The 1,153,433-nt window shown below is 39.9% G+C and overlaps 1 protein-coding gene and 1 long non-coding RNA gene across 2 annotated transcripts; one reads left to right on the top strand and one right to left on the bottom strand.

Moving 5' to 3' along the window:
* The first annotated feature begins 72,942 nt into the window (after nucleotides 1-72,942).
* On the top strand, nucleotides 72,943-585,434 carry STPG2 (sperm tail PG-rich repeat containing 2). The gene is made up of 15 exons (XM_063458613.1): nucleotides 72,943-73,014; nucleotides 74,856-74,979; nucleotides 75,690-75,799; nucleotides 78,304-78,462; nucleotides 81,059-81,223; nucleotides 120,043-120,158; nucleotides 129,462-129,573; nucleotides 203,101-203,208; nucleotides 204,158-204,317; nucleotides 205,085-205,248; nucleotides 214,908-215,000; nucleotides 279,596-279,761; nucleotides 363,365-363,480; nucleotides 577,064-577,220; nucleotides 585,333-585,434. Exons 2-14 carry the CDS (start codon nucleotides 74,874-74,876, stop codon nucleotides 577,196-577,198), a joined length of 1,710 nt encoding a protein of 569 aa, XP_063314683.1. The 5' UTR covers nucleotides 72,943-73,014; nucleotides 74,856-74,873; the 3' UTR covers nucleotides 577,199-577,220; nucleotides 585,333-585,434.
* Nucleotides 298,190-299,201, bottom strand: LOC134614627 (uncharacterized). The gene is made up of 3 exons (XR_010091260.1): nucleotides 299,087-299,201; nucleotides 298,681-298,796; nucleotides 298,190-298,256 (listed from the first exon to the last, which is right to left on the bottom strand). It is a non-coding gene; the product is annotated as an uncharacterized LOC134614627 (long non-coding RNA).
* Nucleotides 585,435-1,153,433: the final 567,999 nt, after the last annotated feature.

The raw sequence follows: 1,153,433 nt of genomic DNA on the forward strand, positions 1-1,153,433 counted from the left end.
TAATTTGAAGCAGCAAAGTATTTACCGCCTTTGTTCACAATGGTATGTAAAATTACATTCTCTTTAAATGGTAAATATACTCTTTTATTCAAAATGTCTCAATATATTTAGAATAGATGCTAATTGGAAATATGACATTATTCATCTTTCTTTGTCCTGTTAGGGAGAAGACAACTTATTCCCTAAGTTACGTTTTTTTAATATAATAACTACAGTTATTAGTGGCTTAAAATACCAGAAACACCCAAATATTGAATTTTATTTTTATTTTATTTTTTTACCAAGATCTGACAGCCATTGTGGAAAGTCACGTTCGTAAGATTGGATGCTTAACAATGAGAATCTTAATTTTTTAAATATATTTACCAGCGGCTGTTGGGTGTAACTTAAGATGATTTGGATTTTTTATTATTTCTAAAAGTGAGTTAAGAAAGCACTTAGATGCAATATTGAAGGTATTTATATTTTAACTCTACCTTTGTATAGGTGGCTTTATGTACCTTTAACCATCAAAACCAAATAACATTTCCCTGGTATTTGAAAAACCGATAAAATATTTGATTACGTGTATTTTAATATATATACATAGAGTGGTATGGATGTTGAATTTATATCTTTGACATCTTTTCACCAGTTTGCAATAGGTGACCTAAATGATCAATTTCCAAACTCATCATGTATATCAGCTGGACGGGTTAATCCATAATACTCTTTTACTTTCCATTGACTGGCCTTAGCTCTGGCAGACTGAATATGTTTATCATTATAAATAAACTTTATGATAGTTGATGTAAAGTTTCTGTCTGTCTTTCAGTTACATTTTAACTGTTGAAGTACTTCACTTATATTAATTATACCACTCTGCAAACTTAAACGAATATCGAGTAGTTTCTGATTTAATAAGAACACTTCACATTTTCTTCTAAAGTTTAAACGTTATTGCAGTTGTTATTGTAATCATATGATCTTTAACTATCAGGATTCAATTATTTATCTGGGTAATTAGCTGTTATGCTCTTATACTTTATGTCTAATATATTTGTTTGTAGGCCATACTACAGCTGCATATGGCATTTTAGAAATAATCTGCAATTGCGTTTCAGATATTCACAAAGTCTATCCACCTTTGTAATTAACACATTATGTGTTTATTTTATACCATTAATTATAGTATCTGTATTATATTACACGTTGTCACTGACACATTTCTGATACAGGGAAACAGATAGCATGATTGCTTTAGTAATTATAATTTTTCTGTCCGTGCACCACATTCCTGGAAGTCAAGAATATAGCAAAAATCCTTTGTCGTTTGATTCTATGGAGCCATTTACCGTTTTGATGGGTATAGTTCTACCAAAAGAGCAAGGAGTACATCGGTAGATCACATCTGTAACAGAACCATTACAGATTCCTTGTTGTAGCAATGTCTCTGTGTTTATGTTTACAGGAGTTCTTTGCTTTGCAAGTATGTAAATAATATGTAGAGCTTAAGAAAAGCTGCAAATCGTGCTTTAGTACAAGTGTCCCATGATGTCAGGTTTCTGATAGATTTTGCTGGCCTTTTATATTCCATTCTTTTGGCAGGGCATCTGCTCTTAGTAGGCCTGTGTTGTTATTATTTATTAATTGCATCAAGGTTTCTTTCGTTAATTGATATGTTTCTTCCGACTTCAAATTTATATGCCACCAAATGTCATAATAAAGTTCATTGTTACAGAATATTGTTCCAGGATGGTTTTTTCACTCCAGTAGGAAATCTATATTCCTCTTCTTCTGCTCCTTCCTATTATCCACGTTTCCTGAGTTATAGGCAACAATCTGTGTCTTGTACTGTGAGGCGCTTTGATAGTCAATCAGGTTTTCTCAGTACCATGTTCCATCTTTAGAAACAGCTGGGTGTTGACAATTATCAGCCTTTATTTCTTTTTCCGGTTATCTTCTGTCTGGAAACATAATAGCAATGTCCAGAATTAACATAGCACTTCTTTACAGCATAAGAAGGCTGTTTGCGGTAGTCATTCAATGATAAACTATATTGCATAGTCTTTTCTTACATCACCTTCATAGGTGCATCCAAAGTCTTTTACAAGCATCTGTCCCATCTTTTTCTGTTTTCAGCATGCTTTGCCATCATCGTTGAGTCCATTTTTTGGAATGATCTCAATAGGTTCCTTGTGAAATACCAGTGTAGGTCACATTAGCAATCATTGTACTGTGAGCGGTGTCTCTCCTTTTGAGATAGTTCTTGGAGGCAGTCCTCACGATCAAAGAACTTGTATAATGTGCAGTCCAAGTCAGTTCAGGTGCTTCCTGCTTGTTAACATAATCCCAATGCAGTTTTAAAACGACAGCTAGGGTTGATGTTATGATAATGCTGCAGATTGTAAGAAGGAGACACCATAACCAATTTTCTAGCATCCTTTTGCTTCCATCTTTGCATTTCTTTCTTCCTGTATAAGATAATTCAGGTTCAGTCACTGTTTTCTCCAGAGTCTTTCTGATAATGATGTTGATTCATTTTTCATACATTCCATGTTAACTGTGAATGTATCATGTCTGTCTGTTCATCCTTCTCCTTCACATTTTCAGGATCAGATGTCAGATCATGATTCAGTCTGTTATGTGGCTATGATTCTGGTGGCTGTGTTCTGGTGGCATTTCTGTCATCCTCTGTTTGTTTTATCTTGTCATCTTTAACAGCATCTTTATCAGTCAGTGGTTCTGTGAACGTCCTGTTAGTAAAATATCAAAACTTACTGTTCTCTGTTGGCTCTGATTGTTCTCTGTAGTAAAAGTTCTCGGAGTCACCCTCTCCTGGACAAACTGGCCAACAGTAAGAAAAAGTTGGTGGTGCAAGGTGAGGTGGGCTGGAAAAAAAATTCCCTAAATTTCTCTTATAGAACCAATGGTTCTAAGCTCTCCCTGGTGAAGAAATATGTTTGTCAGTGAAAAACATGTAACATTTCATATGGTGTCTCACCATTTGTATCATCAGGTATGCTGTGAATGCTTATCTGTACCATAGGAATAAATAGATACCACTGTGTGGGGCAAGCAACTGGTAACTTGGTTAATAATCATTTAACCTCAGCATTTTCCCAAACCACAACCCCACTACTTTGGGGGTGGTTGGGGCACTGAAATCCCAAAGTAACCCAAATGTGGTTGCCCAGTTTTAGGTTTCCTTTGCAGTAACTGCAGGACCACCATCCAAATGGATGGTCCTGGGATTATCAAATGCATACTAAGGAAGTGAGACTAGAAAACGTGGCATCAGAGGTTGCACTTCGCACAGGATATATCCAAGTAAACCTGGTACATGCATCAACACATACAAAAACATATTTATAACCATGAGATGTTGGCAAACTTCCAATGTATAGTAATTCAAAAAGTACGTTAGATATTAATATTTCAATAAACAGTACATCAGTAATGTGGCAATAAGCAAATGCTTATGATTACTAAACACATGAATTACAGTATATCCCATATTGGACCATCAATATTACTTTTCAGGAGTCAGAAGTACATTACCTCTCTCTATAAGAGCTTGTCCTAGCGATAAAAAAGCTTTTGGGCAAGTCTAGCTTTCCTCTATAGGAAGAACAACCAACATATTACCTTCAATGGTTATTATGTAATTAACCCCTCTAAACGATAGGAGTATTTATGCGGATACCAGGTGGATAAGGTCTGGATATCCTTGCAAGCATAAACTCTGCATCATGACTGAGAGATAGGGTATGCTTTTGTGATCCAGTGACCACAGACACATTGCATCAAAGTGCCTGTTAACGGCCAACTATATGAGGAGAGGGACCATGCTTTGTTATAAGCATGTCCATACACGTATTACAATGCCAGGCTTTCAATTTGTTTCCACAAAGCAACATGCAGTTGTGGATATAAACACACGACGTATCGTAAGAAAAACTATTTGAACACCAGACTGAGACTCGAGATCAGTTTACAGTGGACCAAAATAGATAAATGAAATCCTATCAATTAATATACTTCTAATATACTTTCTTTAAATTACTTTATCCTCTGTATTAACTATGAAATATTAAAGTTAAAACAATAACATTTAAAAGCCAACTTTTAGTGTGGATAGGAATTACAAGGCCGTTCGTAGTGTGAGATAAAGAACAGCTTTTTTAAAAACCGAATAGTCTGTGAACACAAAATGACCTTGCGCTGAAATTTCACTTGCAGGGGAAAAAAACAAAACCTTTTTTCTTTTCTTTAGTAAATTAATTAATTAATTAATTAAACGTAGTTAGAAACTCCCTCAAAGTCCCGATGACTTTGCAAGAAACATGTCGTCCTTAAATACTGGGTAAGTCTATTAAACAGTGAAATAGTATTTTTACCCTGTATATTATGTTGTCACAGCTATAATGTGCAGTATTACAAACTATTTTATAAGTGTTGTGCCAACTGTTCAATAAAAGCCAGTGGTCTAGCGAGCTATAGAACATTTATTTATTTATTCTTTAAAGCTCTGACCTCAATCGGCAAAGCAATATTGTAATGGTGTCCATTGCAATCTGCTGTCTTACTTACTGCTCTCAAAAATTCTGAATATGTTCAGAGATTTCTTGGGCAATAATAAATCCCCCAAAAAACAACAACTTTGCATTTATGCTAAACTTGCCTGTTGTAAATGTATTCTGTATATTTCTTGACATAAATACTTGTACTTAAATCTGTTTAACAAAACTGTTTATATTGTGGTAAAAATATATATATATTTATTATTATTTATTTATTTTTAACATTGCTTAATTTTTAAAGATACCTGCATATTTAATGAAATATCCTTTATATGTCTTTAAGGCATAAATATCTGCAAATTAAGTTTATATACAAAATGCATGTTCTGGATGTTCCCACAATACCTCTTCTATTATTATATTTTTTATTTTATTTTATTTTATTTTAAGTGTGAAATCTGATTCCTCTTAGGATGAGCACCCCTCCTCAGCCCCCCAGTTTCAGAGGCCCCTTTGGAGGTGACCACAGAAAAGTATAGATTCTATAAAATAGATGTGAGGGGGCTTTGGACAGTAAAGTCACTTTAATTATACTTTTCATATAGCATATATGATATGTGATATTCAATGGGATTTACTATATCAGAGCATTATCACTTTAATTGACACTGCATTTTTTTTATGCATTCTTCTTTATGCATTATGATTTTTTTTTTTTCTTAATTTTTAATGTCTGTTTAGAATATTGCTGGCTTTGCAATATCAAACTAATTTTGCAGTATATATATTTACAATGCTCCTACAACTCATTATTATTAAAATTAGCCTCCTTCAGCATTAGCACTATCTACCACTGGAATTAGTGTAAGATACACCAATATGTGGTGGAACTGAATCCCCATATATGAGATTTGAAACTGTATTTTTATTTCTACACTGTGCCCTAATCTGTATTTATATACATAATTGCAGGAGCATATAGCTTTTAAAGAAGCAATTATTTCCCCCATCATGTGTGGTTGACTGTGGACTTTTTTTAAAACCTATTCTTTATTTTTATTTTTGTATAAATCTGTTTCTGGCTCTGAGAGAGCAGGCTGCTGAATGCATGTAAATGCTCTTACTACCTAGTCTATATACATTTATTTATAAACAACATTGGTGTATTTATTTTATGTTATTTTATGAAAACCTAGTTTATGAAATTCACTGAGATTAAATGTGTCTGGTCTGATTACAGTCAGTAGTACAATATCATTGTTCTAATTTCCTTACTGCTAGCAATACAGGTACAGTGGGATAGTACCACTTATTTAAGTAAGCTTTCCCTTTTAAAATGGGTGGATTTTAATCCTGCCATTGCAATAGACTAAAGACTGTACCTGAGTAAGCAAAGTCATTATGTGCAGGGATTGTGCACTTTAAATAGTAGAATACTTATGCTGTTCTAGTGAATTGGGCTGGCTGCTTAACACATCATTTAGTATATTTTGGTCACATTTAAAGCTGTAAATGTATTTAACATTTTATTTAAATAAGCCTTTAATAATTTCAGTTTAAAAGTTATCAGAGATCCTGTATAGTTACAATTGTATTTTGCCCTGATTTATTTTACATATATATTATTTTTAATCATTTTATAAATATTTATTTTTGCAGAGCATTTAGAGAAGCAAAGGGTGTATAACCACCTGTTGCCCTTTTTTTCTAGGAGGGTAGTATAATTTCAACTCTGTTAAGGAAAAAATATGAGCTAGTTATCATATATTATATAAAATATATGCTGCAGTGTACTGCATTGTACTGCACTGAATGTATTTAAAAGCCATGTCTTTCTCTTTATGGCTGTAAGTAATAATGTTGTTCATAATTTGGAATATAAACCAACAACTTCTCAATTCCTTGGAATGTTTACATGTCTCCTATCTCCGCAACCTTGGCTGGAAATTCCAGACTCCAATAATAGTTATGCTGTTATAATTCCTGATTTTTAATGAACAGCTAGCGTAACTGACAATATGGAAATTATCGCTGTTTTATAAAACTTTTCTTATATAGTGGACATTAGAATCCAGAATGCAGTAATGCAATAATTAAAAATCCTGTCTGTCTGTCGCTTATGTGGCATGAATATTTTCATTAAGCCATAATGCAATTTTCTTTGCATTCTTGGAATTAGACTTCAAATTTCATCGCTCTCTGGCTTATCACTTTTCTTTTGACAACATTTTGCATTAATCTTTTTCCTGCGCATGCATACTACGCAGCTACAAAGAGAACATACCCCTCTGCCTGCAATCCACTATCCTGGAACTAATGGGCAATGCTGTGCTGGTATATTAGGCATATCAGGGAGTTTACCAAATATGTATATTTGCTCTCTTATGATATTAATTAAGATCCACAAAATGTCAGTGTTGTATGCTAATTACAATGTACCTGGCACCTGAACTCAAAGTGCCTTGTACAAGTTCACATTAAAATCATCTCTATTGATGAAGATCTCTCTCTGAGTCTGGGCTACAAATAGCTCATTAGATTCTTGATATTTCAAGACTTGTGCCATGACAAAGTATTGTGTCTTCTCTTACGTATAAGAGGTTACCTAGGTATTTGTTATTGTTTATTTAACGCTTCCAAGTACAAGTCCCTTCATGGTCGCCAACTGTAACCGCTTGCGGTTCCCTTATTTACCTCTATAATGTCTTAAAGCATAGAACTTAGCAGGGCTAACCATACAGATATCTTAGCCATAATGTTATATAGTTAGTAAGAGATCCTCTATTTAACATGTGTAAATAATTGAGAATACAATATAAAATAAGGATTGTCTTGGAAGCCATAGATTTTGTCTTTTAGATATTTATTATATAAAAATATAAATATAGACATATCAAATCCATTATAGCAGAGTTTATAAGATGAAATTAAATGCTTGCAAATACCATTAATAGGTTAACATACCCTTCTGAACATGTCATCATGTCAGCCTCTCAGTCATTTTAAGATGGAGCAGCGTCTGTCTCCAAGTCTCTCCTCTGTCTGTTAACATTTAAAAGTACACCTATTTATACCTTAAGTGTCGTCATTTTAGAGTCACCATAGTTCAAATATAAAAAAGTCCATAACTAAAAGCAAGTGCACACGTCATGGGAAACTCCCGGACCTGGGGAACTTCCATCAAGTTCAAGGGACAAGATGGCTTCCCAAAGTCTGAATAGCTTATCTGTTGTTTATACTAAGACGTAAGTGCACAGTCGTGGGAGATTCCCGGATTTGGGGAAGTTCCATTAACTTGGGGTTACCACAGTATATTGTGTACTGAAAGAGTCTTAGTATAGCCTTGAAGCTTGTTTATGCATTATTGTTATTGTAATTCGTCTGGGGCAAAATGGCGCAAACATGTAATGACCTGGGGTTATTGCTTAAAGAAACATCTATGAAAAACAATATGTTCCATTTCTAACACCTTGTCAATTTGCAATATCTCTTAAAGACAAAGTACACAGTTTAAGAAATACAACATTTCATTCTAAAACTTGTAATATTTGCATTTGCCCATAACAATATGTTTTATTGATCTTGCTTCTGCTGTTGGGGCAAAGCAAGCTTGTTTGTTACCTGGGCAGTACAAAAAAAAAAAAATATAAAAAAAAACAAAAAAAAAACATTACATTCAGACACACCCCTGCAATCAAACATTATATACAAACACATCCTTGTATTAAAACTATAGTGTACAAGCACCCCTTCAAACACTGTACATTACACTATCTCTGTGCTTCGGACGTCATTACGTTTACGCAATTACGTCATCTGTGGGACGTAATGACGTCCAACGCACAGAGAATCGGATGTTACCGCTCCTCCATCTTGGAAGCCCAGCGGAAGAACAAAGACGGATGATAAAGATGGAGCACCAATGGTGATTTTGTGGGTGGGCTATATGTATGTTTTGGGAGGTTCCTTAAGGGTAGAACATTGTCTGACCTTATCATGGCGGAATCAACTGGAAATACCTTATAAGGGTATTCCCATCGCAACATGTGTTTTGAATGTTTTAATTAAATGTATAAAATAGAATATTGTGAACTCAGTAGGTTATGCACCTGTGGAAGACCAGCTACGGTCGAAATGCATTGTGCTGAGAGCTATTTTACCACTTATTATTTTGTGTTTGTTTATTTTGTAATAAAGTATATTACTTATCCAAATTGCGATTCCTGATATCCATCTGAGAAAAATATCATTGGGATCCAACAACATAACAACACGCTAAGTGGTTTTACAATACCTACTGAGTTCAGAGCCGACCTAAAGGGCTCTTAAATATGTGAGTGTCCTCTACATTTATTACACGGATACCACATCTATACAGTCTGTGCCATGTTGCTTTTATATTTTTATTAATAGGTTTTATCCTGCATACCTCTGCCAGAAATACACTTACCAATTGTGCGCTATCACCTTATTGTTTTCAAGACTAAATGAAAAGTGATAACCACTATTTTTACAGTAAAACTATCAACTGAGAATTAATTGGTATTAATATTATTAGGCACTATTAAGTGGTATTAAGGCACTATTTGAATATATATAAAGTGACAACCACACTGTTTAAACAAATTGGTTATGATTGGCTATGATTATAAATATAGTCTACTATAAATATAGTCTACCTGGTATTTGATCTCCATTTCTGAGTCTGTGCTGCCTGACCTGACCCCTTGCGACGTTGAACACATCTTTGCCTCATTCTTGCCGGTACCTTTTGTTGAGTTCCTCTCAGCCTTCGATCTCATTCTGGGCTTTGTATACTAAATCCTTGACACTCCCTAATATCTTCCAGTGTTGGGTGATATGCTTAAATCTAATCCTAATCACTACTGAATTTAACATGTTGAGTGCTTTTTCAAAGGTGTAATGAGCAATATGTTTTGTGAATGCACACCAGAGAATATTTGATTACATTCACAACAATTTTTACAATATTTAGTATTAAGTTGCTGTGCGAAATACAAACAAACAAAGCATCATTGTGTAAAACGTTATATTCTTTCATTAACCAAGACGACATCCTATATATTAAACTCACTCTTTGTTCAGCCTACAAATAATCTGGCCCACAATTTTAAAGCAGTTTGTGTACTTATAGATGAGTGTCAGGGTGCCCACTTCTATACAGCGTCATCCTACTGTGTTGAACAGAAATGTGCACCATTCCTGCGTTAGCATCTTTATTACGCTGTTCAACATTCATCCATTAATATTGATGATTTCTTGATCAACAACCAAGTTAGTAAACCTATGTAAGCCCAAGGCATCTATATAGATGCAAGATGTTCTGGGAATCCAAATCTTCATCTTGACACTCAAAAATAACGCTTCACTTTGAATCAAACATACTAAGAATGATGCAAGTACAGCATTATTCCAGCATCACATTTCTGTGATGTTCTTGCATCATAGTGATGCTGTCAGATGGAAGCCCTATATAAACTCACAAATTCTAGAACCCAGAGCCCTGTCATGGTCTTTAGTTATTTAAGAGTGCATTTCTATGTGTTACTGATTTCTTTGGTTTTGACCATGGGTTGTTCTCACATTTTATTGCTGCTCTGTACTCCTTTCTTGGATCCTCTCTAACTAGCAGGTTAGAAAACCAATATATGTAGATTGCAATAAAAATGTTATATACATAATACAGAGGTAAGTAACTCATGTAAAAAAGGGACAAAGTTACTTCTCTGTATAATTTGAAATTTTAGGACAAAACATCTTTTCCTTGGAAAGGAAACAGATAAAATTTGTCACAGCAGGATGACTTTTTCCCAGGTATTGGCACTCGCATCCAGCGTGCTGACGCTGGTCGCTGCCCACCAAAGCCATTTAAGGGCTCTAGCTATCCAGGCCCTGATTGTGATGTAGATGTATGTGCGTCATTGCACATACATCACGCACACAAACACGTTCTGATGTCACATAATCACTACGTGCGAACCGCATCACTATTGAAACTCTGTTTGACATTTGCACAGTGCCCTGTCATGGTTTCCATTCTTGTAATCTGAGTCTACTGTCTTTTTGACTATTGGGTTGTACTGTTGACTATTCTGACATATTTTCCTTGACCTTTTGGTTTGTTGATAGACCTCTCCATAGATGGTAGACTTATGCAGAGACATTACCTCCACACAGACTGTGCCATAGAGTTGTTACCCTTTACTATCCCTCAAAGCCTCCTAGGGCTAGTGTATCTATTGCCCCTCACAAGAGCAAATTATGGAGGGTTACATTTAGCATGCTCTCAATAAAGGATTCATGCAGAGATCACCATCACCTGCTGGTGCATGACTCAAATGGCAGATCAAATTTCATGTAGAAAAATGCTAAATTATGCACTTTGGGGTAAAGAATGCACAAGCAACTTACACCCTAACTGGTAGTGAATTAGGGATAACAACACAGGAGAAGGATTTGGGAATTGTTATAGACAACAATTTAGGCAGTGATCATAGGTGACTCTCTAATTAGGCAATTTAGGCGGCCACCTGAGGCCTCGCGCTGCCTAAATCACCTTTGGGCAGACTAACATATTGGGTCCTCAGTCAATAACCGAGAGCCCGACACAGGAGGCACATAATGCCGCCGGGTGCAGAGCTGCGGACTGAGGTGTCTTGCGACCTCCAGCTTGTCAGAGCTCTGACTGGAGACTGGAGATCGCAAGACTTACCACATGGTCTGGAGCTCCCCCACACCACACACCACAAGCAGCTACCCCACACACATACGGTCCCTGACACATACTCATAAAGACATACATCCACACACAAGGATACTCTCGGTCAGACACACACTTTCATGCACATACACAGGTAGACAATGCTAGATATCTGACTGCCATTTTGGGGTCACAAAGGAATTATTCCTAGTTTTTTGCAAAATTGGAAGCTCTTAATTTTTCACGCAGTACAAAGAAAGAGCTGTTTGTCTGAAATGCCAGAATTTAGTGTCTGTGTTCAAGGAATACAATTTGCGTTGACACTACAAAAATCAACATAAAGATAAATATGTTTGTTTGGTCGGACTAGTGAGAAAAGAATCAAATATTAAGACTGAAAAATTAGTTGACAACTCAGCAAAATACTTTTGTGAAGCAAAAGCAGCTAAATATATCATCATTGCAAGCGAGTTTTCAAGTTGCCAAGCTGATAGCGCGCACTGGCAGACCATTCATAGAGGAAGAATTTGTTAAAGAATGTATTTTTTTCTGTTGCCAAAGAGATGTGTCCAAAGAAGGCTGATTTATTTAGTACAGTGAGTCTTTCAGAACCTACAATTACATGAAGGATTGAAGAAATGGGGGAAAATTTGCATCTGCGTTTGCAAAACTCCTCAAAAAAACATTGCTATTTTTCATTGGCACTCGACAAAAGCAATGATGTTCGTGATTCTGCACAACTTCTAATTTTCATTCGTGGGACAAATGATTATTTTGAAGTCACAGAGGAGCTTGCTGCACTGAAAAGCATCAAAGGAACAACAACAGGAGAGGGTATCTATGAAAAAGTTTGCCAAACTGTGAATGATTTGGAGCAGGACTGAGCTAAACTAGCCAGTGTGACAACTGATGGTGCTCCTAGCATGGTGGGGTCTATGGAAGGAGTGGTTGCACGCATTAACAAAGAAATGGGCAAACACAACCATTCACATCCATAGCCATACACTGCCTCATCCACCAACAAGCACTCTGTTGTAAATCACTGAAGTAGGACTCTGTTATGAAAATTGTGGTAACTTGTGTTAACTTCATTAGAGCTCATGCACTAAACCACAGACAGTTTCAGGAATTTCTGTCTCAGCTAAATGTTGCCTATGAAGATATTCTGTACCACACAGAAGTCAGTTGGCTGAGTCGAGGGAGAGTTTTGAAACGGTTTTATGACTTACTTACACGGGTTTCTGCTTTTATGCTTTTGAAAAACAAAGAAGTAACAGAGATCAAAGATACAGAATGGAAGTGGCACCTTGCCTTTCTGACAGATGTAACAGAGCTACTCAACTGTTTCAATGTTCAAGGAAATATGATATACATTCACATGTGAAAGCATTTCAAGTAAAATTAGACTTCCTCATTAAACAAGTGAAGGAAGAAACTTCTGCCATCTCCCCACAACTCAAACCCTGTTGGCGGAAAAACCAGCAGTTGTATTCCCCCAAAAAACGTGTGGATTTACTAGAACCCATTTTCTATTGACATTAAAATTCTTAATCCGATTTACCAAATGGAATTGGCCAAACTACAATTGTGACTCTCTGAAAGAAGCATTCAAATCAAGCAACCTTACTAGTTTCTATGCATCTCTCCCCTCTGAGACATATCTTAATCTCAGGAACTATGCACTCAAAATTGCAACCATCTTTGGCAGCACCTATTTCTGTGAACAGACTTTTTCCCGAATGAAACATCTGAAATCTTCAACCAGATCCAGACTAACTGATGAACATTTGCATCACTTGCTATGACTAGTAGTGACAAATATGGAACCGGATATTGACCATCTCATTAGCCAAAAGCAGGCCCATACTTCCCATTGAAATAAACATTAAGTTTATGTTGATTAAAATCATTCTTCATTTTAAATATGCAGTGGAGCCCGGCCGCGTATAGGCCAATTTGCTGCAGATAAAGGGAGGTACGGGAAGGGAGACAGAACAGCCTGCACAGTAAGTAATATTCAGTGTTACACTAACATTGTAGCCAACTGCAAAATCATTGGTCACTGCTGTATGCAATGTTACTTATAAAAGCATGGTTTATGCTGACATTTTTACTTACTTTATACACTTTATCTGCAAGAACACATTGTATTGTCACATAATGACAGTGATGGACATATAGGTGTCAGTTTGATTTGTTCCCTTGCAGACTCTAGTGATAATGAATGGTTCAGGCAGCCCAGTCAGTTTACTGAGTCATTTCCAGTGGCCATATTCACCAAATACCCCTCACCTCCCTCGCTTAATTCCAATGCAGTCATCATGCAGCATGGCAGAATGTCAGGTATGGGTCTCAAAATGTGCTAGTTCTATGGATAATATTATATGAATTAATAGCTCTGTGAGCTGGTTAACAGGTGTTCTATACACTATGTAGTATCCTATAATAGTTTTGCAAAGGTGTGGTATGTTACCGGCCGTTATTGAGACATTAACAAAGTCCACGCAATCACAAAACAATATAAAAGAAATGGTTAAAAACACCCAAAATTGAAAAAGGAAGGCTAGAAGCAAATACATACTCACTTGGATTAAAAAAAAAAACTGAATTAAGTGCAATTAATATAGAAATAACAATAATAAGCATCCAAAATAAGTTTATTAAAAAAAACCTTATCTGAATATGTCAAACTCAAGACTAGCCTTAAAGGACCACTATAGGCACCCAGACCACTTCAGCTTAATGAAGTGGTCTGGGTGCCAGGTCCAGCTAGGTTTAACCCTTTTTTCTATAAACATAGCAGTTTCTCTGTTTATAATAGGGTTAATCCAGCCTCTAGTGGCTGTCTCATTGACAGCCGCTAGAGAGGCTTCCGCGCTTCTCATTGTGATTTTCACAGTGAGAAGACGCCAGCGTCCATAGGAAAGCATTGATAATACTTTCCTGTGAGACTGGCTGAATGCGCGCGCGGCTCCTGCCGCGCATGCGCATTCAGCCGAGGAGAGAAGCAGGAGAGGAGGAGGAGAGTCCCCCGCCTGGCGCTGGAGAAAGAGGTAAGTTTCACCTCTTCCACCCCCTAGAGCCCGGCGGGAGGGGGACCCTGAGGGTGGGGGCACCCTCAGGGCACCATAGTGCCAGGAAAACGAGTATGTTTTCCTGGCACTATAGTGGTCCTTTAAATTTAATTTCAATAGGTGCTGCATTCCCAAGGTGGTTACTTAATACAGAGAGAAAAACTCTTTCTTAATAGTTTACTTTTTAATTTTTATAAAAGTTAAAACCTCATATTATCACAATAAATACAGCCCCCCCCCAAAAAAAAACATCTTCACCTATGTGCCTCTTAACCAGCCCCTCTCCCCTCCCCAACTATTAGTGGTCCCTCCCTTCCCTGTTCCTTAGTGTTCTTCTCCCCTCCCCCCTCTTTTCCCTGTCCCTTGGTGTTTCTCTCTCATTCCCTCCCTGTCCCTTGGTGCACCCCACACCCCTTTAGTGGTCACATTCCCCTTCCTGGTGTGCCTCCTACCTCTATTGTTGCATTGCCGAATGGAGCAGATCCCCTACAGGAGCTTCAGTTTTCTGTACCCGGCCGGACTGACAGGGAGTGCTCTCTCAGTGACCACCTCCTGTCAGTCTGGCCAGGTACAGGAAACAGAAGCCCCTGTACCGCGCTCCGCTCCGCAACGCTACACTCAGTGGTGTATACACACTGACAGTCACACACTCAATGACAAACACACAGACGTCACTGACAGACACAGACTAATTGATCTGACACACTCATTCATTGACACACACACACTGACAGACACACACTGATTGACACTCATTGACAGACACACTGATAGTCACACACAGACTCAATGACAAACATACTCTCACTGATTTGACAGACACACACTCATACACTGACAAACACACTCATCATACACTGACAGACACACTCATACACTCACATGCACACACATGCACTCACATGCACACACACTCATACAATCACTCACAGACACACACTGTCACTCACACACACTGTCACTCACAGACACACACACTCTGTCACTCACACACACACACACACACACACACACACTGTCACTCACAGACACACACACTCACTGACAGACACACGCTCACTCACACACACACACACTCACTCACAGACACACTCAGTCACTCACAGACACACACACACTGTCACTCACAGACACACACATTCTGTCACTCACAGACACACACACATTGTCACTCATAGACACACACACTGTCACTCACAGACACACACACTGTCACTCACAGACACACATCACATACATTCACTAACTGGAGAGCTGGTGTGGATGATGGATCTGTCCCTGGGGCTGCTGGGCGGCGTGCGGCAGTGGTGGGATCAGAGGTGGCGAGGGAGCTCTAATCTCCCCGCTCTGCTCCCGCGCGGGCTGCCTACTGATCCTGGGAGCCGGAATATGATGTCATATTCCGGTTCCCGCGGCATCAGCAAAAGGCACGTGAGGGAGCAGAGCGGGGAGATTAGAGCTCCCTCGCCACCTCTGATCACACCACTGCCACGCTGGGGGTCCAGATGGTGGCCTAGCAGGAGGGAGAGCTTCCCTCCTGCTGGTCACTGAAATCTTGCGCCCCCAGAGCCGGTGCGCCCTAAGGCGGCTGCCTGTGCCGCCTTATGGACGCGCCGGCCCTGCTAGTCACACCTCCCCACTTGTGACTTGCAAATCCATCTTAAAGCCTTCCTAAACACTTCATGTAAAGAGAGATCTTATGTTTAACCTTTGTTTATCACACATTCTGGAGAGGACCACTAAGGGACATGGAGGGGAGAACATCAGTAAGGGACATGGAGAGGAGGGCAACACTAAGGGACATGGAGGGAGAGTGGCACACAGGGGGGCCTGAGTGGGGAGAAAGACACACAGAGGGACATAAGGGGGGTAGAAACACATACAGACGGGGCTGGGGATGTGAGAGACACACAGAAGGGCCTGGGATGGAAAAACTAAGGGACTGGGGGTGAAAGACACAGAGGGGCTAGAATAAGAGCAAATAGAGACACAGAGTGGCTACGGGGAGACTGATGGGCTGGGGGGAACAGAAACACACAAATGAGCTGGGAAGAGTAAAAGACACAAAAAGTCTGGGAGAGAAGGAGAAACACAAAGGGACTGGGGAAGTAAGACACACAAAGTGGGGTTGTCAGAGATACAAGGGAGGTGTAAGACATGCAATGGGGAAAAATTTAGCATAAGATACACTAAAGGGGGTAAGACATTCAAAATGGGGGTTAAGAGGCACACAGGTGAAGATGTTTTTTTTGTTTTTTAGGGGGTAGGAGAGGGGGGTGCCCTGCTAACACGTCATATGTTTCACTTTCAGAAAGACAAGTACATCTTTCTTCATGATAGGAAATATGCAGGACATCCCAGTATATTTTAAACTACACGTGCTATCACAAGACACCACAAGACAGTTTTGGTGGCCTTCTGTAAGTCAAGATATTAGTGCTTATGTTAAGGCCTGTACTACTTTACAACCACTTTCACTACCAGAAGTACCAGGGTCCAAGCTGGATATGGACTTTATTGTGGATCTACTTCCGTTCAAAGAAAACACCATCCTCTTTATGGTAGTAGATCGTTTCTATAAAATGGTACATTTGAATCCTCTTCCAAAATTACCCACATCTGCTGAGTTAAAGAAATCTATAGGTTACTTGGTCTCCATTCTTAAAATGTGTCTGACAGAGGAACACAGTTTGTATCCAGATATTGGAGACTTGAACTTGGCTACTACTTTTGTTATGGTTCCTGTAGTCTGCCACCCCACCCCAGTCCTACCCCAAAAACTATTTGTTTCACAAATTACAAGACTACAAGGCCTGGAAGAGCTCTCTGGGTATGAGAGCATGGAATCTTACTTACCGTAACATACATACATACCGTAACATACATACATACCGTAACATACCGCGAGGACATGTGTGCATGTGCAGTGCCATCACAGTCATCCATAGAGAATCATTACATTCAATGATTCTCTATAGAGGAATCATAGCCGCAATGCGTCGAGTGCCGTACATGCGCCTATTATGCCAATGTTACTCTGTGAGGAGCATCATACTGGTTCAACGTAACCCGAGGAAGAGGTTGCGGCACTATCGAGGCATACTCAGTGCTGTAGAAAAGGTTAGTAGTTTGTTTTGTTTTTATTTTTTATTTTTTTATTTTTTTACACACCTGATTGCTGAGGCTGCTGTAAAGGTAGGAATACAGGTATGTATTCCTAACACTACAGGGTTCCTTTAAATAAGTGTCAAAAAGCCCTCACATATGCACCGAACCTTGTAAATGTCTGCATCGCAAAGGAGTTAAGGAGTTGTTACCGTAGTGTCTATTTGCTTTTGCAATCATTCAATTCAAAGTAAATATTAAAATAAATAAAACATTATAGAGAAATGGGTTTTGAATGTTGGGTAAATTATTTACTGAGTAATAAATTTTACATCAAAGTTCTTATCACATAATTGACTTCTATAAAAAATAATTGTTACTTATTCATTCTTTTACTAGTCACATTACATGATGAGCTAGCATCATGAAGACAATAAGTGGAATAAACAACAAAAATGCTTTTGTTAGCTTTATAGAAACCTACTGTAAGCTGCACAACACTTATAAAGCATCTTTCATTATGGTCTCTCTTTCAATGTCAGCAATTATGCACTTGAATATAAAAATTGACAATATTTTCCTTCAGATGATTTAATTTAACATGCTTCTCAGCAGGTCAAACCACTGGATGCATTAAAAGCAATTAGTTTCTGTATTCTATTTTTTGTTCCATAGAACTCTCTGTAATACAAACTTCCAAGACATACCGTATTTTTCAGAATATAGGAGACAGTTTTTTAATCCCAAATTTGGAGATGGTCAGATTATTGAGCCTCTTGCTGAGGTAGGCATGATACATACGCAAGGGATGAGGGAGCAGGAGGTAGAGCTGGATTGAACTTGAAGAGTGGGTGAGACAGAAATTGTCAGTTTCTCTCTCTATTCAGACTGTGGAGACACCACAGAAACTAAGGGAAGGAGGAGCTGGATGACTGCTGAGGAGGAGTGGAGACTGAAAGAGGCCATGAGTAGTGGGGAACTAGGTGACTAGCATCATGAGTGAGAGGTGTGATTTTGAGAATTAGGGAGTTATCTACTAAGCAGCTGCAAGATGCAGCCACAGCACGAATAGGATCGGAGTTTCATTCATTAGAATTAAATTCCGATCCAAACAAAGTGCCGAATTGCGTTCTAAAACAAACAAACATACTGTTCTCATTCAGTTAGAACGTAATTCGGCAGTTTCGGCTAAAATGACAGGAAGCATCGTGGAAACAGGGAGGAAAGGTAAGGATCATGGGAAAATTGCTCTGACCAGCGGAAATGAAGCACACTTTGCTCCTCCGCTGGTCAGAGCTGGTCAAGCGGAGGAATCCTCCATAAGGCAAAGAGTCCCTACTTTGTCTTATGATTTTAAATAAAACTATAGCAGGCAGCAAGAAAAGAAGAACAGATCCTGAGAGAGGGGGAGAAGAGGAAGAGATTGAGAAAAGGTAAGTTCAGCATGACAGTGCCGCTTTAACCCCTTAAGGACCAAACTTCTGGAATAAAAGGGAATCATGACATGTCACACATGTCATGTGTCCTTAAGGGGTTAAAGGACAGAACCATGGTACCCACGCCATTTAATTGAGTTCTGCTAAGAAAAATGTTATACTTACCATCGGAGGTCTTCTTATTTGTAGTAAAGACCACCTTATGCTCATTAGGAACATATAAAATAAGCAACATGTGTTATTTAGGATTAGGATGGGTTTCAAGGTTCCATTCTTCCATACTTACAACATAGGTGTTGATTTAAAAAGCTTTTTAAATGATTCAATACTGTTATAAATATTTACAAGGGAAATGTCCAATGTTTGCGGTGTGGTCATTGAGTGTGAGTGAATGAGTGAGTGTGTGCATACGTCAATGAGTGTGTGTATGGGTCAATAATTCCATTTGTGCATAAAGGACAGTTTTAAATTTAACCCCTTAGTGGCCAGACTGCTTTTAAATTTTCTTACAGTTAAGGACCAGGGCTTGTTTTACATTTCTGCAGTGTTTGTGTTTAGCTGTAATTTTCCTCTTACTCATTTACTGTACCCACACATATTATATACCATTCTTCTCACCATTAAATGGTCTTTATAAAGATACCATTATTTTCATTGTATCGTATAATTTACTATAATTTTTTTTATAAAATATGATGAAACAAATAAAAAACACACTTTTTTGAACTTTGACCCCCAAAATCTGTTGCGCACATAAGACCGCCAAAATACACCCATGCTGAATAGTTTTAAAATTTTGTCTTCATTTTAGAAATATTCAATGTTAACATGTTCTTAGCTTTTTTGTGTGCAAGTTATAGGGCAAAAAGTACAAGTAGCACTTTGCTATTTCCAAACTTTAAAAAAAATAAAAAAAAATAATGCAAATTACATTGTAACACTGATATCTGTCAGGAATCCCTGAATAACCCTTCACATGTATATATTTTTTCAAAAGAAGACAACCTAAGGTATTAAACTTGGGGTATTTTGACTCTTTCCATGCAACCATTTTACCACAAATATATGCCAAATGAAAAAAATAAAATAATTGGTGATTTTTTTGACACACATGCAATTTAAGAATATGTTCTGAGAACTTTAAGGGTTAATGCCAAAGAACACCCCAATATGTGCTCAGCAACATCTCCCAAGTCCATGACACCACCCATGTATAGGTGTGTCGGGTTCTCTGGTTAGTAGCCACTTAGTCACAAACGCTGGCCAAAATTAGCATATCTTTTTAATAAATGTTTTTTTTTTTTTAAATATATGTATAATATATTATAATTTAAGCATTTTATAACATATAATACATATATAATGCATATATCTGATTTCATAAGTATATATTTCTCAAAGCACACTTATAATGAAATCTTATATATGCATTATACATGTATAATATATTATAAAATGCTTTATTTGTTTTAAAATATAATATACATGTATAACGTATATATATATATATATATATATATATATATATATATTGGAAGGCGTAGCCTGAAGTTGTGGGAGGGATTACCCGGCTATTTAAACTCAGGCCCCCTACACCACAGGGCTGATGCTGCCTGGTTCATTTCTACTTCCGGTTCAAAGGTCATCAACACAGACTGCCTAAAACTCCAAACAAACTGGTCTGGGCCTACTGTGGCTCCCACGCCGATCGGACCAAGTTTTTCCCTGCTCCAACAACTCCCATCCTGCTGTTCCAGCCACATGCGGTCAGAGACTCCCACGCCGATTGGTCCAAGTTCTCCCTGCTCCAACAACTCCCATCACGCTGTTCCAGCCATATGCGGTCAAAGACTCCCACGCCGATCGGACCAAGTTCTCCCAGCTCCAACAACTCCCATCACGCTGTTCCAGCCACATGCGATCAGAGACTCCCACGCCGATCGGACCAAGTTCTCCCAGCTCCAACAACTCCCATCACGCTGTTCCAGCCACATGCGATCAGAGACTCCCACGCCGATTGGACCAAGTTCTCCCTGCTCCGACACCTCCCAAGATGCTTTTCCAGCCACACGAAGTCAGAGACTACTCACCTCCTCTCCAGAACTGGCCATTCGTTCCCGCCGGCGCTATGAGACCACTTACCGGCTTCCCGGGCCTTTTCCTGGACCAAACCTCCGTGTCCACAAAGTCTGGGTACTTTCCAGCCGCATAGCTGACCTCTCACCTCACCACAAGCTTCCGGGTCAAGTAGTTTGTTTCCTGTACCAGTCAAATCCACGAACCGTGAGTCAGCCTGTATGGGCCAAATCCATGAACACACAATTGTTCAAACGTTTACGTTCTTACATACCGTCCATTCTGGATTTTTTCCTATTCAGGACTTAAGTCAGTTAACCTACTCCTGCCTTCTCTTTATTCCATTCCTATTCGCTGGTTTCTTTTCGTCAAATTTCTACCGAACTAGTCTCCAGTCTATCTCAGTTACATGCTTCCATCTAGGGGCCACCACAATCATAGTACCAATTCGTTAGTTTTACACTGTTCCCTGATACATGAAATGTCCAAGTTCTTTTTTGAAAGTATTTAGCCTGCTACTAGTTATCCTTACATGCCCCCTGTAGTTCGGTTATGTTTGCTATATTTCTTGTTATTATTTACGATTGTGCACGGAAATGGTCAGTTTCCCATTACTAATTCAGCTCTGGTAAGCGTTTAATATTCACTACATATATTGCATTACCATCATATATCGCAAATGTCTTATTTTATCACTCATGGACTTGGTACTGTTCTGAGGCAGTCATCACAATCTGATTTGTTACCATGTGTTATGGCCAATCTGTATACTTGCTCCCATGATAGGTATATTACTTATTTGGCGGACGACCACCTATTCGCTAAACCTTTTTTGTAACACGCCACACTCCTATGTTCAGTATATGTATAGTCATGTTCCCTGGGACAAACCCTAGTGTACCAGGCTTTACCATACCATCATATGTTCCCCCTCACTCTACGTCAAAATAATCACGTATTATGCAAAAGGTTATTTACTCATCGCTGCTATATTCTACTCAAGCAAGTTCATCATCCTAACCAACCCTTGCTATGCAGGCATAGTATCACCAAACCTACAGCAAATCTACTCCTAACTGTTCTATGTTACATCAGCCAATGCTGGCACGCAATTCCTCCGCCAGGCCGTACACAGGCCCACGCCCGGGGATCCTTAATTCCCCACATATACACCCCCCTTCCCATGCTGGCACGACCATAACTAAATATATTAAGTCCTACCGGGATAGCTCAAAACTGCCCTCATAGCTTGGTATTCCATATCCACCATATGTATTTTAGCTACAGAAGTCACAGGACCAATTAGCGGTCACTCATGACTCTGCCTATCCCCCATTATTGTCGCGTTATTGTCCCCATGGTCTCTGGTAGTGGCCTAGGATCCTCACCCTACTCACTTATAGGGATATTTGATTTATGTCCTATGAATCTTGTACCCACCATCGTAGGGTCAGGATTCTAACAACTATGTCCTCAGGTTACCTATTCATATACCAGCCTCAAGAACAACCACCCTGATTATGTGTATTTCGTTCACATTAAGTCAAGCCCAATTCAAGTTCCAACTTGCCTCCCACCATCATTTCCCTTTAGGTTCTCTAATATCTCATTCCTTTGGCAAGGAAACCACATTCTACCCCAAGCAAGGTATGTTTACCCACCTCGCTACTACCCATCACCCGTCCCATTCTTGGATCCGGTATGTTAACTGGCGGCCTGGTTCCCAGCTATGCCAGTAACTAGCCTCATCATTATCAAACCCGTGAGGCCAACATCCATCTTCATCCGCATATGGAGGTATACGCTCCTCGGCCCAACAAATTGGTAATGCCTCACATCAACCTCTCCAGGTTACGAGTTAGGGCCTCACCCAGCATGGCCTCTTATATTGACTCTTTTTATAGTCCCCGAGAGGCCAACAGTAGATATCCACTCTACTTGCCTCCATACATAACATCAACGATGGACTACAGAGACTGGAATCTCCACAGGCACTGACGCACATCCCAGCCACAGGACTCCCAAATCCCTCTCATGGTTATGTTATCCTTTCAAATCCCGCCCCTAGCACATCGGTTTACATTATTACTCCCTCGTACTTTGTGTCCCTGACCATACGCAAAGACATCTGGAAAGGTTAATTTAGTCTCCTTACTGATTGCCTCCCACGAGTACAAGTCTTACTACTACGATGATCTGTACGTCGTTCTATACACCAGAATCCCAGACTCAATCAGAAATTCACTATGCCAGAATTCATCCGAGCCTTCAGACTCTCGTGACGTAAGTGGCTCTACTTCTCCTCACCATAGAGAAGGTTTGCATCGACAACCTGGAGTTTTACCTCTAAGCACACCCTTTCCGTCACTCAGTCGACTTCTACATCAAGGTTTCCACACACCAGTTCCACACAGGTCTGGTCACACTCCTGCCTGGTATTCACGAGTGTCAGAACCTTCAGTCCGCATTAATAGACCCCGCAACACAATCACGTTGCTTAAGAAGGTATTCAACCATATTAATTACCCACCCCTAGCCTCAACTCATTGATTTCCTCTAAGGAATTCTCCCAGCACTATGCCAAAGGGGTTGACTGGAGCTTGGGTGGGCAAGACAGACATTTCCTATGCCTCCAAGCTTCTACTTATTCAGCCATCCCGAGGGCATGTTCATGGCATTTTATGGAGGGATTGTCATGAATTTCCCACACGTGTAACTTTTAGAGCAAAGAGTAACCCCAAGCTGTTTGTCTTATTTGCTAACACACTATGTTGACTAACACTCAATATTAGCGAATGTCCTGCAGTTACCCGTTATCTTAGATAACTTCCTCACGATAGAACGCCCTCAATCCACTCTGGTTAGTGTTCACAAGACGATGACACTTTTCCTCACTATGGGTTCCACTTTCACAAACTGACCTTCTTAGGCATTCATCTTGACACTAATAAGCCCTTTATGTGGGACGTGATCATAACTTCACTCCCCATACTGCACCTCGGTCACTTCTTACATCTGACCCCACCCACGGCCGCGTTTTCGCGACCTTTCACCTCTGATTTCTTTTATATCTTTCTCTTTTTCTACCAAATAAAATTTAATTTTTAACAGCCTACATACATTATACAAGGGTTTGCAACCATTTTAAGTATTCTTTTATGTAAAACGATCATTTTTGTATTTTTATGTTTATTTTACATATGTGTACATGTCATGTGATCGAGATCACATGTTAATGACGTCATTATGGCGCCAATTTTCAAATTCAAGCCATTACTGCTGCCTATATAATGTAACCAGCCAGGAGTATCTGTCTACACTTGAAAAAGCCTATTTTGGGCAAAACGCGTTGTGTTTTTATAAATTTGTTATTATTAAAGTATTTTTAGACTACCTATAGTCTTATGGTCAGTCTTTTTTATTTTTATTTATTTTTTTGCTCCTTTTATCCTGGCTGTTTCCTACTGTTTTAAAGATCCAGTACTACAAAGAAATCCTTAGGTGGGGATTATTCCACTCACGCCTGGTTCATAGAGCAGTGTGGCTGCTCTATTTATTGTAAGTACGTTTCATTTTTACCTTTTGCACTATTTTATTCACTGAGAACACTATGGGCCCTTTTTGTGCTTTTGTCTTTCATAAATCCTGCACTCCATACATCACCAGAAGGATATCCTACATGTGGCGAGTTTAAATACCACTGTATGCTGTTTTACTCAGAGCTGGTTATAGCTCTTATTATTGTAAGTTAGCACTCTCAGGACTTCAGTGTTTGTCTGTAGCTGCAAGTGTCATACGTTATTGTACCATTGGTCTGTCCTTTTCCCTTATGTTTTTTATATGCTGACACGCAATTGAGTCGTTGTACAAAGTATTGAAGAATCACCTATTGTCCAGCTATATCCTACATGTGGGGAGTTTCAAATACCACTGTATGCTGTTTTACCTAGAGCTGGGCATAGCTCTACTGATTGTGAGTTGGCATTTTTCTCTTCTGTGTTGCCCGTGACATTATCCTTTATGGTTGTGCACTATTGGTCTTCCTTTTTGTCTAATTTTGTTTTTCATATCAACCACTGAGGACCTCATCAAGAACCAAAGAAGACCTACCCAAGACCCCCTTGTGTATTTTCAGAGACTTGTCCTTTTACCACCTCCCATCCACCTAGCGCACCCTGTATTTTTGTAGTTTCCTGTTCCCAGATTTATTGAAGGGTTTGAAGGTTGCCCTTCCCCTCAGGTGTGCAGCTCCCTTCACCTCTGTGATCAGTACTGTCCACCCCAAATTCTATTCATCTTGACACTAATAAGCTACAGAACATGTCCACCTACAGAGAAGGTACAGCACATCAGAGTCCTGTGAACCTTTCCTTCTGAAGAACAAGCGGGGGTGGGGGGGGGGGGGGAGAATGGATCTACAGTCCTACTGGGCACATTGAAGTTCGCCATGAGAATTATTCTGCACATTTATTTCCTGACCGCTGAGTCTTCTTCCCACCGACAGTTGCATTCTGGCACTAGTTGTAAGCAGACCTACACATATGGCTCAGGTTCATACCACACTGGAATAGGAGGCCAAGTTATTCCCACCATATCTCATCATTTCCCAGTTACATGAACCAATGCGTCCGCACACACTGATTTCACAGCCAATTTGGTGACTTTTGGTTCTGAGATGCCTGGCCAGTTGAAAAAACAAACCAAAAAAACAACAACTTTCAATTCCTCGTCAACATTTCTTTGGAATCTACCCTATAGTGGCAGCCTACAAGGCCTGGGGAGGTATGAGTGGATAGGGGAACCTGTCCATTGCTTCTCTGACAATAAAGCAGCTGGCTATACCCACATTCCATGGCTTAATACTGCACTAACTCGCCTCATGTCATTTGGCAGATTTCTGGGTTGAGCTGCTCTCTCTGATTATACATCATGAGCATACAATAGAGATTTCACCTTTACAACAAGTTTACCACTGATTACCATAATACCGATATTTGTTCACTAGTCGCCATTGCGACACTCCTCTCCTTTTTGCCCACACAATTTATACAATCTCTCTTAACACTACAAAACTTACCTGGCTGGAATACACCATATCTTAAGTGCCCATCCTAGTACCAAACAGTTCACATCCTCTTACCATATGTAATACGTAGGGACATAAGGACTATCCTACGGACAATAAGGTGCCGGTCAACATGTCAGACCTTTACAGGTTATCACTCACTGGACCAAATCTCAATATGCCCCTATTTAACTGCAGGGCAAACCACTCACTACAGCTAAATTCATAATGTACCTCAGAACCCTCTTAACTAGGCGGGGACTCAACCCCAATGCCTTTTCGGGACATTCCTCCAGAATCAGGGCAGCATCAGCTGCTTCCAGACAAATGTCCCTGCTCACACCATAAACATTAGGACGCTAGAAATCCACAGTATATTGCTAGATACATACCACAACCAGAGCTAGAGCTGAGTAGGACAAGCCTTTATGAATCTTGCAATGTCAAGATGTGTAATAAGGTATCTTATTCAACTTTTTGCCCTCTTTTATTACAGGCCTACCCGATACGTCGGTTTTGGCACACCACAACCGACTTGCTCATATATCTAACTTAACATGTATACGGCTTTTGTCCCCGACTACAAATTGGAAGGCGTAGCCTGAAGTTGTGGGAGGGGCTACCCGGCTATTTAAACTCAGGCCCCCTACACCACAGGGCTGATGCTGCCTGGTTCATCCCTCCCACCTCTCCCCTTATACATATTACTATTACAGGTGGGCCCTCTTTTATTACAGGCCTACCCGATACGTCGGTTTTGGCACACCACAACCGACTTGCTCATATATCTAACTTATCATGTATACGGCTTTTGTCCCCGACTACAAATATATATATATATATATAATTTTTTATTTTTTTTACTTTTTTTCAGCCTGGGGGGGCTGCCTGGCAGCTCAGACAGTCCCCCTGCTGGCAGCTCCATAGACTCCTGTTGCGGCGATCATGGTGATCACATGGTCCTGGAGGGCCAGGGTGGCCGAACTGCTGCAGGGGGACTATATATATATATATATATATATCAAATATTATTTTTATTATATATATATATATATATATATGCACACACACACAATACAAAAGATCCAGCGCACTCACCTATCCACTAAACAGCAACTTCAATGTTGACAGATTTTATTAGATTTTTTTTTTTTTTTTTTAAAACACCTTATCTTGGCAAAAATAATGGGGGTTTAGTTACATTATATGATCATACATTGCATAAGCATGCCACAAAGTCAATGTACCCCATCTATAGCAGGTCCCAGGGGCGGACTGAGAACCCTCAGGGCCCCCAGGCAAAATAAATCAAGGGCCTCCTTACAGGCCCCACCCATACTCCGCAGCAAGCGCCACCCATGTCCCGCCTCCAGTCACACCCTACACAATCTTTAGACACAAGGAACAAAAGTGCAATAATCCCTTCGAGGCCCCAGTAGAGACTACAATTGAGGGCTAATGGGCCATGGAAGGGGGGGAACATTCTAGCAGTGTCCTTTAGAGAGTGTGTTAGAAAGAATTTCCACCAGGAATCCCTGGTGGTCACAGTGTTGAGAGTGAACTCTAGCCCGTAGCTCCAGGGCTAGAGTTTACTCTCGCAAGAGCCGTAACGTTGCCGTGGTAACCGCGGCAACGACCTGTGCTCGCGCAAGAAGGACCCAGAGGAGCTGAAGGCTGAGCTCCCGGGTCCTCTCTTCCTCCCTCCCCTGCCCGCACGGTGCCTGCGGACAGGGGAGGGGGCAATTGCCCTCCTCTTACTCCCCCCTCCCCCTCTTCTTACCCCCCTTCTTACTCCCCCTCACTCTCTTCTTACCCCCCTCACTCTCTTCTTACCCCCTTCTTACTCTCCCCCTCTTCTTACTCCCCCCCTCTTCTTACTCCCCCTTCTTACTCCCCCCTCCCCCTCTTCTTACTCCCCCCTCCCCCTCTTCTTACTCCCCCCTCTTCCTACTCCTCCCTCTTCTTACTCCCCTCCCCCTCTTCTTACCCCCTACCCCCTCTTCTTAATCCCCCCTCTTCTTACCCCCCCTCCCCCCTCTTCTTAGTCCCCTCTCCCCCCTCTTCTTACACCCCCCTCCCCCTCTTCTTACTCCCCCTTCCTCTTTTTACTCCCCCCCTCCCTTCGTACTCCCCCCTCCCCCTCTTCTTACTCCCCCCCTCCTCTCTTCTTACTCCCCCCTCCTCTCTTCTTACTCCCCCCTCCTCTTTTCTTACACCCCTCTCTCTCTTCTTACCCCCTCCCTTTCTCTTCTTACCCCCCCTCCCTCTCTCTTCTTACCACCCCTCCCTCTCTCTTCTTACCACCCCTCCCTCTCTCTTCTTACCCCCCCCACTCTCTCTTCTTACCCCCCCACTCTCTCTTCTTACCCCCCTCCCTTTCTCTTCTTACCCCCCCTCCCTCTTTCTTCTTACCACCCTCCCTCTTTCTTCTTACCCCCCCTTTCTTCTTACCCCCTCCCTTTCTCTTCTTACCCCCTCCCTCCTTCTTCTTACCCCCCTCCCTCCTTCTTCTTACCCCCCAGCCCTCTCTGTTCTTACCCCCCCTCCCCTCCCTCTTTGTTCTTACCCCCCTCCCCTCCCTCTTTTTTCTTACCACCCCCCCTCTTTGTTCTTACCCCCCCTCCCCTCCCTCCCTCTTTGTTCTTACCCTCTCCCCCCCTCCCTCTTCGCGCCGAACAGGAGTTTCTGTTTCCTGTACCCGGCCGGACTGACAGGAAGGTGCACACTCACCTTCCTATCACTCCGTCCGGGCACCGCGGACCAGAGTGCAGCTCGGCCACGCTACAGGGGAGGGGAGGTGAGAAGCTGCAGCCGCCTGAGGCTCTTAAGAGAGCGCTCAGGCGGCTACAGCATTTAAAGGGGCGGCCGGGCCCCTCAGAGTGTGCCTCCGGGCCCCCTGATGGCGGGACCCCCTCCCGGCCGCGCCCTCGGACCATGTCCGAAGCCCCCGACCGGTCAGTCCGCCCCTGGCAGGTCCTACTCTAACAGCCTAATGTCTGCTCTTATGAGATTAACCCACTTACTTGGGGAAGAAAATTCCATCTGGGGCTCTCTGCAGTACAAGGCTAAATAGGGCCCTGGGATGAGGCACCTGTGACAGGGAGGGGTGCAAAACCAGGGAGTTGGCTAGACTCCCAAATTAATACATACATATAATATATATATGAAACCAGGGGGCTGCACTCACCTGATCATGCATAAATGGGGTGCTGCTGGGGGGGCAATTTATACAATACGCAAGATCCAGTGCACTCACCTATCCACTAAACAGCAACGATTAAACCTACAGGACTTCAGTCAGACCACTTAATTGAAATGAATTTAACTGGGTGCTTTTAGTGGCCATGCAGATTGTGGAATAGTATTATGCGTGTATATCAAAATATGTGGATTAAAAACTATATTTATATGTAGTGTGCACATATATATTAGCAGAATATAATTTATACACAAAAATGACAATAACACACATACATCTTTCAACGGGCGGCCAGAGGTAGACAAAGAATATAAGTTTATGCTCCCATCCTCCTGCCTGGCTAAACCATCTTCATACTATTGTTTTTAAAGTGCTCAGAGTGTTTATTTCATAAAATGTGCAATTTGAATTGAAGTTGCAACCAAAATTATTCAACCCCCATTCAAATTCAGGTTTATTGTCAAAATTTACAAACTTTAAGCTGCAATGAACAAATCAAACAAAAGCAATTGAAATAGCTCAACATAACAAATGATTCAAGTGGTTTCCCCAAATTCAACTAAAAATGCAACTTAAAATGACTTCTCCAGTCTTGAAATTATTCAGCCCCTTCATGGCAAGCATCTTTAGTACTAAGTAGAGCACCCTTTTCCTGTTATGACATGCATCAAATGAGATGCAAAAGCCAGACCCTAGCTTCTGGCAGCAATTCTGATGAATCTTAGCTCAATGCTCATGAGCAATGGCCTCCAGTTCTGTAATATTCTTGGGTTTGCATGCTGCAACCGCATTCTTCAAATCCAACCAGAGATTTTCTATTGGGTTCAAGTCACATGAGGTATGCTTGGGATCATGGTCTTGTTGGAGGGTCCAATGACGCCGAAGCTTTAGATTCCTCAAATACAGCATGATGTTTCTCCTAGGATTTCCTGATATTTCAATGCTCCTACCTATGGATGGGCCGCCCCTGGTTCATGTAATATCATACCACTGGTGGAGCAAACAGGACATGGTTCATGTGATGTCACACCATGGGCAGAGCGTATGGGGCAGCAATCTTTGCACCAGTCATGCCAGGACTGCAAATCTTAAACCCTGAATAAAAGTATATTTTTTAAATCCACACAATTTCATTTGACCTAGGACGGATTAAAGGACCCCATTTGGCCCCAAATGCAGACTGTCATACTTTTCACTCTACAATATTTCTGTAAAGTACAAACAACTGATAAATGCTAGTGTAGGATAGAAAAGGAAACAAAAGCAAACCTTGAATCAAATAAATAAGTCTGTATTTAACAGTGTAATTGGAAACATATTCCTGCAAGAATTATATTTGTATATTAAGGTAATGGTGGAAATAAAAGATATTACTTTAGCCTGTCAGTTCCTTATACTGTTCCTTAAACTTGATCTCTAAAAGACAATTCAGTTCCCTCTTTGAAGCCAAAATCTTTCTGCTTATCTATACTGTTTGATGTACCAAGTAGTAGATTTATTGCTAAATTCTCCTTGAACATTTGATCCTCTCTCCTTGTATGCTGCACATTTAGTAATGTAACCTTCATTAATTTGTTTGACTTTGCATGCAATAATGAAAGTATGTTAACCACTTCTTCTGTAGAAACTTGATATTGTATGTGCTCTGGAAAATAATATTTAAATCATTTTTCCAAATGTCAGTTTGCATGGCAAGCACATTATTCAATGAGAAAACAATAACATATTTGTTGATTGTTATTGACGGCGGGTAATAAACTCTCATAACCGCTACAGAATAATGTTAAAGTTAAAAATCACAAAACCATATTTAAAAAAAATTAAAAATGTTTGGACAGATGTTTTTTCTGTATGCTTATGCATACAAAAGTCTTTTTCTCTCCACCGACTGCTCAGACATTGCTCCCATCACTCTCTCTATTCAGTTAACCATTATCTTCAGGCTTCTGTCTCCTCTCTTCTGACTCCAATCTTTCTTTCTTCGGGACTTCTGTCTTCATGGCACAGTACATTCTCTTATATGTAGAGGTGTTTTTCTGTGATGTCATAGTGCAATCGGATATAATCTGGAAGTGTAGTTTACAAAGCATAACTTTTCACTGAAATACATATCTGTGGAGGGCGATAACTTTTCATTGAAAGTTTGCCCGATACAATACATGTTATTTTCTGCTGCTAAACAGCGGCACCAGCTGAACCAGCAGTAGTTCCGCTGCAGGGATTCACCATGTACAAGAATTAAGGGATGCTTTCAAAACCATGTTTGGTTGATATATGTATCTGTATTGGTTGTCTGTAATAAATTTGATTACTTAATTTTTGCCCTCTTCTTTCTCAGGCCTACCTCATCGTCGGTTCCTGCACACCATAACCGACTTGCCCTTTTTACTATCCTACATTTAATTATGGTATTTTACTCTGTACTATCATGAGCACCTAACACACATATTTATATATTTGTGCTCGGAATTTAAATACGTAATGGATAGTAACTGTGAGCAAAGTTGGTTGTGGTGTGCCGAAACCAACGTACGAGTGGGCCTGTAAATAAAAGAGGGCCCACCAAGGAGAATGTCCCCACCCACCTACACCCTGTTATAATTACAATCAGCTGAACGGCAGAGGTGAGTAGGGGCTGGGAGTTTAAGTAGGGGACTTACTCCTCCCACAAATTCAGGCCTCCACAAGTTCAGGCCTTTTAACTTGTGCTCGGAATTTAAATACGTAATGGATAGTAACTGTGAGCAAAGTTGGTTGTGGTGTGCCGAAACCAACGTACGAGTGGGCCTGTAAATAAAAGAGGGCAAAAAGATAAATTCAAGAAATACACACTTTATTGCATTTTTTACAAGACCAAGTTCCTGAAAGCTTGGCGAAGCTCTTTCTCCGGCTGTGGAATATATGCAGTATATATGGAGGATTTCCACCACCCCAGTCTCTTGATGATATGGACCGGTGTGTTGGTGCTAGAGGCTGCAGAGGCGGCTCCTATACGGAAGGAGTGCCCGGAGAATGCAGTCGGGTTGTGTCCGAGCTTAGATAATAGAGTTCTGATATGAACCATCAATTTTGCTGTAGTTAACGGGTGCCCTTGTAGTGTTAAGAGCGGAGAGTCCGGTAGGTGACCGTGCAGAGTTGACCGTAGGTGGTCTAGTACTTTTACCGGACACCAGGCATTATCAGTAGGGAAGAGAGGGATTATAGTAGGGTGTAGTGACCGGTTGGTTTTAGTTGTAGGGATCGAAAGTAGGTAGTGATCCTCTATTTTAGTGAGATGTGATATTTTAAGGCTTAGCTTGATATCTCCTTGACAAATTACGGTGAACTCTCTAGGTCTGAGAAAACCGTAGAAAGCGAGATATATGGCAGATTTGATCACCGTATTAGTGCCGATGTCAAATGGGGCTGTGTCAAGGAGACTGCTAAGTGACCTGAAGATAGGCCCATCTTTAGGTAATCTAATGGAAGTGAGTGGAGGTGAAACCTTTGATATGCCTTTCAAAACCTTTTTGATGGGGTATGAAGACAGGAAAGGAGTGTTGTTAGGAAAATAGGTGAGGCTGTGGTGCTGGACCCCCGTGAGATAAAGTTTAATGGTGTTGTGAGATAGTTTAAGGTGTAGGTGGCAAAAAGAGGCAAAAGCCACCATGGTTTGAATAGAGAAGTCACCTTGTAAACCGAACTCTGCAGTGAATTTATTAAATATATTAAGTGCCCTATTGTAAGTGATGGCCGTGTTTGGTGATAATGCTTGGTGAGTGAGTGCTCTAGCGTGGTTCAAGAGTGTGCTTAATCCAGGATTAGTGGAACCGTGGTGTCCTGGATGGTTGTAGGTGAGCCGTTGGGAGTGCCTGAGAGAATGCCTGAAATTGAGAACGAGAAAGAGCGTCAGCGGCCGTGTTGTGAATACCCGGGATGTGAAAACAAACTAAGTGAAACTGGCCGGATGCTGCCAACCGAGTCAGCTTGCGAATCAGCCGCATGATGGTCAGGGAAGATGATCGCCCTTTGTTAACGATTTCGCAAGCTGCCGAGTTATCTGAGTAGCATTTGACTGCCTTGCCAGACCAGAGATGACCCCAGGTGTGTGCGGCCGCCACAATGGGATAAATTTCAAATAGTGCTGAGGTCTCTCTGAATCCTGGCAAGGCATCCGTATCAGTGGGCCAATGGCCCCTGGACCAGTGGTTCCCGAAGATGGCTGCAAAACCGGTATTGGCTGCTGCGTCTGTGTGGATGATGGGTGAAGAGGTGGAGAGAGGAGGGATAAACATGGAGATTCCATTCCAGTCCTTCAAAAACTTACCCCACATAGCTAAGTCAGCCTTGGCGTGGTGGTCCAAAGAAACTGTGCCAGAGTCTGGAACTCCGTGCATCAGGCAAAGAAGTCTGGATATGAAAGATCTTCCCTGTGGAATGATGCACATGGCGAAGTTCAGGGATCCGAGAAGGGACTGAAGTTCCTTCCTAGTGCAAACATCATTCCGCAGGAACACGTCTATGTCCCCTCTCAAACGTGCCAGTTTGTCGTGAGGGAGGCTAGCTCTGAGGTTAACCGAGTCCAGTTCTATCCCCAGAAAGGTCAACTTAGTTGTGGGGCCTATAGTTTTGGCTGGGGACAAAGGGACTCCAAGTGTGGCAAATAGTGCAGTAGTGCTTTTGATTGCTGTGGGTGATGGTGACCCTGGCTCTATAAGTAAAAAGTCGTCGAGGTAGTGGATAATGGAGTGACACCTGGTGATGTTCAGAAGCAGCCAGCATAATGACTCTGCGAAAATGTCGAACAGTTTGGGGCTGCTACGAGAACCGAAAGTGAGTCGTGTAGAGAAGTAGTATTTTCCACGCCATTTAATACCGTGTAAGTGCCAGAGTGAGGGGTGCATGGGCAGTAATTTAAAAGTGTTTGTAATGTCCGTTTTGTTAAGCCAGGGTCGGTTACCAGATGATATGATGGACTGTATGGCGTCGTTGATGGTTACGTATTGAAGTGAAAATTCGTCTGCTGGAATGAGTGCGTTTATGCTAGGAACAAAAGAGGAGTGCGGTGCTGATAAATCAATAATTAGACGTTTTTTATTAGAATATTTGTGAATAGCAATAACAATGGGGTTAGTGCGCCAGGAGGAGAATGGTGAAGAGGTGAAGGGGCCTATCATGAACCCGTTGGTGATCTCTGAGGCAATGAGGGTGTCTGTAGAGACTGGGTCTAAACGTGCTGACTGGAGATTAGGGCATTCTAGTGTACCTGGTGGAATGGCTACTATACCCGTGAGAAAACCTTTAGTGAACCCTGTGGTGAGATAATCCACCAGATGCCTGCTAGGGTGAGACCTGAGATAAAAAACCAGGTTGTCGATGTTTATGTCGGTTAGTCATTTGTTTGGTGACAACCTGGCTGGGCACATGGTCTTTGTATGTGCCCTGAAACATATGGAGCAGATGTGCAATAATCTACAGGCGCTGAAACTGCAGGAGCCTGCGTTAAAGTTATTGCACACCTGCGCCTTCCCTAGAAAGGAGATGGGCCTACCTAGCTTATCCCGAAGACCACCCGATGACTTGTTGTAGGGGGTGAAAGTGGAGTGAGGTGTGAAAGTAGAGTGAGAGGTGGAGGTGGAGGTGGTGGGATCTGCTTCGACTGGACATAAGTCCGCCATGTGGGAAGTCGAGTTGCATATGGCACAAGCTGGGGGCCTGAGTCCAGCGAAGTTCCATCTGACCCCAGTTAATTTTAATATTGAACTGCTTCAGATGGGTCGCCGCCTTCGCTGACACTGACTTGTGGTAGTCATAGAAAGAGGAGCCCCCGCACTTGATGCCTAGATCCACCACCTTGTGCAGATAAAGGTCTAATTCTTCTTCCTGTGGGGGTACACAGTGGAAATAACATCTAGATATATCCCGAAGGCTATCACAAACTGGGGTATTGACAATTTTTTGTTAAGCCTGGGATCCCTTGTCTTGAGCACCACAGAAATGTCACCATAGTTGAAAGCCTTGTTCTCAAGAACATCCTGAGAGGCTATGAGCAGAGACACCAGACACACGTCCTTCCCGTCTAGGATATCTTTCTTGATAGAGTCAGGGACGGAGTGTGCTGGTGACTCAAATGGTGTAATGGCTGTGCCTGGTGCTGTGGGGGGGGTATGGGGGGGCATGTTGGTATGTCGGGTACAGCCGTGATAGGGACTGGGACTACCGTGATAGGGGCTGGGACTACCGTGGTAGTACCTGGGGAGGAGATGGCGCTCTCCACCTTAGCCTGTTATTGAGGGTCTGTAGATTGGCCAAGATCTCTGCCAGGGTATCCTGGTTGGACGTGCTGTAGCTTGGTGGTTGTCCTTGAGAGCTAGTGCCTGGCCTAGGCTCGGGGGCTTGGTGGGTCAGTAGCCTATAAAGTTCAGCTTTTCTGGCTGTGGCCGGAAAGGGGATTCCCCGGAGCCTAAGTTCGGCCGTAATTTTGGGAATAGTCCATGCTCTCAAGGACGTGGGGGTTGAAAGGGTGAGTGAATCGCCTGGAGACTCGGGTCTGGTTGGCGTGAACGGTATATCTTCTGTCAGTTCTTCGGTTGGCATTGGTTCTTGGGACATTCTAAAAAGGAATTGTTATGTGAAGTTATATTAGTAAGGGAGTAAGGAAGTTGGGGGTGTGTGGGGGTGGAGTAAATGGAAGAACTGGACTATAATGCTAGATGCCGAAGCGAAGAGTTTAACTGTTGACTGTTTGGGTAGATGAGGCCCTGCTAATGCCAAGTGGCGGTGAGAGGCTCTACCTATGATTTGGCTTATGACGTAGTTGCCACAGACGTGGTGGCGGGATGTTGGCCTCTCGGTGACAGTAAAGAGATCAAAACGTGTGGCCGTGACAGGTGATGCCCTGACTAGAGCCCTATAGTAAGGCATGCGAGGCTTCTAACTATGATTAGCGCGTGGGGCCGTACCTCCGTGTTGAGGTGGGGTGGGGATGGAAGGCCTCGCGGGAAAGGATTTCCTAATAGGGTGAGCTAAGGCATTGGCCTAGACCCTGTAGCCAGTTCTGTTGTATACTAAAGGGTATAATGTGTGGACTGGAGTGGTGTGTGGATACTAACCTTGACTGGTCGCAAATGGTCTCTGGAGCCTTTTGGTAGTTTAAATGTAGTGAGTCTTGCCTTCTTGTTGTCCTCGAGGAAAAATCCTGGGGATTTAAGACAGATGTTGATGTATTTATGCGTATTGTGGTGGCGTATGATTTGTATAGTGTTAGGGGCGCCACGTGGGATCCTGCGTTGAGGGATCTGGAAGGTTTATGGTGTGTAAATGGGATGATTTAGATATTTCAGAGAAGGCTGAGATGAGGCCTTGAGTTGGACAATGGACGTATTTGGGAAAGGACGTAAGTACCTGAAGGTATGGCTGAGTACCGGGTCAGGATTTGGTGTTTTTCCAGAACTATACCTTGGTTTGACGTACAGAAATTATGTTAAGCGTAGTAGGTTTTTTAACAGTGTTGAAACAGGTGGAAGCCTAGGTTAATACTGGAGCTAAGGGTTAACCGAGGAAAATTTACATAGTTAACAACAGATGTGAAGGTATGTAATAAAACTTAAGAGTTTAAATGAATTTTTTAGGCCTAAACCTTTATGACTCAAGTGAAAAAATACCATACCTGTTCCTGTAAACAAAGACCTTGAAAAACAACTTTAGCGCAGAAAGGCAAGAAACCGATGCAATCTGTAAAGCCAAAAATATGTAACAGCGTGATTTATATGGAAAAAAGAATAGTACAGATGTTGATGTAACTGATATTTCAGCACGTAGTGTTTAATGGCGTAATGTCTGTATGTAGAGGATTCTAAAATGTGTTTGGTGTATATTTAAAGAATTGTATAACTATTATTAGTGACGTATGGAGTATGGACCGTGGTTGAAAGGATGAAGTTATGAGTTTATGATTATGTGTCTAAAAACCGTATGCATAGATAGATAAAGAAAGGACTGGTAGTTAGACCAGATTAGTGTAAACACATACTGACATGTAAGTATCAGTATTTTAACTGACCAAATCAGGGAATATACTTTAAATAAACAAGAATTTGTGTAGATGAAGAAAGTGAATTGATTCTATGTTTAGAAATAGGATGTAACCGAATATGAATAGTATGAAGTGTTCGTTTTTAACCGTACGAAATAGGTTGGAACTTAAATGACCGAACAGAAATAAGGGAATACAAGAAATAACGTGAGTGCTATATTTGATATATAGATTCGGTAGTTTCCGTACGAATATGTTTAGTGAAGCGTAAATGTGCCGAGCGTTCGTCCGTTTGGCGCGAACGCTAAATAAGTTTAAACGAGCATGTATTCGTATGGAATAAGATAGAGGGAGCCTACCCCTACGTTTTTAGGCCCGAACGGAGGGAAATAGCCGAACGCTATATTCCCTCGCTTTAGCTTACGTGAACGTGCCGGTCTCGTGACCGGAAGCCGGGTACCTCGACCGGGGAAAAACCGAGTGGAAGGGCCTCCAACGGACGGAGGATTGCTCAGGACGTCTGACTGGAAAACAGGAACAGTTCTGGCGGGAAGCCTGAACCGGAAGTGCTGGTTGCTAAGTGTCAGGGTCTTACCTGAGTTGGGAGTCTGTAGCGCAGATATGTTGCTCACCCTTGCAGATAGCCACAGGCCGAGGTGGTCAGGTAAGAATTCACCTGGCCTGTGCACGGGGGCTGTGAGTACCAAATACACAGGACAGGCAAGGACTGAACCAGCAGGAATGTCGAGGGATAGCCGAGGTCAAAGGATGCCAGAGGTCAGGAACAACGAGGAGTAGCCGAAGTCAAGGGATGCCAGAGGTCAGGAACAACGAGTCAGAAGCCGGGGTCAATAATACAAAGCTGTTGAAACAGGAACACTGGTACGAAACAGGATCACAGGATCAAAGACTTGACACTGAGCACAGGGCGAGGCTGGGTTTAAATACCCTGCTGATGACCGATCAGAGTCAGGTGAGACACAGCCAAGTCAAGGTGCAGCCCCCGGTGTAGTAGCCATGCCAGGATGAACAGGACCGGAATCAGTAGTCACTGTATAAAGCTGCTGTGGCTCAGAGGCAGAAAGTAGGACTAGGACTGAGAAGTTCCCCGGTTCAAGTCCCCTGTTGGGAACTCCAGGAGCGGCCACGTCTGGCTGTCTGTCTAACTGGTGAGAACCGTGACACTAAGGAGACAATCAGCTGAACGGCAGAGGTGAGTAGGGGCTGGGAGTTTAAGTAGGGGACTTACTCCTCCCACAAATTCAGGCCTCCACAAGTTCAGGCCTTTTAACATATATATATATATATATATATATATATATATATTTTTTTTTTTTTTTTTTTTTTCACTTTTTTGCAGCCTGGGGGCGGGGCTGCCTGACAGCTCAGACAGTCCCCCTGCTGGCAGCTCCATAGACTCCTATTGCGGCGATCATGGTGATCACATGGTCCTGGAGGGCCGGGGTGGCCGAGCTGCTGCAGGGGGACTATATATATATATATATATACACACACACAACACAAAAGATCCAGCGTTTATCCAGGTTTACTTCAGTAAGATCATGCCAAACTAATATTATTGATTATTTTGATTGGGTAACTAAAATAATAGATCAGGGTGGTGCAGTAGATATTGCTTACCGAGATTTCAGTAAGACTTTTGACACTGTTGCACATAGAAGGCTTATCAATAAACTGCAATCTTTAAAGGAACACTATAGTCACCTAAATTACTTTAGCTAAATAAAGCAGTTTTAGTGTGTCGATCATTCCCCTGCAATTTCACTGCTCAATTCACTGTAATTTAGGAGTTAAATCACTTTGTTTTTGTTTATGCAGCCCTAGCCACACCTACCTTGGCTATGATTGACAGAGCCTGCATGAAAAAAAAAACTGTTTTCACTTTCAAACAGATGTAATTTACCTTAAATAATTGAATCTCAATCTCTAAATTGAACTTTAATCACATACAGGAGGCTCTTGCAGGGTCTAGCAAGCTATTAACATAGCAGGGGATAAGAAAATGTTAATTAAACAGAACTTGCAATAAATAAAGCCTAAATAGGGCTCTCTTTACAGGAAGTGTTTATGGAAGGCTGTGCAAGTCACATGCAGGGAGGTGTGACTAGGGTTCATAAATAAAGGGATTTAACTCCTAAATGGCAGAGGATTGAGCAGTGAGGCTGCAGGGGCATGTTCTATACACCAAAACTGCTTCATTAAGCTAAAGTTGTTCAGGTGAGTATAGTGTCCCTTTAACCCCATAAGGACCAAACTTCTGGAATAAAAGGGAATCATGACATGTCACACATGTCATGTGTCCTTAAGGGGTTAAGTTTGGATTCCAATATTGTTAAATGGGTTAGACAGTGGCTGAATGACAGGCAACAGAGGATTGTAGTCAATGGAGTATTTTCGAGGCATGGGGTTGTCACCAGTGGGGTACCTCAGGAATCTGTACTTGGACCCATTCTCTCTAATATTTTTATTAGTGATATAGCAGAAAGTCTTTATGGTAAGGTATGTCTTTTTGCTGATGATACAAAAATATGTAACAGGGTTGATGTTCCAGGAGGGATACGCCAAATAGCAAATTATTTAGGTAAACTAGAAAAATGGAGTTGTGGCAACTGACATTTAATGTGGATAAGTGCAAAATAATGCATCTTCGACGTAAAAACCCAAGGGCAGAGTACAGAATATTTGATTGAGTCCTAACCTCAACATCTGAGGTAAGGGATTTAGGGGTGATTATTTCTGATGACTTAAAGGTAGGCAGCAGGAAATGCTAGCATAATGCTTGGTTGTATAGGGAGAGGTATTAACAGTAGAGAGAGGGAAGTGCTCGTGCCATTGTACAGAACACTGGCGAGACCTCACTTGGAGTATTGTACGCAGTACTGGAGACCGGATCTCCAGAAGGATATTGATACTTTAGAGAGAGTTCAGAGAAGGGCTACTAAATTGGTTCATGGATTGCAAGATAAAACTTACAAGGAAAGGTTAAAGGAACTTAACATGTATAGCTTGGAGGAAAGACGAGACAGGGGGGATATGATAGAAACATTTAAATACATAAGGGGAATCAACACAGTAAAGGAGGAGACTATATTTAAAAGAAAAACTACCACAACAAGAGTACATAGTCTTAAATTAGATGTGCAAAGGTTTAAAAATAATTTCAGAAAGTATTACTTTACTGAGAGGGTAGTGGATGCATGGAATAGCCTTCCAGCTGAAGTGGTAGAGGGTAACACAGTAAAGGAGTTTAAGCATGCATGGAATATGCATAAGGCTATCCTAACCATAAGATAAGGCCAGGGACTAATGAAAGTATTTAGGAAATTGGGCAGACTAGATGGGACGACTAGATGGGTTCTCATCTGCCGTCACATTCTATGTTTCTATGGTTATTACTCCAATTTTAGGTTCCATGTTTCCAGTTGAAGACTCTGCAAGAAAAACTATATTGATGTGCAGACTCTACTATTTATAGAGTGTAATATACACTGTTTGGATATTGGATTTGATTTCATTTTCTTTGCTATTTTCAGTTTTTCCTGGTGTTTTATATGCATATTTTTCCATCTTTAATAAAATTATAACTTTATAAAAAAAAAATCAGTAAAAACCTTGAATTTTCTGAGATTATTTCCATTGCTGCCTACTGTGGATGATGGTCAGGAGAGACAACCTCTCTCCAGACTGGGAGAGACAGCTGTTCTACTGCTCGTAGGACACCACAGAGGCTGTTACATAGTTACATAGCTGAAAAGAGACTTGCGTCCATCAATTTCAGCCTTCCTCACATTTGTTTTTTGCTGTTGATCCAAAAGAAGGCAAAAAAAACCCAGTTTGAAGCACAATTTTGCAACAAGCTAGGAAAAAAATTCCTTCTTGACCCCAGAATGGCAGTCAGATTTATCCTTGGATCAAGCAGTTATTACCCTACATTGAAAGATTATATCCTTGAATATTCTGTTTTTGCAAGTATGCATCTAGTAGCTGTTTGAACATCTGTATGGACTCTGATAAAACCACTTCTTCAGGCAGAGAATTCCACATCCTGATTGTTCTTACAGTAAAAAAAACTTTCCTTTGCCTTAGACGGAATCTTCTTTCTTCCAGTCTAAACGCATGGCCTCGTGTCCTATGTAAAGTCCGGTTTGTGAATAGATTTCCACACAATAGTTTGTATTAGCCCCGAATATATTTGTATAATGTTATCATATCCCCTCTCAGGTGACGTTTTTCTAAACTAAATAGGTTTAAATTTGTTAACCTTTCTTCATAGCTGATATTTTCCATTCCTTTTATTAATTTTGTAGCCCGCCTCTGCACTTTTTCTAGTGCCATAATATCCTTCTTTAGAACAGGTGCCCAAAATTGCATAGCATATTTAAAGGTGGTCTTACCAGTGATTTATAAAGAGGCAAAATTATATTCTCGTCCTGAGAATGAATGCCCTTTTTCATGCATGACAAATACCTTACTGGCCTTGGCCACTGCTGATTGACATTGCACATTGTTGCATAGTTTGTTGTCTATAACAATTCCCAAGTCCTTTTCGTGTGTTGTTATCCCTAATTCGCTTCCATTAAGGGTATACGTTGCTTGTGTATTCTTTACGCCGAAGTGCATAACTTTGCATTTTTCAACATTAAATTTCATCTGCCATTTGAGTGCCCAGTCCCCCAGTCTATCTAAATCCCTCTGCAGCAAAGTAATATCTTGCTCACATTGTATTATTTTACAAAGTTTTGTGTCATCTGCAAACACTGAAACATGACTTTCAATGCTGTCTTCAAGATAATTTATAAACATGTTAAATAGAAGGGGTCCCAGAACAGACCCCTGAGGGACACCACTTGCCACCTCTGTCCAGCTTGAAAATTTAACATTAATGACAACTCTTTGTACTCTGTTTTTAAGCCAATATTCTACTCAAGAACAAGCATTTTCATACAGACCGATTTCTTTGAGTTTGAACACTAATCTATTGTGTGGAACTGTATCAAATGCCTTGGCAAAATCCAAATAGATCACATCCACTGCAACACCCTGATCTATACTTCTACTTACTTCTTCGTAGAACACAATCAAGTTAGTTTGACATGACCTGTGCTTCATAAAACCGTGCTGATTTTTGCTGATAACCATGTTCTTCTCAAGGAATTCTTGAATATTATCCCTTAATAACCTTTCAAATATTTTACCAGCCACAGAAGTTAAGCTCACAGGTCTATAATTTCCAGGCAAGGATTTTGAACCCTGTTTGAATATAGGAACCACATGTGCCTTCCTCCAATCCTCCGGAACACTTCCTGAAAGAAAAGAATCTTGAAAGATTAAAAACAGAGGTTCACTTATTTCTACACTTAGTTCCTTAAGTACACATGGATGGATACAGGGCCGGCGCTACCATAAGGCGGCACAAGCGGCCGCCTTAGGGCGCACCGGCCCGGAGGGCGCAATCCTGGGGTGACCGGCAGGAGGAGAGCACCCTGCATAGTGCTCCCCTCCTGCCGTCATTGCGTGTAGAGTGGCCGAGCGGGCGGGCCGGCCGCGGTTTACCCGGTCTGACAGGAGATGCAACAAACTGCTTCCTCTCAGACCGGGACAGGAAATGGGATCCTCTACCGCGTACCGCCCGCTCAACCACGCTACATGGAGAGAGAAGGGGGCCCAATGAAAGGTAGGAGGGGAGTGGAGGACAATACAAGTTACAGGGTGGGGAGAAGAGTTACAGGAGGGGGACACACAAGAAAAGTTACAGGGTGGGGAGAAGAGTTACAGGAGGGGGTACACAATAAAAGTTATAGGGGTGGGGAGAGAAGAGTTACAGGAGGGGGTACACAATAAAAGTTATAGGGGTGGGGAGAGAAGAGTTACAGGAGGGGGTACACAATAAAAGTTATAGGGGTGGGGAGAGAAGAGTTACAGGAGGGGGTACACAATAAAAGTTATAGGGGTGGGGAGAGAAGAGTTACAGGAGGGGGGACACAATAAAAGTTACGGGGGGGAGAGAAGAGTTACAGGAGGGGGGACACAATAAAAGTTACAGGGGGGGAGAGAAGAGTTACAGGAGGGGGGACACAATAAAAGTTACGGGGGGGGGAGAGAAGAGTTACAGGAGGGGGGACACAATAAAAGTTACGGGGGGAGAGAAGAGTTACAGGAGGGGGAGACAATAAAAGTTACGGGCGGGGGAGAGAAGAGTTACAGGTGGGAGGGGGACAAGAAGAGTTACAGTAGGGGAGGGGGACAAGAAGAGTTACAGGAGGGGAGGGGGACAAGAAGAGTTACAGGAGGGGAGGTGGGCAATAAGAATTACAGGAGGAAATGGAGGGGCAATAAGAGTTACAGGAGGGGAAGGGGGCAATAAAAGGTACAGATGGGGATAATAAAAGGTTCAGGGGAGGCAATAAAAGGTGGGGGACATTTAAAGGCACAGGAGGGGAGGTGGGACAATGAAAGGTATAGGGGAGGGGGACACAAAGACACAGGAAAGCTGGGGGGCACAAAGAAAGTCAGAGGCTGAATACCCACGGGGGGCAAAGACACACAGAGGGGCTGAGGGAGGACACATAGACAGACAGAAGGGTTGTGGGGAGAAAGAGACGTACAAAGGGACTCTGGGGGAGAGAGCCACACAAAGGAGCTGGGGAGAAGAAAGAGAGAGACAAAGAGGCTGGAGTAAGTAAAAAAAAAATACACAAATGGGTTGTAAGAGAAACACGAGGAGATAAAACACAGCAAAGCGGGTGTAAGAGACATAAAGGAGAAAAAGGGAGTAAGATATTCGAATGATAGGATATAAAACTCTGAAGGGGGTAAGAAATTCAAAAGGGGGGGGTTACTTGACACACAGGTGAAGATGCATTTTGGGGGGGAGGAGGGGCGGCAAAACGCATCTTCGCCTGTGTAGTCAAAAATCCTTGCACCGGCCCTGGATGGATACCGTCAGGCCCTGGAGCTTTGTTTATATTAACTTTCTTTAGTTGCTGCAGCCCCTTGTCTTGAGTTAACCAATTACAATTATTCTGCAAGTTTTTAGTAGCAATCATTTGCACATCTATTGCCATGGGTTCTTCCTTAATATATACAGAGGAGAAATAGTTAGTTATTTAAAATTCCTGCCTTTTCCTGGTCTTCATTAACTAACACCCCCGTTTCAGTTTTTAGTGTACCTACACTTTCATTTTTTTTTTTTATTTTTTTTTAGAATGTATGTACTTAAAAAATGCTTTGGGGTTGGTTTTGCTCTCTTTAGCTATCATTTTTTCATTTTGAAGTTTAGTTGCCTTTTTGCACGCATTATTTGCTTCCTTATATCTTTTATAAGATGCATCTGATTTGTCCAATTTAAATGCTTTAAATGCCCTTTTCTTATTTTAAATCTCTTGTTTTACTTCTCTACTAAGCCACATTGGTTTTATGTGTCAGGATTTACTAAAACCTAACACGTAGAACCCAGCAAAGTACAAGAAAACCCTAAATGTATTACTGGGCCTTGGAATGGCTAGATTTAACATAAAATAAAGAATAAACATGACAAGCTGAGGTCAGGAGTACAGAGAGATGGTAAACGGTGAAACAAGCCAAGGTCAAGGAGAATAGAAATCAGAATAGTCAAGTAAACAAGCCAAAGGTCAAATACACATAGTGCTAAATAAAAAGGTATTTAATGAATTTATTCAGTCATGTACACTATGAATACAAATGTCTCTGGTCAGGTGTAAAAGATAAAAAGTCAAAAAATGATATTTTTTTTTTTTTTTATGCCTGTAGTATTGCATGGGGTCATGCTGGAGGTGTACTAGTGAAGTGTTATTGTTGACCAAATTAGACTATTTATAAATGCTTGAATGTTTAACACATTACCTCATTAGTAATTTTGACGTAACACACTTCAACTATTAATGAGTAGTCTCCAGAGGATATCTCATTCTTGCCTGAATTTGTACTTGGTCACATGCACACATTTTAAAGTGTTGCTTAAGTAGGACAAATAAATGTTAAAAAAAATTGGATTATCAAGCATCCTAATGGAATATTATATTAAAAAAAACATTTTATGATAAACCGATTATGGTACTCAGAGATGACATATTTAATGAGGCTCTATCCAGCATTATTACTGCACTGACTGAGCATCTTTAATAATGCATTTCATCCTAGGTACATGACTGTATGGATCAGTTCACTTGACACTTTCACTTTCCTGTGGTTATGGTATAACAGTCTTTATAGTGTCTCTTCTGCTGCCAGTAAAGTAATGAGGAGCTTAATTTTCTCAATATTCTTACAAATTTTCAAATGTAGAATGCAAGTGGCAGGCCAAGCACTCAGAACCGTTCTCTGATGTCCAAATATTGATGTACTCAAAATGATAATGTTGAAATAAACTTTCATTTGAAAATCTTTTCTTTGGGTGCCGGGAATGTTCCAGTTATTGTTAAACTGCTAAAAATAAAATAGTTGACAGTTGTAGTGGTTATGATGCTTGTCTTTAACCTGATACTTCTTCCAATTAGCAGTTCACACATAGACTGTTCAGTGTGTGAGGTTACTTTGAGGTGTTCATCTGTCACCCAATATTGAATCAGCCACTATGCGTCTTGCTACCACATATAAATGACATTTCACAGTGTTTAATCATTTAATTTGATAGTGTATAAGCGTTAACTTGTGATAGGTAAAACTTTACGGATTAATATTAGAGAGAACCGTGGTTGTGTTTTGTTTATCATGCCTTATGACTTTTTTGATCGAAATGTGGGCAATATTTTACTATTGCTTATGGATTGGATTTTCCAAACTGGAGATTGTACAACTTTGTTTGGGATTGTTTAATGATGAACGTCTTAATGTCTAAGATGAGCTTTCTTTATTTTTCTAATTATGCACTTGTGGGTTATTTTTATAATTGTATATATTCACTGTTCGTATGTAATAAGTAATTCTATGGGGTATTTTCACAAGAGGCATTTCTGGTGCACTCACCGGGTAAAGCTCAGTAACGTAATGTGCAAACCCATAGGAAAGTAGTGAATACAATACCTTGCTAGATGTGCAGACAGCACTTGCCGCGCATGTGCATCAGATCTTCAATGCTCCTCTCTGAGGTGCATTGGATTGGATCATCGCGTAGAATGCCATGCCTATTTAATAAAGTCGCAGGAAGCAGACAGGTGAACAGTGCCGAGGGAGCCTAAGAGCTGGAAAAAGTTAAGTAAATCCTTATTTTATTAATTTTTATGGCAAAAGGAGGTGTTTTTTTACTAGGGACAGGGACACTATTTTGTTAGAAATACAGGTCTAAATAGGTCTATAATATAGGAGATCTTCCTATTCTACTCTATTAGCTAATGTCTCAACATGTATTGTCCCCTGTACAAAATTAATAAAAGTAATAAAAGGGATTGGTGGGAGTGGCAAATCGCCAGACTGAAACGATAGAGAGATATCAGCTATGCCTCACTGATGATGCCTAACAAGACTGAAACGATCATCTGGGGTTGCTGTGTCTCTCGTGCAGAAGGAACTTGCTGGCATTTCGGATATGGACTGCCTGTATGGATGGGGCCAGTCTGATATGTTTCAGAGATGCTCTCTCTGTAATGGCACAAGATGAGCTAAAACCAGCTTGAGATCTGAGCGGGGACCCACCATAGGCAGGCTATTTCAGCTTCTGCCGTTCTCAGTATACTCTTGCGCCCCGTTTTTTGTTCTCCATTAGTTTAAAGGGTAATCTAGACATGGACCCCTTGCTCACGGTGCCTAGAGAGGTATCAGCTATGCCTCACTGATGATGCCTAACAAGGCTGAAACAATCGTCTGGGGTTGCTGTGTCTCTTGTGCAGAGGGAATTTGCTGGCATTTTGGATCTGGACTGCCCGTATGGGTGGGACCAGTCTGATATGTTTCAGAGATGCTCTATCTGTAATGGCACAAGATGAGCTAAAACCAGCTTGAGATCTGAACGGGGACCCACCGTATGGGAAGTCTATTTTAGCTGCTGCCCGTTCTCACTAATCATGCTCCCCGTTTTTAACTTAAAATATAGACTCATGAAATATCAATACTGACCACAATAACTGAAAGATCAATGCTCTCATGTAACTTAAATTAGAAGGTAGAGATGTCCCGAACAGTTCGCTGGCGAATAGTTCCTGGCGAACATAGCTTGTTCGTGTTCGCCACGGATGGCGAACATATGCGATGTTCGGTCCGCCCCCTATTCGTCATCATTGAGTAAACTTTGATCCTGTACCTCACAGTCAGCAGACACATTCCAGCCAATCAGCAGCAGACCCTCCCTCCCAGACCCTCTCACCTCCTGGACAGCATCAATTTTAGATTCATTTGGAAGCTGCATTCCTTTTTTTTGTATTATTATTTTTTTTTTTAGACAGAAGTGTGTTATATTTGAGCATGCTAGGCTGAACGTGCGTATATCATGGCTAGTTGCACTGAGGGTATGAGTATATAGCAGTACATTGTTGTGAAAGATGGCTGTCATGTTTAGGGTGTAGCTTGCACGTTATCAACTGTGTATTTATATCAGCAGCTCCACCACTAGTTATAAATCAAGTGTGAGTCGCCCCATGAGATGAGACTAGTGAATAACATAATACATGAACGGTTAAGGTAAAGGCATGTAAGGAACTACGACAATAAACTCTTTAGGAGGTGAAATAATGACATGTTTAAACGCTTGCTACTTTACGATTACTTAATGAGCAGAGAGCAGTTCATGTGATCAAATGCATGGTGTGGAGGATCTGCTATAGTGGGACATGCTTGGCAGGCTGCTGTTTACTGCTCGTGCTCATCCGATCCCTTCTGGGCGCCAGGTGCAGACCCTGGGAGTCCCTGATACCTGGAACAACAAAGGCAAGTCTCTGGCTGAGTGCCGGGTTCGCGGCTTGAGGTGGTGGAAGCTTGTTTTGTCGGGTGGTCGGATCTGTCCCGGTGGTGCTTCACGTCCGGTGCGGGATTGTGGTGGCTTAAGGTTGAGGCGAGTGCTTGACGTGGGGCAGGCTCTGCATTTCTGTTTGTGCCTCTGGTCCCGTCTTCGACGCCTTTTGCGTTGGTGGGTTTTAATGGGGACTGCTTAGCTTAGCTGTGGTGGAGCTTGTTGGGGCTGTGGTGGAGCTTGTTGGGGCTTCTTGCTTGTTATTTGCTTCCAAAATTGATTAAATTGTCTGTCCAGCTTAGACTCAATATCCTGCCATGCTTTGCTGGTACCAGGAGGACACGCGGCTGCCGCCATATTGGGAGAGTCACAGATGAGTATGTCAGCCTGGGCGGCTGTGCTCTGTGCGTCCATTAGCTCCAGACAGCCTCTCAGGGGTGGACCGGGATAACCCCCACCGGTCCGAGGGGGGTTAACGGAGCTCCTGCCGGGAAGTAGCTATTCCTGGGCATCCCAGGATCGGGAGATCGGCCGCCTCTCCCGCCCGGTGAGCACCAGGCCACACTTGCCACACGGAGGTAAGTAAGACTCTGTCGAGTTGCTGTCGGGTCAGTCAGGTAGGAGCAACATTGCTGGGTCATCCCCTTCTGGGGTGAAATTCGCTTGTTGATAGCTGCTTAAAGTGAGATATTGAGGGAGCTCACACGAAGTGCGTCTTTCCTCCATGACAGCTAGGCCCCGCCCCCCGGAAGCTGCATTCTTAGTGAGAGGAGGGACAGTGTAGCTGCTGCTGATTTAATAGGGAAATCGATAGCTAGGCTAGTGTATTCAGTGTCCACTACAGTCCTGAAGGACTCATCTGATCTCTGCTGTAAGGACAGCACCCCAAAAAGCCCTTTTTAGGGCTAGAACATCAGTCTGCTTTTTTTTCCCCTGTGTAATCTAATTGCAGTTGCCTGCCTGCCAGCGTGTGTGTCAGGCTCACAGCGTATACTGTGCCCACTTGCCCAGTGCCACCACTCATATCTGGTGTCACAATAGCTTGCATTTAAAAAAAAACAAAAAAATCTTTTTTGACTGTAATATAATAGCAGGCAGTTTCCTTCATACGTGTGCGTTTCAGGGCCTGCCAGGGCACAGTGTCACACCAGTGCAACTCATATCTGGTGTAACAGTAGTGTACATTTAAAAAAAAAATACAATTTTGACTGTATTAGATTGAATAGCAGTTAGTTGTCTGCAAGCGTGTGTGTCAGGTCTACAGCGTCTACTCTGCCAACTTCTGCCAGTGCACAGTGTCACATCTTTTTCCATCTCCCGGTTTCTAAAATCGATGCCATATACACGTCCCCTGATAGGGGACGTAACAGGGATTAAACTGATAGGAATAGTACTACTTAACACACCTTATAATAACGCAGAGAGAGGCAACGCAGAGAGAGGAGTCTGAAGAAGAGGAGTCAGAGGAGGAAGGTGGCTTTGAGGAGGTGGTAGACCAAACACAGCAGGCGTCCCAGGGGGCTTGTTGTCACCTTTCGGGGACCCTTGGTGTTGTACGTTGCTGGGTGGAGGAAGAGACCTTCAATGACATCAGTGAGGACAAGGAACGGGACATGGCTAGCTTGGTATCCAACCTTGTGCAAATGGGGAGTTTGCGGTTGTGCAAATGGACTGTTTGCGGTTGTTTTCGGTGCGTTAAATGGGGAGTTTGATCTGTCACTGTGAAGCGGGCGTAACCCTTACACTACCTGATCGATACAACATCATACCTGATGTTTTAAAGCATGTTATTCCAAACAATTTAGGAATGTTAGGTGATTTATGCCCTTTATGAATTAAAACCAGACTCTGCATCAACTATGTAATTTTCCATGGGAGTTTTGCCATGGATCCCCCTCCGGCATGCCACAGTCCAGGTGTTAGTCCCCTTGAAACAACTTTTCCATCACTATTGTGGCCAGAAAGAGTACCTGTGGGTTTTAAAATTCGCCTGTCTATTGAAGTCTATGGCGGTTCGCCCGGTTCGCCTGTTTGCGAACATTTGCGTTAGTTCGCAATCGCCGTTCGCAAACTGTATATTTTATGTTTGCGACATCTCTATTAGAAGGTAGATAACTTTATCTATGGATTGAACAAATAGAACTGGCAATTAAAACTGAATAACCCAACTGAGTCACCTAAAAAGAAAAACAAGCATAATGTCAGGATTTACTGATAAAGCGTGAACATAAGTAACGGGCAAGCGCTTGTTTGACCTGAATGAATTATTACTAGAGTTGAGCAAACCCAAACTGAAAAGTTTGGGTTTTTTAATGAACATTACGTTTTTTGGACCCCGGACCCGAACCCAGACATATCACTGTATGTTCGGGTTGGAGTTTGGAGTTCGGCGATTTAATGACGCGTTTTGAAAGGCTGCAGGGCAGCCAATCAACAAGCGTTTGACTCATGTGCCCTAAGAAGCCATCACAGCCATGCCTACTAATGGCATGGCTGTGATTGGCCAGTGCAGCAAGTGACCCAGCCTCTATAGAAGCTGGTCACTTAGTATTAGTCAATTATGCCCCTACTCGCTAAACTGCGAGTAGGGGTGAGTCTATTAAACAGTGAGCAGCCTGTGGCTGCTCACTGTTAAAATAAAAAAAATCCCCCCCACCGCTTTTAACCCCTTAAGGACACATGACATTTGTGACATGTCATGATTCCCTTTTATTCCAGAAGTTTGGTCCTTAAGGGGTTAAACTAAAGGGGGGGCCTATTGCCCACCCAGCCCCCACCCCCTGAGCGGCGAGTGGGGGCCCTAAATACCAATAAGGGGGGGACCTACTGTCCTTCCCCCCGGCCCCCACCCCTGTGTGGCAGTATGGGGCCCTAAGTAACAATAAGGGGGGGCGACCTATTGTCCTTCCCCCCCGGCCCCCACCTCTGAGCGGTGGGTGGGGGCCATAAATAAAAATTGGGAGGGGACCTAATGTCCTCCCCCTCTGACCCCACCCCTGCGCGGCGGGTGGGGGCCCTAGGTAACAATAAGATGGGGGACCTAATGTCCTCCCCCAGCCCCCAGCCCCCACCCCTGAGCAGTGGGTGGGGGCCCTAAATAACAATAAGGGGGGGGACCTAATGTCCTCCCCCCGGCCCCCACCCCTGCGTGGTGAGTGGGGGCCCTAAATACCAATAAGGGGGGAACTACTGTGCGGCAGTTGGGGACCCTAAATAACAATAGGGGGGCGACCTATTGTCCTCCCGCCCAGCCCTCACCTCTGAGCGGTGGGTGGGGGCCATAAATAAAAATTGGGGGGGACCTAATGTCCTCCCCCTCTGACCTCACCCCTGAGCGGCAGGTGGGGTCCCTAAGTAACAATAAGAGGGGGGGACCTAATGTCCTCCCCCCCAGCCCCCACCCCTGAGCAGTGGGTGGGGGCCCTAAATAACAATAAGGGGGGGACCTAATGTCCTCCCCCCAACTCCCACCCCTGCGTGGTGGGTGGGGGCCCTAAATAACAATAAGGGGGGACCATAAATAAAAAATGGTGGGGTGACCTAATGTCTTCCCCCTGGGCCCCCACCCCTGAGCAGTGGGTGGGGGCCTTAAATAACAATAAGGAGGGGGACCTAAGGTCCTCCCCCCCGGCCCCCACCCCTGCATAGTGCGTGGGGGCCCTAAATAACAATAAGGGGGGGACCTAATGTCCCACCCCCGGCCTCCTCCCCTGAGCGGTGTATGGGGGCCATAAATAAACATTCCCCCCAGGTGACTAGGGGTCCCCAAACCCCTAGTCACCCCCCTCGCAGGGGTGGGGGCCGGGGGGAGGACAGTAGGTGCCCCCTCCACATTCTTATTTAGGGCCCCCACCCGTCGCACAGGGGTGGGGGCAATAGGTTTTTTTGTTTTGTTTTTTTACAATGAGCAGCCACTGACTGAATTTACTAATACTAAGTAATCTTTACTTAGTAGTAGTAAATGTGGTCACCTAAATTGGTCTTTCATCCTTTTGGTAGATAGCTCCCTAATACCGTGGGAATTAGGGAGTTATCTACTAAGCGGCTGCTTATGTTATGTTATTTTTAAGTGATTTCCCTATCCACATTTGTTTGCAGGGCACTTGTCCTACTCTTACCCCCATTTTACTTCCTTTTGCAGCCCTCTAGCCCTTTACAGGAGTTTTTTAGAGCCATTTTTGTGGCCAAAATTTCGGGTCCCCATTGACTTCAATGGGGTTCGGGTTCGGGGTCAAGTTCGGGGTCAAGTTCCAACACGAACCCGGACTTTTTTTTCAAAGTTCGTCCGAACCCGCCGGACCCGAACATCCAGGTGTCCGCTCAACCCTAATTATTACTTAAATAACAGGCAACAGCAAGTTAAGCCCATGCAACATCAAAATTGACCAGTAGAGGTCGAACTTAAACATGCAGTATGATCCCAGCATACCGGTATTGAATTGACAAGTCTAATGAGTAACAGAATAGTCCAATGAAGTGACAACCAGAAGCACTAATAACTAAATTTATACAAATGATCCCTACGCCGACAAAACTTCAAAACGTGACCTAATTACGTATACATACTCAAAAACCCTTTCACTCCAAACCACCATAATAGTTATAAACCATTTCAATTTCATATCAATTAAAACCTATTTAGCGAGCATCTAATTTAACCAATTGGTACATGCATTGACAGACATGAGAATTGAGTGGTTCGTGTAGTTTGTCCAGTTCGTGTCTGCTAATTTGTACCTAAAGAACTAGCGTTAGTGAGGTAGCGCAGCTGAATTTGAACGAATCGAGAAGGATAGTTTGAAATGCGGGCGTTCGTGTGCTTCATTGTATGTGAGTTGCAGAATGTCATTGCAGTTCGTGTGTTTGTGCGGCTTTCATTTTGTGCATTAGTTTGTGCAAATTAGGTAAAGTATTTTGTGGGGTTAAATAATGGAACAAGTGATATGTGCGTATGAAAATATTAATGCCAAACGAAGCACACAAGGCCCGAAAGGCTAGGTTACTCACGATTGTCAGTCTCCCGCTGGTGGGCTCTGAGGGGTCCGTTTGCGGGACGAATGAGGATACTTACAGCAGTCAGCTTGTTTGAATCAAATCGTTTGTGAGGACCAAACCGAAAAACGCAGGAACTTCTCCCGAGGTTGGCTTCCTTACTACTACCTTGACCCGGAAGTGGACCACCGAAACAGGTAGGGGAGGACCAGGTAAGCATTCCCCCGTGTAGAAGGTAAGTAAAATGGCGATATGCACCGACCGGATGTCACGGTATGCAAATCACCAGACTGAAACGATAATGGGGAGCAGTCTGGTATCCCTTAAGAAGGGAGACCAAGCCCCTCCCACAACTATAGGCCTAGCCTTACATATATGTAACACAAACAAACTATCTACATGAAAGTAGCTCCCTATCGAAAACACAGGAATGTAAAATATAACCAAATAATCAAAAAATATCAGAATTTACTTTTATAATCTTCTACAAGAAGTTTGATGGCAATAACATAACGTAATGCTGCAATCTAGTGGTAACAAAAGTGTACCGCATTACTAATTTTATTTATTTCATTTGCTCCTTTTTTGTAAATATAACGTCAAGTAAAATTGTTAATATTATTCGTCTTAATGGCATTTAGGTTTGGGTTCATCCCATGATTATTGCAGCTTTATCTACACTTGTGCATGTCTTTGTGCCATAACTTGTATGATTAGCTTCCTTAAAACTTTACCTAATTTTAACAAGAAAAAACAAGTCGCAAGAGAGTGCTGAGAACAGACACAGCAACCCCAGACAATCGTTTCAGCCTTGTTAGGCATCATCAAGGAGGCATAGCTGATATCTCTCTAGGCACCATGAGCAAGGGGTCCACGTCTGGATTACCCTTTAAACGAATGGAGAGCAAAAAACGGGGCGCAAGAATATACTGAGAACAGGCAGCATCGGAAATAGCCTGCCCTACGGTCGGTCCCCGCTCAGATCTCAAGCTGGTTTTAGCTCATCTTGTGACAATACAGAGAGAGCATCTCTGAATTTTGGATCTGGACTGCCCGTATGGGTGGGACCAGTCTGATATGCTTCAGATATGTTCTCCTTGTAATGGCACAAGTTGACCAAATACTAGCTTGAGATCTGAGCGGGGACACACCGAAGGGCAGGCTAATTGAGCTGTTGTCCGTTCTCACCTCTCTTGCTACTTGTTTTTTCTCTCCTTAAGTTTAAAGGGCAATCCAGACGTGGTCCCCTTGCTCACGGTGCCTAGAGGGATATTGGCTATACCTCACTGATGATACCTTACAAGTTGAAATGATCATCTGAGGGAATTTAATGGCATTTTGGATCTGGACTGCCCGCATGGGTGGGACCAGTCTGACATGCTTTAAGGGGAGCTGAAGCATTGTCTAATTTTTTGTACTCCACAATAAAGTCTACCTGCGGAAGAAACTACTGGGTGTGCCCAAACCTTTTTTTTTTTTTATTCCACTGGAGTTGTCTGGGCTGGGGTCCTCCCTGTTGTGGAGCACCTTAGTGGGAGAAAAGGTGTGTGTGCAAGGTCCTCTGAAAATTCTACAGGACAACTATTACAATGGAAGCATACTTTAGCACAAAAACAACACAAAGAACAATGTTGTTAAAAGGAAAAGGGAAACATTAGAATGGGAACTTTTATCTGCTGTCACAATGCATACTTCAGGTTATATTTGTGTTTGCGTTTTCAGATTTGTAGTTTTATGGGGTATAGTAATTAGCCCATTCTGTATTACTATCAAATGGTTAATGATTCCTGTTCAAATTTAATGTCCATTTATTTGTTCAAGTGATAACATTCTTACTAAATTGTATTCAACCTGTATTTTGTTTTATTTTTTTCTGCTGTACTTTTCTCTGCTGTATGTTTGTTCTACTTAATGGGAAACAATCTGATTGTTATGGGTTGTTAATCTAAATGAAATGATTTTTTTCATAATCCTTAATCCTCTACGGATTAAATGTTTGTTTAAATAATTTTCGAGTAATATGAAATCAGACAAATGTTTTATTTCCTGTTCATAACATTTGGTTTTGCCGAGAGCAAATGGATCATTAGAATAATCTTAAAAGAAACACAATTACATCTATTTCTATTAACTAGTTAACCACTTCACTACCTAAATTGTGTATAAACATATTCATTTTCATGTTTATTTATTTTTTTGGTAAATTTTCCTTTTTGCAGTGAAACAGTTGCAAGAAAAAGTATGTGAACCCTTTGGAATGATATGGATTTCTGCACAAATTGGTCATAAAATGTGATCTGATCATCATCTAAGTCACAACAATAGACAATTACAGTCTGCTTAAACTAATAACACACAAAGAATGAAATGTTGCCATGTTTTTATTGAACACACTATGTAAACATTCACAGTGCAGGTGGAAAAAGTATGTGAACCCTTGGATTTAATAACTGGTTGAACCTCCTTTGGCAACAATAACTTCAACCAAACGTTTCCTGTAGTTGCAGATCAGACGTGCACAACGGTCAGGAGTAATTCTTGACCATTCCTCTTTACAGAACTGTTTCAGTTCAGCAATATTCTTGTCTGGATGTCTGGTGTGAATCGCTTTCTTGAGGTCATGCCACAGCATCTCAATCGGGTTGAGGTCAGGACTCTGACTGGGCCACTTCAGAAGGCGTATTTTCTTCTGTTTAAGCCATTCTGTTGTTGATTTACTTCTATGCTTTGGGTCATTGTCCTGTTGCAACACCCATCTTCTGTTGAGCTTCAGCTGGTAGACAGATGGCCTTAAGTTCTCCTGCAAAATGTCTTGATAAACTTGGGAATTCATTTTTCCTTTGATGTTAGCAATCCGTCCAGGCCCTGACGCAGCAAAGCAGCCCCAAACCATGATGCCCCCACTACCATACTTCACAGTTGGAATGAGGTTTTGATGTTGGTGTGCTGTGCCTCTTTTTCGCCACACATAGTGTTGTGTGTTTCTTCCAAACAACTCAGCTTTGGTTTCATCTGTCCACAGAATATTTTGCCAGTACTGCTGTGGAACATCCAGGTGCTCTTGTGCAAACTGTAAACATGCAGCAATGTTTTGTTTGGACAGCAGTGGCTTCCTCTGTGGTATCCTCCCATGAAATCCATTCTTGTTTAGTGTTTTACGTATTGTAGATACACTAACAGGGATGTTAGCAGGGCCGGCCTTAGGCATTTAGACGCCCTGTGCGAAAAATCTTCACAGCGCCCCCCCGTCATCCATGTATGCTGTAATGTTTGTGTTGTCTGTGTATGTGATAGTAGGTGTGATGACTGTGTGTGATATGTATGCTATGTGTGATATTTGTAATGGGTGTATTAACAGTGTGTGATATGCGTGTATTGGTTGTATGTGACACACACACACACACACAGAGTCAGACGGCCATACACACACACACAGGAAGACATCCACACACACACACAGGCAGACAGTCATACACACACACACAGACACACAAAGGCAGACAGTCTCACAAACACACACAGACACACACAGGCAGACAGTCAGTCATACACACAGACACAGACAGTAATACACACAGACACACAGAGGCAGACAGCCATACACACAGAGGCAGACAGCCATACACACAGAAGCAGTCATACACACAGAAGCAGTCATACACACAATCATACACACAGAGGCAGACAGTAATACACACAGACACACACACAGAGGCAGACAGTAATACACACAGACACACAGTGGCAGACAGTCATACACACACACAGACACACACATGCAGATAGTCATACACACAGAGGCAGACAGTCATACACACAGACACACACACAGAGGCAGACAGTAATACACACAGTGGCAGACAGTCATACACACACACACACAGACACACACAGGCAGACAGTCAGTCATACACACAGACACAGACAGTAATACACACAGAGGCAGACAGTAATACACACAGACACACACAGTCATACACACACAGAGGCAGACAGTCATACACACACACACAGAGGCAGTAATACACACACAGAGGCAGACAGTCATACACACAGACAGTAATACACACAGGCAGAGAGTCATACACACACACACAGACAGTAATACACACAGACACACAGAGGCAGACAGTCATACACACACAGACAGTAATACACACACAGAGGCAGACAGTCATACACACAGACACACAGAGGCAGACAGTCATACACACACAGACAGTAATACACACAGGCAGAGAGTCACACTCACCTGACAATCCCACAGTTACCTGTGGAGTTCATTGTGGAGGCAGTGCAGCTCCTGGTGACTGTTTGGTGGGGAAGCAGGGACTCCTTCCTGCTTCCCCTGCAGCAGTTTTCCGGCGCTTTTAGCTCCGCCCCCGCCGCACGGTAAGCTCCGCCCCCGCTGCAAATTAAAAAAAAAAATAATTTTTTTATTTTTTTTTTTTTAACTCCCTGTGCGGCCGCACGGCGCCCCCTGCTACATGGCGCCCTGTGCGGCCGCACAGCTCGCACACCCCTAAGGCCGGCCCTGGATGTTAGCATTTGCCAGTGACATTTGTAAGTCTTTAGCTGACACTCTAGGATTCTTCTTCACCTCATTGAGCAGTCTGCGCTGTGCTCTTGCAGTCATCTTTACAGGACGGCCACTCCTAGGGAGAGTAGCAGCAGTGCTGAACTTTCTCCATTTATAGACAATTTGTCTTACCGTGGACTGATGAATAGCAAGGCTTTTGGAGATACTTTTATAACCCTTTCCAGCTTCATGCAAGTCAACAATTCTTAATCGTAGGTCTTCTGAGAGCTCTTTTGTGCGAGGCATCATTCACATCAGGCAATGCTTCTTGTGAAAAGCAAACCCAGAACTGGGCAGCTTTAACCAACACATCCAATTTCATCTCATTGATTGGACTCCAGTTGGCTGACATCTCACTCCAATTAGCTCTTGGAGATGTCATTAGTCTAGGGGTTCACATACTTTTTCCACCTGCACTGTGAATGTTTAAATGGTGTGTTCAATAAAAACATGGCAACATTTCATTCTTTGTGTGTTATTAGTTTAAGCAGACTGTGATTGTCTATTGTTGTGACTTAGATGATGATCAGATCACATTTTATGACAAATTTGTGCAGAAATCCATATCATTACAAAGGGTTCACATACTTTTTCTTGCAACTGTATATCACGTAGAAAATTGACATGACATAATAGCACAGTAGGTAACCTACACAGAGAAATAGTATATACATACACAGATTAACAATAAGCATAAGAGTGAGTAACTGTATTTTTAAGTAAGAAAGTAAGGAACATAGAAAAATATTGCTTAATTGGGAAAATTGCACACAGATAACATCACACCAGCCTACATCAATCACCATAAATGTAAGCAGGTACACAAATAAACACATTTTGAAATGGTGCTGCCCTTGGCATGACAGATCTCGGGCACCCCCTAATTTAAATGTACCCGCCCCTTCCTGCCAAGGCCACACCTCTTCCTGTTAACTAACACACATTTTGACTAACAGACACACACTCACTCACATTCACTGACGCACACACTCACTCACATTCACTGACAAACACACACACATTTCCCCCCAACAATTATTATTTATAAAAATAAATAAAATGTAATCCACCCAGCCTCCCTACTTTTGAGATAGCTGGGTGGATTTTTCACCTGGGGTCCATTGGGGCTGCTGACTGGGCTGCTGGGTAGGAAAGTGGCTGGGCGTGCAGGCGGGCGGGTGGGCAGCCTCTCCAAGTTCCCAGTGAAGGAACTGTGATCTCTCTGCTCAGCTCCCTCGTGCACTGCAGAGTGATGATGGGAGTCGGACTGACATCATATTCAGGCTTCACTGTGGGTCGCACCAGGGAAACATCTGGCCGCCTGCCCAGGGACGGGCGAAAGGTGGCCAGTCGGCCAGCTCTTGGGACCCCATAAAATGAGGCAAACAAGGAATTAGCCTGGGCATTTGGGGGCAGCGTTTTTGCCATCCCCTGGAAAGTGCCGCCCAAGGCAAATGTCTTGTTTGCCTCGCGGTAGATACATCGCTGAGAACTGCAGCAAAAATAGAGATCTTCAATCAGCTAATGATAGGCTATTCTTAGCATGACTGTTATGCTGCAGTATACTGTACAGTTAGTGAAATGCTAGACCAATAAGCAATAGGAAGAAACAGATGTGTAAACCACAAAGATCACGTCAAACTTATCAAAGCTGATGATTCGCTGATAAGATTTACGAAGAATAGATGTAAATAAACTGAAAGTAACTGGAACACAAAAACATTAAAAGAATTGTGGCAAGATGTAACTATGTAACTATGTAACTATGTAAGATGGCTGACACTGGTTAGGGGAGCCCAGCATGACAGTGCCCCAAAGACCCATCCACCAGGCCCAGGTTTGAGCAAAAACAGTAATCCTGCATTCACCGACAATCCCACTTCCAGTGGTCGGGTAGCTACCCCGAGAGTGTCCTGAGCTACAAAAGGAGAGTTAGGGCTCGCAGTATTACTGCCTGCCACTGCTACCGCAGATAAGATGAGCTGGAGACTACATTGGTTTAAGTGTTGCCAAAAGCTCTGATAGATATTGTCAAATACTATTTGACATTTTAAAGTGTGCTTCCCACCTCTGCAATCCGCCTTCCGTGGCTAGTTGTCAAAGTTGCAACAGTGTTTTGTGGATCAAAGCTTCTTGGTGTGGACAAGGATTACCCCACAAGTTCAGGAATGGGTGGACATGAGGCTCTCTTTGGGTACAGCTGCCTGCCTCCTGTCTCCCTCTCCTGCCATCAAGGTAAGGTGCCTGCTCTGCCATTCCTAAAAAGAACCGCTCAAGAGCCGTTCGCCCAGCACTGTGGCCCAAGTCAGGGGCAGCCCAGCAGGAAACATCCCGGTGGGCGCCCCTAGCAGGCCGGCGGCCTAGGCGAATGCCTGGTTTGCCTAACGGTGGCGCCCGGCCCTGTGGGGAAGCAGGGACTCCTTCCTCCTTCCCTCAAAGTGAGCAGCAGTAACCGGGCAGCTGGTTCAAACTGCAATTACCCCCACCCCTGCTGCTCAATTGGCCACATTTAGTCCCACCCCATGTTTTGTTATCTCCGCTCTTTATTTGCGGCTTGCTTTCGAAGCTTGCTGCTGGACTATGTCTGCCAACAGTCGCCCCTGCTGCTCCTGCGCCCTGTACGACCGCACAGAGTCAAATATAAGGCTTGCGTTTCAGTTTTTTCACATTGAAATTCGCCAGGTTGGTTATGTTGCCTTTGAGACTGTATGGTATCCCAGGAATGAAAATTACCCCCATGATGGCATACCATTTGCAATAGTAGACAACCCAAGGTATTGCAAATGGGGTATGTCCAGTCTTTTTTAGTAGCCACTTAGTCACAAACACTGGCCAAAATTGGCGTTCAAATTAGTTTTTTGCATTTTTCACTCACAAACAAATATTAACACTAGCTTTGGCCTGTTTACAACATTCCCTTATTTGCAATACATTGGGTTGTCTACTTTTGCAAATGGTATGCCATCAAGGGGGTAATTCTCATTCCTGGGCTACCATACGGTCTCAAAGGCAACGTAACCAATCTGGCAAATTTCAATGTGAAAAAACTGAAAAATGTAACATGCTATATTTGACCCTGTAACTTCCCAAAAAAACATAAAACCTGTACATAGGGGGTACTGTTATACACGTGAGACATCGTTGAATACAGGGCCGGACTGGGGATACAAAGCAGCCCATGAAAAAAAAATCTATGCCAGCCCCATAAGTCATTGCGCCATATATTGTCGCATGTAATATGTAAGGATATGTCTTGCCACCCCAGATAATAGAGTAATATATATATATATATATATATATATATATATATATATATATATATTGCTTTTTCTAATATAATATATTGGTCCTTTCAGAGTAAAACATTTAATTATACAGTAAGCATACTCACAAGCAGACACAGACAATCTCACTGACACACAAAAGCTCATTGATACACAGCCTCATAGACAAACAATTTCACTAATATACATAAGCTCATTGACATAAAAACACAAGCTCACTCACTAGCAGGCACACACACACACATGCAAGCAAGCAAGCTCCCTAGCAGGCGCACACACACACACAGCTTAATGTAGTGGTTCTGGTGTCTATAGCCTGTCCCTGCAGGCTTTTGAATGTAAACACTGACTTTGCATAGAAAAGGCAGTGTTTACATTGCTTCCTAGTGACACCTCTAGTGACAGACACTCAGACGGTCACTAGAGGCGCTTCCTGTGTCGGATTGGCTGAGATCATCAAGCTTGATGATCTCAGTCATAGAGGCAGAGACCAGCACGACGTTGGAAAAAAAAAAAAGGTGAGTAAAACACTATTTTTAAAAACACACACAGACACCACGACTGACACACACCATGACAGACACACACACACACCATGACACAGACACACACCATGATACAGACACACACACCATGATACAGACACACCATGACACAGACGACACAGACACACACAGCATGACACATACAGACACACACACACAGCGTAACACAGACAGACACACACACAGCGTAACAGAGACAGACACACACACAGCATGACACAGACAGACACACACACCATGACAAACACACACACGACACAGACAGACACACACACACTTTTTGGTACCTGTGGGTGGGCAGACTGATTGCTGTGCTGGCGGCCGCAGGGGAAGCTTTTCATGAGGCCGCTGGGGAGCAGGCTCTTCTGGGGGAGCAGGCTGTTCTGTCTCTGCTCCCCCTCCCTCGCGGGCAGCTTAATGAGACCGGAGCCGGAATATGACGTCATATTCCGGCCCCGGTCTCTTTCTAGCGCGCGAGGGAGGGGGAGCAGAGACAGAACAGCCTGCTCCCCCAGAAGAGCCTGCTCCCCAGCGGCCTCATGAAAAGCTTCCCCTGCGGCCGCCTTTCAAGTTCTCCCTGCGGCCGCAGGTCACCCCGGCCCCAGGTGCCGACGGCCCACCGGGAAATTTCCCGGTATCCCGGTGGGCCAGTCCGGCCCTGGTTGAATACAAATATGTGTATTTTATTGCAGTAAAATCAAAGTATTTTGACATTCACAGTTAAAATGTCACGTAGAACTAAAATTGTTTTTTTTATATTTTATTCATATTAAATTATGTTTCATACCTAAATATTTGATGTTAAATGAAAGCCATGTTTCCCATGAATAAAATGATATATAATATGTGGGTGTACATAATATGAAAGAGGCGAATTACGCCTGAACAGACATATATAGTGCAAATTCAAGTTTTTGTTTGATCACAACGTGTACATTTGGCTCAGTCCAATATGTAATATGTAAATGTAGAAACATCTATTATTATTATTATTATTATTATTATTATTATTATCTGGCTTACACAAAATTATGATTTTTATATTGGGTCCAATTTTCCCCCCCAAAATGTTGTCACATTAATCATGGTTTATGTACTATTCAGTTATTATGTTATCTGTTTTTGATCTATTAATTTATTAATCACACATAATTAATTAGCTAATTCAACTGAAAGAGCAATCCATAATTCACTTCTCTATATATTATTATCTGAAGAAATCTGTCACCAAGAAGCATATGTAATGTGAACAAACTATTTCCAGCTAAGTTTTTTTTCATAATGTCTAAATGTATTACATTCAAAACGGATGGTTTCTGCTTTTTGTGCAATTTTTCATATACTAAAAAACATTTTTCTTTACCTGCGAATAAGCTTTATGCAGTAGCATCAGGACCGGTAGGATTTTTAGTTACACAGGTAAAGATGCATTTTGGTGCCCCCCACCCTCGTTCAAAATAAGGTTCATACAAACACAGAAATAATCATACAGACATACAGACACAGACAGAGACATACATGCAGGCATATAGACATCATGGCGGCGGGCACCTGGTCGCAGGGATGTGACCCCTGCGACCGCGGTATGTACGCCAGTGCATGCAGATGCACACACAATTAAAGGACCACTACAGACACCCAGATCACATCAGCTCAATGAAGTGGTCTGGGTGTCAGGTCCCTCTAGTTTTAACCCTGCAGCTGAAAACATAGCAGTTTCAGAGAAACTGCTATGTTTCACCGAGGGTTAATCCAGCCTCTAGTGGATGTCTCACTGACAGCCGCTAGAGGAGCTTCCGCTATTCTAAAACACTGAACGTCCATAGGAAAGCATTGAGTAATGCTTTCCTATGGGCGGTTTGAATGCATGCGCGGCAAGAGCATTCGGAGCGGAGAGGCGGAGGGATCCCCAGCGCCAAGGGAGTCCGGCGCTAGAGAAAGGTAAGTGCTGAAGACACACACACACTCTCACGAACAGATGCATACACACCAGCTAACAGACACACACATTTACTGACAGACACACTCAGCGACAGACATACATACACACTCACTTACAAAACATACACTCTCACTGACAAACACACACTCACTAACAGACATCAAACAGACTCACTAATACACACACAAACACACTCAGTAAGAGACACACAGTAACACACTTACTGACACTCACTAGCAGACACACTCACTGACACTCACTAGCAGACACACTCACTGACACTCACTAGCAGACACACTCACTGACACTCACTAGCAGACACACTAGCAGACACACACTGACACTCACTAGCAGACACACACACTGACACTAGCAGACACACTCACTGACACTAGCAGACACACTCACTGACACTCACTAGCAGACACACACACTGACACTAGCAGACACACTCACTGACACTAGCAGACACACTCACTGACACTAGGAGACACACTCACTGACACTAGCAGACACACACTGACACTCACTAGCAGACACTCATTGACACTCACTGACACTCACTAGCAGACACACACACTGACACTCACTAGCAGACACACTCACTGACACTCACTAGCAGACACACACACTGACACTCACTAGCAGACACACACACTGACACTCACTAGCAGACACACACACTGACACTCACTAGCAGACACACACACTGACACTCACACTAACACATGTTATTTTTTTATTTAATCCCCCAGCCTCCTTACCTTTTTGGAGTGCTGAAGGGATTCCCTGGGGTCCAGTGGTGCTCCTGGGCTCCTGGGCTCCTTGGCTGGCTGTCTCCCTGGCTGGCTGTCTCCCTTGGTGGCTGGCTGGCTGGCTGTCTCCCGGGCTGGCTGTCTCCCGGGCTGGCTGTCTCCCGGGCTGGTGGGCTGTCGGGCTGGCTGGCGGGCGGGCGCGAGGGAGCACTCTCCCATTTGTGCTTCCTCTTCAGCTCCCTTGCGCACCACGTAGGGATGCCGGCGCCGGAAGATGACGTCATCTTCCGGCTCCGGTATCAGTATGCGGCGCGCGAGGGAGCTGAAGAGGAAGCACACATGGGAGAGTGCTCCCTCGCGCGCCCGCAGAACCGGGCGCTCGGCCACACTACAATAGGTCGTCAGTTGGAGGGGAGCGCAGTGCGCTTCCCTCCTTCCGGTCAGCCTGATTTTGCTCCCCCAGGGCCAGTGCGCCCTAAGGCAGCCGCCTGGGCCACCTTATGGTAGCGCCGGCCCTGAGTAGCATGCAAAACCAAAATCACATTTCATTTTCATCCCTTGTACAGTATGTTTTTAAAATATTATTGTATTATTGGATATGGATGAACATTTTTGGATTTATTCATTAAACCGAATGGGGGTGCATTGAAAATGCAAGGATTTTTGCCGCCCTAGGCAAAATAAAAATTTGCCGCCCATCTCATCCTCCCCATGTGACATCACAATGCTCCACCCATATGATCTACCATATGAACTAACGCCATAACCCCTACATTAAGCTGTAGAAGGTTCTAGGGACTATAGTGTCTCTTTAATGTGAGGTAAATTAGAGATTAGTGGCACGAATAATATACTAGATTGGCTGCTTATAACCAGATGAAGCTCTAGCTGCAGTCCGGCTCCACTGGTCTGGTGTAGAACCGGCTCTCTGGCGGCTGTTTGTAACTGTGTTCACAAAAGTCAATGTTCTGGGGGAACATGAAGCAGCTCCATTTTTTTGGGGCCCCTTGCACAGCTCAAGTTCTGGGCCCCCAGCAGGCCCGGACTGGCCATCGGGCTCACCGGGCAAATGCCCGGTGGGCCGTGATGGCCGTGGGGCCGAGGCCGGCAGGGGAGATCACAGGATCTCCTCTGCCAGCCCCTGCAGGGCCAGCGCTATCCGAGCGCCGGCCCTGCTGTGTGTCTCCATGGGCCGGTGGGGAGATCAAAGATCTCCCTCACCGGCCCAGAGACACTTCCAGGCGGCCGCCGTCAGGAGAGGGTGTGAGGGAGGGAGGCAGGAGAGGGTGTGAGGGAGGCAGGAGAGAGGACCGGCTGAGCTCTAGCCAGCAGCTCCTCTGGGTCCTCTCGCGAGGTCTGAGCGGAGCAGCAGTTACCGCGGCAACACTCAGATCTCGCGAGAGTGAACTGTAGCCTACAGGCTAAAGTTCACTCTCACCACTGGACCACCAGGAAAGGATGGCAGCATGGCACCCCTCCTCACCCCAGGCAGAACGGGGGGGAATATAACTTTTATTTTTATTAATAAAAAATATATATTTAAATTTAAATAAAATATACATTCACACTCACACAGCACCCTCAGACACACACACAGCACCCCCAGACACACACACAGCACCCCCAGACACACACACAGCACCCTCACACACACACAGCACCCTCAGACACACACACAGCACCCCCAGACACACACAGCACCCTCAGACACACACACACAGCACCCTCAGACACACACAGCACCCTCAGACACACACAGCACCCAGACACACACAGCACCCTCAGACACACACAGCACCCTCAGACACACAAAGCACCCTGAGACACACACACAGCACCCCGACACACACAGCACCCCCAGACACACACAGCACCCTCAGACACACACACACAGCACCCTCAGACACACACAGCACCCTCAGACACACACAGCACCCAGACACACACAGCACCCTCAGACACACACAGCACCCTCAGACACACACAGCACCCTCAGACACACAAAGCACCCTGAGACACACACACAGCACCCCGACACACACAGCACCCCCAGATACACACAGCACCCCCAGACACACACACAGCACCCTCTTACACACAGCACCCTCTTACACATACCACCCAGACACACACAGCACCCCCAGACACACACAACACCCCCAGACACACACAACACCCAGACACACACACAGCACCCTCAGACACACACACAGCACCCTCACACACACACACAGCATACTCAGACACACACACAGCACCCAAACATACACAGCACCCAGACACATAAAGCACCCTCAGACACACAAAGCACCCTCAGACAAACACAGCACCAAGACACACAAAGCACCCTCAGACACACACAGCACCCACACACAGCACTCAAACACACACAGCACCCTCAGACACACACACAGCACCCTCAGACACACACACAGCACCCTCGCTCACACATATACAGCACACTCCCACACACACACACACACACACATATATATATATATATATATATATATATATAATATATAAAATAACCCTCAGTGAGTTAACAGACGAAGAAAATTAGAAACCTAGACTGTGACGGCACATAAAAACACCCTCACACACAGCACCCCTCTTACATACACACACACTGCGCCCCTCACGCATACAATATGTCCAAATATATATACAGGGAGTGCAGAATTATTAGGCAAATGAGTATTTTGACCACATCATCCTCTTTATGCATGTTGTCTTACTCCAAGCTGTATAGGCTCGAAAGCCTACTACCAATTAAGCATATTAGGTGATGTGCATCTCTGTAATGAGAAGGGGTGTGGTCTAATGACATCAACACCCTATATCAGGTGTGCATAATTATTAGGCAACTTCCTTTCCTTTGGCAAAATGGGTCAAAAGAAGGACTTGACAGGCACAGAAAAGTCAAAAATAGTGAGATATCTTGCAGAGGGATGCAGCACTCTTAAAATTGCAAAGCTTCTGAAGCGTGATCATCGAACAATCAAGCGTTTCATTCAAAATAGTCAACAGGGTCGCAAGAAGCGTGTGGAAAAACCAAGGCGCAAAATAACTGCCCATGAACTGAGAAAAGTCAAGCGTGCAGCTGCCAAGATGCCACTTGCCACCAGTTTGGCCATATTTCAGAGCTGCAACATCACTGGAGTGCCCAAAAGCACAAGGTGTGCAATACTCAGAGACATGGCCAAGGTAAGAAAGGCTGAAAGACGACCACCACTGAACAAGACACACAAGCTGAAACGTCAAGACTGAGCCAAGAAATATCTCAAGACTGATTTTTCTAAGGTTTTATGGACTGATGAAATGAGAGTGAGTCTTGATGGGCCAGATGGATGGGCCCATGGCTGGATTGGTAAAGGGCAGAGAGCTCCAGTCCGACTCAGAAGCCAGCAAGGTGGAGGTGGAGTACTGGTTTGGGCTGGTATCATCAAAGATGAGCTTGTGGGGCCTTTTCGGGTTGAGGATGGAGTCAAGCTCAACTCCCAGTCCTACTGCCAGTTTCTGGAAGACACCTTCTTCAAGCAGTGGTACAGGAAGAAGTCTGCATCCTTCAAGAAAAACATGATTTTCATGCAGGACAATGCTCCATCACACGCGTCCAAGTACTCCACAGCGTGGCTGGCAAGAAAGGGTATAAAAGAAGAAAATCTAATGACATGGCCTCCTTGTTCACCTGATCTGAACCCCATTGAGAACCTGTGGTCCATCATCAAATGTGAGATTTACAAGGAGGGAAAACAGTACACCTCTCTGAACAGTGTCTGGGAGGCTGTGGTTGCTTCTGCACGCAATGTTGATGGTGAACAGATCAAAACACTGACAGAATCCATGGATGGCAGGCTTTTGAGTGTCCTTGCAAAGAAAGGTGGCTATATTGGTCACTGATTTGTTTTTGTTTTGTTTTTGAATGTCAGAAATGTATATTTGTGAATGTTGAGATGTTATATTGGTTTCACTGGTAAAAATAAATAATTGAAATGGGTATATATTTGTTTTTTGTTAAGTTGCCTAATAATTATGCACAGTAATAGTCACCTGCACACACAGATATCCCCCTAAAATAGCTAAAACTAAAAACAAACTAAAAACTACTTCCAAAAATATTCAGCTTTGATATTAATGAGTTTCATTGAGAACATGGTTGTTGTTCAATAATAAAATTAATCCTCAAAAATACAACTTGCCTAATAATTCTGCACTCCCTGTATATATATATATATATATATATATATATATATACACACACACACACACACACTACAGCACCCCTCCCACTGCACCACTACACACATTACGCTCCAGATACACGCTAGATCCCTTACCCTATATGCACTCTTAATCCTCTACACACACACACACAATCTCCTATACACACTCTGGGTCCTTTACAGAGTAGATCTCCTACACACATGCACTGCACCACCTACACACACACACTGCATTCCTTGTCAGCAAACACATACAACATTCTCTAAACACACCCTCTCTACAACCCCTACACACACTATATCACCTATACACACACACTACAGCCCGTATGCACACACTCGCTACATCAGCTATAACACTATGCTCCCTATATACACACTCTCTACAGCCCCTAGCCACACATATTACACCACAAACACAAATGAAATTGACCTATTTACACAATACCACACCACACTCTACACACACGCAATCCCATAAGCAGGCTCCAAACACATGCACCATACACTTTTTGTCCTCTGGCATCCCACTTGTGGAGACACCAGAGACAATTTAAAAGCAAACACAGCGCAAGCATGTTATTAAATTTGCTTGCACTGCGCAGAACAAATTCAGGGCCTTTTTCTAATGCCAGAGCTCTTCAGTGGGGCTCTGGGCATTGAACTAACATGCTCACTTTGAGAGGGGGCGTGCTTGTCATTAGTGATGACAAAACACACCCTCTCTGGCCCCGCCCCCTTTTTAGGGGGCCGCTCTGATTGAAAAATGCCCGGGCCTAATTTTTTTCCCAGTCCGGCCCTGGCCCCCAGGGCCTGACAGTGAGTATGCCCATAAGGCCCTCCCAGAAGACCACCTATATGTTCCACCCATGAGTTCGCTCACAGGGAGTAGAGTGTGTAGGGGATATGTTACGTCTTAGTATAGAGGATCTAAAGTGTGTTCTTATGGAATGTAGTGTATAGTAGGCATGTGCAGGGGGAAAATTTTCGGTTCGGCATTCCGAAATTCAGAATTTTCGCAATTCGGGACTTCGGCAATTCGGCACTTCAACACTTCGGAACTTCGGCAACTTCGGAACTTCAGCACTTTGGAACTTCAGCACTTTGGAACTTCGGAACTTCGGCAGTTCGACACTTCGGAAATTCGGCAACTTCGGAACTTCGGCACTTCAGCACTTAGACATTTCGGAACTTCTGAATTTCGTGACTTTGGCACTTTGGGACTTCTATTGCAGCCTCTTAGTAGATAACTCTCTAATTCCCACGGTATTAGGGAGTTATCTACCAAAAGGCTGAAAGACCTAAATTGGTCATTCAGACACATTTACTAATACTAAGTAAAATGACTTAGTATTAGTAAATTTTGCCCCTACTCGCTATACCGCGAGTAGGGGCATGTCTAGTAAACAGTGAGCAGCCTGTGGCTGCTCACTGTTTTAAAAAAAAATAAAAAATTGCCCCCCCCCGGCGGGTGGGGGCCCTAAAGTAAAATGATGGGGGGGGCCCTAAATACTAAAAAGGAAGGGGAACCTAAGGTCCTCCCCCCTGGCCCCCACCCCTGAGCGATGGGTGGGGGCCCTAAATACTAATAAGGGGGGCCTAATGTCCTCCCCCTGGCCCCCACCCCTGAGCGGTGGGTGGGGGCCCTAAATACTAATAAAGGGGGGGACCTAATGTCCTCCCCCCTGGCCACCACCCCTGAGCGGCGGGTGGGGGCCCTAAATACCAATAGGGGGGACCTATTGTCCTTCCCCCCAGCCCCCACCCCTGAGTGGCTGGTGGGGGCCCTAAAAATATATTCCCCCCTCCCCCAGGTGATTAGGGGTCCCTAAACCCCTAGTCACCCCCTCTCCCCCAAAAAAATTATCCGCCTACCTACCCTCCTCACCCTAAAAATAATGAGGGGGGACCTTTAACTAAGAACCTGTAAAAAAAAAAAAAAATAACTTACCATTCAATGTTTTCTTTCTTCTAGAATCTTCTTTTTTCAGCCCCAAAAAAGCCAAATGAAAACCATAATAACCGACGCAATTAAAAAAACAAAACAAAAAAAATCCTTCTTCACCCATGGAGGGCTCCGCGCAGACTGAGCTCTGCAGGGCGGGGGGAGGGTTATAAAGCCTTGCCCCGCCCTGCAATTAGGCTCAGAGCACTCCAATCAGAGTGCTCTGACAGGTAAATGAAGAGACTGACAGGTAAGTCTCTACATTTACCTGTCACAGCACTCTGATTGGTTGGTTTGAAATCCACCAATCAGAGTGCTCTGTGTCATTTTACACAGCGTGGGAAAGTTCTTTAGAATTTTCCCACGCTGTGTAATTTGACTCATAACTCTCTGATTGGTTACTTAATCCACCAATCAGAGAGTTATGAGTCAAATTATACAGCGTGGGAAAATTCCAAAGAACTTTCCCACGCTGTGTAAAATGACACAGAGCACTCTGATTGGTGGATTTCAAACCAACCAATCAGAGTGCTGTGACAGGTAAATGTAGAGACTTACCTGTCAGTCTCTTCATTTACCTGTCAGAGCACTCTGATTGGATGGCTTAAACCCACCAATCAGAGTGCTCTGAGTCTAATTGCAGGGCGGGGTAAGGCTTTATAAGCCTTCCCCCGCCCTGCAGAGCTCAGTCTGCGCGGATCCCTCCATGGGTGAAGAAGGGTTTTTTTTTTTTGCGCTCGTGTTTTTTTTTTTTTTTTAATTGCGTCGGTTATTATGGTTTTTTATTTGGCCTTTTTGGGGGCTGAAGAAAGAAGATTTTAGAAGAAAGAAACCATCGAATGGTAAGTTATTTTACATTTTTACAGGTTCTTAGTTAAAGGTCCCCCCCTCATTATTTTTAGGGTGAGGGGGGTAGGTAGGGGGATCATTTTTTTTGGGGGGGGGGGGTGGGAGGGAGTGACTAGGGGTTTGGGGACCCTTAGTCACCTGGGGGACGGGACGGGACATTTTTTTACTCTGCCGTTCGTTTATTCAAATCCATACGAACGCTGCTTCCTTTCGCTGCAAGGCTTGTATCCCGCCGCTTGCCACCAATTGTAGTGGAGCTCAAATATTCAGCATCAATATCTCCGCTGTAGACTCCTTGTAGCTGAGGATGCAATACGATATCCAAGGCACAATCCCCCCAGTAAAAATATACAATAATGTAAAACCACATACAAACAGATTTTAATATCTCAGAACTCCACGAATGTTACTTCACTGAATAACCGGGATCTGAGCCCCCACTTTGTCAAAATATCACTCAGATCCATTTGGTAGATTGGGAACGCCATTCGAGTGAAGTTTAGACCGGTCCACCACAAGGTGAAGCCCCAAAATAGTTCCAGAGGATTTTAGGCTTTGACCAGTCTTCTTTCGGGATTTCTCGCACAAATGCTGACTAAGGATCCCCCTGGCTGCTAGAATACAAATGTTCCCCCTTGTTTGGTAGTTTAGGTCTCTCGAACGCCATTCTCCTACTGGTTCGGGAAGTTGAATGGGCAGCGGTAATAGTTTACCGGGTGATCGCGGAGTCCAGTAGCCGAAATTAGTTCCAGGTCGTCGACGACCATATACCGCTACCCACGTTTGAGAGACAAGATGGACGCCGTTTGTTTGCACACGTATGTTCGGTAATACGAACGGTGGCCACAGAGGTAGAACCCTTCTTTAATGAGCAATTTGAGGTTAACAGCGAGGGGTGGTCGGATGTTAAGATAACCGAACTCCGGGACACACAGATGGGAATTTGGTAAACGAACGAGGGGTACGGACAGCAGAACAAAGGAAGGGAAAAGGGCCATTCTGCTACACAGGTGCTCTGGGCAATTGCTGCCTCTGGAGTTTAGCTCCATTGAGCTAACCAAACCAGGAAGTAACAGTCTGCCTGAAGGGGGGGGGGAAGGAGAAGGGGTGACAAGGCTTTAAAAAAAAAAAAAAAGTGTCAGCTTCTTTTGAAATTTGCAATTTTTGTAAAATGAAAAAAGGCATGCCCTTGTGACACTTAAAGCATTTCAGCAAGATAAAGTGTCTCTGAGTGTCTCTAAGCAAGCTATGCCAAATATTGTTTTTTTTTTATATATTTTTTTTCAAGGAAAGGTAAACACCTGTGGCTTATCTAGATTGAATACCCGATGTATGTGCTTTGCTGAGACAAAATAATGTGTCACAGTGCCCGGTCAGAGTAGGAGCTATGATTATTGTAAAAAAACAACAACCATTATACAGCATCGAGTTTAATATCTTCATTATTATATGGCGTATCATACACATTACAAAGTGAAAATTTCATTACAAAGCACAGTTTAGGTATTTTATCTCCCCCTATATACTGTAGCGAACATTATTTCTGACTGCTAACTCGGTATACACGAGACTGTACAGGTGAATTCCTATGCTGTCACTGCGGGAGCAGTCAGTCATGTTTCAGTGAGCAGTGCAATCTGAGTCATGTGTATTCTGACAGCCGACGGTCTCCATGGTAACGCGTCCCAGCACTGTGTTCCTGAATTGCTAACGTTCGGAGCAAAGATCCACACTGTACCTGGATATAGCGCCCCATATCCTGCGAACACACCAAATCCTGAGAGGTCGGTACTGTATTTCAGCAAATACAAGCAACTTTGTAAAAATAAACATTTATGTAAACCTGCACTCTCCAAAAAGCAAATGTTTATGAAATATGTTTATTAGATGCATATTACTTGTTGCGTTCTGACGTATGCAGTTATTTATGAGGTCACGTAATATGTCATACAGAATCCTTTGTGACTGTACATTTCGTTTCCATGGCGTGTGTATGTGGTATACACAGTGCTTGTTCACATTTATTAGTTGTATTTCACTGTCTCTGTATATGAACATTTCTGCTTTGTAGCAGGGGCTGAATCAGAGGGCAATCTACTAATTTATGAAGCATGATACATTTTGGTTTATAAATGATATCACACAATCTGTTTTTAACACAGTTCTCTATGTTAATCATTAACCATATTTCCAAGATCAAAATTAAGGGCACACACTATTTAAATAATAAAATAAGTATGTCCAGCCATTTTGTTAATTAAAATGTGCACCCATTAAGTTATTGTGCATTTATGTGTGTAAAAGGGCAGATGTTACTCTATCATGCACCATTGTTTTCATTACACAGTTAACTTGTGTTTTGAAGATACAGGTAAATTACACCAAAAAAAAATAGTTAAAAATGACTCACCAGATAAAGTTTCTGTGATAACTAGACATTTATAAAGATTTTCATGTTTTTGGGTATGTGTGTATATATATATATATATATATATACACACACCCACCCTCATGGTTTTAAATATATATATATATATATATATATATATATATATATATATATATATATATATATATATATATATATGACAGGGTTCACTTTAATCCTTATTTGTTTTCTAATAAACTGACATTATAAGAGTAAATACAACATGCCCATTTTCCTCAAAGCAAGTTACCAAGGAGTTATTGTTATAGTTGGAGTTTAATACAATTTTGGCATATGAATTAAAGGAACACTCCAAGCAACATAACCACTGCAGCCCGCTGTAGTGGTTATGGTGGCAGGAGCAGGCTTGAATTGTTCAACAGGCAAAGTAGGCAAATGCTTAGTGGGCCACGTGCCAAAGCATCATGTGTCATCAAGGGGTCTTTAATGCCGGTGGGAAGTTTTTGTCCCAGTCTGGCCCTGGCCTAGAGTACCCTGATGTTGGTACACAGTAAGTAGTCAAACAATTTAGTATGGTTTGGCAATTTAATTTAGTTTGGGTTGAGCTGAGGCTTATTACTTTAATTCTAGGGGCTGTTAGAACTTTAGAAATAATGACTGTTAAGTTCCATGAATGGGCTGCTTAAGAACTTGTGAACAGACATTTAGTGCCCACACATACTCACAAGCATACTTCTAGAGGCTAATTATGACAATAAGGATTCGAATTTTTTATCAGACATATGTACATATACTGTATATGTATATCTATTGTATACCATATAAGCATACCTAGCATCTAGTCTAGAATGAATTCCCTTGTTTTTAGATCCTGCACATTCTCTCACTTAGCCTTTTCAAAACTTAGTTAATAGTTAGTCTTACTAGCTATATTGAGATTTCTAAAGTACTCTTCTTCCTTTACGTCATGTGTTATTTAATTTATTTCTGTATACTTGCATTTGGTAAAGTGGTTACTTTAAATTCAACATTTTTCTTTTTGATCTAATTGCCAATATGTGGAAACAATCATTTATGTCAGGTGTTTTAACTACATGCACTACTTTCTATTTGTACAGCGCTACGGACTTTGTTGGCGCTATATAAATAATAAAATAATAATAATAATAATACTTGTATTTCAAAGGGATTTTTACTATATTTTTCACTCGCATATTAATAAGACTTTTTTTACAGTCTTTTTTTGAGGTGACAATGTATGATCGGGCTCCTCGTTCTCTTGCTGTCTGTTTGGGCAGCACTCACGAAAATGTTGGTCCAGGATCTTATGACTTGCCTCTCGAGAAGACCTACAAAACAGGTGCGTGTGAACTATGGTGAAACATCAACCATTCAAATTAAATGCCAAGGCCACGCTCCTGTAGTCTATAGACAGCATGTAAACAACGATATCCAGATCCAGTTATGGGATAAATTAAATTCTAGCAATGGTATCAAATGGGTAATGTTTCCTGATTTTTGGTTGGTATGTAAAAGATTGATGTTGCACATAATTTTGGTGTGTATAATTCAGTGTGTATACTTCAGCAGAAGCACTTCTAGAGGTGTGTAAAATCTGTTTAGTAGATATGGCAATGTTTTGTATTGCATGGTAAAAAATAAAGACCATTTAGTGGTCCTTTAACAGTGTGATGCCTAGTTTAAATATTCTCAAATGGCAATAATTTTAGACATCCACCAAACCTGCTTTACCCTGCACCTAAAGTCTAAATGCATGGATATATATATAATTATAAAAAAAACACAAAATACAAGCATTCCTCCTTTTTTGCCTTAATCTTAATCAAGTTTTTCAAATTAATTTTTTTATTTTATTTTAACTGTTTAGTTATGAGGAATTATTAGAGACCATTCTATGTGGCTACTGTGGTGTCTTTTGTTCACATGTAAACATTTTAAATGTGAGTACGTGTGCTGTTTGCATCTATGACAGATTAGTAGTAATATATGTATATTTTAAAATTTTACGTGTTTTTTTTATAATTGTTTAAATTTCACCATGTTTTATAGATGGATATGCTCCCTTCTTATCATTGGCAAAGCGAGATTTTGCGTTTAATGTCCAGCAGACAATATCTGTTGCTCCTGGTCCCGGACACTATGATGTTTCCAAAGTAAAGGTACTTTTTTTGACAGTTTGTCATAGTGAATTTTTAATTAATGAAATATACTTAATAATTAGCCAAAATAAGCACCTATATATGTACATTCTGTGCTATTAAAGTCATTATTATGTTTAAACAAGGAAATTCTCCCATAGGTAATATATTCCTACAGTATCACTCCTACTAGAGTGCAACAGTAGGCAAACATTTAGGGCAACCTCCCTTCTTCTAGCAAGATTTGTACACATTCAAGTAAAACCATATATTTTCTTTTTTTTCTTTTTTTTTAAATAATCCACCTGAGAATTGCGTACTGCCTCTTACATAGTTACATAGCTGAAAAGAGACTTGTGTCCATCAAGTTCAGCCTTCTTCACATTTGTTTTTTTGCTGTTGATCCAAAAGAAGTAAAAAAAAAAAAAAAAACCCAGTTTGAAGCACTTCCAATTTTGCAACAAGCTAGGAAACAAATTCCTTATTGACTGCAGAATGGCAGTCAGATTTATCCTTGGCTCAAGCAGTTATTACCCTACATTGAAAGATTATATCCTTGAATAATCTGTTTTTGCAAGTATGCATCTAATAGCTGTTTGAACATCTGTATGGACTCTGATACCAGCTCCCTCCTTGTATTAATATTAATTCCTACTCCCCTCCCACCCACCCCCTACCCCACCCCATTAAAACCTATGGGGGTCACTATGACCCCCATATTAATAAAAGGGAGGCTAAATCCTCTGGCATGCCGCGAGGAGGGGCATGTCACCTAAACAATGAGCAGCCAGTGGCTGCTTGCTGTCATTTAAAACTAAATCTAAATCTTTTTTGCACTCTGTTTTTTTTTTACATTTTAACAGTTGTGATGGGTATTATGGATTTTTATTTGTCCTTTTTTGGGGCTGAAGAAAGAAAAGAAAAGAAGAAAGAAGACATCTAATGGTAAGTATAACATTTTATTTTACAGGGTTAGTTTATTGCCCCCTCCTCACTATTTTTAGGTACGGTATTTTTATTGGGGCAGAGTGACTAGGATCTTGGAGACCTCTAGTGACTTTATTATTTGGGGGCGTGACGTTAGGTCCCCACCATTATTTATTTATTTAGGGTACCCACCCGCAGCTCATGGGTGTGGACCTGGGGGGACACTAGGTCCCACCCATTATTTAATTACCGTATATACTCGAGTATAAGCCGAGTTTTTCAGCACATTTTTTGTAAAGCAGGGAGGGGGGACGAAAAAAAATAAAAAAAATATTACAAATAAAATAATACAAAATAAATATTAAAAAAATAATAATAATAATTAAATAAAATAAAATAATACAAATTAATCATAAAAAAATATTAAAATAATAAAAAAAAAATTGCCCACTCCCCACCAAGGCTCTGCAACACACACACACACACACACTGCATTCATACACACACTGCACACATACTCATACACACATACACACATACACACACTGCACTCATACATACACACACACACTGCACTCATACATACACACACACACTGCACTCATACACACACTGCATTCATACACACACTGTAAATAAATATTCAATTAATATAATTTTTTTAGGATCTAATTTTATTTAGAAATTTACCAGTAGCTGCTGCATTTCCCACCCTAGTCTTATACTCGAGTCAATAAGTTTTCCCAGTTTTTTGGGGTAAAATTAGGGGCCTCGGCTTATATTCGGGTCGGCTTATACTCGAGTATATACGGTATTTAGGGTCCCCACCCGATGCTCATGGGTGGGGACCAGACGGGACATTAGGTCCCATTAACATAGAACATATATTACCAGTGGGACAGCAGGGGCAGAGCAATACATCTTTGTATTCCTAATACTAAAGTATTCCCTTAATGAATTTATTTAAGGTCTTACTATGTTAAAAATTCATCCAGACGTGGATCCTTTGCTCAGTTTGATATCATCTATAACTCACAGATGAGGCCCAAAGGAGGCCAAAATGATAGTCTATGTTTACTGTATCTCTTGTGCCAGCATTTTGGATCTGGACTACCCATGCACTGTCTCATATGCAAGTGGTGTAGGTTCTCTCTGTAACTCTAAAAGTGAGCATCATATTCTGTTTTTTTTTCTTTGAAATCACATATCCTCCATTATTTGCATTTTATGCAACCAGGTAAGAGTGGGATACAACCATAGGAGATTTTCAACAACCTTATCCTTATAATTTAATGAGTTGCTTCTATGAAATATGCAGCACTGCCTTCTCATACCTTGCAAGCTTTCAGAACCTCACAGCACAGCTCATGCAAGAGACTGATTTAAATGGTGTAAGAAGGTAACGAGGCTGGCACATTATTTCAAAAGAAATCACTGTGTTATGATACGGGTATCAAACCTATTTGCGACAAGATTTAATCAGTGAAGCTGTTATTGTCTGATAATCTTGACTCATTGTTGTTATTATTTTTTCTTATATCAGAAATTGACCAACCATGTGTAATATTGTATATACATATTATATATAATACTTTTAGGATAAGGTTAAAGGAGGGCAAACTATGAAGAACAAAGAATCACGTTTTAAAGAGCCTGCCTCATCTGTACCTGGGCCTGGTGAATATGAACTGCTTTCAAGTATGGATACGAAAATACTGCAAAAGAACCAGGCTGTTTCTCCAACAAAACCACAAACAGTAAGCTGATTATGTACTTAAGCATTTGTCTCAGGCAGCGTACAGTTTAGATTTTTTACTTCGAATAGTGAGTTGTAGAGATAGTTATTTAAATATTTTTAGTATAGCGTTAACATTTAAAGAATTTCAACAGGCAGGTTATTGTTGTATTTCTGTACTGTATTTTGAGTGGCAATAAAATATGCATTAAAAACACACGGTTTTACTGACACCGTGCACTGCTGCACTCTCTAATTCAAGCCTTAAATTACTGGCCAGGCCTTAAAAGTTACTAGCCACTGCAAGCCTAGAGAGTTCATGGCAAACTCAGCAAGGGTATATGTCTACCTGACATGGCTAAAGATTCATAGCAATAAAACGTGTAACACAAGAACATTCCAAAACCATAACGCAACAGACCCTACTGTAATGTGCTACATGAGCACCTCACATAACCAAATAGCTTATACTATAGCTAAAAAAAATAAAATATGCTCTATAAGATGGGTAGCTGATGGCGATAAATTATATTAAAGTTAACAGTAATGTGCTATGGAAGATGAATGTGTGACAGGACTGAGTGGCATCAAAAGAACACTATAGCATTAGGACACATGTATTCCTATATTCCTAATGCTATAGTTTCACCTTACCTATTTTGGTATCTACCTCCCACCGAACGAGGGTTTAAAGGGTGAGATTTACTTACTGTTACACCCTCACCACACAGGCCTCCACCTCCCTGGCTGAGATCATCCAGATCGAGGATTTCAGCCAATCCAATATTTCTCCATATGAAAGCATTGGAAGGCTGGTAAGCAAGTGCTGCAAATCGCTGTCCTGCGACAATCAAATGCTCCCTAGTCAAACAAACTCACTATCAAAAGACTGTTTGGGTTACACTTAAAATGTGTTTAAAATGTGTTTAAAATCACCAACATACAATATATTAACAAACCTATGTGGACACTTCACCACAACACATATAGGAGTTTTTCAACATCCCATTCCAAAATGATGGGTATTATGGAGTTTTTTCCCTCTCCATATTTTGCTGCTAGAACAGGCACTACTTGCTGTGATCTTGTTTTAAACGTAACAACATTCACAGACACATAAAGAACTATTAGATGCACTTTTAGTTATTTAAGATCTTCATGGTATTGGCAAATGTCCTATTACAATTATCATTTATATTATTTCCATTGAGTCTATGACACTGAACAATATTATAAACGTTTTTGTTTTTGCCCCCATTTTTTATGAGCTGAACTCAAAAGGCCTATTTCTCTCATATTGTGTACAGACCCTTGCAACCAGGGGCCGTGCATTATCATGCTGCAACATGAGGTGATGGTCGTGGATGAATGGCACAACAATGGGCCTCAGGATCTTGTCACAGTATCTATGTGCATTCAAAATGCCATCAATAAAATGCGCCTGTGTTCATTGTCCATAACATATGCCTGCCCATACCATAATCCCACCACCACCATAGGCCACTCGATCCACAATGTTGACATCAGCAAACCATTTACCCACACAATGCCATACACGCTGTCTGCCCTGTACAGTGAAAACCGGGATTCATTCATGAAGAGAACACCTCTCCAAAGTGCCAGACGCCATTGAATATGAGCATTTGCCCACTCAAGTCGGTTATGACGACTTACTGCAGTCAGGTCAAGACCCTGAAAATGGCGACGAGCATGCAGATGAACTTCCCTGAGATGGTTTCTGACAGTTTGTGCAGAAATCTTTGGTTATGCAAACCAATTGTTGCAGCAGCTGTCCGGGTGGCTGGTCTCAGACGATCTTGGAGGTGAAGATGCTAGATGTGGAGGTCCTGGGCTGCTGTGGTTGCACATGGTCTGCGGTTGTGAGGTCGGTTGGATGTACAGCCAAATTCTTTAAAATGCCTTTGGAGACGGCTTATGGTAGAGAAATGATCACGGGCAACAGCTGTGGTGGACATTCCTGCAGTCAGCATGCCAATTGCACGCTCCCTCAAAACTTGCGACATCTGTGGGATTGTGCAGTGTGACAAAACTGCACATTTTAGAGTGGCCTTTTATTGTGGCCAGCCTAAGGCACACCTTTGCAATAATCATGCTGTCTAATCTGCATCTTGATATGTCCACCTGTGAGGTGGATGGATTATCTCAGCAAAGGAGAAGTGCTCACTAACACAGATTTAGACAGATTTGTGAACAATATTTGAGAGAAATAGGCCTTTTGTGTACATAGAAAAAGTCTTAGATCTTTGAGTTCAGCTCATGAAAAATGGGGGCAAAAACAAAAGTGTTGTGTTTATAATTTTGTTTAGTGTATATAAATATCCTCTTTAGATAAATTAAATGGTGGAAAATATGTTAAATTATGACATAACAGTGAAACGTGATGACATCATAGTGCAGTATTTATTGTGATAGAACTTTAGTTATGTGTCATATACTTACTATTTGGAACAAAGAGTCACAATAACATACTATTCAGCCTTACAGAACAAGTTACAGTTTACAAATTAGGGAATAATTTACATTTTCTATGGAGATTTGATAGACAGGTTACTCCAACCAATGAAGATGTTACAATGAAGATATTACTATTTTTACAGAGAATCTTAAGCCATGTGAAGAAATATTATATACCAGGGGCTCCTTCAATTCCTACACCTGGGCAAGCATTTGGTTACGAGGAGACACAGAATGGCTCTCTTGTTAAACAACTTCCACCTACAATGGACCATAGTATGGGGCCAGCCTACTATGAACCTACTAATGTGAGTAAGACTTTTTGAAACAAGATTTTAATTTCTGTTTTGCAGGACTGCTAATAGTGTGACCATGCTGGTAATAACATCTACGGAAGTTGTCTGGCTGTGACATGAAGTCATTCAATATAATACCTACATATGTCTTTCAAGTGAAATTGTCACCAGATATTTTCATTATACAAATCATTTTTTTCTTTTTATTGAACATTAAAATTTATAACTACATTCTTACGTTCAATAAGTCATTCATACTCCATACTTCATTCATTCTGATGCGACGGAAAGGGGTGGGGGGTGGGGGGAGAGAGCGGTACCAGTTTTCTATTAGTCGGCCTGCTAATCTTTATATTATATGCTCCGAGTCCTCAATGATTGGCCTACTGTGAGAGCCTAGCTATTATGTAGGCCGATGTTTGCCAATATGCCCATATTTTAACCTATAGGTTCATCTGATTGTTCTTAAGATAAAATCATTTCTCCATTGTACACTGGTTATTTATTTGGTTTCATATATCATACCAATTTTGATGATCTTGCATTTTCCATTTTCTCGCCATGCAAATTTTTACTGCTAGCATAATGTGGATCATTAGAAAGGAGAATTGTTTATCAAATTGGGGAGGGTCTAAGTGGAAGAGGAAGAGCTGTGGGGTCAAATGGAAATCCTTCCCTGTTAACTCTTTCTAGAGGTTCTTGAGATTTATTTTTATAGCATCCAACCTTGGGCATTCCCACCAAATGTAGAAATGAGATCCTTTAGCATTTTTACATCTTTAGCATTGGTCGGTTTGATCACTATATATTTTGTTTAATTTTCTTGGAACCAAGTACCACCTATATAGAATATTATAAAAGAGCTCTACCAAACTGACACAATGGGTACTCTGTTTAAGCCTCTTTATACGCTGTTTCCAAAATGATGTTTTAAATGATTTATGCAAATCAGTTTTAGTATATTCTAGCAAAAAAAAAAAAAAGAGAGAGAGAAAAATCAAATTTTTATCCCTTGAAACTATGCTAGGATTACTTTCATTCACTTTATTGGGAAGTCTCTGGAGGAATAGCAAGATTACTTTCATTTACAAGATTTTCTGTATTGCGGTGGCAGTAAAGGAATTGCATGATTTATTAAGCTTGCTATGTGAAACCCATCTGTCTAGGCACAAAAGGCAAATCAGGTTATTTCAGCAGTATTTTCAATACCATTTTGCTGTTGTTTAATTATTTGTTAAAATCAGCCAAACGTCTTCATACTTTTGCATATTTGGTTATTCATAAAAAAACAAACTTTAGCCTAATCCCATTTATTAATTTGATCCAAGAGATACAGAAAAGAAGAACTGCACTAATGATGCTACACCAGGGATGCCGAAAATGCGGCCCCCCAGATGTTGCTGAACTACAACTCCCATGATTCTTTCAATGAAACAGATAGCCAGGGAATCATGGGAGTTGTAGTTCAGCAACATCTGGGGGGCCGCATGTTCGACATCCCTGTGCTACACCATCCAAACCCTACTGCCTCCCCACCTCCCTTAAAGGAACACTCCAAGCCCCATAACCACTGTGGCCTAATGTAGTAAGTTTGGCCACACTCCCCCATTGTAAGTCATCAAATTGTTTTCAAATCATTTGGAGTCTGCTGGGCGCCACTACTTCCAAAAGACAGCTTATAATTGGGGGCAGTACCATTACCACTACAGTGTTCTTTAGTGGTTATGGTGTTTGGTATTCCTACAAAGCAACTCTGGACCTTTTCCGGTTTAGCTTTTACATATATTGTTTTTTGTTTCTCTATTTCCCCTTCATTTCATCTTAGTTTTCTAGTTGTACATCACATATAGGAAAAAGTAGGGCCTGTGTTTTATGGGAACTTGACACATTTTGGTGGTGGGAAGAACTTTATGGAACATTAGAGTGCAGCAATGCCTAAAAGGTAGATCTCCATATGTTTTTAAACTACAACTCCCATGATGCTTTGCATGTCTTTAGAATGCTCTAGAATGAAAAAGCATCATGGAAGCTGTAGTTTAAAAACATCTGTGGATCTACCTTTTGGGCACCCCTGCTATAGTGTTAGGACTACAAAACTGTATTCCTAAAACTAGAGTGTTCATCTGCCCCCTCTGCGCCCCCCCCCAGACCCTGCGGCAGTGAAAGGGTTAAAATACTAATTTTTAACCTATATAATTTCTGCTCCGAGAGACATCAGTGGTGGACCTGTCTCTGCCTCTTTGACATGACCGTGAGGGGGAACCTAATGTACATGTACTGTGAGTGCCGCACTAGCATTAGGCCTTCACGATGGGCAAGCATCGAATCAATGCGTTCCTATGGGGAAATAGAAGATGCTGGATGACCTCATGTAAAGAGTGATGACATCCAGCATAGTCTCACTGAGCTAAACTCAGTGAAACATCAGGAAGTGCCTCTAGTGACTGTCCGGAAGACAGCCTCCAGAGGCAGTCTTAACATTGCAAAGTAAACATTGCAGTTTCTCTAAAACTGCAGTGTTTTACATTGTAGCATTAAGGGGACAGTTCAATGAGATTAAAGGGTATGGCTGCCTATAGTATTCCTTCCAGCAAAGTTTCACTTTAGTTGCTAAACTAATTTACCCACAATATCTTTAATCAAAATAATCCCACATTAGGGTAAACAGCAGACATCATGGACAGAGAAGAACAAAATGTAAACAACCCTAGATATTGAGATAAGTAGCAAGGAAGAAAAGATAAATAAAGGCAAGTGGCAATGGGGGTAGTATAATCTTAAAATACAAGGGACACAAAGACAAGAAACCCAAAAGAAAAAAAATAACAGTGCTGTCATATCTCAACCCTCAATTCTCAAACTTCCACTGTTATTATAGTGGCAATGTATTTACTTACTTGTAGCTTAACCCCTTAAGGACACGTGTGACATGTCATGATTCCCTTTTATTCCAGAAGTTTGGTCCTTAAGGGGTTAATGGGACAATACAAGAACCAGGAAATCTTAGTTAAGTTGTTATGTTGCTTGGAGTGGTCCTTTAATAGAGATTATATCAATATATTGCACTTTTTTACTTGCATTCACATGTTCTGTTTTAGGGTAATAATTAAAGCAGCTCGTTAGGCATCCACAGTTTTGGTGCCACAAGAAGGTTAGGTACAGTATGTTAAGCTGGGTGATTTTGAGAATATTCTTAATATTTGTATTTTTAAATAATGATACATTTTGCTCTAAGCCCATTCTTTCTGCCTCTCTGCCCCAGCACTGTTTCCCACTTTTCTCCCAACATGTTTAAGACAAATGTAACTTTTTATGAAAGCTAACAATTAACCCATGACAGAGACTCTTTCTGTCTTTCAACGAGCTGATTATGGAATAAATTAAAAATTGATGTTAAAGAAACCGTCATGATTGGCAGAGACACATCTGAGATTGTTAAATGCAGAAACATGTGTCTCCTAGTATGCCTGTGATTTGCAGCACCTGTAATGCAAGGTGGCAAACTGGGCATTCTCTGTTTGTTGTATTCTGTATGTGTAAATGTGTACATACACAGGGCAACAATATTCTTCTTCTTTTTGCTTTAGGATTTATTTGCCAGATTTTACAGATTGCATTTTTTATATTGACCACTATACATTCTTTTCTTTATTATATTTAAATAAAAAAAATATGTATAAGTTTTTTATTTCTCTAAAAGTCTCAAAACACTGCCCACAGATAAAGTCAATAAAAACCAAAGAAAAAAGTTTAGTTTCAGCACTGTCCCAAATCCCTATGCACATTAAAATAGTGTTTTTTAGTATCACTCCAATGGCCATTCAAGTGTAAGCTAACTTGCCTGATCAAGGCAAAACTCTTACGTGGGTCCCACACTAACAATTCACTTTGCTGCTTTCAGCTAAACGGTATAATTTCTAAAGTGATAAAGAGGGGTATTTTTTTAGACACCTACACACTTATTAACCATTAGTAGGAAACACATGGGGTGGGAAGCATGTTGGGGATGATGTCATTGATAGTCATTGTTGACAATAGTGGGAGTTTGAGTGCAGGGCTTGATTTTGTATATTCACAGATATAGATAACACTAGTATTAAAATTAAACCATGATCTTACCAAAGCTCTCTTCTTAAAAATTTAACAAAATGTTATTAAAATACTTTGTATGCCATACTAGTAGCAACATATTTTAATATGACAAAAGAAATGCATTGTGCAATGCGTATTAGTAATGGAAGATTATTTCAGTCACTTTCTGCTGTAAGTAGTATTCACCCAATGCATTCACAGCAACTTGAAAATGCAATCAATGTAGTTGACATGCCATGAAGCAATAGTCTGGTAATTAGAAATAAGAGTTGAAGTAGTGCTTCTGTGTTGTGTTCCTCCCATGTCCAAGGAAAATTAATCTGTTTTACAGTATGGCCTTTAATCTTGAATCTTTTATGCTCCTCTGTGGTTCTGATGGGAACCTAAAGCATATGCTAAAATATAGTTTTGTATTAGTATAATAATGAAAAGAAGACAAAAAAACAACTGTAGTAGGCAGGTACGTTTTCGTGACAATGCTAAACAATTACTTTCAGAGTGTCCTAGCAAATAGGAATAAACTGCAAATACATAAAGGAATTGCTGAAAAATGTAACAGTTACATTTCAGCCAATGACAATTCAAATGGGCATAGGGATTTACATTGGGCACAGGGGTCTAACGGGGGAAATGTGTCTATAGCTTTCTAGGCTAAAAGGTCTGACGTAGTCACAAGGGTTTAAAGTGGAACAAAGGGGGCTGAAGTGGGAGGAGTGACTCGAAGAGGCAAAGGGGTGTACAGCAGGCAGAGACAGTCTTGCAAAAATGCATGACAACTGCATTTGCATGCATGCTAACAGCATCATGTTGGTCTTTACTGAGCTAACTGAAGATTGACAGTAGACATGTCACCTTTATTCCTATTTAAACTATTTATAATAGTGCAGAGAAAATATAACTAATATAAATATAGCTCAACTTTAATCATTCATAATAACTATAATCCATATTACCAGTTAAGGCGTGGAGAACTAATGATCTTTTTTGAAAATGCTTGAGCTTTAGTTTTGTTGAACAGACAGAAGAGGGCAGTAGAGCGCTTCAGGTGAAGCAATTATAGTACATGTGTATGTACTGGAATAAAGTGAATTAGGAACTAACACTTCTTTACAATATGTACAATGTGTGTATAGGTGTGTGTGTGTGTGTATACAGACACACATCAAAGTCGGTATTTTATTAATTTAATTATTTTCAAGTAAGTAAGAAACACTGAGGGAATTATGTAGACATAAAATAATTTATAATACATTTAAAAATGTACTATTGCATGTATACAATATGGACAAAGCGATAGAAGTTATAAGTACTGTGTATGTATCTCCTCCTTCTTTACTCTGCGTAAGGCATTCTGTACAAATATGTGCAAATGTTTATTTTTTTTTCTTCACTTAAAAGCTAACACTCTGGGGGTCTTGACTTGAACATCACCGCGGGCAGTCATTGTCTGCAGTGCTCCGGATCTCTAGCGGTGAAAGCTGTACTGCCATAACCTGACTATATTTCTCAGCTCCTGACCCTTGCATCAATATGTGGAAAAGGTCAAAGAAATTAAAAACCCATTTGGGAGACATCAACAGGAGAATAGGGGATCTCTTTCTGGTTCGGCCTAAACATAAAATGGTGGCAAAACTGGACTCCAGGAGCTCATTCTTGGAGGAGGAACAACTAAATGACAACATACCTAAGGCTGAGTATCCATTTCCCCCAGTGTCACTGGGGGACCAAGGGGATCTGGTGGCTAAGGGACATCTTGGTCCTACTAAAATGTTTGCACCTTGTTTCACACAAATATTGTAGTGCTGCAAGAGGAGTTGACAGCAGTCACATATCTTGTGAAAATGAAAAGAAGATGTTTCCAAGTAGGCACAGCTGAAAAGTATCAGCAACTCCAGTCCTCACACCAGGCCCTACAGGCCGGACTGGATGTACTGGACGATGCAAGGCAGCACAATAACATTATTATACAGGGCATAGCCAAATCCGTAGATGACAGTGAGCTGCCACATTTCCTCCGGCGCCTTATCTCTGCTATACTGCACCCCAGGATAGCTAAACATAGACCAGTGGATGGCTTCTACAGGCTTTCCAAGTCCACCAGGGCTCCGGCGGCAACTTCCTGCGATGTCCTACTTCACTACCAATAATTTTGCGACAAGATGGTGGTGGATGCGCTTAAAAATAAGAGCCCCTTCAAATTTTAACATATGCAGCTCACTTTCCTGCAGGACCTATGCAGGACTACATTGGACTGGAGACGCTCAGTTCATCGGGTCACTCTGACCCTCCGAGAGGCTGGCATCAGGTACATATGGGGTCCATCCCACATCCACCTGGCCACCAAGGGAGATTCCACCTTCCTATTTACTTTACCTGAAGACTCGGGCTCCTTCCTCAGAAGAATGGGGCTTGATCAGCCCACTTCCCACATCTCCTCTGCAGGATGCTCCTTGGATCTTCTGAATATTGTCCCTTTTGTGCCTTGCTCCGCAGTAGACAAGGCTGTGACAAGATACTGTATTTTATTATCCCAGTTAATTCCCATGTGTTCGGTAGATGAATTTACTGAACACTGACCACCCCCTGGCTCATTGAACAAAGAAACCACAGACTTAAATGCTCTTCCTGCTGGCCGCTGTTCATATAACCGAACAACATGTGCTGGCGAAAACGGCGGCCATATTGTCGCATGAATGCAGGCAGAGAGACTTGATCGCAGAGTGTCTGGAACTATAAGTCGGACACTCGACCTCGTGAACACCGGTGATTTTACATGAACGCCTGCTTCTTTTCCCGACAAGACAGTCGAGCATTGTTCAGAAGGATTGTTACTAGGCGAACAGTCATTACCTATTGTCAGGATCGGGGCAGGGATCCAACACGAAGAGTACAGACAGTAGAAAGGTACGTATACCGGACCTTAGAATGGCCGGACTAACGTACGGAGATAGAGAGAATGGTCAAAGGCAAGCCGAGGTCGAGGGAACGAGAAGACAGGTAAGCGAGGAACAAGCCGAGTCAAAGGGTAACAGAGATAAGCAGAGTAATACAAACAAGCCGGGTCGGAACCAAAAGGATAACTGGAATACAAGAGCACTGAGTGACTAGACAGGCTAGAACCACGACAGAGCAATGAGCAAATGGAAGAAGCACTGTTAAATACCCTGGCTCAGGAGAGTAGACACGCCTCCGACGAGTCCTGATTAGTTTCCAGACAATTGAGTGACAGATCGGTCCGGGTTGGCGTCATGACGTCGACTGCTGGGCGTCGTGTTACAAAAGGAAGTGGATCCCTCGCGGCCGGCGTGTAAATGACCGGAAGGACCGCGAGGGACGGAGGAAACAGACCTTCTGGACGGATAAACTTCTAAGTCTCTACCTCTCTCAGAGGTAGAGACTTCAGGTACCCTGACACCTATGAGCCAGGGGAAACGTTCGACATTTTGTTAATTTCTGAAATCCCGAAAGTGACCGCTATTACTATTTCTCTGGTCTAATTTGGGCAGATGCCATGTGTGCGGTCTGTTCCCTTCATCAAGTCTTGACTGATGTTTGGGTATGCGAGCGGCGAACCGATTGATTTTTCCCACGACCTTAGGATTTCGGGAGAGTACGAATCAGTGTACTATGCGAACAGGCTATAATCACTTAAGGCTCCAGTACTTTGGGAGTATACGAAATACAAGGAGTTTGTTACACAGGCTCAGACTGTACTGACATTCTTTGGATAAGATAAGCCCTTCCACTATGAAGCGTCCTGTCAAAATGTGTCTCTGATTGCTGTTTTCCATTGTCCTTGCATTATTATTTTTAGATTTATTATTATTATTATTTTCAGTTTTTATTTTGTTGTTCTTCTTTCTCCTAGGATTAAAATAGAATCACTATTGTTAAGTAGCACCTGTATCCTCCATCCCCCTGGTGCTCAGGGGTAATTAGAAGCTGTAAATGTTTACCCTCTTGTCATGGTAGTTATGCATAAAATTTAAGTTTTAATTTTATCACATATGAAACCATTTTCTCCTAATTTCTATAGTCTCAACAACCTTTTTATTGTCTACATATGAGCTACATAATTTTCTTCCACCAGAAGGGCCTTTCACCAATGTATACCTTGCCCTCTTTTCCTTTCGTAGCCCAATTATTAAATAGTCATGGCTACTTAGACTGTCTTGCCCATCTTTGTCATATATAAAAAATCCTTGCTCCAACAATCTTCCTCTACTCTAGCAGTGTTACATGATGTTTGCTGTATTTTGTCTCTGATTTCTTTACTTGCTATTGTATGTCCTACGGCATGTTGCATGTGGAAACAATACATAAATAAAGAATAAAAAAAAAAGTTAAAACTCTATGGTTGCATATCTCCTTCCCAGGGAGATGTGTGTAATGAAGAATTGTATTTAATCTGTGTGTATGTACACAGACCTGACAAAGGTCCCTTTAGGTTTGAAAAGTTGTAAGGTCCACACTATGGTGTGATAAACTCATAATCACTGTGTTATCATGTATTGTGGTTGCATATCTTTTGTTGCTGAAAATAAGGATTTGATGGAACCTAGTTGTCCATCCTTCTGTCATCCTTTTCCGATTTTACCACTTCACACAGTCAACCTCAAAAAAGTCCCTAATCTGGTCACACTGTATAGGTCTACAGTGTTCACATTTTATACATGAAGAACTGTCCAGAAATGTGTCATATATATATAATAAAACATCCTACGCACCACGTCTGGTTCTCAGGTCAGATTAAGGGCACCTTACCTTTCGTGGTCCCTTTCGGTGGAATGGACCATTAAACTGAGAAAGATATATTCCAGGCATTATTTTCTAGCCTCTTGTCTTTTAACGATGTCAGCATACTGATGCTGAACATTTGATTTGTGATATTGTGCTTAATAGCTATTGTCCAATTAATGCTGACATATTGATGCTCATAGTATGAATCATGGATCTTCAGAGTTGGATTACAATATTCCTAGCTTTTGGGAACTGTACCAAGACATCTCCTGTTTTATCTGCCAGAATTATTTAAGTTGCTGGGAAATAAAATTGCCTTTCGTTTTTCCCAAAGACCAATCAAAATCTGCCAAATAATGAGAGCAATATTGTCAGAAACTGTGCAAGTTATATTGGCTGACTAAACAGTTTTTTATGTGTGCACTTTAAGTTAATCTGCATTATGTATGAATTTTGGTCACTGTGGCAGTACCTTTTCTGAAAAATGCATGTTCCGGGTGTGCCCCCAATTCCTTTTTGTCTTTACTATAAACGTTTTTTTTTAATGCCAGCTGTGGCATCATAATGATTAATTGATTTTATTGTGTAATACTTGTTGGTTTTAATGTTGTTTACACAATGTTTAACTCCTTAACGTCGTTACAGCGTTCAATGCCGTCCCCATTATAATGGTCTTTAAAGCTGTTGCGGCGGCATAGAACGCCGTAATGGCTATATATATATATATATATATATATATATAGATAGATAGATAATTACATAAATGATTACATAAGTATACACGTAGAATTTAAATACATATATATTTGTACACAAATATATATATATTAAAATTCTATGTGTATATTTAAGTAATCGTTTAACATAATTATTTTATTTTTTTAATTAAAATTTGATTGACGTGCCTGACAACCCAGGCAGAAAGTGCAGAGAATTTAATTCACAAGCACTATAATTAAACCTGTAATTTTCCGAGACACCATAACACCTGTACATGGGGCATACTGTTTTACTCGGGAGACTTTGCTGAACGCAAATATTAGTGTTTTAAAATGGTAAATTGTATTACAACGATTATATTTTCAGTACAAATGAAGTTTTTTGCATTTTTCACACACGAACGGCACTTTTACTGACGATATTATTGTTGTAATACGTTTTACTGTTTTGAAACACTTATGTTTGTGTTTAGTGAAGTCTCCCAAGTATAACATTACCCCCCATGTACAGGTTTTATGGTGTTTTGGAAAGTTAGAAAGTTAAATATAAGGCTTGCATTTAATTTTTTCCACATTTAAATTTGCAAGTTTGGTAATGTTGCCTTTGAGACCGTATGGTAGCCCAGGAATGAGAATTACACCCATGATGTCATACCATTTGCAAAAGTAGACAACCCAAGGTATTGCAAGTGGGGTATGTCCAGGCTTTTTAAGTAGCCACTTAGTCACAAACACTGGCCAAATATTTGTTTTTTGCTTTTTTTTACACAAAAACAAATATGAACGCTAACTTTGGCCAGTGTTAGTGACTAAGTGGCTTCTAAAAGAGGCTGGACATACCCCACTTGCAATACCTTGTGTTGTCTACTTTTGCAAATTGCATGCCATCATGGAGGTAATTCTCATTCCTGGGCTACCATACGGTCTCAAAGGTAACATTACCAAACTGGAAAATTTCAATGAGAACATAGAAACATAGAAAGTGACCCAGTTAAGTTATAAAGCGCCTTCTTTGCAGAAGCAATGTTTTTTTTTATACTTACCATATTCCATGATTATTTCATATTTCATCTTGGACCAGGACATTAACTGTATAGCTTGAAGACTTTCTAGATAAACACGGCACATTGAATCAAAGGTCCACGTGATGAACCATTTCTTATGGATGTCATCATACATGCCCAATGAATTCATGGCTCTATCATATTTTTCCAGATGTTCAGATATGTTTCCTGAACCTCTAGAAAATTGTGGGACAGTCTCTCTAAGGAATTTAATAACCTTTGGCGTTTCATAAATGTCACGGTTCTCACCAGTTAGACAGACAGCCAGACGTGGTCGCTCCTGGAGTTCCCAACAGGGGACTTGAACCGGGGAACTTCTCAGTCCTAGTCCTGCTTTCTGTCTCTGAGCCACAGCAGCTGGAAAATGAAATGTGCTATTTTGTACCCTGTAGCTTTCCAAAACACTGTAAAACCTGTTAATGGGGGGTACCGTTTTACTCATGAGACATTGCTGAATACAAATATGGGCATTTTATTGCAGTAAAAGCTAGCAGTATTATGATATGTACAGCTAAAATGTCAGGCGGAACTACAAATTATTTAAAAAATCTTAATTTCTCACAGTTTATTTTATTTTATTCATAATACATTATGTTTAATATATGAATAGCTGATTAGAGATTAAAGCCCTGTTTCTCCTGAACATAATGATATATAATAAGTGTGGGTGCACATAATATGAAAGAGATGAATTACGGTTGAACAGACATATAGCGCAAATTCCAGTTTCTGTTTACATTTTGTTTTGATCAGAGTGTACTATTGACTCCGTCCTGAAGGGGTTAATTAACAAGCATGTTAACCTATTTTTTTTAGTTGATTTTGTTAGTAAGATATGTCCATGTTGCCTCGCCCTATCTCTCTGTATAGTGGAACTAATGAATTGGGTTAACATTAATAAAGATGGGCTGCAAGCTGGGCCACCAGCAAAATTCTTGGGGCCCCCTACAAGCCACAGTCTAGGCACCCGACACACAGGCTACTAGACAGAGATACTCAATGGCAGGGGTAGGCAACCTTTTGCACTTTAAGTGTTGTGGACTTCATCTCCATAATGCTTGAACAGCCATATAGTGTTGTAGTGATAAACATATACACACACAATCACAATGATAAATATACACACCATCTACATAGATCCACACATGCATACATTGCTGAACACACATCCAGCTACATACACATACATTACTGCACACACACACTACTGCTACACACATAAAATACTACACACAATGCCATACGTACCCATCTACACAAACATGCATTCTTTTAAGTTACCTTTTTACAGTTGGAGGATGGCTTCTCTTGGATCTAGTGAGAATTGGCATGTACAGGGCAGGTACTTGGCTCCTCTTCTGACCTGCCATGTGGCTTCCACAAGTGCTGGGGGAAGTCATCTGATATATCTTACTTCCAGTGCTACCTCAAAGAAGAGAGAGTAGGCAGTCAGTGCACTCCAACATTTCCAGTCTGCTGGAGTACCGCTTTGTGGTACACTCCATGCGAGCCACATTGCTCGATCAGGCTCCTTACAGCCCCATGATGGCGGCCATACCTGCAAGTGTTCCAAAGATCCTTAGGCAATATAATGGCCTTATAACTTTAAAAAGCCCTGAGATTGCGAAAAACACTTGTCCTGTTGATCTACCAATGGGTTGTCAAGCCTACTAGTAAAGAACCTGTATGCTCAAAGAAAACCAGGGAATGCTCACCCTTCATATCCCTGTACCCCCAATTAGTACAGATCTCCTGACCATGTAAAGCATCAGAATTGGGTATTCCTTCTCCTTTCTAACCCAGAATCTATCCCAATAATATACACTGAACAAAATTATAAACACAACACTTTTGTTTTTGCCTTAGGCTAGCCACAATAAAAGGCCACTCTAAAATGTGCAGTTTAATCACACAGCACAATGCCACAGATGTCGCAAGTTTTGAGGTAGCGTGCAATTGGCATGCTGACTGCAGGAATTTCCACCAAAGCTGTTGCCCATGAATTGAATGTTAATTTCTTTACTATAAGCAGTATACAAAGGCGTTTCAGAGAATTTGGCAGTACATCCCACTGGCCTCACAACCGCAGACCACGTGTAACCACAGCAGCTCAGGACCTCCACATCCAGCATCTTCACCTCCAAGATCGTCTTAGACCAGCCACCTGGACAGCTGCTGCAACAATCGGTTTGCATAACCAAAGAATTTCTGCACAAACTGTCAGAAACCGTCTCAGGTAACCTCATACTCATCGTCATTATCGGGTTCTCGACCTGACTGCAATTCGTCGTCGTAATCGACTTGAGTGGGCAAATGCTCACATTTGATGGAGTCTGGAACTTTGGAGAGGTATTCTCTTCACGGATGAATCCCGGTTTTCACTGTACTGGGCAGATGACACACAGCATGTCATGGGCTGGTGTGGTTATACGTGTGGGTGAGCGGTTTGCTGATGTCAATGTTGTGGATCGAGTGGCCCGTGGTGGCGATGGGGTTATGATTTGGGCAGGCATATGTTATGGACAACCGGACATGTCACCCATTGAGCATGATGCTCTTGATCAGCGTATACGACAGCATGTTCCAGGTCCTGCCAATATCCAGCAACTTCGCACAGCCATTGAAGAGTAGTGGACCAACATTCCACAGGCCACAATCAACTACTTGATCAACTCTATGCGAAGGAGACATGTTGCACTGCATGAGGCAAATGTTGATCACACCAGATACGGACTGGTTTCGGCCCCCCTAACCCCCACCCTCCACACCCCAGACTGTCCCAATACAGTAAAACTGCACATTTTAGAGTGGCTTTTTATTGTGGCCAGCCTAAGGCACACCTGTGCAATAATCATGCTGTCTAATCAGCATCTTGATATGCCACACCTGTGAGGTGGATGGATCATCTCAGCAAAGGAGAAGTGCTCACTAACACAGATTTAGACAGATTTGTGAACAATATTTGAGAGAAATAGGCCTTTTGAGTCCATAGAAAAAGTCTTAGATCTTTCAGTTCAGCTTATGAAAAATGGGGGGAAAAAGTGTTGCGTTTATAACTTTGTTCAGTGTATTTATCAAAATCCTACCTAGATCCATGGCTTATTATAATTAACAATATCATTAATATTATTGTTAAAAAGTATGTCTATGACTGTGGCATTTCCCTAAACTTTCCCATACTTAAATTAACCATAGCTAACAAACAGCTTCTTTGCATTTGTCACTTTGTCATTTATTTTTCTTTTAAATAGATTAAAAACGGCCCTTCATTATCAGCACTACCAAAAAAAAAAATAGACCTGTTTCCTTTTAGTATTGCCTGCAAACTGCCATGATTTTATAGAGAATACATGAAAAGCTAAGGGGGTTATTTCAGTTTATTTTTTTTCCTTTGTGATAGTAATTGCACAGACAACTTCACTTGCAATCACATGAAGACTCTTTATGAAATTGTTTTATAAGCAGCACATAATTCCTTAAAATAGAAGAATATGGCCCTGATTTTTATTTTCCAATACAAGCTGCTGTATCCTACAAATTACACATGATGACATAATTGGATCTGCAGATACTGTGTTCTTTATACAGTGCGGCTGTGGTCCATTTGATTTATGAGTTTTGACTTAAAATATTGACCACAAATCAATATGGTCAGCCTCCATATGTTTTAAGTTTCTTAACTCATTATTACATTTTATTTGTAAACCTGACTGTATATTGGTCACACGCCCAATGAATTTCCTATATTAGGAATTCACAATTATGTTTTATTACAAGAAGCTGATTTACTTCTGTTTCTATTGTTTTAGCTATATGACCTTTTGTGCTGTATGATATCACAAACTGTGTATTGCATAGTAGTCAATAAAGGTAACATACTTGTTAGATATCATGATATTTAATTTCTATATATGGTAGCAATTATGTATGTATAGATGGCATTATGTATGTATAGATGGCATGCCTTGCTCTTTTAAGCGATAGTAAACGTGTATGAACAAATCTTTTATTTTAAAATGCACTTATCGTGAAAAATGATGTATGAGCTTTGGTGGCTTCCTATAGGGAAAACTATTTCATCTTAAATTATACATTCTGTACAGAATTAAATATTACAAACATACCTTACACCTGTCCTGAATTCAACAATTTAAGGGCCCTGTATTGCCTTCCCAGCAATGACAGAATTACCAGGGTTGCAGCAGTCGCTATTGAGACCAGGCCCTGGTGTTCTGCCTGCCAAGGGGTGGAGGGCTCAGGCTGGGCCTGGACTCCCACTTGCAAATCTGCTATTTACTATATAGCCAATTCAACAATATACTACATAACAATACAGTTGCTGCAGGGAGAGCTCTTATGTTCTCTGGGTTCAGAGAATCAGTAAGGGCACTGGTTAGGGACTAAGGACAGACACTAAACAGTTTAACATTTGAAGACCACCAAGGATTATATCACCATCCCTGTGGAATGAAATGCAGGAGGGGGGTAAAAACAGGAATTTTATATCAATAATACACACATATCTCCCACATGCAATCACACTCAAGCAGCCTCATGAGCCAACCCCACACACAATCACACTTAACCAATTCCACATGCAATCACACACAGCCCATACATACATATGAAGGTCAGCCAATGCTCAAACACCATTGCAGTCATCCATCACACACATCCCACTCATAGGGAATTATTAAGAGTTGAGCGATGAGTGGGGCCTTTCTTTAATTGTACCCGGGCACAATGATTCCTAGCTCTACACCTGCTTCCTACATTGGTACTGTATTGTCCTACTATCAATGGAGGACTGGCAAGGGGGTCAACTGCCTCCTAGGTCAGTAGTATAGTGGTGATGGTGGGCTGCTTGCTCACAGCACAATAATAAACTATATTATGTAAATGTATATTTTTATTACTATAGTATTCCAGTACTTGCAGTATTAGTATAACACTCTTAATATAACATTAGGAAAGGGAGTGGAGCTTGCTTGACCTTATTTTGGGTCATTTTATAGTAGTTGACCCCCAAGCCAAATGTATCATGCCCTCCACTGCTGGCTTTCTTGGACACCAGAGTCAAGTTCTCCGAACATTTAGGGGGAATGTGTCCACTACATGTGCTTGTGCTGTGCTAAAGTAACTCAGTAAGGGAGTTCTGCAACAATCCTGGAGGAAGCTGGTCAACAAGGCTGCCAGTACTAAAATACCCCCCAAAACACTTCTACTTCTACAGCTACTCTAAAAACCAGTAATTCACATCTGTCCTATTTTACAATTCCTGTTAGGATACTCAATTCAGTTCCTGTGTATTGGGTCATTCTGACACCTTGTCCAACCCGAAGGAGTGACTCTAAATGGGAGACAGAGATATAAAAAGACAATAAATTAAACACTATTTTTATATTTTAGCCCTCTGCAAGTCAAAAACATGAATACGATTTTTACACTGAATAAGATTTTTGTTCCCCAGAATTTTTTCTGTTTTATACCTCATGTTACGTAATAAAGTTAGTATTGAATATAAAACCTGTGGTGAGATAATTTTATTAAAACATTTTTTGCTCCTAGCAGAAGCACTAAATTCCTGTATGTATTATATCTGGTATCTTTTTTTTATGTTTCTCTTCTCTTTCAATAGATAATAATAGTGTTGGTTTGGTTGAGGTGTATAGCATTGATTTTGTAATAAATTCCTTTAATAGTTGTATGTGTTTGGAAAATAATGCTTTGGTATGTCAAACACTGATATACTCTAGTATAAATCATATAAAATAAATATAATTGTGTGTGCGAGAACTGTAAAGTCTTGTCTATAGTAAACAGCAATGATCTTGTTATCTTTCTTTCATAACTGTATGTATTCTGATAGCAGTAATAAACAAAGCTAAAAAAATAATAGCAAGCAGTAGCAACCATAATTCGTCTTATTACCTTAGTGCCTCATATCTTTTTTTCTGTAGAAATTGGGTACATTGTACCAAATGCACTATACATTGTTGCTGAATTCTATAAAATTTGCTTTTTAAATTATTAATCAGTGTTTTTGCAACTTGAAATCTGATAATTACCTCTCCATTTCTGATCAGGGAGTTTAGAGAAAGGTATTATATGACAAACTAGATCAATTTGTATGTGTACATTAGATTGTGCAAAGAAATGGATGATCTAATTGTACTTGCTTTTTGTATATTTTTTATGAATTAAAATATGTACCTAGAATTTACCATACAGAACCTCAGAGCAAATAGGAGAACAATATATCAGTATTCTTTCTGTGTATTTTAGCCAGTGAGTGTGTTAATGTTTAATTAATAAATAACATTTAAATAAAATTCCTTTAACAATATGTTTCTTTCAGAAGAGTGTTATATCGTTATATCATGGACTGACTTAAAAAAATGACATCAATTAGTCATTGACTAAGGAGTACAGCCCCAAGAAGTAGTTTAGGAAGCTAAAGTACATAGTTTGAACATATTACAACAGCCTGTTATATCATACCAAGTCCTAACATACAGAGCTTGGAATTAAAATTCTAATAAGGAAAATAGTAGGTTTTAGGGTTACATGTTGAATTCATAAATTGACTATTAGTACTTTTTTGTTTTTGTTTTTTTGAGTGTTTTGTTTTTTGCGATCAGGTCTTTTTTATAGTATTAGTTTGACAGGCTTTATGGATTTTATTTGCCCTTTTTGGGGGCTGAAAAAAGAAGATTTTAGAAAAAGAAGATATCTAATGCTAAGTATTACATTTTTATTTTCTGGTATTTAGTTTATTGATTCCCCCTCACTATTATTAGGGTGAGAGGGTAGGTAGGGTTTTATTTTATTGGGGAGTTTGACTAAGGTCTTAGGGGACCACTAGTCACTTGGTGGGATATTTAGGTCCCCCGTATGTCACTTAGGGCCCTCACCCGCCGCCAATAGGTGGGTGGTGCCAGTGGGGAGACAGTAGGTCCTCTCCTCTTCAGGCCTTCACTCGCGGCTATAGGGTGGGGCCAGGGAGGGGATAAAGTAGGTCCCCCCTTAAAACTTTGGAGGGACCCCACCCTTATGACTTAGGGTCGCCTGGGGACCCCATTGTAATTTAGGGCCCCGCCTGCCGCTAACTAGGTCCCCATTTAATAGCACCCAGTAGTATTATTATTTACTAATACTAAATATGTTATTTGTAAAGTTGACTGAAAGATCAATTTTGGTCTTTCAGCTTTTTAGTATACTGTGGGAATTAGGGGGCTGTGTACTAAGCAGCTGCAAAATGCAGCCATGAATTGGAATTTAATTTTTATGAATTAAATTCTGAACCGAACATAATGACCGAATTTCACCCGAACATGAATGGATAAATGGTGGGCATTCTGTTAAGATGAAATCTACCCATTTTGCTAGCACCTTTGGATGTTCAGTCACGGTGAGGGGAGTTCATGCAAGAACACGGAGGAGGGTGAGTATAAATGGAAAAAAAAAATTGACACAGGAAATAGAGCTGATTTAAGCTCCTCCTTTAGTCAAGTGTAGGAAAAATACATCAGACAAAGTAGTCTCTACTTTGCCTTATGTTTTAAAGAAAACTAGAGCAGAAAGAAAGAAAAGAAGAATAGATTCTGAGAGACGAAGAGAAGAGGTAGCGATTGGGAAAAGGTAAGTTTAGCATGACAGTGCCGCTTTAATTGGTTTTAAAAAAAGATTTCTGAGCTGCACTGGTGTACCACGTAAACACAGGTAATCTAAAACAGTCATCATATTTCACTTTAAGAAAGAGACATATTTCTCTTTAAGTGGCTCTGGAAATAGTAGGTTAAGTAATATCACTGAAACTTCTTAGTTATAACATTTTTATTTTCCACAAAATGAAGCCACACATTTTCTATATCTGGCTCTGACACACACTGTAAGTGGAAAGAATCCAATATAAACTTTTCACGTTCTTTTATTAGGACCCCCTATAGTGCTCTCTGCTATATAAGCGCTGCATTCAGGAAACACTACTGACATTCTCCTGACTTCAGACAGTGGCTAAACCAATTTACGGGAGAAGGACAGGCACAGAATATCAATGCCTGTAACAAAACAATAACGTTTACATGTCACTATAGCTTTCTATAATTGTCACTTATACTTTGGGCAGTGCTTTGTACAATAATGTACGAGGCCTGCATATTTATTTTCGCTGTGACCTCTGGTAAGTGAAGTCAATTTGCTAAGCATCTATGTTCATTCTTTTTCTTTTTTCTTTTTTGCTAGGATTCTATGATTGAGTTAAACTCAAATGCAATCCGATCCAGTTATTCCAGCAGCATTTATTTAACCCTTTTTGTGACAAAGTGATGACCAAATCTAACCTTTTCTCATCTCAAGATTGTACTGATATCATAAATGTTTACTGGCCTGTGTAATGTACTGTCTAACAGTGTCACAGATTAAGGAGGTCTCTGCACATGATCTCCAACATTTTTATGAACAACGAGTGATGAACTTTCTCCTCTTTTTAATACACCTTTCTAAATGATCACTGGTGGTGTGGATTTGAGTGGACCTTACACTGACATAGGCCATATTTTTGATACCCCAGAGTCCAATGTAATAAGCAGGGTTTCATCAAACCATGATTGTACTTCATATCCGACGACGCACTGGATTATGAGAACTTTTAAACCCAATGGTTGTTTTGGACCAAAACAAAGTCCTAAGTGCAGTTTAAAGTGGGTGATGAAAAGATATTTTGTGGGAGCCACTACTAAGCTTAGACCCTTCGTCCATAGTTACAAAAATGTCACTGTACAGTTTACAGGGGGTCTATATACTGTTATTATTTAATATTTATTCAGCCCTTGGCACTTAAACAGTTAAACAACTGTCTTGTAATAGGCTCAGTGGTGCCTCAAGTCATTTCCATATAACAGCTGTATTTATTTTTCAGTTGCTTACATGGGGCAACTAGTTTATAGAAAACAGTTTCATGGATCACATGTAAATACCAATCTATTAAACTTAATGAAATTACCTCGTAGGGTTTTTGTATTGCATTCATTTCATGTTTTGCATCAGGTTCTTGATTTGATTGGCTAAGATGTAGTAGCCATTATCATCTATAAACGTGATGTGACAGAGAGACCATTAACTTACATGTAATGAACTCAGCTCTTGAGAAAGCACCATTGTGCAAGGCTAAAAATAAGAAAATAACTATATATCACATGTAGCAATGTGTCTAAGTTATTCCAGTCAGTGAACATGAGGATTTTAGAAAGGAACATAGTTTATTTTTCTGGTTAAATATTCAGCTGTCTGTACTTGATAGTATATTTAATTAGGAAAGGAAAGTATATAACATTTATTTCTTGTTGAGTAGGCCATGCTCGAAAAAGCTTTGCATATATTAAGTCCTTTAAAACGAGTAGCTAGAATTACAGATCTGCATGTAAATAGATCTTTAAAATCCAGCCTCCCAATGCCACATATTTTTACCCTTTATGTGGTTTTTAAATAGGAAAGCAGTGTGAATGGACTCTTAGTGGAATAAATGTTTAAATAGTTCAAAGATCCTTTCCAGTGGTTTCATACTTTTTTTTTAAATGGATTAGAATTTAGTTCACGTGTCTTGATCACGCCAGATCGTGTAGGCATATAATTTATAGCAAAGGATTTAATAAGTTGTTCTTGTAAAGCACTTGGAGTTTTAACATGCATCCTTGTAGATGGGGGAAATATATTGTTGATTGTCAAATGAGTTCTTTGATATAATGTGCTCATGCTTGAGAACTTTAGTTCAGCGACATGAGCATCTTTTCCTTTTTATTTCGTGTTGGAAAGCAAAGGTTGTAGTCCTGCCCTAAATGTATCTGTGTACTCAGAAACAGTCAAATCTTGTGAGGGATTGTAATGGTTAATATGAGATTGACTGACACTCCATCCCTGAAAGAGTTAATGTGAGACAGACTAACATTCCATCACTGATGTAAAGGGTTAATTTCTGTTTGGCTGAATCACAAGACTAACAGCCTTGTACATTGCAAGGACGTCAGTAGAAGTAGTTTTGCACCTGACCGTGCCAGAACGTCATATACATAATCTTGGCACATAACCATCTTTGTTCTCTTTTATTCTAAAAAGACACTGCTTAGAAATGCCCCCTTAGGTAAGTTTTATATTAATGATTTATTATGTGATTTCGCGAATGTTGTAAACACAAGTCTGACATGCATTTGTACATCACATCCTTTTCTGGTTACCGTATATACTCGAGTAAAAGACTTCACAGCAGCTCCTGTCAGCTCCCTTCTCTCTCCTCCGGTCAGCTCCCTCTGCAAGTCTTGCGAGAGCCGCTGGGTCAGAGCGTTGCCACGGGTTACCGTGGCAACGCTCCGTGCGGCCGCAAGACTTGGTGACAGGGGAGCCGACCGGAGGAGAGAGAAGGGAGCTAACAGGAGCTGCTGTGAAGGTAAGTTACAGCTCGCTGCCAGCCCCCTCCACTGAACTGCCAATGCCACTGGACCACCAGGGAAGGAGAGCCCCCCTCCCTGGCCAGCTAACAAGCAGGGCGGGGGGAAGAAAAAATATAAATAAATAATATTATAAATAATAATTTAAAAATAAAATATAATATATAAAAAAATAATTTAATATTAAAGTGAGATATTGAGGGAGCTCACACGAAGTGCGTCTTTCCTCCATGACAGCTAGGCTCCACCCCCCGGAAGCTGCATTCTTAGTGAGAGGAGGGACAGTGTAGCTGCTGCTGATTTAATAGGGAAATCGATAGCTAGGCTAGTGTATTCAGTGTCCACTACAGTCCAGAAGGACTCATCTGATCTCTGCTGTAAGGACAGCACCCCAAAAAGCCCTTTTTAGGGATAGAACATCAGTCTGCTTTTTTTTTTCTGTGTAATCTAATTGCAGTTGCCTGCCTGCCTGCCAGCGTGTGTGTCAGGCTCACAGCGTATACTGTGCCCACTTGCCCAGTGCCACCACTCATACCTGGTGTCACAATAGCTTGAGGTTAAAAAAAACAAAAACTTTTTTGACTGTGAAATAATAGCAGTCAGTTTCCTTCACACGTGTGCGTTTCAGGGCCTGCCAGGGCACAGTGTCACACCAGTGCAACTCATATCTGGTGTAACAGTAGTGTACATTTAATGACTGTAATAGATTGAATAGCAGTTAGTTGTCTGCAAGCGAGTGTGTCAGGCCTACAACGTCTACTCTGCCAACTTCTGCCAGTGCACAGTGCCACTCATATCTGTTGTCACAGTAGCTTGCACGCATAGTACCAATCGAAAAAAAAATGACAGGCAGAGGCAGGCCACCCCGTATGGGCCGTCGTGGTCGTGGTGCTGTGATTCCCTTTGGCCCTAGAATAATGGCCAGTGTTCAGAGGCCACGTACCCTGAACTCGAAAAGTTCTGAGGACATAGTTAACTGGCTAACACAGGACACCCAATCTTCTACAGCTTCCGCTCGGAACCTTGACGCACCATCCTCCTCCAGCTTAGCTTCGGGCACCTCTCAAGTTACCACTCGCCCGCCTGCCGCCACCATCAACACTAGCACCACAGCCGCTTCACTTGATATGTCAGAGGAGTTATTTACACATCAGTTGGAAGAAATGAGTGATGCGCAACCATTATTGCCAGAGGATGTAGATAACAGGGATATGTCTCAGTCAGGCAGCATTACACACATGGACGTACAGTGTGATGATGATGATGATGTTGTACCCGCTGCTGCTTCCTTTGCTGAGTTGTCAGATGCAAGTGAAGTGGTTGATGATGACGATGCGTCCGTGGATGTCACGTGGGTGCCCGCTAGAAGAGAAGAAGAACAGGGGGAAAGTTCAGATGGGGAGACAGAGAGGAGGAGGAGACGAGTTGGAAGCAGGGGGAGGTCGTCGCAAGGAGCTAGTGGCACAGTCAGACAGCATGCATCGGCACCCGGGGTCAGCCAGACAGCACGCCAATCAACACATGCTGTTGCCACCACCAGAATGCCGTCACTGCAGAGCTTAGCAGTGTGTCATTTTTTTGGTGTGTCTGCCTCTGACAACAGTTTGCGTGTTCGCGGTGCGTTAAACAGGGAGTTTGGTCTGTCACTGTGAAGCGGGCGTAACCCTTACACTACCTGATCGATACAACATCATACCTGATGTTTTAAAGCACGTTATTCCAAACATTTTAGGAATGTTAGGTGATTTATGCCCTTTATGGATTAAAACCAGACTCTGCATCAACTATATAATTTTCCATGGGAGTTTTGCCATGGATCCCCCTCCAGCATGCCACAGTCCAGGTGTTAGTCCCCTTGAAACAACTTTTCCATCACTATTGTGTCCAGAAAGAGTCCCTGGGGGTTTTAAAATTCGCCTGCCCATTGAAGTCTATGGCGGTTTGCCCGGTTCACCCGTTCGCGAACATTTGCGGAAATTCACGTTTGCCTTTTGCGAACGGAAAATTTTATGTTCACAACATCTCTATTTGTGACCTTTATGGGCAAAGCAACACAGTCCTCTAGGGTAACAGGTATAGAACAACAGTCTCTTATGCAAAAATTGTGTGGTTTATTTACAGCGTGCACAAAAATCCATGTAGCAATCAATTTGTTCAATACTGCAGCACAACAGAAAGGAAAATCTACAAACAAAATCCTAGCTCAAATTCGAGCACTAACTAAACATAAAGTAATGTCCCTTACTAAACCAGGGTAATAAACTACACAAATCAACAAAAATAAACATTGGTTTCACCAACCTTTAGCACTTTGTTTGGTGCTGCTCTGCACAGACCTGCTCTCTCTGCAGGTCAGATTGTATCTCTCTCCTTTCTGCTCTGAGACCTGCTAATTAAAGCCTCAGCAGTTGCTAATTGGGCAGGTGAATGAGTACAGGCTATGGAGGATTCTGGGCCCTAGATACCTTCCTTCTATTACCCTCCCATAGACTCTGTCACATATCCCCCCGCCAGCTTAGACCCATCGGTCGTAGTGACCTTTGACCACAAACAATGGACGCTGGATAAACCATCTGCATTCCCCTGGTCTTTACCAGCTCTAGGCTCCATAGAGAAGTTATATAAGAATAAAAAGGTATAAACAATATACCAGCAAGTGGAGCGCTATAATGAATATTAATATAAATAATGAGGGGGTATACTCACCCCTCCAACATAGTGATACAATGTGTCCAAATGTACATACAAAGTAAAACAACAAAAAGAGAGAATATAGTGCAGATGGTTTACAAAAATAAAAAATGAATAATAGTAGCAATTGGTTGAAACCACTCACGTGGGTTGGAGCCTATAAGCTATTGGCTCCGTAAGTGACTCCTTTTTGCTCTTGAGGCAGCAACACACCCCTTTATCCCAAACGATGTTCTCCCGAAGATATGGAACAAGCAGAGAGAGAGAACCTCATAGGTGGTATTGTACAGATAGTGTATACAAAATAGTGAGATAGTAATTGTTATGCTCACCTTAGACAGAGCCTTGAATTCCTGGCTCTGAGGTTTGTTGGCAATATGCTAATTTATTGGGATAGCATTCCCCACATAGTGTTCCTGGAGGCTAGAAAGGACTATATGGACTGATATAAAAAAATAACGATTTATTGTAGAGATAAAAAAATAATAAAAACAATATTAAGACTTCTCAAAAGCATATAAGCTAAAAGGTAGAAAGTCCAAGTATAAAAGTCCAAAACTCCAGCTAAACGCGTTTCACTCTTGTATGAGCTTCCTCAGTAGCTGTGAGGAGAAGTCCATAGAGAAGTTATATGGCTGAAGACTAAGGAACCACCTAGTTACTTTGGCATTTGTTTCCTTGTTTTGTCTCATCCACGTCAAAGATATGGCCAAACATTCTTTCTCAAACACTGAGTATCTCTGTTCATGAGGATTCAGCTTCTTGCTCAGGTACATAATGGGATGTTCTTCTCCTCTGTGCACCTGAGAAAGAACCGCTCCTAGGCCCACATCAGACGCATCTGTCTGTACCACAAATTATTTTGTAAAGTCTGGGGCAACCAAAATTAGGTCAGCACACAAAACCTCCTTCAGGGTACTAAATGCCTTCTCTACCTTGGGAGTCCACTTTATCATAACAGGGCCTTTTGCCTTAGGTAGCTCTGTCAACGGGTTTGCGATCGTAGCAAAGTTAGGTATGAATCTACGGTAGTAGCCCACTAAGCCTAGAAATGCCCTAACTTGTTTCTTTGTCACAGGACGTGGCCAATCCAAAATAGCATCTACCTTACTTTTCTGTGGTTTCAGGAGACCCCTCCCAATAGTGTAGCCCAAATACTTAGCCTCTTCAAAACCTATCGTACATTTGGATGGATTGGCAGTTAGACCTGCATCTCGTATAGACTTTATTACTGCCTGAACTCGGGGAAGGTGTGTTTCCCAGTCTGTACTGTGTATAACCACATCGTCAAGGTAGGCAGCCACGTATTCACTATGGGGTCTAAGGATTCTATCCATCATTCTTTGGAAGGTGGCAGGTGCACCATGCAACCCAAAAGGTAAGTCTTTATAGTGAAATAAACCTTCTGGTGTGGAAAAAGCAGTTTTTTCTTTGGCTCGCTCTGTTAAGGGAACTTGCCAATAACCTTTAGTCAGATCTAATGTAGTCAGATATCTGGATCGTCCTAATCTCTCTATCAGGTCATCAAACCTAGGCATGGGATAAGCATCAAATTTTGATATCTCATTTAATTTTCTGAAATCATTACAGAATCTGATTTCTCCATTTGGCTTGGGTACCAACACTATAGGATTACTCCAATCACTTTGTGATTCCTCGATAACCCCAAGCTCAAGCATCTTTCGGACCTCTGCTTTGATGGCTTCTTTTCTGGCCTCTGGGATTCGGTAGGGTTTTAAGTTAACCCTTTTTCCAGGTTCCGTAATTATGTCATGTTCAATAACATGAGTCTTTCCTGGTACTGGAGCAAACACATCCCGATTTCTAAGAACAAACTCTCGGACCTCATTTTTCTGATGAGGTGCTAGAGTGTTGGCAATGTTAACCTCTGGTACTTTGTCTACTTTGGTCAGAGGAACTTTGTCTGTCATGGCCATCAAGGCCTCTCTATCTGTCCAGGGTTTAAGTAAATTTATATGGTATATTTGTTCGGGCTTTCTTCTACCAGGTTGTCTCACCTTATAATTCACCTCATTGACTCGTTCAATGATCTCGTATGGGCCATGCCAGTTTGCAAGGAATTTACTTTCTACTGTGGGGATTAGTACCATAACCCTGTCTCCAGGTTGAAAGACCCCAAGTCTAGCATTCCTGTTATAACTAGCTTTCTGGGCTTCCTGTGCTCTCTCCATATTTTCACTGACAATTGGCATTATGGCCTCAATGCGATCCTGCATTTGTGCCACATGTTCAATAACACTCCTATGAGGCGTGTGTTCCTGTTCCCATGTTTCCTTCGCAACATCAAGGAGACCTCTAGGATGTCTGCCATATAACAATTCAAAAGGTGAGAACCCTGTGGAAGCTTGGGAGACTTCTCTGATAGCAAACATTAGATATGGGAGCAAACGATCCCAATTCTTACCATCTTCATCAATTACCTTATGGAGCATTGCTTTTAATGTTTTATTAAATATTTCCACTAACCCATCAGTTTGTGGGTGATACACTGAAGTTTTCAATTGTCTAATCTTCAACAAGTTACATAGCTCTTTCATCACTCGTGACATGAAAGGAGTACCTTGGTCTATAAGTACTTTTCTAGGTATTCCAACCCGGCTGAACATAAACATTAACTCTCTGTCTGGCCTTGTGGTCGGGTTGGGAACCTGGGCACCCAATATTCCAGGTACTCAGTCTGTATAAGGGTCTGTACGGAATCTTTTTTCCCATCTGTTTCTTGCAGGTATCCTGTTACTTTGCCATTTGGCGTTGAGGTAAGGTTCTTTACTCTGAGTTTCATTAGCAAACAGGTATTTCTCTGTGAAGTTCATCATTTCTTCTGGGTCCTTTGGATCCGCTTGACTGACCCATTTCCGTAGTGCTATCGGCAGACTCCTGAGGAAGCGATCCATAACCACCTTTTCAATGATTACTGCAGCAGAGTTGATTTCTGGCTGTAGCCACTTCTGGGCAAGTCTCAAGAGGTCATACATTTGTGACCTAGTAGATTTCTCGGTATCATAAACACAAGCATTATATCTTTGGGCTCGCACTGCAGGCGTAACTCCAAGCCGTGTTAGTATTTCTGCTTTCAATCGGTCATAGTCTTGTGCTTGGCTGAGAGGCAAATCATCATATGCTTTTTGGGATTCTCCACTGAGGCAAGGGGCTAATAATCCTGCCCACTGACCTGGAGGCCATCCTTCTCGGTTAGCAATCCTTTCAAAGGTTGTCAGCAGGGCCGGACTGGTAAAAAAATTAGGCCCGGGCATTTTTCATTCAGAGCGGCCCCCTAAGAAGGGGGCGGGGCCAGAGAGGGTGTGTTTTGTCATCACTAATGACAAGCACGCCCCCCTCAAAGTGAGCAAGTTGGTTCAATGCGCAGAGCTCCGCTGAAGAGCTCTGGCATTAGAAAAAGGCCCTGTATTTGTTCTGCGCAGTGCAAGCAAATTTAATAACATGCTTGTGCTGTGTTTGCTTTTAAATTGTCTCTGGTGTCTCCACAAGTGGGATACCAGAAGACAAAAGGGCCAGGAAAGTGTATGGTGCATGTGTTTGGAGCCTGCTTGTGGGATTGCATATGTGTAGAGATTATTTGTGTTTGTGGTGTAATATGTGTGGCTAGGGGCTGTAGAGAGTGTGTGTGTGTATAGGGGGCATAGTGTTATAGGGGATGTAGCGAGTGTGTGCATACGGGCTGTATGCATAGGTGTATAGGTGACGTAGTGTGTGTAGGGGTTGTAGAGAGGGTGTGTTTAGAGAATGCTGTATGTGTTTGCTGACAAGGAATGTAGTGTGTGTGTAGGTGGTGCAGTGTATGTGTGTAGGAGATCTAGTGTGTAAAGGACCCAGAGTGTGTTAAGGAGATTGTGTGTGTGTGTGTGTGTATAGAGGATTAAGAGTGCATATAGGGTAAGGGATCTAGCGTGTATCTGGAGCGTAATGTGTGTAGTGGTGCAGTGTGTGGGGACCTGCCAATTAAAGCCTCAGCAGTTGCTAATTGGGCAGGTGAATGAGTACAGTCTATGGAGGATTCTGGGCCCTAGATACCTTCCTTCTATTACCCACCCATAGACTCTGTCACAGTATATATATATATATATATATATATATGTGTGTATATATGTATATATATATTTTTTAAATTATTTTTATTTATATATAGTGATATATACATATATACTTATGTATATAGATATATATATTATATCGTTCTACGTGTATTTTGATATCAATATACATACACTGCTCAAAAAAATAAAGGGAACACGAAAATAGCACATCCTAGATCTGAATGAATTCACTATTCTTCTGAAATACTTTGTTCTTTACATAGTGGAATGTGCTGACAAAAAAATCACACAAGAATTAAAAAATGGAAATCAAATTTTTCAACCCATGGAGGTCTGGATTTGGAGTCACACTCAAAATTAAAGTGGAAAAACACACTACAGGCTGATCCAACTTTGATGTAATGTCCTTAAAACAATTTAAAATGAGGCTCAGTAGTGTGTGTGGCCTCCACGTGCCTGTATGACCTCCCTACAACACCTGTGCATTCTCCTGATGAGGTGGTGGATGGTCTCCTGAGGGATCTCCCCCCAGACCTGGACTAAAGCATCTGCCAACTCCTGGACAGTCTGTGGTGCAATGTGACGTTGGTGGATGGAGCGAGACATGATGTCCCAGATGTGCTCAATTGGATTCAGGTCTAGGGAACGGACGGGCCAGTCCATAGCATCAATGTCTTCATCTTGCAGGAACTGCTGACACACTCCAGCCACATGAGGTCTAGCATTGTCTTGCCTTAGGAGGAACCCAGGACCAACCGCAGCAGCATATGGTCTCACAAGGGGTCTGAGGATCTCATCTCGGTACCTAATGTCAGTCAGGCTACCTCTGGCGAGCACATGGAGGGCTGTGCGGCCCCCCCAAAGAAATGCCACCCCACACCATTACTGACACACTGCCAAACCGGTCATGCTGGAGGATGTTGCAGGCAGCAGAATGTTCTCCAAGGTGTCTCCAGACTCTGTCACGTGTGTCACATGTGCTCAGTGTGAACCTGCTTTCATCTGTGAAGAGCACAGGGCGGCAGTGGCGAATTTGCCAATCTTGGTGTTCTCTGACAAATGCCAAACATTCTGCACGGTGTTGGGCTGTAAGCACAACAACCACCTGTGGACGTCGGGCCCTCATGCCACCCTCATGGAGTCTGTTTCTGACCGTTTGAACAGACACATGCACATTTGTGGCCTGCTGGAGTTCATTTTGCAGGGCTCTGGCAGTGCTCCTCCTGTTCCTCCTTGCACAAAAGCGGAGGTAGCGGTCCTGCTGCTGGGTTGTTGCCCTCCTACGGCCTCCTCTGCGTCTCCTGATGTACTGGCCTGTCTCCTGGTAGAGCCTCCATGCTCTGGACAATACGCTGACAGGCACATCAAACCTTCTTGCCACAGCTCGCATTGATGTGCCATCCTGGATGTGCTGCACTACCTGAACCACTTGTGTGGGTTGTAGACTCCGTCTCATGCTACCACTAGAGTGAAAGCACCGCCAGCATTCAAAAGTGACCAAAACATCAGCCAGGAAGCATAGGAACTGAGAAGTGGTCCGTGGTAACCACCAGCAGAACCACTCCTTTATTGGGGGTGTCTTGCTAATTACCTATAATTTCTACCTGTTGTCTATTCCATTGAGATGCCAGGTGAGTCCCCAGACCGCGTTCGCCGGCGACCGGGTAAATACAAAGGACGGCGGGGACGTGCTATGCCTCCCGACGGCGTTTAGAGGAAGCCTCCCAGAGAGTCGAAACACGTTTTGCTATTAACTACAAGACTGTAAGAACTTTTAATTTAATTTATAGAGTTTTTAACTATGTTTTTATGCATTTTGTTTTGAATAAAGCACTTTCAAAAAAACGAGCAACTGTGACTACAGTCAAAGGTATTGAAGTTATTCTACTCCATAAGAGAGGGAGTGGGACCCTGAAATCCCACTAAGCTGAAATTTTGAGCCAAGGAAAACTGGCTCCTCACTTGTGAGTGCATTCCCATATATATTATTTCCCTCACGTATAGATACAGGCAATATTGCACTAGCTTGTAATTTTCTCTTAATTTAGGACTACCCACCCTTTCCAATCAGGAATTCATCTTCCCTGTATCATTCAAATTACGAAATCTGATGTAAGATACTCCACCATATATATATATTTTTTTTTGGAAGAGACTAACAGTCTAGTCAAGGGGAAAAGTCAATCAGAGGCTACTCGCTGAGGAGCCTCTAAAGTCATCCTTCGATACTTGTGTGAGTGCACTACACAGCATTCTGCTCAGGTGAGCTGATGGAAGCAGGAAGAAATGCCCAGGGTGGGTTTTTCATTTATTATTAATAATAGTGCCAATTTCTCATAGAAATCGACAGTTTCATAAAGTGCCATTTAATTCGCATACTCCTGACCCGGCTTGTTCTGACTGCAAGTTAGTCTTTATTGTCCTTATGTTACTTTACTTTGCGGTGCTCCTGGCATTAAGTTTAGTTTATCCTGACAGTTTTTCTGTGTACAAGTTTTATCTAGTTTTTGACCTCTACCAGTTTTACTCTGTTTCTGTCTAAGAGTTAAGTCCGACAGCTTTAAGGATCGGTAAACGTCTTTCTGTCCTTTGTTCCTAATTCTCTGTAGGTTACTGAGGATTCCAAGTCAGGAACATCTGTATTTCTTCCAGACATGGCTTTGAAATTGTAGCCCAGAGAGATATGACAATGTTCTCAATAGTACTGCTTAATAATATCTGAGTGTCATCGTGGAAGGTGATAAACATACATGAATTCTAATGTGCATTCTTTTCCCTATTTTGACAAGTATTTCCACATGGAATCATACTGTTACACTTACTATTGAACACAGCTCCAGAAATCTGTCTTATGTTAGGCAGCCAATTAAGAGACAGCTTTGAATTGAATTACAATGATATCCTTGTAGACCGTTTTGATAAATTAACATTTCAAGCCCAGATTCATTCAATTCATTATAATTATGCATGGATGCTCAGATTCCATAGGGGGAAATCAGAGATGTTTAGCAGCTTTGGTAGGAAACAAAGTGCAATTTGCGAAAATAAGAAAAGAAAGTGAAACTGTAATGAGACTCCAGTGTGAACTGGTGTGAAGTTATTGGGATCATTTTTTTTTTTGTGCTTATTTCATAAGAACATTAACTATTTCTTATTAGTGGTTGCTTACTTGGAATTTGAATTTTAGAAATTATAGTGGATCAAGAAAAGAGGTGTGTGTGTGTATGATACCAATGAGGATATTTACAAAAAATTTGATAGGATTCATACTGACGTTTAGTATAATGAAAATTATTTATTTATCTCTAACATAATCCCCATTGCTGTACAATAGGTAAACAAGACAAACAATTAATTCTTACAAAACATGTATGACATAGGGGAACAGTCGGAGAAGTGGGCCATGCCCAAAAGAGCTTACAAATAAATAAATGGGACATATTTTGTCACCTACAAAGTATATGTCTGGCTATTTCATTAAATACATTTGGACAACCCATAACCACCACTAAATATGCACTCACCAGGTTGTTGCACTTACGTCACTTGAGTGGATCAGTAATCTAGTTGGCAGATATGTTCTTGCAGCAATGCTTTGTGGGTGGACTTCACGGAAAACATGTCACATTTGAGAAAAGACTTGAGAAATATTTCTGCTGCTTTGGGAACATCTCTGCCAAGCACGAATAATGCAGTCGTTTTCAGCTGCCATTTAATGTTATATTTATTGTGCTGATTAATTCTATAAATGTTGCTCTGCTGACAACTAGGACCATAACTAATTTAATTAAAACTCATCTTAACATACATTCATAAATCCTAGTCACTTGTTCCTTTTAGTTATGGTGATGTAATAACTGTCAGTATATGGTCTTTACATATAATAATTTATTTGTAGTTTAGTGTATTTGCATGTTATATATCACAAAATGGCTCTCAGACAAGTAGTGAAATAGGACGTCTCTTTACTTCAGCACACACACATAATGACATAACACAAGGGACACTAACACACCAGAACAAGTGCATAACTTAACTATGCTGCCATCTACTGGAAGGTGGACTGCACAACACCCCAATACATAACACTCCTCCCCCCTAGACCTTAAAGTCTTTGAGATAACTGGGAGGGTAAATATTTCTTCTTGGGCACCCCAAAACCATGTTTTGAGCTGCTTCACCTGGACCTTCAGTTGTACCCATCCCTTCTTCCTGTGCTCTGTCAGATGGACTGCATGGAACTGGTTCTGCAACAACAACTCCTGGAGAACTGACACCTGCATCATCCAGTTGTTCAAAATTATCTGGTATCACAGAAAACCCGGTATGACTGGGACCGGCAACACGCACAATCTCATAACTCTGTTCCCGGATCTGAACGACATGCTTTCGTAATAGTCTAACATCAGGAATTTGTACTTTGTATGACAAAGGTTTTGAGGCCACAAGTACTTTTGCAGGTATCCATTTAGGCCCAGAAACATAGTTCCTGACATACTCTCACAGTAGAAGCATTATAGTTCTTATTGAATTACAATTATTGCTTCTCTTGTAAATCAGATGTCAAATCAGGATTTAAACGACCCAGACAAGTTTTAAGATGCCAGTTCCTAAGGAGCTCTGCTTGACTACTACCAGTGCTTGAGCATGGTGCCACATGTAGTTGCAGAAGGAAATTTGCAAGTCTATGATTCCAATCTCCTTCAATAATTATTTTTAATGAGTCTTTGGTAGTCTGAACCATACGCTCAGCTTGACCATTTGATGATGGGTGAAATGGTGCAATCGTAACATGTCGAATAAGATTACTTGCCATGAAAATTTTGAATTCTGATTAGGTAAATTGTGTTCCATTATCAGACACAATTGTATCTGGCAACCCATGTGTAGCAAACAGCTTCTTTAGAATCTTTATGACTGTGACTGAGGTAGCAGATTTCTAACCATTTTAAAAAGGAGTCAACAACTAATAAAAACATCTGTCCATGAAAAGGGCTAGCAAAATCTATATGTAAACGGGACCAAGGTGACCTAGTCACTTCCCAAGGATGTACAGATGCTTTAGGTGGAGCATGACGACTGGATTGACATGATACACAGTTCTTCACCCACTTTTCAATAACTTCATCCATTTTAGGCCAGCAAACATAACTTCTGGCTAAAGCTTTCATGCAAACTATTCCAGGATGTCCCTCATGGAGAGCATGAAATACTCAAGCTTGTCCTACATTTTGAATTACCACTCTGTTTTCCCATAATAGGCACCCTTTATAGGTAAATAATTCATGTTGGTGCACTACAAATGATTTTAACTTGTTGTCCACATTGAGCACACGGGACAGCAAAGGATCCTTGGCAGACATACAAGCAATGTCACTTGCATGTAACGGAGGGTTTGCAATGGATTCCAACATGAGGACCTCAGAAATAGGGAGGAACAAGGAAGTCAGGAGAAGGCAAAGGCTTAATCCATCAGCATGTGTGATATCCTTGCCAGGACGATACGTGAACTCACAATCAGAGGCATTCAAAAATGGCTCTTAGACAAGTAGTGAAATAGGACTTCTCTTTACTTCAGCACATACACGTAATGACATAACACAAGAGACACTAACACAACAGAACAAGTGCACAACTTCACTATGCTGCCATCTGCTGGAAGGTGGACTGCATAACACCCCATTACATAACAAATAGATTGCTATTTAATTATTTATGTAGATAATGGCCACTTATAGTCTGTATGAAGAATGAATAAGCCAAATTTAATACTGTTCATTACCATTGAAGTTTTTCATGATTATTGGTTAATGGTTAAATGTTTAAAGTACTCCAGTTTATAGTTATGCTATCTTATGCTGCTTATTATATCTTATGATAACATTATATTATATGTGTATGGCACAGTCTTTGGGAACAATTAATGGGCAATGTTACATTATAAACAGCACCTAGTAGTTGTCTTGCCCATCCTATAACAATGGAAACATGTAAAACCCGTACCCCTTATCAGGATTCAGAAAACCAATGCCTTAGAACAGGGAGTTAAACATAAGTAAAAATGAATAGCCAATAGGCATCATTTTTCAAATTCCCTGTTTTAGCTTTAAATTTTAAACACCTTCAATTCCTAACAATTCTCACTTTAGTGAATTACCCATGTTTTATTTTATTCACTGATGTAAATTCCAAAGAATTTAAAAAACTTGGGCACGCAAAGTTGTTTTCAAAGGAATCATAGTTTCCAGGTTTGGCATTTTTGCAATTTCGTGCTTAGAGCTTAGTTTAACCCCTTAAGGACCAGACTTCTGGAATAAAAGGGAATCATGACATGTCACACATGTCATGTGTCCTTAAGGGGTTAAGGCAATCCCAAAAATGAAAAATGTGTGCGTTGTGGATGATCCATTTGCTTAGTTATATAAATCTATTGAAAAGGCAGTCTTCAATGTTGTAAATAGAAAGGGAGGGGAACAGCGCTACAGTACTGATCACAAGGGGGGATAGAGCTGCACACCTGAAAGGAAGGGTAACCCTCAAACCCTTCAAAGAATGGAGAGAACAAAAGACAACAAATACAGGGTGCGCTAAATAAAATAAAGGGAGATGAAAAAGTCTTTAGGTACAATGTGGACCTTGAGTGAGTGTTCTTAGGTTCTTTCTTTGGGATCTCAGTAGTCGAATATGGAATACAAAAGCAGAGAGGGGAGACCAATAGTGCAAAACCGTAATGCGGAAAGGATCACGAACAACACAGACGTGGAGAAGTGCCAACTTACAATTTAAAGAGCTAAGCCCAGCTCTAGGTAAAACAGCATACAGTGGTATTTAGTACTCCCCACATGTAGGATATTGCTGGACAATTGGAGGTGTCTCTGCTTTTGTATTCCATATTCGACTACTGAGATCCCAAAGAAAGAACCTAAGAACACTCACTCAAGGTCCACATTGTACCTAAAGACTTTTTCATCTCCCTTTATTTTATTTAGCGCACCCTGTATTTGTAGTCTTCAATGTTGATTTATTTATAATTTGTAGATGTACATGGCACCAACATTCAAGTGACATATTATTAAAGAGTAAAAACTTATACTTTTAAAGATCCTGATCAGCGGCTATAACAGTTGCATCATGATATTGCTGAAGAGATTTCTCTCCTGTCAAAATACAACAAATAATTAAAAATATAAATCTAATAAATGATACATAAATATACACAGATAAAATATGCCATATTATATGTTACTGATATTTAGGTCTGATTGATACCTGTTAATGGCTTGTGAATAGCAGTGAGGTTACATCTTTATAGCTTGAACCATTTAATAAAATAACATTCACGATATAAATTTCATGTTCTTTCGGTTTTCTTCTTCTTTGTTGAAGAAAAGAGACATTTTTGTTCTTCAAATAAATACATGTCACAAATACAATCACCTTCATTGAACTGGTATCTCCCCTACATCATGTACAATATGACTTTGGTTTCTCATTTAAAGAACAAAACATTCTGCATTTTTTTTTTTTTTTTTGTCTAGCCGAGACATGGGATTTCTGAGGCCGGCATGCTTTGACACTGACATATGAGCTTCTCTTAGAAACACACTGTGAGCTACCTGTGTGCAGCCGTACTGGAAAGTAGGCCATTAGCGCATAAATGAACGCACTCCAAGACTTTTAATTCTTCACTGAATCTATTTCCATATTTAATTGTGAAAAGTCAGGGGAAGAAAACTTGTAAAGCTCCTCTTCATCCATTTGGTTGTCACCGGGAGTGGCGATTAGTAATTCTTCTTGGAGTTATATTTCAACATTCACTTAAAATAATGCAGCTCCTTGCTGAGTTTGCTTCAATTAAGCCATATTTTATTTGGTAATGACTTACCAACTTGACAGTGACCTTGAAGTGGATATTGTCAACACTTCTTGGCACGAAGTGCCGCTGATTTAAGGTTTATTAATAAAGCATCAATTTATTCCTCTGTCCACGTCAGTATTCTTAAAAGGCTATTTAATTCAATTACAAATGTGATTTTTTTTTCTTACCTGAGTAATGCTTATTGCTTAGGCTTGTGAGTTAAGTAGTAGTCGATTCATATTATTTTAATGCAGTGATTTCAGCCATCATATGAAGACATAGATTTTTTTAATGTGTTCACTTATGAAAGAATAGGCTCTTATCAGACCACTTTAGAAAGTTCCCATAATTACGATAAATGTGCATTGACAGTCTCTTTGGATCAATATTAGCTACATGTAGGTAAAATCGTTGTATTCTTTAAAAGTTAAAGAAAAGACTAAGCAGGTTTATTATTGTAAAAGGGCAGTTATATTGATGGCCAAACTGTGCTGGTAAATAATGCTGAAAACTATACAATCCTGAAAAATAATCTATGTCTGTAAATGTTCTATACAGTCATCAGTTTAAATACATTTCATGAAAAGAGATCGGACCTGAAATGAATTACCAAAGAATTTAAATAAAAGATGTAGAAATAATAATGTATAATGTATTTTTTATTTGTCTGAAAATGGATGATCATGAACCAAATATAAACTCTTGATGTTATAATGATAACAATAAAATCCTCATTTACAACCAGCTCGCTCTATTTAACTCATGTGTAGATAGCTAAATTGTAAAACATTACAATGAAACTCACCTATCAACCCATGCTGGTCCTCGCCGCGTAGAGTAAACACCCCCAGATCTTATGGCCTTTTTTTTTTTGCTCATAAAAAAATTCAAGTGTCTGGTTCTACTCACATAAAATATGCAATATGTACAGATTTGGCAGATGGAGGCTGATGGAGTAATGTGTGACATCATATGTCTTTTCAACCTCTATCAGTGTGACCTGCACAGTATGACGAATTGTTCTCAGACATCTGCGTATGAAATGTAGACTCGCAGGTGAATTCAAAGTTAATTTCAAATTTAAGGTCAAAGTAGCCTGAATTGGATCATGTCAGCTACGAATTTTAGTTTATCTCTTGTGGTTTTAAATTCTCTTTAAACCCTGTCTATTTCTCACTGACTCCATTGTCACTAATGGCAAATGCCTCGTGTTATGGATGTCATGATCAATTCCTCATCTCATCCTAAAATCACCAACAAACATCTCCAGGGACTTCATACTTATTGCAGTCTGGTAACCTGGTCACCATCATATATTACAGCCCACCAGGAAATATCCCAAACAACCAGTCCAGGCCTCAAGAACATTGACAGCACAAGTCACCAGCCAATGTGCAAACCCACACAGCTTCTGTAGACATCTCAACCCATCTCTTGCTATTCAAATTTTCAGAAGAATGGATTGATACTGCAGCCTACAACACCATTGCCTACAAGCCCTCCCATGCTCATGGTCCCAGGGGTTGGTTACCCCTTTGCCAGCCTTCCTGTGACTACTGTGTTACACCTACTGTGTATAATACTGTAAAACTAATTATTTTAATGTATACACTAATACGTCAAATGCTTTCATAGCAGTCTTGGAATATTGTTTAGAAGTATAGATTGAAGAGTGAGAAGTCCCATTTTACTACTATGTCTGAGAACCATTTGTGAATATATAACATGCAAATACACTAAAGAAGTAAAGTGTGAAAAATATCAAAATGTTGTTTTACGGTAACAAAAATTTACATAAAAAAAAACAAAAAAGCATAGGAACTGAAAATGAAAAATGTGTGCATCTGGACACAGGCTGTCTCCGATAACTGAATATTTTTCTAGTTTAGGTATATTTGACTGATTTTCACTTTTAATTATAAAACATTTACCTTACCTATGTAATCATCGTCCAATGCTTAGCAGCACCTGTTTTTCCCACATGCTATAAAGAAGCAGCAGATACTAGCTTGTAAATCACTCAGCCAGCATCTTCTGTTTTATACTTCCATTGTGCTGAAAGTCCTATTTGAGACATTAATTAAACAGTATTGTTGGATCAAGTATTTTATTCACATTGGAACTTGCAGAAAATGGTGTGTAAGCATCCGAGTGAAGCCAATGTAAGAAGCCAGTCATTTTACATGGATTCTGTGTAATTGGGGCCTCCTAGAAGTTTAATTTGAATAATTCTACTTCAACATAATACCATCATCATTATCTTGCAATTCAGGTATGGAATGATGCACCTCCCAGTATCACAAGATGAATCCAGTGAAGAATATTAATACAGAGTTTCTACTCAATTTAGGTGATTAAAAAAAACACATTATGGTTTAAAACTTTCAAAGGTTCCTTGGTGTGCCATTTTTAAATATCTCCAAATATCCGGGTGAGACTGGTTGTGATAGGGGCAGGCTGTTGTAAAATACCTCAAAATAGGTGGGGATTGCAATTTGAAGGCAGAGCTGGGCAGCGTTGGGCAGGAAAATAAAAATCACTACTTAACCAATAGTCTTGAACAGGAACATTAAACTCCGTTTTCAATATTTTTTATTTTTTTTACAAAGACCTAAGAAACAAAGTTATCTGCCATGTATGTCACAAATCTTTATAGCAACAAAAGCAATAACACTCACTAATATTCAGGGTTTACATGCATTTGGAGGAGCTCCACGGTAATATGAAATACAAATGTGAATATCACAAGGCTCCACAGCAGTCAGTACAGGTTGATATATGGTTGACAGGTTGATATATGACCTGATCACAGAGCTCCACGGCAATAAAGCTCACAATGTGTGACATGTATTAGTGTATCACAGAGCTCCACAGTGATAAAACTCATTGTAACGTATGTGATTATATCACAGTGGCCTCAGTGATAAATCTCCATAGTGATTTATTGCCAAGGAACTTACTACATTACCATAAAAAGAAAAACGCACCAGACAATTAGCTGTTCTGCTTGTTTTATTGATATCTCAGCCTTATGTTCATTCTTACTTTCTGTTTTTTTTTTAATGGAGTTATGCTGGGGGTGAATTTTGTATTTCAACTAAAGTTTCACAATGCACAAAAAATATCTTATATTTTGTATTTGTTCTTAGCAAGAAGCATATGCAACTTTGAAATACAAGGGTGTACATTTTGGAAAATATTCCGGAAAACGAATTGAATTTCAATACAGAGAAGGACCTGGCCCGGGTGAATATGACATAGATCAGTAAGTATACACCACTATTACTATTTTTTCATTTGCATATTTTTTTCTTTTTCAGTTTTTTATTACTCTTAAAAGTCCATTATCATTCACATATTTATTAATACATTCAAAGCTGTATGAAATTCCTAAGGAGAATTGTAAATGGGTATTTATCCTTTAGCATTTAGCCCTGGCACATTTTATTGCTGTGTGAATTACATTCTAGCATTTAACTGCTATAGTGTTGTAATAGGAACTGTCAAAACCAGTTTCCATATAATGCATAATGGATAATATAGCCTTCATAAAATAACTACACTAAGGGAAGAGAGCCAAAAAATGAAGCCAAACTGAGCCCTGGGATCATGTCATGTTTTAGAAGCCAGAAAATGTGATCAGCTTATTCCTGTAAGGTTCCAATGATGGTGAAACCTGCACTGTTATGATATGCTTTGCAACTGAATGCGCAACACCACAAGTGTTTTATTTTCTTAAGCTGATGACAACACAGCAATTTAACAATTGTTTATATGAGACAGAGATACACTGGGTATAAACACAGACGGTACAATTATGTAATAAACATTGAGATACCTATGTTAACTCCAATCACAACAAAAATAAAGAATTTAAACAAAATATGAACCATTGGACAGAAAGATGGTTTATACGGAACACAAATGTAGTTATAGAAATAATAACAAAAAGAATATTTTTACACATATGATTTTTGCTAGTAGATTGTAAAATTGAGAAAAATAATAATGACCAATTATTAACAAACCCTCTGTGCTTAAATTAAAATAGATATGTTTTCGCTATTGTGCACCAGAATTAGGATTAGCAAGCAAATTAATGTGTAAATAAATAAATCTAAAATAAAAAGGTTCAAATCCCTCTATGTTCGCTTATAACGGTTCAAGATATTATATAAATCACAATGTTGGGACATATGAGACCGGAATAAGGACCAAATTGCACTGAACTCAGGAAACGTTCCTAGGGAACTAAATAACTATAAGTTCCTGAATTTTGATGTACCATGTGTGCATAGACAAAGGTGAACTCTTTTCCAGTAAAGCAATAAGAAATGACACATTCAGAATTCTTATAGCAAGTGGAAATGTCTGTATGTCTCTGTATGTGTGTGTCTCTCTATTTCTATTATCTTGAGGAATATGTAATAGAAATATGGCTGGTTGGAAAGGTGGAAGAGGGGGTTGGGGTGACAGAATTTAGTTTATTATAGTGTGTATTTTCTTCCAATGTGGATTAATAAGGGGTTGGAGAAAAGAACCAGGGGCAGTTTACATCACCAAGAGGCACCATCTCGTTTATTAGTGAACGAGTTGTGTGCCTGATTGTAGGAATTGTATACGTCGGTTCTCTGTCTTTTTTTTGCAAGTGAGCAGTTTATTGTATATTCTGATTCACTGGTTGGGAGCTATATCTATATTCAGTGACATTTCCACTTGCCAAAGAATCATGGGATTGAGAAATTGTATTGTAAATGTTATTGCTGTTATACCATGACACAAGTCAGAGATCCCTTGGATCACGGTCTGTGCACAAACGTTTCTAACCTTATGTATCTTAGGAGGTAAACTTACTTTAGAATGCTATCAATAAAGCCTCTCACCTGGTGGAGCACCAGGAAATATTATTTGCATAAGAGTTTGCTCACATGCATGTCTCACCTGAGGTGCTGTCTGAATCAACTGGTCTAAAAAAAGATTTGGGATCCAGGCTTGTAGGGAAGTCTAGATTGTGGATTAAAGAAAGGCGAGGGGATTGGAATTAAACCTATGTGTTTAGCTGTGAGGTGCCCAACTCGTAAAGTGGCTTTGAAAGGATTGGGTTAGAGATATTGTGTTATTCCTGTGTTTTTCCATAGTTTTAGAATTTCTTGTATAGCCCACTCAACCAGGGCTGGATTTAACCACCTTGCTACCCCAAGACCAGTTTCTTCAATCCACCCCTTCAATATATATATATATATATATATAACAAGGAGTAGTGGGAGCACTCAGAGGACTTCTTAACAATATTTTCTTTTATTGTGGTATCACATAAGTGCAAAAAATATTGATCAACGTTTCGACCCCTAGAGGGTCTTTTTCAAGATATATATATATATATATATATATATATATACACACACACACATATACATACACACAGAGGCGTAACTAGAAACCACAGGGCCTCAGGGCGAAAGTTGCCCTGGGGGCCCACACCCCATACGTCTACCCCCGACCCCAAACATCCCTGCCCCCCACATGTCCCCACCCCCCCACACATGCAGACAAACAGACACACATGCAGACACACACATTGACATGTAGACATGTAGACACACACATACATACAGAAACACACATACCTACACACACACACACACATACACACAGAGACACATACATACAGACACAGATACACACAGACACACACAGATACAGAGACATACATACACTAACACTCACACACATGTAAAATGTTTAAGTCACCCTCCTGTTTCCTACATTTTAGGTGCAGGAGGGTGATTTTTCCTGGGGTTCAGTGGTGGCTCAGGCTGCTGGGAGTCAGAGTTCCCACTATGACTCCCTCATGGCTCTCTATGATTGCTGGGAGGAATGGCCGGGGCAGTCACTTCCTCTGCGACCCCTGTAGTTGCGCCACTGTGTATATATCTCCTTCCATGAGATATATATATATATATCTCTCTCATGGAAAGTGCACTCACAGGACTTTGTAAATAAATCTTTAATTTTTATTGTGCAAATATACACCATAAAATGTGTCATTGTTTCAGTCCTCTATGTGATTGTGATACAAAACAAGGTGTGTTACATATTAAATGATGTGAGCAAAATCCTCCCACTCTTTAAAACCAAACAGCAATACTTGCAGTAATCACATCAAATCCTGAAAATACAATCTAGTGTTACGCAAGTGAAAAATCACACTTTTGAGACAATGAGACAAACAACACACTATGTCTCTTGAGACATCTGATTGTCCTTTCAAATCTAGAGACAAATGTGCATGAATATAATCAAAGGTTGATTGTAGGTCAAATTGGTGGCCATGTAATAGGAAGAAGGAACCTAGTGTTGTGGCATCCATGGTTATCCAAGTCTTAAGCATGATGAGCCTAGCTTCTAATTTGTTTGGTTTAAATCATGTTTTTCATTTTTTAGAGTGCCCCATAATGTTGTACAAAGAAAGAACTTAACTTCTATCCAAAGCACACACCAAGTTCTCCTTGCACACTCTATTTAATTTGAGTATTTTTCCCAGTTTTGCGCTAACGCACTGTTTTAAAATATTGTGTTTTTGAGTTTTGTATACGGGAAAAATCATAGGATAGCAGCACGGGTTATATAAAGATTCAAAAATATAATATATTATTCTATACATTTTTAAGGGAAAGTGCTTCAGATCGATATTTATTATTTTCTTTGATTTATATGTGTACCTCCATATAGGAGTTACATATATTCCCCATATATCTGATTGGCAGATAGATATGGAGCATCTCAGCTTCAGAAGATGTTTTGAGAACCTGGAGAGCTTATTTGAGGAAGAACGTCCAACACAAATACCAACATCAATTAATAATAATAATAATAATTTGGAGGACATGTTGAAAACACTGGAAAAAATCCTACTAAGAGAAGCAATGCCCCACGGGGATTACGGTTTTGTTAGGGTCCTTCTCGATAGAGATGACATGAGGCTTATAAATATTTGGAACACGGCATTAGAGTTTTGCTCACTGGAATTTTTTAAAATTATAGTCCAACAAAGAAATGTCACACTTGAGAGGCTAGATAAGGAAATTAAAGAAATCATGGAGAAATTAGAGCCATTCATGGAATTGAAATAATGTGTGGATTTCTTTAGATTTATCAAATGGAAGATAGACAAAGCATGGTTGAGCCTGAGTAAACAATGTGTGTTGAGATATATTTAAACCAGCTTCTATCTATTTCATGCCTGCAAGTAACCATTAAAGGAACGACCTAGGAATATTGCCACTTAAGTCCTAACTGTATGTGGACTATTTTCATGACTTGATTGTGGTGCAAAATAGTGGTTTCAGTTCAACCTTGTTAGCTATGTTAGGCAGTTACGTGGCAGAGATTGTTTTCTTTAAAAAAAGAACACCAAGGCATGGAGCCAGTGAGGTGGAGGTAATGGCAGCACAATTGACCTGGGGATAGACTAACATAGGAGGTAATGTGATAGAAGAATGAAAAAGAGAGAATTAAAGAGAGAACTGAAGGAAATGACATGTAGATAGAGGTTGTTCGAGGTCATAGGGACAACAGATTGCATTTTTTACCATGTTTTATTTTAGAGATGAAAACAAAATATTGCTACTGTACAGACGATTCAGTTTACAGGTTTTGCCAACATTGATACGAATCATGTGTAATGAGCAAGAGCAGATCCAGAACCAAATCTCAGAGGGACAATGGAAGATTTGTTTTCAATTGCAGTATGATACATATTTCAGAAAGTTTATAAAATTATTCTGCAACTTCCATTGCTGATGCTTTTTTTGGTTTGCTCCATTTGGGCATGTACGAACAGCTATGTAAGCATGCTTACCACATTGGTCTCTTTACAACTTTCGAAAACAAATTTGAGAGCACCATTGACAATTCCATTCTATAGAATCCCTTTATTTATTATTCCTAAACACATCCTTTTAAAGAATATATAGTTGAAAAAGCATATATGTCAGCATCCATTAAGTTATTTACGACTTAAAATTACAATAGTATTGAAGATTCATAACTTTTTGGGTTTTAGGTTAATTGAAGGCAACATCTAACATACAGGCCTTCAAGTTGAGCAAACATGAAGACCTGTAGACCAGATGTAATTCTCTCATTTTGTTTTGTCTATAACCAGCCAGAAAAAGCCATTGGTTCTTTTATAAGCATCTTTTATTGCAAACGTGTTTGGCTTCTATCAGGAAATGCTTTCAGCACAACCCAGCATTACAGAAAGCTTCAGTAGAACATGAAAAGGATTTTAGTTTATTACACCTTTAATCTGGCTGTGAACTAGAATTTAGATGATTTGTGTGTGATCTTCAAGCTTTAATAAGAAAAAAAATATATACATGAAGATGTATATAAATAGCAGACATCTACTATGATCTTGCTTAAAACTTGTTTTATTTTAGAATGAATTAATATACATCACTGCGGACACATGCATAGTTGGCAGCTGTCAAAAATTTTGTTGCTTAATCTTTCATTCTAGTAAAATCCCTGGGACAAACTGCTGTCTTCAGAGGCTGACTGATTACCTTGTATAGCTTTCCTTTCATTTTAGTCCTGTGATAGAAAATGGTGTCAAATAATTCATTATCTTATTCATTTTTGTGTAATCTAAAAACGTGTTAGAACAGAGGTGCCAATATTAGGCAGTAAATTTCAGTAGGGAACAAAATATCTTGAATGAATTCCATTTGACACTTAAATAATGTACAGCAGTTTAAATGACTTAAGAAAGGTTTAATGCTGATCTGATATTCTCAGTAAAACTGAACCTAAAATAAAAATGTCTTTTGTATGAAATACTATTTTTGTTGCGTTCACATTAGTTATGTAAAAGGTTTTGTGTCAGATGTACCACTTGCCCTGCTTTTGTTCTAAGAGGTTGCATAGTGATATAGGTTTAAAAATAAAAAAATAAAAAAAAGACCATGTCCTTCAAGTGCAGCCACAATGTCTCTTCTTCTGCATTAAAGCCTAAAAAAGGTTCAAACACCAAGCATGAATTGATTTATTTTGCAAATGCAAAACATCTCTGTCTTAATTCTAAAGTGCTCTTAAATCTCACCTAGGATCAATGCAGTGTTAACACCCATAGTAACAAATACAGCCTTGAATATCCTATTGTGCCAAAAAGATCATACAAAAATATTTTTTCCTTCAGGCCCCCTTTAATTGACAGTGAATACTGCGTCGGTTGGGTACACTCAAATTTCATTTTGAAAACAGTTTGCCAAAATATCTAGTTGCATTTATTTAATTCTTCTTATACAGGGTGGGCCAAAATTCAGAGTTGAATTTGACAGGTAAATAATTTGTTAGTAGTTAAATTTTCTTGTTGCAGGTACATATTATAGCTGAGTCTTGGCAATTTCATGAGGGAACAACTAGTAAAAATAGTGGAACTTTATTTTCAAAATAGCAGGTCCATTTTTTTTATACAAAGAGGAAAATCATCATGAAATGTGGTTTCAACAGGATGGGGCTACTGCCGAAACAGTCAGGGCCACAATGGACCTCGTGAGACAACTGTTTGGCGAGCAGATGATTTCAAGGAATAGCCATATCAAATGGATGCCTCATTCACCAAACCTTTCTGCTCCTGATTACTTCCTGTTAGGAAATCATAAGGAGTGGGTGTATGTGAACAAGCCGCCTATACCTGAACAGCTTAAGGAGAATATCAGTGTATAAATTCGAGTGCTGTAGCCTCAAACATTAACTGTTATGAACAATGCAATCGAAAAAGCCTGACTTCACGAGGCACCAAATAGAGCTCATTTATAAGATGTCATCTTCCATACCTAGTCAAGCAAATCTCTATACATTAAACATTCATTGTATGTAATATCATTGAAGTTGTTTTAATAATAATAATAATAATAATAATAATAATAAAAGTTATTGACTCCTCAAACTCTACTCTGAATTTAGGAATATAGGCCCATCCAGTGTAAAACTGAAGAGAAGGGACTCAGAGATGAGAGAAAAAAAAATAGTTTTAGTCATATTGGGCTCTTCTCACCATAATCATGAGCATGTTCAAGTCTGGGTACATGGCTATATAAAAAACAAGACCAGTGTTGTGAAGATTGTCCACAAATCAGACTAATTTAATTAGTAATTACAACAATGATCATATTATTCTGATTAGAAGACAGTTTTAGCACTGAAGGGGTTATCAGTTAGCATGAGCTAGGGAGATTGTACGTATATAGTGAGTATTCATGGTCTAAAACTCCATAGTAAGAGTTTCACCCCAAGTTGGAAGGTTAGACCAGATTTATTGCAATTAGATTATTTTATTTTTAAGATATAAAATGGTTCCTGTTATCATTATGCCGAATTAGATTTCTAGTTCTAGTTCTGCCATAGCTGAATAAAAATTAAAAAGCTAAATCACTAGGATGGAAACACTATCAAGATTTCTTCAGTAAATACAATATGAAGTCTGTCCTCGTTGACTCCTATCTCACTTTCACAAGATTTACTCAAAACAGAAGTTGTGTATACTTGAAACAAATACCATTACAAGCTACCCCGGACTGAAAGCAACCCTTATTATCCCATTGGATATGCTGTTAAGCATGTGGTAGAAATTCAACTAATCACATAAGATTGAAGGAACACTATAGTACGCCCTTATCTCTAACTTATTAGGTGTTCACCCACATGTGTATGAAGGGTTACACTCTGTCTCTGTCTCCTCCTTCCGTGACGTCCCGCCGTCAGAGTACCTAATGCTCATGGGTGGTGAGTGTCTTTAATGGGATTAATGCTTGAGCTGATAATAGCATCAGAATTTACATTTTTGGGGGGAAGTAGAGCTGTTATACACCATTATGACTGTAGCTCGTGTTAGGGGAGATGTAGATTTGTATATTGTGCGCGCAGAATCAGAGTTATTTGCTAAAGTGTGAATTGTTGGTAAAGTAAAATTTTAGGTGAAAATGGCTAAATTCTAAAAAATCTACAATGCAGCTATATTATTAATTCTGCTATTTTGGATTAAAATGTTAAATTCACTCCGAATACCCAGCAATCCACACATAGGTGAATAACCCTAGTACACTACTGTTTGTATCAGCAATGAAGGTAGAACTTCCACCTGTTACGGGAGGCACAGAAAGGGCAGGCTTGTAAATAGAGCAATGTTGAAATTGCTGCAGGTATAAACTACCGGGTGCAAGAAAACAGTAACGTGGTTTATAACTTCCGATGCTGCTTCGGATATCCCTTTAGGTACTTTAGTTGCTGTATTGCCTCCAATATATGTGAAAATTAGTTGTTAGCGATTCCACAATTGACAAACTCTGCTTCAAATAGGAGCTTTGTTACATATCTACATTAATTCAACTCTTACATTTCTTACAATTCTTACATTTATACATTTTGATTGAGGATGTCTCAGGAGTCTATAACAGTCTTTTAGCTATAGTGTCCAAAGTATAAATGCTTGTTTTACAATATAAGCACACCTGTCTGAATGTCTGTTGGGTGCAATAGCTGCAGCTCTCTTGTCTGAAGTCTTTGCAAGCCCTCCCCTTCTTCCCCAGTCCAAACTTTATATGGCTGCCCAATGCAGCTCAATGAGAAGTCATTGCAAGTCAGGTGCTCTGGGTAATTACCTGCATCTTGAGTTTTGCTCTACTGAGCTAAATAAATCAGGAAGTAACAGGACCAGTTGTCTGACACCCAGGGGGTTGTTGCAAGGTTAATTTGTAAAAGTGCCGGTTTCTATAAAAATATGCTCTTTTTGTAAAAAGAGGACACACTTCACATGTAAAGCATCTAAAGTGTCCCTGGAACAAAATGTTCAAACCAATACATTAGGTTTTCTTTTCCTTTTTGCACATTGCAGCATCAGTGTGTCTTTTCCAAACTGTATTAATTTTCTAAAATCAAATATTGCATTTTCCTTTCTTCCATATCTTTGGGTGCAAGTATTGCATTCCTTGTGATATAAATATCTAATCATGTTCTTTAGGAATTAATTATTCATCAAATGTTTTTCAATTTTGCCTTTAGTTCAGTAATGGAAAAAGATTAGACACAAGGTGAACAGACGCCTGTGTATATACTGGATATGCATCTAATGTACATGCCAGGTACACATTTATTACGAGCTTCCAGGAAAAAGGACACATTTATCAAGAGTATATTTATTTTGATCCTTCTTACCTTAAAGTGATTGGAAGCGGATTTGCATTGAGGGATACACCGTTTGGGTTATACCCAGCTAATCACAAAATACACTTAAAGCACACATGTACTTGAGTATCAGAGTGAGATCTACATTGTCCATAAAACATGCAGTGGTTTAATTATTACTCTTTACTCATTCAGTGAGTCCCCCGGAGAGCTGCATCATTGTATCTTTCCTTATAAAGCACCTTTCTCTCCATTAGAGAGTGATTTGGTCCTTATTAGCTACTGTAAACATGGGAGGCAGAAGCTTTCATAGCACTTGTTTAGATGTCTGTGCAGTCTGAACTACAGGCTCATAAATCTTTCTTTGAACTTTCTAAAGGGAAAGTGCACTGCATTATGAGAATGTCAACTCCAAGAAGGAAGACAAGAAGAAATATGAGCCATTCATTCCACGGTATCACGAAGTAATCGCATTACAGGAAGAGAAGAAGGTAAAGTCAATTTGACTGTTCATAGTACTTAAATAAAATCATTTACTGGGAGAGTGGAACTCATGAATTCCAGGCCCTTATGATTACAATGAAACCAAATGACTCCAGCCTGCTATGTATTAGCAAAGGAAGAAAAATAGTTTCCAAAAAGAAAAAAGATCAATCTTCAGCTTATCTAAAATTCATTTTTTTCCCTTAATCCCCTTAGTGGCTTTCACTGATTTTCCTCGGTATATCTGAACACACAAAAAGGAAACACTGATTAAATGGCATTAAGCTGACTGATACATCCAACACACAGACTCGTACATTCATAGATACATTGATACTAGTCTATACTTATTGAATAAGATGTAAAAGTGGACTACTTAAGAAAAGCCTTCCTGATTACATAGTAAAAAAAAAAAAAAAAAAAAAAATGACCGTATACCTCTGAGGGTTATTATATTTAACAGTATGGGACAGGACCCAAATGTTTAAATACATTTCTGTATTCTGCTACTACTCGAAGTCATGCCGATTTGTAACACGTTCTATGCGGTTTATGTAATGCTATTTAATGATTGGAAACGGACACGTTACATTTACCGTTTATTAAAACAATATTCATAGTCAGCTATTTATGGTATGCTTTTTTTTAAAAAGAACAATAAAGAAATAAACACCGTTCTTTAAAATGTAGTATTACATATAATGACATCTAAAATAAATATTAAAAAAATAAAAGAAATTATAAAGAATGTATATACTGTTTGTTTTAAAACATAAATATAAACTGTTCAGCAGATGAATACTTGGTCATGAATAGCATGGTGGAGTCCAGATGTATTCAGTTCGAAAATAGGCAAAATGTGAGCAACACAGTATTGCTATAATGGCACTGCACTTGCAATAGCATCATTACAGTGCCATTTATAGTAGAACATATTGCTACAGCGAGGGATGTGTTGTCTTTACTTAAGTGCAGGGTTAAATGTACACTCAGCAAACCAAATTCTGAAAAGTGATAGAAGTTATAGTTCAGCACTTTGTACCCTGTGCTAAGGTGGACTCAACTTCCATCAGTATAACCAAAATTATGCTCAGATTGCAGTATCAATCCGTTAGCATCAACAACATAGATCTGTGGTTAAAACAAGTGCCAGTACATTATCACTCAGATTGTGCTCATTTCAAACTCACAGAAATCTGTTTTATTAGTTATTATATTCTGTTCTAAGATAATGTAGAGATTAGAAAATCATATCAATAAAATGTCACATATCCACTTTCAGTCCTGTTGGGAGATCACTGCAGGAATTATGAAAGGTCTTTGCTTACACAGCATTGTGTGATATTGTACCTGGATTGGCCCACTGATATACTTCTTGGGATCTGTGCATTTTGTACAGTGAAAAAGGCCATTCTACCTCCTGGTCAAACGTTAGCAACCCTCCACTGAACATACCATATATTGCACTCTTCTAATTAGTCAGTTTCATCTCTGGATATCTTGTCTCTCACTTATAGAGGGTTCATTCTCTTATACTGCTGCTATAACTTGGCCATTCTCATCTGGGTTAATTTACTATTCAGGGTATTACATGATGAGAAATAAAGACAAATTTTAGTGGTTTTTTGATTTTTAGATCTAACCAAAAAGAACTTGGCAGTCAATTCTGTCATCCAAGCCTTTAGGTTTTTGTTCTTTATTATCCCTTAAAAGCCATTTCAGTTTGCAGCTCTGCTATCTCGCAGAGGTAATATGCCTCAACATCGTTTTTAAACCACAGTACATTATCATACAACAGACTTAAAATCATGGCCTTTCTGGACACAAGTCTGTATATTTCTTGGAACTCTTGTAATCAACACTGCTTCTTAGTATGGAAACTGGAATTCCTGCAAAAACCCTGGAAGCATGCTACAATCACTAGACACTGAAATGAAGGTTCCACCTGACCTTATGACATCACAAGCAAATCACACCACAGCTTCTATGAAGCTGCTTTTTGTGTGATGACAGATAGAGAGATAGATAGATAGATACTGACCACCCCCGGGTTAGCACCCCCCCATATTGAGAATTTTAACAAACGATTATTCCATTTGTTAGATCAACAATTTTTTTCGTTAGATCTACTCTAAAATATGCAATATTAACCATTTTCAAGAGGGGCAAACCGGTAGCCAGCCCCCCTCAACAAAACCTTGTACAAAATGTTGTTGATTATGATAGCTCTGCATTAGATCTGGTTTAATCAGGCAATTTTTTTGTAGTTAGATCTAGTCTAATTACTGAGCTATTGCATATATAATTAGGGGGGCTGGCCCCCCATTAACAGACATTTGGTCAAAATGAAACTGATTTTGGTAGATATTCATTAGATTAGGTTCCCCGGCTCTATTTAAACTCTGTGATACAGTTTCTCTTCCTATGCGCTGTATCAACTGTTCAGGAGATTGGATTTCGGTCCTGACTTCTCTGCAGTTTGTCCTGTTTTTTTTCTGTTAGATCCATCACGCAAGAGGTGATATTCACTGAATGACTTTGTGGGCGTGACTATGGGCGTGACCATCACCCCAAATTTTTTTTTTTTATTTTGGTAGATATTCATTAGATCAGGTAATATCAACAGTTTTTTGCATTAGGTCTATCACGCAAGAGTTGGTTGTAGCGGACCAAGGGTAACGTGACCTGTTAGCTCTGCTAATCCCCTTCCTTCAGCCAGTCAGGCACCATTTATAGAACCAAGGGACCCATTTTCCCTTTCAGTAACTGGACCACACACAGTCCTGGAGGTAAAACTGTTTACAATCGTTTTTGAAATGCGCAGCTTTTTATGCACAGACCCCCACAGGGGGTCTCCACTCTTTCAATACAAATTCCTCAGTCCTAGGCTGGTGGAGGACCACTCTGGGAGATACAAACAGCACATACAGTTACACACATTAAAACATATTGCATACAGGGGGGAAGACTTTGGGGCTCAGCACCCCGGGAAGGGGTCACATGGGTAATACATGCATCACTAGATAGTCCCGGATCCCAACTAGGATCCCTGCAAATAGCGGGACTATCGGATGTACAGAACCTAAGAAATCATCATCTAAAGTATGGGACTCGAGGCTCTGTAAATCTCCGAAATTCATTCCATGGAGTTGCTTGGTTTAGTCTGGTGAATTCAAACTTTGTGCCTAAACCAAGCAACAACCAATCAGCTGAAAGGTACAAAACCAAGTTGCGCCAATCAGCTCTCAGGGACCAATCAGAAGAAAGGGCTTGAAACTCGGTTGCACCAATCGGCGCTCGGGTAGGAGAAGGTTTGGCCGCCCAATCAGGAGAAAGTGCGCAAAACCCCATTTAAAAGGGTGCTCTTTCTCTGATTGGTCACCTGCGCCCCATAGCGACTGGTTCGTACCGACCAATAAGGCGAATGGCGCGAACCCAGTTTGAATGGGCGCGCCTTTCCCATTGGTCGACATGGACTTCCAGGTGGCCAGCGGGACCTCTGTGGCCGTGTAGCCGACTCACAGCCCCAGGGTCCACTTAGGCAGCCCTGGGGAGAGCGCTCCTTGGGCAGCTACGAGCCTGGCCTCACAGTCCCCGGGTAGAGGGAACAGTGATTATGGCTCCTTTAGGAGCAGGTTAGAATAATCCGGACCACCAGTACCCCAGACGATATCCCCACCAACTTTAGGGACCCGTCCATGGAGTCCCGGTGCGAAGTCCCCACAAGGAAAGCGTCCCTCGTCGGGGAATGAACGCTCCCCCTGGTGGCCACCCAGGGGAATGCCCACCCTGGCAGCCACCAGGGGAGCGCTCATTAATTACTTTCCCTGTGGTTTCACACCTATGTTGCAAGTGTGAACGTTTTGATTAATTGGTGGGAACATTCCAATGGGGTACCGGGGTGGCCCTCGTTCAGGAGGCGCACAGGCTCGGTGCGCCGGAGCGCCCCCGTGCGGTCCACCACAGCTGTATTCACTACTTAACTTTGTGACCGTAACTAAAAGGTTAGCCCCCCTCAACTGAAATTTTAAAAATGTTTAACTGATTTTGGTAGATATGTTAGATCAGATAATATCAACTGTTTTATTATTTAGATCTATCACGCAAGAGGCGATATTCACTACTTAACTTTTTGGGCGTGACTAAAGGTTTGACCCCCCCCAACTGAAATTTAGAGTTTTTTTCAATAAAATTTTGGTACATATTCCAATGTGACACAATAATCCTGTCCATGCCAAATTTCTCTAAATAACTTGCAGTGAGTGCCAGTGAATGTATGCATAGTGAGATTATGTGTATGTCAGTAAGCTTGTGTGTAATGAGCTTGTGTCAGTATGTGTGCATCAGTAAACTTGTCTGTAGGTCAAAGTGAGCTTGTCAGTGTGAGCTTGGTTGTGTGTCAGTGGGATCATGTCTATAGTGCGCTTGTCTGTTGTCAGTGTGAGCTTGTCTATAGTGAGCTTGCGTGTAGTGTGCTTGTTTGTAGTGAACTTCTGTGAGAGCACATAAGTGAAATTGGATGTAGTGAAATTGTGTTTAGTCAGCTTGTGAGTATGAGCTTTCTTGTTTGTGTGTGTTTGTTCCAGTGAGATTGTAGTGCCCCTGCTCCTCACTTCAGCCCATACTGTCTATAGGTGAGAGTGTGTGTTTGACTGTCTGCCTGTAACTAATGTGTGTGACGGTGTGTGAATGTCTGTGACTGTGTGTGTGACTACCTGTTATTGTGTGTGTGTGGGGGCGTGTGTGACTGTGTGTGAGTGACTATGTGTCTGAGACTGTGTGCATGTGGCTCTATTTGACAGTATGTGTGTATTACTGTGCATTTGGCTTTGGGACTGTGCATGTGACACAGAAAAATACACATCTGCATTCATACATGTGCCTACATTTTTTTTTAAATCTGAATCTCACGAATATCTACCAAAATCAATAAAAAAAAAAAAATTTGAGTTGAGTGGGGGGCTAACACGAAGTCACGCCCACAATGTTAAGTAGTGAATACCGCTTATTGCGTGATAGAGCTAACGAAAAAAACAGTTGATCTTACCTGATCTAACGAATATCTACCAAAATCAATAACATTTCAGTTGAGGGGTACTAACCTGTAGTCACGCCCACAAAGTAATTCAGTGAATACCGCCTCTTGTGTGATAGATCTAACAAAAAAAAAATAGTTGATCAAACCAGATCTAATAATTATGTACCAAAATAATTATATATGCAATAGCTCAGTAATTAGACTAAATCTAACAAAAATGTTGCCTGATCAAACCTGATCTAATGCAGAGCTAGCATAATCAACAAAATGTTGTACAAATTTTTTTGAGGGGGGGCTGGCTATGGGTTACCCCTCCCTCGTAAATGATTGTTAATATTGCATATTTTAGAGTAGATGTAACGAAAAAAAAAAATGTTGATCTAACAAATGGAATAATCGTTTGTTAAAATTCTCAATATGGGGGTGCTAACCCACGCGTGGTTAGATACTGCCATAGAGTGAACCGGTCATGATTGGCCCACTTTAAAATCCACCCTAGCTCTGATGGTTAGTCGTCAGTGCAGTTGTTTATTAATAATTGAAGTGATTGCTTATAATGTCAATATCACCAATTGCAATATTTGTTACCTTTACAGCATTCCAGATGTATACTACATCGCACTTAAAGGGACACTCCAGGTACCAATATAACTTTAATATGCTGGGGTTTTTTTGCGTGTTCAAATCTTTATAATTTTTGCATTAAAAAAAATAAAAAGACTGCTGCACCATAAGACTGCCTCTTTAGCCACAAACCTTCATTCCAGAAAAAGACTTCCTTGTCAAAAGGTATGCACACAGACCAGCCATTGACAGTATTGAATGATCTGAACCACAAAGCAACCTGCATTAGAAGGAGAAGACACTCAGGTAGACCTATAGTAAGGGAATCACTACCTGTTTGCAGTTTCTGTGACTGTCTGCAGCCAGGTTGTGAATTAAAAGCTGCTCACTCATTGCTGTTGGGGCTGAGACTGTGTGCATGCTTTTGGTAAAGAAGTCTTTCTGGCATGAAGGGACGTGGCTTATGGTGCAGCATTCTGCAAAACTTTTTTTTTTCTGTGCAAAAACTATAAAGAAAAAAAAACAGAGCAAACAGTCAGCCAAAATCTATCAGATGCATTAAAGTTGTATTGGCGCCTATAGTGTCCCTTTAATACTCTTACAACTAAAATAAAGCTGGTAAAGCATCAGAGGAGATGTAGTTCACAACATCTGGAGTGCAAAGATTGCCTCTCCCAGCTTTACAGCCTGTATTGCTATTCTTTGCATTATATTGGTAACCAGGTAATGCACGGCCTTTAATCACTTTAATGAAAACTTAAAAAAAAAAAACAACATTTTCTAGAGCCATATCTATTCCTATAATTTTTAAATTTCAGATGAAATTTAATTGTCTAGTTCATCTTATGAATAATGTGGTTATTAAAATGCTTGCAAATGCATTAAGAACTATAATAACTGAATATTATTTGCATAAGGCGTGACCTCCCTTTATTGATATCCTACTCTTAGAGACATTGCTGAGCTCTAGTGAATGTCTTATTGAAATTCTATTATGGAGATCCCATTCATTGTATGGATTCAACATATTGACATGTATCACTTTTGTTCAAATGCAAATCCATTGAGCAGAATGCATTTGCTATTTGTTATTTTCTTACTTTGTGTGGTTTTCAGTTATGAAATGATCGCACTCTAATCAAGTGGTTCCCAATCTTTTCTGGACAAAGGCACACTTCAGTTAGAGTTTACAAGACAAACCCACCTTTTTTTCCTTCAGCAAACGTTTAATGCGGAATTGTCATGCCATACTTCTCTTTTTCCAATCCATTGCTCTTCCCTTCCTCTTTCCTATTCTGTATTTCCTTATTTATTTTTCTTCTGTTTCTTACCAAAAACATAAGGCAAAGAAAGGACGACGTTATCTTCTGTATATTTTCTATGCCTGACACTTCTTGATGGCGGTAGCTCTGTCCAGTGTCTAGAAGTGTCAATCCTCCAGCCATCACCAGTGACAGCTGTGTTGAATTGGCTCGGTCTACGGATCCTCCTTAGCACTCAATGCTATACTCTCATGTATGCACGAAGTACAGCAGTGACATTGGCTCCTGGTACTGAAGTGCTGGGAGCTGAAGAGGACATGCTGGAAGAAGATGGCGGCACTTGTGAGGGACAGGTTGAAATAAGTAGAAGAATTTGGTTTCTGTTTACCCTAAAATATTGGTCACTATGGCTCTTTAATGTATGATTGATGTACCGATGAACATCTTGTCTTCAGTCATTCTTAGCTTATCTTGTTTATAGCATTTTATAGGAAACATATGTAGTTTGCAAGATATTTTTTTTAAATTTATTTTATTCTTTATAGATGGTACAGTAAAGTATGCAGGTAAATACAATCTTTACATATAATTTTAATCACTAACATTTCCTGTTAAAACCCCATATATTCAAAATACATTCATATTAATATATCACAAGTGTTCCATTATATTGTACCATTTTTTATAAACAAAATGATTACGCCAAATAATAAACAAATAATAAACCAATAAGAATCAGGGTTAAGATCTCCTAAATCAAGTTTAGGCTAGATGGTAATTTCCAAGGCACTTTGTGATAGTTATAGTTATTGCCTCTTATTTACGTAATTATACAAGAATACTCAGATAATCTCAGTTAATTCTAGGGTCTTTCTATAATTGTTTCTCCTCTTTCTTTTATCTTAGATCTATATTCTAACCAGGGCCTCCATATTATAGAAAAATTGAGAGCTCCTATTAGATGTGTATGCAGATAATTCTTCCATATGTTTTATATTGTCTAAACTATTTATCCATTCAGCTATACTCGGAATAGAAGTGTTTTTTCAATACAGTGGTATCAGTGTTTTAGAAGCCATGGTAAGCATGTCTTCCTTAATTTATTGATATAGGCGTATGAAATAATATTTCCTCTGGGTTCAAGGAGATGGGTAACTCAGAAACTTAATGATACCACTATTTGCCAGAATGTTTGTATCTGTGGACAATACCACCAGATATGGAGGAGTGTACCGACAGCTACTCCGCACCTCCAACACATTTCAGAGGTTTCAGGATTCCAGGCATGCAATTTTGCAGGGTTTGGTACCAACAGGTAATACGTTTATATCCTGTCTCTTGATATTTAGAGCATGCTATTGAAGAGTGAATAAATTAAAACAATTTCCCCATTGTTGATCCTCTAAGTTAATATGGAGTTCGGCCTCCCATTCTTCCATGAATTTTAATCTGCCATAATATGTAGTTTTGCTTAATTCTTTATACATATAAGAAAGCTCATTTTTAAATGGTTTATATATGTGGCACAAATGTTCAAAATCTGTTAAAGTCGGGAATTACCCTCTTTACCAAGTAAAGAAAGTAAATAATGTATCAATCTATAATGAAAGAAATTATCAAGAAAGGTAGGGATTCATGAAATCAAATAGTCACCAATGTCAGGAAATTTATAACTTTGAAGAATATCACCAAGTACTACTTGTTCTTTATATACCAATAAGGTGGGATATATTGTTGGATGCCATTGTGGGCATAAACTGGAGGTGCTGGCAGTCTGCCAAGGTAATGTTCCAAAAGGGACTGTCACAAAACTAGCCTCAATTTCCTTCCAAGCGTTGTTTAAGTTAAGTAGTGGCCAATCTCTAATTCTAATCAAGACATTAGCTATATAATATTGTTGAATGTCTGGCATTCCCAATCCTCTCGTTTATTCATCCACACATATTTTGAACACATAGAGTCAAATCCTCGAGAAAAAAAAACTCGAGGGAATATGTATAGGTAAGGTTGCTATCAAATATAAAAGTCTAGGTAAAATATTCCTTTTTAATACATTAATGCGTCCCAATCACGAAATAGAAGGTTTATCCCATTAATGCAGGTCTGTTTGTATCGTCATCAATAAAGGCCAAAAGTTCATCCTATATAAATCTGTGATGGCGGAGGTTAATTTAATTCCTAAATTTGTGAGGGAGGATTTATTCAAGCAAGGAAAGCAAGTCTTAGAGCTTGGCTGTGTCAGGATTACAGTATGATCCAGCACATAGAATTGTGTAACACAGATGACTGATGGGTAACGTATTCCGAACGTTAGAATGGCCGGACTAAAAGAATAGTCGAGGTCAAGGGATACAGAAAGAGACACAACAATAAGGAAAAGCCAGGGGTCAGGGATGCCAGAAAACAGGGAAGTCAAAACAATGCCAAAGTCAAATAACCAGAATCAATAACGCGCTCTCGGACAACCACAAGGGAAACCACGACAGGGCACTGAGCAAGAGGAGAACTGGGCCTAAATACCCCGCCTGTGGATCTGATTGGTTGTAACCGGCCTTTGACCCCAAAGGCAGTTACCAGGTTCCTATTTGCATGATTGCTGCTCAGCACAAACCCTCCTATGGATTGATTGCTGCTTGGCACAACTTTTCCTGTCAGGACAGTAATGTTGCTCAGCACAACTTTTCCTGTCTGAACAGTAAATTCCATTAATCACATTTTTATAAGCGGATGAATGTGACAGGCTGGTGTGCAGATCTGTTTCAACATGTATTTAAATGCTTCTGTGGAATGGTCATAGTCTATCCATTTATTGACATCTTGCAAGACCAGTCTTTGAAAAGGGATAGACTTCCCTTTTTGCCTAAATGGTTATACTAGTCCGGTTTGTACTTCTTTTTTGGGGCATACTTTTTCCATAGTGGATATGTATAACAGGAGGCAACAATTTTTACCTCTGGATTATTGTACGTTATTCTATTTGTTCTGCTACAAATAAAATATCATGAATGTCATTGGTAACAACACCGCTGGGCTTCAATCTGATAATCTATCAGTTTAATTTCATTTCATTTTCCTGTGATCTGGCAACACATTCCTATACAGATTAACCCTTCCACTACACATAATTTTTTTATAGTGTAACAGTGAATTATGTTTTCTGGGCATGGCAGTGACCTATAGGTTTGCTAGATGGGAATCGGTTTTAATGTTCACACATTTGAGTCTTGAAGTGGTTTTCACACTTTTTAGAAATTGCATTATAGCCATGAAGTGGTTTTCATAGCAAACTTCAAGGTGGCATTGTACCAAATCTAGAGAGGGCCCTGGTGCAAGAAATTATTTTGGGCCCCTAGTGCAAGCATTACCAAAAGGTAGATCATTAACGGCCCTAAAACTGACAGCTAGGGTTTCACCAGTTGCTTTTTGTTGCTAAGTTGTATTTGCATGCAGTGTTGGCGTTTGGATGCTAGGATATATGTGCATCTACACACAAAAGTCACAGTTTACAGCATATATTTTAACAACCCTACTGTTTCCATAAATTGTGGGTGCAGGACAGTGGCTTCTCTGTGGTCCAGTGGGAGCAGGCTAGTTAAAACTGCTGGGAGTCTAAAGTTCAGCCTGACTCTCCTTGGTGTGACTCCTCTGATCTATGTGCAGCTCTCTGCAAGCTCAAAAGAAGGAACCTGAACTCACTTCTTCCAGGAAGGCCGTGGGGGAAATCAGACAGGGACCTGGCTTGGTTGGCCTCTTAACAGAGGTGCCCCTCAGCTGTACCCAAGTGTGAGGGAAACACACTGGCCCAGTAGGTCCCTGCTGCTGAGTCCTCTATGAGACGCAGACCACTTAGAGTGTGGCTGCACTTGCACAAATTGTGACCCTGGATGATTAAATATAAATAAATGTTGATTTTGATCCTGACAGACAACCATAACAACATTTCATGCATTTACTTGGATTAATTTTTAAACCTTATCCAAGCTTTCCATATAAACATCAGATTATATACACAATTCAAATATATGAAAGGAAAATTACCAACAATAGTTATTAAAGACAAGATTCTCAAAGATTGCTGCCTGATTCATGCAGATGAGGCACTGAATTGGTTCATTTCTTTCTAAAGTAGCTAGCACAAGTAGAGAGAACATTAGAATGGTTGAAAAGGGAACACTTAAACAGGATATTGTGTTTTCTTCTCCCTAGATTTAACGCTTGTGAGGTGTGAATGAAGTTATATTTAGAAATCCACATCTTTATACTGCAACAGGGTGCCTCCATCTTAGCTACATGTCAATCATTGTTATCAGCACTGTCCTTTGCACTTGGCAGTCTGCATAGAGAAAACATACAGAGAAGAAAAGAAATGAATATGCTTCCGATTCTCCTGACTTTGCTTTGTTGGTGAATTATTTTGCAAAGCATAAAATTAAACAAAATAAAAATGGAGAACCAAAGACTAAAGACAGAACTTATAACAATTTTTGAAAGGGAGCCAAGATGGAGGTACCCAAATGCAGGACCAAGAATTGTGGATTTTGAATTTGTATTTGGGAGGTTAAAATAGCAAAGCTCACAATTGGAATATGCAAGGTTCACACAGAGCCAGAGGTATTACTAGACATCTAGGGAAGCATATTTGTTTTTTTCAATATTTCTAGTTAGGTTACTTTTGCCTTAAATTTGAAACTACGTTTATCATTTTCAAACCCCTTCATTCACTAAAGGGGAGAATTCAGTCTTCTTGAAGAAATGTAAGTAGTTTAATATACTGGGTTATAGCCAAGAAGGAGCATATGGTGCCCTTTGCAATGCAGTATTGATGTTATTCTTCAATTTAGCTATAGCCATTTTGTCATTTCTATCTGGAATAATGCAATTCAGTTTTTAGTTGGTGGTTAAGGAGTTAACAGAACACCAAATGTTTGGGACTCCTACTTCCACCACAATAAAATACAATTTAAACCCTCACATAACTTTGCCTGATTCAGACCAGCAGAAGTAGCATGCTGGAGATTCTGTCTTTTTCAGCATTCCTTCTCTAGTAAAATGTCTTATTGTACACGTGTTACATTTGTCTTTTGCCACTAGGTGGCAGCAAGTTTCTTAAACATTGTATTGAGAAATCAACCATGACGTTCTTTACTTCATTTTAGCTTTTCTGTTTTAAAGAGGATATGTTAGTTGACTCAGGGGTTAGTAGCTGCAAGCATTCAGGATAACATGGTGGCTCCTTCAGGTATATAGCAAGATTAGTCTGTAATACAAATTAGTGGTACAGAATAGTGATGAGAACATGTACTTCTAGCCAGGTGATTTGAAAGTTGGAAAGACCGATATGAGGCACAAATAACTTTTTCTTTGGAAGACTGATTTAAAGTGTTGATGTATTATGCTTGTCTTGGGTATGGCTGCTTTGTGGAGATCAATGTGTGTATAGGAAACCTTGCGTGTAGCATTTGTGTGAAATTCTTCTTGGGGGAGAAAAAGGCTTCCAGAATGCTATGTGTGCTAATACCAGGAGAGAAAAGCCTGTGTGGAACGCTTGTTCTTTATGAAATGCTCAAAAATAGTTCGGATTCCGTTGAAATTCCAAATCAGTGAAATAATTGATAAGGTGGATTCTATTTTGCCTCATGACAAATACTCAAGTTGACAAAAACCCATTACGTTTTCTCACTTTCCCCAGTCATTCCCTTCAGTGACTGTGGGAACAAAGTCATCTTGCTCATCATGGAACATCTATGGAGGCTCCCACAGGATCCTTTATGGACCGTGTTGGAAGCACATGTGCAAGAGTATAACACTGATGTGTGTTCCTGACAGATGAAGCTCATAGCGCCCACAGGGGGGACAACATCAGGCAAGTATAAGGTCACTTATACTTCTTACCAAGAGGTAAAGTTGTCAATGAGGGGTAGGGGTTGCAAAAATGCAAATACCTCAGATATTTGCGGATCTGAAGTATACCGCCGTATACTTCAGATCTACAGGCTCCGCCCCTCTCCATGATGTCGTTAAGAGGGGCAGAGCCTGCAGATCTGAAGTAGACTGCGGGAAGTGAATAGAACTGAGCCTGTTAGAAAGACACGGCGAAACGCCGCCAGAGGCATTTGCTTCTAGAAACGCTTCCAGCCCATTAACATTGAACCTGATTAGTGAGTAACGGTATAAGCCGTATTTACTCACCACCTGTTCTCGTAAGAGGCAGTGTTTACCATTTTATTTTATTTTTTTGTCGTCATGTATGTCTGTTTACAATAAAATTTAGTATAAGTTTCACATTACCCATCCTTTAACCCCTTAAGGACACATGACATGTCTGACACGTCATAATTCCCTTTTATTCCAGAAGTTTGGTCCTTAAGGGGTTAAAAAGGATTATTCCTTACTCTTATTTTATGAAGGATATCAACTGTATGAGGAGCTTAAAAACTTCTATAGAAACTCCAGATATACACACTATAAGAGTGATAAGTAGAGTTTGTTAAAACGGTCTATACTATTTGGTTTTTCTGTTCTCTTTTTATATGTTCAATGCACTTTAATCAAACACCACCTATTGGATGATATACAGAATATGGTTGTATATATATTTATAGAACACTATTTAATACTGCTCCACTTATTATTACATTATCGTTTTGAGCTGGATTGGCGATTGTACCCAAGTGTGTAGCAGTTATAAATTTAGTAAGCCACTGTAATGCTTCTTACTACCTGTTCTAAATACATTGACTTTCTAGCACTCAAATTTCATTATTATACATTCTGAAAGGAACATGTCCATTCAATAGCTTGCGCATGAAATTTAGACAATTCTTTGCAAACCTACCACAATATGAATATTCAAGTGGAAAAGGTGCCTTTAATCATCTTTCAAAGTCAGCCCTCGCCAACGTAATTTAACTTTGTATTCCCAGTTAACATGTTATGTCTTCATATATGTATTCCAATATATATATATATATATATATATATATATATATATATATATATATATATAGTGACCGAAAGCAAGGAATTGTGCTGGAGGGAATCTATATACCTCCCCAGATTTTGCAAGGTTCCTACTTTGTGTAATTAGCCCCAGGGAAATGTGTAATGTTATAATGAATGTTGCACTTTAAATATGTGTATATTTGGGCCCTGGGGTGGAGGCGGCGGGGCCGAATGACCCTATAGTGCCAGGAAAACAAGTTTGTTTTCCTGGCACTATAGTGGTCCTTTAAGAGTTTTGTCATTTTGTGTCGGTAACATTGCTCCTGGAAATTGATGTGTTCTGAGAGCTAGACTTCTACTTTTCCATGTCCAGCCTGAATAACTTGAGTAAGCTGCTTAATACACCTTTGTTTGTAAAATCATTAAAATGTGTAGGAGTCAAGTGTTTTCTGTTTTAATTTCTTCTAAATGTTGGTCTGTGATAACCGTATCCTATATTGGTATTGTAAAGAAACGGAATAATTGCATTATTGCACTAAGGATTCTGAATGGTCTGATACTGGAGGATATCCAGTAGGGTGACACCATGAGTTACTGCATAGAGTGACCCCCACAACTTCAACTTACTACTGAGCTGTCTGCCACCCTCCCCTCGGATGTGAGTGCCGGGTGTAACAAAACATCCTGGTGCTCGCTCAGAGGCAGTGGCTTCAGAGTAAGGCACTCTCCAGGTCATTGGCAAAATATAAGTTTATGCATTTACAGCTGATTGCAATGATATACCTAGTTTATGCATTTATAACCGATTACTATGATATACCAGTTTTATGCAATTAACGCTGATTGCTGTGAGATAGAGATATATATATATATATATATATATATGCTGTGATAAGTTTATGCATTTAAAGCGTAGAGGCCTGATATACCAGATGGCACTGGCAAACTGTTTGTGGACAAAGATGGCTCTGGCATGTGGTTTGGGTGTAAATATGGCACTAATAAGTTGGTTGGGGACAAAGCTGGCACTGTAAAGTTGTTTTGGGACAAAGATGGTATTGGAAAGCAGTTTGATGGCAAAGTTTGCTTCGTAAACTGTTTGAGGACAGAGATGAAGAGGTGGAGCTTGAAGAGAAAGAGGTGGGGCTTACATAATGGTTGGGTCTCAAAAGGCAGAGGTGTGGCCTTGACCAGAAGGGGTGGGGCGCATGAAGATTGAGGGGGGTGCATACGTTTAGTAATGCCTAGGGCAGCACAAAACCAAAATACACCACTGTGTACAACAATGATAGTCAATGAACATGACTTTTTGCATTTTTCACACACAAATGGCACTTACACGGACGATATAATTGTTGTGATAAGTTTTACTGTTTTGAAACACTAATATTTGTGTTCAGCGGAGTCTCCCAAGTATAACCGTACACCTGTACAGGTTTTATGGTGGTTTCAAAAGTTACAGAGTCAAAGATAAGGCTTGTGTTTCAGGTTTTTCAATTTGAAATTCGCCAGTTTGGTTAGTTTGCCTTTAAGACCGTACGATAGCCCAGGAATGAAAATTACCCCCATGATGGCATACCATTTGCAATAGTATACAACCCAAGATATTGCAAATGGGGTATGTCCCGACATAGACCTTTAACATGTTAAAGGATCACTATAGTCACCCAGATACTTCAGCTCAATGAAGAGATATGGGTGCTAGGTCCTCCAAGTTTTAACCCTTTAGATCTAGCCAATGTTTACATTGCAGGGTTAATCCAACCTCTAGTGGCAGTCTTCCTGACAGCCGCTAGAAACACTTCACCGACACAATGAGAGAAATAAAATAAAAGTTGGAATTCAGAATGAAGAAAGTCCATAGGAAAGCATTGCTTTCCTATGTGCGTTTAATGCGCGTGCGGCTCTGGCCGTGCATGCGGCTCCACTTGGGAGCTGACATTGGAGGGGAGGAGAGGTGACCAGCGCCGTGGGAGTTTGGCGCTGAATAAAAGTAAGTGGCTGAAGAGGTTTTAACCCTTTCAGCCCAGCGGGAGGGGGTACCCCAGGATTATATAGTGTCAGGAAAACAGGTTTGTTTTCCTGACCCTATAGTGGTCCTTTATAGTAAAGAAAAATAGGAATGAACATTTGTACATACATGCAAGTGTGCAAGTTGTGTGTGGTCGAGATTTGTGTTGAATGGACACATCCCGCCTGAAAACGTGGTTAAAGGATCACAAACATGTACAGTATTAAAAACCATCTAGCCCCCCACCGTAAAATCTTATTTTCCCCCTTGGTGATCATCAGAAACCATGATTTCAGCCATTTCCAATAGGGGTGCATTGGATTGGCTTAGATAGCCTCCTTGGCCAATCAGCATCTCCGTGAGTAAACATCAGTGTCTATGCAGAACGTGGAGGCGCTGAGCATCAGTGCTGCACACTGCAGCACTGACCCAGAAGGTTCCGCTAGCGGCCATTAGATATGTTCCTAGGCACTAGTATAAACATGACTCTTGAATGAAAATGTGATATTTACATTATCTAGTGTGTAGGCATAAAGTAAAGTATACTCCCAAAACTACATTAAAGGATCACTATAGGGTCAGGAACACAAACATGTATTCCTGACCCTATAGTGTTAAAATAACCATCTAGCCCCTCATGCCTCCATAAATATAGCAAAATATTACTGTATTCAAACCAGAAGCTGTAACTCTGCATGCTGTTTGACAAAAAAAAAAAAAGGCAGTCTGCTGACAACAGAAGTGGTAGCCTGATCCAATCACAGTGCTTCCCCATAGGATTGGCTGAGATTGACAAGGAGGCAGATCAGGGGCAGAGCCAGCACAAGTCAAACAGAGCCCTGGCCAATCAGCATCTCCTCAGAGATTAATTGAATCTCTATGAGGAAAGTTCAGTGTCTGCATGCAGAGGGAGGAGATACTGAATGTTTGGATGCATTTTAGGCAGCCATGACCCAGGAAGGATCTCCAACAGCTATCTCAGGAGTGGCCAGTGAAGTTATCACTAGGCTGTAATATAAACACTGCATTTTCTTTGAAAAGATAGTGTTTACAGCAAAAAGCCTGAAAGTAATGATTCTACTCACCAGAACAAATTCAATAAGCTGTAGTTGTTCTGGTGACTATATAACGTCCCTTTAAGCAGTTACAGAGAGGAAAATAAATAAATAATAATAAATAAAAAAAATAGTATTTGATCCCCTGCTTTGCGCACATCTCAGGAGGGATTTTGTCCCACTCTTCTTTGCAGATCCTCTACGAGTCTTTAAAGGACCACTATAGTGCCAGGAAAACACTAGTTTTCCTGGCACTATAGTGCCCTGAGGGTGCCCCCACCCTCAGGGACCCCCTCCCGCCAGGCTCTGGGGAGAGGAAAGGGCTTTAAACTTCCCTTTCTCTAGCGCTGGGCGGGGAGCTCTTCTCCTCCGATCCTCCTCCTCTCCTCCCATTCGGCTGAATGCGCACGTGCAGCAAGAGCTGCGCGCACATTCAGCCAGTCTCATAGGAAAGCATTGATAATGCTTTCCTATGGACGCTTGCGTGCTCTCACTGATTTTCACAGTGAGAATCACGCAAGCGCCTCTAGCGGCTGCCAATGAGACAGCCACTAGAGGCTTTGAGGGCTGGATTAACCCATTTATAAACACAGCAGTTTCTCTGAAACTGCTAGGTTTATAAAAAAAAAAAAAAAAAAAAAAAATGGGTTAACCCTAGCTGGACCTGGCACCCAGACCACTTCATTAAGCTGAAGTGGTCTGGGTGCCTATAGTGGTCCTTTAAGGTTTCAAGGCTGACGTTTGGCAACTCGAACCTTCAGCTCCCGCCACAGATTTTCTATGAGATTAAGGTCTGGAGACTAGCTAGGCAACTCCAGGACCATCATGTTCTCCTTGAGCCACCCCTTTGTTGCCTCAGATCATTTTCTTGCTGGAATACCCATCTTCAATGCCCTGGCTGATTGAAGGAGGTTCTCACCCAAGATTTGATAGTACATGGCCCCATCCATGTCTGATGGTGGGGAAGGTGTTCTTGGGGTCATAGGCAGCACTCCACCTCCAAACACAGAGAGTTGATGCCATAGAGTTCGATTTTGGTCTGAACACTTACCCAGTTCTCCGAATTTTTCAGATGGGCCTGTACAAGTGCTTTCTTGAGCAGTGGGACCTTGCAGGATTTCAGTCCTTCACGGTATAGCGTTACCAATAGTTTTCTTGGGGACTGTGGTCTCAGCTGCCTTGATAGCATAAACAAGATCGTCCCGTGTACCTCTGCGAGGATTCCTCACGAGTATTGAAACTCCACGAGGTGAGATCTTGCATGGAGCACCAAACCGAGGGAAACTGACAGTTATTTTGTGTTTCTTCCATTTGTGAATAATCACACCAACTGTTGTCACCTTCTCACCAAGCTGCTTGTGTAGGTCTACAATCTTGCCCCTGACATCCTTGGACAGCTCTTTGGTCTTGTCCATGGTGGAGAGTTTAGAATATGATTGAGTGCTTCTGTGGACTCCCTTTAAGAGTTCTCCTAATTACAATACCACACACACACACACACCCCAGAAATCTTGCTGATTGATACAGGATCAAGTACTTATTTCACTCATTGACATGCAAATCAATTTATAGCTGTTTTGACATGCGTTTTTCTGGATTTTTTTTTTATTCTGTCTCTCCCCTACCATTAAAATTATAGACTGATCATTTCTTTGTCAGAGGACAAACGTTCAAGTTCAGCAAGGGATCAAATACTCTTTTCACTCACGTTATGTAGTGGTTCTGGTGACTAGAGTGTCAATTTAAAAGAAAGAAGAGATGGTGGGTGTATCCGCTTCTTCCACAGTTTCATTTCATGAGTGGGTATTTCGTGCTCCTGCATAGTATGGATTCTTGCCATCTTCTACAAAAGTTAAGACAAGAACAAAAAAGTTTAAGTACTCAGATGCCTGCATTCCTGTACCCAAGGTGAGTTTGTAAATATTGCTAGTCTACAAAATTGTTCAGTAGCACAAACTACATCCAGTGTTTTTCCTAGAACTGCATCACGTCCATGAAAACAGACTTACCCGACCTTTTTTCTAAGAAACATTTTCTAGTTTAGCCCATACTTTTTTTTTTTTATTAAATGATGCATGCAAGGTAAAAAAAATAAATAAATAAAATAAACCCCACACACAAAACGAGGTCTTCACAAGTTGGGGAAAAACAACAACAACAAAACCAGCCTGTTATCGCCATTTATATAGCGCCAACACATTCCATAGTGCTTTACAATATTATGAGAGGGGGATTTAGCTATAAATAGGATGATTACAGGAAAACTTACAGTAACGATAGGTTGAAGAGGACCCTGCTCAAACGAGCTTACACAGTCCCTGTTGACCCCTATCTTTTGCATACAATAGATCTAAACATTTTTTTATATACATGCACCTGTGATGACACCAAGGTACAGATCACCTTAACACTTTAGCACACACCATTTACCAACAAGTTCAGTACTAGGCCACTGAACTTCTGTGGGAGCCATCTGTTAATTAAAGAGACTGAAATGCTTTGCATTAAAGCACTCACAGTTCACATTTTGGGTTGACATGCACAAAGCAGATACCCCTGTATGTCAGTTTTCACATGGGTTGGAATAAGCAAATACATGCAATATAGCCACATGATGTTCATGCCATTAACATTAGGACACTGAGCAATTTATAGTGATTTATCAAACAGTCCATTTAGAACCACCAACAAGAGATTGACCTGATCAGTAATTTACAGTATATATGTAGAGAAGAAAATGAGAGCACTTACTATTGGTTTGTTCCACGGCCTTCTAAATATTCAAACTTCCTGTAGAACGCATGTTTTGTGGAATGGTTCCAGTTTTCCCCGGGGGAGAGATGCTAGGCTAACAGGACTGTGTGAAAACCTAGAGAAAAAAAAAGTCAAACAGTGAAACTGGCACTTATAGATTAACCTTGTTACCAGGGATGGATTTACCCTCTGTTGTTCCAAAGCCAGTTTCCTCAGTGTGCCCCATTCTTGGAGTATGTGGCTGAATAATGCGTATGCAGAAGCATATTCGTGTTGAGTGTTAGTGAGAGCATGTGAATTTTAAGTGTATTTCTGTAGAATGCTAGCGTGTGAAGTTAGTGGGGTAGTTTTAAAGAGTGGCATTGTGCATGTTTGTGTGAATTACTAGTGTGCAATTACCCCTGTCCATCTCTCACCACACCCTCCCCCCATTCATTTCTCTCCTTCACATGTATTTCCCCAGTGCCCTCCCTTTTCTCCACTTGTTGCCCCTCCAGTCACTGGTTCTGCTTCACACAGTTTTGTCCCTCTCCACTTAGCTCACTTGTTCTTATTTTCTCTTCCACCTTCTCCAGTTCTCTTCCATCCTTCCCTCTAATGCATAGCACAATTCTTGACCAGTAATGTTGGGACTTCAGCAGTAACCACAGGCAGCCAGGGTTATAGGAGTTTGCACAGTGTTATGACACTGCTGTCATCTCCATGCTCTGCAATTCCTCCAGTGGCCTACCACTGCTTAGGAGAAAAGTGGGAACGCTATTCTTCTTGCCTTAGCAGGGAGGAGGAGATTACTGCTGTACCACCACTGATCCAGGTTTTCCAGCAGTGCCTCCCTTCTGTGTGCCGCGCCAATGCCACGGCAGTCATATGGGAAATCTGGCCATGCTTGTTACACCCCTTGTTACAGTTTCTTCCTGGTTGGTTAGCTCAGTGGAACTAAACTCAAGTTGCAAGGACTTCTCATTGAGCTGCACCAGGAAGTCTGATTGGACAGCCACAAAAAGTCTGGGCTGCATTATAAGGGAAGGGCTTGCCAAAGCTATAGGCAAGAGATCTGCAACTTTTGCAAGGCATTTTTAAATATATCTGCAGTGGCAAGGGGGGGGGGGTAGGGAGTTAATTGGGGGAAGATCTGCAAGAAAGCAATTAAATGTTTTAGATCTAGGCAGAGTGTCCATTTAAAGCGACATGGATAGTGTTAAATAAAAAACAAAAAAAAAAAAAAAAAAAAAACACAGACTGGGAAGGCAGGGTCAACAGAAAACCCATTTTGCTATATTAATGCTTGAATTTTCAGTTTCACACACTTGTTCTACACCATTACAAGCAGTTACACATTATGGACTAGGTTTGAGATACGTTTTACTTCAAATGTAATTCAAGAGGTAGATTGGACCATTATTGCAGTTATTGTGCACCATGTATTTCCCCAATACTTTTTTGGAATAAGTATCAAAAGTTTGATGCATCAGAATATGAGAGAAGTATTGATAGTCTGCAACTTTGACGTTTTAGTGTTGGGACAAATTAAAGAGGAGCCAAAGACAGGTCTACTCTCCTACAAGTAGAAACCCATTCCACTTCCCACAAAAACGTGACGGCATTGATAGTGGAGACTGTGCTATTTAACAAAATTTATATATATATATATATATATATATATATATATATATATATATATATATATATATCATAAAATATTCATATGGATTACTAATACATTCAAATAGTTCACCAAGCGCTCCACCGTAACAACCTACATATTTTAACAAGGAGCAATACACACACATGGACAATATTTTCCAGGCACATCCTAGGCAATGTGTTAAATCTGTCACATGTTTTGACTAGGAGGGCACTACAAGGAGCTGTTGTGCTTTGAGTGTTGCTCTAAGATACAGATTAGGCTAGATTCATATAAAAAGGTAACAGGTTTTGCAGTTATGGTTTCCTACTCATATCCTTGTGATTCCTAACCTCTAATAGATAGCAAATACCTGCAGCTAATCACAGGCTGCCTTACAACTATTCAAACTCTCTGGTTATAAGGCCAGCTGTGAATGGCTGCAGACACATGGTTCTCTCTTAAAAGATTGTGAGATTTGTATGAAACAGTGATAACATACTGGACACAGATCCTCCGAGCAGAGATAGCAATATTATAAAAGGACACCATCCTCTATCCTGGGCATCTCAGTCCTGGGCAACACCATCTGGATTTTCAATATTCCAAGTCACCAATGAATGATTCCACAGATCACATGTTAAATAGATTATGGCTAAGAGTTGTAGAGAAAGTAGTTTTCTGCATGTTTATATGGGAAATAGCAGATCAACATCCTGATAGAATCCAGGAAGTTTTAGCAGACAGTTTATCAAGCTGATGAACTACATTTAACTTAGACAAAGGCACCATAGCAATAGTGGTATCAACCATTGACTAAATCAATTGGAAACAAACACCAACAACATAAAAGTGGTTAAAAAGTCAAACTAACAATACTATCAATACAACAAAAGCAAGCCCCTTCTCTCCATTCAGCTGTACAGGGTACAAAGCAAGACCTTGCCTAAATAGGCCCAGGGATAATCTGATTGGCAGTAGCAATTTCATGGTATTCCAATTGCAATTAAAGGGGCCATGACATGCTAAAACAAAAAAATAACAATTACAGAAGCTCTGTCATTCTATCATTAAAATGTAAACAAAACAATTAACCACATAATATTATACAAACTATTGCATGTTTTCAATCAATTTAGCATTAGTTGTTCTTTTTTTTATTTTTTTTATTTACCTTAGCTATTGTATGGAACATATAGCACTTACATTATTAGGTAGGTCAAATAGCTCCATTATTCTTCCCTGTAGAGTGGACTCTATGAACGTGAACAGATCATCTACCAGTGGTTCCCAACCCAGTCCTCAAGTACCCCCTAACAGTCCTGGATTTAGGGAATACCCAGTTGTGTGTAAAGTGTTTTAGAAGAAAAAAAAAAAACTTTAGACACAACAGGATAATCCCTAAATCCTGGACTGGTAGGGGTAGTTGAGGACTGGGTTGGCAAGCTCAGTTTGAGTGTTTTCAATGGCTATATATTTAACCAATAACTGTCAATGTTGGCTTTATTCACTAAACAGTGAATTGGAGTGAATTGAAAAACACATGTCAAAATCCAACTTATTATAGCCAAACTGTGATTTATCTGCATTGAGTTGTTTTCATTGGTGTTTTGGCCTAAAAATGTGGCCTTGGTTAATTTCAAGCAATTTGCAGTTTAGTGAAAAAAAAAAAAAAACTAAACAAAAATCATAGAGGGTTTATCCACACCAAAGAATTGCAGTAAACAAAATAAAATAATAAAACAATAGTCTAAAATAGCCAAGCTGAGACTGTAACCACCCCCCCCCCCCAATCAGTTACAGTTGTCTAGATTTTGCCATTCAATTTGTTCTTCATCACAATTTTGCCCTCCCCATCCACCCCATAACTAAGAGGGATGTGGCCTTTAGCAACTAGTTAGAAATAGCTGCCCAGTAGCTATTTTTTTTTAACCCATTCACTGCTAGATAGTGATAGTGGAAATGAGGACCTTGGAATGATGGTGGAATGAGGGACTCAGGTCATCTTTATTACCTTTAATGTATTATATACCTCATCCTACTGCACAGGTGATGGTACTTTAATGGCTGGGCAGAAGTCACATAGTTAAAACCTGACCAGACAAGGCTGTTTTTTTGTTGTTTTGTTTTTAAAGGACCACTCCACACCTATAAGTGGGTGAATATTAGTAGAACATCATTAGAAATTTTATAAACGATTAATGAAACATCACCTGGCTGTCAATTAGACAGCCAGGGAGGTTTCTTTCTACTTCTACTTGAGCGTGCCTGCCTGCCCTCATCATAACTCCTTAGACCTCAGATCAAACTGCTGTGAAGTGCATGTGCGCATGGAGGGAGAGTTTCAGAGGCTTCTCAATGAGAAACCTCTGATAGGCTATTTTCCTGTGTAGAGACTTCTACAGCCTACAGGGTTATTCACTAAAGTGAGACTTCAAAGTGAATTCCAAATGAATTTTACATTTTAAAAGGCCAGAGTAGCCAAACTGAAAGTATAGTTGACTTAGAGAATTTTTCCAGTTCAGATACATTGACCTTAACTCCTTAAGGACACATGACGTGTGACATGTCATGATTCCCTTTTACTCCAGAAGTTTGGTCCTTAAGGGGTTAAATTGGAAATTCATTGGGAATTTACTAGAAATTCTGACTTCTGTGAATATCCCTGTTAGTGTCTTTTGGGATAAAGGAAGAGGACTTTTACCCTCAATTAATACATGCGGGAACAATGCATGCATGTGTTCATGGGGCTATATCTACTAAATAGTCATTTCTATGTTTTGCCCATTTGGGCAGTGGAGTGTTTCTTTAACTTTTTGACTGCCAGCTGCGCTCGCTTTGCCATGGGCAAATAACCCAAATGTCAATTAATTCAAGTGTTAAAGAGCAAGTGAATTTATTTACCAGGTTTGCCTGTAAACCGGAATACATTCAATGTTTGGTAAATATGCATATCCTATATTTTATATGATATTTACATGAAAAATTACTAATTTTAAATCAGACACCAAATAGATCTGACTGAATGAGCATAAGTTGTGATGTCCATTAATGCCACACCAGTAATACATTCTGTAGTGTTCTATTTTTTACACACACACTACAGTCCCCAGCCACACATCGTATACCACAAAGAGACACCTTCACACAGGCAGCCTTCAAAAACATAACATAACGCAGGTATCCTCCCTACACATGCACAATACCATTTCCTGGCACTGCCCCACTTTTGTCCTCTGTTATCCCACTGCAGACAATTTACCAGTAAACACAGCATAAGCATGTAATTAAATTTGCCCTTGCTATGTAAAACAAACACAGAGATATCAAATTAACATGCTCACGTTGTCCTCGAACCTTCTTTTGGTAGTGATAAGCACATTTGGACAGTCTTTGGCCTGCAGGTCACACTACATCAGCAGTGGCATGTCAACACACTGGTATGTTTTGGTGTGAAAGCTGTAAGTGTATTTCCTGGCTTCCTGTAAATCCAGGCCACTTGAACCAGATGTTTAGAAAAGCCACCACTTGCAATGTGTCATGCAATGTCAGAATTACCACCACACAAATCAAGGCTTCTGCCCGCTCTCTTCTTACTGAAAAATAAATTAACTTTGACATTTTCTTCTGCTCATATTAGATCTGTTTTCGCTTTACATTCTCTTTTACCATTACAATGACGTATTAGTCTTCTATTCTTGCACAGTATGTATACGTCTTGTGTTGATGCCAATCAAAATGTCAGACACCAATTAATTTATGAAATATAAATGAAGTGGCCTAGGCTCATATTAACAATAATTATGTAATGAATACAATGTTATTTCCTTGTTCTCTTTTTTTATTCTTGTTACATAGAACAAGTTGAGAATAAAACAATATACTAAGGCTTGTACATTGTTACTTAGAATCGCTAAAATTTTATGCATTTGGTTGTATTTTTGGGACTCTTAAATAGACAAATGTCTTAGTTGTAACAACATTTTTGTCAAAGTGTTTTTGTTTTCCTCTAATCGTTTTACAACACGCTTATAGGTTGAATGTCATTACCATGTAATCTTATGTAATTTACAGTAAGATATTTTCTAATTCCTGTTTATCTGTGGCATTGAATTATTAAGCACTGTTTTTATTTTGACACATTTATAACTCAGCCTAACACAATCACACATCAATGAGACAGATTTTTATCACATGAAATGAAATGTCACCCTCTGATGTCTCAAAACCATGTGTTGGCTTGCAATGAACAGTAGCTGTGAAAATGGACCGGGAAACAGGAATTCAATACCACAATATTATAGCAATCTTTTTTAAATTATTGGTGCTGCACTTAGTAAAAATGTTATTTGAAATAAACAGAATGTTGAAAGTTCATGTTGATTGAGGCATTCAAACTTCTGTAAGGTTGTGATGAAAATTCTTGGGTCTAGCGGCTAAAAAGAAATAAGAAAACATGCATTAAGATGTAGCCACTGCAAAACTGGAATCAGTAAACTATTTGCAATATGTCAATGAATGTATGAAATGTAAAGATCGCTGTTAAAATCTGAAACAAATTGCTTTATAATCATAGTTCATTATGAGCACAAGTAATATTCTACAATGTAGAAAATATTATCTTTAAATTTTAGTTAGTAGCAATCAGAATTTTTTTTTCTAAGGAAAGTTACAGTGTATTGATATTAATTTTACAAATAATAGTTTATATTGAGTACTAACTGTACATATACTATACAAACTGATTTACCAAAGAGTGAACAATATTCATTTGTGATTTGGATAATATATAATAATGTCACATATTCATATAAGTACCTTAACTTACTGATTAGCCTGTGGTTTGTTTTCTGGTATTCAATTTGTGATTAAATTGCAGATGAAAGCAAACCATTATGGATTTAAAATTATTACACTTTGACTCCTTTACTATCCACACCCACATTTCAAGCCCCGCCCAGTTGTGCTTTTATTAGCAACTGGGCATCAACAGCTATAGGCTTATTGAGTCAACCAATCACAACATTCTTACTCTTATGACGGCCTTGCAAGCTCATGCTTTATGGTGTCCTCTATGATTGGTGGAATATTTTTGTCTGCATCATGTTTTGTTTTGTTTTTTTACCATGATTTTTTTTTTTAATTGTGTCTTTGTTTTTATATACTAGTAGTGTCGATAATGAAAGGGTTTTTATTTGGCCTTTTTGTGGGGCTGAAAATAAGACATCTTATGGTAAGGATACCTTTATAGGTTTAAGACAGTAATTTAATAGTGATGTCGCAAACATAAAATTTTCCACTCGCGAACGGCGAACGCAAACTTACGCAAATGTTCGCGAACGGGCGAACAGGGCGAACCGCCATAGACTTCAATAGGCAGGCCAATTTTCAAACCCACAGGGACTCCTTCTGGCCACAATAGTGATGGAAAAGTTGTTTCAAGGGGACTAACACCTGGACTGTGGCATGCCGGAGGGGGATCCATGGCAAAACTCCCATGGAAAATTACATAGTTGATGCAGAGTCTGGTTTTAATCCATTAAAGGGCATAAATCACCTAACATTCCTAAATTGTTTGAAATAACGTGCTTTAAAACATCAGGTATGATGTTGTATCGATCAGGTAGTGTAAGTGTTATGCCCTGGTGTGACACTGTGCCCTGGCAGGCCCTGAAACGCACACGTGCAAAGGGAAACTGACTGCTATTATTTCACAGTCAAATTTCTAGTTTTTTTTTAATGTACACTACTGTTACACCAGATATGAGTTGCACTGGTGTGACACTGTGCCCTGGCAGGCCCTGAAACGCAAACGTGTGAAGGAAACTGACTGCTATTATATTACAGTAAAAAAAGTTTTCTTTTTTTTTTAAATGCAAGCTATTGTGACACCAGATATGAGTGGTGGCACTGGACAAGTGGGCACAGTATACGCTGTGAGCCTGACACACACGCTAGCAGGCAGGCAACTGCAATTAGATTACACAGAAGAAAAAAAAGCAGACTGATGTTCTAGCCCTAAAAAGGGCTTTTTGGGGTGCTGTCCTTACAGCAGAGATCAGATGAGTCCTTCAGGACTGTAGTGGACACTGAATACACTAGCCTATCTATCGATTTCCCTATTAAATCAGCAGCAGCTACACTGTCCCTCCTCTCACTAAGAATGCAGCTTCCGGGGGGCGGGGCCTAGCTGTCATGGAGGAAAGACGCACTTTGTGTGAGCTCCCTCAATATCTCACTTTAAGCAGCTATCAACAAGCAAATTTCACCCCAGAAGGGGATGACCCAGCAATGTTGCTCCTACCTGACCGACCCGACATGCTTAATAGTGGTCAGCAACTCTAAAGCGTCTTACTTACCTCCGCGTGGCAAGTGTGGCCTGGTGCTCACCGGGCGGGAGAGGCGGCCGTTCTCCCGATCCTGGGATGCCCAGGAGCAGCTACTTCCCGGCAGGAGCTCTGTTACCCTCTGTTAATTTTGGAAGCAAATAACAAGCAGGAAGCCCCAACAAGCTCCACCACAGCCCCAACAAGCTCCACCACAGCTAAGCGAAGCAGTCCCCATTAAAATCCACCAACGCAAAAGGCGTCGAAGACGGGACCGGAGGCACAAACAGAAATGCAGAGCCTGCCCCACGTCAAGCACTCGCCTCCACCTTAAGCCACCACAATCCCGCACCGGACGTGAAGCACCACCGGGACAGATCCGACCACCCGACAAAACAAGCTTCCACCACCTCAAGCCGCGAACCCGGCACTCAGCCAGAGACTTGCCTTTGTTGTTCCAGGTATCAGGGACTCCCAGGGATAGGATGAGCACAAGCAGTAAACAGCAGCCTGCCAAGCATGTCCCACTATAGCCGATCCTTCACACCATGCCTTTGATCACATGAACTGCTCTCTGCACATTAACTAATCGTAAAGTAGCAAGCGTTTAAACATGTCATTATTTCACCTCCTAAAGAGTTTATTGTCGTAGTTCCTTACATGCCTTTACCTTAACCGTTCATGTATTATGTTATTCACTAGTCTCATCTCATGGGGCGACTCACACTTGATTTATAACTAGTGGTGGAGCTGCTGATATAAATACACAGTTGATAACGTGCAAGCTACACCCTAAACATGACAGCCATCTTTCACAACAATGTACTGCTATATACTCATACCCTCCGTGCAACAAGCCATGATATACGCACGTTCAGCCTAGCATGCTCAAATATAACACACTTCTGTCTAAAAAAAAAAATAATACAAAAAAAAGAATGCAGCTTCCGAATGAATCTAAAAGGAGGGTCTGTTACTGATTGGCTGGAATGTGTCTGCTGACTGTGAGGTACAGGGTCAAAGTTTACTCAATGATGACGAATAGGGGGCGGACCGAACATCGCATATGTTCGCCGTCCGTGGGGAACGCGAACAAGCTATGTTCGCCAGGAACTATTCGCCAGCAAACTATTCGGGACATCTCTAGTCAGGATAGATGCCTCTGGAATGGGAGGTACGGGTTGAGATGGTACGCATCCCAGTGTCTCAGGGGCCAAATAAGCATTTCTGGACAAAAGTGTCTGATGGGCCTGGGCAATCTGGTCGATACGGTGATCCTGTTCTTAAAATCTTGCCTCAATAGTCATTTGCTGTCCTAAACCTGCAGGGCCCATGGTCCTATCATAATGTCATGATTTAATACCCCAACACGCAGAGTTTAGGATAGCAAGGGACAAGACTAGGATATAACTTATTACCTGGACTTAGAATGGCCAGACTAAACGTCAGACAGAGATAAAGCGTAATCAGAAACGAGACGAGGTTATGGTAACAGAGAGACTACGAAAACGAGAACAAGCCAGAGTCAGGTAGATGGTATTCAGTCACACGGGCAAACAAGACAGGAAAGGGTTAAAGATAAATTCAGAGTCAAGAACAAAGCCATGGTCAATACCAAAATAAACAAAATAGATCAAGGAACGCACTAAAGGGTACTGACACAGAAACCACGATAGGACAAAGTGGATAGGGCTAGGGAAGTTTAAATATCCTTTAACATTTGATTGGCCCACGTCATGCCTACGCCTCCAAAACGTTCGTGTGTGGGGGTGCTGGAATGACGTTGGTCAATGGGAGCCTGAATCAACTTTTGGCTCCCACTGCCCCTTTAAGAGCGAGCTCGTGACTCGAGCCGTGCTCCTAGCGCCAGGCGGACCACGTGACCGATCACTGCGGTTAGTGCACGCGGCTAAGTCAGAAGAGGAGATCAAGCCGCATGCGGCTCGTGTGGAGGCAGGAGTGATCCAGCCACGCGCTGCTCAAGCTTAGGAGCCAGGTCGGTCCCAGGATAAGGTAAATACAGCCACAACCACTTATCCCAATCACACACCTTTCCTAACGTCCTATCCCATTAAAAGCATATTACCGCGTATTTAATAAAACAGATAGACCCCCTACTTCATCCAGGTTACCGATCGATGGTTCGATATTTTGAGCCCTCTCTGATTTACTGTACACGACTATTCCATATTCCCACAAATTTTATATAGCATTTTATGTTTGTTTGAGACCACCTTAAATATATTGGATATCGCTAAAAATCATGATCACTGTATCTCTACAAACCTCTAAAACGAACCAAACTACTCATCCATCCGCTATACCACTTTATCCCACCTAGAACTAGTGCCCAGTTAAAATACTTGACTCTTACTTACCCACACTCAGTCATGCCACACACATTTCACCACTACTCTCACTGAATCCCTCTGACTACGGCTAAATTCATCTTCTACATCAGAACACTACTCCTAAGATTGGGTTGTATCCATGTCTTGGGTCTTTCATTTAGAATAGGGGCAGCTTCGGTCTCCTTCAACACTGACACTCCAGTGCATATTATTAAAAGATTGGGCAGATGGAAATCCTCAGTCTACAACCGATATATTCCTCATCCCGAGAAAGAAATGAGGAAAGCTTTTAAAAGTTTGGCTTTGTAAATTTGATGCAATAAGTGTGTTTTTCTTTAATACCTTAATACCTCTTTGCATGAACCCGATTTACATATATTACTAATATGTTTCTGAACATATATATTATATTATTCACTCACTCACTCATTCACTCACTCACTCTCTGGGCCGGCCTAAGACATCATGCTGCCTAGGTCCAACAATAAATGACTATGGGGGATAATGTATAATAAACACAGGTTACTGGCTATGGGGGGGGGGGGATAATGTATAATAAACACATGTTACTGGCTATGAGAGGGATAATGTATAATAAACACAGGTTACTGTCTATGGGAGGATAATGTATAATAAGCACAGGTTACTGGCTATAGGGGGATAATGTATAATAAATGGGAGGATAATGTATAATAAACACAGGTTACTGGCTATGGGGGGGATAATGTATAATAAACACAGGTTACTGGCTATGGGAGGGATAATGTATAATAAACACAGGTTACTGGCTATGGGAGGATAATGTATAATAAACACAGGTTACTGGTTCTGGGGGGATAATGTATAATAAGTACAGGTTACTGGCTATGGGAGGATAATGTATAATAAACACAGGTTACTGGCTATGGGGGGAATAATGTATAATAAGTACAGGTTACTGGCTATGGGAGGATAATGTATAATAAACACAGGTTACTGGCTATGGGGGGATAATGTATAATAAACACAGGTTACTGGCTATGGGAGGGATAATGTATAATAAACACAGGTTACTGGCTATGGGAGGATAATGTATAATAAGCACAGGTTACTGGCTATAGGGGGATAATGTATATTAAATGGGAGGATAATGTATAATAAACACAGGTTAATGGCTATGAGGGGGGGGTAATGTATAATAAACACAGGTTACTGGCTATGGGAGGGATAATGTATAATAAACACAGGTTACTGGCTATGGGATAATAATGTATAATAAACACAGGTTACTGGTTCTGGGGGGATAATGTATAATAAGTACAGGTTACTGGCTATGGGAGGATAATGTATAATAAACACAGGTTACTGGCCATGGGGGGGATAATGTATAATAAACACAGGTTACTGGCTATGGGAGGGATAATGTATAATAAACACAGGTTACTGGCTATGGGAGGATAATGTATAATAAGCACAGGTTACTGGCTATAGGGGGATAATGTATATTAAATGGGAGGATAATGTATAATAAACACAGGTTACTGGCTATGGGGGGTAATGTATAATAAACACAGGTTACTGGCTATGGGAGGGATAATGTATAATAAACACAGGTTACTGGCTATGGGAGGATAATGTATAATGAACACAGGTTACTGGCTATGGGGGATAATGTATAATAAACACAGGTTACTGGCTATGGGGGGATAATGTATAATAAGTACAGGTTACTGGCTATGGGAGGATAATGTATAATAAACACAGGTTACTGGCTATGGGAGGATAATGTATAATAAACACAGGTTACTGGCTATGGGAGGATAATGTATAATAAACACAGGTTACTGGCTATGGGAGGATAATGTATAATAAACACAGGTTACTGGCTATGGGGGGGATAATGTATAATAAACACAGGTTACTGGCTATGGGAGGATAATGTATAATAAGCACAGGTTACTGGCTATAGGGGGATAATGTATATTAAATGGGAGGATAATGTATAATAAACACAGGTTCCTGGCTATGGGGGGGGGGGGTAATGTATAATAAACACAGGTTACTGGCTATGGGAGGGATAATGTATAATAAACACAGGTTACTGGCTATGGGAGGATAATGTATAATGAACACAGGTTACTGGCTATGGGGGATAATGTATAATAAACACAGGTTACTGGCTATGGGGGGGATAATGTATAATAAGCACAGGTTACTGGCTATAGGGGGATAATGTATAATAAATGGGAGGATAATGTATAATAAACACAGGTTACTGGCTATGGGGGGATAATGTATAATAAACACAGGTTACTGGCTATGGGAGGGATAATGTATAATAAACACAGGTTACTGGCTATGGGAGGATAATGTATAATAAACACAGGTTACTGGTTCTGGGGGGATAATGTATAATAAGTACAGGTTACTGGCTATGGGAGGATAATGTATAATAAACACAGGTTACTGGCTATGGGGGGAATAATGTATAATAAGTACAGGTTACTGGCTATGGGAGGATAATGTATAATAAACACAGGTTACTGGCTATGGGGGGATAATGTATAATAAACACAGGTTACTGGCTATGGGAGGGATAATGTATAATAAACACAGGTTACTGGCTATGGGAGGATAATGTATAATAAGCACAGGTTACTGGCTATAGGGGGATAATGTATATTAAATGGGAGGATAATGTATAATAAACACAGGTTACTGGCTATGGGGTGGATAATGTATAATAAACACAGGTTACTGGCTATGGGGGGATAATGTATAATAAACACAGGTTACAGGCTATGGGGGGATAATGTATAATAAACACAGGTTACTGGCTATGGGAGGGGTAATGTATAATAAACACAGGTTACTGGCTATGGGAGGGATAATGTATAATAAACACAGGTTACTGGCTATGGGAGGGATAATGTATAATAAACACAGGTTACTGGCTATGGAGGGATAATGTATAATAAACACAGGTTACTGGCTATGGGAGGATAATGTATAATAAACACAGGTTACTGGCTATGGGGGGATAATGTATAATAAACACAGGTTACCAGCTATGGAGGGATAATGTATAATAAACACAGGTTACTGGCTATGGGAGGATAATGTTTAATAAACACAGGCTACTGGCTATGGGGGGATATTGTATAATAAACACAGGTTACTGGCTATGGGGGATAATGTATAATAAACACAGGTTACTGGCTATGGGGGGATAATGTATAATAAACACAGGTTACTGGCTATGGGGAGGATAATGTATAATAAACACAGGTTACTGGCTATGGGAGGATAATGTACAATAAACAAAGGTTCCTGGCTATGGGGGATAATGTATAATAAACACAGGTTACTGGATATGGAGGGATAATGTATAATAAACACAGGTTACTAGCTATGGGGGGATAATGTATAATAAACACAGGTTACTGGCTATGGGGGATAACGTTTAATAAACACAGGTTACTGGCTATGGAGGATAATGTATATTAAACACAAACACAAAAAAAAAAAAAAAGAAAAGAAAAAGAATGCAGCTTCAGAATTAATCTAAATTGTATGCTGTCTAGGAGGTGGGAGGGTCTGGGAGGGAGGGTCTGCTGCTGATTGGCTGGAATGTGTCTGCTGACTGTGAGGTACAGGGTCAAAGTTTACTCAATGATGACGAATAGGGGACGGACCGAACATCGCATATGTTGGCCGTCTGTGGCAAACGCGAACAAGCTATGTTTGCCAGGAACTATTCGCCAGCGAACCGTTCGGGACATCACTATAATTTAATCAATCTCTACCAATAAGTGGCTTATTGGAAGCTGATAAGCTGCCAATATACAAGGTCAGCTCCGATTAACAAAAATAGAGATCTTTATTTTTACCCCTGTCAGAGTTTTTTTTACTTTGCTTCATCCAGATGTTTAAATGCAAATATGAAAAATAAGGCAATACTTTGGCTAAAATTGTCTTTTTTACCACACAAAGCCTGTTTAGATTATTCAGTTGCCTGTGATTGCTAAAATACCCAAGACGTGTATTATTCCAACCAATGCTTTGTTTTCAAGCTCCATTTGGTGAGAGAATAAACATAATTATATAAAAATAACCCACTTAAAATCTACATATTTGAAATTTAGATTATATTTCATTTTTTGAAATATGTATATAATAACAAAACTGATGTATTTAGATTTTTCAGCAAACCATAGAAATGTGCAGACAGTTTTATATAAATAATAAAAAAAATTGGCATTTTAGTTCCTTTCTGATAATTCTACATATTTTATAAGCTGCCCATCTTATAGAATTATATATGTAGGCATTATTGTGATTAGATTTTTTTTGACTGCTCCTTCTTTTTTCCTTATTTGTCAATTCTTACTTATTCTATAAATACAATATATTTACAGAGTGATTAATTAAAGTGAGAATTCATAATGAATTTCGATTTTAGGTCAAAATAACTGAATTGGAAAACATCTCTAGCTACGCTTCCATTTTGTCTTCTTCTGCTTTAGATTCAAATTCAATTTTGAATCGACTTTAATTTTCATTTTAGTTAATAACCCTGTTAGTGGCTTAAATTTGGAGTTGCAGAATTTGTACAAATCACAGATCACCCAAAACTGTATGCCAGCACAATGTATTAGTAAGCTATTAATAGATTAAACATGACTCATATTATGCACAACAGAGCTCCAAGTAACTGCTCTCTCACTACAACACTGGGAGACAAGATATACAAAATATGGCCAAAGGTATTGGGACCCCTGACCATTAGACCAACAGTGATTTTTATGACATCATATTCTAAATACATAGACAATAATATAACAGCTTCCCGTGTTCTGGGAAGGCTTTCCACAAGATTTTGTAGCATTTCTGTGTTAATTTTTGTCAATTTATGCAGTAGAGCATTTGTGAGGTTGGATACCTGGCTCGCAATCTCCATTTTAGTTCATCCCAAAGGGATTTTGATGGGGTTGAGGTCAGTGCTCTGGGTGAGCCAGTTAAGTTCTTCCACACTAAACTTATCCAGTTATGTCTTTATGGACCTTGCTTTGTGCACTATTTATTGCATAGTCATGCTGGAATATAAAAGAGCCTTCCCCAAACTGTTCACACAAAGCTGGAAGCATAGCATTGCCCAAAATGCTTTGGTATAGTGAAACATTAAGATTTCCCTATGCTGGAAGTAAGGGGCGTAGCGCAAACCCTGAAAAACGCCCCCATACCATTATCCCTCCTCTACCAAACGTTAGTTTGCACAATGCAGTGAGGCAGATCATGTTCTTTTGGCATCCTCCAAGCCCAGACTCACCTATCAGACTGTCACCACCCACATAACACGTTTCCACTGCTCCAGAGACCACGCAGTCCAATGCTTAGTATTGTACTTGTACTTGATGATGTGAAGCTTGCATGTAGCTGCTCGACCATGGAAACCCATTCCATGAAACTCCAATCCCACAGTTTTTGTACTGATACTCAGGGGAAGTCTGGAACTCTTCAGCTTTAACGCACCATGCTCCTCAGCACTCGGTGACCCTGCTCTGTGACTTAACACAGTCTTCAGCTGTTCCTAAACGCTTCAACTTTTCAATAACACCACTTACAGTTCACTCAGTTCGTGGAATATCTAGCAGGGATGAAATTTCACAAACTTATTTTTGCAAAGGTGGCATCCTACCACAGCACCACACTTGTATTCTCTGAGTTCTTCAAAATGTCCAATTTTTTTCACAAATGTTTGTAAATGCAGACTGCATGGCTGGGTGCTTGATTTTATACACGTGTGGCAATGGGGCTGATTGAAACACCGGAATTCAATAATTGTGATATATGTAATGCTATAGTAATACCATCTCTGAAAGGAGCAATATCCACGGTAATTGGAACAATTTTTACAGTTTTTTCCCTGTCTATTTGTCCATTTTAAGTTGTGCTCTTTCTTTTTCATCCTGCAACCTTCTTTTCCTACAGAGAAAAAAGTTAACAAGTTACTATTCTTAATCTCTATGCATGAGTCACAAGAAAATTAAATGATTTGCTGAAGGTGACTAATAGCTGGACGTAAATTGACATTTTGTAGCCACCAGCCAATTCCATATCATGATGCATAGAATAAGGATACAGATAACTAGTGTGAAATATTGAAGGGAAAAAAATGTCTGTTTCGTTTTATCTAGCAAACTGTTGTGCTTTATGTGGAGTGATTTCATTCCAGTTGCATTGTGTTTTTGACCTTATCTGCAGCAGCTGTGTGATCATTCATTTCACTGGACAGGGGTGTTTGGGAAGAATTAATTTCTGACATGTTACAGCAAAGTTATAGTATATCACTGAGTTAGAAAAGTGGCTCTGGCATATTTTCCAGGAACGGGAGAATAAAGAAGGGCTGTGAAGAATGAGTGCAGGGGAAAGTGAAAGAGATGTCCTAGAAAGACTGATGACACTTTAGATTCTCCCTTTCTTATATCAGGATAAACTCTTTTGGCAATCAATCAGTCGAAAGGTGACAGAGAAGTGACCATTAGGTGGTTTCATTAACACTCTGTAGGCTGCCAGCGCAGGGTGACCCACATCTGTCTTCATTAGAACATTCCTATCTGTAAGTAGCTAACAGATGGGTCATTATTACCTATCTTGCCCTCTGGGCCTACCTAGAGGACAAGCAAAGTCATCCTATGCTGCACTTACATGTACATGTTATCACACCCTGAGTAATACACACATCTGAATTAACTGCAAGCTTTGTCACATGGCTGAAATGTCCTTGTAAGTAGATTAGATAACAATTCTATACCATTTAATGAATAGAAGCAGAACACCTCCAATGTGTTGATATCCAGGGAAAGCCCAAGAAACTGTTTTTTTTCCCCATAGGGGGTCTTTTAACGCCTTATTGACCAATGACTAATACTATGTACACTATGATGTAATATGATTGTCTAACCAATTGGCCTTAGTAAGTAGAAATATAATATGGCATGTTATAATGGTACGGCTCACGGAAAGAAAATTAAATCATATATCTGTTATATATTTTGCATTTATCCTTTTTTATATAAATGTAAAAAAAAAGCAGGCATTGTGAAACAAGTTATAAGTTGAAGAACAGTTTGTATTGGCATTATAAAGGTTATGCAAATAACTATCAGACAACTTATTAAAAAAACTAAGAAAAAAGTTACTTGCACACTATCCCAAATCCCTATGCACATTTAAATAACTGGAGGTTTTTACTATCACTCCAATGGTCATTAAAGTGTAAGCTCACCTGCCATGTCAAGGCAAACCTCTTAGGTGAGTCCTACACTAACAAATCACCTTGCTTCTTTAAGCTAAAAGGCACAATTTATGATAAAACTAAGAGTGGTATTTTTCTTAAACCCCTATACACTTGTTAACCCTTAATAGGGAACGCATGGGGTGGAAGGCAGCACTGTAACGTGGATGTGTAATACAAAAGCATATACAAACATACAAACTTAAGCCCTGCACACAATCACCCACTACTCCTGGGCGAGAGCAATTACTATAGTACACGTCAGTCCCAGTACTCCTAAAAAAAAAATAAAAAAAAATAAAGGGTATAAGTTACTTGCGCACTATCAGAAATCCATATGCACATTGAAAAAAACTGGATTTTTGTAGCTTATTATATTAGCTTATTATATTAGCTCCTATTTAAATTCATAGTTTCAGATACTCAAATAGGTAGAGATAAAATAGCAGACATAGCAGAAATCACATTTTCTTATTTTCTTATTCATATATCAGAAACAGATACATATAAAAAGGTTTATTTACTGAACGCTGATTTTAGCGAATTGGTGAGTTGGAAAATGCTCTGTTTCTTTGTGCTTAATACTGATAGGGTTATTGTGACGGACCGGCTGGTACCCCGGCTGGGTACCTCTATGAAGCTCGCTTCCTAGCTATCACCGGGACACCAGTAGTGCTTCAGCCCCTTGCCGCCGCAGCTTGGCTGGGGTCTCTCCATTGCTTTCCGCCCTGGAACAGGGTCCTGGGTACAGCTTTAAGTGATTAAGCTCTCCTGTAGAGAGTATAGCTGCTCCATCCAAACACTAGTCCATACTGAGTGAAGGGTGAAAAGGAACTGGTTTATTATAGCCAAGTTGCCTGCATATATACACAACCCCCAGCAAGGGGTCTCTACACAATACAATGCAAGCCTCTCCCAAAGATCTCTGGGCCTGGGAGATAATTGCAGTAAAGACCGGTAAGCTAATTATCTCTCAGAGAGACAAACACAAAAACATAAAACATAAAAATAACCCAAAACATCATGACATGTGCACAGTCGTTATTCGGCATGTGCTGACCCGTAATTAAATGACACTCAGACACCAGATTTTCTGTTGGATTATAAAGTCCACAGCTTTATTAATTATAAATATAAATATATAAATTAACAATTTAGGGTCATTGTCACAAGTACTAATTACTTCCGACCTTCTTGCCCAATACCCCTGACAATGACCCTACCAAATAACAATAATGAACATTCCAATAGTGCATAACTTTTTACACGTGGCCTACCAAAGAGGCCCCAAAACCAATATGATAACCGTAGGTGTGTACCCCAGACACACCTACACCCCCAGGTTCGTCGCCACCAACAAGCTAGAACCTACCAACCACTTTTTCCTTCCGGCCTATTCCAGCCTAGACCTTGGCCTATCCCCATTCTATTCCACCTAAATCCAATTTAACCCACGCCCTATTCCGCCACAGCACGTGACTTGACCACCTTAAGCTCATGTGCGACCCCCACCACACCTAAATAGGGCCTGGGCAATCCCATCCTGAAAACCTAGGTTAAGAAAGTCAGAGCCCACATCCGACAAATGCACCCCATCTTTCCTGAAGTACCCTGGCAGCATGACCTTCAGCTCCCGGTGCCTCACTACCACCCCGCCAATCCGGCGAATGAAAATCGCCATGGTCTTATTGACCTTTCCCCTACACCTCGCTACAGCGGCCAGGTCCCTGGCGTGTCTCCAATTAAAACGGGGCACCATCTCTGACCAGACAACAATCACTCCAGGGACCAATTCACGCAGCCGATCCACATCCTTTTTCATCCTCCTCACTAGTTCGCGCTGAGGGATCAGACCTAGGTCATTCCCCCCACCGTGAACCAGAACCACGTCCGGTACAACCCCTGTACCAATCCTACGGAACAATTCCAAACTAATACTCTGCCAACTAAAACCCCTGAACCCAAACCATGATAGAACCGCCATATCCTTAGGAAAGCCCAATTGCGCTCCATCTCTTCTCACTGCGGCCCTCTTCTGTGCCCAGTACACATAGGAATGTTCGATCAACCATACCAAACGACCTGAAACAAGAAAACAGGAACAGCAGAGTAACTTGAACAGCTAAACGCCCCATCCCACCATTACACCAACCTATCAGGCCTCACATATGAGCGGAACCGAATAGATTCCCACCTCCCAATCCGCTTAATCCTTTCGTCGCCCAGCCCCAGGCGCGCTGCCTCCGTTGCCGCTCCAATTCGGAAAGAATGTGTCCCGAACTGCGCTGGGTCCAAGCCTAACTTAAGTAGGCCCGAGCGGAATACCCTCACAAACTGAAAACGGGATAACGCCGTCCCATCCGCATGTATAAAGAAACAACCTTCCAGTTTGGGGCGGAATTCCAAGTACCTGGCCCCGCAAGCCACTGGGCAGACCTTGGATGCTGGCAGAGCAAACAATGTCACCGAGCATCCCTTGCCAAAAACGTCCGTTTTTGAACGCCTCAATTCAATAAGCACCCTGTCTGCGCTGATAGCCACATCCCCCCTCTGAAGCCCACCAACTCCCATTTTGTTCACGCTAATCAGTTCCCCAATCCGAAAAGCCCCAAAAAAGGCCCATGCAAACGCCCCAGAAAATAAGATCACTTCGTAGTTTGAAGAACATAAGGAAGGTAGTGCTTCCACTAGCCCCTGAAGTACTGCAAACGACACCGGTCTCCTCGTATCCACAGATTTTTTCCCACTTCGAAAACCTCGCACAGCCTGCCTCACCATAAAGTGTTTGGTTATGTCCACCCATCCGTTAAACTTGAACAGGAAAGCCAGTGCCGACAAGTGCCTGTCTAGAATAGACGGCGACACCTTCTTAGCGAATAGTCGACACAGTACCCATAATAGTACGTCTAGACGCCGACTTGCGGAAAGGTCCCCTCCCACTTGCACCACAGTCTCATCCCATTCCTGCCAAACCGTTTTGTATGCCGCCCACGTACCCGGTGCCAAGGAATTCCTCACGAGCTCCCCAAGCATAATGTCCCGAGCTGCCACACTTCCTCCGGACAAGCCAGACCCACCTCCTGTGCTTCTGGTGCCGCTTTCCGAAAACGTTCCCACTGTAAACGAGACAGTGCGTCAGCTACTATGTTCAAGAACCCCGGCACATGCCGTGACCTAAACACTACATTATTTGACATGCATAGCAGTACCAAATGCCTTAACAACCGTATTACCGCCGGCGACGATGCCGACAAACCGTTCATAGCCTGGACCACTGCCATATTGTCTGAGTAAAAGACCACTTTCTTGTTCGCGAGTCGCCCCCCCCATAATGCCATCGCCACTACCACCGGGAACAGCTCCAGGAATGCTAGATTCCTGATCAGCGAGCTCGCTTTCCATTCCGCCGGCCACTCCTCGGCGCACCACTGTCCTGACAGATAAGCCCCAAAACCTACACTTTCTGAGGCATCCGTGAACAATCCTATGGCCGTAGATGCTACGCCCGGCTCCCTGAAGATAACCGTACCGTTAAAATCCTTTAGAAACCTCCCCCATACTACCAGATCCTCTCTCATATCCGCCGAGATCTTAACGTAATGCGTTGGCCTCCGTACGCCACTTGTTGCCCGAGCTAGCTGCCTGCAAAAAACTCTTCCCATCGGGATCACCCGGCAGGCAAAGTTTAGGCTCCCAAGCAGGGACTGTAGCCCCCTTAAAGTCACCTTCCTTGCCCCCTTCCTTGTGTCCACTAACTGACAAAGCGTACGTAACTTGTCCTCGGGCAACCTACACTCACCCGCCACTGAGTCTCCAAACCGAGGAAACTGAGGCATGAAGTGGGGCCGACAGTTTTTTCCCTTGCTAGCGGAACCCCGAAGGAGTGTGCCACCCATTGAAATACCTTCAATATCTGCCCACACCGTTCGGCTCCCGCCGGCCCTACGCACAGGAAGTCGTCGAGGTAATGCACTATCGCCCCTCCAGCCGACTCCCGTCGTACCACCCATTCCAAGAAGGTGCTAAACTTCTCGAAATAGGAACACGATATTGAACAGCCCATGGGTAGGCACAGGTCCACGAAGAAACCCCCTTCGAAGAAACACCCCAGTAGGTGGTGGCAATCCGGATGAATGGGTAACAGGCGAAAAGCTGCTTCCACATCCACCTTCGCCATCAAAGCCCCATGTCCCGCTCTCCGAACCAACTCGACCGCCTGGTCGAATGATGTATAGGATACAGAACACAGTGCTGCGTCGATATCATCATTCACCGAAGCCCCCTGAGGGTGCGATAAATGATGTATCAAGCGAAATTTTCCCACCTCCTTTTTTGGGACCACCCCTAGCGGGGACACTCGCAAATCGTGTATTGGTGGGGACAGGAATGGCCCCGCCATCCTCCCCGCATGGACTTCCTTCATTAATTTTTCCCTCACTACCCCAGGGTGCTCCCGAACCGACTTCAGGTTTGCACCCATAATTCCCGGCCCCTTATTCTTGAATGGGATAACAAAGCCCTCCGTAAACCCCTTCCATAAAAATAGCGCGTCTTTCTGATTAGCGTATAACCTTAGCCATGGCAGCATCACGTCGACCTTCACCGGCGACGTTCCCCGTTGCAACCGCTGTAGCTGTTGACCCTGTTGCACCCCCAAGATTAGCTTTCCCTTTTCGAAAACATCTGTTGACCCCGTGACTGCCCCCACATCCGGAGCATTCATGTTTAAATCTGCATGACACCCCCCACTTACACTGCCCCTCATTGAAGAGCCAGCAGAAACCCTTCTTCTGTCCGGCCGACACGGTGCCTCCGGCGACCGCACCGGTCGTCCCTTGAAAGGGCGCATTTTTTTGCACCATCATCAATTTCATCCACAATGGCAGGTCCATCTGGTCCCACCTCATGCTAGGGTTCGCTGCTAACCGCTGGCGGAACTGCTCATCGTACCGCCACCACGCCAGGCCCCCGTAGGTCCTGTACGCGTCACCTATCCCATCCAAATAGCAAAACAGCTGCGAGCATCTGTCAGGGGACTTTTCACCGATCACGCTCGCTAAAATACAATAGGCCCTGAGCCAATTCCCGAAAGTCTTAGGAATCTTTCGATACCTACGCTTCTTTTCCTCTTCTTCCTTCTTAGCGTCTTTCTTGTCCTCCTCCTTTAAATCGAGGAATTCCTCGAGTGGGAGCAAGGAGAAGATTTCTACAAACTCACCTTTCCAAATCTTCTCTTTTGTTTCCACTTTCAAGTGACATCCCAGGGGCCCGGCAAAAGATACGTGTACATTCTGTCGTGCCACGTCTGCAATCTCACCATGTCCCACTACCTGTTCTGCCGCCCCCTCCCCCTTGTCGGCCACCGCTGTCCCTTCCGCAGCGCCACCGCCGCTCAACCTGCGCACTATCGACACCTCCGCCCCTACGTCCTTGTCACTTCCTCCTACCGGCGACCATACCCTACCAAACTGCGAAGCTGACCCCCTCCCCCCCCGACCATGACTCTAAAAAAGTTTTTAAGCAACCCAATAAATCCCCCTTGTGTGGTGCATGTTGTGACTCACCATTGCCCCCGACCGTGGTCGACCGCGGGGTTGCGGTCCCTCCATCCACCTTTCCAGGCTCCGGAGCATTCTGTTGACGCCGACTCCTGTCCGCCTGGCCCCTCCTCGAGGCCGAAGGTGAGACTTCCCGAGACCTGCTGGGAGAAGATAACCTGGGTAGTCTGCACACCTGTTGCCTTACCCGCCCTTCCTCCCTGCCCTCCCTCCTGCGGTCACCGTCCCTGCGCTTCCCCGCTGCCTGACCATCCCGGCCGTATGCGCTCCTCTGTTCTCCCCGCTGACTGGCCGAGGACACTGATGGACTGCGCCAATATCTCTCCCTCGGTTCCCTGGTGCTGGACCTCTGTCTCCTCCACTGGCTCCTGGACCGGCTCCTGCTCCTGCTCCTGCGCCTCCTTTCCTCCCCTGAACTCCGTCGTATGCTGCGCCTGTCGCTGTCCTGCGCACTACCCTCCCTGCGACTCCTGCTCTCCAACTGCTGTCCCTGGGAGCAACCCCTAGGGGGCTCCCGCTCTTCTCTCCTGCCCCTGCCGAAACCTCTCCTCTGTGGACTCAGCCTCTCCTCCCTGTCCGCCGAAACTGCTCTCCTGGCCTCAGATGTGTCCCCACAGGATCCCCTTGCGACTTCCTGAGGGCCGGGATTTCCTCCCCCCGCTGATCCACTGAGTGCTTGATCTCCTGATCCCTGGACCCCCTGTCCGTCTGTTCCCCTGCGCCTTGGCCCTGCAGGGGTTAATTCCGTCCCTGCCCTGACAGCTGCTGCACCCCCTGCCCCCTGTAGGGGCGCTAATGCTCCGCTTAGTGCCTCCATCCCCTCCCCCTGCCCTCCAGCATTGCCACCAGGGGCAAACTCACCGGGGCGTGGATCCGACGTCCCCGCACCGCCTTGTCGACCGGCCGCCGCCTCCGCCGGGCCGGATCCAGCGTTCCGTCTCGTCCTCCCGCCTGCAGACTTGCGGCGAGGCGCCGTCCGTGATGCAGGCCTCCGCGCCTGCTGTGCGCCCGCCTGGTGCGTCCTTGCTCCCGCGGCCCGCCCAGCCGCCTGGGCCTCTCCTCCTGTTCTTCCCGACGACGGACTCCTTTCCCTCAGCTCCGCCGAATTTGCTCCTGGGCTGAGCCGTTGGGGCGGTCGTGCCCTTCTCCTTGGCCTCTTCTCCAGCACCGCGGAGGGGGGAGCAGACGTGCTCGGGACCCCCAGTTGATCCTGCAGCCATGACATCCCCTTCTCCTCCACCATTCTACGAACGCCAGCCAGGATCTCTTCAGCCGAAGCCATACCTGCAATAGAAAACACACACCACAGACCTGCTACAAGTAACAAGTAAGTGATTTTGATTAAGATGGCCACATTTCTAAAATGGCTGCTATTTAAACCCCTACTCTCCACCCCCTAGCTGCCTATCACTTTAACCACACCTCTTGACCTTAATTTCACCTGCCCACTGTCTGGCCCTGTCAAGGCCCACTCCCCACTGCATGTTCCATGGGCTTCACATATCATACATTCTCAAATAGCCCTGCTCTGAGTGCCCAAAAGTTTCCAAATAGCGCTCAGACCCATGCAATGTAAGAAAAACTGCACTGTGTTAAATTTCTGACCGGCTGCACATGTGGTCCTATGTCCAAAATAGTTTCAGGGCGTTTGGTGCTTTTACCAGTCAACTGTCGGGAGCTGTTGCGTCTGAAATATGGGGTGCTCCGCCTGGCACTCAGGTAGCATTTATTCCCCATAGTCTCAGGCACCTTCCCTCTAATACAGCCCATAGTCCTTGGGCATGAGGCTAGCTAGCAGGTTCATCCAGGAGCTCGTGGCATAAGCACATTTGCCAAATTTATTAACTAAAGTGAGAATTCAAGGTAAATTGAAAGTGAATTTCAAATGTAATGGTAAAAAAGTGGTCAGCAATGCTTTTCGATCAGCTACTCTGGTCTTAAGCTTGACATTCACTTTGAATTTACTTTGTGTTCTCACTTTAGTAAATAACTTGGTAAGAATGAGTAGTCAGATAGTGGTTGCTTTTGCTATAATGTACATTAACCCCTTAGTGACCAGACCGTTTTTACATCACTGCAGTGTTTGTGTTTAGCTGTAATTTTCCTCTTACTTATTTACTGTACCCACATATATTATATACACCTTTTCTCGCAATTAAATGGTCTTTCTAAAGATAACATTATTTTCATCATATCATAAATTACTATTAAAAAGACTATAAAATATGTTGAAAAATTAAAAAAAAAAAACACTTTTTCTAACTTTGACCCCCGAAATCTGTTACGCATCTACAACCACCAAATAAAAAACCAATGCTAAATAGTTTCTCAATTTTGTCCTGAGTTTAAAAATACCCTATGTTAACTTTTTTTGCAAGTTATAGGGCTATAAGTACAAGTAGGACATTGCTGTTTTAAAATATATATTTCTAAAATTTATCAATAGTGACATTATAACACTGTTATCTGTCATAAATCTCTGAATCACACCTCACGTGTACATATTGGTTTAAACTAGACAACCCAGGCTATTCAATATGGAGTATGTCCAGTCATATTTAGTAGCCACTTGGTCATAAACACTGGCCAAAGTTAGCATTTATATTTGTTTGTGTGTTAAAAATGCAAAAACACAATTATGAAAACTAGCTTTGGCCAGTGTTTGTGACTAAGTGGCTACTAAAAAAAAAACTGAACATAAACCATTTGCGATACCTTGAGTTGTCTTCTTTTGCAAATGGTATGCCATCATGGGGGTAATTCCCATTCCTGGGCTACCATAACTAATCTGGCAAATTTCAATGTGAAAAAACAGCACTTGGTTGTCGAGTGTCTGGAACTCTTTTCGGCTTTGCACTCGTGCGAACACCAGTAAACTGCCGACCTCTGCCTCTACCGTTTCTCGACCACCTGCACGAACGGCGTTCAGGAGATATAAAGTACCGAACAGCGGGAGCATTTGTATCATGAAAGCAAGAGATTCCCTTGTATGGTTTTCGCACAGGAACCTCATGAACCGGCCAGGGCACCTATTCTCCTGGAACTATTTTTTGCTACCACCTATGGCTGGTCGGTCAAATTTTCCACACGATGCCGTTCCCATTCTACTAAAACGATCTGAGTAAATCTTGGATATGTTGGTCGCTCGGATCAGAGCTATCAGGGAATGTACGTTTTTTTTGGGTTCCTATGAATGGTTGGGGGGACTTTTGGGGTACGGGAGATTTGGGGGGATTTTTTTGTGCATGAGAGATAATTAAATTGGAGGAGGTTACTCAGGCAATTATCTCTCAGGCACAAAGGATTCTGGAATTAAAACCCTGTGTACTCTGTGTATTTTTTTACACTAAATACTTAGTATGACATTATATATAAGATATAAATACATATTATATATATATATATATATATATATATATATATATAATATATGTATGTATATATATATACCTCATAGATACATATCTATATAGATATATTTTCTTTTTTCATTTATTAACTTTTTAAAAACTTTTTTTCAACAGCAGGGGGACTGCCTGTCAGTTCAGTCAGTCCCCCTGCAGGCCATGTGACCGCTCTTTCAGGGTTCTAATTTGCTGAGGCGGAGAGGAAGACCGATCGCTGGCGGGGTAATGGCGGTGATCGGGTATGTAATTAGGAATACCTATAGGTCCTGAGGGGAGTGGGGGTTATTACTTATATATTTTTATTTTTCATTTTCTTAATGTTTTTTTTAAATTGTATTTATTTCACTGAGTGCCTCGACGCCTTGAGGCACTCAGCACACAGGCAGAGCATCGGCTTGATGGCTTCTGATGGTCTGCTACACTGCCGGGCGCCACGTGGGGCAACCTGGAAGTGATCGCTCTGGGGGAGCGATCACTCGGCGGCCCGGCAGTCAGGGGAGGTATTGCAGGAGGTATCTCCTGTTCTGTTACTAGCTTTGCTAGACCTTGCAGGAGTGTAATTAAATTTCAATTTACAGAGCCAGAGATAAATACTTTAAATTAAACATCTGACTGAAAATGAAACACGTTTTTCATGCAGGCTGTGTCAGTCACAGTCAGGGGAGGTGTGGCTAGGGCTGCATAAACAGAAACAAAATTCATTTAACTCCTAGATGGCTGTGAATTGAGCAGACTGTATGGGCAGTCTATAGTGGCCCTTTAACTGGGAAGGGAAACTCTACAATTACATTTAATATCATGTGCATATTACTGCATATGTTGTATAGGTAGCTTAGATATCATTACACAACTAAAATATGTTTTATACTTATGAATGGAAGCTCCTAACAGCACCTGGCCTTTGCAGGTCTGTCTTGATTTCAGAGTCATGTTCCACTGTCTTGGGTCGCTAGTGCATTAATAGACATGTTCTTTCTATGATGAATAATGTCAGACCAACAGGACCAAGCACAGAGTGTTTCAGCAGCAGTCTGTGCACAATCTACTCTGACTAAGGACAAGATTTAATAATCTTTCCAACTAATTTAGCAACAGAAATCGCCAGTAAAGTATATTAGACATGTGCAATTCGTTTCGGTCTGAATATGAATTCGGACTAATTTCGGGCCATTCGGACATTCGGGTACTTCCGAATGTCCGAATTGCCGAAGTGCCGAATTGCCGAGGTCCCAAAGTTGCCGAAGTTCCGAAGTGTCAAAGTGCCGAAGTGCCAAAGTTCCGAAGCACAGTATTGCCTAAGTACTAATATACTTACCCAGTGAAAGAAGAAGACTGTTACATTGTATACAATTTTAAATAAAAAGTATACAAACATAGCCAGGATTCACCTGTAAGCATTTGCAACTCTTACAACAATCAAGTAACATACATTCATATAAAATGTAAGTTACTTGGCCAGTCAGTGTAATGACAGGAATGAATAAGTAGATAACTCCCTAATTCCCACGGTATTAGGGAACTATCTACTAAAAGGCTGAAAGACCTAAATTGGCCTTTCAGCCAAATTTACTTAGATTTTACTATTAGTAAATTATGCCCCTAATCGCTATACCGCAAGTAGGGGCATGTCTATTAAACAGTGAGCAGTCTGTGGCTGCTCACTGTTAAAAAAAATAAAAAAAAGAAGGTTCCCTTTCCCGAGCCCCCACCCGCGCTTTTAAACTAAAGGGGGGACCAATTGACCCCCCCAGGCCACCACCCCTGAGCGGCGGGTGGGGGCCCTAAATCAGAATAGTATTTAGGGCCCCCACCTACCGCTCAGGGGTGGGAGCCAGGGAGGTGCACCCAATGTCCTCCCCCCTGGCTCCCACTCTTCAGCGGTGGGTGGGGGCCCTACAGTAAAATAAGGGGGGGACCTAATGTCCTCCCCATGGCCCCTACCCCGGAGCGGCGGGTGGGGGCCCTACAGTAAAATAAGGGGGGACACCTAATATCCTCCCCCCTGGCCCCCACCCCTGAGCGGTGGGTGGGGGTCCTAAATACTAATAAGGGGGGACCTAATGCAGACTGCAGACTGTGTGTTTGTGTAGTGGAGGTTGTGTGTGTAGTGACTGCAGTGTGTGTGTGTGTGTGTGTTTGTGTAGTGATTGCAGCGTGTGTGTTTGTGTAAGGATGTAGTGACTGCAGAGTGTGTGTGTGTTTGTGTAGTGACTGCAGAGTGTGTGTTTGTGTAAGGATGTAGTGTGTGTAGTGACTGCAGAGTGTGTGTGTGTTTGTGTAGTGACTGCAGCGTGTTTGTGTAAGGATGTAGTGACTGCAGAGTGTGTGTGTTTGTGTAGTGACTGCAGTGTGTGTTTGTGTAAGGATGTAGTGTGTGTAGTGAGTGCAGAGTGTGTGTGTGTGTTTGTGTAGTGAGTGCAGAGTGTGTGTTTGTGTAAGGATTTAGTGTGTAGTAACTGCAGAGTGTATGTTTGTGTAAGGATGTAGTGTGTATAAATGTTAGTGAATAGTGTGTGTAAATTTTAGTGTATAGTGAGTGTAAATATTAGTGAATAGTGTGTGTATATGTTAGTGTATGGTGTGTGTAAATGTTAGTGAATAGTGTGTGTATATGTTAGTATATGTTAGTGTATAGTGTGTGTAAATGTTAGTGTATAGTGTGTGTAAATGTATGGGGCTGCATATTGTGGGGGGAAAAGCCTACAGTATTTTTTTTCTTACATTAATTGTCTTGTTTTATTCCCCCCTCCCTGTGGCCATGGAGGGGGGAGATGACATTGGCTGGAGTCATAGGTCCAGAGGCATGGTGTAGCCCCCCGCTACCTGTATCTTGCAGGGGGCCCAGCACACTTGAAATATACTGCCCAGATGCTCTGCCGAAGTCTCGCGAACCGTGCGGAGCGTTGCCATGGTAACCCGTGGCAACGCTCTGACGATCGCGTCGCTCACGAGACTTCGACAGAGCAGAGCATCTGGTCAGTATATTTCAAGTGTGCTGGGTCCCCTGCAAGATACAGGTAGCAGGGGGCCTGCAGTGCACACATATATAACGTTAATTGCTATATATGTGTGCACATAACTAATGTGGGGCCCGGGATGCCCTGAGCAGTCCGGGCCCCCCAGGACCGTTATGGTTGTCCCAGGAACTGTTATGGTTGTCATGCCCTGATGGCGGCCCTGTAGGGAAGTATTAGGCTAATACTTCCCTATGAGAAGCATTACTTAGGGCAATGGTCACATCTGAATGGAGCATTTGTGGCAATTGCTGTCTATGCACCAAATCTTTATGGACAGAAAGAGGAGACTGTTGCCACTGACAGTCTTCCTGCAACATAGTAACGGCAAGAGAGGACTCTAGAGAAAAATACAAGTAAAACTTATTTTTAGGTTTTAAGTTTTGAGTATTCCTTTAAGCAGAAGTGCAACAGAATACACTAAGTGTTTCAGCTCCATTACCTTGACGTCTTATGAAAGGTCTGGTAATAAGACTCAAACATTGATTGTTTCTGCACTTCTGCCAAGTGGCAATAGCTGGCTTGGAGAAATTCTAATCAACTATTATGGCCCAAGTCAGGGGTCAGCAACCTTTTTCCAACTGAGCGCCACATGCCGGTCTGCCAACGGATGGAAGGCATCTATATAGATAAAGGATACCAAATGGAGAAGTTTTCTATTAAACAGCTGAGAGACCAAACTTAACAAAAGATCTTTCAGATAGCTACCTAGTTTCCTAATGAGGGATTGCCATATTTAAGGATACCAAATCAGGGAACTATCTGCTAAACAACTCCCTCATTTGGTATTCTTAAATCTGCCAATCCAGCATAAAGGTACAGTTTAGAGAGTTATCTACTAAACAGAGGAAATATTACAATTAAGAAAACAATTTTTCTAATTTTGATCTTTCAGAAGCTTAGTAGATAGCTGTCTAATTTGTACACATGCATACATAAATTATAGTTTCTCTTTCTCTCTGCACAATCTTATTACCTGCTGCGGAACAATGGCTTCCTGTGCCATCATTACATCTGCAGATTTGGAGCTGGGGTGATGGCTGTCGGACGCCTGGGTATGATATCAAATACTATCCTGGAGGACTGCACATTCTGAGGAGCAACTATGTAATGCCATTCCCCGCAAATTTAGAAGAAATAATACCTTTTCCAGCAGCTCCAGCGGCCCAGGCTCAAGCTTCCGCGGTCCACCCTGAAATGTTCTGGTCTCCCGATGGGTCAGTCCGGCCCTGATCATAAGTTTCCATCAACCAATTTTCTTACCCCTAAGAGATTAAACTCTTTTCTTTGCATACTATATATATTGATTTATGGGCATAACATGTAAACCAGGTACTTTTTCACTGGAAAAGATTGCTCCAATTTAGGATTGATTAGTTTATCCATTTTCTTTTCCCGATTAAAAAAAGCCTTCAGGTTGTTTCTAAAAAGTATTTGGTGTAGCTGTTTTATAACACAATTTAATTTATATTTTTCTACTCTATAAAGTTATTATTGTCAAGCATTTCTTAGGTCAAATTTATCATGAAAGGTAGAAATGTATAAGCACTGGAGCACATTACTTTTGCCTTTCCTAGGACATGTATTTTTAATTTCATATAAAGTTAGCCAGGTCTTGAAACTTTTTTAATCTTCTGCTGATTTTTTTTTTCTGTGTCTTGTACAATAGTTGCCAGCAGGGTCTTTTGCCATTTACCTGCTAACAAAATCATGGTCACTAAGTCTCACAGAGGCTTGAGAAAAAAAACAAGACTATTTGTCTGGTTGCTGCCTGTGGCAGAAACATCTTTAAATACAAAACTAATCTTTCAAGATGATAAATGATGGTTATTTTCACATTTGCCGTACAGAGAAGAGTATAAGCATTTCCATCCAATTCAGAGACAATATTGAACGTTGTCATATCACGTGCACCACAGCTCTGTATACTGGATCACGTCTATTAGAGATATTGCTAATTGATTCTATAAAAGATAACACTGTGTATTTGTTAATTTTGTATCAAATGAGGTCAGTATTCTTTCTCATACAGGTACAGAACAAGACCTTCTATGTTATAAAGGTGATATAAAGCTTTTGCTGAATAATGTATCAGTGTCCAATCCTACTTCTATTGCAGCTCAGTGTATTTCAAAGCAAGAGTCAAGCTACCAGGCAAGGATTAATTTCAGATCCCTTTATAGACTGGTGTTGTGTCTATTCCAACTGCAATATAGAAATATTGCATAAGAAACTCATAACTGGGTACCAAAGGAAACCAAGACTATGGAAGTTCATTCTGAGTATTATTTCAGGAGGGTTGGTTAATTTTCATGGTTATTTACGAAGGAACGAATGTAGTCTGGATCGACAAAATGCTGTTAAAAAAAACAATTTCAATCAGATTAGTAATACTCATATTTACTAATGGTAAAACCAAGTTGATATATGCTTATTGTTAACTGGGAAGGTTATTTAATGAACACTGGATTTTGTCCACATGGAAAAATCCAATGAAAACGACCGAATTCCAACCACAATGGCAATTATCCTAATAACTAAAGCTAAATACGGTCAGAATCTACTGCAATTGCATGTATGCATTCAGTGTCTAACCGATTCGGCACAGGGCTATTTCGACTTCAGTAAATAACCTAGTGAATGGGCACATCTCATTCAGTACAATCTAGCATCTGGTTTAAAATCAGTTATTCTCATATACAGTGCAAATCCTGTACAAAGTATAGGACTTGCAGATTTATTAAGTAGAAGATTTATACTGGATCTTGCCTAGATCAGGTGAATATATTCACATTTTGACAGTTTGCCTGTCTTGCCTGCCTTGCCTGCCTTGCTTGTCTTGCCTGTCTTGCCTGTCTTGCCTGTCTTGCTTGTCTTGTCTGTCTTGAGTGAAGGAGCAACTGTAAATATTTCTGCTTATAATCGGATATATTACTGTGTGATCACTGGGTTTCCAAACACCAAACAAGAAAGGAAATATGCTGCTGCTCTAATTTAGGATTAAATCACGTTATTAAATATGGCAACTATAATTATTTTTAAAAAATCCCTAATATATATTAAAAAAAGGTGCACACTGCAAGTAATTGCTTTTTACAGATAATAACTAATATACAGTTCTGGTAACTATGCTATAACTGAGTAAAGCAGGACATTATGAGAGCAGGCAATAACTTGGAGATGTCATGATAACAGAAAAACCTCCAACTTCAGTGATGGTCAATTCTGTATATTTTTTAGTCCTGAGGGCTGTGAACATATCATGATTTCAGCCCAGTGTACTGCTCTTAGCTCAACGTTACAGCTGTTTTCTAAATAAATAAATACTATATTTTTTTTAACCTCTTGTCACTTCTCCCCTGCTTAAAGGAGCACTATAGGGACAGGAACACAAACATGTATTCCTGACCCTATAGTGTTAAAACCACCATCTAGACTCCCTGGCCTCCTCTTGCCTCCCTAAATATAGTAAAATCTTACTTGTATTCAAGTCTGAAGCTGCTGGCTCTGCCCCTGTCTGCCCCTGACCTGCCCCTGTCTACTGACATCAGCAGATGTTGTGGTGTGAGCCAATCACAAAACTTCCCAATATAATTGGCTAAGACTGTCAAGGAGGCAGATCAGGGGCAGAGCCAGCATGATTCAAACACAGCCCTGGCCAATCAGCATCTCCTCATAGAGATGACTTGAATCAATGCATTTATATGAGGACAGTTCAGTGTCTGCATGCAGAGGGTGGAGACACTGAATGGCAGTGCTGCTCACTCTGCAGCATTGAGATGGGAAGCAGGTTTAGCAGCCATCTGAGAAGTGACCAGTCAAGTTATCACTAGGCTGTAATGTAAACACTGCATTTTCTTTGAAACAATTGTGTTTAAAATGCAAAAAGCCTGAAGGAAATGATTCTAGTCACCAGAACAAATGCAATTAGCTTTAGTTGTTTTGGTGACTATAGTGTCCCTTTAATTCAAATGTTGGCAATTATGCTGGCAATTTATATTTTTGCAGAAATAACATAATGGAACAAAAAAAAAGTGTTTAAAGCAGCACATCAACTCCTAGACCCTGAGTACCAACACATCTCAATTCATTTTATAGCATGAATCTAGCTGTATATTTTTCACGCTCAATTTTATATAGTTTTCCAAATCAATAGATAAATAAAAAATAAATGTTTTGCAGCATTCTTTATCTTAACTTTGCCTCCTTTGTTACATATCTGTACAACACCTCTAATACTTCTACTCTAAAATACTTCTTAGTGGTTATGGTACTACAGTATGTGATGTCATGGCTCAATGCACCCTTTCTGCTCCTACTTCCTATCCTGTAATGTTTCTCAAATAACAAAGCACAGCAAAGGTTTCTGGTATTTGAAGGTACCCTAACAACTATAATAAGTAGAAATATGATAGCTGAACTAAAACACCTAAAACCTATTCGATTCCAGATTCTTTTTATTTTATTTTTTTTTGTGCATTTTTAAATATGTTATGAAGTAAAAAAAAAATGGGTGCATTTCAGCCTATAGTACCCCTTTAATGGCTAATATCCAGTCTAACTAATAATAGCTGCAAATTATTACCAACATAGCAATAAAACAACAACAACAACAAAAATCATTTATACTTTTCAAACACAATCTGCAATCTTTGCTCCTCCAAGACTAGAAATAATTTAATGTGCAAATCATTGCAATTTGCAATAGATTTGTGACAAAAAAATGATTATAATAAGTATTACAATTAGAATAGTATGTTTATTTTTTTTTCTCTAACTCTAGCCTGAAGATTAAGCTCCTTTAAGTTATTAATTTAGAATTGTAATATACAAAAAAGTTTTAGCTTAGCGAGCACACCAGCATTTCAGCTGCATTCAGTATTAATTACAGCCTTAAAATGCCTTCATAATTACATGAATTAGCTGTTAACAGTTCTAATGCAACTTCATTAAATTTGCGTGCTTTTATAGCACTGTCAGTCTTAGTTACTGTAGGTATGTGATGTGCCAATTATAAAGAAGAATGTCTGAAGAATATTTCCTTACTCAAGGGTTTTACTGATAAACTAGTTCCTGCTGTGAAATAAAGACATGTTTTGTTTTTTTAACCCCATACTCATATTTTATAATAATTGTTTTACTGTTTATAGTATGCATCTGCTGCTCAGCACTATACATTAGATTGATGGTTTGATGGTTTAATATGATAAAATCTATCTATCTATCTATCTATCTATCTATCAATCTATCTATCTGTCCGTCATCCATCCATCCATCCATCCATCTATCTCTGAATAGAGTCTAATGGTCCCTCTGTCCATCTGTCAATATATTGTCATAGTCTGCATCTAAAAAATGGTTAGAATGGTTTGTCTGTACATCTATCATTAGGTTCTCATGCTCTGACTGTCTATTTAGCAATACTTTGTAATAATCTGTCCATTTATTAATACATTATCACAGTCTGTGATACTAGTCTTCAATATGTTGTAACAGGTGGTCTATCCATCTGTTAATACATTGTAACATTCGGATTGTCAATCTATCAATAGATTCTAATGATCTGTCTGTACATCTATCGATCGATTGCAACAGTATGGCTATTCATTTATCAATACATTCTAATAATCTGTCTATCCATCAATGGTGTCTATCCACCATTATAATGGTGTGTATGTCAATGTTTCCAAGCTTATCTAATCAAACCTATGTAATATATTTCTGTATGTGTCTAAATATAGAACGAGTTGGATGTATGACTGAATCAATTTTAGAGGAAATATCAAAATCGCATACAAATTTTAGATGCACCTTACCTTAGTTCAGAATTCTTAGTGTTTTTTTTTTGTTTTTTTTTACATCGAGGTTATGAGAATGTAATCAGCTCAAACTGTGTGACAGCCTGAATGGTTTCAGAAATGAATTATTTTAGGTTGGTTGTCAGAAATGATTTTATTGAAAATGTATAAAGCAGTCATTTGTAAAATTTTAGATGGAGAATCTGCAGATACAAAGTATTAATCAGATCGTACCAGTACCTTTTTATTTTTTAGATTTATGACTGTGTTTGGTGTAACATATGGAAAGGTATCATTCTGGTTAGACCAGTGACGGGTTTGTTGCGTGCTGTCGTTTAAGAGATGCTGTTTTTCATGAAGATTCATTTTACTCACAGTCATAAATAATATGTATGGCACACTTGTTTTTCACTGTGTATATGATCGGATACAATCTCGACAACTCACAACTCTGAGAGTTTTCCTGAAGCAGCCTCACATGAAGTCTATTCCCTGTATTGCAAATTGTCTGCTCTACAGAATCTCCAGTTTTCTACATTCCAGATGTATATATTATGTAGATGTATGTAGATATAAATTATAGCATTATAGCCAAATGCAGACGAGTTCCAGCTGCTGAATGGAGAAGAGATACAAGGAACAATAAGGAATTAAGCAGACCTTATTGTGCAATTTTCAATTCCCCATCCCTAGTTAGACTGGAGAAACACAGTGGTATACATACACAGGGAACAATGATTAGACAACATGATACAAAGGTTGTGCTAGCTAGACTGATAATAAATGTAAAACCATGCACTATATTGGTTTAACCTTGTGTGTGTATATATATATATATATATATATATATATATATATATATATATATATATATATATGTCTTTTTCATAATCATGTCTTTTTCATAATCATGAAGATATAAACACCAACCATGCCAGTGAGTTATTTGAAATTCTACAATTTCGATTGCCATTTCCAAAATATTAAAAATCAAAAACCTCAACCTAATAAATTGTCAGTAACTAATCATTAAGACATTGTTTGAGATTTATTAGTGTTGCATGACAAGGAGTTGGCCTAGACTCCCAAATATATATATATATATATATATATATATATATATATATATATAGAAATTTGAAAATAGGGGGCTGCACTCACCTGAACATGCTTAAATGATGGGGTGCTGATGGGGCCAATTCATACAATACACAAGTTCTAGCGCACTGACTCATCCACTAAACAGTAACTTTAAAGCTCACAGATTTTAGTAGCTTTTAAAAACAAAACAAAAAACACCTAAGCTAGGCAAAAATAATGGGGGTTTAGTTACAGTATGTGATCACACATTGCATAATATGTATATATATATATAATGTATTTATTTTTGGGAGTCTAGGCTAGGCGCCTCATTCCAGAGCCCTATTTAGCCTTGTACTGCAGAGAGCCCCAGATTGATCCCCCCCCCCCAAGTAAGTGGGTTAATCTCTAAGAGCAGACATTTGCTTGTTAGAATAGGACCTGTCAAAAATGGGGTACATTGACGTTGTGACAGGCTTACGCAATGTATGATCATATAATGTATAAACCCCTCATTATTCTTGCCTAGATTAGGTTTAAAAAACAAAAACAAAAAAACAACTAATATAATCTGCAAGCTTTGAAGTTGCTATTTAGTGGATGAGTGATTGCGCTGGATTATGTGTAATATATACACACATACTGTACAGAACTATATAGATAACGAATGGCAACAAATTATTGAGTACTTAAAAGTTAGTTCTTGCATGTTGTTATTCCATTTGTCACAAAATGTACATATGATATTATTGATCTCCAATATATATTCTTAAATATTGTTACCCCTTGACAAGTTAATACAGTGAGAAAATGTATATGCGATACTGGAGATCTAGTTGAATTGTTCAAATAAGAAAAAAACACTAAATCCAGAAATGATAAAAGTGACAAACAGGATTAACTGAACAATCTTAACTACAAAACAAACTCAAATTTATTATAAATTTCATGAAAAATATCACTTGCAAATGATCACCAGTCAATAGATAATTACATTGTAGTTTCCAGCATTTCATGTGGCAAACCACAATTTAATAAATATATATTAAAGTAGTAGTAGCGGGGGAGGGTCAAAGCAATCTAGAAAATGGAGATAGGATAGAAATGAGATGGGCTTTAGCTCAGAACAAAGGGGGTGGAGATGGGGGGAGGGGGAAGCTCAGAACAGAGGAGGTATGTAATATTGATAATTCACAAAAAGTACAAATGACTCATGGTAATATTAAATGTATGCTTACTAATGCAAGGAGCCTATATAACAAAATGGGGGAACTAGAGGCAATAGCATACACTAAACAATACGATATAATGGGCATAACAGAAACATGGTGGGATGAGACACATGACTGGGCAGTTAACTTAAATGGGTACACGTTATTTAGGAAGGATAGGAAAAACAAGAAGGGTGGTGGGGTATGTTTGTATGTCAACCATGAGTTAAAGTCAAATCTTAGGCATGTGGAGTGTGACGAGGAAAATGTGGACGCTTTATGGGTAGATATCTGCTTGGGGCAAACAAAGGGAAATACGTTATTGGTTGGGATATGTTATAAACCACCAAATGTAAATATTAATGAGGAAGAACTGCTATTAGAGCAAATTGGTAAAGCTGCAAATCGGGGTAACGCGTTAATTATTAGAGATTTAAATTACCCGGACATAAATTGTGATAGAGGGACTAGTACTTCAGCAAAGGGAATCCGTTTTTTGAATGTGTTAAATGACACCTTTATGTCACAACTGGTACAAGCACCAACTAGAAAGTATGCTTGTCTGGATCTCGTTATAACAAACAATGTTAATCTTTTAACCAACAAGTAGGGGAGCATTTGGGAAATAGTGATCACAATATGGTCACTTTTGAAATAAACTCAAAAAAGCAAAAGCACGTGGGGTATATTAAAACGGATAATTTTTAAAAAGCCAATTTTGATAAGATTAGGGCAGCTCTACAACATATCGACTGGCATAAACTCCTTAGTGATAAAAACACTGAGATAAATGGAAACTATTCAAACACATTTTAGAAAGGTACATTTCACAGTATGTACCATTGGGTAATAAATATAAAAGAAACAAATTAAAACCAATGTGGCTTAGTAGAGAAGTAAAACAAGAGATTACAAATAAGAAAAGGTCTTAAAGCATTTAAATCGGACAAATCAGAGGCATCCTATATAAGATATAAGGAAGCCAATAATACTTGCAAAAAGGCAATTAAAGTGGCTAAACTAGAGAATGAGAAATTGATAGCCAAAGAATGCAAAACCAACTCCAAACATTTTTTCAAGTACATTAATTCTAAAAAAACAAAAAATGAAAGTGTAGGTACACTGAAAACAGAGATGGGTCTGTTAGTCAATGAAGACCAGGAAAAGGCAGAAATTTTAAATAACTTTTTTTCTTCAGTATTTATTAATGAGGATCCTATGGCCAGAGATATGCAAATGATTGCTGCAACAAACTTGCAGATAACTTGTGATTGGATAACTCGAGACAAGGTGCTACAGCTATTAAAGAAAATTAATGTAAATAAAGCTCCGGGGCCTGACGGTATCCACCCACGGGTACTTAAGGAGCTAAGTGGGGAAATAAGTGAACCTCTGTATTTAATTTTTCAAGATTCTTTTGTTTCAGGTATTGTACCAGAGGATTGGAGGAAGGCAGATGTTGTTCCTATATTTAAAAAGGGTTCAAAATTCTTGCCTGGAAATTATAGACCTGTGAGCTTAACTTCTGTGACTGGGAACTTATTTGAACGGCTATTAAGGCATAATATTCAGGAATTCATTGGGAAGAACTGTGTTATTAGCAATAATCAGCATGGTTTTATGAAACATAGGTCATGTCAAACTAACCTAACTGCATTCTACGAAGAAATAAGTAGAAATATAGATCAGGGTGTTGCAGTGGATGTGATCTACTTGGATTTTGCCAAGGCATTTGATACAGTTCCTCACAATAGGTTAGTCTTCAAACTAAAAGAAATTGGTCTAGATGAATATTCTTGTTCTTGGGTAGAACATTGGCTTAAGGATAGAGTACAACGAGTTGTCATAAATGGTAAATTTTCAAGCTGGACAAAAGTGGTAAGTGGTGTCCCTCAGGGTTCTGTTTTGGGACCGCTTCTATTTAACATATTTATAAATGATCTTGAAATGGGCATTGAAAGCCATATATCAGTGTTTGCAGATGACACAAAACGTTGTAAAGTAATAAAATGTGAGCAGGATATTGCCTTGCTGCAGAGGGATTTGGATAGAGTGGGGGACTGGGCACTAAAATGGCAGATGAAATTTAACGTAGAAAAATGCAAAGTTATGCACTTCGGGGTTAAGAATGCACAAGCAATTTACACCCTAAATGGTAGTGAACTAGGGATAACCGCACACGAGAAGGATTTGGGAATTGTTATAGACAATAAATTAGATAGCAATATGCAATGTCAATCTGCCGTTGCTAAGGCCAGTAAGGTTTTGTCATGTATAAATAGGGGCATAAATTCTCGAGATGAAAATATAATTTTGCCTCTTTATAAATCGCTGGTAAGACCACACCTTGAATATGCTGTGCAATTTTGGGCACCTGTTCTAAAGAAAGATATCATGGCACTAGAAAAAGTGCAGAGACAAGCTACAAAATTGATAAAAGGAATGGAGCATTTTAGTTATGAAGAAAGGTTAAAAAATTTTAATCTCTTTAGTTTGGAAAAACGGCGCCTGAGAGGGGATATGATAACATTATACAAATATATTCGGGGCCAGTACAAACCATTATCTGGAAATCTGTTCATAAACAGGGCTATACATAGGACACGAGGTCACACATTTAGGCTTGAAGAAAGGAGATTTCATCTAAGGCAAAGAAAAGTTTTTTTTTACAGTAAGAGCAATAAGGATATGGAATTCTTTGCCTGAAGAGGTGGTTTTGTCAGAGTCTATACAGATGTTTAAAATGCAATTGGATAAATACTTGCAAAAACATAACATACAGGGATATAATTTCTCATTAGTGGGGTAATAGCTGCTTGATCCAAGGAGACATCTGACTGCTATTTTGGGTTCAAGAAGGAATTTTTTTCCTAGTTTGTTGCAAAATTGGAAGCACTTCAGACTGTGCTTTTTGCCTTCTTTTGGATCAACAGCAAAAGCATATGTGAGGAAGGCTGAACTTGATGGACGCAAGTCTCTTTTCAGCTATGTAACTATGTAACAAATAACCTTTTTGAAAAAGGCTAGGATAATGGATATATCTTGGTGTTTTTAATGCCGTTGCTAATTGCAGCGCTCATATGTAGAAGTTTAAGGGGCAGAAACAGATAGGTTTATAATGATTACACTTGTCTGTTTGTTTTTAATTATGGTATTAAGTGCTTACATTTCTTGTATTGACTTCTGAAGAGCCAGATCTCATCCAGTGCAATTATTTTTACTGTAGCAATATCTTCATCTATAATACCTACTAAATGTAAACATTTTGTTCATGAACATACATCTAATCTTGTAGCTTATGCATAGCATAAGTGTAAATGCACATCATCATTGTTTGAAAATATAAACTACTGAAGTCAGTGAATCTGTATTTTTTTTTAGTACTTTCTATTGCTGAGATGATATGGCAACCTTAATTTTTTCTAGTTAAACTTTTATACTCTCGCTTATGTATGCCATTACAGTGCATAATGAATAATATATATTTTGTGGTGCATAAAATATCTATAAAATGCTTTTTTAATTTGGTTGGTTGATAGTTTTTACTGTATAGTCGAATGCATTTTAATTTGTAGTTTTTTACTTTAATTTCCAAAGACTTCCCAATTATGTTATACATTATTTATGCTTTTCCTTAAAAGCATGTCTCAATAATATATTCCCACATTCCTCTGTATTTACCAAAAAAAAAAAAAAGAAACAAAATAGGCAATTTGATATTATTAGGCAAGATTCCCTCCCTCTGTTCTTTCCTGCATTTCAGGTAATTTATATTGTAGTTTATCACAGGGAAAGATTGCCGAAGCAAGAAATGTAATTCCGGGACAGATGACATTTATATGGCTGAGTTTAATGTTAGCTGCTCAAGGATTTCTGTATGATGCTGTTGATGACTATATGAGAATAATGACCTTTTACCTGAAATTGAAAATGTTTCAGCCAACTATTTACTATTTATAATAACCTTATTTAAAATTGGACCAGTTTCTTACTATTCCTGTTCTTTTACTATTACATAGTTACATAGGCTGCAAAGAGACATGCGTCCATCAGGTCCAACCTTTCTCACATCTGTTTTTGCTTTTGAACCAGAAGAAGGCAAAAATAAGTGCTTTCCAATTCTGCAACAAACTAGGGAAAAAAATATTCTTGTCCCCAGAGTGGCAGTCAGATCTCTCATTGGATAAAAAGCTATCAACCCACACATTAAAATGTATATCTCTGAATATCATGTTTTTGCACACATTCATCCAATTACTATTTAATCATTTGTACAAACTCTGATAAAACCACCTCTTCAGGCTGAAAATCCCATACCCTTATTGTTCTTACTGAAACATTTTTTTCCCTTGCCTTAGACTAAATCTCCTTTCTTCCAGTCTAAATGTGTGACCATATGTCCTATGTATAGTTCTGTATATCAATACATTTCCAGACTGTGGTGGTTTTTATTGGCCCCAAATATTTTTGCATAATGCTTTCATATCCCCCCTGAGGCACCATTTTCCTAAACTAAACAGATTTACATGTATTAACATTTCTTCATAACTAAACTTGACACTATGTACTATATATTTTGTAAAATAAAAATCAGTGCTGCAGATTCTGGGATGCAGAGGAGGAGGTAACCTGCAATAACAAACAGAATGATTATTTACCCTGAGAGGGTGCCACATGGCCACTTCATCAAAACTGCACTGGCAATGGTTCTTAGAGTGTTCAGTTAATAAGCAAAAAAAAATTACAAAAAAGTGAAACTCAGTGAACAAAATCTGCTTCCATGCATTGCATGTTTGAAGTAGGGTTCAAGATCACCATATTTTAGTTGACAATGGATATCACACTCATGATTAAATGAATTCCACTTGTGACAAGCAATAGTTTCAAATCCTCCCCGACAGAATGCAGAATTAACAAGTCCTGAGTGGCTGGATTCACAGGTGTGTGCATGATAGGCATCCCTGACCATTAAGGGATGCAATGCCACCCTTATGAAAATTGAACAAAGCTGGCTAACATCACAATTACAGAGATGGGCAAAGATGTCAATGGCATTTTATTTGGAGACTCCTTTAGTAAGGATTAGAGCTACTTTGTAAAGCCATCTAAGTTCAGGTTGTTTCATTGTTGGATTTCTACAGGGACAGCAGAGGATGGGATCGCTCTTCTAGCCACACTATCCAGCTTGTTCAGGTCAAACCGTGGCCCGTTACCCCAGTGAGGTTCATATTAATGCTTCCAGGGTTCCAGAACCTTGGAGCCATTCTTCCCACAGAGGGCCAATCCATGGTGGGCATTCAATATCAGAGGCACTCAGAGTGCAAGACATCCATTTGGTGACTCTTTAGATTACTCACCTTTTTTATTTTTATCCTGTATGGTTACAAGTTACATCAGATGTGCAGACTGTTCGGGATCTGCACACTGTCTGGGGTTACCAGATTGAATTCCTGGACTAGCCTGTTCAATCCTCTCCTCCGCTCTTTCTCTCTAGAGTAAAAACATGGAAATGATGGACATAGAGCCTGTACCTGCAGGTTCAAAGGGTTTTGTGAGCAAGATCTTCTTCATCCACAAGAAAGGGGGACAAATGAGAACAAATGAGGGACAATTCTACAGCATGATTTCTTTGTATTGATCAGCAATTTCCTCCGCACATTGCGGCTTGGATGGCCTGCCGGCCTGCCTTGTGTGCTGTTTGTTGAAAAGGGTACATTTCGATCATCCATCCTGAGCTATACCTGTCCTTGGGATGTTAACTTTGTTTTGGTCTTTATTGACACCTAGCCAGCTAATCAAGATTTGTCAACTGTTCTCCAAGCTGGTCATGCATCTCTGGTTTCCTGCAAGAGGGTCTCTGACGTCCGTTCTTGGATGTGGATGCTTCTCCCTAGATGCAGAGGAACTGGAAACCACGGGGCCCCGGTGCGTAAATTGCCCTGGGGCCCCCCCAGTTTATCAACCCCCCTCCGCCACCCTCCTCCCATACGTCTATCATCCCCCTCCCATACGTTACCCACTCACCCCACACATGCAAACAAATACACACATAGACAGACACACACATACATACAAACACACACGTACATAAAAACAAACACACACACATACATACACACAAACACACACATACACACACAGATACACATACAAACAGACACAGACAGACATACACACACACACACACAGCTGCTTGATCCAAGGAGACATCTGACTGTTATTTTGGGGTCAAGAAGGAATTTTTTTCCTAGTTTGTTGCAAAATTGGAAGTGCTTCAGACAAGGTTTTGTGCTTTCTTTTGGATAAAAAGCAAAAACATATGTGAGGAAGGCTGAACTTGATGGAAGCAAGTCTGTTTTCAGCTATGTAACTATGTAACTATGTAACTATGTAACATACATACATACATACATACACACAGACAGACACACATACCTACAGACACACACATACACAGACAGACACACACATGTACATACACACATACATACATACAGATACACACAGACATATACACACACACAGACAGACATACACACACATACAGAAACAGCAACAGACACACACATACACACACACACAGACAGACAGTAATACACACATATACAGACACACAGACAGACATACACACACATACAGACATACACACAGACATACAGACAGACATACACACACACATGCAGACACACACATACAGACATACACACACATACAGACACACACACACAGAGACAGCCATACACACACTCACATACAGATACACTGCCATATACACACACATTCAGACAGACATACAGACACACAGACATACACATACTCACATACAGATACACACATACAGACAAACATACACATACAGACAGACACACACACACACACACACAGACATACAGACACACAACCATACACACACTCACATACAGACACAAAAACAGACAGATATACACACACTCACATACAGACACACAGACAGACAGACACATATGTGAGGAAGGCTGAACTTGATGGAAGCAAGTCTTTTTTCAGCTATGTAACTATGTAACTATGTAACATACATACATACATACATACACACAGACAGACACACATACCTACAGACACACACATACACAGACAGACACACACGTACATACACACAGACATACATACAGATACACACGGACATATACACACACACACAGACAGACATACACACACATACAGAAACAGCAACAGACACACACATACACACACACACAGACACACATATACACACACTCACATACAGACACACAGACAGACAGACACACAGACAGACACACACACACAGACATACACACAGCAAGACATACTGACATACAGACAGACACACAGACAGGCATACACACAGCAAGACATACAGACAGACATATACACACACACACACACACACACATACAGCCAGACACACAGGCAGACATACACTCACATACAGACACACATACCTTTCCCTGGGGCCCAGTGGTGGCCCAGGCTGATGGGAGTCTGAGTTCCCACTCCTTCCTCCTGCGCGGCTCCCAGTGGTTGTTGGGAGGAAGTGACCAGGGCAGTTAATTCCTCCAAGCCTCTGACATCATCAGAGGGGACCCGGTTGCGCTGTTAAAGCACTGACCGGGCCCCCTGGAATTACATAGCATCAGGTGGCCCTAACAGCATGGGTCACACGATGGGCCAGTTCAATGCAGCCCCGGTTGTTCCACCACTGCCTAGCTGGTGTCCAGTTTGGCATCTCCAGGGGTACTATGACATCCTTCACTTCTGTGCCTTACCTGGTTTTATGTCTGGTTGCCTATCTTCAGGAGAACGAGCTTTGCACCGGTCCTTTGTTCCAGCCAGGTGTGCTACAGCTATTTATCGCTTTTCATTCACCACTTCGGCTATTGTCTTTTCTAACATTGGCACACTGGGTCAAATGGCTTCTGTCCTTGTCTGGGGTGGACATCTCCTCCTTGATGTTCATCTTGTGGATGGACTGCTTTCACAATGGATTTAATCGGTGGCTGTCTGGAGGAATTCACGAGGTTGCGGATTGGTCTAGTGAGTCCACATGTAGAGCGTTTTATTTTCAAGCCAATATCTCATGTTTTTTGCATTGTAGTAGCACAGCTTTGAACTTGCAGAATCTGAGCTTCCGTGTCTTGAAAAACAATTACGTGATTGTGCTATTACATGACAGAAAGTCATGATTTTATGAACAACATGGAGGTGTGTATTGTCCCGACCTTGATTTTGCTTCTGATTGCTTGTTCCCCTTCCCTATTTTTGTTTCCTTCAGGTCTGGTGGTTCCGTGTTCTATGGTTTTGTTTGGTTATTTGCTTTCATATGTTATTGGCCTACTTTTTCTGTCAGGCTACTCTTTGGGTTTTGTGTGCTACCTGTGCCCAACTATATATAATAAAGTTACACCCTTAAATCTTGAAGTGGAAAAACACACCATATGGGGATCAAATCCTATAAGGTAATTTACCTGTAGGGTAATCTTCAAAACTGTAGAAAATAGTACAGGACTCCTCCCAGTCCTCACAATATATACAATGTAAATAGAGTAAGGAGCACACCAAAAATCTTTATATATATGAAATGAATAAAATTTATTTACATGGGTATATACTCTGGGTCTCTTTAAATAGTATCCACAGAAATACAAAGTCATGCTATAATAAAGCATTTACCAAAACAACATATGTATACAGACACATATGAACACGCAATGCGTGGTATATAAATGACAGAAATATCATACAAACAGACCACTATTGTATAAATAAAGCATTTATCAAAAAAACCCCAACGTTTCGGCTGCAGAGCCTTGACAAAGGCTCTGCAGCCGAAACGTTGTTTTTTTTTTGATTGACTCTGTCCCTGCTTCTCACTTATCTTGGTATGGTTTTTTGCATTTTTTTATATGTTTGGGTTTTGTTTATACTTTATACTATAGTGGTCTGTTTGTATGATATTTCTGTCATTTATATACCACGCATTGCGTGTTCATATGTGTCTGTATACATATGTTGTTTTGGTAAATGCTTTATTATAGCATGACTTTGTATTTCTGTTGATACTATTTAAAGAGACAGACCCAGAGTATATACCCATGTAAATAAAGTTTATTCATTTCATATATATATAAAGATTTTTGGTGTGCTCCTTACTCTATTTACATTGTCATGTTTTTTGGCTTTTTCAGGGGATAGAGCCCCATGTGGGTGAGCACCCAGCATATATTATATTAGCCTTTTCCTGGGGCTAATTCAACGTTTAGTCGAGTGTGCCCACCTTGTCTAATTTTTTATTAACTCACAATATATACAAACATAAAAAATCTACAGTAGAAAGAAAAAACAAAAACTCATAGAGTAGCATAGTTAACAAACAATACTTTTCAAAGTTGCACTCACAAACATGTATTGGTTATAGGCCTATTAAATGTTTTAGAGATGATAGAGAATCTGGGGTCTGCCAAACACCTCTATAGCTCAACCAAAGCCAGAAACCCTTGCTCAGAAGCTTCCATTAGTTATCCTGAGCTAAGCCGTGCAATACAGGACTAGCGCATTAGTCAAGAATGTCAGCTGGTCACTCTCATCCAATGAGCTAAGCTTTCATCGAGCTATAGTGTGCCCAACTGTATGTCTCGTTTTCCTCTACCGCTAGGTCTAGATCAGTTTCTCTGACCTTGCAGTTGTTAATTTCACTCTGGAAATTTGAGTCACCTCCCATCTGGACTGGGATTATGTCGGCGGACGTCTATTTCCGGATGTCATGTACTTTGTGTTCTTGGATTTTTCCGTTATTCTGGTTTGACGTTCTTATCCTTTGACCCGCAAAGAAAAATAAACTTACTCTCTGGATAGGTGCTTTTATGGTTTAAAGTCAAGGGGGAGGTATGTGGGTCACATTTACTTTTCTCTAATTTGTCAGTGTTTTTCTTTGCTGCTATGGGAAGTGAAGAAAGCGTTAATGCTCAATATTTGCCTTCATAAATGCATGACTTTCCATCAGATTTTTGTGGCACAAGGATGTACCACATCACCATAATTCAGAGTCTTTCTTTGCTTCACCCCTAATTCCATATGTTATGCCAACACTGGGACTTTGGCATCACCAACCATACATGGAAATAGCAGAGACCTTCTGAACCTCACAAAAATTTAAAATTTTAAGTAGCCAACAATTTTTCTGCCTTTTAAGTTATAATGTACAAGCCCTTTACTGCATGAGGCTTTGGCAGTCCTGTGCTTTATCTTTCCCAGTAACTGTGGGAAATTCTGCTTGGAAATGGTTAAGTTTCTCAATGTTATAAGTGGCTAACTGATATAATACATTGATTTACCATAAAACACTGTTCCTACAGCATCAACGACAATATGCTTCAATCAGAGTCACAGCAATAATGCATTTCATACAGATTTATGATGATTGAACTTTAGATTAACCCAAAGCTTATAAGCTTTACAGTAGAAATTAATTTTCATACATACAGGAAATTTGGTGACATTTTGAAGTCAGCTCTCTCTTATTTAAGATGTGATTGAAAGTTGGTTAAGATCTGTGTATCAAATGAAATGTGAAAAAAAATGCTGTGGATATCGTACACTCTTTTAAAGTAAAAATGATGTATTTGGTTCAAAAATGAAAGGAAATTTATATGAAACTATAAGAAGGGAATAAGTTTGCACTTTTATATTTTAGTATAAAATCTGAAAGTTGAGAAACAAATAACGACAATATTATGAAATATAAAAAGATTGCACACACAATGAAATTATATATGTAGTAAGTGTAGGATAATATTATTGTATGTATTATTAAGAGTTCCAATGCAGTAACTGAACACTTTTTTTGTGCCACTATACTACAATTATGATACATTACACGTGTCCAGATATCATTGTAAAAAAGCCATCGGTTTGCCGGATCCTCAGTGATAATCCATAAATCTTTATCAATAAAATGTGATCTTATGACCTCTTCGGTCAAGAGGACAGCATCTACAGCAATCTAATTGCTCACTTATCATTATTGTCTGTCATTTACACTAACTCTTTACAAGGTGACTTCATATGTTGTCTAATAGCATTTGTCATGCTTGTATTGGGCATCCTAAATGCACAAGGGACCACTCGCTCACACATCATTACATCTAACCCATCATTATCTTTCTGCACAGTCTATTCTCATATATCATAGTGTTCACAAGATTCCTACAATGCATTCTAACTTCTTTATGGAATCTTTAGATTTTACTTTAGACTATTCTTTAGATCTAGTGATATTCTTTTCATTCCTAATCCATACCACATGACTTATTATAATTGTTTTATATTTGCAAGGCTGTAAATATTAATTACAGTCATTTTACATCCAAATGAAACGCTCTCATGTACGGTTTTATTCAAATGCCTGCAATTTTTATCAATGCTCTCTGTCCTGATAATTTTAGGTGAAAAGAAATACAACTAATGATGCTTTTTAAACTAAAATTGCATATTAGTTATGTATTCATGTTTTAAAAGAGGGCTACATTTACAAAAAGTGGTTGAGCGCTTTCTTACAAGTAAGTGGCATCATCTAGCTTGGAATCTATTATTGAGAATTCATATAATGATGAATTTGATGAAGTCACTTTAGTTTGTGGCACTGGCTCCTGGTAATTGCAGCAGGGTGATTCTGAAATTTGATGAGATCTGATGTAATGATGGATATTGAAAAAGTTTGATTTTTTTTTCCCACATAAACATGAGTTCGTATTTTTAAGAAGAATACAGACTTCAAGCTGCAAAGACACAAAGATTCTGAAAGCATCTTAAAGGGATACTATAGTGCTCAGAATATATATCTGTATTCCTAGCACTATACTTTCCTCTGGCCCCCCTCCTTCGCGACTCCCCCAACAGTGTAAGGGTTACTGTACTTTTCTGATTCCAGCCTGATCTCAATCAATGCTGAGCTGGTGCTCTGCCTCCTCTGACTTTACCTGACGAGGAGGGCGCTAATGAGCATGTGCCGCAAGCGCTGCAAGTGCATTAGGCCCTATCCATAGGAAATCATTGCCTCAATGCTGTCCTATGTGGATTTAACTGACACTGGATTTCCTCATACAGAGCGTGAGGATGTCCAGCATCAGTTAAGTGACCAAAAGTCACCTAGCAAGCAAGAGGTGTCTCTAGTGGCTGTCTGATTGACAACCACTAGGGGCAGTTTTAACCCTGCAATGCTATTAAGGCAGTTTCTCAGACACTGAAATAATTTACATTGTAGGCTTAAGGGGACAGCGACACTGCACCCAGACCACTTCAATGATCTGGGTGCCTATAGTGTCCCTTTAATAACTTGATAAAAATGATCATTGAGAAAACCATTCCGACTTGAGGATTTAAACATGTATTTCCATTAGAGATTTCAACCATTTATTTAGATTCATCCACTCTCTTTGACAAGTTCAGTAAATAATTTTTACTTACTTTTAGCCCTTCTGCATGCCAGTCTCACAGTGCCACTGGGGAGCATTGGGGGCTAGTGCACTTTACCAATCAGTATCGCCTCACAGAGTTACATCTCAATGGGGAGTGTTCATCATCTTCATGCACAGGGTGAAGATGCCCAATCTCAGTCCTGCACAAATTGCAGAAATGCTCCCTAAAGTGCCTCTAGTAGGCCCATGAGTGACGGTCACTAAATGTAGCTTTTTGGACAAATGTAAACACTGCCTTTTCATAGAATAATTTGCAGCCTGCTGGGACAGACTCTGTGCTCCAGAACCACTACATTAAGCTTTAAAGGTTTTGGTGCTTATGATGTCTCTTTAACTCCACTGATGCACCAACCATGGCAATACCAGTGGTTTTAATAGTGCTCTTTAAAAAAAAACGTCCAATCTAATGGTAAACCCACCTACCAGACACTGAAAAACCTATGGAATAGAAGACAATTCATATTGATATTTGCAAAAAATATCAAAAAAATTCTGACTCTACTCAATATGACTGAAGGTCTTTACAGGTTGCATTATGGAGTTTAGTTAGGCCTCAAGCCCACATTTCACTTCCTCATTACCTGGCCACACTGTTTGTGTAGTTTAGCAGGGTTTGTCCATTGGAAATTGCCATTAACTTATTTGGCACTGTCAAACGGAGACAGGCTATCTGTGCCAACTGAAAATCTCATTGGTTGACGAGTCCAACAATTGAGAACTTTCCAGGTGACAGGTGCCTTTTTCCCCCCTGTTGGTCCCATGCACTGCTGTTCTGTACAGTGATTTACTGCCTTTCATTTGGCTCAGTAAATTGCAGATCAAGTCTGGCTTGCAGATGGCTTGCAGATATTGGTCTTCATGTCTCCACTGTGTGAATCTTTGATTGCAAGTAAATGCATGTTACGTTTTCTAGTTATAGATATGTATCACTCACCTTCCTGGGTCAGCTAGCTGTATGTTTATACTATACCTTTCCATGTTTGAACTTACCTTGTGTCGTTTTTAGCTTTATCTGCCCTTGTTTGGTATTGAGTTTATTACATGTTTATGTATAATAAATTAAATGTATCTATTATACATACTGCTCTGTCTAGCATAGTCAACTTTCAAATATATTTCCTGTCTATAGCTTATGTCCTGTTTTGTCTTTCATGTTCTATTCTGTTAAATCGGGATTCCAAGTCTTTAGCTCATTAATTACTGAAATGCCTCTTTCTGCTCCTATGTTTACGGTTTTATCACATAATAATAATAACAACACAAGCAGACTAAAGAGAATGTGACCATTATATTTTACTAACTGAATTTCAGAGTTGTTTTTTGTCTTCATTTTTGTCATTTGCCAAACATCATCATGATTAAGAGAATGAGTAGCGAAAACATGTACGTATGTTTTTATGACCAGGTTTTGCCCTGGTATCTGTGCTATTGCAAAAGATGGTCTGTTTGCATATCTATGGCCTGGGTGCCACTTGTTTGTCTATTTTCTGTAATCTACAAGTAGACAATTTCTAAATATGCAAAATATGCTAATGTTTTACTTGCGCACAAATATTAAAAGGTTTGAGCCAAACAAGAAAGTTAACTGTAGTCAATTTAAAACAATCTGAATTTTCTAAAAAGAAAGAAGCCTTCCATAGCAAGTATGATAAATTGCACCTTAAGCAATTTTATACATTTTTCAGCACAAAATAAAAGATGCTATTTGCATGATTTAAAGAGTGTCCTGTCCTCTTGCACCATTTACTTCCAAAGTGGTATGCACAGTGCTTCATTACTTTGCAATGAAATATGTAGAACCCAACAAAGCCGTGTTTAATGATTTAGTAATAAATAAGTAAATAAATTAAATAATACAATTCCTGGCGGTATCAAGTAAATAATCATCTACTTTGCTGTAGCCTATTAAATGTAGACAGATCTTGGCATGGATATTCTTACAACAGAGACAGAAATGTTAACATAATGAAAAAAAAAGAAAATAAAATACATAAAAATCTGTATAAAAACCGAGCAGGGATATAGAGAAGATATTGATTACCTTTCTCCATGTTGCATTATTTATGCCAATGTTCTCTACTGCAGATAACTATATTAAGACTGGTACACTCTTACAAAGGTAAAAGTATATTGAAGGAAAGTGACTTAAGCAAACCAGTAAACATTCTGTTTGAGAGAGCACTTAGCCAGTAAAGTTAGTGTCACTGCCATAAAAACAAGTACTTTTATTCTGTTTTAGTTAAAGAAGCACTTACAGCTGCTCTGTGAATTCAAAGGCCATAAGGCAATTCACCTGTTTCTTCCTAAAGGGAAATTGTTGGTGAAAATGAGTTTAGTTGATTTGAAAGATCTAATTATTTTGTCTGCATTCCATTAGGTCAAACAAAATACTTTATAAATTATTCATTCTGATCTCAGTAATTGTTACTGTAATATGTATAATATAATATGTACACATGTAGCAAGTGGTAAGAATATCTGCACCTCTATCAGTACTGTAAATTAACAACTCCTTTTGATGTACCTTGTATTAAACAATGCATTGTATTGACATGAGTAGCACACAAATACCATTCTACGGGGAGATGCATTAAGCCAAAAAGAGGTACAATTTTGGGGCATGGAATTACTATGCAAACCAATAGAATGTCTCAATATTTGGCACTTTGCACACAATAGCACCTGTTTTGTTTGGACAAATCTCCCTCCTAATGCTAAACAAAAATCGGTATATTAATGTTAGTCAATTGGCTTTACAATTTTGTTTAAAGTGGATTTTATTTAAAGGCAATGCATCAACATAATTCATATGTCTACATGGGGATCAATATGTCCTGTTTCAAAGACACATGCTAACATACTCCAAAATGCTTGCAAAATGTGCCATTTGTAATAGTCAGTAGGTTTGGAGTAAAACCTTAATCAATATGAAAAAAATGTCTATTAAGATCTGCCTTAAGATGTGATCAGGTTGAGATTATTTTTACATACTTATTACTAATGGTAATAATAACATTTACACTATATATTGTTATGATATATTATAATATATACACTGTCTGTAAACTTTATATTGTGGTAAACTTAACTAAAGGTTATTAGCTTTATAGCTTTAGATTTATTGGTAGTTCCCACATAAGATGATTTGACATCTCCCACACCGTTTGTGTTTACCATAATATCCAATCCAAGATCATTACACTATAAAAATCATGCCTCTATACGTCCCTAACACATGTAAAATATTTTACTTTTTATCCCACTGATACTGTGTTTTTATTATGATCTTTAACTGCAGTATTGTGTTTGAATTGTTACCTATTAAGATGCTATTGCTTTTTTTTTTATTAGTGCCTACATATTTATATATCCACTTATTGTTGCTTTTTCTTATTCCCTGGGTGCACAGATATATTTTTTATTGGAGGGATTTTTATCCCTTTTTTGTGAGTATGTAGTCTAATAAATTGTGATTTTTATTTCATTTTAACACTAACTACCAGCTTGTTTATATTTTGTACAACACTGCTACATGATCCAAGGAAGGTCAGATTGATAAAATAACTCAAGAGACAAATTATTCATGAGAGGTGTCTCAAATATTGTAATTCACACATTTTGAGTTCATTTTTGATCCTGTCAATTATCACGTGTCTTAGAAAATGCACATATATTGTGTTTGTATGTAAATACACATTCTAAAAAATATAGTTGTCAGATTTATATACTTTAATATATTGATTTTTTGAATTACTTTTATTATTTTGCAGGGTGTACCAGGACCCGGAAACTATGAAATTATGCGCCACTTTGATAATGGACAGAGACTATCAAAATCAGCAAATATTCCACAGCCACCATTTCTTTCAAATGCCGAAGTAAGAAACATGATGGCATGATGGCATGATGTCATGTGCCCTCCACAAATGTCATTTAGCTACTTGTTTTCTATGTAGCTTTCAATTTTTCCTGAAGGTTGTTTCTAAAAACAGCTGGATGAACTTATTACCCATTAAGTAGGGCATTGGTTCAATGTCAGCTTGCATGATAATGGATGATTTCCATACTGCTGGAACAAAAACCACCATCTGAGAATTTTGTTATATGTTTATGTATATGAGTTAAACATAGGGAATAGAATAAAGAGTAAAAAGGTAAAATAAGTGCATTGACATATTAATTTGCAAACATAATTACGTAAATAAGAAATTTATTTTTACCTACAACATTTCACCACCAAGAAATTTAGCAGCTGGTGTATAGCTATTACCTGATTTATTTGATCTAATATATTTACCTTTTTCTACTTGTGAAGTAACACTTGTTTAGATTACTAAAATCCATCCTTTTTTAAAAGTTGCCTGTGCAAGTACAATTTTTTAATGTTGTTTAATTTAATCTCATCAACTTGTTTTCTAAAAAAAAAAACAGCAACAACCAGCTATCTTGAAAAAAACATTTAATTTTTTTTATTGAGAAAACAAGTTGTGTTCTCATGATAACAAGTTTTTTTCTTGAGAGAACAAGTCAGAAAAATATAAAAAAAATACTTCCTGGGCTTTCCTAGATGACAAAGAAGAATATAGAAACTGTGTTTACTACACAACCCATTCCAACAAGTGAGTTACATGCTTGTAAATGTGTTTGAGACTTGAGATAAATTATAAAATTGCCCAAATGTTAGCTTTATTAAATTGTTCTGTTCTGGAGGGTTTTACAGGGGTTTCCTGTGTGGATGATATTAATGTAATCAAATGAGTTTATTAGCAATGCAGAAGAATGCTAGCTGAAAGCCTTTCATCAGCATTTTCTTCTCTGCTACACTAGAGATTTCAACCTGCAAAATCAATCACCCCAGCCCCAGGATCATATAATGAACAACGCACAGCATTTGAGTCCTTGAAAAAAATATCAAGTATGGCACAAAAACCATTTGGTCAAACTGCAGTTCGATTTACTCAAGAGCCAAGGCTGCAACAGACACCAGGTATGCAATTAATCTCAGAACCTGTTAGTAGAATGTTTGTAACTATTCTATCTATAAAATGACAAATTGAGCCAACACTAAGAATTGAATTAGTACCCTTCACTAAAATAACAATAGCCACAACTTTTGCTGCAAAGATATTTCATAAATTGCAAAAGATGTTGCAGTTTTTAATATTACTTCTTTATCATTTCATATTTTTTTTTTACCATGTTTGTAGACATGATCATAGTGTCCATTTGTTGCCTATATTGAATATGTTTAATTTTTTTTTTTTTGTAATATAGGGCACTTAATCTCTTTATAGGCTGTTTTTATTCCAAGAATTGCCCATTATGCATATGAATCTTGGCAAACACTTTATAAACTGTAAAAGGGAAAATTAACTACAGCATGTTAAAGAAAAAAAATAATTAAATTTCATCTTAATGGCCTACTCAAAATAGCACTAACTATTTCAGGTGAGAAAGGATATCCTACAGGCAAACATTAAGCCTCAGAATTTGTCTGTAGTTTGGCATCCTTGTTACTGAAAGCTTTGTACTACCATACATCTTAATATTAAATGTTGCATATATTGCTTTACTTGCTACCATTAAACTTTAAAAAAATATATATTCAATGCTTCATAAAGCCTGCGGATAACACAATTAGCACTAATGAGCAGCATGTGTTTGATCCAAAGCAGCTTATTGAGTTATTAAAGTGATTTCATTTAAGTTTTGTATATTTTGTGATACAGAATACATACCATAATATTGTTCCAGGTCCAGGATCTTATGACATTTTCCGTCATGGATTTGCTAAAGAAATAATGAAGAAAACAACCTATGATAGCACAAAGAAAGGAGGATTTGGATCTTTTGCAGTGCGATCGCTCTCCATATCAAAAAGAGACGCATCCTTAACACCTGGCCCAGCACACTATGTTGTAAGTTTCTTACCTCATACATATATGTATTGCAGAAATGTAGTGTTTACAAGCATGGCATGTATTGCCACACTGAAGTATATTTGCACTGCCCTATGCTGAAACAAAAAATAAATAAATACATCAGGGATGCCCAAAAGGTAAATCCCCAGATGTTTTAAAACTACATCTTCCATGATGCTTTGTCGTTTTGAAGGCATTCTAAAGGATTGCAAAGCATCATGGGAGTTTTAATTCTACAACATCTGGGGATCTACTTTTTGGGCACCCTTGTTTAACATACTATCAGCATATCTGCAGCATAGTGCCCCTTTAATCAGATTTCAAAAGCAAGATTCGACAAATTAATAAAAAGATTCGACAAAAGAGGCCGTGACGGACCGCCTGGAACCCCAACCGGGTTCCTCCATCAGTCGATGCTCCTAGTGCTCACCGAGGACTCCAAGCACTCCACCCGACACCATCAACAATGTAGTCCCCACGTACAGCGTTACAGTTTGGCTGGGAACTTGCCGTCCTCCACCCACCCTGGACCCAAGACCAGGATCCAGCTTCCAGTGGGTAAACCTCTCCTACTCCAGAGAGCGTAGCAGGAACAGCTCTTAAAAAAGCTATTGATTATAATCCCAGGGGAGTATAGTGATATAGCAATCCCCAGGGTAAATATAGCCGTTTCCCCCACACATGAGATGAGACTCTATGTTGAGGTTAAGCAGGAACTCAATTTTAATGGAGGCACACTGGCCTTTATGCAAGTTTCCCAACAAGGGTGACACCCACGTGGACTTTGTTGGGCACAGGGATACAAGTTAACAAACCAATAAAAACAGCATTATACAGTGAGACACTCTCATGCAGTATACACAATCCCTCCCCTCTGCCTGGGAGATAATTAAGGCAGGTAATGCATTCACTTAATTATCTCCAGGCAGAAAAAACACCCAAAACACAACATATCCCCATGTTACATCCCCTGATAGCCCTGATTTGGGTGAACAACATATAAAAAAATCACCCAGATCAGATCAGATCAGGGATTCAGAAATTTTATGGAAGCTATAGTTTTGTCCAGGCACAGACATGGTCCCATAGAATTCCATAGAATTGTGGCTAAGTGCCACTGGAGGACCAAATGGGAACCGCAAGGTTTTCAGACCCTAAATAGTTCCAGGGCATTCGCGGCTAAGTCCCCCTTAAGTCTATTCACAGTTTTGGTCCATGTGAACAAGATGGCCACCACGTGTTCGAATGTCGAATGGCGGCCACTTCGACTGTTCGGAAGTTTAAAGGGCCACTTCGAAAGTTTGAACTGTGGCCATAAAAATCCAAAAAGGCACGAACAGTGATTTAAATCAAGTTTTATCACAAGGACCATAGTCACAGGGTAGGAGGCTGGCAAACAGGCCCCTCCAAAAACCAGTGGCGAGATCACTTTTGCCACAGAGGCTTAGGAAAACAAAACTACCTGCTGGAAATAGAAATAATAAACAGGGATTAGCTGTCATGATACTAGAGAGTAGTATAATCATATACTTACCAAGGTCAGTTCAGGCAGCAAACAAGTGTAGGTGACAGAACAAATTGATGACAGCTGGCAAAAAATATAGACACAAGCAAACAGGAAACAGAATGCAGAACCATGAAAGGTTTCTGGAAGATGACGGACATCAGATGTGCCTTATTTACATCTTGAAAGACATAATGCAAATTTATGCATGCAAAGACCGTGTTTTACCTTTAGCACAACATCGCGTATGCATCCGTGAAATTATACATAATGTGGGCAGAGTGCCATTACACAATGAAAGATTTGGTGACAATATTAATATCAGGGTAGGAGGAGATTGTTTGTGTAGGCACACATATTGCCATGTCTAGAGGTTATGTGACACCTTTGCTACCTAATGGTGGTGTCTGTTTATAAAGTTTATATGAAGCAGGACACTGTAGAAAGATTTGCATTTCCTTCAGGGTGTCCCAAGTTGTTTCTGCCTATCACAGTATGCTTGTGCCTCTTTGAGAAAATGAAACATGTGGCGGATCTGTGTCCTTTTTTTCTTCAATCAGGTAATGTAATTTGCACTCATTATATAAAAGTTAGTAACCAGTTACAACGTAAATTACAATCCAGAGTTGGGATCTGATCAATAAAATTTTCATGGACCATTTTACCGAACAATTAGTATTCTTCAACTTAAATACCCCTGTCACAAAATCATTCCCCCAAAGTCCACTTCCTAAGAATCAAGCCCCCTTATAACAGAATAATTGGGGTTTATTGTACAGATTTCTATGGCGTCCCTTTATCCAACAAGAAAAAAAAAAGCATCTTAAAAAGGCTAATATACAATTAATAAATCCTTTGCCAGTAATGTTAGCACAGCTGAAAACTGGCAAGTCTATTAAAGAAGCAATAAAACAAGTGGTCATTAGACTAGGACTTTAGGCACCCTGTGCGAAAAATCTTGACAGCGTTACCCCATCCCCTTTCATCTTCCATCTATAGTATGTGTGTGTGTGTGTATATAGTGGGCAGTAATGCACACAGTTAGTAACACACACACATTTACAGTCACACACATAGTTGCAGTAATACACATAGTTGCGGTCACACACAGTTACAGTGACACACAGGCAGACAGTCACACACACACACACACACAGTTACAGTGACACACAGACAGACAGTCACACACAGGCAGACAGACACACACAGGCAGACAGACACACAGGCAGGCAGACAGACACACATACAGTTACAGTCACACACAGGCAGACAGTCACACACACACACACACACACACACACAGTTACAGTCACACACAGGCAGACAGTCACGCACAAATAGAGCCACACACAAGTAGACAGTTACGCACACAAGCAAACAGTCACACACAGGCAGTCAGTCACACACACACACTCACAGTTGCAGTTACACACACAGTTACAGTCACACACAGGCAGGTAGTCATGCACAAATAGAGCCACACACACAGGTAGACAGTAACGCACACAAGCAAACAGTCACACACAGGCAGACAGTCACACACACACACACAATTACAGTCACACAAACAGGCAGACAGTCACATACACACACACACAGGAGACAGTCACACAAATGGAAAGTTACCTCTCTCCATTATGGTCTGTAAGGGAGGAGGCAGTTGCAGCTCCTGGAGTTGTTGAGGAAGCAGGGACTTCTTCCTGCTTACCCCTTCCTGTGCACCACTGGCTTCTGGGCACACTTAGTTCAGCCCTTGCTGCCATTTATAGCCCCACCTCTGCTGCAGGATAAGCCCCACCCCTCTCTGTAAGCCCCACCTACATTGACCATGTGTTTTTTGAGATAGTCGGCTACCCGGTGGAGGAAAATGAAAACCTCCACCCAGGTAGCAGGTGCACACACTTCACATCCAGCCATATGTGAGCTGTGTCGGCCGCATGGCGCCCCCTGTTGCCATGGCGCCCTGTGCAGCCGCACAGCTTGCACACCCGCTGGGCCGGCCCTGAGAAAGAGAAGTGGGATGCACAACTGAGCAAGAGGACACATACATTAAACTGTGTAGTTTGAGAAAATGACACCTTGCAGTTCCTCAACTTGCAGCTTTATTAAATAGTACCTGCAATACACTAATCTCAAGATCGACAGTGAAAATGTCACTCTGGGATGTTGGACTGCTAGGCAGAATTGCAAAGAAAAAACATATCTCAATCTAGTCAATAAAAATAAATGATTAAGATGGGCAAAAGAACACTGTCACTGGACAGAGGAAGATTAAAGAAAAAGTGTATAACATGGACAGGCGAAGTTTAAGTTTAAGATATTCAGACCACAAAGAAGTACATTTGTTAGATACAGACCAAGTTGCTTGAGGAGTGCTTGATGCCATCTAGACATGTTCAATTTGTTTGGGTCCTAATATGAATTCGGAAGAATTTTTCGGGCAATTCGGACATTTGGGTACCTCGAATGTCCGAATTGCCGAAGTGCCGAGGTCCCGAATTTCCGAAGTACTGAAGTGCCGAAGTTCCGAAGTTGCTGAAGTTCCGAAGTGTCAAAGTGCTGAAGTGCCGAAGCACAGTATTGCCTAAGTACTAATATACTTACCCAGTGAAAGAAGAAGAATGTTACATTGTATACAATTTTAAATAAAAAGTATACAAACATAGCCAGGATTCAGCTGTAAGCATTTGCAACACTTACAACAATCAAGTAACATACATTCATTTAAAATGTAAGTTACTAAGCCAGTCAATGTAATGACAGGAATGAATAAGTAGATAACTCCCTTATTCCCACGGTATTAGGGAGCTATCTACTAAAATGTTGAAATACCTAAATTGGTCTTTCAGCCAAATTTAAGTAATCTAAGTAAGCCTGTGGCTGCTCACTCATAAAAAAAAAAAAAAAGGTCCTCCCTCCCGAGCCCCCACCCGTGACGCGCGAGTGGGGGATTTTAAACTAAAGGGGGGTAACTTTCTCTACCCGGAAGAGTTTATGTATTTGGGGATCAGAATTTGCAAGAATTTAGAAAGATTAATGGAGATTCATTTTATACATCTATTGAAAATTACTAATAAAGACCTAAAAGAATGGCGCCAGCTGGAAATATCCTGGTGGGGCAGAGTTAATATTTTAAAATCTTATATTCTCCCCAAATGGACATACCTATTTAGGCTATTGCCATTGGTAATTCCTATTTCATGGATAAAAATTATTAAATCCTCTCTTTCCAATTTTGTATGGAGAGGCAAAAAGCCTAGGATCAAAGCAAGTACAATGAGCAGCAATAAAAAAAACAGGAGGTTTAGGTTACCTGAACATAGAAAAATACTATGAAGCTGTAATAATATCTCATGTTGCTATGTTACAAAATAACAAATCTGATACAGAGGGATGGTATTGGTTAGAATCAGATATGTGTAAAACCGAAGATTTATCTAGAGTAGTATGGAACAGCAAGGATCTGGACTATTCTTCATCGTTTGTCTTGAAACAAATATTGCCCATATGGGGAAAATTAAAGAAGAAATTAGATCTTAATGACAAGATCATGTATTTTCAAAGTATAGAAATTTTGGAATATGTCTTCCGAATATGTCTTTAAAAAATTGGAACAATAACAAGATGAAAACCCTTGAAAAGATGAAAAAACTTGCTATCAAGCGAATTTCTTCTGCCCAATCGAGAGCTCTTTTCCTACCTAAGAGTAAAAAGTTATCTAGCGAAAAAAATAATTCTTAATAGATGAGTTGTATATAATTCTTTAAAATTGATATTCAATTGCAAAGAAAATCAAAAAATGTTTTCTAAATGTGTGAAATTACTGGATTCTAGAAATTCAGAGGTCTATCCCTCCGCTATTAAGAGTTGGGAAAAAGTTTTAGACATATCCATAAACCCTGGAATGGTTTGCCGCATTAGTTAAGACAAATACGTATGTTCATTAATTCTCCTTAGTTGAAACACATTATAAAGTAATTAATAAGTGGTATATGGTTCCATCTAAACTAACAAGAATTTCACCTCGTAATGATGATAATTGTTGGAGATGCGGAGAGAGTAGGGGAGATTATTTACACATTTGGTGGAGTTGCGCAAGAGTTGTATTTCTGTGGCATATTGCTATATCTATACTAAGAAGAATGGGTAAAATTGAAATAGAGTTTAGACCGGAAGTCATGTTGCTTCACTTAGAATGGCCTAACAGAAAAAAGTTGCCTTGTAGCTGTAAACATAATAATAGCTAGAAACTGGAAGAAAACACAGGTATTTTCTATGTTCTATCTTACTCAGCAGATCAAATTCCAGATTCAAATGGAAATGGGGGTCAATAAAATCAGAAATCACCATAAAGAGATAGAAATTGGGCTGAATTGACTGGAAATTTTAGAACAAAAAGAAAAGGAATTGCTATTGGAAACATAATCTAGTGGTACATGAAAAAAAGAGAGGTATATATAAAGATTCAATGACATATTTCCCCGTGACTGAACGAGTGCATTAGATATGTAATATAGAAGGAAAAGAAAGGAAAGGGAAAAAGGGGGAGAGAAGAGGGAGAAAAGGAAAAAGAGTAAGAAAAAAGAGTGCTCTGTATCATTTTACACAGCGTGGGAAAGTTCTTTGGAATTTTCCCATGCTGTGTAATTTGACTCATAATCCACCAATCAGAGAGTTATGAGTCAAATTACACAGCATGGGAAAATTCCAAAGAACTTTCCCACGCTGTGTAAAATGACGCAGAGCGCTCTGATTGGTGGATTTCAAACCAACCAATCAGAGTGTTGTGACAGGTAAATGTAGAGACTTACCTGTCAGTCTCTTCACTTATGTGTCAGAGCACTCTGATTGGATGGCTTAAACCCACCAATCAGAGTGCTTTGAGCCTAATTGCAGGGCTCAGTCTGCACTGAGCCCTCGCCGGGTGAAGATGGATTTTTTTTTTGTGCTCGTTTTTTTTTTTTAATTGCGTCTGTTATTATGGATTTTTATTTGGCCTTTTTTTGGGGCTGAAGAAAGAAGATTTTAGAAGAAAGAAAACATTGAATGGTAAGTTTTATTTTTTTACAGGTACTTAGTTAAAGGTTCCCCCCTCATTATTTTTAGGTTGAGGGGGGTAGGTAGGGAGTTAATTTTTTGGGGGGGAAGGGGTGACTAGGGGTTTGGGGACCCCTAGTCACCTGGGGGGGTAACATTTTTTTAGGGACCCCACCCACCGCTCAGGGGTGGGGGCTCGGGGGGAGGACAATAGGTCCCCCCTATTAGTATTTAGGCCCCACACCCACTGCTCAGGGGTGGGAGCCTGGGGGGGAGGACCCCCATTTAGTTTAAAAGCCCCCACTCGCGCGTTGCAGGTGGGGGCTTGGGAGGGGGGACCCTATTTTTTTATTTATTTTTTCACAGTGAGCAGCCACAGGCAGCATTAGCCCAATAGCTGCTTATGCTTCTACTAATAAGTGCAGGCAACTTATTTTTATGAATAGTATAGCCCTTTTCCTAATTATGCACACAGGCCACAGGCTGCTCACTGTTTACTAGACATGCCCCTACTCGCAGTATAGCGAGTAGGGGCAGAATTTACTAATAATAAGTAATTTTTACTTAGTATTAGTAAATTTGGCTGAAAGACCAATTTAGGTCTTTCAGCCTTTTGGTAGATAACGCCCTAATACCGTGGAAATTAGGGAGTTATCTACTAAGCGGCTGCAAGAGAAGTCCTGAAATTCCGAAATGCCGAAGTTCCGAAATTCCAAAGTTCCGAACTGCCGAAGTTGCTGAATTTTCAAAGTGCCGAAGTTGCCAAAGTTCCGAAGTGTTGAAGTGCCGAATTGCCGAAGTCCCGAATCGCGAAAGTCCCGAATTTCGAAATGCCGAACCGAACCGAAAATTTTCCCCATGCACATGCCTAATGCCATCTGTCAAGCATGGCGCAGGGAATGAATAGTATGAGGGTGCTTTGGTGGTGGTAAAGTGGGAGATTTATACAAAGTAAAAGCGATCACCCCATTTTGTAATGCCATATCATACCCTGTGGACAGCATTTGATTGGACCCAAACAGCTCTAAACCATGCAAGAACTATTTAGCGAAGAAGCAGTCAGTGCCAGCACAGTCAACAGATCTCAACTGTATTGAGTTGAATTTTGAAACTGCTTTTTAAACTCCTGTTTATTCATTGTGTAGCTAGCAAGTAAACTGCTTTATATTTGGAATCTCCACGGTGAATTATTGGACATGACTTGAAATAAGTATTTGGGTTTATTCACTATATGCCCAGTTGTAGTAAATTAATCAATGACAACATTTTCAACAAAATAAGCTGGTATGAAAACAATCTGCCACTCATTTGTAGTCACATCATTTTGACTTTTGACATTGTCTTCTAAGCATTCAATCAATCTATTTTTTGCACTACTGAAAGATTGCACTAACAGTGGCATCACGTGTGACCTCACAATGTACTCACATTATCTTCGTAGATACAGGTGCCCGGTGTTTATGTGTGTTTATGCAGTAGAAAAGTTATATCTCTTCTGCTAGGCTGGCAGAAAAGAAGTAGGCAAAGGAAGGTATGACAAAGAATATGCGGTCTTTTTGTATTTGAATGGAATGATCATCAGTCTTTGATGAAGTCTATGTGTGTGTACATTCACCTGAAATTGTCATCATGGTTTTAATAATTTCTCAGCACAGCTGGGAGCAAAGAGATAGGGAGTGGAAGGAATAACTCGTAAAGAATGTGTGACTTATTGGTAATGGGAGTGTGGGGCTGTTTGTGTGTGGTGACACTAAGCTATTTGTGATGGGAAAAGTTTGGATATATATATATATTTTTTTTGCCTTGCATTTTAATGTTGATAGTAACTATCATAAGTAAAAAAAAATAAAGCATGGGAGGTGAAGGGGGAATGGCTAATGGCAATTTCTATCCTGTTAGTGTTTTCGATATCACCATATATCAGTTTAAAGCATAGAAATGTCTTTTTTAATTACTTTTATGTTAGTGCATTTAGTGGATTTGTGTCTCCTCCTTATGGTACACAAATAAATATTGACTCAATCCAATTAAAATGTAAATGTTTTCGGCAATATAATTTGCTGTGCTAATAATGAAATGGTTAAGTGATGTAAACTAGCTTCCATTACCAGCTTACATGACTTATAAATAAAAACAAGGACTGGTGCATAAATAGCTCTAATTCCGTTAGTCCATTTTCAGCCTAGACTTTTCCCTTTCAGCCTTCAAAAACACCAGAAGTACCGATTAGGGAAAGCCTTTGAATGTGTAATTCTGGATGCATTATGATTTCAAGAAGATATTGTGACATCACAGCCCTTTTATAGCAGGATATTTATGTGTGTTTTGTTGTCAAGGACACCAGTTGTGCTACAGCAATCTTTAGAGTTAATGATCTTCTTAAAGACCAGCAGTATTTGACACATTTTCATCAGAAAAATAAAATAAGAAGAACTGACCTGTAATGCTGTATTGTTTAAGGCACGAACACTAAATGTTATTTACAATTGTAGTTCATTGGATCATAAGTATTGGTCAGTTACCATTCAATTTGCAAGTAATGACCTAGCTAAGAAAAACGTGTACTGTGTTAAATGAGTAACTCATATATATTACATTTTGTGATGTTCTCAACATTTTTTGAACCAGTTTTTTATTATTGCATACAACATTTTACTGTTTCTCTCTCTCTCTCTCTCTCTCTCTCTCTCTCTCTCTCTCTCTCTCTCTCTCTCTCTCTCTCTCTCTCTCTCTCTCTCTCTCTCTCTCTCTCTCTCTCTCATATCTAAATATGTACTGCAGCAAATCTTTTATTGCCAAGCAGTGTTTTGTTTAGGCTTGAACAGCAAGTGATTGCTTTTTTATACATACTGCATCAACTCTTGCATTATTGTGTTATGTGTTTAATTCTGGCTTTCCCTGTTTTTTATTTTTATTTTTTTTGCTCCATGCTTTGATCTGTTTATTATATTACACATTTCTTACATTTTACATTTACATTTAGAATTGTCTCCCTTGCAGCATTAGCCCAATAGCTGCTTATGCTTCTACTAATAAGTGCAGGCAACTTATTTTTATGAATAGCATAGCCCTTTTCCTAATTATGCATCATTTTCCTATTTTCTTTGTATTTTAGGTCAAGGACAAAATTGAAGAACCATACAAACATCAAACATCATCTGTCTTTTCATCAGGAACAGAAAGGCTATCTTCACAGATAGGTGCAAAGGTATAGTAAAACCACAGCCCTTATATTCTCTTTGTTGGAGTTGGAGTTGGATTTTCATTTGAAAAAATATGTTTTTACTGAGGCAGAAAAAAACCCTCTGTCTATTATTTTTGTCAATGATTAAATATGCTTAATTTATTTTATAATATATTTGCTTTACCATCTGAATTTCTTGTGTCTTGAGCGTAATGATGCATTTCTCCTATCAAATACTTGTGTAATTGCCCAACTCAACCTGACACACACCTTAAAGGGACACTCCACTGCGCAAGTGGGGTATATCTAAATATGCTGCAAAAGTTGCATGTCTCTTGTCTGCTGACTTTACAAACCCTCCCCTTGTTCCCCAGCCCAGACTTTATGTGGCTGTCCAATCACAGACTTCCTAATGTAGCTCAATGAGATGTCTTTGCAAGGCAGGTGTTATAGGCAATTCCCCACCTGTCAACAGGGCCAGTGCAAGGATTCTTGCCTCCCTAGGCAACAATCCATTTTGCCGCCCCCTAATGAAGGCAATTACATTCTTTCACTAATTCTGAATTGCAATGAAGAGTCATTTAGGGAAGAAAACACAGTGCGTAGAAACACTCATCCAGTATATGCGTACACACGTACACACGTACACACACTGCATAATACATCCATCCATCCATCCACACAGACTGGCTATTACATACATTCATACACTCATACTGTCTAATGCATAGATCAATACACACATACTGCCTAATGCCTACATCAGTGTTTCCCAACCCAGTCCTCAAGGCACACCTACCAGTCCAGGATTTAAGGATTACCCAGTTTTGTCTAAGGTGTTTTTTCTTTTTTTTCTAAAAACACCTTAGACAAAACTGGGTAATCCTTAAATCCTGGACTGGTAGGTGTGCCTTGAGGACTGGGTTGGGAAACACTGGCCTACATCAATAGACACATACTGCCTAATACATATATCAATACACTCTTTTTCAATGCATTTGGTGATATTTCATTTGTAATAATATTGAGATTTAATTTATGTTACTGTGAACATTTTTTGGTTTAATATAGAATTCTATTAATATATATTATAAATATAATGTAATATATAAGTATCTAATTACATGGTCACACTCACACACACACACACTAGTACACACACTGTCACTCACACACTCTGACATACATACATACACATTTTCACTAACACGCTTTCACTGACAGACAAGTGTAACTATCCACATTCTCATTAACACACACTCTCACTGACATACACAGTGCCGCTTACACACTAACTAACATACACACTCTCACTGACATACAGTGTCAGTTACACATTTTCACTAACACTCTCACTGACATACACAGTGTCACTTACACACTTTCACTAACACACACTCTCACTGACATACAGTGTCACTTACACACTCTCAATAGCATACAGTGTCACTTACACACACTATCACTAACATACACACAGTTTCACTTAGGCGTAAGTAGAAACCACAGGGCCCCAGCGTGAAAATTTCCCTGGGGGCCCACACCCCATACGTCTACCCCAACCCCAAAAGTCCCCGCCCCCCACATGTCCCCACCCCCACACATGAAGACAAACAGATACACATGCAGACACACATAGACATGTAGACACACACATACATAATACAGAAACACACATACATACACACATACACAAAGAGACCCATACATACATACACACACACACACTCTCTAACTGACATACACAGTGTCACTTACACACTCTTACTGACATACACAATGTAATTTACACACAGTCACTAACACACACCAGTGTCACTTACACACACACACACACACACACACACGGTCACTGACATACACACAGTTATACTTACCCACTTACATACTCTCCCTAACACACACACATACACACACACAGTCACTCAAGCACAAACTCACACCACTTTACATATAGTTACACTTATTTATAAACACAGCAATTCAATACACACAGACCAATTTACCATCATACACTCATACTCATAATTAGGTCCACTTACCTTCAGATGGATCATTCATAAGTGCTGTGAATGAAGGAGAGGGGTCCAGCCCGCAGGTAGCTGCTGTTCCTGGTGGGGGGAGCAGGAGAGCCATGCACTGTGAGCACAGGCTACTTCCTGTTCCCCTCAGTGTTCTTCCGGTGTTCACAGGCAGGGGGTAGCCAGGATACTAAGTCATGTCATGGCTTTCCCTGTCTGCAGGAAGCACAGTGCTCTGCTCGGTGCAAGTGGCTGCAGAGAGAGCCCAGCAGCTGAATGGCTGCGCTGGGGGGTGGCTAAGGAGCCGCTCGCCCAGTACACCAGCCCCAGACAGCAGCAGGGCAGCTCACCAGGAAACCTCCCGGTGGGCGCCCCCAAGAGGCCAGCGACCCAGGTGAATGCCATATTTGCCTAATTGTAGAGCCGGCCCTGCCTGTCAATCACATCCTTGGCATTACACCTCTGTGATAGTAATACAAAGCATCTAATGCCTCCCAATTATCTTGCTCCCAGCCACTCTGTTACTCTCCCAACGGGCATTTTTCAAACAAGAGGTAGTCTGGGACACACTGACATGCTGGCAGTGAATATAGCGTGTCTATGTCAGCGCAGAGGTACATGGATTGAAACATATGGTGGGTGTTACATTGCTGTAACACCCACAGACAAGCAGGAAGTAACTTTATAACAGATCTTAAATCCTAAATCACTATGATAAAGGATATATCTAGGATCTTTTATTTTAATGGACTACCCCGTTCCTTTTGAATTCGCTGCCCTATGTGATCAGACTTAATCTAGCCTCCAGTCCTTTAAGAAGTCACTGAAAGCACATGCATACCATCTTCTTGGATGACATTTTCTATTTCACTGGCCTCATAACTCCACTTTTAGCAGCCTATTTGAACACAGGTATCTTATCTATCAATTCCTCGTGCCCTCTGATATGCTGTTATTTCTCTTCTGTGTGTCTTTAACCCTTTATCATAGATTGTAATCTCATTTAAGCAGGACCTTTTGTCTCTGTTATTTCCGTAAATTACTTGTAAATTACTGTAATAATAATAATAATAATAAAGTGAGCCTCTCATGACAGGTTCGCATTAAGATGTGCCAAATGTCCAACAAATTTTATGAAAAAGTCCAAAGGACACAGTCCGCAAATTTCTCCTTTGCCCGGTTGATACAGCTTCTTTGGCAATAGCGCTGGTTAACGGTACATAAAAAGCAAGAAAAAAAAGGGCCAGTGGTGTAGTATTTTCAGGTAAGTATAAAGACACAAAACATTATTAGGAGAATTTTATGCTCACACGTGTAAGAGCTAGTGACCAGCTCCATGTGTGACAACAGGTGTTGATACATTTCCCACTTATTGATAACAAACACAGGATCCAACGCTAGGTGTTCAAACATTGGTGTGTGGTACAAAAGAGGAGAAAACCTCTATGCGTTTCACCTCTATACAGGCTTTATCAAGTGAATCAAGTAAGTTCACTTGATCAAGCCTGTATAGAGGTGAAATGCATTGTAGTTCCTGTCTTTTTTATTAGCAATAAAGTGTATTTGACACATACTTCTTTGTGTCTTAGAATTACATTGTATTGCTTTTATGATTATTCTGTTTTATTGGTTCCTGACACCTTGGACAAAAAAAAGAGAATATATCACCTATGCTGTGATTTTTGAGCAGTTTTCTCTGCTCTATAAATTGTTAGTATATTTATTTTCTCTTTACCAACACTATTTTGCATATCAGAGGGCACTATTTTGCTTTTGTTTTTATATTTTATGTAACAACCAAGGAAGGGGCTTAAACATTAGTAACATCAATTTTATGGGGACTATACCATCCTAAAGCCCTTCATATTGAGCATGAATTATAAGCTTCATATTTGTGTTTGTGTTTCCATTTTTTGTTTTTGACCTGTCACTAATAGCTACTATAAAATACAATATTGTGTTTTGCTTCTCCTTTGTATGTGACCACTCACCAATATTTGAACACCTAGCAACTCATCTGTTTTGGATATATCCTTAATTGGGAAATGTTCCACTACACATTATCACACCTGGAGCTGGTCACTAGCTCCTACACTTGTGAATGTAAAATTTACCTATTTATGTTGTGTGTCTTTATACTCACCTGCAAATACTACACCATTGGTCCTTTTCTCTTCTTGATTTTTATGTAACATTAACCTGCTCTGCTGCCAAAGACGTTATATCACCTAGTTAAAAGAGAATATTTTGGAGTCTGTCCTTTGGACCTTATCATAATTTTCCATGGACATTTGGTACATCCTGTTTCCTTGTGTTCTTTGTCTATTGTAAGTTTGTCTAGGCGGTCATTGAGGGACTACCCCTTTACAGTGATTGCAGTGATTGCAGCCTGAGGTAATCCAGTGTATCATTGTTTAGCGCTTATCCTTCTTTGTATTTCTGTATTCACTTTAAAAAGGAATTTAATGTTATTGCAACATTGCTACTGGTGAAGAAAACATTAAATACACATACGGTTATTCATTAATTGTAGGCAAGTTAAAGTACATTTAAAGTAATGTTCATGTTTTATGCCATAATAGCTGAAATGTACCTGACTTGGAGTATTTTTCCAATTCAGATATTTTGGCTAAAATTTTATATTTTTACCAAAATTTTAAATGACTGACATTTGCACTTTAGTTAATAACCATTAACAGCCATTATCCAAAAACAGCCAATTACCACTTGTCTAATTGGCTTAGATAAATGCTTCCCTATTGCTTGAATAATGCATTTTAACAGAGGAGATGGTAAAGATTATTTAATATGTTCTGAACTTAATATTTCATTTCCCATAAGATGTAGGCTTTGTTTCTCTTTTAGCTTCACTTATGGTAAAAACATTCATGGTAATGTTCTCTTGTTGCTAACAACTTTTCAAATGACCAGTATACATACATTCTGTCATCCAAATGTGTTATGTATTTATGTCAGTGCTAGCTAACTAGAATTTGTAGAATGTGTGTGGCACTTTATGGCTTTTTTTACAACCAATTGGAAAAGTAATGTTCTGTTGCACTGCATAATATGTGTCATGGCAGCTTCACCCGCAGCCAATGTTTTTGTATAATATATAGTTCTTTGCTTTAAAAAGTGGACAACTTTGACCTATGGGAAAATAATACAAGAAAAAACAAACTGTAATGTATTATAACTAAAGGAATAAACTTAAAATAAAAAATGCATAAGCTACTTAATATACAATTAAACAGGATCTGAAAAACAAAAGCAGAAAATAAAATGTCTTACTACTCTTCCAGCACGTCTCACTTGGGAGATTGTTTCTTTTGTCTGCAACAAACGTCAATGCTACCGTTTTAAAAGATGCTGGACTCTCCGTGAACAGTATCTTGTCTGCATGCTACAAGCCTCAGAGTCTAATCCATGAGGTTTGCATCCTGTAACCTAGCAACTAAGAATGTGCTTGATGTCAGTACATAACAGTAGATTAACAAGTTCAGATGCACAGAGAATATCCATTGTTTAACAAGAAATTTTATCTTTTTAGGTTTATGATTATATTCTGCATTTACATAAAAATACATTTTTTAATTTTATAAGGCTACTTAAAATATCAGCAAACCAATCTGAAGATTCAGTACCATCATATGGCCATATTGTGTAACGTCTACCACTATTTCACAGTACCCCAACATCAGTGGGTCATAAAATAATTACAACATGGGAGACAAATGGAATAGTGCTAGTGCTAAATAAGCCAAAGTGTATTTTAATATTCAGTTGTATGAGCATTGTGAATATATAAAATGCAAAATGAATGTGATAAACACAATTAGAAAATTCAGTCAAAACAAAGCAATTAAATTGATGTGTTAATTCACAATGAATATCATATCATCTGCTCTATGAAAATCACAATTAAAGTGACATTACTATCCAAAACCTCCCTAAATTTATACTGTCCTTTGGTCAGCCCCAAAGGAATTTGGTCTGGATTCCAAGAATCGGGGGCACATCCGGAACATACATTGAGCAGAATGGTGCTGCCGTAGTGACCAAAATGTATACATAATACAGATAAACATTTTTATAAGGCTACTTAAAATCACCTATCTCAGCAAACAAATATGGGGATTCAGTTTCATCATATGACCATATTGTGTTAAGCTTCTTTAGACGTAATGGTCATCTTCTGTAGGAGTTATGGTCATGGTGCCAGACGTTTCCTGGCACTATCCCGCTATCAAAATGTAAGCTATTTTGATTGATTTGACATGTACCTGGGTACCCTGTACGCCCATGATCTGCAAATATCTTTGGCATCTGGTATTCTACAAAGTATCTAAATTTATTCAACCTCTGACACCTGCTGTTTGAGGGAGTGCTTTGTTAGGGGTTCCTTATTTCAAGGTGTATGGATGATATTATTATAAAACCAATACCACTCAACAGGAAACCAAAGCTGAATTTGCTGGGTATGCCTACAATCCAAAGACCTTTAAAGATACAAGAGATTATGCATACAAGATATGCCACGTTTCACTCTGTGTTCCCTGCTGATCAGCTGAGAATGTTAGGATGGAGACAGGACTAGTAACATGTAATTGGTAAAGTCATTAGCTATCTGCATCAGACAAACAAAAATAATATTTCTAAATATGGTCAATATTCATTTATTGAAAAAACTCGAAATCTCTGATTTGCTGACAGTATTATCTAATACTTTGGCCAATTACTTGTATGTGTTCAATGCGATCAGTTCTGTGACTGAAATCTTATTATACTTTTGTCATCAGATTTTTGTGAATACCATGTTCCTGTTTTAAAGATTACCTATTATTTTTTACAGTTTGACATTGCACAGTATATGTGTTTAATTAAAAAGAAAGTGTTGGAAGGTTAAGACAGGATGGGAATTTTAACAGTGGAATGTCCAGGGACATGTGATATACTGCATATATTGAAATGTAAAAAAATTGCTGTGTAAAGAAGCAGTACTTAAAGGAACACTGCAAGCACTATCTAAAACAGACTGGCTTCTTACAGTTGGGGGGGGGGTAAGGCAAGGGAGAGTAGGGGGGGTGAGGAGGGTTATTTCAAGGTTTAAATAGGTCAAAGAGTGAGGCACCTTTGACAGGGCAGCATAAAAAAAACTAAGCGTTTTTGAGCAATCCTCTCAAAGGACAGAAAGGCTACATGCATCTAAATGTGTATACTTTATAAGGGTGCTGCTGGTGACCAAAAGATTCAACATAAAACTTCAGTGCACTCTACTGGAGAACTCAAAGTTTTGGAAAACACCTTACCATTTTGAGATTTAGTTACAGTATGTGATCAATGTGATCAAGTATCAGCCTGCTGCAAGTCCAATGTGCCTCATGTATGTATGTATGTATGTATGTATAAATGGATATCTATATATTTAGGTCTATGTCTCTATATTTTTTTTCTTTTCATTTATTTTTTATATATTTACATGTAACTACCTCAGATACGATATACATGTATTGTTGTTAAAAGTAATAAAATAAATACCTTTAAAATAAATATCTTTGGCAAAGCCATATGCAACAGTAGATAATCATTGTTAAACCAGCCTGAAGCTAAACATAGCTCTACATGTTAATCCTATTTATACATTTTCAGAAGAATCAGAAATTACATGTTTTCTACTTCTATAAACTAATTTAATTATTTTACTTTTTACCGAAGTAACAATTATTCATCTTTAAAAATGCTATGTCTAGCAGATTGTTTTAGTTGGCATATGCCTGAAATTTAAACACATTTCATTTTGAATATTTCAAAGGTAGTACAGAGTACTGCAAGTATAAGAATATATTACAAAAAAAATGGTTGGGAAAAGTTATAATCCAGGATCCTCCTAATGAGGGTGGGCTCAGAGCTACTTTGTGCCATTCTGGGGTCAAGAAAGATATATTTTCCTAGTTTGTTGCAACATTGGATGTGCTTCAAACTTTTTTTTTTTTTGCCTTCTTTTGGATCAACAGCAAAAACAAATGTGAGGAAGGCTGAACTTGATGGACGCAAGTCTCTTTTCAGCTATGTAACTATGTAACTACCAGGTACAATCAATGGATACATGTGCCTGTGAAAAGGTGAATGGATTATCAACAGGATACAGACTTCTCCACAGAATGAAGACAACAGCTAAAATTAAGTAAAATAATAGAACAAGATGACAATCACTTTGAATATAATATTAAATCTGATGCGGAAGGCCACTGGAGTAAGCAGGAGGGTAGCAAAAAGCAGCGGCACAACAGCAGTGAGGTAGGGCTTCCCCTCTGCCCCAAGCTGGAGTGTAGGTTGGCATCTGAAGGCCGCAGACTCAGATTCTTACAAAGTACAAGTCCCACTCACACACGAGAGCAGAGAGTCCTGATGTTCACACGCCTGTTACTGCAGAATGACCTATGCTGGTGTGGGCAATGTTTTGTGGCTGAACACCTAGAGGCCTTCAGACTGGGGGATGAACAATAGGCCGAACACGCAGTCGTACAGATGCAATACCTAAAGTCACTTCTCTGATCACCTCGCCAGTCACTCCTCTGATCATCTGTTTTTGATACGATTGGTGCTGCTGAACGCTCCTCCAATGCTGCCCAAAAACTCTCAAAGATAGCCTCCAGTCTTATGATGGAGTGCTCTATGGAGCTTGGTAGAGTTGTCTGTAGCAGCTTCGGGTCTTTTTTGTTGGGAGCAAAAGCATCAACCATCTTATGTGTGCTCTGATATGACAGAGCTGACAGGAGTATACAGCTGAAAGTAATTCACCATAGATAGAACAGTCCAGTGAGGGCTGGGTTAACCCCCACTGGCCCTGTGGGGAGAGGAAAATAGGACTACAGAGGAATCCTGTAGTGGTCAATGCCATGTGAACTAAGGAGAGCGGCAAACTCTCCCGTCCAGCTATTCAACACGCCTCTCAGGTACTCCAGAGAAATCCGATGGCAGGCACTGTAAAGTACTGATCCAAAGTACCCAATCTAGACACTGGGTGCCGACTGAGAGTGTTAGGAGTTGGAAAACTTGAAGAATATTAGCTCAGGAGTAGGAGCTCCAGTAAGATGTGTCCTGCCGCCATGAAGAACAGGCCCTGCCTTCTAAACAATATGTTTCAAATTGATATTTTATGTCCCTACACTTTTGCTACCCCTATTTTTAATATCTATTGTTTGTCTTAAATTACAAAGAGTTAATGGAGTCAGGTTATTTTTCCCAAGAATGAAAAAAGAGAGACCTGCTAAATAGTAATAATTGCTTCACCCCAGTGAACAAACCCAACTAATATATATGCACTCCAGGATGCTATGGAATAAATATAGCATAGATCCTGCAGAACCTTACAGACCTTATGTTACCAGTATTATAATTAGAGCATTCCTCCAATTACTAGCTAAAACACAGTGAACTAAAAAAATACAAAATACCCTAGTTCCTGCAATCGATCTGAGAGCCTACATACCAGATTATCTAATTCAATAGCACCTTCCTTCTAGATGTCTATTACATCGGCTTATTGGGAGTCCCCAGATTGCTTACAATAGGGGTGCCCGAAAAGTTGGATCCCCAGATGGTGTAGAACTACAATTCCCATGATGCTTTGAATGCCTTTAGAATGACAAAGTATATTGGAAGCTGTAGTTTAAAAACATCTGGAAATCTACATTTTGGGCACAAGTGGCCTACAAAACTAGCCTATTTACTAATTCCACCACCCTTTTCTCCACACCTCACATAGTGCCCAAGACAATAAAAAACAAGTTCCAATGCAAATTTTGGTGCATATTCCCTTCATCCAGGACCAAGATTATGTAATTGGGACCTTGATATGATATTCCAATATACCATTTTAAATATTTTAACATATGAATTTGGCATTCAAACATAACAGTAGACATGTCTCTTGTACTGCAAACTCTAAGATAAAACAAAACAAAAAAACAAAACCTATTCATATTATAGTTAACATCTGACTTCCTATTATATCACTAGAATCTAATAAACTCCCTGTTACTCTAGTAAAACTATTTTAAACAAATACAGCTGCTTTTCAGATTTTCTATGATCTGTCATATTTGTCCAAAATTATTGTTAATCACAATATTGTCACTTCCACTTGAAAAGCTTGCTTGCTTTAAGTCATTTTTTTTTATTGTTTTTATGTAAGTAAACTATTTTTATTCTGGTACAATGCCTGTTAAATTTGTGTTTTATCTAACATTCTCAACAGAAGGATCGTTAGAGCTTACTTTACTATATAATGATGACCAGATGCTCAGAAATTTAGGCTTCTGGTTGTGTGAAATGGTTGAGTGGATTAACTATGCCAGTGACAGCAGGTTGGTGTAAATGTATACAATGTTGCACTCACTTTCTTTATTTATTACCAAAGAAACCAGTGGTAAACAGATGGTTCTGGTTACAACTGTCTATGTGGTGAATGCAGATTCTAAAATAGAAAATGGCTGCATTTTTTTGTAAGCATTGCAGAAATAGTTTTAATCTCTTTGGCATACACTTTGGATTGATACTTGACCCATTCCTCTTTTAAAAGAAGTTGTTATTATGTGTCTAAGTTATCTGAGCAGGACAGATAGGTAGGTGAGCACTGGAAAATAGATAAATAAATAGTAAATCATATTGATATCTACAATGTACCAATACATAATATATGCCCACATATAAACTATGCATGTATTAGTTTTGTAGCATGTTTTTTTTTATTCTCTGCAATTTAAGAATTCGATCACGTTGTTTATACAGCCCAAACCTCCCCTGGCTCTGAGACACAAATTGCGAATGTTCATCCTTCTGGATGCATTTGGTCTGGATTTTGTTTAAAAGTAATGCTTAGCTAATATTCTAGATCCTATCTTTCATATATCATTGAAATGCAAAAAGCACTGATATAAAACAGACAAAAAAATGCATCCTGCTAAATGGAGAGGATTCAATCTGACCAGAATTGGCTTTAGTAAATATGAGAATTACTAATTCAGTTGGCATTCGGACATTTTCACCAAATTTTGTTAATCTATTTTTTAACATGATGACGAACCAAGCTTACCACATTCACTAGGCTGTAATAGTGGGCTTTACTTGGGATGTTAAAGGCAAGACAGAGATCGTAAAAGTGATGCAATTATTTTTATCTTTAGCACTTATTGCCTCTTGCATTGACTAACACTACTACTTGTCTAATGACCAATAGGATTCTTTCAATCAATTGGCTTACAGTTGCTGGAGAGTTATACTGGAAGAGAGCAGGGCATGATGCCTTCTCGCTACGATTAGGGTGATGGGAGTAGCTAGGGATTTGGGGACCCTTGTGCAACATGGGGTTGTTACTATTATTTGGAGGGGGGTTGGACAATAACAAATATTTTATAATTAAAAAGCAAAGAAAGAAAAAGGAAAATAAAAACAAGTTACTTTTGTGCTATCCCAAATCCCTATGCACATTTAAAACTGGAGGCTTTTTAGTATCACTCCAATGGCGATTACAGTTTAAGTTCACCTGCCTGTTTGTATTTGCTTTTGTAATACATAGCAGTTATACAGCATTTTACAGTGCTGGCGCCAACCCCATGTGTGCTTTTGTAATACATAGCAATTATACAGCATTTTACAGTGCTGCCGCCAACCCCATGTGTTCTGTATTACGGGTTAATAATTGTATAGGAGTTTAGAAAAATACCCCTCTCTGTCTTGTTAGAGATGTTGCTTTCTAGCTAAAAGAAGCAAGGGGAATTGTTAGTGTAGGATGATTTGTCTAGACATAGCAGGTGATTTGATTTTTGATTGTACATATTTGGGGTGGCTTGTACTATAGCCATTGCTGCCTAGGGATTAAGTTAGTAAGTTTCCATTTTATAACTAGGGACCTTACCTGCCAGCATGGAGGGTTGGGGAAGAGGGGAGGGGACAATAGGTCCCCCTCTTTATTATAGATTTTATGGCCCCCACCTGCTGACATGGGTGGGGCTGGGGGAAGGAAACATATGCCCCCCATCTTATAAATATTAGGTTCCTCATCTGCCGGCATAGTTAGGGGCCAGGGAAGGGGGAAATATGGCCCCCCTTTATTATAGATATAAGGGTCCACACCCTCAAGCATGAGTTGGGGTCGTGGTCGGGGACAGTAGGCCTTCTCATTTTATAAATATTAAGGCCCCCATGTGCCAGCATGGGTGGTGACCAGGGAAGAGACAATTATAGATATTAGAGTCCATACCTGCCGACATGGGTAGGTGCCAGGGAAGAGGGCCATAGGTCCATCCCCCTTAAAATTAAATGTAGCTCCACCCCACTATGCCCCCCCCCACCCCTGATGAATCTCAGGCATTAACACCACATCACCACATATTGTGGCCTTTTCTATTGACTGGGTAGCAATGATTTCCCTTTTGTTAGTTTTTAATATTTAGTAGATATGTCTCCACCTGCCAGATGGCCAGTGGGGACATATTGAGGTACATTACCTCCATTATAGTCTTTTAACCCCATAGGATTTTTTATTTTTTTTTGTCAATCTTTATTTTCTGATATAAAAGAGGACAAGTTGCAAGAACAAACATTGTAATATAGCGTCTTAACATATACTGAGTTTGCACGTATTGTACATAAAATGACAGTTACTGACATGCTCGATGTTTAAACTTAGTCCGATAGCCCATGCAGTGAGACTTTGTAGAGATCTATGGTCAATAGGGCGGGGAAAAGCGGAGCCAGCTGAACAGGGGGCTCCATGTGAGAGTACCATTACCGCCTGTGTAACCATGATCCCTGGTAGGGTATACAATAAAACCAGTCTCCGCTAGGTATGTCAAGTGGGTGGTCGGAATGGGTTTGTGTTGAGGTCCTATTTATACATCCCCCTCTCTACAACAGCGACAGTAGTGAGCGAGGTTTACAGGGCCTATGATTCGCTTTGTAAGCGGTGTAGCTGTTTTTGCTTTGTTTGAGTTCCCCGACAACCTCCCCCCCCACTGCCAGTGATGCCTGACCATGGGCTCTTGGGAGATGGGTATCCCTACTTGAAGCGCGGTCGTGTCTCTTTTGTTTTTTTTGGGGGGGGGTGTGGAGGTTAGTCAGTCCAGGTTTAATAGCTGTAGGGTTTGGGGTCTGTATCTGGTGGTGAGTTGCGTCTAGCTTAGTTACATGCTTGGTCTTTGGAGGTCCACAGTCCGTCCACCTCTCTCGAGGTCTAGGGCCCATTATGCCTCCCAGTGAACGCCTATGGCCATCCTATTCTTCCATGGTTATCCTTATATTACCTTTTGCGAACTACTGTTTAATCAGGCCGATCCATGGTGGTTGACCATGGGTCGGGGCAAGTCCGGCGAGCCCGTGTGTGGCCCCTCTCAGGACTATAGCATGATGGTATGCAGGAGGCAAGGGCCTCGGCTCAGTCTATCCTGAATGTGTGTGTGAAATGTGGGGAAGGGCAGAGAAGGGGTGGGGGGATGGATTAGAAGGGTGTGGCAGGAGGGGGGGGGAGGGAAGGGAAGGCACAGTCGCCAGAGGGGCCTGGCCCCCCCGCGTCCCACTCCACCATCCAGCCGAGCGCGCCCCCAGGGTCCGAAGAGGGCCCCTCATGGTTCGGTCATCTGGAGCATTCCAAGCTCCGGGTTTGCGTCAGTCACAGGTGCAGGTGTCAAGTTCGGTCTGTCCGATATATACATTAGCCACAGCGTCCAGATTTGCATGTATCTTTCTGTGGTGCCACGTAGTGCGGCGGTTAACTGTTCCATCCCATGTATTTCCTCGACCTTGTCTATCCAGTGTTGCAAGGTGGGTACCTGTGTAGTGCGCCATCGTGTTGGGATGAGCATTTTGGCCGCGTTCAATAGGTGCTTGGATAGCGTTTTTTTTATATTTTGAGATGGGTAGCGGTGTGTGGTGAAGAAGCATCTGGAGTGGCTGCAGGGGGATGTCTGTGTCAGTGATATGTTTAATCTGAGTTTGTATTTGTCGCCAGTATCGGGTTATCTTCCGGCAAGACCACCATATATGAAGAGCCGTGCCTACCTCGTTTTCGCAGCGCCAGCAGGTCGCCAAAGCGTCTGGTATCATCTGTTGTAGCTTCTCGGGCGTCCTGTACCAGTTGGTCAGTAATTTATAATTGAGTTCTTGTTGTTTGGAGCTTATTGAGCTTTGGTGGGTTAAAATATGAATGTTCGTCCATTGGGGAGCCGTCAACGTTACCCCTGTGGCTTCTTCCCAGCGCATTATGTGTTTCAAAGGCTCACGCTGCGTGGAGGTTATTAGCATCACGTAGAGGTTTGAGATTCCTCTGCACATGTGTTGTCGTCTTGTGCATATTTTCTCGAACTCTGTCAGGGGTCTGTGTAGTAAGCTTTTCCCCCGGGAGAGCCTGGTAGTAGGATTTGATTTGGAAATATCGGAATCTGTCCAGCCCCGTCGGTATCCGGTCGGGTAGCAGGTCGGGCAGTTGCTTCAGTGTATCGTTCGTGCACCACTGTTGCATGTACGTCCAGTCCGTGGCTCCGAAAGCCTCTACGTCTCGTGGTGAAAGACCGCCAGCGAGGTCTGGATTGTACGTGATTGGCGTCAGCGGTCCCGGGGTAGTTGTCAATGCCAGTCTAGACCTGATGGAGTACCAAACTTTTAGTGTCGCTCCAATAAACGGGTGCCTGCGGTTTCTCACATTGGTTAATGGGCCCCCCAGCCATAACGCTGGCAGCGAACCTTCCAACTGGCTCTGTTCCATATGTATCTATTGTTTCCATGTATCGGAGACATGCCAGTCCACAATTCTGTGAATGTGTACTGCCCTGTAGTAATCTAGGAGCGATGGGAGTCCCACTCCCCCTTGCGCCTTTGGTAGGCGCAGTTGTGATTTTTTCAGTCTAGGCGCCTCGGAAAGCCAGATGAACCGGGTGATGGCCGCGTCCATGGTTCTGAAGAAGGCCCCTGGTATAGCGATCGGTATGGTCTGGAACAAATACAGTAGCCGGGGCAAGAGATTCATTTTTATTGCATTCATTCTCCCAAACCACGAGACACAGAGTCCGGCCCATATGGCTAAGTCCGAGCCCAGTTTATGCTGCATAGGTGTGAAGTTGTGGGTGTATAGCTGGGATAGGTCCGCTAATAACCAGATGCCTAGATATTGTAATTTTTCACGGCACCATGTAAAGGCATATTGGGTTTTAAGGTGGGTAGTCATCGTATCTCCCGTTGATATGGGGAGTGCCTCTGATTTGTCCGTGTTCAGTTTCAAGTTTGATATTTGTCCGTATTCCGCAAAGGCCTCCAGAAGGTTCGGCAGGGAGACCATCGGGTCGCTAATAAAGAACAGCATATCGTCGGCGTATGCCGCCACCTCATGTTCTTGTCCGTGTATAGCAAATCCCCTCATTCCCTCATCCCGTCTGACCACCCCCAGGAAGGGCTCCACTGAGAGGGCAAACAGAAGGGGGGACAGCGGGCATCATAGGATTTTTTCAAATGTATTTTTTGACAGCTGGCAAATGGTTCTTACAATTATCATTTCACTTGCAAAAAGCAAATTAATGATAATTTGCGAGCGTGCATCCTACTGGACGCGTTCAGTTTATCATCGGCTGCAATGCGGTTGTTGATAAATCTCCAATTCTAGTGCTGCCTTTGGTTTAGATAGGGATATTAGTGATTTTGTGAACTCGTCGGTACCAATGTTACAGAATCAAATGGTCTGACTGAATTCTGACTGTATTTGGCTTTAGTAAATGCCAATGTAGTCAAAATTCAGTTGTTTTCACCTGGTTTCTCCATTTGTGAGAATAACCTTGTTTGAGAATTTTTTTCACTTTGGCTATAATGCACTTACATTTGAATATCACTTTAGTTAATAACCCTGATGGAGTGCGTCACAGTAACTGTTCAAGATTTATATCAAGATATATAAAAGAATTGTAAAACATTCTACACATGGCCAAAATTTGCAAAATATAAAGCAAGCATCAGGTGGAGGCATATAACAGAAAAGCTGGATGTGTTACGCCGCTTACGCGTCTACAAAGACACCCCCCACATTACTATGCTGAGCAGCGGTACTGATGTTTCCTCTTTTGGAGAGAGATTCCTGTTTGATGAGTATTAAATTTTGTATTATTATTCTGTCTCACAAGTGCCAATAAAGTTTTTTAATGTTCAGTACAATGCTTATTTGGCATGCTTTATTTTTGAAGCCTTGCTGTGTTCCTTTACTATCATGAGGAATTGGATACTTTCCTAAAGCAGTTTAGTAAACTGTCCATTAATTTAAAATTTACTGGATAGTCCATGTTCACAGTCAGTTGTTCATCTTGATTTTTACTATGAGGTCTTAAAATGTACAGTGTCGTAGTTAATTCTCCACAATTCCCTGTTTGGTGAATAATCCAATATATGTTTTAGCATGTGATGATGAATGCCCTCTTTCCATGTAAAAAGTATCACTAAAGTGAGAATGATCAGTTATACAAACCAAATTCACATATAAGGCCGAGATAACTGAACTGTAAAAAAAAAAAATATGTAATTCAGTTATGCTTCCAGTTTAGCTACTTTGGCTTTAAATTTTAAAGTCACGTTGAATTCCATGGCAATTCTTACTTTACAGGGTTATTTACCAAAGAGAGAATTTACAGTGAGTTCAAAGTGATTTTCAAGTTTAAGGCCTGAGTAGTCAAACTGGAATCATAGCTGACTTAGAGAATGTTTGCAGTTTGGATATTTTGACCTTAAATGTAAAATTCACTTTCAATTAATTTTGGATAATCACTTTAGTGAATAACTCTACAACAAAGCAACCCTGTATATGATCAAAGCTACATCTTCATATATGGCGTCAGTTCACATGTGTGCTAAATTAGGGCTACTGCACTGAAATCCTTTAATGTGTCTCCCATCACGTCTTTTAGCATCTGGAACATATAAATGAATGTTGTGATCCAAGTTTTCTTTCCACGTTAGTCATGTTGTTTCCTCTTTTTGTTTAATCGCTGTTGTATATCGCCTTACTGAGTTGAATATAAAGATCAATGGCAGTTTCCCATGGATATTATAATGAATTGTGCAGGAGAAATCAGTTTATTCTGGTATCCTCTGTAGAACAAATGCTAGTGATTGTTCCTCATTTCCAATGGCCTCAAGAAAGCAGCTGCTTTTGAAATGATATGGTATTTCACAGGTTATGCTGTTTTGAATAGAAGATAGCACATGAAGACATAATTACATTATCTAACAGTCTCTCTGGCATTTATTTACCATAGCCTGAATCCCTGCTTTTCAAATCTAATCATTTCACTGTGTAATTAAAACATTTATGGATAAAGGGTTCTAGCTGAGGCTCTGCAGTAATAATAGAGATGATTTCTCTTTTTTTTTAGGTAATCTCAGAAATACAGGCGACTAAGCATCTGCTTGCTATATGTATGCTGATAATATTTTGTGAGCAGTTATTTTTTTATGGATTAATATGTAATGCTCATTAGTGTATCTTGACAGTGGTTAACAATGCATCTTAGCAGGAGTGTTCACTTCACTGAAACACAAGATCACATTTCTGTGCGGATTTGGGACAACAATTGCGATGCTTAAAATGTATATTTGAAATTGATCTTTTAAGCATACCATGTTTGTTTAGCTTTTACTTTGTGTTATAAAAATGTAACACATCCCAGATTCCCCCAACCAAAAATGTACCTGGTGTCACGTTCATTTTGAAAAGATAGATCAAGACAGCTAAGGTGAAAGAAAAATTATGCACGATCAAGGCTGAATGAGACTAATTGCTTACACCTGGTTATAGTTTTCTTTAGCTTGACAACAAAAAAAAGCAAAAAAAAAAAAAAAGCAATAAACAGCAGTGTATTTTTCACATTTCAAGGTAATACAATTTGTAGTGAATAACACTGAGAACCCAGATATAGACATTGTGACGGTAGTCACCATCACTGGGGATGGAAGACAGACACTATGGGTGGGCTCCCAAATTCCTTTTGTGTTTTGTCACATTGTGCCTATTATTTGTGCAGATTATGTTGAATGAATTGCTGGTCTGTGCATCTCCCCCTCCCCCCTTTTTCCTGTCCTGTTGTTTTCCCAGCAGGGTGTTGTCCCAGGGACACTGCCAGACCAGTTTAATCTAGCTGCTCTGTCCCTCCTCGTTCTCCCATCAGCCCTTCCTTGTACTATAGTAATCTATGTAACCTATTGTATGTAAACGAGGCTGTTGGGGGCTTAAACTAAGCGTGCTGTATTCATTAAAGAGTTGCTGTTTAACCTTCACCATGTGTCGTCTGGTGTTTGGTCCAGGGTGGAAAAGGCCCTAAGTGATCCCAGTCAAGCCACAGTGTCTGGATCTGAAGTGTTTCAGGGTCCCTGATAGCTACAAGGAAGCAGACTTGGCTGAGGTACTCGGTCGGAGTACTGGAGCTCCGTTACAGACATGGCTTTAGGTATAGTGTTTTGCTTTATTAAAGTCTAATGATGACAATATAGTTCTAATGTGAAGTATGGGTTCTTTAAATGATTCCATGAGTTGTATCCCTTTTCAGAGCTTCCAACTTAATATTTAAAGTGTGCTCAAAGTAAGAAATTAATCTTACTCTGTACCAAAAAATAAATTAACAAATAAAGAAAAATTAAGGGCTATTCAAGCAAAAATAATGAAAAACATCCTACTCAATAATTGCACTTACAGGTTTTCTATCTGTAAGTCTATTGATTATATTTGTGACCAAAACCTCATACCCAGAGAGTAGCTCCTAAAATCCTGAATCGTGTGTTATTGTTTGTACAGGGATATATACTTTTATTATTTTTATTTTGAAAGTCATGTGCTGTTTTTCTTGCATATACATGCATGGAATTATGGGAACTACTAGAATATTATAATCTATGCATCACATTGCATGTATGACACATCTAGTATTGCCATATTTCAGGAAAGGTAAACACAAAAGAAAGCTTTTATAGCTATTATCAATTGTATATACCTGGAATTTGCTAAACAACCAAGTGCTATGGTTATGTGAAATATATGTAGACCACATACTGGTAGTCAGTTTTATCTCAAAAGAATGACACATATACATAATGCAACCTCATTCCTACTGTAGAATATGTTGATGGATATCTGAATAGGCTTTTCTGTTCTGTCTGGTCTTTATTGCTGTAGATGGGATTGTACATTTCTACCAAGCACCACAGACTCCTGTTTCCAAGCTTGAACTCTGCAAAAAACAAGAACTTAATAGAAACAAGTAGGTCAAAAGCACAAACGATGATCAATGATTTTAAAAGCCCTGGTTTTATGAAATGGCCTAAGACGTCTTCCAATGTTTTCTTCAATCGCTTAAAATAATTTTGCCAAGTGACTCAATGTCATTAGACCAATATCATAATCAATCATTTCTCCTTTGACAGTTTCATTTCCCTTTCACTTTCATTGGTCATTCTCATCAGATGTTTTTCTTTCTAAAATAATTCTATACGAGCATTTAATTCACTGAAAGAAAAAGTATTAACATGTATTGAAGTGCATAGAGGTTTCCAGTAACATGCACCTCCAGTTTTTATTCCTTTCTTTCATTCAATTTCATGTTAATCTTGGGTAATGTGGGCATATCATGTTGTTTGCTATGATAGATTAGTGGACAAGCACATATTTACCATCATATATGTTGTGTCACTTTTCTATGGAAAGCAGTCACTGCCAGTTCTTGGTTTCAGTCAGAGGATGATGAGATATTTGGTAAAGGAGTAATATTTGGATGCATCCTTATATTTACCACATATTACATTAATGTATATTTTTATATATTGTGTACTCTGTATAACACTTTTAAAGTGAACAGCAAATCCACCCTGTATTGTCACTGTATAACCCCATGTATTTAATATAGTAACCACCTAGACCAGGGGTGCCCAAAAGGTAGCTCTAAATATGTTGTAGAACTAAAACTTCTGTGATGCTTTGCATTCCTTTAAAATGCTTTAGAATGACAAAGCGTCATGGAAGTTGTAGTTTTAAAACATCTGCGGATCTATCTTTTGTGCACCCCTGACCTAGACCATTTTACCATTAGAGCTTGCCTTTAGGCTTAATATTTGATGCAACGAATGATGCAAAACAGTGACAGGAAAGCTTTTTATTAGGCATGTTTTCCAAAACTCAATACTTTTTGAGTTCTAATGTTTATGGTTCTTTGACTATAGTCTACTATTTTGTTTTTAAATTCTTTGTTTATTCCACAGTCAGACAAAGAGGAGCACAATTGTAAACAAATAGAAGGGAATACAATCAAGTGCATATTATACTCATATCCAATTTGGGGAAGTGATCAGACTGTGTTTTTTTGCACAGTAAACAACAATTAGAGCTAGAATAGCCGGGGGTTAATCCGGTCTTGACTTAGGTCATCCCACTTATCATGGCCTTGGCATAGAGCAGAGCGTCCAGAAAGGTGTAAACTGGAAAAAAACCTAGGGCAGACCCTATCAATAAGGAAAAGAAATAAGACAAAACAAAAAGGCATGTATCTGCTGCACTCGTTGTGTCATGGGTTGCTGGGACAAAGGGAATTACTTTAGCAGGATCCCAGACAGCGGTGGTGGTAGGCTGGGGTCTGATGCCTAGGCCCAGTTTAGACAGGATAGCGTCCATCTCTGAGGCATCTGACACCTTGAGCTCTGTGTCTTGGTGCAGCATAGTAAGGTAGCGAGGAGATCCCCATCTGTATTTTAGGCCGTTGGCGGTTAGGACTGAAGTGAGAGGTCGGAGAGTTTTCCTCTACTGCAGGGTATTGCGGGAGAGGTCAGAGAAGAAAGTGAGGTCTATGTCTTCAAACTGGTACGGCATCTTCCCCCTAGTTGCATTCAGTAAGGCGGCTTTGTCTTGCCCATTGTGGAATTGTACCAGCAGATCGCTAGCAGCAGCTGCCGAGCTCAGCTGACGTTTGGGCAGTCAGAACATGCAATCACATTTTGTGCTCTTTGCTTGTTTTGGGGGTAGTATAGCTGCAAACAGCCTGCGTAGGAGATGTGGCATTTCTGCCATGGTAATGCTTTCTGATATGCTCCTGATCTTGAGGTATTACCACCTTCTCATATCCTCCTGCGCTGCCAGTTGGTGGGTTAGGAGAACTTGGGCTGAGGTAAGGTCCTGAACCTGTTTCTGCAGTTCTGTTATCTGTTTGCTATGGGTGTCTGTTGCCATGCGTGCAGTGAACCTCTGAACATCCTCCCTCACCAGTGATATTTCAGCAAAACCTCTGCAAAACAGTGATATTAGCAATAATATCACTTTGATTTAATTGAAAGCTTGCTAGAGATAACAGAACAAAAATGTGCATAATTGTAGGTGATAATGTCACCTAATGTTTAGAAAAAACTCCAGGGGCTAAAAGCATGTATAGGAACTCAGGATGTAATTAGTATTCTATCGGGGACATGGTGAAGGGCAACATGCCTTACTTTGAATATTTATTTTTAACTTTATATGCCAGACAGGTGTATTTTTTGAGAGTCTAAAACAGGGGTCTTCAAACTCCAGCCCCCCAGATGTTGCTGAACTACAACTCCCATGATTCTTTGAATTACATAGATAGCCAGAGAATCATGGGAGTTGTAGTTCAGCAACATCTGGGGGGCCGGAGTTTGAGGACCCCTGGTCTAAAACGTGATTGCAATGAAAGTCAAGCCTATAATGGCATCATGAGGTCAGTCCAAGGAAATTCAAGGCTAAGCAGGTCTTTCAGCACCTTTTGTTCCTCTGTGTCCAACTTGTCTTGTTGCAACCACTTGTTTATAAGTCCACCCATTATATAGCACTGTGGCATATGTTATTATTATGATTGGTATTAATATAGCTCCAACATACTCCATAGGGCTTTACAATATTGGCGTTTTATGAATAATTTTTTTTGGACAGGAAGTACATAAGAAGAACACTAGAACAGGATTATAGCAAAATTCACAAAATCCATGAACATTTTCCACCTTGGACTAGGGAAATATGCAAATTACTAAAGGTTCAAATATAAAAGGATATGAAGAGGGAGATGAACACAATGACTATACACAATAGTCTTCAAAGTATAGACTGAAAGTTATAGTCTACTGGATGAAGAACAGATGTAAGTAACAACTGCACCTTCTAGTGTAAACTCGGAGAATGAAAACAAAAGAATAAGTAAAAAAAAAAAAAAGACAAATCAAGAAGGAAAACATAGCAAAGATAAGACATTTAAATATAGAAAAGGCAAAGGGTATAAAGCAACATTTCAAATAATAACCCTATGTTCTACGCATTGTTTTAAAACACGCAAAGCACATAGAACACGTACTGAAAAGAGAAACCAGATTTAATTAAGAAGTTTATTTTACATCTGGTTTCTCTTTACAGGAGCACATGAGGAGTGAAAGATTCTTATGAGTTACCCAACAATAAATGTATATCTATTCCATTATATTAGAGAGATAATAACATAAGGACATCTCTGCTCAACCATCATAAAACTTCCTTACATTATATAAGTAATTTTAAATCACATATACATGTGATACAGAACTTGTACAGCACAGTATTACCGTATCTCATTTATTCCTTCCTATTGTTTGTAAGTTTAGGACATGTTTCAAAATTGGAAGTATAGAATCACCCAATTTAGCTTATTGAAATGAACTTACCTAATAATGTGTACAATGAATATGATTTCTTTTTTCTTTTTTTATAAATTAACTCTGGAAAAGACATTATGCAGGGAAATGACCCACATGGATTATTTAGATAATAGATTAAAAAGTGAAAAAAAAGAAAACAAAAAAACAAATCTGTACATGTTTCTTTTAGTTGGAGATAAACCCTCACCCCTGTAAGAGACATTTAGGCCATAAACTCTTACTTGTGAAATGAATAGTCCTAAGTGTCACACATCATTAAATGGACTTGCTCTGTAATCTGATAGCAGTCGTACCATGGCTGCTATCATTTTACATATTGTTAGTTATTGGTTCATGACTTGTTACTCTCTTTTGTGAAGTTATTTGTCATTTGACATGCTGGACATAATTTACCTTTCTAAACAGTAAGAACCTGTCTGTCTGATTGACTGTCTCATTTTCAAAGATAACACGCTGTAAAGATACATAACCTTGCACTATACCACTCACCTGGTGTCCCTGCCACCTCAAGTGAGCAACACATCAGTTACACATCCTCAGACACTTTGCTATAATTTTGGATGCAATATACTGTAGCTCCACCTCTTTTATGACATCATCAATCCACACTTACTCTGTGATATCATCAAGCCACATTTACTTTGTGACATCCTCAAGCCACACTTTCTATGTGACATCAGCATGACATTGCTGGCTGTTACCCATGATTTGGAGGTGTGGCTATCAAGGAAATGCATATAATGAATATGATAATCCTATTAATACTTTAGCTTTACTTCTATGCAATGCCCTGTTGTGTTTTCCTTATGATTCTAATGACGTGTTATTGAATACCTGTGATTTCCTGATTATATGTCTTGGCTTGTCTGACTACTCTTAACTTTGCACAAGTTGACCCAGCTTAACTTATCGATACTATGTTTTCTGGAATCCATGAACTTGGCTTGTTTTCCTTTACTCTGATATTTCACCTGCTAAAGGCATTAAGTTAAGTCCGGTAATATGGTACTATCCTTTGTTCCTCTCTTGATTAACATAGGTTTAAGCACTGCGTGTAGGGTGAGCATTTTTACTTTGATACAAGCTTTGAAAAATAAAACTACAGGGAGAGGATATGGTGGTGGACAAACGGTTGGGGATTAGTAAGAAAACCATTGAATGATTTGGTGGATCTTTTTTTAAAATGACCTTATTAATGGGCAATCCCACCATAGAAAAATAAGAATGCCTGGAGTTGTAAACCAGTACCAGCCATTTCCATCTAGTTGGAATCATAGAGACTTACATATGGATCTATCATATACAGGATGTGTAGGTTGTAGTAGGTTATAGTCCATTTCCTATGTTTTATTCAAAGTTGAGAATGATGAATGATGGGCCAAATCTTATACCAATGTTAAGATGTATAAGCTTCCACGTGGTCATTTCCCCATGGCTAGTGGGCATGGCAAATCCATTTGCATTTAAAGTAAGGCATAAACATAGCAAACCCCATGATCTAGGGCTTCTGAGTCATTGCATTTTAGCTTGAAAGGGTGAGTTGTTTAATCAACTGGTATTTTTGCAGTATCAACTGTTATTTTTGTAAAGCTAGATAACTGCTACTATTTAAAGCACTAAAGAAGGTGATATATTATGCTGACATAGTATGGTACACCTGGTTCTAAATCAAGAAAGGGAACCATGGAGGATCAGTGGGAAAGGGGGTCTATGTGCCTTATCCCTTATAATCCTTCTTGTCATTCTAAACATTGGCATAAAGTATACAGAATTTTGCAATGGCCAGAAGATTTAAAAATACATTTACAGAGTATAGATTCAAATGTTCTCAAATAAGATTCTGATAAGAACAATTTGATCCCAACTGACAGCAAAAAAAGTCTATTCCATCTTATACACTACAGATTTCAGACCACCTTCTGAGATGTCATGATTTTTGAAAGGCTAACTTCAGCAATGGTATTTGAACGTCTGCAAACAAACAGTGTTTGGAAGATATATAGTGGACCTATATTCTAAGACATGCATTTTTCTTTAATATCATAACTACCAATCTGGCTTTTAATGTATGTAGTTATGTATGCAATCCCCTTACCCTTTTAATTTTGCCCTTTTTTTTTCTTTTATTATTACTGTTTTTATTTAATATTATGTTATGTTATATTTTATATTGTACATTGTAAATCATATTTTTTTTAAATTGTTCAATAAAAATATTAAAAAAATAAATAAATAATTTATCTTGTAGATTTGTTATAAATTAATTAGTTAGAGAATGATCTTTCATACTGCACTGTGTGTGCTAAAACTATTTATTTCAGAAACGACCATGATGTAAGTACTTGGCAGAGGTAGATTTACTATAGATGCAGCAGTTTGACAGAATTGCTCCCATCTCTAATAAATAATGTAGAAGCTTTATATGTATAATATATAGTGAAAGAGTTGAGTGAGATTGTAAAGACAAGACAAAATGACAAGACAAATGTTTCATCTTGACTTTCTTGCATGGTTACATGAGTTATAGAGATTTAACAAAGAACAGGCAACAAGAACATCTGATCTTATATAATCTTGGCAAATGTTAGCCATCCTCAATCGTAACATTAACTTTTTAAGATGTTGTGTTTCTTTAACATTTTTTACTTCATCATGTCATTTCATTTTTTCCTTTTTGATTGGAATATTGGTGTCTCAATCTCCAGAAAAGTCCTGAAGACAAATGATAGAACTCGTATCTGTGTGACATGTGACTTACTGTGAGAATATGATGCATATAAATATTTGGCAACTGATGCCTGAACAATATAAAATATGCAGAGTACACTGTGTCAAGGCTTATCTTACAAACACATGAGGCAGGTCCACTGATTTTTTTTTTCTTTTTTGTACCATGCAAGGTAATATAATACAAAGACTAAAACTGTTATCATTTGTTTTGATCTTAATTTAGTAAAATTTTCTTCTTCAAAGAAATTGCTCGGTTCATCTGACGTTATGGACAGTTAATGTATAAAGCCAACATATTCCCCAAGGCTTACATATTTTTTAGATTTTTAGAAAACTATCAAAAGTAATTATTGCTTCTAGATGGAATGTGCTGCAATTATATGTATGAGGACATTTTTATTGCATTGGTATGTGGCTAGAGACCAGTTTATCTATGTTATATGTCATTCATTCTCAGAAAATATCAAGCCATATTTTGTTTTGGGTTTATATTTTCTACCCCAGAATTATGTTTAAAAAAATGATAATAATTTGAACGTGTTCAAACCAGTTTTTTAAGTGTTGTAATGTTGGTGCAAAACATGCAGTTAAATTTCCAAAGTTAGTTTCTCAACTTCAACATCTTTTGGACACATTTTTGTTGAGATGTAGGAGATAGACAGCCTACAGCATCGCAGATACTTGAACTCCTAAGTTTGTTTCTTGAGGGTCAAGGTTACATAATGAACCACCAGAGTCAAAGATAATATACTGAAAGAAAAGAATTGCAGAAAAAAAATATTTTGGCAATTACTATAGATACTAGTAATTTATTGTTCTTAGACAAGAGAAAACAGCTAAAATTAATGAATTGCTGCGATTCTTAATGGCAAATACTGCTGAAGTGCATTTTGTTCCTCCAAATGCAATCCTGCAGATGTGGTACTTGTAGTGGACCCCTTGGTAACCCTCCCAGTTACCTCCACTAATTCCCTTCCTTCAGGAACCCTTACAACATGCAGGGATCCATTTTCCCCTGGTCCTGGAGGTTAAAACACTGACTGACTTGTATGTGTGTTTCTACATTTTACACATGGTTTTACAGACACAGACCCCTAAATGGGGTCTCCAACACAACACAACAGGGGTTTCAATCCCAAGAAGATGATGTCTCTGTGTCCACATCCTGATGTGATAGGAAAATGGAGGGGGAAGGGGCAATCCATTTCACTGACTCTACTTTACAGAACTGTTGAATATACAGGCACAATACACGGAAGTGAAAAGTGTACAGAAGGATCAGCGCTTAAAAACTTAAAAAAAAATCAGCACACCTAAAGGATAGGGCTCCCTCATAGGCCCTATAGGTATATAGTTATAAGGAAGTAGAAAAAGGTGGCGCCACAGAGATAATAAGTACAATTAAATATAAGCAAGTAGTAATATAGAAATAAACAATCAAGGAAGCAGGCTGAAGGGTCAGTGTTAGGACCCGCTTAGGGGGGTCTGCCTTGACGTTGGCAGGCGGGCATTCCCTCCAATGGCCATTGGAGCAACTAAATGACCTCCATTTGTCTAAATATACATAGGGATTAAGGAGAAAGCGCAGGTAACATTTTTCTTTTCTTTGGTTTTTACTATATATTGGGGCTGATGTGTGTTGTAGTCCTTGCTGCTTAAGCGCAGGACTTCTCTTTTTGTATTTGTATGTACTTTGTATCACACAGCCTGGTTACAATGCTGCTGCCCATCCCATGTGCTCCCTATTAAGGGTTAATAAGTATAGGGGTGTATATAAAAAATACCCCTTTCTGTCTCATTGGAGATATCTTTGCCAGAAGCTCAAGGAAGCAGGCTGAAGGGTCAGTGTTAGGACCCGCTTAGGGGGGTCTGCCTTGACGTTGGCAGGCGGGCATTCCCTCCAATGGCCATTGGAGCAACTAAATGACCTCCATTTGTCTAAATATACATAGGGATTAAGGAGAAAGCGCAGGTAACATTTTTCTTTTCTTTGAAATAAACAATGATACATAATACAGAGAGAGAACAATAAAAAAAAATATATATTTATATACAGTTGCAAGAAAAAGTATGTGAACCCTTTGGAATGATATGGATTTCTGCACAAATTGGTCATAAAATGTGATCTGATCATCATCTAAGTCACAACAATAGACAATCACAGTCTGCTTAAACTATAACACACAAACAATGAAATGTTGCCATGTTTTTATTGAACACACCATGTAAACATTCACAGTGCAGGTGGAAAAAGTATGTGATCCCCTAGACTAATGACATCTCCAAGAGCTAATTGGAGTGAGATGTCAGCCAACTGGAGTCCAATCAATGAGATGAGATTGGAGGTGTTGCTATAGCTGCTCTGCCCTAAAAAAAACACACACCAGTTCTGGGTTTGCTTTTCACAAGAAGCATTGCCTGATGTGGATGATGCCTCGCACAAAAGAGCTCTCAGAAGACATACGATTAAGAATTGTTGACTTTCATAAAGCTGGAAAGGGTTATAAAAGTATCTCCAAAAGCCTTGCTGTTCATCAGTCCACGGTAAGACAAATTGTCTATAAATGGAGAAAGTTCAGCACTGCTGCTACTCTCCCTAGGAGTGGCCGTCCTGTAAAGATGACTGCAAGAGCACAGCGCAGACTGCTCAATGAGGTGAAGAAGAATCCTAGAGGGTTAGCTAAAGACTTACAAAAGTCACTGGCAAATGCTAACATCCCTGTTAGCGAATCTACAATACGTAAAACACTAAACAAGAATGGATTTCATGGGAGGATACCACAGAGGAAGCCACTGCTGTCCAAACAAAATGTTGCTGCACGTTTACAGTTTGCACAAGAGCACCTGGATGTTCCACAGCAGTACTGGCAAAATATTCTGTGGACAGATGAAACCAAAGTTGAGTTGTTTGGAAGAAACACACAACACTATGTGTGGCGAAAAAGAGGCACAGCACACCAGCATAAAAACCTCATCCCAACTGTGAAGTATGGTGGTGGGGGCATCATGGTTTGGGGCTGCTTTGCTGCGTCAGGGCCTGGACGGATTGCTATCATCAAAGGAAAAATGAATTCCCAAGTTTATCAAGACATTTTGCAGGAGAACTTAAGGCCATCTGTCTACCAGCTGAAGCTCAACAGAAGATGGGTGTTGCAACAGGACAATGACCCAAAGCTTAGAAGTAAATCAACAACAGAATGGCTTAAACAGAAGAAAACACGCCTTCTGGAGTGATCCAGTCAGAGTCCTGACCTCAACCCAATTGAGATGCTGTGATTTACTTGAGAAATGCTCCTTTGCCGAAACGCATCGTGGTACATTTTATGGACAATTTTAATCTGTAGTTGATTTTTATATATCTTTTTATTTTGTGTTGAATAAAAAGTTTGATTTGATCCTGCATCCTGGAATAATTGTACAAACTACACCCAGGGAGGATTCATCCACATCAATACAGGACGTCCTGTTTAAAAGGTTCCATCTCCGTTTCAAGTTCATAGTCTGAGTTAGCTTTTTTAAGTGGCTCAGATTCATGTGAGTTTAACCAGTAACATATGGTCATTTTACATATCTGACAATATTACCCTATGTTTCTTTTTATGTCTTGTTGTTTTAGATATATGCTCAAGACAGTATTGGTAAACTTTTAATTTGCATGCATTGAATGCTCTCACCATTATCTTTCTTTTTGCATCCCAAGAATATTGCTGAACTGAAACAGTTCTGTAAAGAGGAATGGTCAAGAATTACTCAAGAATTACTCCTGACCGTTGCATGTTTGATCTGCAACTACAGGAAACGTTTGGTTAAAGTTATTGCTGCCAAAGGAGGTTCAACCAGTTATTAAATCCAAGGGTTCACATACTTTTTCCACCTGCACTGTGAATGTTTACATGGTGTGTTCAATAAAAACATGGCAACATTTCATTCTTTGTGTGTTATTAGTTTAAGCAGACTGTGATTGTCTATTGTTGTGACTTAGATGATGATCAGATCACATTTTATGACCAATTTGTGCAGAAATCCATATCATTCCAAAGGGTTCACATACTTTTTCTTGCAACTGCAACTAGAGCTATAAAGATATAAAGAACAGTCCAAAAAACGTCCAGTAAAACCTTGGGATGAGAGAACAATCACATTTCTATCTGAGGTAGAGACATCTATGGAGTAGTGGGACCACGGGGTTCGTGGATTCCGTATGAAAGAGAAACAAAAATCTAATAGTGCAATAAAACCCAAATAGGTAGCAGCCAATAAAAAAAGGTCTATATGGTCCTACTCACGTTTTTGAAAACTAAAATCTAGCTATAGTATAAACAGCGTACAGTGGTATAGTCCCCACTTATGGAATACGTGAGAGAGTGTTGTAAGTAGATATCTCGTCAGATGGGGACCATATGTAACATAAAAATCAATAGTGCTCACTGTGATAAAACCAGGAGAGTGTATGAAAATACCAAATGGTTACTCACATTTAATTGGGCAGACGCACTGCTCAGTGATAGGGCGTAAGAAGTATAATCCCCACCAAGGATGCTTTGGAGTAGTATCTCTCTGGAACAAGTAAAACTCAGATGCCAGTTAGTAAAATAATAAAAAATGGTAAAAAAGATCAAATGGCTAACTCACTACAAAGAAAGTGTCCAAAATACCTTTTTAAAAATACAGTTAGTTAAAATTTCCACAACGTGTTTCTCCCCTTAGGGCTTTCTTAAGTGGATAAAGAAGTTGTTTTTTTATCCACTTGAGAAAGCCATAAGGGGAGAAAACATTATAGGGTTCCCGGACAACTTGGTCTGGGGTTTTGAACAACTTTGCAACCAGCCAGGAAAGTGCTTTTAGGAGGGATGGTGCTTGAGACTAAGGGGCACAAAGCTACCTGAGAGCCAGGCAGAGCACCCCATATTGGGGTCGCAGGAGCACAGTTAGACACGGCGGCCGCTGGGGGAGCTGGCTATTCTGTCTTTCCCTCCCTCGCGCGCTACTGAGCAGAGACAGAACAGCCAGCTCCCCCAGAGGCCGCTAGAAGACCTGCCCCAGCGGCCGCCAGAAGAGCCAGCTCCCCCATGCGGCCGCCATCAGACTGAGCTCCCCATGCGGCCGCCAGCACACAGGTAGAAATTATGTGTGTGTGTGTCTGTCTGTGTCATTGTGTGTTCTCTGTGTCATTGTGTGTGTGTGTGTCTCTGCCTGTCATGGTGTGTATGTCTGTGTCATGGTGTGTGTGTGTGTCTCTGTCTGTGTCATGGTGTGTGTGTGTGTGTCTGTCTGTGTCATGCAATGTGTGTCTGTGTCATTGTGTGTGTCTGTCTGTGCCATGGTGTGTGTGTGTGTGTGTCTCTGTCTGTCATGGTGTGTGTGTCTCTGTCTGTCATGGTGTGTGTGTCTGTCTGTGTAATGCAATGTGTGTCTGTGTTATTGTGTGTGTCTGTCTGTCATGTAATGTGTGTCTGTCTGTGTCACGGTGTGTATCGTGGTGTGTGTGTGTTTGTCATGGTGTGTGTGTGTCTGTCTGTGTCATGTAATGTGTGTCTGTCTGTGTCACAGCGTGTGTGTGTCTGTGTCACGGTCTCTCTGTGTCATGGTGTGTGTGTCTGTCTGTGTCATGTAATGTGTGTCTGTGTCACGGTGTGTTTGTGTCTGGGTCACGGTCTGTCTGTGTTATGGTGTGTGTGTGTCTTTTTAAAGGTGTGTGTCTGTCATGGTGTGTGTGTGTATGTCTGTGTCATGGTGTGTCTGTCTGTCATGGTGTGTCTGTGTTTCTGTCTGTGTCATGGTGTGTGTGTGTTTCTGTCTGTGTCACGGTCTGTCTGTGTCATGGTGTGTGTCTGTCCTGGTATGTGTGTGTGTATGTGTTTTTACTCACCTTTCCCCCCCCCCACGTCGTGCTGGTCTCCCCTCGACTGGCCCTGCCTCTATGGCTGAGATCATCAAGCTTGATGATCTCAGCCAATCCGCACTGACACAGGAAGCACCTCTAGTGACCGTCTGGGTGTCTGTCACTAGGAAGCAATGTAAACACTGCCAGTCAGTGTTTACATTGAAAAGCCTGCAGGGACAGGCTATAGACACCAGAACCACTACCTTAAGCTGTGTGTGTGTGCGCGTGCCTGCTAGTGAGTGGGCTTGCTTGTGTGTGTGTGTGTGTGTGCCTGCTACTGAGTGAACTTGTGTTTTTATGTCAATGACCTTATGTATATCAGTGAGATTGTTTGTCTATGAGGTTGTGTATCAATTAGCTTGTGTCATCGTGATTGTCTGTGTCTGCATGTGAGTATGCTTACTGTATAATTAAAAATTTTACTCTGAAAGGACCAATATTTTATATTAGAAAAACCAATATAGGGGGCGGGGCCGGGCCGCCGAGCGAAGCGGTCGCAGGAAAGCACAGCTCCTGCAAATAACGACCCATCAAGCCTGGAAATCACGGATTTCATTACCCACAACACTCACCACTGCGACCGCAGATGGGTAAGGGCCACCGGAACTGGGGAGAGGCTTGCTCCCGGAGTTCTAGCCCCCCGGAGGGGAGATCCCTGCGATACCAGGCGGGACCTTTCCTGGCAGTGAGTGGAGTGGACGGCCGCCGCTCCACTATCCTGCCCGACGGAACCCGACAACCATGCGCACCGGTGCGTGCCCGGCCCCGGTCCCCCCCCCTTTGGGCCGGGGGGGTGATCCCGGTCCTCACCTCGCGGCCAAACCCAGAGGCAGTATCTTGCCAGGCCACTGAGCAGGCCCAAAGCCTGGATCCAAGATGGCGGAGGCCGTGACAGAAAGCGATGACTCACAGAGCCCAAAACAGGCCGCTGATCCCTGCGGGCAAGACACAGAGGGAGCCAGCAGCGAGCAAACACCACAGGGCCCCAGACAGACGCTTACCATCAGTGGCAGAGGGGTGAAGAGAAGGGGAGATGCACAGCACAAGGCAGCGCAACAAACACTGCTGCTGGCGCCATGCAACAAGCTACATACCTCCAAAGAACGGGAGTGCCGGACACCAAAAGCCTGCACAAAAGGCAGCACTCAAAACTGCACAGTTAATCTTCTACATGATATCTTATACTATTTTCTTTATAAGTGGCCTCCCAGGAAAACTTTTCTCACTCAGCTATACAGCGTCTGTTGTTTATCTTTATTTTTGTTCCATTTGTCAGATGAGTCACTCACCAAGCTTTGTTTCACCTTTCCATGTATGTACTGACTCGCAAGCTTTCCGTGCTCACGCTCAATATTTCATAAAATGTGCAAAGTATTTGCAACGTTTTTTACATGCCAAGCTAATGTCCTTTACATGTCTTTTAAACAGCTAGCAAAAGCTAATGTGGCATTGCAGACGTGTTGGTACCATCTATGCACCATAAATAGTCATGCATCGTATCCTACACGCAAGCAGATAGAAAGTTATTGTCATAAAGCTGTTAAAAATATATAAAAATGTGCTCGTTATACCAATGCTCCTAATGTAATGCTTGACAAATTGCTCGAGGAATGCTGTTGGGGCACCAAGAGCTTGTATGTATTAATCACCCTGCACACCAAAATAAAGAATTTAAAAAAAAAAAAAGAAAAAAAAAAAGAAAAACCAATATATATATATATATATATATATATATACATATATATCATATATATATATATATATATATATATATATATCAATCATCTAGGGTGGCAAGACAGCCTTACATATTACATGCGACAATATATGGCGCAATGACTTATGTGACTTATGGGGTTGGCCTAAATTTTTTTTTCCAGGGCTGCTTTGGAATCCCCATTCCGGCCCTGGTGCCAAGTGACAACACACAATTTTTTGAGCTAAAAAACTTAGCTCAAGTTCTTGCGCCTTAGGGTCCGTTAAGGCAACCCTATCCCTCCTTTGCGTCCAAACTTTCTTAGGGTTCTGTCCTAGGTGATTGGTATAGAGGAAAGCTATATAGTGTAATATTGTTGATATATAAATTGGTAATATAAAAGTACAGTTAGGTACTCACAAACCCAGAGCCTTCCAATAGGCTCAATAAAGTCGCATATGTGGTTAAGGACCACATTCCTTCTTTATAAAAGCAGGAAAAAGTAGTGCTGTAAGTGCATAAAAAGTATATACTTTATTACTATAAAAAACTTTTAATAAAAACACAATACTTAAAAACTACACTTATTCGGCTATAGTCCAAAAAAAAGAGTCTTAGTGCTCACTGTTCTCCCAGGACGCATTTCTTTCCAGCTGAAGAAGCTTATTGAAAATATTAGTGTTTCAAAACAGTAAAACATATCACAGCGATAATATTGTCAGTGAAAGTGAAGTTTTTTGCATTTTTTACACACAAACAGCACTTTCACTGATGATATAATTGTTGTGATATGTATTACTGTTTTGAAACATCAATATTTGTGTTCAGCGAAGTCTCTCATGTATAACAGTACCCCCACATACAGGTATTATAGTGTGTTTGAAAGTTGCAGGGTCAAATATAAAGCATGATATTCCTTTTTTTTTTTTTACATTGAAATTTCCCTGGTTGATTATGTTGCTTTTGAGAGCGTATGGTAGCCCAGGAATGAGAATTATCATGATGGCATACCATTTGCAAAAGAAGACAACCCAAGGTATTGCAAATGGGGTATGTTCAGTCTTTTTTAGTAACCACTTAGTCACAAACACTGGCCAAAGTTAGCATTCATAATTATTTTTTGCATATTTAAAACACAAACAAATATAAATGCTAACTTTGGCCAGTGTTTGTAACTAAGTGGCTACTAAAAAAGATTGGACATACCCATATTGAATACCCTGGGTTGTCTAGTTTAAAAAAAATATGTACATGTGAAATGTGATTCAGAGATTTATGACAGATAACAGTGTTACAATGTCACTATTGAAAATTTTAAAAATATATATTTTGAAACAGCAATTTCCTACTTGTACTTATAGCCCTATAACTTGCAAAAAAAAGCAGGTAAATACTGGGTGTTTTCAAACACAGGACAACATTTTGAATCTATTTAGCAGTTTTTCTCATTAGCCTTTGTAGATCATTAAAATAAATTTCAAGTAAAAAAAATATGTTTTATTTTTTTAATATTTCACCATATTTTATTAATTTTTTTTAAGTAAATTATATGACATGATACAAATAATAGTATTAATGAAAACCCTTCTTGTCCTGAAAAAACAATCTATAATTTGTTTAGAAACAGTAAATGAGAGAGAGGAAAATTACAGCTAAACACAAACACCACAAAAGTGTTAAAACAGCCCTGGTCCTTAACGTACAACATGGCCAAAACAGTCCGGTCCTAAGGGTTTAAAGAAGGGGCTTGACAGCCCGGCATTAATACATGCAAGGGTAACTGACAGCCTCTGTGGCTTGCTCCACTCAGCGCAGACCACAAACAGAGCACTGCTGAAGTGTTCTGTGTTTTGTCCTAGTGCCCTCATCATAGTGCAAGCGTGTCTAATCATGTAATTGTGCTGATTTTGCTGTTGACAGTTCCCAGAAATGGCCTGCTTTGCACTGGAGAAAGAGAATGGAAGTGTGCAAATGATCTTTAAATGGGTAGAAATGTTTAATCTGGGTAGAATGGCAATAGTGTCATAATTAGGCAAAGATGTCCAAAGAATGCATTGTGGTTTAAAATGGTCGAAGGTATTTGGGGAGGTCCGAAACAGGCAAGAATAAGTGGAGAGTTCAAACTCAAAAAATAGTCCAAAATTAATTTAAAATAGCAGATATATCTGATGTTGCGTAATACACTGGTTATGGATGGAATTTTATCTATTTTAATAGTATGGGTCAATATACTGTACATTGCATCAACTAATGATAATTTGTGCTGCTTGTCATAATTCTGGTAACTGGGTTCTCAAAATTTTCCTTATGGAAACAGAAATGCTTAGTCTTAAAGAATTCAGCAATTAAAATATGCAAAAGAAGTTAACATAGAAAAACTGTTGGAAACTGATTCATTTTAAATGTTAGCTGAAACAGCTTTTATTATCCTAGAAACAATAAATTTGTCACACAATGGAACATTTTTGCATCAATTCTCAGAAGGAGTCTAATTAGATAGAAGGAAGTCATTTAAAACTATAATCAAAAGTTAAATAAATGGAGAACGTAGCGAATTTTACCTGAATAGTGTTTACAATAAACTATAATCAAGGGACAATATCTAATTGAGATTTTAAAATATGCATTGGTTTCCAACGTGGTATATATTGTTTTAATCATTCATTTCTGATTTATTTATTTTTTTAGAAGGGATCATTATCTTTAACTCATCTCTTATAGTAACCTTTATTCAGAGAGCATAAACTAACTGTATATATATATAAAAATGGAAAATAATCTTGCACTCCATATTGTGGAAATACTTGCCCGGTGCTTGTCAAGCCAAAATGTAGAAAGGTAGAAAATGATAGCACTCCCAGGACTCCAATTTAAGATTTAACTTTTAATCATTAGTAAAATAAAAAAATCGACGTTTCAGTCTGCCATTTGCAGACTTTCATCAGGACTAACACATACAAGACTGGTACACACATATATACAGAAATAAAAACAAGCAATTAACTTACCCACCACCGGAATACACTCCCACTCCCTGTCTGTCTGGTCCGAAAAACGCGCGGGTTCCGCCGTCGGTCACGTGTGCGTGCGTGACGTCATCACGTGGCGTCGGCGTCATTACCGCGTCACGTGATCGGCCGGAATACAGCTTCATTGGGAGACTGTTGCTATGCGACCAAAGTGTCCATAGCAACTAAAATAAACATAAACACTGCTCGAGGGACATTTGCATAATATGTATATCGGTTATAACCCCAACAATCTGCCCAATCTAATTCATTATCAAAATATGTGATACACATCTAGCCCTTGATGAAATATGTACATAAAGTACTAAATGTAAAGGCAGAACAGGCTTATCAATAGATTTAACGACCAAGCAAAGCAGGCATGTGAATCAAACCAGAGAGGAACTGGAAACCAAGAAAGATAAAGTAAAAATACATAATAATAATGATAACTTGCATGAGCTCAAGAGAAATATGTCACATGCACTACATCTAAACATTGCAGGGTAGTTAATGACACTGGCTGTCATACATCAAACACCTATGTATCCATATCCAACTATATTACAACCCATAAATCAAAGAAAGAGCCACTGCAAAGCTAGGGATATCCACCAAGTGGAAATTAAAGCAAATAAAGAATTGTATAGTGGGAGGATGTCTCTCCCCAAATATATACAACACAATAATCTTTACAGAAGTACCAGGGGAACGAGCAGTACCCTAGTTAGCAGGGAAGCTAGGGTGTATGCCTATCCCCCAGGGTGGGCATCACTTCCCCCATTCTGCCTCCGCAGGGTACATAGATGTACAAATAAGTAAAGAAAAATAGGTACCAATCAAATATACCCAACAACGTAACTGACTAGTAATCTCAGTCCTAAAGCAGTGTATTTGAACTATACCGAGCTCTTGAATATACAGGGCACAGCCCTAGTAGGCAATAACACTAAGGTATCATAATGACCTCAGATAGTACACAACGGTGTAACGGGCCTTACAGGAGACCTCTACATCACAACACGCTGAGCCATAGAGATGGTACCTAGACCCATTGGATGGGTACCAAACTCCCACCACAGCTAGTGTTAGAGTGAGCATATCATAGAAAAGCAGACAGTGAATACTTCTCATTCAAGCCATTGGGGTGGACAGTTTATAATGTCCTGATCCAGTATAGCTCCCTCTGTAAGAGCATCTTTTTGCGGTCGCCTCCCCTTCTGGGCATGGGAACATGATCGATGGCCATCAATTTCATAGATGGGAGAGTATGTCCTAATTCGAGGAAGTGTTTGGCAACCGGTAGCTCGGATTTATTATCCCTGTATGACGTCCTAATGCTTGACCTATGATTCCGTACTCATTCTCTCAAGGGTAGATCGGTCTTTCCGATGTAAGTAAGCCCGCACGGACATACTAGTTTGTAGACCACAAAGTCACTCGTGCACGTTAGACGATGTTGTATTCGATAACTAGTGCCTGTGTGTGGATGGGTGAAAGTTTTACCTGGGATCATGTGTCCACAGGTTACGCAACCAAGGCAGCGATAGCAACCCAGGTTCTGTGCCGTTTTATCCTTCAGGTAACAGTGTGTAGGGTCCGTCTTTACTAGTAGATCCTTCAGGTTTTTATTTCTTTTGTAACAGATCATTGGTGGTTGTTGGAAAATGGCCGGTAGCGTGACATCGTTTCTTAGTATTCTCCAGTTGTCATGGATAATGTCCCTGAATTTCAATGATGACGTAGTATATGTAGTGGGGAACACCAGTCTCTTGGGCTGAGTCGTGGAAGATGAAGTGTCAATGGTTGTAAGGCATCTATTGAGGGCTTTCTGTAGCACGTAGCTACTGTATCCCCGCTCACGGAATTTGTGCCACATACTCTTAAGTTGTTCTTGAGCATTGTTGAAATTAGAATTATTTCGCAGCACTCGGAGAAATTGAGAATAAGGTAATGAGTTTTTTAATGCTGTCGGATGGAAACTATTTGCTTGTAATAGCATGTTACGATCCGTGGGTTTGGAGTACAATGTGTAGGCCAGACTGGAGTCTACACGTGTTACTCTGACATCCAAAAAGTCCACTGAAGATGCATCCACCACCGCTGTGAGTTCTATATTAGACGTACAAGAGTTGATCTGTGCAATCATCTGTTCCACCTCCACTGCGTCCCCCTTAACTAGCATGAAAATGTTGTCGATATAACGGACATATAATAGGATACGGTCTTTGTAGGGTTCCAAGATGTAGTTGGTCTCAAAGTTGAACATGTAACCATTAGCATACATGGGTGCCATAGCAGCATCCATGGATGTTCCAGCAATTTGTCTGTACCATTCAGATTCAAATCTGAAATAGTTTTGAGATAGGACAATGTCCAGTATTTCCAACGTGAATTCTATTGAAGGACCAGTGTAGTATGTGGACGTGGCTAGAATAGATCTCATTGCCTCAATCCCTTCTTGGTGCGGTATAACTGTATATAGGCTTTTCACATCACAAGTCACTAGGACTATAGGTTCAGAGGGTAGACGCATGTCGGACAATCGCTTAATGAAGCTTGGAGTGTCTTTAATGCATGTTGGGAGATGTTCTATAGTTTCCTTAAATAGATGGTCCAACCATTTTGCCAATGGTTCCAATACGCCCCCTATTGCAGATACAATGGGGCGTCCAGGTGGTGTCTCTCTGTTCTTGTGCACTTTGGGCAGTGTATATAACACTGGGGTTCTGGGTGCTGTTGACTGCAGGTATGCAAATAGTTCCATAGAGATGTGATTGGAGTGCAAGCCTCGTAGTAAGCAAGTTTCAATCAGATGGATCACTTGTTCCGTAGGGTCATTTGGCAATCTGAGATAAGTCGATTGATCAGAGAGTTGTCCCAAAATTTCAGAGCGGTAATTAGAATAATTTTGAATGACAATACCGCCACCCTTGTCAGCTGGCCTAATGACGATGGTCTTGTCAGTAGCCAGTGACTTAATTATTGCTCGATCCTTTTGTGTACAATTGGAGTGGTGTGGGGAACTTTCCTTCAGATAGTCAGATGACTCTTTGTGCACTGAACGCAGAAACGTCTTAATGGAAGCCTGATTGGGCATGGGATCAAATGTGCTCTTCTTCCTAAATTGAGCAGACCGGGTAGGGCAGTCAGTGGATTTAGACTTAAAGAAATCCTTAAGCCTTAATGAGCGGCCGAATTTGTACAATTCCACCTCCCAGTTTAATGGACTTGGTTTAGAGGTGGGGACAAAGGATATTCCCTTGCTTAATAGGCTCACTTCATCTGTTGATAAAATTCTTGATGATAAATTAAAGATAGGGGCTATCTCTGCTGGTGGGGGGGTCTGCCTCTTCCCCCAAAAGGTACGCCCTTGCTGACCACGTCTTGTGATGTGTCTATGCCTGGCACACCGTGTCTGCTCTGATACCGTGTCCGTATACCCGTGTCCTCTGATGACGATGTCCCTAAAAAAGGTTGTGATGTGCCAGTCGCACCACCCTGTTGTCGTGTAGATCTTTGTTCACGAGGGTATTCTGATTCAGACGTAGATTCACCAGAGGTTTTATCAATAGTATATTGTCTAGGCTTTCTAATAGGTCTCCGTTTCTTTATAAAGTATGGTTGATCGTTCTTCCCACTCAGCCACCTGAGAACTGCTTTAGGACTGCTTTAGGACTGAGACTACTAGTCAGTTACGTTGTTGGGTATATTTGTATGGTACCTATTTTTCTTTACTTATTTGTACATCTATGTACCCTGCGGAGGCAGAATGGGGGAAGTGATGCCCACCCTGGGGGATAGGCATACACCCTAGCTTCCCTGCTAACTAGGGTACTGCTCGTTCCCCTGGTACTTCTGTACAGATTATTGTGTTGTATATATTTGGGGAGAGACATCCTCCCACTATACAATTCTTTATTTGCTTTAATTTCCACTTGGTGGATATCCCTAGCTTTGCAGTGGCTCTTTCTTTGATTTATGGGTTGTAATATAGTTGGATATGGATACATAGGTGTTTGATGTATGACAGCCAGTGTCATTAACTACCCTGCAATGTTTAGATGTAGTGCATGTGACATATTTCTCTTGAGCTCATGCAAGTTATCATTATTATTATGTATTTTTACTTTATCTTTCTTGGCTTCCAGTTCCTCTCTGGTTTGATTCACATGCCTGCTTTGCTTGGTCGTTAAATCTATTGATAAGCCTGTTCTGCCTTTACATTTAGTACTTTATGTACATATTTCATCAAGGGCTAGATGTGTATCACATATTTTGATAATGAATTAGATTGGGCAGATTGTTGGGGTTATAACCGATATACATATTATGCAAATGTCCCTCGAGCAGTGTTTATGTTTATTTTAGTTGCTATGGACACTTTGGTCGCATAGCAACAGTCTCCCAATGAAGCTGTATTCCGGCCGATCACGTGACGCGGTGATGACGCCGACGCCACGTGATGACGTCACGCACGCACACGTGACCGACGGCGGAACCCGCGCGTTTTTCGGACCGGACAGACAGGGAGTGGGAGTGTATTCCGGTGGTGGGTAAGTTAATTGCTTGTTTTTATTTCTGTATATATGTGTGTACCAGTCTTGTATGTGTTAGTCCTGATGAAAGTCTGCAAATGGCAGACTGAAACGTCGATTTTTTTATTTTACTAATGATTAAAAGTTAAATCTTAAATTGGAGTCCTGGGAGTGCTATCATTTTCTACCTTTCTATATATATATATATATATATATATATATATATATATATATATATATATATATATATATATATATTTATTTATTTATTTATTTATTCAACTCCTTCAGTATCAGTGTGTATTCATGTTGTATGTTGTATGTTGTTGGTTTCACTGTGTATTGCTTTGCAAATCTAAACAAACACATCATATTTCCCTTTACCTCTGCTCCAATTCCAACATTTTATTAAACAAACAAATATACTTTTTTAGTATAAAGATTCTAGGTATTATAGCCAATGTGTGTATTATTTTGTAGTGCATACACCAAGGCAAATATATATTTTCATCGCTTTGCTTATCTTTGCTCTGAGGGCTGGCTATCTTAAGAAACACTCCAATATATATTATTTTTAAATTAATGTTTTTTAGTTTTTTTTTTTTTTTTTTAATTAGATGTGTTCCTGAACCTGTTTTGTTTTGTTTTTTTTTTAGATTTTTTTAATTGATGAAAAATTCCGTAAAATATACATTTACTCCAGCGTCACAACAGTCTTGCTACTGCCACTCAATACGTCTCTGATGAAGTCAGTAATCCTGATCACTTTTGTCCAATCAGATACATATTGTAGGAAAGCACTGGGGGGACACTGCATGCGCGGCAATCAGCATGGTTCACCAATCCAAAGTTTCTCTTACAGAAGCATTGGATTCAGTGGTTTGTAGAAAAGCCTTGGACACACACAGCATTTGATGTTAGCATATTTTGCATACTGATGCCAGCTGTTAAAGGAACACTACATTGAAAAATTGCTTATACTATTTTTTAGATATACACTCAAAGAAAGCATGCATATATATGTTTCTGAATGTTCTCTTTGAGGGTATATAAAAATGAGCTTGCAAAAGCAGCAGACCTGTTGTCAGCAGCCTTTGGAAGCCCTCCCTCTTTCCCCAGCACATAATTGTAGTCAGTGCTGGTCAAAACTCCAACCATGGCCTTCTCATTGAGTATCCTCTGTGCTGGATCTGCTGTTTTACAGCTCATTGAGAAGTGGAAGAGAGACGTGAATTTGCATCGTGGGAGCAAACGGTTTCTTGGGTTTGTTGTCATTTTAAGGGAATAAAATAACTAATAATAAGTAATACAGTATAATAAAGAACTGGATAAGGGAACATTTTATTTTTTTAAGTTTTACACAAGTACAATAAATTGTACATGGTGATTTGTAATCAACATTTTTTTTTCTCTGAAGCTACTTTTTCAACTCCCATAATCAAATTATAATCTTAAACAGGTCTTTCAACATTTCTATGAAACATGTTTCACTCTGAGGGATACTCTGTTTTTAGGGAAATATGGCAGCCATGACCACCTCATTAATCTTGCTCTTCAGAAAGTTGTTTCATATTTTTGAATTCCAGCAGTGAGGTCTCTTCATTTAGCTGGTTAACCACCCACATTGTTCTATACCCGGGAAACACCCTGAAATATGATACACTTTCCACATATAATGGGTCCTAATGATCCTTATCTTAATGTTAATTTGTTTGTTTTTTATTTTTATGTTAATTGCTATTTTTTCTCTAATGATGCTGTTTTGTTATACTCTGTATACAGCGGGAACCTGCTTGGTTTTGTTTTGTGTTGTTTAAAAGCAATAGAATGCTGACAAAACACTCATCCCAGTGAAATTCGGTAATAAAAACATTAACTTGTCAATCATCAGTCATTCATTTGTATATTGCTATATATATAAAATAGCTTTGCACAATATTTCAACATTTGCAGACATTTCTGGCTTAAAGAGATACTCTAAGCAATAACCACAACAACTCAATTATGTAGTGGTTATAGTGCCACTATAATGATCCTTTTGCACCACCCCCTGTTTTTGCTTTTTTTAAAACCATTTTGTGGAAGTTTCAGTGCTGTAAACAGATTAACCTACTTCTCTCAGTCTAAACACGTTGGATTTGGACAGATATGCACTTGATGTGAAAGAATACTTTTCATATTAATACAAGCCCTGGCGTTTCTTTGACTGCTTCAAACCAGCAGCCTGTAGATGCCTCGCATCATAATCTCTTCAATAACCTGCAGTGTATATGGTGCTTAGAGTATACCTTTATTTTCCTAAATGCATACTATTCATATGATAAAAAAGGAAATATAATTTTTCCTACCGATAGTAACAATTTGGAAAAGCAATATCCCAAAGTAAGATTATGCACACTTTGGCATGTACATAGAGAGATAAAACATTAGCTGATGGAGTATAAAGTGAGAAGAAGGACCTGAGAATACTAACGTTGTGTATTAGTCTGCTCTTCAAGGGACACTACAGTCACCAAAAAGACTAGAGCTTAATATGGTGATTCTGGTGTCTATAGTCAGTCCCTGCAGGCATTTTCATGTAAACGCTGCCTTTTTATAGAAAAGGCAGTGTTTCTATTGCTGCCTAGGGACACCTCATGTTGCCACTCCTCAGACAGCCACTTGAGGTGCTTCCTGTGAAAGTGCTGCACAGTGTGCAACACTGATGTTCAGCGTCTCCATGCTCAGCATGGAGGTGCTGACCTTTCCCCATAGAGATGCATTTATTAAAAAATATAACCCTGTTCAGCTAGGCAGAAAAAGAGTTATAGTCCATCACATCTAAATATCAGAGGTCGCTTATGCCAATAAACAATGGCTTCTAATATTTGTTTTCAATCTCCATTTATTTGAGGTATAATTAATCTGATATGCTTCCAAATTCTACTGGTGCCACCTAGAAAATAATCATAAATTCCACAAATTTCTGTCTGGTGTTGCTTTTTCACATCATTAGAACATGACACTTCTGAAATATGCATACTGCAAAGCAGCACTGTTTCCTGCAGAGCCCTTCCATATGCATCATTTACAAGTGGCGGGCATAAAAAGAATGAAGCGACAGGCATGCTCCTGACATCTGGATAACTGGACTGGAAGAAATGTTAAAATGCAAAACAGCACTATTTATTTCTAGAATCATTCCAGTTCAAACTGAATAAATAAGAAATAATGTTACAATTTTAATCATGCAAACTCTTTGTTCAAAACTGTAAGCCTTATTTAAAATGCTCATAATTGAATAGAATCGGAGAATGCTCTTTTTAATTGTTAGTGAATGTGTAATTGTTTAAAAAGGGAATATTGCATATTCGATGCTTTGCATTTTCATTCTGAAGATAGGTCCCTAACATATTTTATAGGGCTATAATTTTCTTTCTTTATGCAAGAGCTTAAAACCAAAGTGCATACTTGATATACGGTAAATGCCAACATATTAACATAATGCAGAACAACAGTCATCTGGATCTGCACTAAAACAAATGCCACATTCTATACAAAAGATCTACTGCAGCATTTTTAGCTGAAAGGATTTGGCAAGCACCGTCAGCATCCAGCTGCTTGGGTACCACACATCTTGCTGTTCGGAAAGTCAATTTATTTTTATTCAGAACGTATGTTTCTATATGAATACAGTCTAGCCTATCATGCATTGATGTACTGTAATTAATTTAATCTCAGCAGTGAGTTGCCAGTAATTGCCGTGTACACAAATTAACATGCATGACTTACAATCATCAACGTAGGCCTTATTCATTAAAAGTTGCACATCATTGACAGATTTGGATCCCTTAATTAGGTATAGTTCATACGTAAAACAAGTTCAGATTATTTAGATTAATGTTGGACAGATTTCTAAAGTCAAATGACTGAATTGGGACATTTGTTTCACAAATCATCCTGTATTTCTGCTTTTTGCTCAAAAATGTATGCAGTCTTTTCTTAATCTGTATGTAATTTGTATAACATTTGTACACAGGGCTTATTTTATTCGGAAATGGTTTACACTTTATATTTCTTTTAAACGATCCGCGAGATTTACTTGTCTGATTCGCAGTATTTGAAAGTAGCGTTGATGTAAAGATAAAGTATAATACATTTCCTGGTGTGTAAAATCTTTATAGTAGAGCTTACCCTACATACAACAGACCAACCTTGTGCTCAGAGAAGAGAAACTGACGTGGCTCCTTTGCCAACACACATTATCGATAAGTCAATCTGGAGGCTAAGCTGCAGCCTGTAAAAATAGCAACTGGGTTTAAACCAAGCTCCGTCTTCCCATGAGAAGAGGATAATGGGAGCTGTTAGCGACTGTATTTTAGTAGCGATTGCCAGAAACTCTTTATTGCTGTTTTTGGAACTGGCAGACATTAAAAGCCACTACTTACTAAAAGTATTCACCGGTAGTTTAGCAAGTAGTAGGCAGCTAGTAAAAGGTAGATCTGCTGAGGTATGAAATTCTTAACCTACCCCTAGGCAGATATAGGATGTCTGGTGGAAATGTGTGCATAGGTTGCCAAGGCTATCTAATAAATACCATTTCAAATTGCATTTTCTATGTTTCTTTATGGGAGTTTGTCATCTTGCTCATCTTGAGCATAATTCATTAAAGGCAGACACTAATAAATGCAATTTTTGCTGAACTTTTACCAAAAAAATTTAAATTGAAGGGTTTATCTGCAAGTTCCAAACCTTAACCAAGTTAATGGACCATAACATGTTTACACATTTTTATGTATGTATTTGATGTATTGTTAATTGTTGATGTATTGTTAATTGTTGATGTATTGTTAAGCTTGTTATGTATACACAATACAATTAGACTTGTACAGTTTCAACCGAACTGCAGTTTGTTTGAATTTTGGTTGATTGCAAATTGGGCTGAATTTTGCAACTCTGAATCGCCATGTGGACGAATGATGCAACAAATGAAATTGGCAATTGACAAGATGTTTTGTTTGTTTTTTGAATTTGACTCATGTCTATGGCACCAGAAAGATAGGGCGGTGAGATATAGAAAAAAAAAGAAACAGATTTTTTTTTAAATTGCAGTACACTGAGAGAAGCATTTTTGCTCAATTTTTAATTTTCTCAAAACTATTGAATTGAAAGTTTGCCTGAGCTAATATGCCACTTGGATGGAATTTGATCTTAGAAAATAAACTTTGGTACTGGGGGACCTTAGGGTCCGAAGATACAAAGTATATAGAAGGAACATGGGAATAATCCCAAACGATTCCAAAGAAATGAATCTCCAGTCAGAGTAGGAAGGAAACTATAAAACAAGATGATCGCCAAAATTATAAAAAGCAATGAGACATTTATTTCATGTAACTTATGAAAGTACAATTGGGCATATATAAACACTTCACTGGTACAGGTACAGGTACAGCCAGTAACTGCCCAGATAGTTTTGTTACTCTCTGTAATTACTCAAGGGCTCCCCTTATGCCTTTAGTAAAACAAGAAAACAATAAACACATATAGAAATCATTGAAAAGCATTACTGAAACGGAAAGGACTTGATTTTAAAACCTAGAAATCTTTAAACAAGACCCCCCCACCTTGCTGACATGAACTTTGTAAAAGGGATCGAGGGTCTGGAAAATCCTAAATTGGGACCAGCGTGCGTTCTAACGCTTGGTCTCCTGCGTTCCACCGCTTGTAACTGCAGATACTGCTAACGTGAGAAATAGTGCTTTAGATTCCTTTCCAAGTGTTCTCCTCTCTAGTGCGGAGAGATTTTATTACGCCCAGAAATTTTAAACCAAAAAGTGTTTTTATTGTGTATAATTACATGTCTAGACAAACTGCATGTTGAGAGACCCTTCTTTATATTCCTGAGGTGTTCCCTAACCCCAGTCTTTATGAGTTTTTTTTTATATGTCCTACAAATCATTTCTTGCATGGACATTCTATAAACTAAATGATACCCTTAGTTCAGGGTTTAAATATATTTAAATCTTGTATGATTTGTCTGGTTTACCATAATAGAACTATCTTATTGTAGATTCCAGTTGGGGACAATTTTTGCATCCCACTTTCTAGATTATATGTTCTATATTGATACAATCTGGATGCTAAGTATTATACTAATTGCAAGTTGTGCTTTACTTGTTGCTTTTGTTTATATAGTGTTTTAACTCCCTTTCTATTTTTTCTACTATTCAAACCTTAATATGGAGAATTTGAACATGTTCATATTAGTGTCTATGATTGTTAAAGGATCTTTGTGAAAACATACAAAACTTCTCAATTTTTTTTAACTTTTCTGAAGTGATTCATCTCCTGCAGCCACGATACATCTGCTATTTGATTATGTTTTTGTGTTTTACATACGGTATATAACTATATTGTAACTTTTTTTGCTAATGTTCTCTTGGAAATATTTGAAAATGAGACGTCTTGATGTTTTCTTTCTTGTAAAATGCTCTCTGTATTTTTGCAGTCCACAATAAAAACATGAAATTGATGCATCACTTAATGATTTGCATAATTGCAGAAAATTTCAGGTTATATCAAAGCATACTTATCCACCTTCATATGTTTTACATAAGTTAAGATTATTTTGCCCATTCATGCTCAATTCATTGTTTTTGTAAAGTCACAGTGTGCCTATTGAAAGTATTTGAATACAGCTGATTTTCTGTTCCAGCTGGTGGTAAAGAGCTTCATAGCATATTTATAAGGTCTGTTTATCATGTTTTCTCTCATGAGTGATTTAGAGAGGGTTTTTTTTTTACAATCATTAGTTGCCCAATGCAGTGTTACATTGGAAACCATAAAAGGAATGACAGTACGAATGGGGAAATTTACCTTTGTCATTGCGTCCTTTTAACCTTCTGATTTTTTTTGGAAATGAGAAACATTTTTATTCTGATCTAGAACATATAAGGGCTAGTGTGCCAGGTAATATTAACTTCAGATTGTTATGATGTTTGCAGTATCTCTAGCTGATTTAAGAGCACACGCTGTTATGTTAGTTGGCAGATTGCACTATAGGAAGACCACATTTTTGTCAAAGGAATGAACAAGTGTTGCTGTGTTTAAATTTCTATAAAAAACAAATCTTCAAAGTCAAAGAATCAGAAGTATCTCCAAGATCCAGGGCAGCTGAAAGAGAAAAGGTTTCTTATTCTCCAACCCTTTTTTTGTTTGTTTAAATGTGAGAATAAAGCCCTGTTGGTATTATTCATCAAGGTCCCCCCTCCCGAATACTTGAAAAACATTTTTAAAGAATGTTTCACTTATCCTAATTCAGCGCTGGACGAAGCTCCTGGCACTGCACAGAGTGCCATGTCTGACGTCACATGAGTCACACTGAGGTCCAATCAAAGGCTTCCTATAGAGAAGTATTTGGTTGGGCCATTTAACCAAGAGGAGGGGAAGAAGGTAAAGAAGGAAAGTTGTGGGAAAAAGAAAAAAATGAATGGAGTAGGAAAGTGGGTTAAAGAAGGATGGGAGGGAGTGAAGGAAGGAGTGAAGGAGGGAGGGAGGGAGGCAGGGAGGGAAGGAGAGAGGGAGGGACGATTGCCTGCAAAGGGGACGTTTGTTGGCAGCATGCATTGTGTGCTGACGACAGATATTTTTTATGCACAGAATCAACATAAGGCAGCCCAGAACAGAGTTGAGGATGCAACTAGGTTGCAGGAGACAATTAACAATAACTCTGGATGTGCAGTGTTTCAACACACAGTTTGGGAACCACAGGTTAAGATATTGATTACATTTAGCAAAGTAATTTTGTGTCTGGAAACCAAAACATTTTCCCTTCCACCTGATGGGGTTTTGTGGGTCCCCATCCAACATCCAGTTTTGAGTATTGGCTACCTGCAAATCTTTTCACTTACTCGTTGTTTTAGAAGGACCCTGGATTTGTGCTATTGCACTTAAAAGTGTCTTGGGTTGAAATCAAATTCTGCTAATTAAGTAGCAAGCTTGTAATATAGTATAATAAGTAATATTAATGTGTCAAGAGAAAAAAGCGTGTGCCACAAGCCATCTCAAAGAGTAATATACTATCAAATAATATCAAATACACTGACTACTGGGCTGTAATCGGCAGAAATCAGTCAGTAATTATCTGTTTTACTACACATGTGCTATGTGCATTAATATTGGGAATCCCATCTGGCAAACAAGCTGGAAGAAAATGTGACATTTATATGCTTCAGCCGAATAATAAAAAGGTAGGTGTGCCTTGGGGTAGTTTTCTCCTATTGAAGGGTAATTAGGCCCAGAAAAGAGTGGGGACGACTCCGCTAGTTTATCATTGTTTAGAACAGTGTCGTAGGAAAAGTATTGTAGATGTTTATGGACTTCATTATCTATGAACTGAGCATTCTTGTATATGATATAAAATGCTTAAAGTCAGTTGTTTTAACATATTTTTATTACCTTGTGTACTATATTTTGATATTATTTTTCCATTCGGATTACGTGTAAATTTAAATTAATATCTGTGTTAAAAGACTTGCAAAATATGTATGCTTTGTTTCTTTTGTGGCTGCATCTAGCAGAACCAATTCAGGAAAAAAAAACTGTTAAAATTAGACGAGAACATGTGTTAACAATGATACCGAAAATGCTTTGGACTTCAAAGTGATTTGATTGAGGAGAAATTGGAATCTATAAAATTGTAAGATTTTGCCCTTTTATTCAGCTCACTGTGCGTTTTGTTGTAGTTAATGTTTTATGTTTATCATTGCTTAGATAATGCGTAAAGTGTTGGTGGATTTTATTGCTGGCTGGCTCCCCTGTATGCAAGAATAAAGATTAAGTGTGATCACTATAAATAGACAAGCCTCTTTAGTCATCTGCCTATGAAAGAAGTTTAATAATTCCATGCTGAGTCCCCTTTGAACAAATTTAATGAAAATCAGCATGGTGTTGTGCCAGTCAGTATTGGATTTTGCTACTATCTCCTTATGCTTCATGGTGGGAGTTATTAAAATAGTGACTAATAACCTAGCATTAACTGCTTAACATCTTTTATGTGTGACAAAAATGACAGAGCCATTCAATGAGACACCAGTTTCCTCTAGAGGGTGCTCCTAGGTTTTTGTCTTTTTTTTTTTTTTTTACTTGCCACTGATTTAGAGCCAGATTTCCTGGGAATTTTAAACATACGTTTTGTGAGTTTTATTTCCTAATCATTATCAGTGTCGCTTTATGGTTTGCATAAGGCATTCAGAGCAGCAAGTGATGACTTGATTTGTGACATTGGGCTAATCTGGAGGGAGAGGTCCAAAGCATATTCGGAAAGCTTTTGAATACCATATGTCATATATTTCCTTATCACATGAATGAGTTAAAAGGATTAGTGGAGGTGATGAGCACAACTAAAAATTATTCACTGGGATTAATTAATCCGCAATACTGGATATTGCATCCTGATCCGTTTGCCATTATCTTGAATGCCAGTTAGCATTGGACCAGAGTATGGCGCTTATCACTGAGCTTGATGAATCTATCCCAAAAGAGCCTGTTAAATTAAAGATTTCAATCATTGCATATTTATATTCTTATTTATAACTGTGAAACAATGCACTATAAATTTTTCCTAGTGTTGTTAATCAAGCATAATAAGTTGCTGGTTACAGGAAATGCCAGCGTTCCTATTCATATTTGCTGTGTTTTGGATACATCTACCAAGTGAAAGTCTATGAAAATGTAAAGTTATTTTTAAAGAAAAAAAAAAAAATTGCCAAAATCATGAACAGCATCACAGATGGACTTTCATTTGCCAATAAACAGTACTTTCAAGTTATTAAATTTTTTTCTCTCATGACTTTAAAATTAAAAATAAATTATTTGGTCCTGTGTGCTCCAGTTGACTAGAAAGCAAAATGTCTTTCTAAAGTGGCTTTTTACTTTTTTGCTTTTTCCCTGTGAGATACCCATAGTAAATTAATGTTATGGACCCTGCACCATTCTTTTGCGTAGAACATGATCCCACTGATGTAGTGGTAACCACTATAAATGATTTGTCACTTCATGGCCTGAGATCTCATTTCCTTGCCCCTTAGTACAGCTATGATAGCCTAAATGACAAATGGTATTGAGTGCAGTCTAGCATTGTTCCATAACGCTTGAGATGACAGTAAAGTGTCAAGAGATAAAATGTCAGTAAAGGTAACCAGAAGGGCATAGATATTTTGCTTCCACACTCAGCACTAAGTGCTGGAATTGCAGTAGTGCATATGTCTGAAAGCTAAGGACTGATTGACAAGAGGGGGCAGGAGAATGCTCCTTTATACTATTCTACTTTCTGTCAAAACAACTACAGCACATGTGTTGTAGTTGCAGTTAAATTCATCTGATGAGGGTAACTCACACTTTGCTAGAGGAATATAGGGATGGAGTAATGGCTGTCACTTCATTCAGGTGCCGGTTCAAGGACAATGAGATCAGTGAGGGGTAAAAGTCCCTGCTTGAGGAATTATTTCCAAGAAGGTACAATTGCATAGGAAGCAGGTGGGGTACAGACAGGAACAGGGATCAATGTCCTGAGATTAGTTTTCACAGCAGAAGTGAGAGTACATCTAATGATGCACTTATGCAAAACTTATTGGTAACTTGTCTGCATTGTAACACTAAATAAGACAGAAAGAGCAAACACAAAAGAGTAGGACAGGAGACCAAATTTAGAATGGATTGAAATGTATGAAACTGAATTGTCTGTATTGAGTTTTAATGTGTTCTTTAGAAAAGGGTGCCAGATAGAACTTCTTTAAGTTAACATGAAATGATCAATGTAACCAGAACTTAAAACATACACTGAACAAAATTATAAACACAACACTTTTGTTTTTGCCCCTATTTTTCATGAGCTGACTTTAAAGATCTAAGACTTTTTCTATGTACACAAAAGAAACTTAGCTCCCTCAGTCCTTCTCTGGAATGTATTCCGTTCGGTATGGCTGCCGGCTAGCACAATACCGCAAACACTTCATGGAGGCAGAGCCTAATGACGTAACCACGGGACGTGCGTGATGACGCGTTTCGCCCCAGAATCAGCTTCCTCAGATCACCGTTCCAGAGAAGGACTGAGGGAGCTAAGTGACACCACTTTTCTAGATTTTTAAATTGTGAAGATTTGCTGAAATTAAAGAGTTTTTTCCGATTTGCTGCCGTCTTGTGATCCTTGGCTTAAAGCATATACAAAGCAGATACAGTTAGAGCAGACTCATCTGCTCTCCACTTGTGAGTGCAACTATATATATTGTCTCCATATTATTATTTGTAATACTGTATTACACTATGTATTTCTTTTTGCTTTTCATACATATGTACATATAATTCGGAGCAACCTGATCCATGGTATATACAGCTGGGTATTGTATGTGCTCCGTTTATTTTATTTATTCTATTTCTTTTTTATTTTCACTATAGCACTGGTATACTAGTGGTATTTGCACTTTTGCACTTTTTTGTACTTACACCTATGTACACAAAAGGCCTATTTCTCTCAAATATTGTTCACAAATCTGTCTAAATCTTTGTTAGTGAGCACTTCTCCTTTGCCGAGATAATCCATCCACCCCGCAGGTATGGCATATCAAGATGCTGATTAGACGGCTTGCTTATTGCACAGGCGTGCCTTAGGATGGCCACAATAAAAAGCCACTCTAAAATGTGCAGTTGGGGTAGTCTGGGGGGAGGGTCCAAAAACCAGTCAGTGTCTGGTGTGACCAACATTTGCCTCACGCAGTGCAACACATCTCCTTAGCATAGAGTTGATCAGGTAGTTGATTGTGGCCTGTGGGATGTTGGTCCACTCCTCTTCAATGGCTGTGCAAAGTTGTTGGATTTTGGCAGGACCTGGAACACGCTGTCGTATATGCCGATCCAGAACATCCCAAACATGCTCAATGGGTGATATGTCCGGTGAGTATGCTGGCCATGCAAGAACTGGGATGTTTTCAGCTTCCAGTAATTGTGTACAGATCCTTGTAACATGGGGCCATGCATTATCATGCTGCAACATGAGGTGATGGTCGTGGATGAATGGCACAACAATGGGCCTCAGGATCTCATCACAGTATCTCTGTGCATTCAAAATGCCATCAATAAAATGCACCTGTGTTCGTTGTCCACAACATACGCCTGCCCATACTATAACCCCACCGCCACCATGGGTCACTTGATCCACAACATTGACATCAGCAAACTGCTCACCCACACTACGCCACACACGCTGTATGCCATCTGCCCTGTACAGTGAAAGCCGGGTTGATCCATGAAGAGAACACCTCTCCAAAGTGCCAGTTGCCACAGAATGTGAGCATTTGCCCACTAAAGTCAATTACGACAACGAACTGCAGTCACGTCGAGACCCCAATGAGGATGACGAGCATGCAGATGAGCTACCCTAAGACGGTTTCTGACAGTTTCTGCAGAAATTCTTTAATTATGCAAACCGATTATTGCAGCAACTGTCTGGGTGGCTGGTCTTAGATGATCTTGGAGATGAAGATGCTGGATGTGGAGATCCTGGGCTGCTGTGATTACACGTGGTCTGCGGTTGTGAGGCCAGTTGGATGTACTGCCAAATTCCCTGAAATGCCTTTGGAGATGGCTTATGGTAGAGAAATGAACATTCAATGCACAGGAAACAGCTCTGGTGAACATTCCTGTAGTCAGCATGACAATTGCACGCTCCCTCAAAACTTACAACATCTGTGGCATTGTGCTGTGTGATAAAACTTCACATTTTAGAGTGGCCTTTTATTGTGACCAGCCAAAGCAATTATAAGCAATAATCATGCGGTCTAATCGGCATCTTGATATGCCACACCTGTGAGGTGGATGGATTATCTCGGCAAAGGAGAAGTGCTCACTAACACAAATTTAGACAGATTCGTGAATAATATTTGAGAGAAATAGGCCTTTTGTGTACATAGAAAGAGTCTTAGATCTTTGAGTTAAGCTCATGAAAAATGAGGGCAAAAACAAAAGTGTTGTGTTTTTATAATTTTGTTCAGTGTATATTTTGTTTATTGTTTGTGGAGTGTTCTTCTTTACACTGGAGCAGAGAACCTCTCTCACCAGCATACCAGCTCAACTTTCAACCGGCTGTTTTTATATAAAACTATCCCTCAAACAACCGGGAAACTATTAAATCAGTAACAATGTTTAGAATGGTCAAAGCCAACGAGAAAAACAATATTTTATATTCCCTGTAGCTTGGAAGTGATGCTATTAAGGGGTTGTATGAAATATTTTCATTTTTTGAAATAATATTCATCTAAGGCTTTGTTTGAATAGAAATATGTTTCTGTTGAGAGTTTCTCTTTTATGGTCTACTTATATAGTGAAACATGCAACATATACTCTTATTTTATTTTCGGAATAAGGCTTTGCTATCAATCATTCTAGAAGGAGTTTATAGTATAGAAGTGGTTGATGTGCTCTATTTTAGAAGCGGTGTGGATTTTTTTTGTTAAACAATAGTAAATGTTTTATAGGCTTGTTATGTTGACTCTGGGATCACTAAATGTCTGGAAGTTTATTTCCAGTCCTTTGCATTGAAAGTCTGCAAATGTTATGGATAGTTGCAGTTAGCAATTAACCTCTGCCTTTACTGTCTTCTTCTAGAAAGAATAATCAATTGGACTCCAAATGGAAACCTGGCTTAATGAATAGCATTAATAAACAAATGACAGTGGAGCTAAACTGATAATCCTTTAGTATACAGTTAAATATTCTACTTCTTTTATGAGTGGTAGGCTTTCATCGCAATTAATTACTTTCAATGCACTCATTTGGCTAATGACTTTTCGCATGCCCTCATGTTTAGTGTGATATTGAACAGATCAATAAATATTTAGCTCATACTCATTACATCTCCAACTATATGAAATGACAAGATTCAGCATAATATCCATTAGCTTAAGTGAGCATTAATACTTGACAACAATAAGCATTTCATTATGAGCATCTATAAAAAAAGTTGTGTGTACAGAATGTGTAATAACTTGATCCTAGGTACATACAGCATGTAATGATTTATTATACACCCAGTAAGTGTAATATAAGTAATAAGGTAACCTGATTGATAGGAGGTCCAGTACCCTGAAAATGTGTTTGCCCCTTTCCAATTTCCTCTACATTTGCACATTTGTCACACTTCGTGATTTTATATCTGCATTCCAAATGTAATATGAGACACAAAATTCACTTTTTAATGATATGCTATATGGTGTATAAGTTCTACACCAACAACTGTCTTTGCGATAAAAAGTAACTGTGACCTTGCTTTTCAATAAACTCATTAATTCAACCTTGTTGATTATTTGATTCAAATAGTGTAGAGACCCAGCCCTAAAAATGCCCAACTCTGTGGAGATGTCTACAGGGTCACAACAGGCAAAGCAACACACTGTGCTCAAAAAAAGAGCCTAAAAGGCATGAGATACCTGTATATCAGTTTGGCAACTTTTAGAAATGGCTTTGTAACCTTCTTCTGGAGTCACGGAAATTACATAATCAGATAATATATCTTCTTTTAATATTCCAGTTGCATAGTGCATTATGTCCTCCTGCCTTTGACTTTGAATATTTTTTCTACTTCTGATCTTCATTATCTCCACTTTGAACGTCTTACTCTTGTGCATTCTGCCCTTGGCTAGTGATCTGGTTTGTGCTTTGCACCCTTTGTTACTGTTTATGCAGTTTTCAAGGGTATTCTGCGTCAATTACTCTTTCAAATATGTTGCTCTTTCTCTGATTGACCCTTTGTCAGGTTAATATCCTAGACCCCTCCATAAATAAGCATCACTATAACCATATTGTAACTGGAGCTCCATTGATGTGCCATAAAGAGGTGTTGTTAAATCCTTGTTAATTTTTTGCTACTAATGGAAAAAAGTCACAAAGTAACAAATACAGAAGACGGCAAACTGACCTTTAAACTAGACCACCTCTATGTGACAAATGAAAGAATGTTGCTAAAAGTCTCTGATTAATTATTCATACAAAGATCAGTGTTACATTGATATAAAATAATGTGTTTCTTTATTACTTGAAACGTTAGAATACCATTAAATATAAGCAATAGATAGCTGGAACTTGCAAATGCAGGGCAAGAATGAATCAGTTGTTGCCAATCAAACATGTAATATTAAATAATGCAAGCATAATTTAATTTAATCTTTAAAAATACATGAACTATGTCTCAACTAACTCTTCATCTTGACAAATACGAAATGATATAGATGAGTATGAGTCTTTATATGGCATCAAATCCTTTTGCTAATATAGGCATTTCTAAAATGTATAGACATTCCCAACAGAATGGATTTGGTAATGTATGGACTTTTTAGTCTGTTCAAATATGAAAGCATAAGCTATGACTTACAAACAAGGTATTAACACTTAGAGTTGATTTATCAAGGCAAACACGGTGCTTTTCTGGAGCAAACTGCTAAATAAGGAGCAATCACCATGGCACCCAGTAGGCTGCCTCTCACCGTTTAACACTTTGCACCCAGAATAGCATCTTTTTAAATCTCTCTTGTTAGATCTAAAATATAGGATCTAAATGAATACATTTTAAGTTTCAGATGTTGATGATTTATACCTTGCATACAGTAGCATGCCTGGAATGAATAGTACACCTTTACAATTCTAGAGTGATCTCTCTGTCAGGAAGAGGTTTAACCAAATATTCATTCAAGGTGTCAGAACTTATATAACTACAGAGGCATACAAACTATATGTTTCAGAAACTGAACCCATGGGGCATTTCCACATTTTGCAATATTAGAGTTGGGAATTGAAATAGATTTTATTCCGATTATTACCGATTGATTTATATAATATAACATGAATTTGAAAGTTCAAAATATTTGTGACACAAAGGTTAATTCATCAGGAGTGAAGCTTAGCAGCAGAGCCGAACAGTCGCATGGCAAACAAGCTCCTGCATTTTCAGGCCTAAACCTAATTATTTGGGACATCTAAACCGGATTTTTAAGTACTGCTGAGGTGCTGCTAATGATAAGACAGTGGGATGGATCATAAGACCAAGAAACAAAGACCCGATAAACAGTGGCACACAAGGCAACTGGGCCCAAGATGGCAGCCTATCCAGAGATTCTTGCCACGAAGCCGGCCAAAGCACCGACCCACCGTGGCACCTCGGGACCTCATTTAAAAACAAAACAAAGTCGACATTAACAGTTATATAGATTTATCCATTTAGCCATTATCCACCCTGGCTCAATCATATTCCTAAAGGACAATATATAAGAATGCTAAGAAACTATAATAAACTGTAGTGACGTCGAACAATTTGACTCCCAAGCCAATGTTTTAACTACATTTTTTGTAAGGAGAAGAACTATAAACACCAAGTCCTTGAAAGACAAAAACTAGAAGTGAGATCATTAACCTCTTAGTGACCAGACCATTTTTCAATTTTTTTTACATTTCTGCGGTGTTTGTGTTTAGCTGTAATTTGCCTCTTACTCATTTACTGTACCCACACATATCGTATACCGTTTTTCTTGCCATTAAACGGTCTTTCTAAAGATAGCATTATAATAATATTAAAGTTGGGGTATTTTGATCTTTTTCATGCAACCATTTTACCACCAATCTGTGCCAAATTTTAAAAAAATAATAATAAGTGGTGATTTTTTTTTTACACACATAGCAATTTAAGAATACATGTATGGAAAACTTTAAGGGTTACTGCCAGAGAACACCCCAATATATGTTCAGCAACATCTACTGAGTACAGTGAAACCCCCCATGTATAGGTGTGTCAGGTTCTCTGGGGGCTAAAATACCTTATTTGGAGGGTATGCATTCCAGTTTTCAAACTTGGAATTTTCTCATCATGCACCCATGTCCTATTTGGGACATTTTTGAAGCCGGACAATGTAATTTACCCCATCAAACCATATATTTTTGAAAAGTAGACACCCTAGGGTATTTCAAATGGTGGTATTTTAACACTTTCCATGCACTAATTCTATCACTATCCGTGTGCAATTCGTTTCGGTCCGAATATGAATTCGGACGAATTTCGGACAATTTGGACATAGTCAAAACTAAAGGGGGGACCTATTGCCCCCCCCCCCCCACTCCACCCCTGAGCGGCAGGTGGGGGCCCTAATGTAAAATAATGGGGGTGGGGGCCCTAAATCAGAATAAGGGGGGACCTAATGTCCGCCCCCTGGCCCCCACCCCTGAGCGGTGGGTGCCCTAAATTATAATAAGGGGGACCTAATGTCTTCCCCCTGGCTCCCACCCCTGAGCGGTGGGTGGGGGCCCTAAATACTAATAAGGGGGGGAACCTAATGTCCTCCCCCTGGCCCCACCCCTGAGTGGTGGATGGGGGCCCTACAGTAAAATAAGGTGGGGGACCTAATGTCCTCCCCCTGGCCCCCACCCCTGAGCAGTGGGTGGGGGCCCTAAATACTAATAAGGGGGGGACCTAATGTCCTCACCCCTGGCCCCCACCCCTGAACGGTGGGTGGGGGCCCTTAATTATAATAAGGGGGGACCTAATGTCCTCCCCCTGGCCCCACCCCTGAGTGGTGGATGGGGGCCCTACAGTAAAATAAGGTGGGGGACCTAATGTCCTCCCCCTGGCCCCCACCCCTGAGCAGTGGGTGGGGGCCCTAAATACTAATAAGGGGGGGACCTAATGTCCTCACCCCTGGCCCCCACCCCTGAACGTTGGGTGGGGGCCCTTAATTATAATAAGGGGGGACCTAATGTCCTCCCCCCTGGCCCCCACCCCTGAGCGGTGGGTGGGGGCCCAAAATACTAATAAGGGGGGGACCTAATGTCCTCCCCGTGGCCCCCACCCCTCACCGGCGGATGGGGGCCCTAAATAGTAATAAGGGGGGACCTAATGTCTTCCCCCTGGCCCCCACCCCTGACATTAGGTCCCCCCTATTAGTATTTAGGGCCCACACCCGCCACTCAGGGGTGGAGGCCAGGGGGGAGTACACTAGGTCCCCCCTTATTCTTGTTTAGGGCCCCCACCCACCGCTCAGGGGTGGGGGCCAGGGGGGAGGACATTAGGTCCCCCTTATTAATATTTAGGGCCCCCTCCCGCCGCTCAGGGGTGGGGGCCAGAGGGGAGGACATTAGGTCCCCCCTTATTAGTATTTAGGGCCCCCACCTGCCGCTCAGGGGTGGGGGCCAGGGGGGAGGACAATAGGTCCCCCCCATCATTTTACTTTAGGGCTCCCACCCGCCGCTCAGGGCTGGGGGGGGCACTTTTTTTTTAAAAAACAGTGAGCAGTCACAGGCCGCTCACTGTTAATTAGACATGCCCCTACTCGCGCTATAGCGAGTAGGGGCAAAATTTACTAATACTAAGTCATTTTTACTTAGTATTAGTAAATTTGGCTGAAAGACCAATTTAGGTCTTTCAGCCTTTTGGTAGATAACTCCCTAATACCGTGGGAATTAGGGAGTTATCTACCAAGCGGCTGCAAGAGAAGTCCTGAGGTGCCAAAGTCCCGAAATTCCGAAATTCCGAAGTTTCGAAGTGCCGAAGTGCCGAAGTTTTGAAGTGCTGAAGTGCCGAAGTTGCCGAATTTCCGAAGTGTCGAAGTGCCGAAGTTCCGAAGTGCTGAAGTGCCGAAGTTCCGAAGTTGCCGGAGTTCCGAAGTCTTGAAGTGCCGAATTGCCGAAGTCCTGAATCGCGAAAATCCCGACTTTCAGAATGCCGAACCGAACCGAAAATTTTCCCCATGCACATGCCTATCTATCACCAGTCTTTGTCAAACGTGTGGGTAGTCATTTTTTTGTGTTATTTTTCTCTCACATTGTAGTTTAGGCATGGATTCTCAGTTCCTGTTATGTGTTACTGACAAAGAACATCCCAATATGTGTTCAGCAACATCTCCCGAGTACAACTGTTCCCCTAATGTACAGGTTTTATGTGTTTTTGCAAACTTACAGGGCTTTCCCCTTTTCTATATTTGCACATTGACATTTGCCAGATTGGTTTGCTGGGCCTATGTTGCCTTTGAGACCTTATAGCAGCCCAGGAATGAAAATTAACCCCATCATGGCATACCATTTGTAAAAGTAGACAACCCACGGTATTCAAAATGGAGTACGTCCAGTCATTTGTAGTAGCCACTTAGCCACAAACGCTTGCCAAAGTTAGCGTTCATATATGTTTTTTGCATTTTCTTTTACACAAAAACTTCACTTTTACTGGTAATTTCATTGTTGTGATGCGTTTTACTGTTTTAAACACTCATATTTGTGTTCAGTGAAGTCTCCCAAGTATAACAATACCCCCCATGTACAGGTTTTATGGTGTTTTGAAAAGGTACAGGGTCAATATAGGACTTGCCCAATTCTGTTTACCAGATTGGTTTGCTGGGTCTGTGTTGCCTTTTGAGACCATATGGTAGCCTAGGAATGTGGAAAATCCCAATAATGGCATACCATTTTCAAATGTAGATAACCCAGGGTATTCCAAATGGGGTATTTCCATTTCCAGTTTTGTAGTAGTCACAAACGCTGGCCAAAATTAGCATTTATATTTGTTTGTGTGTTAAAAATTCAAAAAATAATTATGAACGCATTTTTATTTGTTTAATCATGTTTTGGGGCTTTTTCAATTTATATTATATATATTTATTTGTATGTATATATATATATATATATATATATATATATATATATATATATATAATATCATCATTAAAATCTGTTGGCGCTATATAAATGGCAATAATAAATAAATAAATTAAAATTATTCATACATACACACACATATACATATAATACATCTGTATATAATATGTGTGTGTGTGCAGGGCCAGATTAAGAGCCCAGTGGGCCTGGTGCTGACAATTATGATGGGCCTAATTACAAAATCTTATTGACCAAAAACACTAAAACAGTCCTACCTCCTAAGCGTCATGTACCTGATGGAGATGGTGCTGGAGGGAAACTCATAGGATGCAGCTATGAGAAAACACATACTCTATGCTAATCTCACGCTTTCAAGTAAACCTATACCCCCTAACAGCAGTGTCCAGTAAATCAGGAAGTCTATGGATGGGGTAAAAGGGTAGGTAAAAGGGTGGGCCACTAACACTGAGACACTACGGACACTGAGAGACACCAGGGACACTGGGAGAGAGGGGGCACTAAGACACTCTGATACATAGGGGACACTGTGATACATAGGGGACACTGGACACTTGATAAAGACCTGCGGTGTCCAATAAACCTGCTTAATCTATCACAGTGAGTGCCTGAGATTTTTTCTTTTATACTAGGGGACACTGAGACACTAGGATACATGGGGACACTGGGAGACATTGGGACACAGACACTGGGAGATTAGGGGACTTTGGGAGACTAGGAAACACTGAGACACTAGGGACACTGGCACACTACGGACATTGAGAGACACCATGGACACTGGGAGACATGGGGATACTGAGATACTGCCCCCCAGTGTCCCCATGTCTCTGTGTCCCCTAGTGTCTCAGTGTCCCCATGTCACCCAGTGTCCCCTATCGTTTGTATCCCCATGTCTCCCAGTGTCCCCTAGTGTTTGTATCCCCATGTCTCTCAGTGTCCCTTAGCGTCTGTGTCCCCATGTCTCCCAGTGTCCCGATGTCACTAGGACACTAGGGGAGACTTAGAGACATTGGGACACTGTGAGACATGGGGACACATACACTGGGAGAGACATGGGGACACTGGGAGAGACATGGGGCTACTGGGAGACTAGGGGACTCTGGGAGACTAGTCGTCTCTGGGTGACTAGGGGACTCTGGGTGACTAGGGGACTCTGGGTGACTAGGGACACAGACACTAGTGACACTAAGAGACACCAGGGACACTGGGAGACATGGGGACACTGAGAGACACCGGGGACACTGAGAGACACCAGGGACATTGGGAGACACGGGGATACTGGAACACTAGGGACACTGGTTGGGAGACATGGGGACACTGATAGACTAGGGGCCACTGGGAGACATAGGGCTACTGGGTCCCTAGTGTTTCAGGGTCCCCATGTTCCCCAGTGTCCCTATATCTCCCAGTGTCCCTATGTCTCAACGTCCCCAAGTCTCTCACTGTCCCCGTGTCTCGCAGGCTTGGATCTGCTGTCTGGCCTCTCTGTGCAGAGCTGCTCCCCCGTGGATCAGTGAGTAGAGAGATGCTGTAACTTTTTATCCCTGCCTCTCTCCACACAAACAGCAACCCCTACTGGCCGGCGCTGGTATGGCAGAATAATCTCTATTTATACTTTGTTTATTACTGCAATACCGGCACCGGCTAGGCAGCCTCACATACCTGAAAAATACTTCTGAGATATACCTGGCAACCATAACAAATACATGAGAAATACCTGGCAACCCTAAGAGTAGTGAGTAAAAAAAAATGTTGTACTTGTTTAATACTAAAAAATATGTCATTCAGTCTGCAAGACACTTGATACTGAAGTAGAGATTCACCTTCCTGCAGTAAAAATGTCCTTTCACAAACATCCAAATCCACTATGTTGTTGTTTAAAACCAGGAAACGGAATATCTTGAATAGTCACGTCAAAGCCTAGTACTCATCCTGTCTATGAATTTGTGGAAAGACTTAATAATTGCTTATCAACAACAATCTCCATCCAACATGAAGGAGCTTGGGCATGTAAAGGTCAAGTTGCAGGATCCAGATGTGAAAATCTGGTATTGACTTTTCTCAAAAGACCTTGATCTATAATTGCAGTCATAGATAACTTTACCAATTATTACGTGAATACTGATGAAGCCAGTATATGTATATTAATGTCAGAGCATCTTATATGCCACCTGTAAGCATGATAAATGCTTGCTGGGGTAGTAGCACTGTGACAGAGAGCAGGAGAAAACCCAATAGGAGGGTTCTCCTGCTCTCCAATAAATTCTCACCTTAGACATGCATGCCAAAAAGTGCCAAGAATTGATTGACAGGGGGGAGAAGAACCACATTTTAAGAATTCATTAAATTATAATGTATACATTTGCAAGCATTTATTCTAGGACATTTTGCAGATAAAACTGAATTATCTGTAATATTAGCCTTCACTTTGTGTACTATGACAGGCTCCTTAAAAAGTAGCATAGACCTTTATAAATTTCAGCAGGACTCCTACAGTTACTTTCCATTGCATGGATTAAGTGAAGCTTTTTCGATATTTATACTTCAGCGTTAGGAACCTGAAGTATTTATTAACTATCAACTGAATAGTTTTATGAATATAAATGTCAAGCTACAGTTCCAGGAACTGTGAATCCTAGCTAAGATAATTACTTTTGTACTGCAATAAAAGAAAAAGCACTTTTAAAACTCTGAAATGTCAGTGTATTTAAAACAAAAACCTCCCTGCATTCTGGAGTGCATGTCTAGACACTTAAAATGCCTTTACTCAAATAACATTAATTGCCGGACATTGAAAGGACTGTGAACTGCATGTTTAAACATTGAAACTCTATTCTATTAGTTTCAACTTCCCATCAACATTATCTTCTTGTTGCCAGGGCAGACCTTATCTTGCTGGAGCAGTAGATGATGCCTCTCTACATTAACATTTCATGTACATGTTTTGCTAGCAAAAACTCTAACAAATGTAGAATTCAGAGTATATTCCTTTTTGTTGAAGATACAAATTAGATTTCAATGTCAAACATATAGATCACAATTTGAATATTTAACAAAGATAAAGACCTATCATTTTCCCTACATTCTGTAGTTTCAAAATGCAAGATAACATGACTCCGGTAAAGCAGAAGAAGCGGAATTCAGGGGATGATGCGTTTTCGGTGAGGAATACTAAATAAAAGAGATCGAGGTAGGGTAAAGGGCAGACTCCCAGAATGGGAGAGAGTAGAGAAAAGAGAAGAAAAGACAAAGATCTAGAAATCAGAAGGATAAAAAAATAGGAAGGGGGCTACCCACCTCCTCCATGAACCCAACCCCCTCCCCCCCATTATTCAAGTGTTCTTTCTACACATGCGGCCTAAGTGGAGCAATTACGCAGCTATATCTTGTATAGGTAGGCAATCATTTCCTCCATGGTTATGATATCGCCAACTCTAGCAACCCATTGTTGGTACAGAGTCTTGGCAGCATTCAGGAGGTGTTTGAGCAGAGACTTGTTATAGATGGAGATGGGAAATATAGTATAATGTAGTAGATATTCTGCAAGATGGAAATAAAAAAAATATGACTAAAATTTGAGAGGAAAAACTATACATGTAGTAATTATTATGTTAATAAGATAGTATTTATGAATAAGTGGAAATTACACATTATTTAAACTTTATTTTTTTTAAATTAGATTTTCACATAGTTCAATATTCTTTTATACAATAAACCCAATATCAACAAGGGAATAATTGTGATTAATACTACTGCTTTAATATATCTCAATGGATAATTGTCTTCTACTGCAGTCAGATTCTTACATTAAGGAATGGTGTGGCAAATAATATAGTATTCTCAAAAAACTAATCAAAACACTTCCTTTTGTGATTTATTAAGAATTATGTCAAAAGTGCTACATTCTGTAATTACATGTCTAGATTAGGTTATAAGTCACGTTGTAAAAATTCCATGCAATGTCTGTGTTATACATAATGTAAGAATTGTGCTTTGTTTTATTTTCAAATTAAATTATCCTATACGTCAGACCTACATATAAAATTAATAGAATATTACTGAATACCTTATTCAATATGTTCATTTCTTACAGGGTAATTTTAAGACTAGGAAAAGAAACTTGGATAGAGAATTTTCCAATTTGACTTTTCTGTTCTGAAATATGCTGCTTCGTTTCTGACTATAACTGTATTATTGAATGAACCTGCTAATTGACAAAATATGGTCTCAAGAACTTATTTACAGTGTTTTTCTTTCAAATGCTGAAATGCTTCACAGAATAGTGTATACAGTGCAATTTAATGATAAAAATACACCAAAATGGATATATGTAAATATATATATATTTTTTTGTTTTAGGATTCACCGTCTCCAGGTGCCTATAATATTTGTGAATCATTGGAAATAATACATGGTAAAGGCAGATACCGAGCACCCAGGACCACACATGCAAAAAAAAAACATGCCTCCTTCTTAAGTTCTACTCCAAGAGCTCTTACATTAAAGAATGACTGCAATGTACCAGGTAAACTCAAAATTGTCACCAGTCAGAATAGTGCTTGAATTTCATCTTTATCACATGACCAGTTTATGTAAGACTTCACAACGTTGTTATGTTCTGTTTTACCTGCTGAATGTAAATTCCATGACAAGCGATTTACATCAATATTGAGCATGAATTGCCTTTATTACCTATGTTCTGTATACTTTAACCTGTAAAAGATGCAAAACATGACAAAATGATGTGATGATGCCACGCTACATGTTTTAAAATGTCATGTACATATTTTGCTAGCAAACACTCTAACAGATGTAGAAGTCAGATTATATACTTTGTTGTTGAAGATTCAACTTCGTATTGAATGTCGAACATATAAATCACAATTTGTTTGTTTAAACAAAGGTAAAATGCCTATCATATTTTTTTATGCATTCCCTTTCTTTTGATTTAGAAATATACAGGGAGTGCAGAATTATTAGGCAAGTTGTATTTTTGAGGATTAATTTTATTATTGAACAACAACCATGTTCTCAATGAACCAAAAAAACTCATTAATATCAAAGCTGAATATTTTTGGAAGTAGTTTTTAGTTTGTTTTTAGTTATAACTATTTTAGGGGGATATCTGTGTGTGCAGGTGACTATTACTGTGCATAATTATTAGGCAACTTAACAAAAAACAAATATATATCCATTTCAATTATTTATTTTTACCAGTGAAACCAATATAACATCTCAACATTCACAAATATACATTTCTGACATTCAAAAACATAACAAAAACAAATCAGTGACCAATATAGCCACCTTTCTTTGCAAGGACACTCAAAAGCCTGCCATCCATGGATTCTGTCAGTGTTTTGATCTGTTCACCATCAACATTGCGTGCAGCAGCAACCACAGCCTCCCAGACACTGTTCAGAGAGGTGTACTGTTTTCCCTCCTTGTAAATCTCACATTTGATGATGGACCACAGGTTCTCAATGGGGTTCAGATCAGGTGAACAAGGAGACCATGTCATTAGATTTTCTTCTTTTATACCCTTTCTTGCCAGCCACGCTGTGGAGTACTTGGACGCGTGTGATGGAGCATTGTCCTGCATGAAAATCATGTTTTTCTTGAAGGATGCAGACTTCTTCCTGTACCACTGCTTGAAGAAGGTGTCTTCCAGAAACTGGGAGCTGAGCTTGACTCCATCCTCAACCCGAAAAGTACCCACATGCTCATCTTTGATGATACCAGCCCAAACCAGTACTCCACCTCCACTTTGCTGGCGTCTGAGTCGGACTGGAGCTCTCTGCCCTTTACCAATCCATCCATCTGGCCCATCAAGACTCACTCTCATTTCATCAGTCCATAAAACCTTAGAAAAATCAGTCTTGAGATATTTCTTGGCCCAGTCTTGACGTTTCAGCTTGTGTGTCTTGTTCAGTGGTGGTCGTCTTTCAGCCTTTCTTACCTTGGCCATGTCTCTGAGTATTGCACACCTTGTGCTTTCAGGCACTCCAGTGATGTTGCAGCTCTGAAATATGGCCAAACTGGTGGCAAGTGGCATCTTGGCAGCTGCACGCTTGACTTTTCTCAGTTCATGGGCAGTTATTTTGTGCCTTGGTTTCTCCACACGCTTCTTGCGACCCTGTTGACTATTTTGAATGAAACGCTTGATTGTTCGATGATCACGCTTCAGAAGCTTTGCAATTTTAAGAGTGCTGCATCCCTCTGCAAGATATCTCACTATTTTTAACTTTTCTGAGCCTGTCAAGTCCTTCTTTTGACCCATTTTGCCAAAGGAAAGGAAGTTGCCTAATAATTATGCACACCTGATATAGGGTGTTGATGTCATTAGACCACACCCCTTCTCATTACAGAGATGCACATCACCTAATATGCTTAATTGGTAGTAGGCTTTCGAGCCTATATAGCTTGGAGTAAGACAACATGCATAAAGAGGATCATGTGGTCAAAATACTCATTTGCCTAATAATTCAACACTAATTTACACTGAACAAAATGATAAACTCAATACTTTTGTTTTTACCCTCATTTTACATGAGCTGAACTCAAAGATCTAAGACTTTTTCTATGTACACAAAAGGCCTATTTCTCTCAAATATTGTTCACAAATCTGTCTGAATCTGTGTTAGTGAGCCCTTCTCTTTTGCCGAGATAATCCATCCACCTCACAGGTGTGACATATCAAGATGCTGATTAGACAGCATGATTATTGCACAGGTGTGCCTTAGGCAGGCCACAATAAAAAGCCACTCTAAAATGTGACGTTTTATCACACAGCACAATGCCACAGATGTCGCAAGTTTTGAGGGAGCGTGCAATTGGCATTCTGAATGAAGGAATGTCCACCAGAGCTGTTGCCCGTTAATTGAATGTTTATTTCTCTACGATAAGCCGCCTCCAAAGGCATTTCAGAGAAATTGACAGTACATCCAACCGGCCTCACAATCGCAGACCATGTATAACCACACCAACCCAGGACCTCCACATCCAGCATCTTCACCTCCAAGATCGTCTGAGACCAGCCACCCGGACAGCAACTGCAAAAATCGGTTTGCATAACCAAAGAATTTCTGCACAAACTTTCAGAAACTGTCTCAGGGAAGCTCATCTGCATGCTGTCATCCTCATCGGGGTCTCGACCTGACTGCAGTTACGTCATTGTAACCTACATGAGTGGGCAAATGCTCACATTTGATGGCATCTGGCACTTTGGAGAGATGTTCTCTTCATGGATGAGTCACGGTTTTCACTGTACAGGGCAGATGGCAGACAGCGTGTATGGCGTCATGTGTGTGAGCGGTTTGCTGATGTCAATCTTGTGGATAAAGTGGCCCATGGTGAAGGTGGGGTTATGGTATGGGCAGGCGTATGTTATGGATAATGAACACAGGTGCTTTTTATTGATGGCATTTTAAATTCACAGAGATACCGTGACGAGATGGTCATCCACGACCATCACCTCATGTTGCAGCATGATAATGCACGGCCCATGTTGCAAGGATCTGTACACAATTCATGGAAGCTGGAAACATCCCAGTTCTTGCATGGCCAGCATACTCACCGGACATATCACCCATTGAGCATGTTTCGGATTTTCTGGATCGGCATATACGACAGCGTGTTCCAGGTCCTACCAAAATCCAACAACTTTGCACAGCCATTGAAGAGGAGTGGACCAATATTCCACAGGCCACAATCAACTACCTGATCAACTCTATGCTATGGAGGTGTGTTGCACTGCGTGAGGCAAATATTGGTCACACCAGATATTGACTGGTTTTCGGACTGCACATTTTAGAGTGGCCTTTTATTGTGGCCATCCTAAGGCACACCTGTGCAATAATCATGCTGTGTAATCAGCACCTTGATTTGCCACTCCTGTGAGGTAGATGGATTATCTCGGCAAAGGAGAAGTGCTCACTAACAGAGATTTAGACAGATTTGTGAACAATATTTGAGAGAAATAGGCCTTTTGTGTACATAGAAAAAGTCTTAGATCTTTGAGTTCAGCTCATGTAAAATGAGGGTAAAAACAAAAGTATTGCATTTATAATTTTTTTCAGTGTAAATTAGTGTTGAAACACTTTATATTTCTAAATCAAAAGAAAGGGAATGCATAAAACAAATATGATAGGCTTTTACACCTGTGCAATAATCAGGATGTCTAATCAGCAACTTACCGTATATACTCGAGTATAAGCAGAGTTTTTCAGCACATTTTTTGTGCTGAAAAACCCCAACTCGGCTTATACTCGAGTCAGAGTCTGTATTATGGCAATTTACATTGCCATAATACAGACTGGGGGCTGTGGGGGCTGCAGAGAGATGTTACTTACCTTTCCTGCAGCTCCGGTCAGCTCTCTCCTCCTCCGCCGGTCCGTTCAGCTCTTCTGTCAGCTCACAGTGTAAATCTCGCGAGAGCCACGGCTCTCGCGAGATTTACACTGGGAGCTGACCGAGGTGCTGAACGGACCGGTGGAGGAGGAGAGAGCTGACAGGAGCTGCAGGAAAGGTAAGTAACATCTCTCTGCAGCCCCCACAGCCCCCTCCTACACAGTGCCCATCCACTGGACCACCAGGGAAGGAGAACCCCCCTCCCTGGCCAGCTAGCAAGCAGGGAGGGGGGACGAAAAAATGTATAAATATTAATAAAAAAAAAAAAATAAAAAAAAAATAAAATAAAAAATAATAATAAAATAATAAAATAATAATAATAAAAACATGTAATGAAACAAAAAAAATATTAAAATAATAATTAAAAAATAAAAATGCCCACCCCCCACCAAGGCTCTGCATCACACTCTGCATTACACACACACATACACACACTGCATTCATACACACACACTGCACTCATACACACACACTGCATTCATACACACACACTGCATTCTCATACACACACACTGCATTCATACACACACACAGCATTCATACACACACACAGCATTCATACACACACACAGCATTCATACACACACTGCACTCATACACACACTGCACTCATACACACACTGCACTCATACACAGCATTCTCATACACACACACTGCATTCATATACACACACTGCATTCATATACACACACTGCATTCATATACACACTGCATTCTCATACACACACACTGCATTCTCATACACACACTGCATTCATTATATACACACACTGTAAATAAATATTCAATTAATATAATTTTTTAAGGATCTAATTTTATTTAGAAATTTACCAGCAGCTGCTGCATTTCCCACCCTAGTCTTATACTCGAGTCAATACGTTTTCCCAGTTTTTTGGGGTAAAATTAGGGGCCTCGGCTTATATTCGGGTCGGCTTATACTCGAGTATATACGGTAATATGCCAGCCACACCTTTAGGTGGATGGATTATCTCGGCAAAGAAGAAGTGCTCACTAACACAGATTTAGACAGATTTGTGAACAATATTTGAGAGAAATAGACCTTTTGTGTACATCAGAAAAAGTCTAAGATATTTGAGTTCAGTTCATGAAAAATGGGTGCAAAAACAAAAGTGTTGCGTTTATAGTTTTGTTCAGTATAAGTAGAATAAATACTTTGCTTGTTACTATATCTGAAGAGATATCTCATTGGTTAAGGAAGCCAGTCACAGTATTTCAGAGTGACATTTTTATCCAGTCTATCTCAATGAACAAAGTGCAGTAGTAGTAATGATGCTTGCTGTGCTCCTTTAAACTGAAATCAAGCTGGGTGCAGTTGGTATATAATCGTGATGCACTAATGTATCAGTATGAAGTGAGCTCACTATATTACAAGCAGTTTATGGGTTCAAATAGTTGACCCATAGGTTTAATTGTTTTTTTTTGTATTTAAAGCCTGTACACTAAGTCCACCTGTTGAATAAATAGCCCCACATGCTGATGACTTGTAGGGGAAGGTATGGATATAAAGTTATTCCTCCTGTTTTTTTAAATGTATTCCCCTCCTGCTGGGGGTGGGGGCAATGCGTGGACAGTGGTCTTTCCATTCCCCATTATTTAATTTAAAGTCCCCAAATAAGGCCCATGGGTGGGGGTACGGAGGGGCGAGTTTTCCTTGTTATTTTGCTGGCCTCATCCCAATTGGCCTTTCCTATGACAGGGCATTAATGACTGGCCAGTTTTTAGTTGTGTTTTTAGCTGTGGGCATCTACTGGCTGCTCAGTCTTTATTAGATATGCCCCCACACTCAGCATGGCATAAAGAAGGTTTCATGGGTCGTGTACACTGTAAGTACACTTTAAGTATAAGAAGAGGGTATGGGAGTTCTCTAAAATCAAACAGTAGCAAGGGTTTACGATGGGTGATCTGCATTTCATTGTGGAGAATCTTGAACAGACTAAGTAAATGTGTGAGCAGCCATTTGCTTTGGTGTTGAGTCCAACTGGGTAACAATCTCCAACGTTGATATAGCTGCCATTCCCAGGTGGCTCAGGAACATGATTTTTAGAGGCAGATTTGGAGAGACAGTGTCTCCATGGGAGACTATCAAAGAACTCCAGCCATCCTGAAGAATCCTAGTGACTGGTTCCTATTGGTGTCTCTCTGCCAGCATGGAAAACAGGGCATCAATGAAGAATGGAGGGCAGGAGTGCCCTCAAATTTTATAATCTGCATAGTTCTGAAGTGGGATATAATTGTGACTTGGACCCCAATATCTTTGGTTACCGCGATAATGTCTCTTTGGGCCTCTGCAGGGGTTATAATCTCCTTTCAAATGCAGTTTACAGAGGTAATCAGTGGGGCTTCAGCTTTCTCTGTCAACTCTAAAGAGGTGAACATCCTCTGGATAAATGGTAGAAGGGCTTCTTAATCTACCGACTAGGGAACCCCTTTGGGTTGCATCTTCCATAATTTATGCCACGATTTTAGTGAAACAACCACACAGGTTAATTTTTCAAATTGCTGTGTAAGAGTCGCCACTTGACTCTGAATGTTTCTCAGACACTCCCTTAACCCCTTAAGGACACATGACATGTGTGACATGTCATGATTCCCTTTTATTCCAGAAGTTTGGTCCTTAAGGGGTTAAACGAGTATCCCTTTTCTCCATCACGGTCTCCCACTCAAGATTCCACTACCTTGATTCTCTAGTGTAGTATGCTCATTTCTTTCTGGGCCTTTAGTGGACCGGCCCTCAAGACTCTCTGGAGATCAAGACGTTTTTTAATAGCCCCTTTTGTGGAAGAAGAAGAGTACCCACCTGACTCTCTTGTCTGATAAATGCCATTGGACCACTGTGAAATGAGTAGTCCCCTAGGGGACAGTGTCTTCAGAGGTCTTAGGTGCCATCATAGAAAACGTATTGTGTCTGCAACCCATCATTACACCGGGAGGGGAGAGGGGAGTATATGTACTATCATCAAATAGTCTCTAAGCATGTCAAAAAGTGTGTTTTTCTTGGGTCAGTCACAGAGGCCCATAATTATGCATGTTTTGTATTACTGTATTACTGATAGACTGTGTCCTTCAATAGCTAACATCAAAGTGTCTGTAAGAATCTTGCTTGGAAATATAGATTGCTCTACTCCTCCTCCCCTTTTTCCTTCAATTGGTCAGTTGTCACTTGATCAGTGAATAGAATGGTCATTCCGTGGCTGTCTCCTAACCATCAAATTTTCGGTTTTCCATCTCTATATTGGACAGAACATACAACCCACATGATTGGTCAGACCTCTTGTCAATCATGGCTAACGTAGTTGCTTATTTGCTCCCACCCAAAAAGTCAAAACATCCTCTTCTCCTTTTATTTCTGGCACCATGAACACCACTTTCGTATGACAAATCAAAACAAATGTTTGCATGTTGCACGATAATTTGTTCTGAGATTCTGGCATGTATTGGTTCAGAAATCGTAATTGTAAATCAGCCTAATTTAGATGAATTAGAATTGAAAACAAAGCAAATCTTCAAGTCTACTAATTATTTTTTGCTCTTCCAGAGAGAGAACTGTCCTGTCCCCTTACTGGTATAGAATGGTATAGAATAGCTATTTACTCTTCCCTCCAGAGGTTTTGAGAACCCTGCGACTTGAAACTTAACAGAACTGCTCCCTCCTAACTTTGCTTCAAATGTATGCCCTCCCCCCAAAAAAATGGTAACGAGAAATACTAAATTCTTACACACAGTTAAGCCTGTCTTATCTCTTGGATATAATTTAATTTTAAAAGAGATTATGGATTTTGAAAAGAGCTTAATAAAAAGCAATCTTTTGTTTTCTTTATGATGAAGATGAGAATAAATCATCCATAAAAAAAAAGTTCAATAAGGAGTAATAATGAGCCTATTCCTGTTTTACTATCATGCAAATTGCCTTTATTCAATAGATATTTATCTTTCACATCCACTGAAGTTATATTTCATTTATCTCAAACAGCAGGCATTTCTTATCTTTGTCAAATTATAGTAACACCATATAACAACAGGAATGTAAGCATAGGAATTGGAAATACGCATTGGACGGATGCAGGGTAATATCTAGAGCTTTGTATTTTGTGTTCACCTCTTAATTTTTATGTTAATCATTACTGCACCAATAAAGCGTGCAAATGACACCCAATGACAAGTCAAGTAAATCGAAGAAACATCATAGTGAACTCTAAACACTATAACCACTTCAAGCTTACTTTAGTGGTTAAGAAGCAGGGACCCTTCCTATGTGTACACACAGTTTAAATATATGCTCTTTCTTTCAATACTTGCTGATTTAACCCCACTCCTGAATTTTCACTCCATAAATTTTTGTTTCCTCATTTGGCTTTGTATTTTTGTGTAGTATGCCAAGAAAATCAGCCTTTTCAACTTGCAGGTTGTGAGCATAAGCATTAAATAGAGCTGGGACACTATGGGTGTGGGATGGTATTTGAAGTCATAGGTCTATGTGCATGAGATGGTGACCCGAGTTGTCATACAACTTACGTATCATGAACACACAGTTCAGGCCTTGCACATTGCACACAGATGATTTGTTGTAAGAGCTTCCCTGCAGTGGCAATACAGGAATTTATTTAACTCATCTTCATTAGCATTTGATTCATAGTATTCTAAAAGTAAATGAATATATACTTTTTTCAGTATGAATATATTAAATGCAATATTAATAGAATTATTATTTTTTCCCTAGAGTGTCCCTTTAAAACATACATGTAAAAAGATTTAAGGGACATTGTGTTTGTTCATAGACTGGAGACTTTTCTTAATTTGTGTAAGAAAACATAACGATCATCATATATTTCTGTATTTACCTGATACTTTATATTTCAGTGCTATTATCTAAAAAGTACAAACTGTAGTATGGAACACATGTGATTTAGTCATTTCTGTATTATATCTTGTTTATAAATCCCCCAATCCACACTCTAGGTGTCTGGGAATGCATACCCACAATCCAATGACACAGGTAGGCTTTGTGATGGTGTTTGATATTGCAATGACTGTTGTATCATACCACTGTTCATTTCATTCAAGATTCATGGATGGCTAGGAAAGCTAGCTGGCTCTCACAAATATAGTAAGGGAGATCCGACATGATCTCTGCAGCGAGGATGCAGGAAAGGGAAGAGGGCTGACAAGGTGACAAAGCAACCTTCTATTAAAGGGCAAACTATAAACAAAAATAGTGGCTAACTGCTGCATGTTCAAAGTGCCATCCTAGGCCTTGCTGCTCTTCAGAATGCCAAGTCTTTCTACGCAACATGATATTGATCAGGCAATTTACGACTATATTCACTAGGTTCCAACACACTTAAAACATGGAAACGTATGGAGCAACTCAGTACATCCAAACTTAAAGTAGACTGCACTCAGATGATTCTATTAATTCATGCAGCGTTTCCATGAAAGCATTGATAAAATTATGAAATTGCATATGTACATGGCAGAAAATGTCCATTAAAGTATGGGTCTAAAAATTACAAAAATTCATACATCACAAACAGATAAAGGAAAGTGTCCGATGCCTTAACTCCTGCTGACTTACCCAACTTGCCAGTAAACCAAAACTTTTTATTAATTTCTATCTTTCTAAATGCAAGGAGTCTTCTTTTCCAAATGTAAGTCTCTATAGTGTTGACGTTTCCTTTGTCAATACTAGCTTGTCAAAATGGGTAACAGAACTTGCTTGCTGATTCGTCTTAAGTGAATCAATTTTACAGTTGAAAGGTAATTCATCCTTTAGTTAATATACACCAGTATGCCTGACAAACAATAATGATTTTTTTTTCTCCTGAAAAAGACAAATGAAAATAATTATTCCTGCATTCTGTATTTTTCATTCACCTTTAGCTTTAGTGACCTGCAGAAGTCGCTTCCTATACTTTTTTTTAATCTAAGCACATTTGTTGTACTCTGTTGGGATTTGTGATTGTTCATCCTGGAAGAAATACTCAAAATAAAATGTATTGTTTTTTATTTGTTTACTGCTTTCCCTAAAACAAAAATGGTTTATTGGATTTAAGTATTGGTACTAGGACTTCAAATATAAGGATTTGCGTTCAGTTGACCATTGTGTCTTATTATGAATTATGATGAGTTTGAGGGTCCTTAAAGAAGGATTTGAGATATAAAACTAAAATAATATTGAATAGCTTTAAATGACTTTCCCTTAACTCACATCTTTGGCAAAATTCAACAATACGATAATGCACTCTATGGGGATGTGTTGTCCTCTTGAGACTGAACAAAAATGTGTTTTTATAGGACAATTTGCTTTCCATTCCAGAGAACATTGATGGTTCCATTACAATGTTCATAGAGCAGCCTTTTTCTGTTTCATGTCAGTAATTCTAAAACTACCAAAATTCCAGATAAAAAATGGTGTCTAACCCAAGTAAATACAAGTAAAATTAAATAGATACACATTCTATCATAGAATAAAAAGCTTTGTCTTAGACATAGTGTTTTTTAGAAGCAAGGCATCCAATGCTGACCCCCCACCCCCTCCCCCACTCCTTTAGCCTACAGTTTATTTTATGTGATGTAAGAATGAAAGTATTTTGAATTTGTTACATTTACTTTGGTTACAGACCTTTTGGGCAAATTGTTAAAAATCCCTCTGTGCTGTGAGGTCTAACTATGTGGAAGCCTGCCAATACCATGGATGGAGGGTTAAGGGGAACCTGGTGCCCCCCATTATTTTGCAGAATGCATCCCCACGGTACGGGGCCTTTCTTCAGACTGGGCAGCAATGGCTACCTTGCCGTTAGTTATTTATTAAAATAAGGAGCTGCTGACTCTGACTGCTCACTGATTAGTAGATATGCCCTCACCCGTGGCATGGCATACTTTTATTTCTACTTTAATGTGGCAGCTGGCTAGCAAGCACTGGTAAGCTAGCACTTAATAAGCCATTGCTGGGCCAAGTATTTTTTTTTTTTTTTTTACTATTTGACTGCTGGCTGGTAGTGCAGCTAATGGTTAAATAGTAGTTGAAATGATTGTTTACTTGCAAAAAGCAAAAAGCAAAACTTGCAAATGTCCTGCCTGCTCTGTGCATTTGATTCTGATTTTGTTTAAAACACAATTCACCAAATGCATCCATACGATTGGTGCAAATTCAGTGAGATGGAACAAATTCCGACTGGATTTGACTTTAGTAAATATGAGAATTGCCATTCCAGTTAGAATTCAACCTTTTCACTGGATTTTTTCCATTCGGTGTTTAGTGCATAACCTGTAACTGTGACACAGGCTCAAGCTGTGATAAGTGATATCAGTTCAAATAAAACAGTAGAATAAATTACCTTTTCATCTTCAGTGGTATAAGGAGCATTTTCATTACCTGAGAAAGCGGTGATTGACTCATGGTGAGTGCCTAGAACAGTATAGCAGTTGTTACATTTCCAATCATGCTCCCTAGTTACTTTATAGAAAACTTGTATAGTTTATTTCACAATAGGTGGTCTGATGACAGTTTGCCACTTTGTTCAGAAAACCATGGTAAACTGTAATATGTTTAGCAGATACCTGATGGTTCATGGTTAGCTCTGTACAATATTACACATGGTGCTAAGTTGCCTTAACTCAAGGAAACATTACATGTTCTGCTTTTCACAGAGCACAGCCCTGCTATACTTTAATATCCAACAGATCAGAAAGTGTTCATGTTTTATCATTTATATATAGTCTATACCAAGAATAGGCAACCTTCAGCACCCCAGATGTTGGGGACTACATCTCCTTTAATGCTATTAGTGCCATAATGCTGGCAAAGCATCAAGGGAAATGTAGTCCATAACATCTGGAGTTTCAAAGGGTGCCTACCTCTTTTGTTCTCTAATGTCAGTTTAACAGTGACAGACATGCAAGAAAGCAGTATGCAAGTTTCTTCCCCATAAGATACTCTGATTTAATAAATTTGGTATACTAGTTTTTTCATCTTTCCTTTAAATTTTTGTTATACCCACAGCATGTGTCTGAAGTGGATTGTTGAATTTAATGTTCTTTCTCTTTTTTTTTTAGAATGTATAATCTTTATTGAAAATGTTTTTTTTTTTACTATTTTTTAGGTCAATCTTTCATTTGTAATGTAGCATTAGATCAATGTTGATACAATGTCTTATTTTTGTTATTTTGGTACAATATGTACATGTTTTTTGATAATTTCTCGAGTAAACCACGTCATGTGCTAACTTAACAATAGGAAAACCAAACATAAAGACGAGAGAAACAAATAAGAGAAAAGAAAGGGAGGTATGTTGGTTGGGAATGGAAGGGGGAATGAAGAGCACCCAGGAATCTGCCCTAGCCAATGGTAGTGTTTTGGTTAGTTATTCCCATGTTTTTCAAATGTTGTAAAACTTATTTATGGACACTAAGTCTCGTTGTATCATCTCTTCATAAACATTTGCTGATTTGAGTGCACTAATGACTAAGGATACTTGTGGACTCTCAACTGATTTCCAATGTTTTTATTGGCTGCTGTAAGGACATGACTTTGTGCCTGCAACAGTGAATTTGGCATGAAAGAAGTATACTTGTGGTTTTAGCTTTAAATGAACACTATAGGGTCAGGAACACAAACATGTATTCCTGACCCTATAGTGTTAAAACCACCATCTACCCCCCTCCCCCAGCCCCACTTTGCCTAAATATAGTAACATCTTTCTTGTATTCAAGTCTGCAGCTGCTGCCTCTGCCCATGATCTGCCTGCTTCCAGCTGACATAATTAGAAGTGATAATGTGAGCCAATCACAATGTTTTTTCATAGGATTGACTGAGACTGTCAAGGAGGCAGATCAGGGGCAGAGCCAGCACAAGTCAAACACAATCCTGGCCAATCAGCATCTCCTCATAGAGATCCATTGAATCAATGCATCTCTATGAGGAAAGTTCAGTGTCTGCATGCAGAGAGTGGAGACACTGAGTGGCAGTACTGCATCATGTGCAGCACTGCCCCGGGAAGCACCTCTAGCAGCCATCTGGGAAGTGGCCAGGGGAGTTATAACTAGGCTGTAAAGTAAAAACTGCATTTTCTCTGAAAAAAACAGTGTTTACAGAAGAAAACCTGAAGGGAATGATTCTACTCACCAGAACAAATACAACAAGCTGTAGTTGTTCTGGTGACTATAGTGTCCCTTTAACGTGCACCACAAAGTAACTGGGCCATTGGCTGTCTGGCTCTGACATGCTGTGCTTGCTGGCGTCAGACATCAGATTTGCACAGGATTTACATTATCCACCCATAACTCTTGTTCTGAGCTGAATAATGATGTCCCAATGACATCCAGAGATAGAGGGTTAAATTCTGTATGTGCAGTGCTGCACATACAGACTCCAGGCACCATCACCACTTCAAATCAGGTATGTGGCCATGGGGATTGGAGTAACCATTTAAGGCAACCGTATTTATAAATATCAAGAATACCCACTAGCAGATGCCAAAGGAAGGTGTAGTGTTGAAAATCTGATGTGTTTCTGCAAGCATCTTTTTCAGCAAACACTAAACCACAACTTACACAGGTTTTGGTCAATATTAAAGCAATAAAGAAAAGAACATTTAGCAAAAATGCCCATTAACACTTAAAATGTCCACTTTGAAAGAGTTTGTATGAATAATACAGAACAGCGGTTACATGGGATGAAGTGATAAAGGGACAGCATGACAGGATTTAATGAGAATTCTAATCTATACTGCTGGCTTTGGAGACAATAAAGACGTTATGCTTTTCATATCATGTATCAAGACATGACAGAGTAAATGCAATTGTAGATTATTCTCTTTCATCCCCAAGTGTTTGACATCATCAGAATGTTTGTGCTAAGAATAAGAACCTTTTTAAGGCAATAGTAACTCTCTGAGGTCAGTAAAAGCTGCCATGATTCTTACTCTAATTCTTTTTAGATTAGAGTATAATTAGTACTGGTTTTACCATTGCAATAATAGACCTTCACTTGAATGGCCATTAACAGTTGTTAATGGAGGTACAATTAATAAAAAATTTTTTTTAATTTAATAAATTAAGAGAAAAGAGAGCCTTTTTAATGTTTTGGCCTTGAATGAGAGCATTTCACATATTTCCAAGCGTAGGCTCAGGGGATTCATTTATGGGATGTCATCCCTGGTATCTAGTGAAGTGAGAGCAAACGTGTGTGTGACAGGGTTCATCCCTGGTGATCAGTGGAATGCCAGCTTGTATTGATGTATTCACTGTAACACATTACTTGCACCACTCCATTGCACCACTTACTTGCAGTTTTGTTAGTTAGTTTAGTTACTCAACATTATTTGCACATAGAAAAACACAAAAAGTAAAGACAACTGAACTCACGCTGCATTGAATGCTATGGTAATGGGGGACATTTTCATATTTGGCTCTGTGTAGCTTTTGTAGACAAAATGCAAGCAAGAAAAATGTAATGGACTGCAATCAGAGGTTATTATTTACAGTAAAGTGGCAGAAGAAATAATCAGGAAATGAAGCTGATCTAATGTAAGAATGGAGAACACTGACAGTTGTTTTAATCATGGCCACTTAAAACTGAAGATGGTTAGGGCTTTTAGACAAATACATGTACAATTTATAGGCAGAGCATTTACTCGTCTGTTCATGACTATTTCAATGAATTCTAGAAGTAAAGTAAATGTTCTGCATCATCATTTTTCTCTTGGCATATATTAAACTAACCATATATTAAAAGCAACTCTATTACCTGACTTTAGCAATCCATTATCTGGAAAATACTGCATTTGTATTCAAAGCTTTGCTCTTCTTGTTCACTTTTTGCAGGAAATTCTCAAAACTTAGACATATGCCTTATCACTCATATATGCCTCATTATTTCTACATATTCTGAAATACTCGTATATTTAGAGAGAAACCGCCACTCCTGGCAAATACACCATTGAATAAAATATTGAAAGTCAACTATAGCTTACGATAACATTTTTTCATGTTATGCTCAGTTTTCTTTTTAATGTATAATACATTTAAGGCAAACAAGATTTCAATCCCGTTTATTCTAGGCACAACCAAGGCACACATAGCATTGCAGGATTTAAATAGAAACGTTTTTTTCTTGTTCTCCTTCTCTCTGTGCTGGTAGACAGGTGGACACAGCTAAAATGGAGGCACTCAGTTCCATCATAGAGCTAAATGCAGCAGTGCAGCTTTTTACCTTTTATTTTATTTCTCAAAACTCACAAACATATATTTGTTAAATATAGAGGATAAGGCATACGTGATGATCCTAGTGCAGTGACCAGCAACCTATTGCACGTGTGCCATGCATAGCACTCGAGGTGCCTTTTCATGGCACTCAAGGCTAGCAGAGCCTGTCAGGCCTGTCAGGAGTCCTAGTGAGACTTCAGATATATGCTAGTGCAACCTGACTGGGAATTATGCATTGCAGCACTTAGAAGAAGTGACCTCACACCCTCCCAGCGCTTGTGAATGGAAATCTGCACTGGAGTAAAGCAGCCCACAGCAGCTACCGCAGCTTCTGCGCATGACCTGTACCTGTCTCACTGGACCCCAGGGAAGCCACCCACACTGCTAGGTATATAGAGTGCTCCAGAAGAAGCCTCACCCTCATGCAAATAATACACACTGCCCCTACCCAAATCCACGCTGACAATCCACATACACACACACCACCAAATATACAATATGATATATCATCCAGACACACAATTTCAAAAGGAGCCCCCATACACAGCTCTCATTTATAGGTATCATACACAATACCACAAACTACTCCTGAACATATCCAATATAACAGCCCACATACGCACAGATACAACATTACAAAGCAACAGCAGCACCCATAAATAACACGAGCAGAGTACAACAACATACACAAATCAAAAATAGGACTGGCACGCCAAGGGATTTAAGGTCTTGTTTTGGCACAGTTCTGCTAAAAGGTTGCCTACCACTGTCCTAGTGTATGGTTATAACACTCTTGTTACTGAAATTCTTGTATTTGCTGATGTTAAGATTTTAATGAGGATATAGTAAAATAGTCTTCAAGAGTCTACTGCCATATTACGCATACATTATCAATAATGAACTTGTAGAGGAGCAAGCACATTGATTCTGCCTTTGCTCTCTGATCTCAAACAGCGACAAACATGCAAGTAAGCAATGATGCAATTTCCTTCCATCATAAGTTGCTCTGATTTAATACATTTGGTGTTTTAGCTATTTGATATTTCAGTTATACCCACATTAAGTGTCTGTTATTTAAGTAGTGTCTTTTTTTCAAAGCCAGTGGTGCTGTAAGTGTTAGTAAGAGTAACACTTGTAACATTACTTAAAAATAGTTAAACAAAAGAAAAAAGCTTACTTTTTAAATGGAAAGCCTGATTTATAGAAACCCAGTTGCACTGTAAAGAGGTGTAGATTTCAGCATTTCATTTTATTTTTCATGCCTTACATATTTTAAATATATTGATAAGCAAACAAAATATTACAAATCCTAGGATCTGACAGTTCACCTTTAGAAATAAACCACCAACTTTAGTCAAATCTATGGCAGATGGTTTTTAGTTAAATACGTAATTCCCATTTGTGCACAGGTACCAATCCTACTAATTGCCGTACAAGGTGTTTCATATATTTCACACATATATTTTCATATTGATCACGCTTTTGTTTACACTTTTATGTTATTTTTTTTTTCTGTTTGTGCTATTGGCCAATTTATTTTAAAAGCAAACCAAGAGAGATTTTATTAGCTTTTCGATTTCTGTAGATGATGTGCCAATTCTTTTTTCCTGAAAGCCAAAATGTCATCTTTCTTGATCTATGAGTTATGGAAAAAAAATATAAAAATGTCTGCAATGCCAGGTTATATGCCTTGCAGTTGTTAGCTTTTCTTGTCTGTCTGGGACAAACTAAAGCTGTCAAATGATATAAACAAAAAGCCCAAGTAAAGCTTACGCTCTATATGCCAGCATCTGCACGCTTACTGCAATAGATGTTTGTATTTATTTATAACACTCCTAATAGAGCATCCTCATTCAGCTTTGAAAAAGATTAGCAGTAGAACATTAATTAGAAACATAATAAAATCATGTTACACATATAATCAACAAGGGGAGCATAAAACCACAGTAGTAAATTCACTCAGAATGTTTGGCATAAAAACTAGGAGAAGATTGATGCAGTCACCAAAGGCATTAATGGAATTTGGAGTTTGGAGGTAGAAGTCCCAGATGTGTGGCTCTTTAGCTCTAGATCTGCACAGCTGGTGTGCACTGAAGACATTCACAGAGTAAAGAAAGGAATACTACCTAAAATAATAATAAATATTAATGCTCTGATAACGAACCTCTAGTACATATACAAACAGTAAGTATGCTCACACTATATCTGGCGTCTACAATCGCCATTTTACTTACTGGCAAGCGAGCACCTCTATCAATACGGCCCACAGGCATCAGTCACCACCGCGAGCAACACTAGCCCGCGCATGCATTCTATAATAAGTGCCGCGCATGCGCGCAGCAATGTCTCGTTCGCGCATGCGCATAACGGCAAACCATTCAAGCAGGCGCAGCGCTTCTACCCAATAGTACTAAGCTAACGAATGCTGTATCATCAACCACTGAGGCACCCTATCCTTCTAAGAGCCCGCCCACTCACAGTGGACGGCAACTAGTATCTAAAATAGTTCAATAAACCATCCACATTCTAACTAATAGTGGATACCATCCACCATGTTACAAATTATACTCCATAAACATCAGTACCCCCATTCAGATATACAGAATATGTATTACATATGTACATGCCAAAGAGGACTAATAAAATAATAAAGAATAAATAATCCTAGATCCACCTTATAAATAGAATGTGATCAGTGAACCTATACATAAAATCATCTCCCACAAATATTACAAGACAAAACACAAAAGAAACCCAAAAAGTGATGTGCAAAAAAGATTTTTAATTAAACAAACACCCAATGTGTAATAGATTGATCGCTACAGGTGCCAAATACACAATGATAATGCAATACATAGTGGTTCTCCATATAGTACATGTTAACTACTTACTTTTTGGATTCATTAATACTACAAAGCTAATCATTCAATATATTTACAAGAGTAACTATATTACCATAATTATTTACACAAAAAAAAAATTATATTATGTACAAGACGATATAATACAATGTGACCCGCATATTAAAAGGCTATTCATCAATTATGTACCGCAGTTGGGAGACTGTAGGTCTTTTCTCAGCAAAGTGTCCGGCCACTAAAATCTTATTCGTCCGTATGACGCTTTTGTGTTCCCTGATTCTTGTAGTAAGCGTACGCGTGGTTTCGACCACATACGCTAATCCACATGGGCATTTGAGCATGTACACCACAAACTGAGACTGGCAATTACAAAATTCCTGAATCGAGTATCTCCTACCCATCCACGGGTGCGTAAAATGATCTCCCGTGATCACCCCATTGCAGTTAATACAATGCCCACAGCTGTATCCGTCTTCCCCTGTAGATTGACATTCTTCATTAGATGGTCCCTTAGGCTCTTGTGCCACTTAAATGAAAACAAAGGTCTCTCATTAAAACAAGCGAGAAGTAAATTGTAAAATTTTCCAGTGCTTGTTAATGATGTGTTTAACCTCAATAAAGTGAGTCGAGTACGTCATCACGCATGGGATGCCTTTATTGCCATCCCTAGCTCTTTTCTGCAAGAGGGTATTCCTAGAAAGCAGTTTCGCCCTATCCCTAGATCCAGTAACCACATCCGTCTCATATCCTCTAGAAGAAAATGCTTTCACCAGCTGTTCAGCCCTAGTGTCATATTAAGCTTCATCAGACACTATTCTACGTACCCTGACAAGCTGACCATATGGCAAATTCTTGATAAATGATACTGGGTGAAAGGAATCCGCATGCAGGTACGAAACCCGATCTGTGGGCTTTTGGTATAGATCAAATGATAGACGACCTCCTCTTACCTGTAGATTAACATCCAAGAAATGGATGTCATGGAGATCATATTCCAACGTAAAGGAGATGATGTCCTAACACCCATCAAGTCTCTGTTTGAAAACCATTAAATCATCCACGTTACCTGTCCAAAAAAATAAAAATATCGTCTGTATACCTGAGCCACAACCTCACATGACGCATAACATCCTGGTCTCGGTATACAAAAGCATCCTCAAAAGCTGCCATGAATAGATTGGCATACGTTGGTGCTACATTTGACCCCATCGCTGTACCCTGTATTTGGAGGTAATATTTAACCTAAAAAAATAAATTAGTTCTCATACAGTACTAATGACAACAAATCAACAGGTGAGCCCCTGTACGCCTCACACATATCCATATCCTGCACGGCACCAAATACCGCCTCAATACCTTCCTCATGCGGTATGGAGGTATATAGGCTGTTGACATCCATGGTACACATCAAGGAGCCATCGGGAATATCGCCCATCATTTCAAGCTTTCGGGTAAAATCCGTAGTATCATGCAAAAAATGAGCGTATCCCACTCACTAACGGTTGCAGATGTATATCCACAAACTTAGATAAAGGCTGCAGTATCGACCCACACCCAGAAACAATGGGGCACCCTGGTGGATTCCACAGGTCCTTATGGATCTTAGGCAACAAATAGATGAAAGGGGTCTTAGGGTTATCCACATTGAGGAAATTGAAATCTATCTTCTCAATCAACCCATCCTCTAAAGCCTTCCTAGTAATTCCATCTATTATAGCACATAGCTCACCTGCTGGATCACCATCAAGGATCCTGTAATGGTGCATGTTTGATAATTGTCGATCCATTTCTGCTACGTATTTTTGAGTATCCATAACCACCAGGGCACCTCCTTTGTCGGCTGGTCTAATCGATAGAGAGTTGTCCTCTTTCAGCTCACGAAGTGTCAGCATTTCACTTCTATTTAAATTGGATTTATGCTTCCTTTTCCATTGAATCTTATCTATGTCCATCTGGTAAGATCTGACGAAAGTCTCGATACTGGCATTAGTCAGAGGAGGGATAAATCTACTCTTAGGTCTGCACTTTGCTTGGTCATACTTAGTAGACTCTGCGTTCTCCCTCTGCTCATCTTGATCCATCTGGAAATCCTGTAAATGAAAAAATCCCTTTAAGCGAACCGTCCGGAAAAAACGCTCCATCTCAATATCGGTATATAATTTATCCCCGGAGTAAGTAGGTACAAACCCAAACCCTCTTTCCAGTACACTTACTTGTGATGACGTCAGCGTTTTGCTCGAGATATTGATTACCAGCGTCTTGTCTGCTGTCTGGTCCTCCCTGGATATCCCTTATTGGATTCGGTTACTACAGATGCTGTTTCCTCTTTCTCCTCCTCCTGCCGTGTCTCGTTCTTCAGTTCTTCCTAAAAAACAAACATGGTTGCTAGATTCTGAATCACCTGATGTTCCTTCAGGGTCGGATAGACTAGTGTTGCTAGTATTCCTATTTCTCCTCTGGTAATTACGCGGCTCACGTTGTTGTCTCCAAAAATACACTTTATCCTCTAGAGAGATCACAAACCCCAAAGGTGAGCAGATCCTACAGATGAGAAATAAGACTTTTCATAATGGCACTTGGAACAGCTGTGACAAACTCAATCAATCTGTTATTCTGGCTTCCTCTCCACTGTCCCCGTTGCCCTTATTTTGGAACCTATAAACAGCAGGGTCTCCTAAATGTTTATTTCTATTGCTTTTTGGTGGTTATTCCCTGAATTGAGGAATTTTGAGACACCATCTTTAGGGAAGTGTGGCACTCTTTTCGGTTCTTCACCTCCTTATGACAATTTACAGTGGAGTGTGTGTGTATATAAAGTCTCAGAGGCCTATAAAGCTTCTTCAATCCAGTGAGATATCTGAAGAAGCTTTATTGGCAAAACACATCTCTGGGGCTTTGCACATATATCTATATCGAATTGGTATTGGATTAATTTCATTGATGTTTTATATAAAGTATGTATCATAATCATCATCATCATGATAATACAGTGCAAAATGAATGCTCGCACCACTGAATGCTCTACCTTTGGTCTCATTTAATGAAGCAGGGTTCCCAGTCTTTCATTGCTGTAACGATGTCTATTGTTTTTTAAATCAACATATGAAAAAAAGCATAAACAGCAGAACTCAACTATCAACTAGATATTAACTCTGGATTTGTAATTAAAACATTTAGCATAAAATGTGTGAAGAAAATCACTTCATTGTTAGGTAAATTTCTTTGAAAAAATTGTGAGTACATTGACAAACTATGGAGTAGACAGAAGGAGATTTGGGAAGAAAGGTCAGGTGTGAAGAAGAGGAAAGAGAAGGAGGTCTGAATGTCATCTGCAAAGCATGCTCATTTTATGAACTCCTTTGCCCACCTTTCTTTGACCTGGAGGATTCCTTCTCCTATAGAATATTTAAGATTGGACTTTCCCAGGCAATGACTTTATGGCATATGAACTCGGTATCTCATAGGATCAAACACATTTTCCTACATTATTAATTCTGAAGGCTATGTGCTAAAATTTATTAGCAAAATAAGGTTTTACTGTTTATTTCTCCATTGTAGTCTATGGGATAATTGCTATTTGGTAAGCAAAAAATCTATCCTTTTATCTCCAAATTCTACTGACATCACTACAATAACCACTGCCACTAAAAAACAAAACAAAAAATTAAATGGCTACATATATTAAAAGTAACGCTTTTTTAAACTATTAGTATTATTACTGATATGACTAGTATTGTTATAATTATTTCATAGCTTATTTCATTACATTCTCTCTTTTCAAAAAACAACTTATTATTTAGGTGATGTTTAGTATAATCACATCCCCTAGATTTGATGAACACAATTAAACTAGATGTGTAATTAAAATGAGAATAGCTTTACATTTAGAATAGCTTTACATTTAACTACAGCCTATTCTTCATTTAGTATGTGTCATACGATTTGATTAATACTTTATACACGACACTTTTCATTGCACGATTTGCCATAAAAATGAAATATTGGAATTAGAAAACCTCATAAAATTTATGAAAAACTATAAACTTACAGATTTATTGCCATAAACATTAAGCATCAAAATATGTTGTCTTATTTCTAAATGTATTTGGCTATTTGGCCAATTAAACAGCAAGTTATTATGTATAAATGGCTAAAGGTCATGACTACTATTTATCCATCCAACCACCTAAATACCCATCCAAAGATCCATTCATTCACTTACCCACTGATCTTTCCACTCATTCATCCATCCATCCATCATATTTACCCATGGAAATAATAGCTTTTTCAGTTTTTTTGTTTCTAAATCATATGTGTTATCTAAATCTATTTATCACATAAGTGCTAGGTTACATACTATTTTAGTCTAGTAGTCTGATTCTTAGAATAACACGCTCCATGTGGTGGTTTCTAATCTTTATGTCCCTGTGTTTCTCAGCTAGTTTCTATTCAGGTCCATTGACATTGTGTTGGAAACAATATGTGATGTTTCAAACACAAACTGAGTGATTGTGTTTAGAATTCTGAATTTTATTGATCTTTTCAGAATCTTGGATGAGTAGACCTGTAATCACGTAGCCACAAGTGTGGCACTTCAATGAGAAAAAGTCAGAGGCATCGCATTTAAAGATAATAAATGAGGCATTACACGCAGAGATTCAGACGAATTGATCTTTTTTTAGCTGAACTACATGACAACACAATGATTTCAAAAGTACTGACTATCCAGTATCCCATTGCTTACAGTATCTGAGATTGCATTCAGAAAAAAAAAATATATAATTTTTTTCCCCCTTCTAATATAATCCCCACATTTTATACATTACAATGAGAATGTAGTTAGTTTTGACTATATATGTATATTAAGCTGCAGCACTGACTGATAATAATCAGTGGCTGGCTATTTTTCATTTGTTTTAAATGGACAAACGGTGAGAGGAGGGAGTAATTAGAAGATTTATTTTGTATTTTCAGATAGCATATAACAGTAGCCCAGATCAGCAATAAAAGTGTTAAATATTAAACTGAAGATTCTTATTCAGAGAGAATGTGATAAGGAGGAGGGGATGCCTCCTGATTTACATATATACCAGCATGCAACATTTTCTTGAATACAAATTCTAAGCTTTTCAATATCTTTGCACTTAGTACAATTAATACCTTGAATGTCTCTTGAGTGTAAGAACTCCTTGTTTACATTAACAATACAAAGGCAATAGCTAAGATGTGTTTCTCTTTCTGTATAAATGTCATTCTTTTAACATAGGTTTAGCGGTAACAGTTCAGTGTAGTGATTCCTCGGTGATGCTGATTGCCTGGTAGCTCTATGATCAGATATCTATTGTGTTATGAATAAAATGGAATCATTTTCATGGCTGCTGGATTACCTGATATAACAGAGGGGCACAGCGTGTTAGCCATACCCAACCATTTGAAGAACAATCAGTTTATGGTCTGTAGCAAGAACTCAGTAATGAAAATAAATACATATCTGTAGTTGAGACCAAGTCCTCTTTTGCATTAGCAGCTATGTGTCATATAAAATGATCTTCAGCAACACCATATAGTGTTTCATGGCTAGTTCTAGGCCCATTCATATTTCAATACAAATGCTGGAATGAAAAGTAGTATCATTATTAGTTATCATGGCACCTGTTTTCAGCTACTGATATTGTGGTCAATGATTTTCCAAAAAGCATCGTCCATTGAGGAATTGAATCTTCTCACGTGATGGGGGCATATAATAAACTACTCTATATAAGAAAGAGAAATTTCCTTCATTAGGAAAGCTATGGATGTTCTGTTTTATATAGTCAAGAATCAAAGTAAATGGCAGTTCTTTGGTGGATGCAAAATAGGTATTTTCTTCTTATGGCAAACCTGGTAAGTATACCTATTCCACAGTGCACAACAGTACATTGTTCCTATACTATGATTAGATAAATTGCTGTTCGTCATATAATTTCTAAGAATGCATGTGAAAGAGGACTTTTTTTTCTTCTGGAAGTCTGAGTACATGGCTGCCATTTGTATAGTAGAAAAGAAAACCAACTATTTACCTGAAATCCTTATATTTCCTTTCTAATGTGTACAGAAACCATTCTTCTAATAATAACGGTAAGACAAATATTGCCATTATTTTAGAATGGGACCTTTTATGCTTATGTAAGCTTGAGTAAGTTGTATTACATTATACATATATTGTATGTAAGAAAGAAAACAATCTTTTTACTGAAAGTACAGGAAATGACTGTCCGCTCTGTTAGTATTCTAACCACCCTATTAGGAAAAGGCTGCTGATTGTATTACGAGAAAGAAAGAGTATTGTACTACTAATGAATGGATGAGCAAATACCTACCCATCATACAATGGCAGGTGGACAATGGATGGCTGGGACATTTAAACACAGTCGAATCGTGGAAAACTTTAGAACAAAGGGCAAGAGATTTGTTGGGCCATTTTTTGCTCCTCTGAATTTAGTTTTTAAATCTTGCACATATGTATTGGGGTTTTTTTTTGTGTGGTTTTTTTTTTTGCTTCAATGAAAAATAAACATAACATCTGTCTTTCTGCCATAAAAAAATGCATCTTAATTTCACAGTCTGTTGAGACAAACCAAGGCAGACAGAGATTAAGAGAGAATTAAACAAACAATGACAGACAGACTCACAATGAGAGAGGGACACATAGGCTTAACATAGCAAGTAGGAGTGACTCAGTCTATTTTTTCATCTTACGAATCACAACTAATTCTATATTTCACTACATATCACTGACATATCACCAGTCTACAATAACTCATTCCAACTCCATCAGTATATTTCATGCCTATTGACTTAACTCATCCTTCTTTTGCCATGTCTATATCTCATTTGCCATTTCATTTCATTTCATATGTCATAGTTCTTCACCCTGGCATAAATTATAGTATCCTGTAACCTATGACACACTGGTATACCTTACTTTATCTGATATGCAAAGAGTTATAGTAGCAACTGTGGTGTACCATCAACTCCTTGTGGCTACAAGCGCAAGAAAAAGAACTAACCCAATGAAGGATGATAAAACAGATTTAATTTCCATTAGGAAAAACCAAAAACAAAACAAAAACAAAAAAACACACTTCTTGTCAAAGATAAAATAGATGACTTCTTTCTGTATAAAATAACCTTTAGAAGGTTTATGATAAAACTTGAGACATGGCAAGGAATTATTCTTTATATATTTAGGAAACGTTTTAATTAAAGCATTTAAAAAGTAATTCTATTAAAGGATAGATATTTGCTTTTAATGTTTCTAGCATTAAACTCATTATCAAGGATAATGTCTTCTATCAGGGTTAAGTGAAAGGAAAAACACATTTGGGTTTCTTTATAGTAAATTATGTTTTATGGTTATTATAGTTCTTCTTGTGCTTGCTAGTCAGTAGAGAGAAAAAAAACACACATTGAAATGACCTGTTCATTTCATGTTGCATAACCTAAATATCATACACATGAACTGTGCTGTGTCAGTTTTGTAATATTAGAATCAGCTGGTATCAGCGGTGAACACCTGTTTCTGATTATTATTCAGGTATCTTACACAGACATGCATGAGAAAAATATATAAAATTGGTTCTGTATGTAACTGATATAAATGTCAGCTATAAACATTAACTTTACACTACTGGTGACCTCTTGAAGAAGTATGATAAAACCTCCACCAGTGAAAAATGTGTATTGACTTTCATCTGAACTATAGAACCAGTATTTGCCAAATTTGAAAAAAAAAAAAAAGACATAAAAATCCTAAAAGGAATCAATTAAATTTTGTTCCAAGAGACATTATACTTCTCAATGATAGAAACATATGAGTATGTGTAGCGTTCACATACCACGAGCAGAGATATTATCCAGATCTCATAATTTCAGATTTCCTCTGTATGGGATTGTATTTGACCTTGCTATGACTGCAGATTCTATTGAATAGGCCCAACGTTTTAAAACTTAGTGTAGCAGCTTACTAGTATTGGCAGTGAAGCAGCATTGGGTGTGTAGTAATAGGAGACCTTTGCAGACATTCTTCAGAACTGATTTTCTTAGTGTCCCAATTTTGAGCCTGTGTTCACCTCAGAGCTGATTTATAGATATTTAAAATACCAGGTACTTCTTTAGAGCTTCTTACAGGCCGCATCACCTAATCGTGTGGGCGTTTGTGCTGCTGTAGTATTTTTTATGTTTTTCTAGTATTTTGTGATTCAATTGTCAGTTTGGTGAACAGGCTCCTTGATGATTATCTGTCAAAGGTTAGTCCAGGGAATACATGTGTTTTTAATTATAACATTTAAATACAAACTATGGAACCTTTGAGTAAAACTGGACATATTTTAGTGACTACTGCCTTTAACTAGCATGATAAAGAAATGTTTTATTGAATGTAGTTGCAAATATGATGTAGTATGAGGTTTTTACTATTTCCAATACTCTACTAATGCAGGTGTCCATAGGATTCCATCTTGGTTTATTCCTGAACAATTTGCTAGAGGTACACATTCTAAAACTTCAACCCCATAGACTGATAAGACGCTAATAGTAGAGGAATTTGTGATTTTTACTTATATTTAATATGTATGTATAGAGAGAGCGAGAGCGAGAGCAATCGTCGACTACCTTAAAAGTGTGGATTGCATAGAAAGCATTGAAAATGGAATGTATACGCAAGAAAATTTATTTAAAATCTAATTACAAGCTTGTAATCCTTCTCCCAAGCATTATTGGGACATATGACAAGTGAGCAGCTTGTTTGACATTTGTGCTCATGGAATATTTGGTAGAAAGGTACAAGAGTGAGGTGCAGTAAACTATTAAATTGCGTTTATTATAGGTTTGTCTATGTGCAATCTAGTCTATGGCATGTTAAAATAATCTAACTATATAAAAAATAATTAGATGAATTGTGTATTTTCTATGATTTATGTTGTTCTAAAATACATGGCTTTGGATTTCCATTTCCAAATTTGCTGAAATATGTATGAAGGGCATATTGTCTATGAAAAAAACATGGAACAGGTAATGGTATTTTTGAAAGCTCAGAGATTTTACCATTGTTTTGCCAACACAGCTCTTGACGAACTCTTGACTGACACGTTTCACAAAGTTAGAGGCCATTTCAAACACTTTAACGTGGAGAAATGCATTAGGGTATTTTAATATTTGTATTTATAATAAAATATTTAATGTCTTTTGACATCATTCTGGACCCTCCTATAAGTATTTTAACACGATTTTATCAAGAGGAAAACCAGCTATATCCTTGGTGGGGATTATACCCCCTATGGGATTGGGATTGAGCAAAACACATTTTTTGCTCCCCTTTTGTGAGTACCTTTTATTTATTTATTTTTTAAGTTTGATTTTATACCAGTGAGCACTATTTGCTGTTTTATTTTTTGCATACAAATATGCAACGATGACCAACTGCTTTCAAGTTTGGACATACACTCAATTTCTACTGTGATCAGATCCAGATACAACATCTGCCAAGGCTCTACACGACCACCACATCTATAGGCGGGATTGTACCGCCCAGGCGCTACCAACTGGAGCTGATCTATAGCTCCTGAAAATTGTAAGTGTGTTTTTATACTCCTTTCACCAACTGTCAGAAGATACTACACTATATTGTTTCTTCTTGGTTCTTTTCTCTCCACATATCCACTAAGCATTTCCTGGATTCAAGAGTATATCTACAAGGCCCTGCTCATTCATTTCAATACCGAACTAACCACTGCATACTGGGAACACCACGCAAGAAGTGCCAGTTTGGAGATGCTCTGATCCAGTCGTATAGCCATCACTATTTGGCCCTTGCCAAAGATCTTTTTGTTTAACCATTTTTACTGCTTCCAACACATGGAATTCAAGAACTGACTGTTCACTTGCTGCCTAAAATATACCACCTTGACAGGTGCCATCATAATTATATAATCAATGTTATTCTTTTGACCTGTTGTAATGTTGTGGATAGTCAGTGTATATCTACAAAGAATGGGAAATTATAGATACCATAAAGATTATGTAAGTGCATAGACAATGGATTTTGTTAAGACTTAACTCTGCAGAGTACATACAGTTAGATTCCAAAATAGGTGGACATTGGCAGGAGTTTTGGTATTTCGTCTGTTTGCTAAAATAAATTCAAGTTACAGTTAAATAATGAATATGTGCTTGAAGTGCAGTATCTCAGCATTAATTTGAGTGAATCCACTTCCAAACTGCAGGAAGGGTTTAGGAATTACAGCTCTTCAATATGTAGCCCCCTCTTTTTCAAAGGACCAAAAGTAATTGGACAATTGACTCCAAAGTTCTGCCATGGACAGGTGTGAGGCTATTCCTTCATTATTTCTTCATCAAATAAGCAGGTAAAAGGTCTGGATACAATTCCAGGTGTGGCATTCACATTTGGAAGCTGTTGCTGTGAACCCACAACATGCGGTCAAAAGAGCTATGGAACAGGTAATGCTCAGGTTTAAAAAAAACAAACAAAAAAAAAAGAGACAGCAGGAACATTAGGAGTGGCCAAATCAACAGGTTGGTACATTCTAATAAAAAACAGAACTGATGAGCTCTGCAACACAAAAATGTGTGGATGTCTATGGAAAACAGTGGTGGATGATTGTACATTTCTTTCCACGATAAAGAAAAAACATTTTCAACATCCTGCAAAGTGAAGAACTCCCTCCAGGAGGTAGTCATATCATTATCCAAGTCTACCATAAAGAGAAGACTTCACAAGAGCAAATACAGAGGGTACACCACAAGGTGCAAACTACTCATACGTCTCAAGAAAAGAAATGCCAGCCCTGTTCTGGAACAGCATTCTTAAGACAGATGAATAGAAGATCAACCTGTACCAGAAAGATGGGAAGAAAAAAGAATGGAGAAGGCTTGGAATAGCTCATGATCTGAAGCATACCACATCATCTGCAAAACACGGTGGAGGCAGCGTGATGGCATGAGCATACATGGCTTCCAGTGGCACTGGGTCACTAGTGTTTAATGATGATATGACAGAAGACAGAAGCAGCTGGATGAATTGTGAAATGTATAGGGATATATTGTCTACTCAGATTTAACCAAATTCACTGCGCTCATTTTACAGATGGACAGTGCCCCAAAAAGCAACCCAGTTTTTTAAGCCACATAAATGGAATATTCTGCAGTGGCCAAGTCAATCATCTAATCTCAACCCGATCGAGCATGCTTTTCACTTGCTGACGACAAAACTGAAGACAGAAAGATCTACGAATAAACAACTACTGAATGCAGCTGCAATAAAAGCCTGGCAAAGCATCACAAAGGAGGAAACCCAGAGTTTGGTGATTTCCATGCATTCCAGACTTTAAGCAGTCATTGCTTGCAAAGGATTCTTCATAAAGATTAAACATTTACATTTTATTTATGATTGTGATAATTTGTCCAATTACATTTGAGACCCTGAAATAAGGGGACTGTGTATGAAAATAGTTGCAATTCCTAAACATTTCATACAATATTTTTGTTTAATCCCTTGAATGAAAGTCTGCACTTCGATTGCATCTCGGCTGTTTCATTTCAAATCCGTCATGGTGGCGTACAGAGAGAAATCATGAAAATTGTGTCAGTGTCCAAATATTTCTGGATCTAACTGTATAAGTAGCCTGGATCACAAGCAGCACTAAATAGAAACAGGACTAGTATACTACTGACTGCTGTTATACTTGCTGACACTGATCGTACCATTGATATTTCCACACTCCATGCTTTTAAGTGAAACTGCGTCAAAAGAAAAGAAAAAACATTGTTTTTAAGAAGATGTATGCTTGTTTTACTTAATAAATTACCATATATATGCTGCCGCCTCGTGAATCAATTTCCTATGCTATTTCTTTTAGGCAATTACGTTATTTTTGGATGTGTAAAGGCTGATTTATGCAGAGTTTAGTGATGGTCCTTTATCTTGTCATTTAAAATAGAGAATTTTTCTAAGGGATCATAAATTTAAAAATACAATATAATGGTAAACTGTGTATTATTTGAAAATAATGCCACCAAGGGCTACTGGAGGTTTTGTAATAGTGGTTTATATGTATGTTTCCAGAACCTCTAGATAGTATATATTTTCCCCTTAGTTTTAATGCACACAGTTGGGGTTTAGTTTTAGTGGCTGTTGGACGGCTCTGGTTTTCCTGCTTATAATTACTACTGTTTTCAATTTCAAATTTCCACTAGATCCTCTATTTCTGGGTTAATCAACACTTCACCTAGGTTATATTTTGTATTATTGCACTTGTCAGTTCTACACATAATAATGCCATCTGACAAAGATGCTTCAGCACCCTTTGGGTCAACTGCACCCAGTCAGGTTGGTTTTAAAGCGCCTTCAGGTGCGTCCGGAGGTGGAGCGGTTTTCTTCACTGAGTTTGATGCTTCTGCTGAAATGCAGACCCTGATTGACAATTCTATGTCAAAAGCCATGACTAAAGCACTAATGTCGGCTATGGGAGTAATGTCTGACTCCCTGACAGACATTTGCACAAGCCTTGATTCATGCACAGAGATTGGCTCAGCTGACTACTACCCTGGCTTTGCCTTTAACAACTCCTGTGCAGCCTCATTCTGGTCGCAAAGCCCTTGCTAATGTTAAGCACTCACAGATGGACAGCTTTATACCTTTCACAGATGGTGCGATTAACCTGCCACCACGCAAAAGAGCCACTAGCCGGGCAAAAATCGGCTAGACTATGGAAGAGAGCAAAAGCACAGCTAGATTCTGAGTCAGATCTCAGCGATATTGAGGAGGAGTCCTATATGGACGATTCGGAGGATCCATCAGATCCTGATTCTGACATTGGAGTCGAGAAATCTGACCCTTCCCAAGACCCTAGTACGGTTAAAACTGTTAACATTGACATAGAGCATGGGACCACAGGGGACCCAGATAAGGTTTTGGATCCCCATGGTGAACCCCTATTTGACCCTGATAATCTGCACCACTCACAGTCAGCAGAATGATCTCCCTCAGACTTCGTAGACAGATATATAGCGTCACGAGTACACAAGTCTTTAGATAAGGCGACCCGAAATAAATTGTGGGCAGAATGCCCACACCCTACTGTCCCAGATGACACTTGCAGGATGCCTGCAGTCGACCCAAAAATTAATTAATTCCTGGGAAAGATGAGATGGAAGCCTAGTAAAGGCCTACATTTTTCCTTGTGCAACTGCCAAAGTCTTGGACATCTTGGGCCCGGCAACCAAGATATTTGAAGTGGTCGAAGACAACCGAGTGCTAGATCGTCTGCCATACGTGGTTAGTTCCAAAGAGTAATTTGCTTAATTGGCAATGCCAACACTGCGATGGCCACAGTCCTTTTCTGAGACAATTTTGTCAAAGAGCTCGGTTCTTTTGTACATATGTTCACTGCTCTGGACAAAGCACAAACAAATATGCGCAAAGAGTTTAACCCTAGCATTTTTGGTGGGGCCGGAAGAGCCAGGCGTCGTCTATCTGCCCGTGTTAACATAAGTTGCTTTAGGCAGAACCAAGGCTCCTATCCAGGGTGGTCCAGCTTCCTGGAACACCACAATACTCCGGCCTTCTTCCCACAACGTGGGCGAACCTGGGTTGCTCATGGATCACCAGGCGCTCACACAGGACGATGACCTGAGTGGTAAGTCCTCTCAATCTTCCTTCTTCCATATTGACAGGGGGTGCAGACTCCTACATTTTTTCCATGTATGGTCTTTCATTTCCTCAGATACTTTTAACTGTAAAAGGGTATTTCATATATTTCATATATTTCCTGTCTCGGCCAGTACAATATTCCCCACCGAGGGAAATTGTTTTTCCCGACAATATGCAAACCTTGTCACCAAGGAAATATTGGATCTAAATTTGAATCAACACTTATGTAACCTACAACCATTTCAAGATGGAAGGAATACATTGTTTACATTTTTCTCCATACATCGTACTGGATGGTGAAGTTAGATGCCTATCTCACAGTGCCAATTGCATTACAAAACCAAGACTTCCTGCAGTTCATATGGCAAGGAAGGAAATTGAGATTCACATGCCTCCCATTCGGACTGTCTTCAGCTCCGTGGTGCTTCACCTAACTCATGAAGCCCGTGATCGTTTTACTACGGAGTCAACTTTTGTCTCATAATATACTTGAACGGCATTCTCATCCTGGCTCAATCTATTCAACTCAACAAGATCCATCTGAACTGGAATCTAACTCTGTTGCCAAATCTAGGCTCTTATCAATTGGGAAAAGTCCATCTTGGTTCCCACACAACGCATAGAATTTTGGGTCTCATCATAGATTCTGCTCTTCAGACCCTGCATCTTCCAATGACAAAACTGACCAGTATCAAGAAGGAAATCAGGCGCATGCTGGCAGCCCCTCAACTTACTCTCAGAAAATTGTTGAGAGGGGCAGAGCCAAGCTACGGAGCAGAGAAGTTGCATGGCACTAAAACTCCAGCGATTTACGCTAAATATCACCCTTAACAGACCGACAAAACTGTCCAAAATAGCTGCAAATACCGGACAGAGGTTGGGGAACCAACATGGGTCGAAAGTCCAAAAAGCAGAAGTCTGACCAGCCAAGACAAAGCCTCGACATCTGAGCCATGTGGAGACAAGCTCACGGAGCAACTAGGCACAATATGTCCAACCACGCAGAGACATACTCCGAACTATCGGATGACTTCTCCTTGGGGTAAGATACACAATGCCTGTGGCCAAACCCTTGGACCCTGACAATGCACCGGTTACTACGTCGGTGCTCAAGGCACTACTGGCGATTCAGGTGGACATGGCTACCCTCCGCACAGACCTCCAAGGAATAACAGGGAGGTTGGATACCTTGAAAGACACCTCCGCGGCATATGAAACCTCCATACAGAAGGAGATCAAGGGCTTGCAGAGCAAGAACGAGGAAATCAAACAGCGGTTTGCTGCCCTGGAGGACACATGTCGGGCAGCCAATTTAAAAATATGGGGAGTACGCGATAATATTCCGTCAGATGAACTGCCACACTTTGTACGAAGGCTCCTGACAGAACTGCTATCACTGCGACAGGCCAAGGCCATGTGCCTAGAAAGTATCTTCAGGGTCCCAAAACCGGCCAGGGTCCCAGCGGCAGCCTCCCGCGATCTTATAATCCATTTCCAACAAAGGAAGGATAAAGCTACGACTAAAGCAGCGGTCGAAGACTGTGCTCAATATAAGTTCGAGGAGATGTCTCTCATATTTTTTGCGGACTTAACTGGCGGCACTTTGGCCTGGAGTAGGTCGCTAAAGGCGTTCACCATGCTTCTCAGACAACAAGGCACACCATACAGATGGCACCTCAACCGCTCCCTACTCATCCTGAAGGGTGAGGACAAATACGAAGTCCATAACCTACAACAAGACTTGTTACTTATGCTGGGTCTGTCTTGCACTGCACAGTACCCTTATGTCAGGATTACAGTATGATCCAGCACATAGAATTGTGTAACATAGAGGACTGATAGGTAACGTGTACCAGACCTTAGAATGGCCGGACTAACGTACCAAAAAATAGTCAGTAATAGCCGAGGTCAAGGGATACAGAAAGAGACACAACGATAAGGAAAAGCCAGGGGTCAGGAATGCCAGAAAACAGGGAAGTCAAAAACAATGCCAAAGTCAAATAACCAGAATTACCAGAATCAATAACACACTCTCGGACAACCACAAGGGAAACCACGACAGGGCACTGAGCAGGATGAGAACTGGGCCTAAATACCCCTCCTCTGGATCTGATAGGGTGTGATCGGCCTTTGACCCCAAAGGCAGTTACCAGGTTTTTCATTTGCATAATTGCTGCTCAGCACAAACCCTGCTGTGGATTTGATTGCTGCTCGGCACAACTTTTCCTGTCAGGACAGTACATTTCATTAATCACATTTTTATAAGCGGATGAATACGTGACACCTTAGAAACCACTGGACCACAGCATAGATGGGACCCGGAGAAAGTGACAGCCTTTGTGCCACGATTAACCAGAAACGGCTCCTCCGATGCAGCCACCACATGTCGGGACAGTTTACGGTTTACCGTATAGCTATAACTCCATGGCACCTCAGTTAATGTTTGTATGTTACTTTGAATCGTTCTTTATTAAGACAAGAGAAAGCATTGATAGTTCTCTGCGCCCAATGTTTACTATATTTGTTTTTCGATATGCATCAATCTCCTATTCCTCCCCCCCCGTCTGCGCTAAGCGCTTACGGGAAGACACACGAAACATAGAAATAGAAGGACGGGTCACACTTTACACCTAGCAGCTAGGTAAATACCATGCCAACCACTAATTACACAAATACGGCAGGGAAATGCACAGTACACAGCCTAGCCCACCTACTCTTTGTACAGTCTATTAACCTTATAGATTAGTTCACTCTCTTGCCCTCTCGCTAGCACTAGAGGCGCAGACTTAGCCACTAAGAGTAACACATAGCGAATCCTACTTTTTTTTTTAAGCCAAGTTACACCCATGTTTAGCTCTATATAAATAAAAACGTGCAATGTTTATGACGCCATGTATACACGTGATTGCAAATATGTTCGCACTAGCTGTTGTTGCGGTGCAAACTCTATGTATATTATATGCACGCATAAAATAAATAATTAAAAAAACGAAATTGTTGAATGATTGGTCTCCTGGCGGCTTCCATACAAGCCATGTTTCCGGGCCCTCTTCACTATTGAGTCCTACAATGCTTACATACCTCCCATCTGAAGGACGGTGTATCCTACACAGATATGGTCACTCTAGACTCTGAGCCGAAAGACGAACTGAAAGGGTGGCTTCTTCACACGGAAGCTTGCAACGGGTGCGCTATTTTCTGCGCTGCACCAGGTTTAATAATAGAATCCAATGTGAGTTTATATGGTTGGGATGCTCACTGTGGAAATGTCTCTACCGGTGGCAGATGGTCCGATTTGGAATCATCCCTCCACGTCAACTGTCTGGAACTCCTGACCGGTTCTTTTGCAATCTTCAGTTTCTCCTCAACTCCTGTGCTCTATCTTCCTGAAGATGGACAATATATCAGCTGTCTGTTACATCAACCACCTAAGGGACATGAAATCGAAGGTTCTAGCGAACATGGCATATTAATTTTGGCAGTTCTGCCTGGCACAAGGCATTTCCCTTACCGCGGAATGTATTCCTGGTCTCTGCAACACCACAGTTGATTGGTATTCACGACACCTCAGAGACCCCAGTGATTGGCATCTGGATTCCATGATCTTCCAAGACATCCAGTATCTATGGGGCCCTCTGGACAAAGACCTTTTTCGCTTCCCGCTTGAATACACAACTTACCAGGTTCTTCAGTTGGAGACCGGACCCATCAGCACTAGCAACAGATACTTTCACCCAAGACTGGTCATCCGCAAGAACTTTGTATTTCCACCCTTTGCATTGATTCCCTGTTGCCTGCTGCAGCTATGGTGCCAGTCCTGAACTCTAGTGATTGTGGCTCCCTTGTGGCCGTCCCAACCATTGTTTCCTCCTCTCCTAGAAATGGCTTTCAATCTGCCCCTGCTTCAGGGCCTTCTACATCTCACAATGTGGCTGATTTCATGGGACCTTGGTCAGTCGAGTTTTGACTCAACTCTCCGCCTTCTCGAAGGTAAATAGGCACCCAGCACGAGACAGGCTTATAAGTCTGCTTGAAACAGATGGCATGATTGGTGCCTGGAACTAAATTTGGATCCCGTATCGGCTCCCCTGACCTCGATTCTCCACTTCCTAACTGTCAGGATTCGAACCTGGGAACTTGGCAGCTCTGGTGCTTTGTCTTACCTCTGAGCCATCTCTCCGCTTCACTGTTTCCTGTATCTAGCCCTGTCTAGTATCTAGTACTAGAAGCTGGACATTCGTTGGAACTACTCCTGCCACTCATGTTACACCTGAGCCTGATGTCTCGTTAGCCAGGTATACAACACTGCCTCTCCCAGAAGGCAGTGTCAGTTCCTTGACTCTGGTGATCTTTCTACTGCTTCGTGTTCTCCAGTTTATTATTGACCTCTGGCTTGTTACTCCGATTATCCTGACTTCTGGCTTCCTCTGACCCTTGGCTTCCCACGACTATTCTCCTGGTTTATTTGTTCCTGTACCGCGATTTGGATTTACCTTGCACAGCCCCCGTGCACCGACTCACAGGTCAGGTGAATTCTTGCCTGACCACCTTGGCCTGTGTTTTCTTGCAAGGGTGAGCATACTTCTCTGCCTGCCGGACTCCCAACCCAGGTAAGACCCTGACACTAACCTCACTATTTAATGATGGTAAAGCCTACCGAACAGTGAACCTCTGCTGTTCTTCCATATCGGCTGGACACCAAGGTGTGGATGGAGCCCTGGTTGGACACCCTCCTATGGTGTTTAGAATCCTACGTGGTATCATATTTGCATGTCCTCCATTGCCACGTTATTCAGTATGATGGGACATTTCTATGATCCTCAACTTTCTCGAATCCTGGCCGACTAATACCTCTCTATCCCTGAAGCTACTGTCGGCAAAACTAGTCACACTCCTCTGTCTAATATCCTCCAAGAGGGTTTCTGATGTCAGAGCTCTGGATATTACCACTTGTTCCTGTGCACTTTTCAATATGTCTCGGAGAACTAAGACTTCATCGGAAAAAGTTTTATATCCATCTTTTCCTGGCAGACCACTCTTATGCCCGGTCACATGCCTATGAACATATAAACTTCGCACCTCTTCATTACAAGATCCATCGAAACACAAGCTCTTCATTTCCTTCCAGAAACCGCACCAGCCAGTGTCTACCCCTACCCTGGCTTGTTGGGTCAAATGGATGTCTCTAGCTGGTATTGATACCCCACTATTTTCACCTAATTCAGTTCAATTGGTTGCCGCCTTGAGAACATTTTGAAAGCGGCTGACTGGTCCTGGGAGTCCACCTTTTGCGGGACTGTAGTTTCCCAGCTTTAAACCAGCATAATAGGAGCTTCCGTGTCTTAATACAATTCACAGATTTTACTATTAACATGACGTAAAGTCATAATTTTATTAACGAAAACGGAAGCGAGTATTATCCCTCCCATCCCGAGGATTGATTGAATATGGGTAAGTTGAATTCACGGTAAGTCTATGAGTATGGTATTTTCCCATTTATGATTGTCTGAATTAAGTTTAAAGTGTGTTGATCTATTTTGCCTAGTTATGGTTAGGGATATGCACTATGACTTATGCGTACATCCAGTTTTATACTAGGATATTAATATATTTATTTTCTCTGACAGTTTAATTTGACTTTGTAGCCTTATTGGCACTCTCTTTGTTGGTGTTCCCTTTTCTGTTGAATGGTTGTTCAGGATCGTAAAAAAGAGGAAACGGTTTACTAGACACCGCCTATTAAGCTGGAGTATACAATCCAAAGGGCTGTTCCTGTTGCTAGGAAGATGTACCTCTCAGACTATTTATTGTTACCATACTGTTTATGTTTTTCTTTTTTCTTTACTGCTGAGTGAAATAGAGAGAGTGCAGCATAATACTCACCTCCATGTCGTTAATAAAATCATGACTTTACGACATGTTAATGGTAACATCTGTGAATTTATCATGATGTTTGGATTGAGGAGTCTTCTTTTTTCATTTGGATCTGGCAATGCAATTTTTTAGTGTTCCTACAGAAACAAAGCCTGCATGTAGATCAAGGTTCATGTAGCTGTGCTTTATACGTAGATATATATTTTTCCTCCAATGATTTTTGTTGTCTTCAGCACTGTATTTATTATATTTAGGTTTGTTTATTATATTCAAGTTACACGTTACAAATATTAGGGTTAGGATTAAATTTGTATATGTTTTCATGTTTACAGCAGCACCAGTGCATGGAAATGCATGTTCTGGGTGTGCCCCCATTTTTTTCCGTGTAGATTTGGAATCCAGACCAGATTCCTATTGTAAAACACACAAAAGTGTTTGTGTGTCCTTTTGTGTGTTTTGTGTTTTACAGATTCCTATTGGGCTGTGCACCCCACCCATCCACTATGCATGCCCCTTTGGAGGTGACCACAGGAAAGCTTAAATTGAGGAGTCTCTTTAAGTAGTTTATACTGCAAGTAAGTCTTGCAAGTTGGCATGTAAATCTCCCATGTTAAAATTAGTGGAGTACCCACTGATATTTGGGTGCTGTGACGTAGTGGTGGGTTTAACAAAATATGGCCATATGGTGGAACTGAATCCCCATATTTATTTGCTAAGACAGGTGATTTTAAGTAGCCTTGTTAAATATAAAGCTGTATTTTTGTTTGTGTGTTTGCTATTCCTTTAACTGTATTTTGTATAAGCTTTAGTCTCCGTGGCAGCACCAGTGCATGGAAATGCATGTTTTGGGTTTGCCCCCAATTCCCATTTTATTCTATAGGGTTAGGTTCATGCAAGCCCTTGGGATAAGGGGGATAGGGTTAGGGTGAGAGTCAGAGCTATGCTCATGTCTTTATGTCTAAGGTTAAAGCTAGCTATTCAGCTACACTTAGGTGGAAGATTGTGTAAAAATCCAAGCTGATTTGCTCTTAGAAAGCCTCAGTAGTTTTTAACACTCTGTAGGTTTGGATCAGAAAAATATTAATGAAAAATGCTTATTTTCATATCACTTTTTTCATCCTATTAGGCTTAATGCATACTTAGAAATTCAATGGGACGTTATTTTAATATTTTCCATTTATATTACCTGACAAAACTAACAGTACAGTTAATCTTTTGGCTTAATAAATGCTCAGCAAATTTGTATTCTGCAGGGTGAAGATAGGTCGGGAAAGATCATGCAGTTTTATTATTGACGTACATTCATTTCCGCTTTGTTTTAAATTGTATAAAAAATACTGCAGACATCCAGAGCTTGTTTAAGAATAACATTAAAACTCTTCTTGCCTGACAAGCACTGGCAACAAAAAACCTCAGGCTATCCAATAATGATCCAACCTTGTAACTAACAGCTTGCGAAATCATTAACTTCATTTGTAAATATAGAACCAAGTAAAGTTGAACTCCGCAAGTAACAAATATCCTTTTTTCTATATTTTTCATAATTATTTGATATTTACTCACATGTTCTAATTCAAGCTCCTTTATTTACTGGTTAAACAATTTCCATGATGAAGAGTCAGATGACTTGCCCCTTGTTCAAGCAATGAAGAGCTCATGTCTGTCAGGGCTTACCGGGGTTGGGAGTCCGGCAGGCAGAGATGTATGCTCACCCTTACAAGAAAACACAGGCCAAGGTGGGCAGGCAAGAATTCACCTGGCCTGTGAGTCGATGCACGGGGGCTGTGCAGGATAATTCCAAGTCGCGGTACAGGAACGGATAAACCAGGAGAATAGTCGTGGGAAGCCAAGGGTCAGAGGAAACCAGAAGTCAGAATAAACGAGAACACAAGCCGGAGTCCAGAGCAAACTGGAGAACAGGAAACAGCAAACCGATCACCAGAGTCAAGGAACTGACACTGCCTTCTGGGAGAGGCAGTGTTTTATACCTGGCTAATTGGTGATCAGCTACAGGTGTGCTGAGAATGTTGGAACAGCCCCAGAATAATGTCCAGCCCAGGTGCTGGATACAAGGCAAGATACAAACGTCAGGCTGTATGGTGGCTCAGAGGAGAAACAGCAGGCCCAGGACTAAAAAGTACCCAGGTTCAAATCCCTTATTGGGCACTTCTAGGGTGACCTCGTCTGGATGTCGCAGTGAGAACTGAGAACCGTGACAATGTCTTCTTCAAGTGTCATATGTGAAACAATGTAAAATAGAATATAGATTTGGAAAGCAAACTACATTGCTTTTAAAGTTTTTTTCCACTTTTCCCTTCCTGCTCATCAAACTGTATATGCTCCACATAGTTTATTTGTTACATATTATTTTGGCTTCCAGGGGATTGGGGTACAGAATGTACATCATGGTATACAGATGGTAAGGTCCACATAATGTTAAAATGTGGTCCTGGTGTGAGGGCTGAAACGTTGAAAGAATAAAACAATTCTGAAACTTATTACTAAGCCCTCTGAAGTTCAGTTCTTTGGATGGATAGATAGATAGATAGATACATACATACATAGATAGTCTATAGAATTTAAGCTCGTTTGAGCAGGGTCCTCTTCAAGCTATCGTTCCTGTAAGTTTTCTTGTAATTGTTCTATTTATAGTTAAATCCCCCCTCTCATAATATTGCAAAGCGTTGCAGAATCTGTTGGCGCTACATAAATGGCAATATTAATAATAATAATAATAGATAGATAGATAACATCCCAGAGACATGCACTACGAGGGCTTATAGTCTTGTACAATATTTCCTTTATTTGTGCACAGGTAGTAAAGTTAACGTTCCAGTCCGACACATACTTTTTTTAAAGACCATATATATATGTAACTATTTTATATATATCAATAAAGCAGGTTAGTCTCTTTTCTTTTTTCAAACATTTACTGGTTTTGAGTGTGATGGTAATTAAACTGTATTTGTTTTAGTTGTTTTATGATTCTTTTGAAACAGTGCACTCTTTTCAAATTAAAAGTAATGAGGCAAAGCAAATCTCGAACAGTTACTACACAGCTCCACTGACTTAAAAAATTAGATTCACTTTACTTTATTGCAGAAGGAACAAAATTAAATATTGTTTTACTAATAAGAAAGATAGAAACCCGGCACTGACTTAAATATCCTATTGTTTAATTCACCCATTATTTCACAGCATCTGAGATGCAGAGATTTCCATCTTTAAATGGAAGAACTCTCTTTTCATGAGGGTTAAGTTACATTTAACAGTAGAAAGGAACCTCTTAATGGGTAAAAGGTCAAAAATGAAAATTGGATAATTGATAATTGAAACCATAATCAAACTTATTTTAATGCAGCACTTATCAAATGTAATTCATCAGATTTGATCTATTGTGACGTGAATTTGTCTGTCAATTACTGAATTGCACTTATATTTTTTTTATCCTATTTACTTTTAATTTCATCTGTTGAATCCCAAGTTCTGGCTTTGAATGTGTACATTAATTAGATGTTTTCACTCCCTTATTTATTGCCTCTCAAGCCTTATTTAATGCCTCTCAAGTGAATGCTGCTGTTATCAAAAGATGGGTAGCAAATGTCGTTAAGCTTTTTAGGAATTTTCACATCACCCCAACAAATCTTTTTTGTAAAACATTTCCTATAATTCTCCGCTGGACAGAGATGCACCATGGCTCATTGGCACTGAAGAATGCTGAACATTGCTTGGTACCCAAAATAGCAGTATGGCTGCTATGAGTTGATAGAGTAGTTCTTCTTATCCTATGTGATAAATGGCACGGTGGCTAGGCAACAGACAGCTTATGCCATAAGCCTTTACTGGGCAGGTGCTTGGGAAATGAGTTAAGAAAAAAAGAAAATTGTAAATCAGATCAAGCAGTGATGTTAAAGGTGGGTATGTGCCCCTTGTATTTTAATGACTATTGCCTTTATTAATATTCCTTGCTCTGTGCCTCAAGTGCCTCCAGTTTGTTCTCCTCTAACTATAATGTCTTCAGTTTGCCTTTCTGTAGGATTCTTTTGACTGATGGATTGTGGGTGAATTTGTTTAGCATCTAAAATGGAACTTTGCTTAACCCCTTCACTACTGAGCACCTTTTGATTGAAAAAATATTAGCATAACATGTATTTGAAACAAGAGATGCATAGCTAGCATATAAACACATCATAACACAGGAATTTTGTATGTGCATTGCTTTGCAGACAAATGTAAAAATCTAAACTTTGTAAATTTGTACAATTTTTATTACTTTTTATACTTATTCGTTCAGGCTTTATATAAAAAATGATTTTTTTTTTAAGTTTACACTGTTCTTTAGCTTGCACTATTTCACACAGAAATGTCTAATATGCATTTTTTTTCATATACAGTAGATTTGACAAAAATAGATTGATAAAAATGGACAAATATGTTGCTTATAGGTATTACTAGCAGCACAGCTTCCTAAAAATGACAATAGGATGCTAAAAGAATGTCTGCATTTGAGCACTACCTAAAATATAGGTCTTTAAAACTGCCATAGCAATTCACTCCTTCCCACTCCCTGGCTGTAGGAATGATATAACCCACTGACACTTACTTTATTGTTGGGAAGCAGGGAGTGAGCTTACATTTTCAGCAATTGTGTAGGCCTACCTCTACGGGTTGGTAATCATAGCTGGTGTATAAATGGGCTTTATGGACTAAATTTCATTCTACAAAATACATGAAAATTAAATTGTTTATACTCAGTTTAGGTAGTGAAGTGGTTAATCTCTGCCCATTGCCAAAAACTTCACAATATCATACAAAAAAAGTAGTCATATATATATATATATATATATATATATATATATATATATATATATATATATATATATATATATATATATTTAGATATATACAGTGAAATCTAAAGTGAATTTAATAAAAAAATAAAACAATAAAAGAAGTAGAAATAGAGGAACAAAAAGGATTAATTTAAAAACAAGGACTGCAAAGAGACAGCGCTGCATTAAAAAGCACATTACCTGGCATAAATATTTACAATGTGTGATAAATGAGCACGTTTTGAAAAAAACACATGCATTTTTACACATAAAGCTGTATTGTAATGCAATTACAAATTGTATGGTTCATTGAGTTTGTACATAGAACATAATACCCTATTTTAATACTATATAGATATGCATGAAAGAGCATGGTCTCTTTGCAATTAAATTGAGATAATGCTTTTTTTTTTAATGTTTTCAGTGGATAAAATATTTTCAGTCTTCAATAAATGATTGCCAATGGAAAACAGAATTACCTGTCATTCATATCTGACTTTTCTCTGACATTTTACAAGCAACAGTATATGGAATCTGGGAATTTAAATATTATATAATCTTGTTCGGCAACAATGCTGTGTGTGTTGAAGATTTTTCATGAACTATGAACCTGAAGATGGGAATTCTACACAAAGTGCTGCTGAATTATTGGGAGATGAATCTTATTTATTGAAAATAAATCTGTCTTTCTGGAGGCAAGTTTCGCTCAGTGCCAGCGGTAATAGATGTATAGACTTCAAAAATCTGCAGTACTGGAGCAAAGATAAACAATTTTTGTCTGCAAAACATCACTGCGGTTAAGGCCTCGGCAATTTAGTATCAATTTAAAATGATCTTTTCAACAAGTTGTTTGAAAACAGTATTGGAGCAAAACTGAATAAATAACAACCATAAAGAACAAAAGATAGACAGATCGACAGATCAACTAACAGACAGACAAATCAACCGACAGACAGATCGACAAATAGACAGACAGATCGAATGACAGACAAATCTACAGACAGACAGGGGACAGGTAATAAAACTATATATTGTTATAGGCAATTTTTCTTTCAATCATTACAATGGCAAAATGTTTTATATATATATATATATATATATATATATATATATATATATATTATTATTATTATTATTATTATTGCCATTTATATAGCGCCAACAGATTCCGTAGCGCTTTACAATATTATGAGAGGGGATTTAGCTATAAATAGGACAATTACAAATAAACTTACAGGAACAATAGGTTGAAGAGGACCCTGCTCAAATGAGCTTACATTCTATAGGAGGTGGGGTGTAAAACACATTAGGACAGGAATTTGCAATCATGATATATATATATAGATAGATAGATAGATAGATATAAAATATAAATATAATATATTTCTTATAAAGAAGCAAAAATTATTTGTATTTTAGTGTCACTTCAACGCATATTTTTATTGTCCTTAAACATTAAAAAAAAATATTGCTGTCTTATAAGTTTCGAGTAAAATAGTTTTCAATACATTGAGTTAAATACATACTTTGATTGAGTCAGAAAATATCTTCTGTTTAAAACTTCACATTACAGTGAAGAGAAATACACCTTGTTTCATTACAGAGACACTTTTCCAGACCATTGCTTCTTTTCATAACAGTTCTTGAATCTGAATAGTAACATTTTACTTAATACAAAATGAAATGAACTGAAAGGAAATACGATGTTACATCATGCTATGCTGTATTTTACACAAGCAAAATAAAATAACATATCCTAGCATATATTATCGTAGTGTTGAAAATGACAACTGCAAGGTTAAGGTCTCTTTAAAAAAAAAAAGAGTGTAATTGATTGACACATCTTTCATGATCAGCTTGCATCAACAAATCTTAAAGAGGCACTGTATTGAAGTAAATTAAAACAGTTTAGTGGATATATCTCTAAAGAAAATCTGCATGCACATTATTGGGGTATATATAAAATAATTGCTTGCAATAACTGCATTTCTAGTATCTTCAGCTACTGCAAGCTATACCCTTCTTTCAGACAATAGACCTTTTATGGATTTTATGGCCAATTGCAGACTGTTTTGCAGCTCATTTAGACATCTTTGCAGGACAGGTGCTCTGAGCAAAACTGCCCAACTACAAGGAAGTAACAGAACCAGCTGTCTGATTGAAAGCCAGGAAGGTGTAACAAAGTTAATTTGTAAAGTGTAGTTTTCTATTGAAATTTACACTTTTATAAAATGAAAAAAGAAAATAGAAAGAGGACACACTCTTTACACGTAAAGCACTTAAGGAAGCTAAAGTGCTTTATGTGTTTGGAGTAATCCTTTAATCCCTTAAAGACAGCAGGTATTCTATGCCGTCCTTTTTTGGGCGGTCCTAAACACCGGAGGGCCGATCCCAAGTCTATAGTCGCGATCCGGGGGGCTGCATGGGAGCCCAAGCAGCCCCCTTCTGCACGATCAGTCCCTCCAGGACCATGTGATGATGAGGTCCTTGCGATCACATGGCCAGAATAACCGGATCATGCAGTGCCAGCAGGGGGACTGTCTGAGCTCTCAGGCTGTCCCCCTGCTGCCTGTAAAAAAAGTTTTAAAAGTTAGTAAAAGTTTTAAAAAAGTTCAAGAAAGTGAATTAAAGTACTTAGATTATATATGTATATGTATATATATATATATATATATATATATATATATATACATACACACACACATATATATATATATATATATATATATATATATATATATATATATATATATATATATATTACTGTGTATGTATATCATCCAGGGCCGGATTGGGGATACAAAGCAGCCCTGAAAAAAAAATCTATGCCAGCCCCACAGCACGGCGTGGGGGAAAAAAAAGGTGAGTAAAAACACTATTTTTAAACACACACAGACACACACATACACCATGACAGACACAGACACACCAGAAACACACATATACCATTACAGATGACAGACACACACACACCCCATGACAGACACACACATACCTTGACAGACACACACATACCATGACAGACACACACACCTTGACAGGCACACACCATGACACAGACAGACCATGACACAGACACACACACACACCTCATGACAGACACACACATACCTTGACAGACACACACACACCTTCACAGGCACACACCATGACACAGACAGACCATGACACAGACACATACACCATGACATAGACAGACACATACACACACACACACCATGACAGACACACACACATCATGACAGACAGACACACACCATGACACAGACACACACCATGACACACACACACCATGACAGACAGACACACCCATGACACACACACACCATGACACACAGGCTGTGATGGCTCTGCTCCCCAGTGCTCGGTTTAATGAGACCGGGGCCAGAATATGATGTCATATTCTGGCCCCGGTCTCATTAAGTAGTGCGTGAGGGCGGGGGAGCAGAGCCAGCACAGCCAGCTCCCCCTGTGGCAGCCAGAACATCTAACAGCCAGCTCCCCCCTACGGCCGCCAGCACAGCCAGCTCCCCCCTGCAGCCGCCAGAACAGCCAGGAGCCAGCACCCCCCTACGGCCGCCAGCACAGTCAGCTTCCCCCTGCGGCCGCCAGCACAGCCAGCTCCCCCCTGCGGCTTCCAGAACAGCCAGGAGCCAGCTCCTTGCGGCCGCCAGCACAGACATATAAATATGTCTGCAAATATTGTGTGTGTGTGTGGTGCAGTGTGTTGGGGGTTCTGTGTGTATGTGCAAGAGGTGCAGCAGGTGTGTGTGTGAAGGGCGCAGAGTTTGTGTGTGATGGGGTGTAGTGTGTATGTGAGGGGTGCAGTATGTGTGTGAGAGGGGTAAAGTCTGTGTGATGGATGCTGTGAGTGTGGGGGTGAAGTGTGTGTGGTGTGTGAGAGTGCTGTGTGTGAATGTGATATGTGTGAGAGTGCTGTGTGTGAGGGTGATGTGGATGCTGTGTGTGAGCGTGCTGTGTGTGATAATGCTGTGTGTGACGGTGTTGTGTGTGAGCGTGATGTTTGTGAGGGTGTTGTCTGTGAGGGTGCTATGGGTACTGTGTGTGAGGGTGACGTGTGTGTATATGTTAGAAGGGATTGTGTGTTAGGGAGGTAAAAAACAAACAAAAACACAGGCATTATATCCCCCCTCCCTTCTTACCTTTAGCCATCCCTGGTGGTGCTAGTGGTGAGTGAACTCTAGTCTGTGGGACTAGAGTTCACTCTTGCGTGATTAGGGTGTTGCCATGGCAATGCTTTGGGTTTTTCGAGAGGAACCCGGCGGAGCTGCAAATAGAGCTCCGCCGGGTCCTCCTCTCCCTCCCCAACCGCATGTCTATGCAAGTGGGCCGGTTTTAAATTTTATTCATCTTAAATTATGTTTAATATATAAATATTTGATGTGACATGAAAGTCCTGTTTTTCCTGAACAAAATGATATCTAATAAGTGTGGTTGCATTTAATTTGAAAGAGGCGAATTACGCCTTAACAGACATATAACACAAATTCAAAGTTTTGTTTACGTTTTGTTTTGATCACAACTTGTACAACTGGCTCAGTCAGTTGAGAGGTTGAACACAGAAAAAGCATATTTCACGGTCTGTCTATCTGATTATAATCTAGATAAAATCAACTATTCTTATAATTTTGGCACAGATACAACTATGTGATTAACAAATAGGAAGATATTCAATACTAATTATCCATAATATTAACATTCAAATATTAACTTAAAAAATAAATAAATAGAATAGGTCATACAGTCTGTGAATATCGATATTTTTTTCTTACCCTAGTGCCTGTCATTAATGATGGGTTCTTGAAAATATGTATTTAGTTTCATACATCTTAGATTATAATCACTTACTCAGGGTAATTTACTAAATCATTGCTTTACTATAGCGAACTGGAAGCATTGCTGACTTGGAGGATATTTGCAATTCTACTATTTTGTTTTAAATTTGAAATTTGCTATGAATTCACTTTATATTCCCTCTTTTCTAAATTTAGTGTGAAATGTTAAAATCCTAACTAAGCCACAAATATTTCCTATTTTGACTTTAAGGATCATTCTTACTGTCTTATTTACTAAATTCTGAATTTTAGCAAATTAAATCCAAACTGGTATATTGAGGCTAAAATAGTCAAGTTGTTACCACCGATGAAATGTTATTTCCATATAAAATACAGAGGAAGGGCTGGTGAAATGAAATGCATGTTTTGTATTTTGTTTAGCAACTAGCTCTACTGCATCAAACATGTTTTATTGAAACTATGTTTCTGTTGTCTGTGGAGATATTTTAATGTACAATTCTAATTAACCAATAATGCTGTTGTCAGAATAAACAACTGAAAATGATCAGAATTGTTCAGATATAAGGGTTTAATTACAAAATAGTGAATTATGGAAACCTAAAATCTAAATCGGAGGCAAAATTATTGGGGCACTCTAAACAAAAATAACCACAACAGAAAGAAGGGAAGGTAGTACTCAACAACAACAACAACAACAAAACAAACAAAAAAGATCACCTACTACCAGGAGGAAGATAGAAGAGATAGATCAATGAAATATTGCTAAAAAAAAAAAACAAAAAAAAAACTGGTTAACATACTAATCCTCAAATGAAAATGCACAACAGAAAAACAGATCAGATAAAACGAATGTAAAAAACAGGAGCTACAAAAATAAAAATTAACAATAAATATGTGCATAGAAAATATCTAACAGAACATAAAGTGCAGTTATCAAGCTAAACATTAGCATCAAAAGGATCAAGTACCAATGTTTAAGTCCTTTGATAAAAGCAAAGCAGTGGGATAGTGATACAATGTAGCAAACTGTGCTTTATGCTACAAAGTAGAAGTCACCTGTAGCTAAAATTAAATCACACTTTACTGAATATTCTAGTACCCTGTAGATAAATATAACATGGTTTAGTAGTTCCAAAGCAAGAAAGTTCACTTTCAACCATAAAATAGGAAGTGAAGCAGTGCATCAATCAGGGAAATCTTATATCAGGCATCTGAAAAAAAAAAAGAATACGGTAGTGTTCTTTGTAAAAAATACTGTACTTTATTGAAAAAAGATTTAAAACACTCCCAATTGCCTAGAGTGTAAATTGTTTGTCAGGGATCGCAATGCCTACAAAGATACCGTACAAGATTCCTTCCCTCTGTGGTGTTGAAAAGGGGTGAAAGATGCACAGTGTTCCGTGTTTATGACCGGCGTACGTTCCAGCACTCGGTCTTGAAGCGTCTCACTGCCGTGACCTCAAGGGAGGGAAGTATGCTTCTCCTTATTGATGCCCTGCTTCACTACCTGTTCTATGGTTGAAAGCGAACTTTCTTGCTTTGGAACTACTAAACCATTTTACTAGGGTACTAGAATATTCGGTAAAGTGTGATTTCATTTTAGCTACAAGTGATTTCTACTTTGTAGCATAAAGGACAGTTTGCTGCATTGTATGCGTGTACAATGTGTCCCTAGTCACATGCTAATGAATAGCCAGTTTATCCATCCTTAATCAATCAATAACTTTTTAAGTACATTTTAAATGAGAAAAAGAATACAACCCAAACCCACTAAATTTTAAAAAGTACATTTAAGTTAATGAATAAATTAAAATAAATGTGTTTAGGATTTAGTATTTGATAAATTGTTTTGAAATTTTGTGTACAAATGTGTATGATGTAGTGTAGCTGTAGTGGTTATGGTGCTTAGAGTGTGCACCATAATTCTATTTTTAGTGAAAATATATCTGAAAAGGAATTATGATCACTACAATAGTGACTGGAGACAAACACATTGTAATTGGTTAATTAAATTGTCTTTCTCTTTGTACAATGTCAACACAGATAGAATAACACAAATATTTGCTGCCGTACAGCTAGCTACCGAACAAAATATAAAACATGCATTTAATGTCACCAGAAGGTTTGATAAATGTATATTTCCTTCCTCTGTTTTTAATATGGAAGGGAAATGTATTCTAAGTAAAGTACTGGAGGCAGAGTGCTTTTTAATCAAAATCTTGCTGCTATGAAGCTAGGCTGGGAAATTGGTACACAGGAATACCAGGGATAGCAAAGAAAAATACAAATTGTTGAAATGAAATATTTCTTTATCCTGATATTGCAGGTTGTGTGTTCATACATCTCTTTATCTCTTACAATTATATTAGATTCCATAGTATTTATTTGCAAGATAATAGAATGCCAATAAAAATAATGAACATGTTTTCTAGTAATAAAAATAATGATGCTCCTTAAATATAACAACCACAAAGTGATCTGGGTGTATTATTATAAATATGAATACCAATACAGTTATATTGACTAGTAAGAGACCTACTAAACGTAGGAGGCAGTCTCTTCAGGGGGTTGCGCAACCCCTAATCCCAAATTAATAGAACACTATAGGGTCAGGAACACAAACATATGTAGCATAAATATATATATATATATATATAAAGTCTTGCTTTTTAATGAAAGCTGCAGCTGCTGACTTTGCCCCTGATCTACATGCTTGGCTGACATAATCAAAAGTGATTATCTGAGCCAATCACAATCACAGAAAAGGAAATAAATAAATACACTTTTCTTGACCTTTCAAAGAAAACATCTACTTAAACCCAGTGAGGAATTTAGGACAATCTTTATTAATAAGCTACTAAGAACCTAGAAGAGCTAACTTGTCCAAGGTACTTGAACCTCTTTTCTATGAGCAACCTTTTAATAGGAGCCCAAAAAGTCCTAGTAGTAACAGAGATGGAGGTAGTGGTGTAAAAAGTCATTACCTCTGTACTTGTGACACAATTTCCTGCAGACATCGTGATGCAAAGGGGTAAGTAGAAAGCTAATTAGCTTGCCATGTACAAATGGTTCATAATAGCATGTGTAGACATGATGGATTTGACTCTAGTGGTCATACATATTCTGCCTACCAATGGAATTTCAATATTCTTTATGTCTACCAATGGTCTGATATTCATATAGCAAAAAGCCAGAAAAAGCTCCACTTCCCAAATAAACTGACTCCCAAGATGAACACCCAAAGCATCACTTGCAGAATTCTCCCTTGTAAGAAAGGGTTAGCTTAGCTCTCTATTACATTGTTCATGACTGTTACAGACCTAAGCCTATGGCCCATGATTCTATGATCTGCTTTACTGAAGGCTACTGAAAACACCATAATCATGAAAATTATTCAACAATGATGTCTAATCCTCTTATAGTTTTATCTAGGAAACGCATAAAGCTCTTTTAGTACTTCTGCTTTTTTGAAAGCCTGATTGGCAGATATCTAACAAATATGCTACTTCTAGGTCCTTCTTTCTCATGTTTGAGTGACATGCTTCTCTAAAAGATTGGTTAACAAAAGCAAGTATTACATTGACCTACAATATGCTTGAAGCAATGAGTAACATTTAGCTTTTTTAGTGGCTGATGAACTGTACCAATCTTAAAAAACCCTTAGAGCCCTATCTATATTTACTGAGAAATTACACATGCACAACATGTAATGCTCCAGAACATACATATGATCGCAAAAGAATGATGTGGGAAGTCATAAGATGTCCGTAATTAAGCTATAGCCTGGTGGTTAACCTTAGTCACAGGTAGGGGACTGTAATTAATAGGTAATTCAGGAATAATGTTTCATGCTACTATTATGAAATGAACCAAATGCCTTAATTATTTCCATGGCTTAAAGAAGTACATTTGTGGAATATTATGGTTTGTGCAACACATCTTTCCATTTGTAGCTGTCAAATTTTGGTGAATATGCTTGTTGTTATCATTATCATTTGGGTCATAATTTTCTCTCTATTTAATTTCAGCCTGCCTTTTAGTCTGTCCAAGTGATCACATATCTTACTTGAACAAGTTGCATTGATGTGTCTGTTTTGTGAGGAGTCATCCATTTATATCCAAGCTTATCAAAGATTAATCCTATATTCCTTTCCAAAGTATATCATGGATGTATGCATCCTTGCATACACTTCCATCCTTTCATTATCATAGAGAGGAAACGGCAGAACCACTGCAACGTGGTGTGGTGGTTTTGGTGTAAAGAGCCTGTGAAAGGACATTGTTTACATGTGCTCCTAAGAACACTTCTAGACAGCCACTAGTGTTTCTTCCTGTTATAGTCCTGCAATATCAGCAGGACTAACATTTGACATCCTCATCTCTATGTGAAGATGCTTAATGCTCCCTATAGAGATGCAATTAGTGCAATGCATTAGTGCAATACACGCAGACACTGATTGGAGGAGCACAGCAGTTATTCCACATGTGCAGTAGCCCCCCAATTCTTCTCTGTTAAATTGGCTGAGAAAATCAGTAATGATGATCTCAGCCAGGGACACAGTAGAGGCTGTAGTTAGAACTGCAAGGAGAGGAGTAAAATGTGTTGATGAGTTAATCTTCATTTTATGGTTGGGGGTTCTACATCAAATTGTAAAGAATCAACTATATTTTTTATTTTTTATTATTTCTAAACCTAGAGTTTCCTTTTACTAAACAACATCTTTTTTTGACTGTTTTTCTGTAGACTTACAAAATATTTTGTACATTTTGCTTACATTATCTGGAATAATGACTGGCCATTTGCTTCTGAATCATTCACATACACAGGAGTAGCCAATTTTGTTTCTAAATAGTTAGATATTGAACCGCCAATCCGGATTATGCCTTACTCAAGATGCTGAGCAGTCCATCATCGAAACCCTTGCAATTTTATAATGATAATATTTCTAGCTAAATCCTACTTCTATTAAAAATCCAAATACAATAGCTGACAATGTAACCTTTGAAATCAGCCTAGTGTAGGAGCATATATGCCCCTGTAGACTAAAACATATAGTACAAGAGAATGGGCTTGTTGAATGTTATGTTTAGAAATGGAACATGTTAATGATTTCCAGCAATAATGTATTTCTCACTTTGTACTTAAATCTCCTCTCATACTACTAATAATGAATAACTTATTTGCATATAAATAGATTTTAGTATTTGCTGAAACACATACATAATCTGTTTTCTTGTTTCATGGACAAAGCTAAATAAAAGGGGTGCTGCAATAATCAGTAGCTATTAATGGCAAGTATGTTATTTTAATGTAAATGCTAGAATACTTTTTAGATTTTGTTTAGAACTATCATTGTGTCCAGTAATTAGAGAAATGTAGCTGAGTAAAAAGAATAAAATAAAAATAGCACTTTAAAGTATGAGCACAATGGACAGTTTTTTTTTCAATATCGTAAGTGTTTTATCGCAGAAGTTCATTTCTTATTAGAATAAATCATTTTTTTGCTTAAAATTTTAACCACAGAAGGTTCTACTTGCACCAAATTAAGGCCTTGATTTAATATTTTTGGATAAGCCACTCAAATGAATAAATATGGGATAATCTTTTTTAATTATCTACTATTTTGAAAAATATTAAAATATTTTGATATGTTTTGATATATTGCTATTTTTATATATGATATATTTTTGATATTTTATTATTTAAAAAAAATCATTTTAAAAGTTTATCCAAAAAAATTGAATCATTTTTTGAAAAAAATTATCCAAAAATATTTAATCTAGACTCTCCGTGCAGAGCTGCTCCCTGGCGGATCAGTGAGTTTAGAGAGGCAGAGAGAGGCCTCTCTCTACTCACTGATCCACGGGGGAGCAGCTCTACCCAGAGAGTTCAGCCAGCAGCTCGGGTTGTTCAGCCACATCCCTATTTTTCTGTATTTTTTGCTTGTATTAAAACCACTACCTAGGAGTCATCTGAGGGAGGCCGACTTAACTACTTATAAGTATAGGTTAGTGGTGAAGGTATTGGATATACTGACACTGTAGACATTGAACATTTTTCATAGAAGTGCATTGGGTCAATTAAATGTCTATGAAGAGATGCTGATAGGAGCAGTGTCAGGGGAGTTATGGCTGGGAAATAGGATAAATACATCAATTTATTTTATAACTTATGGGATGGAGTGCCTGAATAAAACTAGTTAATATAACACACTAGTGTTAGCAATACATATTTAAATTCCTAATGTTAGATGTTCCTTTAAAAAGTAAATCATGAACCTGACAGGATATCAGGGGAAGATTCCTAGTGCCATGTTCACTGGAATAACATAGAATGGTTATGGCTCTTGAAATGTACCTTTAATTCAAGCACATTATTATTCCTCTCTTAATATAACGTTCATATATTTCCATTTTAAATTGGGAATATAATATATTGAAACACAACAAACAAACCAAGGATAGATTGTATAACAGATAAGAATATTACCATTAATGAGTTAGCAATTTTACCAGAGATATCAGTGGAAGAACTGTTTTTCAGTTACCAGAATTCTGTTTCTCTCAAAATGTAAACATGAAAAAAATAGTTGTGAATATCACCCTGCTCAGACTTGCTTAAAAACAAATATAACAAATATGTGATAAGTATTGTAAAAAAAAAAAAAAAAATGTCACGGCTTGCTGGACATACATTTCTTAAAAGAAATTAAAAACAGAAAAAGGGTAATCCGGCCATGGAGCCCTTCTCACTGTGCCTAAAGGAACACTCTGCATCTCACTGATAAGGTCTATAAAAGCCAAAGATTATCTGTGAATGTTGTATACCATGCAAAGGAGAATTGCTGGCATTATTTGAATTGTCTTTAGAAGAACAAGTTCAATCTTATATATTAAAACTATTTTAGATACAATGCCTATAATGTCAAGATGCTGCTTTTACGAAGATAATTTACAATTAAGTTGCCCTGTGCCTTTCACCATAAAAGTATTCATTTTTTAATACAACCTTATTGCAACCTTAATCTAACAGTAGAAAACACAAGCATATGAAATAATAAACATAAAAAAAGAAAAGCCATAAATTGCATAAATCATGTAGTCCTTTAGAATATTGTTAGCTTCACTAATAAAATATGGTAAGTTACATAAATTGGTTACTATGCTAATGGTGGTGTCAGCCAGAACGACCTGTTACACAGCTTGAGAAATCACTCATCACCATATTTTATTATGTACATAGCAGAATGTGCATCATAGTATTATAGCAATCAGTTTTATGGATTCACAGCAAGTCATCAAAAAACATTAAAAGAGGCCGTCAAGCAGGGAATCCAACCTGAGATCTCTGCTTAACCCTGATTAGGGTTAGCAGTCTGGTTAATTAGTAAGCGCCACCTGGAGCACAGATGTTAACTGTGACTCCTCCAGTAAACAGAAAATATAGCTCTCAACCTGACAATGTTAGACTTAATGACGGACACAGTTCTATTTTGAAAGTGTAACAATCAGTTAATAGGGAGCTATACAGCATGTGTTAGAAATGATGCATTTTCCTTAATTTGCTTCTAATTTATTGCAGAATATACATATTAATATACAGTCAGTGTAATATTTATACAACTTTCTTTTGTCTATCAGTCAATCAATCTAGTGGATGGGATTAATTTACTTTATGGGATTTTTTAGAATGATATTATTTCTATAGATAAAATAATTAGCGTATGGGTTTTGTAATTACTCCCCATATTTAAAACTCTGGGCAAATGTAATATACATGTCTTTGTTTTGATAACTGCTGTCCTAATTTCTTTCATTATAATGTACATATTCCATAGTATTGTTTAAGTTTAACTTTTTGTTTAGGATTATTGCTTGTTTGTTAAATAACAATATGAATACATGCGTACAAAGTTATGCTGCACACTTTCTAAGCATCGTCATCTTTAGAGGCAATCAGTCTTTTATTGTACAGTAATGGTATTTGACAGCATTGACATATATTAGTATTAAATTAGTTTTATTATTATTTATTACTTTTACAGAAATGTGCAAAGGAGGAAATATTTCAGAAATGAAAAGGTTGCATTGTTTGTCCTGATTTTATAAAGATAAACAACAATTAACCACAATGAGTTCTATTTACTAAGTGGTCTAACCGCTTCATGGCATAATACAGGGCAGAGTATAACAGAAAGTAAACCCTCCTAAATTGCGGATTTTACTGATCATATCAAGACACAGCTATTGTCAGATTCTTAGATCCCCCAGTTTGTTATAGCGAGGTAGGCTTAGGTTTATTTAGGGTGAGCAAGTGTTAGGGTTACATATAGTTAGAGTTAGGTTTGGATAGGATTAGGATAAGATAGATTTAGGGTAGGATAAAGTTAGAAATATGGTCCAATTGGGACACTTGCCAGTAGGGTGACAAAAATACTGTCAAAAATATTATCTCTTGGGAGCAAAGAGGTATGCCAAAATCTGACACCATGAGTTAACAATAAATCTGGCAAATGTCTACTTATTCTACTTAAGGGTTGTGGCAGTACTTGAGACACGCAGCAGATTACAAAACTCTGTAAGGCACACAAGGTCTCTGAAATTGTCAGTTAATCTTCTTAATGTATTGTCTATGGAATAAATAACATAGTTACATTTGACCAAAACTGGTGATGAAATGGCCAAGTAAGAATACTCAAAATGCCCCATATTAAGTACTGAAACTTATTTTATTTGGCAAATGGTATGCCACGATGCAGATAACATTTGTCCCGAAAGTAAATCAATTGGAAATTTGAAAACTGAAATTGGCATACCTGTATTCTAACCCTTTAGGTCTTAAACATCTGACAAATGTCTCTGTGGTATATTGCTGTACTTGGGGACCATAACAGTATCAAGGTCTGAGTATTTTATGATTGTGGGACACACAAGGTCTGTGAATTTCCCCGCAAAATGAAATATGTATGAATACCACAAAACTTTAATTTTCACCTTTGACAGAGGTTGGTGATCTTCACATTGTTTCCTTTAAGCTGAAGGATCTGCATAATATATTGATTTTTTCATGTTTTCACTTTAGTGGCAGTTTTTGTTGTTTTTGGCATTATTTATTTATAAAGAGGTGTGTGGGTTAATTTGGGCACCCTCTCTCGTTATGGTATCAGGACCACGTAAATGGGTATTCCTTGGTCCTGTTATTACTGGAGGTGGAGGAAAGGGGGCTGTTTCTGCTCCTCCTTTGGCTAATATTTGGGGTCTGCAATGCAAAAAAATATTTTTTAGTCCTAAATTTTCCAGCCAGTGCTAGGGACATAGAATTGTCATTTTTTATGGTTACTATAGTCTTTAAGCCTAAAGTGCTCTTCCCTCTGATGTGGCATTCAGATATGATTTTAGTGTGATTTTGCTGTGACAGTGGAATATACAGGCCATGCACACTAATACATTGGTAAATAGTCACCAGATAATTTTTGTCATGTTTTAATACCGTGTTAGAAGCAGCTATACAAATTATTCAACTATAATTACTTTGTAAATCAAAGGATCTCTGTCCTACAAAACATGAAGGGGAACACAATTGTTTAAATGTGCAGATATATTATTATTATTATTATTTAATAATAATAATAATAATAATAATAATAATGATAATAAGCCAATATCTTGTGCTATGATCACTGCAGGTTGACACTGCACTCTCTGATCTGTCCCAGATGGTATATTTTAAGAAAGAACAGATTAAAAGGGATCCAGACTTTTTATAACGTTTTATCACATTTGTCATAACAAGGTAACCTTTTCCATTTCACAGACAGTTAACTGAAACATAACATTTTCCATTTTCCCAAATGCAGTCCTGCAAACCCCCTATAGTTACAGATTGTTTGTTGACTATTATTTGTTGTAGACCAACAGTAGGAACAGTTAGTCTTTTGAAACATTTAATTAGCCCGTTATAAACAAAATCACCTGCCAAGAGAAATAAGAGGGAGCTTTGCATACAGTAGCAACAAGTGTAGTCACAAAACAATGCAATGAGTGACCAGCAGAGGTCAGACTGTGTATACTATATTAATGATGTAACCCAATTGGTCGTACCTAACACCGTGATTCTGATTGAAGCATGCATGCCTGTTTGTGATTCAGCTGCTGCTCATGTGTTGCTGTAGGCAGTATAGCAATAATATTGTTAAAGAAATATATACTCTATCAAGAAAATTGACTTCATCAACAACACGTACGTGCACACACACACACATATTACATGATCTGCTCACTATATGCACAGGCAGATCCTGTTTTTGAATCCAATACACATATAATGATGTCATCCTTGGAATGATTACCTGTTATTCCCCTCTGTGCAGTCTGGTGATGGTAATCTAAAGCAGAACCAAGGTTTACATGTCCTGATCTGCCCAAGAATATGGGGGGAGGGGGGGGGGGGGGGGGGGGGGGAGGCAATAGCTGTTAATAAATAAAGGACGGCAATAGCTGTTAATCTGAACTGTAACTTCCACTAATCTCAGGCAGCACTAGGACAGAAATATTACAATGCTGCCCTTACCATAAAATCATCCACTTTCCCCCTAATATTTTCCTAACACACTATGTTACACTATACATTAACCACTACACTATCACTAAACATTAACCCCTACACTTAATGATAGCTAAACAATAACCCTTACACCAAATGAAAGCCAAACGTTAATCCTTACACTCAATGATAGCAAAACATTAACCCTTACACCCAATGATAGATAAACATTAACCCTTACACTTAATGATAGCTAAACATTAACGCTTACACTCAATGATAGCAAAACATTAACCCCTACACCCAATGATAGCTAAACAGTAACCCTTACACTCAATAATAGATAAACATTAACTCCTACACTCAATGATAGCTAAACATTAATCTTTACACACAATGACAGCTAAACATGAACTCTTACACTAAATGATAGCTAAACATTAACCCAGGGCCGGCCCATCCATTAGCCCCAGTGGCCGTCCCTGTACACTATAACCTGTGCTAGGGGCCCTGGCTGGCTTATTGCATACACATGTGTATAATCCCAGAACCGCTCTTCATTGTGTAAAACAGGGGCCTCATCTGTTCTTGCAAGCCGCAAGAATGATCGCAGGTTGCTAGGGCAATGCTCCGGCATGCATTGCGTGCCGCGCAGAACATTGCCATAGCAGTACGTGGCCACGCTCTCGCGGCACGCGAGTAAAGAGAAGTTAATGCTGCTGGAGATAGAGGTGCACCTGGCAAACCCATCCTGATTGGGAGTCCAGTGTTCCCCCTACCTGGTCCTAATGTGTTTTATACCCCACCTCCTATAGACTGTAAGCTTGTTTGAGCAGGGCCCTCTTCAACTTATCATTTCTGTAAGTTTTCTTGTAATTGTCCTATTTATAGTTTAATCCCCCCTCTAATAATATTGTAAAGCGCTACGGAATCTGTTGGCGCTATTTAAATGGCAATAATAATAATAATCATAATAAAATCATAATAATAATAATACCTGACCACAGGTAAGAGGCAAGGAGGGGGGGATAACTTAACTAAACAAAACAAAACCTGCTCACACACCACTCAATACCACAAACACTGCATGTACTTCACACATACAAACACACACACACACACACACTACATCCATTACATAAACACACACACTACACAAACACACACTCTACATCCATTACACAAACACACACTACATCCATTACACAAACACACACTACATCCACTACACAAACACACACTACATCCACTGCACAAATACAGACACACACTACATCCACTACACAAACTAACACACCCACTACATCCACTACACAAACTCTCACACACGACATCCACTACACAAACTCACACACACACTACATACACTACACAAACTCACACACTGCATCCACTACACAAACACACACTACATAATCTTCTTTTACACACACACTGCATCCATTACACAAACAAACACTACATCCACTACACAAACACAGACTCACTGAATCCACTACACAAACACACACTACATGAACTTCTCTCACACACACATACTACATCCACTACACAAACACAGACACACTGCATCCACTGCACAAACACGCAAACTGCATCCACTACACAAACACACACACTGCAATAAGTGCACTGCATAGACTACACAAACTGCATCAGTTATACAAACACAATGCATTAATTACACAAACACACTGCATCCACTATACAAACTGCATCTATCACACAAACACACAGCATCCACCACACAAAAGCACACAGCATCCACTACACAAACTGCATCCACTACACAAATACACACACACACACTGCCTTAACTACACACTGCATCAACCACACACACTGCATCAACTACACACACCGCATCAACTACACACACTACATCAACTACACACAGTACATCAACTACACACAGGTCATCCACTACACAAACACACCCTGCATCCAATATACAAACTGCATCCACTACACAAATACATATTGCATCCACTACACACACTGCATCCACTACACAAACACACACTGAATTACACACACACTGCATGCACTACACAAATACACACACAGCATCCACTACAAATCCATTGCATCCACTACACAAATTCACACACTGCATTCACTGTACATACCGCTTCTATTACAGGCAGGAAGGGGGGAATAAACTTAATTAAACAAAACAAAAACTGCTCACAGACCACAAACACACACTGTATCCACTACACACATACACTACATCCACTACACAAACACACACTCTACATACAATTACACAGACACAATGCGTCCACTACACACAATGCATACAATAGTCAACCACAAACATAACATTCAGGACTCACAGACACTAAATCCACTATACACACTGCATACAATTACACAAACGTTTTGGTTGGGGAATTATAATAAAAATAACAATATTATTATTATTATTCATCATCATCTTTGGATTCTAGAGACATTTATAAACAAGGCAACTTTTAGTCGCATGGTTTATTATAGAAAGACAGAGGGCAATCCCACAAAAGGTTTAACACATTTCACACCCAAGAGAGGGCTTATTCATAAGCAGACAACAAAATGCAATTAAGTCTGTCAGAAAAGAAAGGCAGTCATGAAGTGCTGGGTCATTATTACTCCAAACACTATGGCCACTTCAGTGATTTAAAGTGGTCGTAGTGGTAGTATGTATGTGCTGTAATTTATCTTGAAACATTGCACATACTAAGTTATTTGCACTTGTGTGCTGGAGGCTAGTTTTCAATTCTGTGCATATTTTGCGTTTGTTGCGTGCATATCTTCTACTTTTATGCAGAGCACCTGCAAGGGGCATTTCTTCATCTTCTGAAGATGTGGCACATTAGTGTAAATTTTAAATGTAAATTACATTAAATATAAAACTGTATCACTTTTTAAAAAAAACCTAGTGACAAGTCAAATATAAATTTTGCAAGATAGCATAAACTAGGCATAACAATGTAAAATATATATAAATGCTCATACATATTTCCCACAAGGGAGTTAGTGGAGGGTTAAGATGAAAGTATCAAGATTGGTTGCAATTGGAGTTGGAAGGTGGAGAATAGCAGAGGCTTGTTGGAGGTCTTTCCTAGATTGGATGGATTAAGATGGGTTGTTTTTGCTGACTCGTATGCTATTTTAAAGACTGAATTTACCTATTTAGTCCCTATTATAGTTTTCATGTTAGACATATTGAACTATGATTCTATGTCTCTGTGATATATGTAAGTCCTATCAATTATTATCATAAGTAGCATTATATAGTACCAACATATTCTACACCACTTTACAATAATACAAAGAGGATATTTAACGGTGGAGAAGGCCCTGCTCAAACAAGCTTGTAATTTTAAGACTGCACTAACCAGCTGATATATTATATTATTACATTACTTTATTGATATATTCTGTAAAAATGTCATACATGACACACCACTTTTTAAAACTATATTTAGCACATAAAGTTTCTCAACAAATCTTTTTTTTTTTTTTACACGTCCAAAACATCCAAATTTGTCACTTTGCTTATTTTAGAGAAGAAAACAAACCTTTAGTGTTTTTGCCTGGCTCATTTTTACACAACCACCAGGTTTCCTCCGCCATCAATGTAAGGTGGACCTGGCAGTGCTGTCACACTACGGTAAGCGAAATTATAAATGTTTCCAAGGCAACCATAAACATGGCACTTACAAGCCAAAGACAACACAGAATGCAAATTATAGAACTGCAACATGCTTTAGAGCGACAATTGAGTATGCTGATGCATGCTGAACTGAAAAGAGGAATGTGTCGCCATTTAAAAATGTGCATATGGTTCCTCAATGGGCAATAATGACTTTTTAGCAGCTAGAGTGATATGTATGGAGAAGGTCTGAGAGAAAAAAAAAAGTGAACAAGCAGCATAAATGACAAGCAAACAAACAAACAAAAAAACTAAATTTGTTAAAATTACACTAAAGCCTTATTCTCTGTCTCTCCGTGTCTCCCTGTTTATTTACATACACACTAGCTGTATCTTGAAATGCTGTTTATAATTGGACCCTTTATACTTGGCAGTTGTGTGCAGCCATTAGTACTAGACCTTTTCCTCTTTACTCCACTTCCATCATCAGAGGTTAATAAAAAGAGGACTCTTCTGTCAATGTACAATGTCAGTAATGATGAATTGGTGCCACGAGTCTACACATGGGTCACATGCCAAGCTGCCTTAAGGCAGCTATTGACTTTCCATACTACATAGTATTGATGATGCCTCTTGTATTTGATGCCTGCTTAATACAACCCTCTGACAATAATCAGACAGAAGAAAAGAAAGAGGAGTTCCTTTGAACCGTATATATATAGCAGTCACTGATGGCAAATTGTATTATATTATATTAACTATTTTACTCTGTATCAGATCTTCTAATACAGAATTAAATACTGATGTTTATAGATTGGGATAAATGGTGCATTTTAAAATGATTGGATTAATTTATTACAATGTCGTTTTAAAGCAATGCTTGACATATTCAGTGATAAGATGTGTTATATCAACTATCGCCGAGTGAGGAAGGCAATCAGATGATGTATGGGAGAGAAGAGAACTGGCTTTGGCAATATCTTGAGCTGCTGAGCACACAATCTTGTGATTTAAAACAATTACATAACTTCAGTGCATCTTTAATATTTATTTTATCAGTATTTAATAATAGAAATAAGATTATTGACAAGGTCAGATTATCACCATTATAACATTATTTCATTCATGCAATATTAGTGCTTTCCTGTATACACAAATTCATTTTAAAATACCTCAAGATCAACTGTAGATCACTTCTAGAGTTTGTTATACTCTAGAACTAATCTCTGATAGTTATTCAGCTCAGGAATTAATAATTTATTAGTAATCTGTCATTGATACAGAGCTAACATTTAATAGACCATCAAACTGTAAGCCCTTAGAATGTTTATATGAAATTAAATGTAGGAACTATTTATATATGGTGTATTGTGTGATGCTAAATATTGCTTTTTTGGTTAGTGAATTTATAGTAGTGCCACATGGGGCCTTGCATCTTTATGCTAAGCATACATATTATGGTTGTATATATCAACAAAACAAAAACTAGAGTATGTGCTATGTGCTCCAGTGTAATTTAAGGCATTCTTTAGTGTACCCATACATATTAAATTTTTTTGGCAGTTAACACTAACTTTACACCATCTCTCTATCCCCCCCCCCCCCCCCTGACTATATATCCAGCCTGCTCCTAATCCCATGCTTACACTAACTGTAAACCTACTTTAACACTGTCGCTAACCTAGTTATCTGGTTCTAGCTTCTGCATAACTGTTGAAGCCAGAAGAGGATACAATTCCATTCATTGGCTGAGAGCACCAGCGGACAACTTTCAGCAAATGAATGGCACCCTGTACAGGATAATTTGCACAGAATTGGCATTTGCCTGACTATAACTCTATAACTGTGTAATGCTTTAACCCTTCGTGACCAGACCGTTCTTCAATTTTCTTACCGTTAAGGACCAGGTTTTTTTTTACATTTCTGCAGTGTTTGTGTTTAGCTGTAATTTTTACTCTTACTCATTTACTGTACCCACACATATTATATACCGTTTTTTCTTGTCATTAAATGGTATTTCTAAAGGTACTATAATTTTTATCATATATAATTTACTATAAAAAAATTGTAAAATATGATGAAAAAATTTAAAAAACACACTTTTTCTAACTTTGACCCCCAAAATCTGTTACGCATCTACAACTGCTAAAAACACCCATGCTAAATAGTTTCTAAATTTTATCTTACATTAAGAAATACCCAATGTTAACACGTCCTTAGCTTTTTTTTTGCAAGTTATAGGGCTATAAGTAAAAGTAGCACTTTGCTATTTCCAAACCATTTTTTCTTTTTTTCAAAATGAACGCGTTACATTGTAACACTGATATCTGTCAGGAATCCCTGAATAACCCTTCACATATACACATATATCTTTTTTTTAAAAGAAAACAACCTAAGGTATTAAACTTGGGGTATTTTGACTCTTTTCATGCAACCATTTTACACCAATCTATGCCAAATAAAAAAAAATGGTGATTTTTTGACACACAGCGTAATTTAAGAACACATGTACGGAAAACTTTAAGGGTTACTGCCAAAGAACACCCCAATATGTGCTCAGCAACATCTCCTGAGTACAGTGATACCCCCCATGTATAGGTATGTTGGGTTCTCTGGGGGCTAAATTACCTTATTTGGAGTGTGCACATTCCAGTTTTCCAACTTGGAATTTTCACAGCTGATCATCTTGCATCCATGTCCTATTTGGGACATTTTTTAAGCCAGCCAATGTAATTTACCCCCATCAAACCATATAGTTTTGAAAAGTAGACACACTAGGGTATTTCAAATGGGGTATCTTAACACTTTCCATGCTCTCATTCTACCACCAGTCTTTTTCAAACTTTTGGGTAGTCATTTGTTATTTTTCTCTTACATTGTAATTTAGGCATGGATTCTCAAGTCCTGTTATGTGTTACTGCCAAAGAACACCCCAATTTGTGTTCAGCAACATCTCCTGAGTACAGTAATACCACCCATGTATAGGTGTGTTGGGTTCTCTGGGGGCTAAAAGACCTTATTTGGAGGTTGCACATTCCAGTTTTCCAACTTGGAATTTTCACAGCTGGTCATCATGCACCCATGTCCTATTTGGGACATTTTTGAAGCCGGACAATGTAATTCACCCCCATAAAACTATATACAGTATTTGAAAAGTAGACACCCTAGGGTATTTCAAATGGTGGTATTTTAACACTTTCCATGCACTAATAAAAAAAAAAATATATATTATTTAATTTTTTTTCTTTTTTTTTAGTATTCACTGAGTGCCTCGACCCATTGAGGCACTCAGTACAGGCAGAGCATCGGAAGTCTGCCTGATGGCTTCCAATGCCCTGCCTCACTGCCGGAGTCTACATGGGGCAACCCGGAAGTGATCGCTCCGGCGGGGGAGAGGAGGGTCGATCACCCGGTGTTCTCGGGGGGCCACCGCCAGTGAGGGGCATCACTGCAATACCATTAGAGCTGCTGGAAGCGATCATGATCATTAGGTGGTCACTAAGTGGTTAAGTAGAAGCATTGGGAGAAATACCAGAGAATTCAATTTGCAAGCCCCATTTTTGACATTGTAACTATCCAAAGCCTCATATAACCTGTAAATGGTGCTTACTGTTACATGGAGGGTACTTGTGAGACATGGCTGAACACAACAGCAAACCAGTCTGGCAAATTTCAAAATGTAAAAGCTGAAAAGGGCATGCACCATATTTCACCCTGTAACTTTCCAAAACATCATAAAATTTGTTCATGGGGGACATCATTGTACTTATGGAACATCACAGCATACAGATATGTATTGCAGTAAAAGCTAACAGTATTATGACATTCACAGTTAAAATATCCTGCAGCATGGCAAATAATGTGTTACTCTTTTATGTGTGTGTATATATATATATATATATATATATATATATATTTATTAAAAACCAACATTATTTATACAATGTAGCAACAGAGTAATAAATAGACTCACAAATATGTCTTGAACTTTTTGAAGTTGGTGATTTAGCCAACAAAAGTCACTCACTGTTCCTGTGATTACACTTATATTCATGTGTAACTGAAAAAAATTACTAGTATTTACCATGTAATTTGAAATATACCAAATATACCAATTTTATATGAAAATTAGTACCTGTCATTTTGGAAATGTTGAAAGCAAACCCTCCACATATAGTATCCGTCCTGAAAAACTGTGGTGAAGGTGTGCATTTATGCTGTCAGTGTGGACCTCTAACAAAATACATGCCACTTTTGATTTGGATTGCATTCTCAAAGAAGCAATTTATAAATCACATGATCATTTTAACAGTAATTAAACTACTGAATTGGAGAATTGAAAAATACAATTATTATTTCTTATGGGACCTAGTGGCTGAGAAAAGTTGCAAAAAACATCTAACACTACAGATTTGAAGACATATTTCATCTTGTTGCTTTAGCACAAATTATGCAATTTACAGGATGTTTTAATAAACAAGGAATTGTCAAGATAAGTGCGCATTCCAAGGCTAACTAGAAAATAGTGAATTAGAAATATAGAAATCACAGTTTATAATGTTACAGTTTATTTATTTACTAAAGCCAAATACGCTCTGAATTCAGTTGACCCAAGCAAATCCAGATGCATTTGGTATTCAGATTAAAATCAGTGCTTTCACAGCTGAAAACTTTCCCCCCACCTGTTGTTTCACAGGCCCCATCCCTATTAAATGAGGCCTTTCCTTGTGACTGGGTAGTAATGTATTGATGCATGCACGTTTAGTTTTAAGAGCAGTTAAACCTAGGATTAAGGTTTCTTTAGGTTTTGGCTTTTTACTGCTTACATTTGGGAATAGCAAACTGATTTGTTTAGGTCTCCTGTGGGAATACATCTAGTGTTAAGGTAAAAGGTATTTAAAGGCATGTGGAGTTTGAAGAATTATTTTGAAAGTACTCCCCATTATGTTCTTCTGCAGTCAAGTCAACCTCTTTTGATTGTTGAGCTGCAGTAGTTTATACACAGTGTGCATCACTCCGTGCTGTCGCTGCTCTTCCTAAAAATCATTTCCTGTGTGAGAGGCTGTTGGTGGGCATCCTCACTCAGTACCAACTTTACACCCTCTATAACTGTTTATGCTGCATTGATATAAAGCATGGGAGTCTTACTGGACTACATATGACACTGGCCCTTCCCACCAGCCCACTCAAGCTCCAAAAAGGCCCATTATAAGTACTGAATACAGGCAGCACGTAGAGCAAATGCATCTGTAGATATGTGCCTTTTCTGCCTAATAGGACATATACTGTAGCTGGAACAAGATGGGGTGCACTCTAGGGTATAGAACCAACAAAGGAGAAATATGCAGGAACTAAGCGGTGCAGGGTCTATGTAGCTTCCATGCAAAACTAGCACTCCCCCACAGGTTGCCAGCTATTATGTTGCTTAATGTGCACATTAAAGGGAGTGGAAATGTTCACACCCTTCAACTTTGCATAGCCAGTTAAGGAGTTTAATAAGAGCTGTACAATTACGTTAAATAGACTCTGCACAGTATCTCATAACCATGAAGTAGGCCATTAAACATGGCAGATAAGCACAGTGTGGTCCTTTGTGTCAGGCACATATTAGAGCAAACCTAAATCAAAAATATTAATAGAACAGACAGACTAACAAACAGATATACAGAAATGTTCATAGTCTGTCTTCGCACCCAAAGTGTCTGTATAGTTGCAGTCATAGATATGCCAGTTGTCACCAACCTACCAATCTCTCCTAGAGCAAGCCTTGCAGGGCTCCCAATGGGACTTCTTTAGATACATGTTAATTCCAACCGACCTAGCACTGAGTGCAGAAGGTAGTGAGAGGCAATCCTCAATGTATCAATTTACTCAAAGCAGGACCTGGATGAATACTTCCAAAAACATAATATTCAGGGATATCCTTTTTAATATGTGGGATAACAGCTTCTTGGTCAAAGGACTGCCATTCTGTTGTCAAGAAGTATTTTTTTCCCTAGCTCCTAGTTCTCTTGATTCCCTTCCATCATATCCATCATTAATAAGGCAGCCTGTTTCATTTGTTAAAACACAACTTCTACAAATATATCATTTTTAAGCTATGCATTGAAAGTGCTAAGTTGCTTACCCCATTTGTGTTCATTAAATTCTTAATTTTGTTAGTAAAATGTTATTATAATGTTTACATTTTATGGTTTAATAATGAAATAAAATTGTTCAATGTAGTGATTTTGCCCTGCCTAGCTGAGTCTTGTGGTGCTCCACACTATAGGACGGTCACTGACACTACAGACTAAATGTGTGAGAAAGCTTAGTTCTTGTGAGTGCGTTTTTGATAAATCCGCTATTGTGAACTTTAAATTACTTACTTCTGTTCCCCGTTTATCATTAATGGAAGATGGCAAAAGGAAAAAGATTGCAAGATTGCAATCAAACGTTCTTAAAGCAAGTTCTCAAACTTCCTATTTTAAGTATTTTTTTTCTCCATCCCGTTATATAATAATCTCGGTTTTGCCAACTCAGTATAAGCAAAAATGCCTGATAGTGTGTATTCGGTAGGCCAAGCAATCTAATAGCCATTTGTGCATGTCTGCATAGTGATAGGTGGCATTTTTTCTGTTGCTTGGCTATCCTAATGTCCTTCACAATTTTTTTTGGTACCAAAATTTGGCCAAGCTGAACAGCAGCATGAACTAAATGCTGCAGTACTGAAAAAAAAAGAAAAATCTACAAAGTGGTTCAGAAGAACCAAAATATTTTGCCCTGCAAAAGTCTACCCTTCATCATTCCTGGTTAGTTCATTAACTGGGAAATTGCCATTCTACCTGAGCATGTGTTCACTCCAGTAGTCTAAATCCTCTATGATCTCTATGGTCCATCCTCTATGGCCTATGGTACAATTTCCACTACCTTACTTTACATCAATCATCTGCTTCTCCTGTTGAGTTCCACAAATCTGAAATAAACTGCCAAAAACTCAAATCAGTCTGCAATCCCTGAAGTATCTGTGAAAGTTGCTGCACATTGTTAACTTAATCTACATATCTCACAGTATATGTGCAACAGTGTGCAACAGTTTGCAGACATATTTGAAAACAAGAAAACTCTATGTATCATTCCTAGTAAAACATTTGTTAGGTAAATTAAATAAAATGAATAAAACCTTAATAAACTATCAAAAGAATTGCAAATAATAGGTCATCATGTCCCAATTTGAAAATATTCCGGTATATTCTAATTTGTCGACTGCATCATAAATGTTAAAATTCCCTTATTGATTTTTTACATTGTGAGAGAGAGAAAATATATCATCAGTAGGTACGTATTTATAGTCCACGTGAAGGGGACACTCCACCCGACCAAATACAAATTAAATAAGAGTCACTGTTAAGTAGATATACCACAAATTAATTATAAATTTTTGTTCATTGTGGACATATCTAAAAACCTCTTGCAAAACCTGCAGTTATCCTGTCTGCAGCATTTGCAAGCCCTCCCCTTCTCTCATTTAAATTTTATTGAGTTTTCATAAATGGGCGAAGGATACAGAAAGGGAAGATCCAATTTTATATTATTACAGAACAAAGCATATGGTATAGATTAACTTTTATGTACATGGGTCTATCATTGTAACATTAAACATCTATTGTAGGGATGCAATCTAAGTCTCTGTCAAACAACTTTTGCTAACACAGGAGATCAAATTCATGGTGTTGACATGTATGTATTATTTAGCAAAGGGTGGGGTATAGAAAGGAAAATAAATAACTAAGATTATAGTAGTAATAACAAACAGTTTTGCTTAGTCAAAGGGAATCTATCTGTATCACTCGTGGTGTAATGATCTCTTGTGGATTTTTTTTGTTATTTTTTTTACACTATCAGAACTTGGTTGGTTTTTAATGAGTGCATTGGGTAAATACAAGGTTGCCAAATGTTGTTAAAGGACTCACGTTGCAAGGTTGTGTCTATTTACAAGCTTTCATACGTCTAGCATAGAGTGGACCAACATTCCACAGGCCACAATCAACAACCTGATCAACTCTATACGAAGGAGATGTGTTGCACTGCGTGATACTGACTGGTTTTTGGACCCCCCCGGATCCCTCCTATACAGTAAAACGTCACATTTTAGAGTGGCCTTTTATTGTGGCCAGCCTAAGGCACACCTTTGCAATAATCATGCTGTCTAATCAGCATCTTGATATGCCACACCTGTGAGGTGGATGGATTATCTAGGCAAAGGAGAAGTGCTCACTAACACAGATTTAGAGAGATTTGTGAACAATATTTGAGAGAGTTCAGCGCATGAAAAATAGGGGCAAAAACAAAAGTGTAGCGTGTGTAATTTTGTTCAGTGTATATAATGTGCTAGGCAATTAAAACATGGTTTGATTACAAATGCATAGTGTTATTTCTTTATCCCTTTAAATGTTAAATAAAAAAGCATAATATTTTTTTATTATTTTCATGACAAAGTGCATTTAATGGCAGTTGGTTTAATCATTTATATTTTGCCATTTTAATATCATGTGAATCTTAAAAGGAAACAACAACACTAGGTTGTCTTCTGATCATCAAAGAGTTAAACAGCCTCTGACTGCTGATGATTACTTTAAAGTAAAGATTTTATTAAATGTTAAAACGTTCTACCAAATGGCAGATATTTGATGTGAAGAAACTACATTTCTTTGTACAATCATGAAAGCTATCATGGACATAGAGGGAAAACAAAATCCCTTATTGTACAGATTACAGGAACAAGAATCCTCTCAGATACTAATCTATATTAATCACAATGACACCGGGCGCATCCCTCCGATCATTACACATTAAAACCATGGAGGTCAACCATAGAATCATTTAATATTATTTGCCATGTGCTCCCATGGCCCTATGATATTATCACACATCAGGAGGGAAATATGACATTTAAAATAATGAAGGCATCTTATGAAAGGTTGATATGTATGGAAATGCCCAGTGCCACTGTCTTGATTTGCATTACAAACATAATGCAGCGAAACAGGAACAAAGAACCAATCATGTAGTTATAGCCAATGATTAGACTTTAAAGAACAGTTTTACTTGTTATAGATCATATGTAAATGGTCATAAAAAGTTGGGAATGATATATGTGGTTTGATTCTTCTATATATTTATGCAAAATGTAAACTTATAAGTTGCTTAAATAAATTAGCTTAAAATAGGAAATATATGTAATTGTAACTTCAGAGTGTTTATTTAAAAGTTTACTGTAGATAACATAACTTAGATCCCTCTCAAGTACAGTTCACCAATGCCTCATATAAAGTAAACCAATTTGCCCGCTGTTTCTTTCTTGATACAACTCTCCCTTTGACCTTGATAGGATGGATAGGCTATTGTTTTAAATATATCCCTGCACATAGTGTGCAGAACTGATGAACATTTTTGAGGTCAATGGTAGCATTAACAAAAGGAACTCCATTTGTACATCGAGGGAATTTGCATGTCCATTTATAAAATCTTCATGTTATGCACCTCTGATTATTGGACAGGGAACACTTTATTTTCGAGAAGAAGTTGACCTTAGTGTGATTGTGTTATCTGAACTTTGACAAATTGTTTAGTACTAAAATTAAACCCATCGCCATGGAAACCAGTGGAGCCAGCAGGCTCATTTTGGTTGGTGACTCCAACCTTTTTACATTTTTGCCACCACTTTGTATAACACTGATAATTAACCACCCTAGTATAAACAGTATACCAGCATCTTGATTACTGTGCTCAGACGCAGTTTATTTGCTAATCAATGAGTCATTTGGGCTTTCTAAATTATGACAATATTTTCACCCAGAAATGTAAAAGGAAGGACATCCATTTTCACTTGTACCTGATATTGTTTAATAAATGAATGTGATAAGTACAATTAATATGCTAATGAAATAGCTCAGTGGTTAGTACTCTAGGTCATTTTTTGATGAAGAGAAAATCTTCACAGACCATAATATTTTTTTAAATGCTCTGTCTATTACTTGCACATTATATCAGAGTCTTAAAATATGCTTCATTAAAGAAAAAATGGCTACTGTTTTTATAATGGTTAACCCTTCAATATGATTGGCCAGGTTAACCAACATTGATTGGCCTATTTAACCAACATTGTCCCTTTGACAGTGAGGTTTTATGTTATGTTTAACATAAATGTGATTAATGATATATTACTAATCATTCTTGAGATGCACAATTCAAATGCTTAGTGCTGTATTGCTTAATAAGCATTGCTAGGCAACCAAAAGCAGAGGAAACTAGTGAAATGGGCGCTTCTCAGCATTTTTACACATAATGGAATATATGAATCATTAATCAACATCTGCAATTATCTGTACTTGTTAAACTAAGTTGGAGAAAACAATTAAAATGAGAAAAAAAAAATCCTTGAATAAATGAAAATTTGCTTATATAAAAAAGACTTTCAAGTGGGATAGAGGGAATTATTTTGTATCAGAGTAAATTATAGACACAGAAACAATTGAAGTGCAAAAGATTTTTAAGGACTGCAAAATGTTAATTTTCCTTGCAAGATGCACTTGTTTCATTCTTGATTGACAATAATTATGCCTAATTATGTTAGGGTGCATTGATAATAAGATAGAAAGCGTCTTGCTGCTACAATGAATCGTATATGGAGCCAAGATATGCCTAGAACAGCAATGCCAAATCTTGGTTTCTCTGTATAAAGTCTACATGCGAATCTTGGGTAACGTAGTTTATGTCTCTATTCAGGCACCAAATTACATTCACTAGTTTACTAAGACAGCTGCAACTAAGAAAACGTGTGTTGTCTGCCAAATGCAGATCTGGGTGCCGGGAGAGTTTGTGGTGTTGCCTGTGTCCTATTTCTTGCTTGCCCATCTTTTGCCCTGTTTATGGTACCATTTATGCTATTTTTTTTTCTCAAATGCCTTTTTACCTCTTTATACCAGTCTCTGTCCTTCTTGTGTCTTGTATTACACCTCTTCCATCTTCATTAATGTCTACACTGTCCACGTTTGCATAGCTGACAGGATGCCAACTGCACAACTTTCTGTACGCATACAGTCGTAATCTTTTTTTTCTTCTGGCCGATGTATTCAGGTCCAGGTGTATGTGACTAAGATGAGATAAGATCCTAGCATCTGGTACGCATCTGGTACCGTAGTGCAGCCTCTAACCCCTGGTGAAGGTTCTTACAATGGAGAACAAACCTTCCTGGAGTAAAATAAGAAACATACAGTGTTATATAAGCACAGATGTAGATTCATTATCTGATAAAACATTGTATGTTGTTTCTATATTTCTGTATTATAAAATACCCATAATAATTATCACAACTTATTATCCATTATTAGATGATGTTTATACAAACTTAAAAAACTGGATAAAGCAGAGCAATAGCATAGGCAATTACTCATTCTGACCTCTCTTAGGATCTGATTCTAGTTCCAAGTCTATTTCTTCATTTTGCTGTGCATGTATCTTGTCAGCATTAATATCTACATTACACGTTTAAATTGCTGAAATACAAACTGACATCTTTTTTGCTCCTCTCGCACATTTTGGAACTACTCACTTAATTTAGTTGTGTGGAAAAGCTATACGATGCTATCTGTAATGAAACCTTTAGTGAAACACTCATTTTTTAGTATGATTAAATCCAACCCCTCTTACCTGCTTCCTGTGAAATGACAGCTGGCATGTTCTATGTATTTTCCAAATAAACCTCTCATGACAGGTTCATTTGAATTGAAATCCCCCCACCCCAGGGGCGGCCTGCAGAGGTGGCTCTGTAGAGGTGGCCTCGCAGCCACCTAAAACGCTTTATGGCAGACTGTGGGGCCTGGCAGCTTTCTCAGTATGCCGCCGGGTGCAAGACCCCACCAGGCTGCCCAGCCTGGCTGGAAAGCGCTGGTGGCCGCTGGTCTGCAGCTCCGCAGTGTGCTGAGCAGCAGATCAGGTGTCTTGCGAGATATAGCCAATCAGAGTGTTGCCGCTGGTCTCACGAGATACATGGTCTGCAGCTCTGCACACCGAGGAGCTGCAGACCGGATATCACCACCGGACCACCAGGGAGCCCACTGGATTACCAGGAAACCCACACTGGACCACCAGGTAATGACAAAAGGTATTTAGTCCCCCCTACCTCTCACCATCACCCATCTGCCTCACACTAACATCACCCTCCCTTTCACCATCACCCCGCTCCCTCTCACCATCACCCCCCTCTCTCTCATCACCCCCCTTAAACCATCACCGTCTCCCTCACACCATCACCCCCCTTCCTCACACCATCACCCCCCTCCTTCACATCATCACCCCCTCCCTCACATCATCACCCCCTCCCTCACACCATCACCCCCTCCCTCACACATCACCCATCCTCCCTCTCACTATGAACCCCACATAAACCACATTGTATCTGATTTGTCTTGCTCCATAACATCAATATCCATTAAAAAACAGGAAAAGGTGGGCATGGATGGTGAGCTGATTCGGTGGTGCAATGGGACACTTGACTAGATTGCCCCCCAGGCCCAAGGCTGCCAGCCCTTTCCTGCCTCATCCCCAACAACAAATTAATATATCATGTATTATAGAGACAGTGCCAGTGCTACCATAAGAATGCACAGTCAGCTGCCTTATTGCACACAAGCTTGGGCGGTGCAATGTTCAAGTGACAGGTGAGAAAGGGAGCACCAAAATAGAGGATGTTCTTTATTCAATGTGGGCTGACACGAAGCTGCTCATAGTACGTGGAGTGAGTGAGGAAATGAGAAGTGAGCATAAAGAAAATCCTCTATGTCTGACAGGTCATTCTACAGACAGGATAACAGCTGCAAAAGTGGGCAGGTCAAGTTAAATAGTAGGGCAAGAGACACAGCAGGGATAGAGAAACATAGTGTGGTGTAAGAAACACAAAGGGGGTGAAGAGACAGAAAAGGGGAGATAAAATACACAGAAGGTGAATAAGACATTGAAATGGGAGGATAAGAGACTCAATAGGTTGTAGAAGACAAACAAGGGAGTAAGAGACCACAAAAGTGTGGATAATGTCAGGATCAAATCTCTCTTACCTCTCTTATTCTCTGCGATGCTGCACTCTCACATGCTGCGGGTTCTTATGGGTGACAGAATTTGGGTCTGGAAACCAAATTCGGGTTTGAATGCTGTACCAAATTAAATATTTAAAAGAGGTTTTCTATTACCCACAAATCATAAAAGATTCCACTATGACATGGGACAATATAAATTAAGTACTGCCTGTATATACTTACCACTCCATGTTACCCTGTTGTAGTTCTTGTTACTTTAGAAAAAAAGTTTCTTGTGTATCCTTTTCCTGATATTCTGATATTTAATGTTCATACATTTCTACTGAACTCTGTACTTCTTTGAACTTGGCTAGTTTAATAATGTATCTGTATCTCTCCTGTCCTTGATCTCACCACTTACGGATCGGTAAATGGAAAGTCTATATGTTGTTACATAGGTCTATACGTTTAGGTTCCTTCTCGTTCCTGACAGATTAGAAATCAAAAACAGAACTAAGAACAAAAATAGGGGCTATGATATGCAAAAAGAATGGTCAAGAAGAGTAAAAGGGCAATTAAGAGACACACAGGCTTGAACAGGCTAAGATGCACTTTGGGGGTTGTCAAAATGCATCTTTGCCCGAGTAGTGAGAAATCATTGCACCAGTCCAGCATTAAGATAAATTAAATATTCAATGTATAATGTAACTCACTTCACCTTACCTTCAGCTTTATGGTTGTTACAGTATCAAGAATGCAGTCCTCTACAAATACAGACAAGCCTAACACATACCTGCTGCCTACTACTAATGTACACTCGCATACTAAAACTACAAAAATTGGGTCAGTCTTGTATTGTTATATTGGGTCAGTCTTGTATTGTTATATGTGAATAACAAAGTCTTGTATTGTTATATTGGGTCAGTCAGAATTCTATATATATATATATATATAAATGTGCAGTCCTGAGCAATTTCTGAACTGTCTGAGGCTTTTTCACAGCCATTTGAGTTGATGATTCAAACCCCTCTGATTTGTTCAGCTGAGTTTTAGAACACTTTTGGAAGATAAGAAACTTGAAGAATTACTTATTACGATTTACCATAATATGTCTCACATTTTATTCAGGTTTTTCTTTTGCAAATATGGGGCTTTCATTTATTATAAAAATATGAATTGCATGCCTTAGTCGATCTCAGGTAGTCTAATTGGTTAAATGACAATACAACTGCAAAATATATCATAAAAATAACCAAGTAGTAATAATAGCTGCCTGTGTTGAACTAAGACATGAATCTAACAATTGGACCTTCAAAATTCATATGGAAAAACTAAATTCAGCAACCATACTCAAATGTTTTAGATGGCAATACGTATTTTAGTGCATGTTACATATAACACAATGAAAGTGTGTGAAGTTTTTTACTTACTGTTGGAACTGCTCTTAGGTGATCACCAGACCTCGACTACAATGGATTTAAAGTTTTATCCAGATCTTACTATGCCCCGAGATCTCGGAGATGTACAATACAAATGAGTCAAGTCAGAAAATGTCCGATATTTATTAAACAGAACAAAGCTCACAAGGCAAACAAAATAAGGGGATGTGTAGGGGGAGTATCATTAATTACCAATCAAATATTGACAACTATTAACTAACAGCATGAACAAGCTCATGCACACAGCATGAAATGGGCATGTAACCATTCATTGATCTAGAACTTATCTAGGGGGCATATGGTAGGTGGGGACTTAAAGGGGGTGGGGAGGACAAGATGGTCATGTGCAAAGATTATGTAACGTCCTTGCAATAGTCTTGTGAATCATCTTAGCAGAAGTTGACCCTTTCACTTACCTAATTATCCAATAGTTAGGTCCCTTCCAAAGCCACACACAATATCACAAATGTCCCTTAAAAATGCACGATGACCCATATTTAAAGCAAATACCAACCTTAACAGTGCTGCTTTCAGCTTCTTAAAAATTCTTAACATAAAGAAAGATATATGTAGGATACTTGACAATACTACATACTGCCCTTTGCTCATATTGTATTTTTTTGCATGTATTGTTGAAATTTAGACTTGAATTTCTGTGCAACACATCACACTACATAGAGATTTGACTCATTACCTGAAAGTTGACAAAATGAAAAGGCACGTGGCACCCTTTTCCTTTGTCTAAGCGTGCAGTCTCTTTTTAAATTATCCATCTTATCCATTTTCTACCATTTTTGCCCTGTAGCATTGGCTGACATTTCATAGAGAGTGAGCCAGCACAGGGGCGGAAAATATATAATTATGGGAAGCGTTTGCGTTTGATTTTCCCATTTCATACTTTTCATGATGCAGACAGAGGTGTTTGATTTAGAATTATAAGTTTCATTCTTCACTGACCTATGATTAAAATTCTGCCATTTTTATAAATAAACAGTAGAGCTTTTGCATATTTGAAGCTTTAAAATAACTCATAATTCCTTTTTTTTCTTTCCCGTGTTTACACTTCAAACAGAGACGGTTGCAGTCAATGTTTTCTCTCTTACTAAATAAATATTTTTTCAATCCTAAAAAAATCCCACGGAATATACATGTCACAAACCTTGCACAACCGCCATTCAATCTTTCCCCCAAAAAATAAATAAATGCCCAAGACAAGGCATTTCCTAATTTATATTGACAATCTCGTGTTGAATTAAAGAAAGGATGAAAGCAGCACTTAATATTTGCATAATATGAGCTATCCTAATGTACTTTAACATTTTTCAAATTGACTTTATTGCTGATCTGTGCGCAATACTCAAGAGGATAAAAGGTATTGCAATGACTCAGGCACAAAGAGGCTTCACTAATGCAACTGATATGTATGCAGTAGTTTGGCTCATACCGCTTGTCTAGTTGGCTTTGATGCCAATTCATATCACAAAGGTTCCCGTCAGCACTGAAATATTCATAAAAGGAACACATACATTCTGACCTTACAAAGCAGGTAGCAACTCAGTGCAAATGTAAAATCAGAGAATTAACAATTCTAAGAAAACACAGACATAGAGGTCAGAAAATATGGTATGTTAAGGTAAGTAACATATTTTGCATATTGTAGTTGCACTAAATTAAATCAGGGATTCATTTAAATGCATTTAATGGGAAAAATGCATCTGCTATACATTGGCATGCACAAGGTATGTACTGGGTGGGTCTTGGCACTTTGTAATTCCTCTGGAGCGCGGGCTATTACATGGTTCCAAAGCTCCTGCATGATTCATGAGTCTGCAGTGTAAACAAAAGATCTCTTTGAACAACTCTTAGCAACTTCTTTAGCAACACACATCCGCAACAGCTACCTACACACAATAACGCCGCTAGAGACGCTTCCGTGCTTCTCACTGTGATTTTCACAGTGAGAAGATGCCAGCATCCATAGGAAAGCATTGAGAATGCTTTCCTATGGACTGACTGAATGCGCGCGGCTTTTGCCGCACATGCGCATTCAGCCGATGACGTCCAAAGGAGGAGGAGAGTTCCCCAGCGCCGAGGGAGCCCGGCGCTGGAGACAGGTGAGTGTTCAAACCCTTCCTCCCCCTTCAGCCCGGCAGGAGGGGGGCCATGAGGGTAGGGGGAACCTATTAATACTATAGTGCCAGGAAAACAAGTTTGTTTTCCTGGCACTATAGTGGTCCTTTAAAGTCAAATCTAAAGTTAATATACACCATCATTTAACCTTCGTATTTCTTTATCTCTCACCTTCAATTCTGTCTTTTTCTCTCCCAACCTTCCCTCACCTCTTTGTGCTTATATATCCCGTTATCTACACTCAACCACTTGTGTCTTTCTAAATTTCATACTGTTATCTGACCACCTGTTCATCTCTCTCCTCCATCTCCTATTAAATCATTGTCTCTCCACCCCCACTAAGCCCTCTTACTCATTTCTCAATGATAACAGCTTATGCAAACCTTGTTGCTCATGTTAAGGACTGCTCTTATCTCCTAGTAGCCCAGCAAAGTACTAGGGTTAGTGCATTTTACTTCGTGTAACTTTGGTACTTCAGTACTTCAGATACTTTGACTAGCAGTCACCCTTTATAAAAAAAAAGAAACAAAAACATGCATTCTGAAGGCTCACCTTCATTCCTCATTACTTATCCAAAGTCCAAAACTGTTTGAAAGGATGTAACAATTCATTTGTCCTAGCAACAACATGTCTAATTGTCTTAACTGTATAACCTTCAGAGATAATTGAAATGTGAAATCAGTTTATTTGTACTTATATAAACTAAGGATTTGACTTCTTGTTGTTCTAATGTTACAGGTAATGAGTTATTTGAGTATGTAGCAGACGTTTTATATTAGCGCAACATTATATAAAGTACCGTCTTTTTCGCTCCATAAGACGCACTTTTTTCCCCTCAAAAGTGAGGGGAACTGTCTGTGCGTCTTATGGAGCGAATGTGAAGCTTTACTTACCTGTCTTGTAGCGTGGGCCGGCAGCACAGTGCGCACCGCGGTACAGGAACTTCAATTTCAGGTTTCGGTTTCCGGCAGGACTGAAAGGAAGTGCGCACTCAGTGTGCACACTTCCTTTCAGTCCCGCCAGAAACCGGAACCTGAAATTGAAGTTCCAGTACCGCGGTGCGCACTGTGCTGCCGGCCCACGCTACAAGACAGGTAAGTAATTATGGGACAAGGGGAGGGGAGAGGGGGTACACTATGGGACAAGGGGAGGGGAGAGGGGGTGCACTATGGGACAAGGGGAGGGGAGAGGGGAACACTATGGGAGGGGGGAACACTATGGGAGGAGGGGAGGGGGAGAACACTATGGCAGGAGGGGAGGGGGAGAACACTATGGGACAAGGGAAGGGGAGAGGGGAACATTATGGGAGGAGGGGAGAGGGAGAACACTATGGGAGGATGGGAGATCACTATGGGAGGAGGGGAGGGGGAGAACACTATAGGAAGAGGGGAGGGGGAACACTATAGGAGGAGGGGAGAGGGAACACTATGGGAGGAGGGGAGAGGGAACACTATGGGAGGAGGGGAGGGGGAGAACACTATGGGAGGAGGGAAGGGGAGAACACTATGGGAGGAGGGGAGGGGGGAACACTATGGGAGGAGGGGAGGGGGGAACACTATGGGATGAGGGGGAGAACACTATGGGAGGAGGGGAGGGGGAGAGCACTATGGAAGGAGGGGGGGACTCTATGGGAGGAGGGGAGGGGGAGAACACTATGGGAGGAGGGGAGGGGAGGGGGAGAACACTATGGGAGGAGGGGGGGACACTATGGGATGAGAACACTATTGGACAAGGGGATGGGGGTTAAAGAACACTATGGGACAGGGGAGGAGGGGTTAAAAATCACTATGGGACAGAGGAAGGGGGGGTTAAAAATCACTATGGGATAAGGGAGGGGGGTTAAAGATCATTATGGGACAGGAGAGGGGAGTGGGTGGTAAGGAACACTATGGGACAGGGGAGAAAAAAATATTCTGAACAAACTTTCCCATAGTAAAAAACACTATGGGATAGTTTGTTCAAAATATTTTTTTTTCTGGGTTTCCTCCTCTAAAAACTAGGTGCGTCTTATGGTGTGGTGCGTCTTATGGAGCGAAAAATACGGTATTTTATATTGACATGTAATAAACTATATTTATTTTCCAACTGTATAGTCACTTCAAAGTATTTTACTATGATGACCTTACCAATAAATTTTAGTCTATATAAATACTGTGTTCAGTAATCATACATCTAAGACTAATTGTAGCAATTGGTATATTTATTATAAAATACATATTTTTCCTTGTATTAAGGGTTACTCTAGGTAGCGTAACCACTTTAGTTATTTATAGTGGTCATGGTGCCTGGACTTTGTATATGCTCCTCTTTTCTATAAAACACTGCCCATCGAGAGAGTTAAAACCCCCCGCGAGAGGTGTAACATCGTTGGGGGCATCATTATCCAGTCTGGAACAAGAAGACATAAATTCTGTGCATATATCTATGCACAGACAATAATTTGGTGGCTGAGATTGGTCAGTTGATGCTCTCAGCCAATGAATGAGCAGCAAGATCAGCATTCAGCTTTAGTAGCTCTGTAGACGCTTGCTATCTTTAGCCTGCCTGCAGAGGAAACCAGATGCCCAGCGGGACCCAGGTAAGAAAGCAAACCATTGCAAAATGGTTTTCCAAATTACATGGGGACAGGGCTACTGCACTCCTGGCATTATAGCCACGACAACAGGGTGCAGTAACCATTTAAAAAAAAATTAACAAGCACTTTTTTTTTTTTTTAGTAAGGCATGATTCTACTTCTAGACAATTCAGCATTACAGTACTGTTTTCTAACAGACAAACAGACAGACACACACCAGAATGGTCAAAACGATGCGTATAATAGAAGAAAACATATTTCATGCTAGACAGAGCACCTTCTTCATTCTTTTTCCTAAACTCATACTTGTGTGTTGTCAAGAGAACCAACAGAAACAAAACTTTATTTTCTAAACAGTTTCACAATATTTCATTCATTCGCACAGCTCATTGATTCCCTTTCCTCCCCTTCCCTCTGTTTTATTTGAAAACTGTACCCAGACTAGACTATCAGTTCATTTGTTTTGTATACATAAAATGAATTTAATAGTGTTTTGCTCATTTTCTGTTCTCATTTTTAATTACTGTATTGTAAAATGGAAGATAAAGCTGACTGTACAATTGCAGTGCCGACAATTTCTCTACTGTTCAATATGGACACGGTATTATGCTTGCTTCCAATTTGTAAGCGACATCTGCTGCATTAAGTTACTTTGCATTTCTCCTAGTTATCAACTGGTTAAGCCATCTAAATAACATTATTTGTTTTTAATAAATTGAATTCAGGATATGCTGATATATACTAATGATGAAATAATATAATACTCAAGATTTTCAAATCTTAGATGATAATAATTGGGTTTGGTTTTCCAATGAAACAGTGTTGTATTACATATACATATTCGGAGAACTTGTTTTTTTCTAAATACCAATGATACAAAAATGCTGAATTTAGGGTCCTCTATTGACATTCATTAATCAGAGACTCTTGTTGACATTTTTCCTCTCCTTCCACTAGATTCCCAAATATGCCATTACCCCTTCTTTCACCCGTTGGACTTTGGGACCCAGGATTGCAGAATTTATATTGTTCTCTGACCAACCAATGACAGGGCCAGAAAAGTCTAGTTTCCTATGTATTCTAGAGTCAGTCGGTAATAACAAAACTCACACTATGCTCAAGGAATGTCCAGGCCCATTGTTCCAAACAAATAACATACAAAAATAACTTTCTTTTGTAGCTAGGGATCCTCATTCTTTGGCCACATACTCCTCTAAGCCATGCCATGCCATTCTCCAGAGACAGTGGGTGGAGTTTTAGCTACCCCTAAATGTAACCCCCAAAATGCATCATTACCTGTGTTGGCCTGTGTGTCTCTTAGCCCACCTTTTGGTCCTCTTACCTATTATTTGAGGGCTATTACCCCATTTTTGTGTGTTTTTCTCCTTTTTTGCATAGTATACCCACTTGTGGTCTCTTACGCTCTCACTTGTCTCTTATTCCTCTTTTGAATGTCTTACCTCCCTTTAGTGTATCTCATTTCCCTTTTGATTGTCTTAACCCTCCTTTGGTGCATGTTATCCCCCCATATGCCCCTCTTGTGTCCCTTACCACCCTGAATTTATACCAGAGCTCTACTGTAATATTACTCACAGTAATATGTCTTTACAATACAATAAATGTGCTTAGTCTGTGTACATTGTTCTTGTTCTAAATGTAATTTTAGTTGCATAAATTGTTATTAGTAAGTCTGCTAAATTTCTTAAAATAAACCCGCCCCTGTCGACGACCCCACTTACACAACTAAAATGAAGTGTCTCTCCTTGTCCATTTGAAATGTTGGAAGGTGTACTCTCACACCTCTGTGTCTATTACACCCATTTGTCTCCCCCCATTTATGTTCCTCCACCTTTGAATCTTTACCCCTTCCTGTATCTCTTACGCCCCTGAGTCAATTGCCTATTTTGTTTCTTCTTTTGTATTTTCCCTCTCTGTAACATGGCCTCACAGACTGCACTAGAAGATCCTCTTTTATCCTCTACCCAGTCTGACAGAAAACTCCCTGTCAGTCTGGGTAGAGGATAAAAAAATATTCTCTACTGCTGTATCCGTTTATAATAATTATTTAAAAATAAAAATAAAATTGTATTTAGATATTAAAGGGATACTATAAGTGCCAGGAATACAAAGCTGTATTCCTGGCACTATAGCATGCATGGTCTCCTCCCTAGCACCCCTGATGTCCCTTGACATTGGATTGTAGCTCTGCTTTCACCCATGTGCCGCGATGACCGGGCACCGAGTCATCAGAAAGGTGGGGCTTTTTGAGGGAGGAGAGTGTTCCCTGTTCATGAGATAAGAATTTGAAGGGACACTATAGACACCCAGACCACTTCAACTTTCTAGAGCACCTAGTCTGCCCCCAGTGGCTGTCTCCCAGACAGTCACTGGAGGTAATTCCTGCATCCAAATGGACCTTTGGTTCGTTATCTGATGCTGGACATCCTCACGCAGAGCAGAAGTGGTCTGGGTGCCTATAATACACCTTTAAATTCTTATCTCATGAACAGGGAACACCCTTCTCCCTCAAAAAGCCCCACCTTTCTGATGTAACTATTATAACATTCAAAATGTCCACAAATGCAACCAAAAAAAATGCAAATTAAGATAGCCTTCAGAAAGTTGCTTTGCAGTGGCATTATTAATCATAGCAATGTTATTGCCTTCCAAGCACTAGAAACCAGACAAAATACATCAATGAGCAAGTCCTACTTGACGTCATCAGAAATGTTCTCACAGCCATTGCTAAGAGATATGGGTGTTACTTTGGGACTTAGGACTAGGAGTATTTAGTGCTAGGGGTTGCCTGTAGTCCAGATGCTGTAGACTGTGACTCAAACCGAGTCAAAATATATATTTTGTGTTTCCTAATAGCATAGAGGGCATATCCAATTAAACTGATTAACATTTTCTACCTTAGATTATTTTTTTTTTAAATTTAATAAGGATGTGACATTGACTTTCAGTTGTACAATTAGTTAGCAATGCCTTTGTGTTAAATGTATCTTCTTTTATCATTAACAGGACCAGGAGCCTACAGTCCTGTGATTAAAACAACACCTCAAGGATTGTTATCTCTTTCAAAAGAAGAACGTTTCAAAGATGTGAAGGAGGATACGCCTGGACCTGGAACTTATGAGGTACCTGTGTGACATGTATGGTCAAGGCCTGCAAGTTGTCCTTGTCAGGCTCCCAATCCTATTTTAAGTGTATGTCCCATTGTCCCTAGACACCACAGCACAAGCTCATCATTAGATGACTTCACGCTGAATGGCAATCATGAGGACCATGCACAGAGAGTGCTTCAACAATGTTCTCTGCATGACCTTCTTTGGGGACAGCCAGAGAAGCTGTCAGTCAGCCTGGAGTGCTTGATGCCAGGCTTACATGCTCCTTACACCTTTTTGAGGAGAGCTGCCCATTGTGGAAATCATTATTGATGCAAGTTGTTAATTGGCAACACTCCCCTCAGAGTCCATCCACTTGTCTGATCTATACCTCCCAGTGTTGGGAGGTATGTTGTGTGCATCTGTGGTAAAACAAGCCGCAGGCAGATGTAGTCAAAGATTAAAGGTTCTTGTTACCTTAGCAACCTGTATAGATACATATTGCTTTTTAAATTTATCGTCGGTCTTCCTTAGTCACTGCTACTAGGATAGGTATTTTAGTAATGTCACATACACTGATTATGTACTTCTGAAAATCTTAAAGGGTCACAAACATAAAAATTATCATTGGGATGCCAGTTGCTGCTCTGTAACTTCCAAATTGCATTACATCATTGTACGTTCTTTATAAGATACTTGGAAATGTATTGGAAAGAATGACACGTGATTGAAGTAACGGCTGAATTCAGAAAGGCTTCTTTGACTATATATGGTCTGTGAAACAAATTGTGAATGAATTACTTATCACTCTCACAAGTTAAGCTGCACAGGATAATACAAATTAGGTAAATGACTCTATATTGTGGGGTTTAATATTAAATTACTATATAAATACTGTACCTGTACATATTTAAAGTTACAGCAAAACCAGTGTTTATGGCTGTGAAAAGAAACAAAACACAATCACAGTATTTATTACATTACCAATTTCAGGCTAAAATTCAAAATTTGCTTTGTTTTACTGATTCTTTACTGAATAAGCCAGTCAAAGTTGCTGGCATTCCAAGACTTAGATGGGCCTAACAGAAGAACAGGCCAATCAGAATGTCTATGTAATAGTAGTATAATAGCGTAGGAATGCATTGTGTGATATGTATGTATATATATATATATATATATATATATATATATATATAAATCAAAAGAGTATACCGGCACTCCAAGGCTTTACTATAAATTTTCTTCTTTCTTCCATCATCTTAATCGACGTTTCAGCTCCAGCACGGAGCTTTCATCAGGATACTTTGTATCCTGATGAAAGCTCCGTGCTGGAGCTGAAACCTTATTATGACCTGAGCTATACACTTTATATCCTGATGAAAGCTTCGTGCTGGAGCTGAAACATCGATTAAGATGATGGAATAAAGAAGAAAATGTATTGTAAACCCTTGGAGTGCCGGTATACTCTTTTGATTTATCATTTTGCTACCAGAGCACCAGGTACTAAATATTTTTTGTAAAGTTGGAGTGCAGGAATTTCCCCAAGTTGTATATATATATATATAAAACAAAAATAGTAATGCACTCCACCTTCCTTGATGTACTTGCCCAGTGCTTATCAGCAAACAGATGAAGCCAAAAGTACAAGATAGCACTCCAGGGACTTCCAAGTCGAATGTATAAAACTTAGCTTTTATTAGCTAAAAAAAAAAATCAACGTTTCAGTCTGTATCACAGACTTTCATCAGGATGTGATACAGACTGAAACGTTGATTTTTATTTTCAGCTAATAAAAGCTAAGTTTTATTCATTCGACTTGGAAATCCCTGGAGTGCTATCTTGTACTTTTGGCTATATATATATATATCTATATATATATATCTATATATAAACAGCAATTACCTTATTATGACCTGAGCTCAGGGCCGGTGCAAGGATTTTTGCCGCCCTAGGCAAAAGTAAAGTTTGCCGCCCCCCCCCCCCCCCATATGACATCACAATGCCCCATGTTAACTAACACAAGTGCTGCAGTGCCGCCGTGTTTACATTAAAAGGCCTGCAGGGACAGGCTATAGACACCAGAACCACTACATTAAGCTGCAGTGCTTCTGGGGACTAAAGCGTCCCTTTAATGTGAGGTAAATTAGAGATTAGTGCAACGAATAATATACTAGATTGCCTACTTACAATCAGATGAGGATGGTGATGGGCTCTAGCTGCAGTCTGGCTCCACTCGTCTAGTGTATAACAGGCTCTCTGGAGGCTGTTTGTGTTCTGGGAGAACGGAAAGCAGCTCCATTTTTTTAAAGGCCCTTTACACAGCTCATGGTCTGGGCCCCAGGGTCCACCTTCATGTTCCACCAAATAGTTTGTTCACAGGAGTAGGGGATGTCCTGATATGTGTGTAAGGAATGCATTGTGTGAATCTGTGTTTGTATGTGTAAGGGCTGCAATGTGTGTTTCTGTGTATGTACGGGATGCAGTGTGTGCGTCTGTAAGGGGTGCATTGAGTGTGTGTAAGGAATGCATTGTGTGTTTCTGTGTGTGTAAGGGATGCATTGTATGTAAGGGTTGAATTGCTTGTGTGTGTGTGTCTGTGTGTGTAATGCATTGTGTGTTTTTCTGTGTGCAAGGGGTGCATTGTGTGTGTGTGATGGACGTCGATCTCTCCCTCCTCCCTTGTCACTCTCTTCTCCCCCTCTCCCTCCCTCGTCACTCTCTTCTCTCTCCCCCCTTGTCCCTCTCTTCTCTCCCCCCCTTGTCCCTCTCTTCTCTCCCCCCCTTGTCCCTCTCTTCTCTCCCCCCCGTCCCTCTCTTCTCTCCCCCCCCTGTCCCTCTCTTCTCCCCCCCTTGTCCCTCTCTTCTCCCCCCTTGTCCCTCTCTTCTCCCCCCTTGTCCCTCTCTTCTCCCCCCTCTTGTCCCTCTCTTCTCCACCCTCTTGTCCCTCTCTTCTCCCCCTCCCTTGTCACTCTCTTCTCCCCTGCGTGTCCCTCTCTTCTCCCCCCTCCCTTGTCACTCTCTTCTCCCCTCCCCACTCTCATTCCCCCTCCTAACCCCGTCAATTCCACTCCCTGTCAATTACTTCCCCCCACCTTGTCAATTTATTTCCCCCCCCCTTTCAATTTATTCCCCCACCCTCCCTGTCCATTTATCCCCCCTCCCTGTCCACTTATCCCCCCCTCCCTGTCCACTTATCCCCCCCCTCCCTGTCCATTTATTTCCCCCCCCCTCCCTGTCCATTTATTCCCCCCTGTCCATTTATTCCCCCCCCTCCCTGTCCATTTATTCTCCCTGTCCATTTATTCCCCCCCTCCCTGTCCATTTATTCTCCCTGTCCATTTATTCCCCCCCGCCCTGTCCATTTATTCTCCCTGTCCATTTATCCCCCCCCTCCCTGTCCATTTATTTCTCCCCCCCTCCCTCTCCATTTATTTCTCCTCCCCCCCACTCTCTCCATTTATTTCTCCTCCCCCTCCCTCTCCATTTATTTCCCCCCTCCCTCTCCATTTATTTCCCCCCTCCCTCCCTCCCTCCCTCTCCATTTATTTCCCCCCCTCCCTCCCTCTCCATTTATTTCCCCCCCTCCCTCTCCATTTATTTCTCCCCCCTCCCTCTCCATTTATTTCTCCTCCCCCCCACTCTCTCTCCATTTATTCCCCCCCCCTCCCTCCCTCTCCATTTATTCCCCCCCTCCCTCCCTCTCCATTTATTTATTTATTCCCCCCCCCCTCCCTCTCCATTTATTTCCCCCCCTCCCTCCCTCTCCATTTATTTCTCTCCCCCTCCATCCCTCTCCATTTATTTCTCCCCCCCCCCCTCCCTTTATTCCCCCCACCCTCCCCTACCTATGTTGTAGCGTGGCCGAGCTCTGTACTGTCCGCGGGTACAGGGAGCTTTTGTTTCCTGTACCCGGCCGGACTAAAAGGAAGTGAACACTCAGTGTTCACTTCCTGTTAGTCCGTCCGGGTACAGGAGACAAATGCTCCCTGTACCGGCGGATCATACAGGGCTGGCCACGCTACAGTGAGGGAGTGACAGGAGGGAGCGCTGAGCGCTTCCCTCCTGTCAGCTCCTCTCTTCATGCTGCGCCCGGGCGGTGCGCCCTCATGGACGCACCAGCCCGGGCGAAGCTGCAGCTGCCTGAGGCTCTCTGCAGAGCGCTCGGGCGGCTGCAGCATTAGGGGGGCCGGCGCTCCTGGCGGCGCCCCTTCCTAAGGGGCGCCCTAGGCGGCTGCCTAGTCCGCCTTAATGGTAGCGCCGGCCCTGCCTGAGCTATACACATTGATCACTGCATGGTTAGTATATGACTTATAAAATATATCTATCAGTGCTTGCAGCACAAAATAATTCCTCACTTTTCAGTTCTATCATTACAAATTCAGGGGATGTTAATTTTTTTTATTGCTCTATCTAAATGTTTGCTTTTAAGTTCCTGTAAAATTCACCCCGAGGTGTGTAATTAGCTATTTAACAAGCCTGCAGAATCGATGAAGAAAAATATTAACCTTTGTACAGAATCTGCAATGATTATAAATGTAAGTCCCACCTCATAAAAATGCACAAGCAGGTTATGAATAATTATGCTAATGTGGGCATTACCCATTTCGAAAATCACTTAACTTTCTTTTGCATCTATAAAGTAGGTTAGATTTCTTACTTGGTTGTATTGGGTCACTTCACATTCCTTGTTGCAATGTAGATGTAATAAGTCTTTGTGCAAGAAACCCTAATCTTTGAACACTGCAAGCAAAATGAATTTGTGAATATTGCCTTTTGAACACAGAGGAATGAATCACTGGTATCTGTACATAGTTAAAGTCTGTGCTTCTATGTACTGCTTAACGTTATTGCAAGAGTAAAATAAAAGAAAGGGAATTGAAAAAAACCCAAAACATAGAGCATTGTAGTTTAAAGAACAAGGAGTCTCTATCATACTCCCAGAGTGTAATGTTTACACAGCATATCACTTTAAGATTCAAATCAAAACTCATGTTGAAACTCATCTTGCCATTGCCTGCTGTTTTATACTCACCTTCCCCATAAAACCCTAGATCAGTGAATTTACGCATAGTTGTTTTGTTCTTTTGAGTCCCATTCGTGTTCCACTGATGATTGGTTCACAAAAAAAAAATGTTACATTCATTTAATGTAAAATACGGTCTAGATATATTGTTTAGTCTGATCTGTTGATTCAAAAAGCAGTGTATTAAACAACAAGCCATTACTATAGGAGGATAAAGAAATGCATGCTGTGAATCTAGGACTAGAAGTGATTTCCTACATGCGTGTTGCTGTATTGTGTTTTGGGAATGTGACAAACATACTATATTTCTTAAATTGATTGAACGCTCCAAACCCCTAATTCACTTTACAAAAGTGGAGGCAAGTGGTGTGCCTCAGGGTTCTGTTTTGGGACCGCTTCTTTTTAACATATTTATAAATGATCTTGAAATGGGCATTGAAAGGCATGTTTCGGTGTTTACAAATGACACAAAACTTTGTAAAGTAATACAATGTGAGCAGGATATTGTCTTTGCTGCAGAGGGATTTGGATAGATTGTGGGATTGGGCACTAAAATGGCAAATTAAATTTAACGTAGAGAAATGCAAAGTTATGCACTTTGAGGTCAAGAATGCACAAGCAACTTACACCCTAAATGGCAGTGAATTAGGGATAACCACACACGAGAAAGATTTGGGAACTGTTATAGACAACAAATTAGGCAGCAATATGCAATGTCATTCTGCAGTTGCTAAGGTCAGTAAGGTTTTGTCATGTATAAAAAGGGGCATAAATTCTTGGGATGAAAATATAATTTTGCCTCTTTATAAATTGCTGGTAAGACCACACCTTGAATATGCTGTGCAATTTTGGGCATCTGTTCTAAAGAAGGATATCTTGGCACTAGAAAAAGTGCAGAGACGAGCTACAAAATTGATAAAAGGAATGGAGCATTTTAGTAACGAAGAAAGGTAAAAAAATTTAAATCTCTTTAGTTTGGAAAAATGGTGCCTCAGAGGGGATATGATCACATTATACAAATATATTTGAGGCCAGTACAAACCATTATCTGGAAATCTATTCATAAACAGGGCTATACATGTATAGCCCTCTTTATGAAGAAAGGATATTTCATCTAAGGCAAAGAAAAGTTTTTTTTACAGTAAGAGCAATAAGGATATGGAATTCTCTGCCTGAAGAGGTGGTTTTGTCAGAGTCACTACAGATGTTTAAACTGCAATTGGATAAATACTTGCAGAAACATAACATACAGGGATATAATTTCTAATTAGTGGGGTAATAGCTGCTAGAGCCAAGGAGACACCTGACTGCTATTTTGGGGTCAAGAAGGAATTTTTTCCTAGTTTGTGGCAAAATTGGAAGCGCTTCAGACTAGGTTTTTTGCCTTGTTTTGGATCAACAGCAAAAACATATGTGAGGAAGGCTGAACTTGATGGACGCAAGTCTCTTTTCAGCTATGAAACTATGTAACTTTAGTTGAAGTGCTTTATGTAGGACAAGTGTGCCCTCTTTTAATTTTAGAGAGAGTGCAGATTTTGATAGAAACTGACACTTTTATAAATTAACTGTTATACCCCCCAGACTTTCAAAAAGACAATCACTGTTACTTCCTGGTTGTTTAACTTCTCATTGAGCTGCAATGAGTACATAGTAATTTGACAGCCACTAAAAGTCTAGGCAAGAAGTGGAGGGCTCTGCAGCTTTTGCAAGCTGTTTTCAGATATACTCCCAATGAAAAAAATGCATAATAAATGCACACAAGTTTTCATTTGGGGTATATGTACTAAACAGTGATTTTTAGTTATTTTGTATTTGGCAAGTGGCATGTCCCTTTAAATGTGTGCATGTTTCATTTGGAGTATATCGACTAAACAGTGATTTTAAATTTTTAATTTATTTATTAATTTACTATTACTATAGATTTTTTTTTGTATCCTCACTAAAATGTATATTGAAAGTTTTCACCAAAATGTATATTGAAAGCTTTCTTTTTTATACTACCTATAATTTTTCTAAGGAAATAAACTGCTGCATATGAATTTATATATGTTTTACTTTTTCACCCTGGATAAGGATAGATTAATCACATTTAGTTATCCTTCTAATTCTGATAATGTTTCATTAAATTGGAGAGGTACCCATTCCTAGAAGTACCTGTCTGGAAAAATGAAAGCATAGTTTACGCTAATGTACCAGCTTTGCCCATCTTTTTGCTGTCGTTTTAGATATAGCAAAGGAGACTTATAAAATTCATTCACTACTTCTGCTGCAGCACTGTGGTTCTTTTATACAATTTGTTTCAGAACCAATGGATGTATAACATCACTCACAGACAGCAAATACACTGTTTACAAGTGTATGAATCATATAAACTAAACATAGAAGGTTCCTAAATAAAGTGATTACAGCCACTCAGTTTTAAAAAAAAAAGTAACTACCCCTCCCCCAAAAAGAACTATTCACTGTTGAAATGCTAAAACACATTTGTTACAATGGAAGAATTAATCTCTTTTTTTAAAGCTGTTTTCTCCAACCAGTTCACAAATGAGCTGGGAATCTGGAATGGGAAAATAATGTTCTTACAAACCTGTTTGTTTTGTAAGGCACTTTCCATCATTATTTGGAAGAGGAAGTAGAAAAGGTTTGTTCTTTTATTGTGGAAAACCAATATGCGATAACAGACACACAGATAGAAACACTGACACACATACAGATACACAGACACACAGCTACAAACACTGACACACACGCAGATACACAGACACACAGATACACACAGTGACACACTACAGATACACAGATACACAAATGGACACACATGCAAATACACAGACAAAGAGATATACACACTGTCACACATGCAGATACACAGACACACAGCTGTACACACTGACACACATGCGGATACCCAAATAAACAGATAAACATGCAGATACACCTGCTGATCAACATTTACAACCCTCAAACAATCAAATTTTAGAAACCCTCCTGTTTCCTACCTTCATGCTGCTGCTTGAATTGATGGGTGTCAGAGGTTGGCCGGATCTCTCAGTTCTCTCCCCCTTCCTCTTTGCATTCTCCTAATCCACTACCTCCTTCGTTCCTTGGGCTCTCACTTCCTCCTAGTGCTGCCATCATTAAAGGGGTTACGCTGTTAAAGTGCCGCAGTGCACGGCCAGGCCCTTGATGACACGTGCCCATTGGATGGCACTAAGTGCATGGGCCACATGATGGCCCCCCTCTGCGATCATTAGTTTTGCCACTGCACCCCTCTCCTCTACCTACTGTTCCTCCCTTCTCTACAGAAAAGCATATTTGTGGATTCTTACAGTTAGGGAAAAACGTATTTGATTCCCTGCTGATTTGGACAAAGAAATGATCAGTCTATAATTTTAATGGTAGGTGTATTTTAACAGTGAGAGAGAGAATAACAAAACAAAAAATCCAGATAAACAGATGTCAAAAAAGTTATTAATTGATTAGCATGTCAATCACTGAAATAAGTATTTGATCCCCTATCAATCAGCAAGATTTCTGACTCCCAGGTGTCTTTTATACAGGTAATGAGCTGAGATTAGGAGCATTCTCTTAAAGGGAGTGCTCCTAATCTCAGCTTTTTACCTGTATAAAAGACATGTGTCCACAGAAGCAATCAATCAATCAATCAATCAGATTCCAAACTCTCCACCATGGCCAAGACCAAAGAACTGTCCAAGGATGTCTGGGCAGGGCCGGTGCAAGGATTTTTGCCGCCCTAGGCAAAAGTAAAGTTTGCTGCCCCCCCCCCCCGTGACATCACAATGCCCCACCCATATGACCTGCCATGTTAACTAACGCTAGTGCTGCAGTGCCGCCATGTTTACATTAAAAGGCCTGCAGGGACAAACTATAGACACCAGGACCACTACATTAAGCTGCAGTGGTTCTGGGGACTATAGTGTTTCTTTAATGTGAGGTAAATTAGAGATTAGTGCCACGAATAATATCCTAGATTGCCTACTTACAAGCAGATGAGGATGATGATGGGCTCTAGCTGCAGTCTGGCTCCACTGGTCTGGTATAGAACAGGATCTCTGGAGGCTATTTGTAACTGTGGTCACAAAAATCAATGTTCTGGGAGAACGGGAAGCAGCTCCATTTTTTGGGGCCCTTTACACAGCTCAAGGTCTGGGTCCCAGGGTCCACCTTCATGTTCCACCAATGAGTTTGTTCACAGGGAGTGGAGTGTGTAGGGAATGTCCTGATATGTGTGTAAGGAATGCATTGTGTGAATCTGTGTTTGTATGTGTAAGGGCTGCAAGGTGTGTTTCTTTGTATGTAAGGGATGAAGTGTGTGAGTCTGTAAGGGGTGCTTTGAGTGTGTGTAAGGGGTGCATTGAGTGTGTGTAAGGAATGCATTGTGTGTTTCTGTGTGTGTAAGGGATGCATTGTGTGTAAGGGTTGCATTGCGTGTGTGTGTGTAATGCATTGTGTGTGTAATGCATTGTGTGTTTTTCTGTGTGCAAGGGGTTCATTGTCTTTGTGTGTAAGGGGTGCATTGTGTGTGATTGTGTGTGTGTGTGTGATGGATGTCAATCTCTCCCCCCTCCCTTGTCACTCTCCTCTTCCCCCCTCCCTTGTTACTCTCATTCCCCCTCCCTCCCCTGTCACTCCCCCCTCCCTGTCAATTTCTCTCTCCCCGTCAATGCCCCTCCCTGTCAATGTCTTCCCCCCCTCCCTGTTAGTTTCCCCCCAGTTAGATTCTTCTGACCCCAAGAACACCACCCCCACCGTCAAACATGGAGGTGGAAACGTCATACTTTGGGGGTGTTTTTTCTGCTAAAGGGGACAGGACAACTGCACCGCATCAAAGGAAAGATGAATGAGGCCATGTACTTTTAAATCTTGGGTGAGAACCTCCTTGCCTCAGCCACGGCATTGAAAATGACCCAAAACACAGAGCCAAGGCAACAAAGGAGTGGCTCAAGAAGAAGCACATTAAGGTCCTGGAGTGGGAGCTGAAGGTTCGAGTTGCCAAACGTCAGCCTCGAAACCTTAGTGACTTGGAGAGGATCTGCAGAGAGGAGTGAGACAAAATCCCTCCTGAGATGTGTGCAAACCTGGTGGCCAACTACAAGAAACGTCTGACCTCTGTGATTGCCAACAACGGTTTTGCCACCAAGTACTAAGTCAAAGGGGTCAAATACTTATTTCACTCATTGACATGAAAATCAATTTATAACTTTTTTTGACATGCGTTTTTCTGGATTTTTTTGTTGTTATTCTGTCTCTCACTGTTAACTTACATCTACCAATAAAATTATAGACTGATCATTTCTTTGTCAATGGGCAAACATTCAAAATCAGCAGGGGATCAAATACTTTTTTCCCCTCACTGTAGTGCATGTTTAATTAAAGCAATACTTTAGGCACCAAAACAACTTCATCTAAATTAAGTATTTATGGTACCAGGAGGCTACTGGAGGAAATCTTACCTCAAGGATTTAAACCATTCTCGAACAGAATAACCCCTAAGCTTCTTTCAGTGGCATTGTACATTCTTCCATTGGCGGCATTCGACTTCAGAATTTTCACATTTAGGAAGTGCAGAGTGATACTCTCAGCCAATCAGTGACTCATTATTCAATAAACTGACTTGGAAAGAAACGTACCTTTAGTGACCACTCTCAGCCAATCAGATGCCAGGGAAGTAGTAGACAATGCAGTTGGAGGCAACTTTGGGGATAAACCATTTGAGAACAGTTTATCCCCATGAGGTGAGAGTGACTCCAGACTAATTTAGATAAATTGTCTTGGTGCCTTGAGTGTCCCTTTAAGGTCATACTCAAAATGTTTTAAGATTATATACATATATGGCACTGGACTAAAAAAGTGATTATTAAACTACAAATCTGGAAAAATTAAGAAAAAGCAGAAAAACATCAAATCACAACTCCATGGATCAAATGTACACAAAAATGAGCAGAAACAAAATCAATTCACTGTGTATGAATTAAACTCACAACCTTTCCTTCACAAGTACGGTACTTGGCTAATTTCTAGGGAGAATATTGGCATGAGGTAGTAAAATTATAAGATTTATTAATAATTAACTAAAAGAGCAAACTTTATCCACACATCTTCATGGATCGTTCAGTTTCCTTCACATCTCACTCTTATAAAAAAATACTATCCCCAAACCTTGCCAAGTTTAGCATTTTCTAAAAAAAATATTTATTTTAAGAAATGTAATCTTAGTAAAATAACAGATGAACAAAGGTTGAATATATATATATTTAAATCAAGAAATGAACACTTAACTATAAGTAGAACATAATAATGTATATAATGTAATGTATACCAGCCCTCCTTTTATATTAAGTGGAAGTTTTTCTTTTTACTTTACTTTTTCTTTCCAAACTTTTATCCTAAACTATTTGTTTTCCCCATGTGTTCTTGCACATCAGATTGCTCATCTTTTCTACCGAATAGAATTAATTGTTCTGTTCCTTCTGCTTCTGTCATTTCATTTATAATCCGTGACACCATTATATTAATGAAATTGCTGAATGTGTGATATTGCAATCTTTCGATCACGGATGCACGATTTCAGTAAAGAATAAAATGGTTTTAAAATTTGTTATTCTCAGAGGAGTATAACTTAATTTTCAAGATTTACAAATCACCTCTAGATGCTTAATTTCCCAATACCGTATGTATTTTTTGTTTTAGTAAATGATGCATGAGCCCTGTGTATCATGTAGGATACAACTTATACCACATAATGAGAAAGAATAGTACAACATAGGAGACAAAGTAAAATAGAATTGGTGAGAGCTTAATAAGTGTGTAGGGTTTATAATAAAGGTTGTGCTTAATTAGTTTTCCTTTTCTCTGATTTTGCTGTAGTAATAATGGGTTATTCAACCCAAAAAACTGCTAGTTAATAAAACACTTGTGATGGAACACCCGTACTCTAACTTAGTACTAACGCCAGGTCAGCTTTCTAGCTGCTATCAGGGACCCTGCGTCACCGAAGCTTGACTGGGGTACTGAGGACTTCTTCCACCAGACCAGGATGCAGTCAATATAGCTCTGGAGACCTTTCTCCTGTAGAGTAGCAATTGCTATTTCCTTTACCCCACAGATGAGATTAGATGAGTCTGAATGTAGGGGGTTGTATGAGTCTTTATTGCATGCACACAGCTATTTATATGTAACAATGTTGACTATCCACGCAGGGGATCTTTCATATAATAGTACTGCACAATTGTCTCTCCCCAGCGCCACTTTGTCTTAACACTCAATTACGTTCTCCCCAGCTAATTGTATCAGCTCCCTGCTGTGTCCTCACAGTCCTAAAGGCATAGTATACAAAATGTCTGCCAGGTCCCCCCTTTCCTTGGTCTGTACTCCCACACAATATATATCCCTGGAAATCTCATTACTGAGCACCCTTGCTGTCCAGTAGGCCCAGATCAGAGGGCTGAGATACAGCATGTTAACGTTTCACTTGGTCGTGGCTACACTCTGATTCGGCAACAAGTCCCACACATGTGGTGGCTTAGTCTCTGGAAAAGGGTTCCCAGACCTCTTGAGAAGGGGAATGCTCTCAGGTCCTAAGTATACTCTGATGCCTCTTTGCCTCCCCAACCTCCCCTCCAAATAGCATTGTATTTGAAGGTCAGAGGACTGAGCAAAACCTGCATAAAGATTGACAAACCTCAGCACAGTCCCGATCTAAGGAACAGATCCAAGGTGGTTCAGAGTATCTCCCGGTCTGGTGCTCGAGATATAAAATAAGTCCAGGTTATCCCCAGTAGTACTCAAGTACGAATGGGAAGCACAGCAAGTGTCCAGGGGCCCCTCAATGACAATTGCCCCTTTTAGGGGCTCTTTTGACCAGGCCCATAGTTTGTGGGCAGGAGGTTGGCCTTCACGTCTCTTCATAAGGCCATGGTATGGGAGCTTCCATCGCAACACTGTTTTTGGTTAGGTAGCACTTCCTGTCTTGGTCCTCCCCTCAAACTTTACAAAAAAAAAGAAATGTTAAACCTTACCTCCATTCCAGTAGCGAGTCCAGGTTCTCTTGGCAGCCATATCCTACTCCTCTAACATCACTCTGGGCTGGGATGGGCTAAGGGAAGGACATGGGCAGCACTGGGCTAAGGGATGTGCTGCAATTGAACCAAAATGGTCTACAGTAAAAGAGGAATGTTTCTGCCCATTTCAGCTCTCCCAAGTGATCTGGACTCCAAAATACCAACATCCTCCCATTCCTCAAGCCTTATCTACATCCCTGAATGTGTAATATTACAATCTTTTATTCATGGAGGCATGATCAAATTCCCTACAGCGCATGGCTATTTGGTACACTTGGGCAAAACATTTTTTTAATGGTTCTCCAATTTGTTTTGCCCCATTATCAGCTTTAAAATCATTAACTCCTGACCTGATGTTAATTGTATGCATCATGGCAGGAATAAATCACATTCGCCAATTATATAACTATTTCACCGTGTTGCCTTTTCCAGATCTAGTCAATTAATGCACCCAAAGAAATATTTACCTATGTACATTTAAAACATATTTCAATTAGCAACCAAATCTCCCCACCAGCTCCCCATACTTTCAACATGTTCAAAAAATTTCTCATGCACCCTGATAGCAAAACCAAACAATATCAAATGACATCTCAGTCTGGCTCTCAGTACTGCTTCTGACAAATTATCCTACATGACCTCTTTGGTGAAGGAATCAAATATATATCTCAGTGGAGACAGGCCACTAATCAAATGCATGCAATATGATGCTGTTTAAAGCACTGGGAAACCAACCAGAAATTGCTTATGAGATGGCACTTTGTTCCCAAGAAACTAGGAGCTCTTTATCCTCAGTCTACTTCTCCGTATTGGTGATACAACCCAGAACTTGGTACTTTTTTACACATTTTTTGATCATGCTCTTTTCTTTCTTGATTTTGTGCTAAATCTGTGTTTATTGAAGTCAACTCATCACAATAAAGAGTTTTCCCACGCAGGGGATGAAGTGTAAACAGTGCATATGGTATGGAAAAACAGGTACAGTTTAGTATTGTTTCTAACTTTTCATCTCCTCTCTTTTAAAAAAAAAAAAAAAATATGTTTTAATTGTTATAATTTTCTGTCCTAGTACAATGAATGCATTTTAAACATAGAACTTGCAAACAATATAAAGGGTTTTGTAACATGCAGTCAAGAGATAGTTGCGTATGTTGTAGCCCTGAGAGTCTAACCTTCTTGATTTTGGACAGGTATATAGTCCCTGGTGAGATGCACAACTGTTAAATATTTTGGCGCTATATATATAATTGCAATTGTTTGGATTTACTGCTAGACCCCACAATTTCCTTATGAACATATTTCCTCCAGAAGTTAAGTGGCCAAATAAGCACCTACTGATACATAATGATACATAATCTTATTGCTGCGATCACAGGCATAGAAGTCATTTAAACCCCTGTTGTTGAAAACAGTTGAAAACTGACAATATAACGAAGTATAATAAAGAAATGTCAAACATACTCATGGGCAAACGTGAACAAACTGGAATCATTCCATAAGCAATATCTGGAACTAGTATTTCCTCTCCAGTCTCCATGCTTGCCAGGGATCCTACAACTTTTCTAGTTTCCAATCAAACTCTCTTCCTCCTTCCATTCTGCCATACCTTTCCTTCTTTCCTTTATGATTTTTCTATTTTCATTCCATGCCTTTTGTTAATATTAACCCCTTAAGGACCGGACTTTTTTTGCGATGTTGTACATTTGCGACCAGGCATCTTTTTGACACTTTTGTGGTGTTTGTGTTTAGCTGTAATTTTCCTCTCTCTCATTTACTGTTCCCATACAAATTATATATTGTTTTTTTCAGGACAAAAGGGGCTTTCTTTACATTCCATTATTTATATAATCTCATGTAATTTAATTTAAAAACAAATTAAAAAATATGATGAAAAATTTAAAAAAATACACGTTTTTTGAATTTTATGTGAAAAATCTTTTACTCATCTACAAAAGCGAATGAAAAAAACTGCTAAATAGATTCAAAATGTTGTCCTGAGTTCAAAAATACCCAGTGTTTACATGCTTTTTGCTATTTGTTTGCATGTTATAGGGCTATAAGTACAAGTAGGATATTGCGGTTTCAAAACATACATTTTTAAAATGTATCAATAGTGACATTGTAACACTATTATCTGTCATAAATTGCTAAATAACACCCCACATGTACATATTTTTTTAAAAGTAGACAACCCAGGGTATTCAATATGGGGTATGTCCAGACTTTTTTAGTAGCCACTTAGTCGCAAACACTGGCCAAAGTTAGCGTTCATATTTGTTTGTGTGTGAAAAAAGTAAAAAACTAAATTGAACGCTAATTTTGGCCAGTGTTTGTGACTAAGTGGTTACTAAAAAAGACTGGACATACCCCATTTGCAATACCTTGGGTTGTCTTCTTTTGCAAATGGTATGCCATCATGGGAGTAATTCTCATTCCTGGGCTACCATACGCTCTCAAAGGCAACGTAACCAACCTGGCCATTTTCAATGTAAAAATATTTGACCCTGTAACTTTCAAAAACGCTATAAAACCTGTACATGGGGGGTCCTGTTCTACTCAGGAGACTTTGCTGAACACAAATATTAGTGTTTAAAAACTGGAAAATGTATCACAACAATTATATCATCAGTAAAAGTGCTGTTTGTGTGTGAAAAATGCAAAAAAAGTCACTTTCACTGACAATATCATCGCTGTGATATGTTTTACTGTTTTGAATCACTAATATTTGTGTTCAGCGAAGTCTCCCGAGTAAAACAGTACCCCCCATGTACAGGTTTTAGGGTGTCGTAGAACGTTACAGGGTAAAATACAGTGATAGCAAATTAAATTCTCTGTACTTTCGGCCTGGGTTGGCAGGCAGGTCCCTTAAATTGCAATCAATAAAATAACTTAATTATGTAAAAATATTACATAAATACGCACGTAGAATTTAACTATATATGCATATTTATATATTTGAAGTCTACGTGTATATTTATATAATTATTTATGTAATTTTGTATATGGACATATGAATAGTTAACATTCTTTTTATTTATTTATATACATAGATATATATATACAATTTCATTCTAAGTGTATTTTGATATAAATATATATATATATTAATATCAAAATACAGAGAAAGTGATGAGGAAAGCTCCTCGTGTAACCGGGGTGCTCCACCTCACCACTACTACCCCCAAATAGATATCAAATAATACTAGCTTAAAAACTGACAACCTTTATTGAAACAGAAAAATAATAACAATAATAATATAAATCTACAACACACTCACGAAAAAACACACCCTCATACACCTTAAGTAGTGAAAATTAAAACAGAGACTAGAGACTATACACCTGACTGATAAAGTATTCAGGTATTTTCCTTGTATAGGCAGATATGTCACAATATATCAGAACAGTGCAGCTCAGTGCAGATATGTCACAATGTATCAAAGCAGTACCGCTCTTATATAATTGAATGAAACAATTGAGCACACTGACAAAAAATGTATACCAAGGAAATCTAGCCTGTTAGTAGTTAAATACAATGTATAGCAGGAGGTCTCCCCTTTGTATGAATCGAAAATAGGGAAAAATGAACTTCAATAGACTCTTCCAACAGATCCCTTATTAAGTATTAGCTTCCAGCAGTAAGAAAAAACTCCTTATATTCAGTTAATCTAGCAGAAGTTAAATCGAAAGGATAGGGAGATGAGAGATAGAGGAAACAAATTTGTTAGAAAGAGTGCTGTCTAAACAGGGTCCAGTGTAGAAAAAACGGACTCTGTCACCACACTAACATATGTCATAAATCCCTATGATATAACACAAAGTTAAGGATCTCTTTAGGGGATATCCTGCAGGCTGTAGTCTCAGTCGATAGAAGCCATGACCACAATCGTTAAGTTATAACTAGATAATAGTTAATTAGTTCAGGTACAGGTCGTCCTGCACAGGTCGCCCAACGCGCGTTTCGGCGGTCTTACCGCCTTTCTCAAGGGCAAGTAACTGGCAGTGTAACACCCTCCCTTGACTCCTTATATACCCACATAGAAAACGTCCCTCCTACCTGTCCACGGGAGGAGGGATTCGGTTGTATCCGCCAGACGGCTGATCACAGCTGTACGAGGAGTGTAATCACCGCCCGCAAGTGAAGTGCGCATGACCGCATCAAATTGCGAGCGCATGCGCAAGCACTTAGAATTTGTGCTTTAATACAGTTCAGGACATAATTCCTTCTCTAAAAAAGTTTCTCTCAAGGAGGTTAAGTGTAGAGGATGGCCTCAATCCACCTGGAAATTTAAAGAAACATAACTTTATAAATGTAGGAGGATACACTCCTCGTACAGCTGTGATCAGCCGTCTGGCGGATACAACCGAATCCCTCCTCCCGTGGACAGGTAGGAGGGACGTTTTCTATGTGGGTATATAAGGAGTCAAGGGAGGGTGTTACACTGCCAGTTACTTGCCCTTGAGAAAGGCGGTAAGACCGCCGAAACGCGCGTTGGGCGACCTGTGCAGGACGACCTGTACCTGAACTAATTAACTACTATCTAGTTATGACTTAACGATTGTGGTCATGGCTTCTATCGACTGAGACTACAGCCTGCAGGATATCCCCTAAAGAGATCCTTAACTTTGTGTTATATCGTAGGGATTTATGACATATGTTAGTGTGGTGACAAAGTCCGTTTTTTCTACACTGGACCCTGTTTAGTTAGCACTCTTTCTAACAAATTTGTTTCCTCTATCTCTCATCTCCCTATCCTTTCGATTTAACTTCTGCTAGATTAACTGAATATAAGGAGTTTTTTCTTACTGCTGGAAGCTAATACTTAATAAGGGATCTGTTGGAAGAGTCTATTGAAGTTCATTTTTCCCTATTTTCGATTCATACAAAGGGGAGACCTCCTGCTATACATTGTATTTAACTACTAACAGGCTGGATTTCCTTGGTATACATTTTTTGTCAGTGTGCTCAATTGTTTCATTCAATTATTTAAGAGAGGTACTGCTTTGATACATTGTGACATATCTGCACTGAGCTGCACTGTTCTGATATATTGTGACATATCTGCCTATACAAGGAAAATACCTGAATACTTTACCAGTCAGGTGTATAGTCTCTAGTCTCTGTTTTAATTTTCACTACTTAAGGTGTATGAGGGTGTGTTTTTTCGTGAGTGTGTTGGAGATTTATATTATTATTATTGTTATTATTTTTCTGTTTCAATAAAGGTTGTCAGTTTATAAGCTAGTATTATTTGATATCTATTTGGGGGTAGTAGTGGTGAGGTGGAGCACCCCGGTTACACGAGGAGCTTTCCTCATCACTTTCTCTGTTTTTTCCATATACCTAGGGTTATGCCCTTTACTACCCCTGTAACCCTTTCACTTCCTGCCAGAGTTTTCTTTGGCTGGTAGTTTATTGTGTAATATCAAAATACAGTTAGAATAAAATTTCGTATAGATATATAATTTTTTTTTAATTTTTATTATTATTTTTAATTTTTTACATTTAATTTAAATTATTTATTATTCGTATTTTATAATAATATATATATATACAATATATATAGTTATTATATATATTATATATATACGTGTGTAAATTAATTATAAGTGTATTTTTATATTAATATATGTACATATTAATATAAAAATACACCTAGCATGACATTATATATATGATATATAGACATATATTATATAGGTATAATATATGTCTATATATCATATATATACACATATATAATAATATATTTTTTTTATTAACTATAACTTTACATTTTTTTTTGATTTTACACTGATTTTACAGTTGCAGGGAGACTGCCTGTCAGCACAGACAGTCCCCCTGCAGGCAGAGACTAGGACACCTATTGTGACCATGTGGTCGCCCTGTTGGGCGATCACATGGCCACAGGGGTCCTAAACCGCCATGGGGAGACTGTCTGGGCTGCAGGCAGTCTCCCCACACCGGGAGCACCGGCGATCGCCGCCGGGGGAACGACGGCGATCGGGTAAGTACATTGGACGGTTAGGACGGTTCAGGACCGTCACCGGTCGGCAACGCAAAAATGCCGATGACGGTCCTGAACCGTCCTCCGTCCTTAAGGGGTTAAACTACAGTGAGTTGTATTTATCACGTTATTTACACCTGTACAACTTTTTTGATTATTCTACATACAATTGTTTCTTTCATTTGTATGTAACTGCAATCTATGCTTCTCTGTGTCATACCTTGCAAAATCAATAAAAACTTATACAAAAATGGCAATATCATTTTGAGTTTATCTTGGTGATGATGGTAAGCTAGTCTGTGCAGGGAATTATTCACCTCTTGTATCTGTCAATATTTATTGAATGTCTTGTGCTTGATGTTATTCATTCCTGCCATATAATTGTAAAGTACTGCTGAATATATCGGTGCTATATAAATGATGATAATAATAAATATTATAATAGTAATAAGGGCTTATTAATTCCAAAACAGACCATGAGGAGCCAGGTAAAGCCTAGGCAGAACAGGGACATGTGAGTGTGAGGGTAGTGTATACAGAGGAATGTGGTAAAGTGGTTCTGGGACAGTGGGTGGAGTAGTAAGGTGGTAGATGGGTGGGGTAGTATAGATAGGTTGCCGTCTTACAGGATAGCAGCCATCTTAATTATCAGTTGATAACAGCTTCCTGCCCTCCCTCCCCTTAATTTTTTCACGTTTGTTTGTCTGTGTGTTTTGTCTGTCACAGCTTGTTTGCCCAGCGGGCATGTGTTCGTCCAGCGGGCGTGGTAGGTGCCCAGCGGTCATTTGTGGGAGCCCATCGGGCTACGTGGGGAGCCCAGTGGGCTATTTGGGTGCCCAGCGGGCATGTGGGAGCCATGCAGGCATGTGGTTGCTCAGCGGGGGTGTGGCGGTATATGGCCCTTGTCAACCAGGGGGTTGGACCGGCGGTCCATGGAAAGGGGATAGGTAGGGCTGTCACTCCCCTAACCTCAGGTACAGTTATGGATAAACGGCTAGTGGTTAGCATTACGTCATGGAAGGCCCAAGAAAAGGTCTTGTACTGGTTTGAATGAGGGGGAGGGGGCAGCTGCCCTAAGTTATGTTTGGTTGGCAAGGTGGTTCTCAGTGACGTATCTATTTACTGAGTAATCATGTATATAGTGTTTATGTTAAAGTTGAAGTTTTAATATTTATATTTATAATAAAGCTGTGGCCTATTTACTACAAAGCAAGTTTGTTATGTTTCATTTCGGGAATAAATGGTTGAGTATAAATGGTAAAAGTTTATGCCTATATACAGCCCCTACACACATGAAAAAGAGTTTTTACTGGAGTGTTATATTTCTAACTGTTCACTGTTTCCTAAATATTCTTATAGTATTACTTTTGCTATCCAAAATAGCATGGAAACAAAAACATATTTAAGAATTGACTAGGAGAAATTAATAGAGCTTATTGAAATCAGAAAATGTTTTTGGAAATATGACAGTTTTTTTTGCCTCATATTGTGCATATTTGTGAGATTTCTTTATCTATGCTGGCGGTTTTGTCTTACATACCCTTTAATGAGCCCAATGTCACAAATTGATGCTGCGTTCCTCAAGTGCCATCTTTTTTTCCCATAGACCGCTGAGCCGATAAAAATCAAAGCTAAACTGTTTGGAATGTGAATGTAACATTTTATTATGGAATTAATCATTATGCACCATACAGATTTTTGGCAAGTTTAGATGGTTCTGAAGCTCATATATTTTAGACTGAAACACAAAAGCCTTTCAACCTCCCCCTAGCCCCCCACCCCAAAAAGAAAAAAATAGGAAAAAAATAGCAAATTACACATAAAATATGCATTAAACGAAAATAAGTTATTAACTTGTAAGGGGGGTCTAGAAACCTTGCATATTGCAATTATGTTAGCAATACAGATAATCTCATCTTTATTCATAATCAGCAGATGTTAAAATAATTGATGATTTTTCCCCATACAATTGTAAGTATTGTAAATTAATCTTTTCTGGTTTAGGGATTTACATCTGTGTGCATGAATGAGTAAATAAAGAGGAGATTAGGTGGAAGACAAACATACAAATTCAGACACGTATTCAGAATAATCTATTCACAGCTTTAGTGGCTAACTACTATATCTGGAATGTAGTAATTATCTTTATTAAGTCATCAGATAGTATTCGGATCATTATACACCACCTCATGTAAGGCTGTCTTTATCGTCCCTTCTGCTATGTTCTTTCTTTCTGTATTAACTGCTAGTTATACTGTGTGCTGAGGATTTCAGATAATAGAAAAACTCAAAAAGTTAGGGAGTCAATCGACACAATGGACAAGTACAAACATGAAACAGTGATATCACAAGAAAATGATGTTCTAAATAGAGATGTCGCGAACATAACATTTTCCGTTCGCGAATGGCGAACGCGAATTTCCACAAATGTTCGCGAACGGGCGAACCGGGCGAATTGCCATAGACTTCAATAGGCAGGCGAATTTTAAAACCCACAGGGACCCTTTCTGGCCACAATAGTGATGGAAAAGTTGTTTCATGGGGACTAACACCTGGACTGTGGCATGCCGGAGGGGGATCTATGGCAAAACTCCCATGGAAAATTACATAGTTGATGCAGAGTCTGGTTTTAATCCATAAAGGGCATAAATCACCTAACATTCCTAAATTGTTTGGAATAACGTGCTTTAAAACATCAGGTATGATGTTGTATCGATCAGGTAGTGTAAGGGTTACGCCCGCTTTACAGTGACAGACCAAACTCCTCATTTAACGCACCGCAAACAACCGCAAACAGTCCATTTGCACAACCGCAAACTCCCCATTTGCACAAGGTTGGATACCAAGCTAGCCATGTCCTGTTCCTTGTCCTCACTGATGTCATTGAAGGTCTCTTCCTCCACCCAGCCACGTACAACACCAAGGGTCCCCGAAAGGTGACAACAAGCCCCCTGGGACGCCTGCTGTGTTTGATCTTCCACCTCCTCAAAGCCACCTTCCTCCTCTGACTCCTATTCTTCAGAGTCTTCTCTCTGCATTGCCTCTCTCTGCGTTATTATAAGGTGTGTTAAGTAGTACTATTCCTATCAGTTTAATCCCTGTTATGTCCCCTATCAGGGGACATGTAAATGGCATTGATTTTAGGAACCGGGAGATGGAAAAAGATGCTTGGTCGGTCCTCCTACTTCAAATTTGGGGCACTGCACGTGCAATCTAATGTGCCACCAGATAGGAGTGGTGTGTTAAGTAGTACTATTCCTATCAGTTTAATCCCTGTTACGTCCCCTATTGGGGACGTGTATATGGCATTGATTTTAGGAACCGGGAGATGGAAAAGATGCTTGGTCGGTCATCCTACTTCAAATTTGGGTCACTGCGCGTGCAATCTAATGTGCCACCAGATAGGAGTGGTGTGTTAAGTAGTACTATTCTTATCAGTTTAATACCTGTTACGTCTCCCTCATCAGGCCTTTTGTAGTTGAATGTATCGCCCACTGTCAGTCCCTTCGGGATCCATCCCTCATTCATCTTAATAAAGGTGAGGTAATCTAGACTTTTTTGACCTAGGCGACCAATACCTCCTGCTGCACTGAAGGTCCTTTCTGACAGGACACTTGAAGCGGGGCAGGCCAGAAGTTCTATCGCAAATTGGGATAGCTCAGGCCACAGGTCAAGCCTGCACACCCAGTAGTCAAGGGGTTCATCGCTCCTCAGAGTGTCGATATCTGCAGTTAAGGCGAGGTAGTCTGCTACCTGTCGGTCGAGTCGTTCTCTGAGGGTGGACCCCGTAGGGCTGTGGCGATGCGTAGGACTTAAAAAGCTCAGCATGTCCACCATCAACAACACGTCTGTAACGCGTCCTGTCCTTGCCGGCGTGGTCGTGGGAGGAGGAGGATTATTTTCACCTCTTCCCCTGTTAGATTCCCGTTGTGCTGTGACATCACCCTTATACGCTGTGTAAAGCATACTTTTTAATTTTTTTTGGAACTGCTGCATCCTTTCCGACTTGCGCTAATTCGGTAACATTTCAGGCACTTTCTGCTTATACCGGGGGTCTAATAGCGTGGACACCCAGTACAGGTCGTTCTCCTTCAGCCTTTTTATACAAGGGTCCCTCAACAGGCACGACAGCATGAATGACCCCATTTTCACAAGGTTGGATGCCGAGCTACTCATGTCCCATTCCTCGTCCTCAGTGATCTCACTGAAGGTATGTTCTTCGCCCCAGCCACGTACAACACGACGGGTACCAGATAGGTGACAACGAGCACCCTGGGATGCCTGTTGTGGTTGGTCTTCCTCCTCCTTCTCAAAGCCACATTCCTCCTCTGACTCCTCTTCCTCACAATCCTCTTCCAGCGTTGCCGCAGGTCCAGCAAGCGATGCTGATAATGCTGTTTCTGGTGGTGATGGTGACCACAACTCTTCCTTTTCCTCTTCACGCTCATCTACGGCCTGATCAAGCACTCTTCGCAGGGCACGCTCCAGGAAGAAAACAAATGGTATGATGTAGCTGATGGTGCCTTCGGTGCGACTGACTAGGTTTGTCACCTCCTCAAAGGGAGGCATGAGCCTACAGGCATTGAGCATGAGCATCCAGTAACATGGCAAAGAAATTCCCAGCTCCGCAGAGGCTGTCCTAGTACCCCGGTCATACAAATAGTTGTTAACGGCTTTTTCTTGTTGGAGCAGGCGGTCGAACATTAGGAGTGTTGAATTCCAACGTGTCGGGCTGTCGCAAATCAAGCGCCTCACTGGCATGTTGTTTCGCCGCTGGATATCTGATAAGTGCGCCATGGCCGTGTAGGAATGCCTGAAATGGCCACACACCTTCCTGGCTGTCTTCAGGATGTCCTGTATGCCTGGGTACTTATGCACAAAGAGTTGTACGATCAGATTACACACATGTGCCATGCACGGCACATGTGTCAACTTGCCCAAATTCAATGCCGCCAGCAAATTTCTTCCGTTGTCACAAAGCACTTTGCCAATCTCTAGTTGGTGCGGAGTCAGCCACTGATCCAGCTGTGCGTTCAGGGCGGACAGGAGTGCTGGTCCGGTGTGACTCTCTGCTTTCAGTCAAGTCAACCCCAAGACGGCGTGACACTGCTGTATCCGGGATGTGGAATAGTACCTGGGGAGCTGGGGGGGTGCCGTTGATGTAGAGCAAGACGCAGCAGCAGAAGAGGACTCAGCCGAGGAGGTTATGGAAGAGGATGGAGTAGGAGGAGTAGAGGAGGTGGATGGCAGGTCACCAACTCCTCTGCAGAGCCACGCATTCCATGCTTGGCAGCCGTCAGCAGGTTTACCCAATGTGCAGTGTATGCTTTGCAGACCAGGTATCAGTGGTCAGATGGACCCTTGCCCCAACACTGTGTGCCAGACATGCCTTTTGCACAATCGAGTACAGGTTGGGGATTGCCTTTTGTGCAAAGAAATTTCGTCCGGGTACCTTCCACTGCAGTGTCCCAATAGCTACAAATGTTTGGACCGCCTCAGACTCCACCAGCTTGTATGGTAAAAGCTGGCGGGCTAAGAGTTCAGACAAGCCAGCTGTCAGATGCCGGGCAAGGGGGTGACTTTGTGACATTAGCTTCTTACGCTCAAACATGTCCTTGACAGACACCTGACTGTGGGCAGATGAGCAGGAACTGCTCAAGGAGAGAGACGGAGTGGCGGATGGTTGAGAGGGGTCAAGGAGGACAGCAGTGGTTGATGTGGCTGAAGATGCTGGACCAGGAGGAGGATGGCGGCTTTGAGTTTGTGTGCTGCTTGTACTCATGTGTTGATCCCATAGGTGTTTGTGATGTGCGATCATGTGCCTTCTCAAAGCAGTTGTACCTAGGTAGGTGTTGGACTTCCCACTTTTGGCACAGGTTGCAAATTGCATCGCTGTTGTCAGAGGCAGACACACAAAAAAAATGCCACACTGCTGAGCTCTGCAATGACGGCATTCTGGTGGTGGCAACAGCATGCGTTGATTGGCGTGCTGTCTGGCTTACCCCGGGTGCTGATGCATGCTGTCTGACTGTGCCACTAGCTCCTTGCGATGACCTCCCCCTGCTTCCAACTCGTCTCCTCCTCCTCTCTGTCTCCCCATCTGAACTTTCCCCCTGTTCTTCTTCTCTTCTAGCGGGCACCCACGTGACATCCACGGACGCATCGTCATCATCAACCGCTTCACTTGTATCTGACAACTCAGCAAAGGAAGCAGCAGCGGGTACGACATCATCATCATCACACCATACGTCCATGTGTGTAATGCTGCCTGACTGAGACATATCCCTTTTATCTACATCCTCTGGCAATATGTGTAAATAACTCCTCTGACAGATCAAGTGAAGCGGCTGTGGTGCTAGTGTTGGTGGTGGCGGCAGGCAGGCGAGTGGTAACTTGAGAGGTGCCCGAAGCTAAGCTGGAGGAGGATGGTGCATCAAGGTTCCGAGCGGAAGCTGTAGAAGATTGGGTGTCCTGTGTTAGCCAGTCAACTTTGTCCTCAGAACTTTTCGAGTTCAGGGTATGTGGCCTCTGAACACTGGGCATTATTCTAGGGCCAAAGGGAATCACAGCACCAGGACCACGACGGCCCCTGCGGGGTGGCCTGCCTCTGCCTGTCATTTTTTTTTCGATTAGTGGTACTATGCGTGCAAGCTACTGTGACAACAGATATGAGTGGCACTGTGCACTGGCAGAAGTTGGCAGAGTAGACGCTGTAGGCCTCACACACACGCTTGCAGACAACTAACTGCTATTCAATCTAGTACAGTCAAATTTATTATATTTTTTTTAAATGTACACTACTGTTACACCAGATATGAGTTGCACTGGTGTGACACTGTGCCCTGGCAGGCCCTGAAACACACACGTGTGTAGGAAAGTGACTGCTATTATTTCACAGTCAAATTTCTAGTTTTTTTTTAAATGTACACTACTGTTACACCAGATATGAGTTGCACTGGTGTGACACTGAGCCCTGGCAGGCCCTGAAACGCACACGTGTGAAGGAAACTGACTGCTATTATATTACAGTCAAAAAAGTTTTTTTTTTAAAATGCAAGCTATTGTGACACCAGATTTAAGTGGTGGCACTGGGCAAGTGGGCACAGTATACGCTGTGAGCCTGACACACACGCTGGCAGGCAGGCAACTGCAATTAGATTACACAGGAGAAAAAAAAAGCAGACTGATGTTCTAGCCCTAAAAAGGGCTTTTTGGGGTGCTGTCCTTACAGCAGAGATCAGATGAATTCTTCAGGGCTGTAGTAGACACTGAATACACTAGCCTAGCTATCGATTTCCCTTTTAAATCAGCAGCAGCTACACTGTCCCTCCTCTCACTAAGAATGCAACTTCAGAATGAATCTAAAATGGATGCTGTCTAGGAGGTGGGAGGGTCTGGGAGGGAGGGTCTGCTGCTGATTGGCTGGAATGCTTCTGCTGACTGTGAGGTACAGGGTCAAAGTTTACTCAATGATGACGAATAGGGGGCGGACCGAACATCGCATATGTTCGCCCGCCGTGGCGAACGCAAACAAGCTATGTTCGCCAGGAACTATTCGCCAGCGAACAATTCGGGACATCTCTAGTTCTAAACCTACGCACAAAGTGATCGCCACCATAAAAAAATGTAAGCATTTTTTTGCTTTTAAATAATATTATAGATTAATTGTCTGAAGCAATGTTGACTATATCATTTTTCTATTAATTTAGAATGTGAGAATTAAAACTTTAAAAGAGTGAAAATCCACATTTAGAAATCCTTATTTTGACTTAAATAAATCACATTTTTAATCTAATCATGATGCAAAGTTCATGTAAATGAGCTTATTCTGCATCCTGCATATCAGTTTCTCCATTGAAATCTCTGGGAAAAATCGCTATTTAGTTTTCAGAGAAAACCATGACTCTGCTATGTGAATCTACAACTTATCATATTACCAGAAAGTGTAATTAATTTTTGCAAAACATTGTTCAGTGAGGAAATTTCACTTTATGCCAATCCTTGTACTATGGTATTTGTTCAAGCACTGCTGAGCTGTGCTGAGTTGATTTTAACGTTGACAACTCTCCCAGTGTCTCTTGAATTGAGTTACTTTCTAGTACATTTTGCTATATCTTTCTTTAAGTCATATTTCTAAAACCTTAAAAAATGCAAATAAATAAACTCTCTCTATCTCTATCTCTCTCTTTCTCTCTCTCTCTCTCTCTCTCTCTCTCTCTCTCTCTATATATATATATATATATATATATTTATGTATTATTATCCCACCTACACCACAGCATCGTTGGCATCAAACTCCTTCCAGCGACGACTATTGTATTCCATAATTTTTTAAACTGTCGTTTAGTGAATGAGTCTCCGAGCAGTACCCTTATTTTAGGTGAATGCAGCCTGTTTGGTTTAATATATATATAAACCAATAGAGCTGCACTCATCTGAGCATATATGCTTATAAGGGTGCTGCTGGGACCAATTCATACAACATACAAGATCCAGAGCACTCACTCATTTACTATAGAGCAATTTCAAGGCTTACAGAATGTAATAGTTTAATTAAAAACACATCACCTACACAAAAACAATGGGGGTTGCTAGAAAATTGGTTTCTAGAGTAGGACCTGCCATAATGGGTTACATTGACATTGTGACAGTCTTGTGCAATGTAGGATCATATATTGTAACTAAACCCCCATTATGAGTGCGCTGGATGTTGTATGTTGTATGTTGTATATATATATATAAATATATATATATATACAGGGAGTGCAGAATTATTAGGCAAGTTGTATTTTTGAGGATTAATTTTATTGTTGAACAACAACCATGTTCTCAATGAACCCAAAAAACTCATTAATATCAAAGCTGAATATTTTTGGAAGTAGTTTTTAGTTTGTTTTTAGTTATAGCTATTTTAGGGGGATATATGTGTGTGCAGGTGACTATTACTGTGCATAATTATTAGGCAACTTAACAAAAAACAAATATATACCCATTTCAATTATTTATTTTTACCATTGAAACCAATATAACATCTCAACATTCACAAATATACATTTCTGACATTCAAAAACATAACAAAAACAAATCAGTGACCAGTATAGCCACCTTTCTTTGCAAGGACACTCAAAAGCCTGCCATCCATGGATTCTGTCAGTGTTTTGATCTGTTCACCATAAACATTGCGTGCAGAAGCAACCACAGCCTCCCAGACACAGTTCAGAGAGGTGTACTGTTTTCCCTCCTTGTACATCTCACATTTGATGATGGACCACAGGTTCTCAATGGGGTTCAGATCAGGTGAACAAGGAGGCCATGTCATTAGATTTTCTTCTTTTATACCCTTTCTTGCCAGCCACGCTGTGTAGTACTTGGACGTGTGTGATGGAGCATTGTCCTGCATGAAAATCATGTTTTTCTTGAAGGATGCAGACTTCTTCCTGTACCACTGCTTGAAGAAGGTGTCTTCCAGAAACTGGCAGTAGGACTGGGAGTTGAGCTTGACTCCATCCTCAACCCGAAAAGGCCCCACAAGCTCATCTTTGATGATACCAGCCCAAACCAGTACTCTACCTCCACCTTGCTGGCGTCTGAGTCGGACTGGAGCTCTCTGCCCTTTACCAATCCAGCCACGGGCCATTCCATTTGGCCCATCAAGACTCTCTCTCATTTCATCAGTCCATAAAACCTTAGAAAAATCAGTCTTGAGATATTTCTTGGCCCAGTCTTGACGTTTCAGCTTGTGTGTCTTGTTCAGTGGTGGTCGTCTTTCAGCCTTTCTTACCTTGGCCATGTCTCTGAGTATTGCACACCTTGTGCTTTTGGGCACTCCAGTGATTTTGCAGCTCTGAAATATGGCCAAACTGGTGGCAAGTGGCATCTTGGCAGCTGCACGCTTGACTTTTCTCAGTTCATGGGCAGTTATTTTGCGCCTTGGTTTCTCCACACGCTTCTTGCGACCCTGTTGACTATTTTGAATGAAACGCTTGATTGTTCGATGATCACGCTTCAGAAGCTTTGCAATTTTAAGAGTGCTGCATCCCTCTGCAAGATATCTCACTATTTTTGACTTTTCTGAGCCTGTCAAGTCCTTCTTTTGACCCATTTTGCCAAAGGAAAGGAAGTTGGCTAATAATTATGCACACCTGATATAGGGTGTTGATGTCATTAGACCACACCCCTTCTCATTACAGAGATGCACATCACCTAATATGCTTAATTGGTAGTAGGCTTTCGAGCCTATACAGCTTGGAGTAAGACAACATGCATAAAGAGGATGATGTGGTCAAAATACTAATTTGCCTAATAATTCTGCACTCCCTGTATATATATATATATATATATATATATATATATATATATATAAAACCAAACAAGCTGCACTCACATAAACATGCATACATTATAAGGGTGCTGGGATACTCATTCACTAAACAGCCATTTCAAAGAACACGAAATGTAATAGTTTTCTTTAAAAACACCTAGTACGAGTGTTTAACTGTTTGTGTCAGTGTATGTCTATATATATGTGTATCTGTTTCATGTATGTGGATAACTATGTGAGTGTATCTGTCACACATGTACTAGTGTATGTGTGCACATGAATACACCCCAGCATTTAAACATCTACACTGCACACATATACACCCCTGCACTCGACCGCAACTCTATACACAAATAAACCTCTGAATTCAGACACCAGCACTACACCCAAATACACTCCTGCATTCAATTGCAATATACACATACACACACACACACACAAAGACACATTTGCATTCACACACATAAACCCTACAAAAACATGCCTACAGATGAAAGAAAAGATGGCACAGTATTGTGAGACAGTTGACAATCTAACTTTCGGTCACCTGTACTGTAAAGGGGGCCTCCCAAAATTTTTTGCACAAGGACACTCTCTTAGTCTCCCCACTCTTTAGTTATCTTATCCTTTAGCCTTCTTAAAATTAACAGTTTATTACTCAAAACAACTCCCTTTGCTTAACTTCCTTAGTCCATCCTTTTAAGAAAACCCAGTTTTTAAACTAAAATAATAATTAAGTGGCTGTTTTAAACAAGTCTCAATTAGCTTCCCCTAGTTCATCTCAATACAGTTTAATAGGAGTTGATATTAAAACTGTGCATGTTTAAATGTAAACTATACCAACATACTCATTAGGCGTTGCAGAAAAAGCTTAAACATCTATCATAGCTAGCAATAGCCAAGCAACAAACTGATAATATAATGTAATTTGTGTTTCTAAAATTCCTGTAGGTACATTCTATAGTTAAATGCTAGGATACTTCTTATATAATTTCTTCAGTTACTGACATACTGAGCCATTCTTGTGATAGAAGATTCAGTTGAGATATAAAGAAGAAAAAGGATTTTACATGAAAAAATATCTAAACAAATTTCCAATTAGTTATTACTGTTTAAAGTGAAACTGAGCCCAGCATGTTTCACTATCAGGATAATAAAGCCGAATAGTAAAAGCACCTGCTTCCTTTGGTTACAAAATGTAATTTACTCATTTAATTCCATAATTAAATCTGAGACACGTAGGAAGATAATCAAGTTTGATAGTTGCATATTTATTTGCGTGCTAACAATAATAATATTAAAAGGCAATGTAATTTACAGCCAAGCACACACATCCGAGGGAAATAGAAATTTTTTCCATAGTTCATAACTACAGTCAAGGTGCCTTTCAGTAAAGAATGACGGATAGGCAGCTTTCTGACTATCCGGTCTACTGTCAGGGAGGGCGCACATCAAGGAGACAGCTGGAGACAAAGTGCATCGGGACGCAGATACACCTTTTGCAGAAAAAAAGCAAGATAAATGTGCATAATGTCACTGCTCCCCTGTTCCTGCTCAGTCATTAGTATGACACTTTTATAACTGATGAGTTGACATGAGAAAGGATGTGAAATTCATTTTTTTCCCCACAGCTATTTTCTGTGCCTGTTAAGTAGTACACATATAACGTACATGCCAATGTATCTTACCACCAAATCCTATATAATGACAGCAAATCCGAGATTCCTGGAAGTTAAAGTAGGTAATATTCACTGCTGATGGCTACATTAGCTAGAAATGCTTGTATACACTGTCTTTTGTATTTGTAGTTAAGGTCAACAATATATTTACGGGTTACAGAGGTAAAACGAGCCACAATCTGTTGGCATAAAAATGTGTTGAATTCTCAAATTGCATAGCAGACCTAAACATGTCCCTCGTTTACACATAGTATGAAGTAGAATAAGATGAGATAAATATTCCACGTACTAATAAGCATTTTCTCAATCACATGACTCTCAGGAAATATTTTTGCAAACTTTTTTTTTTTATGATACACAATTAATAGAAGGGTTTGTATTTAAAAAGCAGATTTTAGCAACTATGGTGGTTTTATAGCAACTTATAGAAGGTAACCTTAAAATATTTAAGTAACACTCATTTATTCTCTGAAATGGTTATTTGCCACCTACAAAAAATGTTGATGGTAATATTTGGTTACATGACAATGTTTTTTATAAAGCAAGTAAGCTACATGTATGTCCATAGAGAGAATGTAAATAGATATTACAGACACCAAAATACCATAATGAAGCCGTTTTGTTGTATAGATCATGTCCCTGCAGTCTCACTGCTCAACTCTCTGCCAATTTAGGAGTTAAATCGCGTTGTTTAAGCATCTCTAGTCACACCTCCCTGCATGGGACGTGCACAGATATTCTAGGTTCCTTTATTGCACATTCTGTTTAATTTAAAATGTTGTATCTCCTGCTCTGTTTATAGCTTTCTAGACCATGCAGGAACCTAATGTGTGTGATTAACCCCTTAAGGACTTAGTCAAATGTACACGTTTTGATCAAAATAAAACGTAAACAAAACTTGGAATTTGACTATTTGTCTGTTCAACGGTAATTCACCTCTTTCATATTAAGTGCACCCATACTTATTATATATCATTTTATTCAGGAGAAATAGGACTTTCATTTAACATCAAATATTTAGCTATGAAACATAATTTAATATGAATAAAATATAAAAAAAATGAGAGAAATTGTATCTTTTTAGTTCTGCATGACATTTTAACTGTGAATGTCATAATACTGTTTGCTTTTACTGCAATAAAATACACATATTTGTATTCAGCGATGTCTCACGTGTGAAACAGTACCCCCTATGTACATGTTATATGGTGTTTTGGGAAGTTACAGGGTCAAATATAGTGCTAGCAAATTAAATTCTCTGGACTTTCTGCCTGGGTTATCAAGCAGGTACCGCAAATTTTAATTAATAAAATTACTTAATTAAGAAAAAATATTACATAAATATATATGTAGAATAATATATATATATATATATATATATATATATATATATATATATATATATATATAAATATAAAAATATATTTCCAGGTCCCAGCATATATAAAGACCTATATATAAATAAAAAAAAAAAAAAAATTATATATAGTAGAGAGCACTCTGGAGTCTTGGTAAAGTAAATTCAAATGGCTGCTTTATTAAGCAAAAGACAGTGATTAACAAAATAGTCGACGTTTCAGTCTATGCAGACTTTTTTCAAGTCTTCAAAAAAGTCAGCATAGACTGAAACTTCGATTTTTTGTTAATCACTGTGCTTGCTTAAAAAAATCAGCAGTTTGAATTTACTTTACCAAGACTCCAGAGTGCTCTCTACTATATATAATTTTTTTTATTTTTTTTATTTATATATAGGTCTATATATATATATATATATATATATATATATATATATATATATATATATATATATATATATGCATATAAACAAAGTCAAAGTTTTTTTTTTATATATGCATATATATATATATATATATATATATATATTATTTTGTTCTATCAAAACACACATAGAATTATATTAATTAAATATATATATAAATATATATGTGTATATAATGTATGTATATAATATAAATAAGTAAATAAATATATAAATACGTTAACAATGAAAAATAAAAAAATATATAAAATAAATAATTTTAAAAATAAATATATATATGTAATTTTGTTCTAACTGTATTTTGATATATATATATATATATATATATATATATATATATATATATACTTAGATCTAAAATTTAAGTATATATTATTTTAAACTGTGCTTAAACTTTAGTTTAATTTATTACAGGCAGCAGGGGGACTACCTGTCATGCAGGCACTCCCCCTGCTGGCACTGCTATGGACGGCTATTCTGTCCATATGATCGTGCGGTCCTCACAAGGACCTTGCGATCACATGGCCCAGGAGGGCCGGATCAGCAGCAGGGATGCCAGGTAAGTCCCCCCCATCACGATTGCAGGCGGGGGATCGCCGGCGAGCAGGTAAGTGCACAGGATGGCGTGGACGTGCTATGACTACCGCCGGTGTTTAGAGCCGGGCCCTCAAGGACGGCATAACATGCCCGCCGTCCTTAAGGGGTAAAGTTGAATTTACAAAGCAGGGGATAAAAACATCTAAAACAAGTTAACATCTGATTGAAAATTAAACCCTTAAGGACCAAACTTCTGGAATAAAAGGGAATCATGACATGTCACACATGTCATGTGTCCTTAAGGGGTTAAACCATTTTTTTTCATGCAGGCTGTGTCCGTCACAACCAGGGGAGGTGTGGATAGTGCTGCATAAACCGTAACAAAGGGACTTAACTACTACATGGACTGAGCTAAGTTGCATACGCCTAGCTGTGACTGTCAAATCTCAAGTCAGTTCTACTAGAAGTGCTAACATCAGCATATTCTTCCCCTAATGCTATTCTAACCCAGGCAGACTTTACAATGAGGGAAATTGACTTGATTTATTTTTAACATTTTCCATGTGAAAAAGATGTTTAGCATGAAAAAAATCAAAGGGGGTCAGGCACAAAAACAACTTAATCTAAATTAAGTTGTTATTGAGCCAGGAGCCCCATGGAGGCACTCTTAACCTTAAAGGGTAATTCACGAAGGGGTGTTGACTAGCGAACTCAACTCCCCCCGGGAGCACCGCTGATTGACTGTGTAAGGTCAGCTGACACTCTCAGACAGTTTTTTCACACCCACGCTAATTGTTATATTTATTTTGGAAGCGCCTACACAACCTCTTGAATATATTTGTTTGACGCTCTCAGACAGTCAATATCTCCCCATTCACTAAACTGGCTGAAAAAAAGCATACCTTTCTCAAGCCAGTTTTGTGAATGGGCAGTCAATGATTACATATAACTGGGAAGTGGCAAAAGAGATATCAAATATCTCCCTCACTGCGTCTTTGCACTACATTCCATAAAGACACACACACATCACATACATTACAATAACATAGAAACATAGAATGTGATGACAGATAAGAACCATTCGGCCAATCTAGTCTGCCCAATTTTATAATTACTTTCATTAGTCCCTGGCCTTATCTTATAGTTAGGATAGCCTTATGTCTATCCCACGCATGCTTAAACTCCTTTAGTGTGTTAACCTCTATTACTTCAGCTGGAAGGCTATTCCATGCATCCACTACCCTCTCAGTAAAGTAATACTTCCTGATATTATTTTTAAACCTTTGCTTCTCTAATTTAAGACTGTGTCCTCTTGTTGTAGTAGTTTTTCTTCTTTTAAATATAGTCTATTCCTTTACTGTGTTCATTCCCTTTATGTATTTAAATGTTTCTATCATGTCCCCACTGTCTCGTCTTTCCTCCAAGCTATACATGTTAAGTTCCTTTAACTTTTCCTTGTAATTTTTATCCTGCAATCCATGAACCAGTTTAGTAGCCCTTCTCTGAACTCTCTCTAAAGTATCAATATCCTTCTGGAGATATGGTCTCCAGTACTGCGTACAATACGCCAAGTGAGGTCTCACTAGTGTTCTGTACAATGGCATGAGCACTTCCCTCTTTCTACTGCCAATACCTCTCCCTATACAACCAAGCATTCTGCTAGCATTTCCTGCTGCTCTATTATATTGTCTGCCTACCTTTAAGTCATCAGAAATAATCACCCCTAAATCCCTTACCTCAGATGTTGAGGTTAGGACTATAACAAATATTCTGTACTCTGCCTTTGGGTTTTTACATCCAAGATGCATAATCTTGCACTTATCCACATTACATTTCAGTTGCCACAATTCTGACAATTTTTATAGGTTACCTAAATCATCAACCCTGTTACATATCTTAGTATCATCAGCAAAAAGACATACCTTACCACCAAGATCTTCTGCAATATCACTAATAAAAAAATAAAGAGAATGGGTCCAAGTACAGATTCCTGAGGTACCCCACTGGTGACAAGCCCATGCTTCGAATATACTCCATTGACTACAACCCTCTGTTGCCTGTCACTCAGCCACTGCCTTACCCATCCAACAACATTAGAATCCAAACTTAAAGATTGCAGTTTATTGATAAGCCTTCTTTGTGTGAGGGGCAAAAAAGGCCGTATAGGAAGTAAAGGGGGAAATACGTCGGTTTAGGTGTGCCGGAACCGACGTCGTGGTAGGCCTCTAATAAAAGAGGGCCCACCGATGAGGTGTAATGAAAAGTATAGAGGGAGTGGAGGGTGGGGAAATGGAAATCGCTAAAGATACGTACGGGACCGAGGAAGGTGAGTAGGGGGTTTAAGTATGGTAACATGCCCCTCCCACAACTGCAGGCCAAGCCTTTACATATGTGCAACAGTGTCAAAAGCCCTACTGAAATCTAGGTAAGCAATGTCTACTGCACCACCCTTATATATAATTTTAGTTACCCAATCAAAAAAAGCATTAGATATAACAAATGTTACTTTTGGGGAAAAAAAGGTGTAGTTTTACTAAATAACTGCGCAGTGAACAAGTCTAGTTCATACTTTTCAAGTGATATTTAGAAGCAGCTAACTTCACCTCCCAAGTCCACATACTTATGGAGTGACTAGATGTGAGAGACTTGACATTCCTTGTTCAACTATCTGTGTAACAGGATCTTTATGATGTCACACTGTTAATGAATCCTGAGTAATGTTTAAACTCTACCCATCCTTTCCATTCTTTTTCTTTTTTTCTTTTTAGCTTTGTTTAGCTTACTGAGTTTGTGTTGCTGAAACAATGAATATTACACTGAATTGTGTAGAGAAGCACAATATCAATGCAGAATAGTAACTGTACTATGTTATGAGTATAAATCATATTATTATTTTTATTATGATTAATCATTCTCTTTATTATTTGCCAAATAGCAATCCACATTACTTAACATATAATCCAGACATATAGATATGCTACATGCAAATGCATATGGGTCTACAATGAGGCCCTCAATAAAAAAATTGAGATGTGTGTTATCCTTCAATTGAATATATGTCAAACGGGATTTTCCATAACTGATGATCAAAAAGTGGTTGTATCTCTGATATGTGCTAAAATATAGTTAAATTGGCATGAATTATGCTACTCCTAGTCAGAACTATGTTTGTGTAACTACAAAGAACTATTTAAACATCTAAGAGCTTCACTATTATTCATATTTAGTTATAAGTAAACTTAGCTATAAGTAAGCAGCCATGTCAGTGCTCACATTAGTAATACAGGCCCCTAAAGCACATTAGCTTTCTGAAAAGCTTTATGTGTAAACAGTGTCCTCTTTTTTCATTTTGGAAAAATTGCACATTTCAATAGATATTGAAACTTTTATAAAATAACCAGGTTACACCCCCTTTAAAGGACCACTCTAGGCACCCAGACCACTTCAGCTTAATGAAGTGGTCTGGGTGCCAGGTCCAGCTAGGGTTAACTAATTGTTTTATAAACATAGCAGTTTCAGAGAAACTGCTATGTTTATCAATTAGTTAAGTCTTCCCCTATTTCCTCTAGTGGCTGTCTCACTGACAGCCGCTAGAGGCGCTTGCGTGATTCTCACTGTGAAAATCACAGTGAGAGCACGCAAGCGTCCATAGGAAAGCATTATGAATGCTTTCCTATGTGACCGGCTGAATGCGCGCGCAGCTCTTGCCGCGCGTGCGCATTCAGCCGACGGGGAGGAACGGAGGCGGAGAGGAGGAGGAGAGCTCCCCGCCCAGCGCTGGAAAAAGGTAAGTTTTTACCCCTTTCCCCTTTCCAGAGCCCGGCGGGAGGGGGTCCCTGAGGGTGGGGGCACCCTCAGGGCACTCTAGTGCCAGGAAAACGAGTATGCTTTCCTGGCACTAGAGTGGTCCTTTAACTTTCAAGCAGACAACCGGTAATGTTACTTCCAGGTTTGGTTAGCTTAGTGGAGCTAAACTCAAGAGGCAGCAATTGCTCAGAGCACCTGCTTTGCAAAGACTTCTCATTGAGCTGCATTGGGAAGTCTGTGATTTGACAGCCACAGAAAGCCTGGGTGGGGTTAGAATGGAAGGATTTGAAAAGCCAGTATGCACGAGAACTGAAGCTTTTACAAGGTTTTAGATAAACCCAGAATGGAAAAATGCATTATTAAATGCATGCAAGTTTATATTTGGGATATATCTAGAGTGATTTTTTGGTCAGTTGAGTGTCCCTTTAATCTAAAAGGAGTTGTTATTTCTTTGAATGTGAATACATTTTACACAGTTCTAGAACAGATATAATTTTGGGAGATATAATGGCATCTTTGTATGAATCTGCTTCTGTATTATTACACATTTTATTTTATTTTAGAAAAATGTTAATTTGCCTTGTTCGCTTATTTTCCAAACCTGTACATGTGGTTGGCTTCATGCTGAAGCAGGAAACATTTTGTGTTGTGTTCCACACACATTTCTAACCAATCCATCTCAGCTCTTGAAGCTACATCTGATCTTTCTTTTTTCATTTTATTCTGGTTCCTGACTTGCCTGAGCCGATACAAAATGAGATGACCTTAACCTTCAACAAACTGTTAATGAGCCATCAGGTCTACTGAAACACCTGGGATCTGTTGGCATTTTTCTTTTATTAAGTCAACTGCTGTGAAGAGGTTACTAAAAATGACAAACAGGTGTTTATGTTGGTTGACTCTAAAACTCACATCTCTTTTCCAGTTGTGGTTAGCTTTGGAAAAGTCATAATAAAATAATTGATCTTCACTATTCACTTGGAATAAAGCTGACCCCCTTAGACAGAGGTGAGCTAGGCACTGTACACCGGGCATCCTGTAATTTATATTTCCTTTATCCAACATTGACTTTAATGTGATTTTGAAAACCAAACATACATAGCTTACCTTGTTGTACTTACCTTCCTTAATACTCTTCCTGTAAAATAATATAGTCAAGCCTTCATGTTCATGCCTTTCATATATTTATATGCTGCTCACTTCATCTCCCATGTCCACATACTTATGGAGTGACTTGGTGTGAGTGGCTTCACATTCCTAGTCCAGTGTGACAGGAACTTTATGATGTAACTCTCTGACTATGACATCAACATGTGATGTCATCCACAGAGCAACAATTCAGAACTGTGAAGGAAACACTATAGTGTTAGGAATACAAAGCTTTGTTTCAAACACTACAGTATCCATCTGCCCCCTCTCTTGGGTCCCCATCAGTAAAACGGTTAAAACCCCTTTAAAACACTTACCCAATTCAAACATCAAAGTCCCTCAACGCTGAATTTAATGCAAAATTGCGGCAAGTGCTGTACACACCTTCCTCATAGGAAAACATTGAATCTATGCTCTCCTATGTTTTTTTTTTTTTTAAGATGTTGGAGGTCCTCATGCAAATTGTGAGGACATCCAGCGTCATTTCACAGAGTCAAACTTAGCGAAACTGCAGGAAGCTCCTCTAATGGCTGTCTTGTAGACAGCAATTACAGACAGTCTTAACACTAGTTTCTCTAAACTGCAGTGTTTTACATTGAAGAGTTAAGAAAACAGGGACAGTGCACCCAGACCACTTCCATGAGATAAAGTGGTCTGAGTTCCTATAGTGTCCCTTTAAGCAATCCAGACCAGAGTAATAGGCACATTCTACACATCTTTTACTTTCCCCTTTCCTTTCTCTTTCTTTTCATAACCTTCACCAGTATGGGAGTTTGAGAAAATATTGACTACACCTACATTTCTGGTACTAAGCAAATGGTTGAATAAACACTAAAACAGTGTATGGGAAGTAGTAACATTCCAGTAGTAGTACTATTCCACAGATCTGGGCTAGTAACATTTTTACACATATATATATTTATATAAAGTTGATCCTTTAACATATTGACGCTTAAATAACGTAACTTAAAGTTCCTACAGTAGATCAATCAAACATTGCGGAGAAAGGGACTGGACTTACACTGTTATTTGTTTTGATAATGTATTTCCTTTATTATTTGCTAATTCACAATCTATCTTGCTTTAATATTATCCAAAAGAAACATAGGTATGTTAAATGTAAATTCAAATAGATCTGCACATTGAACCTCTCAATGAACAATTTTAAGAGTGTAGCATATATTTTCCAATGGAATGTATTTCAATCATGTATCCCCATTATTGGTAAATGATTGACGATTGGTTGTATCTCAGATATGTGCAAAGATATGGTTAACACAAAATGAAATCATGTTAGTATTTTGGATAATGTTTGTGTAACTACAAAGAACTATTGAAATATTTATGAGCCTAATTATTGTTCCTATTTAGTTATAAATAAATTAAATTAAAAGTGTTCTCCATTGATAATATAATTGATTTAAAATTGGTTATAATTTATGTGGATTTGAATAAACATAATAGAAGTTTCACAAGAGAGCTTTTGGGAGACATGACTGCATTTTTGTATGAATGTTCATGTCTCATTATTACATTACTTTATTTGAAAAGAATGCTTAAATGGTCACTCTCTTATTTTTCAACCCTGTACATGTTGCATCGAAAAAATAATTTTTTTATGTACCACTTACCTTTCTAACCAATCAATCTCAGCTCCTGAAACTAGAACTGATCTATTTTTGTTCTGGATCCTGGCTTGTCTGAGCTAAGATAGAGAATGAGATGACCTTAACCCTCAGCAAACTGTTAATAAGCCATCAGGTCTACTGAAATACCTGAGATGTGGCTATATTTTTCTTTTATCAAGTCAACTGGTGTGAAGAGGTCACTAAAAATGGCAAACACATTTTGAGGATGGTCAACTCTAAAATTATCTTTTCCAGGTCTTTCATGGATAACCCAGAGTAACCTCTGCCTTACATACCTATCTCTTGCTCTCTCCTAAATGGCAGCACTCTACTCTCTCCTCCAGCTGTGCTTCACTCCCACCTTATTTGATTGCTATTTCCTATCCTAATGTGTTTTATACCCCACCTCCTATAGACTGTAAGCTCAGTTGAGCAGGGTCCTCTTCAACCTATCATTTCTGTAAGTTTTCTTGTAATTGTCCTATTTATAGTTAAATCCCCCTCTCATAATATTGTAAAGCACTATGGAATCTGTTGGCGCTATATAAATGGCAATAATAATAACAATAATAATAATAATAATAATAATAATAATCAAATAAACTTCATGAAATAATATTTATTAAAAATAATTCCCATTAAATGTATTCTCTCAAATTATTGCGTGCTCACCAAAATCTGCACCAATGTTTTATCTAAGGTATATGTAAGTATTTGGTTTGCATCATTATTAGTTAGATTTTTCTATCACTGTGTAAAAATATTTCCATTGTAAAAGGTTATGCTGAGACAATAAGACATATGTTCAGAAATGGCCAGCTGAAATGAGCCTGCATTAATGTAGCTCATTTTATTGAAATGTGAAAACTACATAGCCCTTGGTGATAATATGCTATTAAAATTTGTATAAGTATTCCCTTAACAGACCAATCAGTACCTTAATAATACAATAATTTCTGCAAAATCCAACAGCCTAATATTCAGAACATACCCTCCATTACCAATGCCCTCCCCAAACTCAATAACCTTAACAATTACTAAATTAAATATGATGTTAACTCCTCACTTAAGGAAGTCTCGAATACATTGCAAAGATTGAAAAATAGATACAGATAGCTATAAACAGATTTAATCTTGCAACAAAAATATAATAGTGCTAAAATGCTAATAAAACCCTATGTCTTACTTTTAGATTTTCCTCCTTCTCTTAAATTAGTGAATGTGGATATTTTGGGAGAATAACCGATCATTATCATTATCACTCTTTTATTCCAAGAATATATCACACTTTAATAAAAATTATGCCTCCACTTATGTTTTTACACTTGCATCCTTATGTTCACACATTTTAGACCAACAGTCCAAACACTACAATAGATGTGCAGCCTTTAAGATCATGTTTTTATTGTGGAATCTGACATTTGACGTGGTCATTAGAAAATGTAGGAAAGAATGTATACATCTTGCAACATACTGAACCTGGAATTAATACGCTCTTTAAAAAAAAATTGAAACCTGTAAATTAATATAATATCAAATAATATACAAGGCCAGAAAGAGTCCAAATAATAATATATTTGAATCATGACTGAATGGTAGATGGTAGATTGTTTTGCAACTATGTAATTAGACAAATAGTTTAGCTCATACTGCTAGTCCAACTCAGGTGCAAACAGTTGTATATAAACAGGAAAATAAAATTGGGGTTGCAAACATGCCAAATAATTTAAACTGATATCCTGGCACTGGAGTTTCTCTTTAACTGTGAGGACAATCTAAATTTCTAGTATGAGCCAGAGTTGTAGGCCATCCTTATTTAACTCTATATTACCTGAAGTTACTTTCTTATTACAAAATGTCAAACTTTTTTCAGTTTATAATAAAAAAAAATAATGCTTTTCCAATCTATTCAAGCTACTTTTTATGGTAAGTAAAACTACAGTGACAATTTTCCTCATAGTCATGTAACTTTTAGTGGAGGAAGGGCTGCCATTGTGGTCTGTTTTGAGTTCTTTACCTAGTGATTTGGCAGGAACTTGGCACTGATTGATCTTTCTTTCCCTCTCCATGGATCACAAGTACATCTTCAACTATGGCCCAGTGCCCTTAGTCTCTACTAGAGCAGAGCTATGACAGAAAGTGTAAAAAGAGAGACAACACACCACACCAAATAACGTTTCTATAGACTGAATATCACCATCAGTGGTTGGTGTCCTAAGACATATTGTTACATTGAGATTTTCAGACATATTCTTAGACTTACTAGATAATCTTATATCTTATACAGATATATATATATATATATATATATATATATATATATATATATATATATATATATATATATATATAAGATCTCAATGTGACAAAATAAAAACAGATACATGAGAGCCAATGGGTTGTGGTTATATATATTTTTTTTAAATCTATTTTTAATTTGTGTGGTAAATTACAGTAAAACTTTATGTTACATTTTTAATGTATTTTTATCCTGCATTTTATTTTTTAATCTAAAAGAACCTTCACATCTACCTACATATATCCTTGGTGGGGATCATGCCACCCAAGCTGTTTTGTCATTGAGCAAAAGGTGCTCTTGAAATTGTGAGTAGATTTTATATAGAAACATAGAAACATAGAATGTGACGGCAGATAAGAACCATTCGGCCCATCTAGTCTGCCTAGTTTTCTAAATACTTTCATTAGTCCCTGGCCTTATCTTATAGTTAGGATAGCCTTATTCCTATCCCACGCATGCTTAAACCCCTTTACTGTGTTAACCTCTACCACTTCAGCTGGAAGGCTATTCCATGCATCCACTACCCTCTCAGTAAAGTAATACTTCCTGATATTATTTTTAAACCTTTGTCCCTTTAATTTAAGACTATGTCCCCTTGTTGCGGTAGTTTTTCTTCTTTTTAATATAGTCTCCTTCTTTACTGTGTTTATTCCCTTTATGTATTTAAATGTTTCTATCATATCCCCCCGTCTCGTCTTTCCTCCAAGCTATACATGTTAAGATCCTTTAACCTTTCCTGGTAAGTTTTATCCTGAAATCCATGAACCAGTTTAGTAGCCCTTCTTTGAACTCTCTCTAAGGTATCAATATCCTTCTGGAGATACAGTCTCCAGTACTCCAAGTGAGGTCCCACCAGTGTTCTGTACAATGGCATGAGCACTTCCCTCTTTCTACTGCTAATACCTCTCCCTATACAACCAAGCATTCTGCTAGAATTTCCTGCTGCTCTATTACATTGTCTGCCTACCTTTAAGTCATCAGAAATAATCACCCCTAAATCCCTTTCCTCAGATGTTGAGGTTAGGACTCTATCAAATATTCTGTACACTGCCCTTGGGTTTTTACGTCCAAGATGCATTATCTTGCACTTATCCACATTAAATGTCAGTTGCCACAACTCTGACCATTTTTTTAAATATATTTTAATATATATATATTTTAGAAAGTACTATTGTTTTAAACAGTGAGCACTATATCTTGTTTTATTCCTTTCATATGCCGTTTAAAAATGCGAACATCAAAAGACGACAGCTCCAGATTTATCCTTGAGCAGTGATTGTACCGCTCAGAGCCCTATCTAAGAGCTGAATAGAAGCTCTAACCTTGTGATTGTATTTTATCTTAATTTTACCTAAAACATTGTATATACTGGAGTATACTATTGGTGGTTTATATTGTGTTTTATTTCATATGAGACACCAACAACAGAATTCCTCATCTGCACTAACATTTTGTCTACTTGAACACTAAGGAGGATAACAGACTGACCTCCAAAAATCCACTACCTTCAAAAGATTCTTATCTCAAAAAATACTTTTTATGCTGGGACTCTTTACTATTGTTATATCTCAATATGTTTATATATAATATTGTGTAATTGTGTGTATATATATCTGTATAAGATTATGTAGTATTTTTTATTTGGTGCAGTCTTTTTCCCCCTGTATTTTTACCTTGTTCCTCTTGGGTTATTAGGTTATCCAAATAACAGACCTTTTTCTGCTGCCTTTGGAGTTAGCGCTGTATCTCCATAGCACAATATAAAACACCTAGAGGTTATTTTAAATTGTAGTTTACAGAAGACATCTCAGATATTATTATCTCAAATTCTGTAGGTGTATTTTTTATTTAGTGAGATTATTCTAAACCAGTCTATACTAAGCCAGGTGTTTTTTTTTCAGATATGGCTCATAATATTAGTGTTACATACACAGCCCTGGGTGCTTCTAGTACAGTCTCCATTTAGTAGATGGAAACACAAAGATACCACAAGTTTATCTGAAATGTAATTTAGATAATTCTGATTTCCAAATATTTTGTCTGTAGTGTTATTTTTGTCACTGTCACTACCTCTGGCATGTTAGTTGGGGAATCTTTTTTTTTTTTATTTTTATAACAGATGACATATGCCCTACAGAAGATCATTGTTACCTTCTTATAAAAAGTCCTTGGAGATTTTGCTTTCATTTGACATGTCAGCTTCAAAAGAATATAAGGAGGAACACAGCTTTAAGGACAAGAACTGAGATGGCTGAATTTGAAAACTCACCCTCTAGTTTCCTAGTATCTAAAACAGGCTTCGAAAAAGTCATCTATCTTTCAACAATGTACAGTGTGTGACAAAAAAATTGTATTTTGCTGTTTTAGAGAAGTATGCATATCAAAGGAATCGAGTCTATCATTTTTGTTCTGCTCAGTCCAAATGCTGCATGCAAGTTTAATTTTCTTTTTCTTACTTTCCTGTCCAAATTGTCATCTGTCCCCACACTGTCATGTAATTCAGTACCATCCTTCTGTTATTTTAATATTAGTTTCATCAATAAAATAATTATTTCCAGAGCCCAGAGGTTTTGCTTATTTGTTAAACTTAATGAATCTGCAATTATGCATATTCTCTTTTTTGTCTATCTAATGCAACTATTTAGATATAGTTTATAATTTATAGAAATATAATTATTTCTCTAAAGCTTTATATGATATTTATACAGATTAAGGATTAAGGGTTTTGACAAGAAACTATTTTCGAAGCACTGGAAAAAATATTTACAAGATATTTATTTTACATGCCATGATACGTATACACCCAATTGAGTTTGAAAGAAATTGTCAGAAACATAGATTTCCTATTTTGCAACAAGAACAAATGTTGCATGAAGGGTGAAAAGAGCAGTTATATAAAACATGACAGACACCTTGTGTATGATAAAAACAAGTAAATTATTAAGCAAATGACAGTAGATTCAGTAGGGTCTTATGTTGGTTGATATGAAGGAGCCTATGCTGTGACATTGTCAGAGAGCAACATGTATGGGTAGAAAAGGTTTACTTTAGAGTCTTTGGCTACGTAGAAAAGGTTCTCTGTTGGATTTGCTTTATAATTATTGAACCAGGAGGTTCTAAGGAAGAATCCCTAGCTGTTAAGCTACGGGAAATAGTAGGTAGGCACCTTCCAAGCTACATGGAATGGTATGTAGGTATATACCCACATAAGACTACTATACAATTAACTATAAATCACAAATAAGAAAACAAATAAGAACTCAAACATACAGGCAGAGGGGAGATCACAGCTATGTGGAACTGCTAGTCCAGCGATCAAGTTAAAATATGTCACCCACTTCCACTAGCTTGCCTGGAGACGAATGTTGCCACATCCCAAAACTGCATGGGAAAACATCCCAATTCTGCTTTTGAAGGAACCATGAGGTCCAACTGCTGTAGGAACACTGTGTTCTCATATTCTCATTCCCAAAGGGAATTTTTGGAAAGACTAGTGAAATTTGTCGGCATTGAAGTTGCTGTTTGGTAGATAGGAGAGTGCGCTGGATCTTGTGTATTGTTTATTGTATAATATGGCCCCCAGCAGCACCCCATTTAAGCATGTTTAGGTGAGTGCAACCACCCCCCCCATGTTATATATATATATATATATATATATATATATATACATACACACATATATATATTTAAAAAATAACAGGTAATACATTATTCAACCATGACAGGTGCATTCTGTGCCGAGGTATATTGCCATAGGTCTCTTAAAAGATTTTATATTGAATGAAGATTTGACTGTGTCCCTGAGGTTATTCCATAATTGCAGTGCTCTGTAGGAAAATGAGGATTGAGACACTTTATTTTTGTATTGTGGTAACCTAAATATCGTGCTAGTACTGGATCGGAGGTTATAGGAGGTGGGAACAGCTGGGGAGATCATTCTACTCAGGTAGGTGGGAGCTTCCCAGAAATGCTCTTATGCACAAATCTGGAAAGATGAAAAGTGCGTTGGGGTTCCAGCGACAGCCAGTTTAGCTCTTTTAACATGTCAAAGTGGTGGATAAAGTAATTACATTCTAGAACAAAGCAGCAGAACAAATTATATAGCATATTAAGTTTATTAAGGTGGGTTTGCAGTGCGGGTACATACACTACATCCCCATAATCAATGACCGGCATTAGCATCTGTTGCACTATCTATTTCCTTACTGTAGGGCATAGGCAGGATTTGTTTCTGTACAGGGCACCTAGTTTTGGATAAAGTTTTGAAGAGATTTTTACAGTTGAGTATTTGCAGACGTTAGGCAGATCATTTATAAATAATGTGAATAGCAGGGGGCTGAGTATGCAGCTTTGAGGAAGACCACATGTGCCTGAAAGAGGGAGGGAAGCGCTATCAGAAATGGCCACATATTGCAATCGGTCTGAAACATATGATCAAAACCAGGTTAGTGGATCACCAATGCCTGAGTTTTTTTAAAAAGAATTTTGGAAAAGAATGCCATAGTCTACTGTGTCAAAAGCCTTGGCAAAATCAAGGAAATAACTCCAGTTACGTCTCCTTGTTCCATACCAATTTGGATGTCATTGCAAATTTTTAAGAGGGCAGTCGAAGTTGAGTATATATATATATATATATATATATATTTGAAGTGTTAGTTTTATTGTAAAGTTTAGACACACTGCTTATTTCCATGACAGTTGAGCAGTTTATTAAGATGTGCTATATATACAGTTGCAAGAAAAAGTATGTGAACCCTTTGGAATGATATGGATTTCTGCACAAATTGGTCATAAAATGTGATCTGATCATCATCTAAGTCACAACAATAGACAATCACAGTCTGCTTAAACTAATAACACACAAAAAATGAAATGTTGCCATGTTTTTATTGAACACACCATGTAAACATTCACATTGCAGGTGGAAAAAGTATGTGAATCCCTAGACTAATGACATCTCCAAGAGCTAATTGGAGTGAGATGTCATCCAACTGGCGTCCAATCAATGAGATGAGATTTGAGGTGTTGGTTACAGCTGCCCTGCCCTATAAAAAACACACACCAGTTCTGGGTTTGCTTTTCACAAGAAGCATTGCTTGATGTGAATGATGCCTCGGACAAAAGAGCTCTCAGAAGACCTACGATTAAGAATTGTTGACTTGCATAAAGCTGTAAAGGGTTATAAAAGTATCTCCAAAAGCCTTGCTGTTCATCAGTCCATGGTAAGACAAATTGTCTATAAATGGAGAAAGTTCAGCACTGCTGCTACTCTCCCTAGGAGTGGCCGTCCTGTAAAGATGACTGCAAGAGCACAGCGCAGACTGCTCAATGAGGTGAAGAAGAACCCTAGAGTGTCAGCTAAAGACTTACAAAAGTCACTGGCAAACATCCCTGTTAGCTACAATACGTAAAACACTAAACAAGAATGGATTTCATGGGAGGATACCACAGACGAAGCCACTGCTGTCCAAACAAAACATTGCTGCATGTTTACAGTTTGCACAAGAGCACCTGGATGTTCCACAGCAGTACTGGCAAAATATTCTGTGGACAGATGAAACCAAAGTTGAGTTGTTTGGAAGAAACACACAACACTATGTGTGGCGAAAAAGAGGCACAGCACACCAACATCAAAACCTCATCCCAACTGTGAAGTATGGTGGTGGGGGCATCATGATTTGGGGCTGCTTTGCTGCATCAGGGCCTGGACGGATTGCTATCATCGAAGGAAAAATGAATTCCCAAGTTTATCAAGACTTTTTGCAGGAGAACTTAAGGCCATCTGTCTACCAGCTGAAACTCAACAGAAGATGGGTGTTGCAACAGGACAATGACCCAAAGCATAGAAGTAAATCAACAACAGAATGGCTTAAACAGAAGAAAATACGCCTTCTGAAGTGGCCCAGTCAGAGTCCTGACCTCAACCCGATTGAGATGCTGTGACATGACCTCAAGAAAGCGATTCACACCAGGCATCCCAAGAATATTGCTGAACTGTTCTGTAAAGAGGAATGGTCAAGAATTACTCCTGACCATTGTGCACGTCTGATCTGCAGCTACAGGAAACGTTTGGTTGAAGTTATTGCTGCCAAAGGAGGTTCAACCAGTTATTAAATCCAAGGGTTCACATACTTTTTCCACCTGCACTGTGAATGTTTACATGGTGTGTTCAATAAAAACATGGCAACATTTCATTCTTTGTGTGTTATTAGTTTAAGCAGACTGTGATTGTCTATTGTTGTGACTTAGATGATAATCAGATCACATTTTATGACCAATTTGTGCAGAAATCCATATCATTCCAAAGGGTTCACATACTTTTGTTGCAACTGTATCAGGGAACATGTGGATATGTTACTTGGCAAAACTATATTTCATATGCATTGGTACTTATTTTACTATTGAAAATATTTCCAATTTAATAACACAAAGTGTTATAACACAAAGTTTCTGCATTTACAACTAGCATTGCACTGTTGAACTCAACCTTGTGACTGACCCTACATTCAACACCCCATCAATATTTTAGAAGTGCTTGCTCCTTGAGCTGTCTCATGCTGTGTGATTTATAGTTAGTTATTACAATATGTAGGTCATAACTACAAATGGTAGTTTTTTTGATGCTGATAGTTCACCTTGTCCTTTTTCCAAGTGCATTAAAACCCTTGAGTCTATATCATGGGACTCTGCAGATTGTAAAGTCATTATGAGATTTGCTTCAACTGTCTGAGCCAACATCTCTGAATAACGAATTTGAATTTTGCAGAGGAACTTAATGGCAAAAAAAAAAAAAAAAAAAAAAAATCCTAAACAGACATTGTTTTCCTTACATGGGGATAAAATAAAATGTAACTAAAATAAACCTATTTGCTCTAAAAAAAAACCCCACCAAAAAACATTTTTATTAAATTCTAAACATGTTAACTTTGTAGCTGGTTGTCTCAATGTATTTCAATTGATAATCCTGCACTAGAAGTTATTTCTTTCTGTCTTTAGGGCTTTATGCGTTCCTTCCCTTAACTTCATTTTTATTTTATTTCCCTAGACTTAATTCTGTGTTATATAATGCTGAAGCACCCCAGGCAAAAACCACACAGGGTCCAGCAAACATAAGCAGACAGTATCACCCTCTGGACTTACCTAAAACATTGACTTTCTGTCAACTGCTTGACATTTATATTGATGACATTTGCTTCAAACTCTAATTAAATACACAATGTGTATTATTTTCCAACATGATCAATTGTACAGTCTCTAAAGCAGTCTCTATAGAGAGAGGTTTTTTTTTTTTGTTCAAATCCTTTTAGGAAAAGAATCATTCTCTGTTGTGATTTCTTAAAGAGAGTTTATTTTTCCCAAAGGGTGTCAAGGGTCTATTTTTTTTTAACATCCCATGATTTCACAAGTTCACATATTAGCTATGCGTGTACATTTAAGTGTAACACCCTTTTCTGATCAGTATGCGGTGTCTATGAAGGAGCCGTTGTTTTCTCAAAAGATGCTTCTACATAGCTGTTTGTAGAGCGTAGACAATACCTTGCAGATAGGTAGAATTATTGGTTAAGTAAGGTCAGCTGAGAATTATTGAGCACAATCACATATGTTTGGTTCTTGAAATTAATTCCTGTGGAAGAATTATGAACAGATAACTTTTATACACTCAAGGTTGAGATCAGAAAATATGTGTATGTGCAATGTTTAGCACACAGAGCCATATCATTCAAGGCTTGAGGATGTAAAAATCCTTAGAACAGAGCAAATAGAAAGTATACATTAAAGTGAACCTGTCATCCTCAAATTCTGTGGATGAAATTATATGCTAAACAAAGAAAATATATGGTTCAGATTTCTACAAGAAACACCATACCTAACCTAGCGAGACATATAAATATCAAAATAAAGATATAAAAAGTGTAGATTATATGACAAAGATAGATTGTAGATTGTTTAGAAAGCAGCTTTGTATTCCAAGAAATGAAAAAGCCACTGACATTCACATTGGTTGTCTGATATTTGTGCATGAGTGATTTTTTGGGGCATGAGACTGCTCACGTACACTATGTTTGAACATGTCTACAAACTGTCCTGGCTCCTGTGGGACAGTCCTGTTATGGGGTGTTTGTTAGTCCATCCCAGGTTATTACTCTCTGAGAATACAATGAAAAATCTCCTAAAGGTTTTGCACAAGTGCAACGTCAGGTGTGCTTAAAGGGAAACTCCAGTGCCAGGAAAACGATCAGTTTTCCTGGCACTGGAGGGTCCCTCTCCCTCCCACCCCCCAATCCCCAGTTGCTGAAGGGGTGAAAACCCCTTCAGTCACTTACCTCAGGCAGCGACATGTCCCACGTCGCTGCCTGCTCCTCCCCCGCCGCTCCACCTTCTTCCTCTGTCGGCCGGTGGGCGAGACTGATCCCGCCCACCAGCCGAGGAGACCTAATGCGCATGCCGTGCGCATTAATGCCGTGCATGCACATTAGCGCACCCCATAGGAAAGCACTATTATTTTTTTGTTTTGTTATTGTTATAATGTCCTGTTAGACATTAGCAACTTTGTCCAGACCCCTTTGTCAAGCGAAAAACTGTAAAATAATTTGTTTATCGCCTTAAGATGTTTGTTTAATCCAGCACCAATGTAACTGCTCAATATCTTTGCACTGGATGATGTAATGCCTCCTCACTTCTTTAATCTATGTTTCCCCTAGCATGCATGCTCCCAGCACTGCCAGCAAGAGTGGAGTATGATTACGTATGACGCCAGCGCACTGCTCATGCTGATGTAAGATATCATTTTACACATAATTAACATTAGGCAGCCTAGAACTATTCTAAGCTGCCTAAGTTATGGACGTGCAGATATCTCTCAGTGTGCTGCGTTTCAAGCAGAAACAATGAACAAGCATTCCTTGCTCCTTGACATCTTCTAAAAGCAGAAGTGGTCATGGGGGCTGAGTAATCCTTACAAGATGGAGAGGGGAAAGGGTGATTAACAGCCCTGGAAAAGGGAGAAAGTGATTCTCAGCCAGTGCCTCAGATATCCACAAATGTCCAACACAATAGAGTATTCCTTAGGAATGTAAGGTTTATTGCTATAATAGAAATATTTTTTGTTTCTGTCATGTCTTCTGTCCTCCCAATATATGACAGAAAAAAAAGTGGAATGTATGCTGGACAGTATATGTATGCTACGTGGACAAACAAAATATATTATATACACAGATTAAAAATAATTATTGTGAAATCTATCCAGAATACATAGCTGCATTGTAAAGCACTAAAGCAGGCCTGCAGACACAGGGCCGCCATCAGGGCATGACAACCGTGACAATTGTCACGGGCCCGGCGGTCCTGGGGGGCCCGGCCCGCGGCCGGATTGCTGGTGCGGGCCGGGACTGAGAAGAGGACTCATTTGTCGGGCGGGCTCGAGTCCTGACAGTAGGGGGGCCCAGCAGCTTAGCCTCTGTGCCGCTGGATGCTGGGCCCCCCTGTGTGCCGCCGGGAGAGAGCTGCCTGTCACCGTGCACTGTGACTGCAGACAGTGCACAAATCCGGATCCCTGTGACTCCTGTCTGCAGCTCCGCCTCCACGGGTGCAGAGCTGCAGACCATGATTGATTGTCAGCGAGCTCAGCCAATCAGAGCTCGCGAGACAATCTCCACATGGTCTGACTGCAGCTCTGAACCCGTGGAGGCGGAGCTGCAGACAGGAAGGAGAGCATGGGACCAGGAGGGTGCTGCTGCTGCAGGAAAGAAGATCACCAGGGACAGAGGTAAGTTATTTTATTGTCTCACTCTCACTGCCACCCTCACCTCCCCCACTCACTGCCACTCTCACCTTCCCCCATCACTGCCACCCTCCCCACTCACTGCCACCCTCCCCTCCCCCACTCAATGCCAGTCTGACACCCTCACCCCCCCACTCACTGCCACCCTCACCTCCCCCCATCACTGCCATCCTCCCTTCCCCCATCACTGCCACCCTCCCCACTCACTGCCACCCTCCCATCCCCACTCACTGCCACCCTCCCTTCCCCCACTCACTACCATCCTCCCTTCCCCCACTCACTGCCATCCTCCCTTCCCCCATCACTGCCATCCTCCCTTCCCCCATCACTGCCACCCCACTCACTGCCACCCTCACCTCCCTCCACTCACTGCCACCCTCCCCCACTCAATGCCAGTCTGCCACCCTCACCTCCCCCATTCACTGCCACCCTCACCTCCCCCACTCACTGCTACTCTCACCTCCCCCACTCACTGCCACCCTCCTGCTGCTGCAGGAAAGAAGATCACCAGGGACAGGGACACTCTTGAGGTAAGTTAATTTATTGTCTCACTGCCACCCTCCCCTCACTGCCACCCTCACCTCCCCCACTCACTGCCATCCTCCCTTCCCCCCATCACTGCCACCCTCCCCTCCCCCCATCACTGCCACCCTCCCCTCCCCCCATCACGGCCACCCTCCCCTCCCCCCATCACTGCCACCCTCCGCTCCCCCACTCAATGCCAGTCTGCCACCCTCACCTCCCCCACTCACTGCCACCCTCCCTTCCCCCATCACTGCCACCATCCCTTCCCCCCATCACTGCCATCCTCCCTTCCCCCCATCACTGCCACCCTCCCCACTCACTGCCACCCTCATCTCCCTCCACTCACTGCCACCATCCCCTCCCCCACTCAATGCCAGTCTGCCACCCTCACCTCCCCCACTCACTGCTACCCTCCCCTCCCGCAATCACTGCTACCCACACCTCCACTCACTCACTGTCACCCTCACCCCCACACAAAGTCATCCCCTTTACCATGCCACACTCACATCTATCCCTGCTAATCCTGTATCACACTCCCCTCCAACAACGTTGCCACACTCACATTAATACATCCAATCCTGTCACACTCAACACCTTTCGCTCTGCCACACTCACCATGTCATAATAATCCCTCAATCCTGTCACACTCCATCCTCCAACCATGCCACACTAGCACCAAATGCTGTCACACTCACTGATTCACACTTCAACCATGTCACACTGAACCTGAATATTAATCCTCCTTAAAGGGACACTCCAGGCACCCAGACCACTTCTGCCCATTGGAGTGGTCTGGGTGCCAACTCCCACTACCCTTAACCCTGCAAGTGTAATTATTGCAGTTTCATAAACTACAATATTTACCTTGCAGAGTTAACTCCTCTAATGGCGGTCTTCTAGACTAGACAGCCACTAGAGGACACTTCTGTGTTTATAGCACATGAAAAGTGTGCTATAACGGCACAAGACGTCCTCACGCTATGTGAGGACCTCCAGCGTCGCTGAAATCCCCATAGGAAAGCATTGAAAGCATTTTTAAATTTTTTCCTATGGGGAGGTCTAATGCGCGTTTGTTTGTGTGCGTCTCCCCCGCCGACGGCTGCGCATGCTCTATAGGTCTCCCCGTCTGATGTCGGTGGGGGAGGAGCGTGAGTGGATCCTGACCCAGCGCCGAGGGACATCGACGCTGGATACAGGTAAGTCACTGAAGGGGTTTTAACCCCCTCAGCAACTTGGGATGGGGGGTGGGAGGGAGAGGGGACCTGCAGTGTTTTCCTGGCACTGGAGTGTCCCTTTAACCCCTTAAAGGACCACTCTAGGCACCCAGACCACTTCAGCTTAATGAAGTGGTCTTGGTGCTAGGTCCAGCTAGGGTTAACCCATTTTTTTATAAACATAGCAGTTTCAGAGAAACTGCTATGTTTATAAATGGGTTAATCCAGCCCTCAAAGCCTCTAGTGGCAGCTCTTGCCCCGCGTGCGCATTCAGCCGAATGGGAGGAGAGGAGGAGGATCGGAGGAGAAGAGCTCCCCGCCCGGCGCTGGAGAAAGGTAAGTTTTAACCCCTTTCCTCTCCCCAGAGCCCGGTGGGAGGGGGACCCTGAGGGTGGGGGCACCCTCAGGGCACTATAGTGCCAGGAAAACAAGTATGTTTTCCTGGCACTATAGTGGTCCTTTAAGGACACATGACATGTGTGACATGTCATGATTCCCTTTTATTCCAGATGTTTGGTCCTTAAGGGGTTAAGCATGCGTGGGATATGCATAAGGCTATCCTAACTATAAGATAAGGCCAGGGACTAATGAAAGTATTTAGAAAATTGGGCAGACTAGGTGGGCCGAATGGTTCTTATCTGCCGTCACGTTCTCTGTTTCTATTAACACCCCTCATCCTGTTACACTCCCTCCTCCAACTATGTCACACTCATCCCCAAATCTTTCCCTGCCACACTCACCCTGTCACTTTAACCCCTTAAGGACCAAACTTCTGGAATAAAAGGGAATCATGACATGTCACACATGTCATGTGTCCTTAAGGGGTTAAGCCCCACATTCACCCCAATTCTGTCACACTCTACTTCTCTCATTCTGTCACACTCACCCCCACCCCTGTCTCTTTCACGCCCCTCGCCCTGTCACCAGTGGTGTATCCTGGTTTTGTGCTGCCCTAGGCAGGACAAAACTCAGGCGCCCCCTGGAAAATGCCGCCCAAGGCAAATGCCTTGTTTGCCTCGCGGCTAATACGCTCCTGCCTGTCACACTTACTCTGCCAAGTTAACCCTATATTCCCCCTTCACAGTTACACCCTGAAGACAGTAATCATACACAGTCATGAAATATAGCTTCTCCATAAACACAATGCACAAAGATCACAATCAGCCCCCCATACATACGAGCTTCCACTTGCTCACATGGTCCCAGACACACACATGCTCACAGAGACACACATTCACTTACAAGGATACTTGCTGTCTGACACACACTCTCAGACACATTTAGAAATACACAGAGCCAAATGCACATTGTGAATGTATGTTTGTTTGTGTGTTTCTCTGTGCATCAGTGTGTGTGTTTGTTTCTTGTTGCTCAGACCTTGCGACTGATGGACACCTGCAATTTTCCTGAAAGGTGAGTATTTCTGCCTGTTACATGACCACGTACGTGCTTGTAACTTCCTAGGACATCTGAAGATTACTACATTGGTAAGTTGTATTAAAACACATAGAGCAAGTCAATTTGTGTAACATTTGTTTGCACTGCACTATTTGCACATTGTTGTATATATTTGCTCATTGTTTCCTGCGTTATTTGTTTGTTTTGATATTTATATTTATTATTTATTTGCACTTTTTGTGAATTGGGGGGGGGCCCAGACCATTTGTTCTGTTAGGGGCCCGGAAATTTCTGGTGGCGGCCCTGTGCAGACATGTCCAGAATGTATGTATAGATTTAGTCAGCATGACCTAACCTTACTTATGAGAAGGCTTTTGGTTACTTTTGTTCTTCCAAAAGCTTGTACCGTTATAATCCGTGGAACCACTATAGTCACAAACCAACTTTTCAGAAAGCATGCATTTACTTTTAATTTGTTTTACTAGGAAACAGTCAGTACTGGAGTTATATTTCTAGCAATACAGAAAACCCATGTAAGGCTGTGTTATGCCGGCATTGCTAATCTGTGCTAACTTATATTAGTATTTTATTCATATGTATTACACTAATAGAAAACATGGTAAGGGACAAATGCACAAATTGTATTATAAAGCATCCATAATATTGAAATCAAGTAAAAGTTTCCTAACTCACAGGCTAGTTTAAAGTTCTCTTGATTGCGTCATGTTTATTTAAAATAACTAGACTCGACAATAACTTGTCAAGTTAAATGACTATACTACAAATGAATCTTTCAGATGCCATTGCTGGCACAAATGCTGTGCATTCTATGGGTTTGTATAAATGCTTCTGTGTGATTCATGCTGGATGTGCTACACACATTATTATTTGCTATTATAGCGTTGGACTTATTTATGAATATTTAAAACAACTTGAACATTTGTATTTAAGTAAAAAGCATTTTTCACAAAATAAAATATATTTTTTAGATTGAGAGGCATCAAAGCGGCACTGTCACCATCTGCGTAATTTGGCTAATTTGCAAAGACCCCTGACGGTGACATTGCCATTGTGGAATTGGTTGCTAGGGAGGCAGGTAAAGGTGATACTTACTAACCTGAACCTGTGTTTCGCAGGCTCTCTTCCTCTGTCTGCTGCTCTACAGGAGCCAATGTCACTGCTGTACTCTTGTACATGCTACATACACCATGCTACATACAGCATTGAGGGCTATGGAGGGTCCCACAAGACAGCAGGATCCTACGTAGACAGAGTAATTTCCCCGCAGCCGTCACTAACAACTGTTGGGATTGACACTGTAGCTCTGAGAGTCCCAGAGTCTAAGAAAGTCAGGTAGAGGAAATATACAGAGTTAATATTTTAAAAAGATTCTATCTTTATAAAATACTATTTTTTTCAGGCGGGGGGAGGGGAAAGTGCTACTTTAAGGGGCATGTGGGTTTCCCGCAACTTGAAATTCAACAGCAAAAAAAATAAAAATCTACCAATTTTCAGAAATATTCTATCATTTTTAATTCATTTCCTCAGTTGCAGATTGTACTTTAATCAACCTGAACTGGAGATCTATTAACTATACAACATGAACAGCACGCTAACTTTCAATTTGTGTAGTCACTCGGTGTTCTTATCATTTAATCAATCCTTTTTATGAATCCTGATTTAATATTATATGTGGTGAAAGATCAAATATATATTTTTTCTTGCCATATCCATTCTAAATTAGTTATAACCTTATAATTATGTCTTAATCAAATGTTAATTGTATCATCAGTTGCTATGGACCACTTTCAAGTTCTTATTCCAGTTACAGCTGAATAGTTACATATTCTTGGTTGAAAACCTAATTGTTAAATTTAGGCTTAACCATTTTCCAACTACAGTTGGATTTACATTCACAGTATACATTTTCAAATTTCTCAAATTTACCCTGCAGTGACTAAACCCATATGTGAAATAGGAGTAGCCAGGGGCAACTTTTGGCACTATTTCTCCCTTGATGATTTGATAGCATTATGTGGCTTTAAGAAGTGCATTATGGGAGATGTATTTCACAGCATTTGGAGTGCCAAAGGTTGTCTACCCATAGTAGTAATGGATTCCTGGATCATAAATACCATTAACGGTGAATTTTAAATTTTGTCCATAATGTGACAACAACATCTCAACCTTATTCTCTTTGAGAAAACATTGTTACAGGTTACAATCATCATATTTTATTTTTGTTTTTGTTTTTCCAATATTAATTGTTTAATACCCCTACTGTATAATTATAAAGTACTACAGGAAGTTTTGATTCTATATAAATGCTAATTATTATAATAATAATAACAATAATAATAATAATAATAATAAAAATAATTTCTCCCTGAAAAGGGGATAATGTAAAAAAAATAAGTCATTTTACTTCACGTGCACAGTCAAACAAAACCATTAAAAATGATACAGGTAAATTAAAAATAACCTGTTTTCCAAGTAGTAGGAGAAATTGTTGGATGAAGGAAATTTACAGTTCATGCTGCAGCCAGAATCTGCTGGCAAAAAGCTTTAGTCTTTGTGGAAGAGAGAAAAAAATGCTACATTATTTTAGCTTTCACCAGCTTACAAAGAATCAAGCAGACGTTCATTCATTAAGATCAGAATTGTAAATAATTGACAGTGCAGTTGCACATTACAAAGTCTAAAACACACAAAGTAGAAAAATTGACAGATAGTGTTTCAATCATTAGTAAATAAGACCTAAAATCTGTTTGACATTATCTTCTGCTACATTTATTGTCCATAAAATAAAATAATTATGGGTGATACAGGTTTATAGATGATGCAGGAATACGTATGTTATTATGCTTAAGTTTGCATCACAACAACTTTGAAAGCAGTAGGGGGCCAAAGAGAGACAGGCAGCATCAGTATTATAATATCTTTAATGCTACCCTGCCATACATTCTGGGTCAAACATGTGCAATAAAGTCTAGTAGATACAACAGAATACCTAATGTGTTTTGCAGATGGCCATATCTTCTGATGGCTTTAGAACACATGTTGTACAATCATTGCAACATATGGTACCTCTGCTGACAAGTGACTGCTTGGTCCAACTTCCTAAGGCATTTTGGATATAGCAATGGCAAAGAATATACTCTGCAAAACACAGCTGCATATCTAAAATAAATGGAAATCCAATGGGCGCTTTCAAAAATACAACCATATGTATACTCAAAGTGCATATGTATAACAAAACGCAGCAATAAAGTATTAGTACTTTAAGGAAATACCGACCAATTTTTAATGACACATTGGAATCTAAAAGCTGTGTCTGGAAGTCACCGTAATGAAATCAGCAATGTCAAATGTATTATTTCACTTCTATTCTAAACCACAAAATGTAATAAAAAGTGTCAGTTTAAAGGTCAATAAAATGTAGTCACGTACCTTTCACAGCATCGTAAAGGAAAAAAAATAATTTTGGTTATATGAGAAAGCACTTCTTCTTTGCTTTTTATATTTATTTTCTAATCAGAGCATACTGCTGAGTCTTCTGGATTTCTACTGATTACAGTTTAACTCTTTGTGACTTAAGATGTGGAGATGTGAAATTGATTACTTATTCTTCTAGAATACAAATTATTTCAATTTTTTTTGTAAGGTTTCTAAACAGCTTGTGGGGATTTTACATATATTTAGTATATTTCAGAATTAAGTCATATCTGTTAGATTTTTTTATGTGTGTATGTTGTCATGATGCTTAGGTATGTAATTTAACATACATAAATGCAATGAATGTGTAGTTCTGGTAGCAATAAGAGGTAAGCAGCTATAGTAAATATAGGGTAAAATAATATGTTATTTCCATTCTACATTTTAAATACCAGAGTTATTTAGCTATTCTGCTATAATAATATTATGAATGAGCATCCTCAAGCCCCTGGCTTGAAATGTTGTGAGCACTTCTGGGGAGTACACATTGAGACAACCAGCCAATGTGCCTTCTCTGCTGCTCTTTTACTATGCATGAGGAAGGATATTGATGGGAAGATTAAAAAAATAAATAGTGATTGCCTCTTGCCCCTTGCTTCATGTTTAGGACTTGCTTAATTGATTAGCCATAATTTCATCATGTTTAACCTCAGCAGTGGGTATTGTTGAATTCCACTATGGCAGTTAAGTTAAAATCATACCAAACAAGGAGTGCTATAAAACTAGGATGTATGTCCTATTTTATGCTGACTGCTGACCTTAATCTGTTCCTGCTGGATGTACTCTCTGACCCGTCATTATGTTTAATTATGTGTAATCTCGATTGCAACAGGATGGGTGAGGCAACTTCAATGTATAGACTTTTAGTTTAGTTTGGATATACTGACCTGTCATCTGTGGATGACAGATCCCAGCTAAACAATGTATATAGGTTATAGTAGCCATATTAGAGAAAAAATGGACTAATAGGTGGCAGATGTAGACTCACACTGCCTCCCACTAAGACCAAGTATCTAGATATAAAAAGCTCCTCTGTGAGTGTCTAAATATAGAAGTGGAACACAGGGAGCTTAAAAACAAAAAACTCTTTAATGATCCCTCATGAGGGAAAAACTCAAAACAAAACAAACATAAGTAAATAAAATAGGATTAGATCGATGGTTATAACTGATCTGAATTGGTAGATCACTGTAAAAAATACAAAGTTCGATGCAAAGTTGCTACATATTGTTATAATAACAGTGATCAGATAAATTAGATGCAGTGGTAATAGGGTGCTAAGTAGTCCCTAGGTGCACAATCCCTAGATGAAAGGACAAATGCCCCAATAGTTATAACAGATCTAAAGTGGTGAATCACTGCAATGGATACAAAGTTAAATGCCAGGTTGCTAAATCTTGTTACAGTAACAGTGATCAGACAGATTAGATACAGTAATAAAGAGGGTACTGAGCAGTCCTTAGATACACAGCCTCTAGATAGAAGGACAATTGCCCCAGATACAGAGAGAGTAGAAAAGAAGCCTGGAAGGCTATGCAATAAACCAAAAGATTCCGTAGTAAATATCAATGCACCTGCTCGAACCTATAATGCTATAGGAGATTTGGGGGAAGGAGTCCATAGCATAGTAGTAGCCATAGGCTAATATCTAGACCTCTGTATAATGAAAACCGCCAAAAGAAAATCCTAAGTTAAAATCATCCACAGAGGATAAACGCTCAACGCGCGTTTCGGCGAAACAGGTCGCCTTTCTCAAGAGCAGTTTGCACCGTGGATGGGCGCCTCTTTTTGAATGTGCTAGAGCTCCGCCCAAAGCCGTCACGTGAGTAAGTGTCGGCGAATCATCCGGCTCCATGAGATTAGTGGGCGGGGGAGCCAATACAGCTCCGTGAAAGGAGAATTAACCCTCACACGTCGAGGGTCTAGCGAGGAATGTTTCACTCGCATAGAGACTGGGTAAGGCTGTGACCAAACAAAATAGGTCACACACATAGAGATAATGACTGGAAGTATAGCGAGAAGTATATCTCGCACTTATAGGCTGGATGTGATGAGACTGTGACTCAGAAACGATAGGTCACACTTATATAAATATCGGCACCTAAGAATCCAAATAAAGTCCAAAGTAGACTGTAAATTCAAAGTGAATATTCACAAGTTTTAATCAGTGTCATATAATGAAACACGCACTTTTAAACAATATCACAGTTTGCCGAATTGTAGCCAAATGAAGGTGAAATTAACCCTAGGAGTGCCAGTCTATCATCTAAATAGTGTATTGAGCACATCTTAAAGAGGCAGCATATAATGTAGAAGATAATAAAAATGAGTATAAACGAATAGATGAAACATATGAAAAATATGCCCCATCCTACAACTCCAAATAAGGAGGGAGAATAGTTATTAATTCATAAGAGTTTTGTGAAAATTGTGATGACAAAACCAGAAATTGGAGAAATACTCCATTAAACGTATCAAGGCATAGACATAATGAAAAGTCATGCTAGGCAATAGATTTTAATGCCAAAATGCGGGGACTATAAAGGTAGATATAATATATGTAGAATAAACCTATTATATGCTACAGAGCCACCAGCAAGAGAGGAGGGCTACTGGGGAAAAATGGCTGATAAACATAATAAGGGAATATATAGTAGCCATATTATTGTTCCTGTTATGATGAATAAAAGGGACAATCAGAAATCATATATTGATCAAATAGAAGACACAAGAATAACGTATGTTTTGAGAGACCTATTTTGAAGCTTGTAAGGTGTGTAGCCAATATAATAGAAATAATATAATTGGATACATTGTTTATATGGTGAGCTCATAAGTATTGGGATTAGTGGAATCATTAGTAATTATTTTTAAACCCTTTAAGACCAATTACTGTCTATGTTATTTAACATTCACTTATTAAAGAATCCTACTCCAAAATGGAATGTCCTATTCAATTATCAACTGAAGGGTTGTCACAGCTAATTATGCTGTGCAGGCAAAATGTATTTAGGGACCATATGTTGATAATGACAAAGTGTAAAATATGAATGAAGTAAAGGATACTCCTGGTCCCTAGGGTGAAACCAGGCCTACGGTTGGCCAAGACTCACGTTACAGATATGAAGAATAAGCAATGGTCCAGGCACTCAAGGTGAAACCAAAATTGGCAGATTTATTGGAGTAAAAATCAGCAACATTCCAATCCTATAAGGGCCTTTCTCAAGCTTCACAAAGAGTCTGATGGAGTCAAAACGTTGCTGAATTTTGCTCCAATAGATCATATCTGTAAAGTGTAAAATGTGGTCCTTAAAGGGATGTATGGATGTGTTTCAAGGAAGCTTTGAAAATAGCAAGGGATTGAGAGAGTAGAGAGTGTCATTAAACTAGATTCCAGATATTTGGCAGTGATATCGCAGAAAAATATGTTCAACTCTTGCTGTCTGGAGTCTTGTTCAAAGAGATATACTTCATGGAGATCTTTCGAAATGAATGTATAAAAATCAGCATTATTCATTTATGAGTGTATAAATAAATAAACTCCGGTTCCAGTTGGGACCTTGGAGTCTACAGAGAGAAAAGTCACCAGGTTGTACTAATATACAGGGGGTAACCCTTAATTAACAGTAAACACAGGAAAAGAAGAAAGAGCAGTACAACCCTTTTAAATCTGCTAAAAAATTGACGGTCAATACTTTATTAATGTCAAAGCTTTAAAAAAATACTTAGACTCCAACTTATCCATTTGGAGCAGGTAGGTCAAGCTATCAAAGGCAAAATTGCCGGTAGGTGCACAGGTAGCAAAATTGCGGAGAGTTAAAGAGTCAATATGGACCCACTGGATGTGTGTAGCAAACTACACCCTATGTATGTCCACTATATTAACCAAATCACCTGTTTAAGTAACTCCGTAAACCAGCAAATGCTAAAAGAGGGAAATCCCTGCTGCCTGCAGTCTCTATATAGGTAGTCCAAAATACGGACCGAAAAGAGTGAATATAAACCTATTACAAAAGGTATAGATAAGCGGTAAACTTTATCCCTATGTAGAAATCCTTCTTAATAAGTCAAATTGCAACTCTCTTTAAGGCTCCATACTGACACAACAGCACGTTGTCTGGACTAAATACCCTATTACCTCGGCAATAGCCACAATGCTAATGCCTACCAACACTCTCAAGTTAATAAACAGCTAAAGTCCAAGCTCTACCACCCTTCACCCCAGTGTAAAACAAAGAAATCAAATTAAATTAGAAAGAACAGCCCGACGCGCGTTTCAGCGTCTCTAGACGCCGTCGTCAGGGGCAAATAAAACATGCTGTCGCTACTTGCAGCCTTTAAATAGCCGGTATGCAATTAGACATTCCGGACAGCTGACTCCCATCTAGCATTCTCACCAATCGGTGAACTGGACTGAGAGGCACGCCTACACCAATCACCGACGTCCCACGTGGTGGCTACATCAATTGCCAGGTCACGTGGGCGGGAGGAAAGAGAAGGGGGTGGTAACCACTGCTCAGGACTCCTCCTTGCTCCGATAGAGAATGCTAAAAACAATATATGTGACGGACTGGATAGGTCCTCACGTTACAGTGTTGATCGTAATTAATGATGTCCCTATGAGTTCTATACAGGCAAACTCTGACAGGGAAGTAAATTAATCAAAACACTGTAACGTGAATCTAATGTAAACACAGTCCTCAACTAGTTAGAGAAGGGGACTGGATCACATGTAAACACTGTGTGTACACAAGTAGATACATTTAGCCCAGCATGTATCAATAGTTCACTAAAAGAGTGATGCACTCAATTTAAATCCCCCTATTATAATGGGGATGAGTAGTGAAACAGATGAATACATGCATATATAAATGGTCCAGTGTACAACAGTGAATCATATTGAATATGAGGAATAGTCAATGAAAGTGCATAGAGCATAATGATCCCTAAATAGTGAATACTGACAAAAACGAGTGATGAATTAAAGCTTCAGAAAAAAAAAAAATTAAATCATAATTGATCACAAATAGCGTTAAAAACCATAAAGTTACTATATACAGGTCATAATTAGATAAAGGGGGTATACGAGAACCCCTCATTGAGACCGTTAGGAGATAATGTTTGTAGTTTAAAAATCCAATATGCCTCCCTTTGACGAAGTTTGATGTCCCAACCACCCTTCCGTGGGGGCTGACGAATATGTTCAATCCCTGTAAAGCGTATTCCATCTGAGGAGTGGTTATGAAGGAGGCGTAAGTGTCTTGATATAGGGGTTTCTAAACGTCTCCTCACTGAGTTAACATGTTCCCTAATCCTGTATTTAAAAGGCCGAAAGGTCTTTCCTATATACATAAGGCCACATGAACAAGTGAGTAGATAGATAACCCCAGTAGTACGACAGTTAATAAAGGAACGAAGATTAAATGTCTCTGAGTTGGTAGAGTTAGCACAGACCTTAGATTTCTTGCTAATATAAGGACAGGCACTACAGTGGCCACATTGGTATGTGCCAATAGGTAGATAGTTCTTGAGGGGACCTGATGTAGTTGTCGAGGAGAAATGGCTAGGGACAAGTAAATCCCTTAGTTTCCGTCCTCTACGTGCAGTTATGGAGGGATATGTGGTCACTACCTCTTTAAGGTGTTTATCCGAGGATATGATGGGCCAGTATTTTTTGAAAATTCCCAACACCTTATCCCACCCTGCATCAAATGTCCCAATGCATCTTATCATGCGCGTCTCCTGTCTGGCGATATTATCCTCAATTAGGGCTTGGCGTTCCGTTGAGAGTGCCCTGGCATAGGCCCTCTTTAGCACCCTATTGGGATACCCTTTCTCCCTGAAGGACAGTCTCAATGTGTTTGCTTTTGATTTAAAGTCGTCGAGGGATGAACAGTTGCGCCGTAGCCTCAGATACTGGCCAATAGGGATTCCAGCTTTTAATGGGGTGGGATGGTGACTAGACCAGTCCAAAAGACTGTTTGTAGCCGTCTTCTTCCTATAGAGCGTAGTATTTACTCTATTTGTTGCTCCTATTGTCAGGGACACATCCAGGAAGCATAGCTTAGAGCCCCCCATCTCACTTGTAAAGCGCAAATTGTAGGTGTTGTTATTGAGGGCTATAACAAACGCATCAAAAAGTTCAGTGGTGCCTAGCCATACGACAAAAATGTCGTCAATATATCTCTTCCAGTATAGGACATAGTTCATATACGGTTTGAGATTGGGCTCCTCCCTGATGACTTTCTCCCACCAGCCCAAATGCAAATTGGCATATGATGGTGCACAGGGCGAACCCATCGCGGTTCCCCTGATCTGATGGTAAAGTTTGCCATTAAAGAGAAATATATTGTGGGTTAATACAAATTTTAATAAGTCCGATATAAATCCAATATATGTCTCGGGTAACTTAGGGTCAAGTGAGAGGAACCGTCTGCAATGTTCAATTCCCAAGTCATGAGGAATTGAGCTGTACAGTGCCTCCACGTCCAGGCTACAAAGTTTCGCCTGGTCAGGGATCTCAGTCTGGGTCAAAAACCCAAGTAACTGTTTGGTGTCTCTTAGGTGTGAGGGTAATTCTTGTACCATTGGGGATAAAACCTTATCAAGAAACACACTCACATTCTGAGTAAGATTACCACATCCAGATACAATCGGTCTACCTGTCATGGACTTATGAATTTTAGGTAGACAATAAAAGGTAGACAGAATCGGTTCTTTAGGATTCATAAAATCAAATTCGTCTTTTGAAATAAAGTCCATATCAATAGCACTTGTCAAAAGGGTACGTAATTCACTTAAAAAAAGTGAGGTTGGATCATTCTTAATCATACGGATTAATCAATCCTTCTCTAACTAGTTGAGGACTGTGTTTACATTAGATTCACGTTACAGTGTTTTGATTAATTTACTTCCCTGTCAGAGTTTGCCTGTATAGAACTCATAGGGACATCATTAATTACGATCAACACTGTAACGTGAGGACCTATCCAGTCCGTCACATATATTGTTTTTAGCATTCTCTATCGGAGCAAGGAGGAGTCCTGAGCAGTGGTTACCACCCCCTTCTCTTTCCTCCCGCCCACGTGACCTGGCAATTGATGTAGCCACCACGTGGGACGTCGGTGATTGGTGTAGGCGTGCCTCTCAGTCCAGTTCACCGATTGGTGAGAATGCTAGATGGGAGTCAGCTGTCCGGAATGTCTAATTGCATACCGGCTATTTAAAGGCTGCAAGTAGCGACAGCATGTTTTATTTGCCCCTGACGACGGCGTCTAGAGACGCTGAAACGCGCGTCGGGCTGTTCTTTCTAATTTAATTTGATTTCTTTGTTTTACACTGGGGTGAAGGGTGGTAGAGCTTGGACTTTAGCTGTTTATTAACTTGAGAGTGTTGGTAGGCATTAGCATTGTGGCTATTGCCGAGGTAATAGGGTATTTAGTCCAGACAACGTGCTGTTGTGTCAGTATGGAGCCTTAAAGAGAGTTGCAATTTGACTTATTAAGAAGGATTTCTACATAGGGATAAAGTTTACCGCTTATCTATACCTTTTGTAATAGGTTTATATTCACCCTTTTCGGTCCGTATTTTGGACTACCTATATAGAGACTGCAGGCAGCAGGGATTTCCCTCTTTTAGCATTTGCTGGTTTACGGAGTTACTTAAACAGGTGATTTGGTTAATATAGTGGACATACATAGGGTGTAGTTTGCTACACACATCCAGTGGGTCCATATTGACTCTTTAACTCTCCGCAATTTTGCTACCTGTGCACCTACCGGCAATTTTGCCTTTGATAGCTTGACCTACCTGCTCCAAATGGATAAGTTGGAGTCTAAGTATTTTTTTAAAGCTTTGACATTAATAAAGTATTGACGTCAATTTTTTAGCAGATTTAAAAGGGTTGTACTGCTCTTTCTTCTTTTCCTGTGTTTATTATTCATTTATGAATTTGTCTCATACTCATCACATATACTGATTCTGTATAAACCAAAATAATGGTTCCAATGGAATGTGTCTGCCACATGAAATCATGTGGATGTACTTCTAGGCTAGCACTCTATTTCAGCTACATCTCTACCAGTTGGAAATCTTGACTTTAGGATAAAGGTATCTCAATCATATATATAGCTCAAAAAGGTAGTGTGGATACTCATTGATTTCCATCAATGGAGTGGAGCAGTGAGAGACAGACAGTTAAGGGCCACACTGGCAATTTCTCACTTTAATCCCAGCTCATATTATTGTGTGGACTATGGACAGATATGTGTTGTACACAATATCATGGGCAAACATAATGACATCACCATGTATTGATAGTGTAATGTGCTACTATGATCTTTAAGAGAAAAAACCTTTGCAGGTGCATTATAATGTTATATCACTTTTGTGTATGTTAACAGACATGTTAACAGACATGTTAACAGACATATTAGATTGTAAGTGCACTAAATGTAATATTAATTATATTAGAACTTCTAGAGCAGACCCTGTATGCAACTTTGCTACTGTCTGTATTTAAAGCCCCTCGGAAAAGTACAGTTTTAAGTGAACCAGTTTAAATTATTAAGAGAAACAGTGAGAATGCAGATGTTCATCAAGTCAACGCATTTTGCCATTACTGTTAACTTTTTTTATACATATTGTTTTGCTTTATTTACACACACACACACAAAATTCTGTAGACAGAAACTTGAAGCTCAGATGAAACAAAACAAAAAAACTGAATTGACTTATTCAAATGCTTTTCTGCAGTTTTATTACTCAAAGGGACTGAGTGGATGACTGGGGGACATCCATTGCAACTATCATTCAGTTTACTTCAGGAATGTTCATTCATACTTATCCAGAAAACACGTATCAAATGAAAATTAAGAATATGATTAGTTTCTTCTGTCACTCCGATGTCTAATCATCCAATATAATCCCTTGCTGTATTATTTTATTTTATCAAAGCAATATTACATCAGTCAGTGCACGTTAACACTACCCTGGCAAGCTGACTTAAAAATTGTATGCTTTCAAATTTAAACCAAGTTTTAATAACAGGTTGCCTAGCCTTCAGCAGATTAATTACTGGTAATATCATATGTTTATTTGACTATGATTTAACATTATTATTATTAGTAGTAGTCAGAGCCGGACTGGCCCACCGGGATACCAGGAAATTTCCCGGTGGGCCACGGCATCTGGGGGCTGCGCAAGTATGTGTCACCGGGTGGCCGGTCCGGTGGCACACTCAGAGGGGGGCCGGCGGCCGCGTTTCAGGCTGGAGCCGCCGGGCCGGATGGCAGCCTCGCCGGTCCGGCGGCACTCCTACTGCTGAGGGCTGAAGGGGGAGGGAGCATGTCTTTACCATGCTCCCTCCCGGTTCCCACAATTCACAGCACGGATGCTGCTGTGAATTCTGGGAACCGCGAGGGAGCATGGTAAAGACATGCTCCCTCCCCCTTCAGCCCTCAGCAGTAGGAGTGCCGCCGGACCGGCGAGTCTGCAGTACGGAATAGAGAGAGAGACAGAGGGGGTGGGGGGGTGAATAGAGAGAGAGACAGAGGGGGTGGGGGTGAATAGAGAGAGAGAGAGAGGGGGGTGGGGGGTGAATAGGTAGAGAGACAGAGGGGATGGGGGTGAATAGGTATAGAGAAAGAGGGGGTGGGGGGTGAATAGAGAGAGAGACAGAGGGGTTGGGGGTGAATAGAGAGAGACAGAGGGAATGGGGGGTGAATAGAGAGAGATACAGAGGGAATAGGGGGGTTAATAGAGAGAGAGACAGAGGGAATGGGGGGTGAATAGAGAGAGAGACAGGGGGGGGTGAATAGAGAGAGAGACAGGGGGGGGTGCCACAGGGAGAGGGGGAGACTGAGACACAAGGGGAGAAAGAGGGGTGAATAGAGAGAGACAGAGGGAATGGGGGGGTGAATAGAGAGAGATACAGAGGGAATAGGGGGGTTAATAGAGAGAGAGACAGAGGGAATGGGGGGGGTGAATAGAGAGAGAGACAGAGGGAATGGGGAGTACCACAAGGAGAGGGGGAGAGTGAGACACAAGGGGAGAAAGAGGGGTGAATAGAGAGACAGAGGGAATGGGGGGGTGAATAGAGAGAGATACAGAGGGAATAGGGGGGTTAATAGAGAGAGAGACAGAGGGAATTGGGGGGTGAATAGAGAGAGAGACAGAGGGGGGGAGTACCACAAGGAGAGGGGGAGAGTGAGACACAAAGGGAGAAAGAGGGGTGAATAGAGAGAGACAGAGGGGGAGGGAGAGTGCCACAGGGAAAGGAGGGAGAAAGAGACAGAGGGGGGAGAGTGAGACACAAGGGGAGAAAGAGGGGTGAATAGAGAGAGACAGAGGGAATGGGGGGGGTGAATAGAGAGAGATACAGAGGGAATGGGGGGGTGAATAGAGAGAGAGACAGAGGGAATGGGGGGGTGAATAGAGAGAGAGACAGAGGGGGGAGTGCCACAGGGAGAGGGGGGAGAGTGAGACACAAGGGGAGGAAGAGGGGTGAATAGAGAGAGACAGAGGGGGAGGGAGAGTGCCACAGGGAAAGGAGGGAGAAAGAGACAGAGGGGGGGAGAGTGAGACACAAGGGGAGAAAGAGGGGTGAATAGAGAGAGACAGAGGGGGGGGGGGGAGAGAGTGCCACAGGGAAACTCTAGCCCTGGAGCTACGGGCTAGATTTCACTCTCACCACTGCGACCACCAGGGATTCCTGGTGGTCCAAGTGGTGAGAGTGAACTCTAGCCCCATACAAACACTGCCCACACACACACCATACACATTCACACACTGCCCCCCCATACACACACACAGACCCCCATACACACATTGCCCTACACACACAGCCACCCATACACACATTGCCCCACGCACCCTACACACTAAACCTTTCACACACATTTCACCCCTAACACATTGCACCACTGCTCCTATACCTTACTACAGCCCCATATCCCAGCAGACCCCAGGTAAGTTGTCAAACTGTACTTAAACAGTTTGACTATTTACTCTGGGAGCGGGTCCCGGCACAACTTGCACCATACCCACTACACAGAGCAGTAGTGGTTATTGTGCACGGATTATTTCTTTAAATAATCTATTGGTTCCCCCTCCTGAGATCAGGCACTGGATCCGCCACTGATTATATATATATATATATATATATATTTATATATATATATATAATTATGCCTATAATATTTACACATATATTAATGTACATTTATATATGCATAATACACTGAGAAATGTCATTGATATGTACAATATGTAATAAGCAGATATTGGCCCAGTCTTGTTGCTAGGTACATACTCCAGCACAATAACATATTTAAAGTGAAGAGTGCACCCACAGAACCTCAAAATAAACAAGATAACGTAATTTTTTACAGTTGTGCCCTACATACATTCACCATTTCAGTCCCATTACCAAGCTTTCCTTAATATGTCATGGTAGTTGGACTGAAACATTGTTATATGCAAAGGCACGTCTGCTTAAAATAAATCTGCACTCTTTTTTTTATGCCTATATGTGCTTTTTTTCACGTTGGAGTAATAATTTGAATATTAAGTTTTCTTTTCTAACTCTGTATCGGCACACTGTGCTGGCGCGACGCATTATGGGGCTGGTAAATATTTTTTTTCCAGGGCTGCTTTTAATTCCCAGTTCGGCCCTGGTAGTAGTAGTAGTAGTGTTAGGTTCTTTGAATTGTGATGCATTCAATGCAATCTTAATAATAAAAGGTAGTACTCGCTTTTTTTTGTTATTAGTCATATTTAGATATTTTCTACATTGTTTTGCTATGTATTGATTTTTTTCAAGGTTTCAGATATCACAGCACATTGGATTTTAAGGTTGAATACCCAAAATATATTTGCATGGAGCATTATGTTAACCAGTGTTGACTGAACCATTGGAATGAAATTCTAACTTAATCCTGCAAATGCAATTGGTAGTAAGGTTTAAATGAATTTTGTCACACTGTGCTAGTTTAGAGCACATTTCTTTTTGTAAGTACATAATGCTGAAATTGCTTAGTGCCCATGTTTAGTACTATATTGAATTTAATCTACTACATACAAAGAGTTAGACAATTGATAATAGTCCAGTCAGGTTATCCAAGGCCAGACTGGAACTAAAAGGCAGAACAGCCCAAATAGGAGGGACAGAGACAGAAAGGGAAACTATTATGTCATTACTAGATAAGTATGTGCCCCCAGAATAAGTCTGCTCATTTTATGCCATTAGCTGGTGTCTTGCCTCTAGTGGCCCCAGTAGTGGGACACCAGAGGACAAAAGTGGGATAAGGATGGTAAAGGGCGTTGTGCATGTGTGGGGATCAAGGCTTAAACTTTAAAAACGTGTGCTTCTAGCGAGACCTCAAAAGTTACTCAAGACTACAAGTCTGGATAGTCCATGACATACCAGGGGTGAATTTCTAGTCAGCAGGCAAAGCTGCACATGCGCACAAGGGATGGAAGCGTCTGATTGCTCCCTGCTCGCGCCCGCCTATTTCGTCATTTTGACGAAATAGGGGGCGTGGCTTCACGAGGCTCCCGGCGCTGGAACCAGGTAAGTAAATTCGGCTGCCTGGAGAGTCCCTTTAATCCCATATCAGAGAACAAGCCTGATAAAAGGTAAAATAATATATATTTAAAATAATATGACATAGTGTGCGTATTGTCTATGTAAGGATAAGTATGAATGATTTATCTGAAGTATAAAAGTAACAAAATGAAGATACAATGCACACATAATAGTTACACACAGAGAACACTGACACACACACACATTTAAATCACAGCAGACATTAGCACATACACATTTACACTGACACAAACCCAGTTACACACAGAGGGCACTAACACACATGCACATTTAAAAAAAGAGGACACGGAAACACACATACACTTACACACAGGAAAACTATGCACACACATTTACTCATAGATGAAACAGAAACACAGAGAATTACACACAGAGGACACACTCATCTCACTGATTGAAACACATTGACAGACACACTAACTGACATGCACACATTCACTGACAAGCACACACAGTTACACACAGGCGACACTGACACATACAAACATGTACTCACCAGGGACACTCACACACACACATTGTAAACTGTCATTCTTTTGCACCCAAAGGAAACTGGTACACACACACAGACACACTCACTGACAGACACACTCTCACTGATTTGACACACACTGACAGACACACTCAGTGATTTCACACAAACTGACAGTCACGCTAGCTGACACACACTTTCACTGATTTAACTCACACTGACAAACACACTCATTGACACACTGATTTGACATACATTGACAGACACACATTCACTGAAAGACTCATTGATTTAACACACACTGACACACACACACACACATTTACTGACAGATACACATTCACTGACAGACACACACACTTATTTGACACACACTGACAGGCACACTCACTGACACAGACTGACAGGGACACACACACTAACTGATAGACACACACACACTCACACAACACCTAAACATTCACACACACTCAAAAATGATTAATTTTTTCAAATTGTCTTGGGAGAGCTGAAGAGGATCCTTTACCCGGGGTTCTGTAATCTTCATGCCCTTCCTGCATTGCTTCAGAGTGACGTCAACATTTGGCTCCCCAACTTGATGCAGGTTGCGCAAGGGACAGTGCTTGAAGATCATGAAGTTTACAGCACAGTCGCAGTGTTCATTCTCTCTCCGGACACTGTATTTGGCCAGAGTAATCCCTTACCTGGAAGGAGTGGGACGTTAGAGATGCAATTTAATTTAAAAAATCCAAGATAAAAAAGTAAACATTGCCACCAATTTATTTATGCATCTAAATGTGTATACAACGCAATCATATCATAGATAACAAATTATCATGTACCGTACACTGTAATTTTGCTGCAGAATTGCCAAAAATCATAACTTTTAGAGAAATATATATCGATAAAGAAATACATGCTACTGCGCTATAACCTTGCCTAAGAAATACCAGCTCTTCCGACTGCATGTATTTAGGTGGCATTCCGACACACATCAGCAAGTGTGGCTCACAAATTCTGGAGTCAGAACAATCTAACTCCTACTAATTCTGTATTTTTGTACAGTAATTAAAGTAATTGAAAATGAACGAATGCTAATTATTTGTGTTAAATGATTGTGACACAAGCTCCCACATTATACAGAGTCCTACTAACTGCATTTAATTTGATTTTCCTTCATCAGGATCAATACAGAGATTAATATCTTATAAAAGTTGAACTTGTTTGGCACATGCTGTTTTTCACCCATGCTTTACAATGCTGCATGTATTTAAAATGCGACTGAAACTTTGCTTTAATGACTACAAGTCTGTTTTTTTTATTTTTGTTTTATAAATATTAATTTTGAATCAGCAATATAATTAAAGTAGTTTATTATGAATGCTACAGGGCAGTTAACTCGGATTTCACAAGTAGTATCACATTTTATATTCTGTCTGTATTGGCTATATTATTTTTCTTATCTGTTACCACATTCGTTATTGTAGCATTCGTATCACACATACTTGTATCAAAATGCCCACATTAAGGCTTATTAAAAAGACCTTGTTAACTTTAATGGGACAACTGCCTCATTCACCAAATTTGTGGCCATTTGACTTCCAATTAATATTGTCACAGAGACTAATTAATTAGAAGTAATTACACGCTATACAGACAGAAGGCATTATTATACAGTAGATACTGTGGACTTAAAGAGAAAAGTTACTTGTAATATTGAGATTTATAGCTCTAGATTTGTCACAAATAAAATGGAGTTATGCATTTAAAGTCTGCTACATTGGCACACATTTATATATATAAAAAACAAAATCTTATAGTTATAATAGATTTGCCATAACAGCAGGATTTTAAAATGTCATGTGTCATAATAACAGTGTGAAAATGGTGCTACTTATATCATCTTTACTGTTTGTAATAGTGTATCTGTACTGTGAGGAATATAGCACTGCACCCCTCTTTCTAACCACTTGTCCTGTGTAAACAGCAGTAGACTAGTGTTCTTCTTTATGCTTAAGGAAAATGGACTTGCAGTGGACCGTAACTCACATCAATCTCAGCCTGGCGTTGTCTATCTGATAACAATTATTGTCTTACGTATATTGAGTACATGTACCCCTAAACATACATGGATAGTCCCCTAACATAAACTATAGGAACCTTAATCCCTATTCTTAACAAATCCCATACAACATATTAAAAAGGGTGCCTGTATAAAATAAACTATAAAGTTTTCTTTTGAATGCAGTACATTGAAGAGAATGCAATGTCATAAGTCCCTGTTGGTGTATATATATATATATATATATATATATATATACATATATATATATATATATATAGTTACATTAGGTGGCCAAAAATATTGGGACACCTGACCATTACACCAACAGGGACAATTATGACATTGCATTCTAAATACATATACATTAATATGTGGTTGGTCCCCCTTTATCACTATAACAGCTTCACTCTTCTGAGAAGAAGAGTTTGGAGTGTTTCTATGGGACTTTTTGCCCATTCATCCAGCAGAGCATTTTATGAGGTCAGGCACTGATGTTTGACGAAAAGCCCTGGATTGCAATCTCTGTTCCTGGTCATCCCAAAGTGTTCAATGGGGTTAGGATCACGGCTCTGTGTGGACTAGTGAAGTTTTTCAACAGCAAACTCATTGTTATGCTGAGTTGCTCTTGCTCCTAAACATGTCCACGTTCTAATCATACCAATTACAGCTGGCCGTGGAATATCTAGCATGGATGAAATTTCACAAATTGACTTATTGCAAAGGTGGCATCCTATCACACTACCACGCTTAAATTCACTAAGCTCTTCAAAAATTTACAAACATTTGTGAAACATTAATTTCACAAATGTTTGTAAATGCAGACTGCATGGCTAGGCATTTGATTTTATACACCTGTGGCTATGGGTCTTATTAAAAAACCCGAACCCAATAATTAAGAGGGGTGCCCTAATACTTTTGTCCATAAAGTGTATATATATATATATATATATATATATATATATATATATATATATATATTCCATGGTTCGTGCACTCCTTATTCAATAACAACTATATATCTCTACCTTGGTGCAAAAACCTGCATGGTAATACCAAAGACCATATACAATCTAAACACAGAGGGATAAAGATGGCCAGCTTCACAAAGCAAGGGTAAGCCATGGAGACACACTAAAAAGATGTATTGACGTATATGTATTCATTACAACATAATACACAAGAAGCCTATATTTCATGTATTCTTTTATTTTCTGTAACACAGTCAAAAACATGACAATTTCTCATCAGACAGAGAATCATAGGAGCCTCATTTCCTCAATAGAAGGAGAAAAGTAAGTAGTATATCCTTGCACCAGTTCTGTATATATATATATATATATATATATATATATATATATATAAAGCCGTATGTCCATCTACCAAGAAGAGACACACTCAAGGATTTGCATTGAAAATGAAGTAATTGCTGTTTATTCAGCTATGGTATAATACACACCATTGTACGAATTGTATTATGCAATAGCTGAATAAACAGCAAATACTTCATTTTCAATGCAAATCCTTGAGTGTGTCTCTTCTTGGTAGATGGACATACGGCTTTATATATATATATATATATATATATATATATATATATATATATATATATATATATACAGAACTGGTGCAAGGATATACTACTTACTTTTCTCCTTCTATTGAGGAAATGAGGCTCCTATGATTCTCTGTCTGATGAGAAATTGTCATGTTTTTGACTGTGTTACAGAAAATAAAAGAATACATGAAATATAGGCTTCTTGTGTATTATGTTGTAATGAATACATATACGTCAATACATCTTTTTAGTGTGTCTCCATGGCTTACCCTTGCTTTGTGAAGCTGGCCATCTTTATCCCTCTGTGTTTAGATTGTATATGGCAGGGATAGGCAACCTTCGGCACTCCAGATGTTGTGGACTACATACCCCATAATGCTCTTACACTCATAATGCTGGTAAAGGATCATGGGAGGTGTAGTCCAAAACATCTGGAGTGCCGAAGGTTGCCTATGCCTGGTATATGGTCTTTGGTATTACCATGCATAAGTTGAAGGTCTGAAGCTGTCACAAAGTATGTTTTCTGAGCTGTCTGTGATGTCAGAATGTGTGAGCACTGGCTTGGTCAGAAACATTGTGCTTCCAACAAAAGGTGATGGCTGCCCCGTATGTGTAAGAGACGAGATGCACTGTAATTAGCTAATTAGTCATATGCGTGCATCACAAAATAGTGCTCTCTGAAGCTATAAGTGTAAACTAATTATGACAGTTTTCCTTTAACTACAGAGTTGGATTTACTATATATGTTTACTTTTTATGCCACCGATGTAATGAAATAAGTCTGTCTAAGTAGTTGTTCCATTCATTTCTGTGAGCTTTGAGCTGTATTCTACTCAATGTATTTCACCAGTCCCCTTCCCATATCACAAATAGTGTGCCCGCGTATTTGAGGTGGGAGCACTTGGAATCAGGTATCTTCAAAATTGGGAAATTAATAATTTTTTGTTTGTTTGTATATGTGTTTTCTTTAGTTCTTTACTTTGGCTGACAACATATTCTTTTACTTAACTTCTGTTTATGTAAACCAACTGCTCTACGTTCACAATGTTTCTAAAGTCAGATTGAATGTACTTTAAATGAGATGTTTTTTTTTTTTTTTTTCTTTGCCTTTATCATGATTAGATTACCGCAAATAGGTTTTGGGCTTTAGCTTAGTCTTTCTTTCTCTGAAAATGGATTCTGTTCTTGCTAATTTCTATCTGGAGTAAATGCATTTGTACATGATTGTCTCTGGTGTTCAATAGAAACCTTTTTAAAAGCTATTTCCCTAATGCAGTGCAGGGAGTAAACACTTCTGAACATTACATAGAAAGATAAAATCATGCAGTCTGATGACATACTGCTTTGCATTTCATGTTTGCTGTTTGAATACATATTATAGCAAATAGTAATTCTTTTTAATAAGAAATATCATGTCTTCAAAATACAGTCCTATCAAGTCTGATTAGAAGCCATAAGAGGCACAACTACCGCCTGTAGTACAGCCAGTGCAGCTACAATGGATCTTGCAGCATTTGGGGCCCATCAAGTAGCCTATGCAAACCCAATAGGAAGGCTGGCCTAATCGGAGGCCAATCGGGTACTGAAGCCTTTTAACATTGTGACTGTGTGCCAGTGTGTATGTGTGTGTGTGCCAGTGTGTGTTAATCTGTGTGTCTGTCAATGTGGGTATATATGTATCAGTGTGTGTGTGTGTGTCTATGTGTTTTCCAGTGTGTGTGTATCTGTGTGTGTGTGTGCCAGTTTGTGTATCTGTGTGTGCCAGTGTGTGTTAATCTGTGTGTCTGTCAATGTGGGTATATATGTATTATTATTATTATTATTATTATGATATTTATAGAGCGCCGTCAAATTCCGCAGCGCTTTACAATGGGTGGACGGACAGATATGTAGTTGTAACCAGACAAGTTGGACACACAGGAACAGAGGGGTTGAGGGCCCTGCTACATGCTAGAGGGAGTGGGGTAAAATGACACAAAAAGGTAAGTTGGGAGCTATTAACAGTTGGGAGCTATTAACAGTTTAATTGATACGCTTTTATGAAGAAGTGAGTTTTTAACGATTTTTTGAAGGAGTAGAGACTGGGTGAGCATCTAACGAAGCGAGTTCCACAGGAACGGTGCAGCCCTCGAGAAATCTTGAAGGCGAGCATCAGAGGTGGGAGTACGGACAGAAGATAGACGTAAGTCTTCAGCTGATCGTAAGGGCCTAGATGGGACATACTTGTGTATAAGGGAGGATAGATAGGTGGGAGCAGCATTATGTAGCGATTTGAAAGCAAGAACCAGAATTTTAAATTGAGCTCTATATTTTATAGGAAGCCAATGTAGGGACTGACAGAAGGGTGAGGTATAGGAGGTGCGGGCGGACAGGAAGATGAGCCTCGCCGCCGCATTCATTATGGACTGTAACGGCACAAGTTGGGAGCACGTAAGACCACTGAGAAGCGGATTACAGTAGTCAAGGCGATAAAGGGCAGTGGAATGGACCAACACCTTAGTCGCATCTGGCGTTAAGTAGGGGCGGATGTGCGCTATGTTTTTGAGATGGAAATGACAGGATTTGGCGATAGATTGAACATGAGGCTTGAAGGAGAGGTTGGAGTCAAAGAGAACACCTAGGCAGCGAGCCTGCGTGGAGCTAATGGTAGCACCATTGACTTGGAGGGAGACAGACACAGGAGTAACAACACTTGAGGGAGGAAAGACCAGAATTTCAGTTTTGGTCAAGTTTAGTTTAAGGAAGTGGGCAGCCATCCAGTTAGAAACAGCAGAGAGGCAGTCAGAGACACTAGTCAAGAGGGACGGGGAGAGATCAGGAGAGGACAGGTAGATTTGCGTGTTATCTGCATAGAAATGATATTGGAAGCCAAAGGAGCTAATGAGTTTACCAAGGGAGGCAGTATAGATGGAGAACAGTAGGGGACCAAGGACTGAACCTTGGGGGACACCAACAGAGAGGAGTTGGGGAGAAGAAGCAGAGCCAGAGAAAGAAACACTGAAAGAGCGCTGGGAGAGGTAGGAGGAGCACCAGGAGAGAGCAATATCTTGTAGACCGATATTGCTGAGGATGAGAAGAAGCTGTTGATGATCAACAGTGTCAAAAGCCGCAGACAGGTCAAGGAGAATTAGGATAGAGTAGTGACCATGAGATTTTGCAGATACGAGATGTATGTAGCGGTACTTACCCTTTCCAGGGGCCGGCCGGGGTCCTCTGTTCGAGCCGCACGCGGTCCTGCTGCTGCACGAGCGCGTGCGGCTCATCCGAAGGCAGGAACAGGAAGACGGGCAGTGACCGCGAGAAGCGGTCACGTGTCCCGCCTGACTCTAAGAGCGCGCCGCGGGTCTCGGGCGCGCTCTTAAAGGGACAGTGGGAGCCTAAATTGGAAAAGGCCTCCCATTGGTCCCTGCCATGCCACACTCCCCATACACTTACCTTTTGGGGGCGTGGAGATGACAGGGACCAATCAAAATAGATGTTTAGTTATTTATACTCACCTTTTTCCCTTGGTTCCTTGCCCTATCGTGGTTTCTGTTTCAGTTCCCTTTAGCACTTGTTTTGTTCAGTTGTGTTCCTTCGTACTTGACCGTAGCTTTGTTTTATGACTACGTTATCTCTTTATCCTTATCTGTTCTGTTTGCCGGTTTGCTGTTTACTGTGTACCAGACCCCGGCTAGTCCTAGTTTACGCTGTCTCTTTGTGCCCTTGATCATTCCTGACTCTGTACTTCTCCTATATATGTCGAGTCCGGCCACTCTAAGGTCCGGTAGACGTATCTCCCCTCTGTGTTGTCTTCTGTTTTGCTGAATCCTGCGTGTTGGGGTATATTCACGTTACATTACGATAGGGCCATGGACCCCGCAGATTTAGCTCAGCAAATGGCATCTCATGAGGCTAGATTTGTAGAGCAGGATCACCGTATGGATCAGATAGCCCAGGCTCTCCAGACGCTCTTATCTAGAACTATTCCAGCAACCACACCTAACCCTCCTACTCTTCTTCAAACTGAAGTATCTACTTTGCCTAATACTTCGGTCCATTTAACACCTCCTCCTAGGTATGGAGGGGACTCTAAGACATGCAGAGGCTTCATTAATCAAATAGAATTCCATTTTATTCACGTTCATTTCCCACAGAAAGGTCTAAGGTGGGGTTCTTTATGCACCAACTTACCGATAAAGCACTTGAGTGGGCAAACCCTATTTGGGAGGCTAATGGACCTTTGGCGCATGATTTCAACCGTTTTCTTACGGCTTTTCCTAGAACTTTTGACACAACGAAAAGGTCAAAAAATGCCGCAAGAGCATTAATGAGAATTAAACAGGGTTCTAGGTCTGTGGCTGACTATGCTATTCAGTTTCGTACCCTTGCTTTACAGGTATATTGGACCAATAATGGGTTAACTACTGCGTTCATGGAAGGTTTATCTGACACTATATTGGATGAGGTAGCAGCTAAGGAGCTTCCTATTGCATTAGAGGACCTTATTGACTACCTCATTGATATAGATAATAGGATTCGTGACAGGCTCTATACTAAGAACAGGAATAGACGTTTTGTTACACCTATTAACCCCAGAGTTGATAAACCTGAGAGTGTTAAAGTATCTGAGGAGGAACCCATGCAAACTCTCTAAAACTGAAAAGTTACATAGGAGAAGGGACGGACTCTGCCTATACTGTGGTAGGAGAGACCATATGGTGCAGGAATGTCATTTGCTTCCGGAAAACTCTCGCACCTAAGACCTTATAGGGCACTGGCCTTGGGTGTGATATCTAAGTCTCCTAAATTGCCTCCTAACCGTTTGCTTCTCCCTGTTTCTTTACATATGGGAGAGAGTTGTATAGCTGAGCACATATACGCTCTGGTTGACTCCAGGGCAGCTGAAAATTTCATAGACTCTGGTTTTGTTAAGAAAAACAACATTCCCATCAGAGAGAAGGAGACACCCTTGGCCGTTGAGGCCATAGATGGTAGACCATTAAGTTCTCCAGTTGTTACTCATGAAACTGTACCGTTACACATGTATACAGGGGTTTTACACTTTGAAACCATTCAGTTCTAGGTCATCACCTCTCCCTCTTCACACCTAGTGTTAGGGTACCCATGGTTACGTGCTCACAATCCCATTTTCGACTGGGAGTCAGGGCAAAAAAAATCATGGAGCGAAGCCTGCCACGAATCTTGTACTATTGAAGTCACCCCTTTGAATTCTATTAATGTTCCTACTACTCCTCCTTTGTCTACAGTTATACCCCCTCAGTACTTATTTCTCAAGACTGTCTTCGATAAAAGGGAGGCTGACAAATTACTGCCCCACAGACCGTACAATTGTGCTATCGATTTATTGCCTGGCACTATTCCTCCAAAGGGCAGGGTGTACCCTTTATCTGTTCAAGAAAAAAATGGAGGAGTATATTAAGGAATCACTAGAAAAGGGGTTTATTAGGAGATCATCTTCTCCGGCTGGAGCGGGGTTCTTTTTTGTTTCGAAGAAAGAAGGTGATTTAAGACCGTGTATCGATTATAGAGGTCTAAATAAAATCACTATCAAAAATGCATACCCTATACCTTTAATCACGGAATTGTTCGACAGGCTCAAACATGCAACTGTATTTACTAAATTGGATCTTAGAGGTGCATACAATTTAATACGTATTAAGAAAGACCATGAATGGAAGACGGCATTCAACACTAGAACTGGCCATTATGAGTATACTGTTATGCCATTTGGTCTATGTAATGCCCCAGCAGTATTTCAAGAACTTATTAATGACGTCTTAAGAGACTTTATTCACACATTTGTAATTGTGTACTTGGATGACATATTAATATATTCTACAGATTTACACACTCATCACAGACATGTTACAACAGTTCTGAAGACCCTTCTTGCTAATGGTCTTTATTGTAAACTGGAAAAATGTCTATTTGACCAATCCAAAGTCCAGTTTTTGGGGTACTTGATTTCCGCTAAAGGCTTTCGTATGGATCCCCAGAAGCTTTCTGCTGTCATAGAATGGCCTTTACCACAAGATTTGAAAGCCATTCAGCGTTTTCTTGGTTTCTCTAATTATTATAGACGTTTTATTAAAGGTTTTTCCTCTATTGTAGCGCCTATCACCCATATGACAAAAAAGAATGGCAATGCTCGTGTCTGTTCTCCCAAGGCACTTCAGGCTTTTGAATTACTTAAGACTATGTTCGCCTCTGCACCTATTTTACAGCATCCTGTCCCCTCATTGCCCTATATTCTTGAAATTGATGCTTCCGATATCGGGGTAGGTGCTGTCTTATCCCAAAGAGAGTCGCCTGAAAAACCATTGCATCCTTGTGGCTTCTTTTCCAAACAGATGTCCAAAGTAAGGAAGAATTATGATGTGGGTAATCGCGAACTCCTTGCTATTATTTTAGCACTTAAAGAATGGAGACATTTGTTAGAAGGAACTAAGGATCCTATCCTCATATTTACGGATCACAAGAACCTATCCTACCTTAGTGAGGCTAAAAGATTGTCTTCTAGGCAGGCTAGGTGGTCACTGTTTTTGTCTCATTTCAATTATATTATCACCTATAGGCCAGGTGATCGCAATACTAAAGCAGACGCTCTGTCCAGACAGTTCGAAACTGCTGACAAACAGGAGATTGATGTTACTCCTGTCATTCCCCCAGACAGGATAATAGCTACTACTATTTTGTCTATTTCCTCGTCCCTCTTGCAGGCTGGACATCCTGGTATTTCCAAAATGGTGTCAGCTGTTTCTCGGTATTTCTGGTGGGATTCCTTACGCAGGGATGTCACCGACTATATAGGTGCTTGTACTACTTGTGCCTGTATGAAATCTTCTCGCAGAGTTCCTTGTGGGCTGTTGCATCCGTTACCCATTCCCGAAAGACCTTGGTCTAACCTGTCCATGGATTTTATTGTCGAACTACCCCCTTCGAATGGTCACACATCTATCCTAATGATAGTAGATCAGTTTTCCAAGATGGCCCATTTTGTGTCTCTTTGCAAGCTGCCCACGTCTAGGGAACTGGCACTTATATTTGCTAGAGGGGTGTTTTGGTTGCATGGCATTCCCGTATCTATTGTGTCCGATAGGGGTAGCCAATTTATTTCCAGGTTCTGGAAAGCCTTTTGTTCGGAAATGGGTATTACTCTCTAATTTTCTTCCGCATACCACCCCCAGTCTAATGGAGCTGCTGAAAGTGCCAATCAATCTCTGGAGCAGTACCTTTGTTGTTTTGTATCCCACCATCAGAACAATTGGTCTGACCTTCTTCCTTGGGCTGAGTTTGCTCGGAAAAACGCTACTCATGATTCTTCCGGCAAAAGTCCTTTTTACGTTGTCTATGGCCAGCATCCCGTTGTTCTTCAGGCTGCTTTCTCCTCACAGGGCATGCCAGTTCTGGATGAGCATTTGGACGGTTTACATAATACTTGGGAGCAGGTTCAGTGTTCTTTGGTGGATTCCGCTGCTCGCCAGAAGGTGCAGGCTGACAAGCATCGCAGGGCAGCTCCTTCTTATGTCGTGGGGGACAGGGTTTTGCTTTACGCGGAATATTCGCCTCCGGGTGCCTTCTATGAAATTGGCTCCCCGCTTGATTGGTCCATATCGTATTTTGCATAAGGTTAATCCTGTTTTGTATGCCTTAGGTCTTCCTAAGAATCTGCGTATTCCTAATGTCTTTCACACCTCGTTGTTGAAGCCTTACGTACGCAACCGCTATACCCGGCATACTCCTCCTCCCCCTCCTGTCTCTGTGGAGGGTCATGAGGAGTTTTAAGTTTCTGCTGTTCTTGACTCTCGTTTCCTTAGAGGTCGACTTCAGTACCTGGTGCATTGGAAGGGCTATGGGCCTGAGAAACACGGTTGGATTTCCGCTGACGCTGTTCACGCTCCTCGCCTTGTGCGTTCTTTCCATTCTCGTTTTCCTGCCAGGCCTGGCCCTCCCCGCCCGGAGGGCGTGTCCTCGGGGGGGTACTGTAGCGGTACTTACCCTTTCCAGGGGCCGGCCGGGGTCCTCTGTTTGAGCCGCGCGCGGTCCTGCTGCTGCACGAGCCGGGCGCGGCTCATCCGAAGGCAAGAACAGGAAGACGGGCAGTGACTGCGAGAAGTGGTCACGTGTCCCGCCTGACTCTAAGAGCGCGCCGCGGGTCTCGGGCGCGCTCTTAAAGGAACAGTGGGAGCCTAAATTGGAAAAGGCCTCCCATTGGTCCCTGCCATGCCACACTCCCCATACACTTACTTTTTGGGGGCGTGGAGATGACAGGGACCAATCAAAATAGATGTTTAGTTATTTATATTCACCTTTTCCCCTTGGTTCCTTGCCCTATCGTGGTTTCTGTTTCAGTTCCCTTTAACGCTTGTTGTGTTCAGTTGTGTTCCTTCGTACTTGACCTTGGCTTTGTTTTCTGACTACGTTATCTCTTTATCCTTATCTGTTCTGTTTGCCGGCTTGCTGTTTACTGTTTACCAGACCCCGGCTAGTCCTAGTTTACGCTGTCTCTTTGTGCCCTTGACCTCGGATTGTTCCTGACTCTGTACTTCTCCTAAATACGTCGAGTCCGGTCACTCTAAGGTCCGCTAGACGTATCTCCCCTCTGTGTTGTCTTCTGTTTTGCTGAATCCTGCGTGTTGGGGTATATTCACGTTACAATGTATCAGTGTGTGTGTGTGTGTGTGTCAGCATTGGTAAATGAGGATGTATCTATGTGTGTGTCAGTGTGGGTATAAGAGTGTGTGTGTGTTTACCTGTGTGTCAGTGTAAATGTGTGTGTGTGTGTCTATGTGTGTGTCAGCATTGGTAAATGAGGGTGTATCTGTGTGTGTGTGTGTGTGTCAGTGTGAGCATGTTTGTGTGTTTATCTACGTGTGAGTGTATCTGTGTGTTTGTGTCAGTGTGAGTATATATGTATCAGTGTATGTGTTTATGTGTGTGTCAGCAATGGTAAACAAGGGCGTATCTGTGTGTGTGTTAGTGTGGGTATACGAGTGTGTGTGTGTCAATGTGTATGTGTATCTGTGTGTTAATTGTATAGTCGAATATGTGTATATGTGCATACATTTAAATGCTGTTTCCAAAGTTTTACTTGTATTTTTTTAATGTATTGCCTTTTTTCTGTGAAATTGTATTTAAGCAATTAGACTTTCACCAATTAAATTATTGCCTGCAGACAGACACCATGCTTGTGGTAGACCACTTTATGGAAGTCAGCTAATACACACACCATTAATGATATTAGTCATAAGTATATAAGGGAACACATCATAAAATCAAAAAGAAAAAAAAAATGGAAGTTTGATAACTAAAATGTATTCATGTTAAAAGGAACAGTAGGGTTAATATTCAAACATTGGGCATTACTAAGTTCCAGATTCACATGGGGCTTGAGCCCTAACAAAAATGTGCTGACTCCAGGACGGAAATACAGGTGGGGATCTATTATGACCTATTCCTGCCTTTCTATATTATTCCTCTGCTACTTTACCCAAGAACAGTGTGCTGCTGATACTCTCTCTGGGATCTCAGTGAAAGAATAGCCAGAAACAAGGGCATGCTGTTCAGCCACATATTCGGTGTATTCCAAATATGCTACCTAATTAGTTGATGGGTAATATTGTAAAGCGCTACGGAATCTGTTGGCGCTATATAAATGGCAATAATAATAATAATAATAACAATATGCAACAACGTTTCTTTCCCAATAGTATCCTTGGGCTCAATCCCTTCCTAACAGTCATCTGGGGACTTTTTTTTTTTTTTAATATTCAGTGTGTTTTAAGAAGTATTTATTTATTAAATATAATTAAACAAGCATTATTATCCTCCAGTTTTTTCACCCCCCATACACAGCAATGCCCATGTTTTTCTGTTATGATTTTGTTCACAAATGCAAAATGTTGTTCATGTGTAAGTATAATACATTCAATTTCAAAATATTGAGTTAAAAAAGAAACTGTTAAACAGGGCAACAGCCTATTTACTCCGAATTTTTATGAGAGCAGTGCCATTAAGTGGCGCAAAAAAATATAATTTAAAGACTTGTGAGATACAGAAGTGAGAATCGGGCTGTAGGTTTACAGAGCTCATTGCATTAGGCTGTTAAGAAAACTCTATATATGATCACACCCATATTACCAGTCATATCAGCAGTCCTCCTCACCCACCCTGACATTTAAGTCACACTATACCTTTATTTTGGTTGACATAGTGTTCTTTACAGTAGTACCATTTTTTTAATGTAGTGTTTTTTTTTTAATTGATACTCATATCTGTTTTAAAAATGGTAAGATATGACTGTGACCAAAGATCAATCAGTCTTTTTTTATCTAGTGTTATTTTCTTTCCTGTCTATGCATTTGTTATTATTTTCCCATTACATTAAGTTTGGAAGATTCGAATGGGCAGGCACTTTGTGTATCAATACTTTGTCGAATGTGTGATTGTTGATTGCTTATAGTGCTGGTATATACATTACAAGCACACATTTTGTCAATGACAATTTTTCCTGCTGTAAGGGGTAGAGCTAACCATTGAAATATGATGCCATGGATAAACTGCAGAAGTTGAACATTACATTAAATATAAATACATTGTCCTTCATTTTATGTGGATATTCAATAAAATTATAAAAAAAAATGTAAATGTTATTTACATTTATGGAAGTGCTCTATAAAGGAAATTCACAAGTGTGCACGGCAATACTTTAACCAGTAAAGGAAGTGTGTGTTGGTATATTTTTCATCATTTTTTTTCTTGACATTCATCTTACATAGAGTCTCTAAAGCCCCGGATAAAGTGACAATAAAACATGTAGAGTGGAATTGAAGTGCATGACTTGTAATTCGTCTTTTGTTTTTAATAAATGTACTTATCTTCTACAACATGGAGGCCTACTACATCCATCATTCATAGGTAGCGCGCAAATATGATGGTATGAATCCACATCTCGAGATAACAATACCAGCAGGAACTGCAGTATATGGGTACTGGGGTCTCAAAGGATATGTATATACATCTGGAACACACACTGTAAACTGTAACATAACAGCATAAGTCCTTTACAGTTTACTTCTGAAGGAATACTGCAAACATCTGTTAATAAGCATTGCCAGAAGTGAAGATTTTTAAGTGTACTTGATCATAAAAAAGAACTCTCACTAGTTAATTATTATGTTCGTAGCACTTATTTTACAATAAATATGACACTTTGGAAAAGACCTGAACAATAGCAGAGTGTTCTGTGCTGCTGTCAATATGTAATTGCTTAGTCTTTTATCTTGAGATAGTTACTTAAAGTTAATATGACAAGAACATAAATCAAACATCGGCTGATGGGCTTTGTCATGCTTTTTCCTTAATATATCATGATACATGACAAGTTAAGTACCTTGTTTTGGATTTTAACTTTTTATTGAATTGTTTCTTTTTTTTATTATTGTTTGTTTTACTATATTCTGCAATTATAAGTTGTTATGCTGCCAACGTGTTAATTTAGATTCATTATTCCATATTTCTGTGACTTACTGTGATGTCTACTTTTCTTCCTTCACATTATAAGGAGAAACAAAGTCGAAGAGTAAATATTCTGCTTTCCCATAGTACACAGCCTTGAACTGTCAAAATATCACAGGTTAATGGCACAACTGAGCTCTATTTATCTTATTCTGACAGCTCACCCAACCTAACACAATCTAACAACATCCTTTCTGGACCAGGTGACCGTCTGAGCCAATGTTTTCTGAACATTGTTCTACCAAAGGTATTCAGTACAGTTTTGCATGTAAGCAGAATGCCAACTTTAAATCAAAGTACTATTTTCTGCCATCATGAAACCTGCACAGTGCAATTTTGTGTTCAGATTTTGTGTACACCAAGGGCCATCTGTAATATCAGTTGGAACCTGGGCAAGCATTTGCTTTGGCTCCCTACGCCCTCTCATTCCCCGGCATGCGTTCACACACTCCACAACAATGCAGTGGCAGAATTAAAGTAGAGATGGCCCTGGTGCAATAATTTGTTTGTGCCCCCCCTATTGCAAGGGTGGTTAAAAGGTAGATCCCCATCTGTCATGCAACTTTCACAGCTGGGGCACTACCATTTTACCATGCTTGCAGGGTTGTGTTTAGCACAGAGCAGTGTTTGTGTATTTGAATAAATGCATTTTTTGTATGGAGTGTATTTGTGTGAATGCAGTTAGTCACACTTAGTGTGTGTGTATGTGGTGGTGGTGTTTGAATGCAAGTATGCATTTATGTGAAGTGTTGGTTTTTGAATGCAGGGGTGTGCATGTATGTATAATTTTTGTGATTAGAAAAGAGTTGTGTTTGTACGTAGTTTTGACATTTCTATGCAGGAGTGTGTTTGTATGTAGTGTTAAAGTTTGAATGCAGGGGTGTATTTGTATGTAGTGTTGGCATTTGATTGCCAAGATGTATGCACATACACTATATAGATGTATGCACATACACTATATACACGTACACTACCACAAACACACTATGATAAGCATATACACACAGATACAGAAACACATGCAGATACACAGATATACACACATGCAGATATATAGACACATATACACACACTGGAAAACATACAGTTACAGACACACAGACCCACAACCTGACACACATGCAGATGCACAGATACACACACTGACACACGTACAAACACACAGATACACAACCTGACACACATGCATACACGTACACACAGATAAAAACACTGGTACACATGCAGATACAAATACACACACTGATACTCATGCACATACACAGATATACACACAATGACTGCATACAGATACAGACATATACTGACAAACATACTGACACACACAGACAGACATACTGACACACAGACACTGTGATAGACATACTGACAGACATACACACACAGACCTACTGACACAGATTCAGACACTGTGACAGACATGCTGACACTTTGACAGACACTGTGAAAAACAAACTGACACACATACACTGACAGACATACTGACACACACTGTGACAGACATACTGACACAAACAAACAGACATTCTGACACACATACACACTGGCAGACATATTGACACACACAGACACTGTGACAGACATACTGACACATAGTTACACCCACACAGACACACACAGACATAGTAACACACACAAACATACACACAGATATACTGACAAACACACACACACACACACACACACTGAAAGACATAGTGACACACATACATGCACACATACCACTGTAAGTATATCTGTACACATATGTGTATACAGCTAAGCTTATTGTTGTTAAAGGACCACTATAGTGCCAGGAAAGCATACTCATTTTCCTGGCACTATAGGGTCTCTAGGTCCCCCCCACCCTCAGGGCCCCCCTCCCACTGGGCTCTAGGGGGTGGAAGGGGTTAAATCTTACCTGTTTTCCCCCACCGGGCTCCCTCGGCGCGGGGAACTCTCCTCCTCCTTTTCGCCATCATTGGCTGAATGCGCATGCGCGGCAAGAGCCGTGCGCGCATTCAGCCAGTCCATAGGAAAGAATTCTTAATGCTTTCCTATGGACGCTGGTGTCTTCTCACTGTGTCTTCTCACTGGTGTCTTCTCACTGTGAACGTCACAGTGAGAAGCGCGGAAGCGCCTCTAGCGGCTGTCAATGAGACAGCCACTAGAGGCTGGATTAACCCATAGGTAAACATAGCAGTTTCTCTGAAACTGCTATGTTTACAGCAGAAAGGGTTAATCCTAGGTGGACCTGGCACCCAGACCACTTCATTAAGCTGCAGTGGTCTGGGTGCCTATAGTGGTCCTTTAATAGACTATGGAATTTTAAACTTCAGTCCAAATATTCAACTTGAAAAAAAAATATATAGCTATTTTCAAGGGGTCAGTTCCTAACCATTTCCAGTTTTGCAAATAGCCCCGCCGTGTGCTAATTTAGGTTTTGTTTTATGTAAATGAGAGGTAGATAAAAGTATTAGTTCATTGCTAGCGAAATGTGGGTTGTCTGTAGTAATGCGTTTCTATATGTTAACCTATGAATGTGGTTAATATCAGATATCCATATTTGCTCTTTTCACTAGTGTTTATTTCACTAGAGTTTATTTTTTTAATTTTTATCCTTAGTCTTATCTGACTATATCACCTATCTAGTAACAATCTTAGTATTTACCCCACCGTGTGAATGATCCTACATCCCTACAAGTTTTTCAAAGTGAGAAGTTCCTGGTTTAAATATGGACCCTTACCATAGATTTGCAGGTGTGTGTAAAGACTTCATTCACGGCCTCTTTTGGTTATTACAAGCTTCTGAAGACCCTTATTTGATTTGTCAATGTTTTCCCTGAACATATAAATTGTTAGAAGAAAATCATTCTGGTATCTACTCTTGTAGTGCAGTAGTCCAAAGAATGCCCAACACTTTTTCTTTATACTTTTCTTTTATTTATTATTTATTATTTTGAGGCATGGAGGAAATACAGACAGTACAGACTATAACTCGGCACTAGTTGCTTTGCACAGATATTAATGTCTTCCAGGGAAGTTAGTAAACAATGGGCCATTGTTATAAACTATCTTCTACTATGTGTGCATCTATGAGTCTAGGACCAGCTATTTAACCCGCAACCATGTGTAGTAAATCATGTAGAACAAACATTTATATATTGTTCAGTGACTTGAACGATTATAACGCTATTCGTAGAAAGAATCTTGATGTAGATAGGTTAAAACAGATACCTGCGGATATACCTATTTGATTTAGTTTTTGTTTTAATTTAAAGGTTTGTGTGAAGTAGTCGATTATTGATTTTTCAATTATGTTGGAATAGGATTAAGCTGCATTTCCAGAAATAACGTCAGGTTCCTTAGAGGGACACTCTAGGCACCCCGACCACTTCTTCTCATTAAATAAGTTCCAAATAAAAATTGTGTACAGTAATATAATTTACATTTTTACGTTTTTCTTCAATGCAAACTATACACAAAATTGCTGTGTTGTGATAACTAAACATCCAATGCTTCAAATAAATGGTATGCTAATGTTTTTTCAATCAAAAAGTGCTCGTAGTGAAGGGGTTAAAAATTCCCATAAGCAGGGTGACAACTTTTTTCATTTAATAATGAATGTATTTTTCATTCTGCATAAAGAACTGAAATGTTAAATGTGGAATAAATATGGAATAAATATGGAATGTGGAATGTGTTTAAAACAAAGTCACTTAATGTTTACAATTCTTCTATGTGTATAAGATATTCTATATATATGTAGGTGGAAATATGTTTCAGATACAGACATGATATTAATAGACAAACCTCACCACAGACAGCTCACTACCATTAAACTCATAGAGAACATTAAAAATACAGGCAGAATAAAATGGCGCAACAAAAATTGTACTAAATGACCTAGTGCAACATTGTAAAGATATAGTATATACTGTGGTAGTCTGTAAGAATTGAACTTGCAATTGTGGAGTGGTTGTAGTACCACTCCAAACTATCAGGCACCGGGAGGATCAGCCCCTTGTGTGTGTTGAATCCAAACCTGGGAAGACTGGGAAGACCTGGGAAGAATGAAAAATGCTTTATTTAACAATGAAACAAATGTAGAAGTAAAAAAGCATAGCTCTTACTGTATTGGAGTAGAGAAAAGTCCTGGGTTTGCACCCCTCAAACACACACATACATCACCCCTCACACACTGCACCCCTCACATACACACATGCAGCACCCTCACACACTGCACCTTCACACACAGCACCCCTCACATACACACAGCACGCTGCACACACACACACTGCATCCCTCACATACACACACAGCACTCTCACACATTGCACCCTCAAACACACACATCACCCCTCACACACAACGTCCTCACACACACACATACAGCACCTCTCACATAAAGCCCCCCCACACACACAGCACCCTCAAACACACAGCCCCCTCACATGCAGCACCCCTCACACACACAGAAACCTCACACACACACAAACTGCACCCTCACAAACTGCACCCCTCACACCCAAACACACACACACAGCACCCCACATACACACATTACATTCCAGACACACACTCAATCCTTTACACAACTCTGGATCATCCACACACACTTAATCTTTATATACACTCTAAATCCTCTATGCACACAAACACACACTATATCTCCTATTCATGCTCTGGGTCCTTCAAACACACAATAGATCCCCTTCACACACACACACTACATTCCTGACATACAAACTCTGGATCCCCTATGCACACACTAGGTTCCTTGTAAGCAAACACATACTACATTCCCTAACCACACACACACACTCTACAACCTCTATACATACTATTATCCCCATACACACTCTCTCACTCTCTACAGCCCCTAGCCACACATAACCCCACAAACACAACTGAAACTGACCTATTTACACAACATCACACCACAATCAGTTCACTATACACACACACAATCCCACAAGCAGGTTCCAAACACATGCACAATACTCTTTCCTGGCCCTTATGTCTCCTGGTATCCCACTTATGAAGACACCAGAGGCAAGTTACAAGAAAAAACAGTACAAGCATGCTAATAAAAATGCTTGCGCTGCGCAGAACAGATACATGGCCTTTTTCTTATGCTAAAACTCTTCAGCAGAGCTCTGCGCATGGTCTGCCCTGGAAGAGCATTGAACCAGCATGCTCACTTTAAAAGGGGCTGTGCTTGTCATTGGTGATGACAAAACACACCCCTCTGGCCCCGCCCCTTCTCAGTGGGCTGCTGTGATAAAAACAAAATTCCCGGGCCGGCCCTGAGGACAGCTGATGTGTATGATATAGTCTGTGACCCTGTAGTGTGTGTGTGTCATATTTCTATGTAATATATTTGTATATCATGAAAATGACAAATGAAAATACATTGCAACTCATTGTCATCAAAAGCAGACAGCCAACTCATATTACACACCTACAGCCCTCATTTTACATTTTTTTCTTCTTTCAATTTTTCCATTATTTTTTTCCATCATTTTCTTTCAATTTTTCCATTTTTTTTTTTTATTATTATATATCATTATTAAAGATATTCAATAAAGATGTTGTTTATGTACCTGACAATATTTAATTTAAAACTGGAGTTGGTGAATAAAAGCATTCACATTTGCAGTGACAGGTGCGCACTACAACTCATATATTGCCAAGAGCATGGCTCTACATTGAGTGTTATATTGACCACAACAGACAAATGTCAAAAGATTTGTGTCTAAGATAAAGAAAATACTCTATGCAGGAATAAAGTATTGCTCCATTTCTTCCTAAAGCTTTTCAATTTTAAAGAGCTTCAACGTTTCTAAATTTGGATAATATTTAAGTTACAAAAACCAATGTTACACGTGCCCGAAGCGGTCTTCCATAATTGGAAAATTAATTTACTGTTTCAGTATAAATGGAATGGCAGCTTTAGGCAATACAAGGATCAAATATAGCATTTAACATTAAATGGGTCAGCGATTCATAAATATGGCTACACAATTTTGCTGTGGTGGCATTTGTGATTCATGCACGTTTATATCTCAGTGAATTATTTATTTATTAAGGCCAAATAGACCATTTTGTTGCCCTTGGTGTTCTTTCAGAGGTTGAACTAATTTCTTGTACAATTTGCATTGGTCGCAGGCCAGCTAAACATAAATGGATTTGCCCCTCAATAATTTTGAAAATCCTAAAAAATAATCTGTTCACAAAAAGAAAATCATTTTAGAGTTGAATTTGTGTTGGTTGGTCTAAAAACAATCTAGACATTTCTATGTTTCGCAGATACTAATTTAAATATGTGAAGTTGTTATATATGATAGACTAGAACATCGGGTGTCTTCACGCATGGCCTAGCTCACCGTGCTTTCCCATAAATCACTTGTCAAGATACAGATAAATGGAAGCATGACTACAATGCTTAATGACATATGGTAGATGGGTTACAGACAGAATCAGTAGCTCTAATACCATTGTGAAATATATTATCATTCCTAGTTTTCATCCTGTAGTATGTTTGCATGCAAGCTACTCATTTGTACATGTGGATTGTCATGTAGATAAATGGCATAAAATGCACGCGGTAGGTAGTTTTATTGTCCCATATGATATCCCAGGATTTATATAATATATCATTCGAATTCTTTTTTAAATGCTTCACATTAAGGCATAATTTACAGGATCACAGGGTGCCACATAGTCATTTGTAAATGGAGATGCTTAATGTTAAAATCACAAAAGAAGATTAGCTGAAATAACCATTGTTCTGTCTGGTTTTGCTTACTCCCCTTCTATCATTAATTCAACCAAAATCAGAAATAAAAGTGATGTACTTCTCAAACTGCATTATGCCAGCTTAAAAATAATTTTAAATATTATGCTATCCGGTACTGTATTGTTAAAACATTCTAGCTTATGGGGAAATATGTATGATCACAGCTATGTACAATTTAATAGAGTTATTTGCTCACACATTGAAGTTCAAATATTCCTAGTTTGGATTAGGAAAAATAATCTGGGACCATGCGGGGCATTCAGGCAAAAAAATCCAGACATTGATCACAGTATTTATCAATGTTAAGATTTTATCATTCAGTATCCAAATGGTCAGGTATGCCCCCTGCATTTCAGTCTACCCAGGTGGCTGCTATTTATGCCATCCCACTAATAGTGAAAGCAGTCAGTGACAAAGATTAAAGAACCCCAGACAGTGAAAGAGTTAAGTAATAAGGAGCTAAAATAAAATGGCAAAAAACACATGGTGGTCAATACAATATCAGGAGGCTAAATCAATTAAAGTAATATTGGGTGGAGATAAGGGAATACACTGTGAGTATATTTGGGTACACATGTTGTGGGTGGATGTAACTGTAGAATAATAAATCAAGTAGCTAAGTCAGTGATACACGTGAAAATGTAATAGGCCCTAAAGACTGGTAAATGAATAGAGATAGACGAAATAACTGTTATGATTTTGAAGATGACATTATCATCAACCAAGGCATACATTCTCTGTTTAGTTTTGCTACTTTATAGAAATTAGCTAAATAATCATTTAATCAAATGTATTTAATGACATATGATTAAATGTTTGGGTACGTGTTGTAGATTGCTGGTCCAGTAAAATACTGAGAATATTTTTTCATAATTGATAACAAGTATATTTTGGAAACGAAGGCCACTGCAGCAATACTGCAATCATACACAAAAGCACTTTTCCAAAAGAAGCAAACAACTCCACACAAGTAGGGACAATCAATCAAATCACTGGTGTGTAAAGATGTTGGCAGCCTAGTGATCCTGATGTATGTTTAGATTAAATTAAGAAGATGTGACAGAAAAGGAAAATAGAAAATTGTATGCCACAAAAGGTTACCAAAGGGCACAAAGAAGATAGTGCCAAGATATCATGTTCGGATTGGAATAGATGCTTGTGCTGGATAAATAATAAAATGTAAGTCGCCATTCAATCCTTCTCCTATTTTCTGTGTTGAATATTTAGAGTCAAAGTAAAAAAAAAAAAACAACCAAAAAACATTCTCCCTTCAACATGCTTTAGAAGGCAATACAAAAATGGTCTAGTAACTTAACAAAAAGGTTTTTTTTTTTTTTTTTAAACTAAGGATTGTGGAAAAACTGAATTGGATAATATTTCCAGGTTGTTGTTTTTTTAAGTAGCTTCCTTGTCAATCTTAATCCTAATTTAGTGAATAATGCCCAGCATAGTGCATCAACATTTAACACACACACAAAAAAATGCAGTCTTCAGGAGAACTTTTCTGTCCTTTCCTATTTTCCCTAGATTTTACAGGTCAGTTGTCACCTAATTAGCTGATTAAAGGGACACTCCAAGCACCATACAATGTCTTGTACCTGAAGATGCTATGGTGAAAGGTGCCTCCCCCAAAGGCACTCTTACCTTAAGGGATAAACCATTCTTGAATGGTTTAACCCCAAAGTTGCTTCCATGTCCAATACTCCTAGTCAGCGATGTCCACTCCCCCCACCAAGCATCTTTGATTCCATCAGACCTCTCTATTTTTGGAGCCATGGGTGGAACACAGAATCAAAGAAACAAAAAGGACATGCTTAGCCATTGTGCCTTTTAATTGGTCCAAATTCAGGTGCATTGTGTCTCAGAGTTTGGGAATTTTGCCGATCATCTGATTGGCTCAAATTCAGATTAATTCAAGTTCAGACCAAAACAAATCTCAACATCTAGTAAAGATTTTTTATTTTTGGGAGCACATTTTGATACTTAAAAATGATACATTAATGATACTTTAAGGTCTAGCTCAGTAAATACTTTTTTCTTTTTTTCTGCATTTTTACATTTACTCAAATATAATATAGAATATTTATCACTATATATTTTTTTTTACTAAATGTCTTAAAAAAAACTATAAAAAATATTTACTCTGTATACTAATGAGTACAACCAGGCCCGGACTGGCCATCAGGCACACCGGGCATAAGGGGGATCAAGAGATCTACTATGCCGGCCCATACAGAGCCCGCGCTATCGGAGTGCCGGCCCTGCTGTGTACCTTCATGGGCCAGTGGGGAGATCAAAGATCTCCCTCACTGGCCCACAGGCACTTTACAGGACAGCTGGTGCGGGAGGAAGGGAGAGCGTGGAGGACCCGGGAGCTATTAGCTCACAGCTCCACCGGGTTCCTCTCGCAAGGTCAGAGCTTTGGCCTGGCAACGCTCCAATCTCGCTCGAGTGAACTACATGAGTTGTGAGCTCACTCAACACACACACACAGTAAACTACATTTATGGCATACACACTCTGAATCCCCTGTGCACACAGTAGATCCCCTGTAAGCAAACACACTACATTCCATAAATACCACTCTTTGCAACCCCTACAGCACCTAGCCACACATATTACAACATAACTAAAACCGACCTATTTACACAAAACACCACACCACAAGTCACAAGCAAACACAGTGCAAGCATGTTAATACATTTACTTGCGCTGCTCAGAAGAAATACAGGGCCTTTTTCTCATGCAATAGCTCTTCACCAAGGTTCTGCACATGGGCTGCCCTGGAAGAGCATTGAACCAACATGCTCACTTTGAGAGGGGGCAGGCTTGTCATTGGTGATGACAAAACACACCCCTCCCTGGCACCGCCCCCTTCTAAGTGAGCCGCTGTTTTCAAAAATGCCCGGGCCGTATTTGTTCCCCAGTCCTGACCTGAATACAACATACTACTAAACAAGTCACATACTGCACAGTTTACCATTAAAACACAATGTGAATTCACAGATATCAAAGACAGTATTGCTTATAAATCACACATTGAAGAAGTTGATTATTTCTCCTAATCAATCAGAAACTGGCATTATCTACTTACCATTAAACAATGCCAAAAGCAGAGGGGACAAATGTGTTGTTTTTGTGTTATGTGCAGAATTTGGAAAGAAAGCACCTATGTTTCATCTTTTAAACAGCCTGATATGTGTCAGACAAATTGCTTTTTGAAATCTGCTTAACAGCTTAAATATATAGCTATGTTTATATATAGAACATTGTGGTTTACATCTTTATGAGCTAGTTAGGCTTTCCAGGCTTGTGCTTACTGTTTATAAAGATTACGTTGCTATATTGGTTTTCACTTCTCCCCTCATTCTCCCTACATGAATGTAATGCACAATGGAAACTGTGTTAAATAAGATGTCAAGATGAATGGCATTATTCAAATGAGTGCTTGAAGACAACAGACAGGAAATAAAGGCTAAAACTCTCACTGTGCTTAATTATGTGTATATTTTGCTGACTGCAATACCTTAAAGGTGAACAATATTTGTGTGAGTCCATGATTCATGAGCTAGTGGTGGGTTCATTAAGTTGAGGCATCAATTAAAAGCAGATTTCGATTGGTTTAACTGAATAGTAACAGTTCATAATATAAAGGTTTGGTATTCAACATTCAAGAATTATAGTTTTATAGTAATACTGGTTATAAACATTCAAAAGTACAACCTTTCACACATCATTGTTTCTGATGTTGATCAAAAAAAGGCAAAAAATTCAAAGCAGAAAAGTTTCTGATCTGATTTAAAACAAACTCCTGATTTTTATATTAACATTTTAGCCATAAATATGCTTTTGTTTGCCAAAACAAAAATGTATAGATTACTACTGAATGATAAAACAGCAATCAGCTAGAACAGGATGAGGTACCTAGCTGGATCCAGGTAATAGTTAATTGCAGAGTTCTTCAGACCTTGTAGTCTTTTTTATTTTTTAACCAGGAACTATTCTAGAACTAATGGTTGGAGGAAAGTTTGAGGCCTGGAGCCTCAGATGCGAAGCTCTTTAGCACCACATCTTTACAGTTGTTAGCAGAAATAGGAGAATATATAAAAAAAATCATATATTTTTAATTTTATATTCAGTAACTGCTTTTACAATCAGCCACCTATTATAAAAAGAATGATCATAAATATAACATTCTGCAAGACTTAGGGAAAGATAGTGATGCTTTCTGGGTGATTGCCAGAAGGAGGTGCTGGTGAACAGAACTGTGTTGTACACCCCTCTGTTACTTTATTTAATGTGAGGTAAATAAGAGATTAGTGCCACGAATAACATACTAGATTGCCTACTTACAACCAGATGAGGATGATGATGGGCTCTAGCTGCAGTCTGGCTCCACTGGTCTGGTGTAGAACAGGCTCTCTGGAGGCTGTTTGTAACTGTGGTCACAAAAATCAATGTTCTGGGAGAACGGGAAGCAGCTCCATTTTTTGGGGGCCCTTTACACAGCTCAAGGTCTGGGTCCCAGGGTCCACCTTCATGTTCCACCAATGAGTTTGTTCACAGGGGGTGGAGTGTGTAGGGGATGTCCTGATATGTGTGTAAGGAGTGCATTGTGTGAATCAGTGTTTGTATGTGTAAGGGCTGCAAGGTGTGTTTCTGTGTATGTACGGGATGCAGTGTGTGTGTCTGTAAGGGGTGCATTGAGGTTGTGTAAGGAATGCATTGTGTGTTTCTGTGTGTGTAAGGGTTGCATGATTGTGTGATTGTGTGTGTGTGTGCGCACGGGGTGCATTGAGTGTGTGTAAGGAATGCATTGTGTGTTTCTGTGTGTGTAAGGGTGGCATGATTGTGTGATTGTGTGTGATGGATGTCAATCTCCCTCCCTCCCTTGTCACTCTCTTTCTCTACCTACCTCCCTCCCTTGTCACTCTCTTTCTCCCCCTCCCTCCCTCCCTCCCTTGTCACTCTCTTTCTCCCCCTCCCTCCCTCCCTCCCTTGTCACTCTCTTTCTCCCCCTCCCTCCCTCCCTTGTCACTCTCTTTCTCCCCCTCCCTCCCTTGTCACTCTCTTTCTCCCCCTCCCTCCCTTGTCACTCTCTTTCTCCCCCTCCCTCCCTTGTCACTCTCTTTCTCCCCCTCCCTCCCTCCCTTGTCACTCTTTCTCCCCCTCCCTCCCTCCCTCTCTTGTCACTCTTTCTCCCCCCCTCCCTCCCTTGTCACTCTTTCTCCCCCCCTCCCTCCCTTGTCACTCTCTTTTTTCTCCCCCTCCCTCCCTTGCTACTCTCTTTTTTCTCCCCCTCCTTCCCTTGTCACTCTCTTTTTTCTTCCCCTCCCTCCCTTGTCACTCTCTTTTTTCTCCCCCTCCCTCCCTTGTCATTCTCTTCCTCCCCCCTCATCATTCTCTTCCTCCCCCCTCCCCTACCTATGTTGTAGCGTGGCCGAGCCCTGTATTGTCCGCGGGTACAGGGAGATTTTGTTTCCTGTACCCGGCCGGACTAACAGGAAGTGCACACTCAGTGTGCACTTTCTGTTAGTCCGTCCGGGTACAGGAGACAGATGTCCCCCTGTACCCGTGGACCATACAGGGCTCGGCCACGCTACAGTGAGGGAGTGACAGGAGGGAGCGCTGAGAGTTTCCCTCCTGTCAGCCCCTCTCCTCATGCTGCGCCCGGGCGGTGCGCCCTCATGGATGCACCAGCCCGGGCAAAGCTGCAGCCGCCTGAGGCTCTCTACAGAGCGCTCGGGTGGCTGCAGCATGAGGAGGCCGGCGGAGCTGGGGGGGATTTCCCAATAATCTGCCCCCCCCCGCATGATTTGCTGGGGGGGATGCGTCCCCCCCATCCCCCCCGGGTTCCTACGCCCATGCTTTTACCCACCCACAGCATGTCTGGTTTGCTTTGTGTGTCTGCATGCAGTTCAGGGGGCCTCTCAACACCTTGAGGGAGATAGTATTAGCTTTTGAGCAGTGGTAAGTTTGACACTGACTTGCTATAGCATGATATATCCTGTTTTGGCAATGGACCGATTTAATCTAAATACTAAATTTGATAGTTGTAATTGGAAACATGTAAAAGTTCACTTTAATGGATTTAAATGCTCTTTTAGACAAGACCATCAGTGCAAATTTGTGCATGTACATTTGTTTATTTATTTACACAGTATTCATTTGGCAAATTTGTGTTCCAATTACCATGGTAAACACTGATGGTTGGACATGCACACAGGCTTTACAGGGAGAAACATGGAAGTGATTGCTTTTCAATTCTAACTTCTATAAATGGGAATAAGGGTTGTGTACACTTGGGTCATTGATACTTAGTATATATATATATATGCGTGTTTACTCTTGTAACTTTGTCCTGATGAATGATTTTTAATAGAATCCAAAATGTTGACTTTTAATAAGTTACGTTTTATTTAACTGAAAAACCCCTTGAGTGGTATACTATTTTTAAATTTATACCGCAATGTTCATATGGAACATAATACGTTAATGACACACCTGTCATTATTACCATATATATACTTGGCTTCAACCTGTGATGCAGTTGAAAAGTCTGAAAAAACAGCAATTTTTCTTTGGGGGGAGGAAATTACAAAACTGTTGAGCAAAAGAAGGATAAAGCTGGAAAACTGAGTCACAGTCTAAATATGTTAAACTACATGAGTTGTGTAAGCACCACAGCGTAATTTTAGAGGGGAGCTGAAGGTGTTAAGTTCCAACTCTACTTAAACATCCAAATATACACATGGGATGCCAAATGAAAACAACACCACAAAGATAAATAACATTAAAGTACCTTCATTTTCTTCATTTTAAAATGTAATTTCAAAGCTCACATCTCAGTGGATAAAACTGTGTTTTCGATTTCATGGTGTGGTAGTCCCCTCCTTGAAGAAGTGTCTGTGGTCGATGCAAAACGCATCCAATGTCCCTCTAGATTTTTGTCTAAGGACTTTTCTTCTTTTTCTTTTTTTTATATATATATGAGCCATTTCACACACATGTTCAGTAGCCATGGTTTTGTAATATTTTATTAAATTTGTATGTGCATGGATTTGCTTCTTGGATTTTTTTCGGATGCTTGTAGTACGGTTTCATTGTCTTGCTACCTGCAATTCATTTTACATGGAACTTACTTGCCAGGACTGTATACTTGGATTTGAAATATGGATTGGATGTAAGTGACTTTATTTCTGTTTTACATTTTTTCCATAAATTTGGAGTTGTGGCACAAATTTACATGTTGGTTATTTGTTGGACTAAAATTAGCAATCCTCTTGTGAATTATCCTCAATTCCCAATTTAGAAAACAAATTCATTTTGTTTATTTTTATCAAATCATTTGTATTATACCTTTTTCTCAGTATATGCTGCATTTTTATATAAATCTAACTGGTACTTAACTTATTAACAACGCATCATGGAAATGTCCATCATGCTGGCCTTTTACTTCTGAAGCTGGATCCTTAGGGGCTAAATTATATTTTTTATTAGTGTTAGTATAATATTGTTTTTATAGCGTTTACACGTTTACTTTTTAAAATAATTGAATAGCAATAAAGACAATGTGTGCTTATTGTCAAAAACGTATCTCATTAAAGTTTTATTGTAAGAAATAGGAATTAGTTCACTTGGTATGTTTCAATGAGAAACCTTTATTTTCATTGGGAATACAGATCAGTTCCAGGCAAAACTTGTTTGAATACTCGCCAATGCCATCCAGAAACAAACATTGGAGCCTTTTTTCTCACTCCAACATCTCAAATAATAATTCCTGTGCACATTTAAAGAAATGTCATTTATAGGTTATTTCTTCCTGTGACTTGTTTTCTCCACAGAACTTGAATTACAACCTCAGAAAAAACAGCGGATATATTCTTAACAATAGAAACCAACAGACGTGACTGTTCTAAACAGCAGCACAAGTACTTGTTGTCTAGCACATTTACACTCAGTTGCATTTACTCCACATGCAGCTCAGCCAGAGATACATTTTGGAGAAAGCTGTTTGAGTATACATTTTATGATTTTAACAGCATTTTCTGGTTACATGCTTCTTTGCTGTAAAGAGAAAGGTACAGTGTGTAAAATACAATAAAAAGCTTGAATTAGTAAAATGAATAGTAGCTGATCAAAATAATTAATACAAATAGACACTGATCTTAATTCAATTTACATTTTAATCCTGATTTATTTTTACTGCATTTAAAGTGGCACATTTGGATCCAGACAGGTTTTGAGAGAAGGGTCAGTCAATCTAAAGTAGTCTAATAATTGTAATGTTAATTACTTAGCCATTTTAATTAATTTATTTATTTTTGCATGATTACCTCTATATATTGTAATTGCAAAATCACCATTTTTTTTTACTTGGTTTAACTATGGTGGCTATCTTTGTGTCATGACACAAAACACATTTTGGTTATAAATATATTTATGAAAACCCTAATATTTCAGCTGAGTTTGGTCCTAGCTTTTAAACTAAGTAGGATGAAAAACAATTGGGCATTTTTCACATTCTTGTTGTTTAGATTTAGTCCTAATATAATGTTCAATGTCACTATAAGTTCTGGTGGTTTTGCAATGCGATGGAGTAAGTGGTGGGTCAGTGGAGTCTTTGCTTGAAGAGCCTACTATATCCTCATTTTGAGTGTTTGAGCCACTGGTGACCATTAGGGTTTGCTGAAAACCATTGCACTAGTCATGTGTGGTATGGCTGACAATGAGGCAAAAAATAGCAAGATCAGGATTTGTGAGATGTGCTGTGTCAGTAGCTGGTCAGTCAATCAGAAAACGTGTATCAATTAATAATAGACTGGGTGAGCAGATAGATCCACCAACAGGAATCAGAATAAATAAAACTGAGAAATTCAGGTTAGTGCAGCATTCAGTCTCAGCAGAATGGAGAGTGGCAGATTGCATTGTCAAGCTCAAGCCAATAAAGTGTCAATCTCCGTAGACAAAACTTCACACAATAGAAACAAGATCATTTGGCAACTGGAAACAAATAATAATAACAGGTAATAACCAAAGCACAATTTATACAAGTGATTATCAACAAATAATATAGGCATAGCTAACAGTTTCTTGCAATGCATATAGATGGTAAGTAATGCTATTCTCCCCTGCTAAGTAATGTGCTCATATGCTAAGCAGTAAATGGAAACAGTAGTATTCAGACAACTGTTACATTACCCTGGTGAGGCAGGCTAACATGATTACCAGAGCTCAGATGGGATAGAATGGTTAGATGCCATTGGAGCAGAAGGAAGGCCAACTGAAATCAGAGAGACACATGTCCTATTGATTCTGACCAAGTCCTGCCATGTAATGCTCTCACCAGACATACTTGATGCATTTCTAGTATCCATTGTGTCTGCCTAGGAGTCAGTTTGTAGTATGGAGAATATGGGAAAATGTGTTTGAGAAAAACATGAACATCAGAGCTGATATACCATAGTTCCCAATCAATTACGAACAGCAGTAGCCTGTGTAAATGTAGGATCTTCCTAGGAATCACAGGCAAAAGCTTAAACATAAGTATAATTGATTATATTTTTTTTGGTGAGAATGTTTGCTCGCCACTAGTTCAGCCCCATTATTGCACTGGTGGGTAACTTTAAATGACCAATAATAATGAAAGATACTCTATAGTCACTAGAACAAATACAGCTTAATGTCGTTGTTCTTGTGAGTATAATCATTCCTTGCAGGCTTTTTCATGTAAACACTGCCTTTTCAGAGAAAGGCAGTGTTTACATTGCCCCCAAGGGACAATTCCAGTGGCCACTCATCAAATAGCTCATGGAGGTTCTTCCTCACAGAGATGCATTGATTCAATGCAATTCTATGAGAAGGTGCTGTTTGGTCCGCCCCAGTCCCGACCTTGCTGATTTCAGCCAATCCAATGTTTTCCCCATCGGAAAGAATTGGATAGGCCAAAATCATTTAATTCTGATAATGTCAGCAAGGAGGCGGATCAGGGGCCAGGCCAACACCCGCGCAGGGCTGGAAAATAAGGTAATTATCCCCTTTTTAAAAAGAAGGTAAGGGGGGCACGCAACCTAAATGGTGGTTATAACCCTATAGGATCAGCAATACATGTTGGTGTTCCTGACCCTATAGTGTTACTTTAAACCAACTGGAAAGTGCTTTATCCTCCATCATTCCTTACATAAAAGATACATGTCAATCAAAACACTGGCCCAAAGATAATTTCTCTGCATCAGGTCATCTGATGGAGAATATCTGACCTTTTAGCAGATAATAGTGTGGCTAACTAAAAAAACAACTATTTGCAATTGTATTAACCTGGATAATTTCCATATAGCCACATGTATTTTCTAGTATTTTAATATATTAAGGATATCTGCATAACTGCATTAATTAATAGTTTCCTAAGTATTTTTTTTCTTGAAATAACTTTCATTGTTTTAATGTGACATTCGACAAACACACACTTTCTGTATTTACTTCAACCTTGCTATGTGTGTGTACTTTTCTGTTATTTCCCATATGCCATCACTGAAGAAAGAAACTTGATATGGCATTTGTTAATTTCCCTGGGTAAAAGACGACTGGTGTTGCAGTAATCCTTCAATGCTCTTTAGACAATAACAGTCCAGTTTGTAAGTCTATTAAGTTGCTTTCTAGGTCAAAAAACTCCTGCCTGAAAAAATGTTAACATGGGCTGAGAAACACTACCTATCTAACAGTAAAAAAATAATGAAATCCAATTCTACATTGTATTAAAGTAGCACACCCCAGCCTACAGGTATATAATTTTAGCACAGCCCATATTATTCAATTGACATTATACTAATTGCCGATAATAGATTTTGTTCTACTCTAATTGATTTATCTTTTGTATCCAGAAAATACAAAAAAGTAATATGTAGCTTATTTTTTTAAGTTACTCAAAAGTGTTATATTGACTATATTAATAGTAGAAAATACAGATTAAATTAGAGCACAAACATAAAAAATAACATTTTACAAAGCTATTTAAAATGACCTATCTTAGCAAACAAATATGGGTATTCAGTGACACCATCTGGCCATATTGTGTTAAGCCCACCAGTAAGTCACAGTACCCCAATACCAGTGGGTCCTATTCTAATTAACATGGGAGATTAACATACTAACTGCAATACTTACGACTTAACCCCTTAAGGACCAAACTTCTGGAATAAAAGGGAATCATGACATCTCACACGTCATGTGTCCTTAAGGGATTAAACTGATTTCAGATACTCTCCTCAAATTGGGATACTTACGTAGTGGTGGGCTTAACACAAAATGGCCATTTGGTGTAACTGAATCTACATATTTGTTTTCTAAGATGGGTGATTTTAAAGGGATCCTATAGTGCCAGGAAAACAAAGTAATTTCCCTGGCACTATAGGGTTAATAGGTGTCCCCCCCTCTCTCAGGGCCTGCCTCCTGCGGGGCTGAAAGGGTAAAAACCTCTTCAGCCACTTACCTGAATCCAGTGCCGTGCCTTATCCCTCAGCTCTGGGTCAGGCTACGCCCACACTCCTTAACCGCCGACATCAGCCGGCAGGGGAGAACTAAGGCTCATTTGCGGCAATGACCACACGCTCATTAGACCTCCCCATAGGAAAGCATTATATTTCCTATGGGAAAATTTGATGCTGGAGGTCCGTGAGGACGTCCAGCATCATATAACGGAACAAAAGTCAGTTTGGATTCCGGAATCCCTCTAGTGGCTGTCTAGTAGACAGCCAGAGAGGGCAGACTTAGAGCTGCATTGTAAATGTTTTATATTGCAGCACTAAATGCAAAAGGGTCACAGCACCCAGACTACTTCAATGAGCTGAAGTGGTCTGCGTGCCTACAATGTCCCTTTAAGTAGCCTTGTAAAATCTAAAACAGTTTTTTTTGTGTGTGTGTGTGCATTGTTCCTTCATTTGTGTTTTTTTACTTTAAACAATAGTTTATTGACATTTTTCAATAAGGGTACAGAAAGCAAAAGAAGGGGTACATACTAAATAAGGGGGAAAGCGTCTAAACATAAGCACGTCAATATACGAAATGTCATCCATGGGAAAAACTAATATGGTATATTTTGCAATAAATTCTTACACATCATATTAAGGATATACAAAAGCTGCATTCGCACCATGTATTTTGCAGATATTTTGTTTTTTATAGCAGCACCATTACTGTGACAGCAGCAACATTACAAGTGTGCCTCTCTAGTCCCATTTTTCTACAGTTCTAGAACACATATTACAAAAAAGCAAGATTACATGGATATTAGTACTTCAAGTGTTCAAGTACACTCCTGTAATCACCTTGTGACTTTGTGCAAATCATAACTTTTTTTCTTGCAATCTTAGCAGTCACGCTTTTTTATGAAAAATTAAAAAAGTTATATTATGATTAAGGTTTTTTTTTTTTTAATGAAAATGCTCAGTACACTTGTACACTCTTTAGCAATAAATTAAATACAAAACTTAAAATGAACCCATTTATGATGGACACCATATCCTGAATGTTGCCGCCACTAATTCACTTGACAGCAGATGGAAGGGGTATGGTGGCTGTCTAATTGCTTCATTACATTCAAGTTGTGTTTGTGAATATAGTGTCATAGTGCCATAATTTCCAGGCAAAGATTTTGAACCCTTTTTGAACATCGGAAACCACACCTACCTCTAAACCGTTGGTACAGTTTTGGATAGAAAAAAAAACCCTGAAAGATTAAAAACAGTGGCTTGCTTATTTCCACACTTAGCTCTTAAGTACTCATTAACTTTATTTAGTTGCTGCTGTACCTTGTATGTAGTTATCCAATCAAGTTTTTTGCAGAGATCATTTGCATATCTCTTGTTGCTCTTTAATATATACTGTGGCGGACTCGACTGGGTACCTCTGCCAATCACCCTTCCTAGTATCACCAAGTGCCATAAGCACTGCAATGGACACCATAAGCACTGTAGCCCCCCTTAGCTCCCACAGCTTGGCTAGGGTCTTGCCATCCCTTCCCACCCTGGACCAACACCTGGATCCAGCTCCCAGTGGGAAGAACTCTCCTCCAGAATGTATAGTAAGAAATAGAGCAAGTATAGCTGCTCCCCCAACACATGATCTGAGGCTTAATGCTGGGAGTAAGACTGTTTAATGCAGGGCCACACATGGCCTTTTATGACAAAGCCCATGCAAAGGGTTTCCTACACAAAACAACAGGGTAATCCCTCCCCTGTATCTGAGAGATAATTGAGTCAGGAACTGTACAAACTCAATCATCTCTAGGCACGGAAAACACACATTTTACAGACACCCCAAAACATATGAAAACACCACAAACGTCACATAGAAGGCTTATCAATACACTGCAATATTTAAGTTTCGGTTCCAATATTGTTGAATGGGTAAGGCAGTGGCTGAGTGACAGGCAACAGAGGGTTGTATTCAATGGAGTATATTTGAAGCTTGGGCTGGTCACTAGTGGGGTACCTCAGGGATCTGTACTTGGACCCATTCTCTTTAATATTTTTATGAGTGATATTGCAGAAGGTCTTGATGGTAAGGTATGTCTTTTTGCTGATGATACTAAGACATGTAACAGAGTTGATGTTCCAGGAGGGATAAGCCAAATGGCAAATGATTTAGGTAAACTAGAAAAATGGAGTTGTGGCAACTGACATTTAATGTGGATAAGTGCAAGATAATGCAGATAATGCATTCTAAAAACCCAAGGGCAGAGTACAGAATATTTGATAGAGTCCTAACCTCAACACCTGAGGAAAGGGATTTAGGGGTGATTATTTCTGATGACTTAAAGGTAGGCAGACAATGTAATAGAGCAGCAGGACATGCTAGCAGAATGCTTGGTTTAATAGGGAGAGGTATTAGCAGTAGAAAGAGGGAAGTGCTCATGCCATTGTACAGAACACTGGTGAGACCTCACTTGGAGTATTGTACGCAGTACTGGAGACCGTATCTTCAGAAGGATATTGATACTTTAGAGAGAGTTCAGAGAAGGGCTACTAAACTGGTTCATGGATTGCAGGATAAAACTTACCAGGAAAGGTTAAAGGATCTTAACATGTATCGCTTGGAGAAAAGACAAGACAGGGGGGATATGATAGAAACATTTAAATACATAAAGGGAATCAACACAGTAAAGAAGGAGACTATATTAAAAAGATGAAAAACTACCTCAACAAGAGGACATAGTCTTAAATTAAAGGGACAAAGGTTTAAAAATAATATCAGGAAGTATTACTTTACTGAGAGGGTAGTGGATGCATGGAATAGCCTTCCAGCTGAAGTGGTAGAGGTTAACACAGTAAAGGGGTTTAAGCATGCGTGGGATAAGCATAAGGCTATCCTAACTATAAGATAAGGCCAGGGACTAATGAAAGTATTTAGAAAATTGGGCAGACTAGATGGGTTGAATGGTTCTTATCTGCTGTCACATTCTATGTTTCTATGTTTCTATCCCCTGATAGCCCCGATCTGGGTGACCAACATATCCGAAAATCGCCCAGATCGGTTCAGAGGTTCGGGTTTTCCATGGAAGTCATAATTTGACAGACCACACATGAGGCTCCTGCCCAAAATAGTTCCAAGGGAAAAGTGTTAGCAGTCAGTCAAGTTCGATAGTTTAAAAACAAATAAAGTAGTGAACGTAGTCAATAGTCATACCGTGGAGCTTGTTCCGCTCATCCAGATGAACGATTCCACTGAGCAGTACCCTTCCATGATGTACCAAACCGAACACAGGCAATTATGGAAGTTCATCAGTGTTTGGGAAATCTAGTGTCCCATTTCAGTTACATGCACTCGATGACCAAACACCGCCGCCTGCGTTCATGGGAACAAGATGGCCACCACCACGTGTTCAGCCATATAAACGGTGGCCACCCAGACGAACACTTAGAACACTGTGGGCAGAATAGTTACAAGGTGCTAATAGGGGTTAACAAGCTCCTGGGTGGTCCTTAGTTCTGAAGTTGGTTCGGTTCCTGAACCAATAAAAACATCCCACAAACCATGTCATTTCCCATGGTTTTTACAGGGCCCATAGTCTTTCGACAGGAGGCTGGCAAGCAAGCTCTTTCAGCAGCCCATGGCGAGGTAACATTCGCCACATATACTAATATATACCAAGGAAATATAATTATTTAAAATTTCTGCCTTTTCCTTGTCTTCATTTACTTACACACCCAACTCTAATTTCAGTGCATCTACACATTTATTTGCTGATTTTTTATTTTTTTTTAGACTTTATGTCCTTAATATTTCTGGGGTTGGATTTACTCTCTTTGGCTTGCATTTTCTCCTTTTCCTTCAGCCCATCTAATTGCCCTTTTGCATGCATTGTTGGCTTCCTTATATCTTATCAAAAATTGAACTACGTGAGTTAGAAAATATATAATATAAAAGGCTACTTCACACTGGAGAGGGTGACTTAAAATATATAGATCAAAATAAATAGAAATATAGTGTGAGTGCTTCTATTATTATTCTAAAGATTAAATAGATAAAGTGAATATAGTAGTAAATAAAAGTACTTTATTAGATAAAAACCATACACTAAAAAAAGAACACTATGTCAAAGAAATCAATGACAATAGATGGGTATTTTCACAGATCAGAGCAAAGCACCCATGATTGGAATGCTGTAGAAACAATTACAATCACTAAGTAACACTTCAGTGAATGTATCCAAACCTGCAAGAAAAAAAGGTACAATATCTCCAAATACTGAGAAAAGGTCCTGACTAATATCACTTACTAGAAGAAAGGGCTGCTCAACTAAATAGTGAAAACTATTTAAAAAAAACAGCTGTCAAATAAAATCACACCACTGCTATGAACGTATTGAATCCCAATCAATAATAATAAGTAGCAAGCTAGTATTCAATCAAGTAGCAAAAATAAACAAATAAGGCTTGTAATAATACTTATCCATGGGGTGGGTGTGGGGGTGGGTGTGGAGGTGGGGGTGGGAGGGGGGGAGGGGGGGGAGTGTCATCCACTAGTCCCAAAGATGCTCATAACTTAGTGATGCAGCAAAGGGTGGTCAAGAGTTCAGGTATCCAGTGAGCTCAAGCCCTCAAACTGGACAGGAGACACAGTTGTCGATGTTCACTGATTCAGTCAATGATGCTGTCTGTGTAAATGCAAACTGCCCAGTAGCATAGTGCCAGATAATGGGAGCACAGCAAGTTAGTATTCCGTGGTGAGCCAGTAACTTCAAAGGAACAGATCGGTAAGTCTGTGTGCAAATCAAAACCGGAGCAAACGTCTACACGTCTAGTCTATATATATATATATCTTACAGCTATATGTCAGTTTATCATATCAATGTGAATCCAAATAAAAAAAAAAATATATATATATATATATATATATATATATATAAAAATATGGATAATAAAGGATAAAATAAAAAAAACTTGCATAATACATGACTCTATTAGTAATACGTGTTGATAATAGATATTCTTAGAGTGGCACTCTCATGCCGAACTTACCTTTCCCCAATCGCTTCCTCTTCTATTCCACTCTCAGAATCTGTTCTTCATTTTTCCTATCTGATCTAGTTTTCTTTAAAAGATAAAACAAAGTAAAGACTACTTAATTGTTTTATATATTTTTCCTACGCTTCACAAGCTTTGACCCAATAGGATCATTAGAATGATATTCCGATCCAAACAAAAAGTAGCAAATTTCTTCCTAACATTAATGGACAAACTGTTCTCATTCTGTTAGGATGAAATTCAGTAGTTTCGCTGGTGTTCAAATTTAAGCAACTAGAGAGCACGGAGGTGAGGTGAGTATTGTGAGAATATGTCTTTGAGCACAGGAAATGGAGCAGACTTAAGCTTCTCATTGGATCAAAGCTGGTCAAGCGTAGGAAAAATACATAAGACAAAATAGTCCCTACTTTGTCTTATGTTTTAAAGAAAACTAGATCAGATAGGAAGAAAAGAAGAACAGATCATGACAGAGGAAGAGAGGAGAAAGGGATTGGGGAAAGGTAAGTTCGGCATGACAGTGACGCTTTAAGGGAAAACTTTTTTTTGCAATAAATATAATATATTGTATCACATTAAATAACACAATCCACTTATAAAAAATATGGTTTACAGATCAATGAAGGCAATGTTGTGCTGAGCTCAATGACACAAATCACAACAAAACACAAGGGTACTATAGTAATAAAGGAGACATTTCTTCTTATTCTTGTGAATTGCCCTCCAGGCACATTAGATATCCAGGTTGGGTGGTACCCACTAGAGACATGTAGGAAACCATTTACATCTTCTTTTGGAAGGTCTTAGTATAAATGTGGTTCTTCTCTCCTCATAAAAGTAGGTCCAAGAACTTGATCCTAGATTTTTGTTTGTTAAACATGAGGGAAAGTTCACAATAATTAGAGTTCAAATAATAGACATCAACTCATCTATTTCATTCCAGTCACTCTTCTATATAATTAAAATATCATAGATGATATCGCGATTGAGGATGAGATGCTCTATCCATCGTGGGTTGATCACAATGAACAATCCCTTCCAAGGAACTATATGAATTTGTGAGCTCATTAGATATTAATAACGTTTGGAGTTGCATTATTTATATTAAGTATTTTCTCTAAATTGCAGATAGATGGAGCCATTTGGTTGTAAATAAATCACACAGACTGTTTGTTAGTATTTTGGTGTAGTTGCAAATGTTTTGCATTAAATTAGTACTGTTGTTTTTCCTTTATTCACCAATATAAAATACATATTTATAACAGTATGTCAGATTGAAATAAGAGACTGTTGATATAAGCTTGTCTATTTTTGGGTTGGTTTTACCCTTTTTGTTTATTACGTTCTCATTTTCTAGTTTAGCCCATCTAATCACCCTATTGCATGTGCCTATGATGTGTCTGATTTTAAATACTTTAAATGACCCATTTTTATTTTAAATTTCTTTGTTTTCCCCTCCACTAAGCCACATTAAGTTCCATGTGTTTCTTTTATATTTATTACCCAGCAGTATATACTGAGAAGTATACATTTCTAATATTTGTTTGAAGATATTCCATTTATACTCAGTGGTTTCTTTCACTAAAGAGTTTATGCCAGTCAATATATTCTAAAGCTGTCCTTATCTTTTTAAAATTGGCCTTTTTAAAATGATATGGTTTAGCATACCCATTGTGCTTTTGCTTTTTTGAATTTATTTCAAAAGACACCATATTGTGATCACTATTTTCTAATTCCTCCTTTTTTTGAATGTTTGACAAAAGATCAACATTGTTTGTTATAATCAGACTCACACAATCATCATTTCTAGTCTGTGCCACTACCAGTTGTGACACGAAGGTTCCATTTAACAGGTTCAAAAATCTGATTCCTCTTGCCCAACTACTAGTCTTTCTATCCCAATTTATGACTGGGTAATTAAAATATCCAGTCATTAAAGTATTACCCAGATATGCAGCTTTCCCAGTTCAATCTAACAGCCGTTCTTCCTCATCAATATCAACATATCCCAACCAATAATTGATTGTCCTAATTTTGCCCCAAGCAGATATGTATCCACAAAGCTTCAACATGTTGCTCATCACATTCCATTTTTTTTGAATAGTTGACTTTAATTTATTGTTGATATACAAATACCACCATCCTTCCTGTTTTTATTTTCCATCCTTCTTAAATAATGTGTAACCATTTAGGTTAACTGCCCAGTCATGTGTCTCACCCACCACATTTCTGTTATGCCTGTTTTGTCATATTGCTTGACATATGCTATTGCCTCTGGCTCCCTATTTTGTGGTATAGACTCCTTGCATTAGTAAGCATTCTTGTTTATTCTTGGCAAATTCCATGTAAAACAATGTGTGTGTGACACCCTCTCCATATAATTTGCCTTTTTTTAAATTCTACACAGATACAAAGAGACCTAATGGGCCATCCTCATAGTGACTTTGAGAATGGCCAACCTCTTGTTGCATTTTGTAGGAAACGCATATGAAAAATATGCAACAAATGTAATTACAAAAACAAAATTGAAAAAAAAAACACACTCACCATCCAAGTTCCAACTTTTGAGGAATAGAATGGCTGTCATAGGAGGAATATAAGAAGGGCAACGTTTGGGTTTACAAAGCAGTGGTAGTCTGAGGCAGGCAAACATTAAAAAAAATGGGTGTCACAAGCAGATATCTTGACTACATATTACATGTAACAATAGGAATTAACAGAAAATAACTGACGTACCTCGATTTAATGGAAAATATTTAGGTGACAGGTTCACTTTAACCCATTAAGTACTGGTGGATTGAGATGAGTAAATCCATACCCAGCTGATAAGTTATAAACAATCTGTTTCCATGTGAAAGATGCAATTTTCTACATAGAAGTACTCTCAAAGGCTATAAACATAGGATGACATGCAAACAGTTTATAAGTATCCCATAAAAAAGAGATCAAACGATAAAATTGTAGAAAAGTACACAAGTACTTGTACTGGTTATTTTTTGGTTTCCATCATGTATGGAGGAAAGGGAAAGAGTAGCCCTGGGTCCAAAGGCCAACGCAGATTACATACATTGCACTGAGAGCAGTACGAACTAGTGTGGTGATCTGCTGTCTGGCAGTTTTGAGTATCTAATGGTGCATTGTTTTTTAAAAAATGATTCAAAGAGCATTTTGTAACATTGAAAACATACATTGCACTTAATATTTACAGTGTTCTGCAGACTCTTTTCTAAGTCAGCAAAATGGACTAAGAAAATGTTCAAGCAGATTTATTGATTAAGCAAAATGTCCATTGCACTGAGAAGTATGTCATGCATCAAAGCAATCCACTCAAACTGGAATCATTGTCCAACACACAGAGGTAAATGAGTATAATGAGCAACCGGGCTACTCCTTGGGATAGCTGACTCAGAATATCAAGTCAGTTTCAGCATGTTTCCAAGTATGCACAGTTGAAATATTTGTAAATACATTTTTTTTTTTGTTTAATTGGAAAAAAAACGCATGTTATTATACACATACACCAGAAAAAAATAAGATTTATGTTGTTTTCACCTACCCCTCCCCAAATCACTTCTTGCTTTCAGCTATAATCTCTTAGCAAAACCTGAAAAAAAAAGTTGGATGTAAACGCGGGGCTGCTAAAGTTATACTTTGAAGAATGCAAGTTTCAGTTCCAGAAATAAAAAAAATAAAAAACAACATGAAAGGCCTACATTACAATTCTCAAATCAATGCAATCGAATGTAAAATAATGAGTATAGTCCCTGAGACAATGTATCATAGATTCTATTTTAGATTGCCAACTATCTTACTGTTTAACCATCATGCATATACATAGTGTCTATACATGAACTCATTTTTGCATCTCATTTAAAAAAAAATAGATTGCCTCAGGAATGTTTTACTCACTCTCAATTATGGAAACTTGTCAATTAGTGAACTGTTCAATGTTGTGTGCCTACTGTATTGTCAAGGGCAGTAAGTCAAACATAAGGCAATATTATACATTATTTTATACAATGGTTTTTATCTTTTGGGTCCCAGTGTCTCCTGGACCTAGTCTGCCCTTTAATGACATTGAACATATTGGACTGCACATTATATGTATTACTATAATCTGTGTAAGCCTTACAATTTTTACCTGCAGATATAGGCACCCACTGTGTTATGATGTGTACTTCCCCCCCATTTAGCACAGTAGGTAAGCCAATATTCTTGATACATTTTCTGAATTGTTTATTTGGAATGTGAAGAAACATTTGAAATATTGTTTCAATACCTTCTGATTTGTACATGTTTTGAAAATAAAAAATGCAAATGAAGATAAAAAAACAATTTTTTTTATTATTTGGTACATTTAGCTTTTTTTTGTGTTGGTAGAAAATGTGTCAATTTTATATGGCAATAAAAGGTGAAACAGCCACTTTACACAATGTTCCAACGTTTTTAAACGGGACAGTTATTTTAATTTTCCCCTTGGTATCAGTCAAGGAAATAATAGTTTGTTTAAATACCAAGGGATTTGGGGTTCTGAGTAGCATTCAAATTCTTGATAATATTCTAATATTTAACCATTTAACCTGGAAAGCTATTTAGCTTTCACTTTCTTTCAAGTCCTGCAAACATCTAGAATTTGCTTAACTGACATGTATTGAAGCAATCAGCAGGAAAAAATTGTTTTGGCTGAACCACTTCTTAAAAAAAAAAAAAAGAAAAAAATTTCGGGACACCAGAATTATGCATGTGGCGGTTTGGTTTGTCAGAATTAACATTCTGAAAAAGGAATCAAACTAACCAAAAGGACGCACAAATTTGCTTGTCTATGTTTGCAAAATATATACCTAATATAAAAATTAGGTATATATTTTGAAGCACACTTATTTGTGCATTTTCCCAACATTTGGTACACAGATCAAGAGAGAAAGAGAAGAGGAGCAGTACAATTATATGTATATATACGTGTTAAATGAATAATATATACATTTTTTTATTGCTTCTCTTTTTCCTGTCTCTTGGTTACTTCTCACTTGATCTGTGAATAAAATCAACATTTAGTGGCTATCATATTTTTTCAATCTCTTTTTTTGGCATCACGGGAGGAACTCCAAATCACGAATGCTTGTCTATTGCGCAAGGTGTTTGTTTCATGATAAGTTTATATGGAGATTAGGAAATCAGGAATCCGGATGTTTACCCATATTTGGACAAATTTTGGATTGAAAGAAGCATACAAGTCTACCAATTAGCATTCTTTACTTCTGAGAAATATGCGGTGGGGTTTATTCATTCCAGGAATTATGGTGAAATTTGATTGCAAACTTTTAGGCCAAAACATGGGAGTTGTAACTTTTTCCAATTATACATTTTTTGTAAGTAAACATTTTTATGTACATTTTATAATTCAGCTATTGACTCAACACAATTCCTGTTTAGTGAAAAATTATAAAAATAAATAATGATAATTCGCAACATAGTTTATGTTAGAATATTCTGAATGCTCTGTGTTTCTGTTTACCTTAGGTAAAGGTGATTATTTGACATACCTTTCTTGATGTATATCATTAGTCTCTAATTAATTGTAACAATATATTTTTTGGGGTAGTTATTTTATTAAAAAGAGCAAAAGCGAAAATAACATGCCAACTGGTAAAAAGTGCATTTTATTACAGTCACTCATAAAAAATAAAAAAAATACAATATAATTAGTCTAATCAGGTATGCTAGTCTATAAATCATATATAACATCTATAGATGTGAACTGTGATCACCCTGTTGAAAACTACATAGGACTGCAAAATGAAAAAAAAAATATGAAGTTGATTACATTGCAAATAATCATGCCTCAAAAGTGAAAGAATCATATATATATCTTACAAACATAATACATAGTTACATAGCTGAAAAGAGACTTGCGTCCATCAAGTTCAGCCTTCCTCACATTTGTTTTTTGCTGTTGATCCAAAAGAAGGCAAAAAAAAACCAGTTTGAAGCACAATTTTGCAACAAGCTAGGAAACAAAATTCCTTCTTGACCCCAGAATGGCAGTCAGATTTATCCTTGGATCAAGCAGTTATTACCCTACATTGAAAGAGTATATTCTTGAATATTCTGTTTTTGCACGTATGCATCTAGTAGCTGTTTGAACATCTGTATGGACTCTGATAAAACTACTTCTTCAGGCAGAGAAATCCACATCCTGATTGTTCTTACAGTAAAAAAACCTTTTCTTTGCCTTAGACGAAATCTTCTTTGTTCCAGTCTAAACTCATGGCCTCGTGTCCTATGTAAAGTCCGGTTTGTGAATAGATTTCCACACAATGGTTTGTATTGGCCCAGAATATATTTTTATAATGTTATCATATCCCCTCTCAGGCTTTGCTTTTAAAGTGTTTTAAAGTGTATGTCAGAAGAGCAAGTTAGAACCCCAACATTTCCGCTATTCTGACTTAAACTATAGAAGGTTCCTCATTTCATATGACTACTTGCTATATTTGTAAGATCTATCTGATCCTTTTTATATTTGTTTATTGTTATTGTATTGGTGCTCTATGCAGGTTTAACAAGTCAATGATAGCTCACATCTATAGATTTTACATACATATTGTAATTAGTATGTCTGTTTCAAACGATTATATTTTTATTTCTCTTTTGGTGAATTTAGTAAAATGTATACTTTACCATTTGGAGTGCAGTTTGCCTCTTTTTTTATTTTTTTATTTCTGTGTTTGGGCCAACTTGGTGAGCCAGCCATACCATAATTGTGCACCCATATTCATTGCATGATTTTATATTTACACTTGTGTGTACTTATATACTAATACATGGAATTAACTCTATTCTGATTTTGTACATCTAAATGAAATTCACTCACTGCTTTAGCAGTAAGAGTGGATAAATGCTTAATTGCTGCCACCAACCACTTCTCTGACAGCTGCAGCTGATTTGTCGGGGTACATTCAAATGCTGTGTGTGTGTGTCTGAACCTGGTCTCCTGTCACAGGGCTGTCACTGTAAAATGGAACATAACTGCAAGAGCATGTGCCACTTCTAGAGCAGTCAATCTGCGTTAAGACTTAACGTTGGCTTCTATAAATGCAAAAGTTTAAAAGAAAAGTTTTATATAAGGCTAACTTCAGGATTTTTAATATTAAGTAAGAACACTTCCATAATTATTCTCAGATTTAATAATTTTGACTATTTTTGCTGTGCATTAAAAAAAATATATATATTTTTTTATTAATTAATTTGTGCATATAAATCCAAACATATTTATCTGGACTGACTGACATATTGACTTACCATAGACAATCTGTGATGACCTAATCTGGTGTCAAGTGTTAGGAGGTAAGTATAGAAACAGACTCAGAGGGTACACGCATTGATGAAACTAAATAAATATGAGCAACCAATCCAATGAAACATGGTTTGGATGAGATCCAATTTGATGGTTACATTTGCAGGAAAAAAAAAATTCCAAATGGTACAAAGAAATACAGTCACTGGTCTCATAAGGTAAACACACAACATATAACCTGATGCTTGCAATGAACCACTGTTTTACTAAGTCTATCATATTTTCATTAAAACTCAAATAAATGTGCTACATAGTTTCAATAATGCATATTCTTGCAATACATTTGAATATGTAGTGTTATGGCCTGGGGCAGTGTAATACATATAGTTTACGAATTTGACATGTCAGGCTGATTTTAAGTCCTTGTACTTTTTCCTTGAGTGGCAGTGATGGTGCTCACTTTTTTAGGACTGTCATAAAATTTTCTGATTTCTGGAACAGACTACAATAATTTATTATTCTGCACATACTGCATGTCATTCTTTTTTAGGTATTGCTCACAGAAATATTTTTTTGTGTAAAGGCATAAGCAATATTGTTTATGCAACTGATCTATGAGGATTTATTTTATCATGCAGGCACATTTCATAGAACTTTCTAAAACTATTGGTGCCGTTCTCTCCATATTTTGGTCCAGTATAAATTACAATGTTGAAAAATGTCTGAATGTTTTATTTGACTAAGGTCCATAATGGGGTGGATTCTGGGAAAGGTTATATAGTGGTTCATGTTTGTTGGGGTCATTTGTTTATCTTGTTTGTTTTTTGGTAGTGGTTCATGGTGTTGGGATCATTAGAAGGACATCCTGGATTGCAAATCATGAAAACTAAGATACTAGGTGAAGTATGGGCAGAGCTTAGGAAGCAACATGTTAAGAATATAATTAAAATAAAAACATGTGGGCTTTTTTTCAGTGAAGCAAAAATATTCAAAAAAAAACATTCCACCCTCCAAAGACAAATGTAATAAAGATAGTTTCCTTGCATCCTTATTTCTGGACATAGTGAATTTGCAGTATTTTCATGGTATCCACACTAAATGGAGGGATCAGCTTCAGAGGACTCCAGGCAGGCACTGTTACCAATTAATTTAGATGAAAAGGTTATAGTGCCTGCAGTGTCCGTTTAAAAATAATAAAGACTAAATATATATTCTTGTCCACATTTCAGTTTCATTAAAAAAAAATGTTTCTCAGTAAAACAGTTGAATTACATGTTACAAACAGTTGCTATATCCTCTTAATGTGAATGACAAAATGTGTGTGTTCTCAACCTGATTAGTCTTTGAAAAAATGTTTATGCACAAAATATGTCTATTTTTGTTTTCTCAACCCACTGTCTGTTCCCTCTATTGCCTACACCATTGATTTTAATAATGGAAGTACATTTTTTTGTATAGATCATGAATGGGCTTATTTTATTGGTGTCCATGTTAAGGAATCTAACTTCCTATTTATTAGAACATCTGGCGTTTAAATGACATATCTGGAATTACATATATAAGTCATTTGACCTATGTACATCTTCTAACTCTGAAACTTCCCTGTCCAGATAATACTTGTTCGGCATATAGTAACTTTTTGGGCATATCAATATATTTACATTTTATCTATGCAATTTGCAGGCCCCTATGACTCTAACCAGATACCAGCAATTAATCTGATAATCCTTCATTTTTGTCTATTGTTTACATGATCAGGGCAATTGGCTATTCACCTGTATCCAGGTTTAGGTGGACTTCACATTTGTCTATTTTTTTTTTAAATAATTGCACTCTTGCTCAAGTAAAAGTCACCTACCCAATAGTCGTCTATGAACTGGTTTTCTCTTGAAATGTTAAAGCGTGTTCCCTGTATGGGGCTAATAGATACTCCTCAGTTTGCCATAGTGTGACCACGAATAATAACCATGTGTGTTAAGGAGATCTGACTCTGTTATGGTATTCTAATGATCTGGGATTTGTTTTCCTTTTCTTCACATGAGACAGGACAGATTATCTTAAAACATTTTAATGTTTCACTGTCTATATATGTTACTGTCACAATAAATAAATAAACAGGAAGGAACACATTTATTCATCTGTAAATGCATGAACACCTCTGTTATTCTGTTTTGGCATAAGGCTGCTATGACAACAACAGCTCAGGGCTGATATTACATAATATCAATATTTATCTAGGTTGAAAAAATATCTTTGATCCAAATATAGCATTAAGATATATCCTGGGATCAACACATTACACATTAATTGTTATATTCTGTTTTTACAAAATAATATCCAGACATTGTTTAAATGCCTCTACAGAATTTGATAAAATGAAATCTTTAGGTAAAGAATTCCAGGTCCACATTATTCTTACTTAAAAAAATTAAAAATAGAATATTTTCCTCTGCTGTAGGCAGAATTCCCTTTCTTTAGTTCTCAAAGCATGACCTCTTAAGGAACACAGTCCTGTTAATGAAGAGATTGCCAGACCGCTGTTTGTATTGATCCTGTATAGTGCTATTATATCCACTGTAAGCCACCCTTTTTACTAAAGTAAACAGTTTCATTTATTTTAGCCTTTCTTCATAACTACAATTTTCCATTCCACTTATCCATTTTGTAGCCAACATTTGCAAATTTTCCTTAATATATTTTTTTTTAGAAATGATGCCCTAAATTCAAGTTATGGATCTTACATGGATTTATAAAAAAGTAAACTAATAGTTTTATCACGTAGACATATAACTCTTTTTATACACATTATTGCCTAGTCTTTTGTCTATTATTATTACCAAGTCCTCCTCAATAACAGTGATCCCCAACACAATCCCCAGAAGGAAAAATGTGCCTGCCAAGCACATTAGCATTGATAAAGGGCTATTGCCCGAAACGTTTGTTGTACTTTGCCCTTCTGAATTAAAGGTGTAGCACCAGGGGGTGCACTTAAAATTCAAGTTGTGCATGACTCCATTTTTTTTATTGTTGGCTACTATACACTGTTGGAACTACAGTGTGAGGATATTGCTGCACTGTGGAAAACCTTTTTTGTTTGCATGGAAATTTGTGTAGGCAGATATCTTGCCTCTACCTCATTATATTTATAGTAAAAAATTGCCTGCGGGTTCCTTATTCCAAAATGCTTAGCTTTGCATTTATCTACTTTTAATGCTTTCAGGAAATATATATTTGTGAGAAAACTTTCAGGTTGGGTTAACAAGTTGATGATAAATAAACTCTTAATACAATAAAAGTTTATTTTTTCAACTTTCATATAGTTGATCACTACCCTTTAGCATATGTTGCGTATGCTGTCTCCTGGTTCATAAAATCTTATGGACTTTGTATATCCTTCTCTGCCACCTATTCACCTCCACTAGAACTCGTTAGTAGCATATTCTTGTCCATTTACATTTTTTTTTTATCTACACATTCTCTATTGATAAGCTCATACATAGATTCTACTGGATTCTAGCATTCTTCATATGATAATGACAAAATAAACTGCACCTACCTAAATATGAAATTCTGTCTACTAATAACAACCTATGAAAAATCTCTTTATAATGACATAAAGCTTTAACATCTAAAACAATGAGCTGTTAGTGATTTTCCTTCACATTCTTCATAGTAGCTCAAGTGACAATCTCATTAACATCCCAAGCATGCTTCCTCTGTTTTGCATTTAATCCTGCTCTTTTTTCACACTAGCAACATCCAATTGCTTGTTGAGTCTTGTCACTTTCACTTAAAGAATACAATCCATTCATTTCTAACAAGAGGCAATTAAAATGCTAAACCACTCACTAATAATATCCTATCTGGATAACTATAAATCTGTCCTGCTAGACTTTGAACCAATGCTTTTCCAACCCATCAGGAACACCCATAGTAGAATCATGTATCTTACTCATCAGATTTGCTAGTCCATCCTATCAGTTCCATAATCATTTATAATCCTCTGATTTAAGCATACAGACCCTCAACTAACACACTAACACTGACCTACTCTCACTATGTGATTGTCGCTGGTAACACTACCTGTGTCAAGTCCCTCCTGGTCCGACGCATTCCTCAAGACTAATTCAGTGTCACCATGCACATCATGGACACACACTTAGTCAGTTGCACTGGCCATGTCATTGTCATGGGAATCATACCCCAACACACAGGAAAGTGGAAACCCACAAAAGGTGGATCCGTAAGACGTATTACCAAGCCTAAGAATGGCTGGACTTAACATATAAATACAACAAGAAACAGGGCCAAGATAAATCAAGGACAGGATAACAGAAAAACTCAGAAGTCAAGACAATGCCGGGTCAGGATACCAGAAATCACGAGTCAAATACGAAGCCGAGGTCAGGATACCAGAAATCAGAAGTCAAATACAAAGCCGAGGTCAAACACAGGAAATCACAAGGGAATCTCTAGGAGTACTAAATGATGATTTTATATATACTCTATGAGCACCTCAAACAGTGCTCAGATGTATTGTGAGCTGCACCTAGTGTGTTATCTACCACTACCTGCTTCACTCTAGTGAGAGTTTGTGTACTTTAAAGGATTTCAAGATCAGAGACAACATGGGTTTACTTCAGGGAGATCCTGCCAAACTAATCCAAACAAGAGATCCTGCCAAACAAACTAATATTGATTTTTTTGATTGGGTAACTAAAATAATAGACCAGGGAGGTGCAGTAGACATTGCTTACCTAGATGTCAGTAAGGCTTTTGTTGCACATAGAAGGCTTATCAATAAATTGCAATCTTTAAGTTTGGATTCCAATGGGTAAGGCAGTGGCGTAGTGACAGGCAACAGAGGGTTGTAGTCAATGGAGTATATTCGAAGCTTGGGCTTGTCACCAGTGGGGTACCTCAGGGATCTGTACTTGGACCCATTCTCTTTAATATTTTTATTAGTGATATTGCAGAAGGTCTCGATGGTAAGGTATGTCTTTTTGCTGATGATACTAAGATATGTAACAGGGTTGATGTTCCAGGATGGATAAGCCAAATGGCAAATGATTTAGGCAAGTTAGAAAAATGGTCAGAGTTTTGGCAACTGACATTTAATGTGGATAAGTGCAAGATAATGCATCTTGGACGTAAAAATCCAAGGGCAGAGTACAGAATATTTGATAGAGTCCTAACCTCAACATCTGAGGAAAGGGATTTAGGGGTGATTATTTCTGATGACTTAAAGGTAGGCAGACAATGTAATAGAGCAGCAGGAAATGCTAGCAGAATGCTTGGTTGTATAGGGAGAGGCATTAGCAGTGGAAAGAGGGAAGCGCTCATGCTATTGTACAGAACACTGGTGAGACCTCACTTGGAGTATTGTATGCAGTACTGGAGACCGTATCTTCAGAAGGATTGATACTTTGGAGAGAGTTCAGAGTAGGGCTACTAAACTGGTTCATGGATTGCAGGATAAAACTTACCAGGAAAGGTTAAAGGATCTTAACATGTATAGCTTGGAGGAAAGATGAGACAGGGGGTATATGATAGAAACTAGAGATGTCGCGAACATAAAATTTTCTGTTCGCGAATGGCAAACGCGAATTTCCGCAAATGTTTGCGAACGGGCGAACCGCCATAGACTTTAATAGGCAGGCAAATTTTAAAACCCACAGGGACTCTTTCTGGCCACAATAGTGATGGAAAAGTTGTTTCAAGGGGACTAACACCTGGACTGTGGAATGCCGGAGGGGGATCCATGGCAAAACTCCCATGGAAAATTACATAGTTGATGCAGAGTCTGGTTTTAATCCATAAAGGGCATAAATCACCTAACATTCCTAAGTTGTTTGGAATAACGTGCTTTAAAACATCAGGTATGATGTTGTATCGATCAGGTAGTGTAAGGGTTACACCTGCTTCACAGTGACAGACCAAACTCTCAGTTTAACACACCGCAAACAACCGCAAACAGTCCATTTGCACAACCACAAACTCCCCATTTGCACAAGGTTGGATACCAAGCTTCCTTGTCCCGTTCCTTGTCCTCACTGATGTCATTGAAGGTCTCTTCCTCCACCCAGCCACGTACAACACCAAGGGTCCCCGAAAGGTGACAACAAGCCCCCTGGGACGCCTGCTGTGTTTGGTCTTCTACCTCCTCAAAGCCACCTTCCTCCTCTGTCTCCTCTTCTTCAGACTCCTCTCTCTGCGTTGCCTCTCCCTGCGTTATTATAAGGTGTGTTAAGTAGTACTATTCCTATCAGTTTAATCCCTCTTACGTCCCCTATCAGGAGACGTGTATATGGCATCGATTTTAGGAACCGGGAGATGGAAAAAGATGCTTGGTTGATCCTCCTACTTCAAATTTGGGGCACTGCACGTGTAATCTAATGTGCCACCAGATAGGAGTGGTGTGTTAAGTAGTACTATTCTTATCAGTTTAATCCCTGTTACGACCCCTATCAGGAGATGTGTATATGGCATCGATTTTAGGAACCGGGAGATGGAAAAAGATGCTTGGTCGGTCCTCCTACTTCAAATTTGGGGCACTGCGCGTCCAATCTAATGTGCCACCAGATAGGAGTGGTGTGTTAAGTAGTACTATTCTTATCAGTTTAATCCCTGTTACGTCCCCCTCATCAGGCCTTTTTTAGTCGAATGTATCGCCCACTGTCAGTCCCTTCGGGATCCATCCCTCATTCATCTTAATAAAGGTGAGGTAATCTAGACTTTTTTGACCTAGGCGACTTCTCTTCTCAGTGACAATACCTCCTGCTGCACTGAAGGTCCTTTCTGACAGGACACTTGAAGCGGGGCAGGCCAGAAGTTCTATCGCAAATTGGGATAGCTCAGGCCACAGGTCAAGCCTGCACACCCAGTAGTCAAGGGGTTCATCGCTCTTTAGAGTGTCGATATCTGCAGTTAAGGCGAGGTAGTCCTCTACCTGTCGGTCGAGTCGTTCTCTGAGGGTGGACCCCGAAGGGCTGTGGCAATGCGTAGGACTTAAAAAGCTCTGCATGTCCTCCATCAACAACACGTCTGTAAAGCGTCCTGTCCTTGCCAGCGTGGTCATGGGAGGAGGAGGATTACTTTCACCACTTCCCCTGTTAGATTCCCGTTGTACTGTGACATCAACTTTATACGCTGTGTAAAGCATACTTTTTAATTTATTTTGAAACTACTGCATACTTTCCGTCTTGCGGTAATTCGGTAACATTTCAGGCACCTTCTGCTTATACCGGGGGTCTAGTATCGTGGACAGACACCCAGTACCGGTCGTTCTCCTTCAGCCTTTTTATTCGAGGGTCCCTCAACAGGCACGACAGCATGAAAGACCCCATTTGCACAAGGTTGGATGCCGAGCTACTCATGTCCCGTTCCTCGTCCTCAGTGTTCTCACTGAAGGTATGTTCTTCGCCCCAGCCACGTACAACACCATGGGTACCAGATAGGTGACAACGAGCACCCTGGGATGCCTGTTGTGGTTGGTCTTCCTCCTCCTCCTCAAAGCCACATTCCTCCTCTGACTCCTCTTCCTCACAATCCTCTTCCAGCGTTGCTGCAGGTCCAGCAAGCGATGCTGATAAGGCTGTTTCTGGTGGTGATGGTGACCACATCTCTTCCTCTTCACGCTCATCTACGGCCTGATCCAGCACTTTTCGCAGGGCACGCTCCAGGAAGAAAACAAATGGTATGATGTCGCTGATGGTGCCTTCGGTGCGACTGACTAGGTTTGTCACCTCCTCAAAAGGAGGCATGAGCCTACAGGCATTGCGCATGAGCGTCCAATAACGTGGCAAAAAAATTCCCAGCTCCGCAGAGGCTGTCCTAGCACCCCGGTCATACAAATAGTCGTTTTTGTAACGGCTTTTTCTTGTTGGAGCAGGCGGTCGAACATTAGGAGTGTTGAATTCCAACGCGTCGGGCTGTCGCAAATCAAGCGCCTCACTGGCATGTTGTTTCGCCGCTGGATATCTAAAAAGTGTGCCATGGCCATGTAGGAACGCATGAAATGGCCACACACCTTCATGGCCTGCTTCAGGACGTCCTGTAAGCCTGGGTACTTATGCACAAAGCGTTGTACGATCAGATTACACACATGTGCCATGCACGGCACATGTGTCAACTTGCCCAAATTCAATGCCGCCAACAAATTTCTTCGACTACAGGTTGGGGATTACCTTTTGTGCAAATAAATTTCGGCTGGGTACCTTCAACTGCGGTGTCCCAATAGCAACACATTTTTGGAACGCCTCAGACTCCACCAGCTTGTATGGTAAAAGCTGGCGGGCGAGTTCAGACAAGCCAACTGTCAGATGCCGGGCAAGGGGGTGACTTTGTGACATTGGCTTCTTACGCTCAAACATGTCCTTGACAGACACCTGACTGTGGGCAGATGAGCAGGAACGGCTCAAGGCGAGAGACGGAGTGGCGAATGGTTGAGAGAGGGCAAGGAGGACAGCAGTGGTTGACGTGGCTGAAGATGCTGGACCAGGAGGAGGATGGCGGCTTTGAGTTTGTGTGCTGCTTGTACTCATGTGTTGATCCCATAGGTGTTTGTGATGTGCGATCATGTGCCTTCGCAAAGCAGTTGTACCTAGGTGGGTGTTGGACTTCCCACGACTCAGTTTCTTTTGGCACAGGTTGCAAATGACATTGCTGTTGTCAGAGGCAGACACACAAAAAAAATGCCACACTGCGGAGCTCTGCAATGACGGCATTCTGGTGGTGGCAACAGCATGCATTGATTGGCGTGCTGTCTGGCTTACCCCGGGTGCCGATGCATGCTGTCTGACTGTGCCACTAAGTCCTTGCGACGACCTCCCCCTTCTTCCAACTCGTCTACTCCTCCTCTCTGTCTCCCCATCTGAACTTTCCCCCTGTTCTTCTCTTCTAGCGGGCACCCACATGACATCCATGGACACATCATCATCATCAACCTCTTCACTTGTATCTGACAACTCAGCAAAGGAAGCAGCAGTGGGTACAACATCCTCATCATCACACCGTACGTCCATGTGTGTAATGCTGCCTGACTGAGACATATCCCTGTTATCTACATCCTCTGGCAATAATGGTTGCGCATCACTCATTTCTTCCAACTGATGTGTAAATAACTCCTCTGACAGATCAAGTGAAGCGGCTGTGGTGCTAGTGTTGGTGGTGGCGGCAGGCGGGCGAGTGGTAACTTGAGAGGTGCCCGAAGCTAAGCTGGAGGAGGATGATGCGTCAAGGTTCCGAGCGGAAGCTGTAGAAGATTGGGTGTCCTGTGTTAGCCAGTCAACTATGTCCTCAGAACTTTTCGAGTTCAGGGTACTTGGCCTCTGAACACTGGGCATTATTCTAGGGCCAAAGGGAATCACAGCACCATGACCACGACGGCCCCTGCGGGGTGGCCTGCCTCTTCCTGTCATTTTTTTTCCATTAGTGGTACTATGCGTGCAAGCTACTGTGACAACAGATATGAGTGGCACTGTGCACTGGCAGAAGATGGCAGAGTAGACGCTTTAGGCCTGACACAGACGCTTGCAGACAACTAACTGCTATTCAATCTATTACAGTCAAATTTCTAGTTTGTTTTTTTTAAATGTACACTACTGTTACACCAGATATGAGTTGCACTGGTGTGACACTGTGCCCTGGCAGGCCCTGAAATGCACACGTGTGAAGGAAACTGACTGCTATTATTTCACAGTCAAATTTCTAGTTGTTTTTTTTTAATGTACACTACTGTTACACCAGATATGAGTTGCACTGGTGTGACACTGTGCCCTGGCAGGCCCTGAAACGCACACGTGTGAAGGAAACTGACTGCTATTATTTCACAGTCAAATTTCTAGTTTTTTTTTTTAATGTACACCACTGTTACACCAGATATGAGTTGCACTGGTGTGACACTGTGCCCTGGCAGGCCCTGAAACGCACACGTGTGAAGGAAACTGACTGCTATTATTTCACAGTCAAATTTCTAGTTTTTTTTTTTTTAATGAACACTACTGTTACACCAGATATGAGTTGCACTGGTGTGACACTGTGCCCTGGCAGGCCCTGAAACGCACACGTGTGAAGGAAACTGACTGCTATTATTTCACAGTCAAATTTCTAGTTGTTTTTTTTTAATGTACACTACTGTTACACCAGATATGAGTTGCACTGGTGTGACACTGTGCCCTGGCAGGCCCTGAAACGCACACGTGTGAAGGAAACTTACTGCTATTATATTACAGTCAAAAAAAGCTTTTTGGTTTTTTTTTAAATGCAAGCTATTGTGACACCAGATATGAGTGGTGGCACTGGCCAAGTGGGCACAGTATACGCTGTGAGCCTGACACACACGCTGCAATTAGATTACACAGGGAAAAAAAAACCACCGTACGTCCATGTGTGTAATGCTGCCTGACTGAGACATATCCCTGTTATCTACATCCTCTGGCAATAATGGTTGCGCATCACTCATTTCTTCCAACTGATGTTTAAATAACTCCTCTGACAGATCAAGTGAAGCGGCTGTGGTGCTAGTGTTGGTGGTGGCGGCAGGCGGGCGAGTGGTAACTTGAGAGGTGCCCAAAGCTAAGCTGGAGGAGGATGATGCGTCAAGGTTCCGAGCGGAAGCTGTAGAAGATTGGGTGTTAGCCAGTCAACTATGTCCTCAGAACTTTTCGAGTTCAGGGTACGTGGCCTCTGAACACTGGGCATTATTCTAGGGCCAAAGGGAATCACAGCACCACGACGGCCCCTGCGGGGTGGCCTGCCTCTGCCTGTCATTTATTTTTTCCATTAGTGGTACTATGCGTGCAAGCTACTGTGACAACAGATATGAGTGGCACTGTGCACTGGCAGAAGTTGGCAGAGTAGACGCTGTAGGCCTGACACACACGCTGGCAGACAACTAACTGCTATTCAATCTATTACAGTCAAAATTTTATGAGTTGCACTGGTGTGACACTGTGCCCTGGCAGGCCCTGAAAGGCACACGCGTGAAGGAAACTGACTGCTATTATTTCACAGTCAAATTTCTAGTTTTACCTCATTAATGATCTGCCAAGCAGATTTAAGCATTGGCAAGTAGAAATTATGCCCTGGCAGGTAGATATTCAGCCCTGGTGAGTGTGTTGTGTACTTCCCACCAGGCTTGCAGTGCTGAATAATCTTTAATCCTGTCTGATAGTGTAGACTTGAAACTCTGAGCTATGAATTGAAGAAAGTAACCAGGTCCCTCACCGAACTACCAATTTGACTATCCCAGATTTCTAAAGAATATTCATTCACAGTCTAAAGTTCATTCTATGCAGTGTTCTTATCTTTTATTCTATCTCCTATCTCCTACTAAGTTGCAAGATGTCATAATTGAAATCCAATTGAATGATTTATTTTATTTGTTTTATCTCGTTTATTGTTTTCCACATATGAAATTGTAAATCTATTATATTTTCAATGCACTGGAAGATTAGACAAATGAAACAATATATAATAGTGCAAAACCATGCATTATGAGGAAGCTGTCAACTAACAACTTTTAGACCTTAGCAGAAAAATTCACTAAAATATATATATTTTTTTTGAAACTCTGCTACTAAATGTTGCAGATCTGTAGCAACTTTATCACAATTAACTATTTATCCAGCTACACTCCCTAACTGTGAAAAGGTCATTTCTAAAAAAACAAAAACAAATGACAATCACAATAACAAAATAGTTTGTGATTTGCTGCAAAATAGCGACCATAAATCTATCTCTAAAAAATAATAACTTTTGTGAAAGTATCATTTAGATCTCGCTCTGCTACACCATTTTACTTATTTTATGAGAAGCAGATTTATTTATATTACTTGTGTTTTCAAAATGTTAATTCAATTCTTTTAAAGTATATATGAGAAAATAATGTAATCAAGATCGCAATAGCATACAAGAGAAATAAAAAAAAAACAATGAAGTGAAGAAAGAAAATAAAATGAAAGCTAATTACCACATTGTGAAACTGAGCATAGTCTTATATAATTAAAGCGTGTCCTAATAGAATACATTGAGCTATGAACATTTATTCCATTTGAGACTTTTTGCTGCTGAAAGATTATGACATTCATTAAAACTAGCAAATTAAAAATGATTTCAAGGTCAGGGTGCAGCAGAGGGGAATATGAGATCTGATCCTGGCTTTCTTTGACCTTGAGGTCAAAGGTATAATTGTTTTGTTCACTTATGGGAAGAACATTTTTTAGCTTCCAACAAGCAGACTTGTGTGTGTGTTTTCTTATTTCTCAATGCTTGATTTACCAATCTTTTATAAATGCACCTTAAAGGGTCTGTTCACTAAGCATCATGCAATTAAGTGACAACCAACGTGCCAAAAATAGACTAACATAAGAGAGCTGAAAAACACTGCAACATTTTTTTGGTGTATAAATATTTTATGATAAAATAGAACTTAAAGTTGTGAAGATATAAATTTCATTTTACCAACCACAATTTAGACTAGCATCTTGTTATGCAATCAATATACAATTTATCATAAATTATCACTGCCTCATCACTGCCCATTTCAGTTGGTGTTCCCCAAGGCCCTATATACTTTCCTGTCCTAATGTGTTTTACACCCCACCTCCTATAGAATGTAAGCTCGATCGAGCAGGGTCCTCTTCAACCTATTGTTCCTGTAAGTTTATTTGTAATTGTCCTATTTATAGTTAAATCCCCTCTCATAATATTGTAAAGCGCTACGGAATCTGTTGGCGCTATATAAATAGCAATAATAATAATAATAATAATAATAATAATAATACTTTGTCCTTGTTTATTATCCATTTACATTGCCTCACTCAGCCACCTTATTAACTCTTCTGGATTTCAATAGGATCTGTATGCTGAGGATGCTTAGATCTATATATTCTTGACTAATCTCTCTTCTGCCCTCCTGGAAATTCTTGAATGTATCACAAACTGCACCTCTTTCATCTTTAACTGGATGTCATCGCATTATTTAAAACTAAATCTTTCTAAAACCGAACTCCCCCACTAAGCAAGTCCTCTTCCATTTATCTCAGTGTATGTCAATAGGACACCTATTACCCCAACTCCTAATGCTCACTGCCTTGGAGTTACCTTGACTCAGATATTACCTTTTCTCCTCACACCCAGTCTATCTTTAAATCCTGTAACTTCCACCTTACAAATATTGCCTGCATTCACCATTTTCTACTCAAGATACACCTAATGCATGTGTTCAATCGCACATCATTTGCAGACAATTGCAACTCATTATTCAGCTTGTAATGAATACTGCTGTCAGGTTCATCTTCCTGACTCACTGCTACTCCCAAACTAGACACGCGCAATGAGTTTCACTCCAAACCAAATGTTCAAATTTATCCAAATTCAGCAAATCAGAAATGTCTAAATTTATGAATTCTTTGATTATCGAAACAAATTGTACAAATTTGGAATACATTTATTTATTATTTATATATATATATATATATATATATATATATATATATATAATATTTTACCAGGATTGAGATTTCTCTATATATACAAACTATATATATATATATATATATATATATATATATATATACATACATACATACATACATAAATTTAATACATAACAGGTAATAAATATATTCAACCATGACAGGTGCATTATGTGCTGAGGTATGTTGCCATAGATCTCTTAAAAGATTTTAGATTGAATGAAGATTTGACTGTGTCCCTGAGGTTATTCCATAATTGCGGTGCTCTGTAGGAAAATGAGGATCGAGTCACTTTAATTTTGTATTGCGGTTATAGGAGGTGGGAACAGCTGGGGAGATCATTCTACTCAGGTAGGGTGGGAGCTTCCCAGAAATGCTCTTACGCACAAGGCTGGAAAGATGAAGAGTTGTCTGCTGTCATTGTGCTATTTGAATTTCTTCTGATACACAGTTGTTGATTTTGTAGTTTACGTAATTTAGGTACAGTTCCAAAGATCATTGTAACAGTTTGGTCAGTGTTTAGGAAGAGTTTGATATCCGCTATCCACTTTTCAACCTCTGTGAATTTAGTTACTCCAATGGCCATTGGAGGGAATGCCCGCCTGCCAACGTCAAGGCAGACCCCTTTAGGTGGGTCCTACACTGATCTTTCACCTAGCTTCCCTGAGCCTCTGGCAAAGATATCTCGAGACACAGAGGGGTATTTTTTATATACACCCCTATATACTTAGTAACCCGTAATAGGGAACACATGGGATGGGCAGCATGTAACTAAATGACCTCCATTTGTTTAAATATACATAGGGATTTAGGAGAGAACACATGTAACCTTTTTCTTTCGTTTTTACTGTATATTTGGATTCATGTTAGTGGTATGAGATGTGTAGATGAAATTGAAACACAAATAGTGCAAAATCTAAATTTCAAAAAAATTTAAGTATATAATATTGGTGTGTGATATAAAGCTATTTGTAGGGAGAGAGAGAGGGTATGTATTCATTAGGGTTAAGAGATTGGAAGGAATTGCTGATCAGTTTTTGCACCTGTCATTTCATGAGAATGAAAGTTGTGTTGGAGACTATCTATAACTGAGGAAATGAGCATGTGGTGGGAGGGGAAACAGTCTTCCAGAAGGCTACATGTTGCAAAGGGCAATGGAACAGCTGATGGAGTTTGGGGTGCTTTGCTGGGCTGGGCAAGTTTTAAAATAAGTTTACAGTATTCTCTTGCAAATTTTTTTTGCTCTTCACAAGTTTAAAGGGTAATCCAGACGTGGACCCCTTGCTCACGGTGCCTAGGGAGATATCAGCTATGCCTCACTAATGAAACGATCGTCTGGGGTTGCTGTGTCTCTCGTTCAGAGGGAACTTGCTGGCATTTCAGATCTGGACTGCCCGTATGGGTGGGACCAGTCTGATATGTTTCAGAGATGTTCTCTCTGTAATGGCACAAGATGAGCAAAAAACAGCTTGAGATCTAAGCAGGGACCCACCGAAGGGCAGGCTATTTCAGCTGCTGCCCGTTCTCAGTATTCTCTTGCGACCCATTTTTTTGCTCTTTTATGACAATCCTTCATATAGGATATATAGGAATAATTTTGAGACCTTGCGATGTCATTATAAGTTGCAATTTCAGTTCAATTTGGGGAAACCACTTAAAGCTTTCTTGTGTTGAACTTTTCAATTTCTTTTGTATGATGTTTTCATTGCAATCAGCTGAAAGTCTGTACATTTTGACAATTAACCTGATTTTCAATGGGGGTTGAATAATTTTGATTACAAATGTACAATGCATGTGATATACACAATATGTATATAGAATGTATGTGATATACGCTGGATAGCAAAATTAAGAACATTTTATTTTGGTCTTTTAGCTGTTCAGTGGATAGCTCATTAAATTGGTGCCTTTCTCATGGATTGTCATATTTCAGAATATCAATTTAGGTCACTGTTTAGCAGATAGCTTACTTATTTGGTATCTTAAATATTGCAATCCTATTTAAGAATAACACATTAGGGAGCTTTCAACTAAACAGTTAAAAGATCAAAATAAAAAAAATAAAAACTTTAATTCATTTTGATATTTCAGCTTTGTTTAGTTCATAAATTCCTTATTTGGTACCCTTATGTTAGATTACCATTTTTAAGGATGACAAATGTGGGTGCTATCTGCAAAACCGTGCTATAATATGGTAAACTTTTGAATAATGGCATCTGACTTTTGGAACAAATTACGTTTTGTTCAGAAACGGCTATTTCTGAATTTCAGGCCAACTAAAATAAAAAAGCGAAACAAACCTATACAAAAATATTTGTTCCAGTGCATCCCTATCCCAGACCCAATGCTTTGCCATTCATTACATTAGTTTCATGTGCCCTTCAGGAACCAATTTAAGCTGCTGACACTAACCTAGAAAACCATCAATCCACTTCTCACTACATACTCTCCTTACTCAGTAAGCACACATCTTGTTACATTCTCCTGACATTTTCTTGTCCCTACACAGCCAGCTCTTATCTGCATAATTCTTTTAAAGGCTGGCCTATTCCTATTGAATTCCCTACTTGATACCATCAAATTCTCCCCTTGTCTCCAGTCCTTTAAGAAGTCACTGAAAACACATCTCTTTAGGAATCCTTACCGTCTTCCTGGGTAACACTTCTCCTATTACAATTGCCCAAATTACACAAACATGTATTCCTGACCCTATAGTGCTAAACCCACCATTTAGGTGGCTTGCTTCCCCCTTAGTCCCCCTATAAAAGTTTAAAACTCACCTTATTTCCAGTGCCACATGGGTCTGCCGGCGCTGGCTCCACCCCCTTTGTGACATCATCAACACAGCTGATTTTTAGCCAATCCAATGCATTCCCATAGTGAAAGCATTGGATTGGCTAAATCGGCACAGAGCGGGGACAAATAAGGCGGGGCCTTACTGTGCAGCCCTGAGCCAGGAAGCACCTCCAGTGGCCACCTAAGGAGTGGCCACTTGGAGGTGTCCCTAGGGGCAATGTAAACACTGTCTTTTCTCTGAAAAGGCAGTGTTTACATAAAAATGTCTGAAGGGAGCTATTATGCTCACCAGAACAACTACATTAAGCTGTAGTTGTTCTGGTGATTATAGTGTCCCTTTAACCCCTTAAGGACACATGACATGTGTGACATGTCATGATTCCCTTTTATTCCAGAAGTTTGGTACTTAAGGGGTTAAGAAGTCCCTTTTTGAAAATTGCTACAAGATTCTTTGTACACCCGATTTCCTGTTAAATACAGGAAATATTGTTAAATACTGTTAAACATAATTTACTGTTAATCTTAAAAGCAACTAGAATATAATTTTGTCCTGAAAGGCTAAATCTGACTACCACAAAAAAAACCCCCAAAAAACAAGAAAAAAGCATCTAAAAAAAACAAACAAAACTGAACATATTATGTTGTCAGCTAAAGAGAAGATTGGAATTGGATGTGTATCAATTTAAGTGCTGTTCATTCTGATAGTTTTATCTAAGATCAAGAGCAACCTCAAATTAGGATTGTTGAAATGTTTTACTGCAGTAGTTCTGCTGAGTTACAACACAGCTAGAAGCATTAGTACATAATCAGCCATGGAATGAGTAGCATGGTTAAGTGTTAAGGTGATTCAAACTGTTGCACTGTAGGTTATTTAGGTAATTAAATTGGGCATATCGTATATTTTTACTGCCTTAGATTATTTAATTCACATTTTAAATGCCTTGCTGTGTGAAAATTATTAAGTTTAATAAGAATGTTGTGTGTGCTTTAATATGCTTTTCATAGTTCCTACAGAGTTGTGAATTGTTTGACACATTGAAAAATAATGAGGATTATGAATATGCAAATACTAGTTTGCTATCCTTGAGGAATACTTTGTTGCTTATTAAAAATTTACACTTCTCTGATATAATTACTTGCTCACGCATCCACATTTGTTTTCCAACTATAGACTTCTATCCTACATTTTGACACCCAGACATTTATACATCTATGACATTGGGTTAGTGTAGTGTTTGTGTACATGGAATTGTTTACAGTGGTCAGTCAAGACCATTGTACGGATTGTAAGCTAACGTAAACCGTTTCATACTATGCAATCACACCACAATATGGACATAGGTGTAATCTAATGGGTGGTATTTAACACTTCATGAGAGAATCTCAGGAGACTGTACTGCTCTGTACATCCTCCAGTATATATAAGTTATCTACATTAGTAAATCTGTAATGCAGAGGAAGTCCTGAGTGGCATTTAAAAACACAGTGTATTATGCATGGTCATGGATTTAAGGCCTTGATTTAATATTGTTGGATACGTTTTCCAAATGTCTTTCTTAATATTTTTAGATAAACTTTTAATAAAAATTTTCACTGTGTTTTTATTATATAAATATATCATATATATACAAAATTTTAAAATATTACAAAATAAAAATATGTTTTTATATTAATAAATTAAAATCATTTAAAACGTTTATCCAAAAATATTTACTAATTTGGAAAACATTCAACAATGTTAAATTGAGGCCTTAATTAGAAATAGGGAAATTAACGATGAATGAACATTTTTAGGTTGCTCTTGTCTAAGGTACAATATAGCCTTTTCATGAAGGGGTTAAAATACATAACATAAGCTTATGGAATTTACTTTTTTCTACCACCTACTGACTGGTGTCACATTAGTTACCACCTAATGACTGTGATTATTCAAAGATACAATTTGACATCCTCGTTTAACAGTTTAAATGGCATAGTATGAATTTTCATTAGAAAGTAGCTCACTTTTTTTTTCTGCACATATTTACTAAAATGTATTTATCTATTTATGGTTGCCCTTATAAAACAGCTAAACTGATTGCAAATAATAACTTTTATCTGAATTTGATTTTATCATAGGATTTTATTTGAGGCCGTTTTTTTATGGATTTTCCAAGTGCACATCTGATAATCTTCAATTTCTTGCACTTAAAACACTTCTCAATGTCCAAGCTTTCATATTGGCATATATTGGTTCTCTTCCTCGTCTATCTTCACTTGAAATGCTCTAGAATGTTAAAATAAGTGTGTGCATGGTGCAGTTGTTCATTTTGGCCAAACGATTTTTCCTGAAATTGTATGATTTTTAGGGACGTCCAACACTTGTCCATGTAATGGCTCAGCTAAGTGGAACGTTGTTTATGAAAAAAAATATTTGGGGAAACAGCCATAAAAGGCACCTATCAGTGTGCTGCAAATCAACAATGGCTGCAAGATTGCCTAACCTAATTTATTTAGCAGTCTTCTATTAATTAGTAATTGAATGTTTTTTTTTTTCTTTTGAAATCTTGCTACATCAGTTGTGGGGTCATTTGTGAGCACTGGGGATTCAAAATGCTCCCTATAACAGAAAATACTAACTCAATTAAGGTGGAGCACCTGCAGCAGCCATTTAAGTCGGAAAAAGGGATATTTTCCCAAATGAAAAGAAAGGTCAGTGGAAAGACGAGGTTGACAACCCACTCACACCTTCCTCTCAATGTAGACAGTAACTGCTCGGCATCCAGCAACAGAGCAAGCAGCACTCTTCTTCTCATTGTAGTAGTTCAGTAGTTCAGGTCATCAGTTGGGACAACCATTTCAGATGCACTACTCTCCTTTTGCCGCTTGCCGATTCATTTTCTCCCACCAAGCTTCCATTTATGCTGTGTTAGGGGTTATGCTGCTGCTACTGCTGCTAATAGTAGCTAATGACAATATATTTTTCAATCACTCTGCAAATCTTTCTCAACCTGCATGCCGGAACCTGCAAATAACAGGCCATGTTATAAGGTCTGTCTCTCTAGTATGTCAGGCTTTTTTATCAGACTGTCCTTAATCCAAGGATCACACATGGGATCTAGCATCAGTTCAGGGTAATTACCAACATGTTTATGAAGACAAACTTTGAGTAGATATTTCAGCTTCCTGGCCACTGCTGCTAGATCTGTGTAGAGTATGCCGCCAAGGACAACTCTCTTATTTCCAGGAAGCCATTAATTTTGTTTATGAAGTGGGTGAAAATGACCTGTCCCAGACTGGCCTTACTGTGACTAAAAGTTTTTGTCACATTCCTGAATAGATTTTAAGAACTGACACTAGCTGCCTAATTATTGTCCAATCCTCATCCCCCCAGTGGGGAGTCAACAGAGTGGTTGGAAACTAGATTATGGATTGCCCTCTGCTTATCCAAACTTATTTCCAGCATATCTAGAGTGGAGTGCTGACATCTTGGCTTGTGGGAATCCCTGGTTCCAGGGGACGGCATGCTGGCCTCTAGAAGTACTCCATAAATCAGTGAGGAAGTTCACCCCAGACCTAGAGCCTTATACAACAGCTCCGTCAATAACACAGAAGAAAGGTACAGTGATAGGACTATGTTTTCCTGCTGAAAGTGGATTGTGAGTAGTGAGGAAGTAGCGAGGTAGGTACATATTGTGGAGCAAAGGCAGTATCAGTTGCTTAACCCTCGGTCAGGCGCAACTGATCCAACAGGCACAGCCAATGTTTGTTGTTTTGGTCTACCAAGTGTAAACGTGCATTATGTATGGAACATGCTACTTTTTATTGTAATAAATGCTCAGAAATTGCTTTCGCCAATGTTGTAGAGCAAATGGAATAATAAACATGTTTTTATTTGAGTAAAACATTTGTTTTGTAAAAGTGGCCTTTTAGGCACAATGCGCCCGATCCTGTTCTTACTCACATTGCGCCTGACTGAGGGTTAAAAGGTTTCCCTTCTATCATGGTGGAGATGCAGGAGACAAGTGCACAGTAGGCGCAGAAAATAATGGACTGCTGCCTCTCCTCTCCAGACTCTCCTATCCCCTTCCCCTATCCTTCCTTCTGTGTGGGATGCGGAGGGTGCAACATTGATGACGGTTGGCTTGTATTTATTGATAAAATACTTTTTTGTATAAATGTGTATTGTACTTTATTCAGCAAAAATAACTGTTTGGGTGGGAAAATGGTTTCTGGAACAATGAATATGGTGAACTTGTAATTGCACTGTAACCAAAAAAACTACACATTTCAATGACATAGAGAAATTAGTTAAGGTGTTTGTTCATATAGTAAAAATTTAATTACTTCCTAGCAAACATTTTCTATCTTCATGAATTCTTGGTCTAAGTTCACTAGTTGTGTCTGGTTCCATAGGACAGTGTTTGATGCATACATCTAGTAAGTGAACAGTGACCTTTTTTTTTTTTTTTTTTTTTTAAGGCATGTAACAATATGACTTTGCCAGTTATACTCTGAATGGATTTTTTTAAATGGCTAGATGTAGGATTAAAATAAATGGTCCAACCTCTTCAGCGGGAATCAGGGATTTAAAAAAAATAAAATGATGTAGCTCCTTTTGGTTAGCAGTATTATGAGATGATTACCTTGCATGAGGTGTCAAAGATCTTACTACTTAAATAATATCCATAAAACAAGATCTCAATCTTAAAGTTGAGTTTGGTTGCATAATTTGAAGAAAGGATACCTAGCTAAATGCGGTGATATGGAAACACCTTAGTATTTAAGTTAAAATTAACCATTTAAATTTTGAAAAACAACAAACCACCATAAAATATTACATCAATATTTACATCACTAAAGCTGTTTAGGTCATAGGTTTACGTTAATAGACATGTATTTACTCCTTGGAAGTGAAGTGATCTAACACATGTGATGGCAAATGTTCTGACTACAGCATGTATACTATATATATTATAGGACCAATATAGGCACTCAGCATACTTAACCTTAGTGACCTCCTGTCTTTTCTATCATGCAATGTATAACAGTGTCACTTGATAGATATGGCACTGTCTTCCTTCAAATGTTTATCACCCCCCAATACTATTTTAAAATAAAATCGGTAATGATTCTAAAGTTTTCTACTTTCGACGTATATTTTTCTATGCTAGTTTTGTGTGGACTTTTTTTTTTAACAAGTTTAATTCTTAAAAAAAAAAAAAAAGGCTTCTGTATTTTCCACTCACATGAGTCACCATTCATTGTCAAGCTGCAGCACGTATGAAAATAGAAATTATCTATATTTTAAATTGGAAAAAAGCATTAAAAACTATACCAACATGAGTATACATTATATAATTTTCATATGTTCTGTTAAATTAGTGATGATGACTGGTTTTCAGTATAACACTTACATATTGTGCTAATTAAAAAATAATTATAGAAGTCTTAAGAAACGTTGTGGTATATGACACATACTGTAAGGTCTAAATATGTATAGTGCTATGTTAAAGATGTGCGTGGCTTAATTAATAAGAGTTATAGAATTAGTGCACAGAAAACTCATTTAAATTATGTCAATAATTACAATAGTAACATAAATTACTTGTGCAATAGTTTTGCACACACTGTATGTATGTGTATGTGTGTATATATAATATATATATATATATATATATATATATATATATATATATATATATACACACATTTACACTTAGCTGAACATAATTGCGTATGTAGGCATTTAAAAATATAGAAGATTGCTATTTAACTTTATCCATCCAACTTCATAGTACTAAGTGAATCAGAAAATTAAACGAGGCAATTTTCTCTAATGCATTTCATGTAAATTACCCTAATGTAATATAGTAATTGTTTCAAATATATGTTAAGCCAATTAAATTTTCCAGAGGATATGCTCATTGTGAATACTTTATGATGGGCTTTAGGCAGGCATTTAATATGTAAAATAATAAGAAGAGTGGATATCTGCACATACATATGCCAGTGATTTCTGATCATATGTAATAGGGATATTAAAGGAAGACTCTAAGCACCAAAACCACTGCAGCACACCATAGTGGTTATGGTTCCAGAAATGGCACAGCACCTCCCATTGTTGTCAAACCATGTTTACATTTCTTACCTGGGGTACAACGAGTGCTGCTCCCTGCTTGCACTGCTTCCCCCGGATAGCCAGAGGCTCCTAAGCAGGAGCTTTCGTTAATTCTCTTGAGCTAAACCCTGTAGTGCAGGACTAGCTCATTGGCTGAGAGCACCAGCTGATCACTCTAGGTTCATAAGCTTAAGGACTTTACTGTCCATCTTAGTCATAGGCGTGCACAAACACATGCCACGTGTATATGTATGTATATATGTGTGTGTGTGTGCTGTTAGTGTGCTGTGTGAGGGTGGTGTGATGGTGCGATGTGTGAGGGTGCTGGTAGTGTGCTATGTGGGTGAGGGTGTTTATGTGTGTTTGTGAGTGTGCTGTTTGTGTGCTGTGTGTGAGGGTGCTGGTAGTGTGATGGGTGTTTGAGTGTGTTTGTTAGGGTCCTGTTAGTGTGTTGTGTGAGGGTGCTGTGTGTTTGATGGTGCTGTTTGTGTGATGTGAGGGTGCTGTGTGTGTGATGTCTGTGGGTGTCGTGTGTTTGTGAGGGTGCTCTTAGTGTGCTGTTTGTGTGCTGTGTGTTTGTAAGGGTGTTGTGTGTGTTTTTGTGAGGGTGCTGTTAGTGTGCTGTGTGTGTGAGGGTGCTGTATGTGTGTAGGTGCTGTGTGGGTGCTGTGTGTGTGAGGGTGCTGTTTGTGTGCCGTGTGTGTGTGCTGTGTGAGTGAGGGTGCTGTTTGTGTGCCGTGTGTGTGCTGTATGTTTGGATAGATTGTGGAGGTAGGGGCAGATTAGTAAATATCCCCTCTCCCTTCTTACCTTATGTAGGGAGGGGGGATCCTTGCAACCATGTGCCATCCCTGGTGGTCCAGTGGAGAGTGAACTCTAGCCTGCAGGGCTAGAGTTCACTCTCGTGAGATCTGAGCGTTGCCACGGCTGCTGGCTAGAGCTCCCTGGGTCCTCTCCTGCCTCCCTCCATGCTGCTGTGGGCCAGTGAGGGAGAGCTTTAATCTCCCCACCGGCCCATGGAGGCTTAGAGCAGAGTTGGCACTCGGATAGTGTGTGCCCTGCATGAGCCGACAGGGTAGATCCTGAGCTCTCCCCTGCCGATCTCAATCCATAGGCGGGCTGCGGGGATTAGGGTGTGCCCAGGCACACTCAGCACACCCCGTGCTCACCCCTATGATCTTAGTTCAGACACAGAGCTCCTGGGGGAAGTAGTGCAAGCAGGGAGCAGGGCCCGACAAATCCCAAATAATAAGTCAAACATTCTAGAACGGTGTGACTACAATTGTATATTGTCAAGTATCTTGTTCTAAAAAATTAGGATGTTATGACAAAACAACCACCAGCCCTCTTGTAATAAATCTTATGAGTGTATTTTTTTTTATTTTTGTCTCAACTTTCTCTGCATCTACAATAATACAACCTATATTTGCCTTCTGTAACTCCTCTTTAACATTCATATTCATTTTTCATAGTCTGCTATAATAAATGGTTGTACTGTTTATCTAGCATTTATTATACACGTTCTGAACTCACTCTGTTAAATAGGGACAGATTATCTATACTTCTTAGCGGGAGTACAGCTCAATGTAACTCGGAGATCACTCATTAAGATATTGTATCATTAGCCAAAACTTACCTTAATTATGTTATTAATAATACAGTTTGTGCAAGAAAATCATTGGCCATAGCATTTTTTGTAATGGAATTAATCGTATTTAATCATGGCATTTATTTGTTTTATATATATATATATATATATATATATATATATATATATATCCATATGAAAAAGATAAATCTACAATACAATAATAACAGAAAAAAACATAGCGTGATACTGTTAAAATGAAAAAGGGGAGTGGAAATGTAAATAGTTATTCACACTCACAAACCAAAATTGATTGTAGGCATATCATTAAAACGATGAATATCTCTGGATAGATGGAACGTCATGGTATACATAGAAGAGAACAAAAAGGCATAATAGTGCAGAGTATCTTGGTAAAATAAACACTTTAATGATAGAGCACACTTACAATGTTGTAGTGGCAAGCAGGCATATGAAATCAGCCGGTCTCAAGATCACAGGATCAATCACAGGATCAACAGAACCAGAAAATAAAAAACCATATCAACAAATGATAAAAAACAATAAAAACTCTGACACTATATATCAGCCCTACGCGTTTCGTTCAAACGTCCTTGAACTTCCTTAGGGGCATAAAAAGTCCTTCTATGTTCAGGCATGACCGTCCATACGACTCTAATGTCTTTTAAATCCGTCCGGTTTTGGCGCGCAGAAACTGTCCTCCAATTGGCAGCTCACTTCCCGGTCCGCCCATCCGTAATATTTCCGGGTGCGTCCCTATGACGCAACCGGAAGTGCGGCTCAAGCCTCTCTTTCGAATCCACATCTTTGCGTTCCACCTAATATGCGTTCCACCGCTCATTTGAAAAGCGGAAAGCATCCACAAACATAAGAATATTTAGACAACATATGTATACAGTATCAGTTATGTTTACAATCATCATTTTAAAAAATAAGAATATTGTCTATAGAAATAAATCATTAATAACTCTTCTCAAGAACCCCTAATTTATATATTATACAGAGTGTGACATAAGGTGTCACATTCCCAGAAAATACTGATCACATGTAATTAATTAGACAGCATTGTCAGAAAGATTCCCACAATTATTTATCATTAATGAAACTATATACAGAAAGAAGTGCAAAAAGTGCATAAAGGAAAGTGTCAATCAAAGAAAACAAATTAAATCAAAATCAACATTCAGTCCCCTTGGTTGCATTATTTGTAAAGTGTGTATCCAATAGCCCTCTCTTTTTCTCAGTAGTAGCATCAGATCTTCACCTCTTTCATCTAAGGCTACTTGTTCAATGATGGTACATTGGAGGGCATTACAACTAAAAGATGGACATTTATTACAATGCACTGGTACTGAATGTGTGAACATATGATTTTTGATGTTATTCCTATGTTCCTGGAACCTAACCTTTACTTTTCTTCCTGTTCTTCCCACATATTGCAACCCACACCCACATGTGAGTAGGTATACAACATGTGTTGAAGAGCAGGATACTGTACCTTTAATTTTGAACTTTCTCTTATTGAACGTACTAACAAAACTTGTGGTACTCTTATATTGGTGATTGCAACTAATGCAATTCCCACATGTATAATAACCTTCTTTACGTTTAACTTTACTGTTTCCAGATCGAAAAGTGCTTGGTGCCAGAATTTGCTTCAAATTAACTCCTCTTCTGAATATAACTTTAGGAAGATGAGGAATCTGTTTATTTAGATATTCATCCTCTATTAATAGCCCCCAATGCTGTTTAATGATTCTCTGCATATCAAAGGCCTTGGAACTATATTGTGTATTAAAAGAAAAATCAAATGCAGGATTTCTAGAAGCGTCTTTTCTTTTATCTAAAAGAAGATCGTTACGATTAATACTTCCCACCTTATTAATCTCTGCATCCATAAGTCCTGGATTATAACCCTTCTCCAAGAAACAACCTTTCAAAACTTCAGCTTGTATGTAGAACGAATCTAAATCACTACAGTTTCTACTCATCCTGATAAACTGACTTTTGGGGACACCCTTCAGCCAATTAGGATGTTGTCCACTTTTAATATCAATGAAACTGTTGATGTCAGTATTCTTAAAAAAGGTTTTGGTTTTAATGGTTCCATTTTCAATAAAAATAGACAGATCTAAAAAGTCTATACTTGAAATGCCTATCTTGGGAGTAAAAGTCAAAGACAGGGAAAAATTGTTAACATAAGAGAAATTTTTTTCTAGTTCTTCTAGAGGACCACGCCAGATGACCAAGACGTCATCTATGTAACCGCACTTCCGGTTGCGTCATAGGGACGCACCCGGAAATATTACGGATGGGCGAACCCGGAAGTGAGCTGCCAATTGGAGGACAGTTTCTGCGCGCCAAAACCGGACGGATTTAAAAGACATTAGAGTTTTTATGCCCCTGAGGAAGTTCAAGGACGTTTGAACGAAACGCGTAGGGCTGATATATAGTGTCTTAGAGTTTTTATTGTTTTTTATCATTTGTTGATATGGTTTTTTATTTTCTGGTTCTGTTGATCCTGTGATTGATCCTGTGATCTTGAGACCGTCTGATTTTATATGCCTGCTTGCCACTACAACATCGTAAGTGTGCTCTATCATTAAAGTGTTTATTTTACCAAGATACTCTGCACTATTATGCCTTTTTTTTTTTTTTTTAAATTCTTTATTTTTGCACACGATAGGTAAGGCAAGCATAATACAACCTTTTGGCTTACGCAGAAGCCTCAATATAAAACATCAAATTTATAAACAGAAGAATTGGCATCAGCCCATAAGATAAATCGTTTTATACATTCTGAACAACTTGCCTCCCATCGAGGATTTTATGTTTTTGTACAGCTATATTATCGAATTACCGTATGCTCATAGAAAATAGGCATAGCAAAAGTAACATGACCGCGTGGCTTGCGCAGAAGCCACCGTGCAAAAGATCAGAGTTGAGTATATAACATTCGATATCAGCCCATATTCCCAGCCTCAGCATGTAGGTCGTTCAACTTGCCTCCCCTCTAGGATTCGTAAGGAATAATCAGGCTGCTTATCTTATAGAGGAGCCCTGTCTCTATCTACGTGAGGCCGTACTGTAGGCATCTTCAATGCCCAATCACTATACTCATGCCTGGGTGATGAAATTCGATATTGACAACATAGCCTATAACATAAGAGACGAAAGAATATAGAACAAGAATAGCACCCTTGTCAATCAAGGGTATAACAAGAATAATGAAAGAAAAAAACTTAAAGAAGAGAGAAAAGGTTAAAGAAGAGAAGGTGAAGTAGAAGGAAGAGAAGGATACGAGGACAGGAGTAGGGAGGGTAGGGGGGGGGGGGTGCGTGAGGCTAAAGCGACTCAGTCCTGCAATGGCCCCATGGGGCCAAATCCCGAATCAAACTGGAGACCTCCCACGTCACTCGTTACTGGAGCCCATAACACTATTGTCCCAGGGTGCCCATGTCCTCTGGAAGGCCATGGTTGTACCTCTCAATCTAGCGGTCAGATCGTCCATGATTCTGCTTTCCTTTATCCTAGAGATCACCCCCCCAAACTCCGGGCCTTCAGGTGAGAGCCATGCCGTTGCTACCGTTCTGCGTGCACTTAAAGTTATCGCCCGTACTAGTTTCTGCTCTCCTCTCGTCCATCCCGCAATAGTTCTATTTAACAAGTAGATCCACGGGTCTAAGGCCAGGGGTCTGCCAAAGGTCTGACGCAACAGGTCCTCGACCGCCTTCCAGAAACCACGGAGTTTCGGGCATTCCCACCACATGTGGAGATACGTGCCTCGGAGTCCGCACCCCCTCCAGCACTCGTCCGTATCTATCTTGCGCATTTTGTGCAAGGTGATTGGAGTAGTATACCACCTAAGCATGGTTTTCCATGCCTGCTCCTGTTGCGTGACGCACACAGAAGCGCTCTTGGTAGCTTCCCAGATCTCCTGCCATTCTATTCCCTCCAGCACCTCCCCCAGGTCCGACTCCCATCTATCAGTATACTTCAGGCTACCCCATTCTTTTGTTTCCGTGCTAAGATGAGCGTACAAGAGTGTGATCATTCCCTTAGGGTTATAACCCTCTCTACACAGTCTCTCATAAAAAGTGAGCTGTCTCTGGGCTGCTGCTTTTATATGGGATTTTCTAGCGAAGTCTCTAATCTGGAGATACCTAAAAAAGTCTGCTGGAGTCAGGTGGGCATCCTGTTGGAGGTCTGTAAAGGGTATGACATCCCCTTCCCTATATAGTTGGTAAAGGCGTTGTAACCCAGTCTGTTCTATGTTTCGAAAGTTCCTGGGGGCCATTCCCGGTGGAAATTCCCTATTTCGGAGTATCGGAGTCATAGGGGAAGGGTAGGAGGCGAGTTTAAATTTAACGCTATTTGCATCCCATACTCGGAGAGAGTTAAGGATGGCCGGGCAGGTCACCCGTATCATGGGCCTGTGTTCTTTAGGGACCCACAACGTAAATTGGGGAATATCTATGCCCACCATCAGCGATTCAAGGTCTACCCACCTCCGTTCCCCGACAGGGGAGTGCCACATGGCTACTTGAGACAGTTGAGCCGATAAATAATAGTAATACAAGTTCGGGAGTCCCAAGCCCCCTCTGTCCTTTCGCCTATACAAAATTTGTCTGGCTATTCTGTGTCTCTTATTGTGCCACACAAAATCACATATCGCCCTCTGCAAGGGTATCAGTTGGGATTTGGAGACACGAGTAGGGAGAGCCTGGAAAAGAAACAGTATTCGCGGGAGGATATTCATCTTCACAGAGTGGATGCGCCCTAGCCAAGAAATAGGCTTGTCCGCCCATTTTTCTAAATCACCCATCAAAGTCCGAAACATAGGATCGTAGTTGCTAGCATATAGACGGGTTGGATCCGCCGTCAAGTATACCCCTAAATATTTTAGTGAGTTCGGTTCCATCCTCAGATGGTGCGTTTCCGTTATATATGCTTCATCCGCCAATGGTAAGCCTATAGACATCGCGCTGGATTTCTGCATATTCGCCTTGTAACCCGACAGGGCCCCATATTCTTGAATGACACCCTGTAGTGCAGAAATCGACTCAATTGGGTTTGTGACAGTGAGGAGGACATCGTCTGCGTAAGCAGAGACAGTGTATTCCTCCCCCCCAACCGTGACCCCACTAATGTTTGGGTGCATGCGTATCGCCTGAAGCAGAGGCTCCAAGGCCAGCACGAATAGGAGGGGGGACAGGGGGCACCCCTGTCTGGTCCCGTTATGTAGGCTAAAAGGATTCAGTGGTGCCCCTGCTATCTGTATCTGTGCCCTCACATCGTAATACATTGCTCTTGTAACTTGCACGAATTCCTCCGGAAATCCAAGGTGTTTCAGTACCGCAAATAGGAACTCCCACCTAACCCTATCGAAGGCTTTCTCCGCGTCGATAGAGATTACCAGAGAAGGCGTTCCAGTTGCTACTTGTTTCCAGATTAGGTCGACTGTCCGCCTGGTATTTTCAAACAACTGCCGACCTTGTATGAATCCCACCTGGTCAGCATGGATAAGTGAGGTCAAGAGGGGGTTTAGTCTATCCGCCTGTATCTTAGCTAAGATTTTTAAGTCGTGATTTATCAAAGATATCGGCCGGTAATGTTCGGGTAGGAGCAAGTCCTTCTCTGGTTTGGGTAAGAGGACAATCGTGGCCAACGCCATCTCCGGGCCCAATCGTCCCCCTTGCCTTAGGTAATTGAAGAGCATCACTAGGTGAGGTGCGAGCTCCTCTCTGAAGACCTTGTAGTATGTCCCATCGAACCCGTCCGGACCAGGGGCCTTGTTTCCTTTCAGACTCGAGATTGCTTTGTCAACCTCCTCTATACCGATCTCCGCAGCCAGGGTTTCTGCTGCCTCCCGCGTAATTTTGGTCATACCCAATCCGTCCAGGTAATGCAAGATGTCGTTTTCCCCTCGTCCCTCCTGGGCGTGTCCGTCCGGGGTATGGTTATACAGGTGTTTATAAAAATCTTCGAAGACCTGTGCAATATCCGTCGGTTTCGTTTTGATCGTGCCATCCGGGTGCCTGATGGCCGTGATATGAGGTCTGGTTTGCCTGGGCCGCAACGTCCTAGCCAGGAGCGTATCCATCTTATTAGCCTTATCAAAATACGTACGTTTGGACCACGTCATGGCCCGAGCCGTGTCATCAAGTAGAAGGGAACGGATGTCCCTCCTAACAGCTTCCAGTCTTCGGAATAGTTCCCTATCCGGGGCAGCTTGGTGTTTCTGCTCGAGGTTCCGTAATTGTTTGAGCAAGGCCTCCAGGTGTTGATGCTTCAGTTTCTTCCTCCTCGTGGCCAGTTTGATCAAGTGCCCCCTTATCACCGCCTTATGCGCCGCCCATACTGTGCTAATGCTCACGTCCGGGGTGGTATTTTCCGCAAAGTAATCCGTCAGAGCCGTACGAGTGTTCTCCGTGATCGACTGGTCCCTCAACAACGATGTATTCAGTCGCCATGACCAGGGATTTGCGGTACAAAGATTGCCAAGGGTGATAGAGACGTCAGCATGATCAGACCAGGAGATATTTCCGACTTCAGATCTCAAGAGCCTAGCCATACCCGCCGCGTTGACCAAAAAGAGGTCGATTCTAGAGTAGGTTCCATGAGGGGCCGAATAGAACGTATAATCCCTGTCCAGCGGGTGTTGCGCCCTCCATACGTCTACCAGACCCGTATCTGCAATAAAAGCCTTAAGCAGACGGTCCTGCCTCCCCCTACCATGCGACCTCGGGCCCCCGTCTCTCGAGCTTCTATCTATCGCTGGGCACGGGGTAGCATTGAAGTCACCTCCCATGAGGATCATGCCATGCGGCAACGCTGCAACCTTCCCTCGGATCATAGCCCAGAATTCAGCGTCCGGTTGATTCGGGGCATAAATATTTACTAAATGAGTGGTGTGGGAATGTAAGGTTCCGGAAACGATTATGTATCGTCCCTCCGGGTCAACATCTTGGGCCACCATCTGGAAGGGGCAAGTGCGTTTAATTACAATGGCCACCCCGTTCCTTTTACGGTGAGATCTAGCTTCAAAGGAACCCGTATATACATGGTCACTTAGTCTAAAAGTTGCCTGTCTAGGGAGGTGAGTCTCCTGTAAGTAAGCAATATCTGAGTTCATCCGTTTTAACACCCTGAACATAAGCCGTCTCTTGTTTGGGGCATTGAGGCCCTTAACGTTCAGAGATGTAAGTTTAATCGTCATCCAGAGACATGGTGACCCCTGCTAAGACAATATCTCCCTTGCATAGATCAGTAAACATCAATCGGACATTAGGGTTACACCAAGGAGCCAGCCCCCTGCACACCCCCCCCGGGGTCAAAGGAAGGAAGGGGACAAAGGGGAAAGGAAAAGAGAGACAAAGAAAAGGGAAAGGAAAGAACAACAAAAAAAACATCTGGACCACGTCCGATGTAAGAGAAATTCTGGTCTTACCAATTGCCAGAAAACAGTGGGTAGTGTGCTCCCACCTCCCCCTCACGATCTACGTGCAGAGGGAACCGAGAATCCCTAAAGCCCCGACCCCTACGCGCCCCACACGATCTACTGAGACCCTTGCATGTCCCTGCTAGTCAACCCCTTGGCCGTCCTCAATTCTCCCAAAGATGGGGAGTACAGTGGTGACCTCCTCATAGCGTCTTGGGTATCCAGAATTGGAATCCCTTCCCTCTACATTCCCCTGTCATACGGACAGGAAGCAGACCCTGTCTCCCGCCACCCCTCCCCCCCCTCTGGAGTCTGTGGAAGGAGGCTCCTGCTCTACCCCGCCTCTCTGGGGTCCCATCCATCAACTTTCACTCTCTATTATTACCCAAACGGACAGGGGAGTTATCACCTGTCGGCAGCACGCTTCCCGACCAATATCCCAATTGGCCTAATGACCTAAGGTGTACAGTAAGCGAGGGAGGTCCCTCTATAGTTTGATGCTACCATAGGGCACTCGGGACACAGGAGGAGTGATAAGGAACCCCCCTCCTCCCACCACCTGATCTCGTTATATGATGCAGCCGCCCCAATTCCTAAGGCTCCCCTCTCTCCCCTTCGAGGCAGGCAAAAGCTACTGAAGCATAGGCAGTACACCTTCCAGTATATAGTCACATGGCGCATACCGGCGACCACCTGTGCCCTAGAAGCTTCGTAAAAATTATATAAGCTTGGGAGCAATTGTAGAGGAGCACAAGCAAGAATGCAGCCAACAATATGTAGGACCGTAATCACAGCAATAATAAGTACGACAATTAAAGTACCATCCCAGAAACCCGCCCGTCTTAGGATAAACCAGGATCAAACATGGCCCGAAAAATACAACATAACATGAACCATAGTTTTATAATTATATGTTTTTTCCATTATTTTTTATTTTTTGGGGGATCATCGTGTTTGAGCTTTGTTTCACCTCCTTTTGTTGTTTAATGCTTTGTACGTTATTTACGTGTTAATTATTAGCGTTTTTATTTCTATTGTTATTTTTATTATTATTTTTTTTTTTTTTTTTTTTTTTTTTTTTTTTATTAAAACATTTTCTTTTTTGTGCAACATTGTTATTTGAATCCAGCTTTATCGGACCCTTGAAAGCAAGACACTTTGTACCTGCGCAGTTTCGAATCTTAATCTGTGTACATAATCCCATTGGTGCAGTAAGATCCGCGTCTACGCTAACCCATCCTCTACGTGATGATAGCTCTATTGTTTGGGTGTCGTGATAGGCATGCCGTGGTAACCCCCCAGGGAGAAGAAAACTGTATCTTCAACATGGGCACTACCGAAACTAATATGTCCCCCGTCGTTCCCGTCACCCCCCCTCCCTCCTGCCGAAGAGTCTAGACATGAGATGCCGTAAACTGCCCCCCCACCCCCAAAACGCAGAGAAAAGTAACAGTATATATTGCCATATGTATAGTAGGTTACAGTAGGTTGAACGCCCGGCATTTGCTATCATTGCTTAGTGTGCTTGTAATGTGCTTACTCTCTCATGTCTTATTGTGTACTTCAATGTTCAACTAACAGGGTTTTGAAGTTATTAAAATGTTCCAGTTAATTTGCTATGGTCAGCTTTTATCTCTATCTATTCTCCCCCTCTTACTGGATGGTCACTGTAATAATAATTCTATCGATTGTTAACACTTTTTATCATTTTTTTTTTTTTTTTTTTTTTTTTTCATAACATTTTGAAATGAAAGCCTTGTTTTCAGACACGACCACTAGACTCCTCTCCCCCGTGGGCGCCGTCATCCCCGGCCACCGAACGGAGGGGCCAACACTGCGGGGATGCGACTACAAGAGGAGAAGCAAGGGCCCACCGGGGCCCCCCGCAGCCGCGGCTAGGGACAAGGGCGCCCCCCAGGGGAGAGCAGAGACATCAAACACAAAACAATCAACACTGCATTGGTAAATTCAAGTAGATCCCAAGCGGAAGACCAAACCCCTCACTCGCTGAAAGTACTTCACCAGGGGAGTCCCATAGGAAACCAGGCCAGAAGCATGCCGCTACCGAGAGCAGGCGAGTACTGTACCCCTTCCCCCTCCCAAGCCATGCAAAATGCGGCCAAAAATAGGCCTCACGTCCCGGTAAACCTCCCCACTCTGGCGGTGCGGTATCGGTGTTCCCCGCAGCCCCGGCGTAACGGGAGGCGAGCATCCCCCAAAATCTCAAGCTGTAGGCAGAAAGGCGAGTAGGGGAGGGGGGGGACGTTCCAGAAGACCCACGGTGGAAAAAAAAACAAACCCAACCTCTCAAAGTGGAACCTCTCCCCGTCACCCACCCCAAGTAAAACAGAAAAGATCCGGAGAACAGCCTCCCTCGGGCCCCATGTCATCAGGGGAGAGAGAGTGAAGGGACACCAGCAGCCATTTCATACGATACCATCAGTAGTTATCGGCGTCTTCCCGCTCCCGCTCCCTGCCACTCCGAGGACATCCGAGGAAGGTCCTCCGGGTACAGAGCCACGCTGGGAAGGTCAGTGGGCGGCTGAATTCCAAGGCCGCTCAGTAGGCGATAGGGATCCCCTCCCGGCGTAAGGATGTGAGCCCGGTCGCCACGAAACACCATTAACTTGAAGGGGAATCCCCATGCGTATTTTATGCCAGCAGTCCGTAGTGCTTCAGTAATAGGCCGCCAGTCCCGCCTTCGTTGTAATGTGGACGGAGCCAGGTCGTGAAAGAGGGACACCACCCTGCCATCATACCGTATGGGTACCTCGCGGCTCTTCTTCATAAGTGCTTCCTTGGTGCGGTAGTACAGGAATCGGATGATGACATCCCGTGGGGTATTTGGATCGTTCCTCTGGCCCCTCAGGGCTCTGTGAGCCCGCTCCATGTGCCAGTGTTCTTCCGGAACTTGCGGGAGCAGAGGCTTCAGGATGGTGAGTATGATCCCCTGTAGGTCCTCGTCCGCTCCCTCTGGCAGGCCCCTCAGGCGAATATTGTTTCTCCTGGACCGGTTTGCCATGTCTTCGTAGGCAAGGTTCATGTCCACCATCTGTGCCGAGATGCTGTTCACCCTCTCCACGACAGCGTTGTGGGCCTGCGTTGAGGCCTCCACTCGGTCCTCGAGTTTGGCGGTACGTTCACCCAGGGCCCCGATCTCAGCCTGCAGGACTGCGGTAGACTTAGCGATTTCGCCCGCAAGGAAAGCCCTTACCTCCGCTAATTTTGCGAGGACTGTGTCCTGATCATCCGGGGAAGCCTCCCTGTCAGTACGGGGCGAAGCCTGCGGGGTCGAGCCAGCGCCATCTTGGGTCCCCACGCGGCCCTGTTTTTGCGCCGACATGAGGTCGAGAACTGTGCCTCCGGAGTCGGTGCCCCTCTTCTGCAGCTTCTTAGTATGCTTCCTATCCATCTCAGGAACCTCCTCAGGGTAAATATTCAGGCAAAAGGTCGCTTTTGTAAGCTATAAGGGCGCGTTTCGCCGGGAGCTCTAGTGAGACACGTCTAGTCTCATCGACGGTCAGACCACGCCCCCCACTATTATGCCTTTTTGTTCTCTTCTATGTATACCATGACGTTCCATCTATCCTGAGATATTCATCGTTTTAATGATATGCCTACAATCAATTTTGGTTTGTGAGTGTGAATAACTATTTACATTTCCACTCCCCTTTTTCATTTTAACAGTATCACGCTATGTTTTTTTCTGTTATTATTGTATTGTAGATTTATCTTTTTCATATCGTTTTGAGGACCTGGAGGAGTCCTTATCTACAATACATATAGTTCAAGGGTAATTGTTTAGATTTCTATCCATTACCCACTAAGAGTGTGTCCTATCCACCAGTGGGTGTATCTGTACCTTTCACATTTGGCTGTATATATATATATAACAGGGGGGAGGCTGCACTCACCTGAACATACATAAATGGGGTGCTGCTGATCATGCATTGCATAAGCCTGCCACAACGTCAATGTACCCCATCTTTGTCAGGTCCTACTCTAACAGCCTAATGTCTGCTCTTATGAGATTAAACCACTTACTTGGGGAAAAAAAATCTGGAGCTCTCTGCAGTATATAAAATAACTATTACATAATTAAATAAATGGCATGTCATATCTGTGGCTTCAAGAAACATATAACCAGCTATATTTCCATGCTGCAAATCTGTAATATCACTGACCAATCTTAACGTTTAAAATGTCATATAAAAAAAACAGTATTATTAGTTAAATACACTGTAATTAATACACACAATACTCCATCTCTAACCTCATCTCTCTACCTGTCCTTTATGCTCTTCTACACAATATGAGTGCTTAGAACCTTGTGCAACTCGCTCCCTAAATTCATTAAATGTGTTTTAATCCCAGCTTCTAGCAACAGTCCTAAGCAATTCATTCTCTCCCAATACAAACAATTAATAGTTCATTAATTATTTCAATAATAACAGGTTTAACACTCGTTTCCAGTGCAGGATTACTAAAACAGGAACACAATTCTAAAATTGTAGCACTCACTAAGGAAACGAGTAGAATGAGTGAAAATATTGCCCCACTTTGCAACACTATTATAAATGTCTGCTGAAGAGTTCATACTTGCAGTTTGTTTATCATGTGGAAAAATAACTTACATTATATCATCATGCATTAGATTGTTGTTGCCACATTGTATATATTATTAATAACAAAGAATATTATGTATTTGACTGATTTTCTATAGTTTCTTCCAGAACTCCTATCGTATAATGTGACAGATTTCTGACTATATGTTTTATAAAGTGCAATGTCTTAAAAATAGAATTCTTGGAACCATTAAAACATACCTACCAGAAGCCCTCTGGCGTTCTGATTTTGAATAATATAAATCTTGTGTATAATTTGTTGAACGTTGTAAAAGAAGACACATATAAATGTTAATTATCTATAAATGTAGCACTTAAGGTTGGCACTCGGTGCAAAACTTTGTTCGTCGTGCTCATTCAATGCCATCTTGTCCTGCCCTTGTGTTTTTACACTGAAATGTCTTCTGCTGTTATGTAAATGGGACCAGGTGGCAGGATGTCAACTTGGCAAATAATTATCTCCCTGAATTGTATGCTCGGTCATATTTTGCCAGTGAAACGTAACGTCCTTGTATGTCTCTTTGGATGTGACGGGAAACATTGTAGACATGAATCCTTGCTGTTGGTTGAACAAACCAAGTAGCAAGTTATCAAATTCTATAGCACTCGGGGAAGTTTGAAAGCAGCAAGTTCTGGCTGTCAAATCGTGAACTACTTCTTGTGTCATTAGCCAAGTACTTTAGGACTTTGACAGTGCCTTAAAAAAAAGATATGGAAGACAAAAAGGTGACTTTACTGGATAACACTGTGCAGTATGTCCTTACATTCTAGATATATGTGTGATACAAAGAGATCTAATTTTATCGACTTATTAATGCTTGGCAGCCGAGGATGGTTTAACAGTGACAGTAAAATATACACTACCTTAATGGTCTTTAGTTATGTCACTCGATAAGTGCAAGAAAATAGCAATTACAAACCTAATATGAGTGATTTGTTCAGACAATCAAATACAATTTGACCATGTAGAAACAAACCATGAAATTACAAATTCTTCCATTATACTAATTTCATTTTGTGCATTTTTTGCACCTTATTTGCAACCTGCTCATACAATAGCAGGCTCTTAAAATTGACTTAGTTTTTTATGATTTTCTCTAAGGAGCTTAAATGTATTTAACCAAAATGTCATTGGTTGTCGACATAATGGATGGTAAAGATTTTTCTTTCTGTTTTATTTTAATGAAATGCCAGATGAACAGAATATGAAATTTGATGGATCATGGTAACTGTGTAATAAAGAGGATATGATTTCCAGAAAAAGCAATAAAATGTTACGATCCAGGATGCTGTCTGACCTCTGGCTAAGCAGTTTAATGGCACTTAACAAGCCCAAACTTGCATTTTGTGGAAAATGATCTTTAGCATTGGTCCTCGTATCACAGAACCATGTCATTTGTTTGCATGTTTCAGGTATAGACCTGTCAATCTCCCAATCCCTAAGCAATTTTATTTAATAAACTACTATGTCAAGATAAGGCCTATCGTTACATAGTTATTTTGCAGTATACCAATAATAATGCCACTAAATACCCCTTTACGTAGGCCGAAAATATTTGAACTCTTATTTAAGGTCTGGTTTGACCATCAATAAATGTAGGTTGTTATTAGTTTGTTCTTATTTGCCTAAGAAGAATAACAACTTTCTTCACCCATCTGAGAATAGAATTTGTGATTCTTTTACAGTAAGTGTAGTAGCTAAGTTTTCATACCACGTCACTAATTTTTGGTCTGTGTTTGCTCACGGTTATGAAAATGCTGAGACACCTTGCAAAAATGGTAACATTGCTTAGCAACCAATGGGCATTCATCATATGTCTTAGCACTTTACCTGGAAAGCATAAAATATGTAAATATTTTAACTAAATTTAAAAGTGAAGGATACACCTACAATTCTACTAAAAAATCCCATCTGGTATTTGCTTGCTTGCCAAAATACGGTTCTGAGAATTGTGCTTTTTTCTATTTTGAGCCAGTAACTCTTCAATTTTTTAAAAAATAAGATAAGAATAATTTCTGTTGCCTACACCAGCACCCCAATTGATACTAAGTAAAGAAAATGTGTAATGGAGCACCGTTCTAAAATTGTTGCTAACTTGCTGAAAATATTTCAGTCTTCATTGCAGGAGAAATCTGGTCACTTTATCCATAGCTTGTGTTCATTGTGGTTTCATTTTAATTTGTGTTACAAATACTTAGAGATTTTAATTGATGATAGTTTTTTTTCTTTTATTACATGCAGAATAGTGCTCTTTGCATAGCTGGTACAGAATGTCTAATAGTACCGTCAACCATTTCAATGTGAGATGCATGTACTAAGACACATATTAAAATAACATTTGTGAGATGTATTCATTAAACTCTAAATTACTTACATGAAAAATAGCTGATCTGGAAAAATTCTCATTCTCAGCAATTTTTCAGCTTTTCGGTTTTGAATTACAATGTGCAGTTCTGTTGTAAATTCTCTACATTTCCCTCTATAGTGAATAAACATCTGTGTAGTTTGACTACTCTAGCAGGCCCAGCAAGCTAGTTATTGATCTTAATATGTGACATTAATGGGCATCTTATCTTGCTGTTTATGGCTCACATGAGAAGTAACTAACAGGGCACTGAGATATGCTGAAGCAGATTTTCACACACAGAAGAATGAGCAAGATTATTGTAAGCGATGAAGTAGGTGTACAGCCCCCACAAAGGACAAGTTAAGAAGTCTAAATGACACTCGATGGTTTCTCCATTGTACAATGCAATACAAACCTGGAGATTGCATATTTCGTTTCATGTTTTTTTTTATTATGTCTGGATTTCTGTATTCAGAAATATATAGATAGAAAAAAAAAATATATATATATATATATATATATATATGTGTGTGTGTGTGTGTGTGTGTGTGTTAGAGTTAAGCTCCTGGTACTGGTGCTGTCCTGTTGGCAGTGGACACCGGAACTTTGTGTCTGGTGTCTTACTTTAGTTTATTGTGAGTTGTTTTTACAATATTGAATAATCATAATATAGTGGTAATTTAATAAGAATAATAAAATTGAACAATTATCAGTTTACACTCAAAAACCTAGCTAAAAATAATAGGTCATTTATAGAAAATGGCACTGTCATCGTTATTATGGAAACATTAGTGTGCCATGTATACACTAAAGGACCTATTTTCCCCTGTTATGGTTTTTATTGTTAGTAATTCTTTTCATACAATTTTTATGTGTCTATGTGCTTTTTTTTTTCATTATTGTTTTGTAAAACTTAAAAAACCTTTTCTTATTAATAAAAAATATTTGAAAAGTATGTGATCATATAATAATTCTCAGTGAAGTTGATAAGAGACAACATTGCATGCTATTGTCTGGGTTTAAGAAAGGAAAATTAAAAAATGCACTTCAGTCATCCACAATGTGTAGGAAAGATTACGGTTAGTTACCGGTATGTAGGATTTTATTTAATATTATTATACTATTTTTCTTTGTAAAAATACAAGTGTTATTATGATTGTTGCTATTATTTGTTTGGCATTATCTATCATCTATCTTTTTATGTAGCTATCTACATGTATGCATTAGATATATATTACACTGAAAAAGAAAAGACAGAAAAACTGGTGAAAGCTAGCATGCAGAATCATAAAGCTATTTACAGTCTATCTAACCAGCAGTCAAGTGATAATTTTGTTTACTGGAATAGGCAAAAATTAGATGGTTATTAATATTGCAGAATATACACCTCTACCAGGCTTTATTCAAAAGCAAGGAAAAAAATTTCTTGTTGCAGTAGAGATTAAAACATATTTTAACAGGACTCAGACAGAGGCGCTATACTGGCGGGGACCAGAGATACCCCCACCACGGCTTTTGAGGGTAACCAACTGGTGTTTTACAGGGACATATCCCGCTATACCATTGCCTGGAGGCAGTCACTCCGCCAACTCACTCAGCACCTTCGGGAAAGCCAGGTGCCATATAAATGGGGCATACACGCTTACAATTGAAAAGGGGGGCAAGACACACTCACTTACTCACCTCTCTGAATCACACCGCTTACTACGGGAGCTGGGACTGCACGAGAGTGCCTTTACCATGCCGCAACAGTCCTCATAGTCGGTAGACCGGATTACTCCATTTGTCCCAAGAGAGACCGTAAGGGGATCCCGTGACTCACCACCGTGATGAGGACTATCGCACCACCTTGTCCAACCTACCATATATGCTCTATGCGAGCTCACTTCACTTTTCTTTCTAATTGTTAGCATTGCCACTATATTTTGTTTCATGGTTCCTACAATTTAAATTGGCTCCATTAGTTGTAGCTATACTAGTTTTGAAAACACCTACCTACCCTGTTTAATACGACCAGTAGTATTTCTCAAATGGTAGACGCTGCGTGACACAGGCCGACAATACCTGCTTTTAATAAAACTAATTCTCTATGACGGCAGACTGAGAACGAGACATCAGATATGGCCAAAGCAGATGGGCCATAGTTATTACTAGGGCCCCCCTCCCCTTATAACCCAGAGGATCTCAGGCTTTAACCCACCTATTGCAGACGGATGACTGCTCTTTCTGTGCTGTATACGTTATATTATAATTTATATTATAAAATGTGCTGTATGACTGATATGTTCTTTTTATAATGCTATGACTATTGTTACACGGTTGATGACGTGTCTTATGGCGAGTTGTGCACCTTACAAAGCACAACAAAAATAAAGAATGTCAAGATGTGTCACTTCCAAAAAAAAGAAAGAAACAAAAAAAAACAAAATGTTTTAATATTTGCTGTAAATATATATATATATATATTAACCATTTTAAAGAACACTATAGTCAGTATTACTAACACTATAGTGTTTTTCTGCTCTCCCCCTTGTGACCTCCCCCTCCCCACAGTAAATAAATGGTTAAAAATCCTTTCTACACTTAGCTGATTCCAGTGCCGATGTCCCCCCTTGCGTGACTCCTACCCTGCCAGCTGATGGCGAATCTTATCCGCGTGCCAGGCAAGCGACACACGCACATTTTGAAGTTAAACTCCGTGAAACTACAAGAAGTGCCTCTAGTCAGTTTTTCATTGCAGGGCTAAGGAGGACGGGGTCACTACACCCAGAACGCTTCAATGAGATTAAGTGGTCTGGGTGCCTGTAGTGTCCCTTTAAAGTTATTATAGGAGTATAATCTCAACTATAGTATTTTGTTATTATACACTTATTAACTTTCTGACCCCCTTTTTATTTTATTCTACAAGAGGGTTTTTACTGTAGTGAAACCTTATGCCGAAACGTACAATAGAAGAAGCTGCTAAGATAGGAATTTAGTAGCAGAACAAAAATTATTTAAAAACAGTCTTTTGCATGAAATATGAAATGTAATATTCCTGTTGCTGTCCCTTGCCACCGGTGGAATAAATGCTGGCATATATTATTGCTGGTGGGCAAGAAAATGACTCACAGCATAGAACCTTTTGTCCACATGACAGGAAAGGATCAAAAAGACAAATCCTCGGTGTAAGAAGATTACTCTACTGTAGCGGCATCAGAGAATGAACTTCAATCACTGAGCTTTTTACCTCTATTACTGAAACAAAATGATTCTTTTGACAACTCTGCCATCATTATAAGTGACTATCTATTCATTGTTCTGAGATCTGGCAGGATTCATGGTAGACAATCTTTATCGTGATGCCTTTGCTACTAGATAATTATGCACTGTCAGATGAAGAGGTATAAGGAATATTCCCATATTTACATGTTCTTTGTCACCTTTTAACTTTAAATGTCTCGTGGAAAAGTCCCAGTAATTACTGTTATAGTACTTTGGTGAAGTTATGTCAACTTACACATACCATTAATGCATTAACATGTCAAAACAGCAGTGAATGACACAGAGCGATAGACTTAAAAGCCACTAATGGTAGCCCAGCTTCACAGAATTGATTTGTAAGCAAGAGGGAAACCATAAAACATATCTTTCTGATATATTGCTCTGAAAAGGTTGGTTCTACTAGAAGTTATATTTTTAGAGATGATTAACAGGTGTTTCAATATACCAGAAATCTAAAAATATATGAACAAACTGAAATTATCGGTTTACACAGACCAGCAATGTCTTGTGGTTGAAGCAATATACACATTACATACTGTTTCTATGTAGAACAGTATTTTTTAAATTATTATTCTTTTACAATATACAACCTTATATGTAAACAATATTTGCTTCTAAATTTTAAATCAAGCTATTGATGTATTTCTGAATTCCACATCCTGACATATTATTATCATTGTTATTAATATTATTTATAAAATGCCAATATAATTAACAGTGTTGCAAAATGGATAATTAAAACATATAAGTAATTGTTAGAAAGCAAGACAGAAAAATTAAGGATGAGGACTGTTCTAACATATGCTTACATTTAAAGGGAAAATAATTACATGAAACACACAACACTTACTTATTCACTAAGATGGCCACAGTGCCTTAGATGGCCACTGGAGGGGCTTCCTGGCTAAGTGTTGCACAGTAAGCAGTCCTGCCGTTCAGCGTCCCCACGCTCTGCATGGTGACGCTGAATTTTCCTCATAGAGATGCATTGATTCAATGTATCTCTATGAGGAGGTGCTGATTGGCCAAAACAGCATTTGGCCCTGCCCCATGCCAATTTTATCCAATCCAATACTTTGGGTTTAGCACTATAGGGCCAGGAATACATGTTTGTGTTCCTGACCCTATAGTGATCCTTTAAGGCCAAAGTAGCCAAACTGAAAGCATAGCTGACTTAGAGAACGTTTCCAGGTCAGTTATTTTTAGCTTGAATTTGTAATTCACTTGGAGTTATCACTTTAGTTAATAATCCTGTTAAAGTAGTCAAGAAAGTCACCTTTGTGGACTGCATACATAGTATGTACTCACACTACTGGGCTGGATTGTTCCTGTGTAGGTAATCTATATATGCAAAATACATATCCAAGTACCAAAATAATGAAAATGCGTAATATGTGTACATGTAATATAAAATCATCCATTTTATTTGCCCTCAGAGCATTAAAGGGACATGCATCTCTTTAACTGGTGTCTCATTCTGCAGGCAGACAAAAAAGGTGAATACGATTTTATTTTCATATTTACCTGCTTTATCTTTCCTGCACTTTCCACGACTACCTTGAGGGGAAACTGATCCAGGCAACCAGTGTCTTATTAGTAGGTACTCGGAAGTTGGAAGTTGGAAAGTTGCTTTGTGCTTTATCATCATCAGTGACATTGCAGGGTCCTATGAGTCTGAAGAAACTCTCCTGGCTCAGAGGCGTGCCAGACAAAGGAAACTGACAAAATTTTAGTATGTTTAGAAATGTTTATGACATACTTTTCAAATTCTAAGGTCATTCCCATAAACCAGAATGAGAGACTCTTTTTTGATTGGATCCTTGTTTGGGAGGCGTCTGACAGATAGACCCACAAAACAGCGCATTGAGCCATACTTTAAAAAAGTTAATGACTTAATATTTTTTTGCAATATTTTAACGCATTATCTTCTCAATATATTGTACAGTATTGATTTACACACTGTTATGTACACACTGCATATACTCTAATGACAGGACTGCACCTAACCTACATACGCAATGGTGTCGTGACAACTGACATTTAATGTGTATAAGTGCAAGATAATGCACCTTGGACGTAAAAACCCAAGGGCAGAGTATAGGATATTTGATACCCTACTAACCTCAACATCTGAGGAAAGAGATTTAGGAGTAATTATTTCAGATCACTTAAGGTAGGAAGACAATGTAATAGAGCAGCTGGAAATGCTAGCATGCCATTGTTACAGAACACGGGTGAGAACTCATTTGGAGTATTATGGTAAGGGGGCCATATTGCAGCACCACCCGTGTGATACCCACAATGTGTATGGTAAGGGGTACAGAAGCTACCAAAGGTACCATTTGGACTTTTTTTTATATCGGCATTGGTACAGAACCTACCAAAGGTACCATTTGGACTTTTTTAATGATATATCGGACTTATTTTTATTGGGACTTTATTGTTGGGTCTTATTGTTGGGTCTGATCTGGCCATTGACAGTACCCATATACAGATATACATTTTATTCCTTTTTATCTACTTAAGCACATAAATACATGTGCATATTTTTTCAATAAAGAATTATTTAAAAAGACGTCCTTTTTCATTCACTACTGCCACCTTATCCATCGGGAAGCAGGATTGGGGATGTCCTCAAAGAGTCCTCCTGTGCTATTCATGAGAGCCTTAGGATTTTATTTGGCTCCATGTTTGTGAGTATCAATTTCTGATCCTTTATTATCTCTTTTAATCTTACGATATTACCCTATGCGAAATATTTCCTTTATAGATCCGTTTAAAGTGTTCCACCTACTGTATGTATTTATCATTTGGAGTATTGTACGCAGTACTGGAGACCGTGTCTTCAGAATGATATTGTGACAGACCCATCTGTATAGCCTAAGATTGCTGGTTCGTCTGTTTGCCCCTTTTCGTCTATTTGCCTGTCCGTATACCCCTGTTCATTTATTTCCTGAAAGAACCAATTAAAACTACCGAACGGACGGCCACCCGGGAGAGAAGTGTGCTGCTGGTTAACCTCTTGGCCCCAATTAGAACGTTGTGGTTAACCGCAGACACCTCTCCATTCCAACCGTATTCAGGGTGGTCGTCGTTCGTATGCCGACCACGAGGCGGCGGCCATTTTACACCATGCAAAAGACCAGCGGTGTTCGGTGCAGATTCTATGGAACTAAAAACGGACACTCTTTCTGCCGAACACCGCTCAAATTACCGACCGCCCTTCTCAGTCGACAAGGCATACGAACACCGGCCGTTCGGGAGTTTGAAATACACGGATGGACTTAACCCAGATAGCCGTCCCATGGAGTCAATCGCATACCGAAAGACTGTAAGAGACTTTGACTCCATGGCGATTGAACTGTACGTATGGGATCTGAGCGCTATTCGTTAAGAATATGCACTCAGATCCAGGCTATCTGGGGATACATTGCACGAATGTAATATGTTCGGTATTTATAAACTTATGCAATTTTACACGGTTTTTATGTATAATTTAAAATGGTGATTTGCCTCTGTCCTGGAGATAATTGAATTACTTCTTGATTATCTCCAGGGCAGAGGGGAGGAAACCAGGATGCATTGTGGGAATATTTTGTGCCTGTATGTCTAAAAGTGCCATATGTCTGTCTGCCATTAAAGTCTCCCATTTGGTCCCCTAGGGGAGTGTCCACCAAGTGGGAGACCTGTATAAATACGGGCGGGTAACCCACAGTAAAGCCAGTTCTTATTTTACCCTCAATGCGGAGCTTGGTCTCGTTATTGGAGGGGAGATTTACTACAAGGCTAGCGACTGATTATTGTAAACGTAAGCCGCTTGGATGTTATATTTGATCGGCTGTTAGCCGCGATTTGTGGATTTCGTATTCGTGAGTTTTGGGATCCGTACGGGTCCCGGTCGGGAGACTGGTACATTCCCCTGGTTGCAGTTCGTACGGTTGGGGTATACGAATGGAGATTGCATTATTGGCAGAGGGAAAGCTTAACTAAACGGCGGTTTTACTCCTTTATGCCAGAGGGATCTTAACAGATATTGATACTCTAGAAAGAGTTCAGAGAAGGGCTACTAAGCTTGTTCATAGAGATGTGGAAATCTGACCCAGAATTTGAGTATATTTCTGGATAAGATCCTGTCACCTATCGTTTCTAAGTTACCATCGTACATAAGAGACACGAAACAAATGCTCAACTTTCTGAAGGATATCCCCATACCAGACCAGGCAGCATTGTGCAGCCTGGATGTGGAGTCTCTTTACAGCTCTATACCCCACACACAGGGAATTAACAACATCAAAACTATTCTTGAACAAGAACTACAATTCCCAGCTGCATACACTGAATTTGTTTCTAATATCCTCAGAACTGTCCTTACCAAAAACATTTTCCTTTTCAATGGTACAATTTACCAGCAAATTAGGGGGACTACGATGGGGACATCGTGCGCCCCATCCTATGCAAACCTTTATCTGGGTACCTGGGAAAATTACATCAGATCAGCCCCCCACTTGAGCTACTTTATGGGGATGATCTCCTGTTGGAAACGGTACATAGATGATGTACTGATCATCTGGACAGGCAATGAAAGAGACTTTGAATCATTTGTAAATCTTCTCAACATAAACGATCTAAACCTAAGATTCACCAGCGAGATGGGTGGCAAACAACTCAACTTTTTGGACATAACAATAAGCATCCAGCCGGGTGGAGGGGTCTCAACAACCCTCTTCAAGAAACAAACGGCCACAAACAGCCTTTTGAACTGGCACAGTCATCACCCTCGTCCTCTAAAAGCTGGCATACCAATTGGCCAGTATTTAAGATTAAGACGCAACTGTTCTTCCATAGAGGATTTTAAAATTAAAGCATGGGAACTCAGACGCGCATTCAAGGATAAGGGTTACCCAAATAGGGTCTTGCGGAGAGCCTATACTAGAGCAATCAGCACCGAACGAGAATGTCTACTTACTGATGACATAACACAGAAACAAGATGAGAAATGAATTCGATGCATTGCCACATTTGATGCAGGCTGGGACTTTATAATGGGAACCCTAAAACAATACTGGCCAATTTTGACATCTGATCCAGATGTTAAACAAGTAGTTTCCACATTCCCCTCCGTGACAGCACGGAGAGGAAGGAACCTACGAGACACTCTGGTACACAGCCATTTAGCCCCCTTAAAAAGAGGTAGCAAAGATTATCTACCAAAGGGAACATATAAGTGTGGACACTGTAGCGCATGCAAATTCATGGACCAAAAAACAAAGGAGTTCACTGACAGTGAGAATAGGGAGTCTTTTCCGGTACGTTCTTTCTTTAATTGCAGGACAGAGGGCGTCATCTACCTACTTACCTGCTCATGTGGCCAAAAATATGTTGGCAAAACCTTTAGACCCTTTAAACTAAGGATAAGAGAACACGTTAATTCGGTTAGAAGACCTTTAGAGACTCCAATCTCACGCCATCTTAAAATTTACCACCAGAATTCCGCTGACAAATTGAAATTCATAGGGATTGAATACATCCCACAAACCGCACGGAGGGGAGATTGGGACAAAAAATTGAGACAACGTGAATCATATTGGATTTACAAACTCAAAACTCTAGCTCCCGCAGGCCTAAATGAGGGCTTCTCCTTTTCAGCTTTTCTTTAAAAGTGTCTAATCTCTCTGTACTCTCTCACTTAGGACGTTATTAAAATCATAGGGACGTCCTTACTATTCCTATGTTATGAAGATATTACACTGTAAATAAATACACCCCTCTTGCATTTATATTTATATGTACATATTTTCTTTATGTTTTGTCATGTTTCCTTCGCAAGTGTATACCTTTAAATTAGGTACCATGCGACTGACACGACATTACAGTTTCGACTTATGGGCTGCATGATCTTGTAACCTCTTGATTATTTGTTACAACAAGTACATCTATCAGTACTGCTGTTTAAGTTCTGTCAAGTCTCTTTCGCAAGTCTATATCTTTAAATTAGGCAGTATGCGACTGACATGACACCATAATCCCCTGGGCTGTATGATACTATACCTCTCTGATTAACCGTCATAAGTAATTTCGTTAGCACTGATTACTATGTCTCCTAATGCTATATTTGAACCACAGGTTCTGTTGCTGCCCCTTCTCGGTCTTTTCTTTTTTGGGGGGCGGATACCATTCCGCGTTCGTGTGTGAACACGCCTCACCGCCCACGTCAGATACCGCGTAATATGACGCGGCTGACAAGGGGCGCGGCTAGAGACGTCGCACACACACCCTCAGCATTACCGGCCCGCATCATATGACGCGGCCAGGAGAGGTGGGACTGAGCGAGTGACTCAACCAATTACAGACGGACGCGAACGGCCACCCACGTGACCGCACACAGCCGGCAGAGGTTACCATCAGATACCAAGGTATTTAAACAGCCCCAGGGAACATTACAAGTTCATTGCTCCTGACGACGGCGTGCTGAAACGCCGAAACGCGCGTCGAGCTAGCCTTTTATTTATTTATTTATGCTTGCACTCTTATTGGTAGCACTTATGGATTAATTTAAATTGATTTATTTAAGCTATTTAGACAGGCAGGGATATGGTATTCTAGTAGGCATTAGTGGACTATCCACCACTGCTGAGGTACTTAGGGACAGTCTACCCTATACAAGGGTCTCTGTTATGGGCTGAGCAATTTGGGGTTCATTAGGGTCTCTCTTTAGAGTCTGCAGTTTTCCCAGTCTCGCTCCTAAGTTCTCTAGACTACTTTGAACCATTTACTGTGAGGCTACATATCTCTGGGGGGGGGGGGTCTTTTTTGACTTTTGGAATTAGGATACTAATCAGCTTGCTCCAGTTTAGTGGGCAGCTGCTTTCCTGTATATACTCCCCTCTGATTGATCTCTCACTACCTTCCTGTCTATTTATTTTATTTACTTATGTGCTTTCTCCCTTAGGATTATTAAAAGGTAGGGACCTCCTTTACCAAATTACTCCCCACATGGGCTTCCTTTAGCCCTCCTTCCTCTTAAGCTTGTTCATAGATTGCAGGATAAGACTTACCTTACTTAAGGTTAAAGGATCTTAACATTTATAGCTTGGAGGAAAGACGAGACAGGGGGGATATGATAGAAACATTTAAATAAATAAAGGGAATCAACACAGTAAAGGAGGAGACTTTATTTAAAAGAAGAGAAATTACCACAACGAGAGGACACAGTCTTCCAGCTGAAGTGGTAGAGGTTAACACAGTGAGGGAGTTTAAGCATACGTGGGATAGGCATAAGGCTATCCTAGATTTAAGATAAGGCCAGGGACTAATTCAAAGTATTTTGAAATATTGGGCAGACTAGATGGGCCGAATGGTTCTTATCAGCCGTCACATTCTATGTTTCTATGTTGTGGACTATAATTTCTAGCACTTTAGCCAGATAAGTCCTGGAGTAACTCCATAATATCTTGACTGAACATTTTCCAACCTTGGGTATACCCTGACATTTCTGATGGAACTGTTCTAAATGGGACTGTAATGGCAATGCGTGCTTTATGAGCTAGGCACCATTACAGCTTCATTCAAGTGATTATCCATATACAAACACTCCTCACTTACTGACCGAGTTCCGTTCCTACGACCCGGCCGTAGAACGAATTGTTCAGTAAGTGAGGCGCTAAGGGATTCCTTGCTCTGGTGCGTTCATCTATGTTCGGAAGAAACTTCCCCGAACATAGACGAATGCTCCAGAACATGGAATCCCTCTAATCTATGATCGGGGAAATTTCCCTGAACATAGATTAGGGGGATTCCCTGCTATCGTGCGTTTGTCTATGTTTGTAGAAGTTTCCCCGAACATAGACATGCACACCAGAGCAGGGAGTACCCACAACGGCTCGCACTTATGTCTGGTCGTAAGTGCGAGCCATCGTAAAACAGGTCGCTAAATGAGGGCCACCTGTAATGCATATACAGTTTCACAGTGAATTTTGTCAATGCATGTTTCATACTTATCAAATTTGCAAGCATACTGCATGCACAAATAATGCCACATGCATGAATATTAATATTATTACTGGTCCAAGACATGGCTAAAATATATTTGGCTGCCTTCTGTTATACACAATTTATTGCCTGTCTTCAAATGAAAACACTCAAACATCTCAAGTGAGACTCATTAAACTAGCTTCCTTGCGTAATCTCAATAGCTACAAAAATTCTAATCAAAATTGACCCTTATAGAATCAGAAGCTTGGAATATGTCCAAGTTATAATGATAGTGGTGTTAAACATTTACTTTGCAAATAAGCAGGGCAGGGGATTATTTAAGGAAAGACAGAATCCCAAGGGCATTGCCAATTAGGAAATTGAATATAAACATGTAATCTCAGAAAAGGGTATGGAAATATTAAAGTCCATTAATATATTTTTTAGACCTGACAAAGATATACACATATAAGTATACACTGACACCTGTTCTAACATTTTGAGTGTTCTACAGTGCATTATGCAATCCTCTAGCACTAAAATGGTTAAAACAAAAAATATCAGATGCAGAATCATATTCCCAAATTACCCTTAGTTAGCTCCCAGTGTACTTACAGAGCCTCTTGTGTTCCCAATTGAAATGTAATTCATGCAAATGAATACGTTCTCGGCGTATTAAAAAAATCAAAGCAAACATTATGTTGAAGATATGTGTGCATTTAATTCCTGAAGAGCAATTTAAACGTTTGATCTAGAATAGTTTCAATTGGACTATGTCCTTGGAGAGTATAAAATTATTCTCCTATTTTGCTGCTATTAACCTGCATACGTATGCATGTTAAAAAAATCATTCCATACAATAAAATCTTAATATTATTGATCCATACATTAAAATCTTAATATGATTGACTGAAGAAACTAAATGCTATTACATTCAATGAAATCTTAATATTATTGACTTCAAAATGTTATGTTAGATATATTATATAAATGTATATATTAGTCACTTATACAAACCTTCAGTTCTTTTTGTGTCCAATAACTATTTGTATTTTAAAGATACTACAAAGTTGCTTTTTTGTACTTCATATATTCAGTAATTGACTGAATAAGGGACACTCAAGGCAATATAACCATTTTACCTAATTGTAATGCCTGGAATCCCCTGGAACTGTACCTCCTTTCAGTGTTAAACCATTTTAAAGCAGATATTACATTCCTCCTTAGACATAGCAATTTATTTCAGCAATGAGTTTATGTGATCGGCTAAATGCAGTCAGCTGACACTCTCAACCAAACACTGCCTCCTATTGCTGCAGGGCAATGTCTCCTGATTAGCATGAGCAGCGGAGAGGGGCTGCTGAGGGCCTCTTGTTTAGCAATGAAACCATTACAAAGGTTTTAAACTGATTAGAAAGATGGCACCAGGGGGACTCCAGTTCAACCAGATGAAGTGTTTATAGTGCATAGAGTGTCATTTTTATGTTTTGTTTTTTTAATAGCACTTAATATACCTGTGTTTTTAGTCAGAGAACGTATTATTCCATAAAGTGTTTTGTGTTATGACTCTCAATGTCAAGAGGCTGGCTATAAAAATGGAACTCGGATTCCAACAAAAGCATCGGAGATTTGTTTTCTTTCTTTAAACCTTTGCTATTATATAACTGGATCACATACATTGCTTTACTAGAAATGTGATTGTATAAGAAAATTCCAGAATTCTACACTGTTAAGGGGTCCAGGATATTTTCATTGAACTTTAATTCTAGAGCAGTTTTTGTTTCACAATGTGTCACATTCCTGACCCAGAATCATGTCTCAGAAGGTCTACCGAACACAATCATTCCCTGCATGCTGTAATTTTATATTGGTTAGTCCTGAGATGTGAAACATAACATATGTAATAGGAGTCTACTTTTTAATAGCCACCATTGTATGTAACTTAGGTTGTTGGGTGTGGGGAACATCTGGGACTACTGGTGACTGACATAACCATGGAGTATGGTGTGGTAAAACTTGACAAGGAATAATCAGAGCAGGATTAGGAATGTGGCAGTCAACTTTAATTAAGTCATTTGTGAGTAGTACGTTTTGTGTAGGCCATTATTTATGGTACCAGCAGCCAGACAAGGGCATTCTGTCTGATATCAAGAATAGAGTTAGAGAAGCTTAATGAATATAACCAGGGTGTTACATGAAAAGAATAGCATTATCTGAAAAAGTATTTTTTTTTCCCTGTATTGTAGTACTAGAGGTAGCCAATGTTGAGAAGAGGAAAGAGTGACATAATTGCATGAGTACCTTTGTATAACAAGGACTGAAAAATAACAGTCACCCAAAAACTTTGGAAATTAAATGGCTATAAAGTGCATCACTTGTGTGTCTTGTCAAATATCAATTTGGAATGTACTGTTTGGGGATTATTATTATTAGACAGCAGCTTGGCAGAAACCATGTGCAAGACAACAATATAGAATGTGACATAGGAAAAGGGATACTGTAAGCACCAAAACAACTTTAGCTTAAAGGACCACTATAGTGCCAGGAAAACACTTGTTTTCCTGGCACTATAGTGCCCTGAGGGTGCCCCCACCCTCAGGGTCCCCCTCCTGCCCGGCTCTGGAAAGGGGAAAAGGGGTAAAACTTACCTTTTTCCAGCGCTGGGCGGGGAGCTCTCTGCCTCCGATCCTCCTCCATTCCGCCCCGTCGGCTGAATGCGCACGCGCGGCAAGAGCTGCGCACGCGTGGCAAGAGCTGCGCACGCATTCAGCCGGTCGCATAGGAAAGCATTATCAATGCTTTCCTATGGATGCTTGCGTGCTCTCACTGTGATTTTCACAGTGAGAATCACGCAAGCGCCTCTAGCGGCTGTCAATGAGACAGCCGCTAGAGGCTTTGGGGGAAGGCTTAACCCATTTATAAACATAGCAGTTTCTCTGAAACTGCTATGTTTATAAAAAAAATGGGTTAACCCGAGCTGGATCTGGCACCCAGACCACTTCATTAAGCTGAAGTGGTCTGGGTGCCTAGAGTGGTCCTTTAATAAAGCAGTTTTTGAGTATAGATCATGCCCCTGCAGTCTCACTGCTCAATTATATGCCATTTAGGAGGTAAGTCACTTTTGTTTCTGTTTGTGTAGCCCTAGTCACACCTCCCTTGGCTGTGATTCATATAGCCTACTTGAACAAAATTGATTTCATTGTCAATCAAATGTTACACCATGGTGTGTGTGCTTTAGAATTGTTTGGAAAAGGTTGTTTTCATTGTCCAGTAACGTTATAACCAGAGCAACATTTTTTTGTGTGTGGGAAATTAGGCTACTTCTTTCTTTATCGAAACCATTTTGACCTGCAATCCTCTGCGGCCCTACAAGTGCTGACTATAGCTGTGTAGGTACACACTGCCCTGGCTATGTCCCATAATCTCACTATTGTGTGCCAGTTATCTTCAACTTTTCTCCTTCTATCTGCCCGCTTCTTTTCTTCATACCTTCTTGTATTTCTCTTGTCAGGGTACTTACATCATCTCAGCATCAATATCACACTCACCTCAACGATGTGTGTTCCTCTGACATTAATTTAGAAACAATCTATTTCCTCCCACTCTGTATTTTTCTGAGACCAAAGTGACAGTGTGAGTCATTCAATCCACATGATGGACACAGCTCTTCATACGTCCCTTATGAACACAAAATTGACACAAGCACAGCATCATTACAGGAGTCATTCCAGGGATGCCATCCACCCACATTTTGGCTTTGTTCAAATCATTCAGGCATCTATTGCATATATATTCTCAGGCCACCATGGGAGATGTGCTCTGTCGTGGTCTCTAGTAGTCTAAGAATTCATTATAGTATAATAATTTCTAGTACAGTTGGGCTCAAAAGTTTCCATACCCTTGGAGAATTGGTAATATATGTACCATTTTTAAAGAAAATATGAGTAAGCAAGCAAAACACATTCTAATCTCTTTAATCCTGATCTTTGCTTCTTTAACTGCTCATTTTTCTTTCTGTATCTCTTGATCTAGACCTGTCCTCATAGGCGTCCGCATTAATTTTTCCAGGGGGTGGGGCATAATGACATCCATGCTTGGTTCCTTTTTGACAGTGTCATGGAGGGGAGGGGCATAGTTATTATCACATAATAGAGTTTTCACAACTATGGTGTCAGGAATACATGTTTGTATTACTCACACTATAGTGTTCCTGTAATCAAATTAAAGGGACATTCTGGTAAGATGCCAGGAGGCCCCTGTGTGCTCTCTTTCCTCTAATGTGTTAAACTGCTCTCAAATGGTTTAACCCCTTAAAGGGAATCTCCAGTGCCAGGAAAACAATCAGTTTTCCTGGCACTGGAGGTTCCCTCTCCCTCCCACCCCCCAAACCCCGGTTACTGAAGGGGTGAAAACCCCTTCAGTCACTTACCTGAGGCAGCGACGATGTCCCTCGTCGCTGTCTGCTCCTCCGCGCCGCTCCTCCTACTGGCTCCGTCGGGCCGGTTGGCGAGACTGATCCCACCCACAGGCAGAGGAGACCTAATGCGCATGCGCAGGTCTGTACAACAAATAACATTACAAGCTGCCATCTAATGCTTTTTAATGGGCACCACATTTGCATTGCTTGGTAGCTCGTTTAAGGAATAAGATAAGTACTAAGTAGGTTTATTAAAGACAAACATGGTAAATAGAAGAGATATGGTTGAGCTTACACTCACTAAAGGGCACTTAGCTACCCACATTAATTTTTTTTATTTAAATCACTTCTATTTCTGTCCAATCACAGCACTCCCATTGCAGCTCAATAAGAGGACCGGTTGTCTAATTGACAGCCAGGGCTAGTGTTACAAGGCTGATTTATAAATATGCCAATTTCTATTGAAATCTGCACTTTTTGTAAAATTTTAAAAAAGCGGACACTATTTACACAAGGAATTTCAGCAAGATAAGGTGCTTTGGGTGTTTGGAATGTTCCTTTAACATTCAGCACATACAGCACCAAGAGTAACAACGTTTTGCCTAGATAAACCTCCCCTAGTGCATCACAGGATGCACAGGATGCTTGCAATGAAGAGACTGGATGGAGTGCAGAGCTTAAGAAATAGCGGCACTGGATTAGTGGCATGGTGAGAAAATCTGTGTGACACATGCTGTATTTAATGCATTTGGGGGATGGGATTTAGAATAAAGTTTTTAACACTTTTCATGCAAGATTCTCTTTAAAGCAATTTCTCTTTTCTGAAAAATAACCGTGCTTCCAACTAGATTTCAAATAGCACTTGCAGAAAAGACTCCTATAAACCTGGTATCAATTTCTGAATTAGTAGAGTTTACTCTGCATCTTGTGAGCTACAAAACAGTTAACAAGTTCCAGATGCAGTATATTTTGTGCTGTCCAACATCAAACAAATACAAAAGATGAAGAAAAGAGAAAATAGAAAATACCGGGTCCTTTCATTTAATAAACCTTAGCAGAAAATTACATGTATATAATAACCACCAGTGGTGCGTCACTCTCAGAACCCTACATTGACTGCCATTGTTCTGCTTAAGGTAGGGAATGGGAAAAAAAACTGCCTTGAATTGATGCACTTTAGAATGGTTAAATGGAATAAAAGCAAGTTCACCACTGTATTATGTCAAAAAGGGCTAGGCTGCACATTCTGCTCCGTGTGTCAACTAGACCTTGATTAGCTTGCATTCTGGCCTTTTATTAAATATTGCTGATGAAAACATACCAAGGTGCATAAGGTCTTGTGAGTGAATGTGAATGCAAGATTTCTATGTGATTGTTAAAAAGAAATATATTTTTTGTTTACTCCAACCCCTGGGGTGTGCCATATATATTTTCTTACAGCCATGCCATCTATGTGATTCTCAAATTGAATCATTTCAAAAAGCACCGTCAAGATCTCACCAGCTGCAGGAAGCTTAGAAATGAAAGTCGAACTTCAGATTTTGTTTTTGACAGAAGACATGCTGTTACGATCTAAATTTTACCAAAGGCCCAGGCAGGAATGTTTAATGTTTTCCTTTGGGCTGCTTTATATTTGCTTCCTGAAGAAAAAGCGCAAGGATATTTTGTTCACCCTCGAGTACTGCTTGCCTCAAATTCGAAACATTTATAATTACTTTATTCAGATAAACTGAAAGCAAAGCTTTCTGTATAAGAGGATAAAGGCATATTTAGTACAAGCCACAGGGAAAACAGCATAAAACATTGATAGAACTGGACTAGCGAAATTAAAGTTTCTTCTGTAACATAGACTTTTAGAGTTCAGAGTGACCGTAAAACTCCAATACATAATGTAAAAGGCAAATGGTTTTAAGAAACCAACAAATCAAAGAAAAACAAAAGATTAAATATTATTTAAAGAAATAATATTAGAGATGTTGTTTTTCCTTTTATATTGTCATATCTTGATTCTATACATATGCAAATGTTTTGTTTTATCAAGGTCATGGGATGACTCATTAGTGTTGCATTTTTATTCTATTTCATAGTTGTTTTTTAGCTACATGTGTATTAGAATAAAGTTAGTTTATTTATTGAAGATACTCTGGACCTGCTTGCTCCTTCTTCCATCACCTTTTGGACATTACTTTCCTTAGTGAGGCATATGACTGGATGGATTGAGCAAAATTCACTGTTGGTAATTTTCCATTTATTTGAACTAGTTAGTTCTACAGTGTGCACTATAATTTTTATTTTACTGCATAAAAAACATTAAGAGAAACTGTGCTCACCAACAATCCCAGAGTGGGAATTATACCACTCCAAACTATACCTTAAGAGTCAATAATATGCTCCACATCATATGAGTGCATTTTTATCTTCCTACAATTCACTTATACTATTCAGACATACTACACTATATTAGTCCATCTGTGCTTTTATTATATATACACCTCGGATTATGAGGAGATACAACAAGAATCCATAAGCGGGGATTATACCGCTCACACGTATAGAGGTGGAGCTCTTGACAGCTCCATCTATTTGTTCATGTCCTTTTTTTCTATTCCACTATGAAAATAATGCTACACTATATACTTCTCCATTTCTTTCACCTTTGCTCTCATTTACATATACCACTGAAAAATACTGCGAGGTATTATCTATCTTTTCATAGAAGCATGTTACACCTGCCCTGAAAAAAGAGAGACTCCATACTGGGCTATTAAGCTGCTTCTCCTATCCTACCAGTGCAGTTCAAGCACTATACCTCCACACACACATCACTTTCTTGGATATTGCCAATTATTTTGTAATAATGTTATTTCTGTTTATTATTTATTCTTCCTTAATCCTACCGGTCTTGGACTACAGGTCCACTTCCTTTTGTTTACTCATGTATAGTAAATACACTGTCTGGAAATCACCAACACACTATGTCACATTTAAATTCAACTAATAAATTCACTCTGCACACAGCTGTAATTCAGGGGTGTTACTAGGCTGCCAGAACACGTGGGGCGCAGGTCAAGTCAAACTAACTAGATTGCATTTTACGAAGAAGTAAGTAGAAGTATAGATCATGGTGTTGCAGTGGATGTGATCTATTTAGATTTTGCCAAGGCATTTGATACAGTTCCGCACAACAGATTAGTGTTCAAACTCAAAGAAATCGGTCTACCCATAAGAAGACTTGATGTCTCCTACCATAATAGATATGAACAACACACCCCCTCTTTCCATGTTATGTTATGTATGGTATTTGGGTTATACCATTGCTTAGGATTTATGGATAGTGACTACTATTTTCTCCTATTTCCCCAACACCCTTCTTATCTAGTTCTAAGGAGTCTGAGTGAGGGAAATTTGATTATCCAGTTGTATCCAACTGTATTTACTATACTTGTAATTCAGAACACATAACTTATTCTTTTTTTTTTTTTAACGTATTCTGCTAGCATTTTAGGATTCTGTATTTCCAAATAATACTAGCAGATTCCTTATAGCTATCCATCATCAAGGTATTTAAACACTTTTATTATCACTACCAGTACTATTTATTTGTGGACTCGATGTGAATTTTACAGAATGATTACACAACATAATTTAATGATTTTAATGTATTGCAATATTTTTGCTGTTATATATAGTTTTGTAGTAAGCTGTTCGGCTTTATTAAATAATTAAGAGATAGTGAAACCAGGAACAAAATTAAATTGTCTCATCATATTGCAAATGAGGCACTGGAGTGGTGTCTTCAATTGAATTCTATCCACACTGCCTCTTCTTTTGAGATGCATTGGCCAGGCTTCAAAGAAGCATCCACAGCCTCTTTTGTGGAACATCCAAAAATCATATGAGCTATAATTGTGTGGAATTTCTGGTGTAACTTGTAAGCATAAGTATAATGCAAACCCTCTGTTTATCATTATAGAAATGAATTATTATGTGAGTGGCATAATGCTCCTCATTTCCATTTAAATATGATATATTTCTGCACAGGCTTTTCAATTGTTTCATTGTTTAGAGATTTTGACATTTCAGAATCATATAATGCATCTGACATTTTTGCTAGCAGTGCTGTGATTGACTATAGAACAGATGGGGGAACTGGACAACTATATCCCCAAACACCTGAACAAGAAGTTCTAAATTGATGTATCAATTCCTAAGAATGGCATTTGCTACACATTTTATTCCACCACTTCACTTCCAAATGAGATGTTCTTAAATACTGCTCTCCATCCCTGTATTTTAACTTTTGCTGAAAACTTGATTTAAAACTAATTGTGATTGCACCATTTCAATATAAATTATAGTTAATTTTTCACTTAAGAAATATCTGTTACTTGCATATTACAAGTACACGCTTATCTTTGCTATTCTTCTGATCACATCCTTCTCCTTAGTAATTGTACAGATAATTTCCACATGCATTTTTCTTTTTATCCATTCAGTCAGCCATCCTATCATTTAGCTGATTGCCTAGTGCAGGTGGACTCAATTTATCTGAACTGTTCCAAGCTCCTGCTGCCCTCCTTGATGTCATCTGAAATGAATTTTACTCAACAACTGTGGAATTCAAATATGTTGATTGGATACAACAGCATAGTCCGACCTTACTTGGCTAATGCAGAAACAGATGTTAACTGTATTATATTTGTCCCTCTCATTAGAAGTTGGCAATCATAAATAGTTTAAATTAGAATCGCTGATTGACCAGATGGCGAACGCATCGCAGAACGTAGCCTGTTTAGTATAATTTAATATGATTTTCTACCAATTGGCATTTAAAGGTGTACGTATCTGAGCATAAATGCAGGATAAATTATCTCAAGGATCTTCAATACCATACAATCTGTGTCATTCTCTTGTTATACTGCATTTATGTTGCATTTTATTTCAGATACGTCTTAGCCGAATGAATCATATTCTGTTTTCTCAGTTATTGGTAAATATGCTATAAAATGCACATTTGAATCATTATTGTATTGAATAAAAATGTAGACATTTATTTTCCCAAATAAGTATTAGCAGATTATATTTTTCTCGAACTACTTATGTATAGCTCTATTATATTTTGCCTGTGCAGCACTTTCCTTAAAGGGAGAATTTCAAGTTAAATTAAAAACACAAACCATATGTGTGCTGAAACTTGGACAAATAATAGGAGATTAAGCTGTAATCCTTTTTCATATCAAGGCATCATATATTTATGTTGGATGACATCATGACTTCTTGTTCTCCATGAGAAACTACCATTTGGCAGAGCTGTACAGTCACTAATCACACCAATTCACATTCGCACTTTCCTTCTTTTCATCAGCATAATATATGGAACATAAAATGGCAAACAAAATATGAAAAAAATGCTAGATATATTATCTTAGGGCAGGATAAAACCCGGAAGTGCTTTTATTTACCAAAGTAACAGATGGTATATTGGAATGTGCTAGTGATATTCACAATATTCGTAACAGGACATGCAGGTTTTATTGATATCCCCATTGAACAGAAAAGGATAACCATGAAAACTGGCTCACTAGGGACCCATGAAGAGCCAGTGCAATACAGCACAGCGATGGGTTACTTTCCACGGAAAGTCCCTTAAGAGAGGAAAATAGAAAACAAATAAAAAATACATAGTTCATTTTCACAAAATAACATTTGGCAGTTAACAAAATAGGATAATCTGATTTTTTTCTTTGTAGAGTCAGCATTGCATAACTAAAGGGATTTAAGTTAAGCAATGTAAACCACATGTTTGCTGCAAGTATATCTGTCCACAAAACAAATATGTGCCCAAAGGTTCAACTTCAAAGTCAGAGTAAGAGTAAGAGTTTGCCTTACTGGCATGGTCCCTGACCTAAAAAAAACTAATCCAAAGCCAAGTTCTCTCTGCAGCCTGATCTGATTTCATTACTTCTCACTTAAGAAGGAGGAATGTCACAGAGGATGAGTTGAAGAGAGGACTTGGGCAGCATGAAGGGAGGAGCCATGCTATTCTTTATTATGAATGGTAATGATGAAGCTAAAGGTTGAGCTCTTTAACTCTGTGTGTGCAGTGTTTCAAACTGATGCACATACAGATGCACATACAGACTCCAAGCACCATGAACACATCAACGTGTTGAAGTGGTAAAAATCCACACAGGACACAGTTCCAAAAGGAACTAATATACTCAGTTTTATTTTTAAATCGGGACTATCACATATGCTCATTACATTTAGATTACTGTGACAACTTCGATAAAATACAAATAACCAAATCATATCATAACATACAGGGACGTATAATAACATATGACATATTTATAAAGGGTTTGGAAGACAATAATTAACACAAAATATCTCTCCTGCCTGCAGAATTAGCAATATAGAAATCTACCTGGAAATTATAGACCTGTGAGCTTAACTTCCGTGGCTAGGAAAGTATTTGAAGGGTTATTAAGGGATAATATTCAAGAATTCCTTGAGAAGAACATGGTTATCAGAAAAAATCTGCATGGTTTTATGAAGCACAGATCATGTCAAACTATCATGTTCATGTCAAACACACAAATGATTAGTGTTCAAACTCAAGGAAATCAGTCTAGATGGAAATTCTTGTTCTTGGGTAGAACATTGGCTTAGTACAGTGTACTGAGTACAGAGGGTTGTCATTAATGTTATATTTTCAAGCTGGACAGAGGTGGCAAGTGGTGTCCCTCAGAGTTCTGTTTTGGGACCCCTTCTATTTAACATGTTTATAAATGACCTTGAAAAAAGTATTGAAAGTCATATTTCAGTGTTTGCAGATTACACAAAACTCTGTAAAGTAATACAATGCGAGCAAGATATTACTTTGCTGCAGAGGGATTTGTATAGACTGGGGGACTGGACACTGAAATGGCAGATGAAATTTAATGTAGAAAAATGCAAAGTTATGCACTTCGGGGTCAAGAATGCACAAGCAACATATACCTTCAATGGAAGCGAATTAGAGATAACCACACACGAGAAGGACTTGGGAATAGTTATATAGACAATAAACTATGCAACAATGTGCAATGTCAATCAGCAGTGGCTAAGACTAGTAAGGTATTGTCATGCATGAAAAAGGGCATTCATTCTCAGGATGAGAATATAATTTTGCCTCTTTATAAATCGCTGGTAAGACCACATCTTAAATATGCTGTGCAATTTATAAAGAAGGATATTATGGCACTAGAAAGAGTGCAGAGGAGTGCTACAAAATTAATAAAAAGAATGGTACATTTTAGCTATGAAGAAAGGTTAACAAGTGTAAACCTCTTTAGTTTAGAAAAAAGTTGCCTCAGAGGGGATATAACAACATTATACAATCATATTTGTGGCCAATACAAACCATTGTGTGGAAATCTATTCAGAAACAGGACTTTACATTGGACACAAGGTCATGCATTTAGACTGGAAGAAAGAAGATTTAGTCTAGGGCAAAGGAAAAGTTTTTTTTACCGTAAGAACAATAAGGATATGGAATTCTCTGCTTGAAGAAGTGGTTTTAGCAGAGTCTGTGCAGATGTTTAAACAGTAACTAGATGCATACCCAGATCCTCTGTCCCTGGGTTATGAATCTATGAATCTACCATCTGGTTCGTCTGTTTGTTCACCTAAAACCCCTTTCATTCAATTGCTAGTTCATCTATTTGTTCACCTAAAACCCCTTATTCACTTTCTAGTTCGTCTGTTTGTTCACCTAAAACCCCTGCCATTCGTATAGTTGAACACGTGGTGGCGGCGGCCATCTTATTTAGTCAAACAGTTACCTTCCAGAGAAATTTGACTATTCATTCGTATAGTTGAACGACGGTCGGTGAATCAAAACCCATCAACAAGAGACACACTTTAACTATGGCCAATCAGCATTCCGTTTGGTAATTCGAACGGTAATTCAACTGTTTTGTATAGACCGGCCGCACAGCCTAATTCTATGGAACTGTTTTGGGCATGAAATCCTTTGTTCGCCTGGGCAAAATTATGACTTCCATAGAATTTCTGAACCCCTGATCTGATCTGGGTGATTTTTGGATATGTTGGTCACCCAGATCAGGGCTATCAGGGGATGTAAGTCAGGCAGTTTTGTAGTAATAATAATAAAAATAGCAGTAATAATAAAATGTAAAAAAACAGAGTAGAATGACACTTGTAGAGTGTAAAATAAGCCAAAATACCTTTATTTTAACAAATATAAAACAGGATAAAACCGCAAGGAAGCAATGAACCCAATGCATTTCCCCTCAGGGGCTTTTTCATGTGGAGATAGAAAAAGCTGTTTTATATTTGTTAAATTAGAGGTATTTTGGCGTATTTTACACTCTACAAGTGTTCCATTCTACTCTTTTTTTTTACATTTTATTATTACTGCTATTTTTATTATTTTTACTCCGAAACTGCCTGGCACCTGATGTTTAGCTCCAGTGAGTACTACTCTCAAGATATCCCTGGTGGGAATTATACAACCCGTGCCCTACCCATTGAGCAGTATGCCTGCTCTGGTAAATGTGAGTACGTTCTTCATTTATCTTAACCTTCTAATATTTTAAATAGAAAGCACTATTGTGGTTCTTTTTTTTTAATCTTTTTATATTTAATGGTCCTTATACTACAAAAGACACTACTCTCACGTACCCTTGCAAGTAGGGATTGTACCACTGGATGCCATTCATACTGGAGCTAGTTACAGCTCCAAAAACATGAATAAGACTATATATTGATCTTTTTAGCTGTTCTCAGATAGAACATACTACCCTATTATTCCCTTTTGTCTCTCTGTTTTATATGGATTCCACTGCTGAACATACCCTGGTAACCCCATTGAGGAATCACTAGGAAAGTCTGTTGAACACACACTATTTGCAATTGTTTTTCCATACTAAAACTTTGGATTTTTATATATTGAACTTTTTTTTTTTATTGCTCTTCTTAGGATTTCTTATTTTATATATATATATACATACATACATACATACATACATACATATACACTTGCTGCTACACTATAGCTTCCGAATTGTTTTTATTTATTTATTTGCTTATTCTATATTTGTCTGTATTGTGGCGCTACCCCTAATGTCCTCTATTTGCTTCAAAACAAAATGTAACAGGAACAATAAGTAGTAGGACCCTGCTCAAACGAGGTGGGGTATAAGAACACAATAGGAAGAGTATTGAGAGAGACAGCAAATAGACATGGTGGGAAGGTAGCAAGATTGGAGGTGAGAATGGAGTGTGGCCCTATAGGAGAGAGCGAGAGGAAGGTCTGAGAGATATAAGTTACTCTTGGAGGACATAAGCATTCCTGAAAAGATGGGTTTTGAGGGACTTCTTAAATGATTGAAGACTGGGGGAGAGTCTGACAGGGGTAGGCAGGCTGTTCCAAATAAAAGGAGCCACCAGTGAGAAATCTTGAACTCGTGAATTTGCAGTAAGGGTACGAGCATCAGACAAGAGAAGGTCAACAGAAGAGCGGAGAGACCAAGAGGGGGCATACCTATGCATCAGTGAAGAAATGTAAGAGAAATGAGAGGCGAGAGTTGGTTAGAGCTTCATAGGAAAGGGTTAGTATTTTAAATTGACACCTGTAGAGGACAGCAAGCCAATGTAAGGATCGAAAGAGGGGTGAGGTGTGAGAGGACCCACAAGAGAGAAAGATCAGCCTGGCAGCAGCATTCACCACAGATGATAGGGGGGCAGTATGGCTTCTGGAGAGACCAGTTAGGAGAGAATTACCGTAATCAATGCGAAAGATTACTAGAGCATGAACAAGCTCCTTGGCAGGAACTTGTTCACGCCTATAATGAAAAACCTTGAGAGAAGGAGACAGAGAACGTTGCAATTTTCAACAATAAACATCATAAGGGATAACATATGTCTTACAATGTAGTAGTAACAATATTAATAACAATAATATAGCAAAAAATTAATACCAACTCTTCTCAACAGTACTGAATATTGTATTTTAAATACAATAAGTGAGCATTTCAGTCCAACAAACTTTTAGTAGACCAGCCACCTTTAGAAATGCTTTATGAGAGAACTCTATTTTTTCCTGCTGTAAAAGATTATTCCTTCACATTCTGCCCATTGATAGAATACAATATATCCTGAGGGCTTGGAAAGAGATATGAAGGTATATTATCTAAATGTAGGTTAGTAAATATTTATAGAGTTTCTATTATAGCAAATGTCATTAGGTGGAGTTTTACTCCTTAACTAATGCTTCTAAATATTTTAGAATTTAGAGAAAATAGACACAATTAGTATGGTTTGTGAAGCGAAATGTAATGAGAAAAATACCGTCCACTTAAAAACAAAGAGCTGAAAATATATTTTGCTACAGTAACAGTTTTTGGACTGAGAAAAATAGAATAATTGGTCATTATCTAATTTTGGTGTTGTCACAATGTAATAAACAATGGTCTAGACAGTTTATAGATCATTATGAACCGTGTTGATTAATCCCCCCTGCCCCCCCATAATGTTTACTCTGGGTTTTATTGATTAAACCAGAAATTATGGAGAATGTTAAAATAGCAAGAAAATTGCAAATTGTAGACAAAAATAGCCCAACTACAATTGTTGTAATTGTCAATTACTATCGGTACAACTATTTTTTGCTTCTATCTCCTTTCTGGAGAACCAGCAGAATATTTTAATCTAAGTCTAATTTAAGTCTAATCATTGATTCATGAAATGCAGAACATACATCTAGAAATTTATAAAATGATAACAACCGAATGTGCATAACTTCCATATTTTTTGGTTTGTTTTATAACTCAGAATGCAAATGGAAATCAAATGGCTGATGTCACATTGAGGAGCTTAATATTGTATTTATTAAGACATCAGAGCTGTCATTACAGTTTAGCATATGCTGCATTTTTTTTTACCAGAATCTTTGCTTTTATCATTAACGGATTATGGAGAAAAGTTTATATAAAAAAAACAAGAGGCCAGTGCTAAACAAAGGTTTTAATGATTAGAGCTATGAGAAGTCAGAATTATTATTGTTTATTTTTGCTATGTCCTATTTTTATTTCTTTAAAGTTTATTTAAGCAGTAGAAACTTGGTACTCTTAAGATTAAAAATAGTCACCTTTGAACTCAGCAGGACACATATTTAAAGCTTATGGAAGGTGCGGACATAAATCCTGTTAATTTTTAAATGGATTTTTTTCAAGAGTTTCTGCTTTGCCATGCTTTTAAAATGTACTTAGCTCAGCAGCATGATAGAAAAGTCAGAAAGATGTTTAAAAAAAATCTGAGTCTTTTTATAACTACATTTTCAAAGGCTTTTGGCATTTTCAGCTACAGTTTTAAGATGAAAATTTTGTTGGTACTTTTTACAGAAGGTAATATCTTTAATTTATTTTGATTTACCATTAATTTTATTTAAGTTCTTTTAATCTGAAAAGTGTTTATATATATATATATATATATATATATATATATATATATATATATATATAAACACTTTTCAGATTAAAAGAACTTAAATAAAATTAATGGTATATCAAAATAAATTAAATATAACATACCGTAATATAGAAATAAAGAAGAGGGAGCACTCATAGGTCTTTAAAATAATAGTTTTCAAAATAAAACCTCTGCTTCAAATCGACATGTTCATATTTCTTGAGAAAGACCTGAGCTGGTTGAAACGTCAATTGTTATTAGAAATACCACAGCAAACACGGTTGCCACTTAGAAGACCTCTTCTTTATTTCTTATGTTCTTTCTTCTTGCATTCGCAGCTTTCAGTGCTTTTTCGAATACTTCTAGATCCCGTTTGCATACAACAGTGCCATTTGAGGCATACGTGCAGTCAGGTGGTAGAACTTTATGGCAAGGCAGGAAGTGGTGCTTGCTTGAACAGAAGTGTCATTAAGAGGAGGTACAGATGTTTCTGGAGCAGGAGGTGGAGATTCCTCAGGGGTACTGGTTGCAGGTTCTTGAGGGACACTGGTAACATTGACTGTAGTAGTTTGGGTAGCCTTTTGTGTCACAGGACGGGGACAGGGCTGGCAGTTTCCAGGCTGTCTTGCCGGGAAGACAGGATAAGTCCATATGGTACCAGACAAAAGTGATCTTGGCCTAGGTGGACGAGTTGGGCAGAGAGAGATGAAATGCCCTCTTTTCCCACAGTATAGGCATAGGCCATGGGCTCTCCTGCGGTCTTTCCTTAGGAGGCAATCTAGTTCTGGTAAATCCAATCTCCATGGGTTCCTCCATGTCCAGTGGAGTTTCATGGCTAGCTTGAATATAAACAGGGTCACAAGGCGGGTCCCTGAAGGTGGGTTTATGCTGCAACATGATGGGGACTTGGTAGGAGTCCTTTTCTTTAGGTAACCGAGATCTGCGGGTATAAGGAGCAGGCTTGGTGGTAGCTTTCCTGGAGGTAACGCACTGAGAGTCCATTGCGGTCATGAATGACTCCCAGCTGTCCAAGACAGTGCTTTGTTCCTGCAGCTTCTGGTGTGCCCACACCTTAATCTGCCCGGTACACAGGTTAATAGCAGAGAGGACGTTGATAGGGTCAGTGGCATAGGTTCTAGGCTTAAGGGCAAAAAGGAGTTCACAATCCAGTCTGAATGCTGTATAGGAGGAACGGGAACCATCAAATCTGTCAGGCATCACAACAAACGGCTCTGGAAAAGCAGATTCTGGGACTGGGCGTACTGTGCCTTTAAGAAATAAAACTTCTTGCTGCAGCTCCAAAACAGTCTGGGTCAGGCTGGACACTTGCTGAGCAAGGGAGGGGAGCATTTTACATATCTCTGCGGACTCCATAAATGGTCAGTTCATTCTGTAACGGCTTACCTTTGTTGGGAGTCTGTAGCGCAGATGTATGCTCACCCTTGCAATTAAACACAGGCCAAGGTGGTCAGGTAAGAACTCACCTGGCCTGTGAGTCTGTGCACGGGGGCTGTGCAGGTTAATGCTCCAAGACGCAGTACAGAAATGGATAAACCAGGAGAATAGTCATGGGTAAGCCAGAGGTCAGTGGGTGCCAGAAATCAGGATAAGCGAGTAGAGAGCCGAGGTCAGAGGATGCCAGAAGTCAGGGTACAACAAAATAACAATCCAAGGTCAGGAACACACTGGAACATGAAATAGCAATACTTGAACCAGAGTCAGTGAACTGACACTGCCCTCAGGGAGAGGCAGTGTCTTATACCTGGCTGATTAGTGATTAGCCACAAGTGTGCTGAGAATGTTGGAGCAGCCACAGAATAACGTCCAGCCCCCAGTGCTGGATACAAGACAAGATTAACTTCAGGCAGTTTCTAGAGCTGTGTAGTGGCTCAGAGGCAAGAGAGCAGGTCCAGGATTGCAGAGTACCCAGGTTCAAGTCCCACATTGGGCACTTCTGGAGCGACGCCGTCTGGATGTCGTGGTGAGAACTGTGACATTGAGCTTCTATACTATGTCATAGTTCTATATTTCCAATTGTTTTTGAATGTATGTAGAACCATACAATTAGGATATGATGTTCCTTTAATTGCAGTGCATCACTTATGATGCCAGAAGTACCCTGGCTCTCTCCTATGTAAGAGAGGTATTAGCAGTAGAAAGAGGGAAGTGCTCATGCCATTGTACAGAACACTGGTGAGACCTCACTTGGAGTACTGTACACAGTACTGGAGACCATATCTTCAGAAGGATATTGATACCTTAGAGAGAGTTCAAAGAAGGGCTACTAAACTGGTTCATGGATTGCAGGATAAAACTTACCAGGAAAGGTTAAAGGATCTTAACATGTATAGCTTGGTGGAAAGACGAGACAGGGGGGATATGATAGAAACATTTAAATACATAAAGGGAATCAACACAGTAAAGGAGGAGACTATATTTAAAAGAAGAAAAACTACCACAACCAGAGGACATAGTCTAAAATTAGAAGGACAAAGGTTTAAAAATAATATCAGGAAGTATTACTTTACTGAGAGGGTAGTGGATGCATGGAATAGCCTTCCAGCTGAAGTGGTAGAGGTTAACACAATAAAGGAGTTTAAGCATGCGTGGGATAGGCATAAGGCTATCCTAACTATAAGATAATGCCAGGGACTAATGAAAGTATTTAGAAAACTGGGCAGACTAGATGGGCCGAATGGTTCTTATCTGCCGTCACATTCTATGTTTCTATGTTTCTATGTTTCTAAGTAGCTAAACTATTTATAAGTGGTATGACGACTTATCTGGGGTCCATGAGACACCTGTTACCTCTTCCTCCGACAGCACCTACTGCAAGGAGCTTCTGATAGCCAACTTAAACGCATTCATGCAGTTTATTGACTGAGAGCATCAGCTGAGCTTTCTCTGTCAATAAGAGTGGCCCTGCATGGCCAGGCTTAGCTCACTACCAGAGCTTCAGTCTGAGGTGGAAGTGAAGGGGGCCTGGCAAACCCACTGGCACTTCTGGGAACTCCTGGCCCGTAACCACAACAGGTAGCAATGGTTATGGTTCTTGGAGTGTTTCTTTATATACTCTATGGGTGAAATAAAGTAACTTTTTGACAATCATGTATCATTAAAGACATCACTTAAAGATAATGCAATGTAAAAATAGCAAATATTACTTGATTATGAATAGTATGTACATTTCATATTAAGTCCTGTTAGCTGCTTTGTATAGTCCCACTTCCTTATAAAATTTGGTAAAGTGTAAGGTGTTTTATATATTTTGCAAGAGTCCACTATATGTGTCCAGCAAAAAGAAAATAGTGATTTTTCAGTTTAGAAGACCCAAGAGTTTGGGCAATTTTGAGTATTGTGTTATGTTACATTACTTTCAACACAAAACATTGACCATTAAAAAGAAAAACAACATATATAAAGAAACAGCAGCAGGTATGCCTGTCTGTTATTCTGTTTTAGGGAAATAATATTGAAGATCTCATCAGACCCCATTAAAGAGTAATATGTCCAGCCTTTCTCTTTTATCAGCTCAGTTGAAAACTATCCTAAACTACATCATGCTGAAGGCTGGAAGGTTTACAAGGGTTTAACGGAAATCCCTTTGACTAATCAAGGAGTGGTACATGACTGATGAATGTGTAGCGGAAAACAAGTAGTATAGTAGCTAGAATTGCACTGAAAAAATTTAAAACAGCCAAGTTCACCAATATGCCTGTTTTAATCACTGTTCGACATAACATAAGAGAGACGGAAGAGAGAAAAAAAATCAAAGTCAAAACAACACAAAACATAACTACACATACACAAACATAACATAAACACACACGCACACATGTGAAGAATTAAAATGATTCAACAGTATGAATATTTAATAACGTACTTCCAAGAAAAAAACAATATAATTTATTAAACATGTTCAGGTAAATAAATGATAAAATCACAGCATATGAAATATTTAAAATCTGAATGACAGGCAAATATATACATACCATTTTTGCATGGAAAGCATTATGTTCAATAGCACATATTGAAGTGACACACACAATATTCTTACACTAATCTATTTAATTAATTCAGCTAAATAAAATTAATTATAGAGCTTAGCAAGAGTTTACAGGAGCTATGTACATTCTTTAAATAAATAACATGTAATTTCTAATTTATGACTTTCAGTTAATATAATTCCCCTCATTGATTACTGTTTATCACTACTCACTACTAGGAACGTTTTAATTGTTCTTTCTTGTTCTGGTAAATTAACCCATCATTACCAAGCAATTTGCAAGAAAACAAGCCCCAGGATCCAACTTACAGATAAGAGTTTTCTTATCTGAATTTGTAACTTAGCCATTTCCCTCAACTATTCTATAATTCTCTTACATATACATGATTCCATATCTACTCATATTGCAGCGTTGTCACTAAGGTTGTTGCTGAAGTGTATATGTGTATAGACGATGTAGTGTATGTAGGGGTTGTAAAAAGTGTGTGTTTAGGGAATGCAGTTTGTGTTTGCTTACAGTGAATCTACTGTATGTACACTGGATCCAGAGTGTGTATGCCAATAATGTAGTGTGCATTGTGTGTCTACAGGAGATATATTGTTTGTATAGGGGTTCTAGTGTGTGTTTGTGTGTGTGTAGAGGATTCAGAGTTGTGTAAGGAAATTAGTGTGTATGTGTGTAAGGCATGTAGTGTAGTGCCGATCCTAGAGTGACATGTGCCTTAGTGCAGATATTTTGTTGGCACCCCCGTGTGGCTGTGGTCATCTTACTAACCCTATCACACACATGTTTGTATGGCAATGACTCCACCTCTCCTTCTATAAGCCCCACCCATTTTTAGAATCAGAAACACACTCACTGACAGTCACACACTCTCACTGAGAGAGACACACTTACCAATGCACACTGGCAGGTACACACTCTCAGTGAAAGACACACAATCTTACTGATTTGAAACACACTCACTGACACACTCACAGACATACACACGGACAGAGACCCTCAATGACAGACACGCAATCTTACTGATTGAAGCACAGAGACATACACACACACTGACAGACGCACAATCTCACTGATTTGAAACACATTCACTGACAGACACAATCACTGACAGACACACACACACTTGCTGACAGACACATACGTTCTTTTCTTAGAAATAGACAATTATGTACGTTTGCTTTATTTAGAAAATATTTTACCAGGAAGGATACATTGAGATTTCTCTCTTTTCAAAGTATGTCCTGGGTCCACAAACCCTTGCAATGTTACAATAGGGTACAATATTAAAAAAAAATAAGTACAAACAATATATGTATACAAACACAGATATACAAATGTATATACATAACTTTAATGCAATGTGTGTGTTGACACCTTTCTATCATGGCCAGCATTAAGCATTAAAGGAACACTATAGAGTCAGAAATTTAAACATTTATTCCTGAGTCTATGATATTGAAAAAACGCTATTTAGCCCCCTGGCTCCCTCTTAACTCCCTTAAATATAGTAAAAACTCACCTTAAAAAAATGCTGCACATGTACCCCATCACTGGTTGCACCCGCAATCTGCCTCCTTGGCTGACATCATCAGGATTTCCCATAGGAAAGCATTGGAGATAATTAATTCTGATGATCTCAGCCAAGGATGTCGGCCAGTGGTGGAGCCAAACACCCCCCTGGCCAATCAGCATCTCCTTATAGAGATACATTGAATCAATGCATCTCTATGTGGAAAGCTCTCCAGAGCGTGGAGATGCTGAACCTCTGTGCTTCGCACTGCCCCAAGAAGCACCTCTAGCGGCTGTCTGAGGAGTGGCTACTGAAGGTGTTCCTAGGCTGTAATGTCAACACTGCTGTTTAAGGTTTACAACAAATTGAGCTAGAGCAGCTCTTCTGTGTGATCAGACCAGGCTAGCTAGCCTTTGCTTCCTACATGCATCAATGAGCCTTGGCTGCACATGACCCTGATGCTGGTTTACTGGTTGCCCTTTCTTGCACCACATTAGGTAGGTACTAACCACTGCACAAAGGGAAAACCCCCACAAGACTTGCTATTTTGATGACCCAGTCATTTGGCCATTGTCAAACTCAGATATTTTAACTTGCCCATTTTTCCTGCATCCAACAGACTGTTCACTTCCTGCCTCATATATCCCACCCCTTAACAGGTGTCACTGTAACAATATAATCAATGTTATTCACATTACCTGTCAGTGGTTTTAATGTTTTGGTTAATCAGTGTACATGCATGACTGTGTCTGGAATGTATATCTGTGGGTGTGTATAATTGTGTATAACATACATGTGTATGTCTACATCTGGGAGCATATGTGTATTGAGGAATCTACCTGTGCTTTGTTGTGGGTATAGGGGGCTGCTTGTGGTCTTTACGTGTGTATATGTCTTTATAGTAAGGCTGTGTTCTGTGTGAAGCAGTGTTAATTTTGTCGACTAACAATTTTAGTCAAATTTTAGTCGACTAACATTTTTGAGATTTAATCAACTAAAATTAGACTAAAACTAAAACAATTCAGATGCCTAAAATATGACTAAAACTAAAATGGGATTTTAGTCAAAAGACTATGAATAAAACTAAATTTAAATTTGCCATCAAAATTAACACAGCACAGAGGGGCCCGGGAAGGGGCAAAAGAGACAGATGGAGGCTTTAACTAGATTTTAGTCATATTTAAAGTTTACTGGAGAATTATTCATCTATAATGTACTGGAGATTTAGTCAACTAAAACCAGACTAAAATTAGAACAATTCAGATGACCAAAATACAAATAAAACTTAAATGGCTTTTTAGTAAAAATACTATGAATAAAATTAAATAAAAAATTTGCACTGGTGTGAAAAGTGAATGGGTGTATCTGCTTGTGGTCTTGATGTCTGCATTGTGTTTATGGCAAGACTATGTTCTGTGTGGGGTGTGACTGTGTGTATGAGGGTGATTAAAATAGATGTTTCAGTTATATATTCCAGGAACTTTAAACGTCTGCTATAACAGGGCCGGACTAACATACTGCCTATTGGACCTGAAGTTCAAAATCCATACAATGCAAAAAAAACAAGCTGTCTAAATTTGTTTGTGATCTGCTGCTGATATGAAATGCTTGGAGCTAAACTCATGATATGTGATCAGGGAGCAACAAAGGTCTTCCTTGCCCTGTAAGACACTGTTCATAAAACTTTAAGAGCCTAAATATAATTTTGGCAATGTTTATACTAGACATGTGCAATTTGTTTTGTTCCGAATGTAAATTCAGATGAATTTCGGCAATTCAGACATTCAGATGCTTCAGAATGTCTGAGTTGCTAAATTGATGAATTTCCGAAGTGCTGAATTGCCGAAGTGCTGAATTTCAGAAGTGCTGGACTGAATTGCCAAAGTGCCAAATTTCGAAAGTGCCAAAGTTCTTTGGATTTCTGAAAAGTGGCAAAACAGGAGAGGGAGGGAAAATTACAGAAATGATGACAGGAAGGGGTAGGGCTGGTGGTAGAGGTTAGGGGTAGGGTTAGAGGTAGGGTTAGGGTTAAGGGTAGGGTTAGGGAATTGCCAAAGTCACGAATTGCCGAAGTCACAAATTTCGGAAGTGCCAAACTGAACAGAAGTGCCGATTTGCCGAAGTCACAAATTTCAGAAGTGCCGAACCTAACTAAATTTTTTGCCCATGCACATCCCTAGTTTATACTAACGGGAACTTATCTGTGCCATGAAAAACTGTTGGAAGGTCCTAAATATATATGTCATATACATTCTTCAGAGTTACTGCACAGAGCCTTTATGTGTCCCATTAAACATAGAATGCATTTCCTGTGCCCCTTGATTCTTAGACAGACTGCAATATCCAGCGCTGTGCAATAGTCTTTTCTATGTAGTTGTAAGGCAAATAGCGAGATGATGAATATGAGCATATCTTAGAATGTAAATGTGTATGTTGTTTTGAAGATATAGGAATATGAATCTTACTCTTAAAAAATGTTTTGTTGCCACACTACAAGCACATTGTACTTAGCATTTGCAAGATAGGTTACCGGACTCCCCAACTGCTGCCAGTGTGGGTGAAGCAAAGGCTTGTCTTAAGTGGAGTTTGCTGTCAAATTGATGGATGTCATACATTTAAATCTTCAGAAGCTTCAGAAAATACATTATTTTACAGCATTCCTTGAAAGTGGTGATATTTCCCTTTATCAAGAAACAATAAACAATTACAAATAAAATAAGACAAAGGTACAAAAATCTGTAATGCCAATTACAACTGTTACAAAAAAATGATTGCTAGAAATACCCTATAATGAACATTAAACATATCAATTAATCATTTTTGCATCTAGTGTAATGTTCAATCAATAATTCCTGACATATAAGATTATGCACTAATCACCATTTTTATGCTCATGTGATTAATGTGGAAGTCTCCTAAATCTAGTCTAATATGGGTTAATCTATATAACACTGCTGTGTATGATGATATGATACTCATTTGGTTCACCTATGATTGAGCCTTAAATTAGCTTAGTACTTGTCCCACTATTCAGACTAACTTTTTGAAATGCATCATTCTATTTGTGATGCCCTCTGTTGATTGCTAGAGCTCTATTAAGCTTTGCTATAACATACTAAAAATTATTTTAACATAACATTTATATATCATAGACAGTGCTGTTATATTGTTCTGCCACTGTTTTACCATGAGTCTAGAGTAGGGGTTTTCACAGTTTTCAATACGAGTGCCACAAGTATATATTTTTTTATAATTCTTATTTAAGAATTTTCAAAATCAACAGGGTTGATTGCAGAAGATGCAAGAGTTTTGTGGACAAATATGTAACATTTGGTTTTCGCAGACCAAACAGTTGTTAGCTAAAAGCTGTGGCCTTGGCCTAGGCAATTTGGTATGGTGCGGGTTTGTCATGGTTTGACCGGCAGGGGATTTTGAGGGAGATTCATGATTGTTCTTGTTGGCTTAGTGTCCTGGAGGACCATAGCGACTTCTGTCTGGTGGGAGTGGGGGTAACTGCCCTTGTAAATGTGTTGAGGATGGGATCATCAAAAATGAGGGGGATTAACTTTGGAGAACAAGAGAGTAAGTGGAGTTTGTGATTGGAGGTCCGGGTTCCTACTGGTCCCACCATGCCCTGAGAGGAAAGGGAGGTAGCAGGGGGAGAGGAATGGTAAAGGTATATGGTAGAGGAAAGGGTAGGAGATGGGAAGGTAGTGTCATGTGGCTACTATGCTGAGTACCAATTTGTGGAGAAAATGGAAATCTACCAAGGTAGGGAAGTGTCTCCATTAAGCCAGGAGTCCCAAGTTTTGTGGAATGATTTTAAGTTATTCTGAGTTTGAGACTTTAATCTGTCCATGTCTATGCTTTCGGTTATTTTTTTGTTGGTCATTTGTAGGGAGGGGATATTATGAGAAGCCCATAATTCTGCAATCACCCTATGACTGGCCAGGGAGATTCTAGCAGCCAGTTTATTTTCTTCTCTGGTAAATGGTTCAATGCAAAAAGGTCCATGGTTGTCCCAGTGTAGGAATGTATCCACAAGATTTCCAGCAGAGATTGTTTTGGATTTAATGCAGTGTAGCCAACCTCTGGGGGGTGAGGTACCAACAGAAAAGCATTTCCTATGCTTGTTTGAGGTGGGAAACACAAACGGTGATCGAGGCTACGTTAGACCATATGTTTACCCTGTCTGTGGGGTCATCTGGGGAACCTAGGTCCTTTTCCCAGGCAGTTGTATATGGTAAAGAGAGTTGGGATTCGTGAGTGGCTAAGTTCGTAATTTGCCCTTTTCTAATGTGTGAGCTAAGACAATCCCTTTCAAACTCAGTCAGTGTGGAGGTTCGCTGCAAGTAGGGTCATCAGTGATGAGGCACAGTTTCGTGACTGTAAGTACCTGAAGTAGTCAAAATAAGTTAGATTTGGGAGTTGGGCTTGGAGGCAACAGGTTATTCCTTACAATTGAGGCCATGGGGGAGAGTCTAGTGGAGAGTTCATAGCCTCATTGTATATTTTTTGAGAGACAAAGGAAATGGTGGTGTTTGTGGGTTAGCACGATGACATAGCAAAGATCGCTTTACTTTATCGCAATATGTCCCATTGAATGGAGATTCACAATGTTATTATAGAAGGCCATCGGCCAGTGGAAACTTAAGAAGCAATACATGTTGGCAAACAAGATATTACTATCAAAACTAGCTGGGGTGGCACTAAGAATTTCTACCACTAAATCATTCAACTTAAACTTTTAAATTCAAATATAAATACTTCTTCCTTGTCAACATTTCAGTCAGATCAAGTCAATTTTCTTCAGTTAATCTAACTGAAATGCTGACAAAAAACAAGTAGTTATAATTGAATGTAAAAGTCCTTGGAGTGCTGTTTGTTTGGATGGTGGATAACATGCTTAATGTTGCACCGAGTATGCAAAAGTTGAAGTCCACGAGTACAAGATTTGTAGGTGATTTTATATATAACATATTCAGGTTGCATAATTTATTTCATTTTGCATCCTTTTTATTTTACCCACATTCCACATTGCCTGTATTTATTTCAGTTTGCATTTATTATGCCACATCATGCCACATTGTAAACATGAGACACTGCCTACATTGATTTCAGGTTGCCTTCCATGCCACATTGCCCAGATGCCACAATGCCTACAGTTATTACATTTTGCCTCTATTTTATTATGTCACAGACATTTTTCCATTTGCCACCTTTCATTATGCCCACATACATGCCACAATCCCTAAATTGTCATGCCCATGTCATTTGGGCATAACAATTTTGGCAATGTGACATTAATGTGGGCATAACTATTTAGGCAATATGGGCCTAATTCATTCCACATTGCCTAAATAGTATTTTGCCAACTTCCATGCCAGATATCACTATGTGCATAAGCCATATATATTGCCGACAGAGCATTTATCCAAACACGGGGCAGAATTGGGGGGGAGGAGGGGGGATTGTCACTTACAAAGGAGTCTCTTAATTAGAGGCAGTGGCTCCTTATCCTTTCTTCCAAGGCTTCTTGACTGGCTCTGAATGACTCTGTGTGCCCAGACAAAACAAATATTATCAGTACAACCACTTACCCACTGTGGGGCTCCAAGTTTCTTCCCCCCTTTGCCCACCTGTTGCGATTGCTTTGCCAGCAGCACCCCTGATGTCAATGCAGTGAGGGGAAGTAGCTTCAGGCAGTTTAAGAACTTGTGATGGTTCGGATGTTGAGACCCCTGGTCTAGAGAATTATAGTTTCCAAGACAGTAAAGCAATATTTGTATTTTGTTTTTTTTCAATGTATCCATTTGTGAAAAAAATTACATATTTTAATATATTGCTGCAATTAAATGATTGACAGAAACAAGTAAAAGCTGTCCATTTTCATCCTAAAATCTTGTTGCAAGATATGCCAATTTCTCGGCTATGTGGGAGATAGAAATATATTTCTCCGTGGTTTTTCTGCAACACTTTACTTGGCACATTGATCTTGTTGCAAGATATGCCAATTTCTCAGCTATGTGGGAGATAGAAATATATTTCTCCGTGGTTTTTCTGCAACACTTTACTTGGCACATTGATGTAAGCTATCACCAGGGAGTTTATGATGGTGGTGGGCAGCATGCCCTTGTGAGTTAATGGAACCTGGAGAAGGAATGGGGTATCCATGAATATTTGATCCTGGCGTTGAGAGGGTGGCGTAGCTGCCATTATAGGAATCATGCAGCAGATCAAGCCACTGTCCCCTCACCTTTGGACGGGTGGGCATTATCTTGAATCTGGGAGTCCATTAATCGCTGTTAGCACCCACTTTACAGTTTGACAGTCTATTGATGTGGACAAGGTTTTAACCCTTCATAGACCCTAAACAACAGCCACTCTCAGAAAGATGGTATCTATATTTGGGAACTTTCTACGCTGGTTTTGAAGCAGGTGCTGAAGTCAGAAACAACTCAATACCATCAGAGTGTGCAGGAGACACTGTCACACTGCAAACTACCAGGGACTATCATTTCAGGGTCGGCTGTCAGGCCATGTATTCACCAGAGTTACGATTCCTACTTGCCACTATCGGATGGTTTAACCCTTGAAAAATATATGTTTTGCCTAATAAACACAGAGTTACACTATGTGGATCTCTTTGTATCTTTTTTAAGATACGGTGGATACTGCTGCTAGTAGTACATATAAAGTCTTTGGATCCATCCTGTGTGGCACTATTATCCCCTCACCGACTATTTTGGGACTCTTGGATATTAAAGTAGATGCTTTATTTTTGGAGAAACATGAACTGTAATGCATGCTGCTGATTTTGTCTAAGTAATTGATTTTGTTTTATTTTTCACTGAATATATATGTGCATACACTACTAGTGCTACTCGACAGATTATTAGTAGATTACCAAGAAAAGTTAACTGAGTTTCTTCTACCATAGCGCTGACACTTTTTATGTCACTTTTTGTCTTATTCAACATTTTACAGGGATTTTCTATGTGTATAGCTCCTTCTTATATGTATGTTCTATACTTTGTAGCATAGATATTTTTATATTTTAAAGTGTTTATATGTTTTATTGCACTCTCTTATTTTTAGATTTATTATGAAGATTTCTGTTGTCATGAGTTAGGAATTTGCTATATAGCTATTTTTTCCATTAGTTATGCACTTTGCCTGAGGTTACGGGATATGATGATAATTGACTACAATGACAACAAATTAGAGTTTGTGGCTTCAAAAGCAATTTGCAAGGTGCGATGGTAAAAAAAAAAAAAAAAAGTAAAATGTTAAGCTATTTTATGTAATTAAATCCATGGGTGTTTCTTGGAAAACAATCATAATTAGACAAGTGGATGAATTACTAAAAGTGTGGACTCAATGTCTAAAAACTTCTACTAGGCAAAACAATTTGCCTGCATTCTTAAATCATAAAATTAATAATACAATCAATAACTCAACCGAATATATTAAACATATATATAATTTCTTCAAAAAAATGGCCAATGTTAAGGTAAAAAATGTGCTTTTAAATTATAAAGACATTGACTGCAGTAAAATAAATGATTATTTTAATTGATTTAACTTAGACTTTAATATCTCTTTTTAAGGAAATCATAAGCCACAATTTAAGGAAGTAAATTAGATAGAAAATAATTGTTGCACAGATGCAGGCACTGGAATATATTCAATAATACATCACTTGATAAACTGATAGATTTTGGATAATTTACAAAAGAAAAAATCATCAACAGCAACTGACTTGTGAGTTCAATTTACACATGCAGTCATGTAGACATTGTCTTTAAATTAAAGCAATAACAGCACATTTCAGGACAAAGTCTGCCTTTTGTTATAGTCTTCAATTAATGTCTAAATTAAAAAAAATAACATAACAAAACAGGATATTTGTTCCAGATAACACAGTGTGGTAATTTGTTTAAAATAAATATTCTAGTATTCAATATTTTATATGAATGTGGGCATTACATTCAAGTTTATATTGTATTGCTTTTACAGTGAAATGCAGATGTTTCTATTATTTTACAATAAGCAATTTTACCTGCCTGGTGCATTCTGTGATGAATGGATTAGTTCCAAAAAAGCTTTTCTTGCTTTATACAGTTAGAGAAAGTTGCATTAATCATTCATTCTGACCTTTTCATTACTAATATGTTTTAATGAGACTATAAACTTGGAATATGTACAGCTTACCCTTTATATGCCAACATGCCTCTTTATAAATAAAGATTACCCTTAAAACTTTCTGTAATCAATATATTAAATGCCCTGCCCAGGAGCGTCAACATGGTGGGTCATGGAGCTTATACTTGTAGGGCCAATGCATCTTAAAATGCACCCTGCCGGACAAAGCAGAGGGGTGCCTTTGTGGGCTGGTAGTGATATCAAATATCTTCCTTACAAGCCTGTTACACCTACTGTAGGGGGGAAGGAGCCAACCTGGTATATGGCTTACTCGAGCTCCAGACAGTTCAGAGCTTGGAGCTTGCAAGAGTCATTACAGGTCTGTTCTTGGCCGAGGGAGATACTAGAAACTCTTCATGCTGAATCACCAGAGATTGGAATGATCCTTTTTTCTTTAGATTCTTTACTTTTGTCTCTGTGTTAAATGTGACAAGACATGTGAAGGTTTAGTTGATCCTTTTTTGATCCCAATTCACTATATTACTATTAAAGGAATATACATACAAGGACATACAAAGCCATCTTCCAAACACTATAGTGTCCCTCTGCCCGCACCTCCCCATCTTTAAAAGGATTAAATAACCTTTTAAACACTTTCCTGGGGACTTAGGGACCTCAGCACTGTGTCAGGCTCCTCCTCCTCCAACGTTAACCAATGGGGTGACCTAATGCGCATGTGTTGTGAGAAACTGAAGGAAGCTCCTCTAGTGGTGGTTTGGTAGACAGCCAGTGGAGGAAGCCTTAACACTAGAATGTTAACATTGCTGTTTCTCTAAAATTTCACATTGCAGGGTTAGGGGAACAGGGACAGTGCAGTCAGACCACTTTAATGAGATGAAGTGTTAGTGCCTATAGTGTCCCTTTAATATTTATGTTCTCTCAACGTGACTAGTTATTGCAAGCAATGGATGGAAGATGGCAAGTGCGCACATCTAAGCCATAGCTACATAAAGAGAGACCGTCTATATATTATCAATATATGATATACACAGCTACATGTAAACAAATTAACATAACTTAAACAAATCCAGTTGAAAATATTATGGATGCTGACAAATCTGGTGTCCTTATGTCTGTTCTTACCTGGGTTTGCGTGATGGACCCAAACACACAAAGTCTAGAGGTTAAAAAAAAAACAAAACACTTTCTATACAAGATAAATATTGATTTTAATGGAGATAATTTTATTTGATACATCTGACTCCATGTTTTGCTCCAATTTGGGAGACAAACATATTGATTTGCTGATGTTTTTCTGCTTCACTTTATCCTACATACTATATGCTCTGTCACACTCCATATATAACCTTGTTTTCATCTCAATTAGCTTGAAAAAGAGAAACAATGCCATGTTATTTATAAGGTTTTATTCTTTATTTCTTTATTTTTCTTAATCATGTATGCCTAAAAACCCAAGCAACATTCACTTTAATACTGAAATTTATTTTTCAAATTATGTAATATAAAAAATAGAAAATATATTTTGAGAATTAAGAAACAACTTGCTTGGATAATTTGTCAACAAATCACAATCTACTGGTTTTGGTTTCAAATCACAATCTACGTATGCTGTGTAAAGATTTATCATTTTCATACATTTTATACACTAGCTTGGCATAAAAACTACATTTAGTCTTACATTCTTTCATTCAAGATTAGGGTCTTTCAAAAAAAAATGCATCTGTTCATGTGCGCCATCAATGCACAACAGTATACACAGTATGTGCTTGCAAACAATTCATATCAAAGCAACCAATATGGATTGCAGACATGTAGATTTATTTTTGTAATAGATTTTTAATTTTTCTAATATTTAATATACAACACCCAGAAATGTGTGTTCCATTAGGCAAGGTTAAATGTTCAGTCAAAACACCACAACACTACAACCTGGTGTAGTTATTATGGTGCCATAAGTGCCATGACACTGTTCCTGTATAACTCCTTTCTGACAACTTACCCAGGTCTCATAAGCACCAAAACCACATTCAACAGCAGGAGCTTCTCCAGCAGCCGGAGATGAATGTCTCCATAGAGTAAAGCATGGCTGATGCAGGACCAGCCTCATTGGCTGTAGAGGGTTAGATGTAGCAGATGCCGGATCAGCTGGACCAAGGTAAATTGTCAAATCATAAATGGGTTTTAAAAAGATTTGAAATTTGATCAGTGGCTGTAGTTTTTATAGCACCAGGACTGTCTCTTTAAGAACAGTAAACTGAAAGTTTCTGAAATGAGCATTGAAGTGGTAAGAGGAAATAAGGCCACCAGGTGGGTTGTAGGAGAAAAGTATAAGACGAGTGTAATGAAAACTGACCTGAGCAGCACACCCATTGAAAGGTGGCTGAAGTGGGTAGAAAGGTAGTATATGAGGACCAAGCGAGGGCTTAAGCAGTGATACTAAGGCAAATTAATTATCAACTGTGTGAAAGTCAATAGAGAGGTCAAGGAAGCTGAGAATACAAATCACTGTTCTTTTGAGTGGACAGGAGGGTGAAAGTAGGCAGGTTCAATAAAATTTAGGGTCAAATGGAATTTACAAAACCAGGATTGAGATGGCCTGGTAGTAGATCAAATATACTGCTAAAGGGAAATAGAAGGATAGAAAGTGATGATAAAGAGGTAATATTGAGAAATATGCCTCCAAATCATCTTCCCAAATGGCTCATTGATTTCACCTCAATCTCTACAGCACAGCTGAATAGTGCAACATTGGGTGAGATAATAATGAATATCCATAATTAGTACTTCGGTCACATCTCACTGGTCTGCAATTTATCTAACAGAACATCACACTAAAATGAGAAAAGAGTGACTCTAGATCCTAGAATAAATATAACTGTGTCCACCTTTTCAACAACACCAATATATAACTTTTTTTTCCTCTTGAGGCATTAAAAATGAATAGACATTCAAGTGAGCACTGAACCCGAGTGCCCTTCATATAGAAACCAAAGATCAGAGTGTTTCTAAACACCCTGATCTTGGCTTCTGCATGAAGCACTCAATGTTTTGGTGCTCACTTGGGTGCTATGTATGTTTTACCACCTCAAAAGGAAAATAAATGTTCTATATATATCGGTTTTGTTAAGGAAGATTTTGAGTCACTCTGTTTTCTGTGAGGGTAACATTGTAACCTGAAATCAGGATATGGACAAAATGGGTATAGGATCAGCGCTGTGTGATCTAATGAGAGCTAAAAACAGATAAGAAGCTGCAACCTATAGGTATGAGGTTCCCTCTAATGTCCTCAAAAAATAAATGGTAGAAACACAATAATAGGTCGCGCTATACAGAAGAAAATAAATAAATATAATGTGCTCACATATGATAAAAACGTTAAAATAGAATAAGAATATATACATATAATAGTCCCAATACTTTGTAGGCTTCTTATGGGTTCCGGTAAGCTTGTAGAGACTTGGGTATATGGTGATTTCAATGGGAAGCTTGATCCTCTGTTATTTTGAGGGATCTTGACTCAGTGATGAACATACAAATGAGAAAACAGAGAGACTCCAATAGTGCAGACTGTGTGTAAATAGGTGAAAATTGGATAAATACTAGGGAGGTAATTCACTCACCTATTTGAGAGCATAAACTCGCTCTAGTATGATTAGTATTCAGTGGCGTTTGCCCCCCCACTGGTGGAATATAGGTGTTGGTAATTCCTCGGTATGAAAGAGAAATAAGAGCCAAATATAGTGCTCACTGTTTGTATCATAAAAATAAGTATAAAAAGTAGGATTAAAAGTACACACATTTGTATGAGCAGGGTATACTGCTCAATATAATGGTGTGGGTGGTATTATCCCCACCTAGGATTCTTGGACGGATGTCGACTTCAAAGTGATGTATGACCAGGTAGAATGAAAATAAAAATATAAAATAAAAGGTATATGGCAAATATATGGTAAAAGAGCCAATATTCCTTTATTAATATAATTAAAATATGAAAATAGCCAAAACGCGTTTCGCCACACAGGGCTTTATCAACTGGCAGTTCCCCCGCCCTGCAGAGCTCAGTCTGCATGGAGCCCTCGCCGGGTGAAGATGGATTATTTTTTTTGGCGCTCGTTATTTATTTATTTTTTTTTTATTGCGTCGGTTATTATGGATATTAATTTGGCCTTTTTTGGGGCTGAAAAAAGACGATTTTAGAAGAATGAAAACATTTAATGGTAAGTTATTTTTTTTTACAGGTTCTTAGTTAAATGTCCCCCCTCATTATTTTTAGGGTGAGGGGGGTAGGTAGGGGGATCATTTTTTTTTGGGGGGGGGAGGGGGTGACTAGGGGTTTGGGGAGCCCTAGTCACCTGGGGGGTACATTTTTTTAGGGCCCCCACCCGCCGCTCAGGGGTGGGGGCCGGGGGAGGACAATAGGTCCCCCGTATTGGTATTTAGGGCCCCCACCCGCCGCTCAGGGGTGGGGGCCGGAGGGAGGACAATAGGTCCCCCCTATTGGTATTTAGGGCCCCCACCCGCCACTCAGGGGTGGGGGCCAGGGGGAGGACAATAGGTCCCCCATTGGTATTTAGTGCCCCCACCTGCCGCTCAGGGGTGGGGGCCGGAGGGAGGACAATAGGTCCCCCCTATTGGTATTTAGGGCCCCCACCCACCACTCAGGGGTGGGGGCCAGGGGGAGGACAATAGGTCCCCCATTGGTATTTAGGGCCCCCACCCGCTGCTCAGGGGTGGGGGCCGGGGGGAGGACATTAGGTCCCCCCCTATTGATATTTAGGGCCCCCACCCGCCGCTCAGGGGTGGGGGCCGGAGGGAGGACAATAGGTCCCCCCTATTGGTATTTAGGGCCCCCACCCGCCACTCAGGGGTGGGGGCCAGGGGGAGGACAATAGGTCCCCCATTGGTATTTAGGGCCCCCACCCGCCGCTCAGGGGTGGGGGCCGGGGGGAGGACATTAGGTCCCCCCCCTATTGGTATTTAGGGCACCCACCCGCGCTCAGGGGTGGGGGCCAGGGGGGAGGACATTAGGTCCCCCCCAATTTGTGTTTAGGGCCCCCACCCACCGCTCAGGGGTGGGGGCCAGGGGGGAGGACATTAGGTCCCCCCCATTATTCTTGTTTAGGGCCCCCACCCACCGCTCAGGTGGGTGGGGGCCCATAACTATTGTGGCCAGAAAGAGTCCCTGTGGGTTTTAAAATTCGCCTGCTATTGAAGTCTATGGCGGTTCGCCGGGTTCGCCCGTTCGCGAACATTTGCGGAAGTTCGCGTTCGCCGTTCGCGAACGGAAAATTTCATGTTCGCAACATCACTACTCTAGAGTATATATAACAATGGCAGTGGGATTGAAGAGAAGGAAGGAAATTATGGTTGGTTTGAGCAAGATATTCAAGTCTAGAATAAAGATACAAAAAGACCAATGATAAGCATACAGATGAATTCAGCTAACTTAATTATCGTTCACGGTGTACTCATTATATTGGAAAGATGTTTGTGCTTCTATTTCAGTGTAAAAAAAGACACTTTGCCAGAATACTGTTTAAATCTATTTTTTCACAATGCCTCACTCACTAAGTTACCCCATGCTTCAGGTACTGAAAGACAGCAAATGTTTTATAAGTCTGCAGAACCATTTTTAAGTAATTTCACATGTAGTAATTGGTTTCTGTGAGCAAGAAGCCTTCTTTTCAGAAGAAACGCTAAAATTGTCTTTCTCAAGCCTTCATCTATTGTCAACCAGCAAAAGATGTTTGTCTGGTAATAGAAACATAATTACTCCCCAAGAGGAGGAAACATCATTACTACAAACTATATACTCTCTCTTTTTTCCCTCATCTAAGTATTCTTACAAAAACAATCTCAAACATTGCATTGCAATAGAAACTATTTATACAAAGTTTAAAAAGATTTACTTCATATACATTAAACTATTATTACGTTTCAGTATCTAGTTGATAAAAAAAATATTAAATACGATATAATTATGCTGTTAATATTTTTATGTCTAAAATCAATGTTAGTGTAAATTTTTTTACACTGAATGTTTTCCCTTGAGAAAAAAATATAGGATTTCAGTTTATTTTTTTTATTACTTTTTGGCAAGCTACATATTTCATAAAGATTGAAGACTGAATATGAAAATGTTTATTGCAAATACTTTTGTCGTAAAACACTTTAATTGAAATATAACTAATAATGTGAAATTGCAATAGTATAAGTTACTTAATTCAAGTTTGTAATTAGTTTAACAGCAGCTTAATGTCCTTATATATTTTTTATAAACTATGATTTGTCTCGACATTACAATCTAATATGAAGAGGCATACTGTTTGAAAATAAAGTTAAGAAATATTTAGTTAATTCACCAACATATTTCACAATACATTTTAAAAATGGTGAAAGCTTGACATAGGTCAGGGGCCTCTTAATTTAATGAAAGCATATGTTTTGCACTGCTCTGTATATTCTCTGTATTTTGATGAAGCTTGTTATTTTTTAAGTATTTATGTTAACATGTTGCACCTTTGTATATAAATGACATTAACCATTGATTTACTTTTTGTTATCAGGGGCACCCTTTGGGTGGGTTGAGCAGGGCAAAAGGCCTGAGGGGTTTCACAGACCATGAAAATCACCATGAAATCTCTGCCCATCACACACAGACTGCAGTCTATTATTCCAAAATGAGAAGGAAGATGGACAGAGAAGGAGGAAGACTGGCAGATGGATAGAGAGGCCAGAAGATGGGCAGTCAGGCAAACAGGGAGACATGTAGACATGTAAACATGCAGACATAAGAAAGATGAACCAAAAGGCAGACAGACTGAGTGGGACAGACTGGCAAAAATTCATACAGTCAAATAGACAGAATGCCAGGCAGACAGGGCCGTCTATAATATGAATAGGACCCTGGGCAAATCATTTTCTTGGGCACCCTAGGCCTTGCCCCTTCCTCCCCCCCCAATTACACCCAACCCCCAATCACACTGACAGACCTTCTGACACATACACACACAGACAGATATATTAAAACATTCGCAGATACATACTGACACACATACACTGACACACAAATATATACTTATATACATTCAGACATACTGACACACACATACATACATACAAACACACAGAGACACATACACTGACAGATATACTGAAACACACACAGACACATACACTGACAGATGTATTGACACACACAGACATACTGACACACACAGACATACTGACACACACAGGCATACTAACATACACACCGGCAGGCATGCTGACACACACACACACACACACACGCACACAGACATACTGGCATACACACACAGACATACTGACATACACACACACACACACACACACACATACTGACACACACACACATACATACTGACACACACACACACACACAGACATACTGACCCCCACACACACAGACATACTGACATACACACACACATACATACTGACATACACACACAGACATACTGACACACACACACACACAGACATACTGACACACACACACATACATACTGACACACACACACAGACATACTGACACACACAGAGACATTCTGACATACACACACACACATACTGACACACACACACACACACAGACATACTGACACACACACACACAGACATACTGACATACACAGACATACTACTGACACATACATTTAGCCACCCTCCAGGTTCTTACCTTTTCCTGGAGGGTGGTTTCCCTGGGGTCCAGTGGCAGGCTGAGGCAGATGGGAGTTCTCCTCTGGAACTCCCCTCCTCCTGCCTTTCTCCTCCCGTGCGGCTATTATCTCCGGTGGGAGGAAGTGACGCGCGGCACTCACTTCCTCCCAGCTGGTACAGGAAGGGGTCCGGTCGCGCTGTTTAAGCGTCACAGCGCCCGACCGGGCCCCTGCTCACACATGCTTACCGGGTGACCCTTAGTGCATGGGCCACCCGGGGGGGGCCTCCTTAGTTGGCGGGCCGGTGCGGCTCTGTGCAGCCGCACCGCCGGGTACATGGGGGCTGCTCAAATCGCGGGGCCCACGGGGCAGCTGCTCTGGGGCCCCCCAGGAGCAACTGGGCCCGGGGCAGCTGCCCCGTTTGCCCCGCGCTAAAGACGGCCCTGCAGGCAGATGAACAGAAAGGTAGGAAGACAAACAGAAAGTCCTGACTTTCTGACAGTCAGGAAGGAAAGCAGATGAACAGAAAGACAATAAGACAAGCAGATAGTTGTGCAGAAAATAAATTAAGGCAGACAGATTCCATGAACTCCGTAAGGCAGACAGGCAGACAGAGAGAAAGGCAGACAGGAAGGCAGACAGGCAGATAGACATGGAGATAGCAAGATAGACAGGCAGGCATTGAGGCAGGAAATCAGGTAGAGAGGCAGACAGGGAGGAAGAGGCACAGGCAGATAAGACAATGGAAAGTAAGGTAGGCATACAGCAGACAGGAAGGCAGACAGGCTGACAGACAGAAAGGCAGGAAAGTGGGTTAATAGTCAGGGAAGCAGAGTGGCAGAGGGACCAACAAAAATACATAGAGACAGACTATTAGTCAGAAAGTCAAAAATAGCAAGACAGACATGCAGGGCAGTCAAGCAGATAGATGAGCAGAAGGGCAGTAATGCATAGCCAGGCAGATGGACAGAAAGGCAGGCAGACATACCAAAAGTTAAGAAGGCAGACAAACTAGTGCATGGACAGGCAGAAGATAGGCAGTTGTTAAGACAGAGATTAAAGGGACACTCCAGGCACCCAGACCACTTCTGCTCATTGGAGTGGTCTGGGTGCCAACTCCCACTACCCTTAACCCTGCAAGTGTAATTATTGCAGTTTTTCATAAACTGCAATAATTACCTTGCAGGGTTAACTCCACCTCTAGTGGCTGTCTACTAGACAGCCACTAGAGGTCACTTCCTGGGTTCTAGCACAGGAAACCTGTGCTAGAGCGTCGCTGGACGTCCTCACGCTGTGTGAGGACCTCCAGCGTCGCTCAAAACCCCATAGGAAAGCATTGAAATGATTTTTCAATGCTTTCCTATGGGGAGACGTAATGCGCATGCGCGGCATTTCCGCGCATGCGCATTACGTCTCCTCGGCCGGTGGGCGAGATCAGTCTTGCCCACCGGCTGACGCAATCACTGGGAGGAGCGTCGCGGAGGCGGAGACAGCGGCGAGGAACATCGCCGCTGTCCCAGGTAAGTGACTGAAGGGGTTTTCACCCCTTCAGTAACCGGGGATTGGTGGGTGGGTGGGAGGGAGAGGGACCCTCCAGTGCCAGAAAAACGGATCGTTTTTCTGGCACTGGAGTTTCCCTTTAAGTTTGGAAAGAAAGCAGAAAGTAAGGTAGTTAACAGGTAGATGAACAGAAAAGCAGGCAGGAAGACAGACAGAAAGGCAAGATGGATGACAGACAAATCAACAAGTAGACAAACAGACAGATCTAAACTGACTTCCTGGACTAAGCAACTTAAGACTCCCTAGACACCCTCTTGCCCGTCTATGATCTTGCACCTTAGTGCAACCCTGTGATGTACTGGGAAAAAGGGGACAGGGCTACTTAAATAATAGGTGAAACATATACTGATCTGAACTTTAGAATTTGCCAATCACCCTTCTATTGTCAATCTACATATTTTATTTTTATTTTAGATTCTTGCCTATGGAAAATAGAAGCGCTAACATGCACAAATATGTGTTTTTTTTTTTATGTGAAAATGAAAATATGGATATGAATGGGGTATCTTTGAAATAAATAATAATAAAAAAACTCTGTTTGCACTGAGGAGACTCAGGTATCAATCTATAGTGTGGCCAGTGGGTATTTTGTTAAAATGATATATTCACTTGCAAAAAAGCAAGTGAATGATAATGTGCAAATGTGCATCCTGCTGAATGCATTCAGTTTTGAATTTTAATAATATTAATGCTTTGTGAACCTTTATAAGGTTTTTAATCCAGGCGATTGCTGGATATTTGATTAGGCCCACTGAATTCTGACAGTATTTGGGTTAAGTAACTACAAAATTCGGCATTGCGGTGGCAATTTGGTAAGTTTCACTGGATTTTGTCCATCTTGACTAAATCTGGTGTTTGATGAATAACTCTGATCATGTTTTCTACATACATTAATTCTATAGTTTATACAATTTACCCTTTCATAGCAAAAACCCATGGGTGTAACTTTGCAACCAGATATGGTGTGTGTGATTTATTAAAATTCTATCAATATCACACTTGGTGCATTCAATCCTATTTTGTGAGAACTTTGCATTCAAGTCTATTTTCATATATGTGAGAACTTACCATTATACATAGAAAATCAACAATGTTAAATATGTAACAGCTAGTAATGAAAGCACAAGCATAATTCTCCATATCAAAGTCATTTTTCCTGGGGACACAATTTCTAAATAAAATCCAAATTTACACAATGCACTACCAAATGTTTTGTCAAATCTGAATCTGATTATATAGCATTTTACGAATACATTCCCTTTAGTAGTACTATGACAATAATCATTCTATGACACATCGCTGCAAAGACTACTTTGCATGCAGTGTTCTAGTCTATTCTTTGGCTTCTGTAATAATGTGACAAACAACCCAGAGGCTTTTTAAAATCCTTTATCATTAAGTAAGGATGGATAAAACTGTCTTCTTCTGAATGAAGATAAAAAAATATGTTGCTCATTGTGGGGCCTCTAGGCATTGACTGGATCACATGATAATGATTCCAATGACTTGTGCTACTATTATCTTCAAAGCCCAACAAGTGGAGGATTCTGCATCAACACGGGTACTATTTTTGTCAGTATCTAACAATTTGTTCTTGGTGATATTTGTCATTCAACCTTTTTGGAATACAACCTCAAGGCTTGATATGTTAATGTTTATAGTTAAAAGTAATGCTGTCCAACTGGTAGGTCATAGGAACCGTGCAAGCCACTGAGAACATATATACAGATCACAGTCATCCTACCCCTTTCCTATTTTTAAATTACTTATTTTGACTGAATATTTGAAATACCCCAGAAAATCATTTTTTTTAAATAAAAAGGAATTAGTTATTGAAGTGGGAATTATGTGGGATTTTAAGCCATGATACATTGCATTTCCTTAGTAAATTCTCCACAATTTCTTGTTTAAGACTTATTTCCAACTTTGTTTGTAAATAGCGATCATAAGATGTCTCTATTAACAACAGCCATTATATAGGAGAACATTTTAGTTTTATTTGCCTAATGGTTATGCAGTATCAGCCATTTTTGTAATGCCAATTCTGAGTTGCCAAATTAGATTATTATATATCATGGATTAAAAAACAAATAGAAAGTGAGAGAATTACTGATTTTAGAATGATTAATTTTAATATTTTTTTGTTTTGCTACCTTATATTAATGATAACATGGGAAGCAGAAATCATTTCATGTTCAAAATAGTGGGATTATCCAAAAAGAAAAGGGAAAGTCAGTGGGCAACTAATCACCCTTTCATCCCAACAAGAACAGACCTTTCCCGCACATACAATCTGTAGTGTCTGTATCTTCCTTCGGTGTAGAAAAAACACAGTGCCCTATCAGCTTCCTTCAACTGCATCTACTATAATATAATTGAAATGTCATTTTTAAAGTATAAAATCAAAGCTTCTGACTAACACAAGTAACAATGTATTTATTTTCTTTATGTAGAAATTGTCTTTTAACAAATGAAACAGGCTGCAGTTCTAATGATGAACATGAAGGAAGTGTTCAAGGAAGGATATAAATAAAATGGGGAGAGAATAGGTTCTTCCAGAAGAGGATAAACCAGTGGTTTCCAAACCAGTTTTAAGGGCACCACTACCAGCCCAGGATTTAGGGATTACCCAGTCGAGTCTACGGTGTTTTTAGAAAAAAGAAAAAACACCTTAGACACAACTGGGTAATCCCTAAATCCTGGGCAAGTAGGAGTGCTTAGAGACTGGTTTAGGAAACACTGGCATAAACAACAGTAATACAAATCCATATATATGCCATTGTGAATTTCATAGTAACTTAATGTAACAAAGTCTTTGAAGCTAGTGTACCATTTCTTTAATATAATCTTGTCATATCTGTTGCCTGTTGGGCTTCCGTGAACTTCTTTAGATCTTTAATTAGCATTTTACTTGAGTAAAAGTTTGAGTATAGTTAAGCTGCTAATAACACTATATGCTGCTGCTGCTCCCCATTTTTAAATGCCATTGTAGTGGTTTTACCCTGCCTTATGTTTGTATTAAAATTGCATTGCTCCTTGTTAGATTTACTAATACTGTAACGTTATTGCGTTTGACTACACAGCACATCACACAGTGCACTTTAGTGCCAAGAGTTTCACCACTTGCAGGGCACACAGTTAAAAGAAAATCTTAAAAGCCAATGTTATTCCCTGCCTGCAACACCACTACTACCACACTATGTGTAGGCAGGATTCACTTGTGCTGTAAATTGCAATGTTGAAGCTAGCAATTTACAAAGCACAAGCAGTGGTGCAGAAACATAGAATGTGATCGCAGATAAGAACCATTCAGACTATCTAGTTTGCCCAATTTTCTAACTATTTTCATTAGTCCCTGGCCTTAACTTACAGTTAGGATAGCCCTATGCCTATCCCCCTTATGCTTAAACTCCCTCACTGTGTTAACCTCTACCACTTCAGCTGAAAGGCTATTCCATGCATCCACTAACCTCTCAGTAAAGTAATACTTCCTGATATTATTTTTAAACCTTTGCCCCTCTAATTTAAGACTATGTCCTCTTGTTGTGGTAGTTTTTCTTTAAATATAGTCTCCTCCATGACTGTGTTGATTTTGTTTATGTATTTAAATGTTTCTATCATAGTGCTGTGGTAGTAGTAAGTGCAGCTGATGTCTCAACTGTCTCCATTGGATGTCACGATTCTACAGCAGGTACAGATGAACTTGGAGCTCAAAATGTCCAGAAGAATCCTGCTTGGAAGTATAGTTCTTTTACTGCTTCTTTTTGACCTATATTGGTCACTTGACTTAATCAGTGAATAGAATTAACTTTAAGTGGCTGTTCCCTAACCATCGATCATATTTATTTCTGCTAGCTCTTGTTTGTACAGGAGTTCCAGCACTCATGATTGGGAAGACTTCTTGGTCTATCATGGGAAACTGAGCTGCTTTTTTGCACCCACCAAAAATCTGAGCAGAAACTAAGCTGCTTATTTACACCCACCTAAATCAAAATCAGCCTTCTTTCCATTCTATCTCCCATTTCTTCTGGTTCCAGAAATAGCACTCCAAATCACAAATGAAAACGAGCATATCTGGGCTTCCATTAGTTGGTTTCTGACAAGTGGTAGCTTGGAATTACACAATCAGCCTGAATTGTAATAATCACCAGCAGTTCAAAAAATCTAAAGATAATGTTCGGTAACATTCAATATTACTTTTCCTTCATTACTTTCCATTTTTTTTTCCTGTGCCTGAGCTTTTTTTTTTTTTGTTAAAAAACAACTACCATAACATTTTAATTTTTAATTTTTTACATTTTTATTACATTAAATGAAGTAAATAAATTGTTTTAAGTGTTGTATAAAGATTTTTTTTAAATGTCACTTTATTATCTGTCTGATAAGCTATGTTGGCTCAGATTCTACTGCAGGCGTAGGCAACCTTTGGCACTCCTGATGTTGTGGACTACATCTCCCTCAATGCTCCTACAGTCCTAATGCTTGCTAAGCATCAGGGAATATGTAGTCCACAACATCAGGATTGCCAAAGATTGCTTACCCAGGTTTTATTGTTCTCTAATGAACTGCTGAACAACCTAACTTTCCTATGTGCAAATAATCCTGAATTTGCTGGGGCAGCCTTGCATTTTGAGGTACTGTCCCAGTAAATATAAGTCCCAGGGATATGTCCTGCAATCTGTTGGCAGATTTCAAAATGCTGGAGATTGGGCACTAGACCACTTCAGAAGAGTTCATGAAGTCTGGTGGAGAGGGAAGACTATCAGTCAGCCTGACCACTATTTTGGGTGAACCCTCCCCCTTTGACATACAAACCTGCCCTCTTTAACAAGTGGACAAGCAAGAGGCAGTTCCACTTGTTAAAGAGGGCAGGCCCATCCGTTTTTTGGGGCGGGCCTGCCCTCTTTAACAAATGGACCTGCCTCTTGCTTGACTACTCTCTTCCTTGCCCACCTCTATCCCATGGCTGCTCAGCCAGATAAAAATAAAAAAGGTAACATTTTCTTAAAGAACCAATACACATTTTTCGAAATAATCATTAAGTTTCATTAAATGAAACAAATCTTTAAAAAAGAAGTGAAAATATGAGGATGGTTTTCCTATAAATAACATTATGATAAATCACCATGCAACTTTGGTGTCTGATCAATAACATTTTCTGGAACTCAGCTGAAATAGCATGAGTTTCTCCAAAACAATCATAATCCAAAAGTGTCATAACATTTTCTTCAGATAATACTATCAAAGTTAGAAATCATTATCGACTTAAAGTTGTACTTAAGTCATTGGCAATAATCAATCAATATCGAGACTGATATTGTAAGATTGTGAGGTTAACAATAAACAACATTATTAATCTTAGAAAGATCTAACCTGCCCATTTGACCCCTTTTGCATTACAGTGGTTAAGATAATAAGTTACATGTGTACTATTAACCTGTGCTCCAAATTGATGTGGATATTTGTTCAATTTAAATATTTCGGGTACATTTACACGTGTATTTCTTGAGTTATGAATACTTAAATTTATAATGTTAGAATGTTGTTCCAGCTTTTTCACCTTTATTTGATTTACTTATTATTTGTGATGTTGGTTCCTCTAATGTGCACATAATGAATCTAAGTGGGTCTATCATTTGGTATATTGTTGCATAGTATAGTTTACAAACAAAACCTTAACAAAAAATACTGACAATATTTATTTTCCTTCTAATACACATTAAAGGGACACTCTAAGCAAAAACAACTTTAGCTTAATGAAGTGTTGTGGGTGTTTAGATAATCCCTCTGTAGTATTCCTGCTAATTTACTGGGGTTAATTCATGAGTAATATATGTCTATGATATAATGAGTCCTAACAGCCTTGGATACATTTGAACAATTAGAAATAGATCGGGCATGATTGTTTTTAGTTTATAAAACAAAACATGTAGGTAGTGTTTTATATTCCAGTCTGTGATTGACAATGTTTGCTGTAAGATATATTTTAGCATGACACAATGTTTTTCAAAGTTTGATTGTTTATAATTAATGGAAACACATTCTGCCTATAAAACAAAATATGATGCAGAAGTAGATAAAATAGAGGAATTTAAATCACATCATTTATAATTCTGGCTTTCAAGCCCTGGTTTTGTGGGGGTGAGATGACATCGACTTTCATGAGAAGCTGACGTGTGATCCAGAACAGTATCAAGGGCTCCAGGGTGGGTACCAGATTGGTCCCCTCCTGGAGCCCTGGGCTCTGGTTCTATGAGTGAAATGTACTGGCTGAGTTTTTTTTGTGCGAGATCAAAAGGGGTTGAGTCATGTATGGGGGAGGCTGAGTGTGTCTGTGTATGCTGATTGAGAGTTGTATGTGTAGTGGCTGAATTAAGTGTGTGTAGGGGAGGCTGTGTGCTGTGTGTGTGTAGCTTCTCCCCACTTCCTGCTTCCCTTCTCTGGTGGTCCAGTTCAGTGTGACATGCGGTCCAGTGGGGGAGCTTCATTACGTGAAGCGAGGGCACCCTTAAAGTAATCTTTACCAGATATTAGAACAGACCACAATGATCCATTTGTGAAGAGAGGGAGTGCAGGGCTGATCAGATAAATCTTTTGATCTCCCTGCCGGTTCAAGGAGGGCCCGCTCCTGGAACTTTGGGCAAAAATCAACAGAATGGAAAATAATCTCTAAGCTCACTCATACCTAGAATTTAAAACTGGCATTCAATATCCACGTAGAGATCAATGATTTATGTATCCACACTGCACATATTGAGTACAACATAAATTACTGTACAGATTCTTTGTCACAGAACATTTCAAGGACCCTTTACTATTAAAATGGATGTAAAAGGCAGAAGTGACATCCATGTTACTGTATATGACCTACAGGCCTTTGATACAGCATTCTTCTAGTAATTGCTTGGAAACAGGTCTGTTGTCAATTTTATGATAGATGTGTACTGCTGCTGAGAGGAAGTAGGGAGGTGGGAAGAGATGCCTGACGGAACCCCAATTATGAAGTCAAACCATTCTAAAGCAGTTTGACTACATGCAAAAAAAGTGCCCTAAGGCACTCCTGGCACCATAACCACTGTAGCATGCTTTAGTGTTTATGATAATTAGATTGTTCCTTTAAATATGTGGAAATATGTAGAGGTTTGTTTTAAACTGAAGGCAGACTTTTAACTTTTTTTTATTTAGAAAAAATATAACAATAGAATATAAATGTGTCAGCAGTGCCAATCACTTCATAGAAATGGAAGCAGCAGAACGTTTTCGCAGCAATGCATCCAGTGATCCATTTTGGTTAGGTTTGCATCAGATACCTAATAGCTTTATGTGAAGATCTGTATAAACTAATGTATAAAGCATTCATACCCTCCCCTAGCTACCTTTTCAATATCTTCTGTCTGTTTAGACAAGCATTCATGGAAACCACTGTAATGATTGTTATTAAAACCTCTTTTTTTTCATTATACATGCTGTTGAGACATTGTATTTTCTGAATATATGTACAATACCAACTAATATTTAGGAACAAAATAATTACATGTTATGTCTTAAAAAATGAATCACATTGTTTAATGCTACTGTTTAATATAAAATTACTCATTCATTTATTTTTCTAATTTAAACAGCTCAGCACAGTTTTCATGGACACAGTGCTAAGGGGGACATTCAATGCAACTTTGCCTAACCCACTGCTGAATCAAGTGGAGAGTAGCCCACAGAAAGTTCTAGCTCTTAAGCAACCTTTCGCATTAAGTGTCTAATTATGCTTTCTTCCCTTCACTGGTAAGTATTTAGCTAATTGCTGTAAGATTGCAAATATTGCAGAATACTTTGTCTTTATAAAGTATAACATTCAGATGCAGTGATAATCTTAAAGTTTGAAGTGCTCATAAGAAACTGACCTTTTTTATTTTAAGAAATTATAGATCAGGTCATTTAAGGGTGTAAAATATAGTGGAGGACTCAATACCAAAAATATTGTGAGGAAGACTCTATATTACAGGAATGAACAATGAGGAATGTTCACTTCTCTGTTGACTACACAATTCAAAATTCAATACATGCGATGCTCTATTTTCTTCTAAATTAAGATTAAATATTAAGCAAATGGCATTACAATCTATTTCAGTCCAGTTATTGCCAGGTGCAGAGGGCAGAGTTTATAACAATAAGATGGAGACTTCTACTTTCACACCTCACAAATAAATATTTGTTAAACATTGGGTGTGACAAAACAATGCCTCCTCCTTCCAGACAGGTGTTGACCCATCTGTCTGTCCAGCTTTTCTGGGGCAGACGTCAACCTCTCTGTGCGTTAAAAAGTGAATATACTTATCTTAAAATTCAACGTAACAGCCTCCCAGGTCACTACCCAGAATAAATGACCTTTACACAGAGAGAATATAGAACAAACAGAAATGTTTGGGATACGGCTGTAAATCTAGAACAAACAAAAAACATACATAGTGTAATATAGTGTTAATGAAATGCACTCACAAAGTTACGTGAAAAGTAGTGCTCAAGGGTGCCTCCCCCGATTGCAGTGGGGGTCCTACGCGTTTCGTTCACAACATATGAACTTATTCAGGGACCATAATGTTAAAACAAATAATGCAATACAATAACAAATATAAAAAGCAGCCAGGTTTAAACCCATCTGCCTGCATTGCTTCCAAATGCTGCATTTACAGCTCTGAGGGTTAGCTTTTCTTAACACTACCATGGGACCAGGGAAGCCAGCAAGCAGGTCCAAAACCGCTACTACTACCATCCCCAAACAAACCAGACAGGACACATAGTTTCCTTTGGAACTAGCACACTATAACTATATTTTATTTTTGGACAAGGACAAGCCTTTAGTGACTTGTCTTTAAACATGTTGTGAAATGCACAAGTAAAATAAGTACTAATAAGCACTTAAAAGTTAAGATAACAGATAAAACAACATAACAATATTAATTACAACACAATAAAATATTCAAACAAAGGTTTAAGAAGACAAATACAAGCATTAATATGTATTTTACCAGCATAAGCAACAATATGCAAATTAAAGAGTCTTGCTTTTCAGTTAATTCAAGCAACTGTTGCAACCAACAGGTGGCGCAGCACATAACTGTTGCAGACTCACTTACAACCAACAGGTGGCGATTCATAGACCCAACAGCCAAATAGGAGATTACACAAGACCTTCCACAAATAACATTACAATACACATCCAGCACTCACAGGGTGACTCAAACATAAGAGTCATCCGGGGACCTACATAAAGTGTCAGTCTTATGCTCCCAGTGATGGTAAAAATCAACATAATATAAAATATTGTGGAAAGGGACAGTTCCTCTTTAAAAATGACATGTCCTACTAGGTCCCAATGATTACAATAACTACAGCATGCACGTTAAAAAATGAGATTGGAATCTTGAAAAAGAAGATATAATTAACTGCTAGCTGTTTATTTTGGTAAGACATTTGTAGAGAAAAAGTAATTTTACGTAAGTCTAAATCTAACATCCCTAAAATGTTTCAATATCTGCTTAATGACACTTATCAAGAGAGAATAGAAGATATAAATATGTAAATCTTGGAGTAGAGAAGTGATAAGGAAAACATGACCGTTGTATTCCAAAATATCAAGGGTTTAAGGGAAAGAAAGAGTCTGACTTATTCTATAAGAAAAGAATAGCTGAAAGGTTTGTTTTTTTTTTTACATTAAGAACTATACATGCATGAGACAGTAGATCTAATATAGTGGAAGTACAAGATAAAGGCAATGCTTTCACAAGCATAAAATAAAATAAAACCTAATGCCTATGCTTTTTTTTTTTAGGAAATTAGTGAAGTAAATAGATAGCCATATTAACTATGAGGTAGCTGCCTAGGAACCAGAGGTTCTTAACCAAATTCTTCAACCCAATAGTAATATGTTAGAATATACCCTATATAATACTAGTCTATTCATACAGGGCAAATATTTTGGTATTAAAATGAATGGGTTCCTAGACATGATTTTATTATTATTAATAAAATACAATCCTCAGGTTCCTCCAATCTGTCAGGGCATGGAACTAGTTTGAGGGGGCGGGGAGGGTGCAAACAAAGGATTTGTCCAGGGCACTTCATGACTTTGCTACAGCTCTGCCAAGTTATATCTATATTAGGGATGAAACATTTGGTAAATAACCAAATAGCCCTGCACTCGTCTTATCTTATGTCATTGATACAGCTTGGGAGAGTGAAACGCGTTTGGCTGCATTTGTTTTAACTTTCTGTCAAATTATGGACAATGCTTTTATACACTTAGCACACCTACATCATACACTGGAGCAGGACAAACATACAGGAAATGAGACCAGCCTATTAGAGCCAAACGAGAAGCAGAAAATCTATCCCAGCTTATAGCAGTATGTTGAAACTGAACAAATAAAGAGACACTGTATAACATTGTAACCAATATAACCAATATAGGGTTCTTTTATTATGTTTCTTTTAAATTAAAGAAAAGTAATGGTGCATTGTTGCTTCAATTTACACAATATTTGTACTTTATGGGATGCTTTGCAGTACAGAGGAATAGTAATTTTTTTATGGTGATTAACTTGAGATTCCTAACTTGAGACACTTGAGGAATAATATACTGAATTAATTAATTACAATTGTCTAAGCGGAAATAACCCCATTTACTGTTATACTGTGTTTACTTGATAGCTTGGCATGTGTAACTCCTCTTAGGGTAAGTTTTGAAGTTTTGCTCACATATATAAAAATGCCCTTTCCTTTTTGTCCTTTCTCTTTTGGGCTACAGAATTTTTTTTACTAGTCTTTGTGTTGTCCATCAAATGTACATGGTGTGTTGGGAAATATTAACATTGGTAAAGGTAACTCTTAACTAAAAATGCCCACCTCTTTTTGTCCAATGTTTGGCATGGTGAAGTTTAATAATACTGAGCAGGTGAGCCTACATCTTCCCACTTACTTATTTACAATTTGTAATGGTGCCCTTCAGTAGCCGTACCTATTGTGCAGCAGGCAAGAAGTTAATAATAGATAACAATACCCCTACTAAATCGAGGGAAACTGTCATATGATTTAGACACATCACAGTACTTAAGAGTTCTCCATATTTATTTATTATATAGAGAATTAAAACAGAGAGGGTTATTCACTAAATTCTGAATTATAGCACATTGAAATTCAAATGGCAAGATTGAGGCTAAACTAGCCAGCTAGACTCTTGTTAAGTAGTGATGTCCCGAATGGTTCGCTGGCGAATAGTTCCTGGCGAACATAGCTTGTTCGCGTTCGCCACGGACAGCGAACATATGCGATGTTCGGTCCGCCCCCTATTCGTCAACATTGAGTAAACTTTGACCCTGTACCTCATAGACTCTCCCACCTCCTAGACAGCATACAATTTAGATTAATTCTGAAGCTGAATTTTTTTTTATTAATTTTTTTTGTGTTTGTGTTTATTATACATTATCCTCCATAGCCAGTAACCTGTGTTTATTATACATTATCCCCCATAGCCAGTAACCTGTGTTTATTATACATTATCCCCCTATAGCCAGTAACCTGTGTTTATTATACATTATCCCCCCATAGCCAGTAACCTGTGTTTATTATACATTATCCCCCATAGCCACTAACCTGTGTTTTTTATACATTATCCTCCCATAGCCAGTAACCTGTGTTTATTATACATTATCCTCCCCTAGCCAGTAACCTGTGTTTATTATACATTATCCTCCCATAGCAGTAACCTGTGTGTATTATACATTATCCCCCATAGCCAGTAACCTGTGCTTATTATACATTACCTCCCCCATAGCCAGTAACCTGTGTTTATTATACATTATCCCCCATAGCCAGTAACCTGTGTTTATTATACATTATCCTCCCATAGCCAGTAACCTGTGTTTATTATACATTATCCCTCCATAGCCAGTAGCCTGTGTTTATTATACATTATCCCCCCATAGCCAGTAACCTGTGCTTATTATACATTTTCCCCCCATAGCAAGTAACCTGTGTTTATTATACATTATCCTCCCATAGCCAGTAACCTGTGTTTATTATACATTATCCCTCCCATAGCCAGTAACCTGTGTTTATTATACATTATCCCCCCCCATAGCCAGTAACCTGTGATTATTATACATTATTCCCCATAGTCATTTATCGTTGGACCTAGGCAGCATGATGTCTTAGGCCGGCCCAGAGAGTGAGTGAGAGAGTGAATAATATAAAATATATGTTCAGAAAGATATCAGTAATATATGTAAATCGGGTTCATGCAAAGAGGGTGAAAAGGTATTAAAGAAAAACACACTTATTGCATCAAATTTACAAAGCCAAACTTTTAAAAGCTTTCCTCATTTCTTTCTCGGGATGAGGAATATATCGTTTGTAGACTGAGGATTTCCATCTGCCCAATCGTTTAATAATATGCACTGGAGTGTCAGTGTTGAAGGAGACCGAAGCTGCCCCTATTCTAAATGAAAGACCCAAGACATGGATACAACCCAATCTTAGGAGTAGTGTTCTGATGTAGAAGATGAATTTAGCCGTAGTCAGAGGGATTCAGTGAGAGTAGTGGTGAAATGTGTGTGGCATGACTGAGTGTGGGTAAGTAAGAGTCAAGTATTTTAACTGGGCACTAGTTCTAGGTGGGATAAAGTGGTATAGCGGATGGATGAGTAGTTTGGTTCGTTTTAGAGGTTTGTAGAGAAAGTATATAGTGATCATGATTTTTAGCGATATCCAATATTTTTAAGGTGGTCTCAAACAAACATAAAATGCTATATAAAATTTGTGGGAATATCGAATAGTCATGTACAGTAAATCAGACAGGGCTCAGAATATCGAACCATCGATCGGTAACCTGAATGAAGTAGGGGGTCTATCTGTTTTATTAAATATGCGGTAATATGCTTTTAATGGGATAGGACGTTAGGAAAGGTGTGTGATTGGGATAGGTGGTTGTGGCTGTATTTACCTTATCCTGGGACCGACCTGGCTCCTAAGCTTGAGCCGCGCGTGGCTGGATCAGTCCTGCCTCCACACGAGCCGCATGCGGCTTGATCTCCTCTTCTGACTTAGCCACGTGCACTGACCGCAGTGATCGGTCACTTGGCCCGCCTGTCACTAGGAGCACGGCTCGAGTCACGAGCTCGCTCTTAAAGGGGCAGTGGGAGCCAAAAGTTGATTCAGGCCTCCATTGGCACACGTCATTCCAGCACCCCCACACACAAACGTTTTGGGGGCACAATAGCTTGCATTTAAATAAAACAAAAACTTTTTTGACTGTAATATAATAGCAGTCAGTTTCCTTCACACGTGTGCGTTTCAGGGCCTGCCAGGGCACAGTGTCACACCAGTGCAACTCATATCTGGTGTAACAGTAGTGTACATTAAAAAAAAAAAAAAATAGAAATTTGACTGTGAAATAATAGCAGTCAGTTTCCTTCACACGTGTGCGTTTCAGGGCCTGCCAGGGCACAGTGTCACACCAGTGCAACTCATATCTGGTGTAACAGTAGTGTACATTAAAAAAAAAAAAACTAGAAATTTGACTGTGAAATAATAGCAGTCAGTTTCCTTCACACGTGTGGGTTTCAGGGCCTGCCAGGGCAAAGTGTCAAACCAGTGCAACTCATATCTGGTGTAACAGTAGTGTACATTTAAAAAAAAAATACAGGGGGCTTTTTGTCACCTTTCGGGGACCCTTGGTGTTGTACGTGGCTGGGTGGAGGAAGAGACCTTCAATGACATCAGTGAGGACAAGGAACGGGACATGGCTAGCTTGGTATCCAATCTTGTGCAAATGGGGAGTTTGCGGTTGTGCAAATGGACTGTTTGCGGTTGTTTGCGGTGCGTTAAACGGGGAGTTTGGTCTGTCACTGTGAAGCGGGCGTAACCCTTACACTACCTGATTGATACAACATCATATCTGATGTTTTACAGCACGTTATTCCAAACAATTTAGGAATGTTAGGTGATTTATGCCCTTTATGGTTTAAAACCAGACTTTGCATCAACTATGTAATTTTCCATGGGAGTTTTGCCATGGATCCCCCTCCGGCATGCCACAGTCCAGGTGTTAGTCCCCTTGAAACAACTTTGCCATCACTATTGTGGCCAGAAAGAGTCCCTGTGGGTTTTCAAATTCGCCTGCCTATTGAAGTCTATGGCGGTTCGCCGGGTTCGCCCGTTCGCGAACATTTGCAGAAGTTTGCGTTCGCCGTTTACGAACGGAAAATGTTATGTTCCCGACATCACTATTGTTAAGTTAAATAATTGTTCTTGTTCAGCAATCTTAGCTGAAATATTACCATTTGCATGTTAATTCCTACCAGTAAATAGGCCCCTTAAAGGAATACTAAAGTAATCTCAATGAAGTGGTCTGGGTGCAGTGGCTCTGTTCTTTTAATCCTGTAATTTAAAAGATTGCTGTTTTTTTAGAAACTGAATTGCTAACATTGCAGGTTTCAATCCATCTAATAGTGGCTTTTTTGCTAACAGTTACTAGGATCATTTGCATGGAATTGACCAAGGAAACCTCTGTCACAGGATATGGAAGCCCTTAGGAAAACATTGAGTGGAATGCTTTCTTATTAGAAATCTTTGATGAATGCAACACTCATTGCATTTATATATCAGGGTCCCAATGTTCCTCTATGGGGAGCATTGGATTGAACCATTAGGGAGGAGGCCATGCCTCTTCAATGATATCTTAATAGGCAATGTAATCTAGATAGGTGAGCAGCGCCGATGGAGTCTCAGTGCTGGCAAAATGTAAGTAAAACTTTCCTTTTTTTTTAAAACAAATGTTAAAATCGTTAGGAATAAAGGTTTGTATTCCTATTGCTATAGTGTTCCTTTAATGTTTTAGTAGACACTGTATTTAATTGAAATAATCTGCACATCTTCATTGCATCTTATGAGCCTTTGGTATGTAACTAAACTGATGATTTTTTTTATTCAGTTTTGCCTTACACCCTCCTTTATAATTTGGGTGCATACTTGTAATGTAGGTTTTAGCCTTTGATGGACTCTGACATTTTCTCATTCATTCTCACTTTTTCTCTGAGTATTTCCTTCATGGCGGTTATGTCTTTTAGACCAACGGTTTGTTTTCTCAGTATATTGCTTGTTATTTTACAATTTCAGTACTGACTTCCAGTCTAACTGCTGGACATCTGTAGAACTGACAACCATATCAGAACTGTTGGTTTCACTCCAACAATCGCTCTCTTGCATATTAAATAAATGCATATTCGAAAATAAATTACAGATGTTAAATTCTAGACATGACACACAGGAAGAAAACATTCCAGTGGTCATCATGTGGGCAAGAAGTCATTCTGCTACATTATTGCAAAATGTAAACTAAGGCTTCAAAAAAATATGGATAGTGCACGATGTAATCAGTTCCAGGCTAGGAAGCACTGTTTAATATTATTCCTATCAGCCTTTGAGAATGCCCTCTTTTCTATTTTAAATTGTTTTCTTCAATTGCATATCTTGTAACAGTATATTCTATAATACATCTACTATTTATACGACCTGTTACTTAAAAAAACGATATGTTTTTTCTATTAGTTGTTTGATTAAACTCACCCACAGTGTATCTGCTTTTGTGATGTACTTGCCCCTTTGTTCTGAGCTGCCATGGAAAGGACAGTAATTACTGATGATTTATACCTTTACTTGCAGTTACAGCAATGTAAAATGTGTTCATACAATACAAAATCTCAAATAATAACTTGTAATGCAAAAGTAAAACATCTTCAAAGTAAATTACTAGCCATGAATTGCAAAAGGATAATTCTTTAGATTTTTGTATTCTACAATAATGTTTTATTATTTTATTTTTATTTTTTTTCAATGCAGATTTGAACTCTACATGAAGACCCAAAAAGGCAATCAGGACATTTTACACATCACTCAATTATGGTTTTTTGCTTTTTTTTTGTTGCAAGTTTTCTGAATGCTTAATCTCTACTAACAATGTACAAGTTTGTTTTAACTTAGCCTATATATAACCTGTTAATTTGCTTCAGTGCTGTTTTTCTCACTACAAAGGAAAAAAATAAAAAATAGTTTTTGCCATAATCTCATTCTGTCTCTCTGCTTCTCAGCAAACATACTATAAATGCCAAACCCTCTTTCTGTCTCTCTGCTTCTCAGCAAACATTCTATAAATGTCAGACCCTCTTTCCCTCTCTCTGCTTGTCAGCAAACATACTATAAATGTCAGACCCTCTTTCTGTCTCTCTGCTTCTCAGCAAACATACTATAAATATCAGACCCTCTTTCTGTCTCTCTGCTTCTCCGCAAACATACTATAAATGTCAGACCCTCTTTCTGTCTCTCTGCTTCTCAGCAAACATACTATTAATATCAGACCCTCTTTCTGTCTCTCTGCTTCTCAGCAAACATACTATAAACATACTATAAATATCAGACCCTCTTTCTGTCTCTCTGCTTCTCAGCAAACATACTATAAATTTCAGACCCTCTTTCTGTCTCTCTGCTTCTCAGCAAACATACTATAAATGTCAGAAACTCTTTTCCTACGTCTTGTAACTTTTGAATGTCAAAGTTTATTGTTACATTATAGTAGCCATGAAGAACACAATACATAGCGTTTTTGAAAGTTACAATAACAGACTGCATTGCACTATATTGTAAAAATGTTTATTTTAACTCTACACTCTAGTCCCCTAAAGTAGTGAAAAGGTGAATTCAAAGTTAATTTAAAATATAAAGTCAAAATGTTTAAACTGGAAACATTCTCTAAGTCACCTAATCTTCCTGTTTAGCTACTCTGGCCTTAAATTTGAAATAACCTTGACAGTATTTTTTAACAGGGTTAACCATCACAGTCACCACAGTCTACACTATAAAACTAGCATTTCAAAACTTGAAGCTGTTTTTCAGCAGGAATTACTTGAGGTTGTGAGATGGATCATCACAAACAAGCAGTTCATAAATTCTGACAAAATAATCAAACTGATGTTTGTAAGAAAACACAATTAGTCTAAATTGTATCTTAATATAATTTGTCCCTATTTAGCTAATATACACCTTAGAATATGACTAAATCATGCCATATCATTTGGACATCATCAGATCATAAAATCATTAAATATTACTGCAATCTCTGAAGAGAACTATATCTTTCCATCTTAAATAAAATCAAACCTGTCATAATTACTAATGGTTATTTATGTTCTGTGTTTTATATTCAATGCTCTGTGCTTGTCTGAGTGTCTTAGGACATACTTAAAAATTACGTACATCTCATTGATATTCTACTGGTAGAATAAAAAAATATTCGTAAAAGTTGAAATGCTTTGATTGTAACTTTAAAGGGACACTATAGGAACCAGATATATTTAGCTTACCCCCTTAAGGACGGCGTACATTCTATGCCGTCATTAAGGGGCCGGTCCCAAACGCCGGTGGGCGGCATAGAATATCCCCTCTGTCCTTACTACTTATGGGATCCCCACCAATCCTGTGCCGGTTATGATCCTCCAGCAGATTCAGCCCTCCTAAGCCATGTGATTATGGGGTCCTCGCGATCACATGACCAGAATGGCTGTCTACAGCTCTGCCTGCAAGGGAACTGCCTGGAATGTTAGGCAGTCCCCAACATGCCTTCCAATTTTTTTTTTTTAAAGGTAAACAAAGTTAGAAAAACCTTTTAAAACACTTTATTAATTTGATAAAAAGTACTTAGATCATATATATATATAATAATTATATATAATGTAAAAATAATCAGTAAATACATTTAAAAAATGAAAGAATAGTGTGTGTATATGTGTGTATATATATATATATATATATATATATATATATAAAAGAGAAAAAGAAAAAGAAACCTTGCACTCCAACTTACTCAGTTGCAGACCCGGTGCTCGAATGCACTAAATAGATATAGCCAGAAAAAAACAGCACTCCCAGGATTTATACCAAGAATGAACATCAGTCTTTATTCCAACGGTCAACGTTTCAGTTCCGCTCGGGAACTTTCATCAGGACAGAATACACACAGATAAAAATAAACATTGTTTAAATAAGGAAGGTAATCAGAAAAACTCACAGTTCAGATGTGCAGGAGGCTGATCATCCTTCCAAACGAGCGTCTGGGCGGGTACAGGAGGCGTGCATCTCTCCGTTCGCGCGCTCAGGTTACTTCCTGATTGCCCGCGTCCTCCATCTCCATGGAGACGTCGGGCACATGCGCAATAGGTACATCCGCACTCACTGCAGCCACCCCTCGCTCGGAAGTAGGATTTCACTCATAGTGTCTGCAAATACAAAGTATTAATGCCCTCAGCCTACCAGATAAATATATAATCATTTGAATAGTAACATGCTGATACATATCTAAACCACTATTACTACATGTAAAGGACTGTGATCGCAAAAATAGATAAATAATAAATCATACTATTGTGTATATACATACAAAGACCATATTCTATGGCACAATACTTAATCAAAGTAAATATTATGTCACAATGTCTCCAAATACGGAAGTGCAATATATATGAAAAAATTGTAACCTCTTATGATGCAGAATATACACTGCAATATAGACTCATGTGTATTATTTAATATGTGTTGATTCTATTGTCTATTACCACAAAAAAAAAAAGGACTATTTTAGCTAAGTTTGTCCAACAAATTAATACAGTGCGTCACTTTATGTGATATCAAAAAAATTATACTGGTGCCTAATTCAAGTGTTCCTGACACTAAATATTCCATAAAAGGAATCCTTTGTGTACAACTACTCAGTGCTATATAAGAATAAAACGTCATTTGTGTAACAATAAGTACCAAACCTACCAATAAGATACACAATGTCAATAAGTCCTGAACAGTACAAAAGAAAATTATCTTTTACATCTATAGAGCTGAAGCAGTATGTAAAGTATCACATACGGAAAATCCTTAACTCCTCTTGCTTAGTATCCAGAACCATGGTCAAAAAACAACCATAATGATGTATAATGAATACAACTTCATAAAAGGATTTTTAGTTTTAAAAATTACAAAAAATTACAACTAAAAAATGAAAAAATAAAGAAAGGCCTATCGGTACAATTTTGGACAAATATATACACACTTGTAATCATAATGTTCCATATTATGACTAGAAACCTATCTACCTTATACTCCATTCTAAGAAAAAGTTATATCAGTTCATCCATAAGTCCGGCATGAGTTAGAATTCATAATGTTCTATTTTCGGACTGGAGATGTCTCTATCATTTATCTCCTTATAGAAAGGAGGTATATGTCAACTTTTCATTGAGTCCGTCTGGAGCCAATGTTCCCAATTTATGAATCCACCATGTCTCCTTCTGTAGTAGCTACTCCCGTCTGTTGCCACCCCTTCTGGAAATTGGGAGATGGTCGATCGCCACACATTTTAAGGAGGCCAACGGATGGCCTTTTTCCAGGAAGTGTCGTGCCACAGGTTTATCTGACTTATTATCCCTATAAGCCAACCTAATGCTTGACCTGTGCCCTCTTATTCTTTCACATAGGGCCGTTTCAGTCTTGCCGACATAGTTTAGGCCACAAGGGCATGATAATTTATAGATTACATAATCTGTACGGCAAGTTATCCTGTGTTGGATTTTGAACAACGAGCCCGCATGGGGATGATTAAAGCTTTTACAGGGGATGAGATGTCCACAGGTCACACAGCCTAGACACCTTACGCAGCCATGATTTGCTACGTTTTTGCTAACCGGCATATAACTCTGAACCGGGTCCGTGTGAACCAGAAGATCCCTCAAATTTATGTTGTTCCTGTAAGAAAACATCGGTTTGAGATGGAGACTCTCCGGCAAACTCTTATCATTCTCCATAATATGCCAGTTTCTAGTTATGGTCTGACAGATTTTAGTTGTCGCCGTGTTGTACATCATTGGAAATGGAATTCTAACATTTTTCTCTTGCGGCTTCTTCTCTGTCTCCATGTTTAGTTCTCTGGCTTTATTAAGTGCTCTATCCAAAACTTTGCTTGTATATCCTCTCTGTGTGAACTTACTATACATATCCTGTAGTTGTTTTTGCACACTGTGATTCCCTCGAATTATTTCTAATTACTCTCAAAAATTGAGAAAAGGGTAGAGAATTCTTAACATGTTTTGGATGCGCACTCTCATAGTGGAGCAATGTATTTCGATCTGTAGGTTTTGTATACAGTTGGTATTCAATCCTTCCCTGTTCGATTAATATCTACAAATCTAGAAAATGTATCATATGGTTATTAATATTGGAGGTCATTTTTATTGGTGTAGTTAATCCGTTAATATCTTCTACGAATTCTGCCGCCTGCTGGGTACTCCCTTTCCACAGGATCAAGATGTCATCGATATAACGAAGATATTTAATGATGCTGTCGGAGTACCTTTTAAAGATATGTTCCTTTTCGAATTGGTACATGTAGGCATTAGCATACATGGGGGCCATAGCCGCCCCCATGGATGTCCCTGCCTTCTGTAAGTACCACCTCGTCTCAAATCGGAAGTAATTGTTTCTCAATGCTAATGATAGGAGTTCCAGAGTATATTCAATAGGTGGTCCACTGTATTGTTCCATCTCGCTCAACAGTTCCCTCATTGCTTCAATACCCCCCTCATGGGGTATTACTGGTATTACATGGATGCAGGATCTTGAAGCCAAAGTAAATGAGTTGGAGGATCGTAGCAGACGGAAAAATCTTTGTTTCAGAAATTTTAAGGAAAATGGAAGACAAGAAGATATAAAACAACTTATGATGGATTATTTCATTGCATTGGGAATTTCGCTTAATGCTCATGATTTAATAATAGAGCGCTGCCATAGGATTCATAAACCGAAGACAATTTCGTCTGATACCCCAAGAGACATAATAGTCTGTTTTTACTCTCAGGACTTCAGGGATCTTGTCTTAAAAACCTCAAGGGAAAAACACCTAAACTTGGAATGTTTCCGGGACATAAAAGTTTTCCAAGACCTCTCATTTGATACCAGACAGAAAAGAAGCACATTTGCTAGGTCTACACAAATATTAAGAAAACTTGAGATTAAATACAGATGGTTATACCCTCCAAAAATAAGTTTAACTTACCATGAGCAGAGGCATATATTTGAATCCAATGAGAAGTTAGGGGAATGGATGAAATCAGAAAGAATTGAATAGATTGAAAACGTAAAAAGAGAGGTTTTTTTTTTTTTGTTTGTTTTTTAGTTGGATCTCTATAGCCTTATATTAATTGCTCTTAAGGTTTAGAATAATGATTCTAAATGATATTCACCCAAAGCTATTTGACCTTCTTGCTAATTACTGTTATGTTTGTAATTATCTTATACTAATCCGGTCTAAAAACAGAATAAGTTTACGATATTAATGTTAGACCTGTGGTCTAATACTCCACTGTTTATTGAGGGGTGTCTCTATAGAGGTCCTACATCAAGGATTCTATTTAAATATTGCACTTACTTTCACTTTAACTTTTTCCACTATTTTTTGCCTAATAATAAGTGCTTAATTTATTTTCTAAATCTATCTTATAATTTTTTGTATACACTATCTTATTGAATATTGCACTTACTCTCACTTTAACTTTCTCTAGTATTCTTTGTTTTATAATTAAGTGGTTAATTCATCTTATAATCTCTGTATATACTATCTTAGCATCGATTTTTTGAATGATGCCTGTATAGAGCTTTAAAATAACTATCTTACACAATAAGCAGTTAAGGCTATTGGAAACTTATTTGTATGGTAATTAATTTACACTATTGTGAATCACTAATAGAACAAGTCTTTTTTTTCACGTGAGATTTGAGGATTAATTTTCCTACTGTTTTGTGAGGGGTCCCTTTATGGATGTTCCATAATAATGATCCTATATCACAATTTCGGTAAAAATAGACTTTTTTTTTTTTTTTTGAGATGGATCTCTATAACCTTACAATAATTGCCCTTAGGGTCTATGATAATGACTCTAGGGGATAATCACCTAAAGCTATTTGACCCTATTTCTAATTATTGTTATGACTGTAATTATCTTACACTAATCTGATCTAGAAATAGAATAAGTCTACGATATCCAGGTTGGACCCGTGGTCTAATACTCCACTGTTTATTGACGGGTGTCTCTATAGAGGTCCTACATTAATGACTCTATTTGAATATTGCACTTATTTTCACTTTCATTTTTTTCAATATTTTTTCTGTAATAATAATGTGCCTAATTCATTTTCTAATACATCTTACACTGTATACACTATCTTATTGAAAATCGCACTTACTTTCACTTCAACTTTTTCTACTATCTTTTTTGTTTAATAACAAGTGTTTAATTCATCTTATAATCTTTGTATATACTATCTTAGCATCAATGTTTTGAATGATGCCTGTATAGATCTTTAAAACAACTATCTTCTACAATAAGCATTTAAGGTTATTGGAAACTTTTTCATATGGAAATTAATTTACACTACTGTGAACCACTAATAGAACAAGTCTCTTCTTCTCACGTGAGATTTGAGGATTAATTTTCTCACTATTTTGTGAGGGGTCCCTTTATAGATGGTCCATAAGGATGATCTTATATAACAATTTCCGTAAAAATAGACTTTTGTTCTTTTTTTTTTTTTTTTTTTGCGAATGAGTCATATCTGTTCTTATGGGTGGCCGCACCTCTTTGTGTAGTGTTTACTACATTGTGTTCGACTAGCTCGATGAGCTATTACGGATTTAAGCGAATCTTTTTTATGTGTAATTGTTTATTGTATGTTTACATGAGAGCTGTACTTGCTCTCCCACTGTGGGATGTTTGTTATGTATTTTCTTATCAGAAAAGTTATACCAGATTCTTACGTTATTCATATGTTAAAACTACTGTTTCTTAAATGTTCAGGGCTTGAACACTAATACTAAGAGAAATAGGCTTTATAACCTGTTGACACAACAAAAAATTCATGTGGCCTTCATTCAGGAAACCCATTGGTTATTGGGATCCAAACAGAAATGGGAAGGCATGAGTTTTCCAAACATATTTCAGGCCTCTTTACCGGATAAAAAGAAAAGAGGTGTCACACTTATCTTTAACAAGGAATTGAATGTGGAAATATTGCATTCACAACTAGATAAGGATGCACGTTTCATTATTTTGGTCTGTAAAATTGATCATAAATTATATACTTTGGTCAATGTTTATCTCCCAAATATAGATCCAATGGCTCTGTTCTCCCGTATATTGGAAAAAACTGCCAAAATAACCAAGGGCACACTCATAATTGCAGGAGATTTCAATTGTGTACCTAATGTCTATCTTGACAAAACATATATATCTCAAGCCACTAGAGATAAGAGAGCTTTTAAACAAGCTAAAAAAACTACAACTTATCTCTAAATTATATAATCTTTATGATATTTGGAGACTTCTCCACCCGTTAGAAAGAGATTATTCTCACCGGTCTAGTGTTCATAACACCTATTCTCGGATAGATTATTGTTTAACCAATGCCCCCTCTATTCCTCTCTTTAACAAAGTAACAATTAATGATAATGTCTGGTCGGATCATAGCTATATTTTGATGGAATTGTGTTCTTCCCAACTCCCATGTAGAACTACGTGGAGGCTAAATAATGCTCTTATTAAAGATCAAAAAAATAGAGACGAACTGATTAAATTACTTACATACGTTTGGGAAGAAAACAAATCAATAGATACTTCTCCAGCCATAAACTGGTGTACCCACAAATCTGTTATGAGAGGTTATTTAATCAAACTAGGCCATATTGTTAGGAAAAAAAATGCGGGTAATTTGTCGGACCTATATATTGAATTTTATAATATATCTACTTTAAACAAAAAATACTCAACCCCCGAATTAAAACTTTGTCTAAAGGACATACAAAAATCAATCAATTTAATTGAGGAAGAAAAAATTAGGAGTAATATAAATAAATTAAGGCTTTCAAACTACTACACTGGGAATAGAGCTAATAAAAATCTTACAAAGAGACTACAGCAACAATATGCAAAAAACAAGGTGGACCATCTTACAGATGGACACAATATTTTCTCTTCTCCTGAACAGATTGGAAAGGCATTTAATAAATTCTATGAGGATTTATACAATTTAAATCTTAATCCTAAGTTCTCTGACATCAGAGACTATTTATCAAAGATTCCGATTCCGAAATTATCAGAAGCGGACTTAATAATGCTTAATAAACCAATTTCGTATCAAGAAGTTCAATCTCAAGTAGATAAATTGCTTGCTAATAAAACCCTGGGCCCTGATGGATTTACTAATCTTTATTATAAATATATGAAGATTAATTTAATAAAACCATTAACTGAATGCTTCAATTATATGGCAGTCAACAAAACTATTCCTAAAGAACTCCTCCAAGCTAATATTATTCCTATACTTAAACAAAATAAGGACAGCTCAAATCCATCTAATTATAGACCAATAGCTTTGATCAATGTTGAAATAAAGCTGTACTCGGCTATTATTGCAGAAAGAATCAAGAAAATAATAGCCAATATTATTGACCCAGATCAAATCGGTTTTATCCCAGGAAGGATGGCCTCAAACAATGTTAGAAGACTACTGGATATTTTGGATAAAGCCTATAGACAGGGTTTTCCCCTCCTGACCCTGTCTTTAGACGCTGAAAAAGCCTTCGACAGGGTTGGGTGGGGGTATTTAGCAGAGGTGTTGACTGCGTTTGGATTCAACGGCTGGATCCATAATGCAATTTTGATTCTGTATTCCTCTCCGTCCGCTCGAACGGTCGGTCCCAATATAGTTGCTGGATGGTTTGATCTCCGCAATGGTACAAGGCAAGGGTGCCCACTATCCCCACTCCTGTATTTTTTGTCCCTCGAGCCCCTTGCCCTTTACATTAGGAAAAACTCGTTGATCAAGGGTGTCTTAATTAAATATATTGATCTAAAGATCTCATTATATGCGGATGATTCTTTAATTACTCTTACCTCTCCAGAACTCTCGCTACACTTCTTAATGCAAGAGATAGATAATTACTCTAAGATCTCTAATTTTAAGTTAAATATTACTAAATCCTCTGCACTATATATGAATATGGATAATCCTCTCATAGAAACCTTATCCCATAAATATAATTTTATTTGGACCAATACGGAATTGAATTATCTGGGATTGATTATTCCATTAGATATAAAAAACACTATGGAAAAGAATATACTAAATCTAATGAAACATACAAATCAAAAACTTAAAACCTGGAAAAACTTCTCATGGTTAGGTAAAATAAATATTATAAACTCTTATATCCTTTCAAAGTGGTCTTATCTTTTTTATATGATTCCACTCAGAGTACCCAAATCTTGGCTTACAATGATACAAGCCTCATTTTCTAAATTTATCTGGAAAAATAAAATTCCCAGGATTAGTCGAAAAATGTTGTCTAAAAAACTGGCGAAGGGTGGTTTAATTTTTCCTAATATTTTTCATAACTATTACGCCAACATGATCAGACACATCTATTTATTACAAGACCCTATGGGGATGCAAGAACCTTGGTTTAAAATAGAATCCGACGGCTCCTCTATTTTGAATCTCAATACATTATGTGGACAGAGCCAATTAAAACCTCTACTAGGTCTCAAATTAATTCCACTGTTTTGTTACAGTCTTTAGAGGAGTGGGATGAAATTAAAAAATTGTTGGGTCTCCGCCAATGTATTCCCAGATCTTCTAGACTCAGATTACTGGAGATAAATAGACAAGATCTAACATTAAAACATTGGGCTGATACCGATAAAATGAGAATCTCAGACCTTATGATAGCCGATAATATTTTACCATTTCAGACCATTGTCGATCTCCTACATATTCCCCGTCGGGAAATTTTTACGTACCTTCGGATAAAGAACTATATTGAAAAGAATCTCATAAAGAGCTCTTCTTCTTTTTCTACCCATTTGGAACATATTTTCAACTATAAGTCTCTAAAAAAGGTAACTTCGATTGCCAATCAGATGATGGACTTATTAAATTCCACTCCTTACAAACTTATTAAAATCTGGGAATACGATTTAAATATAGTTATAACCGAAAAGGATTGGTGTATTTCATTAACTCACATTGCCAAACATATTCATTGCTTAAATTTGGTGGAATGCCATTTTAAACTTCTATTTAGGTGGTATTTCACCCCGGCAAGAATTGCCAAAATGTATGATAATTATGACTCTACATGTTGGAGATGTGGAACCCATACAGGTTCTTATTTACACATATGGTGGTCCTGTCCGATGGTCCGCCCTTTATGGTCTTGGGCTTTTTCCATTTTTGGGTCTTTGTCTCATACAACCTTAGATCAGAATCCGGCAGTTGCTCTTCTGCATTTAAACTGGAATCTTAAATCAAGAAATGTTGTAATAGCTATTCATTGCTTTATTGCGGCGAAAATCCTAATTGCTAGAAGTTGGAGATCATCCATCCCCTTTCAAAAATCTCTCCTGACTAAGCAAATCAGGTTTCAGGTGACGATGGAAAAAGGCTTAATAAATAATATAGGCCTATTGTCTAATAGAAAAGAAGAACTGTTCTCTGAATTGCTTTTAAACTTTTCTTGATGAAATGATAAGATAAGGCTTTTTTTTTTTTTTCTTTGGATGGTGGTCTCTTGATATCAATGGTTTGATTTGATTTGGTTTAGCTACTCTCTCCGGCTCTGATGGGTTTTGGGTGTTTTTTTTTTTTTCCGTACTGTACTTATGTTTTATGTTGTGAATTCAAATGATATTAATGTCAGCTGATACATTACCAACTTGGTTGATATGGTAATGTATGCCCTACGGTTGGAAAGGATACTCACAATGAATTTATTGTTTTTCTTTTTGGATGTGTTATATGTTATCTGTTTTGTTGTAAAGAAAGAATTTTTTTTTCAATAAATAATTATTAAAAAAAAAAAGAAAAAAAAGATATAATGGGGCAATCTAAAATGGATCTACCAAAACGTGATTTAATTTACTATATAAAGTATACCTTTAAAATATGCATTAACAAAAAACAAAGTTACAAAAACTTACATTTCAATGTCTGCGTAAACTCATGAGGGCTTTGTATCTGAGTGCAGACATCGTGTTTACATTCTGTCAGCATTTTTTGCAGTTGCATTTTTGAAAATGCCATCACATTCTTTATTAATACTTAGAAGCAGGGTAATTTTGACAATTTGTATTTGTCTGTTGGTCACATCTACTGTATGGGAAAAATAAACAGTATTTCTGCTTCTATGTTAAAAAAAAAAAAAAAAAAAAAGAGTTTGCAGGAGAGTCTCCATCTCAAACCGAAGTTTCCTTACAGGAACAACAGAAATTTGAGGGATCTTCTGGTTCACACGGACCCGGTTCAGAGTTATATGCCGGTTAGCAAAACCGCAGCAAATCATGGCTGCGTAAGGTGTCTAGGCTGTGTGACCTGTGGACATCTCATCCCCTGTAAAAGCTTTAATCATCCCCATACGGGCCAGTTGTTCAAAAACCAACACAGGATAAGTTGCCGTACAGATTATGTAATCTATAAATTATCATGCCCTTGTGGCCTAAACTATGTCGGCAAAACTGAAACGGCCCTATGTGAAAGAATAAGAGGGCACAGGTCAAGCATTAGGTTGGCTTATAGGGATAATAAGTCAGATAAACCTGTGGCACGACACTTCCTGGAAAAAGGCCATCCGTTGGCCTCCTTGAAATGTGTGGCGATCGACCATCTCCCAATTTCCAGAAGGGGTGGCAACAGACGGGAGCAGCTACTACAGAAGGAGACATGGTGGATTCATAAATTGGGAACATTGGCTCCAGACGGACTCAATGAAAAGTTGACATATACCTCCTTTCTATAAGGAGATAAATGATAGAGACATCTCCAGTCCGAAAATAGAACATTATGAATTCTAACTCATGCCGGACTTATGGATGAACTGATATAACTTTTTCTTAGAATGGAGTATAAGGTAGATAGGTTTCTAGTCATAATATGGAACATTATGATTACAAGTGTGTATATATTTGTCCAAAATTGTACCGATAGGCCTTTCTTTATTTTTTCATTTTTTAGTTGTGATTTTTTGTAATTTTTAAAACTAAAAATCCTTTTATGAAGTTGTATTCATTATACATCATTATGGTAGTTTTTTGACCATGGTTCTGGATACTAAGCAGGAGGAGTTAAGGATTTTCCGTATGTGTTACTTTACATACTGCTTCAGCTCTATAGATGTAAAAGATAATTTTCTTTTGTACTTGTGGCGAAACCAGCTTCGCCACTGGGAACTGGAGAGGCCTGGTTGCTAGCCTCCTGCCCTGCGACTACGGCCCCTGGACATATTGCTCTATAAAAACTATATTTGGGCATGTAATAATTTATATTACTGCTACTGGGCCTTTAAGGGCCATCCGTGAACTTATTGGGACTTTTGTGATACTGTACCTTTAAGACTGTGAAACATAGTACTTTAACCCTGCCTTTAATATCCTGTATGTATTTATGTATTGAGTTACCTGGGATATATATATGCAGTATTCATCTGATTGTTCGGTAGAATCACTCCGTTCAGTATATTGAGTGAAACTACCGAACAACCAGACCACCCAGGAATAAGTGTGCCTCCAATTACCGTTTGCAACAATGTTGCAAACGGGTAATTGGCAATCAGTGTAATGTATGCTTTGTCCTCTGGGTGGCCGCCATTCGGGAAACGAACACGTGGCGGCGGCCATCTTAAACTACCGAACAGCGATGTTTTGCCGTCGAGTGTCTGGAACTAAAATCGGACACTTGACTAGGCAAACACCGCTGAGACCTCCATACTTCCAGAAATTCGTATAGAAACTACCGAATGACCCGCCGTTCGGTAGAAAGAACCCCACAAACAAGGGAATTCATTCAAACCCTCTCCAGGCTCTATAACACAGGCAATTCGTCTGTTTGCATTCCCTTGTTTGTGACCGACCGCAGGGCCAAAATGCATGGAACTGTTTTCGGATACTTTACCCATGCGGTCGGTCAAATCTTTGGAACCCCATATTTCCCGAACCGTTCATCCGAATGACCTGATTCTTGAATATGTTGTCCCCCTGAATAAGGAGGTGTAGCATATGTATTTGGGGTACATCCAGGAATTGGGGAAAAGGGTGTACGGTATAATTATGTTAAGTGTTAATCTAAGGGGAGGAAATGTGTGGGAGGTACATTCATGTGATTGGTTAATTTCATCCTCCCCCTGGGAGTGTCCTGTATGAACCTGTTTGTAATAAAAGCCAGGCTGGGTGTCCCAGTCCAGAGTTCCTGTTTTACCCTCAAAGTGATGTGTCGTCTCATTATTGGGGGGAAGGATTTATTGCATGCTGTTCCAGTTGACTGCTAGGAGTACAAGCCTATTCGTATGGTTCCTATTCAATGGTCTACAGCATTCATATGCTTGGGAGAAATTTAAAGGTTTCTCGGATTCGGTGATTGTGGTGTCTGCCAGAGTGCTTGGAGTCCTCAGGAAGCGCTAGGAGCATCCATTAACGGAGGTACCCGGTCGGGGTGCCAGGCGATCCGTTACAGTACTGTTCAGGACTTATTGACGTTCTGTATCTTATTGGTAGGTTTGGTACTTATTGTTACACAAATGACGTTTTATTCTTATATATTTATATATATATATATATATATATATATATATATATATATATATATATATATATATAGCACTGAGTAGTTGTACACAAAGGATTCCTTTTATGGAATATTTAGTGTCAGGAACACTTGAATTAGGCACCAGTATAATTTTTTTGATATCACATTAAGTGACGCACTGTATTAATTTGTTGGACAAACTTAGCTAAAATAGTCCTTTTTGTTTTTTTTTTGGTAATAGACACTAGAATCAACACATATTAAATAATACACATGAGTCTATATTGCAGTGTATATTCTGCATCATAAGAGGTTACAATTTTTTCATATATATTGCACTTTCGTATTTGGAGACATTGTGGCATAATATTTACTTTGATTAAGTATTGTGCCATAGAATATGGTCTTTGTATGTATATACACAATAGTATGATTTATTATTTATCTATTTTTGCAATCACAGTCCTTTACATGTAGTAATAGTGGTTTAGATATGTATCAGCATGTTACTATTCAAATTATTATATATTTATCTGGTAGGCTGAGGGCATTAATACTTTGTATTTGCAGACACTATGAGTGAAATCCTACTTCCGAGCGAGGGGTGGCTGCAGTGAGTGCGGATGTACCTATTGCGCATGTGCCCGACGTCTCCATGGAGATGGAGGATGCGGGCAATCAGGAAGTAACCTGAGCGCGCGAACGGAGAGATGCACGCCTCCTGTACCCGCCCAGACGCTCGTTTGGAAGGATGATCAGCCTCCTGCACATCTGAACTGTGAGTTTTTCTGATTACCTTCCTTATTTAAACAATGTTTATTTTTATCTGTGTGTATTCTGTCCTGATGAAAGTTCCCGAGCGGAACTGAAACGTTGACCGTTGGAATAAAGACTGATGTTCATTCTTGGTATAAATCCTGGGAGTGCTGATTTTTTTCTGGCTATATATATATATATATATATATATATATATATATAGGATTTCGCCCTCCAGCGTTGTAGATTAACCACAAATCTTGCCCAGGTACATCCCCAGCGTACAGTATATAAACAAGGAGTAATAGGAGCACTCATAGGTCTTTCTTTCCAGTGATTATTTTATTGTGGTAACCTATTTTGTTCAAAAAATTCAGATCAACGTTTTGACCCCTATAGGGTCTTTTTCAAGATCAACGTTTTTCAAGACCCTAGAGGGGTCGAAATGGGGATCGGAATTTTTTGAACAAAAATGCTACCACAATAAAATAATCACTGGAAAGAAAGAACTGTGAGTGCTCCTATTACTCCTTGTATATATATATATATATATACATATATATATATATATATATATAAAAATATATATATATATGTATGTGTATAGTGCTATATTGGGGGGTACTGTCATACTCAGGATACTTCGCTGAATACAAATATTAGTGTTTCAAAACTCTAAAACATATTAAAACAATGACGTCATCAGTGTAAGAGCAGTTTTTTGCATTTTTCACACACAAACAACGGCACTTTCACTGACGATGCAGTGGCGGATCCAGGATTGCAATTGCCCGCCCCCCCAAGAAAACCGACGGTCTCCCTCTCCCCTGCCAGCACATGCAGGTGCTAGCCCTGCAATGTGCCTGTGGACCAGAGGGGAGATCAGAGATCTCCCTCCCCGGTCTGCAGGCACTATGCTGACAGCCGGCAGGGGAGGGAGGGAGAGAGGACCCGGGAGCTCTGCCTGCAGCTCCTCTGGTTACCACGGCAACGCTCCAAATCTCGCGAGAGTGAACTCTAGCCCTGGAGCTGTGGACTAGAGTTCAATCTCCCCACTGGGCCACCAGGGAATTCCAATGGGACCACCAGGGAATCCCACCTGACCACCAGGGATCAGGAAATGTCCCCCCCCTCCTCCCAGTAAAGGTAAGAAGGGAGGCGGGACATCAATATTTATTTTAATTAAATAAAAATATATGCACACACATTGCCCCCCATATTGCCCCCATACACATACTGCCCCCATACACACACACACACTGCCCCATACACATACTGCCCCCCATACACACATACTGCCCCCCATACACACACACACTGCCCCCATACACACATACTGCCCCCCATACACACGTCCTGCTGCCCATACACACATACTGCTCCCCCATACACACATACTGCCCCCATACACACACACTCTACACAAATACACTACCCCCATACACACACACACTGTCCCATACACTGCCGCCCCATACACACACATTGCCCACAGTCACACATACACTGCAATACTCACACACACTGCAACTGTTACACACCCATACTGTCCCACACATACACTGCATCCCTGACATACACTACAACCTTCACACACACACACACACTGCTCACACACTGTCCCCCTCACACACACACTGCACCCCTTACACATTGCACCACTCACACACACCACTGCTCCTATGCCCTACTACAGCCCCATTTCCCAGCAGACCTCAGGTAAGTTGTCAAACTGTTCTTAAACGGTTTGACTACTTACTCTGGGAGGGGGTCCCAGAACTATTGACACCATAACCACTACACTGAGCTGTAGTGGTTATTGTGTCTGGATTATTTCTTTAAATAATCTACAAGTGCCCCTCCCAAGATCAGGCTCTGGATCCGCCACTGTGACGATGTCATACGTTTTTACTGTTTTGAAATACTTATATTTGTGTTCAGCAAAGTCTTCTGAGTATAACAGTACTCCCATGTATTACAGGATCAAATATAATGCGTGCATTTCTGTTTTTTCACATTGAAATTATCCAGATTGGTTTTGTTGCCTTTGAGACAGTATGATAGCCTAGGAATGAGAATTACCCCCAGGATGGCATACCATTTGCAAAAGTAGACAACACAAGATATTGCAAATGGGGTATGCCAAGTCTTTTTTAGTAGCCACGTAGTCAAAAACACTGGCCAAAATTGAAATTTATATTTGATTTTTAAATTTTTCACACACAAACACATATGAACGCTAACTTTTGCCAGTGTTTTTGACTCCTTGGCTACTAGAAAAGGCTGGACATACCCCATTTGCAATACCTTTATAACTCTCAAAACTCATAAGTACAGACAAGGAACAGTTTCCTGTTAATAAATTGCAGAGCATCAAATCCAACCTCCAAGGTGTGCCGCCGAATAGTGATTAAACTCCTTTAAAAACTCTGTATTATATCACATTGCGCAGATGTATCCCTAGCCAGTATATAAATTAGAGAACTTTAGAAGCCCTTAAAGTATGCTCCATTTCGTAGTGCATATAACTCCATATTATGATTATTGTACAAATATATAAATGAACAGTACAAGTCTTTATGAAGTGCTCCATGCAAATATAAAGTGTTTAGCTCCTTTAAATATTCCATATTATATTGTAAAGCTTGTATCACCAGCCAATAAATGTATTTATGCACTGTTTAAGTACCAAATGATTTATTAATTTTGAATAAACTTTTACAATTATTTTTTATCAACATATTAAAATATCATAAATATATCACATGTAAGAAAATATAATATATATGTTAAAATTATCAAAATGTAAAATTTGTGCTAATTATTTTAAAAGTTTATCCAAAAATATTACATCATTTATAAAGAATATCTAACAATATTAAACCAGGGCCAAAGCAGTAATCAACTTTTATTATTTTATAATTACTAGCCTAGTTCACAATTACTTACTGTGTTTTATAAAAATGCTCTTGGTAGTAACATTATGTACAGCTTTTCTAAAAAAAAAAAAAAAGTAATTATTATAAAAAAAGTCTCCTCCCACAATCCAGTAACGCCGGCTCCACAATGTGCTTCCTGGTCAGCATAATAATGTTTGTGTATTTCGTCCTTGATTGAAGTTCCAGATAAAACACAGCTACCTATATAGCATGATCCTTTAATCTATTAATTAAACCTCCCCATATTCCCAATAATCACTTAAAGGGACACCTCACAGACAAAACTCACACTAACCATATTCTAACCTTCTTCCTGTAGTAAGTGTAACGGGACATAAGCTACCGTAATAAAAATGTAAAATAAATATTTAAATACTTTCAATACCTGTTGATGACTTGATTGAAACACTATATAGTCTTTTCTTTGGCTAAACTGACATAAAACATAATAATCCAATGCAATTTAAGGAAAAAGTATACAAAAACTATATACTATTCAGGAACAAAAAGCAAGCAAGAAAAATAATTTAGATCATTTAGTCAACAATGATGAGGTCATCAGTTGGCAGAAGAATTAACAACATAGCTGGAGCACTGTGTGTGATAGAGTAGAGGAGGTGCAGGCTATACCAAGTCACAGATGGAAGGTTATTTATGTTTTGTAGTTTCATACATAAAATAGGGTGATGTGCACCTCATTGGTAATGGTCACCTAAAATGATGATAAATAAATGCAATTGCTGCAGTTTCAACACTGCTATATCTCCCATGGGGCACATGCAACTTCTATTAATAAAATTACTTTTTTCTAAAAAATAAATATCTGTAAAATATAAACTTTGAATCCCTTCAGATGACATATGATATGCTAGGGCTGTAATTATAACATTTATAAAGCACTTACAAATAAGTTGGCGCAATATCAAAGCCAATGATAATAATATTAGCCATGAAGAATTTAATAGATGCAGTTATCTAATAAAAATATTCCCCCGAGGACATTGTTTAGCATTTTTTTTTTAACTAAAACACTATTCCCCCCCTTTGTAATGTTCCTCAAACCATTCCTGAAAAATGTTTGCAGTGTGGAAGGGAGCATTATCCTGCTGATAGAGACCACTGCCATCAGGGAACGCCTTTGCCATAAAGGGATGTATGTGATCTGCAACAATCTCTAGGTAGGTGGAATAAGGTCAAAGTAACAAGGTTTCCAGCAGAACGTTGCCCAGAGCATAACACTGCCCTGGCCAGCCTGCCTTCTTCTCATCATGTATCCTGCTGCCATCCTTTCTCCAGGCAAATGACACACACACACCTGGTCATCCACCTGATCACAGTTATAGACAAGGAAAGCTTCTTCCATTGCTCGATGGCCAAGTTTTGACATTCATGTCCCCGTAAAGGCATTGATGGCAGTGGACAGGGGTCATCATGGGCACACTGACCGGTCTGTAGCCAGCAGCCCCATTTACAACCAACTGAGATGCTCTGTAATATGGCTAGCATTATTTTTTTTTTTTGCAAATTTAGCTACAGTAGCTCTTCTGTGTGATTGAACCAGACGGGCTAACCATCAATCCCCACGTGCATCAATGAGCCTTGGACACCTGATGCCAGTTCACTGGTTGTCCTTTGTTTTCACCACTTTTGGTAGGTACTAACTACTGCATACTGGAAACTTCCCACAAGATTTGCCATTTTGGAGATGTACTGACCCAGTTGTCCAGGCATCACTATTATGCCCTTTTTACTCAGATCTTTTCACTTGCCCATTTTCCTGCTTCCAACACATGAAATTCAAGAATGAACTGTTCACTTGCCAACTGTTCACCTGATCAAAATTATGATGGAATTTAATTTTCTCAACATTTTTTTTATAAAACTCCTGCATAGTTTAATATTTCCTCTTGTTTTCTTTTTGCTGATTTCCAAGTGCAGAGGACATAGGCGTAAATTTAATGTTTTTAAATACGCTTTTCAAATGATCGCAATCTGTTAGAATTTTCGTTTCAAATTATTTCAAACTTTCTTTGTGACTTCTGTAGAAAAATCATCTGTGACATTTCAAATGTAACTTAACATGTACTAAATATAATAGCATGAGTATTTATTAAGCACAAGGTTACTATTACTATTCTGTAATTAATAAATGAAAGGATATTAGTGCGCAAAATGTATAAAATTTAAAAAAAATATGTTACAAAAACCTTATTTCACTGTGTACCTTTAAGTGCTATTTGCACCCTTTTTCTCTTCATTGCAGCCGTTCGTATGGTTCAGCACGAATCCTTTGTGTGAACGTATAGATGGCCGCCATTTCGTGACTTTGCACGTGTTCGCGGCCATCTTGCGTACGACCAGCGGTGTTTGCCAGCAATCGTATGGAACTGAAAATGGAGACGCGAACAGGCGAACACCGCTGAGACCTCCAGGATATCATAACTACGTGCTGGACCTACCGAACGGCCCACCGTCGGTAAAGACGATTACTCCTCGCATGGGGAGTACAGCGACCCCCGGGGTAACTATGGATGGCAAGGGGTTCGTGGAGTTTTACAGTACGAACAGAGACCGACCACAAGGCCTAAGCGTGTGGAACTATTTTCGGCTATAAAGTCTGTGCAGTCGGTCAAAACTTTGGAACACCATAACTCCCGAACCGTTCATCCGAACGAGCCAGTTTTCGGATATGTTGCTCCCCTGAACGAGGTCTATCCCCTGAACGAGGATTTAAAGGCGTACCCCCTGGTTTTGGGGTACATCCAGAACTTGGGTGCAGATGTGTATAATATAATTGTTTTAACTGTTTATCTGAGGGGAGGGGACATGTGGGTTGCACCCAATATGTGATTAGTGATTTTATGCCTCCCCTGGGAGTGGCCTTTTTGTATGTGACCACAATAAAAAGCAGGCTGGGCATCCCAGTCCTCGGTTCTTGTTTGACCCTCAAATCGCAGCCTTGACTCGTTTTGTGGGCAGAAGGGTATCATAGCTGTGCTATAGCTAGTGGGATTATTCTATATTTACAGGACTTGTATGGAATACTATGGAAAGCAGCTTCTCCCTTCTTCAGCAATAGGAATCCAGACTACTAAGCGGTCCAACTCTCAGCAAGACTAAGGGTAACCGTAACATTTGGTGGCAGTGGTGGGATTATCCTGGATTTCCTAGGAGAGGTGCGGAACGGATGGAGAGCGCTTACGAAAAATTGAAGCGTACAACCCTAAAGGATTTACTTGAAAGCAGAGGAGGGTACGCCAGCAACCGGCCAACGAGAGAGCTGATCGCAGAACTGACCGAACTAGATCAGAGCTTCACAATGGCAGAAACACCGACCACCAATAGTGACGAAAAGGCCAGGATTGTTCGGGAAAGGCTCCCACTATACGGGCCGAACCCACCCATAGAACTGGTGCAGCAGTTAATGGCAGAGGCGGACGAGGATATACAAAAGGCTCGAGCCCACAAGCTCAACCTAGCCAACGCACACCGCAATGCTGAAGCCCCGCAGGTAATTGTTCCTGTCGAAAATGCTGGGAGGCCCAAGATACCCTATGCGGCATTTCGATCCTTCCTAGAGAGCGAGACAGGAATAGATGAATACTTGGCGGACTTCGAAAGACAATGTGCCCTGCACCAGATTCCTCACAGAGAATGGCCCACGATATTGTCCGGGAAACTATCCGGGCGAGCCCTGGAAGCCTTTCGTACTCTGGGTGCTGAGGAAGTGACACAGTATGCGCTAGTTAAAGAGACACTGTTAAGCCGGTACGCTGTAACTCCCGACACGTATCGCCGACAGTTCCGGGGCACGAGAAAGAAGCCTAACGATACCCATATGGAATGGGCGCACCGAATGCGGAGAGCGGCAAATCACTGGATGAGCGGCAGTAAAGCTGTGACTGGTGAGGAAATTTTACAATTGTTTCTCTTAGAACATTTTTATAATGGCATGGAGCAGCAGGGGAAAGAATGGCTGCGAGACAGGTGACCTTCTACCCTAGAAGAAGCAGCCAAATTGGCCGATGAACATTATGACTCTCGTCTGCACGAACCCACGAACTACCGAGCTCCCGCACGGGTCGAGCCCAGAGAGGTTTACCGTGCACCCCCTCATGCTGAATTCCGAGCCCCGGTGCCTGCAGGGCCCGCTCGGCACCCAGGACCACCCACTAACAACTCTGATCGTCCCAGACCGACTTGCCACCGATGCAAGCAACCAGGGCATTTCATGGCTAACTGCCCCCTTAATACGCACCAGACCCCCAGGAATTACAATTACCCCTCTGGGTCATATCGTCCTGCCCGTGCCCTTTGTGTTAACCAAGAGGCCCTGACATGTTAGGCCCCATACCCTGGGACACCCCCGATGCTTTCGAGACAGAGTCTAAGACTGACCCGACCGTACAAAAGTACCGAGAACGAGCAGAGCCCGGAGGGGGCGGGGCAGATAACGAAACATTTTTGTGGGAAAAAGGGAAACTATACCGCTTGACAGAGAAAAAGGGACAACGTAGGCGACAGCTGGTAGTGCCCCCACAAGTACCGACGAGAAATCCTCAAGATAGGACACGACATCCCCTTGGCAGGCCACCTAGCTGTAACCCGTACATTACACCGCATTACCCACACGTTCTTCTGGCCAGGGGTACACGCTGACGTTAGGACTTACTGTAATACTTGCGATGTGTGTCAGCAAGTAGGAAGGCGAGGCGATCTCCCTAAAGCCCATCTAGTCAATATGCCCATTATAGAGGAACCCTTCAGCAGGGTTGCTATTGACCTAGTAGGACCACTGGCTACCCCTAGTCCCTCCTGTAAGCGCTACATCCTTACCGTAGTGGACTACGCGACCCGATACCCCGAGGCTGTCACCCTATCCAACATCCAAGCGGATACGGTAGCGAATGCCCTAGTACAAGTGTTCTCTCGGGTAGGATTTCCAAAAGAAATCCTGTCCGACCGAGGCACCCAATTTACGGCCGAATTGACCCAACAACTCTGGCAGGTGTGCAAAATTAAGTCCCTCCTAAGCTCCCCATACCACCCCCAGACGAACGGACTTTGTGAGAGGTTCAATGGGACCCTCAAACAAATGCTCAAAACGTTCACTCAGGAATACCGAGACTGGGAACGCTTCCTGCCGCACCTCCTATTTGCGTATCGGGAGGTGCCCCAGGAAACGACAGGGATCTCTCCATTCGAGTTGCTCTACGGAAGAAAGGTACGGGGACCCCTAAACCTGATCCGGGAGCACTGGGAGCACTGGGAGGGAGAGATAGAAACTGACGGTGTCCCCATTGTGCCATACGTGCTGGAACTCAGAGACCGAATGGAGCAATTAGCCAAATCAGTACAGGCTAACCTCCAGTCGGCCCAGAGAAGACAGAGGGTATGGTACGATCGGGGGGCCCGAAGGAGAATCTTCACCATAGGACAAAAGGTGTTAGTACTTAAGCCTGTGAAAACCGACAAATTGCAGGCGTCCTGGCAGGGCCCTTACCAGGTCGTAGAGAGGTGTGGAGACACCACTTATGTAATAGCCAGCTGCCACGACAACAATCTTAGGAAGACGTTCCATGTAAACATGCTCAAAGAATATTTGGAGCGACCTGAGAACGTGACGTCCGTATGTTGTCCCCCTCAGGAAGACCCTGACAGTCTACCTATTCCCGACCTATTGGAAAAAAGATATAGTAGCCCAGATATAGTAGCCCAGGTTCAGATAGGAGACCGACTTAGCCCCACTGAAAGGGAGCAGCTTAACCAACTCCTACAGTCCAAAAATCTCACTTTCTCCCAGAAGCCAGGGTACACTACCTTAACCACCCACCAGGTAGATACTCCGGGACAAGCTCCCTTACGCCAGGCCCCGTACCGAATCCCCGAGGCAGTTAGGACAGGAATGAAGAAGGAGATTGATGAGATGCTCCAACTCAGGGTAATTGAGCCCTTAGATAGTCCATGGGCCTCCCCGGTTGTCCTGGTGCCCAAGAAAGATGGGACAACCCGGTTTTGCGTAGACTATCGGAGGCTCAATGAAAAGACAGTGACGGACGCTTACCCTATGCCCAGGGTAGACGAGCTACTTGATCGCATAGCCAGGGGAAATTATCTGACCACCATAGACCTCTGCAAGGGTTACTGGCAGATTCCCCTGGCCCCGGAGGCTATCCCCAAGTCGGCATTCGTCACCCCATTCGGCTTATACCAGTTTAAGGTGATGCCGTTTGGGATGAAGAATGCCCCAGCTACATTCCAGCGCTTGGTTGATAGACTCCTGGATGGCTTCCAGAGTTTTGCTTGCGCATACCTGGACGACATAGCGATCCACAGTGAGTCCTGGGAGGACCACTTAGCTCACGTAGGAATGGTTCTGGATCAGATCCGGGCTGCTGGCCTGACTCTGAAGCCAGAAAAATTTCACTTTGGGATGGCCGAGGTACAGTACCTGGGTCACCGGGTGGGGTGTGGGAAACAGCGACCAGAGCCGGCCAAGATAGAAGCTGTCGCCAACTGGCCTACTCCCATCACTAAGACTCAGGTCCTAGCCTTCCTAGGCATGGCAGGGTACTACAGACGGTTTGTACCGGACTACAGCACACTGGCCAAACCACTGACTGACCTGACCAAGAAAAACTTACCTCGACAGGTCCTGTGGTCTCCCCACTGTGAAACAGCCTTCCAGGCGCTCAAAAATGCTCTTATTAACGCTCCTGTCTTGGCGGCCCCAGCCCTTAACAAACGTTTTATCGTCCATACAGACGCTTCCATGTTCGGGCTGGGAGCCGTCCTCAGCCAAGTAGGCAAAGACGGAGGGGAGCATCCAGTTGCCTACATCAGCCGGAAGCTCCTGCCCCGCGAAGTCAGCTATGCAGCGGTCGAAAAGGAGTGCTTGGCTTTGGTGTGGGCATTAAAGAAATTGACTCCCTATTTATATGGACAAGAGTTCACTCTGGTCACCGAAAATAACACGTTGGTGTGGCTAAACCGTGTCTCAGGCGATAACGGCAGGCTATTACGTTGGAGTTTATCGTTGCAACCCTTCAATTTCACCATCACATACAGACCTGGGAAACAGAATGGCAACGCCAACGGGTTGTCCAGACAAACAGACCTCAGCCCAGCATAACCAGCGGTCTGGACAGCCTTAGTCTGCCCCGAAAAGGGGTCAGACAGTGTCTGCCAGAGTGTTCCACAAAAAGGGAGCACTGTTACAAAACCTTATTTCACTGTGTGCCTTTAAGTGCTATTTGCACCCTTTTTCTCTTCATTGCAGCCGTTCGTATGGTTCAGCACGAATCCTTTGTGTGAACGTATAGATGGCCGCCATTTTGTGACTTTGCACGTGTTCGCGGCCATCTTGCGTACGACTAGCGGTGTTTGCCAGCAATCGTATGGAACTGAAAATGGAGATGCGAACAGGCGAACACCGCTGAGACCTCCAGGATATCATAACTACGTGCTGGACCTACCGAACGGCCCACCGTCGGTAAAGACGATTACTCCTCGCATGGGGAGTACAGCGACCCCCGGGGTAACTATGGATGGCAAGGCGTTCGTGGAGTTTTACAGTACGAACAGAGACCGACCACAAGGCCTAAGCGTGTGGAACTATTTTCGGATATGAAGTCTGTGCGGTCGGTCAAAACTTTGGAACACCATAACTCCCGAACCGTTCATCCGAACGAGCCAGTTTTCGGATATGTTGCTCCCTGAACGAGGTCTATCCAGCGGTGCAGGATTTAAAGGCGTACCCCCTGGTTTTGGGGTACATCCAGAACTTGGGTGCAGATGTGTATAATATAATTGTTTTAACTGTTTATCTGAGAGGAGGGGACATGTGGGTTGCACCCAATATGTGATTGGTGATTTTATGCCTCCCCCTGGGAGTGGCCTTTTTGTATGTGACCAAAATAAAAAGCAGGCTGGGCATCCCAGTCCTCAGTTCTTGTTTGACCCTCAAATCGCAGCCTCGACTCGTTTTGTGGGCAGAAGGGTATCCTAGCTGTGCTATAGCTAGTGGGATTATTCTATATTTACAGGACTCGTATGGAATACTATGGAAAGCAGCTTCTCCCTTCTTCAGCAATAGGAATCCAGACTACTAAGCGGTCCAACTCTCAGCAAGACTAAGGGTAACCGTAACAAAATACAATACCAATTTTTTCACACATATAGATTAAAATATAGATGAAATGTACATTGTACAGATCACAGCATTGGGCTTATGCCAATAGCACTTTTAAAACCATAGGGTTTGTTATAACCAATTAACGAATGAATGTCCCCAAACAAAGTTCTGTACTAAACACTCTGTAATCACAGATACCCTCCATATCTTTTGCTTCCTCCTTCCAAATAAGTATAGTGACATATCATGCAATGTGTTTTGCGTCTCTTCCTGGGGCTTAATCAGGCGTATTACATCCTCCATGCTCACAAGCACATATAAACAGTGTAACCATAGCATTCATCCTAATGATTGGCGTAACTTCAAATAGTCCAAATTGCAAACCATCTTAGTAGCATTGTTCATAAAAACTTAGCTGCACTATAAGACATCTTGATCTGCTACATATTTCTCATGTACATGTGTGTATTTCATTAGCAATTGTTGATCTTTAGGAGAAACCAAGACACCAGCAGGTTATCTGTTCTTAGGTCAGCAGGTACAGAAAACCAGGCCCTGGGGAGTCAGCACAGCTAAACGGACAAGGGCACATGTATGAGTGTGGGGATGGTGCTAGTAATTGGCTATATGTGTTTAGGGGAGTGGTTATGGGTTTGTAGTGGGGCAGGGATCATCTTACCTCAGTGCCTTTTGGGATTCTGGCCAGCAAACATCTTCCCTCCCACCCACCCTAATTTTCTGTTTTTGTTCCGTCACAGCTAGCGGGGAGCGTGTCCTTGCCAACAGGGTTGGGGACCAGATGGAATGTCAGGAGATGGACATGGTGGGTCTCAACCTCCCCTGCTCTGTAAGGTAAACTTTTACGTTACCGAATAGGACGTGCCCACCGAGCAAAAAGCCGGCTGGTGGTAGAGCATTTAAGATGATGGGAATTTTGGGTTTGGACGAGGGGGGAGGCCAGACACCAGTGGGTAAAGTTTTGGTGCATAGGCACCTGGTTAAGTTCGTTGGCAAGGACGGTTATTTAAGTTGGAGGCTGTAGGGCAATAAGTGTAATTTATATGTTAATTATGGTATGTATATGTATATATTTATATGTTTATTTATATTTGAATTAAAGAAAAAGAATAAAGTTCGGATGAGTCCTACAGTTGTAAGTTTAATAAATGCTGTGGCCTGTTTCATCCAATATTCGTTGTTTGTCATTATTGGGGGGAGAATTGAGGTAGTCTCCTTACTCTTAGTCGCACCACATTCCCCGCTACGTACATACAAGAATTGTTGGTGTGAAGCACGTACTAGGCTCTGCATGTTAAACTTGTGCAAAAATGAGATTTGGACTGTTTGTGTATATCAAATTCATTTTAATCCACACCTGGAAAAAATCAATCTGTTTGGGATTTACTTGTGGAGTCTTATTCATTGAATACAACTTCAGATAAATCCTGCAGAGATTGATTTGTTCAGGTGTAGATTAAATGGTACTTGATTTGGATACGCAAGTGAAAACTAATCTTTGCATACGTCTTCTGCATGTTCCCCAAATCATTTTAGTATTATGATCTAATTACTTCCTCTTTTATATCCCTATTTGTGTGACATGATTTGTATAAACTATATTGATTCATAGCAATCGCAATATCAGTTTGCAAATGAGGTATATGTCATTCCATTTGCCAAATCATGAAAATGAATCATGTCTCTCTCACAAAAACATACTTCACAGTTTTATTTTAAATCCCACAAATAACAGATTGTGACTCATATATGCCACATTCATAACACTATAAACACCACTTTACCAGTTTGAAGTACACTATATTAATTATTTGTTTGTTTTAATAACATTTTTACTTCCTGCTATACATTCTGGTATACATTTGCCGTTAGTGTTGCAAACTGTAGCAAACACATTTTCATATTTGGCTTAATGACTTTGTCTTTTTATGTTGTTGCACAATGTGGACTGTACAGAGCTATTGGAAATAATACACTTTGCCTATATTGACCCAAGGCTCAAGCTACAGATGACTGGATGCTCTGTCTGTTTAAAATTGCCTAACTTGGAACATGTCAGCTATTTGAAATAATATACTTTAGCTATATCCAATGCTTGGTGAATATACCCCAAAACAATAGCTGTAGAACATTGTGTAACGTGTTATATCCTGGATGTTTCTGCCATTGGCCTTATTTCCTGTGTTTCCCCCTTTGATCAAAACTGCTTAGAGATGTGAAATTCAGAACTGCGTAGTTAATATCTTTAATTCTACGTGCGTATGCATATTAATTCTAAGTGCGTAGTTATATTGAAACTTAGCTTTTGTGCAAGGTCCGAACATGAAGACACACCTGCAATCTTGCTATAGGTTAAGATGGTAAGATAATATAGGTGATTTTGTTAGGATTGGATAAATGCTTGTAAGGCCACCCTTGTTTCCTTTTTAATATAACCTATTACTGTCAGGGTACCTGAGGTCTCTACCTCCGAAAGAGGTAGAGACTTAGCCGTTCATCCATCCGGACGGTCTGATTTCCCCCTTCCTCGCGGTTTATCCGGTCATGCAAAGCCGGCCGCGAGGGAGTGACTCCCTTTTATAGCATGACGTCCGGAAGTCGACGTCAGGACGCCAACCCGGAACGACCTGTCACTCAATTGCTTCAGGACCAATCAGGACGCCTCGGAGGCGTGTTTACTTATCTGAACAGGGCATTTAACAGTGCTTCTTTCATTAGCTCATTGCCCTGTCGTGGTTCTAGCTTGTTCTAGTCACTCAGTGCTCGTGTATTCTAGTTATCCCTTTTGGTTTTGACCCGGCTTGTTTGCTCTACTCTGCTTATCTCTGTTACTCTTGATTCGGCTTGTCTCTCGCTTACCTGTCTTCTGTTACCCTCGACCTTGGCTTGTCTTTGACCATTCTCTACTGTACTACTTACGTTAGTCCGGCCATTCTAAGGTCCGGTATACGTATCTGGCTACTGTTTGTACTCTGCGTGTTGGATCCCTGTCCCGATCCTGACATTACGACAGGGCCAATGGATCCTGCAAGTACAAACAGTCAGCTTGCTTCTCCTGATCCTAGGTTTGAAGCCATGGATCACAGAATGGATCAGATGGCGCTAGCGCTACAGGCGTTATTATCTCGTGCCAATAACCCACCAGAGGAGTTACGTACTACTCCTGTCTCTCCTGTAAGTTCAGGCCTAGAGGTAGCCACAGTAGGTGCTTCTTCTCGCATTACCCCACCAGAACGTTATGGTGGGGCTCCTGAGAAATGTCGTGGTTTTTTAAACCAAATTAGCATCCACTTTGAATTGCAACCTCGCTCCTATCCTACAGATAGGGCAAAGGTAGGACTTATTATCACCTTACTCATAGAGAAGGCTCTGAGATGGGCCAACCCACTATGGGAGAACGATAACCCGTTAGTATATAACTATAACGCATTTGTAGCTGCCTTTAGAAGAACGTTTGACCCTCCAGGTAGAAAGGTTAATGCAGCCAGATCACTGTTGCGCCTGAGACAGGAGAACCGAACACTGGTGGATTATGCACTAGAGTTCAGGTCTCTGGCGTCAGAGGTCAAGTGGAATGAGCAGGCGTATATGGATGTATTTTTGAATGGGCTATCAGATGTAATCCTTGACGAGGTTGCTACTAGAGAACTTCCTGAAAATCTAGAGGATTTAATTTCATTCATTTCTCGTATAGATGAACGTTTAAGAGAGAGACAGAACACTCGAGAGAGGAACCGGAGACCTTCCTTTAGGTTAACCCCCGCATTTCCCAGCCCTGACTCCACGGCCTCTCTGCTTCCTGAACCTATGCAGATAGGCTATACCCGCCTCTCTGAGGAGGAGAGACAGCACAGGAGAAGGGAGGGGTTATGTATGTATTGTGGAGCCAGAGGTCATTTACTCTCGAACTGTTCTAACCGCCCGGGAAACGCTCGCACCTAAGTTTCTCTAGAGGACAGGCCTTGGGTGTTTCTATTTTGTCCTCTACTCCTAATTATAAAGATCACAGGCTCCTGCTACCAGTTTCCTTAACTTGGGAGAAGGAAGTAGTAAAGGCTATGGCGTTGATAGACTCCGGAGCTGCTGAGAATTTTATCGACCAAGCCTTTACCACTAAACACAATTTCCCATCCCAGTTAAGGGAGACACCCTTGGCCGTTGAGGCCATAGATGGTAGACCACTACTGGACCCTGTTATCTTTCGTGAGACCATACCCATTAACTTAAATGTTGGTATCCTACATGTGGAGAATTTATCTCTTATGCTCATTTCGTCCCCTTCTGTTCCCATAGTTCTGGGGTATCCATGGTTGAAGAGACATAACCCTATTATCGATTGGGAATTAGGGGAGATACTCTCGTGGGGCCAGAACTGCCAGGAGAGGTGTTTACGCAAGGTTTCTCCATTGGCTAATATTAACACACATGGTAGTCCTACTCTGTCCACAGAAAAGCAGATACCGTTCCTGTACCAAGACTTAAAGGCAGTATTCGACAAGAAGAATGCCGATTCTTTACCTCCACACAGGTCATTTGATTGTAAAATTAAGCTTCTACCTGGGACTATGCCCCCGAGGGGTAATGTATATCCTTTATCTGTTCAGGAGAACTCTGTTCTAGAGGAATATATTCGTGAGAATTTAGAGAAGGGATTCATTAGGAGGTCATCTTCCCCTGCCGGGGCTGGGTTCTTTTTCGTTAAGAAAAAGGATGGCACGCTGAGACCTTGTATTGATTACCGAGGCTTGAATAAAATAACTATCAGAAATGCGTATCCTATCCCATTGATTACCGAGTTGTTTGATCATCTTAAGGGCTCCAAAATCTTCACCAAGTTAGATCTCAGAGGGGCATATAATTTGGTGAGAATCCAGCATGGACACGAGTGGATGACGGCCTTCAATACCCGGTATGGCCACTATGAATACACAGTTATGCCGTTTGGACTTTGCAATGCTCCTGCAGTATTTCAAGATTTGATTAATGAGGTACTTAGGGAGTTTCAACATGATTGTGTTATTGTCTACCTGGATGATATACTAATACACTCTAAAGAGCCTGAGGTTCATCACAAACAAGTCAGAAGGGTATTGCACAAACTCCTACAGCATGGGTTGTATTGCAAATTGGAGAAGTGTAGCTTCGACCAATCTCAGGTAAACTTTCTTGGTTACGTTATTTCTGGTGAGGGGTTTAAGATGGATCCTGTTAAACTCCAATCTATCTTGGATTGGCCATTGCCCAAGGGACTCAAGGCCATTCAGAGGTTTATCGGATTCTCGAATTACTACAGGCGCTTCATTAAGGGGTACTCGTCTATTATTGCTCCTATTACCAACATGACTAAACAGGGTGCTGATACTAAGTCCTGGTCTACGGAGGCTCTTGTTGCTTTCAAGACTCTCAAAGAACGTTTTGCTTCTGCGCCCATTCTAGTCCACCCTGATACGACTCTGCCGTTCCTACTCGAGGTCGATGCTTCTGAGACGGGAGTTGGGGCTGTTCTGTCTCAAAGGTTAGGGGTGGACAAACCGTTACACCCTTGTGGGTTCTTCTCTAAGAAATTATCTGGGCCTGAAAGCAGATATGACATCGGCGACAGGGAACTGTTAGCGGTCATTAAGGCTTTAAAGGAGTGGAGACATTTACTAGAAGGGACATTACACCCTGTTACTATTTTAACGGATCATAAGAACTTGTCTTATATTGGGGAGGCTAAGCGCTTATCCGCCAGGCAGGCTCGTTGGTCCTTGTTCCTCACTCACTTTAATTATGTACTTACTTATAGACCTGGTTCTAAGAACTCTAAAGCCGATGCTTTGTCTCGTCAATATGAACCGTTCACTATAACTGAGCCAGTCCTTTCCTCCATAGTTCCTAAGGGTAATATCATCGTAACACGAATCTCAGGATTCACTCTCCGTTGCTTGCCGAGATCATGAAATTTCAGCATCTTGCGCCCAAACAGACTCCTGGGGATCGACACTTCGTTCCTGCCACTCTCCAACTAGAAGTATTACGCTGTTTCCACAACAGCAAGGTGGCTGGACATCCTGGCATTCGCAAGACGTATGCTCTGATCTCTAAAGATTTCTGGTGGTCTGAGTTACGTAAAGATATTAAAGAATTCATCGGGGCATGTGAGGTTTGTACCAAGACCAAGCAACCTCATTCGCTTCCATGCGGATTTCTGCACCCTTTAGAGGTTCCTGAAAAGCCATGGTCCTGTTTGGCTATGGACTTCATTGTTGATTTGCCTGTCTCTAAAAAGCAGACTGTTATCCTCACTGTGGTGGACAGATTTACTAAGAAGGCTCACTTCATTCCCTTACCTAAACTCCCATCTTCGCCCGAATTAGCAGAGATATTCGCTAGGGAGATTTTCCGTTTACATGGGATACCTTCTCAAATTGTATCTGACAGAGGTTCCCAATTTGTTTCCCGTTTTTGGAGATCCTTCTGCTCTCAACTAGGCATCAAATTGAATTTCTCTTCTGCCTACCATCCTCAGTCCAATGGAGCTGCTGAACGCACCAACCAAAAGGTTGAACAATATTTACGTTGTTTCGTTTCTGAACACCAGGACGATTGGGTCGGTTTGATTCCTTGGGCGGAGTTTGCTCACAACAATCTCGTCTGTGATTCTACACATTCTAGCCCCTTCTTCATGAATTATGGCTTTCATCCTTCCATTCTTCCTTCGGACCCCTCTTCCCAAGGGGTACCGTCGGTGGATGTCCATGTTGCCAATTTAAGGAAGTTATGGGACCAGACTCGACAAATTCTTCTGCACAATTCTATGCTGGTTAAAAAACACGCTGACAAACGTAGAAGGGCAGCACCGGTGTTTGTTCCAGGCGATAGAGTATGGTTAAGTACTAGAAACATTCGGTTAAAAGTGCCTTCCATGAGGTTCGCTCCTCGCTATATTGGACCTTACAGGGTACTGACTCGAATTAACCCAGTTGCGTATCGTCTAGCTTTGCCTAATGCCTTACGCATTCCTAACTCATTTCATGTTTCCTTGCTAAAACCACTAGTATGTAACAGATTCTCCTCCACGATCGCCCCTCCTCGCTCTGTTCAGGTGGAGGGTCAGGAGGAGTATGAAGTCAATTCCATCGTCGATTCTCGAATCTCCCGGGGGAGAGTACAATATCTGGTCGATTGGAAAGGATATGGTCCTGAGGAGAGAAGTTGGGTACCTCAGGAGGAGGTTCATGCTCCCCGTCTTTGCAGGGCATTTCACTCTCGCTTCCCTTCTCGTCCTGGTGCCTTCCGCCCGGTGGGCGTATCTGAGAGGGGGGGTACTGTCAGGGTACCTGAGGTCTCTACCTCCGAAAGAGGTAGAGACTTAGCCGTTCATCCACCCGGACGGTCTGATTTCCCCCTTCCTCGCGGTTTATCCGGTCATGCAAAGCCGGCCGCGAGGGAGTGACTCCATTTTATAGCATGACGTCCGGAAGTCGACGTCAGGACGCCAACCCGGAACGACCTGTCACTCAATTGCTTCAGGACCAATCAGGACGCCTCGGAGGCGTGTTTACTTATCTGAACAGGGCATTTAACAGTGCTTCTTTCATTAGCTCATTGCCCTGTCGTGGTTCTAGCTTGTTCTAGTCACTCAGTGCTCGTGTATTCTAGTTATCCCTTTTGGTTTTGACCCGGCTTGTTTGCTCTACTCTGCTTATCTCTGTTACCCTTGATTCGGCTTGTCTCTCGCTTACCTGTCTTCTGTTACCCTCGACCTCGGCTTGTCTTTGACCATTCTCTACTGTACTACTTACGTTAGTCCGGCCATTCTAAGGTCCGGTATACGTATCTGGCTACTGTTTGTACTCTGCGTGTTGGATCCCTGTCCCGATCCTGACAATTACACAGCCCATTAAAAGTCCGAAGTCACCTTGAACCTTACATTGTCTTGTCCCGTTCATTGGGGCTCCTCACCAGCTGGTTTGGGGAAAAGGAGAAATACAGAGAGTTCCAAATTGCTTAGAAGTCCATGGCATGACATAAAGGAAAATTACGGATGCAGGAAATCTAACTTAACTTACAGCTATATACACTGATCATCCACAACATTAAAACCACCTGCCTAATAGGAGTAGGTCATCCTTGTGCTGCCAAAACTGCTCTGATATGTCGAATCATGATCCCCTCAAAACCTCTGATCTCAAGTCCTACATGTTGCGAGGTGAGGCCTCCATGCATCAGATTTGTTGTTCCAGTACATCCCACAGATGCACAAATGCATTGCGATCTGGGGAAACTGGGTGCCAAGGCAACACTTTGAACCCTTTGGCATGTTCCTCAAAACTTCCATATACTATTTTTGCAATGTGGCAGGGTTTATTATATGCTGAAAGAGGCCACTGCCATCACAGAACACCATTGCTACTAAATCATGTACATGGTCTGAAACAATTTCTAGGTAGGTGGTACTTGTCAGAGTTATATGAATGCCAGGACCCAAGGTTTCCCAGCAGAACATTGCCCAGAGCATAAAACAGCCTTCACCAGACTGCTTTCTTCCCATAGTACATCCTGCTAACATCTCATCCGCAGATAAGCAACACACATGCATCCGGCCATCCACCTGGTCTAAAATAAAGTGTGATTCATCAGAGCAGGCAACCCTCTTCCATTAATGGGAAGAGAGATTAGCGCCTAGGTATATTTTCTTAGGTAGATATGCTCTTAGCGATGGTTGGATATATGAAGAAAAAAAATAGAACAAAATATAGAATGGTACATGCCATTATCTATGGCATAGATATGTAGATGTGTTAGTTCTGCTCTACTGTTCATATTTATCAATATTTGTTATTTCCCAGAATTAGATATCAACAATTATGAAAGAACATAATTGTTAAGAAAGGTAAGTATTAAACACCAGATAAATTAAGATAAACATTTGAATATAATAAAATTTAAGGGAAACTGGTAAAAGGTAGTTGGTTTGTGCCAGCAGCACTGACCTCATGAACACATTTTCTAAGCAACTCTTAATACTTTTTGTCAGGCACCAAAAACTCTGAAGCAGCATATACCAAATGACTGTAAGGCACCATGAACACAAGAAAGGGTTTTTTTTGTGTGCTGAAAACATTGTTTTATACCTGTACCCTTTGGAAATGAAGATGGGAATTTAATTAAGCAAAAATGATGTTCTTTTAATGGGTGATGCAAGGTTTCTGAGCTACCATAAATCTAAATAAAATTTCTCACTGTCATAATTGAAAGCATTTTTAAGTCAAGCTACCATATATAATACATTGTATTTTATCTTCCTATTTGAATTACTTCTAATTCACTGCATTTCAATGATTAGAAACACATCGTTCTAAATAGTTTATTTTATTTACCTATTCATCTCAGTGAAACTAGGCTGTTAGCAGTAAGGATTTCTTTTTAAGGTAGAAAAAGCTTTGCAGACTTAAAAAGTAGAACATTTTCATAAAACATAATATCTATAAAATAATCATGCAGGATGAATGTGAAACATTTATTACATGGATATAATGTTATTGAGGGATTTGGGCAAGGTTAACATGTGAGTCATGGTGGCTTTAGGTTTAGGAAATAGATGTCCGGTAGTGATGTCGCGAACATAAAATTTTCGTTTCGCGAACCGCGAACGTGAATTTCTGCAAATGTTCGTGAACCGGGCGAACCGGGCGAACCGCCATAGACTTCAATAGGCAGGCAAATTTTAAAACCCACAGGGACTCTTTCTGGCCACAATAGTGATTGAAGGGGGGGGGGGGGCACCTACTCTCCTTCCCCTCCCCGGCCCCCACCCTCCCTACAGGCCCCCACCCCTGTGCGGCGGGTGAAGGCCATAATGATAATGAGGGGGGGACCTACTGTCCTCCCCCCAGGCCCCCACCCCTGTGCGGCAGGTGGGGGCCATAATGATAATGTGGGGGGGACCTACTGTCCTCCCCCTCTCCGGCCCCCACCCCTAGGCGGTGGGTGGGGGCCATAAAGATAATGAGGTGGGGACCTACTGTCCTCCCCCTCTCCGGCCCCCACCCCTGGGCGGTGGGTGGGGGCCATAATGATAATGAGGGGGGGACCTACTGCCCGCCCCCGGCCCCCACCCCTGGGTAGCGGGTGGGGGCCATAAAGATAATGAGGGGGGGACCTACTGTCCTCCCCTCTCTGGCCCCCACCCCTGTGCGGCGGGTGGGGGCCCTAAAAAAAACAATAAGAGGGGACCTACTGTCCCCCCCAGCCCCCACCCCAGAGCGGGGAGTGGGGGCCCTAAAAAAACAATAAGGGGGAACCTACTGTCCCTCCCTGGCCTCCACCCCTGAGCGGTGGGTGGGGGACCTAAAAAAACAACAAGGGGGCGACCTACTGGCCCACACCCCTGAGCGGTGTATGGGGGCCCTAAATACTAATAAGCGGGGAGGGGACCCTAGTCACCCCCCCAAAAAAAATATCCCACTACCTACCCCCGTCACCCTAAAAATAATGAGGGGGGACCTTTAACTAAGAACCTGTAAAAATGTTTTGAAAAAAACAACTTACCATTCGATGTTTTCTTTCTTCTAATATCTTCTTTTTTCAGCCCCAAAAAAGCCAAATAAAAAACCATAATAACCGACGCAATAAAAAAAAAAAAAAAAAAACGATCGCAAAAAAAAAAAATCCATCTGCACCCATGGAGGGCTCCGCGCAGACTGAGCTCTGCAGGGTGAGGGAAGGCTTATAAAGCCTTGCCACGCCCTGCAATTAGGCTAAGAACACTCTGATTGGCTGGTTTAAGGCAGTCAGAGTGCTCTTTGTCATTTTACACAGCGTGGGAAAATTCCAAAGAACTTTCCCACGCTGTGTAAAATGACACAAAGCACTGTGATTGGATGGCTTGAAATCCATCCAATCACAGTGCTCTGTGTCATTTTACACAGCGTGGGAAAGTTCTTTGGAATTTTCACACGCTGTGTAAAATGACACAGAGCACTGTGATTGGATGGATTTCAAGCCCACCAATCAGAGTGCTTTTTGTCATTTTACACAGCGTAGGAAAATTCCAAAGAATTTTCCCACGCTGTGTAAAATGACAAAGAGCACTTTGATTGGCTTAAACCAGCCAATCAGAGTGTTCTTAGCCTAATTGCAGGGCAAGGCAAGGCTTTATAAGCCTTCCCCCGCCCTGTAGAGCTCAGTCTGCGCGGAGCCCTCCATGGGTGAAGATGGATTTTTTTTTTTATTGCGTCGGTTATTATGGTTTTTTATTTGACCTTTTTTGGGTCTGAAAAAAGAAGATTTTAGAAGAAAGAAAACATCGAATGGTAAGTAATTTTTTTCTAAATTTTTTTACAGGTTCTTAGTTAAAGGTCCTTCCCTCATTATTTTTAGGGTGAGGGGGGTAGGTAGGGGGACATTTTTTATTTTGGGGGAGGGGGTGACTAGGGTCCCCCATTTGTATTTAGGGCCCCCACCCGCCGCTGAGGGGTGGGGGCCAAGGGGGAGGACATTAGGTCCCCCCCCTTATTAGTATTTAGGGCCCCCATCCACCGGTCAGGGGTGGGGGCCGGGGGGGACACTAGGTCCCCCCTTATTGTTTTTTAGGGCCCCCACCCACCGCTCAGGGGTGGGGGGTCGGGGGGGACTGTAGGTCCCCCCTTATTGTTTTCTTTAGGGCCCCCACCTACCCCTGTGCGGCGGGTGAAGGCCATAAAGATAATGAGGGGGGGGACCTACTGTCCTCCCCCCAGGCCCCCACCCCTGTGCGGCAGGTCGGGGCCAAAATGATAATGTGGGGGGGACCTACTGTCCTCCCCCTCTCCGGCCCCCACTCCTGGACGGTGGGTGGGGGCCATAAAGATAATGAGGTGGGGACCTACTGTCCTCCCCCCGACCCCCACCCCTGGGCGGCGGGTGGGGGCCATAAAGATAATGAGGGGGGGACCCCACTGTCCTCCCTCTCTCCGTCCCCCACCCCTGTGCGGCGGGTGGGGGCCCTAAAAAAAACAATAAGGGGGACCTACTGTCCCCCCCCCGGCCCCCACCCCTGAGCGGTGGGCGGGGGCCCTAAAAAAAACAATAAGGGGGACCTACTGCCCCCCCCCCCGGCCCCCACCCCTGAGCAGTGGGTGGGGGCCCTAAAAAAAACACAATAAGGGGGAGACCTACTGTCCCTCCCGGGGCCCCACCCCTGGTTTGTCATTCAAACCACAGCAAGTACATTCCATAACCTGAGAAAGAACTCAAGAAAGCCTTTAAAGAATTGGTCATGTAAACATCATTAGCATTAAAGTGTTGTGATTAAATCTTTTTGCCCTCATTTATTTCAGGCCTACCCGATCATTGGTTTAGGCACACCACAGCCGACTCTCATCCCACAACCTACGGCATCATGTACTACAAATGTTAAGGTGGAGCCTGGAGTTGCTGAAGGGGTTACCCAGCTTATTTATTCCCAGACTAAAACAGACTCCCCACCCACAACTCTCCTTAACAAATACTTCCTTGGTGGGCCCTCATTTATTTAAGGGCTACCCAATATAATGTCCCCAACTATATATATATATATATATATATATATATATATATATATATATATTCTGATAGACCCTGTATGGAGATATCTTCCTATCCAGGAAAATCCTCCCTGATTATTCTGGCATGCTTAGCTTCACTACCAGCACAGAAGCTGTGTCAGAAAGCAATAACATCAGTCACCCCCTTTCAATATTCCTTAGTAAGAATGAGAAAAGGGTCAGTGGAATAATATCTCCCCTAGATTGTGCAGCTAGAACTGAACCTAGATCTTTGGTCCCGTAGGAGAGAATTTTAAAAACACTCCGTGTGTTGGAGAACTGACCAGTGAAGCACAATTAATGTAGGAGTACATTAAAAGATTCCAATGTTGGTGTCTCTACCAAAAGCCTGATTTTATGACTGGTCAAATGCATCTTTTTTTTGGTGGATCTGCTGCTTTTTAGACAGGACTCTCCCTGGCCACATTTCTGTCACAGACACTCCATCTATAGAGCCTTGCATTTATATCTTCCAATGTTTGGAAGTATGCATTATTGACTATGGCAAGGTTCTATACATTTTCTGTTTATGAATCTTAACATTAAATGTCATGGTAGAGGGTGCAGACTGAGAACACATTAAAAATGTTCTGCATGAAATGAATGTTTGGTGCCAGGATCTTTTAAGCAAACAAGCTTCTTAAAATGCCAGTATAACTAAAGGAGTAAAGATAATGAACAGTAGATCATGACAAACCATTATGAGTTATTACTGGGGAAGTGAATAACAAGTAATTTTGTAATGATAAATAGACATTCATGAATTTTCTTTTTTTTATTGTTACATTATTGCTTCATGAATGATGGCAACATATCCAGTGACATTCATATAGATTCATATCTCCAAACATGACAACCGTTACCTGTCAAATACATACGAGCTAGCAGAATCAAATATTAAGCCTCCATTAAAATGTGGTCTGGTAGGGGACAGACATGATTTTTATTATTAAATGGAAAAAAATACCCAGAATCATATATCTCTTCTATTAGGTAATGCTGCCTGTGAAATATGAATGGGATTGTCACAATGTGTAAAATAGTAGACTGACCCACCCCCCTCCACAAAAGCTATTGTAAAGGCTCACTGAGAGCTCCGTAGGCCTAACATGGTTGACTTCTCTCTCCGCCTCATTCCATGTTTTTCTTTCGGTTCATTAAGCTACTATTACTGTTACAGGTAATATGAGCAATTTAATTAATGTGTGACCCATGCCTATGTGTATGTATCCTCCTTACATGATTTGAGTAAGGTATATGCCCGCATCTGTATGAATGGGAAACTTGAACTACCTGCTTCCCCCTTCCAACCCTTCCCTCTCTTCTTTCTTTACCCCTCCCCCCTGTTTCATGAAACAATACAAAACTAATTTCAAAAAGATAAAAAACAAAAAAATGTTTTAGTTAAACCAATTTCCGTCAATCATTAAAGGGAACCCATAAAGATAACCCTATTGTCAATTGTTTTGTCGGATCTTTAGGTTCCCTTGGTCCAATCCCCTATGTCCATTACCTTTTGCCATTAAAAAAATAGTTAAGAATGATTACTTACTTAATTTCCAAAGCAGGGACTCCCCCATTGTAGCCACCCACTCCATCTCTGAAGACATCAGCATGCCTCATAGAGGAGCAATGGATTTTAACTCAGTATGTGCATAATAAATACATTTAATCTTGCAATGCTTTACATGGAGAAGTACAGCAACAGTACCCTATTCTCAATCACAACTAAAGGGAAATATTTGCATTTTAAAGTCAGGACATTAGACCCGAGATAGAGGAGGTAGACTGGAAGCATTGAGGTTTACTCAGAGTCAGAACAGTGGCAGCAGCAGCCTTTGGACATGAGCCCAGGAAAGAGGCAGTGGCAGATGATAGGCAAGTCACTTTTATATCAGCTCCCTGAAACAAAGGAAAACGGTTTTGCATTACATGGCTAAGAAATACAGCCGTACCCTAGACCCAACAACCCTAAAATTAGGACATTTTCAGCAACCATTGCGCATGAGCCCAGGGAAGAGGTGGTAGATGGGCAGTCACTTTTAATTTTTCCTGCAAAAATGGCATCGAAACACTGCAATGCTTAACAGGGTGAAGCATTGCAGCCCTATCTTAATTCCAACAAGCCCTAGGGGCAGATATTTGAATTTTGAAGTCAGAACAGCAGTAGGTTTTGGATGTAAACCCAGGGACAGAGGTGACAGACTGGCAGATAGACAGACACTTGTATTCAGTCCCTGCAACAATGGTAACAAAACACTGCAGTGCTTTATAGGGTAAAGCACTGTAGTCCTGACCTAATCTAAACAACCCCCAAAAGGGGGACACTTACATTTTTCACTAAGAAGAGCAGCAACAAAAGCAATCTTTGGATGTGAGCCCATGGAAGAGTTAGTAGACAAGCAGTCACTTTTTTGAGGTCCGTGCACCAATGGTAATGAAACACTGCAATACTTTACAAGGTGAGGCACTGCAGCCATATCCTACTCCCAACCAACAACCTTTAAAGGAAAACAACATTTATTCAGAACAGTAGCAGTCCCTGGACAGGAGCCCAGGGAGAGAAGTGGCAGATTAGCAGAAAGGAGGTTCAATCAGTTTGAGACCAGTGTTAACAGCAGAATTTGCATGTGAGCCTAGGGAAAAAATGGTAGCAGACTAGCAGAAAATAGAGCCACTTTTCTATTGGAATGAGGGACAAACGTGGTGATGGTACTAACTAGTTAAAACATAAATTTTATTGTCCATGAAAGGACAATAAAAGTCCCATTTTAACTACATAGTACCATCACCACTTCTGTAATTTATTCTTAATGCAAGGGTTCAAATCCCTGCTGTATCGTGGTAGACCTTCATTTCAGTTCGAATTGTTATGCCTTAACAATGTTAGACAAGAATTCACATTTTCACTTTTTTTTTTATTAGGTTTCCACAACAGTCGTAACAGAGTGAAGCACATGTCATTTAGTGAGAAAAAGAAAGTGGCCCTAGCCCACTCCCACTAAACAACCACTAAAGGGAGGTTGTTTTTTTCTCAGAATGGCAGCTACAGATTGTTTGGATGTGAGCCCCAGGTAAAAGTGGTCTAATGGCTCCTTTACAATCAATCTGCATTAACATTTAGATGTGGGTATCCAAGCTTGGGTAGGTTTAATTTTAAAAATGTCATTTTCACAACTAAATCTAGTGAGCAGACTCACTTACTGTGAACACTTATGGGTGGGCATGAGCAACCAAGCATCCCTGGCCAAACCTGACTTTTACACTAATTAGCCACAACATTAAAATCACCTGCCTAATATCATGTAGGTCCCCTTCATGCTGCCAAAACAGCTCTGATGTGTCGAGGCATGGACTACACAAGACCTCTGAATGTGTTCTGCGGTATCTGGCACCAAGATATTATCAGCAGATACTTTAAAGTCCACTGCCATCAAGGAACACTGTTGCCACAAAGGGGTGTACGTGGTTTGCCACAATCTCTAGGTAGGTGCTACATGTCATAGTAACATCCACATGAATGTCAGGATCCAAGGTTTCCCAACAGAATATTAACCAGAGCATAACACTGCCCTTGCCAGCCTGCCTTCTTCCCATAGCGCATCCTGTTGTCATCTCTTCCAAAAGTATATGACCCATAGGCACCCCGCAATCCACCTGATCTAAAATAAAATGTGATTCATCAGACCAGGAAGCCTTCTTTAATTGCTTCCAGGTCTAGTTCTGATTATCACATCCCCATAGAAGGCACTTTTGGTGGTGGGCAGGGGTTATCATGGGCACTCTGACCGGTCTGCCGCTATGCAGCCTCATACCACCTTTGGTGGGAACTAGCCAGTGTATAAACACCCCACAACACTTGCCATTTTGGAAATGCTCTGATGTCTACACATCACTATTTGGACCTCATCAATGTCGCTTAGATCTTTTCGCTTGATCATTTTTCCTGTTTTTTAACACATGAAATTTAAGAACTGACTGTTCACTTTATGTCTGATATATCCCACCCATAGAAAAATACCATGTTATTCACTTAATCTGTCAGTAGTTTTAATGTTGTGACTGATCATTGTATGTTGGAGAATGGGGACAATATCTTCAGTAGTTAAGATTAATTATCTCTTTTTTTTGCAGGAACTTGATATTGTTTGATGATAAAGAACTCATTCAATCTCAAAATACCACTGCATGATGACTGTGGTTACAAGATTGGTCAGAAGAAATACTCACATGACATATGTTTGCAGTGTGGCAAAATTTTGTGCTGCACATGCAATTAACTTAAACAACCAAATTGTCAAAAAATGTTTTGGCATTGAATAATTAGGTCATTCTGACTTTTGTAAAACAGCAATTCTTCTTCCCTTTTATCACTAAATGATAGAAAACTATAATTCTCTGTCATTTTGCGATTCTTTCAAAAACAAATGCACGCCTAATAACTAGTACTGCTGACTGTAGTGATTATGGCGCTCATACACAGATACCCACTGACTAACAGGGTCACACACAGATTAATATTGTCTGACATACAGACTCTGACAGGCTCAAACTAAAACACCTATTGGCTGACACACACTGTCACTCTAACAGGCTCATACATAAATTAAACATTTCTCTGGAAAGGATACTCTGTATTATCATAAGCAGTATAGTCCCAGCAATCACATAATGAGAACATGGCAACAAAGCCCTGATTACAAAGTATCTATATGTATGAGCCTTTAGGTCCATTAATGCATGGGAGAGAAAAAAGGAATATGTCAGTCTGTCAGCCAAGATTAGAGATGTCCCGAATAGTTCGCTGGCGAATAGTTCCTGGCGAACATAGCTTGTTTGCGTTCGCCGAGGCAGGCGAATATATGCGATGTTCAGTCCGCCTCCTATTTGTCATCATTGAGTAAACTTTGACCCTGTACCTCACAGTCAGCAGACACATTCCAGCCAATCAGCAGCAGACCCTCCCTCCCAGACCCTCCCACCTCCTGGACAGCATCCATTTGAGATTCATTCGGAAGCTGCATTCTTAGTGAGAGGAGGGACAGTGTAGCTGCTGCTGATTTCATAGGGAAATCGATAGCTAGGCTAGTGTATTCAGTGTCCACTACAGTCCTGAAGGACTCATCTGATCTCTGCTGTAAGGACAGCACCCCAAAAAACCCTTTTTAGGGCTAGAACATCAGTCTGCTTTTTTTTTTCCTGTGTAATCTAATTGCAGTTGCCTGACTGCCAGTGTGTGTATCAGGCTCACAGCGTATACTGTGCCCACTTGCCCAGTGCCACCACTCATATATGGTGTCACAATAGCTTGCATTTAAAAAAAACAAAACTTTTTTGACTGTAATATAATAGCAGTCAGTTTCCTTCACATGTGTGCGTTTCAGGGCCTGCCAGGGCACAGTGTCACACCAGTGCAACTCATATCTGGTGTAACAGTAGTGTGCATTAAAAAAAACAACTAGAAATTTGACTGTGAAATAATAGCAGTCAGTTTCCTTCACACATATGTGTTTCAGGGCCTGCCAGGGCACAGTGTCACACCAGTGCAACTCATATATGGTGTAACAGTAGTGTACATTAATAAAAAACTAGAAATTTGACTGTGAAATAATAGCAGTCAGTTTCCTTCACACGTGTGCGTTTCAGGGCCTGCCAGGGCACAGTGTCACACCAGTGCAACTCGTATCTGGTGTAACAGTAGTGTACATTAAAAAAAATCTAGAAATTTGACTATGAAATAATAGCAGTCAGTTTCCTTCACACGTGTGCATTTCAGGGCCTGCCAGGGCACAGTGTCACACCAGTGCAACTCATATCTGGTGTAACAGTAGTGCACATTTTAAAAAAAAACTAGAAATTTGACTGTGAAATAATAGCACTCAGTTTCCTTCACACGTGTGCGTTTCAGGGCCTGCCAGGGCACAGTGTCACACCAGTGCAACTCATATCTGGTGTAACAGTAGTGTACATTAAAAACAAATCTAGAAATTTGACTGTGAAATAATAGCAGTCAGTTTCCTTCACACGTGTGGGTTTCAGGGCCTGCCAGAGCACAGTGTCACACCAGTGCAACTCATATCTGGTGTAACAGTAGTGTACATTTAAAAAAAAATAAAAAAATTTGACTGTAATAGAATAGCAATTAGTTGTCTGCAAGCGTGTGTGTCAGGCCTACAGCGTCTACTCTGCCAACTTCTGCCAGTGCACAGTGCCACTCATATCTGTTGTCACAGTAGCTTGCACGCATAGTACCACTAATCAAAAAAAAATGTCAGGCAGAGGCAGGCCACCCCACAGGGGCCGTCATGGTCGTGGTGCTGTGATTCCCTTTGGCCCTAGAACAATGCCCAGTGTTCAGAGGCCACGTACCCTGAACTCGAAAAGATCTGAGGACATAGTTTACTGGCTAACACAGGACACCCAATCTTCTACAGCTTCCACTCGGAACCTTGACGCACCATCCTCCTCCAGCTTAGCTTCGGGCACCTCTCAAGTTACCACTCGCCCGCCTGCCGCCACCACCAACACTAGCACCACAGCCGCTTCACTTGATCTGTCAGAGGAGTTATTTAAACATCAGTTGGAAGAAATGAGTGATGCTCAACCATTATTGCCAGAGGATGTAGATATGTCTCAGTCAGGCAGCATTACACACATGGACGTACGGTGTGATGATGACGATGTTGTACCCGCTGCTGCTTCCTTTGCTGAGTTGTCAGATACTGTCAAGGACATGTTTGAGCGTAAGAAGCCAATGTCACAAAGTCACCCCCTTGCATCTGACAGCTGGCTTGTCTGAACTCTTAGCCCACCAGCTTTTACCATACAAGCTGGTGGAGTCTGAGGCGTTCTAAAAATTTGTAGCTATTGGGACACCGCAGTGGAAGGTACCCGGCCGAAATTTCTTTGCACAAAAGGCAATCCCCAACCTGTACTCGATTGTGCAAAAGGAAGTAATGGCATGTCTGGCACACAGTGTTGGGGCAAGGGTCCATCTGACCACTGATACCTGGTCTGCAAAGCATGGTCAGGGCAGGTATATCACCTACACTTCTCATTGGGTAAACCTGCTGACGGTTACCAAGCATGGAATGCGTGGCTCTGCAGAGGAGTTGGTGACACCGCCACGACTTGCAGGCAGGCCTGCTGCCACCTCCTCTACTCCTCCTACTCTATCCTCTTCCATAACCTCCTTGGCTGAGTCCTCTTCTGCTGCTGCGTCTTGCTCCACATCAACGGCACCCCCCAGCTCCCCAGATACTATTCCACATCCCGGATACGGCAGTGTCACGCCGTCTTGGGGTTGACTTGCCTGAAAGCAGAGAGTCACACCGGACCAGCACTCCTGTCCGCCCTGTATGCACAGGTGGATCAGTGGCTGACTCCGCACCAACTGGAGATCGGCAAAGTGGTTTGTGACAACGGAAGAAATTTGTTGGCGGCATTGAATTTGAGCAAGTTGACACATGTGCCGTGCATAGCACATGTGTGTAATCGTACAACGCTTTGTGCATAAGTACCCAGGCTTACAGGAAGTCCTGAAGCAGGCCAGGAACATGTGCGGCAATTTCAGGCGTTCCTACACGGCCATGGCGCACTTTTCAGATATCCAGCGGTGAAACAACAAATCAAGCGCCGGTAATTTGCGATAGAACTTTTGGCCTGCCCCGCTTCAAGTGTCCTGTCAGAAAGGACCTTCAGTGCAGCAGGATGTATTGTCACTGAGAAGAGAAGTCGCCCAGGTTAAAAAAGTCAAGATTACCTCACCTTTATTAAGATGAATGAGGGATGGATCCCGAAGGGACTGACAGTGGGCGATACATTCGACTAAAAAAGGCCTGATGAGGGGGACATAACAGGGATTAAACTGATAAGAATAGTACTACTTAACACACCACTCCTATCTGGTGGCACATTAGATTGCACGTGCAGTGCCCCAAATTTGAAGTAGGAGGACCGACCAAGCATCTTTTTCCATCTCCCGGTTCCTAAAATCGATGCCATATACACGTCCCCTGATAGGGGACGTAACAGGGATTAAACTGATAGGAATAGTACTACTTAACACACCTTATAATAATGCAGAGAGAAGCAACGCAGAGAGAGGAGTCTGAAGAAGAGGAGTCAGAGGAGGAAGGTGGCTTTGAGGAGGTGGAAGACCAAACCCAGCAAGCGTCCCAGGGGGCTTGTTGTCACCTTTCGGGGACCCTTGGTGTTGTACGTGGCTGGGTGGAGGAAGAGACCTTCAATGACATCAGTGAGGACAAGGAACGGGACATGGCTAGCTTGGTATCCAACCTTGTGCAAATGGGGAGTTTGCGGTTGTGCAAATGGACTGTTTGCGGTTGTTTGCGGTGCGTTAATCGGGGAGTTTGGTCTGTCACTGTGAAGCGGGCATGACCCTTACACTACCTGATCGATACAACATCATACCTGATGTTTTAAAGCACGTTATTCCAAACAATTTAGGAATGTTAGGTGATTTATGCCCTTTATGGATTAAAACCAGACTCTGCATCAACTATGTAATTTTCCATGGGAGTTTTGCCATGGATCCCCCTCCGGCATGCCACAGTCCAGGTGTTAGTCCCCTTGAAACAACTTTTCCATCACTATTGTGGCCAGAAAGAGTCCCTGTAGGTTTTAAAATTCGCTTGCCTATTGAAGTCTATGGCAGTTCGCCCGGTTCGCCCGTTCGCGAACATTTGCGGAAATTTGCGTTCGCCATTCGCGAACATAAAATTTTATGTTCGCAACATCTCTAGCCAAGATATGTTCAATAGTTCAATAGGCAGATCCGTTTCTAATCCCATACTTCACAATGGATGATACCCTGCATTAAAAACTGTAATGATTGTCATGATGGCACTGTCCATTGCAGGGCTCCTAATCTCAGGGCAGCACCAGGACATGCTGTCATGGGTGGCGGTCCAGAGACCAGGGCCCTGTATGCCTGATGATAGTAGGAGTCACAGCATGGAAACGGACAAACAGGGTCTGGTGCAGGGTAACCACACGCCCCCGGGTGTTGAGCACCAGGGTTTGTGTGACCACATACCATGGACCTGATGCAGCTTCTTCAGATCATATGAGCTTGATATTATGCAGATATGTATCCAGTACTAGAAACAAGGTAAGACTACAATAGGCACCAAACAAGATAACAAGACAGGACTAGAAGAAACCAGAGCAGGACAGAAAGCAGAACCAAGAACATGTACACAAGACATGAGGGAAACAAGAACAGGACATGGAGGACTGTAAATGAACTGGGAATACAAGACAAAATAAAACAAAACAAGATATACAAGGTAAAACAAGAGGAGAAATAACCAAGTACTATATATGTAATAAACATTGGAGATTTATACATACATAAATGGCCAAGATGTATGCAGCCCACCACTGCGCCAAAGTACTCCAACTTCGGTGGGTCCTAACTGCCTAGACATCCATGATTAAAAATACAACAATAAAACACACACACAGTACTTACCTGCAAGGAAAGGAGCAGAGGAATGAGACCACTGCTAATGCAGGGAACACTCTGAAACAAAAAAGGATAAATGCAAAGGAACAGGTGTGGCAACAAAAAATAAACATTTAAAGGAATCCAGGAGACTGGGAATTCCAGGAACAGAATAAAGGAATGAACCCAGAAAACCCAGCAAAAAGAAAACCAGACATAGAATAGAAAACCAGAAAAACCAAGAAAAGTAAAAAGAATACTGGATAACAGACGCCGTGGCCAGAAATATCCGCAGAATGTAACAGGACGTGATACATGCATGGTATGGCCTGAAAAGATTAGTAGGAGTTATACTCTCAGGCATGAGGAACTATTTGCAGATTATATCATTATTTTACTGGTAAAGGGAGCTTGGGAGACAGAGCAAGGCTAATTATCTTTCTCAACTCCTCTCCCAGTTTTTTTTTATAAAAAGAGAAGTGCTACAATAAAGAAAGTATGGGAATGTCATATGCTGGCTGGTAGTGTAACCTCGATCCAGTTTTTAATTTTGGCAGCAAATTTCAATTTAGTTTTAGTCATAGCCTGTTGACTGAAAAAACATTTTAGTTTTAGTCGTATTTTATTCATCTGAATTGTTTTAGTTTTAGTCCAGTTTTAGTCAACTAAATCTCCAGTAGATTTTAGTCGACACCACTAAAATCTAATGGGTTTAGTCAAAGCCTCTATCAGTATCTTTTGCCTATTGCCCAGCCCCTCTGTGTCTCTTTCTGTTCTCATTGTCCCTCTAAGTGTCTCTCTTCCAAGCTCTGGCCTGTTTCTTTTGCTCCTTCCACAGCCCCTCTGTGCAGTGTTAATTGTGGTGGCAAATTTCAATTTAGTATTAGTCATAGTCTTTTGAAGATATTGTCCTTTTAGTTTCAGTCATATTTTAGTCATCTGAATTGTTTTAGTTTTAGTCTAGTTTTAGTCGACTAAATCTCAAAAATGTTAGTTGACTAAAATTGTTAGTCAACAAAATTGACACTGCCTTGGTTTTATATTTATTATGAAGTCTCCTGATTATGTCAGAGACGCTATATTCCCATTATATATGCATTTACTCTATGCTTTATGTATATGTGCAATACAGAAAATGACACCATTTGCAACCTAAAGCACACATTAAGGAACTATAGAGAGATATCAAAATGCTCAGAAGACTTGCTATTCTGACCAAATAATTTGCAGGTTGACATTTTGGAGTAGCAATGATAATGATTTCAAGGTTGACAAAGATTCAATTACAGGACAGAAATGTCAGTTATATTTAAGATTAAAAAGTAAATGTAGAAGAAGGGCAAACTAGAAAACGTCATGGCCTCATAACAGGATTTTGCTAGAAAAAGGCCAAAAGAGTTCATACAAAGCTTCTTGTGGAAGAGAGTGATGCAGAAAAAGAAATGGTGTGTCTTTCCTGATTTTCACAGACACTATGATAAACAATGCAGGGGACCGGGAATTAGGAACAGCTGTATTGTTCCATGTGTGGTCTGAAGGGCACAGTAGGACAATGAGGCATTGCAATATCATTTATTTTCTTCTGATTTCCTCTTCTAATACATATGGGAAAAGATTATCATATAGAAGCTTGGGGCGAGGAGACACTATGCCTCTTTTTGCCTTTTAGAGAAATCATCGAAAAAAATAAAAAAATGTCAAGAAAGCAGCCTTGCATTCCAGCTTGTATCCTGCTCTTCACCATAGGGCACCAAAATATTATGAATCACAGGCTTAGCTCTGCAAAGCATGTATCATAAATCAGCTGTCATCTGCTCTGATTGACCGCTGTCCTTGAATCCAAGCCACTTCTAGATTTTATTTTTCTATTGACATTTCTTTCAAATGAGCTGGATTGTCACAGCAAATAAATGTGCTTTCTCTCTACCTCTATTTTTCTCTCTCCCTGTCTCTCTATCTGGATTGTCATATTTAATATCACATTTTATTATAGTAAAGCCTTTTTTATGTACCTTCTGTGTGATTTATGCAATTCTTCTTCCTTGATGATTATTACACCAAATGGATTATGTCTGCTATTTCCAGCAGTGATTCTTCTGCCCTTTTAAATAGTTCTAAATCTTACGACTATCGAGAAAATTAGCCAGATCCTCCCATTGATCTTGTATAACTTATCAGTTTACTTTTAATCAATGCAAATCCTTACAGTCTATTATGCTCACAATGGGCACTGTTGTTTTCAAAACCTTTTAATCTAATTAGAAAAACTTCCTTTTTACTGGTAATAAACACTCAGTAAACTGTCTGCACCTAATTGAGCTCTAGTAATTTATACGGCCATCCCACTGTGCTTCCTCTCTTAGACAGACTGTTTTATGCCTTTAACTAATGCAATCTGAGAAATCACCCAGTAGATCAGATCAGACTTTGCAAGTGAATACATCTTCATTACAATGCATTACACAATGTTCTTCTGTTGCGTTTATGCGCATAGTGTACATTGGCAGATTTTGGTAATTTATAACCGAATGCCTCTAAAATAGGGATTTATTTTATTGTACAATCTCAGTCATTTGCTTTGGTGCCAATATATTGGTTGCTAGGAAACAATCAACTTTATATTTTTTTTACTTCAGTTGTAAACGTTTTGTGCAATCTATTGAAATTCAGCACCTGACAGTGTGACTCTGTGATACACAATACTGTTAATGAAAAATCTTTAATTTATTCATTGTTTTTCACTATTTTCCTGATTTATAGTGTGAATGAAAAACACAGTTTACTATATACTTTATGACAATCATACCTTAAAATACATTCTAAAATAGCATTACTTTAGGCCTTTAATTATCAGCGTCTTTATTCCTTAAGGTTGTTGGAAGAGGATTATGGGAGTTTAATTCAACAGCAGCTAAAAGGACAAAGATAATATATACAATATTTGAATTGCACTTGAGTGCTGGGGGCATGTTTTGCACAACACAATAACGTTTTGTGGCATCTAAAGGTAATGGTGGGCTGTGGCAGACTTGTGTGATAGCTTTAAATCCAGGTGATCTTGCTGGTGAGAGCATTAAGCTCTCTATCTGTCAAAGCAATAGTGCTTAGAAACATAGTGAAAATAAACAGAAGAAAATTAACATCCTTTAAAGTACAAACAAAGTTAATTTATTTTTAACTTTGAAAGAAAGGCATGTATCATTGAGTGTTTTGGAAGATGTAATGCTTGGGACATATTCTTGTATGATACTAATAACTAAGACTGTATTTGCCCATGACAACAACTTAAAGGTCCACTCCGCTGCCCGAACACAAAATAAATAAAAATGTATGTTTAATAGATATACGCCAAATGAAAACTTACATGCATTTAATTATGCGGTTTTTTTGTTTGTTTGTTTTTTATAAATTCTTTATTTTGAAGATTTTGTTTTTATGGGGAGGGGGTACAGAAGAGAAAATAGGAGATTAGAGTTCGTAAGTTGTATTACGCCGTACATGCATAGATTCTTCGATGTATTCAAACAGTTCAAACATGTATAGCTATTGTATATCGTTGACGTACATGTATCATTAGCTAGTTGATATCTTGCGTATTCTTATCGGTTTATGATATTCTTGTTGGTCTCGTGTTTGGGGTGGGGTACGAAGACGAAAGGGATGAAGGGGGGAGGGGAGTGGATGAGATATCTTTTTCTTAGTAGTGTGTAGCATACAGTGCAGCAATCGTGGGTGTTTGTAGTTTAGCGAGTAGCCAGATTCAATGGTGTTGTCTGGTAGTGTGGGGGTGCAGGCCCTGTATGGGAGGGTCGGGATAGTTATCTTGTGTCCTTTCTGTGTGTTTGTGGGTCGCGTATATTTAGTGTTAGTTCTTTCGAGTAGTTGATAAGGGTGGCTTGTGTCGTCTTGGTAGTTCACATTATTTCCTGTGCCCAAAGCATGTTGTAGTTTGTAGTTATTATGATCTTGAGGGTGAGGGTGTGGGAAGGGGAAGGGGTTAGGGTAGTCTAATGTGGATGTTAGTCTTTCTGGGTTTCCGTCCCCTCCATGTGGTTGACCACCGGATATCTGGTCTCGGTGTTATGTCTAGTATCTTCTAAGTATATGAGTTGAGTTTCGGTTGGATGAGTATGGTTGATTGGTGTCTGCTCCTGTGGAAGAGGGCCTAATTTGCCGTTGTATGTCGGTGGTGGGGTGGGTTTTCTTTGTTGAGTCGGGTTTATTTGGCTTTCTCGGCACTGGGGGGGGATGTCGAGTGTCAGGTGGGGGAGATGTGGGTCAGTTGGATGGGTGCTTGTTTGTCAGGCCTTACTGGTTGTGTGTTAGGTGGTGTATCAGCCATGGGTCCCATATTTTGTTGTGGTGGTGAGTGGTGTTGTGAATAAGGGCTGAGAGTTTGTCCATCTCCATAGCCTCTTTTGTTTTGTGTATCACGGTCTCCAGGGTGGGTGAATTTTGGTTGCCCCACTGTTCCGCAATTGTGCGTCTAGTAGTTAGTGCGATCTTTGCTAGTAGTTTGTTCTGAGATCTGATCAGTGGGGCGTAGGGTTTCGAGAGTAGCCATATCCATGGGTACATGGGAATGTCTGTGTGTAGGATTTGGGATGCAAGGTTGGTTACGGCTGTCCATAATTGGGATATGTGGGGGCATTCCCACCATTGGTGAATGTAGGTACATTGGGCTCCGCAGCCCTTCCAGCATGTATCTGTGGTGGAGCATCCCATCTGTTTTACTCGTAGGGGTGTTAGGTACCAGCGGTGGAGCATTTTGTATGCCTGCTCCTTGTGGTTCATGCATATTGTAAGGGACACTGTTGCTTCCCAAATGCTTGCCCAGTCCGTGGGGTCAGTCGGGGGGCTGATGTCCCTTTCCCATGTGCTGGTGTAGGAGATTGCTTCTGTCTGGGAGGTGGAGTTCAGTTGTAGGTAGATGGAGGAGATTTGGCTTTTGTGTACTGGTTTGTGTATGCAGTTATGTTCGAATTAGGTTCGTTTGGCAGTTGCCGTGGCTGTGTGTTGAGGGTCAGTGAGAAAGCTGCGGATTTGCATATATCTGAATTGGTCGTGGGTGGTTAGTGGGGTTTGTCTGGGCAGATCTTGAAATTGGAGTGGCTGGTTAGCTCTAAAGAAATGGAAAAAGCGGAAGAGTCCGTTGTCTTCGTAGTGTGCAAAGTCTCGGGGTGTCATACCAGGGGGAAATTGTTTGTTGCGTAGGATTGGGGTGAGTGGAGAAGGTTTGTTGACGAGAGGGGTTTTGCGAATGACTCTGTCCCATACTTGGAAGTATGTTTGTAGGGTCGGGGCTGTTTGAGGGGTGTTTGGTCTTAGTTGTTTCGGAAGCCAGAGGAGTAGTGAGGGGTGGTCTCCGCCCAGTAGGTTATGTTCTAAGTCAGCCCATAGTTTTGTGCAAGGTGGGGCATGTAGATGTTGTATCTGTGCTAATTCGGCGGCTTGATAATAGTTGTAAAAGTTTGGGAGTCCGAGACCTCCAGTTTTGGTGTTTTGATACATTGTAGATCTTTTGATTCTGGGTTTCTTGTTGGACCATACGAAATTGTCAATTTTGGTTTGAAGTAGTTTGAAGTCTTTTCGGGATATTTGGATGCTAAGGGTTTGAAAAAGATATAGTAATCTAGGGAGCAGGTTCATTTTTATGGAGGCTATCCTACCCAGCCATGATATTGGCATGGTGTCCCATTGTTGGAGGTCTGTGTGTGCTTGTTGGATTAGGGGTGTGTAATTCACTTTGTATAGGGTAGAGAGGTGTATGGGGAGTAGTATACCGAGGTATCGGATATTATCTTCCCTAAAGGTGAATGGGTGTGTGGTTTCTAGTTGCCTCAGGGTTGGTTCTTTGATTTCCAGTGGTAGGGCTTCGATTTTATCGAGGTTTAGTTTATATCCCGATAGTGTTGCGTATTCATCTAATAGTGTTATCAGGGGTGGGAGGGATTGTGTGGGTTCCGTGATTGTCAGTAGTATGTCATCCGCATAGGCTGCTATTTTGTATTCGTCTCTGTTTATTTTGAGTCCTCGTATTGATGGGGAATTTCGTATTTTTTGCAGAAGGGGTTCTAAGGATAGGGCGAATAGGAGAGGTGATAGTGGGCATCCCTGTCTCGTTCCGTTGCGGATTGTGATTGTCGTCGGTGTCGCATTGGGTATTAGGAGTGTGGCTGTTAATCTGTTGTAGAGGGTAGTTAGGGCTGTAGTGAAGGGTGCTGGAAACCCGAATCTCTTAAGGGTGGTGAATAGGTAGGGCCAAAGAAGGCGATTGAATGCCTTCTCTGCGTCCATGGAGAGGAGAAGGGGCGGAATCTGTCGTCGTTGGGCCACCCACATGAGGTCCAGGGTATTTCTAGTGTTGTCGCTTGCCTGTCTGGAGGGGATAAATCCCATTTGATCTGGGTGAATCAATTTCGGGAGGAAGGGTTGCACACGGTTTGCCAGGAGTTTAGTAAATATTTTGGTGTCTACGTTTAATAGGGATATGGGCCTGTAATGTCCTGGGTCGAGGTGCATCTTGTTTGGCTTTGGGATGAGGCATATGTTCGATCTCAGCATGTCGTCTGTCAAGGCGTCGCCCTGTAGAAGTGAATTGAATAGCGTTACTAGGTGTGGGTTGCTCCTTTGCTTCGTTGGTCAGTGTGGGGAGGGGGATTTCGTTCAGGTATGAGTCTATGGCTTGTTGAGTGATTGCTTGGCATTGATGGTGATGGGCTTCCGGTTTATGGTCGTAGAGTTTTGTGAAGTATTTGGCGAAGATAGAGGCTATGTGGTCAGGGGTGTTGTATGTCGTACCTTTGGGTGAGTTTATTTTGTCTATCCGTTTTGTTTGGGTTCTGTGGCGTAGTTTGCGTGCAAGGAGGGAGTCTGCTTTGTTGTATTTGTCGTAGAAGAGTTGTTTGGTCCATATTAGTGCTTTTTGGGAGTCTTTGGTCATGAATGTTTTGATGGCTTGTTGATGGGATTTGATTTGTTGGAGAATGTCTGGTGTCGGGTTTGTTTTGTGTTGGTCTGTTACGGTCCATAGCTGGAGTAGTTGGCATTGTAGTTCCACCACTAATTTTTTATTGGGAGTAAATTTAAAAACCTCTTGCAAAACCTGGAATTCTCTTCTTTGCAGCCTTTACAAGCTCTCCCCTTCCACCCCCCCAGACTTTCTTTGGCATTCCAATCACAGACTCCCAATGCAACTCAATGAGAAGTCTTTGCAAAGCAGTTGCTCTGTGCAATTGCTGCCTGTTGAGTTTAGCTCCAGTGAGCTAACCAAACCAGGAGGTAATAAGACCGGCTCTTTGATTGAAAGCCAAGGGAGTGTAACCATTTACAATTTCTATTGAAAGTTACACTCTTTACAAAAAAACAAGGACACACTCTTCATACATAAAGCACTACAGAATCTGTTCGCGCTATATAAATGGCAATAATAACATTAAATAATAATAATAATAAAAAAGCATTTCAGCAAGCTAAAGTGTTTTAGGGGTCTGGATTGTCCCTTTAACCCCTTAAGGACACTTGACGTGTGTGACATGTCATGATTCCCTTTTATTCCAGAAGTTTGGTCCTTAAGTGGTTAAACTATATGACTCTGCTTCTGTGGAGGGGTGAAAATATGGCTAAAGAAATTAGGAGGCATCCTATTTTTTTTTGGCACATATTTATTTCCTTGGCTTCATAATGTAATCATATTATATTACATAATTTCCTTAGTTAAATGCACAATGAAATCTAGTAAGCACACAATAAAAGATATTTATATTTAAAGAAAACAACATTCAAGATGCTACAACAAAATAAATAAAATGATTAAGATTCTCAACACCTCATATTCCAGCCCAAGTTAATATGTCATGTAACAGATGGCTGGAAATAAATACATTTGAATATAACATAACTCGTGAGATCTAAAACTGTTCTTTGATAAATGCTTTAATGTTTTAGTTGATTTTCTTTAATTAGCAACAAACATGGTTTAACATCGGATTTAAAAATGTGATAATTTTCTACCACTGTTTATTCAAAGTTATTACACACTTTACATATTCTGTTTGTTTGCAATCGCTTAGCTATAACACCAACCTCCTTGCCCATTATACAGTACAGTCAAAGCACTCCGTATGGGGAAAGTTTGTAAGAAACAGATGGCTCTGATTACAGATCTTTGCATTACAAGCTGTGGCCAGTCCATCAGCAGATAGGGGGTCTTTCTTCCTATTTTCTCCCTCTAAGCAGGTGTTCTTCCTGTAGAGGTAGTCTTTTAGATACGTTGCTCTTCATAAATACATCATCGTTTCATCGAGCATGTGTTTCCCCTTCAGGCTACTTTCAGTACAATCAGCTGTAATATCTCTCTCTCTTTAGTACTGCGGAATAATAGCTTGCCCCTCGAGATCAGATAGAGAATATTACACATATTTTTAAACTGTCGAGTACAAAGTGTATTTGATAAATATCCAATGTGGAAATCTGACTGATTGTGTCTTAAATCCTATTTTGAGAAAGTAGCACAATCCTCCTTTATTTTATTTCATTGTATATTTTAAAAAGCTTTTATATTGAATTTGGATACTTACAAAGGACATGTGGGTAATTTTTATTCATCTCTTTTACTTATTGCACAGTTAATCATATATTATGCTGCCTGCTTTGCATTGACATTTTTAACATGATGTTCTACAATGGTAACAAGGAACATTTTAAAGACAGTTTTTGACTTTGACAACTCTAAGAGGAATATGTCATTGGTGACTTTACAATCAATATGTCAGTTAGATAATGATGTTCTGTAGCTATTAATCTCATTAGTGAAATAGTCACACTCTGAACTAATTGCTGAATTAGTCCTAACTACCCATGGGAAATATATAGAACGGGGCACTTATGTCTGAAATATATACCTACTTTATGTGAGAGTAAAACATGCCTGATCTTTGACAGAGATAATTTAAATCAGGATATTAAGGAAATTACAAGAAGCCTGTTCACCTTCAGAAGGTTATACATATATTTATATATATATATATATATATATATATATATATATATATATATATATATATATGTATATATATATAAAACATACTATATGGAAAAAAAAGTATTGGAACACAACTCTTTATTATTTAATTCAGGTGTTTCAATCAAACCCATTGTCACTGTTGTTTAAAATCACTGTTGTGAAACAATTGGATCGTTGTGAAGAGCTCAGTGAATTCAACCATGGTACTGTGTTGTCACCTTTGTTATAAGTCAGTTCATCATTTCTGCTCAAAATTTCATGGTCAACTGTAAGTGGTATTATTAGAAAGTGGAAGCGTATAGGAGCAGCAGCAACTCAGCCACAAAGCAGAAGACCACGTAGAGTCACAGAGCGTGGTTACCAAGTTCTAAGGCGCATGGTGCTTAAAAGTAATTGATAATACAAAAGCTCTGCTGATTCCATAGCTGAAAAGCTCCAAACTCACAGTGTCTTGAATATCAGCACAACAACTGTGCAGTAGGAGCTTTATAAAATGGGTTTCCATGGCCAAGCAGCTGCATCCAAGCATCACATCACCAAGTACAATGCCAAGCACAGGACGAAAAGCAAAAATACGCTTTTTGGAACACCTAAACAATATAAAGAAGGGGGTTAGGAATCACTCAGTCCCCACACACTGCAATATATGCCCAGCGTTTAAAACCCACAATTTATCTTGGGTTGTCATCGAACGGGTGAATCTGGATGTAAGAGGAGGGGATATTACGAACAAACTCAGACAGAGGGAGGGATTCTGGATCCATAGGTTAAAAACACTTCAGCCATTAGGGCTGAATGTGGATTTTGATTTAGTCTGCTTTTTATAATTCAATTTTAGAATTTTTCTTTTCTCAATTTTTTCCTCTTTATTTTTATTTTTATTTTTATTTTTATATATTTTTATTTGTATTCCAGAATCCCTCTCTGCTTTTCTCCACTATGCACTTACCCCAGATGTCTTGCTCTTATTTTTACTTTTGTACTTCACTTGAACCTTGTTGTTATGTTATGATGTTCTATCTTATTCAACTTTGGACATCTTCTAATTGCATATAGATGATGTCTCTCATAAATAGACTGTGAGTAATGTATGTGACTAATTAAACAAAATTAAACATTTTTAATATTTAATCACTATGTGATAAGTATTAACTGTTGGTATCACTTTAAGATCATGAAAAGCCATAAGTGTGTCTTACTTTTTTGGACCATACCTTAGAGTGTGATCCTAACTTTAATATATACCCTTTGATTGGTTAACAATGACAATGCTCTGAATTAATTATTAATATTATGTATTTTCGTTTATTTTTATTTTATGACGATTGCTCAATCTTCGTGGAGGTGAAATGGAACGCACGTGCGTTCCAGCGGTATGGATTGCGTCCGCACAGCCGATAACTTCCGCACAGCTGATATGAACGCGGATGTTTCCGGGTTGGTGGAACGCACGTGCGTTCCACGGAGACGCTCCGGAACTCCATATATGGAAAACTATCACGGACTGCAATAAAGTCGATCAGAGACAGCTGATAAGGGAAAATTGATCCGAAAAAAACTGACTTTTTATCTGATTTGATTTGATTTTATTTTATTTGATTTTATATATTTTCTTGTTTGCTTGCCTGAGATCTCTACAAGGATTTCGTTCTCTGCATTGACTGGACGACAGATTTTATTGATGGGCCTTTTTACATCTTTTATGCTGTAAGTGCAACCATTAAAGCCAATTTATACTTTTTCAAACAGTGCTATACTATGCTATCTTTCATTTCTTGCATGTAATGTCCATTACTTCAACAACGAGGAATCCATGAGAATCGACATATTTTGATGGGCTTGAAAACAACCTTAATCTTGTGAGTGTGACATATAAATAAGGGGCATTTCATTATATCCCCTATTAATCCCGTTAATCCCCTATGAGCGTACTTTCTTTTGTATTTTTTAGGTATAGGTATATCTTGCTTTGTTTCTATGTATATTGAGGATTAAGAGGAATCCTTTTGTTATACCTGACCAAACAGAGGGAAGTAATTATCCTTTCATATATTTTTCACATACTGCACTTGGGTGGTCTAAACTTGTATTTTCCAAGAAAATGTTACCTGCCTGACAGCATTGTGTCAACTGTAAGGTTTGATGACGGAGGGATACTAGTATGGGACTGTTTTTCAGGGGTTGGGTTACTTCTAATGTAGGAAAATCTTAAAGCTTCAGCATAACAAGACATTTTGGACAATGTTGTGCTTCCAACTTTGTGGGAACAGTTTGGGGATGGCCTTTTTAATCCAGAATGACTGAACCCCAGTGTACAAAGCAAGCTCCATAAATACAGGGTTGGATAAGTTTGGTGTGGAAGAACTTGAATGGCCCACACAGAGCCCTGACCTCAACCCCATCGAACACCTTTGGGATGAACTGGAATGGAGAAGTCGAACCAGGACTACTCATCCAACATCAGTGCCTTACCTCACAAATTCTATACCGGATGAATTAAAAAATTACCTCAGAAACACTCCAAACCCTTATGGAAAGCCTTTCCAGAAGAGTGATAGCTGTTATTGCTGCAAAAGGAGGACAAACTACATAAAAATGTCTATGTATTTAGAAAGCAATGTCATAAAAGTCCCTGTTTGGTGTAGTGATCAGGTGTCCCATTACAATTGCCCATATATTATTGTCTTTCTGTCTGTCTATCTATCTATCAATAAAAGTGGTAGGACTTACACAAAGGCTAAATGGCTTTTATTGCCAGGTGCTTAGCCAAGGCCCATGGATATCCAACAGCATACATAAATGGCTGCACTCACGATCTTGCAGATAAAAATTCAATCTTTATTCCATTGTGGACAAAAGTAAAATCAACTCTTCAGTCCTCGCCTGGGACTTTCTTCAGGATCAATTAAACACTGTTTCATCATGCTCCGGTTCATCCTTGGATCAAGAAGCTATTACCCTACAGTTGAAAAATTATATAATTGAATATTCTGTTTTTGCAGGTATGCATCTAGTTGCTGTTTAAACATCTGTACGGACTCTGATAAAACCACTTCTTCAGGCAGAGAATTCCATTTCCTTATTGTTCTTACGGTAAAAAAAAAAAAACCTTTGCTTTGCCTTGGACTAAATCTTTTTTCTTCCAGTCTAAATGCATGACCTCGTGTCCTATGTAAAGTCCTGTCTGTGAATAGATTTCAACACAATGGTTTGTACTGGCCCGAATATATTTGTAGAAATGTTACCATATCACCTCTGAGACCACCTTTTTCTAAACTAAAGAGGTTTAAATTTGTTAATCTTTCTTCATAGCTGAAATGTTTAATTCCTTTTTTAAATTTGTAGCCCGCTTCTGCACTCTTTCTAGTGCCACAATATCCTTCTTTAGAACAGGTGCCCAAGATTGCACAGCATATTCAAGATGTGGTCTTACCAGTGATTTATAAAGATGGCAAAATGATATTCTCATCCTGAGAATTAATGCCCTTTTTCATGCATGACAATACCTTACTGGCCTTAGCCACTGCTGATTGACATTGCACATTGTTGCATAGTTTGTTGTCTATAACAATTACCAAGTCTTCCTCTTGTATTTTTATCCCTAATTTGCTTCCATTAAAGGGGCACTATAGTCACCTGAACAACTTTAACTTACTGAAGCAGTTTTGGTGTATAGAACATGCCCCTGCAGCCTCACTGCTCAATCCTCTGCCATTTAGGAGTTTAATCCCTTTGTTTATGAACCCTAGTCACACCTCCCTGCATGTGACTTACACAGCCTTCCATAAACACTTCCTGTAAAGAGAGCCCTATTTAGGCTTTCTTTATTGCAAGTTCTGTTTAATTAAGATTTTCTTATCCCCTGCTATGTTAATAGCTTGCTAGACCCTGCAAGAGCCTCCTGTATGTGATTAAAGTTCAATTTAGAGATTGAGATACAATTATTTAAGGTAAATTACATCGGTTTGAAAGTGAAACCAGTTTTTTTTTCATGCAGGCTCTGTCAATCATAGCCAGGGGAGGTGTGGCTAGGGCTGCATAAACAGAAACAAAGTGATTTAACTCCTAAATGACAGTGAATTGAGCAGTAAAATTGCAGGGGAATAATCTATACACTAAAACTGCTTTATTTAGCTAAAGTAATTTAGGTGACTATAATGTTCCTTTTAAGGGTATAAGTTGCTTGTTCATTCATTACGCCGAGGTGCATAACTTTGCATTTTTCTACATTAAATTTCATCTGCCATTTGAGTGCCCATACACCATCTATCTAAATCATTCTGCAGCATATCTTGCTCACATTGTTTTACTTTACAGAGTTGTGTGTCATCTGCAAACACTGAAACATGACTTTCAATGTTTTTTTCAAGATCATTTATAAATATGTTAAATAGAAGGGGTTCCAGAACAGAACCCTGAGGGACACTACTTGCCACCTCTGTTCAGCTTGAAAATGTGCTATCAATGACAACTCTCAACACTCTATTTTCAAGCCAATGTTATACCCAAGAACAAGAATTTTAATTTAGACCGATTTCTTTGTGTTTGAACACTAATATATTGTGTGGAATTGTATCAAACACCTTGGCAAAATCCAAATAGATCACCTCCACTGCAACACCCTGATCTATATTTCTACTTACTTCTTCATAGAATGCACTCAAGTTAGTTTGACATGACATGTGCTTCATAAAACCATGTTGATTTTTGCAGATAACCACCTTCTTCTCAAGTAATTCTTGAATACTATCCCTTAATGACCTTTCAAATACTTTCACAGTCACAGAAGTTATGGTGGGCAAAAATTGTGATTGAAAACCCCTTCCACCTAAGGTCACGGAAGTCAACTGAAGGGGTTTTCAGTCACAATTTTTCCCCACCATTTCTTTATTGCTTTTTGCTTCACAAGTAACATCAAGCCTCAATAGCAAGCCAGTGTAACATATTCATCCTCACCTTGCGGTGTCCACGCTCAGCAGCCATGCGTCAGTGTACCTGACTCCTGCAACATGTTGGTGGACACCGGCCACTGCAGATCCATGCCAAATTATAGCCCTACGTCTGCCCACGGTGATGACGTCGCCGTGCGTGTGACGTCATGCGGGAGATGCATGCACATGTTCTGGGGTCAAAGGCCGATTTCAACCAATGAGATTTGTAAACAGCTTATTTAAACACATTTTTACTTCTCCTCATTGCCCTGTCGTGATTCCTCTTAGTGGTTGTCTGAGAGTTTGTTCCTGAGAATTTATTTCTGGTTATTGACTTCGGCTTCGTTTGACTTCCCTGTATTCTGTATCCCTGACTTTTGGCTTTCCCTCATCGTTGTGTCTCATTCTGTGTACCAGACCTCGGCAAGTATTCTCGCTATTCTCTGGTACGTTAAGTCCGTCCAGTAAGATGTTACCTTTTAGTCCTAGGTGTGATACAGTTCTACGTGCTGGATCAACTAGTAATCCTGACAGCCAGTAACTAATCTTAGTCTTATGGCTTGACTGGTGTGCAGATCTGTGTTTAACATTGTGTTGACTATATATATATATCCATATACCAACGGAGTAGTGGTGGGGAAAAAAGCGTGGATGAAAATCCCTTCCACCTGAAGTAAGTGGATAGTTAATACATTTCTAAACACAACTACAAACACCAGTGAAGCCATAAGACTTGCTTTTCCCATAGAAATCTCACTTTAACAGTGCTCTCACTACTGCAAAGGATTCTGGGAAGGCGTATGCAAATGAGCTCAACAAAGAACCACATTTTTGCCTCATAATTCACTATATTAACTATCCACTTACTTCAGGTGGAAGGGATTTTCATCCACACTTTTTTCCAGACCACAACTCTTTTGGTATGTAATTTACAAGTAACACCAAGACACCATAGCAAGCCAATAACCAACTTCATGCTGATGAGTTGCATTAACAATGAAACAGCTTTCCATGAGTGGTTCACTGGCTTTGCTCCTCTTCCTGAGTTGGGTTTCAAAGCTGTTGTATACAGCAGACACATACTTCAAGGAATCCATGTATAAAGTGGAATTATGAGTCAAAAATGTGATTCTTTGTTTAGCTAATTTGCATATACATACCCAGAATCCCTTGCAGTAGTGAGAGCACTGTCAAAGTGAGATTTCTGTGGGAAAAGCAAGTCTTATGGTTTGACTGGTGTGTGTATCTGTGTTTAGCAATGTATTAACTAATAACATACATACATACTGAGGTATTTACTAGTGCTTTGCAATTTAAAACAAAGATCAAAACATTTGATCTGATAACTGTTTATAAACAAACAGAAACCTAATTGAGATTTACAGAAATAATACAAAAATATTCAATGTCTGCCACTACCACTAGTCTTAATCACTAATAAAATATGACTTGCCCTTTGGAGGAGGGATTTTTGCCTTTTGAACCCGTTAATCCTGTTAGGGCATGCTTTGTCCTCCAAAGGATGGCTTTAAAGCATGCTCCAATGATTGTCATCCTCCCTGCCCAGATTCTTACCTTTCGTCGCAACCCAGACAGCCTGTTCTGCGCCATGTAATCACGATGACTCAAATTAACAGTTCCGGTAGTCCTTCATTGCATCACTTTCAGTAGGAACTAACCACTTTATACCAGAAACACACTACAAGTGTGTATAGACATTGATACAGACAGACTCACTCACACACATATACACACTATGTACATATACACATATATATGCATGCACTCTCACGAGCACACACAGAGACAAACACACTGTATATGTCTGTGTGTGTAAACAATTTTTTTAGGTGTGTTGGGGTTTGAGGGTGCAGATGAATTCTCTGCTTACAGGTGCTATTTGCAGGCATTAAACTTGAATGGGAATTCTAGTAGGTTCTCCTTTGCATAGTTTATGTACATTTTGTATTCTACACATGATAGTGAAATCAAACGGTGTTGTGGATAGGGGGAATCTATGTTTCTAGTTGGAGATTAAGGGTTAGGGATATTGGTATTTGGAGGTCTCAAGGTTAGCATCTGTCTCAGGGCAACATCATAAATAAAAAGTCACGTATTTTTCATCACTTAGAATACAATAAATTACACAAAACTGAATCAGGTATTTTACTTGTGACTTTGGCGAATTGTCTTCAATTTCAACTTAATTCATGCACTATAAAAGGTCAAAGTTGTACTGTATTGAAGGAACTTGCAAATATATTTTAAAATGCTGTTGAAAGTAGGTATTTGCAATGTTTTCACACTGATGCGATGTGCCCTCAAAACTAAGAATTATAGTGAGAATTTAGGAGCTGAGTTTTCAATTTTTATCAGGATAACTTTTAAATCAACCACCCCATAACTGTTAAATCAACCACTTTTTAAATGCTTTTAAAAGTAGGAATTTGCAATGTTTTCACACTGGTAAGATGTGCCCTCAAAACAAAGAATTATAGTGAGAATTTAGGAGCTGAGTTTTCAATTTGTATCAGGATAACTGTTAAATCAACCACTCCATCATTCTATTAATTCATATTTTGTAAGCCTAAGGCCATGTATACCTAATTCTTTCACACAGTTAATTTGTTAAAGAAAATACTGTTATTACTTTTTATAATATTTGCATTTTTTTGGAAATTGACATTTTAGAATGCAACAGTTGTACTAAGAAACCTGTAGATCCATTATGGCACAACATTTGGATTTTGGCCCCAATGAGGTGTCTAGGGACTTGTTAGCTATTTATCCGAAAATAAATTACCTGCCCATCCTCTTGAGTGTAAATGTATTGTTTTACGCTATCTGTTTTATTTGGTTGTAAATAAAAATTGATATTGTAGTGTCCATTTATGAACACTAAAAGGATTGAGGATTAATACAAATAGATAATTATAAATGCTTCTTAGAAACTCTTGGGATATTGTTAAAATGAATGGGCAGTAGCCAGAAACATAGAGATGAATAAGAGGCTGAGACGCATATTGCATTCAGATATAAATACATACAAAGTAACAAACAACATGAATCATAAATGCAAAGTTAAATTGCATAGACTTGAGTGCTCATACACATTGCAATTATTTTCCTGGCAAGAAAGTATGAATCTGTATAGCACAATGTAAAAAAAGCAATCACTGGCAATGTGTTAGGAACAAAGAGGGTGCATGGAAACTCTGCATTTTCAAGCTCTATAAATACTATAGCTAGAGAACAGTGAAAACAAGTGCTTATTAAAATGAAAAAGGAAAACAAATGTGCTACATTAGATCTTGACTGAGTAGAAAATACTAGTAAACTGAATGATCCTTCATGTATGAACAAAATGTGTTACTTGAACATTTGGAATATGTTCTAATGCTTGATCAAATCTAACAATGCAAATGAGAAATAGTGAACTGCAGCAATGAGACAATGTGTTAAAGGGAATAATAAACGAAAGATACAAATAATGAAAAAAAAAATAATAAATAAAAATGTGTTTTATATGAGAGAAATGGTTCTAGTTATGAAAGGAAGGAGACAACGGGTAAAGAGAAGTCATAATTTTTTATTTTACTTTTTTCCCCAACCCCTCTGTTTTATATGGTTAAAAATATACTAAGAAGGGGGTATGATAAAAACGATAAGATGCACCAATACTTTTTTTTAGCAATTGTATGCTCTCATCATGCATATATATGCATTTACATAATGTGTTTTACATAGTTATAGCTTTTATCGAATTTTTGTCATCTTAGACTCCTTCTTTTAGCAAATTATTCAAATGTAATTCTTTAACTTATTATCTATTATTTTTTTTAGACAAATTACATGGTTTAATTTGAGATATGAACGCTGCCAGAGGGATTTTTGAAGCATTTGTAGAAACTACTGTGTAGTACAATATTTTTTACAATTATGAGAAAAAAAAAAGAAAAATTTAAAGTTCTCTTACCTGCCTGTTTGCTCAATAAAAAAGAAACAAAAAAAAAACAAGAATTAAATGTTTTTTTTTCTGCTGAAAGTATCCAAACTCACAATACGCCTCATCTGCAGAAGACTTTAATGCAGGACATGAAATCTTAATTGGTCAGCCTCATATGGAAATAACATGTTATCCTGTAAATACAACAGGGGGGTCATTACAGTTGTAAGAAATGTTGAGGGTTCATGGAGAGCTAGATGCAGGGTTTGGCCCATGAATGAGTGGTGATAAGCTGCCTGCCCTGCACAGAATCAGCCCATGTAAGTGCATACATCTTTTAGATGAATATAGGTCAAAATATCTAAAGCTTCAAGTGGATTTATTATGTATTCTTGCTCATGGTACCCATCTCCACTATACCTGTCAAATTGCACACCAAATAATATTTTCCAAATCACGATGTTACAGATCTTTCTTGAATTTCATCACAACTAGCTATTGGAAAGATAGCCAGAGAGGAATATTCCACCAGATAAAATTACAGTTCCCCACATTTAATGAGCCAAAGTAATTCTTAGGGAGTTTTATCATGTAGCTTAGAAAAGATAGTGCAGTCGTGAGTAGAGATTGATTTTGAATACATTTAGTATATTGTGTACGTTTTGGTCTGTGCTGCAGCACCACTGCTGAGAAATGCATATTCTGGGTGTGACCACAATCCCTCTTTTTTCTATGTATGTTTGGTGTCCATATCAGATTTTGTTCAACACCCTGCCCTACCCTTTTACTTCAGATGCCCTTTTCAAGTTAACCACAGGAAAGTATAAATTTGAGGTTTTGGACAGCAGTGTAAACTTAACAATATTTTTTTTTTGATACATAGGAGATTTATTGTATGCATTGTTAATATATACATGCAAGTAATGTCTTTAGTTATGACACTTTGTTTTTTGGATGTATTTTATTCACATAGTTTGAGTGATATATATTCAAAATGCACCTACAATGGATTTATTAGATGCATATTAGTTTACGTTATATTCTTCTAGCACTAGCACTATTGAAGTAGTTGTTTGCCTCCCATGTTAAAATTAGTGTAGGGTCCATCAATGTTGGGGTACTTTGACATAGTGGTAGGCTAAGCACAATATAGCCATATGGTGAAATTCAATAATCATATTTGCTTACTGAGATAGGTGATTTTAAGTAACCTTGTAAAATTTTAAACTGTATTTTTGTTTGTGCTCTGTTCCTTAATCTGTATATCATATAATGTTGTTCTTTAAGGGAGCACCACTGCTGAGAAATGCCCCCAATTCCTCTTTCTTTAAAGGAAACTAATAATGACAAAGTGGAAGAAAGTGGGAAAGCAAGCGTACTAAAATTTGATCTAAAAGCAGAACAAAAACTGCACACACCAATTATCAGTAGAAGGAAACATTCTCTGTATCTGGCACTATGTAGTTTTGGCTCATTGTGGCATCTCAACGTGCTTTTGATTTAATATTTTTGGATACGATTTTCAAATGATATATTTTTGGATAAACTTTTAAAATATTTTTTTTCAAACTAGAACAATTTAAAAATATATATCAGCTATAAAAAATAGATATTAATTTATCACATTATTAAAATATTTTACAAAATATTAAATCATTTTAAAAGTTTATTCAAAAATATTAATTAATTTAAAAGCTTTGCCAAAAATATTAAATTGACACCTTGAAAAATTAACCCCTTCACTCTAAATAGCCCCATGTCAAATGTTTCCAACACCCCCATGTTAATGATAAACTTTCCCTAACATCTCCTATAGCAAAAAAAAAAAAAAAAAAATGATCAACAGACATTGTTACAATGAAATATAGTATGTTATATTTACAGTAGTATACAGAAATATAGGCTTAAATAAAATCCCTTGGATTACAGTACACAAATATGAATGTAATGGCTCTTTGTTTTGTGGTCTCATAGTTCTGATTTCCAATGCCAAGGTTGTGAAACAATCAATCTTTTTAGTTCGTTTTGCCAAAAAAAAAAAAAAATGAGGGTTCATTTGTGTGTTCACATGTGACCATAAAAAAACTGCATGATTCTAATATATCCTAAGGAACACTGACAATGATTCAGCCACCACAGAATAAACTGTTCTAAATCATTAGTGTTTTTAGATTCCTGTTTTCCGTGAATTCAAAGACAAACGACTCATTGTACCTTTTTTTCAGATTATTGGTTCTATTTAAGAAACGGACAATTTTCTAAAATTGGCTTCTATTCAACGATCGGAAATATAGTTGATTGTCACTATTTATTGTGGAGTATTTTTAACCAAATAATATTATTTTTTTTAAATCTTGTATTGAAAGTCAAACTACTTTTAAGCATTTTCACCCAGCGACATGGAGAGTGATTGCTAATAGACAGGTTTATTCACAAAAGTGGGAATTCAATGTAAATTTCACATTTAAGGCCAGAGTAGCTGAATGAAAAGCATAGCTGACTGAAATATTTTTTCCAGTTTGGCTATATTGATCTTAAATTTGAAATTCACTTTGAATTCACCTTAAATTCTCGGTTTAGTAAATAACCCTGAAAGTTGATCTTTATTTGTAGCATTATTTATCAGCTGACAATATTGGGGCAACACCAGTCCCCCGATATATAAAATGTCTATGATTTCATAGAACTTCTACAAAGGCTATAATATTACAGTTCCAAGCACATTCCATCTAAATACAGGCAATATCCTAACGTCTTTGGCCAACGGATGACTTCTGTTAGTATCCTCAGTAGATAGAAAAGATGCATACAACTAGCTGCTAAAAGCATTGTATACAAAACACTATAGCATTAAATATATATATTCAGAGTTTGTTCAGACCTCAAACTAATTCAAGCAGTTCTGTATGTAGAACATACTAAATGAAGCAATTCCACCAGAGGGTGAAACGTCTAATGAAATACTGAGCAATGCAGGGACAGGTCTTAATTCCAATTCCCTGGGATGTACACAATTAAAGTGGACAACACAAAAAACCCTCAGAAAAACAAATCTAGTTTTACACACAAATTCCAGTAGCACTAAAAGAGATTAGTTAAATAAATTGCCAGCATTACTGAAACTGAGAAACTTGGAGAGACTGTGCAAGGTTGGGAATACAGCATAAAAATAATTAATAAGTGATTAAAATAATTCATAATCTAAATGACTCAATGAGGTTTGTCTGCTGGGTGTTTAAAACAATAATGTATATAAACATTTGTAAAAAATAATATATTAAACTATAGTAAAATAGTGACTAAAATAATAAAAATACAAATGTAATAGCCATATCATGGGAGAAGTTTTGGTATTTTTGTTCACTATTGTATGGTATTTTTATACCACATTTAATGTGCTTCAAATTGCTAAACTACTGAACAGTAGCTAACAGCACTTGATAACTAAGACAAACGAAAGAAAAAAAAAATTGCTATTTTGTGATGTAAATAATGTAGAACATTAAAAAACATGCAAAAAGCTAGTTACAAAACAGAACCAACTTCACCTGAAAATACAATATAAATCTCAACCAACCTGGTACTCCTCATTTTCTTTCAGAGATCAAAACTGAGGAGTGGTGGAGAAAAGGGATTGACAGATCATACGAAAAGCATTCAGTAGGAACAGAGAATTTCTCTAAGCTTAAATTATACAAACTGCACATAGACCACATACTGTATTCACACATATTTTAACTCTGACACTTTAATTTCGATATATCAATTTAAATTCTGTTTTCTTTCTATGTGAATAAAGACCAACAGAGCATGATTCGTGTTGGGGATTGGTGTGTGCAAAAGATAGGATAATAATAAGATATTAATATTTGCATTTTTGATAACTAAATTTACTCTATGTGTTATTATTTCTCAATAATTAACTTATTGGGTAGTACCCATTGAATCAACTTTGCAAAGATGGAAGGCTGATCTTGCAGGGAATCAAATTAGCAGCTCTAGAACACTGTAAACTAATTATACTGTTATCTCATCAGAAAGAAATTGAAGATTGCACCAGAGTTGGTGGGGCCCAATTTCTGTTTGGGAAGAATACAGAAAAGCCAAGTAGAAAAGGTAGGTACACTGAAAACAAAGATATGTGTGACAGCCTCATATGGAGATGGGATACAGGATTAGTACATAATAATTGATTAAACAAATGTAAAATGTTTCCCAATGTGGGATACACTGATTTGGGAAGCTCTACATTAAAACACTTACAGGATTATTCACTAAATTGAGAATTGAAAGTGAATTAAGTAATTTTCAAATGTAAGACCTAAGTTGCCAAACTGGAAGCATAGATAAATTACAGAATTTTTCCAGTTATGCTATTTGTTACCTTGAATTTCAAATTCCCTTTCAATTAACTTTCAATTTTCACTTTAGTGAATAACCCTGTTACTACATTTTGTTCTGAGTACCTTTAAAAGATCCACATGCGATTTTACCTTTACCATGCTGAATTACTATTCACAGTTTTACATCCTATTATTTATAAGTGTAACTAAAGGTTTTCTCAAATACAGTTGTAATCAAAATTATTCAACCCTGATTGAAAATCCGATTTATTGTCAAAATGTACAGACTTTCAGCTGTTAGCAATGAACAAATAAAAAAAAGCTATTAAATTAGCTCAACACAACAAATGTTTTCAGTGGTTTGCCAACATTCAACTGAAAATGCAACTTATAAAGACTTCTCCAGTCTCAAAATTATTCAACCTTTAGAAAAGAATCCCTCACAACAGCACAGCATGTGTTGCCTCAAGCACACCTGATGCAACTTATCAATGGCTTCATTAGTTGCACCAGGTGTGCTTGAGCTAAAACACTTGAAATACTTGAACTGGCTAGGGGTTTGTTGAGTGTTACATTTGACTGTTTGTTAGAAATATGGCTAAGTCAAAAGAATGGTCCACAAATTTAAGAGAAGAGACCATCACCCTTCACAAAAAAGAAATAGGATACAAAAAGATAGTGAAGGCAATGAATGTTCCTAAAGACACTGTTGGAAGCATAGTTTGCAAGTTTAAATTTAAATGAGCAATGCTTACACTACCTTAATGAGGCAGAAAAAGAAAGCTATCAATGGCTGCAACCATATTTCTGAGAAGGCAGATAGTGAAACAACTTTGAGTGACTGCAAAAGAACTTCAGCAAGACTTGGTGGCAACAGACACTGAGGTCTCAGTGAGTACTGTATGGAGTACACTAAACACAAGATTTCCATGCCAGATCTCCAAGACGTACACCACTACTGACCTAAGAGCACAAGAAAATTTGGCTACAATAAGCTCAAAATTATATAAATAAGCCACAGACATTTTGGCATTCTGTAGAGTGATGAAAGAAAACTGGAACTTTTTGGCCCAACGATCAGCAGTATGTCTGGAGAAAGAAGAATGAGGTAGATGCTGAAAATAACACTGCCTACAGTTAAGCATGGTGGTGGCTCGGTGATGCTCTGAGGCTGCTTTGCATCCTTTGGCACTGGAAAACTGCAGCGTGTGGGTGGCAAGATTGATTCATTGAAGTATCAGGAAATCTTAGGAGAAAACATCATGTCGTTTGTGAATAAACTGAAGCTTGTACTTGTGAAAGTGAAGCTGGTGTCTGGCTATGCATCTCATATGCTGCAGGTCATAACAGCAAAATGGTACTCTACTAAGTACTAAAGATGCCTGCCATAAAAGGGTTTAAGACTGGTGAACACATTAAAAGTTGCTTTTTCTGCTGAATTTGGGGAAACCACTTGATGCATTTGTTACATAGTGACATAGTTACATATCGCTGAAAAGACACTTGCGTCCATCAAGTTCAGCCTTCCTCACATATGTTTTTGCTGTTGATCCAAAAGAAGGCAAAAAAAAACAATCTGAAGCGCTGCTAATTTTGCAACAAACTAGGAAAAAATAAATTTTTGACCCCACAATGGCAGTCAGATATCTCATTTGATCAAGCAGCTATTACCCCACTAATTAGAAATTATATCCCTGTATTTTTCCAGTCACAGAAGTTAAGCTCACAGGTCTATAATTTCCAGGCAAGGAACCCTTTTTAAATATAGGAAGAACATCTGCCTTCCTTCAATCCTCCGGTACAATACCTGAAACAAAAGAATCTTGAAAGATTAAATACAGCGGTTCATTTATTTCCCCACTTAGCTCCTTAAGTACTTGTAGGTGAATGCCGTCAGGCCCCTGGAGCTTTATTTACATTAATCTTCTTAAACTGCTGTAGCACCTTGTCTCGAGTCATCCAATCACAAGTTATCTACAAGTTCTTTGCAGTAATCATTTGCATATCTCTTGCCATAGGATCCTCATTAATATATACTGAAGAAAAATACCTATTTAAAATTTCTGCCTTTTCCTGGTCTTCATTAACTAACAGACCCTTCTCTGTTTCCAGTGTACCTACACTTTCATTGTTTTTTTTTTTTTAAATTGATGTACCGTATATACTCGAGTATAAGCCGACCCGAATATAAGCCGAGGCCCCTAATTTTACCCCCAAAAACTGGGAAAACGTATTGACTCGAGTATAAGACTAGGGTGGGAAATGCAGCAGCTGCTGGTAAATTTCTAAATAAAATTAGATCCTTAAAAAATTATATTAATTGAATATTTATTTACAGTGTGTGTATATAATGAATGCAGTGTGTGTATGAGAATGCAGTGTGTGTGTATGAGAATGCAGTGTGTGTGTATGAGAATGCAGTGTGTGTATGAGTGCAGTGTGTGTATATGAATGCAGTGTGTGTGTATGAGAATGCTGTGTGTATGAGTGCAGTGTGTGTGTATGAATGCAGTGTGTGTGTATGAATGCTGTGTGTGTGTGTATGAGAATGCTGTGTATGAGTGCAGTGTGTGTATGAGTGCAGTGTGTGTATGAGTGCAGTGTGTGTATGAGTGCAGTATGTGTGTATGAATGCTGTGTGTGTATGAGAACGCTGTGTGTATGAGTGCAGTGTGTGTGTATGAATGCAGTGTGTGTGTGTGTGTGTATGAGTGCAGTGTGTGTGTGTATGAGTGCAGTGTGTGTGTGTATGAGTGCAGTGTGTGTGTATGAATGCTGTGTGTGTGTATGAGTGCAGTGTGTGTATGAATGCTGTGTGTATGAGTGCAGTGTGTGTATGAGAATGCTGTGTGTATGAGTGCTGTGTGTGTGTATGAATGCAGTGTGTGTGTGTGTGTGTAATGCAGAGTGTGATGCAGAGCCTTGGTGGGGGGTGGGCATTTTTATTTTTTAATTATTATTTTAATATTTTTTTATTATTATTTTTTTTTTATTTTATTATTATTTTTTATTTTATTATTATTTTTATTTTATTATTTTTTTTGTATTTTTTATTATTATTAAGATATATAAATTTTTTCGTCCCCCCTCCCTGCTTGCTAGCTGGCCAGGGAGGGGGGCTCTCCTTCCCTGGTGGTCCAGTGGATGGGCACTGTGTAGGAGGGGGCTGTGGGGGCTGCAGAGAGATGTTACTTACCTTTCCTGCAGCTCCTGTCAGCTCTCTCCTCCTCCGCCGGTCCGTTCAGCACCTCGGTCAGCTCCCAGTGTGAATCTCGCGAGAGACCGGACCGGCGAAGGAGGAGAGAGCTGACAGGAGCTGCAGGAAAGGTAAGTAACATCTCTCTGCAGCCCCCACAGCCCCAGTCTGTATTATGGCAATGCAAATTGCCATAATACAGACAATTGACTCGAGTATAAGCCGAGTTGGGGTTTTTCAGCACAAAAAATGTGCTGAAAAACTCGGCTTATACTCGAGTATATACGGTACTTGGAAAATGTTTTTTTTTGTGATGAACTATTTCAATTGCTTTTGTTTGATGCGTTCATTGCAAACATCTGAAAGTCTGTACATTTTTAAAATAAACCTCATTGAATACCGTATATACTCGAGTATAAGCCGAGTTTTTCAGCCCATTTTTTGGGCTGAAAAACCCCAACTCGGCTTATACTCGAGTCACTGTCTGTATTATGGCAATTTGCATTGCCATAATACAGACTGGGGGGAGAGGGGGGCTGGCAGAGCTGTAACTTACCTGTTCTGCAGCTCCTGTCAGCTCTCTCCTCCTCTGCGCCGTCCGTTCAGCACCTCGGTCAGCTCCCAGTGTAAGTCTCGCGAGAGCCGCGGCTCTCGCGAGATTTACAGTGTGAGCTGATAGAAGGAGCTGCACAGACCGCGCGGAGGAGGAGAGAGCTGACAGGAGCTGCAGAACAGGTAAGTTACAGCTCTGCCAGCCCCCCTCTCCCCCCCACTGAACTGCCAATGCCACTGGACCACCAGGGAAGGAGCCCCCCTCCCTGCCATATATCAAGCAGGGAGGGGGGACGAAAAAAAAAAAATATATAAATAATAAAAAAAAAAAATAATAATAATAAAAAAAATTAATAACAAAAAAAAGGGGGATAAGGACCACTATGGGAGGGAGGGGGGGGGTATAAGGACCACTATGGGAGGGAGGGGGGGGGATAAGGACCACTATTGGAGGGAGGGGGGGTATAAGGTCCACTATGGGAGGGAGGGGGGGTATAAGGACCACTATGGGAGGGGGTGGGATAAGGACCACTATGGGAGGGGGTGGGATAAGGACCACTATGGGAGGGAGGGGGGTATAAGGACCACTATGGGAGGGAGGGGGGGGGATAAGGACCACTATTGGAGGGAGGGGGGGTATAAGGACCACTATGGGAGGGAGGGGGGGTATAAGGACCACTATGGGAGGGGGTGGGATAAGGACCACTATGGGAGGGGGTGGGATAAGGACCACTATGGGAGGGAGGGGGGTATAAGGACCACTATGGGAGGGAGGGGGGGGATAAGGACCACTATTGGAGGGAGGGGGGGTATAAGGACCACTATGGGAGGGAGGGGGGGTATAAGGACCACTATGGGAGGGGGTGGGATAAGGACCACTATGGGAGGGGGTGGGATAAGGACCACTATGGGAGGGAGGGGGGTATAAGGACCACTATGGGAGGGAGGGGGGTATAAGGACCACTATGGGAGGGAGGGGGGGGGTATATGGACCACTATGGGAGGGAGGGGGGTATATGGACCACTATGGGAGGGAGGGGGGTATAAGGACCACTATGGGAGGGAGGGGGGGGTATATGGACCACTATGGGAGGGATGGGGGGGGATAAGGAACATTATGGGAGGGAGAAGGGGGATAAGGACCACTATGGGAGGGGAGGGGGAAGTAAGGACCACTAGGGGAGGGGAGGGTAAGGACCACTAGGGGAGGGGAGGGTAAGGACCACTAGGGGAGGGGAGGGTAAGGACCACTAGGGGAGGGGTGAGTCAGGACCACTGGGGGGGGTGAAGGAACACGGGGGTGGGGAGGTAAGGACCACTGAGGGAGGAGGAGGGGAAGTCAGGACATATGGGGGGGGAGGGGGCGGCAAAAAATTTTTTGCCTATGGCGGCAAATATCCTTGCACCGGCCCTGCACACACTGCATTCACACACTGCATTCATACACACACACACTGCATTCATACACACACGCTGCATTCATATACACACACGCTGCACTCATACACACACGCTGCACTCATACACACACGCTGCACTCATACACACACGCTGCACTCATACACACACACATACGCACACACTGCATTCATTATACACACACTGTAAATAAATATTCAATTAATATATTTTTTTTAGGATCTAATTTTATTTAGAAATTTACCAGTAGCTGCTGCATTTCCCACCCTAGTCTTATACTCGAGTCAATAAGTTTTCCCAGTTTTTTTGGATAAAATTAGGGGCCTCGGCTTATATTCGGGTCGGCTTATACTCGAGTATATACGGTAATTTTGATTACAACTGTATACATTTTTATATACTTATTGTACTATTTTCTTCTCCCCTTTTTGTCATTTTTTTTCCCTTAGCATTTCTTTCCTTTTTTTCTGATTGTGTGAATCAGGATATCTATTTTGATTAGAAGATAGTATTTTTTTTTTTTAGTGCTTACCTATATATACATTTTTAACCCCTTCCCGACCGCAGATGGAAATTTTCCGTCAACCTTTTCCTTCAGTTAAGGACCGTTGACGGAAAATTTACTAAAGTTAACCCCAGATCGCCGCAATCGTAGGTTTAACGGTGCTCCGGTTTGTCTCTGTATTAGAGGCAGACCGGGAGCACCTGATCGGGCTGCCCCAGCACTGGTGCTCATTCTGACAGGCTGTCAGAGCGAGCACATGTGCTGTATATACTTACCTTCCGCCTCCCTGCACTTCCGGGTTCTGTGTGAAGTGCAGGGAGACGGATCAGTGCTGCTGATCTTCTCCCTGTGTAAAAATAAATAAATAAAGTTAAATCCCACCCCCCCCCCTTTCCCCTGCTTTAATAAAATTAACCCCTTCCCTGCCAATTGATCACTGACTACAGTGATCAATTGGCAGGGTATACATTTTAATGGCATCTGATTTTTTTTTTTTTAACCCCTGAGTGTTAACTATTATTTTTTTTTTAACCCTCAGGGGTTAAATTTATTTTATTAATAATTTAAATATTAAAAAATTATATATTTAGCTATCTGGGATGGGTGGAAGTTAGTGGGGAATTAGGGAATTTGGTGTTAGGCTAACTAGGGGTTAACGTTAAAAAAAGTTTTAAAATAAGCTTTAAAAAGGTAAAAAAAAATTAGAAAAATGTTTTAGTAATGTTTAAGTAAAAAAAAAATACCACCCCCTTTACCCAGTCTAAATAAAATTCCCCTTCCCTGCCAGTTGATCACTGCCAACAGTGATCAAAATACAGATCACAGTATTATACTGTGATCTAATTTTTTTTAACCCCTGAGGATTAACTTTTATTTATTTTTTTAACCCTCAGGGGTTCAATTTATTTAATGAATTAATTTAAATATTTTATAATTATATATTTTTCTAGCTGGGGTGGGAGTTACGGGAAAATGGGAAATGTACTCTTAGTGCTGCTTACTGCTACTTAGCGGTTAACGGTAAAAGAAAAGTTTAGAAAAAAATTTAAAAGTGTAAAAAAAGTTAAGAAAGTGTAAAACATTTAATAAAGTAATAAAGTAAAAAAAACAGTTTAAAATAGAGAAAATTTATGCCAAACTTACCGTAATTTTCTTTTCCTGGCTATTTCTCATGGCAGCATCACTTATGGGTAGCTCCTCCCTTAGCAGTCACAGGACAGGAATTAATTAGATTAATTAATTAGACTGATAGGTATAAAGAGTCCCTCCTCCCCTTACACCACAGTCCAATTATAAAGCTGAAAATAAAAATGGGCGGGAACCCTGATGCTGCCATGAGAAATAGCCAGGAAAAGAAAATTACGGTAAGTTTGGCATAAATTTTCTCTATTCCTGGCTAATCATGGCAGCATCACTTATGGGTAATACCCAAGCTCACAAATTTAGGGTGGGAATAAAATTATGATAAAACACACAGAACAAATTATTATGCTATGACTGAATTTAATATCAACGGGACAAAGAAACCGTAGACAAGACACTCTTCCCAAATGAGGTGGAAGGAGCATCCACATCAAGTTTGTAGTGTTTCATGAACGTCATCGGGGAAGACCAGGTGGCTGCCTTGCAAATGTCATCGTATGGAACCTCTGCCCAATTAGCCCAGGAAGTTGACAATGCTCTGGTTGAATGAGCCTTGATCTTCAGCGGAGGAGAGCGATCTTTATTGAGATAAGCCTTTCTGATTACAAGAGCAATCCAACGCTTTAATGTAGATAGAGAGGCTGCCTCACCTCTCCTGGCTCCTGAAGGCAAAACGAAAAGCTGGTGAGTTTTTCTGTAAGGAGCAGAACGTTCAAGGTACACAGACAGGCAGTCCATAACATCCAAACGATGCCACTTGATCTCCTCTGGTGAAGAAGGATTGGGATAGAAGGATGGCAGGACCACTTCTTGAGATAGATGGAAACGAGAGACCACTTTAGGCAGAAATGCTGGATTAGGTTTCAGGCACACCCTATTGTGGTAGAATTGGAGACAAGAAGGCAAGGTGGAGAAGGCCTTGATCTCTGAAATTCTCCTAGCGGAAGTAATTGCTACTAAGAACAATGTTTTGTAAGTTAGGAGGACAGCATCCAAATTCTCAAGAGGAACGAATAGATCCTCAGACAGGTAGTCGAGAACAAGCGGAAGGTCCCAAGGAGGGGTAGTGGATCTCGAGGGCGGTCTCAACTTGAAAGCCGCCTTGAAGAATCTGGAGATCAATGGGTCTGATGACCAAGAGGTGTTGCACAAAGCTGACAGGGCCGAAGACTGAACTTTAAGAGTGCTGATGCTAAGACCCTTATCCAGACCTTCTTGCAGGAACTCCAAGATGTCAGTGTTGCGAGGGCGTATGAAGTCAACTTGCTTGGCCGAAGCCCATTCCTGAAACACATCCCAGATTCTATGGTAGCATGAAGACGTAGAAGCCTTCCTTGAGTGTAAGAGAGTATTGACCACTGCTTCTGAAAGGCCTAATTGTTGAAGTCTTTCTTTTTCAAGACCCACACCCCCAATTTGAGGCGTTCCGGATGAGGATGGGATATTGGACCCTGTGTTAGCAGATCCTTCAATATAGGCAGGGGCCGAGGCTGTTCCTGGCTCAGCGTTGACAGTAGGGGAAACCACGGCCTTCGAGGCCAAATCGGGATTACGGCAATAACGGTTTTCCCTTCTGCCCAAACTTTTCTCAGGAATCTGGGTATCATGGGTAGGGGAGGGAACGCATACCCCAGATCGAACGACCAAGGAAGAGAGAGAGCATCCTGGCCCAGTGCCTGACTCTCTGGGTGGAGGGAGTAGTAATTCTCCACCTGGCGATTCCTGAACGAGGCCATCAGGTCGATCTGGGGCATGCCCCACCGATGGGTGATCCAAGCAAAAACTGACTGGTGAAGTTTCCATTCTCCCGGGAGAATTTCCGATCTGCTGAGAAAATCCGCCGCTACGTTCTCCGAGCCTGGGAGATAGATAGCCTTCAGTCCCTGGAGATAGGTCATGGCCATCACCATTAGAGGAGCCAGCTCTTTTAAGAGCCGCTTGCTCCTTGTGCCTCCCTGGTTGTTTATATAAGAGGCCACCGCTCGGTTGTCCGTCTTGATCAACACCCAGGAACTCCTGATCTTTGGAAGGAACACCTGAATGGCCTTGGAAACAGCTCGCAGTTCTCTTAGGTTCGAGTGGAGCCGACTTTCTTCTCGAGTCCACCACCCCTGAGTCCATGAGGAATCGAGGTGGGCACCCCAACCAGAAGAACTGGCATCCGTCGTAATGACGGTCCACGGAGGTTCTTCTAAGGGAAAACCCTTTGCTAGGTTCTTCCCGTTCCTCCACCAGTCCAACTCTCTTCTTATTGGCAGGGGCAGAGAAATTTCCTGATCCCAATCCGTTTTTTCTCTGTCGAACTGGAGAAGAAAACAACTCTGTACCGGTCGAAACTTCCATTGGGCCCACTTCACCAAACCTATCGTAGATGTCAAAGAACCCAGGAGACTCATGACTTCCCTTGCCGAGGCCTTCTCGAGAACCTGGAGCTTCTTGACCTTGTCTTGTAACTTCAGGACCCTCTCCGGAGACAAAAACACATGAGCAGAAATGGTATTTATCACTGCTCCGAGGAACACGATGGTCTGAGATGGAATCAGGGAGCTTTTTTCTATGTTGAGAAGCCACCCGTGATCTTGCAGGATGTTCATTGCCATTAATGTATGATGCTCCACTATTCCCTGCGAAGGCCCTACGATGAGTATGTCGTCCAGGTAATGGAATATCTCGATACCTCTCATCCTTATGACGGCAATCAGAGAGACAAGGACCTTCGAGAAAGTCCTTGGCGCTAAGCTGAGACCAAACGGAAGTCCTCGGAATTGGAAATGTCTTCCTAAGGCCCAGAATCGAAGGAACTGCATGTGGTTGCTGTTTACAGGGATTTGGTAGTAGGCGTCTTTTAAGTCTATGGAGGTCATCCAATCTCCTGGTTTTACGCACTTTAGGATAGTCTGTAAGGATTCCATTTTGAATGTCCTTACGTCTAGAAAGGCGTTCACTCCTTATAGGTTCAGGATGAGACGCCACTTTCCCTGGGGCTTTGGGGCCAAAACACAGTGGAATACATCCCCTGGAATCTTTCGTGAGAAGGGACTTCCTCCAACACCTTCTGTCCCAACAGAGTGGAAATGCAAGTCCTCATGGCCCTTCGCTTGACACCTTCTGACACTTTTGATTTTCTGAAATGGGCAGCACGTGGACGAGAGGAAAATTCTATCCTGTAGCCTTCTTTTATGATAGAGGTGACCCACTCGTCTGTGACATTTGCGGCCCACACCGGGTAAAAGAACTGCAGTCTTCCACCCACCGTACCCGGATTGGCCCGAGGACCTTCAGAAGGTCTTCCCGGAGGTCCTGGCACCTCTACCTCTGGAAGCCTTATTGGAAGAGGAGTGAGAGAAGGACTTCCACGAAGAGTTCCTGGAAAACTCCCTTCCGGGCTTGTAGCTTCTACTGTCCCGAAAGGACCGATCCTTAAATCGCCTGGTTTTCCAGGAGGAGGAAAAACCCTTTCTGCTGACTTGTGGAAGAAATGCTTTTTTCCCATCAGCCGCTTTCTGAATGGCATCCTCCAGGATCTTACCAAACAGGAGGTCCCCTTGGAACGGAAGACCACACAAGGATGCTTTGGAGGCATAGTCCGCCCCCCAGGAATGAAGCCATAAAGCCCTTCTGGAGGCCACCGATAGGGCCATACCTTTGGCAATCATGCGAGTGATGTCCAGGGAGGCTTCAGAGCAAAATTCAGTGGCAAGGCTCAAATCCTTGAGACTTCCCAGGAGATGTTCTCTACGGACACCTTGATCAATATCCTCCTCCAAATTAGCGAGCCAAACTCGTAAGGCCCTGGAGAGAGTGGTCAGCGCCACTGCCGGATGAAGGGCGGAGCCTAGCGCCAGATAGGCCTTAATCAGGTCACCATCCATACGCTTTTCCATAGGTTCTCTTAAGTATGCCATGGAGTCTATAGGAAGCGTGGTCTTTTTAGCCATATGGATCACTGCGGCATCAACCTTGGGAACCGAATTCCAAAGGCAGCAGTCCACGGCAGAATAAGGATAAGTCCTTGTGAATTTGTTTTTCAAGGTGGACTTCCTCTCCGGCTTATTCCACTCCTGAAGGATCATGTCCTTTATAGAGGAATGCACAGGGAACGTCGGTCTATTAGGTTTCAGATCCTCAAAAAACCTGTCAGCCTCTCTCAATTCAGACTTTTCTTCCGTGACGCTAAGAGTGTCTCTGAGGAGGTTAATAAGCCGATCTACAGATTTAGAGTCCAGAGACCTGGAGGCATAGTCCGCCTCCTCCTCCCCCTCATCAGAGACCTCCCACAGGTCCGGATCCTCCTCAGAGCTGGAAGACTGAGGTTCCGCTCTGCGTCTCTTAGGAGGGCCACCACATCCCGTGGTAGACTTAAAGCCCTCAGCAAGTGCACTGGAAATCCAGAGCTTAAGATCATCCTGCGGTGAAGTCTTACTGGGGACATTAGCCGCTTCCGACAAGCATTCCCTGCAGAGGTTCCTTCCAGGTGGAGCAGGTGATGAGCAATTAATGCATTTATTGGACTTTTCCCTTGATTTCCTCGCTGGGGAATCCAGATGCTTGCTGGGGCTGAAATAAAGCCATATATGACATATATTACAGGCTTAGTTAGGCACTCTTTTTAACAACCCCCCCCAATAGAAAAAATTGAATGGCTCACCTATGTTTTCTAGAGAGGGATCTTGCAGAGGCAGAGGGGGAATCCATACTACAAGGGAGAACCAAAGGGAAATTCAACACACAATACCTAACCAAAAGGTCAGAGCAGACTGACCAGCAAGAGAAAATATAACAACCTCAAACAAGAAATATCAGGAATCCTACCTTATAATGACACAAAGACCATCCGGTCCGCGCATGCGCAGACCGCTGGAACGCACGCCGTGCGTTCCAAACGCTCGCGGCCACGGAAATCACTTCCGGGTTCGCCGGATCCGGCCGCGAGCACCAGCCTGTCTGCTGAAACGCAAACTGTCCCAGCCTGCGACGCCCAAACCCCCAGGAAGCCCCAGGCAGTCGGGGAATAGCCCCATGGGCCAGAAGGCATAGCCACCAATCCAGGAGACCCCACATGGAACCGGACAACACACCAAGCCACAGGTAGGAGCACTCCAGGGCCCCACAGTATGGATTCAAAGAACTGCCAGAAATAGGTGCGGGGGGGGATATTTTGGACCCCAATTAAGAGGGGCAAGCTGATAACAAGGGGAATTTTTAAGGAAGACCAACCCCATCAGGCAAATAGAAATCCAGTGTCTCCCTCAGAACACCTAAATCCCACGTAGCGGTTCAGTACTTACACAGAACCTGACCCAGTTAGTCCTGCCCATGCAGGCTGTTTACTGGGGCCTTCAAATGAAGAGAGGCTGAACTTCATTTGGAACGAACCCACGACAAACGCAGGAAGGTGGCCATAAAAGAAAAAGTTAAAAGTCCTGGAGAACTTGCTAAGGACAGGAAAAAAGACTGTGGTGTAAGGGGAGGAGGGACTCTTTATACCTATCAGTCTAATTAATTAATCTAATTAATTCCTGTCCTGTGACTGCTAAGGGAGGAGCTACCCATAAGTGATGCTGCCATGATTAGCCAGGAAACTGGTTTTACAAAGTAAAAAAAGTTTTACAAAGTAAAAAAATACATACAAAAATGCTCATTACCACTACACTTGGTACAAGCTAGCGGAAAAATGATCCCACGCTAAGGTTCAAAATATGCCTTTTGAATTACCCTGGGATGTCTTCTTTAATAAATGGTATGCCTTTATGGTGTAATTGGATTATATAGCCTTGTAAAATACTCAAAAACGGGACATGGACAAAGCGTAAAAATTCAAAGTTTGAAAAAAACTGGAATGGCTGTGTCTCAAATGTGCCCCTTTAATGTCCACATATACCTGGCAAAGGTACATACGGGGGTATTGCTGTACTCAGCCGACATAGCTGACCAACATATGAAGTAGTATACAGTCATAGTACACATAAGGTTTGCAAAATATACTGTGTAAACTCACTTTGTGTGTCAAAAAGGCAGAAAAAATGCTTATGACCACTACACTTGGTACAAGCTAGCGGAAAAATGATCCCACGCTAAGGTTCAAAATAGGCCTTTTGAAATACCCTGGGATGTCTTCTTTAAGAAATGGTATGGCTTTATTTGGATTATATAGCCTGGTAAAATACTCTAAAATGGGATATGGGCACAGTGTAAAAATTTAAAGTTTGAAAAGAACTGGAATGGCTGTGTCCCAAATGTGCCCCTCCGATGTCCACATATACCAGGCAAAGGTACATATGGGGGTATTTCTGTACTCAGCAACATATGAAGTATTATACATTCGTAGCACACATACGATTTGCAAAAAAGCCCACCGTTTACACCCCATTGCTATATCACAATATCACCATACTGACGAAATCCCCAGCTCCTCTGTATTGTACAACAATAGTCTGACGTAAGATAGAGATCACTACCTAAACGCCTATACTTCTGTCCTAACTAAAATCAAATAGAGTACAAAAATCTAGAAGAGGGTGACTGTGTAAATTTCTGCAAATCTCATATTCAGCATCATCCCTGTCTGTCTCCTTCACCCTCCCCTATGTTAGTCCCGACGCGCGTTTCGCCGATTAACGGCTCTTCCCTTGGACTAACATAGGGGAGGGTGAAGGAGACACCCTCTAACATAGGGGAGGGTGAAGCTCCGAATCCACTCCGAGATAATATTGAAAATATATCCAACAAATGCCTACCCACGATCGCACCCCCACAGAGACATAAATTCTCCAATATAAGACCGCCTGCACCTCCCAAGATGGCGCCTACTACGAGGCTCGAGGAGGAGGACTTAGAGGAATCTCAGGAGGATAAGGAGCTCCTGGCCTCTTCCACACAGAGCATGCACTCCCCGGAGACTGAGTCAGAGGATGACTCATCGCCCTCTATTAAGGGTGACATAAAAATGTTACTCCTGGACCTGCGTGCACTCTGGAAAAAGCTGACCTCTAAGAGACACAACAGGAGGTGGCCTCCCAGCCTCAATGGGCCTAAAGGGGGGATCAGACACTTCCATGAGACTGACTGCATTCCCGGTGCACAAGGCAGCTACAGCTCTGGCCGTTGCCCCCAGAGATACAATCATTGTCACCAGGGACTTAGCAGTGCGCACAGAAATTATGGGCCACTTCAGAGCTCTGGGAATGGTTCAGCATGAGGAAACCACAGTGTCACTCTTTAATGATATCCCATTTGCTGCACTTATAGAAAGGCAAAACCTTGCACCAGAAGCTAAGAAGCTGAGGGACCTGGGGAGCTGATGGTTCTTTACAAGTCCCACAAGGAGACAAAACTCTTATGCTGTCTTCAGATGAAGACCCAGAGAAGCTTATACAGAGTTTAAACCTGCAAGCTCGACAATCAGAAGCTGACAACCAAAGAGTGCTCAGGAGGGGACATGGAGAGGCACAGGGGAAGGAATCTCGCTGACCTGACCCAAGCTCACCAAGAAAACAGCCCCTACACGCTGACTCTTCATCTTTCAGGATCTGTCCTGAAAGTACACCCTAGGCACACCGCCAAGCTATTACAAACACACCGTCATGACAGATCGAATCTTACTAGAGCTCTAACCTATGCCGTATAGTCCCCAGATTGAACTATAGAGGAACTCTATCATACTACTTCTGGCAAAACAGCCAACTCTATACACACAGAGCATTGTTATTGTGTTAATGCATTGTTAATGTGTAATGGTTAACTATAGTTTTTTATTATATGTTCTTTCATTGCTTTCATTTTATGCCGTGATATGGACATATACCATTGTATGCAAAATCCAATAAAATAAAAAAATAAAAAATTATTAAAAGAAAGTACCTATTTTACGTATGGATTAGATTCCCGAGAGTTTATATAAAGATGTTTTTGGAGTGATCTTATCCTCTCTATGAGCATTAATAAAACATTTTGTTTTTGCATACCTAAATACATGTGATAGCTGTGTCTTTATTTATTTTGTTTTAGTTTTAGCCATTACTTTCAGCAAAAAACAAAATGGCACGTTTTGAGTTTGCAAAAAGGCATGTGGTACACTCCCAAAATCTATGGAGTAAGGTGCTCTGGTCTGATGAGACTAAAATTTAACTTTTTGGCCATCAAGGAAAGCGCTATGTCTGGAGCAAACCCAACACATCAGATCACCCAAAGAACACCATCGCCACAGTGAAACAGGGTCATGCTTTGGGGATGTTTTTCAGTAGCCAGGACTGGGAAACTGGTCAGAGTTGAAGGAAAGATGGGGAATATTCTTGAGCAAAACCTGTACACACTGCTAAAGCAACACTTGAGTGGTTTAAGGGGAAACATGTAAATGTGTTGGAATGGCCTAGTCAAAGCCCAGACCTCAATCCAATAGAAATTCTGTGGTCAGACTTAAAGATTGCTGTTCAGAAGCGCAGGCCATCCAACTTGAAGGAGCTGGAGCAGTTTTGCAAGGAGGAATGGGCAAAAATCCCAGTGGTAAGATATGGCAAGCTCATAGAGACTTATCCAAAGCGACTTGGAGCTGCGATTACCGCAAAAGGTGGCTCTACAAAATATTGACTTTAGAAGGGTGAATAGTTATGCACATCGACTTTTTCTGTTATTTTGTCCTATTTGTTGTTTGCTTCACAATAAAAAAAAAAAAATCTTAAAAGTTGTGGGCATGTTCTGTAAATTAAATGATGCAAATCCTAAAACAATTCATGTTAATTCCAGGTTGTGAGGCAACAAAACACGAAAAATGCAAAGGGGGGTGAATACTTTTGCAAGGCACTGTATATGTTCCTTAAAGAGTGTGTGTGTCTAACATTGTGTTCATGTCTATGTATTTATGTCTGGCTAAGTATATGTGTGTATTCTGGAAGTGTGTGTCTGATAATTTACGTGTGTGTGTGTGTCTGCATGTGGCAAAGAGTGTATCCAAATTAGGGATCTTGGCCAATATTTTTAAGGGATACTGAGAGCCCTGCTTAATGCCATTCATGATCTCTTTAACTCCTTAACCCTTCTGTCACTGTCTTTAAGCTGGCTTTATCCATTTGACACTGCTACCACTGCTTCCCTCTCCTATGTTAGTTTTAAGCTAACCCACTCTCATATACTATTTGAGATTAAAGGTAGTAGTGTGTTATTTTTACTCTTCCCTCATTGCTCCCTACAATCATGTGTCTCCTTGTCCTATTCGTTCCTTATTTAAGGTTCATTCCATCTGCTTTTTTAATCCACCGTTATCTACCATGTTCCTAGCTTACTTCTACCTTTCTTTAATCATTTGTATGCTTGTATTATATACTTACTCTCATTCCTTATCACTGGCAACTTCAACATCCCTATTGATCAACATAATCACTCAAGATTTCAGATCAGTTGCTACTATTTTGGCCTTACTCAGTGAATTAACTACCCTATACACATATGCCTAAATTTAATATTATTTAATAAGCTTTAAAATTATTTAATATATAAAATAGAAAAATATATCATATGAAAAATATAGCAATATACAAAAAACAAATTATCTAAATATTAAAATACTAAACTATTTTAGCGGACGTTAGTGGGGGAGGAGCATGGGCAGATCTGGCCAGAGTCACGGGGGGTGGGAGGGCCTTGACAGAGGGGAAAGCTATAGTGCCAGGAAGACAAGTTTGTTTTCCTGGCACTATAGTTTCGCTTTAACTCTATTGTTAATGTCCCTTCACTCAAAATCATAAACCTAACTTATTTTAGTCTTTCAGAAAATTAAGCTTTCTTGATCTTTGTCAGTTCTTCTTTGCTATCTAAACTTCACTTTCACCTTTTTAATAGTCTCCTTTCATTTCCAAGCAATTTCACTCATTACTTCTACAAGTAGTATTGGATGTACACACCATCATGTGTCACTATTTGTTGCATGCTGCTGCTGGGCTTCAATAATTAAATCTACATGTGCTTAAATGTCCATAGTTGTGGTTTATCTGACAGCCACTAGTAGATGAGGAAGCTGCAAAATATAAAATAAATAAATATAAAATCTCATAAACATAAAACATATGCACGGCTTCACATGCAACATCTATGACTCCAAATCACTTCATTAAGATAATGCAATTTGATACATAGACTGTAGAGCCAACAATATTTGTTTTTTCAGATCTATAATTTCTTTGCTATTACTATGTCCTCTGTCCACCAACCTGTATTTTGTAAAATGCCATTTAAATCACCTTATACACCTGATACACTGCCGTGGCAGCTGGCCACACACCTTCACATCAGCAAAATGCTTTGGGAGAAACAAAAACTGCACATTCTTTAAATCAAATGCTCTCTGTTAGATGCATTTATTCAGTAAAGGACACTTGATGCTCATTGCGGATCAAGGATCTATCTTTTGCCTTAATTGCACCAGAGAGGAGGCCCAAAAAATTATTGCACAAGGTCCCTCTCTACATTAGTTTCACCACTGCATTGATTGATGTGTCAGAACCAAGTCTGACTTGATTATCGCAGTGGAAGCACTTCAGAAAGACAGCCACAAAACAGCTTTGTATAACATTGCAGCACTAAAACTACGGGAACTTTTAGGGCTAAAATTACACAGAACACTTCATTGAGATGCAGTGGCCTGGTTGCCTTTAATTCTCCCATGGCGAGTGACCATTAAATGTTATTTAAATATGGCTATTGGAGTTTATAATATCAAACAATAATGACTGACAAACAATACAGATGGAATAAGTGTATTTCTCATGCAATACTAAGAACCATAAGTTATTTTGGCTATGGTATACTTTCTGTTAGAAGCATGCTTTAGCATGGAAAACAAAACACCTTATAACTGAACTGTTCATAATGAAAATGTATTTGGGAGAATACACAGTAAATGAATCAAAATGAACAATACTCAGCCTTAACTAAAAATTTGATCTTCTTTGGATATAAATATTAAAGGAGCACTATAGGGTCAGGAGCACAAACATGTATTCCTGACCCCCATAGTATTAAAACCACTATCAAGCCCCGCTGGCCCCCTTTGCCTCGCTAAAGATAGCATAATCTTACTTGTATTCGAGCCTGAAGCTGCTGCCTCTGCCTGTTAACTTCCTCTGACCTCTGACATCATCAGAAGTGTAGGCCTGATCCAATCACAATGCTCCCCCATAGGATTGGCTGAGACTGACAATGAGGCAGTTCAGGGGCAGAGCCTGCACAATTCAAACACAGCCCTGGCCAATCCGCATCTCCTCATAGAGATGATTTGAATCAATGAATCTCTATGAGGAACATTCAGTGTCTGCATGCAGAGGGAGGAGATACTGAATGTTTGGATGCATTTTAGGCAGCCATGACCCAGGAAGGATCTCTAACAGCCATCTGAGGAGTGGTCAGTGAAGTTATCACTAGGCTGTAATGTAAACACTGCATTTTCTCTGAAAAGATTGTGTTTACAGCAAAAAGCCTGAAGGTAATGATTCTACTCACCAGAACAAATTCAATAAGCTGTAGTTGTTCTAGTGACCATAGTGTCCCTTTAACCTCAAGCTTTTTGTATTTTTAAATGTTTCTATTTTCTACAAATACAAAATATAGTCAGAATACAAAGAGCTGTGGTCAGATTGTTACCTTTACCGTTCCATTTAAAAAAAAAAAAAAACTATCTATAATGTCAGAGCTATGTGTATGTTGCTTCCCTTCCCTCTAAGTTTCTTTCTCACATTTTTTTCTGAATGGAAAGCCAGTGATTGGCTGAGAGTGTCAGCTGATGCTTTTAGCCTGTCACTGTCACACAGTCCGAGGCTTCTTCATTGGGCTGATGAAGACAAAGAGGTCCCAAACGGAGAGGTGACCTCTTGCCAACTTTGAGGTTAAACAACCCAGAAACAATATATCTTCTAAAGGTAAGATGGTGCCCAGTACCTCTAGGGAGGAGAACAACTTAATTGAGATCAAGTTGTTATGGTTCCTTTTAATTGCAAGTGGAAAAAATAAATATCTAGGCACACTTGAGGTTTCTTCTAAAAAGCAGTCTTTTTATTTGAAACAAAGTAGTGGAGACAATGTTCCGGCTCCTCTCTCAGCCTTTATCAAGTCTTTAATTGCAAACACTTGAAAAAAAAAGCTTTTCTCATTAAACCATTCATATTGGTTTTATCCACTGCTACCTTGTATCTCAATGTACCTTTTCCTTTACATTGTAAATTTACAAATGGGTTTTACACAGCACTTTATATAATAGTACTACAAATATTAGGCTTAAGTTTATGTGTAGGGTGCTCAACTTTTTGTGTGCTACCATGTATAATTATATATCTCTCTGTATATAAGGATTGATTATTTTATTTATTTATTTATGATTGCCATTTATATAGCGCCAACAGATTCCGTAGCGCTTTACAATATTATGAGAGGGGGATTTAACTATAAATAGGACAATTACAAATAAACTTACAGGAACAATAGGTTGAAGAGGACCCTGCTCAAACGAGCTTACATTCTATAGGAGGTGGGGTGTAAAACACATTAGGACAGAAATTTACAATCAAATAAGGTGGGCTGCCCTTAGTAACACTCACTCGATAAGAGCACTAAATGACATATGTTATATAAAATAAAAAAGTACATAAAATATGTCCTAAAGCCCTCACTAGATGTTCTCCATACATACATGGACGACTATATACAATCATTTAGAATGACAGCAATGTATTTTCTAGTAAATGCCAGTGTCTAGATATGCTAGAGATTAATTTTATTTCTACATTAACCTCAATACATATTGAGATGCAATATCTTATCTACACAACAAGGCACATCATAAATTTACTGATAGGTAGTAAAACAGCGCACTATTGTCAGGTATGATCAACATAACATGTAGCTGCTTTGGCAAGATTATAAGCGGTGTAATCTACTGGAAAAAAATCTTTTAAATCTAACCAGCCATTTTGCTTGAAATAAATAGTGTTTTGTTCAAAAGAGAAGTACACTATCATTTATTTTAAACACGGTATTCATGCATTGTAATAGGTACAATACAAAATTGTCTCTCTGTCTAAGAGAAAGAATAGGAACAGTGTACTCATTACTAATGCAGAGTCTACGATAACACCTTCCAAATGAGAAAAACTGTGGGAAATTGACTTCCTTTATTAATAGCCCTCATGAGTCAATCTGCAGCATTGATGTATCTTACCCATTTAGGGAAATGATGTGCTGAAAAAAATGCATTACATTAAGGAGCCTGAGAGGGGGCACGTGCTTTACGGAAGCTGAAATCTGTCATGATGTCTCCTAATATCCGGATATTCCCCATTTGCACGGCTCTTTAAGCAGGCACTCTAAATGGAAATGCAGTTGACATTTTTGTGACTATATGTAATCAAACACCATTAGAATTTGGCTTATGTTTCAGGAGATAATTAAACACATTTCTTGCTCATTACTAATTCTTTTTAACATAAAAGTGGAAGAAAAAGCGTGCTATAGGAGACGATTTCCAGATGGAAAATGGGTTCTAAAAATGAGTTTGTGGACGATATCTTGTTCCTTCTAATTAGAGAATACAATAACATTGCTCAATACAAAATATGTGTAAGAAAGATTTAGTTGTGTATGGAGCCATCATTTCACTGTAAACTATGTAGCACTTTGTTCATCCTCTGGCAGTCAGCAGGTTAAATAACCATCATTTGTTTTTAAAGAATTAACTATTTTATGTATTGAATTTCTTTGTTATGCAGTACATTCCATAATAATATTGCAATTGTTTAAGCTTGTTGTGTCACAATTATTATACTGTAATCAAGTGACAGCACTAAAAAATAAAAAAAGTTTTGTCATGGAAAACTTTGGTAAATTCTAGTTCAGAGTGGTGGATCCATATGTAACATAATATAAGGCATGACATAACTTTAACCCTTTAAAAAGCAATGGCAGTATATGCCATAAAAAGACCCTAGTCTTCAAAAAATGCCATCACAAAATGGATTGATTTTCTCAATTAACAACTGCAGCAATGTATGGAGATGCTATAGCTAAATGAGCAGGACATGTTGACAGTAGTAGATTTTGAAGAATGCAAGGTATACACCGGTCATTAAATGAACACTCTTGTCCCCTAAAGCATATCAGAAAGCTAACTGCAGGTTAACTGCATACACCTGCATGCTTCTTTTATAGACCTGCTGATGATTTCTAGAGAAATCTTTACTTTTATGAATCTGCTATATCTCCCAGCAATGCTCTATGAGAAGCATATGATTGGATACTTGTCGCGATGATGACTTCTTAGAAGTAGGAACTTCAGGAAAGCTGCAGTGACTAGGCTCTCCAGGAGATGAAATAACAGTGACTTCAGACAAATATAAAAATTAATATACGCATATAGGGGTTTATAGATGAATATAAACTATACAAAAAAAAAATAAAAATGACACCAATTGGCCACTCAAAATATTTTGAGTAAAAGCCTTCAAAGAGTATCCTCACTCTTTCCTGTGTGATAATTGACTCAACATTAACCTCTAATTTTATCACATGACAGGAGGCTTCCTATTTTGCATAACTTTCTTTACTTATGCCTCCAGCAGCACAAGACAATCAATCAAAACTTTAAACCAATCACCTGCTTACTACCGCTTACTAAAATGGCAACAGAATTAAAGGGACACTCCAGGCACCCAGACCACTTCTGCTCATTGGAGTGGTCTGGGTGCCAACTCCCACTACCCTTAACCCTGCAAGTGTAATTGTTGCAGTTTTTTTATAAACTGCAATAATTACCTTGCAGGGTTAAGTCCTCCCCTAGTGGCTGTCTACTAGACAGCCACTAGAGGGAACTTCCTGGTCCCTAGCACAGATTATCTGTGCTAGAGCGTCGCTGGACGTCCTCACGCTGTGTGAGGACCTCCAGCGTCACTCTATTCCCCATAGGGAAGCATTGAAATTCATTTTCAATGCTTTCCTATGGGGTGCGCCAATGCGCAGGCGCGGCATTGCCGCGCATGCGCATTAGGTCTCCTCGGCCGGTGGGCGGGATCAGTCTCGCCCACCGGCCGACGGATGAAGAAGGTGGAGCGGCGGGGGAGGAGTAGGCAGCGACGTGGGACATGTTGCTGCCTGAGGTAAGTGACTGAAGGGGTTTTCACCCCTTCAGTAACCGTGTATTGGGGGGTGGGAGGGAGAGGGACCCTCCAGTGCCAGGAAAACGGATTGTTTTCCTGGCACTGGAGTTTCCCTTTAAAGTAAATGTGCTTCTTTGAGCATAATGCCCACTACAGTCAAATTATACATGTTTAACCCCTTGAGGACAGCTTCAGTTTGCTTGTTTTAAACACTTTTGTCATTTATGTATGTGTGTTCAACCACAATTTCCATCTTTTCATTATTTGTAGCAACACATACTATATACCCATTCTTAAAAGGACGAAAGGGCTTTTATTTAATGTGACATATAACTTCTTGTTTATTTTAAATAAAAAAAAAAAACATTTTACTACAGTATCAGCCATTATAATGTGTTCAGAAATAGTGCAGCTTAAGAAAAGTATTGCAAACTACATTGACTTACCGTATATACTCGAGTATAAGCCGACCTGAATATAAGCTGAGGTACCTAATTTTACCACAAAAAAATGGGAAAACTTATTGACTCGAGTATAAGCGTAGCGTGGGAAATGCAGCAGCTACTGGTAAATTTAAAAATAAAAATAGATCCCAATAAAATTACATTATTTGAGGCATCAGTAGGTTAAATGTTTTTGAATATTTATTTACAGTATGTGTATATAATGAATGCAGTGGGTGTGTGTTTTTTGTGTAGTGTGTGTATATAATGAATGCAGAGTGAGTGTGTTTGTGTAGTGTGTGTATTTATTGAATGCAGTGTGTGTGTATATAATGAATGCAGTGTGTGTGTGTGGTTGTGTGAATGCAGTGTGTGTGTGTATATAATGAATGCAGTATGTGTATATGATGAAGAGTGTGTGTATATAATGCAGTGTGTGTTTGTGTGGATGCAGAGTGTGTGTTTGTGTGAATGCAGTGTGTGTGTATATGATGCAGAGTGTGTGCGTATAATGCAGAGTGTGTGTTTGTGTGAATGCAGTGTGTGTATATATAATGCAGTGTGTGTATATGATGCAGTGTGTGTGTGTGTGTTTGTGTAGTGTGTGTAAACTGGGTGGGAGGGTATTTTTAATATTTTAATATTATTATTCTAATATTTATTTATGTTTTACTTTTTTTTTGTCCCCCCTCCCTGCTTGTTACCTGGCCAGGGATGGGGGCTAGGGCATTCCCTGGTGGTCCAATGGTATGGGCTGAGCAGTGGTGGGAGGGCATTTTAAATATTTTTATATTCTTATTTTAATGTTTAATTTGTTTAATTAATTTTTTGTCCCCCCTCCCTGCTTGGGCAGGGAGGGGGGATATGTTAATCCCTGATGGTCCAGTGGTATGGGCTGAGCAGTGGAGGAGCCGGCAGCAAGCTGTTACTTACCTTTCCTGCAGCTCCTCCAGCTCCCCAGTGTAAATCTTGCGGTCTGCGTGCCACACGGAGCATTGCCATGGTAACCCTTGGTAACGCTCTGACAGCTGCAGCACTCACGAGATTTACACTGGGGACCTGGAGGAGCTGCAGGAAAGGTAAGTAACAGCTTGCTGCCACCCCTCCCCCCACCAGGACAGCCCGGCGGTCCTGATCTGTATTATGGCAATGTAAGTTGACCCTGACTTGAGTATAAGCCGAGGGGGGCTTTTTCAGCACAAAAAATGTGCTGAAAAACTCAGCTTATACTCGAGTATGTACGGCAGGGACGTTTTAGCCACGAGGCAAACAAGGCATTTGCCTTGGGCGGCATTTTCCAGGGCTTTTTTTGCCGCCCCCAAATGCCCAAGGCAAATGCCTTGTTAGCCTTGCGGCTAACTGACATGCTGGGCTGGTTGCAGGGCGGGCGGCGCTGGCGGGCGGCTGGCGAAGGAGAGCTCCCCCTGAGCTGTCTGCTCAGCTCCCTCGTGCGCTGCAGAGTGAGGCTGGGAGGCCTTACTCTGCGGCGTGTGAGGGAGCTGAGCAGACAGCTCAAGGGGAGCTCTCCCTCGCCAGCTGCCCACCCCCCTTGCAACCAGCCCAGCAGTCCGACCGGCAGCCCGACCGGCAGCCCCATTAGACCCCAGGGAGATAGAACCTCCCCCCCAGCTTTCCCAAAGGTAAGGAGGGGGGGGGGATTAAAAAAAAAATGTTAATGTGTGTGTGTGTATATGTCTGTCTGTTATTGAGTGTGTGTGTGTATATATGTCTGTTAGTGTGTGTCAGTATGTTAGTGTGTGAGTATATGTCTGTCTGTTAGTGAGTGTGAGTGTGTCTGTTAGTGTGTGTGAGTGTGTGAGTGTGTATGTCTGTGTGTTAGTGAGTGTGTGTGTATGTCAGTCTGTTAGTGTTTGAGTGTGTGTGCATATGTCTGTCTGTTAGTGAGTGTGAGTGTGTCTGTTAGTGTGTGTGTGAGTGTGTGTGTGTGTGTGTATGTCTGTTTGTTAGTGAGTGTGTGTGTGTGTGTGTGTATATGTGTATATGTCTGTCTGTTAGTGAGTGTGAGTGTGTCTGTTAGTGTGTGTGAGTGTGTGTGTGTATGTCAGTCTGTTAGTGTGTGAGTGTGTGTGTGTGTCTGTGTGTCTGTGTGTGTATATGTGTATATGTCTGCCTGTAAGTGAGTGTGAGTGTGTCTGTTAGTGTGTGTGAGTGTGTGTGTATGTCTGTCTGTTAGTGAGTGTGTGTATGTCTGTTAGTGAGTGTGAGTGTGTATGTTAGTGTGTGTGTGTGTGTCAGTGTGTGTGTGTGTGTCTGTTAGTGTGTGTGTGTGTGTGTCTGTTAGTGAGTGTGAGTGTGTCTGTTAGTGTGTGTGTGTGTGTGTGTCAGTGTGTGTGTGTGTGTGTGTCTGTTAGTGTGTGTGTGTCTGTTAGTTTGTGTGTGTGTGTGTGTGTATGTCTGTTAGTGAGTGTGTGTGTCTGTTAGTGTATGTCTGTTAGTGAGTGTGTGTGTGTGTCTGGCTAATGTATGCGTATCTGTCAGTGAATGTGTGTGTGTATTTAGAAGGCGGGGTGGGGGAAGGGTTGGGTGGGGGAGGCGGGGGGGCGCCTGAGTTTTATCCTGCCTAGGGCAGCACAAAACCAGGATACACCACTGATGTACGGTATATGTCTTGATTTACAAAGTACATCATATGTTTACAATTTCAGTTTATTTTTGGTAGTCTGCTTGGGGCAAAAGAAGGGAAATCAACTATTGGTTGGGATATGTTATAAACCACCTAATGTTAATATTGACGGGGAACAACAGCTGTTTGAGCAAATTGAGAAAGCTGCAAATATGGGTAACACTTTAATTATTGGAGATTTTAATTACCTGGACATAAATTGGGACATAGGGACTAGAAGATCAGCAAAGTGAATTAGGTTTTTGAACTTGTTAAATAACACCTTAATGTCACAACTTGTACAAGCACCAACTAGAAAGGACACTTGTCTGGACCTGGTTTTAACAAACAACGTTGATCTTTTGACCAACATTCATGTAAGTAAGCACTTGGGAAATAGTGATCACAATATAGTGTCCTTTGAAATAAACTCAAAAGCACATGGGGTATACTAAAACATTTAATTTTAAAAAGGCCAATTTCTATAAGTTAAGGGCAGCTTTACAATATATTGACTGGCATAAACTCTTTAGTGAAAAGAACACTGAGGATAAATGGAACAAATATTAGAAAGGTACATTTCTCAGTATGTACCATTGGGTAATAAATATAAAATAAACCAATGTGGCTTAGTAGAGAAGTAGAACAAGAGATCAAAAATAAGAAAAAGGCATTTAAAGCATTTAAATTGGACAAATTAGATGCATCCTATAAAAGATACAAGGAAGCCAATAATGCTTGCAAAAAGGCGAGTAGATTTGCTAAACTTCAAAATGAAAAAATGATAGCCAAAGAGAGCAAAACCAGCCCCAAAGCATTCTTTAAGTGCAGACCAGGAAAGGCAGGAATTTTAAATAACTATTTCTCCTCCATATATATTAAGGAAGAACCCATGGAAATAGATGTGCAAATGATTGCTGATAAAAACTTGCAGAATAATTGTAATTGGTTAACTCAAGACAAGGTGCCACAGCAACTAAAGAAAGTTAATATAAACCAAGCTCCAGAGCCTGATGGTATTCATCCACAAGTACTTAAGGGACTTAAAGTAGAAGTGTAGAAATAAGTGAACCTCTGTGTTTACTCTTTCAAGATTCTTTTCTTTCAGGAAGTGTTCCGGAGGATTGGAGGAAGGCAGATGTGGAAGTATAGATCAGGGTGTTGCAGTGGATGTGATCTATTTGGATTTTGCCAAGGCATTTGATACAGTTCCACCCAATAGATTAGTGTTCAAACTCAAGGAAATCGGTGTAGATGAAAATGCTTGTTCTTGGGTAGAACATTGGCTTAAAAACAGAGTACAAAGAGTTGTCGTTAATGGTAAATTTTCAAACTGGACAGAGGTGACAAGTGGTGTCCCTCAGGGTTCTGTTCTGGGACCCGTTCTATTTAACATGTTTATAAATGATCTTGAAAAAAGCATTGAAAGTCATGTTTCAGTGTTTGCAGATTACACAAAACTCTGTAAAATAATACAATGTGAGCAAGATTACTTTGCTGCAGAGGGATTTAGATAGACTGGGGGACTGGACACTCAAATGGCAGATGAAATTTAATGAAGAAAAATGCAAAGTTATGCACTTCGGCGTAAAGAATGCACAAGCAACGTATACCCTTAATGGAAGCGAATTAGGGATAGCAACACATGAAAAGAACTTGGGAATTGTTAGACAACAAACTATGCAACAATATGCAATGTCAATCAGGAGTGGCTAAGGCCAGTAAGGTATTGTCATGTATAAAAAAGAGCATTCATTCTTGGGATGAGAATATCATTTTGCCTCTTTATAAATCACTGGTAAGACCACACTCACTCTCTCACACTCACTCATTTACTCAGTCACCCACACTCACTCACTCACTCACTCAGTCACCCACACTCACTCACTCACTCCCCCACCCACACTCATCCACCCATACTCACTTACCCACACTTACTCACTCACACTTACTCACTCACTCATCCACTCTCACTCACTCACTTGCTCACTCACCCACACTCAACTGCTCACTCACCAATACTCATCCACACTCACTCACCCACACTTACTCACTCATCCACACTCACTCACCCACACTTACTCACTTCCTCACACACTCACTCACCCACCCACACTCACTCACCCACACTCACTCACCCACACTCACTCACCCACACTCACACTCACTTACTCACTCACATTCACTTACTCTCTCACCCACATTCACTTACTCACACAAAATTCATCAACTCGGAAGTCCCTCTGGTGGCAGTCTGAGTGACTGCAACTGGAGGTGTTCCTAGCTTCCAATGTAAACACTGTATTTTCTCAGAAAATACAGTGTTTACATGAGAAAGGCTGCAGGGAGCTATAGTTCTCACCTGAACAACCTCATTAAGCTGAAGTTGTTCAGGTGACTATAGTGTCCCTTTAAGTCTGATATAAAAATAAAGCTGGCTGTTTTGCAATAACATCTTCAGTGATAATCTGCTTTCTAACAACTTACTGTTACCTAACATTGTAACTCATTCATTTGTAAAAATTTACAAAAATATTGATTATTTTTTTTTCTTCAAATTTTTCATTCGATAACCGCTTTATTTAGATGGAAGAGTTAAAATCTCACATGATCAAAAAGAATGGTTAAAAATACAGGAGATCAAAGCTATCAAATGATTTCTTATCAAACTTTGATATTTATTCTAGATAAAGTAGCAAATCTGTAATGAAGCTTTCCGAATCGCAACATAATGTATGATGCTTTTAATCTTCACATTTGGAAGAGCAGATAAGTAAATTAGTTGTCCTGTCTCCAAGTAGTCTCATTAAACTGATTTTCTTTTACAAATTAATTTGAAGACTAGAATCAAAAGTGAAGAGGTCTGGTGTTATATGAGGTACGTAATTAGACATCTTAAAGTATACGTATCTGTATCGCAGCAAGTCCAATTTATTTTGCAGGTACAAAAGTAAATGACTAAAAATTAATGGGCGGAACCTTGGGAGGTCTGCTACTGGATAATAGTATTTAAAACATCAGACAGTACTTGTCCCCACTTTACCTATGAAGTTTTCCTATGAGAAAAGCTACTCGTTAGTTATGATAAATGCTATACATAATAGAGATATAATTGAAGAGATGTACATTGAAGTTAATTATTGGTTTCTGAAAATATTTGTTGATGAATTTTATCAATTATTTTTATACATATGAGAATCCGGCTGGTTAAGTTGAAAAAAAAAATCATTACCTTTTGTTCGGCATAGTAGACGTTTACATTTTTATATTAACCACTTAATGACGATCGATGTGATAATACGTCATAAAATACCAGCCTTTAACCCCATAAGGACACATTACATGTGTGACATGTCATGATTCCCTTTTATTCCAGAAGTTTGGTCCTTAAGGGGTTAAGGATCCTGTATTAAAATGGAATGTCCCACTCATTTAATAATTGCAAATGCAAAGTAAACAGGTCATTCTATAGTAGGGTAGGAGCTTCATGAACTAGATTGTGATGAGGAATTATAAAGTGTATGGGCCCAATATTTGACTTCCTTAACCCTACATCCAAGGCTTGCAATATCATGGGCTCAGGGCTCTCATTGGCCTCTTATTAAGCAGAGGTATGCTCAAGACTTCTAATGATCAATCATCATGTGATATGATGCTAGCTTGATGCAAAAGAACCAGTAGACATGTTGCTGTCCAACTGCTGATCCCTCTAAACAACAACCAAGGTATTTCTAACACCAGTTTTCTAAGATGATGAGCAGTTTTCTGGCACCCAGTGTCTACTCTCAATAACCAGGACTAGAAGGTACCAACACCAATGGTCAATAAGCATTATCAACCCTACCATAAGAAGGAAAACTCATTAAAATGTGTAATTATTTAAAAGTAGATATAAATGCAAACTGGTTGTCCATTGCCCCTAATATATAGCTTGTGTCAAGAGACCCCTAAATCTCTGGCCAGTACAATTCACACATAATGTTCCCCTCTCTTTACAGGAAATTCCAGTGCACTATTCACATAAATCCCCACTTAAAAAAAACATACCTATATTATAGATAATTGGGAAAAGTGAGCATTTCCTTTCATCTTACAAATTTGTTCTCAAGTTGTCAAAACATGATATTATTTGTATTAATATTACTTTGTCATTTTTACAGCTATTGGTTGTAGAAAAAAAATAAACTATAGCCACCAAGGGCATTGAGAGAAGTCACATATTTAATGTGTTCTGAGCATAATGTTTGAGCCAAACCTTTAGGTGACTTTCTGTATAAAGCGGACATCATCTTTACAAAAACACAAAACTCATTTCATATAACATAGTTTTTCTTTCTTTTCTTTCATTTTTTTTTCTATGAGCCACATCTGATTTGTCACAAAACAAAACTAGGGAAAAGCCTTGAGTATTATTGGTGGTTATTGGAATTGCCGGGAATCCATCAAGGAACTGCATAATTTAGGACAAAATAGTAAAATTCAAAAATTTTAATGCTGGTATTTTTGCCCAATATATTAAGTTCCTAGTCGATTATAGAAACACTAAATTATTGTATACATAAATATATAAATCTAATATAATATCTTTCTCTGAAAAATTTGAGAACTTGAAGTAGGAAATTCAACAAATTATTTATACAACTTCAATCCTGTTTAAATATGCAGGCCATATTCCTTGCTTTTCCCTTGGTTAAAATATTCAATTTGGCTTTGATTAATGTTGATCTGCACTTTGATTGAAAGCTAAAAAAAGCAATTCCAATATTCAAATGAGGAAGCAACTTGAGTAAATTACTTGCATATTAATTTTTTTTTGATCAATTTGGTAAAATTACCTTTTAAATATTACTTATGTATTAATGAACACAAAGTTAAGTATTTTTAGCTGTGATGGTTTGTCTATGGTACTTTAAAAATATTTTTACCCCAAAGTTTAGTTTAAAAAGATCAAAATATTGTGCTGGATTCTCTTAGTACAGTAAGGGTTTACGCTGCACATTTCAGGACTGTTAAAGGGACACTATAGTCACCTGAACAATTTTAGCTTAATGAAGCAGTTTTGGTGTATAGAACATGCCCCTGCAGCCTCACTGCTCAATCCTCTGCCATTTAGGAGTTAAATCCCTTTGTTTATGAACCCTAGTCACACCTCCCTGCATGTGACTTGCACAGCTTTCCATAAACACTTCCTGTAAAGAGAGTCCTATTTAGGCTTTCTTTATTGCAAGTTCTGTTTAATTAAGAGTTTCTTATCCCCTGCTATGTTAATAGCTTACTAGACCCTGCAAGAGCCTCCTGTATGTGATTAAAGTTCAATTTAGAGATTGAGATACAATTATTTAAAGTAAATTACATCTGTTTGAAAGTGAAACCAGTTTTTTTTTTCATGCAGGCTCTGTCAATCATAGCCAGGGGAGGTGTGGCTAGGGCTGCATAAACAGAAACAAAGTGATTTAACTCCTAAATGACAGTGAATTGAGCAGTGAAATTGCAGGGGAATGATCTATACACTAAAACTGCTTTATTTAGCTAAAGTAATTTAGGTGACTATAGTGTTCCTTTAACCCCTTAAGGACCAAACTTCTGGAATAAAAGGGAATCATGACATGTCACACATGTCATGTGTCCTTAAGGGGTTAATCCTCTCAGTAGTCTTTAATTTCCCTATATTTTACCTACCTTTAATAGTATTGCCCTTCGTTCCCCTGCCTGAGGTGAATTTGGAAACCAGAAGCTCTCAGTCTGAGGTAGCCCTTCACTCTAAGGTTTATCTCTGGGGTCCCTAAAGAAAAGCCTGTCACTCTGTGGCTCTAGTGGAGGCAGGCACCAGGTAAGAAGTAAAATCTTTAACACATGGTTTGACTACTTACACTGGGGGGGGGATGCCCGGGCACTTGTGGCACCATAACCACTACAGCAAGCAGTAGTCGTTATCGTAATCATTATGTTCTTTTAAAGCCCAAATAACTATTTATTTCAGGAATGGCAATATTTTTATGTTAAAAGAAAACAATACGTAAACCATTTTATTTAACAAAGGAAGGCTGAAGTCTATTTTCATTTTCAAATTTAGCTGTATGCCCAACTGCAACATTGGGTACTATGTGACCTAGTAATCAATTTAATCCAACTTAACTTTTTCCATCTGACAATTCCAGTTAGATAAAAATCATAGGCCTCTCTAAGGATCAGTGCATTATGAGAGCTTATCCTGAGACCTCAACTGTCTATTGTCAAAAGAAATGCGGGAGGCATTATGTGCGGGAATTACATTGTTGATCTTTATTTTGTTTTATCTTTTAGCGAGCCTTTTCAGTGCATCATTTCACTTGAAGCAGTGATTGGAAAGGGTCTGTCATTCCTGAAGAAACAAAGCTGAAAGGCATTACCCATGCAGTTCATGGGAAATAAAGTAGAAGGAAAATAAGACCATGAACTATGAAACTATGTAAGGAAAATCAATATAAGATGAGTGCACTTGGAAAAAAGCCATGTTTTCTCAGAGATAATCCCCCTTCATCTGAACTGCAACCATAGTGTTGGATTTTATAGTAATATATACAGGCAGAGAATATGTCATATTTTGCAGGACAGAGCACACTTGAAGGTAACAATATTTGAGAGAGTAGTTGCAGTATTTCAAATGTAATGTTTCCCACGGTGCATTTCTACTTTCAAGTGTGCTGGAGCCCCGTCTAATTTACTAATCCATTTTCCGAGACAGTGTGCATAAAACGACTCAATTCTGTACAGGTAAAACTAGTTTCATATTTCTGGGGTGGCTACGAATGGCAATCAGGTTAATGGTCAGCGAAAAAGCTGCACATTTCTCTGATTTTATTTAGAGAAGTATCCCTTAGCTTGAAAGTATACTAAAGATTACTAATGCATTCTGTCTTAAAAATTAACTCTTCTTCCACCTGCACTCAAAAAAAAAAAATTGTTCAAAAAATTGTTTAAAAATTGCCTATGGCTGCCTTACTAGACCATATACAATATTGTGAGAAAAGCTCTGTTTGCCATCATCTTACAAAACATTTGAAAATTAAAATAAGTCAACAGTAATGTTTAGTGTGCATATATTCCTCCATCAATTCAAATACAAACAGTTCTGCCCCCAGTGTGAAACAAAACATTATATATATATATATATATATATATATATATATATATATATATATATAATTTTTAGACAGCATGCGCCTCCATCTCACACTCCACCAACTTGTGCCCAGTCGATCCTAGTCTTCCTACCACTAGTCATGTATCCTTTAGTTCCTCCACTTCAGAACACAGAGGATTGAAAGACAAATTGGGTAAACCCATAGTATACCATGGGGAAGCTCAAATCTGGAACAACTTTAATTCTGGCAGTTGTGGATTTAGCTCGTGCAGGTTGTTGCACCTGTGCACAATTTGTTACAGGGCACACACAAAATCTAGGTATCCAAATCAACTGTACCCAAACCAATGATTAACCGAAGTTAGCATTGACAACCTGGAGTTTTACCTCCAGGCACACCCTTCCCATCACCTATTCGACTTCCTGGTAAAAGGGTTTACCGACAGTTTCCACAAGGACACGTGTACCAGAACAGACCTACAATCCTAACTGGGCACGTTGAACTTTGCCATGAAAATTACTCCACAAGGCCGGGCTTTCATTTCTAGATTGTTGTACCTTCTTCCTCTTCTTAATACCGACACAAGCTCCTTATCCCTAGACGCACACGCCAAGGCAGATCTACACATGTGGCTTCAGTTTCTCTCACGTAAGAATGGGAAAGCCATGTTCCTTCCACTCCTATCAGATTCCTCTGTGGTCATATGGACAAATGCTGTAGCTTACACAGTGTTTGCATCCATCTTTTGCAATGACTGGTTTAGAGATCACTGGTCAGTGGAGACCCTTGATCTACCCTCATTCCACACTACGTCTGCCCTGTTTGAAATATAGCTGATAGTGGCAGCCCCCATAGTATGGGGGCACCTGTGGCAAGGTAAAGCAGAAAAAAGGTTCTCTGATAACAAAGCAGCATGTGACATCATGAATAAGGGCAGATCTTCTTCACTCTCCATCATGAAACTGATTCGACGCTACGCTGAAATTCAACATTACTTGCATACACATCGCAGGACGTAACAATACAGCCACTGATGCATTGTCTCAATTTAATTTACAGGTTTTTTTCAGAGCCCATCCCACAGCCAACACCAGTCCGGTCAGCACCCCCTCATACCAAGACCTCATCCTGGACTAGAAATACTGTTATCACACAGCCGATATCTAGCCAGTTCAGCCCTCTCTACCAACGCATCATGGGCATACACTAGAGCATTCACCCTATATACCAAATTCATGGTAGACTACCAGATAAGTGACAATCATTCACTAGACTCTATAATAGCATTTATCTCTTTTTGCCACCTTAACTTAAGATTATCATTAAACACCATCAAACTATATGTCACAGGTATTCAACATCACATCCTAAGTGCCTACCCTAGCACAAACCCTTTCATGTCTTCCAATCCCATTAAAAACATCTTGAAAGGCATACAACGATTAGACAAACCCACTACCACTACCAGGCTACTACTGACGGTCCTAAATTTCATACACTTTAGACATCCTAGACTCCAATCCATTCGAAACCAACACAAATCTTGTTATAAAAATGGCAATTTATCTAGCCTTCAATGGGTTCTTACAACCAAATGATTTCACCACCAATAACATCACTTCTAAACACCAGAAACCTTAAAATCATGAATCTCCAAAAAGACACAGACTATTACATACTTACCATCGATCACACCAAAACAAATCAGCTAGGCCCACCTACCAAAGTCTGCTATTATGCCACCGGTAACCCATGGTGCCCTGTTACATTATTTGACACATATCGTTCTACCCTTGCAGGTCTTAATCCTAATACGCCACTACTGTGCTTACATGGTAACCCCTTGAGTACTACGTAGTTCATATACTATATCTGAATTTTGTTCATCAGACTCGGTCTTGACCCCTCAGGGTTTTCTGGCCACTCATTTAGAATTAGAGCCGCATCTGCGGCTTTAAGCCACAACGTCCCGGCTCATATAATCAAAAGACTGGGGCGGTGGAAATCTGCAGCATACACCAGAACAACCAGAACAGGAATTAAGATTAGCGTTTAAAGGTCTAGCTGTGTAACATGTGTACAATAAAGTTATTTGCTTACATCAAACTTTTTGCCCTCTTTTATTACAGGCCTTCCCCTTACATCGGTTCCGGCACACAACAACCGACTGGTACTCACTTCCATGGTTATTATTTTGCTATTACAGCTAATGTCCCCAACTACAAATAATAAGGCATAACCTGTAATTGTGGGCGGGGTTACTCGGCTATCTTAAAAGATTAATTTCAGTGTTACATTTTGGATCTTCTTACAATCACATTTTGGAGTCTGGCAACTTCCATTGTGATAACAACTATTGGTGTTATTCACTAAAAACTGGATTTCGTTCAGATGGACAATTTGTGAAAATTACCAAACTCAGACCTCAATAGCAATTATTATATTTATAATGGCTGCCCAGTTGCTAGTTTTAACATATTGGTAGATATTCCATGTTACAGGTGGGGGGCAAATTAAGTATTATTCCTCCCTTATAGAATTATGGGGGTCTCACTGACCCCCATTGGCTTTTTATTTACTTAATTATTTGTTGGTTCGTTTTTTTTTTTTTTTATTATTTAATGGGCCAGCAGTCAGTATTTTTTTTAACTGTTTGCTAATGCTGCCAGGGAACAAGTAGTTAAAACATTTTTTAATCTGGTCCCAAATTTGAAGACTCCAGGCTGGCTGAAATCCAGAGCAAATTCAGACCAATGCAGAATCTGGACAATGTTTAATAGTGTGAACAATGTCTGAATTTTGCAGTCTGATTGGCCCCGTATAGAGCTGGATGGTTTTGCCTCATTTGGTACAGGGACATTTGGACTTTAGTAAATGACCCCATATGCCTGACATAAAAACTCCACTGTAAAAGATTATGACATGCATTAAAAAAAGAGTCCATACTCTGTAAATTGTATATGACTTGAAAAGAGAAGAATTAAAGGCAAGGATACCCAAGAAAATAAGGAGAAATGTAAAAGAGGAAGAAGATAATTGGTATTTTGAAACATCTCCCTAAAGAATTGTGATGTTTAACAGATTTCTTAAAATATTGAAGTATACCATAAAGTCTAAATTATTGAATAAGGGGGTTTCTTTGCAATAAACTAAAACCACTGATATTTTTTTTACTACATGATTTGGTAAGTATAGGGATACACAGTATTGCCACTGCTACAAAAATGTGAAGCACTTTGAGCATTATATATATTTAGGAAACAAATGTTTACTTAAATCTGAGATTTTTTATGTTTACAATGGCATTTTGTGTATGAACTAGATTAATTGGATTGAGTTTACTCCTTTCTAATAACATTTTGAATTTAATGCTCTCTAGATTTATTACTTCACAGCCTGATGATAAACCCCTAAGTTCACAGTTTATTGTGGAAAAGAGAAAATCTTTTTAATACAATTGACAATAAACAGCACAACAATCATATATATGATTACAATCCTTAATATTCTAAAGGTAATATAAATCATACAGTGTATCTATCTATCTATCTATCTATCTTATAACATCATGGGAAAAATAAAGTACGCCCTCTTTGAATTCTATGGTTTTAAATATCAGGACATACTAACAATCATCTGTTCCTTAGCAGATCTTAAAATTAGGTAAATACAACCTTAATTAGGTAAATCAACACATGACATATTGCCCAGTGTCATGATTTATTTAACACAAATAAAGCCAAAATGGAGAAGCCATGTGTGAAAAACAAAGTACACCATATAATATATGGATTTCAAAAGTGAAAACAGACCACCTATGACTTTTTTCTCCTTTAACCCCTTAAGGACAGAGCTTCAGAAGCTTGTCTTTCACTTAATGACAAAGGCATTTTTTGCTGTTTGCGTTCAACTGCAATTTGCATTTGACTAATTTATTGCACCGACGCATATTATATACCATTTTTTAAAGGACAGAAAGGGATTTAATTTGATGTAACATATATATACATAAATGCTCATTTATTATTCAAAAATACAGAAAAAAATGAAAAACAAATGACATTTTTTTATTTTTTTTTACAGTTTTTGCAATAATAATGTGTGCACAATTAGTGCAGGTTAAGGAAAGTAATTAAAAATAAATTAATTTAGTTGTTCTGATTTACAGAATATATAATGTGTCTGGGATTTTACGTTTTTTCTGGTAGTTACAGGTCACAAAGCACAAGGAGTAAAATAAACTTTTAATGTGGAGCGATTTTAGAATTTGGTATGTTTGTCTTGTAAGCTTAATAGCCATAAAAGAAAACAAAATTGCCACACAAAAGTATATATTTAAATAAAGTAGACACCACAGGCTATTTACCTATGGTTGTTTTGACACTTTCTACGTAGCCATTTCACCGCCAACCTCTGCTAAATATTGGAGTAAAATTGTATTTTTTGGGGGTTTTGGCACACAAACTTATAACAACCTTAATTAGGTAAATCAACACATGACGATTGCGGCGATCTGGGGTTAATTTTACCGCGTGACGGACGAGGTCCGTCACTCGTCATTAAGGGTTTCCCCTGAGTGACGGACCTCGTCCGTCACTCGTCGTTAAGGGGTTAATCCCTTCTTGACAGAGAGTTTTCTGAGACTCTGTGTGTTCATGACTAAGGCTTCCCCCATCAGCTTCTTGGGCTTGAGACCCCTGTTTTATTGTGTTAGAGACCCCTTGTTCTGTGCATGTAAAACCATGTGTGACTTAATAAACAAAGGCAGTCAGTGTCTTTACCTCCATAGCTAGGTCTTCTCCAGTTACTGGGGGGAAATGGGTCTTGTTGTACTTTAAGTGGTTCCAGAGTGGCTGAGGGAAGGAAATAGCAGAGGTAACTGGTCGGGTTACCCGGGAAACCGCTACAACTGTGGCAAGCAGCAGGATCATACTTCCCAGCTGAAAGGAACCAGCGACCCGTTAATCGAACAAGCATGGTGCTTTGGGCCCAACCGTGCTGAGAAATACGTACAGCATATGAGGAAACTAGCGACCAAGTACCAGCAGCACCAAGCACAATGGCTGGCACAGGGAGAGAAGCGTTCCGTCCCTCCTCCCCAGTGGCAGTGTGGGGTCCAGGGAAAAGAGATACCCCGTCTTGTTTCCCAGCAGCAGGTTCCAGAGACTGGAGACTTGATAGCCTTTGCACAGGAGGTCCAGGGAGAGAAGTGTTCCATCCTTCCTCCCCAGACGCAGTGTGAGTTCCTGGGAACAGAGACAATACCCCGGTAAGCTGACTGGTTACCTCCCCTAATTCCCTTCCTTCAGCCATTCAGGAACCCTTACAACAAGCAGGCATCTATTTTCCCCTCAGTAACTGAACAAGACACAGCTCTGGAGGTTACAACACCGACTGACTTTGTCTATTAAGTCACACATAGTTTTAAATGCACAGAACCTTACATGGGGTATCCAACACAAAACAACAGGGGTTTCAATCCCAAGAAGCTGGTGGGGTGGGGGGAATGGAAGAGGGACACAGCAGCCCCTGTAACCTGAGCTGGCAGTGTCCCTGTGTTCACATCCTGCTGTTACTGGAAGATGGAGGAAGAAGGGGGAGAGATACAGACAGACCATACACTCAGAAAAGGAAGAGGGAGAGGCACAGAGCAATACATTCCACTTCTATACTTTCAGACTGCCAAATCCAGACATTGTTGATGGAATTCAACAATGTCTATATTGTGTAAATCATGCCCCAAATGGGAAATAATTTGGACTGGATTGCAGACGTACAAAACATCACTGGACAACTAAAATCTGGACAAATTAGAGGCTTACAAAAAAGCAAGCAATTGCCAGCCACCACCTAATTAACCCTCACACATCTGTATATTGCTAATGTGGTTGGAATTCTGTCATTTTCTGCAAAATCTGGTGTGAATAAACTTAATGTGTGATCTAGTACCATATTTGTATTTTGCTATTAGTTGATGTTATTACTCTTACAACAACTCATCTTTTAAGTTAGGGTTCAAGACGTCTGTCTGGTTAATTAGGTCGCTTTATGTTCCAAAAATGAAAACCTGGTATAATAATAAGTGATTGACATTTATTTTTTAAACTTTTTTTTTTACCATTTCATGCTACATATAAAGTGAATGGTCTAAGCAGGCACCTAAGAGATAATAAGATCTATTGGCAGATGCAATGACCATTAATAACAGTGACTAGGCTAAATATACAGTCAGGTTTAATGACCTGCTAAACAAGAGACCCTCTCCATGCTTCATCACAAGATGCAATTACACCTAAGCTGGAGATAGAAATATCGGGAAGCCTAAATGGCTTTCTCTATCCTTCCCATGTACATATGAAACATAATTGTGTTTGCATAAGAAGAAAAACATGAGGCTACAACCTCTATATGCATGTAATAAAATGTGGGATATGTAATGAGCGAAAACACTTATGTGTGAATCTTTGCTTTAAACTGCACATATAACCTATGAATTCAAACATGTACCTCTCTAATGGAAGCAATCATTTTTAATTTGTTCTTCGAGTAGTTGTATACATTTTTTTTTTTTTTTTTACTTACATTTTTTTATTAACTGGATATCCTTTCAATGGGTCCCTGCCCCTGCCAAATTAAATACTATTGGAAGTAATTGCATATTTGCAGTCACTCTGTCTCAAAATGTTCTTTTTCTGCCTTTCCAATAGGATGTAAAAATGACTGCAGTCTGCAATATGCCGAGGATAACAAACTAAGGTATCATTCCAGCTGAATCAATATGTATTTTTTTTATGAATTTGAATTAATGTATGCAGCCTGTAATCCAGCATGCATACACACTATATACGGATGATGTTAAGTATACATTATTTAGCCAATGTTTTTTTTGTTTTTTTTTTAAAGAATCATGCAGTTTAATGTGATATTTTTCAACTTCTAATAAAGTGTAGGGGTCTTAAGGTTTAGATTTATCAGAGAAAATTACTCTCCTCAGAAAAATATCTCCCACACAATCTACAGTATGCTTTAATCAGAAAAAAAAACATCTCCCACTCAGTCTATTGAACTGCCTAGTTATTAAAGTGTCTAAAATAACCTTTTGCCACTTTACATGTAGATAATGCAGGAATGGGAATTATTATTTCTCGTGACTGTTATACACATTAATCTTATTTTAAGAAGGCTCTAACTTGCCTGGCTATTAAAAAAAAAAGATGTAGAAACAAGTTCAAGCAGTTCTGTTGAAAGACAAACAGACGGACGAACAGAAGAATAAACGGACGGATGGACAGACAGACAAAAATATAGATAAATTGATAGAGTTACAGAATCAAGTAATACACTAGAACAGAGCATAAGAGAATTTTGTGATGGACAACAAATCAAATAGATTGCTTTCAATGTGTCACTGCTCAGTTCTTAAGTTAGCTTCAACTTAATTTGCGCTATTGCAGAGAGAACCTGAACTCAGTGGTGGTACTATCGTGGTTTCAGGGGTCGCAGCTGTGACTGGGCCCGTCACTTCAGAGGCCCATCGGGTGGCCCGTGCTGTTATGGCCACCCAATGGCAATGTATTTCCAGGGGGCCCAGTCAGCGCTGCGGCACTTTACCAGCGTGAACGGGTCCCATGTGATGATGTCAGAAGCTGGGAGGAAGTGACAGCCCCCGTCACTTTCTCCCAGCAACCACCAAGAGGAACTCTAACTCTTTCTCCCAGCAACCACCAAGAGGAACTCTAACTCCCATTAGCTGGAGCCAGCCACTGGGCCCCAGTGAAGTCATCCTCCTGCAAGGTAGGAAGGTAGGAAACAGGAGGGTGACTTAAAGGGAATCTCCAGTGCCAGGAAAACAATCAGTTTTCCTGGCACTGCAGGATTCCTCTCCCTCCCACCCCGCAATCCCCAGTTGCTGAAGGGGTGAAAACCCCTTCAGTGACTTACCTGAGGCAGCGACATGTCCCACGTCGCTGCCTGCTCCCCCCCACCGCTCCACCTTCTGCCTACATCGGCCGGTGGGCGAGACTGATCCCGCCCACCGGCCGAGGAGACCTAATGCGCATGCGCAGCAATGCCGCGCACCCCATAGGAAAGCATTGACAAAGATTTTCAATGTTTTCCTATGGGGAATTGAGCGACGCTGGAGGTCCTCACAAAGCATGAGGACGTCCAGCGACGCTCTAGCACAGAAAACCTGTGCAATAGAGCAGGAAGTTCCCTCTAGTGGCTGTCTAATAGACAGCCACTAGGGGAGGACTTAACCCTGCAAGGTAATTATTGCAGTTTATAAAAAACTGCAATAATACACTTGCAGGGTTAAAGGTAGTGGGAGTTGGCCCCCAGACCACTCCAATGGGCAGAAGTGGTCTGGGTGCCTACAGTGTCCCTTTAAAATTTTTGCATGTGTGTGTGTTTGTCTCTGTATGTTTGTGTGTCTGTATGTGTGTGTCATGTGTGTATGTATGTTGTGTGTGTGTGTTTGTCTATGTATGTATGTGTGTCTGTATGTATGTATGTATGTATGTGTGTGTGTGTGTGTGTGTGCATGTGTTCGTGTTCTTGAGCAGGTCAGGTAAGAGTCTTTGGCCAGAGTTTATATTTGAGGCTTTATTGGTGAGTTCGGACATAATAGAAAACAACAAGATATCTTATAAATGAAATAATAGGGAGGAAAATAAGAGAAACAAAGGTTTAGGCAATATGCCCTATATAAATATATATACATAAATATATATATATATATATATATATATATATATATATATGTAGTAAAAACCAAAGAAAAGAAAAAGTTACCTGCGCTCTCTCCTTAATCCCTATGTATATTTAGACAAATGGAGGTCATTTAGTTGCTCCAATGGCCATTGGAGGGAATGCCCGCCTACCAACATCAAGGCAGACCCCCCTAAATGGGTCCTAACACTGACCCTTCAGCCTGCTTCCTTGAGCTTCTGGCAAAGATATCTCTAATGAGACAGAGATGGGTAATTTTTATATACACCCCTATATACTTATTAACTCTTCATAGGGAACACATCGGATGGGCGGCAGCATTGTAACCAGGCTGTTTGATACAAAGTAAATAAAAATACAAAAAGAAGTCCTGCGCTCACTCCCATCACTACTGGGCCGACAGCAAGGACTACAGTACACATCAGCCCCAATATATAGTAAAAACCAAAGAAAAGAAAAAGTTACATGCGCTCTCTCCTTAATCGATATGTATATTTAGAAAAATGGAGGTCAGTTAGTTGCTCCAATGGCCATTGGATAAATGCCCGCCTGCCAACGTCAAGGCAGACCCCCCCTAAGCGGGTCCTATATATATATATGTGTGTCTGTGTATCCGTGTGTTAGTTTGTGTGTCTGTGTATTTGCATGTGTGTCAGTGTGTGTATTTGTGCGGTTGTATCTGTATATGTGTCTGTGTATCAGCATGTGTGTCCGTGTATGTATCTGTATGTGTTATATGGTGTGTCTGCATGTATGTCAGTGTGTTTGTCTGTTTATCGGCAAGTATGTCTGTGTAACTGTCACCCCACCACACACACTGTCACCACCTTCACCCTGCCACACTCACAATAACTCTCCCAATCCTATCACTCACCCATGCCATACTCACCTCCCATCGTTCTGCCATATTCACCCTATCACACTCACCTTCTCTAACACTGTCACACTCTTCCCTCCCCCCAATCCTGTCACACTCTTTCTTCATCACTCTGCCACACTTACCCCTTTTATGCTGTCACACTCACCCTATCACATGAACACCTCCATTTCTGTCATACTTATTATTATTTTTATATTTATATAGCGGCAATAAATTCCGTAGCGCTTTACAATGGGTGGAATAACAAACATGTAATTGTTACCAGACAAGTTTGACGCACAGAAACAGAGGGGTTGAGGCAGGGACAGATTAAGAGCCCAGTGGGCCTGGTGCTGACAATTATGATAGGCCTAATTACAGAATCTTATCGACCAAAAACACTAAAACAGTCATACCTCTCAAGCGTCATGTATCTGATGGAGTTGGTGGAGGGAAACTCAAAAGATGGAGCTATAAGAAAACACATACTCAATGCTAATCTTTTCATCTAATTAATGCTTTCATCTTTCAAGTAAATCCATACCCCCTAACAGCAGTGTCCAGTGAAGCAGGAAGTCAATGGGTGGGGTAAAAGTGTGGGCCACTGATGCAAATCACATGACCAGAACTGCCAAAAGGGGTGAACATGCTCAAAAAGGGGGTATGTCTGTCCAAAGAATTGGAAGGCCAGCCTGGCATCAGTGTCCCTATGTATCACAGTGTCAGTGTCCCCATGTCGCCCAGTCCCCTAGTCTCAAAGTGTCCCTATGTCTCAGTGTGTCCTGTGTCACTAGGATGGGGAGACATGGGGACACTGAGAGACCCAGGGACACTGAGACGCTTGGAGACATGCGGGCACTTGTGGATACAGACATGGGGACACTGGGATACATGGGGACACTGAGACATTTGGGGACACTGGGAGAAATGGGGTCACATACACTAGGGACACAGAGACATGGGGACACAGACACTGGGAGACATGGGGACACTGAGACATTTGGAGACTAGGGGACACTGACACTAGGGACACTGGCTGGGAGGCATGGGGACACAGACACTTGGGGGAACTGGAAGACATGGGGGCACTTGTGGACATAGACATGGGAACACAGGCATTTGAGGACACTGGGAGACATGGGGACACAGACACTGGGAGACATGGGGACACTGATACACTGGCTGGGAGACATAGGGACACTGGCTGGGAGACATAGGGACACAGACATTTGGGGACACTGGGAGACATGGGGACACCGAGAGACATGGGGACACCGAGGGACATGGGGAAACAGGGAGACTAGGGGACACTGGGAGCCATGGGGACACTGAGACACTAGGGACACTGGCTGGGAGACATGGGGACACTGGAAGACATGGAGACACCGTGTCCCCATGTGTCTCAGCGTCCCCATGTCTCACAATGTCCCCTAGTGTCTGTGTCCCCATGTTTCCCAGTGTCCCCACATCTCCCAGTGCCCCCTAGTGTCTCAGTGTCCCATTGTCCCCTAGTGTCTCAGTGTCCCCATGTCTCCCTGCTGCCTTTCCCCCCCATCCCTCACATAACTTAGCTTTATCTGCAGGCTGGAAGCTGCTGTCTGGACTCTCTGTGCTGTGTAGCTGCTCCCCCACGGATCAGTGAGTAGAGAGAGGCAGGGAGATGCTGTAACTTCCTATACCTGCCTCTCTCCATACACAGTGACCCCTACTGGCCAGTGCTGGTATTGCAGAGTAATCTCCGTTAATACTGAGAAAAATATTTGCATTTGTATTGCCGGTATTACTGCAATGCTGTCATGGCCAGGCAGCCTTAAATACTGACTGTGCCTTAAAATACCAGTCAGATGGCAAACCTAAGAGTAGTATGTAAAAAAAAAAAAGGTTTATTTTTTTTTTATTTTTAAATGGGCCTATTCCATGGGCCTGGGCCTGGGCCTGGAGCTGCAGCTCCATCAGCCCCTATGTTAATCCGGCCCTGGGTTAAGGGCACTGCCCAATGAGCTTACATGCTAGAGAGAGTGGGGTGAAGTAACACAAAAGGTAAGTATTAGGGAAGTATATATCCCCACAACCATGACACACTCACTCTATGGGGCGTGAATGATACACATGGAGGGGCTGGGGGCATGAATGTGACACTGGGATGGGGTTGGGGCAGGGGAGGGCAAGAGAGGGGAAGGCAAGGGGGACGCCCAGGGCAATTTTTGCAACGGGACCACATGGTTTCTAGTTACGCCTCATTGCTTATCACACTGAACCCACCCAAAAGGAAAGTCCATATCAAAAATACTGCATGAAAGAGTAATCCCAGATAATCATTCTGGCCTAAGTGAAGTGTGGGTGATACTCTCTAGGTACAGTTGGCATTTGGTCGGCATCTGGTTTACATTAGGGAGACTCCAGGTAATTTTCAAACAAACCAGAGAATACTGAGAACAAACAGCATCTAGAAACACCCAAAAGATCAGTTATTTCACTTGTTTTCTGTTTTAAATATTCTATTGTACTTTGATATGGTTAAACCCTAGTAATAGTTTTAGAACTACATGTCTTATTTAAGTCAAAACATCCTTGAATCCTTGACATCCTTGAAGTAGGAAAGTAACTTGAGGAAATTGCTAGACCAAGAGGATTGGACTTTCTACCATACATTGCACACTACATTTTTATAATTAAGGGAAGCATAACTACTTTAGTTATAACCAGCTCTCCTAGTTGGCTAACATAACTCCAAGTATAGTCTCTATGTGTTATATGGAATATGATAAGGAGGGTACATACCTGCATGCCTGGTGGAGCTACCATGTCATTATGGAATTATTATTATTATTTGGAAAGCTATCATATTGTCTTAATATAAAAATTGCTCTGAGCCCATGAGTGGCAATAATATATTGAGATCATCCACAGGCTGTTTTTCCTAGACCACTCATAAACCTATCTTCAGGTTGCACAATGCTCATGTTCATTAGAAAATGTTGGAAGTCAGATGATCCTTCTCACTATAACCTGTGATCTGTTCAAAAAATTGCAGCTAACCATGGCAATTAAAGAAACATCATAAGGAGTATGCATTACCTTTCTTTGTGGTATGCACCTGTATTCTTTTTCATTTTTATAAGGTGAATATATATTAAATGATTGTGACAATATTATTGTGTATGTGTGGCCAGGGCCGCCATCAGGGGGTGACAACTATGACGGTTGTCACAGGCCCGGCGGTCCTGAGGGGCCCGGACTGCTTTGGCAGTCCTGGGTCCCACATTCTCTCTCTGCACAAAGACCAAAATTTCTGGTGGCGGCCCTGGTGTGTGGTGTGGTGTGGTGTGGTGGTGTGCATGACTGGCTGTGAAAAAAATAATATGGCAAGATGTGTGTGATGTTAGTGTTTTCAATGTGCGTGGCTGTGTGGACAGCTGTAAGTGATTTGTGTGGTAAATGAAATGTGTGTTGCTGTGTGTTGGTAGCAATGAGGAATGTATGTAGCTGTGTGTGGGTAAATGAGTGTGTTGTATGACAAAGGATGTGTTCTGTACTAGTGACCCAGTGGAGTCAGTGCCTGGCTCCCTGGTGGTCTGGTGGGGCTGTAATGCTCCCTGTTAACCCACTTGGCAGATCTTCACTCTGGTAGGTGAAAATAGCTGTAAAAGCTCCTTCAAGTCTATGTCCTCAAGGGAGAACAAACAGTGTTCTGAACTCATCTGAGGAACAGACCAGCAGCTCTCTCGCAACAATGAGTGGGTGCTGCAGGGGTTATGGTACTTATAGAGATTCTTTAATTACTAAACCGTTACAATTACTAAACCTTATTAAGAGAAGTGCATTCATACAGGGAGTGCAGAATTATTAGGCAAGTTGTATTTTTGAGGATTAATTTTATTATTGAACAACAACCATGTTCTCAATGAACCCAAAAAACTCATTAATATCAAAACTGAATATTTTTGGAAGTAGTTTTTAGTTTGTTTTTAGTTATAGCTATTTTAGGGGGATATATGTGTGTGCAGGTGACTATTACTGTGCATAATTATTAGGCAACTTAACAAAAAACAAATATATACCCATTTCAATTATTTATTTTCACCAGTGAAACCAATATAACATCTCAACATTCACAAATATACATTTCTGACATTCAAAAACATAACAAAAACAAATCAGTGACCAATATAGCCACCTTTCTTTGCAAGGACACTCAAAAGCCTGCCATCCATGGATTCTGTCAGTGTTTTGATCTGTTCACCATCAACATTGCGTGCAGCAGCAACCACAGCCTCCCAGACACTGTTCAGAGAGGTGTACTGTTTTCCCTCCTTGTAAATCTCACATTTGATGATGGACCACAGGTTCTCAATGGGGTTCAGATCAGGTGAACAAGGAGGCCATGTCATTGGATTTTCTTCTTTTATACCCTTTCTTGCCAGCCACGCTGTGGAGTACTTGGACGCGTGTGATGGAGCATTGTCCTGCATGAAAATCATGTTTTTCTTGAAGGATGCAGACTTCTTCCTGTACCACTGCTTGAAGAAGGTGTCTTCCAGAAACTGGCAGTAGGACTGGGAGTTGAGCTTGACTCCATCCTCAACCCGAAAAGGCCCCACAAGCTCATCTTTGATGATACCAGCCCAAACCAGTACTCCACCTCCACCATGCTGGCGTCTGAGTCGGACTGGAGCTCTCTGCCCTTTACCAATCCATCCATCTGGCCCATCAAGACTCACTCTCATTTCATCAGTCCATAAAACCTTAGAAAAATCAGTCTTGAGATATTTCTTGGCCCAGTCTTGACGTTTCAGCTTGTGTGTCTTGTTCAGTGGTGGTCGTCTTTCAGCCTTTCTTACCTTGGCCATGTCTCTGAGTATTGCACACCTTGTGCTTTTGGGCACTCCAGTGATGTTGCAGCTCTGAAATATGGCCAAACTGGTGGCAAGTGGCATCTTGGCAGCTGCACGCTTGACTTTTCTCAGTTCATGGGCAGTTATTTTGCGCCTTGGTTTCTCCACACGCTTCTTGCGACCCTGTTGACTATTTTGAATGAAACGCTTGATTGTTCGATGATCATGCTTCAGAAGCTTTGCAATTTTAAGAGTGCTGCATCCCTCTGCAAGATATCTCACTATTTTTGACTTTTCTGAGCCTGTCAAGTCCTTCTTTTGACCCATTTTGCCAAAGGAAAGGAAGTTGCCTAATAATTATGCACACCTGATATAGGGTGTTGATGTCATTAGACCACACCCCTTCTCATTACAGAGATGCACATCACCTAATATGCTTAATTGGTAGTAGGCTTTCGAGCCTCTACAGCTTGGAGTAAGACAACATGCATAAAGAGGATGATGTGGTCAAAATACTCATTTGCCTAATAATTCTGCACTCCCTGTACTTGCTGTAAGTTTGTTTTTCTGGCTATTAATAATAATAATAATAATAATAAAAATATTATTTTTTTTTTTTAATTTATTTAGCAGCAACATAATCTGCAGCACTTAGCAGTTATAGAATGGCAATAAGTCACATGGCCATGGCCAAATAAGCTTACATAGTTACATAGCTGAAAAGAGACATGCATCCATTAAGTTCTGCCTATCTCATATATGTTTTTGCTGTTTATCCCTTAAGAACACTTCAAATACTTTCCCAGCCACAGAAGTTAAACTCACAGATCTATAATTTCGAGGCAAATATTTTGACCTCTTTTCAAATATAGGAACCAATCCTTCAATACAATCCCTGAAAGAAAGAATCTTGAAATATTGGAAACAGATATTAGCTTATTTCCACACTTGGATCTCTAAATACTTGTGGGTAAATACCGTTAAACCCAGGGGTTTGTTTACATTAGCTTTCTTTAGTTGATGCAGCACTTTGTCTTGAGCCATCCAACCACAATTGTTCTGCAAATATTTTGCAGCATTTATTAGGATATATCTTGCTTTATGTTCCTCCTTACTATAAAAAAAAAATAACAAAACACAGAACCAGTGCTGTCTGCTCTAAACAAATAGGTGGGATCCCCTTAACCCACACACCAACACTTACGGTACTTAAAATATACACTATCAGTGGAGCACAATACTTATCTTTTGTAAATTCTAACTATGGCAAACAAAAAGACAAAAAAGGAAATAATAGTTCAGAATCGTCTGTACACAATATGTGGGCAGTAATGAATATGGATATCACTCCCCAAATTAGAGCCAATAGGGTTACTTGTCTCCAGTGCGTAGCACAGTAGGATACTTAAGGGAGATCCAAATCCCTCTTCTAGATGGTATTTCACAGCTGTATAAATAATGAAAAGCTCATAGCATAATACTGTATAATGAACAAGTCTAAGAAATACTTATATGCACTCACATGTTACCAGCTGGTATATATACCATGTGAATTGTATTAAAGAATCCAGTGATCTTCCTCCAGAAGTTTGCAAAATCCTATATTTGATCCAAAAACAAGTAAAAATGTAACTAGTAAAATTTGAAGATAAAAACAATAAAAATACATAAAAACAACAAATCATAAAGTCCAAATGTCCAAGGACTTTGCCAAAACACATTTCGACTCCTGTAGAAGCTTCTTCAGTTGGTACTTGGTAATTATACCAATTCTCCTTTTTAATCCATAATAATTGCCTACAAAGGGATCCTTCCGGTCCACCTTCCCTTCATTGGAACACAATATGTGTTCCATATGTTGTCACATCCAGCGCAGCAGGTGATGCATTTCCTTAATCACACTCTTCTTAACATAGAGTGCATCAATTCTGCATTTCACTGAAATTGCACTTAGGTGCACAACTTCTCCATAATGCTCTGCTTTGAAGCTAAGTCTCTTGGAACGCAAATATGTGTTTCACTTCATCCTTAGTCCATCTGGTTTCCTGTTTCTTGAAACGCACTTGCGATCCAATAGTGGGAAAGAGGTACTTTATGTTGTGGAAATACATAAAATATCTTCCTTGCTGTAGGCAAGTAATCTAACATCAAACAGTAAACAACAATATGAACCCCATAAATGGTGTTGGCATAGTGCAGTAAGACATGCTTCATTCCTTAAGATGACAATGTGCAAACAAAAAGGAAAAAGTATATATTTTTTTAAAAGTGGAAGATAGAAAATTAAATGCAAGGAATATAGTTACATTATCCATTACATAACAATAACTTGGTTAAAAAAAAGTGTGTCCTATTTAAAATTATAATAAAAAAAAAATCTTGTTTTTTTTTTTTAAATTACACGTTTCTAAAGCTTGGTTAAGGCCATGTGGGGCCATGGTATTGAAGTTAAAAATAAATAGCATTTCATTCCTACCTATTTTTGTTTTATAATCATGCCCCTCCAATCTCTCCTTATCAATTTTAGTGCACGAAAAAATAGTCCTTTTGGACTTTGGTCATGGCATGTTGTAAAATTTTGTGAGAAACTATGTTTTTCCAGTCCTTTTTTAATATTTCTAATATGTTATGCCACTCTCATATTTTAGCACTTGATGGTTCTATAAAGATATAATACGTTACATGGGCATTTTTTTTTCAACAATTATTTATTTTATTGAGGTATTAGCTCTCATGACACGTAACATAGTATTACATAGAATATGCAGCATAGAACATGTCAGATACATTAGTAACAGGATTCAAACCTAATTTTTTGCTTTGTATAGCAAGAGCAACATGCTTATCGTAAATTAGATTTTGCCAAAGAAAAGTAGCATGGTATGCATAAGTACAAAAGAAAGACAAAATAGGACTATACAGAACTCATGCCCTAAGACAAATCATAGGCAGATTTGGAAGAAAGACCCAAGCAGTTGGAAGCCCTGAAGGCCTGGTCAACCTGTACCCTGAGATGGCAAAGCAAAGTCCTACAAATTGTGGGGCAGTCTGTGGGAGAGTGGTCCAGAGAAGGATGGGAAGGGGGATGAGGAAAAATTTGCATGCTGCTGCACTGATGCCTCTTGCACATAATCCCCAGTCGCTCAGTAGAAAGTTGGATTAGGCTCCTTTGCAAGATTGGTGTCTGCAGACTTCTTTTAAAACACTAATTAATTAAAACAGATTTTTTAATTCCCCAACTACGACACTCTTAAGAAACCTTTCTCCCTATGTAAAAATCCAGCCCATTTAATTTGAAAAGGACAAGAAATTGAGAAAATGTTCTCATTTTGCATTTTGATTTTTTTTTTTGCACAGCTGCTCCCTAAAGTGAGAATTTTCCAGAATTCAAAGTGAATGCAAAGTGAATTTAAAAATGTATCCCCAAATAGCCAACTTGGAACATTCTTCAATTCAGCCCTATATAGTCAACTTGGACAATTCTTCAATTCAGCTGTATGTTCAGTTGTGCTTTTTTTTTATTCTTTATTTTTGTTGTGCAGGAGTAGAGATGTCGTGGACATAAAATTTTCCGTTTGCAAATGGCGAACGAGAATTTCCGCAAATGTTCGCGAACGGGCGAACCGGGCAAACCGCCATAGACTTCAATAGGCAGGCAAATTTTAAAACCCACAGGGACTCTTTCTGGCCACAATAGTGATGGAAAAGTTGTTTCAAGGGGACTAACACCTGGACTGTGGCATGCCGGAGGGGGATCCATGGCAAAACTCCCATGGAAAATTACATAGTTGATGCAGAGTCTGGTTTTAATCCATAAAGGGCATAAATCACTTAACATTCCTAAATTCTTTGGAATAACGTGCTTTAAAACATCAGGTATGATGTTGTATCGATCAGGTAGTGTAAGGGTTGCGCCCGCTTCACAGTGACAGACCAAACTCCCAGTTTAACGCACCGCAAACAACCACAAACAGTCCATTTGCACAACCGCAAACTCCCCATTTGCACAAGGTTGGATACCAAGCTAGCCATGTCCCGTTCCTTGTCCTCACTGATGTCATTGAAGGTTTCTTTCTCCACCCAGCCACGTACAACACCAAGGGTCCCCGAAAGGTGACAACAAGCCCCCTGGGACGCCTGCTGTGTTTGGTCTTCCACCTCCTCAAAGCCACCTTCCTCCTCTGACTCCTCTTCTTCAGACTCCTCTCTCTGCGTTGCCTCTCTCTGCGTTATTATAAGGTGTGTTAAGTAGTACTATTCCTATCAGTTTAATCCCTGACAGTGGGCGATACATTCGACTAAAAAAGGCCTGATGAGGGGGACGTAACAGGGATTAAACTGATAGGAGTGGTGTGTTAAGTAGTACTATTCTTATCAGTTTAATCCCTGTTACGTCCCCCTCATCAGGCCTTTTTTAGTCGAATGTATCGCCCACTGTCAGTCCCTTCGGGATCCATCCCTCATTCATCTTAATAAAGGTGAGGTAATCTAGACATTTTTGACCTAGGCGACTCCTCTTCTCAGTGACAATACCTCCTGCTGCACTGAAGGTCCTTTCTGACAGGACACTTGAAGCGGGACAGGCCAGAAGCTCTATGGCAAAATGGGATAGCTCAGGCCACAGGTCAAGCCTGCACACCCAGTAGTCAAGGGGTTCATCGCTCCTCAGAGTGTCGATATCTGCAATTAAGTCGAGGTAGTCTGCGACCCCGAAGGGCTGTGGCGATGCGTAGGACTTAAAAAGCTCCGCATGTCCTCCATCAACAACACGTCTGTAAAGCGTCCTGTCCTTGCCAGCGTGGTCGTGGGAGGAGGAGGATTACTTTCACCTCTTCCCCAGTTAGATTCCCATTGTGCTGTGACATCACCCTTATACGCTGTGTAAAGCATACTTTTTAATTTATTTTGGAACTTCTGCATCCTTTCCGACTTGCGGTAAATCGGTAACATTTCAGGCACTTTCTGCTTATACCGGTGGTCTGCTTTATGTTCCTCCTTACTATAAAAAAAAATAAAATAACAAAATACAGAACCAGTGCTGTCTGCTCTAAACAAATAGGTGGGATCCCCTTAACCCACACACCAACACTTACGGTACTTAAAATATACACTATCAGTGGAGCACAAAACTTATCTTTTGTAAATTCTAACTATGGCAAACAAAAAGACAAAAAAGGAAATAATAGTTCAGAATCGTCTGTACACAATATGTGGGCAGTAATGAATATGGATATCACTCCCCAAATTAGAGCCAATAGGGTTACTTGTCTCCAGTGCGTAGCACAGTAGGATACTTAAGGGAGATCCAAATCCCTCTTCTAGATGGTATTTCACAGCTGTATAAATAATGAAAAGCTCATAGCATAATACTGTATAATGAACAAGTCTAAGAAATACTTATATGCACTCACATGTTACCAGCTGGTATATATACCATGTGAATTGTATTAAAGAATCCAGTGATCTTCCTCCAGAAGTGTGCAAAGTCCTATATTTGATCCAAAAACAAGTAAAAATGTAACTAGTAAAATTTGAAGATAAAAACAATAAAAATACATAAAAACAACAAATCATAAAGTCCAAATGTCCAAGGACTTTGCCAAAACACATTTCGACTCCTGTAGAAGCTTCTTCAGTTGGTACTTGGTAATTATACCAATTCTCCTTTTTAATCCATAATAATTGCCTACAAAGGGATCCTTCCGGTCCACCTTCCCTTCATTGGAACACAATATGTGTTCCATATGTTGTCACATCCAGCGCAGCAGGTGATGCATTTCCTTAATCACACTCTTCTTAACATAGAGTGCATCAATTCTGCATTTCACTGAAATTGCACTTAGGTGCACAACTTCTCCATAATGCTCTGCTTTGAAGCTAAGTCTCTTGGAACGCAAATATGTGTTTCACTTCATCCTTAGTCCATCTGGTTTCCTGTTTCTTGAAACGCACTTGCGATCCAATAGTGGGAAAGAGGTACTTTATGTTGTGGAAATACATAAAATATCTTCCTTGCTGTAGGCAAGTAATCTAACATCAAACAGTAAACAACAATATGAACCCCATAAATGGTGTTGGCATAGTGCAGTAAGACATGCTTCATTCCTTAAGATGACAATGTGCAAACAAAAAGGAAAAAATATATTTTTTTTTAAAAGTGGAAGATAGAAAATTAAATACAAGGAATACAGTTACATTATCCATTACATAACAATAACTTAGTTAAAAAAAAGTGTGTCCTATTTAAAATTATAATTAAAAAAAAAATCTTGTTTTTTTCTTTTAAATTACACGTTTCTAAAGCTTGGTTAAGGCCATGTGGGGCCATGGTATTGAAATTAAAAATAAATAGCATTTCATTCCTACCTATTTTTGTTTTATAATCATGCCCCTCCAATCTCTCCTTATCAATTTTAGTGCACGAAAAAATAGTCCTTTTGGACTTTGGTCATGGCATGTTGTAAAATTTTGTGAGAAACTATGTTTTTCCAGTCCTTTTTTAATATTTCTAATATGTTATGCCACTCTCATATTTTAGCACTTGATGGTTCTATAAAGATATAATACGTTACATGGGCATTTTTTTTTCAACAATTCTTTATTTTATTGAGGTATTAGCTCTCATGACACGTAACATAGTATTACATAGAATATGCAGCATAGAACATGTCAGATACATTAGTAACAGGATTCAAACCTAATTTTTTGCTTTGTATAGCAAGAGCAACATGCTTATCGTAAATTAGATTTTGCCAAAGAAAAGTAGCATGGTATGCATAAGTACAAAAGAAAGACAAAATAGGACTATACAGAACTCATGCCCTAAGACAAATCATAGGCAGATTTGGAAGAAAGACCCAAGCAGTTGGAAGCCCTGAAGGCCTGGTCAACCTGTACCCTGAGATGGCAAAGCAAAGTCCTACAAATTGTGGGGCAGTCTGTGGGAGAGTGGTCCAGAGAAGGATGGGAAGGGGGATGAGGAAAAATTTGCATGCTGCTGCACTGATGCCTCTTGCACATAATCCCCAGTCGCTCAGTAGAAAGTTGGATTAGGCTCCTTTGCAAGATTGGTGTCTGCAGACTTCTTTTAAAACACTAATTAATTAAAACAGATTTTTTAATTCCCCAACTACGACACTCTTAAGAAACCTTTCTCCCTATGTAAAAATCCAGCCCATTTAATTTGAAAAGGACAAGAAATTGAGAAAATGTTCTCATTTTGCATTTTGATTTTTTTTTTTGCACAGCTGCTCCCTAAAGTGAGAATTTTCCAGAATTCAAAGTGAATGCAAAGTGAATTTAAAAATGTATCCCCAAATAGCCAACTTGGAACATTCTTCAATTCAGCCCTATATAGTCAACTTGGACAATTCTTCAATTCAGCTGTATGTTCAGTTGTGCTTTTTTTTTATTCTTTATTTTTGTTGTGCAGGAGTAGAGATGTCGTGGACATAAAATTTTCCGTTTGCAAATGGCGAACGAGAATTTCCGCAAATGTTCGCGAACGGGCGAACCGGGCAAACCGCCATAGACTTCAATAGGCAGGCAAATTTTAAAACCCACAGGGACTCTTTCTGGCCACAATAGTGATGGAAAAGTTGTTTCAAGGGGACTAACACCTGGACTGTGGCATGCCGGAGGGGGATCCATGGCAAAACTCCCATGGAAAATTACATAGTTGATGCAGAGTCTGGTTTTAATCCATAAAGGGCATAAATCACTTAACATTCCTAAATTCTTTGGAATAACGTGCTTTAAAACATCAGGTATGATGTTGTATCGATCAGGTAGTGTAAGGGTTGCGCCCGCTTCACAGTGACAGACCAAACTCCCAGTTTAACGCACCGCAAACAACCACAAACAGTCCATTTGCACAACCGCAAACTCCCCATTTGCACAAGGTTGGATACCAAGCTAGCCATGTCCCGTTCCTTGTCCTCACTGATGTCATTGAAGGTTTCTTTCTCCACCCAGCCACGTACAACACCAAGGGTCCCCGAAAGGTGACAACAAGCCCCCTGGGACGCCTGCTGTGTTTGGTCTTCCACCTCCTCAAAGCCACCTTCCTCCTCTGACTCCTCTTCTTCAGACTCCTCTCTCTGCGTTGCCTCTCTCTGCGTTATTATAAGGTGTGTTAAGTAGTACTATTCCTATCAGTTTAATCCCTGACAGTGGGCGATACATTCGACTAAAAAAGGCCTGATGAGGGGGACGTAACAGGGATTAAACTGATAGGAGTGGTGTGTTAAGTAGTACTATTCTTATCAGTTTAATCCCTGTTACGTCCCCCTCATCAGGCCTTTTTTAGTCGAATGTATCGCCCACTGTCAGTCCCTTCGGGATCCATCCCTCATTCATCTTAATAAAGGTGAGGTAATCTAGACATTTTTGACCTAGGCGACTCCTCTTCTCAGTGACAATACCTCCTGCTGCACTGAAGGTCCTTTCTGACAGGACACTTGAAGCGGGACAGGCCAGAAGCTCTATGGCAAAATGGGATAGCTCAGGCCACAGGTCAAGCCTGCACACCCAGTAGTCAAGGGGTTCATCGCTCCTCAGAGTGTCGATATCTGCAATTAAGTCGAGGTAGTCTGCGACCCCGAAGGGCTGTGGCGATGCGTAGGACTTAAAAAGCTCCGCATGTCCTCCATCAACAACACGTCTGTAAAGCGTCCTGTCCTTGCCAGCGTGGTCGTGGGAGGAGGAGGATTACTTTCACCTCTTCCCCAGTTAGATTCCCATTGTGCTGTGACATCACCCTTATACGCTGTGTAAAGCATACTTTTTAATTTATTTTGGAACTTCTGCATCCTTTCCGACTTGCGGTAAATCGGTAACATTTCAGGCACTTTCTGCTTATACCGGTGGTCTGCTTTATGTTCCTCCTTACTATAAAAAAAAATAAAATAACAAAACACAGAACCAGTGCTGTCTGCTCTAAACAAATAGGTGGGATCCCCTTAACCCACACACCAACACTTACGGTACTTAAAATATACACTATCAGTGGAGCACAAAACTTATCTTTTGTAAATTCTAACTATGGCAAACAAAAAGACAAAAAAGGAAATAATAGTTCAGAATCGTCTGTACACAATATGTGGGCAGTAATGAATATGGATATCACTCCCCAAATTAGAGCCAATAGGGTTACTTGTCTCCAGTGCGTAGCACAGTAGGATACTTAAGGGAGATCCAAATCCCTCTTCTAGATGGTATTTCACAGCTGTATAAATAATGAAAAGCTCATAGCATAATACTGTATAATGAACAAGTCTAAGAAATACTTATATGCACTCACATGTTACCAGCTGGTATATATACCATGTGAATTGTATTAAAGAATCCAGTGATCTTCCTCCAGAAGTGTGCAAAGTCCTATATTTGATCCAAAAACAAGTAAAAATGTAACTAGTAAAATTTGAAGATAAAAACAATAAAAATACATAAAAACAACAAATCATAAAGTCCAAATGTCCAAGGACTTTGCCAAAACACATTTCGACTCCTGTAGAAGCTTCTTCAGTTGGTACTTGGTAATTATACCAATTCTCCTTTTTAATCCATAATAATTGCCTACAAAGGGATCCTTCCGGTCCACCTTCCCTTCATTGGAACACAATATGTGTTCCATATGTTGTCACATCCAGCGCAGCAGGTGATGCATTTCCTTAATCACACTCTTCTTAACATAGAGTGCATCAATTCTGCATTTCACTGAAATTGCACTTAGGTGCACAACTTCTCCATAATGCTCTGCTTTGAAGCTAAGTCTCTTGGAACGCAAATATGTGTTTCACTTCATCCTTAGTCCATCTGGTTTCCTGTTTCTTGAAACGCACTTGCGATCCAATAGTGGGAAAGAGGTACTTTATGTTGTGGAAATACATAAAATATCTTCCTTGCTGTAGGCAAGTAATCTAACATCAAACAGTAAACAACAATATGAACCCCATAAATGGTGTTGGCATAGTGCAGTAAGACATGCTTCATTCCTTAAGATGACAATGTGCAAACAAAAAGGAAAAAATATATTTTTTTTTAAAAGTGGAAGATAGAAAATTAAATACAAGGAATACAGTTACATTATCCATTACATAACAATAACTTAGTTAAAAAAAAGTGTGTCCTATTTAAAATTATAATTAAAAAAAAAATCTTGTTTTTTTCTTTTAAATTACACGTTTCTAAAGCTTGGTTAAGGCCATGTGGGGCCATGGTATTGAAATTAAAAATAAATAGCATTTCATTCCTACCTATTTTTGTTTTATAATCATGCCCCTCCAATCTCTCCTTATCAATTTTAGTGCACGAAAAAATAGTCCTTTTGGACTTTGGTCATGGCATGTTGTAAAATTTTGTGAGAAACTATGTTTTTCCAGTCCTTTTTTAATATTTCTAATATGTTATGCCACTCTCATATTTTAGCACTTGATGGTTCTATAAAGATATAATACGTTACATGGGCATTTTTTTTTCAACAATTCTTTATTTTATTGAGGTATTAGCTCTCATGACACGTAACATAGTATTACATAGAATATGCAGCATAGAACATGTCAGATACATTAGTAACAGGATTCAAACCTAATTTTTTGCTTTGTATAGCAAGAGCAACATGCTTATCGTAAATTAGATTTTGCCAAAGAAAAGTAGCATGGTATGCATAAGTACAAAAGAAAGACAAAATAGGACTATACAGAACTCATGCCCTAAGACAAATCATAGGCAGATTTGGAAGAAAGACCCAAGCAGTTGGAAGCCCTGAAGGCCTGGTCAACCTGTACCCTGAGATGGCAAAGCAAAGTCCTACAAATTGTGGGGCAGTCTGTGGGAGAGTGGTCCAGAGAAGGATGGGAAGGGGGATGAGGAAAAATTTGCATGCTGCTGCACTGATGCCTCTTGCACATAATCCCCAGTCGCTCAGTAGAAAGTTGGATTAGGCTCCTTTGCAAGATTGGTGTCTGCAGACTTCTTTTAAAACACTAATTAATTAAAACAGATTTTTTAATTCCCCAACTACGACACTCTTAAGAAACCTTTCTCCCTATGTAAAAATCCAGCCCATTTAATTTGAAAAGGACAAGAAATTGAGAAAATGTTCTCATTTTGCATTTTGATTTTTTTTTTTGCACAGCTGCTCCCTAAAGTGAGAATTTTCCAGAATTCAAAGTGAATGCAAAGTGAATTTAAAAATGTATCCCCAAATAGCCAACTTGGAACATTCTTCAATTCAGCCCTATATAGTCAACTTGGACAATTCTTCAATTCAGCTGTATGTTCAGTTGTGCTTTTTTTTTATTCTTTATTTTTGTTGTGCAGGAGTAGAGATGTCGTGGACATAAAATTTTCCGTTTGCAAATGGCGAACGAGAATTTCCGCAAATGTTCGCGAACGGGCGAACCGGGCAAACCGCCATAGACTTCAATAGGCAGGCAAATTTTAAAACCCACAGGGACTCTTTCTGGCCACAATAGTGATGGAAAAGTTGTTTCAAGGGGACTAACACCTGGACTGTGGCATGCCGGAGGGGGATCCATGGCAAAACTCCCATGGAAAATTACATAGTTGATGCAGAGTCTGGTTTTAATCCATAAAGGGCATAAATCACTTAACATTCCTAAATTCTTTGGAATAACGTGCTTTAAAACATCAGGTATGATGTTGTATCGATCAGGTAGTGTAAGGGTTGCGCCCGCTTCACAGTGACAGACCAAACTCCCAGTTTAACGCACCGCAAACAACCACAAACAGTCCATTTGCACAACCGCAAACTCCCCATTTGCACAAGGTTGGATACCAAGCTAGCCATGTCCCGTTCCTTGTCCTCACTGATGTCATTGAAGGTTTCTTTCTCCACCCAGCCACGTACAACACCAAGGGTCCCCGAAAGGTGACAACAAGCCCCCTGGGACGCCTGCTGTGTTTGGTCTTCCACCTCCTCAAAGCCACCTTCCTCCTCTGACTCCTCTTCTTCAGACTCCTCTCTCTGCGTTGCCTCTCTCTGCGTTATTATAAGGTGTGTTAAGTAGTACTATTCCTATCAGTTTAATCCCTGACAGTGGGCGATACATTCGACTAAAAAAGGCCTGATGAGGGGGACGTAACAGGGATTAAACTGATAGGAGTGGTGTGTTAAGTAGTACTATTCTTATCAGTTTAATCCCTGTTACGTCCCCCTCATCAGGCCTTTTTTAGTCGAATGTATCGCCCACTGTCAGTCCCTTCGGGATCCATCCCTCATTCATCTTAATAAAGGTGAGGTAATCTAGACATTTTTGACCTAGGCGACTCCTCTTCTCAGTGACAATACCTCCTGCTGCACTGAAGGTCCTTTCTGACAGGACACTTGAAGCGGGACAGGCCAGAAGCTCTATGGCAAAATGGGATAGCTCAGGCCACAGGTCAAGCCTGCACACCCAGTAGTCAAGGGGTTCATCGCTCCTCAGAGTGTCGATATCTGCAATTAAGTCGAGGTAGTCTGCGACCCCGAAGGGCTGTGGCGATGCGTAGGACTTAAAAAGCTCCGCATGTCCTCCATCAACAACACGTCTGTAAAGCGTCCTGTCCTTGCCAGCGTGGTCGTGGGAGGAGGAGGATTACTTTCACCTCTTCCCCAGTTAGATTCCCATTGTGCTGTGACATCACCCTTATACGCTGTGTAAAGCATACTTTTTAATTTATTTTGGAACTTCTGCATCCTTTCCGACTTGCGGTAAATCGGTAACATTTCAGGCACTTTCTGCTTATACCGGGGGTCTAGTAGCGTGGACACCCAGTACAGGTCGTTCTCCTTCAGCCTTTTTATACGAGAGTCCCTCAACAGGCATGACAGCATGAAAGACCCCATTTGCACAAGGTTGGATGCCGAGCTACTCATGTCCCATTCCTCGTCCTCAGTGATCGCACTGATGGTATGTTCTTCCCCCCAGTCACGTACAACACCACGGGTACCAGATAGGTGACAACGAGCACCCTGGGATGCCTGTTGTGGTTGGTATTCCTCCTCCTCCTCAAAGCCACATTTCTCCTCTGACTCCTCTTCCTCACAATCCTCTTCCAGCATGAGTATTGCGCATGAGCGTCCAGTAACGTGGCAAAAAAAATCCCAGCTCCACGGAGGCTGTCCAAGCACCCCGGTCATACAAATAATCGTTAATGGCTTTTTCTTGTTGGAGCAGGCGGTCGAACATTAGGAGTGTTGAATTCCAACGTGTCGGGCTGTCGCAAATCAAGCGCCTCACTGGCATGTTGTTTCGCCACTGGATATCTTAAAAGTGCGCCATGGCCATGTAGGAACGCCTGAAATGGCCACACACCTTCCTGGCCTGCTTCAGGACGTCCTGTAAGCTTGGGTACTTATGCACAAAGCGTTGTACGATCAGATTACACGAATGTGCCATCCACGGCACATGTGTCAACTTGCCCAACTTCAATGCTGCCAACAAATTTGTTCCGTTATCACAAACCACTTTGCCGATCTACAGTTGGTGCGGAGTCAGCCACTGATCCACCTGTACGTTCAGGGCGGACAGGAGTGCTGGTCCGGTGTGACTCTCTGCTTTCAGGCAAGTCAACCCCAAGACGGCGTGACACTGCCGTATCCGGGATGTCCGGGAATAGTACCTGGGGAGCTGGGGGGGTGCCGTTGATGTGGAGCAAGATGCAGCTACAGAAGAGGACTCAGCCGAGGAGGTTATGGAAGAGGATGGAGTAGAGGAGGTGGCAGCAGGCCTGCCTGCAAGTCGTGGCGGTGTCACCAACTCCTCTGCAGAGCCATGCATTCCATGCTTGGCAGTAGTGATGCACTGTTTGTTCCGCCCCCTATTCATCATCATTGAGTAAACTTCGACCCTGTACCTCACAGTCAGCAGACACATTCCAGCCAATCAGCAGCAGACCCTCCCTCCCAGACCCTCCCACCTCCTGGACAGCATCCATTTTAGATTCATTCGGAAGCTGCATTCTTTTATTTTTATTTTTTTTGTATTTTTTTTTTTTGTTTTGTTTCTGAGCAAGTCCCAGATATGTAATAATTTCAATGTTGGGTCTTGTAATTATAGCGGTTGCAGATTATTGCATATCTGTTTCAAATGTTTTAGGGCACATGCAAAAACCATGTGTCCAAATAAAATGTACTCCAAGCCTTACCTAACGTCCATTAATATGCCGGTATTTACTGCATTTATGTCACATCACCCGTCTAAACACTTGGTGGACTTTCTTATCTCTGGTTTAACAGAAGGCTTCCACACGGGTATTCTACACATACCATCCGGGACTCTGGAATGCCCTAATCTACAATCCGCACAACACAACCCCACAGCGGTTGACACTCTCATAGCCCAAGAAGTGGCTGAGGGTTTCACATTGGGGCCTTTCAAAGCTCCTCCATTCATAGAATGGCGCACTAACCCCATTGGTATTGTCACAGGGAAATCTTCCCTTAAACAGAGACTCATCATTGACTTGTCGGCACCACACTCATCAGCCAACCCCAGTCTTAACTCCCTCATACCCTCCGAAGAATTCTCCCTGCAATACACCACCATAGATCATGCCATTACAGCTATCATACAAGCAGGGGTCGAAGCCTGGCTTAGTAAGACCGATATTACTGAATATTGCTTTTCATTTCAGGCACAGGCACTTCTGTTCTGACAACATCTAGGTCTGCAGTGAACATCTATTTCAGGTCCCACAAAAGGTTAGAGATATCTTGCTTGGTAGCCAGGGCTAGTACATCCCGTTCCAAAGGTTCTGCAGGGCACCATAGATGAGGAGAACTCCCTTGTATCTGCCTAATCAGCATATAGGCCGGTCTGGCTCAGGTCTTGTTCAGACCAGGCCACCATCTTGGAGGCTGCATGATGCTGCAACAAGGCTCCAATATCCTGGGATTCTTTACTTGCTCCTAGTTGTGCCTCTGGGATCATCAAGCTGTTTGTAGGAGGCCCAGACACAGAACCGAGATGTGCAATGTCTCAGCCTTTGTTTTCAATTTCTCAGACAAGCCAGAGGCATCTTATATAAGAGATAAGCAAGACAATAATGCATGCAAAAAGTCAAATAGATTGACTAAACTGAAATACACTAGAAAATAAAAACTTAAGAGCCAAACTAAGCCCCCATTTTTTTAAAAAAAGTACACTGAAAACAAAGATGGGTGTGTTAGTTAATGAAGACCAGAAAAAGGCAGACATTTTAAATAACAGTTTTTCCTCATCTATCACCATTTCATAGCCCCGAATAAATCATGACACTGTTCTTCGATGATGCCATCAGTGTAAATGTTGTCTTCGCTGTCGCCATCTGTTAAATCGATATATGAAGCTGATTCATCTTCCTCTAAATAGATGGCGTTGTCCTCTGATCCATCCATAGCATTTCTAATTCCGTATTTCAGGAACGATTTCTTGATCATTTCTGGTAATATTGAATCCCAAGCATCCTTTACCCATTTTGTTATGAAATCAATGTTTGGTTTCATCAAGTTCCCTCCTTTCGTTAACTTTGCTTGACCAGAACACATCCATTGTTGCCACATATTGCACAATCGGTCCTTGAAAGGCTTGTTGAGACAGACATCCAATGGCTGCAGCATTGATGTTAGGTCGCCTGAAATCACTGCTAACATGGTCGCCATTTTATTGCTTTGTCCTTCACATTCTCTGTTATATGCACGCGAAACATATCCTACACCAATAACAATGGGCATTTTCTTAGCGCTGCACCTGGTTGTCTGCCCCACACATTGCACAGCCACAACTTCATACCCTCCTCATCCATCCAGCCTTTAGGGTGAACATGAAAATTTACTCCTGACAGAATTTTTAGGTTCTTTGACATTGTTTTCCTCTTGAATATTATCACCGGGCGCAGTTTAGTGCCATCTGCCAGGCAAGACAGGACAGCAGTGAAATGTGTCTTTTCATGACTGATTGTTTTAATAATTAAAACAATTTCTCCAATGCGTGCTACCATTCGATTGCCAGGCATATCAAATGCCATTGGAGTTTCGTCCCTATTACCAATGTTATTCAGAGTGAAATCATTATTTTGTCTCTTTTTGATAAAGAATTTATGGAGGTGGAAAGAAGGGGGGCAGCAACCTGAGCCACTTCATTATCTTAAGCATTATGTTTTGTTGTTATGTTTTGCATTTGTTTCCTTTTCTATTTTCTTGTTATATCATTAATACTTCAATGCTTAGCACAATATTGCCTACCTAGGTCCATGAAGGCTTTTATTAGCCACAAGAGCGTCTTATGCTCTCAGGAGTATCCATCCCCCATGTCCCTCTTCAGTAAGAGATCATAACTATACTTACTTATAATGTCTGCAGGTCTGGTGTTACACTGTTTCTTGATATTAACTAAGTAACTCATACATGACTATGTCATATTTATCTGACTCTGTGGTTCATAGTCCCAACCACCTTGCATTTATAGCCTACTGCCAAGAATAGCTCAGGAATTCATTGACAAGTTGCTTATAGCATAAGTATTCTACGCTAGTGGGGGCTCTAGTGAAAATAGTGGGGGGACTTATTGCCCTCCCCCAACCCCCCACCCATAAGTGGCGGGTGGGGGCCCTCACATAAAATGGGGGATAACTACCCATGAGCGGTGTGGACCGAGGAGGGACACTAGGTCCCTCGTTTAGTGGCCCCCACTCGTGTCTCTAGACAAGACATCTGCAGCTTTTGCAAAATGTTTTTAGATACACACCCAATAAAAAAGTGCCTAATCAAATGAAAGCATATTTTAATTGGGGGGAAAACATACTAAACTGTAAATATATATATATATATATATATATATATATATATTTATTATTATTATTTTTTATTGGAATGTTCATTTAATCCCTTTTTTAAATCATAAGAGTTTTACAAAGAAAATATTAAATGAGCTTATGGCTTAAGTCATACCTATTGATCTCTGCTTAATGCTGTGATTTATGCTAAAATAAACGCAAAAACACAAGTCAAACTTCTTCTATAACTTTGTGATGAGATGGAAGAGATTTTCTCAGCAACAAATATATATTTTTATATTATAAATATACAAGTTTGATTCACTTTGATTTAGGATAGCAGTTTTAACAGTAAATATTCATTTTGCATGGATGTACTGCTGGTCCTAATTTAGGCTATAATATCTTAAATATCATATTGTGTTGTTTCCTATGTTTGCTGCATGTCTCCTGTGCCCCAGATGCTTTAGCATAATGATTTGTACTGGTCAATGGTCTGTTGCCTTTGGCAGAGATATCAGCCTGGCATGTGTTCCCATTTACCTGCAGTTATGAAAGACTCTGATGATAGTGCAAGTTTGATTGATGGGCTGCTTTTCCAGCAAATGCACTGGAGTGCTATGGAATCCCATGTGTTGTGCAAGAAGGCAAGCACATCTGTGCACTCTGTCTTGCTCTGATACATTCTGTATAATGCACTGCCTGACATTTCTATTAGCAGAAGCTGAGAAGTGAGTTAGAATGGCCGAATTCCCATTGGTGTTTTCTTATTCATATGGTGATATGTCTGGTCAGAAAATATCCATAGTTGTCCTTTTATATTACACGTCAATATCTCGTGTGTGACTGTTTGCTAATAATTTTTAACAAAGTTTATGAAACCGCTATTAACAGTTGAAGATAGTTAGAATGGTGGCAGTGCTATCAAAAGGCCAAATAAATGTAAAAATGCAATACATTCTCATATGTTACATAATTTATAATCACTGTAACTAAGACGTAGGAAAAAGACACAGCAAATATTTTTTTTTAACCCATTGTTTTGAACCCATTGTTTAATCATATATTAACTGGTACTTATTTTACTATGAATGGATTACGTTCCGGGCCGGCCTTAGGGGTGAGCGAGCTGTTCGGCCGCACAGGGCGCCATGGAGCAGGGGGATGCCATGCAGCCGACACAGCTCACACTTGGCCAACCTGGATTAAAAAAAAAATGTAAAAAAGATTGTGGTGGGGCAGAGCTTCCGTGCGGCGGGGTGGAGCAAAACTGACGGAGGGGGCGGAGCTAAAAGTGCCGGATAGCTGCTGCAGGGGAAGCAGGAAGGAGTCCAGGAGCTGCACTGCTTCCACAATGAACAGAGGTAACTATGTGTGATTGTCAGTGTGAGTGTGACCGTCTGTGTGTGTGTGTGTGTGTGTGTGTGAAAGTCAGCCTGCCTGTTTGTGTATATGACTGTCTGCCTGTGTCTGTATGTATGACTGTCTGCCTGTGTGTGTGTTTCTGTCTGTGTGTGTGTGTGTCTGTCTGTCTGTCTGCCTGTGTGTGTGTCTGGCTGTATACCTGTGTGTGTGTGTGTCTGTCTGCCTGTGTCTGTGTATGATTGTCTGCCTGTGTGTGTGTCTGTGTCTGCCTGTGTGTGTATGACTGTCTGCCTGTGTGTGTGTGTGTGTGTGTGTGTGTGTGTGTATGATTGTCTGCCTGTGTGTGTGTGTGTGTCTGTGTGTGTATGTCTGCTTGTGTGTGTGTGTGTGTGAAAGTCAGCCTGCCTGTATGCGTGTGTGTCTGTGTGCATGTCTGTCTGCTTGTGTGTGTGTATGTGACAGCCATTTGTGCTGCCTTATGGTTGTGATGGCCCTGAGCTCACCCCCTGCTTTCAGACAGTAAAGGAAATGTGCATACAATCATACAGACAGGCAGAGGCATAACTAGAACCCCCCATGTGTCTCATTTCCTCCTCCCCAGTCCCTCCACTTGTCTCATTCCCCCACGCTCCCCATGTGTCTCTGACCCTCCAGCCCCTCCATATGTCTCATTCCTCCCAGCTACTTCATGTGTCTTATTCCCTCTCCCCCGCAAACCCCTAAATATGTCTCTTTCTCTCTGCCCCTTAGCTCGTCCATTTGTCTCACACCCACTCCCCCCAGCCCTTCCACTTATTTCATCCTCTCCAGCTCCTCTATTTGTCTCATTCCCTCTCCCCCCATCCCCTTCATTCTTCTCGTTCCATCGACCAGCCCCTTCATTCTTCTCATTCCCTCTCCCCCCACCCTAGAACCTTTTATTTGTCTCATTCCCTCTCCCCACCCCAGCCCCTCCATTTGTCTCATTACTTATACCCTCACTCCAGCCCCTCCATTTGTCTCATTCCCTCTCCACACCACCCTGCCCCTCTATTTGTCTCATTCCCTCTCCCCCAAATCCCTCCATTTATCTAATTTCCTATCCCACCACCACCCCTCTCCATTTGTCTCATTCCCTCTCTCCCCCACCACTCCTGTACCATCTAACTCTGCGTGGTGTTGGGGAGAGGTACCAGGTCTGACAGGAAGTGCTCTGTCAGTGAGCCATGCTGTACACATCACAATTGCAGGCCTTAGGCCGATGTAGCCATGCACTGACCTTGAAGCTGTGGTGGTCCACATTGCAGGGGTCACATCTGCGCCTGAGGTGACGGGCCCGGTTGCAGCTGCGACCTCTGTGACCATCATAGGTATGCCACTGCAGCCAGTGAAGGGGTAAATGGACTCTACCATTTCGCTATTAGCATTATATTAGCATTCCAAGGACTCATGAAGATTGCAATACTAGTTTAAATAGTTCGTTTTTTTTTTTTTTTTTTTTTTATATATGATTTCACAGTACTTACTGTATGTGGGCATTATACTCAAGTGCAGACATTCATTATATATTTTGTAGCCACTTTTATTAAGCTGCACTGCTAGTAATGCCTTCAGGGTCCTTACAAATACGCACCTACTGTATTATTTTTACTATTATAATAACATTTCAGAGCCTTGAAATACTGTGACAAATAGGACACTGTATATTGTTAAAAGCATGCTATTTCCCAATTGTTATAGGCTCATTTAAAAAGCATCCTCATCAACCTAATATTTCTGACAATATGTATAACAATTTGTCTCAATGTTGTTAAATAATGTTTGTTGTTATAATAACATAAAGGCTGACCAAATAAGTTAAAAATAAATCTTGGGTAAATTTACATCATTTTTTATTTTGTTTGCCTGAAAAGCAATATATACACAAAACTGCTAGTTATGCATCCCTTCCTTCAAATATATGTTAAGCTGATATTTTGTCAATCAAAAAGTGCTTGGTAGTGAAGAAGTTATGGTTGAATAGATAATGTGGAAGTACAGAGGTTTTGATTTGCAAGTGAAGGGCCTGACTTTTTGTGCTATTAACCCCTTAAGGACACATGACGTGTGTGACATGTCATGATTCCCTTTTATTCCAGAAGTTTGGTCCTTAAGGGGTTAAATCTCCTGATTTTGTCATAACTCTTGAAAATAGTTCAACAAATGGATGGGAGGTAGCACCTAAACTCTCTTAGTACCACGACCGCAACAAAGAACGGTGATGGCTAACTCCCATAATTCTCTGGCTATCTATGTAATTCAAAGAATCATGGGAGTTGTAGTTCAGCAACATCTGGAGGGCCGGAGTTTGAGGAGTCATGCTCAAAAGCATAAGGAGACTGCGAAAAGCAGGTAAGAAGTCAAAATTTTCTAAAATGGTTTGATTACTTACAATGGGTGGCATGGGTGGCACTCCTGGCACCATGTCTACTACTGCTCAATGTACTGCTGGTGTATACGTTGAAGCTTAAACTAAACTTTCTACGGGCCTTGTCCCTGCTGACCTTAAACATGCCACTGTAGTACCCATCATGAAGAAAACATCTCTTGACTCGTCCTCACCCTCTAACTATCGTCCCATATCCCTGCTCCCTTTTTCCTCAAAGCTTCTTGGAAGACTTGTATTTACCCGTATGTCTCAATTCCTCAATTCCAACTCTCTCCTTGACCCTCTTCAATCTGGCTTATACTCCCTAGACTCTACTGAGACTGCTCTTATCAAAGTTACTAACAACCTAATTTCATGTTGATCATGTTGACACTGTTAATCATGCTCTCCTTCTTCAAACTCTTCAATCACTCGGTCTCTGTGACACTGTCCTCTCATGGTTTTCCTCTTATTTCTCCCAATGCTCATTCAGCGTCTCCTTTTCTAATGATACCTCCTCCTGTTGTCCTCTCTTGAAGTCCCCCAAAGCTCTGTCCTTGGTCCCCTTCTATTTTCTCTTTATACTGCCTCTCTTGGAAAAATTATTACCACAATTGGATTCCACTACCACCTGTACACTGAGGACACCCAGATATATCTCTCCTCCCCGGTCCTCTCCCGTGCCATTCTGCAGTGTGTCACTGCTTGCCTTTCTTCCATCTCAGAGTGGATGTCCTCCTACTTTCTGAAACTAAATCTCTCTAAGACTGAGCTCCTTGTCTTTCCTCCTCCTAATACTGATCCTACTCTTTCACTCTCAAGTTAGTAGTATCCACATCAGTCCATCCTTGTAAGCGCGTTGTCTTGGTGTGATACTTGATTCTGGCCTCACCTTTGAGCCTCACATCCAGTATGTTGCCAAATCCGGCAGATTCCATGTTAAAAACATAGCCCGTATCTGCCCCTTTCTTACGCAAGATGCTACTAAGGAGCTTGTCCATGCTCTAGTAATTTCCTGCATGGATTATTGTAACCCTCTCCTAATTGGTCTTCCTAGAAACCATATTAATTAGCTGTAACGGACGCTCCACGTACTCCGACGAGTACCCTCCATTGATGGACGCTTCCTAGCTTGCGCCGAGGACCACAAGCACCGCACCGGACACCACAACCACCGCAGACTCCGCAACCACCGTAGCTTGACTAGAGTCTCGCCGTCTTCCTTCCACCCTGGATCAGCTTCTGTCCTCCAGGACCATGTGGGAAAGACCTCTTTCTTCCACCCTGTGTGAACCTCCAGCATCCAGGACTGTGTGGGGAAGGTACAGCTCACCGCGTTCGACTGGATTAAAATGGCCGCCGCCACGTGTTCGATTTTTATGGCGGCCACTTCGACGACTTCGGCACTTCGACGACTTCGGCACTTCGGCACTTCGACGACTTTGGCACTTCGACGACTTCGGCACTTCGACTGCATTCCAAGTGCCAGTTCAAAAGTTGGAACACTGCTCCCAAGTATTTAAAGGGCCAGGAACAGCATACAAACATCCATTGGGCCCAAATACAAGTCTCAAAGGGCAATACCTTCCAGGGCCATAGTCGCAGGGCAGGAGGCTAGCAATTAGTCATCTCCAATGCCCAGTGGCAAATGGCAGTTTGTCACATTAGCCTTTAAGTTATGTGTCCATATAATGTCCACCCGTCATAAAGGTAGAATGCTCCATATACACTGCATTTATTTTAGATGTCCCATACCCTATATAAATAATACGAGTCACATAGGTGACAGGATCTCTACAATCTGTACCGTACATAATATAGAATATGAGAGGATAATCGCATAAGATGCTCCTGTTGTGCTGAACGCTTCTGGAGGAAGTCTCGCACCCAGGGACGTTTTAGCCGCGAGGCTAACAAGGCATTTGCCTTGGGCGGAATTTTCCAGGGGCCGGCAAAAAAGCCGCCCTCAAATGCCCAGGGCAAATGCCTTATTAGCCTTGCGGCTAACTGACATGCCGGGCGGGCGGCTGGCGAGGGAGCACTTCCCTGAGCTATCTGCTCAGCTCCCTCACGCGCCGCCCGCAGAGTGAGGCTGGGAGCCGGAATATGATGTCATATTCCGGCTCCACCTCCCAGCATCACTCTGCGGGCGGCGCGCGAGGGAGCTGAGCAGAGAGCTCAGGTGAAGTGCTCCCTCGCCAGCCGCTCGCCCGCCAGTGCCGCCCAGCAGCCACTGGACCACCAGGGAATGGGAGAAATCCCCCCCCCCCAGCATTCCCAATGGTAAGGAGGCTGGGAGGGTTAAATTAAAAAAAAAAGGAGAAGTGAGTATTAACGTGAGTGTGTGTGACTGTGTGTGTCTGATAGTGTGTGTGTCTGACTGTGTGTGTCTGTTAGTGTGTGTGTGTGTCTGTTAGTGTGTGTGTGTGTGTGTGTGTGTGTGTCTGACTGTGTTTCCGACTGTCTGTGTCTGTTAGTGTGTGTGTGTCTGACTGTATGTGTCTGACTGTATGTGTTTGTTAGTGTGTGTGTGTCTGTTAGTGTGTGTGTGTCTGACTGTGTGTGTCTGTTAGTGTGTGTGTGTGTGTCTGACTGTGTGTGTCTGACTGTGTGTGTCTGACTGTGTGTGTCCGACTGTGCGTGTCCGACTGTGCGTGTCCGACTGTGCGTGTCCGACTGTGCGTGTGTCTGTTAGTGTGTGTGTGTGTTTCTGTTGGCTATGCGTATCTGTCAGTGAATGTGTGTGTGTGTGTGTGTTTCTGTTGGCTATGCGTATCTGTCAGTGAATGTGTGTGTATTTAGAAGGCAGGGCAGGGGGGAAGGATTGGGTGGGGGTGGCGCGCGGGGGAGGTGTGAGTTTTGTCCTGCCTAGGGTAGCACAAAACCAAGATACACCACTGCTTGCACCCAGTCAGACTTTCTCCGTTATAGATTCATATTATGTTCATAAGGCGCAGCCCTTGGACTCGTCAAACAGTTATACTTTTCCTCTCTCATTAGTTAATGCTCCCGCAATCCCAGGTGTCTCTTTTACACCTTTAACTCTCTTCTTCACCCTGCTGTGGCCACCCCTTAAACTAATCTTACAGCCGATAGCTTTCCATGCTACTTTACCGACAAGATTGAATGGCTAAGGAAAGAATTCTCCCCACTCTGCCTTTCTGTTTCTCAACCACATGTAGATCATGCCTTTCCTACCCTTTAGACTTCCCTTGGCTACTGAACAAGAGGTGGCTGTGCTTCTCCTTTCCTATCACCCCACCACTTGCTTGCATGATCCTGTCCCATCTCACCTTATCAGATCTCTCTCCCCTTATCTTGTGCCTTCTTTAACACACATCTTCAACTGCTCTTTCTCTTCTGTCACCATCCCTGCTGACCTTAAACATGCCAGTGTAGTACCTATCCTGAAAAAAAGAAATATCTTTCGACCCATCCTCTCCCTCTAACTACCATCCCATACCCCTGCTCCTTTTTTCCCTCAAAGCTTCTGGAAAGACTTGTCTTTACCCGTATGTCTTACTTCCTTGATTCCAACTATCTACTTGACCCTCTTCAATCTTGCTTCCACGCTGCTCTTATCAAAGTTACTAACAACCTAATAGCATCTAAATCCTTAAGCCACTATTCCATACGAATTCTTCTTGACCTCTCTGCTGCCTTTGACACCGTTGATCATGAAATCCTTATATTGGAAATAAAAGAAATAGGGAGAAAACAACCTCCCCCATGGAGACTGAATGAGTCTATATTAGCAACTAAAAAAAACCAAAGAATATATAAAAATATTATTCTTTGATGAAAATGTACCAGAACATACATCAAATAAAGAACGAGGGATTGGCCTGTCAGACCTTTATATAAAACTATATAATTTAACAGCCCAGAATAAAGAGCATTTTTTACATGAAAATGCGGATCTTATTAAACAATCTAAAAATATGATAAACCAAAAGTCTCTTGAGAGGATTGAACTTAGTTTAAAAAGACTTAAAATTAAATATTATCATTGTAATAACAAAGTTGACAAAATATTAACAAATAGATTAAAAAAAACAAAGCAGATCACAAGATCTATAGAATTATTGAAGGAGATAATGTTTTATTAATTCCAGAAAGTATTGGGAATTGCTTTAGGAAATATTATGAGAAGTTATATAACTTAGAAGATAGTCCCATAGAGTTTTTTCATAGATAGATACTTAGAAAAAATTGGCTGCCAATAAATGAGTTCCATTTTACCCTCAACACAGAGCCTTATCTTGTGCTTGTATGGGAAAACTATACCAGCTATAATCCCTGCTCTTGGGATTGTTCTTTGGATTGCTATTATCACTAGCTACATTGCTATACCTGCTATGCTCTCTTGGAGGAGAGGTCTTCTCACTGAGAGGTAGATCCAGGAGTTTGGTCCAGGGGGAGAAGGGACGGCCAGACCCCAGCCTAGTTGCGGCGGCTAAGGGGCTATGGTGCTTATGGTGACGGGTGCGGTGCTTATGGTACTCAGTGACAGCTAGGAAACAGCGATTGGTGGAGGCACCCAGTCGGCCAGGTGGTCCGTCACACTCCATACAAAAAATGCATCACATTAAAACATACAAACACTGCTAAATACAACACTGCAACAATGGGCAAATGGTAAAAGCATTGGTAAAAACAGCTGACAAAGCATTTTGGGAGTTGTACACCATTCCTGCGATAGGGGGAGGTGGGGGCTTATTTCACCAGGGCCCTTACTACTTTAGTTCAGCCACTGGAGGTGGGTGCAGTAAATTTAGTTTTCTTTGAAATGTGCTGCACTAAAACTGCAGTGTTTGAGCTCTCAGTTTGTAACATTTGTTGAAATATAAAAGGCAATGAGGGATAATTTGAAATGAAATAAGAAAAATATTGTCCCTTTAGACTGTAAAGTCTTCATGGAAAGGGTCTCGATTAAAAGCTGGTTCAACACAGATTTATCTGTGAAATTGATTTCTATAAACTATAGATGTTGATTTACTAGCTCCCATATATTTTACAATCACATCAATTAACTGAACAAAAATGACTTTAGTTGTAAAAGTAGGTCAGCAATAGGACATTTAGTCTCTAAGTTTCAGCCATCAATTCCCCCTGGAACAGTACTGTCCAACAAAACAAATATAAATGATGCAACAACAAGAGTGGATGAGGCGCAGAATGGAATCTCTCTCCAGGACACAGAACAATAATTAGAAAAGAGATAAACGGTATTAAATCATTTGGAAATAAGTGAGCTGGTTAAATCAGACAGTATCCTCAGGTACTGACTTCAGGCAGGACAGTAAAAGGCAATGCACATTGTTACACATTACATTTGAGTTAAGAGCAAATCAAATGAAAGATATTAAAGTGATATTAATAATTTTGTGAAGCAGTATTAAAAAATAGATGAAATTAGGGAAATTTTATTTCATTAAATAAATGTATTTTTTTTTTATTAATTGTTGAATAGCAGGTCAGACAATCACCATCAACAACCTTTCTCTTTGATTAAAAGGTTGAAATACAGTGTGATAAACATACATATGATTATGAAACATTGTCTACTTAAAGGACCACTCTAGTGCCAGGAAAGCATACTCGTTTTCCTGGCACTAGAGTGGCCTGAGGGTGCCCCCACCCTCAGGGACCCCCTCCCGCCCGGCTCTGGAAAGGGGAAAAGGGGTAAAACTTACCTTTTTCCAGCGCTGGGCGGAGAGCTCTCCTCCTCCTCTCCGCCTCCGTTCCTCCCCGTCGGCTGAATGCGCACGCGCGGCAAGAGCTGCGCGCGCATTCAGCCGGTCGCATAGGAAAGCATTCATAATGCTTTCCTATGGACGCTTGCGTGCTCTCACTGTGATTTTCACAGTGAGAATCACGCAAGCGCCTCTAGCGGCTGTCAGTGAGACAGCCACTAGAGGAAAAAGGGGAAGGCTTAACTAATTGATAAACATAGCAGTTTCTCTGAAACTGCTATGTTTATAAAAAAATTAGTTAACCCTAGCTGGACCTGGCACCCATACCACTTCATTAAGCTGAAGTGGTCTGGGTGCCTAGAGTGGTCCTTTAAACAAAACCTTCAACCATATTTATCATAATGTGTATTCTGTTTGTGTTAGAAGAAGATAGTAGGGTATCCAGTCATACCTTGCAATTGTGTATACACTATTTGCATAACTGCATATTAAAAAATTTATTATAAACAAATTTTGCTTGCAGATTGGCCATGAACACAGTATTAACTAGATCTCTGTATTTAGCACTACTCTGTACTATTCACAGTGCACAGAGATGATCTGTCCAAGTCTGGACTGACACAAGGGGTTACCGGGAAATGTCCCTGTGGGCAGCAGCACCTGGGGCTGGACTGTGCAGCACATACATATAACATCTACTGATTCATTTTCCCATGTGCATCTGTAGTAAGCTTGTGTATATGTGTGTATGAGCTTGTCTTGTAGTGAACTTGCGTCAGTGAGCTTAAAGAGAAAAGAGGGTTGCACTCAATCATACAAATCACAGGGTGCTAACTGAGTGTGGGTCAGCATACCCCATAGAACATGTATCAAGGAAACAATCTAAGGCACTCACTGTGATAAGTTAGGCAGCTTCAATGGACACTGCAACATTTCAACCTGTACCCAGCTCTTTATTAAGCTTGATAAAGACCTGGGTACAGGTCGTAACATTGCGGTATCCTTTAAAGCTGCTTAACTTATCACAGTGAGGGTCTGAAATTTCTGTCAGTGAGCTTGTCTGTAGTGAGCTTGGGTGTGCCAGGGTGCTTGTCTGTAGTGCTCTTGTGTCTGTGTGAGTAAGCTTGTCTGTTGTAAGCTTGTGTGTGTGTCAGTGAGCTTGTGGGTGTGAGTGAGTTTGTCTGAAGTGAACTTGTGTGTGTGTGAGTGAGCTTGTCTGTGGTGATCAAGGTCGATGCCAGGATTTTTACACACCCAGAAAAAAACTTCACCTGTGTGTCCCTTAATCCCTCTCTCGAATTTCACCCAACCTTTGTGTCTTGCTTACTTTCCTCCAGCCCCTGTGTGTGTCTCTTACTCCCCTCCAGCATCTTTGTGTGTCTTTTTCCCCTTCCCAATGTCTCTGTGGGTCTCTTGCCCTAGCACCTTGTCTCTTCCTCTCCAGCTTCTCTATGTCTCTAGATGTCTGAATCATTTGCTCCTTCCTTAATGTCTGCCTCTTTTGCTCCTATTGCAGCATCTCTGTGTCTCTTGGTAGCCCTCCAAGCTTCCCTGGGTGTCACATTGTTTCCTCTCGCCCCTCTTGGTTTCACTCCATGTTCCCACAGCCCCTCTGGGTATCTCTCCCCCCAGGCCTCTGTCTGTTTCTTTTTCCACTACCCCTGTCTGTCTATTTTGCCCTTCTCCAGCCCGTTTGTGTGTCTCTTTCTCTCCACAGCCCCATCTTTGTGTCTTTCCCCCTAGAAACTTGTTTCTTCTACCCCAGCCCTTCTATATCACTTTGTGTCCTCCCCATCCTCTCCATGTGTCTCAATCCCCCAGCCTCCTCTCATGTGTCTTATTGCACCCAGCCACCCTCGTGTGTCTCATTGCCCCCAGCCCGCTCTCATGTGTCCCATTGCCCATAGCCCCCTCATGTTTTTTATTGCCCCTCTTATGTGTCTCATTTCCCCCAGACCCTCTCATGTGTCTCCTTGCCCTAAGCCCCTCTCATGTGTCTCATTGCCCCAGCCCCTCTCATGTGTCTTATTGCCTTCAGCCCCCTCTCATGTGTGTCATTGCACCCAGCCACTCTGATGTGTCTCATTGCCCCTATACCCTCTCATGTATCTCTTTAACCACAGCCCCCCTCATGTGTCTGAGCTTATGTGTGTGTGTAGTGATCTTGTGTCTGTTTGTGTAAGTAAGCTTGTCCATGTCAGAGAGGCATGTGTTTCAGTGAGCTTGTGTGTCAATTAACTTCTCTGTGGTGAGCTTTTACATCTGCTTCAGTGAGCTTGTGCAAATGTATCTCATTTCCATTCTACGCCTTTCCCCCTCTCCCCCTCACCACATGTGCCAGCTAGGACCTCGGGAGAGGAGTTTGTTTCCCTCTCCCCAGTCTGACAGAAAGCACTGAGCGCTTCCTATCAGACCAAGAGTAGGGAAACAAGCTCCTCTACCACAGCCAGTGCTCATCCACGCTACCTACAGAGTCAAAAAAGAGAGGAGTGCTGTGTAGTGCGCTGCCCTCCTGCCGGTCACATTCATCCAGTTCCCTTTGGACAGGTGCCTGTGCTGCATTATGTTAGCAGTAGCCCTTGTAATGATCTTGTGTGTGTTTGCGTGAATGAGCTTGTCAGTAGTGAGCTTGTGTGTGTCAGTGAGCTTGTCTGTAATGAGCTTGTGTGTGTCAGTGAATTTGTCTGTAGTGAGATAGTGTGTGTCAGTAAACTTTTCTGTAGTGAGCTTGTTTGAATTTACCAATGTATTTATTTATTTTATTTATTTATAAAATATTTTACCAGGAAAGATACATTGAGATTTCTCTCGCTTTCAAGTATGTCCAATGAGTTAGTCTTTAGTAAGCTTGTGTTGGAGAGTGTGTGTCAGTGAGCTTGTCTGTAGTGAGCTTTTGTGTATGTGTCATGGAGCTTTTGTGGATCTGAGAGCTTCTGTGTTTTTCAGTGAGCTTATCTGTAGTCATCTTGTGTGTGTATACCATTGGGTTTGACTGTAGTCATCTTGTTTGTCAGAGAGCTTGTCTGCAGTAGGTTTGCGTGTGCCAGTGAGCTTTTCTGTGTTTACCAGTAAATTTGTGTGATTTATTATTATGTTTATTTATTTTCCACACTGATGCCAATATGATTATATCTGCATGAGTATGGAGGATCACCCTGCTTAGGGAAGTGTCCCTAAGCAGGGCCACATATAACAGACAGGGGGTGGCCTGGAGTGTGGGTGCTACAGCACTGTAACACCCATGGATTATCTGCAGCAGGGGCTGCAGGTAAGTTACAATATAACAGCTCCCAAACCATAGAAATCAATATCACAATGATATATCATACATTTAGTGCCTCATTTAGTATATTTAGTGCCACATTTAAAAATATAACTGCAGTTGAATTAGCGGAAAGCACATGAAGCATTTGTTGTGCTGAGTTATTTGAATTGCTTTTGTTTGATTTATTCAATGCAAACAGATGAAAGTATGTACATTTTGACAATAAACCAGATTTCCAATGGGTTTATTTTCTCTCTCTCTCTCTCTCTTTTGCCTATTAATAAGACACTTCACTCCCCGGCTGACGTCAGTGGGGAGAAGCGTGGGTGGAGCCTGACCCAGCGCCGAGGGAGGGGGGCCCTATTAACACTATTGTGCCAGGAAAATGGCTTTGTTTTCCTGGCAGTATAGGATCCCTTTAATCAATTGCTACCTCTTGAGGTTAGCTCCACTGAGCTAAACAACCAGGAAGTAACAAGACTGATTGCATGATTATTATGAGTTGTTGTTTAAAGCATCACTATAGTGTCAGGAAAACAAAGCGGTTTTCCTGACACTATTGTGCCCTGAGGGTGCCCCCACCCTCAGGGTCCCTCTCCCGGAGGACAGCCACTAGAGGCTGAAATGTAAACAGTTTCTCTGAAACTGCTATGTTTGCATCTGAGGGACCTGGCACCCATACCACCTCATTGAGCTGAAGTTGTCTGGGTGACTATAGTGTCTCTTTAATGTTGTTTTTCCTTTTCTACATCTATAAACATTTTTCTTCCTTTGCCCCTCCTCACACTGCATTTTGTTTTAAGCTATATCAACTAAAATTTAACTTTTCACATTTTTGATTTCCAAAACACTCTACAAAGTGAAAAATTGAATCACTCTTCTTTATTTATTGCGGCCTTCAAGATGCTTTTACAAAGCTGGAAAATATTTTACTACTTAACAAATATTGATGCCTGAAGCAGTCAACCACAACAGAATTATGAGGAAAAACCCTGAAGTGAATAAATAACACTATTTCACTTATGCATGGATCGCTTGCTTAAGTGCTTGTGACGTCAATGTTCTATGCAATACAGATAAAAGTAAATGAGTGAGCTGTTGCTTTACAAATTAATGAAGGTTAATAATATAAAAGAGAGCAAATGTAGAATTATAGAATTTGATAAGCATGTAATAGAAATATGTCTGAATAAATTAATTAAAATGGAGTATTCAATATAACTACTTTTATTTGAAGTGGATTTAGTTTCTTATTCAGTTGGTAAATAAATGTCCAATTCACCTGTATTTTTATCAAATGCTGAAAGATAAAAGTTTAAATTGGTCCTGTAATAAATTAAACCTCCAACCTTGGGTTTGAGCAAATACTATTTTTCTGGACAATATCTGTATGCCTATAACAGGGCAGAATTCAGAATAATCAATCTAATGGTTGTGGTGCTTAGCATGCCCCTTTATTTCCTCAATTATTTTAAGGCATGTCATTATGCCCTGTAAAGAATGGGCTTTAATGATGTTAGGGTGCAATGACACTGCTCAATCAATCAATCAATCAATCAATCAATCAATCCATTCCATCTGGGGCCATATTTTGCAGTGACAGTCTAAATAAGCTGTATGCTGTGCTCAAAATGAATACAGCTCTTTACATAATAATTTCAATCCCCTATTTGAAAGTCTGGTGTGAGCAGGGATACATTTCTGCTGACAGAAAGGAGATATTTAGGAGAGATTTAGCCCCAGACTGACAAATGAGCTTTATGCAGTCCTAAATCTTAGTGCTGTATTTAGCTCTTTAAATGGGGATTTAAATCACCCACATTAAATCCTTGCTCTGTGCCCAGGGAGACACAGGTATTAATAAATGCCTAGGTCTCCCTTCTGTCATCTGGGGCGACATGTAGTGGCCTCACATTAGCCAATAAGCTGTATGTAGTGTTGTGCCTAGCCTTGAAAACAACACAGCTGAGTTGATTTTGCTTATCTGTGCCGAATAGCTAATTTCAGACCCCCAAGATCTGCAAAGACCCTGGGAGGGTCTCCTGCATGCATGCTTTTCCTGCAGATCAGTTCTGAGTTTTGTCAGCTACCCAACACAGTATGATCAGTAGGGAAAACATGCTGTATTACAGGGATATCTCTCTGTCATGCTGAAAATAGCCAGTTGATGGTGGATATAGACCACAGATATATATTTTTTAGCAAAGACCTCTACCTGACCACTACTATTATTAGCAGAGGAAATGCCTTCGGGTTTAGAATTATAGTTAGTGCTAGGGTAGGTTAAGGATTTAGGTGCAGGGTTAGGGTTAGTGTAGGTATGTTTTAGGGTAAGGTAAGGGTTAGTGCTGGGTTAATGGTTTTAGGTTTAGGGATAGTGTGCGGTTAAGGTTAGGGGTAAGGTATATGGTTTAGAGTTAGTGTAAGCTTAGGGTTAGGATTAGTATAGCATGCGGGTATGGGATTGGATCCCCAAAATAAATGTTTGTCCTTTAGTTGCACTGGATGTATAAAAAGTATTATAAGCAAAAATGTGAAAAAAAAATCTTTCATATTTAATAGTTTATTTACACTTAATGTTGGTTTAATTACTGGGGCACAAGCACAAATTCTAGGTCTTGCTTTGGTTCAGAAGAAGGACAGCTACCTGTGTCCTTAATGGGTTAACACATTAGCTATACCTTCTCAGGTACCACAAAAAAAAAGTCAACCATTGCATACACATGAGCAGCTGACTTGTATTACGTACCCAAAATGTACCTCTAACATATAGTTACACTTATTCCACCAAGCAGGGCCGGATTAACATAGGGGCTGATGGAGCTGCAGCTCCAGGCCCAGGTCCATGGAATATGCTCATTTAAAAAAAACAGGCAGGGTTTGCCACCTGCCTGGTATTTTACTGGCACAGCCTGTATTTGAGGCTGCCTGGCTGTGCAGGTATTGCAGTAATACCGGCAATACGAATGCAGATATTTTTCTCAGTATAAACGGAGATTACTCTGCAATACCAGCACCGGCCAGTAGGGGTCACTGTGTGTGGAGAGAGGCAGGGATAGGAAGTTACAGCATATCCCTGCCTCTCTCTATTACTCACTGATCCGTGGTGTAGCCGCTACACAGCACAAAGAGTCCAGACAGCAGCTTAGGTAAGTGAGGGATGGGGGGGAAGGTAGCAGGGAGACACTAGGGGACACTAGGGGACACTGAGATACTAGGGGACACTGAGATACTAGGGGACACTGAGATACTAGGGGACACTGGAAGACCTGGGGACACTGAGATACTTGTGGACACTGGAAAACATGGGGACACTGACACACTAGTGGACACTATGAGACATGGGGACGCTGAGACACATGGGGACGCTGTGAGACATAGCGACATTGAGACACTAGGGACACAGTGTCCCCATGTCTCCCAGTGTCCCCATGTCTCCCAGCCAGTGTCCCTAGTGGCTCAGTGTCCATATGGCTCCCAGTTTCCCCTAGTCTCCCATTATCTGTGTCCCCATGTCTCCCAGTGTCCCCCCATGTCTCTGTGTCCCCATGTCTATGTCCACCAGTCTCCCTAGTGTCTTAGTGTCCGCATGTCTCCTAATGTCCCCTAGTCTCCCAGTGTCTGTGTTCCCATGTCTCTCAATGTCCCTAGTGTCTTAGTGTCCCCAAATGTTTCAGTGACCCCATGTATCCCAGTATCTGTGTCCCCATGTCTCAGTGTCACCATTTCTCCCAGTGTCCCCATGTCTGTATTCACAAGTGCCCCCATGTCTCCCAGTGTCTCAGTGCCCCCCATGTCTCCGAGTGTCCCCATGTCTCACTGTGTCCCCTAGTATCCTAGTGACATGGGGACACACTGAGAAATGGGACACACTGAGACATGGGGACACTGGGAGAAATGGGGACACTAGGAGACAATGGGACTGGGCGACATGGGGAAACTGACACTGTGATACATAGGGACACTGGGTGACTTGCAAGACTGAGACACTGGGAGACAGGGAGACACTGGGAGCAATTCCTCTATACAGCAGAATCAAACTGTGAACAGTTTGTTGGTGATTTTACAGAATTTTATCTTATGTCACTCCTTGTGATTTACATCATGTGATGTCATGCATAACTAATAAATTATACAAATGATTAAGGCTGGTATTTTTTTTTTCCAAGAAAGGTGGCAACCCTAACTACTCTTCACATATACTTGCTTAAAGGAACACTATATGGTCGGGAACACAATCATGTATTTCTGACCCTATTATGTAAAAAACACCATCTAGTCCCCCTGACCCCCTCTTGCCTCCCTAAATATAATAAAATCTTACTTGTATTCAAGTCTGCATATGCTGGCTCTGCCTCTGAACTGACATCATCAGAAGTGGTGGTCTGAGCAAATTACAATGCTTCCCCATAAGATTGACTGAGACTGTCAACCAGGCAGAGCCAGCACAAGTCAAACACAGCCCTTGCCAATCAGCATCTCCTCAAAGATAAATTGAATCAATGCATCTCTATGAGGTAAGTTCAGTGTCTGCATGCAGAGGGTGGAGACACTGAATGGCAGTGCTGCACACTAGGCAGTACTGCCCCAAGAAGCACCTCTAGCATCCATCTAAGGAGTGGCTAGTGCAGTTATTTTCTCAGAAAAGTCAGTGTATAATGCAAAAAGCCTGAAGGGAATGATTCTACATACCAGAACAAATACAATAAGCTGTAGTTGTTTTGGTGACTATAGTGTCCCTTTAAGTTTGGAAGCTTAAGAGGGATGTATGGCAACAAAACTTGTGTGGACTGGCTGACAATAAAATTAGTTTAGGTAATGCAGACTTTGGTTTCTCTAACACTGTGACATGTCCCCTTTCTTCTACACTCACTACACACACCTTTACTCTGTCCCAGACTATATACCAGGAACTTCTGCCTGCTAGTAAGAAAGTAAGGAGACAAGTGGACATGTGAATGCTAGGGGACAGTCCTTAGAATGCGTGGAGTAGGTGCATCATTTGATGCATTTATGTCAAGCTCAGGGTGATGCTTGCATAGTATGCCCTTAGTTGGACAGCCTGCATGATTGGCAGGCAGCCTGACATGCATTCATGCCAGGCTGGCCTTCCAATTCTTTGGACAAACATGCCCCCTGTTTGGGCATGTTCACCCCTTTTGGCAGGTCTGGTCACGTGATTCGCATCAGTGGCACACCCTTTTACCCTGCCCATTGACTTCCTGCTTCACTGGACACTGCTATTAGGGTGTATGGATTTACTTGAAAGATGAAAACATAAATTAGAGAGAGATTAGCATAGAGGATGTGTTTTCGTACAGCTGCATCCTTTCCCTCCAACACCATCTCCATCAGATACACAACGCTTAGGAGGTATGGTTGTTTTAGTGTTTTTGGTCAATAAGAGTCTGTAATTAGGCCCATCATAATTGTCAGCTCCAGGCCCACTGGGCTCTTAATCTGGCCCTGCCACCAAGACAATTATTTTTCTAACTAAGGCATGCAAAGCCTCATGTTCTCCAATTACTTTTAACAGTAGATTCTCATTTTCTAATTACTAAGATATACAAGTCTATAACATCTCTGATATTGTTTTATACATATGCTGTGCTGTTTTAAAACACTACATTTGGTGTAATAAAAATATAGAAATGATAAAAAGAAATGCAAGAAGAACATATAAAAGTATTTAATGTAGCTTTAATTATTTATAAAGAATGGAGTTTGTTTCTCTGCGTGTAATACATGGTAAAATATATATTTTTCATTTTGGGAAAAAACACATGCTAAATTAAGTCAGATTATTAGATGGACTGCAGATGGTGACAATTTTATAACATCTGTTGTATCCTTATGAAAGTAAACATCTTGAAGGTTGCTTTACTTAACATTATATGTTTTTCTCCTTTCACTTTTGAATAAAAAGAAACCAGAATAATTGTAACATTCACCGTCTCTTCTTGATGTTTGCATATTTTTCTAACTCCCTAACATAGATCTGCTTAGAAAAATGACATTTCTAGTATACATTATCCCAAAGGAAATATGTGTGCAAAGTACTCTCATTCACTCAAAGATCAAGATTGATATTTTATTTAATGCATTGGCTGGGGTTAATATGTGTGTTTTATAGGATTTAGCACCAAGTTTTAGCACCAAACTAGTTATACCTCACTTCAAAAAAAATAGAAAAACAACTTTTAAAATTCCATATGTGAATTGAAATCAGAACAATATGTTAAAGGCAAGACAAACGTCAACATTGAGTTCAACATGTTGTTTTGATAAATTTATTGTAATTTATTTATTAATTATTAAGTATATAATTTATTATTAAATGTGTATAATAATATAGAAGGTACAAATGTATATGTAAAAGGATCACTATAGTGTCAGGAAACCAAACTTGTTTTCCTGACACTATAGTGCCCTCAGGGTGCCACCACCCTCACGTTCCCCCTCCCGTGACGCTGAAGGGATTAAAACTGTACTTCATTGCTCTCCTCGGTTATATAGATGTGGAGTGGTTATTTTTGATTATTATTTGCTTTCTTGTATTTTTAGGTTATAAAATAAATGAGTCCTCTGATGAAGTAACAGATCGTCACGAAACGCGTAAGGCTGCATCTTACCGACACATCGATACACATTGGAACGCAAAGTGGATCAAAGTGGAATGCACGCGGTGAATCTCCCCTTCAGTCATTCAACACACAGGACTCTGCAGCTGCCTTCAAGCCGGCTCCTGTAAGTCAGCAACAGCAGAGTATCCAGGCTGCTGGGGGTGAGACTCCGGATAAAGGTTTCCAAACTTTTGTGCTTCTTGTGATGATTTTTATTGATTGATTTTATCATACATAGTTTATAAAATAAAATGTATTTTTTATGATCGATATGCCTCTGCACTTTATACTATAAAGACCAACGGCGTATGTTGGATGGAAGCATTGCCAGTTATAAATTGGACTTATATGTAGAAAGGTTAACTACACATTTCTGCATCGTCATTTTTACAGTGATAATTATTTTTTACACAGTGGATTATATTATCTATATGTACCATACTATTAATAGATATTTGTAGTATGTTACTAGAGTATTATCTGCTCCCATCGGCATCGGCATAGTTTTTTCCTGCTGCTTCAATAGAAGGGTTTTCAGCCGTATACAGACAGGAGCATACAGTTTAAAAGACTCTTTGGGACTGCTCCGTTTGATTTTGGTTATTTATATATACTAAGGACTGATGTCATCATTTTCCTCTTCACTTGCTGATATATATATATATATATATATAATTGAACTCTCCTTTGAATACCCGGTTTTTGAATATTGAAGTTGATATTGTTATTATTGTATCTGTTATTCAAGTACTGTGATACATTGTTTAGCAGACTTATCATTCCTGCAAACTTTTTTATTTAAACATTGGGGTTTTAATTATACTCACTCTAATATTGCAAGTGTTAGTATCTCCTGGTTGCAGCAATTCGATTTTTTCTTTTTGCTACTTTTATTTTATGTTATACATTTTAGCAAGGTGTGGGTTGTTCTACTGGGATTTGAGGAGTTACACACTTATTCTGAGACCATCACTTACACCTTCCTACCTATCCAAAAGGAATTATTTCCTTTTTGGTGATTTTTATTTTATTATAAAATAAATGTGTTTTTAATCTTTTTTACACTATAGCCAATTAATGGTTTAGTAGATCTCTCACCTTTACAAATTTTCTTATCTCCAATTTAATGTCATCTTACCACTAGCTTTTTGAATAGTAATTCAGTAACTATAGAGAGAGATTATACTGGGGATTTGGCATTCTTTATTATTTTAGTTCCCCCACGTAATGATCACACTCAGTTAGCAAACAGTTAAAACTGCTGTTCAAGTATTCCATTTTGGCAAAGATAAATGAAACCTAACAAGTCACTGATTAGACAGCTACATGGATAATCTGTTGCTAAATTGTATCTATGTGAGGGTGGGAAGGGGGACTAGGTGAGGATACTTCATGATATTAAGATGGTAGGAAGCCGCTTTTGAGTCTAGAATTTAGAGAGTTGAAGATTTAGCACCCACTCTAAAACTCTACATGACATTCTGCCCTTACATATACCTTACTATGCAGAGACACAAAAGACTCATTACACCTTACCAGTAGTGATGTCCCGAACGGTTCGCTAACGAATAGTTCCTGGCGAACATAGGATGTCCGCGTTCGCCACGGATGGCGAACATATGCGATGTTCGGTCCGCCCCCTATTCGTCATCATTGAGTAAACTTTGACCCTGTACCTCACAGTCAGCAGACACATTCCAGCCAATCAGCAGCAGACCCTCCCTCCCAGACCCTCCACCCTCCTAAACAGCATACAATTTAGATTAATTCTGAAGCTGCATTCTTTTTTTTTTTGTGTGTTTATTATACATTATCCTCCATAGCCAGTAACCTGTGTTTATTATACATTATCCTCCCATATCCAGTAACCTGTGTTTATTATACATTATCCTCCCATAGCCAGTAACCTGTGTTTATTATACTTTATCCTCCCATTGTCAGTAACCTGTGTTTATTATACATTATCCCCCCATAGCCAGTAACCTGTGTTTATTATACATTATCCTTCCCATAGCCAGTAACCTGTGTTTATTATACATTATCCCTCCCATAGCCAGTAACCTGTGTTTATTATACATTATCCCCCCCCCCATGGCCAGTAACATGTGTTTATTATACATTATCCTCCCATAGCCAGTAACCTGTGTTTATTATACATTATCCTCCCATAGCCAGCAACCTGTGTTTATTATACATTATCCCCCCCATAGCCAGTAACCTGTGTTTATTATACATTATCCCCCATAGTCATTTATCGTTGGACCTAGGCATCATGATGTCTTAGGACGGCCCAGAGAGTGAGTGAGTGAATAATATAATATATATGTTCAGAAACATATTAGTAATATATGTAAATTGGGTTCATGCAAAGAGGGTGAAAAGGTATTAAAGAAAAACACACTTATTGCATCAAATTTACAAAGCCAAACTTTTAAAAGCTTTCCTCTTTTCTTTCTCTGGATGAGGAATATATCGGTTGTACGCTGAGGATTTCTATCTGCCCAATCTTTTAATAATATGCACTGGAGTGTCAGTGTTGAAGGAGACCGAAGCTATTCTAAATGAAAGACCCGAGACATGGATACAAGCCAATCTTAGGAGTAGTGTTCTGATGTAGAAGATGAATTTAGCCGTAGTCAGAGGGATTAAGTGAGAGTAGTGGTGAAATGTGTGTGGCATGACTGAGTGTGGGTAAGTAAGAGTCAAGTATTTTAACTGGGCACTAGTTCTATGTGGGATAAAGTGGTATAGCGGATGGATGAGTAGTTTGGTTCGTTTTAGAGGTTTGTAGAGAAAGTATATAGTGATCATGATTTTTAGCGAGATCCAATATTTTTAAGGTGGTCTCAAACAAACATAAAATGCTATATAAAATTTGTGGGAATATCGAATAGTCGTGTACAGTAAATCAGAGAGGGCTCAGAATATCGAACCATCGATTGGTAACCTGGATGAAGTAGGGGGTCTATCTGTTTTATTAAATACGGGGTAGTATGCTTTTAATGGGATAGGACGTTAGGAAAGGTGTGTGAGATAAGTGGTTGTGGCTGTATTTACCTTATCCTGGGACTGACCTGGCTCCTAAGCTTGAGCCGCGCGTGGCTGGATCACTCCTGCCTCCACACGAGCCGCATGTGGCTTGATCTCCTCTTCTGACTTAGCCACGTGCACTGACCACAGTGATCGGTCACGTGGCCCGCCTGGCACTAGGAGCACAGCTTGAGTCACGAGCTCGCTCTTAAAGGGGCAGTGGGAGCCAAAAGTTGATTCAGGCTCCCATTGGCCCACGTCATTCCATCACCCCCACACACGAACATTTTGGGGGCGTAGGCATGACATGGGCCAATCAAATGTTAAAGGATATCAGTGAGGACAAGGAACGGGACATGGCTTGCTTGGTATCCAACCTTGTGCAAATGGGGAGTTTGCGGTTGTGCAAATGGACTGTTTGCGGTTGTTTGCGTTGCGTTAAACGAGGAGTTTGGTCTGTCACTGTGAAGCGGGCATAACCCTTACACTACCTGATCGATACAACATCATACCTGATGTTTTAAAGCACATTATTCCAAACAATTTAGGAATGTTAGGTGATTTATGCCCTTTATGGATTAAAACCAGACTCTGCATCAACTATGTAATTTTCCATGGGAGTTTTGCCATGGATCCCCCTCCGGCATGCCACAGTCCAGGTGTTAGTCCCCTTGAAACAACTTTTCCATCACTATTGTGGCCAGAAAGAGTCTCTGTGGGTTTTAAAATTCGCCTGCCTCTTGAAGTCTATGGCGGTTCGCCCGGTTCGCCCGTTCGCCATTCGCGAACGGAAAATGTTATGTTCGCGACATCACTACTTACCAGTGCTTATACACTAAAATGTGGAGATGGAAATCTTTGTGACAGATAGCAAGGGATCTATGTAGCTTCAACTGCAGCCTACAGTTCAAACTAATTAACATGTTTTTTTTAACGGGTAACTTATTTGTTTTTTCGCATTATAGCCAGATGCAACCATATATTTTTTATGCATTCCCAACCATAAGCAAATATTTTCTTGTAAATAACCATTTATATAAGTTTTACAATATTATACCAGTTTAGATTTCCTAAAACTATTTATTTAGGATTTATGTGTATTATTCTTTCTGAATGATAACTTAAGAAACATTGCATGATTGATCCCTGTCAGGATTACAGTTGATCCAGCACGCAGAATAGTATCACACCTAGTACTAAGTGTAAAATCTAACCGGACCTTAGAATGGCTGGACTTAACGTACTCGAGAATAGCCTATATACTAGCTGAGGTCAGGGACACAGAACAGGCCTGCACATATTCTTTGACATCTTTGCTCAGTGAATCCCACCAAAATGATCTTGAGACAGCGGATATGGTGTTATTAATGCCTGGGTGCCCAGCAGTCACATTATTGTGGAATACCCTCATTACCTCCTTTCAATCAACGGAATAAATAATTTATCTAGAGTTTTATTGCAAGGAGCCTGGGATTGAGCCGCCATGATAGCACTGCTTTAGAGGGGATGATAAAGAAAGAACAGTGGAAGCAATGATACACTCAGGAGGAAGAATAGGGGATGTCTCTTGTTCTGATTCAATGTCAAACTGTCTAGATTAGGCAACGGCTTTAACGTTTTTGGGACCAGGTGTGTAAGTGATAATAAAGTTAAAGCGAGATAAGAACAAAGACCATCTAGCCTGTCTAGAGGACAGTCATTTAGCATCACCTATATATGCCAACTTTTTGTAATCAGGTATGATCAGAAGGGGATCCTTGGAACCCTCTAAAAAATGTCTCCATTCTTTAAGCGCTAGTATAATGGCCAATAATTCTCTGTTACCAATATCGTAGTAACGCTTTGCTGGAGACAACTTTCTAGAAATGTACCCAGAAGGATGCAAAGGGGTATCCTGACTCTCCCTCTGAGAAAGAACAGTCCCCACTCCTGTTTTGAAGGCATCAACCTCCAGTATGACGGATTTGCTAGTGTCAGGATGTACCAAAATGTCAGCAGAAGCAAACAATTTTTTAAGAAGCTCAAAAGCTTCTCAAGCTTCCTTAGACCATATAGTACAACTAGCCCCCTTACATGTCATATTGGTGATAGGGGCTATCACATAAGAGAACCCTTTGATGAATCTTCTATAGTAATTAGCAAAACCAATAAACCTTTGAATGGCTTTTAACCCATTAGGTAATGGCCAGTGTAGAACGGCCTCTAGTTTACAAGGATCCATTTGGAAACCAGAGACAGAAATATTATACCCCAAAAACTGTACCTTTGTCTGGTCAAAGATGAATTTTTGAAGTTTGCAATAAAGCCCATTTTCTAGAAAAGTTTGCAGCATTTGTTTGACATGTTTGTGATGAGTCTGGAGGTCATGGGAATGAATAAGGATATCATCCAGGTATACTAGAACAAAAGAATATATATGTTGTCTCTAAGCACATCATTAATAAAGTCCTGAAATACGACCAGAGCATTGCATAAACTGAAGGACATGACAAGATCATGATCTTCCTTAATTCTTACCAAATTGTACGCACTCCTGAGGTCAAGTTTAGTAAAGACTTTAGAACCCTGGAGTCTGTCAAACAATTTGGAGATAAGGGGAATGAGATAGGCATTTTTTATGGTGATCTAGTTTAATGCCCTGTTATCAATACATGGGCGTAATTCTCAATCTTTTTGGATACAAAAAAGAACCCTGCTCCAGCAGGCGAGGATGACTTATGTATGTGGCCTTTAATTAAAGAATCTTTGATGTACTCATCCATGATTCTACTCTCCTGTGGGGATAAGGCATACACTACCCCCTTAAGGGGGACAACAGATCTATGGAGCAATCATACGGTCTGTGAGGAGGTAGAATATTACTGAATGCCTCTTTATACTCCCAGTACTGTATGGGAATTTTGGAGGTCTGAGGCATAGCAGTGGGCAAAGTAACGATGCCCACTCTCTTGGTAATGGGTAACACACATCTCTCTATAAAGTCTTTACCCCATTCGAGTAGTTCCCCCTTAGCCCAGTCAATATGAGGGTTGTGCATAATGAGCCAAGGAAATCCTAATATGATGGGACAAGAAGTAGAAACAATTATCTGAAATGTTATGTTTTCCTTGTGTAAAGCTCCTATAGTAATGTTAATAGGCATGGTTCTTTAAATGCAGAGATCAATCCGCTATTAGTCCAGTGTACCTCAGAAGCCAAGGTATGAAATTCTATTGCATAATTGAGATAGATCAGTCATCCTTCCTGCCTAATGGTTCAAATGTTAATTTAAATTCCGCAAGGAATTCCTGGTAGTTATAAGCAATACTCCTGTAACTTTCCGATAAAGGATTGGAACAAGTTAAGGCTTTACCTTTAAGTTGGTTCATCAAGTACCCAATCTTAGCTCTATCCATGGGAAAAGATCCCGTGAGGGCTCAAAATGGTACTCAATTTGATTAAGAAACCCTTGGCATTATTGAATATTACCATCAAAATGCAGGGGAGGAGATAGGGAGATATTAGGTGCCTTACATACTATAGGTGGAGGTATATTCGGCAGAGGTGAGATAATCTGAGGGACCTCGGCTGTAAATGAGCCATCTAAGTAAGAAGCGTACTGAAAGCCTGGGCAAACTGATCCATATGGTGATCATTCTCCTCTAGCTTTCTTTTACAAGCTGCTATCTGCTGACACAATTCTGCAGGATCTATGGCCATGTTGTAATGTCAGGATTACAGTTGATCCAGCACGCAGAATAGTATCACATCTAGGACTAAGGGTAACGTCTAACCGGACCTTACAATGTCCAGACTTAACGTACCCAAGAATAGTCAATATACTAGCCAAGGTCAGGGACACAGAACGAGACACAGCGATAAGGAAAAGTCAATAGTCAAGGATACCAGAAGTCAGGGAAGTAAAAATGAAGCCAAAGTCAATAACCAAAAACACACGATCAGGAACACACTCTCGGATAGCCATCTAAGGGAAATCACGTCAGGGCAATGAGAAAAATAAAAAATGAGTTTAAATAACCCTCCTACAGATCCGATTGGCCGTAACCGGCCTTTGACCCCAAAATGTGCGTGTGTGTCTTTTGCGTGACGTCACACGCACATGACATCGTCATTACCATGGATGGACGTAAGGCTATAATATGGCGTGGATCCGCAGCAGCCGGCATCCATCGACATGCTGCAGAAGTCAGGTATACTGGCGCAGGGCTGCTGAGCGGCACTTCCGTTATTGCCAGGAAGGCAATTTCTACTGCAGATACCATAAGGTGAGGATGAATATGTGACAATCCCTAAATATTTATTTTGTCTAAATATTTTTGTAATTTGACAACCAAATACATACTGTATGCAGTTGTTCTTAGTAAATGCACATCTTAACACAAAATTGTTACTTTTTCTTTTTTATTAGTACTAGAAATCTAGAAAAATAAATAAATATACCACTATATCAGTAAGAGCAAGGAGGCTGTGGTGTGCCAAAACTTACTAACAGGTAGACTTTTTAAAAAAAAGGGGGCAAAAAATATTAATGCCACCTAGTCTCAGAATAGAGAGAATTAACAAAGCCCACCCTATTATTAGGCTGGCTTGTACCTTGACTGATTCATCAACTATTAAATACCCTCAAAATCTCATTAAGCTCCTAATAAGATAAGATAATATTACTAATTAGTTAAATTAGGCAAAATGATGCCATAACCCAGTGAGGAACGTTGAAAACATGAAACTCTGCTAGTATGATAATGTATTGGATGTAACTACTGCTCCTGACTAGCTGCTCTAAGGAAAATACTGTCTCTTCCCAATGGTTCATGTATCAGCGCGTCATCCAACACAGAACTTGAGAACAAATTGTCAGAATGCTTATCAACACCTCTTCTTTCTCTCCTGCACTCTGTCATTCCACTGGTTGTGTCTTTTGTTGCAACCATACCTGAAGCAGTAGAAAATCGTTATACTGAAAGATTGTAATGAGTCCCACTATGGGTTAGTGGGACAAACTATTAAAACACCCAGGTACTGGCCGACTTATCTTTCTTCAAACTTTTGCATAATAATTCCTATTTTCACCAATTATGAGATGATTTATAAATGGGTTGAGGTTTTTCAAGCTTTGGTAGAATGAATAACAAAGAATGCATCTTAAAAGCAATAACATTTAAAGGACTCAAAGTGAAAAAGTTGACCATCTATAAGCCATTGATTGTGTACTGTCCTCATGCATTTGACACAATGAGCAAACATTATGAAAAGAAAAATAAGATTTGATAGTTTATCTAAAACACAAATTCTTGCACTTTACAAGTAAACATAGTTCCCACGAGACGTGTTATTATTATTGGAACTTTTGAAATGTAACTTTTTTTTTTTTTATAAAATACTGCCCTAACTATTTGGTTAAAAGTTATAATATCAAAGTGGAAATAATTACTTTTCAATGTTTTTTTTCCACATTTATGGGAAATCAATCAAAATTTCCAGTGTGTGTGGTTTTTAACAATCCCAAGTGTTATAGCAGTAAGCAAATTATAAAGGTTATTCTATAGACTTATCAAAATGTTATTAGTTCTCATGGGAGTGCGTGATATAAACTTCATGATGTGAAATTGAAAATTGCTAGGTTTTGCTTTCACCTGTTCCTGACAAATCATGTGATTTGTTTAGTGTTTACTTGACAATTAAGTATATTGCATCAAATTAAATATTTTAATAAACCTTCATTTAAATAGTGTTCCCTTTTCTTTAAATAAACAAAATAAAATCAGAATGTCAAGGTACAATTTCTTTTGAAAAATAAGAAATGATCCCAAGGCACATTACGGTTTTGCACATAAAAATAGTATTTATTCATGAATAGAAAATACAACAATAAATCATTATACAGAGAGAAAGTGCATAGTATAGTGCTAAACCATTATATAGTACCAAAACCACAATGTAAGTAAAGTGCTAAATGCAAAACCCCATTAAAAAAGGTATACTGACCAAGAGCACTGACTGACCTATATTCCCACTTATATATCCTATAGGTGAAAACCAATTAACCTAAGAGCGATCAGCTGCATAAAGGGAGAAACTTCCAAATCATACAATGTTGTGTGAAAGCACCTGTATCAGACCGGGAGTTACTTCGGGGTTTGATGACGTCATTACATATGGGCTTGGCCACATATTTCAATAGTACAGGGAGACTACAGCAGGGTGAAATGGCCAAAATTGTAACATATCAAATGTGAAAATCCTTCTAATGCAAAATGGCTAATTAGAGTTTAACAAACAAGTGGCACATCCCACTATTACTGTAGCCACCTGGGGGTATAATAAATAAGCTGAATAGTAGTGCATAAATATATACAATCTAAAATAGATTATAAAAACATATACACTATACTGGGAGTTACTTCCAGGTTTGATGACGTCATGACGCTTGTGCGTTCAGTGACGCCACTTCGTATGGGCGTGGCCGCATATACCGGTAGTACAAGGAAACTACCACAAGGTAAAATAGCCAAAATTGTTATATGTCAAATGCGGAAATCCTTTTAATGCAAAACAGCTAATTGGGAATTAAAACAAACAGATGGCACATCCCCTAATAACTGCAGCACACCATAGGTATAGTGGATATGCAAAATAGTAATACATTACATTTATGCAATCTAAAACAGATTACCCCAGAAAGCAGGCAAATGTTATTATACATAATACCTCACATTGTAACACATCCATAATACACAGTACAAGTCAATGTAGTATATAACTTGATTATAACAAGCAGTATAATGTACATACATATATCAATATCATATCAGAGATAATAAAGTTAACAAAATATACATATAATCATATATAAATATAAGACATATAATATACAATAAACATATGGGGCCCCATATGAACAACACATAAAGTGGAGACATAAAACGAAAATATAAATAAAGAATATGTATGCGTATCTAAAAAAAAAGTAGAGAATATATAAGCAGGAAAAGGTGTGGGATGACAGACCCATGGGTTCAGGAGAAGTAATCCCCGGAATCCATGGATGTGTGCATCACCACCCAAAAATAGAAGAAAAAATAATGATGATAAAAAATAATAATAGTAAAAAAAAAAAAATAGATAGTAATTAATGTATAAAAAAAATAAAAAGTACAAAAAATATGCATCTTCGAAGTAAACCAGTCCATGAACTCACGGCAGAGACAATCGGGTACATCTAAAGGTGTTAATACACAAAAAGAAAAAAATACAATATTAAAAAAAAATAGTCGTATCCACTGTGGTTTTGTCTGTATTCTTATGGACTGAGCTTGAAAGACTCCCTATTATTCCAGATCTTGCTGATCACTAACATTATCGTGTATGAAAACTATAAAAAGTCTAAAAAATATATACAAAAATAAGTAAGAACTAGTACAAAAAAGACAAAGATAGATGTTCTAGCAAATTGTTTTAGAAGAAGAATAAAGAAGATTATCTAAAACAGGATACAGCAGATTATCTGAAGCAGGCAAAATCTCTATCATCGTTCATGCCATTGGGGAACAGTGTATCCAACTTGTATATCCAATACATCTCCCACTGGCTTAGGAGTTTTAACTTGTTACCCCCTCTGGGTGGGACTTTAACCTGCTCTATGCCCAAGAATTGCAATTGTGAGACCCGATGTCCAGTGTCATTAAAGTGTCGGGCCACTGATAAAGTAACCACCCGATTTCTAATCACACTCTTATGTTCCCCTATTCTCACAGTTAGATGTCTGGTGGTTTGACCCACTTAGCCTTTCCCACAGAGGCCTTTAATCAAGTAAATAATGAAATCAGATTGACAGTTGATGTAAGTCCTTATACCAATATTATAGCCCAAACTGGGATGGGCAAATGAGGTTGATTTCATAACATTGTTGCAATTGACACACCTCCCACACCTATACATTCCCTTAGGGGGTATCACCCATGTGCTTTTCTCTGTGTTGTCATCATTAGCTCTGGCATGTATTAAATCCTGTCTGAGATTCCTTGAGTTCTTAAAGGCATGATTGGGACTGTCCCAAAAATACTCCCTAGATCTGTGTCCCTACTCAACACATACCAATGTTTTCTTATGATTTGTGCAACATGGTGGGACTTGGTGGAATAGGTGTGCACAAAGGGAATCCGTTTCTCCTCAGCAACATACCTTGGTTGTTCCTGATTCCTAAATCCCAACACCCTTTCCTTGGCTGTCCTTAATAATTCCAGAGGGTATCCCCGGTCATCCCATTCTCCCTTTCCTCAAAGACTTGATCATCTGAGATGAACCTCCTCAAGCGTAATAATTGTGAACAGGGTAACCCCTCTTTCAATTTCAGTGGATGGAACGATGAGAAGTGTAGGTACGAGTTCCTATCCGTTGGTTTGGAGAATATATCAAAGTGAAAACTATCTAACATCTTCCTGACTTTAACATCCACAAAATGTATATCTGTTGGACTATGTTCAATGGTAAACTCTATGGTAGGTAGCATCTCATTGATAGTCCTCCAAAAGTCCAAACGGGTCTCCAGTGGGCCATTCCATAGAAAACAAATGTCATCTATAAAGCATAACCACAACTTAACAAACTGAAAGTCAGGATGAGTATAGACATAGTCCTCCTCAAAACAAGCCATAAACAAAGTAACATACGATGGGGCCACATTCAACCCCATCGCTGTTCCCTGCAGTTGTTTATAAAAGGTGTCATTGTACATAAAGTAATTGTCATGTTGTACCATTTTCAAAAGGGTTACCGTGAACTCGCGCTGAGCATAACTAACATCCAGTCCCAATAGGTGCCGTTTGACAGCCTGCACACCCCCATCATGTGGTATGGAGGTGTACAGGCTGCTCACATCCATAGTGCACAAGAATGTCACATCCTAGAAACTCAATCTCTCTTAAACTGAACTTCTTGTCTTTCCTCCTACTAATATTGATCCTCCTCTCTCTCTCTCTCTCTCTTCAAGTTGGTGGTACCCACATCAGCCCATCCTTGCAAGCACATTGTCTTTTCGCTATGCTTGATTCTGGCCTCACCTTTGAGTCTCACATCCAGTCTGTTGTCAAATCCTTCTGATTCCAACGTAAAAACACTACCCACATCCGCCCCTTTCATACACAAGACGCTACGAAGAAGCTTGTCCATGCTCTAGTAATTTCTTGTATTGACTATTGTAACTCTCTTATAATTGTTCTTCTTAGTAGCCGTACTGCCCCACTAAATAAATGCTGCCGCCAGACCTTTCCTCTCCAGTCGGTCCTCTCACACCTCTCCCCTCTGTCAGTCCTCACATTGGCTTCCTGTATCCTATAGGAGTCAATTCAAAATACTAATTCACACCAATAAAGCACTAAACAATTCTAACCCCTTCTATCTCGCTTCTGATCTGTAGGTATGCCCCTTTCAGTCTCTCCGCTCTGCACATGACATTCTCCTGACTGCTGCTCACACCTGTACAGCCAACTCGCGCTTATAGGACCTCTCACTGGTGGCTCCTTTTCTTTGGAATAGCCTGCCTACTACCATCAGACTCTCCCCTAGTCTTCAATCATTTAAGAGGTGCCTCAAAACCCATCTCTTTAGGAAAGCTTATGGCCTCCTAGAGTAACCTCCACCTCACATACTTGTCCTTTATTCTTTCTTAAAGTGTATAACTTCACTCTCTTCTCCAGCTCTGCGACACTCCCACCTTGTTTGACCTCTATCTCCTGTCCTGACTGTAAGCTCATTTGAGCAGGGTCCTCTTTAACCTATTGTTCCTGTAAGTTTTTATAATTGTCTCATTTATTGTTAAAGCTCCCCCTCTGATAATATTGCAAAGTGCTATGGAATATGCTGGTGCTATATAAATACCGATAATAATAGAGGGAATAGGAACAGAGACTCATTTCACCATCAATCATTCTCCTCAAATATATAAGTAAAAAAAATGATAGGGAGGCATGGAGTTAACTTACACACTTAATAACACAGTAATAAAGGGCTTATTTTCCTTGGTGAACAATTGTGACATTGGTGGAGGTGGTAGCATTATCTGCATTTCCCCCAAATGTGTCTACCTCATATGATACCTTAGTATGACACTTGGGACCCATTACTGTATTATCATTTTAAAGTGGGTGGGCAATTATTTTAAATCCCTCCTATTGTGTGATTGAAGGGCACACTTGAAACCATAAAACATGGATTAACCCATAGCTTATTAAATTATACAGAGACCAAGCAGTTTTTTTTTTGTTTTTTTTATGTGCATAGATGAACTTGGCAAGGGGAATTATTACTAATACCATGTGTTCCTCTCAGTGTTTCCCAACATGCAGTTACTCTGAGAGTGATCACATGATAGTAAATGCTGGTAAGTGGATGATAATAATAACAGCTCAGGTCTAAAGGCTGCTAGTACCATCATTGTTATGGAGATTGTGGCTTGCATGTTTACTTGCCATGATCTGACAATTCTAAAGTACAATGATAGTCGCTTGTCGTCTATGAAGATATTTGTTTGTAATTGTCCTGTCATGTCACCCATTTTCATGGAGTTGTGAAAGCCTTCAAAGAAAATCTGTTTCAGAGTCTGAAGCATTTGATTGTTGTTGCAAGGTTAATTAGAATATAAGTCAAAATTTGGGATGGATGAAGTATTTTTGTTATCCAGTTGGTCCTTGGGATTGTGATGCAGTAAACAATATGCACTACTGCAATTTTACAAAGAGCATATTTAAGGCATACATTTGAATTTTCATTATATTGTTGTTGGAATCCAATTCAAACGTAAATGTGCTAGTGATTCTGTGCCCTGGGCCAGTACTCAAAACTGGGTAATCATGATATTTACAATGGGTCAGCATTGCTGGGAAATGGCAGATCATATTCATCAGGCCCCAGGCAACTCACTTCAATAAACTGTTAAATGTAGCGGTACTGCCATCCCCAATACAATGGAGACCCTAGTGACAGGGAGAATCCTAATGAAGGAGGTTTACTGAATGTATTTTAGAATATGTAATAGGTTGAAATTTAAGCTGATTTTACAATTGAAGAAATGGACACAAGCTAACACAATGCAGTTAAATTAGGTGCCTGTAACAAAATATTAACATCACTGTTTTTTGTCTTATAAATTCTGATTTAAGACATTAGGCTTCCTCCATCTGGCTTTGAGATATATGTTAAAAAATGTAATGCTTAACCCTTTAAGTCCGGAGGGCGTACATTTACGTCCTTTTAAAAGCGGCTCTAAATGCCACAGGACGTAAATGTACGCCCACCGGTTTTTATTTACTTACCCGGTCGCCAGCGGTCCCACGCCGGCGATCGCGGTTGGGGGGACTCCCAGGGAGCCCCCCTGCGGCAGATCTTCCTCCTCCGGTCCCTCCCGGTCATGTGAGAGTGAGGTCCTTACGAGGCCGGGATAGCTGCCTGCTGCAATGCCAGCAGGGGGACTGCCTGCAATGACAGGTGGTCCCCCTGCTGGCTGAAAATAAAATAAATTAAATATATATATGATCTAAGTATATATATATACACATATACACACACACACATACACTGTCTAGGTGTATTTTAATATTAATATATATATATAGCTATATATATATATATATATATATATATATATATATATTATCAAATTACACGTAGACTGATACTGATTAAATATATATATAATTGTTATATATATATTTATAAATAATATAAAAAAATAAATATGTAAATACGTAAAAAAATAAAATAAAAAAATAATTAAAAATAAAATATTAAAAAATATATAGGTGTTTTATTTCGTTCTAACTGTAATGTGATATTAATATATATATATATATTTATATAAAAATACACGTAGAACGAAATAATATATATATCTATATACATAAATCTATACGTATATATCACTATATATATACCTACCGTATATACTCGAGTATAAGCCGACCTGAATATAAGCCGAGGCCCCTAATTTTACCCCAAAAAACTGGGAAAACTTATTGACTCGAGTATAAGACTAGGGTGAGAAATGCAGCAGCTACTGGTAAATTTCTAAATAAAATTAGATCCTAAAAAAAATATATTAATTGAATATTTATTTACAGTGTGTGTATAATGAATGCAGTGTGTGTGTATGAATGCAGTGTGAGTGTATGAGTGCAGCGTGTGTGTATGAGTGCAGCGTGTGTGTATGAGTGCAGCGTGTGTGTATGAGTGCAGCGTGTGTGTATGAGTGCAGCGTGTGAGCGTATGAGTGCAGCGTGTGAGCGTATGAGTGCAGCGTGTGAGCGTATGAGTGCAGCGTGTGAGCGTATGAGTGCAGCGTGTGAGCGTATGAGTGCACTCATACGCTCACCCCCTCCCTGCTTGATACATGGCAGGGAGGGGGGCTCTCCTTCCCTGGTGGTCCAGCATTGGCAGTTCAGTGGGGGGCTGTAAGAGTTTACTTACCTCTCCTGCAGCTCCTGTCAGCTCTCTCCTCCTCCGCGCCGTCCGTGCAGCTCCCTCTGTCAGCTCCCAGTGTAAGTCTCGCGAGAGCCGCGGCTCTCGCGAGACTTACACTGGGAGCTGACCGAGGTGCTGAACGGACGGCGCGGAGGAGGAGGAAGCTGACAGGAGCTGCAGGAGAGGTAAGTAAACTCTCTTACAGCCCCCACAGCCCCAGTCTGTATTATGGCAATGCAAATTGCCATAATACAGACTATTGACTCGAGTATAAGCCGAGTTGGGGTTTTTTAGCACAAAAAATGTGCTAAAAAACTCGGCTTATACTCGAGTATATACGGTATATATAAATAAAAATATTTTACAAAAAAATATGTATATATATACATATATTATTTCTACACATATATTTATGTAATACTTTTACATAATTAGGTATCCTAATTGCCTGACAACCCATGCCGAAAGTAAAGGGAATTTAATTTGCTAGCACTATATTTAACCCTATAACTTTCCAAGACACCATAAAACCTGTACATGGGGGGTACTGTTTTACTCGGGAGACTTCGCTGAACACAAATATTAGTGTTTCAAAACAGTAAAATGTATTACAACGATGATATTGCCAGTAAAAGTTAAGTTTTTTGCATTTTTCACGCACAAACAGCACTTACACGGACGATATTACTGTTTTGAAACACAAATATTTGTGTTCAGCGAAGTCTCCCGAGTACAACAGTACCCCTCATGTACAGGTTTTATGGTGTTTTCAAAGATTACAGCGTCAAATATAAGGCTTGTGTTTCATTTTTTTCACTTTAAATATCGCCAGATTGCTTACGTTGCCTTTATGGTAGCCCAAGAATGAAAATTACCCCTATGATGGCATACTATTTGCAATAGTAGACAACCCAATGTATTGCAAATGGGGTATGTCCAGTCTTTTTTAGTAGCCACTTAGTCACAAACACTGGCCAAGATTTGCGTTTTTTGCATTTTTCACACACAAACAAATACTAATGCTAACTTTGGCCAGTGCTTGTGACCAAATGGCTACTAAAAAAGACTGGACATACCCCATTTGCAATACCTTGGGTCGTCTACTATTGCAAATGGTATGCCATTATTGGTGTAAATTTATTTCCTGGGCTACTATACAGTCTCAAAGGCAACGTAACCAATCTGGCGAATTTCAATTTCAAATGTAACACGCTATATTTGACCCTGTAACTTCCCAAAACACCATAAAACCTGTACATAGGGGGTACTGTTTTACACGTGAGACTTTGCTGAATACAAATATGTGTATTTTATTGCAGTAAAAGCAAACAGTATTATGACATTGACAGTTAAAATGTCATGTAGAACTAAAAAAAAAAAAAAAATCTTATTTTCTCCCATTTTTTTCATATTAAATTATGTTTCATAGCTAAATATTTGATATTAAATGAAAGCCCTGTTTCCCCTGAATAAAATGATATATAATAAGGGGGGGGGGGTGCATTTCATATTAAAGAGGTGAATTACGGTTGGACAGACATATAGCGCAAATGCCAGGTTTTTTTTACAAATTGTTTCGTTCACAACTTGTACATTTGGCTGCGGTCTTAAGGGGTTAAACAATTGAAGTGAACCTACATTCTTTATTTACATATATATATATATATATTGCATATATTTATTTGCTTTATTCTATTTTTTTTTCTGTTTGTGCGTGGGCTAAAGAGTGTCTAAATATATTGGTATTGTCCACAATATGTAAATATTTGAAATAGCCAGACAGGGTGTCTTATGCTATTTTGAGTTTTGGCACTATTATGTAAATAATGAATGAAAAGCAAATTTGTATGTCATTATCATGATTACAATATGTATGCTTTATGTTGTTTCAGTGAAAAATCAAAAATGTAGCTCTAACATATTACAATTTGAAACAACTGATATTAATTAAATAGATATTGATTAACATGAAATATGTAATGCATAATTTGGTAGCTACCAAATTTAAAGATCATTACCACTGTGTTGTGTTTCCAGGAGCACTCTGGCACCATCCAACGTTAAGATGTCAAACCATTTTGGTAAAGTACTTATGTTCTACTACAGTAGACCTTAGACTCTGGAATTATTGCAAGCCTTCTGTGAAATCTATTGGTAGTTTTATCTTTACCACTCACTATTCATCACTAAAATGATGGAGAGAAGGATGGCAGGAAAATAAACAAAACAGTGGAAAAATAAAAATAACATTTTTTTAGAAAAATAAATAAAAAATATTAAACAAAAGTTTAAAAAGCATAAAAGACAAAAAGAAACCCCAAACAGAGGCTTAAATGTCAAAACTGTAACATTTGTAACCTCCATAGTGACTATAAAGATAATACACAAACCAACACTTCATGAAACAATCCTGAACTCAACAACGATTAGTAGGGAGGGTATGATGCAGCTGCCTACTAGGAAACCCCAACTCCTGCTCCAGTAAAAGTGTAAAGTTCCAATCACACTTTATCAGCCCTGGTCAATGGCCTTGGGTGGGATTATTATATTATACAAATCTAGGACAGGTTCCCCTTTGTATGTGCTTAGATCTCCCTGCTCGGGCTGGGTTTTTCTAAGGTCTACTACACATGGCTGCATAGTTGTGCTGATGTACATAAAATCTTTTGGGTTACTATACTTTTGTTTTAAATAAAGGCAAGTGTTATTATATTTTCTATGACTGGAGTGCAAGCATTGGATATATATATATAATATCCAATGCTTGCACTCCAGTCATAGAAAATATAAATCCTGACCAAAGTTCTGATACAGTTGATCCACTGTGGCAGTTGCCTGAATAAAAGCTAAAAAAATTCAACTTTATCACAAAGTCCTTGGAGTGCTATATTTCTTTAAGACTGTTATATATATATATATATATATATATATATATATATATATATATATAAATAGAAAAAAATCCCAAGCACTCACGCTTTACGGTTCCTCATGTGCCGGGTGCCAAAGCCTGGACTCCAAAGATACATATAATGCCAAATAATAGCTGCTCACCGGTCTTGTTAAAATCCAAAAGTTTTATTCAATCATGTTAAAATCTGTGACCAACGTTTCAGTCCCCGCTCGGGACTTTCCTCAGGGTCAGACAAAAATGATAGGACAACACACAATACTTGCAATGTATGTCAATATATAGCCATAACAATGATTAAGAGTGACTCACCCAGGTGCATGGTGTCCTCGGCGTTTCCGCCGTGTATACTTCCGGGTGTGCGCATTAGGTGTAAGCCCAGCTCTGCCCCTTGTCCTACGTGTTAAAGAAACTGCTAACCAGCAGATAGGGGGTGCGGCATATCAACCGCGCTGATAGCGACGGCTATGCTTCCGGGTGTGCGCGAGCACTCATTCCGAAGCTCCACCCTCAAGGGTACACGTGACGCGTGACGCATGAATAGCGGCCAATGGGGCGTTGCTAGGCAACGTAATGCGGGCAAACCACTAAATACATATTTAGGAAACTCCATGTGTGAGTTATAATAGTGAATATGTGTAGATGATAGTAAATAAGATATTAATGAGTATAATATGACATAAGGTAAATAGGAAAACCTGTAAAGGTTTATCTAATAAAGTTTATCTTATAGAGACATGTAACAAATGTATAGTGCCACTAAGAACACATATAATTGATGTAAATGGTGAAAGTGCTGTGGGGGGTACTACACTAGATAGTATTAAAGTGATACCGTGCCTTAAATAAAGTGCAAAAGAATTGTGCAGAAAAACATGCAAAAAACTGTTGTGCAGTACATGAGTGAAGAAAATATCACAACACTTAACATCATTGCCATAAGGGTAACATATTAGTGATGCCCTTTAAAAGGAAATATATGTCTATAAGCCCCTGTATGGGGTAATAGCCTATATGTCTAAAATAAAATATAATAAAATCATACTGGTACTAGTAGGGGGGACTAAATAAATGAATAATACGGGACGTTTTCATTCAAACCCCTAGGTGCTACCGTGTCTAACTGGTATATCCAGAATGCTTCTTTCTGAAGCAACATTTTGCCTCTATTTCCACACCTCTTGGGAGGGGGGATGTGGTCTATACCCACGAACTTGAGGGAGGATAAGGGGTGTCCTTTGTCCAAAAAATGTTTGGCCACGGGTTTGTCAGAAAGTCCATCCCTATAGGCCAACCTGATACTGGAACGGTGGCCCCTAATGCGTTCACATAATTGTGTCTCTGTTTTTCCCACGTAGTATAGACACATGGGCACATCAGTTTGTATATAACGTGGGACGTCTTGCAGGTGATGGTGTGCTTAATATCGTAAACTCTATTAGTGTGTGGATGGTTGAATTTTTTGGATGGAATCATGTGTCCACATGTCACACAACCAAGGCAACGGATGCATCCTCGTATGTTGCTCTTGGTTGTCTTAGAGTAACTGGCAACTGGATCCGTGTGCACCAATATGTCCCGAAGGTTTCTATTGCGTCTGTAGCAGATCATCGGTGGTTCTTTAAAAATCTTCGGGAGCAGGTCGTCAGTAGCCACCATCTTCCAATTATCTTTAATGACTGTTGCAATCTGATGTGAAGAATTGTGAAACGTCATGGGGAACACCATCCTCTGTGTGGGTTGTACTTTCTCTTTATTCGTCGCTGTCCTAGCCATTCTGAGGGCGTCTTGGAGTGCCCGGTTTTCATAGCCTCTGTTTGCAAACTTTTGTGTCATGGTATCCAATTGCAATTCCATCTTATCCGGGTTTGAGTTGTTACGGATAACACGTTGAAATTGTGCCTTCGGTATCGATTTTTTAAGTGCAATAGGATGTGCGCTGTGAGCATGCAAAAGGGTATTTCGGTCAATGGGCTTTGAATATAGAGAATATTCAATCCCATTCGGCCCGCTGGTTAACTCCAAATCAAGGTATTGTACTCTGTCTGCACTTATATTGGCTGTAAGCCTGATAGGTGATGGAAGTTGGTTCAATGCGGATACCATATGTTGTGCCTCTACTTGTGTACCCCTCCAGATAATGAGAAGGTCGTCTATGTAGCGGTAGTAGCTGATTATAGAATCTCCATAGGGCAATAAGATGTGTTCCATTTCATATGCATACATGTATGCATTTGCATACATTGGGGCTACCGATGACCCCATGGACGTTCCCGCCACCTGAAGGTACCATTGTTCCTCAAATCTGAAATGGTTATTGTAGAGGATTAAAGATAGCAACTCCAAAACGAACTCTATAGGGGGACCCTGGTAGACTTGAGAGTCGCACAGAACCTGTCGCATGGCCTCTATCCCTTCTGCATGGGGTATGACCGTATACAGGCTGGCCACGTCCATTGTGATGAATACCGGTGTAAAGTGATGTAATTCTAGGCCCTTGATCCTATCCAAAAGTGTCTGTGTATCTTTGACACAAGTCTGTAATGACTCCACTGGTCTTTTGACAACGTGGTCAAGCCATTGTGCGATCGGTTCTAGTATTCCGTCAATGGCTGACACTATAGGGCGTCCGGGCGGTTTATTGGCATTCTTATGTATCTTTGGGATACTGTAGATAACTGGGGTGCGTGGATGGGCTTTGTTCAAAAATCGGTAGAGTTCTAATCCTATGTAGCCTGCTCTTAAGGCCATATCTAGGACATCCATAATTTTCCTCTGGATATTTGTAGTTGGATCCCCCGGGAGTGGGCAGTACGTGTTTGCATCCTGGAGTTGCTGTCTGAGGTCCGCAGCGTAATCGGCGTAGTCCATAAGGACTATGCCTCCTCCCTTATCCGCCGGGCGGATCACGATAGTGTGATCCTTAGCCAAATCAGCCAACGAGTTTCTTTCTTGTTTAGTGATATTATGTTGTGCTGTAGGATGTCTCATAGCAGTATTTTGTGTCAACTTGGCTGTGGTCGTGAGAAATGTCTTAATGGAGTGTTTGTTGCTTGGTGGATCAAATGTCGATTTGACTCTGAATTTATCAATATCCATATCATTGGACCTGGTAGTATCCTTGGCAGCGTGGTGAAAATGATCTTTAAGTCTCATGTGCCTTCCAAATTGGAAAAGTTCAGTGCTCCATTGAAATGGGCTGAGATTACTGGTGGGAACGTATGAAAGTCCTTTGCTGAGAATGGAGATTTCCATATTGCTTAAGTGTCTATGTGAAAGATTAAAGATAGGTGTTATCTCCTGAGAGGTGGTTTGCCCCTGGGTACTGTTTCGGCCCTTGCCCCCTCTCCTGGTTCTATGCCTTCTTCGCTTCGAATGCGGCTCCTGGTTACCGTGCCTGTCTCGGCTGCATCTAAAAAAGGTGCCGTGTTTGTTGGAGTGTCATTATCTGACGCCGATTCTCCGGATGTAATATCTATTGTAGGGATATTCGGGCGTACAATTCTTTTGCGGAAGCGTCTTGGTCTGGGTGGCCGATAACCGGATAACCACCTGTATACCCGGTGGTCTTGGTAATCTTGGTCTTGGTTTTAAAGAACCACCGATGATCTGCTACAGACGCAATAGAAACCTTCGGGACATATTGGTGCACACGGATCCAGTCGCCAGTTACTCTAAGACAACCAAGAGCAACATACGAGGATGCATCCGTTGCCTTGGTTGTGTGACATGTGGACACATGATTCCATCCAAAAAATTCAACCATCCACACACTAATAGAGTTTACAATATTAAGCACACCATCACCTGCAAGACGTCCCACGTTATGTACAAACTGATGTGCCCATGTGGTCTATACTACGTGGGAAAAACAGAGACACAATTATGTGAACGCATTAGGGGCCACCGTTCCAGTATCAGGTTGGCCTATAGGGATGGACTTTCTGACAAACCCGTGGCCAAACATTTTTTGGACAAAGGACACCCCTTATCCTCCCTCAAGTTCGTGGGTATAGACCACATCCCCCCTCCCAAGAGGTGTGGAAATAGAGGCAAAATGTTGCTTCAGAAAGAAGCATTCTGGATATACCAGTTAGACACGGTAGCACCTAGGGGTTTGAATGAAAACATCCCGTATTATTCATTTATTTAGTCCCCCCTACTAGTACCAGTATGATTTTATTATATTTTATTTTAGACATATAGGCTATTACCCCATACAGGGGCTTATAGACATATATTTCCTTTTAAAGGGCATCACTAATATGTTACCCTTATGGCAATGATGTTAAGTGTTGTGATATTTTCTTCACTCATGTACTGCACAACAGTTTTTTGCATGTTTTTCTGCACAATTCTTTTGCACTTTATTTAAGGCACGGTATCACTTTAATACTATCTAGTGTAGTACCCCCCACAGCACTTTCACCATTTACATCAATTATATGTGTGTGGCACTATACATTTGTTACATGTCTCTATAAGATAAAACTTTATTAGATAAACCTTTACAGGTTTTCCTATTTACCTTATGTCATATTATACTCATTAATATCTTATTTACTATCATCTACACATATTCACTATTATAACTCACACATGGAGTTTCCTAAATATGTATTTAGTGGTTTGCCCGCATTACGTTGCCTAGCAACGCCCCATTGGCCGCTATTCATGCGTCACGCGTCACGTGTACCCTTGAGGGTGGAGCTTCGGAATGAGTGCTCGCGCACACCCGGAAGCATAGCTGTCGCTATCAGCGCGGTTGATATGCCGCACCCCCTATCTGCTGGTTAGCAGTTTCTTTAACACGTAGGACAAGGGGCAGAGCTGGGCTTACACCTAATGCGCACACCCGGAAGTATACACGGCGGAAACGCCGAGGACACCATGCACCGGGGTGAGTCACTCTTAATCATTGTTATGGCTATATATTGACATACATTGCAAGTATTGTGTGTTGTCCTATCATTTTTGTCTGACCCTGAGGAAAGTCCCGAGCGGGGACTGAAACGTTGGTCACAGATTTTAACATGATTGAATAAAACTTTTGGATTTTAACAAGACCAGAGCAGCTATTATTTGGCATTATATATATATATATATATATATATATATATATATATATATATAAAAATTATATATATAGTACATTTACATCATATTACTTGGTGAATCAACATCTACAGAAAAAAAAAAGAAATGGTGGGATAAGTGAAATAAAACACTGTTTCACGAATGCACCCAACTCCATTTGTGCGTGCAAATTAGTTCCCGTGGTGAATTCTCTATTTGTCTGCACTAGACCATAAATAATAATAAAAATGTCCCTTTAACTTCACCCACATTTAATTATAATTATAATAGACGTATTACTGTTTATAATGCTATCACAACCAAGACAATTTATAAAAGGGGTGCCTTAACCCCTTCGGTAAATAAGAATGCAAAAATCCACCAAATACAATTTAGCACAATATCTGTGCATTTTCAAAATACTAGTAAATTGGCCTAATTGGGTAACAAGAGTCTTTGCCAAACAAAGGCAGAACTTTCTAAAGGAATATTTATTATGAACGAACAATAGACACAGTGTATATAAAAAACAGACTACAAATTATTAGCACCAACAACAATGAAAAATAAAAATGGCAGCTGAGATGGTTGTTTTGTAGGAAAGCTCTGAGTGGAACAGAGTCAAAAATATTTTTTTTTGCAAGACAAATATTGAAATTCCCTTCAAAAAGCTACTTACTGTGCTTGCTAACAACTAGCACTACAATGCAGAAGCAAAATAAATCAGAAAAACTGGCTGATTAAGTGGAAACCGTTAAAAAATAATACATCACTACAGGCCTTGACAATGGAGGGCCTGGTGTCGCCTCATTCAAAGTTACAAACTTTCCTAGATGTCCCCAGCACCAATCAAATTTGCTGTTATCTGGGCGGCTGTCTGGCCATAGAATATACAAGCGAATTATATGCGTTTGCATGGAGCGATTTGACTACTATGTTGAACCTTTAACCCCTTAAGGACACATGACGTGTGTGACATGTCATGATTCCCTTTTATTCCAGAAGTTTGGTCCTTAAGGGGTTAAAGACTGAACATTCAGGGATCGATTCACAAATTCGAACACTTAAAATTCATTGAAATTAGTCTTAAAAACACTGATTTAGAAGTAGATGCAACAACTTACAATATCCCAGACAGCATTCAACCAAGTAAACTGAAAGGCTATGTAAAAGCTGTTCTACATTCCATTTTGCTGAAATTTTAGCAAATCAGATGTTTTCATTGATAGGTGTCACAGATTTCCTAAACCAAAATCAGGTTCACTAAATTTGACCAGAGATATGTTGGCTAGAATACATTTTTTTCCACATCAAGGAAGATTTCCTGAGAGCTCTGATTTCAATCACTGATTTCAATCACTTGAAATTCTTTCAAGATTTGTCTGTTGTCACGCATTCACACAGAAGGGAAATTCAATATTTTACAACGAAGCTTCAAGACTGTCAATTGAGATACAGATGGGGTTTTCCAGTGAAGATTTTATTTCATCACAGGGGTAGGAATTATGTTATTAAGACCCCAGAAAAAAGGGATGAGTTTGTTGTCTAGTTAGATACAGAGAAGCCTTTACCACCTAGAGCTCCAAAAAAAGCTTAGGAGACAAGATGTCATGGATCCTGGAACTTATATTGACTTAAAGAGACACTGTGCATTTAATTTGTGTTTCAACTTCTGTGTTCTGATGGCGGTTTACGTTTTTTCTTTGCTCCTGAAAACTATTTAGTGGATTTACCTTTACATTTTGTACTGTTTTTTTTTTTAACTTCAAAAATACTTTTGTTACATCTTAATCCCTCATTGGAATGTTGCACTAGTGTTGGATACTGTACAATGCTTATTCTTGTTTTGCATTGAGGAGATTTCCTTGGATTGCCGTGTACTGGACTGTGAAATAGGTTTCCTCCACCATTATGCTGGATATGCCAAATGTATGATGCGGACTGGTGCTCTGTACAGATATCTAGTTTCACATGGGACTTTTTTGCTCATATTTTTAGCATTTCTTCAGAGATTACCAAGCATGCTGTTATTAAATGATGACTCTTTGTGAAGAACATTTCAAGATTTTTCAAAGATTGGCCTTCATGGAAATTGTGGAGTGTCTTTCCATAGTTTGAATGGATGGATCATCTTGGAAATTCTGATTGTTATCTTTCTTTTGTAGCATTTCTTGCTAATAATATGTTTTATTTCCTTTGTGATTTAAAATATTTATGGTTGTATCAACAGCCAAATGTTTTTTTGTATGTTTTTTTTCTTTCTTTTTGTCTATTTTAATTTACATGTCCTTTACGTAGGTATATTGCAGGATATTGTCAGGTTCCTATCCTGACTAGCAAGACTTTTTTCCGTTTGATACTGTTCCTTTAAATCCAGTACCTGTTTCTCACCTCTAGTGGCCTCCCTAGCCATTAGTCACCTCAGACTCTCACCTGTATAGCATGAATCAAGTTCTGCTATAAAAGGCCACACCCAACAAACCAAGTGGCCTTAACATTAAAGTTGATGTTCATACTGAAAAGACTTCAGATCCTGGCTCCTGTGAAACACCTTCATTGCTTCCAACCTGATTTGCTACCAACCCTGCTCCTTACCAACTTGGATTGCTTACAACCCTGCTTTATCCTGCCAACCTGGTTTACTTTCAACCCTGCCCTATGCCAACCTGGATTGCCTGCAACTCTGCTTTATCCTGCCAACCTGGTTTACTTCCAACCCTGCTTCATACCATCCTGGATTACTTTCAGCTCTGCGTTATCCTGCCTACCTGATTTATACAAAACTGCATAACCATTATCTGTACATTGCTGCTCACTCTTATTTACAAAATGTTATTTTCTTACCCTGAAACCTTATTGTCCCTTATACCTGTCTTGCTATTCTATCTATACTTTTATGTCTAGCTTTCTTATTATTTGCAAACCTGTTTATTATCTAAATAGGGCATATTGCCTTAACATTTATTTCTCCCTTTCCTTCTCCTTATTTCATTCTATAAGTTATACTGCTGATATGTCACAACCTACCAATAAAGCCTCTTTAGTTAACTCTGGCAATCATCTCCTCCTACCTGACACGAACAAGAGCATTACAGATATATAATAATAACAACAAAGTATTTAACCAGGAAAGGTAAATTCATATTACTCTGGTTTTAAGTATGTCCTGGCGATGTTACCTAAGCCCAACATTCCAACTATTACCCAATTTAATTGTACTAATTTTATCTACTGTGGAAGGATGAAGGGGCTGAGTCAACCCTGCCAGGATTTGAACCTGTGACCCAAGGGTTGAACAGATTCTACTGATGATGTATTAGCCCACCAGCCTATATGTAACTAAACAGTGAGTAGCTCAGACCCTAAAGTTCCTACCCCACTCATCTTAGTAGGCCTACACTTTTTTTTTTTTCTGGCAGTAGGTTAAGTTTTCCTCCAAAACGCCTTACTATTGGCCTGTAGTTCATCTGTACATACTTTTTTTGTATTGCCCAATTTTTTTCTTTATTTTGTGTCATTTTTATTTTTGTATTTTTATTTACATCAATATTTTTTTCCATACACTAAAGAGATAATTATTGTGTTTTTTTGTTTTGTTTTATATATATTCATTTTTATTGTGCCTTGAAATAGACAGATTTGACATGCCCCAACAGCAGATGTTAAACAGTTCAGAATACAAAGCTTTGTACATTTGCACATTTTTATAAAATAAAAATAACATCATGCTAAGCTGGTATGTCAAGGAGGATATTTCCCACTGATGTCAGAACTCATAAAGTACTGTCTAAGCATGCATAGTAGGTGTAATGGACTTGTGGGATCAACCTAGGCCTATAGGAGGAAATAAGGAACAAGAAGTAAATTTGTAAGCATTTATAGCCCTCAAAACACAGGTGATCCTAACTAGAGGTAACTGAGGTTAAACATGCTGAGCGAGTGAGCAACTGAGGCTAGTTTTCAGTGAAGTCCACTGGGCTGGATCTCAAACAGGGAAAAAAAAATAGGTAGCTTGCAGACCTGTCTATAATAAGCTGCATACTGTTGTCACCAAGCTCAACCTATGCCCTGTATAGTGTACTGTGTCCTGATTTATCTTTTGGGTGTTGTGTTTAGATCCACAGCGCAATTTTTTTTGTGGAAATGAATCCACCATAATGACATTAAAGCTACTTTCATTTAATGTGCGGGGGCACCACAAGTGATGTTTATTGTTTAAGGAGGTGAGGTCTCTACATTCCAAAACATGGGACAGGGATTTCCAGGCAATAATGCTGATAGATGACTGGACAGCCATTCCAAAATGGGAAAGCCAAAGATAAAGAGGATAAAAGAAAGGGAGGTATGGGGCAGGGTCTGCTAACCAAGATGGCCAGATGCCCCCCTAGTCTCAAGAAATGTCTTGTATCTCATACTTTGTGAAAGCTCCAGCATGGCTGAGCATATTTTAGGCTACTACTGCCCAACATCAGGATATGAGCAGCTTGTCACGACAGTGGTCATGAGCTGAACCGAATTAAAGCCTGTGGACTTACGCTCCATACAATTCTGACAAGAAATGCTGCAGTCTGACTATGAGGCCTAGTATGAAAGGCGGCCCGGTGGACCTGGGAGGCAGCCGATCTCCCGACCCGGGGGCCGCACTGAACAGCAGTCCTTCTGATGCCCTGCTACCCCCCTTTGGGACCGGCGGAGGATATTCTGGTCCCCACTGGGGAACCTTAATTACGTGCAGTCAGAAAATCTCCTGCCGAGCAGCAGATTGCACAACGCGCCTAATAAAGCTGCTGCACCGCAACCTCCGCAGTCTCAAGAGGATCCGGAAATCCAGCAGTGGAGAGAGCTCTTCAACTCTCAATTCGACCAGATTTGCCAAGCTTTGTGGCAACGCATATTTTGCAGACCGCCCTTCCACACCCTACCTGCTAAGTCAGAGAAGGCTGTAAAAGTGGAAGTGCAACAATCCAGCTCTGGTATGACAGTGCGTCCACTGAGTCATCCAAGTATGAAATATTCTCGACGGCTGAGATGCCCTGGGGTCCATATTTGCGCTAAGTGGAAAAGGGGACTTCTCAGGAGGTTCCACCAGCTCCCCCTCAAATCAACATAAAGGTGGATCAAGAGCCCAAGCGCAACTGTGCTACTGTGGGACCACATGAGAGAGAGAGAGTGGTGGCACTAGGACTGGTTCAGAATCAGTCTGCCTGAAGCCCACTTGTGGCATTGGATGAATCCATGCTGGCAGTGCAGAATGTTCTGTTAAGTGATGTTACACTTCTATTAATGTGCATACCCAGTGGCTTTACAACTCATTTGTTTTATTATAGTTTAGCCTGTTTCCTGCAATCTATAATCTCAGGTATATAGCTGACTACCCTCTGACACTGTCTTACAAACCTTGCTAATCTGTGCTATATTCTATGCATCCTGTCATCTTTTTTCTTCTTCTATATTAATTTACAAAAAAGTGCAGTATACTTGGCATCTCATTTGCTACCTACGCTGTTTATCAGAGTATATTTTCTTGTTGAAATGCCTTTAAACAGCTTGTAAGTTTCATCCTGCACTACAAAAAAAAGAATAAAAAGGGGGGAGGATGGAGGGAGGATTGGAGTATCTGGGGGGACACTCCTGGCCAAGGGCAGCATCTCGACTTATGTGATGTAGTGCTCTTCCTATATGTTTTTCATATGTTTTCTTTGTGGACCCTAGGTTCCTATGTATCATCTCCTCATGGAGTTTCCTTGATTGGAGTGCATTGATGACTGAGGTGACTAGCAGACTCTTAGCTGATGTTTCACAATAATATGTTTCCCATCTTTCAGTTAGAAGAGGATAAGGTTAACTCACAAGAGAGATAATCACAGAATATGTTCATATTGCAGCATCAAGACAACGGTAGTATAAAACTGTTACAGCAATAACTTGATGCTACATTATCAATGGATTGTCCTCAAAAGTATTGTTATGTACAATAATAATTTATCTTTCTGTAATGTTGAAATGCTATTGCAATGTAATGTAACCCCAGTGCCTGTACACTTACCATCTTGAAGCAAACAAAAAAGTATCAAAATTCGCAACATAATGTATATAACGTATAAATTGTTTGAAGTCGTGTTGCTTCTCAACAATGTTGGTCACCAAAAGTAAATTTCTGTCCATATCAAGGGCTCTCTTTCTTGCTTCAAAATAACCTTGTGCTTTAAATTGAGTGAATAATTGGAAGGCCTTTGTTTTAAAACCATCACTTAATGTTTCTTTAACATTAAATATTGCTTGAACAAGTCAAACAACAATATACAGGTAGCCCCAAGAAAAATACTCCAAACATAATAGTATATAATAAGAAGAACAATAAAATCAATAAGAGCAAAAAAAAACAAAAAAACCCATAGGATATAAAGAGTCCACAATAAAACTTAAAAGAATAAAAAATACCAAATGGTATAGCACAGTCTCAAAGGTGGCAATAGATCTTCTAGTCCTGGTATAGGACTTTCTTGATAGCTTTGCTTAATAGTAGAATATGAAAAGGAAGCAAAAACAGAGGAAAACCAATAGTGCAATATAGTAGTATGTGGTAGGACAAATGACACTTAGACAACATGTCAACTCACATATGGTAGAGCTATAACCAGCTCTAAGTAAAACAGCATGCAGTGGTGTACAATCCCAACTTGCAGGATATCCCTCTGGTTTTGGTACACAGTAGAATGATAGTAAATCACAACTGGATAACGTTGAGGTAGATCATATGGAATGACAAAAAAGCAGTCAATAGTGCTCTCTATATTAGTTACATAGTTACATAGCTGAAAAGAGACTTGCGTCCATCAAGTTCAGCCTACCTTACATATGTTTTTGCTGTTAATCCAAAAGAAGGCAAAACACCTAGTCTGAAGCGCTTTCAATTTTGCAACAAACTAGGAAAAATCTCCTTCTTGTCCCCAAAACAACAGTCAGATGTCTCCTTGGATCAAGCAGCTATTACCTCACTAATTAGAAATTATATCCCTGTATGTTGTGTTTTTTGCAAGTATGTATCCAATTGCAGTTTAAACATCTGTATGGACTCTGATAAAACCACCTCTTCAGGCAAAGAATTCCATATCCTTTATGCTCTTACTGTAAAAAAAACTTTTCTTTGCCTTAGATGAAAGCTCCTTTCTTCCAGCCTAAATGTTTGACCTTGTGTCCTATGTATAGCCCTGTTTATGAATAGATTTCCAGATTATGGTTTGTACTGGCCCCGAATATATTTGTATAATGATATAATATCCCCTCTGAGGCGTCATTTTTCAAAACTAAAGTGATTTCTATTTTTTAACCTTTTTTCATAACTAAAATGCTCCATTCCTTTTAACAATTTTGTAGCTTGTATCTGCACTTTTTCTAGTGCCATGATATCCTTCTTTAAAACAGGTGCCCAAAATTGCACAGCATATTCAAGGTGTCGTCTTACCAGCGAATTATAAAAAGGCAAAATGATATTTTCATCCTGAGAATATATGCCCCTATTTATACATGACAAAACCTTACTGGCCCTAGCATTGTGCATCCTGCTGATTGCATTCGTTTCTGAATTTTATTAAAACTGTGCTTTGTGAATCTTCTGAATCCTATAGTTTGGGAAAACACTAATTTTCTGACATCCAGGTGCAGATTCTCTCCAGAATCCAACCATATTTAACATGTAAACATGAGAACTTCCATTGCAGATTGGACAAACTCCAGTGTTAACGTGGCACTCTCATGCCAAACTTACCTTTTTCCTATAGTTTCCTCTTCTCGTCCTCTCTTTTAGAATTTGTTCTTTTTTTCTTACTATCTGATCTAGTTTTCTTTAAAACATAAGACAAAGTAGGGAATACTTTGTCTTATGTATTTTTTATATGCTTGCCAATCTTTGACCAAAGGAGCAGCTTAAGTTAGCTCCATTTCCTACAATAATCATCTCTCCTCTGTCTTCTAGAGTTGCTTCATTATCCATTCGAACGTCCTTTAATTTAGACAGGGCTCTGGCAGAATTCACTGAATTTCATCCTAGCAGAATGTCGAAGTTTGTCTATTTGTGTTTTGTTCGGTATTTCATTCGAATGAATGAAATTCTAATCCGATCCATACCATGGCTGCATTTTGCAAAAACGTTAAAAACAATAAAGAAACAAAGGAAGATGTTCCTTTTATATGTCAATTTGCAGGGAGACACAATGACAGGCTGAGAAACATTATTAAAAATAACTGGCACCTTTTGTTGAAAGACCCGATACTGCATAGTCTTTTACCAGCTCAACCAAAAATCGTGCATAGAGGAGTTCCAAACGTTAAGAACATTCTGACGTTCAAACATGATAAAGGCACCAATAAAACCTCAGGGTCACTAGAAAAATTTGCAGGACTAAAGAAGGGTTTCTACAACTGTGGGACATGTAATGCTTGTAGAGCTACAAGTTCCCATAGAACCTTTAAGGACCACTTTACTTCTCCTACTAGAACCTATAAGATAAAGGACTGTATAACCTGCCACACGAGCAATGTGATTTACATGCTCGTTTGTCCCTGTGGATTAAGATACATAGGACGAACGACACGCCAATTGCACACAAGAGTAGGAGAACATATTTACAACATACGGAGGGGTTTTGCATTACATCAGGTGTCCCTACATTTTAAAGAACATCATAATAGTGATCCGTCTGGCCTGTCATTTGTTGGAATCCAAAAAGCACTTTTTAACTGGAGAGGTGAAGATCGCATTAGGAAGTTGGGCCAATTGGAAATGAGATGGATTTTCGAACTCAACACCCTCATTCCATTTGGCCTAAATAATGATTTTGAGTTGTGCCACTTTTTATAACCATTTTTTATAATTTTTAAGTATTTTTATTATTAATTCTTAGAGGATTTAGAATGTAGCCCTTTAAGAAAATGGGGAATGGTCACTTTAAATGTGTGCACGTTAGTGGGGCAAGGAACACCTTATGCACATAAAGTTAAAGTCTGGTGTAATAACATCTGAAATATTAACATGAAATTGTCTAATCCATATTATCTCTTCTTATTTATTTTCTCCTTTTGCACATTAGAGATCAAATTGCTACACTAAGAGTACTGTACTGTTTGTTTTAAATATGTTTTAATTGTATTTCAATATCTGTGTAGTATGCACAATAGACAGTGTATTAAGTGCAGGTAACCATAGGGTTAAATAAGGACAGCACACTTGTTGCACACCTGTTTAATAGAGATCACTACAAGTGGTCCAATAAGATATGAGCGGACTGCTTTAAATACTGGACTATTCAAACAAGACGGCATCACTGCTTTACGTCCTGAGGAAGCTTCGGCGAAACGCGTAGACGACGCAGTGACGCACGCCACGCACGTTCGTTACGTACCAACGTATTGACGCAAAGGGGGCGGAGCACCCGGGAAGCTCGAAGAACCCCATCTGTTGCCCAGACTTTTTCAGAGGTCCGTCTTCCCCGACAATATCCGTGGAGGACAGAGGAGAGACCGGCAGCTGATTTAACAACATACCTGGGCACAGGCTAATGCACAAGCGTTTGTGAGTAGCAGCTGAGTCTGCAGACACTCACTTTCTTTTATCTCGTAAGAGGCTTATCATTTAAATTGTTTATTATTTTATATGCATGTATGTATTGTCTGACTTATGCACTTTATCTGAATTAGATTTTTATCTATTTCTACAGCGTTAGGAGTGTTGGATGTCTAGAGTATTATAAATAAATTTGTGTAACTGATTGAAATTGTGCTTCACTATTATATGCACTTTATATTTTTTTCCATATACTCATCTGAGCTGAGACCACTTAAAGGACCCTAAGGGGATGTGGATTTAACGTTGCGCTCCACCTTCATAAGTATTTTTATTTGTTTATTGGTGTGGGTTTGGGTACTCACAGGTGTGCAGCTGCATTTATATAATTGTGTATTAGGAGTATACATTTGCACGAGGTATATTTAGGACTGCTACTTGAGAGTAATTTTCCCTTATACCCCGTTTTTGCCTATAGAGCCACTCAATTAGCGCTTTTTATATTTAAATTATTTTATTGCATTTTGCAGCTGCTTAGTATATAACCCCCTGTAACGGACACCTTCTGTTGACGGATGCTCCTAGTGCTTCCTGAGGACTCCAAGCACTTCATCAGACACCACAACCACCGCAGACTCCACAACCACCGTAGCTTAACTGGAGTCTCGCTGTCTTCCTTCCACCCTGTATGAACCTCCAGTAATTAAAGCTCAGGGAGTATGCAGCGCATAGCAATCCCCAGTGTGAATATAGCTGTCCCCTCCAATCACGAGACAAGACTACATGTTGAGGGTAAAGAAGAACTCAGGTTAAATGGCACACACTCTGCTTTTATGCAATTCTCCCCTGCAAGAGAGATGCCCACAGACAATTATACATCACCCAATCACACAATGGTTACATCCCATACATCTCCTCCCCTTAGCCTGAGAGGTAACCCAATTATCCATACTGTTTAAAACATACTTTTTACCCAACTTTCATAACTCTAAAACCATACATCCAATATTAATATTACATATTAAAGTTACATATTATTAATCAGCACATTCCAAATACAAACATACCCAAAAATCATTCAAATCCGTTCAGCCGTTCGGGAGATAGTTATGAGTCACTTTTGACCGAACGCAAGCACATTTTCATGCCCAAAACAGTTCCATGGATTTGGGCTGTGCGGTCGGTCTATTTTACACCGAGAAAATGACTAAGTCCCATTCGAACGAGCATTCGAATCTTCGAATGGGACTTAGTCTCCAGCCGCGGTGTCGAAGTAATGTAGAAGGTACAGGCCAGCGGTGTTTGTGCAATTGGGTAGCCGAAAACTGTTCCATAGATTTGGCTGCACACACCGCTGACCGCGTTCGAATAAGTTAAAATGGCCGCCGCCACGTGTTTGTTTGTCGAATGGCGGCCACTTCGACGACTTTGGCACTTCTACTGCATCCGAAGTGCCAGTTTAAAAGTTGCAACACTGCTCCAAAGTAATTAAAGGGCCAGGAACAGCATTATAACAATGCATAGGGGCAGATCTCATATCTGCCCAATTCCTGAACTCTGATTCAAAATGTACTCAAATCATGTTCCAAATAAAATATGCAATGCTGAACATGTTTTTTTTTTTTTTTTGGTTGTCATTCTTAATTTTTCCTGTAGCGCCAAAAAAAAGAGATGATTGATGGTAAAAAATTCTGATTGATTGCTGGGAACAGTCACTGCATGTTGATCTTATTCACAGATAAAGTGAGAAGTGAATGGGGAAAAATATGTAAACAATGGAAAAAAATTATCTATATTCTATAATTGATATAGTTTTGTTTTACTGCTCCTTTTGATTTTCCCTTTATTGGTTACCGTTTCTCACCAAATGGTTGGAAAATGCTCCTATCTTTGTAGTACAAAATATATACATATTATATTATGTATATATTTTGCAGCACACTGATTGGCCCATTTTTGATCCATTTTTTGTTCTTCTAAATCAGTTTCTGAATCAGAGTTCTTACAGAACACATGGTGATTATCAAATCTTTAGAACAAGTGAGTCAACTGTACCATGTGGCTTGTAAAGGCAATGATTATTTTTGATTGAGGCTAAGAATAAATATTTCAAATCTGATTAAAGTAGTCAGTGTTAGAAATTTATTATTCTTTCCAGCTACTGGTTTATAAAATGAGAGTTTAAGTTTTGGTGCTTGAATTTTGAAGACACATATAAGACCTATACATTTTTTGTCATGGCTTTTACTGTATTTTTGTGTTACTTTTTGTGATTTATTGACTAAACAAAATAATTGTCAAGCAAGTAGACAATTGCAAATTTTAGAAAAAATAGCTGATGAGATGCGTTGGGGAATTTTTCCAGTTAGGCTATTTTTATCTGAAATGTGTAACTCCATTGACAATATTTTACCAATATTTGACCCAGTGATTTGCCAAAATGGCTTTAAAAACTATACAAATTGGATCAAACATTATGTATTAGAATGGAATTAAGAACAGTGCATGGATAGAATGAGGAAATTGATTAGACCAGCTCTGGGTGTAGTGAAGTAACACAAAACACTACAAGGAAATCTTAGGAAGATTGGCAGAACTGTTGCTATAGGTAACTGTTTCCAGTAAACTTTTATGCAGTTTTTGTGTGACAAGGAAAGTTCAATGAATAAATAAAACGAAATACATATTTTTTTCCTTCTCTCAAATTATACATTACTTTTTTATTGCTTTTATAAGGCACGTGAAAGGTGAGAAAATCTAATTGTCATAAATCTTTACAACAATATATTTTTTCTTAAAAGATCTGTAATTAATCAACATAAGACAAGAGATTTATTTAATATCTTGACTTCCTGCTTTCAACATTTCACACATTATCTGCACTATAAGGTCTCTGGTTCCTACACTTTGATCTTGATGCTATCATAGTAGCTCTATACCTTATTCACATTCATTCAATTTCCTGTAAAAAGCTTCTATCTTTTGTGATAACTATAACTACATTAAGTGGAAGATTGCAAGTCTCTCATAGCTCCTAATTTAATGCAAATAACTATTTAAATATAGGTTCAGAAATATTTGGACACTGACACACGGTTTGTTATTTTAGCTGTTTACCAAATTAAATTCAAGTTCCAGTTAAATAATGAATATGGGCTTAAATCACAGTCTTTGAGCCTTAACTTGACGGTATTCACATCCAATTTGGAAGAAGGGTTTAGGAATTACAGCTCTTTAATATAATTAATGTCCCTTGGCACATGTATGCTTTCTTTCCTTTACAGTTCTGGCTTACGCAAAGGCATTGATAATTCTGCAAAAATAATAATATCTGGGGATATTTCGAATACATGTATGCAAACGTTTTTATTTATTAATTTAGAAAGTTTCTCTTCCGGCAAATTTTTTGATCCCTTCTTCTCCCATCCAATTGACCTCATCCCGATCTATTACTATATAATTAAAATATCTTTGGCTACATTTTTGACAACTGTTACAATGTATGGGTACTATATGTTAATATTGAATTTTATTTTAAAAAACTTTGACCTGTAACTGCACTTTTATATATTTCAATAGCAGTCATTTTTATTACAAGAACTGAACCCCCTTGTTTTTGGACTAATTGATATATCTGTACGTTTGGATTGCAATGCCTAACTTGGAGCTAGTATGCTTTTCAATTGTTTTTTTTTTGCTTTTTAAAAAAAATTATTAATGCCTTTTTAGGAATAATTTTAACTACTATAGGATCACTTAGTAAAATCTTACAGTGTCTATCGATAATTTATACATTTTTTGATGTTGTGTATTATATTGGGTTATGAAGGAAAATTGAAATTTATTTTCTATACTTTGTTTTCCCTATCATTAGTTTCTTTCTGTCCATAGTTTCCACTAACTTAATAATTTTGTCTATAAATTTTGGATCATAGCTTTTATTTAATTTTATTTTTTAACATGTTGAGCTTGTTTTTGTAATCTGATATTTTCAAGCAGGTTTGTCTTTCATGAATAAACTAACTCTTGGGCTTGGTTTCCAACCAATTGTTATGGTGACAGCTTTTCCAGTTTATGAAACTATTAACTTATACTTTGGACACGTTGGCATTCAGTGTAGAAAGTGATATCTAAAAAAAGGCAACATATTTGTGCTGACGTTTTTTTGTACATTTTAAACCATAATCATTTGTATATTTTTTGTCCAAGTTTTTTATACATTTTAAAACATAATAATTTGTAATATATATATATATGTATATATATTACATTTTAATCATATTACTTGGTGAATCAACATCTACAGAAAGAAAAAAAAAGAAATGGTGGGATAAATGATTATGTTTTAAAATGTACAAAAATCTTCAGCACAAATATATTGCTTTATTTAGATATCACTTGGCCAAAGTGTCCAAATTATATATATATTGGTCTTGATAAAAGTACGTTTGGACTGAAACGTCGATCCGCATTTTCTTGCATCATAATACTTCAATAAAGTATCTATTTGAAATTCATTCAAGTCCTTTGAGTGCACTCTTTCGGGAATATATATATATATATATATATATATATATATATATATATATATATATATAGTTTTGCAACAAAACTTGGAATTTGACTACACGTCTTTTCAACCATAATTCACCTCTTTCATATTAAGTACACCCACACTTATTATATATAATTTTATTCAGGAGAAATAGGGCTTTCGTTTAACATAAAATATTTAGCTATGAAGCATAATTAAGAAATGTTCTTATTTTTTTAGTTCTGCATGACATTTAACTGTGAATGTCATAATAATGTTTACTTTTACATCAATACAATGCACATATTTGTGTTCAGAGATGTCTCAAGTGTAAAACAGTACCCCCTATGTACAGGTTTTATGGTGTTTTGGGAAGTTACAGGGTCAAATATAGCATGTTACATTTTTCAGTTTTTTCACATTGAAATTCGCCAGATTGGTTACGTTACAAACATTGGTCAAAGTTAATGTTAATATTTGTTTGTGTGTGAGAAATGCAAAAGACAAATTTGAACGCCAATTTTGGCCAGTGTTTGTGACTAAGTGGCTACTAAAAAAGACTGGACATACCCTATTTGAAATACATTGAGTTGTCTACTTTTCCAAACGGTATGCCACAATGGGGGTAATTCTCATTCCTGGGCTACCATACGGACTCAAAGGCAACATAACCAGTCTGGCAAGTAAAACATTACCCCTCCATGTACAGGTTTTAGGGTGTTTTGGAAAGTTACAGGGTTAAATATAGTGCTAGCAAATTTAATTCTCTAGACTTTCTGCCTGGGATATCAGGCTGGTTCCGCAAATTGTAACTAATAAAATTACTTAATTATGTAAAAATATTACATAAATATATATGTAGAATTAAAAAAAAAAAAAATATATATATATATATATATACACTGCTCAAAAAAATAAAGGGAACACTTAAACAACACAATGTAACTCCAAGTCAATCACACTTCTGTGAAATCAAACTGTCCACTTAGGAAGCAACACTGAGTGACAATCGATTGCTGTTGTGCAAATGGAATAGACAACAGGTGGAAATTATAGGCAATTGGCAAGACACCTTCAATAAAGGAGTGATTCTGCAGGTGGTGACCACAGACCACTTATCACTTCCTTATCACTATGCTTCCTGGCTGATGTTTTGGTCACTTTTGAATGCTGGTGGTGCTTTCACTCTAGTGGTATCATGAGACGTAGTCTACAACCCACACAAGTGGCTCAGGTAGTGCAGCTCATCCAGGATGGCACAGCAATGTGAGCTGTGGCAAGAAGGTTTGCTGTGTCTGTCAGCGTAGTGTCCAGAGCATGGAGGCGCTACCAGGAGACAGGCCAGTACATCAGGAGATGTGGAGGAGGCCGTAGGAGGGCAACAACCCAGCAGCAGGACCGCTACCTCCGCCTTTGTGCAAGGAGGAAGAGGAGGAGCACTGCCAGAGCCCTTCAAAATGACCTCCAGCAGGGCACAAATGTGCACGTGTATGCTCAAACGGTCAGAAACAGACTCCATGAGGGTGGTATGAGGGCCCGACGTCCACAGGTGGGGGTTGTGCTTACAGCCCAACACCGTGCAGGACATTTGGCATTTGCCAGAGAACACCAAGATTGACAATTTTTTGTGTGATTTTGTTGTCAGCACATTCAACTATGTAAAGAACAAAGTATTTCAGAAGAATATTTAATTCATTCAGATCTAGAATGTGTTATTTTTGTGTTCCCTTTATTTTTTTGAGCAGTGTGTATATGTATATATATATATATATATATATATATATATATATATATATATAAATATGTGTGTAAAGAAAGTAACCTTGGCACTCACCCTTATCCAATCAATAACGGAAAGTTTCTTGCCTGGGTGCAAACCTCAGCGTTTGCATATAAATCCACATAGATGATAGGTGCACTCACAGGTCTTGTTGCAAAGTTTCTTTTATTTACTTGTGCAAATTACATGTGCAAAATCAAATAATTTCCAATCAACATTTCGACCCCTATAGGGTTTTTCAAGATATATATATATATATATATATATATATATATATATATAAATTATTTTATTTTACAATGTTTTAAAACTTTATTAAACTTTTCTACAGGCAGCAGGAGGACTACCTGTCATTCCAAGCACTCCCCCTGCTGGCACTGCTATGGACGGCCATTCCGTCCATGTGATCGTGAGATCCTCACAAGGACTTCGCGATCACATGGCCCAGGAGGGCCGGATCGGCAGCAGGGGGACTCCTTGGCATGTCAGGTAAGTCCCCCCCCATCGCGATCGCCGGCGTGGGATCACCTGCGAACAGGTAAGTGGGAAGGATGCCATGGACTTGCTATGCCGCCCGCCGGCATTTAGAGCCAGGTCCCCAAGTACGGTATAGCACACCTGCCATCCTTAAGGGGTTAAAGAAAACATGAGTGAGCATTCAACTGTAGGTTGTAAAAAATGGCACAATCATAAAACAAAACATGACAACAAAGAAATATCATAAATTACCCCTGTTCAAAAGTTTGCATACCCTTAGTTCTTAATACCAATGATAGCGTGCAGTCTTTTGTAATAGAGGACACTAATTCTTTCCAGTGGTATTGCTGCCTAATCGTCTTGGCAAAATGCCTCCAGGTCCTGCAAAGTCTTTAATCATCTTTCATAAACCTTATGTTTGAGATCTCTCCAGAGTGGCTTGATGATATTAAGGTCATGCGACTGTGATGGCCACTCCAGAACCTTAACATTTTATGCTGTAACCACTGGAGGGTCAACTTGGCCTTGTGCTTAGGGTCATTGTCATACTGGAAAGTCCAAGAGCATCCCATGCGCAGCCCTCATGCAGTAGAATGCAAATTGTCTGCCAGTTTTTTTATGATAACATGCTGCATTCATCTTGCCATCAATTTTCACAAGCTTCCACATGCCTTAAGAGCTCACACACACCCAAAACATCAGTGAGCCACCACCATGCATCAAAGTGGGGGATGGTATTATTTTCACTATAGGTCTTGTGACCATAAAGCTCTATTTTGGACTCGCCACTCCAAATTACAGCATGCCAGGAGCTGTGAGACATATCAAGGTGTTGTCAAGCATATTGTAACCAGGCTTTTTTGTGGCGTTGGTGCAGTAAAGGCTTCTTTCTGGCAACTCGAACATGCAGCTAATTTTTGTTAAGTATCCTCATATTGTGCTCCTTGAAAATCTGTCTTTTACCAGAGCCTGTGTTTCTCCTGAGGTTACAAGTGGATTTTTCTTTGTATCCCGAACAATTTTTATCCCCAAATTTTCCACTTCTTAATAAGTGATTGAACAGTACTGGCTGGCATTTAAGGCTTTGGATATCTTTTTCTATATTATCCATCTTTATAAAGTTCCATTAACTAGCTATGCAGGTCTTTTGATATTTCTTTTCTGCTCCCCATGGCCCAGTATCTAATCTGCTCAGTGCATCCATGTGAGTGATAACAAACTCATTGACTATTTATACACAGACACTAATTGCAATTGAAAAAGCCACAGGTGTGGGAAATTAACCTTTAATTTCCATTTTAACCTGTGTGTGTCTGTAACAAGGCCAAACATTCAAGAGTATGTAAACTTTTGATCAGGGCCATTTGGATGATTTCTGTTATCATTATGATTTAAAAAAGAGTCAAGCAACTATGTGATTATAAACGGCTTCATATGATCACTAGCCTTCAATAAAATACATTTTTTTGCATGATCAATGTCATATTTTCAAAATCAATGGCAAAATGTATACCAGAAAAATAAATAAATAAATTATATATATATATATATATATATATATATATATATATATATAATAATTAATATATTATGATTAATTCTTCCTGTGGCCCTACCAAATTAAAGAAAACAAAACATTATTAATACATTGAATTAATAAATAATAAATGGAAATTTCCATCAAATAAAAAATAATTCTGTTCTAAGATAAAATGAAGGACTTCAACTAGAAATGTGTTTGCCTACACTTAAAACTTTTTTCTACAGCTGATATGCCCACATTGATTTTAATTATTGTGTATTATTTAATTATTGTGTATTATTTAATTAGTGTGTACAGCGAGTTGCAGAAGCTTTAGCTGAAGCAGTGAAGGGATGGCAGAGATAGGCTTAGAGAGTTAACTGATGCTCTCAGCCTATCACGGGCCACCCATTACAGAAAAGTTGTGTTCATCTTTAACCTTTTTCTTAATGAGCAGAAAGTGATTAGTGGCTTTAACACTCTCAACTTATCTCTTGGAACCTACCAAAATATCTGAGAATAGGGGGTAGTTCCACCACAACCTGTGCAAGAAGCACATATGGTTATGACACATGGAGGGCTCCTATTAGTATCAAGATTTGTAAAATAAATTACAGTTTTACATTTAAATTGCGCATTTTTAAACCATGGCAGCTGACTTAGCAAGTGAGTACTTTGTGTAACTTAGTGGAACACCAATGCATGGGGGACAGGGGACTACACTAGCCATCCTTATAATATATTATAATAGCTCCAACCTGTGGTATAATAGCTCCCACCTGTTTGCTTAGTTTTGGCTATTTGTATCTGGATGATTCCTTCCGATTTACTCAGGCTGACCGAATTCTGACCATATTTGGCTTTAGTAAAAATGAAAATTGCCATTGCAGTTGGAACTCGGTCATTTTCACCAAATTTTACCCATCCAGACAAAATCTGGTGTTTAGTAAATAACCACATGTAGGAGTAGAGACATATTCCCCCACCCCATATTTTAGTAACACACTGTTACCTTATTCAGCGAAAAAAAATAATTTGCAATGCTATAGCTACAATAGCTACAGTTAAGATAGCCAATAGATTGGACTCTTTTCTACCTTCATTAATCCAATCTGATTCTGTCAAATTTCATCACCGTTGAGATAACTTGAGAAGATTGTTGAATATTAATAGCCACCTAAATGCAACTAAATGGAGGTCAGTTTACTTGCATTAGATGCAGACAATGCTCAGTGGGCAATATATGAGAATGATAGTAGATATCAGGTGAGCTGTGCTTTTAAAATTAACACAATGTGTCTGTCCCTTTTAAAACACACAGTGTATTTGTGATCACATAAAAAAATGAACATTTACAGTTTTAAGAACAATTCACATGGTATCCACACTAATATACAGAAAAAAAAGAACAAAACAACACATAATCTGCAAAAAGGCTAAGTAATCATCAAATAAATGGAAGTGCTACAAACTCACAAGTAAGTATCATATAGTTACGGCCAAAACTATAATTGCTGCTGTGAGGGTGTGTTAGGCTCCTGTTAGTGTGCTGTGTGAGGGTGCTGTTTGTCTGATGTGTGATATGTGTGTGTGTGTGTGTGTGGGTGCTGTGTGTGTGAGGGTGCTGTTTGTGTTGTGTATTTGTGAGTGTGCTGTTTGTGTGAGGGTGCTGTGTGTGTGAGGGTGCTGTTAGTGTACTGTGTGTGAGAGTGTTGTGTGTGTGACGGTGCTGTATGTGTGCTGTGTGTGTGAGGGTGCTGTATGTGCGCTGTGTGTGTGCTGTAGTAAAAATCCCCCCTCCCTTCTTACCTTATGATAGGGAGGGGAGATCCTTGCTGCCATGTGCCATCCCTGGTGGTCCAGTGTAGAGTATACTCTAGCCTGCGGGGCTAGAGTTCACTCTCACGAGATCTGAGCGTTGCCACGGCAATGCTCAGATCTCGCGAGAGGAACCTGGTGAAGCTTCTGTCTAGAGCTCCCCGGGTCATCTCCTGCCTCCCTCTATGCTGCTGTGGGCCGGTGAGGTAGATCTTTGATCTCCCCGCCGGCCCATGGAGGCTTAGAGCAGAGCCGGCACTCAAATAGTGCCGGCTCTGCATGAGCCTACAGGGGAGATCCGGAAATCTCTCCTGCCGGCAGGGGTCAAGTCCTGGGGAATAAAGTGTAAGAACTCTCCCAAGATTCCCACCCCCCCAAAAAAATAATATACACTTGTGTATATATACGTGCACACACACACTGACACACACACATATATATACGCGTACACACACACATACACTCACAGACACACACACATACACACACATACTCTGACACCCACCCACACATACATTCACAGACACACACACTCACACAGACAAACACTCACATACTCAGACACACACATACTTAGACACACACACACTCACAGACATACTTAGATACGCACACAGACACATACATACTTAGATACACACACAGGCATACTTAGACACACACAGACATACTTAGATACACACACAGACATACTTAGACACACACACACACACACACACACACAGATATACTTAGATACACACACAGACATACTTAGACACACACACACACATACATACTTAGATACACACACAGACATACTTAGACACACACACACACACACACAGACTTACTTAGACACACACACACACACACTTAGACACACACATACACACACAGAGACACTCACAAATTATTATTTTTTTAATTAAAAATTGTCCACCCAGCCTCCCTACCTGGAGTGCTGGCGTGGACTTGTCCCTGGGGTCCAGTGGGTCGGGTGCCGGTCTCCATCTCAGCCGCGGCGAGGGAGCTGTGTGCTGTCTGCCTCCTCTCACCGCACGGGCTGTCTGCTGTAGCTGGGAACCGGAATATGACGTCATATTCCGGCTCTGGCATCAGCAAATGGCGCGCGGCGAGAGGAAGCAGACAGCACACAGCTCCCTCGCCGAGATGGAGACCGGCGGGGGGGGGGTCCATTACCTCTTGCCCTCCCCCATGACAGGGGGAACTCGGAGGGCATTTGGGGGTGGCAAAGTGCCTGCAGGAACGTGTGGGAACATTGTTCCCACGCATTCCTGCTGGACTCACAGGCGTGCCGCGGGGATTAGGGTGTGCCTAGGCACACCCGGCACACCCCGTGCGCACGCCTATGCTTTAGAATCAGAAATCCCCTTCAGCCATTATAGGTCTGTGGCAGGAAGTGTGATAGGATAGGAAAATCTTTCATTATTTAAGTGTGCTTTCCGGCATGTAGACTCTACAAACTCACATTTTACCATGAAGAACGCCTTTTAGGCACAACAATTATATTTGTTTAGTGTTTTGAGCTATTGCAGTTTATTTGGTTACTGCTCCTAGAATAGGATGTCAATCAAGCATTTTAGTGTCATTTTTACACTTAATTGGCACTTTGTCAATATATGAGAATGGTTTTGGAAAAGTATGGCTTCCCCACTGAGTTTATTTAGGGTCTCACATTTATACACGCCCTGCTGCAAAGGTTTTGATTGCCGATTTACTTCTTCTCCGGCATTAGGATAAACCATAAAATGAAGGAAACCAATGTACCAAGGATCAGAAAAAGGATACATTGGAAGCAAGGATAGGAAAAAAAGCACTTCTGCTAAGACACTCAATTCAAATATAAGCCCTATCCATTTGCTACAAAGGTTTTTTTAATTCTCAGAGAGAAATTCAGAAATTTCCATATATGTCCAAGTGGGAGAGGGACAAATATTTTTGTTACCATCATCTAAGTGAATCAAATTGACAAACGCTCTAAAAGTTATTTGGTGTTAGACATATAGAGGACCATCGGACGTTAATGCACACAAATTATCTAACCCTCGAAAGACTTAATAAGATCTACGTGTATTTGCCATCTACATGTTTGCACTGTGATGTCCATAAAGGCATTATATTATATTTTTGGTGGCATTTTCCCCTAAAGTGCTTATTTTGTCCCTGCCACTTATATGTGGGTAGATCTTCCAGACTCCTTGTCTTTTCACAAAGGTACTTTGGCCTCACATATTGTAATAGCTGCTAAATATCTCATTACCCTCAGATGGAAAAGTCAAGTTTGCTAGACTGAATGTCTTCTAATTAGTAGGTTTAGTATTAGTAATTCCCAATGGTTTATGTCCGTACTCACTCTTGTTCAATAAACAAAGGTATTGAAAATCTGTGATCCTCATGTCAACTGAATAAATACAGATATAGCCCTTTGATTATCACTACTGATATGCTATCTTAATTTTACAAAGATGCACAAGTGTTTCTTTATCATTCCTGCATTATTGTTTATTTTGTTTTTGTTTTGTCTGATGACAATAATTATACTTCTTATTATATATTGTACATCTTGCTTTTTGGGGTGTCTTACCAGTGTATTCTTTTCCTTTTTTTAAAATTTCAATAAATCTAAGGTTACAAAATGTATATTAAAGTTATTGTTCTGTTCATAGTACATCAGATTGGTAAAATGAATGAATGAATTATGTTTAGATTATCTACCATGGTTTAATTGATAAAATACACAAGAAACATTTTTATATTATGTTATTTTTTAAATGATTAATAGCTTTATATAATATTTTTGGATTCACGTTTTCCAAGACATCACATTTTGAATAAACGTTTTAAATAATTTTTTAAAATATAAAAAAAAAATTAAAACAAAATATAATGTGTAAAAATATAAGAATATTTAAAAAATATAACATTATTTTAAAATATATATTTCTATTTTCAAAATATTAAATTATTTTATAAGCTTATTCAGAAATATTAAATTGAGGACTTGGTTAACAGTGTTTTCAAGATATTTCTTGTTAATATTGAGAAGGCATTGACCTCAAGTGGCAGAAGGCATTGTTGCTAACTTTACTGTTATCAGAGCTAGCATAAATAAAGCCTTTGAGCAGTTTTGCAAGAGCTTGTTTTTTCAGTAATATCATCAAGCATATTTATTTATTTGCATTCACTTTGCTGTTTGATTATATGCTTTGAGTTGTTTTTACAAGGATGAAATGCATTGTAGCTGTTTAAAGTTAATTAAAGTTGTGGTCATGGTAGAATACACATTAATGCACAGAAAAAGTGTTTTTGTTGGCACGAAACAACACTACAGGGAATCTCAAATTAATTTAACCAACTGTAGTGAGATATAAATGTGATCATAAAAATATACATCAAAACAATCTATCAAATCATTAGCATGTTAATATGATAAGGGCACAGCTATTTCATTAAAGCCATCAGATATTTCAGCACTACCAAAGATTTAGAGCACTGTAGCCTAATTAATTATGTTGAACTTTGTGCTGATGAAACAAAGGTATGCACCATTCACAAAGAATGAGCATGTTAATACAATATATGAAATAATGTAGACAGCAAGTAATTTGATGGATATGATATAATTAATTATCATGTCAAATGAATGGGCTAATTATATTTATGAATACAAAGCACAAGAAAAAAATAGTGTCTTGAATCTGAATAAAATACTGTTTCTTTTCTATCTGAAATAAAATAAAATTTAATAATGTAACATCAGCACACTATAACTGTAAAATGCAAAGAAATCTCTGTACATAATTTGATCGCAGAAAATACACTTTTAAACCTTTTCATCTAGCTTTTCTTATTGATTTAGTTTTAATAATGTTGCTTTCCATTGTCACCATTTTATATTTTTTCATATACGCAACTGTTTAGGTGTGTCAATATCTAGCAATGAAGAGTTGACAAACATTGTAAACAATTGCTCTATTTGCTACTGAGTAAGCACCATATTAATATGAAACACCAAATGTGAGCCATTCCATTTGTTTTTCCTGTGTCCACTTTATTGCATGGTGGTGATTTTATTTAATTTGCTATTATGGATTTTGTGTACCTGAGTGAAGTGGCGGTCAACAAATTTACACTTATCACAACATGAATTAAAGAACTAACTGACCTGAACCACTCAGAAACACAGCCCAAACAGGAAACCATGTTATCTTACGTACTCTAACTAGACCCCAAGTGTTAACTTATAACAAATGCCTAGCAAATAAAACTTTTCTGCAACATTCACATTACTTTTTGTTAGAGGACCAATTTTTATATATATTCCATATTCCATAAAATATATAACCTTTAATTAAAAGATACAGCTGGCAGGATTTAACCTGAATTATGTTTTATCAAATTAAATTAAAGTAATTTCAAAATCTTTAGAAATGGGGTTTCTGTCCTGTTACTCTTTTCATAATATTGGTGTGATATATGTGCAACCCTTAGCAAAACTATTCTGGCTCTTAAAGGGTAGTTTTGTTTTGTCTTTTCATGTTATGCAAACTAGTTGGATTCATTTTAATTAGATTGCTTCTACTATTATAACATGATTTATTAACTAAAGCTCTTTTGCATTTCCCTTTTGTTACAGTTTTCAAAGGGAAAGTTTAAGCTGGCTAAATTGGCGTAGCGTTATAGACAAAGTGTGTAAAGAAAATGATGTTATACTTGATGCCAAAATCAGTTTTTCCTTTTGTGTTGTATAGGAATAGTTAATCTAGCCGGAAAGAAAAATAGCATATGCTGTTCTAGATAACACGTATGCTTGGATCTTCCAATGTTGCCTTGATGCTGTGTAATAGAGTTAAGCACATGCCCGAAACAAGCAACGTTTTTATCACACAGACATGCACGCAAACAAGCCAACACACACACACACACACTCTCTCTCTCTCTCTCTCTCCTAGCTTTTCCTTTCTTTAACCCCTTAAGGACCAAACCTCTGCAATAAAAGGGAATCATGACCATAGGCTTGCGCACGGGGTGTGCCGGGTGTGCCTGGGCACACCCTAATCCCCGCGGCACGCCTATGTATTGAGACCGGCAGGGGAGATCTCAGGATCTCCCCTGCCGGCTCATGCAGAGCCGGCGCTATCCGAGCGCCGGCTCTGCTCTCAGCCTCCCCTCACCGGCTCACAGGCAGGGAGGGAGGCAGGAGAGGACCTGGGGAGCTATTGCCAGCAGCTCCGCCGGGTTCCTCTCGCGAGATCTGAGCATTGCTGCGGCAACGCTCAGATCTCGCGTGAGTGAACTCTAGCCCTGCTGGGCTAGAGTTCACTCTCCACTGGACCACCAGGGATGGATGGCAGCATCAGCAGGTTCCCTCCTCCCAGTCATAAGGTAAGAAGGGAGGGGGGATAACTGATCTGCCCCCACCTCCACTGGACCACCAGGGAAGGCAGCAAGGAACAAGAATCCCCCCCTCCCCACATAAAGTAAGAAGGGAGGGGGGATATTAAGTAATGTACCCCCACCTCCACCCCCCCACAATCGCCCACACACATGCACAGCACCCACACACATGCACAGCACCCACAGACATACACAGCACCCACAGACCTACACAGCACCCACACACATACAGCACCCACACACATACAGCACCCACACACATACACAGCACCTATACACATACAGCACCCACAGACATACACAGCACCTACACACATACAGCACCCACACACATACAGCACACACACACATACAGCACACACAGACATACACAGCACATACACACATACAGCACCCACAGACATACACAGCACCCACACACATACACATCACCCACACACATACACAGCACCAACACACATACATCACCCACACACATACAGCACCCACACACATACAGCACCCACACATACAGCACCCACACACACAGCACCCACACACACAGCACCCACACACACATTACACAAACAGCACCCTCACACTCACACAGCACACAAACAGGACCCTAACAAACACACACACACACGCACACACAGCACACTACCAGTACCCTCACACACAAACAGCACCCTCACACACAGTACATTTACAGCACCCTCACAAGTGCACACACACACACAAACAGCACCCTGACACACAGTACATTCACAGCACCCTCACAAGCACACACACACAAACACCCTCACCCACATAGTACACTACCAGCACCCTCACACACACATCACACTAACAGCACCCTCACACAGCACACACACAGCTTTGTGTGTGTGTGTGTGTATATATGTGTGTATATATATATATATACATATATACATACATACATATACATATACATATATATATATATATATATATATATATATATATATATATATATATATACGCCGCGTGTGTTTGTGCTTTAGGGTGCACACCCTAATGCAATAGGCTGCGCACGCCTATGATCATGACATGTCACACATGTCATGTGTCCTTAAGGGGTTAAGGTTGAAGTCATCTACACATTTATTCTCTGTAATAATGCATAGATACGTCTCCTGAACTGACTGAGATTAGTGACAGCTACATTACTGAGTAGTACCTACCTCAATTTTAAAGGCAGCAGCCGATACAGCTGCTACCCAGGACATTTTTCTCCCACTAATTTCAGGTAGAGCTGAGACATGTATGCCCTTACAGTAAAATTCACCCTTTAAAACCTACACTATGAAGATGAAGTTTCTGAGGCAGTGATTTAAATGATAATTGTTAGCATTATATAACTTTAACCAATGGCACCCTATAGCAGGGCCGGATTAAGAGCACAGTGGGCCTGGTGCTGACAATTATGATGGGCCTAATTACGGAATCTTATCGACCAAAAACACTAAAACAGTCATACCTCCCAAGCGTCATGTATCTGATGGAGATGGTGCTGGAGGGAAACTCATAGGATGCAGCTATAAGAAAACACATACTCTATGCTAATTTCTCTCAAATTTATGCTTTCATCTTTCAAGTAAATCCATAACCCCTAACAGCAGTGAAGCAGGAAGTCAATGGGTGAGGTAAAAGGTTGTGCCACTGGCACAAATCACGTGACAAGACCTGCCAAAAGGGGTGAACATGCCCAAAAAGGAGGCATGTTTGTCCAAAGAATTGGAAGGTTAGCCTGGCATGAATGCATGTCAGGCTGCCTGCCAATCCTGCAGGCTGTCCAACTAAGGGCATACTATGCAGGCAGCACCTTGAGCTTGACATAAATGCGTCTAATGATGCGCTCACTCCATGCTTTCTAAGGACTGTCCCCTAGCACTCGCTGGTCCACTTGCCTCCTTACCTTCTTACTAACAGGCAGAAGTTCCTGGTATATAGTCTGAGACAGAGAAAAGGTGTATGTAGTTAGTGTAGAAGAAAGGGGACATGCCACAGTGTTAGAGAGACCAACGTCTGCATTACCTAAACTAATTTTAATGTCAGCCAGTCCACACAAGTTTTGTTCCCATACATCCCTCTTAAGCTTCCAAACTTAAAGGGACACTATAGTCACCAGAACAACTACAGCTTATTGTATTTGTTCTGGTAAGTAGAATCATTCCATTCAGGCTTTTTGCAGTAAACACTGTCTTTTCAGAGAAAATAACTCCACTGGCTGCTCCTTAGATGGCTGCTAGAGGTGCTTCCTGGGGCATTACTGCCTAGTGTGCAGCGCTGCCATTCAGTGTCTTCACCCTCTGCATGCAGACACTGAACTTTCCTCATAGAGATGCATTGATTCAATTTATCTTTATGAGGAGATGCTGATTGGCCAGGGCTATGTTGGACTTGTGCTGGCTCTGCCCCTGATCTGCCTAGTTGACAGTCTCAGCCAATCCTATGGGGAAGTATTGTAATTTGCTCAGACCACCACTTCTGAGCCAGCAGCTGCAGACTTGAATACAAGTAATATTTTACTATATTTAGGGAGGCAAGAAGGGGCCAGGGTGGTGGTTTTAACATAATAGGGTCAGAAATACATGATTGTGTTCCTTACCCTATAGTGCTCCTTTAAGCAAGAGCATGTGACGAGTAGTTAAGGTTGCCACCTTTCTTGGAAAAAAATACCAGCCTTAATCATTTGTATAATTAATTAGTTATGCGTGACATCACATGATGTAAATCACAAGGAGTGACATCAGAGAAAATTCTGTAAAATCACCAACAAACTACTCACAGTTTGATTCTGCTGTATAGATGGATTGCTCCCAGTGTCTCCCTGTCTCCCAGTGTCTCAGTCTCGCAAGTCACCCAGTGTCTCAGTGTCCCTATGTATCACAGTGTCAGTGTCCCCATGTCGCCCAGTCCCCTAGTCTCCCAGTGTCCGTGTCCCCATTTCTCCCAGTGTCACAATGTCTCAGTGTGTCCCCATGTCACTAGGATACTGGGGACACTGAAAGACATGGGGACACAGAGACCCAGGGACACAGAGACCCGGGGACACTGGGAGACATGGGGACACATGGGGACACAGATATTTAGGGAAACTGGGAGAAATAGGGACACTGAGACACTAGGGACACAGACACTTGGGGAGACATGGGGACAGTTGTGGACATAGACACGGGGACACTGGGACATATAGGGACACTAGGCACAATGAGAGACATGGGACACAGACACTGGGAGACTTGGAGACACTGAGACACTAGGGACACTGGCTGGGGGACATGGTAACATAGTGTATCCGTGTCCCAATGTCTCAGTGTTTCCCAATGTCTCTATGTCTCACATCGTCCCCTAGTGTCTCAGCATCCCCATGTGTCCCAGTGTCCCCTAGTGTCTCAGTGTCCCTTATGTTTTCTAGTGTCCCCATGTGTCTGTGTCCCCATGTTTTCCTGTGTCCCCATGTGTCTGTGTCCCCATGTGTCTGTGTCCTAGTGTCTCAGTGTCCCCATGTTTTCCTGTGTCCCCATGTTTTCCTGTGTCCCCATGTTTTCCTGTGTCCCCATGTTTTCCTGTGTCCCCATGTGTCTGTGTCCCCATGTGTCTGTGTCCCCTAGTGTCTGTGTCCCCTAGTATCTCAGTGTCCCCATATGTCCCCTAATGTCTCAGTGTCCCCTAGTGTCCCCTAGTGTCTCAGTGTCCCCATGTGTCCCTGCTGCCTTTCCCCCCATTCCTCACTTACCTGAGCTGTAGAGCTGCTGTCTGGACTGTCTGGGCCACGGATCAGTGAGTAGTAGAAAGAGGCAGGGATATGCTGTAACTTCCTATCCCTGCCTCTCTCCACACACAGTGACCCCTACTGGCCGGTGTTGGTATTGCAGAGTAATCTCCATTTATTCAGGGAAAATTACCTGCATTTGTATTGCCGGTATTGCTGCAATACCGGCAAGGCCAGGCAGCCTCAAATACCGACTGTGCCAGTAAAAAAAACACAGTCAGGTGGCAAACCTAAGAGTAGTGGGCCTATTCCATGGGCCTGGGCCTGGAGCTGCAGCTCCATCAGCCCCTATGTTAATCCGGCCCTGCCCTATAGAACAATATAACCACTAGAAGCGATTATGAAACTGACTTCCATGTTTCTGTGGAAAACCAAACAAGTCTGTTCTTATATAAACAGTGAACTTTATTAATTCTCTTTTTCCATTGACCTAATACATAATTTTGGTTGCACTGGGCTTTAGATGCAAGGATCAATCAACCGGGAGAGATGTTCTGGAAGACTTGCTCCTTTGCGAATATCTTGCAATGGTAAGTCAGTACAGCTATTGAATTCAATGCCACCATGTCTTTAACAAGGTATTTGTCTTTAATTCTTTATGGTAAGTTTGATAGGCAAAGAATGCATCCCAACAATAACTAACAGCTGTTTTGAAAGCATTGTTTTCCAGGAGACCATTAATACCAATGTCTAAATCTCAACTGCATTTTGTCCTAATGGGTGGTTTTTATTCTGTTTGAGATTCAACAGGGTGATTGCTGCAATAACTGTGTCTCCCAATATCTCAAAGTCCGTTTCCTTTAATTTTACACAAATATTATTAATGCACTCCGGGTGAGATGCTGCCCAGAATATGGTATGAGCCTGAATGAAAAAATGTAACTGCCATTTTACCTCTGTCTAAGGAGCATTAAGAAGGCATACATTTAAACTGAAATCAGCACTAGGAAACCTAGGAAAACATTTGGATCTCTTTGATTAGAGAGAAATAAAAAGGTGAAAATTTACATGGTTCAGAAAGCAGGTGTGGGGCCACACTGACATGTTGAGTATGAGCCAGGTAGTCTGAGCATGTTAGGACAATATAAAAATTCAAAACTAAGCATCCAATACATTTTTTTTTTGCAGTTACTTATGTGTGGACTACTCTGATGACATATAGAGTTCTAGGTAATGATCTTTGGCAAATCTTACTCGCTGCAATCTTATTTTACATTAAAACCTGGTGCCCTATTAGAATATTGTTCCCCTTAACTTAGACAATCTACTTAGAACAGAGCTGGAATAATGTTGCCAGGGTGCCAGATTGGAGCCCCTTATTATGTCCTTGGGCTCTGTTTCTTGAGCTCTGTTGTGTTTGGTGGAGGCTGAGAGCTATATGAGTGTGTTGTGCTGAGGGTGTCTGTGTGCCTAGCATTATGTACCTGTGTTTGTGCCTGAGAGTGTGCATTACTGACTGAGTGTGTTTGTGTCTCTGACATTGTGAACCTGTGTATATGCATGCAAGAGTGTGCATTGCTGATTAAGTGACTCTGTGCTCCTGCATGTGTCTGAGCATCCTTGTGTGTATATGTGTGTTTCTGTGTAGGTGTGCATGTGTATGTCTGTGTGAGGTAGCTGCTTGTGTTTTTTGTGTGTTGTGTTTATGGTAAGGCTGTGTTTCATGTGAGTATGGTGGTGACCATCTTAAAGGAGTGATTGTAATAAGGTGAGTAGAGGGGTGTGGCAGGGTAAGAGGGATAAGTGTGACATGGTGGAGGGCGTGAGTGTTACTAGGAAAGGGGGTGAGTTTGAAAGCTGGAGCCTGGATGAGAGCAATAGAGTTAGGGGGTGAGTGTGGCATGGCGAGCAGGTAAATATGACAGGGTGTGTCATAGTGAGGGATGGTGAGTGTTATAATGTTAGTGTGGAAGGATGAGAGGAATTGTGAGTATGCCAAGGTTGGAGTGTGAGTGTGACAGTGTTGGGGATGTGAGTGTTGCAGAGTTGGAGCATACTTAGCTATCACTGGAGATTTAAAAGTTTTTCACTCTCTACTGGCCTGACCGTAGTTTGGTATTTTACTGGTATTGGGCAGTAACCCAGATAGCTGTTCTTACCTCTTGATACCTTTACATCTTTGCTATTCCACTGGTTATTATATACATCCGAGATTTAATATGCAGTACCTCATATAGCACCCTCATGCACAGAGTCTGTGTTTAGGACACTTTTTATGAGGATTAGCATACATTTATAACAACTCTCGGTAATACATTGTATACTAGTAACCGAGTCTGCCAATTGATACTGTGTTGCCTGCACTGAACAGCCACTTTTTCATAGGTGTAACTACTTAACCCCGGAACTGGGTTTCTGCATAGCATTTGTCTGTCTATTTATCTGTTTTCTCACTCTCCTCCCTATTGTATATTACCTCCACATAGCATATTTAGATTTTGACTTGCGCACTGCCATAATGAAACCACGATAGTAGTGGTTGTGGCAAGTGAACGAGCTTGTGTGCGTGTGTTTTTTTAGTTTTATTAATAAAGGATTTTTTTTTATTTTCTTTCTATTGTAGCATTGGAACAGATTATTCATTCTATTTTCATTACTATCTATCCTAGGGATACCCCCTAAATCTGATCCTGCTCTATTTCATTTGGACCTATACTGGGCTACCACTTCATTAAACTTTTATAAATAATAATTGCCCCCCTCCTTCTTACCTCCTGGGCAGGAAGGGAAGGCAGAGATCCATTCCCTGGTAGTTCAATGGATCCCCTGGTAGTTCAGTGGATCCCCTGGTGGATCCAATGGACTGATGGTCTTGCTACATGCCTTGGGAAACCCTGCGTCTGTTATCTGACTTCCTCACAGACTGGTGGAACCACAAAGATTCATGGTCTACCAGGGAGTCCTTTTGAGGGGGGCCTGAACAGTGTCAGAGCTCCAAGCTCAGACTGGAGCCCAGACCCTTAACAGCCACCATGGCCACCTAACAGGAAATCTGGCTGTGACTTAGAACATCAAAACAGATAAGCATCTTTGGTACTTTGGATAATTGTAGTAAACAAGAGGAACCCATGTTTTAGATTTAGTAGAATAAAAACGGGTCTGGATAAGACATAAAAATATCTTCGGTAGTTGAATCTAAGATACATACAGTCTCAAAGAGAAGACATTAAATAAACCAGTTTTAAATAAACCTGATTTAGCTGCATATTAGTATCTGACTATATAACATCGTATGACAAAAGATTTGTCACACAATAAATGTTTGTTTCATAACCATTCAAGATGTGCACCTCTCTATCATACTGCATCCATATTAGCAGACACCCAGCTATAGACAGATATTGAGAGGATGCAGTTAGAAAGGAAATTGCAACACCTACACTTCTTAATACTAGTTAAACATCACTGGAATACCACATGGTACCTAACATAGTGTTGCTGACCAAGTACACTTTTTGGTGGCAATACTCTAAAGCATATACAGCATTTAGCAGGGTGGTACATCACGTCACATGCACTGAACAAAATTATAAACGCAACACTTTTGTTTTTCCCCCCATTTTTCATGAGCTGAACTCAAAGATCTAAGACTTTTTTCTATGTACACAAAAGGCCTATTTCTTTCAAATATTGTTCACAAATCTGTCTAAATCTGTGTTAGTGAGCACTTCTCCTTTGCTGAGATGATCCATCCACCTCACAGGTGTGGCATATCAAGATGCTGATTAGACAGCATGATTATTGCATTATTTCAAGCTGGTTCTATAACTTGATAGTTACTTCAATTTCATACAATTGACTGTTATATAAAAAATATATGCAAATTGATCATTTAGATATTATGTACACTTACTTAAAAATATCTTCATATTATAATGTACGGGAAAGTTTTTACTCATAAATAACTCTTAACTCTTTTCTTTATGGAAGACATGTTGAATAGTGATTAAGAAGTGCCAAAACCATTATTTCAGATAGTTGTATAATAATCTTGGACTGCTTGAAAAAAAGTAAATTTAACTATAACAGAATTATTAACATTTGTGGCATAAACCACAAATCCAAACCAGACACTCAATGGCTAAATTAGATTTTAAAAAGCAACATTTTGTGGATTGATAGCTTATTGTATTAATCAAGTAGTTTACTGTAAACTCTTAGGCCTTGTAGAAATATTTAGTGAAATAAATTCTTTGTCTGAGGACATAAATATTTCAATTGCTCCTGCTGAATTATCTGTGCTTTGGGGGCAATTATATGATTAATCTGTTAGTCAATACTCTGCTAATTGTATATGCTAATTATCTATCAACTCTGGCCATGTTTCAGCCCATTGATAAAATCATTTTTCAGATTTAATGCAAGATTGAAATTACATTTTTCAAATGAAACTTAAATTAACAGATTGTTAAAAACTGGTATATTAATTTATAATATACAGTTTAACATAATGTGTCTAAAATAACAGATGGAACATCTTTTTCACAGCAGGTATAATGTTTTAATATGTAAAGGCTGCTTAATTACTGCATTTTCTGTGCAAATTGTCTCACAGTATAGTACTTAGGAGCAGTTATTTTGTTTTAATAAGTACTAAATTTCAAATAAGGCATAGGATTATTTGTCATATTTTATGTTTGTAGTGTGAGATAATTCAATAGAAAATGTATAGGGATATTAACTAAACATGGTAATAATCACCATATGGATAAAATCCGGTGTTTATAACCGAATTCCATCCTCAATGGTTATATTCATATTTATTAAATCGAAATATAGTCAGAATTCATCGGCCCAAGCGACTCAGCAGCAATCACCTGGGTGTATTCTGTGTCTGTATAAATATTGGTGTTCTTAGGTCTGAATCCAATACATAGTTATAGTTACATAGCAGAAAAGAGACATGCGCCCATCAAGTTCAGCCTTTCGTAGATTTGCTTTTGCTGTTGATCCAAAAGAAGACAAAAAAACAATTTATAGCAATTTTCATTTTGCAACAAACTAGGAAAAAAAAATATTCTTGACCCTAGAATGGAAGTCAAATACCCCTCGAAAAGCCATTACCCCACTAATTAAAATTGATATCCCTGAATATTATGTTTTTGCAAGTATTTATCCAATTGCTGTTTAAACATCTTTCTAGACGATGATAAAACAACCTCTTCTGGCAAAGAACTCCACATACTTATTGTTCTTACATAAAAAAAACTTTCCTTTGCCTTAGACTAAATCTCCTTTCTTCCAGTTTAACCCCTTGATTACCTCAGACATATCAGGTATGTCTGACAAAAACGTGGACGTACCTGATATATCCATGGCGAATTAGAGCGCTGGAAGCGATCATGATCACTTGCAGACGCTCTGATGGTATTTCAGTGATGCCTCGATGTCGAGGTATCCTGCAATAACCCCCCCTCACTGCCCGGCTGCCAGGTGATTGCTCCCCTTGAACGATCACTTCCGGGTTGCTCCACGTGGCGCCGGGCAGTGAGGCTGAGCACCGGAAGCCATCAGGCAGGCTTCCGATGCTCTGCCTGTGTTGAGTGCCTCAAGGGGTTGAGGCACTCAGTGAAGAATAAAATTCACTTACCCAATCACCGCCGTTCCCCCGCCAGCGATCGGTCTTCTTCTCCACTAGGGGGCTGTCAGACAGCCCAGACAGTCCCCCCTCGGCAAATTAGGACCCCAGGTGCCATGTGATTACCCTAAAAGAGCGATCACATGGCCCCAATAGGCGTCCATAGTGTTGCTTGCAGGGGGACAGTCTGACCTGACAGGCAGTCCCCCTGCTGGTGAAAAAAGTAAAAAAAAAGTTTCAAAATAAAAAAAAGTTAAAAAGTTAATAAATGTAAAAAGAATAATATGTAAAATAATAATATATCTTATATATAACATCATACTAAGTGTATTTTTTTAATAAATACATATATAATATAAATATACACTTAGAGTTAAATTACACGTAAATATATAATATAATAACTACATATATATTGTGTGTGTGTGTGTATATATATATATATATATATATGTATATATATATATATATAAATATATAAATAAATAAAAACTATACGGAATTACATATGTCCATATACATAATTACATAAATCATTTCATAAATATACGTAGACTTCAAATATATAAATATGTATATATATTAACATTTTATGTGCATATTTATGTAATATTTTTACATAATTAAGTCATTTTATTGATTGCAATTTGGGGGACCTGCCTGACAACCCAGGTTGAAAGTCCAGAGAACTTAATTTGCTAGCACTTTATTTAACCCTGTAACATTCCATGACACCCTAAAACCTGTACATGGGGGGAACTGTTTTACTCGGGAGACTTCGCTAAACACAAATATTAGTGTTTCAAAACAGTAAAACATATCACAGCGATGATATTGTCAGTGAAAGGGAAGTTTTTTGCCATTTTCAAACACAAAAGGCACTTTCATTGATGATATATTTTTTGTGATAAGTTTTACTGTTTTGAAACACTCATATTTGTGTTCAGCAAAGTCCTGAGTATAACAGTACCCCCATGTACAGGTTTTATAGTGTTTTTGAAAGTTACAGGGTCAAAAATAAGGCTTGATTTTTTTTTCAATTTGCCAGATTGGTTATGTTGCCTTTGAGAGCATATGGTAGCCTTGGAATGAGAATTACCCCCATGGTGGCATACCATTTGCAAAAGAAGACAACCCAAGGTATTGCAAATGGGGTATGTTCAGTCTCTTATAGTAGCCACTTAGTCACAAACACTGGCCAAATTTAGCATTCATAATTGTTTTTTGCATTTTTAACACACAAACAAATATAAATGCTAACTTTGGTCAGTGTTTGTGACTAAGTGGCTACTAAAAAAGACTGGACATACCCCATATTAAATACCCTGGGTTGTCTTCTTTTAAAAAATAAAAGGTTTGATGGGGTAAATTACATTGGCCGGCTTAAAAATGTCCCAAATAGGACATGGGTGCATGATGACCAGCTGTGAAAATTTCCAGTTGGAAACCTGGAATGCGCACCCTCCAAATAAGGTCTTTTAGCCCCCAGAGAACCCAAGATACCTATACCATTTGTGGTATCACTGTACTCAGGAGATGTTGCTGAACACATATTGGGGCATTCTTTGGCAGTAACGCTTAAAGTTATCAGTACATGTATTCTTAAATTGCTATGTGTGTCAAAAAAATCACCAATTATTACAATTTTTTAAAAATTTGGAATAGATTGGTGGAAAATGGTTGCATGAAAAGAGTCAAAATACCCCAGGTTTAATACCTTAGGTTGTCTTCTTTTAAAAAAATATATACATGCAAAGGGTTATTCAGGGATTCTTGACAGATATCACTGTTACAATGTAACTTGCGCTAATTTTGAAAAAAATAAATGATTTTTATTAGTACAAGTGCTACTTGTACTAATAACCCTATACATTTCCAAACAAAGCTAAGAACATGTTAACATTTGGTATTTTTTAACTCAGGACAACCTTTAGAAACTATTTAGCATGGGTGTTTTTTAGTGGTTGTAGATGCGTAACAGATTTTGGGGGTCAAATTTAGAAAAGGTTTGATTTTTTTACATTTTTTTTATCATCTTATAAAATATGTTATAGTAAATTATATGATATGATGAAAATAATGGTATCTTTAGAAAGACCATTTAATAGTGAGGAAAAACGGTATATAATATGTGTGGGTACAGCTAAACACAAACACCGTAGAAATTTAAAAACAGCCCTTGTCCCTAACGGTAAGAAAATTGAAAAGCGGTCTGGTCACTAACCTCTTGTTGACCTCTTGTTCTATGTATAGTCCTGTTTATAAATAGATTTGTAGACAATGGTTTACATTGTACCCAGATAGATTTGTATAATGCTATCTTATCCCCTCTAATGCACCATTTTTCCAAACTAAAAAGATTTCAATTTCTTAACCTTTTTTCATAACTATAAATGCTATATTCCTCTTATCTTTGTAGCCCGTCTCTGCACTTTTTCTCGTGCCATAATATCCTTCTTTAGAATAGGTGCCCAAAATTGTACAGCATATTCAAGTTGTGGTCTTACCAGTGATTTATAAAGAGGCAAAATTATATTTTCATCCCAAGAATTAATGCCCCTATTTATACATAACAATACCTTATTGGCAATGCACATTGTTGCCTAGTTTGTCATCTACAACAATTCCCATATCCTTCCCATATGTAGTTGATATGGGTTAATGACCACCTTTACCCCTTATATCCTGTGTCACACCACACAATTGATTGAGTAATGTCAGGATGCTCTATTATAACAGCTGGCCTTTGATCCTGATTTGTATCTTCTTATTGTTTCCCCCCAAGACCTCTATATCCTAATAACACCTTGTCTTTATGACTGTTGAAAAGTGTTTGTTTAATCAAGTAACATCTTTTGACCAGGTAATGCCAGGTGTGCTTTAAGTTATTTGAAGATGCATTTGACTGGACATGACTGTATTGAAAATCTATTGTATTGTGTGAAGACCCCTCTTTGGATATGTACATAATTTTGTATAAGATCTGTGTTTTCCCCCATTAGATTAGGAGTAGTATTCTGCCATACATTTGTGTGGAAGAGTACTGCCCTCCAAGCTTGTATTTCTGCTGTGTCCATTCCTTGTCTTCATACCTGAAAGAAAACATTACTGTCTGCTGAATTTAAACAACAACAGTAGTTATTCCTTATTCACAACCGTTTAGGGTGTATATGCTTGTGCCTTTTTCACCCCAAAGTGCATAATATTGCATTTTTCTACATTAAATTTAATCTGCCTTTCGAGTGCCCAGTCCCACAATCTATCTAGATCCCTCTGCAGCAAAACAATATTCTGCTCACATTGTATTACTTTACAAAGTTTTGTCATCTGCAAAAATAAACATGTTTTTAATGTCTATTTCAAGTTCATTTATAAATATGTTACATAGTAACATAGTAACATAGCTGAAAAGAGACTTGCGTCCATCAAGTTCAGCCTTCCTCGCATTTGTTTTTTGCTGTTGATCCAAAAGAAGGCAAAAAACCCAGTTTGAAACACTTCCAGTTTTGCAACAAGCTAGGAAAAAAAATCATTCTGGACCGCAGAATGCTAGTCAGATTTATCCTTGGATCAAGCAGTTATTACCCAACATTGAAAGATTATATCCATGTTAAATAAAAGAACAGAACCCTAAGTACAGAACCCTAAGGGACACGACTTACTACTGTTGCCCAGCTTGACACTTTAACATTCCAGACAACTCCATCTTAAAGTTAATGTTCTACCCAAGAACAAAAAAAAATAATCTAGATCAATTTCTTTTAATTTTAACACTAACCTATTTTGAGGAACCTATCATATGACTTTGTACAGTCCATGTAGAACATATCCACGTCTTCTTACTTCTTAATAGAATACAATTAGGTTAATTTGACATGATCTGTGCTTAATAAAACCATGCTGATTATTTCTAAAAACAATGTTCTTCCAAGTGAATTCCTGAATATTATCCCGTAACAACCCTCCAATTACTACATCAGGCTTCCAATAAAATGCGGTAATTTGCCACCATCCACCGACCCCGCCATGCCCCTTATCTTGATGTTTTTGCGCCTTCTGTAGTTGTCCCTCGCGTCAAGGCATTGTGACATTTCTTGCTGTGTGGCTTGTAGTAATGCCATTTGTTCTGCAGCACACACCTGTCTTTGGGCTATGGGGGAGGCATCTTCCTCTGCTGCTTGAATTCTGGTCGTCACTGTAATGATTTTTTCTCTCACCACTGCTAGGTCTGCGTTAATAAAAGCTCTCATAGTCTTTATCCGATCCAAGATATCCCCCTTGGTGGCTGGGGTGTTGAGATCCCCTGTGGACCTGGGGGTATTGAGGACCCCTGTATCAGGAATAGTGTCTGGGGCATCAAGGGGATCCTCTGCAGAGGATACAGAGGCGCAGCACTCACACTGCGCCACCATGCTTGGCCCAGGCCTATGCTGCAGCAGATCTCCGATATTTTGCAAACTCTCTCCCAAGATAACTTTAAGTTTCTTACTTCTCTTCCCCATAGTGTCCGGGAGGAGGGACCAAGATAAGTTTTGGTTTTAGCGGGTGAGAAGTGCAGATTTCCCCTGTTATATTCTCTGCCTTGCCAGAGCACAAATGCCATGCAACCGTTCTGTTTGCTGCCTTAGCCGTGTCCCCCAAGCATATTTTAATAAATATAAATATAAGATTATTTTTAAATGTATATTTCTTTATAATACATAAAAAATGCTTTTACAAAAGAATGCTTGTAAACAATACTGATGATAAAGCACCCTAGCAAAATATAGGCTTTTATTTAAACAACATTTGTCATGATAATTATGTTCTCATACATCAAAATACCTATGGGCTTTTATAACAGAGCAGTCTGTCAATTTCTCTGCATTATGTATTTGTAAGAAATTCTTCAGGGCAATTGGCAGGTTGTTTTCCTTCACCTTAATATAAGACTAGATAGAGTGATGGCAAATGATTTGCCTTAAGCATTTGATTAATTTTGCTTAATGTGTCACAAAATAGTGTCAACACTATCCAACCAACATAAATAGGTATGTCCATGAAAAATTGACATTTGGCTTTAAGGTTTATTAGTTCAAAAGACGGTGTACAATCTTGATAATATGTTAAGTTCAGTTAATAAAAGATTATTAAACATGTTGATTTTGAGTTTTGCACTGCATTGTATGACTGCATTTAAAATATATATATATATATATATATATATATATATATATATATATTTTAAATTAACATGCTATGAACATTAGTTTTATTAAGATTTTTTATAGAACACATCATTATGGGTGTTATTTTGGTTGTACTATTTAATCCATGCTTTAAAACACTTGACAGTCTTAAGAATGACCTACTTATTTTACTGATTAAGTTGGCATATTTTTTATTTGAAAGAAAGAAAAATAAATTAGGGTACTCACTGAACTGTGAAATGCAGTGAACTCAAAACTGAATTTGCAAAGTGTAGACCAGCACAAGAAAGTTAAGGAAATTGCTGAGCTAGAATAGTTTTTCTCCATTTTAGCTATTTTATTATAAATTTAGCAAATTCAGTTTTCAATTCACGACAATTCATTGTTTAGTGAACACAATTCAGAGTCTAAAATAAAAGATGTGCTTATTTGCATTGCAGGGTTCATTTATATTTGCAGCGTGAAAAACAGAAAATGTAAAGCATTATACAGTTTTCAAAAATATGTGATTTGTTAAAATGTACACCACAAAAAATATCCAAAAGCCACTATGAATAGATACATATCTTCTCAATCTAAAATCAGCAGAGATTAACCTTTCACCAGTTAAATAATACTGGAAAATATTTTCTTTATGTCAAATTTAAATATTTCCTTTGTTTCATATCTCATCCTGTAACTTTTTTTAAGCAGGGGACTTTCATTATAAGCAGCAAAGTACTGTATAAACTGTAAGTAACCACAGTAAATAGTATATAACCACTGTATATATATATATATATATATATATATATATATATATATATATATATACAATAAATACACAAGATCCAGCGCAACAGGTAACAGGTGCCTCATCTCAGGTCCCTATTTAGCCTTGTACTGCAGAGAGCCTCAGATGGAATTTTTTCCCAAGTAAGTGGTTAATCTCATAAGAGCAGACATTAGACTGTGAGAGTAGGACCTGCCAAAGATGGGGTACATTGACGTTGTGGCAGGCTTATGCAATGTATGATCATATAATGTAACTAAATCCCCATTTTTTTGCCTAGATTAGGTGTTTTTAAAAAAAAACTTTTACAGACTAATAAAGTCTGTCGACATTGAAGTTGCTGTTTAGTAGATAGGAGAGTGCGCTGGATCTTGTGTATTTATTGTATAATATGGCCCCCAGCAGCACCCCATTTAAGCATGTTTAGGTGAGTGCAACCATCCCCCCATGTTTCCTATATATATTTGGGAGTCTAGCCAACTCCTTGGTTCTGCACCCCTCCCTGTTACAGGTGCCTCATCTCAGGTCCCTATTTAGCCTTGTACTGCAGAGAGCCTCAGATGGAATTTTTTCCCAAGTAAGTGGTTAATCTCATAAGAGCAGACATTAGACTGTGAGAGTAGGACCTGCCAAAGATGGGGTACATTGACGTTGTGGCAGGCTTATGCAATGTATGATCATATAATGTAACTAAATCCCCATTTTTTTGCCTAGATTAGGTGTTTTTAAAAAAAACTTTTACAGACTAATAAAGTCTGTCGACATTGAAGTTGCTGTTTAGTAGATAGGAGAGTGCGCTGGATCTTGTGTATTTATTGTATAATATGGCCCCCAGCAGCACCCCATTTAAGCATGTTTAGGTGAGTGCAACCATCCCCCCATGTTTCCTATATATATATATATATAAAAAGGAAAAAGCCTTGCATTCCAACTCACATATTTGTAGACCCGATGCTCGATTGCACTAATAGACATAGGTAAGAAAAAATCAGCACTCCCAGGATATATCCAAAAAAGAATACTAGGTCTTTATTCCAACAGCCCGGGCTGTTGGAATAAAGACCTAGTATTCTTTTTTGGATATATCCTGGGAGTGCTGATTTTTTCTTACATATATATATATATATATATATATATATATATATATTATGTGAAAGTAGAGATGCACTCTTTGGTCTTTGTAAAATAAACTGGTATTTTAATTCATCAAATAATTTACATCCATCTGATCAAGATGAAGACCCGAACGGGTCAAAACGTTGATTAGATGGATGTAAATTATTTGATGAATTAAAATATCAGTTTATTTTACAAAGACCACAGAGTGCATCTCTGCTTTCACATACTATATACATTTCCAGCGTGGGATTGCACCAGGGCATCAATTTCAACACTACACTCACTGAATGGGTGAGTACCAAGCTACTGTAAATAAAGTGGGCAAAAGACCAAATACCAATTTTGCTCAAAGATATTTATTGCGAAACAACATGTTATAATACATACATATATTACAAGGACATCTTGACTAATGCCTTTCACATTTCCTGTACTGGTTGGGGTATATATACTATATAAGCTGATGACTTCCAGATACCTAAGGTCTTAATAACATGAACTGAAATGTCTTGGCTTGAGGCTGTAGATGCTGCCCCTATCCTAAATGAGTGTCCAGAATACTTATAGGAGTTCAAGCCGAGTCTTGTCAACAACAGGCGTACATATACCATAAACTTAGAAGTGGTGAGGATAGCCCCGTGAAGAGACAGGAGAGGGAGTGAGGCGTGAGTAGGTACAGTGAGTAGGTAGGCATCAAAAACCTTCACTGGGCACCATGAATTGTCGGTGGGGTAGTATGGGATGGGAACGGGTTGCCCCATTCGACTATTTTTGGTCGTGGGTAGGCTCAGTATGTAAAGGTCTTGCTGTTTATTGAGGTAAGAGGTGCGAAGGTAACCTTGATCATTTTGTAGGCCCCTAATAGTGAATACTTGTGGTCTCAGAAAGCTATTAAAGGCCAAGTATATCGCTGTTTTAATGACGGAGTAAGTACGAGGTTCGGCTGGTGCTGTAACCAGTAAGTCAGACATGCTTTTGAACAATTGCTTGTTAATTGGTAGTCTACATTGTGGGGTAGGACCGTTTGCCTTGGATATGCCCTTAAGTAATGGGGTATGCTGTGAGAAAGCTTGGGTTGTTGGGAAAAGCTAAGAACATGTGGTGTTGGATGCCGTCAGGTATAATTTAATGGTGTTATGTGATAGTTTTAACTTGAGGTGGAAAAAAGTGGCGAAAGCCACCAAGGCTGTTATGTCAAACCAGTTGGTCAGGTGGTGTTCTGACATGAACCTCTGATACAAGAAAAACGCCCTGTCATATGCGCTATGCAGGTTTGTGATTAGGGCCAGTTTTGTCACAACCTTGCTATGGCGTAGTAAGGTGTCTAATCCATAATTAGGTCTTGCAGCAAGGGGGCGGTTGTGGCCAGTAGTGAAGCGGTAGGTAGGGACCTTCTGAAAGTCTGAAATTGTAAACGAGACAACCGGTCAGCTGCAGTGTTAAAAATGCCTGGGACATAGTGGCATACCAAGTAAAACTGATGACAGGCTGCCAGCCACGTCAGTCTCCTAATAAACCTCATTATCATTAATGAAGATGAGCGGCCTTTGTTTATGATGTGGCAGATTGCCACGTTGTCTGAAAAGGACCGTACTGGTCTCCCTGCCCATAAATGGCCCCATAACACTGCTGCTGCTAAAATTGGGTATACCTCAAACAGTGCTGAGTTCTTGTAGAACTCCTCTATGTGCTGCATTTCCTCTGGCCAACTACCCCAAAGCCATTCGTTGCCGAATATGACTGCAAAACCAGTGGATGTTACCACATCCGTCCAAATGCTAGAAGAGTCTATGAATACCTGTGGGAAAAACATGCTTTTTCCATTCCAATTCGAGAGAAACATGTTCCACATATGGAGGTCTGCCGTGGCTTGATAATCAATAATTTGCATAGCGAAATTTAGTGAGCCAATCAGTTATTGAAGTTCTTTCATGATCCCGTCTGTATATAGTAGTCTATGTCGTGTCGGATACTGGTAACTTTCCCCTGAGGTAGGCTGGCTTCCATGGTCACCGAGTCAAGCTGTATCCCTAGAAAATTGATTATACTGTCTGGACCTTCTGTCTTTTTAGGTGACATTGGTACCCCTAGTGAGTGGAATAATTGTACCGCCTTGTCTAGACTGCATAGGGAAGATGAATTACTTTCTATGAACAAAAAATCATCCAGATAATGGATAACGTTATGGCATCAGTTTGTATTCAGGAGAAGCCAACACAAGGTTTCTGCAAAAGTGTCAACATTTTTCAGGCTTCTCTTTGAGCCGAAGATGAGCCTCGTAAAAAATTAGTAGAGACCCTCCATTTAATGCCATGCAGGTGCCATAACAATGGAGGAATGGGCAGAAACTTAAAATGCATTTACAATGTCCGTCTTGCTAAGCCAGGCCCCTATGCCAGCTGATATGATAGCTGTCACTGCATCGTCGATCGTAGAGTACTGCAGTGAAAATTCCTCGGAGGGGATCAGGGAGTTAAGGCTAGGGACTACAGAAGAATGTGATTGATCTATGATCAATCTCTGCTTGTTCTTGTTTTTTCCCTTGACCAGGCCAAGAGGCTCTTTGAATGGCCCTTGTTCCTATTCTATTAGTTGTAATGCCTCTACTGACTCTGTGTCGGCCATGGCTGATTGTAGGTTGTTACATTCCCATGTCCCTGCTGGTATGTAAATAAGGCCCGTGTGGATACCCTGGGAAAAACCTGTTTTCAGAAACTCCACCAGATGCTTAGAAGGGTGAGTGGATAGCAGTTCTGCTAGAACACCAATATTAACCGATGTCAAATAGGGGTTCAGATGCAATTGATTTGGGCACATGGCTTTTGCGTGTGCCTTGAAACAATGAGAGCATACATGTAATAGTCGACAGGCACTATATGCACAATCCCCTACATTAAAGTTATTGCATATTTGGGACTTGCCTAGGTAAACTATCGGGCACCCAAGTTTATCCTTGCCCTGCTTTTCTACCCTTGTAGTGCTAGGGATGGCAGTGGCTGGGGTAGTGTCTATTGAAACCGGACAGAGATTGGCCGAATGTGTGATTGCTGCACATACTGCACAAGCTGGGGTCCTCAGCCCAGCAAAGTGTCTGAGGAACAGCTCCATGTCCAGTTGGCTCCAATCCATCCTGACATTGTACTGAGCCAGAGCTGCCGACACCTTCGCTGCAAATGAGCGGTGTTAGTCATAGAAAGATGAACCACTGTATTTGTTGCCCAGATCCACCAGCTTGTGCATGTAGAGGTCCAGCTCCTCCCTTCTATGTGGGTAAACTGAACATAACATATCCCTGTAAATCCTGAAAGAAATCACAAAGTCTGTAATTGACAGTTTCTTACTGAGTCTCGGGTCTCTAGCTTTCAGGACCACCAAGATATCCCCGTATGAGTATGAGTGATTCTCTATGACATCCTGGGAGGCAATCAGAAAAGATGTCTTTGCCCTCCAGGATGTCTTTTTTAATTTCCGCCGATACCATGTGGGCTGGGTTAATGACCTGTGATACCAAGCTGGTGGGCGTAATATTACTAGGTTGTGACTGAGAGATGCCAGCAAGTTCGGCTGTGAGGGGCTCTGGTGTTGTGGCTCTCCAGTCTATCATTGATTTGCCCCATGGAGGACACTAGTAAAGTGATCATAGTGTGGAGGTTGGCATTGTTTGTGCCACTCTTCCCTTCCCCAGCATCTGTATTTTCGTTTTGGTTTGCATCAGCCTGAACAATTCTGCTTTCCTGGCTTTAGCTGGGAAAGGGATGCTGCACTTGTGTAGCTCAGCTGTGATGCGGGGAATAGTCCGTGATCTTATGGATGCTGGGCTACTGTTGTTGCCCTTGCGTGTGGGGGTAGCGGACCTGGCCGGAGTGCTGGGGATTGAGATATTGTCTCCGTCATCTGATACCTGGGACATACTGAAATATATGAATCATATACTTAGGACTCGGGACGTATGTTGGTAGGCTAGCTAGTGCCATGAGGCGAAAACATTCACTAAGGTGGTGACAGATAAGTCCCTACTAGTAGCCAAGCGGCTTGAGAGGCTCTATCTAGGAGTTGGCGCGAGGGGTATCATGCCCCCTAACGTTGTGGCGGGGTGTTTGCCTCTCGGTGAACCTATAACCAACAGGGGTGAGGGTGTGAAAAGTGAGGCCCTTTCTATGCAACAAGTGAGGTGGCTAGCTATGCTTTGGCCCGTGGGGCTTATTACCTCTTGCGTGGCGGGTGGGTGTTGGCCTCATGGGATCACTATCTCTACGGCGGAGAGTGCGTGGGCAAACTACCTAGATGGCCACTATGCAACCGTATTTAGCTAGTACCCTATAAACTTAACCCTGACTAATGGAGCGGGAGCAACATAACTGTTGGTCAAGTGTATGCTTGGATCTGCCCCGGGGTAGACTGAGTTTCCTGCTACGGAGGGAGGCCTAAACCAAAAAGATTAACAATACAAAAGAAGGAAGGGGGTAATATATATATGTTTGTATGACATACCCAGTCCTGCTGAAAGCCGCAACCATTCGTAGTCTTTAACCCTTTAAGGACACATGACATGTCTGACATGTCATGATTCCCTTTTATTCCAGAAGTTTGGTCCTTAAGGGGTAAAATCAACTACGGCCTACCCACCTATGATTTTTAGGTGACGTGTCAAGCTTGTCTTAGCTTGGAAACGTGAAATCTGTGACTTTGACAAGCCCAGCTTGTCTTAGCTTGGAGCCTTGAATCTGTGACACATGTCAAATAGTGTTATTGTTGGTTCAGTAACTGTCTGCTCAGTACAGTTTTGAACCTCAGTACAGTTTTGAACCTTACGTACCTTGTGCTCCCTAATAACTGAGGTTGCAGCAATACACGTGAACTAAGAAATGCGTAACTGTTACATAATGGACGTACCAATTAGAAGGAACAAAACACTTGTGACCACGAAAAGCAGACCTAGAGATCAAAAATGACAAATACTGAGTTAAAAAGACAAGCGAATGCAACCAGGGAAAATGCTCGCCCCCCTTACTGAAAGAAGGCACTAACATCCTTCAGGGAAACATTAAGATACAACAATATACAGGTATATATAACATACAAAGGATTCAGTAATTGCTATTTGAAGATATACGTAACAAGGCCACCTGGCGGCGATATGCTATGTTAATACAGGACACATGGAAAATAAAAAGTTACCTGCGCTCTCTCCTTAATCCCTATGTATATTTAGACAAATGGAGGTCATTTAGTTGCTCCACTGGCCATTGGAGGGAATGCCCGCCTGCCAACGTCAAGGCAGACTCCCTTAAGCGGGTCCTAACACTGACCGTTCAGCCTGCTTCCTAGAGCTTCTGGCAAAGATATCTCTAATGAGACAGCGAGGGGTATTTTTTATATACACCCCTATATACTTATTAACCCTTAATAGGGAACACATGGGATGGGCGGCAGCATTGTAACAAGGCTGTGTGATACAAAGTAAATACAAATACATAAAGAGAAGTCCTGCGCTCACTCCCATCACTACTGGGACGGCAGCAATGACTACAGTACACATCAGCCCCAATATATAGTAAAAACCAAAGAAAAGAAAAAGTTACCTGCGCTCTCTCCTTAATCCCTATGTATATTTAGACAAATTTAGACAAATATACGGTTGTATATTTAGACAAATGTATATTTAGACAAATGTCAAAAATACAGTGTTTACCTAGTAACACCTCTAGTGGTAGCCACTCAGACAGCCTTTAGAGGCGATTTCTGTGTCCGTACTGCAAATCATTGTATTGGCTGAGATCATTAAATTTGATGGTCTTAGTCATGGAGATGGAGCTAGCTACATTGAAACTGGTGTGGTGTGTAATAAAAGCTTGGTTAAACACCTTTTTATTGCACTATAGTGTCTGAAATATTTTTTTATTGTGTTCCTTTAATCAAAGTGGAAAGAAGGAGAACCAGTGGGAAAGAGAGATTTGAAAAGAAGGATGGTGAGCAGACACTTCCTTGATAAAGGCTAAAAGGTGGAAAATAAAGGGATATAGAGTGAATTAAAAGTTATGAGAAAGAGAGAAGATAAAAACTGCAAGGAGAAAAATTAGTTGGAAAGAAGAGGTGGTGTAGATATATGATGGCAGACTTAAGTTTATCACAGACAAAAACTCCTTGTACCAGCCATTTATTCATTAGGTACCTTTTCAGATTTTTAACTGCAACATCATTGAGTGATGAAATGTTCAAAATCATCAATCATTATAACTGTTTTTATCTAGACATATCATTTATCGGAGAAAAATATAGTTCTGACATTTAAATGTTGCAAATTTTTACTCAATTTTCAACACATTTTTTATTTAAGTTTAATAATCACATTCTTTGAAACAATTATAGCATTACATTTCCTAATGCTAGTTAACATTGCATTAACCATTCATTTCTCAGTTCTAGCCATCACCACTTCTTTTTTTTAATAATTAATAGACATATAAACATTAATCATTTACACAATTACAATGTTAACATTTTCAATGCATTCCAAATCTTGAAAATGATAGTAGTTTTTATTTTTTCCTATTAATATATCATAAGTCCAACTGGGATAAAATATCTCTGGGGATATAAAATACTCAATAATGAATTGCCTAGTGTTTGCACAGAGGTCATTGAAGTCAGCAGAATATAAATCTGCTTTTCATAGGTCCTATGCAAGGTGTAGGGTTTCAGACCCTACTTGGAAATTACTTCAGGCTCTAGAGGAAGAAACAGATGGGACAGATTGCCGTCACAGCGTGGATCTACAGAAACACTGCCTGAAGAAATTTAAGATTGGTATGGGATAGTCTTCATTACAATACCAACTGCTGATTTTGTTAAAAAAATATACATCCAAAACAAAAGCAAAAAAAATAAAACCCGATACGAAAAAGGGTTTGCTTTATTATGGACAATGTTTAGAATAAAAATGCTGGAAAATTAAGAAATAAATAGAGGAACAACAGTCTATCCCTAAATTACTAGTGCACGAAGTGTGGATTTTATTTTTCTATGTCTACTACAAGGCAAAAAAATACTTTTTGATAGCAAGCACAAGACAAGCATTTTTGGATTCTCACTTGAGAAAAACATGAAACATTAAATTCAATATTTTTGCTTGTTGTGTGGTTCTTCTAATTGAATAGACCAAAACCAGAAATTATGTTTTTTGACACACAGAGTTCTACTTAATCGGCAGTTATAGAAGTAATTACAGTGGTTTACACTTTACTGGACCAGTCAGTGTGCCAATATTCTAGGATAATAATTGTGACAAACTGAGCCTTGTCACGTGTTCTTGGAGGGGCCTGTTTGCCAACCTATTGCCTCAGGACTATGGACCATGCAAAAAGGCTCATAAAATACCTTTTTTGTGCCTTTTTGCTATTCTGTTCGGTAGATTGCCTTCCCCTCCTATTCTAACATTGTCCCGTTCGACTACCAAACAACCGCACTAAACATGGACCACCCAGGAGCTTGTTAACACCTATTAAAACCTTGAAATGGTTCTCACTGCAGTGTTCTAATTGTTTGTCTGGGTGGCTGCAATTCTATGCACAGCTTCGAAGTTGCGGCCATCTTGTTCGCACAAATGCAGTCAGCGGTGTTTGGGCATGAATCTCATGAAAATAAAATAGGACACAGAAACTCCCGAACACCGCTGGACTTCCATCATTGCCTGCGTTTGGTTCTATACAATTTATAAGGGCACTGTTTGGTGAAATTGTTCATCTGGATGAGGGGAACAAGCTCCAGGGTAAGAACATTGACTATGTTCGGTAGTTTGTTCATTTTCTAAACTACCAAACTAGCCCGAACGCAAGCCCTGATACTCTGAAATTGTTTTGGGCATGGGTGGTAGGTCAAAAATAAGACTTCCAGGAATTTCCTGAACCCCTGAACTGATCTGGGTGATTTTTAGATATGTTGGTCACCCAAATCAGGGCTATCAGGTGATGTAACTTGTCTGGGGGTTTGTGTGTTTTAAGGTATTTTGGGGGGTTTGTAAAAATTAGTTTTTTTGTGTTTGGAGATAATTGAATTTAGTATAGATCTATTTTGTATGGGAGTGTCCTGGACCTGAGAGCCAATGTAAACATGTATTTGTTTCTACTGTAGTTTACTCTCAGGTCCAGTAGGGAGTGCCCGTAGCCAGTTGTGGCTACCATTCATTTTACCCTTCATGGAGTCTAGGCTCATGTTTGGGGGATTGGAGAGCTATATTCACACTCTGGGGATTTCTATAATCACTATACTCCTTTGGATCACAACACTTGCTCTTATAAGACCAGCCTGCTTTGCTCTCTGGACTAGGAAAGGTCTATCCACTGGAAGCTGGATCCTGGTCTTGGGTCCAGAGTGGGTGGAGGACAGCGAGACCCCAACCAAGCTGTGGCGGTTTGTGGGGTTTACGGTGGTTATGGTGTTCCAGTTCAGTACTTATGGGGCTCGCAAGTACTAGGAAGCAGTGATTGACGGACGTACCCAGTCGGGGTGCCAGGCGGTCTGTCACAATAATCTACCCACACTGTTTTATATTAAGTGACATGGCAATGTATCATTATATTAAGAGACGGTGAACTGGAAAACTATTGACAGATTGTATAGTTTAACATGCTAGTGTTCTGTAACATCTTTAAAGTGTACTGTTTTATGCAATAGAGTTTTATTCTGAGTTTATTAAGATCATAGTGTACTTTTTAAAGGCAATAGCCTCTTTCATACGTTTGTTATTTATTTTAATTTATTCTCATTTTCACACTGACTGGAAAGGAACCAGTCTGAGCCCGGAGCTGAATGGGTGTCGTTTATTTATTTATTTATTTTTTAAGTGGTTTTACATTTAGTGTCCCCTCGACTAATATGTTTAAGTAGCAGATAACAATGTAACCAAAACTGCTATAAGAAAAAAAAAAATGTTAAAACAAATTGCATATGACAATTAGCTAGATTAAAGAACCAGAGATGTACAACTAATAAAACTTGATTGGATTGGCATTCTATAAACCCGATGTTCTATTTGTGGTTGAACATATATCTATTCTGTTCTAGAGATAACTATACTCTTTACTGAATAATTTATTAGCATTTTCATAAAACACAGTGCAACATCTTAATTTGTTTTCATGGTCTCTAGACCTGTGGTGCCAAAATGGTAGATCCATAGTTGTTTTAGAATTACAACTTCCATAAATTCTTTGCCAGCCTTTAGAATAGCAAAGTATTATGGAAGATGTAGGTCTACAACATCTAGCGATCTATCATTTCATCAGCACTGCTGCTCTACAACATATTTATTGTGGGTTGAAGATTGCATGCTCACAACTCCTTCACCTATCTGCCTATATGATCTCTGAACTATGCTAAGTAAACACACTCTGGACCTAAGTATATTGTAGATACCAGGATGCAAGATGATGAATGGGTAAGTAAAAATGTAAGCAAATTAAAAGTTAACTTTTATTACATGAATATACTATAAAAAAATATAATAAAAACGATAAAAAATAAAGGAATAGTCCAAATAATCTATAGGGGACCACACTTGATGCATCTCTTCAAGGCTTCATCAAAAGCAAGGGAATAGTCTAAGTAAAATATAGGAGACCATACTTGACTCATTTAATCTCTTCAAGGCTTCAAATTGCACCTCATCTGGAGATCTCCTGCTATTTGGACCAGTGTAGATCCTGAGACGGGGATTATACCATCGGTTTGCGTAACAGCAGAGCTCTGAGTTAGCTCTGGTAAATGTGAGTGTGTTCTCAATAATAAGTAAGATAAATCATTCTCACATCTCTATACTGCATTGCACTATTATTTGTTTTGTTCAGCTTTTATACTCTGTGGTCAACTCAACTGGAACACTTCAGTGACGTATGTAAGTCTAAAAGTAACATCTTTGTTTTTTCTATTATTAATCTCTCCTTAACTCTACATTTGCAACTAATAAATTGTCCAAATGAGAATATATAAAATCCTAGCTGTGTCCCTTGTGTTTCTTGTAAAAGCACATTCTGACACTTTTTGTGCATACTATACAGGTGAAATAGCAAAAAATTAAAATACCATACATTACTTTTTTGCGCTAAAATGGGGATTTCAAAGGCAATCTTTGACTTCCTCTATAAATGTTAGTTTATACAGATAGGATTATAGGAAGAAATATTTGGTAGTATATAACTGAAGTTTCAGGGAATCATTTATTGCATTGATTGCTGCTCAGCTCACATCTCATGTTTATATTATTTAAATTAAATTTCCTTTCCAGCCAAAAATGCATTATTTTTTATACTCTACAATAGTTTCAAAAATCTATGGTAACACAACCTATTTTCTGTATTCACTACACATTTCTTGTGCAATAATATAGTCAAACATTATAGTAAAATTATGCTAGATGCAAACAATCAATCCTTTAGATTCTGCCACGTTTTTGTTGTATTTGGTTTAGCAATTAACAACCTTTATATCATATTATGCAGCTTCACTTTGAAGAGAGATTTTGTTACTATTAGTTTATTATGCATGAAAAATAAGCCTAATGGTTTTGAAAACTTGCGATACAAATAGTTTTCCATTAGATGTACCATAAATTTCCAAAAATAAAGCTTTTCAGAGCCTGCAAATGATGGAACTCCACAAACTCCATGGATGTAGTTTATGATGAGTCTTGACTGTGCAAGCTGTCAAGTATGGGCTAGGGGTAATGCAACAAAATACCCAATATGTACTCGGGTTTCTCCCCCACGTTAATGTTCTCCCATAATTCCCCCAAGGAGATAAGATGAATAGTCCAGCATACAAGAGAGTTAATATATTGCAAATAGTGTAAATGAATACGGAAACATTGGAAGACTTTGCAGCCTAATTGTATGCATTTTGGGATGAGGATTGCCAATCCATGTTATACTCTAAATGGTACTGTTAATAAAAAAAAAAATACATAAGAATAAGAATATAACATAAGAATTGTTCTAAACAACAGACCAGGCACACATATGCAAAGTCAGGTAGTAGTTGCCAAGGTCAGTAAAGATTTGTTCTGTATAAAAAGGGTTATTAATTCATGAAAAAAACATACCTCTTTAGGAATTAATGAAAATACTCCACCTTGATTATATGGTGACATTTAGGGCTCCTGTTTTAAAGGAGATGCTATGAAATTAGAAAGAGTGCATGCTTTCCAAAAGATTCAAATTATTAATTTACAAATATTCTCATAGACTTTAATGGTTACTTCTGTAGCAAAATCATTTGGAACGTTTTTCTAACAGTATGGAATCAAGGCCTTAATAAGAGGAATGGAAGATTTTAGTTTTGAAGAAATGCTGTAAAATCTGAACATGCTTATTTTATAAAAGGCACAACTCAGATTGGATATTATAACATTATATAAATATTAGATGTCAGGTCATTTGATATTTACCCATGTGGCAGATCGCTACTTCCGAATATCAGTAAAATATCCTCCTATCTCACTCTATTGGACACTTCTCACTTGGTCTGTAAAAAAAATCAACATTTAGTGACTGTCCCAAAATCATCCACCTTTTTTTTCGACCTGTTGCTTGGACAAAATATACAGCTTACATGACTGGGTTAGCTATTGCATGTCATGGCTAAATGAGGTGCTTATTATCTAGTATTCGGTGGGCCATATGAATACCGTAATACCAAAGCACTATATGAATGTATAAAGAAATAACAACCCATACAATGAAGAACAGTTTAGTTTGTTTTGTGATTTGGAGTTCTGCTAATGGCATCAGGGAAAAAAAATGGATGTAGTACAGAAGAAGATTTTTTTTATTTTGCAGGGATTAACAGAAATATGTGTATATATGTATTCACGGTTAGTCAATAATGCAGGGGATAGTATAAAGCCAATAGACCCATAAAAGAAAGGTGGAAGCAAAGGGCAAACAGAGAGCAGCACATAGAGGGCAATAATTGATTTAAATTGATCTAATTTAAGTTAACTCTCTCCTATAGCAAGGAGTAGATCACTAATTGGTTTGTAATAAGCATTTCTGCCGCAGTGCCTGACTTGTGTGTTTGTTGTGGAACCTCCTTGTGTTATACTACCACAACAAAAACAAAATATAAAGGTGTATCATCAGGACAGAGAGGTGAGGGTGTAAAAGAGAACCATTTAGGTTGAAAAAAACATGAGAAACAAAAGATTAAGATACAGAAAAGTCAAGAAAGCAATACCCTAAAGATTATATTATCTATAGGAAAATAATAAATAAATCAGACTATAAACTAATTAAAATAAAATGGCTACAAAAAAAAACGCAAAACAGCAAACATCTAAAAAAAAGAAAAAAAGCCGGAAAACAAAACAGAAAAACACCTTTCCTTTTTTTTTTTACTAAATCCAACAATCAAAAAATTAATCTGAAGGAATCGATTCTCTCTAATATTATAAGAAAGTATTAACAAAGTACAAAGGGAGGAAACCCAAGAATTAAGTCAAAGAGAATTCAGAAGTGAATATGATGATTTACTCAGACACCTGGACACACATTTCGGGAAATTAAGAGAAGAAATTCAAGCCAACACTGTAGATATCAAGAAATAACTGCTGACACTTAACCAAAGATTCCTAGGAATAGAAGAAAAATTAAATGGAATAGAACATAAGGAAAACATCCACAAAGAAGAACAGCTGGTGCTAGAGAAAAAGGTGGCTGACATGGAGGGTAAATTGACAGAACTAGAAGACCAGTCAAGACGGAATAATTTAAGAATTAGAGGAGTATCAGAACAAATAAATAAATAAAACCTGAAACCATATATAGAGGAATTCTTTAAACACCTAAAGGTTGATTGGGACCACAGAATCCCTATGATGGAAAGATGCTACTGAGTAAATAAACTTAAAGGCATCCCAGAACATTTTCCAAGGGACATAATGATATGCTGGGCCTCCTCTAAAATTAAGATGCAAGTCCTGAGAGCCATAAGAAGCAATGTATGCGCAGAAGAATATGAAACATTAGAAATATTCCAGGATGTGTCATGGCTAACCAGACAAAAAGGAAGACTTTTTCTGAAGGCACACAAAAATTATTATATCACATGAAGGGACACTCGCCTATAGCAATAATGCAGAAGACCTGAAAAGCTGGCTAGATAAAAATAAAATCAGGACTAGTCCCAGCCATTAGTCAATAAATCAGAAGGGTCTAAATACTTAAAGAAATGGAGAAGGAGAGGAAGAAGAGGTGGGGTGGGAGGGAGGAAGATGGATAGAATAAGGAAATAGTAAGCAGTGGAGATATCTAACCTGCCCAACAAGAATGAATTTTTTTTTTTTTTTTTTTTATTAGTACTAGGGATAAGGGGACCTATGGGGTATGGAACTGAGGGGAAACAAACAAACAAAAATATAGAACTATAGACCGCAATAAAAAAATGATCAAACAGGCACTCAATAAAGGAATAAAGGCACAAACAGAAGGAAAATGTTTTACACTGGGATCACAATAATAAGAAGGAAATTAATTCAGAGAAATGGGAAACTCACTCAAATGAGCAAGTTATAAAACACAGAAAGGCACACATTTATTTATTTTTTAATTTGACAATTTTATTGGTCAGTAAAAGCATATAACAATAGCCTTGAATATGGAGTTGTATATTATTTTCAACATATGGCATGTATACATTTCGTATTACATAGTTTTATCACATTGTATCAAGTTGGTTTAGACAGATGATTGCTTTTATTCATGCTGTAAAATTCCCATGGTTGAACTTTGGAACTATGATTCCCCGTGTATCATGCTTCCTTAGCAAACAAGTGTCTTTCACCTGACCTTTTTATGAATATTGGCAGGGGTAGGGGGGTGGTAGGGAGAAGGGGGGGGGGCTGGAGGAGGCATGTATATGTTTCAGCAACTATTTGCTATGTTTTAAATGCTAACTAGTTCCGGTCTAGTATAGGTTAGTCCCTGGCTCGACAATCCTTTAGGGTAGGCCTGCCTTTGATCGTTGCATATAGTCTTCCCACATGGTATGGGCTTGTTTCATATGTTTTTTTTGGGGCCAAATTGGGTTGCAAAGATGGTTTCGTAAACCCAGTTAAGCAATATTTGCTGTATCAGAAGCTCCCTGGTGGGGGCCGTTGTTTTTTTCCAAAGTCTTGCAATGACTGTTACGGCTGATATGAGGACATGGTACATGGCAGACCATGTTGCTTTGGAGGTTTCATGTGGGGGTATAGATAGAATGCATAGTTCTAGAGTGAGAGTTGTTTGTGTGCGTATTGAGTCTGAGATTATGTTTTGTACTGTATGCCAGAAGGGGAAAGGCACACATTTAGATAGGGAAGATAATAAAGTTAAGGGTAAGGGAAAGTATGACAAGTTTAAGAACAACACAATGTAATATTTAATGTAGTGTGTTTGTGTGTGTCTCAGTGTTCACATGTCAGTAAGTATGAGTGTATTTCAGTGTGTGTATGTGCCTTGGTGTATGTGTATGCCAGTAGATATGCGTGTGTGTCTGTGTATATTTGTCAGTGTACGTCAATGTGTGCATGTATGGGTCAATGAAAGTGCATGTATTTAAAACAATGAAAACATAGGAAATAATAAGAAATGATGAGATAGTAACACTTAAATAATAATCTAGGGTATAAGAAATTAAAGTGCCAAGGGCTCAGATTTATAAATCCCCATTGGCTTTTTTATTTTTTCTCCTCCCCTCTCCCACTCTACTAGTAGTGCCTCTAGTTAAGCTCACCCCAGATCAATTATACTTAGCACGCTTTTCCCACACAATATGTGGGACCTACATCTGAGTAATGGTTTTCATTACTCGAGATACTCTATGGCGGGGGTTTGCCGCCATACATCACACTTGTTTTAGGTTTATGCTATTGTTTTGGATCTACCCGTCTTATTTTTGTGTAAATACTAATAAAGTAGGGTTTTTTCTTTTTAATTTATATATGGTAACACTTGGAGAGAGAGAGTCCCAAAAATCAAAAAGAAACCATACATTAAGTTGATCTCTATAAATGCTCGGGGATTAACACTCCACGTAAAAGGTCCATAATTGTAGATGTTTTGATAAAAAAATCATGAACAAATTTGTGCCCTGCAAGAAACCCACTGGACAAAAGCCAAAGAAAGGACAATAAATTCGTCAAGATACCCCATTATTATAAGTGTAGCCTCAGAAAAAAAAAAGGGACGTCGCATTTATCTTTGCAAAAAATGTTTCCTTAATCATTAAATATCACAACTAGATCCAGAAGGGCGAAATATTATCTTAATATGTGAAATAAACAACAAGTTATTCACACTAGCCAATATTTATGCAACAAATAAAGCAACAATAAAATTTATATCAAAAGTGTTTGAAAAAAATTGAGCAGATCAGACAAGGGTTGGTACTAATTATGAAGGATTTCAACTGCGTTGTTGACTCGCTAAGAAATAGAAAGAGCCAGATAGATAGGAAAAATAGTAGAAAAAAAAAAAGAGAACAGACTGCAAAACTTACTGACCAATTATTATCTAAGAGATATATGGAGAATATTTCATCTAACAGATCTAGATTATACATGTTATTCTAGAACATTTAATTCTTACTCCAGAATAGATTTTATCTTGGGAAATGTGACCATGCTGTATCTTGTAAAAACAAAATAGAGATACAGGATATAGCATAGTCATGCTGGAATATAACGATAATTTTGATAATTTCCATAAAGAGTGTCGCATAAAAGATTTTACACTACATAAAAAAATAATGTGAAAGAAATTTAAAAAAATATCAAATCTCTTCTTTCTAGAAAATAAAAACAAGGCACACTGGATATTAAGGTCTGGTGTGCATACAAAAGTGTAGTTATTGGTCATTTGATAAAAATGGCAGCTATTGAAAATCAAAAAGGATTACCGCCTCTATCGAAATTATATATAACAATAAGTGAATACAAAACAGGGAAATAAAACAACACCTTCTACACAAATAGCAAGTAAGATTGCAGAAATAGAAAACAGATTAATAACCAATTAATGAACAAAGCATCCAAACAACTAGAAGCACAAGCTAAATGGTACTTAAAAAGCAGTAAACCAGAAACAATTATGTCCAACAAATTGAAAAAGAGATAAATAGAAAAGAGTAATACATAAAATAAAAGATAAAGACACCTATCTAATGGTTCCAGAAAAAATAGGAGGAGCGTTTGAAAGATTTTACCAGAATCTATATAGTTTACCAGAAGAAACATTCGGTAAGGCAAAAGAGATCGAGAAATTCTTTGAAAATGTGTACATGCCAAAAATCCTACCTGACCAATTAAGGCTGGTAAATCAACCCATAACAGAAGTAGAGGTTAGTAAATCTATAGACATACTTAAAACAAAGACAGCTCCAGGCCCAGATGGCTTTACAAATACATTTTACAAACTAATGAAAGACCAACTAAAAGGGGAACTCACTAATATTTTTAACTATATAATGGAAACAGGAGACTGTCCTGGACAACTGTTGAAGGCAAACATCGTACTCATCCCAAAAGCAGATAAAGACTTAGAATATATTGGCAACTATAGACCTATATCATTAATTAATACAGATATTAAATACTATCCTCTATTCTAGCTGACAGATTAAAAATAGTAATACCACAACTCATCAATAATGACCAAATTGGATTCATACCAAGGATGTCTGCAATCACCAACCTTGGAAAAATAATAAACATATTTTAAGAGGTGGAGAACAGTGAAACCGCTCTAATCTTTCTGTCAATAGACGCAGTGAAAGTATTTGACAGGGTTGGATGGGTTTCATGTTCGCTACTTTAAACCAGTTTGGAATCACTAGACCAATTTCACAAGCCGTGTTTGCTCTCTACAGCTCTCCTTCAGCTAAGGTAATAGGCTCAGGATTTACGTCACAACATTTTGATATAAAAAATGAAACCAGACAAGGGTGGCCTTTCTCCCCTTTATTGTACATCATAGTGCTAGAACCCTTGGCGATTTTAATAAGACAAACCAAAAAAAAAATTTAGGACAAACTAAATTAAATATTTATGCAGATGACATCTTACTAACATTAGAAGAACCAAACATCTAGGTCCCAGAACTACTGAAGGGCATAAACAACTACTCCAAAGTTTCAGGATACAAAATAAATCTGGAGCAATCGACTTTTATAGCTAAAAATATGAGCAAAAGGATCATTAAACTTCTTTTACAAGATACTGCGCTCCCCGAAAAAAGCATCAGATTAAAATATTTAGGTATCACTATAACTACATAGCTAAAAGATTTAATAGAAGCTAATTTCTACCTCTATTAAAACAAACTAACAAAAATGTAAGGGATTGGAAAGGCATGGGCTTTTCATGGTCGGGCAGGATTAATATCCTAAAAGCATATATTTTGCCAAAATGGCTGTACTTGAGAAGAATGATTCCTATTAACTTCCCAGAAAACTGGCTGTCCTCCTTTTTAAAATTAATTTGGGGAGGGGTAGGAAACCAAGAGTCAAAATGAAAGTGCTGGCTAGATCAAGACAGGACGGAGGCTTGGGGTGCCCAGAAGTTTTGCAATGCTATCAGGCTAGTAGACTTTTTCATATAATGCTCACACAAAGTAAGGTGGAAACTCAAGAAATATGGTATAAAATGGAAAAAGCTAATACTAGGGTTGGAAATTTATCCTCATTATTTTGGGCTGTTGAGGCAAATAAAAAATATATCAGAGAGGCACATACTAAATCTCAGATACTCAAGGAGCTAACGAGATGGTGGGATAAAATCACAAATAACAAAGGACTCAGAAATAAAATAATAGACATGCTCCCATTCGCAAGTATTTCAAATATGTTAGAAAATATAAAAATAGATATATGGACATTAGAGGGGATAAAGGAATTTAAAAACATAAATTATGAGGGAATGTAACATCCCCTCCAGTGAAACATTTAATTATCTGCAAATCAAGAGCTTCTTAGCAGAACACCTCTATAAAAACATACACATACCTCATACACCTATTTGAACTTAAGAATTATAAAAATCTACTGGCAAAATGTGCTAAAGTTGTACATAGATGGAGATATGATAGACCAATAGCACTGATCAATAAATAGGAAAAAGAACTACCGGTACATATAGAAGAAGAAGAATGGATACATTCCTTAAATAAACTAAATAAAACATACACTGCTTAAACCTCACAGAAACCCAATTTAAACTATCAAATAGATGGTACTTAACACCAAAACGCTTGAAGAGAATCTTCCCACAGTTATCAGAGAGTTGCTGGAAATGCAATATTGGTGAAGGTAATATGACCCATATCTGGTGGCAGTACACAAGTTTTGGAAAGAATTAAATCAGATAATTTATCAAATAATGGAAATAAAATTACCTCTGAAGGCCGAAGTGGTTCTACTAAACTTGCACTGGCCAGATATGACAAAAAGAATGTCAATGCTAATATTACACATCATTACGGCACCTAAATTACTTCTAACACGAAATTGGAAAACAGAGAGGATTCCAAGCATCAATGAACTGATAAAACAAGTTAAATGGCAAGCAAGAATGGAAAGGGGTATCCTTGTGAATTTAGGAAACAGATACAAGCAAATAGAAGAATGGGATACATGGGTAAACAAAATGAATGATACACTAGGCTTTCTTTGCTCTACATAGATATCTTCTCCTTCTGTTCTAATTCTCCCCCCCCCCCCCCTCCCCTCTTTTCTCTTTTTTTTGAAGGGAAGCATTAGACCAGATGAAGGGAGAAGAAAAGAATATAACCCTAAACTGGGCAGACAAACAGAATAATAAAACATCGAAACTACTTAGGATATAAGAGGCTCAGGCTTTCTCCAAGACCAGATGAGTAAACTTGATAGACAAAAAAAACTATATTGAGAATTAACATAGAGAAAGGGGGGGGGGGGAATCCGGGTGGGAGGGATTAGCAAGACTAATAGATCTGCAAGTTGTATTGATGATAACATTGTACCAAGGCCCGAATTACATAAGCAATACTAAACGTTCTTTGTTTCTTAAAGGGACACTACACTGCCCAAACACAAAATAAATAAAAAATCACTGTTTAGTAGATATAAAGCCATGGTTGCATATCTAAAACAACTCGTAAAAGGTGCAATTCTCTTGTTTGCTGCCTTTGCAAGCCCTCCCCTTCTAATCCAGTCCAACCTTTCTATGGCTGTTCAATCACAGACTTCTCAATGCAGCTCAATTAAAATACTTTGCAAGTCAGGTGATCTGAGCAATTGCTGCCTCTTGAGTTTAGCTCCAGTGAGCTAAACAAAACAGTAAATAACAGGGCATCTTGTCTACTTTAAAACCAGGAGGTGTAATCAGATTAATTCCTATTGAAATCTGTACTTTTTGTAAAAAGAGAAAAAAGAACACTCTTCACACACAATGCTTTTCAGCAAGCTAACGTGTGTTAGGTGTCCAGAGTGTCTCTTTAAAGTTACTTTTTTTTTTTAAAGATAGTGCATTAAAGGAAAGAACCTCGTCAAATGTCAATATATTTTAATGTTATCTTTGCTTTTGAGATTCAAATAATCTTTTCAATACATAGAATCATTAAAAGTGGGCTACAAAGTTGAGATTAAGCCAATTTACTTATTTCTAAGTAAAACTTAATTTTGACATTCATTTTATTTATGACAATTACTTTGCTATTGCATCTACAACTATACATTATGTACAATGTATATTTATAATATATATATTCTAAGCAAAGTACTACGTGAATTTGCATTTATCAGGTTTAATATTCTTTTTTCACAAAGACAATTTAAAGTTCTCATAAGCTGTGCAACAATGCACTACTACTGTCATCCTATAACAAGTAATGTGGAAAATGACATCTGCACACCACTAGTAGTATCCACACCACACAGTTTTTCCAACTGGTATGGGTTCACACCAACCTGCCAAGCTGACCTCAAGCCAGCTGCCGATCCTAACTCAGATGCCATCTTTTTCTAATACAATAAACCTTCCTGGCATAAATCATAAGTAGTGATGAAAGAATGCATACAGCTGCCTTTATGGTGTTCAGGAAATGAAGACACTACAAAAATCATGGGATGATACAACATGTTCCAACTTTGACATCCAAATTATTTTTCAGATGAGAGAGCTTGTAGGTTGTTTTTTGTTGATTGATGTAGTTGGACAAGACACACCGGGTATTAGAGATTCCTTCTTGTGTTTTAATTGAAAGTGTCACTGACAATTCAACATCACTTGTGCAGCAGCATCTATTCCAAATGAAACAATTGTTTTAAAATAATTGTTTTGACAAGTGGACTGGCAGTCCTTGAGGACAGGCAGACCATAGGACTGAAAAAAAAAGGCAGAAAACATGCCTAGCATAATTGCTTATGTCATAATTCAAGATTTTATTCATCATTTTTAAAGTAACAAAGTTGCTATTATTTAAATGAGAATGCAATTTTCATGTCCAATTTCAACATTTATGGGAAGTGCTCATTTTCAAGTCATGTTTAAAGCATCCATCCAAAACAATAAGTAATACATTCAATTACTTGAAAAAAAATAATATAACAACTCTTTACAAAATAATATTTAGAGTTCAGGGTCAAAATGTTTATCAGAGTACTATAAATGTAATCAAGTACATTAACATTTTATAAAACACTTCTTATCTCTCCTTGGATATTGTATGTGACTTTGAGTTAAAAAAAGGAAAAAAAATGAAAATACACGGATATGAAATGCTATTACCGTATAAATCAGTTTGTGTTTCACTTTGAATGATGATAAGGGGTGGCTGCATGTGCAACAGAAAAAAAATAATGTTTGTATCTTAAAGAAGTATACAAATAATTTTAAAAATTACAATTTTAATAAAATGGTATTTTGAATTTCTACCTAATCCATTGAAAAGCCCCATCTTGGGATGGGAAGTTTATCAAAGGTGACTTGCTGGGTGTCCCCATTTTAGTGACTAGGAGTCCAACCTAAAACAAAGTTACAACATCCACCCTCCATGATTGTAAAAGAAACTAACAAAACAAACAGTTCTAACTGCAAATGGTGTAATAAAAACCCACTAGTGTGGTCTGCATTTAATTCAAGAGCATATTAAAGTATAAATATGTTGTGTTATTGCCATTTAACAATGTCCATGTCCCATGATGAAGGGCAATAACATGAAGGTTTGCACTCAAGTATACTCTCCACATACATTTCCATTACATTAGACAGTCTTTTTCACACTATATATATATGTACCTTACAGTGCATTTTATCTATTAGTTAGAAAAAGTCCAGCCATTGTTAATATAATGAGAATGGTTTGAGTGGCATCGATGTAACCTGGCAGCTAAAGAGAGTGAACTGGAATGTGCATGCGTAAACTATGACAACTTCACTGTACTAGTCAGTGGGGGATCTAGACACCATTTAGACACCATTTAGTCATTATGTATACTGTGTGGCCTTGGCATTCAAAATGACTAAGTGATTGTTCTTGCAATACATTTCTTCGTCAAGCATTATATTCCCAAAAATTGTGCAAGTTTTAACTGAATGCCATCTCATATGTAAACTATGTATTAAGATGTTTGTGTCAACTGCTGCTGTGGCATGACATAACTGTTTGTACACACCTGCACAGCAAACATAAAGAATAAAAAAAAAAAGACTAAGTGAGTAGAGAAACAAATTTGCATCAAAGTTTGTGTTAAGCTTGAGCATTCCTCCACAAAACTATTCAAATGATGCAGAAGGATTTTGGCAATGATGCAATGAGTGCAGTGCAAATAAAAGTGTGGTACAAATACTTCAAAGATGGTTGACAATCTGTGGAAAGATTTGGAGGCCTGTGGATTCTGGCTTTTCCCAAAACTAAAATTCACTTTGAAAGGGAAGAGATTTCAGACCGTTGATAAGATTAAGGTCTTATTTAGGCAGCTCATGGCGATTCGTACAATCATTTTGTTGTATAAAAAAAATATTTGTAAAGTGTTTTAAACAGTGGAAGAGATGCTGGGAGAACTGTGTGAGGTCCCAAGGTGACTTCTTTGAAAGGGGGCTGAGGTGTCATTGTCCTATGTTTTTATTTCTTGTATCTTGTATCTTCTTCAATAAATGTCTCTATTTTTCATATTACATGACTAGATACTTTCCAGACAGACCTTGTATTATCTCAACTGATTGGAGGCAGTGAGGCTACTTTGCCCCACATAGCAACATTTGTATGGAAATGACAAACACAAGTGGTATATTCAGCGGTGAAAAGAAGCTAAAACACCTGTGTGGAATCCCCTAAAATCTAATGTAATACCTACTGTGTTTGTATTATTTGTATGAAAATCTCTAAATTCTAAAGGCACTAAATCTTGGTAAACAATTTTACGCGACAGAGTTAAATAAATACAAAATTATAATGAATTATGCTTCTATGACACATTAATAATGTAATTTAGAATATGCAAATAAGAATTGTCAAGTTTATATTTTATGCCCATGATTTATGTAGATTTTCTCTGCAAATATATTTTATTGTTTTTTGCACAAGGTCAAAATTGGGTTCTTCAGAACCACTTTGGCAAAAAAAAATTCAAGACACCAAAATTAATCCATGCCATGGTTTGGCTTGACAGAATTCTTTAGTGCTGAAAGAATTTAGGAAAGCAATTCAGACAGCCAAAAAAAGCACTCCAAAAATCTGTTGTGCTTAGAAAAAATAAAACATCACTCCCAAAAAGACACAAAACGATTAGCATCACTGGGTGCAAACTTGGTGCAATAGTCATGCTCCTTTTTTTTCAAATAAAAATCACCTTTAAACCAGAAAAAGTTATTATTCAAAATTAAATGAATCTCCTCAATAATAAAATCAATATAAATCAATATGATCTCAATTAAATTAAAACACTTAGATTTAAAAAGAACTCCACCACCTTACAACCTTTTTGATGGTCTATAATGGTATAGAGCAGTGATTCCCAAACATTTTAGGTTCAAGGCACCCTTTATATTTCAATATTTTTCCAAGGCACTCCATGTCAAAATAAATTTCTAGGTAGTATATGTACAGTGCTGCAGCATATACTGGGTGTTCAGCAGAAATGTTTCCCAGTTAGCGGCGGATTCTGAATCTAATCTTGGGAGGGGCACTGGTAGATTATTTAAAGAAACAATCCAGGCACAATAACCACTACAGCACTCTGTAGTGGTAATGGTGTCAGGAGTTCTGTGGTGCCCTCCATGGTAAGTAGTTAAATTGTTTAAGAACAGTTTTACAACATATCTGGGATCTGCTGGGATCGGGGCTGTAGTATGGGGAAAGGGCAGTAGTTTGTGTGAGGGGTGCAATAGGTGTGGAATGAAGTGTGTGTGTGTGTGTGTGAAGGGTGCAGTGCGTGTGTGTGTGTGTCTGAGGGGTGCAGTGTGTGTTTGTGTGTGTGAGGGGTGCAGTGTGTGTGCATGGGAGGTGCATTGTGTTTGTGATGGATATAGTGTGTGTGTGAGGGGTGCAGTGTGTGTTAGAGGGGTGCATAGTGTATGGGGCAGTATGTGTGTATATTGGGACAGTGTGTGTGGGGGGCAGTGTGTGCGTGAGGGAACAGGTGGTGTGTGGGGGCAATGTGTATTTTAGGGTGGGCAGTGTGTAGGGTGTGTACTTTGTGTGAGGGGTACAGTGTGTTTGGGGGGCAATGTGTGTGTGAGGGGTTACAGTGTGTGTGTGTGTGTGTGTGTGTGTGTGTGTGTATGTGTTGACGGGTAGTGTGCATGTATGGGTGGAGTCGTGGGTCTGTGGGTTTGGAGGGCAGATAAATATATACTTTTTTTTTTATTTATATTTAATTTTCGTATCCTCCTCCCTTCTTACCTTTGCCTGGGAGAGGGGACACTACAAGGCAAATCCCTAGTGGTCCGGTGGAGAAACCCTGGTGGTCCCAGTGGTGAGAGTAAACTCTAGCAGCTCCAGAGGCTGGAGTTCACTCTTGCGAGATTCGGAAAGTTGATGTAGTAACTGCGGCAATGCTCCAAGCTCGCAAGAGAAGAACCCGATAAAGCTGCAGATTAGAGCTCCCTTTCTCTCTTCCCGAGGCACAGTTCCCGGTGCTATGATCATAGCACCAGGTAAACAATTTGTGGTGCCCTTGTGTGCCTGTCTGGAGCCCCGCGGCACACAGTTTGGGAACCGCTGCTAGAGAGACTAATAACATCACAGGTTACCAGTACATAGTCTCTCTCCCGGTTAAAAGCCTCCAGACTTTGAAGGAGGTTCATAGTATCCTTCAGATGAGAAGCATTGGAAATAATGAGAGATTGCAGCTTGGTTTTTTTTGCCTTCTTTTGGATCAACAGCAAAAAACAAATGTGAGGAAGACTGAACTTGATGGACGCAAGTCTCTTTTCAGCTATGTAACTATGCAGCTATATATTTTAACAGGGAGATAAAATAGAATTTACTCCTGCTATAGTAGGCCTACCTGGAGAAGCTGAATAGGGTCTTTGTAAAGTTTTGGGAGGATATAAATAACAGGTATTTTGGACGTATTAAAATGTAATACCTTTTTGATTTCCCTCATCTAAAAATGTTGTCAACTTCAGGATTTTTATTTAGTATACAATATGTGTCACTGTTTCCTAGTTGCTTTAAAATCTCATAAATTTTAAAATACTTATCCATGATTACCACCACTCCACCCTTATCACGGTTTTAATAATTATAGATCTTGGCAAGCTTTATACTATCTTTCTCTTATTATTTTGTTGCAATCTTGACAGGGGTTTAATTTTCTTGAGATTTATTAGACATACCTTTTCAAAAGTTTTCATCCTTTTTGATTTTAGTTGATGGGAAAAAAAATCTTATTGGGGGTTTTGTGTGGTATGCTTAAAAGTATTTTTTTTTATCACTTTTTATTTGTATTGAATAGAGGATTTTGTTAGCCTGCTGAAGGTAATCCAATTAAATGTTCAAGAGTGAGCTGGCAAACACCTGTCCCTGTCCCTGTTGCTTAGTGGCACTAGACTCAACATTCTCGTGCTCTACCTAAAGCTGGTAATAGTGGACAAGGTACCAATGGTGGTATTTGGCTACATAGAATCAGATACAATACCAATGGACCCGCTACCTGCGATAGTTCTTTTTCTTAGGCTTATAGCCTTCTTGCCTTTCTTGGAGGCTTCTTACCTCAGCAATACAGACTTCTGGTGTCTTTGCAGATGCTGGTTCATATTTTCCAGTTTTCACAACTGTGCTATCTCCAGTTAGATTGTGAATGTATTTTATTTTTAAGCACATAGTAAAAAAAATAGTACAGAGAGGACTGTAAATTACATGTCAAAAGCATTAGATGTTTCTTTTAGTCTCAACAATATCTGACAGCAAATTCTGTAAAGATAATTGCACACGTAGTTGTAAGATTTTTATTTAATTTGTCTAAAATTTATTTAATTGTTAACAGTGCAGCAACAATATACCATTAATCAATATGTGCTAAATAATTATTTGTTTCATTAACACTGCAAATTATATTATTTTTCTGGACTTTGTTTTAATTATTCCATTTTTATTCCATTTGTATAGCTATTTAAGGAATGGATTATTCTGGTTATATTTTCTCATTTTTATTTAGATAGAAGACATTGCTAACAGAGTTTTATCTTATTTCCTTTATTGAACACATAATCTAACACATTTAACAATTGTTCTTCTTTGGTCTACTGTATTAACTTTCGCATATTAAGTTATTTACAATTATTTGGTCCTGTATAAAGTAATGTTACTCCTTTTCCCCCTTATTTCTGTTGTTTGATGTTTTTTATAATGATTTATCTTTCCTATTTGTATTAAAATTAGCATATTCTTTTTTTTAATTATTAAAAAGTTTGTAGAATTACTTTTCATTTTAAATGTATTACATTATGGTTAGAAATAACTTTTTGTTACTGAGATAATGTGATTTCACTTCTGTATTCTTCATATAAGGCCAATGTTGGATAGCAACAACAAAAGCAGTTTATCTAGTAGTTATGCTGCTTATGCTGAACCTTTTTCTGCCTTTCGTATAATTCTGTGGATAAACTTGGGTTCACAATGTCAGAACTTCTTGCTTTTCAAAATGTGAGCATAATCAAATAAGTAAAGCATTCAGTAATATTTCTCAACAATGACATTATTTGCATTAAAGAGGATCCATCCAGATACCATCTTGATATTAGCATTAACACTCCATGTACCATAACTGTTTACTTTATTGCTTACATCTCCATGAGTGCCCTTGTCACCCTAATGTAAGTAGTCAAACTATTTGCTAACAGCTTGACAACCTACCTATGATTGTATGGACAAACATCTTAGTTGCATCCTGAGTGAGAAAGAGGTGAGCATGTTAGTTCAAGCTTCAGTGTTATTAAAGTGACAGCACAGCAACATTAACAAAATTATATACTTTGTAGATTTGTTTCTAAGATTTGTAATGAAACTACAGTTTAAATGCATTGCATTGAAGTGTTCTTATTCTAAGGGCTAATGCTCAGTGTGTCTTTCTGTCTGTGTCTCTCCCTCTACCATCTCCCAGTATTTATCAGAATATCAGATATGTATGACTATATGGGTAACTCTTTTGCACTTGTAGATTTGGGTATTGGCTAAGAATCTGTGCTCCAGTTGCTGTGTCTCTTTCCATAAAATGCATGGTTGTAATTCCTGAATGCAACATGAGTTTTTCTCATGTTAATGGAGATATATTTATGTTCTAGGATGACGGTATTATTAAAATAAGCTTTTAATATCCACAATCCAAATGTTTACCTCTGTACAGAACTGTAATGCAGATAATACATTTGGCAATGTTTCATTTGAGTGAATAAAAAGCTCTTCAACTTTTTTGCAAACTAACTATTTGTTCTGTTCTTCATGCCTAGCACACGGCACATATATTTAACTTTTGTTGACACTCTTTAGTATACTGGAACAAGTAATCATGGCCAATTCACAACATTATGCTATTAAGCATCATAGTCATTCACATATGTCTTCAGTGTTAGACTTTTCATGATTAGTGCATGTAACTCAAGACTCAAGTATATAATCTAAACCAAGCCATAAGTATTATTATTGTTACTGGCACTTATAAAGCATCAACATATTCTGTAGTGCTGTACAACTGTGGAAAAAAGACAGTACAGTATAGACAAACCAATAGAGAACTTTGCCCGTGACCTGGGATCTAATATTTCCAGCTCTTTTATACAAAGTACTAAGCTAATTACATGATGTACTTCTTAAGGTTGTTAAGGGGACTTTAGACAAGTGGGAGCAGGGGAGAGATTTGAAGGTAATGGACAGGTAGCCTTAGAGCTACCTGTCCATTTGCACAGACTGCTAATGTGCGTTGATATTGAGAAAATAATTGGGGAAAATGCCAAACAAGAAACCAAGAAGCAGGAACCAGGGGAATGAAAATTGAAGATATTGTGAGGCCACTAGATGGGATAGAATGAGGAGAAAAGGTTTAGGTGAAGGTATGTAATGCTGGGAAAATGGAGGGAGCATGGGGTAGAAACAAAGAAGGGAGGGAGAAAAAATGTGTTATTTTAAAATTTAAATTAGACAGATTATATGTACCCCAAAAATATTAATCACATGTAAAGTATATACTAATAGACTGCAGTTAAAGACTTCAAATAAAACTGCATGTACAAAAAAAGTCATTAAAAAAGTAACACTGAAAGAAACGGTGACAGAGGGAGTAAACATGAATAGAATAATGGGAATTTAGTTTCTTCAAAACTGCCTTCAGTACCTTGGAAATTGTTGGATGTTTCTGTGAAACATGGCAGATGTTGCTTGGAGTGGATTGTTTTGTGAGGCCTCTGACATTTTTAAAGATATTTCATGAAAATTATTTTATTTTTTAAATATTTATTTTTCCAGATATTTGTTAAGACTATATATAGTCTAATTATTTCATGTTTGGTTATCCTAAATGTAATATTTTTAGGATACGTTGAATTCACACAAGTAGCTGTCAGATATTCGAACATGGCTTCCATGTGTTGTGTTCACATTTTAGGACACATTTTTGGTTTACAAATTAATTCTAAGCATGTTTGATTTAGAGGGATGATAGAGTTTGCTATCTACATAACGGCTGATGATGAGCTTAGAGCACACACAATTAACCATAGAACAGTTTAAAAACAAAACTCTATATCTGTTAATGTAGATGTTTCCATTTGAACTGTTTAGGTATAACAATTGCTTATCATACTAAACTTGTTGTTTAGTAAATATACACATTTGTGATAAGAATGAATTTTGAAGCACTTCCAACTGTTTATTTAGCCATATATAAATGGAAAAAACAGGCAATGGTCATTGTGAAGGCAATGCAGTTAATCAAAGTGCAAAACTAATAGATAGTGTATGTGTATATTTTTAGAAGATGAATCAGCACAGAAGAAAAGGCATTTAGAATAAATAATCTATTCGTCAAATATAACTCCCATCAAATGTGCCTCAATGTACAAATTTAAAAAAATATATAAAAAAGAACCCTTAAGAAAAACAGTTATTCAGACCAAGTATTTCTCACCTGAATCTAAAAACTAAAAACTGAAATAAAACAAAAAGTCAGAATAACAAATACCTACAGTGAGCCACTCAGGACCAATTCAGACACAACAAAAAATACATTAAAATGCAGTAAAAACAATAAACATCCAGTCATCTTGAAAAAAGAGAATTTTATCTGCAATAAAGGCAGTCAATAAAGAAGCTCTCTCATTTAAACATCAAATGCACATTGTTTTCCAACACCTGTTATCCAGTCATAATAGCTTTCTTAACCTGTCAAAGTGTTTAAGCTGAAGAAAAGAAATGGCCCTCCAGCTGTGCAGTTCTGTGGAGAAAGCTTGTGCAAAGCGATATTAGTTTAATGAAATGTGTACAGATTGTAATTGTGGTAATAAGAGGGCAATTCCCCGAGGTGCAGTTGGAAGGCAGTGTACGCATTGAAGCACAAAGCAGAAGCTGCAGATTTAACCAAGAGAAAGAAATTGGGGGAGCAGGAGGTAGAGACAAATACCTCTTAAATACATATGTTCTGAGAAATATAGAAGTGTCCTTAAATTCATAATAGAAAAGAAAATAAACAGAAAAGTCATAAGCCACAGAGAAGTTTGTCTAACCACGAGTCACTAATAATATTGTAAATGGGAATCCTGCACTACATGCAGAATGCTATTTTCTTGTTAATTAAACAATTGTTAGATTAGTAGCAATAGAAACAGATGAGGATACAGCTATAAAAAAAAAATGCAATAGCATTATACTGTTATACCATCTATGGCTAAAGCAAGTAAAAAAGTGCACTCACAAGAAAAAAGGGGTTAAGGAGTTAAGAGCACTACAAGGTGTCTCCCCCAATGACCTGGGGGCTGTACAACTGAATAGTTATTGTGTGTTTTAACACAACACATATCAGCCATTGTAGGATTGCAGTTGGAGTGCAAGTATGGTACAGATAAGATAGACTATACAATTAAAAGGTCACTATAGTATTAGGAATATAAAACAGTACTCCAAACACTGTAGTTTCCTTTTATCCTAGTGCCCCCTGCCATATAAAGGGTTAAAAACTTTTTTCACTGAACTGATTCCAGTGCCGAGGTCCCTTTGTGTTGGATCACTCCCCGTCTCCTCTGATGTCAGTGATGGGCAAACCAAATGCCCATACAAGGAAAGTGCAGTGCATGCATGGCCTTCGCCATAGTACAGCATTAACTATGCTTTCCTATAGGAGTTTTAAAGATGCCAGACATTCTCTTGCAAAGCTTGAAGACATCCAGCATTGTTTCATCTAGTTAAACTCTGTGAAAGGCCAGGACACATCTCTAGTGGCAGTCTGGGAGCCAGCCAGTAGAGTCAGTCTTAACCCTGCAATGTAAACATTGCAGTTTCTCACAGACTCTGCACCCAGACCACTTCAATGGGATCAAGTGGCCTATGTGCCTATAGTGAACATTTTAATTTTCAGATAAGAAAATGTAACAGGGATTGTCACGAACACGCCCGACTTCAAGAGTGTGCATGACGTAGTTGTGGTGCTGAAAGGGTTAAAGTTCACTATTTGTCTGCTCTAGACCCGAAATAATGATAAAATCCCACTTAACACCACCCACACTTAAACATAATAATATAAATATTACTATTTTAATGTTGCCACCAACAAGACAATTTATAAATGGGGTACCTTGGTCCCCCCGATAAATCAATAATAAAAACCCACCAAGTATAACTTATATATCTATATCTATAGATATACTATATATACTATATCTAAACAATTGCAAACCACTGATTAGTCTCTTCAGGTAATGTGATTCTTAACCAGACAAAGGTAGAACTTAATAAAGGGATATTTATTATGAGCAAAATATAGTCACAGTGCATCTGAAAATATAGATGAAAAACAAATGATTTACACCAACAAAAGATAAAACCAAAAGGGGTAAAATAACAGAAGTGCTAAAGACTTACTCACTTAGGTTTTCAAAATAAAACGTCTGTCCAGGGGGTCTCTGGCAAGGAAGATGGTAACTTACTCAAAATTAGATTTTGGCCCCAAGCAGGTACAAAGCACTCTTCAGTTTCTTTAGAGATATACCTTGTGGATTACCACACATCACCCAGAGGTGGAGTTAAGGCATATCTATAGAGACATTAAAGGACCACCCCCAGACCAACCTCAATCCATATGGACTCATCATACACTTATCTTTTTCATAACTTTGTTCATGCATGAATGGGTTAGCCCTCACGTGTTCGCACACCTCCCCAAAAAAGCTTGCCTTAAGTCTCTAAGCCATATTACTGTCAGGATCGGGACAGGGATCCAACACGCAGAGTACAAAGAGTGGAAAGGTACGTATACCGGGCCTTAGAATGGCCGGACTAACGTACCGAGAGTAAAGAATAGTCAGAGGCAAGCCGAGGTCGAGGGAACGAGAAGACAGATAAGCGAGAGACAAGCCGGGTCAAGGGATAACAGAGAAACAGGGTAGTACAACGAGCCGAGTCAAAACCAAAAGAGCAAACTAGAATACCAGAGCACTGAGTGACTAGACAAGCTAGAACCACGACAGGGCAATGAGCTGAAGTAAGGAGTAAGCTTAAATACCCTGGTTCTGGATGGAAATCACGCCTCTGAAAAGTACCGATTGGATATCGGACACTTGAGTGACAGATTGCTCGTGCTAGCGTCATGACGTCACGTATTGAGCGTCCTGCTAGAAAAGGACGTGGATTCCTCGCGGCCGGTGTTTAAGTGACTGGATGAACCGCGAGGAACGGAGGAGACAGCTCGCCTGGACGGATACACCACCAAGTCTCTACCTCCCTTAGAGGTAGAGGCCTCAGGTACCCTGACAGTACCCCCCCTCTCAGATACGCCCACCGGGCGGAATGAACCGGGGCGAGATGGGAAGCGAAGGTGAAATGCTCTGCGAAGGCGAGAAGCATGGACGTCCTCCTGAGGTACCCAACTCCTCTCCTCAGGACCATATCCCCTCCAGTTGACCAGATATTGCAATTTTCCTCTTGAAATTCTGGAGTCAATGATGGAGCTGACCTCGTACTCCTCCCGACCCTCCACCTGAACAGGACGAGGCGAGGAGACCTTAGAGGAGAATTTGTTGCAAATGAGGGGTTTCAACAAGGAGACATGAAAAGAGTTAGGAATGCGTAAGGCAGGTGGCAGAGCAAGGCGATACGCAACCGGATTGATACGAGTGAGAACCCTGTAAGGACCTATGTAACGAGGAGCAAATTTCATGGACGGAACTTTTAGGCGAATATTCTTAGTACTCAACCATACCCTATCCCCAGGAACAAAAACAGGAGCCGCTCTTCTATGTTTGTCAGCGTGTTTCTTGAACAGCGAGGAACTATGTAATAGAATTTGTCGAGTTTGATCCCATAATTTCTTCAGGTTGGCGACATGATCATCAACCGACGGTATCCCCTGAGAAGAGGAAACCGAAGGAAAAATCGAAGGATGAAAGCCATAGTTCATGAAGAAAGGGCTAGAGCGAGTTGAATCGCAAACAAGGTTATTGTGTGCGAACTCCGCCCAAGGAATCAGACCGACCCAATCGTCCTGGTGTTCGGAAACAAAGCAACGCAGATACTGTTCGATCTTTTGATTAGTACGTTCAGCAGCTCCGTTAGACTGAGGGTGATAGGCAGAGGAAAAGTTCAATTTGATGCCCATTTGAGAACAAAAGGATCTCCAGAAACGTGAGACAAATTGAGAACCTCTATCAGAAACAATCTCTGAAGGGATCCCATGTAGGCGAAAAACTTCTCTCGCAAAAATCTCCGCCAATTCAGGGGAAGTCGGAAGTTTAGGTAATGGCACGAAATGGGCCATCTTGGTAAATCTATCCACCACCGTGAGAATAACAGTCTGTCTTTTGGAAGCAGGCAAATCAACGATAAAGTCAATGGACAAACAGGACCAAGGTTTCTCAGGAATGTCCAAGGGGTGTAACAGGCCACATGGGGATGCATGAGATAGTTTAGTCTTGGCACAAGTCTCACAAGCTGCGACGAACTCCTCAATATCCTTACGAAGTGAAGGCCACCAGAAATCTTTGGATATCAGAGAGTACGTCTTGCGAATACCAGGATGACCAGCTATTTTACTTTCATGAAAACATTGTAAGAGCTCCAGTTGAAGTTCAGGAGGAACAAAGTTTCTTCCCTCAGGAGTGTTTCCGGGAGCTAGATGTTGTGACTTCAAGATCTGGTCAAGTAGCGGAGAATGAATTTTGAGACTGGTATTAGCAATAATATTGCATTTGGGTACAATGGAAGACAAAAGTGGTTCAACTGAAGCAGAGGGTTCATATTGGCGAGATAGCGCATCGGCTTTAGAGTTCTTTGACCCAGGTCTGTAAGTCAGAACGTAATTGAAATGGGTAAGAAACAACGACCAACGAGCCTGCCTGGAGGACAGACGCTTGGCCTCTCCGATATAAGACAAGTTTTTGTGGTCTGTCAGGATGGTAACAGGATGTAATGTACCCTCCAATAAATGTCTCCATTCTTTCAAAGCCTTGATAACCGCTAGTAATTCTCTGTCACCAATGTCATACCTGCTTTCAGTACCGGTCAATTTTTTAGAGAAAAATCCACATGGATGTAATGGTTTATCAACACCCAACCTTTGAGATAGAACAGCACCTAAACCAGTCTCTGATGCGTCTACCTCGAGCAAAAATGGCAGAGAAGTGTCAGGGTGAACTAAAATTGGAGCGGAAGCGAAAAGTTCCTTGAGAGTCTTGAACGCAAGGAGAGCTTCAGTAGTCCAATTCTTAGTGTCAGCCCCCTGTTTGGTCATGTTAGTGATAGGTGTAATAATGGAAGAATAGCCCTTAATAAAGCGCCTATAATAATTGGAAAAACCAATAAATCTCTGTATGGCTTTAAGACCTGTGGGTAAAGGCCACTCTAGAATGGATTGGAGCTTATCCGGATCCATCTTAAATCCCTCCCCAGAGATCACATAGCCGAGAAAGGTTACCTGGGTTTGATCAAAGCTACATTTCTCCAACTTGCAGTACAAGCCATGCTGGAGAAGCTTGTGCAAAACCCTCCTGACTTGTTTGTGATGAATCTCAATGTCACTAGAATGAATGAGTATATCATCTAGGTATACAATGACGCACTCTTGCTGAAATTCCCTAAGAACCTCATTAATCAGATCTTGGAATACTGCTGGTGCATTGCATAACCCAAAAGGCATGACGGTATATTCATAGTGGCCATATCGAGTATTGAATGCCGTCATCCACTCATGTCCCTGCTGGATTCTCACCAAGTTATATGCCCCTCTGAGGTCTAACTTGGTGAAAATTGTAGAGCCCTTCAAACGATCGAAGAGTTCGGTGATCAAGGGAATCGGGTAGGCATTTTTAATGGTTATCTTATTCAGGCCTCGATAATCAATACAAGGTCTCAAAGAACCATCTTTCTTTTTAACAAAAAAAAATCCAGCCCCGGCAGGGGAGGAGGACCTCCTGATGAATCCCTTGTCTAAATTCTCGTGAATATATTCCTCTAGGACTGAGTTCTCCTTTATAGATAATGGGTATACATGACCTCTGGGAGGCATGGTACCAGGGAGTAGGTTAATTTTGCAATCGAAGGACCTGTGTGGGGGTAAGGTATCGGCTTTCTTTTTGTCAAATACTGCCTTTAAATCTAGATACTGAGACGGAATTTGTGTCTCTGTAGGATTGTCAGAGGTATTCGATGTATTAGTCAATCCAAGAGGTAAGACCTTCCGCAAGCATTTTTCTTGACAATTCTCTCCCCACGAAACTATCTCCCCTGATTCCCAATTAATAATAGGGTTGTGTCTCCTCAGCCAGGAGTACCCCAGAACTATGGGAATAGACGGAGAAGAAATGAGCATCAAGGATATATCCTCTTTATGCAGGATGCCAACAGTCAAGTTAATCGGTATGGTCTCATGAAAAATAACAGGCTCAAGTAACGGTCTACCATCGATGGCCTCAACAGCCAGAGGTGTCTCTTTTAACTGGGATGGAATAGCATGCTTGGCAGCAAAACCCTGATCTATAAAGCTCTCAGCAGCTCCAGAATCGATTAGTGCCATAGTCTTAACTACTCCCTTCTCCCACTTTAAAGAAACGGGTAACACAAGCCTGAGCTCCTTGTAGTTGTGAATAGAGGACAAAGTAGAAACACCCAAGGCCTGTCCTCTAGAGGAACTTAGGTGCGAGCGTTTCCCGAACGATTGGGACAATTTAGGCGTAAATGACCCCTGACTCCACAATACATACATAAACCCTCCCTTCTCCTGTACTGTCTCTCCCTTTCAGTGAGATGAGTACTGCCTATCTGCATAGGTTCAGGAATACGTAAGTCCTCGAACTCAGAGATTTGAAAGGTAGGCGCTAGTTTAAAGGAGGGTCTACGGGTCCTATCTCGAGTGTTCTGCCTCTCTCTTAAGCGTTCATCAATACGAGATATAAAAGAAATTAAATCCTCCAAATTTTCAGGGAGTTCTCTAGTAGCGACCTCGTCAAGAATTACATCTGATAACCCATTCAGAAACACATCTATATAAGCCTGTTCGTTCCACTTAACTTCTGCCGCCAAGGATCTGAACTCTAGTGCATAATCCACAAGTGTTCGATTTTCCTGTTTAAGGCGCAACATTAATCTAGCTGCATTGACCTTTCTGCCAGGAGGGTCAAAAGTTCTTCTAAACGCAGCTACAAAGGCATTATAATTATAGACGAGTGGATTATCATTCTCCCATAAAGGATTGGCCCATCTCAAAGCTTTTTCAATGAGCAGAGTAATAATAAATCCAACCTTTGCTCTATCTGTAGGATAAGAGCGGGGTTGTAGTTCGAAATGGATGCTAATCTGGTTTAGAAAGCCACGACACTTCTCCGGTGACCCGCCATAACGTACTGGTGGGGTAATACGGGAAGAAGCACCTACAGTGGCAACCTCTAGACCTGAGACTGCAGGAGAGATAGAAGGAGTACGTGTCTCCTCAGGTGGATTACTAGCACGAGACAAAAGTGCCTGTAGTGCCAAAGCCATCTGATCCATCCTATGTTCCATGGCGTCAAACCTGGGATCCGAAGAACCAAGCTGACTGTTTGTACCTGCAGGATCCATTGGCCCTGTCGTAATGTCAGGATCGGGACAGGGATCCAACACGCAGAGTACAAAGAGTGGAAAGGTACGTATACCGGGCCTTAGAATGGCCGGACTAACGTACCGAGAGTAAAGAATAGTCAGAGGCAAGCCGAGGTCGAGGGAACGAGAAGACAGATAAGCGAGAGACAAGCCGGGTCAAGGGATAACAGAGAAACAGGGTAGTACAACGAGCCGAGTCAAAACCAAAAGAGCAAACTAGAATACCAGAGCACTGAGTGACTAGACAAGCTAGAACCACGACAGGGCAATGAGCTGAAGTAAGGAGTAAGCTTAAATACCCTGGTTCTGGATGGAAATCACGCCTCTGAAAAGTACCGATTGGATATCGGACACTTGAGTGACAGATTGCTCGTGCTAGCGTCATGACGTCACGTATTGAGCGTCCTGCTAGAAAAGGACGTGGATTCCTCGCGGCCGGTGTTTAAGTGACTGGATGAACCGCGAGGAACGGAGGAGACAGCTCGCCTGGACGGATACACCACCAAGTCTCTACCTCCCTTAGAGGTAGAGGCCTCAGGTACCCTGACAATTACAGCCATATCTACAACACACATGCCTGATATTCCTGTTTCCATTTCCCACTGCTCTATAGTCACATCTCTCAGGCCACACCCACTGCGCCCATTTAGTAGCTCTAAGGGGAAGAAACCAACCGATTTCTGTAGTACTCCCCTGTAAGCACACAAAAAATGAGACAGTGAACACTCCCAGGGTACCTGCTCTGTATCCACACTTTTGGTTCAGAATCAGAGAGTGGCTTAGCAACATATTCCTGTTCCCAAGCTGGCTGGGGTGTATGTGGGATGTGAGATGGTGATAAGCTGACAAGGTTCCTGGTTCCCCCAACAGTATGTTCCCCTGCGGACATCCTCCCTGGACCCACAAGCTGAGTGGATCCAGGGAGGATGTCTGCAGGGGAGCATACTGTTCATACTGTTCACCTTTCACTTTGGGCAGACTGTGGATGGGTCTGCCCATGGAATCTCTGTCTTTCCCTCACTTTCACCCCATATCCTCACACATACAGAACCTTGGTAACTGGCTTAGTCTGGCGCAGGTTCACACAAACTCCGCTCTCCCTCCCAGCCATGCTGTCTCTCTACATTTTCACACAGCACATCAGATACATTTGCTTCAGGTACATTTTGTCACATATATTTATTCAGCCCCCTATTGTTAAGAGGTTTGTCTTGTACATTTTCACAGGACACCTTTGACACCCCTTGGGTAGGCACAGAATTTTGCACATATTCACATACTTTTCTCTCCCAGCCACGCCATCTTCTCACAATACCACATAGCCCCTCAAACTCTCCTAAACCTGGCCCCTGACCCACTCTGGGCTGAGTCACAGGTGAGCCTACCAACTTGTCCTGCCCTGACTCCCAATGAGTTAATCCACTTGTGCTTTCACATGGTATCTCAAACAACCCTGGCTCTGACACAGATAGGCACACACACTTATCCTACCCTACCTCCCCAAGTTGTTTTTGCCCATCCCCACATAGTATTGCAGACATCTCTAGTTCTGGCCCAGACTGGCACGCATGCTCATCCTGCCCTCCCTCCCAGCACAATTGCCTGCATACATCTTCACATGTTTCCATGGACACCCTTAGTTCTGGCACATATTGACACACATTCTGCCCTCGCTCCCAGTGAAGTTGCCCTGGCAAACTTTCAGCTTGTGCCACGGACAACCCTGGTTTTGGTACAGCCTGGCACGCATGCTCATTCTGCCCTCACTCCCAGCACAATTGCCTGCATACATTTTCACATGGTTCCACAGACACCCCTGGTTCTGGCACAGATTGACACACACTCTGCCCTCCCTCCAAGTGACAAGTTATCGTATTAATACAACAAGAAACAGGGTCAAGATAAATCAAGGACAGGAATAAAATAAATACTCAGAGTGAATACAAAGTCGGGGTCAGGATACCAGAAATCACGAGTCAAATATGAAGCTGGAGTCAAGATACCAGAAATCAGGAGTCAAATACAAAGCTGGGTTCAGGATACCAAAGATCACAAGTCAAATATGAAGCTGAAGTCAAATACAAGAAATCAAAATCAAAAAAATTGTTCCATAGCGGTCACTGCTAAATACCGCTGAGGACCATTTGTGAGTTTGCTTCATGCATACAGCTGCCAGGGAGCTAGCATTTGGTTCAATTCAAATGAAGGTAAAGTGCCGAACTGTGGGAAAAGCCAGGGAAAGCTGCTAAGGGGATAAGGGGCAGCTGCTGAGGAGGGTAATTCCCGAACGGTGTCTCAGACCTGGACCATAGTTGGTGGGCAGCAGGCCAGTTTCCACACTTTTCCAGCAGTTTGTGGCAAATGTCTGTGGAAAGGAGTATTTGTCACAGACATCTCATGGTTATTGTTTGTGTGATAATTATAATTAGACATTCTAAAAATGTAGAAACATGTTTTATAAATCTTCCAATCCAAGTCCAATCATCACACCTCAGTGGGGAGTCAATACCAATGGAGTGGTGGGAAGCTAGACTATGGTTTACCTTCTGCTGTTCCTAAAATTCATTCCATTGTGTGTGCTGACATCATGCTCTCTCGTATCTTTTGTTCCTGCTTCAAGAGTTGTGTAGCCTTTACACTACAGTGGTAATGCTTAACAATCCTCCTTCTCAAATATGGTGTGCAGTATGATTGGATGAATGAAATTCTGATTCATAACACAGGCCACAGCTGCATCTTGCAGCCATTTAGTAGATAACTTCCTAAAGTGGTACCCTTGTGGGATTTCCATATTTAAGAGTACCAAATTATGTAGATGTTTAGCTAGATAGCTCCCTGTTTTTATCCTTTTGACAATCCTACAATTTACTAAGAAGCTGAAAGACTAATATTACAAAACGCTCTTCCTTTTCATAATTTTGGTATTTCAGACAAATTTACAAAAGCTAATTTTAAAATATGTAATATTAGTAAGTAAGTGAGGTTAAATCCTTTCTCCTGCCACTACCCACAATGCTGCGAGTAAGGGCACGTCTACTAACCATGAAGCAGCATTCATCATCCAGTATATTACCCATGCTAACAAAAAAATAATTAAAATAACTTTAAAAGTATTATTCCTGATAAACCCACTATAAGACAGAAATGTAAAAAATAAACTCAAATTAATATTGTTTGATAAGCTTTACAAATGATTTCATATTTGTATTTTTTTTTACAATCTTTCTTTTATTGAGGCAATGAATAATACATTACAGAAAAAAAGTTATAGCAGATGAACATATTTAAAGACCTCAGTTGTTCTCGATAATCTCTCTGAGTGAATTTGTTTTTTAAAATAAAATAAAATAAACTAAACTGGTTAAACAAACATGTTTGTGCATGAAAATACACTGTACTGTTAGGCATATCAGATAACATTGAAAAGTGGGTAAGTAGCTAAGTGAGCATATTCAGGTTTGGCATACATGTCTACACTACAAAGAAAACTATGCCAATATGCTTGTAATATTCTGGACATGGAAACTTTGATTATGCTGATATATACAGTTGTGCTCAAAAGTTTGCATTCCCTTGGAGAATTGGTAATATATGTACCATTTTTAAAGAAAACATGAGTGAGCAGGCAAAACACATTTCTTTTATTTCTTATGGAATTCATATTCACTGTAGGTTATAACAGAATGGCACAATCTTAAAACAAAACATGGTAACAAATAAAAAAAAATGAAATGTCCCCTGTTCAAAAGTCTTAATACTGTGTTTTGCCCCTTTAACATCAATGACAATGCAGTCTTTTGTAATAGTTGTCCGTGAGGCCCCTAATTTTTGCAGGTGGTAAAGCTGCCCATTTGTCTTAGCAACATGCCTCCAGATCATGCAAAGTCTTTGGTCATCTTGCATGAACCGCACGTTTGAGATCTCCCCAAAGTGGCTTGATGATATTAAGGTCAGGAGACTGTGATGGTCCCTCCAGAACCTTCACTATTTTCTGCTGTAACTACTGGAGGGTCAACTTGGCCTTGTGCTTAGGGTGGTTGTAATGCTGGAAAGTTCCATGCACAACCTTCATGCAGAAGAATGCAAATTATCTGCCAGTATTTTCTGATAACATGTTGCATTCATCTTGCCATCAATTTTTTACAAGATTACCCCTGCCTTTAGAACCCACAACCTCTCCAACCCTCCACCCCCAGAAGATCAGTGATCCACCACCATGCTTTCCAGTGGGGATGGTATTCTATTCTTTTCATTATTGGCCGTGTTGACCCCTCTCCAAACATAGAGCTTATGGTTGTGTCCATAAAGCTCTATTTTGGTCTCATCACTCCAAATTACAGTTTGCCAGAAGCTGTGAGGTGTGTAAACTTTTGATCTAGACCATTTGGGTAATTTATGTTATCATTTTGATTTAAAAAGGATCCAAACAACTATGGGCTAATGCATTCATATGATACCTAAATGTATTAAAATATTTTTTTTTGCATCATCAGTCATGTTTTCAAAATCAGTGCCAAAATGTCACAATTTCTTCCAGGGTATGCAAACTTTGAGCACAACTGTACCAGACAGGCCCCTAAGGGTATATATAACCTTGCCCCAATCTGAACACTTATTAAAAAGTGACAAGCAACTGTTAGCAAGAAATAATAATGAGATATAAGAAAGCAGTAAAGTATCAGGCACGCATTTAGGACAATTCACTAGAGGTTCTGTGCATTTGCCATGGGTCGCAGAATCAGCCTTTCAAAATGGGTCTCCATCTGGAGACCAATCCAAGGGTTCCAGTGCTGCTAATGAACATCAGAGCTCCAGCCCCAAACCCACTGTAGGGTCGAGACAAGAAGTTCACAGATCCCATCCTCTGCTGAAGGGAGAGCTTTACCCTGTGAGGCCCCAGGACCAGGACTCACCCTGGTTTCCTCAAACAGCCTCCTGACCTCCATGCTATCAGTGGCTATGCGTTGATGGTCTGCCAGAATGCCAGGCATAAAGAGTTGAACGCATCAAGAAAGGATACTCTCATGTAGGCTGCCTCTATACTGCATGAGTTCCTGACAAACTGCCATCTGTTTCTAATTATTGTTGGGCTGCCGGCTGAGCTGCTGGAGTATTTGAGGCCTATCTAGTGAGGATCAGGATAACTGGTCCAAAGAGGGGTAATGGGGGGATGTCTGCAAATACCTAAGATAATCAAGCCGTCTGTCTCATCTTCAGGGTGCAGCAGACCTCTATGGTCAATCTCCAAGTACCCGGGGTCCTGGGACCGAAACCTTAGGGATCAGGAACCATGTGTGCAAGAGCAGGTGAGGAATCTCTATGGGCCAATGTGGAACATAGAAAGTCAAGAAAAACTCATCTTACTTAGGTTATCAGGGTAAACTGAGGCGCTCCCTCCAAACGTGTCTGCTAGGCATGTCCGCCAAGCCCCACCCCCCATGATTTCATATTCTAGATACACTTTTCAAATGATTTATATGTTTTTGAATATATATTTTTGATAATTTAGTATTTTGAAAACAAGTTTATCAAAAAATATAAAATCATTTTAACAGTGCTAAGTGATATGAAACCCAGAATATAAAATATTAATATTTATAATTGTTACATCCAGTGAATGTTACAGTTGAAATTTGGCACTCAATGATGCAGTAGCAACTTTTCAAAAGCAAAATTATTTTTGTGTTTTGCAAAGACAGTACATATTATTTCCCAGCTCACCCAATAGATTGGTTTTAAAAGAGAAGCTAAATATTACCCTAAAGCCATTGTCTGAAACTAGGAATGCAGAGTGGAGAGTGTAAAGGCTGTGGATTACCAACTACAAGAAGTCACTAAGTGCCTAGAAGAGATGACACAGAAAAACAATTATTCTGCTAGCTATAGATATTGCAATTCACTACAATAATACATTTTTTCTTATAAGTTTACTCAATCATTAATTGTATAGTATAAGATTATGATGAAAACCATCACAATCCACAAACTTGCTTTAATTCTGCCATAGTTGCTTCCAATGAAGCATCAGAAAAAATGGACATTCTAAGAGAATTTAGATCTTGCAAGATGAACAGGAACAAAATAATGACTGAGTGCCCAGATAAAGCAGTTGTTACATAGTTACATAGTTATATAGGCTGAAAAGAGACATGTGTCCATCAAGTTCAGTCTTGCTCACATTTGTTTTTTGCTGTTGATCCAAACAAAGGCAAAAAAAAACAAGTTTGAAGCACTTCAAATTTTGCAACAAACTAGAAAAAAAAATTCCCTCTTGACCCCAAAATGGCAGTCAGATTAATCCTTGGATCAAGAAGCATTTACCTTACATTGAAAAATTATATCCTTGAATATTCTGTTTTTGCAAGTATGCATCTAGTTGCTGTTTAGTTTAATTTGTTTTAAGTGCATTCTTTATTGTTTTTTGACAAAATACATAAAAGGACATTACAATACAATACAATACCATATAATGAATTCCTTTAGTCATTTATCATATTTCAATGTTTTAAATCCTCTCTTTTTATCTATTTATGGCACAGAGCAAGAACAAAAAAAAACAAAACAAAAAATTTAAATAAATATACAAAAAAAACACCATTTGTTTACAGACATACATTCATAGACATTATCCTCACACATCCCACACAACTATTTATCCTTTTTGTTTGGGAGACGTCGCTCATCATTTATCGTTCGGGGAACTCAGCTTTTCTCCCTTATTTTATTTAGTTATGACTTATTTATCTATAAATGTTAACCATCTTTTCAATTCTTTTGTTGCTATAATATTACAATTCAAGATAGTTCCTTCTCCCATTCTCAACTGATACGTTATTGGATTTTTAATATAAGGCCATGTGGGAATTTCTTGATTTTTCCAATTTCTTGCCAAAGAGATTTTTGCTGCGGTCAGTATATGTACAAGTAAATATTTAGCAATTTTATCCATTTAGGCCAGCGAAGATGTAAGATATACTATTCTAAGCTGTAATTTATCTGAATCCCTTAGGAGATTTTTAATCATTTTCCAAACTCTTTTTAATTTATTGAATTTCCACCATTATTGAGTGGTTACATCTCCAACATGTGTTAGAAGTTAAGGGGTACATTCTTTTCAATTTTGTTGGTACCATATACCATCTCTGTATAATTTTATACTGAGCTTCTAGTACATTTAGACAATGTATATTTTGTTTATCTTCTATCATTATTTTATACCAGTCATTTGTTTTACCCATACTAAGAAGGTGTTCGGCTTGTTGTCTACTGTTCCCATGTTCAGAATTTTTGTAATATTATATTCTTCATTTAGATTTTTCTGAATTTGCTTTTTCTTTTCTAAACAAGTCCCAATGACATTTTGGATGAAGACATTTTTGAAAATATTTTTATAATTCAAAATATATTCTTGAGTAAGAAGAGAAAAATATTTGATTTGCCCATCTTTTAACAGGGATTCGATTTGAGTTTTTTCTTTATTTATCCATTCTTTAAAATCAATATCTTGCATTTTATAATCCAACACTGTGATCGGGGTAGTTATCATTTTTATTATTTTCAACTTGTTTTTATTGAGAAAATTCATCCAATATTTCATAAGACTGTCTACTATTACATTTGAATCCATACTTCTCTTATCCTTACTTTCCATCCATAGTATACAGTTTAAGTCATTATTGTTGTGTTTTTAGTGTTTTTATCTTATACCAAGCTTAACTTAAAAATTCTTGATTACACCATTTCTTTTGCTGAAGGATCATAGATGCATCATGGTATCTTTTTACAAGAGGGAGGTTAATGCCTCCCTTTGCTACTTTTTTTTTTGAGAGGATGGAAGCTGCAATTCTATTTTTTTTTTTTTTTTTTTTTAAGAGCCATATGTAATCATTAAAAGTTTTTTGTATTTCTTTCAGCCACCTTTGAGGAAATGTTAAGGGTACCATCCTAAATAGGAATATCCACTTAGGGAGTATGTAAGATTTTATTACATTAAGTCTACCCCACCACATTAATTTTTTATAGATCAATTTATTTAGGTTTTCTTTCATTTGAACAAATAGACTTCTAAAATTATATTCAAGTATAATATACAGTTATTTTAATTCCTAAATAATTAATTGGTCCAGAAGTTTAGTCACACCTATATTTAGATCTTAGATTTAGATCTTAGCTCATTTTCTATGGTTTTATCTATATTCAATGGCATAGCTGATGTCTTATCCATATTTAATTTGTAATTGGATAGACTACTAAATGCTTGAATTTATTCTAGCAAGGCAGCTAAGGAGTTTTCTATATTACTTATTGTTATTACAATATCATTGGTGGAAGCTAAGAGCATAGATGATTCATAGTTTACAGGTATGCCTCGTATATCCATATTATCTCTTATACTTATAAAAAAGGTTCTAAAGTTAAAATATGTAGAATAGGGGACAATGGACATCCTTAATGGGTCCCATGTCCTACTTTAAACCAAGGGGACTTTATTCATAATCCTATTTTTCTGGCCATAGGTATAGTATATATTGTCATCATTTTGTTTATAAAATATTCTCCAAATCTACATAAGTTCAACATTACAGACATAAATTGACATCTGACCCTACCAAATGCTTTTTCAGCATCTAGAAACAGGGTGAGTATGGGTAGAGGTATAAAGGTATATAGAAACATAGAAACATAGAATGTGACGGCAGATAAGAACCATTCGGCCCATCTAGTCTGCCCAATTTTCTAAATACTTCCATTAGTCCCTGGCCTTATCTTATAGTTGCGATAGCCTTATGCTTAAACTCCTTTACTGTCTTACCCTCTACCACTTAAGCTGGAAGGCTATTCCATGCATCCACTACCCTTTCAGTAAAGTAATACTTTCTGATATTATTTTTAAATATTTGCCCCTCTAACTATGTCCTCTTGTTATGGTAAATTTCTTCTTTTAAATATAGTGTTACAAATCGCTATTTGTAACTGGCCCTTTAAATGAGAAAGTGCCCTGCTTCCCTGGATTGTGGAGAAGCATGTTTGCCAGCCTCCTGCCTCATGACTATGGCCCCTGGAAGATTGTGCCCCTGAAAATGTATTAACTTTAATTGGGTGTGTATGGCCCTTTAAGAACCGTCTGGGGACATATTGTGACTTTGCTGAACAATGCCCCTTTAAGACTATGTCCCCAGACCGGTAAAATAACTTGCCCCTGGCTTTCTCCCACTTGGTTCAGTAAATAGGGCTTACTGAACCAAGTACCACACAGGCAGACCACCCAGAAGTTAAAGTGTGCAGGCAATTTACCTCCCAGGCTGTGAGGTTACTGCCGGTCAATTGCACGTGGCGGCGGCCATCTTGGTTTCCTCGAATGCGGTCAGCGGTGTATGCTAAAGATTCTGTGGAACTAAAATCGGCTACACATTCTGCCGAACACCGCTGACCCTTACCTTCTTCCATACTGAACTTGCAGCTCCAGAGACTAAGTCCCGTTCGAAATGGGACTTAGTCGTTTTTTTCGCATGAAATTGACCGGCCGCACAGCCCAAATCTATGGAACTGTTTTGGGCAGGAAATTGTGCTTGCGGTCGGTCATAAAGGACTTCCAGCTAACTTTTGATCCACTGGAGGGATTTGGCTGATTTTTGGAAGTGTTTATGTTTGAGGTATGCTGAGTCTGAATATGTAACTTTTATTGAAATTGAATGTATGGTTTTAAAGTTACAGTGTGTATGTGAAAACTGTATTTTTACTGTATGTAATAATTGGTTTACCTGTTTATCTGAGGGGAGGGAACCTGTGGGCTGTACTATGCTGTTATTGGTTAATTTCATCCTCCCCCTGGGAGTGACCTGTGTGTACCTTATCCTAATAAAAAGCAGGCTGGGTGTTCCAGTCCTCAGACCTATTCTGACCCTCAATACGTAGCCTTGTCTCGTTATTGGAGGGAATTGCTATATCACACTGGGGATTGCTATGCTCTGCATATTCCCCTGAGCTCTTAATCACTTAGCTCTTTTAAGAGCTTGTTCCTGTTATGCTCTCCTGGAGGAGAGGTCTTCCCCACACGGTCCTGGAGGACAGAAGCCGATCCAGGGTGGACGGAAGACGGCGCGGCTCCAGTTAAGCTACGGCGGTTGTGGAGCCTGCGGTGGTTGTGGTGTCGTCTGCAGTGCTTGGAGTCCTCTGAGAGCGCTAGGAGCATCCATCAACGGAGGGTACTCGGTCGGGGTACACGGAGCTCCGTTACATTGGTGGCAGCGGTGGGATGGCGTCCTAGTGCGAGGAGAAGCAGCTCAGAGACACTGGTAACGTTTGGAGTTACAATTGAGGGCAACGCTAGCCATTGGGCAGCGCCCCTGGCTACAACAGGATGGCTTCCCTAGGGCGAGGAACAGCATCCTGGGAACACCCAGCAAAACTGGACTATTGGTATAGTCACGTACAGTTTGACGCTATGCTGAAGCGGCGGTTGGCTGTCTACGGGCCCCTCCTAACAGAGGAAATGGTACCAAGAGTGAGGAGAGAACTGGCGGAGTATCTGCAGATGGAAGCAGAATATCGGGCAGTGAGGGCAAAGTATTCCGTCCCTGCGCCCCAACAACAGCGTGAGTTACAGGGGGCCGAAGGTGCCGTCCTCCCCCCCCAGCAGCAGTGTGTCCTACAGAGAGCAGAGACAGTTGGTCCCTCTCTACAGCAACAGGACCATGGTAAGGGAGTGGAGACAGGCGGTCTCCCTCTCCAGCGGCAGTGTGTACCCCAGGGGGCCGAAGGTGCCGTCCTTTCCCCCCAGCAGCAGTGTGTCCTACAGAGAGCAGAGACAGTTGGTCCCTCTCTACAGCAACAGGACAATGGTAAGGGAGTGGAGACAGGCGGTCTCCCTCTCCAGCGGCAGTGTGTACCCCAGGGGGCCGAAGGTGCCGTCCTTCCCCCCCAGCAGCAGTGTGTCCTACAGAGAGCAGAGACAGTTGGTCCCTCTCTACAGCAACAGGACAATGGTAAGGGAATGGAGACAGGCGGTCTCCCTCTCCAGCGGCAGCCTGTGTTTCCGGGAAAGGAGCACAGCACCCCCTCTCCCCAGCGGCAGCTTCCCCTAACAAGGGGAGACACCAATCCTCCAGACGGCGCAGATGGGACCGTGGTCTCTGTGCCTGACCTACAGGGATGCTGGACAGCCTTTCCAGATCCCCAACTACCCTCACCGGGACACCCAGAGGAGGGGGTAAGTACAAATTCCCCTCCCCCGCTAACTCCTAGCGTGGCACCAGGGTTAACAGAGGCGATGTTAACCCCTACTGACGTCCATGTTCCCTTGGCTACTGAGCCGGACTATGGTCTCAGTACCCCAGCAGACGAGCTGGCAGCTGGGCAGAGTGCAGTCGGCCTCTGCCCTACCTTTGTCCCTGATCCAGAGCCTGATGTCCTGCAGGCTACCCCAGTGGAAGAGCTGGCATCTGGGCAGAGTGCAGTCGGCCTCTGCCCTACCTTTGTCCCTGGTCCAGAGCCTGATGTCCTGCAGGCTACCCCAGCAGAAGAGCTGGCATCTGGGCAGAGTGCAGTCGGCCTCTGCCCTACCTTTGTCCCTGGTCCAGAGCCTGATGTCCTGCAGGCTACCCCAGCAGAAGAGCTGGCATCAGGGCAGAGCGCCGCTGGCCTCTGCCCTCCCACAAGTCCCCACAGCATGTTACCACATCACCACAGCAAAATACCCAGGTGCAGTAATTGTGTCTTGTGGGTGGGTCACCCTTGTACCTGTTTGTTGTGGGTGGGCTACTCTGGCATTTGGTTATTGTGGGTTGGTGGATCGACTAACGGAGGCACTGACCGACAGAAGGTCAGGTGCCTGGTTAGTCTTCCCCCCAAAGGGGAGATGTGTTACAAATCGCTATTTGTAACTGGCCCTTTAAATGAGAAAGTGCCCTGCTTCCCTGGATTGTGGAGAAGCATGTTTGCCAGCCTCCTGCCTCATGACTATGGCCCCTGGAAGATTGTGCCCCTGAAAATGTATTAACTTTAATTGGGTGTGTATGGCCCTTTAAGAACCGTCTGGGGACATATTGTGACTTTGCTGAACAATGCCCCTTTAAGACTATGTCCCCAGACCGGTAAAATAACTTGCCCCTGGCTTTCTCCCACTTGGTTCAGTAAATAGGGCTTACTGAACCAAGTACCACACAGGCAGACCACCCAGAAGTTAAAGTGTGCAGGCAATTTACCTCCCAGGCTGTGAGGTTACTGCCGGTCAATTGCACGTGGCGGCGGCCATCTTGGTTTCCTCGAATGCGGTCAGCGGTGTATGCTAAAGATTCTGTGGAACTAAAATCGGCTACACATTCTGCCGAACACCGCTGACCCTTACCTTCTTCCATACTGAACTTGCAGCTCCAGAGACTAAGTCCCGTTCGAAATGGGACTTAGTCGTTTTTTTCGCATGAAATTGACCGGCCGCACAGCCCAAATCTATGGAACTGTTTTGGGCAGGAAATTGTGCTTGCGGTCGGTCATAAAGGACTTCCAGCTAACTTTTGATCCACTGGAGGGATTTGGCTGATTTTTGGAAGTGTTTATGTTTGAGGTATGCTGAGTCTGAATATGTAACTTTTATTGAAATTGAATGTATGGTTTTAAAGTTACAGTGTGTATGTGAAAACTGTATTTTTACTGTATGTAATAATTGGTTTACCTGTTTATCTGAGGGGAGGGAACCTGTGGGCTGTACTATGCTGTTATTGGTTAATTTCATCCTCCCCCTGGGAGTGACCTGTGTGTACCTTATCCTAATAAAAAGCAGGCTGGGTGTTCCAGTCCTCAGACCTCTTCTGACCCTCAATACGTAGCCTTGTCTCGTTATTGGAGGGAATTGCTATATCACACTGGGGATTGCTATGCTCTGCATATTCCCCTGAGCTCTTAATCACTTAGCTCTTTTAAGAGCTTGTTCCTGTTATGCTCTCCTGGAGGAGAGGTCTTCCCCACACGGTCCTGGAGGACAGAAGCCGATCCAGGGTGGACGGAAGACGGCGCGGCTCCAGTTAAGCTACGGCGGTTGTGGAGCCTGCGGTGGTTGTGGTGTCGTCTGCAGTGCTTGGAGTCCTCTGAGAGCGCTAGGAGCATCCATCAACGGAGGGTACTCGGTCGGGGTACACGGAGCTCCGTTACATATAGTCTCCTCCTTTACTGTGTTTCTACCATATCCCCCTGTCTCGTCTTTCCTCCAAGTTACACATGTTAAGTTCCTTTAACCTTTCCTTGTAAGTTTTATCCTGCAATCCATGACCCAGTTTAGTAGCCTTTCTCTGAACTCTCTCTAAAGTATCAATATCCTTCTGGAGATACAGCCTCCAGTACTGTGTACAATACTCCAAGTGAAGTCTCACCATTGTTCTGTACAATGGCATGCGCACTTCCCTCTTTCTACTGCCAATACCTCTCCCTATACAACCAAGCATTCTGCTAGCATTTACTGCTGCTCTATTACATTGTCTGCCTACCTTTAAGTCATCTGAAATAATTACCCCTAAATCCCTTTCCTCAGTTGTTGAAGTTAGGACTCTATCAAATAGTCTGTACTCTGCCCTTGGGTTTTTACGTCCAACATGCATTATCTTGAACATATGCACATTAACTGTCAGCTGCCACAACTCTGACTATGTTCCTAGTTTACCTAAATCATTGCCATTTGGTATATCCCTCCTGGGAACATCAACCCTGTTACCTATCTAAGTATCATCAGCAAAAAAGACATACCTGTCCATCAAGACCTTCTGCAATATCACTAATAAAAATATTAAAGAGAATGGGTCAGATCCCTGAGATACCCCTCTGGTGACAAGATGGAATATACTCCATTGACTACAACCCTCTGTTGCCTGTCATTCAGCCACTGCCTTACCCATTGAACAATATTGGAATGCAAACTTAAGCCTTCTATGTGCAACATTTTCAAAAGCTTTACTGAAATTTAGGTAAGCAATGCCTACTGCACCACCCTAATCTATTATTTTAGTTACCCATTAAAAAAATCAATAAGATTAGTTTGGCATGATCTTCCTGACGTAAACCAATGTTGTCTCTGATCTTGATATCCATGTGATTTTAGATGTTCAACAATCCTATCCTTTAACATGGTTTCCAGTACTTTCCCCACTACTGAAGTAAGGCTTACTGGCCCAACTCCTCCCTTCTACCTTTCTTGTAAATGGGCACAGCATTAGTTAACTTCCAATCTTCTGGGACTGCTCCTGTTAAAATTATTGTTTAACCCCTTAAGGACCAAACTTCTGGATTAAAAGGGAATCATGACATGTCAAATATGTCATATGTCCTTAAGGGGTTAAATAAATCTGTTAATGGTTTTGCTAGTTTCATAACTTTGGGTGTATTCCATCAGGTCCCATTGATTTATTTGTCTTTACTTTTGATAGTAGAGATAGAACCTCTGTAAACTCACATGTAACAAATTACTTAGTTGTCCTTTTTCCTAATTGAGGCCCCTTTCCTTCATTTTCATACATCTGAAGCATCATCAGATGAAGTAAGGTAACTTACTTCTATCTTGCCTGGTTTGATAATGAAACATTCCACTTGTTTTGTTTCAAAAACGCATTTCTCTGTCTTGGCATAGATGTTGGTTGAGTCACATAAGTTATTCACATATATTAACATAATAATGGGTGGAGAGATTGGGTGAAAAGGTGAATATATCATCCAGATATAAATGACCATGTTGGTTCAGAATATATATTTTTTGGGAAGTGTTATAAGGAGGCAGGGGCATAACCAAGACCATATTGCAGAACCAGGTAGTCATAGTGACCATATCATGAGCATTATGCAATTTTCCATTCATCATCTTGACAGAATTGCAGTAGATTATAAGCTTTTCTGAAATCAAGTTTGGGGAAAATGATTGGCTGTTGAAGATGTTCAATCAGATCTGGAATGTAAGGGATATTTCTGTTTCACATTAATGTGATTACGGTCTCTGTAGTCCTCACATGGGTGCAGAATACCATCCTTCTTACCTACAAAGAATATCTCCACTCTAGCCAAAGAGATTGATGATCAGGTGAACCCATATATGCCTTGGGTAGTACTACCTTATTCCCTCATCTCATATTCAAGTCCAATATGGAACATATGATTCACTTCTGAGCATAGTTAGATATAAACTGGGAGATCCACATCATTGTTGAAATGTTTATGGAGCCCGTGGACCATGGGATAAAAGGATCATGGTTACATAACAACAGGATACCTAATATAATTGGAAACAGTGGTTAGGGAACCAGTTCAAATGATATGGTTTCTGAATGTTTTCCTATGGTAACACAAAGAGAAGCAGTTTGTTTAGTAATCGAACCAGACTTAAGGAAGGAACCTTTAGCAACTTTGCAATAATCATGCTGTCTAATCAGCATCTTGATATGCCACACCTGTGAGATGGATGGATTATTGCGGCAAAGAAGAAGTGCTCACTAACACACATTTATACAGATTTCTGAACAATATTTGAGAGAAATAGGCCTTTTTTGTACATAGAAAACGTTTTAGATCTTTGAGTTCAGCTCATGAAAAATGGGGGCAAAAACCAAAGTGCTGTGTTTATAATTTTGTTCAGTGTAAGTACACATCTACTGCTTCCATATAAATTAAGAGTCTAAGTAGCAGATAGGTGCTGCTAATCAAATGCCCTTGGTTATATCAGCAAGTGTGACCGCCTCTATAAAAGACAAATAGTTTGCTGGTCTAGAGCATTCAAGTTTGTGTTAATGCCAAGCAGGAGAGACATCAGCGATGATCTTAGGGAAGCAATTGTTGTTGCCCATCAAACTGGGAAGAGTTATAAGGCCATTTCCAAACAATTTCAAATCCATCATTCTACAATGAGAAAGATTATTCAAAAGTAGAAAGTATTCAAGACAGTAGCCAATCTTCCCAGGAGTAGACAACCCAGCAAATTCACACAAAGGTCAGACAGTGTAATGCTCAGAGAAACTGCAAACAAACAAACAAACAAACAAACAAACACGAGTTACATCTCAGACTCAACAGGTCTCAGTTAGCATGTTAAATTTAAAAGTTCATGACAATATAATTAGAAAAAGACTGAACAAGTATGATTTCTTTGGAAATATTGCCAGGGTAAAGTAATTTCTCTCTTAAAAGAACATGGCAGCATGGCTTAGGTTTGAGAAGTTGCATCTGAACAAACCACAAGAGTTCCGGAACAATGTCTTTTGGACAGACCAAAGTGGAGATGTTTGGGCATAATGCACAGCACCACATTTGGCAAAAATCAAACATCATATCAGCACAAACACCTCATACCTACTGTCAAGCAAGCTGGTGGAGGGGTGATGATTTGGGCTTGTTTTGACCATCTTTCTGACAGCTGAAGCTTGGATGAAATTGTGTCATGTAAAAGGACAATAATCCCAAGCACACAAGCAAATCTATAACAAAATGTCTGAAAAAGAGAAGAATCAAGTTCACTTTTTTCATATTGGCTTTATTTTTGTTAAATAAAGCAGTACATGGTGTAATATGTCACATGTTGTTCATCTGAAGCTGTATTTAGGTTTAAGACCGGCTAAGGAACAGATGATTGTTATTATGTTTTGATGTGTAAAATCATAGAATTTAAAGGTATTTCCCATGACTGTAAACATTAATCAATTTTGTTCTTGTTAAATGCAAATGTTTTTTTTTATTTGATATTACTTGAAAAATATTGTACTTTCTACTTGTTATGGTTCATGCACTCAACAGAGTAACTGTGTTGTGAAAAAAATAATAATCTGTTTTACTTTTTAAATATCTAAAATAATAACAAATAAATCAGTTCTAGTACAGATATGGTGTGTCACAAATCTCAAAAATTGCAAATGACCACTAGGTTTAAAAGATTTAAAAAAATATATATATATTTATTTTTTAATCATTTCAAATTGGTTAAACAAAACAACCATATCAAAGAGTCTTAGAAGGAGTTTGATAGAATTAACCAGGACACATTAGAGAAGTGCAAACAGATGATAAATCTAAACACATAATTGCCTAAATGAACAGGGAACCCACCAGGGATACTGATAATATCCTGAATTAATTGCATGACTCGTATCATGTTGTAACTGGCAAGTCTGAATATGTGTGGGTAAATGAGGAATGTAGCAGAATTCACTGGGGATTCCTGACAGCTTATCAAGAATTTGTCAGTAATTATACAACAAACAGATTATATACAGTTAAAATATTGTACAAAACCCTAATATTTCATATTATGAGCAGCTGGGAAATGATGTATTGAGAAAGGTAGGTTAGTTGTCTATCACGTGCAATGGATTTTACATTTAAAGGTTCGTTCTGAGCTATACCCTGCTCTGCTTTGCTTATGTCTCAGTTCTATGGTACAGAGTTCATGTTTGTGCTGAAGGTTTATTGTTTATGATTAATAGTTTATGATATTATTATTAGTATTTATATAGTGCCAACTTATTCTGCTGTACTTTACAATTTTATAAAAGGAGGAAATTTAACAATAAACGAGATAATTACAAAATGTTACAGGAATAATGATCAGGACCCTGCTTAAACAAGCTTACAGTCTAGAGGATGTGGGGTAAAAAAAACACAACAGGGTCAAGGAGAGAGTTAGAATAGATAAAGCAAACCAAATGAATCAAGACAATGCTTTCTAGAAACTTCAAGGAAAACGTTAGCAGGGATATGGGACAATAGCTAGAAGGGAAAAACTGCTCAATTGATAGCTTTTTTAGGACAGGTACAACAGTAGCTTGTAAGGGGAGCAGGGACAATGCATAGAGAAAGAGATCAGGTAAAATATGCGTTTAAGGATGGCACAAGACAAGGGGAGAGAGATGTGATAAGGTGAGATGGGATGGAATAAAGCAGATAGGTGGTGGAACGAGAGGAAAGGAGAAGAGCAGCCATCTCCTGTTCAGTATCCAGGAAGAGGTAAGAAATGTATGGTTCAAGTGCAGTTGAGAAAGAGGGGCAAAGGGGGGAGAATTCTTTCCTAAATTGTTTAATCTTGTCGGTAAAGTAGCACATAAAGATACCGGCTTAGTTAGTTTGGGAAGTGGCACTGGAGGGCCTAGAAGAGTCTTTTATCTTGCAATAGTCTGCAGTTTTCTGTACCATGGTCTCCCAATGCAATCATTTTGCCATATATTTAATCGTCCTACTGGGGAGAACTTTTTGCACAAGGCAAAAACATTGCGTTTCGGATGAGGACTGCTAAGAAAGGTAGAGAGGGAAACTATGACTTCATATTCCAAATCCTTATTTTTCTGATTACTACTATCTGTGATTCATGCCCTTTCTCTATAACACTGTTCATATCTCTCATGCTACTCTTCCAGCATATAAGTTTAAAAGGGCACTGTATTATCCATAACCACTACAGATAAATGTAGTAGTTCTGGTGCATATACCTGTTCCCAGCTGTCCCTAGAGGGACTAACTGAATGCATCGCTATGAGGATATGCTGATTGGTGCAGAGCTGATGATCTCAGCCACTGAGGCAGGGCAGTAGGACAGAGATCAGCACAGTAATTGAGTAAAGGTAAATAAATCTATTAGTGTGCCCAGTTATCTAACTAGGTGCTATGACACTATATCATCAGCAAGGCATGTTAGTATTCCTAACCCCATAAAGGGCCTTTAAGGATAATGACTGAACTGTTATTGGTGCAGAGAGCACCTGCTGTCTGAGCGTTTATTATCTATATTGGACAAATGTAAGCAATGATTAGGTTAGAACACACACACATATATATATATATATATATATATATATATATATAAAGAAATAAACTTGGCACTCACCCTTTTCAAAAAAAAATTTTTCTCAATGTTCTTGCCTGGGTGCAATCCCTTTCCTCGATGTCACTATATATAAAGAGGGGAATAAATTTGGATATTCACTCCATCGCAAGGAAACCGACAGAAACACACTACTCTCCAACACCAGTTATCATCCGAAGCATTTCAAAGACTCCTTACCCATATCTCAATATATGCGTGTCCTTAGGTACAACAGCGACGAAAAGAACCGAGAGAAACAATTGAATGATATGACCCACAGATTTCAAGAAAGAGGCTATCAGCCAAAAACACTTGAGAAAGCCAAAACTCGGGCATTTGAAAAATGGACACAGGAGACTAATGAAACACAAGGGGAAGTTAGTAGCGACATACCCAAAATGTACTTACCTCTTACTTACCATACTGGATCTACACAAATCCGACAATCTATAGAAAAACATTGGGACATACTGGAGTCGGACAAACAACTACCTGTCATATTCAACAAGAAACCCATCATCAGCTATAAAAGAAATAGAAATTTACGAGACATCTTAATTCGGAATGACCCTATACAAAGCTATAAGAAAAATGTCATACAGAAGAAATTGGGATGCTACAGATGCAGTGGGTGCGTCACGTGTAGCCACATGAACTCTGGCAACTCCTTTGCCCACCCTCATAGTGGCAAAAGAATTAAAATTCCACACTACATCACGTGTACTACAGATCACGTCATCTACCTAATAACCTGTCCATGTGGATTATCCTATGTAGGGAAGACGGACCTTACCCTACGAGATCGCATCCGAGGCCACAGATCTGGCATTATGACAGCCTTCAGGGATCAAAAGACGGATAAACCGGTTGCCAAACACTACCTTGCAGCATCACATAGACTTCCAACACTCAGATTCATGGCGATAGATCATGTTCCACCCTTACCTCGTGGTGGGGACAGATCTAAAATATTGCTTCAAAGAGAAGCATACTGGATCTTTACTTTAGACACTGTCACACCTCGTGGCTTGAACGAATACAATACATATTCTATGTTTTTGTGAATTATAGGCATATATTTAGGACATGTTTGGGTAGTCTAGTTGTGAGACACTTTTTGTCACCAAATATCCGTAATTCCTGGGGGTTATGTTTGTAAATAAGCTTCTCATAGACACTATAATTTTTTTAGTGAATTAATAATTTACTCGTTATTTTAAATACCAAAATTAAACAATAGGTAAGGAATCTATCAGGCACTCCATAGTGTCCAGTATAGATGTACTGGGTTTAGGTGTTCACCTTTAATAGGCCCATAATAGAAAGGCATTATGGCCTTATCCTGGCTATTAGTATACATTCTGCAGCACGATATGTGCATATTTTGTCCATAAGTTTGGATGGGCACTATTATATGTTGTTAATATTGATTAATTGTAAAAAATATGTATATTAAGTTGTTATCATATAGTATTATATGCTCCACTTACATATTATAATATAATATATATGTGTATAAGTCACATTATTCATGCACTTAGTATCTTATATAAGATTTAAACACCGTATTATTTCTATAGCTATGTTTAGTAGGACTGTCCGAGGATGATTTGGTAGGACGTTTGTATTTTTAATTGCTTATGTTGTAGCACAGTCACTCTCACTATTTTTCACGTGTGATGTCACTTTTTCTTTGTAGTCCTCGTTTAATTCTCGGACAGTTCAGATAATGTATTATAGCAATCCTCCATGGGGAAGCAGGGATGGACCTTGCCAATTACTATTGGCAGGTACCACTCAGTCACTGGCACTTAAGATCACGATCGAGCCCCCCTAGAGCTGTTCGCAGCCCGAGGAATAGGTATTCCATTGGAGGCTATGTTTTGTTTAGATTCGTTGCTTGGCAACGACGCACACGCGTCATCACACGCAGTCACGTGGTGGCACAGAATCACTTCCGGGTTTCGGATTTTCGAGCGGGAGCTCAGTTCACACACACCGTTTAGGTAAGTGATCATTAGTAAACACCTATATATATGCATGGTTGTACACTGTAAGATTGATCTTGAAAAAGACCCTACAGGGGTCGAAACGTCGATTTGATATTTTCACATGGAATTCACTTCTTAAAAAATAAAGTAAGTCACTGAAAAAAGTCCTGTGAGTGCACCTTCTTATTATATTGGAATATATATATATATATACACTGCTCAAAAAAATAAAGGGAACACAAAAATAACACAGCCTAGATCTGAATTAATTAAATATTCTGAAATACTTTGTTCTTTACATAGTTGAATCTGGTGACAACAAAATCACACACAAATTAAAAAATGGAAATCAAATTTTTCAACCCATGGAGGTCTGGATTTGGAGTCACATACAAAATTAAAGTGGAAAAACACACTACAGGCTGATCCAACTTTCATGTAATGTCCATAAAACAAGTCAAAATGAGGCTCAGTAGTGTGTATGGCCTCCGTGTGCCTGTATGACCTCCCTACAACGCCTGTGCATGCTACTGATGAGGTGGCGGATGGTCTCCTGAGGGATCTCCTCCCAGACCTGGACTAAAGCATCTGCCAACTCCTGGACAGTCTGTTGTGCAATGTGACGTTGGTGGATGGAGCGAGACATGATGTCCCAAATCAATTGGATTCAGGTCTGGGGAACGGCCAGCCAGTCCATAGCATCAATGCCTTCGTCTTGCAGGAACTGCTGACACACTCCAGCCACATGAGGTCTAGCATTGCATTAGGAGGAACCCAGGGCAAACCGCACCAGCATATGGTCTCACAAGGGGTCTGAGGATCTCATCTCGGTACCTAATGGCAGTCAGGCTACCTCTGGCAAGCACATGAAGGGCTGTGCGGCCCCCCAAAGAAATGCCACCCCACACCATTACTGACCCACTGCCAAACCGGTCATGCTGGAGGATGTTGTAGGCAGCAGAACGTTCTACACGGCGTCTCCAGACTCTGTCACATCTGTCACATGTGCTTAGTGTGAACCTGCTTTCATATGTGAAGAGCACAGGGCGCCAGTGGCGAATTTGCCAATCTTGGTGGTCTCTGGCAAATGCCAAACGTCCTGTAAGCACAACCCCCACCTGTGGATGTCGGGCCCTCATACCACCCTCATGGAGTCTGTTTCTAACCGTTTGAGCAGACACATGCACATTTGCGGCCTGCTGGAGGTCATTTTGCAGGGCTCTGGCAGTGCTCCTCCTGTTCCTCCTTGCAAAAAGGCGGAGGTAGCGGTCCTGCTGCTGGGTTGTTGCCCTCCTACGGCCTCCTCCACGTCTCCTGATGTACTGGCCTGTCTCCTGGTAGCGCCTCCATACTCTGGACACTATGCTGACAGACACAGCAAACCTTCTTGCCACAGCTCACATTGATGTGCCATCCTGGATGAGCTGCACTACCTGAGCCACTTGTGTGGGTTGTAGACTACGTCTCATGATACCACTAGAGTGAAAGCACCGCCAGCATTCAAAAGTGAACAAAACATCAGCCAGGAAGCATAGGAACTGATAAGTGGTCTGTGGTCACCACCTGCAGAACCACTCCTTTATTGGGGGTGTCTTGCTAATTGCCTATAATTTCCACCTGTTGTCTATCCCATTTGCACAACAGCATGTGAAATTGATTGTCACTCAGTGTTGCTTCCTAAGTGGACAGTTTGATTTCACAGAAGTGTGATTGACTTGGAGTTACATTGTGTTGTTTAAGTGTTCCCTTTATTTTTTTGAGCAGTGTATATATCAGCTTAACTCTGCACCGTTAGCCATGAGTACATATTCTGAGCAGAACTGCTAACTTGATTCCCCCACAGGCCATCACTGTACTCTTACTGTCTGCATAGTATATCAAAGCTGTGCTATAGGGTTATAAATAATAAGTAAGGGTTATAAATAATAAGTACACAGTGCATGGCTGTGAGCTGAGTGCATGGCTGAGTGCATGGCTGTGCACTCTCACCTGAGCTGAGTACACACTCAGAATACATCTAAAAAAGCATCAAGAGTATGAGGCCAAAATCTATCTAATGCACTCAACTTATGTTGATACCCAAGGTATGACAGGAGTGCCCTTTTAAGGCCAAGGATAACATTAGAAGTGTGAAAGAGTTTGGGCTTAGCTTTGGGTTAGAGTAAATAATATGATTACAGCTGTGATTATGATTATGATTAAGGTTTGTATAAGAATAACAGGTTTATGTTTAGGGCTACTTTGGGATATAATTATGGGTAAGGTTCAGCAGAGTGAGAATCATATTCGCTCTATAGCATTCCTCCTGCCATGTAATGATGGGTTAAGTTAAAGACAGCAAAATCAAATAGAAGCTGATATCCATCATTCTCCGGCAGGTTAATTTGTGTGTCTTGTAGATACCTTGAGATTAAAAAATCACTATTTCTGTACTTAACAATAATCGTATTTATATTTTTAAATCACGTAAAAGATAATATAAAACAAGCTTCAAAACCAGAAACCTATAGTAATATACACTTATAAAAAGACAAAATATAACCAAAATAGATTAGCACCCCAAACAACACGTGAAAAACATATAAGTGGTTAAATTACCCTTATATTGTTGATTAGATTGTAAGAAGTATCCTCAAACCTTCTTAATACAAATACAAAATAAATACAATCTAAAATCTATACAATCTATATAAATATTTCACAATTTTTAGATTGTATATATTTTGTAGTAATATACACTTGCCTGTTCTTTGTAAAGCTTATGTAATTATTCCGTCATGGATATCCAAACCTAAAGGACGCATAACATAATAAGACACTCCAATGACTTCAGGCACATTTATTTGAACATAAGAAACACTGCATAATTTTACCAGCAGGGACTGTTTCCCTGCTAGTAACTAGGAATACCTGCTAATATTCAATAAATGGGCTCCACTCTCTCAGCTGTGGCCAGAATAAGTGCTCCAATGCTGTAAAATGAGCTGTATGCAGCTTTAAAGTGAGTGCTGCATACAGCCTTGCATATAGGGGATACATTCTCACACCAGGGAGATGCAGGTATCAATTGAAGGGCTTGTATGGAGGGGCTCCCCTCTAAAAGCTAAGGCTTTATTTTATGGCCCCATTTTGACAGATGAGCTGTATGCAGCGCTCAAAGCAAGAGGTTCCCTATGACATTACATACCTTGCTTATCATAATAATCCTAATCCTAACCCTAAATAAAATCTTAATCCTAACACTATTGTTAAAATTAGGGCTAGGATTATGATAAGAATTGGGGTTAGGTTTAGGATTGGGATTAAGAGTTAGGATTAGGACCACCACGGGAATCCTTTTTTCTGAAATCTGCAAGGGAATTTCTCTACTGGCATAAGCAGAGACAATCCTTCCAACATTAGTGCTTGGGTTTATGGTTAGGATTAGAATTAGGGTTAGGTTTATAATTGGGATTAATCATTTATAAAGGTATACACAAGGAGTACTATAGTAGCACACATTTTATTTAAAAAGTCAGCAACAATAACACAATGTTTATGTAAAACTTATAAAACAAACAATATCACAAACTGAAAAAAGGTAAAAAATGAAGACCTCAATAAAGTTTAAAACATATCAAATGAAAGTCCCCACGTTGTCCACATTTGCAAATGGTATGCATTTATGGAGTAATTTAAATGTGTTGGCTACTAAAATGCCCCAAAATGCAGCATAGACCCATATTCAGTTTGCAATTTCTAAATAAAAAACTGCAACTCTGTAGTTTTACAAACATATTGACACATGTATGCAAAGGGGGTAGTGCTGTGCTCCGGAGATACATCTGAGAACAATTAATTTACTTTTTTATTACAGTAAACTATCATAAACTATAAAATATATTAGTGGGCTGTACAGCAAGGCTCAAAATATGCCATGCAACATACCCTTCTGCAAACTGTATGGATTGATGGGGTAATTTGAACTGTAAATTTGCTATAATGCTATAATGCCCAAAATGAGACAAAGGGCCATCATATCCATCTATCATAATTGTAATTGTAAAAATTGAAATAATCAGGTCTTGTATGACACTATAATTTGACAAGACAGTGGCAAAGGCATACATTTAGGATCTTGTATTCAGAACATGTAACTGAACACACCTTTTTGAACAGGAGTAGCTCACATCAGGAATACAAAATACACATGCAAAATAAAAACGTAAAAAAAAAAAACGTAAGAATTTTTTTTATTTTTTTTAGCAGAGATTGGCAGTTAAATGGTTACATAAATTGTGCCAAATACCCTGCGCTATCTTCATATAACTATATACTTTTGTGTATATATTTTCTGTAATGCCTATTAGATTTAGAATACAAACTTATCAAATGTGAAAATCGTACGTTACACCTTGTATTTTGTGAACTGTAACTTCCAAAAATAAGATGAAATCCCTATTGCATAGTTTTTTTGACAGATGAGCTGTATGCAGCACTCAAAGCTGATCTATTTTTTAAGTACACATTAGTATTACCGATACTGTAAAATAAAAAAATTGCATGGTTTTTTTTTTATAATAAATGAGAATGTGTATATGTAGACAACACATCAAATTAAAGCCCTGTTCATTCTTTAAAAACATTATATAATATGTTGCTGCAATACATAAGTAAGATGAAATACAAAGTAAAAATGCCAAGATTGCTGGTGTCCTTAAAGCTGGGTAAATGCATGCAGGGTGACAAATAATTTTAGAAGTGGTTAAGGTTAGAGAAAGTTGGCATCATAGTTAATTACTTAGGGCATTTAGTGTTTGATTTGAAAACCTGAAGGGGGTTATAGTTGTAAGGTGTATTTATTGGATTTTAGTATTGGAAGACATGATGTTAAGAGGAGTTAAATTTAGGATTAAGGTAAATGTTTTTCTTGCTTTTTCAGGTTCAGACTTTGAGTGCTTAAATTTGAGACTAATTGGAGGTTTTGTTTAGGTTTTGAAAGACATTACATTCACAGGGTTATTCACTAAAGTAAGAATTCAAGATGAATTTAAAATAAATATAAAATGTAAAGCTAAAATAGCCAAATCAGAAATTGTCTAACTCAAATGCTTTCAGGTTAGCTACTTTGGCCTAATATTTTAAATTCACTTTTAATTCACTCTAAACTATCCCTTTAGTGAATAATCCTGTTCAGGTTATGGGAAAATTGTGTTTAGGGTATGTGGTTGCTTGCAAAGTGCACACCATTCTGCAGGACCAATGCAAGACTATTTTGTGCCCTATGCAAAACTAGCTACTTGTGTCCTCCACCAACCCCCCCCCACCCAAAAAAATAATAAAAACATTTTTGCCAACTTTGTGTGTCTCTTTCATCTCCCAGCTCCTTTGTGTGTCTCCTTCTCCCACAAGTCCTTTGGCCCCTCTGTATGTCTCTTTCCCACATCACCTTAGCGGGTCTATTTCTACCCCCAGCCCCTCTGTGTGTCTATTCCCCACAGCCCTTTGTGTCTCTCTTTCTTTTCCCAGCCTCTCCGTGTGACTCTTTCCCCTCAGTACCTATGTGTGTCTCTTTCTACTTCCCAGCCCCTCTGTGTTTCTCATTGTTTCTCTTTGTTCCCCTAGCACCTCTCTGTGTCTTTGTCCCTGAACAGCTTTGCGTGTCTCCTTTTTCCTTCCAAGCCTCTCTGTTTGTCTTTTCCCCAACACCCTTGTGGGTCTCCTCCTCCCCCCAGCACCTATTTGTGTCTTTCTCTTTCCCTCCCAGACCATATGTGTCTCTTTGTTACCCCCAAATCTCTGTATGTCTCTTTGTCCCCCAGCCCCTCTGTGTGTCTCTATGTGTCCCCCAGCCTTTCTGTAACCTTCCTTAAGCCTTCTGTGTGCCTCTACTCCTCATAGCCCTCTGTGTTTCCCTTAGCCCGCAGTGCACCTCTCCCCCTCAGCATTCTGTGTGCCTCTTCGGCAAATCAGTCCTCGGTTTGTCGTCCGCCTAACTCTCTGTGTGCTACTCCCTCCTACTCAGCCCTCTGTGTGCCTCATCCCCCCATCAGTCCTTTGTGTGCCTCTCCCTCCTATGTCCTCTGTGTGCCTCTCTTTCCCACTCAGCACTCTGTACTTCTCTCCTCACCCCCAGCCCTTTGTGCTTCTTCACTTCCCTCAGCCCTCTGTGTGCCTTTCCGCCCAGCTGACTGATTGCCTATCCACCTATCCCACTATATACATCTCCCCCTGTGTGCCTCTTCCTCCTTCTAAATCCACTAGATGCCTTTCTCTTGGTGTGTCTTTCCTCTGCCCCCGTTTGTGATCTCTCCTTCCATGCAAGCTCACCTCCCTCCTCCATGTAGTGTGGCTGATCCATTTACCGCAGTAGAGGAGCTGTTGCTTCCCCTACCTGGATTGACAGGAAGCTCTTTAGCTCTCCCTGCACTCACTTCTTGTTGGACTGGGTAGAGGATACAGAAGCTTTTCTACCATGGTCCACAGCTTGGCCATGCTACATGCAGTGACTGGCAGGAGTGGAGACTGCACCTCCCAGGCCGGTTCACCTTAGGCACCAACTGAAACCTTAGGGTTAGAGGATGTGATAGAGACTGTGATACAGTGTGCTGTCCCTGCTTCTCCTGCAAGGTGTTTTATGTGTGAAAGGCTATTAGTGGGCAGATGGAAAGTGATCTATTCCACTTCCTGCCCAGCCTCACACTCTGACACTGGAGGAGCTAGGAGGGCACTGAATGTTACACCCTCTATAACTGTTCCTTCAGTTATGCCATAACACATGGGAGGCTTACTGCACTACAGAGGACACTGGTAAAGGCTCCTGGTCCTGCCCACATTATAATATAGTTCTGCCATTACACATGGGAGGCTTACTGCACTACAGAGGACACTGGTGAAGGCTCTTGGTCCAGCCCACATGATTTTTGTTCCAATAAGACATGCCTACTCTGCATAATAGGTAATCTGTTCCTGACTATATATATTATATTATAAATAATCTAATGGAATCAATTATAGTACCTATAGTGTCACTCCATTCAGTGTTAAACTATGTTTGAGCAGTATAACACTAAATATGGGCACCTGGCCACCACCCACCCTAAGGAGTTATGGCTAACTCTTGTTTAGCATTAAAACATTAAACACTGTAAATAACTGAATGGAAGGATGGTACCAGGGGACTCTAGACACTATAACCACTTCAATTAGGTCAAGCAGTTACAGTACCTATAGTGTTCCTTTAAGTGCCCAACTATTGTAGCACTATAGGGTTATTTAATTGGTGATTTTTTTTAATTTTCACCTGTGTGAATACTGTAATGCTGTCTTGAATCAGTATTTTTCTTACACTAAAATGTATTACCGTATATACTCGAGTATAAGCCGAGTTTTTCAGCACATTTTTTGTGCTGAAAAACCCCAACTCGGCTTATACTCGAGTCAATGTCTGTATTATGCAATTTACATTGCCATAATACAGACAAGGGGCTGTGGGGGCTGCAGAGGGTTTACTTACCTCTCCTGCAGCTCCTGTCAGCTCCCTCCTTCTTCGCGCCGGTCCGTTCAGCACCTCTGTCAGCTCCCAGTGTAAGTCTCGCGAGAGCCGCGGGGTCATAGTGCGGCTCTCGCGAGACTTACAGTGTGAGCTGACAGAGATGCTGACCGGACTGGCGTGGAGGAGGAGGGAGCTGACAGGAGCTGCAGGAGAGGTAAGTAAACTCTCTGCCATCCCCCTTCCTACACAGTGCCCATCCACTGGACCACCAGGGAGTGAGAGCCCCCCTCCCTGCCATGCATCAAGCAGGGAGGGGGGACGGAAAAAAAACAATTAAACATGTAAATATAAATAAAATTAAAATAAAATAATATTTTAATAATAATAATAATAAGAAGAAAAAAATTATTAGAATAATTTAAAAATAATAATAATAAAAATGCCCACCCCCCACCAAGGCTCTGCAACACACACACACACACACACACACACACACTGCATCACACACACACACACACACTGCATCACACACACTCACACTGCATTCATACACACACACTGCAGTCATACAAACACACACTGCACTCATACACACACACTGCACTCATACACACACTGCACTCATACACACACACTGCACTCATACACACAATGCACTCATACACACACACTGCACTCATACACACACACTGCATTCATACACACACACTGCACTCATACACACACACTGCATTCATTATATACACACACTGCATTCATTATATACACACACTGTAAATACATATTACATTCATATAATTTTTTTAGGATCTAATTTTATTTAGAAATTTACCAGTAGCTGCTGCATTTCCCACCCTAGTCTTATACTTGAGTCAATACGTTTTCCCAGTTTTTGGGGGTAAAATTAGGGGCCTCGGCTTATATTCGGGTCGGCTTATACTCGAGTATATACGGTATTTGTTCACTTTCACAGATATAACCTAAAATAAAACTTGACAGAAAAAAAAGGAAATCATAGCAGAGTAATTCTGTTACAAGCATAACAAAACAAAAGAAAAACAACAAAAAACAAGTGTTATAAAACTTTTAACTGTATCTGTCTGCAGCTTGTTATTTTTAGATAACAGTTTTCAAATTATAAAACACTTAAAGCTGAAATGTTATCTTTGTAACAACAATAAAATTCTGTAACCTCAAGTCTCTCCCAAGACTAAACATTATTTTAAATTATTTTCTTACAAAATGCAGCACAAAACAATTGTTGCATTTGTGCATGCCAGAAGCAATGGATTAATGAGTTGTACAATGAGTTGTAATGAACTGCCGTTTAAAGCAAAAATATATTTGCATGTAAGAAGAATTATATATGTAATTAAAGGGAAACTATAGTGCCAGGAAATCAAAGTTGTTTTCCTAGCACTATAACTTACTACAATGCCCTGTTTCCCCTGTGACTTACCTGAGTCCAGCGCCAATGTCCCTTGGTGCTGGCTCAGACCCCGCCGCCACTCCTCCCTGCTGATGTCAGCCAGCGGGGGAGACCTAATGTTCATGCGCACCAATGGTCACACTCGCATTAGGACTTCTCCAATAGGAAAGCATTATACAATACTATCCTATGGAGTTTAAAGTGACACTGGACATCCTCATGCATAGTGTGCATCCAAACATTGGTAAAAAAAGACCCCGTAGGCTGATAGACAGCCACTAGAGGTGGAGTTAGCCATGGATAGTAATCATTGCAGTTTCTCAATAACTGCAATAATTACTATTGCAGGGTTAAGAGACGACCTGGGAATATGCACTTAGACCACTTGAATGAGTTAAGTGGTCTGGGTGCCCACAGTGTCCCTTTAACCCCTTAAGGACCAAACTTCTGGAATAAAGGGGAATCATGACATGTCACACATGTCATGTGTCCTTAAGGGGTTAAATACTTTAGATGTATGGACATATAACCTGCTTATATGTATACAAAATAAACCTGATTTAGTTAAGGTAGCTTTTTAGAAATACAATGAAAATATATACATGATAATTGTAGGGATAATATCAACATGCATGGCATGTTAGTAACGGCACATAAATGGCATTGTAGTAACGGCACATTTTTTAGGTATGGATATAGACAGGCTATGCAGACACGTCTAATAGTAGGTCACAAAAGTAAAAGAGAATCAAAACCTGCAAGAAGTGATGGTGAATATGCTCATTAGAGTAAAGGTAAAGTACCTGAGTGTTATGAGAGCAGGAAACAGGCTAGGAACATAAACTTATTTCACAAGATCCGCATAATAACAATGAGTTGGATCATAGATATCTATGCTTAGAAAGGTTGTAGTCAAGTTCTCAGTAATAGTAAGCATATTGCTGCAGTGTGCACACAAACAAAAGCTTTAGACACATCAGAAAGTAGTGTCATATGTGTAGCTTTTAAGGGCAGTAAACACACTAGAGCCATTGCTTATACCCAAATGCTGGATCTCCCTGTGGCTGCTATGGAATATAGGGAGAAACCAGGCATTATAAGACTAAATAAGATATAAGATGTATGTACTTGGATACGGGCTTTCAACTACTGGGTGGTAAGTAGTGATGTCCTGAACTGTTCGCTGGCGAATAGTTCCTGGCGAACATCGCTTGTTCGTGTTCGCCACGGATGGCGAACACATGCGCTGTTCGGTCCGCCCCCTATTTGTCATCATTGAGTAAACTTTGACCCTGGCCTGTACCTCACAGTCAGCAGACACATTCCAGCCATTTAGCAGCAGACCCTCCCTCCCAGACGCTCCCACCTCCTGGACAGCATCCATTTTACATTCATTGTGAAGCTGCATTCTTAGTGAGAGTAGGGACAGTGTAACTGCTGCTGATTTGATAGGGAAATTGATAGCTAGGCTAGTGTATTCAGTGTCCACTACAGTCCTGAAGGAATCATCTGATCTCTGCTGTAAGGACAGCACCCAAAAAAGCCCCTTTTAGGGCTAGAACATCAGTCTGCTTTTTTTTTATTTTTCTGTGTAATGTAATTGCAGTTGCCTGCCTGACAGCCAGCCTGTGTGTCAGGCTCACAGCATATACTGTGCCCACTTGCCCAGTGCCACCACTCACTCACTGGTGTCACAATATCTTGAATTTAAACAAAAAAAACTTTTTTTAATGTAATATAATAGCAGTCAGTTTCCTTCACTAGTGTGCGTTTCAGGGTCTGCCAGGGCACAGTGTCACACCAGTGCAACTCATATCTGTTGTAACAGTAGTGTACATTTAAAAAAAAATTGTTTTTGACTGTAATAGATTGAAGAGCAGTTAGTTGTCTGCCAGCGTGTGTGTCAGGCTCGCAGCGTATACTGTGCCCACTTGCCCAGCGCCACCACTCACTCACTGGTGTCCCAATAGCTTGCATTTAACAAAAACAAAACTTTTTTGACTGTAATATAATAGCAGTCAGTTTCCTTCACTAGTGTGCGTTTCAGGGCCTGCCCAGTGCAACCACTCAATCACTGGTGTCACAATAGCTTGCATTTAACAAAAAAAAACTTTTTGGACTGTAATATAATAGCAGTCAGTTTCCTTCACTAGTGTGCATTTCAGGGTCTGCCAGGGCACAGTGTCACACCAGTGCAACTCATATCTGTTGTAACAGTAGTGTACATTTAAAAAAAAAAAATTGGGGGGACTGTAATAGATTGAATAGCAGTTAGTTGTCTGCCAGCATGTGTGTCAGGCTCGCACCGTATACTGTGCCCACTTGCCCAGTGCCACCACTCATATCTGGTGTCACAATAGCTTGCATTTACCCCCCAAAAATTTTGGGGACTGTAATATAATAGCAGTCAGTTTCCTTCACTAGTGTGCGTTTCAGGGCCTGCCAGGGCACAGTGTCACACCAGTGCAACTCGTATCTGGTGTAACAGTAGTGTACATTTTTTAAAAATAAAATAAAATTTTGACTGTAATAGATTGAATAGCAGTTAGTTGTCTGCCAGCGTGTGTGTCAGGCTCGCAGCGTATACTGTGCCCACTTGCCCAGTGCCACCACTCATATCTGGTGTCACAATAGCTTGCATTTACCAAAAATAAACTTTTTGGACTGTAATATAATAGCAGTCAGTTTCCTTCACTAGTGTGCATTTCAGGGCCTGCCAGGGCACAGTGTCACAGCAGTGCAACTCATATCTGGTGTAACAGTAGTGTACAATTTTTTAAAAAATACAATTTTGACTGTAATAGATTGAATAGAAGTTAGTTGTCTTCCAGCGTGTGTGTCAGGCTCACAGCGTATACTGTGCCCACTTGCCCAGTGCCACCACTCACTCACTGGTGTCCCAATAGCTTGCATTTAACAAAAAAAAACTTTTTGGACTGTAATATAATAGAAGCCAGTTTCCTTCACTAGTGTGCACTTCAGGGCCTGCCCAGTGCCACCACTCACTCATATCTGATGTCCCAATAGCTTGCATTTAATAAAAAATAAACTTTTTGGACTGTAATATAATAGCAGTCAGTTTCCTTCACTAGTGTGCACTTCAGGGCCTGCCCAGTGCCACCACTCACTCATATCTGATGTCCCAATAGCTTGCATTTAATAAAAAAATAAACTTTTTGGACTGTAATATAATAGCAGTCAGTTTCCTTCACGAGTGTGCGTTTCAGGGCCTGCCAGGGCACAGTGTCACACCAGTGCCACTCATATCTGTTGTCACAGTAGCTTGCACGCATAGTACCACTAATCGAAAAAAAAATTACAGGCAGAGGCAGGCCACCCAGCAGGGGCCGTCGTGGTCGTGGTTCTGTGATTCCCTTTTGGCCTAGAATAATGCCCAGTGTTCAGAGGCCACGTACCCTGAACTTGAAAAGTTCTGAGGACATAGTTGACTGGCTAACACAGGACACCCATTCTTCTACAGCTTCCGCTCGGAACCTCAACGCACTATCCTCCTCCAGCTTAGCTTCGGGCACCTCTCAAGTTACCACTCGCCCGATGCCGCCACCACCAACACTAGCACCACAGCCGCTTCACTTGGTATGTCAGAGGAGTTATTTACACATCAGTTGGAAGAAATGAGTGATGCGCAACCATTATTGCCAGAGGATGTAGATAACAGGGATATGTCTCAGTCAGGCAGCATTACACACGTACAGTGTGATGATGATGATGTTGTACCCACTGCTGCTTCCTTTGCTGAGTTGTCAGATACAAGTGAAGCGGTTGATGATGACGATGCGTCCGTGGATGTCAAGTGGGTGCCTGCTAGAAGAGAAGAAGAACAGGGGGAAAGTTCAGATTGGGAGACAGAGAGGAGGAGGAGGAGATGAGTTGGAAGCAGGGGGAGGTCGTCGCAAGGAGCTAGTGGCATAGTCAAACAGCATGCATCGGCACCCGGGGTCAGCCAGACAGCACGCGAATCGACGCATGCTGTTGCTACCACCAGAATGCCGTCATTGCAGAGCTCAGCAGTGTGGCAATTTTTTTGTGTGTCTGCCTCTGAAAACAGCGATGCCATTTGCAATCTGTGCCAAAAGAAAGAGTCGTGGGAAGTCCAACACCCACCTAGGTACAACTGCTTTTTGCGAAGGCACATGATCGCACATCACAAACGCCTATGGGATCAACACATGAGTACAAGCAGCACACAAACTCAAAGCCGCCATCCTCCTCCTGGTCCAGCATCTTCAGCCACGATAACCACTGCTGTCCTCCTTGCCCCCTCTCAACCATCCGCCCCTCTGTCTCTCGCCTTGAGCAGTTCCTACTCATCTGCCCACAGTCAGGGGTCTGTCAAGGACATGTTTGAGCGTAAGAAGCCAATGTCACAAAGTCACCCCCTTGCCCGGCGTCTGTCAGCTGGCTTGACTGAACTCTTAGCCCGCCAGCTTTTACCATACAAGCTGGTGGAGTCTGAGGCGTTCTAAAAATTTGTAGCTATTGGGACACCGCAGTGGAAGGTACCCGGACGAAATTTATTTGCACAAATGGCAATCCCCAACCTGTACTCGATTGTGCAAAAGGAAGTAATGGCATGTCTGGCACACAGTGTTGGGGCAAGGGTCCATCTGACCACTGATACCAGGTCAGCAAAGCATGGTCAGGGCAGGTATATCACCTACACTGCGCATTGGGTAAACCTGCTGACGGCTGCCAAGCATGGAATGCATGGCTCTGCAGAGGAGTTGGTGACACCGCCACGACTTGCAGGCAGGCCTGCCGCCACCTCCTCTACTCCTACTCCATCCTCTTCCATAACCTCCTCGGCTGAGTCCTCTTCTGCTGCTGCGTCTTGCTCCACATCAACGGCACCCCCCCAGCTCCCCAGGTACTATTCCACATCCTGGATACGGCAGTGTCACGCCGTCTTGGGATTGACTTGCCTGAAAGCAGAGAGTCACACTGGACCAGCACTCCTGTCCGCGCTGAAGGCACAGGTGGATCAGTGGCTGACTCCGCACCAACTGGAGATCGGCAAAGTGGTTTGTGACAACGGAAGAAATTTGTTGGGGCATTGCATTTGGGCAAGTTGACAAATGTGCCGTGCATGGCACATGTGTGTAATCTGATCGTACAACTCTTTGTGCATAAGTACCCAGGCATACAGGACGACCGTAAGCAGGCCAGGAAGGTGTGTGGCCATTTCAGGCGTTCCTACACGGCCATGGCGCACTTTTCTGATATCCATCGGCGAAACTACATGCCAGTGAGGCGCTTAATTTGCGACAGCCCGACACGTTGGAATTCAACACTCCTAATGTTCGACCGCCTGCTCCAACAAGAAAAAGCCGTTAACGAGTATTTGTATGACCGGGGTGCTAGGACAGCCTCTGCGGAGCTGGGATTTTTTTTGCTACGTTACTGGATGCTCATGCGCAATGCCTGTAGGCTCATGCGTCCTTTTGAGGAGGTGACAAACCTAGTCAGTCGCACCGAAGGCACCATCAGCGACATCATACCATTTGTTTTTTTCCTGGAGCTTGCCCTGCGAAGAGTGCTTGATCAGGCCGTAGATGAGCGTAAAGAGGAAGAGTTGTGGTCACCATCACCACCAGAAACAGCCTTATCAGCATCGCTTGCTGGACCTGCAGCACCGCTGGAAGAGGATTGTGAGGAAGAGGAGTCAGAGGAGGAATGTGGCTTTGAGGAGGAGGAGGAAGACCAACCACAACAGGCATCCCAGGGTGCTCGTTGTCACCTATCTGGTACGCGTGGTGTTGTACGTTCCTGGGGGCAAGAACATACCTTCAGAGAGATCACTGAGGACAAGGAACTGGACATAAGTAGCTCGGCATCCAACCTTGTGCAAATGGGGTCTTTCATGCTGTCGTGCCTGTTGAGGGACCCTCGTATAAAAAGGCTAAAGGAGAACGACCTGTACTGGGTGTCCAAGCTACTAGACCCCCGGTATAAGCAGAAAGTGCCTGAAATGTTACTGAATTACAAGTCGGAAAGGATGCAGCAGTTCCAAAATCAATTAAAAAGTATGCTTTACACAGCGTATAAGGGTGATGTCACAGCACAACGGGAATCTAACAGGGGAAGAGGTGAAAATAATCCTCCTCCTCCCACGACCACGCCGGCAAGGACAGGACGCTTTACAGACGTGTTGTTGATGGAGGACATGCGGAGCTTTTTAAGTCCTATGCATCGCCACAGCCCTTCGGGGTCCACCCTCAGAGAACGACTCGACCGACAGGTAGCAGACTACCTCGCCTTAACTGCAGATATCGACACTCTGAGGAGCGATGAACCCCTTGACTACTGGGTGTGCAGGCTTGACCTGTGGCCTGTGCTATCCCAGTTTGCGATAGAACTTCTGGCCTGCCCCGCTTTAAGTGTCCTGTCAGAAAGGACCTTCAGTGCAGCAGGAGGTATTGTCACTGAGAAGAGAAGTCGCCTAGGTCAAAAAAGTCTAGATTACCTCACCTTTATTAAGATGAATGAAGGATGGATCCCGAAGGGACTGACAGTGGGCAATACATTCCACTAAAAAAGGCCTGATGAGGGTGACTACTTAACACACCACTCCTATCTGGTGGCACATTAGATTGCACGCGCAGTGCCCCAAATTTGAAGTAGGAGGACCGACCAAGCATGTTTTTCCATCTCCCGCTTCCTAAAATCAATGCCTTATATACACGTCCCCTGATAGGGGACGTAACAGGGATTAAACTGATAAGAATAGTACTACTTAACACACCACTCCTATCCGGTGGCACATTAGATTGCACGCGCAGTGCCCCAAATTTGAAGTAGGAGGACCGACCAAGCATGTTTTTCCATCTCCCGCTTCCTAAAATCGATGCCTTATATACACGTCCCCTGATAGGGGACGTAACAGGGATTAAACTGATAAAAATAGTACTACTTAACACACCACTCCTATCTGGTGTCACATTAAATTGCACGGACAATTGCACGGGATCCCCCTAACCTTAATGTTGTGTCTCCTTCTCGCGTCCTCCTGGGCGTCCAGGCGCCGTTCAAGGATCGCGTTTTTGTGGCTCAAATCCCGCATGTCGCTCTGCAGTGTAGCGATAGTGCGTTGTTGGTCTTGAGAGGAGGCCTCCAGCTCAGTAATGCGGCCTGTCAAGCCCTGCAGCTCTCCTCTCAGTGCTGTGACATGAGTGAGAATGTTTTTCTGCAGGTCTGCGAGGAGGGCTTTCAGCACCCCGGTGGTCACTAGATCGGCATCACGGTCAGTCCTTATCTTGCTTGGTTTTTCTTTTGGTTTTGGGTCTGGTGCTCGGAGGTATTCCTCATCATCTTCCTCTGAGTAGCCATCCGAGAAATCCGTGCAGCCTCCGTGGATCGCGCCATATTGGCTTCACTAGGGCCACGTGCTTGCCTCCACATTTGCCCTATTGTGAGCTCAGGGGCTGGGTGGTCTGGTGACTTTTTCTTATTTTTACGGCCCATGGAGTTCGTGGGGTGTCTACTTGTGGTCGGTGTTTCGTGGCGATAGTTTTTGCTGTAATTAGGCTTGATTTCTCAGCGCTTAGTACGGAGCTCCAGAGATATGCGTCCGTTTGCCAATAAATATAATTTTAAAACAGAATGCAGTCTTAAAGTCGTCGTCCCCCCAAGAAAATGTGCATATTAGGGCAGAGAGAAGACTGCCATATACAGTCCCTCTGCAGAGAAGCAGATATATTTTGTTCTCTGCAGTGTGAAAAACAACCCTGGATCAAAGAGAAAGGTAAGTATTGTCAGAATGTTCGAAAAACAATTGAAATAGTAAAACATATATCAATTAATATAGAAAAAACAGTTTGTGCTTGTATCCATTTTAAATAGATTTTTGTAGTTTTGTTAAAAAGCAGTTTTGAGGTAAATTTGTGAGATTGATTTGCTGTTTATTGCTATCTTTTGTGATTGACCATACTTGTATTTCCTTGTGTGTATAATAATATATATACTATCAGCAACACTGAGATGAAACTGGAAAGGTTTCATTATTTCATAATCACTGGATTATGGAGCTATACAAAGACAAGTACTATATGGTAGCAACTTGCAAAATTAGTGTTATCACATATGTTAAATTGATAGCTTGCACAAATCATGTCAGTTTTACTGAATGAGAAATAGTGGTGGACTAAATGTAGGTTAGTGATACATAGTAATTACTTGTCTCAGAATCCAACAATATGTTATGCATGGTGAAAGCTGATTAAAAGATCACAATATACAATTACAACTGTGAACATTCACTGTGAGTAGGTACATTGACTATATTTATCACTTTGGTAATTGATAAGACTTGGAGATTTGATTAGTTCCAAACGGCAGTTCATCCAGTTTTGGGCCGATCATGTGACTGATCTAATTCAGGAGCGCTAAACCGAAATGTGCCAGAATCACGACTCAAACTAAACACACATTGACCAAACATGTTCGTATTGATTAATTATTCTGAATTCTGCACATGGAACTAAAAAAAGGAGATGATTAATGGGAAAAAATATTAATGGCTAGGGGACAGTCACTAAATGAGCAGTGAACAACAGAAGAAATAAAAGGAGTAGTAACAAATAAATAAACCTATATTTATAGATATATTTAACAAATATATCTATAAATAAACAAATATATATATATATATATATATATATTGTGCTGCCCCTCCTATTTTGCCATCTATTGGTTACTTCTCTTCACTTTATATGTGGACCAAATGGCATAAAAATACTCCTATCAGTGCACTGGCAAATTTTTTAACCCTTTTGGTTTGTCTGATATGTTTTCTAAATCAGATTTTCTTTGCTGAACTAACATATGGCTGAAATTTGTCCATCCGAAAGTTTTTCATTTTTTTCAAAAAAGTTATTGTTGTGCGCAAGCCTACAATTAAATGGTATACACTCCCTCACACCAGGATGGAACTGAAACATTCCAGGAAATCTGATCCTTCATTTATTTTCTGAGGGACCTGTTGCCACTTTAACCCCTTAAGGACACACGACATGTGTGACACGTCATGATTCCCTTTTATTCCAGAAGTTTGGTCCTTAAGGGGTTAATGAGGGAAGCTTAACTAGATTCAACTATGCACTGTGACTCAAATTAAACTACCAAGTGCTGTCCTTAAAGAAGGGTCCTCCTCTTAACCTTTAGAATGCATTAACACATTACACTACACAGGGCCGGACTGGGAATGAAAAGCAGCCCTGGAAAAAAATTCCATACCAGCCCCGTAATGCATCGCGCCAGCATAGTGCGCAGATATGGAAGCGGGAAAAAAAATGAAAACTATCACTCAAACATGAAAGAAATTGTTTGTGCGTGGAGGGGTGCTGTGTGCGTGAAGGGGTGCTGTGTGCGTGGAGGGGTTCTTTTTATGTGTGGAGGGGTTCTGTGTGCGTGAAGGAGTTCTGTGTGCGTGAAGGTGTTCTGTGTGTGTGGGAGGGGGGTTCTGTGTGTGTGGAGGGGTGCTGTTGGTGGGGGGAGGAGTGTAGTGTGTGCATGGGGGGGGTTATAGCATTGATTTATTTATATAAAAAAAAACAAAAAAAACAAAAAAAACTTTTTTTAATCCCCTCCCCCTTTACCTTTGGTCAGGGCCCAGGGGAGAGGGGGAACTTTTCAATCCCTGGTGGTCCAGTGGTGGCGCGTGCTGTTCAGCCTGCAGCTCCTCTGGCTGCAGGCTGACTTCGCTCTTCTCCCGCGAGAACAGCAGGCAGGTCGGAGCGTTGCCATGGTAACGCACAGCAACGCTCCAACCTGCCTGCTCGCGGGAGGAGCGTTCTCGTTTGCAGGTTCCTGTCAGACCGGGTAGAGGAACAGAAGCTCCCCTACCCAGTGGCGTACACATGACCTATGGGGCCCCGGTGCAAAAATTGATCCGTGGGCCCCCCTGCACGCTTACTCTGCGCAGGCCGGGGCCGCAACACATGGCGGCGGGCACCTGGTCGCAGGGGTTGTGACCTCTGCGACCGCGGTATGTACACCAGTGCATGCAGATGCACACACACTTAAAGGACCACTACAGACACCCAGATCACATCAGCTCAATGAAGTGGTCTGGGTGTCAGGTCCCTCTAGTTTTAACCCTGCAGCTAAAAGCATAGCAGAAACTGCTATGTTTCACTGAGGGTTAATCCAGCCTCTAGCGGCTGTCTCACTGACAGCCGCTAGAGGAGCTTCCGCGATTCTAAGACACTGAACGTCCATAGGAAAGCATTGAGTAATGCTTTCCTATGGGCGGTTTGAATGCGCGCACGGCTCTTGCCGTGCATGCACATTCGGAGCTGAGCGGCGGAGGGATCCCCAGCGCCAAGGGAGTCCGGCGCTGGAGAAAGGTAAGTGCTGAAGACACACACACTCTCACGAACAGACGCATACACACTAGCTAACAGACACACACATTTACTGACAAAGACACACTCAGCGACATACATACATACACACTCACTTACAAAACATACTCTCACTGACAAACACACACTCACTAACAGACATCAAACAGACTCACTACCACAAACACACTCAGTAACAGACACACACAGTAACACACTCACTGACACTCACTAGCAGACACAAACACACTAACACTAACACACACACTAACACTCACAGTAACACTCACAGTAACACTAACACACACAGTAACACACACACACTAACACTCACATTAACAGTAACACACACAGTAACACTAACACACACACTAACACTCACAGTAACACTAACACACACACTAACACACACACACACTAACACTCACAGTAACACTAACACACACAGTAACACTAACACACACAGTAACACTCACAGTAACACTAACACACACACACACACTAACACTCACAGTAACACTAACACACACACACACTAACACTCAGAGTAACACTAACACACACACTAACACTCACAGTAACACTAACACACACACACACTAACATATTTTTTTTAATTTAATCCCCCCAGCCTCCTTACCTTTGGAGTGCTGAGGGGATTCCTTGGGGTCCAGTGGTGCTGCTAGGCTCCTGGGGGGCCGGTCACCCGGCGGGCAGGCAGTCTGGCCGGTGCGCGAGGGAGCACTCTCCCCTGAGTGCTTCCTCTTCAGCTCCCTCGCGCGCCGCGTACTGATACCGGAGCCGGAAGATGACGTCATCTTCCGGCGCCGGTATCAGTGCGGTGCGCGAAGGAGCTGAAGAGGAAGCACTCAGGGGAGAGTGCTCCCTCGCGCACCAGCCAGCCTTCCTGCCCGCCGGGTGTAAGCAGGGCCAGCCTCGGGTGGCCGGCTCCTGGGCCCCCCAGGAGAAGAGGCTGGCCCAGTGGTGCACACTAGGCGGCCGCGCAGCGGCCACCTAGTGTGCCGGCCCACCGGGAAATTTCCCGGTGTCCCGGTGGGCCAGTCCGGCCCTGACACTACATATTAATGTCCTGCATTAGCCTTGCACACTACACTAGACAGTAACCCCTCTAATGTAAAATAAATGCATACTGTGTTTTATTTTTACGTCAACACAGGCTGCCTGTGTCTCAATTCAAAACATTATTCTTTAAAGATAAAATTGTATCTGGCTTTCTAGACTATCAGACCATCTTCACATTTGATGTGAAGGGATCACAAAGGAATTTGAAAATGTATTTGTTGAAGGGACACTCTAATCACCAACACAACTTTAGCTTAAAGAAGTGGTTTTGGTGTGTATTCATGCCCTTGCACTCTTGCTGCTTAATTCTCTGCCATTTAAGAATGAAATCTCTTTGCAGCCCTCACATAACCTCTCTACATTCCTCCTGAAAGAGATTGTTGTTTTATTTTTGCTTCTCTAATTGTACATTTTGTTTTATTTAAAATTTCTTATCTCCATGCATGCCATTAATTATGCATTTTATTTTCATTGGTGGTGAAAGGCCTCTTGTCTGAAGCAGTCCCCGTCATCCCCCACCCAGACTTCCTGTGGCTGTCCAATCACAGACTTTCCAAAGCAGCTCAATAAGAAGTCTTTGCAGGGCTGCTGCTATGGACAATTGCTGCCCTTTGAGTTTAGCTCCACTGAGCTAACCAAACCAGGCAGTAACCGAACAGTTATCTGACAGCCAGGAGAGCTGTAACCAGGTTAATTTATAAAAATGCCAATTTCTATTGAAATTTGCACTTTTTATAAAATGAAAAAATAGGACACACAAGCAAGCTAAAGTGCTTTAGAGGTCTAGTGTATCCTTTTAAAGAGGTTTTGGTGCTTTGAGCGTCCCTTTACATTATAGCTATCTGATAAACCTTATTTTTAGAAAGATTAAGTTAAAACCCCAAATGATACCAACCTTGCTATTAGTGTTGCAGTCACATAGAATAATAAATTACTAGTGCTGAAGATGTTAACTGGATCAGCCACAGGGATACCTGTGCAGCCACTTTGGGCAGAGTGTATAAAAATAAGTCCTGGCACCATGAGGATACTCGGCTAAACCTCGACCTTTTCTCCATCCCTGTGCTATGAGTAAAGCAGGGGGCTGCAAAATGTAATTTGTGTTGAGCAATATCAGACATTAATCCTATGCTGAGTTTAATGAGGATTTAGGTTAATTTTACACAGATTGATTTCTAGCATAGCACTGAATAATATTTTCATATATATTATGTACTATGATAGTGTGATGAATTAAGTGTAAAAGAAGCATGTCTTTGAATACATTAATAACACATTAATAACTGTCAAAATCATACATTTTTATATTTTTTTTTCCATGCAGTGTGTTCTGTGCCCTTTGAGCAGCTGTAGCTTGCATTGTGTGGGATGTAATAGCTGCATCCTGAAAGGTAGCTTTTTAAAGCATCACCAAGTCCCAGTCAAATGTCTGTAATAAGCGTTATGTCCTTAGTCTAGTCTAGCACATTCTTGACAAGAAATCTGACAATCTTAAAGCACTGATTTTAGAATCTTCCTGCCTGAGAAACGCTTCCTGTAGTGTGTCAAGGATAATCATTTTAAATTTCCATCTCAATATACACCTAAGGGATTGCCAACTAAATTCGGAATTGTAGCACATTTATATCGGAATGGTGTAAAATGAGCTAAAATTGAGACTGATATTTTTTTCCCATTTCTTCTCTCACCATTTAGAGTTGAATGCGCTACAATTTGGAGTTTTGTGAATAGCACTGAAACTTGGATGGTTATATCTGGTCAAAGTGAAGTACAAAGAGAACACGATTTTGCTTAGTAAACAACTTTTCTTTAAAAAACAAACAAACCATAGAAATCTGAAGGGTTTGTCAATTAAATTATTAATTATACAGTCATTGAATGTGAAGGAAAAATGCATGTCAAAAGCACACGCTACACATATGAACCGAATATCAACTTCTTCGTAGCTAACTGCAACAATACAATTCTCAGGAAACAACACTAGGTAAATCCAACAAAGTGTCCAATTAGCACAATATCTTCTGGAAAAATCGTAATTCATATCATATTATTTAATAGTTTATATATGTATTTATTCATTCATATTACACTGTGCTGCACAATAAAATACAGGGTTGTATTACGTTGATGCTTAACAAGCTTTGCATAATGTTAACATATTTTCAGCTACATACTTCTAAATAAGAACTGAGAGCCCTTTTCTTACAAGATGCGGATGACAGATGTAAAAGATAGGAGAGCTGCATGTTAGAAGAGTTAGGTTTTTCGAGCAGTAATACATGGTAGGCATTGATGGCAGGGATGGATGGGAAAGTTGGCTATTCAGGAATCTGTGTCAGACTTCACTGATTTGTTGAGTTTTCAGGTAATGTTAAAGTTGGTATATGAAACAGTATTGGTGCAATGTGGGAGAGGTAGTATAAATGGGAGTAATGAGAGAAAAAGATACATGTAATATTTGAAGGAAAGAGATGAAATATTTGCATGGCCTGCATAAAATCCATAGGGGAGGGTTAACTCTGAAGCAGCTGAGGATCCATTGAAGAAAGTAAAAAGAAGTTAATGAATTACATAAAACAAACTAATTTAGATGTTCATAAAAACTTGCAGAAGCTGCTTTGTGGTAGAAAGGAACGCCTGATAGAACTATCTTTATTCCAAGATGGCTGGTTGTGTGCATTTTCATGAATGGGGACAGTAACACTTCATGCCATACACCTGTCATTCTATACAAATAGGGACCACTATGCCATTACAAAAGTGAACATTTTCAATACCTGTAAATGTAAAACTTTCTTCAGGAACATCTCAGTTCTCACAAATAAGGAAACAGCAAGGTATATGCTCTTCACCATGGCGACCCTAATCTTATCTAATAGACTTCTTCATGGTGAGAAAATTTGGTCTGGATAAACATTTTTTTATGAAAACAGAAAGATTTTCAGGACACCTGAATTTTTGGCTAGGCCGAATTTCAGAACCAAGATTTTTATTCTGTACCCAAACTAAAATAACAAAAAGTGTGCAAAAATAGACAATTCACTGTGCTCTAAAATACAGTGCCCCCCACTAATATTGGCACGCTTGGTAAATATGAGCAAAGTAGGCTGTGAAAAATAGTTTTTTTTTTGTTTAACCCTTTAATCTTTTGTTCCAAAAATACACACAAATAGCCTGCGCTCCTGGATATCAAACAATTGCACACACAATACAGGTTGATAAAAATCTAAATCTGTGTGAAATACATGTGTGACATGATTATTGTATTATTGTCAACATAGTAGTCAATACTTTTCGCATTCTCCCTTTGCCAAGATAACAGCTTGTCAGGGGACAGAGTTGTCCATGGCAGGAACTTGATTTTGTGGTCAGTATACAATTTTTGTGTTGATTTTGATGCATGTTTTGAATCATTGTCCTGCTGGATGGTCCAACCACGGCCAATGGTAAGCTTCCTGGCAGAGTCATGTGTTCATTTAAAATCTGTTGATATTTGATTAGAGTCATATGATGAGATGTATTCTAACAAAGTGTTCAGGTCCCCTGGCAGAACAAAATTCCCAGAACATTAAAGAGCCACCACCATATTTAACTATGGGCATGAGGTACTTTTTCCAAAGGCTACTTCTCTGTGTGTACCAAACCCACCTCTGGTATTTTTTTGCCAAAAGGTTCTATTTTGGTTTCCTTTGACCATCCCATTTGAACTTTCATTAGTGTCTGACAAACTGACAATGCTTGAGTTTGTTTTTGGATAAGAGTAGAGGCTTTTATCTTGAAACCCTTCCAAACAACTAATGTAGGTGATGTTGGATTGTAGTTCTGGAGTTCTAACCCAAAGACGCAACTAACTTCTGCAATTCTAAAGTTGTGATCCTTGGATATTTTGAGGCCACTTAAACCATCCTCTTCACAGTGTGTTGAGACAATATAGACACATGATCTCTTCCAGGTTGATGTATTACATTTTCAGTTGACTGGAAGTTCTTAATTATTGCCCTGATGGTGGAAATGGACATTTTCATTGATTTTGATATTGTCTTATAACCACTTCCCATTTTGTGAAGCTCAGTAACCTTTTGCTGCACATCACAGCTATATTCCATGGTCTTACCTATTGTAATGAAAGATTAAGGGAATTTGGCCTTTGTGCGGCCTCATATTAATAATCCTGTGAAAAGGAAGTCATGGTTGAACAATGTTCTGTTCCTAGTCATCCAGGTGTACTAAAATTGCAAAATATCAATGGGAATATGCTTCAAATATATTTTTCTCCTATGTATTAATAGGAGTGCCACACATATATATTTAACAAAATTTTATATATATGCATATATATATACACAAATAAATTCAGCATGGAAGCAAAGTAATAATAGTCCAAAAGCAGCTTGAACACCAATACGGAGTCTCTCTTTTCCGATCAGAAAACTGGATAAAAACAGTGGGGTAGGTGCAGCGCTTCAATAATCCTTGACAAGGTATATGTGGAGAGAACCAGAAAATAAATAATAGTGTAGTATTTAAAACCGTAGTGATGATAGGTAAAATAAAAGATGTGCACTCAAACTTTCCTGGAGCTTCAATACAGCTCTAGTGTATGCGCCTATGCGGAATAATCCCTGCCTATGGATCAAGTTCAGAGGTAATTTTTCGAATTATAGGTGTGGTAGGGGGTATCCTCATAAAAAATAAACAAATAAAAATTGTATATGGTGAAGTATGTAGAGCTATGAAGCAAAGGTAGGTAAAAACTATAAAATGTACACTTACGTGTAATGGAGCCATAAAACCTGGCTCCTCTGATAGAGCTTGAAGTGGTATGATCCCCACTCAAGGATACAGGTGTAAATATAAATTCTTCCATCCGTGTATATGTGGAGATAAGCAGGCAGAACCACAACAGTGTACACCGTAAAAAGGAGTGTAAGAAGAAATAAATAAGTTAAACCTACTCACATGCCAAAGAGCAAGTTCCGGTTTGCTCAATCCAAAGCGATTGGTTGGTATGATCCCCACCAGGGATATAGCTCCAACAAATCCAACAGCAGCAAAGTTAAGTCCAATAAAAAAGTACTTTAATATTAAAAAAAATAATACAATAGATAATAAAGTAAAAAAGTGATAAAAAAAGTTATAAACAATACACTTAACACGTTTCTCCTTGGATATGCTTTATCAAGAGTGTTTTTATAAAAGTATATTATTAAACGGGGTTGTGTTTAAAATTGATATCCATGATAGTAGAGTATTTTTGTATATTTTTAAACTTAAGATCAAAAGTTTACACAATAAATATTTTTTTTCACAGTCAAGGGTGCCAATATTAGTGGAGGTCACTGTATATACATATTATCATCAAATATAACTGTCCATCTAAGATGACAATCTCTACGGGGTGTATATTTACTGATATTTTTCTAATTTTCTAATTTTCTAATTTTTTAATGCAGAAATTAATGGATATTTCATGGATTCTTTACTTATTATAAGGATTGTTTTTAACATATTTAGATTGTTAAGCTTAATTAGACTGCAACAACAATGTTTTGAATGCTGAATTGTATTATAAGGTATGCAAAAAATGTCAGAACAATTAGGAAAATGCACATGGGATTGATTTGTTAACACCATTAAACGTTAAATTATACATCAGCAGATTATACATGTATGAATTATAGAGTAGATATATTTTGTAGTTGTCTGCTTTACTTGCAAAACTTGAAAGTGCATTGGCTTTTAGTTCTGCTTGAGCCTTCTATGGTAATTGCTTATTCAAAAGAAAAGTATCTTTAGGAGAACATAGTAATAGCATTTGAAGACACTATTGTATAAGCTAATACAAGACAAACAAAAACATGCTAAATGTTTTCTGATTGTGCAATTTTAAATGTGACCAGTTTGTTTGCTAGCCTTCATAGTTGTTATTATCATTTTGTGGTTACTTCAAGTGTATAGCTATAGACCTACTTGGTGATCATGTTTCTTAATTGTAATATAGGACTAAAATAATTGCTGAAATCTCAAAGGATAGAGCATGGAAATGCATTTTAAAATAGAATAGGAAACTGCATGACTCATATTGCACATCCTGTTCAAGGAATTTCACACCAGACACAGGAGAACAGGAGACTATGTATCAGCTCAATAACTGAGATAAACTGTATTAATTCATTATTTTAGTTCCGTCTTCCACTACTTCACTTTCTGATATGTATAAACCCAATCATCCCCTCTTCACAATTTGCACATAGTTTGTAATGCATACCACATATCATAAAAGAGTAAAGTCTTCTCTGTTTAAATGATCACCTTACTTTTTATTTGTTGTTATCAACTCACATTTTAGTTTTCCCTAAGGATATAGCTTAGATATAGTTCGATATATTTACATTAATTCTGCATCACAAATATTCTAGGCAATCCCACTCTGTAGCTACTAGGAGGATTGCCTGTCAGTGGCCTATCTACTGATTTATTACTCTATTCCTGGAGGCCTGGATTGGGGTCTTACCACAAATAAGAAAAGTAACGCCTCATGACATATACATGGCCTTTAAATACCATAGGGAACATTATGTTATCCTCATACTACATTTTTCCAATAACTGCAAATTTCAGATTTTGTGCCAGCAGAAACTGATAGATGTTGTCTGACTTTTATGCCACCTTACCAGAAAGCAAAGCATGAATTACTTAAAATTTATTTTCATCATTGTGCAGAAATACATGAAGCACAAATTCCCAAGTATTGCTGGCAACAGCCTAGGGTTACTTGACAAGTAAGTCTTGTTCTGCTTCTTTAAGTGTTGCTACATTATCATAAAGACATTATTTTATCAAAGTGTTTCATAGTTCTACAAACTGCAGTTTTGCTTGTATATTTGTTAAACCTGATGTACTGTAATAAAAAATAACTTGCAAAGTTCTTGAAAAGTTAAAAGGAGAGAATCAGGTACAGATTAACATAGGGGCCAAAGGTCAAAAGCATATAGAAAAGGCCTAGTGAAAAAAAAATATCTATCTATCTATTTATCTATTATAATTGCCTCCTCATGCTTTGCAATCTCAGTCAGAGCACTCTGATTGGTTGGCTTTTAAGCATCAATATTCTATGTTGGAAAAACTCATAATAAGCATGTATCTGAGTCATTGATAAAGGCTGATAATACTTGGACAAAATGTGTTTTGCAGAAACATTGTAAAACCATCACCTGTAAACATGGTGTATGCGACTCCAGGAGAAAACATGTACATCATGTGTGGCTAGTGTGGCAACTGTATCTTTGCTGAAATATACATATTTTGGAACAAAAAGGTATAATATTTATACAAAACATAAGAATATATGTTACATAAGGAAGAAACAGAACATCACAGGTGAAGGTAGCTGTCCGAGAGGGAACGCCCTTACGGGCTTAATTTTGAGATGTAGATATTAAAAAGTATGAGGACCTTTGGGTAGTTTTGTTAATTGTATTCTTAGGTTCGGTGAGGGTTATCTTGGAGGAACGTTCGTCAAGGCTCCCATATCATTGTATAGTGTTTGTAGTCTTTTTATAGAGAGTGACTAACTTCTTCCATGTGCCTAATGTTTTCAACTTTCTGAATCCATTCCCGTATTGGTGGTGAATTTGCCTTTTTCCAATATAGTGAAATGAGTTGGTTTGCTGCGGTCAGGTGGTTTTTAACTAGTGAGATTTTCTATTTGGTAATAGAAGTCGGGAGTAGGAGAAGAATAAATGTATCTTGCTGGAATGGGATGTCGGTGCCTGTGATTGTGCGTATGTAGCGAGCAATTTTCTTCCAGAAGGCACCTATGACTGGGCATTGCCATGAGATGTGGGCAGACGATAGCCTGGGTGCACCTCCAACAGAGGTTCTGAGATGTTGGGTATAGTCTGTGTAGCTTTGCTGGTGTGTAATGTCATCTAGCTATCCTTTATAATTACTTTCCTGTGTTGCTAGGTTGGAGGAGGATTTATGTATGAACGTAAAAATCTTTTTTCCAGTTTTTGGGGGTTAGAGAAATCTGTAGTTCCTCTGACCATGAGGTCGTAACGGTTGTGAGTTGAGTGGTGTTTTGTAAGAGGGTATAGAGAGTTGAGATTTGTTTTCTCTTTAAAGCATGTGTTTGGCAAAGGTTCTCGAAGTGAGAGAATGGACAGTGTCCCCCCTGGTGGAGGTGCTGGGATCATTGAGTATTTTGCTTAACGTGAGATATTTTGAGGGATGATAATCTTTGTATGCCTCACCTGATTAACCGGTTGGAATAGTGGATTTTGAGTGAGTGGGTAAAGTGGGGATGTATAGGGTGATACTTCTTTGTTGTACCTAAATTGTGACCATAGACAAAGCGTGGGCATTATGTTGGGTGGCACAAGGGTTTTAAATAGGCTTGTCCTGTTTTATGCCATGGTATTGTGTAAATAAGCACCCTAACGAAGCTGTCCTCTATAGTTACCCATTGTTTCTGTGTTTGAGTATCTGCTCAGTCATACATTCTAGGCAGCAATGTTGCATTGTGGTATAACTCAATATTAGGCAGTCCTAGTCCACCTTCTGTTTTCGGCCTGACCAGGAGTGAGTAGGCTAATCTAGGATGCTTATATGACCATATGAAGTTGGTGAAAATCTTTCCGTGTTTTCATAAAAAAAATTTGGGGATGGATATCGGTAAAACCTGATTCATATATAGGAGCCTCGGCAGCCTCGGAGCCTCATCTTTAGAATGTTGGTTCTACAGAACCAGCCAAAGTGCAGGAGGTGCCATGAGGTCCTTGGAGATGGTGTGTAAAAGTGGTGGGAAGTTTAGATTGTAAAGCTGTGGTATGGCCTTGGGGAGAAATGTACCCAGGTATTTTATAGCCTATACGACCCACGTGCGTGAAGGGATATATGCTTTGGAGATAGTGTTGGGTTGCTTGGACTTACCGAGGTTAGCTTGGAAGTTTGAGACCATGTTATGCAGTGACATTACCTTGAATTCATGGGGCAGTGATTTGTCTGGGTGTGAGACCGTGAAGAGCAAGTCATTAGCAAAGGCAGCGACTTTTTAAAGTCCCTGCCATTGCTGATGACTTGCCCTTCACCCCCTCTATTTCAAATCCTTTTATTTGGTGATTGTTTCTGATGACTTATAAAAAAGGCTCAAGGACTAAAACAAAAAGGAGGGGGAGGACTGGGTCTGAGAGTTGACTGTTAATACAAATTCTTGCCTTCGGGGTGGAGTATAGTGCTTTCAACCATTTGAGCCAGTTTGGACCAAAACCCCTGTATTCTAGAGGCGCCATCATTAGAGACCAGTCCACCCTGTCGAACTCATGGAAGGCCTTAGTTATATCTGACATTAGATGTGATTGTTTGCCATCTTGTGATTTAAAGGCAGGGGTGAACGTGGTTTGCCTTTTTTGTTTGAGAGCATGGGTCGACAGTCAACCACTCTTACCTCCTTGGGTATAGAATAGACTCTAAGTATTTAGGTGTTTGGGCTGTCTGAAGACCCATGAGAGTCCTGAGTTCCACTCTTTTGTCCGTTAACTGTTTGAATTTGGGTAAGGCGGATTCTAATTTGTGCCTATCTTCTAAGGCCTTATCTATGATAATAATTGGATAAGCCTCGCCTCTCTATTCTGTTTGTGTACTGAAGATATCTTAATGATAGTTCCTCTGATAGTACATTTATGTGCTTCCCAAATTGTAGTGTGGGGCGATTCTGGGTATGTGTTCTGAGTGAAATATTGCGTTATAGCATCTTTATGTTGAGCAACGTTCCCTGGGTCATTTAGTAGGATGTAATTTAGCTTCCACTGGATACTTCAGGAAGGAAGGGAGGGAATATCAACAGCAAGAGACAGGGGCGGATGATCCAACCAACTTATGGAACTGTATTTACAAGTTTTGATCAGATGTAGAAAGCGGTGCGGGAGGAAAAACATATCTATTCTCGTGTAGGACTCTGATGCATAAGAGTAAAATGAGTAGTCTTTGACTGTAGAATGGAGGGTACGCCATCCATCGTATAAATGTGCTTCATCTTGTAATGTTCGCATTTGTCTATGAATGGATGCCAGGTAAGTTGATGTATTGGAGGAGGTGTTGAGGTTGCTATCTAGGGTGGTATTAAAATCTCCACCTAGGATAAGTATGCCTTCAGCAAAGTGATCCAGTTTGCGGATGATTTTGCGGAATGCATAGCACTGCTTCCTATTGGGGAGATAAATATTAGCGAATGTCACCATGGTGTTACCAATAAGACCACGTACAAAAAGAAACCTGCCATTGTCATCAGACATATGTTCCTTGTAGGTAAGAGGGAGGTTTGCCACGAAGAGAATAGCTACTCCTCGTGATTTGGAGGCATGATAATTAATAAAATATACTACGGGGTACCATTTATTTCTGTTGGGTTGGAGCTGAGTCTGTACGAAAGTGCATTTCCTGAATGAACATGACATCCGCTCTCATACCATGAAAATCTACCAGGGCCAAATGTCTTTTTTCTGGGGTGTTCAGACGTCTCGCATTAAGCGATATGATATGCATGGTAGCCATGGGAGACTGTTTGTGGTAGTATGTGTGTATGTTCCATACAGGACAGCTTAGGACGTTCAAGGACAAGTAACCATATACTTTGTTATCAGGACAAACATAATAATGCAAACTATTAACAAGCAGAACAATAAATTGAGTAAGCATGTTTAAATACGTAGGTATGAATTTGTACGTGTTTGAAATAAACCGCTGCTGTCTATCCCTGAGATTAACCAGAGTCTACAGGGACTGACACTGCTAGAAAGGGTTTGATGAGTTTGTGGTTCAGCGCGTGTGTGTATGGGGCTGTCGAGAGGACAGCTGTGTCAGGTTGTGAGAGGTTAGAGTGCGGGTTGGGTGTGTGATTGTGTATGTGTTGTATCTGTGTCTGGGTTGTATGAGAGGGCATCAACCCAGGCCGAAAGACAACAAATGCAAAGTGAGTTTGCATGTTGAGGTGAGGCTACAGTGTATTGAATGGTCTAAGGAATGCTCCGGTGCAGTCCGCGCGCTCCAAATGAACGAGCGTATCAGTTTGTTGAGAGATGTTAACCCAGAAGTGGTTTCTCCCTTTTTTGTTTTGTTTACACATGCCCAAAATAAGATACTGCATTCCATATACATTGACCATATCATGTAGTATAGTCAGTTTCAGGCCCAAGTCTCTGGTATGCGTTTGTGGGTACACCGAAGGGTACAACTATGAAGGCATCAAGGGTTGCTTCTGCCTTAATGGAGTAGGGCCAGAGGATGAGTGGTTATAGGAGGACCGCTCTGTCCCGCATGTGTCTTGGAAGGGGGGTTTCTATAGAGTTTACATCTGGAAGGGGTAAGGGGTGTGGGAAAAAATAAAAGTGGGGGTGAGAAGGGGTTTCCAAGTCTGGGGTACATTTAAGGGAACATTATATTGTGTCGTACAACCTTTGGCAATAACACACACATATATATATATATATATATATATATATACAACCTGTTTCTGGTGTCGGTGCATGGTGCCATAGCGAGTATTAGGCTTTTCCTTATAGGGAATGATAGTCCGATGGTCATGATACAAAAATGTCCCTAAGACACGTCAGGGATCTGGCTCGGTCTATGTCAGACAACAAAAGGGTATATAAATTACTGTGAGTGTTGCAGCTGCCTATAGACATTCCATTTTCAGCAATGTGTAGAGTTGTCTTTGTTATGAGGGTCAGGTGGTCCTCATTGATGGGGTCAAAGGGATTTGTATTCCGGATGATGTATATACCAAAGGTGAAGTCACAGACTGCATTAGGAGTATGGGATTTTAGTATAGGTGCCTTAGGGAGTGCCTTGGTTTGATCTGTGTGGTCCCGGTTCAGTTCTCCGTTCCTTAGATGGGGTTTGCCATTTCTGGTGCTGAGTGAGTTGCGGTGGTGGAGCAGGCATTTGTGGTGCATACCAATTGAGAACTGGAATGTCAGGCCGATTGCGCACCTGTAGGAACTGTGGAACATCTAGGTGCGAGGAAATATATGTACCACTATTATGAGTGAAAGGGAAATTCCATCTGTACCTGAGGTTTCTGTTCCACATGTGGTCTGTGATGGGCTCTCCGGGCTTGCAATGTGAGCCAGGACAGATCCGGGTATATCTGAAGTGGGTTACTGTGGAATAGTAGTGGTGGAGTTGTGGATCTCAGCGCTCTTATAATAGCATCTTTCATCAAGTGATAATGCAGGTGGCATATCACATCCCGCGGGTTGCCTGGTTACGCATTACTAGGCCACAGGGATCTTGTCACGATACTGGGGAACCCAACACGCTAACACGCACACAGACACACAGACAGAAAGTGTACCGGTCCTTAGAGTGGCCGGGCTAAGCACACACAGAATAGTCAGGAGACAAGCCGAGTAAGGGGAACCAGAAAACAGAATAACGAGAAACAAGCCGAGGTCAAAGGGTAGGAGAAAGTCACAAAGTCAGTATAACAAGCCAGAGAGTACGTAACCAGAAAGCAGACGTTCAGAATCAATACTATAAAGCAAAGACCACAACAGGGCACAGATAGACAGGAAAGGTAAGTATATAAATCCTAGCCTGAATCCTGATTGGCTAACCACCAATCAGTATTAACAAACACATGTGGGGGATATCTATACCCCCCACTGTGTTTGTTGCACTGTAGCTTTAACGCCGGGTCACGTGAGTGACCCCGGCGCTTAGATAATAGTGCCGGCTCCCAGCGTGCAGCGTTAGACATGCTGCCGCTGGGAGGAGGAGAGGAGGATGCGAGCGGCGTGTCAAGAGGAGAGGACGCCGCTCGCTTATCGGTAAGGGGAGAGGGGACCGCGGGCGGCGACGGACCGAGGGTGAGTGCTGCGAGAGGATTGCAGCCTCCCCTCACCGCTGCCCGCGGAGCCCTGACATAACCCCCCCCTCGAAGACCGCCCAGAGGGCGGGAAGCCGAAGGTTTCAAAGGAAACCGCGCATGAAAGGAGCGGATCAAAGAGGGCGCGTCCAAGTCAGAGACAGAAACCCACGACCGCTCCTCCGGGCCGTAACCCTTCCAATCAACCAGATACTGCAACCGACCTCGAGAGAAACGAGAATCAAGGAGAGCAGCTACCTCATATACGTCACTAGAGACCGCGAGGAGGGCATCGGAACGCCAGAGAGACCCAGAGAACCGATTACAGAGCAAGGGCTTCAAAAGGGAGGTGTGAAAGGTGTTAGGTATGCGCATGGAAGGGGGCAAGGCCAGGGAGTAAGACACAGGATTCACCCTACGCAACACCTTATAGGGACCAAGGAACTTGGGCGCGAACTTCATCGAGGGAACCCTAAGGCGGAGATTCCTAGAGGACAACCAAACCCTATCACCCGGAGCATAAGAAGGAGCCGCACATCTGCGACGATCAGCAAATCTCTTTTGAGTAGCAGCAGCACGACAAAGAGCAGCATGGACCTGATCCCACATCTTCCGTAAGGAGGCGAGGTGCTCGTCCAAAGCGGGCATTCCCTTGTCGGAGAACACACCGGGAAGGACAGCGGGTTGGAACCCATAAGCCACCATAAAAGGACTTACGCCAGTAGAAGAATGAGACACAGTGTTCCTGGCAAACTCAGCCCAGGGAAGGAGATGGGACCAGTTGTCCTAGTGTGCATTCGTGAAACAGTGTAAATACAACTCCACAGAATGATTTGCTCGTTCGGCAGCTCCATTAGATTGCGGATGATAGGAGGAAGTAAACGATAAGGAGACCCCCATCTCAGCACAAAAGCCTCTCCAAAACCGAGAGACAAACTGAGGGCCCCTGTCAGATACGATATCTTGTGGTATACCATGCAAGCGGAACACTTCTTTGGCAAACACCTGAGCCAACTGAACCGCAGAATGTAGCTTCTTAAGCGGAATGAAGTGCGCCATTTTGGAGAACCTATCCGTTACAGTCAAAATTACTGTCTGCCCATCAGATGAAGGAAGATCCACAATAAAGTCCATGGATAAGTGTGTCCACGGTTTCTTGGGTACAGATAGGGGCATAAGGAGTCCCAGGGGTTTAACATTAGGGGACTTACACTGTGTACAGACACGGCAAGCCTGCATGTAATCTACCACGTCTTTTTTGAGTGAGGGCCACCAAAACTGTTGGAAAAGACCCTTGTAAGTCTTGGTAACCCCTGGATGACCAGCCGTTTTGGCTGTGTGAAATAAAGTTAACAACTTCTTTTTGTCTTTTACTTTCACGTACAGCTTACCAGTAGGAGTCTCAGAGGGTGCTTGGGATTGGTATGACTTGATACCATCAAGAAAAAGAGACGAGATAACCAAACGGGTAGTAGCTATTATATTAGGTGTGGGTACAATGGGCTCAGGAGTGGAGGTAATAGAATCTACAGGTTCGTACTGGCGGGAGATGGCATCAGCCTTGACATTTCGATAACCAGGCCTGTATGTGATTATGTACTGAAAACGTGAGAGAAATAAAGACCATCTAGCCTGACGAGAGGATAACCTCTTAGCATCTGCGATATAGGATAGATTGTTATGATTGGTTATAACCAGAATCTTGTGTCTAGCTCCCTCTAACAAGTACCTCCATTCTTTAAATGCCATCACTATAGCTAATAATTCCCTGTTCCCAACGTCGTAATTCTTTTCAGACTCTGACAAGCATTTTGAAAAGTAACCACAGGGAAGGAGGGGTTCGTCATACGATTGTCTTTGTGACAACACTGCTCCTATACCTGATTCAGAGGCGTCTACTTCCAGTACAAAGGGAAGGGAAGGATCAGGATGGTGTAACACAGGGGCAGTGGCAAATGCCTTTTTTAGAGTCTCGAAGGCCACAATAGCATTAGGATTCCAAACCCTGGGCTGTAAACCCTTTTTTGTCAGTTTAGTGATAGGGGAAATAATGGATGAGAAGTTTTTAACAAACTTTCTGTAATAATTGGCAAACCCTATAAATCACTGTATTGCCTTAAGTCCTTGGGGAAGGGGCCAGGACAGTATAGCTTCCAATTTTGAAGGATCCATGCTGAATCCTTGTTCAGAAATAACATAACCCAGGAATTGTACAGAAGTTTGGTCGAATAAGCATTTCTCTAATTTACAATAAAGACCATTCTGCAACAACCTTTTAAGCACCATCCTAACATGAGTATGATGTGTCTCCAAATCCGGAGAATATACCAGTATGTCATCAAGGTAGACTACGGCACAGACATGCAGTAGGTCTCTAAGGACATCGTTTATGAGATCCTGAAATACGGCAGGAGCATTACACAATCCAAAAGGCATGACTAGATACTCGTAATGCCCACTGCGTGTATTGAACGCCGTTTTCCATTCATCGTTCTCCTTGATACAAACAAGGTTATAAGCCCCCCTGAGGTCTAGTTTTGTAAAATATTTAGAGCCTTTGACACGATCAAACAACTCCGTAATGAGAGGGATCGGATAGGCATTTTTAATCGTTATATTGTTTAGTGCTCTGTAATCTATACACGGTCTCAAATCGCCCTCTTTTTTCGCCACAAAAAAGAAACCAGCACCAGCCGGAGAGGAGGACCTTCTAATAAAACCTTTAGTTAAGGCTTCCCGTATGTACTCCTCCATGACCTGGTTCTCTTTCTCAGAAAGAGGGTAGACCTTACCCCTAGGAGGCATAGTACCTGGTAATAGGTTAATGGCACAGTCATACTCACGGTGTGGAGGTAACTTATCTGCCTCCCTTTTTTTTTTTTTCCGAAAACCAATGCAAGGTCTGCATATACAGAAGGGACAGAAACAGAAAGTGGTTTAGCTGTGGGCACGTTGAGTAAACAAACGGGACGTACCTGGGCCATACAGTCTCGTTGACAAGCTGTGGGCACGTTGAGTAAACAAACGGGACGTACCTGGGCCATACAGTCTCGTTGACAGACTGAAACAGAAAGTGGTTTAGCTGTGGGCACGTTGAGTAAACAAACGGGACGTACCTGGGCCATACAGTCTCGTTGACAAGATTCCCCCCAGGAGAGTATATCTAAACAACCCCAATCAAGTACTGGGTTGTGTTTAACTAACCAGGGAAAACCCAGAACGATGGTAGCAGTAGGGGAGTCAATTATTTGGAAGGTTAATCGTTCCTTGTGTAAAGCACCCACAGACATAACTATATCTTGGGTTTCGTGGGTCACCAGAGGTTTCTCAAGTGGTCTACCATCTATGGCCTCAACGGCCAAGGGTGTGGCCTTTCGGATCAAAGTCAGGGCTGCGGTTTTGGCAAAGTTCTCATCCATAAGGTTGTCTGCCGCACCTGAATCGATCAAGGCTTTGGTTGTTATAGTGGTTTTATTGACCAAAAGAGAAACTGTAATAAACAGTCTGGAGATGGACACATGAGGGGACAAGGTCATAACACCCGAGGCCGACCCCTCTCTGGGCCTTAGGTGCTGTAGTTTCCCTGTAACTTAGGGCAGGTATTACAGTGGTGCCCCCTCTTACCACAATAAAGACATAACCCCTCCCTTCTACGATACGTTCTTTCAGCCTCAGTTAACCCTGTAGCACCCAATTGCATGGGTTTGGGGGATGGTTGCCTAGGAGTGGGTAATGCTAGTAATGCAGTACTGGGTAGAGCAGGTAACACCCGTGTATCCAGCCGTCTTTGAGTACGCCTCTCTCTAATACGGTTATCAATAAGGATTACATAGTCTATAACATCATCCAGAAGAACAGGCAGTTCCGTGGATGCTATTTCATCCAGTATGTAAGCGGCCAAACCCTCCTGAAAGGCTGTTATGAGGGCGTCATTATTCCAAACCACTTCAGCTGCTAGAGTGCGGAATTCGATAGTATAATCCGCTACAGATCTGTTACCCTGTCGAACCCTAAGCAGAGCTTTGCAAGCAGAGGCAACCCTACCGGGTTGATCAAACGTGTGTTTGAATGCTGACAAAAAATCTGCAAAGGACATAGGAGACATATTTTCCCACATGGGGTTTGCTCATGCTAAAGCTCTCCAAGACAGGTGGTTTATCAAAAAGGCAATTTTGGATCTGTCGGTGGGATAGGAACGTGGATTCATCACCAAATGGATGTCAATTTGCTTGAGGAAACCACGATAGCGCTGTGGCGGTGTCATATGGACTACATGAGCAGGAACGGGTACTGGAGTGGCAATGGGTTCGGGCACAGCAGCAGCCACCTCCTGGACGGCAGGCTGCAAGTGTGCAGTACGAGCCAGTATGGTCTGTAAAGCCTGAGCAAACTGATCCATACGGTGGTCCAAGCCATCCATTCTAGCCTCCTGATTAACTAGGAGCTGGGGTATGTCAGCAGGTTCCATTATGGCCCTGTTGTAATGTCACGATACTGGGGAACCCAACACGCTAACACACACACAGACACACAGACAGAAAGTGTGCAGTACCGGTCCTTAGAGTGGCCGGGCTAAGCACACACAAAATAGTCAGGAGACAAGCCGAGTAAGGGGAACCAGAAAACAGAATAACGAGAAACAAGCTGAGGTCAAAGGGTAGGAGAAAGTCACAAAGTCAGTATAACAAGCCAGAGAGTACGTAACCAGAAAGCAGACGTTCAGAATCAATACTATAAAGCAAAGACCACAACAGGGCACAGATAGACAGGAAAGGTAAGTATATAAATCCTAGCTTGAATCCTGATTGGCTAACCACCAATCAGTATTAACAAACACATGTGGGGGATATCTATACCCCCCACTGTGTTTGTTGCACTGTAGCTTTAACGCCGGGTCACGTGAGTGACCCCGGCGCTTAGATAATAGTGCCGGCTCCCAGCGTGCAGCGTTAGACATGCTGCAGCTGGGAGGAGGAGAGGAGGACGCGAGCGGCGTGTCAAGAGGAGAGGACGCCGCTCGCTTATCGGTAAGGGGAGAGGGGACCGCGGGCGGCGACGGACCGAGGGTGAGTGCTGCGAGAGGATTGCAGCCTCCCCTCACCGCTGCCCGCGGAGCCCTGACAGATCTGTGTTATGACTACAGGGGATTCAGACATTTTACTCAGTATAAGGTTGAATAATTTGGCTAGGATAATTTGCAGGTCTTTATCTTGATTTTCTGATAGGCCTCGGATCCTCAAATTGCTTCTGCACCTGTGGTTATCAATATTATCTAGTGTGCATTGTATGGAGGCTATATATGTGGACTGCAGGCCAAGGCTGGAGGTGAGTAGCTTGAACTGTGTATGTGGGAGTTCTCTGTCGTCCTCCAAGTCTTTTACCCTATGGCCTACCTGATGGATGTCAGTTCCCAGGCTGTCCAGCTTGATTGGAAAGAGGATTTGTAGAGAAAGCAGAGCCTTATGACGGAGCAAGACTCGTGGGGAGTAAGAGTCTGGTTGCGAGCCCGTTGCCGCCATATTGGAATCGGTGCAGTCCGACATTTGGTCAGTGGTATCTCTGAAATATTTAGTTCAGATTTACCCAAAGGCGCCTACCCCATTGTACTGTGGGAGCCTTGGGCTTTCTTGGAGTTCCCCATGTTTAATTTTCACCTCAGATTGTGTGTGTCTGCTCGGCCTGTTTAGAGCTATTTCAGAAAACGTCCATCCAGCTCGACGGTTAGCCACGCCCCATAAGTACATTTTTGTGCCATTTTATTCATCAATTTCTTTGGACAAATAAATTCAGATGAACCAAATTTATTGGCTATGCACAAGTCTAACGAATACAAATTTTAGACCACAAGTACAAAAGCAAAAATATATGAAATCAGCTTGATGCCTTTTCATTGCTCAGTGACATTAATTACTTGTTATGTTTAGGGGTGCAGATTCTCAAAATATCATAAGAATATAAATATTGATAGGTAGACATAATGACATACAGTAAATATCCGTCTAAAACCAAGTATCTAAATTTCAAAGGGAATTGCACCCTGTCATTAACCTTATTTATTTTATTATTCAGGTCTGGTTTGTTACTGGGTTATTGAAGTCATATTTTAAGTCAAATAACATGTCTTATTTAAACTATGTTTCAGTTTCTTGTTATTTTAAGGTTATTATTTTGCATTACAATAAGAAACCATCTGCTGGTTTTTGTTGTGTCTGTAATGGGCTGTTTGTGCTTTTTTTGTAAATGCCAGAGTGCTTTATGAACAGAAACCATGACCATTCCAAATGTTTCTAACAAAATAAACCACTCTCATGAGAAATCACATGGAAGAAGTAAAAAGGAGCTTCATCAACAATGTCAAAGTAATACATGTTACAAAGTAATACTATTAACACACTGGTCTACAGTGGTAGGTATTATTTATATAGAATTTTAGTTAAGGCAATACTCAATGAATGCAACTACTTATTTGAATGCATTAAATAAATTAAGCACTATAAAATAATATTAATTTAAAATAGAATAACCATTCCTTCTTCTGAATTTGTCTCTTCTCAAGCATAGTCCTGCTTTCTGATTCCCCTCCACTATTGGCTTTGTAAAACAGGAATTGATCAATATGTCTAACACTTTGTTCTCAAAAGTCAGTTGAGGGTATTGTATTTCTAAATGAGACTCGGCACAGAAATGTACATCTGTTCTTTAGAATAAATAGTAAACTTAGATTTAGACACGATTTAGTGTGTGTCCAGTTCTGTTAAACTTAAGGCACTAGGTTAGCTGATTTTTTTTTTTATATCAGAGCCACCATGCAACATATTCTTGGCGAAACTAACTTGTGGAAATCGGTATATGCTTGTTTTCAATCATGATTCAGATTGCAGTACATTGCACCAGAAAAAGTGTGGTGGAATGTAAAAGTGTCAGCCAAGAGGTCTGCCCAGTCATGTGGGCTGCATCTCCTGTTTAATCAAGAGGTAGAAAAAGATGATTGATGGTTAGGGCCAGCCAATAATGTTGATTTTATTCACACATAAAGTGATAACTGATCAATAGAAGGGGGAAAAGGAGGAACATTAAAAAATGATATACTTTCATGCAGGATTATTTCTGAACACTTTGGCTGCAGCTTCTAAAAAGACAAACCAACAGTGATACTTGATGTTTTACCCTAGCTGTACCCAGTGGTGTATCCTGGTTTTGTGCTGCCCTAGGCAGGGCAAAACTCAGGCGCCCCCCCCACCCCCGCCCAACCCTTCCCCCCACCCCGCCTTCTAAATACACACACACACATTCACTGACAGAAACACACACACTCACTAACAGAAACTCACACACTAACAGACACACACACACACACTAACAGACACTCATACACTAACAGACTGACACACACACACTAACAGACACACTCACTAACAGACAGACATACACACAGACACACTCACACTCACTAACAGACAGACATACACACACACACTAACAGACACACTCACACTCACTAACAGACATACACACACTAACAGATGGACACACACACACACACTAACAGACGGACACACACACTAACAGACAGACACACACACACACACACTAACAGATGGACACACACACTAACAGATGGACACACACAAACAGACGGACACACACACACACAGATGGACACACACACACACAAACAGACAGACACACAAACACACTAACAGACGGACACACACACACTAACAGATACACTCACACTCACTAACAGACAGACATATACACACACTAACAGACAGACATATACACACACAAACACACACACTCCCTAACAGAGACACACACAGACACACACACACTCCCTAACAGACACACACACACACACACACACACTATCAATCCAACAATCAAACTATTGACGTCATATTCCGGCTCCCAGCCTCACTCTGCGGCGGCCTCGCCAGCCGCCTGCCAGTACCGCCCGCCAGTGCCGCCCGCCAGCCCAGCATGTCAGTTAGCCACAAAGCTAACAAGGCATTTGCCCTGGGCATTTGGGGCGGCTTTTTTGCTGCCCCCTGGAAAATGCCGCCCAAGGCAAATGCCTTGTTTGCCTCACGGCTAAAACATCCCTGGCTGTACCTATGTGGGAGTGAAAGATAGTCTGGGTCATTGATTCTTGTGCTAATGTTAGGGGCACCGGAAACAACTTTAAATGAGAGAACAGAGATTGCCATGTTGTCATTAATCCTAGTGTAGCATTCACACAAATGTTTGGTGGTAGATAACTGATTCATTCTTCCTAGCGTAACACTGTTGTTAACCCCTTAAGGACACATGACATGTGTGACACGTCATGATTCCATTTTATTCCAGAAGTTTGGTCCTTAAGGGGTTAAAGGATCACTATAGGGTTAGGAACACAAACTTGTATTCCTGACCCTATAGTGCTAAGCACACCATTTAGATGGCTTGCCCCCTCCCCCCCGACCCCCTATTTAACTTTAAAACTCCCCTTATTTCCAGCGCCGCGCAGGTATGTCAGTGCTAGCTCTGCCCCTTTGTGACATCATCGAAATAGCCGATTTTTGCCAAGCCAATGCTTTCCCATGGCTAAAGTTGGTACTGGGGCAGGTCCAAATGCTGTTTTGGTCATTTAGGACCTCCTCATAGAGATGCATTGAATCAATGCATCTCTATGAGGAAAATTCAACATCTTAATGCAAAGCGTGAGCACGCTGAACGGCAGGGCTGCTTACTGTGCATCCCTGAGCAAGGAAGCCCCTCCAGTGGCCATCTAAGTAGTGGCCACTTGGAGGTGCCTCTAGGAGCAATGTAAACACTGCCTTTTCTGACTATAGTGTCGCTTTAATGTCTAGTGCAGAGTCACACTACTAGCCACTGCCTTTTAACACCATCAAGGAATTACCATATTTATTTATTTAATTTTTTTGGTAAAGGGTTTGGGAAAAGAAAACTTTTTTTTGGGGGGGGGGGGAGGGGAGGGACAACATAGTGTTGTCGAATTACCCCCACATCAGAACAAACTTGGTAGATATAGCAGCTTCATTAATCCTACAACAACAACAACAACAACATTTTTTACCTAGCTATTCACACTGGCACTCACATAAACTTTAAAGGTATTCTTCAGTGCCAGGAAAACATATTTGTTTTCCTGGCACTGCAGGACACTCTAGTGCCTCCCTTCCACCCCCCACCTGAGTTGCTGAAAGGGTTAAAACCCAGTGACTAAAACCCTCCACCTAATGGAGCATAGGAGAACTAATGCGCATGTGCGGCTGTTGGCGGGGAGACCTAATGCGCATGCACGTGCATTAGACCTCCCCATAGGAAAGCATTACACTTATCATTTATATTCAGCCTACATTTGAACATGTTGTTGGATTTCATGCATGCTAACAACATCTCCTGTCTGACTGCCAAGCTAATCTCTGTAGGAGAAGTTTATCTTCCCATGATAGAAAGGGAGTCCTTTGAGGCATTTTCTCTGCAATAAATACTCCCTTCACAATTCACATTCAGCATGAAAACAGTCCCATATTGTACCTTTCCTGCATGTTAAAAGAACAGGTGACAAAGGTTATTGCACTTCATGCAACCCATCATTGCACTATGGAATATTGTCCTTTATTGTAATTTGTTTAGTGCATATATAATCTGTTTGCCTGGTAGAGATGGAATATTGTCAATCTCAAAAGGGGTTAATTTGATTGTATGGAAGGTTTATAGCCTTAATTCCTTTTGAAGCTGGGACCCCCACAGCAGTCAGATGACAGAAGGGGTAATGTAAATTGCATAGGAATGTGAACGCTGCAAGGTGTGAGATTCTACACCTGAAAAGCCTGAAGGTCTGGCTTCAGGCATATGGCATGCACCTGTTAATTGATAAGTTTTTATATGTAAATGGCCATTAACCTCGCTCCAGTATTCTATCCAAAACGAAAAAAAACATTAATATTTACCCACAGAATAATAATTAAACCTTATTTTTGTTATGTTTGGAATGTGACCAGTACCAACTTCTAAACAAGCTTAACCATGATTGGCATAACTTAACCATAGGGGAAGGAATTGTGATGGCCACCATATTGGGTCGCAAGTACGGCCCGCAAATATCTATAGAATGGGAAAATAATAACCAATTCGTACATGCAACTATTATTTCTGTGGCAGGTACATAAGAGAAGATAAAACCAAATGTTTCCATTTGGATTGATATTGGTCTGGAACACAAGGGGGTGGTCACTCATTATCTCTATAGATATGCCTTAACTCCACCTCTAGACCAGGCATTGTAAACCACAGGGTATATATCCAATGATACTGAAATGTCTTGGTACTTGTTTGGGGCCAGCATCTAATTTTGGGGCAGAAGTATTTACTTTGAGCTGAGTAAGTGATTTGGACTTTCTGTTATTTTATCCCTTTTGTTTCTATCTGTTTCTATCTGTTGTTGGTGTAAATAATTTGTGTTCTCGTCTATATTTTGTATGCACTGTGACTATTTTTTGCTCAGAATAAATATTCCTTTGTTAAGTTCTGCCTTTGTCTGGTTAAGTATCACGTTACCTGAAGAGACTAATTAGTATTTTTGCAATTCCTTATTTATATTTAATATAAATAAGTTGTATTTGGTGGGGTTTTATTATTGATCTACCTGGGGACCAATTCACCCCATTTATAAATTGTCTTGGTGGTGGCCACGTTAAAATAGTAATAGTTATATTATTATTTTTAAGTGTGGGTGGTAAGTGGGATTTTGTCAGTATTTCTGGTCTAGTGCAGACAAATAGTGAACTTTAACCCTTTCACCACCACAACTACATCATGCACACTCTTGTGTATTTGTGACAGTCAGCATTCCTTCCTCTTCTTGACAGCACATTGGTGGCACCCCATGGTGCCTGGTTATGGTGGTGGCCATGGAGGAGGTCCTGCTACATGCTGAAGCATTTAACATAAAGCACACTGCAGTATTGAACATAAAGCACATAATGCAGGTAATCAAACTAATAATGTCAAATTGGTTGTGTGATCAGGCAGGCATGTTGGGTTCAGTATTGGGGTAAGTATTGCTGGGCATTTCTACTATACGGTAAGGGCTACCTAACTCTTAAGGAAACTGCAAGAGAAAATATGGCTTACCAAAATATCAATGATTATGGAAAAAAGTGTTTGTTTGTTTTTAAATGTATTTTTTTATTGAAGCGTCACAAGCATTCATACATATCAAGTACATATTTAGCATATCCCACATTGCGCAGAATCGTGAGTTCAAATAAATAATTGTGAAAGGTAACGTTGTTGCAAGCGTGAGACAGGGTAGCACATGCAGTCTTGATATATCACAGAGTTACAATCTAGTCTGTCATAGTAAGTGGGGTATGTGGTGAGCTCAGGTGCCCTACATTTTTTGCTAACTGGGGAGGATGCGGGGAATGTGCATCCAGGGGTTGTCAACTTCAAAGTGAAATATTAGTGGTACCCCAAAGATAGAGAGGGGAAGGGGAGGAGGTGGGGGTAAACTAAGGGGAGGGGGGTAGAGGAACACCTGCATTTGGGCTCAATGTACTGTAGGTGTTAGAGCAATTTCATAACAATTTCCAACAAGTGTCAGCGTAAGAGGGTGAGATTCTGGCGAGCCTCGTCGGCACCATGTACCACCGGTACATAATTTTACGTAAGATTTCACTATGAGCTGCGTTCAGCATGTTGCCTTTATGGGCTAGGAATGCCTAAAACCACTGCCAATGTTGCACTATGTACACCCATTGTGGTGGTTCTGAGCCTGCTAAGGCTGTGACAACATTGCTTAGGATCGCTGCCTGGTAATATTGCTTAATGTTCAGTAGACCCATGCCACCTTCATTGAGAGGAGCTTGTAGTAATGATGGTTTTACCCTGGGCCGCCTGCCATTCCAGATAAATCTATTAATCGATTTTGCGCTGTGGTGAAGAAAGATCCGGGGATCTTTAGGGGTAGAGTTTTAAAAACATATTGTAACTTAGGTAAGATAGACATCTTTACGGTAGCTATTCTGGCTGTCCAGGATATGAATTTGCCTTGCCATGACACCATAAGGTTCGAGATTGATTTTAGGGTGGATAGGTAGTTCAGTTGATTCAAGCGGGTCAGGTCTTTCGGGAGAACTATCCCTAAGAAATTAAGTGAGTTGTGTTTCCAGTCATATGGGTAGTTTGACTGAAGGAGTAACTCCTTCTGATGTGGCTGGTGCATTATGATGGCCTGGGTCTGGAAGACATTTAACTTGTAGTAGGAGCATTTGCTGTAAGCTGTCAGTAGGTCATGGAATATAGGCAGTGAAGTGTGGTTGTGCGATGGTAACTAGGACATCATCCGCAAGCATGTTTAGTTTAAACTGCTTTGTCCCTACACATAGTCCCTTGGTATAGTGATTGCACCTCAATAGTTCTGCAAAAGGCTCTAGGGCCAGTATGTAAAGCAGGGGAGACAGGGGGCAGCCTTGCCTGGTCCCATTTGTTATAGGAAAAGGATCCGACAGGAAACCTCCATTAAAGATTCTGGCTGTAGGGGTGCTGTACAGGGCCTGAAATGCTGTTAAAAATGTGGGGGGGGTAGTATATTTTTGCAGGATCCTTCTTAGGAATCCCCAATGCAGGCAATCAAACACTTTTTCTGCATCAAGAGAAAGAATGACACTACCTTGGTTTTGTTTGTGTATAGTGTAAAGTAAGTTCAGGGCTTTATGCATTCCTTCTGTGCCCTGACGGTGGCTGATGAAGCCAACCTGGTCGGAGTGGATTAGCTGAGGGAGTATAGGTTTAAGCCTCTTTGTGAACAGCTTGGCAAAGATTTTGGCATCCACATTGCGCAGGGATATGGGACAGAAGTTGGGGCATTTAGTTGGTGGTTTACCAGGTTTAGGGAGGGTTGCTATATTGGCTGCCAGCAGTTCTCCTGGTAAGCTTTCCGAGGTTAAGGCGAACTGGAAGAAGGCAGCCATATGTGCCAGGATATGAAGCGTTTGTAGTAGAAGCTTGGATAGCCGTCTGGCCCAGGGGCTTTATGCTGAGGGAGATCTTTGAAAATGTGTTAAATTTCTTGTTGCTTTATAGGGGCATTCAAAGAGTCAAATTGTGTTTGGGACAGTGCAGGTAAAGACACTCTATCAATAAAGAGATCTATGTCGGTGTGTCACAGTTTACCAGGATTTGCAGCCCAGGTGCAGGAGACAAAAACCAAAGCGCAGTACAGATGAAGGGGTAATCCAAAGGCAGGGTCAGACGAGAAGCAGAAGTCAGGGCTGGGGGGGCGTGGCCGACCGCTGAGCTGAATGGACGCACACTAGCATAGCTCCGGCGGACCCAGATTCCAATCCACACTAATCGGAGACAAAAATACAAACATGGGCAACCACAAGAAGCAGGGTCCTTCTCATGGACACACAGGGAAAACCCCTACCACCAAATCGGGAGCGTTGACCCGATATTTTAAAGAAAACTCGAACCGCGAGGATGAGGCCGCGACCACGACTAACGTAATGGCGGAAAACGATCAACAACCCGCTAGTCCCTCAGCATCAGAAATCTCACACACCTCGGCAGATATAACATATGAGGCTGATCTAAAAACCATCCTTAAAAACTTACCTTCCAAAAACGATCTGTACAACATGCAACACGATCTTCAAAACTCGATGGGTAAGCTGGAGGCCACATTCCACAAAAAAATGGAGGCGATAGGCTCGGAAGTCCGCCAGTTAAACCTCAGAGTGTCAGACCTGGAGGAAGAAAGGGACACCACACAAGCCTTAATCACAAATATATCAACAACGCTTAATTCTCATGCCTTTAACATGGCGGCCACACAAAGGCACATAGACGACTTGGACAACCGAGGGAGGAGAAATAACCTGCGAATTAGAGGCCTGCCAGAATCCCAAGGTGAGAGCTTAGACTCCATATTACATGAGCTTTTTAATCTCATCTTAGGGGAACAACAGGATAACAATATCCTACTTGACAGAGCCCACCGCTCACTACGCCCCAGAGGCCTGTCTACTGACACCCCAAGAGACACAATATGCCGATTACATTACTTCTCCACTAAAGAGAATATACTCAAAGCTCTTAGGGAAACCTCACAGCCCTTACTATTCCACGGCAACCCAATACAAATCTTCCCAGACCTCTCTCGATACACTCTACAAGCACGTAGAGCTCTGAAACCTGTCACTGAACACTTAAGAAACAGAAACATCAGATATCGCTGGGGTTTCCCATTTGCCTTAATTGTCAATAATAAAGGCACAATACTATCGATATCCTCTATCCTAGACGTTCCCCCGTTCCTTCAAGCACTAGACTTACCACACACCACGGTAATGGATTGGAATGGGCTACAGTTCCAGCACGAATCAACCAGCCTTCCACAGAGACAAAGATGGGTTACACCTGCTAAAAAACGACGAAACGACCATAGATTTGTCTCACCACAACAGTCATCAAGAATTTCCTCAGACATCGCGGATCAACAGATCCTACAATCTCCGGAATGATAGGAAGCCTCAAAGCCTCACTTTTTCCCAAACTTTTCGCTTCCATGTTTCAATTACTACAGGGACTTACTAGAGGACAAATACACCAAGGGCGGACGACAATCATCACAATCAATATCCAGAACATTGATTATAACTACTCCTGATATCTTCTCATTAAAGTATCCCAGACTACTTTACAGATGGTAGTTTCGGCCTGTTGCGACGATCAGTATCGGTTTAAGACTCACACGAACCAAGCAGTCTATGCCAACCGGACGCACTGCATTCGCCTGAATTCAAATCAACCCATCAGATAACCACACGTAATTCCTAACATTATATTCCTCCCACAGGTGTATCACGCATGTTAAGCTTTGTTAGATATTTTGATCTGAACCCTCGGGTGAAGGGAATATATAAGTTTAGACTATGGCACTAAGTTACGCTGATACTGTCAATGTTCACTGTAATCTCAATATGACAAATATGTTAATGTTATAGATGTATTATACTACCTACCTACATAAATATCCGCTTAACTTCCGCTACCCTCCATTCCCTTTCCCCCTCCTTCCTCCCCCCCCCCCCTCTCCCCTCCCCCCCTCTCCTTCCCTCTTCCCATTCCCCCCCCCCCCTCCTCCCTTTCCCCTCCACGTTGCCCTAAACATCCTACAATTCTAAGACTTCCGTCTTTAATTACTTTCCCACCTGTTGTATCACTATAGATACCTCTAGTTTCTGCCCTCTCATTAAGTTCATCAAATGTCTCAAAAATTATTTAAATTAATTTGTAATATAGGATTGCAGATCTGGGACCCTTGCTTATGCCACAAGGTTCTCCCCAAATTTCTTAGGTATCTATCGCTGTGTCCAGATAGATCACCTATACTCTCGCTAATTGAGAGATACCCCTTTAGAAGGGGCTGTTGTATAAATCTACAGTTGTGTTATAACCTTTCTTTTGTATTTTATGTTATTTTAGTTCATCTCATTTTAATAGTATAACCGACTACACCTCACTCTGTTATAATTACAGGAAAACGCGCTTTTGAAAAGGAAATTGTTAGTGATTGCTAATAATAAATCGAGTTAAGGGAAGCCTAATTTACAATCTCTTCAACAAATACACAAGGTCAGGACCACAGGCATTCTCTCCCTCCCCACCTATATAATAGGATCTGTGTTTTACAAATCATATCACAACACAGTCCATTCAAGTAACAATGAATTCAATAACATTATTAACACAAAATGCCAAAGGGCTGAACACCCCAGAAAAAAGATCTCTTGCTCTGTCAGATTTTAGCAGACAGAAAGCCGATATAGTTTTCGTCCAAGAGACGCACTTACGTAAAGGTACACAAATCAAACTACGAAGTAAAGATTACCCACAAGGCCACTATAGCCACTACTCTGAATCCAAATCAAGGGGGGTTGCAATCTTGATTGGCAGAAATACTCCATTTACCCTCCAGGACCAACTCACTGATGACTCCGGTAGATTTTTATGCTTGAAAGGGAAATTGGGCCCCACCTTAGTAACACTGGTCAATCTATACGCACCTAACAAAAAACAAAATCAGTTCATGGGAAAAATCCTACATAAACTTTCAGACTTCCATGAAGGTATACTAATAATTGGTGGAGACATTAACATCTCCCTAGATGGAAATTTAGACTCCACCGCAAAATTAAACCCACAAATGACGCAAATTAGAAGCAAGATAAACTCTACACTCCTTACAGCACAACTTTATGACTGCTGGAGAGCAATAAATCCTACACGAAAAGATTTCTCATTTTACTCCACACCCTCAGGCACATACTCTCGGATCGACACGATCTTCCTCCAACATAGATATCTACCCCTAGTTACAGCGGCGTCCTACGGCCCAATTACTTGGTCAGACCATGCACCAATGACATTGGTGTTAAACATACCAGTAATGCCCCAACCATCCACACAATGGAAACTAAATGACTTACTCCTAAACGACGCAAATAATGTTAAGCTTATTGAAAAAGCTATTACCAGTTATTTTGAGGAAAATACACATCCAGACATTTCACCTCCACTCCTATGGGAAGCTCACAAAGCAGTACTAAGGGGAGAGTTTATCAAAATTGCCTCCTCGGCCAAAAGAAATAGGGAACACAGAATTTCACAACTCACACGTGAATTAAAATCACTAGAATCCAAACATCATGACTGTGACTCTTCCCTTGATACCTACAAACTAATCCTATCCAAAAGATCAGAACTCCAAACAACATTACTTTTACATGCAAAACGTAAGGTAACCCTGACAAAACACCGATATTACACAAAAGGAGGTAAAGCAGGGAGACTACTTGCACAATCACTGAAACCAGAAAAGCAATCTACCTTCATTCCAGAAATTAAATTGGAATCAGGGAAAACGACTAAAAATATGCCAGAAATCATCAATGAATTCCACAAATTTTTCACAAACCTATATAACATTTCGAAAGACCATCCATCTAGGGAAGATATTATCGCATTTTTACAACCAAGAATTAAAAGGACAATCCCTTATAATGAGATAGCATTTTTAGATGAACCCATTTCTCAAGAAGAATTTTACAATGTGGTCAAATCACTACCCTTAGGTAAAAGTCCCGGCCCAGATGGGTACACAGGGAAGTACTATAAGACCTTCTCATCATTACTAACGCAACCATTCATTAAGGCATACAACACTCACAAACTCTCACACCTCATCCCCAAAGCCTCCCTGGAAGCAACCATCACGCTGATCCCGAAACCGGGCAAAGACCCAACAGGCTGCGGAAACTATAGACCAATATCCCTAATTAACATAGATCTTAAAATACTAACAAAAATAATGGCGAACAGACTAAAAATTTTCCTTCCAAATTTGATACACCCAGACCAGGCAGGCTTTGTTCCCGGTAGGGAAGCAAAGAATAATACGAAGAATAATAAGTCCTCAATTTAATCCACTGGGCTCAAACCCACAAAACCCATAGCTCACTTCTTGCTATAGACGCCGAAAAGGCATTTGATAGAGTTAGCTGGTCCTTAATTAAACACACTTTACAAGCCCTTGGCTTCGGACCACGCTGGATGGAATGGTTAGCCGCTATATACTCGAAACCCACAGCACGGATACGGGTTAATGGCCAATTGTCACAACAAGTCCAAATCACTAATGGGACGAGGCAGGGCTGTCCCCTTTCGCCTCTCCTGTTTATACTTATTCTGGAACCCTTTCTACAAGGGATCAGAGATAATCCACAAATTAAAGGTATCAGAGTAAAGCATCAGGAATATAAAGTCATGGCATTTGCCGATGACCTCCTCTTTACAATAACGAATCCACTATCAACCATTCCATATATCATCTCTGAAATGGCCCTTTATGGCACAATTTCTAACTTTCAGGCAAATCTTTCCAAATGTGACTTGATGCCCATCTACTCTACAAAATACCTAAATACTCAACTCAAACAAAGATTCCATTTTACGTGGCAACCCACCTCAGTCAAGTATTTAGGAGTTCACATATCACATAACCTCAAACTGTTATACAACCTTAATTTCAGCAAACTTCTAGATAACATCACTAAAGACCTCCAAGGCTGGCAAAGGCCTTGTTTTGGATGGTTTTGTAGGATCAATATTATCAAAATGAATATCCTCCCAAGATTACTCTACACTCTCCAAGCCCTTCCAATTCAACTAAATGAGACTTTCTTCTCAAAGATTAGAACGACACTCACCAGATACATATGGTCAAACTCCCAACCAAGAATAGCCCACGAAACTCTAATTAGAAACAGAAACAAGGGTGGTTTGAACCTACCTGACATAAAATCTTACCATGCAGCGGTCCATTTGAGTAGGATATATGAATGGACAAAACCCTCACCAGCACACCACTGGGTACAAATAGAGAACGAATACAGTACAATACCCTTGGCCGAATGCCCATGGCTTCCCAAGGCAAGCACACATACTCCACTTCTCAGTGGAGCACACCCTACAATTAAACCAACCATCCAGCTCTGGTATAAACTAATACGTACCACGAATATATCCCCATTCCCCTCGCCACTCTACCCACTTACTAATAACCCAAATTTCCAGGGAGGTCACTCAGGGAAGGCATATCTCAATTACCATAGGGGTTCCACACTAAAATTACGAGACATGATTTCACACAACACATTAAAAACCCTCCAACAGATTTTCCCCACCACCTCTCCAACCAACAACCAATTACTTCAATACTCGCAAATAAAACACTTCATTAACGCTAATAACCTACTACCTGGAGGAACTCGCCAACTGACAGAATTTGAAAATATATGCTCACATCATAAACTCACAAAAAAACATTTGTCTACCTTATACCAAATAACCAGGGATCTACAACAAACAGAAATGCCTAATTATACACAAAAATGGTCACAGGAACTACAAATTGATATTTCAGTGGACCAATGGCGAGATATCTACAAAGCCATACACCAAACATCTACGTCCCTGATGGCCCAAGAAAGTAACTATAAACGTATCTCGAGATGGCACTACACCCCTAAGAAACTTCAACAAATACATACCCTAGACAAAGTCACATGCTGGCGATGCAACACCACCTCAGCAAATCACGCTCACATCTGGTGGCTCTGCCCGATCATAAACAAATTCTGGAATAGAATTCACACTCTTACCCAATCCATTTTGGGTATAACATTTAATATGACACCTCTACAATACCTTTTTCAAGTATCCCCGTCTAACCATACCCTAAATAGGGTACAGAGTCCACTTTTCAAGCTCCTGTCTATGGCCGCTGCACAATTGATCCCTAAACACTGGAAAACACCTCAAGCCCCCACGGTTAGGGAATGGATAACAAGAATAGAGAACATAAGACAAATGGAACTAATATCACACGCTATCTCCAAAAACCTAGGTACACACTACGCTATTTGGGAACCTTGGACAAGATTCCTAACCGAAACAACAACAACAATCAATATCCACCTCAAGCCTACACAGGCACAACACTCCACCTTCACACACAGAGTTAGGTCACAAAAGTAAGTAATGATTACGTGCTACTACCACCCCTCTTTAATTAAGTTTATATAACATCTACACTATATACTTTGTGTCGTATAACTATGACTTGTGTAAAAATGTATATCTTAAACACACCTGATTACTCTAATTTCACAACACAAAGCATGAACAAGAATGTATACTATTGTCTATTCTCTCATCATTTGTCAAAAAATCCTATAACTTGCAATTCCCATTGTTGTATTTGATACTAATTATTATACTCTTATTTTTGGACATGTATAACACTCAAATAATATGAATGTGCTTTGTGTTTATATTTGTATCTCACACCATACCTATTTATTGTATAATCACCACGTACAGAAAGAAAAAGAATGTATGTTTATGTTAATGACTATTTCCTTCACGATTGCTATGAATCCTGTAATATGCAATTTTCTTTGATGTATTTATTATTTGTTACTCACAAAAAGAATAAAAATCTTTAAATTAAAAAAAAAAAAGAAGTCAGGGCTGGTAGCGGAGTATCGCAGTCGGTAAGGCAGGCAGAAGTTAGAGTCCAGGAAATCAGTTAGCAGAGTAACAAAGATCCGGCCGGAAAAAACAAACAAAGAAAATGACCAGATGCCAGGCATCAGGCAGAGCTGGCTTTTACAGCCTGCTGATTAGGAGCAGCTGACCCTAATTGGTAAGGGGCTGCAGGTAGATCAGCACTGCTCCATCCATGCAAGGAGTCAGCAAGCAGAATAATGCAGACAGATACTGAGTCTCCCTGGTGGACAGCATGGTAGAGAGAGAACCTGACTGGGATACTGGAGCTGTGAGTTCAAATCCAGCCAGATCTCTTAAAGGGGCAGCCACGCCTTACTGTCTGCAGGGTTCGGGATGCACCGTATCATGGTGCATGATTGTTGGGATATGTAAGTGTCCGATTTGAGATTGTATAGTGTGCTATAAAATTTAGCAAATTCATTACAGATGTCTTGGGGTCGGAGTATTTTCCGCCCCGAATCAGATAGAATGTAGGGGATCTTGGTAGAAGATTTTCTGTCTGTAACAGTGTCGGACAATACGTTGCCTGTATGAGGTACCGTCTCTGTGGGTCGGTAAGTTTAATGAACAACTCTACTGATTTATAAATGAAAATGTAGACTCCCCTTGCTTTAGAGAGGTAGGCAGCATGGTGTTGGGTCAGATAGTGGGCCATACCAAATGAGGGTAGTTTTGCTTTGGCAAAGTGCGTTTCCTGTAAAATTACTATGTCTGCATGTGCCTGCTTTGCTTCCTCAAAGAACATACGCCGCTTGTGAGGTGTATTAAGACCTCGGACATTGTGTGAGTGTATTCTCATAAAATAGGAGGCAGGTAAATGCTGAGTGTCTAGTGGAAATTCCTATGTAAGAGGAAGCAAATTTATGTGTGGCAAAAATTCTTTGTACTTGTAGGTGTGGTAGAAGGGTAATCATTGTGCCAGCATCTCCGTCTAGCAACAAGGTGCTCTGCAGAGGCGATAGAATGTTGAAAGGTGAAACCATACATACCATTGTGGATCTATGGGGGTGTCTCCCTTCTCCACAAGGTAGAGGAATAGTGACCCGTGTGGTCTCTCAGCTGGACTTGATATGGCAAGATCCGCTCGGGACATTGACACAGTGTTGTTATCGAGCAGACAGCATACTGGGAAACCTGGTTAGTGTGTCTGAATTGGGCAGGTGTGGGTACCATAAATAAAGTAGTCGGTGGGTGTAGAAACTGTAAGAACAAATATAAAGTATATACAGCAATACCCATGTCAGTGGGTATGTTGCGGAAATGAATTACATGGGGGGCATGGATAATGGCCTAGTGGATCCAAGGATAGAGAGTGTAGGCCGGAACGATGTGTCAAATAGTATGACGAGTACATCTACTATATAATTAATATAAGAAAAATATAATCAATATAAGAACCAAATCTGGACATTAATAGAAAATAAAGTTATATAAATGTTTATAAAAATAAAGGCAAAAAACTATCAATAGATTTTACTGATGGAGATAGATAGGTACATACATGCCACTTTAATACAAATTTCTATTTATCATTCTCCCTTTGGTGTAAACAAATGGAATTAATGGTTTGTGTGTGGCAATATTGGGCACTATAGTAACCAGGCATTATTATTGTTGTAATGTATTTGGGTATTGATATTCGTACTGAACTAATGCAAGTGCTTATATTTGCATCTCTAATGACAAGTGATGCAAATCCTGTTGTAAAAAATGGAAAATTGATAAATAAAGAATAAAAAGAAAGAAAAGATGGCTTGCCACGTACCATCTATACAGGATGTCAACACATGGAGGAACTTCACTTTAGACATGCTGGTTAAACTTTTGGAGCAGCCGAGGGCAATTAAAGTCTTCCCAACACTCAATTGGAATTGACTCCCTCACTGAGGCATGAGGATTGGAGAATAGTAGGGCACCTATTGTCAGTTCTTATTCCATTTTGCGATGTGAGACACTATGAGCTACAATAATACCAGTTTGGGAGAGGTCTACCACTTGCTTACCAACCTCGTAAAGATGGTTTGCCTCCATGGAAAAGAGTTTCTGGTGGCCCACTCCACACTGATGTAGCAGCAGTGGTTAGGAAGCTGATAGATATTCTCAATGCTTGTCTGAGTGACCAAATTGCTAACTGCCCTTAACTGATGCTAGTTTTTCTGTGCGATCCTATCAATAAGTGTAAAGTAGCACGATGATCCAACAGCCTGAGATAATGGCATATTAATATAGTCTTTGATTTGCAGTGAAAGAGAGGCATTCTGGTTGAGGAAGATGTGTGCATTTAACCTACCATGTTGACAATGTCTACTGCTCACAGGAGCAGTGCCGGTAACATAATTAAAAAACGCGGAATGGAGCTGCTGTGGTTTGGGCTGAGGTTGTTGGTAGTTTATTTAAGAGAGTAAAGCAGCAAGTAGCTAGAAAGAGATTAGCGCCTCTAAATGGTTAATTCAGCCAAGCCAAACTGTGGCATGAATTACATTTTGCTCTCCTGAAAAAAAAAATCTGCTGACTTGGTTTGGAAGAACCAAAATGTTTTGGATCTGCACAGTTCTAAGTCTTAGTAACCTACACTAGTGTGCTTAACACATAATTTTAGTATTTTTAAGTTTGTTGGAAATAATGTGCATTATTAGAACTGATTGCAAAACTACTTACATAGCACAAGTCTTCTATATATATTTAAAAGAAAAAATAACTTGGAAAAAATAAAGTATAAGCCAGATTCCATGGGTATACTGAATATTGCAGACTTGCCAGGATCACTGAACATTACAGAAAAAAAGCACATCTTACTACTGCATAAACATCTTAAACAGCGTTTATACGGAAAGAAAATGTGACAAATTATCACAATTTGTGTACTCTTTTACAATGTGTGTACTCTTAAATAAATTAAAACAGCAAAATGTGAAAATACAAGTAAAAGAAAAATGAGAAATAAATCTCTCCGCATCCAACAATGGATAGAAAAAAATAAAAAATAAATAAGTTGGGTCAAGGAATTAGATGTTGATAAAATTTGGGTCTTGTTTTAGTAAAAGCTGGGGCTACATATAGTGGTTATAATATAGCTTGTTATTAAGTTCTGTCAGCATATCTCAGTTTCAGTGAACTCTGTACTAAATTTCATCACACGATTAAATTTACTCAGGAAAATATTTGATCTGTTTATTGTTTGCAAGAATGAAAGGAGAGCAACACATCAACTGTAGACAGCAAATAAATCATGATTTATGCGAAACAATGAGTTTAGCAAAATTTTATCAATCAGTTTCACTTACACAAAAATCTGGAAATTGAGGGCAAGACACCAATGTAAGTTGCATCCCAACATATCCCATATTTGGTCAGGCTAAAATTCAAGAATGAATGGACTCTGCAGTTACATCTTCCCATTTGATTTACATGTTGTTTAATCTATAGAATGTTTTCATAGTGCTGTTGTAATCCACTGGGGACCCTGGAGGGATGAAGACCCCAAAGAATATATAGCAGGTATGCAATAAGAACTTTACTTCTGTAATCAGTGGCGTACATACCAGGGTCGCAGGGGTCGCGGCTGCGACCGGGCCTGGCCCACCAGGGGGCCCGGCCGCCCCTGGGACCCGGTATGTAGCCACTGGGCCAGCCTCTTCTCCTGGGGGGCCCTAGAGCCGGCCACCTCCGGGCCCCCCGAGGCTGGCCCTGTGGGCGCGCGAGGGAGCACTCTCCCCTAAGTGCTTCCTTTTCAGCTCCCTTGCGCACCGCACTGATACCGGAGCCGGAAGATGACGTCATCTTCCGGCGCCGGTATCAGTACGCGGCGCGCGAGGGAGCTGAAGAGGAAGCACTCAGGGGAGAGTGCTCCCTCGTGCGCACGCCAGCCTGACTGCCGGGTGACCGGCCCCCCCAGGAGCCCAGCAGCACCACTGGACCTCAGGGAATCCCCTCAGCACTCCAAAAGGTAAGGAGGCTGGGGGGATTAAATAATAAAAAAAAACTTTGTGAGTGTGTGTTAGTGTTAGTGTTTGTGTCTGCTAGTGAGTGTCAGTGAGTGTGTTACTGTGTGTGTCTGTTACTGAGTGTGTTTGTGTGTGTGTGTTAGTGAGTCTGTTTGATGTCTGTTAGTGAGTGTGTGTTTGTCAGTGAGAGTGTATGTTTTGTAAGTGAGTGTGTATGTATGTCTGTCTGTCGCTGAGTGTGTCTCTGTCAGTAAATGTGTGTGTCTGTTAGCTAGTGTGTATGTGTCTGTTCGTGAGAGTGTGTGTGTGTGTGTCTTCAGCACTTACCTTTCTCCAGCGCCGGACTCCCTTGGCGCAGGGGATCCCTCCGCCTCTCAGCTCCGAATGCGCATGCGAGCATACTTTTCTATGGACGTTCAGTGTCTTAGAATCGCGGAAGCGCCTCTAGCAGCTGTCAGTGAGACAGCCACTAGAGGCTGGATTAACCCTCAGTGAAACATAGCAGTTTCTCTGAAACTGCTATGTTTTCAGCTGCAGGGTTAAAACTAGAGGGACCTGACACCCAGACCCCTTCATTGAGCTGATGTGATCTGGGTGTCTGTAGTGGTCCTTTAAGTGTGTGTGCATCAGCATGCACTGGCGTACATACCGCGGTCGCAGGGTTCGCAGCCCTGCAACCCCTGCGACCAGGTACCCGCCGCAATGTGTTGCGGCCCCGGCTCGCCAGAGTAAGCGCGGGGGGTTAGGGGGGGCCCACGGATCAATTTTCGCACCGGGGCCCCATGGGTCATGCGTACGCCACTGCTGTAATCATCCAATTATTTATAAAACAAAAAAGTAAGACAGTTCCTTTTTTTTGTCATTCTTTTGTTTTATACGTATCACAAAGGTATTGGGATTTGCCAAGCTAGACCATTCACCGAACGTATCAAATGGACAAAGAGGGACAGAAGGTTGTGACTGGCATTGTGGCTCTGGGCAGAATTGTTCTGAGAAATCTTAGGTGACTTAATAATAATTTCTGAAACTAAAATGTAATTTAGAACAAGAACAATGTATCGTATTTACACAGTCTGATTTCTAACACATTTATTGTAGTTTAAAGACACATTAATGTGAGTATTATTATTGTGGACTTTACACACTCACTCAAAAATATGGAGCTCCTAAAAAAAAAAAAAGATGGACATTGTGGCAGAAAAGATGAACAGAGGGATTTGTCACCAAATAAGGTCTGTACCTCCTTAGTATGGACAATTGGGAGGTATGTATGGCAAGGACATAATTATACATGTTATGCTGGAATCCACTTTGGAAAAACAAACCGTAAAACACACAAGAAGACCTTATTGTTAAAAGGTTACATAATGTGATGCAAGGATAAGAGTGTTTGGTAAGATTATGGAATAGTGTCATAAGAGTTATAGTAAGGATAAAAAGGACAGGGAGCCTCCACTAAAAGGACAAAGCTGCAAAAAAAAAAAAAGATATATGATGGATGCATTCATTAGAAAGAGTATTTTGCAGCGAATCTTTATTTGCATGTGCAGGCAGGAGTCAAAAGGCTAAGCAAAATGCAATGGACAGTTTGGTTCAACATCACCGAGCAAAATGACAGATTATAAAGGTTTTAAAAGGTCAAATATTATTAAAAGGTCAATAGTATTCAATTCTATTAACACGTTGCCTCTTTGCAACAGTGGCATGAAAATTAAAGAATATTACAACTTTTTAAAATATATATAAAAAATATAGTGTATGGGGAGAGTTGATAAGAAAATAATGGTCGGTGGATTTGTGACACATTCATTTAACAATGTGATTTTCTGTGCCCAAACACATGATGTGTTTCTCAAGGCGTTTAGTTTTGTAAGATACATTGTGATTTGCCTTATTTAATGTTTAAAAATATTTTGTAATGTTTATTTGAGATTATCTAGCATGTTACTTGCACACATTTAAAAAAAAAAAATTCAGGTTGTAGCAGAGAAAAATTTGGAAATGTTCAGAGACTGAATATTTATACAAGACATTGTGCATACGTTGGTTCCTGCCCTATTGTACTGTGGTGTGATTTTGTTTATTCTTGCATTTGTAAATCTTTCCTTTCTCTTAATTTTCTATACTTTTGCTTTATCTTTTTCTTTCCAATATTTGACTGCAAGGCTTATAATTATGTTTCTACTTACTACTATTCTGAGCACTTCTCATTTATAGCTACTAGCAATACACTGTGTGGCTTCTTGTATCTTACATGCCAGTGTCTAACTTACTTTATCATATTTTTCTATATTCCTTTGAAGATTGTCACTCTTTTTTTTTACCCTATCTGTCTCATTCCAAATTTCATTGCAACAAATAAACACAGAAATCTGCATAAGATAAGGATATTTACAAACTTTCTAAGATAGATAGTGGGCATATTCAGAAAACCAACGATCAGGCAAGTACAAAAACATTTGGGGAAATTGCTCCAGTATACTTAATCTTTTGTGCTTCAAATACAGAGGAGTTTGTGTTAAAGACTACCCCCTCCTGACTCTACATTGCTATCTATATTGTGAAGATATGAATTAACATTGCTACTCTAATAGTATCCAATACAGCTACAATACGACTTCTTACTATAAGTGTCAAAGTGGATACACTATAAAATTTGGAGCTAGTGGGATGTATATGCTTACAATATGAGGATATGTAAGCTGATTCTTTTGGTCTACTCCATTTCCCTTTTTATTATCACTTTTTCACCATCACAATTTTTGTAATCACTCTATTTTGTTATATGTTGTATGTGGCGTTATTCAAACGAATAAAACTTAAACTTATTTTTAACTCTAGTACTACCGGTCAGAATTAATTTACTAATGGTGGTGACTGTTTGAGACTTAACTCCCTCTATTTTGGGGGGATTAGCTCTCTAACATTTTCTTCTTTGAAGGTCATAAAAAAACTATTGCCACACAGCTGTATGTTTACATTTTCCCCAAATATATGGGAGGCATGGAAAACATGTAGAAATAATTTATTTGGTCTGACGAGGTCTAAACTGTAAATTTCAACATGTATTGTGGGGTGTGAACACAATATATACTAAGACAATAGTGTAGTACCATGGTAACATAATCAGATATAGGGATTTTCAGAAGGGACTGGGAAATAAATGAGGATTGCAGAGGAGCTCCTTGGAAAAAAGTTTATGTTTCTTTTGCAAGAAAATCAATTATAAATTACAATTGAAAATAGATCTGATCACATACAGGAGTTCTTCCTGTAATAGGACAATATCTCCAAGCAAAATTATATACAGGGTTATTCCCTAAAATGTGAATTCAAAGATAGCTTAAAGTGAATTTCAAAATAGCCAAACTGGAAAATTCCTTTAAGTCAGCGGATCTTTCAGTTGAGTACTCTGGACTTAAATTTAATATTCACTTACACTTTATTTCAAATTCTCACTTTAGTGAATAACCCTGAGGGGCTGTGGAAGGGGCAGAAGAGACAGACCAGGTCTTAGGAGAGAGACATTAGAGACATTTTATTAGAACTGAGATCTAGTCTTTCATTGACCCATTGTATGACATTTGTATGTTTCTTTTTAAACAAATACTATCAGATAGTATGAATTTTGGCAGCAAATGTCAATTTAGTTTTAGTCATAGTCTTTGGACTAAAAAGCTATTTTAGTTTTAGTTGTATTTTAGTCATCTGAATTGTCTTAGTTTTAGTCTAGTTTTAGTCGACTAAATCTCCAGTAGATTTTAGTTGACTAAATCCCCAGTATCTTTTAGTTGGCACAACTAAAATCTAATGGGTTTAGTTCTCTGTCTGTCTCTTTTGCTCCTTCCCCAGCCCCTCTATGTCTCTTTGTGTCCTCCCAGCCCTGCTAGGTGTCTCTCTCCCAAGCCCTTGTATGTCTCTTTTGCCCCTTCAACAGTCCTTCTGTGCAGTGTTAATTTTGGCGACAAAGTTCAATTTATGACTAAAATTATAATGTCATTTTAGTTTATCATATTTTAATCATCTGAATTGTTTTAGTCCGCCTAGAGGGGCTGGGAGGAGACAGATAGAGACTGAGGGGCTGGGGAAGGGGCAAAAGAGACAAGCAGAAACCCATTAGATTTTAGTCATGTCGAATACAATCTACTGGAGCTTTAACCCCTTAATGACACATGACATGTGTGACATGTCATGATTCCCTTTTATTCCAGAAGTTTGGTCCTTAAGGGGTTAAACTAGACTAAAACTAAAACAATTCAGATGGATAAAATATGACTAAAATTACATTTTGGTTTTAGTCATAAATTGTACTTTGACGCCAAAATTAACACTGCACAGAAGGGCTGTTGAAGGGGCAAAATAGACAGACCATGTCTTGAATGAGAGACACATAGCAGGGACAAAAACATTTTGGGTCCAGATGTGCAGGTAGCTATTTAAGTAGACAAGACTCTCCGCTCTAATTGTTTTAACCACTGATAAATATGAGTAACACATGTAGATTTTTTTCCCTTTTCTGTCAAAATAAAATATCTTTACATCTTTAAAATGTAAAAATACTGATTAAATCAATTAAGTTCTTATTCCCAACACTATATTTATCTTCAGAGTTTATTTTCTAGATTGCAGCAGTTACTTGCAGTAAACTTGCAGTAAACTTGCAATGCAATCTGTAAAAGCCTGAAATAAAACAGCAAGAGATCTACAAGGAACAAGTGCATTGAGAGAGAAACAGCAATTTTCCAGTCAGTCAGCTACCTCAATGCTCATTCTGGTGGATAAAAAGATTTTCTGATATGATAAATCCTCCAGGTGATAACTATGTTTGCAAAATGGTTATTTAGCTTCTGCTAACAAATTATATAGAATTTAAACTTGCTACATATCTAGTAGAGAATACAATATGATGCATTACTTTTCACATTGCAAATAACTAATATGGCTTTGGTATTTTTAAGCCAAAATAGATCAATAGTCATAACTCAAATTCATTAGTAACCAAAACCCTTACTAATCGTTCTAATTACTGTTATTTGCAATGCTACTATTTGTTTGTTTAGCATAATAACCCTTTACAACAAGTACACTCACAATTCTAAATGCCCTACAAAAACAACACTGCACCTGTCAACTCTGTCACCGATGCCACCAGTAACCAGGCAATTGGTACACAAATTATTTTATATGTATGAGAGCCACTCATGAGTATACAGGACACATATTTCTACAATTATGTTAGATGAGTGGCGCTGAGAGCTGTAAGTATTTGAGTCAGAGATTCCCATATAATATATTATCCCATCAGATACCACCAGATGTTAGAATTTGTGCAGAAGGCAGATCCTACAACATTGCCGCATATATATATATACAGTAAAAACGAAAATCCAGCGCACTCACTTATCTACTAAACTGTTTAGTAGATAAGTGAGTGCACTGGATTTTCATTTTTACTGTGCGTATTGGCTCCCAGCAGCACCCCATTTAAGTATGTTTAGGTGAGTGCAGCCAAACCCTTGTTTTCTCCTATATGTATATAGATAGATAGATAGATAGATAGATAGATGGAGAGATATAGCAAGGTGACTTGAGCAGACATTTATCTTTCACAATGGAGATGTAAAAATGAAATGTGTACTTCCACTGCAATCTGAGACACCTCATGGGGTTGGGGGGCTATGGGTACATGGAAATAAACATCTTGCAAGGCTATTGCCATAATCCAGTGTACTAGGAAAACCGCCTTTAGGATGAATAACAGATGTGCAAGAATTCAGTAAACTTGCGTAGCTCTAGAATGGATATCCATCTGCCTGTTAGAAACAGAATATTTGCACTCTAGCTGTTTTTGAAACTTCTCACAAAAGTTCCCTCTAATTGAACAGAAACTAGGAAATTTACAAATCGTCTCTTTTTCCCTTTCTCTTCCTCTGGCAGAAGAATGACCACTTCTTAAGGTTGAGATCTATCATATTCTCTTCCTGGTGTGAAATACCTGGGTCCTGGAAAAGAGGGAATGAGAGTCCTTGAATAAAAAGGGTCTCCTGGACCTTCGGTCTTGAAATAGACAGGTTTTTCAGCTTTTTGCTATTCTCTTGATACATGTATCTAGGAGGATGCATCTGCTGATGAGATACTGAGCTAAAGAGCTAGTCTATCAGACCCAGAGAGAGACATATTTCTGTATTGAGTATAACACAACCTACAGAGGCTTCTGAGCTGAAACTATTTCCAGTGTAATGACTTGTAAATTGTCAAAAGACAAAAGGAAGATTATCTCCAATTTGCTCCTCTAAATTATTCCTACCAATCTTAGAGCATTAGAGACTGAGGTAAGAGCTTACAGGATTAAAGCCTATGCCACCTGCCACATAGTATTTTAGAGAGGATCAAGACCATCTATACCCCAAGGAGTCTCAGCCAGACCCTGCATTGTTTACAGACAGAGCGGAACATTTAGCCAGTCTAATTATTGCATTGTCCACTTAGGAGCAGAGTCCCTGGTACTAGCATCTGAAATCCCAATGGATGAATACACAGTATACTTACTGAATACTTCTCTCAGTGTAGAACCAATCCCTACATAATAAGGATCTTAATGGTACAAGGAACTGGTATAGATGTTCTGCTCCTTCTGACATCTGAAAAGAAAAGACTAGAAGTAGAAGGCTCGACCTTAGAAGATTCTTTCAGGTATATGGACATGCAGACTCAGGGAATCAAATGGTCTAGTTGACATGACTCTGGATACACTGAAATAGGCTGAATATATCCATCTCCAAGGATTCCTCTGATGATTTGTTCTTGGATTTGTCCAGGGGACCCAATCTTTAACAACTTCTATTATACTTCCTGTTTGACATTGCATAATATACGGGACAGGGTTAGATGGGTCACTTTCAGACATTCTGTGCAAAGACGTAACTTTTACAAGGCTCTCTTCTCATATGCCTCACAAAGGACACTTTATGGTGACTTCCCATTTATGATTCTCATGTATGATCATCATAGGGAAATCCAATTATTAATAGGCACACTTTTGTTTGGTAACAGAAAAATAAAAAACACACTTAGAATGTGACCAATTTTCCTGGAGCAGAGGAATCTAAATCCATAACTGCATAATATTCCTTTTTAATCCTCAGCAAAAAAAGTATTAATATAACAATTGATAGATACAGAAAAGGAGGTGATATATCTTTATATAAAGAAAATGTCAAAAAAAAAGAATGCAAAACCAAAAGAGAATAAAAAAGATGAAACTTGCACTCACATCTACTTACTTATAGGAAAAAACCTTAGAAAGCAAAGAGAGAGAAGTCCTAAAGGGACTAAAGAAATGACCCTGAAGTTCAAACATTAAAATAGGTAATACAAAACATTGCAAAATATAACTTTATTAGGTCCTTATTAATGGACAAAAAAAATACAAAAAAGAAAAAGAGAAAATAATGAGTAACACAAACCGTGTAAAAAATCTAAATAAAAAGTGCAGTAGTGAAAAAATGTGTTAGTTTATTAAAACAGATAGCTGATGAACAGTCTAAATTTAGTTAAGGAAAGCTGGATAACTTCACAGCATATTAAACCCTATAGTAAACTGCTGAATTAGCTCAACAAAGATTTTTTGATTGAATAATATATTGCTTTGTAAGCTTAGAAACTTTAATTGCAATAAATTCCTCATAATTAGTGATGTCCCGAACGGTTCACTGGCGAATAGTTCCTGGCGAACATAGCGTGTTCGCGTTCGCCACGGATGGCGAACATATGCGATGTTCGGTCCTCCCCCTATTTTTTTTGTGGTCTTTCAGACAAATTTACTAATACTAAGTAAAAATTACTTAGTATTAGTAAATTGTGCCCCTACTCGCAATACCGAGAGTAGGGGCATGCCTATTAAACAGTGAGCAGGCTGTGGCTGCTCACTGTTAAAAAAAAAAAGGGTCCCCCCTCCCTGAGCGGGTGGGGGCCCTAAAGTAAAAAAAGGGTGGAGGACCTATTGTCCTCCCCCCTGGCCCACACCCCTGAGCGGTGGGTGGGGGCCCTAAATACCAATAGGGGGGGACCTATTGTCCTACCTCCGGCCCCCACCCTTGAGCGGCGGGTGGGGGCCCTAAATACAAATAGGGGGGACCTATTGTCCTCCCCTCGCCCCCACCCCTGAGCGGCGGGTGGGGGCCCTAAATACCAATGGGGGGACCTATTGTCCTCCCCCCCGGCCCCCACCCCTGAGCGGCGGGTGGGGGCCCTAAATACTGATAGGGGGGACCTATTGTCCCCCTCCCTGCCCCCCACCCCTGAGCGGTGGGTGGGCGCCCTAAATACAAAGGGGGGACCCTAGTCACCCCCTCCCCCCCAAAAAAAATTATCCCCCTACCTACCCCCCTCACCCTAAAAATAATGAGGGGGGACCTTTAACTAAAAAACTGTAAAAAAATTAGATAAAAACAACTTACCATTCAATGTTTTCTTTCTTCTAAAATCTTCTTTTTTCAGCCCCCAAAAAGGGCAAATAAAAAACCATAATAACCAACTCAATTAAAAAAAAAAAAAAACGAGCGCAAAAAAAATAATCCATCTTCACCCATGGAGGGCTCCGTGCAGACTGAGCTCTGCAGGGCGGGGGAAGGCTTATAAAGCCTTGCCACGCCCTGCAATTAGGCTAAGAACACTCTGATTGGCTGGTTTAAGTTCTTTTGAATTTTCCCATGCTGTGTAAAATGACAAACATCACTCTGATTGGATGGCTTGAAATCCATCCAATCACAGTGCTCTGTGTCATTTTACACAGCGTGGGAAAGTTCTTTTGAATTTTCCCACGCTGTGTAAAATGACACAGAGCACTGTGATTGGATGGATTTCAAGCCCACCAATCAGAGTGCTCTTTGTCATTTTACACAGCGTGGGAAAATTCAAAAGAACTTTCCCATGCTCTGTAAAATGACACAGATCACTCTGATTGGCTTAAACCAGCCAATCAGAGTGTTCTTAGCCTAATTGCAGGGCGTGGCAAGGCTTTATAAGCCTTCCCCCGCCCTGCAGAGCTCAGTCTGCGCGGAGCCCTCCATGGGTGAAGATGGATTATTATTTTTTGCGCTCGTTTTTTTTTTTTTTTATTGCGTCGCTTATTATGTTTTTTTATTTGGCCTTTTTTGGGGCTGAAAAAAGAAGATTTTAGAAGAAAGAAAACATCAAATGGTAAGTTGTTTTTATCTAATTTTTGTTTACAGGTTTTTAGTTAAAAGTCCCCCCCTCATTATTTTAAGGGTGAGGTTGGTAGGTAGGGGGATAATTTTTTTTTGGGGGGGGAGCGGGTTACTAGGGCCTACTGTCCCCTACTGTCCCCCCCTGGCCCCCTTTGTATTTAGGGCCCCCACCCACCGCTCAGGGGTGGGGGCCAGGGGGGGACAGTAGGACCCCCCTTAATGTTATTTTTAGGGCCCCCACCCACCGCTCAGGGGTGGGAGCCGGGGGGACAGTAGGTCCCCCCTTATTGTTTTTTTAGGGCCCCCTCCCACCGCACAGGGGTAGGGGCCAGAGAGGGGGAGGACAGTAGGTCCCCCCCTCATTACCATTATGGCCCACACCCGCTGCACAGGGTAGGGGGCCGGAGAGGGGGAGGACAGTAGGTCCCGCCTCATTATCTTTATGGCCCCCACCCGCCACCCAGGGGTAGGGCCGGGGGGGAGAGGACAGTAGGTCCCCCCCTCATTATCATTATGGCCCCCACCCGCCGCCCAGGGGTGGGGGCTGGAGATGGGGAGGAAAGTAGGTCCCCCCCTCATTATCTTTATGGCCCCCACCCGCCACCCAGGGGTGGGGGCAGGAGGGAGGAAGGAGAGTAGAGACCTATTATAAAAGAAAAGGGGTAGACATAAGGATGTATTCATAAAAGGTGGATGGGACTGTTTTATATAAATTAGATGCTCCCAAATAATTCTAAGTTTGAGAAAGAAAGAGTTAGTCAATAAATGAAAATGATGGGAAAGAAGTCTTATTATACAGTGAAATCAGGATAGATATCCCCCCAAAAATGAATGAAAAGAGAAAAATTAATACCTGAGGTAATAAATTGCAATAAATTACAAACTGGTTGAATATTGCAGCTAGAATACTGACAATAATGCCACTATTCAGGTATTAAGAACAGTTTATACTAATTAGATATAAACACAGCTGACACCTGAGGCAGTAAACTGCAGACAAAACCAAATTAATAAATTGTTATAACTGGGATGCTGACAGTAGCAGCAATGATCTTATAAAGCCTGCCACTATTAGCGTGGTCTAGCTAATGAATTTCTCTTGAAGAGAAAAATCTGACATTTTTGTTTTGTATTCACCAGGTAGATTTAATTTTCAATTCATTGGATAATCAGCTATCCTGAACACTTTCATCATCCTGCGTTCAAAAGATTCTTAGAAAGAGTCACAAAAAAGTTTTTGGGGAGCTTGATTAATGATGGTATACAGTAGCTTAAACCACTAAATAGACACTCCTCCCAATATTTAAAGGTAAACGTACCCAGCCCCTTTTGGATGCATCAAGTGGGAGGGATCATTATGCCAGTAAGGTGGACCTAGACAGAGGGCGGACTTAGAGTAGAGGAGGGGGGGGCGAACCTAAATGCAAATGCTGCATCACGAGTGGACCGTACAGCAACAGAGGCTAACCCAGCGTACATAACACGGTGTGGAAAGGTCAGCCATAGCACCAGCAGGGCAGGCCAAAAGAGGGACGAACCCAAGAACCAGCGACACACCACAAGTGGACCTACCAACAGGGAATGCAAACAAATTTACACCAGGGGAGATCGCCACCACACAACTCAAGTACACGCCACTGGACAGAAGACATATCACACCATAGTAAAGACTCAGTATCATAGCCCCACCCACAATAATCATGCCAATAAGAGTCCAAAGAAAATTGACTCATCAGGTGCAGCCTACTATACATAGTTCCATATAAGTGTAATTAGGAAACAACCTATAAGAATTTTATTTTTTATCTTAATGCTTAAAAAGGGGAGCCAATATGCATTAATGATGACACCACAACTGGACTAACATTTCGAAAGCCGCAAACGCAAATTGGGACATTTGTGAAGGCAGGAATGTCATGGCGCATCCATTCAATTGATGCATACGCGTTTGCGGGGATAGAATGCAGAGTGAATAAACTGCAAATGGCTGCGAAAGTAAATATATAAACTTTGGGAACCTGTAATAAAGAATCAAATTGCTGCAAAAGTGACCCAAGAGGCACCGAAGCTCCAAAAACAGAAAACAAAGCAACAAGTATCCGCAATGCACTGAAACAGGTCAAAAGGCTGAGGTAGTGGAACAAATGGTGAATAGCCGCAAATGCCCATTATGAAGTACATAGGCATAGAAATAAGTTACCGTATATACTCGAATATAACCTGAGGCCCCCAATTTTACCCCAAAAAACTGGGAAAACTTATTGACTCGAGTATAAGACTAGGGTGGGAAATGCAGCAGCTACTGGTAAATTTCTAAATAAAATTAGATCCTAAAAAAATTATATTAATTGAATATTTATTTACAGTGTGTGTATATAATGAATGCAGTGTGTGCGTATGAATGCAGTGTGTGCGCATGAATGCAGTGTGTGCGTATGAATGCAGTGTGTGTGTATGAGTGCAGTGTGTGTATGAGTGCAGTGTGAGTGCAGTGTGTGTGTATGAGTGCAGTGTGTGCGTATGAGTGCATTGTGTGTGTATGAGTGCATTGTGTGTGTGTATATATTAATTTTATATTTATTTACAGTGTGTGTATATAATGAACGCAGTGTGTGCGTATGAATGCAGTGTGTGTGTATTATTGCAGTGTGTGCGCATGAGTGCAGTGCGTATGAGTGCAGTGTGTATGAGTGCAGTGCGTGTATGTATGAGTGCAGTGTGTGTGTATGAGTGCAGTGTGTGTGCGCAGTGTGTGTATGAGTGTTGTGTGTATGAATGCAGTGTGTGTATGAGTGCAGTGTGTGTATGAGTGCAGTGTGTGTATGAATGCAGTGTGTGTATATGAATGAAGTGTGAGTGTGTGTGATGCAGTGTGTGTGTGAGTGCAGTGTGTGTATGAGTGCAGTGTGTGTATGAGTGCAGTGTGTGTATGAATGCAGTGTGTGAGTGCAGTATGTGTATATGAATGAAGTGTGAGTGTATGTGATGCAGTGTGTGTGTGATGCAGTGTGTGTTTGTGTATGTGTTGGTGGGGGTGGGCATTTTGATTGTTCTATTATTAATTATTTTATTAATTACTATTTTATATTTTAATATTGGTGGTCAAGTGACATTGGTGGTTCAGTGGGGGGGGAGAGGGGGGCTGTCAGAGCCCCTTACCTGTCCTGCAGCTCCTGTCAGCTCTCTCCTCCTCCGCGCCGTCCGTGCAGCTCTTCTGTCAGTTCACACTGTAAGTCTCGCGAGAGCCGCGGCTTTCGCGAGACTTACACTGGGAGCTGACCGAGGTGCTGAACGGACGGCGCGGAGGAGGAGGGAGCTGACAGGAGCTGCAGGAGAGGTAAGTAACATCTCTGCCAGCCCCCACAGCCCCAGTCTGTATTATGGCAATGCAAATTGCGATAATACAGACTATTGACTCGAGTATAAGCCGAGTTGGGGTTTTTCAGCACAAAAAATGTGCTGAAAAACTCGGCTTATACTCGAGTATATACGGTAATAGAGCTATAAAGAGACCCAAATGCCTAAAACAAAACATTGGGGTATAAACATAAGTTAATAAACCAACAAATTGCTGTAAATACTTAATACCAAGTACAGAGGCACATAAATAGGATAATAAAGTGGAAAATAGCAACAAATACATAAGGGAAGCACAAATGATAAGAAAATAGTGAATAAAGCAGTGAATAACTACAAATGTATATTACAAGACACAATGGCCTAGGAACAAGTAAATCCAGCAGCTATTAAAAGCAAAGGAAAAGAGGCATAGGAATAAGGGAGTCCAGCAGCTATATAAAAAGGCATAGAGACCTAGGAATAAGGGTATCCAGTGACAATAATAAAAGGCAAAGAGGTCTAGTGTGACAGAACATCCGTCACTTGTTTTATTTTCCTAGATTATGGTCAAAAGACTGTTGTCCCTATCCATGGCTCACGTCAACTTCCTGTAACATATTCATCCTCACCTTGCGGTCGGTGGCCGTGCTTCTGCATGAATAACACTTGCACCATGTTAATGGACATCGGCCGCTGCGGATCCACGGCTAATTATACTCCCACGTCCGCTCACGTAACTAACGACGTCGGCGTACACTTGACGTCACGCAACGCGCGCGCACACTTTTGGGGTCAAAGAGCAATCCCGGCCAATCAGAAAGGTAAAGCAGGTATAAAAACCTAGTATTACCTTTCCTCATTGCCCTGTTTTGGTTTCCCTAGTGGTTGTCCGAGAGCACGTTCCTAATTCAAGTTTATTCTGTTTTTTTACTTTGGCTTTCATTTTGACTTCCCTGTATTTCTGGTATCCCTGACCTCTGGCTTTCCTTTATCGTTGTGTCCCTATCTGTACCCCCTGACCTCGGCAAGCACCCTGACTATTCTTTGGTACGTGAGTCCGCCCATTCTAAGGCCCGGTAAAACGTTACCTATTAGTCATCTGTGTAACACAATTCTACGTGCTGGATCATATAGTAATCCTGACACTTCCCATTCAGATCAACAGACTAAGAACACTCTTGTCCCATCCCATAACCGAAGTCCAGAAGCCACAAAGACTTTGGCGAAACTTAGGCACAACTATTCTGGAACTCCAGCCTGGCCGTGGTTAGTCCCAAGTCCTGGCTAACTTCCATCCCAGTTTTTCCCCACTTCCCATGAAACCACGTGGGTGCTTTTTGGAGGGAAGCTACCCCAGACTACAATCGCTCTCTGGGATCCAGAGGAAATACCCCTTAATTTGACCACAGGAGTGTAGAGGAGTAGTATCTCCGCTGGTAGACAGGATAGGTCAATCCCAAAACAGGCAAAATGCAGGTAGCGTAGTTACAATCCCTTCCTCCCAAGAACTAGACGACACATAGCTTGGAGGTCAACTGAGGTTTTTAATTACAGGCACAGTATTTATGTGGTTACAGATATACAGGGTTTCCCAAGTCCCAATGCAGGGTTTGTCCAGTAGGGGACTACATGGGGACCTGGGTTTTACACATCTTTTACCCAGCATACATTGCTGTACCAAGGATATACTTATCCCAGCATACATTGCTAATGGGAGTATCCCTTGGTACAGAGGAATACAGTTTTTTATATTAAAATCCATAACTCACATAATTTTCCTGATATACAGCTTTTTAACCCCTCATTACATAGCTGGGACCTGGACGCAAGGTTAAGTGAACTTGCGTCCAGATCCCAGCACATGCCACTCAGTTTCCCTTATCAGGCTCAATTTGTTTAAACGATTGCCTGAGTTGAGGGTATAAAACTACCGAAAACGGTAAACTCCCGAACGGCTTGGAAGTCCAGCGGGGCTTGTGTTGCCGAGTAGCCGATTTTAGTTCCAGGCACTCGACGACAAAACCCTGCTGGCTTTCCGCGAACAAAGATGGCCGCCGCCTCGTGGTCAGTACACGAATGGCGGCCACCCGCAACAAACCGCAATTAACTTCAATACAATGTTGCAAAGTAACTAATTGGAGACACACGACCGTCTATGGGTGGTCTCCCATTCGGTACTTTGCTTAACTCACGAACAGTGCGGGAATACACTGTTTGTGTAGATGTAGATTTAACATTAGCGGAATTCGTGTGTTTGAAACACATGAATGCCGCATACATGGTAAAATACAGAACATAGCAAGAACATTATATTAGTCCATTTAAATCACAATTTACAGTTTCTGAGTGGCTGAATTTGCCACAAGGAGCACCTGTCATTTCACCCCAGTGGCGTTTTGTCAATTCTTCATGCATCTGGACGCCATTTGGCCAACATGGGTGCTCGGATCGGGCTATCCAGGGATGTGTACTGTAAAGGTTTCATGTATGTTATGTTGTGTTTTGGGGATATTTTGTGTTGTGCTTTCTGTATCCGGGAGATAATTAGTTTAGTGAATAGCAACACAGAGTTGCCAGGGCATCTTGTAGATACTAAATGGTAGTCCTGTTTACTTTTAACTAACAAGGAATTTTATCAGGGTTATTTACTAGGGTAGGGTTAGCAACCTTCAGGTACTTCATTTGTTATGGACTACATAATGCTTTTATGTAAGAAATACAGTATACCCTCCCACACAGGGTCCCTTTTCTTTGATGAAGGTGCGACAAAAAAAAAAAAACTGACAAGTGTAATAAAATAATTTACTAAGTGTAAAGATAATGAATTTACTGATAATACACCAGATTTAATAAAAATGTATTAAACATCAACAAGTGATCAAATACAAGTCACTGTGTATCACAGAAGGATGGAATAATCACAACACTTGCAACAAATTCAATATCTCAAATAACAATTTAATTATAGCAATCACAACAAATACCTTGATTACTTGCATCAGAATAATAAACACAATACCAGAACACAGACCAGTCATAGACATATAACACTCAACAATAAGTTCACTAACACTACCTGCTCTATAGTCTACTACAAAACAAATATAGTGAGGTTAAGCCTAACACACAATGATATAAAAACAATATTGCATCAAAACTATCACAAGAATCAACCAGATACCACCAACGTGTAGATCTGTGTATTGAAGTCTCCTCTGGCCCTCTGCCTGGTAGTCACTCCAGAACTGTTCTGTCCATGGCCATTTTGGGCCTACCTGTATAAAGCTTTTCTCTTTGAAGTTTTTTCTTCCATTTACCCATATCTTCCCTCCCTAAATTATCTTGGGAGCCTGTGATGGCTTTTAGGAGGATCAAAAGTTCAGCACCAAATTCTTTGTTTCATGTTTGATTTAAATAGTTCACAAGGGTCAGTAAACAGCTATTTACCACTTAATTACAAGCACGGCCGGCCCCACCGAAAGGCGAACTAGGCATTTGCCTTGTGCACCGGCCTCCTGGTGGGCTCCCCCTGTCTTGGGCTGCAGTGCTGGGCGAGCGGCTATAGAGCTGCCCTCCCCCTCAGTGCAGGGCTGCTCATCCGGGTGCCCCGAAGGTGCGGGAGCCCAGAGGAGCCCTGTCACATTACGGCAGAGCAGGCACCTTCCTACCTTGATGACAGCCTCTCATGACAGCCCTTCTTCTTGCAGCCTCTCACTCCTCCCTTGCGCACCATCTGTGATGCTGGGAGTCGGAATATGACGTCATTCCAGTCCCAGCATACTAAACAGTGGGTGGGAGGAGTGAGGAACTGCTCCACACTGGACCCCAGGGAGATGAGTGCTTGTCAGTGAGTGAGTGTCTGCCTGTGTATGTGTGTATGTGTGTCTGTCAGTGAGTGTCTGTCAGTGAGTGTATGTCTGTGTGAGTGTATTTCTATCAGTGAGTGCCTGTGTGTGTGTCTGTCTGTCAGTGAGTGTCTGTCAGTGAGTGTATGTCTGTGTGAGTGTATGTCTGTCAGTGAGTCTGTTAGTGAGTGTATGTGTGTGTGTGTGTCAGTCAGTGAGTGTCTGTTTGTGTGTGTGTGTGTGTCTGTCAATGAGTGAGAATATGTCTGTCAGTGAGTGTATGTCTGTCAGTGAGTGAGTGTCTGTCTGTCAGTGAGTGTCTGTCAGTGAGTGTATGTATGTGTGAGTGAATGTCTGTCAGTGAGTTTCTGTGTGTGTGTGAGTGTATGTCTGTCAGGGAGTATATGTCTGTCAGTAAGTGTCTGTGTGAATGTATGTGTGTGTGTCAGTGATTGAATGTCTGTCAGTGAGTTTGTGTGTGTGTGTGTGTGTGTGTCAGTGAGTGAGTGTATATCAGTCAGTGAGTGTGTATGTATATCTGTCAGTGAGTTTCTGTGCATGTGTGTATGTGTGTGTGTGTGTCAGCATGTGTGTGTCTGTCAGTGAGTGAGTGACATGAAGGGGCGGCAAAATGGATCCTTGCCTAGGGTGGCAGAAATCTCTGCACCGGCCCTGATTACAAGTTGAAAAAAAAACTCATAAACAGCACCACTAATATCAAAATAAGATATGAGATAAACTCAGGCCACTAGCCTGTTTTACTGTTGTCTGTGGAGACGTCAAGTCTGAAAACTGGTCCCATATCTTGTTCTTATTCATATAATCTATGTTTTGATAACTGTTAGATCATAGGCTTTTGATCCTGGAATTTACAAAAGTAACCATAGAGGGAAAAGGAAAATGTCCCATATAAATTAACAGTTAGATCAGAGACTCTTGGTCCTGGAAATTACAACACCAAATGTTCCAAACTTGATTTTCCTGGTTTACATGACCCATGTAACCTCTCCTATATATGTTTTTTTATTAAAGGCCTAAAGATCAATAATATTGATTTACACTCTAATATTGCTTACATATGATTTACATTGTAATATTTCTTACACTTAGAAACATAGAAAGTGACAGCAGATAACCATTTGGCCCATCTAGTCTGCCCAATATTTCAAAATACTTTTAATTAGTCTTATCTTATAGTTAGGATGGCCTTATGCCTATCCCACGCATGCTTAAACTCCTTTACTGTGTTAACCTCTACCACTTCAGCTATACGTCCTGATATTATTTTTAAACCTTTGCCCCTCTAATTTAAGACTATGTCCTCTTGTTGTGGTATTTTTTCTTCTTTTAAATGTGGTCTCCTCCTTTACTGTGTTGATTCCCTTTATGTATTTAAATGTTTCTATCATATCCCCCCTGTCTCGTCTTTCCTCCAAGTTATCCATGTTAAGATCCTTTAACCTTTCCTGGTAAGTTTTATCCTGCAATCCATGAAACCGTTTAGTAGCCCTTCTCTGAACTCTCTCTAAAATATCAATATCCTTCTGAAGATACGGTCTCCAGTACTGCGTACAATACTCCAAGTGAGGTCTCACCAGTGTTCTGTACAATGGCATGAGTACTTCCCTCTTTTTACTGCTAATACCTCTACCTATACAACCAAGCATTCTGTTAGCATTTCCTGCTGCTCTATTACATTGTCTGCCTACCTTTAAGTCATAAGAAATAATTACCCCTAAATCCCTTTCCTCAGATGTTGAGGTTAGGACTCTATCAAATATTCTGTACTCTGCCCTTGGGTTTTTACGTCCAAGATTCATTATCTTTCACTTATCTGCATTAAATGTCAGTTGCCACAACTCTGACCATTTTTCTAGTTTACCTTAATAATTTGCCATTTGGCTTATCCCTCCTGGAACATCAACCCTTTTACATATCTTAGTATCATCAGCAAAAAGACATACCATACCATCAAGACCTTCTGCAATATCACTAATACAAATAGTAAAGAGAATGGGTTCAAGTACACATCCCTGAGGTACCCCACTGGTGACAAGCCCAAGCTTCGAATATACTCCATTGACTACAACCCTCTGTTGCCTTTCACTCAGCCACTGCCTTACCCATTCAACAATATTGGAATCCAAACTTAAAGATTGCAGTTTATTGATAAGCCTTCTATGTGCAACAGTGTCAAAAGCCTTACTGAAATCTAGGTAAGCAATGTCTACTGCACCACCCTGATCTATTATTTTAGTTACCCAATCAAAAAAATCAATAAGATTAGTTTGGCATGATCTCCCTGAAGTAAACCCATGTTGTCTCTGATCACTAAATAAATCTGTTAATGGTTTTACTAGTACACCACTAAACTCTTTACATAACTTTGGGTGTATTCCATCAGGTCCCATTGACTTATTTGTTTTTACTTTTGACAGTTGAAATAGAACCTCTTCCTCTGTAAACTCACATGTAATAAATGACTCATTTGTCCTTTTTCCTAACTGAGGTTCCTCTCCTTCATTTTAATCTGTAAATACTGAACAAAAATATTAATTGAGGCAGTCAGCTAGACCTTTATCCTCTTCTACATACCTTCTTTCTTTTGTTTTTAGTCTAACTAATCCTTGTTTTACTTTCCTTTTCTCATTTATGTATCTAAAAAAATGTTTTGTCCCCTTTTTTTACTGACTGTGCTATTTTCTCTTCTGTGTGAGATTTGGAAGCTCTTATAACTTGCTTAGCATCTTTCTGCCTAATCTTATAGATCATTCTGTCTTCCTCACTTTGGGTTCTTTTATAATTCCTAAATGCTACTTTTTGTTTTTTACTATTTTGTCCACATCTGCAGAGTACCACAGTGGTTTCTTGAATTTTTTGCTTTTACTGACAAGCCTAATGCAATTTTTTTGTGGCCTTTAGCAGTGCAACTTTTAAATAATCCCATTTCTCTTGGACTCCATTTAAATTGATGCAGTCTGACAATTACTCCTTTACACATATTCTAATTTTAGAAAAGTCTGTTTTTTTAAAGTCTAAAACTTTTGTTTTTGTGTTGTGTGACTCAGTCGCTGTTCTTATATTAAACCACACTGACTAATGATCACTGGATCCTAAACTCTCACCTACAGTAATATCTGATATCAAATCTCCATTTGTTAACACTAATTCTAGTATGGCCTCTTTACGAGTTGGCTCCTCAATGACTTGTTTTAGAGACAATCCCAGTAGGGAGTTTAGAATATGTGTGCTCCTTGCATAAACAGCTATTTTGGTTTTCCAATTCACATCAGGAAGATTAAAGTCACCCATGTTGATAACTTCCCCCTTCATTGTCATTGTAGCTATTTCCTCAACTAGTAGATTATCTAGCTCTTCTATTTGTCCTGCGGGCCTATAAATCACACCTACATGAGTTACTGTGTGATTACCAAATTCTAACGTAACCCAAACGGACTCTATGTTCACCTCACTAACTTTTATTAAGCTAGATTGTATGCTATCCTTCACATACAGGGCCACCCCTACCCCTTTCTTGCCTTCCCTGTCTTTTCTATATAAAGAGTACCCTGGTATTGCTATGTCCCAGTCATTTTTCTCATTATACCATGTCTCAGTAACAGCGACTAAATCTACATTATCAGTTGCCATTATTGCCACAAGTTCATGGATCTTATTCCATAAGCTGCGAGCATTTGTAGACATGACTCTAAGCTTATAATTTTTTAACACACTTGCTACAGGCACCTTCTGTCCTTGTTCTGGGGGGCAATTGGCTTGATGTTTTATCACCCTTTTGCTCCCCCCCCCCTCCTAGTTTAGATACATCCTAGCAAAACCTCTGAACTTCTCACTGAGAACATTTGTTCCCTTTTGAGAAAGATGCAAACCATCTTTTTTGTACAGTTTATTTCCATTCCAAACAGAGCTACCATGAGAGATAAAGCCAAATCCTTGCTCCCGACACCATTCACCAAGCCACAAGTTAAAGTCCCTAATACGCATCCGCCTGTCATTCTGAGTGTTATGCACAGGCAGAACTTCAGAGAATGACAGTGTGGAAGCAACCTGCCGCATATCATTGACAAAAACACTAAAAACTTCCTTAACCTCAGAAACCTCATTGCAAGCCAAGTCATTTGTCCCTAGATGGACAAGTACATCCAATTCCCCTTCCTGCTTTGCTTGCTTAACAATATTCTGTGAGCAGTAGCTCCGGGAAGGTATCTCACAAGACCACCATTGTCCATCTCCACACCTCTTATGATAGAATCCCCCAACAACAACTGCTTTCTATTAGGCCTCACCATAGTCTCCAAGCCTGTCTCCACAACACCACTACCCTCAGTGCCTGAGTCTGTCTCCACAACACCACTACCCTCAGTGCCTGAGCCTGTCTCCATAACACCACTACACTTGGTGCCTGAGCCTGTCTCCATAACACCACTACACCTGGTGCCTGAGAGTGTCTCCATAACACCATTACACTCTGAAAGTGCAGAAAATTTATTGTGTAGAGCAACAGACTGTGCAATATGCCTTTTATCCACAACTCTAAGTCTACCGGATCTTACAGAAATCCCTCTGCCATTCCTAGTACGTCTCTGTGGCAGTGGCTTTGCAGCAGTTCCATCCTGAGTTTGTTTACCAGATAATTTACAAATCTCAGACTTTAAAAATACAATCTCCTGCCACAATATAGAGAACTGTCTACAGATTAGACAGCATCCAAATCACCAAAAAAACATAAACTATTACACTGAACTAAGTCTGCCATTTCAATGAGGTGAATAATTTAAATCAAACAAATCTTTTTGCTCTCCTGAATGCCTCAGATTACCTCCAGTTTATCTCCACAATATCTCCAACCACACACTTAGAAGCAGCACTCTTCAGAATATCTCCAACCACACACTTAGAAGCAGCACTCTCCAGAATATCTCCAACCACACACTTAGAAGCAGCACTTAGATGAAGCAACCAAGCTATATTAGCCAAGCTAATGACAACAACCCTTATATAACTCCTAAAATCACCACCAACTAGGAATGTTTAATGCCTGTGTAGGCCTATGCTTATTTGCAAACAATAGCTAATTAACCAGCAATCAATAGCAAGTATTTACCTAATCAAATCAAATGTCTTAACCTTTACCAACAGGAAAGCAAACCTTGTACAATCAGCAACCTTTCCCTACAGATGAATCTTACCTGTAACAGTAGAAAAGAAAACTCTTAGCAAAATCTTAGACAGTTGAAGCTTCTGTAAAACTCTCCAGAATATCTCCAACCACACACTTAGAAGCAGCACTTAGATGAAGCAACCAAGCTATAATGCTAGCAAAGCATCATGGGACATGTAGTCCACAACATTGTGAATGCCAAAGGTTGCCTATTGTTGTGCTAGTATAAGAATGCAAAGTGAATTCAAATTAACATAACATTTAAGGACAGAGAAGCTGAACTAAAGGCATATTTTCCAGATTGGTTATTTTGACCATAAAAAAAAATGTCCTCGTAATTCTCACTTTAGTAAAACAAAAAACCTGTATGTGTTTATTTGGAGTCCCTTTCTAGCAGAGAAAATGATTAATATATTTATGATTAGGTTTTTTTTTTTGCATTGTGAAGACCTCAGAGTATAGCTGGTTGATCATTTTATTGTTTTACCCACTTAATGAGAAGAATAAAACAGTCTTACACAATTTTTTAGAGGCTAGTTTGTGTGCTATTTCCCTCAAAAATATATATTTTTTATATGTTCTCTTTTTTACCTTTTCACTTTTTCTTTTTTGTAAATATTTTCTTATTGTTCATTTTTGTGTCAGGCCAAATTATGCCAATTATGGAGGCCAGTGCTATTCTGATAATTCTGATAATGTGTTCATCTAGTGGGAATGAAGATCGGTACCAAAATAGTTTTTGGGTACTCATAATCAAAATAGTTTTTTCTTGCAATATTGTAATCGTCATATTATCATTCAAACTCTCAATAATTACCCCAAGGTACCCTAAACATAAAAAAAAAAACAGCACAGTATATTGTCACTTGCGGGATATGGGCCACACTATCTTTGGTGCAATCCCCCATGACTCAAACTGAATATTAAATAAAAAATTTAAGAAAATTAAACTATGGTGTTCATTTTGATCTAAACAGTATGCAAACAATGTCATGTTTATTTATTTACAAGTTGAACTGCTAATAGTGTGGAAAAGAGTGTGCTGAAAAATCTAAAAACCTAAAAAATCCTTTTGGTTTTTTTTGCTAAAAAATTTGGATTTTTCTTAGCTTTTTTTTGGGGTGCCTGTTTTTCTTTCTTTGATATTCTTTGATATTTTTGAGAGATTTTCTCAAACTCTGTCATGATCTTCTCGCTAAAAACAGGAATATGGTCTCCTTTTTCCCATGTTGGAAACAGACAGAAGGTTTTAAGAGGGAAGAGCTTCTGGTAAATGAAAGAAGAAAAAGGACCTTGGCTAATAACATAGATTTTGCGTTTTTAACAAAATTTAATAATAGAGAAGTCTATTAGAAAAAATTGGCATATTTTAATGCAGGACAAATATCTAAAGAACATTTTGCCCCATAAACCAAAAGTGATTTATAAAAAAACTAATGATCTGAAAAGTATTTTAGCCCCAAGTATTTTACCTGAGAAAGAAAAATCTAAGGAAAATCCTAATCTTTTAGCAGAAAAAACAAAAGGATTTTTTAGGTGTGGGAGATGTGGCATATGTAAGTTTCAAGCCAACAAAACCACGGAATTTTAAAGCTTTGTTACAAAATACTTTTTTTGGTATCAATAAAAATAACTTAAAACATAGCGTCCCAAGACGCTGCACAGTTTGTAAAGGTTTTAACTTACATAATTTTATATGTATTGGAATTGATATTATCACCCCACATTGGAGAGGTGGTGATACAGGGAAAATGTTGGCCATGAGAGAAACAGAGTGCATATACAAGTTGAAATCCTCTGTACCCTCAGGTCTGAACACAGATTTGGATATATTGGCTTTTATGGAATGATGTCTAATGTCTTTTTTTATCATTTTCTCCTGTTCAATCCCTTCTTCTTTTATAGGATCTTTATAGTGTACATATGTTTTCAAATATATTGTATATATATTGTTTTCGAATATATTGTATATATATTTAGCAATGCTTAGATGTACTATTACTATATATGTTTACATCTTTGATGGACTATTTGTCGTGATTGACTTTTATAAATTTAGCTTTATCAATCTATTTTCCTTATTTTTTAATTAATTAATTAATTAATTTGTTACCATTCATATGATATAATCACTTTATATGATAATTAACTACGATCTTCTAAAGTATGAAATTTCCATGTTCTAGAAATATTGTTAAGGTCTGATTGTTTTGAACAATCATATATCATGTAAAAAGCCTTCATTGGCTTTATAATTATTGTGGATTTGGGATATATATTAATAGACTATTTCACATACAGCTTTAAACATATAATTTTAATTATACATTTTAAATCCTTTTGTTTACTATTACTAAATATTTTTTATATATTTTTTGCATTTTTTTATTATTAATATATATTTTTTGAAAATATATGTACTTTCCTGTTTTGGAGATAATCACATGAAGTCTTATCCATATAATTACTGTTAGTAATACACATATAGACTCCTTTGTGAATCCAAACCACAGAAACTCTGAACTGTGTTAATCTTGCAAGTGCAGAGCTGTGGTTGTGTAAAGCATCAATAAAGTTAGGTTGCATGCCAAAGTGGTTTGCCACGCATTTGCAAAGCAGCCGTTCGTGCGTCATGATGTATGGCGTTATGCCCGGCATGGTTCGCGCATGCGTGGTCACCAGATGAGACGCGAACACTGGCAGATTTAAAAAGAAGAAGAACGGGAAAGAAGATAGAAGCTCCTGAGGAAGTTGGATGATCGATGAAACGTGTTAAGCCCTGTTGTGAAGAACCCTAAGATTTGGTATAAGCAGTCTTTGAACTTATCTGGAAGATTTGTGCACTTTACTATTCTGCACTTTACCCCATGCTACGAATAATGGCTCTGTGCTGTGAGGGGATAGTTGATGTCAGTGACTTCCAAACCAGTCACTTTGAGTTTCTTTACTACCCTTACTTATAAGATTTGTGCACCTCATAATCTTGCACTTTATTCTAAGCTGTGAATGATGTACTGTATGTTGTGAAGGGAAAGTTGATACCAGTGTTTTTTTGTTAGTCATTTGTAGCACCTTACACTTCCCTTTACTCAAGCAGCAGTTTTTGCACTTTTAGATTTGCACTTTATATTGTGATAAGTAAGCTGCTAGCCAAAAGGGTTCATAGCCTATCCAGGCTTTCTAATATTGATTGCATCATTGGAGTTTTGTGACAATATCCATCTATATATTTTTAACTATATATTTTTAACTATTAATTTCAATAAATGTTATATTCTTTTACTAATTTTTTTTTTTTTGCTTTTTTGCCTTTTTCCTCTCTACTCTGAGACAAAGCTAAATATATTTTAATGAAAATGTAAATATATTAGTGATTGTGGCTCCCTGTTATTTTGTATCAATTTTATCTTTACTTTGTGGTTTTATGTAAGTACAAGGTTAGGAGTGACCTTTGGACAGAGGCTTGCCTGGACGTAATTATTGTCACTCACTCCACTCATCCACTTTTGGTTGTTTCTTCCTCCATATAATCTTGAATCTTGTGAAAAAAAAACTGAGTATATTCCAGGCTAATCTATTTGTACCTTCCTGTTATCCATTGACATATACATTGTGGTGAAACCAACCTCGCCACTGGGCCCTGGAGAAGCCTGTTTGCTAGCCTCCTACCTGCTGACTATGGACCCTGGGTTATTTGGGGCATATTGTACTTTATATTGCTGCAACTGGCCCTTTTAAAATCATCGATGGACATATTGGGACTTTTTGGGATTGTGGCGAAACCGACCTCGCCACGTGTCCTTGGAGGGGGCCGATTGCCCGCCTCTTGCCTTTGGACTATGGACCAGACTTTATGGGAATGTGATACCCCAGATAGCTATACCATGGAGCCTATTCATAATGAAAGACTATGGGAAAGACTTTAGCTCCATGGCAATTGTACTGTGTGAGTAGGATCTGCGCACTATTCGGTAGTTTTGTGCGCGCAGATCCCAGCTATCTGGGGATAGGTGAAATGTCTGTGTTTTATGTGTAAAAGGTGAATTTATGTATTTTAAAGTGTTTTACTGTCTTTGTGTCCCCATGTGCTTAATGGAGTCTGTCTCTGTGCTGGGAGATAATTGGATTACTTCTCCAGCACAGAGAAGGCCCTGGAAAGCTAGGGGTTTTAAAATATACTTTTAGTAACTTTTGAACCCCTGGTCTGATCCATGCCATTTTTTAATATGTTGTTCCCCTGAATGGATTGATTGTGGATATGTAATTTTGTGTGAATGTGATGTATGGTTTTGAAGTTATAAATATTGTGTAAAAAGTATATTTTAAACTGTATGAATAATGGGATTATGTGTCACACTAAGGGGAGGGGATGTGTGGGAGGTAACATCTATGTCATTGGTTCTTTTATGCCTCCCCCTGGGTGTGGCCTGTATGTGTGAGTTGGAAATAAAAGCCAGGCTGGATGAGCCAGTCCAGAGTTCCTGTTTTACCCTCAAAGTGAAGTGTCGTCTCATTATTGGGGGAAGGATTTATTGCATACTGTTCCAGTTGACTGCTAGGAGTGTAAGCCTATTCGTATGGTTCCTATTCAACGGTCTACAGCATTCAGAGGCTTGAGAGGATTGCTTCTCTTATTCGGTGATTGTGGTGTCGGCTAGAGTGCTTGGAGGCCTCAGGAAGCGCTAGGAGCATCCTTTAACGGAGGTACTCAGTCGGGGTGCCAGGCGATCCGTTACATACATTGCATTCTCAACTCATCCAGATGGTTCCTCAGTACCAGTAAGGCTTTCAATGTCCAGCAAATTGATGACTATTGATCTCAGGATTTGGGCTGGTTTCTCAAGTGCAGACTCTATTGGCTTTGCTCTAGCATGTGCACAGAAATTCTTGTCTTTAACACCAATCCACAAACAGGTTCCTTATATAACCAAGACGATCCATTACACTCCAATTTAATTTTTATATTTTTTTTTTTACTGGCTTACTACATCATTTGATTCTTATACATGTAAACCCTTCCCACCATAGCATACAATTTCAAAATAATGCAGCTTTACTGCTATAAATTAAAACATAATTATATAATTTCACTCAATATTAAGCAAGAGTACTGCATTTTAGTGATTTATTTTAGCTGTCTATTAAGTCATGTTTACATGGACCCGATCATTATCAGGTTAAAACCTATGAAGAGAACGGAGGAAAATGAAGATACATTTTCCTGATATGACTCTAATCTAGATCTCAGAAGAAAAAATATATTATTAAAAATGACAACATATTTTTCACAGATTCTGTAATATTTCATTAAATAAGTGATGCTTATATTTGTACTAAATGGCAAGCCAATTACCAACTGAAACCTAATACTTCCTTATTAAATCATATTTTCCATGCCTACAGACAAGTTTTAGTTAGTTTCGTTATTAATTCCTAGATATGTGTTACATTTAGATCTATTTGAGTTCTTTCTCTGTTCTTCACACATCTGTAATGCTGTAAAATCTCTTGTAGACAAACCTAACACATTTTCCAGCTAATTTCTAATTATTGCACCCCCTGCTAGGAGGGGCATAATGCAGTTCATCTGCTGATACTCATAGGAACAATCACAATAAAGTGGACCTAGTTATTTTTTTAGTGGAAGTGTCAATTCTCTAATGTGGTACAAGATCTAAAACACATATATAATTATCATGCCTCAATCCCTAATGTAATCATGGGTAACCTTTCTAGATACTGTTTTTATTACTATCTTTATGCAACTCGATACATATTAACTCAGTTATTGAAACTAGAGGTACTGTGGCTGGCAAACATGCATTTATTACATGTCATATTTGGTAGAGTTATTTATAATTTTCAACATACAACTTTCTTTAAAAATAAAATACAATATATAGAGGATGTAGCTGTGAATCTATAAGAAAAACACTGACGTAGTGTAATACAGTATATGAAAAAACAAATTGCGTTGATGGAAATTCACTCACACGATATATGATAAATATGTCACCTTAGGGTGCTTCGCCTTGGAAATCTGGGGGCGGCTATCTCCATACCTCCTGATTGCAGCCACAAAACCAATATTGTAAACCAGGACTAAGGGTAAATTCCAAAAAGGTTCAAATGTATTTATACAACTATAGTAACCTATAGAGGGAAAAGCAGTAGGATCAGTAAAAATATATATATAATTATATATTTATTACATTATTTCTATTGTTGGTCACTTCTCACTTGATCTGTGAATACAATCAATATTTAGTGAATGTCCCCTAGCCATCATCTTGTTTTCCCATCAGCCATCTCTTTTTTTTTTTTATGCCACAGGCAGAATTCAGTTTGGTCATACTATGGCTTGTTTGGTTTTTGATTCGGCTACATTTAGGTTCAGAGTTGGAAAATCGATTTATCATCTGAGCGGCCAGAATTCGGAAAAACTGCAATTTGGACAAAAAGGAAAAAATGAATCTCCAAGTATAATAAATACGTGAATTAGAATGCAAGTATTTATACTGTTATTTAGCACGACTCATGTAGCAGTGCAGGCAAGCAGTAATAGAATTATGTCCTTCAACAGAGAGAGGTGAAAAAGAGGAACTGAGTGTAAGTAATACTAAATGTATTGAAATGGCAAACTGGTGTATATGAGATGGTGAATGTGTAGGAGGTTGTTTAAGAAAGAGAGTAATTATAAATATATTCTTAAAAGAACATTTCAAGCACCATAACCACTATAAGGCACAGTAGTGGTTATGGTGCAAGGAGTGCCCTAGTGTACTGTAATAAATCAAGTCATTTAAAATGGTTTGACATCTTCTTTGGTATTTGCTGGGTACCATTCCCCATCCCCAACTGACTCTCTCTCAGTCTTTGAGCTAGCTCTGCATAGCAGTGCTTTGCTCATTAAAGCTAACAATAACTTTCATGTTTACCATTTTTCAAAAGCACCATAACCACTACAATGCATTTTAGTTGTTAAGGTGCTTGGTGTGCACTGGAGCTCCCACAACGTAAGTAATCAAATCATTTGTTAACGGTTTGAATTCTTATCTGGAGTGCAGCACAATATAGTGCTCAGTGTTCCTTTAATACATTTTACTGAGCAAACTTATATTCAAATTACTTTTCAAAGTAGAAAATTATAAAATAAATACATACAATGTTAATATTTCACAACGAGAATATAAATGGACATTCCTCATACATAAAGCATCCCAGTACGCTGAAATACTTAATTGTATGTATGAATGTTTGTGGAATGTTTGTTCAAATGTTTGTTTTTGTGAAATATTAACATTTCTTAACATCACCTCTTATTTGCAGTGTATAATACTGCTGAGTTGTATTTTAATAACTAATGTCAGCAGCACTTCTTTGGATGTTAACCAGACAGCTGGTGAGGTTTTGTTCCCAATTCTGTTAGCTCCACACTCTGATAGAATGTGAATATCTCTCAAAATAATCTCAAATACTCAGGCACCCAAACTGCACATATATTCTTAGCTAATAGTTTGCATTATTATGGGTTATCTGTGAAAAGCAAAATAAAAAGTTGCTTCTTTTGGACTGGACACTTCACCCATCCCTAATATAGAATATTTGATATACTGTTTTAACGTTATAAATTATGAATGCATTTTTAAATTTACATTACAAAAACAATGAAAACATTTTGAGTATAATTATCTCTTTGAATGTGCAGCAGTACTTCTATTCAGTTTATATTTTAATATATCTACTTTATTCTTTAATAAAGAGAAATCATTCTAACTGTAGCACTAATCACTACTGTGAAGAATGTCACGTTAATGCCCAAAGCATGTTTCATTTCAGATTTATAAGGTAGCATTTGTTTTTCTACCAGTCACAACATTAAGACTAATAACCAGTATAATTTAGCAGCGATCAATCATAAATTAACTAAGAAAAGTAATTAAAAAGGGAAGGGGATGTTGACCTTGCAAACTGTCAACAGGGATATCACAGCTTACTTTACATACATACAAAGTATATCAATGCAAATTACTGCATTCCAAAAAGTTGTGAAATATTCTGTAGATAAATGTTCATTATCTAATTATCTTGACAATGGTTGACAATGGTTCAAGGGAAACTACATTTTTAAATGTTACAGATAAAAGTTTTAGGGATATTGCTCCTTACTGCTTTTAACCACAGTTTATGTCTTTGTGATGTTACATCTTATTGCTTGATAATGTACAAGTAAAATGTAAGGCTCAAACTTCTCAATAATGCTGTTTTTTATGATATTTTGTTACTTTCATTTGACAGACTCATCTAGTATACTGCACGTATCAAAATGATGGTTATTTCAGCCCAAAATGCCCTTCACTATTAAGTTATTTTCATTAAAATAATAATATAACACACACACTGTGATCAGAAGCAATTTCTTATTCAGATTGCAGTGGGATACCTAAATAAAGAAAAGTATATATGCATATACATTTTATTGTATTTTTTTTTTACAGAAATGTTGAGGAAATTTAATACACATGTAGATATATGGTTAAATGCCCTGCTTAAAGCTATATGAAAAGATCTAGATGCTAGTTTAGAAACGCACTCTCTAAAAAAGCCATCCTACTGAAAACCTACACGGCTATTCAGCAAATTGAGAATTGCTGTAAATTCAAAGTGAATTCAAAATTAATTTCAAATTAAAGCCTAAAAATGAACTCAGAAGTGACTTTGAGAATGCTTTCTAAATTGGTTATTTTGGTCTAAATATTGAAATTCACTTTGAATTCACTTTGATTCTTACTTTAGTATATAATTCTACTAATGTCTATCAGGGTTTACCACTCTTTCACTAAAGAGAGAATCCAAAGATAATTCAAAGTGAATATTACATTTAGGGCCAATGTAGGTGAACTAAAAGGAGAGCTGACTTTTTCCAGGTTGGCTATTTAATATTGGTAAATGCAAAGTTATCCACTTTGAGGTAAAGAATGCACAAGCAACTTACACCCTAAAAGGTAGTAAATTAGGGATACCAAGACACAAGAAGGATTTGGGAATTGTTATAGACAACAAACTAGGCAACAATTTGCAATATCAATCGGCAGTTACTAAGGCCAGTAAGGTATTGCCATGTATAAACATGGGCATTAATTCTCGGGCTGAAAATGTAATCTTGCCTCTTTATAAATCACTGGTATGACCACACCTTGAATATGCTGTACAATTTTGGGCACATTTTCTAAAGAAGGATATGGTGGAAATAGAAAAAGTGCACAGGCAGGCTACAAAATTAATACATGGAATGGAATATCTAGTTATGAAGAAAGGGTAACAATTTTAAATCTGTTTAGTTTAGAAAACAGGCACCTCAGAGAGGATATATTAGCATTATACAAATATATTCAGGGCTAATACAAACCACTGTCTGGAAAACTATTCATGAACATAACTATACATAGGACACAAGATGACACATTTAAACTGGAAGAAAGGAGATTTAGTCTAGGACAAAGGAAAGTGTTTTTTAAGCGTGAGAACAATATGGATGTGTAATTCTCTGCCTGAATTGGCAGTTTTATCAGAGTGTGTACAGATGTTTAAACAGCAACTGGATGAATTCTTGCAAAAACATAATATTCAAGGATATACTTTTTAATATGTGAGGTAACAGCTTTTTGATCAAAGGAAACTTGTTTTTTTTTCTGCCTTCTTTTGGAACAACTGCATATATAGATGATGGAAGTGCACTCAATTCTTTGTCTGGAATTCAGGGTGCTTAACTGGATACGTTCTTTTGGAACAACAACCTATGTAACTATGTATTTTGACCTTATATTTGAAATTCATTTTGAATTCTCACTTTGGCAAATAACCCTGTTCCCATGTGGGCATAATAATCAAATATTTAGTTACAAAAATGCATTGTAATCTGCTGCTACAATCTTCAAATGATTTCTGTTGTGTCCTTGGTCCCTTAAACCTCCGTATAATCATACATGCATAATGTTGCAATTAATTTTGAACCATAAAAACTTGCTGTAGAAAACTGAAAGAAAGAAGTGAGCATCATTTATAGTCCATGTGGTAATATTAATTGATTTAAAAGAAGTATAAATGAGGACAAAAAATAAATAAATAATGATAAAATAAAAAAAATAACCTAAGCACTATCCCTAATCTCATGTACATTTATACAATAGAGGTTTTTAGTACTGCTACAATGGACTTTACAGTAAAGGCAAACATCTTAGGTGAACCCTAACCTACCAATTCACCTTGTTACTTTCAGCTATACTGTTATACATCTTCCCTCAGTAATACAGACTTGTGGTATATTTTCAGATGTGTCTTCATACTGACACTGATGTGATGACCATTCAGGAGGATTTGCATCAGGGGCATTGAAAGCTGTCACTGCACTAGCTTGTACACTAGCACTTGGTTAATTAATCCTAATGGAAATCATGAATGTGCTGTTACAGTTGATGTTAAATTTGGGGCTACTGGTGGTGGTGGTGATAACATTGTCAAAGTTGGGGCTACTTGTGCCCCAGGTAGCAGGTGCAGCTGATGTCACCACTGTTTCCTTTGGATGAGGCAAGTAGAGATGTCGCGAACATAAAATTTTCCGTTCGCGAATGGCGAACGCGAATTTCCGCAAATGTTTGCGAACGGGCAAACCCGGCGAACCGCCATAGACTTCAATAGGCAGGCGAATTTTAAAACCCACAGGGACTCTTTCTGGCCACAATAGTGATGGAAAATTTGTTTCAAGAGGACTAACACCTGGACTGTGGCATGCCGGAGGGGGATCCATGGCAAAACTCCCATGGAAAATTACATAGTTGATGCAGAGTCTGGTTTTAATCCATAAAGGGCATAAATCAACTAACATTCCTAAATTGTTTGGAATAGCGTGCTTTAAAACATCAGGTATGATATTGTATCGATCAGGTAGTGTAAGGCTTATGCCCGCTTCACAGTGACAGACCAAACTCCCCGTTTAACGCACTGCAAACAACCGCAAACAGTCCATTTGCACAACCGCAAACTCCCCATTTTCACAAGGTTGGATACCAAGCTAGCCATGTCCCGTTCCTTGTCCTCACTGATGTCATTGAAGGTCTCTTCCTCCACCCAGCCACATACAACACCAAGGGTCCCCGAAAGGTGACAACAAGCCCCCTGGGACGCCTGCTGTGTTTGGTCTTCCACCTCCTCAAAGCCACCTTCCTCCTCTGACTCCTCTTCTTCAGACTACTCCCTCTGCATTGCCTCTCTCTATGGTAATATAAGTTGTGTTAAGTAGTACTATTCCTATCAGTTTAATCCCTGTTACGTCCCCTAACAGGGGACGTGTATATGGCATCGATTTTAGGAACCGGGAGATGGAAAAAGATGCTTGGTCGTGTCCTCCTACTTCAAATTTGGGGCACTGCGCGTGCAATCTAATGTTCCACCAGATAGGAGTGGTGTGTTAAGTAGTACTATTCTTATCAGTTTAATCCCTGTTACGTCCCCTATCAGGGGACGTGTATATGGCATCGATTTTAGGAACCGGGAGATGGAAAAAGATGCTTGGTCGGCCCTCCTACTTCAAATTTGGGGCACTGCGCGTGCAATCTAATGTGCAATCTAACGTGCCACCAGATAGGAGTGGTGTGTTAAGTAGTACTATTCTTATCAGTTTAATCCCTGTTAAGTCCCCCTCATCAGGCCTTTTTTAGTCGAATATATCGTCCACTGTCAGTCCCTTCGGGATCCATCATTCATCTTAATAAAGGTGAGGTAATCTAGACTTTTTTGACCTAGGCGACTTTTCTTCTCAGTGACAATACCTCCTGCTGCACTGAAGGTCCTTTCTGACAGGGCACTTGAAGCGGGGCAGGCCAGAAGTTCTATCACAAATTGGGATAGCTCAGGCCACAGGTCAAGCCTGCACACCCAGTAGTCAAGGGGTTCATCGCTCCTTTTCATTGATTATTTTCTTCCATTAATTATTATCTTTATTTATTTATATTTTTATTTAGATTTTTGAAGCTTTTTCTTTAAGAGAATGAAAGGAAAGTTAGCAATGGACATGTTTTCATATTTTCATATGTACATATTATTATGATTTTTACTCTAAATACATCTATGTTGTGCCATCCAGAGTGTTTTTTAATTGCTCCCCTATTTCTTTTATTTATTCATATACCCTGAGAGTAATTAAGATTCTGAAACAAACGATTGTTTCTTACTTCCGAGTTCCTGGAACGCAAGATGAAACGCATACGGCGCACGTGATGAAGTCACGTGGTTCGAACAAGCAGGAAGTGCCGCCCGGATAGAAACAGAACACCGGCCGGGAATTATTGAATAATAGACGCTACAAGGGATATAAAAGAACTGTGGGAGGGAAATGTATTTTATAATCTTGTTTTCATTGATGTACCAAGTCCCTGAGGAAGTCCGGTTTTAGGACGAAACGCGTAGGACGCCCAGTGGTGATTTGTTTTATATCTATATGTATGTTATTAAAAAAAAATTGTACTACATTCTGGAAGTGCACTACATCTTTTGTATATTTCTCTTTCTGAGCTACATATTCCAACCCTATGATGGGAGTGTGAAGATGGGAAAGTACAGTGACCATTGAAGAAAGGATTTAATTCAAGGCTGTATTTCATATGAAAATTTGTGAGTGGCCAATTCACCTTCACACAGTTAAACGCTATGTTTTTTTTAATTTTATCTGTATTTAGCAGATTATCCCCTATTTTATCTATATACATTTGCTGAAGACAGGAGGAAGTCTTTCTGGACCTATCTGGATACTTCACCTATCACAGGGAAGTTCCAGTTTGTTTTAAGTTTATATACTTTTTTCACTGGGGTTGTGTTCACATATTATGTTTGTATACTAATAGATTGCAGTCAGGGATAATTCCCAAAGATGCACTCAAATAAAAGTATTTGTGATTAACAACCGTATTTGTTTTGTCCTGTAGTCATTCTTCTGAGGATAAAAAATAAATCCTAAACTTGATTAAAAATAATAGCAGAGATGAGGAAAAAAGAAAATAGTGACAGTGGACCAGACTAACTTGTAAAGTTTGCAAACACCTTGTCAATTCATATATTCATAATTAACAATTTAGTGAGGAAACTCACTACAGGTTTTTTTTTTTTTTTTAAATATCAAGAAATACTGTAAGTTAAGGAACAAATTTAGAAACAAATAGAGAAATAGTGTTGAACAATTCCAATTTTTAATAAACTAAGTTAAAAAAAACTGTAATTAAAGGAAAACAAAAAAATGTTCACAAAATAATGTTTATCACTTTCAATGACTTCTACTAAAAGTGTCTAGAAAAAAACATAAGCAGCTTGTCAACTATAATATCTTCACCAGACTTACATAATCAGTGTTAAATTCTCAAATTGCATGAAAATTCATATAAAAATATAAATGCCACTTTTCTGATTTATGTTTATTAAAATCTGTGAACTCACGCTGTTTATTAACTCCATTCAGTATTGTGCATTAATTGACTTTCTGTCAGTAGAGTTTGAGTGCTGGATCTTCAAAAGGATGTAGCACTGGTATAGTGGATATCAAGCACAAGGCAAAATGGAATCACATTAAAGTGTGGCTCATTTGAGTTTTACTAGATGATTTACAAGGGATGTAAATCAAGATACAACCACAGAAGGTACATTTAATGACATCTTAATGCATCATGGGATTTACAGCATAGCATGAATACGCTGAGCACTCAGCCATTGCAGGCAGATGCTGCAATAATTCTACTTAATACTTAGAGGCAAAGTAAAGCATATTGTTTTTGCACAAATGTTTATGAAACATTAATACAAATAATATGCACCATTCCTTGCTGAGCACATAGTCTGAAATCCTCTTCTATAAATATTTATAAGAGGGAAATTTCGTTTCACCCCGCAAATTGATCACAAGCTTCAACGATTTGGAAGTTGCATTATCAACATAACAAGGTTACCTTAGAATATATGAACACAGTCAGGAGATGTAATAGAGAGACGTTATATATAGTAAAAGGAAGAATGGTGACGAACTATCCTTTACAGTAGATATTTGTTCAAAGTAAAATAATAGCAGTCTATCTATCTATCTATCTGTCTGCCTCCCTCCGTATGCATACTTTTGTATGCCTGTATGATTATGTTTCCCCAGTTCTGCCACCACACTCTCAGTAAGCAATGTACTATCCAGTGGTACTGGGTACCACTATATGCATAAACCTTGAAGACTTTAGGTTCACTTATTCAGAGAGAAATATTGCAAATCAGGGGACATTACTAAGACGACTCAATCAGCTATAAATACACATGTGCATATATTACAATACAGAGAAAATACCATAAAACAGCCAATTACAGCAAAAATAGAACATTAAAATAACATGCTCATGCACATCAAGCATTATATATGTGAACTAGAATGTTGGATTGGTTAAACCATTCAACAATTAAATTTGAGGGATCAATATGCACATACATTACAATAACCAAAAGAGTGAGCGCTAGAGTCCCATACAGACAATATGGCAGCGTTTAAAAATACAATGCACAACAAAATGTGTGAAAAGCACAATAATAGTTACCAAAAAAACGTGCTAAATCGATCTGTAAACATAAAAAACACACATAATAGTGCAGACCATCTGGTAATAATAATATAAAAAAAAAAAATAGGAGTGATAGGAGAAAAACTCACATGTCCCAGAGCCCTATCACCCCTGGCTCTGGGTTTGTAAGGCTCTTTGGAAGAGGGGATATCCCCACACTGCAGGATCTTCCACAGAATGTATCAGCTGGTGATTCCGTTTTGCTGTGTGTAGGAAAAAGAAGGGCAGGACCTCCAATTGAATAATATCACAATTCAGTTTATTTGTACAAAAGAAGTTAAAAACCCTTACTTGGGATGTGGTGGGTATAAACTCGCAGAGTCACCCACATAAAAGCATAAGACAAATATATCCGAAAACGCTTCCTGGTTGCAGTCCGGTCACGTGATCGCTTCCGGGTCCGCCCTCCAATGACGTCCGTGTGACGCGTTTCGCCCGCCTCCACAGGCTTCTTGCCAAAGTTAGCGTTCATATTTGTTTTTGTGTGAAAAAAGCAAAAAACTAATATTTGGCCAGTGTTTGTGACTAAGTGGCTACTAAAAATGACTGGACATACCCCGTTTTCAATACCTTGGGTTGTCTACTTTTGCAAATGGTATGCCATCATGGGGGTAATTCTTATTCCTGGGCTACCATACGGTCTCAAAGGCAACATAACTAATCTGGCAAATTTCAATGTGAAAAAAATGAAATGCAAGCCTTATATGTGACTCTCTAACTTTCCAAAACACCATAAAACCTGTACATGGGGGGTACTGTTATTCTCGGGAGATTTCACTAAAACAGTAAACATATTAGTAAAACAGTAAAACATATTACAACAATAATATAGTCCATAAAAGTGCCGTTTGTTTGTAAAAAATGCAAAAAACTTCACTTTTACTTAAAATATCATCGTTGTAATACAATTTACCAGTTTTAAACACTAATATTTGAGTTCAGCGAAGTCTCCCGAGTAAAACAGTACCCCCTATATACAGGTTTTATGGTGTCTTGGAGAGTTACAGGGTCAAATATAGTGCTTGCGAATTAAATTCTCTGCACTTTCGCCCTGTGTTGTCAGGCATGTCAATCAAATTTTAATTAATCAAATGACATAATTATGTTAAAAAATTACTTAAATATACACGTAGAATTTTAATATATATGCATTTATAGGTATATAAATTCTACGTGTATACTAATGTAATCTTTTATGTAATTATATGTATTTATCTATATATATATATATATATATATTTGCGGTTATTTGTATTTTATATATAGATAGATATATATAGAATGTCATTCTAAGTGTATTCTGTTTCCAATATATATATATTAATAACAAAATACAGTTAGAATGAAATTACATATGAATATATAATTTATTTTAAATTTTGTTTCAATATTTTATTTATTTATTTAATTATTTTATTTATTTATTATTGTAATTATACGTATATATATAATATATATGTAGATCTATTATATATATAATATATATACATATTATATATATGTAACGTCATTCTAAGTGTATTTTAATACTAATATATATACTAATATTAATATTAAAATACATTACGTATGACGTTACATATATATAATATGTATATATATTATATATATAATATATATACATATTATATATATATAAAAATGCATTTAATTTATTTTATAATATGTTTAATATTTTTTTTTTACACTACCTACCAGCAGGGGGACTGTCTAATATTTTAGACAGTCCCCCTGCTGGCAGATCCATAGCCAGCTATAGGGGGCCATGTGATCGCTCTTTGAGAGCGATCACATGGCCCCCGGGGGCCTCATTTGCCGGAGGGGGGCTGCCTGGGCTCTCAGACAGCCCCCCAGAAGAGGATCGCGGCGGAGGTGAGTACCTCCTAGCTCCTGGGGCTGCAAGCCGTTACGGCGTTCTATGCCGCCGCAACGGCTTTAAAGCCCTTTAAAGCCGCGACGGCATAGAACGCCGTAACGGCGTTAAGGGGTTAATGGGACACTCTAGCAGACTCCAGTCCATATAACTACTTCATCTCAATGAACTCATTGCAGGGGTTGGAGTCTATGTGTGCCATCAAACCTTTGGGGATTAACAATTTTCAAATAATTTAACCCTGAAGTTGTCCTGTAGATGCCCATCTGCACTGCCTCCTGTCTCATTCTCCTGCTACTGTAACAATCCGGAAGTTTGGCCTTATGTATAATAATTTCCAAGGCAAATCTTCAAAATAAGTGCAGCAGTGTGTGAAGAGGATAAAGGAGGCATGCAGAAGGCACCTAAGCTTTGTGGTTACATGTTTGGAAACAGTTTAACCCTGTAAAGTACGACAGTACTCATGGACTTCATCCCACAAAATAACTTCATTGAGATGAAGTTGATCTGGGAATGGAGTGGCCCTTGGTGTGGCCCTTTAAAATCACAAATATTGATCTTGACTTGTTTCATTGGCATACTTTCCTGTCCTGTCTTTCTATACAAATGGTGTGTGCTTATGTCTTACCAAGTACCAACAAATAAGACAATCACTACTCTCATCTCATATGCATTCAAATATAGCTGCCATGTTTACATTATTACATCTGTGAGAATTACCCACCAGAATCATAAGTACATACCACCTCTCTATAAGCAACAATTCATGCTATAATAAAGTATATCCTTTAGTGTCATCTCTCTGGTGGACATGCTGTAGAGAGACTGGTACTATCCCCTTCACAACTTCTATAATTTATACTTTATAAACATGTTTCCTCTCTATTTAAGAAAATAATCTCATGCATAAAAATGCCATAGTCAGGCTTCTATCAATATTATTTGAAGTAAAGGCTATGCACTCCAGGAGTCATTCTCCAAGGAATGGCAGTATATGATTTACCGGTATATAGAGAGCAATTGTATGGTCGTCCCTTTCTTCTTTATACCATACATGAAGAAGAAATATAAAGGTAACCAAACAGTACTCAAAAGCCCACATGCACCATACCAAAGAAGAAAGTGCATTTGTTTTTAAATTTTCCCCTCAGGGAATAAACAGCAAATATAATTAGCTTTGTTCCATTTGAAAAAGATATGTACAAATTGCCATTTAAGAATATTTAGCATTAACATCCACTTTAAATGATTACACAATCATCTCTATTACATCTTTGAAAGTATTCAGTGACAGTCAACGTTATAAAAAAGTAGCAGACCGGAACACATTAGCAACATACAAATAGAAAAACAAGAACAGAAACCAAAATAAATCTCCAAAATCGTATCTATCTATGTGAGAACAATCATTTTACTAAAACATAACTTTTATTTCACTGAGTAAAATAGGTACAATACATGCACCTATGCAAAATTTTAAAAGGAAAAGAAAATAAGTGTGAATAAATGTGAATACAATAAATAAATAATTACAAGATTGTTACCCAAAAACTGCTCTCTGCAAAGATGTCAGCATGTTACTACCGCACACTGTATCGCGGCAATAGACATCTTAGCTACCTTACGTAATACCAAATTAGTCTTCCACCGATATTTACAATTTGCTTCTGAAACTTGAGGCTTGGGCATTGAGAGGCAATCATTCATTAGATATCAGACACTGCCGTAGGATAGTTGTGGCGAACTTTGGTTACCACAGTTGTTAACCACTTAAGTGACTCTTCTATGTGCTTTAGTCTCTTTATTGTATTTGGGAGGATTGGGCAAGGTGGGCTATTAGTGAGAGAGCAGTTTTGGGGTAAGGGGTGCACTCGAAGGCACATTACTCAAAGGCACATTACTATATATTGAGAGTGGTTGATACCTATTTTCTACACTCCTTATATGCCATAATTTATGTACGATTATTATTTTTACCTCACTCCAAGTACTTATGACTACATAAGGTACTAAGTGTGGTTAAAACACTGTATTGCCCTTAACAATGGAAAACTATCTTGTAAATATTTGTTTTATTCTATTGAAATTTATTCAAGTTACGTTTTCGTAAAATAATTGTTCTGACATAGATAGATACAATTTTAGAGATTTATTTTAGTTTCTGTTATTGTTTTTCTATTTGAATTTACTATTTAACCCCTTAAGGACCAAACTTCTGGAATAAAAGGGAATCATGACATGTTACACATGTCATGTGTCCTTAACCCCTTAAGTACCAAACTTCTGGAATAAAATGGAATCATGATGTGTCACACACGTCATGTGTCCTTAAGGGGTTAAGGGGTTAAGGGTTACCCTCCAGTTTTTCATCAATCTCCATAGTACCTATATTTACCCCATTGTTATATATTGGCTCCTCTTTTTCTTTTCTTTTTGTACATTAGCAACATATTTGCAACAAAAAACAACCTTAAAACAAAGTGTCACTATATCTTGTGAGTATGCAGCACTATGATTAAATAGTTACTGCATGTCCCCTAATCAAAATATTTCTAAATAAACAATTACAACAGGGTTTAAATAAGAACAGTTCATTGTGTATCCAAATAAAATATACAGATACATTTTAACTTTTTACTTTTGAACCCTAATGGTGCCACAGTAAAGCATTTAATTGCATTTTCGAAAAATTGCTCAAGGACACTTTCTCATTTAAATCTAACAGTGACATGATTTTAAGATGAAAATCAAAAATGCCTCTTACAAGAAGAGATTTTTAGGTATGGATCCCACCTCTTGGTAACGAGAATCCATGGTGTATTAAACGAACATTCTAATGCTATAAATAAAAATATTTACTTCCAGAGAGTTCCTATGTATGTTTAGATTATCCGGGTTATCCAATATAAGAGCTTGACTACTTACAATGGTGGGTTGCTAGGGTACTCCTAGCACTATATTTACTACACTATATTGTTGTGGTTATGTTGTGGTTATGGTGTTTTGAATTTTTGTTTTCAAATAATTTTTATTGAACAATTAAAATATGTTGTATAGTAAGGGGATGGGAAACAATATCGAGGGGACAGGGGGCATTCCATCCATATGTATCAAAGGTTAAAATTAGTCAATTATTGCTTAAATGAACAGTTATTACAATATATATATTTTATATACAGATTTAAAATTATGATACAATATTTTTTCCTCATAGCAGTTGTCCAGTTGCCCCAATGATACCTTAATAGATTAATCTTAGAAGAAAGGCTTTTGCAATGCCAGTTCATACGCTGTCAGTCCCTACACTAGCTTTTCGTAATATATAGGGCTCAATTCAAGATTCTTGTACTTGCTTACAAGTCTCTACATAATGCTGTTGAATTTTTGTGGAACTTTTGAAATAATATTAATAATAACAATACCTCTTATTGTCTAGTACTCAAATTAGTACTTTATTTAAAGTTGATATAGTCAACTATATCCATTTGTTGATTTAAGGATTTTTTTTAAACAGCCATATATATCTGGTGTGAATTAGACAAAAGATGGATTCATAATTGTAATTATTTATTTTTTTTGAGAATTTAAATGGCCACTGAAATCTGAATTTCTTGGGTAAGAGACTAGTCTTCTCTCTGTATAGAGTTCCTTGGTGCCTTGTGTCCTGTTTTTTTTTATCCTGGTGAACCTCCATTTTGTGATACCTTCTTCTGTGTGCTCATCACACTTGACTAATAAAATAGAAAGTAATAGTTTTTTCCCACTTTTGTACTCTATCTTTGTCTATGTTGGTAACAATTATTATTCAAAGATAATTTTTCAGATCTTTTGTAGTTCATAAACTGTAGGGATTTCTAGTATTTTAGTATCAATGGACTAAGACAGATTACCAATTCATGCACTCTAAACAGTATCAGTCCTTCTCAAAATTGAGATTTTAGAGGGCAGAGTGGCATTACAACTGGATATCATTTTTTTTAATGCAGATAGTCCTCATTCATTGCCATCTTCTAGAAGAAGTTATATATTTACAGGTTTTATATTTTTTATTCTATTATAACAGAATAAAACACCTGTTGCCAGAATTTGGAAAGAAAAGATGATTAAAGAGATTAAATACAATATCAATGACATTGAAATGGGTAATTTATATGTCTATAACCTTTGAAGATTTTCTCCCTGAGCCTTCACTTGAGTAAAGAATACCAATTTAATTTACATTTACAGTTGAGCAAATGAATTGGTGCAGAAATAAAGTATTATAACTCCTAAATGATACAGAAATGAGAAATAAGACTGCAAGGACATGATCTATGCTTCAAAACCACTTCAGTGAGATGAAGTGGTTTTGATGAAACCACTGACTTTTTAAAGTTATGTGATATGTTTTTTTTTTTCTTTTATTGTTGCAATCATATATTTTGAAGACACCCGGAAATGAAAGTTATTGGCTGTTTGGTATTTTAAATCAAATAAAAGAAAAGTAGAATTAAAACAATGACCCATAGCCAGAAAGTGCTCAGATAGAGTACGAGACCCATCTGCTAAACAATCCAGAATCCATCTTCTCAAAAAAAGGCATATTATAAAAGTAATTCTGAAGTGCTCCCTCTTAATGAGTATATTCATGTGTTCACTTTCATAAGAACCTGACATATAAACAATCTTATATTAAAGGTAATCAACACAGTAAAGGAGGAGACTATATTTAAAATAAGAAAAGCTATCACAATAAGAGGACAGTCTTAAATTAGAGGGGCAAAGGTTTAAAAATAATATCAGGAAGTATTACTGTACTGAGAGGGTAGTGGATGCATGGAATAGCCTTCCAGCTGAAGTGGTAAAGGTTAACACAGTAAAGGAGTTTAAGAATGCGCAGGATAGGCATAAGGGTATTCTAACTATAAGATAAGGCCAGGGACCAATGAAAGTATTTAGAAAACTGGGCAGACTAGATGGGCCGAATGGTTCTTATCTGTCGTCACATTCTACGTTTCTATGTAAGGAACATTGTATAGGTCTATTGTTCTTTATGTGTTTTGTTAACTTTTACCATATCATTAACTTTGATATTTTCAAAGATGTTTAACTGTTATACTAATGTGTGTAAAAGGGTTTTTCAGTAATATCTGCTCAGTATTTCAATGGTGTCTAAACACAGGTTGAAAATGCAATAAAGCTTTCTATTACAAAACATTAAAGAAACTAAACATCTAAAATGAAATGGGAAAAAGCCTCCTACTAATTATTTTTCAAAGTAACTGTTATTGAGTCCTGTAAATTGTGTTTGAAATTTAGAATGTTCTATTAACAGGATTTAACAGCTAATAAAATAAAAATTCTATCTTGCTAGACTTATTCTGAATTCACAGCTTATCTTGATAGAACTTCTTAATGGAAATTTGCAATTAATACTAATTACAATTCTACAGCCCAGTTTTGAGAGCATTTTTATGGAAATTAATGTCAATGTGGATTCCATCAGTTTTATGAATATCCTACGTGCAGTAAGTGATTTTTTTTTCTTCAAAATGTTGGTCTGTGTATGGATAATAAAAGAAAATTGTGTTTATTTATATACAAATAATTCAAAAATATGTTAATTCAAAATGTAATTAACTGGACCGCTTGCATGGTGCCCTTCCATAGGAATCCACATAAACACATAAATCTAGTGAATGCCAATAAAAGAATTACAATGATGTTTGCTTTAGGAAAAATCAAGTATCCAATTGCAAATACAATTTTTTTTTTTTTTTTTTAAACATTACACACAAAACACCATACAAGTAGTGTACCAAGTAGGCCCATAATCAATGAGTTTGGTAATTGTGAAACAATACTTTCTTAACGTCAAATAGTGCTACCTGAGTGTTGTGCTGCTCTTCCCATCACAGGTAATGCTGCAAATGTAACTCTATGCTTTTAATACACTTATTAAATGCAAAATTTATAAATACACATTGAATTGGATAAAAAGTGAACATTTAAACATTATTATACTGTAAACAGCCATTATTCCATTACACACTGATCACATATTACAAGTAAGTGTCACCAAAAGAGATTTACAATCAAAGGTAAGCTTAAAACTAAGTTAAATAGATTCGGAAACATACAGTGATGTCGTAGAATATTGCATATTCTATATGTTCCTATTCAAATACATATTAAGGTGTGGCTGTATAATGGGTTAAACAGAACAGATGGTGTTTGCTATTCTGTACCATAAGGTCTCTGGAATTTGCTGTATAAGAGATTGGAAGTGGTCTTTATATGGGGAATTTCCTTATGTGGCCAGAGTCTATACTAAGCGTTATGACGTAATTTTGGCTATAAAGGGCAAGGACAAAGGATCTTCTCACTGCCATCCACGCTCTCCTCTCTGATGTCCTGAGTTGCTGATACAAAGAGGACTCTCTGTAATGTTGTTAAGAAACACCATCTGTTAAGTATATTATTGTTTGCTGTTGAAGTAGAATAAATGCATATTTTTTATAAAGAACGTCAGATTGCATATTAGTACTTTTCAATAATATAGACATATATTATTGTGGCGAGCCTGACCCAAAGAAGAAATATATATATATATATATATATATATATATATATATACATAAAATACTTATTCAACTAAATAAACACACAGACAGATATTACAGATGTATTAGGTTATCAATAAATTATGATCACTCAGAAAAAATGAAAGAAAATGAAAAAAAAACTTTTGTTTAATTTCACAGTATGCCATTGGTAATATTTTGAACAGCCAAATGTCTCAATGGTGGGTTTATAATCGTGACTGCGTGAGACACGCCAATCTACAGAGAAATTTGCATCATTTGAATTTATAACACTTTAATGCATGATGATATATTACTAGGCTGACATGCTTATAGTTGTCAATTGTGTAGTGTACAATATTTTGCTAATTAGTATACAGCTAGAATTACAAGTCACATGTTTGTTTTTTATTTCCAAAATACACACCATTGCTTTTAACAAAAGAGAATCTCAATTGCAATTTTCCAGCCATATTCCACTGGTTATGTTGTAAAATAAATGGCATCCTAAATTTTGTATCATCTGTGTATGATGGCAAATGAATTGCAATAATCTTGCAAGATCAATAATAAATGGTATAGAGTTAGGAACAGAAAACCTTATATAATAATGTATTACGCTTATAACATTTTTCTAACTTTCAAATTTCTATATCACCACTGATATCTATATGCAAGTTTTTAGTCCAACCATTTTCCTCTAAGTCAGTCTATGCCCCCACAATAATAGAACTCTTTATGATGTAGATCATCTCCAACTCTCTTAACGTATTCAACAATCTCATTGTTCACAGTTTCACTAGGACCTGCTCTAATCTTGCTGCCCCCAACTGAGTAATACCCGACAATGTCAGTAACATCCCTGGTGCTCTATGCACATGCTCTACTTGCAAACATGCTCCCACACTCTCGTTCTGAATCTGATTTCATCCACTATAAACATATTCTCCATTATTACAATTCATCCCTTAACCTCACCCTGCAGACTACTACTTACAAAAAACTCACACTTTCCGAAGCAACATCTCAACACAAGCTTACAATGTTCAACTCCCCTTCTAGTTTTTCTGCCCCAGACACCGAGAATGAAGTTTGTTTTTTACTTTCTAATCTAACTTTAATCTAATACCGTCTTTGTCTTCTACCCACCCACCTTCTCTTGAATCTTCTATTATCACATCTTTCCAAACAAGAGTGCTGTTGTGTGGTTCTCACCCTCTGTAACCACTTCCAGATGCAGTCAGACTTTCCCATAGTTTGCTGTCCTTCAAGACGTCCCTAAAGACATTCTTATTCAGGAAAATCTACTGCACACTCAACCAATAAATGCCCTCATCTCACTGTATTATGAACTTTCTCAGTTTTCCAATTCTCACTCTTCTAACCATCTAGATTGTAAGTTCCCACAAAAATAGGGCACTCAACTCCTCCTTATATTGGATTATCAAATTTCGAATTGTCTCAGATGTATGTACAGTGCTGTGGAATGTGTTAAAACTTTATAAGTAAAATATGTGCTATGGATGTGCAGCTCTCGTCTAAATCCCTTTATTAAGCCTCAGATATTCAGGCAAGGTGTAATTGATGTGGCATTTATATTGTTTTAATTTTTGGTCAGTGATACATAGTTAATTTTGATTGGCACAATTTGCTTTTAAAAATATGGTACTTGATTTGCTGTTTTGTTGTGATTTCAATGCCTCTGATGCAAGTTACAATAGAATATCACCGTTGTCAGATGTGGGTTTTTCAAACTTCTTTCCAACCTTTACTGATATATGATGTGACTATGTCAATGTTTCTAACCACCGACTCTTATTAAATTGTGAATAAATCAGAATTTACTTCAATTTATAAGCATAGCTTATTTGCTTTGAGGGTTTTTAAGGGCACTGCTACATCAACCCAAATGTTGTTGATGTAGTAGTGTTTTATTTACTTCACTATTACTTCAATATTAAACGTAATACGTGTTCATTTTAAAGCAAAATACATAGATTAAATGTCTCACTGTAAAGCCCAGAAAATATAAATTGTATGTAAAGTATACAAACATGCAGTAATAAGCAGCACTATCTCTTCTGCTTAGGGAGGTAAATGAATCACAAAAGACAGCAAACAGGAGGATGCAAAGTAGGGGAATACAGATTTAAAAGTAAAATGCAACTAGCACAGATGGGTTCACAGCAGAATATTACAAAACTGGAAAGAATACAATAGCAACATTTAAATGCTCAGATTTCTTTAGGGATAAGAAAAAAATAAAGGTTCTGAAAAAGAAATGCCAAAAAATAACTTTAAAAATTGTATCATATAAAATTCTAAAAATATGTGAAAACATTTTTATAGGCCTGTATAAAAGTATGTTCTAAGTCATTTTTATATGCACTTATAAAATACCCTATTATACAATATAGTTGATTAGTTTTGTTCCGTGCTATTCTCAATATTTCATACAATGGTAAATATATCACTTATAAACATTTTAAATGACCAGTAAATACAGGTAGAACTAACCAAATTAAAAAAAGACAGATGCAGCTATATACACCCATCAGCCACAACATTAAAACCCCCTACCTAATATTGTTAGCTCCCTCCCCCCCCCAACCCCCCCCCCCCCCCACCCCGTGCTGCCAAAACAGCTCTTATGCATCAAGGCTTAATCTCCATAAGACCTTGAGATGTGTCCTGTTGTATCTGGCACCAAGATATTAGCAGCAGATCCTTTAAATTCCTGCAAGTTGCAAGTGGCAGGGCATCCATGGATGTTTCAGCACATCCAAAGAAATCTGAGAAATCTGAGCAATTTGGAGGCCAATGCAACACCTTGAACTCTTCGTCATGTTCCACAAACTATTCCTGAACAATTTTGCAGTGTGGCATGGTGTATTATCATTCTGAAAGAGGCCACTGCTATCAGGGAACACCACTGCCATGAAAGAGAGTGCTTGATCTGCAACAATCTCTAGGTAGGTAGTGTGTGTCAAAGTAACATCCACTTGAATGCCATCACCCAATGTTTCCCATCACAACATTGCCCAGAGCATAACACTGCATTCTGCATTTTATCCATAGTGCATCCTGCTGCCATCTCATCCCCAGGTAAATGACACACACACACCAGTGCTTGCCCCTGATCTTAAAGAAAATGTGAATCAATAGACCAGGCAAATTTCTTCAATTGCTCCATGGTCCAATTATGATGCTCACATCCCAATTGAAGGTGCTTTTAGTGTTGGACTTGATTCACCATGGGCACTGTAACCCATCTGTGGCTATGTAGCTTCATTTTCAACAATTTCAGCTACAGTAGATCTTCTGTGTGATCAAATCAGATGTACTAGACTTCACCCCTCAGTCTTGGGTGCCCATGATCCTTATGTTAGTTCACCAGTTGTCCTTCCTTGCCACACATTTGGTAGATACTAACCAGTACATAACTGGAAATTAACCAGGAGCACCAACACAAGACTTGCCAGTTTAGACATGCTCTGACCCAGTCATCTAGCCATCACTATGTGGCCCTTGTTGAAGTTTCTCAGATCTTTTTGCTTGATTTTAAGTGTTAATTGCTTGTGCATTTTTAACCCCAAAGTGCATAACTTTACATTTGTCTACATAACATTTAATCTGCTATTTGAGTGATCAGGGACCCAAGCTATCTAAATTCATTGTCAGTAAATAGAGATGTCCCGAATAGTTTGCTGGCGAATAGTTCCTGGCGAACACAGCTTGTTCGTGTTTGCCACGGATGGCGAACATATGCGATGTTCGGTCTGCCCCCTATTCGTCATCATTGAGTAAACTTTGACCCTGTACCTCACAGTCAGCAGACACATTCCAGCCAATCAGCAGCAGACCATCCCTCCCACCCTCCCACCTCCTGGACAGCATCCATTTTAGATTAATTCGGAAGCTGCATTCTTTTTTTTTTTATTATTTTTTTTTTTAGACAGAAGTGTGTTATATTTGAGCATGCTAGGCTGAACGTGCGTATATCATGGCTAGTTGCACTGAGGGTATGAGTACATAGCAGTACATTGTTGTGAAAGATGGCTGTCATGTTTTGGGTGTAGCTTGCACCTTATCAACTCTGTATTTATATCAGCAGCTCCACCACTAGTTATAAATCAAGTGTGAGTCGCCCCATGAGATGAGACTAGTGAATAACATAATACATGAACGGTGAAGGTAAAGGCATGTAAGGAACGACGACAATAAACTCTTTAGGAGGTGAAATAATTGCATGTTTAAACGCTTGCTACTTTACGATTAGTTGATGTGCAGAGAGCAGTTCATGTGATCAAAGGCATGGTGTGGAGGATCAGCTATAGTGGCAGGCTGCTGTTTACTGCTTGTGCTTATCCGATCCCTTCTGGGCACCAGGTGCAGACCCTGGGAGTCCCTGATACCTGGAACAACAAAGGCAAGTCTCTGGCTGAGTGCCGGGTTCGCGGCTTGAGGTGGTGGAAGCTTGTTTTGTCAGTTGGTCGGATCTGTCCCGGTGGTGCTTCACGTCCGGTGCGGGATTGTGGTGGTTTAAGGTGGAAGCGAGTGCTTGACGTGGGGCAGGCTCTGCATTTCTGTTTGTGCCTCCGGTCCCGTCTTTGACGCCTTCGCTTAGCTGTGGTGGAGCTTGTTGGGGCTGTGGTGGAGCTTGTTGGGGCTTCCTACTTGTTATTTGCTTCCAAAATTGATTAAAGAGTCTGTCCAGCTTAGACTCAATATCCTGCCATGCTTTGCTGGTACCAGGAGGACACACGGCTGCCGCCATATTGGGAGAGTCGCAGATGAGTATGTCAGCCTGGGCGGCTGTGCTCTGTGCGTCCATTAGCTTCAGACAGCCACTCAGGGGTGCACCGGGATAACCCCCACCGGTCCGAGGGGGGGGTAACGGAGCTCCTGCCGGGAAGTAGCTGCTCCTGGGCATCCCAGGATCGGGAGATCGGCCGCCTCTCCCGCCCGGTGAGCACCAGGTCACACTTGCCATGTGGAGGTAAGTAAGACTCTGTCGAGTTGCTGACCACTATTTAGCATGTCGGGTCGGTCAGGTAGGAGCAACATTGCTGAGTCATCCCCTTCTGGGGTGAAATTCGCTTGTTGATAGCTGTTTAAAGTGAGATATTGAGGGAGCTCACACGAAGTGCGTCTTTCCTCCATGACAGCTAGGCCCCGCCCCCCGGAAGCTGCATTCTTAGTGAGAGGAGGGACAGTGTAGCTGCTGCTGATTTAATAGGGAAATCGAAAGCTAGGCTATTGTGTTCAGTGTCCATTACAGTCCTGAAGGACTCATCTGATCTCTGCTGTAAGGACAGCACCCCAAAAAGCCCTTTTTAGGGCTAGAACATCAGTCTGCTTTTTTTTTTCCTGTGCAATCTAATCGCAGTTGCCTGCCTGCCAGCGTGTGTGTCAGGCTCACAGCGTATACTGTGCCCAATTGCCCAGTGCCACCACTCATATCTGGTGTCACAATAGCTTGCATTTAAAAAAAACCAAAACTTTTTTGACTGTAATATAATAGCAGTCAGTTTCCTTCACACGTGTGTGTTTCAGGGCCTGCCAGGGCACAGTGTCACACCAGTGCAACTCATATCTGGTGTAACAGTAGTGTATATTTTTAAAAAAATACAATTTTGACTGTAATAGATTGAATAGCAGTTTGTTGTCTGCCAGCGTGTGTGTCAGGCCTACAGCGTCTACTCTGCCAACTTCTGCCAGTGCACAGTGCCACTCATATCTGTTGTCACAGTAGCTTGCACGCATAGTACCACTAATCGAAAAAAAAACTGACAGGCAGAGGCAGGCCACCCCGCAGGGGCCGTCGTGGTGCTGTGATTCCCTTTGGCCCTAGAATAATGCCCAGTGTTCAGAGGCCACGTGCCCTGAACTTGAAAAGTTCTGAGGACATAGTTGACTGGCTAACACAGGACACCCAATCTTCTACAGCTTCCGCTCGGAACCTTGACGCACCATCCTCCTCCAGCTTAGCTTCGTGACCTCTCAAGTTACCACTCGCCCGCCTGCCGCCACCACTAACACTATGCACCACAGCCGCTTCACTTGATCTGTCAGAGGAGTTATTTACACATCAGTTGGAAGAAATGAGTGATGCGCAACCATTATTGCCAGATGATGTAGATAACAGGGATATGTCTCAGTCAGGCAGCATTACACACATGGACGTACGGTGTGATGATGATGATGTTGTACGCACTGCTGCTTCCTTTGCTGAGTTGTCAGATACAAGTGAAGCGGTTGATGATGACGATGCGTCCGTGGATGTCACTTGGGTGCCAGCTAGAAGAGAAGAAGAACAGGGGGAAAGTTCAGATGGGGAGACAGAGAGGAGGAGGAGACGAGTTGGAAGCAGGGGGAGGTCGTCACAAGGAGCTAGTGGCACAGTCAGACAGCATGCGTCAGCACCCGGGGTCAGACAGACAGCACGCCAATCAACGCATGTTGTTGCCACCACCAGAATGCCGTAATTGTAGAGCTCAGCAGTGTGGCATTTTTTTGGTGTGTCTGCCTCTGACAACAGCGATGCCATTTGCAACCTGTGCCAAAAGAAACTGAGTCGTGGGAAGTCCAACACCCACCTAGGTACAACTGCTTTGCGAAGGCACATGATCGCACATCACAAACACCTATGGGATCAACACATGAGTACAAGCAGCACACAAACTCAAAGCCGCCATCCTCCTCCTGGTCCAGCATCTTCAGCCACATCAACCACTGCTGTCCCCCTTGCCCCCTTTTAACCATCCGCCACTCCGTCTCTCGTTTTGAGCAGTTCCTGCTCATCTGCCCACAGTCAGGTGTCTGTCAAGGACATCTTTGAGCGTAAGAAGCCAATGTCACAAAGTCACCCCCTTGCCCGGCATCTGACAGCGGGCTTGTCTGAACTCTTAGCCCGCCAGCTTTTACCATACAAGCTGGTGGAGTCACACCGGACCAGCACTCCTGTCCGCCCTGAACGCACAGGTGGATCAGTGGCTGACTCCGCACCAACTGGATATCGGCAAAGTGGTTTGTGACAACGGAAGAAATTTGTTGGCGTCATTGAATTTGGGCAAATTGACACATGTGCTGTGCATGGCACATGTGTGTAATCTGATCGTACAACGCTTTGTGCATAAGTACCCAGGCTTACAGGACATCCTGAAGCAGGCCAGGAAGGTGTGTGGCCATTTCAGGTGTTCCTACACGGCCTTGGCGCACTTTTCAGATATCCAGCGGCGAAACAACATGCCAGTGAGGCGCTTGATTTGCGACAGCCCGACACGTTGGAATTCAACACTCTTAATGCTCGACCGCCTGCTCCAACAAGAAAAAGCCATTAACGACTATTTCGGGTGCTAGGACAGCCTCTGTGGAGCTGGGAATTTTTTTCCATGTTACTGGACGCTCATGCGCAATGCCTGTAGGCTCATGCGTCCTTTTGAGGAGGTGACAAACCTAGTCAGTTGCACCGAAGGCACCATCAGTGACACCATACCGTTTTTTTTCTTTCTGGAGCATGCCCTGCGAAGAGTGCTGGATCAGGCCGTAGATGAGCGGGAAGAGGAAGAGGAAGAGTTGTGGTCACCATCACCACCAGAAACAGCCTTATCAGCATTGTTTGCTGGACCTGCGGCAACGCTGGAAGAGGATTGTGAGGAAGAAGAGTCAGAGGAGGAATGTGGCTTTGAGGAGGAGGAGGAAGACCAACCACAACAGGCATCCCAGGGTGCTCATTGTCACCTATCTGGTACCCGTGGTGTTGTACGTGGCTGGGGGGAAGAACATCCCTTCAGTGAGATCACTGAGGACGAGGAATGGGGCATTAGTAGCTCGGCATCCAACCTTGTGCACATGGGGTCTTTCATGCTGTCGTGCCTGTTGAGGGACCCTCGTATAAAAAGGCTGAAGGAGAACGACCTGTACTGGGTGTCAACGCTACTTGACCCCCGGTATAAGCAGAAAGTGCCTGAAATGTTACCGAATTACCGCAAGTCGGAAAGGATGCAGCAGTTCCAAAATAAATTAAAAATTATGCTTTACACAGCGTATACGGGTGATGTCACAGCACAACGGGAATCTAACAGGGGAAGTGGTGAAAGTAATCCTCCTCCTCCCACGACCACGCCGGCAAGGTCAGGACGCTTTACAAACGTGTTGTTGATGGAGGACATGCAGAACTTTTTAAGTCCTACGCATCGCCACAGCCCTTCGGGGTCCACCCTCAGAGAACGACTCAACCGACAGGTAGCAGACTACCTCGCCTTAACTGCAGATATCGACACTCTGAGGAGCGATGAACCTCTTGACTTCTGGGTGTGCAGGCTTGACCTGTGGCCTGAGCTATCCCAATTTGCGATAGAACTTCTGGCCTGCCCCGCTTCAAGTGTCCTTTCAGAAAGGACCTTCAGTGCAGCAGGAGGTATTGTCACTGAGAAGAGAAGTCGCCTAGGTCAAAAAAGTCTAGATTAGCTCACCTTTATTAAGATGAATGAGGGATGGATCCCAAAGGGACTGACAGTGGGCGATACATTCGACTAAAAAAGGCCTGATGAGGGGGACGTAACAGGGATTAAACTGCTAAGAATAGTACTACTTAACACACCACTCCTATCTGGTGGCACATTAGATTGCACGTGCAGTGCCCCAAATTTGAAGTAGAAGGACCGACCAAGCATATTTTTCCATCTCCCGGTTTCTAAAATCGATGCCATATACACGTCCCCTGATAGGGGACATAACAGGGATTAAACTGATAGGAATAGTACCAGGGGCGGACTGAGAACCCTCAGGGCCCCCGGGCAAAATAAATCAAGGGCCCCCTTACAGGCCCCACCCATACTCCGTAGCAAGCGCCACCCATGTCCCGCCTCCATGCACCGCCTCCAGCCACACCCTACACAATCTTTAGACACAAGGAACAAAAGTGCAATAATCCCTTCAAGGCCCCAGTAGAGACTACAATTGAGGGCTAATGGGTCATGGAGGGGGGTCTTTCTAGCAGAGGCTATCTCAGTGTCCTTTAGAGAGTGTGTTAGAAAGAATCCCCTCCAGGCCCTATTAGAGACTACAATGAAGTCTAATAGGCTTGGAAGGGGGTCTTTCTAACAGAGGCCATCTCAGTGTCCCTGCTGGAAACAGTCGCCTCTAGGCCCCAGTAGAGACTACAATTGAGGGCTAGTGGGCCATGGAGGGGGGGGGGGAATTCTAGCAGAGGCTATCTCAGTGTCCTTTAGAGAGTGTGTTAGAAATAATTTCCTCCAGGTCCCATTAGAGACTACAATGGAGTCTAATGGGGCCTGGAGGGGGGTCTCTCCAACACTATTTACAATATAGCAACACAACATAGCTCGCTGATACCTAGGCCAAGTTGGCTCCTCTTTCCTTAATTACTGTTGTTGGCTGGCAGTCTGTGGGCTTGCTGGAAGGCTGTGGGCTTACTGGCTGCGGCTGGCAGGCTGTGGGCTTGCTGGCAGTCTGTGGGCTTGCTGGCTACTGCCGGCAGGCCGTGGGCTTGCTGGCTGCGGCTAGCAGGCTGTTGGCTTGCTGGCTGTGGCTTGCTGGCTGCGGTTGGCAGGCTGTGGGCTTGCTGGCTGTAAGCCTAACTGGTGGCCTGTGGGCTGGCTGGCTGGCCTGTGGGCTGGCTGGCTTGCTGGCTACTGGGTCACTTGGAGATTATTTAAAGAAATAATCCATGCACAATAACCACTACTGCTCTGTGTAGTCGTTATGGTGCAAGGAGGGCCGGGCCCCCCTCCCAGAGTAAGTAGTCAAACCGTTTAAGAACAGTTTGACAACTTACCTGGGGTCTGCTGGGATATGAGGCTGTTGTAGGGTATAGGAGCAGTGGTGCAATGTGTAAGGGGTGCAGTGTGTGTGAAAGGTTCAGTGTGTATGAGGGGGTGTAGTGTGTGTGAGGGGGTGTAGTGTGTGAATGTGTAGGGTGTGTGGGGCAATGTGTGTATGAGGGGGCTGTGTATGTGTGTGGCAATGTTAGTATGGGGGGCTGTTTGTGTATGGGTGGGCAGTGTATGTGTGTGTGTGTGAGGCAATGTGTGTAAATGTGTATGGTGTGTGGGGGTAGTGTGTTTATGGGGCTAGAGTTCACTCTCACCACTGCAACCACCAGGAATCCCTGGTGGTCACAGTGTTGAGAGTGAACTCTAGCCCGTAGCTCCAGGGCTAGAGTTTACTTTCGCCAGAGCCGTAATGTTTCCGTGGTAACCGCGGCAACGATCTGTGCTCGCGCAAGAAGGACCCAGAGGAGCTGCAGGCTGAGCTCCCGGGTCCTCTCTTCCTCCCTTCCTCCCTCCCCTGCCGGCTGCCTGCACGGTGCCTGCGGACAGGGGAGGGGGCAATTGCCCTCCTCTTACTCCCCCCTACCCCTCTTCTTACCCCCCCTCCCCCTCTTCTTACTCCTCCCTCTTCTTACTCCTCCCTCTTCTTACTCCCCCCTCCTCTTCTTACTCCCCCTTCCCCCTCTTCTTACCCCCTTCTTACTCCCGCCCCCCCTCTTCTTACCCCCTCCCCCTCTTCTTACCCTTCCCTCCCCCCTTCTTACTCTTCCCTCCCCTTCTTACTCTTCCCTCCCCCTTCTTACTCTTCCCTCCCCCTTCTTACTCTTCCCTCCCCCCTTCTTGCTCTTCCCTCCCCCCTCTTTTACTCCCCCCTCCCCCTCTTCTTACCCCCCCTCCCCCTCTTCTTACTCCCCCATCACCCTCTTCTTACCCCTTCTTACTTCCCCCTCCCCCTCTTCTTACCCCCTTCTTACTCCCCCCTCCCCCTCTTCTTACTCCCCCTCTCTTCTTACTCCCCCCTCCTCTCTTCTTACCCCCCCTTTTCTTTTTACCCCCTCCCCTCCGTTTCTCTTTTTGCCCCCCTCCCTTCCCTTATTGCCCCCCCTCCCCTTTTCTTTTTGCCCCCCCTTCCCTCCCTTTCTCCTTTTGCTCCCTCTCCCTTTCTCGTTTTGCCCCCCCTCCCCTCCCTTCCCTTTCTCTTATTGCCCCCCCTCCCCTTTCTCTTATTGCCCCCCCTCCCCTCCCCTCCCCTCCCCTCCCTTTCTCTTTTTGCCCCCCCTCCCCTTCTCATTTTGCCCCCCCTCCCTTTCTCATTTTGCCCCCCTCCTTTTCTCATTTTGCCCCCCCTCCCCTCCCGTTCTCATTTTGAACCCCCCCCACCCCTCCCTTTCTCTTTTTGCCCCCCTCCCCTCCTCTTTTTGCCCACCCCTCCCCTCCTCTTTTTGGCCACCCCTCCCCTCCTCTTTTTGCCCACCCCTCCCCTCTCCTCCTCTTTTTTGCCCCCCACCACCCCCACCTGTAGCGTGGCCGAGCTGCTGTGCGGTCCGCGCGCCCGGCCGGAGTGATAGGAAGGTGCACACTGAGTGTGCACCTTCCTGTCAGTCCGGCCGGGTACAGGAAACAGAAACTCCTGTTCCGCGCGGAACTGAAGTTTCTGTTTCCTGTACCCGGCCGGACTGACAGGAAGGTGCACACTGAGCACCTTCCTATCACTCCGGCCGGGCACCGCGGACCGCACAGCTACCGGGGAGGGGAGGTGAGAAGTTGCAGCCGCCTGAGGCTCTTAAGAGAGCACTCAGGCGGCTGCAGCATTTAAAGGGGCGGCCGGGCCCCCTGATGGCGGGCCCCCCTCCCGGCCGGGCCCTCGGACCATGTCCGAAGTGCCCGACCGGTCAGTCCGCCCCTGAATAGTACTATGGCAGTTCGCCCGGTTCGCCAGTCTATGGCGGTTCGCCCGCTCGCGAACATTTGCGGAAATTCGAGTTCGCCGTTTGCGAACGGAAAATTTTATGTTCGCGACATCTCTATCAGTAAAGTAATACCTAGCTCACACTATATTAGCTTACCTAGTATAGGTGCAATCCCCAATATATATGCAGTATCATTGAACTTGAGAAGTGTAGCAGAACACAAATATGGGGTTTTTATTGAAGTGGGACACTACTGCATGGTTTGTGAATTTTCCCAAAGTAAAACACTTGCGTGAAAAACACAACAAATTAAATATTTTGACTGAGATTTGTGATAAAATGGTTACATGAAAAGTGTCAAAATGCTTGTAATTACATAAACTGGGGAATGTTGTTTCCACAAATATATACTTTTATATCTGTATACTTTTGTGTAGAGGTTTTGGATCCTGTGACTGATATACAATATGCAATCTCCGCTGGTCAAATTTTCAAGCTTTAGCTTTTAACTCACTCCTTGCAGTATTTATTTTATTACTTCTAAAAATATATTAAAATCCTAGACATATTGGGCATTTTAACAATAAGGGAAAATGGAATCTATTCTGACTTAGTTTTCTTTAGTTGCACTTGTTGTGTAGAAATTATTAAATGTAAAACTGAGATGTCTTTTTTTATTTTTTTCCATTTCTAATATTTTATTCATATTTAATATTGTTATAGAGTTTTAAAAGAACGGTGCACTTAAACAGAAATAGTAAAATTGGTGTAGAATGAACGCATAGCAAAAAGGCCTTTGGTCACAAATGTATCCCATCTCGAAAGATCGTTGGTCCTTAATGGATTAAAGGGAAACTCCAGTGCCAGAAAAACGATCCGTTTTTCTGGCACTGGAGGGTCCCTCTCCCTCCCACCCACCAATCCCCGGTTACTGAAGGGGTGAAAACCCCTTCAGTCACTTACCTGGGACAGCGGCGATGTCCCTCGCCGCTGTCTCCGCCTCCGCGACGCTCCTCCTAGTGATTACGTCGGCCGGTGGCCGAGGAGACCTAATGCGCATGCGCGGAAATGCCGCGCATGCGCATTACGTCTCCCCATAGGAAAGCATTGAAAAATCATTTCAATGCTTTCCTATGGGGAATAGAGCGATGCTGGAGGTCCTCACACAGCGTGAGGACGTCCAGCGACGCTCTAGCACAGGAAACCTGTGCTAGAAACAAGGAAGTGACCTCTAGTGGCTGTCTAATAGACAGCCACTAGAGGTGGAGTTAACCCTGCAATGTAAATATTGCAGTTTATGAAAAACTGCAATAATTACACTTGCAGGGTTAAGGGTAGTGGGAGTTGGCACCCAGACCACTCCAATGAGCAGAAGTGGTCTGGGTGCCTGGAGTGTCCCTTTAAGAAACATTTATGGTCCATTTGAGAAGTTGTGTAAGTTATTGTTAAATTGGCCAAAAGGAAGTTACAATGTACATTTTGAGAAGTGATTTGGGAAAAATGCTTATGAATAAAGTAAAAATATGAGAGTATACTGAAATATAAATAATAAATATAAGCACTTGTATAATATTTTACTGTGATTAATATAATTTGCAAGCTAAAGTTTAAAAAAATAAACTGAAAACAATTAACTGACCTAATATTGTTGTTTTTAACTGTTATACTGTTTCAAAGTGAGGATTTGAGAGGCAATTATACAATAAAATTGTATTTATTTGTATTTTTTTGTTAATGCCCAGATGCTCATTTTGTATCATCTTGCAGTCAGCTAATGTGACAGAAAAAAATAATGATATTTAACTACATTTTATTAGACATTTTTTCCTTGAAGATGGAAATGTAGCTCATCCGAGTGATTCAATAGATGCCAGCTTGAAGTGAGTGGCACATGTTCTTCTGCTAGATCTATCCATATGGACACCTGGAGTGAAATAAGTTGAATACTGCAACAAATCTTGAAAAGAGAGAACATAATCTAAAAGTCAGATAATATTCTGTTTCAAAGCCAGAACATGTATTTGGCATCATTAAAATGGACAGGTGCAAAATCCTATATCAAAAATATTGCCATTCTCTGATGAATGCATTACTTATTGGAGAATAATGAATTCTATATTCTGTGTTCAGTACTTTATTTTAAACCCTTTTTAAAGCACACTTTGCCTGTATAATTCTTATATTATTTTTCATTGATGAATTTTTATTGTACTCTTTACATTTTCATTTTCTTTATTATTTCACATTTTATATAAAATTTGCATTTATTCAAAACTATTTTTGATTTTACTTTGCATCTTTTTGACTTTGATTTTTGCTTGAATAACTTATTGTTTTATAGTTATCTTGTTGTTATAGTGCACATATTATTTACAAAGCTTTACATTTTCAACTATGCATCACAATGAATTTAATAACGTCATATTGTATACCTATTAATTTTCTAGATATACAAATTATACACATTATACATTATTTTATTTGTAATAAGGAATGGTGAGTGCGCTTACAATAAATAAAATACAATAAATAAAATAAATACAATACAATAAATAAAATGCAATGCATTTCGCCCCACCCACGGGGCTTTTTCAAGCATGCTTGAAAAAGCCCCGTGGGTGGGGCGAAATGCATTGCATCTGAACAATCCGGAAGTTTTTGCACCTACACCGTGTATCCGTGTATCCATGAGGATTGAGCTGTGAGGAGGACACTCTGATTATAGACCTTCTCTCTCTTTCTCGGACTATCGGTAGCAGGTTGCAGGAGACTGGTGTGTTATATTTTTATGCATTGGTAATAAAGAAATTTTTGGTTTACACATATCCGGACTGGCCCACGTTCTTTCTACACTGAGTGGATCCCACGATCACTGGGGGCTGATCCTCCCTGGAGCCTGGTAGTTTGGGGTGGTACTTCAACCACTCCACCATTGCGAGTGAGATACTTATTTATTTATTGTTAATTTTGCACTGTACAAACATAGTGCACTAGGTGTTGTATTATTTGTATTACAGAGCCGTGTATTATTTGTTCCAGAAGCTCTGCAAGTATATCAGTCCTTTTTTTATTTATATTGGATATCCCTTGTCTGCACATATATGCACTTTGGCACTCCACATATTGTGTAAATTTCTTAAAGCCCTATAACACTTTGGTATTATTGCATTGTAATCAAATGTGTTATATGCCCTTCAGATTTTTTAAGTGTGATTAACACTGTATTTTATTTATTGTAAGCGCACTCACCATTCCTTGTTACCTATTTAGCACTTAGGAGATCTCACCAGGACTCCCAGTGAGTTGCAGCTATTTGTTTCTAATTATATTGTGTATGCTCGCTATACATATATATTTTCCTCCTTTTGCGCCATTTAACCTTCCGTCGATATACATTATTTTATTTATTCATGAATCACTTCTAGATACTGTGCAATTATAAGTTCACTTATAGATAGAGTTGAGCAAACCCAGACTGTAAAGTTCGGGTTTGTACCGAACATTACGTTTTTTGGACCCTGAACACGGACATATCACTGTATGTTCGGGTTGGAGTTCTGCGTTCGGTGATTTAATGGTGCATTTTGAAAGGCTGCAGGGCAGCCAATCAACAAGCGTTTGACTCGTGTGCCCTTAGAAGCCATCACAGCCATGCCTACTAATGGCATGGCTGTGATTGGCCAGTGCAGCATGTGACCCAGACTGTATATATAAGCTGGAGTTGCATAGCGCCGCACGCACATGAGCTCTTACTAGTGTAGGGAGAGGATGCTGCCGCGTTCAGGGGCAGATTATGAAAGAATTCTGCAAACTAGTACATTAGTGGGGTGCACTTCATATCTGAGAGTCAAATAGAAGTGTAAAATACTGTGGTTACATTGGATTTTAAAAAGTACATTTTGTTTGGTGCTAAATAGAGTTGAGAGAACTAGTACATTAGTGGGGTGCACTTCATATCTGAGAGTCAAATAGAGGCGTCAAATACTGCTGTCACATTGCAGTTTTAAAACTTAAAATTTTTTGGGTGCTAAAGAGTACATTAGTGGGGTGCACTTCATATCTGAAAGTCAAATAGAAGCGTCAAATACTGCTGTCACATTGCAGTTTTAAAACTTAAAATTGTTTGGGTGCTAAATAGTACATTAGTGGGGTGCTCTTCATATCTGAGAGTCAAATAGAAGCGTCAAATACTGCTGTCACCTTGCAGTTTTAAAACTTAAACTTTTTTGGGTGCTAAAAGTACATTAGTGGGGTGCACTTCATATCTGAGAGTCAAATAGAAGCATCAAATACTGCGGTTACAGCACACTTGTAAAAATTCTAATTGTTTTGGTGCTAAACTGCTAAATAGTAAATTTGGGGTGTGCTCTTCATATCTGAGAGTCAAATAGAAGCGTCAAATGCTGCGGTTACAGCGCAATTGTAAACATTCTTATTTTTTGGCTTCTCAATAGTTCATTTGCGGCCTTATAGTCTAATAGAACCGTCAAATATTGTGCTTACATTGCAGTTGTAAAAATTGTAATTCTTTAGGTGCTAAAAAGTCAATTTGATGCCTGCACTTCATATCTGAGAGTCAAATAGAAGCATCAAATACTGCGGTTACAGCACACTTGTACAAATTCTAATTGTTTTGGTGCTAAACTGCTAAATAGTAAATTTGGGGTGTGCTCTTCATATCTGAGAGTCAAATAGAAGCGTCAAATGCTGCGGTTACAGCGCAATTTGATCAATTCCCATTTGTTTGCTCCTAAGAAGTACATTTGGGGCGTGCTCTTCAGATTTGAGAGTCAAATAGAAGCGTCAAATACTGCGGTTACAGCAAAATTGTAAACATTCTTATTTTCTGGGTGCTAATCTGCTAAATAGTAAATTTGGGGCGTGCTCTTCATATCTGAGAGTCAAATAGAAGTATCAAATACTGCGCTTACAGCGCAATTGTAAAAATTCTTATTTTCTGGGTGCTAATCTGCTTAATAGTAAATTTGGGGCGTGCTCTTCATATCTGAGAGTCAAATAGAGCCGTCAAATAGTGCGGTTACAGCGCAATTGTAAAAATTCTAATTGTTTTGGTGCTAAACTTCTAAATAGTAAATTTGGGGCGTGCTCTTTATGTCTGAGAGTCAAATAGAACTGTCAAATAGTGCTGTGACATAGCATTTTTAAACATTCAAATTTTTGGGCTGCTAAATAGTACATTTGCGGCCTGCGGTGCATGTCATATCTGAGAGTCAAATAGAACCGTCAAATATTGTGCTTACATTGCAGTTGTCAAAATTCTAATTGTTTTGGTGCTAAACTGCTAAATAGTAAATTTGGGGCGTGCTCTTCATATGCGAGAGTTAAATAGAACTGTCAAATAGTGCTGTGACATAGCAGTTTTAAACATTCAAATTTTTTGGCTGCTAAATAGTATATTTGCGGCTTGTGGTGCACTTCATATCTGAGAGTTAAATAGAACCGTCAAATACTGTGGTTACAGCGCAATTTGACCAATTCAAATTTTTGTTGGGTGCTAAATAGTACATTTGAGGCCTGCACTTCATATCTGACAGTCAAATAGAACCGTCAAATACCAATATAACAATATTGTAATTCGGGGGCAATACCCTCACAAGTCAAACTGAGAGGTCAGTTTATAGGGAAAACTGTTGCTTGGATACAATTTTAAAACAATTTCCATATGTCCTTTGCAGACTTTAAATGCTGGAAAAACACATTTGCCAACTGCTGTGGGTTTCTGCAGTGTGCAGACTGGCAAGGAGGGCAGGGTTGAGGAGTGGGTAGAAGATGATGTGGAGGATGATGAGGTCCTAGACCTCACATGGAATCAAGGTCATGCGAGTGACGTGTGCAATTTGGAGGAAGAGGCGCTGGTCGCACAGAGGCACCAGCACAGCATAAGAGGGAGCAGGGTGCAAAAGCAGAGCGGCCGTCCAATAGTGCTCGTCGGCATGTATTATCTTTAGAATTCCCACAGTTATCCAAGTAACAGATGGAGCGATAAAAGGAACCATAACGAGCCATTCGCAGTTTCGCAGTCCAGTGACCGGGACCCAGACACTGTCTGGGCGGTGGTCGGACGACCGGGACCCAGTATGCCTGATGTTGAAGTTAGGAGTCACAGTGTGGAATGGATTAAAAGGGTCTGGTGCAGGGTAACCGCACGCACCCTGGTGTTGAGCACCAGCGTTTGTGCGGCCACATACCAGGACCCTGATGCAGCTTCAATAAAAAGAGTACTGGATACCAGAAGCCATCACCAGACTGATCCGCAACTTGGAACAGGATGTGACATTCACTGTAGCGGCAGTGCCCGCTTTTGGCGTTCGCACCCTGCTGCTTCTCGCATGTCTGCGCTGCAGCATAACTTTGGCCTTCCCGCTCACCGCCTCATATGTGACGTGCCCACAAGGTGGAACTCCACCTTGCACATGCTGGAAAGACTGTGAGAGCAGCAGCAGCAGGCGATGGTGGAGTTTCAGCTGCAGCACGCACGGGTAAGTCGCTCTGCACCAGACTTGCCCTCCAATTGATCAGAGTTAAAGGATTTCAAGTGGACTCATTACAATTACAGGGCCTCTAAAGAGTCCTGTATTGTTATTTGTCGTCACTACCTTCCCGCGTCAGGAGTGGATCATTTGAGCGTCTGCTGCCTTCCTTGCATGTGGTAGCCGTTTCTCAGGCTCCCTCTCCGGAATCGAACCCTGATTCCCCGTCACCCATGGTCACCATGGTAGGCGCAGTAAATGGCATCGAAAGTTGATATTGTCGTTGGGAGCCCATTGAAAAAGTGGTCTAGCATGACGAGCTGGGTGATCTCCTCCAGGAACTTAGCTTGATGGGAGTTGAGCCAGTTCTGGGTGGCCCTTGTGATGCGGCATGCCCACTCCGCATGGGAGTACTTCTCCCCTTTTCAGATCTAGCTAAACTTTTGGTGGCATTGCTCGGGGGTGACCGCATACCAGGCCATGAGGATTTGGGTATTAAAGGGATAGTCTCTGATCTGCTCTTCTGGTACAGCCCAGTAAATATCCGCTGCCTTCCCCACTAGTTTACTGGCCAGGATGGTGACCCAGTCGCTGAGGTCCACGTCTTGTAAAAAGTAATCAATGCCTTCTTCTGCTTCCTTAAAGTCTTTGAAGGCATTGTATGGTAGCTTGTGGGCCAGGGTGGTTCTGCTTCCCGGTGCCCTCTGCTCCCTTCTTCCTTCATCTGGGTTCATGGAGGTCGCCCTCTGTCTATTGGCAAGAACATAGGCCTGCACCTCCAAAAAGGTCCTGCTGACAACCTCCTCTGAGGGTGGCTCTCGGTAATATGCCAGGCGCAGTTACACCTCCTTGCGCACTTCCTCCTCATCTCCGGCCCCTGGCTGGGGCTCGTTGCCTCACTGCGTGCCTCCATGATCGCAGCAGTCAATTTGGCCTTGTTACGCCCACCAGGCGTTATTCCTCTGGCTCCACACAAGTGCTTTAGAGCACTGTAGTTCATGGGTCTGTTGGCAGGGACATGGATTCCTGCCGCTTGCCACCAATTGAAGCGGGACCTGGGTAACCGATGGTTATCCCCTTTGATTAGAATAGGTCAGACCCATTTCCCCAGCAACCGGATGGGACATAGTTCCAGGATACAACGTTTGACAGTCTTTATTTGGGTACACAGCTTTGCCTCCTGTTGCCTCCTCTTCCTACTCAGCTTCTTCCTCCTCCTCCTCTACCACCTCCTCATCCAGTCAGCGTAACACCTTCACCACCAACTTCAGCACAGCCAGGGGGAAATGACAGCAGGCTGTTTTCAAACTCATATGTTTGGGGGGAAAACCCCACACTGTGCAGGAGCTGTGGACGGGCATTGAACAGCAGACCGATGAGTAGTTGTTGCCACTGAGCCTCAAGCCCGGCCTGGTGGTGTGCGATTGTGGGCAAAATCTCATAGCAGCTATGGGCCTAGCCGGTTTGACGCACATCCCTTGCCTGGCGCATGTGCTGAATTTGGTGGTGCAGAAATCACTGAAAAACTACCCAGATATATCAGAGCTGCGGCAGAAAGTGTGGGCCATCTGTGCGCTCTTTTGGCGTTCTCACCCTGCTGCTGCTCACCTGTCTGCGCTGCAGCATAACTTCGGCCTTCCCGCTCACCACCTCATGAGACTGTGCGAGCAGCAGCAGGCGATAGTGGAGTTTAAGCTGCAGGGAGCTACCCCAATTAAAAAAAAAAAAATATATATATATATATATATAAAACACCGCCACGGTCACCACCTCCTCAACCTATGGGTCACTTAGTATAAACTATGTACACAATAGCAGAGGCTTGTGAAGGCCTTTTCTCCATGCATCAGGGGTTGAGCATTTCTCCATGCATCAGGACTGCAAGAAATGCACCATAGGCCGCAAATGTTTCTTTTTTTATATGTCCCAATATTTTGGGGGCTACCCCAATAAAAAAAAAAAAAAAGCAAACAAATAAAAAACAGTGTTGGCTACCTCCTCCTCCACCGCCACTTCCACCTACACCGCCATGGTCACCGCCTCCTCAACCTATGGGTCACTTAGTATAAACTATGTACACAATAGCAGAGAGGCCTTTTCTCCATGCATCAGGAGTTGAGCTCAGTTTGAACAATGAAAGATAATACCCTGCAATCCAACCCTCTCTCAAATGGATAATTCTGCTGATCCTCCTGACAGCCATGCTTTAGATTTTGATTTATGTTCTTCCAAATCTAAAATCAAAGATTCCATCTAGTGCTATTTTATGGCTCAGCTGTATGTTTAATTTGTATGTTATTTTAAGTGATTTCCCTATCCACATTTGTTTGCAGGGCACTTGTCCTACTCTTACCCCATTTTACTTCCTTTTGTAGCCCTCTAACCCTTTCCAGGACTTTTTTAGAGGCATTTTTGTGCCCAAAAGTTCGGGTCTCCATTGACTTCAATTGGGTTCAGGTTCGGGGTCAAATTCGGGGTCAAGTTCGATCATGAGCCGGGACTTTTTTTCAAAGTTCGGCCGAACCCGCCGGACCCGAACATCTTGGTGTCCGCTCAACTCTACTTATAGACATTACATTAACAATATAATTTATTTTATTTTCAGAGAAACCCTTTATTTCAACTAACAGGCTTTCAATGCATTCACTTTCATTGATACTTAGTTTTACTCTGATAAACTTTGATTGCATATCCCCATAGCCTAAAGGGGACAAAAAAGCATTTCCAGAATATTTTCCTTTAATAAACTGTCTTGACAAATGAATACCAAATGTAAAATAAAAAAGTTATTTAACATTATACCTTTTCCTCTACACTTCCTCCTACTCCATAGGATATAAATTAATTGGCTTATTCACCTGAATCTAATTTTGTCACTGACATCTCTTTAAGTTGATTAAAACAAGAGTCTGCTTTAAAGCCAGTGGGGTGTAACCAGATTAATTTATAAAAGTGCCAATTCAATTTCTATTGAAATCTGCACTTTATGTAAAATAAAAAAATTGGAATCACTCTTCACACATAAAGCTTTTCAGCATCTAAAGTGGTGTAAGGATGTGGAGGGTCCCTTTAAAGGTAGGAGGGTGTCAGTGGGCTCTGGATGCATAGCCACTTCAATAACAAGAAGAGTGTTGCTTAATAATAAACCTTAAGTCCTAATACTAATTCTAAAGGTAATAATAACCCTACCTCAGTGTTTACCTACCCTTAGGCCAGGGTTTGGGTGGAGGCATTGTTGTTAGAGCAAGTGATCACACTGTAATTGCAGAAATACATTGCTATGTGCTAAGTGGTTAAATCAGCAATTCTTAACTTAAAATGTGTCAAACAGAATGAATCACAAGAAAATAAACTAAACTTAAAATATATATATTTTTTTATGTAATGTCAATAAACTAACCAGATTCTAAATACAAGGGGAATCCTTCTCTAAAGTTCACGTCAGGCAATGTAAAGTGGAAATTGCAGTGATGGAGATCAGCTTACCGGCTTTAGACTTCATGCTAGGTTTATTTAGAATCAATACATATATTGATAGAACTCAACACTGTTAATTTGTAAAAACAAATTAATGTAAAACAAAAACAGCATTGAGATGAATCAGATGGATCCCTCCAAGTGTTAACTAGCATTTAGCAAAAAAGTTTTATTGGTGTGTAGTTTGTAGTGTTTCTGTTTCTTATTTTTAGATAATATTTTATATTAAATATTTTTTGAAAATGATGCAAACATACAAGTATGCAAACAGTACTATCAAAGTAATAACAATCATATGCTATAGAGCATTACGTTATTCATTCTCATCAAATCAATCTCATTTACAAACTACAAAAAATACTACAAACAAAGTTTAATTTTGGGATATAAGAGCAGCATGGATGGAACAAATCAATATGTTTTTGGCACTATCCCATTGGGGGTCCTTCTATAAAGAAATAATTAAACCAGGGGGTCCATATCTTATTATACAGTGGCAATTGTTCATTCTTCATTTAAAAATATCTTTCTATTTTCCCTTGATAAGAGATTTGGCCGATGATCTCTGCCCATGAAGAGATATTAGGTTTTCACCATTCTCTTGCAATATTTCATTTAATAGTAAACAATATATTGATCACTAAAATAAGGGTGCTTTTATTTATTTTTTAGAAAGTACTAAGTGAAAGAGTCAGATACTTGGGTTTAAAGAAATATCTGTTTTAAAAATAAATGTAAACAATGTATCTATTTCATGTTTAATTTCCTGCAGTTTTATGCACTCCCACAAGACATGAAGAAAAGTACCTCTCTCTAGTGTTTATTGTAAGTGTAATACTGGGCTATAATGCTTGTTTACAAATTATATTTTTTTGCCCCATATATTTGGGATATTGAGGTGCATTGTTCAATATTAATAAATATATTTAATTTGCTGCTTACATCTGTGTATTTAATTTTTTTTTAACAAAATGTATTTGTATGTGGTAATATTTAATACCATGCTGTTTTTTAGTTTTGCATATACCTTCATTAAAAAAAAAATTTACATTTTTAATTGTACATTAATATTGTTTGTTCACTAAAAAATATTTGTTTTGATCCATGATATTTTTGATTCATTATGTTTTCTATTTGGCCCATGCAACTCATTATCTACACTATCTACTCCATAGTGTATAAAACAATGAACATCACAACAGCAATGTATACAGTATCAAAATTAGCATAGTCCTTTTTTTCTGGAAACAGATGTATTTTATATAATCCAATAATACACTTAAACAACAAGAAGCGACAAAAAAACAGGAGAAAAGGAATTATGGTAGAGTGTCCTGAAGAGTGTACGTCCCTTAAAAGGGAGGGGGACAGTCGGTAGTACAAATAGTGTGTACCACTTTAAATATAAAACTTAACTTTTAATACTAAAAAAGTAAAAGCACAAGAGCACACATTAAGAACACTAATTAGTATAACATGTCCTAGCTCGTCTCCGTTAATACAGAGATAGTGTAATTGCAGGGATAATTTCAATCCAATAAGTGAACCTGCTGCAGGTGAAGCGGTACAATAATTTGCCTGGCGGCACAATATTACAGTCTCGAGTACAAAGTAGTATATAACACCCTGTTCTCAGAGTATTGTTTTGTCAATAAAAAGTAAACTGTATACCTATTGGTGTCTCAGACCATGTATTGTTGTGTGGGAGGGAGAACCAGAATGGGTTATTAATATCGCTATGCAGGAATATATATCGCAAAGATAGTCTGGGTTTAAGACAACAATAGTGGAGAAATTCCTGAGTAATTCTCAAAATCCCTAAGTGCTTGTTTCTTTAAGGGCACCCCTTAACTAAAGCCTGCAAATCCCTAAACACTGGTCTGAACAGCCTCCCTCCAGAAATCCTGCCTAGGAAGCAGAGAGTGCAAAAACCCTGCTCACCAATTATACAGAGCACACACTAAGGACACTAATAATTTATAAATGCAAAAGTATGTGTATCTGTGCATATAGCCCTTCTTTTGATAACAAATGTAAAGTTGCAATAAATCATAAGCAATGTATCAAGGGCTGCCATACACGATACAGTAGTAGCTCAGAGCACTGGTGTACAAATATAGGATTGCTGTCACTCCACTGTAGTAATAGGCTGCAGCAATTATTGCGTCCTTAAGGTCAGACCGTTAAATAGTATAACTAGTTCTGGCTCGTCTCCGTTAGTATGGAGATAGTGTAATTGCAGGGATTATTTCAATCTGATAAGTTAACCTGCTGCAAGGTGAAGAGGTACAATACATTTTCCTGGCGACACAATATTACAGTCTCGAGTACAAAGTAGTATATAACACCCTGTTCTCAGAGTATTGTTATGTCAATAAAAAGTAAACTGTATACCTGTGGGTGTCTCAGACCATGTATTGTTGTGTGGGCGGGAGAACCAGAATGGATAATTGATATCGCTATGCAGGAATATATGTCACAGAGTTAGTGGAGAAATTCCTGAGTAATTCTCAAAGTCCCTAAGTGCTTGTGCCTTCGAGGGCACCCCTTAAATAAAGCCTGCAAATCCCTAAACACTGGTCTATGCAGCCTCCAGCCAGAAATCCTGCCTAGGAAGCAGAGAGTGCAAAAGCTCACCAATTACACTAAAAAGTGGTTAAAATTGCTGATTAAATATCAGAATAAACTGTCAGCTCCTAGTATCCTCAATTGCTTATGATAGTGCAGTAAAGTGGCTGTCCGCACGTATCAGAGCTTAACTAGGTAGAAGAGCCACAGAAGCTGGAGATTGCTGGAAGTCTATTTCAATGTGCAGTCACTGTTGGTGTAGTGACTCATATAATACACTTATTTTTAGTGTGACACGTAAGAGTCTATATTATGTCTATAGACCACAAAAATCTAATTGAAGCATTACCCAATTCAACACAATGTATGCCGTCTTTATTATGATGTTTAAAAGAGTTTTGTATAATTTCCTTATTATTCCACTATTATTTTTTCCACTTTCTAACTTAAATATGATTGTTTTAATCTAATAAGTAAAATGTTCCCATGAATCTTACCCATCTCTTGCTTTGGAACCATGGAAGAATCAAAATCGTTGATCAAAATTAACATGGATCTTTCAATTCATGATATGGGTACATTCCAGCTCACAGTTAAGGAATTCAACCCAACAGGCTCAAATATGGACAAATTGCAGTTTGGATCAAAATTAACAAAATATACAAAAATCAAACCTTCCCAATAAAAAACAGTATCAAGGTGTATTTGCTAAGTGTGCTCTACTACAATTCTTTCAATTATATCCTGAAGATCCTGGTGATTCAGAAGCTTTGAAGTAAATGTGTTATAAGATACCAAAAAAGAAAAATTACATAGCAACCTAGACATCACACTAACTTTAAGGATTGTGTCCATATTTATTAAAAAGTCAAGAAACTGCATCAAGCAAGGATAAGTGAAGAAATTCCAGAAGCTGATAATCGTTGCTGACCTTTCTCTTATAGCTAGAGAATAAAGACAGACCTTTCAAAAGGTTGGAACTACATTGCGTAAGAATGACCTCTCAGCTCGGTTATATAGATTGTAACACACATTGTCACATTTATAAGAACCACTGTAAGATCAAGTAATTACCTAGTACAAAAGTGTTAGTCTTAACCATTTTACTGTGATATACACATTAATGTTTCATATGCACACTATTTATAAATAGTTATACTGTGTTTCAACTTTGAAGGGTAGTATGAAGTGGGTAGAGTAGAGGAGAATATTGAGAGAAAGGAAAATCACCAGAATGTTTTATGTATTTTATTCCAGAAAATTAAAAGTATATAATATAGCAACACAAAAGAACAAATACACTCATTATGGCACTCTGGCTTGTTATTTAATTTAGAAGAGTTTGAATGCGTATTTTAATACATAGTTTCAGCTCTGCAGTCAAAATGTAAAAAATAAATCACTCACTGATTTTTCCTTAAAAGCTTTTTTGTAAACTGACTTTAGCAGAATTTTTCTTAAAGGGATATTCTAACCACAAAAGCAATTTTAGCTTAATTACTGTCTCGGGTCTCCCCATGCCATACAGATGGCCAGACGTGGTCGCCCCACAAGTGCCAAACAGGGGATTTTAACCTGGGTCCATTGCTGTCCTAGGTCTGTTATCTGCCTTTTAGCCACTGCAGTTCTGATTCTTTTGAGCTGTTCTAGCCCTATTATTTCTGGCTATGTCTGCAGCACTGGGGGTTGGACTTATTCTATGTTTACCTGAGACTGATCATTTACCTGCTGGGTATATAAACTTATAAACTGCCCCTCCCTGAGAATATGATTAAGTCTTTGATCCAGGTGTATGTGTTCAGTTCTGTTTTCTAGTCTCCTGAACTGTTGTTGACTTTGGCTACACTTTGTTTATCCTGATCTCAGGCACCCTTTGACTTTGGCTATCCCTTGACTATCCTGCTGTTTGTGACCTAGTTGATACTACTTTGGAACACCTTTCCTGCACAGCCCCTGTGCACACATTCACAGTCCAGGTGGCTTCTTACCTGGCCACCTTAGACTGTGTCTGTCTACATGGGTGAGCAAACATATCTGCGCCACAGACTCCCACCTCAGGTAAGACCCTGACAATTACTTGGATTGAGTGTATAGAACATGTCCTGCAGTCTCACTGCTCAACTATCTGTAGTTTAGGAGTTACATCACATTATTTATGCAGCCCTAGACACACATCCCTGCTCACAGTCTTCATGATTTATTTATTTTTTAGAGCACAGTGTATTTACTTCAGAAGTTTTCTCTGGCTCTGCTAACTAAGCAAAGGAGACTATTGCAGGCTCAAATATAGCGTGTTACATTTTTCAGTTTTTTCACATTGAAATTCGCCAGATTGGTTACGTTGCCTTTGAGACCGTATGGTAGCCCAGGAATGAGAATTACCCCCATGATGGCATACCATTTGCAAAAGTAGACAACCCAAGGTATTGCAATTGGGGTATGTCCAGTCTCTTTTAGTGGCCACTTGGTCACAAACACTGGCCAAAGTTAGTGTTAATATTTGTTTGTGTGGGAAAAATGCAAACAACGAATTTCAACGCCAATTTTGGCCAGTGCTTGTGACTAAGTGGCTACTAAAAAAGACTGGACATAACCCATTTTCAATACCTTGGGTTGACTACTTTTGCAAATGGTATGCCATCATGGGAGTAATCCTTATTCCTGGGCTACCATACGGTCTCAAATGCAATGTAACCAATCTGGAGAATTTCAATGTGAAAAAACTGAAAAATATTTGACTCTGTAACTTTTGAAACCAGCATAAAACCTGTACATGAGGGGTACTGTTATACTCAGTAGACTTCGCTGAACACAAATATTAGTGTTTCAAAACAGTAAAACGTATCACAACAATTATATCGTCCGTGTAAGTGCCATTTGTGTGTGAAAAATGCAAAAAATGTCACTTTCACTGATGATATCATCGTTTTAATACATTTTACTGTTTTGAAACACTAATATTTGTATTCAGCAAAGTCTTCCGAGTAAAACAATACCCCCATGTACAGGTTTTATGGTGTCTTGGAAAGTTACAGGGTTAAATATAGTGCTAGGAAATTAAATTCGCTGGACTTCCGGCCTGGGTTGTCAGGTGGTGTGTGTGTGTGTGTGTGTGCGTGTGTGTGTAAAAAAAATAAAATCATTTATATGTATAATTTTTTTTTTTAAATGGGCCTGGAGCTACAGCTCCATCTGTCCCTATGTTAATCCGGACCTGTATTTAAAAACTTCTCCATCTTAAGACAGCTTGAAAGCTACTCCTTCTGTCAAAATATATAAATACAATTTAAACATAAACATTATTGGCACTACTTTATAAATAATTGAAATGCTTTATACTACCTGTTGAAACAATAGCTGAATACATTTTGAAATGGAAAGTGAGATGTAGCAGATCATTTTTTATTTGATAGCATAGGGTTTCATAGTTAAATTAGGGGACCATTTTGGGGGGTAAATGAAGCATGATGGATGGGAAGATTGATAATTTTAGATAATGTCTGGATATAACTGATCTCCCATTGTGGTCAACATTGCTGTAGGTAAGATAAATAGGTTCTGTGGCTTCTATTGATGGACCTACCTGGGATTTATTACTGACTTCAGACTCAGATGTGAACTAAAAAAGCTTGTCATTAGCAATGCATGATGTGAGGTTATTTCCAGTTTGTATGGAAAACTTTTATTATTAAAATGATATGTGATTTATTTTTTATTTTTAGCTAGATTACATTACATAAATAAAAAAAAAAAACAACCCCCTGGATTATCTGTGTGGAAACCCCTTGCATGGGGAACTGTATAAATATTCTGCTTGTGAATAAACCGAGTTAGTTGACTCCCAAACTGTGTTTCGTCCGGTTATTGGGAGGATTGGGGATATTGCCTTGCTTCCTACTCTGACTGTGGATTTCCTGAAGATACCAACGGATATCGTGTACTGCATTCCGTTACAATTGGTGGCAAGCGACGGGATCCGAACCTTACAGCCGAAAAGAAGCGTTCGTGTAAACTGGAACTACCGAACAAGGAAAGCAAGGGCAATTCGTATGGAGATTGACTATACCATACTGAAACGACAGACTTTAAAAGAACTACTGGAAGCCAGGGGCAAGATAGCCAGCAACAAATCTAAGGCTGTGCTGATCGCTGAACTGATGGAGGGAGACGGAGCCCGCAGCGCTACACCTCCACCAGCCATGGAAGAGACCCCATTCCAGAAAGAGCTACGAACCAGGTTGGCGTTTCTGCCGCAACCAGTACCGTTGGAAATATTGACCGTGATGGTATCGGATGTACAGGATTATCTGATGGCAACCAACCCACCAGCGACACCGCCTAGGGCAGAGTCTGTTACTGCCTCCACCTACGGACAGGTAAAGCCCAAAGTCCCACATCACGCATTTAAAGCGTTTTGTGAAGAAAAGGACGAAATTGATGGGTACTTACAGGATTTTGAGCGGCTGTGCGATTTGCACGATTTGGAACCCGCAGTATGGGTGCCGCTGCTGGCCGGCAAATTATCGGGTAGGGCAGCGGAATCCTACCGTGCTGTACCTCGAGAGGACAGCAAAGATTACCCTAAAGTAAAGAGGGCGATCTTGGAGAGGTATGCTATTACCCCAGAGGCATACCGGCGCAAGTTCAGGGGCTTGCGCAAACCTGAGAAAGATTCTCATGCAGAGTGGGCGCACAAGCTGGATCAAGCATCACTAGGCTGGATACAGGCCAGCAACGCTACGAATATGGAGGAGTTGCGACAGCTTATGCTACTGGAACAGTTTTTTAATGGTTTGTCCCCAGAAGCACAAGAATGGGTGAGAGACCGTAAACCACTCACCCTACCCGAAGCCGCTAGGTTGGCGGATCAGCATTTTGATGCCAGGAGGCATCACGGATCACAGCATAAGACTCTCCCTCGGATTACAGGGCCACCCAACAATTTTACTCCTACCGGCCCCAACGTACCCCTGCACAGGCCAGCACTGAATACTCCACCACCCCCCTCCCGATACAACGGCCGGGCTTAACATTCAGTGTCACACCTGCAAGCAGTGGGGACACATTTCTCGGGAGTGCACCCAAAACCGGAGCCGGCAAGCTTGGAATCAGGTGCGACAAAATTTGGCACCAAGGGCTGCTGCACACCATTACCAGGTAGCACCCGCCACCCAAGAATTGCTGAGCGCTCAAATTGAGGAGCCTCTAGGGGTGCTCCACGAAGTAATGTCGGTCCGAGCCACCGACAACCGACAACATCATCGGCAGCTGGTAACCCTAGAGGGGAAGGAGGTACAAGGGCTCCGGGATTCGGGAGCCACTTTAACTTTGGTTGCACCACATTTGGTACCAGGCGCAACCCACACTGGCGGTTCAGTGGCAGTACGGGTGGCCGGGGGAGCAGTATACCGGTTGCCTACTGCCAAAGTACACTTGGATTGGGGTGTGGGAGAGGGGACTGTGGAAGTGGGGCTTATGCAGAATTTACCTGCAGATGTTGTACTGGGGAATGACTTAGGCCAAATGACTTCCGCTTTTATTCCCCAGGCTCCCTACCAGGAGGCACACCCCGTAACCACCGGGCAACAGGCTCGCACCACGGCTACACCGATACACTCTGAGGCTCAGGTAAGAGACCATGTTCCCCAACCGACCCCCATACCCTGGGATACCCCGACTACCTTTGCGACCGAAGTCCAGACCGATCCCACCCTCCAAGTATATAGGGACCGGGCACAAACAGACCAAGCAGGGCTAGAGGGGGAGCGGTACATCTGGGAGAAAGAGTTGTTATACCGTGTCACGACAAAAGATGTGGGGGGGTCTGTCACCCTGACTAACAAACAGCTAGTGGTACCGCAAAAGTATAGGCAGGAGCTGCTTAGAATTGCTCATGATATCCCCTTGTCAGGACACCTAGGGATGACCCGTACCCGATACCGCTTAACGCATGCCTTCTTCTGGCCCGGGATCTCTCAGGATGTGCGCCAGTATTGCACCTCTTGCGACGTCTGCCAGCGAGTAGGTAAACGAGGGGATCGCCACAAGGCCAAGCTATGTCCCCTACCCATTATCGCAGAACCCTTCAGCCGAGTAGCGGTGGATATCGTAGGGCCCCTGCCAAAACCCAGTCCCTCTGGCAAAAGATACATCTTAACTGTAGTGGATTACGCCACCAGATACCCCGAAGCTGTGGCCCTCACTAATATCCATGCTGAGACCGTAGCGGAAGCATTAATGAAAGTGTTTTCCCGGGTAGGGTTTCCCCAAGAGATAATCTCGGACCGAGGTACCCAATTTACGGCCGAAGTTACCCAACATATGTGGAAGGTATGTGGCATTAAGCCGATAGTTAATTCCGCCTACCACCCCCAGTCCAATGGGCTATGTGAGAGGTTCAACGGGACGCTGAAGCAGATGCTTCGGACGTTCGGGGAGACCCACAAAGACTGGGAGAGGTTTCTGCCTCACCTACTCTTTGCTTATAGAGAGGTTCCCCAGGAGTCGACAGGATTCTCCCCGTTTGAGCTACTATTTGGGAGACGGGTGCGGGGACCCTTGAACTTGATTAGGGAACATTGGGAGGGAGAGAGTACCACCAACGAAACCCCTATCATATCCTACGTACTGGAGTTCAGGGACCGTCTGGAGGCGCTCACTCAGGCTGTACACACCAACCTCCAGGCGGCCCAGCAACAACAGCGACGCTGGTACGATAGAGGAGCCCGAGACCGCAGCTTTCAGGTGGGACAGAAGGTTTTAATTTTAAAACCCGTCCGCACAGACAAGCTGCAGGCCATCTGGCAAGGCCCATACCAGGTAGTGGAGCAGCGATGCGACACTACCTATGTGATCGGCCCCTGCTCAGGGGTAGGGAAGAGACGCATGCTCCACGTGAACCTGCTCAAACCCTACCATGAGAGGATCGAGGATGTGATGGCAATATGTGCCTCCTCCTTAGAGGATCAGGAGAACTTACCCTTACCTGACCTACTAGAGCCCGAGACACCGATAGAGCCCTCCCAGGGAGTTCAGCTGGGGGAGCGGCTCAGCCCCCAGGAGCGTGCCCAGGTACAAGCGCTGATTGAAGCCAAAGGAGCTACCATCTCCAATTTACCTGGTTACACTCCGCTAGCCACTCACCGAGTAGACACCCTGGGGCAGCTACCTATGAGGCAGGCTCCATATAGGGTTCCGGAATCAGTCCGTACCCATATGAAAGCCGAGCTCGATGAAATGCTACAGCTAGGGGTTATCGAACCCTCCGATAGCCCCTGGGCATCGCCGGTAGTCCTGGTACCTAAAAAGGATGGCACCACCAGGTTCTGTGTCGACTACCGGAGGCTAAATGAAAAAACGGTGTCTGATGCCTACCCGATGCCCCGGATAGACGAGCTGTTAGACAAGATGGCACAGGGCCAGTATCTCACTACCATTGACTTGTGTAAGGGATACTGGCAAATTCCGCTAGCCGATGACGCCATCCCCAAGTCGGCGTTTGTCACTCCGTTTGGCCTGTACCAGTTCAAGGTCATGCCCTTCGGAATGAAAAACGCTCCGGCCACCTTTCAGCGGATGGTAGATCGGCTACTGAACGGGTTCCAGGAGTATGCCTGTGCCTATCTAGATGACATAGCCATCTTTAGCCAGACCTGGGAAGACCACCTACACCATATCGGGGCGATCCTAGATCGTATTGGGGAGGCTGGGTTAACGTTAAAGCCTAGCAAGTGCCACATAGGTATGGCTGAGGTGCAGTACCTGGGACACCGAGTAGGGTGTGGGCAGCAGAGACCCGAGCCAGCCAAGATTGAGGCCGTAGCCAAGTGGCCTACCCCCAGGACTAAGACTCAGGTGCTGGCGTTTTTAGGGACGGCCGGCTACTACCGGAAGTTTGTTCCAGACTATAGCACCCTGGCCAAACCCCTAACGGACTTGACTAAAAAGAACTTACCCCGACAGGTTGTCTGGGCCCCAGAGTGTGAGCAGGCATTCCAACAACTCAAAACGGCTCTAACTAATGCTCCTGTGTTAACTGCTCCTGATCCAACTAAAAGATTTCTTGTTCACACAGACGCTTCAATGTTTGGATTGGGGGCAGTACTGAGCCAAGTGGGAGCCGATGGCGGAGAACACCCCGTAGCATACTTAAGCCGCAAGTTGCTGCCGCGTGAAGTGAGCTACGCGGCCATTGAGAAAGAATGCCTGGCCGTGGTGTGGGCCCTCAAAAAGTTACAGCCATATTTGTACGGACAACCTTTTTCCTTACTCACAGATCACAACCCATTAGTGTGGCTAAACCGTGTATCTGGAGACAATGCCCGGCTGCTGCGCTGGAGTTTGGCGCTGCAGCCCTTTGACTTTACCATTCATTATCGGCCCGGAAAACAAAACGGTAACGCTGACGGGTTATCCAGACAGACTGAACTCGAGAAGTGATCTGTGAGTACTCTCCCGGACATCCCCAAGCCGATCCGTTGGGATCAGACTGTGTATGCCGGCTTGGTTCTGGGGGAGCATTGTGGCAAACCTAGCCACTTCTGAGCTATATTCAGTATAGGTTGTCCGTAGGCTGAGTGTATACTGTGTTCCGTTGATTGTATATGTATTGTACTATGGGCGTTCGCATGCTGTCAGCCGTACGCTGCCAGCATACAAGCATTCGTACGACGAAACACAGTTATCCTGGCCGTTCGCCGTACGAATACGGGCTCCTCAGGTCGACCACACATTCACAAGTTGTGTGGTACCAATTAACCGATTGCAACATTGTTGCAATCGGTATTTAAGGGCTCTCCTAGGTGGCCGTCGTTCGACTACCGACCATGCGGCGGTCGGCCATCTTGGATCCTTTGTCTCTGCAGCGGTGTTCGGTCGTCGAGAGCCTGGAACTGAAAAATGGCTACTCAATGATCCGAACACCGCTGGACTTCCAGAGCGTTCAGGAGTCCCGCGTTCGGTGCATTATGTGTCCCGTACTTATTCGGTACTTTTAGACCACCTTCCATGTTTAACTGTATTATGTGCGGCGTTCGGTCAATTCAGCTGGGATCAGAGCGGTATTCTCACAAAGTGTGCGCTCCGACCCCAGCTATCTACCGAACGTTCGGTTATTCCAAAGTACCGAATATTGGGTGAATTATACATTTTAAAGTCAATTGTCGGTTTTGCTGCACGAGGGGATAATCCACTTAATCGTCCATTTTAGTGGGAGTATCCATCTCGTGCAGCAATGCCTGTTGGGAAAGTCACAATGCATGTTGGGAGAAATCCCCTGGATTATCTGTGTGGAAACCCCTTGCATGGGGAACTGTATAAATATGCTGCTTGTGAATAAACCGAGTTAGTTGACTCCCAAACTGTGTTTCGTCCGGTTATTGGGAGGATTGGGGATATTGCCTTGCTTCCTACTCTGACTGTGGATTTCCTGAAGATACCAACGGATATCGTGTACTGCATTCCGTTACATGGGGTATGTTAAAATGCACCTTTTAATGTTTCTTATCAGGTTAATAGCTGTCAATAAGCTGTTAATCAAAAAAGTATAATTAATTACTGTAAAAAACAGATAATGTTGTGAAAATGTTAACACCATGAATATACATTTGTGTGACCATTCACATGTACACACCCCCTACAATAGCCTTGTGTATAGTTCTATTAAATACCTTGTGGCGGAATCAACCTCGCCTCCGGGCACTGGAGAAGCCTGGTTGCTCGCTTGCTCCCTTTGGACTATGGCCCTACAGGTTAAAGCTTTTATTTTCCCTGCAGAAAGGCTTGTTCGTGCCTTTCTGCCGGGGGTTCAGTAGATTCCAGCTACCTAACAAACTACCGTACGAGGGACCACCTGGGAGCTGGAGTGTGCCATCAATTGACCGCCCAGAAGCTGCGGTTAACCGCAGCTTAATTGATGAACGCTGGGTGGCCTTTGTTCATTTGCCGAACACGTGGCAGCGGCTATTTTAACTCCCGAACGGCCAGCGGTGTTCAGTGCTCAAACTATGGAACTGAAAACTGACACTTTATTGCGCGAACACCGCTGAGCCGCCAGCCTCCTTACCTCTGCATTTGGTAATGGAACCGACTGGCTGTTCATTCAGTAGTTTGACCGTATGAACAGCCTCACCCCAGATAGCCATGCCATGGAGCCTATTCGTGTAACGAAAGACTATGGGAAAGACGTTGGCTCCATGGCGATTGAACTGTATGTATGTGATCTGAGCGCCATTCGGTAATAATGTGCGCTCAGATCTAAGCTATCTGGGGATATGTAGAATGTATATGTTTTATGTACTAAATGTATCATTATGTAATTTTAAGTATTTTATTGTCTTTTTGTCTGCCATGTGTGTAATGGAGTTTTTACTCTATCCTTGGAGATAATTGGATTACTTCTCAATTATCTCCAAGGCAGAGAGGAGGGATTGTAATGCATTGTGGGATTGTTTAAAGGTGTATGTCTGTGATTGGTCAGTGTCTTATATGTTTCCCAGTTTCCCATCTGGTCCCCTAGGGGAGTGTCCACCAGGTGGGAGACCTGCATAAAAGCCGGGCAGTTAGCCCCAGTAAACCAGATTCTGCTTGAAGTGTCATCTCGTATTTAGGGGAATTGGATTGTATGCTGATTGCCAGGAGTGTAAGCGGATTGTATGCTTTTCCTGTTCAGCTATTCCAGTGTTCGTGTGTTTCCAGTTCGGGAGATTGGGGAATTCAAGTGTGGACAGTTCGGGAGTTGGAAGATTCGTGTAGTTTGCAGTTCGGGAGATTGGTGCTTGCAGTAGCTGCTTGTCTATCTGGAAGGGGAATATAGCCTAAACTGTTTTTATCCCCTTGTGAGCGAAACGGTCCGTTACATACCTATATAACTATAAAAGAGGCATTAGCCAACAGATCACCTGAAATCATGGCGCCAAAAAGCTGATACTACTCGGAGGAAACTATGAGGTACCGGCAGTTCTGACTGAAGCACGTTCTTCAGCACAAGCAACAGCCTCAGTACCAGCAACCTGTTTTGTGTAGGATACCTTTCCGTAATAACGTAGACAGATATCCTACAATACTATGCCAGGGAGTCTTCCTTGAGGAGTGTGGAAATACACTTGAGGTTTTGTTTAAAACATCCAAGTATCCTTAAGTTATATGATCTGTTAAGGATGATTTAGGGCTATTGTCTTAAATTAATGTGATGGCAGAGTTGTTAAAAGACCACTTCAGGCATCAAAATGTTTGTATTCAAAGTGGTTTTGGTGCTCTTCTTGTCTTCAAATGACACTCCTATCATACTCCAGGCACCAACTTAACTTTAGTGCAGTTGATAGATTTTTGCCTAATATTCATGCTGCATTTTTCTTGAGAGTAACATTCCATAGTTTTTCTAAAAAAAAGAATAAGGTTGTGCAACTCTCTGTAGCATGAACCAATACCATTAGCATTTTTTTTCACAAAGTAACTTCTGTATGAAATATATTCTGAGAAAGTACAACAACAGATCAGTACAAATAATATACTATAGTATTTGTTTTTACGACACTTGGTGTTCCATATGCCTTGGTTTCCTACATATAAAGAGAAACATTGCAATATATGTATAGTGTATTTTTTTAAATATTTAATAAACATTTTTTCTTTATATGTGGGAAACCAAGGTATATGGAACACCAAGATAAATACTGTATCATTTGGGTACTCCACATGTATATTGGTAAACAATTGTGTTACTATATTGTGTGGTGTTAAGAAGGAATAGGACTAGTCAAAAAGAACTGGCATTATGCTGCAGAAAACAGTAAAACATTATTTGTTAAGAAAAACTAAAGAAATGTTAACAGGCAGAAAAGCATAGTATGAATATGATGCCAACATGCTTAAATGCCATTAAGTTATGATGTTGCCTAGAGTGTTTCTTTTAAGTGTTCAACTGTTTTCAAATGGTTTAACACATAAGTAGCATCCTTTAAATGTTGGACTGGCTTACTTCCCTGTAGAGTGTGTGAAGAGGGGCTGTAGAGTATGTGGATAGGAGATGTCATGAAGAAAAACAACATCCCTAAAATGTATTATACCTTCCCTCTTGCTTTCTTCAGGCCACGCAGGTGGAAAGACCGATATTCGATGGTCTGGTGGGCAGAGCATGTGGTCTGCGAAATCCTGCTGATACATATCTTGTGTATTGCTATCATTGGAACAAGTGTGTATTGCTATCATTGGAACAAGTGTCATGGTAGCAGCAGTCTAATGCACTGGCCAAAGAAATAACCATAGGGTGCAAATCGCAAGCTTCCTGGGCTCTCCTTATTACAGTATGTTGGCCATTGTAAATGTTTGATCTCCTCACAAGCCATGGCGCTCCCTCTTTATGTGGTATTTCCCGATCTGCCTGGGCTCATGCCTTTTGCAGCCTACTGGGCAATTGCCCAATTTCCAAAGTAAACTATATAGTGTAAATCACCTATCAGTACTGTAGCTTAAAAATTAAGGTAATTATTTTGACCTTGTAGCTTTCAAAACCCATGGGGACTTAATATGCTCTTAATGTGTAACACAATTACTCCAATCCAACATATTCTGTCACATAAGCATCTGTAAGCATAGTGCAAAAGATTTTGATCATTGATCCTCTACAGGGAGTCATATCGCTATTGCATTGCATGTGTAGATCACGCTATGTCATACTCATCTTTGTCATTAACTTTGTTAATAATTTACACACAACTGAATCACTGGTTCTACAATTTTAATCATGTTTTGTTTTGCATTATACATTGTGTGGAGTTTGGAGAAGTCACATGAGTGCAACATCCATTTTAATATGTAATTGTTTATAATATATTCACACATTAATATGAATAACATAAATATTGAATTCAGAATTATATGGTATGATATGAACATATTGTGCACACATTTTCTTTTTATTAAATAGTCATTTAGTTTTTTGTGTGAAGTAGTAATACTACAACATAAAAAAACAATACATACTAAGCAATGAAGTTTCAAATGGGCCAAAAAAACACACATATTCTGGAGTAAGCAATGCCAATTCTAGTCGATTAACCAATCAATAACTACGCAACATTCTTTTCTACTGTCCAGGAAAATTTATTTTCTCTGGTTGAGATTGGTTTAAATCCTAAAGGTATCCACCTGTCAGAGGCTTTTTGAAGCTGAGACAATACAGTCGTGGTGAAAAAAAACAAAACTGCTAGATGACCTTTTCTGCAAGAACTATGATCAGCCTCTGCATACAAGATTCTGGTCTCTGTAAACTTGAAGTAGCAAAACTGATGTATAATCTCTAAGAATCTCACAAGGATAATAAAAATAAACCAGTTTATGTAGCCGGGATATAAATAACTTGGAAAGAAAAGTATGCCAAGTTTAATACTTAAATAATTTAGAAAACATCTAATACAAAATAACTCTTTACTATACTAGAGGGAGAATATCAGGTTTATTTGCCAAAGTAAGTCATTGGCAATTAATTTAAAATTGGAGAAGAAAATAGCTGAACTATAAAAATTCTCCACGTCCGCTATGCGTCCGGTTAAGGTAGTTCGGCTTTAAATTGAAAATTCATTTAGAATTCACTTTAGATTCACAACCATTCTCCCTTTAGTAAACAACCCTGTTAGGTTGCTAACCAGCAAGGTTTCCTTACATAGACATTATATTAAACAGCCAAAGTGATGTCTTCAAAAGACAGTGTTCTCTCGTTAAATTTCAGAATTAAAACAATGGTGCATGTAAGCCAAGTTGACTAATACCGTATCTGAAGAGTCCCATCTATCAAGTCCCATCTATCAATTGTATGGGTCCAAAGGAACCATTATACTACCCTAATAAACCTCTAGAGAAAATAGATAGCTATATGTATATCTGAGTATCCATGCTCCAATATCAGGGAATCTTTACCTGTCACGTATTCATCCACACATAAAAATGTGGTTAATGGCATTTACCATCCTGACAGGAAAAGTTGTGCTGAGCAGCATTACTGTCCTGACAGGAAACGTTGTGCTGAGCAGCAATCATGCACATGGAAACCTGGTAATTGCTTTTGGGGTCAAAGGCCAGTAATGGCCAATCAGATCCACAGGAGGGGTATTTGAACCCAATTCTCCATTGCCCTGTCGTGGTTTCATCCTGACGGTAATCCGAGAGTGCATTCCTGATCTTGATTTTCTGGTATTTGACTTTGGCTTCGTTTTGACTTCCCTAAAGTCTGGTATCCTTGACTTTTGGCTTTCCCTCATCGTTGTGTCTGATTCTGTGTTCCTGACCTCGGCAAGTATTTTGACTATTCTTGGATACGTTAAGTCCGGCTATTCTAAGGTCTGGTTATACGTTATCCTTAGTCCTAGGTGTGACACAGTTCTGCGTGCTGGATCAACTTGTAATCCTGACACTACCTAGGACAATTCCTCTTACTTGTTTGTGAGTGTCAACACCTATATGAATAAAGTTTATTGCTATGCTGTGCTATATTTTCCAATTGGGATTCAGTCCATTCTATAATTGTAAAGCACTCTGGAATATGTTGGTGCTGTACAAATGCAAATTATAATCTTAGTCCTATACTTCTGGGAATTAGTAATTGCTCGCAATTTAGCACTTTGATCTGCACCTTGTATCACATCCAATGCATATCTAATTTTTTTTATTTTATTGGTGCTGTGATGGTATTACTCTACTGGAATTATTTCTGCACTCGGGCCTTTCCTTCCTCCTTTTTCCTTCTGTCTTCCTCCATATGTTTGAAAATCAATAAAAGTTTTCAAGTTTAAAAAACAAACAAATCTAATTAAAAGTCAATAGCATGAAATTGAAGGGAAAATATTTCTTCTAAGATAAAGGACTGTGAAACAAGTAGGGTCTGCAAACAACCTTGATATAGATTAAATACAAGTTAACACATACACCATTATCATCTTTGATTTAGGATATTAAAGGGACACTCCAGATCCCTAATGCACTTTAGTTAGTTAAAATGCTTTATGCTTGAAGAGTGTGTACCCTTTTCATTTTACAAAAAGTGTCGATTTCAATAAAAAGTGCCACTTTTATAAATTAATCTTGCCCTTCCCCCTCGCTTTCAAGCAGAAAACAGATCCGATACTTCCAGATTGTTTAGCTCAGTGGAGCTAAACTCAAGAGGCAGCAATTGCTCAGGACAACTGCCTTACAAAGACTTTACATTGAGCTGCACTGGGAAATCTGTAAATCTGTAATTGGACAGCCACAGAAAGTATGGGCTTGCATCTATATATATTTTTATTGGTAGCATTTTTTTTTTTTTTTTGTATTTTGGCAGTGGAGTGTCCCTATAAGAATGTTTCAATGCCAATAATAAAACATTACTCTTATTCAGACATTTTAACAAACCAACAAACTTTAAAGTAGTTAGAGGAATAGACATAAACATCTCACTTTCGCACAAAGGCAGCTGAATGTAAATACAGATATAATGAGCACTATTCTTTAAACAGAATATATTCTTTACGTTTTCTATCATAAAAAGAACTTCTGTTAAGTTATCAGTAATTCTCCTTTACTTTTTTGCTCTTTTTTTCACATGTAGATCGCTGCCCATATTTCAGAAACATGCCACTGAATAGAAATGCATGGATATATAGTTTCTCTTTGAAAACAATGATAGTACCTGCTTTAGTCAATATTTCTCAGATGTTTCCTGTTTTCATTAAAAAAGTAGCAATCAACCATATATCTGTTTGGTATTAATTGGTATCACCCAGATAAAATGCTATCACGGGACAGACTAAAAAAAACTCCTTAAAAAAGAGTACATATTTTCATAAAACAGTGTCTCTGCATTTTACTATTAAAAATAGGAACATTCAAGCACAATGCATTGAAATCGAAATCACATGTAATTAACTTGCAAACCCAAATCCCAAGCAAATGGTTACTTTAAATGGCACTAGTATTTAGATGTTGTTCTGTAATTCTGAAAATCGTAAAATTTAAATGATAAAGGTAACAAAAAATTATCATGTTTGTTTCTGCTTCATTTTGGCATTCTGTGCTGTGGAATGCCTTTGTCATTTTTATACCACTGCATTTATAGATCGATATTGTTTATTACGTAAGGCAAATTGCACATATTTGAGGTTGCTGGTTAACTATACAATGAATATTACAAGCTATTTTTCTTTTGATTACAGACTAAAATTGTTTACAACAATAAAGTCAAAGGAGAATACTTCTGCTCTGAAGAGCAATTACAATTAAGTAAGCTTCAAGGAAAGTAAACGGCAAGATGTTTAGCATAGATTAATCAAAGTTTATGCATTTGGGACATTGAAACAAGATCATTCCATATAGTTTAAATTCCAGAGTTCAAAGTCTTATCATCGTTCTTTCTAGCACATTCTTCCATCTGACACTATTGATGGAAGGATAATTATATATTTTCTGCCATTAGAATTGCAATGTATTCAGAAAAAAGGAAGAAATAAAATGGTGAATGAGCATAGAGGAAAGGAGGGATCAACCTTAATGGTGTTAAAAATAAGAAATATGTTTTTTTTTTTATTCTGTGTGCCAACAATGCAGATTCATTTTTTCCAGTGGACAAAATAATTTTGAATCTATAAGCTCTCCCCCCCCCCCCCCCCATAATAACACTTTGCTACACTAAATATACTCAAGTGTGAATTCAAGGTTTAAGGTTTACACTAAAATGTGTAAATAGTACATAGAAATAAAGCACAATAGGCAGGAAGGGATAACATATTGGGACATAATTAATATATAATATACAGAGCAAAAAATAGCACATAAACCAGGCAAAAATTCTGAATTCATTTCAGGAGTGGTTACACATAATCATAGAAACATAGAATGTGACAGCAGATAAGAACCATTCGGCCCATCTAGTCTGCCCAATTCTCTACATACTCCTTTACTGTGTTAACCTCTACCACTTCAGCTGGGTTATTCCATGCATCCACTACCCTCTCAGTAAAGTAATACTTCCTGATATTATTATTAAACCATTGCGCCTCTAATTTAAGACTATGTCCTCTGATAGTTGTGGTAGTTTTTCTTCTTTTAAATATAGTTTCCTCCTTTACTGTGTTGATTCCCTTTATGTATTTAAATGTTTTTATCATATCCCCCCTGTCTTGTCTTTCCTCCAAGCTATACATGTTAAGATCCTTTAACCTTTCCTTGTAAGTTTTATCCTGCAATCCATGAACCAGTTTAGTAGTGTCAGGGTACCTGTGGTCTCTACCGCCAAAAGAGGTAGAGACTTAGCTGTTCCACCATCCAGACGGTCTGATGACTCCCTTCCCCGCGGTCTATCCGGTCATGCAAGGCCGGCCGCGAGGGAGTGACTGCCTTTTACACCATCTAGGCAGGAAGTCATCATCAGGACACTCCCCCGGATCGACCTGTCAGTCAATTGCTGCAGGACCAATCAGGACGTCTCGGAGGTGTGGTTACTGCTCTGAACAGGGTATTTAACAGAGCTTCTTTCATTAGCTCATTGCCCTGTCGTGGTTCTAGCTTGTTCTAGTCACTCAGTGCTTGTGTATTCTATTATCCCTTTTGGTTTTGACCCGGCTTGTTTACCTTACTCTGCTTATCTCTGTTACCCTTGATTCGGCTTGTCTCTCGCTTACCTGTCTTCTGTTACCCTCGATCTCGGCTTGTCTTTGACCATTCTATACTGTACTACTTACGTTAGTCCGGCCATTCTAAGGTCCGGTATACGTATCTGGCTACTGTTTGTACTCTGCGTGTTGGATCCCTGTCCCGATCCTGACATTACGACAGGGCCAATGGATCCTGCAAGTACAAACAGTCAGCTGGCTTCTCCTGATCCTAGGTTTGAAGTCATGGATCACAGAATGGATCAGATGGCGTTTGCGCTACAGGCTCTATTATCTCATGCCAATAACCCACCAGAGGAGATACGTAATACCCCTGTTTCTCCTGTCAGTTTAGGTCTAGAGGTAGCCACAGTGGGTGCTTCTTCTCGCATTACCCCCCCAGTACGCTATGGTGGGGCTCCTGAGAAGTGTCGTGGTTTTTTAAACCAAATTAGTATCCACTTTAAATTGCAACCCCGCTCTTATCCTACAGATAGGGCAAAGGTAGGATTTATTATCACCCTACTTATTGAGAAAGCTCTGAGATGGGCCAACCCACTATGGGAGAACGATAACCCATTAGTGTATAACTATAACGCATTTGTAGCTGCTTTTAGAAGAACATTTGATCCTCCAGGTAGAAAGGTTAATGCAGCCAGATTACTGTTGCGCCTGAGACAGGAGAACCGAACACTGGTGGATTATGCACTAGAGTTCAGGTCTCTGGCGTCAGAAGTCAAGTGGAATGAGCAGGCGTATATGGATGTATTTTTGAATGGCCTATCTGAAGTAATCCTTGATGAGGTTGCTACCAGAGAACTCCCTGAGAATTTAGAAGATTTAATTTCGTTCATCTCTCGTATAGATGAACGTTTAAGAGAGAGACAGAACACTCGAGAGAGGAACCGGAGACCTTCTTTTAGGTTAGCCCCCGCTTTTCCAAGTCCTGACTCCACGGTATCTTTGCTTCCTGAACCTATGCAGATAGGTTATACCCGCCTCTCTGAGGAGGAAAGACAGTACAGGAGAAGAGAGGGTTTGTGTATGTATTGTGGAGCCAAGGGTCATTTACTCTCGAACTGTCCTAACCGTCCGGGAAACGCTCGCACCTAAGTCTCTCTAGAGGACAAGCCTTGGGTGTTTCTATTTTGTCCTCTACTCCTAATTATAAAGATCACAGGCTTCTGCTACCAGTTTCCTTAACTTGGGAGAAGAAAGTAGTAAGGGCTATGGCATTGATAGATTCCGGTGCTGCTGAGAATTTTATCGACCAAGCCTTTGCTATTAAGAACAATTTCCCATCCCAGCTAAGGGAGACACCCTTGGCCGTTGAGGCCATAGATGGTAGACCACTACTAGACCCTGTTATCTTTCGTGAAACCATACCCATTAGTTTAAATGTTGGTATCCTACACGTGGAGAATTTATCTCTTTTGCTCATTTCATCCCCTTCCGTTCCCATAGTTCTGGGGTACCCATGGTTGAAGAAACATAACCCTATTATCGATTGGGAGTTAGGGGAGATACTCTCGTGGGGCCAGGGTTGCCAGGATAGGTGTTTATGCAAGGTTTCTCCATTAGCTAATGTTAACATACCTGAGACTCCTATTCAGTCCACAGAAAGACAGATACCAGACCTTTACCTAGACTTAAAGGCAGTATTTGACAAGAAGAATGCCGATTCTTTGCCGCCACACAGGCCATTTGATTGTAAAATTAAGCTTCTACCTGGGACTATGCCTCCGAGGGGCCATGTATATCCTTTGTCTGTTCAGGAAAACTTGGTTCTAGAGGAGTATATTCGGGAGAATTTAGAAAAGGGATTCATTAGGAGGTCTTCTTCCCCGGCCGGGGCTGGGTTCTTTTTCGTTAAGAAAAAGGATGGCACGCTGAGACCTTGTATCGATTACCGAGGCTTGAATAAAATAACTGTCAGAAATGCCTATCCTATTCCACTTATTACCGAGTTATTTGATCGTCTTAAGGGCTCCAAAATCTTCACCAAGTTAGATCTCAGAGGGGCATATAATTTGGTGAGAGTCCAGCAGGGACACAAGTGGATGACGGCGTTCAATACTCGGTACGGTCACTATGAATACACAGTTATGCCGTTTGGACTTTGCAATGCTCCTGCAGTATTTCAGGATCTGATTAATGAGGTACTTAGGGAGTTTCAACATGATTGTGTCATTGTCTACCTAGACGACATACTGATACACTCTAGGGAGATTGAAACTCACCATAGACAGGTCAGAGCGGTATTACAGAAACTTCTGCAACATGGTCTATACTGTAAATTGGAAAAATGCAGCTTTGATCAGTCTCAGATAGATTTTCTTGGTTACGTGATTTCTGGGGAAGGTTTTAAGATGGACCCTGACAAACTCCAGTCTATTTTAGATTGGCCATTACCTAAGGGACTCAAGGCTATTCAGAGGTTTATTGGTTTCTCCAATTATTATAGGCGCTTCATTAAGGGTTACTCGTCTATTATTGCGCCCATTACCAATATGACCAAACAGGGGGCAGAAACTAAGACGTGGTCTCCTGAAGCTCTCGCTGCTTTCAAGAGGCTCAAAGAACTTTTTGCTTCTGCTCCAATATTAGTCCATCCTGATACGACTTTGCCGTTTCTACTCGAGGTCGATGCCTCTGAGACAGGAGTAGGTGCGGTTCTGTCACAAAGATTAGCGGTAGATAAACCATTACACCCGTGTGGTTTTTTTTCCAGGAAACTTTCTGGGGCTGAGAGCAGATATGACATCGGAGACAGGGAACTGTTAGCAGTCATTAAAGCCTTAAAGGAGTGGAGACATTTGTTGGAGGGGACCCTACACCCTATTACGATTTTGACAGACCACAAAAACTTGTCATATATTGGGGAGGCTAAGCGCTTATCCTCTAGACAAGCTCGTTGGTCCTTATTCCTGACTCACTTCAATTATGTACTGACTTACAGACCTGGTTCTAAAAACTCTAAAGCCGATGCATTATCTCGCCAATATGAACCTTCTACTGTACCTGAACCAGTTCTTTCTTCTATAGTAGTGCAATATCATTGCTAATACGAATCTCAGGATTCATTCTCCATTACTGTCCGAGATCATTAAGTTGCAACATCTCGCACCTAAACAGACCCCTGCGGGTTGTCATTTCGTTCCTCCTGCTTTTCAACTGGAACTTTTACAGTGTTTACATAATAGCAAGATGGCGGGACATCCTGGTATTCGCAAAACTTACGCCTTGATCTCTAAGGACTTCTGGTGGTCTACTTTACGGAGGGATGTTGAGGAGTTCATCGCTGCATGTGAAGTTTGTACTAAAACCAAACAACCCCATACGCTTCCATGTGGACTCCTGCAACCCTTGGAGGTTCCAGAGAAACCATGGTCCTGTTTGGCCATGGACTTTATTGTCGATCTACCTATCTCTAAAAGACAGACTGTTATCCTCACCGTGGTTGACAGGTTTACTAGGATGGCACACTTCATTCCCCTGCCTAAACTTCCGTCTTCTCCCGAATTGGCAGAGATATTCGCCAAGGAGATTTTTCGCCTACATGGGATACCCTCTGAAATTGTATCGGACAGAGGCTCCCAATTTGTTTCCCGCTTTTGGAGGTCCTTCTGCTCTCAACTTGGTATTAAATTAAACTTTTCTTCTGCCTATCATCCTCAGTCTAACGGAGCTGCTGAACGTACCAACCAGAAAATTGAACAATATTTACGATGCTTTGTTTCTGAACACCAGGATGATTGGGTCGGTTTGATTCCTTGGGCGGAGTTTGCACACAACAATCTCGTTTGCGATTCTACTCATTCAAGCCCCTTCTTCATGAATTATGGTTTTCATCCGTCTATTCTTCCTTCGGATTCTCCTTCCCAGGGGGTGCCGTCGGTTGATGTTCATGTTGCCAATTTGAGGAAGTTGTGGGATCAAACTCGACAAATCCTTGTGCACAACTCTATGTTGGTCAAGAAACACGCTGATAAACGTAGAAGGGCGGCTCCGGTCTTTGTTCCAGGTGATAGGGTATGGCTGAGCACGAGGAACATCCGTTTAAAAGTGCCCTCCATGAAGTTCGCTCCTCGTTATATTGGACCCTACAGGGTGCTGACCCGTATCAATCCGGTTGCGTATCGTTTAGCTCTTCCTAATACCTTACGCATTCCGAACTCGTTTCACGTTTCATTGCTGAAACCACTCATATGTAACAGATTTTCCTCCACAATAGCCCCTCCTCGCTCCGTTCAGGTGGAGGGTCAGGAGGAGTATGAGGTCAACTCTATTATTGATTCTCGAATCTCCCGGGGGAGAGTACAATATCTGGTTGATTGGAAGGGATATGGTCCTGAGGAGAGGAGTTGGGTACCTCAGGAGGATGTTCATGCTCCCCGTCTCCGCAGGGCGTATCACTCTCGCTTCCCATCTCGTCCCGGTTCATTCCGCCCGGTGGGCGTATCTGAGAGGGGGGGTACTGTCAGGGTACCTGTGGTCTCTACCTCCAAAAGAGGTAGAGACTTAGCTGTTCCACCATCCAGACGGTCTGATGACTCCCTTCCCCGCGGTCTATCCGGTCATGCAAGGCCGGCCGCGAGGGAGTGACTGCCTTTTACACCATCTAGGCAGGAAGTCATCATCAGGACACTCCCCCGGATCGACCTGTCAGTCAATTGCTGCAGGACCAATCAGGACGTCTCGGAGGTGTGGTTACTGCTCTGAACAGGGTATTTAACAGAGCTTCTTTCATTAGCTCATTGCCATGTCGTGGTTCTAGCTTGTTCTAGTCACTCAGTGCTTGTGTATTCTATTATCCCTTTTGGTTTTGACCCGGCTTGTTTACCTTACTCTGCTTATCTCTGTTACCCTTGATTCGGCTTGTCTCTCGCTTACCTGTCTTCTGTTACCCTCGACCTCGGCTTGTCTTTGACCATTCTATACTGTACTACTTACGTTAGTCCGGCCATTCTAAGGTCTGGTATACGTATCTGGCTACTGTTCCTGTCCCGATCCTGACAAGTAGCCCTTCTCTGAACTCTCTCTAAAGTATCAATATCCTTCTGGAGATACAGTCTCCAGTTATGTGTACAATACTCCAAGTGAGGTCTCACCAGAGTTCTGTACCATGGCATGAGCACTTCCCTCTTTCTACTGCTAATGCCCCTCCCTATACAACCAAGCATTCTGCTAGCATTTCCTGCTGCTCTATTACATTGTCTGCCTACCTTTAAGTCAGCAGTAATAATCACCCCATAATCCATTTCCTCAGATGTTGAGGTTAGGACTCTATCAAATGTTCTGTACTCTGCCCTGTTTTTTACATCCAAGATGCATTATCTTGCACTTATCCACATGAAATGTCAGTTGCCACAACTCTGACCATTTTTCTAGTTTACCATTTGCCATTTGGCTCATCCTTCCTGGAACATCAACCCTGTTACATATCTTAGTATCATCAGCAAAAAGACATAACTTACCATCAAGACTTTCTGCAATATCACTAATAAAAATATTAAAGAGAATGGGTCCAAGTACAGATGCCTGAGGTAGCCTACTGGTGACAAGCCCATGCTTCAAATATACTCCATTGACTACAACCCTCTGTTGCCTGTCACTCAGCCACTGCCTTACCCATTCAACAATATTGGAATCCAAACTTAAATAATGCAGTTTATTGATAAGCCTTCTATGTGGAACAGTGTGAAAAGCCATACTAAAATCTAGGTAGGCAATGTCTATTGCACCACCCTGATCTATTATTTTAGTTACCCAATCAAGAAAACTCAATAAGATTAGTTTGGCATGATCTCCCTGACGTAAACCCAGGTTGTCTCTGATCTTGAAATCCATGTGATTTTAGGTGTTCAACAATACTATCCTTGAACATGGTTTCCATCACTTTTCCCTGGCCTATAGTTGCCAGACTCCTCCCTACTACAGAAGTGTGTTATATTTGAGCATGCTAGGCTGAACGTGCGTATATCATGGCTAGTTGCACTGAGGGTATGAGTATATAGCAGTACATTGTTGTGAAAGATGGCTGTCATGTTTAGGGTGTAGCTTGCATGTCAGAGGCGGCTCTCTAATTAGGCGGTTTAGGCGGCCGCCTAAGGCCTCGCGCTGGCTGGGGCCTTGCGGCCGCCTAAACCGCCTGTGGGCAGACTTTGTCAGGTCCTCGGTCACTGACCGAGGACCTGACACCAGGAGGGGGCCCAGTGGCTTGCCCGGTATGCCGCCGGGTGCGAGGCCCCTCCTGGCTGCCCGGCCAGCCACCGCAGACACCGGTCTGCAGCTCCGCAATGAGCAGAGCTGCAGACCATGTGTCTCACGAAAACCGGCCAATCAGAGCGTTGCCGCGGGTTACCACGGCAACATTCTGATGGTCTCGCGAGATTACATGGTCTGCAGCTCTGCGGAGCTGCAGACCGGGAGCAGAGGCCACTGGACCACCAGGGAGCCCACTGGGCCACCAGGGACTAAAGGTAGGCTCTCTCAGCCCCCACCACACTCAGCCACCCTACCACCCTCCCCACCACCCACAGCCTCATCACCCTCCCTACCACCCTCAGCCTCCTCACCCTCCCTACCACCCTCAGACTCCCCACCCTCCCCACCACCCTCAGCCTCATCACCCTCCCTACCACCCTCAGCCAGCCTCACCACCATCTCCACCACCCTCAGCCTCACCACCCTCCCCACCACCCTCAGCCGCATCCCCCTCCCTACCACCCTGACCCTCACCCTCCCTATCACCCTCAGCCTCACCACCCTCCCCACCACCCTCAGCCTCCCTACCACCCTCAGTCTCCCCACCCTCAGCCTCACCACCCTCAGCCTCCCTACCACCTTCACCACCCTCCCCACCACCTTCAGCCTCACCACCCTCCCCACCACCCTCAGCCTCACCACCCTCCCCACCAACCCCACCACCCTCAGCACCCCACAATCCTCAGCCTCAGCACCCCCCACTACCCTCAGCCTCAGCACCCCCCACCACCCTCAGCCTCCCCACCCTCCCCAATACCCTCAGCCTCACCACCCCCACCACCTCAGCCTCAGGCTGAGGGTATTGGGGAGGGTGGGGAGGCTGAGGGTGGTGGGGGTGGTGAGGATGAGGGTGGTGGGGGGTGCTGAGGCTGAGGGTGGTGGGGGTGCTGAGGCTGAGGGTATTGGGGAGGGTGGGGAGGCTGAGGGTTGTGGGGGGTGAGGCTGAGGGTGGTGGGGGTGCTGAGGCTGAGGGTGGTGAGGCTGAGGGTGGTGGGGTGTGCTACTTTACGATTAGTTAATGTGCAGAGAGCAGTTCATGTGATCAAAGGCATGGTGTGGAGGATCGGCTATAGTGGGACATGCTTGGCAGGCTGCTGTTTACTGCTTGTGCTCATCCGATCCCTTCTGGGCACCAGATGCAGACCATGGGAAACCTTGATACCTGGAACAACAAAGGCATGTCTCTGGCTGAGTGCCGGGTTTGCGGCTTGAGGTGGTGGAAGCTTGTTTTGTCGGGTGGTCGGATCTGTCCCGGTGGTGCTTCACGTTCGGTGCGGGATTGTGGTGGCTTAAGGTGGAGGCGAGTGCTTGATGTGGGGCAGGCTCTGCATTTCTGTTTGTGCCTCCAGTCCCGTCTTTGACGCCTTTTGCGTTGGTGGATTTTAATGGAGACTGCTTCGTTTAGCTGTGGTGGAGCTTTTCGGGGCTGTTGTGGAGCTTGTTGGGGCTTCCTGCTTGTTATTTGCTTCCAAAATTGATTAAAGTCCAGCCCAGACTCAATATCCTGCCATGCTTTGCTGGTACCAGGAGGACACGCGGCTGCCGCCATATTGGGAGAGTCGCAGATGAGTATGTCAGCCTGGGCGACTGTGCTCTGTGCGTCCATTAGCTCCAGACAGCCTCTCAGGGGTGTACCGGGATAACCCCCACCGGTCCGAGGGGGTAACGAAGCTCCTGCCGGGAAGTAGCTGCTCCTGGGTATACCAGGATCGGGAGATCGGCCGCCTCTCCCACCCGGTGAGCACCAGGCCACTCTTGGTACCCAGGTAAGTAAGACTCTGTCAAGTTGCTGACCGCTATTAAGCATGTTGGGTCGGTCAGGTATGAGCAACATTGCTGGGTCATCCCCTTCTGGGGTGAAATTCGCTTGTTGATAGCTGCTTAAAGTGAGATATTGAGGGAGCTCACACGAAGTGCGTTTTTCCTCCATTACAGCTAGGCCCTGCCCCCAGCTAGGCCCCGCCCCCTGGAAGCTGCATTCTTAGTGAGAGGAGGGACAGTGTAGCTGCTGCTGATTTAATAGGGAAATCGATAGCTAGGGCTAGTGTATTCAGTGTCCACTACAGCCCTGAAGGACTCATCTGATCTCTGCTTAAGGACAGCACCACAAAAAGCTCTTTTTTAGGGCTAGAACATCAGTCTGCTTTTTTTATTTTTTCCTGTGTAATCTAATTGCAGTTGCCTGCCTGCCAGCATGTGTGTCAGGCTCACAGCGTATACTTTGCCCACTTGCCCAGTGCCACCACTCATATCTGGTGTCACAATAGCTTGCATTTAAAAAAAAAAAAACTTTTTTGACTGCCATATAATAGCATTCAGTTTCCTTCACACGTGTGCGTTTCAGGGCCTGCCAGGGCACAGTGTCACACCAGTGCAACTCATATCTGGTGTAACATTAGTGTACCTAAAAAAAAAAAACCTAGACATTTGACTGTGAAATAATAGCAGTCAGTTTCCTTCACACGTGTGCATTTCAGGGCCTGCCAGGGCACAGTGTCACACCAGTGCAACTCATATCTGGTGTAACAGTAGTGTACATTTAAAAAAAAAAAAATACAGGGGGCTTGTTGTCACCTTTCGGGGACCCTTGGTGTTGTACGTGGCTGGGTGGAGGAAGAGACATTCAATGACATCAGTGAGGACAAGGAACAGGACATGGCTAGCTTGGTATCCAACCTTGTGGAAATGGGGAGTTTGCGGTTGTGCAAATGGACTGTTTGCGGTTGTTTGCGGTGCGTTAAACGGGGAGTTTGGTCTGTCACTGTGAAGCGGGCGTAACCCTTACACTACCTGATCGATACAACATCATACCTGATGTTTTAAAGCACGTTATTCCAAACAATTTAGGAATGTTAGGTGATTTATGCCCTTTATGGATTAAAACCAGACTCTGCATCAACTATGTAATTTTCCATGGGAGTTTTGCCATGGATCCCCCTCCGGCATGCCACAGTCCAGGTGTTAGTCCCCTTGAAACAACTGACAGAAAGAGTCCCTGTGGGTTTTAAAATTCACCTGCCTATTGAAGTCTATGGCGGTTCGCCCGGTTCGCGCGTTCGCGAACATTTGCGGAAGTTTTGCGAACGGAAAATTTTATGTTCGCGACATTACTAGTCTTTACTTTTGACAGTTAAACTGAAACCTCTTACTCTGTAAACTCACATGTAACAAATGACTCATTTGTCCAGAGTCCCCTTTCTTTCATTTTCATCTGAAAATACTGAACAAAAATATTCATTGAGACAATCAGCTATACCTTTATCCTCTTCTACATACCTTCCTTTTGTTTTTAATCTAACTAATCCTTGTTTTACTTTCCTTTTCTTATTTATGTATCTAAAAATTGCGTTGTCCCCTTCTTTTACTGACTGTGCTATTCTCTCTTCTGTGTGTGCTTTGAAGGCTGTTATAACTTGCTTAGCCTCTTTCTGCCTAATCGTATAGACTGTCTGTCTTCCTCACTCTGGGTGTTTTGTTATAATTACTATATGCTAACTTTTTGTTTTTTTACTATTTTGGCCACATCTGCGGAGGACCACAGTAGTTTCTTAAATTTCTTGCTTTTACTGACAAGCCTAATGTAATTTTCTATTGCTTTCAGAAGTGCAACTGTTAAATAATCTCATTTCTCCTGGACTCCAGTCTGACAAGGACTCCTTTACGCATATTCTAATTTTAGAAAAGTCTGTTTTTCTAAAGTCTAAAACGATTGTTTTTGTGTGGTGTGACTCAGTCATTGTTCATATATTAAAGCACACTGACGATCACTAGATTCTAAACTTTCACCTACAGTAATAACGGATACCAAATCTCCATTTGTTAACACTAAATCTAGTATGGCCTCCTTACGAGTTGGTTCCTCAACGAGTTGTTTTATAGACAATCCCAGTAGGGAGTTAAAAATATGTGTGCTCCTGGCACAAGAGCTATTTTGGATTTCCAGTTCACATCTGGAAGATTAAAGTCACCCATGATGATAACTTCCCCCTTCATTGACATTTTAGCTATTTCCTCAACCAGTAGATAATCTAACTCTTCTATTTGTCCAAGGGGCCTGTAAATCACACCTACATGAGTTACTGTCTGATCTTCAAATTCTAATGTAGCCCAAACGGACTCTATGTTCGCCTCACTAACTTTTATTAGGCTAGATTTTATGCTATCCTTCACATACAGGACCACCCCTCCCCTTTCTTGCCTTCTCTGTCTTTTCTATATAAAGAGTACCCTGGTATTGCTATATCCCAGTCATTTTTCTCATTATACCATGTCTCGATTACAGCCACTAAATCTACATTCTCAGTTGCGATTATTGCCACAAGTTCATGGATCTTATTCCCTAAACTGCGAGCATTTGTAGACATGGCTCCAAGCTTATCTTTTTTTAACACACTTGCTATAGTTACTTTCTGTCCTTGTTTTGGGGGGCAATTGGATTGATGTTTTATCATCCTTTTGTCCCGCCCTCCTAGTTTTAATTCTCCCTAGCAAAACCTTTGAACTGCTCGCTGAGAACATTTGTTCCCTCTTGAGAAAGATGCAAACCATCTTTTTTGTACAGTTAATTTCTATTCCAAATAGAGCTACCATGAGAAAAAAGCCAAATCCTTGCTCCTGACACCATTCACCAAGTCACAAGTTAAACTTCCTAATAAGCATTCCGCCTGTCATTCTGAGTGTTAATCACAGGCAGAACTTCAGAGAATGACAGTGTGGAAGCAACCTGCAAGAACGCAATACACTTCCTTTACCTCAGAAACCTCTTCACAAGCCAAATCATTTGTCCCAAGATGGACAAGTACATCTAAGTCCCCTTCCAGCTTGGATTGCTTAACAACATTACAAATACATCTCCTGTTTCTGTGAGCAGTAGCCATAGGAAGTCATCGCACAGTCATCTCACAAAGTCATATCACTATTGTTCAACTCCTCACCTCTTAAGATAGAATCCCTCAACAACAACTTTTTCTATCAGGTCTCACGTTATCTTTTTTTTTTTTTTGTCCCTGGGTGCACTCTTGCTCACCTTAAGTATAGAGGATGTTGGTTCCACAAACCCGGTGCCTGAGACTTACTCTGTAACACCACTACAATCTGAAAGTGCAGAAAATGAATTATGTAAAGACACAAACAGTGCAGTATGCCTTTTGTCCACATCTCTAAGTCTACCAGATCCTACAGTAATTCATCTGCCATTCCTAGGACATCTCTGCGGCAGTGGATTTGCAACAGTTCCAGCCTGAGATTGTTTGCCGGATAATTTACAAATCTCTGACTTAAAAAATGCAATCTCCTGCCGCAATATAGAGAACTGTCTACAGATTAGACAACATCCAAACCTCCAAAAACTGGAACGTGAAACAAATGCACAACAACTATTACACTGAACTAAGTCTGCCATTTTAATGAGATGAGGAGTTTAAATCAAACAAAGCTTACTTTTTGTTTATCTTTTTATCCACCTTCTATGTACCTCAGACTACCTCCAGAATATCTCCAAATACACTTTGTAGCAGAACTTAAAAGCGGCTGCCAAGCTATATTAGCCAAGCTAATATCTACAACCCCTATATACACTCTTAAAGGCACCACCCCCTAAGAATGTAACACCTGAGTTGGCCTGTGCTTGTTTGCAAACAATAGCAAACACCTAACTAATTAATTCAAATGCCTTACCATTTTTTTACAGGAAATCTAACCTTGTTAAATCTAAAAGCTTTTCCTAGATGACTCTTACCTGTAAAAGTAAAAAGAAAAATTTTAGAAAAAAATTATTTAAGAGATCTATGGCAATATACCTCAATACAGAATGCTCCTGTCATGGTTGAATATATTTATTACCTGTTAAGTATTACATTTATATATGTGTGTGTGTGTGTGTGTATAGTTTGTATATTGTATTTTTGTAATATTGTATCCTACTGTAACAATATAATGTTTCGTGAACCCAGGACATACTTTAAAACAAGAGAAATCTCAATGTATCCATCCAAAATATTTTATAAATAAATAAATATATACATTATAAATGAATAAAGAAAAAATATATATATATGGTACGAGTATAAATAAAAAAATATATTTATTTCCAAGTAAAATGCTATGAAATGCATTCAGATGAAATAACATATTTTTTTTTAAAGATTTTAAAATAATAAAGTAATACTTATATAAGGGAAAATGTATTCATACTAGCCGTAATTTTCTTTTCTTGGTCATAAGTCAGTACCCACCCACCCCTTCCTCCCTCAGTATCCGTAGGACATACTGGGTCAATTTTTTAGACTAACTTTTTTTATGGCTTACTTGAGGGTTGTTACCCCCTGGCCCCTTGGGAGTTCAGACTCTCTCCCTTGGGAAGTCTTCAGTTCACAGCCCTCCGCAAAGGTTACCCCTGAAGAAACCCTTTTAGTGACCTGGGGTGTAAACTTGCACTAACCCAAGGAGTAGCAAGATTGACCTGGCTTAACAAAGTGAAATGACCCAATATGACAGGCAAACAAGGAGGTATGGGAATTAATCTCATTCGAAGAGAGAAGATATTTCACATATAAACCATCTTTGCCTTGATGCGTTGGCAGAGTATAAGCTCGCCCCAAGCCACGATGTTAATTCCCTGTTCAGGGTCTGCTCGTGTGTATGGTAGGCCCCAGTACCTTTGACGCAGCGTTTCGTGCCCGATTTCTGCATAAACGGCAAACAGCCTTTACTGGTGAGGTTTATTTTTATGTTTTTTAATCGTTTTTTCGCTCTTAGTTGTTAGAGCTGCTGGAAATGGCGCCCTCTCTGCTGCGCCGCTAGCTCCGCCCCCCAGCTTTATATCTGTTTTAGCGCTCCACCTACAGATGTAGGTCTTTGTCACTTATACCGCACTGTATTTCACAAGACTGAGGAAGGGGTGGGTGGGGACATTTATACCCTTCTTTTAATTCGAAAATTCCTGTCTAATTAGGGATAGGAGGAGCTACCCATTGTTGTGCTGCCATGGCTTATGACCAGGAAAAGAGAATTACGGCAAGTATGAATACATTTTTCGCTTATATAAGTTTTTTATTATTTTAAAATCTTTGATTTTTTTTCCTTTTTATACATCTGAATGCATTTCATAGCATTTTCCTTGAAAATAATTTGTTTATACTTGTACCATATTATATTCCATATTCTTGGGTATCAATGTATTTGTGCCTAAGGCATGTAATCTATCAGAGCGAGCCTTACTGCTATTAATTTTCTCAAAGTGTTGATCTGTTGTCAATGAAGTATCTAGCATACTTTGTAGATACATTTATAATTCACTGTATAATATATAATATCATGGAAGAGGGTCATGTCACAAGTCTGTTAAGATACCTTAAGTGAAATGTAAAGTACAAATATACAAGCAGGATAGAGGAAATTAACATTGTAGTGAGTTTACGATGACAGAGCATAAAAACATGACCAATATAATGTAGACTATAATAGCTACAAAATATAATTAGAAAGGATATAGATTCTATCACTTGTACAACAAAAAAAAATAAAACAATTCTTCAGCAATATCACTTTTAAATGACAGTGGTAGAGCCAAGTTGTAATGTAATTACTATAAATCACAATTAATATAGTAATCCTCACTATGTACAAAACTTAATCATAAACACAGGATCATAGTAGGTAGCTTTGCTATATTTATTTATTTTATATTATGAAGTTTCCAAATGAGTCAATGAAGAAAAAGAAGATTTTGAGATGTAAATACTGATTCAAATTGAATTAACACTCCCCTAGTTCCTGTTTTCTGAGAAATCAAATGATACTCTACCTTACTACACACAGTGACAATGCACATCAATGTGCTCATTGCACTTCATATAAGATAGACTACAGTGTTGTCCCATGCAATTCAAGTTCCCAATTTTGTGTTTAGTGGAAATATTAAAATTCTAAAAGGTGGTATATAATCTGTGCTTTCCATATCACTAAGCTAGAGCAGCAGATGAATGAAAATTAGATTTTAAAGGTAAAGATCAAAACTAATTTAATAAGTTCAAATGAATTGCATTAATAATGTTAAATATAGTCTGTTTGAATTAGACTTCGGGTTGAAATGCAATTCAACCAAAATCAGGCCAATTGGACGATCAGAATAATTTCCGAGCAGCAACATGGCAGAATCTTGGGTAGATCGTGGAAAAAGGAGAATGGAATGGAGAAGAGGCTTGTGACGAAACCAATCTCGCCACATTGTTTTGGAGGAGCCTGGTTGCCCGCCTCCTGCCCTGCGACTACGGCCCCTGGACATATTGCTCTATAAAAACTATATTTGGGCATGTAATAATGTATATGGCTGCTACTGGCCCTTTAAAGCCATCTATGAACAGATTGGGACTTTTGGGACTACTGTCCCTTTAAGACTGTGAAGCATATTCTAGTGTACTGCCTGTAATATTGTATATGTATTCATGTGTTAAGTTTAACCTGGGTGATATGTATGCAGCATTCATCTGATTGTTCGGTAGAATCACTCCATTCATTATATTGAGTGAAACTACCGAACAACCAGACGACCCAGGAATAAGTGTGCCTCCAATTACAATTTGCAACAATGTTGCAAACGGGTAATTGGCAATCAGTGTACTGTATTCTTTGTCCTCTGGGTGGCCGCCATTCGGGAAACAAACACGTGGCGGCGGCCATCTTAAACTACCGAACAGCGGTGTTTTGCCGTCGAGTGTCTGGAACTAAAATCGGACACTTGACTAGGCAAACACCGCTGAGACCTCCATACTTCCAGAAATTCATATGGAAACTACCGAATGACCCACCGTTCGGTAGAAAGAACCCCACAAACAAGGGAATTCATTCAAACCCTCTCCAGGCTCTATAACACAGGCAATTCGTCTGTTTTCATTCCCTTGTTTGTGACCGACCGCAGGGCCAAAATGCATGGAACTGTTTTCGGATACTTTACCCATGCGGTCGGTCAAATCTTTGGAAACCCATATCTGCCGAACTGTTCATCCGAATGACTTGAATTTTGGATATGTTTCCCCCCTGAATAAGGGCTATCCAGCGATGCTGGATTTAAAGGTGTACCCCCTGTTTTTGGGGTACATCCAGAACTTGGCTGAAAAAGTGTACCGGATAATTGGGTTTAATGTTATCTGAGGGGAGGGGATGTGTGGGCTGAACCATGTATGTGATTGGTTATTTTATGCCTCCCTCTGGGTATGGCCTGTATGTATACTCATGTAATAAAAACCAGGCTGGGTGCCCCAGCACCTCAGACCACTGCTTGACCCTCAACACGGAGCCTTGTCTCGTTCTTGGGGGGATTCACTGTATGCTGTTGGAGATTGATTGCTAAGGAGTGTAAGCTGATGTCTGCTTTTCCTATTCATCTGCTAGCAGCTATTCGTGAGGTTCCAGCTGGAGTGCTACCTTATTCACCTATATCCAGTTCGTGAGTTTTGATGTTCTGCAGTAGCTGTGCCTGTTTGGAAAAGGGGATTATCGCCTAAACCGATTTATTCCCTTTTATGCTGAAACGGTCCGTAACAATTGGTGGCAAGCGGCGGGATCGTTCCTACAGCCAGAAGGACAGCTACAGAACACCATTGCTTTGGATTTTTACAATTTGAGGACAACGCATGTCCCAGTACAGCGACCCTAAAAGCAACAGCATTGAACCAGCAGTGGAGTACGATGAGGGTGACATGGATGACCGGGAGGCATTAAGGAAAGGCATCTGGTACCAGGCACTGGACATTGTGGAATACCAACGAGGTGAGAGACTTCCCAAGGAAGATCAGCGTTTGCAGGAGCGACTAGCCCTGCGGATGCCCTTCCTGGGAGAGCAGCCCAGGGAGGAATGGGTAAAAGAATTGGAGCTCCGGGTATGGCAGGAGATGTGGCTGGAGGATGCCTACCAGGCGCTTTGGTGGTATGTTGCACAGCACCTGCCCTGGACAGCCGAGCATGACAAGCCAGAGGGAGAGGAGTTTGATGGTCCTGGCTTGTTATGGGAGTCTTTCTCAGAGCCTGAATTTGGGAGCCCCACACAAGCCCGGTTCAGTGATCTATTTGAGTGGAGGGAGAGCAGGTATGACTGGGACGACACTCATGAAATTGAGCAAGACCTGGTCCACCTAGTAACCCGAGAGATGGAGCTGGAACAGGACTACCAAAATCTGTTCCACTCCAGTGAGAAGGCTCAACAGGGAAGCGCAGACCCAAATCCAGACCCCTTCAGCTGGGAAGATATTGTACAATTTTACTGGGAAGAACCCCAGGTGGCCAGTGGAGATGGGACCGAGGTCTCTCCACCGAGCCTGCAGGGAATTGGGAGCCCAGTCTCCATTCCCCAGCGGCAGTGTAAAGTGCAGGGAGAGGAGAGCAGCGTCCTCCCTCCCCAGCGGCAGGCTGAGTTACAGGGGGCAGAGGTAGTTGTTCCGGCCCCCCAGCAGCAGAGTGATATGCCAGGAGGGCAATGTGGAATACAGGGAGAGGAGAGCAGCGTCCTCCCTCCCCAGCGGCAGCGTGAGTTTTCGGGAATTGGGAGCCCAGTCTCCATTCTCCAGCGGCAGAGTATCCAGCAGGGAATAGAGAGCCCTGTCTCCTTTCCCCAGCGGCAGGACTCTGTATTGGGAGGAGAGACAGTCGGTCTCCCTCCGCAAAGACTAGGAATATGTATGGGAGAGGAGCTTGTTACCACCTCTCCCCAGCGGCGGATCATTAATGGGCAGAGTGTTCTATCGGGAGAGGAGCTTGTTACCCCCTCTCCCCAGCGGCAGCTTAATGTACCAGGGGGAGACTGTAAACCCCCCACCAGTGCAGATGGGACCGTGGTCTCTGCACTTACCACACAGGGGGTAGGGATGGTCGGTCCTACCCCCCCACGACAGAGCGGTGTATCCAAGGGGGAGACAACCGGTCTCCCCCCTCAGCAGCAGAGCTATGCAACAAAGGGGGAGACAGTCCGTCTCCAGCAACTAGGCTCCAACCAGTCTACTCCGGTGGTAGTGCTGGCACCAGGACAGAGTACCGCTGGTCTCTGCCCACTCAGCAACCCACCAAGGCAGCCTACCAGTCCCCTACACAGCCGTGGTGAGGCACCTGGACATGGACAAACTTCTCCGCTACCCAGGTGTAGTAACTATTTATTGTGGGTGGGCTGTACTGTTTTTTTTGCTTTGTGGGTGGGTTGCTGGACTAACAAGGGCACTGACCGGCAGGAGGTCAGGTACCCTGTTAGTCTTTTTGGAAAGGGGGAGAGATGTGACAAAACCAATCTCGCCACATTGTTTTGGAGGAGCCTGGTTGCCCGCCTCCTGCCCTGCGACTACGGCCCCTGGACATATTGCTCTATAAAAACTATATTTGGGCATGTAATAATGTATATGGCTGCTACTGGCCCTTTAAAGCCATCTATGAACAGATTGGGACTTTTGGGACTACTGTCCCTTTAAGACTGTGAAGCATATTCTAGTGTACTGCCTGTAATATTGTATATGTATTCATGTGTTAAGTTTAACCTGGGTGATATGTATGCAGCATTCATCTGATTGTTCGGTAGAATCACTCCATTCATTATATTGAGTGAAACTACCGAACAACCAGACGACCCAGGAATAAGTGTGCCTCCAATTACAATTTGCAACAATGTTGCAAACGGGTAATTGGCAATCAGTGTACTGTATTCTTTGTCCTCTGGGTGGCCGCCATTCGGGAAACAAACACGTGGCGGCGGCAATCTTAAACTACCGAACAGCTGTGTTTTGCCGTCGAGTGTCTGGAACTAAAATCGGACACTTGACTAGGCAAACACCGCTGAGACCTCCATACTTCCAGAAATTCGTATGGAAACTACCGAATGACCCACCGTTCGGTAGAAAGAACCCCACAAACAAGGGAATTCATTCAAACCCTCTCCAGGCTCTATAACACAGGCAATTCGTCTGTTTTCATTCCCTTGTTTGTGACCGACCGCAGGGCCAAAATGCATGGAACTGTTTTCGGATACTTTACCCATGCGGTCGGTCAAATCTTTGGAAACCCATATCTGCCGAACTGTTCATCCGAATGACTTGAATTTTGGATATGTTTCCCCCCTGAATAAGGGCTATCCAGCGATGCTGGATTTAAAGGTGTACCCCCTGTTTTTGGGGTACATCCAGAACTTGGCTGAAAAAGTGTACCGGATAATTGGGTTTAATGTTATCTGAGGGGAGGGGATGTGTGGGCTGAACCATGTATGTGATTGGTTATTTTATGCCTCCCCCTGGGTGTGGCCTGTATGTATACTCATGTAATAAAAACCAGGCTGGGTGCCCCAGCACCTCAGACCACTGCTTGACCCTCAACACGGAGCCTTGTCTCGTTCTTGGGGGGATTCACTGTATGCTGTTGGAGATTGATTGCTAAGGAGTGTAAGCTGATGTCTGCTTTTCCTATTCATCTGCTAGCAGCTATTCGTGAGGTTCCAGCTGGAGTGCTACCTTATTCACCTATATCCAGTTCGTGAGTTTTGATGTTCTGCAGTAGCTGTGCCTGTTTGGAAAAGGGGATTATCGCCTAAACCGATTTATTCCCTTTTATGCTGAAACGGTCCGTAACAAGGCTGTTTTTTTTTTTTTATTGGCCAAATAAGCAGCTTAGTTTTCCATGATGGACATGAGATCTGCCCAATCAATGAATGGCCTCCTGTCCAATCAAGTGGCAGCAAACAAAAAATGATTGATGGTTAGGGGGCAGCAACTAAGTGTTCATTTAATCACAGATCAAGTGACGTGACTAATAGAGGGGTCACATTTTTCAACTGCCTTTCATGGTGGTTTTGCCCTGCCTACGTCTTGTATTGCCTGTTACTAGTGTTGTCGCGAACCCGGAATTTTCGGTTCGCGAACGGCGAACGCGAACTTCCGCAAATGTTCGCGAACCGGCGAACCGCGCGAACCGCCATTGACTTCAATGGGCAGGCGAATTTTAAAAACAACAGGGACTCTTTCTGGCCACAAAAGTGATGGAAAAGTTGTTTCAAGGGGACTAACACCTGGACTGTGGCATGCCGGAGGGGGATCCATGGCAAAACTCCCATGGAAAATTGCACAGTTGATGCAGAGTCTGCTTTTAATCCATAAAGGGCAGAAATCACCTAACATTGACACCTGTCCTCAAAGCCCAGCCCTGATACACACTGACACAGAGCAGAATAGAGACTGTTCCCCCTACATAGGGTCACTTGGCAGATATGGATTGACACCTGTCCTCAAAACCCCTGATACACACTGACACAGAGCAGAATAGGGACTGTTCCTCCTACATAGGGTCACTTGGCAGATATGGATTGACACCTGTCCTAATGATCCCTGATACACACTGACACAGAGCAGAATAGGGACTGTTCCTCCTACATAGGGTCACTTGGCAGATATGGATTGACACCTGTCCTAATGATCCCTGATACACACTGACACAGAGCAGAATAGAGACTGTTCCCCCTACATAGGGTCACTTGGCAGATATGGATTGACACCTATCCTAATGATCCCTGATACACACTGACACAGAGCAGAATAGAGACTGTTCCCCCTACATAGGGTCACTTGGCAGATATGGATTGACACCTATCCTAATGATCCCCGATACACACTGACACAGAGCAGAATAGAGACTGTTCCCCCTACATAGGGTCACTTGGCAGATATGGATTGACACCTATCCTAATGATCCCTGATACACACTGACACAGAGCAGAATATAGACTGTTCCCCCTACATAGGGTCACTTGGCAGATATGGATTGACACCTATCCTAATGATCCCTGATACACACTGACACAGAGCAGAATAGAGACTGTTACCCCTACATAGGGTCACTTGGCAGATATGGATTGACACCTATCCTAATGATCCCTGATACACACTGACACAGAGCAGAATAGGGACTGTTCCTCCTACATAGGGTCACTTGGCAGATATGGATTGACACCTATCCTAATGATCCCTGATACACACTGACACAGAGCAGAATAGAGACTGTTCCCCCTACATAGGGTCACTTGGCAGATATGGATTGACACCTATCCTAATGATCCCTGATACACACTGACACAGAGCAGAATAGGGACTGTTCCTCCTACATAGGGTCACTTGGCAGATATGGATTGACACCTATCCTAATGATCCCTGATACACACTGACACAGAGCAGAATAGAGACTGTTCCCCCTACATAGGGTCACTTGGCAGATATGGATTGACACCTATCCTAATGATCCCTGATACACACTGACACAGAGCAGAATAGGGACTGTTCCTCCTACATAGGGTCACTTGGCAGATATGGATTGACACCTATCCTAATGATCCCTGATACACACTGACACAGAGCAGAATAGAGACTGTTACCCCTACATAGGGTCACTTGGCAGATATGGATTGACACCTATCCTAATGATCCCTGATACACACTGACACAGAGCAGAATAGGGACTGTTCCCCCTACATAGGGTCACTTGGCAGATATGGATTGACAAATCCCTGACAAACAGCTACCACATGCAAGGAAGGCAGCAGGGGCGCAAATGACCCACTCCCGACGCGGGAAGGTAGTGACGACAAATAACAATACAGGACTCTTTAGAGGCCCTGTAATTGTAATCAGTCCACTTGAAATCCTTTAACTTTGATCAATTGGAGGGAAGTCTGGTGCAGAGCCACTGACCCATGCACAGGGCCAGCATTAGGCCTTTGGGCGCCCTGTGCAAGAAATCTTCCCGACGCGGGAAGGTAGTGACGACAAATAACAATACAGGACTCTTTAGAGGCCCTGTGATTGTAATCAGTCCACTTGAAATCCTTTAACTTTGATCAATTGGAGGGAAGTCTGGTGCAGAGCCACTGACCCATGCGCAGGGCCAGCCTTAGGCCTTTGGGCGCCCTGTGCAAGAAATCTTCCCGACGCGGGAAGGTAGTGACGACAAATAATAATACAGGACTCTTTAGAGGCCCTGTGATTGTAATCAGTCCACTTGAAATCCTTTAACTTTGATCAATTGGAGGGAAGTCTGGTGCAGAGCCACTGACCCATGCGCAGGGCCAGCCTTAGGCCTTTGGGCGCCCTGTGCAAGAAATCTTCCCGACGCGGGAAGGTAGTGACGACAAATAACAATACAGGACTCTTTAGAGGCCCTGTAATTGTAATCAGTCCACTTGAAATCCTTTAACTTTGATCAATTGGAGGGAAGTCTGGTGCAGAGCCACTGACCCATGCGCAGGGCCAGCCTTAGGCCTTTGGGCGCCCTGTGCAAGAAATCTTCCCGACGCGGGAAGGTAGTGACGACAAATAACAATACAGGACTCTTTAGAGGCCCTGTAATTGTAATCAGTCCACTTGCACCAGTGGGCCTAAAAATTAGGCATGTACACATGCCTGAAAAATTTGGTATTGTTGCAGCCGCTGCTGTAGCAGCGGCCAGAAAAATTGATGTTTGTTTCACAGGCAGAAAGTGCCCTAAAACATGGCGGGTTGAACCCTAGTTGGTGGCGGATAAGTCACGCAAGTCAAACGTCATTCAGAGCTAAAATACAGCAGCGTGTGGACCATTTTTAGCCCAAGGCAGCTCATCTCATCAGGCCTTTTTTAATCGAATGTATCGCCCAGTTTCAATCCCTTCGGGGTCCATCCCTCATTCATCTTAATAAAGGTGAGGTAATCTAGACTTTTTTGACCTAGGCGACTTCTCTTCTCAGTGACAATACCTCCTGCTGCACTGAAGGTCCTTTCTGACAGGACACTTGAAGCGGGGCAGGCCAGAAGTTCTATCGCAAATTGGGATAGCTCAGGCCACAGGTCAAGCCTGCACACCCAGTAGTCAAGGGGTTCATCGCTCCTCAGAGTGTCGATATCTGCAGTTAAGGCGAGGTAGTCTGCTACCTGTCGGTCGAGTCGCTCTCTGAGGGTGGATCCCGAAGGGCTGTGGCGATGCATAGGACTTAAAAAGGTCCGCATGTCCTCCATCAACAACACGTCTTTAAAGCGTCCTGTCCTTGCCGGCGTGGTCGTGGGAGGAGGAGGATGACTTCCACCTCTCCCCCTGTTAGATTCCCGTTGTGCTGTGACATCACCCTTATGCGCTGTGTAAAGCATACTTTTTAATTTATTTTGCAAATGCTGCATCCTTTCCGACTTGTTGTAATTGGGTAACATTTCCGCCACTTTCTGCTTATACCGGGGGTCTAGTAGCGTGGACACCCAGTACAGGTCGTTCTCCTTCAGCCTTTTTATACGAGGGTCCCTCAACAAGTAACTGCTATTCAATCTATAACAATCTATAACAGTGAAAAACAAATTTTGTTTTTAAAAGCACGCTATAGAGACACCAGATATGATTGGCAATGTGCACTGGAACAGGGCTGCAGAGCACACACTGTAGGCCTGAGACACCCGCTTGAAGACAAGTAACTGCTATTCAATCTATAACAGTGAAAAACAAATTTTGGTTGTAAAAGCACGCTATAGAGACACAAGATATGAGTGGCAACTGTCAAAGCACGCTGGCACAGGTCTGCAGAGCACACGCTGAAGTAGGCCTGAGACACCCGCTTGAAGACAAGTAACTGCTATTCAATCTATAACAGTGAAAAACAAATTTTGTTTTTAAAAGCACGCTATAGAGACACCAGATATGATTGGCAATGTGCACTGGAACAGTGCTGCAGAGCACACACTGTAGGCCTGAGACACCCGCTTGAAGACAAGTAACTGCTATTCAATCTATAACAGTGAAAAACTAATTTTGGTTGTAAAAGCACGCTATAGAGACACAAGATATGAGTGGCAACTGTCAAAGCACACTGGCACAGGTCTGCAGAGCACACGCTGAAGTAGGCCTGAAACACAGACGCTTGCAGACAACTAACTGCTCTTCTATTACAGTGAAATTTTTTTATTTATTTTAAATCTAAAGCTTAACCAATTGTTAAAACAGATATGAGTGGTGGCACTGGGCTAATAGGCACAGTATCCAATGTGAACCTCACACAGAAGCTGGCAGGCAGGCAACTGCTCTTCTATTACAGTGGAAACAAAATTTTGGTTGTAAAAGCACGCTAAAGAGACACCAGATATGAATGGCAACTGTCAAATATCGCTGGCACAGGTCTGCAGAGCACACGCTGAAGTAGGCCTGAAACACAGACGCTTGCAGACAACTAACTGCTCTTCTATTACAGTGAATTTTTTTTATTTATTTTAAATCTAAAGCTTAACCAATTGTTAAAACAGATATGAGTGGTGGCACTGGGCTAATAGGCACAGTATCCAATGTGAACCTCACACAGAAGCTGGCAGGCAGGCAACTGCTCTTCTATTACAGTGGAAACAAAATTTTGGTTGTAAAAGCACGCTAAAGAGACACCAGATATGATTGGCAACTGTCAAATCACGCTGGCACAGGTCTGCAGAGCACACGCTGAAGTAGGCCTGAAACACAGACGCTTGCAGACAACTAACTGCTCTTCTATTACAGTGAAAAAAAATTATTTCTTTTAAATCGAAAGCTTAACCAATTGTTAAAACAGATATGAGTGGTGGCACTGACTGTGCAAATGGGAAAGGCATCCAACCTCACACAGAAGCTTGCAGGCAGGCAACTGCTCTTCTATTACAGTGAAAAAAAATATTTATTTTAAATCTAAAGCTTAACCAATTGTTAAAACAGATATGAGTGGTGGCACTGACTGTGCAAATGGGCAAGGCATCCAACTTCACACAGAAGCTGGCAGGCAGGCAACTGCTCTTCTATTACAGTGAATTTTTTTTATTTATTTTAAATCTAAAGCTTAACCAATTGTTAAAACAGATATGAGTGGTGGCACTGACTGTGCAAATGGGCAAGGCATCCAACCTCACACAGAAGCTGGCAGGCAGGCAACTGCTCTTCTATTACAGTGAAAAAATATTATTTATTTTAAATCTAAAGCTTAACCGATTGTTAAAACAGATATGAGTGGTGGCACTGACTGTGCAAATGGGCAAGGCATCCAACCTCACACAGAAGCTGGCAGGCAGGCAACTGCTCTTCTATTACAGTGAAATTTTTTTTTTTATTTTAAATCTAAAGCTTAACCAATTGTTAAAACAGATATGAGTGGTGGCACTGGGCTAATAGGCACAGTATCCAATGTGAACCTCACACAGAAGCTGGCAGGCAGGCAACTGCTCTTCTATTACAGTGGAAACAAAATTTTGGTTGTAAAAGCATGCTAAAGAGACACCAGATATGATTGGCAACTGTCAAAGCACGCTGGCACAGGTCTGCAGAGCACACGCTGAAGTAGGCCTGAAACACAGACGCTTGCAGACAACTAACTGCTCTTCTATTACAGTGAAAAAAAATTATTTCTTTTCAATCGAAAGCTTAACCAATTGTTAAAACAGATATGAGTGGTGGCACTGATTGTGCAAATGGGCAAGGCATCCAACCTCACACAGAAGCTGGCAGGCAGGCAACTGCTCTTCTATTACAGTGAAAAAATATATTTATTTTAAATCTAAAGCTTAACCAATTGTTAAAACAGATATGAGTGGTGGCACTGACTGTGCAAATGGGCAAGGCATCCAACCTCACACAGAAGCTGGCAGGCAGGCAACTGCTCTTCTATTACAGTGAAAAAAAAATATTTATTTTAAATCTAAAGCTTAACCAATTGTTAAAACAGATATGAGTGGTGGCACTGACTGTGCAAATGGGCAAGGCATCCAACCTCACACTGAAGCTGGCAGGCAGGCAACTGCTCTTCTATTACAGTGAAAAAATATTATTTATTTTAAATCTAAAGCTTAACCAATTGTTAAAACAGATATGAGTGGTGGCACTGACTGTGCAAATGGGCAAGGCATCCAACCTCACACAGAAGCTGGCAGGCAGGCAACTGCTCTTCTATTACAGTGAAAAAAAAATATTTCTTTTAAATCGAAAGCTTAACCAATTGTTAAAACAGATATGAGTGGTGGCACTGACTGTGCAAATGGGCAAGGCATCCAACCTCACACAGAAGCTGGCAGGCAGGCAACTGCTCTTCTATTACAGTGAAAAAAATGTATTTATTTTAAATCTAAAGCTTAACCAATTGTTAAAACAGATATGAGTGGTGGCACTGACTGTGCAAATGGGCAAGGCATCCAACCTCACACAGAAGCTGGCAGGCAGGCAACTGCTCTTCTATTACAGTGAAATTTTTTTATTTATTTTAAATCTAAAGCTTAACCAATTGTTAAAACAGATATGAGTGGTGGCACTGACTGTGCAAATGGGCAAGGCATCCAACCTCACACAGAAGCTGGCAGGCAGGCAACTGCTCTTCTATTACAGTGAAAAAATATTATTTATTTTAAATCTAAAGCTTAACCGATTGTTAAAACAGATATGAGTGGTGGCACTGACTGTGCAAATGGGCAAGGCATCCAACCTCACACAGAAGCTGGCAGGCAGGCAACTGCTCTTCTATTACAGTGAAAAAAATATATTTATTTTAAATCTAAAGCTTAACCAATTGTTAAAACAGATATGAGTGATGGCACTGGGCTAATAGGCACAGTATCTAATGTGAACCTCACACAGAAGCTGGCAGGCAGGCAACTGCTCTTCTATTACAGTGGAAACAAAATTTTGGTTGTAAAAGCACGCTAAAGAGACACCAGATATGATTGGCAACTGTCAAAGCACGCTGGCACAGGTCTGCAGAGCACACGCTGAAGTAGGCCTGAAACACAGACGCTTGCAGACAACTAACTGCTCTTCTATTACAGTGAAAAAAAATTATTTCTTTTAAATCGAAAGCTTAACCAATTGTTAAAACAGATATGAGTGGTGGCACTGACTGTGCAAATGGGCAAGGCATCCAACCTCACACAGAAGCTGGCAGGCAGGCAACTGCTCTTCTATTACAGTGAAAAAAAAAAAAATATTTTAAATCTAAAGCTTAACCAATTGTTAAAACAGATATGAGTGGTGGCACTGACTGTGCAAATGGGCAAGGCATCCAACCTCACACAGAAGCTGGCAGGCAGGCAACTGCTCTTCTATTACAGTGAAAAAAAATTATTTATTTTAAATCTAAAGCTTAACCAATTGTTAAAACAGATATGAGTGGTGGCACTGACTGTGCAAATGGGCAAGGCATCCAACCTCACACTGAAGCTGGCAGGCAGGCAACTGCTCTTCTATTACAGTGAAAAAATATTATTTATTTTAAATCGAAAGCTTAACCAATTGTTAAAACAGATATGAGTGGTGGCACTGACTGTGCAAATGGGCAAGGCATCCAACTTCACACAGAAGCTGGCAGGCAGGCAACTGCTCTTCTATTACAGTGAAAAAAAATTATTTCTTTAAATCGAAAGCTTAACCAATTGTTAAAACAGATATGAGTGGTGGCACTGACTGTGCAAATGGGCAAGGCATCCAACCTCACACAGAAGCTGGCAGGCAGGCAACTGCTCTTCTATTACAGTGAAAAAAATGTATTTATTTTAAATCTAAAGCTTAACCAATTGTTAAAACAGATATGAGTGGTGGCACTGACTGTGCAAATGGGCAAGGCATCCAACCTCACACAGAAGCTGGCAGGCAGGCAACTGCTCTTCTATTACAGTGAAAAAAAATATTTATTTTAAATGTAAAGCTTAACCGATTGTTAAAACAGTTATGAGTGGTGGCACTGGGCAAGTGGGCACAGTATATGCTGTGAGCCTGACACACAGGCTGGCAGGCAGGCACCTGCAATTACATTACACAGGAAAAAAAAAAAAAAAAAAAGCAGCCTGATGTTCTAGCCCTAAAAAGGGCTTTTTGGGGTGCTGTCCTTACAGCAGAGATCAGATGAGTCCTTCAGGATTGTAGTGGACACTGAATACCCTAGCCTAGCTATTAATTTCCCTATGTAATCAGCAGCAGCTAAACTTTCCCTCCTCTCACTAAGCATGCATCTTCCGAATGAATCGAAAATGGATGCTGGGGGGGAGGTTGGAGGGTGTGGAAGGGAGGGAGTGCTGCTGATTGGCTGTAATGTGTCTGCTGACCGAGAGGTACAGGGTCAAAGTTTGCCCAATGATGACGAATAGGGGGCGGATCGAACTGCGCATGTGTCCGCCCGCCGCGGCGAACGCGAACAAGCTAATTTCGCCGGGAACTGTCCGCCGGCTTACAGTTCGGTACATCACTACCTGTTACCTCTGTAGACACAGCTGGTATGCTACAGACTGGAAGTGTGGGAATGGTTTGTTCTTTTCAGTGCGGAAGGGGTGTCTGGTAAATTGCCCACTGACTTTTTGTTTTTGGGAAAATCTCCTTTTTTCAAGTTAAGATGAATTCTGCTCACCACTTTTCATTAAAGGTGAGCACTTTTCATTAAAGATAAAGGGCTTTGGGGCGGGGCTGGACCGCCGAGCTGGCCGGTCGCAAGCAGGAGCAGCTCCTGCAACAAACCTATGATTAAACCACTAAAATAAGCCTTTTTCACCTGAATCAGACCGACAAAGAAGGTGCCCGGAGCAAGGTGACTGCTGGATCCAGGGAGAGGCTGGCTCACTGAGCTTCAGTCCCCTGGGGGAGAGACTCTCTGAGGCCTTCACCTGCGGTGAGTGGGGCGGACGGCCGCCGCCCCGCTATCCTGCACCATGGACCCCAACCCGATGCACAAGCCCGAGCGGATCCGGCCCTGCTCCCTCCCTGTGGGCCGGGGTGGGTGATCCCGGTTCTCACCCTGAGGCCTGAACCGAGAAAGCCCAACTGGGGCAAGGGGGACCCAGACGCTGTACCTAAAATGGCGGGCGCCATGTGCGCAGGAGGCAGGGGAGAGACCCGCTACCCCCCTGCGATCACGACTCGCAAAGCGACTCCTGCCTCCCAACCCTGCAATAAAGTGAGGCGGAGAAACACTCACCAGCCCCCGGGGCCATCGGAGCTAAAATCAAGCGGCCCACTTAACCCACATGAGGAGAGAACAACGGCAGCACTGAGGAGCTGGAGCACCGCATGACACCCACTCCCGCCAGGGAACTCCGAGCATGAAACAAAGCGGGACACTCGAGCGGGAGCACCCACTGGACACTCACTCCCCACTCAGCCTAAACCAAGATGTTCCAAAAAGCGGCAAACTCATATGGGCATCATCAAGCTCACCACCAAGGCTGCTACCAACCTTCAGAGAAATGACAGAGGCAAGACCCACACAACATGGTCGGAGGCCAGGAGAACCCAATGAGATACTCACTGCCTGCGGATTGCGGTGCCTGCTCGGCCGGACACTCACCCCTTGCTGCACGGAAACAGCTGAGCAGGTACCAGACAATACTGGGACCCCCCTGTCGGTGTAGCCTTGGGGCCACCAGGACGAAGACACAATCCTACTGGGGCAGCTTGGGCCACCTTTATAAAATGATTTCACTAGCTGTGACTCGAATGTAACAACACAGTATGAGTGCTATAACATTAACACAAATTACCCATGATAAAACAGTTTGTATTGATGTTCAGAATGTGTAGCGTAGTTACCCCACTCTGTAGGCAGGATACTGCACTGTTATTTACCTCTCACTGCACAACAGCTTACACAAGAGCAGTGCAGCTAGCACACACATCACACACATGCCAGCTACTGTCACACTGTAAATCATAAGACCACACTACAACTATGTCAGCATAACTAGTACAACAAATCTAGCACTGTTAAGCGTTGAATGTTTCACTTTGTTCCAACTACTTCACTGCGTAGCCAAGCTTGTTAACGTTATAATTATACAAAATTGTGCAATTCCTCTTGCCACTGTATAACCTGAGTACAACCTTGAACGCGCTGTTGTGGCGTATGTCGAAGCTTTGTAACAACATGCATAACAAAAATAAAGAATTGAAAAAAAAAAAAAAAAAAAAGATAAAGGGCTTTATGTGTGAAGAGATTGTCCACTTTTATCACTTAACAGAAAGTGCAGATTCCAATTAAAATTGGCACTCTTATAAATTAAAAATAAAAGAAAGAATACGCTCATAGGGGATTAACGTAAAAACACAGGTACCCCTTATGTTTATGTCACACTCGCAAGATATATGTGGTTTTCAGGCACATCAATTAGATGAATTTTATTGAATCCCTCAGAGTCAGAATAGTAGTTTGGACATGTAAAAAATAAAAATTGACATAGTATAGCGTTGTTATGAAATAAAATAACAGCTTTAATGGTTGCACTTACAGTGTAACAATTGTAAAAAGGCCCATCAGAACAAATCTGTTTCTCCCATCGAAATGGAGCCAAACGTCCTTGTTGAAATTTCAGGCAGGCATAACAAATACACAATGGTAAAATAATAAAAATAGCAAATAGCAATCACTGTCAGTCTCTACGTGTTTCGTCCGGATCGCCAGACTTCCTCAGGAGTAGTGGAGTCCTTCAATCCTTCTGGGGCTTCCAATTCCCTTTTAAATCTTCCCGCTGGCATTTGGTCAAATTTCTCGATTTCAAACAGCTGATTCTTAATGCGTTCATACACTCCATATATGGAGTTCCGGCTCACGGACCCAGAAATACCCGCGTCGCCTTGGGCTGAGCGGATGTGTGTCACTGGAACGCACATGCGTTCCACTTCGTCCGGTCGTCGGCAGCATTGGAAAAACCCCATACGAAGGAGCAGGATAAAATTAAATAAAAATAAGATCGTATTAAATTCATTTATACAAGCATATAAAATATCTAATATGCAATAAGATATAAAGTATGAAAATAAAAATAAAATAAAGAGAGTCAGAGTTATTAATCACCATCGAACTTATAGGTCTAACAGGACCTTCCTATCTTTCTATCAACACATAACTATGTATTATAAAGACACAAGTACAAACATGTTTATCTGTGTACCAGAAGTAATACCACATTACTAATATTATGAAGTACAGCTTTATCTATATATATATGAATAAAATCTCATAGAAGACAGAGGGTAAACCGGAAAAGAGGGATGTGTGGATGATAAAGGGGAGGATTCTGGAGCCATCCGGCCAAAAATAAAATAAAATAAAATAAAAATAAAAATGGTAAAAAATAAAAAATACAGATTATAAAATGTATAAGAAACAAATTAAATCAAAATCCACATTGAGTCCTAGTGGATGTAAAGTTTTAAGCCTATGGATCCAGAATCCCTCCCTCTGTCTGAGTTTGGTGATGATATCCGCCCCCCCCCCCTTCTTTGCCTCCATCTGTAGTTGGTCTTTTTTGTAACCTTTCTCTACGAATTTCTTAATCAAAAGATCTGCTTGTTCTTTGTATAACTTATCATCAGTACAGTTCCTCCTCAGCCTTGTGAATTGGCTTTTAGGGACCCCTGAGAGCCATCTAGGGTGATGTCCACTATCAGATTGAATAAAGCTATTTACATCTGTGGGCTTGAAGAAGGTTTTTGTTTTTATTTTTGAATCTTCGATGTAGATCGTTAGATCCAAAAAATCTATACTGGTTGGATTGAAAACCGGTGTAAACACCAGAGAAAACTTGTTATTGTTAAGATATAGGAAGAAGTCATCAAGTTGTTCATCAGACCCTTTCCAGATTACAAGAATATCATCAATGTACCGACGCCAGAGCACCAGGTTTGCCCCGAATGGACTGTCCGTCCAAATGAATGAACGTTCCCAACAGTCCATAAAGATGTTCGCATAACTAGGGGCAAACCTGGTGCCCATAGCCGTACCCTTGATGAACAACTTGATGACTTCTTCTTATATCTTAACAATAACAAGTTTTCTCTGGTGTTTACACTGGTTTTCAATCCAACCAGTATAGATTTTTTGGATCTAACGATCTACATCGAAGATTCAAAAATAAAAACAAAAACCTTCTTCAAGCCCACAGATGTAAATAGCTTTATTCACCAAACTCAGACAGAGGGAGGGATTCTGGATCCATAGGCTTAAAACTTTACATCCACTAGGACTCAATGTGGATTTTGATTTAATTTGTTTCTTATAAATTTTATAATCTGTATTTTTTATTTTTTACCATTTTTATTTTTATTTTATTTTATTTTATTTTTGGCCGGATGGCTCCAGAATCCTCCCCTTTATCATCCACACATCCCTCTTTTCCGGTTTACCCTCTGTCTTCTATGAAATTGTATTCATATATATATATATAGATAAAGCTGTACTTCATAATATTAGTAATGTGGTATTACTTCTGGTACACAGATAAACATGTTTGTACTTGTGTCTTTATAATACATAGTTATGTGTTGATAGAAAGATAGGAAGGTCCTGTTAGACCTATAAGTTCGATGGTGATTAATAACTCTGACTCTATCTTTATTTTATTTTTATTATCATACTTTATATCTTATTGCATATTAGATATTTTATATGCTTGTATAAATGAATTTAATACGATCTTATTTTTATTTAATTTTATCCTGCTCCTTCGTATGGGGTTTTTCCAATGCTGCCGACGACCGGACGAAGTGGAACGCATGTGCGTTCCAGTGACACACATCCGCTCAGCCCAAGGCGATGCGGGTATTTCTGGGTCCGTGAGCCGGAACTCCATATATGGAGTGTATGAACGCATTAAGAATCAGCTGTTTGAAATCGAGAAATTTGACCAAATGCCGGCGGGAAGATTTAAAAGGGAATTGGAAGCCCCAGAAGGATTGAAGCACTCCACTACTCCTGAGGAAGTCTGGCGATCCGGACGAAACGCATAGAGACTGACAGTGATTGCTATTTGCTATTTTTATTATTTTACCATTGTGTATTTGTTATGCCTGCCTGAAATTTCAACAAGGACGTTTGGCTCCATTTCGATGGGAGAAACAGATTTGTTCTGATGGGCCTTTTTACAATTGTTACACTGTAATTGCAACCATTAAAGCTGTTATTTTATTTCATAACAACGCTATACTATGTCAATTTTTATTTTTTACATGTCCAAACTACTATTCTGACTCTGAGGGATTCAATAAAATTCATCTAATTGATGTGCCTGAAAACCACATATATCTTGTGAGTGTGACATAAACATAAGGGGTACCTGTGTTTTTACGTTAATCCCCTATGAGCGTATTCTTTCTTTTATTTTTATATGTCTAGGTATATTCTACCCTGTTTCTATAATTGTGAGGATTAAGAGGAATCCTCTTGTCTTACCTGACTAGAAAAGGAAGTCACTATCCTTTTTATTTATTCATCTTTTCACTGCACCTGGGTGGTCTGAATTTGTATTTGTGTATTAGAATTTTTTCCTCTTGTCATAGACCACAAATTGTAACATGTTTTCTGAACTTAAGCAGAGAAGGGCTGACAAATTTCAATCTTTATTTTCAGAAAGTTACGATAATTCCCAAAATACTAAACAGGGAATCGAAACTTTCTTTAGAACTTTAGAAAGACTATCTATAAAAAAGACTAAAAAATGGTGGGAGATTTCCTTTCTAGAGGGTTATATTAAAGAAGGCCTCATACCAAGGGGCCTAAGATTATCAAAGAATCCCGCAAATGGGCTGGAAAACTCACGCCACGCAGATAGATGGGACAAAGCCCTAGAAACATGCGCAGTAGTTTTAAAGGAAATCATAGTGGATTATGAAAAGAAAAAATTAAATAATGTTATAGAGGAATTGGGTATTTTGGAAAAAAACAATCCCTTTGATAAAAAAAGTCCAGAATTCATAGAAAAAGAAAAAATTGTATTTGATAGAGTCCAAAAAATGGATGAGAAAATTGCGGAGACTAAAAACAATAAATATAGAAGGGACAAAAAAGATAAAGAAATCCAACTTTTTTCCATAAAAAAACAACAAAAAAGACAGACGCAGTGTTCAAAATTTTCATTTTAATTATAATAAAAGCAAGCAAGCCAAACCTATAAGATATGACACTCACTTGCCAAAAAGAAAAATGGATGAGGGTTATAAACAACATTCCCTGACAAAAAGAGACAGATATGTCCCCACATATAACCAGCAATCTAAATGGAGTTCAAAAGCACAAAATGAACTTAGATCGAATAGAGATGAGACACATCTAGAGGAAAAAATTCCCCAAGATAGAGATTTTTTAGAGAGGGGGCAAGACCAAAGGGTCAGGAAAAAAGGTATAACCCAATACTTTGCTCCAAAGTCCCACAAGATAGATCTAACCAATCGCTTTACCCCACTAACAGACCAAGACACTCCAGGGAAAAGGAGGAGGATAAGCCCAGGAAGGGAAACATAGACACAGTACAACGGGAGAAGGAGGAAGCGATGGGTATCTTTAACATTTCGAAAATAAAATTAACTGAAGAGGAATGCCTAATTTTGAAAAAAGGCCTTAAATATACACCAAACATCCCTCCAGATCCATTCCAGGTTTACATAGACCTCCAAAAGTTCATCAGAAAGTTGAGCATTAATAGATTCTTTATCAAAAAAGAACTAGAGGACCCACTGGGACAAAAAGAGGAATTTCAATATGGGACAGACGCCCTCATGAAATTTAGACCTAAGTCCACCTTTAACCCTCAAGAGAAAGGTAGCCAAATAGAGGTTTTTAATAAGATGGTAACAAAAGATCTGGAAAAACTAACCAATAAAAAAGAGTTCTGTAATAACATGACTAAAAAAGAGATGAAGACTTTGGAGGATATGAGAAAAAGGGATGATATAGTCATTAAACATTCAGACAAAGGGGGGGGGGTATAGTGGTTATGTCAACAGACTTTTATTTAGGAGAGGCCGATAGACTGTTGGGAGACACCACTACTTACATTAAACTTTCTAGTAACCCTAATATATCCTTTAGGGGTGAATTAAAATCTTTATTAGAAAAAGCACTAAATGATAACATAATTGACATCAATATCTATAGGTTTCTTTTCCAAGAACATCCCAGAATTCCTACCTTCTACTTTCTTCCGAAAGTGCATAAGTCTAAAACCCACCCGCCCGGAAGACCGATAATAAGCGGGATTGACTCCCTCACATCCAAATTGTCCCAATTCAAAGACCATTCACTACAAAAATATGCCCAAGCAGCGAAGTCCTATTTAAAAGATACAAAACATCTATTACAAGAACTGGATTCGATTGAATGGTGTAAAGACTACATCTGGATTTCACTAGATGTTAGTTCTTTATATTCAGTGATAGACCATAAACAAGGGTTAGAAGCTGTACGAGAGAATTTTGAGGCAGACCAGACTGTGGACCCTAATTTTAGGCTGTTCTTACTTGAATCAATAGAGTTTATTCTGACACATAATTTTTTTGTGTTCAATGATGATTTCTTTCTGCAGATCAAGGGTACGGCTATGGGCACCAGGTTTGCCCCTAGTTATGCGAACATCTTTATGGACTGTTGGGAACGTTCATTCATTTGGACGGACAGTCCATTCGGGGCAAACCTGGTGCTCTGGCGTCGGTACATTGATGATATTCTTGTAATCTGGAAAGGGTCTGATGAACAACTTGATGACTTCTTCCTATATCTTAACAATAACAAGTTTTCTCTGGTGTTTACACCGGTTTTCAATCCAACCAGTATAGCTTTTTTGGATCTAACGATCTACATCGAAGATTCAAAAATAAAAACAAAAACCTTCTTCAAGCCCACAGATGTAAATAGCTTTATTCAATCTGATAGTGGACATCACCCTAGATGGCTCTCAGGGATCACTGAAAGCCAATTCACGAGGCTGAGGAGGAACTGTACTGATGAGAAGTTATACAAAGAACAAGCAGATCTTTTGATTAAGAAATTCGTAGAGAAAGGTTACAAAAAAGACCAACTACAGATGGAGGCAAAGAAAATTAGGAACACTAACAGGGGGGACCTCCTGGTAAATAGAGCTAAACCACCAACTAATATGAGAAATCCTTTCGAGTTTTCATTCAATACACAGTTTAACTCAAAAGATTTTCATATCAACAAGATCTTTAAAAAGCATTGGTCAATTCTCCAACTCGGTGAATTTCTGGGACGTAAACTGCCAGACATTCCTAAAGTTATATACAGAAAAGGGAGAAACCTCTCAACACACCTTACACCGAGTTTCTTTAAACCTATAAATACAATTGGAGGTAAAAGCTGTAGAACAGGCTTTTATACATGTGGGCAATGTAAAGCCTGCAAATATAGACCAGGCCTTACCCATACCTTTAAAAGCACAATTACGGGAGAAGAATTTAAAATTAAGGGAAATGTAACATGCCTATCCACTAATGTAGTGTATTTACTCATATGTGGCTGTGGGGCACAGTATGTGGGAAGAACAGGGCGGAAAGCGAAAGTACGCTTTCTAGAGCATTTGAACAACATAAGGAAGGGGGTACAGAACCACTCAGTTCCCACACACTGTAATAAGTGCCCAAGCTTCAGAATTTCTAACTTGTCTTGGATTGTTATTGAACAGGTGAATTTGGATGCAAGGGGGGGGGGGGGGGGATATCATCACCAAACTCAGACAGAGGGAGGGATTCTGGATCCATAGGCTTAAAACTTTACATCCACTAGGACTCAATGTGGATTTTGATTTAATTTGTTTCTTATACATTTTATAATCTGTATTTTTTATTTTTATTTTTATTTTTATTTTATTTTATTTTATTTTTGGCCGGATGGCTCCAGAATCCTCCCCTTTATCATCCACACATCCCTCTTTTCCGGTTTACCCTCTGTTTTCTATGAAATTGTATTCATATATATATATAGATAAAGCTGTACTTCATAATATTAGTAATGTGGTATTACTTCTGGTACACAGATAAACATGTTTGTACTTGTGTCTTTATAATACATAGTTATGTGTTGATAGAAAGATAGGAAGGTCCTGTTAGACCTATAAGTTCGATGGTGATTAATAACTCTGACTCTATCTTTATTTTATTTTTATTATCATACTTTATATCTTATTACATATTAGATATTTTATATGCTTGTATAAATGAATTTAATACGATCTTATTTTTATTTAATTTTATCCTGCTCCTTCGTATGGGGTTTTTCCAATGCTGCCGACGACCGGACGAAGTGGAACGCATGTGCGTTCCAGTGACACACATCCGCTCAGCCCAAGGCGACGCGGGTATTTCGCGGGTATTTCCGGGTCCATGGAACGCACGTGCGTGGTCTGAATTTGTATTTGTGTATTAGAATTTTTTACTCTTATAAATTAACCTAGTTACAACACTTTGACTGCCAGACAACCGATCCTGAATATTTCCTAGTTGATAAGCTGAGCTAAAATCAAGAGGCTGTATTGGGACAGTATAAACACAAACCCAGAAAGCACTAGAGGTAAAAACACTGGTGAAAGTGATCTTCCTAGTGTACCTCACAAATACACCAAAATAGACTACAGATAAGAGAGAGATGGGAAACCCACAAAGCACTAGTGTATAGCGATAATAATATTAAAAAAACAACCTGATCTATGGAGAAAAATACAGCACTGGTAAAATGTATCCAGAATAAGGAAGAAAATCTAAAACCTAAGTTACAAACTGTCACGGCTCTCTGCTCTTCTGTCAGCGTGGCTGCACATAAACTAGGCAGCCACGCCGGCAGAAAGGTTTCTAACTTACCTTGGTGCACACACGTTTTGGGGTTAGAGGTCAGAGACAGCCAATTACAGCCTGAAGAGGGTTATTTAAACCCAAATTACCATTTTGTCAGTGCCCTGTCATGGTTTTCACTAGCTGGTTATCCGAGAGTGTGTTCCTGATCATGTTTTTTCTGGTATTTGACTTTGTTGTTTTTTTGACTTCCCTGATTTCTGGTATCCTTGACTTCTGGATTTCCTCATCATTGCGTCTCTTTCTGTGTCCCTGAAATCAGCAAGTATTTTGACTATTCTCTGGTACATTAAGTCCGGCCATTCTAAGGTCCGGTAGAACTAGGTTATGCGCTCATCACCCTGTTGGGGTACAAAGAAGAGGAATGTGAGGATGTTTTAAGTAGTAGATATCAGATGCTCACATGTAGAGAAAAATATATGCACAATATTGAAGCAAGTCAAAAAAAATATAAAGATTTATTGTATTTCACTTACTGTCAAAAGAAGTAAACAGGCATGTCTCCACATAGGTGGTACGGTGTGGAAGGATCTGCTTCTCAAACAAGATACACAGTCCAATAAGTAAAACGCATAAAAAAACATACCAAAATAAAATAAAGAATAAAGATATGAAATGTACTGAGTTATACAATGCGGTAAGTCCTGAGGGATATGTGATGAAATCCAAATCTCCGTTATAAATGCCTCCCGGTTATTAGGGAATGAGTTCCACGTGAATTCGGCGTGCATTCCACTCTGGAACACACTGATATATTTCCTGTCTATGTTGCATCCTGTTCCACCGTCTATAGTGTACGTTCCACCATTGAATGCTTGTGCTCTTATAGTCCAAAGTCCCGCAAGATGGCATACATAAGTGTAGTTGCTTACTACTAGGACGTGTGGATGCAACTGCTATCCGCAGCGAACACCCATCCCGATGGAATTCATATGAAATATAGAAAAGAAAAACACAGTTGTAGCATCTGTTGGATAATCTTTACATATATGCAAATAGATATACAATATAAAATGACCATCGATACCAACTTAAGCATTATACGTTTTAATAGGATATGCTTAGCACCTCAATGGGGTGATGAGTGCATGACCTTTGCTGTATTTGGACAGCCTCAGAAAGGGCTGGGCTGGGATAATTGGTGATGGCTTGCAAAAGCTTTAGACAAGAGGTATGCAGCTTTTGCAAGCTCTTATATAACTATCCCCCAAAAAATGCAAGATAGCTAAAGGCAAAAAGATTACAATCAATCATTAAAAAAGTTTACTTCCCATTGTTCCTATATTTTTTTTCAATCCAGATATACAATAATCTCATTTTGGCAACTCAGATTACAAATATGTCACTATTTTTCCTGTTCTTTGGCTCCCAGAATTGTTTTCCTGAATTTGTTTTGGTACCAAAATTTAGCTTAACCAATAAGCAGCATAAACTTAATATTGCATACCAAAAAAATAAATAAAAAAATAGATGCCTAAGTGGATCACAATGTTTTACCCTGCACAAGCCTAATATTGTACATGATTACATGGTGGCAGGCCTGGAAATAAAAAAAAAAAAAAAAAAAATGTTTGTTTTAGGACCATCATGTATGTTTAAAACTAGTGTAGGACATAAATGTTACTTATGTACATTATCAAGAACTTGTAAACTGCACTGGGAATAGAAGCAATGTATGTATTATATTATTAAGGTTACGCTCAAGTTACCTTAATTAACACTCTCAGATTAAACTGAATATTTAAATAATATTTTACTAATATGGAACTTAATGGTATATCAATTTTTGGAAAGACTGTAGCATCTTACATTCTAGTATCAATAGATATATTATATCTGTTATGTCTAGTAATATTTGCAATAAAAAGTTCTATGTTTCGGTCTATGGCATAAAATTGGGATTTATTGAAATATTGCTATCACTACTATATATATATATATCTTGATAAAGACCTTAGGGTCGAAACGTTGATTTTCTTCACCGAATAAATAATTTTGTATAAGACCTCTGGAGTGCTCTATCTACTTCCTACATATATATATATATATATATATATATATATATATATATATATATATATATATATATATATAATTGCTGAATATTTGTGCAAATTGCTTGCATTAATAGTTGACAACTGCATCATGCTAAATGATTTATTGGAATCTGAGCTTCAAGGTACAAATAACCTTCAAGTGTTATCAGCGAAACTGATATCACAGAAAAATGTATCTTGGTGTCATAGATATCTCCCCTGACCACCATCAGCAGATTTGCCTGTAGTCCCAAAAGACAAGCAGTAATAGAACTCAATGTCAGGCAGCATCTGGTTTGAAAAATTTCTTTTTAAGCAGCTGCAACCTAGGAAATATTCATTGCACCCTTCCGATAATTTCCATTTCCCACTCTTGTTGTAAACTATCGTTAGCTGAGAAGAAATAGTTCCTTCAAAAGTCAATTATAAAGAGAAACTCTATATTGCTACTCTGTGGTTAATTTAAATACCACTTTAAGAGATAAACACCAAAGATTTTCTTCCAGATGGGTCAAATTTACCTCCATTAATGCATCATGTACTGCATTTTTGTTTCAATGACTTGTATTTAGTATCAGTGAGAGTGGTAGAAAAGCTACAGATTAGCATTTTTACATTTATAGCTGCTATTGCTGTATTTTAAAATGTGCTGCTTGACATTTTAACGTGTTATGATTATGATGACTTGAAATGCTGTGTTGGCAATTATTAAATATAATAAACTTAATACATTTTATATATATATATATGTATTAAGGCCGTTTGGCCTGTATTTGTGGGAGGGGCTTAAATTAATTCACTCCCCTATATAAGGGACACCCCTTACCTGACTCATATCGCTTGAGGTCAGCATCAGAATGATTTCCACTTCCAGGTCATCCAGACGCCATTTTACCTCATTACTCCATGAGGTTTTCTAAGCTGAGCTGTGTCAGGAATCCAGCCACAGGCTTTTCCGGCCTAACACCTTCTTTCTTCAATCCATCGCCGTGGATGGTGTCCAAGTGACTCACAAACCGTAAGTCGACCTACCCGTTACGCCAGGCATCAGTCCCACGGCACCAAGCACGGGTCCGGTCCTCACTTTACGGCTGCATTTTGTCTAAGTCTGTTCTAAAACCATTGCATGTTCATGCATATCATTCACTTAAACTGACTTGTTTATATCTGTCACTGGCTCATTTCGAGCATTAGCATACTCCTGAATGGGAACACATTCTGTTTCAATTGCCTAAACATACTAGGCAATTCTGTGCGTGCATTTCAAATCCCACTGCTCGTTTAGATTTGTTTCCCTGACATACCAGGCTCACGGTTCGTGCAATTTTCTACCAAACGGGAACTAGTTCATGCATTTACTATTGTACTGCACAAACGTTTTGTGCGTTTACAACCCACTAACAGAACTTTGGTTTGTTACAATGAATGTTATTAAGCTATTATGTTCACATATTGTATATTGTCAAACGGGTTTGGATTAACCCCTTAAGGACACATGTGTGACATGTCATGATTCCCTTTTATTTCAGAAGTTTGGTCGTTAAGGGGTTAAAGGGTATTTTACCATACAATCAGCATTTCTGACCCCTACTGGTCAACAGCAAAACTGTCTTCACATGTCATATACAATTTACCAGCCAATATAAATTACACATAAGATTGTTTTGAACATAACCATAAATTAAACTCCAGCACGGGCTCAACTTCAGGTTTAATTCACAATAATTTACATTTCACATCAAGAACAGTGGTTCTATCAAAACTGCCACCTACAGGTCTGTCAAGTACATTGACAATTTTCATGGAGCTTTACAAACACCAAAACACTGACACCTATTGCAATCAGATCCTAGACAATCCCACACATTACCACCGACCTAAGGAGGTGACCAATCCCCTACCCTGCCACAGCAAGGAAAGCAGAGTTATTCAAACTTCTCCATACATCAATGGACAACATGAAGGCAGGGGAAGGCCCAGCTACACCAACTCAGGTGACACCCAGGCCATGCTAGCCTCACTCAAACTCATGAGCCAAAAAATTTATGACAGACTGGCAATCTCGAGTCAGTCACCACAGCCCTCACAAGGCTGGGCCTCACGCTACTGTACAACCAGCACCAACCAAAACTCGGTTACCTGGTACAATCAATTCTTATGATACACAAGACGTTAACTCTGCACGTATGATCCCAGCACATTGGGGAAACAAGGCATATATATGTATTATGATGTATCTGTGATGGTCAGACCCAGGGATTCCAGGTAAATCGGGAACTGACCATCCCTTGGTTAGCATTTGGAATATGTAGAGATGTTTATTTGTGCAGGTACCCATACAGAAGAGATTTTGTCCCAAACAAATTGACAAGCACTCTCAGGCTCCAGGTACCAGCACCTCTGAACTACCAGAGACAATTGATATGAGTAGTTGCATTGCATATAGACTGTTGCATATATGTTCAAATGGTTCAGGGCACATGATAAACCATGTGTCCCAATACAAATTACAAATAAGGTACACACCAATGCATTTTCAACACTACTGACTCATCACCCTTCCAGACTTGTAGTAGATTTACTAAAGCTCTGGAGCTTCAAAGGGCTCCCATACAGGTATCATAAATACACCTTCAAGGAATATAGCATGCCCTCACTTACAGTCAGCACAACAGAACCATTGGCTGTAAACACACTCATAGCCAAGATTTGCAGAGGGGTCTTTACTTAGGTTTTCCAATCTCCACCATTTACAGCATGGCACCAAACACAAACACATTGGTATTGTCACAATCTTCCCTTAAACAAAGACTAACCATAGACTTATTGGCACCACACACCTCCGCTACCCCAAGTCTCAACTCCCTCATACCCTACAAGGAGTTTCCTTACTATACAACACCATTGATCTACCTTTACAGCTATCACTCAAGCATGGGTTGAAGCTTGGTTAAGTAAGACCAATATCATCAACGCAGTAAATGGCTACCATCTACCCTACACACTGGCACTTACATGGCATAAAATGGTCAATCCTTTCACCGATCAACCTTCGGGCTACAGATTAGCCTACTATTGATATTCGCAGATACTCTGTGCTGGTTATGATAACATATCCAGAGACCTTACAGTCATACACTATCTAGAAGACTTGTTGTTGATCAAAGATAACATATTTTTCACTAGAAGCCTCACGGCAGCTTAGTCTGGTTGACCACTTGGGCGTCCTAGTACCCCATAAGAAACAGAAGGCCCAGACACTATCATCACATTACTGGGCATACGACTTGAGTTGGCATCCATACACGCAAGTTACCACACGACAAATAGGGAACATTCTCAACTACATCAATCACTTCCTCCTGCTTAGTACTTACAACTGGAAGGAACTACAATCCCTACCAGGTTCCTTAATTTTGCCATGCCAATCATACCACAAGACCACGCTTTCACATCCAGAGTACTTTCCCCTTTTTTCCACACTTCCAACATGACGATCAGAGGATGTCCCTAGACACCCCAGCAACAGCAGACCTGCACATGGGGGGAATTTCTTAACCACTTGGCATGGTAAAAGCATGTTCCTTCCAGGATTGTCTGACACTTTTCCAACCAGATGGTCAGACGCGGCGTCTACCATGGGTTTGGCAGCGATCTACCGGGAACGAATGCTTTGGAGCTGTTGGCCATGGCATCCAGGTTTGGAAATTTTTCCAACACCTCAGCCCCTTTGGGGGATCTACCCCATTGTAGCAGCTGCTGTAGCATGGGGTAAATCATGGTCAGGGTCATCAATCCGTTGTTACCCATGATATTTCTGGGGAACTCACTTGGTTGGCCACTTATCACATTTCTTTTACCAGGCGGGGGTATACATCCCTGCCGACAATTGTCTCATTTATGTTCCAGGCATGTTCCTCATACGCTTCCTACAGCCGCCCATACAGTCACGGCCACCCTTTCATTCCAGTGACAAAATCATGGATTAGACATACTCATGCAGCATAGTATGCACTATCCCACCTAGCACTTTCGTCCCATACTTGTAGAACGCATAACACAGCTTTTCACCTGGCTTAAAGAATCTCATTGGAACACGACATAGCTCAACCTGTGTCATAACATTTCTCCTAGGTTTTGCTTCTTTTTGCCACCTTAAACTATCTCACACACCATTCTTTATATATTTTACAGGCATTCAACAACACAGGATAACCTATGGCCAAAACTATCATAACGTCATGCTATCATACCAGACAAGAATATACTCAGAGGTTTTCAGGAATCCATTCCCCCACGTTCCTTTCAGAGATTACCAATAGCCATCCAACTTTTCATCCTTATCGGACCTATTAGATCTACAACCATTCAATTATACTACAAGGTCGGCCATTACCAGCCATGTACTTTGCATTCTATGCCTTTCTCAGGCCAGAGAATCCACTACCATCACCACCACTCAGACAGATCATTGTCTTCAACGATCCCACATACGTAAACACATATATCATTACCTATTGGCTCTACCGCATTCCGAAATGAGTCAACACGCAACAACAGTAGAGATAACATACTATCCTACCCACAACAAATGGTGTCCACTTTCGGTCCTAGATTCCTACCTTCAAAATCCTTCCAGGAATTTAATACTGTAATGCATTTAAGGAAATGTCTGGTTAATTTGTATATATTTGTTGACTGTATTAAATCTTTGATTATTCATTTTTTCCCTCTTTATTTACAGGCCTACCGTATCGTCCGGCTCGGCACACCACAACCGACCTGTCTCCCTTTATACTATCCTACGCTTATGCTGGATCTTTACTCCATATAAGGCTATTTGCCCCTTACACAAATATATATATATATATATATATATATATATATATATATATATATATATGCATTATGTCTGTGTCATCCCAGAAAATAATCATCTCATTTTTGCTAATTTCTGTGTTTCAGTTTACCGTCCTCAGCCAAAACAATGCATTATTTTTTTTTAACATATTTTGTAAATCGTAGAATTGGTTAGCTTAATATTCTTATTAAAGACTAAATCATACTACACTTTTTATTGGCATGTATGTCTATTATCTGTCTGCCTGAAAGTCTCTGTCTCTCTGCCTGTCTAGTCTCTGAGTGTAAAATGTATCAGATAATATGAGTTCATGAAGTACCAAAAATCTAGTACTATATGAGCATAAAACTGAAGTAGCAAAAATAACGAATGAAAGAATGAAAGAATGAAAGAAAGAAAGAAAGAATAGAAAGAGTAGAAAGATGTGTCAGATGACTAGACTCCAGAGGGGATCATGGAAGTAGGAGGTATGAGGTCCTCCAAGCTTTATAACAATTTCAAATTTAATTAAGCAGTTGGATATGAAAGGCTTTAAATTTATTTTTTTTCGAAGTTGTATATAGATAATATAAATTCTAGACTAAATTATGCAAACAAATAAAAAAAAAAAATTAATTAAAAAGTACCTTTAAAAAGTCACACATTTGCTAGTTTTACAGCTTTTGCAGTGAGCTTTGACCTGGGTCGGAAGTGTGTTCAGCTTATCCCGTAAGCAACTGCCCAGCAGTGTTTATAGGAAATGGATTTCAGCACTTGGAAGCTAGTGTAACCAGCAGGCAGATTTTTATTGGCGACTCCTTTACTCTTACATCTTTTCACCACTTTTCAGAATACTACACTTTAATAAATCTCCTCTATGGTGTAGATGAATGGAACATCACTGCAGCTTACAGACAGCACTATTGATAGTTTTGTGAATGGAGTTGTAAGCTGTGATCGCCAGCGTGATCATGCTGTGCAGATATTTGGATTGGCAGAGTACTAATTTTAGCTCTGCTCTCAAAGCAAATGTTTGCTGCATTTATAAACAATTATTTGACAGAAGACACTATGCCCTATAAAATCAGTGCCCGTTTTTAATATATTTTTGGTAATATTCTACAGAAAAAAAAATGGGATTATGATACTTTCCTGAAATTTAGTTTGTGGTGTGCCAAGTACAAAGTGATAGGTGAAGAAGGTAAAGGCCAAATAAAATAAATGTTACTGAAAAGTTTTACATAAAACATACTAGTGAATTGCTAACAATAAAATAACTGATTATTCTTTGGAATCAAGCCTCAAAATAATGGGTGTATCCACATCTTATCCCATCCCATTATTATCCCATTTATCCCACTATTAGTCCAAAATTTGATAGGGTATCTACCAATTTTGACTGGCACATAAATTAAGCTGCAGTCAAAGGGACATAGTTCCAATGTTAGTGTATCTGCATCAATTCAGCCATAATCCCAAGCTCCTCACTCCAAAACTCCCCTCCACAGACGTGTCAGGTTGGACACAGTGATATTTCCACTAGGTCGTAGTCATATCATTTTAGTTCAGGGGCGGACTGACAAATTCAGGCAAATCTGTCTTGTCAAATCGGTCAAATCGGCCCAAGGCAGCCATGCTCTGGCTGTATAATATCCTCAGCCAGATAGCCATAATTCAATGAAAGTGACACTCCTCTCACCTTTGGAGTGAGACCTTGCTGTGATCCTGCTCTGCTTGCCAGATCTCCTCCATGGGTTGCTTTGAGTAAGGGAAAGAGGCGGGATGAGTGATGGGAAGTGAAGTCACTTCCTATGCTCTCCTCGTCTCCTGTCCTGTGGAGTGCTCGCACAGTGAAGATGAAGAACAGCCTGGCAGAGACAACAGATATCCCTCCCCGTACCCTCTACAGCCTAGATTTTTTTTTAGTTTTTTTTTGTTATTTTTATTTTCTTATTCTGTCTCACAGACCCATCCCTCTTTGCACCCTCTGCATCCTTCCTGCGCAGCACCCATCCCTCCCTGCCCCCTCCACAGTCCCCTGCACACCTGCACAGCTCCCATCCCTCCCTGCCCTCTCCACAAGCCTCTAGACAGCTCCCATCCTTTCCTTCACCCCCATAGAACCCATCCTTTCCTGTCAATAAATGCATTTTATTAAGGTGCATCAATTCTTTTTTTTTCTTTTTTTAAATATGTATTGAATTAAACTCAATTATTAGTTTTTCATTCCTAAGTGTTTCCTTCCACACCAATAAAAAGTTAAATATAGTAACCACAAGTTATATATTCCTGTCTCCAGTGTACCAGACCCAGCTCTATTCCTGATCTTGAATTTGTTTACTGATACGTAGTCTTAAATTAGAGGGACAAAGGTTTAAAAATAATATTAGGAAGTATTACTTTACTGAGAGGGTAGTGGATGCATGGAATAGCCTTCCAGCTATGTAACAGGGTTGATGTTCCAGGAAGGATGAGCCAAATGGCAAATGGTAAACTAGAAAAATGGTCAGAGTTGTGGCAACTGACATTTAATGTGGATAAGTGCAAGATAATGCATCTTGGACGTAAAAAAACCCAAGGGCAGAGTACAGAACATTTGATAGAGTCCTAACCTCAACATCTGAGGAAATGGATTATGGGGTGATTATTACTGCTGACTTAAAGGTAGGCAGACAATGTAATAGAGCAGCAGGAAATGCTAGCAGAATGCTTGGTTTTATAGGGAGAGGCATTAGCAGTAGAAAGAGGGAAGTGCTCATGCCATGGTACAGAACACTGGTGAGACCTCACTTGGAGTATTGTACACATAACTGGAGACGGTATCTCCAGAAGGATATTGATACTTTAGAGAGAGTTCAGAGAAGGGCTACTAAACTGGTTAATGGATTGCAGGATAAAACTTACAAGTAGTGTTGTCGCGAACTCGAAATTTTCGGTTCGCGAACGGCGAACGCGAACTTCCGCAAATGTTCGCGAACCGGCGAACCGCGCGAACCGCCATTGACTTCAATGGGCAGGCGAATTTTAAAACCAACAGGGACTCTTTCTGGCCACAAAAGTGATGGAAAAGTTGTTTCAAGGGGACTAACACCTGGACTGTGGCATGCCGGAGGGGGATCCATGGCAAAACTCCCATGGAAAATTACACAGTTGATGCAGAGTCTGCTTTTAATCCATAAAGGGCATAAATCACCTAACATTCCTAAATCACAATGGATATGGATTGACACCTGACATATGACATATTGACACCTTGACATATGGATTGACACCTGTCCTCAGAGACCCTAATACACACTGACACAGAGCAGAATAGGGACCGTTCCCCCTACATAGGGTCACTTGGCAGATAAGGATTGACACCTATCCTAATGATCCCTGATACACACTGACACAGAGCAGAATAGGGACTGTTCCCCCTACATAGGGTCACTTGGCAGATATGGATTGACACCTGTCCTCAGGGACCCTGATACACACTGACACAGAGCAGAATAGGGACTGTTCCTCCTACAAAGGGTCACTTGGCAAATATGGATTGACACCCGTCCTCAGGGACCCTGATACACACTGACACAGAGCAGAATAGGGACTGTTCCCCCTACATAGGGTCACTTGGCAGATATGGATTGACACCTATCCTAATGATCCCTGCTACACACTAACACAGAGCAGAATAGAGACTGTTCCCCCTACATAGGGTCACTTGGCAGATATGGATTGACACCTGTCCTCAAAACCCCTGATACACACTGACACAGAGCAGAATAGGGACTGTTCCCCCTACATAGGGTCACTTGGCAGATATGGATTGACACCTGTCCTCAAAACCCCTGATACACACTGACACAGAGCAGAATAGGGACTGTTCCTCCTACATAGGGTCACTTGGCAGATATGGATTGACACCTGTCCTCAAAACCCCTGATACACACTGACACAGAGCAGAATAGAGACTGTTCCCTGTCCACAGAGACCATGATGCACACTGACACAGAGCAGAATAGAGACTGTTCACCGTCCACAGAGATCATGATACACACTGACACAGAGCAGAATAGAGACTGACCAGGAGGAGGATGGCGACTTAGAGTAGGCGTGCTGCTTGTACTCATGTGTTGATCCCATAGGCGTTTGTGATTTGAGATCATGTGCCTACGCAAAGCAGTTGTACCTAGGTGAGTGTTGGACCTCCCACGACTCAGTTTCCTTTGGCACAGGTTGCAAATGGCATCGCTGTTGTCAGAGGCAGACACACAAAAAAAATGCCACACTGCTGAGCTCTGCAATGACGGCATTCTGGTGGTGGACACAGCATGCGTTGATTGGCGTGCTGTCGGGCTGACCCCGGGTGCCGATGCATGCTGTCTGACTGTGCCACTAGCTCCTTGCGACGACCCCCCCCTGCTTCCAACTCGTCTCCTCCTCCTCTCTGTCTCCCCATCTGAACTTTCGCCCTGTTCTTCTTCTTGACGAGCGGGCACCCACGTGACATCCATGGACGCATCGTCATCATCAACCGCTTCGCTTGTATCTGACAACTCAGAAAAGGAAGCAGCAGCAGGTACAACATCATCATCATCATCACACCGTACCTCCATGTGTTTAATGCTGCCTGCCTGAGACATATCCCTGTTATCTACATCCTCTAGCAATAATGGTTGCGCATCACTCATTTCTTCAAACGGGTGTGTGAATAACTCCTCTGACATACCAAGTAAAGCGGCTGTGGTGCTAGTTTTGGTGGTGGCGGCAGGCGGGTGAGTGGTAACTTGAGAGGTGCCTGAAGCTAAGCTGGAGGAGGATGGTGCGTCAAGGTTCCGAGCGGAGGCTGTACAAGATTGGGTGTCCTGTGTTAGCCAGTCAACTATGTCCTCAGAACTTTTCAAGTTCAGGGTACGTGGCTTCTGAAAACTGGGCATTATTCTAGGGCAAAAGGGAATCACAGCACCACGACCACGTTGGCCCCTGCGGGGTGGCTTGCCTCTGCCTGTCATTTTTTGGGGGATTAGTGGTACTATGCGTGCAAGCTACTGTGAGACCAGATATGATTGGCAATGTGAACTGTAACAGTTCTGCAGAGCACACACTGTAGGCCTGAGACACCCGCTTGAAGACAAGTAACTGCTATTCAATCTATAACAGTGAAAAACAAATTTTGGTTTTAAAAGCACGCTATAGAGACACCAGATATGAGTGGCAACTGTCAAAGTACGCTGGCAGGGTTGTGCAGGGCACACGCTGAAGGAAGGCCTGACAGAGCCGATTGAAGGACACTGACTGGCTGCTATTAGCTTACACTGGAAACCTTTTTTCTTTGTATAAGCACGCTAAAGAGACACCAGATATGATTGGCAACTGTCAAAGCACGCTGGCACAGGTCTGCAGAGCACACGCTGAACTAGGCCTGACACCCAGACGCTTGCAGACAACTAACTGATCTTCTATTACAGTGAAAAAAAATGATTTCTTTAAAATCTAAAGCTTAAGCTATTGTTAAAACAGATATGAGTGGTGGCACTGACTGTGCAAATGGGCAAGGCATCCAACCTGACACAGAAGCTGGCAGGCAGGCAACTGCTCTTCTATTACAGTGAAAAAAAATTATTTCTTTAAAATCTAAAGCTTAAGCTATTGTTAAAACAGATATGAGTGGTGGCACTGACTGTGCAAATGGGCAAGGCATCCAACCTGACACAGAAGCTGGCAGGCAGGCAACTGCTCTTCTATTACAGTGAAAAAAAAATATTTCTTTAAAATCTAAAGCTTAAGCTATTGTTAAAACAGATATGAGTGGTGGCACTGACTGTGCAAATGGGCAAGGCATCCAACCTGACACAGAAGCTGGCAGGCAGGCAGGCAACTGCTCTTCTATTACAGTGAAAACTAATTATTTATTTTAAATCTAAAGCTTAACCAATTGTTAAAACAGATATGAGTGGTGGCACTGGGCAAGTAGGCACAGTATCCAATGTGAACCCCACACAGAAGCTGGCAGGCAGGCACCTGCAAATACATTACACAGGAAAAAAAAAAAAAAGCAGCCTGATGTTATAGCCCTAAAAAGGGCTTTTTGGGGTGCTGTCCTTACAGCAGAGATCAGATGAGTCCTTCAGGATTGTAGTGGACACTGAATACCCTAGCCTAGCTATCAATTTCCCTATGTAATCAGCAGCAGCTAAACTTTCCCTCCTCTCACTAAGCATGCAGCTTCAGAATGAATCGAAAATGGATGCTGGGAGGGAGGTTGGAGGGTGTGGAAGGGAGGGAGTGCTGCTGATTGGCTGGAATGTGTCTGCTGACCGAGAGGCACAGGGTCAAAGTTTGCCCAATGATGACGAATAGGGGGCGGATCGAACTACGCATGTGTCCGCCCGCCGCGGCGAACGCGAACACGCTAAGTTCGCCGGGAACTGTTCGCCGGCGGACAGTTTGGTACATCACTACTTACAAGGAAAGGTTAAAGGATCTTAACATGTATAGCTTGGAGGAAAGACGAGACAGGGGGGATATGATAGAAACATTTAAATACATAAAGGTAATCAACACAGTAAAGGAGGAAACTATATTTAAAAGAAGAAACTACCACAACAAGAGGACATAGTCTTAAATTAGAGGGACAAAGGTTTAAAAATATCAGGAAGTATTACTTTACTGAGAGGGTAGTGGATGCATGGAATAACCCAGCTGAAGTGGTAGAGGTTACCACAGTAAATTAGTTTAAGCATGCGTGGGATAGGCATAAGGCTATCCTAACTATAAGATAAGGCCAGGGACTAATGCAAGTATTTAGAAAATTGGGCAGACTAGATGGGCCGAATGGTTCTTATCTGCCGTCACATTCTATGTTTCTATGTTTCTATTTTCATTATTATTTGTGTTTCCTGATCCTGGTCTGAGTTATAATAGATTTAGTTCTGATACTTTGGATTTCTAAAGTAAGCAATAAACCCAGCTAGACTAAGGTCTGGCAATATGCCTGTCTTTTTTTTCTTTGTGTTTTTTGGTAGGATTGCTGATAATAATTAATTAATAATAATATTGCATTGATCATATTTTTTTAAAATAAAATATAGATAATGGATGCAAATATGCAGAGTCAATCAAATAAAAAGCATTGTTATTATGAACTTCTTAAATGTACATTATACTGTATGTACGTCAATGTTCATGCATGTTCCTTCTTTTTTTCATCCTCTTTTCTCATTTTCCAATTTTATGCTTATTTTATATGATATAATCTTTCTTTTTATACCATTCTCTACATTAATTCTCTTTTGTTCTTTGTCATTTTTTCTTTGTTTGCATACATGCAGTTCCTTCTTTACCTCTTGGTATATGTTCTATATTTCTTATGCTCTATCTATATGGTTGCTGATGTTGGTGTTGTTTATTTCTCTTTCATGTACACCCAATTTAAAGATCATGAATAACTTTGCTAATTTTTTAATGTAAATATAAAATCTTTTGCACACGTGATATGCTAATATTTAATTTGTCGCTTGGGTTTTCAGCAGGAACTCCACTAATAGGTCTGCTTTTAGCAAATACCCTTATTTAGGCTCTGATTTATTTCAATCTTAAATTCATTTTTTATTTTTTTTTGCCAATCAATTTTTTATTAGTCAAGATAGTATAACATATTCCAATATTTTGAAAATTGCAATAGGTCAAGCAGTATATTAATGTATATTATCATGTTAATATATATACAGTGAGGGTAAAAAGTATTTGATCCCCTGCTGATTTTGAACGTTTGCCCACTGACAAAGAGATAATGAGTCTATAATTTTAATTTAGGTGTATTTTAACAGTGAGAGACAGAATAACAAAAAAATTCCAGAAAAACTAATGTAAGAAAAGTTATAAATTGATTTGCATGTCAATGAGTGCAATAAGTATTTGATACCCTATCAATCAGCAAGATTTCTGACTCCCAGGTGTATTTTATACAGGTAACAAACTGGGATTATCAAACACTCTATTAAAGGGAGTGCTACTAATCTCATCTCGTTACCTGTATAAAAGACACCTGTCCACAGAAGCAATCAATCAATCAATCAATCAGATTCCAAACTTTCCACCATGGCCAAGACCAAATTTCTGTGCAAGGATATTAGGGACAAGATGGTAGACCTGCACAAGGCTGGAATGGGCTACAGGACAATCGTCAAGCAGCTTGGTGAAAAGGTGACAACAGTTGGTGCGATTATTCGCAAATGGAAGAAATACAAAATAACTGTCCGTCTCCCTCGGTCTGGTGCTCCATGCAAGATCTCACCTCATGGAGTTTCAATGATCATGAGAACAGTGAGGAATCAGCCTAGAACTACACGGGAGGATCTTGTTAATAATCTCAAGGCAGCTGGGACCATAGTCACCAAGAAAACAATTGGTAACACACTACACTATGAAGGATTGAAATCCTTCAGCGCCCGCAAGGTTCCCTTGCTCAAGAAAGAACATGTACAGGCCATCTGAAGTTTGCCAATGAACATCTGAATGATTCAGAGGAGAACTGGGTGAAAGGGTTGTGGTCAGATGAGACCAAAATCAAGCTCTTTGGCATCAACTCAACTCGCTGTGTTTGGAGGAGTAAGAATGCTGCCTATGACCCCAAGAACACCATCCCGACCATCACACATGGAGGTGGAAACATTATGCTTTGGGGGTATTTTTCTGCTAAGATGATCGGACAACTGCACCGCATCAAAGGGATGATGAACGGGGCCATGTACCATCCAATCTTGGGTGATAACCTCCTTCCCTCACCAGGGCTTAGAAAAAGGGTCATAGATGGGTATTCCAGCATGGCAAAGACCTAAAACACGCAGCCAAGGCAGCAAAGGAATGGCTCAAGAAGAAGCACATTAAGGTCCTGGAGTGGCCTATCCAGTCGCCAGACCTTTATTCCATATAAAATCTGTGGAGGGAGCTGAAGGTTCAAGTTGCCAAATGTCAGCCTCCAAACCTTAATTACTTGGAGAGGATCTACAAAGAAGATTGGGACAAAATCCCTCTTGAGATGTGTGCAAACCTTATGGCCAACTACAAGAAATGTCTGACCTCTGTGATTGCCAACAAGAGTTTTGCCACCAAGTACAAAGTCGAAGGGGTCAAATACTTATTTCACTCATTGACATGCAAATCAATTTATAACTTTTTTGACATGCATTTTTCTGGATTTATTTTTTTGTTATTCTGTCTCTGTTAAATACACCTACCATTAAACTTAGAGACTGATCATTTCTTTGTCAGTGGGCAAACGTTCAAAATCAGCAGGGGATCAAATACAGACACATGTAACACAAAACAGACACATGTAACACATATAACACAGACACAAGATATGTAAGTTTATATCTTAGGGGCATATATAGCAAATTATTTATTTTTATATATATATATCAGAAGAAATAGTATCCTTCTATGATTTGTCCATATTCAGTGAGGAAGTTACTGTAGTAAATGTATCTATCAAAAAAGGCCTAAAAACGTATTTTCTCAGCAAAAGAAGAAAAAGTCTCAGTTGGTATTACATTTTATATTTATTTTTTTATTGTCTTTTTTCTGTACATCATATATTGATGAAAGCTTTGTCCACAATGCATCGGGATATATAAAAATGTGTTGTTTTTCTTGCCACCAGTAAATAAATAAATGAAAGGAACAGTATCAAATACAAACCTGGAAGTGAGATGACAGGAAATGTAATACTGTAGTTAGAATGTGCCAGAAGTAATTATTAGAATCGATCTGTGGTACACTTTTCAGTGTTTTGTGACTTGTGTCAGATAAATATATATTACTATATTTACCTCAGCTCTTAGTTTGGAAATAGCATAGAACTAAATTAGGAATAGGTCACATATTGCTCCTACTTGTAAATAGGTGAATGAGAACTGAAAGTGGCATCATTGAAAACACTGCATTAACCCTCTTTTGGTAGATTTCAGACCAAATAGCTTTCATTTACTTAAAGTAATATCTTGCTAGCTACAAAAATGTAATGAAAATTGATCCCTAAAAGTAAATCTTGACATGCAAATTCAGTAATGTAGGACAAACATCTCTACACACTTCTGCACAAAACCTGTGACACAACCGTTTCAATTCCTGCTTAGCATGTCTTTCCAGACTGTACAGTTAGAAGCAGGGAAGCATGAATTCTTGGGAAAAGTAAATTACAGCATGTAGCTGTAGATACAAATATCCATTTTGCTATCTATCCTAGCTGTTCATATAAGGGTTAATCTGAACCAAGAATAAATTTGGCATTTTATCTTCTATTCTCGGAAATAGGATTTATATAAAATCCTAGTTACGGGAAAAATACTGATTTCGAAATGTTCTTGTTAATTGTCCAAGATATCGGTATTTGTAAATATCTGGTTTTAATCAAATGTGTAATGCGTTATATAACGAAAGATTATAACTAGAAACAGCTGTTTATAACTTGTGAAAAACATATTATGTAATAAATGCTCATGACCCCCATCGACATGAAAATGGGGTATAAATGCAACTGACGTATAATTAAACTTTGAATTGGTTATAGAACACATCTCTTGTCTTCTTGGCTGATTCCCAGGATCCTGTCTGTCTATCTAAGAGGGTGTGGCTCCGACAAAATATCCATCTAAGAAAGAGGGTTTCGTGTATAGCTGATTTTATCCCCTACAGTAGCACAACTTCAAATCATATGAGAGCCATGAGAGCGTTTCAACTAATCTGGAGATTGGTTTTGCATTCAACTGCAATTCACCAAATTTGGGATGATTTCCAAGCAGCCAAACATCTGAACCTTACGGGGAAACCACTCATGTGAGTCCGAACATGCTCATTTTCATTTATGATTCAGTGAAATGAGAGATGGAATGGAGAAAACAACTTTTTTTAAGTGGGTCCAGTTTAGTTTCTCATGATGGACAGGGATGTTTGCCCAATCATGTGGTCTGGAAAACTAGAGAAAACTTAAAGTGTGAGAAAGGATATTGGATTTAGCAGGCATTATGATAAAAATAGTGTGAGACTTTTTTTGTCAATTGTTTTGAGGAACGCCAACGCTACTTTTCTATACTGCTTTGTCAAGGGAAAGAATCATTTTCTCTAGCCTAGGCTATTGATCCTAGTGCAACACTGGCTTACCAATATACAATAGTTACAGAATATTTTTTAACTGTTGAATAAAAGAAAATCCTTCTTTTTGGGACTGTGGTATTATGAAAAAAAATACTTTTGTGTAGCCTGAATCATTGATTCTAGTGTGAGACTAACTTAGTCTCCCACTGTTAAAAGTATTTTTTTTTGGTTAACTGTTTGCAGAAAGAAAGTCAAATTTGTTTCTGACTATGTGTGTAAGCACTTTGCAGCATTTCTTAATCTCAAGCACAATAAAGTTATAGCAGTAAATTCACAAAGCACTAAATCAATTTGCAACACAAACACCTATTTTTGCTGAAGAAAGTTGTGATATTTTACACAATACACAATCATTTATGCCCCAATATATTTTAATAATGAAAACATCTTCAATGTCATGTACTACTCCCAGAAAGAACTTGAGCAAGGGTAGGGGAAGGGGTCCTTTTCCCCAATCCACCATGGCATTTGAAAGTAAGAACATCTCGACTATGAGGCCTGCAGATAATGCAGATACATCTGCCTCCATCACTACTGCTGCCACCACCAATAGTAGTAGTATTCAGCCTCAGGATAGGAGGATTAGCAGAATATCATTTATATCCTATTCAGCACCCAGAAACCAATTGTTTTTTTTCCCCGTCCTTTTCCCCATCCCTTTCCCCCATGCTTCCACTGGCACTGCATCTCCTTATACAACAGCTAGGTCAAGCATGATAAATTCTTGGTGCCCCCCTAAGAAGCAACTAAAGGAAAGCACAACAGAATCTGCTTTGTGGGGATCATCAGAGCCACACTTTATTGAGGACTTATAGCGTCATATCAAGATACTATCCCAAATATCCAGTCTCAATGGTGGTGGCAGTGATAAATTCATTGATGCTGTTTCCCCACCACTGCAGATACATAACTTTTACTTCTGTTCTAGGAGCTACTTGGCTATGAGTATGATGAACCAGATGAATTAGAAGAGGAGAATGTGGAGAGGACAGGTAGCAGTCCAGTATTTTCTCCCACAGTGTGCACTTGCCTCCTGCATCTTCTCCACTATCTAGAGTCCCCATATGTGTCTGCTATAGAATCATCTCATTCAACAGTTGAAAAATCAGTTGAACCTGCTACCTATGGCACAAGTAGCTCACCCACTGTCAGTATTACTATTGCCACAACCACCACCACCACAACTACCACCACCTCCATCAATATCACCAGTACTACAACCATCAACATTTACATTAGTATTTGTCAACCCAGTGCCGGTGTACAGGCTTGTGTTGCAACAGCTTCCACTTTCACAAATGCAAACCCACCTGCATCTTCAGCAGGCTGCAAATCAAAGTTTGGGATCACTTCAAGTGCATTGAAGAAGGCAGACTTGCAAAGTGCAAATTATGCAGCAAGGAAGTGAGTAGGAAGCACGTGAAGAGTAATCTAACAAGTGTTGGTATGAAGCAACATCAGCAAATATACCACAAGCAGCATGGGTACTATATCTAATTCTGCACAGTCATCAAAACCTACCACCTGTGCTACCTCCTCAGTACTTTTAGTACCACCCTTAGCCAGAACAGGGGGGTGGGGCAAGATTGTGTCAGTAGTTGACAGAGGCAGCTTGGACAGGAACAGTCGTGATGGTCATCTACAGGCGAATAAAAAAAAAAACCATTCACTGATTTATTTATTTTTTTAGTAAATGATTTTGTTTGCAGTGTGTTCTGTGCTATATGAATTGCATGTATATGTTCATTTTTACATATCTATATATATATATATATATATATATATATATATATATATATGTGTGTGTGTGTGTGTGTGTAAAAATGTACAGACTTTCAGCTGTAATGAACAAATCAAACAAAAGCAATTAAAATAGCTTAACATAACAAATGCTTCAAGTGGTTTCCCCAAATTCAACTGATTATGCAACTTTTTTTTTTTTTTAAATCAGAAATAAAGAAATATAGAAAACAAACTGGTCAGAATCTCAAGCAATATCACCACAAATACTCAGTTGTACAACTCAATCAGAAGAGGCTTGGACATTAATACATGGGATACTATAGAAAATGCAATCCAAGAAAACACTTGAAATGATGCAATGATCACGCATCAGGTACCATGTTTTTAGAAAATGCTGAAGTCACACAGAGACATTTTGAGTCTAATCAATAAAGGCTGTGTTGTAGAAATCAGTTTGAAGCACTTTCCAATTTTGGAACAAACTAGGAAAAAAATCCTTTATGATCCAGGATGGCAGTCAGATCTCCCAAGAAGCTGTTGACTAAATATATTTATAATTTAATATATTAAAAATTATATTCCTGCATATTATGCTTTTGCAGGTATTCATCCATTTGCTGTTTAAACATGTGTACACTTGGTATCAAACAGGCTAGTAGTGTGCAAGGATGATTAGCCTGGGAGATAGTGAAGTACAAGGGCAAAACATTTTATTTCATTTTGTTTCCTTTTGTTATTTTTTTTAGTTTCTGCTTGTCAGAGATTCAGAACAAACTCTCATTCAGAAAAAAAAATGTGCACATCTTTATTCCCATTATTCTGAAGAATACCAAAGTAGATTGCTGTTTAGGGAACACCTTCCCAATTTGGTATCCATAAGAATGGTAATCTCACATAGGGGAACCAAATCAGGGAGTTATCTACTAAACACATTTGAAAAATTAATAAAAATGTTTTAATTTTTATTTTTGATATTTCAACTTTTTAGAAAACAACTGCCCAATTTGATATCATTCAGGATACCAATTTAGAGAGCTTTTTAGCAGATAGCTCTCTAATAGTGATGTCCCGAACGGTTCGCTGGCGAATAGTTCCTGGCGAACATCGCGTGTTCGCGTTTGCCACAGACGGCGAACATATCCGATGTTCGGTGTGCCCCCTATTACTGTTAAAAAAAAAAAATGTCCTCCCCCCTGGCCCCCACCCCTGAGAGGGGTGGGTGGGGCCCTAAACACAAATTTGGGGGGGACCTAATTTCCTCCCCCCTGGCCCCCACCCCTGAGCGGTGGGTGGGGGCCCTAAATACAAATTGGGGGGGACCTATTGTCCTCCCCCCGGCCCCCACCCCTGAGCGGCGGGTGGGGGCCCTAAAAAAAATTTCGTCCCCCCAGGTGACTAGGGGTCCCCAAACCCCTAGTCACTCCCTCCCCCCCCAAAATTATCCCCCTACCTATCCCCCTCACCCTAAAAATAATGAGGGGGGGGACATTTAACTAAGAACCTGTAAAAAAAAAAAAAATAACTTACCATTCAATGTTTTCTTTCTTCTAAAATCTTATTTTTTCAGCCCCAAAAAAGGGCAAATAAATATCCATAATAACCGACGCAATAAAAAAAAAAAAAAAAAAAAAAACGAGCGCAAAAAAAAGTAATCCATCTTCACCCGGCGAGAGCTCCGCGCAGACTGAGCTCTGCAGGGCGGGGGAAGGCTTATAAAGCCTTGCCCCGCCCTGCAATTAGGCTCAGAGCATTCTGATTGGTGGGTTTAAGCCATCCAATCAGAATGCTCTGACAGGTAAATGAAGAGACTGACAGGTAAGTCTCTACATTTACCTGTCACAGCACTCTGATTGGTTGGTTTGAAATCCACCAATCAGAGTGCTCTGTGTCATTTTACACAGCGTGGGAAAGTTCTGTGGAATTTTCCCACGCTGTGTAATTTGACTCATAACACTCTGATTGGTGGATTAAGTACAGGGGAATATTCACTAAATGCCAAACATTGTTATATAGGGGAATATTCACTAAATACCAAACATTGTTATATGGGGGAATATTCACTAAATACCAAACATTGTTATACAGGGGAATATTCACTAAATGCCAAACATTGTTATACAGGGGAATATTCACTAAATACCAAACATGGTTATATAGGGGGGTATTCACTAAATGCCAAACATTGTTATACAGGGGAATATTCACTAAATGCCAAACATTGTTATACAGGGGAATATTCACTAAATGCCAAACATTGTTATATAAGGGAATATTCACTAAATGCCAAACATTGTTATACAGGGGAATATTCACTAAATACCAAACATTGTTATACAGGGGAATATTCACTAAATGCCAAACATTGTTATACAGGGGAATATTCACTAAATACCAACCATTGTTATATAGGGGAATATTCACTAAATGCCAAACATTGTTACATAGGGGAATATTCACTAAATTCCAAACATTGTTATATGGGGGATATTCACTAAATGCCAAACATTGTTATACAGGGGAATATTCACTAAATGCCAAACATTGTTATACAGGGGAATATTCACTAAATGCCAAACATTGTTATATAAGGGAATATTCACTAAATGCCAAACATTGTTATACAGGGGAATATTCACTAAATACCAAACATTGTTATACAGGGGAATATTCACTAAATGCCAAACATTGTTATACAGGGGAATATTCACTAAATACCAAACATTGTTATATAGGGGAATATTCACTAAATGCCAAACATTGTTACATAGGGGAATATTCACTAAATTCCAAACATTGTTATATGGGGGATATTCACTAAATACCAAACATTGTTATACAGGGGTATATATAGGGGAATATTCACTAAATACCAAACATTGTTATACAATTGTTATACAATGGCTGGTTTAAGCCAATCACAGTGCTCTTTGTCATTTTACACAGCGTGGGAAAATTCCAAAGAACTTTCCCACGCTGTGTAAAATGACACAAACACTCTGATTGGGTGGCTTGAAATCCAGGGGTTGGAGCCAGGGGGAGGACGGTAGGTCCCCCACCATTATTATCTAGGGCCCCCATCCACTGCTCAGGGGTGGGGGCCGGGGAGAGGACAGTAGGTCCCCCCCTCTCTTTATTTAGGGCCCCCACCCACCGCTCAGGGGTGGGGGCTGGGGGGGACAGTAGGTGCCCCCCCCTTATTGTTTTTTTAGGGCCCCCACCCACCGCTCAGGGGTGGGGGCCAGGGGGAGGGCAGAAGGTCACCCCCACCATTATTATCTAGGGCCCCCACCCACTGCTCAGGGGTGGGGGCCGGGGGGAGGACAGTAGGTCCCCCCTCTCTTTATTTAGGGCCCCCACCCACCGCTCAGGGGTGGGGTCGGGAGGTCCCCACCCTTATTGTTTTTTTAGGGCTTTTTTTGTGGGTTTTTAAATTCGCCTGCCTATTGAAGTCTATGGCGGTTCGCTGGGTTCGCCCGTTCGCGAACATTTGCGGAAGTTCGCGTTCGCCGTTCGCGAACTGAAAATTTTATGTTCGCGACATCACTACTCTCTTATTTGATCATTTTTTGTCAGAATATCATACTTAACTGAAGTGATTTTGTAGATATCTCCCTAATTTGATAGTTTTATGTGGGATTGCCATATTTAGAGTTACCAAATTAGGAAGCTGTTTACTAGATAGCTTCCTCATCTGTTAACCTTATGTGGGATTATAATGTTTATGGGTACCACATGAAGAAGTTGTGTGGTAAATAGCTCCCTAATTTGCTACCCAAAGTGAGGTAGCTTTTGTTTTAGTAGATATCTCTTTAATTTGGCATCCTTAAAATTGCAATCACACATAAGGGTAATAAATTAGGGAGTAATGTACTAAACAACTGCCTTAATTTGGTACCCTTAAATATGGCAATCCCATATAAGAGAACCAAATTAGGGAGCTGTTGTGTATAGTACATAGATCCCTAGTTTGGTATCCTTATATTGGCAATCCCACATAAGAGTACACATTTAGGGAGTTGTCTACTAAAGAGCTGAAAATTAAGAAAATACATTTTCATTACTTTGCTCTTTCAGTTGCTTAGTAGATGAGTCCCTAAACTGATATGCTAATTATGGGAATTCCACATAAGGATACCAAATTAGGAAACTATGGACTAAACTGGTGAAAGAAAAAAAGTAAGAAAAAGCCTATTTTCTTAATTGTGCTGTTTCAGTTTCTATCCTTAATTATAAAAAAATATTTTGCTTTGATTAATTAAGAATTAATTCATTTTCGGTTTGTTTCAGATGAAATTCGATTTGGAATTAAATGAATTGCACATGTCTACTGAGAGCTTTATAAAAGAACATTTGTACTAACCCACTTATCTCATTTTACTTTCAAGTCCAATTAGTTCTAATTTGCCCTACTCTAAGTTTTCATTATCTCCTTTTCTGTCAATTCTTTCAGGTGGCACATTCAGAAGGATATCGTGTCCTGAGCATGTCTGATCTGGGTCACAAGCCTCTATATCAAGTACACGAGACATTCCAGAACATCGATATGCGTTCTGGAATGCATATATAGAAAAACTATCTAAGAGAAACCTTGGTATACGTTTAGTAAGGCAAAAAGACAAACCAAGTTAAGCCCTTTGAATGAAACATATGGATGACCCAGATACCAGAACATATGATAACCAGCCATTGTAGCACAATGTCTCTTCTAACTTTAAAGCAAGAAGCACGCGAGGGCCGAGATGGCAAAACTTGCCTATGTAATTGACCTAGTCGTGCTAAATAAAAGACTTGCATAGGATTATGCACATGCTGGATCAATACCTGGTTGATTCCTGAGCTTACATTTAATGGTACTCAAACAGCGTGAAATGAGTGGAATGAATATGCAGGTTTCTGGAAAAGTTCACAAATCTATTCTTCAACACAAGTTACCATAGACATTGTATATTTGTGATTACATTTGTGAAGTATGTGTATTGGTCATAGAATCAAACCCACATACTAGAATTATTTTTAGCAATATCAATAGTTAAATATGTTGAAGTTTACAGAGTATGGTTTATTTGACTCATCGGTTTCAAAGGTTGTGCTTAAAAAGCACATTTTATATCTGTAAGCACAAATAGTTCTTATTTTAATGATAAAGTGTAAAAGTGTGTCATGACATACCTTTCATAAGAATTTCTATTTTGTTTTGATGTTGTATATGTCTTGCACTAAACATTTGCTCTGCATTTTAGACATTCAGTTCTGCCTTTTGCTTTGCAAAATGAAACTAAGCAATTTTTATGTAAATGTCAGTGGCAGTAAAATGTAAAAGAAACATTTTGTAAATGTCATTTGACTTTTTTTTAGCTTTAGTACAATATGTTTACTCTATAAATTGCATGCTTTTGAGTTTTGTTTTGTTTTTAGCTTAAAATCTGCCTTTGCTCTGCAAACAACCTTTGAATGACTTTGGAAAATAAACTCTGTTTGACAAGTGAATAACAACTTTAGTATGTGGATATTTTTACCATTGTTGTATAATCTAATTGCCTCCTGGGTGGTGAGTTGGATGTAACAAACATGCTGCTAATCTCACTATCCTGCAGGTAAATACTACTTAAAATAGTGGTGGTGGTGGTTGTGGCAGTAGTGAAGGAGGAGTCAGCAGTCGTCATAGCTGAAGAGGTTTTCAAACTCTCTAAATGCCATTGCACTACTGCTGATAGTGGATTGGGGAACACAACTCCTTCCCCCAACCTTCCTCAATTTCTTATAGGGGTTTCTTATAGGGATGCAACTTTGATGATAAGGGTATGTTTTTGTTGGTGCTACCAGAGCCACTATTTATTGAAGACTCACAGAAGAGTATCTATAATATCTATTCTTGGTGGTGGCGAGGATGAGGAATCTGGTGATGATATCGATCTTTCCCCCACAACTACAAACTTTTATTTAAAGTCTGTCTCACGAAGAAATCAACTATGATACAGAGAAATAAGAGAGTCAGCAGCAGTGCACTATTTTCTGCACCTATTGTGGACTCAACACTTTGTCTAATTCCATCTCCATCTGCAGTAGAAGCACCTTCTCCAATGGAAACAGCTGGAACATCATATTGTACGAATTCCATAAGTAGCTCACCCAGTGATATTACTATTACATCAACACATCCCTTCTAATTACCATTAGTCAACCAAGTGCCAGTGTAGAGACTAGTTCTTAGACAGTATCCACTGCCACCAATGCAAATAAACATATATATTCATTAACCACAAGGAGAAGGGTTAAGGCTAATACATCACACCATAGAAAAGTGCGATATTACTGTGAAAGCCTCCCAGATAGGTAAATTGCAAACTATACATTGTGCAGGAAGTAACTGAGTAACAGGAAAGTGATGCCAGTATAAAGCAACATTTGCAAAGACACTACATGTTTGATTTACAGAGGGAGTAAATAACTAGGCCACTGATTTTGGTCAACCAACTACCGGTACTGCCTTCCTCTCTTTGTAGGCACAGTGATGGCAGCTCACTGTGCTTGGGCATGGTGGTTAGCAATATGTCAGGCTGAGAGTGGATATGTATGGCAGCAGGGCTATTAATCAATTCTGCTACACGTCTGCTACATGCTGAAGTGATGAATGAAAACAAATGGTGGCAAATTGGTTGGGAGATAAAGCAGGTACCAGAATGCATATTGGTTTCAGGGACATTGATGGAGCTGCTAACATGGTCAAAGCTATGTGACCGGGTTCTTTTGTATGTGTGCATTGTTCAGCTTCACTACAGCTTGTAGTGAGGTGTGCGAATCATGAAGCCCCCAAATAGTAGAACACATACTTGACCTTTGCAGGAGAATTGCCAGGCATTTTCACTGTAGTATGAGTGCTAACCAGCTCTTGAGGAAAGAGAAATAGAAAAGGATGGCAACTATGACAGGATGTCAGTGTGTAGTGCAATTCTACTTTAGATATGATGGAAAGAATTTTGGAGCAGCAAAGGACAAACATTATTTTATTTAGGGATGTGACAGAAACTTTTAGCCATTATAGTACCAGTTTGGGACAGGTTAGCCCCTTGTTCATCCATCTCATAAGCAAGATGGATCCATTCCTAGAAAAAGAGAATTACTTCCTGGTGGCACACTCCACCCTGATGTAGCAGCATTTGTCAGGAAGCTGAAAGATCTACTCGATGCTCGTCATCAGTGCAAATTGATTGCTAATAGCCCCAAACTATATGTGATCCTAGGATTAAAGGTAATACAGTACTCTGATCCAGAAGCCTGACATGCTGCAAGGCAGACTTATTAATGATTTTCAAGAGAGGAATGTTGGTTGACAAAGACATGCGCATTATTATTATTATTATTATTATTATTTATATATTCCGTAACGCTGTTTAATGGGTGGACTAACACACGTAATTGTAACCAGACAAATGGACGCACAGGAACAGAGAGGTTGAGGGCCCTGCTCAATGAGCTTACATGCTAGAGGGCGTGGGGTATAGTGACACAAAAGGTATAAGTAGGGGTAATGAAATAGGTTGCTAGAAACGTATTCACTGAGAACTTATTCTAACTGTTATTTTTGACAGTTGCAGGAGAGGAGTCATGGGGGAGAGGGGGGAATGAAAACCCGCTAACCGTTTAAATGTGTCAATATATATGCTATTAGTTTTAAACAGTAAAAATATGCTTTCCTGAAGAAGTGTGTTTTCAAAGATTTTTTTTGACAGAGTGGAGACTGGGTGAAAGCCTAATAGAGAAGGGAAGGAAGTTCCACAGAAAAGATGCAGCCATGGAGAAGTCTTGGAGACGAGCATCAGAAATGGCTTACCTGTGTGAATGTGATTTCCTTCCTAGTGAGGACCCTCTGAGATACTGTGATTGAAAGAAGAGTGTGTGGCCTGCTCTCTGTCTGGTTGCCCAGAAGCCATTGTCATGTTCACTGGCCAGTGTCCAAAGTGTTTTCTCTTACAGGGAACCATCTGATTGCCCAACGCTTACAAAGGTCCCACAACTGATAGAGCAAATAGACTTCCTCATATTTTACTTTTCTCATCACTTTGCTTCTTGAGGTACCATCATCTGCTAGCTGAGATCCACTTGGTCACTCAACTCTCTCTTTAAATGTGTTTTTTTTTTCAATTTGACAATTTTTATTTTATTGGGGGTACAGAAAGGAAAAGGGGATAGGGGAAATTGCAGATAAGCCAGTGTATATCACATCTGTACATCGCGTTGTATAGCATAGTTTAAACAACACATGTGCAATCGCCTTTCTGTAACGTTAGGTGATCAACCTCGGTGTAATGTTGTTGAATCAGAGTGTGGGCGGAACGCAGGTGCCTGGTGTTGGGGCACAAGGTGGGGTGTCCTATGAATGAATTAGGGTCGCTCGCATTTGTGCCCTCCCCTCAACCCCTCTGCTCCCGTCCCTAGTTTATTCCCACCTCTTTAGGCCTTTGTCCCGGAGGTCATACAGTACTATATTTTATTGGGGAGTTATTGTTCAGTCTTTCCCACCATGTGATATTCTGACGCTCGCGCCGCCGAGGCTGGTCATTCCTCGTTGCGCTCCCATGTAGATGGATCGGAACCTTTTCTTTTGTGGCTATCTACCATGTGGGGTGGGGGGAGGGGGAAGTAACTGGGTCTAACAATGTAACTAGTATGTCTTCACTGAGATGTTTCAATCTGCTCAATCGTCTTCGATTGTCCAAAGTTGATTTGCTGTGGTGCTCCCTGTACCCACTTTCAGTTGGTGCCACACTATTGTCTCATAGTCCAGTGTTGTGGAAACCAATGTGGTTACTTCCGCTATGGAGGGAATCGTTGGGGTTTTCCACTGACGTGCTAATAACGTGGAGGTCGAGGAGAGGATGATGAATGTTAGTTTAGATATACACCGTGGCATGTTAGGAGGTAAGAGTTTGAGTAAAAAGGTTTCAACCTTGTATTCTGTATTTTTTGGGTTGGGATTTGGTGTAGGCACATCCTCTCGAAGGTAGTGAAAGTGGTGTCGAACGTGGGTGTGGGATCATTGTCTTTGGTGTTGCTTATTAGTGTTTTGAGTTGCCAGTAGGAAAATGTTAGGCGCTGTGGTAGATCGTGTGTGGACTGTATGGTCGGGAGCGTGTGCATGCCTTGTGGGTTGCACAGTTGGTGTAGGTGCGTGAGGTTGCACGCCTTCCATGCTCTATGTGGGAATGTATTATTGCAGAGGTTAATTGTGTGTAGTGGCGTTGCCCATATACACACAATTATATATGTGTTCCTGGCGAAGCAAAGCGTGTCTCTGTGATTATCCCACATGTTATGCAGAAGTTTAGTGGTGGGCAGAGTGCTTAATGGTGTGCGCCGCAGGTGTTTGGGTATCCACATGGTCGCCGCGAGGTCTGCTGTCCCACTGCAACTGGCCTCTATCTCTATCCATTGGGGGGTGTATGAGTTGGAGTGAATAACCAGGACGTTAGCTGTTTGTGTTGCCACATAATACGCCTTAAGGTTTGGGAATCCGAGACCTCCTTTGTCTGACGGTCTCATGAGTAGTGTTCTAGGGACCCTTGGATATTTCCCCCCCCCTAACTGAATTTAATCAGACTAGATTGTAGTCTTTGTAGGTATGTCTGTGGCAGGGGTATCTGCAGGGAGCGGAACATGTAGAGGATTTTCGGTAGGATTGTCATTTTGATAGCCGCTATTCGGCCCAACCATGATAGAAATGTATTCTGCCTTATTCACTCATTTATTCTATAAGTGTAGTATATGCTCTACTTCTTTGCTAATTTAATATAATTAGTAGCAAAGAGGTCCGTGTGTTTTTTTTGTTAGTTTTACCCCCAAGAATGTTAGGAAGTCATCTCTCCAGTCGTACTGGAATGTAAGTCGATACCTCTGCTCCTCCTCTTTGGAGATGTTTATGCACATGGCCTGAGTTTTAGTTAGGTTTAACTGGTAATATGATTGTCTGCTGTAGTCCCGTATTTCTTTGTGTAGGTGTGGGAGTGATATTGATGGGTTGGTCAGGGTGAGTAGGATGTCATCCGCGAACAAGTTAAGTTTATATTCTTTGCATCATATGGTGACCCCTTTAATATCCTGGTTTGCTCTGATAGCTATTGCTAGCGGCTCCAAAGCACATAAAGCATTGGGCAGAGGGGGCAGCCTTGTTGCGTGCCATTGGTAATCATGAAGGGGGTGGAACTAAATCCAGAGTTTAACACTGTAGCTGACGGGGAACTGTATAGGGCCTTCACCAGATTAAGGAATTCGGGGGGGAATCCATATCCGCATAACACGTCCCGCAGAAACCGCCAGTTCAGGCGGTCAAACACTTTTTCAGCGTCTAATGAGAGGAGTGTACTTTGTGTTTTGGAGTGGTTGAGGTAATGTAGAATGTCTAGTACCTTCCTCGAGTTGTCTGGACCTTGTCTGCCTGACACGAACCCCACTTGGTCTGTAGAGATCAGACCCGGCAAGATGGTTTTAAGTCTCTCTGCGTATATCTTAGTGTACAGTTTTGCGTCTGCGTTTAGCAGGAAGATGGGTCTGAAGTTCTGGAATATTGTTGGAGGTTTTCCCGGTTTGGGCAGGGTTATGATATGTGCTGCTAAGAATTCAGTTGGGAGGTTGACTTGTTGTGTAGCATGATTGAAATCCCTTGTTATGTGTGGGCATAATGTGTGTTTGAAAGTTGCATAATAAATATTGGTGAGACCATCTGGTCCCGGTGCTTTTCCTTTCGCCATTGACTCTATAAGATGCATTACTTCTTGGTCAGTGACGGGACTGGTGAGGTGTGTAGTATGGTGTGATTGGAGTTTAGGCAGCTCAAACCTACGAAGATATTCTGGTATCGTGTCGTGGGTGGGTTGGGGTGTTTGCGAGTTGTTCTTGAGGTTGTAAAGGGAACTGTAATAAGTAGCAAACTCATCACAGATCTTTGTAGGTTGGGTCAGTTTGTGTCCTGTTGGGGACAGCAGGTAAGGGATTCTAGTTTGTGCTTGCTTGTCTCTGAGTCTTTGTGCTAATGCTTTGTTAGCTCTATTTCCTAGGACAAAAGTAGTGGCTTTTAATTTTTTTAATGCGTAACTTACTTTTTGAAAGGTTATGGAATTGATTTGTCTTTGCAAATCAGCTATCGCAGTTGGTGTGGTGATTGAGGGAGTGATTTGGTTAGCTCTGTGGAGGTCTTGCAATTTTTTAAGATTTTGAATATGTGCCTGGTGTTGCTGTTTCTTGAGGTGGGAGGCTCGTCTAATTAGAATTCTCCTAATGACCGATTTGTGAGCCATCCAGAGAGTAAGGGGGGATATGTCATCAGTGTCGTTGGATTGGAAGTATGTATGCAGGTCCTGCTGCAGTGTGCGGATAAAGTGGGGATCCTTGAGGAGCTGGTCGTTTAGCCGCCAAGGCCCGCGGTTTTTGTAATTGTAGTGATCTGCTATTGTGAGTGTAACTGGGTTGTGGTCTGACCAGGTTGAGGTTCCTATGTCGCAAGCTTTTACTCGGTTGAGGTGCATGCTTTTCAGCAGAAAGCCATCAATCCTTGAGTATGTGTTGTGCACTTGGGATTAATGTGTGAATTCCTTCTCATTCGGGTGCAGTGTGCGCCATGTGTCATATAAGCCGTATGTTAGTAAAAGTTTGGTCAGAGTTTTACATTTCTTGTGAAGTATTTTGGCTCTGTGGGTTGTGTGGGTCGCTGATGAGTCTAATATGGGGTCCTGAAACTGATTAAAGTCACCGCACAGGACGGTGGTACCTGTTTGGAGCTGTGTTATGATTTGCAACAGGTTTCGGAGGTACTCCCCTTGAGGGAGGTAGAACTCCCCGGAGGTAGAACTGTTGATGGTGCAGATCAGGATAATATATCTGCCTTGTGGGTCCTGTTTACATGCTTTTTCTTCAAAAACTAACTGTCGGCTGAGTAAGATAGAGACTCCTTTACTTTTTGTGAATGCGGTGGCGTGGTATTGGTGTGGGTACGATGCCTTCCCCAAAACGGGGCTAGAGTTTGTTTGGAAGTGTGTTTCTTGAAGGCACACCACATCAGCCTGGCTGCTTTTGAGGTCTTTGAGAAGAGTGTGTCTTTTTTGTGGGGTGTTCAGCCCTCTGACGTTGTGTGTGTATATTTTCATATTAATTCACGTTAATTATGGGTGCTGCTTCAGGACCGCTGGTTTGTCTGTATGAGCTTGACCGCTTCCATATGTGTGAGTCATGCTGGTGTCTAGGTGAGTGCAATCTGCTCTGTGTGTACTGCTGTGAAGGGTGGGGGAAGTTACTTTGTGTGTGTTTCTGAAAGTGGGGCCACCACTGGGTAGTGTGGTTTTGTAGAAGTGATGCTTTGGGTGAGCATGAGATTGTATAGACATAAGACTTACATCTGTATAACGTAACTTAACAATAAACAATTTAAACCATAAACAATAAATGGACACCGCATTTGAAGTGACCATAGATCTTATTGCGAAGGTTGTAACTTGAACCTTCTCGGATTGGGGTAGGTGGACAGGTCCTACCGGTTCGGCCTCGGATCTATACGCCCCTAAAGCCGTGGCTCAATGTCGCTAGTACTGCTGTACCGTGTGTCCCTTTAGTGGCATAGTTTGTGTCTATTTGTCCTTTCGATTTCTGTTTTAGGTCGTGTGACTTATGGTCATATCGTGATGACCTTACAGGACTGTGCATCTCGGTCGTGCAGCAAAGTATACGGGGGAACCTGTGTGAGGCTCCTGGTCCGCGGGTCAGATTGTTTTTTCCTAGGTTTTGGTTGTGGGGGTGATTATATAGATATATATATTTTATTTATTTATTTATTTATTTATTTATTTTTTCCCTTTAATTTTTTTTTACTTTTTTTTTTAATTTTCATTTATTTATTTTTTTCTAAAATATTTTTATTTTTTTTCCCTTTTTTCTTTGATTTAATTATATTCTCAGTTAAAGATCATGTGATTTAAACTCTCATCTAGATTTAGGGGGTATGTCTGTGTGTGTGTGGGGGGGGGGTACGATTATGTCGCCCTCGTCTGTTCCTATATAAAACGTGAGTGTCTACTTGTCTTGTTGGCCTGTCTGGGCTTTTAAGGTCACCCATGGGAGCGGTGGAGCAATCTCGCCCCGTTGCTTATTCCTTAACGTGGATTGCTCGCCATGTGTGTGAACGTTTGCGTGCTAGGGCATGATGACCTTCCCTGTAACCACTGGGATATGTCCCCTTTCCACTCCCCACCCTCCCATTCAGTCCCCTTAGTTCAAACCTTTGACTATGGACCTCGACCCGTAATTGTCCCGTAATGTTCACTGCACCATCCGCCGGGCATGTCTCCTCGTTTTAGCTGTCTTCCATTCCCCTTGCGTTCTAACACTGCGAGGTTGGCTCGTGGGTGGGTTGTTCACTTCTATGCCCCATGTTTGGAGAAGATCAATGCCTGCTGTGTGGGATGTGACCATGTGTGTCTTGCCGTTCTTGTTGATGAGCAGCTTAATTGGAGGTTGTGCTGGCGTAGAGTTTCTGTAATGCTTCTGTATGTCCGTCTTCTCCTCAGGGTCTCGGCAGACAGGTCCGTGTAGATGTGTATATCTTTAAACTTCTCCATCGCCGTGCTGTTGGACCGGTGGGCCCTCAGAATCTGTTCCTTGACGTGAAAGTAATGTACCCTCATAAGCACATCTCGTGGGGTGGAGGGGGCTAGGTGCATAGGTCTGGCGACTCTGTGAATCCTATCCAGGATCAGCATGTCTGTTGGTATATCAGGCAGTATGGAACGGAAAAACTCTGTTGCATAAGCTGTCAGCTCCTGTGGTCGCACCGCCTCTGGTATGCCGCTGAGCCTTAGATTATTGCGGCGGGAGCGGTCTTCCAGGTCCATTTATTTGTTTTTAAAGTGTTTTAACTTGGATTCTAGGTCCTCCACTTTGTCTGCCATGGAATCATGGCCTGCTACGAATTCCTCCATTTTACCCTCCATGTGGGTGGTCCGGTTGCCTAGGTCAGCAATATCTTTCTTTAGGTCGGCAACTGCTGTGTGGACTGTGTTTTGCATTTTGTGTGCAAGGTCTCCCAGCATTTTCTGCAGGATCTGCTTGTTTACTTACATTCCCGCTGTGCGCTCACTGTCAGTGTCGGACTCGGCGCCATCTTGGGCCTGCTGGCTCGCAGGTTTGTGTTGAGGTGTGCGGGCTGCAAAGAAATCCGCTTTTTCCTTGGCGTCCGCTGCTTTTTTCGAGCAGTATTACGACATCCTTAAGGGTGATCGTGGTAAGTTTTTTTTGCAGAATTGAAGCTTGTAATCATGCTTTTAACGAGCCTTGTCGGCGGAGCTCGTTCAGTCCGCAACCATCCGGCTCGGGTCCCGGCCACGCCCCCCTCTTCAAATGTGTTTTAAAATGTAGAAAAGTATTCTTAAGTCTTACGTATAAATAAAAAAATTTAAACTAAAGCTTCCAGCTCCCTCTTTTTTCAAATTAATTTCATTGTAGTGGTTTCACCCTGCCTGATTTAGTTTTGCAGTGCCTGCTACCTCTGTAGATGCAATTGATCCTTCAATTGATCCTTCCTCATCCTGTTTAGCCATTACAGACACTGGTGTTTTCACACTCTATTACTGCAGTTTTGATATTAAGGCTGAAAGACTACAAAGAAAGCTGGGTAAGGCTCATCCCCTTACCAGCCTATTGAAGCTCAAAAAGGCAAATTATAAGTGGTGAAAACAGGTGCCCCCCCCCCCCCCCCCCCCCCCCTAGTGGTCAGGCCTAATGCAAAATCCTGCCTGCTTGTTTTACATCCAGGCAAAAATAAGAAATAACACTCCTTTTAAAGCATGTTTTGGACCTTTAGCCTTTCTGCCTTTTACATATACATTTATTGGGTTTGCAAGTATGATTTGACCGTATTGAATAAAGAGAAATGAACATGCATGTGTTCAGAGTAGCGATCCTAAGCTCTTGTGTGCATACAGTCTCAAACTAGACTAATTAGGGCTTTATGTGTAGACTAGTACAAGTTGTGGGTTTCAATCTCAGTCTAAGGTGTTGCAATTTTTTATTTTTAATGTATGTTTACAGTGTGTTTTTTACTACAGCACTGTGCTAGCTGGCTGTGTTTATGTTATCATAGATACCAGTGAAACACGCTGCCATCTGAGCTGGCTTTGGTGGAGGGGGAGTGCCATGCGTGCATAGGTGGGCCATATGCCAACTTTGGCATTCATGTACAATTTCTAGGAAGTGAGAACAATTGTTTTATTTTGTTGGGTACAAATATACCTTAAGGACCAAACTTCTGGAATAAAAGGGAATCATGACATGTCAGACATGTCATGTGTCCTTAAGGGGTTAAATGAGTTTTATTTTGTCCTGATCAATGTTCTAATTGTAAACTGAAACTTTGACCTAGAAAAAAAGTTTTTTTTATTTTTGTTTGCAAAACCCTGTGCGTGCTATTCTCTTCTCACATATATTTCACATATAGAGGTCAGGGAGCCTTCTAAGATCTATTACTGCTCTACTAGCTGACTCGCTAATGCTGCAGGATATCTCAGCAGGACTCTTCTCAGCAGCTGACAGTCTCTTTTTCAGTATCTGCTCTTTGTCATTTCTTTCCCTCCGGCAAAACAAAGTAACATACACGAACCTTGAGTTTCACAGCACAAGATTTTTCCCTAACATAATTTTTTTATCTCTACATAAAACCCCTACCTGCAAGTGGAGAGATTTAACATTTTAAGCACTTTTAAATGGTTACTATAACCCTTTTGAGTGTGGGTATCATTCTGATGAAATATGGTGTATTGGTAGCATTGTAGTGGAGAAGGAGCCCCTTCTCAATTTGTTGTAAAATCTGAAAATAAAAGGTGATATTTACCTAAAAATCCAGCCGCGGGCGAAGCACCCTTTGCTGCTTTTCTGCACCCTGACCTGAATTTGCCAGCTCAGAGTGCATGTGCGTGCTTAGGGATGGCGAGGGGAGGGATGGATGCAATGGGAGGGAGTGGTTAGGAGGGAGGAAGTTTTTTTTTTTTTTTAAAGGATCACTATAGTGTCAGAAAAACAAAGCGGTTTGTCTGACACTATAGTGCCCTGAGGGTGCCCCCACCCTCAGGGTCCCCCTCCCATGGTGCTGAAGGGGTTAAAACCCCTTTCAGTTACTTACTTTCATCCAGCGCCGGCTCCCTCAGCGCTGGTGACCTCTCCTCCCCGTCCAACGTCAGCATCCCCGTCCGACGTCAGTGGAGCCGAATGCGCATGTGCGGCAAGTGCCGTGCGTTTAAAGTGTCCAGAGGAAAGCATATCTCATAGGAAGACAGCCACTAGAGGCTGGATAAACCCCACATGTAAACATAGCAGTTTCTCTGAAACTGCTATGTTTGCATCTGAAGGGTTAAAACCTGAGGGACCTGGCACCCAGACCACTTCATTGAGCTGAAGTGGTCTGGGTGACTATAGTGTCCATTTAAATCACCTATATGCACAGAGGGAGGTAGGATGGAGCACAGAGTGGGAGGGTGGTAGAGGAGAGCATGCTCTGCCCGAAAGGAGAATATTTTAGCATGTGTTGTCAGTGTGCACAGGGCCGGATTAACATAGGGGCTGATGGAGCTGCAGCTCCAGGCCCAGGCCCATGGAAAAATATATATATATTTTTTTTTTTTTACACACTACTCTTAGGTTTGCCACCTGACTGGTATTTTACTGGCACAGCCAATATTTGAGGCTGCCGTGCCGTGCCGGTATTGCAGTAATACCAGCAATACAAATGCAGGTATTTTTCTCAAAATAATTAGATTACTCTGCAATACCATCACCAGCCAGTAGGGGTCACTGTGTGTGGAGAGAGGCAGGGATAGGAAGTTACAGCATTTTCCTGCCTCTCTCTACTACTTACTGATCCATAGGGGAGCAGCAACACAGCACAGAGTCCAGACAGCAGCTCTACAGCTCTACAGCTCAGGTAAGTAAGGGATGGGGGGAAAGGCAGCAGGGACACATGGGGACACTGAGACACTAGGGGACACATGGGGACACTGAGACACTAAGGGACACTGAGGCACTAGGAGACAATGACACAAGGGGACACATAGGGACACAGACACTAGGGGACACATGGGAACACTAGGACACATGGGGACACAGACACTGGGAGATCTGGAAACACTGAGACACTTGGGGACACTGGAAAACATGGGGATGCTGAGACACATGGGGATGCTGTGAGACATTGGGAGACACTGAGACATTGGGACACGAAGACACTATGTCCCCATTTCTCCCAGTGTCCCCCATCCAGTCTCGCTAGTGTCTCAGTGTCCCCAAGTCTCCCAGTGTCTGAGTCCCATGTCTCTCAGTGTGCCTAGTGTCCCCATGTGTCTCAGTGTCCCTATATGTCCCAGTGTCCCCATGTCTATGTCCACAACTGTCCCCATGTCTCCCAGCCAGTGTCCCCTAGTCTCCCAGTGTCCCCATGTCTCTGTGTCCCTAGTGTCTTAGTGTCCCCAAATGTTTCAGTGTCCCCATGTCTCCCAGTGTCTGTATCCCATGTCTCTCAGTGTGCCTAGTGTCCCCATATGTCCCAGTGTCCCTATATGTCCCAGTGTCCTCATATCTATGTCCACAACTATCCCTATGTCTCCCAGTGTCCCCAAGTGTCTGTTTCCCAGCCAGTGTCCCCAGCGTCTCCCAGTGTCCCCTAGTCTCCCAGTGTCTGTGTTCCCATGTCTCTGTGTCCCTGGTGTCTTAGTGTTCCGAAATGTTTCAGTGTCCCCATGTCTCCCAGTGTCTGTGTCCCTAGTGTCCCCATTTCTCTCAGTTTCCCTAAATGTCTCATTGTCCCCATGTCTCCCAGTGTCCCCATGTCTCTGTGTCCCCGGGTCTCTCAGTGTCCCCGGGTCTCTCAGTGTCCCCATGTCTCTCAGTGTCCCCGGGTCTCACTGTGTCCCCATGTCTCACTGTGTCCCCATGTCTCACTGTGTCCCCAGTATCCTAGTGACATGGGAACACACTGAGGCATTGGGACACTGGGAGAAATGGAGACACTGAGACACTGGGAGACTAGGGGACTGGGCGGCATGGGGACACTGACACAGTGATACATAGGGGCACTGAGACACTGGGTGACTTGCGAGACTGAGACACTGGGAGCAATCCATCTATACAGCAGAATCAAACTGTGAGTAGTTTGTTGGTGATTTTACAGAATTGTGATTACACAAATGATTAAGGCTGGTATTTTATTCCAAGAAAGGTGGCAACCCTAACTACTCTTCACATACTCTTGCTTAAAGGCGCACTATAGGATCAGGAATACAATCATGTATTTCTGACCCTATTATGTTAAAACCACCTGGCCCCTTCTTGCCTCCCTAAGTATAGTAAAATATAACTTGTATTCAAGTCTGCAGCTGCTGGCTCTGCCTCTGAACTGACTGCCTGCTGACATCATCAGAAGTGGTGGTCTGAGCAAATTACAATACTTCCCCATAGGATTAGCTGAGACTGTCAACTAGGCAGATCAGGGGCAGAGCCAGCACAAGTCCAACATAGCCCTGGCCAATCAGCATCTCCTCATAAAGATACATTGAATCAATGCATCTCTATGAGGAAAGTTCATTGTCTGCATGCAGAGGGTGGAGACACTGAATGGCAGTGCTGCACACTAGGTAGTACTGCCCCAGGAAGCACCTCTAGCAGCCATCTAAGGAGTGGCCAGTTGAGTTATTTTCTCTGAAAAGACAGTGTTTACTGCAAAAGGCCTGCATGGAATGATTCTACTTACCAGAACAAATACAATAAGCTGTAGTTGTTCTGGTGACTATAGTGTCCCTTTAAGTTTGGAATCTTAAGAGGGATGTATGTGAACAAAACTTGTGTGGACTGGCTGACAATAAAATTAGTTTAGGTAATGCAGACGTTGGTCTCTCTAACACTGTGGCATATCCCCTTTCTTCTACACTCACTACATACACCTTTTCTCTGTCTCAGACTATATACCAGGAACTTCTGCCTGCTAATAAGAAGGTAAGGAGACAAGTGGACCAGCGAGGGCTAGGGGACAGTCCTTAGAAAGCATGCAGTGAGAGCATCATTAGACGCAGTTATGTCAAACTCAGGGTGCTGCCTGCTTAGTATGCCCTTAGTTGGACAGCCTGCAAGATTGGCGCGCAGCCTGACATGCATTCATGCCAGGCTGGCCTTCCAATTCTTTGGACAGATATGCCCCCTTTTTGGGCATGTTCTCCCCTTTTGGCAGGTCTGGTCACGTGATTCGCACCAGGGGCCCAACCCTTTTACCCCACCCTTTGACTTCCTGCTTCACTGGACACTGCTGTTAGGGGTTATGGATTTACTTGAAAGATGAAAGCATAAATTAGAGAGAGATTAGCAAAGAGTATGTGTTTTCTTATAGCTGCATCCTATGAGTTTCCCTCCAACACCATCTCCATTAGATACATGACGCTTGGGAGGTATGACTGTGTTAGTGTTTTTGGTCGATAAGATTCTGTAATTAGGCCAATCATAATTGTCAGCACCAGGCCCAATGTGCTCTTAATCCGGCCCTGAGTGTGCAGTGCACAGAATTGACATTAGGCATTCCAGAACAATTCTACATGTGCTCTGGATGGAAATTGTCCCAGCACACAATTACAAATATCTCTATATGTACAGTGTTTTAAGCAGAAACATTGCAAATCCTGACTCCTACCACCATGGCCACTTCAAATCACTGAAGTGGTCATGGTGTTTGGAGAAGACCTTTAATCATTATCTTTATATTATCCTCACATAATGCTAATTTTGATAAGAGGGGCAACTATTTCTGCCTTGTTCACCATTCGAAATTGGACACAAGCACATGCTCATGGTACTGTGCTTACACCAAGGAACTACAACATAGTCTAGTAGATATATTAGCCAGGACAAGGCAATGATATTGCGTATATCAGTAATAGTGTGCCATGGTAGATTTTATATGAAAGTATAACAAAATTCCCATTCTTTCAAGCAGTGTGTGGATTTCCTATACACCATTTATGTTTACATGCTAAGGGTCATTTGACAATTTAACCCCTTAAGGACAGACGACGGATATATTCCGTCATGATTCCCTTTTATTCCAGAAGTTTTGTCATTAAGGGGTTAAACATTAATAGGTTATTTTGCTTATTTGCTCAGTGAAATATGACTGATTATTTGCGTAGTTAATAATCCTTTTGAGTATTTTGCCATTCAATTGCCAAGTGCAAATGTCACTGTACTTAATTTTCCCCATAAAAGAAATTGCAAATAAGTTTGTATATATTACTGAAAGTGTTATAACTGAAAGTTGCTGTTTTACTGTTTTGAAATATAATAATTCTTCATACATTGCTTTTATGCTTATGATGTTTACGTTGCATTTGCAATATGAAAGTCACAGTAATTCCTTTTAAATGTTTATTATAATCATCTAATGCACAATTCCTATAAATGCAAGACATTGTTTCATAATGTCCAACCCCATTACACAATCTTCCTCATGCTTTCTTTTCTACAACCAGTTGATAAAATGACCACAAACCATGCATTTTGATTATCATTGCTTGACATTAAAGATTTTCTTTCCAACATCTTACGCTATATTTGTCTTCTTTGTTGCAGTGCAGGTTTAAAGCCTTAAGAGTCTGGGTCTGAAAGTTTTGAGGAGCCAAATTAGATTATCATTATTATTATTTATATATTGCAAACATATTCCACTGTGCTTTACAATCACATAATGGGGATAATGGACAACAAATAGTTGACATAAAAATATTAATAGAGACAAGAATACCCTGCTCAAACAACTTTACAATTTATGAGGAAGGCTACAGACAAACAAGGAATAATGGCATGTTGGATGGGGTGAGGAGGGGAGGGGGCAGTTTAAGGGTTGGATATGCCTGTGTCAAAATAAACTGGTCAAAGTGGTGTGGGGGAAAAAACAAAATGTGGAAGGAACTGGATTATGGAGGATGAGGATAACTGTAATGAGAGGAGTGTCACTCAGGAAGATGGTAGGATTTCCTAAAGAGATGTGTTTTCATTTACTTTTTAAAGGGCTGGAGGCTAAGGGAGAGTCTGGTGTCATTGGGTAAGGTATTACATACCACAGATGAGAGTAGTTAAAGAAAAAATCTGCAGATTAGAGCTGGCAGTACAAGAACAAGCAGATGTCAAAAGAAGAATGCTTACAGTGAGAACGGAATGCAAAGCAGTGTATTTGTTGAGTAAGTAGTACAAACAGTGAGGAGTCGAGTTATTGAGAGTTGTGTAGATACATGTTAGCAACTAGAATTGGATCCTACAGTAAGTCAATGTAATGATTAGCAAAAAAGTGAGGTATGGAAGTAGTGGTTAGTCAGCAAGATGAGCCTTACAGCAGCATTCATCACAGACTAAAGTTGTACAATCTGTGTGTATTTGGAAGGCTGATGAGTAGTGAGTTGAAGTAGTCTAGTCAGGCAATGGTAAGTGCATAAAGGGTCTTAGTTGTAATTGCATTTGTGGGCAATATTTTTAAGGTACATACTTCATAATTTGGAGACTGATGGAATCTGAGGAGGAAAGGTAAATCACGGCAGCAAGCTTGATGAGATGGGATTTTGGGTGTCCTCATGCGTGAAATATAGCAAAACTAACATACATGGATCCACACAGCTTTTGTATTCTTTCTCCTGTGTGATTGTGATGTCACATATCTTGCTTTATAATTTGCAAACACAACTGGAAATCCATCTTCCATATGCAGGGTAAAGTATTGAGACAGTCACAATATTTAATGAGTGGAACATCAATAATAATGAATATTTATAAATGTGAAAAAAGAACATTTATAGTGCAGGTTTTTTTAATTTTATAAATTCTTTATTTCTGGAATTTTACCTTTTGCTGTTAAACCAATAAAATAACAGAAAATAACTTACAATACGAGTAAAAGAGAAGTGTTACCGTAATTGCAAGGTGGAATATCCCATTGTGTCACATATAAGGTATGTGAAAATAATTACATATTTGCCTTCATAGTAGCATTTCAGACCATAACCTGGAATTAATATTTTTGGATAAACTTTTTAATTATTTTTTTATTTGTGGATAAACATTTAAATTATTTTTTTCAAAATATTATAATATCAAAAAATAGTTCATATTTATAATGGCAACATTATAAAATATATAATGGCAACATTTTCCAATGCTAAAATATTTGTAAAAATATATATTTTTAGAATAGTACTTTATTGAGTTTTAGAGTATTGCAAGTATTGAATATCGTAGCAGTTGTAGACATGCTAACAAGTAGTCAGTGAGTATGTATAACAATATATATAAACAAGGAAATAGAAAAGTGTCAGACAGAAAATTGTTGCATATCACAATGCAGGTTATAGAAGGCATGGATAGATTACCTCCAAACAATGTTCACATACGACAGTTGTACAGCATCAGTGGATCGCTTAGGCCAACCACAAGGGTGGTCCCATAGTTACCATTGCCTGGACATCTTGTGTTGTAAGACTAAGTAAGAGGGGAGTCTGTTCTATTAGAATCAAGTTGTTTATATAACTTGTTCCATGGGGCCCAAATCTTATACTTTTTCTTTTTCTGGTTTGGTGTAAGGGCATGACATATTTTCATACATATAGAGTGAACAGATTTTTGCATGTAGCTCCTTTTGTGTGCAGTGCAATAAAACTCTTGGCTGCTAAGATAATATGTATACCCAGAGTTTGCAGAAAGAATGGTGTTGGGGTGGAAGGGCCAGATATAGGAATAGGTCTAAGGACATAGGAAAATATCGCAACCCCAAAGCCTGCAATAGGTCCATAATCTCAACCCAGCATGGGCCCAGTAGCTTACAATCCTATCAAGAGGTTGGTGGAAAACAGACAGGCCTAGCAGATCTATAGATTATGTTTACTACCAGTGGTACATACATTTATGATGAGCTTCAGTATGATTGTAGAACCAGTCAAAGGAGCCAGGGATGCAAATATGGTGGGGGGGGGGGGGGGAGGGGCTTATGTATAAAGCTATTCCATATTTTAATTGTTAAGGTGGTAGTGGGGAACCAGGGGCAATGTTTGTGTCCACAAGATCTCTATCAGAGACTGGCCAGCAAATTGTTGTCTCTCCATATCTACCCATTTGATGGTACCCAACTCTGCATGTAAGATAGCTGTGTGAGTTTTTATAGCTGCTTTATAGTACAAATTCAAATTTGGAACCCCTATGCCTCCCTGGGAGAAAGGACACTGGAAAAATTGCATAGAGAACCTAGATTGGAGGCAATGCTGAATATAATGCATCCTCTGTGTGTTATGTGAGCCTTGACGGTTTTTAAATACCCCAATTGTTCATGATGGATTAGTTCTGATAACACTGTTGCTAATCTGTTGGCTAACAACTTTGTGCATAGTTTAGTATCTCTATTAAGGAGAGAGACAGACCAAACGTTTTGGCATACATTTGGGTTTTCCACCGGCTTTGAGTGGGTGACATGTGCCGTCAGCATTTCCTCCGCTAACGATTCCCTCTGAAAGCCAGAATGAACAGTTGTGTTAAGTAAGGGACAATAATATGTTTAGAGCTTTTATAATATAGAATAGATAGGCCATCTTCCTCGAGTCCAACTCTCTGCTAGACCCGCTTCAGTCTGGTTTCCGCGCTAAGCACTCTGTGGAAACGGCACTGACCAAAGTATCCAATGATCTACTCGTTGCAAAATCTCGTGGTCACTACTCTATCCTAATTCTCCTTCACCTGTATGTGGCTTTTGAAACTGTTGATCATCAACAGCTTCTTCTCATTCTCCGCACAATCGGTCTACAAGATATTGCTCTCTCCTGGTGGTATTTCTACCTCTTACAGCGCTCTTTCAGTATTTCTTTCTCTAGCTCTGCTTCTTCTCCCCAACTCCTCTCTGTTGGTGTCCCCCAAGGTTCAGTCCTTGGTCCCCTACTGTTCTCCATCTATACTGCCTCCCTTGGTAAACTCATTAGCTCTTTTGGCTTCCAATATCATTTCTATGCATATGACACACAAATCTACCTGTCCTCTCCTGATCTCTCCCCGTCCCTCTTGACTAGTGTCTCTGACTGCCTCTCTGCCATTTCTAACTGGATGGCTGCCCACTTCCTTAAACTAAACTTGACCAAAACTGAAATTCTGGTCTTTCCTCCCTCAAGTGTTGTTACTCCTGTGTCTCCCTCCCTCCAAGTCAACGGTGCTACCATCAGCTCCACCACGCAGGCTCACTGCCTAGGTGTTCTCTTTGACTCCGACCTCTCCTTCAAGCCTCATGTTCAATCTATCGCCAAATCCTGTCATTTCCATCTCAAAAACATTGCGTGCATCCGCCCTTACTTAATGCCAGATGCGACTAAGGTGTTGGTCCATTCCACTGTCCTTTCTCACCTTGACTACTGTAATCCAATTCTCAGTGGTCTTACGTGCTCCCAACTTGCGCCGTTACAGTCCATAATGAATGTGGCAGCGAGGCTCATCTTCCTCTCCGCCCGCACCTCCCATGCCTCACCCTTCTGTCAGTCCCTACATTGGCTTCCTATAAAATATAGAGCTCAATTTAAAATTCTGGTTCTTGCTTTCAAATCGCTACATAATGCTGCTCCCACCTATCTACCCTCCATTATACACAAGTATGTCCCGTCTAGGCCCTTACGATCTGCTGAAGACTTACGTCTATCTTCTGTCCGTACTCCCACCTCTGATGCTCGCCTTCAAGATTTCTCGAGGATTGCACCATTCCTGTGGAACTCTTTTCCCTCCTCTGTTATATGCTCACCCAGTCTCCACTCCTTCAAAAAATCATTAAAAACCCACTTCTTCATAAAAGCGTATCAATTAAACTGTTCATAGCTCCTGACTGATTCCTCTTCTGCAACTGTCACTAGTCTAATACTATCCTTACCTTTTTGTATCATTTTACCCCACTCCCTCTAGTTCATCGAGCAGGGCCCTTAACCCCTCTGTTCCTGTGTGTCCTGGTTACAACTACATGTCTGTTCGTCCACCCATTGTAAAGCGCTGCGGAATTTGATGGCGCTATATAAATAACATAATAATAATAATAATAATAATCTGGCCCCCGGAGATTTTCTTAATCTACAACTTCAAATTATTTTTATAGTTGTATGAACACTAAATGTGACAAGGTTAGTAAATGAACAGAGGCTGGAAAATCTTAAATTTTTATGGTTGTATAATTTAGTATAAAATGCGGCAAATTCTTCTGACATTAACATGGGTTTCATTATTTTATTACCATTGGCCCTGTTAATTAATCTATTTTCCTCCTGTTTTCTTTTTAAGTTGTGCTGCTAGCAGAGCCCCAGCTTTATTTCCTTGTGTAAAATACCTCCACTTTAACCTGCGCATAATATCGTTTGTTTTGGAGACTTTGGTTTTTCTGTTTGGAGACAATTTCTTAAGGACAGTTGGGGTGGGGCTACGCTTGTTTAAAGATTTTTGTGTCTCTTGCAATTGGGCGAGGAGGTCTACATTTTTTTCAATAATCTATGCAGGTGGCTTACATTTATTTGAAAGTAGCTTTGTAATTAATCTGTCACATCAAATACAACTTGTGGCTTAAAAACACCTATTCATTAAATCTCCATGACACTGCACCCTTGGCTGGCAAGGATTCTGAGATGGACAATAATATGGGGGCATGATCTGACAAAGTATCTTCCCAATGTTGATGGTTTGTACCAGTGAGAGAGAGTGAATAAGGAATCTGTCAATTTGTGAGTATGAATTATATGTAAATGCGTGGTATGTATAGTCCCTTTCAGTGGTATAGAATGTGCACCAAAGAACAAGGAATCCCTATTCGTTCAAGATATTGTTCAGCACCTTAATGAGGCATCTGCATTGAATTAAGGTTCTGCTATGCAGGTCCTGAGAGGAAAATGTATGCAACTAGGCATCCAAAACAAAATTGGAGTCTCCCCCAGTAATAGCTGTACCAAAGGTTTTGGCAGACAGCATAGTAAATATGGATTGGCGAATGAGCAGTTGATCTTCGTGGGGGCTGTATAAGTTTCCAGGATGAAAAGGAAGTTGTTTATGTGACATTGGAGAGTTAAATATCTCACTTCCCAAATGATTTTTTTTTTACAGATTAAGGAAAAGTAGACATGTCTTCTAATTAGAATAGAGGCACCTCTTTTCTATGATTTTTAGCATGTGTGGTAGCATATGGGAATTTGGGTGAACTTAGTTTTGGAGCTGGTCCCATTGGAACTGGGTCTCCTGTGCTTTAGCCTTGCCTGCCACCTGCAGTGCCAACTGTCTTTTATGCATGGAATTCAGAACCTTAACATTTAGGGAGAAAAATGTTAACGCCATAATTTTAGCTACAAGATATTAGTATATGGTTACAGCTACAAGTGTCTAGACTAGCTTCTCCACTGTTAATGGTGTCTCAACTATGACCAATTGGATCCTCCCATCTCCAAGTGATCAAGGTCACCCCTTTCCTACAATAAGCATCCCCTTGGTTTTGAGGATTCATGTGTTGTCATGTCTGCACACATGTCATGTGTGGCAAAGAAAAAGATAACATTTACATAATACAAAAAAATAATAAACTATATACAAGTGTCTAGGTGAATGGAAAAATTGTAGATAGATGGAATTCCATATAAGACGAGTAACAATAGAATCTGTAACTCTCGGACCGTGGCTTGACCAACAAACCCTAGAACTTCAAAAGAAACCGTATAAACTATAAAGTGCTACCAAAAGTGATAAAATAAAAGTGAGGTAATAATGAAATTCCCAATACGCGCATTTCAGCCTGCTATCACGCCGTCATAAGGGCCAAAGTCACTTTTATTTAATCACTTTTGGTAGCATTGTGACCACTTTTTAGTTTACTAATTTTTACTTTGAAGTTCTATGGTATGTTGGTTCAGGTAAGCACTAGCCTTGTGTGGTGCCGAGGTAACTAGTGACAGCGTTCATTCTATTTTTACCAATGGACTCTATTTGGCCTACACAGACCTATTTATTTTTACTGTTTATATACAGCCCTATTTGACTTGAACATATTTGAGACTCTTTGGGACACTACCTGACCTGGACCTCACTCTCCACCCAGGAGAAGTGGTTTATCTATATTAGTATTTCCTTGACTGTCCACCCTGCCCTAGAACCTCTCTATTATCATCTTTGCTGTTTTGGGCTAGTAGATTGATTTTTTGATGCATGAATCTTAATCATTGTTTTATTATCTGGTCCCTGAGGAAGTTCTTGCATAGAACGAAACGCGTAGGACCTGTGGACTTTTTATTCCATTTTTTAATTCTCATATTGAATCAATTTGTTATTTTGTATTGTATTTGATTTTATTTATCAATTAAAACCGTTTTTTGGGAGCTGTTTGGTGAGGCTGGATACTTGCTATGTCCTAGCAACCGGGCACCCTGCGGTCATTATCTAAGGAGGCCTTATATTCCAACCCCCATCTCTACTGTGGAGAGGCACCTTTGATATGCTCTAAAAACGCTTGGAATTTGTGAGTGTATTGTCACACCTTACAACTTGATTTGGTTTCAAACAATATTGCACTACGTTTTCTATCTTTCATTATAGGCATTTCAGCGACATCCCAAAACCCTATCTTCTGATATATCTATATTATATGGTTACCAACTGGGAGGCAACCGTGGGATGCTGTTTGTACCTATAAGTTAAGTTATTTTAATATATTTGTGTTTGCATTAACCTTTTATTTTTGGTGGTTTGCAATTGTTCTTATAATATTCTGTTTTGGGCTATACCCATTTTAATGTTAGATTTATTAAAGATAATGTTCTTTGGTTTTATCTCTCTTTCTACACCTTTTATGTGAATATATCTGCCTCTGACATAGATTTCAGGCATTTTTAATATGATTAGACATGATTTACATTTGTATTTATATCATTGTCTTCACAGAGCTGGTTTAAGATAATTTTTCACATATATAGCCTTTGCATTTCTAAATTAAATCAGTTGATAGTCTCTGGGCCGATATGCAACACTTTAAGCAAGATTTTATGACAGTATAACATCATAACACCTCTGAGCTTAAATTTCAAAATAATAGATATTTGTATTAACTTATGCACGTAACGTATCATAACAGAAACTTATATTATGCAAAATGTAAGCCAAGGGAGGACATATTGCACTATAGTCAAAGAACAAACAGAATATGAACAAAGCAAATGTTTCAATCTACACGTGTCATGGGAGTGTACACATTAAAATTCAAGTACTTCATTGACTTGTGTGAAAGGAAAGAACATCATATTGTCACTGATATTTCTGTAATCATAGCTTACATTTCACTTTCCTTGAAAGTATTTAAATCTAAATATGCTGCCTAATTATCAAGATTTTCTTCAAGTCCATCTTTCTCTTCCTTTGTTTGTTCTCTATTACATATGACATATACCATATTTTGGCTTTATCTTTGCCTGAAATTCATCCATTTTAGCCAAAAAAATATATGATTTGGTGAATATTTGTGTCCACAGAGAAGATATTCTATTCTGTATATATTTCAAGTCTTCCCAATACTTAAAAAAGAAGGTTTAGTAACACACAAAGTCAAACATTGTTAAGCCTGCCACCGTAAAATGTTATGTGATTATCAGAGGATTTCTAATTTGATCTAATTTTAACATGGAAAATACATGTCACTACAGATATCGCTGCTTTATATGATAACATGCAGCAACCAAAAGTTATTTGCAATACTTGATTATTTTTTACATCTGTCCCACACCTGCTTTTAGCATATGGCACCTATTCCACAATTGTAACAATTAATCAACAATTTCTTCTTTTGCAATTTGATTATAATTCTTGGAACATGCAGTCATTTCAGTAAGGAGAAAGAACAATGGAGATACATTTGCCTTGGAGTAGGGACCAGAGAGTAAGGTAAAATAATAATGGTAGGAGAAAAAATTTCATGTGAGCGTCCCAACTCTATGTCCAAACTTTCAATGCGTGGCCATTGCATAACGTGACTAAACATTCAGGTATAGTTGTAAGAAATGCTATATTTGCATCACAAATATAGACCTTTTAAATTAAGCAAAAGCAATTGAAATAGCTCAACACAACGAATGATTCAAGTGGTTTTCCAAAATTCCACTAAAACTGCAACTTACAAGCTATTTGAGCTATTTCAATTGTTTTTGTTTGATTTGCTCATTGCAAACAGCTGAAGATATGTACCGTATATACTCGAGTATAAGCCGAGTTTTTCAGCCCATTTTTTGGGCTGAAAAACCCCAACTCGGCTTATACTCGAGTCAGAGTCTGTATTATGGCAATTTGCATTGCCATAATACAGACTGGGGGGAGAGGGGGTCTGGCAGAGCTGTACTTACCTTTATAAGGACCACTATGGGAGGGAGGGGGGGGGGTAAGGACCACTATGGGAGGGAGGGGGGGATAAGGACCACTATGGGAGGGAGGGGGTATAAGGACCACTATGGGAGGGAGGGGGGTATAAGGACCACTATGGGAGGGAGGGGGGGTTTAAGGACCATTATGGGAGGGAGGGGGGGTATATGGACCACTATGGGAGGGATGGGGGGGGATAAGGAACACTATGGGAGGGAGAAGGGGGATAAGGACCACTATGAGAGGGAGGGGGTGGGATAAGGACCACTATGGGAGGGGGAAGTAAGGACCACTAGGGGAGGGGAGGGTAAGGACCACTAGGGGAGGGGTGAGTCAGGACCACTGGGGGGGGGAGTGAAGGAACACGGGGGTGGGGAGGTAAGGACCACTGAGGGAGGAGGAGGGGAAGTCAGGACATATGGGGGGGAGGGGGCGGCAAAAATTTTTTTGCCTACGGCGGCAAATATCCTTGCACCGGCCCTGCACACACTGCATTCACACACTGCATTCATGCACACACACACTGCATTCATGCACACACACACTGCACTCATGCACACACTGCACTCATGCACACACTGCACTCATACACACACACATACGCACACACTGCATTCATTATACACACACTGTAAATAAATATTCAATTAATATATTTTTTTTAGGATCTAATTTTATTTAGAAATTTACCAGTAGCTGCTGCATTTCCCACCCTAGTCTTATACTCGAGTCAATAAGTTTTCCCAGTTTTTTGGGATAAAATTAGGGGCCTCGGCTTATATTCGGGTCGGCTTATACTCGAGTATATACGATACATTTTGACAATACATTTGATTTTCAATGGTGGTTGAATAATTTTGATTACAACTGTATATAATAATTATCAAACTATGAAAACATTTATTTCAAAATGTATTCAAAAATATAAAATAATTTGGAAATCTTACCCAAAAATATGAAATTGAGACCATAGTTCTAACTATCCCCCCACAATCCTGGTTTTACAGATGCCACACCTGGAATTAATTGTAGACCTGCTTAATTGATGAAGCAATAATGAAGGAATAGCCCACACCTGTATGAAACAGCTTTTGTCCAATTATTTTGGTCCCTTTGGGAAAGTGGGGGCTACATATTAAAAAGCTGTAAACCCTTAATCCAATTTGGTTGTTAAAAACATCAAATTAAAGTTGAGGAGACTGCATTTCAAGCACATATTTATTATTTAACTGGACTTTAATTTAATTTGCTAAACAGTCGAAGCAGCAAAATTTGTGTCAGTTTCCAAATATTTTATTTCCTTTCTCCTTCTAATTTTTCGGTGTCTTCTTTCCTGTGCTCTGAACTTTCCTCCATGTTTTGACGTTTTAATTTAGCAACTGCATCAATCAACCAAAGTACATGCATACCATATCGTTTTGTGGAATATATGCTCAGAAACTCCTGAAATGTGGACAACTGTTGAGGTTACTGTTTTTGATAGAATAAGGATTCATGTCCAGCAACAGTATATGTTTGTTACTTGAGTCCAAGTATAAGGCAGTATTAATTTCTCTCTCTAAATGGATTTCCAGTTACTCTTTTTCTATCAATGCATATTACTCTATTTTATTTTAACAGTAAGTTGAAATGGAGCAAATATTACTTATTGAGATATAACGTATTTGGTGAAAGATAGCATCAAATCGAGAATTTAATTTTACACCACTCAGAAAGTGGCCTTGTTTTGTAGTTGCATTGTCTTTTTTATGATTCTTTTGAATCATCTGCCATTCATCAGATGTTCTAATTAAAAGCATAATGAACAGGTTTGATATAAGCAGGCAGCAACAAAGTAGGAGAACACTGACCATCTGATAGTCTTCAGAATTTCCAGCATCAATGCACATAAGACAAAAAACTAAAAACTAACCCACATATGTTAGCATTGATAGACTATATTTTTACAATGATCCTACAGTATCACGAAAGATATGCAGATACTCAGATCTAGCATGTTTTCTAGCTCATACTATGCTCCTTTGTAATATATTCTATATAATATAATTATATCAATATGATTCATTATTTAAGTATACTTAAGCTCTAAAGTCTATCTATAAGCATGGCATATATAAACACCTGCAAACCTTAGCAAATTAGGTGTATGGAAACACTAAACACAACTTACTTGGATGTTCAAAAGTGTTCTTGAGCTCAACAAACCATTTACAGTGTCCTGATTTAGTTACTATGGCAATCAATTTCAAAACATCCATCCTCCTTGATGTACATCAAAAAAAAAAAAAAGGTAAATGCTAAATTATATTTGATATTAGTGGCAGCTGAAGTGAATAGCAGTGGAGATCATGGAAATGTTTGTATTTTTAGCCAAATACATCTGTTGGTATTAAAAATGCACTGTAAACAAATAACATGTGTTTATTTTTCTTATGTATGTTTTTAACCCCTTAAGGGCCAAGGCTCTTTTGAGATGTGGAGAGTTTGTGCTCAAGGCCTCTGTGACACTCTTGCCATGTTTTCATTCTACCATAATTTCTCCCTTTCTGTTTAATTACACCCATACATATTATATATTATTTTTACAATGAGAAATGGGGTTTCCTTTTGATACACTATTTGTATACATAGCACAATATAAACCTCTCCCCCCCAATGTGTGCTATTTCATCCTACAAAAGGAGGGCTTTAACGTCGTAGGGAGGCATAACATGCCCTAATGATCAGACCTTCCCCTGACTCGGACAGTGACGCTCCATGGCGATCATGATCCCCCTGCAGCCATTCATGCCCATCACAATTATATGACTTGAATTAGTGTGACTGACAGATTGTCTGCATTGGATCTGCCTTAAAAACAAAAAAAAATATGTTAAATACACACTTACTATATATATATATATATATATATATATTTTTTTTTTTACCATGGACCGGAACCCACTCTCCTGTCCTGTCTCAGTGCAAATTCCAATTAAACTATAAACACTTTGTAGTGAGTTTCAGTATCCTCTATTGGGTCAATCACATAAGTCAACATTTCAGTCGTAGTATTACGACTTTTATCAAGACAGTCTGTGTCCAAACTGCGTGGTCTCAAAACTGTGAGGAAGTGACAGATGGACAGTTCCTCCTAGGGGCCTAGTCATGCAGGCAAAAGGGTCTGGTCACACTGCCAAAGGTCCACAGCATCTGACCGGGCCCCCAATAAGACTGGCATGTCTGGGGAGGAGGTGATGGTTCCTCCCAGCATTGCCGATACTGCAGAGGCCTGGTCAGGCTCTTAAAGGGTCACAGCACCCAATCAGGCCCCTGTTTAGCAATAATACCCATCAGGAAGCCCTTAATGCACGGGCCACCAGATGGGCCCTCAAAGCACGCACGCCTTGGTGCAGCTGCACCATCTGCATCTGCAGTAGTTCCACGACTGACTGACAATTCCCCCCATGAAGGCACACCGATCCCGATTCCATAGCTCTCAATGTTGGGAGGTATGATTTAATGTCCCATTGTCTACAACCAATCTAAAAAAATCAACCCCTTACATAGTTACATAGCTGAAAAGATACTTGTGTCAATCAAGTTCAGCCTTCCTCACATATGTTTTTGCTGTTGATCCAAAAGAAGGCAAAAAAACTAGTCTGAAGCACTTCCAATTTTGCCACAAACTAGGAAAAAAATCCTTCTTGACCCCAAATTAGCAGTCAGATGTCTCCTTGGGTCAAGCAGCTATTACCCCACTAATTAGAAATTATATCCCTGTATGTTATGTTTTTGGAAGTATTTATCCAATTGCAGTTTAAACATCTGTAATGACTCTGACAAAACCACCTCTTCAGGCAGAGAATTCCATATGCTTATTGCTCTTACTGTAAAAAAACCTTTTCTTTGCCTTAGATGAAATCTCCTTTCTTCCAGCCTAAATGTGTGACCTCATATCCTATGTATAGCCATGTTTATGAATAGATTTCCAGATAAAAGTTTGTACTGGCCCCGAATATATTTGTATAAAGTTATCATATCCCCTCTCAGGCGCCGTTTTTCCAAACTAAACAGATTTTTTTTTTCTAACCTTTCTTCATAACTAAAATGCTCCATTCCTTTTATCAAATTTGTAGCTCGTCTCTGGACTTTTTCTAGTGCCATGATATCTTTCTTTAGAACAGGCGCCCAAAATTGCACAGCATATTCAAGGTGTGGTCTTACCACACCTAAACCATTTAAACCATTTAGTGTGTAAGTTGCTTGTGCATTTTTAACCCCGAAGTGCATAACTTTGCATTTCTCTACGTTAAATTTCATCTGCCATTTTAGTGCCCAGTCCCCCAATCTATCCAAATCCCTCTGCAGCAAAGCAATATCCTGCTCACATTTTATTACTTTACAAAGTTTTGTGTCATCTGCAAACACTGATACATGGCTTTCAATGCCTATTTCAAGATCATTTATAAATATGTTAAATAGAAGTGGTCCCAAGACAGAACCCTGAGGGACACCACTTACCACTTTTGTCCAGCCTGAAAATTTACCATTAATTACAACTCGTTGTACTCTATCCTTAAGCCAATGTTCTACCCAAGAACAAGAATATTCATCTAGACCAATTTCTTTTAGTTTGAAGACTAACCTATTGTGAGGGACCGCATCAAATGCCTTGGCAAAATCCAAGTAGATCACATCCACTGCAACACCCTGATCTATACTTCTACTTACTTATTCGTAGAATGCAATTAGGTTAGTTTGACATGACCTATGTTTCATAAAACCATGCTGATTATTGCTAATAACAAAGTTCTTCCCAATGTATTCATGAATATTATCCCTTAATAGCCCTTCAAATATTTTCCCAGTTACAGAAGTTAAGCTCACAGGTCTATAATTAATTCATCATTGTTTCATACAGTAATAAAGAAGAGGTCCCAAGCGTGTTTATCATAAACATTAATTGAGTGTGACAGAAAGGATTTGTGATAAGCACAGACTTTGCCTCTGCATACTGAATGCTTCTATGAGTAAACCATTTAATCTCTTCCTTGCTAGGTTGTAGCCAAGGTGGGGGGGTCTTTATCAGGATTAATGTGACTAAGAGGGAGGCTTGTAGGTGAATCTAGTTACAGTCCCCTTTCCTCATAAAGCCCTTCAATTGCTTAATTATTCAAATATATGTTTTTTTAATTAAACTAATTGATAAACATATTTTTAATTACTTTACATAGCAATTAGGGACCTTAAGTCTGTCTAATATTATAATAATTATCAATGTTGAATTGTTTGAGGTTACATATTGTGGGGATATTTATGGGATGATAATAGTAAACAGTTGAAAATTGCCCACTATTTAAATTCTCAGATCCCAAAGATCGTTATCGTGTAAGTGAAATGTATTCCATATAAATAAAATCACAATTTGTTATAAAAATAGATACAATTTATTGTGACAAATTAAATAATAATAATATGTAACATGCGTGAAAATAATCAATGAATATTCAGTATAACATAGTATACAATACCTTGGCAATACATTCCAATGGTTGACAATGATTTATGATAGTATTTCACAGAAAAACGAAAGTGAAACTTACACACACAGAGCTTGCAGCTTAAGGCCATAAAACGTTAGCTGACAGTTAGAATAACCCTTTCAATACTGGCTAGACCTTCTAGGTAATTAAGATCTATTCTCATGTAATTTTAAATTAAATAATATTTAAACCAGCTCATTAGTCATTTCCTGGAACCATCCAATAAGAGTAATCTACCATGTTCTATAAGCAGAATTTTAACTTGCCTAAACAGATATTTTATCTTATTTTAGAGCAAATCAATACACCTGGATAAATATTGCGATATGCTAACATGTGATATGTCACATTAATACATAATTATTATTTTCCCATCTGCAGATTGGGATATTATAACTATATATTCTTTAGTTAACTAAGATTTCTAAATATCGAAATCTGATCGTGATTTATCCAGTCATATATCATGCTTAAAGAACATTTTTATTAAATTAGATTAATTAAATGAAACCAGTATAATTACCAGTTGAGTAGACATTCTCATCTGATGAGTAGGTAGTCTCAGGAAATGAATGGATGTGTGATTGGTGTGTAAGAAATTCTGAGTGCCCTGGAGTGGATATCTGTCATGGATTTCTCTGCATTGCCCCCGACTGCTCACCTCCTTGCTTCTTTGCTTCCTTTGCATACCTCTCTCTTCCCTTTGTCTTAACTTTTTAAAGGGAAAATTCACTAGGTGATAGACCAATAGAAAACTGGAGGTGTGGTTACCTTCCAGATAGCAATTTAAGTGTTTGGTCTATAGAGGGCAGTCTCGTCCCACTAAACATTCCTATCCAGGAAAGAGTTAACTTTTCCTGGTGGCTATTTTGACGTCATTTAGCTTATCTTTATGGTTATCTATAACTTAAGTTTTCTGTCAGTTCAAAGAGTTTCTTTGGGCTTTTTCAGACTATGTGTCTGGCAATTCTGCTATAATTTCTAATATGACAGTTCGTAAACTAAGTATGACCTCTAACTCACAATGGGATCTTATACAATATCGAAAGTAAAATTAAAATATTTAATCTTCTCTGTCACAAATGTCTGGGTTTAGAATTAATTATATTCCATTAGCATTTAGACAGTCTGTCCATCCCCCGTTCTCATTTCTTATCAATTTGGTTTGTATATACTAAGCATTCCTTAGCTTCTGGCAAAGTGGTTAGTTTTACAGAAGGGATAGAAATCTTGTGTCTTTTGTTAGTCTGAAAATAACAAAATGGAGTCTGCTCTGTTAAGAATGATTTAGGCAATATACACTTTAATTTCTATCATAGCACAAAATGTCTGCCGATATAAATACCCTGAGCTAACCCCCCTTTAGTGCATTTCATAGCAAAAATTAATTTAGCTCATGAATAAGCACTACGGAAGTTACCAGACATATTGTGCAATCACATCATTTCTAACGTAGGCCCGTGCGTGGAATGAACATTTTTGTATATTTTTGTACCTGTAAGAGTTTTGAACGTTACACTTAGTACAATCAACCATACTATCATTATTATCATAGCACACCCAATAACAATCTTAACATGGATGAACCAGTCAACACGAGCAATAAGGTCAGTATCTAGCTCAGAGTACTTAAATGTGTCCACAGAAATGTTATCTTTTCTGATTGACATTTGGATAGTGTGGTTGGGCTTATGGTCCAGCAAGAACTTTATATTATGATCTAGAGGTATATCTAGATTCTGGAAGGGATCCACCATCTCAATAGCACTTTCGATGACGTCATTGTACACTGGGTATAGCGTAACGTTACCGATGGTGATACGAGAGTCGTGGGGTACCTTGGTCAGTGAGACAGGTGCTGGTAAGGCAATTACTTTATTAGTCACCTGTTCCCTACAAAAAACACTCATGTTTTTAAGACACGTGCTTACCAACCATTTATCTTTTACTAAGATAGCATGTACTTGACATGTTTCTGAGCCATGTTTAAGGTACTCAATCCCACACAAAGCATTGGTAGACTCGTACACAAAAGGTTTTCCATCACATTGGAAATTATTGTCTTTGAATTTTTCACAGTCATTCAAAATGGGTATTGAATACCAATCTGGTATCCACGGTTGAAAAGTCAAAATATCTGGGGTTTGGACTTTTACATGAATATTTTCCTTCCATGTACCGACGTTGTAAATTGTTTTCATTTGAAAAATGTTTTTGGGAGTTACATATGGTATGGCCAATTAAAAGCAAATCTCCATATGTTCCGGATCAATTAAGAGAGGTATAGCGCTCCCCATCTCAAAGGCCAGATTTAATTGCATAGGCTCAATTGTTTCTCCATCCACATTGGAAAGCATCGCATGAACAATATCCTTGGATACAAAATAGAGGTATGCGTCCCCCTGCCAATTCGATCATTCCAGTTTGCACTTCGTCAAGAAAAGCAAGTGTGTGGAACAATATTGGGTCATGCAGAAATAGAAGTTCACGCTTAAATAAGTCATGACTTTGGTGCAATTCAGTGGATTTGGCAATTACCGTATATACTCGAGTATAAGCCGAGTTTTTCAGCCCATTTTTTGGGCTGAAAAACCCCAACTCGGCTTATACTCGAGTCACTGTCTATATTATGGCAATTTGCATTGCCATAATACAGACCGGGGGAGAGGGGGGCTGGCAGAGCTGTAACTTACCTGTTCTGCAGCTCCTGTCAGCTCTCTCCTCCTCTGCGCCGTCCGTTCAGCACCTCGGTCAGCTCCCAGTGTAAGTCTCGCGAGAGCCGCGGCTCTCGCGAGACTTACAGTGTGAGCTGATAGAAGGAGCTGCACGGACGGCGCAGAGGAGGAGAGAGCTGACAGGAGCTGCAGAACAGGTAAGTTACAGCTCTGCCAGCCCCCCTCTCCCCCCCACTGAACTGCCACTGGACCACCAGGGAAGGAGCCCCCCTCCCTGCCATATATCAAGCAGGGAGGGGGGACGAAAATAAATAAATATATAAATAAAATAAAAAATAATAATAATAATAAAAAAATTAATAACAAAAAAAGGGGGATAAGGACCACTATGGGAGGGAGGGGGGGGGATAAGGACCACTATGGGAGGGAGGGGGGTATAAGGACCACTATGGGAGGGAGGGGGGGTATAAGGACCACTATGGGAGGGGGTGGGATAAGGACCACTATGGGAGGGAGGGGGGGGTATATGGACCACTATGGGAGGGATGGGGGGGTTAAGGAACACTATGGGAGGGAGAAGGGGGATAAGGACCACTATGAGAGGGAGGGGGTGGGATAAGGACCACTATGGGAGGGGAGGGGGAAGTAAGGACCACTATGGGAGGGGAGGGGGAAGTAAGGACCACTAGGGGAGGGGAGGGTAAGGACCACTAGGGGAGGGGAGGGTAAGGACCACTAGGGGAGGGGTGAGTCAGGACCACTGGGGGGGGGTGAAGGAACACGGGGGTGGGGAGGTAAGGACCACTGAGGGAGGAGGAGGGGAAGTCAGGACATATGGGGGGGGGGAGGGGGCGGCAAATTTTTTTTTGCCTACGGCGGCAAATATCCTTGCACCGGCCCTGCACACACTGCATTCATACACACACACACTGCACTCATGCACACACACACTGCACTCATACACACACGCTGCACTCATACACACACGATGCACTCATACACACACGCTGCACTCATACACACACACATACGCACACACTGCATTCATTATACACACACTGTAAATAAATATTCAATTAATATATTTTTTTTAGGATCTAATTTTATTTAGAAATTTACCAGTAGCTGCTGCATTTCCCACCCTAGTCTTATACTCGAGTCAATAAGTTTTCCCAGTTTTTTTGGATAAAATTAGGGGCCTCGGCTTATATTCGGGTCGGCTTATACTCGAGTATATACGGTAACTCCGAATGCAAATTTGTTGTAACAACTGTGTCTTGCACAATAGTTAACATGTCTTGGAGAAGTGTTCTTTGCTGGTTTATCACCTGATGAATATTGTTAATGTGTTGCTTTAGCGCTTAGATTTCCATATCCAGCTTTTGGACAGTAATAGAGTTGACTGCAGACATTACAGTTGCGACAACTGCACCGACAGTGGCACAAACTAATGCAACAATTATAGCGGTGAGGAACCTTTTGGGTCGGATGCTCATCGAAATAGAACTGGATACAAATGGTTTCCGGGCTTGCTCCAAGATGTTTCGCACACGGTCCTGTGCTCTTTGGAGGTGCATCTGGTACCAAGTCTGTAACTCAGGAAGCTGCATCGATGAAATGTTGTATGCCTTCTCAATGGAAATCTTGGGGTCCAAGCTGACGAACACACGTCGGGTCAGGATCCTCTTCTCTGTCAAGATGAACCCTGGTGTCTCTTGAATCAGGATGCCGGAGGATGGTCCCATCTCTGCGATCGGGTCGGTCCGTAGCTCTTGCCACAGGAGCAGTACGATCCAGAAACACGCCACATCCTTCTTGGACATCTTTCGACAGTCACAGATCAGGAACTCGTTTTAGACTTATCTACTAATGATTCAAGGTTTGTTAAGCATACAAACTTATAACAGTGTGACATCACTTGGCCTAGGACAACACATTATTACGATTCATCAACATATGTATTCTCTCTAATTCTATTTTTATAACTTCATCCCTCACTACATTTATTACTGACTCCTCAGCAATATGCCTATAGCAGTTAAACAAGCTAGTAACCTGCTTAGAAAATGTAGTTATTGGATGGCAAGGAAATGGTTAATGACATGAACGTACATGAGATCATGGCACATCACAACATTTCACATCATACAATACCATGTGAATCAAGCATTTATTTTCCTTGACTTGATTTTGCGCAAAGTTATACAGATAGACTTGATCTGTGATCTCATATTCCTTTTTTGTGGTTTTTAAATCGTAATAGGTCTTAACCCCTGTTGCTGCTTTTTCTAGATTCTTTTGGGCAAAAGCAAACGCATGCTGTAAATGCTTGCGCAAATCTTCGATATACTGATGCGTAGTGGCAGCATTGATCAAGTTATGATCTAAAGTACGATCTAGTAAATGCTGTGGTAAAACCATCTTTCTTCCTGTCATCAATTCAAAAGGTGACAATTTGGTAGCAGTGCTAGGTGTAGCTCTAATCGCCATTAAAACTAGGGGCAATTTAATGTCCCAGTCTTTATCAGACTCCTTAACATACTTCTTCAGAATATTAACGATAGACTGGTTATATCGCTCTACCCCCCGCTAGACGCAGCGCGGTATGCAATATGTAGCTTTCGTTTAACACCTAGAATGTTCCACATCTTAGCCATTACTTCGCTGGTAAAATGACTACCTCTGTCTGACTCAATTCTTTGAGGCAGACCGAACCTGGAAAAGACATGGTTAATCAACAAAGTGGCGCATACGGTACTCGTGTTCTCTTTACAAGGCAAACACTCTATCAACTTTGTGTACATACATGTAACGGTTAACATGTATTTGTTACCTCTTGAAGATCTTGTTACAGGACCTATAAAGTCAATTTGAATATCAGACCAGGGTAATGACACCCCCCTCTTCTGAAGTGGTGCACGATGGGTTGGACCATGGGGTTGATATTGCAGACAAATCAAGCATCCCTGACAGTATGTCTTAACAACTCTTAACATGTGTGGTCAATATGCATAATCACGCAATATCTCATATGTGCTCTTATCACCACGATGCCCAGATGTAGATGCATCATGTGCGTGTTGGAGCATTAACCCTCGGTATACAGTTGGGACTACCCATTGTTGAATACCATGTTAAGAAGTTCTGATCAGCAACCCATCCATGATACTAAATTGGACTTTATATCTCATCAAGATTCGTAAATCTTCATTATCTTTGCAATCCTCATCTGTGATGGGATTGGCAGTAGGGTCTTCTATATGTTTATAGAATATGCCTATGACGGGATCGTTCTTCTGACTGTTAATCAGGTCCTCACTAGGAGTTTCTTGACTCCATTATGTCACGATTCGGGGAACCCAACACGCTAACACACACACAGACACACACACAGAAAGTGTGCAGTACCGGACCTTAGAGTGGCCGGGCTAAGCACACACAGAATAGTCAGGAGATAAGCCGAGTAAGGGGAACCAGAAAACAGAATAACGAGAAACAAGCCGAGGTCAAAGGGTAGGAGAAAGTCACAAAGTCAGTATAACAAGCCAGAGAGTACGTAACCAGAAAGCACACGTTCAGTATCAATACATAAAGCAAAGACCACAACAGGGCACTGAGAGGCAGGAAAGGTAAGTATACATATCCTAGCCTTAATTCTGATTGGATAACTTCCAATCAGAATTAACAAACACACGTGGGGGGTATCTATACCCCCCACTGTGATTTTTGTACTGTCGCTTTAACGCCGGGTCACGTGAGTGACCCCGGCGTACTGATATGGGTGCTGGCTCCCAGCGTGCAGTGTTAGACATGCTGCCGCTGGGGGGAGGAGGAGGAGAGGACGCGAGCGGCGTGTCAAGAGGAGAGGACGCCGCTCGCCGACCGGTAAGAGGAGGGACGGACCGAGGGTGAGTGCTGCGAGCGGATTGCAGCCTCCCCTCACCGCTGCCCGCGGAGCCCTGACACATTGCACGACATTTAAGTCGGCATTATCTCTAGCCTGACGTCTAGTTGTGGCTTCAACATGAATTGAACCCATAAGATAATCAATGTTTAGGGTTTCACCATTGATGGCTGCTTGTTTTGCCAGTGAATCGGCTAAGTCATTACCATCCTTGTCAATACCTTCTATCTTAGAATGGCCTTTGGTTTTCTTCCAATATATGGTTAAACCATTTTCCTTAACCAACTCATCGATTTTACAAAACAATGTCCCATGTTTAATAGGTATGTTATTGCTTTTCAGCATTTGGTTAAGTTTCCAGCTAGGCAGATATTCGACGAAACTGTTGCGAACATAGTTGGAATCAGTTATGATAACAAATTCTGTGATACCATATTCTATTGCCATTTGAATGGTCTTATATACTGCACAGAGTTCGGCTATCTGACTGCTTTTGGAACCAATATTGTATCCTATAGATACATTGGGATAATCACCTATCCAGGCGATTCCGATACCTGCAACTAACTTCCGTTCAGCACCAGCGGTGTGGTGATATGAACAACCATCAATGTATACCCACGGTAGTGGTCGACAGTATTCCTCGTCATAAACTTTATAAGGGGATAGCAATTGCTCTTCTAGGAAGTCATCTCCGGTGTCATTATCATCCAGAGATGGAGCAGTACAGTCATGTAATTCTGCTAAACCTTGGGCAACTGGGCTTCTCTTATTATGTTTCTAATGGACTTCTAACGGCCATCCCTGTAAGGATAGAGTCCATGCAGGACTACGTGGAGGTTAGTTAACCCACAGTCGTAGGAATCTTTGGCAAAAATATATTGGAATTCCAAAAGGATTTCCTTTAGCTGCTGTCACTCAGCATCGTTGGAGCAACCGTCAGCTAAAAATATTTGCTCTTCTAGCCTTTCCTGAAATCCTGGAAAGATTTCAGGCTGGCCTATCTCATAAGCTTCTTCAAGCCTAGAAGTTAGGTCAGTTCAGTGTTGACTTACCTTTTCTCTTTGGTCGTGATACTCTTGTTATTCCTGCTCATTGAGCGGATGATCGAAGGTGATTGATGCTTCTTCGATTTTATACGAGCCTTCTTCGACGTTGAAGGGATACACAGTTAGGATAGTGAATAATCCTTCTGGGGAGGAATGGAATATTTGATCAACAATTTCGTCCTCAGTTAAGTATTCTTCAGGGATGAGGCCTATAATTTGGTTTTGGAAACCAAATGTATAGTATTCAGCATCCAATGCTAGACGTAATAATGTTCCTTTTGGTAAAGTAACACTATTGGGTGTAACATTGTTGACCATTATATAGGTGGGAGTCTTACCAATACTTACCATTGGTGTATGCGTTACCACCATCCCTAATTGTTGTATCCTGTTGGATAAACAGATTAGGGCATCAGAGTTTTCTAATCTCTGACCCTCCTTGACCTGTAGGGGTAAAAGAAAGTTACTTGTCCCTTGTGGAATGGTTATGTCATCAGGCACTTGGATACTTACCGCATATAGTAGTATTTGTCCAGATTTCAGGGCGGTTTCCTCGTGTAGGTATCCACAAGGATTACCTTTTAACCTTGTCCACAAGTTGGAATTAATCAGGTCAAGGTGTATGGCAAAGCGATGTATGACATCATTGCCGATGTAAACCTGATAGCGAGGTTCGTCTATCACTAGGAATAAATGTTTAACTGTCTTATTTCCAATGGAAATAGATAGTAAACATTTTGCTATCACATTGTGACTCTCTGATTCGCCATCTATGTTCTGGATCCACCTGTCATGTGGGGAAGCGTACCTGGTCATTTTAGGATTAGCGATCTGCTTTAACAGACTTTTGCTAATATAGCTGTTCTCACTCTGTAAGTCCAGCTTTGCATTCCTATTTCTTCCTAAGTCATTTATCTGAATAGGAAAGAATAAGTTGTCATTAACCCTTTCAATTCTGGCAAGGAATTGAGCATGACCTGCCAGATCGACAGATTCAACTTAGTCCCTGTGGAGAGAAATGGTTAAAACATCACCTTCCAGAGAGACATTCTGGATCCTCTCTAACAGAATGCTCATCTACAGGTGCGATTGCATCATTCACCTGCAGGATAGTCATGTCTATTCCTAAAATGACTATTCCTAAAATGTACCTCTATCGAGTCAGGTCTTTCTTCTATCACATGGCAGTTACGATCAGATTGTACATGTGATTTCTCATAGGTTATAGGAACCTTAGCTTGTGACCATACAATTCCATTTACACAGTCTATAATTGTGTTAAGTCTTCTGAGTATGTCTATACCCAGAATCAGTCGGTTATAGGGGAGATCTACCACTATAACCAGGTGTCTAAAGGTTTTGTTACCTATTTTAAACTTTAACCAGGTATTGCCAATAACATGAAGTGCATTTCCTCCTACACTCAACAGAGCATTGGGGAAATGTCTTAGCTTCGGCTTATCCGTGCTAAGTCCATTACCTGCTGGAAGTAGGTATTGGATAAGATAGTGGCTTGGGAACCAGTATCTATTAACCCTTTGAAAGGCTGGGGTAGCGAATCCTGGATTTCTACAGACATGTAGTACCTTCCTTCATGTTTTTCTAATTCACATAAGAATTTAGAATGTGTCAACATATTACTTGTTTTCCATACATTACCGGTCACAGCAGCAGTTTCTACCTGTACCGAGGAATGCTCAGTCTTACCCACAGGCCCATCCTTTTTAGGATTATCTTGAACTGTCAAGCGGGAACTAGTGGTCGGCATCTCATCAGTTAACCCTTTCAGGTCTGGATCCTGGAAGCTAGTGGCTGCTGGGGCTATTTTAGCCTTTGGCTGAAATGAAAAAACAGAGGAACACGTTGCGCCTCCTTCACCCGGAAGTGAAGTGACGGGGTAGGCAATAGGTTTCCTAACACAACTATTGTTTATTTGACTGTGAGTACCTGGAAAGGAAACAGGGTTAGGCATTACATCTATTGACAACCTAGCCTGTTTAGTCACAGTAGCTATATTTGCTGCGGCACTTGTTGTTGCTGCTGTAGTTGTACAGGTGGCTCTGCAATTGGAGCTGTCCCTAAAAAAGGATTATTGGCAAAGACTTGGTTAATCTTTGTCATTTCCTCCATTAATTTGCCCATCTGGTCTGTCAATTGACCAACCTGACGACGCAAATTATTTCCCCCATTGCCGTTTTGTCTTTGCCCATTAGAATTTGGCTGGGATGGCTGAGACTGTTGGGAGTTATTGGAAGCAGATTGGTTGTTTCTGTTTCCATATCTCCTATTTCCCTGAGGATTCCTTCTCCATTGGGAATTGCCTTGGTTCTTATTAACCCAAGGGCGTTTATTCCCATTGGCATTGGATTTTTCAGAGTTATCAGAGGAATTTGCAGAATTGCTTCTGGCGTTTTCCTGTTTCTGAGGTTTTGGTGTTTTCAAAACCTCGGAATAGGTCCTCTTTTTCTGTTGGGTTTCTAAACCTAACTGAATTTTAGTCTCTGACACCATTTTATCACCAGGTTGCTTTACCTTTGGCTGATTTTCGTCATGTGCATGGTGTATAGTATACACATTCATGCACTGACTGACTAGCCATTCTAATGGTAACTTACAATCATAATCTCTTGCGAGATTCATTTGTATGTTTACCGGCATGGCATGAAAATACAGATCTTTGAAGTCTGTACTTTCATACCTGGGTTTACTTTGGGCCACGGAGTATGCATTTTTAAGAATTATTAAAAATTCTCTGGGGCTTTGAACTGGACGGCACTTTAAGTTATAAAGCGCCTTCTTTGCAGAAGCAATGCTTTTATACTTACCATATTCCATGATTATTTCATATTTCATCTTGGACCAGGACATTAACTGTATAGCTTGAAGACTTTCTAGATAAACAAGGCACATTGAATCAAAGGTCCACGTGATGAACCATTTCTTATGGATGTCATCATACATGCCCAATGAATTCATGGCTCTATCATATTTTTCCAGATGTTCAGATATGTTTCCTGAACCTCTAGAAAATTGTGGGACAGTCTCTCTAAGGAATTTAATAACCTTTGGCGTTTCATAAACAGGCGTCGTTAATTTACGATCTCTGTTTCTGTTTTCCCTGTGTCTGGGTAAACGTCTATGCGATCTGTCTGCTGAAGAGTAATTAGACCCGTACAACAGTGCAGATGGCATATCAGTCACATGGCCTTCAGAGTGGACAGTGCAATCACTTTTACTCCAATCACTCTGAGCTTCTCGTTCACTGTCACAATTCTGATCAGCATCAGAATCCTGCCAGTGTACAGAACCATGTCTGTTTTCATTCCTATCACCTTGAACTGGATTCCCCCTCTCAAGTTTGGCCAAGACAGTCTATTCAAACTGTTCTGCCCAAGATTGCCAAGATTTTTTGGCAATGCCAGGAGATGGAGAATTCTGTTTCACAGGCGACATTTCTGAATTACTCACGTCTTTACTTTGAGACTGTTTTATGAAAACCAGGTCTGGTGTGGGAAAATCATAACAATGAGGGGATTTACAGATAGTCTTTTCTTGCCTTTTTGTGCAACTTTTTGGCACAGAATGATGGCTGCTAACTTCACTGTCTGATTTCTGACTCTCCTCTTCATACTCATCCAATTGCGTTTTAAGCTGATTTATTTCCTGTGCACATTTATCCGTCAAAGCTTTCATTTCTTTTTCATGATCAGCCTGACGAGTTTTATGCTCAGCAAGTAAATCTTGGTATTTACCATCCTGAATGCCCAGATGGTCACTGTACGTGTCCAATTTTGCATTCAGTGACTTGCTTTCATCTAACGTCTTAAGAAGTGCTGTCATAAAGAAAGGCCAAGAGTGTATTATGAATGCCATTTTCCTTTCTATGTTCTTTTGTCCAGCAATTTCTTTAAGATATGTTATTATGTGTTCATCACTTAGAATGGTGTGTTTAGCTTCCCATTCTATGCTTTTCAACCAAACCTCATAGCTTGAGTCATTTTTCATATGTTTATGAATATGGACTAGAGCATTTTTTCTTAGGTCTTCAATTATTTCAGTATTATCTGTTACAGATGCATCGCTGCCACTGGCCATATTTTTATACACTAATTTAATCTCAATACAAAACTGTTTTCTATATCAAGATTAAATTGCATGAATTACACCAATATTATTGTATACGGAATATAATTTCAACTTAAACGATCTCAGCAGCATGCCTCCAATGTGTGGGGATATTGATGGGATGATAATAGTAAACAGTTGAAAATTGCCCACTATTTCAATTCTCAGATCCCAAAGATCGTTATCGTGTAAGTGAAATGTATTCCATATAAATAAAATCACAATTTGTTATAAAAATAGATACAATTTATTGTGACAAATTAAATAATAATAATATGTAACATGCGTGATAATAATCAATGAATATTCAGTATAACATAGTATACAATACCATGGCAATACATTCCAATGGTTGACAATGATTTATGATAGTATTTCACAGAAAAATGAAAGTGAAACTTACACACACAGAGCTTGCAGCTTAAGGCCATAAAACTTTCGCTGACAGTTAGAATAACCCTTTCAATGCTGGCTATACCTCCTAGGTAATTAAGATCTATTCTCATGTAATTTTAAATAAAATAACATTTAAACCAGCTCATTAGTCATTTCCTGGAACCATCCAAAAGAGTAATCTACCATGTTCTATAAGCAGAATTTTAACTTGCCTAAACAGATATTTTATCTTATTTTAGAGCAAATCAATACACCTGGATAAATATTGCGATATGCTAACATGTGATATGTCACATTAATACATAATTATTATTTTCCCATCTGCAGATTGGGATATTATAACTATATATTCTTTAGTTAACTAAGATTTCTAAATATCGAAATCTGATCGTGATTTATCCAGTCATATATCATGCTATTAGAAATGTTTTATTAAATTAGATTAATTAAATGAAACCAGTATAATTACCAGTTGAGGAGACATTCTCATCTGATGAGTAGGTAGTCTCGGGAAATGGATGGATGTGTGATTGGTGTGTAAGAAATTCTGAGTGCCCTGGAGTGGATATCTGTCATGGATTTCTCTGCATTGCCCCCGACTGCTAACCTCCTTGCTTCTTTGCTTCCTTTGCATACCTCTCTCTTCCCTTTGTCTTAACTTTTTAAAGGGAAAATTCACTAGGTGATAGACCAATAGAAAACTGGAGGTGTGGCTACCTTCCAGATAGCAATTTAAGTGTTTGGTCTATAGAGGGCAGTCTCGTCCCACTAAACATTCCTATCCAGGGAAGAGTTAACTTTTCCTGGTGGCTATTTTGACATCATTTAGCTTATCTTTATGGTTATTTATAATTTAAGTTTTCTGTCAGTTCAAAGAGTTTCTTTGGGCTTTCTTCATACTATGTGTCTGGCAATTCTGCTATAATTTCTAATATGACAGTTCATAAACTAAGTATGACCTCTAACTCACAATGGGATCTTATACAATATCGAAAGTAAAATTAAATTATTTAATCTTCTCTGTCACAAATGTCTGGGTTTAGAATGAATTATATTCCCTTAGCATTTAGACAGTCTGTATACCATCAGAAATCCAAAGCGCATTACTCTTTAAAACAATAAAATAAAAAAATAACTCCCTTGATCTATACATAACAAATTAGGGGAATGTGGGGATTTTGAAAAAAATGTTTAGCCCTTTATTGTACCAATTGCAATTGGCAATCTGCAAAAATGCCCAGGCATATCATAGAGCTAGCATTAAAGGAAAACTATAGTTTTTTCCTTCTGTCAATGCCCCCTCACACAGTCCTGAAGGGGTTAATAACCAGTTCAGTCACTTACCTGGGTACAGCGCCAAGGTCTCTGGTCACTGGCTCAGCTCCGTCCATGCTCCTCCCCCGCCGCCGGTTGCTATTCAATGCTTTCCTATGGGGATTCCTGCGATGCTCAACATCCTCATGCAGAGCGTGGAGACATCGAACGTCATTTAAAACACTTTTCGTGCTCTAAGAACATGGAACCACCATCTAGTGGCTGTTTGAGAGACAGCAGCTAGCGGTTGGATTAGCCCTGTAATCAAAACATTACTCCAAAACCACAGTGTTTTGACAAACAGGGCTGAGGGGAGAAGGGCAAAGCACCCAGATGACTCCAATGGGCAGCAGTCGTCTGGGTGCCTACAGTGTCCCTTTAACCCTCCAAACTTCAAAACTAAAAATAATTGGTCCAACAATTCCACAAACATAGAAAAGATTCCTGCATGAACATGTTTAATATCACTAGGAAAATACTTGCAGGTGTATATTTTACGAATATATATTTCAGTTTGGAAATGTCAGGATTATTCACTACTATTACATATACACTGATCAGCTACAGCATTAAAACCACTGTAAGGTGAAGTGAATAACATTGACTATACCTTTACAATGGCACATGTCAAAGATTGGGATATATTGGGCAGCAAGTGAACAGTCAGTTCTTGAATTTCGTGTTTTGGAAGCAGGAGATATTATCAAGTGAAAAAATCTAGTGATTTTCACTAGGGCCAAATAGTGATGGCTAGATGACTGTGTCAGAGCATCTCCAAAACTGCAAGTCTTGTGGGGTGTTCCTGGTATGCAGTGGTTAGTACCAGGCCTGAACTGGCCATTGAGAAAACCGGACAATGCCTGGTTGATGGCAATGGCCATGGGCTGAAACTGACAGAGGAGATCAGAGGATCTCCCCTGCTGCCCCATGCAGAGCCAGTACTTTCAAAGTGCCTGGGCTAGTGGAGCAACCAACACTCTCCTTGACTTGCCAACAGGCACTTTACTTTCAGAAAGCAATGGGAGAGGAGGAGCCAGAAGGACCTAATTCTCTTGCTAGCTGGACAGTTCGTAATGATGCCATAGTTACAATGGCAACGCTCCAAGGAGCTCATGAGAGTGGAGAACTCTGTCTGTTTGGAGGCAGCAGGATGCACTATGGGAAGAAGTCATACAGAGGCAGTTTTATGCTCTGGGCAATTTTCTGCTGGGAAACCTTGGGTCATCTCATTCATGTAGACCTACACAATATTAGGCAGGTGGTTTTAATGTTGTGGCTGATTAGTGTAAGCCTAGCAAAGACTACAAACAGAAATACACTCATTTTTAACTGCAAACATAGGTGCACGTCCTATACATATGACATATTTTATTTAGCATTACTAATTGTCTAATATATATATACACATAGTCTGTTGTGATATGGGTGGTGCACTAAATAAGAGAAACAAACACTTCCCTAGGATTTGTATCATGTTTATTTATCCCCTTTATTTAAATAAACACTCAAAACTTAAAATCATTACTGCTTTCTGCAGTTAGTACTTGCTAAGGTCATGTTGTGCAAGGGCAATGCAGGACCTTGCATTAGCTGAGCATTCCTAGGCAAAGAGCAATGTCCTGAATCTGCCATAATGTATTCTATAAAGTCATCTGGCTTCTAATAAGAGTACCAAGAAAGTACCAAGGTAAGTTGTCAAAACATTTAAAATGGTCCTGTAATGGCTAAGGTACTTGGGGTGTTCCTTTAACAAATGTGTTTGTGAGGTGTGAAATATTAAATTAGATGTAAAAACCCATACTACTCTATCCTGCAACTGGAAACCTCCATCTTGGCTCCATGTTAGCCAAATAAACAGTATTTCTGATTCTCCTCTCCATCTGCAAAGTATGTTCTAGCTGTGCCTGGACAGAATTAGATTGTGATGAATATGTGATAAGATAATTTACCACAAGTTATAAGGGATTTTAAAAAAGGTTTTATTCAATGGCGTAATATCCGGAGAAGTTCCCCTTACTAAAAATCCCTTCTCATAAAGGGGACTCCTGACTCTTGTTTCATCTAACATGTTTTACCAAAACAAATTGGCTCCTACCAAACCTGTGTGAAATGTAGTAATTAGTGATGTACCGAACTGTTCGCTGGCGAATAGTTCCCGGCGAACATAGCGTGTTCGCGTTCGCCACGGCGGGTGAACACATGCGCAGTTCGATCCGCCCCCTATTCGTCATCATTGACTAAACTTTGACCCTGTGCCTCACAGTCAGCAGACACATTCCAGCAAATTAGCAGCAGACCCTCCCTTCCAGACCCTCCCACCTCCTGTACAGCATCCATTTTAGATTCATTCTGAAGTTGCATTCTTGGATAGAGGAGGGAAAGTGTAGCTGCTACTCATTTGATAGGGAAATGTATAGCTAGGCTAGTGTATTCAGTGTCCACTACAGTCCTGAAGGACTCATCTGATCTCTGCTGTAAGGACAGCACCCCAAAAAGCCCTTTTTAGGGCTAGAACATCAGTCTGCTTTTTTTTTGTGTAATCTAATTGCAGTTGCCTGCCTGCCTGCCAGCTTCTGTGTCAGGCTCACAGTGGATACTGTGCCCACTTGCCCAGTGCCACCACTCATATCTGGTGTCACAATAGCTTGCATTTAAAAACAAAAACATTTTTCACTGTCATAGATTGAATAGCAGTTAGTTGTCTCCAAGCGTCTGTGTGTCAGGCCTACAGCGTGTACTCTGCCAACCTCTGCCAGTGCACAGTGCCACTCATATCTGGTGTCACAATAGCGTGCATTTAAAAACAAAACATTTTTTTTCACTGTTATAGATTGAATAGCAGTTAGTTGTCTGCAAGCGTCTGTGTGTCAGGCCAACAGCGTGTACTCTGCCAGCGCACAGTGCCACTCATATCTGGTGGCACAATAGCGTGCATTTAAAACCCCCTAAACTTTTTTTTCACTGTTATAGATTGAATAGCAGTTAGTTGTCTTCAAGCGGGTGTCAGGCCTACAGCGTATACTCTGCCAACCTCTGCAAGTGCACATTGCCACTCATATCTGGTGTCACAATAACGTGCATTTAAAACCAAAACACTTTTTTCACTGTTATAGATTGAATAGCAGTTACTTGTCTGCAAGCGGGTGTCAGGCCTACAGCATGTACTCTGCCAACCTCTGCAAGTGCACAATGCCACTCATATCTGGTGTCACAATAGCATGCATTTAAAACCAAAAAACTTTTCTCACTGTTATAGATTGAATAGCAGTTACTTGTCTGCAAGCGGGTGTCAGGCCTACAGTGTGTACTCTGCCAACCTCTGCAAGTGCACAATGCCACTCAAATCTAGTGTCACAATAGCGTGCATTGAAAACCAAAAACTTTTTTCACTGTTATAGATTGAATAGCAGTTACTTGTCTTCAAGCGGGTGTGTCAGGCCTACAGCGTGTACTCTGCCAACCTCTGCAAGTGCACATTGCCACTCATATCTGGTGTCACAATAGCGTGCATTTAAAACAAAAAAACTTTTTTCACTGTTATAGATTGAATAGCAGTTACTTGTCTTCAAGCGGGTGTGTCAGGCCTACAGCGTGTACTCTGCCAACCTCTGCAAGTGCACATTGCCACTCATATCTGGTGTCACAATAGCGTGCATTTAAAACCAAAAAACTTTTTCACTGTTATAGATTGAATAGCAGTTAGTTGTCTTCAAGCGGGTGTGTCAGGCCTACAGCGTGTACTCTGCCAACCTCTGCAAGTGCACATTGCCACTCATATCTGGTGTCACAATAGCGTGCATTTAAAACCAAAAAACTTTTTTCACTGTTATAGATTGAATAGCAGTTAGCTGTCTTCAAGCGGGTGTGTCAGGCCTACAGCGTGCACTCTGCCAACCTCTGCAAGTGCACATTGCCACTAATATCTGGTGTCACAATAGCGTGCATTTAATACCAAAAAACTTTTTTCACTGTTATAGATTGAATAGCAGTTACTTGTCTTCAAGCGGGTGTGTCAGGCCTACAGCGTGTACTCTGCCAACCTCTGCAAGTGCACATTGCCACTCATATCTGGTGTCACAATAGCGTGCATTTAAAACCAAAAAACTTTTTTCTCTGTTATAGATTGAATAGCAGTTAGCTGTCTTCAAGCGGGTGTGTCAGGCCTACAGCGTGTACTCTGCCAACCTCTGCAAGTGCACCATTGCCACTCATATCTGGTGTCACAATAGCGTGCATTTAAAACCAAAAAAACTTTTTTCACTGTTATAGATTGAATAGCAGTTACTTGTCTGCAAGCGGGTGTCAGGCCTACCGCGTTTACTCTGCCAACCTCTGCAAGTGCACAATGCCACTCATATCTGGTGTCACAATAGCGTGCATTTAAAACCAAAAAACGTTTTTCACTGTTATAGATTGAATAGCAGTTACTTGTCTTCAAGCGGGTGTGTCAGGCCTACAGTGTGTACTCTGCCAACCTCTGCCAACTATTCTGAGGACATAGTTGACTGGCTAACACAGGACACCCAATCTTCTACAGCTTCCGCTCGGAACCTTGACGCACCATCCCCCTCCAGCTTAGCTTTGGGCACCTCTCAATATACCACTCACCCGCCTGCCGCCACCACCAACACTAGCACCACAACTTCACTTTATCTGTCAGAGGAGTTATTTACACATCCGTTTGAAGAAATGAGTGATGTGCAACCATTATTGCCAGAGGATGTAGATAACAGGGATATGTCTCAGTCAGGCAGCATTACACACATGGACGTACGGTGTGATGATGATGATGTTGTACCCGCTGCTGCTTCCTTTGCTGAGTTGTCAGATACAAGTGAAGCGGTTGATGATGACGATGTGTCCATGGATGTCACGTGGGTGCCCGCTTGGCAAGAAGAAGAACAGGTCGAAAGTTCAGATGGGGAGACAGAGAGGAGGAGGAGACGAGTTGGAAGCAGGGGGAGGTCATCTCAAGGAGCTAGTGGCACAGTCAGACAGCATGCATCGGCACTCGGGGTCAGCCCGACAGCACGCCAATCAACGCATGCTGTGTCCACCACCAGAATGCCGTCATTGCAGAGCTCAGCAGTGTGGAATTTTTTTTTGTGTGTCTGCCTCTGACAACAGCGATGCCATTTGCAACCTGTGCCAAAAGAATCTGAGTCGTGGGAAGTCAAACACCCACCTAGGTACAACTGTTTTGCGTAGGCACATGATCGCACATCACAAACGCCTATGGGATCAACACATGAGTACAAGCAGCACACAAACTCAAAGCCGCCATCCTCCTCCTGGTCCAGCAATTTCAGCCACGTCAACCACTGCTGTCCACCTTGCTCCCTCTCAACCATCCGCCACTCCGCCTCTCGCCTTGAGCAGTTCCTGCTCATCTGCCCACAGTCAATTGTCTGTCAAGGACATGTTTGAGCGTAAGAAGCCAATGTCAGAAAGTCACCCCCTTGCCCAGCGTCTGACAGCTGGCTTGTCTGAACTATTAGCCCGCCAGCTTTTACCATACAAGCTGGTGGAGTCTGAGGCGTTCAAAAAATGTGTGGCTATTGGGACACCGCAGTGGAAGGTACCCGGACGAAATTTCTTTGCACAAAAGGCAATCCCCAACCTGTACTCGATTGTGCAAAAGGAAGTAATGGCAGGTCTGGTACACAGTGTTGGGGCAAGGGTCCATCTGACCACTGATACCTGGTCTGCAAAGCATGGTCAAGGCAGGTATATCACCTACACTGTAAAGAGAAAGAAAGGTTGCGCCAGAAAATAAAATAAATAAAAATAAAAATAATAAAAAATAAATAAAAAAATATAAAAAAAAATGCAATTTTTTGATAAAGCCCCAGCGGTGAAACGCGTTAATGGTTATTTATATTGTGTTATTTATAAAATAAATGATTTTTGGTTAGATATTTGTACCACTGTCATTTTATGCACACTATTATTACTATTCTAATTTTTTTCCTGGCATTTTATACTACATATCCTGAAGTGGGGATTATACCACTAACGCTATTTCTAAAATGCAGTGTGACCTGCACTTTACTTGTGAGTATACTTATTTTATTCACTACCTTATGAATATCATCAGAGAGCACTATCTGCTGTTTTAATCTCCTTCTTCTCCTGAGAGTTGGACAACCCCCCTGGAGGACAAGCACCAATATATCCTGTAAGCGGGGATTATACCGCTATATGCATACAAACCCTGAGCTGGCTATAGCTCATCCAAATGTGAGTGCAATATATATATTTTTAATACTGTTACATTAACCCCTTAAGACGGCAGCCAAATGTACAAGTTGTGAACCAAAAAAAATGTAAACAAACCACAGATTTTGACTATATGTCTGTTCAACAATAATTTACCTCTTTCATATTAAATGCACCCACACTTATTATATATCATTTTATTCAGGGGAAACAGGGCTTTCATTTAACATCAAATATTTAGGTATGGAACATAACGTAATATGAATACAATATAAAAAAAATGAGAGAAAATACGATTTTTTTTAATTTTCTTAGTTCTATGTGACATTCTAACTGTGAATGTCATAATACTGTTTGCTTTTACTGCAATAAAATACACATATTTGTATTCAGCGATGTCTCACGTGTAAAACAGTACCCCCTATGTACAGGTTTTATGGTGTTTTGGGAAGTTACAGGGTCAAATATAGCATGTTACACTTTTTCAGTTTTTTCACATTGAAATTTGCCAGCTACTAAAAAAGACTGAACATACCCCATTTGCAATACCTTGGGTTGTCTACTTTTGCAAATGGTATGCCATTATGGAGGTAATTCTTATTTCTGGGCTACTATACGGTCTCAAAGGCAACGTAACCAAACTGGCAAATTTCAATGTGAAAAAACTGAAAAGTGTAACATGCTATATTTGACCCTGTAACTTCCCAAAACACCATAAAACCTGTACATAGGGGGTACTGTTTTACACGTGAGACATCGCTGAATACAAATATGTGTATTTTATTGCAGTAAAAGCAAACAGTATTATGACATTCACAGTTAGAATGTCACATAGAACTAAGAAAATTTAAAAAAATCGTATTTTCTCTCATTTTTTTTATATTGTATTCATATTACGTTATGTTCCATACCTAAATATTTGATGTTAAATGAAAGCCCTGTTTCCCCTGAATAAAATGATATATAATAAGTGTGGGTGCATTTAATATGAAAGAGGTAAATTATTGTTGAACAGACATATAGTAACCAATCTGGCGAATTTCATTGTGAAAAAACTGAAACGCAAGCCTTATATTTGACTCTGTAACTTTTGAAAACACCATAAAACCTGTATATGAGGGGTACTGTTATACTCAGGAGACTTTGCTGAACACAAATATTTGTGTTTCAAAACAGTAAAAAGTATTACAGCAAAAATATCGTCAGTGTAAGTGCCGTTTGTGTGCGAAAAATGCAATAAATTTCACTTTCCCTGACGATATCATTGTTGAAATACATTTACGGTTTTGAAACACAAATATTTGTGTTCAGCGATGTCTCCCGAGTAAAATAGTACCCCCCATGTACAGGTTTTATAGTGTCTTGGAAAGTTATAGGGTTAAATATAGTGCTAGCAAATTAAATTCCCAATACTTTCGGCCTGGGTTGTTAGGCAGGTCCTGCAAATTGTAATTAATAAAAGGACCTAATTATGTAAAATTATTACATAAATATATATGTAAAATTATTATATATACACGTGTGTGTGTATATATGTAAGTATATATATGTATATAATTTTTTTACAATTATTTTTATTTATATATAGGTATACATATAGTGATGTATACGTATATACTTAGGTATATACATATATATATATTATTTCGTTCTACGTGTATTTTGATATCTATATATATATATATATATATTAATATCAAAATACAGTTAGAACGAAATTACACACATATATCTATATATATATTTAATTATTTATTTATCTATTTTTTTTATTTTTTTTAACGTCTTTACATATTTTTTTATTATAAAATATATATATATATATAATTATAATTATGTATATATTTAATCAATATCCTTCTGCAGTTACTGCCTGCAGTTACTATGGGTCAGCCAATAGGCTGACACATAGTAACCTCTGATCGCAGTGACAGGCTGTCACTGCGATCAGATCGCAGGGAGACGCTGTCTCTGCATTCAGATCGCAGAGACAGCCTCTCCCTGCGATCATACTCTGCAGATCGCGGTCACTGACCGCAGGGGGACTGCCTGGGGGGCCAGGCATGTCCCCCGACCGCGATCTGCAGAGTGAAAATGCTGCGGCTACATGTGTCAGCCGATTTTAAAATCGGCTGACACATGGTAAATACCGATCGCAGTGACAGCCTGTCACTGCGATCGGCAGCTGCAGACCGCGGTCCCCAGGCACAGGGGGGCTACCTGGGGGGCCAGGCATGCCCCCCGACCTGCAGCGGCCATGTGCCGCCGACCACGTGGGGGGTAAGACCGCCCAGGACGTACCATGCCGTCCTGCGGCGTTTAGAGCCGGCCAATTAAGGACGGCATGGTACGTCCTGCGGTCTTAAGGGGTTAAGTGTATACACTCCGCACGATTGGTCCTTTCTCCTTGTGTTTTCCATATCACGAGACGGTGTGTGAACTACTACAACAAGAGAACTTACCCCCACAGCGGAATTAGGGACTATACTCATCTTATCTCCTGACACTCATTGGAACTTACCTATTATTTTGTATTTTATTTTATTTTAATTTATTTTTTATTATTTGTATTTTTATTTATTTTATTTTCTGGTGCAACATTTCTTTCTCTTTACTGTGTATCTCTTATATAGAGGGTTAGAGGGTTACCCTCTAAAAGGTCGTTGCCTGTTCACTATATTATTAGCGCTTACCTTACCTTTTTTTTATATCACCTACACTGCGCATTGGGTAAACCTGCTGACGGCTGCTAAGCATGGAATGCGTGGCTCTGCAGAGGAGTTGGTGACACCGCCACGACTTGCAGGCAGGCCTGCTGCCACCTCCTCTACACCTCCTACTCCATCCTCTTCCATAACCTCCTCGGCTGAGTCCTCTTCTGCTGCTTGGTCTTGTTCCACATCAACGGCACCCCCCAGCTCCCCAGGTACTATTCCACATCCCGGATACGGCAGTGTCACGCCGTCTTGGGTTTGACTTGCTTGAAAGCAGAGAGTCACACCGGACAAGCACTCCTGTCCGCCCTGAACGCACAGGTGGAAAAGTGGCTGACTCCGCAGCAACTGGATATCGGCAAAGTGGCACATGTGTGTAATCTGATCGTACAAAGCTTTGTGCATAAGTACACAGGCTTACAGGAATCCCTGAAGCAGGCCAGGAAGGTGTGTGGCCATTTCAGGCGTTCCTACACAGCCATGGCACACTTTGCAGATATCCAGCGGCGAAACAACATGCCAGTGAGGTGCTTGATTTGCGACAGCCCAACACGTTGGAATTCAACACTCCTAGTGTTCGACCGCCTGCTCCAACAAGAAAAAGCCGTTAATGAATATTTGTATGACCGGGGTGCTAGGACAGCCTCTGGGGAGCTGTAAATTTTTTTGCCATGTTACTGGACGCTCATGCGCAATGCCTGTAGGCTCATGTGTCCTTTTGAGGAGGTGACAAACCTAGTCAGTCGCACCGAAGGCACCATCAGCGACATCATACCATTTGTTTTCAGACAGAGGATTGTGAGGAAGAGGAGTCAGAGGAGGAATGTGGCTTTGAGGAGGAGAAGGAAGACCAACAACAACAGGCATCCCAGGGTGCTCGTTGTCACCTATCTGGTACCCGTGGTGTTGTACGTGGCTGGGGGGAAGAACATACCTTCATTGAGATCACTGAGGAGGAGGAACTGGAAATGAGTAGCTCGGCATCTAACCTTGTGCAAATGGGGTCTTTCATGCTGTCGTGCCTGTTGAGGGACCCTTGTATAAAAAGGCTGAAGGAGAACGACCTGTACTGGGTGTCCACACTACTAGACCCCCGGTATAAGCAGAAAGTGGCTGAGATGTTACCAAATTACAACAAGTCGGAAAGGATGCAGCATTTGCAAAATAAATTAAAAAGTATGCTTTACACAGCGTATAAGGGTGATGTCACAGCACAACGGGAATCTAACAGGGGAAGAGGTGAAAGTAATCCTCATCCTCCCATGACCACGCCGGCAAGGACAGGACGCTTTAAAGACGTGTTGTTGATGGAGGACATACAGAGCTTTTTAAGTCCTACGCATCGCCACAGCCCTTCGGGATCCACCCTCAAAGAACGACTCGACCGACAGGTAGCAGACTACCTCGCCTTAACTGCGGATATCGACACTCTGAGGAGCGATGAACCCCTTGACTACTGGGTGTGCAGGTTCGACCTGTGGCCTGAGCTATCCCAATTTGTGATAGAACTTCTGGCCTGCCCCGCTTCATGTGTCTTGTCAGAAAGGACTTTCAGTGCAGCAGGAGGTATTGTCACTGAGAAGAGAAGTCGTCTAGGTCAAAAAAGTCTAGATTACCTCACCTTTATTAAGATGAATGAGCGAGGGATCCCGAAGGGACTGACAGTGGGCGATACATTCGACTAAAAAGGGCCTGATGAGATGAGCTGCCTTGGTCTAAAAATGGTGACCCCATGTAGGAGGAACAGTCCCTATTCTGCTCTGTGTCAGTGTGTATCAGGGTCCCTAAGGACAGGTATCAACCCATATCTGCCAAGTGACCCTATTCTGCTCTGTGTCAGTGTGTATCAGGGTCCCTGAGGACAGGTGTCAATCCATATCTGCCAAGTGACCCTATGTAGGGGGAACAGTCTCTATTCTGCTCTGTGTCAGTGTGTATCAGGGATACTTAGGTTAGGTGTCAATCCATATCTGCCAAGTGACCCTATGTAGGGGGAACAGTCCCTATTCTGCTCTGTGTCAGTGTGTATCAGGGTCCCTGAGGACAGGTGTCAATTCATATCTGCCAAGTGACCCTATGTAAGGGGAACAGTCCCTATTCTGCTCTGTGTCAGTGTGTATCAGGGATCCTTAGGATAGGTGTCAATCCATACCTGCCAAGTGACCCTATGTAGGGGGAACAGTCCCTATTCTGCTCTGTGTCAGTGTGTATCAGGGATCCTTAGATTTGGTGTCAATCCATATCTGCCAAGTGACCCTATGTAGGGGGAACAGTCCCTATTCTGCTCTGTGTCAGTGTGTATCAGGGATCCTTAGGATAGGTGTCAATCCATATCTGCCAAGTGACCCTATGAAGGAGGAACAGTCCCTTTTCTGCTCTGTGTCAGTGTGTATCAGGGTCCCTGAGGACAGGTGTCAATCCATATCTGCCAAGTGACCCTATGTAGGGGGAACAGTCCCTATTCTGCTCTGTGTCAGTGTGTATCAGGGATCCTTAGGTTAGGTGTCAATCCATATCTGCCAAGTGACCCTATGTAGGGGGAACAGTCCCTATTCTGCTCTGTGTCAGTGTGTATCAGGGTCCCTGAGGACAGGTGTCAATCCATATCTGCCAAGTGACCCTATGTAGGGGGAACAGTCCCTATTCTGCTCTGTGTCAGTGTGTATCAGGGTCCCTGAGGACAGGTGTCAATCCATATCTGCCAAGTGACCCTATGTAGGAGGAACAGTCCCTATTCTGCTCTGTGTCAGTGTGTATCAGGGTCCCTGAGGACAGGTGTCAATCCATATCTGCCAAGTGACCCTATGTAGGGGGAACAGTCCCTATTCTGCTCTGTGTCAGCGTGTATCAGGGACTCTGAGGACAGGTGTCAATCCATATCTGCCAAGTGACCCTATGTAGGGGGAACAGTCCCTATTCTGCTCTGTGTCAGTGTGTATCAGGGTCCCTGAGGACAGGTGTCAATCCATATCTGCCAAGTGACCCTATGTAGGGGGAACAGTCCCTATTCTGCTCTGTGTCAGTGTGTATCAGGGTCCCTGAGGACAGGTGTCAATCCATATCTGCCAAGTGACCCTATGTAGGGGGAACAGTCCCTATTCTGCTCTGTGTCCGTGTGCATCAGGGGCTCTGAGGACAGGTGTCAATCCATATGTCAAGGTGTCAATATGTCATATGTCAGGTGTCCATCCATATCCATTGTGATTTAGGAATGTTAGGTGATTTATCCCCTTTATGGATTAAAACCAGACTCTGCATCAACTGTGTAATTTTCCATGGGAGTTTTGCCATGGATCCCCCTCCGGCATACCACAGTCCAGGTTTTATTCCCCTTGAAAGAACTTTTCCATCACTATTGTGGTCAGAAAGAGTCCCTGTGGGTTTTAAAATTTGCCTGCCCATTGAAGTCTATGGCGGTTTGCCCGGTTCGCCGGTTCGCAAACGTTTGCGGAAGTTCGCATTCTCCGTTCGCGAACCGAAAATTTTATGTTCGCGACATCACTAGTAGTAATCTTATATGAACAGAAAATTAAAAAACATACACTATGCAAAGCAAGTTGACAGTCGTGAAAGTAAGCAAATTTTCAATGTTATGAACACATAATGACATTTATCCGAAAAGAAAACTAATGAGTTTTGTGAAGGAAATGCTACCTCTATATTAATTAAGGTGATAAGCTGTAAATATTCTAAAATTTCAGTAACAAAAAGAAAGCATTATTGTATGCAAAGACAAAATCTTCATAACACTTAATTCTAGAGGCAGTAAAAGCTTAGTAATGATATCTTATTAACAATTAGCAAGATGTAACATGAAAGCCCATGAGCACGATGTTCTATGTTTTTAGTGTATCATACTGTATGTGAACAAATACTAATACTGTTGCTGAAATAAAAAAGTTAGTAATACTCTAAATAACCTGAACTCTTAGCACAATAATGTTTTCACATTGGAGAGTAATTAAACAGAAATTAAATTCTTGGAGAATCATGTTTAATCAAACAGCTATGGCCTTTTCCACTGCAAATTTGTAGGTTTTTTTTTTTTCATTTAATTTAGTAAATATGAGTATATAATTCATATAAGTGCTTTCTAAACCACTATATTCTTACCCTCACAAGTCAACTTTCAAATTTATATAAATTACAATGTGAGAGCAGTTTTCACTTACCAATCAAAATACTTTCTGAAAGAATATACTAATCTTCTACTAAAGCATTTATTAAAGGAATAGTCCAAGCACCATAACCACCTGTAGTTATGAGTCGATTAATGCACTATTGCACTCACATTGCAAGCTATCAAACCATTTTATATAGGTTTTATTTCTTACTTGGGTTCTGTCAGGCACTGCTCCCTGCGTTCACTACTGCTGATGGAGAGCCAGAAGCTCTCTGTCTGAGCTTAGCCTAGAGGTGCATGGCTTAACTCATTGGTTGAGAGTGATCAGTTGATGTTGTCAGCCAGTGGGTTACCATGCATTGGAAGACTTAGTTCAGGAGAGCTAATGGGAGTTTCTGGTTCTTCATCATCATCAGTAATTCTTGTTAGAATTCTTAGATGTTTTAATTTCTACCTGGACCCCCGGTAAAAATCCAAACTATTCTAAAACAGTTTGGCTACTTACAATGTGGGGCAGCAGGACACACCTGGCAACATGACCTCTAAAGCTAACTACACCCTGTTCCAAATTATTATGCAAATTCAATTTAAGTGTCACAAAGATTAAATATTTTGTTTTTCAGTTTAACTCATGGATGGCATTGTGTCTCAGGGCTCTTTTGATCACTGAAAACAATCTCGGACACCTGTGATAATTAGATTGTCAGGTGAGCCCAATTTAAGGAAAAACTACTAGAGGACGGTGTTCCACATTATTAAGCAGAGCACCATTTTCATGCAATATGGGGAAGAAAAAGGATCTCTCTGCTGCCGAAAAGAGTGAAATAGTTCAATGCCTTGGACGAGGTATGAATACATTAGATATTTCACTAAAACTTAAGCATGGTCATCGCACTATTAAGAGATCTGTGGCTGATTCAGAGCACAGACGGGTTAGTGCAGATAAAGGCACATTGAGGAAGATTTCTGCCAGATCCATGCATCGGATCAAGAGAGCAGCTGCTAAAATACCATTACATAGCAGCAAACAGATATTTGAAGCTGCTGGTGCCTCTGGAGTCCCACAGACATCAAGGTGTAGAGTCCTCCAGAGTCTTGCAACTGTGCATAAACCTTCTATTCGGCCACCACTAACCAATGCTCACAAGCAGAAACGGCTGCATTGGACAGAAAAATACATGAAGACTAATTTTCAAACAGTCCTATTCACTGATGAGTGCCGTGCAACCCTGAATGGTCCAGATGGATGGAGTAGTGGATGGTTGGTGGACGGCCACCCTGTTCCAACAAGGCTGCAACGTCAGCAAGGCGGTGGTGGAGTCATGTTTTGGGCCAGAATCATGGGAAAAGAGCTGGTCGGCCCCTTTAGGGTTCCCAAAGGTGTAGAGATGACCTCTGCAAAGTATGTGGAGTTTCTGACTGACCACTTTCTTTCCTGGTACAGAAGGAAGAACTATGCTTTCCGTAATAAAATCATCTTAATGCATGACAATGCACCATCTCATGCTGCAAATAATACCTCTGCATCAATGGCTGCTATGGGGATAAAAGGAGAGAAATTCATGGTGTGCCTCCATCCTCCCCTGATCTCAATCCTATTGAGAACCTTTGAAGCATCCTCAAGCAAAAGATCTATGAGGGTGGGAGGCAGTTTAAAACAGCAGCTCTGGGAGGCTATTCAGACATCTTGCAAACAAATTTAACAGAAACTGTCCAAAAACTCACAAGTTCAATGGATGCAAGACTTGTGAAGCCGCTATCAAATAAGGTGTCCTATGTTAAAATGTAACGTGACCTGTTAAAATGTTTAACAAGTTAAAACATTGTTATACGTTTGATTGAAATAGCTTTTGATTTCAGTAAACATGCTGCAAACACAACAAATGACAATATTCAGTTCTTTACAACCTATAAAGAGTTTTGAAACTTATTGTGCGTAATAATTTGGAACAGTGCATTGTAAGTTTTTTATGTTTAAAAAAAATACTGTTATCATTAGGAGGTTTGTTGTACTCTCAATAGTTGATAACATGAGAATTATACTGAGTGTTATTTACATCAATTATTTAGGTAAATGAGAAAAATATATTTTGCATAATAATTTGGAACATGATGTATAGTTAATATGGTGCTTAGAGTGATCATTTAATGTATGTTTTCATTAAGAGGTTTATAGTTTTGGGTATTTTATACACAATTATCTGTATGACAAACTTTCTAAAGTTGCAAAAAAACTATTAAGTTCTGCAAACCTTCTACGCATACACTGATAAGCCACAACATTAAAACTGACAGGTGAAGTGGAAGTGCACAGCTCACGCAGCTTAAAGGAAATTTTTAGGAGTTGGCAAAATTAGACTATTCTTAGAAATTTGGATTAAAAGAAAAAAATAAAGTAAGTGAGACAACCTAAATGTATAATGAATGCTTGCCAATATTTCCTTTTGCCATCTTATATTGATTTAAAAAAATAGGGAGGAGGAGTCATTTTAAGTTGAAAAAGTCAGTGGGGAATTATACCATCCACTCACATTTTCATCCTGACAAGAATAAAGCTTTTCCACACATTCAGTCTGTAATTTGAGTGCCCTATCAGCTTATATCATCTTGTTTGTGGTGGCAGCTTCTCTACACTGTGCCTGTGTAAGTAAGATGGGCTCTGCAAAACAATGAAAGGCGTTTGAACAAGGGGAGGCTGCATGGATAATAATTCACCTGTATTATTATTAGTCCTTTTTTTTATGAGGTAGGTGTACAAGGGGATGCTCCCAACTATTACAGCAGAGTTCCACCATCTGATGACATCAGTCATAGTCAGTGTGTGAGGAGCCCTGTTTCCCTACAGCACCAGTTCCTCCCTGTCATGCTGCTAAGGTTGAACCTCGTCTTCAACCACCACCATACCTATGCATCATGGGTGCCACCAGTGTGCCAACAATAAAGGCAGGCTAGCCAGTAGGGCACCCAAAAAATCTGAGAAATAAGAGGGGTATTTTAGTAAACTGCTGTTTTGGCATTACCATGGAATGGAATTCAACAAAATGTTCAAGAGTGGGTTGGTGGACACTTCTCTCGCATGAAGCAGGTTGCCCTGTCCAACCTGCCTCTGTTGACTACTGACACTATCCCTAATATACCCCCTTGTCTGCCTAAGTATAATAGTAGTGGAGGAAGTACTGCTGCTGCTGCCCCCCTCCTTTATAAATTGCCTATCATTGAAATGGTTCCACCCCACCTTATTTTTGTGTTATAAAATATGTTGCTTCTTGGTGGATTTACTAGCACTGTATCATTGTTGCCTTTGATTACAAAGCACACAGTGCATTGCAGTGCACAATGTTTCATAACTTGCCCAGCACACAGTTAAATAAAATATAAGATTGGAAAACTCATTCTTCATCTTTAATAACGTTGTACCTTACCTGTAAAACTACTACTGTCACACTCGTTGTAGGCATTGCTCACCTGTGCAATAAACTGCAGTCACACTGTATTACTGTCTTGCCTAGGGCAATACATTTAATATACCACCAAAGGAACTGTTCGCTGTCACTGATTTTCTACCCACATTTCAGATATTCATGCATATAACCCACATTTCCTTGGGAGGGTTCCTGGTGTAATTTATGACTCGCACCACTCAAGACTAATTCTGGTGGAGTTAACAACTTCCACTCTCCACAGTCACCCAGGTTTCCCATTGTTATGGTGTTTTTCAGTTCCATCCTGTTTCACGGAAGACAAATGTAGTTGTTTTTCCATGTTTTTGCTAACCATTTTCCTTCCTCTGTATCCTTTCTCTTTCTCTCTTAGTAACTTCTTAGATTTTTCCCTAGGAGTCTTCACTCTATTTTTATCCAATATAACAGGAGTAGTTGGATGACCCACTATTTAGCCTAACCGCTCTCTCATTTTCTGCTCTCCAACCTCCTCCTCTCCTCCCCTTTCATTTCAACTCCATCTCTCACACACAGCCTTGGTAGGCGAATAATATATACTCATGTGGTTTTAACCAGCACCATTTAAAATTCTGGTATATAATTTTCATATACCTTCTAAATAAATATTTACTTACCTTCATATTAAACACAGAAATATCATCACCAAATGAATCATTGCCAGCACCACCAAGACCAGATTTTAGTGACACTACTCTGGTACTCTGCTTTGTCTCTTCACTAAAGGATGGCTGTGATACAACAACAACAAAGTATACTCTACTTCTCTCTTCAGTTAGTTGATTTTTGGGGTTGTCTTGAAGAATGTATAACCCTTGAACTAGTGGTAGATGGAGCTGCAGTGTCAGTGGAAGCAACAGGACAAGTTATTTCCACATGAAAAGGTCGAGAAATACCCCTACTGTCCCTGAATCACTATTTTTGAAAAGGATGTAAAATTGATGATGGTGGGGTTGTTTATCATTTTTCAATAAATTTGAAATATGAATGATTGCTTATTGTGTAATCTTACACAACTTTATTCAGCAAAATGAGGTGTTTTTATTGCAGATTAATTGGCATTCAGTAGCATTACTGTATACTTTTAGAAACATTCAACCCCACACAGCACACAGTGCACTGCACTGCACACTTGCACATCACACACTGGACTGAACACACTCACAAAAAAACTGTCAAACTGTAAATTGGTGATTCTACTAGATGCAGTCCTATCACTTCCATCAGGGCCCTCACTCAATGTAGCTGCAACAATTTCCCGAACAGCCTCAAAGGTTTAAAATCTGAATCATTACTAGATTATGATTACATCATTATGACCACAATCAAACTTAAATGCCGCAATCCACATCCTTTGCTACCGTTATATATGTTTTTATTTTTAACGTCCTTTCCAACGCACTGCACAGATGTCCATGATGCAAAACTGAAGCCAGAGCCTGGACCTGTATAAACTGGAATCTATGTTCCAGTGCCCTATCACGGTTTCTAAAGAACGTAAGCATGTTTATACTGCTCCTAATCCTGATTCATGTTACTGACCCAGCTATTACTATTGACCTTGATTGGTACCAGTTCCGACTCCAGTGTTTCCTGACCCAGTGTTTTGTGTGGTTTGTTTTGGCAATAAATCAAGTGTGGTAGCAGCTTGCCCAAATAAATATTTTCTAGATATATCACATTTATTTGTTGGTTTAGTGCTTTATACAATAATTTACTAATGTTACCAGTTTTCAGCTGTGCCAAACACCTGGTCTACAGATGGTTCTGTTACAGCTCCCGGCACGCCGCACGGCGCATCTGTGCCCGAACGGGACAACTGTGCCGATAAAGTGAGCTTACCTGCTCGTCGGCGAGCCGGGAACTACTCCTCCGCGTCTTCTGGGCAGTGTGCCCAAACCAAAGATGGCGCCGACCATGCGGTCGTGTCCATCAAAGGCTCCGCCCCTAAAAGTTATACGGACATGTGTGTGACGTCACGACGCCAACGCACGCGCACGTTCTGGGGTCAGAGGTCACCCTCTGACCAATCAGAGCCCAGAGACTGATATTAAAATCCCTGATTTGCCCTAGTACCTTGCCCTGTCATGGTTTCCTGTTCCTGGTTCCCGAGAGTGCGTTTATCCTTGTGATTCTGATATTCTGGTATTTTGACCTTGGCTATTCCTTGTTATTCCGATTTCTGGTTTCCCTGACTTGGCTTGTTTAAACTGTATTTCTGTATTTCTGGCTTCCTTGACCTCGGCTTTCCCTTTGACCATTCTCTGTCTCTAACGTATTAGTCCGGCCATTCTAAGGACCGGTTTACGTTCTATCCTTTTATTTCCTTTTTATTTTCTATGTATATGTTTACATAGTTTCTGCGTGTTGGACCAAACTAGCAGCCGTGACATTACGACAGGGCCATGGATCCTGCGGAACCATATAAACAATAGCCTGGGAGGGCAGGGTGGAGGATATGGACCGCAGGTTAGATCAGTTTGCCCAAGTGTTCCAGACCTTGCTCCAGAGAACTGCTTATCTGGAGGCACCCCCGGTACCACCTGTAGCTCCACCACCTATAACTGCACCTGTGGTATATAAACCTCCATCCATAACCCTTTCACCTCCCCCTCATTTTGGAGGTGATTCTAAGGAATTCAGAGGTTTCCTTAACCAAATTGAATATCATTTTGAGGCTTCCCCTGGTTCCTTCCCTACAGATAGATCAAAGATTGGCTATCTTATGAAAGAATTAACGGGCAAGGCTTTAACCTGGGCCAATCCCTTATGGGAAAGTGGAAATCCAGATGCCCGTGATTATAATGAATTCCTAACGGCATTTAAAGTTACTTTTGAGCCAAAGGGAAGAGAGAAAAACACTGCCAGAGCCTTAATGAGAATAAAACAAGGCACCCACTCTGTAGCTGATTATGCCATAGAGTTCAGGACATTAGCATCTGAGGTTGACTGGACCAATAGTGGTTTGGTGGCTGCTTTTTCTGAAGATTTAGGGGAGAATATACAAGATGAGACCACAGCCAGAGACCATATGGTTAATCTTAATGATTTTATTGCATACATGATTGACATTGACAACAGGCTCAGCGAGAGGGAGAAAAACAAACAGCGTACTAGACGTACAAACTTGTCTATAGCTCCTTGTTTCTCTAACCCAGTGATTGTTAGTCCTGCTCCACCTCCAGAAGCTGAACCCATGCAATTGGGCATTGCTAAACTAACTGAGGCAGAGAAACAACACAGACGCAACGAGGGGTTGTGCCTGTATTGTGGCAAGAGAGGACATCAAAGGCTTTCATGTCCATTTCGTCCGGAAAACTTGCACACCTAAGGCACGTTCGTGGACCGACCGTAGGTGTGATGTATATGTCCCCTAAATTGACTAAGAACTGCTTCCTTATAAAGATCACTCTGTCTTGTAAAAGCACTACTGTTCAGTGTGAGGCCATGATTGACTCTGGGGAAGCGGATAATTTTTTGATAAGCAATTCTCTGCCAAACATCTATAGGGGTCTGAATAAAATAACGATTAAGAACGCCTATCCCATTCCCCTTATTTCTGAGATATTTGACTGGTTGAAAGGTGCCCGAGTATTCACTAAACTCGACCTAAGGTGTGCATACAACCTAATGCATAAAACATACAACCTAGTTAGAATTAAGGATGGACATTAGTGGATGACAGTGTTTAATACAAGAATGGGACATTAGAAATACCTGGTTATGCCGTTTGGCTTGTGCAACGCCCCAGCGGTATTTCAGGATTTGATAAACGATGTCCTTAGAGATTACCTCCCCATGTTCATACTAGTGTATCTAGATGACATTCTTATCTATTCCCCAGACCTAGAAGCGCATCATGAACATGTGAGAATCGTATTAAAGACCTTGTTAGAGAACGGCTTATATTGTAAGCTTGAAAAATGCCAATTCGACGAGACTGAGATACAGTTCCTTGGATATGTTATTTCCCCTTCTGGCTTCAAAATAGATCAACGCAAACTGGAGGCAGTGTTGCAATGGCTGTTACCTAAAGGTCTTAAGGCTACACAGCGTTTTGTAGGATTTGCTAATTTTTACCGCAAATTCATTAAGGGTTTTCTCATCAGTAATTGCTCCTATTACCAATCTTACCAAAAAAGGAGCAAATTGCAATTCATGGCCCAGGGAAGCAAAGGAAGCATTCAAGAAGTTAAAATCTTTATTTGCTTCAGCACCCGTCCTGTCAGCACCCGTCCTGATGCACCCCGACCCGACCAAACCTTTTATTTTAGAAGTAGATGCGTCAGAAATGGGAGTAGGAGCCATTCTGTCTCAAATAGAAAGTCCTGATGCATCTTTACATTCCTGTGGGTTTTTCTCTTGTAAACTAACTCCTGCAGAGAAATATTATGACATTGGGAATAGGGAATTACTGGCCATTGTACTTGCCCTTAAGGAATGGAGGAATCTCTTAGAAGGTTCCAAAGAGCCACTTTTTCACCGATCACAAGAACTTGGCTTATATTGGGGACGCTAAGAGACTATCCTCCCGACAGGCTAGATGGTCATTATTCCTCTCCCGATTTAATTCTGTCATTACCTCCGGACAAACTGTACGTCTCTCCATCATGAGGAAAAAGGTACTTAAGTTATTTCATGATAATCTGACAGCAGGTTATCATGGAATACATAACACAAAGATAAAGCACCGCGCTTACAGCAGCAGTAGCTTAGTATCCAACAGCTTAAAATACATAGTAAAAACAAAGAGAACGTTACCTGCGCTCTGGCCTAAATCCCCATGTGCGTTTAAACAAAATGGAGGCTCTTTAGTTGTATTCCAATGGCCATTTGAATATATAAGCTCACCAGCCACGTCCAAGCCGCAATAGGTGAGTCCTACACTAGCCATTAGATATGCTGATATCAGCCAAGAATCTCCAGTGAGACAGGAAGGGGTATTTTAAAAACCCTTTAACATGTAACCCTTTATAGGGCTTCTACACATACAATAAACTTTGCTGGTATCAGACAAAGTGAGACAGAAAGGGGTGTTTTATAAACCCATTAACATTTAACCCTTTATAGGGCTTCTACACATTCAATAAACTCTGCTGGTATCAGACAAAGTTTAAACGTCTCTAATGAGACATGAAGGGGTGTTTTATAAACCCCTACATACTTTACCCTGAATAGGGCTATAACATATACAAATCACCTTGCTGGTATCAGCTAAAAGGCAAATTTCTCTGATGAGACAGGAAGGGGTGCTGCCCCTATATACTTATAAAGTCTTAATAAGACAACGTGGGAAGGCTGGCAGCAATGTAACATAGCTGAGTGATACAAAATTCATATACAAAACACAAAGATAAAGCACCGTGCTTACAGCAGCAGTAGCTTAGTATCCAACAGCTTAAAATACATAGTAAAAACAAAGAGAACGTTACCTGCGCTCTGGCCTAAATCCCCATGTGCGTTTAAACAAAATAGAGGCTCTTTAGTTGTATTCCAATGGCCATTTGAATATATAAGCTCACCAGCCACGTCAAGGCAAGCCTCAATAGGTGAGTCCTACACTAGCCATTAGATATGCTGATATCAGCCAAGAATCTCCAGTGAGACAGGAAGGGGTATTTTAAAAACCCTTTAACATGTATTCCTTTATAGGGCTTCTACACATACAATAAACTTTGCTGGTATCAGACAAAGTGAGACAGAAAGGGGTGTTTTATAAACCCATTAACATTTAACCCTTTATAGGGCTTCTCTCTGCTATCTCCAGGAAATTTTGGTGGCCTACCCTTAGAAGCGACATTAAAGACTGTGTAGGGGCATGTCAAATATGTGCTGTTTTTTAAAACGTTCCACAAATCTCCTCCTGGGTTGCTACAGCCACTCCCAATACCTAATGCTCCATGGACTCATTTAGCCATGGATTTAATTGTGGAACTCCCCAGTTCTAATGGGTATAATACCATACTTATGGTTGGAGATAGATTCTCCAAAATTACCAAAAAACATTGTTTCTGACATAGGTACCCAATTTATATGTTGGTTCTAGTGTGCCTTCTGTAAACGATTGGGTATAGAACTTTCATTTTCCTCTTCGTACCACCCGTAGACTAATGGCGCAGCAGAGAGAGCCAATCAATCTTTAGAATCCTATTTGCGTTTCTTTATCGATGCCAATCAGTCCAACTGGTACGAACTCTTACCCATGGCTGAATTCGCCAGAAATAATGCGGCTCATGAATCTTCCAATTATAGTCAATTTTTTTGTAAATCAAGGTTATCACCCCACTGTTTTACCTTCTGAATTTTCAGAAACTGATATCCCGGCTTTGAATGCCCATTTAACTTCTCTCCATGACACTTGGGATTCTGTTCATTTGGCACTACAGAATGCCTTAAAACGTGCTAAAATCCAAGCTGACAAGAGACGGGGTGCCAATCCTGTCTATCAAGTAGGGGACAGAGTTTGGTTATCCACATGTCATGTCAAACTCAAGGTTCCTTCAATGAAACTTGCTCCTCGATACATAGGTCCATTTCGTGTCCTATGCCATATAAACCCTGTGGACAATTGGGCCCAATTTGGACAGTTCCACTTTTGTTGCCAATGGTTTAGACATTATTGGCTGTGTTGAGGTTATTTTGAGGGGACAGCAAATTTACACTGTTATACAGGCTATACACTTACTACTTTACACTATAGCAGAGTGTCATTTCTCCAGTGTTGTCACATGAAAAGAAATAATAAAATATTTACAAAAATGTGAGGAATGTACTCACTTTTGTGAGATACTGTAGATATATATATATATATGTAACTATTAATTTTACATAATTATTTTATTTATTATAATTAAAGAACCTGCCAGACAACCCAGGCAGACAGTCCAGATAATTTAATTGGCAAGCTCTAGATTTATCCCTGTAACTTTCCAAAACACAATAATGTCTTGCCTCTGATCCACACTTAAGTTCATGTTTCTGCCTGATGTCCTATCCTGCCTTTGAAACACATATTTGTGTTCAGCAAAGTTTCCTGAGTGTAACAATACCCCCAATGTCCAGGTTTTATTGTTTTTTTGGAAAGTTACAGGGTTAAATCTAGAGCTTGCCAATTAAATTATCTGGACATACCCCATTTTAAATACAGTGGGTTGTCTACTTTTACAAATGGTATGCCATGATGGCATTAATCTTCATTCCTGGGCTGCCATACAGTCTCAAAGACAATAGGTCCAGCAAACCAACCTGGCAAATTTCAATGTGAAAACATGGAAAAGGATAATCCTTACATTTGACCCCTGTAAGTTTCCAAAAACCTATATACCCTGTACATGGGGGGGAGGTACTGTGGTACTCGTGAGACATTTCTGAATAACATAACTTAATATGAATAAAATCTAAGTATGAGAAATTAAGACATTTTTCTGCATGACATTTTAACTGTGAATCATCTATTGATCATTAAGTATATTTAAATTTGCCTTGATTTCCTCACATCTTACAATTTATATTGGGCTTATCACCTAAACAGCCACTTTCTTGATATACTGCTCCACTCTTATTCAATTTTCTGTGTATGTTATGTGTGTCTGAGGGCATCACATCTTGAGTGTGTTAGCAGTAGTATATAAATCATACCAACTCTAAGTTGTACTTAGAATTTTCTTAAAGAGCGCTACAAAAAAAACATTATTTTTTTCGATGTCATAATACTGTTGGATTTTACTGCTAGATGATTCACAGTTAAAATGTCATGCAGAAAAATTTCTTAATTTCACATACTTAGATTTTATTCATATTAAGTTATGTTTCATATATAAATATTTGATATGTAATGGAAGCCTTGTTTCTCCTGAAACCAAATGATATATAATAAGAGTTGGTGCACTTAGTATGTAAGAGGTGAATTATGGCTGAGCCACATTCCAGGTTTTGTATACGTTTTGTTTTGATCACAACTTGTACAATTGGCTCAGTCCTTAAGAGGTTAATTAAAAAGTTATCAACTGACTTTTTATATTGTCAGAAATAATGCTTTTTTTGAATTTGCTATGAAACTATAGCATGTGATGATTGGAGTAAAAGCAAGAAAAGAGCCAAAAAAACTGGTGTGTGAACAATGCATGATATAAGTAATATTTATATGATTTACTTGTAAATTACATAAATTACTTATGTAAAATCCTCTATAGATACTTTAAATATTCGTATATCTTTCTTGTCATGTGCTGATGTGAAACATGACTGGTCATTATGCCAGACTGCAAAACGTTATCCTAGATGATAATTCCAATCCCAATAGGTACTCAAAACTAGATCAAAGTGGGTTAGGACACTGACTCTAGTAACATACATAATTTTATCTAAGCTTAAAATTCAACCATATGTTAACCATTTAATTTTTACCCCAAAACCACTGCTGACTGGAGACAGTTCAAAAGGCAGGTTGTAACTAGACCAACATGTTATTCTTATTCTGATTTCACCACAACTTGCAGTGTATGTGTGTCTGGGGCAGTGTGTGTGTCTGGGGCAGTGTGTGTGTATGGGGGGCAGTGTATGTGTGTCTCGGGCAGTGTGTGTGTATGGGGGCAGTGTATGTGTGTCTGGGGCAGTGTACGTGTGTGAGGGGGGCAGTGTGTGTATGTGGGGCAGAGTGTGTATAGGGGCAGTATATGTGTGTGAGGGGGAGGGGCAATGTGTGTGTAGGGTGTGAGTGTGTGTGATAAGGCTAGTGTGTGTGATAAGGCTATAATCTGCTTTTTTTAAATGTATTTAATTAAAATAAATATACATTATGTCCCCCCTCCCTTCTTACCTTTCTGGATCCCTGGAGGTCTGGTGGGGATTCCCTGGTGGCCCAGTGGTGGTGAGGTGAACTCTAGCCCGTAGCTCCAGCGCTAGAGTTCACTCTCGCTAGATTGGGAGCGTTGCCGTGGTAAACACGGCAACGCTCCGTGCTCGCAAGAGTAGGACCCGGAGGAGCTGCAGGCTGAGCTCCCGGGTCCTCTCACCCTCCCCCTGCCGACTGCCAGCTCCCTCCCCTGTCGACTGTCATCACGGTGCCTGCGGACCATCCCTCCCCGGTCCGCAGGCACATTGCAGTGCTAGCGCCTGCATGTGCTGACAGGGGAGAGGGAGACCATCGGTTTTCTCGGGGGGGGGGGGGCATTTGCCCCGTTGCCCCCCCATGGATCCGCCACTGATCTAAATCTAACTTCAGGATCAAATGTTAATTTGTGTTTTATACAATCAGCAGTTGTCCACATAAGAAATAATGTTTTCAATTATTTTATCATTCATTGAAAAGATTTTTTTCCCTTTACATTTTTGCTTGTAACATTTTTGATAACCTTTGGATAATATTACATCACTATAGATTCTCTATACATTGTAACAAATCCTTATTATTTTCATATTAGTTGCTTAGAAACTAATCCAAAATGCATTTTTGGTAGAGAAATATAAAATTGTATATTGCTTCACTTTTAATAGTACTACATGCTGTTTAATTTGCATTTTTTCACTTAAAGAAAAATTCCAGGGTTATTAACAAGAGTGAGAATTGTCAGTAATTCAATAAAATTTTAATACCCTACTATGATGGATATATTTTTTTTAATTCTAGTATTTTGATCTATATTTTGGAAAAACGTTAAAATCATAATACAGATGGATAATTAGTAGATGAATAGGGCTTGCTCACATACCTTCCGCCTAGATGTTTGAGTGACAATTTGGCTATTAGTGAGTTGTTATCAGTGACATTAATGTACATTGATCAGCCACATCATTAAAATCACTGACAGGGGAAGTTAATAACATTGAATAGATAGTTACAATGGCATCTGTCAAGTGGTGGGAAATATTAGGCTGCAAGTGAACAGTCAGCTTTTGAATTTCATGTGTTGAAAGCAGGAAAAATGTATCTGAGTGACCTTGACAAGGGCTAAGTAGTGGTTACTACAAAGTTTTGTAAGAGCATCTGTGGGATGTGCTGGAAGAACAAATCATATCCATGGAGACCCCATCTCTCAACTTGCAGAACTTAAAGGTCAGTGCTGGATACCAAAGGGCAAATTCAGAGAGGTCTTATGGAGTCCATGCCTCGATGCATCAGAGCAGTTTTGGCAGCACAAGGTGGACCTATACAATACTCAGATTCAACTGTATTGTCATTGCACCACGTACAAACAAGGGCAATGAAACACAGTTCACCTCTGAACAGATAAGTAGCAATAATTTAAAATACTGTTTAAAAAAAGATGTACTTCCCGTGTATGCTTTACAGTAATACTTGATCCCAAAATCCCCTGATACTTAAGAATACAATACTACTACATTGCTACCAATTATAAGCCTAAGAATACCTCAACATTATAATAGTGCCACCATATAAAAATCCAAAACACAACTTGTACCCCAATCTAAAAAAAAACTGCCATTCAGGTAATACTCTAATGCAAATTAATACCCAATCCAAAACAGTGTATCTTAACCATGTGACATAAAATCCAAAACAGTGTAACTGTGACATAAAAGTGCTTAATGTAAGCCCAAAGTCACATGCATAAAGTGCAAAATATAAGCACATAAACCATACACATAAAGTACAAAAAATGCACATATGGTAAGTGCAAAAAGTCCACTAACTATCAGTAAAGCCTATACTCCTGCAAACAAACCAATATGACTAATACTTAATACAATTATATTGTAAACTAGTAAACTATTGTAAACTATCGCTTATAGATTGAGTTCAAAAACATCATCACAGAGGGAAAAAAACTATTCCCAAACCTACGGGTCTTACAATACAGACTCCTATGTTTTTTTCCAGAGGGAAGAAGATTGAAGAATCGGGATGGAATATGTAGATTTCTTCAATCAATAAGAGTTGAGCACTAACAATATAATGATCAGTATTCACTACTCATTAAAGAGCCTTCCTATCAGCTACTGGACAATTACTGTACCATGATAAAATACAATTTATTAAATTATTATTAAATTATATTATTTGAATTGTGTAAAAATTTATCATCCGTTTGGGTAAGCAGGATTTTTTCAGCTTCCTTAAAAAAGAGAAGTGGCTGTGTTTTCCTAACCTCAGCAGTAGTAGTAGCAGGAGTTGGTGCTCCAAGACAAGTCATAAGAAATATGTGCTCCCAGAAACTTAAAGAGAAACTCCAGTGCCAGGAAAACGATCTGTTTTGCTGGCGCTGGAGGGTCCCTCCCCCTCCCACCCCCCAATCCCCAGTTACTGAAGGGGTGAAAACCCCTTCAGTCACTTACCTGAGGCAGCGGCGATGTCCCTCGCCACTGTCTCCTCCTCCGCACCGCTCCTCCTCTGTATTGCGTCGGCCAGTGGGCGAGACTGATCCCGCCAACCAGCCGAGGAGACCTAATGCGCATGCGCGGCAATGCCACACATGCGCATTACGTCTCCCCATAGGAAAGCATTGGAAAATAATTTCAATGCTTTCCTATGGGGAAATGAGCAATGCTGGAGGTCCTCACACAGCATGAGGACGTCCAGCGACGCTCTAGCACAGGTTTCCTGTGCTATAGAGCAGGAAGTGACCTCTAGTGGCTGTCTAGTAGACAGCCACTAGAGGTGGAGTTAACCCTGCAAGGTAATTATTGCAGTTTATAAAAAAAAAACTGCAATAATTACACTTGCAGGGTTAGGAGTAGTGGGAGTTGGCACCCAGACCACTTCAATGGGCAGAAGTGGTCTGGGTGCCTGGAGTGTCCCTTTAACATTTGTAACACATTCAACCTCATCTTCATTTATATGAATGGAGGGGGAGGGGGGGAGCTTATACCCCTTCTTAGTGCGCCTAAAGTCCACAATAAGTTCTTTGGTCTTTTTGATATTAAGAGCTAAGTTGTTTTAGCACACCATTCAGATAGAGCCTGGATCTCATTCCTGTAGGCCCTTTCATCCTCATTTATAGCAGGCAAATAATTTAATGTTGTAGCTTATCGGTGGATGTATTTCAGTTTAATGTGAACAATTCCAAAACGTCTACCTCATATTCTTATTTTGAGAAACAAAAACCCATTAAACGGACATTTGTTGTATCATCTAAAATGGATGCTAGGATACCATCACAAGCAACCTCAGACTCTCCCCTAGTCTTCAATCCTTTAAGAAGTCCCTCAAAACCCATCTTTTCAGGATTGCTTATGGCCTCTAAGAGTAAAGTCTATCTCTCAAACCTTCCTCTTGCTCTCTCCTAGGGCCACACTCTACTCTCACCTCCAGTCCTGCTACTTTCCCACCATGTCTATTTGCTGTCTCCTTCAATACCCTTCCTATTGTGTTTTTATACCCCACCTTCTCTATACTGTAAGCTCGTTTGAGCAAGGTCCTCAACTACCTATTGTTCCTGTTACATTTTGTTATTGTTTCATTTGATAAATTCCCCTCTGATTGTAAAGCGCTGTGGAATAAGATGGCACTATATAAATAATAACCAAAAATAATAATAATAATAAAAATAATAATAATAAAATATGTTATATGTTTTGTTCAAGGCAGTACACAAGTATTCATAATAAGTGAGCTATTTTTGTCTTTGGATTTAATATTGGAAGTTTATATTTTCATCTCCTGTAACATTTTTCTGTAACATTTTGTTATTGTCTCATTTGGTAAATGCCCCTCTTATTGTAAAGCGCTGCGGAATAAGATGGCACTATATAAATAATAACCGAAAATACTACTACTACTACTACTAATAATAATAATAATAATACTAATAATAATAATAATAATAATAATAAAATATGTTATATGATTTGTTCAAGGTAGTACACAAGTATTCCCAATAAGTGAGCTATGTTTATCTTTGGGTTTAATATTGGAAGTTTATATTTTCATCTCCTGTTAGGAAATATGAAACAGTTTATCTTTTTCTATCCATTTTGTTGAAATGTCAGGAAATTGCTACATTTGTCTCAATAACTTAATAATTTATAGTTCAGTATTATGCCATTAGTTTTGCTATATAAATGTTATCTTTCCATTTTCTTTAAACTGAAATAAACAAATATACAAGTATTTTTCAGTATGTTATATAACAGTGTACGTCTAGTGAAATATACTTGCCTTTGATATTTTCTTATTCAATATATTCATTTTACTATTTTGCACATCTAAAATGTGATTTATATTTTTGCCAAAAATATGTTTTACAATTTACAGAAAAATTTAGTCCACATTTTTCTCTTTACCTTAAATGAGCACTCAATTGAAAAGGTGAGTTCTTTAAACACTTTAGTGGAAATACCCCAGAGAAAATATGCATGCTTTGTTTTATACATGTTTTCTTTGAAAGTACATGGAAAAACAGCTTGTGAAAACTGCAGACCTTTGCAAGTCTTTCCCTATTTCGCCAGCACAGACTTTCAAATATAGGTATGTGTATTATTAATAATATGTCTTAACATATAAATGTGTATATCGTTTATTATTATTATTATTATTTTATTGGTATTTATATAGTGCCAGCTTATTCTGCAGCACTTTACAATAAGAGGGAGATTTACCAAATGACACAATAACAAAATGTAACAGGAACAATAGGTAGTTAAGGTCCCTGCTGAAACAAACTTACAGTCTAGAGGAGGTGGGTATAAAACCACAATAGGAATAGTATTGAGGGCGACAGCAAATAGACATGGTGGGGAAGTAGCAGAACTGAAGGTGAGAGTAGAGTGTGGCCATTTAGGAGAGAGCAAAAGGAAGGTTTCAGAGATAGAATTTACTCCTGGAGGCCATACGCATTCCTGAAAAGATGGGTTTTGAGGGACTTCTTAAAGGTTTGAAGACTAGGGGAGGGTCTGTGAGGTGTAGGCAGGCTGTTCCAAAGGAAAAGAACCGCCCTTGAGAAGTCTGTCATGCGTGAATTTGCAGTAAGGGTGTGAGCAGCAGACAGGAGAAGGTCACCAATAGAGCGGAGAGATCAAGAGAGGTCATACCTATGAATCAGTGAAGAAATGTAATAGGAGCTAGAGTTGGTTAGAGCTTTATAGGTAAGGGTTAGCATTTTAAATTAACACCTGTAGGCTACAGGAAGCCAATGTAAGTATCAACTGAAGGGTGAGGTGTGAGAGGAGTGACAGAAGAGAAAGATCAGCCTGGCAGCAGCATTTATCACAGATTGTGAGGGGGGGGGGCGGTACAGCTTCCGGGAAGACCAATAAGGAGAGAGTTACAGTAATCTATGCAATAGATTACTAGAGCATGGACAAGCTACTTGGCAGCATCTTGCGTAAGAAAGGGGCATATGCAGGCAATGTTTTTAAGCTGGAATGTACAGGTTTTAGCAACAGACTGGACATGAGGTGCAAAGGTGAGGCAAGGATCAACAATGACACCAAGACAGTGAGCTTGAAAGGATGGGGTGAGGCAAGTGCCATCAACCTGCAGGGAGAGTGAAGGAGGTGGATAGTGTTCAGAAGGTGAGAGGACATGCAATCGGAGATAGAAGAAAGGCAATTGGTGACACGTTGTAGGACAGCAAGGGAGAGGTCAGGGGATGAGAGGTATATCTGGATGTCGTCAGCATAAAGGTGGTAATGGAATCCAAATGAATTAATTAGTTTGCAAAGAGAGGCAGTATAGAGAGAGAACAAAAGGGGAACAAGAACTGAACATTGAAGGACTCCGACGGAGACAGTATGAGGATTGGAGGTGTTGCTGGAAAAAGAAACACTGAAGGAGAATCATGAGAGGGCTGTGATTGAAGAGTTAGGAAGAGGCCATGATCAACAGTGTCAAAGGCAGCAGCGAGGTCATGAAGAATTAGTATGGAGTAGTGGCCTTTAGATTTAGCTGCAATTAGATAATTTGTAACTCTAGTCAGAGCAGTCTCTGTGGAGGGGCGGGGTGGAATCCAGACTGAAGAGGGTCAAGAAGAGAATTGGAGTTGAGGAAGCAAGACAGACGGGAAAAGTCTTTCCATAGCTTTGAGGAGAAAGGGAGCAGGGATATGGGACAATAGTTGGAGGGGGAAATAAAGCTTTTTGAGGACAGTTGCAACAGTAGCATATTTAAGGGGAGCTAGGACAACACCAGAAGAAAGAGTTGAAGGTGTGCGTTAATGACTGCACCAGGCAAGGGGCGAGATATCTGATCATGTGGGATGGGATGGGATCAAGCGGACACGTAGTGGGACGAGAGGAAAGGAGAAGTGCAGCCACCTCCTGCTCAGTAGCTGGAGAGAATGCTTGGAGGGTAGAGATGGTAAGGTCCAAGTGAGGTTGAGATAGAAAGGGGAGAAGGGGGGGAGAATTAATTCCTTAACTGTTTAATCTTGTCAGTAAAGTAACATACAAAGCTATCAGTTGAAAGATTAGTTTGTGGGGTGGCCACATCAGGGCGAAGAAGAGAGTTAAAAGTATTAAAGAGATGCCTAGGATTGCTGGAACATGAACAAATGATAGAAGAAAAGTATAACTATTTAGTAAGGGTGAGAGCTGCCCTGTATGAATGCAAAACAAATTTATATTGTAGAAAGTCTGACAAGGTTCAAGACTTCCTACAGCACCATTCAGCTGAATGGGGGCATCTCTGCAAGTAGCGGGTTCACTTAGTTGTTGGAGGCGCGCCCTCCTTGATGTGCGTGCTTGGAGCAGGGCTCTAAGACAGAGGTGGCGGTAGCATTATATGAGGAGACAGCCAAAGAGGGACAGGAGAGGGTAGGGATGGATGAGAGTTCAAAATGGATATCAGTTGAGAGCTGCTGAAGGTCAAGAGAATTCAAATTACTCCTGAGTTGAGGGGGGTTAGGTTGAGGATACTGGGTGTGGGGGCACTCAAGAACAAATGATAGTAGGTGGTGGTCTGATATTGGAAATAGAGTATTACAGAGATTGGAGACTGAGCATGCAGTTTAAAAAATAAGATCTAGGGTATGCCAACTACATGTGTGGGAGAATTAGCCTATTGCGGTAGCCCAAAGAAGGAGGTGATTGAAATAAGTTTTGAGGCTACTGAAGACATAGGGTGGGTTAATGGGAATGTTGAAATCGCCAAGAATTAGGGATGGGATATTGCTTTAAAGGAACTGAGGAGGCCAGGCAGCAAAATGGTCAAGGAAGAGACGAGGATAATGATATAGATCCAATATTGATCTTTGTTATATTCAGGGGAACCCAAATTGTTATTTTCAAGTGCACTTGGAGAAGTGTGAATTAGACACCAGACTTGTGTTGGTTATCAAAATAAGCCTCCGACCTTTATTTTGTCAGTTGTGTTTTTATGGGGTACCAGAGGTACTCAGTAGGATACCAGAGGACAAAAGGGCCAGGAAAGTGTATGGTGCATGTGTTTGGAGCCTGCTTAAGGGATTGCATGTGTGTAGAGTGTGGTGTGGTATTGTGTAAATAGGTCAATTTCATTTGTGTTTGTGGTGTAATATGTGTGGCTAGGCGCTGTAGAGAGTGTGTGTATAGGGGGCATAGTGTTATAGGGGATGTAGCGAGTGTGTGTATACGGGCTGTAGTGTGTGTGTGTATAGGTGGCGTAGTGTGTGTAGGGGTTGTAGAGAGGGTGTGTTTAGAGAATGTTGTATGTGTTTGCTGACAAGGAATGCAGTGTGTGTGTTGTCTGTGTGAAAAAAAAAGTTATACCCCCCTCTCCCTTCTTACCTTTATCCTGGGAGGGGGGGAGAGCCGTGCTGCCATGGAGGGGGGACCGTGCTGCCTTCCCTGGTGGTCCAGTGGTGAGAGTGAACTCTAGCCTGCAGGCTAGAGTTCACTCTCGCAAGATCTGAGCGTTGCCGTGGTAGGACCCGGCGGAGCTGCTGGCTAGAGCTCTGCCGGTGCTCTCTCCTGCCTCCTCCTTCTCCTGCCGGCGGCTGCCTGTAACTGCCTCTGGGCCGGTGAGGGAGATCTTTGATCTCCCCACCGGCACATGGAGGCACACAGCAGGGTCGGAGTGATCTCCCCTGCCGGCCTCGGCCCCACGGCCATCGCGGCCCACCGGGCATTTGCCCGGTGTGCCCGATGGTCAGTCCGGGCCTGTGTGTTGCCATCGTAGTTTTTTCTCTTGCTAGTGTAATTTATGAAGATATCAATATGAACCTTTATGAGAAATGGACAATGTTTCTGTCCTCTATACATATAGTATCTTATCTTTGCTATGTTTGATAGTAAGCTTTATGGACATTATTTAAAATTTTTTAAAAAGTTAACTAAGAAGTTCTGTGGCAGAGCCATCCTATAAAAAAATAGCTAATCATTATAATGGCAATAGAGGGGGGGGGGGGGCTGACCGCCAAGCAATATGGCCGCATAAAGAATTGCTCCGGTAATGAGCTCCATACAAAGTGTAGAAAAGAAGCTGCAAATACCACTCAAACATGCCAAAAGAAAGATGTCCCAACACAAATCTAAGAAAGTGGTGTCTAAAGCTGAAAAATTAATTATTTTCAGCCATAAAACTCCCGCGGCACATCTAGGCCCAATGCTGGACCCCCAAGATGGCGACAGTGACTCTGACACGAGTGTCCTGACACCAACTGCAGAGCATCTGCCTGCAACTGATGCAGAAAACATAACAAGAGCATTTCTGTCACAGGTCATGGATACTCTATCGAGCAAGCTTATAGTCTTGTGGCAACATACAGCAGACGGTCTCCGCAAGGATGTACAAGAGCTGGGCACCCAACCACACAACCCACGTGAAACAGAAAATGAGCGAATATGCTTCTGCACACAAAGACATGGCAAACCATGTTCAATCTCTAGAAAATAAGAACAAACTCCTAGAATCCAGGATGGTGGACTCAGAAGGTAGGAGCTGAAGGACCAACCTTAGGCTACGAGGAGTGCTTGAATCTGTCCTGCATGAAGACCTGCAGGCCTCGCATCCTCCGAGCATATGCACCAGATGTACCAGCAGACATGCTCCTGCTTGACTGGGTGCACCGCGTCCAGAAGCCAAGTTACCTCCCTGACTTGATCCCACACAATGTGCTCCTCCAGGCACCCTACTTCCATATTAAAGAGCATGTGCTACGTTCTTACCGCAACAAGACACAGACTCATGAGGACGTCCTACCGTAACCATATATGCTGACTTCTCCGTGGCAACAATCAAACAAAACAAAGTGTTTGAATCATCCACTTAAATGACGTATCTTTCAAGAGGCAGCAAGGCGGGGAAAAATAGACATACTATGTGTCCAGGAGACACACTTTGTCACAAACAGAATCCCTCAGTTTTGTCTACGAGAATATTCGACTCAATACCACGCCGCCCACACCTCAAAAACAAGAGGGGTCTCCTTCCTAATACACCATTTACTGTCATTTGAACTATAGCAAATCAAAAAAAATACTCAGGGCAGGTTCCTCATCTTACATTGCATGATTAATGATGCAGAATATACCCTGGTGGGGTTCTATGGTCCTAATGACCACCAGAGAAACTTCCTTCACAAGGTGCTAAGCTCCCAAAGGCACCCTCTAGTTCAATAGTTATGTGCGGCGATCTAAACCATGTTTTGGATTCACACATGGATACTACCCTACCAGACACATCCCCCAGACACTCAGCAATATGTACACACTGCAAACCATTGCTTAAACTAACTAATGAATATGGCATCTACGATGCCAGGAGAACACTCAACCCTACTGGGAGATAATTTCCCTACTTTTCCCAGTGGGCATAAAACTTTCTCTAGAATTTATCATATCATGGTGCCAGTCCACCTCCTCCCCTAAATCACACAATGATCTATAGGATACATAGTGTTGTTGGACCATGTACCAATCACACTAACCCTGCAAAACAAATTCCCACATAGGGGTCAAACACTGTCAAAAGACTCCCTCCTGCAGGACTCCAACTTTGTAACGCAATTGACACAAGAGTTGGAGAACTACTTCACCCTAAATAACACCCCAGAGATCTCCTCTCTCTCTCTTTGGCAGGCCCATAAGTCTACCATTAGAGGGCTACTGATTAGCCGAGCTTCATTCTTGAAACATAAATCCTAACATGACTATTTAGGACTCCTATGTTCCCTAAGAGATGCAACGAATGCACACATCCTGCAACCAGCTGACCAACATCTATGCACCATAGCTGACACAACAGCATGAATAAATGAAATACATCTAGTTAAAACAGCCTACACACTTCAACGCCTGAAAATGAGAAATTACTCCCAGGGTAACAAAGAAGCGAAAACACTTGCAACAATGTTAAGGAAGAAACAGACACAATCCAAAATCCCATATCTGATAACAAACACTAACAAAAAAACTATACAACCCCCAAGATATTAATAATGAAATGGCCACCTTCTACCATGCCCCATACAACCTAAAACATGATGACAACACCCATCACCCGACTACTTCAGAAATAGAAAATTTCCTGGACCTCACATTCCTGCCGTCATTGACCCCACAAAGGCCAGTAACATCCCAAGAAATCACACAAGCCATAGCGGCTCTGCCACCGGGTAAATCACCAGGGCCAGATGGCCTCTCGAACTCATACTATAAATTCTTCTCACACATTCTTGCCCCAAAATTGGAATCAGTATATAATCACATAATAAATATGGGAGACATGCCACACGAGATGCTGATGGAGCATGTGGCCACCCTTCCTAAACGGGGGAAACCTGATCTCACTGCTTAATTCGGATATTAAATTACTAGCCAAAATCGACTCTAACAGACTAACCCAAATTACCCCCATGATCATACATGCAGACCATGTGGGGTTTGTGAGCGGATGCCAAGGCACAAATGGTACCAGGAAAGTCTTGGACCTGTTGAGTGGACTGCGAGGGGGAGGGACTACCAGCATATTTCTTTCACTGGATGCAGAAAAAAACCTTTGATAGACTCCACTGGCCCTTCCTCCTCGCTGTCCTAGAGAGATTCAGAATCCTATCATATCTTTTATGACTGTGCGGTATTCCCAGCCATCAGCACAAGTGGTCAATGGAGGCTTCATGCTTCCTGCAGCTTTACAATTACTAATGGCTCATGACAGGGCTGCCTGTTCTCCCACATCCTCTACATCTTGGCATTAGAACCCTTGACCCAACTGATTAGAGACAACCCCAATATACATGGAATTAAAAATCGAGAGTATAAATTAACACTATTCGCAGATGATATCCTATTGACTCTAGATAAACCGAACATCTCAGTTCTGAACTTCTACGACATCCTATCACAGTACAGGAAATGTTCTAGAAGCTGAACCTCTCAAAAACACAAGCCATGGGCATCAATATTCCAAAAAACACATTGACAAACTTAAAGAGCACCTTCGCATACAAATGGTGAACAGACTTTCTGAAATTTCTAGGTATAGCCATAACACCACAGACTTCTGGCCTCTTTAAGGCCAATTATCACAGCCTGCTAACTGATATAAAAAAAATCAACTGCAGGACTGGAAAGGAAATTCATATCATGGTCAGGTAGAATAGCAGATACCACAATGCTAATTATCCTGAGATTCCAGTACTTATTTTGCACATTGCCACTTCCGATACTTTCTGGAAGCACAGTCGCTTATCAATGACTTTATCTGGAATAGCTAAACCAAAAACTACTTCATACAAATCTTTCTCACAAAGTGGGATGGGACCTCCGGATATCATGGGGTACTATAAAGTAGCAATAATCAGCACAATACTGTCGGCAAGCAGCCACCCCAAAACCTCCACATTGGCTTGCTATTGAATCAGCCTACACTGATGATATCACACTCACAGCACTTGCGTGGATGCCCAAGAAGTTCAGGTCAAAACATAAAAACATGCTCCCAACCACTAAACTCACACTCCAACTCTGGGATAAATTCCAGGAAACACAGGCATTACACAAGGGGATTTCGCTTGCACTACCACTTGCAGAACTTCCTTCCCTCATCCCAGATTTTAACATTAAACTTTGGCATAGACAAGGCATAACACACTTGTACCAAATATTTCAAGGGCCCTGCTTGAAAAACTTTAAAGAAATGCAGAAAGAATACGGGTTGCCCAACACGGCTAAATTTTCATAAACGCAAATACTATCATGGTCAAAAAACAAACAGTTTTATCATATAATACTGTAAATGGCCTACAGCTGACGGACGTAAAAAAATATATCTCCGCTTACAACCACCCACCAAATTGATCACAACAATTTACGCTAAAAGTCAAACCCAAACGAGCCACAAGAATGTTCACTTTGTAAAAGCATGGGAGCAAGATCTAAATTGCCCACTCAGTGGAAATCAATCCTAGCACACAAACCCCTCTCACTATGCATTTCCCACACAGAGCTTGCAAGGACAATCTTGTACTGATGGTACCTAGTGCCCACACATTTAAAACACAGTAACCCAGGCCTTTCGGGTAAATGTTGGCGATGCTCGTCTGAGCCAGGAACAATGTACCATATTTAATGGTCCTGCTCACATCTGACCACATTCTGGACAGAAATAGCACAGCTCATACACAAATGCTCAGGAATACAGAAACCAAAACAACCAGAACTATACCTATTAATCTCTTTCCAAGGGATCTCGAAAGACCGCAAATACCTGATTTACCATATACTTATAGCCTTTCTAACGATAATAAGTAGAATGTGGAGCTCACCCACCACACCCACTGTCCAGGAATGTATCCAAACAATAAATACAACTAGACAATATTAAATAATGGCGAGGAAAAATTTACCCCAAAAGCATTTGTGACAGCAGCATGGTCAATGTGTTAGTTATATCTCTCGTTGAATCCAAGCACAAGTACATAGCCTGCACAATCTCTATACCAACGCTGTAGGCATCCCTTCTGCAATTACTTGAGGGGAAAACTGAATGGCATTCTACTTGCCACCCCTTGCATTTGTGCTTATATACATAACTCTCACTAACTCTGGAGAAATACCCAAACAGATATGAGACAGAACCTGCGACTCCGACAGCTGTGGCCATATCGATGACTATGGTGTATGACCGCATAGGTATCCGATGTCATGGTAAATGCCAACCTTGTTCTGAGAGGTAGTGTAACCATCACAAATGCTAAGATATAAACACTAATATCCAGATTACACCCCAAATATCACCCTGCTGCCACCGCCAAGTTTCAGTATGGGTTGTAATCCTAAGAGAATAGGCCCCCAGTTCTCACTCTCCTACTATTTAGACTTAGCGCATAATCACAAACGTCTACTCGTACTCCTTTAAAGACATAAAAAGGAGGACATTGGAAGCCTGAATGCTTGATAGAATGTCGGACTACCCACCACCACACCCCCCAATTTCCCTTCCTATCCTCCCCCCCCACCTCAAATCTTCCCAGGTTAATTTCTGTAAAATCTTTACCGAAGTTAACATTCAATGTGAAACACAGTGTACTGTATGCTAACACATGTAATAACAACTGAATTGTTATGCCAATGCATGTATCTTCTGTTGTTTACCATTATCTCACATTATGTACAATGTATGTGTTTCTGTACCATTGCACTGAAAATTACAAATAAAAATAATAATAATAATAATAATAATAATAATAATAATAATGATAATAATAAAGCAATAGAGCATCATTTTCACTACCCAAGCATGTCCATCCCAGAATGACATAATGTTCCCAGTCCACCATAAAAAGGTTTTTATAGATTGGCACAGGGTCCATAAGAATATAAATTAAAACAGAAAAACAGTCATTTTTAAAAATCATTTCAATACCCTTTATAATAAAATTGATTTGCTTTGAGGAGGGATGTCTTTGTTTGTTCTTATATAGTTCTAATGGTTTTGCACACCATATCATGGGGTATAATAGTGTAGTGTGACAATACATCACTCATCACTATATGTATATAAGAGGACCACAACCAGATCAAGTGGAGTATTAACTGCCCAGTGAACTGATCAACCATTACTGGACTTAAACAGACTGATCCTGAAGTATACAATAAAATATTTCTGGATTGCTCGCATATTTTCCTTTAATAATTGATTTCTTTTTTTTTATGTCCTTGCATCATAACCACTGCATAATGCTGCTGTGGTTACAGTACCAGGAGTGCCCTGGCATTTGCTCTCCAGAGCCACACCATACTGTGCTCATTGGCTGAGAGCATCATATGAGCTAAACCCGGTACAGCCACTCTGAGCTCAAAGAAGAACTAAACAGAGAGAGCATCCAGCTATTGTAGAGGTATTGATTAATGGTGAGCAGACTCTAGGTTAGATGCACATCAAGCCTACCATTAGCAAACAGTTTAACTACTCTAGTAGATGTGCATCAAAATCTGCACCATAACTACTACAATGCACTGTTGTGGTTATGGTTTTAGACTAGTGTAGTTTTTGCTTAATTACATCACGTAAGTCAATTAGAAAAACATATCTAGACATCTCCCTAATTCTATCTACTAGACAACTCCCAATAATCTTATGTGGTATTGCCATATTCAAGGATACCTAGTATAAGGGATATATTTACTAGATAACTCCCTAATATACAACCTTTAAATCTAGCCATCCCACATAAGAGTAGCAAATTATGGCAGGACATCTACTAAAACTGATCCTTCCATTACTGATCGTGGTATGCTTTAATATAGCAATCCCACATAAGTGTACCAAATTAGGAAACTATTTATTTGATACACTTCTGAAAGACCAACTTTTAAAGAGGGACTTTCCTTAATGTTGATCTTCAACTTCTTAGTAGCTCCCCAATTGTGTATCCTTATGTTGGAGAGCCATATAGGATTAGAACAAATGCCAAGTAAGGGAGTTATCAACTATACAGCTCCCTCCCTAATTAAGTATCCTAAATAACACAATTCCTCATTACCGTATCAAATGAGGAAGCTATCTACAAAACAGCTTAAATTGGATTTTTTAGTTGATAGTGTCCTATTTTGGGTTTGCTATATTGACGGATAATACCAAATTAGGAAGCTATATCACTAGACATATCTCCCTCCCTTACTCTTAAATATGGGAATCCCACATAAGATTTTCAAATTAGGAACATATCTCTTTATGTAAGGAATGACTGAAAGATTTGCCTGTGATCATCTGAATGTAAATCCTCAACAAAAAATATCGGGCAAAATTTGTTTTGGACTAACCTAAAATGTTCCCTGTGTCCAAGTCTAAATACCAAATGACTCTTGATCAGTATTCTCATTGGTAGTATTAATATTATTATTTATTTTGACTTTTTTTTTATCCCACAGTTGTAACATGATTTGATGGATAGGATTCTATAGTTTTGAATGACAGGTCTGTAGAACAGGTAATTTATGAGCATGTAATACAATTATAGATCACTGTTATTGAAATGGAAATTCATGGATGTGTTTTACTGACATTTCAATTAGTTGCACATGATTCCATATAAGGCTACTATCCCCAAGTGACATCTGCAGGGGCTTCCTCCAAGCTTGACAGTTCTTTAGAGAAAGTCATAATAAAACTAATTTTCATCATCACCAAGGGCACTGTGTTTGAAAAATGAGAATCTACGTTGAAATGAAAATAAATATTACATGACAAAATATATCACCACTTGAAATACAGTAGGGACACAGTATTGTGCTGCCCGATAGTTATACTGTCACTTATGACAGAACTATTTCTATTTCTTACAGAATGATAAATAAGTCACCCGGTTCAGCTGCAAGACTAGTTAGCATGTGCTGGACACAACCTCTATTAGAAGATCCTTATTTACTGCTTTCGCAATAAAAATTCTGCAACTCTTCAATTTTTCAGTAATTAAATATTAACATATATAGAATTAAGAATTGTATTAATTCCCTACATGTGAACTATTAAAGGAACAAAAAGAAATAACATATGCACTATTCTCAACCAATACAACTCATAAAACAATTAGGTTATTATAAATATCGCTTTTGTGTTTTCATATATAACTTTTAATTTATTTTACTTATTTTTTTTACTTCCGGTATATCATACGTCATAGTTTAAAATGTATCATTTAGAAAGAGATTAATTTCAAAATGTATACTTTACTCATCAATATGGTTTTAATGCAATGCATGTAACTGAATTCCGTAATACATCTGAAGTTTTCTCTATTATATAATTTAATTCTTGTTTTCCTTTATGTATTTTTTTTTATTGTTTGCTTCTTTTAATGAGAAGTTTAATCTATTAAAACATATGTTTATACTTGCGCACGGCAAGTACATGCTTTTTGGCCGAACTATTTTTACCAAACAAAAAATGTTTAGGGGCTACAAATTTCTGCCATATTATTTATTATTTATTTATAAAATATTTTACCAGGAAATATACATGGATATTTCTCTAATTTTCAAGTATGTCCTGGGTCCACAAATCAGTGCATTGTTACAATTAGGGTTCAATAAAATACAAAAACAATATTAATACACAATAAATACAAAATTTAACATAGAACAGATAGGAAATATATAATCAACCATGACAGATGCATTCTGTTTTGAGGTAAGTAGAGAGGGATCTCTTAACCCCTTAAGGACGCATGACGGAAATTTTCCGTCATTGCAGCACTCCCCTTAAGGACGCTGGACGGAAAATTTCCGTCCAAAATGAAAATTAACCCCTGATTGCCACAATCGCGGCAATCGTGGGGTTAATCTTCCTGTAGTGTGTCTCCCTATCGGAGGCACACTACCATGGGCTGTTTCACTGATTCAGCCCATGTGATCGCTCTGACCGGGAGTCAGAGTGATCACACATGCTGCAGTGAAACCCGATCTGTTTCCCTGCAGCTCCGTGTGAGCTGTGAACAGCAGAGAGACAGATCGGTGCTGATCTTTCTCTCTGGCTGTAAAAAAAAAAGTTAGTTACAAAATCCCACCCCCCCTCACCTCTTTCAAATAAAATGTAACCCCTTCCCTGCCCTTTGATCACTGCCTGCAGTGATCAAAATACAGATCACAGTATTTCACTGTGATCTGATTTTTTTCTTTTAACCCCTGAGGGTTAACTTTTATTTTTTTTAATCCTCAGGGGTTAAATGTATTTAATTAATTCGTTTAAATATTTTAAAATATTTATTTATTTAGCTAAGGTGGGTAGAAGTTAGTGGGAAATTTGGGGATTTACGGTTAGGCTAGTTAGGGGTTAAAAGTTAAAAAAAAACAATAAAAAGTTAAAAAAACTTTTCAAAAGTTTAAACAAAGTTTTAAAATAGTAAAATAAGTTGTCAAAAGCTAAATAAAACTTTTTAAAAGTTAAAAAAAACTTTTAAAAAGTTAAAAAAAATTTTAAAAAAGGAGGAAAATGCGTATTACCGCTACACTTGGTACAGGCTAGCGAAAAAAATGATACCGCGGTAATGTTTCAAATATGCCTTTTGAAACACCCTGGGGTGTCTTCTTTAGGAAATTGTATGCCTTTGTGAAGTAAATGGAAAACACAACCTATTAAAAAAATTCCAAAGTGGGGCATGGACCCAGCGTAAAAATTCTACCTTGAATGGCTGTGTCTCAAATGTGCCCCTTCAACGTTGTCATATACCTGGTAAAGGTACATACGGGGGTATTGCTGTACTCAGATGACATAGAGGAGCAACATATGATGTATTATATTGCTGTAACACATATAAGGTTTGCAAAATATATTTTACAAACTCATTGAGTATGTCAAAAAGGCATATAAAAAGCGTATTACCACTACACATGATATAAGCTAGCGGAAAAAATATTTCACGCTAAGGGTTAAAATACATCTTTTGAAATACCCTAGGGTGTCTTCTTTAAGAAATGGTATGCCTTTATGGGGTAGCTGGAATAATTAACCTACAAACAAACCTCCAAAGTGGGGTATGGACACAGCGTAAAAATGTCAAGTTTGAAAAAACTTAAATGGCTGTGTCTCAAATGTGCCCCTTCAATGTCTGCATATACCTGGCAAAGGTACATATGGGGATATTGCTGTGCTCAGACGACATAACTGAGAAAGATAGGAAGTATTATATAGCCGTAGCACACATAAGGTTTGCAAAATATACAGTACAAACTCATTGTGTGTGTAAAAAAGGCAGTAAAAAATGCTTATTACCACTACACTTGGTACAAGCTAGCGGAAAAATGATTTCACGCTAAGGTTCAAAATACATCTTTTGAAATACCCTAGGGTGTCTTCTTTAAGAAATGGTATGCCTTTATGGGGTAGCTGGAATAATGAACCTACAAACAAACCTCCAAAGTGGGGTATGGACACAGCGTAAAAATGTAAAGTTTGAAAAAACTTAAATGGCTGTGTCTCAAATGTGCCCCTTCAATGTCCGCATATACATGGCAAAGGTACATATGGGGGTATTGCTGTGCTCAGATGACACAGCTGAGCAAGATAGGAAGTATTATATAGCTGTAGCACACATAAGGTTTGCAAAATACACAGTACAAACTCACGGTGTGTGTCAAAAAAGCAGAAAAAATGCGTATTACCACTACACTTGGTACAAGCTAGCAGAAAAATGATCCCCCACTAAGGTTCAAAATATGCCTTTTGAAATACCCTGGGATGTCTTCTTTAAGAAATAGTATGCTTTTATGGGATAGTTGGAATATATAGCCTGCTAAAAAACTTTAAAGTGGGGTAACAACACAGCGTAAAAATTCAAAGTTTGACAAAACCTGCAATGGCTGTGTCTGAAATGTGCCCCTTCAACGTCCCCATATAACTGGCAAAGGTACATACGGGGGTATTGCTGTACTCAGACAACATAGCTGAGCAACATATAAAGTATTATAAAGCCATAGCACACATAAGGTTTGCAAAATATACAGTACAAACTCACTGTGTGTCAAAAAGGCAGAAACAAAATGCTTTTTACCACTGCACTTGATACAAGCTAACGGAAAAATTATCCCACGCTAAGGTTCAAAATTTGCCATTTGAAATACCCTTGGGCGTCTTCTTTAAGAAATAGTATGCCTTTTTGGTGTAATTGGATAAAGCAGCCTGCTAACATATTTAAAAATAGAATACGGACCCATTAAAACTCTCCATGTAAATTCACACTTAAAAACCTGAACTTATCACATCTCTTTCACAGCACTGTAACTTCACAAAATAGTGTCTGGGTCATACATTGGGCATATTGTTTTACTCAGAAGAGGTAACTGAGCATACTTAGGGTGAATTTATGACAGTGGCACTTATCAAATGTAAGAAATACCCAGCGAAAATGCAACATGTATGTAAAAAAAATTATTTTTTTTTTCTCACCACAAAATTTGAAATAAATTGGTGAAAACATGGTGGCAAGTTAAGGTATAATATATGCCTTATAACATACCCTGGAGTGTCTGCTTTCTCAAATGGAAGGCCTTTATGGGGTTATTTGAACAGTCAGATGGCTATATTGCCACAAATTCAGACATATGACCATCTATGAAAATTCCAACTATAGAAACTGAAATAGCATGGTCTCCTATATGGCACTGTAGCTTCACAGAATAGGGGCAAAGGTATACAATGGGGGTATCGTTGTACTCAGCAGATGTAGCTGAAC

The sequence above is a fragment of the Pelobates fuscus genome, chromosome 6, assembly GCF_036172605.1.
Source record: "Pelobates fuscus isolate aPelFus1 chromosome 6, aPelFus1.pri, whole genome shotgun sequence".
In the NCBI taxonomy this organism is placed as follows: Eukaryota; Metazoa; Chordata; class Amphibia; order Anura; family Pelobatidae; genus Pelobates; species Pelobates fuscus.

Excerpts from the sequence above, each read along its gene's own strand:
- STPG2 (XM_063458613.1), top strand. The coding sequence starts at position 74,874 with ATGTATGATCGGGCTCCTCGTTCTCTTGCTGTCTGTTTGGGCAGCACT. Across the intron at positions 204,318-205,084 it reads AAGGCTGCAACAGACACCAG|GTCCAGGATCTTATGACATT; the intron begins GTATGCAATTAA and ends ATATTGTTCCAG. Across the intron at positions 279,762-363,364 it reads GAATGACTGCAATGTACCAG|GACCAGGAGCCTACAGTCCT; the intron begins GTAAACTCAAAA and ends TATCATTAACAG.